Source organism: Oikopleura dioica, chromosome PAR (genome assembly GCF_907165135.1).
Source record: "Oikopleura dioica chromosome PAR, OKI2018_I68_1.0, whole genome shotgun sequence".
Classification (NCBI taxonomy): Eukaryota; Metazoa; Chordata; class Appendicularia; order Copelata; family Oikopleuridae; genus Oikopleura; species Oikopleura dioica.
The window spans coordinates 2418608-3404382 of record NC_137293.1 but is presented as its reverse complement, the minus strand read 5'-3'; the positions used below and the strand labels follow the sequence as shown (position 1 = coordinate 3404382).

Sequence of the window (985775 nt, the reverse complement as noted above, 5' to 3'; positions counted from 1 at the left end):
ACTTTGTTGAGTGTTTCGCAGGTAAAAGCCAATTAGATAATGTGTTGTCGAAGCAGACATTCCAAAGTTGAGACAATAAACTCAACGCTAGAATCCGCTGGACTCTCGTTGCATTAGATATGCTTTGAATTTTGAGATCAGTAAATTAAGAGTCGACAAGCAACCCCAACAATGTTTCGAGCACCTGCCTAACTGAGAGGAATTTGGACATCTCAACCTGTCGCGACATAATACCATATCTACGCAAGAGTAATTCTAGAGCTAGAGAATCGAGACATAGGGTTATATAAAATTCTTGGACATCGAAAACCGTCATTTTCATAGCACAGTACTGATTGAAAGAATCTGGGAACTTGGGCCAATCAGATTTAACCCAACCTGATCTCGCGTTCCTGTGAAGAAAACCTGAGTCAGGGTTCCAAAGAGCTTAAAAAATCGATAAAATTAGACTCTTATCTAACTTCTTGCGAAGCTGCGAAGAACCCTGACTCAGGTTTTCTACACAGGTCGATGTTTTGTCTAGCTGGCCCGAAAAAAATTTTATTTATCGAAGATCAATTAAAAACTAATTCCAGTCCGCGTAATATTTGTTTTAAAACAGGATGTTAACAACAAACATGATTAGCTTGAAAATTCGTTCGCTCATTTTAGATATTTTTGCGTCGATTTTTACGTGCTCCAAAGCCAAAACACTTAGCGCCGGTGGACCGCTCGTGCTGTCTTTATCACTTCTAAAGCTCAAAATGACGATAGGTTCCTAAATTGGCACTTTGGCGGGCGCCACCACTCGTGCAGCGATTTGCTTTTGGGTTAGAACGTTTGGAGTGACAGAAAATAAGGAAACCAGCAATTTTCCAAAACGAAAGTTCAAATTTTCAAAAACTCATTTTGCGAAATCAAAATTTTAGACATTTCAAACATCCGCTTTTTGACATCTAACGCGTGATTTGCAAGTTACTCGTGTAGTAGGATTTGAGAAAGTTAGAGTTTGATCCGGCCCCGTCGGCTTAGCTCTGGTTTGCCATCCGTCTTTACTGTAATTTTTGAATTAGAAATCGCCTTTTCGAAAAAGACAGCTCATCAAATTTTTTACGTGAATTTACCAGTTCCTTGTGTTTCGATGCTCATACATTCCAATTCTCCTTTTTGAACTTTTAGTTGATCGAAAAATGAAAAGCTCTTAAAAATATCAAAAGTTTATTTTTGTAAGCAGTCAGGAACTCGGCCTTTTTATTAAAAATATCCAGCTAAAATGCCAAAATCTCCCTTTTCGTCAAGTCTTTCCAAAAGCATTCGCTTTAGGTACCTCAATCTCGTCCGATAAATTGCGACTCTAAAGTCTTCTATCAGCCTTGTTTTTCTCAAAAAAGTAAAAAAAAACAAGTATTTATCCATTTTCTTACGATTTCTCGTTGGTTTTCAAGCCGAAAATCAGGATAAAAAGCAAAAAAGGAAGTATTGTCTTCATTTTTCAAAAATGCCTAATAAGATTCTTTTAAAATCAAAATCGTCATTTTTAAATTTTTAATGAGAACTTGTAAGTTTGTCAAATCATCAAACATTAACGCTATATATTTTTTGCAGCACAAATACGAATTAATTAATAAGCAACGGTCACAAAAGACCGTCATTTTCAAATTTGACATTTTTCGATCTACATTCCTATCAACGTGAACTCTTCCTCGACCAGATGCCTCTTCTGCGTTTCCAATTTCCTGGGCACTTGGAGCTCGGTTAACCCGCCAGCGTCAGCTGTGTTTTCATCTGCGGACGCGCTTGCTATTGCGGTAAGAATACACAGATGAAAAACGTCTTGTTGCTCGGTTTTTACGGCGTCAAACAAAAATATACTCCCTCTCTCTCTTTTTCGAATTAAGGGCGTCCAAATTGTAAATAAAATTGCTCTTCAAAATAAATTTCAATTAACACTCTTTCTTTAGACCCAAAACATAAATTTACAAATGAGCTTATGACTAGCTAAGGGCTTTTAAACCAAAAAGTTTTCGATAAAACCAAGAGCGACCTAGATCAAAAACACGCATTTTCTTTGTTTCTCTTCAGATTATTAAAAACTCTGTGGCCGGGAACACCGATTGACCACGTCGTTCTTTTACCCGGATGCACTGCCCTGAGTTTTCTCAATAGAAAACGAATGTCAGAGTTATTCCCTTGTTTTCTATTGTTATTCACAAAGTTGAGTCTTGTAAAGAAAAAAAGCAGGCACTTCATTTCTAGCCCCAATTATCTCCAAAAAACAGCAATAAACATGACACCCCGAGTCAAGCAAGCAACTCAGCTGTACCCCTAGAACGACAAAGCGGCTCACACCGAGAAAAATAATCACAAATACTTAGTGACCTTTGTGTTACAAAAAATTGTTCTACAGATTCTGTAAATAAATTGAGCAAGTTTTGCGTCGGCGAGACAAACTGCCACTTCAAAGCTAAAGCAAATGGCTCCTCGGTTGAGCTGACACGTCTTAGTGGTCGAACGAGATGCTTCTTTTTCTCGTGATGCGAAATTACTGGACATAAGACAAAAAATTGCCCTTGAAGAAGTAAGAGTGGTTTCAGTAAAAAATAATTGCATTTAATGAGCCAAAACTGCGCTTTGAGCCATTTTCAGGAATCTAAAAGAGCACTTGAACCTTTCAAAACAGCTCAAAGTGCCCGTTCCGCCGTTATCAGCCCGGCTCGGCAGGTGACGGGCCAGCTACAAGCACAGAGGACGTGTAGCTGGTCAAGCCGCCGGATTCAAAGCCGAAGCATTTGAATTTTAGACCGTCTCTTTCGCTTTAAAATTTGCCTTGCGAGTGAAGGCGAATTGCTTGTTCGAGACACTAGAATTTGAAAAAATGATAGCATTCGTTGTAATTATTTTGTTGTAATAATTTGAACGAATCTTATCACTTTTCGTGCGAAAAGGATAATCCTTATTTTTCGAGCTCTTTTCCAATTTTACCTCAAAAATGTTGCCTTCTTTTCTCAATAAAGATCACTTAGAACAAAAAATTATTTTTAACCGAAGTCACGATGATCAAAAACGTTAATTTTAGTAAAGAAACTTTAGCGATATCGTATCATTTTCACGGATCATGTCCATTTGAGGAAATTGAGCAGCTTATCGACAATTAAAAGCTCATGTCAATTTTTGTCAAAATCTGATCAACTTTAGCTCTAGCCACTGAGGTATTATTTCTAGAAGATAATACTGCAAAGCTCCGGAGTAATTTCGTTTAGAATAACGTGATTGTATCAAGTTTTTCTTGAGCATGTTTGGCTGTTAAATATGACAATCTTAACGCAAATATCTTATTAAAATAATTATTTTGGGACAAATTGGACTAAGTAAACCGACTGTTTTGTAACACAACTTTTTGTCAAAGAGAGAAAATCTGGAATCATGACGATTAATAACCAGTTTTGATAAATCATTCATAAATACTATCGATTCGGTATGATTCATACCGTATGAATTAACAGGAATTCAACTACTGAGCGTTCTATCTTAAAATATTATTTAGATTCTTAGCTAGAAAACGTTTATTTTTGCAAATTAGTTTTACTTCTTAAATCCGTTCTCGCCACTTTTTTGCGCAACGAGTTACTTCCTCGAAAAGCATAGAATGCCAAAACGGCCATAATCTTAAAGCTTAGACAAGATTTTAACAACTTTGTAGACGACAACTTTTAAAAAATAAGAGAGAATCGGGCGTGGCCGCAATCCCTTTGCAAAACAGCATTTGAGTCAGAGAATCAGCCGCCGCGAAGGCTGATTAAGAACATCAGTCGCTTTTTCTAAGAGAACAACTGCTAGAATTGATGAAAGGTCAAATCGACACGTGATTGATTTGAATGAATTATAAGGGCTTTAAAGGTTTTGAAAGGTCTAAGTAGAAATATGTTTTTAAGAAAATACTGAATTAGACGCTGGAGACCCTTAAAAAGCTGAACGGAAGTAGAAATCGCCATGTTTTTGAACATTTTAAGCGCTCTCAATGTTTTGCCGTGTCGTTCTTCTTGCTTATTCACTTGTAAAGGGTCTTTTAAGCGGTCAGGAAACACTCGACACACACGTGAGGGAAGATGCTTTCAATTTTTATTTTTATTTTTGGTTCCGAAAGAAGACAGCAATTTCGATTAATCACATGAAAAATTAGAAGTCAGCGACGTCTTTCATTTTGCCATCTTCGTCATCCCTCAAGGCTACTGTTCCAGGGCGGTAGTCAGCAACGTCCTTAATTTTGCCATCTTCATCGTCATCCCTCAGGGCGACGGTTCCAGGGCGGTAGTCAGCAACGTCCTTCATTTTGCCATCTTCGTCATCCCTCAGGGCGACGGTTCCAGGGCGGTAGTCAGCAACGTCCTTAATTTTGCCATCTTCATCGTCATCCCTCAGGGCGACGGTTCCAGGGCGGTAGTCAGCAATGTCTTTCATTTTGCAATCTTCGTCATCCCTCAAGGCGACGGTTCCAGGGCGGTAGTCAGCAATGTCCTTCATTTTGCCATCTTCGTCATCCCTCAGGGCGACGGTTCCAGGGCGGTAGTCAGCAACGTCCTTAATTTTGCCATCTTCATCGTCATCCCTCAGGGCGACGGTTCCAGGGCGGTAGTCAGCAACGTCCTTCATTTTGCCATCTTCGTCATCCCTCAGGGCGACGGTTCAAGGGCGGTAGTCAGCAACGTCCTTAATTTTGCCATCTTCATCGTCATCCCTCAGGGCGACGGTTCCAGGGCGGTAGTCAGCAATGTCTTTCATCTTACCATCTCCGTCATTATCTCTTAAAGCGACTGTCCCCGGCCGGTAGTCAACAGAATCAGTGTTCATCTTGTCAGTCATTGATATTTAAGTGAATTTTAGAAATTTTAGAAGATTTTAAAACATAAGCGATTTTTATAAGCTTCATTTTTAGACATTGTTTGTATAAAGGCAAAAATAGGAAACTTTTTTGTCTAAAAACCAAAAACTGTCTATTTTTCCCTGTCTATTTTGTTCTACCGTCGATCCATATTTTTTCGTACTAGAAGGCTCAGTCTCTAACAAAGCTTCTATTGAAAGAATTCAGCGTCCTTGCACGTGACATGAGAAAAAGCGTGAGGTGCTTTGTGCCGTGCCATGTTCCGCAGTACTAACCGGGCGTCAATCGCAGTGACCCGGGATTACTGCCCGAAACATTCATTCTGCGGCAGAAAACGTTTCTCAATTGACTCACAAATCCTTCATGTCATGGTTTTTTCGATCGACGTATTATTCGCCACAGGATGTCGGAACCAGAAAGCTCGGTCTTCAACGGTGAATTCTTGATGGACGACAGTAGCGATGCTATTTATTTGTCAGTTCTTGGAGAAAAGACTCTCGAGAGCTTATAAATGAAGAATCAATAATGATTCCTCGCTTCGTGTTCCTCCAAAGAAATTAATAAAATAGGACTCGATAACTATGAAAAGCCTGAAAATAGACCGGAAACTCGGTCTTTGCTAAATAGCGTATTGCTTCCGCTCTCATTCATCCAAAATCATCCCCGAGGAGCGATTACTACCAGGTAAAGAACATGTTCTCGAGATCTACTGTTACCGGTTTTATTGATTTTGAAAAGATAACCTTTTAGTTTCCAAAATTTAGAGAGTGCGTTCTATTTCAAGCAGGCAACTAAAGCTAAACCTTATCGCTAAGCACCCTCTTATTTCGTTTATTCTCAAGCCTCTCAAGTAAATTTGTTGCTCGGGACTATTTAAAGCAGCATATCCAAATATAGTCGGTATTCCACGATTTTTGCTACTATTTTGAGCGTCTTTCTAAATGAGATTTCCTGCTGATTTTCTATTTTCACAAAGCAAAAAATCATAATTGCTTGACATTATCCGGCCAACTCGATTGACGGCTAACCTTTTGCAGCTTTTGGCGGCACACCTTGTTGAAGGCAGAAAACCGCAAGAAAAGAAAGGGCTTCGTGTACTTGTGGCGGCTTTAGACCTTTTTCGAGAAATTTGATCGAAAAGCCAAATCTGTGCCCACCAGAAATAGGCTCAAGTGATGAGGGGGAATTTGGGGAAACCTGTGTAGAAACCCTGTCTCAGGCAAACGCCGAAACAAATTTTGATAATATAATATAACAGGTTTTAAAAAGCCGCTCTTCAAATTTTTTTCTTGACCCTTAATCAAGTTTCTTTTGCAAAATTTCGAGCTAGAAAAAGGCCTTCAATCAGAGTTGCAAATTTGCTGAGCTGAGCTGGCTGAGTGAGCTGAGCTCAGTGATTTTGGAAAATGATCTGATCTGCTCAGCTCAGACAATTTTCACTCAGCTCAGCTCAGCTCAGCTCAATTATTTTCGAGCATGATCTGTTTTGCTCAGCTCAGACAATAATCACTTAGCTCAGCTCAGCTCAGCTCAATGATTTGAATACTATTTTACTACCAAAAAACAGTCAAAAACAGCTCAGCTCAGCTCAGCTCTAATTATGGCCAGCTCAGCTCAGCTCAGCTTAGTAACCTCCGAAATAGGCCAGCTCAGCTCAGCTCAGAGAATTTTTTACTCAGGTCAGCTCAGCTCAGAAAAATTAATCAAGATTTGCAACTCTGCCTTCAATTCTTTCTTGAGAAACAGAACTTTCTTCGTATAGTCTTTGCTTGACAAATTCTTGCGACCAGAAACAAGGCAAGATGAAAAAACCGTAAGCTGATTGTTGCTCGCCGAAAGAGTCACTGTGGGAATTGGACCTCACAGTTCATGAAATTGAAAAACCGCGCAATCAGCTTCGTGAATTCTTCCGCACTTGTTTCTGTCATCGGCAATTGACACGGGCAGATTTTATTTCACCAGAAAAGCAGAAAATATAAATGAAAGATGAACTCGCTAAAACGAAAAATAAACAGTCTAAGAACAAAATTCCCAAAGAAAAACAGCCTTATTTACAGAAAGCTGCGATAATTTTTCCGAACGTCGGGAATACCTCTGCAATTAAAAAAGAGGTTCCTCGTCGGATGGTTATCAGTGGATCGGAGGAATTATTAAGAAGACCGGGCCCTCTCGGCTCGCGAATTTATCTCTACTAAGGGTGTAGCTCGCCAGGTTGATCAAACACACTCTTTTTTTTTAAACACGCGTTACGAGCCCGAGATAGAGCTATTTCAAGCTGGATAAACAGTTATTTGAAAATAAATTAATCGAAAAAGGGAAAAGTCTCCCGAAAAAATAGAGCTAGAATTCGCTGCTTTTGATTCTAGTTACGAAGACCCACGTCAATATTCAAAAAGCTCGATCCAATTTCCTGATTTGATTTTCCAGTTATTCTAGCGCTCTAGAACTCGATCTGTGTACTGTATGAAATTCTTCAGCTCCACCTTTGTTCACTTGTTTCGTTTGTTTTTAAGGGCGTCAAAATGGATATACAATGTTATTTCAATGTTAACAACCTTAACCTTACTTCTTAGTTTATTATCTTTCTTTTTGAGAGACTGAAAATTGCGGTAAATTGCATCGAAAATTGGCAATCGTGAAAAGACTCATCTCAAAAACGACATTCTGCGTGTTACCGTGAGTGTTAATTTGTGTGAGAGATTATGGTCGCATTTACACGAAAATTGCTGATAATTTGAGAATTCGATTTCATTGCAGGTTTAGAAATGATCGTTTGCTTTTTCCCAGCAGCCAGTTTTTTGCTTTGATTTTTGCTCTACTTTAAGTACTAATAGTGGCTTGGGTAAAAAAATATTATATCATGTCGAAAAATTTCAATTTGTCTCATCAAAATTTTTCATTCAAAAAGCTAAAAAAATAAAAATTACGCATTTTAACGGCTTTTTTTTAACGGACAGCTCTTGTGGAGGTCTTAGAAGTCGAAAGGCTCAGAGACTGGCAGGATTTGAAATTTTGACACGAATTGAATTTCGCATCTGCTTCATTTCTGAAAAACGCCGGCTTCGACGCAGGTTTTTATGTTTCAAATTGGATAATGGAGATGGTGACGGACCGTTCATTAACCGTTTAGTCGCGGGCCAACGGGAACGAATGCGCGAAAGCGGCTGACATTCGATTTTTATGCTTGAGTCAGAACAGAGCAAATCTACATAATTCCAATTCCAAGTGCGAGTTAATGATCTAGAACTCGTCAATCAAATGGTTTTTGACTCGGAAATAAACGCGATTATTTAATTTAATAACCTTTACTTGTTTTGAGCAATTATGTTCGGTTGAATTAATGACTTGAATTTGCAGATTCGTCTGACGTGGTTATAAAAGAAAGAAAAGTATGACAAACCACGTGTTTTCCGCGGTCTTTCGGAGGACGCTTCAGCCGTCAATTTTGAAGGAAATAGTTGTTGGTTTTCTAAGTTTAGAAGTAGACTGCCATACTTTGAAAAAATCAGCATTTTCTCGGATAAAAAAATGAATAGAATCGAGAAGCCGCTTGCGGCTTTGAGTCTATCAAAATAAAAGCCGCTTGAAGCTGTGTTTTATAGTCTTTAAATTATAGACGATTTTCGAAGGCAAAAGCAGCTACTCAATTTTCGGCAATTTAATTTAGAAAAAATCGTTCAAATATAGATCTATCAATTTGATAGTATCAAAAATCTGTGCTCCATAAAACTTGAGTTCCGAGCAGTCGGAAGTTAAAAACTACTGTTTAATCAGTTGAGTGATAAATTTTGAATGATCGAGAAAATTTGAAAAGATTGATAGAAATAAATTGATTTAGAAAAAAAACTTAATTTTCAATTTTGAAGATTTTCTTCGGAAGAGCTCTCATGATTTTTTTTCTTTTCCAACTGCTGAAAGAACTATCAGCTGATTCCTCTTCAATTCTCGGGAGAAAATCTGCATCCTCTTCAGCCTGGATATTCTATTTTCGAGTACCAAAACGTGCGAATCGCCTTTCGTGAACTTTCAAAAATTTTGTTTCAATAATCGAAAGATTTTTTCCGCCGCCGAAAGAAATATTGATAAGGGCGGGTTTTGGGGGGATGTTTTGACAGAAAATGTCACTTATGCTTGGATTTTATGGCGGGAACAAAGAACCGTTAGATCTTTCTCTGTTTATTTTCAGAGTGGGACAAAAGGGATGAACTGGGCCGACAGTTCCGGAGCATTTCTTTTGGATAAAAGTAATTAAACTTAACAAATTTTTAAAGAACACGAGTTCGTCAGAAGTCGAAGTTTGAAGAGGCAAGGAGATCAGGAAACGAGCAATTATATAGCTTCAATTATGTACTTAAGGACCCCCCCCCCCATCAAGATGAAAAAAAGCATTTATTTGTTGATTTAATTAATGAATCAATTAATTGAGCTTGTGATTGTCTAAGTTTCATAAAACTTAATGTTATAAATGCCTTAGTCTGTCTTTATTTCGCATCTTTTGCCTCTAGAATATCTTTTTTACTTGGGTAGTTGAAGCGATTATCATATTATAAGGGGCTTATTGTGCGTAAAACAGGTCGTTTTAATGCCAAAAATACAGATGTTCAGCTTTGTTCATACGATGAGAGACATAACTCTTTATTAATTAATACAAGTAAAAATAAACAATAAAATTTTCTTTCTTTTTTATCAAAAAGAAGCACACTAGAGAGGGCGCTCGCGCTCAGCCTGAGCTTTCACGAGTGCCAAAACTCTGCTCGCGGGTGATAGCGCGGGACTCGCTGCGCGCAAGTGACTCCCCCTGGCGGCCGAATATTAGCGAAAAAATAGAAAACGCACATAGGAGCGATAATAAGAAAAAAAACCTTGCTAGCTTTGCTTTTTTGCTAAGTGACTATTGATTAAGACTGTCACAAACAACAAAAATAAAATATTTTATACATTTTTTCAAGAGATTTTATTACGAAGATAAGAGATTTAAAATTGCCAGAAGATTTGAATTGAAGAAAGAATTTTTAAGAAAATTATTGGTAAAAATTTTATTTTATAATTCGATGCTGAACTTCCAAATATTTAAAATAAAATAAAAATAGTAATAAAATTAAAATTTTCTTACTTTATTTTACGACGTATTTGAAAAGCCGTATTTGATAAGATTTTTTCTTTTCAATCATTTTTATTAATTATTCTATTGATTAATTTTTATTTTATTAATATAATTTTTGTGTCATCATTTCTTATATTTTGTACTCTACAAGGGATTTGTCTTTTTTCTCGGAGATAATCTTCTTATCAGAAAACAAGGTTTTCAATAAACCAACTGTTTATGCAAAATTCATATTATCTTGAATTCTCATAACAAACGTGGGCCTTTTAGTTGATAATAATCGTATTCTTATTTCGGTTAAAACTTTAATGTTTAAAAACTGCTTATTTCTTCGTTCTGGTCGTAGATTCAACTTCTCCGGAAAGGAATGTCATCTGCTTGATCTCCTTCTTTCTATGTTCCTTCCTGTAGTGTTCTCCTTTGTATTTCTAGCGAAGGCTCAGTGGGAACTTAAAAAACTCTGGCGACAAGGGATTTTGGTTTCGCAAAAACGCGACTTCCAACGTTGGAAACGAAATTGCGTTTTGAGGGATTGACACTTGAGCCTCGACTTCTGCCCGTCGGATTTTGTCATGTGATCCGACGAAAACCGGTGGGAAAACATTTTACACGCACGTTGACACTTTTTCACGGAAAGGGCTCTTTTGGAAGGATACCCTTAAATCTTTCAATATGAAATTTAGCCGAGAGAAGCCCTTAATTGATATTCTGATTGCAAACGAAATCTTAAGGACATCCCCTCGGAAAAAATAAAGCAAAATTGAAGCGTTTTGATTGAAGTTTTTAAGGGTATACTCTCGATTATATAAGAGTTTTTTGAGTGAGCGTTCAAGTTAAAAAAAACCGAAAAACTTACGCAAAAAATCGATTCAAATGACTCAAAATCTTCATTCTTTTCTAAACCCAAAAAGATGTAAATTCAACCCACACTTCAAACACCTGTCCCCTTAACGTGTGTGTAAATCTGCCACCTCGCAACTTTCCACCCTTACGCGTGTTAAAATTCAATATACGTAACAAATTTGTTTCTTCAAAATCTTTAACGTTGATTCGGGTTTATTCAAGAGGCGCGAATTCTAGTTTTAGGCTTTTTTTCAATAATAAGAAAGATGAAATAAAGCGGTTACTGGACAGGAGTGATAGGATTTGGGATTTTTATTTTAGAAAGTCCTTCCGGAACGGTTCAAGTTTTGTAATAATTTGCTTTTGCTCAAGGATCAACTGAAAGTCGGCATAAGAGGATTACTTTACCGATTGTTGATCTGCTTGCTTCAAAACATCTAAAAAGTAGTTTTCACGTCAAATGCTAGAATTTGTCTCGCAGACAGAACTGAAACAGTTTATTTTTAGAACATTTACTTCCTCTTTCTATGAAAAACTATGAAAATTGACTTGGCCAATGAAAATGATACAACTTTAAATTTATAAAAGACCACGAAATATTTGAATCTGACAATTTTGTTGCCACCAAAACTCGTTTAAAAAACATTTTCAGGTAAAAATATGTTTTTGTGTGGTAAGAAATTGTTTTTGCAGTTAAATTCACAAGTTTTAACGAAAATTTTCAAGAAAAAAGGGGAAAAAGAACGGCTTATCGACAAAAAACTTGATTTCCTATCCGATGAATTAACTCGCGATGGGATATGATAAGGATTTACTTACGCTTGCAGTATATTCTTTATCAGAAAAACGATCGAGCCTAACAGACAGATCCTCTAAAGCTCTCCCGTCAGTTTTTCCGCGAGACTTGCGCAAGGTCGAAGCGATGCGATTAACTATATCGCCTCACTGCTCAAGGGTTAGATTCTGGATTACACAAGAGGGCCTCCCCGTTAGAACAAAAAAATGCTGGGCGTAGCGTTTTTATGCAAAATGGAAGCTCTAAAGACAGCACTACGATTTGGCATTTTTTCGAAAATAGAAACTAAGGACTTTGACCCGCGTTTTAATTTGAATACACATTCCATTCATAAGGCCTTTTTCCGGAAAATTCTAGAGGTAAAAGTAGGCTTTTTTGAGCTCTTAAAAATAAAAAGTTTTTCTGTGTAAAAACAGTTCCTGTTAGATCCCTTTTTAATCCCTATAATCCCCCTGAATATATATTTTCTACCCGCCCTCTTTGTTCTCCCGCCGTCTTCTTAAATCTTTCTAAAAATCGGCCCGATTAATATTTGGACCAGTTTATACCCAAACAGACCCTCTCTGACCCGTCCTGAAGACTTCAAACTTGTCAAATATAAATATTTTTAACGCTGCGTGTCTCGACCAAAATCTATATTTTCAGTCATCTTCGGAATCTTTCAAAAACCTTAAAGACATGTCTCGTAGCCTTATCAATTCCGTGCAGCTCAGATGTGTTTGTTCCACAACCATCGGAAGAAAATTAATCCATCGCAATTTTTAATCCTCCGCAGTGGCGTTTCAAATTTTCTCTAAAAAGAGAAGGCCGATAATTTTGTGACACGTTTTCTGAAATTTTGTTTATTTCAATTTTTTATCGACGTGGCTGGCGATAATTTCCAAAATTAAATTCTATCTCTCATTTATCAAATTGAATTTATTGAGACAAAAACAATCATAAAAAGTTCCTTTTTGAGAAGAAAAAAATCTTGTTTTATGAATCATTTTATTGAATCAGTTTCAAGAAAGTTAGTTTCTTTGCATGTTAGAGTTTATTTTGCAAGCCTTTTACATCTTGTTCTCGTTGCACTTTCTTCTTGTTGCAAGGAATAAAGATATTGTTTTGGGTAAATGATAAATTATTGAAATGTATTCCTGTCCACTCTCTTTTACACGTCGCCAAAACTTCTAACCTTACATCTTTCAAATTGAGAACAAGTGTTTTTTCATCATCATAGAAGTACTCTCCCGAACTAGAATTAAGAAGCGTTCTTTTGTCTTTCTTCGAAAATTGCCAGTTTCAGCTTTTTTTGTTCAAGAAAATGTCAACTCAAAGCTTCAAAATAAAAACTTGAAATCAGAAAAATTTCAGCTCAAGATAAAAAATAAAATTTTCGAAAATTCAATTAAAATTTCAAAAAACAAAAAGAATTAGAGAAGCTCAAATAAGAGGGTCCGTGCTCGCTTATTTATTTTTTTGAGCTTCTCTGATTTTTTTTTTGTTTCTTGGATTTTTAATTGAATTATTGAAATTTTTATTTTTAAATATAGAGCTGAAATTTTTCTGATTTCAAATCTTCCGCGAAAAACGGTATAATGCACAACATGTCAAAAACTTTTAACCTGATTCTGCGGCCTTGTTTTCGAGCTGTACATTTACATTCATCGGTTTGTAGTTTGAGCTCATCTGCGTTGTTGCGAATTGTTGAAGATTATAGATGGGGCTCATATTTCTGTGGTATTGTTTTTAGGACACGAATGGTGGCAATTAACAGCTCACGAAAGACATACTTTTCGTTTGAAGTTATTTGCTTTAGCTTTTAAAAATGCTCCGCTGAAAAAACTTTTGACTCAAAAATGAAAAAAAGACGAAAGCTTAATTACCCGCAAAAAATATTTGGAAGTTCATCTGATCGCAAATAATCCCTCCAAATTGGACGCAAAAAATATTTGATAATATTTATTCCCCCCGCCGCGAGTTCAATTAAAACAACGCTTTTTTAGATTCCAATCCTGAGCTGCCAAGAAGACGTAGATATTTATAAACAAATATCGAAGCTTTGATAAACTCAAAAGCTGAGTTTAACCGGAAGGTACTGTCAAAATGAGAAATTTTCATTGAATTATTGAGGATGATTTTTTGCCGAATCGAGACCTCAGCTGGTCGAAAATAATTATTTTAATTGCTCTTCAGAATCATAAATTTAACGCCTTTGCTTTCCGAAAAATAATTATTTGAAACTTTCAATAATTTATTTTCAATAAGAAAAATTATAATAATTATTTTGGACCAGCTGAGCTCTCAATTTGACTCAAAAACTCTTCCTTTATTTTAAGATCCAGAAATTTTGGACTTTTATTTTGGTATTTGCTTTGAGATTGATTCTAAAAGCCAGTTCTTAGCATTTTAAGAATTTTCTAGCGGGGTAACATTTGGATGGCAACAAACAAGTCATCTAACCCGGCCTGACATAAACGGGGGAAGGAACAGTGGCATGTTAATTTTGTAAAAACAAGCTTTTTCGAGAAAGTACGAGTCATTGGAGACTTTCTGGCGCAGCATAAGCACCCGTTTAGTTTCAATTTTTTTCTCTTTTTCTGCTATTTTTAGTTCTATCTTCAATAATTACTGTTTATTTTTAAGGGTCAATTAGTGAACTCCCTTGTTTTTGAAAGAAACTTTATCCCCATATCAGAATCTTGTCGGTTTTTTCAGAAAATTGAGTAAAAAAATCTCTTTTAGGGTTTTTAAGTGAAGAAAAAACGCTGATTAAAAGAATTGTTGTCTCAGCAGAATTGCGAAAATAGAATTTGTGGTTCCAGTAAGCGTTCCAAATCTAGTATTTTTCGAATTTTCCGCTCATTTCCGGCACTGGTAGTTTTCACTCCCCCTCTTCCAAAAATACCAATTTCCTTGAGCCTTTTTAGAGGACCAAAAAACGTTTTTCAGCTTTGATGGTTTTCATTTTATTTACAGAAAAAATATGAAATTGATATGAATTACAGTCAGACAGGAGCAGGTTTGGTTTGAGCCACATGATTAGCGATTTGTTCGGTACTCATTTTTCGACTTCCAGGTGGCTTTTTCTCGACATAGGAAGCTTCAAAGCGGTCTTGAGCCTTTTTTGTGCAATTTGGCGTGAAGGAGTTAAACTTGAAAATGGACAGCTTAAGGGTATCGAGCTAAGAATGACGAAATATCGGTCTAAGAGACTCATCAAAGCCGTCTAAGCGGCTGTCTCGGTCAAGGCCACTTTCTGAAATTATCTTGGAGCTGTCTAGATCCTCGAAAATTTTCCGGAACCTGTCGAACAATCGACGCTTATTCGACCGCATCCTGATTTCGAGCGGCGCCAAAAACGCCACGAGCCGCTGAATATTGAAAATTCCTTGCAAAGCTTCGCGCCCGATTTCGAGTACTTTTCATAAGGGTGAAATCCTGGCTACGTGTGGTGGGCTAAAGGCTGACAATTGACGAAGAGAATTCGGAATTCTGGGGACTTGACTTTACAAAGAAAAAAGGCCGCGCGGTAGACACGTGTTTTGCGGCACTCACGTGAGCTCTAGAAGTTAACAAACTTGAACGTCAATTTTTGGGTTGGCAAAAATGATTCGAGTCGACAAAAATCGCGACTAAATTCGATTTCTTTCGACAATTTTTTCAAGCTAGAATCTGATTTGTCTACCAGCCGAATGCGGAGATCTGATTGGTTTAAAATTTGACACAAATTTTGGTCGAAATTATCGCAATTTTTCTTGTCAATTCGAGCCACCTCCTAAATTTCCGACTCGAAGAGACTAGCAGTTTTTGCCTATTCTTGCTTGCTTCCCCGCCTCTTTAAAATTTCAAATGATCAGATGTAGCTTTATAGAAAAGTAGAAAACGATGAAAAATAAATCAAGCCGGTCTAAAACACATGAAAAATAGAATATGCCGAATGGACTTTCGAACAAGTTACGAGATGAGTTCTATCTCTGAAAAATGCAGGCACCGCAAACATCAGGGTCACCCATTCCTTGAATAAGTCATAAAATGCGACCAAAACGAGCAAGCCAAGAACCAAGCCCATCGAATAAAGAATCACACTTTTTGAATGATTCAAATAAGATAAAGAACTTTTGGACTTTCTCTCGCTTTTGGAGTTTTTGGCTCATTTCCTGATGACCATGTGAGCATCTTCTTCGATGTTGTCTTCTGGTTGCTTTTTTTCGTGGTTTTTAAACGAGCTCTTTTATCGCTACATGGGCTCTGGTATCTGAGAAAACCTTCCTTGGACCAGTCTCGATTGTAAACAGTGTTCATTTTATCCTCCTCTTATTGTCTTTGAACAGTCCGCTGAGCAGCCCAGGATTTCATCTCGTTCTGATCGCTCTATCCTCTCCTGAAGAAAATGGTTTTTGCACAGTTTTGAGAGTATTAAAAATGATGAATTATCGTGTTATTATTGTGACTTGTTGACTGATGGTGCAGAAAATGAATTATTAACGCGCTAATTGGTAAATAATTGAGGCGCATTTTTTCTGTCCGAAGAACTCGGAAAGTGTTCTCTAAACTCGCTCAGCGCAACTCGAGTTACTGACACTTCTTCGTTCGGAAACTTCATCAACCTCAAATTATCAGCCAAGATCACGATAACGAATTCTGCGCGACCACGAAATTGCACTTTGACGCGACTTAGCCCTCCCTCTTTTGAGCGAATCCGTACTGCCGGGTCACGGCTTTAGAAAAATCCGCCTGGTTTTGCTAAATAAACTTATTATAGGGTTAGGCTAAAGACCGTTTTGGAAGGTTCTGAAAAAGAGGAGAAGGATTAAGTGTTTTCTTTGCTCATTTTAGAGCTGAGGGCATCGACCGCGAAAAGGATTAAGTTGAAGGGAAAATGATTGATAATTAAAGACCTGAAGAAAAATTTCTTCAATTTTTAAGGCCTTCCATAGTTATTGTATTCTAAGCTGACATCGTGATAAGAACTGCTGTCTGTGCTGGTCCTCTTAGATGAGAATTTTAATCGACACTTAGATTGTCTTCCTCTTTTTCGAGTGCCCCGCTCGCTCTAGAATTCAATAACCAGGAAGGTTTAAGAAATGCATCTCTCCTTGACTCAACTCTTTAACTCTCCTTCCTACTTGCCCTTGAAATTTAAAGATCTTTGGGAGAACTAACAGTTGAACTTACTTTGTACACTTACTCTTGCCCTCTTCCTCTCTCTCTAAACCTTTTCCCTCTCTTTTTCTGCTGGAGTATGAATGTGTGTAATTTACTTTTATGTCAGTTCGGTATTGACAAGCTGCCATGTTTACTACTAGCTACGTTAATAACCAACACACTGTAAGGAGGGTATTATCATTGTACACTGCGTACAGTAGATACAGTCAGGGAGTATCTAGCTAAGGGGTTTCGCAGAAATGCATCAATCTTATGCTTGAATAAATTAGATTTATATTGAAAAAAGGTTGCTTATGAAAGAAATGCATTAAATTGAAATGACGATTTTTCATAATTGCTGAATTCCTTTGAGATTCAGGAAGATTTATTGAATGCAAAAATGCAAGAATTTTAACTGTTATTCTGAGTTTATTCTTTCATCATAATCAATTAGGCAAAAATTCGACTCATTCAAGCTTTTCGGCCCTCACCAAAAACTTAACCCTAACGGTTAAGGGCCTAACCCTTTCCCGAAAACTAGAATTTGTCCTTTCTTACCTTCTTCTTTTTTATCTTGTCTTTTCTTCTTTCGTACTTGTCTCTCTCTCTATTTTGTAAATAGGAACTATCGTTATCTTATGAGTCGTATGTGAAAGGTTAAAACTCTGCGTGTCTGTTTCTCGATTAAGAATTCAAAAGCAAGAGTTGTCGGTCGCTCTGTCCGACGCTCTCGCCACGACTCCCGAAACAAGAACGAGCACGCAGAGGACTAATCTCTCCTTTTCTTGCAAGATATCTATTCTTTTTCGTCTAATTAATTTATGGGATCTATTTCTATAGAAATTCTTGCAATCTAGGTCACTTGATGAACTCATTTAGAAACGCTCTAATTTTCTCGCTTCGTCTGGTTGACAGAATTTTTAGATAACAATAATGACGTGTCTACCAGACACTGTCTGATAGACAAAAAAAAACAGGAAAGCATAAATATTATAGAATTTCTTTCATTTTAAAAAAAAGATTTTTGTAATTGAATTTCCACTCAGAAAATTCTAACACCATAAGTCGTTTCTTCTGTTACTACAGTATTCCAGAAGAAACGAACCCCAATCTGTTTCATAACTGGAAAAACCTAATCCCATTTCCCCCGCGTCCCTTTCCCACAGACCCGAGGTTTGGCAGAACTACTGTCCTAAAACTTTCTTCTTTTCTTTGTTTAACTTTTCGGTTTTTCATTTCAGACAAAACTGTAGATATGAACTTTGTAATCAATTTGCATATTTAGTTGATATTCCATTTCAAAGAGCTGCGGATGTATGTTGTGTTTTAATTAGTTTCCTCTCTTCCTCTCTCTGCATAAATGCGGTTTTGCGTCAAAAAAGTGTACAGTAATCAATCAAAAAAAGAACCTGCCAAAATAATGATTTGAGAAGCTGCCAAAACCATTCTTTCATTAATTTTTCATGGCTTGCCCCAATTCGAGTTAGGAAAAAGTTCAAGACTCCAGTCTCAAGTCTCAACAATTGCATAAGTCAAACCCAGTTTTTTTCTTGCAATTTTGTAAGCAAAAACCACAACAACTTTTTTCTAACGATGGGTCCTTACCATCGACCCACGTGGCGAGCAGCTCAATTACGGCTTCACCTGGCGGTTACGAGGTGATAAAAATCCAATTCTGCTTCTTTGGTGTTCTCTTATTAGACACCTGCGAAATTGGATTTTTTATGCTGACTTTTTTGTAATTTTTAAAATGGAAAATGACCCCTCAAAATTGGAAACTGAACCGAGTTAAACTCGAGTAATTACAAACGCGGAAGAGTCAGAGTAAAAGAGTAGAAGCGGCGTTAGATGAATTAGACACCGAATGTTCTCACCTTCAGCCTCCCAAGAGCCCGAATCCTGCGTAATGACCTCTCAGAGTAATTCGTCGTTTGGCCCTCCAGAAGACTTTCTAATTGCGGCCGGCCGCGCTGCTTATTACTTGCTTGCTAATAGCGATTCGCTATCATTAGCACGTAGGTCTTGATCTGACTAGTGCTGAGGAAGGACGATAAGAAACCAAAAATTTTCGAAGGTTATTTTTTTTTTGTTTTAAACAATCGTTTCAACTTTTGGATCAGATTCAGCTCGAGTCAAGGAATGGCGAATTTTCGCGAAGGAAGTGACTTTCTCATTCGTATTCTCCTTGTTTTGAACCCCGTTATTGATGGTTCCTTGGATCAAATCCGGCTGAAACAGCGTTATCTCTTTCTTTTTTACAGTAATTGTTACCTGTTCTGTATGATCGATGTTACATGTGCTTCCAATCATGTTCGCAAGTGACGGAAAGAGGGCACTGTACTTAAGAAAACGTGAGGAGGAGGAGAATTATCATGTTGTAAAATCTAATATTTAGATGGTCACACAAATTCATAATGCTCGCTTTAAATTTACTGTCAATAATTGATCCTTTGTTTCATCCTTATTCTGGGAAAAACAATGGGCAATTAAGATGCTGATGCAAATTAATTAGAAATTAGCCTTTTCCATCAACGACTTTGTTTCCCAATCATTTCTTCTACTCAATAGAGTGTTCCTATCAAAACGCAAAATATTGGTACTGGAAACAAACAGAGAAATAGGAGCAGAAAACTCGTCTTTTCACGGGAAATATTTTGCCCCACTTAATTTTTTTCGTGTTCATGCTAACACTTGGGACTGTTTGTTAAACTGCAAGAAAACTTGGAAAATCGAATTATGGATAAGTCGGATTTCGACGTTGATTTCTAACTTGACAAACTTCATTAATAGCTAATTTTATTCAAAGAAGTCAACGTTTTCTTCCAAATTAACTTATCGTAGTGACAGCCTTATTTTTCTACTTACTGGAATCAGTGAATCTTCAATGCCGTTCTTTCCCTTTTTCGACAGCCGCGGAAATTTCAAAATTTTGTACTTCAAAATCGCATAAAAATCTACTTTTTCAGGGGTCTTTTTTTGCTATTTTAGTATTTTTGAATTAAAATTAAGGATTTGAGACCCTTAAATTTATAGTCGGTGAAGAGCAAGATTCCCAAGAGGACAATGACGATGGGAAATATTATCGCGAGCTTTTTGCATTCGTCTTTTTCGGCATCCAAGAGCTAGAAATTTTAAATTGATTATGTAACTTTAATCTTAAGCAAATCTGGTATATTTTGGAAGTGGGCAGTTTTGGGTAGCTTATGAAATCGGTAACCAAAATAGAAAACTTTGAAATGAAATGTCAGGGCGCTAGTTAGATCTGGAACTTATACAAGAGGGATATTTTGGTTTCAGAATGTGAATATTTTGAAAAGTTCCACTCAGGATAAGCGCGCGCAAAGAAGGCGAATTTCTGATTGCGATCTGGATCGACGCTTGAGGACTTCGGGGGAACATGTTTGGCGAGTTTTGAGGGCCGCTGCGCCAGTGGGTTAAAAAGTTTAAAAAGCTCAGTATTTTCTCGGTAGATCGGCACAGCCAAATCTTGGGTAAAGAAAGTGATTTGATGGATCTGGATTTTGATTGGCCGGTAGGCCAAATACAGCAATCTTATTGGTTGTCGAAAAAACGCTATTCCTCCTCTTGGTTCGTGCCAAAAATTTATCTTTTTGAGTCGAAATTTAGAAAGATAGAATTTTTAGCATCCTTCGGATGTTGCGGTTATCAACAATTTACTACGTCTTATCCTCTCTTTTTTTTTCTTTGCTTGAACAAAAAATCATTTTGAAAATGTTCTTGTTTGAAATTCTTGCGCATCCGCCTTTCCGCCTCCTTCGAGCTCATTTTTCAAGCCCGAAAACGAGTCGATTAAAGTTTAGATTTCAGGTTCCGCAGCTCGCTCGTTCAATTTTTGTTTTGTCAAGCGCTGAGGGGTTAATTTCATTTAACCAGGAGAGCAGGGCTTTCACGCGGATGGTTCGGAGCCAAAATTGGCACTTTTGGTAATCCGTGAGCACGTGGTTGTTACGGGTTAACAAGCGAAAATAGCACAATCAACAGTAGGTAGTACTGTAAGACAAAGAAGAAAGCGAGGTTTTCTTGGTCCTGAAAACTTAATATTTTTGGCATTTTCGTCCAAAACGGATAAGCTGAAGAATTACTGGCGCGGGCCGAATTTCGGAAATTTTCTGTGAGCCTCGCGCTAATGGGATCCAATCTGAGCTTTGGATCAGAACCGCGCCGCGGTCCGGTATAAGCCGGCGCGTCTTATGCGCGGAAGTGCGCGGCCAGGATTTGACTATTGGTATTCCGCTTTCTTTTTAGTTTTATGTTAATTTAATCCTGAAAAGACCATTTTTTCAGTGGCACGGATTTGAATGAACACTGGAAAAGCCCCTGTCCTAGGGTCCGACACGATCGGAGGACTCGATTTTTCAAAGGGCAAAATAAACTACACCCCCAAAGAAAATCATAGGATAACCTAGGTTATCGAATACGGCGAAAAATATGCCGGCACTTGAAGCCCGGCAAATCTTCTAAATCGCCGATTTCTCTCGGTTTTTTGGGTTTCTAGGTCGCTCACAATTCCGGGCCTAGTCATTTTAGAAAGACTATAAAAAAATAATAAATTTTGCTTTTTAAACTTCTTCTAACTCACTGGACTTTTTTTGTGAATTGATTTTAAAGTCCGACTCTTTATTTTGATTTTCCTGGGAAAGCAGCGCGGCGCTCTGATTGGCTGACACGGAGGACACTCTCCAAGCTTGCACTTCAAGGAAAAACTGGAGAACGCTCATTTAGACTTGGGCGAGGGTCTTGTATTCTTAGGGAAATAATTTTTAGAATTCGCTTTCTTCAATTTTTGTTGAGGAATCACAAATAAGGGCCTTGATTTCCGGTAACCGGTGAAAATAATTCGTTGGAACGAATAATTCGTTTTCCAAACGAATAATTCGTTACATACCGAATAATTCCTTGTTTCCAACGAGTAATTCGTTTTTTAAAACGAATAATTCGTTTGTTTTTGTTCTCAAGCCTGACCTTAACCCTAACCCATAAACCTAACCCTAACTCTAACCTAGCATAACCACTACCTAACTTCTAACTACCTACCTTCGGGCCGTCTCAGCCCCGTTCCTTGATTTTTAACTTTAAGGGGCTTGACAAAGGCATTTAACTCTGAGGTGATCAATCTCAGTTTTGTCCCCAACCCCACCCACACCCATTTACATGAAAATTAAAATTATCCCTATTTCTAGGTTCGTTATGGTTATTATCTTACAATTAAATTTTTTTTAATAACGAAAATTATTCAATAGCTTATATTTTTCCTCAAAAAAGTGTGACTTTGCATTTTATGGTCTTCTTTTTGGAGGAAAATTCGATGAAAAAAAATTTGATTTTAGGTGATTCGACCTCACCACCTCTTGCTTGTCAAGCGAGAGCGCTAACATTTGAGCCACCAAGGGAATCATTCGGGCAGTATTTAAAATCGCTCGGCGGAGCTGACCAATCAGAGCGCACTTGGCTCTCCGTTTAAATTTTCATTAAAGCCCTGAAAAGGGCTGAATGGGGGGTTTTTGGGAGAATCAGTGAACGGAATTGAATTCCTTAGGATCGAATTAGTGGAATCGTGAAGTTTCATTGAAATTAAATTTTTGGTCCTAATCATGCCGGACCCTACCCTGTCCTTAGAAATTTTCAAATCTTTTGTTCTCAAATCCACCAAAAATACGGTCAAAATGTCCTAGAGGGTTAAAAAACCAGCAGATTTTTTCTTACCTCATTTGTCATTTCAACCTCTCTATCCTTGTCTCGCTATTTTTGACAATCTCTTATGAGACAAATCAGATTTGAAAAGTCAACCTCAACCACGCAAATTGAAAACCATCATCAATATCGTCGATATTTTGTCTTTCACTTCGTAATGGACTCGAATCGCCATAAGTTCGCGCCCCGGCATCATAGAATCAATATGATTTCATATTAATATTGAGCGGTCATTTTAAATGCTCTTCATGCTGTTAGAAAAATATTGCAGTAAAATGATTCATAATGGGTTTTTTTGTGTCTGGATCAACAAAAATAAACCCTTTCAAATATTTATCAACTGACTCTCTATTTCAGAAAACGACGCAGTTAAATCCAAGACTGAAGATTTAGCAGAAATTCAAAATTGATAAGGTAAATATTTTTGGGCTCTAAATAGTCAGAAAAAATAATAATAATAATATTAATTTATTAAATAAATTCATAAAGCAAATTATTCATAATTTTGAATATAAATATAAAATATTGATATTAATATTAATTATAATATTATATAATAAAAATTTTAAATATTGTTATTAATATTAATAATAATATTAAAAATATTTTCTTCTCTAAAAATATTGTTTAAAATTACTTTCAAAAAGCCATTTGTCTTGTTTTCTTTTTGAGTGCACCAATAGTAATCAACTTGTTTCCAACAGATGCTAAAATGTCTTACAAGTCTCTTTAAAAAAAGAATAAGTGCCGTTTTATAAAATGCACGAACAATGGCGTGGATTCTGTCATGTTTGAACCGCGCTATTTACGGGTGGTCAATTATTTGGCGGAATTATGCGAGAAATGCGCTAACGGTTGTCTGAAAACAGAGTCGTTAATAACTGTTTGGAGGGAAGACTGTTATTTCTTCAAAATAAGAAGTCAATTAAAATATCAAGAATCGTTTTTTTTTTGTCTCGAAAAAAGCTTGTTTTTGCTTTGAAATGGACAATTTAACGAAGGGCAATTTGTAAAAGGGAGTTTTCTAACATTTTATCTTGAAGCCGGATTGACATAATCGGTGTTATACATGCAGAGCCCTTTTATGACGTGGTAGCCGGATTAGAGTTAAGCACGGCAGGCTTGCAAAAGGCCGCGGATGACTTTAAAATCTACGTTTTTTGAAGCTAAAGCGGCTTTAAAAATGTTCAGTTCTAATTGAAAAGTCATGAAGAACAGATTCATCGCTTTAGTGAAAAAATCGTTAAGGGTATCTCTCCGAAAAAGCGTTTTTGATGACGTTGCAGTTTATATTCAAGCTCATTAGAAGTCAATACAAGCAAAAAACAGCTTCCAATCAAAATTCATCGAGCTAATCAAAAAACAAGAGTTTGAACCTGTCTGCCAGACAAAACAAACAATGACAGCAGCGGGAAAGGAAAACAACCGTTGCACGTTGCGGGAGAGCGTTGTTTCATTCCATCCTTTTTGTATTTTTGCGGCAGGAATTTCGGAAATTCCAGCGCAAGGTTGATTGGATTTTCAAAACAGTACCGTATCGTGTTTTTATCGGATTTTCAAGCTGATCCCTTTTTTCTTCTGTATTGCTAAAATCTTTCTTTCACTTTCACTTTGCGGAAGTATTAATCTAAATTCCCCCTCCCGTTTTAAGCCTGGTCATTTTAGCGATAAGACCCGTGAGCACCTGCCGAGAGTCGGTACCCGAAAAGTCGCTGCCCCGTGACCGCTAATTGGGGGGCCAAAGGTGGTTAGATTGAGAACCGCGGCTTGACAGATGAACCGGTCTACGCTCTCTTTTTATTTAATCTCTTTAAGAGGAAAAGGGTTGACCATTTAAGAATGACTTTAATGGACGCGATTGAGAGAGCCATTATCATTTTATGGTCAATCATTTGATAAGAAAGAGGGTTCTTCTTCTTATCGGTATATTTGCAAAACTAAGGAGCATCTGGAGAATTTCTAGAGGCGCGAAAAGGGAGCTTATCAGTAAGAAACTTTGCATAATCCGACTTGAAAGGCACCTGATAAGCTCCTACCGAGCTCTAGAGGGGGGAGAAAACCGAGGCATATTTCAGGTGGTATGCGGTCACCTGGGTTTTTAAACCCAGAGTCGCAAAATGCTCAGTTTGGGATTACCAATCCCAGATCGTCCAATTCTTCAGTCTGGGATTTTCAAAACCCAGACTCACCACTTTTGTGACCCTGGGTTTGCCGAACCCAGGTCACCGCATTTTATCAGTTAGTTGAACCTGGGTTTTTTGCTCGTACCAAAACAATTTCCACGTCGTCTAGAAATAAAAAAAAGATAAAATTTCTACCAATCCTGCTAAACACCTACTTTTAAGACAAAAACATTTATTTTTAAGTACTTTCTATAACTTGAGGTTAGTGTTAGGGGGCACTGTGCAAAATGACGGAACAGTCTTACCCGAGGGGGATAGGCTAGGGTTAGTTAGGGTTACCGAAGGTAACCCTAAGTAACCATAGACTAGACCCCGGCATCTTAGGGCCTAAGGGGCGAAGCCCCGTGGCTAGGGGCACTTAGATTTAGTAATTTTCTGCTGCCGAATCTGTCTTTTTTCTTATCCTCTGAAGCTTGTGAACCCTAGAAACTTGTTTGGTCAAGCAAAAAAAAACCCGGGCTCAACTTATTGATAAAACGCGGTAACCTGGGTTTGACAATCCCAGGCTCGCAGAAGTGGCGAGCCTGGGTTTTGAAAAACCCAGACTCAAGAATTTTGCCTCCTGGGACTAGTAATCCCAAACTGGGCATTTTGCGACTCTGGGTTTAAAAACCCAGGTGACCGCCTACAACCATATTTCAGTACAAGACATTTTTAAGGGTCGAGATTTAGTCCTTCGGTTGACAAAGAAGAGAGCTTTAGAACAGTTCTGAAGAAAATCTGATTTATGAAGAAACCGCAAATCTTCCAATTTCTGGCTCTTCTTCGTTGATTTATCTTGTGACGCAAAAATCGAGCGCTAAACTCGTCCAAATACGCTTACTTTTAGCGAGCAAATAACCGCCCATCTTCCACCTGGAAAACGCTCTCTAGCTTTAGGAATAATATTTTGCGCTGAGCGGCAAGGTCAACCCTCGTCCACGTTCGTTCTACGTAATAACTCGAGCCGAGTAGACTCTAGGGTTAAGCCTAAAGCCAAGAATCACAATCTCGACAAGGCACTTGAGGGAGGCAAAGAAGAGAAAGAGAGGGCCGGAAAGAGGACGTGTTTGATGATAAATGAGGATGAAGTAATAAACGATTAAGATGATTAAAGAATCTTGCGGCTTCGAATTACAAGTTTTACATTCCGAACAAGGAAATCATCTCCCCTTATCACTGATAAGAAGAAAATTCGATAAGTTTCGAAGAATAACGCGCCGGAAATTGAAATTTTGACATTGAAAAATTTCAATAATTTTCGCGGCCACCGGAAGTGAAAGTTTTTGGCCGCATTTTACTGGCATTTGAAAATTAGGATTTTGGGGTTTTCCCACTTTTAGAGATTCAGAATCTCTTTTTTCATTTATCAAATAAAAAGTGGTCTTTTTCGCGAGTTATTTTTGAAAAACGATCGGAAAATTGATACTGACGGGGATTGATGAATTTGATAAGTTGTCCCCACGTCAAATTAGAAATAGAGGACTCCTAAAATGGCACGTTTGACGTCCGCTTAGTCCGCTCTGTGGGAAAGGGAAAAGTTGAAATTTTTAAATCGACTTACTGACGCTTATTTCTCGCATTTCCGGACTTCATGGGAAAGAAAGCAGTGACGCGAAAATTGGGCAAAATGATAGATGAATGATTTTTCTGGGAAAATCGACAGAAGAAAATGCCGAAAAAAGGGTTGAAAAAAAGAGGAAAATCAACCCTTTACCTAACCCTAACCCTAATCCTTACCTAAATGTACTCAAATAAAGCGACGAATGTGAAACTTTCTTTTCTATTTCTCATCCATGATTTCAGAAAATGTTGAGTCAAAAACACTGTTCATATAAGCGCGAGCATTTAGTATCGTTTATTCAGTATGACATGACTTACTTTGTCGAAATGTCAAAATAGAATGTCAAAAATTACGCTCCTTGACATCTGAGAAAATAAGTGGAACAGGATAACGTCAGCTGAAAAAAAACTTGAAGGCTTTAAAATTTTAAGAATTCCGTAATAAATTCTTCTTATTTTTCAGTTTTCTTAAAAACATTCTAAAACTAGCTGGGTTTTAAAAATTATAAATATTTTGCGATTTGGTTTAACAAAATTGCGGTTGCAGCGCATTTCTTGTTTGAAGCTCTTTGTATACAAAAAATTTAAATTGCGAAAATCTTTTGTTAAAGCAATTATTTTTACGTGGCTCGAAAAGTGGAGGATTTTTTAGGAGAATCCGATTGAGGTGGAATTCGAAACTTGATCGGGCGAGAGATTTTCACGATCTAGCCGATCTAGCCGTAATTCGGATTAGAAGTTCTACTAAAAATTCAAGAGCCACCGCAAAGTCCAGGTATTGGGCTTTGATTTATCGAATATGCATGTTTTTATTCAAGATAAAAAGCTTTTACTGACATTTTCAGAGCCCATATTAACTTGGTAAACCTAACCCTAACCCTAACCCTGACCCTAAAAGAAGGAGCCCCTTAGAGTAAGCCTAACCTCCCTTGGGGACCCCAATTTTGAAAGGCAGACGAAAAAACGAGACAATATCTTAATAGAACCTCTAGGGCTCGCCACAACTTTTCAATCCGTCGATCATTCGTGGCTCATTAATGATCATTCATGTCAAAACTATTTGAGCCCTGGTGAGCTCGTTTGTCATTTCAACAACCGGTCGACGCATAAATTTCGTTTCGTTTTAGAGAGAGAAGCCGCAATTTGCTCATTCAATTGTAATGTATCTCTCTTTTCGATAAAACCCGTCGCAAATTAAAGTGCTTCTAACATTCAATTGAGGCTCCCTTTTTGAAAACCACAAACACGTTTTGAAGGTAAAAATTGCAGCGCATTTTTTAGATTCCAAAATAAAACGACGCATAATTTAAAAAATTTTGTTTAGCGAGGAAAACCCATAATACAGCTGCATCTGACTCTCATGAACGATCATGTTTTTCAGGATCAAATTACGGTTTTTTACCTTTTCCCAGTGATACAAAATCGAGTGCGTTTTTCGCCCTTCATTGTTTGGCAATTTTCCTTGTTCGCTTCCCATACGCAATTCTGATATTTTCTCTACCTCTCTGTTTTCTTCCAAAAATGTTGTCACCGATGAAGATGCTAAACCAAGACGGAATGTGTCGCGGTCCTGACATTACCGACACATTCCACATACCACTCTACAGGAATCTCTGGTTGTAGAAAGGGTCACTCCCGGTGTCATTTTTTGGCACTTTATCTGATTCCCTGTGGTCGCGATTTTTGAACCATTTCATGCAAATTCTGTTTTTTTCCGCGTGATTTAGAGTCGCAGTTATTTTAACCTATCAACTTCTACAAGCAAATAATTTTCAAATATAACATCATATTCATCATTTCCTTCAGAACTCTTCGAAAATAAAACAGACGACCATGGAAGAACCAGATACCGGCCAGAACCAGAAGCCCGCGCAGCAGCGGGTTAAAACCGGCTCCGCTCGACTCAAGGAAATTCGCGATCAGCTCCAAAACTCAAACTCGAGAGCCGGGAAAATGAAACCGACGCCATCAACCTCAACGACTTCTGAAGGCACAACAAGCATTCCGGAAGTCGAAATCCTCAACAATCAGAATCCGCAGTTTGAAGAAGAACTGGTACTTGAGAATTCGCAAAATTGGACAAGGATCAATACCGATCCGCCGCAATTTTCGACGGTTAGGAATCTAAAACTGGCTCTTGGAGCGATAGGAAAGGTTATCAATGATGCCCCTCTTTGTTGAATTCTAGCAACGTGGTTTTGCATCTTTATCAATTCTTTCAACGATTATTGGTACTGTACTGAATAATACCCATGTCAAGTCTTTGTAAGGCCCTTAAGGCTCTCGATGATACATTTCCGGAATCGTTGATAACCCGCAAAAAGGTGGAATCGCCATCTTGCTCGGCTGTATTTGCTCATTACTGTACATTTCTCGGCAAAAACGGCGCCAACGCGCTAGGCTCCAAAAACGGCCCATTTCTTCTCCAGGCCATTTTCCTCCAGGCCCCTTTCCTCATAACCCTAATCTTCCCCATCCTAACACATTAACTCAATCTTATCCTCCTCATTATTTCTCGCAGCCTCAGTTTAACCCACAAGCGCACGGAGGTCAGGCTCCTGGCGCTTGGCAAAATGACGCGTATGGGAATATGATGCAACAAGCACAATTTGATATGGCGCAGCAATACCCAGAAGCTTATTTAGAGCACTACAGGCAACAAGGTACGTTTTTAACCCGTCGAAGATCATTTGGCTCATTTTTTTTTTTCTAGCGCAGGGTTCTAAATCAACTTAAAATCACCTAAAAGTGATGATTTTGAATATTCGTTAAAAAATTTTTTTCTCGAAGAAAATTTTAGAAAAATGAAAAATTCGAAGACGCTAGAATTTCTCGCTCTCTCTTTCAAAAATGCAATATTCTCAACTTTGCTCATGTTTGAAAGAATTTGGCAAAAATGACGCCGACGCCCAGTTCGGGGTTAATGAAATCGCGCCTTCGAGAACCATTCCCGTCCGTGGAACCCCTTCTCCAGCAACTTTTTTCAGTAATTTATGGCTGAGAGTGAATTTCACGGAGAATTTGGCTGAAATTTTTGGCTCAAAGGTCGCTGAGTTGGACCTCTTTTGAATCAATTTTGAAATTAAAAAGACCTTTTTCCTTCCATTTTCGGAAAAAATAACACGTCTACTAAAACCCCATCCTCCTCCTCTTCTTATCTCATTTTTTTTCGTATTCAGGACTTTACGATCCCTACTACGCTGGCGAATATTATCAGCAGTTTTATCAGCAACAGCACCAACAACAAGCTTATCCCGAGAGCCAAGGTAATAATTTCTATTATCGCTAGCTTATTTTGACATTTGATCTGACATGTTTTATAAATAAAATTATTCTTTCTTCGGAGGTATAATTTTCAAAGAAAACTTCTCAAATTATGAACTTAAGAACCCTTTCTTTAATTTAATGCTTTCTTTAGCTGACATGTCCGAAATCGCCTTCGACCCAGTTTTGAATTACGTCGAAACAATTGGCGAAGGATTGAAAACTCCAAAGCGACGGCCGAAGCAGCGAAAAGACGGCTCCTCGACGCCGCATCCGATAATCACCCGCCGAGCGAGCTTCAAATCCGTTCGCTCGGAAGTGTCCGCTTGGACGGAAGACGAGGGGGATCTCGGACGAGACAGTCCCTGCAAGATCGAAAGGAGAGGATCTGAAGAGCTGGAAGGAGAAAGGACGCCGAAGGGAGACTCGGCTTATGGATCCAGGGGGTCGATTCAAAGCCCAAACTCGATTCATGAGCTGACTGGACCGAGCGACGATGAAAAGGTAAAAAATCTCCAACTTTTAATTTCGATTTCAAAGTTAATAATTTTCAAAAAATCGTCTTTTTTATGAGAAATTTTCTTATCTTAAAATCTGAAGCTGTCAGCTTCATTTATTATTATTCGATTCTTCTCCAGAAAGTCCTCCTCGCCAGTTGTGAATTAAATAATCAAGTTACAAAATAATCTGCAGAAAGTAAGATCAAAATTTCATGTTCTCTTCAGGTGCCTGATGCTCACGTGGTCCGTTTCTCGACGAAAATTACCTCCGCCGAAGCTAACGACTTGAAAATGACGCCAGAGCATAAAGAAATGGCAGTCGAGTAAGTATTCTTTTTTTGTAAATAGGACGAAGAAGTTAAAATAACTCGGGAAAAATGAAGATTCATTTTTGCGAGACGTGAATATACCAATCCATGCTGTATACTTGTTGACCTCAATCTGTTAATAAAATCCTACTTGAAAATGATTTACGGACACAATTGGTTTTGGGGTCGTGCGAATATTTGAATTTAACAAAATATAAACGCTTTTATAACCCGGGTCATTCTAAGAAATCATCACAAAAAATGAAATGTTGAAGAAAGAGAAAGTTTCGATTATTTTTCTCCTTTTAGTTTTTGCCTTGATTTCTTTTGTCAGCTTTACTGAGCTGTCGGAATTTTCTTATTCCGAAAAAGAACAAATCGAAGAACAGGAAAACACTGGGACCAATCGTCAAAATATCTATTTATCGGCATCCTTTCGCTCTGGCTCCTCATTTTTGGGTTCAATTTTTGACCAAAATCCTGATTTTCTCTATGCAGGGCTCTCATTGTCATTTTTAAAGATTCCTTCTTGCCTTGATTGAGCCTGAATAAGTACTTTGAACCATTAACTGGAAGTGTTACCAACTATACTGACATTCTCAAAGAAGCATACGACTGTAAAATACCGAAAAATCGCAAAAACGACCATAAAATCTCCAAACACCATCTGAAACCAACAATCGGACACTGGTCTGGATCAGAAACTCTTTGCAGTCCACCATTTTGTTCCAAAGGAAAAATGTGGTGTTCTGAGGAATGTCCCGATCCATTCAAATCAGCAGAAGGGAAAGACAAACTTCAACAATTCTGCAGAGATCGTAAGGGAGTAGCTATCAAAGACTTTCGCCTAGAGGGACCTGAAGAACTCTATGAGTTGCTCGATCCAAAATATAACCTCAAAATCATCAGATTAGTTCGCGATCCTCGAAGCATGCTCGTCTCTCGAAGAAAAATGGGGCCTCTGTATAAAGATCAAGCGACAAAAGAAGGAATCTACAAAGATTGCGCCAAGAACCTTGATTTCTTCCTTGATTCCAAGACTCGGGAAAACACACTTTTCGTTCGATACGAAGATATTGCTAGAACTCCAATTGAGTCAGCGAAATATATTTATGATCATTTTCGAATCCCACTCAACGATGATCTTCTTCGGAATTTTGAAAATGCAACTCATACGGAAACGGAAGATCAAAAGGGTATCTTTACTGTCAATAAAGCAAAAAATGAAAGCGAAATTTTTGATGGCTGGAGAAGAAAAACTGGCACTCTTGTCAAATCGAAGGAAATCAAAGAAATTGAGGCTAAATGCAAAGTTATGATGAAATTATTCGGCTACAAGCGAAATATTCTTGAGCGAAACATCTCTTGAAGAGATTCTCTTCTGTTGAATCAGTGTGAAATTGATCGAAAGTTAATCGAAGTTGTTTGAATAGAGTTATTCTATCGAAAAAGTGTTTCAAATTTTCTGAGCGGAGTTAAGCGAGTAAAAACAGTTTATTCCATTGGTTCGATTCCTCCATTGAGTCTCCTCAAGCAAAGATAACAACAGCAAAGTTTTCGCAAGCAAGAAGTATCATCATTACGGCCACCGCCGCAACATCCTCCACAAGCAGGTTTAATAAAGCCTGAATATCTCAGAATCAAATTCATAAACTTCAAGCTAACCGTTTGCTTCTCCTTCAATTTGGAGGAGCGCACAAGGGCAGGCTACAGTAGCAACAGCGCAATCGGAACATAAGTGTCCTTCAATCATGTGCATTTCTCTGACTTTCTGTCGCTGAAAGGCAATTGTGCACTAAAAGTCACTTTTATCAAAGAAAATTTGGTCGATGGAGAAGCTTACCCAAGGAAAACAGACGCTTAGCAAGCACCATCCAATTCCAGAACTTCCAAAGTACTCTGCTACCGTTTGAACTCTAAGGTACCAACAGAAGAGCATCTCGAGATGAATGCAGCATTCGCAGCAAGTATCGAAAAGCCCATATTTGAATGTTCCCGGATAAGCTGGCTCTATGTAAGTCGGTATCGGATCTTGGTAGTAAACAACTGGCTGAGGTTCAACGACTACTACAGTCATTTTTTATCAATAAGCATAAAGAGCTTCCTCTCTGTTCAAAAAATCGTTAAATTGTTTAGCAAATGGTTCCAAGGAGATATTTCTGCTTTATTGACACACACAAATATCGCTATGGAAATGGCGTCAAAATGCATATTCCTAGCATAGGAATTCGAATATTTCTGACACAACTATTTCCTCCTTTTCGTCAGTTCATGATGTCACCAATAATGTCCCAAATCCTTCTCATGTAATTATTCTTTTTGTCTTCAAACAAAAGATCTTCCAGCCACCGCGGGTCTTCCAGCAAGCGCTCTTCTGACTCGGAGGATCACCGCGCCGCGCTGAATTCGGAATTTTTGAAAGAGAAAATTTAGAGAAAAATGATCAGAAGAAATCTTCGATATTTAGCGGAGATTGCTTCCAAACGAGGCTGGCGATATGACTTGGGTAAGTTAATGAGTTCGCATTAAAAATATATTGTCACTCAGAATAAAATTTATGTTTTATTTATCGACGTTAAATTATCGTCCATTAATTTCAAATGATCAAATTAAGCCGCTGCTTCTGTCTCCGAATCTCTTTCCGATCCCGAATTCTACGCTTCTCTGAATCCATCCAAACCCTTCGAATCCCTCTCCGACCAAGAGCTCACCAACTTCAAGAACAACCGCCGCGATTTCCAGCTCAAGAAAGTCTCCCAAATCGCGGCTTCTTCCGGCATCGGGAAAATCGAGGACTTCGAAAATGTGTCTTCCTGCCAGCTTTTGAATTTTGTTGAAGAAGCGGAGCAATTTGCCGCGATTGCCCCTGAAGATGAGAAGTTTTTCCTTGATCTAGGTAAAAAAGACAGTTGATAAGCAACCAAAAAGCGGCTTGCGGCTTCGGATAATTAGAAGCAGATTTATGCTTTCCTGCCGTTTTGTTTCATTTATCTGTAATAAACCATTTTAGCAACTGCTTACTTTTCTTGCGACATTGAAAAAGCTGAAGAATTCAAAAGAAAATACGAGAAAACTCACTGGATCCCCGCTTTCTTCGACCAAAATGCCTCCGAAAACGATCAAATGATCGATCGAACTCTTTTCAACAGGTAAAAATTGTCCTCAAGTTACACCCTTAAACCTTTTTAGCTACATTCCGCATGTTTCCGCGATTCTAGCGAGGAAAGAAATCGAACAACTGAAGCAAAACGACAAGAAAATCACTAAAAAAGAGCGAGAAGCCCTTGGTTTCAGACGCTTGCCAAATCCCTTCGTCATGTTCGCCAGAGAACTGCGGCAAAAGCTCAAGGATCAAAAATTATCTGCAGCGGATGTTAGCGAAGCTTGGAATAAACTTTCTCCAGCTCAAAAGGTAGCGCTCTTCATTTGTATTTTCTTACCTTTTCTAAGGAAATTGCCGAGAAAACGCATCTTCAAAGAACCGCGGAAAACGACGCTAGAAACGGAGCGATCGCGAAAAAGCTTCTCAACGATCGAAACTGGAATCTTTTGACTAAAGAAGAAATCATCCTTCACGGGGAAGACTCTGATCTCTTCGAGTTCCAGAACTTTTGGGAGAAGAAAACCGCCGCTTTTGACGCTTATGTTCCAGAAATCGACCCAATTTTGAAGATTGAAAAGATCTCAGACACGGAAATGCGCAAAAATATCCGAAAGCAGCGGAGTTTCCCTATCAGAACGAATAAACTGCAGATTACGAAGAAGATGAAGCTCCCAGGGTCCACGAAGGAAATTTTCGAAAATATGACAAGCGAGAACAAAAAGAAGCTCGAGAAAGAATTCGCGCTCTCGACAGAACAGTACAAGAAAGACTGTAAGTTTTCAAAGATTTAGAGAAAAAAATGAGCAATTTTTTTCAGTCCTTGCTGCTCGAAAACGCGCGATCGCGGATAAGGCTTACCTAGCCCTGACAAAAGCGGATATTCTTGAGCTTGGAACGAAGCAAGAGCAACAAGAATGGACCGAAGCCTGGGAAGAATGGCAGGCGAAAACCTCATTTTAGAATGTCCTCCCCTTCTCCTGACAAAACTCACATTTCTGACATGTATCACACCTTTTGCGACCTCCAAATCCGCCTTTTTTCTTTCAAAACTCTTTTGATCTGCCAATTTTAAAACCACTCACAGCCAAAATTCTTCATTTCTCTCCACTACAGTGAACTTTATAGAACACTGAAGTTGGAAGATTGACTTTCTTCTGTAAGTTTATTTCAAAGTGCAGTTTTTTTTTATAGGAAAGGAAAAATCTAGCAGTACTCTTTGTTCCCAGAAGTATTGTAGGTATTTGGTGGGGCGTATTGAGTCGTGTTGTAGTCCTAGAGATAGTTTTAGCTCTATTATGAATGGATGTCTTACCAAATCGTCCTCGTATTCGTCATTTTTGCAGCTTGTGAAGATCATGATACACCCGGCGATCAATGCCACACATCCAGTAACCCAACCGATGTAGATATCCGCTCCGATCGTGTAGATAATATTGTATCCTGTATTAACCTTATTCAACACAAGAAACCGTGAAAAGCATCGTACCTGCTTGATTGATGATGCCATAGTCCCACTTGCTATCTTTCAACGTATGCGAAGCCGACCAAGAAGCAGCGGCAATGATGCAAATCGCCATAATACAGTAGCAAACCCCGGCCAAGGTGGCACAGCAGTTCTTGTCCTTTTGCTTTGCAGCTATGAATTTTCATTATAGAAAAGAAATTCGTGGGACTCTTACCAAAATTGATTCTCTGCGCCGAAGCCATTCCGAAAAGAACACCAACTCCTCCAGCAATGGCGGCAAAAACGGCGAAACCGCGCTGGAAAATCAACTCGCTCGGCAGGTGATTGATTGCTTCCATCATTTTGGCGCAGCTAGAAACGCGTAAAAAAGCCTGAGAGAGATAATGCTTACTTTGACTGGCCACCGAGGTTGTAGGAATTTGAGCAGCGATGCCAAAGTCCTTCGTGATAGCTCACTGTAGGCATGGCGTTTCCTGGTGTGTTGTAATTGACGGAAACTCGCCAATGTCGGTCGAATAGGCACCAAATAACGCCTCCCAAAGCTAAAAACGGTATCTTTACAAGGTTTTTGGAACAGTTTAGCTTACCAGCCATGCCCATCAAAATACCAACACCTCTAATCGTCATTTTTTGCGTTCAATCGGTCGCTTATCTTACAAATCTAGCCTCTTTTCAAGTCCACTTGCTCTCTGGTCACTCTTTTACCGTGAATGATTTTGATGCAAGAGAGCCCGGGCTTGGGCACACACTATGCATGGCCGTAAACCCATTCAAGAGCGCGGTTTTATTGCACTGAATCAAACACTATCAAATGGGCGATTTTTCCAATGACGGTTTTCCGTTTTTGCATGATTTGAAATGAATGAATAGGTGTGACTCGAGGTGGACATATTTTTTTATATATTTAGACAGTAGTAGCTTCAATTGTACAGGTTATGTTTTTCCTAAGAACTTTCCTATGTCGTCAATTGCTTTTTGAACTGCTTCTTGATCGTCTGTCACGATGCCGAGTTCTTTGTTTCTTGCGAGATACGTTTTAAACAGCTCGTATGTTTCTTCATAGCTTCCGGTTCCTTCCAAGTTATCCTGGCCGAGTTGGGCAACCGTCGGGTGGATGAGCGCAGCATTTTTGAACCAATACGACGGGGTCTTTTCCACTCCCATTTCTTCGATTGCTCGCTTGTAGAAGCCAAAAGACCATTTGTAGTAGTTCTTTGCTTTGTCCCTTTGACGCGCTTTTTTTACGGTTGGATTTTATAACTTTTGATAGAGTTAACCAAACCTGGAGTTTTTGGGCTCAAAATGCTCCTCTCTAAAAATAAAAATTTTCCAGTGCATTAGATTTCGAAAATTAGGTACCAATTTTCCGGAAGTGATTTTAGGTACCCCTAAATGTTGTTCGATCGGGGTGAAACTAGTACCAAAAAGATCGCCAGAAAATTTCATGAAGATTGATACTATTACCAGACTATTATCTATCTTTTTGAGCATTTTATCAATAGCTCAAGATACCCAAAAGTACTGAAATCCGATTACCGTCTATTTTGTAAGGACATGTTCGAAAAGAAGCAAGTTGGGTATCATTCTTCATGAAATTTTCTGGCGATCTTTTTGGTACTAGTTTCGTCCCGATCTTAAAATATTTTGGAGTACCTGAAATCATTTCCGGAAAATTGGTACTTAATTTTCAAAATCTAATGCATTGGAAAATTAAAGTTTTTCGAGAGAATCATTTTGATCCCAAAAACTTCAGATTTGGTTAGCTCTATCAAAAGTTATAAGAATCCAACCGTAAAAAAAGCGCGTCTTTGGCCAGCTTTCTTCATCTCCTCAGCTTGGTCAAAGCTCCACATCGCAGACTTGACCATCGCTGCGTAAATCTCATCATTGGCGACTTTTTCCCAACTATGATCTGGAAGATCCGACTTTTCAGACGGAAGGTGCGGCCAAGTCTGGAGCAACAATCGAGAGGAAGCGTATGTCTCTTGCTTTTCAATATCCCAATTCTCTCCACTAAAGTTGCTCTTCAAAAAGAACTGCTCGCAGACACCCCAGGGCATTGCCCAAATATCCCCTCGAGCTTCAATCTTCTCCAGTTCCTGAAGCCCAATGCATCCGAAGATATTTCGTTCTGCATTTTTTCTTATGAAATCGGAAAGGGAAAAGTCTCCAGGCTTTCCTTCCAGATGATACCGCTTTCCAGGGAAATTTATTCCGGGAAAATGGTGGCCAAGCATTTTGATGTACCAAGGATAGGTCATTGGTTGAGTGTCGATGAAGGAGCAATCTGGGCGTCGTTTTTCAGCTTTTATCCGTTCAAAAATTGATTTCTACGATCGGAAGCTTATCAAGGCTTTTTGAACAGTTCCTATATCCAGAAACCTCAAGCTATTCGAGGGCAAATCTCCTTTCATCAGAATGATAGAGTTCTCGGGAAAACTCATGGCCAAATGATCAGCGAAATCAGCCACGTGGGTGAATCGACTGTAGTTCATCTGTTCATACCTTCTTGCGGCAAGAAAAACTGGGATAGAAAGAAGGCCAAAATGTAAAAATTTTGTCGGAACTTTGTTTTGCAAGAGTTTTACGATGAAATCGCTGCCAAGACCGACAAAAATAGAAAATATAATTCCAGATTGAAGATAAAATCGCTGAATAACACCTTTGAAAAGCCCGTTTTCTGGGTCCAAATTGCATCGCCAATTGAAGAACCAAGTGTAGAATATAAAAATCATCAGCAGCCTTAGAGTTGATTTCCCAGATTTGGCAAACGATAGGAAGCAACCGATAATTCCGACAAGAAAGCCGATAATTGAAAAGTCCTCAATAAACTGCCAAGCGTTGAAGGAGAGCATCACCCCGAGGCCACGTCCAGCATGGCCTGAGGCGAGTGAGAAGGTGCCATATTCAGCTCGAAGAACATGTGTTAGAATTCCGTCGATGCTTGTTGAATCGCCCCAAGTCCACTTGGCGTTCGAAAAATACGCTGATAGAGGCAGGTAAAGGTAGATAGACAAAGGGATAGAAATCATGATGACAGAAGTCTTGACAACATCCACCGACAATCTCGTCTTCAACGAAACCATGAGAGCGATGGGCAAGACGAATAAAACGGAAGTATGCTGGTTTGTCAGTGCGAGGCCTGAGAAGAAAATCCCCCGTTTGAATTCATGTGAAGAATCTTCCATTTCATCCTTTTTGGCAAAGAAATCCACCATCGCTTCAAGCAGGAAAATGCACAGAAGATTATTCAAAGTAAAAACCTCCAGATTCGAAGCCCACTCCCAAGTGTTCACGGAGAAGGCAAAAATTGATGAGGTCAACAGGGCAGCTCGCCATGAACCGGTTATTTTTGAAGCGAGGGAATACAGTCGTACAGCGACAAGAGACGCGATGAAGGAGTTGAAGAGAGATGAAGCAAATGTTACATATTCTATTTGGAGGATTCAACTTGGTATTCAACAGTGGAAGTTCTAACATTGACTGTTCTAAGAACTTGGCATGATTTTCCACTTATGCTAGAGTGAACCCTTCCTGGAGCATCGAAAATGTATATCAAAGGAGAAAGCCAAATGTGCAAAAGAATCATCAGCAAAGGATATCCAGGCGGGTGAGCAACCCCGAGCTCTATACTGGCCGTCACCAACTCCGCCGAGTCTCCACCAGGGAGTGTTCGATAGCATGTTGATCCATAAACCGCGAGCGAGAATAGGAAAATGAAGGTTTTAACATGTGGCGGCTCATTATTGTCGATTTCGACTTGTGATTTCTTTTTGACTTTCTCTTTCATGTTTTATGAAATTCGAAAAATTCAGCTTGAATTTATTCAAACTTTTATTGAAAACGCTGGAGCTCTTTGCCTCCGGGGAGGGTTAACAATAAAAGATAAGAATTATCGTCCGCGGTGGAGATTTCAAATGCGTTTTCTCAAATGCCTTTCAAATGAATTACCATCCCAAAAGAAATTTGGATTGCTCATCCCAAAGCTCAAAAAATAAGCTTATATCTAAAATAAATTTATTTGCAGACAGGATGCATCAAAACTTTTTCCAACAACATACAGTTCATTGTATAAATAGACAAGCATCAAATAGACCCACCAAACGGCTTGGAATTGTAGAAAATCGTCGTGTCATTTTCCATGTTCTCTGCAGACTTGGCGGCTCAGTTCATGTCAAATTCAATATTTTACGAGTTCTGGCAGGGATGAGGAAATCGAGGGATCAAGATTCACCACTTGATGGAGAATAATTTAGTATTCGCTCCTTCCATATAAGCGCGGTTCTTTTAGTCTGGAGATCATTTCACTAACGCATCAGATAACAAGAAAAATAATGAAGATCAGTTTTTTACTTCAAGGTTTTTGATTTTACCCTGAAATTTGTCTAAAATAACTTTTATTCTAGGAATATCGGCATTTTTGCTGAGTGCACCAGGCTTCGAAAGAGCAAGAAGAGACGATTACGATTACATTGACTTGTCGACAGAAATGCCTGAATTCGGATCCGATCTAATCGACAACTGGAACGAACTTTTCAACAACTAAAGCAAAAATTCCCTTCTGTTCTTGTGAAATAAATTTTCAAAGTATCAACCGATTGAATCGAACTTCAATGAACAGTGAGCAAAACTGACAATCCCACTTCGCGAAGGAATTCCCCAGCATTTTCTATTTTTAGCTCGATCGAAATTCCACAGTGGCGCATTTTTTCCATAAAACAGGGCGCGCATTTCGAGAATATCACCACAGCCAGCCTTTTTCAAAGACAAAAACAGAAAGAGAAAAAATGCCAAAAGCGCTGCCTGATGATCTCAAAAACCTCGTAGCAGAAAAGTACGAGAAAACCAATCCACCCTTGAAGCCATCTGAGTTGAGCAAATGGGCCACGGCTCATTTTGGCAGGCCTGTTTCAGGACAAGTTTGTACCGCTATCATCAAGACGACGAAAAGAGATCAGGAGAGGGGATCATTTTTATGTAAGAAAGGTTGAAATTAATTCGTCAAGACCCCAAATAACAGAAAGCAAATCCGAAAAGAACGGCGTTTGAGGACTTCCTTGGTTTCCAGGCAAAAGTAGCCTACAACGAGAGACGCAGCAATGTTTCTAGAACTGAAGTACTCCTGCTTGCGAAGAACTGCCGAATGCTCCCATTTTTCAGTAACTCTTTTTCTTTCTGACCACTTCCTTATCGTTCTTCTAGACCCAAAAGATGTCCCGAACTTGACCCCAAACTGGTACTCCATGATTCGCGATCGCTACGGCCTTCCAAAGGGCACCAACAATCAAGGGAACATCATCATTTTTGACACAGCAAATCGAGCGAAGATCATGGCGAGACACCGAAAGCAAGAAGAATTCAAATTGCGGCCAAAAGTGCTCATTCCTTACAGCTGGGAATTCATCGATGAAAAGTGGCTGTGCAATTGGAATAGCAACAGAGATCCAAAAGATGACAACATTTTGGAAGAGATAGTAGCACCGCCACTTCATGTAAGCCACTAATTATTGATTCAAACAGGTGTTTACAGTACTTTCTTGATTGTAGGTCTACGCACTGCCTGGCGAGGTCAAAGCTCCGAACTACGACGCAGTACAATAAGAATCATTTATTCGCTGCATAATTCATTGATACAGTTAGAAATACATTTCAAATCAAAAAGTTGACTCGAATTCATGGAGGAATGTACTTGTCTTGATTTTTTGCCAGGAGTTAAATTCCACAATTGATTGAAATCTTACGATAAATCTAGTCATACAGTAACCCTCTTTTCCGACAATAAAAAAGGTGCGCCGCTAATTCGCCGCAGGGCATTAATCCTTTTTTCGTACAAAACTTTGACACTTTTCCCAGGTCACCTCTGAAATCGAGAGAAAAATTCTTCGGAGATTAAAAATATGTTGTTTTTGGACCAAAAATGCAAATATTTGTTATTGACAGAATAAGGGCCTTCCCAAACTTAGGGGCTTTGCTATGAGAGAACAAGAATTTAGGTAAAAACTTTTTTTAAAAAAAGAGAATCATTTTGAATGCTAACGGATGTTTGTGATTCGATGTTATTTACGAGCGTATTAAAGTTCATAAAAATGACAACGTATTTAGTGGTTGGGTGCTCGAATCATTTTCCTGGAGAGAATAATTATTGATTACTGAAAAGAGAATTTTGACTTTTGAATCAAAAGTTTTGATACCAATCAATTTGAAAATGAGCCAATGACGATCGACAATCAATTAGGCGCGAGTGGGATTTTCAATCATTTTTTACAAGTTGTAAATTCTATCGTTGCGATCTTTTTTTTTCAGAAAATTCTTCATTTCGATTTACAAGAGAAAATGCGCCTTTTCAGAAATTTTTCATTTATGAATTAAAAACCCATATTAAGGCCGTCCGGAAGTAAAAAATTTAAATTTGAAAGGCATCACCTGCAGGGGATTTTCCTCTTTCCCGAGGCGTAATTATTACTTATTCTTTTGAAAGCTAAACTTTATTTTTTCTTTACAAAATTATCAGAAAAAGAGAAGGTCTTTCTGAGAAAGAATTGATTTTGATAATCAAATTCTCAGCTGCCCAAGAGCACCTTATTTTTCGCACTATCACTTCAAAATCAGTTCAAAAGACGCCATTGTGAATCCCAGCCTATTCATTCTTTCAGCAAAATCAAATATTTGACTTTTAGTATTTTCCGCGTTCTTCATTTTTATCAAAAGATAAGCTTAGAGAAACTTCGAAAATAAATGATTTTTTATAATCAGAAAAATACGGTAGAAGAGCCGCTGCGGCTATGCTTATTTTGACTGATTTTAAAATATTTTTTTTTTATTTATTTCGGAAGTTTTTGTCAGTTTTACGAGCATTCGATTATCATCCCTAGAAATGGATGTGTCCTAAAGTCATTTTCTAAACGAGTTATTGAATTCAGATGGGCTTTTCTGAATCGAGCTTACAGAGAGTAAGGTACACCAAGCGCAAGCAAAACTAAGAAGAGAAGATGGAAGCGAAAGTGTTTCAAATGGTGAGATACTGTGGCTGCGTCGAAATCGTTGAGAGGTAAAGATTTCTCATAAAAAATATGAGAACTGATGCCAAGCTTCAAGCTTCGCTAACCTTGAAGACTCAAAGAAAGAAGAAGTTGCTGAATTTTCAGTCTACACACTCACGCGTGCTTCAAATTCAAACTTCTTTCCTTCCCCCTGCGTGAACCGCACTGTTCAAATCACAGAAGAAGAACTAAAGAGAATCGTCGGCAGAAAGAAAGCTGTTCCAGAGAAAAGTGAGGAGCTCTACACAGTGATTATCACTCCCTATTCCATCAAAATCTGCAAAAAGGAGAAGAAGCCATTTCACTACAGCGAGTTGGAGACGGTTATGACGGAAAAAGCAAAATTCAGCATGAACTTGGTCAGTTTCGCATCTTTAGGTTGGTTTTTTATCGATATGGAATTTGAAAGCAACAATTTCTTCACTTAGATTTCGACATTTTCGTCTCATTTGTGGCGAAGAATGACGACGGTACCCATCGCGCTGGTTATGTTCTCGAATGCTCCGACAACGACAGCGCAGGGCAGATGTTCGATGTAATCAAACAGTTCTTCAAAGAACCAAGGATTTACTTTTGAAATTTTAATTTCTGAAGATTGTTTTTTCTGAAGCATATTTTTAACAATCCGTTTTTCCTCATTTTCCAAATGTTCAAAAAACAGACGCTGTTCAGTTTTCCTTGATTACTGATTACCTTAATTAGTGCGGCTGATGAATGCAATAAGGCAATAAATTCAGATTCGATGGGCTGCCTGAAAATATTAAGCCGTCAGCATCCAAAATAGCGTCCACGCAGCCAGTGGAAAACAAAAACATCAAGAGAAGCTATGGGAAGATGTCTTTTCACAAAGATTCTTCTCCTATCAGCTGCTGTCGTTTCTCAGGAGTCGCTGGATTTGAGCTCAAGTGATAGTAGCGAAACTCAGCCGCCGTATTGGAAGACGGATATTTGCAAGGAAAGGATTTTACAACTAAAAAGCTCATTGTAGCCTGGAATACAAGTATATTCTGTTTAAAAAATCCACCAAAAGAATATCTATCCTTCACAATGTGCGGAAACTGAAGAAACAATGGCCCGCCGATGCGGTGGTGTCCGTCAATTCGTCCCCCGCGTCGACCCGGAGAACATTTGCTGCCCAAAATACGGCTGCATCTGCAACGGGATAGAAGACGCCAACGGTGTCTTCCAGGGGTCAACGGAGAAAGTGATCGACAAAATGCGCTATCACTTTGGTAACTGCACGGTGATCCGGGGCTCGGTCGTCATTGAAAGTAAGTTCGAGTAGTTTATAGTAGAAGAGTTGAGTTCTTTAACTTACAGTCAGGGTTCTGTAGATAAGTTTTAAGAGAATTTGGAGGATGAATGTATTTTTGAAACTCATGATCATTGCGACGAAGGTTTGTTCCCCGGCTATTCTGACGCGTGATGGCACAGAAACAGCCATATGTGACAGCATGTAACAGTATTGATTACGATGCTTTCTCATTATAACACACCTAATAATACAGTAAATGTAAATAATGAAAAAGAGCCCAAAAATAACAAATGTCGTAAATTACTCAATTAACAATTTTTCTCAAGCTTCAAAATCTAACTTCTCTTCTTTTAGTTCCATCAGGGCAAGATCCCTACGAGATGAACGAAATTCTCAAGCAAATTGAAGAGATCTGGGGTTTCTTGAGCGTCGAAGCAGATCATGTCACGTGAGTCGTTTTTTAAAGATATTTTTCATAGTTTATTTTTCAGCGAATTGCGATTTGAAAATCTACGCATCATCAAAGGCTTGCACACCAAGAAAAAGGATACATATGTAGGCTATGTTCGTAAGTATCTGATAAAAAGGATGAGTTATAGTGACTTAAAGAATAACTGACTAACAAGGCCAAATAACTGAGGCAATTTGCATGTTTTAAACGTTAGAATTTAAAGCATATGAATTCAATCAATCATGATCCTTGTCAAAGAAAAAACTGTTCCAAAACACGCCGCCATTTCAAATCGGTAAGTACCTATCTTTTGTGATTCCTAAAATACACGTAGCTGATTGAAAGTTTTCATGATTAAAACATGTGTTGATTGCCTTTTTAGCTACATCCCTGTACTTACAAATGCCGAGTTTGAAGATACTAACCTTTCCGAAGCTTAAGGAGATTACCCGTGGAAATGTGATGATAAACGGCGGCGATAAAAAGGTAAAAAAAACTCCCTATTCTCTCGGCGAAATCATCTAATATTCAGCTTTGTCTGCCGCTGACAGTGGATTATTATGGGGAATTGTTCGCCCATCCGTGCAGCAAAGAAGTGGAACTTCAACTCAACAAGACCGAATCGGAGTGCCAAGACATCTACTTCTACGATATCTGCAATGAATATTTTGACAACAGATATTTTCCTCCTTACAAGAAAAATCGAAAAAAGCTCTTTGAGATGGAAGCAAAAAACTTTGAAGAGATAAGATACGCAAAGAAGTGCAACTACTGCCAGGATGAATATCAGAATCGTATCCAGACCCTTGGTGGCTCTTCAGGCGATGCAGCGAAATTGAAGAAACGGTGCTGGCACAGCGATACTTGCCAGATTCTGTCGAAGACAGTCTGTACTGGCCCGATTTCGCGCTTTTGCGGGGGGCCGAATAGCATCTTTATGAAGACCACGCGAAGATGTAATTTAGGAATTGGTTTTTCTTCTTTATGATTAGCTGTTAGGCTCTCTCCAGCAAATTTTTTTTTGCCTCAAACTTTTCTTGGAAAGTTGTTTTCTATATTCGAAACCAAAGAAAAGGTCTTCTCTCTCAATCCGGAAAAGAATTCGATTGGGCGCCCAAAAACGAATTCGACGAGTGCTGTCCGAATTCATGCTCTGGTGGCTGCGACTCGTTTCAAAGTAGAGTTCCATCGATCGAGAGACCGGGCCGCCTAATCGACCAAATTTGGACGACTTGCTCCTCCTGCAAAAATGACAACGACAAGAAGATCTATAAAAACACGTTTTTCCTCGAGCGATGCTTGCCAACTTGCATGCACAGCTTCCGAGTGCCGCTTATGTTCGTAGAATCAAACGGAGAATCGTCCACAAAGAAATTCGAGGGCGAGTATTGTCGCGAATCGTCGCAATGCAAGAATCGTTTGGTCCACGATATCGAAGACTCCAACTGCGTGCGATACTGTGGCAAGCGTTTTGGAAAATACAATTCCATTGAGTACGAAGCGCTTGTTGCTCAAAATATGACGAATCCGAGGTGCAGGCGATGCGATGTCGCTCAACCCCTTACGCTCAAGAATTCGACCATCGACTACGGCTACAACTGCACGTCTGGGCATTTCCCGGAGGCGCCAGTGGTCTGCTGGGGCATGGATCATCCTAAATGGAAGAACATGATGACGGGACTAGACTTGGAAGTCGACAATATGGTCCCATTTTTTGAAAAGCATCATGAAGACTTTTCAAAGTGCAATATTATCGATGGCGATCTACGAATTCACCAAGGCCACAAAGCCAACGAATCTATGGAGTGGAAGCTCTGCAATGCTTTTCGAAATGTCAAGTTCATCACTGGCCATCTTTTCATCGCCAATTGGCCGATGGAGACTCTCGGTTGTTTAGAGAACTTGAAAGTTATTAGCGGAAAGTCGGATACTCGCGAGTCCCAGACATTTGACGAGACCGACCAAATGGGCTTCATTCTTAAAAAGCGAGAGGATGGTACTGAAAACATGAAGAACTCGCTCAAGTACATTGGCAAGAATTTCTCAGTCATGGCCGGAATTTCTATCCAATTCGCTCCGGCAAACAAAAACGTCGTTATTTGCAATACGCAAGAAGAAAATCTGGAGAACTTTGTGATCGGCCAAGGAGACGAAAAACCAGTGGTCAAGCTTCATGTTTCTTACGACAAGCAGCATGAAGATATTTACAATATCAAGGATCACGATGATGAGATAAAGGCGAAGATTGACGAGATTTTGGAAGACCAATGCGGCAACAAAAACGCATGCCATTCTGAATGCCTAAACGGATGTTTTGGACCGTCCGAAAGTGATTGTAGAAGCTGCAAGAATTTTCTCGACAAAACTATCGAAATTCCTTATGAGGATGGCTTGGGTCCGGAAACTCAAAACAGCGGCGAAATACAGGGCGCGAATACTACTGATGCTTTCTACAACCTTGATGAATACTTTCAAGCTAGCATGATTCACGAGGCAGAAGTTGAAAACACTCCGGAATCCAACAGGAGCAAAACTTTTAAAGGACCAAGAGTTGAAAACTATCGAAATTTACTCAGACCGAGATGCGTGGAAAAATGCCCTCGAGAATTGCGTTTTGCGAACGAAGCGACGAAAGAATGCCTCCCTTGTGATAAAGAGTGCCATCCTGAACATGGCTGCAAAGGATTGATGGATACGGACTGCGATCAATGCAGGAACTTTCGCGTCAACTATGAAAAGGGTTCTACGAATTTCGAGATTCCAAAAAGCGTTAAATTCTTTTGTGTCGCTTCTTGTGAATTTGAAGTCACCACTGATCTTTCTGGCATTCTTAAACCTTTCTTCCCGAAAAGCAAATCACAAGAGCACCATTTTTCAAAGAGCCGAACGCTTCTCCAAAATCATGTTCTTTTCTAAGCGAATGTCTGAGCACAGCGAGCACAAACAGCGAAAATGAAGCCGTCTGCGATTGTAGTTTTGAAGTTAGCGAGAAGAACAACCAAGAAATCACATTCAAAGGCAAAGGAAACAAATGCAAAGAAAAACTAAAGGATCTCGACTTGAACAACGAAGAAGAAAGAGGAAATAAAACCGTGATTGAATTCTTAAACAAGAAAGGTTGTGGAGACTCGAATGGAGGAATCGTCATTAAGAACGACAATGGAAAGATTAAATTCGTTACGTGCTGGGAAGATGATTTGCCAGTTGGTGCCCAAATCAGTAAGTTAGTCTGCTCTTGATAATCAATGGATTATTTTAGGTATCTATGTCTCTGTTGCTTTGGTTTTTATGTCGATCGCATCTGTCTTTATCTACCGAAACTACAGCAGCCGACTTCTCAAGCGGGGCAAAACGAAAGATGCGATGCGTCTGTTCCACTCGCAGCCAAACGATCTCCTACCGGAGTCGGGCGGCGGTCCCGATCAACGAAGATTCCATCCCGTCACCCGATTCAGCCATAATGATCTCATCTTTGGCGAACAGCTGGGAGAGGGGCACTTCGGTTTGGTGTTCGAAGCAACCCTGCGAATCAGAGTTATGCGCGACGTAAAACCAAGAAATTCATCGTCAACTTCTAACCCACGGACTGGATCTTCAAGCGATGTTCCACTGGTTCCCAGACGCGAGGAAATCATTGTCGATATTCCAGTCGCGGCGAAACAGATCAAGCCGAAGGTTCGCCCGATTCGCGATATTCTCTGGCTATGCAGTGAGAAAGATTTATTCACGGAGGAAAATCAAAAAGAACGCATTCTCAAGAAGCTGAAAGAATACGGAAGTGATCGACTTTCGATCTCTGGTTTGGATCAGAAAAGCGTCGTTGATCCAGACTTCCTCTACGAGCTACAGACGTTGGAAGCTCGAGTGAACGAAAAGGAACTTTTTGACGAAACTGCTAATTTTCACTTTCTCCGCCACGAGCACTTGGTAAAGGTTCATGGCATTTCTGAGCATCATGCCGATCCCAGCCGCCGCTTGCAGATTACTTCGCCGTCGATGGTGCTAGAATTTGCGCTGAAAGGCGCTCTGGACAAATATGTGCATAAGATGATGTTCAAGCAAAAAAATAAACTAGACGAACGCTACACGATCCAATGGTTTTACCAAATCTCTGACGCGATGCAATATCTTCACGAAAACAACGTTTTCCACCGCGATCTGGCAGCGCGGAATATTCTTCTCACTGACGATCTGAAAGCTCTAGTCGGCGACTTTGGTCTCGCCGCACTCGCGCCAAAGTCGGCAAAAAGCGGCGAAGAATTTACAATGGACAAGAAGCAGATTCCATGCCTCTGGTATCCGTTTGAAAGCCTTCGAAATGACACGATGGAGAAAGTTTTTTCCTCGAAAGGCGATGTGTACTCGTTTGGCATGCTCATGTGGGAGGTCCTTTCTGGCTGCCCGCCGGGACGACCGATGTTCTTCGGCAATAGAATGTTTGTAAAACCGCCCTTTCCTATTTTTAAGTGATTTTTTAGTCTCAACAAGGACGGATCCTACAACGAACAAGCCCATATCAACCTCCTTCGCGATGAGGAAATGCCATCAACTCCGATTTGTCGACCTAGTCCAAAAGAAGAGTACTACACTTGCACGAATGATTTCTATAACGATTTTATGAAGCCCTGCTGGTCTAAGGAACCGAGCAATCGTCCCGATTTCGCGATTTTAAAGAAGAAATTCGACGGAATCCGCGGCAAAGCGAAAGACTACATCCTGCTGGACAAGCAAGAGGGCAAGAAACTGTCAAGAAGCAGCGCAAGTACCCTCCGCACTCTGGAAAAACAGCATTCGCAGCTTTCTACTTCCCCTCTCGCCGCCGAATCTCCAAGTCTCGACTCTCCAATCCGTCTCACAGAGACGCAAATCCACGCGACCAGAAACTTCGATCCTTTGAACGCGAATTACTCCTTTGTCTCAAGGAATCAGCCAGTTTATGAGAATCAGGAATCGCCAATGCGCCCAGTTCAGCCGCCCTCAATGCCTTCGAATTTCCGCGGCCAAACTTCCGCATTCCAATTTCCCATGAACAGACAGCCACGAAACTCGGACAATGGCCAGTCTACCACTTCCGCTACGAATTTACATTACACAGGGGGCTCATTTGATAGCCCAACTAGAACTGTACAGGTGAGCTTCTTTATTGTTCTTTCTTTCTCAAAGTCTTTTCTCTAGAATCGCCTCTATTCCAACGCTACGCAGCTGACAAACCTCACCAATAGCATCCCCGAAACTTCCTCCCAGTATCAAAACGTCAACGACGACGTATTTTCCAACCCAAACAACGAAAGCCGTGCTCTGCTCGAAGAAGATGAGCAATACGATGCATATCAAAATGCTGCGCCAAGTAGTGACGTTTATTTGGTCCCTCGTTCCTGAATCGAAATTTTATTTATTGTGAAAACTATTTTAACCTGCTTTTACCATGTGCTGATCCTCAAAAAGTTCCAAAAATGTGCCTCATTCTCCTTCTTTTCATCGCAACGAAACTTCGCTATTTCCTCCTTAAATCTTGCTTATTCTTCCTCAAATAAAACAAATGATGCTATCGACTAAATAAATCTGAATTTTCAATTGAAAATTTCATTTAAAATTTTTTTTTTGAAGTTCAGACAGAAGCAGATCTGAAACTCGTAAATGGGAATCGTTGAGCAAGTAGCATGGTGCAGCAAAGCAGAGTGGCTTGATGTCTACAGTAATTTACAGGTTCGCAGAGTCGGCTTTCTATTTCTCCAAAGTTCTAGAGAGATAGAAGCGCAGTCCTACGCCGCTTGCAGCTCTGGGAGCAAAGAATCGGTGCAGATCTTCCAGTAGCAATCGTGGCCACAATTGCTGCTCTTACTGGGCTAGAAGAAATTCGAAACAATAGGGATAACCAAGGAACGATGTTCTGCGCCTCCGGAGCGTTGGTACAAGCAGTGGGAGTGATAACAGAGCGCTACAGGGAGGCGAATCTGCCGATTCATGTGCTCGCTGCAGAGATTGGAATACCAGATTGGGTTACGAACTTGAGGCACCAAATTGCGCATGGACCGTGTCAGGTAGAAAATATACGAAAGTTATCAACTTACATCTTTTCAGTCGTCGATTGAAACGCTAGAAGACGCATTGGAAGCAGTTTACGAAGCATTAACGACAGATGCCAAGTCCTACTGGGTCCTTCAAAAAGAAGACTACGACAAGCAAAAAAGCGAGATCAAGAAAAGACTATCGAAAGATGAAGAAAAGGCTTTGAAGTTTCTTGCAAGGAGAATAGTAGAAGTTGATCAAGAAGGACTAAACTCTCTCTTCAACGAAGGTATGCTGGTTTTCATAAAATTTATACTAAAAATTGTAGCTGCTGAAATTGTGGCTGAAGAAAAGTACCGTCAGGTGCTTTCTGAACAGCTTGCTCGTCGATACTCCTCGTTGCCAAGAATAGTTACGCCGATCTGGAGAAGTGGTTTCAAAAGAATGAAGATTTCAAATCAGCTCGTGCTCGATTTGCTGCGAGTTTTGAAGCTTCAAGACGACTGTGGAAGAAAACCGGATAAAAAGTTGAAAGAATGGATTCATGCACTGCTTGGAGACTGCAAAGATGTTGATTCAAATTGGATGAAAACGGTTTTGGAGATTATTTGCGAAAGTTTGGATGAGTCTAGCGGGGGCTTTATCAAAGCACTTGAAAAGGTTGTGGAAAGCTCGAGTCGGTTGGAGCAGAGAGAAAAGACTTTTTTCCTGGTAACTTGACTTTCCCTCTTTCCTTTTATTTACTATTTCTTTGCAGAAAAAGCTCATAGAGATAAAACGAGTGTTCAACGCCATGTCAAGTCAACAGAAAATCTCGTTATTTTCAAAACGTAGAACTGTGGTATCAAAAGAAGAAATCAAGGAAGAGGATATTTGGAAAACAGCCGAACACTTGCTTCCTGATACGAAAGAACGTGTTTATAAACAACTCTGCCAGTAAACTTTCAATAAACAAGAAAAATATTAGTTTTAAAGCTGACAAACTGCAGACAGTATCAAATTGTCAGCAGTCTCGCTGAAGTGAAAGTTTATTGCATTCGTTTTAACCAAAAGTAATGAAAGGAAAAATAACCGCATAACGGAGAGAAAAAACTTATTGAATATAATAATAGCCTCCAAACAGCCCCCAGTTTTAAACAAATTAACAGAAGTCTCGTAGACCGTGCTATTAGCTCTCGCAATATTTGGAATGAACAAAAAGAAGTGGAGAGGGATTATGTTCAAGGTTATATAATTATAAAACCTGCATTTGCAGTTTATTTTAGAATTTTCTAAAATTTTAATCATAGCTTTGAATGAATTTTATTAAAAATGCCAGTATTTTGCTGTTTAAAAACGGCTTGTTATTGATTAAAATCTAAGTTAAGTTTCTGCTTAATTTTCCAGTTATGTAAGAGTCTTCTTTTTCGGTCAATTTTTTCAGATACGAGCACGACTCGTTAATTTGAATCGAGGTAAACTTTGCTAAACTGTTCTTTTTGACTCTTCTTCATTTGCTTGACGAATAAAAAAGCAGGTCAAAAGCAACAGATCACCAGATAAAGTTATCAGAAGATGAAATTCTTCTTTCTTTTTTCAGGCATTTCTGCAGTCAGAATCAGCGAAAGCAGACTAGAAACATTTCAAGCAAGCTCAAGAGAGGAAGACTGCCCGTAAGTTCAACTAAACATCGCATCTTGATCAAAAATTAAAGAGACAATCTTCTCCAGGAAGAATGCATCGGAGAATGCCGGATGGATTTTACGAATTGCCGACTTTTATGCGAGACAGAGTACTGTCTCTCGATTTGCGATAGAGAATACAATGGTGAGAGACGATAAAATTAAGCCTGGTTAATAATAATTCGTTTGAAGACTGTTTGAATTCGTGCCCATGTGGAGAAAATTGCCCAGAAGGTTGTCGAAACTGTGATCATCCACTTTGTCCTGAAGAAGAACCAGTAAGTATCTTTGATTTTCGACCTTAAATTTTCCAAGATCCCTCCATTCATTATGGTCATGCTTTTCCGCGATTACGACTACTCCTACTACAACTACACTTATCCTTCCTACTAGTACTACGACGAGCCAAAACCATTCGTGGACCTGCACAACGCGTACATAATAGACGGCGTCGGCTCAAAAACCGTTCAAGCAACGATCGATGCTACGAAGGAGCAGTTCATGTGGGGCGTCAAATATGCACTGGTCAATGACATACTGTTTGTTTTTGGAGGAGAAGAAGCAGGAATGGACTTTAATCACCGAAGAATTGCTTATCTCGATGGCTGCAGTTTCGTGTTTCTAAAGTAGAGTTGACTTTTGAAATTCATTCTGCAAGTTCTGCTTTGACTTTGGCGGATGGGGATAAAGGTTGTAAAAATAATTCAGTCAGAAATTCGTATCTAATATTTTCAGCCATGATTTGCTTTGAATACACGACTCAGAAAAAGACCTGCAATTATTTTGATGGAGAGCAAGTCACCATTGCACCGATGACTTCTTACGAGCACAAATACGCCGGCCTTGGTCTGTACAATGGACAGCCAACGACTGTAGGAAGCTTTAATTAGAAGGCGCCGTCGTATGCGCATGTCGAAACTTTAACCGATTCCGGATGGGTTTATCTCGGAGATCATCCAGCGTAATTCATCATAATTTATGATTTATAAAACAATGCGTTCTTAAAATATTTCTAGCGCTCTGTATGGTCATTCTCTTATGGGTTTGAGTGACGGAACAATGCTTTCAATTGGTGGATATGATGCTATTGAAGAAACTGCTGTAACAGATATTGATATTTGGACTCTGATTGGTAATCTTCGAAAGGTATGCTTAATTTCACACAGAAATTGTAATAAAATTCTAACTAGAAAGTGTGCAAAGCATCTACTCTCCAATCTGGTTCGTCCATTTTCTTGTTTGCAGGATACGGCTCTGATGCTCCGATTCAAAGAATCGACCTTGACGGACAAGAGAATCTCGGCTCAAGAGTCATTGGTTATCAACCAGAAGAAGGTGTTGAGTATCCTGTTCTTTTCGAAACTACATTTGACAAATGTGTTGAGTTTTTGTAAAATGCGAATGATTTGGGAATTGATTATCAATTATAATTCAAAAATAATTTAATTCTGTCTTTGTTGATATCAATGTTTAATTATTATCCATTTTTGTTCACACAGTTAGAAGCAAATATTTTTAAGAGCGGAAAAGTCCAAGATGTTTCAAAAGAGCCTGACACTCTGTGCCGAGATTTTTTCTCGTTGTATTCTTCTTTCAATGTCTAAACTTATATTTAGCATAATTTCATTGATAAACAAAATTACCTGAATCTTTTAATTTGCTTATCCAATCAAAAACGCTTTCAGAAATATTGAACCCAGCAAATTTGAGTATCTTCCTGCCATATTTTTCTGGATTATAAGCAATATCTTCAGCGTTAGTTATCAGAAAATTTTCTTCCAGTTGATTGAAATTATGCTCGTCTGCAAAATTGATTTTCGCAAAGTTGCAAGCATCTTCAGCATTAATTGAATTATAAATAATTTTCAAATCCAATTGATTATCACTAAGTAAAGGCTCTGAGAATCGTTAAAATCAAACAAAAAGTTATAATAGAGATATATAATATAATATAAGAGAGAGCCTGACTTGCAAGATCCTCAATTTCCTCAACACTTATCATTCTTTCGCTTATTTGAATGACCGGAATGAGACTTTTGCAAATCTTTGATGCTAAAATTGAATCCACAGGGTCACATTTGCTATTGCAATTAATTTCCGTCGCGTTTGTTTTGCAAAATGGCGGTGAGCAGAGCCGTCGATGTTTGCTCCGAAAAACGAAGTTTCCTTTGCTCTCGATGCTTCCATGCATGTTCAAATCATCATCGAAGCGCTCAAACGTGAGTGTTTGATCGTAATGGTCGATAAAATCGCAATTTAGATTGTGCACCAAAAGGTCCTTCCTAAGCTTATTCGTGCTCTTCGAGAATCCGGATTGAGAATACTGGTAAAGAGGCTCATAGATAAAAAAAGCTTCGTCGTGTTCGTTGAAAAGCTCACCAAGAATATTTGGCCGGAAATTTGATTGGCTGATAATCTTGAATTTTTTTTTATCCCGAAGAAAATATCTTAATATGCGATTTTCTTACCAAAACAGCTTTTCTTTTAAAGTTGACAAGAATTGCGTGCACTATAATGAACCAAGACTTATCGACATTCAACAAATCAAAAACTTCTCTTTTCAAAAAGATTGAATTTCATCACAAAAAGACTATCAACAAAATATCAATGAGCACACGAGATAAAATATGCTGCTGGATACACATTTATACGATCTTGTCAACTTAACTTTGTTGTTTCGAGTCAAACTTGTCTTCGTGAGAAATTTTCATTAAAAAAAATAGAATAATAAATAGAAAAATCATTAATAAAATGATTTTTCTTCTTCTCATCTCTACTTTGAAAATTGAATAACAGATGGTCATGGGGAGAAATTATCTTGCAAGCTCAATTGAAGAGCTAGCAAGCTTCGTTTGTTTTTGTCACGGCTCACAGTTTTCTAGAAGTTGGCGTAAAAAATTGTGACAAGTATCTTTTCTATTTGCGTAAAAATAAAGAAAAAAGAGTTTAATGGCCAGTCTTTTCTTTATGGCACCGGTAAGACTATTTTACTTTTACATTTATCGTTCTCAATTAAATTTTTTCACACAAAAGCGTTTTATGCTTTGGTCGTAAGTTTACGAATAAAAATTCGTGAAAATTTTCTGTTTTTTGAGATGCTCACTATCAAGAAGATATTTGGAGTGCTTATTATATTTTTCCTTGGGTTTGGTTTTGGAATTTTTCTGATACTGGATCAAGAGAATTTTCGCTTTATTCGACCGATTTTAACAGGACTGGGTTCTTGATACTCGTTAGATAAGAACAATTAGTGCGAGAGTAGATAAATAGAGAATGATCCATAGAAGTAAAATCTTTTGAGATCGAAGAAGGAAAACGAAAAAATGTAACGAGCAATAATCACAACTCAAATGTTCTTGAAAAGCCGGAACTAATAATTGATTGCCAGGGTCTTATAAATGTAAGTGTCATTTTCATTGTCTTGAACGTAGAATAAATAAGTTTTTAAATACTAACCATATTTGTAAGAGAAACGACGGAGAGCTGCTGAAAGTCAAAAAACTGCAATCATTGAATAAAAAGTATTCTCTTAGCCTCTCGGAGGGAGAAATTTCATCTTCCATTGCTTCAAATAGCTGCCCGGAATTCGTTACTTCTCGCAACTACCCCTCATCAGCCTCGAATTCCGATTTTCCTCTCGCCTACTCGCTTGTTCTCCACAAAAACCCCGGGCAAGCGGAACGACTTCTCCGTGCAATCTACTCTCCCGACAATGTCTACTGCTTGCATATAGATGCGAAGACGCCTGAAGTTATTTTCAAAGATTTCGAAGCCCTATCAAGCTGTTTTCCGAACGTTTTTCTCGCCCAAAAACGCAAAAACGTATACTGGGCCTCTTACGAACGACTCCAAGCTGATTTTAACTGCATGCAAGAACTTCTTGAGCATGAAATACAATGGCGATATTTGATCAATCTTTGTGGGAAAAGGCTCAAAATACCTTTTTTCGAGTTTGCCGTTTAGTTAAAAAATTGAGCCTTGACAAGAGAAGATTTCCCACTGAAGCGAAATTCCGAAATTGTCAGTTATTTAAAATCTGTGTATCCAAAAAACTCAATCGAAACATTTCCGATGACAGTGAGTTGGAATTTGAAAAAGAAAATACGATACGAAAAGCACTGGGAACTGCATAAATATGAGACTGAATCTGAATACAAGTTTCACCCAATGATGACCGATAAAGATAAAAGTCCGCCACCAGGTGGCATCGAAATTTTCTCCGGAATTGCGTATAACTTTTTCACAAGAGAATTTATTCAATGGGCGCTGGAAGACAAGGATGTCCGAGAATTGATTGAGTGGTCCAAAGATACATTTTCGCCAGATGAGTTTATTTGGGCGACGATTATTCGAATGAAAAATGCTCCAGGAAATGAATTTATTGGGGTAAGAACCACCTAAAATGCAAAAAAGAACGTACTAACATTAATTATTTCATTCAGAAAAGCACCGAAAACCTAAGTCGTCTAATTTTATGGCAAAACAACGTGAAAGATCATGAATGTCAAGGCTATTTCCGCCGTAATGTTTGTGTCTTTGGCAGTGGCGATGTTGGCTGGGCAAGGAATTAATTTATGCTCGAAAAATTTGATTTTGATTTATAGTTATTGAGGACGCCATATTTTTTTGCAAACAAATTCGATGCAGTCGATGATTTTGCCCTGCAGTGCCTGGAGGAAGAACTTCGAAAAGAGCCTGAAATCAAGGAGGATCATGATTGACACTGACACAATAAAAGAAAGAGAGCTTCAATTTTTTATTTTGATTTTTATTCGAAAGAAAATTATTTATGACAAAAATGTTCGAAAACGGTAGAAAATGTTAGCTAAATCCCTTGTTGACATTTTATTCATTGCTTTTGCAGCCAAGCAGCTTGAAGAAAACGAATTCCCAGCAGTTGAGCAATTTTTGTCATGCCAAGGATGATATAAATTCTCCATATTTCCTCTCAAAAAATCAAGCTAAAAATTGTGAACTTGACTCACTTTTTGCAGTAAACCTTTGATTTGATGACATCATCGGCAAATTTTACATCCTCTCCTCCCCAACCACTCATTGTCGTATTGAAACCGGGTGTTTGAAGATAAGTTTTCTTTGTCATCGCCACCATTCCGAAAGAAAAAATTCGCCAACTACCCGTGTCCTCATTTGTCACCTTCGACAGGTCTTTATTCTTTTCATATTCGCTTCATTGGCTTCTAAATCAGGGCGGTCTAATTTGCATTCTTGAAAATAATTTCGAAAATTTGCGAGATTAATCTTTTTAGCGAGGCTAGGGGCAAAAATTTGGGTGGCGCTGGCGAGCTGTTAGCAGTACGAGGCGGCGCGGACAAAATTTCAGGCTGCGCTCCAAGCATGTTTAAAATCGGCGCCATCGGCCATTGGACCAGGTCGACCAATCACAGCGCGCGCTTCAAGATTATTTGAAATACATATCTCGTTTATTGCTTCGTTATAAGCTTTTCGCCTTTCGGCATCATCAGTGCTACAGAAAGTTAGAAACATACAGAAAACAAAAAAGCAGTTACCTTTAGAGATGCAAAGTTGTATCTGACAAAACCACGAAAACCATGAAAACATTGTCAACATCTTTGCGCTTGTTTTTGTTTTTTAATGAAAAAAATTCTCTAGAATAGAAGGGATTTCGGTGTTTGTTTTCGTGGTTTTGTCAGGTACAACTTTGCATCTCTAAAGGTAACTGCTTTTTTGTTTTCTGTATGTTTCTAACTTTCTGTAGCACTGATGATGCCGAAAGGCGAAAAGCTTCTGCAATAAACGAGATATGTATTAAATACTCGTCAACTTTACGATTATTTGAAATAATCTCGGAATTTTTTCGAAAATTCACCGAAATAATCTTTATTATTCAAAATGACTAATCTCGCATCGAGATTAATCTTAGAAGAATGAATGAATAGTCTTCGGAAAAAAGACTATTTACAAGAATGCAAATAGGACCGCCCTGTTCTAAATACTGTTTTGACATTACACTCATTATCTGCCTTTTCGTGGCACATCTACGCTTCGTCAAAATTTGAAGCGATTCCTGAAAAAGACCGGAAAAAATGCTCTTCCTTCTTGACTGAATTGACGAAGTTTTAAACCCCAGTTTTAAACAAATTAACAGAAGTCTCGTAGACCATGCTATTAGCTCTCGCAATATTTGGAATGAACAAAAAGAAGTGGAGAGGGATTATGTTCAAGGTTATATAATTATAAAACCTGCATTTGCAGTTTATTTTAGAATTTTCTAAAATTTTAATCATAGCTTTGAATGAATTTTATTAAAAATGCCAGTATTTTGCTGTTTAAAAACGGCTTGTTATTGATTAAAATCTAAGTTAAGTTTCTGCTTAATTTTCCAGTTATGTAAGAGTCTTCTTTTTCGGTCAATTTTTTCAGATACGAGCACGACTCGTTAATTTGAATCGAGGTAAACTTTGCTAAACTGTTCTTTTTGACTCTTCTTCATTTGCTTGACGAATAAAAAAGCAGGTCAAAAGCAACAGATCACCAGATAAAGTTATCAGAAGATGAAATTCTTCTTTCTTTTTTCAGGCATTTCTGCAGTCAGAATCAGCGAAAGCAGACTAGAAACATTTCAAGCAAGCTCAAGAGAGGAAGACTGCCCGTAAGTTCAACTAAACATCGCATCTTGATCAAAAATTAAAGAGACAATCTTCTCCAGGAAGAATGCATCGGAGAATGCCGGATGGATTTTACGAATTGCCGACTTTTATGCGAGACAGAGTACTGTCTCTCGATTTGCGATAGAGAATACAATGGTGAGAGACGATAAAATTAAGCCTGGTTAATAATAATTCGTTTGAAGACTGTTTGAATTCGTGCCCATGTGGAGAAAATTGCCCAGAAGGTTGTCGAAACTGTGATCATCCACTTTGTCCTGAAGAAGAACCAGTAAGTATCTTTGATTTTCGACCTTAAATTTTCCAAGATCCCTCCATTCATTATGGTCATGCTTTTCCGCGATTACGACTACTCCTACTACAACTACACTTATCCTTCCTACTAGTACTACGACGAGCCAAAACCATTCGTGGACCTGCACAACGCGTACATAATAGACGGCGTCGGCTCAAAAACCGTTCAAGCAACGATCGATGCTACGAAGGAGCAGTTCATGTGGGGCGTCAAATATGCACTGGTCAATGACATACTGTTTGTTTTTGGAGGAGAAGAAGCAGGAATGGACTTTAATCACCGAAGAATTGCTTATCTCGATGGCTGCAGTTTCGTGTTTCTAAAGTAGAGTTGACTTTCGAAATCCATTCTGCAAGTTCTGCTTTGACTTTGGCGGATGGGGATAAAGGTAGTAAAAATAATTTGGTCAGAAATTCGTATCTCATATTTTCAGCCCTGATTTGCTTTGAATACACGACTCAAAAAAAGACTTGCAATTATTTTGATGGAGAGCAAGTCACCATTGCACCGATGACTTCTTACGAGCACAAATACGCCGGCCTTGGTCTGTACAATGGGCAGCCAACGACTGTAGGAAGCTTTAATTGGAAAGCGCCGTCGTATGCGCATGTCGAAACATTAACTGAATCTGGATGGGTTTATCTCGGAGATCATCCAGCGTAATTCAAGACATCATGAAACCATGTGTTCGTAAAATATTTCTAGCGCCCTGTACGGCCATTCTCTTATGGGCTTGAGTGACGGAACAGTGCTTTCAATTGGCGGATATGATGCTATAAAAGAAACTGCTGTAACAGATATTTGGAGGCTCCAGAATGATGGTTGGACTTTGATTGGAAATCTTCGAAAGGTATACTCACGATCACAAAGAATTTTGAGTAAAATTCTAACCAGAAAGTGTGAAAGCATCTGCTCTCCAATCTGGTTCGTCCATTTTCTTGTTTGCAGGATACGGCTCTGATGCTCCGATTCAAAGAATCGACCTTGACGGACAAGAAACTCTTGGCTCAACAGTCATTGGTTATCAACCAGAAGAAGGTGTTGAGTATCCTGTTCTTTTCGAAACTACATTTGACCGATGTGTTTAGTTTTTGTCGAGGGCGAATAAATGATCTTAAACTCAAAAATAATTCGATTTTGTCTTTATTGATAGACTATCAATTGTTGTTAACTCAGAAGCAGATATTGAAAGCCCAGAAGCTGGGAATCGTTTTGACTCTTTACAGTAAGGGTCATATTCTCGGGCCTTTTCGGGCGCCTAAAGTCCGGAAACTTGGTCTTGTTCCAGAAAAGGGATTAAAAAGGTACTGGTAGTCCTGAGTCAGGACTATCAGTAATAAGGTATAATACTAAACTGTATTATACTCCCTCTCTACTTATCCCAGAAAAAAGCTCATTTTTCATCGAGTTATGGGCGAAAACTTGACGAAAATCTTTCTTTTCAAAAAGATTTGGTTTCGTGGCTGAAAAAATATTTTCAAAAAATCAATAGACACATCAGGGAGAACATTTGCCGAGAAGTAAAACATAAAACCAGAGATCTTGCCAACTTTACTTTGTTGTTTCGAGCCCGACTTGGTTTCGTGAGAAATCTTCACTCGTAGAGATAAAAGAATACATAGAGGAATGATTGAGCAAATGATTTTTCTTCTCATCTCTCTGTTGAAAATATCCAGAAGATGTTCGAAGTGAAAATCTTCTTCGAGAGAAAAACAAATTTGTTTCAACTTATCGTAAGTTTTTGACAATGAATTGACTTCATCAGGATAATGGAATAGAGTTGACTTATTTATGATCCCGGTAGGACCATAAACATTTATATTTATCGTTCTCAGACTTTTTCTCATAAAAGCTCTTGTTGGTTCTGATTTTATCAGGATGGATACGAGGATTAAAATATTTGGAGTATTTATTATATTTTCTTTTGGGTTTTGCATTGGAGTTCTTCTGCAACTGGAACGAGAGAATTTTCGTAATACTCGACCGATTTTGACAGGGCCGGATTCGTGATATTTAATTTCTAATAGTAATTATTTCAAAGTGCTTATAATTAAAATTATAATAAGAGAAACTTCTGCAGAAACAAAATCTTTGGGGATCGAACAAGAAAATAAAGAAAACAACACAAGCAAAAATCATTTATTCAAAAAGGCGGAATTTCATATTGATTGTCAAGGTCTTATTCTAGTGAGTCTCACTTTTATTATTTGAATTTATTAATTAAAACTTACTGACCACTTTTTAAGGGGAATGACGAAGAGCTCCTGAAAGTCAAAAAGCTTCAATCCTCGAATAAAACAAAATCTCTGAGCTTCTCGGATGGAGAAATTTCATCTTTTATTGCTTCGAAAAGCTGTCCGGAATTCGTTGCTTCTCGCAAGTACCCCTCATCATCCTCGAATTCCGATTTTCCTCTCGCCTACTCGCTGGTTCTCCACAAAAACCCCGGGCAAGCGGAACGACTTCTCCGTGCAATCTACTCTCCCGACAATGTCTTCTGCTTGCATATCGATGAAAAGGCGCCCGAGGTTGTCTTCAAAGATTTCGAAGCCCTATCAAGCTGTTTTCCGAACGTTTTTCTTGCCAAAAAACGAGAAAATGTGTACTGGGCCTCTTTCGAGCGACTCCAGGCTGATTTGAACTGCATGCAAGAACTTCTTGAGCATGAAATTCAATGGAGATATTTGATCAATCTTTGTGGGAAAGGGCTCAAAACACCTATTTTTCGAATAAATCGTTTAAAAATTGAGCCTTGAAAAGAGAAGATTTCCCACTGAAGCGAAATTCCGAGATTGCCAGTTATTTGAAATCTGCGTATCCAAAAAACTCAATCGAAACATTTCCGATGACAGTGAGTTGGAATTTGAAAAAGAAAATACGATACGAAAAGCACTGGGAACTGCATAAATATGAGACTGAATCTGAATACAAGTTTCACCCAATGATGACTGATAAAGATAAAAGTCCGCCACCAGGTGGCATCGAAATTTTCTCCGGAATCGCGTATAATTTCTTCACGAGAGAGTTCATTCAATGGGCGCTGGAAGACAAGGATGTCCGAGAATTGATTGAGTGGTCAAAAGATACATTTTCGCCAGATGAGTTTATTTGGGCGACGATTATTCGAATGAAAAATGCTCCAGGAAATGAATTTATTGTGGTAAGAACTCAATGCGAAAAAAGAAAGAAGTTCCCTAAATGATTTTATTCAGAAAAACACGGAAAACCTCAGTCGTCTAATTTTATGGCAAAACAACGTGAAAGATCATGAATGTCAAGGCTATTTCCGCCGTAATGTTTGCGTCTTTGGCAGTGGCGATGTTGGCTGGGCAAGGACATTATTTATGCTCGAAAAATTTAATTTTGATTTTTAGTTATTGAATACGCCATATTTTTTTGCAAACAAATTCGATGCAGTCGATGATTTTGCCCTGCAGTGCCTGGAGGAAGAACTTCGAAAAGAGCCTGAAATCGAGGCGAATCATGATGGGCACTGACATAATAAAACTGTAATATCCAGACGATAATGCATTGTTTTTATAAGAATTAACGATTTATAGGAATTTATATGGTTAATGTATCATAGAATGAAAATTCTTTCTGTGTCCCAATTGACATCTTATACTTACTTTCTATCTTTATTGTTGAAATTTGCCGCCTTATCACTCTGTTAATAGCGTGTTTCCTGGGGCGGGAGTTTTGTTACCTCCTCATGCTACTACCTGTAGCTGTCAAAGAGGCAGGCAGCAGAGGTGTCACGCTCTTTAGGCCGAAACCCAAATCTCACCAGATTTCACCCCAATTATCAATTTGAGAGCTCGTGACTCTTCTTTCCATTTTTTGCCCTTATCATCGAAAAAACGAAGCCGCCAGGGGGAGGCAGCGAGAAGATTAAAAAAAAGAGAAAGAGATGTTTTCGCAAATAATGAACTCGTTTATTGCCAGCAGAGAAAAGGGAGGAACGCAGAGTGGAGGAATTTCAAACGAAAGAGTTTTAGCGGCGAATTCGGATTCTAGACTCAGGAGACGGGAAATGATTTTGAAATCATGGAAGACTTTGATTTGAAAATTTTGACCTAACGAAGACCTAGTCAATCATTTTGACGAACGCATCTGAACCCGTTTTAAAGACCTCAAAACTCATCAATTCGATCATCTGGTCAAGCTCAAAATCAGCCATCTTTGCTCAGAAATCAGCCGGCAGTAAACCGAAATCATCAAGGAATCAGGGTCTTAAATTTTGTTTACGATTTTTCGAATAATTAGATGTGTGTCTGCACAAATTCTGCTAAAGTTACGCGGGTTCACGCTCATAACTTCAACTCCAATGACTTCTCCGGGGTTAACATTTGCTTTGAGCAAAAGTTCGACATGCATATTCTTTTTTCCCATAATCTTTGGTAACACTTTGTACAGTGCAAATAATGGTCTGAAGTTCGTCGTTGACTAGAAAAATCTCCATGGGTAACAAAGAGTTCGCTTCAATTTTTGCACTTGTTGACCTGGGCGGTTTTCGGAGACTTTGCTGATTTTGTATTTTATGGTCCGCTTATATAATGAGCGATGTTTCACTCGCTGATCATTTAGTGTTGCTTTTTGATAAATCGACAACTCGAAAACAAAATAAAAAAAAGATGAACATTCAATTCTTCAATTTTGAGATCCTCGAAGTAAGCCAAGAGCAAAAGCCGATGACGGTCAGGACGCAAGTTCCGGGTAGCCAAGATGTCGGGCGACATTTGAACAGAAAGGAGTTGGCCACGATGTCGAATTTGGACAAGAGGTTGAAGGGGAAAAGAGTCGGCCCACAGGAATGAGTTCGAGAAATTAAGATTTTTGAAGGGTTCTTCGTTATTTTTTGAGGAATGAAAATTTTTCTGAACTTTTTCTCAAAGACACTTTTGGACAAACACGAAGCAAAAAAGGAGCAAAAGGGAAAATACCCCTACCGAACCGGTGCGATCGAAGAAGACTACGAAGTCGGCCAAGACCTTGGCGCCGGTCAATTTGCGGTTGTAAAGCGAGTTCGACACAGGAAAACTGGGAAGTTCTACGCCGCCAAATACATTCGAAAGAGAAAAGTAAAGACGTCGAGAAGAGGAGTTCCGCAAGAAGAAATTGAGAAGGAAATTGCTGTTTTACAAGACTTAGGTAACTTCAACCCGATTTAATGATGTTTATATTTTTTATTCAAAAAACAACTCATAATCTTAATTTTGACTTCAGATCACCCCCGAATCGTTAAACTGCGCGAATCGTGGAACACTGCCAACGAAATCATTCTTGTCCTGGAACTAGTCAGCGGGGGCGAGCTCTTCGACTACCTTGCCGAGCGAGAGCAGCTGACGGAGAACGAAGCTGCCGGAATCATCAAGCAAGTTCTGGAAACGATTTCGTATATGCACGAATTGAAAATTGCGCATTTTGATTTGAAGCCGGAAAATGTCATGTGCCTACCTGGAAATGTACCGGCAGGAAAAGGGCGAAAAAATAAGAACTCTCGAATTCTAGATATTTTTTAAAACCAAATGAAGAGCCCTTATAAGGTGGAGCACCAAAAATCAAACTTGTCGATTTCGGCCTGTCCCAGCGATGCGATTTGGGAATTGAAGTCACTGCCATGCATGGAACTCCCGAATTCGTCGCCCCAGAAGTGTTGGCCTTTGAACCAATCGGCCTTGAAGCAGATTTGTGGAGCATCGGAGTCATCACTTACATCCTTCTTTCAGGCTGCTCTCCTTTTCAAGGTAACAAGAAAAAATGAGATTTATGAGTGATAATTGCTGTTTTAGGGGACGACAAGGCAGAAACATTCCAAAGAATCGCCCAGATGGACTATTCTTTCGACGATGAAGATTTTGCTGGAGTATCTCAAGATGCAAAGGTGCTAAAAGAACCTTTTTTCATTTAATAAATTATTTCAGGATTTTATTGAAATGCTCTTCACTCGAAACCCGCTGGAACGAGCCACTGCAAAGGTACAACATCTCTGAAGAATCAGCTGTCTAAAAGATTTTCTAGGACTGTCTCAAATCAAGCTGGATAAAGAGATTCACGCCCGAGGGAGTTGCGATTGACGTCGAAGCCGAAATGAGAGTTTTGCGAAGAGAACAAAAGGAACTTGAAGAAAAAGTCAAAATCAACGAAGGTAAGTTTCTAAAACCACCCTCCGAATTCCTTAATCCTTCTTCTAGGGCAGTATGAGAAGCAAAAACAAGGTGCTCAAGGGTCACTTCACCGAAACAGCCGACTTACTGCAGATACTAGTGCTGCCGGACTTTTAAGGCAACTGAGCGAGCAGCGAAAAACCCTTCAAAAAGATGTCGATGATTTCCGAACTCAACTTATTGGCAAAGAGGTAGCTTGAATCAATCTCAATCGTCATCTTCAAATTTTCTCCTAGGGCGCTCGAAGAAGAGGATCTCTAGTTCGAGAACCATCTGAAGCTCAGACGCAGAGACACTACGATACTTCCTTCAATATAAATGGTATAAATCGAATAATTGTTGTCAAATGAAAGTAAATTGATTTTCTAGGGCGGACTTTTGATGTCCAACAAACTCGACAAACAATTGGCTCTGGAATCACCCGATTGGAGCAGTCTGCTAGTGGCTTAGAAACTCACAGATCTGATATCAGGTTTGAAGAAAGTAGAAAAAATGAAATTCATGGGAAATGTTTAGGAGAATGACGAGAACAAGCCAGAATACGATGGATAGCCTCAATCGATCGCTTAACTCTTCCCTTAGCAGGTAAATACCTTTAACTTGCCCAACCCTGTTCATTTTCAAAGGTTTTCTTCACTCGGTTCCGAGGTTCGTTCACGATTTGGACCAGATCTGTCAACAACTGCATATTCGTCACTGTATTCCTCGGGTAGACAGAAGAGATTTTAGTTATCTTCTTGAGCTTTTTGTAAATTTCTGTAGAAACTGTGAATAGAATTTTATAATGAATAAGCTTTTTTATTTACAAAAGAAGGAATGCAAGCAATTTTTAAATTATAAAGGAATCAAGCTAAAAACGCAGTTTCCCAGTTTCTCGTCGATTTCCGGTAGTTTTCCTATTTTAGCTAAAAAATGGTCAATATTATTTTTCCGGGAAAATTGAAAATTACCTGGGAGAAGCTGATCGAGAGAGATACTTTCGAATTTGTATTTGATCTGGAGGAGGGTATGTTCAGAGGTGGCGGTGTAATGCAAAACGGTTGTTTCTTGATCGCAGAACTCTGCAACGAGATTCATGTTCCAGCCGACAAAGGTGACATCTTGAGGTGGAAGCTTGTCCTTGATCTGGACAATTACAGTGCCGTCTTGAATGATGGAATGATTATATTTAAAAATACGTTAAAGTAGTACTTATAAAGACATCATCGATTGGAAGCGCAAGCCATTTATGAATCTCATCGCCGACATCAGATTCGTAATATTTTGACATTTGAGAAATATTGCTCCATTCCAGTTGTCGGATATTTTTGCACTAGAAAATGGATAAATTTGTTCTTGTTTATAAAGATGGGAGTACCATTCCATAAGGAAAGCATTGAAAATTGATAACGGAGGGCTCCCAGAAACAACCATTTTCGTCGTTGCATTTGCACTGGATTGAAACATCATCAGTATTTCTGAAGTAAAAGTAGATTGAGGGGAAGATAAACATCTGACCTTGTTCCTGGAATGTGGCCATCTTCGCATCCGACCTCATAGATCGTTTTTCTTTCATTAGGTCCGCTGTATTTTCCATTTTTGCTCTTTTTCGATTGAACTTTCAAATTTGGGATGGTATTTTCAATGCATTCAGTGAAATCGGGGCAGGTGTTTTCGGACTTTTTCAGGAACTTAGAGCAGCTTTCTGGCTGCTCGAATTTCCAAAAAGAAGAATTTCGAGAGTTTCGAGCCTCTTGCTGGCTTTCTTCCTTGATTTCAGGGATTTCAGGCTCTTCTGTGATTGATTCTGGAGTTTCTGTTGTTGTAATGACAAAATCGTGCACCATCAAAATTTCCGGTTCTTCGGCTTTTTCTTTTTTAGAAGCAAAAGGATTTTTATGCTCCTTGTCTTTCATTTTTTTCTTGTCAATCGGTTTTCTTGATGATAAAACAGGGATTTTTCTAGCACTTGAAGATGCCGATGATGGTCTAGGATGATTTTCGAAAAATTTTTTCAGGCCAAAAAATCACTTTTTAACTGTTAATGCCATCTTCTCCGCCGTAAAAATTCGAGTCGACTCATATAGGTTCGGGTCGGTAATTCTAGAGTTTTAGGTACTTCCGGTCGATTTAAAAAAAAAACGTAATTCCGCTGCCGTTTTTGATACAGTTATGCTGTAAAGGCATGTAATATATCAAAATGATCCTCATGAAACAAGGAATGTAGGGGTACCAAAAAAAGGTACTTAAGTTAAGAAAAGTACCAAAAAAATTTTTTTTTCATTTTAAAGTTTTTCATTTTGGTTAATTCTCACAGCGTTCCTGCTTGAATTTTATATAGTTTGCATAACATTATGCATAGGGTTTTTCACGGAACGGCGCGGCCCGCTCTGGGGTCCATCCACGAATATTAAAAGTCTTCTATTGAAGCGAAATTGATAATTCAAAAAATGAAACCTACTAATTCAAGGGAATAGATTCATAATATTGCATTTGTTTTTCTTTCGAATGCAAGAATTCGCTGTAAGACGGTTTTTCTTACTCAATTTCGACATTTTAATCTGAGTACATCAAAATACACTCTCTATTTTCAAATATGTAGGAAATAAGATGTTTAAATTTCAGCTCTCAAAATTTGAGATTTCGGAAACTTTCGGAAGTTCGGAAATTCGGCTGACAAAATATTTAAGGAGCCGTCCTCCTTAAGTCTGTGGACAATAAACTCTTAAAAAGGGAACGGTCGTTGCTTATGGCCTTAACTTTATGCTGAAAAATTAAAAAATTAAGGGAATACCCCAACTAAAAACCCAAAAAAACCTGCACTAAGCAACCTTACTTTTAAGGGCCTGTATAACCTTAAGTTTGATATCGAGAGATAATAAGAAGGGAAAAGGTTGCAGGCAAGGGCTTGATCTAAAAGTAGCAATTGAAAGTAAGGGTTTACCTCAGATAGTTTTTGAGAAAAATGTTCACTGAACCAAATTTTCACGATTCTTGATGGGGGGGGGGTCCTTAACCGTTAAAACGTAAAAGTTTCAGCTCTTTGAAACCATCTGACGTCATTTTTGACGTCATTCTCTAGAAAATAACGAATACGATTTTGTCGAATCGACTCAAAATTGATCAGGCTTTCTGATTGGCTGTAAATCTGACCAATACAGTATTTGTACCAACAAATTTTTTAAAATCATCATGATTAAATCATGATACAAAATTGAAAAAATGAAAAAAAAAAAAATTTTTTTGGTACTTTACTATAGTAAGGTTTTTTTTGGTACCCCTACATTCCTCGTTTCATGAGGATCATTTTGATATATAGCATGCCTATATTGCATTACTGTATCAAAAACGGCAGCGGAATTCCGTTTTTTTTTTAAATCGACCGGAAGTACCTAAAACTCTAGAATTACCGACCCAAACCTATATGAGTCGACTCGAATTTTTACGGCGGAGAAGATGGCACTAACAGTTAAAAAGTGATTTTTTGGCCTGAAAAAATTTTTTGAAAATCATCTAGCAGACGAATATCTAGTCGAGATGGGCCTAGATATTCTTGAAAGAACTTGTTTAATTTGTCGACGAGATGTAGTCGTGGTCGTGGTCGTTGTTGTCGTCGTTGTTGTTGTCGTGGTTGTTGTGTTAGTCGTGGTTGTTGTTGTGGTTGTGGTTGTAGTTGTAGTATTGGTAGTAGAAGTAGTAGTTGTTGTTTGCTGTTCAGTGGTTGTTGGAATTTCCGTCGTCGTTGTTAATCCTTTTTTCGCGTTTTTCTTTTGAAAAAACATCTGTCTTCGGTAACTCATAAATTCTTGCTCGGCCCTTGCGAGGAGTTCTTCTGTTGCGATTTCCCAGATTCCGATGTCTTGTCCTGGCACAGCGCAGCCAACTGGATAAGAAGCAACGCCAACAAAACTGAGCTGGTTCAGTGTTGGAGTAATGCATACAAGAGGCATTCCTGTAAATAAATTGCAGATCGTGCTGTCTGGTTTGGGCAAAAATCCGACTCCGATAACGCAGATTTCTTGTTCATCGATGAATGTCGAGAGACCATAAGAGCATTCTTTTGAAAAGACTTGCTGAACGGGAGCTTTTGCCAGCGCCCAATCTTCCGTCCAATCGTCCCAGTACCAACCACCAACGTAGCAGTTCGGTCCGGAATTCGAGAGTTGAGGAATTTGGGTAACACTTTTTTCGGATTTTGAAGATCAAACATTAGTTGATCGAATGCAAATTTCTAAAGATGGTCGAAGTAAGTATGAGTTATCTCGAAATCCGATTCTTTGAGTACGACAAGGAAGTTGCGGTTTAAAATCAGACTTCTCCAGCTTCAAAATACAAAAATTCTCCTCTTTGTTGTTCAAGGACAATTTCACCGCAATCGTCTGAAATTCCGTCCTCACATACATCGCATTGCCCTCATCGCTGCCAAGTCCAGTGCAGCAAAAAGTATTCGTCCAGACCAAATCATTTTCAAGAAAATAGCCATTGCAGGACTCGGGACCGTTTGTGATCAGCGCCACAAATGCATAAGGATCGGGTTCAAAATTGCTTTTCTTGTCCTAAAAGGAAAGATGATATTTGACTCGTCATTTCAAGTCTCATAAAAAATATCCCATTTTGACCAAATTATCTCAAGAAAAAACAAATCATAAAATGTATTACCTCGTGACAATTAATCTTCGTGTTTTTCGGGAATTCTCTCAAATCTGGGACATCATCATACAAATCTTCAATACTAAACTCATCATCGTACAAATACGGATTCTGATAGTGCGCTGCTTCGTAATCTCCAGCTCTCACTTCTCTCTGATTAAAAAGAAATAAGGATAGCAGTAATTTCCGCATTTTGGAGAATCAAACGAAATCATGAGTTGTCATGAAAATATTATCATTTTTGCTGAGGAGCGCCATCTGGATTGGCTCTTAAACGAGGTAATAGAAAGACCTTATTTGTAAATATCTGATAGCTTTGCGGCTAAACAACGTGTTTGGTTATCGCAATTTTCGTTTTCAAAATTTAAAAAGCCATTTTGAAGCTGATTTTAGATCTGTTTTCGATGTTTGAGGCCTCTTTCTTTAAAATTCTTGAGAAAAATCAAGCTGTTCTTCATAAAAAGCGAGGCCTGCCTTTCATTCCAGTTCGACTCGAAAAATGAGGCTCTCAGTATCGTTTTTGCTCGCTTCTTCCTCTGCTCAGAGCTGTGATGATTTCACTTTAGGCCAGAGATGTCAGTCCGCTTGCAATGGAGATTTTTACAGATGCCAGGATTCATGTGATAACGGCGATTTCACGTAAGCTCTCAGTATCTTTCTTCCAAATCAAAACTTCTAGATGCGTAACTCGCTGCGAAGCTGAATCACTTGACTGCCAATCTGCCTGTCCCTGTGGCGCGAACTGCCCTCAGGGATGTTCTACCAGCGAAACCTGCGGGGGGAACAAGTTCTGCTCCTACACGAGCATTATGGTTCTCAATCCAAAGCAACATTTCCGCGACCAGGCTTTGGCTATCAATACACTTGATGATAGTGTTTCCGAAGTTGTCTTTGACTACAAATTTCTCGGCAAGTATTTGAAGAACGATCGATGAAGAAGTATGTGAAATGAATATTTTAGATCTTGAAGATGCATGCTCCGTGATTTTCCGAGGAGAAAGCTACTTTCTTGGAGGCTATCAGAGAACGCGCCAAGTTGCGAAAATTGGAGGAGAGGGATGCGAAGTCGAAGTATTGGATGACCGTCTCTCAGTTGACCATCAAGACGGCGTTTTCGGCTCTTGCAGTGTTTTTGATGACCAAGTCGCTCTCTGCTTCGCCGTTGAAAACGAAGAGTCCAAGACTTGCTTTGCTTGGGAACCTGGAATGAGGCAGACTCAACTCCCAACTGCTAATGAAAGTCATGACTGGGCGGAAATGGTCAATTTCAGAGGATCTCTTTTTACGGTTGGAGGCTGCTCCGAAGATATTTCCTATGGCCGGGGATCAGAAATATTCATGGTTTTTCAACCAAGAGGAAACCATTTCTGATCCCGAAATAAGATGCCACGGTAAAAGCGAGATTCTTGACGTTGGATCAAAGAAATGGACAAATGGTACTGACTTCCCCATCTCTCCTCTTCGCGGGCACATGATGACTGCTGACGACCAATTCGTTTACGTCCTCGCTGGGAAGACAATTGGAGGAGGTGCCGCTCTCATCCCAAGCGCGTACAAATACGACGTTTCATCTGGAATCTGGAGCGAAATCGGCAGTCTTATTCAACGCTCAAGCTGGCTCAATTCAGTCACTCAATTTAATTCGTCCTGGTACGCTGGCTATTGCGCCTTGGAAAAGGCGACGTTAGACGAAAACGGAATGATCGACTCTGAAATCATTCTTCCTGACAATAACAACTGTTACATGGAACTGTACTATGCCACTTTTGTAGAAATTCCTGCTGGGAAATGCCAGGCTTAATAAATTTTAGAAAAATTTGACCTGTTTTCGAATATTAATACTTGAGAAAAACAAGCTGTTGGCTCTGAAAGAAAAAATCATGCATATTTAGGTCAATCTGAAAAAATGAAGCTTTCTGTATCAATTTTGCTTTCTTATTCCTCTGCTCAGAGATGTGAGGATTTTACATTGGGTCAGAGATGCCAGTCGAGTTGTGACGGAGATTTTTACAACTGCAAGGATGCTTGCGATAACGGCGATTTCTCGTAAGATCTTCTTTTTTACGTGTAAAATGATTGATTCCAGATGCGTAACTCGCTGTCAAGCTGAGTTTCTTGACTGCCAATCTGCCTGTCCTTGCGGCGCAAACTGCCCTCAGGGGTGTTCTACCAACGATGCTTGTGGAGCAAACAAGTTCTGCTCCTACACGAGCATTCTGGTCCTCAATCATAAGCAGCATTTCCGAGACCAGGCGCTGGCGATAAATACACTAGATGACAGTGTGTCCGAAATTGTCTTTGACTACGGATTATCAGATATTGAGGATGCCTGTTCTGTTATTTTCAGAGGTGAGAGCTACTTCCTTGGGGGATATCAAAGGACAAGACAAGTGGCGAAAATTGGTGGAAATGGATGTGAAATCGAAATATTGGAAAGTTTTGAAAGCTCAATTTTTATGAGAATCATTAAATGATTAAATAAATTATTTTTCCAAACTTCAAAAGGACGATCGCCTCTCAGTTGGCCACCAAGACGGCGTCTTCGGCTCTTGCAGCGTTTTCAACCAGCAAGTTGCTCTTTGTTTCGCAGTTGAAAATGAAGACTCCAAGACTTGCCATTCTTGGGAGCCAGGAATGAGGCAATCTCAACTGCCGACTGCGAATGAGAGCCACGATTGGTCAGAAATGATCACTTTCAGAGGATCGCTCTTTACAGTTGGCGGCTGCTTGGAACCGACTTACGCTGGTTACGGATCAAAAATCTTTGATAAAAATTAAAAATGAAGTATTAATTTTGATCCCCATATAAGATGTCACAGTAAAAGCGAAATTCTTGAGGTGGGCTCTGATAGCTGGACCTACGGGACCGACTTCCCAATCTCTCCCCTTCGCGGTCAAATGATGACTGCCGACGACCAGTTTGTCTATGTCATGGCTGGCCGAACCATCGGAGGAGATACAAGCACCATCCCAGGAGCTTATAAATACAACGTTTCCGCAGGAATCTGGACTGAAATGGGCAGTCTTATCCAGCGCTCGAACTATTTCAATTCTGTCACCCAATTCAACTCGTCTTGGTACGCCGGTTACTGCGCCTTGGAAAAAGCGACGTTAGACGAAAACGGAATGATTGACTCCGAAATAATTCTTCCCGACAATAACAACTGTTACATGGAACTCTACTACGCTACTTTTGTTGAAATTCCTGCTGGCAAATGCCAAGCCTAATAAATTTTAAAGACAAAATAATCTTGGTAAAAATCATTTTCATTTAAATTCCGATTCAACAGAAGTTTTATGTGTTGCGAAATTGCGGCGGATAAAGGTCGTCGAAATATGAGATAATGTAGACATCGTCTCATAGAAGAGTCTGCAAAACGCTGAGCATGAGTATGCTGCATGCTCAGAGCTCAAACTTTGACCCTGGAGCGTGAATATGAAGCATGCTCATCTAAGCTCAAATGAGCTTATTATTTATTTATCACTTGCGAAATGCCCCAGAAATAGGTAAAGAATTCTAGGGACAATATTTTTGTCATACGTTTTCCTGGCTTAAAGTTAGGGATTCGTCTAAATTTTCCCAGGAGCATTGTGGAAAATTTTAATTTCTATCATTATTAATGATGCAGTAATGAATTCCATGATTTTTAAGTTTAAGGGGCTTGACGGCCCTTCGGGCCGTCCCAGCCCCGTTCCATGATTTTTAAGTTTAAGGGGCTTGACGGCCCTTCGGGCCGTCTCAGCCCCGTTCCATGATTTTTAAGTTTAAGGGCTTGACGGCCCTTCGGGCCGTCTCAGCCCCGTTCCATGATTTTAAGTTTAAGGGCTTGACGGCCCTTCGGGCCGTCTCAGCCCCGTTCCATGATTTTTAAGTTTAAGGGGCTTGACGGCCCTTCGGGCCGTCTCAGCCCCGTTCCATGATTTTTAAGTTTAAGGGGCTTGACGGCCCTTCGGGCCGTCTCAGCCCCGTTCCATGATTTTTAAGTTTAAGGGCTTGACGGCCCTTCGGGCCGTCTCAGCCCCGTTCCATGATTTTAAGTTTAAGGGGCTTGACGGCCCTTCGGGCCGTCTCAGCCCCGTTCCATGATTTTTAAGTTTAAGGGGCTTGACGGCCCTTCGGGCCGTCTCAGCCCCGTTCCATGATTTTTAAGTTTAAGGGCTTGACGGCCCTTCGGGCCGTCTCAGCCCCGTTCCATGATTTTTAAGTTTAAGGGCTTGACGGCCCTTCGGGCCGTCTCAGCCCCGTTCCATGATTTTTAAGTTTAAGGGGCTTGACGGCCCTTCGGGCCCTTCTTTTTTGATTTAAAGTTTGATCAAGTTGGGCGAGCGGCGACTTGGACAAACGGAGTCCACTCTTACTACGCCCTATTTTTCGTGTATTTCCATTAATTCACAAGAGAAAAACTTGAAAAAATTGCTCGAAAATAACCGCAGAATCCGCAGTCTGCGAACTGCGAGATTAATCAATAACTGCGGAAAATGACTGTGGAAAAATCGCAGTTTTCGAAAATTCTGCTAAAACTGCGGACTGCGGTGCGATGTGCATACATGTGCTCTGACTGCGCTGCGAAGTGCGAAATTCCGCAGTTCGCAGGTCGCACTGCGAAGATTTCTGCGATTTCCCCACTGCGAATGTACATCCCTGTTCGCAAGCGACTATGAATTGGGTCAGGAAGCCGAAGCAGAGCGACTTCCTTGTTTGAATTTTCGAAGCGGCCTTGACCTAGAGCGAAGGAATTTAATTTCGACCGAAATCCAGACCCCCTCCCAGAGACGATGTTGCTGATGACAGTCGATGAATTCGTGGATCTCCCGCTGGGACCACTTGTTTTCAGTAGAAATTCAATATTTGCCAGTAATTTAAAATGCCTTTGCAAAGAAACTTTTTTAGACATTGCAAGTATTTTTAGCGAAATATAGAGAGCAACAAAAGCAAAAGCAAAAAATAAATATGCAACTTCGATCTTTTTTTCACGCTCTTGTCGTCTCTTTTGTCGCCTCGGATGGAATAAGCTACCAGCGATATCTCAACAATGCGATGCACCACCTCCGAAGCAATATAAACTCTCAAATGCGGAAATGGAGAATCACCGAAATGGGTTACTTTGGTAACAAAAACGCGCGACTCCTTTCCAGCCGACGGAACCGTAAAAATCGCGACAGATCCTCTCTCCGAAATCGAATTCGATCGAACTACAGAAATCAAATGAACATAAAATAGACTGTTGCTCACAATTTCTTCCCTCTGTTCCCAAACGATTTATTTCAGTAAAATATGTTTAGTTAATTTTAAGGCTTAAAATTCAAGCTTTGCATTTATTCGAAAAACTCTCGAAAACTATTGGAGTAAAGATTTTCTCTTCTGGTTGCTCGAAGATAATTTCGACATCTTCAATTGTTTCTCCATTCCAGATCATTTTTTGAACATCTTGAGTGAAGGAACCGGCGAAAAGAATCAGCTCATCGTCGAGTCTCACCAATGTTGGGACAGTTACAGCCTTAACTCTCGCTATTCGTCAGTTCTAGACAGTGAAACTTACAGTAAGAAGTCTTCCGACATTCGACCATTTGAGATCCCGTAGGAGGTAGATCTCCTTCCCTTCTTCTCCTGCCATTGTCAAGACTCCATCTTCCAAAGTCAAGCATTCTCCCTTCGCATGGCCGACTGGGTGATCAGTACCAGCTGGTTTCAGCCAAGCTCCGCTAAGCTAGGGTCTTCAAAATGTTCGCAAATCAACATAGAACTACGTATTTTTGCAGACCCTAGTCGCCAAAGTAGAGCTCGGTACTGACTTTGTTGCTTCCCAAACCTCCTATTCCCACGAGATTATTCTCGTACGTACAAAGCGATCCATAGTTATGATCATCAGCAGTCCTTCCATCAGCGATTTCGAACGTTTCTCCATCGAAATACTGACACTTTTTGTACTCGTAAAAGCACAGCCAGATTTTGTCATCAAACGTCTCGATGCCCGCGATACTTCGATGGCCATATTTTGGACGGATGTCTACCTTCTCGATGGTGCAATCGTCGTTCATTTTTTGAACGCTGTACTCGTAATCATCGCCGCCGAAAATGTACAGAACGCCGCGTAGAAAAGCAAAATCTGCATAGATCAGGCTTTTTTCTGGCTCTTTTTAACCAGCTAAGACATCAAGAGGGTAAATAGGGGGCAACAACTTTGATAATTTTGCCCACCGCTGAATAGATCAAAATATAACGAGCCGCGCCTATTAGTATACTTGTCGACAAATTCGTACTCAACCGTATCCATTGACAGCCCCATATTATCCGTCATATAAAAAACCGGCGGGTAATTTGGGTACTGCCAGGACACACCGAGATGTGTAAGTCTTCTGCTTGTCCCGGAGCAGGTATAGTTTTCGCAAGGACATCCGGTGTCGCAGCCGCTCATGCACGGACACTTTTCAATGTTTGCAAGACTCTCGTCATTACAGGCAGAATAGCAGTCAATTTCCAGCTCATTAGTGCAGTCATCGTAGCAAGTTGAAAGCTTATCCTTGACTGATTCAACACAGTTGGCGTATTCAAGCTCGTTTTCTTCAAAACAACTGGGCTGATTGCAAAGAGGGTGTTCGCAACCTTCACATCCGTTTGGACAGTAGATGTTACAGGGACATTTTGTCTCGCAAAGAACGTCAGTCAGATAACATTCTTCTTGACAAGCGGCTGTTGAGCAGTTCTCTAAGCAAGAGAGGAGATCTTCTTTGCAATTAGACTCGCAGAGATCTCCCAGATCTTGATCTCTAGAAAAAATTGAAAGGAGTTGATCAAAAAGGAGAAGAATTACGGACAAAGTTGGGCGAGAATTGAATCCTTGAGAAAAATTGGAGCAAAAATGGGAATTTTCATTTTCAGAATTCCGTGGAAGCCGGCAAACGAAGACATGGAAGAGTGACAGATGGAAGAGTCATTTTTATTCGCAGAAAAATTAGTAGACCGGAAGAGTCAATTCCCATAGCGTCGATTTTTAATGATTCCGGGCAGCCTCACTAACATAAGCATTCTATTTCCTTGAAAATGCATATGCCAGGTGAGATTAACCAGCGTCACGTGATCAGTTATTTTAGGCTGAATTTCGAAGCTTACCACCATCGACTTGGAAATCTCCGCCTCTAACTTGTGCGAGTCTTTTCTCCGCCCCACAAGTTGCCTGCAGAGATTCGCGAGTCGAGGCGAAAAAATGTGAAAGTTTCTCTTGGAATCTTTTGATTGGTTGTTTGTTTGCCTGAGCATATTCTCTCGTTGGCTCGAGGCCTTGTCACACTTGCCCTCGGGCGAGAAAGTTGACAAACAATTTTTCTCGAAAATCACAATCTTTATCAAGCAAAAAATGGAAAAATCGGACGGTTATTTCACTGAATATCATTTTGGAAAGGAGGTTGTATTTATATGCCTGGGAGAACGGATCTTTTTCCGGATATCTTTCTCGATTCCCATTGTTGGGCCTCTCGATCAAATAGTCGATTGCAGCAACTAAATCGACGAAAATTGCCACTTTACCGGGCGACTTACAAAGCGCACTTCCAACTTTGAGAGCTCTTCAACAACACCAACGAATACTGCTTTTTGCCACGGGTCTTTGAAAGCCTTGGGAATCTACTGAACAAAAAGTGGGCAGAAAATTTTTTACCATAAACTTTATTTTATTCCATTGTTCATTTTAAACTTGAATTTATTGACAAAAAAGAGGATTCATCCTTTTTTGAATGATTGTCATATTTGCTCATTGACTCACTCCTCCCTTTTCAATTCGAATCCACCTCGTCGTGGAAAATTCACAAAATGAAAGTTCTTTTTCTTTCAACCCTCTTTTCAGTAGTCAAATCAGAAAGCGGTTTCCAAAAATACATAACGCTTTTTACAGAGCATCACTATACATCGACATTTACAGTGATTGTCGAAAGTAATGATCAAAAAGAGACGTTGAAAATTCCAGAAGATCAAGTTGACCTCGATCACGTGCAGATTTTTAGTGGAGAAAACGAGGATGAAATCGAAGAAGTCTCGAAAAAGAAGCCACTTTTATGCGAGTCCAGACCGCTTGATCTGGTCTTTTTACTCGATTCAAGGTAAAAGAGGAAGATTGAAAGATTCCCTGATTAAATTTTAGCCGTTCGATTTCCGAGAAGAGCTGGAATCTGCAAAAGATAGCATTGAGAAAATGAGTTCCGTTCTTTTCCCTATCGATGATTTCAACACTAGAATCTCTCTCATTCGCTACGGATCATCTGCTTTCATTTCCCATCGTCTGAATGAAGAACAGTCCTACTCTAAAATCAAAGAAAACCTTTTTCGGTAACTTTTTTTCTATTGTAGAAAACTAACAATTTTCGGAAAGACTGGAGCATACTTTTGAAGACCAGACGAATGTTCACTTTGGCCTTCGAAAAGCAATGACTGAGTTTTCAAGCTGCCCACGTGACGAGAAAAATCAGAACTCAAAGAAGGCAATCGTCATTATTACAGACGGCGAATTTACAGAACCGAAACTGGCAGTTGAAGAATTAAAAATTGCAAAATCAATCGGAGTCGAAATTTTCATCCTAGCTGTTGGTAATGAACTCATTTTTATTCGTCAAAAAATGACCGGTTTTTAGGTGACTTTGATTTGAACCTTTCTCATCACGAAATAGAGAGAACGATCGACTACATAATCCACGTCGATGATTTTGAAGAGCTCCTCGAGAAGATTTTCTTCGTCAAAAAAGCTCAATTTGAATGCTTTGATTATTTCGAAGAAGATAATTTCGATGATGACGACAATGAGCTTGAAGAAGTACATTTTCGTGATGCTTGTTTTGGAGAAAATCCTTGTGATCAACTTTGTTTCAATCAAGTAAAGCAAGTTCATAAACGCAGGGTAACAGTAAGCTCTAGAAAAACTCGGACTTGCCGAAATGTGCCTGCGAGTTCGGCTACCTCTCTGTTGGAAATTCCTGCGTCTTGGACTCTTCCTTCAATCAATCACAAATTTCAACAAGCCGATTGACGGAAATACGAAAAAATCTCACAAATGGAACAATTGATATTTTTCAAAAAGTCGCGAGCGCCCTAAAAAAGCATAAAGAAGACCTTTTATTCACTTGGATTGTTGGATGCATTCTAGGGCTGACTTTTGTTGCTGGCATCGTGCTGTTTAAAATGTACAAAAATAGGTCACGTGGCGGCAGATATTTTGAATACTCGTGATACTGAATAAACAATGTGATAGGTCAGGAATAGCTCCTGATTCCCACTACACTAAGTATCGTTGCTTCTCTAATAGATCCTGCGGCTCTCTAGAATAATCTTCGAGTATAACTGGAAATAGGTGTGTATTTCAAGTTGAGTTAGATAGAACTGAGTGCAGTGCAAAAACAGCGGCGGCGCCTCGATCCTTATCAGATCATAACGGCTTCTTGCTGACCTAACAGCTCCCCCAGTCTTCAAGTCTTCTGACGATTGGAGACTCTAGAAAAGAAGGAAGAAGTGTAGAGGTGATGAGTAGCAGAGGAGTAGCAGCAGATGAGAGTAGGAACGGAGCAGCCGGCGATGAGTCAGCGGCGCGCGAAAGAGCGAATCACAGCGCAGCCAGATGCAGAGAACTCGGAGAGCGCAGACTTTTGCCCGACGATTTTGATGAGTCAGTGACGGCGCGCTCAGCCGATCAGAGACGAGTAGAGCTAATACGACTTTTTCTTCGGATCAACTTCAATTCTGCTTGTCTTTTTGCGATTCCTGCTAGATTTTCGCTGTCTACTTGCTTCTAATTTAGAGAAATGTTCGACAAGCGCCGGAATCGGTCCCGAAGTAGTTCCAGAAAGATCAAGAGAAGTTTGTGAAGCTCGGCGAGAAGAATTCGACGAAGCTGGAGGATCCAAAGTTGCGGAGCGAGGTCGTTTCGGTCGAGTTTGCGTTGAGGTAGGTCCAGCTTTCCGCTTTTTGCTTCCGGAACTTACATTTTTCTCAGTCGGCCTCCCAAGTTTTGGAAGTAAATCGTGACCTTCCGAATAAGTTCCAGCTGCATTTTCTGGACGATTTTCATCAGAGTTGAGCGAGTCGGAGCCAGAAGATTCTAGTATTTCGAGCTCACGCTGCAACTCGGAATTTCGAAGATGAGCCAGTCTGTCAGGTACGTAACGCAAGTGCGCGCGGTGAACCCAGTCGTAATTCTGCTTCTGATCCTTGATTTTGACAACATGTTCAGATGCAGTAACGACTTCGAACGGTCCAATCCAGTCGTATCCTTTGGACTTTGCTGCTTTGGCGACCGGGCGGAACAGAGTAACCTGGTCTCCAACTAACCTGGTTGGATGACCGTCTCTCAGTTGACCATCAAGACGGCGTTTTCGGCTCTTGCAGTGTTTTTGATGACCAAGTCGCTCTCTGCTTCGCCGTTGAAAACGAAGAGTCCAAGACTTGCTTTGCTTGGGAACCTGGAATGAGGCAGACTCAACTCCCAACTGCTAATGAAAGTCATGACTGGGCGGAAATGGTCAATTTCAGAGGATCTCTTTTTACGGTTGGAGGCTGCTCCGAAGATATTTCCTATGGCCGGGGATCAGAAATATTCATGGTTTTTCAACCAAGAGGAAACCATTTCTGATCCCGAAATAAGATGCCACGGTAAAAGCGAGATTCTTGACGTTGGATCAAAGAAATGGACAAATGGTACTGACTTCCCCATCTCTCCTCTTCGCGGGCACATGATGACTGCTGACGACCAATTCGTTTACGTCCTCGCTGGGAAGACAATTGGAGGAGGTGCCGCTCTCATCCCAAGCGCGTACAAATACGACGTTTCATCTGGAATCTGGAGCGAAATCGGCAGTCTTATTCAACGCTCAAGCTGGCTCAATTCAGTCACTCAATTTAATTCGTCCTGGTACGCTGGCTATTGCGCCTTGGAAAAGGCGACGTTAGACGAAAACGGAATGATCGACTCTGAAATCATTCTTCCTGACAATAACAACTGTTACATGGAACTGTACTATGCCACTTTTGTAGAAATTCCTGCTGGGAAATGCCAGGCTTAATAAATTTTAGAAAAATTTGACCTGTTTTCGAATATTAATACTTGAGAAAAAACAAGCTGTTGGCTCTGAAAGAAAAAAATCATGCATATTTAGGTCAATCTGAAAAAATGAAGCTTTCTGTATCAATTTTGCTTTCTTATTCCTCTGCTCAGAGATGTGAGGATTTTACATTGGGTCAGAGATGCCAGTCGAGTTGTGACGGAGATTTTTACAACTGCAAGGATGCTTGCGATAACGGCGATTTCTCGTAAGATCTTCTTTTTTACGTGTAAAATGATTGATTCCAGATGCGTAACTCGCTGTCAAGCTGAGTTTCTTGACTGCCAATCTGCCTGTCCTTGCGGCGCAAACTGCCCTCAGGGGTGTTCTACCAACGATGCTTGTGGAGCAAACAAGTTCTGCTCCTACACGAGCATTCTGGTCCTCAATCATAAGCAGCATTTCCGAGACCAGGCGCTGGCGATAAATACACTAGATGACAGTGTGTCCGAAATTGTCTTTGACTACGGATTATCAGATATTGAGGATGCCTGTTCTGTTATTTTCAGAGGTGAGAGCTACTTCCTTGGGGGATATCAAAGGACAAGACAAGTGGCGAAAATTGGTGGAAATGGATGTGAAATCGAAATATTGGAAAGTTTTGAAAGCTCAATTTTTATGAGAATCATTAAATGATTAAATAAATTATTTTTTCCAAACTTCAAAAAGGACGATCGCCTCTCAGTTGGCCACCAAGACGGCGTCTTCGGCTCTTGCAGCGTTTTCAACCAGCAAGTTGCTCTTTGTTTCGCAGTTGAAAATGAAGACTCCAAGACTTGCCATTCTTGGGAGCCAGGAATGAGGCAATCTCAACTGCCGACTGCGAATGAGAGCCACGATTGGTCAGAAATGATCACTTTCAGAGGATCGCTCTTTACAGTTGGCGGCTGCTTGGAACCGACTTACGCTGGTTACGGATCAAAAATCTTTGATAAAAATTAAAAATGAAGTATTAATTTTGATCCCCATATAAGATGTCACAGTAAAAGCGAAATTCTTGAGGTGGGCTCTGATAGCTGGACCTACGGGACCGACTTCCCAATCTCTCCCCTTCGCGGTCAAATGATGACTGCCGACGACCAGTTTGTCTATGTCATGGCTGGCCGAACCATCGGAGGAGATACAAGCACCATCCCAGGAGCTTATAAATACAACGTTTCCGCAGGAATCTGGACTGAAATGGGCAGTCTTATCCAGCGCTCGAACTATTTCAATTCTGTCACCCAATTCAACTCGTCTTGGTACGCCGGTTACTGCGCCTTGGAAAAAGCGACGTTAGACGAAAACGGAATGATTGACTCCGAAATAATTCTTCCCGACAATAACAACTGTTACATGGAACTCTACTACGCTACTTTTGTTGAAATTCCTGCTGGCAAATGCCAAGCCTAATAAATTTTTAAAGACAAAATAATCTTGGTAAAAAATCATTTTCATTTAAATTCCGATTCAACAGAAGTTTTATGTGTTGCGAAATTGCGGCGGATAAAGGTCGTCGAAATATGAGATAATGTAGACATCGTCTCATAGAAGAGTCTGCAAAACGCTGAGCATGAGTATGCTGCATGCTCAGAGCTCAAACTTTGACCCTGGAGCGTGAATATGAAGCATGCTCATCTAAGCTCAAATGAGCTTATTATTTATTTATCACTTGCGAAATGCCCCAGAAATAGGTAAAGAATTCTAGGGACAATATTTTTGTCATACGTTTTCCTGGCTTAAAGTTAGGGATTCGTCTAAATTTTCCCAGGAGCATTGTGGAAAATTTTAATTTCTATCATTATTAATGATGCAGTAATGAATTCCATGATTTTTAAGTTTAAGGGCTTGACGGCCCTTCGGGCCGTCCCAGCCCCGTTCCATGATTTTTAAGTTTAAGGGGCTTGACGGCCCTTCGGGCCGTCTCAGCCCCGTTCCATGATTTTTAAGTTTAAGGGGCTTGACGGCCCTTCGGGCCGTCTCAGCCCCGTTCCATGATTTTTAAGTTTAAGGGGCTTGACGGCCCTTCGGGCCGTCTCAGCCCCGTTCCATGATTTTTAAGTTTAAGGGGCTTGACGGCCCTTCGGGCCGTCTCAGCCCCGTTCCATGATTTTTAAGTTTAAGGGGCTTGACGGCCCTTCGGGCCGTCTCAGCCCCGTTCCATGATTTTTAAGTTTAAGGGGCTTGACGGCCCTTCGGGCCGTCTCAGCCCCGTTCCATGATTTTTAAGTTTAAGGGGCTTGACGGCCCTTCGGGCCGTCTCAGCCCCGTTCCATGATTTTTAAGTTTAAGGGGCTTGACGGCCCTTCGGGCCGTCTCAGCCCCGTTCCATGATTTTTAAGTTTAAGGGGCTTGACGGCCCTTCGGGCCGTCTCAGCCCCGTTCCATGATTTTTAAGTTTAAGGGGCTTGACGGCCCTTCGGGCCCTTCTTTTTTGATTTAAAGTTTGATCAAGTTGGGCGAGCGGCGACTTGGACAAACGGAGTCCACTCTTACTACGCCCTATTTTTCGTGTATTTCCATTAATTCACAAGAGAAAAACTTGAAAAAATTGCTCGAAAATAACCGCAGAATCCGCAGTCTGCGAACTGCGAGATTAATCAATAACTGCGGAAAATGACTGTGGAAAAATCGCAGTTTTCGAAAATTCTGCTAAAACTGCGGACTGCGGTGCGATGTGCATACATGTGCTCTGACTGCGCTGCGAAGTGCGAAATTCCGCAGTTCGCAGGTCGCACTGCGAAGATTTCTGCGATTTCCCCACTGCGAATGTACATCCCTGTTCGCAAGCGACTATGAATTGGGTCAGGAAGCCGAAGCAGAGCGACTTCCTTGTTTGAATTTTCGAAGCGGCCTTGACCTAGAGCGAAGGAATTTAATTTCGACCGAAATCCAGACCCCCTCCCAGAGACGATGTTGCTGATGACAGTCGATGAATTCGTGGATCTCCCGCTGGGACCACTTGTTTTCAGTAGAAATTCAATATTTGCCAGTAATTTAAAATGCCTTTGCAAAGAAACTTTTTAGACATTGCAAGTATTTTTAGCGAAATATAGAGAGCAACAAAAGCAAAAGCAAAAAATAAATATGCAACTTCGATCTTTTTTTCACGCTCTTGTCGTCTCTTTTGTCGCCTCGGATGGAATAAGCTACCAGCGATATCTCAACAATGCGATGCACCACCTCCGAAGCAATATAAACTCTCAAATGCGGAAATGGAGAATCACCGAAATGGGTTACTTTGGTAACAAAAACGCGCGACTCCTTTCCAGCCGACGGAACCGTAAAAATCGCGACAGATCCTCTCTCCGAAATCGAATTCGATCGAACTACAGAAATCAAATGAACATAAAATAGACTGTTGCTCACAATTTCTTCCCTCTGTTCCCAAACGATTTATTTCAGTAAAATATGTTTAGTTAATTTTAAGGCTTAAAATTCAAGCTTTGCATTTATTCGAAAAACTCTCGAAAACTATTGGAGTAAAGATTTTCTCTTCTGGTTGCTCGAAGATAATTTCGACATCTTCAATTGTTTCTCCATTCCAGATCATTTTTTGAACATCTTGAGTGAAGGAACCGGCGAAAAGAATCAGCTCATCGTCGAGTCTCACCAATGTTGGGACAGTTACAGCCTTAACTCTCGCTATTCGTCAGTTCTAGACAGTGAAACTTACAGTAAGAAGTCTTCCGACATTCGACCATTTGAGATCCCGTAGGAGGTAGATCTCCTTCCCTTCTTCTCCTGCCATTGTCAAGACTCCATCTTCCAAAGTCAAGCATTCTCCCTTCGCATGGCCGACTGGGTGATCAGTACCAGCTGGTTTCAGCCAAGCTCCGCTAAGCTAGGGTCTTCAAAATGTTCGCAAATCAACATAGAACTACGTATTTTTGCAGACCCTAGTCGCCAAAGTAGAGCTCGGTACTGACTTTGTTGCTTCCCAAACCTCCTATTCCCACGAGATTATTCTCGTACGTACAAAGCGATCCATAGTTATGATCATCAGCAGTCCTTCCATCAGCGATTTCGAACGTTTCTCCATCGAAATACTGACACTTTTTGTACTCGTAAAAGCACAGCCAGATTTTGTCATCAAACGTCTCGATGCCCGCGATACTTCGATGGCCATATTTTGGACGGATGTCTACCTTCTCGATGGTGCAATCGTCGTTCATTTTTTGAACGCTGTACTCGTAATCATCGCCGCCGAAAATGTACAGAACGCCGCGTAGAAAAGCAAAATCTGCATAGATCAGGCTTTTTTCTGGCTCTTTTTAACCAGCTAAGACATCAAGAGGGTAAATAGGGGGCAACAACTTTGATAATTTTGCCCACCGCTGAATAGATCAAAATATAACGAGCCGCGCCTATTAGTATACTTGTCGACAAATTCGTACTCAACCGTATCCATTGACAGCCCCATATTATCCGTCATATAAAAAACCGGCGGGTAATTTGGGTACTGCCAGGACACACCGAGATGTGTAAGTCTTCTGCTTGTCCCGGAGCAGGTATAGTTTTCGCAAGGACATCCGGTGTCGCAGCCGCTCATGCACGGACACTTTTCAATGTTTGCAAGACTCTCGTCATTACAGGCAGAATAGCAGTCAATTTCCAGCTCATTAGTGCAGTCATCGTAGCAAGTTGAAAGCTTATCCTTGACTGATTCAACACAGTTGGCGTATTCAAGCTCGTTTTCTTCAAAACAACTGGGCTGATTGCAAAGAGGGTGTTCGCAACCTTCACATCCGTTTGGACAGTAGATGTTACAGGGACATTTTGTCTCGCAAAGAACGTCAGTCAGATAACATTCTTCTTGACAAGCGGCTGTTGAGCAGTTCTCTAAGCAAGAGAGGAGATCTTCTTTGCAATTAGACTCGCAGAGATCTCCCAGATCTTGATCTCTAGAAAAAATTGAAAGGAGTTGATCAAAAAGGAGAAGAATTACGGACAAAGTTGGGCGAGAATTGAATCCTTGAGAAAAATTGGAGCAAAAATGGGAATTTTCATTTTCAGAATTCCGTGGAAGCCGGCAAACGAAGACATGGAAGAGTGACAGATGGAAGAGTCATTTTTATTCGCAGAAAAATTAGTAGACCGGAAGAGTCAATTCCCATAGCGTCGATTTTTAATGATTCCGGGCAGCCTCACTAACATAAGCATTCTATTTCCTTGAAAATGCATATGCCAGGTGAGATTAACCAGCGTCACGTGATCAGTTATTTTAGGCTGAATTTCGAAGCTTACCACCATCGACTTGGAAATCTCCGCCTCTAACTTGTGCGAGTCTTTTCTCCGCCCCACAAGTTGCCTGCAGAGATTCGCGAGTCGAGGCGAAAAAATGTGAAAGTTTCTCTTGGAATCTTTTGATTGGTTGTTTGTTTGCCTGAGCATATTCTCTCGTTGGCTCGAGGCCTTGTCACACTTGCCCTCGGGCGAGAAAGTTGACAAACAATTTTTCTCGAAAATCACAATCTTTATCAAGCAAAAAATGGAAAAATCGGACGGTTATTTCACTGAATATCATTTTGGAAAGGAGGTTGTATTTATATGCCTGGGAGAACGGATCTTTTTCCGGATATCTTTCTCGATTCCCATTGTTGGGCCTCTCGATCAAATAGTCGATTGCAGCAACTAAATCGACGAAAATTGCCACTTTACCGGGCGACTTACAAAGCGCACTTCCAACTTTGAGAGCTCTTCAACAACACCAACGAATACTGCTTTTTGCCACGGGTCTTTGAAAGCCTTGGGAATCTACTGAACAAAAAGTGGGCAGAAAATTTTTTACCATAAACTTTATTTTATTCCATTGTTCATTTTAAACTTGAATTTATTGACAAAAAAGAGGATTCATCCTTTTTTGAATGATTGTCATATTTGCTCATTGACTCACTCCTCCCTTTTCAATTCGAATCCACCTCGTCGTGGAAAATTCACAAAATGAAAGTTCTTTTTCTTTCAACCCTCTTTTCAGTAGTCAAATCAGAAAGCGGTTTCCAAAAATACATAACGCTTTTTACAGAGCATCACTATACATCGACATTTACAGTGATTGTCGAAAGTAATGATCAAAAAGAGACGTTGAAAATTCCAGAAGATCAAGTTGACCTCGATCACGTGCAGATTTTTAGTGGAGAAAACGAGGATGAAATCGAAGAAGTCTCGAAAAAGAAGCCACTTTTATGCGAGTCCAGACCGCTTGATCTGGTCTTTTTACTCGATTCAAGGTAAAAGAGGAAGATTGAAAGATTCCCTGATTAAATTTTAGCCGTTCGATTTCCGAGAAGAGCTGGAATCTGCAAAAAGATAGCATTGAGAAAATGAGTTCCGTTCTTTTCCCTATCGATGATTTCAACACTAGAATCTCTCTCATTCGCTACGGATCATCTGCTTTCATTTCCCATCGTCTGAATGAAGAACAGTCCTACTCTAAAATCAAAGAAAACCTTTTTCGGTAACTTTTTTTCTATTGTAGAAAACTAACAATTTTCGGAAAGACTGGAGCATACTTTTGAAGACCAGACGAATGTTCACTTTGGCCTTCGAAAAGCAATGACTGAGTTTTCAAGCTGCCCACGTGACGAGAAAAATCAGAACTCAAAGAAGGCAATCGTCATTATTACAGACGGCGAATTTACAGAACCGAAACTGGCAGTTGAAGAATTAAAAATTGCAAAATCAATCGGAGTCGAAATTTTCATCCTAGCTGTTGGTAATGAACTCATTTTTATTCGTCAAAAAATGACCGGTTTTTAGGTGACTTTGATTTGAACCTTTCTCATCACGAAATAGAGAGAACGATCGACTACATAATCCACGTCGATGATTTTGAAGAGCTCCTCGAGAAGATTTTCTTCGTCAAAAAAGCTCAATTTGAATGCTTTGATTATTTCGAAGAAGATAATTTCGATGATGACGACAATGAGCTTGAAGAAGTACATTTTCGTGATGCTTGTTTTGGAGAAAATCCTTGTGATCAACTTTGTTTCAATCAAGTAAAGCAAGTTCATAAACGCAGGGTAACAGTAAGCTCTAGAAAAACTCGGACTTGCCGAAATGTGCCTGCGAGTTCGGCTACCTCTCTGTTGGAAATTCCTGCGTCTTGGACTCTTCCTTCAATCAATCACAAATTTCAACAAGCCGATTGACGGAAATACGAAAAAATCTCACAAATGGAACAATTGATATTTTTCAAAAAGTCGCGAGCGCCCTAAAAAAGCATAAAGAAGACCTTTTATTCACTTGGATTGTTGGATGCATTCTAGGGCTGACTTTTGTTGCTGGCATCGTGCTGTTTAAAATGTACAAAAATAGGTCACGTGGCGGCAGATATTTTGAATACTCGTGATACTGAATAAACAATGTGATAGGTCAGGAATAGCTCCTGATTCCCACTACACTAAGTATCGTTGCTTCTCTAATAGATCCTGCGGCTCTCTAGAATAATCTTCGAGTATAACTGGAAATAGGTGTGTATTTCAAGTTGAGTTAGATAGAACTGAGTGCAGTGCAAAAACAGCGGCGGCGCCTCGATCCTTATCAGATCATAACGGCTTCTTGCTGACCTAACAGCTCCCCCAGTCTTCAAGTCTTCTGACGATTGGAGACTCTAGAAAAGAAGGAAGAAGTGTAGAGGTGATGAGTAGCAGAGGAGTAGCAGCAGATGAGAGTAGGAACGGAGCAGCCGGCGATGAGTCAGCGGCGCGCGAAAGAGCGAATCACAGCGCAGCCAGATGCAGAGAACTCGGAGAGCGCAGACTTTTGCCCGACGATTTTGATGAGTCAGTGACGGCGCGCTCAGCCGATCAGAGACGAGTAGAGCTAATACGACTTTTTCTTCGGATCAACTTCAATTCTGCTTGTCTTTTTGCGATTCCTGCTAGATTTTCGCTGTCTACTTGCTTCTAATTTAGAGAAATGTTCGACAAGCGCCGGAATCGGTCCCGAAGTAGTTCCAGAAAGATCAAGAGAAGTTTGTGAAGCTCGGCGAGAAGAATTCGACGAAGCTGGAGGATCCAAAGTTGCGGAGCGAGGTCGTTTCGGTCGAGTTTGCGTTGAGGTAGGTCCAGCTTTCCGCTTTTTGCTTCCGGAACTTACATTTTTCTCAGTCGGCCTCCCAAGTTTTGGAAGTAAATCGTGACCTTCCGAATAAGTTCCAGCTGCATTTTCTGGACGATTTTCATCAGAGTTGAGCGAGTCGGAGCCAGAAGATTCTAGTATTTCGAGCTCACGCTGCAACTCGGAATTTCGAAGATGAGCCAGTCTGTCAGGTACGTAACGCAAGTGCGCGCGGTGAACCCAGTCGTAATTCTGCTTCTGATCCTTGATTTTGACAACATGTTCAGATGCAGTAACGACTTCGAACGGTCCAATCCAGTCGTATCCTTTGGACTTTGCTGCTTTGGCGACCGGGCGGAACAGAGTAACCTGGTCTCCAGAATTGAGTGGTCGAGCACGATGAGCCTTGTTCAACTTTCTTTCCAGCGCTTCATCCGCGGCCTTGTTGGCGACTTTTGCGAGTGAGTGGAGAAGTTGAAGACGTTCTCGGATCATCTTACCATAAGTAGATGGAGAAGACGAGCTCAAATCGGGATCGTGGATGGTTTCTTGGACAGTGAGACGCGGTCGGCGACCAGTAACTAGAGAATGTGGCGACTGACCTGTACCAGAATTCTTGTGGCTGTTCATGTAGGCGCACGCGTATGGTACTGCATCGATCCAAGTCATGTTTCGCTCGTGTTGTAGCATGAAAACGAAGGACTTGAAGCTGCGGTGGGCTCGTTCCAGGTTTCCTGTGCTCTGTGGGCGATAGGCAGTATGCTGTTTTGCGACGATGCCCAGCTGCTTAGTCATCTCATCCATTGTAGCGGAGACGAATGCAGTACCGCGATCGCTGGAGACGATCTTCGGAATGATCTGGTGCCGCAGAACAACTTCGTCGACTATTGTACGAGCAGCATCGATCGCGCGCTCGCCGGGAACGACCTTGGCGATGAAATAGCGGGTGAAGCTGTCGAGAATTGTACAAACGAAGCGCTTGCCGTTACACTTGTCGAAGACGGTAAAGTCAATGTAGATGACTTCGAAGGGTCTCTCGCCGCGTTTACAGTGACCGATGTTTGGGGACGAGATGTGACCTTGGTTACCTTTCTTCTTGGCACAAATGACACACGAGGCGACGTAGTTTTTGATGTCATCATCCATGCTGGGCCACCAATACGATTCTAGAGAATCAGCGACTCGACTGGCGCCTGGATGAGCTGAATCATCATGGGAAATGCGGAGAAGCCGGCGAACATGCTCTGGAGGGAGAACCTGGCGATGCTTGCCGTCCTTAACATGGAGCAGAAGATCTGTGCGCTGGCAAATTTTGAAATGTGGCCAGTTGACGCGGAAAATGTCGTAGTTGTGATCTTTCCTGTCAAGTTGGATCGACTTTGGCTCTCGCTGGAAGCTGGTAACTGCTTTGATGAGGCCACCGATGCTGAAGTCGGCGCGCTGATCGCTGGCGAGTTTGAAGTAGTCCTCGACGCGGGTGTTGAGGATGAAACTGCCGCTTCTAGTGATGAAAGCACTGGTAAGTCCTTCTGTAAGGAGCTTCTCAGATGTACCAACAGGGCAACTAACTTGCTGTTTAGTACACCAACTTGGGACGTAGGCGCGCAGACCATTTCCGAAGTCTGCAAACTTCCCGGCTGGCACGTGAACATCCTTGTGGACTGGTTTCTTGAGCCCAAATGGCCGAGAGAAGAAGTCAGCCCAGACGTTTTGCTCACCTGGGATGTATTCCACAATAAACCTGTACGAAGATAGCTCATCCATCCATCGGCTAAGCTTCGCGTTTTTGTGGTCGACAGAATCAATGTACTGGAGGGCTGCATGGTCGCATTTGACGACAAACGGACGACCGCGAAGGAAGTAATCAAATCGGCGAATGCCGAATAAGATTCCGTAGGCCTCCCTTTCGGTCGTTGACCACCTGGTTTCTACAGCTGTGAACGTGCGAGATGCGACGCCAACAATCTTCTCTTTTCCGTCGACGAGCTGGAGCAAAACGGCGCCAACAGCAACTTCGCTAGCGTCAGTGACCAATAGGAAGTCGCGCTCTGGATCTGGATAGGAGATGACTGGACTAGTCTTGAGTCGCTTCTTCACCAAGTCGAATTTGCGCTGCGCTTCGGGCGACCAGTAGAATTCACCGTCGCGATTCAACTTGTTGAGCTCGTGTACCAGCTGGGAGAAGCAGTTCGTGTCGATGCGCTCGTGAAGTCTCGTCTCGAGAAACTCCCGAATAAAGGTCAACCGACCAAGTAGACATCGAAGTTCTGTCCTTGTTGTTGGTTGTTTGAGCGAGTCAACCCCTTGTGCGTGATCAGGATCGATGCTCATACCTTCTGGACTAATTACGCGGCCCAGAAATTTGACCGATTTCGCCAGAAAATGGCACTTGCCTGGATGGAGCCGCAAGCCGAACTTCCTTGTAGCTTCAAACAGGCTGCGAAGCTTCTGAACATATGCGCTGAACGTTGGTGCACACAGCAGTACATCGTCGATGTAGATGTAAAGTCCTTCGCGGTCAGTGATGGACTCGAGTGCTTCACCAACGCATCGACTGAATATCTGGCCCGCACACGTCAGTCCAAACGGCATCTTCCTATACTGCCAGGTCTTCCCTCGCCAAGTGAACGCGGTTTTGTGGCGGTCTTGCTCGTCGATGAGGATCTGCCAATATCCGCTACGGTAGTCGACAGAGGCTAAGTACATGTTCCCAGGCCGGATTTCGTTGAAAATTTCCCGGAGCGAGGGCATGCTGTATGGATCAGGGTCCTTCAAGACGCGGTTAAGTGTATCCTTGAAGTTGGCTACTACGCGTGGACTTCCATCTTTCTTATCGACGACGTGGATAGGAGTGTTGAAGCCTTTTGGATCTGGGCATGGTTCGATTACGCGGGTCGTGTCCATTTCGTCCATTTTACCGTCGACTGCAGCTTGGTTTCTAAACTGTATCTGGTGCTGCTTGCGCGACGCCGATTTTCCATTTGTAGGGATACGGACTGGATGAATGAACTCGCCCAAAGGGTCGTCGTCGCTGCCAAAGATGTCATCAAACTCGACGCACAGCGTGCTAACCGTTCTGAGTTCTTGAGCATCTTCCCAGGAGGTGGGCAGTTTCAGATTCTTCTTCGACTCGAGCCAGGCGCAGAGTTCAGCAGTACTTGCGCTTAGATCAGGTTTGTCTCGATGAGGCGGTTGTTCAGAAGTAACATTGTCTTTTCTAGCAGTGGAACTCGATTCGACAGCCAGGGACGCATTTTCGCCTCCCTCGCCGTGTAAATGAGTACCGGCGCTCAGTACATTAGTTCCAGACGAAGGTGGTTCCTCAAGAACAAGTAGCTGGGCGTTTGAAGTTTCTCGCGTCGCGTTCCAGGGATCACTGCGGTAGCCGTTGATTCCGAACTTATGAGTCGTTATGTCGGTACCAGGACCAAGTCGACGTTGAACCACGATTTCTGTTCCGGTTCGCCCAAAACTGACACAAGAAGGATGATCAATTACCGTGCGACCAATCAAACATGGAGTATTCTTATGGTCGGTAACGATAACCTTGATGTCGTTGAAGGTAGCGTCGCCAATGGTAACGTCAGTGATGAATTCTCCGACAGCCTTGCTTTTGCCGTTTACACCGTTGATGACAATGTCCGAGTCGTCCAGATCACGGATGAGCTCAGGAGGAACGAACCTGCTTGGCAGCAACAGATCGTCGGAACCGTTGTCGAAGATGCCATCGTTGACAGTGAAAGAACGCTCGCCGATGGTGAGTTTCAGATTGATGAACCACGGCTGAGTCGGAAGAATACAGTTGGAGCGTGCGCGAAGAGAATTGCTCATCTTAGGTGCACACGAGTCTAAGATGAGGTTCGAAAATCCTTCGAAGAGCTTGGAAGTGTCGGCGGATCCGTTGGAGCATCGCCCGAAGTTCCGGCTGCTCGAGCTTGGGTTTGGTTTCCGCCATTGCTCTTCTTTTTGTTGTTTTTGGACTTGTTGTTGGACTGTGCTGCTGGAGTGCTTGCATTTTTGCCTTCAATCGCATCAAGACGCGTGATAAGGGCCTGGAGTTGCGATTCCAGCGATGGCTTTTTGTTGTCGCCTTGACTGTTTGAGTTCTTTTTGTTCCAGGAGCCGTTCTTGGCGCCGAAAGCAGCGGAATCCTCATTGGTCATGTTAGCCGGGAAACGGTCAATCAGCAACTTAGCCTTGTTGTAGACTTGCTGTGGAGAACGACAAGAATCAACGGAGTCGCAGAGTTTGAGCGCGACCGTCGGATACAGCTCGGCGATTTTCATGTAAGCCAGGCATGCGCTGTAGAGATCAGAAAGCTCATGCGCTTTAACAGGGCAAGAACACTTACTAGCAGTTTTAGGTTCTACTCCGGCCTCGACTTTGACAGAAGCGGCGGAAGAAGCAGTGATGTCGATGACTTCAGCCTTCTCGGCTTCGGCATTTTGGCGATACAGGCGCTCTACTTGACGATAAGCACGCTTCTGTGCCTCGCTGAGCTCGGAAATGAAGGCTTGGAGGCCCTTATTCTTCTGGAACTTGACGTCGTGCGGTCTTCGTAGCTCCTGGAAGATGCTCAGCTTGCTACTGTACATGGTTTCGATGGCTTCTAGCAGCTCGGCTACTGTGGTCGTCTTTAGATTTTGGCGATGAAAGGACTGGTTGACCGACGCATCAAAGTATTTCTTGGCTGTACGGACCAAGACCTTCTCTGCTTCTTCTTTTTTATCATCATCCAAGTGGTCGATGTAGTCGACTTTTGCCTGTCTGATCTTGGCGATCCAAACTTCTACTTTGTCGGCATCACTCAAGTCAGTGGTCTTTTCAAGATCGAATACATGCCTGATCTCGACGAGATGTGCAGCTGATTCGCCAGATTTGGCTGGGGTAGACTTCATGGACTGCAATTGCGCAGAGATGATGGCGAGACGGTCGGAAGCTTCTTTGACGTCGGCGGTCTTTTCCGAGTCAGTAAAGTTGTCGCCGATGAACTTGCCGAATTCCCCAACCCATTTCTGAAGGTTGGCTCGACTCGCGTTTTTCAAGTCATCAATGGGCATGGAGAGTTGCCATAGAACTGTCATCGCTGCTGGTGGGAGGTGCGCGGCGCAGCGAGGTCAGTCAGTCCAAGATTCAGTTGTTGAACCCTTTTCAGAGTCCGTTCGGAGGTGGCGGGAGTGCTCGTTGAGATCGTGCGATGAAGTTGATCGGGATCAGCAACGGCAGCGGAGACTTGTTGTTCGGGTGGCGGCTAAAGTTGGAGCGAGGTCACTGCTAACCGACTTTTCTACCTGCGATTACCCCGGATTTTAAGTTTTGGAGAACTTAAAATCCTTATCTAGGGGTAATTTGATGAGCAAATGTAGCGAAGAGCGCCACGGAGGAGTTACAAGTCGTCAAATTCTAGAGGTGGTCCAGAAGAATGTACGTGGTCGGCTTAACTTGCGGGGCAGTATCAGCGAAAAAGGTTCGTGTACCTGCGTTGACCCCGTAAAATAAGCTGGTCAGGCTTTAATTTTACTTTGAGGAGCAAATGCAGGCGTTCGAGTTCACGATCTGCGGCAAAGAACGAAGCACCAGTAGTTCAAATGGTCCAAGAGCGTCGAGTTGAGCGGTTGTAGATGGCCGGAAGTCTGCGGTGACCCCGTAAAATAAGCTGGTCAGGCTTTATTTTACTTTTAGGGGCTTTCGAGTGGCGTGCGCAGAACTGCTAACTGTAGCCAAATGAACCCAACGGACGTCCAAGCTCAAGAATCTCCCAGTCGATCGGCCTGGCCGAGTGGTAGGAAAGGCGATCTGAGGATGTGTTACCGGTCGGAACCAGTAGTTCGATGATTCCAGTGAAGAGTCGAGGTTTGCAAACTTTTGTTCACCAGTTGATAGGTCAGGAATAGCTCCTGATTCCCACTACACTAAGTATCGTTGCTTCTCTAATAGATCCTGCGGCTCTCTAGAATAATCTTCGAGTATAACTGGAAATAGGTGTGTATTTCAAGTTGAGTTAGATAGAACTGAGTGCAGTGCAAAAACAGCGGCGGCGCCTCGATCCTTATCAGATCATAACGGCTTCTTGCTGACCTAACACAATGATTCAAAGAACAATTTCAATTAAGAATGTTCAATTGTTATTTATTATTTTACTGTGGGGAAGAAATTATATTTTTTATTTGAAACGAAAACAGCACTACTAATGAAATTAAACAGACAATTTAGTCGCCACCACCGCCACAATCGCCACTATTAAGTGGTATTAATTTTGTTAAAAATAAGAATTATTTATTTATGAATTGATACCCTTAACCACCGCCATCGCATCCACCGTCTCCGCCTCCCCCATCTCCACCGTCTCCACCAAACCATCCGCCTCCACCAGCACGGCAACGATTAGAACAACAACAGCAAAAACAGAAAAGAAGGAATAAAGCTGCAACCGCAACATAGCCTAATTAAAATTCGTATCTTTGTGGTTGCGAGGTTTTTATTTAAATTATATTGTAATTACCTATTATGGCAATGTTAAATTCACCCATTTTTACGAAGATTTTTTCTCTATTTTTTTTTACTTTTGAACTCGGCAAAACGAAGTTAATCTTGTGGGTCTTTTCCCTTGGTACAATAGAACAATAAAATTCATTTCAACTGAAAATCATAATTTGTGGTCGAAATCAGAATGAGATTACAGTATTAACTCTTCCAGCCTAGGCAAAAATTATTGTCACAAGCTTTATTAATCTTTAAAGCTAAAGCAACTCAAACAGAAGAAGAATTTTTTTCATATCCCAATTTTATCGATGTTCATTTTCAGTCGAATAGTTTCAAGCGGAAATTCACCGGGACAAAGAAAATCTTGATTAAAATTTTCAATTTCATATTTGATAATTGAATATTTTACTCGAGCAACCGTCGAATCATCACCTCCGATCTACAATTATTTTATTCTCATACAGTCGTCTTTGGACTTGGCGAGAGAATGCAAAGGGAACCAACGGATTTTCTCGTCTAAATCATCATTCAGTTCCAAATGCAGTATCTCGATCTCAAATCCTGTTTTTTGCGTTTTTTTTTTCTCTTGTTTTGAATTTATTAGAAAGTAATCCAATTAGGAAAGATTAAAATCAGTAATGAGGAGATTTTTTTGTTGGAATTTTTGGAAGGAGAAGTGCCGGAAGAGCACTCAGGGGGCGCTAGAAAGCGAAACGAATTTTGACTTGACAAGACAAAAAAAACGCGACGAGTCGCACCGCCATGCCGCTAAGCTGGCACCACGCGCATTCGCTTTCTCACACCAAGGATACAATAATGTGGAGAATCGGATATCAGGTTGAATAATCCAAAGATGATAGAACCTCTATTAGAAATGATAACACAAAGAATGGAAACTAAATGGACATAACTTGTTCGATCTAATTTCAAATTTAAAAGTCTTAGTTTAGTCTTGTCTAAGACTTTATCTTAGACTAAAATCTAAGACTATATTCAATTTGAGTGGAAAGACTAGATAAATTTGAATTGAAAAAGAGTCGACAAGACTAGACTGAGCCTTTATTATTTTAAGATATAATATATCTTAGATATTGTTTTTGGGGTAAATTCTACCTTTTACACGTCAAAATTTTAAACTTTCAATAAATATAAATTGAATAAATAAAGTTGATCGGAAAAATTGTTTCAGTATTGACTTTTTAGACCAGACAAAACTAAGACTACCGCTAACAGATAATTTCTAGTATTATGATTTCCACGAGAATAGACTAGAACCACTATGCTTGACTCAGATTTATAACTCTCCGAGAAGAGGGATAAAATCATGATATCCTTAGAATTCTTTACGTAAATCGAAAAGGATTGAGAAGAATTGAAGAATATTCTTCAAGTGCTTTTTATTTTTGACATGTATGTCCATTAGCTCGGTTTCTCCTCCTTCTTCGCTTTTTTTTGCGACTGCGACCGCATGATTTCGGGGCGATTTCCTCGGTGGCCTGCACTGTGAAATTTCGGCTGGGAACGCGCCAGCTACGCGTGATTTTAAAATGACTTGACGAATATATTACTTTCAAAAGGGTTTAGGCTTTATTCGGTTTTATCGCAGTGGGGAAATCTTTTTCGGCGTGCAGGTTCCATGCATAACAACTTTTCGTTTCAGCTTGTTTAGGCGGAAATTGAAGATGGCAAAGGCTATCAGTCGGGAAACGAAAGAAAGCACTCATTTTGGTTTCCAAAATCCGAACGGTTATTAAAAACAATCGCTATTAAACCAGTTCCTAGAAGCACTAGAATATCCTTTGTCCAGTTAGCTGCATCGAATCCCATTTCTGTGATGACACTTGTCCCGCCTTTTGGATACCTTACTTGACAAATCTCATGATCTAAACAGCAAAATGCGGGTTCCGTACAGCTCGATTTCGTTACCTTCAAGTTTGGCATCGATAAATCCTTTGTACTTGAACTCGATTCGCATGTAAGAAGTAGCATTGCTCGGTCGTTGGTGGCAGAGCTCGTCGATTTCCAGCCCGTCCCATTGATTGATCTGCAGCAACTCGTTGCAATAGCCGATTCAAAGGTTCAAAGAAAACTGTTCTTTTTGAAGAAAGCCATAAAGGTTTGTCAGAATAACTTTGTAAACACTTTTAAACGCTTTGTTCGAGCAATGTTATATCATCCAATTAAAAGAGAGAAACAACGATCGATTTTGTGCATTTAATTGTTTTTGAGATGGATTCCAATTTATTTCCAATAATTAAGTTGTTAAATTTAGAACCTTTACCCGTACCAGGACAAGTGCTTCAGAAAGCCGGCATATGGTGGAGTTGCTGATGTATCCAAAAGATAGCCGCAAAAGACGATCAAAGGGACGATGGCGGCGGGGAGGAGGGCAATGGTGAAGTCGATGTTTGGCGAAAAGGAGCTAGAATTTTTATGAGTTTTTCTACATATTTGAAATATGGTAAGAAGAAATGAATGTTGATCCTTCTCTTCAATCCTAGGCAAAAATGTCGATATGAGTACGATATATTACAGTATAAATGACCAATGGGCCATTGGCAATGGCATAAAATATAGACTATATTAAATAGTCAATATTGTTATAAGCCCGGTAAATTTAAGTTTCTTGTAAAAAATGATCATCGAGCCGAATCAAATTGATCACGTGATATGCGTTCCTCGACTTCAGCACAAAAAAATATATGTTATTTTTAAGATTTAGGCATCAAAGAAAACAAATGTAGAAATTCTTACATTTGTATGTAAATGTAAAATAATATACATTTCTTTAATTTGGTTTCTTTGATATTTTTAGACAAACTGCAGGAAAATTGCACTTGTAAATTCTTGCCGGTAAGATCTTCCTTTATATTATTTATTTATTTTGCATTCATTTGAGCTCCTTGATATCTTTTCTCGAGAATTCAGCGCAACCAGAAAGATAATTACCTTACACAGTATCCAACTCCAAGACAAACATGACTTTCCAAAACCAAGACGAAGTAGAAAGTCAGCCATTTCATGAAAGACTTCTGAAGGCCGAAAAGCGGATAGGCGATGATTGAATACAGAAAGGGAAGCACGATTGCGAAGAAAGAAGTAACGATGTTGTCGGCGATGAAAAATGATGAAAACCTTAATGGTTTGAGAAAAATGGGAGGAGGAAAGACAACCTATAGATTTTGTCGGAAACTTCTCGTTGAAGAAGTGGCCACTGGACCATGAATCGGAGGGCGACCATGACCATGAATAAAATTGACACGAAAAGAAGCGAAACAAGCAGGGATCCCTTAATTTTAGCGTGGAGCGATGAATAATTCTATTAAGGGAATAACTTTTGAAATCAAGGAAGACTTACATTTACATCTCTAATCTGCGCCCAAGAATATTGAAATGTCTCATTGGACCAGGCATTGTCCCTACGCCAGTAAAGCATTCCATACCAAATCGCGATGAAGATACATTCGCAAAGCTTGGCCTTGACGGCGAGCGGGTCCCGGATCATACGAGCCAGTTGGCGACGAATTAAAATACAAGTTTGAGATATGCGGCCGACTTCGTTGATTGGCCGTAAATTTAAATAGTCTTAGCGAAGGTGAACCATCAGAAAAGCCTCTGAGCAAATGAATGTTTAGCTGACCGTTTCCTAGATTGTCTAATTTCTCGTCATTTTTGATTGACAGTTTAATTTTTGATCTTTGAAGATCTACAGCTGAGGAAATGAAATCTTCATTTTCAGCATTGTTTGGATCGAGGATATCTAAAATAGGAATTAAATACTGAAATAGAATAACTGAGGAGATCAAAATAATCAAAAATAATGAATAATAAAAAAAAATAGAAATTAAGTCGTTATTAAAACTAAATTTGGCCATGAAATTGGTGAGATGAAAACCAACTATCGAAGCATAATTGACAAATTATCGTGCCTTTTTATACATAACTCACCTAAAAAGTGATCAGCCGGATTGTATAAGGGCGGTACCGGGCGGTTCAACTTTTCCACAAAAGAAATTGAGTCGACATATTTTCCAAAATACGCAAACTCGCCTTTTCTTGATTCTCATCCGTAAAAAGCGTTAAAATTTAACCGATGGATGTCGGATGGAACAAAAAAACATCATTTTTGCTTGAGAACCATTCCTTTCGCCATCAAAATCAGATGACTAAACATTGAAATAATTTTCGAAGAGGGTTGATGTATTGAGCACACTATCGTCATCCCCTTCTTGGACAGATTCACCAACACCTCGATCACCTTCATCGCCATCGTCGAGTCCAATCCTGTCGTCGGTTCATCGCAGAAGAGAATCTTTGGATCTGATAGAATCTCTGATGCGAGACTCAATCTTTTTCGTTCTCCACCCGAAAGAGTCTTTTTCAAATCCGGAATCCCGATTTGCGTGTGCTCCACTTCCTTCAGCTCAAAGTCCCGCAGACCTAAGAAAAGAAGCTAGCATTCAAAGGTCACGAGTTCGAATCTTGACAAAACATATTTTTCTCTTACTTTTCTGTATCCTCCTATCCCTTTCTTCCTGCTCCAAATCGGAAAACTGAATCCTCGCTCGAAAATTCAAGTGTTCCAACACCGTCAATTCCCCAACAAACAAGTCTTCCTGCCTCACATAAGCCGACACATTCGAAATCGCCGACCCCACCGGCACTCGATTTAGGTAAATATTCCCTGTCGCCTCCAAGTCGTGATTGTTGCAAGTAAGAACATTCATCAACGTCGTTTTCCCGCACCCGGATCTGCCAAGGATGGCGGTCAAGCTTCCTGCCGGGAGTTCTCCAGTCAAATCTTTCAGAATCGGGAGACCTTTTTTCGTCTGTACTTTCAGATTCTCCCAAGCGAGAGAACATGAGCTCGTCACACTAAAAACGGAATGAAAGAGCTAATCTACTTTTATACAGTTTGTTTCCTCTTTTGTGGACCCCAATTTTGTGGACATTTTCTTCATTTTAAGGGGTTTCTGTGGGACACTTTTAGAAAGATGATGTTCCACTTTTGTGGACATTTGTCCAGCCGAGAAAATTTAAAAGGAAGAATTTGTGTAATTTTTTTTCTTAAATCAGGATGTTTTTATAAAAAATCAATGGCTTATACAGTTTAATTGACTAAAAATGGTAAAACAAGCAAAAAAGAGGCGTTTCGATGATGAAATTTGCCATTTTTTGAAGAAAAATTAATCGAAGAAAAAATTTTTAGGCCCTACGGCGGGACATTTTTTTGAAGACTCTTGTCCACTTTTGTGGACATTTTCATGAAAATTCAGGACAAAAAATGTCCACAAAAGAGGAAAAAAACTGTATATCGGTAATTTTTCGACATTGCAATAATAAAATATATAGACAAGAAAAATTAAACTGAGCACCGAAATAAAACCAAGTTGATTTCAAAAAAAATTTAATTTATTACAAAAGTTATTCATGTACCATATACCATTTATACTACTATAAATATCTTTAAATGTAAAGATAAACTTGGCAATTTCCTTTTATTTTTGAACCACACTTTGCCGAACACTGTTTTCCTTATAATTACCAACGCCGGCATTTGCATCAAAGCTTGCAATTAGAATCAAAAGAAACATATGTCTTGACATGTATCGACTCAATTATTAAGTGCTTAGAGAAAGGATCAAAATTGATATAATTATAAATTAATAAGAATGGGAAAATTCTCATTTTCGGAAAAGTCCAAATTTCGAAGTTCAAGTGGGGGCAAATATCAAGAAAAGTCGATATTTCAAATATTTGTCTACGAAGTCATAAATTTCTTATGTAAGAAAAGCGCGCGTAGATGACCGTTTTCTCTCAAATAATTTATAACTATGTTACCCTCTTCGTAAGAAAAATCAGAGTACTTATCAATTTCCGCAATATAAAATTATGCAAAATATGAAAAAACTGAAGGTGACTGACGGACACCTCGTTTTTGTACTTATGGTACAAAGTATGAAGCGTCATTTATAAAAGTCCATGATATAAAACTTATCAGCCCTTCTGAATGAACATAATTTTAGTCCTTCTAAAGCAAATATAAAAATTTGGATATATAATCAAATACCCTGAAACAGCTATCTTTGATGATAAGTTTATGAGACCTTTATAGATGTATTTAAAGGTACTATAGACTTTACAAATACCTCTCGACCAAAATTTAACTCTGAAGTTGAAAAATTGACAATTCTTTTACATTCACTAAGAACTGTACTCTAAGAAATAATAATTAACCTTTTCTCGTTCATTTTAATAATTGTATCTTCTCTCCCATTCAAGCCAACAACTTTCGCCTCACTCTCAATCAACTTTAATTCTTCCATTTTTTTTTCTGCGTTTTTCTTTTTTCTTCCTTCTCTGATTCAAAAAATCATAATTCCATAATTTTCAAATTTGCACAAGCACTGAAAAAATGGCGCGTTCAATCGTAGAATCGTATTTGTCAATGGCACGGTATTTATTTTTTGAAATTTTTTTTCTGTCTCAGACTTTCTGTCTCTCTTTTCTGAAGTTATTTCTCTCTCGACTAGGTTTTCCAGAATTTGATTTAATGATGTTAATCCATACGTTTTGTTTTATGACTCAATTAAAATCGAAAACGGATGTGCCAAAATTGAATAGAAAATCGTAAACAAGATTCGATAAAAAAACTGAAAGATAGCGCCGCTCTGGAATAAATTAAAGGGTCACCCTTATATTCAAACACCAAAAGGGCTTGATTCGAGGGCACTGAGGGCATAATTCGATGAGCGAGAAGAGTAAGTGAGGTATCATCCCAGGCGCGAACTTCTCCCGCCGCCAATTTTGAACGGACGGAAAAGGGATGAATAAACAAAGGTTGAAGATGAGGTCATCGTTTCTGTCAAAGAATAAGAAGTTTCCATAGAGGGGGATCGAATATCTCAAGAATCTGGGATGGTGTTTGGAGTAAGAGACCCGGGAACTCGTTTGAACGGATCCGGGGGACCTAAGGTAGGAAGGGGTCGCCGTTGGGGAGTCCCCACGGGCGTAGCTGTCTACCAGAGGGTGAGGTTTAGCGGCAGGGACACTTCAAATGATTGCCTTCTACTTCCTTATCTCCTCATTCTTGGAAAAGGGGGAGATCTAAGTGGCACTATTTAAAAGAGGGGGTATTCATTCTTTGCGCTTCCGTACTTCATCCCCTTTTTCGTTAGCTCAAAATTGCAATTGTTCCTCCTCTATCTATCAAAGTGATTGAACAAGAGGTGTTCTAGCCGGCACCCGACTAACAAAAGACAGCTCGTGATCAACTTTTCTCTTGAAGAAGAGATAATTGAAAGGATGCATCTGAAATTTTAGATATAAGTGGTGGTTTAACATCTCAATTAAATAATCTTGCAATTAAGTTGCTGCACTTTTTGATGAATTAAGTTGTAAACACCGTTCTTTCTTCTTTCTGCTGATAATTGCATTTAATCGCGGTGGCAGCAAACTACCCACTCAAGCATGCAACGATGAAGCATATAAAAGTGAGACAAGATCAACTCTCATTCATCAATAAAAAATACAAACTCATCCACAAACAAAATGTTCTCTTCCTTAGCTCTTCTCTTTGGCTCAATCGTTTCCGCGCAATCAAGCATCCAGGAAAGACTCCAACGGGCGGTAGAAATGGCAACCTTGGACGCGGCGTTCTTAGTCGAGCGCGATCAGTTTCGATCTGCAATCAAGGAGGAAGCAAGTGCTGGATTACTGAGCAGAAGCCGACGGAGACATCCCCGACGAGGGGGACTCTGCCAAGCGGAGAAAATAAGGTGAGCCGAAGAATATCAATTCAGTCATACTTTCGGTCATTTTTAGAATCAGTTAGTGAAAAAGTATTTTTGAAAAAACCTGAAACTCTTATTTATTATCGCCTCTTAGTGTCCCTTACGATCTCTTTATCGACAAGTACGTCTGTCCAATCCTCCATGGTTATCTTGGCGAGCTCTGTGACGGGCGTGGCGCCAACTGTGTCTCGTGCTCCTCCTCCGGCGCCGATGTTCCCGAAACATGGGACATCCTCAAATGTTCGCCTAACAAGCAAGATGCTCTCTCTACCTGCTCAAAACGTAAAATTTCTCAGCTATCAAGCCATTTTAATAATTCTTGTTCAGAATCGCTAGAAACGAGCTTCTGCGAAAACACAAAGCCGAAGTGCCCAATTTCTTTCTATGCCGATTTCGAAAATGAGCAAAAATCAAAAGTTGAGGATCGCCTTTGCTGCATGCAGAGCATCAATCTTGGTCAGGAACTTTCCTGTGTTGCGAATACGCATAATACTCAGCAGAAGAAAATTGCTCTGTAAGTTTATTTTAGAAAAAGGATGATTTATTTGTACAGTGAAAGAGGAAAATTTGAAAGGAAATCTTTATTTTTGAAATCAAGGAAGAGAATTTTTTCTAATTTTTTTTTTTAGAAAACTCGACTTTTCACCTTGCCGAAATCCTTCAAAATGCATCCCCATGAATCGCGAAAACAGCCTTCGAATCAACCTTGATCTTCATCAACCGCAATCTTGCTGTGCTCAACTTTCCTGGAACAATTAATTGCCGATCAGACTGAAAATGGCCATATTATATATTCTTACTGTGTTTTTTGTCTTCTTTAATCAAAATAAGCTGCTTGTACAAAAAGCTACTATTAATAAACTCAATATTATAATTATTTCTTGTTGAGCGTTGATCTTTAAGGACCCCCCCCCTCAGCTTTTCTTCTCTTTTCCTTAAATAATAGACTTTACAAAATGAATTGAAACAACCCAAAAACAACAATTTCTTTCAAATAAAGGAAAGACATGCCGCCATCATAAAAGTTAAAATAAAACAAAAATGATTGTTTAGTAAGGCAATTTGGAAAACAATAAGATATAAGATGAGATAAAGAGCAGCAATTTTAAGAGACAAAATAAAAAGTCCTATAAAAAGGAGAAATTAAAGGAATTCGGCTGTAATAATGGGTACCCCTTATTTCATTTACGTAAGTGCACATCCTTCTGGGGCAATTTCAAACGGCAGAAATATACAAAAGAAGAATTATTTGAGCTCTCAATGGGCCATTATGTTAATAAAATATGTTCAATAAAAAGAAAAAGACGTTAAATTAAATAATAAAAAGTTAAATGGTAATTCCATGCTCGAGCTCCTCTATGCTCCATTTTTGCATCCTGCTCATCAAATGATCGTTTGAATGTTCATCAGAAGAGCTCGAACTCGAGGAGTTGGACCCAATGGATCCACTCCTCGGAGTTGGTTTTCGCAGCCGCTGCTTATTGAGCGTTTTTGGCGCTTCGAAATTCAGCTCTCTCGCTGGCACTTGACTTCTTTCAAGCTCCAGGCGGCCCAAGTCAATGTTTTCGTGAACTTTTTGCTTTTCAAAATTTCGAAAAGGCAGAATTTTTCGCCGGGAAGAAAAGATTGGGGACGGTTTGTTGGCAGAGTAGATTGTTTCGTGTCTTTTCCGAGTTCAATTTATATAAAATCGAGAAGCCGCTTGCGGCTTTGAGTAAAAACCAAGCAGAGTCGCGCAAAGCGCGGCTTTTAATATTTATATTCTCGAACCCCAGAGTGGCTTCTAAGACAATTCAAGCCCATACTATTTGAACCCTTTTCTTCCTTCAACAAATTCTGTTAATTTCGCGTTCTCTATTTTCAGCGCTCGAATCGTGCTTTTATTTTCCGCTGACTTTTTCCTCTCTTTCTGAAGCTGCGATTCTAGCAATAACAAGGACGCCGTGAGGTCCCTCAGTTGCTTATCACGTGATGCCATTTCATTTTTCATCAATTCTTCCATCTTCGAAAGTCTCGATTGATAATGCAAAGAAACATGGAATAAAAGTGCTTTTGAGCTTTTCAGTTCCATTTTTAGTTCTTGATTTTCTTCAATCAATTCTTCCGATCGTTTTGAATTCTAAAGTAAGAAAAATAATATTTGAAAAGTGTGGGTACTCGGGCGGGCAATTCCGGACACTTCTAAAAAATGGATTTAATCACGTGGCTCTCCAGACTTTTTTCATTTGCAGCTCATGAGCCGTCAGCTCAGGGCTCTTTAATGTCAAGAGCGGTTTTCACGGGGGTTTCTGAGATCGGAAATTGAGGAACTTTGCACTTCGCGATCTCACTGGAGCTTCTCTTAAAAAGATGAGGGGCTGGCAATTAATTAAAAATGAGATTGAAATTTAAGAAATTTTTCTTATAATTGATGCTCATAGTCGAAAAGCCGCTTGCGGCTTCCAGCGAATCAATTTAAAAAGCCGCGCTTTCTATATTTTACTATTTCAGCTGCTTTCGGCAATAGTTCAATCAATTTCTAAAAAAAGTAACGCCTCATAGAAGTTCTATGATAGAACTTCAATTGATTTCTTGTGGGGGAAATAAGGGAGTTACAGTCTTAAAAGTTTAAGGGAAATCGCCGAGTTATTAAGGTCTCTAAATTAATTTAGGAGCTAAGCTATTCTCAAACTCTTACCATTGTTTATGTTTTCTCTATTTTTTCTTCAATGTAAAAAATCAGGTTGAAAAAGGGTTGAGCCGCGATGAAAACGCAGCGCGTCTCGGATGCATTAGCGGCGAGGGCGCCAAATCGGGAAACCGCTGTTTCGAAAATTTCTTGATGCTCTATTATCCTCTGACACGAATGTTTACCGAATCTGCATTTTTTGCTCTTCTTTAATGCGAAAGATTAGGATGCTCAAGCGAATAAATATTATACTGATGCGGGAGATTAATTCTTCATTACCATTTCTCGGTCTTCATAACAATGAGAAAAAGCATAACGTGAAGTAACATCTCGCTGCGGAAAGAAATGTTCGACTGTAAAATATCAATTTTGCATTTTTATTATATGTTTTTTTCAAAATGCCTGCTTGCAAAATTTAATAAAAATCCAAGAAATAATTGAAAAGGCTCTCGACATTGGTTGCCATTTTCTCGATGTTCTTTTATAATAACAAACGTATATTTTTTGAAGCTTGGCGGAACATGTCTAAGGATCTCAGAAGAATTGGAGGTTTTTCTGTAGTGGTCAACTTACAAGTCGAGTACAGTTACAGTAAGTCGTGATAGAAAATAAACACTATGTTCACAAAAAGGCAAAGGGAAAAATAATAAAATTTAAAATTTGTGAAAGGCTAAGAAACAGTCAGGTGACAGTCGAGAGGTGATTATCGTATTTTGACTAAAAAACGAGGAGCGGGCAAGTGTGGAATTTAGTCCTCCTCGTCGTGATCGTCGTCCCAGTGGCCACCTCGCTGAGACGGAGCTTTGGGACCGCCAGCGCGCTTCGCCATGATGATCTGGTTCACTCGCAGGATTGTGATCGCCGTGTTCACAGCTAGAATTTGTAATAAGGAAAGGACAATTCAAAACGCATTTGTAGCCTACCAAGTTTGAGCTGCCACTCCTTGATGAGAATATGGTCGAAAATTCCGTTCTTGGCGGCGTCCTGAAGGTCCTCGCTTTCAATATTGACACCAATCGTCGAGCCTTAAATTTTACAATGAACAAGGGTCTACCCTTAATCTTCAACGAAACCCACTCTTGTTAGAAAAACTTGTTTTGGGAAAAGCATCAAGCGAATAAAAGCCTTGTTAGAAAATCAAGCTCACGAATAATAACGAAAAAAGCGCTAACCAACGAGTTTCTTGGACTTGTGCATATTAAAGCCGTCTTCAAAAGTGTCGGCGGCCTTGGCCATGTCCGCGCTGCCGTATAACTGGGCGACACGTTTCATCGAGTCGATCATTTGGCCGATTTCCTTTTGAGTGGATGGGACTTTTGCGCCACTTCCCGGAAGATTGAATGCTTTTTGCTCGATTCCGTATTGAGCGGAAGCGGAGAACTCTTGCGCATACCCTTAATTTTTCCATAAAAGGCCAAATTAATCTTAATGTCAGGGATCTCTTTCCTCCTTGAAAAAAGTCTGGGCAAAGATGCTAACTAGTTGATTTTCAATCCATTATTTGACAACCCGCAACTGTAGCTTCATATGAAAATATACCTTCAACTTCTGCGTGAGCGGCCATAAGTCTAGATATGACCTTGGATGGATTCTGACCGCAGTTCTCGGCCAATTGTCGTGGGAGGTACTCGTACGCCTTCGCCAAAAGCTTGATTCCATATTGCTCCATTCCAAGACACTAGTATTTCAATGAAAAAAGGGTGAGATGGGCTTGCTTACTTTTTCAGCGTGAACATCTAAACATTTGGCCAATTCAACTTCAAAAGCTCCTGCTCCAGCAACGAGTCGTTTGTCTTTGGTCAAAAGCTAGAAAAGGGTTAAATTGTTTATAGAAAAAGGTTGAGCACCTTGAAGTTGTTGACACCATCGTCGACAGCTCGCTCGAGATCGTCAAGGACGTTGGTAGTTCCAGCTCGAAGGACGATTGTGGCGATTCGAGAGGTCGATCGCTGGAAGCTTACTACTCGGGTGTCTCCGATTTCTTCAACCTAAAAGGAGGGATTCAACCAGATCCTGAAGGGGCAATACTTACGCGGACTTTATCACAGAATCCCATTTCATCAGCTGAAGGAGGAGTGAGTCGAGGAAGCACAGTAGCTCCGATAGACTTGGCCAATCGTCGCATATCCCACTTTGAATTAAGTCTAAAAACAAAAGTCAGATTCTGACTCGGAATCAAGGAAGAGTACAAACCTGACAGTCATGAGTCCCATCTTATTGGCGTAGTCGAGGCCGAGATCGGAAATCTTTCCACCACAGACGAGAACTTTCGCGCCACTCTCAGCAATCGCCTTGACTGCGTTGTAGAGCTGGGCCTCTTCGGTCTTCGTGAAATTCTTGAGCTCCTCCGCGTTTTTGAGTAAAACGGTTCCTTTCGTCTCTGTCTGCAAGTTGTCAAGGGGACAGTTGAACATCTAAAAGAAGAGTTAGTAAAGCAAGCGGCTTCTCATATATCGGCTGTAAATCAAAAATGTCCGACGAGAAACTTACAGCAACTTTGGCATCAGTGACATTCTGGATCTCTGATTCGACGTATCGTTTGAAGACCATGCCTGGAATAATCTTGGATGCTTCGAGGTTGGAGCCCATGATTTTGCAGACTCGAATGTCGTCGACGTTGAATCTGATGGCGTCCTTAGGCAGCGTGCTCACGCAGGCTTCCGCGATGATGTTTGACAGGAATTCTAGAATGAAAGTAAAGCGCTTGTTGTTTGAGGCTGGTTTTTACCTTCGTTTCCGAGCTGTTTTGACATGAGCGAAGCCTTGATTGCGTATTTGACTGCGTTGACGTCTCTGATCTGTTGTAAATCGACTGTGTGGACGGTGAGCCCGTTGATCTCGCTCAAGCCGGCCTGAAGACCAGCTTGGAGGCCAGAGACGAGCTCAGGGACGGCCAAACCCATTCGGAGGAGATACTCGGCTTCGTGGAGGATCGAGGCGGTCAGCATCACACATCCGTTTGTTCCATCGCCTGAAAATGGGGTTAAAAGAATTCGATTTAAAATAACTTACCGCATTCTTCTTCCTGCTGATGAGCAGCCATGACGACCATTTTCGCCGCCGGGTGTCGAATATCAAGCTCCTTGATCATTGTTGCGGCATCAGAAGTCAAGAAGAGCTTCTCAATGTGATTCTGGACGATTTTGTTCATTCCAAAGGGACCGTATGCTGTCTTGGTAGTGTCGCCGAGCTCTCTGATCGTTGAAATTGAATCGAAGACGACTTCTTCTTTGCCTTCCAGATATCTGAAAAAGGAATTAAAATTGACGACATGTTTCAACGATCTATTTTTATATAAACTTTTACCTGGTTCCCTTTTTCATCATCTGCTGAAGACCACCTCTTGGAACGTGAAACGCCATCTCTGTATTTTTTCAAAATTCAATCTGAAAAAAAGACGAAAAATAGAAGTTTTTCTCTCTCTGTAATTCTGAATTTTGCCGCTTCGGCATAATAACGTTGAGGATCAGATTCTAGAAAAAAATAATTTTCGAAAATTCAAAATTTCAAATTCGCGAAAATAACGAAACAACGGGAAAAACAAGAGGTAAACAAGAACAAAAGAAATTGTGAAGAATAGAAAAACCAAAAAAAGGGAGGATTTGAAGAATTTTTCGCACAAAAGGTAGCAGTTTTCAATTTTTCTCTAAGAATGGAAGGCGCCCTGAAATTTTTTAAAAATTTAAGGCTTCAGTCATCCGTGTGGGCAGTTTTGCGTTTTGGTCGGCGGCGGACGGGTTCGGCTAAAATTGGATTTTGAAGGAAAAGAACTTTGATTGGTTGAAAAGATTCTTCTCGAATTTTCGGGAAATTTCGAGCAAAAAGCGCATTTTCGCGCCAAAATACAGCTTCAACTCGAGTTGATGGAAAGTTTCGAGCGGACATTCCCATGAAAAAATTTTTACAAGAGTCGCTTTTTGTTGAGTCAAAACAATTCTCTTTACCTTGTTTGTCTTTCTGGTCGATATTTTCTTCTTCTGGGCTTTCGCTGGCTTCTGTTTCGCTTTCGGAGTCTTTCTCGGCATCTGATTCGTCATAAATCGGCTCTCCTTCTTCAACTTCCGGGACTGAGCAAACGCCCCAAATGACAAAAGCGATCAAAATTGTCGGAAAACCAACTAAAATTGCAATTATCTATCAATTCTTGATTCTAGAGACTAACTGATCATTCCAGCCATGATTGGTTGTTTCTGGAAGAGTTCGATGAACGAGCCGATCATGTCATTCACGGCTCTTGAAAAGGGCTTTCGCCGAGAAGCTCTTCTTTTCCATTTTGAATGTCTAGCAGGAATCGGATGATTTCTTCCCGGGTCGTTTCAGCGTCGATATCAAATCTTTTGTTGGTTATTTATTTTTGACCAAGATCCAGAAGCCGTTTGCGGCTTCAAGTATAAACGCGTTTATATAACGAATAATGAGTAGCCATTTTCCTGTAAAAGCGACCGTTGATCGATCCAGGAGGGAGGACAAGAAGTTCCCCAGCTCCGACATCTTTTCTCGAAGTCATGTGGTTCACCAATCTCAAGAATTGGGAGCCAGTAGCGTGCGAGAAAGCGAATCCGGGAGCTGGTTTTGAACGATCTCGGGCGATAGATTTCACCAAATGTGTTCGCACGTCTTTTTCATCTAAAAAGGGTTGAAAAACATGAAGACCTCGATGATTTACCTTGAGCGACGTAAAGAGCAAAAAACTTGCCACCCTCAACACTATCTCTCGCTAGTTTTCCAGTAAGAGATGGGAAGGATGAAAATCGTTCGCCGCTGACAAAGTCCGCCATTGAGCCAGCTTCTTCCAATTTGAAGTGGAAGATACCTTCGTCTTTGATGACTGAGACGGATTCTTCGTCGCTTAGGGTTTTGTTGCGGGCGAAAAGGATGTTGGGTAGGTTTTCTTCAGCAAGGAGGGCGAATTCGGTGTACAAGGAGCTTTTAGTGTCTTTTTGGTTGGTCAGAAATTTTGTTTTTCCATTCCGATAATGAATTTTTATAGAAATAGCAGCGTTTTCATTGAATTTTCAAACCACTTGCCTGGTCCGTTGTAAATAAACATCGGATCTCCATTAATTGCAATCAGATCGTTGATCAATCTAGCAGAACTTCTCACCGCCGGTCCCGAAGCCTTCTGTGCCCAAGCAACGATTGAGTCGGCATCTCTCATTCCTTCGTAATCGATCGCTCTTCCTCGTCGAAAAAGTTTGATGGTCGGGAAACCCCGGACGGCGTAACGAGCAGCGATGTCTGTGTGTTCTGTGCAGTCAACTTGGCCGATGATAATTCCTAACTCGGCCATTCTGGGTCCGAGCTTTTCCCAGGTCGGTTTGAGGGCTTTGCAATGGCCGCACCAGGGAGCGTAGAAGGAGGAGAGCACGAAGTCGTTTTGCTTGATCAGGTTGACTAGGTTCCCGTCGAATTCGACCACGTCATTTCGATTCTCTGTTTCTTTTCCTGTACATACAAGGAAAAACAGAGATGATATGAGAATCATTCTAAATGAATTCCATCAGTTCCATTTTGGTCTGAAATTGAATGATGAAAAGGAAGTTAGGCATCCGCCCAGCTTTGACAGTATAACCGTCAGTAGTTTGACAAAGCCTTTTATCCTATGGTAGGAAGGATAAAGTGATTATATTTGCGATCAAAATGGTATTAACTATAAAAGTCAATGGTCTAGCCCTCACTCTTAAAAAGATTTAGCGAGATGAGTGTTTACCAGGAATGGATTAATATGCCTGTTTACGATCCTTATTACGATACAGATTTTGGGCTGTATGCAACTTGTTTCTTTTCACTTGCGTTATTTCCGCAACTGTGGGGATTCATTGCAATTGTTTCAAGCTTTGTGCTTTGTTGTTGTTGTGGCAATAAGGAAGGCGTCAATCGAGAGAAATGGCACGGGACGGACACTTTTGCCAGGTATTAATACAGAAAACTTTGGTGAAATAAAAAGCTAGCTTTCTTATTGTGTTTCCGATCATCTACAACATCATCTTTATTTGGGGATTTGAGGGCCTTAACCCACGAATAGGCGTACGAATTGGCTCTCTGGCTTTCTCTTTATTATGCATCCTCGCATCAATCTTCATGTTAACTCGGCGAGGACTACAAAGAAAAGTTCGTATCGAAGGGGAACTCGTCCAGTATGAACCGAACTCTTGTGGCAAAGCAGGTTCGTACTGATAATAAAATTGGCGGAAAAGCTAGTTTTTTTTTAGTTTTGGTGCTCAGCGTGATTGCTGGACTCATGATGATGATTTTCGACAGCATTTGCTTGAGTTTGTTCAATTAGAAGTTCTACGGACTGTTTACGGAGTAAAACCTTGTTGCGATTTAATCATATTTTTATTGAATAAATGACACGAAAATTACACATGGGCTGATATATCATATCAAAGGAATAGCATAAATCAAAAAGGCATGATTGAACTTGGAAACTTTCAACTGTAACGAATTGTTACTATCAATATTAACTAGTAGCACTCTGGCATTCGTTGTTTACTGATCGGAATATTCTTTCTCGTTTCTTCGAGTGAGTCCAAGTCCAAATCCACAACAAGAACTTCTTCTCCCGCATCAGCTTCACAAAGAATCTCGCCCCAGGAATTCACTGCCATTGAATGACCCCAAGCGTGATAAGTCGCATTCATATCACGTGCAGGCGATGCTGTCATGACGAAGCACTAGAAATCGAGTAAAAAGAAGCTGTAGGAACTTATGGGAGCTTAACTTGATTGTCGAGCGCACGGGCGATCTGAAGCTTGGCCCAATGAGCTGCGCCTGTGGTGAGATTAAAAGCGCCTGGGTAGACGAGTACTTTTGCCCCTTCGCGACGGTATTTCCATGCCAACTCGGGAAACCGGATATCGTAGCATATTCCCACGCCAATTTTCACGCTGTCAACGTCAAACATCGTTCCTAAATCACATTTAAAAAACAACTCAACAACAAAAGGCCTCGGTAATCGTTAAAGAAAGACGAAAATTATTGTTGTCTTCAGCTAACGAAAGCTGTTTACCTTTAGTTCCAGCGCTGAGAACTTCGGACTCTTTGAACGTAATTTTGCCGGGAATATCGATATCAAAAAGATGAACTTTTCTGTGAGTATCGATTAGTTCTCCTTTATTGTCGAAAATGCAACAGGTATTGTACAGATTGTCGCCTTCGCGCTCAGGAATTGATCCAGCGATTATATGCACATTGTTTTCTAAAAAAAGGAGTTGAAAACAGTGCTAGAATGCGGGTGAGAAAGGTTCACCTTTGGCAGCGTTGGCGATAGTAGAAGAACTGTTTCCAGGAATGTTTTCAGCGTACTCGGCGAAAAACTGCGTTCCATACGGCGAATTGAAACATTCTGGCAGTGTCACTAGTTTTGCGCCTTGATCAGAGGCCTGCTTGATCAGTTTGACCGCGTTTTGCAAGTTGGTCTTTTTGCAAGAACCAACTGCCATTTGAATCAAACCAACACGAAGAACCATTCTTAGAAAAGTATGGTTGAAACACAAGCTTCTTTCTGCAGAGGCAAATTCATTCTTTTTCCATCTGTACAGTTCACACTCGGGGCAGTAAGAAATCAATCAATTCCTTCTTTTCGTTCTTTTCAACTCTGAATGCCATAAGCTCTTTCTGCTTCCTCAAACTTGTCGTGGATCGTCTCTGCATAGTGCTTCAAGTCTTCAAAGCCTCGTCGCAACATCATCAGCGCTAGAACTTCAGTTTACATCTTGAAAGTCAATGAAATCTTACCGGGAACATCGTCGTAAGTCTGAATTCTGAAGTGAATCTTGTCCTCAGTCGGGTGAGGACGCGTGTAGTGGCAAGCTTCGACTTCCTTGTAGGTGGATATGACGTAGCGCAAGGAGTTACCGAGGGTATCGTCTTCTCCGTGGAGGATGAAAGTTACGCTTCAATCCGGTTCAGAAACACAATTCAAAAGCTACGAAATGGGCAGTGCTAGGTTAGGCCTAATTCTCAAAATAGATGGAAATTAAAGGGATGAGAGTTCACCTATCGCATTATTAACTAGTAAACCCCCCCTAAACGACCTTAACTTGGAGGGGCGGGGACTCTGTTTTTATTCATGAATGTATTTTCTAATTTGAACCGTAACAAGTAGGATCGTTATCCTCCGTATTAATCGTCTCAAGAAGTCGTTCTTTTTCAGGCATTCTGAACTTTCCAAAGAATGAAAACAATCAAAAGTACTGAATAATATTTTATTATTGAACTGGGGAAAAGAATTTCAGGATTCAGGCAGGTAACACACTTTTTTCTGTAATTTTACTGTAGTACTGCGATTTTTCTAAGAATATGACTGCTCTTTTTTCAGCTCTGGAAAAATTGAAAAATATCTATCGGCTTTTGGCATTTGAAATTCGGAAAGTGGTAAAAAAGGGCTGCAGGTAAAATTATCTCAGAGGCTCTTCATCTTTCTATTTGGTAGGGCGGAGAAACCAAGTACATTCGGTTGAAGGAGCGTCGTTCAAGAGACGGTGAATGCTCAGCTGGCGGACTTCTTTCTTCGACTTTTCGTCCATTACCGTCGAAATCTGAAAGAGACGGCTATCGGTACTGTATTAAAAAAGGTGAAGCTAAGAAAGCAAGTAAAAATCGAGTTCTCTCGAGACTCGAGAAACTTCAGTATCTTAAGTCTAAAGCCTCAAGTTGAGAGGTCGCACGGAGCGCGGATTTTCTGCGAAGTTTCCTCGAAGCCGCACGCGTCTTCTACATTTTCACCTGTTCTCACTCTAGCTACTTACTCTCATGGTCATATGCTCCGTCATACTCTCTTGATTCTCGTTCTTCACATCTAAAAATCATCATTCTTTCTTTCCCAATTCTATTTGCGTACCATGATGAGTAATAAAAATCTCCCAGCGATCGGGAAACGCAGTAGCAAGCCAGTCCTCCTCGTCCTTTGAAATCCCATTGTAGACATTTTCGACTTTTCCGCCAAAGATCGGCTTGACAACATGAGTTTTCATACTTGCCGGTAGAAAAGCGCCAGCAAGCCCCGTCACTAAAGCAAATAGAGTAAGTTTTATTTTATTATAGGTTTATACCTGTGCTGGTTTGAACAAAACCTTCGCTAGTTAACTCGATCTTCATGACTGAGTCTAATTTTGTGACGATATTCGCCATAAATTTATCCATTCCAAGCGCAACATAATACGGAATAGGTTCGGTAGAATTGAATAGCTTCCATTTACCCTGAAGAATAAGCAGTTACTTATCAGGATCTGTATTTTGTATAAAAATCATGGTCAAGATAACATTTGAAAAATTTAACTTACAATAACTTGGTTCCCAAATTCTCTAAAATCTGGCGGCGCAACTTCTTCCATTTTAACTTCTACTTCCAAAAAGGGCGTTTTTTGAGGAGTTCTTGGTACTGTATTTGCAGTAGACTCTGCTGCTGACTCGGAGAGGAGGTAATTGCCACCGACGTAGAGGCAGGTTATAGCGGCAATGGACTGGGCTTGGGGTTAGAAGATAAAATTGAAAAATGGACTTGGTTTAATAACCGCGGGGAAAATTAAAAACCGCATAACTGGATCGATATATCATCATTTAAAGTCACGAAGCGTTAGCTCAATTTACGCGAATTTCGAAAAATCGACTATTTATAGCGAAAGCTGGTTTTTCTTCAATAAAAAGCGAGTTTCGTAAATCTCAAAATTCTCATAAACCGATCTTGCTAGGCAGTCTTCTTAATAAAATAGAAGGAGTCATATAAAAACTTCATTATTTTTAATCAAGTTTCGAAATCTCAAGTGTTGCAAAGTCTAAAATCAGATTGCGTCAGAAACCTATCAGCTGCCATGATCGTTCTGCCCTATTATTTTTTGATTCTGAGAATAAAACATATCACTATTTCAAAACGCTTAGAAAAATAATTTTTGTATCAGTATTTGAGATTTTCTTGTAACCCAAATCAGAAGTGTTAATCCCGCGATTTTCTTCTTCGAGCAAGAATTTTCCTTCCTTTCTTCTTTGTTGTTTTCTTTTCCAGTCAAACTCTGTCTCTCCAAATCTCCTTCTTCCCTCGATGATGAGCCTGGCTCTGTTTTCTCCATCTCTCAAAACGGTAAGAAAAAATCTCTTTCTATTTTCGTATTGCTCGGCTTCGTTGTTGCTTTTTATAGATTCAGATTTGACGAAACTAAAAAAAATGCGACGGTTGATAAAATTCAGCCTAAAACGGGCTAAGGGCGCTCCCAGAGACAGGAGAGGACAATGTTTGTTTTACAACTTTTCCAATTTCCCTTTCAAGATACACCCCAACTGTCACACTGGAGTTATCTTTCAAATATGGCCTTTGATAAAAAACGACTTCAAAGGTATATATTATATGAACAAGATATTCTTTTCGAAATAATTCGAATACTATCGGCCCAATAAATAAAAAAGTAGTCTCGGTTTTAATGGAAATTTCTCGGAGGAATTTTTCAATCTAACTGAATGGCCGAATGACGTAGATGTACCTCTTTTTTAAAATTGAAAAAGAACACAAAACATTTTAACTAGGAAGAAAATGACGAGCTTTCTTTTTGTTCCATGTTCTTTTATATTCAATTCAGCGTATTTAAAGATAATAAAGATCAAAGGATTTCTTACGCTACTGCCTACTTGTCCTTTTGCCAATCCTTCGATTAAACTATTGATCAGACTTACTTTTCTATTATTTATGAAACGGATCCTCTTAGACGTCTCTAGAAAGTGTGACCTATCATGAAAAAGGTGAAAGTAGTAAAACTTCAGTAAAAACCGTCGAGCTCATTATTAGCTCAGAATCGGAGCCGCCAGAAGGCAAATTATCGGGGAGCATTGGTCATGAAATTCTAAGCTTATTATAAGATCATCTTACCGTTTAAGTTTTATTTTCCGTTAAAAATTCTTTTTTAAAAGTTTCTCAAAAAAGAAAGTCAATAAAGTTGAGCACTGAGAGGATGAATCATCTTTAGATCGATCGATACAAAGAAAAAAATATACTTTTACCACTAAATGGGGCTAAAGAGCCCCGAATCAAAAAATGACGAAGAAAGGTTTTTTTGTGAATATCTTTCATTTATTAAATGGCAGTGAAGATAAAATGAGTTTTTTGATTATACCAGTGATTGTATCAGTTTCTGTGAAATTCTAGTGATTGGTTAGATACAGTTACATGTAACAATTGTTGCACTCTGTTTCTGAAGGGCTGTAAATCTAGTTAGCTGTGAATCTTGAGGACTTGCTGGAGATCTTCTGGCAATTTTCGGCGGTCCGATTGGTCCCTAAAAAGAGTTTTTACCAATTTTCAAAGCCGACCAGCGTTTTGTTCATAAAATACTCACTTGTATCTGTAAATAACAGTATTCAGCGCCGCTCCCACACGCATCACGTCCTTGACTACTTTTCCTGAAGATACATCGACCGCCATTTGGAAGATCTTTTCTAGGGCGTGCTCGTCGATTTCAACCGGTTTTGGCTGCTTCTCAGCCTCGGAGCGGATCAAGGCGAGTTCTTCAGCAGACCAGATATCTTCCAGATTGACTTTTTTTGACGGAGCAGGGGAAGATTCAGCAGCTTTTTCGGGAGTTGCTTGTTTTTGGGAAGCGTCAAGGTTGGTGGCTGTTTTGGTGGTGGACGGTGTGTCGACATCCATTTTGGATTGCTCGAAAGATCGACGGGTGGACATAAACGATACAGTCGGTTGCTTTTCTTCGAGAGCAGTGGTTGCGACTGGCGCAACTGGAACGTTCTCTAAAGAAAAATTGAGAGTCTCCTCGAAAGAATCCCCAAAATTGAAATTACCTTTGTTGGAGTCATTCGAGTTCTCGCAATTATCGAACATGCTCTGCCTTGTCTCCTCATCGAACTCCCTCGTCGTTTCATCCGCATCGATCATTTCATCGTTCTCGACCATAGATCTACGGGTGGAGCGGCGCTTAATGATTCCAGACGCCCAGTTCGACTTTCGCTTTCGTTTTCGCTTTGAAATCGTCAGTTTTACGTTCTAAAATGAGCTTGATGCTGACGAAAATTGTCAGAAGTTTGCTTACGTCTGTGATGTTGTCTGTGGTGAGACGGTAGCGAATTCTAGAGGCGGGGGCCCAGACAGTATATCGCTTAATAGTTAAATCACTTAGCAGGCATTAACAGGTAACGGAGGCAAACCTTTGTTATGTCGACAACATAATGAACATAAAATGGCGCGTCTGGATGCATTTCATGATTGGTCCTATTCAGCCGGCCAATGTAGAACTTGTTGTCATCAGAATGAAGGCACCAGATCTCTTCTCCATCTTCGAACTCGTTTTTGATTTCGCGGTTTTTTATTTCATTCTGCTGCTCGGCAAGCTCTTCCGGCGTCGTTTTCGGGATTTCTACGTAGTCTGGAGCGAATTTCTTCCTATAAATTGGGATCGGAATAAAGAAAAAGAACAAGAAGCAAGAACTTCTTGCGAAATTGCATGTGGCTTGTCGATGTTTTCACTTACTTTTCACTTCCTCTGAGCGCTCTGGCGACTTTGATCTGCTCGCAAACAGTCTCAAACTCAGGATCAAGCTCGGTCTCAACATATTCATGTGCAACATCTAAAGATCCATGTAAAAATCATTTCAACAAGTAAAAAAACATACCGACTGCCAGGCACGCTCGGTGGCGAATCATCCGTTCCTCTTGATAGGTAATCGGATTGTATTCAAGTGCGTTCGCGCACATGAGCTTTACATCCGATAGGAACTCCTTGACCGTTTGGTATTCGTGCGCGTCGATTTTGCACATCATCGTTGTCAGGTCCATTGGGTTCTTGATGACTTCATGGTAGTCGGGTAACTCGTCCGGGTCGACAGGGTCTGGAAGATTGAGTGTTACAGAAATTATGTAACGTTATGGCAGTTTTCATGGCTTTACTTGATTTGAAAAACTTACCGACAAATTCTTTGAAACGACTGTCCCTAGGGTCGGACCCTTTACTAAGGATTCCTTAGTCGCTAAGGGTAAGGGTTTCGAAATTGCGGAAAATCAAAAAAGGACTAAGGAAAGGATTAAGGACTTTTCTGAAACCTGACAAAGGATAAAGGAAAGGGTTTTTTCCTTAGTAAGGATTTAAAAAAGGAAAAGTCATTTTTTTGTGATTCCTTAGCAATTTTTCCTTAATCCCTTTCCTTACTAAGGGTTTTAAAAAGGTTTTTCGTAAGAATCGGTTTTCAAGTGCGTAGGTTGACAGAAAAAATCCTTTCTCGAACCCTTAGTAAGGGAAGGAAAAAAGGAAAAATCACTAAGGATTAAGGGTCCTTACTAAGGGTCACTGAAAACTGAGAAAGGAATTAAGGAAAGGGTTTTATTTCTTCAAAATCCGAAAAAGGGTAAGGAAAAAATAAAGGAATTAAGGAAAAAGGACCCTTAGTAAGGAAAAAATAAAGGAAAGGAGTCCGACCCTAGGACTGTCCTTAGCAAGCATGGTCACGCAATTTCGCAAGAAAATGCGCAAAGTTCGCATCGTACTTTCTTCTTTTTGCTCGACTTTGTCGACTTCTTCCTGAGTCAGGACTTTTTCGTCTTTTTTTACTTCAACGTAAAATGATGGTTTTAGTATGTTTTGGGCTTCGGCGGCGAATGACTTTGGAGCAATGAGGCAGCTGTCTTTGATTTTGGCGAAGAAGTTGGTAAGTTCAGTGGAGGATGGAAGCGCGGCGGTGTAGGTATTGTCTGGACTTTTTAAGAGGTCTAAAATGGGTTAGGGAGTAGCTTGTTTTTGAAATCGCTAAAAACTCTCTCGAATACCTGTGATTTCACTAGGAGTATCATCTTTCATGCTGCTTGGGTTTGCCGACGATGTAAAAATTAAATAAGTTGGTTGGCTGTAAGGCATAGATTTGATCATCGAAATGAGTATGCCCCGGCAGACCTCGGACAACGCGCGCCACAAACTGTCAATATCTGGAATGTACAAAACTGCTTTTCCAGCACGGGACGCTTCTCGCAGCATCTCAGCAAGGGTATCTTCCACAGTTCTGGTCGAGCAAGCAAAAAGGGCGGGGAGAGTGACCTTGATGATCTTGAAACTGTCCATCGAGTCGAGCAGGGCTTGGGCAAGGAGATTTTGTCCGTTGTCGGGCATCCCTTTTATAAGTAAACGAGGTTCGAAAATGAGAAACTCGTCTTTCGAGCTTGATGGCTGGTCAAAAATAGTTCTATCGGTTCGATTCGAGCTGGAATTCTTGAGCTTGACATGCGGCCAAAGATTGCCCACGTGTTCCAAGAGCTCGTTGAACTTTCCGATCAAAAGAGGCTTGCAATGAGCGTCAAGGGGCACAGCTGCGGAAGAATCAGAGCGAACACTTGATGGAACAATCGTCTTCATCGCGTTTTCAAAGTCTTCTTCTGCTGGGGTGATGTTTCCCAAGTTGACGTCAATTTTCTGGGTTGTTCGATAAACAGCTGGGTAGGTTCGTCGAAGCGCGTTCAAAACAGCATCGGTGAAGAGAGCCTTTAGATCAGCACCGCAGTAGCCCGTGGTTTTCAACGAAAGGCGGCGGAAAAAGCTATCTTCTGGTTTTGCTTCCCACTTTTTCGCGTGAATTTTCAAAATTTGCATTCTTGCTTCAGCACTTGGCAAGGGAAATAGAATTTCTCTGTCAAACCGCCCTGGTCGTCGAAGAGCAGGGTCGATGGCGTCGACTCTGTTGGTAGCACCGATGACGATTACTTCTCCGCGGCTGTCGAGACCGTCCATGAGCGCGAGGAGGGTAGAAACGATGGATGAATGGATGTGGTCTTGCTTGCTCGAGCGGACAGGGGCTAAGCCGTCGATTTCGTCGAAAAAGATGATAGAGGGGCGCATGCGATAAGCTTGGTCAAAGAGAAGGCGGAGTTGACGCTCCGATTCGCCGACCCATTTCGAGAGAACATCGCTTCCTTTTCGCATGAAAAACGCCATTTTCTTGCCGTCTTGTGAGCATTCATTGGCCAGCGCACGGGCCATCAATGTCTTTCCAGTTCCAGGCGGGCCGTAGAATAAGACTCCACGAGGCGGCTGAACGGAAAACTTTTCAAAGACGTTTGGATACAACATCGGCAAGACGACCATTTCTTTCAACTGCCTTATCGCGTCTGGATGACCACCCACACTGGAGAAGGTGATGGACTTGTCGAAATCCATCGGATCCACATCTGCGAGAGAAGCTCCGATTCGCTCCCGATCGCGGAATCCATGACGATGATTGGCATCCTTCATGTTCAAATTCATGGGAAGCATGGTATTGCGGGAACGCTCCATTTCTCGACGTTTCTTTTTCTGGAAATGCTCTTCGTCGCTGCTTGACGAGGAATCGTCCGATTCATGCGCCTTTAATGTACTACATTACCTACTAGTTACCTACTACATATGTACTACCTACTAGGTTAAGATATAAGCATCTAGTCTCAAGAGTAAATACCTTTCGGTCTTTTTTCTTTCTAAAGTCCCACTGATACGATCGTGCTTGTCGATTCTTCTTCGGGGCGCTTGAGGAGCGACGAATCGATATCTCTGGCGCTCGTCTTGAACCTGACCGTGTGGATGATCGTGTAATCGTGATGTTCTTTCTTTGCTGACCGTAGCGCTCCGGGACGATTCTTTGTCGACGCGTTCTTCGTGGGTATCGCGATCCGTGCTCTTCCTGATCCTGCTCCTCCTCTTCTTCTTCCTCTTCCTCGTCTTCTTCTTCTTCGCCTTCCTCATCATCTTCATCGCCATTCTCGTCATCATCATCCATTTGCTCCTCATTCTGCTCTTCTTCCTCCTGTCGCCGCCTTTCTTCCCGCATACTTTGCGATCGTCGGCTTCTAGCTTTGACACGATCGTGAAGACTCATTTCTTGTTCACCAAAATCGCTGCCGTAGTTTTCCTTGGCCAGTTGTTGCAAATTGTTGAGTTCGCGAGCAAGACCGGATGGGCGAACTGGCCGTACTCGGGATTTACGAGAGCGAGAAGGCGGTCGGCGGATTTCTTCTTCATCGTCTTCTTCGTCGTGGGCGGAATTGTTGGCAAGGCTGATTTCTGGAGTTTCTGAAGATATTCTCACTGTTATCATGCAAAAACACCGACATTCATAAGCAAATTTGAAAAAAAACAGAGTAAAATTCCATGCATCACCCGAAAAGGTCTTAACTTACCGTTATACTCCTCGTATTCTTCCTTTACTTCGCTATTTGTTCGTCTATTTGATTCCCGACTTCGAAGCGGATAACCTGATGCCGGCGAATGGCGTCTGCTCGAGTGCGAGCGCAGGCTGTGGCCGCTTTCATTGGATTCAAAAGAATTTCGTCGGTCACTTGGAAAGTTCATATTTTTCATCGAGTTTGTCAATTCCGACAAAACGCCGAGGGAATTCCGGTCTCTCAAGCGCATTTTGCCGCGTTTTTAACTTTCTTGGGAAATCTTGATAAGACAACAGGTTTTTGGGACCAATTCTAGAGACGAGAAATTTTCAAAATTATGATTTTTTCAATTGATGATTTCCTTTGATTTTTGAGGTAAAAAAGATGCGAAACCAAGAGCAAATAAAGGCTTTTTGAATCCATTCCTTGACTGACTGTTTCTGATTCTAGAGCGAACGGAGCGAATAGGCAGATGCCGACGTTCTCTTTTGGGAGCTAAGGATCCAAGACCGCCATCGTCTGATTCTGATCCGGACAAATTGATGACAATGACTTGGGAACGAGTTACTCGCTCTCTTCGCCCGGAACTTCGACCACTTTTTTGTAAATAAAATGACTCTCGAGATTAATGACTGTATTTACCCGTAAGATCTGTAGTTGGACCGGCGATTTGTCTGATCATCATGATGGTCCGAATGCTCATCTGTATCTCCCTCGGCATCGGCCGTTCTACGAGTCTTCATCTGATTTCGACAGAATGTCTTAAAAATGCAAAATGATAAAAAAAATGAGTGTTTATCGCTTTTTGTATTGACAGGCACGAAAGTTCAACGCAGGCAATTTGGCTTTTGGCTCAATGTCGCGGAACTTCTTCAAAACCAAAAGTGTGAAGTGAGTGTTGCTGTCATTTTCGGATACCATCGTGTAGCCATAAGACCCCAGGGCTTTCTTGAATTTCTTTTCATTCTCCAATCTGAAAAATGAAAATAAATGAGGGCTTGATATCAAAATTGTACCTTGATTTGACCTCCGCAATGATCAATTTTCCGCCAGTTTTCGTTATTCTATTCGCTTCTTTAATAAATTCATCGACTCTTTCTGCCATCAAGGCGAGGCAGAAAACAACACAGTCGGCTTCGTTTGTTTCAAGTGGCGTTTTTCGAACGTCACATGCTGTGACTCGCTCGTTGTGTTTCACCAGGTCAAATGAGTGAACCTACAGATAAATTTCGCAATCATGGAGGAGAATAAGTGTGTACCTTGTGCTTGAGTGACGCAGATAATTTGGCTTCCCCGCAGCCCATGTCGACGATCACGTGGTTTCGGGGGAGCTTTTTGTCGATGTAACTGATGATTAAGTCGACTGGATTAACCGGCCATTTTTCTACCTGCTTTGCGAAACCTGAAATGTTGAACACATTTTCAGAAGAATCAGATTTATATTCTTACCTTCGTGATAAATTTTCGCCGCATCTCCAGCCAAAATCTTTTTGCAACTTTTATCGTCGCTTCTGTACAATTGCTCGTTGATAAATCGGAATTCCGCCGCCTTCAACTGTGTCTCGAGCTTTTCTTTCAACGCTCTTCTTCGCGCCAATGCGGGGTTAACGGGCTTGATTTCTGGTATTTCTTCGTTGTCTTCCAACGCGGCGAAGGGATTGTTTGAGGGAGAAACTTCCATTTCTTCTGAGTCCGATTCTTCGTCTTCTTTTTCGACTTTTTGTGGCTTTGAAGGAGTTTTTGGGGGTTTTGAGGAATCGTTCTTTTTCTGAATAGATAAATTATCTAAGATAATGATGGTCAGATTTCATTATTTCATAAAAAATAAGGACTCCGTAAAAACGATAAAAAGGAATAAACCTTGTTGATAACAATTATAATAATAGCTACTCAATAGCGCGTACGAGCTCACCTTTAACTTATCCTTCTTCTGGCCTCTTCTCGACTTTTTCTTTTTCTGTAAGATTTCCTTTTTCTTTCCGATCTTTTCTTCATTATTCTTCGCTTTCTGTTCCAAGATCTCTTTCACTTGTTCTGCCTTCAAAATCTTCTTCTCCTGCCATCCCGGATTCTTGAATTTGTTCTTTCTCGACTTTTTCGCCACTTTTCCCTCTTCAACTTTTTCCACGACTTCCGTCATTTTCCTTATCAATTTTTGCGTGCAGCGCGAAATGCGCGAGATGCGCGTTTAGCGCAAATAGCGCCGCCCGCGCGCAAGCGCGACCAATAATCGCGCGGCAGATATGGCGAAAAGACGTGGCACCAAGCGCGCAATAAGGGGGAAATTTCAAGATTTAGTCGGAGTCAATCATTTTAGAGAGACTTTTGGAGAAGGAAAATTGAAGATTTAGAGACAATCGACTAACTCATTATTTAAGTGTCACAAAATTCGATTTAAACTTACAATTATCGTCATTTTATGCCTTGAAATTCTTCTTCACGCATATTTGTTCGGAAATGTTATTTTTCTTGTTTTCAGAATATGAAATTGTTCGGAATTTTTGCCCTGATCGGTAGCGCTCTTGCCGAAGAACAAGCTGCTCCTACTGAAGCACGACTTCTTGTGTCAAAGAAAACAGAAACCAAAATCCTCGCCGAAAATGTTGATATGACCTTTACCTACAAAATCTACAACATTGGTCAATCCGCTGCTCTTGACGTAAGCATCTACCGTCAAATATCGTTTAAAACCCCGTTTTAGGTTGAATTCAACGAAGAAAACTTCGCCAAGGACTGGGCCGTTGTTAGTGGAGATGTCAAGGTACTTCCTCTCCTTATTTAAATGATCTTCATCGTTGATTTCAGACAAGCTGGAGCAAGATCGAGCCAGACAGTTCCGTCGTTCACGAAATCGTCGTAAAGCCACTCAAAGCCGGCGCACAGAATATCACCTCTGCTGTTCTCAATTACAGACCTTCTGGTAAGGAGCAAAGCCATGACAATTCTTCAAAATACGTATTTTAGAAAGCGAAGAGACTGTTCGATCCTTCTCGTCAGACTACGGAGTTGCCAACATCATTCCAGAAACGGAATACCTCCGAAATCATGCATCACATGGAGTTGTAAGTTCATCAATATACAAGAATATTTGCTCTTATTCAGAAGCAACGAGTAAAACTAAGAGAATCTTCTTGACCATCAATTTTCAGGACTGGTTGATCTTCTTCATCCTGACCATTCCATCCCTTCTCTTCCCATACATGCTCTACAACAAGTCCAAGTCTCGCTACACGAAGTCAAAGAAGAACTAAAAAAAAATAACTATTTCAAGTTTCCAAGCTGCCGTCAAGTGACTGCTTGCTCCAAAAACAAAAAAATCTGTAGAAAAAGGAGCAATTTTACAAAACTTTAAACAAGCGATTTACACCTGTGCAATACGACCCAATTACGAATATTCAGTTCATATTCGCAACAAGCTTAGAAATAAATTAATTATTCCTAAAGTTACTTTTGTGTCTTCTTTTTGGCAGCGCGTTTTTATTTTCGCCGATGTAGTAAAAGCAGGACAGCCATCATTTTATTTCACTCTGAAAAGAGTGATCTTTACGAGTTATTTTGACGAACCCGTCAAAAGTAAGAGAATGGCATTTCTTGATAAGAGGAGGACTAGGAAGGGCTTATTAATGAAAAAGAGTGTCCAGAAATAAGGACCCCTTGAGAATAAGTTGGGCCCTCTATTTTTTGTGATTCGCAATTTTTGAAAGCCTGAATCAGTGTTGTTTCTTTCGCAGATCCGATTGAGTACACTGTTGGACCAGAAAGTCTCAAAACTACCATAAAAGAAAAAGAAGATGAGCAGTCAAACGCGGCAACTAGAAATGTCTCCACTGCAAGCTGGGATAGCATAGAAAAACCCGAAGAATCAGATGATAGAGATAATTTTGGATGGTTCGAATGTTTATGCTGCTGTTGCATCAAAATTTGCAATAAAATTTGATATTTATTTCAAACCTTGCTTCTTTTTCGTTTTTTAATAACACAGGTCTAGGTATTCGTCTATTACGCAATTATCAAGATATCTTAATGTTTGCGCTTTATTTGTATGTTGGCCAAGTTCACTCTCGGGCCTTGTGTACTCATTTGGCTCCCATCGTCATCCTTTTTCGAAAAGCAAAGCTAGAAAAGAGAATGTCCACTTTACAAGAAATTCCCGAGGATAACCGAGACGAGAAAAAAGAGCCAGAAATCAGCATGTAACGCTTCAAAAATTAATGAGAAATATTTTGATTTATTTGGTATTCCTTTAGTGTTCCAATAAAAGATCCTGATGAGATTATTCCACCATGTACAGTCGTCTACAAAATTCTCCTTGCGATCGGTTTGTTTTCTTTGAATAACAGATTTTCCCAATTTTCAAGGATTTCTCTATATCTTCATCGTTAGTCTGGGGATCTTATCAAGCGCCTTCCAAGTTTTGGGCGGTGCATCTCTCAACCGATTCCTCGTAGATTATCAAGGTCAGCTAGAGTTTTGATCTAGAATTGATATCATTAAGATACTCTTTCAAACCCGCTTTGTGGTCTTATAATTGGAATTATTGTGACAGTTGTTGTTCAAAGGAACGGAGTCCTTATCAACCGTATTGTACTCAAAACAAGAGTCGATTTGGCATCTCCTAATTGAGCTCATCAACATCAACCTCAATCATCATCACCATGGTCGGCGCACGCATCCTTACCGTGCCCCAGGAAAGGGCTCGTCTCTCAGAACATCTGAACTCAAACAATTCGAATAAGTTGCCCTCGTTATAGGCAATTTACATGGTGATGGGCTGCAACGTCGGTACTTCCATCACGAGCACTCTCGTTGCGTTTGGTAATGCAACTCAACGCGCTGAGTTCGGCCGGGCAATTGCTTCAGCAGTGGTTTTGTCGATGTATAATTTGCTCACGGCAGTTGTCTTGCTTCCTCTAGAAATGGCGTTTCAACCACTGCATCGTCTCACAGCAGCGTGTGTTCTTTCAATTGATCAAGCAAATACGTCTGCTGTTGATGAAATCAACAATCCTATCGAAACAATCACAGGTTCAATGTTCTTCTATCCACTCGATAATTCTTAGGTCCACTAAAAAGCAAAATTATCGCCGTCAACAAAGCAGCCCTTGGAGACGAGTATTACAACGGAAGTTTCGTCGCTTACTGTGGCAAAACTATCTCTTCTTGCGCTACATTCTGCGGATTGAGCGATGAGCGCTGCATTGAAAACAACGAGGATGCGTGTTTGGAAGCAGATCAGTCTTGGAGCTGCAGTTGGAATGAGCGAGATAATGTTTCTTCGTTTCTTGCGATGTTCGGCGAGAATTGCGCAAGGATAAACGATCATATTTTCACAGGCAAGATTATTCACTGAATCACCATCTTCATTTTTCTCTAGGAGCTTGTTATTCCGATACTGTTGTTGGCTTATGCACTGTTGCTCTTGCGCTTGTGATCATGTTTTACTCGGTAAATGGCTGTCTTATTTTTGTATTCGAGTCAAAAATTGTAGCTTGCAATGATCGTCCGAAGCTTAAAATCCGTCCTCTCCGGACACATCAATCGGATCATTCGAGAATATATCGACAAAGATCTTCCGGGTATTTTCCGCCCACTTACCGATTATATCTATGTTATTGTTGGAATTCTGATGACTGTCGCTGTCCAAAGCTCCAGTATCGTTTGCGCGGTAATCACTCCACTGTGTGGAATCGGCGTCATTTCTCTTGAAAGGGCTTATTCTTTGATTGTTGGTTGTTGCATTGGGACAACAACGACGGGGTTGATTGCTGCTTTGGCAAATTTGGGGGATGGATTTGCTGAATCGATGCAGGTTTTTGCCCTTTTTCGTTAATCTTTGTTAAAGATTCAGGTTTCGCTGGCTCATCTGTTCTTCAATATGGTGGGACTTCTCCTTTGGTTCATTGTTCCTGTTGCCAGAAGACTGCCTATTCGCTTGGCTCTTTGGGCAGGAGCGGAGACAGAAAAATATCGGTGGTGGGCATTTTGTTACATTATCGGACTTTTTGTTGCGATCCCGGGTTTGGCTTTTGTGCTCTCTCTTGTTGCTCCTATTCTTACAGGAAGGGTTCATTTTAATACCAAGTGTGTCTTCTTTTCTTTTGCAAAACAATCCTTGAAGGCGTTTTATTCCTCCTTGTCTTCATTATCATCCTGACTGTCGTTGTCATCAATCATTTGCGTGACTCAAAGCCTGAAATTCTCCCAGAGGTATTTAGACAAAGTATTAAAGTCCTTTAATTTTAGGTAATTCGCGATGACTGGAAAATCCTACCCATCTGGCTGCGCTCCCTTAAACCTTACGACGATGCTTTTTGCAACCGAGCAGTGGTAGCTGCATCCGCAGTTCGCTCTAGAACAATTTCGAGGTCTTCAAAGGGTGCTCGATCAAGAACTGTTTCGAAGAACGAGACCGGAGTTGTCAACGAAGCTTATCAGCGAACAAAGATTTAGGGTTCTCCTCATGTATTTATTTAAAATGCTGTTAGTTTAATTGAATAAAAAAGCAGAGAATTAAACGGGAGACAGTTCGGTTTCGTCTGTAGAAAGATGCACCAGACAAGGGCAGCAGCAAAGTGTACATACATGAATGTAATCGCACAAGCACCTTTCGTATAGATTTCAAAATATGAAAAACTAGCTAAAGTGAGATCGATATCTTTTCCTAAAAAGTCCAGCCTTTGATTCTTCGCCTTGAAATGACTCTGGCTGATTCTTCACTAAACATGCATTTTGAAGTTCATTAGTGGGCTACTACTTTTTAATGAAAAAATGCTGACGTTCCTACAGTGGTTTTTGAGTTTCCAAGAAAGTCAGTTCGCGGAGGATAGAATTGAAGAAGAAGATGCATCTCTATCCGTTTTTTTCAAGTCAAAGACTGTCTATCGAGTCGTATTAAAATGAGACAATAAGGGCTTAATTCCACACTTCAACTTGCAAAAGCACTCATTAACATGCATGAACACGATGATGAAAGGTTATTCCCGCTGACAAAAGAAGAAACGGATATTTTCGATGAGAAATATAGACAAAACACACGTAGATTCTTAGTAATTATGTTTTCCTTTATTTGTGTTTATATTTTATGGATGAAGATTTTTTGACGATGAATTGTTTAACATTTGGCGCAGCAGCCTTTTTTCTCGAGACTTCTTTCGATCGTTTTTCTGCATTTGTTTTTCTGAAAGAAAAGATGAACTAGAAATATATGTGTTGCTTGCGTACGTCGACTGCTTTCTTCTTTATCGTGTCCTGTTGATTCGACTGAATATCCCACATCTTTCTGTAGTGGTTGTTTAGGACGAAGAGATCGAAATGGTTGCCGACTTCGGCGACTTTTCCGTCTTTCAAGACGATGATTTTGTCGCTCTTGACGATCGTTGATAGTCGATGAGCGATAACGAGAAGGGATTTGTTCTTTGTGGCTTTTTCGAGCGATTCCAAAATGCGCTAGAAACGAGATAACCTAAGGTTTTTGAAAGCAAATCTCACCTGTTCGGTTACAGAATCCAACGAGCTTGTTGCTTCATCGTAGATTACAATTTTCGGATCTTTCAAAAAGCAACGCGCAATAGCAAGTCTTTGCTTCTCGCCTCCAGAAAGTTTGACTCCTCTTTCGCCAACTACAGTTTGGTAGCCTTGTTTCATTTCCGCAACGGATCGGTGGAGATCAGCGACTTTCGCGGCCTCGATAATTTGATTCTCCGTCGCGTTCAGGTTTCCGTAACGAATGTTGTTGTAAATTGTGTCGTTGAACAAAACTGAAATGAAACGCGTCAAAAGCTGGGATTGGAAGATAGTTACTACTGGATGAAAATACGTTTATAGTTTCATACGATACTTACCCGGTTCTCTTGTTGACTACTGAGTGCTTATTCTAGTGTTTAGACAAGAAAGCGTGACAGAAATACTAAAAGAAAAAAATGAAATGCCGAAAAATGTGGAAAAAAGAGGAATGAAGAGATTTCTTACCGCAATCTTGAGGAACCACCCCGATATTTTCTCGAAAGGATTTCAAGTTAAAGTTTCGGATGTCCTCCCCATTCACTTCAACTGAACCCTCAATCGGATCGTAGAATCGGAAGAGAAGTTTCGCCAGTGTCGATTTTCCAGCGCCAGAACCACCAACGATTGCGACTCGTTCGCCGGGAGAGATGGAAAAGTTGACCCCGTCGAGAACGATGTTGCCATTGCCATAGGCGAAGCGGACGTCTTTGAATTTAATGTCGAGTTGTTTTTCGGCCGATAGAGTTTTCGGACCTTCCTCGAGCTCTGGATTTTGCTCCATCAGCCGCCACATACTGTCAAAATCAGTTCTTGCTTGAATCAAGTCTCGATAAGTCGAGCCAAGGAAGAAAAGCGGTCGTTGAATTTGCTGGAAATAGCTTGCCATCATCACGAATTCACCAATCGTCAATTCTCCATTCGCAATCGATCCTTGTCCGAAATCGACGACGCCGGCGACCATTGCCAAGTTGAAAAGGAGACACGAAGCCAAAATCGCCAACTGACCCATGTTCAGGAGCGCCAGTGTTCGATCGGTCTTCAACGCGGCTTCCTCGAATTTGGCGAGTTTTTCGTCGTATCGTTCTGTTTCGTATTTTTCGTTGGCGAAGAACTTGACTGTTTCGTAGTTGAGGAGCGAGTCTGTTGCAAGATTGCCTGCTTCCATGTCTGCTTTGTTCATGGCGATTCGGAAGGGAGTTCGATACTGGAAAATTACAGTGGCTTTTGTAGGAGAATATTTCTTACCTGGGTGTATTTGATTGAGAAGGTCGCATAAACAAACATCGCAAGAAAGAGGGACAAGGCATAGACAGCTCCGCAAAAATACCAAATAAAACCGCCAGTGCAAATTACTTGAAATAAAGCCGGTAAAAAGACGATGCATAACGCATGGAGAACAGTCGCTATTGCTCGATTTCCCCTGTCCACAGCCTGAAAACGAAATTAATTCAATTTCCTTCCCTCTTTTTCGGAAGAGAGCAAATATTTATATTGCATGAAAATTATGTAAAATGAACGTACCTTTAAAATCGCGCCAGTTTCGCGATTAGTGTGAAAAGCATGATCAAGTCCAAATAATTTTTCGACGAGCGCTTTTCCAATTTTACGCGTTGTGCTTTGTTTCACTTTGGCGAAGGTGTAAGATTTGTACTGATCAATAGTCGGTTCCATCAATTTGACGGCTGCATAGGTGACGAAAGGGGTCGATAGAGCAGCAAGGGTTTCGGCGGTCGAGATGACATCTTTTTCGTCGATTGCTAAAAAGATTTTGTAAACAGAAAGTTAGGTTTGTTCTTCTGAATCCGGGTTAACGACCTTTTCAATTTTTTCATCAAACAAAAGAACCTACCCGTTAGATAATCAACAAGATCTTTCCAATAAAAAGGAATCGCCAAGCTCAAACCCTTCGCCGCGAAAATCAAGAAGATCGTTTTCAGAACGGAGAATTTTATTCTAAAAATTTTATTTTCTGTGCTATTCTCGATATTTTTATCACCTCGTTGATCCATTTGTTTCTGAATCTGGCCAAATAAAGGGCCGAACCTTTTTTATAAGCTGTGTTGTTGTTAATTCTTCATCTTCTCCGCAATTTATTTTTATTTTCTCTTCAACTTTCACCATCGAACACATTTTTCTTCTATTTTTTATCTCTTCTTGTGGCGATAAATTTGAACTCGGCGTGCGATTTCGAAAGACTGTTCAGTGGACTCTGCAGGGAGCTATCAGACGAGCAAACAAAAAAAAAAAAGTAAACGAACGCGAGTTTATCTGAACTCGCCGCCGGGGAATTTCCTGAGCGCCGAGACTAAATAAGGAAAAAATAGGAGAGTCTCTTTTTCTTTCTCTCGTCAAGTGTGTCAAATCAATGGCGCGGTCTCATTGGATGGAGCACCTTTCGTCCTCCAGACGGAAACGCCTTCATCCCTTTTATGCAGAATAAACGAAGTCGTAAAAGAATTCATGTAGGAGTTACTCAAGCGAGAAAACAATGAGATAAGTCATCTAATGATTTATTGAAATAATGCATTTTTATCGCAAAGCTGGAGTTTTGACAATTGGAATCGTTGAATTTCGACAATTTTCGAACTTCTGCGACGATTTTGGGCTCAGCGCTGATTTGAGTTTCCCAAGCTTCTCTGAAAACGATTTGACTGTCAGACTCAGAGTCTCCCAACTAGAAAAAACTAACCAGGAGTAGAATAGCCATGAATAAAGTAGAAAATAAATGCCAGGGCGAAGAACAAGCCGAGCATTGGAAGCATGAATTCGAAAAAAGCCTCGCGCTCTGAGTAAAAATCCGTCTCAACTTCAGTGTCGTTGCTTGTTTCAATCCATTTCATCGCGATCGAGTTCGGGAACTTGCCAAAATGCGCCTAAGAAAATTAATTTCTGCTCAAGAAAAATTGGTCTTACTGTTGTGCATTTGCATTCACACTGCGCTCCATGTCGATGTTTGTCCATTTTCTCTTTCTGAACCTCTGCGAAAGAAAAAAGGTTCGATGAAAAATAATTATCTCCTGTCTTCTGCTGATTTATTTTCGCTCATCAAGTAGAATCGCGCGAATCAATTTTCGCTTTATTTTCCCGAATCTTATTATCATCAGAATCCCCCAGCGGGCTTCTTTTTTTGTCTCAAATTTACTCTTTTTCAAGGGCAAAAGATACAATTAGAAAATTAGAAATTCGTAAATTCAATTCGTAATCAATTTTATGCTATTTGCATGGAAAGAAAAAACGAGAAAATAAAGTTTTGATCGATCGATTTTATTGAAATTGTTTTGATAATAAGTATGAAGAACACTTAAAAATGGTTGATGTATGTACAGATAAATACGGCCACATGATTTTCTTCATGTTGTCGAGGCCAAGAGTAAAAATCTTTCAGCGAGAAAAAGCTGAGTTGTCGAGAAAATTATTGAAACAGATAATTAGTAGCACATGTCGGAAATGCCGATGACTTCGTTGTTGCAGCACTTGTTTCTGTTTTCGTTCATCCATTGGCTAGAAAAGAAGGATAAAAAAGAGGTCGAAAAATAGGGTTCAAGAAAAGGAAGAAGTGGTTAATCGACTTACTAAGGAAATCCGTCTCCTCCACAGCACTGATGCGGCGCTGGAATTCCTCCACCACCGCTTGGGCAGTTGTCGGGGTCTCGATTGTCGAAGTTGCCCCAGAAAGCGTGGTACTGTTCGTCGAAGATGTCTTTGACGGCGAGAGTATCCGCTACAAACTGCTTGTCGCACTGGAAGAGCGCGTTTTCGCATGTTCCAACTGCATCTCGAGTGATGAAATCGCCCTGCTTCCTGGAATACTTCCAAGTGTACTGGACGAATTCACCGATGCAGCTTTCGCCAAACTCTTCTCGGGCGCATTTTTGGCAGTCTTTGTAGCGCTTGCATTTGCTGTCCAAACCGTCCTGAAATTTTGAAGTTTTATCTCTTTAACTTTCAATATAATTTACCTTTGGAGTTCCCTTGCCCATCTCACTAAGAGGTCGATCGCCGAGCAAATAGCAGTGGCATCCGTAGGCCCAGTACTTTCTACTGTCGAACCTGTCCTTTTTCTTGAACCCGGCGTTCTTCCAAGTTCTCTTCGCCATCTGCTCGAGATCCGCGTATCTTCTCGATCCTGGAAGGCCTCGATCACCAGTTCTGGCGAGACCAAACGATCGACCGGGTGGTGATGAGTCATTCTCATCAGCTTCGACGATGCCGTTCGTCATCCAGCCTTCGCCGTCGTAGACACCGTCTTCATCGAATTGACCGAGAGCAGAAACTGCGAGGAGGGAGAAGATCTTCATTTCAAAATATATCTTCTGAAACGAGAAAAGGGAAAAAGAGGATTTTTTTAATTGATGATTTGATCGACAAAACGCGGCGCTTTTATGCGCGCGGAAAAGTGCGAGCGCAGCGCGTACTGAGGGCGCGCGCGAGGCGAGTACGAGTACTCATGATATCATTTTTATGAAATGAAGGGCGAATCTGGATTGTGCGTTGTTTATCATGTAATCCTTTCATTTTTAAATTTTCAATAACAATAGATACCTTTTTTAAAACCGACTTTCTCTCAGTAATAGATATTGTCGTGATACCCTTACCATAAAAAAATAAAATAAGGGCTATGAACAAATCAAAATAACAAGCTTCTTTGGTAGACTAAATTTAAATTTCCTTGAGCTTAGCTTAGCGTAGCCTGGCTTAGGGTTACGGTAAGGGTAAGCTTAGCTAAGGCTCTCCAATTCTGATTCAGCTAAGCCTTAAATTTGCCAAGCAAGCTTAGCTTAGATTTCCTAAATTATTTCCTGAATTCTGCTCTTTTACTTGAATCGCGAATCTCCGCAAAGTTCATCAATCAGGAATTGTCGATAACAAGAATCGTTTTCAGCGATTATTTTGACCAAAACGGAACGGTACTCGAATAAGCGTAACCAAAAATCACGGGCCAGGATTATCAAAATACTCTCTTTGCAAATGTAAATTGTAGAGCCCATTTTAGCCCATGTTATTTTCCAAAATTACAAGACACTTTGAAAAGTGATCGTGAAGTTTGTAAAACAAAAATGTTTAACAAGACAATTACAAAAAAATAAAAACTGTCAAGTTTTTATCCAGAAAGTCGTTTAATTTACATGTTATATTACAAAAACACTTATGATGTAATTTTTAATTTAATTCTAGATAAGCTTGTTTTTCCGTCCCTTTTCTTCCATTGAAAAAATCAGTTATGCTGCTCAATGGCTGGGAAACAATCAACAAGCTTCTTCGCCAATTCCTTGGGCTAGAAAAATCTCCCCCAGCTATTGAGCAACATCCTGAAGCAAGCAACTCGCGGCGAAACAGGAAGCCGATACAATACGAGGTTCAAGATGTGATCCGGAGTTTTGGACGAGACAGATCGATTCTCAGAAATATCAAAAAGATGCCGGATCGAGAAAAAGTCAAGCTAGTAAGAAGAAGTGATCTTAAAAATTTTTAAGTGTTTATCTTCAAGATTTCAAGATTTTGCGTTGTTCGATTTGTTTGTAATCAGATTAGCCGATGGTTGTTGCAACACCACGTACTTGCGATTTTAAGAAAAGCTATCACTTATTTATATCGCATGAACCCCTGTAACAAGGAGTCTGTTTATAAATTTAAAGAATCGAACGCACATGTTATAACATCACTTTTCTTCAGGTGCGAGGCATCCTCACCGTCTTCCACACTCAAGGAAAGTTCGAAGACCGTCCAATCAACTACCAAGCCTTTCGAAAACTTCGCCGCGCGCATGATCCTCTCCGGAAAGTTAACGTCTTTTGGATTCCAACTCTTTCCCCTGTTTTTGAAGAAGATATCTGAAATAAAAGCCGCAACCCTCAATTCCTCAGCCAGCTCATTTTTCAACCGCTTTTTGATTTCATAAAAACCACTCAAATTCTAAAAAACACATCAAGAAACCCTCGAAGGGATCAATTTTTTAAGTGAGCGTTTATCGTATTTGCTGTATTGCTAAAATAGAGGCCCCCATTTTTAAAAAACAGCTAGTATAGTATTTCTGAGAACACGTTTTTGAAAAGCGATAATTCTCGTTCTGACAAAAAGTTTTGAAAATATTGATTTTACGGACTTTTCTTATCAACGCCTAGTGCGCTGGTTTTTTGCATTTCTAAGCTTGTAGACAGCTTGAAATTTTTTCTCTTCGGAAAAGAATTGGATTACGCTCTTCCTAAAATTCGTTGAGTGTTCTTGGTCGCTAAGTCAAAAAGACTCCGCGGATTAAGCTTGTGTCACAACTTTAAGTCAAGACTTTAGGAGCTTTGCGCTCAAGTTTACAAAACGCAACGGTTTTTTACATTTTTCATGTTCTGGCAGTTTTTTTTTGTTAGCAGAAATTTTCAAAATAAATAGCTAAATTATCCATAGTATTTTTTAAGAAAGCAATTATTGATTTATATGAAGAATCAAATTTTAACTTGACCAACAGCTCAAATTTTGGTGGGTTCTAAAAAACGTCTGCGCCGACCGAAATATTCAAAATAGAACATCTTTATGAGGTAAATAGGGAAAGCATGTTTGATTAGGATCAAATAAACCAAGCCCCAGACCGACTCATGCAAGGATTGAACTTCTTAGAATATTACCGTAAATACTCAATTAGCGACTTCTTGCGGTCATTTCCAGAAATCATTAAATCGCACTTTTTTTATCAATTTTTGCCAAGCGTTAGTTTCTACAATTTTAGCACTCATCTAATTTACAGGAAAGATTCTTGTAGAATGTGTTGATGCTTCTCGTTTTCCTTGGGAACATCTTGTAACGGACGATTTCAAATTTAATAAAAGTGAGAGTTTTGGTATCAATTAGTCTTTGATCACGTTTTGTTAGGCGACATTGTCTCTTTTGCTTACTATAAGCACTATTAGAAATGCGGGACAAATGTAGTCATGAAAATTATATTTTTATGTAATTGATGTCAAGTAAGTTGGGTCTCATTGTATTTTATAATGATGCCAAGAGAACCCAGCGTTTTTTTCTAAAGGTGTAGGTCAGGCACGGGTTGAAAAATCAGCCAAAAATCCCAGAGCGAAAGCGAACTTTTTTTTCAAATTTTTGCGAAGCGAAAGCAAAGCGAAGCGAATTCTACTACCAAGTGCGAAAGCGAATTCGCTTCGCTTTGGTTCGCTTCGCAAAAAAGCGAGTTCGCAAAGCGAATTGAGACCCCTGAGTCAGGGTTAGGGTTAGGAACTGAAAGCCTAAGCCTAACCCTAACCTCAAGGGTTAGACTCAGTTACTTTGAGACAGTAAAAAGATGATAGAACTCTCGTTTTCGTGAACAAATTTGGTATAAGCAAGCTACTCTCTAATTCTAAATCGTAAGCATAAAACTAACTGTGATCAAAAACAAAGAACGTAGGAAGCATTTCACTTGAATCTAATTGGAACGTGGTGGAATTTAATATCGGCTTATCAAAATTCACGGGTTAAATCAATTCCGTTTCTCTTTCGCGATCATTGGACATGTTTTGGCATTTTCCCGATTGCTTCTAAATCTACAGTAAATTAACAAACTCAACGCGAGTACATAATCTTTCATGAAATGGAAACCTCATCGAGGAAATTCCATCATGTTCATTTTAGCCAAGAGCCTCGGCAATTAAAATTACAAGTATTTCTTGAAAGATAATTTTTCAGATTAAAAAAAAAACGCAACATATATAATATATCGAATTAGTTGACGCAAAATCATTTTTCTCAGAGTTTTTCAGTTCATTTTTTTTTCTTGTAATATATTATCTTGGGTTAATTAGATAATAAAGTTCATTCTAAATCGAATTGAATGAATGAACTCATGTTTCTTCCAAAAACAGCCCTCCAATTTTTCCTTATTTTCATTCCGTTACGAAAGATAACTTATCTTAGACAAGGATCGAAGCTCAAATTCAAAGTTCTTGAACGAAGGAGACATACAGGAAGGATGAAGATTGAGCCTTGCGGTTCGTTTATATCAGCGTTGAAGTTTTTCCTCTGTCTAGCAGACAGAATTCAATCCAAAAGTGTTTGCGTCTAGTTTTAAAGGCTGGGGTCGGCAAATTTGAGCCTGTGTTAAAAACCTGAGTCAGGGTCCTAAAAGAGCTAAAAGAGAAACCTAATAAGCTCTGTCAGGGCCCTGACTCAGGTTTTCCACACAGACTGCCGAACTTGAGTTTCCATACTTTTCGACTCAAAAGTTCTTGAGCAACAAATCCAAGTGACTTGGATTTTTACAACCTTGCAAAAATCCAGACTTATTTAATCATTAATCGCTTATTTGTCAACCTCTTCTGATCCAGTCTTTACAAATTCTTATTCAAGAATTGGAGTATTTCCTTTCTAAAAATAAGTCACTCTTGCGCACTTTAAGAAGCAATTCAAGAATCTGCGGTTTTTGAACATGATTTTTTATTGCGAAGTTAGAGAGTTTAACTAAATTGAATCAAGGTTCAATTTTAACTCGATTATATTCCAAACCTGGGAAAAAAAACCGTAAATCCATTTTGCCATAACAAGCGTTTACTAAATACGATGATCGAACACTTTATTTTGGGATAAAATAAATACGTGAAGTGAAAATTAGAATTAAAACCCGGATTTGATCAATTTACGCTATATTTTTTAAAAACCCTTATTACATTAAAAAATTGTGTTTTTAAAATATGCAATAAGCTTAAGTTTCGAGACATGTTTTGGCTCCTTGAAGGGAGTTTTGGGTCGTTAGATAATGGTAAAAAAGAGGGGAAGTGCAGGAAAGTAAAGCCCGGTTCCGAAATCCGGATCGCCAAGAAAAAAATCTTAGGAAGTTCTTTTGATTATTATCAGAAGAATTATTAGATAAAGCGCCTTTTAGAAAGTTCATAATGCGCATTTTTCTTATCGCAGGTCCTGAATTGATCAACCTTCAATTAATGCTAGATTGAAACAGGAAGGGCAAGCTGCTCACTTAGTAATACGGTAACCCTCCTTTTAAAATAAAATGACGCCCGCCACCTGTTTTTAAACGGCTTACAACATCGCGCTTATGATTTTCTCAAGTACCTTGCTTCAAAAGAGCTTTGGACGAATTTCCCCTTTTTGCTGACGCAATTCATTATTGGTTTTCTGCTAGATTACGTCTTCTTCACTTTTTCTCTTATGGAATTTATCCAAAACGGAAATCAAAATTCGGAAACAGACTTTGAGTCAGCATTGAAGTCGTCGGTCCAGTGCTCTGTCAGACTCAATCTCTGCTATAAATTCTCAATCCGAGGCTGGTAATACATAACTTAGTAACAGAATGAACGTATTTCAAATGCTTCTTGTTGTTGTTTGCGCAATGGATGTGAGTGGAATGAGCTTTCGACAATTTCAACGACGACGATTTCGAATGATGAGAAACAATGCGATTGTTGAAACAACTTTTAGACAAATGGCATTTCTGCGATTTCAGATCTAATAAAAATCCTACCAAAAATTATGAAGCTTCTTCTGCCAACGTTCATATCTGAGATATGACATCTCTTCATATCTCATCTATTGATATCACATTAAAAGTGTTAATGAAAGTAATAGAAATAATATTTATTCAAATGATATAATTTATGTCATATTTATAAAATAAGCAGAAGCTCAATATTTCTCAGGCAGTCCAGCGGCCGCAATAGCTTCTTCAATGTCTTCTCCTGCTTCCAAGGCCTTTATACGGTCTTAAAACATCCCTTCTTTACATTTCTTCTGAAGAACTGATCGAAGACGGAGCTAAAAACCGTTCCTGCTCCCATCTGATAATTTGCGCGACTCCTTCAATAAAAATGTTGACAAGTTGCGTTTCTGACTTTCCAAGTCTATCAGCGTTTGAGATGTCAAAAATGCCTCCCTTTGCTTCAGAGTCAACACCAGCACCTCCTCGCGCCTAGAGAAAATAAGGGTCTCTCCCCCTTTAACACGTCACCTGGAGTCCCATTTTGCCAAGAATAGCCTTGAAATCTTCCCTGGCAGAAAAGAGCGGGACCTTGACCATGCATCCAGCTCTCAAACCAGTTCCCAAGTTCGAAGGACAGGTCAAAATCCACCCAAGATGGTCGCTAAGAAACAGACAATTGTCAAAAATCAATCATCGTTAAAATTGCAAACCTATGCATAAACTCGCGGCCTTCCGCTTCGAGCACTTTTTTGATGCCTTCGGTGGCGTCGGCAAATCGGCGGAAAATGGCGGCCACGTCGTCTCCTTTCTGCATCGAGACGATTCGCATTTGATCTTCTTCGTTAACCCAGACGAAGAAATTCTCAGCTTCGTTGTGGAAAATTCCTCGGGCGTCGGGCCAGTGTCGGCCGCAGCCGGAAGAGAGGAGGAGCGTCGAGTCTGGCTCCTAGATGGAAAAAGGGAAAGAAATTTTTTCCAAAATAACCGTACCTGGAAGAGATTTCCGTTATTTCTTAACGATTCCTCTTTCTCCTCTGACATTCCGGTCGGTTTCGGGCCGTAAGATCTGGATCCATGAAGAGGGAAATAATCTCCCTTCAATTCACCCTCCAAGGATAGAAGACCTTAATTTCTTCATTTTTTTCTGAAATCAAAGAAGAATACCTTTGACAATGACTCGTTCGATTTCTCGTCGTTCTTCGAAAGAGCAGCATGGAGGAAGACGGAATCCTCGAATTGATCGGCCAGTTCTGCAGCGAGTGGTGAGGACGTAGTTGCCAGTTGGGTCGATTTTCGTTGTTGAAAGATTTTCAGGGTTCATGTCAGTTGGGTGCTAGAAATGATAAGAAAGAAATAAAGAAAATAATGAGCCTACCACAGCATCAGCAGCATAGCCATTGTGCCGACCGGAGATGACTGGATCGAAGAGCTCAGCAAAGAGCGTGTAAGATTCTTCGTCACCAGCGACCATGCCAACGGTCTTGATCATTGGATGACCGGGGTTGTCGATTCCGGTTTTGATGCAATGACCAAGGTTGACTCCCTGAATTCAAATCTCGTTTCCAATGAATTTTTGATTATCATGTTCATTTGATTGGCAAATATCTTAATTCAATTTCAAGAACTCTTGTAATTATTCAAATCCTACGGCATAATGTGGAAATATTAATTCAATATTATGCAAAAAAGCTAATTTTGCAATGCGAACTCCCCAAAGCAGCCTATTTATAGCAAATTAACAAATTAATCGCAAATTTTTGATGCTTTTGGAGAGCTTACCTGTGAAGTAGTCAGGCCTCTCAGTTTTCCATACAACTCTGGGTTTGCGATCATCACTTCCGAGAAAAAGTTATTATGTTCCGACAAATCAGGGCACTCTTCCGGCATCGCCGAGGGTTTAAAAACAGCGCCTTTCTCTTCACAATAGTACTCAGCATCACCACAACCGAGCTGAATCCACTCTGGCAGCTTTTTGATGCTCTCTGGGAGACCATTTGGCGGGTAATCTTTTGGGCAGTCTTTTGTTGACTCCTCAACCTTTGGCTTTGAATCTGAGCAACCCATATTAGCTTTTCTCTGTTGAAGAACAACTGTGGTAATCTTGAGAGTGAGAAGGATTCGAGCCCGGGCGTTTATGGAACATCCGTTCCTAAGCAACAATAATTATAAAGATTCGATACTTTTTCTTCTTCTTTTATCTTCCCTCTTGCTTCTGCCCTATCATATGACGCCCTTAATCCTGTCCGGCCAGATTCAAACATTCCTTGCTCAAAAAGAGCACTTGAACCTGCTAAGCGGCTGTTTAGAGACAAGTATAAACTTGTTCATGGATTCAAGGAGTCTTGGGAGAGTTACCATCGTTAGGTAACTATTTGCCAGTGTGATGTGAAAATTGCACGAGTAAGCGGAAATTAAAACTGTCAAGTTTGCGAGGTCGATTTGCTTTTTGAAGTATTTAGACAGAAGGCGATTGATGAAGGTTTTAATAAAAGTCATTTATTGCAGATGTTTTTGAAAAATGGATAACAAAATAAAGTTAAGAATTATTGGCACAAACCAAGAAAAGGAAGTGCTTTTTTGAAAGACCAATTAGCTTGTTGTTGTATTTGACCTACCGGCCAATAAAAACTCATATCCAAAATTTTCCTCCCTCTTCTTAGTTCGACTTCATTTATCAGCAGATGTAATCATTTACAGTATCAGTTTTATACTGGTGAAAAAAATAGTTTTGACTGCATTTTGTATATTCTTTTTATGGTTTTAGCATCATCATCAATGATACTCATATTGTATAAGCATAGAGCCTACAGAAGGTTTCCATAAATTTCATATTTTTTCTTATTTATTTTCTCATTTTTGAAATATTGATCTAGTGCGAGCTGTGACCGCCCGGTTCCAACTCACCGATTGGCCGCTGGCTAAGCCCCCGCCGACTAGTGAGTGATAACATTCCGGCCAGCGCACTAAAAGAATGACATTTTCGAAAATACACTCCGGACATAATGTTTAAGCCATGAAAATGGCTTCTTTTAGGATTTTCTAGTAGAGAAAAAATTATTTCTGATAAAGAAGAAAGAGAAAAATTATGAAACCTTGGATTCGAATTTCAGGATAAAGGTTGAAAAAAAATTTCAAGAGAGAAATTCTAGTTCTAATTATTTTTCAACCGAAACTAGCAATAGCAGTAATATTTCTGGATGTGCTAACAGTCTTTTTTTCCTCGACCGGCCCAGCTTACGAAGCAATCACGCAATTAGATCCTTCCGACATCGTCCAAAATGAGCTTCGAACTCTTTCAAATGACAATCTTACACACAATCAGAATATCTCCCTCACTTCAGTGATCAAAATGCAGCAGCAAAAATTAAAGGGGTTTGGCTTGACCCCAAATCCTCAGGTAAAAAGAGCTTTTGAACTCCCCTTGATAAATTTCAGATCGTCGTATACAATCGTGTGCCCAAATGTGGGTCGACAACGACTCTGGACATCATCAGATTTTTGAGAAAAAAGCTTCATTACAATGTTTTCAATGACATCGCTCCAAAAATGAAGCATTTCATGGAATCTGACGAGCAAGAATACGGTGAATTTCCAAAATTTATGCCCTTTTGACACAGTTTTCAGGGTTGGTCAGAAATATCACGCAGTACAAGCGACCAATTTTGTATATTCGCCACGTTTACTTCATCGACTTTCCGAAATACGGCTACAGAGACCCGCTGTATATCAACATTGCACGAGATCCAGTTTCATTATTTATTTCAAATTACTTTTACCTCCGCTTTGGTTTTCAGGTACGTTATAGTAAATGCTTTCACTATGAAAATGCTTGTTAAGACTGCGAAGAATACAACAAATGCACAAAATTGGAAACATGACATGCCGGATGAAAGAAGAGCAATGTCAATCGATGACTGTGTGAAAACGGAAGCTCAAGAGTGTGCGAGGCCATATTCGAATCTCATTCCGTTCTTTTGTGGCTCTTCAAGGTAAGATTTCTAAAATTTATTCGCGAGGAGATTTTGGGAAATACACATTGATTCGTTTGTCGAGCATATTTTTTTCTATCGCGTGCTTTTTCTTGATCTTCATGATATCCTGTTCGATCTTTCGTATTTCAGCGGTTCTATAAAAATAGTGATCTGTTTGTAATTTGATACAATTTATACTTTTCGTTGACCCTTTTCTTTTGTTGACTTCTTTCCTCTTCAAGTTTTTGGATCTTTGCCTCTGTTTCTCGGAGTTGCTCTTGTAATGCTTTACTTTCATCTTAAAAATGTTATATTATTGTGCTAAAACAATCTTTCAGACCTTTTGCAAATTCAAGATCGTTCTCTTTTTTCTTAAGATTTTCATGCATGTTTTTATCAAGTTTTTTACGCTCTTCTTCAAAACTGTCAGCCTTCTCCTTGTTATAATTGAGTTTACCCAGAGCTCTTAATTTTATGAATATCAGTATTTTTCGATTGTTCTTACTTTCCACTTGTTATTGATGCTTTTGAAGTATCGGCGACTTGTGCACCAGGCCGAGAAGGGACAACCCGCCGATTACGATTGAAAGTTCTTGCTTGTCTCTGAGCTACCTGTCCCTGAGGCGGCATTTTGAGTTTTAGTAGTTTCTTTGAGTTAAAAAAATGTCGACAAAAAGGGTAGAGAATTTAATTAAATATCATCACTAGCCTCTGTCAAAAACGTGGCGACGAAGCAGTAGCGATAGCAAAACAGAACGTCCTCGACAGATACGCAATCGTGGGAATCATGGAGGATTTTCATAGCACTATGAAAGCATTTGAAGTCGTTTCGCCTCGATTCTTCATGGGAGCATCAGTTCTTCTTGGCAAGGCGAATCAGGTCCTTCACGACAGGTAAAAGCCTCTCTTCTTCTTCCTTTCTCATCAATGTCTTCAGGTCAAAAACCGCACACAAAAAAGAGCCAGATCCAGCAACAGTCGAATACCTTCGAAAAGGGCTGAAACGTGAATACGAACTGTACGACTTCATCAAAAAGATATTTTACGAAAAGATAGAAAATTTCAAAGAACGAGGGCTCTGGGGCCCGGACGAAATTCCTGAAAACAAAAACTAGCTGAGCTGAAGCCTAAATTCTTGTCTACCAATATTATATTCTAAATTATCACTCATTTTTCTAAAAACTCAAATAAACTGCCGATACTTGTACTTACTTTTCTTTTCTTCACGAAAAATTTCCGTACTATCAATTCTTCATAACAAGAAAGAAAAAAAGCAGGCTTGATGAGTTCACGAACCAATAAATTGTTCTTTTGATTAGCGCGCATCTGGGAGATTAATAAATGTCGGCCAGGTTACTATTTTAAGGTAGCTCTTGACACTTTTGCTTCTAAAAATAGTCGACTGGGTGGTTCTGGCGTGTTTTATAGGCAATGAGTCCTGCCGGAAACTCACATTTACTAAAATCAAAACAACAAACAGCAAGAAAAAATGAATACTTTTCTCAGCTTCCTCTTTTTGACAGCTTTTCTCGCAACAATTCTAGAGGCCAAACCAATTCAAGAGCTCTCTGAATCCACCAGAACGCAGCTTGAAACAACCGTAACCTTTCCAAATACGAAAAGTAGACGAAAAACCAAGAAATTGAAGCAATCAAGGAAAATCAGAAATGATAAAAAATCAAGTCGTAGAAAATCACGATCTTGGAAAAAGCTCAAAAGCTCAGCAAGAAGCAAAGTTCATAAAAACTCAAGAAAGCGATCAACAAAAACTGAAAATCGAGAGCTCAGACGTCAAAGAAGACTGTATAAAAAACTTCCAGTATATTCATCTGGTAGAAGATTCGACAGAATTGCTAAAGAAATGCGCTTTATCTAATCAAACAACTGTTTATCATATGACTGTATATTTCGCTTAAAAACTGCCAGCTGTTAATAAAACCATTCAATTAAAAAAACTATTTTATTTGAAAGAATCTTTACATCGTGTAATTTCGATTTTCAATGCCTAAATACTCATCGCTTGGGTGTTCCGCAGATTGCGATTTCTGGCGAGTCTGTGGTCGTGACATCGCTTTCAGTTGTTCTGTTAGTTCGGAAAGCTTCGTGGATAAAGAGGTTCTTGATTGTCTTCTCAGCGATTCAAGCTGCTTGTCTAGAAAAAGAAATATCTCGGTTGATGAAGTCTTGATGTTCTATACCTGCGCTTGCGAGCATTCCAGCGACTCGGCTGATGTACTTCAGTTTTGCCTTTGGATCGGAAATCACTAGAAAATATAAGAAAAAAGAAAATCGCAAGTTGCTTCCTCACTTTTTTCTTGTTGAAGATCACGTGTTTTAACGACCACTCGGTATTCATTCTTCACAAAACTCGTTGGGTTCAGCCAGTATAGCCACTAAAACTAAAAAAATTGACTCTTGTTGTCAATTACCTTGACCGCAGATAGGGAAAAAAGAAACAAATGGACAAAAAGACCAAGAAAAATTCCAGTCAAAATCGATTCTTTGAGCTTATTTCTGCTTGAAGATAAAAGCCTTGTTTCATCCCATAATGGAAAGAGGTGCAAATTTTGAGGATCGAGGGCAAACTGAGTCAAGCAATAAATCAGCAACACCAGAATGGAGTAGATGAAGTGATAAAATCGCACTGGAAGACTTCCAATAAAAAGCTCGGTGGACATGATAAAAGCTCCAGAAACGAAACTATGAAAGTGGTAGAATGGCATTTTCAGCAGCGGGAGTTTGTAGCTAGAAATGATCAGAAAGATAATAAAAAAGGCTTCTTACCGGAAAGTATGGATGAGAGCAGTATTGATGAAAGAAAGCATCAGCGCTGTTTCAAATAAAAATTGAGAAAAATAAGTCAACCAGGAGGCGCTTTCCGAGGAGTTTTGCTCTCTATCTCCTTTTCTCAGAAGGGCAAATTGCCAAATCGTTTCGAAAGTCGACACTGCTAGAAACAGAAGGACAGCAGTATCGCTCCAATTCGGGAAAATCTTGATGTAGTTTTCCCCATTTGAAATCTGCAGAACTAAGGAATAGATCTTTCATAGAGAATCAAGAATTAAAAAATCAAGAAAAAAATATAAGAGTGATTCCCTTAACCATAAAGCCAGCCAATATCCTAGGCTCACTATTCGGTAGACAAGAAAAAGCGCTCTCGAAGAGAAGTCATCTTTCCTTGCGTTCACAAAAACACCTCCATTTCTTCTCTTGAGCCCTGTGAACCAAAAATGACATGGCTTGAACTCCCCGCGAATCTGTTTCTTAGTTACAATGACAGAAATACAGGCGATGTAGATAATTATCAAAAGGCCGAAAGCATTGACTTCTCCGAGGGAGAGAGTAAGATCATTATCTGCGTAGACGTCTTCAACTTCTCTTGGCATTTTTGCTTGGAAATTGCAAGCTCTTTGTTGTAGGAACTCCAAGAAAACGACAAAAGAGGGGGTGTCATTTCGCTATGGAAGAAAAAAAAAGAAATAAAAACTTATTTTTTAAAAAATTCTCAATTGATTGAAATATTTATTATATCAAATCAAAAGACAGGAAGCACCATCGAGGGGAAGAGAATAAAAACTGAAAGTAAAATCTTTGGCAAAACAAAAACTTTTTTATTCAACGAGCATTTTCAGTTCAAAAACGCAAGTGATAAATAACAGAACTCTAGAATTTCTTGTATTAAATATTCGAAGCTACAAATAGAATAGAAATTGGGGTAGAATAGGGTATTGAAACTAAAGGATAGGAACTAGGGTTACTCGTAGATTTTGTTGTAAAGCTGCATGTTTTTCATCTTCTGCTCGATTTCTTTGCCGATCGCCATTTTCGCGAACTGCTTTTGCTGAAGCTGGTTGCCGACTTTGTTCAGTGAGCCAGAGACCATTTGAAGTCGTTTTTCGAAGAACTCGATTGTCTCTGAAAAATGAATTCATGAGAAGAGTTCTCTTTTAAAACTTTACGTTCATCATTTTTCTCCATGAGAACTCCAGCTCCGAGCTCGACAAGCATAGGAGCTTCAACATCAATCTTTCCTCGAACAAAGAGCAGATTCGTGTAGGGGACGAAAATGTCAAGGTCGTTCCTTTCTTTCGCCGCTTTCCAGTCGCTGACGGCCATTTTGGAACCAACGTAGTTTGTGCCTGCGGATTTGAGGGAGCCGACAGCGGCGTTGAGTTGTTGAGACTCGGCATGAACTCGCTCTAGAATGGAGTAAAAAAGGGGCGTAGGGAGGAGGATCTTACTTCCAAGCTGCTGAAGTTGGGGAATGCTCAGTTCGCTGGCATTGATTGATTTCTGCTTTGGAGCTTCCTACGAAAGAATGAATTAGATTTTGCTAAGATTACATAGCAAATTTCAAAAATTCTAGTTTTTCAGAACTCAAAGTTATCCGAAAAGATTTTCCAATTATAAGACAGTTTTTTTTGTCTCAAGAACTTTATTAGATTATTGTCTTTTTCGTATAAAATATTTAAAATATATTTATGATGGACTTTTTAAATATTTTGAATAAAAAGATTCATTGAACTAAAGAATTCTAAGTTCAAATTCCGGCTGACCTCTGGTGCCTGCTCTGGGGCGGCGGAAACTTCAACAGCGTTTTCTTCAGCAGTCCAGGTATCCATTTTTCTTTCTCTAGGGCTCCTTTGTTTGAGTTGAAAGTAGGTTTGATTTGTTTTGAAAGGGAAAAAGCCGACCACTTTGGGTTATCCGCTGCGTGGTCAGAGGCGAGAAACGGAGCCTACGGGCGGACTATTGCCGTGTCGAAAACGGGCTCAATCGAAACGAAATAGGCCAATTTGAGCTTTTGTTTGAGCACCACGTTTTTACCGTAACGTAATATTTACTCATCATTATGCACCACGCCCACGTGTAACATCGTTCTTCCAAAATGAAGTAAATCGTTATTATGATTACGTATCATTGCTAATAAAAAGAAATTATTGTAAATCATTCGACGAGACTTTTCATCATATTCTTATTTCTTTCATATTATGAATAACTGCAGTATCCTTTGGACAGAAAGTCCTATTTGATGAAGAAGGTGATGTTAATATCGAAAAACTTCAATATTTGCGGACAGGGTTCCAATTTTAGTTGAGCGATGAGCGGTATTTGAGCGTGAGCGAGCAATGAGCGAGCGGTGAGCGGTCGCTCGCTCGCTCAGATCAAAGCCAGATTATTTCCGCTCGCTCACCCGCTCGCTCAATTGAGCGAAAGCAGTTGAGCGGAGTGAGCGGCGACTAAGCATTAGTGGCATTTTTCTTGCAATTCTATTGGTCCCCTGCGAGTGCATCGCGAAATGATCACTCAGAGCTAGTCAGACCATTTCATGCTCTGATTGGAAGAAGCTTAAAAGCTCCCTTTCTACTCGAGGAATACCAGAGAAAAAATCAGAACCCTAGTCCCCCTTGGCCTCCCTATCTTTTTTTTAACCTGAAATCTTTGACACACTTATAATAAGGCCCTTATTGTAAATGAGCGTAGTCTGTGGTAATTCGTCGGGGTCGCCCCGACAAATGAAAGATGAAATAACGGTTATTCGTCGGGGTTCAATCCCGACAGATTGAAGATAAAAAACACACCTATTTGTCGGGGTCGAACAATTGAACAATTGTATTTTTGGTCTTCAATCTGTCGGGATCGACCCCGACGAATGACTGTTATTTCATCTTTCATTTGTCGGGGCGACCCCGACGAATTACCACATACTACCTAAATGAGAAGGTTATGCAAGGGTGTGCGAAGTGGACCCTTTGTGGTTAGCTGTCTACCCTTGACCTCCCGATCCTTTTTCAATCGAAAATTCCCCATTTTTTCAATCCCTTTTTCAGCGCCCTTTTGCTTCCTTATAAGCTTTCTTGCGCGTAATTTTTCATTCCTTCAGAAAAAAGGAAAGGGTTATGCCGCATTAACTTATGCCTGGATGTGCGAAGTGGACAGGACTTAGTGGAGAGGACTAAGTGGACCCTCCGTGGTTAGCTGTCTACCCTCCTAATCCTTTTTACAGATTTTCAACCCTCTTTTCCGATCCCTTATAAGAAAGAAGATGATCGAAGGCGACGATGTCCGAATGTCAGCTAGAGAAGTTAGAGAAGGTTGTCTTAGGAAGAAACGAGAGCAATTGCTCGATATCTTTATCTTTTCTCTCGCGGACAGATCTCGGCCCTTCGTACTGCGGTCAAATCTACTGACCTTTGTCGAAATATTATCAAATAGAAAGAAAAATAATATTTTTTTTCATAAAAAAAAATTCCGCTCAAAGTCCGCTCGCTCGCTCAAATTTTTTTTTCAACCGTCCGCTCAGCCGCTCGCTCAGCTCAATATTTTTTTTGGTCGACCGCTCAGCCGCTCGCTCCGCTCAAATATTTTTTGAGAAAAATTGGAACCCTGTTTGCGGACTTCCATGATAAATGATTTAAGAATTCGCGCGGTTAGTTCTCAAATCGGGTTTTTCGGAATTCTACATTTTTTTTCGTCTAGAATGACTTCAACGTATTCAGAGAGTACTCTCGGATCGTACTACCAGAGAAAGGACCGGCAAAATGATCAAAACTCTCAGATGGACTGGGAATCAAGTGCTGCTGCTGCTCAATTCGAGTCCTTGCTTCAACGATTAGATCATTTTGAGAAAGACAACGGATTTCTCCGAGAAGAATACATCGAAATGAAGAAGACGATCAATGATCTCAAGAAAACAGTCGAAAATCAAAGCATAACAATCAAATTACAGCAAGATAGAATTGCATTTTTTGATGAACAATATGGCAAAAATAGGAGAATTTCTCTGTTGGAGCACCTTATCGGTGCGAATATAAACTTCCTGTCATCAATCGCTGCGCCTTTTGTTGCTTCCGCACTTATAGTGAGAGCGTTCACAAAAGTCAACTAAAGAAAAAAAAATCAAAGGGTCAGTGGTAAGAGTCTTTTCATATATTTACAGTCATACACAATTTAAACTATAATTTCATCGTCTATCATAAATCTCGTTGCTCTATGAGTCGCTGAATCCGACTTGGAAGATTTTGGTCGTCTCTCGTCTTCTTTCTCAATTTTCTCAGACGTTCGCCGAGAAAATTTTTTCATGCTTTTTCTGATCGACGATTGAAACCGGCTGAAGCGCTCGCTAAATCTGTTCGGGCCGGATGGGATCCAAGGAGCTTGAGATTTTCGTGTTGAGAGGCGGTACATTCCCTTTTTCGGCATGTCTGGGTTCATTTCCAACGCGCGATGAGTTGTTCTGGAGAATAAATAATGGGAAGCATTGCTTTTGAAAAGAAATTACCTTCGGTAAAGCTCCATCCATTTGTCTTCCCGAGAATTTCCGTCATTCCCTGCGCTCGAATTCACGGCAAAGGTCAATTTCATCAAGTCAAGGGCGAAATCCCTAAAAGCCATCGACCATTGTTTATCATCTTTGTGCACTCCGTTTTCGCGTATGCTCGCCATTTCTTTGAAAATAATGATTTTTGGTAAAGAAAAGAATTGACGTACGTCTGTTAGTATCGTTGATTCTACTGAGCTCGAGCCGGAAGGATTTGTAGCTGATATTGGCCAAGTAGTGCATCAGGGTCGACCATCGATGAATCAACATGCAAATCACTTGCATAGACATAAGCAGAATGTAGAGGACAAGGAAGAAAAGTTGGAAAATTGGAAGCCGGAGTTCGATTTCATCCCAACCATTCAGCGACTAAAAATATGTTGAAAAAATCATTTTAGATGACGATATTTCTCGTTATCTCTTCCTCAATTTGACTTTTACTCACGGCAATGTAGTCAGAGCATTGAAAAGCAAAATTTTCTACTTCGCCTTCACGTTGAATAAGTTGCTGTGTATCATAAATGATAGAAAATGGACTTATTTCGGTATCTTCAAGAGAACAGTTCGATGCGCTTATATGATATTTTTCAGGGTTGAGCTCCTTTGGTACTTGAGAGTTGATCCAGTCACATCCAGAATCATAGCGTCCCCAGGTTACGGCAACGACGGGCAGGATCAACTCGACAGGGGGCAGCTGTTCAGCTGAATTTAAAGGTAACGATGATTCATCAACGATGAATTATAATAGTGAATTCTCACCTTGTAGTTTCATGACGAGAGCGAAAACAAAAAAGAGGATGTTGATGAAAATCATCGCTCCCGCAACTTTGTTCCTGAAAAATAATTTTCATTTATGAATGTTCATGAAGTTTATGAATTTTCAATTTATGAAATAGATTTATGAGATTAGTAGATTACCCATTACGTGACCCGTCTGAAAGGTAATATGCATATTCGGCATCGACGATGCCGCATCGTTTAATTTTAGCTGGAGAAAAATCCACACACTTTTGTCGAAATCACGATTATGGTCCCCCTTATTTTACCTAAAATCTGTCAGCTGCTGCGCCATTTCATCATTTTTCATTCGCGTTTCTTTCTCTTCCGCCGCGCTTGGCACTCTTAGATAACCCGTTCCAGGGGCAGTCATTTGCTGCCAGAAAACATGTTCTGCTTCTGGTAAAGCGTAGACCTTCATTTTGTCGGACAACGGAGAGCGCATATTCAAAACCCAGTCCAAATAGGAGCTCTTTCCTCGCGGCGATTCTTCTGGCCGAGGATTGAATTTTCCGTCTTCCCATATTCCTGAATAAAAGTTGAGATCATGAAAGAAAAACTGGAAAACCTTGTGACTCTTTGAAGCCCCTGTATTTTCTGTAGCTACTGTACTCTCGTTCCCTAATCGTTTTTATCGTAGGAAGATCATAAGCTGAAAATTTGTCCGAAGCGCAATATTCCATGAATCGTTGCTCCATTTCTTTATTGACCCAGCGATAGACCAACGCTTTGCTTTCCATTTCCTCACCATCCTCCTCTGCTTCAGCACTTTCTTCGACTTCACGCATGACAAGAAGCGGCCTCGTGTCATCGTTAAGCTGAATCGTCGTTTTTGCTTCCTCCTGTAGAGCTTTGATAATCTTCTCCGGATCACCTTGAATTGGCGACTCAGCGAGGGCTTCGAATTTCTGAAGGTCTTGAGCCATCCGCATGTTGTAGTTGGTCTTTTGTAGTAATCGTTTGCGGGCGGTTACGCTTGTCTTTTGCTGAGATGAACATTCTTATTTCACCCTGAAAATGTTGCGCTATATTTTTATGCAAAATGAGGCCTATCAATTTTTAATTGCCAAAATTGCCGAAATTCATTAATTTCGATCTTAAAAAATCTGCCGATTATTTAAATCTATTCATCCAATTCCTGCATAACGCTGTATACTGATTGTTGAAAATTGCTGTTCCTTCCGATTCCCGCTCTTGATCTAGCCTCTGCAATCGTATTTCCTCCAAGAACTGTAAACGGTGAAATAAACTTATCATCCTCCTCCAACGCAATCAAGTTCCCAGTAGCCCAGTCAACAGTAGATTGCCTCGCATTTCTAGCCGGAGTATCTCCAGGTCCCTTCTTGTCCATTTCAGATTCAATCTCGCTGCTGGAGCTGACAACTGGCGGCGTAGCTGGAACATCAGGTTTTTCTATACCTTCTGGGGCGCCCTTGACTAAATAGTTCCAGAAAAATTTCAAGCCCGGCCATCGTTTTTTCCCAAGAGCGCGTAGTTTTTGCTTGAAAGTGAGCTTTTCTTTCTTGGGCCCTGTTGCTGCAGATCGTGTTCCCCAACTGACATCGTTGATATTTGCGATCATGTAAATCTGTAGGAATATGAAGTTTAATGGAATACCCACCCAGTAGATAATTCCGCAAATGGCCGTCTTCAAGTCCCAGTGAAGAAGCGCTGCGACCAGATGAATTCCGGACAGAAAGAGAATGAACAATCCTGTCAAGTTCCAAGAGCATTCATTAACACCAATCGCCACAGTGACGATCAATAAGACCATAATTATGGAATAAAGTATTGAAAGAATCTTCGCCCAAAGAAGTTGATTCTTCCCGGATCCTCTCCAGCAAATCAGCGCGTAAAGCAAAACAGGCAGGAAAACCAGCGCCCAAGCTTCTCCCGTCGTTATGGCCGACCCAAGCCCAAGCTCCAATCCTTCCCAAATGACAAAGAGCGTTGTCGTCACTCCAATAGTCGAAAGGCACATGGAAAGCATGTGATAGAATATGTACGCGGAAGTTAAATAAGGATTCATTTTCGTAGCGATGTTTTTGTTGGAAATGAGCTCGAAAATGTTGACAAAAGTACTTGGTCCCCAGCGCCGTCGTTGTTTGAAAAAGTATCGGGGTCTTCAGGAGCAAAGGTTTGGCAGTGACTTCCTGCTTCGAACTCGATTCTGCCGCCGGAGAGGAGGATCAGGGTGCAGAGCCAGCGGTCCTCTCCCTGATCGTACATGAGCTTTGTCATGGCATCAGTAGCGATCCCTTTGTATGTAGCCATAACATTATCCTTCATCAGATTTGAAACTCGTAGGAGAGAGAAACAACCGGGCGAGCAAAGCACACAGCCAAGGATATGCTCTGCCGCTTTTTGAAACCAATGGCCAACTGCGTACTCGAATCGCTGGAACCAAACCATCGGTCCTAAATGAATAATAATTTTGACACTCATTTCATTGATGGTGAGAAAAAACGCGGATCTGGCGCTTTTTATGGTACCTGATCCGTTCGGATGAATTTGATTACAACACGCCCCAACATCCGGAGAAGCAACCATCCGAGCAAGCACTAATTCAAAGTCATTTGGGAAGAAGTCGACATCGCCATCGAGCGCCAAAATGTAAGTGTTTTCTTTTTTTAGCTTTTGGCCCTTTGAATTGGTCATCTTTTCAATAGGCGCATAAATAAGTCATTTAACAATTAATAAGGTTTCAAAAGAATTTTTTTGCGACTTTCCTGACATTGGTCCATTTTCCATCCACAGAGATAGTAAAGGTACATGATCTGCGACCATCTTTTCCCCCTCTTGACATTATCCGGGTCCTTCAGATGAATCGTAAATTCAGTTCCAAGGACATCATAAACGATCTTGCCACCATACGGCGTCGGATAAACCTGGCCAAATTTCCAGCAATCGCCTTCTCCATTTCCATCGACGATTTTTCTCAGCACATTGATGTAGCAATTGACCCATTCGTTTGTGACTTTCCATTCGATAATGTCACGATCGTAGATTTCAGAGCGATTTTTCATCAAGTTCTTTTTCTCGAATGGCGCATCGAAAAAGATATGAACTTCTAGCTCGTAGCAGGCTGGGTCACTCTTCGCCTTGATTTTCTGATGCTCGATCATTCGATAAAGCGACCTGGTCATCGTCTCCATTTCAATTTCTTCTTCGTGCCAGAGTGGGACGCAAATGAAAATGTACGGCGGATGGCCTGACATATCGCTAACGCTGAGTTTTTCTAGCGTGTTGTACTCTTTGACTCGTCTGTTACTCATTTCCTGAACGGGCATGTTGAAGAGCTCAAAACTCGTGTGTACGAATTGATCGCGGATTCTAGCGTAGGGCTTGTTGTTGAGATTTGTGAAAACATGGCGGAGGAGGATGATGTTGGAGACGAAACCGGAGATGATGATGATCCAGAGGAGATCGATGAGCTCTAGATTCATGTTGGCGAGAATCGTGTTTTCTGTCAGGTCAGTTAGGGATGAGGGGATGTTCGGCACGAATTCAGAGGGCAAATTGATGATTTGAAAATTATCCAGGCTCGTGAGAACATCAAATTCGCAAGTTGCAGTCGTGGTATTCGTTCCATTATTGAAGAATAAAATTAGCTCGGTTTCGACGAATCCAAGTCCAGTTGAGAAGCTCATTTTATACCAAATTCCAAAGGAAACCAATGGTCCAAGAAGACTTGGAAGAGAAAAACAGAGAAATTGAAGGCGGATTTGACAAGAAAGGCCCAAAAGGTGGCGCTGGACGTAAACAATGGCAATGTACAAAGCAATCATGTAACCAATAAAAGTAGTGAATGCGGAGCAAAGGCGCTCGTCAATGATGGAGGGATCAATTTCTTCGTCAGGGATGTAGATGAAGGTCAGGGCGGGGATGAGAATGCCGATCGCTTTGAAAATCCCAGCGCAGACGTCGATTCCTGCCATGGCATCTCGTTGATTTGATGCATCGAAAGCGCTTTTGCTCACTTCTGGCAGGTAGGTCATCCAGTGACGACCAGACGTAAAGACCAAGAAAAATAGCAAGAAAAATCCTCTTGCCTCCAGCATCCAGTCGTTGAGATTTATTCCTTCGAAAAATTCTATGCCTAAAATTCCAACAAAGACGAGGGACGCAACTTGAAGCAAAAACCCAATCAAGACGAAGGTTAATTCGCATTTGTTGGTTCTTTGTCGGTCAAGTTGGCGACCATAAGTGTCGACGTTTTGGAATGATTCTTCGGCAAAGACTGAATTTCGGTGATACACCAGTCTTCCAGATTCAACCTTGAGCAGACAGAGAATCTGATAAAATCCAGTGACCAAATTATCGCTGTAACAAATCGCAATAATCGCCAAGTAGGGCATGTGGTGGACAACTTTGAGGACGAAAAACGCCAAAACAGCGCCAGCAAAAAGCTCATAAGCAGAATGAATGACCATCGCACGATCAAAGGTCGGCCTCTTGAGCCGAAAAAATGTCCGGTAAAGCCCTCCTATTATGGTCAAAATTATCGGCACTGTCAGCATGAAAATCCTGTTTATCACGGCTCAGAAGATAACTACAAAAATGACGTTCAACATGACCTCCACAAGCTTGGAGAAAACTTTTAAATAAAACTCTAAGCCGGTTCCTGTATGGTCGAATAACATACAATAAATTATCGAAAACCACGGTTCTACTCGGAAGATTGCACTCTGTTTCGTTCTTTTTCTCTTCAAAATCATCCAAATTGACTAACAGTTGATGGTCTCCATACAGTAGCAAGAAAAGAGACCGACTCAGAACATCAATTCCAAGATTGAGGCAGAAAAGAATAAGCGCAAAGAAGCATTTTAAAATGAAATCAACATAAGGTCGCCATTTTTGCTGCTTCAATAAAAGTCGGTCGTCTGAAAAAAAGGTTGAATAGGAGTGTTGTACTTATGAGAGTTTGGGTAAGCATTAACTCACCGATATTTTTCGTAGCGTCCCATGGCTCAGGTTTTTCATCCCCCGCCATTTATTCTTTTTCTTTCTCTTTTTTCAGCGTTTTTGTTGATCTTTTTCTTCGTTGATGTCAAAAATAAACGTAAGGAAATGATCTGATTTGAGTTGTTCCGTTTTGGTTTTTGGTAATTTTCGACTTCTGGTTGAAAGTAGAGTTAAGCTCTTTATAATAGTCGTCACGGGGAGAGCGACTCTCAAAGGAACTCTCGACGCTCTGGACTGAGAACAGCGCATCCGACAGCTTCTCTTTATAAGCGCACATATTTATGATAATTGTTATTTTCATTCCTACGTTCACGGTGAACAGTTCATCTTTCGAAAAGGTCCCTTCCTATGATTATCATATGCGGTTAAAACCTGACAGCAGGAAGTTCTGTCCTACGATTGTGATGGATAAGCGGAAATGATGTAAACGAGTAAACTTGGTATTTATCAGAGGGTTTAATTGAAACAAAAAACATTGAATAGGGGTGGCCTTGTTCACCTTTGAACTTTTGCATGTGTGACCTTGTTCAGCCTCTTACTTCCTCGATTCGATGAGCAAGGCCATCCCATATGAAAGTATATTCAGTTTATTCAGATAGAAGAAAGGAATTCTTTGTTATCATCGAGAATCTTTATATTTTTTTTCAAAGCCTGATGATGTTTATTTTTTTTTAATTATAAATCAACTTGAAGCACTTGAGATATTTATTGAACAAATTTAGTAATTCAGAATAATCAAACAAAAACTCGGATCATTCGAATATGCGGGCCAGCTGTGAGAGCAAATCCCCAATTATCGCTGGCCCTGGTCCAGGATCATTGTTGATTTCTTTGTCAGCACTTTTGAATAGGCAATAATAACAAAACTCAGATTTTTTACAAGCTCGTAGACTTCTAGCAACGTTCTTTTAGGAACTTTCCTGCTAGGAATTTTTATCCCAAAAAAAGTTCTTGAAGTCAATTCTGACCGCCCGAGGGCAGGAAAAATGCTCCAGAATGAGGTTTCATGATATGAACGGACTAAAAGTGAACTCTTCCTTCTTTTCAACGACCTTTTAATATTTGTCGAAGCTGTTTTTGTAAATATTGAAAAACGAATTGGAGAAGAGCTGTTTACCATAATTTGAGTCACGCCCTCTTTTTTGACAGAGAGAAAATGGGAAAGCAATTTCTCGGTTTTTTACCAGCAATTTTAATAAGCGGACTCTACTGGTTTACTTATCAGTTGTACCTTGACAATGATGCCTTCGATTTGAGCTTTTTGAATGAACATGAAACGGGTAAATAAATCCATAAGCGAATGATTTATTCATGTTATTCATTAATTTCAGTATTCCGAAAAATAATCAAGAGCGAAAACTTCTTCCCAGCGACTTTCTTCAGTGTCATAATTGCCCACACTTTTGAAGCATTTCTTGCTGCGGATTTGGCCGCTAGAAAAGGCTATGGAGCATCTGATAAGCTTTTTTGGTTCTTCCAGACTTTTCTTTTTGGGTAAGTTTTTCTCTAATTTTCTAGTCAGTAAAAATTTAAGGGTGTTTTCATTCCGACATCTTGTGGCAAATGATGACGGCAGAAAACCTAGAACTATTGGATCAAATTCTTTTGTTCAATTTCCTGCCCTGCCGTTTTGGATTTTCAATGTAAGTAAAAACAATTTGTTTTTTGATGATTTTTTGATTTTTATTCAATTTTGATCAACTGGAGAAAATTACAGGTAGATACTTTTTTCACAGTTTAAAATATTCATTGATTAGGTCTGTAACGAGTTGGGTTTTGGGGTTTTGATAGGTATTATCTGAATTCTTCAGATATCTAGTTATCGAGTTTTACAGAAAAAGTGAATGAATTGTAGTTGGATGAAGTTTTCAATTGAAAAGTCTAGGGCATGTAAGGATTCCAGCGGCCGGACATGTCGAAGGCGCCGTTGTCGTACATGGTGCCGAAGTGCTCGGAGCTCAGGGTGTAGAAGACGCCGTTGTTATTGTAACCAGTTACAGTAACTGGAGAGCCGTTGGAGTAGACCAACTTGAGTTCGGTGTTGTAGGTGTTGGAGCTAGATCCAGTGTTGTAGACGAGGTTGGGATCGTAAGTGCCGCCACCGACGTAGTAAGTGTTGTTGTTGTTGTTCTCGATGAATCGACCAGTGTTGTCGAAGTATCCGCTCATGAACTGGCTTCCGTAGTAGGCAGTGTTCGATGTGACGAAGTAGCTGACACCGTTGATGGTTTGGTAAGAGCCGGCAACGTTGACACTGGCGCCGGTGTTGGTGTAGAAGGTTCGGTAGCTAGCGGAAGTGGTGATGTAGTCGGTGCCCTGCTGGTAGGTAGTGTAGCCGGTGGTGTTGTAAGAATAAGCCAAGTAGCCGGTTTGGTGATAAGTCTGGATCATCAAGTAGCACTCCTCAACAGAGACTCCAACAGTGCCGCAAGGCTTCTCTTCCTGCTGGTGATCAGCGCCGGTGCAACCGCCTCGGAATCGAAGTCGGACGTTTCGGTTGTTGTGGTTGCAGCAGCCAGTCCAGTCAGACCAGAGGTAGTTGCAGCAATCGCCCTAGAATATAAATTAGAATCGAGCTTTGCTAAAAGATTCTTACGTTGTCGCAAGCGATGGTGTCGACGGTGGTGACATCATCGTCGCTGCAGAGACCGGAACCGACAGATCCACCAATACAGTATCTAGAGAAGAAAATTAATCATCTGTGTTGATACGAGTGAGTCTTACCGAGTTCGGGATTTAGTTCCGAGGCCGCAAGAGACAGAGCAAGCGCCCCAGTTGGACCAGACGCCGTAGTAAGAGCATGGTTGCTGGTTGCAAGTGGTAGACTGAACCTCAGCCTCACCAGTGCAAGAGTGGTATCGAGTTCGAGAGATAGTGCCACCGCCGCAGCTGACTGGGCAAGCAGACCAGGCAGACCTGAGAAAAGAGTTAAAATCTATTCGGTTTCCTTCTTGATTTCAAAATTGAGATTATATAAGACAATGACTCACCATTGACCGTAACTGCCAGTAGCAACGTTGCAAGATCGCTCCTGAACATAATCGTCTTCGCCACAGCTATGAGTCTTTCGTCGAGTTTGCATGCCACCGCCGCATGAAGCCGAGCAGCTAGACCACATTGACCATTCAGAGTAGAATCCCTGGTTGTTGGAGCAGGCGCGTTGTTCCTGGTTGACAATATCAGTGCAAGTGTTCTGCACAGAGCGAGTTTGAACACCGGTGCCGCAGGAAGTGGAGCAAGGAGACCATTGTCCGGCGAAGTCTCGGCCGCTTCCGCCATCGCAAGATTGAGTTTCTCGTTTGTCGCCGAAGAGGTTCAAGCAGTCAGCATCATCGCCCATGCATCTTCGAACTCGTTCTCGGAAGCCCAAGCCGCAGCTGGTCGAGCAAACGCCCCAGTCGCCCCACTGAGCCCAGTAAGCACATCGAGGTGCAAGGCAAGTCTTTTCCTGTTGTTCAGCCATGTCGGAGCAGGAATGTCCTCGTTGTCGGAAAGCAAGAACGGGTTCCTCTCCGAAGTCGTAGCATCGTGGGCAAGATGACCACTCGGACCAGTTGGTGTAAACGCCGAGAGAGCCGCAAGTGACAGTTTGAACTTGATCTTCGCCGCCGCAAGTGTGTTGTCGAGTTCGGAACTTGTTACCGCCAGCGCAAGATCGAGAACAAGCAGACCATTCGCCCCACTGGAGATAGACACCTGGAGAAGTGTTGCAGCTGATTTCCTGGAATTGAGCTTCGCCAGAGCAGGAGTGAACTCGTTGTCGGGTAGTTTCACCACCACCGCAGGAGACAGAGCAGCCAGCCCAGGCGGACCAGGGAGACCAGTTGCCAGGATCGACGAGGCATCGGACGGTTTCGCTGTCGACTTCGCCAGTGCAGATTCGAGTTCGGTCGCGGGATTTGAAGCCGTAGTCGCAGGAAGCAGAGCAGGCAGTCCAAGCAGACCATTGAGTGAAGCCAGGATCGACAGCAAGGCAGACAGTAGATTCGAATGCTTCACCGACGCAGTCAATTCCAGCAACACCGTGTCGGCAGGCTCGTTGGCGAGTTCGAACACCTTCGCCGCAAGTAGCATCGCAAGGAGACCAGGCTGACCAGAGTTCGTAGAATGGGCAAGGTCCGTTGTCACATCGAGCGGTTTCTTCTTCAACGCCAGTGCATGGGCCGGATCGAGTTCGTCGCTTGATACCTGGGCCGCATTCTCGAGAACAGCCAGTCCATTCGGTCCATTCGTAGAAGACAATTGGGATGTTGCAGGTTCGTCGCTCGGTCTGGACATTTCGGCCCTTGCAATCTTGAATATGGCGAGCTTCGTAGCCAGTTCCGCAAGAGACAGAGCAAGTTCCCCAGGCAGTCCATGGTGTCAAATCGCAGCACTCAGCCATGTTGCAGTCTTGTTCCTGGATTTCATCGTCAAATCCACAGTAGCCGTTTCGAGTTCGAGATCGTTTACCACCGTCGCAAGTGACCTTGACACCGCCGCGGAGACAATCAGTCCAGAAAGACCACTGAGAGTAGTAGCCAGGTCGACCGCAAGTGCGAGTTTCTTGTTCAATTCCAGCATCGCAAGTGTGAGCCCGTTGTCGAGTGGAAATACCGCCTTGGCATTCTTGAGAGCAGACAGTCCATGGAGACCAGTTGAGGAAAGCACCGGGAGTACCGCATTCTCGAGTTTCTTGGACAACCTCATTGGAGCAGAATTCAGTCTTGGTTCGAGTGGAGATTCCGCCAGCGCAAGATTGAGAGCAAGCAGACCACATAGTCCAAGCGCCCCATCGCTCTTCACCGCAAGTTCGGACATCAACGAGTGGCTCAGCTCCGCAGTTGTGTTGCTGGAATCGTCGGGAGACACCGCCGGGACAAGTTTGGTTACAAGCGCCCCAGATTCCCCAGTTGGAGTATTGGCCGGGTCCAGCATCGCAAGAAGCAGTTTCAGTTTCGGGGTAGTTGTCGCCGCAAGAATCTCGTCGAGATCGAGTTTTGATGCCGACTCCGCAGGTCACTGAGCAACCGGACCAAGCAGACCTAAAAAATGACAATTATCAATGAGTCCTTGTTGATTTCAATAGATCTTACCATTCCATCCAGAAGCCGGGATTGCCACAAGCTTCAGTATCCACAATACCAGCAGCGTTGCAAATGTGCTCAGCAGATCGAGATCGAGAACCGCCTCGGCAGGATTTCGAGCAAACAGACCATTCAGCCCATGCGCCGTAAGGATAGTCAGGAAGTTCAGCGTAGCAAGTTCTAGTTTGGGCTTGATCGGCGATGGAAGTGCAAACGTTGTTTCGTCCTCGGTTCTGAACGCCTCGACCGCAAGAGACAGAGCAAGGAGTCCATTGAGACCATTCGTTCCAGGCTGGGCAGCAGACATCGTTGCAGACAGCGTTTTCAGTGTCAGTAGTACCGTCGCACTGATGGTATCGGTTGCGAGTAGTGACTCCCCCACCGCAAGTGACAGAGCATCCGGACCATCGAGACCAGAGACCGTAAGTGCCAACAGAGCCGCAAGCTTCAGTTTGAACTTCTCGGGCGGAAGTGATGGATGGATCAGCAAGGACAGCTTGAGCACCGCATGCGTGGAATCGTGATCGAGATCGTTCGCCACCGAGGCAAGTCTTGGAGCAGCCAGACCAGGCAGACCAGGCCATCCAGTCGCCGACTTCGCCGCAAGGAGCCTGTTCAACATCGATTTCGCTGGTGCATTCGTGAGTTCGTCTTCTCGATTTCTGGCCGCCGAAGCAAGAGCTCGAGCATCCAGACCATTCAGACCACTCTCGCCATCCGCCGGGATTGCCACAGGAAGCAGTATCGCGTTCGAGTTTTCGAGAGCAAGTGTGTTGTCGAGTTCGGCTCATGAATCCACCTTCGCAAGTCTGGGAACAAGTCGAGTATTGAGACCACTCGGACCAGAATCCTTCAGATCCGCAAGATTGGGTTTGAGAAAGTTCGTAGGCCATTCCTCGGGCATCTCGGAGACCGCAAGTGTGTTCTCGGAATCGGTTCTGAACGCCGCCGAGGCAGGTTTGAGAGCAAACGTTCCATTCGGACCACATTGAGTAAACACCATCGCCAGCATTGCAAGCCTCAGTCTGGACAACATCGGCTTTGTAGTCGCATGTCCAGGAGTGTTTTCGGGTTCGAGTGCCCATGAAACAGGAAGTGGAGCAAACGGACCATTCAGCCCAGGGCAATGGATCGCAGCAAGCGAGCAAATTGCATGATTCGGAGTCGGCTTCAATTCCAGCGTTGCAAGTATGGCCCCGCTCGCGAGTTCGAATTGCATCGCCACAGGTGGCTGAGCAGGCAGACCAGGCGCCCCAGTTTCGATATCCGCCCAAACCGGTTCCAATTGTGCACGATTCTTCTTTGTAGGGAAGGCCGGGGCAGTCAGCATCGTCTTTCAAAATATCCGCGCCGAGGCAAGTTCTCTGTTTTCGTCGGAATCCTTCGCCGCAAGAAGTAGAGCAGGCACCCCACTCGGACCAGCCGGACCAGTAAGCACAGGGTTCTTCTCGGATGGGGTTGGAGCAGGATTTGTAGGAATCGTGATCGCCTGAGCAGCAGCCGTTGACACCGGGCTGGCCACCTTCACATCGTCGGATTCGGGATTGAGTGTTTTTGCCGCAGACGGAAGTACATTCATTCCATGCACCCCAGTCGAGCCAGCGACAGGATGGAGGAGGTGGAGTAGGAGGAAGAGTGGGAGCAGGAGTGATGACAGTATCGACGTATCGGATGATAGGCTCAGGCTCTTCGATGATTCTAGAGAAAAAATTAGGAAAAAATGCTCGAAAATGAACCGAAGAGTAAAACTTTGAAGCTCAAAATATTCATAAAAGAATGATGAATTTACCTGTCTATGTAGTTAACAATAGTCTCTGGCTGGTTGACGATTTCGCCGTTTCTTGAGTAAGTGTTGTCCCACCAGCTTGAGCTTCGTGCATTTGTAGTGTAAACTCTCTGACCATATTGGTTGATATAATAAGACTGGGCCGAAGCCGAAGCAGCCAAAAGTGCTAAACTCAACATTTTCGGCTTAGACAAGAGAGTCTAAACCTGTGAGTGATACTTTCCACCAGCACCAGCGGGGTTAAAATATGGGCCTTGCGTTGCGACACCGCGCGGCTCCGAGGCACCTACAAAAATTTTTAGAACAGGTGGTCTTAGCGCGCTCAACCGTGAATTAAGGTCTTCCACGATAGTTGAGATAGTTGCCGACGATAAAGTCGATAAAAATCGTGTGGTTCGTTCAGTGAGGATGTGAAGAATCGCCGGTGTTTTATGGCAACAAATAATAATCTACCAGATTTCAACCCTCTTTTTAGGCAATTATGTGGCCAACCATACTCATCGGATGCTTTTACTCGACTGATGAGGTTATGCTGATGGAGAAAAGCTGCGACTGCGAGTACACCAAGTATCTGTATCTTTTGCAGTACAAATATCAAGAGGTACCAGATCTTATTTCTACTTCAGGCAGAAAAAGAAAAGGATATTTCATCGCCTTTGTCTCAAAAAATCTTTCAGAATGTACCAGATTTGGCAAGAATCGTGGTTTTCTGGACCATCTCCCTGTCTCATTTCTTCGTAGAATGCACATATGTCCTTGGTCTTTGTCATCTTCATGTAAGTTTTTGACATTTTTCATCCCTCAAAGTTTGCCGCTAAAACCTGCTATTTTGAAATGCCACAAGTGCATATGTTAAACACAGGTTTTTTCGCTGTTTTGACAACTTTATCGGAAATTCCTCCGGCGGGTTGCTTATCGGGTCAAGTTTTTGGCTTTCCCTAGAATTTGAGCTTGAAATTCTAGTGCTCCTGCCTCTTAGCTTATCGGTTATTTGAGTTCGAGGGAATTTCAACTCTATATTCCGAAAAAATCCTCTAAAATCGAAGTTCGTCACAAGCGACTGATTTTGGCGCCTCGGATTCGAGAGAAAAGGTTCAAAGAAATCGGACACTAGTGCCCGCACTTAGTGAGGGATTTCGGACGATAAATGGGCCTCTTTAATCCGGACTCATTTCTAGAACATTGACGGCTTTGGATCTAAGCTTGCGTGGTGGCTGAGCACGCTGCTCAACGGCTGGCCCTCGACTGCACTTATTCGAGCATACAGTGACGAGCAACTGAAGATGAAAAAGTTTGAATGAACTTTTGACTAGAAAAAAATGTCTGACAGACATAATTTGACTCTGTTTAAGATTGAATAAATATATGATTGTTCTTTGATTTTAAAGATGAAATAATTTCTGACTTCCAAAATCATCCTTCATCAAATTGATGAAGGGTCAATAAATCTTCGTTCCCTCCCTTTTTATGGCATCAGAAAAACGTGTCCCATCTTCCACCGACCATCTTTTCAGTCATAAAAAGTCTTTCATCCTCCTCCCATCCAAGTCAAATTAAACCATTTTGTATATAAAACAATGGTCAGTGAACCACAACGCGAGAAAATCGGAAGCTCAGAAGAGGCACGACCCAGTTGCGCCGCAATTTTATGAGAAGCACAGATTCCAGATGCGATCTGTTCAGTGAGAGAGGCACTTGACTGGAACATCCGCAAATGATTATGCAAAACAAAATACGCGTGAATTCTGCAAATGCGCTCGGATGGAAAAAAGAACCAAGTGTCCTTTTCTGGTTCAGATCCAGTTTGCGAAAGTTTTTTTGAATATTCCGTTATTCTCTGATTTCTGACACAGAAGAAAGCTTCAGGCAAATTTACAGTTATATGTTCAGTAGTAGCCTTTATTCTCGAATATCATCAGTAGTCGCACAGGTAGAAAATTGGCACGTGTCTTCGGATTCTTTCTTGCGCCATAAATAATGGTAAGATTGCCTACTGTTCATTTGCGTACATGCAGACACAGTAACACATAATGTCAGAGGAGAAAAGAAGATTCCAAAAAGAACTCGAAGCTTTTGCTCATGCTGCAAGTAGGGTTTCCAAAAGAATCGGTAAGAAGCAAAACAGCTGTTGTGAAATGCTTCATTCCTAGATGAACTTTCTTGCGAAAAAATCATGGCTGAAGTCCAAAAGAAGCTGCAATTAGAACAACCAGCTGAAACTCTTCAAAAACAAGAACGATCGAAAAGCCCAACACCTTTTCTTTCAGTGAAAAATGAAGAAAAAATCAACGAAGAAAGTGACAAAAAAGCAAAAATCACTTCTGAAAACCATTTTTCCTCGCAGATTTGTCCTGAGCCCCCTTCTGAACCGTCTCCGACAGAATTCGTGAACACCATTCTTGCTGAAATCGGAATTCAAAGTGGCGAAAAAATCCATTTCTCGAAATTTCCCCTAATTGAGGATCTTCTCGACCTCCCAAGTCCGATACGAAGAATCAAATACAACAAGCAAACCCAACAATACACCATCCTGATGAAATAAATAAAGAAATCACTGACTAGAAATCTCCTTTTGGCAAACTCCTGAAGTCCCTAATCTCAGTTACAGCGCCCCGCGGGCGTGATAGTCGGCAAGTTCCAACTGTCCGCCTAATTAAATATAAAAAGTAAAAAAAAAAATTCTTGCGGTTTTGAATTTTTTCAAAAATGAAAGTTATCCACCGCTCCAGCACAGGTAGACTTTATTCGAACCCCAATTTCCTCCACCCCGAGCGCGCTTTTGTTTACGCTGACCTTTAGGATATCTAGCAGCGGTGCTGACTCTGATGGCGATTTCTATCGGTTGGTTTCTGTCAAAACCAAATACTCCTTGGGTCCTGGGAGTTACAAAACGAAGCTCTTCGCCAGATGTTCCTGCTGAGCTCAGAGCACCAGAGATTCTTTCCAAGCCGATGGAATACCTCAGCGATTCTGTCAGAGCAGAAATTTATAAACAGAGAACGGATAGAGTGAGAGAATACTGCAAATACATGCCAAATGATACGATTATTGCGGATATGAAGATGCAAGAACCGGATGAAGTCAATGAAGCGGATTTTCCGATGGTGGTGGATCCGATTCATAAGATTCTTTATTGTGAGGTAAGTATCAAATTGGCAATTGAGATGTACTTGAGAGTGCAATAGAGTTAGATAAATAATAAAAGAAGGAAATGAGATGAAGTCATTTTAACAGTAACAGTCAGAATAATGTTTGAGTAAAACATAAAACAAGATATATTTTCAAACTGGAAATTAGACCATCGCTCACCCCAATAACGTTCATTTAAATAAAATTCATTTTGTTTCTCATATTCGAATTTAAAAACTCATATTTTTGTTTAACTGCACCGGAGCTTTTAAGCAAAAGATAACCTAAGAATCAACTGTCTGCCACTGAATTCATGTCAGCTGATTCGTTTCATATGCATTTTCAGCTGCCGAAAGTGGGAAGCTCCAACTGGAAACGAGTCCTCATCAAGCTAACTGACCCACGATTCTCCGACATTCGAAATGTCTTGGCAATCAGAAAGCCTAGAAAATACGATCATTACAATTTGAAGAAAATCAACGCCTATCCTTATGAAGAGCGCGTGGAAATGCTCAGGAAATATTTTCAAAACCTAAAAATCCAATTATTCAGAATTGCTTCTGAAAATTAAAAAGAACGTATTACAAATTCACAGTTGTCCGAGATCCAATCGAGCGGATTCTTTCAGCTTACAAAGACAAGGCTCACGAAGAATTCCGAGGCAAAGCTGGAGCAAAGGTCCAAGAATTGCTCAAGAATCAAAATCGAACCAAAGATTTTGAAGAATACGACATTGAAAGCTTCCATGCTTTCGTTCAGGAATGGGAGCAATCATCAAATTTCAATTTTAGATCGTTTATTTATCTGAAATTTCACCCCTTCTTACAGTATCTAATTGCCAGGGGACCTGAAGCCGCTGCAGGAGGACACTATGGTGTCCGAGTCCGACATTGGACTCGATTCTATGACATTTGCCACTTCTGCGCCATCGACTGGGACTTCATCGGAAAAGTCGAGAGCATTTACGAGGACGCCACGTGGTTATTGGTACTAAATCTTCATCCTTTCTTTCTCTACGCCGAGCATTTTAGAACGAAGCTGGAGTTGGAAATCTGGTCAGCTATCCTTACTTCAAAAAAGCAACAGCAACGGACACGATCAAAAAGTACTATCAAGGACTATCAAGGGAAACCTTGTTACGGCTTTCAAATCAAACAAATAAATTTGAATGAAAAAATTGTTAAAAAGCCGCTGAAAGATAAAACTTTACGACACCTACCGACTTGATTTTGAGCTCTTCGGATATGGAATTCCCGATTATCTAATGTCAACTGCCCCAAGTACAAAATGAAGTCTACAGCTCGAAACCTAATGAGCCTAAAAGTACACATTTACAGCTGTAAGAGCCTTAGTACACCATTACTAGCAAAAACTCATTCTTCACCAATATTGCAGTACAATAAAAATAAGTGGAATATATTCTGACTTTTATTAATCTTCATAAAGAAGTCTTTGAAATCAATACTGGTCGGGGCAGGCGTAAGATTTGATTATCTTCATTTCTTCGTTGAATGTTTTCTCGACAAGGTTTGCCAATCGTCGATGTGGCCGTTCGGCTTTCCTGCAGCTTGCGGATTGGATCGGCAATCGTCCTAACACCCAAACTTTCATATTATATTCGTAATCATCGAGCCCAGGGCAGCCATCTCTGAATAGAAAATCAACTCAAGAAAGAAAATAACTAATATTCTTACCTTACTTCTTTCTCTTCTCGATTTTCTCGAAATGGACAGTCTTTTCTTTGCGAAAGTCGTTGGTTTATTGTCATCACTCTCATCACAAATTTATCGATCCTTCGATATGCCCTACCGAATTCGTCTTCAGAGCTGCTTATTCTTTCGAATTCCTTAGCGCTAAAATGTTTGAGCCTATCGACATTGGCGAACATTTTCTCGGTTGCATCGATACCATAAGTATCGTTCGTCGCATAATAATCGAACGTTGCTCCTGATACTTCGGCAAAGCAAAAGAAAACAAAAATAAAAACTCTCATATTTTAATCGCTTGTGTCCTTCCGAATCAGATGAGCGCGTATAAGTACCGATGAAGGGATTTAAAACGCTCAGGGTCATTATCGTATTTCTTCAAAAATGAGGTGTCCAAGTGCCTGTAATTGAGAAGACGTTCAATCGTCATCACCTGATTATCTAAGCTTATATTTAAAACGTTGGTTATGGACGGATTAATTTGATAACTGGAGAAAAGAACATTCAACAAACAAATCATTTTCCGAATCTTGGGACAAATGACCCTTAGTTTTTTCTTTTCCAATGTTTTTATTATCCGTGGAGTAAATTGTCCTAACAGTAAGTGAACATGAAAGTGTGGGTCAGTTTCTGAGCAGTTTTTCAATTCTAGTTTCCTTCTTCGTCAGGGCTTACGCGCCAAAGACTGTTCTTCGTGAGCAAAAAGAGCGCATCGTCATTGCACTGAAGTCCGAGAAAAGCATCATCGTCTTCGATTTTCACAACTTGTTGCCTTCCAATTTCGTTTACTTTTCGCCCTGTTCCTCGGTGACGCAAGTTCGTGTCCAGGTTTTCGTGCCTTTGAACAATAGTTAGAAAGAAAGAGATGCTAAAAATCATACTTGTATAGGAGGATGCGTCGTTTTTGTTCACAGATGCAGACATATCCGTTGTTGGGAGGAGCGTTTATGAAAGCTAGATTTTGTTTTCCAGCGTGAATGTATCCTACAGCGTCGAATGTTGCAACATGTCCAAGGGGAACGCGATCATCGTTGGTAACTGATGACCAGAGACAGGCATCGACATCGTGTCTCATTGCTACAGCTTTTCAAAGGGTTGAAAGTCAGAATGAATTGAAATGATACAAAGTTGAATGCATTTAGCGACCAAGAAGTCGAGATTTTTCAATAAAACGGGCGGAAAGAGCCGCAAGCGGCTTTTTAACGGGTTAAGCTATAATCAAAAAGTTATTCAACCATTTCCTTTCTCCGTTGGGGTAGTATAATTCCAAAACAGCGGCAAATTTGAAGATAAAGATGCTTTATGCGTCCAGTCACCGTCTTTGAATCTAAAGATGCTTCTTTCGAATTCTGTCTCTCTGTCGATATCTTCATATTGATTGCAATCTACGCCTGGTTTCTCTGCTTCTTCTGGCATCGCGCTTTCTGTCGTCAAATGTCCCAATCGTCCCTAGAACGAAAAGGATATAAACGCTTATATTTAAGTAAAAAAAAGACTTGAACTGGTTCTTAGGGTCCAAGGAGAGCTATTTTATCCAAGATAAAGGCTGTACCTTGACTTGATCGACGAATTCCTTGTTGTAAACCTCCTCTCCATTGTCAAAATCCCTATAAACTTGACTCCAACCTCTCTCAACCGCCTTTTCCAGCGTCACTTCGACTCCTCCAGGCGATATTTCCCAGCTCGACTGGTCCGGATCGATGGCTTGAAACAGCTCTCCTTCGAGTTTCACATCTCTGATCTCCACTTCTAGGTGATTTCTTCGTATCGACACTTTCACTTCGTTCTTTTCGACCTTTTTCTCAAACTCGAAGAATAAAACCAAGTCGTTGAGGTTCTGCCGCCACTTGTAGAGAATTTTCTTTGGCTCAGGCGCTTTATCGTCGCATTTATGTCGGTATAACTTGTCGGAAATGAACGTTATCGCGTAATCGTTGGAAATGGCGACGAAAGAACAAATTGCACCGCCTTTAAATTCGTCCGAAGCAAGAAAATTTCCATCTAAAAAAGTCATTTTAGGTCCTTGAAAGAGTTTTATTGTAGGTCCTTCTACCGGAGGCCGAGGAAAAGGGGACCCCGTTTGTTTCTAGTAGTTCGCCCCCCCCCCTTTTCTGGGCCTTTGGTCACGGTTAGAGTCAAATTCCTAGTCTACCTTTATCAAATCGCGCTAGAACGACAATAGCTTCTTTCCCTCGAATATAACTCGCGGCAACGTAGAGTAATCCCTTTGATTCATCAATTTTAACATCGTTGACTAGCACAACTTTGCAATCTTTGTCTTTTTCGTTCTGTAAAATCGCCGAGGAAAACTTCTTGTCCGGTCCTTGATAGACTGCGAAGCTTCCATCGCCGTAAGAGATGAAGTAGACATTGGAAAGGGGAAAGTGAATGGTTGGGAGAGCGTGGTTGTCTGGAATAGGAAGCTGGAGGAGGGAAGAGCTTTCGTTATTGTTGGGATTGAAGGTCACTAATTCGAAAGTTTCTTCATTAGGCTAAAAAATATCACAATCAAAGAAGGAAGTTTTTACATACGTGGTAAAGTGGGGATTGACAAGTTAGATACCTGTGAAAACCAGTAAAGCGCACTAGTCCAGCGATCGACGAAAAGCAGGGAATGTTGGGCGTACAAACTGAGCGTCAAAAACTGAATCTCGCTTTGTCGAGCTGTGAAAACTGCTGCCGGATGTTCCAATTCTGTCTGAAAGAGATGTTGAATAGGGACTCAGGTTGAAAACTATATTTCACCGCAGCGAACTTTCCCTCGGCGCTTCAGCCGAGGTCTATCCCCGTGAACCACGAGAAGAAGAATTCGAGCTGGCGCGGAGGGCATCGACTTGCTCCAAGCGCAGTGGTCATCATTGTCTGATGATTACTGTAATTTAGAGGGCACGGGAGCTTCGGGTGACATAAGGTTTATGATTTTCAATATCGTATTATCCAAGAATAATTGATAAATACGGAATTAGAATGATTTCATCACCGTAATTCGTCGAAACTATAAATTCAAGGGTTTATTCGGAATCAATGATTCCGGGAATTCATTTAGAGAAGTCCATTTGAAAACTTCAAATTGCCCTCATCGAAATCGGAAATTTTACCTTTTCCGTAGAGACTTGTCTGAGGGACAATTTGTAACCCTCGAAGTTCGGGTTCATCAATTCCCGCCTGGGTCTGACTTCAGAATTGAATTCCATTTTTTTCTAGACTTTTTCTTTTCCAAAATCACCGCCTCCTTTCCGCTAATTTTCTCTAGATGATGTAATCACCTGCTCGAAAAAGCGTGGGCGCGCGTAGATAAAGCCCACACACTCAACTTTCTACCCTCCATTTTACTGATACGAACTCGTTATTCTGTGAGAGTTATTCTTCTTAGAAGCTGTCATCTTTATTTTATCGAGATATTAAAGAGATTTGTCTTTAACGAAAATTATTTTAGATAATCGAAACAGTAATCATTATGATTAAATCTTGAGGCGACCGTGGATTCTTCTGGATTCCATGGACTGCAAATTTACGACCGAAGAGAATGGATTTCTGTCTTCAAGAAGATGGAAGAGCTGCCATACCATGATTGTCTACGGACACTGGTCTTCTTCCCATGCGCACTCTTCATGGAGCAATATAGAAATATTTCTGCAAAAGGCAGGACTATCTCTTTCACTGTAAATCAAAACAGAGCATAGAATCTACACACAATAAAGCCACTATTTTTATTTTTAAACCTTCGTTGTTCTTTTTGTCAGGTGCTTTCAGCCAGTTACAGTTATTTTACAGAGCATTTACCTCCTAGATTGATGAAGCGAGAGAGTAAAAGTACCCTTGGCGAACCGTAGGTTACTGTAACTCAAATCTGGAATGTCGCGAAAAGCGACCCGGACAGCCGAAGATCCAAGGAACAACTTTTTGGCGTTGAAGCTCGCTTTGGCGCTGAAAAACGGAGACGGGGACAAATTTTGCGAGGCTTACGATAAACCTTCCCTCAGTGGACTCGGTTTTGAAGAGGTAAAAATATCGTTCGATTCTTTTCATCCCTTCTGTTCTAGCTTACTTGGATCAAGGAACAAGCTCGAAAGGACGCTTCTTTACCAGAAATGACGCTCAAGGCTAGAATGGGCTGGTATAAGGACATGGTAATTCCCGATTTCGTTAGAAAACTCGAAGATCTAAGCACTAGAACAGTAAATATTCAGCCCACCCTCGTTTCTTCATTTTTCATTCTGTTTTTAGCCAGAATTGGACGCCGAGTTGCGACGGGACATGGAAGAAATCGCGAAAGAAGAAAAGGAATTCAAGGAAAGCCGAGAGACAATCAGAAATGTTGTTGGAAACATGATTGGAAACCCAAGTCCGAAAAAGTGAGTGATCATCGGAAAGAAATTCGTTCTAACTCTTTATAGCAGCGATAAGAATCAAAACTACAAGAGAAAGCCGATGAGCGACGTGAAGAACGAGGTTAGTTTTTCTATGAAAATAGAGATTCATCCCAGTCTTAAGACGCGCCAAGATTTCTTCAAAAACTACCACGATGAAGAGGAATTCTTCACGAACGAGCTAGGAATGCGAAAGAAAGAATGGGTCCAGGTCGAAATGCCAACATTGCCCAGTTCCCAAGTCGACGATCCGATTTCATTCAATACTCTCGGCGGAAACTCTTACATTCACGACGAAGAGCTCCCTGTTGATCTTGAAGGCAAGACAACTTCTAGTTCAAAAAGTCGAAGGAAGCAGAAGAAACCGACGAAAGAAAAGAGTCATTCTTTGGTAAGGGTAGTCTAGCTCGGTGTTTTACTATCTTGGCTCGACATAACTGTCTATATATCTGATTCAGGAGCCAGAAAGCCGCGAGGTTGCGTCGCAAGAATCAGTCTTACATTATATTTTCAGGACATGCCAAACCCAAAAGCCGCTCTGGTCCAAACCAACCGTGGAAAACTTGAAGCTGGGCAGGGAGACCATCAAGAAGTCATTCTTTATCGAACGAATGAACCGACAAATTCGATTGAACAAGAAGAAAAGACAGAATTTCAAAGAAAAAGGAAAAGGACTGTAAAGGAATTTCGAAAAGAACGAGAAGAACGTGAAAGAAATGAAGGAAAGGAAAGGCTCCAGCGGTCAGCCTTCTTAGGTAGGGCTAATAGAAAGCGTAGCTTGCCCTGTTTGAAAAGTGTATGTGTTGGAAATGACAGTTTGAAAATGAATGAGAAATAAAATCGGGGTACTCGTTTTAACGGGCAACTTCCACTAGGATATCACCATTTTAGCACTTGAAGAAATCGCTTGCAAAAATGAGAACCCCTATTTTATGTCCGTGCATGTTTTTATTGTCGCTAATGTATCTACTGTTAGCCCTTTTGTAGTGCAGGCAACAGATCATCCATTGTGGGTACTTCATAATGGTTTGTGAAATTAATATAAAGCTGAAAATTTTTAAAAATCGTATCTTACCTCTAGCTGCTTCTCTTCAACAAGCTGAGCCTCCAAAGCCACAAAAGGATAGTGCCAAAGAAGCGAGAGAAGCAAAAGAAGCGCAAGAAAGGAAAGCAAAGGAGAAAGAAGAGAAAAAGGAGGAAATGAAACGACTTGAAAAGGAACGGGAAAAGTACCAGATTCCTGATTGGGTTCTTCTGGAAGAAGAGGACAAGAAGAATCAGGAGAAGACCGGAAAGAAAGCCACCGGTAAAAAGGCCAAAAAAGGGAAGAAAGGAAAGGGAGAAAGCAACGCGAAGCAAAACAACAAAAACCAGCAGAACTCGACAAAGAAACAAAACAGCGTTGAGACGACGAATGGAACGGCAGGCATCTCCTCTTCAGAAAACCCTGGTAAAGACCAGCCCATCGTTTCCAAGGTCAGACCAGGGTAATCGTATAGTTGTTTGTTTAACTTCAGTTTAGCCGCAAAAGAAAGAGCGTCGTCACTCGATCGAGCTCATTGACGAGCGATCCCTTCTCTACGACGATGATGACTGGGCCACAATTGGCGTCAAAGCTGCCAAACCGACCGATCGCCGAAGTGTCCCCGCTCGCATTGAAGCGCCCAGTTCCAGCGCCATTCCAAGACGAACCCCTCCTGTATGATCTTGCCTTTTCTTCGAATAAGAGCTTATCTCTTTCTAGCGCGCTCCTTCCCCACAGCGAGCCCCTGTTTCTCTCCGACCGGAAGAAGATTTCCCTCAACTTCCTTCCAACCGCCCTGTGCGTCAGAATACACCGGAATTGAAAGTCAATTCTACGCAAGAATGGCCTGGTCTTCCCGGCCCGACGAGCAAGGGCGACGCGCCAAAGATTCTGTAAGTACCTTTCTCATGAAAATCACTCTTTATCTAATTCTTTATCAGACCACAACCAAATCGAGGTGTAGGAACTCGTTACGAGCAGCGACAAGCTTCAAAAGCAGCTCGAGCTGTAGCTTCCTTGAAAGCCGCTGAAGCTGCAAAGGAAGCAGCTCGAATTGAGGCTGAAAAAGCTGAAGCAGCGCGCCGCGAAGCCGCCAGAATCGAAGCTGCAAAGGAAGAAGCCGCCCGCCAAGAAGCAGAACAGGCAAGAATCCAAGCCGAAGCAGCGAGACTCGAAGCCGAGCGAGCAGAAGCCGCAAGACTTGAAGCAGAAAAAGCCGAAGCCGCGCGGCTCGCCGCGGAGAACGCGAAGAGAAAGCCGCGGGAGACCGATGAGGTGGAAAATATTCTCGGCGATAAAATGGGACTCAACTTCATGGTGACGCATTCCGACGAGGAATTGGATTTTCCGGAGGAAGAAAAGGTAGGAGCAACTTGTCTCTTCCTTGATTTCAATCTGTTCTTTGGTAGGTTGAGAACCCTGTACAGTCAAAGGTAACCGTACAGGCTGAGGTGACTTTCGGCGAGGCGAATGCTTCCTGGACGGATGAAGACATAGAAGAGAAGAGTCCAAAAGAAAGCGGAAAGCGAAGTTTCAACGCCGAGGAAATCCAGCAATTGCTTCTAAAGTCAGCACCTGTCCGAACTGAGGAACCCACTGAGTACCACCGAAAAATCGTTCAATTTCACAATACAAGTAAGAAAACCCTCTTTTCCCCTGTCTTACGAAAATTTCAGAATATCAGAAGCTCCTTAACAAGCACAAAAACGGCTGCTCCAAGACGGTGATCTACTCATCTTGACTTCAACAACTTCACCAGAGTTGTCTTGTTGAAAGTTTCCAGCTTCTTTGCGAGCTTCTTGAAGCTCTCGCTTAGCCAATACAAAGAAAAGATATGCGTTTCACTATTCAATCAACCAAAAACAAATGCCCATGAAAAACCGTTACCAAAACAACAAGTGTCTGTAAAAGAGGGCTCGCTTGGTAATCACTAGCTTTTTTTAAATAAATGCAAATTTTTAAATACTGAAAATACAAAGATAAATCTTGAAAATTGAATATTCCCACACAGGAAGTGTTCCAGAAGTGTGCCATTTTAGCTTCTACCAGTTTGTAGATTTCTATCTTCATTTTTACATTATCCCAGCCCAAAAAAATAAAAAATTCCAATTATGCATGAAATGTGAGCCCTATGCTGTAAATTCAGAGACACAATGATAAAGAATACCAGACCATTTTTCAAATGTAAATACAGTCGTCAAAGACCCTTTTTCAGACTGAGCGTCATCAGAAGTCAGTTTATTTAGGAATTTATTAATAATAAGGAACATTTTACACTTCTTTTTCACCATTTATCACTCAAAATGATCCTCTGATCAACAGATTTTCATTTTTTCCTGTCATCAGAAAAGTGCCTTTATATTTAGTTAATTGGGCAGGGCTCTTTATAAACAGTTAAAATTTTAGATTTCGTTTCATTTATTTATTTTTTACAATATCAGATGTTCGCTGTTGCAAATTCAATCGGAGTTTTTCTAGTGGAGTTTCTTAACTACCTCAATAATTAATTTTCTTTCGTAAATTATATTAAAAATCTTCATTATTCGGACCCCTCAAATTAATAAATTGCCTTTCAGTTCATTTAAAAAAAAATAGGCTCATTTACAGTTTCCTCAGTGCCAAGTTTAAAATTCAAAGAAAAAAAAATAGTTTTCTCAGAAAACTTTTCTGTTCGTGTTACATTAGTTCAGATCTTTTCCCTATTTTTTCATTTTAAACCACTTGTTCACAAAAAAATCCTGTCTATCTGTGTATTTTTTCTTGCAAATCCGCAAGAGAAACCACCCTTTTCACTGTAAAAAACTGTAATAGATAGATCGTTATCATTTGAAATTTCTACCATTCGTCAAAATTTAATTCCCTCTCTCCTTTTCTCTTATTTCAATTACAAAAAGGGCACCAATAAACAAAAAGATAAACCGTGTTTCATTCCGTGTTTTTGTTAAGAAATGAGCACTACAGATGTGAATTGCGTTCCAGGGGAAAGATTGGGCAGTACAGACGAGTGTGAAGCAGGAAGGGGCACTTATGTCAGGAAAAGTTTCATCTACGCATCGAGGTTTTAAAATGGTCTGTCAGAGTTGTTATCAGTTTCTTTGTAGGATTGGAAAGGTGAAAAATACAGTCGACGCGAATAAAAAGATTCTGATTGAAGTAAGTTTTCCTTGTTTCCATGAAGAAAGAGAGATTTCTGTTTGCTCAAAAAACAGTTACTAACTGTATTTCAAAGGTTGTGAGAAAGGATGAGCCGCCGTTACCGCAAGTTGGCTCGATTGTGACTGTAAAGATCGTGCAAGTAACCCAGCGACAGTGCCGTGCGACGATTTATGCTGTTGACGGAATCGCCACATCGTATGTTTCCACTTTCCTTACGTTTGTTTATGAAGCTCGTTTAGGTCTCCTTTCAAGGGTTTGATCCGCCGAGAAGACGTCCGTCGAACCGAGCGCGATCGAGTCGAACTTTCCAAATGCTTCCGACCAAACGACATCGTCTTTGCCAAAGTTATGAGTCTCGGGGACTCGCAGAGCTATTTGCTGTCGACAGGAGGCGACGAACTCGGAGTGGTTCTGGCAAAGAGCCGCGCTGGGGTGCGACTGGAGCCAATTTCGTGGAATGAAATGAGATGCCCGCTGACGGGAGTGAAAGAGCCAAGAAAAACTGCCAGAATTAGAGCTGAATTTGTTGAAACTCTGCCTGCATCAGCTTGAAAACAGCTTGAAAAACATTTTTTCCATCAAATGCTTTTTAGAAATCGGAAAAAAATGAGCATCGTCAGAGATCTTATGAAGCGTTTTCCAACGCGACTGGTTCGAACAGGCTTTGGCTACGGCTCATCAGTTTTTCCGCAAAAAGGGAATGATGGAAAAGATCGGCAAATCGACATGATCCTCATTGTCGACGATGTACAGGAATTCCACAAAAGTATAACTTCTTCTTTGCTCTGAGTAAATTCGCTTTTCAGCAAATATGAAGATCAACAAAAGGGACTACTCGTATTCGATGCGATTCGGAGGGCCAGAAATTGTCACCAGCTTCAACAAACGAGCGGCAGGGCTGTTTTTCAACCCTTTTGTAGAAACAGATCTTGGGGTATTGAAATATGGAGTGATTTCCACTGAAAGAGCGGTCGACGACCTTGAAAACTGGACATCTTTGTATCTTTCTGGCAGACTTCACAAGCCCGTCAAAGTAAAATATCTCGCGCAAAAGCCTCTTTTTTACCCCCTCTTTTAGTTCTGTACGCCTCAGCATCCAGAAAACTCAGCATTAGATCTGTCCCAGTCCCTTCCTTCCATCGATGATCCGATCGGTCGAGCATTACGACTGAATCTCTACTCCGCCATTCGAACAGCAATTATGCTCAATCTTCACTCGTATCACAGTAAATCCACAACGCTGGACGATGTCCTGCTCAACATCTGTAAATTATCATACACTGGCGATATCAGAACACAGGGATTTGAAGATCAACAGAAGGTAAACAAGATTTTTGAAGGAAGCTACGACAATTTAAAGCAACTCTACGAACCAAGGTTGGCTTTTGTCTCCCCTGTCATCATTACCCTTAACCTACTCTAGAATAAATGAAATGACAGGCCTTGAGTACTCAAATGGCAAGATCGACATCGACACTTCCGCTGCAGTGATCACCAAACAAGTCGAAAACATGCCAAGCGCTTTGTATCCCCTTAGAATAGCGGATCTAGCGCCTTACGATCATATTTCTATGAAGCAATATTTATCCGAAAGAATTGAGGTGCGCGTTTTTTCTCGAAAAAGATTCAAAATTGTTTAGGAAATCGTGAAAAGCTCCTCGACTTCCCAAACAACTTTCAATGCAATAACCGCCGGACCTTCAAAAAGCATACGATATGCTTACGCAAAGCTTAAAAAAGCGCAGAAATCAAAACAGAATTAACCACTATTCCTTATTTCAATTGTTTCCTTCATTTCTTGAGTTGCAAGACTTCTTCTTTTTACTGATGATTTTCTAAAATTGAAGACCTAGATTATTTTAATTATTAATAAAAACTCACAGTTCAAGCAGTCTTTGAATTTTTCTTTATTTTAGAAATGGATTTTTCGACTATTTTGAAAGAAAAATATCGCGAAGAGCTGGAAAAACTCGCTGGCGATGAAGATCAAATCAACGAAATTGTCCTCAATTCTGAACCAATACAACATTTGTTTATGGAAAAAGATCTGAGTAAGAAAATCGCTGGCTTCAGATTAATGACGGTTTAGTTCTGGCCGCGAACAGGACAATGGCAGAGGATAATCTGGCTCTGAAGCCGCGATTGGAAGAGTCGCGAAATGCACTGATTGAAGTGCACAATCAATTGGCAAGCAAACAGGATCAACTCGAGGCGAAACAGAGGCAGCTTCAATCCAAAAGAAGTAAACTAATTCGCCTTGAATGCATTCCTCGCTACTTTTTTAGGTTCTTACTCTCCTGATTCCGCAGCCGCAATTCTCCAAGCATCAGCTGCTGAGGCAGAACAGAACTCGGAAGTGATAGCAGACGGATTTGTCAGAGGAGAAATAGATGTTCGCGACTTTTTGAAAGAATTTCTCGATGCTAGGGCTAAATCTTACGATCTCAAGGTACCGTGCTCTTCTTTACCATCTTTGAATATGAAATTTCGTAGCACAAGGCAGAAAATATGGTAAAAGTCTTCCAGTCCTCGCAAAACCGCCAATCTCGTCCGAGCAACCCATCAAGCGCTCCCAGTCCGTATCCAAACCAACCCAGGGCACCTTACATGAATCAGTACGTTCCTGCTCCTTCGCAACCAAACGCTGCAGTGCCCTATCCTTCCGTTCCTTACGGCCAGCCTCAACAACAGCGACAACAAATGCCCTACCCAACATCTGGCGCGGGATTCCCAGCTTATCCGCCAGGCTCTGCTTTTTAAAATCAACTGTTCAGAATACTCGACAGATAAAAATTCGTGAAATTCTTAAAGACCGCTTCAATAACCGTTCCTTCACAGTAACACGACAGTAATTCATTTCGTTTCTATAAATTCAACCCCGCTCAAATTGAAAATTCAACGCCCGTTTCTTCTGCAAATTCATTTTATTGTACAAATTTTTTTATATCTAAGAGAATTTAACTTTTGTTTGTTCAGACAGAGAAGTTAGAAGTGACTCCGTTCGAGAAGGCGATTTTCAAGTAGAGATGAATTTCAGGCCTGACTTGACGACCATTGCTGAGCTCTCTGATACATCACTCAGGTAGGCATACTCCCAGCTAAGTATCTATTATTATCAGGTTATTTATTAAGCAAGCTTTATTCTAGCGAAAAATATTATGTTTCATTTTATTCATTCAAAAATTAGCCAGAATCGCTTTTTATACGGCCAAAAACAGTCATGCGCATCGAGGCACGACTAGAAAATTAACCAATGCATGAAATATATTTGACGCTATATTTAGTCTCGCGAAATCTTTCGGCTCTTCTTCCGGTGGCTCGAACCTAGCAAGTGTTCGGCGGAGCATTCTCAGCGGACTCAACTCAAGAACTAATCAGTTTGACGATGACTCCGTCGTCGAGCAGCTTTCCGAGCCCTCAGAAATAATAGAAGAAGATGATAAGCCATTTAGACCAAATCAAAATTTGCGAATCTCGAATATGCCGATTCAAAAGAGCTTCGACGACACGCCCGTCGGAGGATCAGTTGGCAAGGAAAATTTTATCGAATCCAGTACATCTTCAACTGGACGAGCTGGAGATGCAAAGCCCAAGCGTCCGTTTCTAAAACGGGGACAAGGAAGGAATGCCTGTGCCGCCGGGGCAAGAGCTCTTGAGCTTCAAAAACGCCAGGAACGAGCGAAAAAAGCAGGGTTTTCGAAGCCCGCTCCACAAAAACCCAAACCAACCAAAACTTCAAAAGCAAAAGCACCTTCTTCACAAACAACAACACGAAAAGTGACTTCGAAAAACCGACCAAAACAAAGTGAATGCCTTACTACTCAGCTTCAACCGAAAAAAGGCGCTAAAACCGCGCCGATTCCGTTGGTCAGACCATCACAACAAAAATTCTCCAAGACGTCAGGAATGGCTTATTTTTAGTACCATTTAAAGGTCGGAGAATCTGACATTTGAAGCTTTTTATGATCTTTTCAAACTAAAAAACACTTATACAGCCAAAAGTAAGTCCCCGCTAAAAAGACCGTCGGTCCCTCTTCAAGTTCAAGTTCGTCCAAACTCCCTGCCGCTCATCCTTCTGTTCATCCTTCAGCTGGCTCTGTTCCCTCGTTACCTTCAGTATCACTCCATCAAAGCGCCCCGTTTCACCTGATCGCTAGTCAACACCTCAAGAACGCTGACCTCCAAGGCTACAACGACTCAATTGATATTTCCATCGCCAATGAAAGGCAGCAAGACATAATCCTTCGCGAACTAGAAAAGAAGGAAGATGAGGAATTCGCGCTCATGGAAAAGATCATTTCAACCAACCCCGAGTTGACTGTTAATTCCGTTGAAAAAGAACTCGCGAGCATAAAGATGGACGATTATGAAATTGAAGATGAGTATGGCGAAATTGCTGAGGACGGTGATACGACTGTCGAAGGGGCGAACAGCTTTGATCCGGGAAAATATGGAGAGGATGAGTCGGACAGCTTTATTGCTGCGGGAAATCGATTCAGGACTCCGGAGATTCCAGAAGATAAACCTGTTATGACCAGAAAAAGTAATAGATTTCAAGGAAGGGTTCCGACTTATAATTGATTGATATTATCTGAAATATGCCTCGAGTCGAGAGATCCACGGACATCATGTACACAGATAAATCGACAATAATGAAGGAACCACTGGGTAAGTACCTGAAAACTTCTCTCTGCCGAGTTCTGTGCTTGATTCCGAAGAAGAAAACTCTCCTTACGGCTTCAATCGCGGCTTCATGGCTCAGAGCAAAATGAGTTTCTCCGATTCCGAGCCCTGGGATAAAGAAGAAGCGGAAGAGGAAGATGACCGTACACCGAGTTTCTCAACTCCGACAAAAGAAGTTGCGAAGCCAACGAATCTCATGTCGAAGATGTTTAATGCGCAGTTTAAAAAAGTTCACGACGAAGAACTCAAAGTTCAGAAAAAGGAGCAGAGCAAGGTTGACGAAATTGAAAAGCTCAAGGCAGATCTGGAGAGGGAGAAACAGGATGTTCATGTGATGAAGCTTAAATTTGCGAGAGAAACGAAAGGTAAATCAAACTCGAGTAGACTATCTGGGAGCATCTTGTGATGTCTCTAGCTGTTTCAAGATGTTCCTGACGACATCTTTGGAGTCGAACGTTTAGGCATCTACGATATTCAATCTTATCCTACACCTCTTTTAGCCCTTGAACAGCTGAGACAAGAACGATCACGAGAGCAAGAAGTTTTCAACCTGAACATGACCCGTATGAAAAACGACTATCTCTCAAAAATGAAAGACCTGGAAACTCGCGAACGAGAAATGTCTTTGAGAGAAAAAGAGGGCAAACGACTTACAAGTAACTTTAAAAGTCAACCTTTCCGAATCTCATTTCATCCCTTTCTAGTGCTTCAGCGAGACAGTGAAAAAGCTGGTCTAGCTCGGCGAAAAGAACTCGACAAGCTTAGAGTCCAATACGACGAAAAATTGAAAGAAATTGCGGAGAAAAACGCACGCTTGCAAGCGCAAAACTCGAGATACAAAACAGAAAATGAACGACTGGAGAAACTTTATCAAGCGACAAAGAATGAGAATGTAAAGCTGAACGAGCAAATTGATAATTTGATAAAGAACACGAAGAGAAAGGAGGGAAACACTTGGAAAGAAATAAACAGAATTGTTGAGCAAGCTACAAAACCAGCTACAAGTCAAACTGTGAGTCCATTTTTCCGAGAGAAACTCTTATAAGACTTGTTTATAGGGCAGAAGAGCGAGAAGCCCAGACAACATTCTGCGGAAATCTATGCGAAAACACGATAGTCTCAACATCTCTAGCGCCTCAAGTGGCAACTCTCACTCAAATCTATCACATTCCTGCTCAAATACTCAAATGTTCACCGATGTTCCTTGCACAGTCCCTTCTGGAGCCGTTATCAATTCAACTACAGGTATCTAGCTTTTGACCCAAAGCTGGTTAAATATCTTACTTGATTTTAGATAACGGAGCATTCGTCCAACGACTTGCATCAGGAAAAACCATCACAAAGTTTGAAAACGGAACGATAAAGGAAGTCTCTGCTGATGGTAAGACAATCGTGCAAAAATACCAAAACGGCGATATAGAACACGTATTCCCAGACGGAAAAGTAAGAGGAACAAATAGCCCCTTCAAAATAGCTCATACTTCTTAGACGGTGTATTTTTACGCAGAAAACGGCGCAACGCAGACTAAAAATGCCGACTCATCATCAATCATCGAGTTTGCCACTGGCCAGAAGGAAATTTCACATGCAGATGGAACGAAAGAAATCGTCTTCCCCGATAAAGTTAGGGAAATTATTTCAATATCGGGGAGGAAAGAAACGATTCATACAGACGGAGTTAGGAAAATACTCGAAGTCAATGGGGATGAGATCGTTTTATTTCCTGATGGCCAAAAGGTTCAACCTAGAAATGTACATATTCGTCTTGATCCTTTTTGTATTCAGGAAACAAGGACGAAAGAATTCCGCCGCCGCGAGCTTCCAGACGGAACGACGAAGACCATCTTCCTGCACAACAAGTACACCGAAACGCGCTATGCAACCGGCCGGGTGCGCATCAAAGACGACAAGGGCAACATCATCGTCGATCGCGTTGCAAGCTGATCATCAAGAGAATGAATCCTTTTTCACGAAAATTACCTCACTTTTTCAACCCTCCTCACGAACAACTATTCACAAAGTCTGCCTATCTTTTTCACCAAAGCAAGCGAGTACACAGTACAGTACTTTCACATTCTTTCATTACTGCAACCATTCCTCACAATTGTGCATTTGCTGTTTTCAGTTCAAACTTTTTTTAAATCACCTGTTGCAAAGAAATGTTTCTAATAGAGTTATTTTTATACGATTCTTATTCTCCTTTATGTCTCAAAAGACCATATTTTCCTTTAGATGGGGACGGTTAATGGGAAGGCCGTCGCTAGCCCGGACAAGCGAAATAATAATTACGCCGTAAGTAGCCTCTTTGATTGATGATTGGTCTTTCCTAAAATCGATTGTCAGCGTAATAAGCAATCATAAATTTTTACGTCTTTACTCACGTAATGTTTTCGTAACTCTGCTTTCTTGTTTTTAACGGCGCTTAAAATTTTAAATACCGAAAACGTAAAAAATGTCAGCAAAGAAAATGGGAGAGATTAAACTAAGAAAGCAGATGACCTTTTATGACGTTGGGTCGGACAGGAGGTCGGATGCTGAAAAGAGGACAGACTCTTGGGAGTCCAAAAGTTCACAGGAGGAATGTTTTTACATTTGAATCTCAAGTGATAACTAGTCAGTCAAATATGTATCAGGGTATCGCCAATTTAACGGGCAAATCCGTTAGAATAGAATTAACTTTTAATTAATCTGATTGAATGGTGCCCCTGAACTTCAGGGCCTGAAGTCCCTAGATACAGTGAGATTCCAATCTAAGGCGCCCACTCTAAGGCCATTTTTTGAGTTTCGGAAAATTTTGTCATCATAAAAGGCAAAAATGACTACTAATCTAACTCCACATTTTCAAGCCCATGTCATCAAAAAACAGGCCTTTGATTGGAATCTCAAGTGATCAATCTACAGTTGTAGATGTTGAATTTTTGTTTAGGACTCGGATCGCCCAGACGGCTTTCTCGTAGATCCCGATCTCGAAGAACAAGACATCACTAACTCCCGCAACCGCACAATCTCTGACAACTGGGAGACACCCGAAGTCGAATTAAATACTGAGCTCCAAAAGGCGTCGATTCAAGAAGATAGGCGAACTCTACCCGCAGTAATAAGATGGCACGAGGTGAGCTAAAGAGGGCATAAAGTTGATTGTCTTAATTTTAGCCGTGCAAATCCGTATATATCGTCTGCAGCGCTGATAACTGGCAGAAAAAGCATTTCCTTCAATTGGATAAAGTCGACTCAAGGAGCTCATCCCGTCATGAAAGGTCAGGCTGATTTGGCGACAATAAAAGAAACGTCGTTTTCAGCGTCTATCTTACGATAATCGAGCTTCCTGAAGGGCGCCACGAGTACCGTTACGTCGTCGATGGCGTAGATCGTCATAATCCGAAGGAAAAAACGATCGAGAACCAGTTTGGCGGACTCAACAACGTACTTCGGTACGTAAACGACTTAGTTGAAAATATCATCTGTCATTAGCACGGTTCTATAGGCGTAAAATTTTTAAGTCTTCACGTTGAAAGTGCGTTAAACAAGCCTTCTGCTTTCAGAATTCATTTTCAACAAATAGAATGTTGACAACTTAGGTTGACTAAAAGCTTTCCAAGCTCAGGTCCGTGTAAAATAGAAAAGGAGCCTGATTTAGGCTTCTACACTGGTTCCCGAGCGTAGAAAGGGGGAAGTTATTCTGAGCTACAGGAATGATAAGTACCTAGTTACCAAGCATATGAGTCACTTTGGGAAAAACCTCAAGAAGAAGGGTAAACCTGATTGACTTGATCTGATTCCGACAATTCCTGACAGATTTTTGTCAGAATGCCTAGTTAAGTTGGGTGTTTTTTCCCACAGATTCCGTGATACTGAGTGTCAGGGACTCTTTCTTGTCAAACTAATGTTTAGTTTTGTTGAAAAGTTTCCAAAACAATTAGGTGTTTTACACCATGTCTTCCCACTTAGTAGCGTCCTTAGTCAAAAACCTCTATACTGAAGACGAAGGGGCCTCTTTGCTTTCTACTGCACAGTTCAACAGTAATATGAGACTAATAAGAATTTAGAGTTCGCGAGGAAGATTTCGAAGCATTAGATGCTCTACTTATGGACGCTGCTGCTGAAAAATCGGATTCAGATAGGACAGGAGGCTCAATAACTTAAAAATGATTATCCAATTTCCCGCTGCCAGTTTCGATATTTTCCCAATATGATATAGGCTATATCGTTTATTGGAAACAACAACGACAAAGTCGAGCCTTGAATCAGCGAGTACGGCCAAGTTGAACCGAAAATGCTGACGCCGATGGAAGCGATGAAAGCGAGGAATCAACCGCCAGCGCTTCCAAATCATCTACTTCACAAGGTGAAGTCATAAATAATTCAAAGGGTTGAATTCCAAATTTTCATTGTTAAAATTGCTGACATGTATTTGATGGAAGATTGCCGATATTGCCGGTATCATGTTAGCAAGTTTTTGACATTGAAAATTCAAGACGACGTCTATCCAAATACAATTTCTTTTCTCAAATAAAAATACAGACAATGCATACCTTGTATTGTCGAGTAAAATTAGAACTGATAATCCACCATCGTCCGAGCTACAGTTCGGTACACTAAGAGTATGACGAAAAATACCGTAATACTATTTAATGTCCAAAGATGATCATTTGGACATCAAATTTGATTACATTTTCAATTCAATTTTTAATTTTCAATCACAGATTTTGCTGAATCAAGAAACCTCCCTTGCTGTTGATCCGTCACTCCTCCCCGAGCCGTCAGTCTCGCAGCTCAATCATCTTTACGCGCTCTCCATCCGAGATAATACGCTTGCCATTTCAGCGACTCACAGGTATACCTAAAGTTTAGCTGGCCGACCTTTATGACTATCATCGTGACCTTTACTCATTTCCTGTTCAATCACATGTTACTAGCGGCCATAATTCAAAAAATGCAACGCCAAAGAATAATTTAACCAAATCTTCAAGGTTCCGAGGACGCTTCGTCACAACCCTTCTCTACAAACCAATAGAACCACCTCCTCCCCGCTCCAGAAATCCCTCCGTTCGAGTTCCAGCATAAAAACACCATCATTCTTAAAATAACAGATACTAGAATGTGCACTTGTTACCTAAACTGTAAACCTTCAAAGTGTTGATTCTAGTGTTTTTGAATTTCTTACTGATCTTTTTCTCTTTCTAATTTTTGCTGCTGAAAAGTTCCTTTCATTTATTTCTTTTCTAACAGGCTGATAAGGTGTTTTTTCAAAGAAAGAACTATTTAGTCGACCTCTCGTTCTTCTTTTACTTTTCTTTTGTACATATGGAATGTTACTGTAATACTTCGACTGGTTATTTATCAAATAAAACCTTCTTCAAGAAAATAATCGACTGATTGTTTGAATCAAGAACATTTCCATGACTGCATGTTTTAATAGAACTCAAATTACTTGCATGTTTCAAATCCCATCATGACATGAGATGAGTGTGATCCCTTTTTGACAGGTCTAAGCCTACTGAAATCAAACGAGCATATGTTTATTGCATCAAAACAAGCATCAAATGCTGGATTTGACTCTGAAAATCTAGATTATCGTCATATAAACATATTGAAATCGTTCTTTGAAAGCATATTCTCAAGGTTTAAACCCGATTAGCAGATATTCAAAGGCCTTTGATTGAATTGTATGCAGAACCACTTATGTCGTCTTTTAAAAATTAAGATGTTATTCATATCTAAAGGAAGGAATTAATGTTTCTTTTCGCAACTAATTCAATCTGCGTTTCTTTTTTTTTGTGGCGCTCATCTGGCACCGTTCGAAAGAACAGGCGCCAAATAGCATTTGCTTCTGCATATAAAAGGATCTTTCGAAGCCCTTATTTTTCAATTGTTTTCGGATTGAAAAAAAGGGAAAGAAATGAAGCTTGCTACTTTTGTTACTCTTGCTGCCCAAGCAATGGCAATGATGCCATTTAGCCAACTGAAATTTAAACGAGGTAAAGATAGCGAGAGCATTTCTTAGTCAGTATAGATTCGTCAGAGCCAGGACTGATCTTTCACGAGTTTTGACTGTCGGACGAAAAGTTTAAACGTCGCCTTAAAGGTTGGCAAAAAATGCGACAGATAGTATGTCCTTTATTTTATGCCAAAGATTGTACTTTTTTTACAATGGCAAAGGAATTTCTTTAACCATAGAAATCGCTCTTTGACAGGATGTTTTGCCCTGTTTGATATAAGCCGCGCAATCTTCTGAGCTAAAATAACTAACTAAGGGCTTGCTTTTATGGGTAATCCATTTGATGCAGCGAATGAGCAATTCAACTTTGACAAGCCGACTTTTGGAAACTACAAGTAATTATTGACTGTATTCAACAAAAGAATTTGTCAATAAATTCAATAAACTAAATGAAATCAGAAAGAACCAACACTGTGTTATAAATCTACAAGATCGGTTAACAAATTTATTTGCTCTACTATCAATGAAAGCTGAGAATTAGTTGTTTAGGACACTAGTTGATAGAAGAAGACGAAAATCCAGAAAGACGTCTTTCATTTTTTGCGTCTTTCTTGGTTGTGATCTTCAAAGAGACATCTCTTTCTTGAGCCAAGAAGACTAGGAGGAATTTTATGTTGAAAGTTTATTTGTCAGTGAAGAATAACAAGTTTATCAGTTTTTGGAAAAAGGTTTTATCAGTAAGGTTGAACAAGAAATATCATTATTAATGATTCATTAAGTTTCTGAAGGTCAGGTCAGTTTCAAGGTCTGAAGTTAGTGATTGTTTGTTGCTTTAGAAGGTTTCGAGAAGAGCACTCATGAATGTCAATGCAACTTCCATTTTGGTTTCAATGCGATCGAGTTTTAACATCATCGGCTCCGAACTGGCCGAAAGAGATCTCGTCTTGGCCATGAGTTTCTTTTCTTTCATCAACATTTTCGTCATATGTTTCATAGAAGAGTGCTTGACTATCATTGTGGCGACCATTTTTTTAATATTGGCTTTTTGTTTTTTTTCTTTGTTGTTTGAAAATATGAAAACCTGAACGAAGGAGAATTTGTTTTATAGGCCGAGAAAGAGCGACAACCGTGGCGAAAGAATATTTAACTCGTAAAATTTTGTCTTGAGTCAGTCACGAGGGATTTGACGAGTCAACGGATGATTGTAGCGGCGAACTTAAGTTTATGTAATTTCAAAGGGGCAAGCAAATATTCTCAATCAAAAAAATATATTTTAAATGACCCCTAGTCTACCCGAATCGGCCCTTATTTGCCGTCAATATAAATGATTATAACAAGCGTTTTGGAAATAATAAGGCGGCCTGTGAAGTGCTTAATTGTTTCGTTTGGAGTTAATGATTGTCAGGTCGAAGAAGAATGCTTATTTCAAAGGTCATCGAAGCCCAAACCCGAAAATCGGATACACTTATTTTACGAGCAATTATTTGCATCACCAACAGACAGGAACAGAAAGCCTGACGTAAGAACTTTTGGCAGCTCAGAGCTCCTCAAATTACCGCAAGTTTTGGTTGTATGGCTCGACAGAGAAAAGAAGAGACGAGAATCGAGAACAATAATGACATTGGAGGATTTGCTCTGTGGAATATCAGGTAAGTAAATTGAGGAAGACAAGCTGTCTCTAATGGGAACTTATTTCTGAGAAGGTCATATAGATTATTTTTGTTTTTGGAATTTTAGTCCCTATTTCTCGTCAATTTCTATCATCAGACGAAATCTTTATCATTAAAACCCCATTGTTAATAAGCTATTGATCATTTATCTATTGGAATGTTTAGTTTTCTTTGCGTGTTTGTGAATGCAATCTTGGTTCTGAGCTCAAGCTGGATGGTTTCAAGTCGTAAATCCTCCATGTCTTTGGCATTGGGACAGACGTATTGGAAAGGCTTATTTGCTCAATGCACATCGCACGGGGCACATGGGTTCCACTGCGATGACTACGAAGGAAGGGTCTTATTTCAAAAACAAGGCTCAGTCAAAATCCTCGGCTTTTTTTGCTCATTCCAGATGACATTTTGAGAAAATCTCATTTCTATTTTTTCAATGATGCTTTGATTCTCCAAAGGTTAAATGATCAGTGAGGTCTTCGGTCTATTTTTTTCGACAAATATAGACCTGAAAAAGTTCCATGGTTTCAATTTGATTCGCTCGTACTCAGTTCCAGAATCATGATGATATTTTCTATCTGCTTTGCTATCCTGGCTCATATTGGTTTGTTTGGCTTTCTTGATCAGACCATAGCTTATCTTTTCCGCTAGTGTATTTTTTGAGTGGAAATTGGAATCTAGTGCTGATTACAATGGACCCTTTCATTAAAAAATGGCTCGCAAGATCAGGCTGGTTTTGCGAAAATAAATTACCAATTTAAAATTGGAAAACAATTATCAAAAATTTATGTTTAGTAGCCTTATTGCCAGCCTAAAAGCAAGTCTATTATACCTTCTCTCCGGAACTTTCCTCATCATTGTTTCTGGTTTATTCACGGACATAATCTTACAAGCTTACTCAAATGATTCAAAAATGGGCCCGACTCACAGCATAGGGATGGTTCAACATGACGAGAACCTGGTGCGGTACGAATTTGGGGCATGCTTATGTAAGTACTGTTATTGATTTCTTTCCGCCGTGACTTTTAAAAACGTTAACCTTGAAGCTCTTCCACCGCTCATGTGTCAAAGTAAATCCACGCTCTGACTTAGAAGCATGGGTTGTTGAGTAATAAAGTTCACTGGTCTCAGAGACCAACAATAATATTCAAGTTTACTTTTTTTCAGATTTGGGGTACATTTTTGGTGCAATTGAGTTGATTCTTGCCGTGGCTGTTTGGGCACTGAATCCTCATGTTGAGAAGAAAGATGAAGAAGAAAATTATACGAAGAGTTTCAATCAGGATTATCTCTCTGTATACTGAAAAAATGAACGATAAAGAGACGCTAATAAAATAGGAATTTTATTCATGGAGAAAGAACCGTTAATTGTTTCGGATAGTATTTTCGATCCATTGTTTTGCAACGAAAATGCTCGAGTTAACACCAGGAAATCCCTTCCACGCGCAACCAACGCCTCTTGAAACAATTGCAATGACTGTAGCTCGACCATCGATGTCACAGACAAGAGGTCCGCCAGAATCTCCCTGGCACGCATCTTTTCCTCCATCGGCGTCTCCATCATCATCAAGATCTGGAACACCGGCGCAGATGTCGTCTTCTTCAAGCTCGGTTTTGTATCCCTTCTCAATGCAGTAGTCAGTCCCGAAGATGTTGACTCCGACTGATTGAAGGTCATTTGCAAGGGATCCTCCATAAGAAGTAGAACCCCAACCAGCAAGCCAGCAAGCACTACCGGCTTGAGAAGGGATCGGATTCTCAGTCGGTAAGCAGGGCATTGCAACTTTGTCATCTGGATCGTTTGCGATAATGTCCGAAGCAAATTTGACCATGCACCAATCTTGGTTTGAACCCGTTCCGTCGCTAAAAATTAAATTTGAAAGCGATCATCCAAATAACTAACCTTGAGTCGCCATAAAGAGGATGCTGAATCCAGGAAATCGCATCCATGGAGTACTCAGAGCTGTCCCAGTTATTTTTCTGTCGATCACCGAAAGTAGCTCGAATATTGAAAACGCCATCGAAGCAACAGTGCGCAGCAGTGACGACCCAGTTATTGTGAACAACGAAGCCTCCACAAGTGTACAAATGATTTAACGTCAGCCGAACTATTTTCGGTTTCAAACAATATCAAGAAAACTGAAAAATGAAATTAAAACCGGTCCCTATGAAAGGCCAAGCATTGTTATCTGCATTGACTCCGCCAACAATTCTACTAGGAGCGAGGTTTCTAGCGCTTCCTAGATCGGGGAAGTTATTCTCAACGGTGCATAGTTTCAGGCCAGAAGTAATTGTGTCAACTATTGGGTCAAAAGCTGACGATCCGTCGTTATTGGAGCTGGAATCTGTTGTAGTGCTTGTTGTTGTAGTTGGTGTGGTAGTTGTACTTGTTGGAGGTGTTGACATTGGAGTTGTAGAAGTTGTAGTCGTCGTTGACGTTGTTGTCGTCGTAGTTGTTGTTGTAGTTGATGTCGTTGTTGCTGTAGTAGTAGTTGTAGATGTTGTAGTTGTCGAGTATGTAGTAGTAGAACTTGTAGTTGTTGGTGTTGTCGTCGTCGATGTTGTCGTAGTCGTGGTAGAAGTTGTTGATGGTGAACTCGTTGATGTACTGGTAGTCGCTGGCGAAGTCGTAGATGTCGTAGTTGACGTTGTTGTAGAACTTGTTGTCGGCGCAGAACAAACATCGGTTGAAAATTCTGGTTTCTTCGAAATAAACCAGCCGCGCTGATCGCATTTTATTTGAAAGCGCACTTTCGAGCTTTTCTCCTCACATGTCGCCTTACAGAAGACCTTTCCTTTTTTTGTTTTGCAGTTCCATTCTCCTGTGCCGATGTTGAAGTAAGACATTGCTTCAGTTTCCTTGCACAGGAACCGATCACAAGCAGACTCGAAATTGGTGATCTTTGAAGAGATGTTTCCGTTCTTACACTTTACTGTTCCCATAGTTTCCCCGTCATCGCAGACAAGATTGTACTGATTTCCTTTTTTCGCACTTGAAGAGAGAAGTTCTAGTGTTCCTTTGACAATATTGAGTTCTGAAATTGGACCATCACATGGATCAGGTTGTTCTTCGCATTTGAGCTCGTCGCCCTCGCCGAAATTCTTGAGCTTGAGCGCTGGTGGATCCTTGCATTTCGCCTTGATCTCCGATTTCGCAAAATTAAGCGTTCCACTAGAACACTTGGCCTTGCAAGATATCGAACTGACGGCTTCACCTAAGCCCTTGCAGTCCCAGAATCCATTTTCAATCGAAAATCTATCCATCGTACTTTGCATTTCTGCCGTGCATGCTGATACTGCTGATCGTTGGGAACTCCCATCTTTTTGCTTAAATAAATATACAGCGGAGGGATGAACCAAAGCAAGAATAATCAGGTTAGGTAGAGTAAAAGTGCCTAGGGCAAAGTACAATTCGTCTACGTTATAATTAAAAAGCAATTGACTTACCATGGTCGCCCATTTATTTTCCCAACCTCCCAGAGCCGTCCCAAAGATGAGACTGCTTATTTTCATGTCTCTATAATTTCCTCTCAATCGCTTTTTAAAAGATATCTTATCGATCTCCAAAACATAAGAGTAGCTTCTGAGAGATGAAATGCAACGAGGTTATGTTTTGCATGAGGGCGCTAGAACCTGGAACTCGGGAAATGAGTCGAATTTTCAAAAGAAAAGTTTATTGACAGGTCATGAACGGCAAATGCAGTTTTTTATGAGTTATTAATGATGATATTTCTCATCCAATTTCTGCCAATGAATGTGCTTGTATTGAGACCAGGGAAGCCTTCCAAGGCGCAGCCAACTGCCCTTGAAACTGTACCGATGATCATAGCTTTTCCGTCGATGGGGCAAATAAGAGGTCCTCCAGAATCACCTGTTTATGGTTTTCAAAGATTTTTACTTATTAGAGCATAGTGTTCAATTTTCAAACGAGTGTTTTCAACCATTTCCTGAGCAAGAATCTTTTCCTCCATCAACATCTCCATCATTGTCCATATCTGGAACGGCTGCGCAGATATCATCGACTTCCAGGAATTCTTTATTGCCTTTTTCGATGCAATATTCATGGTCGAGAACGTTGATTCCCGTCGATTGAAGAACATTCGCCAACTGGCCATCTTCAGTCCTTCCCCAACCAGCGAGCCAACAAGCTTTGCCATGTTGTGAAGGGATCGGATTCACGTCTGGCAGACATGGGATGCCGACAAGACCATCTGGGTCATTTGCGATGATGTCTTCGTTGAATTTGACCATGCACCAATCTTGGTTTCCCCCAGTTCCATCACTGGCATCGCCCCAAAGTGGATGACGGAACCAGTCTGCCGCGTCAAGAGTGTATTCATTACTGTCAGGATCGTTTTTCAATCGATCGCCAAAGGTTGCTTGCATCCCATTGACGTTGTTCTGGCAGCAATGACCGGCTGTGAGTACCCAGTGGTTATGAACAACTACTCCTCCGCAGGTGTAACGCGATGGATTATTCCGAACGGTGATGCTGAATCGGACGATAAAGGGCCAGGCATTGTTGTCAGCATCGATTCCGCCGACAATCTTGCTTGCTTTTTAAGGTTCTTTTTTTTTTTGCATTTTTTTTGTTATTTAAAGTTTAACAGTTTATTTGGCTTTATTCTTAGGAACCCTGCCTTCGACATTTCTAGAGCTCGCGCCCGGAAAATTATCTTCGCTCGAACAGAGCTGTAGGCCTGATTGAATCGTATCTACGATTGGCTCAAAACCATCTGGAGTAGGATAAGTTACAGGTTCTTCCGTGGGTTCCTCAGACGGGCAGACATCATCAGAAAATTCAGGTTTCTTGTGAATGTACCAGCCAGAAATGTCGCATTTGATTTCAAATCGAATATTGTCATTTCTCGGTGACATTCCGCATTCAGCTTTGCATGTGAGTTTGCCTTTCTTCGATTTGCAGTTCCAAACACCAAGGCCGATCGGAAACTCGTCAAGGGCATCAGCTGGATCGCAAACGAACCGATCGCAAGCGCTCTCGAAATCGGGTATTTTCGAAGAAACCTTTCCATTTGTGCATTTTACCGATCCGACAACCGCGCCAGTATCACAGATCAAATCGTATTTGTCGCCCTTTCTAGCACTTGAAGAGACAAGTTCCAATCTTCCTTTGATAATATCAAGCTCTGAAATCGGCCCCTCGCACGAGTTTGGTGCTATTTCGCATTTGAGCTCGTCATTTTCGTTGAATTTTTTGAATTGGAGACTCGGGCTGTTCTTGCATTTGACGCGGATTTCTGCTCCCTTTTTGTTCAGATTTCCAAGATTGCATTTGGCCTTGCAAATCATTTTACTGACGCTTTCATTGAGACCTGAGCATTCCCAAAAACCATTTTCTACGGGATGAGCGTCCCTGACTCGAATGATTTCCTCGGTGCAGAAGTCAGATAGAGTCGATGCTTTTGTTTCATCCTCTTCCTAGAAAAAGAAAATTCAAATGAATGTATCCCTTAAAACTTTGCGACATGAATTCTTACATAAATACAAGCGCAAAAAGTAATTCCGCCCGCGGCTAGGTACTCTTTCTTACCTTGATATTCTCAAACTTCTGCGGCCAGCCCGCATAGACCCCAGCTATGGTTAGACTTCTCAAGAGTTTCATCCACTGTTTCTCTTGCTTCTCTTACTTCCTGTTATCCAGAAAAACAAGTATGACTGATAAGAAAAAGCTATGAATATCAGCCCCTTCGGGATATGCCAAGGTTCAAGGGGGGCGCTAGAGCTTTCACTTTCAATTTTGGTCTATAACGATAACGTGTCTGAAAAACTGCCCTGAAATTATTGAAAGAAATTAGGTGTGGCAATTTATTTTATTTCAAGACAACATTAATTGTGTCCTTTGTCATTTTTCAGTAATAAATCAGGAAGAACTTTCCTTTCGTCGATTTTTTTTGTTCAAAAATCGAAAATTTCTGAAATTTTTTTTCGATTTCTTCGTCTCTGGTCGGGCGAAAAATTCCGACCGCGTCGTTTTGGTGCTTCAAAAACTGCAGATTTTTCAAGTGAGAATACTGTCGATCGTGAAGGAGCGTTTTTTGACATGGTAGACTTGCGGCAAACGTCGTGGTAGGCAAAAGGGAAGGGTGGAGAGCGGGTAGTGTCGCTTGAGTGCGGGTGGAGGTGTTGTTGAAGAAACACTGCATGTTTCGGAATCGCTTGAGGAAAGAGGACTTGACGGGCGAGAATTTGGAAGGGAGAGAATCCAGTCTTAGAATGTTGATAGTTATAATTGAATGATTTTAAAGAGTTTTATAGCTACATCTAAATCAATGTTTGTTTACCTATCGAAAAGGGAGCGGGTCGATTTGCAAGCTCATTTTTTCTTCGTCGTCGAAACGCTCCGTTGTCAAAAATATACGAGCAGTTTTCAGCGATTGTCCAGTAATTGTCTTTTCCCCATGGCCGGCTTGGATCTCGAAGAATCTAAAGACTACAGTTACTAACTGTTATTTGATTATTCAATTGGTATGTCATAATGGTGGAAAATTCCATCTTTCTTCTGATAATTCAAATCCGCTGATTCCGTAACGACAATAATAAATTTGCATTTTCAACAAAAGTGAGCGCTCCTTTCATGGGAGTTGATTTTTCATCAGCGTAATATCCGCTGCTCTTGAATGGGCTTGAATAAGCATTCACTCACCGCAAGTCTACTGTACATAAGCTGAACAATGATATTCCGTAAATAATCTTTTCTAGTCTTAAATTCATCGTCTCGCGGAATTTTCCATGAACAATGGTTTACTTCCTGTAGCAAACCTTATCAGCGAAGAACGTTAAGGGTTAACCTGCTGAGGTTTCATGCCTATTATTTGGCACTAAGCTAGAATCAAGGAAAATTGATTCTTAGCTTACATTCTTCAAAACAAATAATCCAAATCTAACTCGCCCAAATACCAATTCACAGCGGGAATCGAACTCGTTTCAAAACATAAATCAACTAACCTTTACAAAGCAATCATTGAGACTCAAATTATGTCTGACTGAGTTTTTCCATCCAACGTATTCACCTCTGAAGAAGGGGAAATTTGCAGCGAGCCATTCGTTTATCTGCTGCAGGGTTGCGCGCTGGCTCGAGTGGGACTTGATGGCCATGGCGATCAAGGTGATGTAGGAGAGGGGTGGTTTTTCATGACGTCGATATCCGCGGGATTTCGGACTCTAGAAAGAATTTGTCCGATAAAAAGGTACCCTGCTTTAGAGGCGAATTTTTGATAATTTCTTGATAAATTATTTACCTTTGTCATTTCGTCAATTTACTCTATCTGTTCGGCAGCAGCTTCTTTGGATCGTCTGGAAGGTCTGACAGAATGTGAGCGGTGGCGCAGTCAGGCGATGTTGATCTGAATCTATTGTTTCCGAAGAAACAGCCACTTGGCTTCTCGCTCAAGTGGCGACTCTACAAGCCGACGTCACAGTTTGGACAGAAGTTAATCGCCCCTCTTCAACACCTTCTCTCAAATATACTCTAAACTTGTTAAGTGCACATCTAGCAAACAAGCAATTTTACACACATAAACTTTAGAATAAAGTCTCTTTGAACCATCAACATTTGTTTCTCTTTAAAATTTATTTATAGGATACAAGTTGTTATGATCTTTGATACATCAGTTCTAACAAAGTTCGGATTCACCATGATACGAAATTCTTAAAAAATCTTAGGGATGTGAAATATTTTACGCTCCATTATTTTTGAAATGATAGAGCGATAAATTTTTTACGTTTTTGATTCATATTTGTGGATATTCTTACCATAGCACTCCGATTTTATGCCTAAAAGATGCAGTCTACAGATGGTAAAATCCATATGGTACTTATTATATTGGCCTTACCCATAGCTGGTGATCAGCTGCTGTCCCCAGCCGCCAGTCGAGGGGCCTCGACTCGAGGCAGCATGATATATTTCATGTGTGCTTCAAATAAGTTCTTTAATTTTTATTTAAATCAGAGGGTCTCAAATCTGATGAGTAGCTCTTGATTGTTTTGAGACGCTTTAAAAAAGTAAATAAATCATCAGATTAGTACCTCGTTCTTTTTCTTTCCGATCGATCAAAACAGAGAAATGCGACAACTATTTCAACTCTTAGTTTATCAAGTTTTTGGCTACGGTGGCTACGGTTACGGTTCAAGCTATATGGGCTCAAGAGGAGAGCATCCAAAGGGATGTCCGTCTTATGCGTATGATTTTAATGGACTTTGTTATGGCTTCAAAGATCAACTAAATTGTTTGATAAAGAACATTTTATGAAGCCAGGATAAGTGTTTGGCTTGCAAGACCTGTTGAATTAGTAAAATCTCATGCCGAATACTACTGCCAACGAAACAGCGGCGTTTTGTACGTCCCTCGAACCCAACCAAAACGAGGCGAATTCAAAGAACTGTACGAGACGCTCGGACTTTCTTTCGACCAACGAGTTCATCTTGGCCTCACTCAAATTGGATTCACAAATTTTGACGGAACCCGTGTGCCAGTTTTGAAGGATGACCTTGGACTCGAAGTTCCCCAGTGGATCAATAGATTTTCAAGGCAGCTATTTTCGAGATCGTATAAATACGAATACTTGCCGAATGTTGTGCTCAAAGCGGGAAAAATGTATCTGATTTCAAGAAATACAAATGCTTATGCTGTTTGCGTCTCTTTACCTGAAGGTACAAGGATTTTTGACTTCTGATAGTTGTTTAACTCTTTCAAAAAAAAAAGAATCTGGCCAATCAAAAAAAATTTCCAATGATCATTCTTATTTAGACCAAAAAACGACTACCACAACTTCTACCACAACGACGACAACAACGACAACAACGACAACTACAAGCACCACAACAACAATCGACTATTTCCAAACCGAAAACGTCTTTGATTTTTCCAACTGCCAGCCAATCCAACACTACAGATGCAATTCAAGCAAACATTATTTAGGACGCGCAATAAGTGTCGAATCAGAAAGGTAGTCAGAGGATCATCATCTTTTAGTAAATCAATCCAACTCATTCAGACTTTGCTTTGAAAAATGCAAGCAAAACAAGTTTTGCGACGCTTTCCAAACGATGCCCAGGAACGGGCGATTCTTGTGCGTTTCTTTGAGCGGCTGTTCTATTGTCCCTCAGTTCAAGGTGACCTACTACTCGATGAATAATTGCCAAGTTTTGAAAGTTCTCAAGTTTCGTATAAAATATAAAACAGGATTTTTTTGAACTTGAGAAAAGCTATGGGGAAAGTCAGAGAGCTCCAGCAACAACGACATCGACTTCTTCAACTACTACGACAAGTACAACAACAACGACGTCAACAACAACAACAACAACTACAACTACTTCTACTACAACGACAACAACAACGCGAACAACAACAACGACCACAACTACAACAACTACAAGCACAACTACGACCACAACTACGACCACTACTAGCACAACAACATCTACTACGACGACAACTTCAACAACTACTACAACAACTACAACAACTACAACGACTTCAACATCAACAACAAAGAGAAGAACCACCTCATCAACAACAACGACCACTACTACAACCACCTCTACTACGACCACAACAACCTCGACCACAACATTCGGATTTGAAATCCATTCATAAATAACAAATTTTAAGTTTTTGATCTCTATCAAATTTTAGCGACTCGCTGAAGCGATTTTTTTTTGAATCCATTATCCAGAACAACCACAACAACCTCGACTACAACAACGACAACGACGACGACAACAACGTCAACGACCATTACGACGACGACAACATCGACGACAACTACCCGGAAGACAACAAAAACAATTACCACATCAACAACAACGTCAACTAGTACAACGACTACGACAACCCGCACAACTAGTACAACAACATTCTTCGATAGTGGAGACTGCGCCAAGCCTACTCGGGATATCTGCTCTAGTTCTGCCCTTGTCATGAAAGGAACTCGAAGCAATTTGATAATGAAGTCCGCTGTGAACCCAGAGTTCACTCTCAAACTCGATTGCTCCAATCCACAAGCGTATCAGATTCAAAAGAACACTGGAGAATATCTCGTTTGGAAGCCAAATTTTCTAGGAAAGCCATCAAACGCTATTTGGGTAAAAGCCTTGGGCTGATTTCAGAAATATAATTTTTTAGGGAGAGAGCGGGGCAAAGAGCTTCTGGACAGTAAGAAAGATGATGTCCAGACGGGGACTGGACTACTTCGCAATTTCGTTGCCAAATGAACCGGATTACTTTCTTCATGGAGATCTCAACAGTAAGCGGTTTTTGTTGTTTCTTTTCGAAAAATTTTTCAGTAAAACAAAGTAACAGGGCACAATGGTTCATTTTCGACCAAATTCCAGAATGCGCAATTCAACCCTGGTCGCAATGGAGCTCCTGTTCTGCAACTTGCGGCCAAGCTAGTCGATCTAGGACAAGAAAAATCGCGAAAGACTGGGAACCATACTACAATTTTGTCATCAACGATATGAAGATAACTGAACCCTGCGAAGTCGATCTCTGTCGAATCGAGGATGACCTCTCCTACTATGACTTTTATTAGAAAGTAAACTCTCAAATGGAAAGATTTATTTACTCAAAAGACTTGAAGATTGTTTTGGGGAGGAGAAGGGCGAAGCACAACCCTCATCAGTTCGCAAAATATCATAGCGTCGCTAGGATCTTCGTATTCCATTTTGTCAAGGTGGATTTCGTCCAGAAGCTTATCACAAGTTTTTTGATCTCTTGAATACATTCCCAAAGCAAAAGAAAGAAGGATGAACAGTCGAAAGCGCATATTTTTCTTGAATATAAAGCTTGATGATGTTCTGCAATTTGTTTCACCTGCTGATATCATTAAATAAAGAAGAGGCATTAAAATTTATCAAATGAGGGTCCAGATTATCTTTTATTCTTTGGTTTATTTCGCGGCCGAATATTTTGCGTGACTAGAAATGAAAAATAAATAATATATTGCATTTTCGCCATATCAGTTGTTTTTTCGTGTCAAAGCTTGACAGTGGACCCTTCCAAAATGCCACCTTATATATCGCCAAAGGATTCTTTTGTCTATTTTTGCATTTTATTACGGTTTTTAATAAATTTTGTTTATGAAAGTGTAAGGTCTTGCAAATCCTGCGGCTTGCTAGAAGTTCCCCACTTTGCGTATTCTCTAGTGCGGTGAATAAAAGACAAGAACTCTGGAAAAGGTGTTGCTCGAGTTTTATTTACAAGACGACTGAGATGCACGCGTAGCGCGCAGTAAGATGTGGCCTCAGATAAAATCTCCGGCCTCAGGGTTCGTAAAACCTCACAAAAGGATATCATCTTCCTCTTCTTATTCCAGCGGCTATTTGAATCGCCTGGTCGAGCATATTGCACATGGCGTTAATGTTATTAAAAGGTCGGTTGAAATGTGACATCACAGAACTCCAATATTCTTCGTTCTCGTTTAAAAGAATCATTAATTCTTTTGCACTTTTGTCGGGTCTTTTCTCTATCTCGATTCTTGATACGAAAGGCCGAGCTTTTCGAGAAAAGACCCTAATCATTGAAAAGAGTTTTTCCGTTCTCTCTGTTCTACCCTTCCTAATGATGATCTTTCCGTCAGTGGAAAAGCCGAACCGATCAAAAACAGCGAAAAGAGGCAGAGAAACATCCGCATTCTCTTTCTTTTTCAATCAGAACTAGAAAGTAAATCTCCGAATAAACTGCTTTTATACTCTTTAAAATACACACAAGACCTCGTCGGTTCGATAAATGCAAATGACAGGAAAATGTGGTTCTGCGCGCTTGATGAAAAGTTATATGAAGGAATAATGAAGGCTGTGGCTAGCTTAAATGACCAAAAAGATGAGTTTCACGGTTTAATTTGAGTATTTGACTTTTTGAGATTCAGAGTCTGTGGACTTTCTTTTTGCAGCAAAATATGAATGTCGGGTTCTCTTCGCATTCGTGTCTATATGGAGCTTTTTATGTTTATCATTCTTATGGATATCTTTGGTTTTGAAGCCGTTACTGATGCTCGCCATGGTCTGCGCTAGAATTTCACACATTGGGTTGAATTTTCTGAACGGGCGATCTAAATTTTTAAGTGCTGCATTCCAGTATTCTTCATTTTTCGACAACAAAAGCAGCATTATTGCACTTTTATGGGTTCTCTCAAGCAATTCAAAATAGTCCTCTCTTTTGCTTTGAGAAACCCTTAACATTGATCCTCTTTATTTTTCTGAACAATCTCTTGTACGATGAGTCCAGTTGCAAGCGAAAAAATGGCAAGAAGAATTTTGAACATTTTTCTTTTGTCACTCTACCCACGATTCTTGATGTTTCGACAAAAGTTTTTATACCTTCAAGAATCCTGATGAATATTCATTCTTTACAGCGCAAAAGAACCTACCCCTCGAAAAAAGGAAATGAAAGATGGTCAAACAAGTTGTATTCGCCAGTAAGAACCCGTGTTCTTGACAAAAATAGATGCAGTACATGACAGTTTATCAATGAAGAATGATGGTATTCAAAGAATTGAGTTCAAATTTAATCTTCAGCAGAAAATGTTGCAAGTTCTTCATCTTTTTCTTCGATTTCTTGCTCTTTTTCCATTCGTGACTCTTAATGTTTCTTTTATCTCCCTATTAAACTCCCGGGAATAAGAATAACCTGAGGATGATTGAGTGGTAGAAATTATTTCATCTTCTGAATCGTCATTTCGCTCTCCTTGTTGATTTCGGATGATGATGGATTGTCGGAGTTTTCGCTCTTCTTCGACACTTTGAATGGATTTTTCATCATCGGCTTCTGATTTTTCGGGATCGACGAGCTCGCTTTCTAGCTCGCTGTTCAACAAGCTTTATCGAAGAAAAACATTCTTTTTTAACGTTCAGAAAGATAAATCTTATTTATCCCTAGATTGAAAGTATCTCCTTATGCAGTAGAAAAGCTCTGACTAAGACCATCATCTTCAACCTCTTCTTCCTCTTCCTCTGAATCGGTCGAGAAGAACTCTTCATCCTCCTCAAGATATTCAAACTGCTGCTCTCTCGCTTCGTTGTACTCGATTTCCAAAAAATCATCTCCCCTCCTCGCATCATTCCATTTCCTCACAGCTGTTCTGGCTACGCATCTAGTAGAAAGATCGTCAATAAAATCCTCCTGGACAAAATTTACATTGAACCAGTATTAGAACCTCCTCCGCCTTTTCTCTTTTTCTTTCTTGCTCGGACTTTTTTGTATTTTCTTCCGCACAGACCTTGTAAAATTTTATACAATTTTTCAATACAACACATTTTTCAGAAAAGAGAACACTTTCAAATCACATTTTTAAAAATGAAGATTCAATTATTGAAAGTGCGTTTCACAGAAAGTGACTTTTATCCTTACCGGCTGTCTTCATGAAAATAAAGAAAAAGAGAACGACTTTTATAGATTTTCTTTATTTTTTATTATTCTAAATTCAAAGTCAGAGAAAATTTGACGCTCCCTCAAGACAAAGTTTGTATTGAGAAAAAATTTTCGCCTTTAAGTAGGGTGGGCGAAATTCTCCAAGTCGATTGAGTTTTTAAGCAAATCAGATGCCGGCATCTATTTTGTCAGCCAGTCAGAAACAAGCTTACCCTTCAGCAGCAGCCTAGCCCTAGATGCACAACTTTCGCCCACCCTAGTCCTTTTGAGACAAGCCCAAGTCGTTGAAATTGTCGGACAGCATCCCGTCTCCGATTCCTGCCGAGAGGTTGCGTAGCATCTGAGTGAATCTTTGATGGCAGCTTTTTCGATTATATCGTTGTTTAACCACGCGATGGAACCTTAATTTATAAAACGATGCAAAATATAGTTATTTAATGAAAACCGTGGATCAGCAAATTTCAGCCCAAACATTGCTGCTTCTTTTTTAAGTATTTTTAAGAAATGAATTCAATTTTTTCCTATAAAAAACTTTCCTGACATGGTGAAAACCAAGCAAAGAAAAACGAAAAGACGCATTTCTCTAAGTCAATTTCTATCTGTCAATGTTTCGCCCCTTTTTTCTCAGTTAAAATCACTCTGCATTATTCAGCGATTGAACAGATTCTGTACTTCTGTCTGCCAAAAAGTGGCATTCTCATCTATTTTCGAAGCCTAATTACATTCGTTTACAAATGGCCCCGTCTGTTATCGGAAAAATATGTCATTTTTTTTGTTTTTTGGCGATTCTACAGATTATGACGAGCTTATGTGGGATTATATTTATTGTATTGAAGTAGAATAGATATGGGATAATGGAAGCAGTATTCATGAAATCAAAATTATATTTCTACCAAAGTTATCTCGGCAGACGCGGTCTTTTCAGACAGAAGGGATCAACGGGAATCGACAGAGCTTCTGGTTCGAGCAAGTTCATCTGTCGGGAAGGACCTTTCGACGCTCTTGACCGAAGAAGCGATGGGTTCAGGTCTGAAACGGCGGTTTTGATGAGGGATAGAAAAATGATCATTTACCTCTTTGGTTTTTGTTAAAAGGAGATTGCTGCTGCTTCTCGTTTCGGAGAGTTCGATTGGCGTCGTTTGCACTTTGAGTTTTTCGGACATGTTCAAGCCGGTTCAAAATTCGTTCTCGGTGGCGTTCTCGGGAGGCGGAATTTAGCTCGTACCTTCTTGCCCTCCTGATAGACAAATTTTACTCCAATCGTAAGATAAGGGAGTACCTGACGATATTTTCTTTCTCTGCTTCTGGATAAATTCCAACAGAGTTGGCAATAAACTGACTGTATCCGACATCGTACTGAGGGCTTGTTTGTCTAGAAAAAAATATTTCTTTCTTGCCCTTCTTCAGATTTTTAACCTGATCCTGTACCACTTTGTCCATTCAGATTCTTGGCGAAAGACTGTGTGAGTACTTGGCCTAGCCATGGCTTCAAGTCTGCCGGTTGAAAGTTTCTTCTTTGGTTGCGGGGCTTTGTAATATCGAGAGAAAGCGGTGGGAGCGGGTGGTTTGAAGAATTGAATCTGAAAACAATAAGTTCACTTTGATTTCCAAAGAATCTGTATTTTTTAAATGACTATGAAAACGGAGTTTTTTATTCAAAATAATTCGTTTTTAGATATTTGATAATACAGCAGAGAGTGGAAAGTTAATTTTATTCATAATGGACCTATAAAATTATTCTCCAACTCTTGAATTTACTCAGTCTGAAAATTGAAATCTCAGACTCCTGGGCGTCGGCTCTCATAAACACGTCACTACGAAAAAACGCCACTGCTGCTCTATTTGATATTTTATTTGCGTCTGTGGCTACTTTGGAATATTCAATATTCCTTCAGCTTTTACCTGTTCTTTTTTCGTCAGTTCTTTTCCCGCGATTTCTTTGATGAGCGACTCGTATTCTTTCTGGCTTATTCCATTGCTGCTCGGATTTGTTTCATCCCTCATTTTTGAGCTGTTTTAGCGGGTTTTTCTTAATTTTGGTATTTCGATACTTTCTCTTCTTGTTAAATCCTTGGAAAAATGGAATGTATTGTATCAATCAATAGGGCTCTTTTGTCAGTGAAAATCTGACGACTCGTCCCGCGTTCGTGTTGCTCTTGAGCTCTGAGCACTGTTGTCCTGGTGACAAAAGTGTTCTTTCCGATCAAACATTGCCAACGCGCACGCAATCAGAATGTTCAACACTTGCCAAACCAATAATCAAACTCCGTAGCTCATTTACTGTATTTATAAAGGATATCTTGAAGTAAACAGATTAAATATAATACTGTAGTATGAAAGAAATTACTTATTCATTTATAAAGGTGTCTACGCAGAGAGGGATAAATAAGTGCTGAAAAACGAGAGATTTCCCATTCCGGTTTTCGAAATATTTATTTCCTTCCAAATAGAGAGAGACGTGAACAAATGCAGAATATACAGTGGGTATGGTCAATTTAGCAGCGGTCAAATTAGCAGATTTCGCTCAAAATCGAAAAAATTTTCAAAATCGCTATTTTCCCGGAAAAAATATATTGGCCTATTTTTTTGAAAAGAGAAAGAAAAGAAACTTAAGCTCATTTCTCTGCCAAAGGTGGCATAGCAGGAATAACTATAGAAAAATTAAATATGCTGATCTTTAATAAGTATTCATCTTCAAATTTTTTTTTTTGACCCCGAAGATTCACCACAAATTTGATCGGTTATTCTTCGTCTCTGGATTTTCGAGACCCCGAAGATTGACCGCATTTTTTATCGGTAGCTCTTCGGGATTTTACCCCGAAGATTGAGGGTATTAAAATCGTCTATTCTTCGGGATCCCTACCCCGAAGATTGACCACGTATGACCTAACTTATTCTCCTCTCTCATCGTTTCGCTCCCCGGCTTCGTGATCACCGTCCTCAGAGGAAGACTTGAGCTTGATCTGCTTCTTGGTATATTTCTTGTCAGTATTGCGCGTAGTATGACAGAATTATAGCTACAGAATGATAACTTATCGAATTGTCTGAAAATTGAATTCGCTTTAGCGACTTTCCTTCTGTAAATATAACACGATATAAAAATTTTTTGCTTTCCCTCTTTTGATCTCCATTTCAATCGTTTTTTTTTGCGTTCGAGATGTCGTGAAAAGAGGGTCAAATTTGTGTTGAAAAACGAGAGATTCCGGCAAAGTATTTGAACAACGGAAAATATTACTTTGACAACAGTTTGTTGAAGCGTCTTCGAGGACGAATAAACACACGTGAGCAAATGCAGAATATGCTCGTAAGTGATCATCTTAAAAAATTATGAATATTAATTGATTTATATTTAAGTATTGTTCCGGAAAAATCTTATCTTTTTGATTGTGGCAGTTTTGATGATGGCAACAAAACATTTTGTATGGATTGTTCTTCACAGAATTTTACTCATAAACCGAATTGCAGATGTAAATCCCATAATCATCATAAATATTATCTTCTCACCTTTTGCAAAATTCGCTTTAAATGCTTCTACTTGGAACGCAGTGCTTCTCTCACATTCAACGAGTTTTTTGAGCATTTTCAAAGATGTAAATTCTCTTCTTCTGGCCGACCTCGTTTCGCAACAGATCATTTACGACAGATTTTGAGAAATTCACTTTCAAAACCATCTCTACAAGTCCGTCTTCGAGTTGACATTCAAAAAGATCTCAACTCCCGAAAAAATATGCTGCAATCAATGAGGAACGAACTCGAGAAAATCTTCATCGAGAAGAAAACGATCGCCGACAAACTCGATAACACTCAAAAGAAAATAAACGAGAACTCTTCAAAGATTCAGAATCTTCTTCAAGAAAACGAACAGCTTAGATGTGATATAAACGACTTAGAGAAGAGACTGAAATCAATTACGGAAAAAGAAAATCGAATGATGGAGAGACCAGGTGAAAGCTTATTTATAAAAAAAAATAATTCATCAATCTTTTTAAGAGCAAGCGGACGAAAATTGCTGCAAGGTCTGCTTCTCCCTCTTCGACAAAAATCAGCACCATCTTTCTTGCATCACATCCTGCGGCCACACTTTTTGTTTTTCCTGTCTCGATTCAGTCAATCCGAAGAACTGTCCGAGCTGCAGGAAGTCATTCAACATGAATAAAGTTATTAGACTCTACTGATCTCTAAAGAACATGAACGCGATTTAGATTGATTTTGATTCTTCTTGATTTTCGTTTTTGAATAAAAACTGTAATCTTTGATCAAATAAATCGAAAATTAAATCTTTGAAAAAGACATGTATGATTTTACTTTGCAGGAAGATTTTAAAGCAGCATGAAACAAAGATAAAAACGAGTGTTCTTGCCAGCTTCGTTATCTTGAATTGTTTGATTTGTAGCAGCATTTTAGGAAGAATTTTTTTTCGTCTTCAAAAAGTAATCTCTTTCCGCTGATTTTCGCGATTTTCGAGCATTCGTTTTTATTCGTCATTTCCGGCGGACAAGTATTTTGTCCAAAGATAAAGGGAAAAAAGAGAAGCAGAAGGTTCATTCTTAAGAAGAAAAGGTGAGAGTTCGTTTGTAATGGACACCCGATAAGTTTGATTAAATATCCGAAAACGAAAAAGCGCCATCTAGATGACTAGATCAGGTGTTCTTCTGTAACCCTTCTCTGCTGTCTCAGGCTTCAAACTGAATCATCAACCCGTGAAAAATGAATGGCCAACTCATGTTTTATTTTAAACAGTTGAAAAGTGGTAGTCAAGAATAGACAAAATCTTCTTCTCCTCAAACTCGAAGTCTTTTTTTGAACTCATCCATGTATTAACTGGATTCATGAAACCACCAAAGTCCTTGATTTCAGGGCCGTAGTTAAAAAATTTGTAGTAGAGGGAAAGATCTTCTATGATTTCAGTGTTGTTTCGAGGGACGATGAACTTTTTTCAATATTGAAGAAGAATATTTTTTTTTTGCTTTTTTGAATTCCCAAAACAATTTTTTCATCCAGTCTTCTGATTTCTAGAACATTTCCTGAGCTTTTTCTTTTGGAAACATCTCCAGGCTCCTTTCCAAGATCGCTAGGTAAGCTTCTCGATTCTGAGCATAGAAAGGCTATTTATTTTTAATCATTAATTTCGCCGACCACAGGTTTATCGGAGCATTCTCAAAGAGAATAAATTCGCTGGTTATCGAACCCGCTAATTTATTCGATCTTGACAGTTTTCGTGTCATTTTGTGCTCTGAATACACTCTGACTCAGAAAGCTCAGTTTTCTCGCGATTGCTTTTTTCAACCCTCAAATTATTTGATGATTTTCCTGAAAGCTGATTCCAAACTCGACTTTTCGTAAAAACGCATACCCTAAAAATGATCGCCCAATTTTCTTTCCTTGGATTTTCTTTACTCCTACCGACAATTTTCCCGAGCTACAAGTGATGATAAGGAGGTTTCGTGAAACCATGGAAGACTATTCCGTCTGTCTTCTTTTGCTACGGCGCGATCATAATCTAATATTTCCTCGATATTTCCCAGCTCAGAGACGATAATGGACGACGCATTGCTCTTCCGTATTTCCTTGGGCTCGCAGATTATTTGAAGAACTTCAAGAATTTTTTTCATAACGAAATGTGTCCCCTGAAACTGTTACCTTGATACATCCAATGCGGCATGCCAAAACGAGCATAAAGTGGTTCACGACCATCAGCAGCATTGACAATCATTTCATATCCCTTCAAATACAGGTTAAATAGATTAAACCGCGGTTTACCGTGGTTGATCTAACCTCAAACACCTCCATAATCTTCTTCAGCACCTTGGAACCGATCCCCTTTCCACGCCTTTTCGGATCAGTGACAAATGTACTGATAATAGCTTTTTTATTTCCGATATCTACTGCACCACAAAACGATATCTTAATGAGTTCGACGGTTAAAATCTCTCAATTAGTGGGCGGTCTATCTACCAAGTGCTTTGACGACAATTCCTCGGCGCACCAGAATCTGAAAAAGAGATCGTCTCAAATTAAATTCTCGAATTTTTACTGAAAATCAAGAGGAAAAGCTGAGGGTTAAAAGTTTTAACTTAAAACGGATTGACGATTATTTTTCGTCAAGAATGAATACATATGTTCAATAACGATTATTTTACTAAAGGGATTAATAATTGAATAATTCAATTTGAATTTCATGGTGTTAAAATTTGATGAATCAAACATACCCATTTGGAGTACTTTCCAGCATCTTCTCGAAAATATCCATTCCTATGTTCCAAGCTTCTCCATCGCATAGTTCTTTATATCTATAATAGAATGAAGCCTTCTCTAAACAAGTTATGATAATGATTGTTTTGAACCTTTTGAGATCACGCGCTTCAACCCTTCGAATCTCGAACTCGCTCATATTGACGATTTATCTGGTTTCCAAAAATTACGGCGCACGATTGTTTTGATCATTAAATTTAGCCCGGGCGAGATGATCATTTTTCCAAAAGCAATAAATAGCCAATCTCATGGAAAATTCTTTTTAAGTCAAAAAAGAAGACGAATGAATATGCTCAAAATCTTAGTAAAGGGTTTCTTTTGGAAATCAGCAAAAGAAACCCCCAAATTCAAGCTAATATTTGCGGGCAGCCGTCAGCACTTTCAGCCCACTATCGATTCGATTTGGCCAGTGGCAGCCACGGCTAAATCTCCTCTTTATCTTGAGTCTGAAAAGGTCCCCCAATGAGACAAGTCGTATTCAAATCGAAAAAACAGCGACGCGAGAATTAAAATAACAAATAAAATTTAAATTTGGCGCCAGAGATCATCTCGTTTGCATTTTTTCGGCGTTGGAATCTCCAATTTTCTCCAGAAAACGACTTTTTTCGCGTGAAAAAAGAAACATGACAGAGAACGATCCAAGAAAACCGTTGGGAAAAGCCTTTCTGGAGAACTCAAACGACGAAAGCTTCCTAGCGCAGAAAATTAGCTTCGTTTTCCGAGGCCAGCATTTTCAGCATAATATTGCCGATGTCGATAGGTAGGTTGTTTTTATGATGATTTGAAGAAAATACTTTGTAAGAGAAGCAACAAAAATAGCCGCCTATCTCATCGAAAATGGAATCGTGGACCGTGAAGTCGCCGTGGTCGGTGGCTTCACAATAACATCCACCGCGCTTGTTCTGGCCATGCTGTCAGGGCTTTTTCTTAATCTTATTGATGCCTTGATAATTTCTCTTTCGAAATCATCGCAGAAAAAGCCCTGAAAGATGACGAAAAACCGAATGATCGTTCTGGACTCCGCGGAGCCTGACCGCTTCTGTTTCATCGAACGAATCAAAGCATCAGTTATCTTCCTCGACGAAACCTCCCTCCGATCCGACATCGTCCTCAACCACGGTGTCAACGACGTCATCTGCTTCGGTGCAAGCGAGTTCAAACTCATTTCTGAGAAGAAAATCACCAAATTTGAAGCTGAATCTGAATCTGACGAAGAAGCGAAAAACAAAATTGAAAAATTTATCGATGAGAATATTTCTTTCAAGGACATTGGTTTTTATACAACGACTTCGGGAAGCACTGGTGTTCCGAAGATTATCAAAGTGAGGAATTCGACCAACTATGCTAGCTTAAAATGGGCAACAAACCCAAAGGTATTAAAAGGCACCATCATAACTGAAACTATATCGATCGTTCCTATCAGGGGCCAGAGGATGTGCCAAAGCTCGCTGAAAAATTCGGCGCTGATCTTCCCAACATCATGGCTCACATCAACAACGTCGCTGCTTTTGTCAATTTCGTCGGCCACATCATGGTTCTCTTCCTTGGCCTGCTGATGGAAGGCCCTCATTTACGAAGAAATCTTCTCCTCTGCGATCAAAATGATCTCAAATCTTCCCTCGCCGCTATTGCCGCTGAAAAATGCGGAGGAGTTTGGGGATACACGCCGAAAATAATACGAATTTCGGAGTCTCAGGAATTGAAAGAAATTGCGCTTCCTTCTGTCTCTCTTTTCATCGCGGGTGGGGCGAAAATGACAGCGGAACATATGCGCAGAATCACGGCGAATTTCGCCGCGGCCCAGAATGGCCGAAAATGTCATGTTTTGAAGATTTATGGGTCGACTGAAATGGGATCACAACTTTTCCGGTTTACTTTCTTTTTTGATCTCTTCTTTCAAGAAATTCTAGAACTGGACTCTTAGAAACCGATGAATTCGCGGAAAAAACCGATGGGATTTTCTGTAGCAATAAAGGTTATCAATGCGAGGTTCGCGATTCGGACGGGAAGGTTCTTCCTCCTGGGGAAGTTGGGCAGATTTTTGTAAAATCTCCGGACTTGATGATTGGATATCTCGGCTTTGTAAGTCGTATCAGAGTGTGCATGATTTCAATTCTTTTTTAGCCGAATCAGGGAGAATGGTACGCGATGGGAGATGAAGGATATCTTACTGGTAGGGTCACATGACTTCTATTTAATTGAAAATTGTTCATAGAAGAAAATCGGGTGGTCGTCCTTGGCCGTCTGTCGGACCAAATAACACTCGTCAACACTAAGAAATCAAACGCTCTTGAGCTTGAAGATCGGTCAGTTTTTACTTATGATTTTGAGGACAACAATGTTATCTCTTCAGAATGTACAAAGCAGGCGAATTCGTCAAATCCGTCGTTGTACTTTCAAAACGGAACAACAACGCTTATGACGACATCTACTATCTGGTCTACTGCGATGAAACTGACGATGAGAAAGTCAAAGAGCATGTCAAGAATGATATTCTCCTTCTTACCAAAGAGCAACCAACGGTCATTTTTGTCCGTGAACCGTTTGAAGTGCTGGTTAATGGAAAAATTGACAAAAAATCACTTGCGGCAAAATATATTCAATAAAAAAAGATTCATGTTTATTAATAACGGAAGTTTGAAAAGCATTCAATAATCATTAGCGATCAAACTTGTATCACTGACAATCCACGAGTCCAGTCCTCTCTCGTCAGCGAGTCCAAAGTGAAAATTCCCCCAGCAGCTCGAGCAAAACCTAAAATGATAAAAGTACGGTTTTCGATTCAATAACGCACCTTGGGTAGGATCAAAACAGGTTTGACTGGTTCCACATGGTTTCAAACAGCCTTTACAAATGGATTGCCCATTTCTTCCAGATTGAAGCGCTTGTTCGGGTCTGCAAGATGTTCGCCAAAGCGGACCCAGAAAGTTTTGACTATTACATGTAATTAATTTCATGTTTCTCAATACCAGTAGTTTTCTCTTACTTCATGTTTTTCAAGCATTGATATTCTTCCATGCATCGGATATTCATTTCAGTTACTTGGCCCCTTTCCATCCTTACTTCAACTCCGCACATATCATCCTCTTTATAATGATAATTAAACAAAAAAGAAGACTATTCATGCTTTACCTTTACATGTGGTTAAATCGCCATTCGCTCTTGAACTCATGCAAGCATTATAAGTTGCTGCACTAGTTGACCCAGCTCCTGAGCAAACATTGCATTTTCTAGAGGGGGAATTTTGGCATATCATCACATCAGTGATTTTGTCAATATAATTCCAGCTCACGAACTTGTTGCCAAAAATGAAGTCAAAAAGTGCAAATGGCTGGCCATATTCCGAATCTTCTATTTCTAAGTAGAGGACCTTTGGCTCAGTAAATCCATATCCGCAGTTGCATGTACTACAGCTACAGTCGTTACAGCCATTTTTGGAGCCGTAATTGTTTCCCAAGCAAATCTGATTTACCGGATAATAAGGGCTGATAGTTAACTGATCGACAGAAACAGAAAAATTGACAAGCAAGTATGTTTCTTTGTTCAGAAAGAAATCATCGGTAGTGCCATTATCGAAAATGATGCCAAGCTCGATTTCTTCACTGCCGCCCCATGCGCCCACCAGCGTTTTTGTCCAGCGACTTGCACCAAGAGAACGACAGTTTTCACTGTAGCTGCTCACAAATTTGAGTAGAAAAATCGATAGAAATAGCATTGAAATTCTTAAAAATATAATTAATACTTCTTTTCAGGACTCATATTATATGAGTCATATGGGATTCTCTTCTTAATTAACTGGCTCATTCTATATGAGAAGAGTAAATACGAACTGTATATATTATTTCTCTAGGCTTACTTTTCTCAATCACCGACTGAAAGATAGAAATTGACACGACACGTTATTTTATATGTCCAGGGAAAGTCAAATTCAGCATTTGGCATTGCAGATAGTGAATTTGCGGTTTACAAGCGTTTTTCAAATCAGATGAAATTTTAAAGAATATCAGAATATGGCCGAAGTTCTTTCGAAAAAAAAACTTCTCTCCAGTCATTATTTATTCTTACACTTCATTTTATTTCTGTAACAATTGAATTTTAAATACCTTGACTTTTTTTGTCAATTTATTCAGTCGAACATTCATTTATTGAGATGATCCCGTGTAAGAGAGTCAAATTGCCGCTATGGTCTCGGTTAAATCAATAAATTTTCTTCCATATGAATTTATCCTGTCTATTGATAATCGAGATAAGATGGTCAATACAGTGGTTTTCACACTGTATCTGATCCTGCTTGTCTTTGGATCCCTCGTGTTCATGTACTTTGAGCTGGAAGAAGAAAACCGAATCTGTGCTGAATACAAGGTAGTTGTCAATCATCGCGAGTATCAAGATGATTTTAGGAACAAATGGACTTTCCCGATCTCAATGTCGAGCTCTAGAAGTATTTTCCGAAAGACTGTAGTTAGAATAAAGAGTTCAATAAACGTTTTCGACTGCATCTGAGAGTTTATTACTAAGTTTCTTACTGAAAGGGGTGAGATATCGAGAAAACTTGATTTCAGGATTCCTTTTTACAAATTTTAGCCTAGTGATACCCTTATTCTTTATAGCATCCTTTGCCCTTAGACAAGATAAGGACATTTTTTCGCTGGAAATTTTGGTAAAAAGGCAAAAAAATCGAAATTTGAAGTGTATTTGATCCATTTCTAATAGTATTAAGGGTATCGCTGAGTTAAACCGGCAAGTAACATCAAGATCAACAATATCGGCCCCCTTTGAAAGACCTTTAAAACGATTAATGGTCAGTTTTCCAGTAGTTCTTCTTGTACATATTGCGCCAAAGACTTTTGTTACTAGTTTTCAACATGATTTTTTTCAAGAATTTTCTTAAAAGTCTCAAACTTTCCTCGTTGGCCGGAGTATATTGTTATACATGTTTCCTCTCTTCGTCCAATAATTATTCCCAAGCAGGCTTCCCAATGAAATTGCTTGAAAAAGATGATGAAAAAATTAAGTTTTGAGTCTTTTTTACGTTTTTCATGTTCTTGAGTCGAGAAACTCTTGGCCGAGAAAAATTGAAGAATAAAAATGATTGGTATCCGCATCTTTGAGAGTATACTGAAAGAAGTTTTTTTCAGTCGGAGAGTTGCCTGTATAAATAATTGAATATGGATCAATTAAAACCAGTAAACGACAGCTTCGATATTGAGCAGAAGGCTGAGTGCGGATAAAAATCGTTCTACAAACCGGCTTGTTTTAAAAAAGATCAAATTACAGTAAATGTCGTGGAAGACTCGATATAGGACAGTATATTTATTTACGAACAAGTTTGTACAGGAGCCAAGAAAATGTCATTTTGTTCATTTTTCGGAAGATGGCTCGATAAGAGAGGGAAGGATTTTGGTGTAGTCTGGCATTGGTGGGTAGTTGTAGGCGTCAATGGTGTCGGAAAGATTCTTGATGAGTTTGTTGATGCTTCTCGTCATATTCGGTGTGTAGATTTCCCAGCCGAGAGGTTTCTTCACTCGCTTGAAAGCATCCATTTGCGCCTAAATTTGGTTGAAATCAAGGAAGAAAGCAACAATGCCAAAATAGGAATTTAAGAGTATCTACCATTGAAATGCAGTGAAGTCTTTGGCTCTTTCGATCCGGTTGAAATCCAATCGCTCCCTCTAAAAATTCCAACAAACTCTTCATTTCTGAAACACTATCAGCTTGAAGATTTTCGTAGTAAATAATTTTCAACGGAATGCCAAGATTGTCGGATTCCGTGATGTATCGATGGTAGTGCCTGAACCATCGATTCGACATCTTATCTACAAATGCATCCCAGTCGGTCGTGTTGAACGCTAGAAATCGCGTGAAATTGGGAAAGGGTTTTGAGTAGTTGATTTACCTGAAGGATCAGCGTGGCCAACGTGACCAAGTCCTTTTCCTCCCGTTTCTTCTGGTATTGTGTGTTTTCGGTTAAATTCGGCTTTCAACGTGTTGTATGGGTTTCTGATAAGAGGTTTTATCATCGAATTAAAGGGAAGAATCTAGAGTTTCTCTACGCTAAACTACCTGTAGTTGTTAAACTACTTGTTTAGTTAGGGTTAGTTCTTCCTCGCTCCTTTCTTTCTAGATAGATAAAATAAGAAACAATATAATTATATTGAGTACTTCTAACAAATATTTTTTATTTTACGTTTCAGTTGATAATACTGTAATCTTCTTTAGTTTTTTGTACTTCATAACACTAATAACATTCGTAATAACATAGTAGTCGCTTGATTTTCAAATTTATCCTCTTTTCCTGATAACCAGAATATTGGCGCCCGCCTGAGCTAAATGTCGCAAGCCATGATTCTTGTTTCCAATCGTCCTTCCTGAAAGCATCGGTTGAATTTCCCCAATGAAGCCGTTTTCTTCATAAATTCGGGTTTCATTGTAAATCGAGCCAGTGAAGATTCCTGTCGCTGATTCCATCAATTGCCGCGTCCAGCTTAAGAAACATTAGAATTAAGATCGATCTGGGCATTTGAGAGAAAGGTAATTAAGGGAGTTTACTCACGTGTTTCCAGAGCCTTGTATAGAGGTCAGCATGACCAACGGAAATTCACCATCTCGCCCCAGGCGAGTGTTCGCTCGGCAATCTGAAGAGAAAGAAATTTTGGCAAGTTCAAATGAGTTGTTTCAGCTAATTAAAAAAAGAGGAAAAAACATGAGTTGGGATTATTGGGAAAATTTTGATTTTTCTGTCCCGTCAGCACTTTTTCCAATAATCTATTGAGTTTTGAAATAAGCTCGGCTGATGCATGAAATCAGCGAAAATTCTAATGAGCGGGAAATCGAAATGATATTGCGGGACCCTGCAAGCTTTGATAATCGCTTCATTTTAGTGACAGGGCGGACATAACTAAATGTCCAGTCATTTTGCTGATTTGGGAGTTTTCAAAACTCAAAAAATTTCTTAGATATTGTTTGCTCAGAAAAGCATATGTTGAATATAATTACGTGCAATAAATATGGAATTTTTTCAATCAATAAATTTAAAGAAAAACCTTGAAACAAGAAAATAATTTTCAAATTATGGTTTTCATTTTTGCTAGCACAGTAGTACAGTCGCGATATGAGCTCCCGCTTCCCAATCGAGGATTCACCACTGTATTTAAAAACGCGAAATAAAAAAGACCATCGATCTATGTTCAGATCTCTAGAAATTCTGTTTCTTCAAAAATATTTCTTACCTTGATTTGCTCTGGCGCCAAAAATGGTTAGAAAGAAAAACCCAAGCATCTTATCGACCCTTGAAGTGTTTTCTCTGTTTATTTCTTTTCCAGAAAAAAATGATATTTCAGAATATCTCCTTCCTTTTGAAGTTTTTATAAAAGTGTCAAAGCGCATGCGCGCTCAAAAATCGTCGCGCGCCGAGGCGCTAGAGCGCTATCATGATTATCATGATAATTTTCGAGATCAATTCCGCTCTCGATTAATAAATGAAGCCTTATTCTCATTAAATATTGGGAATTTCAATTGGGAATTTTTCTTAAATGAATTTGATTATATAAAAACAATAATTATCTTTTTAGAAAGAAAAGACTCGATTTTTTCATTTTTGCTTTTTACTGAAGAAATATCAATAGTTGTTATAATTTTTTATTCCTTAAGCTCATGAAATCTTTTTCAATTTTGTAAAATTTGAAATCAAATCAACAACTTCATACCTCCAAAATTCATGAAGATCGTTCTAATGAGGAGAGGCATGAAAAGCCTGGAATGTCAAAAAAATTCAAATTTGATGCAATTTCTGAATAATTTTAGGAAAAGCCGCACTTCTTCCCAATTATGAATAATAATAACTGACAGCTCGAAAAGTTTGACTGTCACCTACCAGCCTTTTTAGAATTTTAGAAAGTCAGTTCATAAAATAACGGCAAAAATAGGTCTTCTGTTGTCGAAAAATATTAACAAAACTGTCTTTCTTGTTATTTTTTATTTCGATCAAAAGAAAAATTCAAACACAGAAGTTCTTTTCGCTCTGGAAGACAATCGGACGAAGGATGGTATTCGCGTGACTGCCGATAATTTCCACCGACGTAACCGCTTCGCCATCCCAGTTGATTCTCTCCACGAAATTGTTGTTACTGTCTCCAGCGACAGAAACGATCCACTCGCCAAGGCGAATGACAGTGGCGTCAGACTTTGGCTCATTTAAATTTCCAACGAGGGACCAAACGTTTTCTTTTAGAAGGTAGATTTGCTTGTAGTAGATGCCTGTCATGAGTTCAAACTTGAAATTTGAAAGAAAAAGGATTCTACCTGTATTGGGATTTGTGTCCCTTGGCTGATTGAACTCTGTTACCAGAGTATTCCAACCGGGATTCCAGCCGCCAAGAACGAGCATGCCTTCTGGAACAGTTACAGTTGATGAATAGGCGATATCACTAATGAATTTCAATGAAGATAAATTTTCTAGAGATACAAGTTATCTCCGGATTTTTTCTAACAAATCATAATGATGACATTTGATCATTTCTACTGATTTTTTTTATAATTATACTCCATTGAGTTATAAACCGAATATTGCTATCATAAAAGATGCTAAACTGGGAAAATTACTAATAAGAATCCGCTCAAAATGAGGGAGAATAACCCCTTTTCTAGGACTTACACAGGAAATTCAGCAATTTCTTTCCATCCACCAACTTCCAGCTGCTCCACTTTTCTTCTAACCTTCTCTCCTGGCCAGTCCCCAGCACCGAGAACGACCATCGAATCGTTGTAAATCCCCATGGATCCATAGCAGTGCTCAAAGTTCGTTCTCAAATAGCTGTCCGTCACGTCGTTTCCGTCAAATTCCTGGCAGGTTTTATACGGATACGAGAAGAAGCAAAGATAAACTACAAAATCAACAACGTTTTTGACAGAAAAAAGCTGACCTCTATTCATAAAACTCATCAACGCGCCGGAAATGGAGTCGAACGGGTCTATCAGCTGAATAGGCAGCTCGGTGAATTCGCATTCGTCTAGCCGCGCAATCTTGAAAAGTAAAAAAAAAAATGAGTTTTAGAATTTGACCTTGTCGAATGACAAAGCGAAAAATTCAACAAAATTCAGCTCGATTACCTTTTTGAAATCGGAGGAGCCGCCGAAAATGTACAGCTTGTCATTGAGGATGGCGTGGCCAGCGCTAGAATCAATATTTTACAAGATGAGTTTAGGAAAGAAAAATTTTGGAAAACCACAGATTTGGTTTTCGGTTAAAAATTCAAGGAACAAACTGTTTTTCTTTCCTTTTTGCCTTCTCAGAAATTTCAAACTATGAGTTTCAAAAAGAAAAAAAATAACGGAATTCTTGAAAAGATAAGAAAAAGGGTGTCAAAAATAGAAGTCTCAAAGATAATTTAAGGTTTTCTAAGGCTCTTATAATCATAGACTGTCTTTTTGACACCCTTATTTTATCCTGACAAATTGAAGTTAACTATGAACTAAATTTTCCAAATTTCAATCTAGCAATTTCGAATACAGAACATATCAGCTGCCAGATTTGCGCTTTTACCACAAAAATATTAATGCATTTAGTTTTCTGGCTTTGAGATAACCAAGTTACCGTCGAAATGAATTTTCGCGAGAAAATATGGGATCGCAAAGTTAAGTTGAAAAACGTACTCTCTTACTATTTCAAGTAATCATGACGCGCAGTTCCCTCTGGAATCACCAAGTTTGTTTCCATCCTTTCGCTTCCATCAACAGCCATGACGTACTGAGTCCTATCCGCAAAAGGTTGATCGCCGAGAACAGAGAAGAAGGGGAGCCGCCTGCAAATTTCATTCTCGCAATTGGCACAGCCCTCGGGGCAGTTTTTCTCGCAAGGACAAGATCGAACGCAGCTCGAGTAGGTTTCAGTGCATGAGTCTTTCTTCAAGCTCAAAATCTTTCATTCAAAAATGAGAAAAGCTAGAATTTCGGAGCCTGTAACGAAGCAGGTTTCAGTTCCATCGCAGTTTTCCCCACAAGTCGCGTAATCTTCGCCACAAAGATTTATGCACTCTTGCTGTAGATATTCATCTCTTTTCTAAACTCAAGAAAGAGGGTTGACACGACTGTACTTACGGGCAGGCCGACCCAAGACCGATAATGGAAGCAAGTTGTTTCAGTTTCATTATTCTTGTCTTCGATAAAAAAAAAATTGAAAGAATTAAATAATGAGATTCTACACCTCTATTTGATGAGAAAGTAGCAGCTTCAGAAAAGTAAAGCAAAGGTCAACTCAAAACTGAAAGAACTTATTTGCCATTTCGCCAATAATTATATAATCAACATTTTTAAATCAAAAATTTGAGGGAGTGGCTCCTTTATTCAACTTTTTTTAGTCGAATAAACGTCTTATTTTGAGTTTCTTTCGAGTCAAAACCGTCAAATCAAGTAATATCGGAGTTCCATAATTTTATTAGTTTGAAATTTCGTGGCACGTGGTTAACAGAATCGCCAATTTCACCTAAGACGCTCTAAGGTGAAGAACTCTAGTGTGCATTTTCCCAGAAACTCAAAAATTTCAATTCGAAAAAACGGGAAGAAGGGATGATGTTCAAGTGAAGAAGTTGATCCTCTGACGCTAGCTTCCGGGATTTACAGCTGCTAATCGGACGCGTGTAAATATTTTGCAAAAGATCTTAGGATTTGTCTCATTTCCCAAATATTATCGGCATCAAGTGCGAAGAAAAATGTCATTTTCGCAGTTTGAACTTCCAAAATTGAATAATCATATTTTCTTCATAAACGAAACTGACCTTGTTGACTTCAAAAAAAAAAAAGATTATTTCTTTCGGAAATCGTCTTTTAACTGCTTTAAAAAAGCAACATCATCATTTTTCTTTTTCTAGTAAAAATCCCGTGTTCTTGTTTAATGCGTCTTCATCCTGTTCTTGCGGTTTTCCCTTTTTCCAGCACCTTTTTTTCATAATTTTCGCGGAAAAACAACCAAATTTTGGTCCCTAAGCCGGCTTTTTGACAAGTCTCACGCTCCATTTTTTACAAAAAGGATGAGGTTTTAAGCCTAGCTGTTCAATTAAAAACACGTGACTGCCCAAAGCGTCAAACTGGTCATAAGCCATTTTTTCGCAGCTTTGATTTTTTTGGATTTCGAAGAGCTGAAACATGCGAAATGATCAAACTGAGCTGATTTTGCACGTGCTCCCTTCGTATCTCCTTTCCGTTGCGGGGGGTTAATACAGTTTTCTGTCAAAAAATGACAGTTGATGAATTATATTGTGGCTCTTTCATTTGATAAGAATAAGTTATCCAACGCTCTTTTAACTGCCAATTTGAAGCAAAAAAGCTCTTCGATTAACAATGTACATATTCAGTCACATGTCGCTCTCTGCTATATAAAGCAAAGCTTCCTAAAGACACTCTCATAATATCTTCTTTTCGGGATGAGGAATGCCCTTTTTATATTTTTCGCTTCATCGCTTTTGGCTCAAAATGCATCTGCGCATTATATCCAATACTTGGGGGAGTTCGACGATTTGATCAATTTTCTACAGGTTTGTCTGAATTTTACCAACTCTCGACATGATTCAGGGGGACATGTTTGACGATAACAGTCCGCTACACACTCCCTTCATCCCCTACAAGAAACGCGATCCCTTCCACCTTCCGTATCCATTCAACGACGAAGAGCAATTTCTAATAGATTCGCCTGTATTCGATCATAAGCAGAAATAAAATAAACGGTAGTCAATCAGTTGGTTGTTCTGAAAAGATCTTTCTCAATTTCATTCGCCATTTCTGCCAGTTCCATGACACGTGATCGCGCTGTTTTCGATTCGGAAGTGATGTCGACAGGTCTAGAATCAAAGGTAAGAAAAAGTGTTGAAAAGAAAAACGCACCTGAAATGCATTCCTCGGATGATTTTTCGTTCAACGTTGTCGAGCATGTGGAAGATTTGCCTGAATAAATTGAGTTTATTTTGATACAGGGTTCTTTTAAGATGGACACGACGTAATTTAATCTGTAATTCTACAAAATAAAGACGCTATAACGAACGATAATTTTATGTTTGGATTGGACATTCTCTGTGAATTTCTGATGTCAGTTTTTCGAGCCAAGAAAAGGTTCACTGATCCAGATTTACTTTTTGATCCACATTCGAAAAGCGGATAATTGCGGTATCTAAATTTACCCAAATTCTTTCGGCAGAACCATTTCCGGGCCTGTCGGTTCTTCTCGCGGCAATCGCAAAAAGTGCTGTCCGAACATCCGAGGATAGAGAATATTCTTCTTGGCCATTTCCGGGCTCACATTTTTAATCCGCAAAATGATGTATTTGATGAGCCAGTAAAACGACAGCAGCAAGCTGAAAGGAGGAGTCACTGGTCGACCAGGGTTGTTGTAATAATCCAAAAGAAGCTCGTATCTCTGCCGCCGCCAAATTTGCTCAGAGCTTTCGTGAATCTACAATTTCAAAATTTCACTCTTGAACGCGTTTTTATGACGTTGAAAGTCGCTCTTTCGGGGGCTTAGTGGTCAGTCCCCGTAGCGAATCCGTGGAATAGAAGAAACTGATTAGCGAGTTGCTTTTGAACTTGTTTGGAATGATTTTTATGGTCATTAGAAGAAAATAACTTCATGTTCGTTTTGAAAAAAATGCTGAAAATATCGAGATTTGAACTTGAAAATCTTTGCCGCTGAATAAGATTTCGGAAAATGAAGTTTCGTTGGAATTGGATTTTTTAACAAAATGACGGGTTGGAATATCAGTTGAAAGAAGGTTCAAGTCGAACATCAATATTTTGATTGCTGCTCGGAAAGCATGCAATTTCATGGATCTTCAAAAAAAATTTCGAAAGTAAAAAGACTGTCAAGAATTCCGACACCATAATCGAGCTTATTTTATTTACAATTTCTATCAATTTTTATCATTTATGTTGATTTTAGGGTAAAACGAATTTCGAAACTGATTTTTATAGAAAGGGTTTTGATTGGCCGGAAGGCCAAGTACAGCAATCTTATTGGTAATCCAAAAATTCATTTCCACAAATTGGTTTAGTTCTGATTTTATTGTTTCATTCATCTTTTGTTCATCATTCATGTTTCATGGATGATTTTTAAACTCATTTAAATAAAAACTCTCTCTTGAAAGTAAAAAATAACGTCTTTCTATCAGTTTTCAAAACGATTGTTAATGAAAACTCTAACTATTACTGTTTTCCTGAGGGAAGAGTCCTCATACGTACTTTGTTATATGTAGTCGCAAACATCGCCACCAACAAGTTTATCAACAACACCGCAACCAGCATCATATAACACATCAACAAAATACTATTGAACCAGTGTCTTTCTGGACAACGTGGAAAAACAGGGTTGAAGACGCTCTCCTGCCTTGGGATGAAAAGCTGATCATCGGTAAAATTGCTTCCAGGAGCGAGGAAATTTGGTACGCCGTGGTACAACAAATCGTCTTCCGTGTAGTTCATCCTATTTTCCGCCACGGCTTCTTTGAAATCGCCAAGGCGGATAAGCCCGTTTATCGAGACCTCAGTCTTGTTCTCTTCGTACAGGTGATGCGGCTGTACACGGGGCTCAAAAACCTGTCTAGACGCTGAAGTAAAGAGAGAGATACGAGCCTAGCCTTGAAATACGGAATATTGTAAAAGAGACTTGTTGGTTCAAACTCAGGAACATCCTCTTCTCCCTGAAGATGCAAGATTTCAATGTTTCCAGCGTTGTGGACAAGAGTTGAGTTTGGCGTCGGAATCATAATTTGCGAGGCAGCGCAGGATGGGACGTTTTCGTAGGCATAGGTTGAGGTTTCACTTTTGAATGTTTCGCCGAAGATCGCGTAGAAGGGCTTGAAGGAGAGTTTGGCGAAGACGTGGCCGGGGTATTGGAGAGTAAGTCTTTTTGATGATTTGCAATTTTAAAACCATAAGTGTAGAATCAATAGGGAAAGTTAAGATATTTTTTACTCTCATAAATGAAATTAAATTGACAATAAGTATTGTATCATCTTTGGTGGACTCAAGTTGAGCAGCTCAACATTCGTCTGGAAAATCATGCCTTGGATCATTAGGATAAAGAAAAAACTGAAAAATGACACCATAAGGAAGCACAATTACCAGCAGCAAATAGCAGAACTTGTAGAAATCTTTCAACATATACCTAGAAAATCATTAATTTCTCCCCCTATTTTTAAGTTTTCTTGCCCAAGAGAAATCGCAAGAGGTCCCAAATTCGGATGAATCCTCATAAATTGTGCCATATTCAAGCCGATCAAAGCAAACGAAGAGCCGTAAAGAACTTGTGCCCATTTCAGGTAGATGTCGATATCGACTCCTTCTCCTCCGATGATGTCTTCTGTTCGTACGTTTTTTAAAGCCTGAGCCCCGATGATCCGGGGCGGACACGCTTCTCCCCAGGAATAAGACGGGCCCAGGGAGTCGTATGTTTCTTGAGGTATTGCTAGCCAGATCTAGAATTTTTGTTTCCAAATAAATTTGCTGTATTTAAAAATGATGATATGTCAAGTATTCCAATTAATCGACCGTTGAAAAAAAATACCAAAAAGACAGTGAGACTCTAACTTATGGTGTTTTAATTTCTTACCCCGAATCTCAAAATACCAGCGATTGAAGCAAGCACAAATGACATCAGGTAGAGAATATTGTAAGAATTGTCAAAAATCTTGTCGATCCCTTTTTTCGTATTTCCCGACATGTGACGACGAATTTGCTCGACGCAGACTCCGATCAAGACGATAACAACGATGATTTCGTGGATAGTTGGAGCGTAGCAGAACTTTTGAATGATGACGTAAGCGTAGTAGATCAGGAAGGAAATGTGGAACAGGAGGCTGAAAAGTGGAAAAAGAAAGAGTTGAAATCAAGGAAGAAAATCACCTGTAAAACCAGGCGGTATAAGGAGCGGTAAAGAAGACAAAGACTTTTTCAAAATAGCTTAGTTCCACATCCATGCCGTTTTCGTCGGTGTCTACAAGATTCGTCTCCGTGCAGTTGAAAACTCGAGTGTTGTAGTCAATCAATGGGTCGGTACTAGAATCGTTGAATGAAAAAATTGTTGACAAAGAAACCTTTGGTGGATGAGAAGAGGAGAAAATAGAGGACTCATAATTGAGCAAATCATTGGACCCATTGGTGTTTCTGGATCGAGAGCACCGTACCAGATTTTTGTGATAACTTCCTGTATGAAAGGATCTTTACTCTGTTCTCATCAAAATTTCCCTTATCCATAAGAGCCCTTTCCTGAACCGGATTCGTCGCCATGAGCGCCGCCAAATCCCCAAAATGTCCCGTATCCAGCACATTTCTAAAACCCAACGCCGCTTGCCTCCTTCGTACTAGAATCACTCCAAGAAGAGGAGAATCCCTGGAAACATCATTGAGCAAGCTACAGGCTAGCTGCTCGTATTTTTCCGAAAGCTCGTAGTAAAGTCGTTTTTGGCCGTTTAGCCGGAATCGTCGGCAAAATGGCGCTGCTTTACGAGCTGACATGGCGACAAAAACGAGCCACTGGAGTTTCGATTCTTGAGCATCGATGATTTTCTCGATGAAATTTTCATTAAGTGTCAGAACGCCCCAAAGAACCAGTTCTTTTTCGACCATGGCGATTTTGCTTTGGCGATTCTCTTGGAGCATCCATTCGCGGCGGGAGAGTTTGAGGACGTTTTCACCGGTGAGTTCGAAATTGACAGCGTTGAGGATTTCGATGAAGTAGTCGAACTTGAGGGTGACTGTTCGGCCGTGAAGGGTTAGAATCGAATTGGCCCTAGAAAGATCATCAAAACTAAATTGTTTCTCATCCATTGGATTCGAAAGAAAATTGTAGCTCTTACTTAAAAATATTCAAATGATGCCTAGAAAAAATAGAATTAATTTGAAATATATTTACGACTATTATGGTTTTTAAAATTATTTCTGTTCTTAAATTTTTGATAAAAAATTGACTGATTTTCTGTGCTTTTACCTTTGCGATTTCTTGTTGATTTTACTTGAAGCTCCGCTGCTGCCGTGGTGCCTCGTTAGGCGCTTGCGATGAAATGATTTGAGCGCATTTTTGTCGAAAATACTGTCGCTTCGGCCGGCGGAAGGAAATTCAAAGAGGCTCATTCTCTTTCTCGTATGTCTCACCTTTTGCCTCATCTTTGAAATTGTGTTCACCAAGAAACCCTTGTCGTGAATATTCGTCAAATTTGTAGAAAATGTTTGAAATTTACCTGGGCAAGATTTCTGAGAAGATTTTCCGGATGCGTGTATAAATCAAAAAGGACAAAGGGAGTGATGTCCTCCCTTTTGTTGAAATAAAGGTCCAGAATTCTCTCCTCGGACATGTCATTATCTGACTCAAAAGGGTTAAAATTGACAGGCTTACTTTCTTAGGATAGAAAAATATGTCTTTTATCTCTATTTTCAACCCTTTTCTCACTCGCTAAATGCCGCGAAAACGACATTTTTTCTCTAGCGAAAAGTACAAAAATGAAAATGGGAAGAAAAAAGAGGAATCATAAAACTCCCGGATTATCGGAAAATGTCAAAAGTGAAAAGTAGGTACGCGCGCTTTTTGAACAATTGAACATATTTTTTATTATTTTTCCTAGCAGTGAAAAAGAGTTGATACAGTATCAGCTCTGTAAGGATGTGAACTCGTTGGGAACCACCATTGGGCCGCTTCTCATTTCTATTGCCAGGGAAGGCTCTGAGGCGAATAATTGATTCTCTAAGAAAGGATGGAAAAAACGGAGTTCCAGTTTTTGTTGAAAAAAGAGGATGGAAATGAGGAAAAGCAGCGCGCAACGACAAAAATTGCGGTTTTTGATAAAATTTTTTGTCGCGTCCCACCGCTTTCCCGAAAATGACAGTGCATGCAAATTACAGTATAAATATCATGGATGGTGATGATGATGATGATGATTGTCGATGATATGGTGTATTTATTTGACAATCATTGATTGGTCAAATAGACATGCTCCTGTTGGTTTTAAGGAGGAAGCATTCTGTAGCTAGAATTAAAAAATGATGATAAGTGGAATTAATTGATGATGTTCATTGTTGATTTTAGAAAATATAGAACCTGAATGAATTGTATGCGAATTCCATTGATTACGCGTTGACTGGCCAGTTCGGGTTGTTTGAGTGAAGCTTCGAGATTTGAAGCCGCGCTTGTTTTTGCAGCAGATTGTGTCGGCCAAAGTCTTTTGGAACTTTTTTCCGCAGAATGAGTACATTATCTGAATTATTGAAAAGGATAAAAAAGCAGTTTTTATGTACCGCGTTGGCAATTGGAGAAAGATAGACCATCATTTCTGCTGTGTGCTTGAAATTTCGACATGTTGGGTCCCCCAGAGCTTCAGGAGAGGCTACAGTAATTGGTTATTAAATTTAATTTCACGAAAATATGCAGATATCTTTTAATTGAAATAAAACCAATTTTGTCTGGAAAATCACAGGTTGATATCAGTGAAATAAGGCTGATTATTTACATGGATAAAAATCATGAATCGATGACTTTTATCAAGATGGTCGGTAAACACCTGCAGGTCGCCATATAACAAGAGGCCTGAGACTCATCTTCTATCGAAAACAAACCTCAAATTTTGAAAATGAAACACTTCTGACAACGATCACGTCATCGAGATAGACAAAAATGTACAAAATAATAACTATTCGCTTTATAAAAAACAAGCTATAAAATGAGGCAACAGACAGTATTTTCAGATATTTAGCGTCGCCTTCAAATAACTGTAATGAGTTCTATTTAACCCTTCTCCGAATATTCACTTGAGAATATACTCTTCAAATAAAAATATGCGTCATACCTACTAAAACGAACATGAAGATAATATACGGTCCAATCAATATTATCGCCGTCACGAATAATGAGCCAATCATCAAATTGACGTGCGTGTCAGTTTCTTTATTCGACTGCCCAAGCTTACCCAGTCGAACCTATGCAACAAGAGTATTTATAATTATCATCCTCGAATAAAATGTATTTTGCAAACCTGGCTTTTAACAATCGACCATAAAATAAGAATATAACTAACAACAATAATGAGCAGCGGAGCAAGAAAACCAAGAACGGCGAAGATAATATAATAATAAATTTGATACGGCAGCTTCGGAGCCTGGCACTCACTGGAAAATCGATGAATTAGGGCTTTTATTTGATATTTTGAAAAGGAACCTGTGCGTGCCGTTTATGCTCGCGCAGGTTTCATGTGTTTGATTTCCGAGATTGGTGCATTCTTCTTCTGTATATTTTGAATAAACAATTCGGCACTGATATGTTTCGTGCATTTCCGCCATCATGATCTGTGGTATAACCAGGGCTATGCTCAAAACCTTATGAAGGGGTAAATTAGTCGACAAAATCAAGGAAGACTACTCGAATGTCATGAATATACAATCAAAAAAGCTAATTCCCTCAAAATAACTATTTTAAAAATTGAAATAAGAAAGAAAATTGTCTTGTTTTATGGTTTCAATTTCCAAAAATAATTTTTTCACCCGTTCCCAAACCATTCCAAATAAGAAATAATGATTCTTCACTGAAATCCGCGACAAAGTATGTGAAACCAAGTGAACGCATCGATCAAAAGCAATCGCAGCCAGCGAAAATACAGAAAGACAGATGAAGAACTGAGTCGATGTTTCCATATAAATGCACCTAAAATTCCTCCGTGCATTGTTTCAAATCATTCTGTACTTACATAAGAATTCCACCGGAAGATGCAAGGTCATTTTTGTCGTAAAGATTGATAAACGCGTGGATGCAAATCAACAAATCCGCTTTTTGAAAAGGTCACCATGAAAAAAAGAATCATATTTTTTTGTTGTTGATGACTTTTTCCTATACAAAGATGGACGACAAAAAGCGCGGAGCTTGAAAATTTCCTCTGCCAGTTTGAAAGGGTGACGATCAAAATGATGATGTTCAATGGAGCCCCAACAAGTAGCGAAATCCATAGAATCGCTTGTTTTCCGACGGTGACGTTGTTCAGTTGATTTTGGTCGATATCCGGGACATCATCGAAAGCTCCCTCATCAAACCTACCAATTAACAAATTCGCAACAGATTCTGACTAACCCGGACCAAGAATACGATGAGTCAGCACTGGAGACAGCAGCAAGGGATAGTTGAGAATCTGAGTCAGAAAAAGAGGGTTCTCCAGGTGCTCCGAAGTCGAATTCAAAATTGCTGAAGTTTGGGTAGTATTTCTGGCAAGCGCAAATGTGATCCAAACTCGGGTTGAACATGTTTTCTTTTTATATTTTTCACCTAAAAAAGGGTTCAAAATGGGGTTTCAACCGGGCCTAGTTTTAAGAGCGCATCCATCTCTCCCCTTCTCTACTTTCAAAAAAAGACGATTTGAAAATTGTATAAAAAGAAAGAATGTTTTTGGATCTGTCTGATTTTACTTCGAATAAAATAAAGAACTGCTCGGCTCCCTCTAGTAGTATGGAACTCTCTTGAGTTGAGGATATTGTTATATGAGTCGGTTTTACGGCATAATATGACAGAGCGAGTTGAATTATTTACAACAGTACCTCTTCAACTTTTTCTGCTAATGGAATCATCACTACTCTTAACTGTCATTCTATTTGGCATTCTTGGCAAATGACGTTTCTTTTTTCTAATTTCATCTCTGTTGAAGAAGATGATTCTTCTGGTAAAAATTGAGCAGAAAAATCTTTGGTACTATTTTAATCAAAAATTAACGCTGTGACACCCTTATTTTTATTCACAAAAAGAAAGATTAAACCCTTCGTTGTAAAAAAGAGCCTAAGAGTATGAAGTTTGAAAATTTTTTCATTTAAAATTTCAACGAAAAGAATCTCCTATTGCCATAAACGAGTCCTAACTTTAACCCTAACGTTACATGACTTCCTTAAAACTTCTAAAATTTTACCTTCAACGTTCTTCAAGAAAATTATCCTTTCTCTTAATTTTCTTCGATTTAACCCTCTCAAGCTCAAACTACGCTCTGAGAATTTTGATGGGAAAGTTGAGCGATTAATCGTTTATAAAACCATAAAAAGACATGTTAAACTGCTCTTATTATCCATTAAAGTAGTTACTCTCTTTTTCGTCGCTCACGTACGATTTTTTCTCCGGCCAAATGAGTTTTTTCGCTTGATTAAATTATTGCTTACTTGTGTTTTTGTCGATCCTAATCCTCTTTACTTTTTAAAATTGTTATAGACAAGATTCTTTTACCGAGTTTGAATAAATTTACTGGAAGGGGAAAGATGAAGTAAACGGCTAATATTCTGGATATTGGTAATCAGCGCATTGACAATTTGCTTAATTATGCAAAACATATGAGCTTGACTCCGCGGGTGGATACCGTATTTTAGCCGTGGGAAGAGGGGTGAAAATTTAAGGCTCTTTCGACAAAGGATCAGATTTTCAAGCAGAATAATCGTCAAGACAACCCCTGTTCTTGATGAATATGGGTGTCAGTCTTTCAAAGTCGCGCTGTAAGCTGCTCTTCTCAACAGTGACCCCCTTAATTTTATGAGAACCTTAAACACTACCTTTATTCATTTAGTTACATTTCAGTTTTTTCGACTTTGTCTCTCTTTTTTTAAGTCAGTAGGAAAAATTTTGTCCTACGTTCGCTTTTTTTGCGCTTAAAAATCGTCAATACATTACATTCTTATTGAATAGTTGGCGGTCGGAACTTCTGAAAAAAAGAAAGATGGGAGAGGTCAAACATAACTAATCTCATCTAAATACACAAACTAACTTGAACTTTGAAGCCGAAATTTTTTCAAGTATGATTTCAAGTATGGAAATGTATTATTGTAAAGAATCAAGATAATTTTTATAAGTTTAGTCAAGAATAAATGTTCGATAAAAATATTCATTGCACAAATAAAGAGGAATTTTGCATCAAGAGTCCATGAATGGCATCAGCAATTTTGCGATCTCTGACAAGTAAATTTTCTCACGCCGTTGCAATCGAAATCATGCATAAGATAACCTTTGTCGGTTTTGATTTTAACGCATCGTCTAGAGGTACTGCTTGGCTTACCCGCATCAACATCCCAATTGTAAAAAATTGCCTCCTCTCCATCAACAGTTTCGTAGATATTATTATTATCGGGATATTTTTGGTAGTATCCAATCCATTCTTGACTATCGTGGGGAACAGATTGATAATGATTTAAATCATTTTCGTTTCGAAAGAATGCCAAAAAAGCTCCAATGCTTTCGCAGTGGGCTTTAGCTGTGTGCCAGTCGTAGCTGCTCGTTGGTGTTATATACTGTGGAGGGCATTGGCAGAGGTCTCCACTGTAAAAATCAGGGCATTTGCATTGGCCGACTCCATCTTGAATGACGCAGTTTCCATAATTTTGACAAAATATTCCATCGCAAGGATGATTTTGACACAGGTTTCCAAAAAACGGTTCCTGACAATAACATGTACCAGCTCCATTTTGAACAGTGCAATATCCACCGTTTTCGCAAAATTTTCCATCGCAAGGATGAGTTTGACATTCATCACCTGTCTTTATTCGGGGCTCATTGAGAGCTGCTCAATCAGAAATATATCAGCAAAAATAGTCCATAGACTATAGTTTTCAATAAAGTCGCTGATAGAGAGCCCTTGATATGGATAGTCACAAACGCATTTAGCATCTCCAGATTCAACAATACAATTTCCTTGATTTCCGCAATCAAAATCATCGCATGGATGTTTTTCACAAAATCTCCCGAAAAAAGGAGCAAGGCAGTCGCATTTAATAATTTCATCTTGAACGACGCAGTTTCCCTCGTTTTGGCACTCAATCCAGTCGCAGACGTGATTTTCACATTTATCTCCTATCTTTAACAGGGCTCCCTGAGTCCGGCTAACTACGAAACGAGAATGGAATAATTTGAAACAGCTGATTGAGAGCCCTGAATATGGAAACGGACAAATACATATTGCCACTCCAGAGTCAACAATACAAGTTCCATGGTTGTGACACTCAAACTCGTCGCAAGGATGTTCTTCGCAGAAGTCACCAATAAAAGGCTCTTCGCAGCTGCATTGTCCAACACCTTCATGCACCACACAATTTCCACCATTTTCACAGATAATTTCATCGCAGGGATGAGTTTGACATTTATCTCCTATCTTAAGGGGGTAGAAACAGCTTTCTCGATTTTGGACTGAAGCTACAAATAAGAAAACATCAGATTTATTTATCTTAACAGAATTTCCTCATAAATGTTCCTAAAAAAGGGGTTAAGCTTCACAAAAATATTAATGAAGTTTGTTTTCCTTTTACGTGACTCTAGATATTCGAGGTTGAAAATGTGCGAAAATCGAGAATATCGGAGAGATGAGTTGCTTCTGAGCCCCATTACTCAAAAATTTGATGACTAAAACAAATTTCGAGGGAGATGTTCCTAGATCTAAGATGTTTCTATTTAAATATGAAGAGAAAAATTGAAAATATAAGATTTTCTTGTCTGTAGCGCTGGTCAAAAATGGCCTTTTTTCGAAAAAAGCTGTTTCTACCCCCTTAATAGAGCTTTCTAAATCCTGCTTACTATGTAAGAAATTTGAAATAATTCTAAAGAGCTGCTAGAAAGCCCTTCATATGGAAAAAGACAAAAACATTTAGCCTTTCCAGAGTCAACAACACAAGTTCCCTGATTCTGACAGTCTAACTTCTCGCAAGGATGTTTTTCGCAGGAGTCACCGAAAAAAGGCTCTTGGCAGCTGCATTTTCCAACACCTTCTTCCACAACGCAAATCCCACCATTTTCACAGGCTATTTCATCGCAAAGATAAGTTTGACATTGATCCCGGCAATCTTAAGACCTTGCGTGATTGTGATGCTTAGTGAACTAACTTTGGTATTCCCGCTCGCATATTGACTGGCAGTACTCTGTTTCACAGAGCAGTCGGCAGCGATTGTACTCGATTCGGCACTCTCCCTCGCATTCAGTTTGCAAATCCGAATCCGAATAAATTAACTTAAATAAAATTGTTAAATGAATAATGACGCTCAAACAATGGCAAAACGGTCTGACCCAGCTCGAGTGTCAAAATCAATCCGCGATTGCTTTCGAATTTGCGCATCGCTAAATCCATCAAGCTCGTCAGAGAGAGCAGCGGCGCTCTAACAATCGGATATATAAACATCTTCAATATGACGACTTCTTCAGTCAGAATCACATCTGAAATCGAAAAAATAGGAAATGGCGAGATTTTTTGTTTCAGCTTTGTTTTTGCTTTCGGGAATTGCCCAGGCGATGCCAAGTTTGGATGGAATGCTCGATTTTACTTTTCATGTAAGCTTGTTTTTTGAAAATTTAACATAGTGATACCCTTTTTCGAGACAGAGATTCCTCAGAGATCGTAAAGCCCTGATTAATAAAAAATGCGCAAAGAAAAAATTTTTAAAAAATTTTTTTAGCCATCTCTGGAAGCAAAGCTTGAAAACGAATTCGCTCGTAGAAGACGAACTATGGATGCTCACTACGAAGGTGACGAGCATTCCTGGCACAACGCCGCTGATTTTGACGATCTTCAGAAATTCTTTGAAAATGCGAAACTGTCCTTTTAGTTATTTGCGAATCAATCAGTTTGGCGATGAATAAATGCAGTATTGAAATTGAATCTTCCCTTTTCTATTAAAACAATATGCAGGTGTCTAGGAAAAATACGGATAAGCCTCACGGAGGTCTATCGGTTCAACCCTTTTTCAATGATTGAAAGCTATTATCTTTATAAATCAAGCGTGTTTAATCGTTTGTCTGATGTATTTGTTCATTCGGAAGAAAAGACAGCTGACTTGGATACATTATTTTTAGATAATGACGACTTTAAAAGGCCTTTTAGAATATTTTGAAAATGCATTCGATTTGGGCAACCAAGGAAATTCTCATCCTTGATTTCAAAGAGTTAAATTCGTCAGCATTGTCATTTGAATAATCATCAGCGTTTTCGATACTTGTATTAGGACGATTGTGTCGACTTGATTATCATCGTTTGATTATTACAAAGAATAATTAAGAAGCATGCCAACCAATTTCAATAAGATTTATGTTGATGAGACGGCGGTTATGTGATGATTATTCTTTAGATAGGGATGATTTAATTGCTTAATCTTTTTATTCCAAATTGCTTCAAAATCTTCTTTTTATGAAGAAAAAAATCATGTCGTCCAACTAAGTTGGGCCAACTTAACCTAAACCTCCGCTTCAGCAGATATCTAAGGTCTTGGCTTCATGTTTGATCCTGCCACAGATGCATCTTCAGCCTTCTTGAGAAGGACTGCCCAACCTGCCGAAAGGATTTCAAAAAAGAGCAGATCATCAACCTTCACTCATGAAAACTGGTTTAATGAAAATTGTTAACAAAGGCTTCTTCAAAAGCGATTTTTCTTAGGCAGGACGAAAGTTTGAAATTCATGATTGCACAAAAAATGCATGTTTTCAAGTGTTATCGCTTTCTCAGGGCATTTTTCGTCTTCTCCAAGAAAGATAAGCTTCAAAGAAGTTTCCTCTCTTGTGATTTTTGATGATGCTCAATTGGTGCCTCGGTAATGACAGCAATCATCTTCTGCCCTGAGCCAATCTTTTCTGGCTTGTTTCGCTAATTGAAAATTCCCGCAATCGTCTGCGCCATTATCGCCGCAGCACTGGTCAAATTTCGGCAGTTGGCAGCGGATGGAACAAGTTCTATTCAACAACACAGGCCGAGTAATTTTTTAATCATTAAAAAGTTTATTTCAGACGTTTGATTCTTCGAAAGTTCTGTGGCGACCAAATTGCTACTCAAATTGACCCCAGAAAGGTCAGTTTGAAAGCGAGAGGCTCTCTGACTTGAGGATTAACGATTATTAGATAAGGAGAATCGCAAAAAATTGGCAACGTGCATTAGCATCTTCGCCGGTCTTAGCCGAACGCCAATTTTCGGTTCACGTGGATTTGATGCTGAATCGACCGCGCTGCTCTTTTACGAAAGAGACTGTCATAAGTCTACCCGGCTCTTTTACCAGATTCGCTCGTTCAGATTTGTATTCACGGGATTTTTTCGGAGATAAATCACACCTGCAAAAAGAACTGGTTTCGAAATTGGTCTCAAAAGGGGCTCAAGAAATATTTTTTCTAAAAAATAAGTTAAATAGGGGGTAGCCTTGCTGATCATCAATCTTCCTGCATGTGTCCCCTTCTTTCACCTTGGGCCACGTAGCCTTATCCGTAAATGATAGAATCTTAAAAGTCTTGAAAAAGGTAGAAAAATAAGGGTTTCAAGGGTTTACTAAAGTAAATACTGGTTTTCGAACTCTCCTTTTTTGTCGCGTCCTAAGATCCCTCTGATAAACTCATCCTTAGAGGATACAGAGAGGATTGTAAATCTGTTGACAGATACATGAAAAGACAGTCATTTTTGTTGCACCCAAAGCAATAATTTTTCAAAAACGTTCTTCGCCGATGTTGTATTCTAGTTAAAAGCATCTTGAAGCATGAATTTATGCAAGAAAGAAATTTCGCGCCGCGTAAGAAACCATGATTGATAGCTTGCAGGCGCAATCTTCTAAAAATATTTTTTTCTAAAGAACGCTATGATCACTTTTCAGGAGGCATCCAATATGTCGACTAATAACATTTAACTGTCACGTGAAAAATTCGCAAAAAAAAAACAGGCGGAACTGTTCAATAAGAGAATTTTAACGGTCTCAGCGGACAAATTCCTGAAACTCCGGCGGAAGTGAGGATGAAATTTCCGTGTTTTTCTTCCGCTTTAGAGTTTTATTTTGCTTGACTGGTTTTGGAAGAAAAATGAAGATGTCAATTTACCACTTCCTTTTCCGGAATTTCGCTGGAAATAATACTTTTACACGTAAGCTTTTCTTTTCGGTCATCAATGACCGAATATCTTCAGAGACAGTAAGTAAAATAAGGGAGTCACTCTTTTTTTTTTCTCAGAAAAAGTCCACGCAAGCATTTTGTTTATCTTTTCACCTATTTTAGCCCTCCTGATCAATTATTCATGGCATTTTATATTTCAAATAAGCTTTGAAGGGTTGCTTTTTTCCTTTTTACTCTTATATGACACCCTTATCGAAAAGATACGCAGAAAGAACCACAAACAAAAGCAACGTGCTGAGGAAATCGCACTTGCGAATTTGTTTGAAAAATTAATGCTGTTTGCATCACCAGAAAAAATATCACTCAAAGTATTTAAAAGCAGCTTCGAGTTCAGAAAACTTCAAAAATGAACATTCGAATTCTCTTCTTCTTTTTTTCAGTCGATAAATCTGCTTCTTCTTCCCTTTCTTTCGATGATCTGGTTCATGGCAGAACTGTCAATGATCTACGTCGTCCAGGTAAGTAACGGGTTCGACACCCTGTGTGCACAGGGTCTTTCTTGATACTCTGACTTTCAGGAAATTACGACAAAAGAGACTTTTTCATCCCGTCAAGAAAAAGACCAATAATGACGTGGTTGTACAAGGAATAAAATAATTATTGAGACAGCGAAATTCCAGTGATGATGAGTAGATGCAGGGCAGATTGGTGTTCGTGTACTAATTACCACGGAGATGCGATTTTAGAAGGTCGCACTGTGGTTGCTGACTAATCCAAGAGTGAGTACTGCTGACTGAGCTGGAACATTCATCAGCAAATACCGCAGAAACAAGCCTTTTGGATAACCTTTTAGTCCTTTACAGTATAAAATTGGCATGTTCGATCAATGATTTTTCGATGATCAATGCTCTTTATTAATTTTTCTTCATTGAGGATGATTTTTGCGAATGAACCCGATGTTGAAATTTTGATTATTGTTGTTTTTGGTGGAAAAGAAAAAAGAAGATGAGGTTAAAAGAGTTGCTTGTATCAGATATAAATTTGTATCTGTTGATGAGATTATTGTTTAACTTGTTGTTTTCATGGTATTTGTTGTTCCAGTTGTATGGTGCTGCTGTTTGAAAAGATGGAAAAATTGTTTTGTCTGGCGAGAGTGTTGCTGATGCTGTTGTTGGACTGATGCTAGACGAAGTTGTTTGAAAAATGACTTGTAGCTCATCAACCATTCTTTGTCAAGCGAAAAAAAGCACATTTTTATCAAGTTCAAAAAGAGAATTTGAAAAAACCTCTTGTTTTTGAGCTGTCGCGTTCTAAAAATTTCATATTTTTCCAAATTCAGGTTTATCTCAAAAATACGACTTAGAGTGACTATTTCGAATGTTCTCATATTCCCAAACATGAAAACGAACAGCTGAAAATTTGAATTATCTAGCAGCGACCCAGCCTGCCTACTTGATCAAAATTTCACCCGATAACAATACTGATAAGCTCGGCAATAAATTTTTATTTCAATCACAATCTTAGCCCCAGTTTGACTGAATTTCCTCCTGTACTAGGAAAATTTCTCTGGTTCACATAAAAAAACTCGGTCTTTAATCTCATAACACTGATATAAGACCGCTTTCATAAAGCAATTAAACATCTGAATTCAACTTTTTCAAAGAAATTTACTCGTTCATCCTTTTTAATTATAAAAACCTTGCTTTGTTTTCATTTTCTCGAACTTACCATTACATAAACTCCGAGAAACAATTATCAAAAAAGCGAAAGAAACGTGACATTACAGGAAATTAAGTTTAATAAGTCTATTTTAAATAGACATCGATTTGGGTTCTTAATCAATCAACGATTGTTGCGCGGAAAACAACATCTGTAACATCAAACACCCCCTTTTAAAATGTGCGTTTTCTCAAAAACTCAAAAAGACTTTACTAATTAGCTTAAGGGTAATTGTCTCGAAACGTAGAGGTACAGTAATGCTCATGTTTGGGCTTGATTTTCTTTCACTCAATCGTTGAACCGCTAGTTGTCCTTTTGATGGGCCAGGCACTTTGCTCAACTGACAAACATTACATAACAATAAGGGGATTAAGGCCTCATGCGACGATTCTTCTCCGTACTTTCGTTGATTGAGCTGTTTTTCATCAGGCTTTTTTTCGGCTCAAAAGGTTCAAAAGATCAAAAGAACGTGACAAAGAAATATTCAAGACTCGACTTTTTTCATCGAAAAAAATATTAAAAATAATTACAAAAAATCCCGATATAAAAATATTCTGAAAAATCTGTGAAAAAATCGTGCTGAAAAACTAGATCGTCAATTTATGCATCAAACCGCGGTGTCGCATAGATGAAGAAACCTCAAGCACTTGGTTGCGTCGCCTTCCAATCTGTCTTTCCACCCTGTCCCGTTAGGAAAAACAGATTTAGGGTGCCACTTGAACCTGACCAGGACGAAAGATACCCACGCGCTCTGTGGTCGCTAGAATGACTGGGGAGAATGCCTAACGAGTCCACGCCCGTGTAAGTTTTTTATGAGCGTTTTTAGGAGCTCCTGCTCATTTTTTGCAAGAAATTTCATTTTTTTTCAGAAAAAAGCTGGTTTTTGGGCGTTTTCTGCGCACTCGAGCCCGAAAACACGTTTGAATTTCGAAGTTTATAAACAGCTGCTCCCCAAATTAACCAAAATTGATCCAAAATTATAATCATTGAAAGTGGCCGGGCCGCTGAAGTTCATTTCGAGTGCGTGAGTTTACGCGAATATTTCGCGAAAATGATCCAAAAGTAAAAAGAACGAGAAGCAGGTGTTGAAAAGAAAAATGGTGAAAATCTTGTTTGGCCGAATTCTGGCGCGTCATAATTACGGGTCTTTTTCGGCGTACTTGAAAATGGAACGGCTTCTTTTTTGAAAAGGGACGGGAAAATACCTCCAATCGAATAAAATTCGCCTCAAGAAAGTGGGGGGCATAAAAAATTCGTGAACCTCGAAATTCATTAAGAAAATTTCAGCAGCTTCATTTTTGTTCAAGTCAAAGCTTTTTTCATTAATTTTTCTAAAATTAAAACTGTTGACCATTTGGTTTCAAATGCAAGATGGAACTCGCACTTGATCCCTTTTGAAATCCCCCCAATCAACCTCTTTCCACATTTCTCCACTTCAATTTTTTAGAATTTTTGAAGATTTCAAAGTTTAAAATCTCGATGGTTTCGTTTCTAAACGAGCTCTTTCACTCTGCATTCGGGTTATCGGTTCAACGAAGATTCAAACTAGACAAGTTTGTCAGTTTCGAAGCTGGCAACCCCATTTTTTTCACTTATCAAAGTTCAGAATTTGCTTATCGGAAACGCGAACACTCATGAACAGTAGAGTTTCGAAGGTAACAAAAGAACGCACTGTAGAAACTTGAAAACCAATCCTGCTCTAGAAATGAGCCCAAAGTCGCCCCCAATAATCTCCTTCAATTATGACCGGTCCAGAAGCTCAAGTTTTTCTCGCGTTCATAAACGACTTTTTAACTTCTTCTCAAACGATATTTCGTTTTTGCGCAACAGTTTATTTTCCGCTTATTCACGTTACAAGCATCGGTACTGCCCACAATTTGTTAAAGGGAGGTAATTTAGGGCTCAACACAAATAATAATTTTCGTGTGGTTGGTCTTTAGTTCGGAATCAGACAGAATAATAAAGGTTGCAGAATACGCTTTGAACCGGAAAATAAAAAAAAACTAGACAAAAAAGAGCTTTGTCGGAGAGACAAAGCTAGAAATTCAAGGTTTTCGAGTCGAAAAAAGAATTGAAAGGGTTCTTGAATAGATTTTGACCAATCAAAGGCTTGATAAGAATTTTTGTTATATAAAGACTGCGCTGTAGGAGAAACATAAGAAAAACGGGGATCTGCATATTCCAGTGCCCGTATATTTATTAGGCTTTATTTCTAACCCTGGCACTCTGTGTATATTCAAACGTACGAAAATCCTCTTCGAACGTGTACCTTTTTTTGTTTTATAAATTCAGTGCTCATTTCTGCCTCAACAGTTTTCCTCATCAATCCGTCTGTCGATCTTGCTGATGAATACAGTGATCTCTTGTCGATCAGACTGAATCAGATCTTATTTTAAAATGAAAAACCGATTTTTCCACGTCAAAAAAGACAAATATCAAATGATGAATCGACGAGAAATTAAAAGGGTTTTTGCTGATGAAGATGCAGAGCAAAGTTCGATCAAGGAAATAGTCTTCAATTTTTCTAAGTATGGGGGAAATTATTGCCAAAATTCTCATGGAGCTAAAGAAGCCGCAAAAATTGATTTAAAATTGAGTTGAGCTGGTTCAAATAATTTTCTATTTGACAAAAATTTGTAACGGTTAAAAACGGGCAAGAGGAAGTATCTTACAAATGACTGTAAGTTGTGAGCGTTAAATTTTTTGCCCGCTTTAAGTCTTATCAATTTTTTTTATCAACCTCGCAGCTGGATCTTGATAATTCTAAGTGTACAGTGCGCCACCAAAGAGGGGTTTTTAAGTGATTCCTGTGGGGTAAATAGCAGAAATGTGAAAAAATGAAACAAATTGGAACTCCTGACTGCATTTGGTCCTTAAGGGGGAGGTGGTCGAGAAATTTTTTATCGACTTTTTAAAATTTTACTAATATTTTTGGAATCCTCGATCAAAAAGGAACATTTTTGGTCCCTACCTTTTTTTGATTAGATTAACTTTAATATTGAAAATTTTTGATTTTAGGCCATGAAGTCGAGATTTTTCGGAATTTAAGAATTTGTTTTTTTCGCATTTAAACCAATAGAACTTTATTTTCTTATGGGTAATAAATTTTTTTTATCAGATTCAAACTATTAATTTCAAAAAATTACGGGTTTTGGCTATTTTGTGGAAAATTTCAATAAAAATTAGTGAAAAATAACGATTTTTAGCAAAAACGACATTTTTAAATCGGCCGTTACGACCTTAATTACCATAGCAACCCTATTTTTTCTCCACGTTGGCCTCTAGATATTCGTCTGAAGAATATTTTCCATTAGTAAAATTTTTAAAATTTTTGAGGGTTTGGCCGGAATCCTTGTTAAGAGTAGGGTCCACTTTGACCAAAATTTTTTCCAACATCGAAAATTTTTTTTTTTCAATTTTCTCCACGTTGGCCTCTCTATTCAACCCTTTTCTATCAGAAAATAGTCGAATAAAAATGTTTCATAATGAATTCAGGCAGTTAGGCTTGTTAAAAGAGGTCTCTAAAACCGACCACCTCCCCCTTAAGAAAAGAAAATAATTTTTCAATAAAAAAAGCTTAAAAAAATTTCTCGAAAATTATAAATATCGGGTTTTGTTGAAGACAATTTTGAAGGAATTCTTGAAATTTCAGTTTCAACTTCTTATTTGCATCATTGTTTGCGGCCTTTTGGTAAGTCAAAAAAAGCCCTGAAATGACAATTTTTGAGACCTGGCTGGTGATCTCGCAGGAACAAGCGATTCTGGACTCGACAAAAACTATTAGACAACCTGGCTTAGACCCGCATGTTGGAGCGCAATAAAAAATAATTACCGAATCGAGCGAATTTTTGTTGATAATCAAAAGTAGCGGCGCGGGGTCGATTTCATTAATCAAAAATCTGTTATAATTTTGGACCGTATTTTGGCGAAAAACTGAGGCCGAGAGCTCGTGGAACTCGCGTTTTCTAGAGCTGATGAAATTATGGAACGGCCGTAAACGTGAGCCGCCTTTTTCGAGTTTTGAAAACACCAACTCGTGAACTTACGCTAAAAAGTGCCATGCGTGATGTTGATAAGGAAATTATTTTGCTTCATTTTGGCAATTAAAATTATCGATCTTGGCCAAATCCGCTGCGTAAGTTCAAAAAGTCGCAGCGACAAAAAACTCTAAGAAAACTCGAAATTCGTTGCATATCTTTTTGCATATCAAAGTTTCAATCCAGTGTTGTATCAATACAACAACTGGAGCAAGTTTCAAATTTTATATGCCAGTTTGATAATTTCGTTTTGTCAATTTATCAATCGAAAGTCGACGAAAATAATCACTCAAGAAAAAGAACCCTATCATTTATGAGTCAAAATAGGGCAATCGAAATTCTTCGATGATATTTACCGGTCCATTTCCTCCATCATTCTTTGAATTCCTGATCTTGACTCTCATATCTTCGTGTTCCTTTCTCAGCCAAAGAAAAGGAGTCTCGCCATAGCATTTTCTTCAATTAAATTAAAAATTTCAGGAAGCGAGTCGGTTTCCAAAACTTATAGTAGACCCCTCCCAGTTGTATTTCCAAAGCGACAAATTCTGATCAAATCACAACAAATCGAAACGTTATGTTTCGGCTAACTCAATTTGAGTACTTCAAAACGAAGCTGATGCTCATCTTCGCGGAAGATTTTCAGATTTCGCGTCATGGTTCAGGTCCCAGATGCGGATTTATACGTTTCGCGAACATGGAATTTTACAAATCGCATTATCCAATAAACATGGAGATTTTTATGATGCGCATATTAACCAAAAGATTCTTGCTCTACATTATAATTAAAGGTACAGTGGTGTGAGCGGTTTCCGCACCCCTATTTTTCGTCTAAAAATTCATATCTTTTGTGTCAGGTATGATATTTGATTTCTGTTTCCTGTAATGAGTTTCTCACGCTATTTTCTATAAGGATAAAATACAATAAAAAGAGTTTTCAGAAATTTACTGTGTATTTTTTCAAAATCGTAGGGGTGCGGAAACTGCTCATACCACTGTAAGATAACTCAATTCAGCTCAGTTCAACTCAGCTCAGCTTACCTCAGCTCAGCTTATCTCAGCTCAACTCACTCTGCTCAGCTCAAATCAACTTAGCTCAACTCAGCTCAGCTCAACTCAGCTCAGCTCAACTCTGCTCAGCTCAGCTCAGCTCAACTTAGCTTAGCTCAGCTCAACTCAGCTTAGTTCAACTCAACTCAGCTTAGTTCAACTCAGCTTAGCTCAACTCAGCTCAGCTGAACGAAATTACGCAAGTATTCAGTCTGAAACTATTCAAAAAATATACAGTAAGCATGTAACAGTGTTTATAAGAAAGAAAATTGAGTGGTTTTTTGGCAATAAAAATTTATTGCCAGAGCGGAAGGGGTGTTTAACAAAATGAAATTATTTGCGCAACCATGCACGTTACATGAATGTTCCGGGAAAAAAGATCACTTCCTCTTGCAATTGTTATCGAAACATTTGATGCTTGTTCATATTTTTAGAGAGGAGCGCTCGAGAGATTGATGAGGAGGAGGATAAATTAGGCCACGTTTTTGAGACTGAAATGGAGGCACTTAAGCTTGACACGTCTCAGTAATAAGGAGGGCTCTTTCTAATTTGTTTTCGTCGATTAAGGGGGTAGACATCATAATCGAAAATCTGGAGAATGAAAATGATTGAACTTTAGTCTAATTTTGAGCTGCCCCAGAAAAACCACGTGCTTTGAAAAAGTCAATGTATGCGAAAAATATGTTGAAATGGCATTTCCCCTTCATTTTTCATCATTCTCGTCATGCAACCCCCAGCGTTGGTTAATTTCGCGAATCGCATTTTTTTACTGAGCAAAGGCGTCTCAAGCCGACCAAGAATGTTTTTAAGACGGCGACGGGTGAGACCGTTCGGATCTTCTTCTTCTGAGTGCGCTCACGTGAGGAGAAACCGTACTGCGGGTTGACAAATCTCGTAATAACAAGGGGCCGGCTCAGTTTAACATGATATCACAAAGGAGGGAATACAAACAGGACTTGTTTGATGATGATTGTCGATTTCCGGTCAATTATCAAAACGACTCTGGAATGAATTAACGCTGCTCATGAACTAAGGTGCATTTTTGCCCGGGAAGATGCAGCTCTTAAAAGTTCGGTTTATCGAACACCCTGTTTGTTTAATTAAGCGTGGTTCCTTCAAGACGCTGCAGATTGGATCGTTGAGACTATCAAGGAGCGGGCCATTCTCAGCTGAAATCTGAAAAACGTCAGTTGATCTCGTAATCTCGCTTCTGCTCCGGACCGGGACACAATCATCGAATGTGGTCGCCTCGAGAATTACAAGAATTTGCGCTGTACTCTTGCGTTGTCGCCACTTGTCCAGAGGAGACTGGAGACGTTTCAAATATTGTTAACAACGGATAAAAACCGTTGCTCTTTAACAATATTCAATACCAACTTCAAACTTGGATGTTTCAAATCAATCGGCTTAAAACGTTAAAACATTGTCGATAAGAAAGAGGTTCAAAAAACGACTCATCTGGCGGCAATTTATCGTAAAAACATTGCGCGTTGAGCGGAACTCAAAATTATGACTCAAAAATTGTAAGATTTTTCGACTCAAAAAAAAGCTTGAACAAACCAACCGGTCATCCTTGAATATATTGAAAATATTTGTTTTTAACTCGATTCAACTTATTCCGTTATTCATCGATTTAAATTTCATCTTGTATCAATTTGGTTCTATAATCATTTACACATGTTAGTACCATATCTCATGCAATTTGATAATGACAGCTCATATAACAGTAAACCGGGCCTCAGACACGATTTATATCCACTTAACCCATTACAAGATAATGGGCCCCTCCATTGATTTCATAATAAATAAGGGTGTCACCACTTTAACGTTCGATTAAATCGATTCTCCTCGGGTCAATCCCCTTAACACATCACCTTGTTGCATCATGCATTTATTAAGCCCTCGAGTTCGCTCATCCGAAATGCGTACGTTCACCATTACGCTCTTATCCTCCAACAACAACCGCACCTTCGAAATCGGAAAGCCGCGACGTGTGTTAGATAATGTCACTCCAGGACTATTTTCTTAATCGAAGTCGTTTTCCGAAAGCTTCAAGTACGAGTCCAGGTCACATTTTTTTCTCCGCCCTTTCTTAGGACAGGTTAAAATTGATCGAAAAATACCCTTTCCGCTTGGAAAAGTAACTTGAGTTTCAAGAAAAAAAAACTGGAATTGCTGAATTGAATTCGCTCCACCTCAAAATCGCGCTTCTCGGTCGTGTTCGTCTTGTCATCTTCTCTTTTTTTCTTAGTATTTCTTGTCATATTCGGCGATGGAATATTGTGGACATCATCGCGCAAGAAATTAAGGCGATTCAGCGAAGTGAAAAAACCAAGATAGACGATTAATTACTGTCTCCAGTATAAAAACTGATAAAATTCTTAACACTTACGGGTTTTTTCTTAGCTAGAAAACACGTTAGGAAACTGACAAAATCGTAATTTTCTTGAAAAAAAAAGTAAATTTTTAACGATCGATTAAGGGTGTGCCAGCCTTAATTCAAAAAGATAATCTGCTTTTCGGAGAAGTAGATAAAGGCCATTTTGGGTCTTTAGGCACTGAAAAGATAGATTTTTAGCAAAATTAAGCTCCTAGAATTAAGGGTTTCGTTATGATATGAAACCTTAGAAGAGATTGCTCCGCCACGTCTACCTAACAGCTCCTTACATTATCAATAATTTGTCTAGAATCCAATCTTGTTTAACAAAAAGCGTCATTGTTCGCTTCTATCTTCAGGAATATTAAACGAAATCGAATTTATGCAGTATAAAATTATGAAATTAAAAATATTGATACATGAAAATCTTGTTTTTATTTATAAATTTCAAATTTCGAAACGAAAAATAAATCATTCTTTCGCAAAATCACCTTTTCATCTGATTATGCAAGAATCTTACCCAGAATTGAAAATAAGCCTTCAAAAAAAAAGGCTTCGCCAAAACACGCATTCCCCGATGCACGTAACTTGATGAAAACTTGCGGCGAGTGCAAAAATGTTCGACGAAAATACTCGAGTACTTTCTGACCAGTTTTAAAAATGTAGATCAGCAATTTGCCGCCAACACCATTTTTGACGAAAGGGACAAGTAATTTGTCTCTGTAAGTATTTTTAAAAGAGACATGCGAGTTTGTAAAACAAATATCTAAGTGGCTTAATGATAACTACGAAAAATTCTTAGAAAAAACAAGTCTGTGGAGTGTGTTCACCAATGACTTCTGTCCTAAGATCAGTGAACTTTTGTTTTAAAATCTTTATTTTTTCGTTTATTAATTTTCATAATTTTCAGATCAGGGGACAAATACCGCAAGAAAGAGGATCAAGGGAAATCAGGAAGAATTCGAATATAAGACTTTCTCTTCATCAGAAGATTTTTCTAACATCGGACATTTGGAACGGCTCTCGGCAGCTTGGACAGTTTTTCGGGTTGAGGGCGCTAAGACAGGAGAAACAGAAGGAATGAAAGAACTTCGTTATGCAAGATTGATGGTGGAGATTTTTGTCGAACGGCGAGAAGCACACTTTGCAACAGTTGTCCTCACCCGGATCTAAAAAATTTAAGCTTTATATTTTTATGATTTGAATAGCACTTTGATTCGATGACTTGCTTGTTTTTTCTTTTGCAATTTTCTTTCTTCTTGATAGAGCTTCGAGATTTCTGTCAAGTTCAATTTTTTCTCGTTCTAGTTTCTTATTTTCTTGGAGAAGGGTTTCAATTTTCTTTGAATTTGTGTCCATAGTCTTTTGAACATTATTGGATCGGTCAGTTATTCTATTTTCTTCGAATAAAATGCGCTGCATTTCGACTCTTAGGGACTTAATTTCATTTTCGCGTAAATTGAGGTCTCTTTAAAAATCATCAGGTAGACGAACGTCGTCCAAAGTTGCGTCTTCAATGGATAGATTTAATTTTTGATCTTCGAAAAAACGAGGTAGGCTAGAAGAAGAATGTTCGCATCGTTGATAATGCTCGAAAAACTGGTTAAATTTCAAAGAAGCATTGCATCCAAAGTAGAAACATTGGAAGAAAATATGTTGTGAAGATTTTTCTTTTTTGTACTCATAGAATTGACATATACAGTGCGAATTATGACGAAAATCCTGACGTGAATGACAATCTGTGCAAAATGCTTTGTTGCCACTTGTATCATCGCTGCAGTGGAATATATAGAACTTGCCCGGAACAACACTAAAAATTGATGAATAAGATTATCTTGAAGATGTTATTAACGAGCAAATTTTGCATTTGAAAACACGTATGTCTCCTGTTGATCGATCCAAATCGAATCTGTAATTTCCATTATCCAAATATCTTGCTGGAATTTCTCGTTTCTCAAGACATATTTTTCTTTCTTTTCTTGACATCTTGATTATGAAGCCAAGTAAAAAAATGTATTTGAACGCGGAAAAATAGAATTTGTTCATGACACTTAATATTTGCCACTGCGTTGTTTGCCTATAATGAACATCGTTTTCAAAATTCGGAGATTCAGGAATTTTAGTCACATCATCATGTTAAATCTGCCTCGTTTGTCTACTGATGCTGAGGATGATAAAATGAGCCAAAACATTTTGATTTTTAACCTTTAAGGGGGTGGTGGTCGAGAAAATTTTTTTCGACTTTTTAAAATTCTGATATTATTTTTAGATTCCTTGATAAAAAAGGAGTATTTTTGGTCTCTAGCTTTTTTTGATTGAACCAACCTTATTTAAGAAAATTTACGATTTTATGTTGTGAAATCGTCACTTTCGGGAATTTTAAAACGCGATTTTTCGAACTTATACCAACTAAAAATTGATTTTTATTGCGAGATAATGTTTCTCGATCAAACTATAATTATAAAAATCTTAAAAATTACGATTATTGTTATGTTTTCGAAAATTATATTTAAAAAATGAATGAAAATGACGATTTTTCAGGCTCCCAGCATTTTTGATTCAATAACGAACTTTTTTTCTACAGGCTGACACTTGAAAATCTTCACCCGCCCACATCCGTAAGGGTCTATTCTATCATCATATGAGGTTTGATCTTTGGAAAAAAAAGTTATTTTGCCCGTAATCTTGGATTGAAGTAGGGTACACTTTCATAAAATTTTTCTCAGCTTTTTCAAAAAAAAAAAAAAATTTTTCTCCACGCGCCCACATTCTTTCAACGTTTATCTTTAATCCCAGAAAATATAGATTTTCTTGTCCCTTTCGGTTTTTTCTCAATCATGGTTTGAAAAATCTTAATTCTCGACCACCACCCCCTTAAGTTTAGTGGAAGTTTCAAACACATCAATTCCTGATTCAGAAAAGATGAGATGTCGATCCGTCCCGCGCGCGTAATCATGAAAACTCCGTTTCGCACGGCGCCGCTGCTCATGAGCGCCATCAAAATCGCGCTTTATAATGCGCGTCAGAGAAGACGAGGACAACAAAACTCGGATAGACGAGTAATCAAAAGTCCAAAGAGGAAACGCTTTTAATCGACTTTTTGTTAGATACTTTCTCCCGTCACAGATCACAGGTAATGATTTTTCGTCAGAGATTTCAATAAGGAAATAAAAGATGTTTTAATTTGTTTTTTTTTATCGTTTTTCTGTAAATTAATCAAACTTTATTATCCTAGAAAAACAGAAGAATTATGGAGTAATAGTTAGAATAATTCAAAAAATAATATAATCTCCCAGAAAATGAAATACTCAACCGCCATCCTCACCTTTTTCTCCTCTACTTCTGCTGACTTGGCTCTCGCCCGAACTCGTCGCCAAGCTCCCCTCGACCAGGGACCACGAAGATACAAACAGCTCACTTCCCAGATGGAGTATTACAACTCCGAATTCGATGAGCGAAAATACTGGGCTTACGGTTGCCAGTGCTTGATCCTCGGTGATCGACCAATGTCCGATCCTGGCCATGGTCCACCAGTTGATGAGCTTGACGCTGTCTGCAAACAGTACAAGGACTGCCAAAAATGCGCGCGAATGACTTTCGGCGACATGTGCATTGGCGAATTCGTCGAGTACGGTCTACGAATCACCGGCAAAGGACCCCAATGCCGTGATGAAGAGGGCACCTGCGGACGAGCACTCTGTGAATGTGACAAGCAATTTGCTCAGAACCATGTCGAAAAGGTTTGCTCTGCATTCAAATTTGCCCATTCTAGTGTTTCTTCCGTAGAAAGACGTTTTCAACGCGGACTACCACTACTTCTGGACAACGATTGGTTTCGACTACCTCGAAGGTAGCTGCGAATCCACTCCTGGACCAAAGCCTGATCCTCAGTGCTGTAACAACCCAGCTGGACCTTACGTAAGTCTATATGAAGAAAACGGGACGATAGCTTATTTCTTTCGCTTCTTCGAAAAATTTTTTTTGAGTGATACCCTTATTTTGACATAGCTATTCGAGGAAAATTAAGCTCATTTATAATTATTTTAAGGGTATCTCATTGCTAATCTTTTCGAAAGAAAAACTCCTGAAAAAGGCGTTTTAGATCCTTTTTGTGACCTGAAATTAGCCTTTATCCTTTTTTTCACCTGTTAGACTAACAGTGTTAGTTCTTCAATTAACCGTTGGGTATATCCTTAATCCATTTCAGACCCTCTACAACGCGAACACAAAACAATGCTGCCCTAACTACCAAGTCAAACTCTCGACCGAAACTTGTTAAATTTCCCCCGCTTCTTCTTTTTTAACTCAATTTTCGACATGATTTCCTAATGATTTTTGAACCAATCAAAAATAGGATTTTATACATTTCTTTATCGAAATTCTATTCCACAAATTTTATTCATATTATATCATTTTAACAGTATATTTGTAAATAGCTTTTTGTAAATTTTGACCAATTTTTGCCAAAAATTTTTAACTAAAAAACACAAGTTTCGAGTCTTTTTATTCTTCCCGAGTTTTCAAAGTGGCCTACTTGGCCGGTAGGATTGGATTTTTGATGACACTTTGGAAATGAAGATGAAGAATTGAAGATGGAGACGAAGAAAATCGCCGCTGGCTGCTGAAAACTGCAAAAAATAAAAACTTGCACAAAATAAATAAAAAACATTCTTTTCAAAACAATTGTTAAATTTTCAAAAAAAAAAAATTATAAGAATCAGGCAATGAGAAATAAAGAAAGCATTTTTGGTCGAAAATTGCTTACCAAATTTGGTCTAACGATCTTCCCAAAAGAAGATATCTCCTGAAAGGCAAACCAAACTTCTTCCTATAAGAGTCAAGATTCCTATTCTTCGCACTTGAGCATTACTTTCGAATCATCAGAAATGGGACATCTGCTACCTGATCATTTCGGAACGGCGCGTCGCTGATTTCTGTCTGTCGCGACTCCCGACAGAAGCATGATTGTTCGCACTTACAGGAAACAACTTGATGTCTGGAAAAATTGCTCTCCAGGGAAAAGTCTAGCATGGCCAAGGCTCAATCGTTAAATGAACAGTTCTTTCGTTTTTTTATCTTGTGATTTTGGCTCGGAAAGCATCCAGAATCGCAGACATTTTTCGTCTACAATTTTTGAATAAATTTTCACATCTTTCACTAAGACAACACACCTGAGCATCATTTAGCACATTTGTTCCCGTTGGGTTTCTCCTCCATGATCCCCTGAGCGCGGAAACGAAGATTATGGAAATTAAGAGAGCGGAATTTCCTTCACCCACTCTTTCCTCTTATTCTCAATAGAAACTTTGATGAATATTAATTTTTAAAGAACATCATGAGCTTATATTTCAACAACTTCATTCAAAATTTTTGATTTCCTTTTTATGGGTCAATATTTGAAATGTATTTTGGCGATTTGTAAACAGAAAAGCGACAAAGTAAGGAAAAATTCTGAAAAATTACAGTTTATCAACTGAGAAATGATGAAATATGTACCTGCGTTTGCAGGTTTTTGTATTTATGCATGTATTGGCATGTTTATCTACAAGAAAATAACAACTCCGAATGCTGATAAAAGAGAATTGCGAGAAATAAAACGAGTTTTGGACAAAAACAACGCTAAGCTCAAATCTCTTGATGAGTCCTTTCAAGACGGAAGGCGACAGTTACAGGCTATCAATCGAAAACTCCGACTTCTCACTGATTCTGATAGATCCCGTTCTCAAGCAGAAGCTGAACTACCGTCTTGCTCAATTTGCTTTCAAGAATTTGATGAAAATCTGCATCATATTTCTTGCATAACGAAATGTTTTCATATGTTTTGTTTTTCATGTCTGTCATCTAAAGTGCTTTCACCAAAAATTTGCCCGGCCTGCAGAACGCCTTTTACAACCAAAGACGTTCAAAAACTCTTCTAAAGACAATAAAGTAGAAAAGATTTTTTTTATTCTTTTTGATCAGATTTTTCAGTTAGAATCGGTATTGCAAGTTTTCTTGATTGAATCGTATCATCGCTCGTTGTCGAAAAGTCGCCTCGCCCATTGCATTTTTTCGCATTTGATTTCGCCTCATCGCTCGTACGTAGTAAACGTAATATTGTCTGTAGCTCAAGTTGGCGCGAACAATTGTCAGGAAGCAGAAGAAGATGAAGGTGATGTTCATTTTTCAGCTAAATTATCGTTTTCTAGTTATGATAATTTCTTGAGAAATGAGAAAGATTAAATAGTCGGCTGGAATCAGCGCCGTCGGACAAAAATGGCGCCAGACAGAAATCATTGGAAAATGTTACGACTGCCTCTGTCCTCGAAGCAATCGATAATCATTAGATATTCCTCAATCTTTTCGTTAATTACAGTGTCTCGTAAATTCCAAATTGAGGCCAACTGGGTCATTCTCTAATGAGCTTCTTTTCTTTTGCTCGATGAAATTTTAACGAGCGGAATTGGGCGAAAAATCGAGACATGAAATTTAGGCCATTGCTTTCAAAAGAAAAAAAATCAGAGAATGCTGGGAACAAAACTTAAGCTTGTTGCTTTTGGCATTGGATTTCTCTTTCTTGGAATTATACGAAAGATTCCAAAATATTAACCAAATACTTAAATCTCGGAGAAAACGCCACAGATATTGTCAGGAAAAAAAACTATCCATTTTTGGAATCAACCAAAGTCTTCAGCATTCACAAAGTTCGGCAACGAATAAGACTTCAGTTTTGTTGAAAAAAGCTTTCGCATTGTTTAATTCAAGTGTTTTAAATGCTCGCTAGAATATTATTTTCGACGTTTGAATCAGTACAAAACTAGCTTTTGAAACTAGAAAACTAAGAGTATTGTCAATACAGTATTGATAGTATTGACAATACTGCATTGAGGAAAAGGAGCGACTGTATACTTAAGATGAAGAAGGAAAGCTCGAAAAAGTCTGACAAAATGCGAATCATCAAGCTTATGAAGGCGCCGACGTAGAAATGACGGAATTTATACCCTTATTTGAAATCGCGAAATTTGAAATATATTTCTTTCTGGAAAATCTGCTTCTGTAATAAAGAACAAAAGCCGAAAAGTGATTTTTATGGAAGTTGGACGAAAAAGGCGAGACAGCTTATTTGGAAAGATCTATACATTTTCGAGTAAGGAAGTTTTACTTTCTGCACGTCATATTTCCGACAGCTTTCAGACAGTTTTAATACGGAAGGCGCCGAGGATGAGCATCAGCGAATGAGAGAATTTACCTCGTTGACGTTAATCTTCTCAATCAAGGAGGAGAAACTTTTTTCCTATGTGGGAGCAGCTGTTAATCAAGAAAAGAGCGTCGATAAAACATTTAAAAATGACTCTTCCTTGATTTTCTGCTTCAACGACCATTGGGGAGAAAAAAGACTGATCGTAAAAATGCAAAATTCAACTTAGCGCCTTTTCGCTTCCGGCGGAGACTTTAAGGGAAGAAAAGAAACGCAAAGCATAAATAAAAATGCTTCGAAAATTGCGGATTCTTGAGCTGGGCCGCCCTGCCTTAGGGCATTGAACGTGGCTTCCGTAGCGCGGGCCTCACTGCACTGTGTTTTCTATTTTCAAAAATCAACCCGTTTTTTATTCTCGCCCGAAAAGGAGAAGGAGAGATAAGGGGCCCGTCGGGGGTCACGATTTTCGTAAAGAGAGAAAAGGGGAAAGAAAGAGGTAGTCAAAGAAAGGTAAGAAAGAGAGTTCAATCAAGGAGGGATACCCTTCATAATGCTAGAATTCGAAGATTTTTTTCTTCAAAATTTTTATTCAAAAATATGAAAGGAGATTAAAAAAGGCGAAGAGCATTTAAACCGCGGTTTTCTTACAAAATTTCACCGTTTTTCATCAGAGTTACCGGCATTCCAGAGGTTAAGGGCGTCCTCGAGATAACAGGGTCTTTTATGGACAGTTTTTTCTTCCAAGACTGCAAATTATCTTCTGTTTCGAAATTTTCAGCATTGATTCTCGTGTGCTCTATATTTGCTAGATTTGAAATTTTGAACTTGTAAAAAGGGATGACTCAGTTTGAGAGAATTAACCGGTGATTAGCAAGCCCCGAGAATTTAAGGGATGACTAGAGTTTTCGTATAAAACGGAGCAGATACGGAATTTTCCTCATTCCAAAGAGAAAAAATATAATATTAGCTTTTTCTTCAAAAATTATTCATCAATTTTGGTAATTATAATTGTATGTTTTCAAAAGATAAGCCCTAAATTAAAGCAATAATTATCAACTCAAGAACAGCTATTTTGAAAAGCAACAAAAAGTAAGACTTCATCAACAAAAGTGACCCGGGTTCTGATGAGAGCCGCTTATTTTCGCGTTAAATTTATAGTTGTGGCTCATAAAATTCGTCTCTCTTCCGAAGGGCTCGAAATAATGATCCGATAATGATTTATTATCGGAGTTAATTTTCAGCGAGTCTTAATTGACCAATTCGTCTTCTTTTCAGTTTTTATTAGAGCTCAGAATAGTACCTAATTAGAGACATATTTTTGAAAGCATTTGGGATCGGCCATTTTTAGAGAAAAATAGTGCGAATTCTTAGAGTGTCAGGTATAAACAATAATTTTCTAGGGCAGGGCGCCAAATTTTCAAGCGCTACTAAGCATCATATTAAATTTTTCAGAGAGGCGAAAACAGGAACCGACGAAAAAAAGAAGAGCCGTTTGGCAAGAAGAGCTCTAAAATACAAGAAAAATGGTGCGTTCCCAGAAAATGCCACCATTTATCAAGCTGACTTTGGTGGTTCTATGCGCGTACGTGCTCTGGACTATCAACCATCCCGAAATTTCGGACTCGCTCTCGGCGCGACGGGTCAGAAATTTCAACCCCAATTTGCAGAGGATGCGCGGTCAAATGGGGCAGATCAGGAATCGTTTTTAAGTCCTAACTCTTTCGATCAAGATTTTTCTTTAGACGAATTAAAAACTAAAAATTAATTGATTTTTTTAAATTACTTTTTCAAAAGTTCAAATGTTGATTAATTGCTGTCTTAGCCGTTTTAAAAATAATGATTTATAGCTCTCATAAAACACACCGGCCTAAAATCAGCCGCGTCCAAACATAAACTCTCTCTTTAAAAAACGCGAACAAGACAACAACAAGGAAACGTCCAACAAATGTCCGCTCCAATCGCAGCGGTTTCTCCCCAATTTCAATTTCCAACTTGCGAGAACGGGCCAAGCAGACATGTTGCTTTTCTCAAAACTCACAAAACTGGAAGCTCGACAATGTCGAATATCATGTTGAGATTCGCGGACACTCACAATTTGACTGTTGGACTTCCTTTGGAGGGAAAATGGGAACTTGGCGGATACCCTGCTTTTATTGACCACCATTTGATAGGAGCGGTTTTCAGATCAATTTGAAAAATAAAGAATTTCTCTTGTCAACATCCTCTTATTAAAACCGCCAAAGACCCGCAACTGACCTCCTACGACGTCTTGGGCCACCACTTCCGCTATAACAAGCAAAAACTCGACGAATTCATGCCCGCGGACACCAAATACGTCACCATCATTCGCTCCCCAGTCGACAACGTCGAGTCCGTTTTCGGGTTTTTCCAGGATCAAATGCCTTTCGAAGAGTGGCTCGGGGACGTGACGACGACAGAACGATTGAAGACTTTTTACGCTGACCCAGCGAAGTATTTCAAAAGAGATACTGATTGGTACTTCAGGTAAGAAATGACATCCTAGGATAAATTAATTGTTTACGATTTTGGTCCAGACAATCTCGATTCTCGTTATTCTGTCTCATTTAATCCTTCTCTTCTCAAACGCTTGTTTAGATCCAAAAACCACATGTTTTTCGACATCGGTTACGACGTGAACCGGGCGGAGGACGAGGCGTACGTAGACCAGGCCATCGCAGAAATGGACGAGAATTTTACTCTGATTCTTTTGACGGACTTCTTTGACGAGTCGCTGATTCTGATGAAGCACTTGCTTTGCTGGGACTGGGACGACATCGTCTACATCAAATTCAAGATGAGAACGGAAGAGGCGAAAGCAGAAATGAACCCGGAACTGGCAAAGAAAATTTTGGAGTGGAACCACGCAGATCATAAATTGTACGATTATTTCAATACTACGTTTTGGAAACGAGTAGGAACGGGATCGAGAATTGAAGGAAAAACATGATACTCACGAAAAAAGAGACTAATTTCATGAATTTAATAAAATGTCGATCCTGATTTTCAGAAGCCTTTGGCGTCGACAAAATGAACTCAGAATTGGAAGCTTTCCGAGCTGAGCAAAAAGCCGCCGAAACCGAATGTATTCAGTCCTACGAGCCGTTCAAGAAAAAACCCTGGATTTTGGGCGCGAAGTTGCGACCGCACCCGACCGACAAGTGCAAGCATCTCGCCTGGTCAGAAACCGTCTACGGCGAGTTCTTGAGGGACAAAATGTACAAATCGATTCCGAACCTGGTTTCGCCGACGGAAGAACAAAAAGCGGCTTCTCTTGCCTATTTCGAGCAAATTGCCGGCGCCGCGTTGCAAAGCAGTTGAAAAAATAGAAACATTGAAATTGAAAATTTACTGCAAAAAAAAAAGATATTTTATTTAATCAATTTTTACCTTTTAAACTTGTCAAACAGTTCAAACCATTTTTGTCGCAAATACCAATATACATATTATTATACAGAAAAAAAAGTTGGTTATTCACTACTCAAACTTTGAGTCTCAAAGGCTGCAGTAATTAATGGGAGAGACAAAAGCAATTGGATATTCAACTGAATAAGGTGCACGATCGTTGGTTATATTTTCAGTCCGGACTTGGTGGCCCCCAAAATCTGAAAAATGAGATAAACACAACTGGTCCCGTCAATCCTTTAGCGCTTACCTAAAGTTATTAGTTGAATAGGTCTTGCATCTTCATTTGTCTCGCCAGGTAAAACATAGATTGAATCTTTGAGTAGTAACGTCGTCGTCTTCATTATTGCCTGAGATTGTTTTTATATACTTGATCAAGATAATAATTTACCATGTTAAGGTGGCCGAGATGAAACCAACGATTGTCCATAAGCCGCCAAATATCATTCAATAGTGGACCATTCCACTCTTTTCCTCCGGTCGTCAATAGAACCCCTGAAGAAAGCCCAACAGTAGTAACATATTCTAGCTTTCTTAACCTTTGTTAAATTAATGTCAATAGTAAGGGAAAACCTCGGATGCGAAGAAAGATAAACCCAGCCGTCATCCATTAATGTTTCTGTGGCTCCTTCTGAATACGAGCCTCCAACGACAGTTGCTCGTCCTTGATAAAGCCCTAATCCCCCATTCCAATGCTCACTATTTGTTCTCGAGATCGGGTTAACGGTAATTCCGTCGAACTGTTCGCAATCTTTTTCTCTTGTATCTGTATATTTAACAGAGGCATAACCAAAACAAATAATTGCTAAAAATAATTTTCGAATCATTCGTTCCGAATGGAAAGCAAATAAACAAGAAATTGAGCGTCACTGATTTACTACCTTGCTGACCATTATTTATGGGTAATACGGAATGTCCACTTCGGTAATCTTCAAGGAGTTTAACTTGTAATTCGGTAAATTCACATCCATCTAACCGTGCAATCTTAAGAAGTTTTTTAATAAGAAGCTCTTATTAAGAACTATTATTGAATCAATAGTTTATTTATAGTTTGGCGCAATCTTGGTCGAAGAAACATGACTACAACGCCTTCTAACTATACTTAAGTATACTAAAGATGTATGTATGAATTACTTTGCGTTCATTAAAATGGCCTCCGAAAATGTGGAATTGATCATGAACATAAGCGTGTTTTGAGAGAACAGTGTAGTCGCCGAGTGTGCGCGTAGAATCAGACGGAGCTTTGATCGACAAAGTACGATTTGATCCATCATGCAATAAAACGTAATGCTTTAATAAGTCGCCATAGGTTGGTCGGATAATGTTGATCTGACTTTCCTTTTCTTTTGAATAAATGAAATTTTTGATTTCAGTCTCTCGATCAAACTTGAAAACACGGATTCTATTGTCGACCCTATTCAAGAGTCCTTCAACATGAGCAGTTATTCTGTGACCCATATTTCGTTTATCCCGACACCAATGTCGACACCAGGATTCTTTTAAGCATTTTCTTTTGGTGCATTGTTTTTGAATAAAATCGGCATCTACCTCACTTTTCCATCTGTTTTCCGAAATTTCCGCTGTATGTTTTTGAGAGAATTGATCAGTGTGCAATTTCAATTCAAATTCAGATAAGTCTGATGTGTTGAAATGAAGAATCGAGTTTTTGAAATAATCAGAATAGAATAAAGTTGAGCCATTAATAAGTCTTTCCAATCCAAAGAACTTCTTGCCGTCGAAAAACTGCAGCTCAAGAATCTTTTTGCTCTCTAAGACATCCTCTTTCTTTGAATTAAGCTCTGCTTTGAAACTCTCTGTTCCATTAACATCTATCTCAAAAGTAGCGATATGTTTTTGCTCGGCTAAAGATGAGAAATAATTATCAGGAACGATTGTTACTGGATAAGGTGGAAATTTTAAACTTGGAAGCCGTGGAAATTGACGTTGGCGGAAAGCATTTTTGGAAAACGCAGGAAAGACATCGTCATGAAAAGCAAAATGAGGATTGCTTGTGACGTGAATTTTTTCATCGGCTCGTTTTTGAACGAAATCAAGCTCAACAAAGTCGAAATCGAATACTATTTCGAACGTAGCATCGAAAACATAGCTCTGGATAAATATTTTTTCATTGTTGATGATTCCATTGCCGAAATACTCGCATTCATCGTTGTTGATTCCTCTTAGGTCAGTGTAGAGAAAGTCATTCTGAGCGAACAACCAGGAGAAACATACTGATTTTTCTTCGTATTTGACGAGTGAGCCTATCCACTCGCTTCCCAGAGTGATGAATTTTCCTTCCGCTTCGAGCAATAAAGAATATTGAGTGTTTGATAAGACAATGCTACGAGTAACTAGAACAAGAAGAAGCCTTTTTACGTCCATCAACGGGACAACGTGCACAGGGTCTAAATCTCGAAATCTTGCCGGCAAAGCGATTTCGTTCTTTTTCCATCCTTTCTCCATTTCTTCGTTTTTCCTGATTCTATTCAATGCAATCGTTGTCGATAGTTTGATGTAGTTTTCGCCAAGCCTGACACTCATCAAGTAAAATACTCCCTTGAAGCTGATGGAAGACGTTTTCGCGTTAAAATGGTTGCTGGCGATAAAACCCTGTGCTTCTTCAAAACGATTCAAATTGTAGTCTGTTGCGTAATAGTAGCACTTGTCTGATCTTCCGGTAGGGGAGCTTAAACAGGTCAAAAATGACTTTCAACATTTCGTTTTGTCTCTTTTTGACCTTTTTCAGATAACAACGACGGGAAACACCTGCTTGTCATTTTCTTTTCTCCGAATAACGATGTGATGAGTTCCGATAGACGCGCCGAAATGGAAGACGAAGAAGCCTCTAGAATAACGCAATGAAGTAAAAATAAGAAATTTTAAAAGCTTACATTCCTTGCCGTCGATTTGGGATGAACACAGGAGACTCTATTTCATGTTCGTTGAATTTCATCAGATTTCCAAGAGCATCGACCAAGTAATGAACTCCATTGAGAAAAGTTGCACCGGTCGACTAAAAATTTATTAAATGATCGCGAATTCTTCACTCACATAGGCATAAAATGAGCGAGGGGTCCTCAACGTTTGTCCTGCAATTTCATTATTTGTGAAATCGTAAAGACCGAGCGGGTATTTTTTCAATTCAGTCGATTGACGATGATCCCATCGAGCAGTTATCCACTGGATATTAACGTCGTCCACAGTTTGCTCCATTTCAGATGATGTTGTCTGAATCAAAAATGTCTCTCTCAAAGTTGACTCTGTAGAAGTTGACTGTGGTGTTGTCGACTGTGTTGTTGTTGATTGTGTTGTTGTCGACTCTGTTGTTGCTGACGGTGTTGTTGTTGACTGTTTTGCAGTCGACTGGGTTGATGCAAAATGAGTTGAAGAGGATGTGGTTGATACTAACAAGTCTTGAAGTTGATTTCCCGACGTTTCATCGAGATCAAAAACAGGAATAAATTTCTGCGGCATATCAACTTTCTCGCAATCATAAAAAGGACAGGGACATCCTGCTGGACAATATTTCTGAAACGGGCAAACCTCTCCAGCTGAATCAAAAGACCGAGTGAGCTCGAAGCAGATTTTTTCACATGGAGACATTGGGTTAGTCCTCGTTGTCTCCAAAACAAGCGTTGTAGAACATAAATGACGGCATATTTTTTGGTCATAGAATTTTTTCTTCTGGCAGCGGAGGAGATTTACTTGGTTTTCTTCTTCGGAGAAAGTTTGAACTTTTGTTTGTTGCTGGGGTATTTTTGAAATGGGATTAGGAATGATGAATTTTTTTGTTTCGTAGCATTGCTTCATTAGGTGCCCACAGTAGTCCATGTTTTCAAGAGTCACGCATTTTTTGTAGTTACGATGACATGTCGTAGTCAGAAAAGTTGTAACGACGCGTGATTTTTGTAGAGAGTCGTAGCCCGCTAGAAAGCATCAAAAGAAGTTGATGGCCATAAACTTACCTATAAGCATGATTGTTATCCAGAAAAGAGAACCGAGCGTAAGATAGGTTCGCTGTTGTTTGTCAGTAGCAAAACCGTGCTTAGCCAGAGTCATTCTATCGCGAATCACAGTCTTCATTGTTGCCTTCTTAAAATCGTGCTTTTGGGTGTGAATGCTGCGGGTCGTAAGCACCTCCTCGGTAAATAAATATACCTTTCCATCTTTCTTTTTCAGAACGCCAACACAGTCGCAATCCATGCACTGAAGAATTCATTTACGGTAATTTTGGAAAAAAAGTCGATAGGTACCCGAACTCTTGTCGATCTCAGTTGTAGGATTTGCCTTCCAAACTCATCCTCTACAAAATCTAGCATTCTCAAGAAAAAGTATTTTCGGAATGATTTTGAGTTGGTTAAAATCTCAAGCGGATTCTTCAAGACGGAAATTTCTCAGCAGAAGTAACATTTTAACGCTGTCAGTTTTATCCGCTTTGAGTTCGGCAAAGTACAATAATGCTTATTCGGCTTATTACTGAAAAGAGGAACGAGAGCATAACTTCCGTTACCGATGTGTTACGTCATCTGGAAATCGTCGGAAACGGTTTTCAGAATCAAAGAAAAGAAAACTAAAAGCTGATCTGACTCATAATTTCTGTTGCTCTCGTCTGTCTCGCGTTTAAAATTCATGAAAAGGTGTAAAAGTTACGAGAGCTACTCTCATTGTGCGCCAGCTGCAGTATAAAAGCAATATTGTCTTGATTAACGATGCAATGCCGCAGCTTCCAAGGTCGACACGGACGCATGCTTCGCTAGAATGGTGACGCTGTTTGAGATTATAAATTTTAACCGGCAGCAATATATAATATCAGCATTTGGAAAAGCTTGTAAGTGAGAAAGTTTAATTATTTTAGATGCCCTGATTCGTGTTTCGTAATGCAGCGACATTGAAAAGGGGGATTTTAGAGCAACTTTTCATTTGTTTGATTCAGCAACAGAAAACAGTTTTATTCAACCCTTTTTCTCGAGAATCCTTAGCCAGCAACACTGTGTGGTTGGAGTTCACTAAATCCGGAAATCCGCATGCTCACCGCATTCTTCTGAACAATCAACAAAACTTAAGTTTCAGCTTGAGCAACAACAAGCGATTATTTGTGCTGCTCACAACTGTTACTGTTCCTCACAACAAACACGAATTACTTCTAGCCACGAATAGCTACGGACGAAATTTATTTATTTGCCGCACTTGTTTTCTCAAGAACACAAAATGAACAAAAACATATTCATCGTCGTAGGCCTCCTCATTATAATAATTTCGAGGGTCTTCTTCTTATCCGTTTTCTTGTCGAAAATATCTGAGGTCTTGCTCGATGAAGTTTTAGAAAGAGCGGAAAATGTAATGATGGATTGGTTGTTATGGAGAAAATGTGTCGTGGATGAATAAACGCGCAACGAGGTAGAATTTGAATTATGGTTCGGCGGATGTTGAGCCGTGCTTTCAAATGCAAAATGCGTCCCAAATACGTCGTGAACGTCACTCGAGTTTAGATTAGGGAGCAGAGGCCAGTTCTTTCTAAAAGATAGTCCGAAGAGTGGATTTCCTTCTCTCTTCTTTACTGTACTCTTTCTTTAATCGAAAAGACCTAAATCCTTGATAGAAAAGGCTTCTTCTTAAGAGCCAAAACAGGCTCAAAAACTAATTACTAGGAAACTTAAGTCATCTTGTAATCTCCATTCGTTCAATAATTGTTTCCTTGTAGCTCCTCTTTATTAGTGCTACTATTCTATTATTACTAAAGGGCAATTCTTCTTGGGTCGTCTTTCCCCCTCTTTTGTCTTTTAAAAAGTACTAAGATAATCTTGTTTCTTCCATAATTTGAAGAAAGAAAAAAGCTGGCTAGAGAATTTTGAGACGAAAAAAAAACGGAAAGTTGTTGAACTGGGCACTTGATTCCGTGCAAGAGCGTGACAAAGTTTAATGGAGACGAAGACAAGGCTGCTTCTCAATTCTCAATTCCAAGGCAAGGCGGAAGATTCACTCTTTCTTTAAAAATCAGAGCATCAGGATCAAAACCGCAAAGGTGACAGCAAAATGCGGCTTAGTGCAAATCCCTTCCACACAAAATCCGTAACTTCTCGTCACCAAAATGTTTGAGGATTCATGATTTTGAGAAACTCGGTAACGGGCAGTGAATCTCTCCACTCAGAAGTCTCGCTAGAATCGGAAGATGAAAGCTTAGTTGGAATCGAGAAAAATGAAACATCTTGGGTGTGTATTTTGCTCACTACAGGAATCAGTTCTTTCTAAAAATGATGAAAAAAAAATTTTTTTTTATTAAATTATTTTGTTAAAAAATAATTAAAAAATGTTAATTGAAGAAAAATGCGGTGTTTCTTTAATCAAAAGCCGCAAACGGCTTTTCTTGTTGATTTTTTTCTTCGAAAGAAGCTTCTTTTTATCTAAAGACTTAACTTTTTTTTAGTCTTTAAATTCTTCTTATCAGTAATTTTTTAATAAGGGCGGAAAACAAGCTTCAGATTTTTATCCATTTCTAAGCCCTTAAAATGGGGCTGATAAGGAACTGAGAAAGGGTTTTTCTTATCAACCTGTGGCGTAATCGGACTTGGAATCGTCGTTCAGGTGCCAGGGAGCGGGGGTTCACTTAACCGTGCATCGTACATCCCATTAAACGGACATACAGAGACGGTGAAATCGATTGCGGCGAGGAGTTAATTAAACTTGACTCGCCTCGTTTAATCTTGGTCAGATTATTGACCAGCTTTCCTGAAGTTTCTAATTGAGCATTAAAAGGTGTTGTTTCGCCACCCTGTTGATTTAAAAATGATCTCATCGTTGACCCAAAATTTTAATTACAGTAGCCTTCACCAAAAATTAAGAGAAAAGTTAACTACGCTAATCCTTCCTTTTGCCCTTCCTTATTCTCAAGAATTATTCTCCAGAAAGAAGAAAAAGGATCTTTCTCTCTCGAAAACCGAATCGTGCACTACTCGGGGCACAATTTTAAAAGTGATAAGGGATTGAAAACGAGCCGATAAGTGAGCTCCTTTCAAGGCGTTAAGGAAGATCCCATCGTTCGGCTGGAGTACTCGTGCACATCCTTCCTGGTTACTGGCATCGGAGCTCTTCTCGCTCTTATGGGTTTCTTGCGCCTCTTCTACAGGTCGGACACGTGCCTTTGATAATTCTTTAACCTCAGCGCAAGTATTTGCTACGCGCGGCTGGAATCTTCTCATGGCCGAAAAACTCACTTTCCGACGAGAAAACAGCGATCTAACTAAGTTAATTAAAATGTTTCATAATTAAAAAATTTCAAAATAAACAACTGTAAATACGAAATATAACTTCTCTCGTGAAAAAATGATTATTAAAATTATTAATTATTTTTTTAAATTAGTGATTTTTGTATAATAATTAATTATAAGTATAATAAATAAATAATTATTAAAATTATTAATTATTTTTTTTTTTGAAATTAATAATTTTAATAATTATTTAAGGGATCCCCCCCTGATTTCGCCAACTTTGACCTCTATCTACTTTTTTTTGAGCTTACTTAGGAAGCTGGTTTTAGGCGCATTAGAAAGCCCGCTTTAAAAGGAGCAAATTCTGGTAGAATCAGCTTGCCAGCATAACATTCGCTGATGCATTACAGGCCGTCAAAGTGATTAAAGTTGGCGAAAATGGCTATTTTTGACCATTTTCAAATCGTATATACTTTTTTGGGGCTCTTTAATCACCAATATTCTTGCTTCTATAGATAGCTCAGAGCCTAAACTTAATATTCTGGTAGAACCAGCATAATTGGATGACTGAAAAAAATTTCCTAGTTGTAGAACTTTTTGGAGCCATTTTTGGCATTTTTTGGTGGTTAAATGCTCTCTAGCGCCAACAAATGGCCGAAGATTCTAGTGCGGATATCATATTCGTTATCAGCACATTCTAAGCTTTCGATCAACCCCTAACTTGTCCTCTTTTGATAACGATAAAAATTGAAAAAAATCGCGATTTTCACGCTAAGTACAAATTACATGCATTTTCCCAAACTTTGGAGGCCAAAATTTTTGGGATGCATTTATGAAGAGGGGTACTTTAATATCGCATTGAATACTGTGAAATACTTCGGGATCATACTGTATAATCGATTCTAGCACTATAATTTCCATGATAAAGAGGCCCGAACCACAAACATTAAAAATATTATACCGATTTTCTTCGAGCTCATCGTTTTCTTCCAGGAGCCACAATAAACATTTTGTCAAATTGAGGCGATAATTCAAAACTTTCCTTTTTTACGTGAGCAGCAAATTTTGAAATCTAATAAAGCTCGCTAGAAAACTGGCTAGACTACCCAAAAGAGGGTTGTGTTTGTGGCTTAACTTTTATTACGGGGGAAGAGATTAGCTAAAATATTTTATCAAGGAAACGAAACTTTTTCTCCAAAAAGTGGAAAATTTGATTGACTGCTCTTTTTGAATAAGCCTTTTTCAAGAATAATAGAAAGTCAAGTAATGGTCGCAAATGCTTCTAATTGCCATTTTCTTGGGCTCAAATCAAGTTTGCAATGCGCGAAAAATCTGGCTCATATTTTGCAAGCACGTTCAAACAAATGCTCGGAATGCTGTTAGCGCCACGTTTTTGGAGATAATTTTCGACTAAAACTCCAAAAAGGACATAAGGTTATCCGGACACAGCTTTATCGCGCATTTTTTGCTGTCCGAAAAAGGTTAGAGCAGGAGACAAAAAAAGCTAAGAAGCAAGAAAATGCCACAAGGAGATTGCGCCGCGTTGGATTTGGTCTTGATTGGAATGCTGGAATTCTTGCCCGCCAAATACGGCGAATTTTTAACCCTTGACTGCGGCGTCTTCACATTGGCGTTTGCGGAATCAGAATGGTTACTTTTGCGCAAGACACTTGACGTTTCTATCTTGAGGCCTAAATATGCGAAGGATTCGGGCTTGCGTCTTGCGATTTAAGGGTCTACCACCGTGAATAAAATAATTTCCGCAAATTTTTTTCCTTGCTTTCTTTTTTGGAAGAATTCGAACTCTTTCATCTGAAACTCAAATTTCAAAGTTTTCGAAAGAAACCTGCCCCTTTTCTTTTTCATTTTCGGATTTAGTAAAAACATGATTCTCGAATCCGGCGATCGCGCGTGTCAACTGGGACAACTGCCGCTGATACCGAACGTGTACTATCACTGGCGCACGTTCCTTATCGCTCTGGCTATTCGTTTTTTATCATTCCGAGCGTTCATTATTTTGTTGCTCAGACATGGTTATCCCCGAAAATTATGCTAAAATGAACGAGTGTATGATTTTGAAAGATTTTAGAGTCACGTGTTCCCAAGCGAAAAACTTGACTCATTTCCGGTTTCTGACTTGCCTCTTTTGTTTAATAAAAACACACTCATTCAATTAAAAAAGAAGGCGCAGTTGCAATTAACAACATCAAAAACAAACACTTTCGTTTCAAAACTTTCGCCCTGTTTCAAAACCACTACAACTTGTGATCCGTCAATCAAACGGGAAAAAAGTGCTCTGTTAGGAATTGTTTGTTATTTCGTTAATTGGTAAAAACTGCTTATAAAAGTTGTTTTTGAAAGAACGAGCTTTTTTCAAGCGATTTCGAATCGGCTTACTCTTGTCGAGGGTCGGATGTGTTCTAGGGAATCCTTTGAGATACGTCTAAACCCTCCAAACACACTCTTATCGGGAGCCATAAGGTTGCACCCTGAGTAGAACACAGTAGATAACTTCAGTTTTCCCGTAACAGAGCTTCACTAACAATGATATTTTTTGCTTATTAACAAAAGAACGGAAGATTCATGCTGAATATTTGTTTCTTGTAAATGGATCATTTTATTCAATCAAAAAACTCTTTGAATCAAAACAAAAAAAGCAGTCATTTCATGAGATAAATATAGAAAAAGTATCGCGATTTTAAATTTGATAACAACCGATGAGATTAAAATAAAAATGAGCGTATTCATTTTACAATAAGAAATTAATCATCTTTTCTGTAAAAATACAGTGAAAATTTTCTATATGAAACATTCAGAAACGCTGTTGAGTCATTTTATGATATTTTCACGAAAAATCTCTCAATTTATTTCCTCAACTGATGGCAGCAGAGAGCGAAAAATCGATAATGTGAACATCTTGCCATAAACAGCTGTAGTGTACCGGTAGGCAACATCTGCTGATCTCAACTGATAAGCGAATTCGAACCATTTTTGGCTTCTAAAAATGCATTTGAAGAAGAGTAAAAAAAGAACGCTGGAGAAGTGGTATCCCAATTGAATATTATCAAGAGGGGGAAAAGGAAGCAGATCGAGGAAGTGCTTTCTCGTTCCTTGAAACAACAGCTCCCGCTGCCGTAAAACTCCGCTGGCGACAATTAGCGCCCGATTTCCGGATTCGAAAAAGGAGAAAGCTTCGGCAGGTTGAGGCAACGGGGTTTTATATATGTTGAGAAATGATCGAGCTCAAGTAATGCGGAAGGAACAAACAAGCGGAAAATAATTAGAACGAGTTCGATTAACTACAATTTGTTTTTACTATTGCGACTCAATGACTCATTCGTTTATGGAGAAAATATAAATTTCGTATCTTCATAAATACGAATAAATATACCGTTTTTTCGAGATAATGAGTAATTCTATAGAAACTTTTTACATGTTCGAAAATCCGAAAATGAGGCGTGCGAGAGGTCAGAATTGAGCGCGAAATTCAAAATTTTCCATCAAAAAAGTAGGCAAGATGCATATCTATTTACCGCTTGGTCGCAACAGATGCTCAGCGCATATAACAGCCATTTTTTGTTGAAACGCAAAATTAGAATGATACGAAAACAATTCGCTTAATATTTTTGATGAAGCGTTCATTCATTAATTGTTCATAAAATGGCTTTCTTGTGCAAATGAGCTTTCTAATTTTATGTTGTTAGGAAAACTTTTTGTCAATAAATGATATTCTGATCTCATGAATTCGTTCAATAAAAAAATCCTCCCGTCTGGGGTTAAAACAGTCTTCGCGCGAAACACATATTTACGGGCTTAAGCATCATCCCTAAAGATCATCCCTTGAGCTCTAAAGTGACGGGGAAAGCCCTCAAACGTTTAATCAGGTCAAAACGAACGTCGACAGAATTCGAAAAGTTCATCCAAAAACTTCAATCTTCCATGAACTTTTCAATCCAATCAAACTCAGCTCAACTCGACTCGACTCAAAATAATTTCGACAAGGTATTGAGGGAGAAAGTTAAGTTGAAGCTCACGTTTTATTATTGTCAAGTACTCGTTTGAACATTGTTGATATCAAAAAGTACTTGAGAATTCGAAGTATGCTAGTTCTATTTTTAATAATTCCCGAGTAAAAGAAATAGTACCAGGGTCCGTTTTTTTGCGGGAAAGCGTTAAACAGGATTTCGTTTCTTGTTGATGATCACATAATATTATCATTATTGAGTTTTGCAACTAAGACTTTGTTTTTCGAAAAATACGGGTCTTGTCGATTTTTGGACGCGGATTAAGTAACTGCAGACTTTTTAATTGATTATAGCGGCCTACTAACGACTGACCTGGTATTTTTATGTAAACCTGCTTGGTTAAAATTATGCTGAAAACGGAATCTGCATAATCCAAAATTATAATAACCTTGTTACGGTTCTTTTTCATTTCAAATAAAATGAACAATTAGACCCTCAAAATTGTCGTTGCAAGCTTAGTTTCTAAAGCAAATTTCATCAACTGGAGACTGCAAGAGATATAAACAATGCTACAGTCCTGCTACAGTATGACTTCCTATTATAAATATGTCAAAATTATAAAATTCATCTATTTTTTAAATTCAAATTCTGAATTTTTGTTCGAAAATTCACCAAAAAGATCCGAAAATAAAAATTTCTCTGAACAAGATTTCAAGATATATTCGATTTTAATTAAAAAAAGAGGTGAAAATCGTCTATTTTATTCCTGCTCCTCATTTTCGCAATAAAATGATAGCGTCATTAATGTAGAAATGAGAAGAAAGCGGCTCCATCAATTCTTGTCTCGAAAGAATAATATCAATTGAACTGCATCTAAATATTGATAATTTACTTTGTTCAAGTAATTACGAGCGCAATTCTTCTCGACGAATAACGATCGTCCATGCCATCCTCTTTCTTTGCCGATTCATCGATTTTGCTCGACGCTAGACCGCGCGGTGGCGCTTTTGTGGCGCCCCTGAGCCGCCATGAGCGTTCGCGCACCGCGCCCAGCTTTCCTCGCCCTGCTCGATCCCTCGAAGGCTACCAAAAGATCCTTCTTGCTCTTTATCTTACTCTTGTGTAAATTTTTTTTAAAGAGAAGAGACTAAGAGGATTAAATTAGCTTTTCATTTTTTTAACTCAGAGGAAAGAAGATAAAAATTTGAAAAGAAGAAATCGTTATTTTTGCTGGTAAAGTATCAAGAGAAAAACCCTTTCTTAGGGTTAAGGGTGAAAAATATAGAAAATTTTTTATCGAAAAATTTTGATGTTGAGAGCCTGAAATCACGATTTTAAGAATTTTTGAGCTAATTTCTTCGCTTTCGGGAAGAAAATCCTCTTTTTGGGGATATACCCTTAATTTCTTCAATTTTTTGTATTTTGAAATTATATTTAGACTTTCAAAAATCTTCTCAGAAAAAAACTTTTTAAAAAATTAAGGGTGTTGTGGAAAAAAGCGTTAGAAATCATATTGTGTCTTTCTGAACTAATCTAAGTTCATCTCGCTTTCTGGTTGATTTTTACATCAGTCATCTGTCAAACAAAGTCCGAGATCAGGGGCTTTTGCGTTTTCGAGATCCTTAGTCTAAGTGGCCTCGGCAGCTGCACCTGTCCGGAAACACGTTTTCTGCCCTCTCTTTTCGTGTTCACGTTTAGACCAGAAGAAGCAGTCAAATTTGTTTGGGGCGCGACGAATAATTTTGTTTTTGGTGAAAATTATTTCAGCATATGTGAATTGAGCTAGTTTACAATTGAATTAAAACAAGCTAAATTGAAGCTAAATTGAGTTTCAAACAAAAGTCGCTTGCTCTTTTTAGAACCTGAGTTCAAGCTGAGTCAGGGTCCTGTGTCAGGTTCCTGAGTCAGGTTCCTGTGTCAGGTTCCTGTGCCAGGTTCCTGAATCAGGTTCCTGTGTAAGGTTCCTGAGTCAGGTTCCTGTGTCAGGTTCCTGTGCCAGGTTCCTGAATCAGGTTCCTGTGTAAGGTTCCTGAGTCAGGTTCCTGAATCAGGTTCCTGTGTAAGGTTTCTGAGTCAGGTTCCTGTGTCAGGTTCCTGTGTCAGGTTCCTGTGTAAGGGTCCTGATTCAGGCAGCGTATAGAACGGCTTTCAACATATTCGTTCGTCATCAAAAATTTATGAGAAAACATCATTTGCAATTCGAAAAAATCGTGATTCCCGATTCCTTCTATTAACATTTTTAACCTTATCGAGGCCCCGCGCGCTTAGGGAAACAACGTGAGTTGCGACTTGCGGACCATCACTTCGTTGATACATATATCAAACGGTCGAATTTGCATTTTGGCGGCCCTGGGTTGTGGCCTTTTCGACCTTTGGAATAATTTTCGAGTGTAAGATTTTTTCTCCTTGAATCAAGAACTTCTTCACTGCGGAATATCTTGTCATTATTTATTATAATTGAATTCTAAAATTATCAATTAAAAAAATTAAAGCAATTTTCGCCTCAATTTTTATAATTATGACACCCTTAAAAAAATTATCGAAAAGACGAGAAAGAGGATCCGTTATTTTGGTTTATCGATGTCTACCCCCTTATTGACATGAAAATATGAATGATTTTCGTTCTATTATTATTCTTGTTTTTCAAAAATATTTATCAATAATCTAATTATACTCGCGGTGTCTTATCGAATAGCAATCTTCCCCAAAACAATTTGCTTCAAAATACTTTTTGCAATTTTTGTAAAATTACTCCCTCCAATTCAAGAAAAATTCCTGAAGTTGAGCTCTTTTTTCGATGTTTTTGAAGACTTTCTAACTTTATTTTCGTTCCAGAGTTGGTTCTATTTTCAAGGATTACGCTTTATCGGAACTTGTTAGTTTTCGCGCCGAACGGTGAGTTCTTATCAGCGCCAAGCTCCTCGGCGGGATATGATAATATGATGCTACAGTAGTGCCATTACAGATGTGCGCTAGGGAGAAATGAAAATATGCGAAAGCATAGAAGTTTTTCCAACTGTGGCCTCTCTGACGCAACAGCGGTAGGACTATCGCGCTAAGGGTATACACACAGATAAATTTATCCACACAGGTGTTTGAGAAAAAAAGCAATTTTTATCGAAAACGGACCTTCTTTGAGTAATTCTATTTCAAAGGGATCAATAATGCTCAAATCATGTTTCGTTTTCGAGATTTTTTAAGGGTGTTTATGATTGTGATACCCTTATTTTAATCATTTTTCAATCAAATTTATCGGTAGACAAAGGACCCAAATTCTTTATTCCAATGTAAAATAAGGGTGTCACAGTGCTAAGATTTGAGTAATATAATGATAAAAAGACGAATAAAAGATATGTATACCCTTAAAACTGCCCGCGTGATTTGCTAGAAATGCGGCTAAGAAATGGAACTTTTCGCAAAGATTTGACTCAGATTGAATCAGTCGTGAATTTCGTCGCGGTGCGAAATTTTCTTATGCGCGATTGTGATTGCCTCGGACAACCGGTCGGTTCGGCGGTCCGTATCAGACCACGGGAAAATTGGGTTGTGGCTTGCCGTTGTTGCAACCACGTGCTACTGTAGTGAGAGACGGACTTTATTATCTCATATTCGGAAAGATAAAAGCTAAAATTCTCTATTTTTTCGACTCTCCCAATTCGCCAGTAGCCGCCTAACTCTTTCGGAAGTCGTTATCACTCCCGATGTTCCCAAATATTTGCCTCTTTACCGGTAGTCGCGTCTACAAAACCCTCTTTTAGCTAAAGCACTTTTATTCGCGAGACATGGTACGCAAATGCCAAATTCTAGCACCATCGCGACTCGCGAATTCTCGCTAAGCTCAAAATCGCCACCCGAATGAACTTGGGATAAAAAAAATTTCGGATCAGCGAGGGGATTAGCCCCGACGCGAAAAACGATCTCAAACGTGGACGAGCGTTTTAGACAAAATACTTATCGAGTCGCTTTTTTTATTTTTATTCTAGCGCCGAAGGAACGAGATTTCGATCGAATTACTTTTTCAAATATTTTTAAAAATTTTTTTATTGAAATTTTTTGGCGTAAAAAAAAATCAACAAAAAAAATTTTTGGTAAAAAAAGTCTTCATTTTTGGATTTTTTTTCTTTTTTGACCAAATTTTGATGACTATTTAATTTGAGAACACCCGTTTTCGCGTCACATTTTTAAAAAGTCGCTTCTAACCTGACGATAAAGTCAAGCCGTTTTCGCATAATCCCAATGTATTTGCATCATCAGTTGGATCGGAAACGAGCACTTTCGCGTGCTTCCACCACTTTGAAAGCTTCAACCTCGAACTTCGTCAGACTTGATCACGTGGGCTCCTTTTTTTCAACAACCTCACCGAGTTGCACCTTCTATGACCGCAAGTTACGAGCACTAACTCTCCAAATCCAAATTGGCTTCAACTTTTTTGTTCAAGTTTTGAAGCTTGGTTTTGTCTTTCTTTTTGTAGCTGCGGCGGAGGGGATGAGAAAAAACGTGGCACTAGAAAGTCTTTATAAAATTCACCACAGACGTAAATATGTTGGGAGGAGCGTAATTGGTTACGCAACTGACTTTTTCTCGATTAAAAATTCAAAAAATCTTTCCTCGAAGTCGGGAAAAAGGGAATTCTCAAGGGTATCTACCTGCGAAAACCAAAATTAACCAAGACGCCACTTGTCCCCTGATGATGATATAAAAGGGCCCCACTCTTAACCCAAGGCAGCCAGCCGAAGCTTATCGAACTCGGGAGTCATTATGAGCGCAAATCACAAAACGCACTTACTGCTAGAATTTTTGTCTTATCTAAACCTAAGGGTGCTTAGCTTCGTTTTTTTGCGACACGTTGCGGCCTATCTTACCACATGGACCATATTTTGACATGGGAATGATTTTGAAATCGTGATTTTTTTTTTAATAAATCAAATTAAAAAAATGTCACGAATGTCGCAAAAGTCACGAATGTCAACAGTTTTAGTATAAAAATAAATGACATTTTTCGGGATGGTGTCTGGAACCGACAAAAAATTTCTGTCCGGTTGCTGATTGGCCAATTTGCCGAATCCAGGTTTCTGATTGGTTGAAAATTTTCACGTAAAATTTGTCGAAATATTTTTGTCGGTTCCAGACACCTCCCCATTTTTCGACCAATAAGACATCTTTATTCTTGAAAATCCCTCACGCTATCTTTACCCTAACGGTTCGGGCCTAACCCTAACCCTACCACACGTGACAACGTTGACATTTTCAAGTGCACCCGAAAAGTATCCAAGAATTCATATGTTATTTGTACTAATGTCCGGAAATGGGCCAACTCATCCGAAAAGGCTTACTTATTTGACGCATCCGAAGTACTTCCGCATCGATTAAGCTAATTTGTTATTTTCAGGAACGCAAAAAAGTCCCGAACGAAACGAAACTTCAACTCAAGAAAAAAAAAAGGTAAAGTGGACAAATAATCAGGAAAATTCGCCGCAAATTACGTCGTCTTGCGGCTTCGTCTACGCGCCGAGGAATTTTGTATGCCAATATTTTCGTTAATAATTATCTAAAAAGTTAAAAATGGATGTTCAATAGGAGAAGCAAATGTACCTACGTTTGCAACACGCGAGGTTACCCGGAAGGACGCATATTCGGAATATTTTTGTCGGTTTCAAAATGCGGCTCTCACCTTTTTTAACGCGACCGCGGAATGATGTCTATTTACGTTTTTTCCGCTGGTGATTTCACTGCATCCTTTTAGACTTAATTTTAGTGGTTTGACTTTTGATCTGTCTGCCAGACAAAATAGGATTCGTATCTTCGAATATGTGAATCGTAAAACTAACAATAAGTCCTTTATTTTTATGGTCTTTTTCGTGTTTTGTCTGCCAGACAGCTTGAATGTCTATCAGACATAAAATTTCACGAATTTAACGAATTGAAATTTCTTTTTCAGAGTTTGTAGATTTATTTCTGGGAAACTGAAAATTCTAGAGCGTCATTTGAAAGATTCCCTCTAATTAACTTTTTTACTAAATCATATTTTTTAAGCTTCACTTCGCGCCGCTACCTCATCACTTCCCGCCGAAAACCGGTAATTTAAAATTTTCCAGCACTAACCCGCCAAGTCCAGTATTAACATAATTTGCAAAAAACTCGACATACCAAATTGATTGGATAACTCACAAACTTTATAACTGGCTAATTGACTAATTGAAATTTCCGGCGTGTCGTCATCTTCTAGAGCTAATACCCACCGCTGCACTTTTTTCTGTCATGTGTCGGTAATGGGTTAAGTAGCCATGTACACCATTGGACAGTTTGCTTCCGGTTTAGACGGTGGTTAACCACGGTTAGATGGCAGTTCCTCACGTGACCTTTTTGGAGGAAACTCTAGAATTTTATTTTGCACTGAATTTATTCGGGGAAAGGAGTCAGGCTTCCTTCTAAAACGCGGCAGTTTCCAGGAGCAAAAAAATTCCAAGCGACAAGTTCGCGAGTTCTTCATAGACTCATTCGGCGGGAATTCTTGGCTAATTTGTGAAATTTCTGCGAGATCTCGTCCCTACTCAGCGGCTTTTTGCGCAAGTTCGACAATAAAGAAAAAACGGCCTTGGAAGGGCCAGGAATGCCCCGAACGGGTTAGATAATAAATATCAAGGAGTTAAAGCACTTTTTGCGTTCCCTAGACAAAAATGCAACGGAAACCTCTTCGATCTTCACCAAACAAAGGGGACATTCGGAGCACTTTTCCGCGCAATCTTGGCACATCAACTTAAAATATTTATTTGCTTTCTTCAACCCTTCTAAAAACCTCTTTCTAAAGGTGCGGCAGTTTATGTTTAAAATTTAAAATTATATTTATGGTAATCATGTGAGAGGGTGTCGAGTGCGAGTTCTAGTAATTACCTGATGATTACATGGACGAAGGATCACGCTCACGGATCGATCGAAACAAATGTGGCAGGTTAAATCTGACATGATCTAAATATGACATTTTTGGAGTTTATGAAAATTCAGATGGCTTGGTGATCTGGTGATCTCGAAGGTTGAAATGACATTTTCGCAGCCAAATGTCTGTAAAAATGAACACATGTCCGAATGTATAGACATTTCGAAGACATTCGAGGCGAAATTGACATCAGAACAGTCTTTTAGACGTTGAACTTGTCTACTAGACAGGAGAAATGTCAATCTTTCAAAGAGACATCATTTCAACTACAATTGACTGTCTGGATGTCATCAAGAGTCGTCATCAGACTTTTGAGACATTAGAAATGTGTTCATGCACACTCTAAATGAGCGTACCTTGTAGACCAGGTCGGCAAATCCGCGTTCATTTTTCACCAGTTCCTGCCCGTTGCGTATCCTCTTCCTGTGCCTAGAAAGCTGGTTACGTAACTGAACACTCTTTTGGTGACACAACTCACCTGAGATCCAGTTGAGCCTTCGTACTCACCGAGTCGAATTGAAACGTCTAAATAACACGTGACCAATTCTCTTTTTTTTTTCCTGTCAAACCTTGTAGTTGCGCCCCTGTTTCGGATTGAACAGGTCTAATATTTGTATTCCCAGGTCTTGTTTCTGCCCCTCGAGCATGTAAAGCGGCACCTAAACATTTTGGAAAAAGTATTAGACCCTCGAACCGCGCGAAAATATACGGACATGGGTTGTTGTTATTACTGTATACCCTCTATATAAAACTGTGGACAGTCTCTATCTTTTTGGGTAAAGATGATAAATCTTCTCCGCCCCGCGCTAACGGGTTAATTGCTTGGGCGACCAAAAAGGTACTTCCGCGATTACCACTGTTGAGTGAGAGGGGTGGAGTTTTAGAAGGTTGCGTTACCTGATCGAAGGAGTAGAAGACGTAACACTCGGAAATGAAGCGGAATGTGGCTTTTGCCGTTCTCGGCGAATCTTGTTCCCATTGGTGTTCAACGGTTACAAAGGGCTTTTGAGTGGAACGCTCAAAAAGAGTGTCCAAACTCGTTTGGCAATGGTTCCTAAGATGATGTCCATCTGTCGCCGGGTGGATTTGTCCTTATTTAATGAATCATCGGTTAACCTTGGGAGCAGTGGAAAAAGGTTAAAGCGTTACCTCGTCGATTAGCAAAATTCGAATGCCTTGCTTGACCTTCTTCATTTTAGAGACCCCGTAGATTTCGTGATATTTCACGCTGAAGACGAAAATTTGTGTTAATCAAATCATCACGTTTTTTGGTTAGATAAGCCACTAGAAACGGTACTTTTCGGACTTGGGTTGATTTCATGATCGCTCATTTCGATCGCGAAATCGTTTTATTTTCGACTCAAAAACTCATATTGGTCGAAAAATGATTTGATGCGTTTTTTTCATGATCGCTCATTTTCGACTCAAAAAAGAAGGTGACGGCTTGAATCCACAAACTTGGAGCCGGAAGAGCTCCTGTGCTAATAAACGGGGTCTGCCCCTCCTCCTCGGTTCCAAAAGTGACAGAAATTTCAAACCCAATTACATAGCGGTCCCTCCGAGGAACCCCTTCCGACAAGTTAGGTTATCCCGCCCGTCAAATGGTTCACGCCGCTGCCATTTTGTCAATATGACGCGCGCTGCATATAATTATGCCATGCATGCAAAAAGAAAAACTGGGGGGCTTGGGAAAGTGTACTCGGTAAGAGGAGAAATGTTTCGGAAATCCAGCCGCGTGGCCGTCACGCAAATCCTTCTCCAGCTATGTCCGCTATTTTCCACTTCAAAAGAGGGAGAGAGAATCGAGTTGAATACAACTCACAGCAGATGCTCCTCTCAGACTACTCTTGCTAATCCTGGAATTAGAAAGTCGAAGTGGGGATGAGCTGGGAGATGAGGGCCAGGGTGAGTGGGATCATTAGCGCGGCGGCGGGCGCTGTGGTCGCCGCCAAAAGCATTCCCTCGACCGCTGTAAACAATCGATCTCTCGAATTTAACGGCGGACAACGAGTTAACCTCCTTGCCAGGAACTCTGATAAGAACTCGGCGGGGTACCTAGCTAAATACACCCTTGATTGCCTCTTCCTCGATTTCTGCCCAATTAGCGAAAAAATTCATTGTTTGATATGAAAATCATGATAAATCGCAGTTTGAACTGATAACTTCTACTCCTTTCTTATCAGCTCAGCGGGTGACGTGTTGAAATGTACCCATAAGAGCGGTGTAATTGATTGTTTGACGTTAAATGGGCCGGATCTGTCGGAGAGACAAAACATGGGTTAATAATTTTGATTGTGAAATAACCCAACGGTTCGAACTGATAAGATCCCAGCGGGTGACCGTTTCGATTAGAAGGGCTAACCTGTATGACAAGCTCATCAGTCTGGGCGCGTTGATAAATTCATTCGCAGTGCTCAAAGGGCATGAAAAATTGCGTTTATTCGAACTCAAAATTACGCCATCATCGAAATCTCTCACGAAAACTGGCTTTTTCAAATCCTTTCACGTTCGCTGTTGCAAATCGCTGCATAAAAGGTGTCGCCTTAACGTCGACAGGTTAAAATGCAACTTTGAACTTTCAATTCAAAATTTTCAAAGCGCAGAATTTTTGTAAATGCGCGAATTTTCCATGGGAGCGCAATTTGTACTTGGGCGTATTTTTCTTTTTTGGCTGGATTGGAACATCTGCTGGCACTAGAAAATTCACAACGCTCGGTGGTGATAGAATTCCCACTTTAAATTCGGAGCACCCATGTTGCCAGTACCGCGGAATTTCGCCCCGTCTGCGTTTTACAATTGATAAGTTAGAAAGTGCTCTGAAAGCAGCTTGAAGCTTGGATCGGGGCACCTTTTTTCGAGTCGAAAATCGTGAAGGATTAGTAGCGCGAACAAAAATAAGTTGTGTTAGAAAGTGTGTTATTCTTTGTGTCTGCTCGGTTGCGCGGTTAAGGGTATCCCTATCCGATTAGTAGCCTATCGAGTGAGTCAAAACACAACACGTTTTCACACACCTATCCGCTGGCGTTTGTGGAAATATCAACCCTTCACGGTTAATAATCATCTCGCTGGTTCCTCCTTGGCTCCCCGCGGGTGCACCTTAACCCTGGGGTCTCCAACCAAATTGGCACCTAAAGCAAGAAATTCAGAAAACAGAGCCCCCCAATTCCTGCTGAGCAGCCAAAAGACTCCGCCGGGTTCGCTTCTTGTTCAGGGAGAGGCTCGGAATTCACTCGCGACAAATGTTCTAACCCTCCAGTTGATCAAAAACTAGAGCGGCAAGCTTATTGAGCTGCTCGAAATTAACTCGTGGAAGACAAGCTTTTGGGAACTTTTCTGTGAGCGAAAATTTGCATGATGAAACTTTTATTTTTAAAAATCAATTTTTTTTTGACTCAAAACCTAGATACCACAAAATTGCGGAAAAAGTCGTCATGAGTTAATTTTTTAACCTGTTTTGAGAAAGATCTTCAATGTCAGCCTACAAGCGTCAAATGAGACGCTAATCGCTGAGGGGTTAAATTTGTTAACCCATCCTGACCGTATGTCCAAAAATTTGGGATGGTGTCTGGAACCGACGAAAAAATTCCGACAAATTTTGCGTGGGCGTCTACTCGGTTTGCCGAATCCAGGCTTCTGATTGGTTGAAAATTTCCAAGTAAAATTTGTCGAAATATTTTTGTCGGTTCCAGACACCTCCCCCAAAATTTGGCCAAAAATGATGATTTTGGCTCTAGAAAACTTCTCGCGAATCAACGGTGCATCACACAAGCCGATCTTTGGGGATCTAAGGAATTATCAGAATTCGGAGCCTAATCTGACATTTCGATAATATTCTCCGCCGGCGTGGTGCTGTTTGTGGCGGTGGCGGTGGTAGAAAGCGGCGCAACGGTGCGTACGACGTACTGCCCGAATTGCGGTAGTTTAGAGAGATAGGCGAGCGCAATGGAGATCTAAACAAAGCTACTAAAGTGGACGGTTTCAGAAAGAGTAAGAAAGTCTTACTTTGTGTGAGGACTCGACTTTCGCCGCGAACTCGGCGAAGAAGCTCTCGGGTATCGTTTGCTGCCCGTTGCGCCCAAGGCGAAAATCTAAAACGTTCACACTTTTTCGTTGTCTCAAGTTGAAGGGCAGAGATATCAGATTAAAATAGCAGTAGTCTGAAGAGAACGCTACTATTTGTTTGGTACTCAATCCTACAATCCGAGGACAAGATAAATTCTTCTTCCACTAGTTTCAAGAGGGTTTATCGAAGGCGGATAATCCATTGATAACAAATGGATAAAATGGGGGTTAATTTGTTAGCCTCTCGAACCTTCCTCTTCCTACACGAGCTTAACCGGCTCTAGAATCCTCAGAAAGGAACGTTACCGAGAATCTTTTCGTTCTCAGCTTTGGCGATTTCAGATTTACAATTTTGGAGGGCAAAATAAAGCTCGAAACGCGGAGTTATTTGAGATTAAATAGAAGAAAGCGTCTAATGCATGTCTCGGAAATAGCGCACGGGGCGAATTACACCTGTCGTGCCGTAAAGGGTTAATACCTTGTTCAATTTGACGTAAGAGGAATTCTTTTTCCTGTTTGCGGCGTGTCGCAAATTGGTTTTATCCGGTGTATTAAGCTTCCTAGACGCCTTTCCTTTGAAGTAAGCAGACTCACATCAGGAAAGTACTTCTGCCTTATGTACAGTAGCTCCTCTTGCTCCTGTATTTGCAGCTCCAGTCTGTTCCGCCCGTTCAGCCACTCAGTCGAGCCAGGAACTCGCTGCAAACCATAAATCTCCGCGATGGTAATTCCGAGCTCGTCGCAAATCGATTTGACCACATCATGAACCACAACATTCGGTCCGAATCTATACTCCCTCTTCTCCTCATTTGGAAGTTGAATTTCTAATTTACAAAACGGCGATTATTTTTACCCGGCGATGGGAAAATGAGGGGCGACTTACTCAATGTAAATTTATCCAAATTCTTGCGCCAAATACGTTCTTTTGCGTAATCTGCGAACTTAGTCACCTCGCCGCCGTTTTTCTTCATTCTCTTTTTTTTTGAATTAAGGGTATCCTCTTCCAAGTTAGTTTGATAGATCAAATTTGCTTTTACTGATGTCTGGTAGTGAATTGAGTCATTATTTGTATTGATGCAAAATCTTGGATTTATTTTGTGAATGTTTATTTACAGAAAGAATTGAGTCATAATTACAGTAACACGAAATAAGGCGAAATGCTTCGTGAAATTTCACTCGTAAAAATTGAGCTTGAAATGCATCAAGCTGGCGGTATTTCCGGTGTTGCGCGCCAGATTTGAATTTTTTCTATTTTCCCAGTTTGCTGGAGATATCGAATCTTGGAAAAATAGAAAAGAAGGGAAATGGAAATTAAAATGTTGCATGTTCTATCAGAAGTGCTTCGAGTGTGCATATGGACGGTGGAGGGTTAAAATGTACATTTTCGGTACTGGAGCCACGTGAGTACGTCCTCGAGGGTGGCTACGACTGCTCATGAATATGGCGAGTAAACATCTGCGTTGAATTTCATGATGCTTCCTCCTCTTCAGCGTCAGAAGTTGATTTGGGCCGCAGACTAAGACGCTTGACACGGGGTTAATCAAACATTAAGCCTTCGAGATAACAAGCTTCAATTAGAAATTTAGGGGCTTTTTCGCGATAAGAAAACGGATTTTTAAACTACTGTCGAAATTTCTCTGAGCAGCGAAATTGATTTCCACAGCTCAAGAAAAAGCACTTATCTTTTCGTTAATTCTTTTGCCCATCTTCTAAAGCCCGCTCGTCTTGAATAAAGAAACATGTGACAACTTGCTTGCCACAAGGTCGAATTCACCAAAAACAAATTTTGTAAAAAATATCTGCAACATGCACTACATCTTCTTTTTTCCGCTCAAATGTTTTGTTTAACCCGAATGTTCCTTTTCTGGATTTTCCAGCGTCGCCAATTCAGGCGTGTGAGGTCTAAAAAACGGTAACGAAACATACGTGCGTGTGAACCTGATACCTATGTACTCTTAATTGCGATTTGACCGGGCTCGAGAGATTGACAGAGAGCTTCCGGAGCTCGTGGACCGTCGGCGTTACTGACAAAGTGGCGACTTCGGGCGCGGAAGGCGATCGGCTTAACGTGTTTTTTATGGGTTAACCTATGCGCATAAATTGGCCATTTTTTCGTCACATCCAATTTCGAATCAGTTTTGCTCATCGAGAATAATTGCCAAGAAAATGGTCAATCAGTGCAAACAGGTTAAAATAATTTTACCCATAACCGTACCTGCTGTAATGACTAGGTCTTCCGAGCAAATCCGCCGGTGCAGAAACACTGAAACTCGCCGACTAAAATGCCAGGTGGTCAAAATGAATGATCAAAAAGAAATTTGAAATTCATTGTTGACTTTTAACCCACCTGGTGTCCTTTTTGTGGTGCGCGTAAATGTAACGGCGATGAGTTGTCTAAAAAGGGATGAAAGAACGGACACGAAAAAAAAATTCCTGAAGCGCTCAGGTGTTCAACCCTTCTCCTAAACTGCAACTGGCTGCGTTGAGGGTCGCTTGAGCCTGCTGAGCTTGATAGAAGCGGCTTTTCCTATCCCGGGCGTAGTCGTAACAGGCTGATTCGGCGGTTTTTCGGAAGACGCACATAAGGAGCACAATTCCTTTAAAAATTCACTCAAAAACTGACTTCAAAAAATCTTGTTTCTTACCTGTTGTAACACAGACCGCTGCCAAAACTGGGTAGAAAAAGGGAGGAAATTCCCCTCCATTAACATCCATCTTCTATCTTTCTTAGTTGAAGTATTCTCTTTGCTCACTCGCTAATTGAAAATTGGATCCAATCCCTCGCAGAGCAAATTTATTAATGGATCACTCCTTCCCTCTGGATCTGGATCTGCCTCTTTTAATTTATGGAAAAGTTTCTATTCTTCTGAGTCAATCATAAAAAGGTGCTAAGTACTCTGCTGAGTAATTGACCTTTAGACTCGTAACTTTCCATTCTTAACCAAATTAGACCGCCGATGATTTAATTAGAATCGTGATGAAACGAGGTTTTGTGTGTTTAAAATTGAGAAACTCAGAACGGCTACATAGGTTAAAAATAAACCTGCGATTCGTAGGGATGACAAGGCACCGTAATTACGTTATTTAATTTTCCATCTAACGAGGAAAAATGACAATGTGATCATGTGATTAAGTGGGAAGAAGGGGGACTTAGAAATAGAATAGAAAGTTTTGAACCTTAACCCATTATGGCACTTTGTCCAAAAATTTGTTGAGATGAGCCTTTTTCGACTAGAAAATGACTTTTTTGAAAATTTTTGAAAAAGAGAATCAGAAATTTTCTTGAACGAAATTTGCTTAACCCATTGAAGGAATTTTTCCAATCTTTTGGTTGGATATTTTTGAATTTATATTTCATAGAAAAGAAGGTTACAAAAGTTTTGTTTGAAAAGAACGGTGATTTTTTTGTTTGTTTTTCGGAAAACACATTAAGAAAACGGAGGATCAGTAAATCAGCACGGACACAGTGAGTGTTGTGTAGTGGAGTGTTTTTGTGAAAATGACTTTTGACGTTGACGCCACGTATCAGCTTGCGTGTGCGACTTGCGCACTCGATTTCTAGCGTCGCCGGGGAGCCTCGTTACATCGTTAATACTAAAGAAAACATAGTATGCTCATTTTGTCATCTTTTCATTAAAATTGCTCTTACCCTTGTACGAAGTAATTATCGCCACCGCTTTGTTTAATGGTCAAGATTCGAGCTTATTTAACACGTCGTTGGAAAAAGCGCAAAAATGGTAATAATCTCGACAATTTTCCTGAAGCGAGGGAAATGACTGCAACCTTTAACTTCTCGTTCTGATCAACCAGTTCGTCTATTCGTTAAGGGTGTTTAACTCGTTTAACTCGATAAGAATCGGAAAATTGAATTATCGCGTAATTTAACGTTTTCTTCGTAAACCATGGCGATAACCTAAACACCCTTTCCTCTCCTCTTTATCAGCCATTTTCGTTTTTCTTCGCTATCCGCTAAAAAAGGTGGGTTTTCACAACAACGAGGAAATAGAGAGATAACCTTTGTCGCTTACTACCCCCTCCCCCTTAAGCTCCTTTGATCAGCCGGTGATTTCGACTTCTAGCAACGTTCAAAAACGAAAATATCAATACAAATTTAACTCGATCTTTAATGACGGACATTTTAGGCCCTTTCTTTCGGATGCTCTTAAATTGCTAGACTTACCTAATTGACTCCTTTTCGCTTTGAGCTCAGCCTTCAATTCCTGCTTTTCCAGGCTCTGTAGATGCCGGTCCATCCTGAGATCCGATCTGATAATTTCTAGCGCCTCGTGAAGCCTAAACCACAAAATTACACCACCCTTATTGGCAAATAATCGCTCCCAGCCGCGCAAATTTGCAAATTACAAAACTTAAAATCAGCGAAAACAGGTTTTTTTCCAACAAAGAAGGTTTCCTTCTATATAGAATTTCGATTTTCTAATGGAAAGAAATTCGGAAAATGAGTACGACGAAAAGAGGGCCCTCTTTAGATTAGTGCGTAAAAATATCGTTTAGGATGAGCGCAGAGAGTAATTTGTAAAAATGAACGAAAAGTATGTTGCGCTAAGGGGACCAACTTTATTAGCAAAGTACGCCGGATTCCAGTTTTGGCTCGAATAAAGAAACAAATAGCGTAAACATGAGTTGTCATGATAAATGCGCCGCCAGGGGCTGATATTTTCTCTTTGAAAATATACTATTCGTGACAACTCATGAAAACTGTTGCGTAATCGAACTTCCCTCGAAAATCTTTTAGAAGCGTTCTTCTCCGACTAACCTTTCTCGCTCATCTAGCAGCACTTCGCTCCCACACAAGTAATCCGTCGCAACTTCCAAATTTCGCAACTGACTAAAATGATAAAATTACCTTTTGAATCCCATTTTTCCCCGCTTACCATAACTCGTCGAGAACATCTTCAATCAAGTCCGTATAATCTTCCTGTACCGAAATCGTCTGCAACCTGCTTTCGAGCAATTTACGCTCTAGAATCGCCACGTGCGGTCTAATTAAAAAAGAAATCATCCCCACCACTTGGCAAATTTAAAATTGGAGAAACAAAAAGAAGCAGCTTTTGGCATCTGCGATCTCACCTGACGTTAGAATCTCTCTCTTTCTGCTCAGGCATTCCTTTGGCCTTCAAAGTTCGAAAGCTCGAAAGGTCGATTTTCAGAAAGACTTTGAAAATTCTTCCGTTGTAAATTTTCGGGAAGGCTGATTAAAATCAGGGCAGAAGCTTATTTTTGGGGTGTGATTCTCTGGCGACCACCTCAAAGCTTAGAGGAACTACTGATAAGCTCAAGCGAGGTGATAATGGAGCATCGCTTTCTACGAAAAATCCCCTGGATAAGCGCAAGAAATCGAAAACAACCTTGATTTAGGGTTATTTCGACAGGTGCGAGCGGAAAATCAGGGCTCTCGAGAGCGCTGCTTTTGTAATCCTTCTTTTCGACGTTCTTTTTTTTGAAAGAAAGCCTTTTCCGCCAAAAAGGCTTACTCATCACTTTCGCCAAAACTGCCAAACAATCACGTTGTTTAACACTAATCTTTGCGAAAATTTGGAAAATTCACTCAATTTCGCTCGACAGTCTCGGCTAGTTAGCTCCTATCAGCGTTCACCTGCTCCAGAAACAAAAAAAAGACCGGAAAAGCGCGATGTTGTTGTTTTTTTAGAGCCTGTTGATTTACAAGCTGGGAAGAAGATATTTCGACTCTTCTCACTTCTTTCAACAAGTTTTATTATTGAGCGACGTCAGAATGGGCTTAGCGAGGGCTGTGAAGAGGGTTGACTGTAGTTGACTGAGGTGAAATATCTCTTTTGATTATAAAATCAATTGAACCATCAGGGTATCAAATTCTGATAATCAGGACCCTTTCATAGCGCTAAGGGGCCCCTCCTTATACTTGTTGTTATCGGTAGGGATACCCTTAAGTCTCTGTAAAAGCATCTAAAAAAATTCAAGACGGGAAGAAGTGTGTTCCACTAAACATTAAATTTCAAGCGAAAACGTGTTTATTTGAAAAGTTTTCGAGCGATCTTCCGGTAGCCGTACTTGATACTCCCTCCGCGAGTAGTTCCTACAACGTGTCATCGTCTTTCGACTCATCGTTTCCGTTATTTTATTTTGGGACGGTAGTAAGACTGGAAGGAAGTAAGACTGAACGTGTTTGGCACATGGCATGTCTTCGCTGGTTATGTTCGCGTTGAGTGCTAAAAAAGAAGACGAGTTAGCAGAGCTCGCGCCAAGGGGTTAACCTGCAGTCGCCACGATGACTCATCAGGATGGAGACCCGCTCGTCGAAGTTTTTGATGTTGATCATGTTTGTTTTCTTGTCAATAATTTGCTGCTTTTTCCAGATGATGTACTAAGATAGAAAATTTAACCTGTTGGGGAACAATGGCAAATTATGTGCCCCTTTTTTGTAAAAGTTCAAAGATAATTGATAATTTTTGCGTTCAAAAAGTGTCAAAGAGGATTGACATAGGATTAATCCTCGCGAAAATCGTAAGAATACTTTGGTTGTACAAGATTTGTACTTCTAACCCTCGCGGGTTAAAAATCATAACAATACAAATTGTATTATGTTGACCATCACCGCATGGCATGATCACCGTTGTAACAATAAACTTGTGATTTTCTGATTTTCTTGTTGTTTCCGAAAAAATCTCTTTTTAATAATCCGCTTTCTTGGACCGTTTGTTTTGGAATCATTATTTTCTTGCCATTTCCGGGAGGCTGATTTAAAAGCAATGTAGCGGTACGTAAAGTATTATTACAAGAATTTTAAAAAGCAGAAAAAGCAAAAACACGTTTAGAATCAAACTGGCAGGATTAGTGTCACGCGAGCGAGCACTTTTTTGAATGTCGTAATAAGGGGATGAGAGTCTCACTTTTCGCGTGCCGTAATAGAAGAATGCGAAGAGACACAGGCAGCACCATATAATCACGCCTAAATGACTGTATTAAAATGTTCTTTAGAGTGATTTTTCTTCACCTTTTTTGTCGCGAAGTGATTTGAATTTAACTTCTCTTGGTTTTGCGAAAAAATCCTCCGGGATGTTCATTTTGGCCTTTTTGGAAGTATTGTGATTTAATTTGGTTGTTCAAATCCAGTCGGGAATTAAGAGAACAGTAGCTTAAATCCGTGCTGGATTACGAAAACTCCGCAAATTGCATCCATCGTTATCGATTTGCGCATCAAAAGTTCACAATTTTCTCCTTCCCGCGGATTTAGCCCCGCTCTTTCCGAGTTTTCTTGTTATAAATCGAAAGTTTCTCTAAGCGCTAGAATTTCAAATTGATTCCATTTATTATGCCGAGAGCTTGAGCCACCCAAAATTTTTCATGCAAAAAGGATTAATGGAAAGTCTTATTTTTAAAATTCTGAGTTTTCTGATTTATCCAATCAATTCGACGGCACCTCAAAAATTAAATTTCAATTTCTAACTGTTTCTTTCAGGGAACTTTCAATCAATCCAAAACATTAACGAAGAACCTGCTTCTTGAACAAAAGGTAAAAGATAATAATTCAACAAATCTCCTTCCTCTATATCAACAATGAAGAACCTTAATTTTAGAAAAAAAAAATATTTAACTTATCATCGAGTTAATTATTAAGGCTTCATATCTCTTTTTTAGCGCCTTATATTTTATATTTGAAGATAAACTTTTGTTTTTTTTTTAATTGAAAACCTTAAAAGAGAAACCTCATAAAATGATAAACCTCTTTTTCTATTTTGGTAGTCTATCAATCTTGCATCTCCAAAAACCAACATCTTTTCTACATTACATTTTCGCTACCATCAATTTTAGAAGTCCCCTAGTTGACTTTTCTCTTGGCGAGTATTAGGCCGAAATTTCTCGTAAATGGCGCGTTGTGCGTGTATGATAGCCGGGGTAAAAATTCCGCGCGCTCTCAGTCATACAAATTACGGCCGCAAAAGTCAAATTAGCAATAAATAGCCACCAGCGGGGGTCCACCATGGTCAGTGTGTGTAGCATTTGCGGAGCGCTTTGCAGCAGGCTTGATCATCTCCTCGCCTGGGTAATTTGGACTCGCAGATGGACAATCCCTACGTGGATCAACAGTACTCTGGAACTGTTGTGAAGACTGTAGAATAAACAGTAATTCAATAAGTGTGAACCTGAATTCGTGAAAGTTCGCGCGGCGCGAATATTTTTTAGAAAGCGGCGCCGAGAATTCAAATTTTCGCTAGACAAACCCTAGATATGCACTTTTCCATTCAGCAGTCGTGCTCTTTGAGCTGCCATTTTTACTCAACGGGGCATCGAGCTTGGCCCGATTTACTTTTTGATAAGTCGTCGTTGACTTTTCCTGCGCTTCACACTTTTTGGGTCAATTTTTGAAGCAATTTCAGAATTTCAATAAGAAAGAATTTTCCTTAGGCGAGCAAATAAACGATTCCTTTTGCGTAATTTCGCGAGTTCCGGGGATAATCCAGTCGTTTCGAGGCCGAGAAAATCTGCGCGTGTATATTTTACTTTGCATATTCGTCCAGCTTGTACCTGCTCCCCAGCGTTGCCCGCAAATTTAAACACCATAATACGTACTCATACTACCTCGAGCACAAACTCCCGCTATCTTCAAATACGGCGGAAGTGTGCCCTTCCCGATATCACCCCGATAGTCATCTGATTATAATTTCTAAAGGCCGCTTCATCCTTTTTAACACTGTCGCTGACCTTCTCCCTCGCTCTAATATTTTAACTCTCGCTAATCATCATTTTCCAGGTCAGAGAAGCTCGCTAAACATGCTGCGGTTCATTACCGCAGTGGGCCTCTTCCTGAGCCCGACACTTGTTCGCTCCACAAATCCCGAGCCGTGCATCAACTCCTTCACAGATGTCGCTTCAAATGCAATTGCTCGCAGCGTGTTTACTCACTGCATCGACGTTGATGCTGCTGCCGAGCGACATACAAATGAAGACATTGAAATCACCGATCCATTGACCACCGTGCGCAAGTACTGCCCCTTGAGCATTTCGACCAAGATGTTCCACTCTGCCTTCTACGAAATCCTCGCCGCCGGCTGGGCAACTCCATCAGACGAGGCCCCTCCAAGGTAAGAGATGACCTCTAAAAATAGATACTTCGCGCAAAAGGAGGAAAGTTCTATTCCACTCTCGAGAGTGCAACGGTGCTATCCACTTGAGATTAAAATAAATTTCCAATTCGCTTTTTCTTGTCTCGCCACTCACCGTAAAATTTCAGCCGATACAACGCCATTGTTGGTCTCACCAATCTCGCCAAGAAGGATCACATGAATCACGAGGCCCGACGAAAGCTCGGAAATCTCCTTTCTCACATCTACCGGGAACACCTCCACGATGGTGGACATTGCTTGACCATGGAGGATAGAAAGGCCGCAATCGAAGATATGGAAACCACTCTTTACAAAGTCCGCAACATCGTCGGATCGATCCAGTACGCTGACTTGCTTTACTTGAAAAACACCTACAAGCCAGTTGTCACTCTTGAATCGGAAGATGACATCATGAATTTGAAGAAATCCGGCAACGCTGGTGACGGTTCATCCGCTGATCACCTTCGAATCATGCTCGACAAGCCTTCCGCGGTCTACATGTCCCTGACCAACGGTGCTCCCAACTCCGCCTTGATCGTCGGAGAAGACAACCAAGAAATCGATCTCAATCTCCTTTACAAATCTATTCTCAAGGACACCACCCCTGGTACTGTTCTTTTCCTCGTGACTGGCGCCGAATTCCCCGTCGACAACCCACGACTTGTCAACATCATCGCTGGAAACGCCCAAAACAAGAATATTCTTATCAACGTCGTCCTTCTCGATCCAAAATACGTGACTGATGTTTCGAAGATCATGTACAACACCCTTGCCCTTTCTACTGGCGGTATGATGTACGAAACTCCCCGACGACAGGCTTCCGATCTCATCCCCGTCATCGAGTCTCGATTCCAGCCAGATCAGGTCACAATCGTTCGAAACCAGCGAATTCCCGTCACTGGCCGAGGCAACTCCATCGTTGATATTCCAGTCGATTCCACCATGTCCGAGCTCATCTTTGAAGTCTTCTGCCCAAGCCTCCAGTCACTCATGATCTACAACCCCCGATATCGTCCACAGAGAGACATCGAAACCCTCGTCGCCACCCGAGAACACTACTTGTATTCCATCAAGAACGTCGAGCCCGGCAACTGGCAAGCTCAGGTCAAATGCGATACCGATTTCTACATCGAGGTCCGTGGTCAATCCCCTGTAGACTTTTTCTTCACCTTTGCCAACACCAACGGCGAATTCAAGTCTACGTCTCCATTCGGCCTCAACCCTAAGGGATCCCTCAACGCTGATGAAGAATCTAAATTTTTGTTGGTCCATTCTCTCGGTGTTGAAAATGTAGAACTTCAATCCGTCCAGTTCAAGGATGAAGATAAAATCTCCGATGATCGAGTTTCCCCACTTTACCTCGTCGAATCACTCGTTTCCGCCTTCCCGATGCCTCTTGAGAGCGAATCACTCGAACAAAAGACTTTCCAAATGGCTAAAATCGAAGGAATTGATCAATCTGGATTCCCAGTTCTCCGAACACACGTGATCTTCCCATCCAAAATTCTCCTCCTCACTGAGCTTGAAAAGACCGACTTCCTTCCAGGCGTCGATTCTACTGTCACAGTCCGAGTTACAAACGCTTACCGAGAAATCGACCTTGCTGCTAATGATTTCGAAGATTGGATCGTCAATATTTCACCTTCTAAAACCTCCAAGACCTACTACACTGATGTTGTCGTGACTATCCGACCGCCAGCGAACACTGAACAAGGCAAGATCTCGTCCGTCACATTTACCGCAACCGCAGAAGAGCAGAAGGTCCTCCTTGGTTCGATCACTTTCGACGTCGCCGCTGGACAACGAGCCAAGCCCACAATCGAGTCTCTGCATATCGATACTCAGATCAACAACAAGTTCGCCACTACTTCCATCAAGTCAAACATCCGAAACGATCACCCAGAGCCACGAGAAGCTGTCTTTGACGCTCTTGTCCCACCAAACGCACTCATCACCGGTCTCCGATTGTTCATTGGCGAAGAAGTCTTTGACTCTGAAATCTACCCCGCCAAGGCTGTTGAGAAGAAACCAACTGATAACAAGTCTAAAATCACTATCAACCCCCACCCAAGTGAAATGATTAAGGGCCACAGCCCCGGCGGTAATCTCCACGGACTCAGCGCTCCCCAGATTCTCCAACGAGACGCTCACCGATATGAAATCAAAATGAACATTGACTCCTGGGACAACGTCACCTTTGAACTCACCTACGAAGAGCTTCTCGAGCGATCTCAGGACCGATACCAGCACTGGGTCAGCCTCGCCCCCTCCCAAATCGTTCCAGACATGAGCACATCGATTCAAGTCAGCGACATGGGCGGAATTAAGTGGATCCGAGCTTTCCCACTCCAATCTGGTTCTGAGTCATTCCGACCAGGTTCTGATGCTGAAATCAAATGGGAAAAGGGAGATGAATTCGCAGAAGTCAAATACGCCCCAAGCGAGGAGGATCAACACAGCTTCAGCCAAGACGGTATTACTGGCCGACTTATGCTCGTCTACGATACAAACCACGAAAAAGCTTGTGATGCTATGATCCAGAATAATTTCTTTGTCCAGACCTGTCTTCCACCAAAGATCATGCTCAAGTCAAACGCTCAGTCAAGCTCCACTGCTCCTTACAATGTTGTCTTTGTCATGGACAAATCCGGTTCCATGATTGGCACGAAATTAGATCAGACCAAAGAAGCCTTCCGATCCATGATCTCTTCCCTCGATCGAAACGCAAAATTCTCCATCGTCGGTTTCAACTATGCCACTACCGCTTGGAGAAACAAACTCGTCCGAGCTACCAACTACAACGTCGAAGAAGCCCGATCATTTATCTCTAGAATCTCTGCCGGTGGCGGAACCAACATGCACGCCGCTCTTCTTGATGCCATCGAGCTCTGCAACTCCGAATCCTCCTCAACTGTCCCATGCATGATCCTATTTATGACCGACGGAACCCCAACTGTGGGAGTCACTGAAGAGTCGCGAATCCTTTCGGATGTCACCAAATCCCGACAGCAAGGAAATGCCAACATCGCGTTCAATGTAATCGGATTTGGCGCTGGAATCAGCTACAGCTTCCTTTCTCGCTTGTCCGTTTTGAACTCTGGTATCGCCCGACAGATCTTTGAAGACACCAACGCTGCTTTCCAGATGCAAGGATTCTTCGATGAGGTAAAAACTGATGAAATTTGAGCAATTTTCGAGCTATTATTTTAGGTCATGAAATTCACCGACGCCCGACGAACAATGAAATCCGTCCAGTTCATGTACTCTGATGACTTCCTTGACTCCAACGAGACCACATACGATTCCATCGACCAATCCCAGCTCGGCAACGGCCAGGAATTCACCTTCGCCGGCAAAATCAAAGAGAAGGTCCTCGGCACATTCAAAACCGTCTCCAACGACTTGAAAATCATCGACCCGAACGGCGAGGAGCGAATCATCGAGCAAAAATACATCGTATGACACTTTTTTCAATCTCTTGAATTTTCACACTTTTTTCGTGAAAATTAGCGGCATTATGTATAATCGTATTTTTCAGGTCAACGAGATCATGAGCCCTGTCAACCTCAAATTCGCCGGCCGAAAGGATGAGAAGAACGTCAATTTGAATCTGGCTGAGAGAATTTACCGACTCCAGGTCATTAAGCAGCTTATTCGCGAGAGACACATTGCTCACACTGCTGAGGACTTCAATGAAGGTAGAAAGATATCCTCTTTTACGGTAATCTAACTAACTTTCAGTGACTCGAAAGCTGATTGCTATTTCCTCTGGCAACGAGCACGTTTCCGCTTACCTCTCTCCCGTCATGTCCATGTCTGTAACTAAGCCGCTTCCAGGCAATCGCGCCCGTCGATCGTCCGACTCCTTCGAGGAATTCGACCTCAACCTCAAGACGCAAGTTCAACACGTGGTCCAGTACGAGTACCGAAAGCTCTGGTGGAAGAATCAGGTACACACTTCACTTTAATTAAAAAACACGCCGTCGCGAGCCGCCTCGATCTCAAGAATATTCAAATTTTCGTTTCAGGCGCCTGAAGAAAATGTGATCGAAATGGACGCTCCAGAGCCATCGATTGCTTCCGTCTCTGGTCTCCCAGCCCTGTTCAATGTCAACCTTCGAAACAGCGCCTCCCCCGCTTGTTTTGACATTGGTGGACGATCCGGAAGCGAGTTCAATATTCTCAAGGACGATACTGTTGGCATTGCTGTTTCTGGAAAGGCTGCGCTCGACAAAGACAATCAGGTAAGAAGAAAATCCTTCTTCGAACCCTTTTCATGCTAAAAATTTAGCTGTACTTTGATCAAGTCCGAGTGAAACTCGGATCTACAACGATTATCGTCCTCGCTGGTGGTCAAATCCTCAAGCAAACCTTTGACGGCGCCATCTATCGACTCGAATCTGACAAGGTAAAAACCGATTCTCTCTTCCTCCACCCTAACTGATTTTCTAGATGATTTTGGTAAAGGACTGGCAAGTGCGATCAACCGGCTCCGACTGCTACCTCCAGTACAAGGATCAGATCCAGATTCGACTCATTTCTGATGCTTCTTCCGTTGGTGTTGAGCTCGTCAGCTACGAGGTAGTTAACAATATTTAAGTTTGTTGAAAAGCTTGATAGTCAATTTTAATGAGCATGTTTCTGAATGTTTTTTTTCAGGACGGAAACAGCCTCTCAGCTACCGGTCTCTTGGGTCAGTTCGCCTCAAACAACATCGCGTTGGATCAAGCTCAGGCTAATTTGATCACTTCCTCCTCGCTCATTCCAGTGGTCACCCGGGAAACTTCCAACGGACAGGTAATTATTCAAAACACGCGTCTTACAATTATAAAGCCATTTTCATTCAAACTACAAATTCAACCAAAATACAAGGTCAACTAAAATAATCTCTTTTTCTAGTGCTGGTACACGGACGATTACACGATGAAACTTCTCGGCCGACGATACTCTGATTACATTAATTAATTAATTAATTAATTTAATGATTTTATATCCACCGCCGGAGATAATTTTTGTACTGCTTTTGTGTATATTTAAAAAACTAACTTACAATAACTCGACCGGACAAAAAAGACCAAAAAGCGACAATACAACAGCGCCACCACGCGACGACCAAATCAAGCCCAAATCACGAAAACTGCAAATTCAAAAAAAAAACAACAAAAATTCCCCCTGTACATTTCACAGTTGCTTTTTAATAAGCCTTGATTCGATGAAAAAGTCAAAATGAAAATTTTCAAAAATCAAGAAAAAAAAATTCGAAAGATCCAAATTTTCGATGAAAAAAGCAAGTTATTCGCCGCTCAAATGCTGATTTGTAGGTGTGCCCAAACAATTTTAACTTTCTGTACATCAACTCAATAAAATTGCACTTTCACATAATCTTCTGATTTTCTCATCTTTTCAAGAGAGAAACAGGTTGTTTCAAGATATTTTTATTAAATAAATATTTTTTCAAATTGTATAAAAATCGCCTAGAAAAGTACAAAACCTCGTGTTCTTATATGTTCGCGAAGTGTCTCAGCGTCATATCTCCATAAACTTCTGGCGCTTCGGCAACATCGATGAGTCCTTGGAGATAGATTTGAGCAGTTTCGTTGTATTCTTTCATGTCCGGGTGGGTGATCGTAACGCAGAGTTTATCAGTTGTCTGGAAGAGCAGCCCGTACTCGTAGGAATTGATCCACTTGTTGCCAGAGCAATAAAGCTCGCGAATTTTGCCGAAGCTGAATTCTGTGTCGAATTTGTATTTTCCGACATTGGAAAAGTTAACGCTACCGTCTTGAAAACATCTTTATTAAAAAATAAAGAAGAAAGAATTTACCGATATGGTTATTTTCGGGTTTCATTTGTGCTGCCTCCATAAACGCTCCAACCATAAAAGGCTCTTGGTTTTCAAGTTGCTCGTTGATTTCTTTTTTGATTCGTTTGGCTACGTCGACCATCGTTTCGCTAAAGTCAGCTTTGGGATTAATGCTTCCGAGTCCGATGTAGCATGCTACAACAGTGTTCCCAAGCTTCTGAGGAAACCGATCTCGGAGATTGTAGTCAATGTCCATTTTCAACTCGTTTCCGAGTTTTTGCTAGAAAGAAAAATCAACGACGAAAGAAAAAATCGACTTACAATGACTCGAGAGTTGACAAAATTGAACGCGGCCATCAAAAAGTGCCAATCGTGATTCCATTCTTTCGACAAAAATGAAGAAGCTTTTTGCTGCCTTCTGGAGTTCCTTTTCCGATCGTTACATTTGTCTGCTCGGGATTTCGCTTTTCGAACTTGTGATGAGGAACGATGTTCTTGAATTCTTTCTGCTTGGCGAGTACTTTTTCCTAAAATAAGGCTGGGTCGAGTGATAAGACTTTGCGCAGCGGGTCAGGTCCCACATGGTCTAGGGGTTAGGATTTCGGATTTTCACTCCGACGGCCCGGGTTCGATTCCCGGTGTGGGAGGACTTTTTGAGTACTGTTAGTACCTTGTAGTTATTTTGGGCTTCTTTGGTCAGTTCTGGCTTGAGTTTTTCGGCTTGAACGGGATAGACCTCGTCCAAAATCGCAGATTGATGCGGCTTTTCGTAGAATTTCAGAAGGTCGTTGAGAATGATCATCATTGCTGTTCCATCTGCGAGGGAATGGGGAATCGTCACTAGAATCAAATAGAAAACCGGACAATGTCCATCTTACCTAGAATTTGAATTGTCAATCCTTGTTCGCAAACAGTCAGTTCCGCGAATTTCGCATCTTTGTTCGAGTGAAAAATCAGCTGATCTACCATTTCTTGGCTCTGTGTTATGTCCAAATAGGTTGGCTCTGTATTTCCTTTGACTGTGGAGATGAAGCCGCTGCACCATTTTGCGCGTAAAAAGGGATGAGTCTGAAGGGTCTTGTACCAGGCGCCGGTCATGGTTGATCGGTCGAGAGGAGTGTTGAGCTCTAGAATTGCTGCGTGGCAAACTGAAAGCCCAGTGTAGTTCATTGCAAACTCGATTCCCATGTTGTCCTGGTCTCGACATGAAGCTGAGCCGCAGCAGCATAATGCTCTTGGGGGAAAATTTTTACGCGTAAAAGTAGAAGATTCTACCTGACACATCCACCAAAGCAGCAGCCACAATTCATCTTTCTCTTATTTAATTTCTCGCTTATCTGATTGGCATAATGTGGAAAAACTCTTTCTGAAATGAGTTCTAGAGAAAAATCAATGAGTGGTGAGTCTTTGTTATTTTCAGCTTTTAGCTGGACAAAAGATCGAACTGGTCAAATATTTACAGTTTTATGAAGATGACTAACGAGTTACTGCCGATAAGGAGTCATAATTTGTTCATACCGAAGTTGATTTTTTCTCAATACTGTCAACAGCTTCCAAACTGACCAACAGGTGAAACAAAAATAATTGGATTAAATATTGTTTCACGTTTTTCGTAACCCTGCTCTGCGATAATGTGAGTTCCAATGACGTTTTCTTCGGAGTCTTTATCAAGGATCAAAATTTGAAAAATGGGGAATAAAATTTTATCTTTATTGTTGAAAAATCAACACATTTCTGACCCTTGCACTAGTTTTATTTTTTGAATCGGACGAAACTCGTCTTGGGTCATAAATCTAGGGAATACAAAGATGCTGTTGTCCAATTTAATCGCTGACGGAACAGATACTGCCTAGAATAAAATCAACCAAACTTTTCAATGTCAAAAAATGTTAAAAAAGAAAGATCATTTTACTATTGAAAGGGAGCCGACTAAAGACCAGTTATCGTTGAACAGTTGCCAGATTTCATCGTATCGTTCCCATTTTCTGCCATTTTCTTCCCCTCCGATTGTCAAAAGTCTCCCGTTTGCAAGCCCGATAGCAGAAAACCCTTGAATTTTATTTCTAAATTTTTTGAAATATAGAATACTTTGAATTTTTTACCTAGGATGATTCAAGCTCGGCATAATTGTCCATGTATCTCCAGACAACTTCTCGACTTGTCCGTTTGCTCCTTGTCCTCCGATTGCGATCACATGACCGTTGTAGAGTCCCAATTCACCATGTTGGTGTTTTATATTTGTAATTAAAGCCTTTGTAATTCCCTCTTCATTAAAGACCTCACAAAATCTGCGAGTTGAACCATCGAAGCAAATGATCGCTAAAAGAATAAAATTGGCATCGGTCACAATGAATGACCTTTGGTTCGCCGGGATTTTCCCCTCACCCTCGGTTCGCCGGGACTGTTTGGCTCAAAGCCCGGCGAACGGAGTATATCCGGTCACAATAATCAATATCACAATGTACATTTTTGTTCATAATTTTTACTAACCTTCGTTTCCTTGTACGGAAGATATAGCCGAATGGCCGAAGTAATAATTAAGATAAAGACGGGTGCTCAATTCTGTGAATTGGCAGCCATCTAATCGCGCAATCTATTTACAATGTAATAAGAAATATTCATTTTTTAAAATCTTTGTTACTCTGGTAGTTTTTTTATACACTCCTCCAAAAATATAAAGTCGCCCATTGACCAATGCATGTCTTGAATCCTCAACGTATTCTGCAAGGCATCCGTTGTAGTAATCGGCAGGAGTCTTGAAGAAAACATTGTTGATTCTCGACCCATCGGGCATCAAAGCGTAGGGTTTAACAGCGCACGAAGGATAAGGCAATAAAATATTTATTTGGGATGCGTGTTGTATGCCAACAAAATTTCGTATTTTTGTAACGCTGTCCAACTTCGAAATGCGAACCTTTTTGTTTTCGACATTTTCAAGTGCAGAAAATTTTATTTTCTTATCACTTTTGATTTTTGGAATGCGATTCTTTTTCGAGCTTTAATTAGAACAAGAAATAAATATGAAATATAATAATAAATGACATAATTTAATAAAAAATATCTTCATATTAAACTTTTCCTCAAAAACTTCGAAATTTGACGAGTTCAATGATGTTGAATTAAAATTAAATGCAAGATCTGTTGATTCTAATCCATTCGTCTGAAAGGACAAGCGTTCTTCAAAATAATCAGATGTCACCCAAAATGAGCCATTTTCATATATCCCAAAAAGGAGCAAAGTTGTTGCATCAAAAAATTTGCACTCAAGAATTTCCATAGCCTCGCCAAAAGCTTCGGTCACGTTGATTTCGAACACAAATTTATCAGTGCCATCAAATTTCATTTCAATGGTTGAGATGTGGGTCAATTCTTTGAGCGAGGAAAAAGGATAGTCAGGGACAAATGTTTTCTTGTAAAAGACGCCTGGAAATTCTTCCTGAGAGACAGCATTCTTCGCGAAAGCAGGAAAGACATCATCGTGGAATGCGAAGAAGGGATTGCTCGTCACGTGCATTTTCTGTTGAGCATTTTGTTGGACAAATTCGAGCTCTATACGTTCTTAAGTGGATTTATTTCAAATCAATATTTTGCTGGTCTATACTTGAGAGCATAGAGGTATGTGATTCCACCAAATGTTAGTTGAAAATCCTTCCCAAAATTAAACTCCATTTCGAATAAAACATCAAAAACATAATTCTGAAAAAATATTTTCTCGTCGTGGATGATTCCGTTTCCAAAGTACTCGCATTCGTCGTTGTTGACTGCAACTTGATCCGTATAGTGAGGATCGTCCGAGGCAAATAGTTCTGAATAACAGATTGATTGTTGGTCGTATTCGATCAGAGAGCCGATCCACTCGCGACCGAGAACCAGAAATTTTCCTTCTGCCTCCAGCAACAACGAATACAGAGTATTTGAAAGCTGGATACTTCTTGATACCAAAATTAAAAGAAGTTTTCCCAGATCGGTCTTTTTCAAGTTCAAAAGAATAGAGATCAATCTTTTTCAAGACTATCTTTTCAACTATTGCCAGAGGGACGACATGAACAGGGTCTAGGTCTCTAAACTCTGTCGGGAAGTGAATTTCTTTCTTTCTCCACCCTTTCTCCAGTTGCTCGTCTTTTCGAATCCTGTTCAAAGAAACTGTTGTTGACAGCTTTATGAAAAAGTCGCCCAGTTGAACACTAATCAGATAAAACACTCCTCTCAAGCTTGTTGAAGAAACTTTTGCGTTAAAGTGGTTACTGGCAATATAACCTTGAGCCTCTTCAAATCGATTCAGGTTGTAATCTGGAGCATAATAGTAGCATTTATCGACTCTGCCAGTTGGAGAACTTGGTATGGGTCGGTTAAGGATATAGCCGTTCTCAAGGCACTTTTGTAGCGCCGAAATGGGACGATAAAATTTTTTCATTTCAAGACAGTTCCTACCTAAAATCGTCTGTAGAATTCAAATCTGATGTTTTTCAAAATTTTTTTTCAGGAAAATTTCTCTCTAGAGCGATTTGAAATCTTACGATCACTTTTTCTCGAAAATTTTCCATTAAATCGCTAAAACTAAACCGTGTATTATAATAAGAAACTATCAATCTAGCTTCTTAGGGCTTCAAAATTTCAAAACTCGACCAAATTTATATTCTAGCGCCTTCTTCTATTCAATCTCTTCTTCTTTCTCGTTGATGATTCGCTCGCGCGCGACCAATCAAAGAGCGGTGAGAACTCTCGTGGAGGAGAGGCCCATTTTCATTTTTTCGAGAGAAACTGCGAGAACTTGCAACGAAACCGTGAACACTATTTATTTTTTTACCATACTACTATTTATATTAGAAATTTAACAATTTATAAAATATGCTCCCCAAGAAAACAATTCAATTAATGATACTTTTTTATCCAAAATCTGCTGTTATATTCAATTAATTTTTAAAAGATTCGTAAAATTTACGATAGCTGTTATTATTAGAAATGATCACTGCTTCAAAAACACGCGCTGGAGATCGTCATGGAAGAGAAAAACTGTTTTCCAAGGTTTGTTACGCAAATCGTGCAAATATCCAGACAAATTGTTCTTTCAGTGAGATGTCTCCAGAAGAGAACCAGTCAACGGAATACACTTCAAATGAGCAGGTTTCAAGTTTGGATCCAAGTGAGAGCCCTAAGACGGTGGAAAATGACTCTCGAAGAGGTAAATACATCTTAACATAATTATCCTATCAATATTCTATATTTTTATTGCTTTATCTTCAAAGGCGTATCTTCAGAACCGCAGCAAGCACTCCATGGAAACTCGATTCTGACAGAAGAAGAAGATTTTTCAACCTTCAAAGTGTGCGACAACAATAAAATAAAGCGAGCAACAAACCTTCAAAAGGCGGCTTGAGAAGCCAAAATCGAACTCGTCGAATGGTATGTCTTTCGAAAATGGTGCATACAAGATGGACAACCTGGGACAGTACTTCAATACATTCATCAAAGTCCAAGTTTTGGCTCTAAATCATCAATGCAAGGTACATCGGAGTGCTATTCTAGCATAATTCTAGCCACGTCTTTAGATATGCAGCCACGCGACGGAAACCGAGCTAGAAATCTGCTGATCATATTCAGGAGCACTCGCTAAAAGAGCTCAATTCATTCGCGAAGACACTTTGAATTCTTCCAATTTGTGGTCAATCTTAGACCATTGCCTCCTGTACAAATTTGAATCTGCCACTCCCTCGTTTTTTTTATCAGCGTCTTCAGAGTTCATTACTAGATAACTTGCAACATACCCACGAGCTGCCCTTGTTTCAAATTTCAGCGCGGGTCGTTATTTTTTTCCTTTCAAGCGTAATTTCTAGCGCCTCTCTCTTTTCTTCCTCACTTTTGTAAATAATTGAAAGCTATTTCAAAGTTCCAATCCATCTTCATGCTATGATCAAAGTTCAAAATCCTGAAAAGTTAAATACATATTTTCTTGAAAAGAAACTTTGTTTGATTGCTAAAAAAGCAGCCATGCATTGTTTTTTGTTTTCATTGAAAGATACATTTGCCAGTATTTTACAACTATTTAGAGTGAAGTAGAAGCGCAACTAATCGCACAGAACAAAACGCTGCAAACAATTACTGAAAGTCAAGCTCAGAAGAATTTCTCGAAGCAAACTCAGAAGCAGCGGCATAGCAGTCAAAAAGACTTATTTTGCAAATAATGAAACGAACTTGAGGATGCAAATTCATAGGCTTTGCGACGTGGTCAAAGACATGACGGTGAGATTGGAAATTTTTCGATCATTATTCTTCAGTTTCAATTTTCAGTAAAAATAGACACAACAAATTTATGGCGGTGCATTTTTGGATAACTAATAAGATTGCTTTATTTGGCCTACCGGCGAATCAAAGCCCAGATCCATAAAATCATTTCCATAAATTGGTTGAACCCGCGAAAATAGCATTTTTTGTTTGGGCGATTTGATTAGGGTTGAAATGAAGATTTCGTGTTGGAAATATCTCCAAGGGGCGTTCTTGCTTTTGACTTGGTTTTTTTGGAACTTAATGAAAAGGTAAGAATAAAATTTACACTGTATAAGTTTACCCTTTCTCCGTCATTGGCATCATTTCAACTAAACTTTCTGGGGGCATGACTTGGACCACTTCCTTCACTGGAACTTGAAAACCTTTCTTTTTGTTCTGGTTCTTCTCTCTCTTTTCAGCATTTGAACGATCCCTTTCCAACTCATGCTTCTTGTTATAAAGGCTAAATTAAATTAATTGTTTTGAGATCTGTGGATTTTTCACCTGAGTCTAAGTTTTTTCGAATCTTTTAGTTTTTTGCGCCTGTTTTCTTTCTGTATCGGCCCATTTTTCTTATTTTGAACATTCCTTTTCTTGATTTCATTTCTCATCATTTTAATGATGACAGGTGAGATTTGACGATCGAGTTTTTTTGCTAGTATTTCCGCAATATCAGCTTCATTGTTATTAAAACTCAAAGATGAGATGAAGACGCATGTAGTAAACTCATCTTTAGTTCTGTAACTAAGTGGAGATTCTTTGCGCCATCGTGAAAATATGGCAGAGTGGAAAGACTCGTTACGACTAAAAATTTCTTCAGATATTTTCGTTTTGAGCGTCTAACCTTGTTTCGCCCGAAGTCGCAATATCAGATGCAAATTTGTTCAGGTCGAATTTTTTCGCACAAAAACTCTTAGAGATAGCCACAAGTAAGTCTTCTTTTGTAAATTTTTCTGATGTAGGAAAGTAGCAAGTTTCTCCAGAGCAAAAAGAATCATCACAGTCAGTATGCACTCCCGCATTGTGGTACCAAACTCGTAGAATAGTGTTTTTGACAAGCTCGGGCGTCATTTCTGCAGAATTGTCCTTCAAAAATTGTAGCCCTCCTTGAGTTTTTGTAATTACATCGTGTAGATATCGCTCATTGATCCGACTGTCACTGACTCCGACAAGCTTCTCTTCTTTGAAAAATTTAATCACCGTCTAATCTACCGCAGGTAACCCTAAGTAACCCTAGACTAGACCCCGGCATCTTAGGACCTAAGGGGCGAAGCCCCGTGGTGAGGGGCACTTAGGTTCTAATATTGTATTTTTGATAATATATGTTCAAGAAATTCTGAGAATCTGTCCAATTCTGGCAGAACAAAAGAAGGCGCGATAAAAGGAATGTAACGGGCAGCTACCATTCTTTATCTTTTTGTTAGGTGATAAAATAAAAAATTTTTGTTTAGATTGGTACTAGATAAATATATTCAAAACAACGAGAAGTGTTCTTTGAATCAAAGACTTTGATCCCTGCTGATGATTTTGATATCAGCGCGCGCTCCGTTGCGCCCCCATCTCTTGGCTAGTAGCGCGGTGTAGTGCAGCGCCTCATGGCTTGTGTGCGGACAATTGTCCCTCCATCCGATCAGAGCAAGATTAAAAGCCCTAGCCTCGAGACTCTTTGACGAGCAAGGCTCATTTGACACGCCCTCAGGAAGCTTTTTTGGATATAATTAGGGGAAATCACTAACAAATCTATCTTGACCCCCTTTTAAAGCATATTTTCAGCTTACAACCCCATTTCTGGGGTACAATCTCACTGCCAAGATGATCAAACGCACGGATTTCCTTTCTGCCCTCGACTACGTCTTCTTGTAAATTCTCAAAAATCTCAAGCTCAAAATCCCCATCCCGCAACTCCTCACAACTCTGTTCACTCCTCTCATGCCAAGCAAGCCGCTCTCCGGTCCCAACAACAAGAAGTTCACAGTAATGCTACCAAGTCCCAAACTCCTCAAAAATGCGACCTGTTGGACAAGGTAGCATTTTTCAATTCTATCTCTACTTTTTCTAGTAGCAAATGGCCCGAGAGAGGATCAATCCCAAATCCAAGCCGCATCTGCTAATTTCGCTCGTGCTTTCATCAGAAAACGCATCGAACTCGGCGACGAAAACGAGCTGCTCTCCCGCTCGGGTTTCTTCACCGATTACACAACCAAAGCCATGCAAGAATTGAAAATTGCAGGCGTGAAGGGAACCCCAGTTCTCGGCGTTTCTGGCTTTACCCGAATCGTGAGGGAGATTTTTCCTACTACCCAGGTGCTAAACGACAGCCACAATCGACAGAGCTTCGTTGGCATTCGCATAAAAAAAGGGGACTTGTGGCTCGAAATTGGTAAGACCGACTTTGGTTGAAAAAAATAGCGAGAAAGCCGCTTGCGGCCTTCGAACACTTCTTAGGTACAATAATCAAGATTTCAAAACTTGTTTTTCATTGTCGATATTCGATTTTCAATAATATATAACTTTTGAAAGACTATATCGAGGCAATTACTAAACAAATTCTGGAATCATGAAATATTTCTTATAGAATTCAACACCTACTGCAGCTTCTACAACAGCGAAAAAAGAGCATATTCACCGTCGTCTTTGGCGAATTTTTCGAAGAATGCAAAATACCGAACCCTGTTCACAAAGGTAATTTATATCCATTCCTGGGAGAGATCCTGGCATGTCTTCCAGCGAGCAATTATTTGTGTGTGAACCACCTTTGCTGACTGACCAGGAATTCGAACCAGGACAGTGAGGGCACACATCGGGGAGTCTTTTCTGCAAGGATACGTTCCATCAACAGAAAAAGAAGGAATAATTGAGTTCTTCGCACAGTACTCCATGTAGTGGTCAAGAATTTCTTGTTGGTCTTTCATCGCAAGTCCTTAATTTTTTTATTCAGATTTGGCACATGAGCTTCCTTTTGAAAGTTCTACCAACACACGTACCAATTGATGTGACGGCTTTCAACGAAGAATTCGAAGCGCTAGAGCTAGAAATGCAACGCAGAATCGACACTCAGAAGAATCAGTTTTCGATTGATTTCGCTCTCGGTAGAGAAGATGATTTCGACGAGAGAGATGTGGCGCTTCATGAGAGGGAGAGTTACAACGATTTTTTGACGCATTTGTCCAACATGAATGTCAAAAGGTACTTTTTCTGAAGGCCTGGAGATCAGCTCGATTTTAGCATGGAACATGAAAGAGAGCCCGAAACGGTAAGAAGAAGAAGACCTGAGCTCCGATGAGCTCGAGAAAAGCGAATGCGACGGTGAAGGAGAAGAAGAAGAGGGCGAGGAGAAATTAAGAAAAGTGTCGGCCGCTTGTATGGTCGTCCGCGCCGGAAGTTTTCACGAAAAAGTCGAGTGCCAGGGTCTCGCGCAAATCTTACTCTTTTAGCCAGCGGAGGAGCTTTTCGAATGCGTCTCACAAACTATGCTTTCTGGTTGCGATCGAAACGCTGCATCCGGCTGGGGAGCCACTGTAACCATCATTCAAAAGGACAAAATCATCACCCGCAAGCTGAAGGCGCGAATGGACTAGCCAACTTCTACAAGTTCAAATTGATATTGAATCTTACTCATATTTTTTACAAATTTCGTTCTACATGTATATCGCCCGCCATCTCTCTTTGAGGCGAGCCAACTTTTTTCCGCTTAGAGTTGTTCACATGCAATAAAATCGACAGATACCGTTGTCTATCGCTTTCCATTTCTCTTTTCGTACGGAGCTCGAATACGCCAACTATCATTTCGACGTGGCGCCGGGTAAGTTCAGAGAAGCGCTGGACATTTGGGCGCAGTTTTTCATCGACCCATTGATGAAGGAAGATTCTGTTGAACGCGAAAGGAAGGGATAGAACCTATTTTCCTTATTCTTAAGATTAGATCTTGGTCGACACATGTCTAATAATGATCTTTTGACAGTAAAACTATCCCTTTGAATAGTTGCCTCCGTTCATTCGGAATTCGAAATGGCAAAAACCGACGACTATTGTCGCAAATTCCAGATTATCCAAGAGGCAGTGATGAAAAAAGGCCATCCTCAGAGCGGTTTCTTTTGAAACAGAAAGAGTCTTTGGGAGGATCTCAAGAAAATCAGAAAAACAGCATATGACATGTTGCACTATTGGTATCCAAGGAATTACTCGTCGAATTTGATGAAACTCGTTATTCAGGAAAAGGTTGATTATTGAACTTATGTTGTCAAATCTTACAGTACATTCAACTATGAAAAAGAGCTCGTTATGGCTGGACGAGTAACAAAAGTGGGTCGAAGAAATATTCTCTCTTGTTCCCTCCCGCAACTTGAGAAAAACCCTGGACGAGCCGGACTGGTCTGTCGGATCTGCATATAAAGGACAAAATGTTTCCAAGCTTATCAAATACCACCCAGTTTCGGACTTCCACAACGTCGATATCATGTGGAGTTTGCCGCCTCAAAAGGAATTTTACAGAGTATCCGCAGATATATTCTATCGGTATGTAAAAGCTTGGAATACTTCTTCGGCGTTACAATATTGTAGTGAGTTGGTGCACCCTTAGCGAGTGCTGCGTTGGTGCACCCCTGACCCGCACTTTTTCTATTGTTTTCTTCTAGAAGTAGCAAAAGTGAGTGATGCGTTTGTGCACCTTTTACCCGCTATCTAGGGGTGCACCAACTCCACACACCACTGTAGGTTTTTCGGAAAATAATTGCAAGCGTTCAGATAAGATACTAGACCAGACAAAAATGATAAAGAAGAAAAACTTCCTGGCTGTGCTCAAAGAAATCGAACAACGAAATAACCAAGTATGAATGCAGATTCTGCCTCGACAAAAAGTTCACTCCAAAAAAAAACATTTTTCTCCTACAAAATTGCTTTTTGCCTTTTCTATCATTCTGCTAAATACCTCGGTACATAATCCAAATCTCAAAATAAATACAATAGAATATGGACTTGTACCTTTTATCTCTCGGTAGATTTTAGCACGCCGAGTGTAGAATTTGTTGTTCTGATGATAACGAGCAGGATAAGTCTGAGTAAAACTCTTAAAGAAATGAATATAGGACTTTCTTTGATAAAAATACCTTGACCGCAAAATTATTGAAATAACAAAATCTACGCAGTTGAGACGCACTCATTCCCGCAAATTTCGACGCGCAAAGTATCGTATCGTTTATAGAAGAGGGAGTGTTTTCCAGAGTAAATCCACCGCGACAGTATTTAGTTTCGCATGTAATTTTGGCTTTGAAATGAAACACATCTGGTTGAAAGAAGAGCACATTTAGTTTTTTGTTGCACTTTGAGCAGGCCACGTTACTGACAAGCTCTTCAATCGCTGATTGTGACCAAATCATGCATGTATCAGAGTCATCTTCGCAAGAAATATTCGTGACATTCGTGACATTCGTGACATATTCAGGGGCGACCGATTTATCAGCTGGAAAAGGAGTTGTTTCTGTGATTTCTGGCTCATTTGACACCGGGTCATGTTGGTCAGGATTGTAAATGGACATTTCAGATTCTTGTGGCAGAGTAGGATGAGTGATCTGTAATTTTTGAAGACGATCTGCTACATCATTGATCTGTTGCTCTTCAATGTGATCTCCGACATTATGATGATAGTAGATCGAGCTTTCAAGAGGTTCCTCGAAATGACCAAACGTTGAGGATGATGTATCGATCCATCCAAGGTTTTCGGCAATAGCGTTGTTTTCGGGATTTGAATAGGGGTGAACAAGAGCATCGTCGATGTTTTCACAAGTCGATTCGGTAAGATTCGAAGAAGAAGCAGTGGTTAGCGAAGGAGAACTTCAATACTGTCAATATAAATCAAACTAAAAGGGTAAAACCAAAATATGGAATCCACGCGCGCATTGACGATCCGAAGATGGTACTTGAAAAATAGTATTTTCATGATGACTCAAACCCTCAAAACTATATGAATCGACTCCTCAGGAGTTGCTCTATCAGATGAGCACAAGAAAGATGGGGGATAGAATTTTGCTCCGAAAAAATGATTTTCATTTATCATATATTCACTTCCATATTTTGGTTTAGACCAGCAAAACCAAGTTCACCTTTTTGGCAGCAATCTACCATATTTGTCTTGCCTTCTTCTAACAGCTAAACTCTTTCTTTTTCTGCTTCTAGCTTTATTCCTCTTAGCTAGATTATTCTTTGCCATGCTTATGATATTGAAAAATTTGCAACACTGCTTTTAGTACTCATTGTTTCTCAATACTGAGTGAAAGTATCAGATTGACAAGCTTTTATTCAAGAAAGAATCAAGACAATTTGTCTGTTCTTCAATCATTCGTCGGATTTTCCGAAAGTTTGTTTATTGGCCGAAGGAAAGATACTACAGTGGAATATGAATCAGATGGAAAATGATTGAGGTTGAGGGTCGGGTCTTCTTGAGAATCATGGCGGGCTGTTTTGCGCTGATTGGTCGCGCGCGAGCGAATCATCAACGAGAAAGAAGAAGAGATTGAATAGAAGAAGGCGCTAGAATATAAATTTGGTCGAGTTTTGAAATTTTGAAGCCCTAAGAAGCTAGATTGATAGTTTCTTATTATAATACACGGTTTAGTTTTAGCGATTTAATGGAAAATTTTCGAGAAAAAGTGATCGTAAGATTTCAAATCGCTCTAGAGAGAAATTTTCCTGAAAAAAAATTTTGAAAAACATCAGATTTGAATTCTACAGACGATTTTAGGTAGGAACTGTCTTGAAATGAAAAAATTTTATCGTCCCATTTCGGCGCTACAAAAGTGCCTTGAGAACGGCTATATCCTTAAAGTAACTCAAGAAAATGGGTATTATTTTCAAAGAGCGTGTTTAGACGGTCTAAAGTTTAGACTCTAAACTTAAGACCCGTTTCAAATCACGACGACTGGAAACGTCTTGGTGTCTTTCTCTTTCAGACGAATCTCTATATGATGTGTTCCAATAGATGACCCATAGTGAAACACGAAGAATCCTCTAATGAGTGCATAAAATGGATTAAACGAAAACTTGCTTACATTCTCTGATGTCTATTTGGTATGAAAATCGAATCATCATTCGCTTGTCTCACTTAGGGATCGAACGCAAATCAAAACAGCCATTTTTTAAAATACTGATATGTCTCTTATATTAAAATTTTGAATAGTAATTCGGACATGCTGATTTCAAATTACTTAATGAAATTCCTTTATCACTTCCGGTTCTCCGGATACTGTCGAAAAACAGCCTTCCTGTTGACGCGCAATCACGCGTTGCTAACAGTAGATGTATTATGGATTAAAAAGAGTTTTCTGTAAAGAAAACACTCAAAATCGGCAACGCGTACTTGCGCTTGCCTTTTTGTACTTCTGAAGAATGACTCATAAAGCGGCGGCAAAAGCGCATAGCCCGCGTCAATGCGCGAAGGCGCTAGAGAGAGCCGCACGAAAAAATCAAAAGTTGAGCGCCGGGATTCGAACCCGCCGCACCGATTAGACCCTGACCCATCTATTGACCACTAGGCTATGTACACATGGAAGAGTCTCGTTCGATGATTATTAAATTACAGGGATCCCCCCATTTCCCGAACTTTAACTCGTATCTACTTTATATTGGTAAAAGGCTGATCAAGCGCTTATTTGAAAGCTCGTTTTCAAATGAACTGGTAGAATCAGCTCCCTATCTTGCCATTCGCTTATTCATTAACCTTACCCCGCCAGGGTACACCTCCTGAGGCAAAAGTTGGCTTTTACCGAAGTGCCTTTGAGTTTAAGGGTTCTTTATATTGGATTTCGACCACTCCAGGTACTTGGCTTTTTTTGAGAGTAACTGCATGCACCTGCTGAGGTGCATAGCGAAAACAACACATGCACCTCAGGCAGAGTTCTAAATCTGGTTAGCTCACAACTTAGCAAGCTTAGGAGAAATTTTTTATGCCCTCAGCTTAGCTAGTCTAGCTAGCTTAGGCCCCTAAGCTGACATGATTGAACCACCTCCAAAACCCACGGTTTTTACGAATTTGTCCCGCAGATTCACACTTATTGGCAATTTTCTGAGTCTAGATCTGGCATGGTTAATGGTTTATTTATTTTTAAGGCTGTCCCCAGCTATTTTTTTAAAAACTTAACTTGAGACTCCCGGACCCGATCGTTTGGGACACCCAAAAAAGAAGCTGGGTTGAGTCAAAAAATTGCTCGTGCTGCTACGTCAGGAGGTGTTTTTGGCGGGGGCCTAGTATTTTCCGTTCCATGATTTTAAAATTTAAGGGGCTTGACGGCCCTTCGGGCCGTCTCAGCCCCGTTCCATGATTTTTAAATTTAAGGGGCTTGACGGCCCTTCGGGCCGTCTCAGCCCCGTTCCATGATTTTTAAATTTAAGGGCTTGACGGCCCTTCGGGCCGTCTCAGCCCCGTTCCATGATTTTTAAATTTAAGGGGCTTGACGGCCCTTCGGGCCGTCTCAGCCCCGTTCCATGATTTTTAAATTTAAGGGCTTGACGGCCCTTCGGGCCGTCTCAGCCCCGTTCCATGATTTTTAAATTTAAGGGGCTTGACGGCCCTTCGGGCCGTCTCAGCCCCGTTCCATGATTTTTAAATTTAAGGGCTTGACGGCCCTTCGGGCCGTCTCAGCCCCGTTCCATGATTTTTAAATTTAAGGGGCTTGACGGCCCTTCGGGCCGTCTCAGCCCCGTTCCATGATTTTTAAATTTTAGGGGCTTGACGGCCCTTCGGGCCGTCTCAGCCCCGTTCCATGATTTTTAAATTTAAGGGGCTTACGGCCCTTCGGGCCGTCTCAGCCCCGTTCCATGATTTTAAATTTAAGGGGCTTGACGGCCCTTCGGGCCGTCTCAGCCCCGTTCCATGATTTTTAAATTTAAGGGGCTTGACGGCCCTTCGGGCCGTCTCAGCCCCGTTCCATGATTTTTAAATTTAAGGGCTTGACGGCCCTTCGGGCCGTCTCAGCCCCGTTCCATGATTTTTAAATTTAAGGGCTTGACGGCCCTTCGGGCCGTCTCAGCCCCGTTCCATGATTTTTAAATTTAAGGGCTTGACGGCCCTTCGGGCCGTCTCAGCCCCGTTCCATGATTTTTAAATTTAAGGGGCTTGACGGCCCTTCGGGCCGTCTCAGCCCCGTTCCATGATTTTTAAATTTAAGGGGCTTGACGGCCCTTCGGGCCGTCTCAGCCCCGTTCCATGATTTTTAAATTTAAGGGGCTTGACGGCCCTTCGGGCCGTCTCAGCCCCGTTCCATGATTTTTAAATTTAAGGGGCTTGACGGCCCTTCGGGCCGTCTCAGCCCCGTTCCATGATTTTTAAATTTAAGGGCTTGACGGCCCTTCGGGCCGTCTCAGCCCCGTTCCATGATTTTTAAATTTAAGGGGCTTGACGGCCCTTCGGGCCGTCTCAGCCCCGTTCCATGATTTTTAAATTTTAGGGGCTTGACGGCCCTTCGGGCCGTCTCAGCCCCGTTCCATGATTTTTAAATTTAAGGGGCTTACGGCCCTTCGGGCCGTCTCAGCCCCGTTCCATGATTTTAAATTTAAGGGCTTGACGGCCCTTCGGGCCGTCTCAGCCCCGTTCCATGATTTTTAAATTTAAGGGCTTGACGGCCCTTCGGGCCGTCTCAGCCCCGTTCCATGATTTTTAAATTTAAGGGGCTTGACGGCCCTTCGGGCCGTCTCAGCCCCGTTCCATGATTTTTAAATTTAAGGGGCTTGACGGCCCTTCGGGCCGTCTCAGCCCCGTTCCATGATTTTTAAATTTAAGGGCTTGACGGCCCTTCGGGCCGTCTCAGCCCCGTTCCATGATTTTTAAATTTAAGGGCTTGACGGCCCTTCGGGCCGTCTCAGCCCCGTTCCATGATTTTTAAATTTAAGGGCTTGACGGCCCTTCGGGCCGTCTCAGCCCCGTTCCATGATTTTTAAATTTAAGGGCTTGACGGCCCTTCGGGCCGTCTCAGCCCCGTTCCATGATTTTTAAATTTAAGGGGCTTGACGGCCCTTCGGGCCGTCTCAGCCCCGTTCCATGATTTTTAAATTTAAGGGGCTTGACGGCCCTTCGGGCCGTCTCAGCCCCGTTCCATGATTTTTAAATTTAAGGGGCTTGACAAAGGCCGGGAAATCTGAGTTGATCATTCTCAGTTCCGTCCCCAACCCCGCCCACCTCCATCTGATGTAAAAATCAATATAAGCCCAATTTCAAGCTCTGTTATGGTTTTTATTGAATTTTCAAATAATCCGAAAAAAATGATTATAAATCGATTTTTACACCCTTTTACAAACCTTTTTTTAAGAGCTTAGAGCAAACTCTTATCGGTGGCAGGGTTAGAAAAATCGATTTCTGTGAGGCTTACTATCGCCGATTTTTTATGTGGCAGTCCTAGCCATGTAGAATGGTCGGAAAAAATATAAATTTTCAATTTTGACAAAAATTTCATCTTGGGGATAAATCATTATCTTGACCGTTTTTGTCATCGTCTAAACTCTAGAAAACACCTGGAAAAAACCTTTTTTCATCGCCTGGGGCGATTCTGAGGCCATTTTCATGAATTTTCTACGAACTGCCATATCTCACGTGGCAGATGATGAAATCACGTGATTGATATATTTTTAGAAAGCTCAGCTTCTAAGAATTGGGGGAAAGAAAAGAAATTTGAAAAAAATCGATTCTGAATGACGAAAATTAATATTTTCAGCAATCAGCAAAAACCGATTTTTCGGAAAAATTTTTGCTTTCCCCCAATCCTCAGAATCTGAGCTTTCCATTGATACTTGGATCATCTGGTTTCAAAGAGTATCACGTGAGTTATGGCTGTTCGAAGGCCGAAAATTTATATTTTTTCCGGCCAATCGATTTCCGGGGTCAAAATTTTTAAATTCCGAAATTTTATTTTTCGAAAAAAGCTGATGGAAGGGTTAGGTTACTCTGACATTTACCAGTTCAAGTCTTCTAAATTGGACTTGACCTAAGTAGCCTAAATTTATCTATTCAAAATGAACGATCCACTCAAAAGCAAGTGGCCCAGTTGGCATTTGGTAGGATTGGGTCTCCCTGGTCGCGTGCGTTCGAATCACGCTGTGAATTTCTTTTTACAATTTTCTATTGGTGAGAGCGCTGGCTCGCTCGCAGTGAAAACTCGAAACGCGTCGCGGCAAAAGCTTCTCGCCCCGGAGCGCCACCCTTTGCGTGACGCTTCGCCGCGCTGCGCGCTTCTAATTGGCTCTTTTCTTCTTCTCTCTTTAATTTTCAAAGCGTGATAACTCAAAAACTACGATAACTATAAAAATTTGAATTTCATATTTGAAAAGCCTGCATCACAAAACCTATTTTTTCATTCATAAGCTCAGAAGAAAATTTTTTGGGTTCCCCGGTGATGATTTGCGTTCGATCCCTAGTCTCACTCTCATCAAATTTCCGAGCGCATCGACCAAGTAGTGCTCACCATTTAGGAAAGTTGCACCGGTCGACTTATGCGTTTTTTTGCAATTTTGAGCCAATAACAACTTTACAAGCAAAAACGTTCATAGGAAGAAAATGAATCGGAAATCTGAATATTTTTAGTGTTTCCAATGAAGTCGGAGAAAATTAATTTCCGAAATTTTCGTTCAGTTTTTCGCCGTTTGTGCCATCGAGCAGTTATAAGGTCAACATTTCGACCGGTATCTGTTTTAGTATTCACAGGATCAGAGATAAAGTCTGATGAGTTTGTCTTGAGATCAAAAACTGGAATCATTTTCTGGCGAAGCTCGAATTTTTCACACTCATAAAAAGGACAAGGACATCCGTCTCGACAGTATTTCTGGCTTGGACAGACTTGACCAGCTGAGTCCGAGGATTTCGTCAATTCGAAGCACATTGATTCACAGGGCGAGATTGGTTTAGTCCTCGTTGATTCCAAAACCAGCGTTGTCGAGCAAAGATGTCGGCAGATATTTTGATCGTAAAACTGTTTCTTTTGGCATCGATGGAGATTCAGTTGGTTGTCTTCTTCGGAGAATACGATGGCTGTGCCTTTGGCGTGCTCGATTTTCGACACTGGTTCAGGGACAATGAATTTTTTCGTCTCAAAGCATTGCTTCATCAAATGCCCGCAATAATCCATTGTCGCGATTTGAACGCACTTCTTGTAATTTCGATGACATGTGGAAGTCAGAAACGTTGTGACGCCGCGAGATTTCTCCAGAGATGCGAGATTCGCTGGTCTTTCAAAAAATTCTATCAAAAATTCTCAGCGTTACCTATGAGCATAACTGTGACCCAAAAAAGAGTCCCAAGTGTGAGATAAGTGTACTGCTGAGGATCTGTAGCGTTTCCATGCTTTGCGAGGCTTATTTTCGCTGTTATTTTTTTCTTCCATGTTTTCTTCTTTTTCAAATCGCGTTCTTGAGTATGAATGCTTCGAGTTGTCAAGACTTCTTCGGGAAAGAGATAAACCTTATTTCCTCGTTTTCTCAAAAAACCAATGCAGTCGCAGTCAAGACACTATTCGAAATTTATTTTTATCATTAATCTTTGACTCTAGAGCAGACTATGTTTATTAATATTATCCTTGAATTACCCTGATTTTGGTTTTGAAAATCGTATTTTCAAGCCGATTTTTTTCTTTTTTCATAGCAATAGCGATAGATCTCTGCGATCAAAATACTTTTCTGCGAAAAATCCACGAAATCTTGCTCGTTTACGAGAGTTACGGCCATTGCTAGGATGACAGCTGGACACCTGGGTCTTTTTTTTTGTTCCTTTTTGAAGGTCACATATTTTTCCTGCTTTCGGCGCTTTAGTTTTTTATAAGTTTTTATACTTCAAAGTCATAATAATAAACAGCTCTTTTGCCAAGGTGAAAAAGTAGGTCGACCATCCCTCTGAGCGAGTATCACATGTACTCGTCATGTAAAAATGTCAAAGCCAGCTCGACACAAATTTGAAGAGAGCTGGGTCTCTCTGGGAGAGGGGCTCGATGTGATAAAATTGAAACAACTAACGGTCGCATCATTTGAGTCTAATACTCCAATTTTATTACCCTCCCTAAAGAAATAAGTGTTTTGAAGGATTCAGACCTGTCCAGCCAGAAAGATCAATTTGACTTTTTTGTCCGATTTTGTAATTATGACAGAGATTTTCTCAAAAGAAGAGCTTGAGAATGCCGAAGATTTGCCATTAGAGTTGGGTGACCTTAGGGTTGAAGAAAAGCTTGAAACAAGGATTGAGTCTTGTCTTTATATTTATTGAAAAGGCTGAGTCATTCAGTACAGAAGAAGACAGTAATCTCTTTGCGATATTTTGACTTTCGGCTTCATTTTTGCACTCTTTTGTAAAATACTTGATTCCTTCAAATGAAACCAAACTATTTTTACTTAAATAAAGTCTCATTTTAGCATATGCTACTGACTACAGTCATATAGAGAGAGTGAAGAGGACTTGAGTCCCTTGCTTATATTGGAACCCGTTTCACGCAGAGAAAACTGAACCAAAATTAATGGGTCGGTCATATTTTCCTTGAAATAAATTGTGAAACACTTTTGAAAACTCTTTCAAAGCAATCTCTCAAGCATCTCCGACGATTCCATCTTACAGAACACTCAGGCATTGGTTTTCTCCCACCTTCGTTTTTATTCAAATAAAATCAAATACTAATCAATAATTCACTTTCTCCCGTTATAAAGCTGCTCTGTTAAGAAATTCAAAGAAAAAATTCTTTGGCAAGTGGACAAATAACTTTAGGGCTGAGTAGAGGATGATCTAATTAGTCGCAATTTGATCGATAATGACATCGTAATCCACCATCCTCGAGAGACGTTGATTGATTTCTGACTCCCAGCGGTCCGTTTTATCTTTTTTTGTGGTGGTAGAGTCAGAGTACAAAAACAAAAGCCTCTTTTAAAAAAATAACAGCGTTTTTTCACACTGGGCGGCGGGTCAGAGAAAGAAAAAAATGCCCGTGCTAAAAGCGATTAGAGAGTACAGTAATTGGGCATCTGGTCATTGATAAGGCCAGCCCAGCGGGTGACCATCTCGTGAGCGGAGAAAAAAGGCTGAAGAGTAGATTTTTTTCATGGAGATTTTGAAAGAGAAGGAAATCAAGGAGGAAAACCAAGAAAAGCTCCTGAGTTCAATCCGCGATCTGGCAGGAAGTTTTACGGCAAGTTCTAGAGAACTTAGAGATCAAGTCGCAGCGATTTCGGAAAATGTCGAGTTCATGCGATCTTCCCAGCGAAGCGACTCCGATCTCAACTTTGATTGCATCTTGGTAAGTGGTTCGAACGGGGCTGACCTGAAAAGGTTGCTCTTGGCCTATCAGATGGCCTAAAAACTCGGCGCGGGATTTAAAAAGCTGCCCATGGCGCGTGATATCGACCGAGAAATATAAAAACACGCATTTACAGTCGTTTTCAGACGCATGTACTAGGAGAGCTAGAGAAGATCAAAATGTTGAGAAAGAAGGTTTTATCCAAGGCATTTGTCAAAGAAAAATATCAGGTACCACTTTCTCGATTGACTTCTTCCTTGAGTCCTTTAGTCGTTGAAAATCTCCCTCGACAACATCGAATCTCAAGTCGACTCAATCCGCCTCTTCAAGAGCCATGAGCCGGAAATCATCGAAACCGTCGAACTCGAACTTCTCGATGCTCAAAAAATTGTGATGACGATGAAGGACAAATGGGACCTGTTCCAGAAATTCGACAGGAAATACTTTCACCATCTCAAATGGTTGACTGAAGTTGACTTGGATATCCTGCACCATGCGAGAATGACGGAAAGAGAAAAGCTAGAGAAGACTGTGGAGACATTGACGAAAGAGTTTTTATCAAGGAATGGTTGAGCATTTATTCAAGGAATTTTTAGATCAGGAAAAATGAGAATCCTTGATACATTCTGAGGACCTTAACAAGATCATTTAGACGTAATTGATATGATTGGTCACGATTCATTTTATTTAAAGGACTCTCAAACATGAGTTCAAGTTATTGAATACAGTAATATTAATATTCATACTAGCGCAGTGATTTTCAAAATAATTTAACACACTCTTCTTTTTTTGATCCCATTTCTTAAGTCATTCATTTACTCGGTATTGGTCCCGAGCGTTTACGCTTCTCTGTTTCAGGGATTTAGCTTCTTTTTGTAAATTTTTTCCACGGATCTCTTCTACTCCCAGGAAATATTTTAACAGTCTTTAAATTCAAAAGGTATTTATCATATTCGTTTCAATTTCTCAATGCGACCACCTTATAAACTTATTCACGAAGCAAGCAGTCCCCATTCAGCCGGAAAAATTCACCCCGGGCCAGTTTTATCTTGTTGTTTCTTTTAAAAAATTCCAAGCTCCGGTTAAGTTTGAGGCCCTTGTTTTGGGTTTACAACAAATCCCCACTTGAGAGCTGTAGCATTGAAAAAACAGAGCTCGAATCATAGAAAACGAGAGAAAAAGCATGAATAGCAAAATTGGCGATTGCGCATCCCGGGGTTAAATGGCTAATTAAACAATTGTTCTGCGTTTCCGAAAGAAAAAAATGCGTTTGTGATTTGCCCTTTTTTGGCTTTAAAAATGTACAGTTTGAACACAAGCTTAACCAGTCACAGAAAAGCCGGCCTTGAAGAGCTGCGCATTCTGGCCGGAGAAGTGATTGGTTTCGTCGACGACGAGGAAAAGATGGAAGTTAGAGAGCAAATGGAGAATCTGCAGACGCTGAGCGAAGGGATTATGGAAACCGTCTCGCGTTTGATCAAGGTGAGTGAGACAACGAATTTTCATGACCTCTTTTTTTTTGTCATAAAAAAGTTACTACCATTCTTCTTTGCTCCACATTTTGAATGTTAACATATATGGGTCTGAATAGGCTTCGAAGTTCGAAGTTCGAACTAATGCATCAAAACAAGTTCTTTTGGACCTTTCGAGTAGTAATACCCTTAATTTTGATTAGCAAAGATTTTAGATGCCAAGAAAATGTATCGGGTTAAATTCTCCAAAACCTTCTTTTCTTGATCGATTTTCGCACCTGCTACTCATCCTTCTTTTTCTGCCCCTCCCCCTCGCCCTCGGGGCTCTCTCCCTTCTCGTTGCCCTTGTTCCTTGCACTTGCCTGACTTTTTCAACCCTTCTCAACAGCTGATAAAAATTGGTTAAAAATCTGGCAGAGAAAGCAAACTCTGACCTCCGAATTTTCGCCTTATGCTCTAATATTTGCTTTTTCGTAGCGATTTTGCGTGTTCTATTTTTATCGCGGCCCTGGGTGCGAAAATGAAGCGCTCTTGAATGCGCTCCAACTGAAACAGTTGCTGATCGAAGCAACTTGAGCTTGATCAAGGGTTTGTTTCAAGAGTTGAGTCAGAAGAGCGCAATTACGGGCACACGTCCTGATCGAAAGAGATTTTGATGAATCGATACTCTCTAACGGCTATTGATGAATTTACGGTATTTTTTACAAAATTTTCAAAATTTCTTTCTACTCAAATTTTTCCCTTCTCATCAAATTCTTCAGCCACCAGCGTCAGATGAAGAAGATATCTCCGCATTCGAACACCCTCCTCTTTACACCTCCACCCCTGCTGCCAAAAAACACAGTGCCAGATCAAGTACTGGCTCCACTGAAATTCGACGAACTCGGCCACCAAGAGCGATTGTCCTGAAATCGTCAGATGATGAAGAGCGAGATGGCTTTGAATGGGACGATTCGGATATGCTCAGGTAGCTTCTTTCGGCTTTCCAAATTGGTCTAACGGATTTCAGAGACCTGGAAGATTCTCACGTAGAGGACGAAGAAGCCCCGATTCCAGTCATATCGCCGCTAGAAACTGCTGCAGCGCCGCTAGAGAAACTCATTGATGATGGCAGAACGAAAGTCGATCAAGTCGAATATCTCAACAGATGCGAAACGCCCGTTTTTTCGAAGCTTGATGGATTTACAAATGATTATGTATGATGACTCTTCATTATTTGACTCCGTTCAACCCTTTTTCAGGAGCAAATCGTGGATAAAGCCGACGAAAGTATCGAAAAAGTGCATAAGCAGCTTCTCTACCCGTCGATTCTCGATGCGTCTTGGAAAGATCAAGGTTGGTTGACCTTTTCTTTACGAGATTCCTTAGCTTGTTTTCAGCACAAGCACTTATCAACAAGTGGGAAGAAGTTCGAGTCGGGGCTTCGCAGCGATCAAATCGTCTCAGAGAAAAGTTCGAAAAGGCGGAAATGCTTCTTACTGACGTCAATCTCGCTATCTGTAAGAATAGTTACTCGTCTAACAGGCTTGACAATCATTTCTAGCGTGGCTGAAAGAGCACAATCTTCTAGAGCTCATGCACGGTGGAGATAAAAACTCATCAAGGGCAGAAGAAAGCCTGAATGTAACTGACTCAGAAAAGACTTTCAGAAAGTTCCAACAAGAAATCTCAAAGCTGAAGACTTTGGCGCTCGATACAAAAGAGCAAAAACCGATGATGGAGAGTCTGGTCAAGAAATCCGCCAATGGCGATTGCGAATCTTTCTGGGACGAAGAGCTGAAGTCGAAAGTGGAAAATCTTAACGTTCAGTGGAGAGATTTCACGAAAGGAATCGAAGTTTGGAAACTCAAGATCGAAACGAAGATCAAAAAGTCGAAAGAGTATGAGAATGTCATCTGCCGAGCTGAAGAACTTGTCGGAGAGCTACACAAGAAAACACAAGATCAGTACGATTCTGGAGAAATCGTCGAATTAGCCGATGAGCTTCAATCATTGAGATCGAGAGTCTCAAATTTGGAGGAGATCATTTCCGAGTTGCACGCTGTTGAAAAGGTCGACGACTCCCCAATCGACAAAACGAGCGAGTCTGTCGATTCTAGCGAGCCAATTCGATCCTCAACTCCAAAGAAAACGGGTCCCCAGGAGAAAGAAGCAGTTTACGATGGATTTGACACGCTGAGAATTGTGAAGACAATTTGCGACAAAGAACTTGAATACACTGAAAGAAAAATTGAAGAACACAATAACAATCACACCGAGGTAACTTTTTCCTGAAGAGAGTTTAACTCAAAATTGCTCTTAGGAGATCGAGGAAGATATTCCTGAGCTTGTCCTTGCCCCTGCTGACCCACTTTATACCTCAGAAAACGCGCAAGAAGAATCGCCACTATTTAATTTCGAGCTAGAATGCGAGCCCGACAACGCCTCTCCCGAAGACGCAGAAATCCTAAAAGATGACACGAGCGAGCAAGAAGCGCCGCTTTCGACTGAATCTCAATTCCAGCGCCGCTCGAAAGCCAAGCTGCTTTTCTATTCCATGATTTTGAGCTATCCAACTTATGCATACGCTTTACCGTTTCTTACCTTCCTTTACTCACTTGTACACTGCCAAAGTGAAGACCCGAGGAATTGTCCTCTAGAAAGGTACAGTATTCCTTCCTTTATCTATCCCTTAACCCTTTCTTTCAGACTCAGACATCCAGAAATCACCCTTACCTGGCCAAATGGAGCCCCTCCTCTTTAAAAAATCTCAACTTGTTTCCAAAATTGTACAAAATTTATCTATTGCCTTCGATTCTTTTCCAGTTTTCCACCCTCTCTTTCTTTCCTGACAAAGTTCATGTGAAAAAATGACAGAATACATTGTGAGTAACATTCTATTCTACAACTTCAAGCAGGCTAAATCAGTTTTCAGTATTTTGACGTGCTTGATGGTGGTCTGCCGCGGCTTTTTTATGATTCAAAAAGGGTTTTATCGATATCGATTTAAATTGAGTTCGAACCTATCCTTGGTGGTCCACGAGTTCTTCTTGGTGTTGTTCCTCGACCAGTTGGGTTTTGGGCGCTTTTTTGAGCCGCTGGTGCCTTCGATTCTTTTATTTCTTTAGTCAATTCTTCGATTCCAGTCTTTATTTCTTCCAAAAGAGCCCGCTTTGTCGGTCGTTTTGGCTTAGGTGTTGCTTTTGGGCGATTTCGAATAAGGGTTTCAAGCCGTTCAACCCTTTTTTCTAGCATTTCGGAGGATCGGTCATTATCGGCAAATACTAAAAAGCCGAGTTGAATGTAATAATGGAAGTTTCAGCGCTTACCAATAGCTGCATCATCGACAGAAGCGGCTTTTCCAGAAGAACAGAGGCTTGATTTCGCGTTCTCTAAAGATTGATATGAATTGAGAACCGGAAGACCGCTTTATGCGCTCTATACCGTAAGTTCTAGCTATCAACTCTCCAGAAGACCTGACAGAATCTCTGAACGACCTCATTTTGTATCCCCTTCTCTAAGCTCGCCTGCGAAAAAAAAATTCAAGAGAAAAGTTTCAACAAGCCCCCGCTGATATTGTAAGGACCTCTCATTCTTTCCATTTCTGTTGCGCTAATTTCGAAGGCGTGTTTGAATAACTAAACCGGCATCCTTTCAATTGCGTAAAACTTCAAGTTTTCAATGATCATTACTGTAACTTTGTCAAAAATGGAAGTGATTGAGGAATCTTTGAATGTATTCTTATGTACAGATGTATTCTTATTTTTTAGTATTCAAATAAGTTAATCTTCTTCATCTTCAAAAGAAAAATTTTGATTTGAGAGACAGCTCGGCATAGGTTTTCCTTCGCGAATGGCTTGCTGAGCTCCAGTCGCGCAATATCCGCCGTTTTCTTCCATTATCCGGACGAGTTCTCTAGCTTTTTAAGGGTCTTTCTACCGTAAAATTAATCATAAGAGCAAAGCGGAGATATCAACTGTCTTAATCCAGATCTTTATTCGACCCCTGTCCTGGAAGAGCAGTCCCTCCAAATTCCTTCCTCGCCTCCTGTAGCTTCTCCCTGTGATGACTCGTCCCTTGGAGGCACTTTGTATGGTCAATTTCGCACCTTTTCTGAATTTCTTTCAACTGGCGCAGCGCCAGCTCCATTCTTTCTTTCCCAAACTCTTCTATTTTTCTCAAAATCTCAGCGTGATAGAAATCGTAAAGCTTTCTGTCAACACTGAAGAATTTCTCGAAGACTCTTTGCTGCTTCGGTGAGAGGGTTGGTTTTGGGTAGTCGGTTGCGTTTTTCTTCGTGATGAAAAAGGCTAGTTCTAGCGGCATATTTAAAAAATCGGCGAGGAGAACAAGGCTTTCGTTGATGTACTCAGTTACAATCATAAAATCGATGTGACTTGCTGTCTGCGCGACAAATTCGTCCGGATCGTCGCCATTTTCGAAGCCAAGCTCGAAAGATTGATAGTTTTTACAACGGAAACTCCAGGGAATATCGTCCGAGAACTTCTCTTCCAGAATATCGAATAGTTCGTCCGGCAGTCGACCCGTTTCTCCGTCGAAAAAGGTCTTGAAGGGCTCACCAAGACACTCTGTATTGCAGCGATTGGTCTCGTTTCGGTAGTAGAAAAAGTTGAATGTAGAGAGAAAGAGGCTGTAGGGTTCGCGGATTGAAGAAATGAAAACAGTTCCAGGGGCGGCGAGGTTGCGTTGGACTTGAGGATTGAATCTTTTTTCATGTTTTCAAAAGTGTGAATATGAAATAAAGTTAGATATGCGAATCTCATAAGGTTTATCGGTACATAAGATTAACATTAAAACAATCCTGTGATGATAGAAAAACGAGGTAATCCCATCCGGATGTGGTACTTTTCGACACCTAGGATCCCACTTCGCAGGGTAACAACCTCCTAAGCTGCTGAACAGAGGCCGTTCATTTATCACTCCTCGCCAGTGAAGATAATTTCGAATGACTTGAATAAGCGAGCTGGAAGCACTCTTGAAAGGGTTAATTTTATGAAATTGAAAAATGCCGACAAAAATCTGCATATTTGAAATTTCACGCAGCATGTTATACAGTCGAATGTGCAGTTAAAAATTCGACATGAAATTGGGTGTGACAGTTTTCAACCCGATTTTCCTTGTGTTTCTTGATTAGGACGACGTTTTCAGGACTGCCGGTGAAATTGTAGTCTTTCAAATTTTTCCAACGTGGAAGAGGGGTTTTCTGGAGAGTCGAAAATTCATCTGGAATGGTGAGGAAGATCCCACAACTAGCAAATCGGTACGTAGACAGGCTGACAAAAAGAAGCAATAAGCAGGAGACAAGCTTCACAAATGTCAAAAGATTTCCTTTTTGGGCACATTCTTGTACTCTTATAGTGGGCTAGTGTTCTTACGGTAGAAACTCTTACGTTCAATTTTAATTCATTTACTTTCTTTCAAAAATCTTTTTCTGTTGCTTTGATAGATTGCTTATCCGGCGTGATCTTCCGTTCATGAATTTTTGTCATTTTATCTAATTTAGGATAACATGATTCCAACTCACGAACATCTTTGCTTATTCAACTGACAGATTTTTATACAATATCCCTCAAAATGGCGACATCTTCTACAAGTAATGTTCTTTGAGACGATTGAATATGATTTCTCTGACACTTTCCTGAGTAAGAGGAGTTCCAGAGGCAATACGGAAGCGCAAAAAGCTAAAATTAAGCATGTCTTTTAAGCCGTCCTTTGTCGCCTTTGAAGGGAGCTTCCGTCGCCTGGTAAGAGCCCGGGGCGCTATCAGTCGGACTGAATGATATGATTAGATTCATTTTGCTGCCACCTGCGGTGTATCACGACAGCTCTCTCCCTATCGCTCTGTTTCTCAGCCCACCGGTTAAACTAATAAGGTTCAGGGGAAATTCAGGGTGAAATTCAACGGAAAAAGTGGTGGTTATTGCTTATCAATTTAAACTGAAGGTTTGATTGAACTGTGAAAGCGATAAAATCGAGTAAAATTAACCCGATTGATGTTTAAAATTGATTCAATTAGGCAGAATTTTCTGTTAAACAGCCATTTTGGGCGAGTTTTCTGATACCTACCTTAAACTTGAACTTTTCTCTAAACTTTTGCGCTCTCGCCCGTCTTTTTTCTTCTTTAGGAAAATATCTGTTACGAATTCTCGAAGAGTCAATCTTCGGCCGCGTAAATTGTTCGGTGGTGGAGGGCGCACGGTGCTGCATTTTTGACAGGCGCCAAAGTTTTTTAGGTTTTGAGTTCGAAGTTAATGAGTTGTTTTGTTTTACGTTTCCTGCCAAAGATTCCAAGATGCATCAACTTTGACGGGAATATTCAACGAATAAATTGACTGTATAGATCGGGTAGTACTGGGCATAGTTTATTTAATAAGTAATCAAAGATGAATGGCAAAAGATATGAACTGAAGAAGCAAGTACATTCCGAGTGAAAATGTTCCAATCGTGACAATGACGATTCGAAGAAGAAGGTTTTTATCTTTCTGTATTTCAAGCGGAAGAAAAATATCCACCAAGGACGAAACAATCAGGTTTCCGTCTGAATATAAATCTTGTTTCCTTTTGAAAAAACAATTACCACGCATCTAACCAGAAAAGAGCGCGTCTTAGGTGGCTTGAAATACGTGGCAATTTTCGTTTTTATTTCTTGTCGTCGATATCAATTATAGAATTGGCACAAGAAAACAGGCCTTTAGGCACACCAGCTTTTTTACCTAAAGCGATGGAAGGAAGTGAATTGAAGAAGGCGAGCGCGAGTGAAATATTGAAGATGTATTCTAGCAGCTTGATTTGGAACTCGGCGAAGGCAGCGGAGATGAAGTATTTGGGCACGAGGGAGGAAATTGAAACAGATTTGACGAGTTCAAAAGGGTCTCCAACGAACAGAACGGTGTGTTGGTGGGTGTTTCGTTCGATGACGATCAGTCGCTCGTGGAGTTCTTCGTTGACTCTGAAGAATTAATGAGTAAAAAGGTAGCGAGAAAGCCGGTTACGGCAATGCCAGATGTTTCCGAGCCCAGATGATCATCTAAGCCCTCAATTTTAAACCTACTTTGGAACAAGGCATGAAAATCCACTCCCACAATCTTCATCAGAATGGCAAAACGACTGTGACGACTCAAACACGCTTCTGGCATGCAAGCAGACTTGAAAACCCTCTCCGCGGAAGCACAAATCAGTCAAACTATCTTCGTGACAGCAATCTTGCGAAGAAGGCGATTCGAGCTTCTCGACGTTTTCGCAGAACCCTGTTTGGGTGGAATTGCGGATTTTGACCATTGTCTCGGCGAAAGAAAGGTCGGAGAAGGAGTATTCATTTGCAGCGATAATTATATCTCCGCGTTTCAGCCCATAAGAGCCTAAATTTTGATATTTTTTTGAAAATTACTAGAATTGACAACCATACGGTTCATACCTGAAATTGAAGAGCTACTGTCAATGTAGGTCACGGACAATCCTTGATCTTTTTCAAAAAGAACGTTCGTCAAATTCATTTCTTCATGCCTCAGCAAAAGGCAAAAAGCGCAGATGAGAAGATTGTGCCAAATCCCAGCGCAGAAGATTCTGACTCGTCCCCAGTTCGGAACTCGCTCCAAATCCATGCTGACGAAGGCGCCTGGGAGAACTGCGAAAGAAAGAACTCCAACATGATTGATTGAGCCGCCTTCTGCGATACAAGCTAAAGCGTGGCCGATTTCGTGAAGGACGACGGAGATTATGATGGCGAAGAGGACGTGGATGATGTGAGAGAGGGGACGATTCACGCCTGGGACGATAAGTTCTGTATCAGGGGTAGAAGTAGAGGAAGAAGAGAGCGTTTTGAAGATCTTTTTGAAGGTTGAAGGCCGCGAAATTGGCTTAAAACTTGTCCTTCGTAAAAAAAAACGATGAATTCCATGACATTTTAGCAACATTGCTGACATTGTCAGTTTTTTCGTCCGCCATTGTCAAAATTAGCAGCTTTTTCGAACGTTTTAAACCTTTTCCTGAAACCAAAGAAACGGTATAGCAGCAAGAGACAACAGTAGAACGAAACATGTTCCAATTCTGTAGAAAAGGCTGGAAAAGTTCGAAAATCGGTGTCCAAGAGAAGCTAATCTTCGATTGAATCTCTCTGTCGTGAATTTAAAGAAGAAGTGAGAAATCTCTAGCTGCCCGGAAACGCGCAAATCCGAATATTTCTAGCAATAAATTTCTCATGAAAATGATTCTCTAAAAACATACTTTTGAAACGTCATTGTTTATCAGCCATCGGTCGATATACGGAAGACACACACCAAAGAGGCAAAAAAGAAGAAAAGGGATCATTCAGCTCATTTCTCGATTTTGGAAAAAAATATTTCTTTTCGGAGGATGCGGGCCAGAGCGCGCTATGGGAAAGTCCTCCAAAATGGCGCCGTGGTGGAAGAAGAAATGACACTGAAGAAAAACCCCGAAGGAAAAAATGCCTATTTTCCGTCCTTTTATTTATAAATTGTCTCAAACGATTTTTGTATTAATAAATCAGTCAAACAGGCAGTCTTCAATCGAGCAGCAGCCATCTTCGTTCGGCTCGTTGTTTTCAAAGAACATGAAATCCTAAGGAAGAATTTTTTACAAAAACTGACGGTGAAAAATACTCACGATTAAGAAGACCACTGCCATCAGTGAGAGCTTCACTCTGACATCCAAGTCCATCGGAAAACTAACGCCAAAGTTGTCCGCATCAGTTAATCCTTCCTTGACTAGGCCACTCCACTGTTTCGAAACTTTTCCAATTTTCTGACCGTCTTTTGTCAGTACCTAGAAATCAACGCATAAAAAGACAAGTCCGACTTTGATGTACCTCAAAATCAATGTCCCCACAGCAGGAAATGACACAAGCAGGGCCCTTGACTTTCAGAACTTCTTCTCCAGATGCATCGCAAATCGCAAAAACAGGATCAGTGCAATCAGCGCGTTGCTTTATCTTTCCAACAGTTTGGCCTCCCGCATTAATTTCTCAAAAATATAAATCAAAATTAATACATTTTCAGTCCACTTACCCATTTCTTGAAGCTGACAGGGAATGTAGCTCAAGCAACATCTGATGGTACAGTTGAAGGGTCTTATAAACCTCGCAACTTCTTTACCAGCGTTGTCAGCAATCACCATTTCAAAATCTCGAATAGAGCCACAGCATTGTCGTCCACAGCAGCCGCTCTTTTCTCCAGCAAAATATACTTGTTGTCCCATGCTGTTCAGAACCTTATCTTTCTACTCAAATACTGATTGAAATAATAAAGAACCTTGTATTTGTTTGAAGTTTCAAAACCCGTGAATGCTTCGAGAAGCTCGACTTGCTGTTTCACTAAAAGCTGATCGACGTAGAGCAAGTACTCCAATCCTGGTGGACAATTACTTGGCCGCTCCATTTCCGGCGCTGGTGCCCAGCCGTTTTCCCCTAACAAGGGAGCTCCCGCTTGAGGAGGCGCTTGATCACTCATTTTCAAGACTGTATGCTCTGTCGTTTCAGAAATGCTTCTCTGGATTAAAATGGGCTTGTGTATTTACCCTTCTGACTTGAATTTGCTACATTTAATATTTGACAGACAAATATTTTAGCCAAATTGGGCCCTTCCTGCGGACACTCAACAAAAATCACAATTTTTAGTCTAAATATTGATTGATTATTTGATCAAAAATCATAAATGGAAACTTTATAGCAGATTTCTTCTTGAAAGATAGTTGCTTATGTTAAATAATACCGATCTTTAGGGGTTTATTTGACCTCGCTTCTTGATTTTCTTGCCCCTGGTGATTCAATATTAATACTGTTTTCTTACTTGGATCAAAAATAAATTCAAAAACAAGTAGTCAATATCATGTGATATTAATATTTATCGTGTTAGCTGTCTTATATGAATAAAAGATCCTAACACCCTTATTTCCCCTCCGTCTCTTGCACTGTAACCAGGTCATGTGAGACTTGATATATGCTCCAATGCAACTTCTATTTGTAAGTGATATCAACAACGACTTCCATATGCTCCCGAGTCTTTTCCATTTTGAATATTTTTCGATAAGAATGACCCTGGCGCCTTCGGGGAACTCCGATACTAATCTCAGAAAGTGATAATGAGTTTCCTCCGCGAAATATTTTGCCAATCTGCAATTGCTGGATTGAGCCCAAAAACTTAGTGATAACTGATAAGGCCTCCCGGTACTTTACAATTTTATGATAAATACGAGACACGATGAGATAAAGTTCGGATTTGCTGGAATCATCATTGAGAAAACGATTAGTAGGATAGTGTCAGCTTTATTGAAGAAAGAAGAGTTTTTGTTTTGTTTGTGAAATTATTTGAAGTAATCGAAGAAAAATCGCTGTTCGTTTTGGAGGAGATCTGCGGGGATGTCTTTGAAAAGGGTTGATTTTGGCACTGTGGGTTTTTCGAGGTTTTTGTGAGAAATCGCGGTTAGGAACAATGTTGCTATAATAACAAAATTTTCATAAACCCGGAAGCTGATAAGGTGGAACCAGTTCGTTTAGGAATTTGATGCTCTGGACGCAGGTGTCTTGATTCAACCACTAAAACGAAGAATAAAGTCTCCTTCCTCTCTGACTTTCATCTCTACTTACGATTCAGAGCCAGAAGCATTGAAAAAAGAAAGAAAGAAAAGTCAAAATACATTTCTTTCGAGATTAGTTTTTGGCGTCTAGAAGAATAACTGCAGGTTCCTCCTTTCCCTCGCATTTTATCCGCTTATTCTCAACTAATCCGGCATCAATTATGCATTCAAAAAGACGTTTGAGCTCTCGGATTCATCAATTCAAGCCACTGGATGATCTCCAGACTCGTTGGTTTTTGGTTTCCCGTCGATTTTCGAAATCGACCTTTGCGTTTTTTCGCAAAGTAAACTTGAAGAAGGAAGATTTCTTTATTAAAAGTCTTCAGAAAAGAATATTTTTATATAATACAAATATCTTCGTGTGTGTTTTTCTTTGTACAAAAAGTTGTGTTGAGTCCGCTGGCGCAGCTTCAAATTGTCGGAAAATGTCGCGTATTTCGTCGATCGTTTGTGTTGTTGTTGCTATTTACAAAAAAAGAGTTACTTTAAAATTCACCTTTTAGTTTTTTCCATTTCAAATCCAAGATTTATCAACTTGGAAATCGGAGTTTTAGCATGTTTCTCCGTAAGGCTTTTTGTTTGTTGAAAAAAATGATCTTTTTTTAATAGAATTTTGAATAAAAAAAATCATTTTAGAAGTTTTTCTCGGTTTTTGATTAAAGATTAAAACAGTCAGATTCACCTAGAATTTAAAGTCGATCATTGTTTCTACGGAAGAAAAACATATTGTCTAATGCCAACGGGGTTCAAGATGCTTAAAAATTGAAGACACTCAAGGTACTCAGGATGAAAAACGTGACTTTAACCCTAATCATTTATCGAGCCAAGTGCTTGGTTAGACCATTTTCGATTCGAAATACAGTTTATTCCGGTTCTACTAGTAGCAATTTTTAATGATTAAATAACTTATTTTTTCGTCAAATAAGAAATTCAAGGCAAGTTTTCTTTTAGAATAATTTTTTTCTACAATAAAGACACTGTATCTCGGTCACAAAATATTTCTCACATGCAGCCATGTCTTTCATCATCAGTTATTCAATTTAAATGACAGAGAATACAGTAATATGTCACTATAATGAACCTGATAATGAAATTGATCTGACTGCGAGATGTCTCTATCATTACCGTCATCACCTAATAACCTAAAATCAACCACCTCGACAAAATCATTTGTCAACAAAATGAGACGTGTAATGTGACCGAGATCAAGAAGAAATGACGTTCCATCGGCCCCACCCGATAATCATTAAAGTCGCATACGGTATCCTTTCGAGCCCGCTTTGTCATTTTTAATTAAAATTAATGTTGACCGGCGAGTCATATAATTGCGCTTCTCGAGCTGCGTTCTAACTTCAATGACGCGGCGCCAAGTCATTTTCTTTTCCGAATAAACTTAATGATACTAACTTGCGGTAAAATGTAAACTAACGGGCGAAAAAGTAGTAAGTTCGAGGGACACGAGTTTTTCACTAGAAAATCGTTTTCTCCCAAAAATCCAACCAAAAACTTGTATTTTCGCAACAAAGCTTGATCCTCTGATCGGCACAGCATTGGTGCGTATTACTGGAGATGGGTTGCCGTTGCTGGTACGCAAGATTCGCTGTGTAGCTTCCGCAACATTGTTTTTTCTCGCCGGGAACTTGAATTGCCTGGCAGGTGCTTCGGTCAAAACCGTCGCCTGTTGCCTGATTGTAGCGGTATTGCGCGTTGTAGTAGCCCTTGTAGAACTGAAAAACGATCATGAAAGCACAACCCAATTTTTTCGTTGCCAAACCTGATCTCTGAGCTTGTGAGCGAAGTTCCTGTCGCACTGGCAAATTCTCCATCTGCAAGAACCCTCCTCATTCGTGCAAAGAACGTCTTTTTGCCCATTGGCGTCGTTGATGAGTTGCATACTGTAGCTAGATTCCTGATCGCAATGCTCGCCAGTGTCCTCTTTCGTGTCCTTTCCGGCACATTGGTAACACTGCTTCAGTTCCTGAAAATTATTGTAATTTTGGCCGCGCCCAAAAACCGTTTAGAAATTTTGAGACAGTTTTTCATTATAAAAATGAGCTTGAAATGGAGAAAACCATAAAGATTGATATTTTTTAACTAATTTATATATTTTTCATTGATTTCAGAATGAATCTGTAATAAAATCTCTGAAGTAAACTATAGACCATTCCCTCTCAAAAAACCCTTTCAAAAAGTTTAAAACATCATTTTAGAAAAAAAGTAATCAAAACTCTTTACTTTACGCAATCAAGTGATATTATCTCTAACTTATGAGTTATGAGCAGCTCACTTCATCACACTGATTAAAAAAACGGGCGTTTCTGAATATGATGGAACTGTTTTTTTTCAGTCAAAAAAGTCGATGCATTTCCTGGCTCTTGAAAAAAATTCAAAACGCCTGTTGGGCAGGAAATGCTCTCATACCCGCTTATTTTTACTGTTAAAATTTTTAATTCGACTTACTTTGCAAGAGTTGTCGATAACATCGACCGGCTTTCCAAGTCCGGGAGAGTCATCATGAACCGACTTGTCTGGCAGACAGTAGCAGCCGTAGAAGCAGAATCGATCAAAGTTGAAGTCCTTGGCCGCTTCAGTGCTCAGATCTAGAATCCCCATCACGACTATCTTCAGCTGCAATAGCTTTCTGATCGCCTAATAATCAGTGTTCACACAAAAAGTGTCAAATTTTCAGCAATTAGTGATTAGACGAACTTTGCTGACGCAATATTTGAGAACATGCAATTACAGCGGTCGCTTTCGAAAAATAACGAATCGACCCTAAAATCTTGAATTTTAAGAAAGAGTGAACACCTCCCAAAAGACTTGAATGATCTTGGGTCGTAAATGCGTTCCTGTTGGTTTTGTATTTTGTGTAAAGCGTGTTCATTTCGTAGAGTTTTTCTTGAATCCCGGGGCCAGTGTTATTCATTAGCTCCGCAGATGGTTGAAATCGTCGTCCGGCTAGTCCTGAATTGAGTTTTGAAGAAACCATAAAGTTGAATTCAAATTGTTATGAGTTATACTTTTAGATTTCGACCAAAGGCGAAAAAGACAAGGAAAATAAACATATTGATTTTGTTCAAAAACCAATAAATCATGATCGAACTAGAGTAGGCAAAGACAAAAGTAATGAATGTAATGAGTTTGAATGGGATCTGAAGACTTCATCCTTCTTTGACCTACCCAAGATCGAACTCTCATTATTGCCGAAAAATTTTACGGCTAGGGACTTACCATTTGTTGGAGGCAGCTGAATTCCAGCAATCGCAAATTCTTCTTCAATATCAAGCTCAGATCCTCGAGCCATTCTCAGGTTGAGCTGAAGTGCTGTGAGCGCCAACGCAAAAAACTTCACCATTTTATTTCCTGAAAATTTTTTTCTCTTCTTTTTTTAACACGATTTGGCTTACAGTGATGAAGATCCCAAATTTGATGGAAGCTGTGAATATTTCTCTTTTTTCAAAAAATAAAATTTGCTTTTGACGATTTTGACTCAAGAATCAGCGCTGAAATACGAAAAAGATCGAGAAGGTCTATTTTGCCTTATCACAAGAAAAGCTTATATAGTTTCCCCATGAAAACACATAGCGCCGTTGGTCGCGGAAAATTTGCGCGATGGCGCTACAGCGCGCGCCGCGCACAATCGGAGTACTCATGATTTTCCAGCGCGGAGAAGAAGGGGTGAGATAGGTATCTTACGAAATCGGCTGACTCATACAATTTGAAAAAGGATTGATTTTACATTTTTGAAAGGATTTATTTATAAAGGATTCTTATTGTGGTTTTTTTTTATAAAGAAGCCGCGCAGCGGCTTCCCAAGAATTAAGAAAATCTAGTTAAAAAAGGTACTTTCTTAGACAAGCTGCTACGAATTTATTGATAAGAGCTCTTTTAGAACCCTGACTCAGGTTTCTACACAGGTTTTCCACCAAGAGATCCGGCTATTTTGAAAAATGGCTTTGATATTGAACCCGAAAGATTATTTTTCTCAAAATTTTTTGGTTTGCCAACGTGTTGTTTTCTTGAAAAATATTTAACATTTTCCTTTGAAAGCCCTTCTTTGCGGGCGCGGCTAATTTATTAATCAATGCGCCAAGGTTCACGCGGATAAGAACGGATCGCGAGGTAGATTTCTATCGCGCGTTCCAAAAAACACCGAAGAAATTTACGGGTCATCAGATAGCTTTTGGACTGGCTCTTCGGGTGGGAAAAATTGACCATAAACGGATAGAAAAATGAATAGTTTTGCATTTTTTTTCTTGAAATACCAGTTGTTGAGTCAGGCTTCTTGAGTTTTGATAGGTTAGGGTTAGGGTTCGGGCCCCTTTTTTGCAGTCTTGCATAAGGTTGAGTTCTATCAAAAACTCCTCCTCTGCGAGAAAATTTTTTGATGAACGATAAGTGGAGCCTTCAGCTTGGAATTTTTCATTTTCAGTTCGATCATTTTCTTTTGGAACAGGTTCGTTCCGACTCGGAAGTGCTTCTAACGAAGAAACGAACTCTCCAAAAAAATGATGAAACGGGAAATTTTCAATTTTGTCTGTCTCGCTAGTTACTGCAGCCGTTTCTTTGTGAGTAATTATAAACAATTGTGAAATAAACTGTCCTCTTGCCTGTCGAACAGGAGAAACAAACAGAGTAATTATGCTTAGTGAGCAGTTTAAATGGACCCACGCTCAGAAGCTCGTTAGGCTCGAGCAAGTTGCATTAGAGTTCCACCAAAATGCAATTCCTGCTCGATTTTTCTCCCGCGATAATCATATGCTGGGATCCGACGAATTTCTCAGCTTCGTTTTCGCTCTAGAATTCTATTATGAGCTGTTATTTTCCTTCTCAATTATAAAGTCAGAGCTTTTTAGCTTCAAATAATTAAATCTTTCTGACTGTAAAAAGCTTAATAACAGTCAGAACGCATATCCTTGTTGAACATTTTCTCTTAGACGCACTTCGTCATTTTGATCCGCTCTTATCTGTTAATTGCTTTGCGATGCTTAGTACGATTTATAAAGCGGAAAATCTAAAGTTTATAATCGCTCTCTGTCTGTGACGCAAAACTTGCAGAAAAACATTCAAGTTCTAAAATTTTCAATATTGAAAGTTGCTAAAGTCGGTCAAAAAAGAACCCCCACGTAATACCTTCAATTGGTAGCAGCGCAACTTATCACTAAAACTAACATTTTCTTATCCGGTCGTCGATCCAATTTTTCACACTTGTTACTACTTACGTTTTTCTTTTCGAATTCTTGAGTCGACAAATGCTTATTTTTAGCATCTGCTCAATCATTTTTTCATTTTTAATAATCGAGAAGCCGCTTGCGGCTTCGAGTAATAAGGAACAAATAGCCGCGCAAAGCGCGGCTTAATTCATTTTTACTCGAAGCTGCAAGCGGCTTCTCGGTTCTCAAAATTTTGATGAACATTTTTTTGACTGGAATTGCAATTATGTTTTCAAAAGATAGTCTAGACTTGCCGATTGAAAGTGAAAACGCTCCACTGACTTGTCGTGATTCTAGGCCAGCTGTGCTTCTAAGTGGCTGGCGATATCGTCTCACGGGCGGAAGCAGAACTGGCTAACCACATCATCGCGATGAATATGAAATTTCAACGTTGAATATACAAAAGCGCCCAGATGGGGCTATTTTACGCGTTTCTCAACACCCGGGACTTGATTTGCTGTTTCTAAATAAATTTAGAACGCTACAAATAATATTTCAAGGGGTTATTCTGGGACAAATTTCCAATTTTTTTTTCAATTTTTGCAAAATTATAAAAATGAGCTCGTATATTATTACGGCAAAAATCACTTATAGTCATCTCTTTCTTAGAGAACCCCCTTCTTCCTGTCTAGTAGGGTCGAAATCGCTAAACATTTATGCATCGCAAAATTAAGGACCTCCCTCCGCCCCAGAAAGGATTTCAAGAGGCAGCCGTAAATATTCAATATTTTCGTCAAGTCCAGCACTTCCAGCTCGTCCAAAGCAGTGACGAATTTGAACAATCAAGCCTCACTCTCAAGTCACACAATTGAACGAAGTCAATAAGTACCGTGCATAACAATCACCTCTTTCCCGTAATTTTACGTGTTTGAAGCACTCGATTTCGAGTCCACGATCGTGTTGTTTCAATTTTTTTTTTTGCTTTTTCGAAGAACGTTTTTATTTTCCTCCGCGCATTTTTGAGAAAAACGATCAATTCAGGAATTCTAGAGCGGGATAAACAAGGGCGAAATATTCAGTGAAAAAGTACTCGAGCAATTATTAATTTTATGCGGAAAAAAAGCGAATCTCGCACACAAAGAACGCTGTTTTGGCGATTGAAGAGCCCAGCGAATAACCACACGATGAATAATGCGGCGAGTTTCCGCTCCAACGTTGCAGCAATTCGCGTTCTTCTCAACCCACCCAAAGAAAAGCACGAAATTCCCGAGCTCCCACAAGATTTCAACACTTTTTCATAAGGTCCGTCATTTCTCTCAGAATCTTTTTTTATTAGGGAAACAATGGATAAGTCGATTCGAAAGTCAGGAAATTAGGATAAAGCGTGGTTATCAGAAGAGTTTTCGAACATCGCTCATTTGGAACGGCTTTCTGCAACTTGGACAGTTCTTCGGATTGACAGAATTGAGGCATGAGTAGCAGAAGGTATGAAAGCATTTCGTGATGCAAGACTGGTGGTGGAGGTTTTTATCGAAAGACGAAAAGCAGACTTTGCAGGAGTTTTCATCAGCTTCTTCTTTAAATAAATTTATTTCGAAAACAAGTTTGAAGTTAACCTTGATTTGACGATCTTGATGTTATTTCCCGAATCATTTGTTTTCTCTCGGAAAAAGCTTCTAGCTCTTTTTCGATTTTCTTCTTTTCTTCTGTCAGTTTTTCGTTAGTTTGCAAAAGATTCTCTATTGATGCGCAATTACTGTCAATCGCTTTTTCTATCGATTCAAGTCGAGCTGTTTTTGCCTTTTCATCAGAAACTAGTTTTTCCCATTCAACTCTTACTGACTTAAGTTCGTTCTCCCGAAGGTTGAGGTCTTTTTCAATGTCATCAGGAAGTGTTCCAATTTGAGAACTCCTGATATTTTCTTGAACTTTTATCAATTCTTGTGATCTTTGCTTGTGTTGAGCAAAATGCTCGAAAAACCCATCGAATGTATGGGTCTCTCTACAAATGACAGAAAAGCATCGGAACCGAAGAGTTGATACATCGTTTGTCACGTATTTACATTCACAATTTCTTTTGTGCGTTAACGATAGTGAATTTGCACAATCTTTGCAATAAATCCTTTCTCTAAACGTACAGGGCCAAGAATTGACATAAAGTTCATTCGTGATTACGCTAAAATATCTTTTGATAATGAGAGAAACAAATAATGGAATAAACCAGCAATCAGCGCAAGCAAAACTAGAAGCTCGAAAGCAACCAACCAAAAAGCTCGATGGAATTTCTCGTTTTTCAAGACTTAAAACGCCTCTCTTTCGATCAGACATCCTCTGACAATTGTCAAATTTGAACGTAAAATTATACGCTCGTGTTCGAAAACATATAAATAAAAGAGATTTTACGACCATTATTGAACACTAAATTTTCAACTGACAAGTGTCTCGTTTAATGATCTGAGCTACTGTAAACTTGAACAAAAAATGCTTATGATTCAAAACTTGTGACGCTAAAAAGTATTCTAATTCAATAGTTTACACAGCTTGGCTATTCTCGGACGAAATGAGTGGAACCGGGCGTGCCCTTATTTGAATTGTCTTTATAAGTGGGATGATATCGCGCCCAGGTGCACGTTGAGAGGATGACGCGAAAATATTTCTCCAGCAAACACATAATCTAAGCTTGACTCTTTTTTTAATTGTGTTATCTTTTCAATCGCTGAATGCGGCCAGAATACGGCTTATTTCGCGGCTGCCAAAAGCATCAAATATTATCTCACCATTTTTGGGCAAATTTAAGGCGACTTTTAGAAATTTTTCTAACGAAACTTTCGTGGCTACAGTGATTTTTGGTCAGTAAGAAGGGGATAAGAAAACTTTCACCTTGACTGCTGTTCACATGGCAATTCGCGGTTTTTGGGAGGCACAATTTGGTCGATTATGCAATCGAAACTAGACATTTTGGAAATTCTCGCACAATGGCGAGTCTAAGAGACTGTATTTGCTCAACTTCTCAGTTTGTTCTTGCCCGGCGTTTTGAATTTCTGGGTCAGTTTCTGCTGCTCATTCGGATTCTGTTAATTCCGAAATGAAGTTGAGATAATTTTTTGACAAAAATGAGGAAAAAAATTCAAAAATAAAAACGAAAAATATGAAATCATTGAGAATCTTGACCACGAATTGGACAAAATGAAGCGAAAATACTCGAGATGAATGTTGATAGCGTGAAAATATTGAATAACTTTTGATTATTTTCGTAAAAATTATTTTACTGTTTACTATTATGAATAAAATGACCTACTACTAGTACGTTTTCCCTGCAATCAATATAGTCGACAATCTTTGAAATAAAATAAATTAAAAAAAAACCCCTTTTTTGTCGAAATGAATCTAAAAAAGAGACCTTCTATTCATCAATAGTGCTCATGTCTGAACTTTTCCGGTATGCCCAAAAAACGTGATCCGGGATTAGTAATCCCTCAAGTGCTGTGAATTTCCGTCTTGACAATTTTATAATATTTTATATAATAAGACGCGAAGACAAAAACGACAAGTGTCCTGAGACAGGTAGAAGGTGATGCTATGCGGGTTCTACTTCTACGGGCCCTCGAAGCGACAATTCCGGAAAAATGAATGGCCCACTAAAAGATCGTTGGAAATCGGCAACGTAACAGTCGAGGGCGAGGAGTTTGAGTGAACTGGGTAATAAGACGCATTCCAGGCGCGAAGGAGAGGACCTTTTTTCACAGGAAGTTGATCCTTCCAAAATCCAACATTTTGAATGTGACAAATCCGACTCTGGTCGTAATCCCGATAATGCTTCCGTCGGAAGCATTGTCGGAATGTTCTTTCTGCCAAAAAAAAACGCTGGTCAACACGTGACAAGAAAACAGACATATTCTTTAGGAAGATCTATTGCGTGTTACGTAAGCTATCACTTTTTGCTAGCGTCGTTCTAAAAAAGAGGAACTCAATACGTTCACAAAAACGGCGATAAACATGTGGTTTAGTAAATTGGTATGAAAAATGGGCTTGATTACGTCTATCTTATCAAAAAGAGGGGGTGAAAGGGCGGTACAATTTCAACTATAGGCTCTTGAAAATTGATCGAAGAGATTTTGAACTTTAATTTTTATGACCCTGACTCAGGATTTCACACAGGTTTCCGAAAAAGATTTTTCTTTTTTAAAGAAAATTGACTTTGAAATTGCAAAAGTGACGGTTACGAAAACGAGAATTCTTGTTTGACTTGAAAAATTGGATTTGAACTCAAATTGTGAATCATGAAAATTATATCAAGTGGCGGTTCTTATCAGCCTGGTAGACTAAAAACGCAAAATTAACCGTCTCAACACGGTTTTGATTTCGTTTTCACGTTTTGTCATAAAATTTGAACAGTTGCGAAAATGCCAGATGAAAATTTATTGTTCAGAGTTGTTCTTTTAAAAACCACGTGATAGGACCGCTGAGAGGGGCGAAACGTGTTTTCGAATTAATTTGCTAAATAGAGTAAATAAAAAAGGGTTTTGGTAATCACGTAAGATAAGTAAGACCGCTTTGATTTTGAGCCCTTTTCACACGATTTCAAGTGGCCAAGATTGACGTTATATTCTTCTTGTTTCATCCAAAACAATAACTCAAACAGCCGAAAACGCATTTGGCCTGAAAATCCCTGTTTTTTCTTTTGCGCAAAGATACTATTTTAACAGCCTCTTCCGGAATCCAGGGAACGACCGCAATCCAGGGGCTTGGCCTTGAAAATTTCATCAGACGGCACGAGGCCCGTTTTGTGAAAAAATAGAGTCGACGGATGAGTAGCTACATCTGGCGACATCGGATTGGTGGTCTTCGTAACGTGTAACTTTTTGAGTTTCGGAAGAAAGGAAGTTATTTATTTTTGAGGAAGACAGATACAGTTGACGATTAGTATTTACAATAAATTATTATTTCCGGGGCCCAAACGTTTAGTTAATTTCGTCAGGTGATGTGAATCTATGCTCAAATGTTGCACTTGTTCTGACTGAGTTCGCTGGACTTAGACCTCGACCAAACTGATAAGAAAATGGTGGAAATTGGGAAGGTTCTTGTTTTGGTGGAGATCCTGTATGGATATTTTGAATATGAGAATTCGAGATGCTGGATTCGATTCTTGGCGTTGAGACTGAAGCTCATGTTGAATGTTTTGCGCGTAGTAGTATAGTTTACCTGATATTGACTCATTCGAGTAAGTCGAGCAGTTTCCGATGTCAATGCTGCTATTTTGTGGTCTTTTGCTTCATTCTCTCTCTTCAAGTGGTCGATAACAAGATCTTTCTCTTGACATTGTCGACATGAAAGCTCTTCGGGCTGCTACAATCACAATGACAAACTCATAATTGGTTCTTTACCGGTCTCGTTTTTATCGGAGTAATATTTGCGATATTCCTGTGGACATTTGTAGTGCTGTCTTTTGCTGGCAAGGGCTTCGTTTCAAAATCAGAAGGCTTCAGTAAACCATGTATTGTTCTAAAAAAAATTTGAATAATTGTTCATCTTGGGAATCAACCTGTTTCTACGATTCATAAAAGACGTGTTCCAAGTATTTCGGGCAGTTTCAGTAGGGATTTCTTCGGTTTCTTTCCTACAAAATAATAAATGAGTTTTTTCTACTCAATAACAAAAGACAATTTCTTACTTGCTTATTGAAACAGCATCAAGACCAATCTGAGTTTCCTTTATACAATTATCTACGGTCTCAACTGGCATGAACTTTTCGATTTCGACATTTCTTTTCATCTTTTCAGGAGGATGACTTTTGATTTTTGAGTCTTTAACGTTTTCTTCTTTCTCTAAACCTGCTTCTGTCTCCATGCGTTTTGCCATAGAAAAATCTACTTGCTTGCTTTTCTGAAATATGCGAATGCTTGCATTCGACTTGACGATTTTCCTTTTCTCTATTTAAATAAAAATCTGTCTGCAAATACACTCAGCCGAGAAGGGAAACTTTGATTTACGAACAAAATTTATTTCATCTATTATCATGGTTGACTTGAAGGAGACGACCACTGTCTTTGAAAGTCATTGTTCGAAGAAAGAGAGCTCTTCCGCCTAGACCGTCTTTCTGGAGAAGGTGCACTGCCCGAGAAGAAATTATTGATACTGATAGTTGAACCAGATTGAGCTACAAATCCAGGTGTTCTTGATTCTTCCATCATTGAGTTTCGACTCTGCAAGAATGAAAATTTTCAGCAATATTTTTTTCGTACCTCCAAGCTCATTTGAGTCATTTTCAAAGTCGCCTCCAGCTGTTGAATGTGATTTTGAAGCTTTGAAATTGTCATATCTTTTTCAGAACACCCTTGGCAGTTATTTTTCAGGGACATCTTATTCTAAAAATTTATCTGAGAGGAGATTTTTTAAATAAATTTACCGTTTGTTGCGTAAGATTTTGCACCGTCTGCATTCTTGGCCTTGGCGCTTGAGTGACAGGAAGATTTCTTGGGTAAAAATCGGTAGCATTCGTTTGCCGTAGATTATTGCTGTCGTAGTCGATTTCCGTTTGGGCACTAAAATTTTTTTTCATCGAGTATTTTTTTCCTTTACGTTTGAAAGGCTTCGTCATCCCGAGGAATCTGATTATTTGAGGTGAAAACCCCACTGTCACCCATCGATGAAAAGCCTTTCTTCTCTGAAATCGGCCCTGCACTGGCCAGAGGGGCGTTACCAGTCTCAAATCTTGGATGGATATTTGAGGTGTTGCAGTTTTGTATGCATTGCAGCCTCCTCCTGAGATTTATTAAATAAGGCCATCAATACGTAAGAAGTAAACAGTCAAAGCCATGAAGTTTATTTTTGCTTATCAAAATTTCACACTGGAGATATTCTTCTGTTACGTTGTTATACTGAAAAGTAAAAAAATGACACCGGAAGTCATATTTTAATACTTCCTCATTTTCCATATCCTTTTCTTTCAAAAATGAATGACCGCCTCGCTTTTTTAGAGGAGCTCGAAGAGGAACTAAAAAAAGTTGAAGAGCTTGTGCATGAAATAGAAGCTCCTGTTATCAATCTCAAGAGCGCCAATGATGCAAACGAAACTGAGGAGGAGCTTTTTGTTCTGCCAGATCATGAAAAAGTCAATTCGACTTGGACTTGTGAAGCTAAGCATCACACTTGCGTGAGATTTTTTGAAGAGTACAAGCATTGGAAAGATGCGCAAAAACATTGTCATCTGCACAAATCCCATTTAGGAAGGTCTTGATTAGACAGAAAATTATCTTATCGGAAAATTTTATGAAGACCTTTTGAGCTCGAATTTATGATGAAAACTACCTTCATTTTCTCGATACTTTTCGCAATCGCCAACGAGATATCAACGGATTCAACGCATCTGCTTGGCCAGAAGGGACCCTCAGACCCGAAGGCATGGAGCCAGTATCGGCTTATTCAGAATTTTGGGTGTATTACAATGATATAAAAAAGGACTCCGAGGGAAATTATCGAATAGATCGATGGAATGTCAACGACGGAACGAACAAAACCCATGACTTCCGGTTCCTTGATTTTTAAAAACTTTAAAGAAAAATGAAATTAAGGAGGAGACGACAAGCGGATGATGAGGAAGAAGACGACCCCTACCCGGCTGATAATTTTCTTAACGATGGCTCGAAAGGAAACAATTTTGAGTAAGCATCCCTTTTTCTTCGCGAAATGACAAACTTTCCTGTTTAGTTGGGATGACATCGATGAGCAGGGAATGTGGGCAGATGACGATCCCAACTCCCTCGACCCCAACGACGACGACTGTGTCTATCTAAACAAGGATCTCAAGCTTGGCGACACCAGATGCGATGTCGACGAGAAATTCTTCATTTGCCAAACTCTTCCTCGGAACAGCGTCTTTCACGTCTATCATCAAGTTTTCAGCGAGGAATGCAACCCGAGCGATCCTGACTGCGACTTCTTCCGCATTGAAGACATAATTGCACTGAGAAACAATGAACGGTGTGAAAGTGTAGACTCTGATGACTGTTTTATCTTCAAAGGACCGTCGGGAAATCGAAATAATGCCACTTCCTGGCTCAATATGAAGCCTTTTCGATATCTGGAAAATCAAGGAGGACTGTATTTCAAAATGCAGTGGACTCCCGGATTCGATCTTTCCTGCAATCAAAGAAGCTACGAATGTGTTGAGAAAAAGCACGGACATTTCATCACGTGGTATCAGGAAGAAAATCCATTTACGAATACAACTTCTCCAGACACGGCAAGAAATGATGATGAGCGAGATGCAATCAACAACGAGCGCGCTAGAATATTTCCTCAGAATGTGACATTCTTTCCTGGCAAGAACTTCGAGGAGATTTTTGGAGGAGAATTCAAAGAATGCGATGGGCTGGCTTTTAATGGACTTGGATTTGGAATGGATCAGTCTAGCTTGTTCACTGGAATCTTGAATTACGAGCAGTTTTATCAAGTCGGAGCGACAACTGCTTTCAGAGCTCAAAGTGACTCAAGCTCGAGTGATACGGTGATGGGTTTCTTTCATATTGCCACGATCAACAATACCGACGTCCGAGATAATAAGTATTCTTCTCTTTGACTTCAGTTTTAAGGGTTGCCCCGAAGATCAAATCGGGTCAAAAGGAGGCAAGAAAGGAGCAAAGGGTCGTTTATTCGGCGAACAAGAATTCGACACGGACTATAACTGGGGAAAGCCGGTGCATGGAATTGACTTGTGGATCAGTAAAATGCCCTTCCCATCTCAAGGCACCTACAATTGCACCAGTGATTTATACGGAGATTACCAAGGCTTCATGAACGGGTTTTTCTAGCGAATTCATCATCTTATTATTTAAAGAAAAACATAAAAAAGGACTCAGCAAAATTCGAATGACACATCAGCTGCTGAAAATTTCTTGGCATTTACTTGTCGAATGCGTAAAAATTGAAGCTTATATTCCCCTTTGAAAACGAATTTAGCTCCGCCTCCGGAAGAAATCCCTCCACCAACTATTGTACCGGAAGTGCCATATGTTCCTGGAGCAGCTGAAACGCTTGGAGCTGCGGCTGGTGGAGCTCTTGGTGGATCCCTTGTTGGAACTCTTGCGATTAAGGCCGCTCCAAGTACATTTTTGGACGATTTTTAGTTTTCGAGCTTTATTCTAGAGACACAGGTGTTCTTCCAAGAGGCTGCAAAAGGCTTTGCTCTTTGGTTGAACAAAAAATTCTTCGCAATGCCTGAAATGAAGACGAAATCAACTGCTTATCATCCAGAGCCAAAGAAGCCAAAGTCTCATGCGAAGACTCAATATCTTGATCCTTCTCTTTTGATCGAGGAACATCTTCATCGGCAAGGATTCAAGAAATATCTGAACGAAAACGGCGAAGTTGAAAATCAAGTTAAAATTGACGATGAAAATATTCCCGAAGAAGTTGATATCTCAGACATTGATATAAACGAAGAAGATGTCGACTTTTCTGAAGATATTGCTGGCAACGAACATGATGATGAACAGGAGGAGCATGATGGTAAACCACTTCTCAAAGATTTCTCGACAAATATCGATCTTCTGGACTACGTCGACTTCCACGACTGGGAAGATGATACTGATGAGACGGGCAAGAGTCTTTCAAAGTGAAAAATATCCTTGAAAAATATGATTTTGAAAGATTGAAAAGAGCAAAAGGTGTATGTCGATGTGGAAGAAATCGAGAAAACTACGGAAATGGCGAAACGAATCGGAGAACTTGATCGGGCCTGCGAACCGAGATGCGATTTGTTACCGGGATCAACCTCTTTCTCTTCATTTTAGTAGGTCGAAAAGTTGTATCCCCTCGTAGATTCATGAATACGATGGAGAACTCATTGACGAAGCACATACTCTTCTTGCCTTTTTGACAGATAAATCGAAGACATTCAAAGAGATCTTAGCTGATGTCGAGGAGCAAAACTCGTCTGAAAGAGAAGAACCCGGATCCGAAAAGCTTGGAGAGCTCTTTGCCAAATATCCTGGTCTTTCGATCTCCAGGTGCTTTTTCCATTTCTTGAATGATTCTTAATTGCTTTAGGCTTCATGATAAATCAACATCAACACCGGTTGAGCTCAAAAAAGCGCTGAAGAAAACGGCGGGTGAGATCTCTGGACCTCTCGGATCGAATAAGATTGATCTGATGAAAAAAGCCGCATCTTTGGCCGGAATCAAGGGACTGGGCTCTTCTACCTGTAACTTAATGAGAAAAGTACGAGTTGAACAAGCCCGAAAAAGGTTCCGAAAAACATAGAAGGAACGATCAAGGCAAAGGCGAAGGACTTCCTGTTGAAGATAAGCGTCGATCTTGTTCAAAAAGTCAATACAAAACTTCTTCCAGTGTAAGAATGCCTAGACCAAATCAACGCTTTATTGATATTGATTATTATAGAGAAGAGTTAGAGCAAATCAACTTCGATAGAATTCTCTTCCCGCCTGAGAAATTCGATGCTCAATTACAGGTCATTTTTGTCAATAAATCAGAAAGACTAACTCATGTTTTCAGGCGTACATGTACCCAGATCAAGAAACACAACCGTTCGGAATGAGCCCAACACTACCTGGTTTCTGGGTGACGAAGAAACTCAACACTAAAGAAGACCTGAGGACTCACATGGTTAAAATCAACACGGAGAGTTCAGAAGAGGGATCAGAGAAAGATCAAGAATGAGGAGACTTATCATACATTTTGAACACTTACTGCTACAATAAATAAAAATGATAATAGTGTAATGTTAGTATTCCGTGGAGACGAAAAAGAATGACGAGAAAACTTTTCTAAGTAAAATTGATTTATTTATCGAGATAGGAAACTTACAATGAATATGATGACACAGATCTCAGTTCGGTAAAAAATGTGAAAGACCAAATTTTAACTTCATTTTATACAAATATTTTTTTCTCGATGATCGGATTACCTAGAATTAGATTAAAAATTTAGTGTTTCATTTTGCTGTTTTCTCCTTCAACAAGCACTTCTATCTTTTTCAATTTTTGAGGAAATTTTCTTCATTTTTTATTCCAGAAAAAGGCGCGATGAGTCATTTTGTTCGGCAAGTTGCCTCGACCAATGAGCGCACGTCTTTTTCTCGTTTCTGCGCGGAAAACTCGTTTCGCCAATTTTCGAGAATCCATCAAAGAAAAACTTTCAGAAGAAAATGGATGCGAATACAGTCGAAAAACTGCACGAATACGGCGCCTTTTTGATTCTCTTAGGAGTTCCAAGAGGAACTGAGTTTTCGATTGATTGGAATTCTTGGCAAAGGCTTAAACTTTTCATGAATTTTAAATGATATTTCTCGATAATATGATGATTAAAATCCTTGTTGAAAGACTACAGATACGAAGTTCAAAGGACTGAAGATGATACCGCCAGGAGTTCACTACATTTCGTACAGGTAAAATCAAATTCGTCTTTTTCTTTTTTATCCTACTCGAAAAAGCCGCGCGCGGCTTTCATTTAAGTTTTATAAATTCCTGAAGCAAACGAAGAATTCAAAATTAGAAGCCGCAGGCGACTTTCTCGCATATTTTACCTCATATTTCAGAATCAACAACTCGCCCACATCCGGCTTTTTCCACAATTTCTCCCAAAAGGAAGTCTTCTCCCGAAAATGGGAGCCTGCCTCCGCCGTGTTCAAAGAACTCGACCAACTGACAGCGTCTAATATCGCCCTCCCAGAAAATCTCAAAACGATGGACGGCGAGCTGGCACCGTATCCGATTGAAGAATACAAGAAATGGTGCGGCTTGTCGAACTTGATCTCGAAGAAGGCTTTGCTGCGGTTGGACCCGAAGTGTGGATTTGTTGATTCCGTTTGCGATTACACCCCTGCTGTGGATGAGAATAACAGATCGAAGTTGGATAAAGATGGGCTTCCTATTCTCAGCCAGGTAAAAGAAAAAGAATATTTTCCTTTGGATTTTCTCTGTGAAGGAAAAATGCCGCTCTTAGTTGATATGCCTGTTTTTCGGCTATTTTGTCTTTTTAAATTGTTTTTTTTTGGCTGGCCCTGATTCCTCGGTCGTTAGAAATTTCTAGAATTTCTCTATTTTGACCTTACAACTTTCAGACCGAAGAAAGTCGAATTCAATACACTGCCGTTAGTCGCCAATGGTGGCCGGAAAATTGCTCCCCTTCCGAGAGATCTCTTCATGCTCAAGACTCCAGTTGGTTTCTCGGAGAACTCGTGAAGAAAACCGGCTCTTCGGAAGATTTGCTGGCAGAGCTGCAGTACTCGTACATTGTTTTTGTTCTTGGCCAGCATATGGCGAGCTTTGATCATTGGAAACAGCTTCTCAGGTGAGATTTCTGATAGTTTTCGATTTCGACTGAACCGATGAATACAGGGTTTTTTCTTACTGCACCGACATCGTCACGCATTCCGCTCTATACCAGAAGTTCTTCACTGCCCTTTACTTTCAAATCCAAACGATGCCCGAAGATTTTATGGTTGACATCGTGTCCTCCAACAATGTCGTTCTTCAATGTCTCAACCAGGTAATTGGAGACAGCTTTTTTTGAAGCAACGCTGATCCACTCAAATTCTATCTCATGAAATTTTAGCTTTTCCGAAATGTCTTCGACGCAAAAGCAGAAATACCACCCGCTCTTTTCCTCCGAAGCTCGAAATTTCGAACCTACTGCGAGACAAAGTTCAACTGGAAGCTTTACGAAGATGGAGAGTCAGAAGATGACGACGAAGATGGTCCCACAATCGTCCAACTCTAGCTGTTTTCTGAACTGCCTTCGCTCAAGAACGGATAATCCACAACTTTTAATGACACCTCTCTTTTTAGAATGTTGAAGGTCGGAAGTCGTCGATTGCTCTCCGTCGGCCTTGCCCGTGCCCAGACCTCTGGTATCATCGCTCACGGCAACACCACTGGCGATGAAGTCTACATTGTCGGACAGAACGATCCCCGACGAAACCAGGTAGGGAGCCTTTGTTTCTTTCCTTTTTAACCCTCTTCAGGACAACCCCGAATTCAACCTTCACTTCTTCGAAACCCTCCACGTTCCCTTCCCCATTCGACCATTCCAGATCGGTCGACCCGGCTCCGAGCTCGCCGCCGTTCGAGCCAAGGAATCCGGCGATTGGAAGGATCTCTCCGCTGCTGAGAAGGTAAGCCAGGAAAAATTAAAAATAAAGCTGATAAAGCATGCTTCATTCAAGTCCGATTTCTTACCCGATCGTTTAGGAAGCCCTTTACCGAGGTGCCTTCATGCAGCCAATTGCCGAACAGCAGCAGGGAACCGACATGTGGAAGGGCATCCTCGGCGCTTTCATGCTCGTCATGGCCTCCACCACCTGCCTCGTCTACGAGCTCCACGTAAGAGCACCACCCTTTTCACCCTCTTATATTTTCGCTCTAGACCGATGTCTCTGGCTTCAAGCCCAACCAGGCCGGTTTCTGGTACTTCTGGCAGCCCGGATGGGCCCAGACCCGAATGAACATCGCTGCCGAGAACATCTTCCTCGAGGTAAGATTTTTCAGAGTCTACCGGACCCTTACTAACCTGAATTCAGTACACTGGTTCCTTCAACCAGCGAGACTACAAGCACTGGGACTACGTCAACCACTGCTGGAAGAACCCCAAGGAGACCCGAATCGACGGTGCCGATTAAGGACCCTCCCTTCAAGCCCCCAATTCAACAATAACAAGAGTAGGATCATCAATTCCACCTCAACATGCCGCTCGTCGAACTTATTTATTAAAAAATTTCCCTTCCATCGTCTTATTTTGTTAAAAAAGGCGATGGAAGAGTCATTTGTACCTTCTATTCCCTTGTTCAAAAAATGTTCAATTCTTGTTTGATCGACATGTTTGATAAACAAATAAATTATACGTCCGAAAATTAAAGAATATTCCTTATTTATGCCTCCTTAAAATAGCCTTATAAAAGAATTTACTTATGAAAGAGCCGCTTGCGGCTTTTAAGATTAATAAAAAAATTAGTTACAACTTCTTAGAGATACTGTCTAATTCCTAGGTCTAATAAGCCGCAACCGGCTTTTTTGCTTTTTGCAACTTTCAACTTTCGTATTTTTGATTTTTTTTTATATAATTGTAAGGTTGAATGGAGGCATAAATAATTGATGTAATCTCTTAATTGTACCCTCAGTCCCTTCCTTTGCGCTAGAATTCTTGCTATTTTCCGCTAGCTAGCTTTTTGTGAAAACAATGGATCCCTCGTGTCGCCGGGACCTGGTAGTAAATTCGAATTACAACTTCGATCAAAGCACCAAGCTCAAAGCAATTTTTACAACTTCAAAAACGGCCCAAGAGCAATCAGCGATTACGGCTGTGAAAAAAAATAAAAGATCATCGAGACTCTACTAGACAAATAATAGAGAAAAAAGAGAAGGCCTTTGGAAGAAAAAGGATGAACTGATATGAAGCTCTTTGGTGGTTTTGTTTTACCGCTGGCGTCAGGAAAAGGGCTGAAGTTAATTTTGAACTGGGGAAAATTCGCACGCAAATATTTGTCGAATAATGTTAAAACTTGGCTTTTTTCTAATTTTAGCTGAAAAGCCGATAGTCTTTCATCTAAAGCCGCAATCGGCTAACTCTCTTTTTAAATCATTAAGAAACCACCCTTTTTCAGCCGCCGCCACTTACCAACCGGAAGTATTCGCTCCGACTTCGCTTTTGGATGACTTCGCCCGTGCCATAAATGCCGATCTTGATTCTGATTTGAACCGAACAACACGCTATACTTCCCGAATCCCTCGATACTTAAATCCTCGATGCGACAATCAAGAATGCGCGGATAAATGTTCCCAACAATGTCCTCAGAAAACCGGCAAAAAAGGTCTCCAAGGAATCCGGGGTGAAATGGGTCCTCCCGGTCGTGACGGTCCGCCCGGACCACTTGGTCCTCCTGGGAACGCTGGACCGGAGGGGGAAGTTGGTCCTCCTGGATTCGAAGGCTGTGAAGGTGATCAAGGAGTAGATGCTCCAAATGGATTTCCTGGCGTTCCAGGAGAAAATGGCCGTCGCGGCCAACAAGGTCCAGATGGTTCACCGGGCACGTGCGGCGCTCCTGGCACTCATGGAGACCGAGGACGAGCCGGCAGAGCCGGAATTCCTGGGCCACCGGGTCGAAGTGGGATTGCTGGACCAAAGGGAGAGCGAGGCGAACCTTTTGATCTCGAAAGTTTCAAAGATATTCTCGCAGCTACTGCTCGTGGTCGTCGTGGAGAACGAGGAGAGCTAGGAGAAGAGGGACCTCGTGGACCTCCCGGGCCACAAGGTGGTCGGGGAATGAAAGGTTTTCAAGGACCTCAAGGAGATCCTGGCGCAGCTGGTCGACCTGGAAAAGATGGAGAGGATGGAATCATGATTCCCGGCGATCCTGGGGATCCAGATGAATGCTCTTTTTCAGAAGAAAGCATGAAGAAATGCATCACTGATAGAGCTGCTTTCAAAGGTTCTTTCGATGCTTATGCGCTTATGTCAAAAGGTGATCTTGGCGAAGCCGGTACTGATGGAGAACCCGGCGATGAAGGTATTTGCGGCTGTCGAGGAGAACCTGGAGCACAAGGTCAAGTCGGAATGTACGGACCAAGAGGTCCGACTGGCGTCCCTGGCGAAGACGGAAGAAGAGGATATTCAGGTCAAACTGGGCCGTCTGGAGAGCCTGGTCTTTCTGGCCAACCCGGTGCAAAAGGGGCACTTGGACCAAGTGGGGACATCGGCGAGCCAGGCGTTGATGGAACTACTGGCAATCCGGGACCTCCAGGTTTGTGTGGATATCCAGGCGAATCGGGCGAGCGTGGTGAAAATGGCGACTATGGAAAACCAGGCGTTCCAGGAATTCCCGGTGAATCTGGTCGATCTGGCGTTCCTGGTGTTCCTGGTGATCGTGGCCCTCCTGGAATATCTGTTTCTGGCGAAAAAGGAAAGCGAGGAACTGATGGAAAACCCGGTGAAGTGGGGCTACAAGGTCCTCCTGGCCACCCTGGTCTTTGTGGTGCGAATGGAGAGGCTGGAATGCCCGGAGAAAGCATTCGTGGACGGCGAGGTGATCATGGAGTTCCAGGAGAGGGTGGAATCCCTGGTCATCCCGGCGAACCTGGCAGTCCTGGCCAACCAGGTCGATTTTTATGCAATGGATCTCCTTGTCCCGAACATATAACCGGACCGAGAGGCCCAAAAGGCCATGTTGGCGAACAAGGTTGTGTTGGATATCCTGGTGAACCTGGCGATCAAGGTATTCCTGGCGAAAACGGGCGGCCTGCTGCGCCGTGTGATTGTTCAAAAGCATTTGGTGAGCCAGGAGATGATGGCGTCGACGGCCATAGTGGCGTGAAAGGAATGATTGGAATTCCTGGCCGTCCTGGAGCGCCTGGACAGCGGGGTCTGTGCGGTTTGGAAGGACCAGTTGGCGTACCTGGCGAAGCTGGTCGGCCTGGCCTTCCAGGGATGAAAGGACGTGCTGGTTCAGCGGGAGAACCTGCAAAAATGCCAGAAGTCGACGCTGAATGCGGAGAATTCGGCGAAAGAGGAGAAGCTGGTGAAAATGGATTAACTGGGCTTTCCGGTTTGCCTGGAAAAGATGGACTTTCCGGTGCTAAGGGACAAAAAGGAGAACCCGGATATGGTGGGGTTTGTGGCAGAGAAGGTGACGTCGGACCTGCTGGATTTCCTGGAGAAAGAGGCATTGCTGGCCCTCAAGGGGACGAAACAGAAGGTCCTGTTGGCTTGAAAGGTCAAAATGGAGATGCCGGTGAAAAAGGTACTCCTGGAGCTGATGGAATTCCCGGTGAACCAGGCGAGATCTTGAATTTTCCGTCGAAGCCAATTGATGGTCATCCTGGCTTGCGTGGTGAAGCTGGTCCACCTGGTCTTCCAGGGCAGAGCGGGCGACCTGGTTCTCCAGGCTTTCCTGGTAATCCTGGCCAGCCTGGGAAGCGAGGTATGACTGGCCCCGCTGGTGAAAAAGGAAAGCAAAGCCAGCCTGGTATCCGGGGTCATCCTGGTGAAAGAGGAGAGCGCGGTCCAGAAGGACCTCTTGGTCGATGGGGTCTTCCAGGTGAAACTGGACGACCAGGGCACGAAGGAGATGAAGGCCAAGTAGGTGAACCAGGTGATGATGCGCCCGATGCACCAAACGGCATTATTGGTATTCCTGGAATAGATGGCAAGCCAGGTAATCATGGTGCTCCTGGAAACGATGGCGAGCCAGGAGATCGTGGCAAACAAGGTTTCGTTGGCAAAGCTGGAACTCCTGGAGAAAAGGGTTATCCAGGCGAAACAGGTAGATTCATATATTTATGATGCAGCTGAAATGTTCTTTCAGGTGCACCTGGTGACGACGGTGAAGACTGTCGTCTTGGAATCGTCGGTCCAGTCGGCCAAAAAGGTGAGCCGGGCATTAATGGCATCCCAGGTCCTGCCGGTGGACGTGGTAAAGAAGGTGCTCAAGGCGAGCCTGGTGATTCTGTTCAAGGACCATCTGGTCCCGCTGGCGCTGATGGAGTTCCTGGCGAAGACGGAAGAATTGGTGAGAAAGGGCCTGAGGGCCCTGCTGGATTTGACGGCGAAGCTGGCGAAGACGGTATTCCGGGGAGGCCTGGTGGCCCTGGTGATATTGGTGAGCGTGGCCCATTTGGTCCTTCCGGCGACGATGGTTTTGACGGACCTGATGGTGAAAATGGTCGTCAAGGCAATCGCGGGAAACAAGGGCCCATCGGAGATCAAGGAACCAAAGGATTAAAAGGAGAGCTTGGTTGTGCTGGAGAACCAGGCGAAGGTCCAGCAGAATTGCGCCAAATCGACATAAATGAAATCCCATATCAAAAGGGCTCGATTGGTTTACCTGGCGATGTTGGTTACAATGGTGAGCCCGGAAACGATGGAAATCAGGGTTCCTCTGGTGCTCCTGGAAATGCTGGAGAACCTGGTTTATCCGGATCAGCAGGATCTCCTGGTGCTGACGGCGAAAGAGGCCAAAGAGGTGAAGTTGGCGAGCGTGGAAAATCTGGAGAAACAGGACAACGAGGACCTGGCGGTAAAAAGGGTCCGAAAGGTCCAACTGGAGTCGAAGGCGAAATCGGACCACAGGGACCTCAAGGACCAGAGGGACCCGCTGGACCGGATGGAGAGGCTGGTCCTGTTGGACCAGGAGGAAGTCCCGGTCAACCTGGAGCTCCGGGTGCCCCTGGTTTGCCCGGAAAACCCGGGCAGATTGGAGAAGATGGCCCGCAAGGTGAGCCTGGATATCCTGGAGTTTGTGGTATACCAGGAATAAATGGAATCCCCGGTGAACAAGGTCGTCGCGGCGATGTCGGTCCAACTGGAGCTCCTGGTAAACCTGGACCACAAGGTGTTCCTGGAACTCGTGGAAATGTCGGTCCAGCAGGGGAAAGCGGACCGATCGGACCTAAAGGAGATCAAGGACCTCCAGGACCGCCTGGTTTGTGTGGTGAAGATGGCTTGCCCGGGGAGGATGGCGAATCTATCGCTGGTCATCCTGGCTTTAGAGGAAGACAAGGTGATCGTGGTGAAAACGGCATTGATGGAAAAGACGGAACTAAACCCTCAGATGAAGAAGGTGATTGTGGAATCGAAGGCTTTCCCGGTGAAATGGGCATCAGAGGTCCGCCAGGCCCCCCTGGCGTCGCGGCAAAGAACAAGTGGAATGGCTGGCCTGGTGATGACGGTTACACGGGAATGGCTGGTATTCCAGGGCCTGTTGGTCCGAAAGGCGAGCCTGGATTCAACGGAGCAGATGGTTCTCCTGGTTATGATGGCATGCCTGGCGTCGATGGAGAGCCTGGCACTCCTGGAATCGATGGTTTTTGTGGCCATCAAGGTCCACCAGGCCCCGTAGGTCCCGATGGTTACGCTGGACAACCTGGTATCGACGGAGCTAATGGCTACCGTGGACAAGATGGCAGATCTGGCCACCGAGGAACGATTGGTGATCGCGGTCCAGACGGAAAGCCTGGTCGACCGGGTCTTCCTGGACCGCCAGGCCCAGACTATGTCCCTTGTGAAGGTGACTGTGAAGGCTCATTCTCTGGAGAGCGAGGAATCCGAGGCGACGTCGGTCCACGAGGTGAAGCTGGCGAAAAAGGAGCTCGCGGAAATGCGGGACAAGACAATTTCCACGCTGGTCAACCTGGACAGCCGGGAGAAGTCGGGGCGCCTGGAAAACGAGGGCCGAGAGGCGACAGCGAAGATTGCGGCTTTGTGCTCACTAAGCATTCTCAGGTTTGAAATGGTTGAAAGATTTTTACGTAACCAATTCAGAATACGACAATTCCAAGCTGTCCCGAGGACTCAACACTTCTTTGGGAAGGCTACAGCTACTTGGGCGCGGCAACAAGCTCCCATTTGAGCACTCAAGATTTGGGCCGCTCATCCTCCTGTCTTCAGCATTTCCAGCAAAGCCCGATTTACGTCTGCAGCGGCCAAAAAGTTTGCACTTATCTCAAATTTGCCTGTCAGTTTTACAATCCTTTATCTTAGTGTCAATATGCTGCAAAAGAACACAAGAGCTTTTGGCTGACTACGGAGAGCTTTGGAATCATCGATGGGGACCCGCTTTTGACGGGATATGATGTGAGTGCTTTTGTTGATCTTCTATAAATTAATGATGCTTGAAAAATTAAGATAAAGCAGCATGTCTCCAGATGCAGCGTTTGCGAGGTCAAGACGAAACCGCTCATTGTTCATTCAATGACACAGGAAGAGCCTGAATGCCCATCAGGTACACAGTTACTCATTCACCTCCTTCAGAACGCTAACTCAGGCTTCTGACTCAGAATCTGAGTTCAGTATAGAAATTATCAGTTACAGTACTCTAAAATACATTTTTAGGCTTTGGAAGGCTGTGGAAGGGACATTCATTCATTTCAAACTTGGAAAATCGCGGCAAAATGCGCTCCCAAGACTTGATGAGTTCTGGCTCTTGCTTGGGCGAAGTGATAGACGACCCATTTTTGGAGTGTGACAGAACTGGCTGTAGACAAAAACAAAATGCTGACGGTTCTTGGCTCTCAGCGGTATGTTAGACTTATGCGATTTATTATGAATGACGACTCTTTTTTTAAAGATTATTGACGATGAATCTGCATGTTCCAAAACGTCCGATTATGTCTCTAAATGCAGTGTTTGCATGCATTATTGACGGCTGCTGAAATGATCTCCTGAAGAAAACTCGCTGAATATCAAATCTGATCGTCAAGAAAACCGCAATTATTTGACCCTCTGATCGGGCTGTCTTTTAATATATGCATTTTTGTACAGTAGAAACTCTGTTTTGAACAATAAAGTATCAAAATAAATAAAGTAGGAAGGAAGTTTTGCTTGAAATTGAAGCAGGATTGACTCAAGAATCATCGCAGTGAAATCGCTGGCGACGCCTTGGGCTTTTGAACCGGGCAACTGCCATGATTGTCTTAAAGAAAGAAGTTGAGGAGTAGAATTAAACAATTTGATAAAAAACAACTACTCTTGAAAACTTCCAGGAAAATTTGTCAAGTTCGAAAATAATCCTTGTTCTCGTCGGGTAGCAATAAAAATAACGGAGTTTAGTCAATGATAAAGATTCATTTGATTAGTTTTTGCTTGGAAAAAACTGTGAAAAACGAGTCTACTTGCTGTGCATGATCATGAATGTTTTTTATATGATCTGTGTCTGGATTTGGGGGATCGAGAGCCTCGCCCAGAGAAACCCTTTTGCCGAGGACTCTTGGGCATTCGCGTCATCTGTACATGTATGTTAATGAAAAAGCACGCATTTTCGCGTAGATTTGTGGATTATCTGGTCTTACCTGCCACGATGCATCTGTTGTTCCATTCGAATCTGAAATAGTGGTCATGCCGAGTTCATTTTAGGGCGGCCATTAACTCACCTGCTTCTAGTAAACAGTGATAGCAATTTTGTTTCAACTGTCCATGTTCAGTAATAATTCAGTTTTCGATTAAAGTGTCGCGAAGGATATTTATCGTGGTAAATTTTTAACCTCTTTTGGCCATCAATTTTAATCATCGAAAACCTATCAAAGAAGCCGCTTTCTCTTCTCCTTCTCACGATCTATAAATAGGGGTCAGCGAGGGTAGAATTTTGATGGACTCAACTCATTCTATTAAGCGTTCTGATGGCCTTCATCGTTTGGACCAACGAGTCATTTTTCTGATTTGGATCGCGGAGCTTTTCTAGTGCTTTTTCATGCGCTATCTTTTGAGCCACTGCTTTAAAACTTGGGCGTTGTCGCTTTGGAGGATTCTCCCTGAAATTAGGGTTGCTGAGCAAAGGCTTCTTTTTTTATGAAAGATACCTAGGGGGTGAACAGTGAAAAATTGAGCAAAATTCAAAGTTTAAAAAACTAATTTGAATCGATGAATACGTATAAAACGCATCATAAAAAACATTTAATTCAATAATTGTAAATTAATACAACGTTGTTTTCCATCATAAATGCCAATTTTCTCATGAAGATAACAGTTTTTTCACGATAACTTTTGATCTCAACCTTCCTCAAGCCTAAATCAAAAATATTCTTAATCTACAGAAAAAATGCTTTCAGAAACTTATAAAATCACTTTGTGCACTTGTGTGCAAAAAATTCTAGAGCTAATTATTTGTCCAAACTCTGTGAGTTGGCCTTATAGGGGTGTTCGAATCCCGGCAATGACACTTTTTTTTCATTCCGATTATTGTCGAAAAATTGCGTAAACTTGATCACGTGACTGAGTTTGAGTCATAATTAGTCCTCCGGAGGACTTTTTTGCTTGAAATCAATTGCTGGACTACTGATAATTCAACTTCAGTCAGGCCGTCTCAGCCCCGTCCCTGGCTTTTTAATTGAAATGGGCTTGACGGCCCTTCGGGCCGTCTCAGCCCCGTCCCTGGCTTTTTAATTGAAATGGGCTTGACGGCCCTTCGGGCCGTCTCAGCCCCGTCCCTGGCTTTTTAATTGAAATGGGCTTGACGGCCCTTCGGGCCGTCTCAGCCCCGTCCCTGGCTTTTTAATTGAAATGGGCTTGACGGCCCTTCGGGCCGTCTCAGCCCCGTCCCTGGCTTTTAATTGAAATGGGCTTGACGGCCCTTCGGGCCGTCTCAGCCCCGTCCCTGGCTTTTAATTGAAATGGGCTTGACGGCCCTTCGGGCCGTCTCAGCCCCGTCCCTGGCTTTTAATTGAAATGGGCTTGACGGCCCTTCGGGCCGTCTCAGCCCCGTCCCTGGCTTTTAATTGAAATGGGCTTGACGGCCCTTCGGGCCGTCTCAGCCCCGTCCCTGGCTTTTTAATTGAAATGGGCTTGACGGCCCTTCGGGCCGTCTCAGCCCCGTCCCTGGCTTTTAATTGAAATGGGCTTGACGGCCCTTCGGGCCGTCTCAGCCCCGTCCCTGGCTTTTAATTGAAATGGGCTTGACGGCCCTTCGGGCCGTCTCAGCCCCGTCCCTGGCTTTTTAATTGAAATGGGCTTGACGGCCCTTCGGGCCGTCTCAGCCCCGTCCCTGGCTTTTTAATTGAAATGGGCTTGACGGCCCTTCGGGCCGTCTCAGCCCCGTCCCTGGCTTTTTAATTGAAATGGGCTTGACGGCCCTTCGGGCCGTCTCAGCCCCGTCCCTGGCTTTTAATTGAAATGGGCTTGACGGCCCTTCGGGCCGTCTCAGCCCCGTCCCTGGCTTTTAATTGAAATGGGCTTGACGGCTTCGGGCCGTCTCAGCCCCGTCCCTGGCTTTTAATTGAAATGGGCTTGACGGCCCTTCGGGCCGTCTCAGCCCCGTCCCTGGCTTTTAATTGAAATGGGCTTGACGGCCCTTCGGGCCGTCTCAGCCCCGTCCCTGGCTTTTTAATTGAAATGGGCTTGACGGCCCTTCGGGCCGTCTCAGCCCCGTCCCTGGCTTTTTAATTGAAATGGGCTTGACGGCCCTTCGGGCCGTCTCAGCCCCGTCCCTGGCTTTTTAATTGAAATGGGCTTGACGGCCCTTCGGGCCGTCTCAGCCCCGTCCCTGGCTTTTAATTGAAATGGGCTTGACGGCCCTTCGGGCCGTCTCAGCCCCGTCCCTGGCTTTTAATTGAAATGGGCTTGACGGCCCTTCGGGCCGTCTCAGCCCCGTCCCTGGCTTTTAATTGAAATGGGCTTGACGGCCCTTCGGGCCGTCTCAGCCCCGTCCCTGGCTTTTAATTGAAATGGGCTTGACGGCCCTTCGGGCCGTCTCAGCCCCGTCCCTGGCTTTTAATTGAAATGGGCTTGACGGCCCTTCGGGCCGTCTCAGCCCCGTCCCTGGCTTTTTAATTGAAATGGGCTTGACGGCCCTTCGGGCCGTCTCAGCCCCGTCCCTGGCTTTTTAATTGAAATGGGCTTGACGGCCCTTCGGGCCGTCTCAGCCCCGTCCCTGGCTTTTTAATTGAAATGGGCTTGACGGCCCTTCGGGCCGTCTCAGCCCCGTCCCTGGCTTTTTAATTGAAATGGGCTTGATTACGGCTGGGATTTGAAGAAAAGATAGAGATGATCAGTCTCATTTTTTCCCAAACCCCGCCCACACCCGTTTTTCAATTAACTTCAGTGTGTCCTTTCCGATTTTAAATTATGGTTTTTGAAATATCAATTATTTTATCTTTTTACATAGATTTCTCTTCTTTCTTAAATAAATTCTTCAATCAGGGGTCCTTCGAGGGTCCACGTGATCAAATTATCAGATTTTTCAATGTTCACGTTTCGGTTAATCACCATGCCGAAGAAGTCCCCGGAAGAGATTAATTTTCATTTAATTTGCTTAAATTCTTCCATCATCTAGGTCCTCCGGGGTCCTCCAATATGTCACGTGATAAAAATTTAGGAAAAATTAATATTATCAGTGATTATCAGCAATCAAAATCATCCATAGAAACCCTAGTTACGTCGACTTTAGGAAAAATCAGATTTTGACCTCAGCTGACCCCACGTGACCTTTGATGACCTCAAGTCATATGTCAAAATGATCAGTGGATGAAGGGCTTTCCATCGATATATTATTCATCTCTATTAGAGGACGATAAAAAAATCAATTTTTTCACCGTTCACCCCCTAAAGATACCGCTTACCCAGAATCTGGTGTTGGTTCTTGAACTTTCGGAATCGATGATTGATCAGTATTTGCTGTAATTATTGATGCAACTTGTGAACTTTTTGAAGTTGGATCACAGACTTCATTCGCTATTTTCACGGAGGTTTGAGGTTTGACTTCGTTAACTGCCGTTTCTGAATATTTTATCTCCTGGGATTTGTACTTTGAAGACACGGAACGCTAGGCAGAGGTATTAAATTTCTGTAGTTTTAACCCTGATTGAACTGTCCTCGCTGAACATTGATTGAGCCTATTTTTTACCTGTTTGAGGTAATGTAAAATTAGTTTTGTTCTTAATACTGTATGAAGGCTCCCTCGGACTTCGAACAATGGAGTTTAAATTGTTCGACGAGTTAGTTTTTCGGCGCGTCGCAGAGTCGGGAGTGGACACGATTGTTGATGAATATCGACGGGAAAAACGGGGCTTGTATAGTTCTTCATCTTAATTTGGGTAATTGAAGCGTTGATTATAAAAAATCATACCGTCTTCGTCTTCCCAACATCCGCAAAGATAAGCAAGAAAGGAAAGAAATGCGGCCGCTCCAAGAGCCGACCCTAGAGCCAACGTCAAGTACCAAGTATTCGCTTTCCAATAGTCCCCATTTGTAATCAACCCTATCTTTCCAACCACCCTTTCTATTCTCTATGAAGCAACAAAGAAAAAAACAATTTCCATGAAGACCGAAATAGCAGATTCTCTGTTCTAAATGGGCCGCAACGAGATCTATTCCGACTGGGTTAGTCGCATGTTATTAATAATAACTGTCGGGTTTTGTTGATTATTTTTTATTTATTAATATTGAATTGTTAAATTCACTGCTTGACCAAATATCTATTCATGAATATTTGATCAAAACTACTCTCAAAAGCAGACTTGATGGTGACCTCTTGAGGGAGAAATGGAAGAAATACAAATGTACATAATTGTCTTAATTCTTTATAATAATAAGGTCAATCCTTGAATATCTCAGGCGTTCTTTTTACAATCATATTTATATACCAGTATATAAGATATATATTTAGGAGGGGGTCGACGAGAATCGGGATTTCCGTGACCAAAAATGCGGGAAAACCTGATAAGATAGGCAAAATCTGATTTTACTGGTCGATAGAAAAGGGTTGTAAAAATCAGGCGGCGAAAACTAGAAAAAATTTTGGCCAGAAAAAGTCGGTTAAAAATCCCGTCAAAGTAGGGCCATTTTCGCGAAAATGCACCAAAAATGGCCAATTTTTTTACAATTTTGTTCATTTCGACCACTAAATCTAATTTTTATCATATGATTTTAGGCTCAACAGATTTAGAAGAATCTGTAAATTCCAAAAATATAAGATTCATATCCTGACTATGTGTATAAGCGAAATTACGATCATCCCTGAAAAAATTCTCGTCGACCCCCCCCCCCCTTAAAGTCAGTAATAATTCATTGTTAGACTATTTCCCATAGACTCATTTGAAGATCGATGCAGTTTTCCGTCGTCCTTCTCTCTCTGTTTTTCAGTTCGATTCTCCTTGATTCCCTGATCTTGTTTTATTCCTGATCGTTGTTTTTCTTATCCCTGGCTGAGAAAATAATTGCGACGAGCCTGGCGTTTGTTTTTTTCGGAGCTATTGGCGTTTTCTCTTCTGACAATTTAATTTTTGAATGGATACTCTTCAATGAATGCTGGTGAAAGGTCTACCTACAAGGATGAGTAAATGGAGCCAGGGTGTTTAGCGAGTATGGGACTCAAAAAGCGCCTGTCTACTTGCATTATAAATAGATAGCCACTCTTATTACCCTTTTTACTGTAATTGATAGTCCCATTTTGGCTCAAAGAAAGCTCGTTTTCATTTTGCTATGAGAAAAATGCAAAAAGATGGCTCTCTTTTTCAGTTGAAAATGATTTTACCTTTTTATCGGTGTTTTTTTATTGAAAAAAGTAAGTGGACTGAACAAAAAATGGATTTATATTGCTGTCGATAAATTGAAAATCTGACAAGCAGTGAACAAGACTGTATTTGACGTCTCTTAGCACTCTTTAGTACGTCTTCTGACTTTTTCCGAAGAAAATTGGAAGCCAAACAAGTTCCTTCTTACTACTGTATATCTGAACTGCAGTAAGTTCACGCTTTATAGTTGGCATTTTAAGGTGTCATTTTTGCCAAAAAATGATGACAGTTTTATTAACCCACTCTTCATACCTGATAAATTCGACTTAATTATCATAACATGACACTTATATTTACCATCGGACATTCAAATATAAATTAACCCGTCAAAAACAATAACGATCAAAAAGAACCCCGCTGAGAAAAAATAACTGGCGATGCACTCTTTTTTCTTCGGTTTTTACGAGAACGCCAGAGCATGATGCTAAATCACTATATTAATTTCCTGCTAGCTTTGGCAACTAGCGGCTCAATAAACGGGCGCTCATCAGACTTATTTTAACGGTTAGCTCGTTACCCGATTATCACAACAAAAAACGAAAAAATAGAAAAAAATAGAAAGAAGAGAAAATAGAACCGGAAGACAAAATTGGTTCCTTCAGTTATTCCTTGATGTTAAAAGACATGGTAAAATACTATTATATTAAGGCTCACCAAATGATTTCACCAAAGTTCTCACCAAAACGAAATGTGGTCTTTGTATCATAAGCTTACCTTTTTTTGAAGAAAAAGAAAGCTGTAAAAAATACTTTTTATCTTCAAAGAAACATTTAAGTCTCATTGTATTGATTTTCATTGCAAAATTTAGGGTCTCAGTTGATTAATTTATGTAAAAAGAGGTAACTTTTGTTCACGACATGAACCCTCTTTCATTAAATGAGACAACATCTTAGACGAAAGTTTAATTAATCACAAAGCAATGTCAAATTTAAAAGAAAAAGCAACAGCCTTATTTAAAATTTGTAATGCCTTATTTAGCGATGTCGAAACCCTCTCACAGTATGCGGAATACGACGAAAAAACATCACTTACTTCATTGCCATTTATGGATCGATCTACCTAACGTACATTTTCTTGATTGATTTTATTTCATCACCTGGTCAGAAAAGGTAAAATTTTACAACATTAATCTTTTCTTAGTCGAGGTCATAAATATTTACATCATATGTACTTTTTTCAGTGAGTTTGTAAGCAAAAGAGTCCACCGATCCCCTCCAGAAACGACCAAAAATAGCCTAGGCCAGGATCATCAAATTTGCTTATATGATTATCAGCGTGGGAGAAAATCATAACTCGACCGTATTAGAAGTTAAGCCTCCTAATTGAAGATGGTTCTCTTCCTCGAAATAGCATCATTCTTGATCCAACGAAAGCATTGCCAAATATAGATTACGTTGTATTCAACCGTGTTCCGAAATGCGGCTCAATGTCGATGACCCAACTAGCCTACGACTTGGGAGGAAAAAACGGATTCAAAGTCGAGTCTCCTTACGAACCGGGGGAGAAGCAAACGAAGAGTCAAGAAGAACAAGATGCCTTCAGAAAATATGTGTTTGAGCAAACCCCACCGTATATGTACATTCGACATCAGAATTATGTTGATTTCTGGTAAGAAAAATTTCATTTTTGAATCTTAGCTGTCTAATTGTTCTAACATTGAAGACGATTTACGCTAACGAGTCATTAATATTTTAATTGGATCGTTAAGGGACCCAACTCAAAAGAAAAAAGTCGCCTACATCAACATGATTCGTGATCCGATAGGTAAAATCTATAAATCCTTACTTCTAGCCATTAACTTTGACATTCAATTTGAAACGAATAATGCTTAATTCAGCCGGTAGAATCATCAAATTATTCTAGCTCGATTTGAAAGCTTTTACTACTTTTCTCGATTCGGCAATCATCTGGGCGGTGGCGGAAAAGCGAAATTGACCGAAGAACGGAAGAAGGAAACTGTCGACGAATGCGTGGCGAATAGACGGCAAGAATGTGTAAAACCTTGGTGGCAGATAGTCCCGTATTTGTGCGGCCAAGTAATGGGCTTTATATGGCTTGATTTTATATTTCTTGTCGTTTGATTTTACAAGATTCTTTATAAGGGATTAATGAGGGTCGTTTCCGGGTCGTCAGAGCCGGCTTGATCATTTTAGAATAACCAAAAAACGAGCCCAAACTCAGACCCACGATGTCAAGAACGAGGACAGTGGGCGGTCGACCGAGCAAAGGTTTGTCTTTCTTCCGCTCAATTAATTAACTGCCGGGATTTAGTACAACATCGATCATAACTACGCTTTTGTTGGGCTGCTTGATGAACTTGAGATGTCGCTCAAAGTCCTGGAAGCTCTTCTTCCTGCTTTTTATAAAAACGCCAGCACTGTCGTGAAAATGGAGTCGTTCGAAAAAATGCGGAATGGAACACTGACAACTTTCAAAAAACCAGGTATAATTTCGATGTCCTTGAGTTCGAGAGTGAGAATCGTCCATATTTTTGAACACCGAAAGAGACGTCAAAAAGATCTTGTCTATTCGACAGTTTTGAGAACATGGTTGTTTTTCTGGGAAAGTTCATGAACCACGATTTATGCTTAGTGACCGCAGGAAATAAATTAATCCGTCGAGAATCATCTCAATTATCGTTCTTTGTGTTGTAGCAAAAAGTAATCTGGTCATCTGATAAATTTTGGTTTACCGCAACTATCGTAAAAAGCACCCAGCAGCAATTCTTTTTACTAGGAAAGACATCAATTTATCTTCTTATCTTGTCTTTTAAGCGGGACAAAAATCAAGAGAGTTTCTGCGGACACAAACTTCCCTCAAGTACGAATACGAAGTGTACGATTATGTTCTGGCAAAATTAAAACGTACATATAGCCAACTCAACAATAATCGTCTTTGAAATCGAGCACTGTGCAATTCTTTTCAAATTTCTGTATCTATCCTGAAAAGCTTTCTTTATCTGTAAGCTGAAAAAAGCTCATTTTCGAGCGCCCATATTTAATCTTCAAATAAAAACAACCATGTACTCTCATAAAATAAAAAGTTTTCTTATTGTATTTACAATAATAATAATAATAGTCAAAGTGATAGATTCGATGTCAATATCCGTTTGATTTCATACAGATGAACATCATTTTTGTTATTTGTCTTGTCAATCCGTCGGTTCGAGCTTTCCAGGCGTACTTTTTTCGGCAACTGGTGATGTCAGTTTTTTGATAGAATCGGGCAAAACTTTCGATGCACTAAATTTGTATAACTAACTGGGAGGAAACCTGTGTAGAGGCTTGAATCAGGGTCCTCAGGTCCTGGTAGGTTTAATAGTCTGTTGACAAAAATCTTAAAGTTCTCTACCTGGGATCTTAGGTCATCATTTCTCACTCGCCCGAGGCCCATTTGCGATCTTGCTTCAAACTTTCTTATATCCCCATCACTTGCCACAACCGCATCGCCTTCATATTCGTACTCGTACTCATTACTTTTCTCGTCATATTCTCCTGAATACACGTCAATTGCCTCTCGCCTACCTCGATTGACCGAGCATTTGTACGTGGATTCAACATGCCAGAGAGCGTCGCCGATGACTTTTTGAAAGCGATGAATGTATTTCGAAGTTTTTCCTCGTGGGGGTTCGCAGCGAAGAGCATCGTAAATCCATCTTGAGCAGATGTCGAATGTTTCTTCGCCGACGTCTCTTGGACTTAGGTAAGAGCCGTAATTTCGGCTTTGATAGTCTTGACAAGACCCTAAATTTGACTTTTATTTAAATTTTTCAGGAAAATCAAGTACCTGAGAGAATCAAAAAGCCAAAAACACGCATCTTCTTCTTTTCTCAATTGAAAATTCGTCTATTCTTCTGTCGATGCAAATTTTCATAATTTCTTTTTATACCGCTCGCGTGACTTTAATGAGGCCACAATTTGCATGGATCTCAAAAGTGTGACTTGGAAGCCAAGGCCAAATCCGGAACCACGGCGCTTTTCGAGATACTGCCCAAAGAGTCCTTTCTGATGAGCCAAAAAGGTTTACCAGTGACGTGGAGTTGGTTTCTGGACTTCTTGAAGTTGCCCTTTTTGGACTTTCAAAGTAAGTTTTGTTGTTTGGCAAAACTTGTTATTTATAATTTCGTAATGAATCATAATGCAGAATTTGCGAGTACGGGAAGACCACCGTATCTGCTGCGGTACTCCTTGATTTATTTTTGGCGCAATTAAAGTTGCGGCTATTTAGCGGATCTATAAAGCTTTATTAAGGACCCCCGTCAGCTCTTTTCTTCGAAAATGGAAATTTTTAAAAACACCATATTTTTGGTTCTTAATCCGTCCTCTGGTTAAGCTTGCGTCAAAAACTTGATAAGAGGAATTTTTGACCAATAAAAATCAATATTTTAGCCAAAATTAGGGCAAATTCGTCAATTTTTGGCGAAAAGTCCAATTTTCAAAGGCGATTTTGAGGGTGTTAGAGTCGAGATAGACCCCCAAAAAATGAAGCCTCAAAATCGTTTTTTCACCCGTAGAATCCATTTCAGTGGTCAAAATTTTAAAATTCCGAAATTTGATTTTTCGAAAAAAGCTGACGGGGGGGTCCTTAAGCGGAAATTGTTGTCGAGAGGTGTGATATAACGATGATTGACTGACAAATTTATTGCCAAAATCTGCCAGACAATCTGATCGTTATTCACCTTCGAATAAAGATTTTTTCATTTTTATTACAAGCAGAGAAAAAAAGCAAAAAAGACAGCTTTTTACCGCCATAAAAAGGCAGCACTGGCCTTGAAACTACGGTAAGAAAGGGCTGCTTTTGCTTCATGATGCTTGCGTTTCTTGGCAGCGGGTTTATTGAGGCGCCTGTTGGATGAGAGTGATGTTGTCGCCCTTGAGAAGGATTCGTCCGATGTTTCGTTTGAAGTGAGTTTTGACGTGCATTTCTTCAACGTCGTCCAGAACCAGGTTCATGTATTCGTCGAAGCCGACGATGACACCTGAACGAATCTTTGTCTGTTTCTTTTCTCGGCCCTACCTTCGAGTCGAAGGTTGACAACGTCGTAGATCCAGATTTGAACCCGGATCTTTTTCTGGAAAAATCGAAAGACCAAGTTAATGGGCTGAACCATCACTTTCTGGACTTTGTGACCGTAGCTCATTTTCACTGAGCTTATCAAAATTCTTAAAGAAATGATTGAAGTAGATCTTAAAATAATATGAATTGTAATTGTCGGTTGGTAATACTACTATTGCACAGAAGACAGAAAATGTAGAAAAATGGGATAGTGAAATAGTCATTGCAATTGAACTAAAGTTTTAGTCGGCGAATGTCTTCAGATCTGAAGTCAATTCGTCGGGTAAGAACATCTCGCACTTCCGATGGGCTTAATCGCCACGTGACACCGCTTGAAGATGATCCGTAGTATTCTAGAACTTCTTGTGGCTAGGAAGAAGGGTTCATTATTCGCTGTAGAACTTTTCTCTTTTACCTGTTCTAAATTTAGCACAGTATTAATCTGATGCAGCTTTGCGAAACGATCTCTGACCGTCGAGCTCGTCACAGAAGTCAAAAAATTGACGAGCGCTCGGAGTTCTCTATCAAATTGTAATCCGCCAAGGCGAGTGAAACGCGACTTCAACACGGCGCGTTCTAGAGTGTTTGCAACAGTATTCGTAAGATAGGAGACTAGCTGGTCGAAGGAATCGGGCGACATGCGCGGCTTGAAGCTTTCTAGAACTGTGTGTAGGTGAATGAGGACGTTTTGAACCCAGGGCTCGTTTGCTTCTGCTTCTGCGAACTCGTCGTCGTCGATGTCGTGTGGGACATCTAGCAGATACGGTCAGTAAACTGTCGTAACCAGCATAATTTTACCTCTGAAATCTTCAATCAGCGGTTTGACTTCATGTTTCAACGCTGAATTGTTCAATTCCTTGATTCCATTCTCGACCAGCTGCTCGAACTTCTTCGCCAGATCCTTCAAATCTTCGACGCAGCTGTTCATATTCTCCGTTTCTCCAGCCGAGAGCTTTCTTCCCAATCGCCTTACAATTTCCACCGAGGCTAGTTCTCCAATGTAGCCTACTGCGATTTCCGCGTTGCTCAGAGACGTCAAAAACACTAAAAAAGAGCCATCTTCATCCGATTATCATTAAACAAGAACTCACATTGTCGCTGTTCTTCAGCAGCGTCTCCAGCAGAAACGACCTTTCCAGAGCCTCCCATTGCGCCGGTTAGAGTACCAGAAAACGCAGTGATTCCCATGCTAAGGTTGTCCATCAGGCCGCCGCTCGGGAACGATCGGAGATTTGAAGAAAGTGTATCGAAGAAATCGCTTTCCAGCAACGATGCTAAATGAAAATTAAGAAGAATGGCCGTAATTTTGTTAAAGGTATCTCGAAACTTACAGATATGATTAATAACAGCGCACACGCAGTTGAAATTCCCACTCATGACCGCTCGATCCCTCGATTTCTTCAAAATGTAGAACGTATCGTCGATCATGGAGCTTGTGAGCGAACCCTCGGCGAATTGATCCATCTGAATCGCTTTCTGCAGCGATTCTTTCATGTAATATTTCTCCATCGAAACGTATTTTCCCATGATACTTTGTAAGTGATGCGCAAGCGATGTGTTGCCGATCCAGTTTTCTAGCTTTCGGACTTCTTCGTCTAGCTTTTCTCCCTAAAATCACTCGTTTTCGAGGTTTTTTGTAAAAGATATCTACCTTGGAGACGCTTTCCAGATCAGTAGCAAGCCGTCTTCGCAAGAAACGGAAGTACATTTCTCCTCGCTCGGACAGTCGAGCAGTTTCTGTCAGGACAGCATCGAGTGATAAGGAGTCAACATCGCCTCTTTTACTCTTCATGACCTTCTGGCTCAGCGCGCTGAATCCTCTGTCCATGTCAAAAGCTTGAAGAACATTTATCGCTTGTTTGTCACATTCTTTTTGAAGCTGGAAAACCATCGATTTTAGCTGGCCGGGACCGTAGTAAGTCTCGACGAAAGGTTGAGATTTATCGACAAGACCAGCGATGGATTCAAAAACGACAGTAGCCGCATCCGCGAAGGAAATTTCCTTGTTTCTAGCGCGCTCGATCGCCTAAAAAGCAAAATTCAGGCTAATTAAAATCGTTTTAGAATAACCTCTTTCGACTTTTTCGTGATTTTGATCTGCAGAAACTTCCCAAACTTGTCCAGCCCCTTCTCAGGCTCCTTTAGCAGCGGGAAAAGACGGAGGTACTTTTCGACTTTGTTTTCGTCGCCATCTTTGGCGGCTTCGGCAAATTCTTTGTCGACGAGTTCCGAGAGTTTCTTCCGCGCTGCTTCAAGGACTTCGATAGATGTTTGAATTGATTCGCGTTCGTCTTTATAGAGCTATTTAGATGAAAATGAAGGGATTTCTTTAGCATTTTTAAAGCAATTTGCTTTTTATCGATTTGCGTTTTACCCATCGAAAGATGAATCTAAAAGCTCTTTCCTGAGACAGATTCCTTCAATAAATTCTCGTCCAAGCAGAGGTACCGATGAATGTGTCCAGCAGCACTTTCAAGGTCATGAATCGCCATTGCCTTTTCCACCCCGTCGGAGCAAAACTTCAAGTCAAGAATATCATCAACCCTTTGAATCGCCTCAAACACGCGGGTCTTCGCCAAATCGAGTTGTCGGACCTTTTTGGAGATTTGATCGGCCAAGGAAGAAGTGTGGTCGATCATTTTCGTCAGGTGTGTTGCATCTTCTTCGAGGGAATCAAGATCGAGTCGCTGGAGTTGAACGGCTTTCACCTCTAGATCCGGCTTGGTACTGTGCACTTCCTGTAACAACGCGTCGATCTCGTTCTCTTCATTTTCTAGCGCTTCGAACTCGGCTTTTAATTCGTCGATGCTTTTCAATCCTTCGATCATTTTCTCACTTTATTACTTTGAATTTCTTCTATTTGATTTTCTTCTCAGTTCATTATCTCTCTAGAAAAAAAAAACTTTTTTTAGAAAACGGAAAATAATTCAGCGCTCGCGGCGGAGACCGCGATTTAGCGCAAAATGCGCCCACGCGCGACAGTCACGCTTTTTCTGAAAAAGGCCCATTTTTTGGGGTTTTTTTGTCACCATTTTGTCAAGGTTGTCAACTGTTAGATTTTTATTCAGAGTAAATTTCAGACAAGAATAGAAGGTGATTTCTCAGAGTCTTCTTTTTCTTCTCGTATTTCTTTTGATTTCTTCAATAAACTCAGATAAATTACTCCAATGGATAAAAGCACAATCATCACAATGATCAAATATCCATCGAAGCTTGATTTTGACATCTCCGATATCGCTATCGTTGTTGATAGCGATCCTTTTGTGACACCTAGAGTCGGATTGACAAGTTCGGATCCATCGGATTCTGCGTAAATGTGTTTCATGCCGATTATATTGTCTAAAAGAGTCCTAGAATCTTTTAAAATATTCCATCCTCAACTTGTGTAGCTTCCATCCATGCGAAGAGCAGAGTAAACATTGATTCGGTTTCCATAATCGTCGTAGTCTTTTGAATTCTTGCACAAAGCGAACAAGTCAACGCACTAAAATGAAGCAAAGAAAAGTGGGTTGAAAGCCAAGTGTACCTCACTTCGAATAGTTTCATGAGTAGGAGACCAACCAAACGGTCCCTCTGTCATTTCTCCGCCATAAGGAGGGCAGAGAAGAAACTGTATCAGCGACCGGCATGCTCGGCCAACAGATAATTCAGACTCCGTGGGGCTGAAGCTGGAATCTGAGTCTGAAGAGTCCCATCTTTGAAACATGAGGGTTTCTTTTCAACTGTCAGTTGAATCTGATTCTCTTCTGAGTGAACCGCTGAGGCTACTTTTGCGATGATGTTTGATTTTGTATCAATAATGATCCTCATATTTGTTTCTCGTATTTATGAGGAATTCTGACTTTGTTGATCTTTTCGGTCATTTTCAACGTTTCGCCCGTTTTCGACTTCATCATTTTCACAATCCTTGGAACAGGAATTTGTGATTCATAAATCTTACTATATTTACACAGTGTCTCTTACCAATTCTATATTTGCAATTCGATGGCAAGCACTCTCGCAGGAACGCAACTGAGTTTTTATTGATGACGAGAAAAAATGAGAAACGAAACAGTGCTTTGGTTTGAAGAGAATGGCTTGAAACTACCAGTTGGTATTCTCGGAATTGGGTCGATTCTTCTTTTCGTTTGTTTTAATCCGAAGAACTTGAGATCGAGAGGCGTAGAACTGGCGAAAGAAGATACAAGTCGAGTTTGTGTAAGCGCGTTTTTCTATCTTTTCGATATTATGTAAGTAAAAAGAGAAGAACTTTTAATTCATTTGAATTGAAGATCCGATATTGCTCTTGGCATTTCGTTCATAATCAGAGGCGAAATTTACTGGGGTGTCGCAACGTTTCTTCTCGTCCTGATTTCCGGCTGGCTTGTAGCCGGCTATTCATACTTTCATAGTTCCAAGAAGATTTATGGAGAGAATGAAAACGAAGATAACGGATCGGGAGATAACGGATCGCTGGCCATTGGTCACGTGTTCCTCGTCGGTCCGTTCATGCATTATCTGCACTATTATAAACGAATGAAAGCGTGGACAACTGTAAACAGTGGGGAAAACAGGAATCTGCGAGCACCAAAATTGGAAGAAGAAAAAGACCTGAATGATATGAGAGACGAACTATTGAAAATTCGAGCCCTAGAAGCAGCAACGGAAGCTGCGCCACAGGTAAGAGGAATGATAACTGCTCTTTAGTCATATTTTCTAGCTTTTGATTCAAATTTTCTTCATCCAAAAATGCCTTCATTCCGATTCCGATGAGAGTTGTGTCAGCGTTCTCCAGATCTTGTCTCTTATCAGTTCCCTCCTCACTTTCACCTACATGACAACAAGGAGGAAGAATTTGCAGTACAAGTCCATTCTCGATACACAACGATTGTTCTATGTCAACTTTCAACTTCCTTCTGATCGGTTTCGAGAACTGGGTGATTTATATGGCGACGAGAAAGAACATGCAGATCTCGGAAGAAATCCAGCTCAGTGTTTATATTATTGTGCCACTATCGATCATCTTCAATTTCTTTTGGACGATCATGATTGCGCCGAAAGAAAGAGCAGAAGAGAATCGCAAAAATTTCAAGAAACTCCTCATGTGCAAAGGATTTTCGCAGGAGCATTCGGGATAGATTGAAAACTTCCTTCTTTTATCGCTTAAAAATGTCTTTGAAATAAGTTTTACTGTGAATCCTGACATAATTAATCTGAACCTGACAATAAATTTGACTTATAATCATTGTCAATGATTCATTGATTACTGATTGTGTTTTTGTTAATTATAAAAGAGAAAACTGTCAATCATTGAAGTCACAAATTTTACGATGCAAACATAGCCAGAATTATCAATCATCCAAATACGATGTTATTATCGTAATTTTGCCTAACGCGTCAACAAAGATTCCGGAACAGCCTCATAATGAGCCAATTTGGCATAAAGCCTTTATGATAAAGGTAAAAAAGCGCTTTCACTAAATCTTTCCAGAGGTCAGAAGATATTTATTTACCATCAGAAGATACGCAAGATTGTATTTTGCGATAAACAGAGCTACAAAGGCGTATTCAGAGAGTGGATTATATAAAAGCATAAAAAACGCCGAGAGTAACATTTTGGGAGAACTTTTTTACGATCCAGGTACTCCTCTTTTTGAGATTCAAAAAACCTTGAAATTCAAAGTCATCGGAAACACGACTAATTGAGCTTCTTGAGTCAGAGAATTTAAGGTCACTGAATTCGCGTCAAACTGTCTAAATATTTCTAATTATCAAACAGAACGTTTTTTTCAGATAATGAAAAAAATTCGGACATGTTTGGCACTTATTCTTTCATTTTTAACTACAGAGAGTTTTGCAGAAGAAAGTCAGGATGAAAGACCAAATATAGGACTGTTTTCTATCAAATTAAAAAAAATCTTCCTTTATTTCCCAAATTTTCATATCTAGAGATAGAGTATTGAAAACAGAGAAGTGTATATTTTGGTCGATGATTTGGGCTGGGCAGATGTTGGTTGGAACAATGTTGGGCTAGAATCAACTCCGTTTATGGATAAACTCGTTAAAAATGGAACCCAAGTAAGTCAGGTCGAACAACCTCTTTCTCACTCCCTCAGTTTACGCAAATGTACTCCTCCCATCGGTGTTCCCCCTCCCGTGCTATGGCTCTCACTGGCCGCTATGCTTTCCGAAGCGGCATGGGATCCTTTCCGATCGCCCGAGAAGTCCCCTTCGGAATGAATACGAATGACAAAACCCTTCCTGAGTATTTGAAAGAAGTCGGCTACGACACGCACGCCGTTGGAAAATGGCATTTAGGAGTTTGCAACAGCTCGTATCTCCCAACAAACCGAGGTTTCGACACTTTTTATGGCCACTACTCCGGCGCTGTGGATTACAGAGGACATTACATAAAACGATCAAAGACATTTTTCCATGATTTCTACGACAATACAGAGGAACGGCACAAACTTGACTTACAATCTGATGGAGAATGGACTACAGATCTGTTTCGCGATCGAACAGTTGAAATTCTCAAGCAATCAAAGAAGACCAACACGCCTGCTTACGTCTATCTCGCTTTCAACGCGCCTCACGAGCCAACCCGAGCGCCGGAAGAGCTCATCGCTAGAATCCAAGAAAAGCACCCTGAAATCGCTTACACTCGGGCTGAACACCTCGCAGCTGTCAACCAAATCGATACGGCTGTCAGAGAGATTTACCAACAAGCAAAGAAGGACAAACATAGAGAGACGCTGATTGTTTTTCAGTCGGATAACGGAGGCGCTGTGAAGAAATTTGGCGGCGGAAGAAGTCCCGACTCGAGCGCAGTTGATTATGATGAGCTTGACTACACCCCACGAGCATGCAACTACCCGTACAAGGGATTTAAAAACTCTCTTTTTGAGGGCGGTGTTCTTAGCCCCTCTTTCCTCATATCCACCACTAGAAAATTCGCACGATCAAGGTTGAACTATCCCTTCCACATCGTCGACTGGGTCCCCACCTTTCTTGATTTCGCGGGAATCGAGCCAGACTCAAGCATGGACGGAATTTCGAGAAAAATAGAACTTGAAAATCGATGGGTGAAGAATAAGAGGGAGAGTTTTGTCTACGGCGTTTTGGATTTTTACAATGAGAAGAAGCAAAGGTGGGAGGATCAGATTGCTGTTAGATATGGAAGGTATAAATTTATGAACTTCAATATGAAGGTAAATACTTTTAAATGCGATGAAAATGCAGACAAACCAGGAACGGATGCAATAATTTTGATCGGACAAGAAATCTTTAAGTGCAATTTTTTGTAAAAATCTTTTCTAAAAAAGACAAATGCATCCAAGAAAGTAACAGTAAACAGCGAGCTACGAAGATTTTTCGATCGCCCGAGCAGCTACTGGGAAAGAGTATTCTCGGAGTCGATTACTGTTGCTGACGATTATGAGAAAAAAGTCCTGCTGGACGGATACAGCTTGTACAATCTCGAGGAGGACCCATTTGAAATTGAGAATCTCGTCGGTCCTGATTCAGAAAATCCAGAAGCCTACTCTGAAATCATAGAGGAGATTCTTAATTACATTGAGGAGCAAAAGAGCAAAGGACATGTTCTACCGCCGATTCCAGGGGATGAAAATGGGAAGCTTTACACGAGGATTTTTCAGCGAATGGGGCCTGTTTATGGGTTTTGGTTTTTGAAAAAGGGTTCTCTCAATTTAGGAGTTTCTCAAAAACCAATTTAAAGTGGATCAGCGAAAGCCTACTATGAAACAAAAAGAATAATTCCCATTGATATCGGAGGCTATTACGAAAAACAAGGCTACCTCGGAACTGACTGGTGCACCGGAAATTTCTATGACAACGAAAGAGATAAATTCTTAGAGGTAATCATTTATTTGAAAAAGTCTGCTCACGACTTTTAGCTACTTGACCTTTACCGAGGAGACCCAACAAAAAATGATCTTGTTAAAGACACAAATCTGCTGCTATCAAAAAGTATTTTCTTTCAATAAACATAATTATACGATTTTAAAAACATTTTATACTTATTATTATTCATTGAATAAATGGCAGGATATAATTTTCGACGGGAAATAATTAGCTTGTATCATTTCCGTCGACGACAAGAGTGGAAAAGATTCGCATGATTTCAGCTCTTTCTTGAAGATTCTCTTGAAGCTTTTCCATCAATTCAAGGTAGACAAAGAGCGAGTCTTGTGGCCAGAGCGTATCTCGTGGTGTTCCGCTTTTTCGGGTTTCAAATTTTCAAGTTCAACAGTGAAAATGGCAAAAACTAGTCAAAATTTGAGCCCTTTCCTGATCCTGTCTTCGTGAATCTGAATCAAAATCTCCCAGTTGGCGTGTTCGACTTCATCTGGATTATCTCCCTGGCCAGTAGTATGACTTTTTTGAGTAGATCGACTCGTTTCGGTAAGGAATGACTCGTTATTGCTGAGGTTTTTCTCAGGATTGAGTAGATCGCTTGGAAATATTTTTGCATGCGAGTCGCCACTTCTTTTGCCGGAAATTTTGCCACCCGATCCTTTCGAGAACAGAGAATGTTTCGAATAAGGATCGAGAGAGGAAGAAGATTCGTAACTTTGTTTTGATGCGTGGCTCATCAGACTTTTTCGGCGCTAGAAATTTATAGAAAAGGTATTTAAAAATGTTAAAACCTGGATCATTTGGGCAAGATGGCTGTTTGTAATCGCTGGGTGCTTCATCATGTGAGACGATGCAATGGCGGATCTGTTGCCTTGCCCGTCTTCGCGACTCTTTCGGAGCGAGAGGAAATTTTCATCATCAGAATCGTCCGGCTCGTGAGAGTCGAAAGTGTATTGCGTGTGGCTTGGCATATCCGCATCACTTCTCAAAAGCGTCGACTCCGAAGCTGCTTCAATATCTAGCGTCATTCCTCCAAACGATCGAATATGATGTCCAAAAGCATCAGGAATCCTGTCTTCGACCTTTTCTTTCTTTTTGCAGCAATTGATCAGCGCGTTCCAGATCTTCTTGAACCCAATTTTGATGAGTCCGAAAATGCCTTTGATGGAGCAGTTCTGCCACAAGTTCTCGCTCATTTCACTAAGAGATGGAAAATGTTTCTTGAATAGTGGCCATCGATGTGGTTTCCAATAGTTTTCTCGCATAAAAAGGGCTCTTTCTTCAAGTGTTTTGATCGTATTATTAACACTCTGCAATAAGGGTAAAAAAGTCCGCCTTCTTTTGCTTCAAGCTTAGTCGAATTCTGACCCCATTCCTGTAGCTCAATGTCAGTTTTGCCAGATTGACTTGTTTTCATAGATTCAGCGGAGCCTATTGGTTCCATCATACTTATCGGAACTCGATCATACTGCGACTCGCCGGCCAGTTCTTTTTCCAGCTCTTTGACTTCGTTTTCAATAATTTCTTCCGTCTGATCGTATCGCTTTTCATTCGAGTCTTCAAGGAACGAGTTGACAATAATGCCAGTGATCAAGTTCTTGAAAGTAACATTTGCAAGCCAAAGCCACATCAGAGGAAGAGCGATGGCAAAAATGTAGCTCGTGATTTCGCTCATTCCCCAATCGTACTGCTCACTTGCGTATCGTTCTTTGTAGCCAGTCAGGGATCGGAAGGAATGAAGGTCGCAGAAAGAGGTTTGGTTGTCGTAAATGTGCTCGAGCTGGCCGCGCTGGATCTTGTCGAAGGTTTCTGACCATTGATCGAGAGTGAGGATTTGAAAAAGCGTCGCGAAAGTCCAGTAGATATCAATAAAACCGCTGAAGACGACAAAACCATCATCCTCACCCGGTTTTAGCTGCTGATATCGAATAGCGTCAGCGGAGAAATCTTCATATGTCCATTTGTTCTCTAAAAATTTATTGTGAAAAAATGAAAGTAGCATGATAAAGAACTAAAATTTTTACTTACGAAGCTTGTTGTTGCGGACTTCAAAAAAGCTGGTGAACAAGAAGATAAAGAAGACCAAAAGAAGACCCATTAGGAGGATGATAATCTTCATCTGTTTGAAGGCTTTTCGGAGACCCATGAGAATCTGTCTAACTTGAGTGTCCAAGAAAACGATTTTGATGAAACGGAAGCTCTTGATAATCGAAGTCAAGCCGTAGTAGCCGATGAATCCCATGAAATTATTTTCATAGGGGTCAGAGTGCTCGCAAAGGTACGTATAGAACCAGCCGTTTTCCGATTCCAAGCCCCATTTCTTCATTCCATCGCAATATCGTCCATTTGCAGACCCTGTGAATCGCTCTTGAATCTTTTTATGCTCCTCTTGTCGGTTGAAAATCGTGTAGAGGATCGTTGAGAATGGATTTGTGGCGGAGTAGACGGGCGTGTCTCGCTCTTCGCGGGCTTTGCGGCAGAGTTCTGAGAGATCGTAAGTGAACGAGCCAGATCCTTCAGAAAATGTAGCTTGAAAGTCGTTGTTCTCGCCGCATATGTTTTCGAAGGTTCCAATATGGCTAGAAAATTGTAAAGATTATTTGCTGATTATAAAAGGGACTCTATTTTGGGAGTCTCTAGTTGGCTTTTATAGTTAAAAAAATACCTTTGATGGAAGAAAGATTGAAAGAAATACGAAGTTGCAAAGTAATCCATCGCATAAGAGACCCAGCAAGTGACGACAATGGCGAATTCCATCTGATTGAAAGCATTTCCCCAGTAGCGCGACGGGTTCCAGTCGAGAATGACGTCGGCTTGGTAGAGAAAGAATTCGATGGTAAAGATCAAGTTGACGATCAATTCGACCACTTTGATGAAATCGCTGTAGTACAGCGCCCAGATCTCCCTGAATTATTCAAGTGATGTTCCACGGAGTACATAATTCGAAATACCTTTGAATATTACCAATAATCGGTGCGCATGCAGATCGAGGATAGGCGGAACCATTGCTATTGCCCCAAGCTGACAGACTTTTAGAGAATGTTGTAAAGATTGAAGCCCATAATGGCCAGCCATCATCCGGTCCGAAATCGCAGGAATGAACCGTATTGCCGTTTGAATCCGTGTCATTCGAATACGGATATTCCTCGCTTTGTTGTTCGCCCGTTAGTCTGATCGTCGAAAGCATTTCGGAAGGAAATCTATCATAGATGGTGGTTGATGGAAAGTCTGGATGCACGATCGTGTTGAAGAACCAGAAGTTGATGTCCATCGGAACACTCTTTGGCTTTGCCACCTCGAATGATCTTTCCGCTAGAATTGTCGAATGAACAGGTTCAAAAATGAAGGAGAATACCTTCAACAATGAGGGATGTCCTCAAAATCAGAGTCAATGTACTCAGATAAACGATGATCTTCATGAACTTCTTGAAAAACCTCGAATCCGCAATGTCGTTCGCGATGTAAGAGACAGGCGGAAATGCTGAGAGACTGAAGAAAGGAATTACTAACGGACTTATTTGATCGATTTTACTTGAATCGAACACGATGAAGTCGACTTTTTTGAACTTGATTTAGGTCCGCGTTCTCTTGTTTGTCTAGAAAAGCGGTTGAGCAGGCTGACATCAAGGAAGAGAACTTACCCTTGCGCCTATTGAAGGTGTTGAATTTGACGAGCGCTGTCGGGTTGTCTTGCAGCAATTTCAAGCGTTTTGCCTGCACGGATTTACACTTCGCCCAGATGGAACAGAAAAGGGTTCATTTGGGGAGTGGAAATCCTGCCTGGTCGGTTATGTCTGATGCGTGGTACTTTGGCGTTTCTACGTCTGCTTCCATTTCTGTTAAGTTTTCTAGCAATCTTTTTGAGCCTCAAAAATGGTGCAAAATTCTAGATCGAAATTATCTTTTATGCTGAAAATCAGGTTTCCTTGCATTTTTTGGTAAATTGAGACTCTTCCTGAAGTCCCTAATAAGTTTCATCCTAAACAGCTCCGCATGAGGGTGTAAAACTTCTTTGTCTTTATTATCTTCTCAAGAAATATAATTTTAGACATATTTCGTCCGCGAAATCGTCCTACCGTTCGCCCATATTCCGACTGTGAATCTTTTTGAAGTTTTGCTGAAGCGCGAAAACGAGTCTCTGCCCATTTTGGCAGCGTTTTCGGCAAAATCCTGCGTCTGCTGCGCCGCGTTTTCTGGTCTCTAGTAATCTGAGCATTTATGGCAACAACAAGCTCAGATCGACCCGAGCTCTAGAAACTCGAAAATATACCTTTCGTCCTAAAACAACTCTCATCTTTCTAAATTTTTCAACAATAAAGATTAGTTTTTATATCTAGTTTTATAAGAAAATGGCTTGTTTTCTTTCAAAAATAACCGTCATTTTATCCAACAAGCTATCAAAATCATCAGGTAAATTAACCTAAAAATTACAATTTAAATGATTTTAAGGACGGCAAAGCTCGTGTGTAAATGTCGAAACTTGGTTATTGTAAATTTAACGAACGCTCTATTCCCTCATATTTATGCTATTAAGTTTTGACTCAAAACTTTTTGCAAATTGTTTCAGCAAAAGTTGCCTCTGAACTGGATTTGGCTGGATTTCAGGAGAACTTTTGTCCCTTAGGATTCAATTCGGCCAACATAAAACCGCCGGGAAAGGAATTTTTCTACCATATTCAAAAATGACAATGCTCAATATTTTCAAGAGACAATGTTTTCAACGATTTTTCAGAGTCAATCAATTTTCAGCTGATCACGCGAATCTGGCTCTTCGAACAAATGGAAATGTTTCTGGGTATAGTTTTTCGACAATTTGGCTATGGTACCTTGAATTTAAATAAGGCAAAAAGAGAGATGAAAATTTCAAGATTCAATTGCCACTGCGGCGATTGCCGACAAAAAGGCTCGGGTCAAAAAACCATTTCTCCGCTTTCCTGGCCTAGCGATCTTGAATTGGAAGCGGCTTTTTTCGTTGACGACGTCCTGAAATTCCGCATCAAAGGAGAGGACCATGAGGGCATGATTCCGGGAGAAGTTCTCAGAAAATTTGTCAGAGACGAAGTCGCTCGAACAAAAGCAGCGACGAAAATGATATACGAGCGAATCACGAATCCCGAAGTTGATTTCTTGGAGCTTGAAAACGAAGCAGGAAAACACGCGCTTACCAAAAATGTGATGGAGGACGGCTACTGCGTGATCAAAGGCTGCGAGAGTAAGATTGCACCACCTGTCACGACTCTTTACGGAGTGACGCAGGAAATCAAGAATGGGCCGAATCCGATAAATATTGCGCTTTCGGGCATCTATCTCGGCCCGCACATGGACTATCCTTACATGGAATCGCCACCAGGAGTTTCTTTCATGCTTTGTAGAAGAAACGACGAATGCGTCGAAGGTAGGGAAAAATTTAGTTGAAAAAGACGAAAGTTTTGTCGAAACTAATTAATTGACTTATCTGAGTGAGCTTATTGATAAAATTTGCCCTCTTTATTGAAGCGTTATTCGTTCATGTTTTTGCTCAAAACTCTGTCTGAATTGTTTCAACAAATATTTCCTATGAGCTAGTCTATTTCTGGAGAACTAATGTGCAGAATGAAAAAATCGAAAAAGTCTAATTTCTCTTTTTCAGGTGGCGAATCAATCATGATCGACGCATTCGAAGTTGCGGAAGAGGTTCGAAAATGCTCGCCAGATCACTTCAAAGTTCTGTGCGAGACTCCAGTCCGATATCAAAATCCACTGGGATCGAGACGATCCTGTCTACATCGAATGGGAACAGCCGCATATCGTCGTTGACGGCGAAGGAGTCATCACGAGGATCAACTGGGGACCAGCATTTGAAGGAAAAAGCAAAAATGTTTCGATGACGAGCGAGTACTTGAAGGCGTACAGATTTTTCATGGAGAAAGTAAACGAGTCTCCGACAAAAACAATCAGAAAACTTGACGCTGGTGAATGTCTTGGTGAGTTTCTGTTTTGAAAGATCGTTATTGGAATTTTTTTTCAAGTTTTCAACAATCGAAGAATGCTGCATGGAAGAAATTCTTTCGAACTAAATGGTGGTCAACGTCTTCTTGAATGTAGTATCTTTTGGTTAATAAATTTTAAACTAAACTTTAGTGGCTTATTTGAATATCTGCGAGTTCCGTTCGAAAGCGCAAATTCATGAGATAACCCAAGGCGATGGTCAGCTCGTCAAGATGATTTGAAATCAAAATGCAATTTGAAAAATAATATTGAAGAAATATTTACTGAACTTTCGACTGCGCGGGTCTCTCAAAAATTAATTCAAAAATTTATTTTGTGAATTTCCCAAAATATTTACCCCCAGGGTGAAAACTGTCTCACAGAATTCATAAATAAATTTATTCAGTCATTCGTAGTAACCATCAAGCCCTCCAAAATCGCGTTAAAACACCAGTGTAAATATTTTGCCGATGTTTAGTCTGAAAAGTCCCGAGTCTGTATTTTAGCTCTCCAACTTCCGCCTTCTCCAAATACTTGTTACTCGCTCAGTTTCCGGTTTTCCATGATACACAAAAAGGAAACGAAAATCGATCCAAGTTGTAAAACGAGTTCGGAAGTGGAGTAACTGTAATCGATGTTCGAGAACCTGAAAATTTCTGGGAATCAAAGAAGATCGCAATCGACTTTGGAAATCATGATATCCGATCGGAAATTTGATTGATGTGGCCTTGAAGATGCGGATTTTATTTGACAAAGTGCATATTTACTCATCGGTGGGCTGCCAATTTATCGCCCAAGTGTGATTTTATCAGTTGCCTGTGGGAGACCTTGTCCAAATTGTCAAAGCCCCTGACGACTCTGATATGCCGATCGGGAAATTAAACAAAGGGGGGTACTTGGATTTGGAGAATATACCGTGGTTTTCCATCTTAAGAGCGCCCAACTTAAGAGCGTTTTTGCCAATATTTTCCATATTTTGTCATCTGAAAAAATCCCAACTTTAGAGCGTTTTTAGGAATTATTAATTAATAATTAGAATATCGTTGATTTCAACCTGAAAAATCATTGAAAAAAATTGTTTTCAACGCTTTTTTTCAGGTGAAATCATAGCCTCTGATTCAAAGATCGTAATTTTTTTATCATAAATAGATGGAAAAAATTCATTTTATGCATTTTCATTCATCATTTTTTTACCACTGTCATCCTAGTTTGATCGTAAATTTTCCAACTTAAGAGCGTTTTGGTCTACCCTTGTCATCTGAAAAACGCTCTAAAGATGGAAAACGACGGTACAGATTTTTATTGACGGATTAATTCTGGGTTCAAAATTTTTTCTGACAAATAAAATCGGGAAAAACAAAGGCTAACAAACAGCCTGTTGTTTAATACAGGGCCTGACTCAGGTTTCTACTCAGGTTGCTCAGAGCAGAAGAAAGTGTTCTCTCCCTTTTCTCATATTTCACTGCTGGAAGTCATTTCGCCCGTACAAGTCGTAATTACGTCTCGCTGATAAGATATGCGCTCACACTCGAGTCATCCCACTTTCCCCATTCATCCGAATAGTAGTTCCAAATTCTTTTCAGGCTTGGAAAGTTTTTTTATCGCAGTTTTTTTTCATTCCAGATAAATTCCATTTCCTTTTTTTGAGTGACAGTAAGAAGGCTTGAGAAACAATCGGTGCGTAAATTCGGAAACGGGATACCACGTGATCAGGCGACGATAAAAATTAACCTGTCATCGTGGGTTGATCCGTTCAAAGACCGTCAGAAGCGACAAAAAAGAAAGAGGATACTCTTTTTTCTGAGCTCAGAATCACAAAAACGGCTTCTTTTTTCAAAACAAAAACAGCTGATGGAGAGAATGGGAGGGAGGTGGCTGTAACAGGTGCATGAAAACGTAAAATCAGATCAGTGGAGATGTCACTCGAAATCTGAATGCGTGAATTATGCAAAAATGACTGTTTTCATTTCAGACTATAGCCACTTGTTCTCGAGGAGGCTTAGCAAGATCTTCCTAGAATAGAATCTACTTTTACTGAAAGTTCCCAAAGAAAGAAGCAATCTGATGATATGATCCTTTTCTTAGCTGAAAACCGTCAATGCAGAAATCATAATTCCTTGATAAAATGAGTCAATAAGAATTTAAGTTTTTCATTTAATCTGAACTTTTTTTAAGAATCAGACTAAGTTTTCGAAGCATTTTTGAGATTCATGATGAACATGCTTTCAACTTTATGTTAAGAAAAGGCCTTTAAAATGCTTAATTAAATTCATAAAGTATTTTTCATCAACCCGCTCCGATGGCGCGCACGGGCGCGCTGCGCATTTCGCCAGGTGGCGCTGGTATACCGCGGCGGTGGTAGCGAAGGTAGCGCGCGGAGCCGAGCCATGCGCTAATCTAATACAAACAACACCCATAAACTGCCACTTTTCTGCAAAAAAGGCAAAACTTTTCAACAAGAGAAACAATCGAAGCTAGAGATTTAACGAAGCTCTTCAGAAGCCAAGAACGAGAATTTCTATTTTTGTAAGTTTTTTTCACATTTTTGATTCAACCCTTTTTTCTGCATTTTTGACTCGAAATTCTAAAAAGATTTTTCTTCCAAGAGACGCGGCAAACCCTTATCTATCCTTCCCACATGGGCATCATCTCGAAAAAGGTCTAAATTTCCCGGACATCCGGCAGTAATTAAAAGCCATTTAGAACGGTTTTCTCCCAGCTCAAAAATTTAAAAATTGAAAAGAAAAAGTTCCACCGGAAATGCCCTCGGTAATCCATTTTCATTCTTTTCCGTCTAATTATCGGCTCCGGGCCGCTTTTTTCCGCCTAATCCGGCCCCAAAAAGGAAGATCCTGACAAAAAACAGCCCACTTGATAAAAAAGCGGCCCGTGTTTAATTGAACTAAGTTGATTTAGTTTAACGACTACTCGACTACTTGACTACTTAAGGGAGGCCCTTAAGTAGTCCCTTGGCGGTGTATTGGCCTTACATCTCTTCTTCACTCGCCTCAGGGCAGGGCGGAAGTTGAGGCAAGTTTCGTTAGCTACGTCAATGTTTAAACAGAAACTCCCCAATAAAACTTTTATTGTGTTTGGTTTTCGAGTTGTCTTTTCTCAAAATCAGAGTTATTTCTATCGAATTTTCCGGTATATTTTCAAATTGCCGAAATCCCCCCTTAACTCCTTGGCACCTGAGACCTGCTGCGCTCAACTCGGAGGTGACCTACTACAGGTGTCGATCGGAATTATCTCAGAGGGGCGCTGAGAAGATTATACTTTCCCTGTGGCCGACTTTTGGGGTTTTCTTATTCCTTCGGTGGGTTGAATTTTACGCTTGGATTTTCATGAGCCCCAGTTTGGTTTCTCAGTAATGGAATTATCTTTTTAATTGCCTTCAAATTTGATAAATTTAAACCTGTTTTTTTGACTGATAATTTTAACAGATTCACACCTTTATTTTTTGACGCAAAAGAATCATTTTTAAAATCTGCTGCGAAAAAATTGACAACCTTCTATTTCCATTTTAGCAGTTGATTTATTGCAATTTGCTGTTCGAAAAAACGAGGTCCGGGGTAAACTCATTCATCATCCTAATTGGCCCCATTTTACATGAATAATGATCAAGCCAGCCTTTTTTCAGAATAAAATTCTCCTCCTCAATTTTCAAATTCGAATACTATTTTCTAGTCTTGGCAACTTGCTGTTTCAATTTGCCCACATCTAAGCCCCCTAGCCTGTCTGTTTCCGTTCCTGCGGTACCGCAACGGGTTGAAACCGCAACTCCCCATCGGTATTTTTATCTGAACTTTTCCTCCCTTGCCAAAAAATGCCCACTAAATCTCAACACAAAAAATGTCCGGCTCGAAATTCTTTGAAAATTACCCTTTTCTCAGGCGCCATTTTCAAAGGCTAAAATTTCGCGGTTGCACGTGACTCCCGAGGATTAAGGGGGCGGCCCGAAGATGTACCTTTTTATGATAAGTGACAGTTCTGTCGATCTCGCTTTTTTATATTTCAAATTGATTTTTTAAACATTTTCATTTCTTAGCTTTTATTATTGGCTTTCGTGAAAATCCGACAAGAAAAGGCGCCTCGCCTTTCGATTTTTTGCTCATTCGATTCGAAATTCGAACATATGGCGCTGGACGATCCTTAGTGATAATGACCACCCGCTGGGCTTTGATATGACGGAGGGAATCCGACTTATGTTCATACTTATAAATATGCATGTAGGAATTAATGATTGTATAATCAGCCTTGATGCTCCAATATCCATCTTTTGGAGGGAAAATTTAAGGTTATCCTCCTTACTTTTCTTTTTTTTTATCGTGGGGTATCCCCTTATTCTTTCGATAAAGAAATCAGATCGTCCTAAATGATGATTAACCCCTTTAAAAATCACGATTCCGGAGAAAAATCGGAAGACTTATTTTATCCTCCACTAATTCCAGCTCAAAGGAAAAAGGAAAGACTCTTTTTGACGCAATAAACTGTGAAAATTGGGCCCTTGAACGGCCCATCAACGTCGTCTTCAAAGCCGTGACACACTTCATGGGCCGCCAAAATAGGAGACTCGCCACTGTTTCGGAAAATGACTGGGACAATAACGTTGGTTTTAAGTTGCCTAGCTTATACAATGGAGTTTTTTGACGACTTATTGGCTTGTCAATGCTAGATTCTCTTTTACTGAGGAAAAAATTAAGGGTGTAGCACTCAATTGACTGAAATTTTGAAAATTGAAGTAGAGCCTTAATAATGTTATTCATCAAGTATGCTAATCCGAGCCCAGCTTCCAGAAAATCTGCACTCGCCCGGGGCCATGTCGCCCTAAGCCGCTAGGCAATCAACTTTCCGATAATTTGGGTAATAAACGAGCCGTTGTCCAGACACGCTCCTGGCGATTTGGGCACACAACGAGCAAAGTAGAGATCGATTGAGTTAATTTACTCGAACGAAATAATCCCCTCTGACTTTACATAACACCCTCGAAATCTCCAAGAAAAAGAAGGACTAAAGAACTGATCCTTAATTTGCCGCTAAATGCGCCCAAGCGTGCCCAAAACACGCGTCCAAAAAGTGAAAAAACGCGGCGGTGGCAGCTGACAACCTCGAACGTCGAGGAGAAACTAAATGGATTACAGAGCAAATGTATTTCCAGGGAAAATATTTGCCCCGTTTGATTTTCGGGGAGCGAAATTTTTACCACAAACTTTGCGACCTCATTTATCCGGCTCAAATTTACACGTAGCCAGTTTCTTATCCAATTTTGGGAATGAATATTCCGTCTCCGAATTTTTATTCCACTAATTCCAAATTTAAGGGTATCAACTCATTAATCGCAAATCTCAAAAGGGTCATTACTCGCTTTACTTCCTATTTTTAACCCTTTTCGGGTCAATCGATCTTTCGCCCCAGAAAAGCGGAGATAAATTACTGTCCGATCAAAGAGCCCCAAGCTCGTTTTCTTTCTTTTTTCAAAGTATCGACTTTTTTCTATTTTCAAAAATACACTATTATCATGATGAGCTTCTCATAAGCTTGGCAAGGCGAGAATTAAGGGTATTACCTGAGTATTACCATTTGGAAATTGATGAATTATTAATAATCTAAGCAGGTGGGCATTGTTGAGAATTTTTAAGCCGCCAAAATAGTACGCTCATTTTTTATTCTGATCGCATTTTCCAGGCGAACTTGCATAAGCGATTTCTTGGCAGCTGATTCCTTCGGTTCATCCTCGCTTCTAATACCAATTCATACATTCATGAGCATGGAAATAAGGAGACAAAAGGGATGAATAGAAAAGAGGCTAGGATAATAACAATATTGAATTTGGGAAAATGTTATTTTTATCAAAGAATGGGGGACCAACTTTTTTTTGACCGAAAAAAGGTGTTTTTATTTCGAATCAAAGCAGACCAGAAATTTGGTATTTTTAACCCACTAGCAACAAATGTTTCTTCATGGGTTAAAAACGTCAAATTTTTGGTTAAATGAGATCTTCTTCAAAAATTTTTTTGTATGAAAAGTCAGCTGATAGATATTTGAAAGAAGTCTCCCGGAAAACTCAAGAATTCTGTCTGAAGTGAGCCCCATTTCGAATGAGCTCCTTGACGCGCCAAGAATCGATCAGACAAAGTTTGACAGGTCTCTGATCGTGTCGCCTGCTCGAGTTTTGTGTATTATCCCGGTTCATCCCTTTTTGATCTTGCCCGTTTAGGGTTGACAGTTCGGACAAAGGGGCTCAAGAAAGAGGAGCGTCTTCAAATTAGCTTGAAAGCAGAAAAAATGAAGAGGGTGTAATGCTATTTAGCAGGAGATGCATTTAGACAAGTTTTGAGTCGTCTTTAATATTAATTGATGATAATGAGATTTAGACTAATTGAGCCGCCTTTTGATGAGCTAGATAATGAGCTCATCATTTTTCGGTCTAACAAGGAAAAAAAAGAAGAAAAAAAAAGACCATAAATATCTTTTCGAAAATTTCATTTTATAGTTTTGAGTGGGGTCGGAATCCGAAGACTTAAAATAAAAATGACTTCCTTTTTTATTGATCTTATGAGCAAGTAGATAAATTTTGATTTTCCTTTGCTAAAGCAGGATATTTTCTTTGATCAATATTTCTTTCCAAGCATGCAATATTCTGAAATGAACATGAATCCGGCTTATTGGGACAGAAGGCAAGATAATTGACCGCTCATCTGGTTTCAGTCATCTCCTACCAGCGGCACATCTTCTGTATCTTTTGACTAATTTTGTTCTTCAACCAGGGAATGTTCAATTTGATGAATAGACCGCATTCCAAGTACTTAACCTATGGCAAAGTTTTCATTATCCTCGCGGGCACCGTCCGTAAGGATGATTCGTCACATGTCATTACACCGCAGAAATGTGCAGCAATTTTTTCTATGCAACATACCAAAAGGTGAAATCACCGGAAATGCGAGTTTTGAGGTGTCGAAGTTTCGAAACCGATACTTTTGAAAACCGATAATTTCAAGGTTCTCGGGAGATAGCTTACCGTTCGGGCTCACCAACGATGAACAATGTTTCTGGCTCAGTTATCGCTCAGTTCGCTTTTGAGAGTACTCAACCATTTACTTCTACACTAGATAGAGAGAAAATCACGGGCTGATACGCCCAAACAAAGAAAAAAAGAAATAAAAAACTTGAGAAACGAAGGGCTAAGTAATAGAGCTGAAGAGATCAAGAGCTTCAGAAAACTTAATCAGAAGGTATTTACAAGGTCCAAAAAGGAAGAAATAAATAAAAAAAGGATCAAATGATCGAAAAAACTAGAATATTTTTACCCCAAATAACCCTGACTCTAAGCTTAATCCTAACCCTAACCCAATAAAAGAAAGTGATGCCCTTAAATTTGGTGATAGAAAAATAATGGATTGTTGACTCACCGCAAGTTGGTGTTGAATCACACAAGTGTGAAATTTATGCATTCGACGACCGGAGGCATTTCGTAGTCAAAATGCGCGCAAGAAATTTCACGCGAGGTTTTTTTTTGCTTTTGCTTTGACCGCCCGGCCAGTTTTCGCCACGGCGGTGACGTTTTGTTGCATTTTCGAAACAAATAACCAGCCCCGCGTGGTGAATACATTACCAAGCTAAACGGGTAAACAAGCCACTTGGTTCACTGAAGATGGAAATTTATGGAACAGGTCGATTTTGGGAACAAGAAGTCGAATTCCAAAGTCAAAATAGAAAAAAACGCATTGTCTAAAAAGATTTTTTCAAAGAACTTGCTCATTTTCCCTTTGGCTCGAAAACCTGTGTAGAAACCTGAGTCAGGGTTTCAACAATAAGCCGCGTTTGAGCCTGAGTCAGGTTTCTATTCATATTTCCGAGCCAAATTTTACATTTTTAGGCGAAAAGATTAAAGAAAAATGTATAAAAAAACCTTATCTTTCTGACACTTGACCCTTGACCTGCGGTGAAGGGTTCGATAGAAAAGCAAGAAAAACGCAGTTGATGATGGATAAGGGAAAAAAACTGTCAGCGCTCGACAGTAGTTTGTAAATGACGTGTTCGATAAGCGAAGGGGGCTCCGTAAGTGTCTGTCCGATGACATTTCGTGATAAAAAAAGAAGGTTTTGGAAAAAAAAATAAAATTGAATCAAAAATGCGAAGAATTAACGGAATCATCGAATCAATAAAGACCACAAATATATTATGCTCGGATTAAAGATTCATGAATTTTGATATCGTCTGTTCAGATATTCACGATTTCCGGATGAATGGACCACTCGCTTCCAGCAAATAAATAAACACATCCGATAGGATGAAGAAGATTCTCCTCTCGTTACTGGCACAGTCACAAGGTACAGTACTCATTTGAAATAGCCTCTCTGTGGATTTCTGTGTAGTCATGTTAAATTTAAGCCTCAAATTTTGTGTAAATAGATCATAAATGTCGGAAAATCGCACGTTGCGCGGGCTGAAAATCATCCCCTGTCATTCCAAATGTAAACCTCCGCTTTGTGGTGGTGTAATAGCCACCTCGTTTAACGCAACGCGGCCCACTCTATCCATCAGCCAGTCTGTTTATCTGATCCTTATCGTCGAGCCTGTGCGACCTTAAGGAGCGCGAAAAATCGATCATAAGGACCCCTACAGGGACATATGCCCCAGACCTTTTGAAGCCGAGCGAGTGATGGTTTTCCGGTCGCAGGGGGGACCCTTGGCACAAAATCAGCCCAATATCATTTTCACAAAAAGGTTAACAAAAAGTTAAATGTAAAGATTTGAACAAATCGCAAACCCGCGAGCCGGACATATTTAAGTTTGGCTGGGGCTCTCTCTTTGTGGAGCCAGAAATTATTTGAGGAAATATGCACGGAGCCGGAAGAAGCGCCCGCTTCAAAAACCGTTGTTTTTCAAAATCATACACAAATGCCGGCGTTTTTTTCTTTCGTTATTTCTCGGCAACTTTTGTGAAAGCCTGAGTCAGGTCTTAACACAGCTAGAACCCTGACTCAGGTTTTCTACACAGTTTGCCGAGCTCAGTCTTTATTCTGTCTTTGCCCTTATATCTAATTAAGGTCATTAGAAAATAGAACCCTTTTGTTCCATTTGAGGCTATTTTCGAAAGAGGGTCCTTCAATTGACTTCGAAAAAATAGGAAATGCAAATTTAATGAGCCGCGCCATCTGATTTTTCTTAATTCAGTAATGAGATTCAATGCAATAATACCCTTTCTTCGCCGCCTTGGCTCATGGGATCAATGCCAAAAATTAGTAAATTTACTAAGTCAAAAGTCGAGGTCAAATAGTAAAAAATTAGCCGCGGAAAGACATAGGCTGTCTCCGGCTGTCGAGGAAGAGAAAAAGCGGACTTCCGGGAGAGCTAAAAAATTGGAAAAAAGAGTGGTTGATAGTTTCCAAACAATTACTGTCTCATTTTTGAGAATGACGACCAAAGCTCTTCAAAAATACCGGTCAGGGTCCAGTTGACTTTTTTCTTTCAAAGTTACTGTAAAGAAGCATTCTTATTACAGTGAAAGTGACAGAATTAGCAGAGGTTTTTGAGTCCGTCAGTTTTCTCTGAGGCAGAATTGCGCAGGTTCACTGAATCATTAATGCTCGCTTACAGACTTAAAATTCTGTTGTCATAGAACGTTGTTGCTTCAATAATTTGCAGCACGGGGCCTCGCTCTTTTGGCCACTCGCCCGAGGCAAGACTCACAAGAAAGCACCTTGTCATAAGTTTAATTAACCTAGCTTTTGGGGGAGAGCATCATTTCTAGTCAGATTTAATTGAGCTAACTGAATGCTCAACTAAACGAAAAAAAGCGAATATAATTTTCGAGTAATTTCGCTGCTGACAGCGCAAGTCAACGGGAGAAAGGCACCTGGTAGAATTTGCATTTTGAGGGAAAAAGGGTTGAACGAAAATCGTTGACCTACGGGGCGCTGGGGATGGAATAAGGGATGATTCAGCTGACAGGAGACCGCATTTATCAGGATTTGTCAAATTGATATTATAGCAAGTTGGTTATTTTTACGACGACCTAAAGACTATGCTTAAATGTTAGGAGTAATGAGTTGTTCATTGGATAGAAGAGTGAAAAAGCTTAGTATAAAAAGTATTTTATTAGTTATCATTTTTGCAAAAAAAAAATCTAGAAATGTCTATTCAAGCACTCTTTGTTCTCCGCCGGTAAAATTGCCATTTTCCGCCTTCTTTCATTTCCACTTTGAACGAAGAAATAATTCAATTGCCCAATTTACTCTTCCGGATCCTCAAACAACAACTTCTTGGCGCCAGGAAAACGCCAGAATAAAGTCTATCATAAATAACGCATTCAATAAAAGTTTTTCATTTGCTCAGAATCGGGAGCAGCAAGACTTTGACATTATCATAAGCAGTCATAAGAATCTCGGCCACTTTTTTGGCGCTTTTGCAGCGTTGGGTTAAGTTGAAACTGCAGTACTTTCCCGAAGCGATTTCTATTTGAAATTAACTCTAATTCGTTCAGGCTGGAACTGGATCTTCGAAGAGCCGCCTTCAAGTCGCCAGGTTAAAGGATGCCAAGACAACGAAGTCCTGATCGCCTGTCCCACGTGAGTATCGTTTTCACATTTTTAAGACTATTATACGCGCCATTCTCTTTTCCTTTTCTGGAAAGATTGGGTTTCAAACCGGTAAATATTCTATTTAGGGGAGATGTAGTCAGCGTGAAAAAAACGTTTTATGGAAGAAAGGACCTTAATATTTGTGCTGCGCATCCGTCAGAAATTAAGAATAAGAACTGTGAAAGCAATCCGCTGGAAGAGGTTCAAAAAAGGTAAGAAAAAATGCTTGAAAATAAGGAGAAAATCATGTTTTTTGAATCAGGGACACCCTTAATTGGCAACCTGCAAAGTTATAAGTTTAAAACTTAACCTCTTTACGCAGCTTTTCCGACCACGTGTTCGTTAGTTTATGCAATTTCTAGCCGTTGCCCTCAACCCCGATTATAGCATCTCCATTCTAGCGCCAAGAAAAATATCGAACACAAAAGCATAAGCCCATAATTATTATATCCCGCGAGGTGTACAGATCCGGCAACAAGCTGGTATTTTGCACCGCGGCGCGGATCAACGCGATTTGCGAAAGGGTGAGCCAAATTGGGTTCAGGTTCAAACGGGGGGCAGGAAATTGGGTTAAGGGGATAGGGAGGGGTGATTTGGGGTAAATATCAACTTCAAGAACGATTTTCGGGAATCGGGAGATTGGATTCAAGCTTTGATATGGAGATATTCTTGTCGGAATTTTCGACTCGAAAATCTTGGAAACAGGCGTATTTTATTTTCATTGACTTTGACACCCTTAATGATGAAAAAGCTCTAGCTCACGTTTTAGACAGTATTCCTTTTGCAAGAAACCCGCAATTTTTGCCCTGCTAGCAGCTGAGAGTTGAGGATTGATTTCTGCACATGCAGCAATGGCGGTGGTGCTCAACTCACCGCGGTCACTTTTCAAATTTTAAGAACGATTCATTCCAGTCCATATGGTCGAGTTAAAGCAAAAATGATGCTTGAAAAATTTTCAAAGCCGTGAAATTACTTTGAGATTTTTTTCTCATGTTAGCGAAAATTGAAATTGATGAAAGTACAGATTAAGGAGCGGGCATGTGAAAACGCGTGCTTGACCTTATGGCAGCTTTGATAAGATGAACCACTTGGAGCTGTATTTAATCATTATGCATATTGGAGGGTGTTATTACACGAACACTTGGCAGGGCACTTCGCCAGGCGAGTTTGTTCAATAACTCGAGTCAAGTGAAAATCAGATCACCTTGCTCTAAGGAAGAAGTTTTCTACAGTAATTTTCGTAAATATCAAAGCCAGTAAGGCAATTCGAAAACTATCATTTTCGTCAAAAAACGATCTGGCTCTAGAATTTTGACGCGCAATGCACGGAGTATGCTGATCTCTTTTGCGGTGATTAACGCGGTCGGGTCCCTTTGAAAAGTTTTCAACCCTTGAGCACCTCTCTTTCCTTTTCTTCTTTTTATGCAATTAGCGCTAGAACAAAAAGAAAAACGCTCTCTACCGGTTTTGAATTCATGCAACACAATTTGAAAGAAGCAATCGAAAACAAAACGCTCTTTCGAGTGCTCTTTGTGTGTTACATTTTCGGACTCTTGATTTTGCATTTTTCGCGGAATAAAGAAAAAGGGAGGAAGCGGCGAGAGGGATTCTTGAGTGTGGGGCTTCTTGACTTGCAATTCATTATAACGGGGAAACACGTCTTTTTCATGTGGTTCCCGCCTCATTGTTGAAATTAGAGGGGATAATGGAAAACCATAATACTATGATAAAATTTGATAACACAGATTTTCTTTCATTGGATCAAATGATCAAATTTGAAAATATAGATTATGACCTTGAGACATCCGACGGTCGTTTAGCCAGTAAATTTCGCTTTCTGAAACACTAGAATCCCGGATTACAACAAAACTTCCAAATATCTGCAAGTGGGTTTATCTGCACTTATTTTATCACCATAAGGCGGCTTCATCCCTTTTCACGAGTTCATATCTTATTTTGGCCTCTTGTTCATTTTCCCCTATCACCAGAACATTTGGAAATCAGACTTCTCCAAAATTTTAGTTCATTTTTCTCGGAAATCATAATTTTTAATTTCAGATGCAACAATCGCGAAACCTGCCGATTACCAGTCGACATGTCCGTTTTCGAAGACCCTTGTCCAGAGACTTCAAAATATCTTCAAGTCGATTTCGAATGCGTCAAACACTGTAAGTACCGAAAGAAAAAGAGCTTGCAATTAGCGTTCCTTATCAAATTCACAGCAGGTGCTCTTTGCTTTATCACTTTTTGCTCGGCGCCAGGATGTAATTTCATGCAGCTACGCTGATGTTTTTTGAAGAAAAAAATGTTGTGATAAGAAAATATTCTGGCGGGAAAATTGTAGGGCGCGAGGATTCCGACCGGAATTCGAGTGATAAGAAGCTACAACCGCAGAATTTTCACATTTTTCTCCCTTCAGTTTTTACAGAAAACCTGTGAAGAAACCTGAGTCAGGGTCTAAGAGGGGTTTCTTAGGACCCTGACTCAGGTTTCTGCACAGGTCTTTTTTCGCTCAGATAAAAGTTGTTTTATACAGTAAATTATCAAAAAACCGCAGCGTGAGGTGCGGCATCCACAGCTTCGAAATTCGATTTTCGAAAAGATTCTAGGATTCGAAAAAGATAAATTCATTTGGAACAGTTCCTCCTGAATCCCAAGCCGGTCTCATCCGACCCGAACACTTTTTTTCAAAACTTCTCTGGGAACGCTTTTTTGCTTCTTCATTGCTGACCACAAACATTGAGTGTTTTGGTTTGCTCCAGAAAACTTTGAAAACCCCTTGCTTCACAAGATTTTTTCGAGTTTTTTGAAAGCAGCTTTAATTGAATCCCAAATTGTATCGAAGCACGTGGTGTTGGAGGATAAATAGCCGGGCGCAATAAATTAATTTCCGCCTGAAAATACTAATCTTATAACAATTTGCGCCACATGACCTTTTGGACTGCGGCCCAGAAAAACCCGCTTTTTCCGGCTTCTTTTCTACCTTCCGTATTTTATATTGTGATAAAAAATAACACCTTTTTCGCAAGATACAAAATAAGATACATGTAATGTGCAAAAACAAAATGGAGAATGTGGATTATTCCGAATAACAAAATTGATAATAACAAATTTGAGCAATTGGATTAAATGGAGTATTTCTTGAAAAATGATGGAAATAACAAATTGACCAATTGAGTTAAGTCGGTCTTAGAGTAATTTCTAAATGATTTTAGGTCAGAGCTGACTGTCTATATTTTTCTTGAAAAATGAAATCAAAAGTTTATCTGACCTTTTTTGAAAATTATATACTAAGAAAAGTCACGAAATTTAAGTAAATCTCGGGTTTCACCAATAAAATCGCCTAAAATTTTATTTGCGCCAATCAAAAGCCGTTTTCTTTTAATTTTGAACACCCTTGTTTTTTTATTTTTTCTGTAAAATACTCGATTTTCCAAGCAAAATAATCTATTTTTGACGAACACAAACCTCCGTTCTTTAACTCTATTGTTCAATTTTAATTTCATCCCAAACATCCTTCTCCACGATATGAGCTCACTAGAGTATCTCCGGTAGCATACTCGGAATACACCTTAATCCGGATGCGTTTCTCCCCGCGCTGAAAATTTATCCCTCCGTTGGCCCTTCTCCAAATAAGTGTTTTTTCTTTGCTTCTTGAATACGGAATAAACGACTCGGTTGTATACAGAAGAGTTTTCTTCTGATAAGGAACGATGATAAGAAGCAGCCACCTCTCGCGGATTTTCTTTCTTTCTCGGCGGGGGACCGCGCCTTGTGTGATGCGCCCCTTATCAGTGCTTATTTTGAAATCACGGAGATATCCGAAGATACTCTTATGTTAAGCTTGTGTAGCAATAATATTGCTCGAGATAGGGAGCAGATACCCTTATTGCTTGGAAATTGTAAGCTAAGCAATTTTTATTTCGCCGAAAATGATCCCTTTTAGCACTAGAATTTGCAATTTTACCCAAGAAAAAGACATTTTTCCTTCTTTTCAATCATCAACTTAAGGGGGTGGTGGTCGAGAATCGGATTTTTTTTCAACAAAATTAGCTCAAAATTTTTCAAAAAAATTTTTTCTTTTCTCATCGAAAATGGGTTTAAAAGGGTTCAAATTATGTGGGCGACATAGTTTAAAAAAATTTTTTTTTCGAAAAAAGGTCAAAATATGCATCTAAAGTGGACCTATCTCTTGACAAAATTGTGAGGAAACCCTTAAATTTTTTTCGAAATTGACTTTATTGTGAAGATAGTTCAGACCCTTAGGCGTGTGGCGAAAATAGTTTTAGAAAGATTCTGTTTCATTTTGAGGTCGCAGAAGCTGATTTAAAAAGTCTAGTTTTCTTAAAAATCATCATTTTTCACCCAATTTGAACTTTAATCTTCGAAAAAATCACAACTTTTCTCAATTATTGCCTTTTTTATTTGTAAAATCTTTTATTTTAACAATATCACGCAGTAAAAATCATGTTAGTATCGGTTTTAGTACAGAAAATCAAATTTCAAAGTTACGAAAAATCGTAAATTCCCGACTTAAAATCGATATTTTCTTAATTAAAGTTTATCTAATCAAAAAATGGTAGGGACCAAAAATGTTCCTTTTTATCGAGGAATTCAAAAATAAAATCAAAATTTCAAAAAGTCGAGAAAAATATTCTCGACCACCACCCCCTTAAGGGTTTCACGGCCTTAATCTTCAAGAAATTGCAGATCGAGTTTTTGCATACTCACTCCCTTAATTTCTTCCAAGGTCACTTTGTGATTCATGCCAAGAAAAATCACCCTCCTTCCCTTCTTTCCTCTTGACTAAGATAAGTTGTAGCTGACAATCTGTAAATATTTACAAGTACCAGTGTACCCTGACGTCGGTTTTGGCGATCTAAGGGCGTCGCCTGACACTCGCAAACTTCTTTCCAAATTTACTCACTTCTCAATTGATATCCTCAAGGCGCTTCCGCCCTGGCGCATTTTTTTGATCTTAGATGTTTACAAATGTCAGATGAAAGGAAAAGACCTGTCAGATTCGGCCGGTGGAAAGATTCTCATTTTCAAGGAAAAAAGAGGAACCATAATGATCTCCTTTATAAAAAGTTTTTAGAAAAAAAAATTGAGTTGTTTCAGGGACTTAATAAAAATCTCCAGAATACCCATCCTATTTTAGGATACGGTATCCTGGATACCCAGTTACAACTATTTTTTGAACGAACGATTATGACAAAAAATCACTGAACAAATTCTTCTAACGAACAAAAAAAAAGAATGTTTGTAAATATTTGTCAGTCCTCTTTGACACATTTTTTGGTTGCATTTCTGCCGCCCATAATCTTTTTTCTTGGCGCATTTTCAACCCTTTTTTTCTTCATTGTAGTTTCAGAATTCACTCTCTTTGAGCTCAGAAGGGTTCCGAGAGATTCCTGTGGTAAGCTAACCGCAGCGGAGAAAAAAAAGGGAGGTTCTTTTCGGGCCGAACCAAAATAAGGAAGTAATAAGCTAGGAAGTGACAAAAAAGGAAGTGATTTTTTTGAAATGGGTTTTCATTGGCCGGTAGGCCAAATGCAGAGATCTTATTGGTCTTCAGAAAATGCACTTCCTTTTTTGTCACTTCCTAGCTTATTACTTCCCTATTTTAGTTCGTGCCTTCTTTTCTCATGGGGATGAAATTCATCTACGACCGCAAGCAAAATTACAAAAAATTTTAAGCTGTTTGATGCTAATTGGGATAAAAAATCATCTTGAAAATCGTGAAAAATGAAAAACCGAAATTTTTCTTTAAAAAAACTTTTTCAGTATTCGATGAGCCGAAAAAGTACTTCCTCCCATCCCGCTCCGTCGAATTCTCCGTCCCAGCTCCAGGAACATGGTCAGAAGACCCAATTTCCAGCTCTATTTATTTCCTCAAATTCGACACAAGTCGCACCACCGAGCTTTACGAATTCGCCTCCTTCAACGAATTTCGTGAAGCAAATTTCAAATCCCTACGTCCTTCGTTTTCGCTAACAGGTGAGAAAGGAGATTTATTTATGACTAGAAGAGTGTTGCATCAGACAGCTAGAATAAACTTATTTTTAAGTGCCGGCCCTTGATGCTAAGTTCGCGACGTGGGACAGGAATATTTATTATCTTACCAGTTCGAAGATGATCAAATACTCGACCAGTCAGCTTTCTCAGGTAAAGACCGTAATCATTTTCTCCAAAGAAGAGAAAGCATACGATACCGATTAAATAAAGATGATTTCAAAAATGAAGCATCAGGATCTGTGTCAATTGTAGTCAAACTTCACTCATTACCTTATCATTATTACTTATCAATTATCTCTTTAGATTACTTAGAATTTATCATTCAGGTTGACACCATCGATCTCTCCGAAGAAATCTCCTCCTCCTCAGACCTCTTCAATCCATCCCTGGACCTGATGACATCCGAAACAGGCCTCTTCGGGGTCATCCGGCTTGGGCGTTCTGAGAGTCGCTTCCGCATTCTCCAATTCTCCACTGAAGGAAAGCTGCGCATTTCCGATCGCTGGGAGGTCAATTTGAATTCTTCCCGAAAGCGCAAAACAGAGGATCAGCCTACTACGCTGATCATTGGAGATGTCCTCTATGTTCTCAAAAATGGCAAATTGACCGGAGCAGTAAATTTCAAAACGACAGAACTTTTGGATTTCGATGAGTCAGCGGTTTTTGACATCAGTGGATTAGTTTCTTACAATCCAAGCGGGAGCCTATCAATGTCCGATGGCCAGATGATCCGCAAAATCGAGCTTGAATTCTCCGATTCTATTACCACTACAACCACGACTACAACCACAACAACGACCACAACGAAATCGACGAAGTCGACAACAGAAAAAATGACTACTGAAGAACTCATCACTTTAGGTAAAAATTCGAAAAAAAACTTTCGAAGATCGTAACATGCTAAAAATGAGTGCGGCACTAAGCCAAACAAATCTCATGTGGTCTAAGAACTCACATGTCAATCTACTCAAAATTTGAGCCTTAAATGTAGAAATGATACATTCTAGAGCTGCGATTTGTTGATACTAATCTCGGGACAGTTTAACGTTTCTTCACAATTTCTCGAGAAAATTGACGAAATAAGAACCAGAACTACCAGAAGTATTACTCCAACTATGATTTTTTATTTGATATACACCTGAATCGCGTTCATAAAAACTAACAGCAGCCTCCTCTAAAATTTCAGTCTAGACACATAAATAACATCAATTACTCTTACAATAAACCTAAATTTAGATGACCCCAAATCTTCATACAGCAGCACAAGCAAGTTCTGCCCCGATACCGTCATCTCATCCTACTCCTTCCCTGAAACCGAACAGCTTACTCTCGCCTCCGTCCCCTGTCCTAATGGATCAGGCTCGGCTACGTACTGGTGTGATCGTGGAACTTGGTCATTAGATGGCCCTGATTTCTCCGAATGTCGCGAGATTCAAAAAGAAATCCAAAAAACTTACCCTTGGTCCGACGAGATCGAATCGCTCTGGCGAGGAAATAACCATTCCTTGGTTCTCCAACGCGTCCAAGCTGAAATCCCGTCTCTTCAAAAAGCCGCTGCCACAAAACTGGTCAAAGAAGTCGCTCAAGTGATGACTTCAAGCAAACAGGACATCTCCGACTCCGCCTTGAATCTCTTCGAAGAGCTCCACTGCCGCTCACTCCTCAATTCCGAACAATTTCTGTACCTTGCCTTTTCATCATCTTCTCTCCTCGAAATCAGTCCTCAGCGCTGCGGAGAGCAGATTTACCGGCAATTCGATTCCACCGACCGCGGCAACTTATCAGCAGGCGCCAAATGCGAAGTCCTCATTCAGGAAGAGTGGACTGCTTGTGTCTTCTGCGACTTGTGCCCACAAGCGATGTTCATCAGAATCGAGGAGCAAAGCCAGAGCCCGCTTTTTAGTGCCTTTTACATCGCGACACTGTTCTCGACGATTATTGTCAGTGTTTTGCTCTTTATCATCGCTATTTCAAGGTAAAAATCAATATTATCAAGCCTTTTTCATGAAATTTCTAGAGTCGAGAATCTCCTTTACCCCGGGATTCTCAGATTGCTTACAGTTCTATCGGTACTGTTCTGCGATTTGAGCTTGATTCTCACGCCCGACTACGGCATGGTTTCAATCAACACCACAATTTTCCGTGATACAGCTTTCTCCTTCTTCGTCATTCTCGAGTTTATGTTCCTGCTTGGCATTTCTCACTCTCTTCGTCAGCGAACCAAGGTAACCAGATCCTTTCTCTACCTCTTTAACCCAAGATTTTAGCCCGTTTCATCGCCAAATTTTCACGTTGAACGATATCTTTGCCTAGCCGCTGTGACCTCCTTAATTCTCGTCGTTGGAACCTATGCTGCCTTCATAATCTTCGGCCCTCAAAATACCTCTGGCTGGCTTCATCTCGGTTGGACTTGGACAATCTCACTCATTTTGCCCGTCCTGGTCTCTTCGTTGATTTCAATGTCTTGGTTTTTGCAATCACTTTGTGTTGACTCACCAGTTCGGGTCGTTGCGGCGAAGATGCTGCCTTTTCTTGTTATGACTTTGATGTCAACAGGTAAAAAGCAAATCGAGAAAGCAAAAGTCTTATTTTTTTCTAGTTGTCGTTGTTGTCTCCTTCGGCCAGCCTTCCTCAAAAACCGTCGAATGGACCGCCTGCTTCATCTTCATGACGAAAACTGTCATGCTGGTCATTGCCTTCATACCTTCCGCAGAAGATGTCAGCAATCCCTTCCTCTGGTGGTCCCGCCGATTCGGCCCAAGAAACCGTAAAGAGGGCGGAACAATGGAAAGCTGTAAAACTGGACACATGGGAGCTACTCCAGAGCAAAGCTGGTTAATCGCCGATAATCGGGCCTCATTGGCTGAATTTCGCTATATTCCAGTTGTCCACAACTTGACCAATCCAAACTATGCCAAACCACGGGCTTATCTCTCCTCGGAACGAATCTACTCCGAAATTGGACCGCCAGAAAACCACCCAATTGATCAATACCGACCGGCTACGATTCAGCATTTCCGCCAAGACTCTTGCCAAACCTGGAGCGAGGAACTTTCGAATAATTCAAACAACTCGCAGCGCGAACGAGAAAGAAAACGAGAAGACTCGGGAGTCCATACCGCGCAGAATAGCTCGGATTCTGAGCGAAATTCGCCTGTGAGAAATTTGGAGAAAATTCATCATCACAAGAGTGAAAGCATTTTGCATCCGTCGGAACCTGTAAATATTTAATTTGAACATACTGTATTTTGAGAAAGAAAAGATATAATATTGAACCTGTACAATTCTTCAAATGAAAATAAACAAAAGACGTACTTTGAAAAATTATGAATTACAAAAAGTATTCGAGATTTATTCTTATACCGTATATACGTCTACGTATACTTCAAGTTGACATCTATAAAATTGTTCAGAACAATTTGTTCTCCATAGCAATGAGCGTAAGATTTGCTATTTTTCTGATACGTCTTCGCAATTTTAACAAAATATTAGAGAAATGGGAAAGTCCCTACATTATTTAGGTATTTTATTAGGATTTCTGAATCTTCCTTGGACTTTCATCTGCGAGAGTTCAAAAATTGAAAATGATAATTATGAAAATGAATGTATTTTTTTCAATAAAATTGATCTCAATCAAGGTTTATACTTGCAAGAACTGATTGGTGGTACGAAAAAAGAAGTGATGATTCTTTCTTTAATGAGACGAAATGGTCTCTTTTCTCCATCGCGTTATTTGTTTGTTCAATTCATGCTCTTATGGAAGTTTTCGTTATAAGTTATAAAAATCTTGATTCAAGAGAGTAATGAGACATATCAGAGAGATTACGAAAAACCTAAAAGACTTATAATTGTATGCGCAGCAGTTAATACATTCAATTCTATGACCGCCTTCTGGGGATTGTTTGGCTACCTTATTCTCTAAGTATTTGTGTCCCTTATGTTTATGATTGTTTTGAAGACGATGGATGATGAAAAAGTATCAAGCTTCTGAATTTCTAATGCATTGATATTTTGCTTCAGAAAATTGACGAAAAAATAGCTAACTTCTGGAAAGACAAGGGAATTACTCCAATCGATGCCCCTATTCGCCAGCAAAGAGGGAACTCAATAACTTCTTTATACGGGCTTGTATGCCGAATTTGTTCTGATCCTTTTGATTTTCAACAACGAAGAGATCCAACGCAAGATCGTTATCGAGCAATGGCAAATTGTGGTCATGTTTTTTTGCTACAAATGTCTTAGGAAAGTTATTCCTATTTTTCTTAGTAATCTTTATATTGCAAAGATTATCAATAACTGAAAGAAACACTCTTAATCGCAATCCAGTCTGTCCAGAGCAATCTTGTCGGGTTTCTGCGCGAATGACGGACATAAAAGAAGTTTATTTTTAGTGAATCCTCATTCCTGATATTTTTTTATAAATAAACCTTTTTATTTTTAGCAAACAAAAAAACCATGTTTTAATTATTTATTTCTCCATCCTTCCTTGTCTTCCTTCTTTTGTGCGTAAATGTCGAGCCTAAGACACAGAAGATTAGCACGTCTCCTAACAAAAAACTCAACCACGAACGAAGAAAAAACATTCATTCCCGAGAGAAACGATGGAGACGGACTTTGTAAATATGACGTACAAAAGCAAGATGAGCAATTTTGACTGGTACATGGAAGTTTCAGTGATTGCCCTGTTGATGAGCATGATTTTGGTTCATTTTGCCTGGTGGCACATGAAAAATGTGATGAGGAAGAGTCATGAAGAGGAGGAGATCTCACTGTATCAGGTTCACACTTTCGTATTTAATTTCGGCTTTATCGGTTATTAACTTTCAATTTGGGAGTGGTGACAACCATACATTTTTAACTTTTAAAATTCCATCAATAATTTTTTTTTAATAAAAATTATGATCTTTGAGAAAATAGTGTTGTTACGGTTTTCAATTTTTATGAAAAATTAGTTTTCTAGAAATATCAACATGCTAAAGATAGCCTTAGAGACGGGGTCGTCAATATGGAAAATTTTCGAATTTGATAACTTTGACCACATTTTTGAAAACATTAGATTAGTTTTTTCTGCCAAATGCAACCATATTATGGTGTTTATCATAGTGAGTTTTCAGGATGAAGTTTATACAAAAGACCGAAAAGAATCCTTCCCATTTCTTCAACACATGGCCAAACAATCAATGTACTACGTTTTTCCTGTAAGTACTCGTTTCTCGAACAAAAAAGAAATCGTGTTTTGAAGATGCTTGGCGATGCAGGAGAGAGTCCACAATTATCATCAGACGACGAGACAAAACCAATGATTGGAAAATCGCCCTCGGTCGACGGTTTCTTCATCGGTGATCATCCAAATGACAGTAACTCGGATGCCCCGTCGATTTCAGACGATTATTTGAATGTTCAAGATCTCAAGAAGCAGTTTCACGATCCGTTGACTAGAGTTAGGAATGTTTTCCGGAATATTAATACCGTCAAAATGACTGTTTACCCAATACCGTATTGGTTAAGGGAGACCTTTCATTCATGAAAGAAAAATTGAAAAACATCAAAAGTTCTGCCCCGCCAAACAATCTTCTTTACTGATGAAATTTTAAGACTAAACTGAGCATTGAAAATAAACTTTTAAAATCAAAAATACTCGTGTCTATCAATATTTTTATTTGACTTTCTTTAGACAATTTTCTCTGCCGGGTCTAAGCCAAAAAACAACCATAACTCCTGTGCTCTTACATAATATTTTCCTTCTTTGCGTTTATTAAATTTCTCATTGTATCACATGCGAATAACCGAAATGCTTTTAAGCTTCTTAATTTTCTCCGATAGTAATTCTCGTCGAAACTCATTCAAGGAAATGTCCTGCTTGATCAGAGAACAAAGTCCTTTGTAAGCAAAGACTGGATAGTCACTTCTTCAGGGTTAATAGGTTCTCGGGTGAAAGCTTGGAGTCCAAGCCTTGGACTCAAAACCTGTGAAGAAACCAGAGTCAGGGTCTTGAAAGATCGTCGCTGCCATATCTCAAAGCTTATCCAAGACCCTGACTCAGGTTTCTACACAGGTTTTCGAGCCTGAATTTATGGCTAAAGATCAAGTTTCAACCCTTTTTCAGTCGGTAGGCATGGCAAATGAGCCCAAAAGGTAAAAGAAAAAGCCAAAAATCGCATTTCTTTCCTCTAGTTTCCTCAAATTTGAGACCGAACTAGTCTCATAATTAATTTGAAAGAGGCTCAATTCGAATTTGTTTTATTATTTACGCGTTTAATCATTAAAACTTCCTCGTGTAATGAACCCGATTCCGTACATATCTTCAATCAATTTTCATTTTCGTCAACACAATTTCTCAATTTCAAATTGCGCCACTAAAATAATATTTTCAACTTCTAGAGCGGTAGAGGGGGTCGCCGGGGAACAGTGATTGAGTGCGATGGTGCTAAGTCCACGTTTCAGACTTTGCGAGTCTACGAATCTACTCGTTTTTAATTCTGAAAAGCTTCGCGGGAGATCACTTTCAGAAAGAAAGAGAGAGTCTTGTTTTGTTTTTCAGGCGCAAGGATAAGCCTTTTACAACGGCAATATGACACTTTCTTGGATGGAGGAGCTTTTAATCCTGTCAAGTAAGTTTTCCATAAAATCGGTCGATGGTCAATTTTTGGATCGATCGGTGGATTACTGGACCCGAACCGACTCATAACGGACCACCGACCAGATCGAGAAACAAAAATCCAAGGCCAGATTCTCGGTCAGATTTCAAGGGGGCAGACACTATCTTACCAATAAACCAACAATAACTCACCATCCGACCCTGTCGACCCTTGTAGATCTCAAATTTCAGAGAAGTTTGTCTTCCGATAAAAATTTCATCGCTAATTATGTAAAAAAATTGCGATGAAATTTGCCCCGCATAAAATCTACCCGTTCTCCTTGTTGATTTCCCCAACAGAGTTCGAAATTCCCGCGAACTTTTGCGGGTGCGGGGGGGAGCGGGAACTATGACTGAAATTTTTCGCGGGGGCGGGGGAGCGGGAGCAAGGTCGAAAATTTTTGCGGGAGCGGGGGAGCGGGAGCAAGTCCAAAAATTTTGCGCGGGAGCGGGGGCGGGGAGGAGGTCTAAAAATTTTGCGCGGGAGAGGGCGGCGCGGGAAAAAGGCCTGAAAATTTGCGCGGGAGCGGGGGCGCGGGAAAGATTCCCCCTCTCTTTTGCTCCCGCGGGAGCCCGCGGGAAAGAAAAATCAACGTGAGGGCTGGTTTAAAAAGGTCTTCACTAAGGAAGAAGCCTGAGTCAGGCCCCTAAGATAATTCGACGATTGAGAAATAAAATTGAAAAAAATTAATAAAAACCATAACAAAGCTAAGAACATGAACAATATTACTTTGACGTCTTTCACATTGAATGGTGGTGGGTGGGGTTGGGGACGAAACTAAGATTGATCAACTAAGACTTCCCCGGCCTTTGTCAAGCCCCTTAAATTTGAAAACCAAGGAACGGGGCTGAAACGGCCCGAAGGGCCGTCAAGCCCCTTAAATTTAAAAACCTATTTCCCCGCTGCTCCCGCAGCCCCGCGGGAGCATTTTTGAGTTTTCGCGGCGCGGGAAGGGGCGGGAAGAAGGCGGGAAAGAACAATTTACGGCGGGAGCGGGGGGGAGGGGGAAAGATCACGAGAAAATCTCGAGGGAGCGGGGGGGAGGGGGAAAGAATATCCAAATATCTTGGGGGAGCGGGGGGCGCGGGAGAAATTTTGCTCCCCCCGCTCCCGCGGGGGCTCGCGGGAGCATGCGGCGCGGGAAATTTCGAACTCTGTTCCCCAAGAAGAATATTTTCTCCTACCGGAATGAATATTATACTCTCCCGCCTGTTCAAATAGCAACTCGAACTCCAGTTCACAAATTGACGTCTTTTCGCTATTCGATAAAGACGGAGAATAAATATTGAAAACGAAAGTAACACACATCGCTCAAAATTGTGGCTTGAACACAATACTCACGCCATTCAAGTGTGTTGATAGTGGGAAAACTCAGTAAAATACTGTAGAAAAGCGTAGATCAAGAACTTCGACAATTTTGAATAACAAGAATTATGAATAAGATATTCGGAAGGAATAATCCGGTGCCCTACTTTTTGTCAGCGAGTTAACATTGTTGACTCAAAACAACGTTTTTTCTGTTTTTAAAAACAACAATTCCGACTCCACAACATTGACTTCTCAATTTAGGGCACCGGGAATGCAGTATTCCAGATGATAACCCATCCTGTACTTACATTAAAGAAAAGACACTGGCTCCTATGCATTCTTTTGGACCATTCGGAATGACGGACCGTCGCCTCGCCAAAACGCTTATATCAGCATTTTGCCCTCGGTTGGTCCAACCCTCGGGCCAGGGATTTTTCTCATCAGTAAATATCCTGTTTTGGCTGAAAATGGCTTACAAACTAAAGGTGCGGTCATAGTCGGCAAATATCGGGCCATTGTTTTGGGCAATCTATTTGCTCGCGTTCGCGCGAGGGTTAAGGGTCACGGACTCTGAAAAAGACCAGATCATCCGGGGCGGACTGGCTTCACCAAGCCAAACCAAAACGCTAGCGCTCATTGGCCGAGACGGGTTAAATCAGCCAATGAACGCTGTTTCTTGAGGCTTGTCCGCCAGATCTTGAAGTCAGGGGGCGCTTCTTTGCTTCCAACTTGGCGAGAAGAGCTCAGCTCGCCACCCTTAGATTGTCTCGAGCTTTGAGATTAAGAGAAACGTCGAGAATTCCGGTACGAAGATAATTCTTTATTTATTCATTCATTAAATCATACGGTACTTTTTAAAGAAGCAAATAGGGAAATGTCGGCTCGAAAACCTGTGAAAAAAATCTGAGTCAGGTTCTGAAAGAAGCTGTTTTGATAGAGACGAACGCAGGTTTTTCTCTAACTCAGGTTTTCTACACATGTTACCAAGCCCAGTTTTTCATTGAAAAAAAGGAAAACATAATTTTTGGGGAAATTTTTTAATTGATAAAAGCAAATAGGTGATTTCCGGTTTATCTCCTTGTTAGAGGCTCTAACTTAGAGCGGAAATGTAATATGTATTTTAGTTTCCAAAAAGAAGCTCAGAAAGAAACTTTCAAAATGGAAGCACCCAACTCGAGCTACCAGAGATTCAACAACAAAGATTCCAACAGTCAATTTTTCAACGAATCGAGCTCAATCAACTTGACCAGCCTGCCTCGCCAACAGACGCACGTCCCTTCAAATCTAGGTACAGTGCCGATCTCCGTTCATGACCCTGGCGGCGGAATTCGATTTCGCGGAGCTCGAATTTCGGGCTAAAATAGAACATGCCGGGAAGATTATTTTCTTCCAGGAAATCCTTCTTTTCAATCATCTTCTTTTTTTAGATTTATGCAACGATGAATTGTTCGATGAACTCTTCCCCAACAACGAAAAGCTTCCGCCCAGCACGCTATCTAGCAATAACCCCTCCCCAAGTGCTCCCCAATCTGTCCTCTACGGCCACATAGCAAACGAGCTGCGCAAAAACAGCATGCCAGAAGCACCAAGACCACAAAGCACAAGTACTCTTCTCCAGACGCTCTTTCCTCACTCTCTTCCACAGGTAAATTTTATTTGCTCTTCATTTGTTTGTATCTAACTTTGATTTTCAGCAACTGAGTAACCTTCGAATGAGTTCTGGAGAAATGCCAGCACAATCGTCCCATCACCGGAATCGAAACCAGCTCAGCGAATCAAGTGCCATCGAGCAGCACATGGTGCGTTCAGCAAATATTTTGATTGACTTATTTCCGTTTCAGATGTACTTGATGGATCAAACTCCCAATCCAGTTCCTCTGCAAATCTCAGAAGTTCCCGAGCACGAAGAACGGCAAATAAAAGCCGAGCCACCAGCCAGTCCGGATTCAAATGGGCACGGTCAAGATTTGTGGATGCCTCCTAATTCGTCTCATCATTCCAGTTATGCGAAGAGTAGGAATTCCAGCGTCGATTCAGATGAAGATTATGTTCCATCGCTCTCCAATACTACCAAAGAGGTGAGTTAAAAAGAGGCTGCCGACCTGTAACTGAGTATTTAGCTGGTTTCGAACATGATAAAATCTGAGCCGGTGGACATTGAGGAGCTGACGAAGGTAAGAGTCCTTTTTTATAAACAATAATTAACCCTTATTCAATAGAAGCGCTCAAAACGTGGCCGGAAACGAAAATCAACAGAATCAGAAAACGAGCTCACCCGTGCCTACGACCGGGAAAGCAACGAATACAAGAAGAAGCGCCTAAGAAACAACATCGCCGTTCGAAAATCGCGAGATAAAGGTCCGGGTCGTATAAATTGACACTTGTCACTTGCTGACTTTTAATTATATCGTTGTTTGACGGAAAAGTCAGGCTGGGATTATTTCTGCGGTCGCAAAAATCGTAAAAAAGAGCCGTTATCGGAGTCAAAAATCGATAAAAATTATGAATAGAACAACTAAAGTTGTAAAATTACAATTTCTTTTACGCATTTTTACATAAGAATTATTTCTTTTCTGACCCCAATAAAAAGCGAAACAGCGACAAATGGAGATCCAGCATAAACTGATGGAACTAGCCGAAGAAAACAAGAGCCAAAAGCAAGTCATCGCCAAGCTCAAGGAAGACTTCGATAAGCTGGAAAGCTGCTTCAAAGATCGAAACTCACGGCTTGAGGAATCGATAAAACTCAACGTCCGTATGCGTCAATTCATCAATGACCTTCCCCGAGTTCCAGCCCAAGTTCAGTATTTAACACCCCCTTCCCTTTTCGAGCCCATCTGATTTCGTACAGAAATTGATGGGATAAGAACCAATCTCTTTTGTTATCAAGGTTAAATCCACCAATAATCGTGGCCTCCCCAGATTTAATAGATTAAGACCAATTGCTATTTTTTTCGTGTAAATATGTTCTTGAATTTAAAACTTTGCTAAGAAAACTCACCATTTTTTCTGCTTTCTAAACTTGCTATTACTGATACTCATTTTTATCTTATCTTGTATTATGTTATATTTTCGTTAAACCCTGCTTTTGAACATCTATTTTTGCTCTTTTCTTAAACTGGCAAACACAAAGTGATGCCAACAGTGAAACCCTAGCTCTTTTCTTCCAACAAGGTGACTGAATTTTGAAAAAGTTCTATTCTAAAAATATTATTATTTAATAACTATTTATCAATTTTTATTTATTACCAAGTTCAATATTGAAAAACAAGCAATACTTTGTTCAATTCATATTTTTATTGAAATTAAACTGTACTGTGCCTATTTAAAAACTCTGATCCAAAAACTACTCATTGTGAATACAAATTTTTTGGCCATTTATTTGATTGGAAAATAAACAAAAAGATAGATTGAAAAATTTTCTTTTTTTCTTTTTGAAGTTGAAGCGCGGTCAAATCGGGATAAAATGAAGGCAAGGGGTTACTTTTCTTTCCAAATGAGCTTTTCCTTCATCCTGGTCAAAGTTCAGCAGGAAAGAATCGTCTTCAGAGTTCGCAAAAATCATGATATTTCCGTAATGTTCTTTTTCAAGTTCCAAAAAAGAGATTTTAGCCTGATTTTAAGCCTTTTTTGGTACCCTTTCGAATGAATTGATATCCTTATAGAAGGGAAATCGAGCATCTCCGCTTCTGAAATTCGTGTCCATTCTGCCGATTCGAATGAATCGTCCAGCAACAAGTCTGTAAAGAATTATAAAGTAATCTGCCTTTCTGTAAGAACGATTCCTCGAGCCAGCGGGTCAAAAAAGAAACAATAATTTCGATGCTTCACGCTCGAGCAGAAAAAGAACAGACCATCATACACAGCAGCAATGCTTCGTCCGTAAAAGATCCCTTCTTTGAATATAAAAATATTTGTCGGGCCGTATCGCGATAAAAACAGGCTCGAGTCAACACCGATGTCAGTAATGTCACCCTCTTTTAGTTGATAAGTTTTCAATGCTTCGTCGACTAAATAATGATTTCCTTGAAAATAAAGCGTTGTTTTCGGGTTGTAATCGACGCTCTCGATAAAGTCAGGTCGAAAGCTTTCGAGTACTTTTTGTGGATCAACTGCTGCGAAGGCAATAGCTGTTTTGCTGGGCTTGGCAACCTGTGAAGAAAACCAGAGTCATGGTTCAAAGAACGCCGGGGCATCTCTCGCAGCCCTGACTCCGGTTTTCGGCACAGGTTCCCGAGACCACCTTTTTGAAAGATGATTCGCTCATAGAGGATTTTCAATTCGAGTGTCCTAGAATCGACAGACGCCATCGTCGAAAAAAGCTCTCTCATATCAGGAGACGGTAAATAATCATCAATAGCTTTGCCGTGCTCTTCATGCACTTCTTCTGTTATTTTAAAAAGCGGATCATCCTCTTTATAGTACCAGGCGAGGGGGATCTTTTCGACATCCACATGCTCGCATTCATAGAACGCGCAAGGGCATCCCTTTGCACATAGTCTCTCAAACGGGCAAATTTCGTTCATTTTTCCAGTATCGCTCAAGTGGGACTGGCAAATATGCTGACAGACAGCCACATCTTCCTCGTTGATTTTCGAACATAGATCTTCACAAATTTTGAAGTCTTAAAAAGATAATAAAAATAGGGCAAAAAGATCTTACCATAGTAATTGAATCTTTTGCATCTCTTAACATTCACTTCTTGCTCATCATTTGTATAAAAATCCTCATCAAAATTAACTGCTTTCTCATGAATTTTCGGCTGAGATGGAAAGATGAATTCCCCAGTCTCTCGCATACAAATTGAGAAACTCACGTAGCAACTGCTGTAAGGAAATTCGCCAAGACATATTTTAAGATTTCTCGAACAAGTGGTAGTTTTGAAGGTTTCCAAAGGCACAAGATTTTTGACGCCTTCGAAATTTGCGATCAGAACTATGCTCTGCCAGAATAGAGAGCCAATGACACCGTAGGTTATTTTTTGCTTTAGAGTTCCGAAACCGCTGATTAGATTGGTTTGCCTTGATTTTTTGAGGAAAAATTGACTTACTGCTTTTTTAACGCAAATCGCTTATGATCAACGTACTCGGTTTTGAAAGTCTGGGAGCTCGTGGGAACCAAAACAACAAGTTCGTTGATTTTTCTCACAACTCCAGAACAGTTGCAATCCAAACACTTTATTTTTTAATTTATCTTATCTTTTTCCTAAAAAATGAAACTTTTTTTTCTAATTCTGTTTGCGGCATAATTTTAATTTGTCCTCTATTTTGAATGAAATGATTCTCTGTGTATTCTAACTCCCAGAAAAAGTAGAGTTTTTGTGCGTAAAAATGTCAATTTTGAAGCATGATATTTCCCTAACCCAAGTTTCGAATATTTGCAGTCTAAAAAATGAGGTCGTTCGTCTTTTACCTAACAAAATTTTACTTGAAAACAGATAAACTTGATTTATTTTGTTTAAAAAAATGATATTTTGAACAATTAAACGCCCATAAAATGAAGTCCAGGAGTTTTTATTCTTTCAAGATGCGTCTTCTGGTCGCCAGACTCGAAATTCAACTGAAAAATATCTTCCTCTGAATTCGCATAAATCATTATTGCGCCTAAGTGATCTGTGTTGAGTTAAATCAAGAGAATCTATTAGGACTCTTCAGCATTTTTTAACTCGTGCCGAATACATTTATATCTTTATAAAAGGGATTGAGGACATTTGAATAAGCAAAATTCGTCTCCATTCGGTCAATTCGCACGAATCTTCCAGCGACGAGTCGGTACAAAATGATAAAATATTTTGCTTTCGTAAAATTATGATTCGAAAAAGTCGCCAAGTAGGGCTGGCTCATGTCGACAAAAGTTGATTTGCCAAAATCGAACTCACGCCATCGAAAAGTTGCAATAAAAAGGACTCCTTTCCTGTCTTTTTTAAGATACTCAAACTATGATATCAAAAGTTTACTTGACTTTGAAAGAGCTTTCCAGTCCTGGAATCGGATAGAAGTCGTTAATAACTGTGTCAAATGGCAGTTGAGTAATCTGCGATCCAACTATTTCACCATGCGAGTCATTCCTAAATTCCTTCTCCCAAAGTGGGTCTTCGTAATAGCTAACGGTCCAATCGCGATATCTTCTTTCCATTCTTTGAAGCTGTATATTATGGCTAGCTATAGAATCGACAGATAGAATATTCAGTTTTTCGTTGAAGACAAAAGCGTGTTTTCGAGTGTCGTGTTCACGTGATTTGATTCTTCCTCTTGCTTCGAGGATTCTTTTTCGTCCGCGAGTCAGCGGGTCGAAATAGAAGCAGTAGTTTCTGTATTTGATCGTCGAGCAAAAATAAAAGTGATCATCGAACACTGCAGCGACGGAGCTTCCCTTTCCATTAAACATCAGACGATTCGTCACTCCATATCTTGAAAGCATCGCTTCAGACTCAACTCCCAAATCGATCAAGAGCGCCTCCTTTTCATCATTAATCATATTAGTATTGAATTCAGGGTCGACGAGATAGTTTCTTCCTTTGAGGTAGAGCGCAATAATCGGGTTGTAATCAAGGCTGAGAATAAAGTCTGGTCGATAACTTTTCAGGCATTCTGGCGTTATTTTGTAAAAGTGGTTGTACCAAAATTTGTAGAAGAGAACTCGCTCGTAGATCTGTTTTAATTTCAGCGTTTTTGGATCGACAGAGGCTAGCCTTGAAAAGACCTGTCTCAATCTAGGTGCAGGCTCACTCGGATCAAACATAACTTGATCCATGGTTGTTGAAGCGGTCTCGTCATTTGTCGTCTTTATCGCGTCGAAAAGAGGGTCATTCCCTTGGTAGTACCAAGCGAGAGGAACTTGATTTGTATCCACGTGCTCGCACTGATAGTAAATACAAGGGCAACCAGCAGGACAGAGTTTCTCAAAAGGGCAGATTTCATTTATTTCTCCTTTTTCGCTCAAATGCGATCGGCAGATTTGGCGACAAAGAGCAACATCTTCTTTGTGGATTTTCGAACAGAGTTGCTCGCAAATTTTTAAATCTACGAATCAAATTTTAATTATTTCAGAAGAAAAATTGGTCTTACCGTAGAAGTTATATCTTTTGCACTTTTTTAAATTGACGTCCTGCTCATCTTTCGTATAAAAATCATCATCAATATTTTCTCTCGTCTTGTAAGAGACTATTTGAGCCGGAAAACGAAATTGACCAGTTTCGCGCATACAAGTAGAGAAGCTTTTGTAACAATCACCATACGGAAAGTTGAGTAGACATTTCTTAAAATTGCGCGCGCAGGTTTTGGTTTTGAAAGTTTCCAAAGGAGCAAGATTTTTAACGCTTTCGAAGTTGGCTATCAAAACAATGCTCTGCCAGAAAAGCGTGCCAAAAAGCAGGTAGCTTAATTTTTGGCGAAGGGTTCCGAAGCCACTAGATTTTGTAAAAGAAAAAAGTTCATCAAGGATTTTTCTACGTACTGTTTCTTGAGAGCAAATTTTTTAGGCTGACGGTAATGAAATAAAGCTTTTTCCTTTGCTGGGACCAAAACGCCTTCGTTGTTAACGATTCTTACAAATCCAACGCAATCGCAATCCAAGCACTTTGATAGAGGATATTTGACTGCAAATATATTTTTTTACCTTTATCTCTAACTCGTCAGTTTTCATTTTTAAGGACTTTGACGAACTTCTTTCGAAATGAGGTACCCTCGAGGAAAATTCTGACAGTTCTGAAGCTTGCCATTTCTCTCGACCTTTTTCAGAAACCACAAAGACAGATCTCCCCCAAGAGGTTGATTCTTTAGGTGTAATATTCGAGAAAGCTCTACCCTAGAGCCTCTAGAAAATGCAGAAGTTGCGAAAATTTCACACGTTGCGTGAAAACCGCGCCGATTTTATGCATGTCTGATTTGCTCCGCCAATATTTCAAAGTCTATTTTTTATTAAGTTTTTTGGAAAGAAATAGATTTGAGGTAAGAATTTATTCATCGATGCAGGCTCTTTTGTTGAAAGGCTTCGTCTTCGAAAAGTCCATTCCTCTTTGATCCAGCTTCGCGGTAACGCTAGAAATCGATAAAACTCTCGACTATGAATTTCTCAACTCACCGAACTTCGCCACTATCGTTGCATTTATTTCTGCAGAAGACGGTCCCTCCTTCCTTTGCCAAGCAGCTCCAAGTTCCTCTTCTCACTTTGTGATTTTCCTCAAGAAAGGCGGGAGTCATGAAGGTTTCCACTTCATCCCAGCAAGACAGCTGACCCCTGATAGTTTCCGATAGGATTTCAGCTTCTCCATTCCGGGCGACGATTTTCGCGGAAGCGCGTTTGAACATCGCTGAATTGAAAATATTGATGAAAGAAAAAGATGCTCTCTAGAGGAAAATTTGTTATCATAATCGTCTTAATTGTCTATGTACCAAAGTCTATTATAATCACGTTATCGAAAATGGAACCTGACTCTTGTGAGACTCTTATCTTTATATATAAACCCCTTATCTATGTCATAGAAAACGTTTTGCATTGAAAGATAGGTACAAATAATCCCGCATAATCCGAAAGATAACAATTGCACTTGGCCTTCTTTCCGCTACTCACGCAAATAATTGAAAGTCCCGTCGAAATCCGGGCAAACAGCTTGGCACTTTGCGAGCATTCGTTTCTCCGTCTTTTCTATTTTCTCGCATTTCCACTCTCCAGCGATTTCGATCGCACTCAATTCAGCAACTTTAGCATCAATTGCTGCACTATTCGCGGCTTGATCGGCCAAGACGGAATTGACGAGAATGGCGGAAGTAAAAAAATTTCATATTTTTGATGTCCAAAAAATATCAATCTGGTGAATGAGACCGTTTTTCCGGAAAAGAGAAAGCTGTGAGTCTGGAAAGGGCGCCCGCGAGTGGAGAATTTGGAATTTGACGGTGGAGTGGGTTGAAATTTGAATTTGAAATCTTTGTTCAAAGTTCATAATGATTTTCTTATGTTCCCAAAAGAAAATCCGTTTCCTGAATAAAAAATTGCGAAAAAGCAATTTTGCAACGAAAGGTAAATCCAGAAGGGTAAATTGTATAAAGAAATTCGTTGTATTGTTTTCCGCGAACATAAAAACTATTTGTCGTGCAATTGTTCCACCAAAATTAAGCAAGATGCGTTATCTATACTCACCACTTCACGTTTGTTTTTGGTGGCGCGCGAGGAATTGGTGCTATAAAATTCTTGAGATCGGTCTTTTTGAGTGCAATTCAAGTGAAACCAGCACTTCAAATTCTCATTACTTTTTTGAAAAAAATAGAAAGAGAAAAAAAACAATATGGCAAAATTCTTCAAAATTTTAGCTTTGGTGAGTCACCCCAAAAAAGATATAAATTTCAAGTTTTATTTTAGAGTGGAATCTACGCTCAAGGAAACGGTAAGAACAGCGGTAACGGCAACAACGGAAAACCCGAAACTCCTCCTGGCCTTGACGGCAAAGAACTCCCGTCGAACAACCCTTTTTCAGGCTCTGGAGACGGCTCTGGCGAAGAACCGTGTGAGTACACCTTCGAAACGATGACTGAAATCATCTGCAACCCTCAAAGCCGTGGATTGAGAATTTCCAAGTGCGGACTGGAAACGACTCCATTTTCGATCGATGACTTGTACATGGGTTCCGAGTCGTGCACCGCTACCGACGCCGTCGATGGCGACGATGGCTGGTGGAACTTTCTCGCTGACACCGACAACTGCCCGGCGAATCGGCAAGTCAACGCGACTCACGTGGCCTACGAAGACCACATCCTCGGCTCCATCGGAAGGGCTCATTCTGGCATCACTCGCGTTAGAAACTTCGACGTCGAGTTCAACTGCGACCTCCTAGTAGACTACATCGTCTCTTCCCAGAAAACAGAAACAATTCTTCACTACATCGAAATGAGCATGGGCACAGAGCTTGGAGTCTTTCCTGTGACCATGGCAATCTATGAGGATAATTCATTTAGCTCAGAACTCCCAGGTTGATCAACGCTTTCTTCATGGATCTTAAACATTCACCTTTAGCGGATTCCATCATTACAGTTCCAGACCCAGTACACATTGCTGTCCACGTGAATAATGAAGGAAAATGTTAAAAATCATCAATATTTCCAAATATTTCTAGTTTTTGAATCGTTTTATAACATTGAACAGGAAGTCTTAACATCGTCACTAAAATTGAAGAATGTTGGGCAACTCCAAGGTAATTATTTTTAATTTGTTAAAAAACACAACTTCTTGTAAATTTATCCGAATGTTTAAGTTCAAACCTAAGTGATTCTTCTTTTTATTTAATTTAATTCTGATGTATTTTGACCACGCTTTTTGTGCTTATTGATAACAATCCCCCATTATCAAAACTTGATTTCTCAATAATTTCTAGCGCGGACCCAAATGACTCAATCTTCTTCAAATTTATCGAGGACGGGTGCGGTCTTGATTCCGAGCTCTACGAATACGAAACTCTCGAGGTCTTCTCAAATGGCGAGGAGACATCGGCGCGATTCAAGATGGACTCTTTCTTGTTCATGGCACAAGAAGACGATGGCGGAGAGCAGATCTTTTTCCACAGCAGCGTCAGATTATGCGATACAGACATTGAAAATTGCGCTCCAACTTGCGAAGAACCAGCTTCATTAGAAGAATCCTCTGAAGAATCTGCTGACGAAAGTGCGCAGAGAAGAAGAAGAAGAGATGCGGATGAAGATAGTTTCCATGATACTCACGTGATCAGCACTAAACCAATTTCTGTTAACCGAGGATAATTAAAAGCTCCTTTCTGTTAAAAAATATCCTTTGCTTCAAAATTTCAAATAAACAAAAATCTCTTCACAAGACTGTTTATTCCTTTATTCTCTTCAAATTGATAAGAGCATCTTTTGCAGCTCGTGATAAGCCGCACAGCTGTTTTCTTTCTTTTTGTTTTCCTTTTTGCTAAAAAATTTCTCAGAGATGATTTTTCAATTTCTTTTTCTTTTAGCAATCGCAAAGGGAAAGTCGTATGCAACGAAAGAAAATGAGCCAGAGGAGTTTTTGTCGACAGAAGCGCTGGTTTACAAGAAAATAATGGCAGATTATGATAGCGATGTTCGCCCGGGAAAGACCGAGTACGATGGTGGGCCGATAAAGATGACGCTCGATTTGTACTTGATGAGTTTGCTGGGCATTTCCGAAAAACAGGAGCAGATGATTACTTCTGGCTATACCACACAGGTTTTACCAAATAAATGGTCGCAAATTTATTTTCTAGAGCTGGTACGATTTTCGTCTCTCTTGGAACTCTACAGAATTCAACGGACTAGGCATAACAAATACAAAAGCATCAGACCTCTGGAAACCGAATTTGATTCTGTACAATTCTGATGACGGCGCTTTCAAAGCTTACATTCAAGAAACTAGGGCGCTTATCAATTCCAATGCTTACATTCAGTGGCTACCTCCAGCGCTGTTCAAATCTTCCTGTTCAATGGATGTGAGGCTTTTTCCTTTCGACAGACAAATTTGCAATATTACTTTTAGTTCGTCAACTTATGATAAGAGGCAGGGCTTTTTGCTTTTTTACCTTTTCAACTTTTCGAAAATTTTTAGAGATTTGGAATTCAGCTACAGTGAATCGCCCTATGTCGTTGTCGACCCCGGCTTCATGGAAAGCGAGTGGCATCTCAAGTACTGCCCAGCATCAATTTCCGTCCGAACATCCGAATCTGGGGAGGAGTTTTCACAGTATACATTCTCCCTCTTTTTGGAAAGAAAACCGCTCTTCTGGATCTTGAATATTATCATTCCGATTATGCTTATGTTCTTCCTATCTGCCGGCGTTTTCTATGTAAGTCAAACGCAATTTATCTGTTTTTTTTTGTTCTATAGCTTCCGGTGGATTCTGGAGAAAAAATGACCCTGTCGATTTCAATTCTCCTTGGTCAAACTGTCTTCCTCTTTCTCCTGGCTCAAAGGTATGATATCGCATAAGAGCCCTACAGAATGCTTCAGAATGCCCGAAACATCACTGACACTTCCGTTGATCGCGTTGTACCTTCTGTTTACCATGTGCATGGTCACGGTTTCCGTCATTTTGTCCGTCGTCGTTTCAAATATACATTACAGATCTACGTCAACTCATATGAAAGTGTTCAAAATCTCAAAAAAATCGTCAATTTGCTCGATAGAAAGCTTTATTTTGAACACTAGAAAGCCTTCCAGGCTGGATGAAACGGTTGTTCATTCTGAAGATCGCACCAAAAGTCGGGCTCTACCGACCTAATATCGAAGGAATAATCCTGCCGACTGACAACAAGCGACGAAAAGCTCATTCTGCGGCGAATTTCGTCGACGACAGCTGTTTCACCGCCGATCAAGACGAAGGAGCGTATCCCGCGCCTCGATCCAGTCGGGCAAAACCACTGGCGAAAGAGCTAAAGCCGGCGATAGAGGCGATTCATTTTATTACCGAAAAACTTCGGCTAGAGGATGAGCAAGAAATGGTGGAGGAAGATTGGAAGTACATTGCGTTGATTATTGATAGATGCTTGTTGTATGTTTATACATTTATCTGCGTCGTTGGGACTATTATAATTTTCGCACAGGTAAGGACTTCAATTATTTAGTAGCAATCTGATTTTTATTTAAGAAAAACTTGAAAACGGAAGATCCGGCTTGGGTCCAAGATGAGCTCTGCAAGACTTGCTACAATTTTCCCGAAACGAACTGTTGAATGAACAATAAATCCCCAGTGAAACATCTTGCCGAACTGTTTCTCTGAGAAAAATACCGGACTATGATTTTTACACTTGTCAAGTGAAAACCGCATCTAGACAGAAACGAATTCATAATTTAAGCGATGACGCTAATTTAATTTCCAGATCGATCCCTATGCAAATCCCTTTCGATTGGAAGGAGAGAGTTTTAAAAATTTCTATGTCTAAAACAAACACTAGAACATCCGGATCGAGAATCTTAAAAGAACGTTGTTCATTTTGAATGAACAACATTTCGACTCAAATAAGAAAATATTATTTTATTAGAATAATAAAAATAGAATAGGGAGAAATGAAAGAGTTAAGTCTGAGCAAGTTTGACGCCAGTCATATTTTCAATAACAGTAGGAAGTTTGGCGACAACATCGAGAATTTCGCCAGTGAGCTTTCCAGCGCCAATATCGCCGTTTCCAGTGGCGACCATGGTGATTTTTCGCGCATTGGCGATTGGAGAAGCGATTTCCAAAGCAACCTGAGAAATGATAAATTTTTAGCTTTTTCATCAGTTGACTTACCTTTGGAAGAGTTTCCAAAACCATGTCAACAATAGCAGCATCTTTATAATGCTTCCATGCTTCAGCCTTCTTTCGCATCTGTTCAGCCTCTGCCTTGGCTTTCTCGTTGATTGCATAAGCCTGGGCTTCTCCTCGAAGTTTGATGAGTTCAGCTTCGGCCTCGGCTTCAAGGACGAGTCGTTGTCGAGCGGCTTCGGCGGCGACTTCCATTCGGTACTTTTCTGCCTCGGCTGGTTTCTTGACGTTGGCTTCAAGTTCTTTCGCTCGTCGGAGGATTTCCTGCTCTAAAAAAGGGATTCGGAAATAAGCAAGAGAGAGAGAAAATACCTTGAATTTCAATCTGTCGCTTTCGCTCAGCAACTTTCACCGCCATTTCAGCGTTTTTGACCTCTTGTTTTGTCTTGGCTTCCTGCAGTTTTTGCGCCAACTCGGCAATGGCTTTTTCGGTATGGATTTTTTGATAGTTATTCGCCACGACCAGATCCATGTTTCGTTTAGATTCAGCGACAATCAAGTCATTTGCGAACTGAAAATGAAATTCTATAGGCTGTTTTCTTGGGTTGTTTTTATACCTTTTTCTGCATTCGTTCCTTATGCGCCTTAGATTGTTCGATTTCCGATCGCATTTTCGCCTGAGCTTGTCCAATTCTAGCTCTGGATTTGACCTCCGAGGTTTTCCCTATTCCAATTGATCTGAGGTAGTCGTTGTTGTCGCTAATGTCCTTGAGCGTGTACGAAACAAGCACCAACCCGAGGGCTTTGAAGTCTTCAAGAGCAACTTGCATGACTTTTGAAGCAAATTTTTTGCGGTCTCGTAAGATTTGGATGACCTCCATTTCGCCGATGATCGCTCGCTGGTGGCCCTCCATTGTTTCGCGGGCGAGAAATTGAATCTGGTCAGGTCTCTTGCCGAGAAAATTCTGCGCTGCTTTTTGGAGAAGATCCATGCTGTCTTGACCGGCAATCTTGAACTGCGCGACGCCGATGCAGGAAATTGGGACGCCCTTCAATGTGTTCACATTGCTAAAAAATAAATTACAGTAAGACTATACAGAAAGCGAACAGTACTTACATGGATTGGATTTCAAGAGACATTGTGTTCAGGCAAAGCTTGCTGTACTTTTGGATTATCGGCCAAACCCATTTTTTACCGCCGACGATGATGTTTTTGTTCTTTTTTGCTCTAAAAATAGCTTGACACAAATTCTGAAATTGGAACTTACGAGATACAGGCACCGGAAACGACAAGGGCTTGGTTAGGAGTACAAGTCTTGAATCCCATCTTTTCTCAAGAGGTGCTGATTGTAAACTGACTGCTTTTTCGCTAAACAGCCTTGATATCAACACTTGTTCTAGAGACAAAGTGAAAATTCGTTCAATACTTTTTTACAGTTATATCTACGAAAAACACGATTGCGGGTACGAGAATAAAAATAAGGGAACTTTGAGATTCTAGAATGATTTTCCAAAGAAGAAAAAAGCTAAATTTTTGTTCTAGGTTCAGCAACAAAGCTTCGAGTTCATTCCGTGAGAAGGTGAAAGAGGAAAACAATCAATAACGCGGAAAACAAACGGAAACAAACTGGGGATGTTGTCAATCAAGATATCTTCATGGAAGACATTTTGCTTTTTTTTTCTTCAGAATATTTTTACACCTTCAAGAGATAACTCGTCTGATTTATCAAAGAAGAACCCTTTTAAAATGATTGACAAGACGCTTTTTCGAACAAGAGTTAGGGTAAGAAATTAATTGATCAATAATAATCCTAAAAAATCTTTGAATAAAGTGTCTTGATTGCGATTGCTTTGGCGTCTTGAAAAGAAAAGGGAAGAAGGTTTACCTTTTTCCGGAAGAAATTTTGACCATTCGAAGCATTCATACTCAAGAACATGATTTGAAAAAGAAGAAAACATGGAAAAGGAAGGACACCGGAACACTGAGGTTTGCGAAGCACGGGTTTTCAACGGATCCTCAGCAGCACACTTATCTTGTTCTCGGTTCCATTTTCTGGATCACGGTTATGCTAATAGCGAACTTCGAGCGTGTTAAAAATCTTGGCCCTGTAAAAACATTTAAAACGAACACTTGCGCGCGAAATTTTAAAAAGTGTCTTCTTGATTTTCCATATGGTGATTGTTACAAAAGCTTTTCTACGTGTATGCGAGACACTGGAGAGTTTGTTTATCCGAAGAAAATAGTAATTTACAAGAAAAATGAAAAGATTGATGAGGATTTTTATACGGAAGATGAACAAGAAGTGAATCTTAAAAGATGCAAAAGATATAATTACTACGGTAAGACCCGCTTTTTGAAATCTTTTCCGAAATTTCAAGACTTCAAAATTTGCGAACAACTCTGTTCAAAAATCAACGAGGAAGATGTCGGTGTCTGTCGGCAAATTTGCCGAACGCATTTGAGCGACTCTGGTGAGATGAATGAAATCTGCCCTTTCGAGAGACTTTGTCCTTCTGGTTGTCCCTGCTTTTATTATCAATGCGAACATGTTGATACCAATCAGGTGCCCTTGGCTTGGTACTACAACGAAGACGATCCTCTTTTTGAAACAACAAGGGAATTAACAGAGGAGCAGGTTTCATCGACCAAGAGTGTAGTCCTTGATTCAAGTGAACCTGCACCCAGATTCAGACAATTGTTTTCAAGGCTAGCTACCGTCGACCCGCGAACTCTCGAATTAAAGCAAATCTTTGATCGAGTTCTATTCTTCAAATATCTTTACAAGCACATGATCGGAATAACTCCAGAATGGCTGAAAAATTATCGACCAGACTTTCTTCTAAGCGTTGACTTCAGCCCGAGTATTGCGCTGTATCTCCAAGGAAGAAATTATCTTATTGATACTGAGTTCAACACCTATCTGCTCAGCGATCAAAACGGCGAATTAACTAATATTGGAGTTGAATCTGGATCGATGCTTTCAAGATACGGCATGACAAATCGTCTAAGTTTCACTGGAAGGGGCAGCTCAGTCGCCGCAGTTTACGATGATCATTTCTATTTTTGCTCGACGATCAAATACAGAAATTACTGCTTCTATTTCAGCCCACTGGCACGCGGACGAAAACCGATTCTCGAAGCCCGGGGAAGAATAAAGCCTCGTGATTTTGACTCCCGTCGTCACTCATTTATCTTCGATAGAAAATTGAACATTGTATCTGTGGACTCATCAATGAGCCATAATATACAGTTTCAAAGAATGGAAAGCAGGGATGAAGATTGGACTGAGAGCTTTTATGAGGATCCGCTCTGGCAGAAAGAGTTTAGGAATGATTCGCATGGTGTCAAAGTTGGATCGCAGATTACGCGGTTACCATATGATACAATAATAAATGATTTCTATCCGATTTCAGGAATTGGTATCGATTTTTATGGGATGGTGGCGCGAGTCGATTATTTACCTCCGACAATTTTTCATTAAGGACCCCCGTCAGCTTTTTTCGAAAAATCAAATTTCGGAATTTTAAAATTTTGACCCCGGAAATGGATTCTAAATGGTCTTCTCGACTCCTTCACCTCCAAAATCGCATTTGAAAATCGGACTTATTGATGAAAACTGACGAATTTGCCCTAATTTAGGCGAAAATATTGATTTTTCTTGGTCAAATATTCCTCTTTTCTAGTTTTTGAAGCAAGTTTAACCTGCGGACGGATTAAGAACCGAAAATATGGTGTTTTTTTAAATTTCCATTTTTCGAAGGAAAACGCTGACGGGGGAGGGTGGTCCTTAACTCGCAAAGTCTAATATTATTATCAAATAAAACAGATCGAAATGGAGTTCTGTTTGTTGCAGTTTTCCGTTGGCGTGAATTTAGCTTAAATGGAAACCATGCTTTCAACAACCAGAATAATCCCTATTTATGGAGTTATTCGAATAATTATAGATTCGAGAGAGCAAGATACTTTATCATTTTGTACCGACTTGTTTCCGGAAGATTCCTTCGAATCGACCGAATTGAGACAAATTTTGTCTATTCAGATGTTACGTTTCCTTTTTACAAAGATATTAATGCATTTGTCATGAGTTTGAACAAGCAAAAATCTCTTCGATTATTTTCTGCAAACTCGAAAAAGAAAACTTTGGTGAAATCATGATTTATGCTAATTCTGAAAATGATACATTTCAGTTGAATTTCGGCTCTGGCGACGAAAAGACGCATCTTGAAGCAATCAAAACTCCTGGACTACATTTTATGGGAGTTTGATCATTGAATGTGAACTTTTGAGAATGAAATAATCACAAGTGTATTTTAAATTTATTATTGAATGTCCAAAAACAGCAGAATTTCAGTAAATTTCAACAGTTTGCTGGTACTTCTTATCCTTTTTCAATTCTTCAGTCAGTGATTCAGCCGAAATCTCATCTTTGTCGGAGCATTGGAACTCCCAGGGGAATCGCGTTCGGAAAAAATCCTGATTGAGCGGCTTCGAGGCCATCGAAAACATCATTTTTCGCTTGACTGGGACTCCAGAAGGAAGCCATTTCAGAAACGCCCATTTTTCGTGGGTAATGCAGTCGTTGTCGACTTTGTACTCGATCGATCGCTTGTAGGTGAAGTTGTACAGAATGTATCGAACATCCGACTTAATGAAATGCGTGAAATTTTAGAGGCAAAAATTCTCTTACCTCAGGCAGCGAGTCGGTCAGTTCTCTCCAGCTGTTGTCCTCAAATCCGACGGTTCGATCAACCTCGATGCTCTTCAAGTCTTCCGACAATTTCATCGAGAAGCCTTTAATCTTCTTCGCCTTGATATCTTTCCAGGCTTGCTCAAGCACGGGAGAGAAAATCATTCCTTGGATTTTTGTCATTTTTTGTACTTTTTCAACTTTCAAATGTGATTTTTGCAGGAGAGAACCGCTCGTTTTAAAGCATTTGAGGGATTCTTGAGAGTTTCCTTATTAGGAAAGCTCGCCAAATAAGGGCAGCGCCCGAAGGTAAATAGAATTTTTTGTGAATAAGTGGCGATAAGTTGTCTTTTTCCTTTTATGGCTATTGTTACGCGGTGACGAATTTTATGACAGAAGGATTTTTTTAATTAAAAGATGTCATTTATTTACTGAGTTTAAGGTTTCGACAAATTTGATATTATTTGCATCAGTTGCTCCAATTTCAGCCATTTTCGTGATCGCCAATATCTGTCTTTTTCTGATGGCTCCGAAGATCTCCTTTGTTTTGAGGAATTTCTTCGTGTCAAAGAAGAGGTAAAGGACAGCAAGAATGCAGATTCCCGAGGCGCCCGCCATCCCATACGAAACTAGAAAATCAAGAAGATGAAGGGTTATTATTTTTAACCTGTTTTAAAGTCGAAGTTTTCAGCATCAGATTGACCACTGAGGATGATTTTGTAAAGCGGGTCATTGACCAGGCTGACGAATATCATCGGGACCGTCATAACAGCGTAAAGAAATTGAACCATCGGAGGCGGAAAGTACGAGAAAAGCAGCTATAAAAACGTCTGCTTTTTCTCGTAAAGAATGAACTTACGAGCCAAGGAGTCGAATAGTGAATCGGGACGATTACGAGGGAGAGAAAATGAGGGTCAGAGCAAGAGCTCTAGAATCGGGAGCAGAAGCTTGGTAGGTCATCATGATTGAACAACCAATCGTGACAGCGATGCAGAATGTCATTTGAATCAACAACGCATTCAGCTAAAAAGATAGTTGAGCTATTCTCTTCCTTGATTTCCGAATTAATAGAACCTTTGTTCGCAGCTCCCCAAAATGATAGTCTTTTGGGTATCGCCGGGCAAAGAATTTGATCAAAAAGGCTGGAAGAAATGGAATCACGGCGAGGAAAAAGTATGTGTAGCCATTGATGTCGATTAGGAAAGTGATCGAATTCTCGATTTCGCCGAGACAGTCTTCATCAGAGAATCTTTCTTGGAAGTCACTGCACTTGAGGGATCTGTAGGCATGTTGGATCCAGGACGTCATCCAGCCTTAGATGTGATTTTTGAAGAAGAAAATTTTCTGTACCTTTGATCGTGTTTATTCTAAAAGTAATAATCGTGTAGTAAACCCCGTAAATCGGGTAGATCCAGTTTTTCATCTGAGGCAAATGATCTCTTATTGGTGGTCGTTTTTGAGCTGCTGGTGGATTTTCCTTTTCGATTTCTTTCTCCTTCTTGTTTTTGCAGAAGAGTTCCACGGCGATTGCGCTTTTCATCATGTTGAATTTCGGCTCGACATAACCAGGTGGCTGCTCAGGCGGCTCGAGAGGTTTTGGGATTGGAACTGAAGGGATGAAGAAGAGTGTTCTGATGTGAATCACAAAAGACAAGATAAAAAGAATCAGAAAATATTTATTCAAGGGAAGTCCAGCTTCATAGAGCTTTTTCGCGACCAGCATCGATGTTGCAGACGAATTGATCAAGCCTGGAATCATGACGATCAACGGAGTTGTGATGGATTTATACACTGGTGCGACGAAGCTGTTAAGAATGATGTATGAAATGGAGGGGAATGCAACGAAGGTGACACCGACAAGCAAGTAGTAAGCGCTTGATTCGTAGAAAGACATCAGTAGAAGGCCAGTAGAAGTCAGGGAACCAGCGATGACTCTAGAATAAGATTTATCAACTGACCATTCCTTCTCTATGTTCTTACCGTGTCCAATGACTCCCAATGAGTGTCTGCAAAGTTCCGAAAATGATCGGCCCTGAGCAAGAGAAGATCGTTCCAATCGTCCACATCGTTCCCACCATCGCACTCGCCTCTGGGCAGTATTCCCCAGCACTGCTTTCAGTTACGGTGCAGTATTCCTCCATGAAAATTTTCTGACCCGTGAAGATTCGCTGAACGAAAGGAATACCGTAGAAGATATTCGCAAAAATCATCATTTCGATGACTCCCAAAAAGAGGGAAACATTATTCCCTAGCATTTTTAGCGCCTCTCTCTTATCGTTTCAAATTTATAATTTGTATTTCGAGCCTGCTTATATTGGTCCCTCGTTACGGGCGTTTCCAAGGGAGAAAAACGCGAAAGCAACCTTTTTGAAAAATAGACACTTGTTTTCCGTTTCTTGTCCTTCATTTACGCTTTTTCTAATAAATCGACTTGTTATTCATATATCCCCTTTCTTCTATGCGGAAATCTTGACCAACTCTGACGAACGGACGAGAGTTGTTAACCCCAATTTAAATTATAGCCTGTCTATTTTGTCAAAAGTTATGAACGACCCTCGCGATCGTCAGAAACTCACATAGAAAAATGAGTCTTCCATGATTTCTGCCAAAAATCAACACGCAGCAAATTTTAATCGCTCCTCAAATTTCAAATTCGATCACCCGCTATCGCCAAAAACTTTGGTCCAAAAACACATTTTTCTTCAAAAAATGGGAACTAACAGCAGATCAAGCAGTTCCTCCGGAAAAAGGAGGAACACTAGAAATGTGAGAAATACCCGAAGACACACGACGGAAACGAATTTGATGAGAGAAGCAGATGCGCTGCAACTTGATTCAGATATGGACCTGGAAATACGATTGCCTGGTTTTACGCTTCATACTCAGCTTCAAATTGCGATCTTTACAGGGTCGGTCTTTATTTGGACAGCGCATTGTAAGTATTACTCATTATGATGAGGTGGATAGTGAATTCTAGTGATAATAATCATCTGGCCGCTTTGGGCGCTGATGAACTCTGCCGTTTCCTCCCCAGTTCTTGGTGCCGTCTTTCTATTCAAAGGCATTTTCGTCCAGTGTTTACAATACATGCCAGGTAAAACAATGCCTAATCACTGATTAGTAATCAGTCCCCAATTAATCAGCAATCAAGGGCAATTCCAATGCGACAACTTCCTTCGACCCGTTTTCTCTCTTTCCGCCATTCAGCTCATTTTACGATCCTTCGCGATTCTCTCTATTTTTTGCGGTGCGATCAGCTTGATTCTGATGCTGTTTGGGATGGAATGCACAAAGACGTTTTTAACGAAACCAAAAATTAAGGTGACTATTATGAAAGCAGCTGCGGTTTGGATGCTTTTGGGTGCATCTATGTTATTAGTTGTTGGAGGAAGGAGTTTATTATTGTTGTTTTCAAGCGTTTTTCACGAAAAAACATCGATCAAAACTCTGAAAAAGCTATGTATTCTGCCTCCCTTGCTCAAAACTATCATGCCTCGGAGTTGGTTCAATCTTCGATGGGATCAATCTTTTCTGGCAAAGCAAATATAGACGTAGATTCAATTCGTTACGAGCTTGGTGGCTGTTGTTATGCTTCCTTCTGCGTTTCTTTCTTAGGTAAAGTTAGCGTTGGAGGAAAAGAATGATGGTTTTAGAATATTGCCTGGGAGTGGTGATTTATTTCTTCCGTGGATTTGTGAATGAAAGAAAATTGAGCGTAGCGGAACATCAGGATCAAGAAAAAGCTTATGAGGAAAAACTCAGGGCGCTAATGTAAGTTTATGATAATTTAGACGAGAATCTATTTTTTAAATTTTAGGAAAAACAAAGAAATGGAAGCCTACATGTACTGAAAGAATTTTGACATTTTTTAATAAAAAAAATTGCTCCCAAGATTGTCAATAAAAATATGTCCAAGTTCTATTTTTATCAAATTATATTTATGCCGTAATTTTAGACGTTTCTTTTTTAGATCTCGATTCCTCGAATATTTTCCCACAATAGCGCTCCCCGTTTTCCGCAACTCCGCGCGGCTCAGATGGCGCTCGCGAGTCGCTCTGCGCGCCGCCGCTTTTCGCCAATATGGAACAAATTTGGAAATTGCTCCTTCTATCAACAAAAATCTTTGTTTTTTGATTGCTAATCCGGGGATTAATTTTTGATTGACAATTAACCCAACGGAATTTCAATCACTTTTTTGAGATTTGAAGAAGAAAATATAAAAAAGAGATTCGATAGAAGACAAAAAGTAAATAAATTTTGAGTCAGGGTTGGTTTTATTTTTGTTGACAAATTAATAAATAGGAACATAAAAATTTTGATTTAAAAAAAAAAATTAAAAATTATTTATTTTAATAATATTTTAGCCATAAATATCCTTGAAAAAATTTTTTTTGCCTTGAAGGAAATTTGTGTTCGAACTGATCATTCAAATTTTTGACCAAATTTTGACTTATTTTTGCATTATAATTAGCCAAATAATAATTATAATACCCAAAATATAATTTTTGAAACAAGGACCAATTTTGCCGATTAAACCATCTATTTTCGTGACTTCTGCAATTTCACGTAAAACTAATTCGATTTCTTCTTATCAGCAATCATGAGTAAAGTTAAACCTAGGCCACTTATAAAAATAGCGCCGCTCATGAGCCGCCCGCAAAATAAATCAAAACGGGGGATCGCCGCGTTCCCAAATGCGGAAGTCGGATCGAAAAGGGTAAAATCAAAACGTTTATTAGCTCACATCACGTGGCCTTGTTAGCTGTGTCGATGGATTTATTTCAAAATGAAAGATAAGCAATAAAAGACTGATTCTTTGACCCGAATTTTGTGTCATTTTCTTAAGGGTTTACCCTTATTATTTCAAAAAATAGATAATTTCGACGATTAACCATCATTTAAGGGCGTCAACTTAAATTCACGATACTTTTCTTTGGTGATCATTTCTTAATCCGTCGACCATGAGTTAATCATTAATCAGTTCAAATCGTGCCCTAGAAAATTGCCAAAGAAAGTGAACATGCGGTTAACAACGTGCAAGTCTAAACAATAATCGACCTTGCTGATCCGTGGATATAAAAACGCGCGACCCCTTGATGGTTGAAACCATCTCAGGGTTACCACTCCCTAAATAAACAATTCGTGAGCCTGAAGGGCAGCGAAAAAATGCTCAAGGAACATTTTTGCCCTTTTCACGTTGACGTGGGACCGGATTTCACGTGATTAGCCAATTTTTAAATCGATAAGCAAATTCTGAATAAGAATGCCTATTCAACAAAATACATAAATTTACCCTTAATTTTAAGTATGTCAATTTGATAAAAATAAGATTATCTCTAGATCAGGGAAAAGAGAGTTAGTGACGTGATACCCTTAATTCTGAAATAAAGAAGGAGTTTCCTGTTTATTAATGGAGTCCCTTTTATAAATCGATTTTTAAATGGACGACCCCCTTAACTTCTTATCAATTTCTTTTTTGATTCCTTTTTGCCAAAAAACATGATTCCACGAAACTTCAAATCTGGCTGCTAAACTGGCCCTTCATCTTATTCTTCCTAAAATCGACAACCAAAAAACAATTGTTGTTCATGTTAAACAGCGCGCTTTCTTGCCTCGTATCTATCATCCTCGAATGTGTGATTTATCGCTCAGCTGGCTTCTTAATTCGATATAACGAGAACGTGCCGAAAAATAAATCAGCTGGAAGTAAAAATGATCGATTTGAAGTAGCACACGTAATCATTTTATTGAAGAAAAGAGGGTGGTTTTAAGGGTGTAGCGTTCGATTCAACACTTGAGTGATACCCTTATTCTCTGACAAGAGATAAAAAAGGACTGTTTTTAAGGGTATATCAAGGGTAAACGATCATTTTGTTCTACCGAACTTTTTAATTAAAAGCTTCGTGACACCCTTATTTTATTATCCGAAAAGAACCTTGAACCAATCACCAAAATATAAGCACAAAGATAAATCAACAAAAGCTCAGAATACGCTTTATATACCCTTAAAACGGAAGAAATAAGAGCAGAAAAAATTTCTTCAAAAATATCTTTCTCCAAGCAAAAAATTCTTCGTAGATTTTCATCTCTTCGTTTTTTGAAATTTTTCCGCATCGTCACTCATCGTAAATATCTCCATGTATAAACACCACTTTCCACAACCTAAAATCGTCATTTTTCATGATTCGTGGGTCCTTAATTCATTTTAATCTCGACTGTCATTTTGACCTGATTTTTGAGTGGCACAGGCTTATGAAAAAGAAAAATTCGCCGCACCACGTGTTCGGACTTGGATTTTAAAAATCCAGTTAAAATGACGACAGAATTAAATAATGAAATTTTCATTTAGATGGTTAGAGGGTAGTTTGAAATGGGGAGAGCCTGTTTTTTAATTCATTTAGAAAAAAGGGATTGGTTGAGCAAAGAAGATAAAGAGGGTTACCTTAAGGCGCCGGTAACATTGAGGATATTTAGGAGCATCACTGCAAACCAGGACCATAAAGCTGTCTTTTTAGGTTTCGTTTAGATTTTTAAAGTACTTTGAGACTTTGAAGATAAAATAAAATGACAAGCAACAGCTAAAACGATGCCAATCGCAGCGCGAAACCCTTAGCAAAATAATGATACAAATAGAAAAGGAAGCAAAGTCGCACAAAAAGCTACGAAGAAGAGTGACTTTTCTAGCGTAGCCCGGATGATATCTGTTTTGTGGTTGCGATAAGGATCGAAAAAGATGTGAGGATAAACTTTTGGTCAGCTCGTTTGTTGAAAACCCTCGTTTTTTAGACATCTAACATGTTTTTAACGCTCGAATTATCCAATTCATTCGCCGAGACTCAGCATTTTTATCCTTCTTTTTGCCTTATTTTAGCCGAAATAACCAAGTGACACCCTTATTTTTTACTCGATCTAAAATTTAAGGCTACGAAAATCGAGAAAATAAGTTAATAAACCAGGCTAGTAGACAGAAAAAGGCAAAAATCAGACGCAAATCTAAATATACAAGGCCGCGCCTTTAGAACTTGGGCTCACATTCCGTTACCATAATTACTCGGGGCGAGCGTGACACTTCGATAATAACTTGCTAATTGGACTATGTCATGCGTTGTCCGGCCTCACTCCCTGTATGCTAATTTATCCGCGAAGTTTCGGCATCGACTGTTCCGCGAATTTTAGAAATTATTTAACAATCATTTTCACGAAAAAAACGCTGACTTTTAATGAGCCTTTTTTTTATTTTCATCTTCGCCACCACGATTCCTGTATTCATTTTGGTCTCTGCTCAAAAAAGCCATTTCAATTTGCCAAAATTGGCGTTTTGATTTTTTGAATCTCAATGTTCAAAAACCCATTATTTATGCTGTTTTTGCTTATGTCATGAGGAGCGTAGTCTGACTCTACTTGTGCTGGTCTGTTTCGGCAAAAATAGAAAACACGTGAGGAGCGAGTCTGAGTTGTGAGCAAAATGGGATGAGAGGGACTGTAATAATTGGATTACATATAATATAAAGATATAAATATTTTTCGTTCAAACTAAACCTCAATTTGATAGTCATTTACGTAAGAAGGTGTCTTTCGAGTTAACCAATTTAAAAAATAGAGAATAAAGCTTGAATTTTATACTTAAAGATATTAATAGCCGCGTTATTTGCAGCTTCATATGAAATTTACTTGAAGCAGCAAGCGGTTTTTCGAGTCGAGAGTCTCAACTTACTCGAGTGAAAAGTTAAGTTCTGAAATTGACTTTAAATTAAGCGACTAAAAGAAAAGGGCGAAATAAAGGTTGATGACCTTAAAATTGAACTTTGAAAAGATGAATTATTTTTCAAAATCAGTGGATTATATTATTTTCTCGCGCGAGTAAATTCCGGCTAGTACCGGGTATATTTGACTTTAAACATGTCGCTACCCCGAACGGGGTGTTTTCACTTTTTAAATGCGGAAAATGGGATAACTTAAAAATTCCTGAAACAACTCGAATTTGAAGTTCTCCCGGGTTCGCCCTTCTTTTCCTGGGTTAACTTTAGAAGTGGAGTGGTGCTTGTAATAAATAAGTTTTCGAAATCTTTGGACTACCGCTCTCTAATTCGCGCTCGTCTCTCTATTCCTGTTTTAACCTAAGTAGCGGCTTTGGCTTGGCTTCAGATTTGTAGTAACCACGTGTGAGGATGTTTGGCGAACGGCTTTGATTTCACGTTCATTTTTTGCTTCTAACTAAGGAGGGGGCCCCTTAAAAGAGAAGGTAGAATAAAGATTGTCGCGTAAAAATTATATAATCCAGTGATTGCAATCACATTTTCTTAACCCTTTTACGTCGTGCAATCACCTTTCTGCGGTGATTTTTGGTCAACTGCACGTGCGAAAATTGGCTGCTGCTTTAATTTCGCGGAAGCAATAGTTCTTTTAAAAGGCAGATAATTAAAGCGCATGAACTAAGAAGCTATTTATATTCAGAGCGATAGTACTGTATTTTATCTTTGCTCCGCAGCTGGCGTAAATAACCTGAGTCAGGGTATGAAAGATCGAAAATGAAAAGCCGCGTAGCGGCTTTTAAAAACAGAGCCGCGAAGCGGCTTCGCCATAATTGGAATTAAAATTAAAAAGTAATATTTCCGAAGCCGCTTTGAGGCTTCGATTTTAAGAAAGCCGCTATGCGGCTTTTTATCTTAGATCATTCAATACCTGACTCAGGTTTTCAACACAAATTGCCGAGCCCAAGTTTTTATCACTGATAAAAATTGAAAAATTTTTCGGGTAATTTTCTAGCTCTTATCCGAAATTTATACTGTTGCAAAAATGAACCTGTCCACGCCCTTCGATCACCTCGGTGATTTTCTAAATCTCCCGCTGCGACCAATTTTTCCTCTCATTAATTTTTTTAATATTCTCGGGGCGCGAAAGTTAGACCCCGCTCAAATTAAAATCATAAACGCGCGAGCGAGGTTAAAATGACACTGTCCAAAATTTGCTTCCCAGATTGACTCGGGTTAATATTTTTGAGAAAAAAAAGTGAAAAAGCGATTTGACTCTTTTCAAAGTGTAATTTGGAGATTACAAATTTGAGCCACGGGAAATGGCGCGGCGGGGGACCGGATTTTTCATTATCGTTCAGCGGTATCGAGTGTCGTTACGCGAACGCTTATCGTTTTTTAGCTCTAGAATTCAAGAGCACCCGCCGCTCCTCAATTTGGACTTTCGAAAGAAAGGGCAAAAAGTTGACTTTCAAGGAAGATTAGTTCATTTTCCATGAAATGAAAAATAAGGGTGTCAATAGCCTGTTGACAGTAGGATATGGATGCGACATAAAAAAAGGATGAATCATCGAATTCGAGCCAAAACTCACTTTTTGTTAATTATCATTTTAATCGTCTTATGCTCTCTTTTCAAGCCACAAAAATTTGTCATAGTAAAGTGACTGAAGCAGGCTTGATCCAAATATACAGGCCAAAACCGCTCATCAAAAAATTTCGCTGTAGTGAAATCTTTATAAATCGCGGCTCAACTCAAGTGATGCTCTGGAGGGGAGATTACTTGGATCCTCTTATGTACTAGGCATTTTTGGTCAGCGATTCGAGGCTGGGTTAAGATACACAGAAGTACTGTAAAACGTTTTTATTAAAACAAAGCCGCCAGGGGCTAATTTTTTGATAAATAAGAGTGTCAAGACAAAGAGATTGACAGGAAAAGCTTTGATGATCATATATCATAAGAAAGATTATAAAAAGCGAAGACCATAATTTTTCAAAAAATGAGCAAAGTTTACATTAGCGAATTTTAGTTTTATCGAAATTTTTACATGATCTATTAACTTTTTGAGATATTTTGAATTTGTCAGCGTAAATCTCAATTTAGCAGCGGTCAAATTAGCAGATTTTGCTCAAAATTGAAAAAATTTTTAAAATCGTTATTTGCCCGAAAAACGTATATTGGCCCATATTTTTCTCGGGTCGGCAACTTGCCAACTTGCTAATGACAAGTAAAATGGCAAGTTTTTATAATGTAATGGCAAGTACTTGCCTTGCCTTGTCTTGCCAAAGGAATTATCCTGGCAAGCTGATGGCAAGTTAATGGCTAGGTCTTTTCCCTTGATCTTTAAGAAGAGTTCATGCTCAAAAATCATTTTCTAACAGAAAAGAAGTCGTTTTCAGAGAGAATACGGGACAAGACAGTCGGTCAGATGTTGAAAAAGTACTCAAAGACCCAACTGCGCTCGCGTTAGTATCTAGCAAGTTTCTTGAAATTTTCTTGCAAGAACTAGCCATTTCTATAACTAGCCATGGCAAGTTACTTGTCTTGCCTTGACTTGCCACAACATTCCGTGGCAAGTTGCCGACCCCAGATATCTTTGAAAAAAGCAAGAATACAATAATGATAGAATACAATTAAGATAGGACGAGACAGTAGTGCCCAATTTGATGATTTGAAAATTATGTTCTCGAAATTCGGAATATTTTTGAGAAAATGGTCAATTTAGCATATTTTGTCGAAAGCTGCCAAAAAACTACCTGCTAATTTGACCATACCCACTGTATTTCTTGTAGCAAAATAAGGGTGTTGCTAGAAAACACAAATTTGCCCTAAAAGCTCTTATTTTTGACTCGAAAGAAAGAGGGATTTTGAAATCTTTTTGAGGTTTTAAAAAGTACTTCTCGCATAAAAAATGATGTCAAGTCAAAACCCAATTAATTCAACAGAAAACAAGTTCTATTCTTCACGCCACCTGTCTTCATAAAATTCGCGTCGGTCAGAGCAGTGAAATTCAATTTTCACGTTTACCGAATTTTGCCAATTTTTCTCACCTCTGAAGGGCTCGATTTTTCAACGTGAGGAAAAACCGGAATTCTTTTCGTTTCAATTTAGAATTCGTCCAGAAAAGAGATGGTCTGGCGTTTTCGCGGAAAGAATGAAAATTAAATAAAACGAAATTATTGCCGAATAGTTACGTGAGTGCCCGGACACTTTGTGAAAAATACTCCCACTCTCTCTAAGAGGAGTCCACGGTGAAGGAAGAATTAATTTCGGGGAAAAAGGCTGACTGTGTAGAAATAAATGGTTTTCATGGCCTGTACCAGTTGCTCCCTTAACTTTTGATTAAGCGTATCCCTGTTTTCTTTAAATGTCTTAAATGACGACGTTACATTGCAAATGAGTCATCTTTACATTGTCACGTTCAGGGGCAAATGAGGCACGATTTAACAACAATTAAAGCGAGGCCCTCAAGTAAATGCCTTTTGATTGGTTCCCATCATTCCAAAATTCGAATGAATCAGGTCCCCCACCCTGCGCGTCAAAATCAAAATGCCATGTTCCGATGGTTTCAAACCACAACTCTCTGCGGGAAGAATGCTTCGTGAAAAACAAAAGGTCCTTTTGGTCGAAAGGCAAAATTGAAATATTCGCGGCGCGGATCTCTTTTGAAGCGAATGTCACGGTCCCGGAAACGCAGAAACAGGATGACTTTTTCGCTCGGAGCTAGTAATGGTGTTTGAGGCAGAGATTTGTGGTAACAAGGGGAAAGAGGGAGAGAATTAGCGGAGCCTGTTGTAGATTATGCAATTCAGACAATTATTTTAACCCAAAATCGGCGCCTGATCAATTTTCTGTCAAACGCTTCTTTTAAATTTCGTATTTTTAAAAGACTTTTGCCAAAAATTTCGTTTTAATGGGAAACAATCTCTTATTATGATAAAAATAAAATTTTTCATGAAAAATAAGTGAGTCACTTTCTTATTTTTCTTTAAGATTCTTTTGTTCGCCTTTTTAAAGATACATTTGTAAAAATTTTGTTCAAAATCTTGGCTTTTCCATCGTTTTTCTTTCAATTAAAAATTATCTAAGAAAAAGTCTTGATCAAAATAATGATCAAGTGCTGTTTAAAAATCGATCAGATGTTTCCGCGAAGATGTTTCATGTTTAGAAGTCGAAAGTAAACAGTCGGCTTCAACTGACAAAACAAACGGGACGCTCTGAATTGCTTTCGAATCAGTTTACAAACAAAACGGCCTCTATGAAAATGCCGATTTGATTGCAGGCCAATCGGAAGCGTCTTTCTCGGCTGGAGATGACGCTTCCGATAATCTTTCAACACTTGGTTTTTATACAAAGAAACCGGTTGGAAGGTTTCCAAAGGAAATGAGATTCAGAAGGCGGCGACGACTTGTAAATAAAGCGATTACAATTATGATTTAAAAATAAGACGACAAAATATTCTTAGCGCCTTTTTAATTTCAAAAATTAAAATTATGGTTCTGCTTTTCTATTTCTCCCCAAGTGTATGCAGAAAGGGTGTCCTAAAATTAAGTGCTTTGTTTGTTGTAGCTTGTTCCTATCAAAGGGTGAACTGACAAAAAATTTTTTATAATTATATCTCGAAAAGAACTTTATGGTTTTTATAAATAGTTTATTTATAAATTCTTACTTATAAGTATAAACATTTTCTTTCCTAATATTTTTTGTTCAGTGGGGATATATTTCTTTCTTGGAAGATTTGCCTTGAATTGTCTTCGTATAAGCTACTTTTATTAAGGGTATCACTTTGTTAATTTGGTAAATTGCTTAATAAAAACTGTCATTCTTGATGTCAAAAACCTTGATTAAGAAGCTCGAAATCGATTATAATATGCTCAAACCCTAAATAAAATAATCTTAGAATTTACAACTTAATACCGATGAATTCAGAAGTTTCTTTAGAGAGGTTCCCTTGAAATTCCTAGATGCATAAACCGATCAGAAAGAATTCTGTCTACTTGACAATTCTGACGTGCTAAGGAGGCCCTCTCAGTTAATTCGTGGCGCCTCTTCAGAAATTCCACTTCTATTAATAGCTAATTGTGACCAATAACTTTGTGAACACAGCTTAACATTTGGAATGAGTGCGAGCAACATACGTTTTCTAGAGACAGAAAAACTTCGTGTTATACTAAATTATTGATGTTTTTTGAAAATTAACAGCGCTTAATTAATTTTGCTGTTTTTCGCGTTTGGCGCAAAACAAATTCTAGCCAAAATACCACGTTGAGCAACTCCTAATTGAATTGATGTTGATTCGCTATTTTAGGTTGTGCTCTAAGCTTTCTAATTAAATCCTGAGCTGCCTGATATTTTTGACTAATTATGAATTTGGCAGAAACTGTTTTTCAGCCCGAGTTGAAATGAGTTTCAACAGACCTTTATTGAAAAGAAATGATGAAGAAAAATGTCTAAAATATTTTTTTGATTTTATCCTAGCTTTCTAATTGAATTATATAATAAAAATATTAATTATAAAAATAGCTCAATGACACCCTTATTTTTCTTCTCGAATAGAAAACTAAAATTCTTATCTTCAATCCCCTCGAAGAGATTATTCTACTTGTGACTAAGAATTCTTCCAGCAGGGGGTCCTCCAGGCACTCGAGAAAAGGAAATCTGCTCGCTTGGTGTCGCTTATTTGAGCTTTGATTTTCGGGGCAAGCAATTTTATTCTACGCGACAGGAGGTTAAAATCGTTATGCTTCCATGTTATGATATTCTTCATTAAAATATTTTTCTATCAATATTAAACGTCGTAGAAGACGTTTCTACTGTATTCACCATAATATGCAAGGTACGCCCTTTATTAAACCGATTATAAATGCAGTGAAATAAGAAGTTTGGAATCGTGGAGTTGAAACAGTTAAAGGATTAACGGAAATAACGAGATTCGTTTTTTCTAAAGAAAAACGCGATTGATAGAAACAAACATTAACCCACCCGGAGTGTCACTTCTAATTGAGTGGATAGCCTATCCAGGATAGGCGTTCTTGTCAACTCGAGAAAATATGGGTCAAAAGATGAGACCAAATTGAGCGAGAATTTTGACAAGAGAATTGATTTTCTTTGCCTTTATTTATTTTTCTTGATTTTGATTCTTTAATTATCGATAGCTTGATGACTGTAAGAATAATTTTTCTTTGATACAGTCGTGTTATCGGTTAGAAACCACATTATCGATGGGGAGGAGGGGGCCCTCCTATTTTGCCTCACATTAAAAAGGTATTGTCGATACCGCAGGTTGGATAATCTGATCCGATTTTGGCGGTCGCATCCTGAGCCCGCAACGGCGAAAATTATGTCACGGTCAGATTCACTTTCATGGCCTGACTGACTTACTGATTTTTCGCGGTCATTTTTGCTTGTATATTCTAAAATTAAGAGGAATCAAACGATCGGAGCCGTTTTCTATTAAAATTGTTCTTATCAGTGTCTTATCAGTGATCCACCGCGTGTGACGACTAAAACTTGCGAATTTGGGGTGATTAGAGATAAGGAAAATGATTTCTAACGCGGCGTGTACCTCAAACACCGCAAGGTACTATTTTCGCAACTGTAGGAACGCGGCGATAAAATTACGACCGTCCGAGTTCTCTAAAGACTACTACGTAGTAAAATATTTAAATTGCTCGTTCATTTTGAGGAATGGTTAAATGAACAAAAAGTTTTATTCAGAAAAAAGTTGAAATTGATTTTTCAAGGATATTTTTTGCTTGATTTTCTATTTTTCGAAATATTTGGAAAAACCGAAATTCTAAGACTTGGAATTTGTATATTTACTATTCAAATTTTGAAATTTTCCTTCTCATAAATCCGAGTTTGCCAAATCAAATCGAATCAAATCAAAATACTATCACCCTCTAACTAAATCCTTCTAGCCGCGCCCAAAACATCATCACGTGACTCACATCTCAACTCAAGCAAACTCAATTACAGTCAGAAGAACCTGCTTCTTTGTAACTATCACTTTTAGACTATTAGTTAGAGGTTCGGGGGTTGTTAATTTTTTTAGTGAATTGAACTTTGACTCTAATCTTTTTAATTCAGGTATGTAAAAATTGACTTTCATGGCACTTAGCATAAATCCATAATTCGAAAAAATAATTATACAGCGCATAAGTGGAACCAAATTCGCTCTGCCAAATTTTCAGCTTCCTGAAAAGAGGACACGTTTTTAGCTCTTTAGATCTTCACTTAAAAAATTTCCATTCTAGAGCTGGAAACTGGTCTCCCAGGTAAAACAAACAAAAACACCAACGATCCAGAATCTCATCAATTTATTTTCAGGTAATTTTTGATTCAAATTTTCAGAAAAAACGGGAAAAAGACGGAGAAAAAGTGAGATTCTTCAATAAGGGGTGTACTTAGCTTATCTTTTCGAGAAAAGGCAGAGAAAGGTGGACCCCCTTTTCCTTAATTTGAGAGGTTAAAAGAAGTGCTTCTTATCAGTTGTTCGTTGTTCGTTGATTTTTTCGTTTTCAAAAAGTGCAGTTTTGGGAGTTTTTGGATTGATTGCGGTCAGGACGAACGAAAGTCCAAGAGGGGTTCTAGCCACGGCAGCGATGGGAGTAATCGGCGGTCCCTGTATTCGAGGTAAATATCAGAAAGAGAAGAATTTTTCGATACCTGCTCTCCAAGCATAGTAATTCTTCTGTCTCGGAATATTCGCCCCGTGTCGCTGAAGAACTTCCGATTTCGCCCAATGCCCAGCCGTAAGCGCCTCTTTGATATTTTCTTCATTCAACTCTTCTTCATCGATAATCTGGTGCAAGAAAGCGCCGACGAAGGCATCGTTCGCGCCTGAACCAGACTTGCGCAAATTGATAAAATAATACGATTACGGTACCTTGAGTGTCGTTCACTTTTTCCGCCGCGATGACCGAAAGCTCAACCGATAAGCGCCCGCAAGTAACTTTTGTCGGATTTCGCCCCTGAAAAAGCCAATTTATTCAGTGGCGAAAAAGACGCTCCGGTAGGGTTTTTGTTATTCTTGGAGAAGCGTTCTTTTTGGTTCTTAGAAAAAGTTAATTAAGGATCCCCCACCAAGAATTGCGAAAAAAGGCCTTCTTGGAGCAAGTTTTTCTCGGAAGCTATCTTTGATACACCCTTAATCGTGATCTCTCACCAGAAACTTAAGGATATACAGGCCGTTAAAGGTCATGCTGCTATGATTTTGATTTGGGGGTCCTTAAAGTAAAAACTCGGAAAATTTTGGTCTACGTATGAATCTTCAGCTGATCTAAAAATCGCGTTCTTTCTTTTAGATCCCCTTATTTTTCAAAAATTTTCGCGAATAGTAACAGGGGCCAAGATCTCCTCGCTCATTTCAAGAATGCTGGGTTCCCCAAGTTAGTTGATCTGAATTCTTTCGCGGCGATTAGTTTTCTGAAGAATGTGTAAGAGGATTTTTGATCACATTTTGTTCGTTTCTTTTTCTTTCGATTTTAAGGGCCTTGCATCGCTCTAATGCGGCGACATTCAGACGCAAGCCCTGGCGAATGCATTTTGAATTGAATCAAATTCCTTAGACCGCGGCGTTTGTGGCGGTAACGGAACTTCCAACCGGTTCTAAATCAAATAAATTTTCGCCGAGCTCAATCGTGACAGATTTGCGTCTCGAGAAAGCGTAATCTTTCACATTTCAGCGGATCAAGAAGACGACTGTTTAGGATCAGCCTAAATGGAGGAAAATCGTTTTTCAAGAAAACCATCAAATTTGCCTTCGAAAAACCCCTTTTAAATACAGCGAAATAAGCGAATACGTACTCGAGTGACGACAAGACAGTGTGCACTTGAAGATGGAATTTGATCGAGAAATTCTTCATAAGTTCCAAAGGTTCTTCGAACACAGCTTGACGTGATAAATATGAAACGTGAATGAAGCATCAACTCAAGCAGTTCTTCCTTAGGAGCTACTTCGCTTCGGCGGTGGTTGATTTGAAGAGCAGTTAGCTAGGAATAATTGGTTTAGGAAAATGTCTAACAGACGAAATTGAGTTCTTATGAAACAAAATAGCTCTTCATTTTCGGTTATAATTGGGATTTTGAAGACATTTACAGATGTTTTGAGACATCTTCTGGCATCAATAGACATTTACGGACATTCGAGGACATTGAATGTCCCTAGATGTCTTCAAATGTCTATAAACATTAGCATTATTTTGATTATACAAATGTTTATCGAAAATACAGCCAGAGTAGCCCGTAAAATGTCCGATTACGCTGTTGAGTTAACCTTAAGGTCTCACCTTGTTCTCTCCAATCGCCTGTCTGAATAACTTGACAGCTCCGGAAGCGGAAACCCGGGACGAGAATTCGATGCTTGACACAAACAGCATTTTCGAACGTCTTAGGTCAACCTAAGATCATCTTGATTTGAACCTTTCTTTTCATGCTTGAATTAGGTACCTTTGAAGGAAGCTTTAGGGGCTGCTCACAGCGCACGACGGTTGGTTTAACATAAGGGCCTCTTATTCGGTTCTATTTTCGGGATAAACTAGCTTCTGAAATGAGTCGAAAATTGAATCGAAAAGGGGACACGCGTTTTCGCTGTTTTTGAGCCGGAAAACACGGGCGCTGGAAACAGGGAAGGGCCCTTTTAATAATATTGATGGGCGGAAACGCCGGTACTCCTTGATCACTTTTTCCTTTTTGTTTATTCTTATCGTGGTTATTGATGGTGGAGGAAATGATAACGTGAACACGGAGTTCCGAAATGTTTTTAGCTAAAATATTTTCATTGTGTACTACCTGTAGTTAGGGTTAATTTTTGGTCAGATTTAGGGCATCAAATTAAAAAGGGTTAATTTTAGCGGGACATTTTCATTGGTCAGACGACACTACAGTAAGGTTGGTCGAATAAGTTACTTTTATGAAATATGATTGTGACACCCTTAAAAACGGGTGAATACTGTAGAACCGATTCCTTTGACGTCTGGTCGCAAGAACCAAGCGTTTTCCAGTCGACTGGTTAACCGTTCGAAAATGAGCCTAGAAATGAAGATTATGAAAGAAGCACTCTCTTAGTATCTTCATTTCAAGTTGAATTCGGAAGGAGCTTTAGGGAGAAGCTATTTCCGCTTTTGTTCGAGCCACAAACGAACCTGAATTCCGCAACGTTGTATACTGTCGCGTAAGATGTTCGACATTTCGTCGTCTCTAGAATTTCGGATATTTACAAGCTTCGATTTTCGTGATTTTCTCCATTTTTTTCATTTTGAAATTTTGATTACAGAATGGGGCTTTTTCTGCAGAAAATTTAGGATAACAAGAAAAATGGTTGATTTTACGATCATGGAAGGTCTCTTTTTCGCGAGGAAAAAGGCGAGATCAGCTGTGTAAGATCCGTGTCCCGACGCGGCCCAGGAATGTGGTGCGGTTTTGATTCCTGGCCAGCCACTGGAATGCTTTCAGCACGTTGAGCGTTGAACCAGATGGAATCATTCGAACGGGAAAGTATGCAAGTATCTCCTTCGATTTTGGTTAGCAGCGGTCAATAAAATAAGGGTATGCGCTCGAAAATATAGTCTATATTATAAAGATTTGCCTATTTTTCTTAATAACATTTGATTTATCTAATAAGACCTTTTTGAGCAAGAGCTTATTGGTGTTATTTTGGTCAAATAGATTAAGGGTATCAGAAGCACTTAAAAATTAAGGGTCAAAACGTGGGAATGACCTCATAAACATCCCACTCAAATATTGACCAAGCTTCTATTCGATGAATATCGGCTCGATTTCGTGTCGCGAAATTCGCGATTATGCGCGAATCATAACCGAATATAAAATTTCTTGCTTTTAGAATCGAAGACTCACGTAAGGTGAGCGGCTTCTTATGTTTTATCTTAAGGGAGGGGCGGCGGGTTACTGGTGGATGGGGGGTGTAAGCAAATCGGAGATAGAGGCTTTAATCGGCGATTTGAGTTTTCGAATTTCAGTTTCTAGTACACCTTATCCAAAGAACTGAGAAATTATTCCTTGATTTCAAGACTGCGAAAAAGTCGAAAAGCCGATTAATTATTGGCAGAGGACAAATCAACCACAGAATCTAGGTTAAATTACAACATCAACGATATTTAGTTAACCCCTGCCCGCACGGAAAATTTGTTACCCCTGCCCGCATATCGACCTACGCGTAGGTCGGGCCCTTTAAGGGTCTTTGAGTCGTGATAAAATTTTCGAAAGGACTTGAATGGAAAGATAAAAGGCTGAGCTATCTTCTGGACATGATCAAATTTCCAATGTCAAATGTCAAACGTGAACAAATGTCGTTTTTCCATAAGTATAATTGCGATTAAAAGAAAATTTACCTACGCGTAGGTCGATATGCGGGCAGGGGTTAACCAATTATTTCATCGATTACTGAATTCTAGCGCTAATAATAGTAGGTTCGTACTTTAGTCAACTTCATTACGAAAAACTATGAACTCTCTTTGTACCAAAAATATACAAAAAACTACGAATACGAAGCAATAAAGACAATATTGGCATAATTGTTCGTGAACGGATAATCGTAACTAGGGCGCTGATAACCTTTCCTCAATCATCTTCTCGGAACCTTCTGTGTTTGAGCCTTCTAAAACTTCCCAGCGGCGCAGATAACCCGGCGCTTTTTTAAGGAGGTGGACTCCAAAAGGCCATCAACGCGTTAACAAATTTTACACTGTTCTACTCAATTTTGCGGCGGCCAAAAGGGAAGAAAACCTAAGCCCAGTCCAAAATCGCGTTTTTTCACGCTACCCCCTTAATTTTTAAGGAGCCACCTCTTTCCTGCGCAAGCACATATTTCCAGTGTCGGATTTCCAATTCCTAAAACAATGATAGTAAATGAAACGAAAGAACGGAAAATATGACTGAACAAAAATTTCGCGCCAAATGTTTTAAATGTTATGAGATCATAGTTTCTTCTTGTCGTTATGAGCTTCAAAAATCAATTTGAAAAAATTGGCCAAACGTTTCGGCGCGTGAAATTTTATCTATCACGTTTTTTTCCATTTTTGTCGATTCATCAAAAAAAAAAATTTCTCAGAAATATTTTCCGTCTGAATCCAAAAATGTCGATTCAGACCACTGTATCAACAAAACTGTCGTAAAAACGAGAAAAGAAAAGGGCACTTTAAATACTCGAAAGTGAGTGCTCTATTTCTAGCTCTTGAAATTTTGGTTCAAAAAGGCTTTTTAGAAAATATTTTCTAAAAATGAATTTTACTTAAATTATAAACTCTCAATATCGATTCAGAAAAAATCCATGTTATATCACGTTTTTTGGCGCATTCCAGTACTAGGTGCAATAACGGGGGCAACAACGAGGGGACCGCAGCAAAGAGCCCTCTCTTGCTCGTGACACCTCCCGTATCGTGTCCCTTGCCGCACACCCTTGCGAGATTCCTCTCTGGATTCCACGAATTTTATAATTTTCAGCTCAGCTTTCCAACGTGAGCATTTTTGTTGCGCAAAATTCCTTTCAGAAAAATTCTTATTGAGCAATCTTCATCAACTGAATGTTCAATAGTTAACCCATTTTAGAAAATGACCAATTTTTGGTGAAAAAAAAATCGAATTCAAGAAACATCGAGCGACGTTTTCCAAAAGTACAGAAAAATGGTGAGGATCGCGGAAAGGGGTTAAAAAGTTTCAAAAAATTAACTCTTTAGCGCGGTTTTTACCAATTTTTTGGCATAAATGAAAACTGTTTATGCATTTTTTATCAAAAACTTTTATCTTGTTACTTGGCTTCTTTTTGGCAAGCCTCCAATAAATTGGAAATATTCGCGTCGATGGGTTAAAATTAAGTCTTACCCAAAATTCTTGAGCTTTCAAAATTCTCCATTTTCTTTTTTCTTATTCTATCTTTTGTCCGATTTTCAAAATTCTAGCGGCGCGGTGAATGAGTCGTTTTTTTGATATTTTTTGAAAAGAAGTCAGGTGTGTCAGATAAAATCTCTTATTGAGGTGATTTGGCTTGAACAAACCAAGAAAAACTCTCTATTTATCAAACAAAGGTGAACAAAGTCAAAAGTCAGTTCAGCAATTCAAATATCAACTTTTCAGGAGGAGTTATTTCCTCTCTGAAAGAAATTATTCCACAATTAAAATAACAAAAAGAACGATTCATTTGAGAAAATTGAGAAGTCTCAAGTTGAAGAATTCTCTCTCAAGGAGGATTTCAGTGTCTCGTTAAAAGTCTCTTAAAAGAAATTTTAACCCATTGTCGGATATTGGCTTTTTGAGTCAAATTTTTAAGTAAATTCATTTTTATAGTAATTGAAGAAGTAAATTGCTTCAAATTTATCGTTTTGATAATGAGATATCCAGAAAATTCTGAAAATTGACACAGAAAAGGCCCAAATCCGCAAACGGGTTAAATTTATAATTAATTTTTGAGGCGAAATAAATATTTTCTCTCTACATCAACTCCCTCAAAATCTCTCAAATTTGTACCCGAAAATCGAAAAGAATAAAAGACCTGTATTTATGACCAAATCTTTGGTCTATTCGCGCGAATCGGTTAACGCAAATTTCTTCTCTTTTCACGAGCTTATTTTGTTACCTAAAATTCTTGTCGGTTCAAGATCCATTAGCGCTTCTCCTTCTCTTTTTATTTCTACATTCTACTTTGAAGAGTAGAAATCTGAAAATTTCTCAGCGGAAGAAGAAGAAAAAACTACTCAAGGGCGAGTCAGTTTTGAAAAAAGCACAAATTACGCGCAATTAGCTGAAAAATGAGGAGATTCGTGGGAGCGCGCCGAAGATGATTTTTCATCTGATCGATATTTGTTACGTATTTGAGTTTGATACTGTATGAATCATGAATTGATACTGGAAGCGCTGGTTTGGGAACAAAGCTCGATTATCGCTTGATTTTTATGTTATAGTTCAATTTTTCGATATTTTTTGATGAAAATTAAAAACAGACGGCTTTAAATTCATGTGAAAATTCTGTAAATTGTCTTGTGACACCCTTATTTTCATGTTTATTATAATTAAACATTTGTCTATTTTTTTCGTTAAGAAGATTACAAGTTGTAACCTTTTTGCCTTTCTATTGAGAATTAAGGGCGTCACGAGCGATTAAAAATAAATGATAACATGATGAAAATTTCGAGGTTATCGAAAATCAGCAACCTCATAATTATTATGGGTAGATGGATTTCCACTAAGTAGCGCCATTTAATGGAGGGCGATTACCGAATCGTGCCCGCAGGATCACTAGAATGTGGTTTCAGCACTCCCGTGGTTAAGTAATAAATTCCCAAGCCCGATCGATTCCCACGTTGCTTCTTGTTTTTACTGATAGCCGTAAAATAAATGTGATAATAATTTTTACAAAAACAGCAAAAAAGATGTTCCTATTTTTTTATTTTCTCTATAAAAATTTTCAATAAGTCGAGTCTCTTTTTTTTACTTTTTCGCTCATGAATCCCAAAATATCTCGCCAAAGACCCTTGATTTTGAAACAAGGAAGACGGAAATTCTGAAAATCTCAAAACAGTCGAGTCTCCGAAACACGATTTTTAGAAATCAAAAATTTCGCGATTTGATTATCAAAAATCCGGCCCGCTATTTGTCCATCGCATGCTCAAAATCCTCTTTTTCCGGAAGTTTCTCATTTTTCCACCTCCGTTTTTATGACTTTTTTTTTCCCGTTTTACGAATTTGAATCCGTCCGACGCGTATTTATGATATACTTCTAGGTCTTCACCTGCTGACTGTACCCAACACGCGTTAATGGAACGTGCAGCTTCATCCTCCTCCTCCTGATCACGTGGTGATTTTGCTCCTTCTTCTTGCTGGATCGGCATCGCATTTTATAGCTTGGCTTGCTTTTTATAGATTTTTATTTTAAAACTTTTAGGCGGGATACCAAGGTATTCCCGACCAGGGTATATTTCAGATTCCAGTTGCTGCTCCTGAGTTTCTCCTCTGCTGATAAGGACGGATCTCCTGCCGAGTTTGTGCGAGACGATTTACAGGTAAAAAGGTGAACAGTTATGATTTTTTATACAGGGATGAGAACAAGAATAAGCATTTTTAGGCGGAATTTTGAGTCCTTTTTTATTGAAAAATTATATTTGTTGCTTATTTTTAGGGTTTACGAGCCATTTGATGTTTATTTCTTTTGAAAAATTAAGGGGTTCAATAAGTAAAAAGGGATTTAAGATTGATTTAAAATTGAAGTTTAGTTATAAAAAGTGAAAGAGTTGAAATAGAAGCTTAGTTTTTGACAGAAATTTGGGATTATTCTTCAGCCAGAATTCTTTCAGTAACTCGAGAAATTAGGGAGTAAAGATACTATTTTTCCGACTTCAAGCGGATTTAGAAAACGTGGCTTTTAATTTTCGTGCACATTTTTCCCCACTAATCCTTCAAAAAAAGAGTAATCCGTTTTTCTTCTATGATTTAAAAGCTGTCAGCTCAATCAGCAAAATATCTCGCGCAACAGAAATCCAATCATGTCGCGATAACAAAAACTCCCTTCGCTGATGGATTAAAAAAAAAACTGTTGAGCTCTATTCAACCTTTTTTTAAACCATTTTTAAAGGCTCGTTTGCTTCTTGAAATCTTTAGAAACGCGAGCCGAGATTTTTCGGCACGCGGATAATGCCTTTTTGATGAGCTGCTTGTGTGTTATTACAGATGCGGTGTATGTTATTCGCCAGTTCACGAGAAAACGAGCTGCATGGAATTATATAATAGCGTACTTTTTCGCTTTTAACTCCTGATCACCTAATGACCCCTTTTTTGGTACTTTCCTGACTCAGAAACGCGCCGTTTCTTTCGCCTAACTTAAGGGCGTCCCATCCGTAATTGAGATTGAAGTTTTCTTCCTAAGTATTATTCGTGTTCGCCTTCTTACAGGAGATTTCTACTGACAAAAGTCTCCACGTCTTCAAACGGCTATTTGTCAAAATATGCTGCTTTCTTCAGAGCCAGCCGTAGTCTTCTTATCACCCAGCTGCTTTTCGCGCCGTGATAAAAACAAGAACCCGTTTTACTTACGACTTTTGCGCGGTGAAATCGCGTGAAACAACACTTTTTGCACCACAATTCCGCTATCAGTTCTAAACACAGCGGGGGCTCGTTGGTTTCCGGATTTGTTGAAAGCGAAAAAACGCGGCGGGTGATGTCATCCTTTTTGACTGATAAAGAAATGTCAGGAAAAGAGAATTTTCGATTGGATAAAGCCACAAATCGCCTTTTCAAGAGGTAAAACCAATCAAGCTCTTTGATTGGTCGAAAATGATGATGGCGCTGTTCTGTCTTTTCTTGCAGCAGATTGGCTGCGAGCTATTTTTCTGTTCTTTCTCGATCATAATTTAAAACGCACCCTGATTCGCTGAAAAAGAAAGATGGCGCTATTTCTCTACTTTCCTTATCTGATTGGACGGTAGTGAGGGCACCTCTTTCTAATAACATTACAAGACTATAATTTAAAATTTCACGATGCCGATAATTTTTTATCAATATTGCGGCGAAGCAATATTTGTTATCATCACGAGGGAGGTACTAATTTTCGAGCGGAAAATAAGTATCCTCGTCCGCGGATGATCTCACTTGTGGTCGACTTCAGGATGTCCAAAAGTCTTCTTCTCGCTCCCCTTCCCTTTTTCAAATTCAGGAAAATGACCCCAGAAAGCCAGATAGAGATACGGAAGATTACACGTAATTCCTCGTAATTCCATGTTTTCCCGGAGGATAGCGATAAATGGATTGTCTATCATATTTCCAAGAGCTCCCGATTTGAAATTCCTATCATCACAATGTAAGTTCCGGTCTTAGCGGAACAAATACAGAAATCGCTTACTGTCACAAAAGTTGACTGTATCGGGGACTGTATGAACTACCAACTGTAAATGATAGTTTTATTTCGACACTTTTGAATTGGCCGCGAAATTCAATGAAACGAAAAGAAAGAAATGAACAACAGTTCAATACTTGGCTATTTGACTGTCAAATACAGTCAGAAGTGACTGTAGCGAAAAATTGGCATGAACTTCAGGTCATCGACAGTAACTGTATCCAAGAATAACTGAAAAAAAACAACAAATTTTGCGTTCCTTCTTAGTTGAAATAAGGGGAGTTGTCAGGAACCGACAAAAGAATTCGTCAAAGAAAAATTAAAAATTGATACTTTCAACTTCTCATAAAATTTCTTACACTTCCTGATGAATTCTTCCATCGCGGCTTTTCTTTGAAAAAATAACTTTTCATTAATTTATTAATTATGCCAGTGTTAGCATTAACATTGCCACAGAAACCTGGTAACGCGTAAGGAGCCCGGGCTATTAAAAATTCAACCCATGGACACACGAACGCACCAGTTAGTGTTGTATCCACTGAATATTTTTGTTGGCTGATTTTTCAAGAGAAAAGGAGAGATTTTTAAAATTGTGTAAGAAGAGCTGAAGCTTTTGAGAAAAATAGAACATGAAGCGAGATCAAAAGGTATCTTTTTCTACGATTTTAAGGCTCTACCAGTCGTTATTTTTAAAAGAAAATATGAAAATTTAAGGCGAGTCTATTCTTTAAAAATCTGCAAAAAGGATTTTGGAATTTGCGGCTCGAGGTCCCCTGAAATGGAAAACGCTCCAATAAGAAGTTTATTCTCAAATTAGAACTGTTTTTGTTCGACCAAAATCCCAAGAAACCGTGAGCTCGGGTAGCTTGCGCATTTGTGGCGGTCGCGGCGCACACAGTTCGGCGGTTCACAATCTTGCCTGTCCATGTCGAATGCGACGCTAGAATTCGTGTCTCAAAGGAAAATCACGATTTTCCGCCGCCTGATTAACCAGCTCATTACGCCAAAGCCACAGACACTTGGGCTCTCGCTTTCATTTAGAAACGGAGCTCAATTGAATTTCGATTTTGGTATAGGTGCTAGAAAATGACGCCTTTTAGAAACAATTCTTCGAGTCGACATTTTTTATATTCTTCAAAATTTCGTTATCAGCAAAAATCCCAGCTCAGATGCAAAGTACCCCGCTAAGCTGTATTCACCAATCTCTCTTATCACACACTGCCCTTATCACCAAGCCGCCACAGCTTTAGAAGCAATTCTAAAACCGTGGGGTTCAGAAACACGATCCAGAAAATCCTCCATCTCCAAAATATCTGTTTAGCAAATCTGACCAAGGTGAAAACAAGCGGTCTCTCCTTAGAGGTGCTGCAGTCGAGTTGGGGGATAATCGCCGGATTTGGTGGATCAAGATAAACTTGACATTTCGTTCTTGAGTCGAGAGGGATCATTATCTTGATAACTGTTTAGCCTTCCGTGGTTCCTTACGGTTGAGTGTAGGGGAACAAGAGAAGTAGTAGATAAATTTTGGATCCTCTTTAACCTAAAAATATCGACTGGTGTACCCTAAAATCTTCCTCAGGGGGTCAAAAAGCCGCTTGCGGTTTCGAGTGATATTGAGGTTAAAGCCGCGCTTCGGGTTTGGAGCGAAAATTTTCTAGCATCTGATTGGCTAAAAATCAACTTAGCCCTTTTCCCAAATCGCCCACCCTAGTCAATTTTCTGTTGAAATACATTTATTGCTTCTGTCATCATAATTTCATAACCTCCATATTTTCTCAGCCGCGCTCCTTATGACAGTATAAAATCATCGCCCCATTCCCACGAGGACCGCTCCAAATCTACTGTACCTCGAAAATACTAGAGAAAAAGCGGGTTAAAGGTACACCCTTAATTCATGTCCCGACTCGTGTAATACACATATGCTCACATTAAATTTAAATCGCTCAAAAATAAACCTGAAGCTCCATGAAATTTAAAATAGGGACACTTGTTAAAACAATTGTTCGAATCGTGTTGTTCTATTTAAAATTTAGAACTCAGAACTATCGAGTAACAATAAACGAAAAACCCGAGGAGCGCTGTTTTTAACAGTAGGCGACGGGGATTTGGTCAATTTTGTTGCCAACATGTGCAGAGGGGGTTAGCAGATTACACGGAACATTTGGTTTTTGTTTAGACAACTATTTTTGCTGCTGTACTTGTTGTTGAGTAAAGCACTGATAAGAGAATAAGTGGCGGGAAATACAAGTGGGAGGCCCTTAAGAGAGTCAAGGTCGATTTCCTTGGATGGAAGGATTTGTCGATAATCTATTGTATACATAAATAAGTCATGTTTTAAAACGATTTTGGAGCTTGAATATCGAAGGTACGCCTTTAAGAATCGCATGCTTTTTGGCCTTAAGGAAGGTTATAACCTTAAGCCAACCTTTCTTCGGAAAAAGGATGTCTGAAGTTATCGTTCGATCTTTTTTCGCAATATTGAATTCATTTTTTACTTCTTTAGAATTCCACTCGCCCGGGGCGGTGCGAGTATTTGGCAAGTCTTAGTTCTCTTGTTTCCAAATTCTAATTGTATCAAAACGCGAGTTGATTTAGTTGAATACTTTTTTTTCTTTCTCTCAAATTCGCACGTCACCACACCCCGGGAGCACTTTCGAGAGATTCGGAACATATTTGAATTCTAGACTGTTCCGCGAGTTTTGAAACATTTGGGCACACGCTTCTTTTTGACTTTGACTTTGGCTTTTTTTTATGGATAAAGCTTCTTTGAGACGGAAAAAAGGATGCTCGAAGAGACGAAAAACTGGGCCACAAGTAAGAGCTAAAGTTTAAAATTGATTTATCGTCTGGTACACCCTTAAAGAATGCATCAAATTCTATATTTTTTATAGAGTGAGCTTCAGTCTATAGAATGAGATATAATTTTCGATGACTCATCATGAAAATTCACGATTTAAAAGACCTTCAATTTCTTGCTGACCCTAAATCTCATAAAATACTTGACTCAAATCCTCGAGCCATTCAATCATCATCCTTATCATCTACTGTCAGATCCAACAGTATCAAACCAACATTAAAAAAGTGCACCTGCCAGATCGTGACACCCCCTGTCCTACGACAGGAAATGAACTCTCGCGCATATACTTTTTATTTGTTTTGATAACACATGAAAAAACCGCACAGTAAATCTTCTCGAGCTACTGTAGCTTGACTTTGTTATTCGGAGCGGTGTAATTTTTATGGCGATTTATTGCGCTGGTATTTGCGCTACTGAAGGACCGTAAAAATCGGCCTGAGGAGAATATTTGAATTGCTAAATTTTTCATGCAAAGTTTGAACTTTTCGCAACGTGTGATAAGAATGAAGATGACTGTATAACTTGTGTATACATGGAAGGATAGTCCTATCGCGGGGTTCTAATTATCAGCGAGTCATGTGCTTTTGCGTCAAATAAACCCCGCTGTGAGTAGCATTATCTCTAGAATTTTGATTTTAAGGGTATCTGCCCTAAAAAAGAAGGTCTTTGTGTTGATCAAGCTTCAATTTAAGGGTGTATACTCGATTCGGACCAGTCATTTCCAAATTTCTTAAGGGTATGCCTTCGATAGAGATCAGAAAATTGCAAGAACTGCGATTTCATCAAAAGAATTCGGAATTTTCTTGCATAAAATCTTTTCTGATCGCAAATTTGAAAAGCTCATTCAACAAGTTTATCCAGAACGAGTTCAAATATTACCGCTCAAAATCACAGCTTCGCCCTTTCGGGCATCAGGGGGGCTTATCGTTTATTTATCGAGTCCGTTTTCTAAGTGTTTCTGTCAAGTGACTTGCGTTTTCTATTTGAGCCCTGTCCCGGAGCTGGTGAACATCAGAGAATTGTGGATTTTTACGCGATTTCGAAGCTTTGAGAAGCTCAAATTGACGTAGAGAAAAAATGGCTCGAGATTTCGACACAACATTTTAGGCTCCAAATTAAGGGTATACCATTGATAAATAGTAAAGTGACGCACTTGTTGATTTTTTCAGTTCTAAGCTCGAACCCTTATTTTGGCCTCTGGAGAAATTTTCAGTTTCGAGGAACACTTCCATTAGACCAATCAAAAAACAGACAGTACTGACAGTAGAAAAAATGTGGTTAATTCCGTGGCAAAATCCGTAAAACCCCGCGGCTTAAAGCATATTTGCCGAGGAGAAATTTTTATGTCCAAAGTGTTAATATTTTCATTGCTGTAGAAAATTTTACACGCGCCATTCCATTACAGTCCTCGTTTAACACCATCTTCAACAATCTTTTTCCGAAAGAGAGAAAATTTTCTGAAAATCGAGATTCTTGCCTAAAATTTTTGAGCTTTTCAGGTACTTTTTCGGTTATAGCGGGTTTCTTAAGGGTGTCACAAAGATATGGTTTTTATCTTTTCATGCTGTTCCAGTCGCCGTATTTGGCAATGTGAATTCAGTGGTTACAGTTAGGTCTAGTGCCCTTTACAGACAAAACATTGTAAAGAGAGTAGGTCTAGGCGCAAAAATGATCCATTTTTTATTAAAGCTCAGTATGCTCATTAACTCTCTTTCTCTCCTTCTCTATTCTCGGCGACAGGAGTCAATTACTAGCAGTCAAATCATCGCATCCTCGGATGTCTTCGGCACTTGATTTTACTCTGAGTTACAGTGATTATGCCTGCGAGCTGCTCTTTCTTATCGGAGGTAGAGACTGAAAGAGAAAAGGAAGAGTATTTGGAATTGATTGTTTTTTCAAGAGTAACGAGCGAGGTCTAAGCTAATAGTCAAAATCTGAATTTTTTATGGAAAATCCGACTCCGAAATGGATTTAAGGGCGTACCTTTTAAAATGAACTTTTAGTAAAATGAATTAAAATCAATTAAAAACCATAAATCAACCATTTATTGAATTAGAAATTAAGGAGGTTCCCCTCTTCAGCTCAAATTTGGAGCAAGAAAAGTCATTAAATCGCGCTTTTGAAAAAATCGTGTTCTTGAGGACCTCCTTACGCTGCGATTTCTAATGACGAGTTTTCGAAATCGCCTCCTTTTGAGGTTTTCGAGATCAGAGCGCGAGAAGGTGAATCGGCGATGTCTGGACACTTCCGATTCTCGAGGGGTTGAAACGTCCGAACTATTTGCTCGAGTGAGATGAGCACTCTTTTTCCCAAACGTGAGAGCGGGTTAAAACGAATGTCAGCGAGGAATAATATTCGATGACTCGATAGATCTTTTGCTTATGAAATTTTGGCTGAAACTCAGGCGCTTAGATTTTGATAAGCTGATAGCCAAAAAGCTAGAATCTGATTGGTTGAATTTTCATTTCCACGAAAAACGACATTTTAGGAAAAATAACTTCAAAAAGACGAACAATTCAAGATCAAAAATTTTTCACCAAATTATTCCCCTCACATGACTCCCGATATTCTAGCCATTTTTATCATTTTTGAGTCGAAAATCGAAATTTGCTTATCTTGTTCCTCTTCGAAAAATCTGGCTGATTGCGTCCTCTAAGCTCATTTTCACGAGCTCATTAACTCCGTCATTATTCATTTTATCAGATCAGCCGCATATGTTTTCTCATCCCTTCTTTTTCACGTTCCATCAATTGACACGTGACCATTTTTTATTTTCTAAATTGAAAAATTTCTTAATTTTTTTATTCAGAAAATAACATCACAGAAATGCTCCTGGAAAACGTCAAAACCTCCCAGCTGGATTTTCCGCACTACAAGGATCGTATTCAACTCTCTTGACTTTTCTTTTGAGAACGAGTTATTACAGAACACGTGAGCCGTCAAAATTCGTATGTAAACGCGGCGCATAATGCGTGAAAAATTTACGATAAACTGACACGTTGGTTTTATGCTAACAAGTGACGAACTTTGAAACAAGGTTTTTTTAACCCATTGACACATCAGTGCCCAAAATTGAAAAAAAAACGGGAAAGCCGCTTGCGGCTTTTGAGCGGTTATTTTAAGAGATGAATTTTCATAAATTTTCTTTTTGTTCAAAAGCCGAAAGCGGCTTTTCTTGGGAAAAATAAAATTAATGAAAATGATTATTTAACCCATCGACGGATAAGTGGCAAAAAAGATCACCATCTTGATAATTACTTGACTATTAAGTTTTTATGCTCTATTTTTTGAGTCAAAAACCGCTTGAAGCTTTTATTTACTGATATTCTTTCAAATGATCCCGAAATTTCGTCCTTCATGTGTCAAGGGGTTAAAAAATTCTTTGGCAAATATTTCCTGTCATCTTGTTCTGAAATGTCTTTATTTTCTGAGCCCTAAGGATGTCCACTACTCAAATATTCCCTTGTCAAAATTTTTTCTTTTCACAGGTCGTAAAAATGCAAGTTCGGTGGAAAATTTTCGCGCTTCGCGAATTGCGGTTCTGTTTAAGCTCGCCCCAAGACAAACACTTGGAAATACACCATCTATCCATTTTTCGATTTTGTCTTTCGAATTTCTTATTGACATGTGACAGAATTGACTTCTCGCCTTGGTACTCAAATAATTCCAATTTTCGACCATTTCCGAATTAGAGAATTGAGACAAAAGAGTTTCAAAATTGAGATTTGACAATTGTTAAATGCGAATACAGAGAGTAGGAGACTACCTCCTGGGAGAAAAACTTGGAGAAGGCAGCTTTGCGAAAGTGAGGGTTGGACTACATGTGCTTTCTGGAGAAAAGGTAAAGTTTTATCTTATATTCTAGTGCACGAATGCGAAAAGTCGAAATTGACAATCGGCCTTGGAAATCTCCAAAAGTTTATATTGTTTCAAAAGAAAGTTAAATTTATGGTTTTTATTTGCTATTTTTAACCCAAGTTAAAAAAAAAAACGCGATTTTGAAGGTGTTAGAGTCGAGAAAAATGGCACGAACTAAAATAGGGAAGTAATAAGCTAGGAAGTGACAAAAAAGGAAGTGCATTTTCTGAAGACCAATAAGATCTCTGCATTTGGCCTACCGGCCAATCAAAACCCATTTCAAAAAAATCACTTCCTTTTTTGTCACTTCCTAGCTTATTACTTCCTTATTTTGGTTCGGCCCAGAAAAATCCCCAAAAATTGAAGCCACAAAATCGTTTTTTGACCCGTTCAATCCATTTCCGTGGTCTCAATCATGAAAAGCCGATTTTTAATTTTTCGAAAATTGTTGACGGGGGGTCCTTTAATGTTTCTTACTGAAGAAAATGTTTTGTAATCAAATTCGACCTTGTCAAAGTGACTCTGAATTACGTGTATTGCTTTTCATTTATCCTCCCGTTGCCTTTTTCTGGCAAAATCATAACCACACAGTGCCGAATTAACCCATCAGAATTTGACGTGAAGCTATCGCGAATAAAACTGGCACCTTCGTCTTAGCTTTGTTTCTTGCTTTCTCCAAAGCGTTGTCTAAAAGGCAGTGTTTTTTCCACTTGCACTAGTGCAATCTACAGTCGAGTAAGTCAAGTTGACGCCCTTTCGGAGCTCTCAGCAGCTGATACAAACTCGACTGGTCAAATACAGAAGCAGGCGGATATAGCGCACTTAACCCTCTTCCGCAGCGTGCGCGATAACGCCCAGCAGCGGCCATTCTTCGCGGTAATAATTTATTGACTCGCAAAAGCCAAAAGCTGGACATTGTTACCAAAGAGATAACCTAGTAGAAATAACCTGAATATTTTTAATCATTGGTCAGAGTGGAGATTTTCTTCTTGAATTCTTGTGACCAAAATAATTAAGGGTGTCACCTTGAAATCAAGGAAGAAAGAAACTTTCAAATTTCCCTTTCTTTTTTTTCGGAAAAATTTATAACCGCTTTTTACTGTCATGAGCATACTGTCAGTCCGTCCGATAATGAGTAAATAACGATAGCCTGAATAATTAATGATAGGACTTTTCTTCTGGCGGCTGCGTTTTTTGCCCAATTCTGACATTTATGGACGCAATTAACAATTTCGCCATTCTGATTTCAGAAAATATTTGGCCGGAAATGGCCAAATTGAAACACCTGCAATTTGACGCGGCGAAATTGTTCTTTAGGGGCAGATGCTCAAATATGCCAGTTTTTTGTCACGTTTCATACTTGTCCTCCTTTTCACGAAAAAATACAGTAGAAAGATACATGTTTGCGTAGGAATTTCTTTTTGAAAAAAAGCCCCTTACTTTTCAAATTTGCCTTCGTGGACATATCTTGCTCCGCTCTGTCATCCCCTTAATCCGCGGTAACTGCCAGGTCTTCAAGCAGCTCGCTACGTGTATGAAATTGAGTGACATCAGATAAAGAACTTGACTCTTTCAGTCATCATTGAAAAAAATGCTTGATTCTTGACAGGAGTGCAAATTTAGACGTTCCAAATTCAAAGCGTCCGCAAAATGGGGAACTGCTCTCAATGCCAAGTTCTCACAGTTCAAATGACAGTAGAACATGAAAATTCGACAGTAGAATTACGCTTCTGTCAGATCTGACGTCGGCTTGTTTGGTTTAAATTACCATGGTTTGAAGAACGCGCGAAAATTAGACCGCCCATGTTTCTAGCGGTCGCAAAGTGAGCCTTTTTTGTTTGAACGGGACATGAGCCACGTTTTTAATTACTTTCAGCCCTTTTTAGCCATTCAAAAATTTCATTACATCCCTTTTTCAGGTCGCCGTGAAAATCATCAATAAAGAAAAAGCGCGGAAAGACCCGTATGTCTTCAAAAATCTGCGGCGCGAAGGACGCCTCCTCCAGAGGGCTCATCACAGACACGTCATTACTATCCTCGACACTTTGGGTAAGTAAATATTTTTTCTCCGGGGATGGATTCAACCCAACTCAAGGGGAGAGGTTCAATTAACAACTCTGTCGCTCAAAGTACAAGACTCGAAAATGGGCTTAGAAAACTGCTTTTTAGCAAGTTTTTTTTGTTCACTTGTCAATCGAACTTCCGCGCTAGAATAAACTTCCAAGCCCAAACAAATCTCCCCCTTGAGAGGGGCCTTTTCGATAAACACTGAGTCAATTTGGCCAAGTGCATCTATCAAACGCACGCGCTAAAGTTCCTTACCCAAAGCGATTTCGCATTTCCGGAGTTGTCAATCAGAACAGTGCAAGGAATGTCGATAAACGTCGCCGATAGAATCACCTGGGGTGGTTTTGGAATACTGTCAGGAAAAAGCTCTTGTCTCAAAAAACAGCGGCTTTTTTTGCTGCTAACTTGATTTGTCCTCATTCTTTTCCATTCAGAAACGGAGAACAACTACTATTTAATCACCGAGCTCGTCTCCGGCGGAGAAATGATCGACATGGTAGAAGGCTCCCGCGGTCTTCCCGAGCACCAAGTCCGCCGGTACATCATTCAAGTCCTCGTCGCCCTTCAGGTAAGAGAAAAAGAAGCTGTGACTCAATCCCTCTACCGGAGTCGGCGTAGAGTAATAATAACGCGAATAATAAGTACGCCGCGTCCTTGAAATTCACTAAGACACGAGCAAAGCACAACACGGTCATGTAATTTAAAGATTTTCAAGAAAAAAGAGCTGATCACGTGACATGAAACTTCTAAAAAAGCAGCAGCCGAATTAAGAATCGAGAATTTCAAAAATCATTTCGAAAAATCATTTTCAAAAAATGATTAGCGAAGCAGTTTTTGCCTTTCTGTTTCAATAGAAACGTGGGATCAGTCGAGTGTTTTCTTCTGTGATCTCAACAATGAGTGTAGTTACAGGCAGCTGCGTTCTCATGATGTTTTATTAGACAGTGTCTTTCCCTGTTTCTTTTTGAAACAGACATGGGACTTAAAAAATATAAATTTTCTCCGAAATTATTTACGCTATACTCATTTCTTGCTATTTTTACAATCAGAATTCTAGCGCTTTATGTAAATTTTCTTTCAGCATCTCCATACTCATGGCCTGGTTCACCGAGATCTCAAGGTCGAAAATCTGCTCTTGGACGAGCGTGGGAACATCAAGATCATCGACTTCGGCCTGTCGAATTTTATGCCTGGCCATGGTGAGAATCAAAACTCATCAAAAGAGGGACTTACAACACAATGTGGTTCACCTGCATATGCGGCACCGGAACTGCTGGCGAAGAAGGTCTATGGTCCAAAAGTCGACGTTTGGTCCGCGTAAGTTCACTTTTTCGAACACTTTTTTGCTTTCAAAAATCAAATTTTCCTCCCTTAAATCGGCTTGAACCGCGCTCATCCCCTTTAACCGCAAACCCTAAATTCCCTTTTCTAACTCAATAATTCTAGCGGGATCGTCGCGTACGCCCTTCTGACCGGGCGGTTGCCCTTCACCGTCGAGCCATTTAAAATCTCCTCGCTCTATAAAAAGATGGTCGCTGGTGAAATGAACCACCTGCCAACTACGATTTCGAAGAATTGCAGAGAGTTTATTTCTAAGATTCTCGCGGCTAATCCAGACAAGAGGCCTACTGTTGATGAAGCGCTCAGTCATAAATGGCTCAAAGAAGCGACTGACTACAGGTAAAGAAATAAAAAAAAAACCGAACGCGGTTTTTTCCCAAGTTTTCTTCCTTGATTTCACCTCAATATTTCTCTCTTTTAGCCAACTTGTCGCCACCAATACGAATCTCTCCGCCGAAGAAGACGAAAGAGTTCTCAACTCCGATGTGATCAAAACCCTTACTTCCTCCCTCGGCTTCAACTTTTCCGAAGTCATCACTTCCGTCCAAAAGCATCGTCCAAGCCGCGCTTTCGCCGCATATGAGCTCTTGACCCGCAAAGCAGAGCGCACCGCCACCAAGTCGAATGTTGTCTCCCTCAGAGACGTTCGGAACGAAATGGAGCGAAACAGAACGAAGCCAAAACCGAGTCAAAACGAGAGTGACTCTGGCTTTGAAAATAAATCGTCGTCGAGTGAAACTGATGTGGCGAATAAGAAACAAACGAAGAAACAGCCGAAGACGGAGATTTCGTTGGATGTGACGGATCTAGAATCGACAAATAAGAAGCAAGCGACAGAGACTTTCGTGAAACAGGCTCCTGTTAAAGCAGTTTTACCCTTAAGACCGCTGAACAGCAAGCCAATCAGATATCAGCCCGGCCCGCCCTCGCAGCGCCCTCCCCTCCCTACAGCTAATCAAAAAGCTGGCTTCCGTCTTCCAAGAATCGACGGCTCTCTGGAACGTGTGCCCAAAGCACCGACCGGTGGAAACCGACTGATAAGTAGCATCGATGTCGAGCATCGAATGTCCCACTACGACGATGTCGTCCGCCCGTCCAACCGCGTCAACGGATGCATGCCCCGCCACCATTTCGGGAGGAACCCAGTCAGAAAATCAAACACCCTCGATCGAAACTACAAAAACGCTTCTTCTCAAAATAGCAATAATCACAATAACCAGTCTACGAATAACAATGTCAAAAAGAATTTATTACAGACATACAAAAAGGTACTTACAGCCATTTCGAGTCATTTTAAACTAGAAAAAAATCCTCAACAATTTTTAGTTAAACTTCCCCTTCTCATCCGGCAATTCAACCCTTCCATCCCTTTTTGGCTCTTCCAGCAATGACCGGCGAACGCGGGTTAACCCCCTAACAGCGCCAAAGCACTAAAAATGTCTAGCGCCGGCTCCTTACTTTCAATATCCATTTGTCAATATCAAAATAACTTCAGATGCTGCTTGAACTGTACCTTCTTTTTTAATTCAATATGACACACGTGACTTAAAATAACAATTTTTTGGGTGAAAGAAGATATCAAAGGCTTTCGATATCAATTTTGATTTTTGAGTGGAAAATTTAAATTAAAAATTTTCATGAAAAATTGCTTTTGAGAAATATTTTTGAGAGGGACGATATTCAAAAAAATCTGTTTGATACAGGTTTAACAAGGTAAAAGAAAATCTTTCAAAGTTCAAATGCCCAAAATCACTAAGAATATTTCGTGTGGTAAAAGAAAAAACACTATCTGTACATACTTTAACCTGTATTATAGTATATAATAAATAATATATGCTTATTTCTCTTTTTATTCTTCCTTGATTTCAAAGTAAGATTTTATCTAAAAACAGTTCAAAAATATCCAAAAAATAGAAAGCACTCCATTTGATTGAAACATTCGTCGACTTTCTCCATTTTAGCATCTTTCAATTTTTCTTGATCGCCCGTGTTTTGTCGATCATGTATCCATGATGTCGATAATTTCATTGCAAAAATGTTCGTGAGAACAAAAGAAAAAAATATGGTTCTCATCGCGTTTCTGATTTTTTTAACAAAGGAAAATCTGATGAAGGTCTTTCTTTTTGCGGCCCTTATATTGAGATTTTGAGGCATATGTTTTTTTATTAATATAACTTTCTGATTGACGTCATAATCCGTCAGAAGTGTAATCTCTATCCACAAGTTACCTCCAAAGGGAATGCAAATTCAGAGTAATTTGTACTGAAAGGCCTAAAGATAGTGAATTATCAATAAAATGAAATATATTTATTTGCCTAGGATAAATAACAGGTCAAAGAAAATACCCAAGTGGTCCGAACTCTTTTTCGAATGACAAATGGTTGAGAAACTGCGCATCGTCAATCACATAATCTTCTCGCTGCTTGCTCCAATTTTCCCAGTAAAGATCTATCATATAGAAATCTATTAAAAGTTCTTATGAGCTTACCAGTTCGAAAAAGCTTACAGGTGAAAAAAGGAAAAAGAAATATTTTCATTGTTTCGACAGAGTGGTTTTTTGAGGATACTCTTTCTTCGCATAATTCTAAAAAGGATTTCAATTAGTGGGTATGGTCAATTTAGCAGCGGTCAAATAAGCAGATTGTGCCAAAATCATTTTACTCAAAATCATTGCGTCATTTTCTACTTTGTCACAGAGTGACCAGCAGGAAGCCGATCAATTAAGACCTTTTAGCGAAAAAAGGGGTCAATATCAGGCCTCTCTTGAACCGAAGAGCTAAATTTTTCTGATGTTGGGTTGAGTTGGAAACTTGAGCTGAAGCTTAGCAATTATAAATTAAGGATATAAGCTATGAATTTGAACTTTCGTAGCGCCTAAATGCGAAGTAGTATCATTTTCATTTCAAAAGCAATCCTACCTAAAAATGTACGGTAAACTCAAATATGGTATTTTTAAAAAAAAAATTTATTGAAAATTTTCCTTTTAGAGCGATTTCAAATCTTACTCTCTTGATTTCTCGAAATTTTTCCATTGAATTGCTAAAACTAAACCGTGTCTTTTGAGTCACGCTAACTTCCCCAAGACGCTAACTTCCCCAGACGCTGACTTCCCCAGACGCTAACTTCCCCAAGGTTGTGCAAATTAGCGTTTTGGGCAAGTTAGCGTCTTGGGCAAGTTAGCGTCTAAAGTGCGTGGGCGATCCGTGGAGCGTTGAATGGCTCTTTCAGCATGTCTTAGTCTGGTAGACAGTCAGTCCCCTCGTAGAATCTAACCTCGACCTTTCCGTGTGAAAAGCGGTCATATTTTCCATTTCTTTTGAGCAAATTTAATTTAACGTTTTGAAATAATATTTTCGTACTCCGATAGTACACTCATTTTGACAGTCGATTTCAAAATTTCTAAGCTCTTATTATTTATAATAAAATATTTTTGATTATTTCGAAGCGTTATTATTAGAACAAAAAATGCCTGAATTCTCAAACCTCTGTCTAAATAACTTAGAAATAATGGCTCCTATACTTTCTGAATACTGTATTCAGTGTTCGATATAAAAATTTCGAGAAAAAAAAATTATTTTATATAACCGGCAACTTTGACGCTTACTTGCCCAGACGCTAACTTGCACAATGTTGGGGCTTCTTAGTGTGCCTGGAAGTTCAATACATCATAAAAACTTATTCGGAGCAATTTTTGACCAATAAAAATCCAAAATTTTAGCAAAATTGGGACTTTTTCGTCATTTTTCCTCAAAAAGTCCGATTTTCAAATGCGATTTTGAGGGTGTTAGAGTCGAGATAGACTCCCAAAAATAGAATCCATTTCTGGGGTCAAAATTATGAAATTCCGAAAATAGATTTTTCGATAATTGTTGACGGGGGGTCCTTAATTCAGCTATGTCCCTGTCGCATATTGGACACACAACTGGAGGATCTCCTTCTCAAGGACTCAATTTAGACATTGTGAATGACGAGCATGGAGAACATGGCGACGACGAGATGGATGCTTTGCAAAAACTTAACCATGCGTTTTTGCAAATAGAATTTGGAGTGCTTTATGGGTATTTTCTTTGACAATAAATGATAATTACTGATTACAAAACTCTTCGTCTCATTTATTAAAATCAAATAAAATCGTCAGTGATAAAAGTATAATTATTAATTAATCAGTCCCTGCAGTTTTCGCAGAAGGAATGAAAACCGTCTCATGCTCCGAGTTCTCCATCGATGATTTGCTGAAGTTTCGAATTATCGCGTTTTCTTGATGATGATAAGAAACTGCTGCGGCTTGATATCTAAAATGACGAGAATTAGCCGTTTTTTCGAGCGCATTTTTGAAAATCTCTTCCTTGATATCATGAAAAGAGGCTCTTACCTTCTGTAGACGAAGATTGAGACGCAAATCATGATCATGAATCCAAAGCCCATAAAGATGCAGAGTCCAGTCAAGAGGTCATTTTCAGCTTCGAGGACATCGTTTCGCTCGTTCATTTCTTTCGTGAACCAGAGGGGTACTTCGTGATGATCCCATGAGACCAGTTGGCACGCTAGAAAAGAAATAGAACTCCGGAAAGAGGGGAAAACTCACTGTCTCCGGTATAACCAGTAGCGCAGTTGCACATGTACCGTCCGTGAAAAGGTCCCTCGCAAAGCCCGTTGTTTAGACATTCTCTTTCGCAGCCAGACATTTCTTTTTCTGATTCGTTTTTTTCGTTTTGGAGGAGAGCGATTCGAGCTGGTTTTTATAGAGAACGTCAGGCGCTACGTAAAAATCGACAGTACGTAATGTCATATTTGCGCAGGTCCGGCCCGTACGGTGGAATAAAGAAGGGTGACAAACAGCTTACTGATAGTGACAAGAAAGCTTCTGATCTCGCCCGAGGCGCGTGAGTAGAAACGGATTTCTTTCCATGATGATATGATTGAACTTTGAAACTCGGAAGATGATTTTCTCGTGAAGTTATTTTGGAATCATCTAACGCTTACTAATAAGAAGCTTTGATCAAATGAAAATTGAGAGAAATAGACTTTTATTTAGGCAGAAACAGTCGTGTGAGTAGAAGTGGAGAGATTCGAAAACCTTTCGCGGCTCTTTGCCGAGTTTCTGAAAATCAAATGAAAAGCCGAGTATAAGCAATAAACTCACCTCACACAGAGCAGAAGCAATGTACAAACGAGTAAAGAAGTGACGATGAAGAAGGCAGAGCTGATTTTGTAGGCGTCTTTGTGAGTGTACCCGAATACTCTCGTTGCCCTGTGGAGCTTGGATTCTGCGTAAAAGGCAGTTAATCCGCCAGACGCAGTTGCAATGATGAAGACCTTAAATTACCGGGTCAATTACAGTAATTGCAGTTGAAGACGTCATTTTCGGCGACTTTTGTGCCTTCCGTCTATAAGCATCTAAGATACTGTATCATACCACTGTTTTTTGATTAAACACAGAGTTGTCTAGAAGAATTAGTTTTCACTTCACATAGCCCGGATCGAATTCGCCATGGATGGAAAGGACAGTGCCAAGTTCATGAATCTTGGAGAATCCCATGATTAAAACTAAGCGAAGCGAATTTTAATCAGGTCTTGTTTTGCATCCCTAGTCATGATAATTTGGAGAGCAGAGCTCAAAGGGCAAATGCAGACATACGTATTTTTATTCCTTCCAAAATGTTGCTTGCGTCAAAAATAAATATGGATCTAGGTGCATATGAGCCTAAGATCTCAATCAACAGATGTCACGTGTTTTCTCTTTTTCCCTTAATTAGCTATGCATAAATTAGACTATCTTAGAAACTAATTGACAGTAAAATTAGGATTCTCGAGAAAAATTTTGCATGTCTCTAAGTACTTACAGTCAGAATCAAACTCGCTTCTGAGCAACAGTCTTCCAACATGCTTATCGCCACATAACTTCTCACAGATGAATTTCTCGCTTTAAAAAATCTCGGCGATTCTCCAGCAAAAGCCCTGCCACTGGCGCTCCTCGAGTTACAGGCATCATTTCCGTCTCTTTCCATGTCTCTGACTGTATTTTCGAAGCGTCTAAACTCCAGTTCCCATGTTTCTTTTTTCTATCCTTTGCAATATCGAGCTACCACAAGAGAAACCGCTCACGCCAGACGCAATTTTACTTTTTTTATCTGAATTTAAAATTTGAATAAGCAATAATTTTGCGTTCTGGTCGCAGAAAAGGATGCTCTGGAGCGACCCCTGTATATTTACTGGGCCAGCACAGTATATTTAAAAAGGATGAGCGCTTATATTAAACAGGAGATGACAGAATTGAAGCGGCAATGTTGATGGAGAAGATATAGAAAAGCTTTAAATTTTAAAACGGGTTAAAAAAGAACAGGACATTTAGCTTTTAAACTTCCTTTTTTTTTCTCCTGATTGCAAAAATAAGGGTTAGGGTTAGAGTATGGAAAAGAGCAAGGGATTTTTCAACAGAAAATTTTGAAAAAGAAATGAACTTGCAGAAAAAGAGGTTATTTGGTTTTTCCACAATCAGGGCGAAAATATATTCTCTGTTGAAAAATGAATGTTAACATGGTTTAAACCCTGCTGTAAATAACTGTAAACAGATTTAATTTGCTCTGACGTCTCGTGGCAGCGCCTGTTCCAACAAAATCATCCTCTTTACTTGTCTTCAATCACTGTTAAAACGCATTTACTCATGTCTGCAATGAACTGAGAATTGGAAATTCTAAGTTTTTTTTTTCAGAAAGTAGGGCCTTGTAATCGCACAAAAGGTCGAAGAAACGATCAGTTCTTATCCCGCTGAGCCGGTCTTTTCATCGACAGTATTCTTTCCGTTCTTCTTATACTCGGTTTAAACTTGGACGAGAAAATATTTGATCGTTTTGGAAAAGTTCGTTTCTAACTATAACCAATTTTATCAGAAAATCAATCATGAGTTTCTGAACTTTATTAGCTTGTGTTACATAATCACATTCTTTTATGGGACAATGAAGATTTTATCAAAGAAACTGTCGTAAAATCGACTTCGGGGGCCATTTCAGAGCCATAATTCGTTGATTTATAAAGCCCGAATTCAAAAGTTATTTCAATTTTCGAATTTGATTCTTGACCAGAGAAAAAACGGACAATATAAATATGGAAAACGGGATGGATATGGACGGCAATATGGGCGAAAATATGGACCATACGGGGCACAATATGGAAGGTAATCATGGAGATCACGGAGCCGGTAAATTTCTTTTATCTTCAAAAGTAGCTGATTCTCTTTTTGCAGACCTTTCGCATGGGACAGGGCATTTTCTCGCTTTCAACAAGATTCTTCCGATTCAAGGCTTCATCTTCAAAAAGTGGAACGTCGAAAATACTGGAGATGTTGCTTGGACATGCGTCGTCATTGGCATTCTAGGGTTTCTGGTCGAATTCATCAAGGTACTCTTTTTCCCCAAGCTCTTACTAAACTCGAGCTCCTTTAGTTCGGTAAAGCCAAAATCGCGAGAAAGCAAAACAACTCGTTCGGCACCTCGAGCAAATGGCTCTATGCTCTTGGCTCCTCTCTCCTTCACTTTGTCCAAATCACCTTTGGATACATTCTGATGCTAGCTGTCATGACTTTCCACCCTGGAATCTTTTTCGCAGCTGTTGTTGGTCTGACTGTTGGATACTTCGTCTTCCAAGCCGTTCTCCGATCGAATTCGGGAACAAGGTAACATGGAACAAGAAGATTTTACCGTATAAATCTGTCTTTAGGGATGATGGCTGCTGCGAGTAGTTTTGGCAGATACTGTAACTGTACTCGAATAAACCCAATAATTTATTGGCAATAAACTAATAACACGATATCTGATTTTAGAAATTATCTTACTGAGCATGCTTATTCGAGGTTAATAACTGTATCTAATGAGTGGAAGAGTTCAAATCTGTTGAAAAACTTATCAATAATTTTTGTATGCGCAATACAGTATTGCCAGTAATCGGGATTGGCAAGAGTATCTCTAGATGATATGGTTTTTTCTCTAGATGCTAATTTTTGTTTTCAATTTTCCCATTTTCCTTCTCCAGAGCGAAGTAAAAAAATGGAAAAACAGGAACTCCCGCAGAGAAAAGCCCCCGAGCCGGAAGATGAAGACAAGGTAGAAGCGAGACTACCTTCCTGTAATTTATCAGCTTCACTTACAAGTTGTAATTCATTTAACACCCTCAGTTACTATTTGGTCCGATAAAAGAAGAATCCATGAATCTAGAATTGACTCATTTTTCTAGGTCATCAAAGAGAAAGAAAAGCAAAAGCACAAACATCCAACTCGACAAAGAAAGCTCTCCAGTAAGTCATTTTCTCCTCCCTTTTCAATGAAGGCTTTCATTCAACCTCTTCAGTCCAAATCCCAACAACTGAGAAAGTCTCTCAAAACGCAGTGTCTCCAATCAAACCCGCTCGGTCAAATTCCATCAGTTCCAGCAAATCGACCGTGTCAGTTCGTCAGTCCGACATAAAACTTTCAAAATACGACGAAAAATCAGCCTTTGCAATTTCCGCCACAAGTCAAAATGCTCGACGGTGAGAACCCTTCTTCCTTCTTTGATCAAAATTCATTTTTAGACACTCAATAAAGAAGCAGAAAGTAGCGACGCTGATAGAAGAAGCAAACGAAAACGAAGAAACTGGACCTCAACAAGCTTCGGTGGACGAGCTCAAACATCATCTCAAGAATTATGTCAAGGTAAGATTTTAATCAACTCCTACGCCCCCTCCACTTCGGGACCCCTCGTATTCATCCTTATCAGGAAGAATGCGCCAACGAAACCGAACGTCTCCTCCATCTCTACACAATTTCTCTGGCCTATCTTTTCGGCATCTCCTTACTCCTTCTTGTTCTCAGTAGCATCAACATCTTCCTCCCCTTCGATTCAAACAATCAGCTGACTAGCCATGTCGCCTTCGATACGATCATGCTCGTCTTCCTTGTTCTCATCGCTTGGATGGGTGCGTATTTCAAAGATGCGGAATTCTACAAGAAGATTCTGAAAGCGCAGCGATTCCAAAATTTGAGAAACGGCTTCATCGAGAAAGAAATTGCTGAGTTGAATTACACTATCGCACAAAATGCTCTGTAATTTGCACTTAATACAAGTTTTACCAGAATAAAAACTTTATTAATTATCATCAATTACTATTATCAATTACTTCGCATACTTGATGCACTGAGTAGCCTGTGTAAAAATCCGAAAGACTGAAAGATCTTGAATGAAAAGCCGCGATGCGGCTTTTTTAAGAACGGAGTCTTACAGCGGCTCCAGCGAATTAAAACTTTTGCTCAGGAGCTTACAATTGTAAATTTTTTTTTTTTTGCCTAGAAAATCTAATTCTAGAAAAGATACAAAAATTACTGTAAAATCGCTATAATAAGAATGTTGCGCATTCCAGAGTCATTTCGCTGGGCGCTGTGGGGGCGATTCAAGTTCGCGGACTTGATCTGGTGGTGGAGTTGCGTAGGTGCGCTCTTGCGCCAAAAAAGAGCTCCGCCTGGCGTGGGCGGCGCCGCGCTCTTTTTCTCAAACTCGAGCTCCCAAGCCGCGTTTTTTCTCTTTTTTTGCTTTCGCCAAGTTTGAATTTTTCAATTTCAAAAATTGCAATTTTAAAAATTTTTAATTAAAATGTAAGTCAATAAAAACAAAGAAAGAAAGAGAGACAAACAAAGAAGAAAGAAAAAAAGATGGCCGCTAGAATTTCAAAGAGAAAAAATAGAAGATAATAAAACTGAAGAAGAAAGAATTTGAAAGAAAATGGAAAATAATTCCAATAATTTGCCAAAGCAACAACCCTTTGGAAGACTTGTTAATAAGCCTACGGCGAAAGTTAAGGTAAGACACCCCCTTATTTGCATTTGTGTGTACTGAGGGCATAGGAAGCGATGAAATGAGTATTTTAAAGGCTTTTGACACGAAAAAAATGATCTTTCATCGCGTAAGATTTTGATAAACAGCAAAAATTTAATTTATTAATTATTTTTATTAGGAAAATTAACGAAAGAAAACTGATTCTTTGGCAGCAAGAGTTCTTGAAATACATTTTTATCGCGTGCTACAACCTTAAAAAAAGCTTCAGCCCTTTAAATTCCATTTTATTTCATCCTTTTTTCGCCCAAATTCCGGAAACGGCAGTGTAATAAATGATATTTCCGCGTAAAAGTGAATAGTAAAAGTCAAATTCACGTGCCCAAATTTTCAAATATTTAATATTTGCCCCTGACGCCGTACTTGCTCCGTAAATTGCCCATGATTACGGCGAGAGTAAATTGTGACATCATTATTTCGTTTTGGTTACCGCTTCCGGCACCTTTTCAAATAACACGTCCCCCAGGGCAGTAAATTAGGATCATTGCGTTTAAATAAACATAACTAGTTTCAATTATTACGACGCAAAATTGACCCTTGATAGGAGGAACAGAATATTCGCTAAAAATTTTAACTTTGCCTGTTTTCGATCTAAAAATTTTGAGTCGAAGATTCGCTTCAAACTGAAAGCACAGGAAGCGAAGCGAATCTCTGACTCAAATTTTTGTAGGGAAAAAGGCAAAAAAGATTTCGAAGCGAAAATTTGCTTCGCTCATTTTGCTTTATGACTGAAGCAAATTTTCGGCTCGAAATTATAATCACAAAAAAAGCGATAAACAAGATTTTGAAGAGAAAGTTCTCAAAGCTCTTATTATAAAATGAAACCGGGTTAACCTTTCGCCCTGCTTTTTTTTCGCCGGGAGAGAAAAATTCAGAAGCGCAAATTCGGAATTTGACGTGCGTGTAATAACGCGCTCCAGCGCAAATATTTTGATTTTCAGGTGATCGGCTCGTAATCCGATGAGATTAGTTTCATTATTTACGAAAAATCTGAACTCGAGGATTTATTATTTTTAACTCCGCCCGCATTCAAAATAAGCCCATTTTTCTCGAGTAACGAAACTTGTTTCATTTTTAACACGAATTATTTTAAAGTTAGATGCTTCTAATGTCGACCTCCCTTAATTTATCAAGTTGACCTTTGCCTGTTTTAAAACATTTCGAGACCAAAAGATTGATTTAAAAATTCAAAGCATTCTGTTTCTAAAACAAGAAAAAAACGTGGCTACAGGTCCCGGAAAAATAAACAAAAAGGAAATCTAACCCGTCAAGGGTGAGTTGATGCTTTTCATCACAAATCATCGTATCCATGACCATGACGAAGCTTTTTACGGACAAAGATGATTGTGTCATCAGTCTGAGATTCTGAGAGGATCAGATTTCTTGAGAAGGAATTTCTGAGCTCAGCAGCTTGTGTAGAAAACCTGAGTCAGGGTTCTGAAACGGCTTTTTAATTATGGCTCTTTCAGAACCCTGACTCAGGTTTTTACACAGGTTACTGCTTTTTTTGCTTCTTTTTTTCTGCGAAGATATTGACCCTGGTCAGTTTTTTCTTCATATAATTACTGTGTTTTTGAGCGACTGTAAAATCGAATTAGACATGCTTGTAAGAAAATGAACGAAAAAAGTAGAATCTTAAGAATTTATTGTAACTTTTCAAAAAAAATAAGCTTGATAAGATTTGGGATCGACATGTTTTTCATTTATTTTGAGTTGAGTACTGGCGGAAGAGTACCATTTTCAAAACATACAACTGCTAGTTTTAAACAAGATCGGAATGAGAAAGAAGGGTGGAGCCTTCGTTTTTTGTTTGTTTGTAAAAAAAGTAGAGAAAATTTATAAGAAGCATTTTTTTCAAACATTTATTAGTAATTAAATATAAATCTGGTATTTCGAAGTGATACCCTTAAGATTTTCGGCCTGAAAAATCAAACTTACCTAAAAGATGATAACGAAAAATCTTAAGGGTATCACTCCCTTAAAATTTGAACTTTTAGTAAGCAAGAGTTCTTACAGTATTTTGTCAAGCAAAAAGCGCGTCCGGATATCTGGCGACGTCAGAGCGTGAAATTTATTTTTAAAGAAAATCTTTACTTTAGCAAGAAAAACTCGCGACATTTGCATAATTTTATTATTGTGGCGAAAACCGCAGACGTGTGTGAAAATCGCGTCACCCTTTTCTCCAAAAAAATGACTAGGGAAGAGAAGCCCTAAAAAATTCGTCACGTGATCTCGTGAGCACGATTTCCGGGGAGGGAAAATTTTAAATTGGGCTGTATTTTGAGAGAAAACCTTTTTCATGTTTCCGGATTTGCACGTGAAGAAAATTGAGTTTGTTTCAAAAATCGCATTGAAGAAAAATGAATTATCCATCAACAGTAATTACCCTAAATACTAACCCTTCTTTATTTCAGCCGGTGATCAAGCAAGCGCCTTCGATCCGCGAAAATTTGGAGCGATGGAAAGAACCTGCTTCTTCTGGGAACAACGCTGCTCAAAATTCCTCCCCAGCGCCAACTTCTTTCAATGCGAGCGGGAATACTTCGAGCTTCATGCACTCGCGCTCGTCCTCGATTACTGGTGTAGGAATGGATACAAAATTAATGTTGATTGTAATAGTGGAAATTTACGGGAATGAGCGGGTAATGAGGAGCGTAATCAAGGCCAGCTCGTTTTAGATAAAACGCGCAAAAAACGGATAGCAGCAGAGTTAATGGAAAAATTATGGACGGGATGATAAGACGCGTTTCTTATCGGGGCAAAGACTCAGCTCAGCTTTTTAGAACCTTCTTTTGATAATGACTAGAACTCTGATTTTAATGGATTTTTATCAATTTTTTGTTGTTATGCGGGATTCGTAAGTCCAGTGTACCTAAGGTAGGTCCTTATTATGAACTTCCCCTTATCGTCTCCTTTTCTTTCGCCTGCTTGAATTTGAACCGCGATTTCGCCCCACCTTTGCTAAATGCTCCCAAAACCACAAAATCTGCTTCTAAAGCCCTCTCTTCCAAAAGCTTATTCTTTGTTTTGCAGGTGTTCAGACTTTTTCTTTTTGTCACCCCTACTTTTGTGTCCCCCTTTTTTTCGCCTTGTTTGGAATGTCGGGAATGGAATTAGGGAATGCAAGGAGGCAATTAGCGTCAAAATGTGGTGTGCCGGGCTCAGTGGAGCGTGCTTTTCTCATCTTTTTTGACCAGCCGGTTGGGCGATAAGCGACTTAACCTGGTAATGTGTATGCTGGACACGGAACACATGCCTTTTGCGCAAAAAAGAACGCTTGATAAGATAACGCGGAAATGGAGTTAAAAGAAGTAGACAGGATTGCAAAGGAAGCAAAACTGCCTCTTGGAAAGCTAAATTGTTTGGATCAAACAAGTGCTATCTTGGATTTTTGCACCTTGTTTCTGAAATAAATTTTCTTGAGAAATTTACGTTAGTTATCAGTTAAAACTTTCTCAATAACGGTCTGTTATAGATCGAAAAGCCACTTGCGGCTTCGAGTAAAAACCGCGCTACGCGCGGCTCAACTTTGGTTTCACTCAGAGCCGCAAGCGGCTTCTCGATCTAAAACAGACTGTTATTGAGTAAGCTTCTACTGATAACTTGCGTATCCTTCTCGTAAAATGCGACTAAAAGTATAAGAGAGCACCTCCTGTTTCCACTTTCCGATAGGCCAACTTATAGCTTGGAATTAGTAGAAGCTTGATCAAGTCGGGGCCGGGGCGGTTATCCGACTGCCACTTCCGCAGGTGCTTGTCACTTCGCCTGTCGAGGGATCGGCTCGCTTTTTGTTGCTCCAGAAGTGGACACAACTCGTCCCCGTAATTGCTCCTATCCGGATGCATTTTGCGTGTTCTATCTCGTTTTTCCACGAGTTACTTTTTTTTTCCGAAAAGTTTTTCCTTACATGTTCGTTCTTATCAGGAAGGAACAAGGAATTACGGTACTAAGTCACTTCCAAGAAATTATATTAACGTCGATTTTCTATTTATTCAAAGTCTTTCCGTAGTAACCTGTGTAGAAAACCTGAGTCAGGGTCCTGAAAGGGTCTTCAAAAAAGCCAAGAAGATTTTTTGCGGAAGAAAATGCATACAGTAATAAAACTGGCCCCCTTTGATTCGGAAAAGATGCACGAAAAACTTTCTTTTTTACCTAATTCTGCGGTAGCTTGGCGGCTGGGTGAACACGCGAATTAGGTTTAGAAACTTAGTTGGAAATATATTTTTCAGTTTTCGAATAGAAGTGTATTCTTCTGGCGGCGGTTTTGTTCAGTATTGTCGCGGTTATAACCTGGCGCATCCGCTACTGGGCAGTAAATTATTTCGCACCGTGCTAATTGTTCGCCAAAAAAAACGGAACAATGAAAAGATTAAGGAGCACAGCAGACAGGAGAGCCGCCTCTTTTCGTGTAATTGGACTGAGTTCAAATTTCCGGTCTTTAGTTCTTTCAAACCAACAGGAAACGATGAAAATTCTCATCATAGAAAAAAGTTGCTAGGAATAAAATTACCTGTATGTTTGTATATGAAGGAGAATTCATTAATTCTAGGAGCCACAAGAAAGAAAACCTGCGGCTCGAAATTTGTGGGTATGAAAACGCAAGATTATGCATTACCTTTGGCTAGTTATGTATTTTCTAGTTACAGAGGCATTTAGAAAGACCCTTCAATTTTAGAAAAAAGGAGTGTTACTGTAATCAACTGCAGAAAAGATAAATTATCTGACATTTCGAATTCGAAAAATGATGCGATAGCGATCATAGTTCCAAACCTCAAATTCCTCCGTTTACATTTCAAAAGCGATAGCAGGATAATCTTGGATGATCCTTTTTGCCTGTTCATGAAAATATTTTTAGAGTCAAAAGCTAAATGCAGTAGGGGCCCTTAATCAACCAAGAGGCGGCCAAACAATAATGGCGCAATTGAATCTACAGAACAGGGAGACATATTGCGGGACAATGGGCGAGCAGCTATTCATTTTGAAGAGGTTCTGGGCCGAGTGAAAAGGACATATGTTGTGCAAAGCCCTTGAGCTTTCGGGGACATATGGCGATCTACTCGGGTCCTCTTTTCTTTCACAGAACGTACTGTAACAGCGTATAAATAGCGATTTTTCTCGATTTTTTTTTTTGTACTTTTACGTTTGTAAACCCTTATTAGGACACTTAGTGGGCGCGCTAGAACGTAACACATTAGTTCGGCTAATCAGGTATCTACAGTCGCACCAAAATTCTAGCGAGCATTCCGCCCCACGTTCCTTTATCGTCCTGTGGCCCTGACAGGAGCCCATTTCTACAAAGCGATTATCCACGCTGCGCCCGGATAAAGGCTTTTTTTAAATAAACTAGAAGGCTAAACGGAATTTCGTGCGATGAGTACCGCGAGCGTATTTGACTCATCCAATTCATAATTTAAAATATAAGCCTTTTTTCAAGAAGCTCCGGCGATAATTTGGAATTTGGAGAGGTTAATTGCTTCTCCCCTTTAGTGCGAAAATTGCAGCGCGAAATTGGCACTTTGCGCGCTGTTTAGGGTTTAATTAAAATCGACAGAAGTTGCAGTATTTTTTCTTGAAATTCATTCGTTTTTTTATGAAGATAAAACCGAATCGCGAAAATCGTGGTAAATTTCCATTTTTTTGTTTTGTTTATTCTGGCTCAAGGTTCTTCCTTTTCAAATTTTTCCAAATTTTGATTGATCACCCCCTTTAGTCGAGTACCAAATTTTGTATCCATCAAAAAGACGAGGCCAAGGACGATCTCTTCCAAGACGATATTTCGACTTATATCAACTCGCAAGTGACCGCTCAGGTTTTGCGCAGGACGAGTTTGAAGAGAAAAGAACTGTGCATCTCGCCGAAGAGGGGCATCAACCCACAGAATCAGAATCATCGTCAACCGCGGCGCTCGGAACCGATTTTGGAGATTTCGAAATCGAGTGCGCCTCTCAGAGACGAGGAGATGATTGCTGCTCTCAACAGGTAGCCAGTTCAATTCCGATGCATATGCAGTCGAGTTACTGTAATCGTTTAGGCCTGTAACTCGTCGTTCCGTGCCGCCGCCAGAGACGCGAAGAAGTCAGAGTATTTCCGACCTGGCTGATATTAGCCGCTCTTCTGCCCCTTCCAATGGCTCCTGTACGTTTTCCAATTTAGAGAAAATTCTACTAGATTCTAGCGCATCTGCCTGTAAAATCAAACCCAGACAACATTCGCGAAAAACTGCGCGATTTCGTCAAGCGCCGCTCCCTCGACCGCACGAATCCGACCTCGCCAACTTCTCCTAAAAGGAACAGGTCCAAACAGAGAGTAACTGTACTAGTTGCTACTAACAAAACAGGGCGAAAAATCTCTTTTGTCGTCCGTGTAAGCATTCCGTTCCCACGCACTTGAGCGTGGTAAATCCTGAACTCAGTCACGTGCCACTTGGCGAAGGAATTTCCCTCTGAGCGGTGAATAATATGGATTAGCATATTCCCATACTAGCCAAAATAGGGACTTAAAAGTCTTCCAGTTGGACTTCCAGCTCTCATTTTCGAGCATAATTGATCTTTTACTGTATATTTATGAAGGGTTACCTGCGTAGAAACCTGACTTAGAGTCCTGAAAAAGAACTTGAAAAATACTGCTCAGGACCCTGACTCAGGTATCTACACAGGCAGGCATTCACATTATGCCACCATTGGTGGTCCATACAAGGTCCTGTCTCTAGTTTTTTGGTTAGAAAATTGGATGACTTTTTCGATCATAAAATATGCTCATTAATGAAGTGAATATTTACAGGCAATTATCTAACATTTTATATCAAACAGCAAGATTTTAGAAGCAAGAAAAAAGATCAATTAATTAAATTCTCTGTTTATAGATAAATTTCGTTTTTCGAATAGGAAGGAACAGAAACACGAAAAAACGCATGAACATATTTTGCGGGGATTGAAAATCGTGAAAGAACCTCAATCTAAAACTCGACTCGGTTTCCTTTGAGGCAGCAATTTAAGCCCGGGTACCTGCGCCCACAAGAATTCTGAAACGTAATTACCGCGCCGTTCCATTTTTCAATCGTATAACTACTGCTATGGGAAAGGCATTTCAGATCTGTTTATAAACTCTGCCAGAAAGTTATGACTTGAACCGTAGACAAATTACTGTAAATTGATAATAAGGGAGTCTCGTTATATTTTCAAATTTGCCCTAAAAATACATTATAACATGCAGAATCTTACTAGCTGATGATTCTTAGGAGTCTTGTGCTTGTAATGCATCATATGATGCAGAAAAAATAAACCTCAAGTTGGCGCTGGAGAGCGGTCTTATCCGCGTCACTTGAGAAAACGAATGAACCTCGCTGAGAGTCGACAAGTGGCTCTTTGGATTTTTGAAAAAATGCAAGATTTGAGGATTTCAGAAATTCAGAATCTCAATATTTCAGATTTAGCCAAAAAGCCCCATCTGGGAAGAAAAGTTATCTATCTTTCTTGAGTGAAAACTTTTTAAGTCGCTCAATTTTGAAATACAATAGTTTTGGATAAGGTCGTTTTCCCATCGATCAAAAAAGGTCGTCGTTTGAATTTGTCGTTTTTGGGAAAACGCTAGAATGGGAGGGCTAAAATTTCATTTGCCAGCGGGAGCCGTGATAAGAGAACCACTCACGAAATCAGTTCAATTACCGGCTCCACCCTTGAGCGCCGCCACAAGCCAATCGCAATTTCAGCTTGACCGACGAGCTAAATCAAGTTATTTTTTAAAAAAAGTTCATCCAGGGACCTTTTCACAGTTCCATTTCTCCGACTCCGCCCAGCAACAATGTCACTTCTCCAAATACGAATGCGCGAACTCCCGTCATCAAAACTCCGACTTCAACGAGCAGCGTCGTTTCTCCCGACATCCGAAATCGAACGGAGATTCCGCCTCCCGGGCCGAGCTCGATCGCCCTTGCAAACCGCCTTGGAAACGCCTACGCGTCGAACCAACCGGGCACTACCAGCTCGAGTCAGAGTCTACACAAAAGTTCCATACCGCCTTCTACTACTCGTTCCACCACAAGTGCATTAAACTCGTCCTACGTACCACTCCAGTTCAAGCGCAACAATCATAATCAAAGAAATCATGAAAACTCCTCCAGGTAAACCTTCGAATTCTAAGCCCACTGCTGATAAGAAAACTTCTTCCTGTATTAACCCTGTGTTTTAGACCCGTCTCCTTCCCCGAATCACTCTTGCCGAGCATGCCTTTACCGCCCGTCTCCTCTTCCTCCTTCGACAATTCCACTGGCTCTCTTTCCGGTAAGACTTCCCTCAATCAATCAAAATCAAAGTCGATCAATTTCAGGTGGGAAAAACTCGTCAAGTCCGTCGTCGCCGCGCGTCTTTCACTTCCGAACGCCTTCCGATTCACGTAGGACGCCGATTATTTTTCCCCTCAACGAGGACCAAAGTTCTTCGCCCGAAAGGTACGATTTTTTTTTCAAGAAAAATTAAGAGAAACTATATTTAGCCCTGCTGCGGACAAGCCCCTTCCTGCCTCCCCAGTTTCTCCCCAATCCTCAATCTCGACCCCCGGAACGCCCGCCTCGCCGCCAGCGCCAAAAGTTGCCCAAGTCTCGAGTGTTACGTCTTTTCACAATGCGCGGACGCATCACCGCCATATAATGAAACTGGATCGTTGTCGTTCCGCCGAGAACATGACTCAGCTCACAACAACTCCTACAAGCCGTCTCGCTGCTCTCAACTCGGCAGGAGATTCGGGGCTTCGAGGGCAGATAAGAGGAGGAAACAATCATGAATTAAACGCGACGAATTTAATGCCCAGTCAGAGTATGGAGATTCTTAGAGAAGAAGAGACCACGCCAAACGGAAGTCCCTATGGAGGAAATGTTACTTTCAGAAAAGTTCGAACCCCCGTGAGGAAGAATTCTGATGATGAGAATAACTCGACACCGAATAGTTCCAGACGAGGATCAGCTATTGCCGACAAGATTAGGTAAACACACATAATTTCTTCTTTGAAATCTCCTTTATAAAACTGATTATTAGAAATGTTTTTCTTTATTTATTCTTCTTCTTATCTTTATATTGACTGTAAGAAAGGATTAAAATCACTTTGTTTTCAGTTATAAATAGACTATTTAAAATAGTGATCATCAACAAAAAATTCTTTTATTTTGAACATCGTTTTTGATTGAGCTAAAAATAGCCCTTCCCATAAATCTGACAAATGGCTTAGTCGTTTGGTTAACTCAGAGCCTCTTTAAACGCTCAAAATAATTTTATGTCTCTTTTTAAACTTTTCTTTCTTCAGAGCTCTTGGATTGTCTCAAGAAGCACTGCGTTCCACCTCCGCTAGTCCGGCAATGACGGCATCCCGTGGAACTCTAGATTCAATAAGTGAAAGTGCGAATCACCCCAATCCTGCAACGCCGAGTTCTTCGTCGTTTTTCAGGCCGATTAGTACTGATAGTCTAAATATCTCGCACTCGTCGATCCCCGAAGAAGCGGTCGAATTCCCTGATCCTCCTGTCTTGCCCCCTTGTGATTCTCCTCCTCACTCGCCTGAGGGGAGCTCACGGCCTAAACTTGAACCCCAAGCAAGTATCGAGGTCGAAATCCCATCTGAAATCTCTGGAATCTTCGACAAGATCAAGCGCGCGAGCACGGATCCGCCAGAAGAAGATGCTCCACCACCTCCACCAGAACCTGACGCATGCCTTTTGCCCAAGGATTATTTTGACCCAAGTGGTTTGCTCAAACTGAAGGAGAAAGAAGCGAATAATGTGGACGATTCGGACTCGGATGAAACGAGCTTGAGCGATGTCATCATGCAACATGAGAAGAGAATTCTAGGTAAGCAAGTTTTCTGCATTTTTTGGTAATTGGAAAGCCTGGCAGGCTCGAGACCGCGAGTAATGAGATTATGCAAAGTTTGTATATTTTTGTGTCTTTGTTGATTTCCAAAGCCAATCGTGATTTTTAAACTTTCTTTTGTAGACATGGCGAACTTGAAGGAAGAAGTGATTCTTGGCTACAGGGACAATGAGTCTTTTGGCGAAAGCGTCAATGCGATCATCAAGGACAAGTGCCCCAGAAACATTGTTTCCAAATACATGCTGTTTGTCGAGGACATCGAGTCGAATTTCAAACTCAGGTCGAAATTGGCTGGGCGGCTTATGCGAGCCGAAGCAAGTTTAAAAAACGGAAGGTTAGAGTCTTCCTTTTTTGATTGTTTCTGATGGAGTTTTAGTCATGATCTCGCAACAACCGAAGCCCTAAAGCAAAAATACCAAGTTCTGAAGTCGCAAATGTCCGAATCCGACAAGTGCTCCGAGCACTGTATGCAAAGAGAGGCCTTTGTTACAGAAGCCCTACAGCGCCAGCTTGAGGTAAAGCCCTTTCATCATTCAAAATCGTAACAGTAGCAATTCAGGCGGAGGAATTCGACGATTTCCTAAAATACGTCCAGGAAAAGCGCCAATATCTCGACGAACAGTGCCAGATCGAAGAAAAGATCCGCGTCTTCGAATCCCAACTGGCCCAGCTCAAGGAAGTCCGCAATCAACCCACAAATTAAAAATTCAACAGTTCGAAAGTGACAAAAAAGTGACAGACAATCGCAATTTCGTTCAAAGAAAAAATCTGTAACTATTTCAGTTTTGCCTTATTTCCTCCGTGGCCAAGAAACGGGTGTTATTTTCTTGACCAATCAAAACAGCCTTAATTTGCCTACTCAATCAGTATTTATCTCGCTATTGATCGTCGGTGAAGTTCAAAAGAAACAATTCTATTTTCATTCTTATCTATAACTAGGAATTCTCACGGAAAAACGGTGCGCGGTGAGGCGCTACTCGCCCAAAATGATGGCAATCTATTTCGCGTAACTTGAAAGAATTTCAGTGAAAAACTTCTGAATATATGAAAAAAGATGACGCTTGTTCATTAACTGAGCTCAAAAACTTAAATTTTCATCTAAAAAGCGTAGTTTTCTCGAAAATTCAAAGAAAACCTGCTCTCTATGTGTCTAACCGACCTTCTGAATCTCTGATTCCGAGATATGTCTAAGAACAGATGTTTTTCTTGAGTCTGTTAAAGTTTGAAGACCGGGGAGAAACTAGAAGGCCTTCAAATGTCCCGTTGATGGAGTCTTGGTGGCGGCGCGATAGTACATTGAGCGGCGAGCGCGGCCCCAAAATTGGTTTCTCTTACTTTTGAAGCCCTAACCGACCTTTTTAAATTCAGATTTTTATATATGTTCAATAAAAGACCTTTCTTTAGATCATATATAAGTTTGAAAACCGGGGGAGCCCTAGAACCTCTGAAAACAACCGATGATTGACTGAAAGTGACGGCGCGGTAGTGCTTTACGCGCTCCGTGGGAGGCCCGGAAAGCATTAGCGCGCCCCATAATCTCGGTGGGTGCACACTCTGACCTACTGTAGCAAATCAGTCACAAATAACGGCGGGTTATCTGAACAAAAAAGTTCCCGGAAGTGGTAAGCTACCATTTTGCTAAAAATTAGCCGACTAATATTCAAGGATTACTTCCAAAACGAACCAAATACTAGGGCTTACCACCAAGCTACCTTATCGGCTATAGCTTGCCACTTGCTCAGAATTTCATAATGATTTTTGCATATTTGGAATCAGCGGAAAAAATTACATCTAGAGTGAAAGTTTCACGAAAATTGAGTACGATTTGTTTTTCCGTGAGAATCCCTATCTATAACTAAAGAAACCTTGTAATAATTCCTGTTCCCAAAACCTATGAAAAGTAAAAATCAAATACCGCCTTACTTTTTTTAAAGAAACAATCCACACTCTGTTGAAAAAAGCTCAACTCAACTCGCTCTACACAATTATTATTATTTATGGTAATTGTGCATATTGTGTGTGCCCATCGAACAGTTACTGTATATTTCACAGAACAAGATAAACTTACACAAAATCTTACTAAGTTTTTTTATGTTTTCATTACATAACCAGATCTTTTCGAATGCAAGAGAGTCGATAAGTTGAACTTGTTATCTATCAAATGTAGATTGATATTTCAATAAACTGTATTTAGGAATTGGTGCTTTGAACAAACATAGTTTTAAATAGATACAGAAAGAAGGATATTATTATTATATAATTGATACTATAAAGTTGATTGTTGGCAGCTATTTGTTTGGATCGACCAGTATTGAAATCTTGATCTCTTTCATCGAGTAGAAAAACGAGTTCAATCGGTAGCCTGGTTTCTCCGGATCTATAGAAGATGATCAGTTTAGACTGAAAAGAGGCACTTTACCTGGAGGTCTGTAATCCGCTGGAAACTTGGCCCAATAAATACCGTCTCTTCTTGATGAAATCCCCGTTGGATAGTATTTTCCGTTGATGTTAGCGTACGAGCATTTTGAGAACCAACCTCCGCCCTCTGAGAAGCGTTTTAGAGAAATCTTACTTTTGTGAACTTACGGAGGTCTTCAGCGCAATTTCCGGACCATCCATCGTTGTCGCGATCGTAGGTCGTGAATTTCTCGCCAGAAGTCACTTGGAAAGAGTCTCCTAAGTCTCCGTGTCGCTTGATTCCAACATGAAGTCTAGAAAAATTGTAAAAAAGGAAATTCTTTACTGTCTACCTGTAGTTATCCTCCGGTCCATTGACGAAGAAATTCTCATGCTCGACATAAGCACTGTGCCCTTGGAAGTCGGTGAGATCGATTCTTATTCTCGTGTCGGCAGCTTTTGACAATTTGCTTATGTGTTCCAAGCCAAGCCAATACTCGGACTGGGCTTGGCCAAAACCAGCTTCGTAGGCGGCCCAGTCCTTGTTGAAATCAACCGAGCCGTCGAAACGATGCTGAATGACGGTCCAGCCACCAGAGTAGCGGAAATCGCATCTTGAAAAAAAAGTTAAAAAGATAAGGCTTTTGTATATCTTACTTCGCTTGAACAGGGGTGTCGGTAGGACTTGGTCGAATCATATAAACTCCGTTTTGTGAAACTCCAAGGTTGTAAAGATGATTGCAGTCTCTCGCATTGCCTCCGGATTCAGCCAAGGATTGTACGTTTTTGATCTGAACGGGGCTTATCTCATCAGGGTCTTCTTCCTTTGGTTTTGGAACTTGAACTGGTTGGCCGAATTGGTTCATGCCGAATTGGTTGGCGTAGGGTTGCTGAACTGGCTGACCGAATTGGTTGAATTGGCCGAATTGGTTGTAAGGGTTGATTTGTCCGAATCTGAATGAAAATAATGATTTTGAAGGATAGATATGGTTTTTTACCCTTGATTTGGCATGAGTTCGTCTTCCTCGTTGTCCCATCTTTGGCCAAGAGCAGCTTGCGATGCTCCTCCGCCGAGGACAACAACAGGTTTAAGGGGATCAACGTCACTATTTTCACTGAGCTGCTGTTGTTGAGTGCTCTGTTGTAGTTGTTGTTCCACTATCGGTTGTTGTGGTTCCATCCAGCTCGTCTCCGGCTCCTGGGGCAACGGTTGTCGCTCCATCTAAAAATTTATGAATATTAATGAATACGAAGAAGAGATTTACCGTCGGTTCGAAGTCCGCCAGCTGGTTCTCCTGGTTCAGGATATTCTCCTCCGATGTCTGGAGGTTTTCTGCCCTCGTCGATTGGGACTCCTGAATCCCAATCGGGCGCTCCCAGTTTTTTGACAAATCATCTTCGCCGCCATCTTCTTGCGGCGCGTCGCCAAAACTGAAAGGGTCTGCAATCTCACCATTGTCGTTTTCCTCTTCTTGTTGGAAAACTTCGTTGTTATTGTCATCGTTCTCGTAGTTATCGTTCTGGTAATTGTTCTCGGTGTTCTCTTCTTGTTCTTCTTGACCGAAGGAATCGCCAGTTTCCGGCTCTCCAAAATCTTTTGGAAGCTCAAATGCTGGTTCTGCGGCTTCCGGCTCTTGAGGAATTTCCTGTGCAGCCCATGGGTCAGCCGTTTCTTCAGAAGTATCTGCCGGAGCAGCCTCTTCGAAAGGATCCCCTTGAGCCGTTTCATCAAGGGTCTCTTCCTTGATTTCATCAAACTCATCTTGGATCTCTCCGTCATCTTGGGCCTCGACAATGTCCTCCATCACTGGATCCTGGACTATTTCAGCCACTTCTTCAGCAATTTCATGAAGCGTGTCGGCGACCTCTAGTTCGCTGCCATTGTCTTCCGCATCAGAAATTATCTGCTCTGCCATCTGGACGTGTTCGATTTGCGCCTCGAGTTTCGGCTCTTCTTTTAGCTGATTCGCAAATGCTTCCGCGCCGCCGTTTTTGTTGATATTTTCGATAAAGTCGTTTAGTTTTTGAATCACTTCTCGTTCCTTTTCCCGGTCTTCTTGTTCCTGAGGGTCGATCACTGGCGATTCGTATCGGACAGGAGCCGCAGGAGCAGCGGGAAGAGCAACTTGCTGATTCCAGGAGTCCACAGGTGCCGCTGGCGCTTGGATTCTAGGATTCGGTTCTTGCGCGAAATCATACGCGAAATCCGGCTCCGGCGCTTCAGAAGAATCCTGGTCGAGGTGCGTGTCAAATTCGTGCCCATAATCGTTATTTTGAACCAACGCTGGCGCCCTATTCACTCCTGGTTGCGGGAGATTCAAATGCTTGGGCATAGGCATTCCATGAATTCCATCAACTTTGCCTACGTTATCGTCAAATCCGTCATCGTCGTCAAGCATGGGTATGAATCCGTTTAGGTTGTTTTTGTGAGCGTATGCTTGGAGCATTTGCTCTTGAATCTTCTTTGATTTCATGGCTAGCAGTTTTTGGCATTCTTGAACTTTGACTGCTTCGTGAAGTTCTTTGTAGGCCAAGTTGTGAAGTAAGTTTTGGTTTTCAATGTAGAAATAGACATTTGTCGCGAAGGAGAGGATGAACATAAAGAATGTTATTCCAGCTCGGGAAGGAAGGGTCGGACAGCCAAAACGCCGGGAAAAACTCCGGGAATGGCCACCGCCACTGACGTAGCCGCCAGATGAAACAGAACTGATCCCCATACGGGATCTTTTATTGGTTGATAATTGTTTGCGCAGACTTTTAAGCAATTCTACTTGCTCTTTCATTTCACAAATATCAAATAAAAGATGACGTTCTTACTGAATTGTTATTTAATTATTAAATTATTTGTTTGTCTTAAATTTTTATGGGCAAATAAATTATCTGAATAAAGATAAATTTGATTTGACCAAAGAAAATTTCTCTTTCGAATTATTTCTCTTTGCGAGTTTTCAACCCTTTCCTGTTCTGATTCAACATTTTAAAAGCCGTTTCTCCGGCCAAAGCCGGTTATTCTTAGCCCCACTCAGAAGAAAAAGGGAAGGGGTTCCTCTTTCTCTTAATAAAAATTCTTCCTTTTTCTACTCCTTGGCTTTGGTGGAGCAGGCCGGGCAGCAACCAATAGCGGCGCTTGCTCCACCACCAGGAGCAGGAATGCCCGCTGGGCGTTTTCGCCAGCACCAAAATGCATTGTGGAAAACACAGAGAGATTTTTGTGCTTGGGTCCGTTGCGGTCTATTAATGGATTATTGATAGGCTATCAATGATAGCTTTCTTCGCGCATAAAAATGGCCTCGGCGTGGCACCGAGTTAAAATATTTGAAGACATAGAAGAGTATTGTATATTTTGTTATTTTTTGTAATTTTTGCTGAAGCATATTCATGGTAATATGGTTTAAAATGAGAATCAGCGGAGACAAATCGCATAAGCCCTAAATGAAATTAAGAATTGTTTGAAAACCAGTCCTAACCTTTTTGAATTTGTTCCGAGGAAAACATCGTCCTCGTAAATAAACGCTCCTTGAAGATAATTTGGATTACCAGGGCACCAAGAAATATCACCAATTTCATCGCCTTTATGAAAAAATAAGATAAAAAATATTGCATTTCCGCGACTACCTGTGAAATATCCTGAAAGAATCAGCCTTCCGTGCTTGGATGCAGTATCATTTACTCGTTTCCAGTAAGGATTGACGTCCGGCCCCACAAGTAGCTGATGTTTTTTAACAAATGTTGAGTTAAGCTTGAAATTGTATTTAATTACTACCTATACAACATCTAATAACTAATTATAATCAGTTAATTTACCTTCAGAATATCACAGTCAGGTTGAGTATCAACTTGAACGAGAATTTTTCCGAGAGGTTTTTCTTTTTCGCGATCAAGCTCGCTTTGTATTTTCATTCGGTACTCGTCGTCTATTTCGAGGCCTTCAAGATCTGTAGAATACTCTGCCCTTATCCAATAGTATTAATTTTACTTGGAAATTTCGGAATATACCGGTAAAGCTTTTCATCGTGGAAAATGGGTGGATGCTATTCTGTCACCGATACTTTTACGTAAGAAATTTTCTGGTGAACCAATGTTTTAAAAGAGTCAACTGGGGCTGCTTAAACTTTTGAGTGAAAGATCAAAATTTTCACCACCCGGCCATTTTGAAATTCAGATTATCTATTTTCTTTTTAGACTATGAAGAGGCAATACTGTATAATCGACGAGTATGCCTTGGTGCGGGCATCAAATTGTCGACTTTCGAATCAACCATTGTACTGTTGTTTTCTTTGCAATATTTTTTGCCTCTTCATAGTCTAAAAGAAAATAGATAATCTGAATTTCAAAATGGCCGGGTGGTGAAAATTTTGATCTTTCACTCAAAAGTTTAAGCAGCCCCAGTTGACTCTTTTAAAACATTGGTTCACCAGAAAATTTCTTACGTAAAAGTATCGGTGACAGAATAGCATCCACCCATTTTCCACGATGAAAAGCTTTACCGGTATATTCCGAAATTTCCAAGTTTATCACCTCCTCAGTAGCGAGCGTATCATTTTTATCAGGACTGAAGCTCGTATATTTCGTCGCATTCAAAACCTCTGGTTCATCTACTAGCGTATCATTTTCGTCAGGACTCAATCTCGTATATCTCGTCGCATTCATAACCACAGGTTCATCAACTTCTTCTCCTCGAAATGCGATGATGAGTGGGTATATCGGGAGGCAAAGGGCGATGAAAAAATGACAAAAAGAAGAAAAATAAGTTTCTTTTCCATACTTCTGTTTTAAATCTACATATGAAAGGGTACTTTGGAAGTGGTCTCAGCCATATCCTCAATCAAGCGGAAACAAGGAAGAGCAGTAACGCTTGAGCGTTCATAGATTTTTGAATTTATTGGCAGAATGATGATATGCAGGAAACAAATGATTAATAAGACTACAGATTTCCGTATTTGCTCTTTATATCAACGGATTCAATTGTTAAATCTCTCTTTTGATCGGGCTTTATAGGTAAGTATCCGGCAAGTTTCATCATTTTCGCGCATTTCTCTTGAATTTGGTTTAGTTCCGACGGGTTGACCATTTTATCCAATCTCCAACCGTTCAAGATCTAAAGGAAATTTTCATTTTTCTGCTTTATCTTTTCTTTTTACGGTTGTTTCGTTGATAGCTCGGCTAGTTGTGTAAGTAGCTTTTGATTTGTCGAGCTTATTCTTTGGCGGAGCGATTGCATCGTGTAAGAATCCGCTGACTTCGTCGTTGAATTCTTCGCCAAGGAAGTTGTAGATTGCTTTGGAATATTTAATCGGGTCCCGAGCGATATCCTAAAAAAATAGATAATGATCGGTTACTTCCTACTTAATACGTATCTTGGAATTTTACATTATATTTCAGTGAAATCAGAAACATTTAAAATTTGATTTCACAAAAATTAAACAATTATTCTGGTGATCAGTATATCGATCTAGAAAAAATACCCCCCCTTCGGCGAATCTACCTCGTATCGAAGAGAGAAGGTCTTCCTTGATTCCAAAGTCCTTGTATTGCTCAAGAGCTCTAAGTTCTGCGCGACGAGGTCGCATTCTTGCTCTAGCATCTTCATGAATCCGCCCATTTCATTCGCTTTTCCGTGCAATAGTTCAAGGTGAATTTTCTTTCTGAAATCCTTCTTCATAGTTGTTACGTAAGATCATCCCTACCTGGAGTGATACATGCTCCGAGGATCACGAACAAGAAAGACTGCTTTGAAATCAATCGGATAGCTATCTGCGTAAAAAGGATGAAGCCGCTTCAAATCCAAGAATCGGATCGTCTTGATTGCCACTGTATCCACTTCTTCTTTGCAGATTCGCTCCATGTGATCAAGTTTTGCGCGATCTGAGCCGGGTGGGGAGCATTGCTTCTTGCACTGAGTCGCCGGAGCTTCAGGGTTCCAGCAAAATGGAGGCTTGCAGAAACGAGTTGAGAGTTGGTACATGCAGACTCCCTATAAAAGAGGATGAACAGTGACTTTTCTTAAAAATAACGGAATGAAATTTTCCAAAAAAAAATTCAGTGAACATGTTCTTACCTCGTTCAGGCAATTTTTTGTCGTGGATTCTTTTGGGTTTGCATATTTCTTGAAATTCTCAGCATTTGGCGCATGACAGTGAAAAGTATCGTTCAACATCTTGATCTTTTGAAGTGGAGCATTGTTGTTTCCAAAAATTGCAAGTGGCTTCACTCATTATTTATCATTTTTTCAGAAAAAGGCATACCTCAAAGTAGTACAAAAAGTCCGGATTTCTGTTGAACATTTCTCCTGTCAACGTACTGCCGCTTCTGTACATCGTCACGAGTAAATAAGCTTTTCTTTTTGAATTCTGAGGTTGCGCCTCGTCTGTTTCTATTATTTTCGGGTTGATTTTTCCTTGACTATCCTTTGAATTGGACATTCCCTTGAAAGTTGGCGAATCCATTTCGACAACCGCCGTTGGGACTGAACGAGCTTGGTGGTTGTGTTGGCCGTTGACTTGAAGTAGCGTCTCACGGTAAACATAAAACTAAAAGAATCATTTTAATATCAAAGAGGAAGTCAAAAAGGCCGAATCCTCTGGTTTTCAACGGAAGATTGATGCTGATAATTGGGCTTTTATAGACTATAAATTATAGTGACCCTCAACCTATTTTCTTACCGAAACAAAATTTAAAAATAAAGAGATCACCAAAAAATTGGTGATCGTAGATCTCGGGCAGTGAATCTTCGGGATCATCTCCCTCCTCTCTTTTACTTCTCTTTCACTTGATTTTTGTGTAAGTTCAAGTGGCAAGTGATAAAATTTATTTCAAAAAACGTGAATTCCAACTCTTGGTTAAAAGTCAATTTTTACGGGGAGCGTGATTCTGAGACTTTCTTTTAAGCGTGGCTCCTCAATCGTGAAATGAATTATCTCTGATCGGAAAGGCCGAAAATGTCAAAAGCCGCTTGGTAATAAACAAATAATAATGAGCTGAAGTTTTGTCGGAATTTGTCCGAACAATCATTTGATTTCGCAGAGATAATTAATTGTTATCTTTTCAGTTTAGAAATGCTGAAGAAAGAAAATATAATTTCAGACAAGATTTCTCAATTTGTCTTCGTCTACCTCCTTCTTCTTTCAACTTACCAGCATAGAAGAAAGCCCAATCGTCAGGAAAATATTCAATCCGAACAAGAAAATAACGCTTTTTGCTGCCATCTCTGTACTGCACAATTTCATCCGCAATATTTCCCTTTTCTTTGAAAAACTTCACCTCTCATTCTTGCTAAAAGTGAGACAAAAGAAGCGCCAGGTCATTTATTGTTTTGCCGCGTTTTTATGATGCGTCTTGGGTTTCTTTATTTATGAAGTCAAAAAAAAAAGTCATTTGAAAACAGGTTCAATAAAGTCGCCTCTTTTGAGCAGCATTTTCGAGGAGAAAATTTCGACGTAGATTCCAAATTGCGTCTTTTCACGAATCTGAGTCAGGGTTTTCAACGGTTCGCCCTCTCTTATCCCCAGTTTTGGATTTGTGCAGACAGCTCCGCAGCGAGTACAGTTTCCCTGAACAGTCAAAAGGAAATCACCAATTTTCAGTTCTTTCCACGACTCTTCTTCAAACGCTTCATTTGTTTCCAGAAGTAAATTTGGCCGGAAACGCATGACCAGATCATTGATTGTCATTTTTACGCCGTTTTCCGCAAGTTTCTTCCTCAACCATTCTAGTGAAGCTGTTGTAACGAGGAGAAGAGGCGATTTCATTTGAAGATTTAGGCCGTCGATTGAAGAAGAAATTTTCAAAAGTCTTTCGAAAGATACCATAATTGATATATTTATCTAATTATTAACAAATTTTTAAGACTCAGTAAGATGAATTTCTCAAAAAACCTGATATCTTATTTTTGATGGTGACCGGACTACCTTCAAAATATGAATTTATTGATAATAAAATAATCTGAGGATTCAAAGAATTCGATTTCGATTTCGTAAAAATGTCTGTAGTAAGATTTCGCATCTCTTTCCTGAGCTGTCTGTTGAGACATTTTTTGAGCCAACATGAAGCCTTTTCTCCACAATCTTTCATCGGAATCTTCCTCAAACAAACTCTGGTCTTTTTATAGGATCACGCTTTGACAATCCGTTTATTGTCTCGCTGACATTCATCTAGTCCCACAGACGTCAACTTTCATCTATCCTTTCCTCACAAATCGACAAGCCCTCCGTATTGCCATTTTCCTCATCTTCTTCATCGTCATTATTTTCTTCAATTAGTAAATCTTCTAACCCCGTATAATGAAGAGTCAATTTCCCGGTCTCAAAGTCAATTCTCGGCTGGATTTTCGCTAGCTTGGGCAGATGCTTGCCTTGAACAACCTGACGAGATGTTCCACTCGCTACGCAGTAGATTCGGTCTAGCAGCGGCGTGCCGTTCTCGTGAAATCGCATCTCGTTGAGAGATAATGCCCCTGCTGATTTCAAGGGAAACACAAACAACGACTGGAGACGGACTTTTTTCGTAGAAGATGAAAAGGATGCTTCGTTGTTATCTGAATATTTTTCGATGAAGAGAAAACCATAAGTTTCTCTTAAATTTTTATAGACAAATATTATTTTTTATCTAATTAAGCGAATGTTAATTAATAGTCTTTCTAAAATAATGATTAACCATTTCACACATTTTCCGACAGATTTGTGCTCTTACCTTTATGAGAAAAAGTTGAATTTTTGATGAAATCTTCAAAAAAGGTGACCAATCTCTCCACATCTCCCTTTGAACTATGATAGCCAAAGCTGATTCTCAGCGCCATTTGTGGCCGCCCATTCTCATCCAAATCCAGTTCATCCCCACAGCTATGTCCAGCGAGAAAATTCTTCTTGACATCCGCGCTTGAATTCTGCAAAGCTTGCATGCAGGCGCCTTTTCTTAGGTTGAATAGAAATTGACTTAGAAATCGAATTCGCGGTGGAATGTAGAATTTTGAAATTCAGCAGGAAAAAGAAATTGCGCAAAGGCCACGTATGACCAACCGATTTGTCTATCAACCCTTCCCTAAATTGCACATGCATCCAGATCGAATTATGAAGCCTTCGGACGCCAAAAGTCTTGAAATATCCCCTGGCCGGAAAAACGAGCCGTTTTGTTTTTTCAAGTTGAAGGCGATTATTGGCCCAGAAGATTCTTCATCTCCACGGTTGTAAATTTCAAATGCTTGGGCTCCATCAGGATACGCAATTTTCTTCAATGATTCAAGAGCGAATTCCGTCAATGACTGAAGAAAGGACGATAAGTTCTCCAAGCCATTCGTCAATTCCAACCAGGTGTTCAGCCCAATCAACGCTTGGAGCATCTCCGCGCTAGGTGGACTTCAAGCGACCAAGACTCGACTCCATCTTTTTCCATCGTTATTGCTTCGGTCGGGAGCCACGCTTTGACAGATCCGCCGCCGAAGAAATCATTTGGCGGTTTTAAATGCTCCTTCCGGATTATCAAGCCGCCGAGAGAGGTTGGTAACCCAAAGAGTTTGTAGAAAGAAAACGGGGCAAAGTCAAACTTGTGCGTTGCAAAAGGAACGGGAGATGAAGATACCAAGGAAGCAATGTCGAGAAGAACAAGGGTTGAAGTGGCGTTGGGATAGTGCATTGAAATCGTTTCAACTGGCGAGTCAGCTCGAAAGCCATCGAAATTACTTTGAGCTGGGTACGCGACCAGCAATCGGCCATCTTCTTCAGAAGAGCTTTGGATGACATGAGTCTTGTGGCGATTTTCGAAGCAGAAAACATTTCCCTTCGCCATTTTTCGAAGGCCAGCGATAGAAGTGTGATTGTCGAGGGTGTAGAAAAAGATGTCATTAGGTTGGAAATTGAAGATTCTGCCTGTCAGTTGGATTGCTTCTGTTGCGTTCTCTTTTGTTTTCAAAAAGCAGAAGGGCTAGAAAGAAGAAAAAATAGATGTTGAAAACCATTCCCGAGTGAAAATAATTTCATAATCTTCTGGCATCGACCAGAGATCTCGAAGACGACTTCTCAATTCCAGCTCAATTGAATTCACCTCCGAATCGCTTGAAGAATGCGGATTTACTAAAAGAAATAAACGTAATTCTCTTCGTTGATTTCTGAAAATTAACCTAAAAGAGTATTTTTCAATGCCTCAGAAACACGATCGACATGCTTCGAATTATAAAGCGCTGCTCCAGCGTTGTCAAAATAGATTTTCTCTCCAAGCTGCGGAAAAAGCGAACGATCGACCAATCTGTCTCTTTCGCTCATTTTTCGAAAAGGAGGTTTGGGCAAAATCTCTGTTTTAAAAAAATGGGTATTCTTTTGAAGAGTTTTTTATGATACCAAATATTTGAATTGATTTGATTGGCCAGAAAAGTGTGTAATAACTTGACTGGAGGTTCGAGAACATCGTTGTTTTTCGGGAAAAAAGCGATAGAAAACTTAAATTTTTGAAGTTTTATTTGAAGAAAAAAGTAGAAAAACGGTATTTACAAAAGATATCTTGCAGTTTTCGGGAGCATGTTTTCAGCAAGATGTCGTTTTTCCTCCTTCAGCTCGTCGATTTGTCGCTTTAGGGAGTTAACCTCTTCTCTGTAGACCTGGGACTGGAGGCGGAGATTCTCGAGCGTTTCAGATCCCTGTTCTTTTTTCTGTTGCTGGAATTGATCGAATTCGAACCAGGATTTTCGAACTTCTCGTCGCCAGGAAACTCGGTCTTCGCTGTCGTTGTCTTCTCCGGAAAAGCGGCGGATTTCGAACTCAAAGTCGGCGGTTTCTTCGAACTTTTCAGTGGTTTTCTTGAGCTTTGGAAGGCGAGGGAGGTTCTTGGGGAGCTTAGGGCGGAAGCAGGCGAAGAGGCCATCTTTTCGGATGGTGTCGTTGAGGTCGATTTGAACCATTTTTCTGAGGAGTAAGATTCTTTTGGTGGAGAGGGAGTTTGAAGAAAAAGTTTTGATGAAGCTTTTTCGCGCTTGAAAGGCGAGTTTTTCTGTAAGAAGCTGTTTTTCTGCTTGAAGTTTGGAGTGAATATGCCTTCTTGGCTTTTCTCGCGGATTATATTCCCCGAAAAAGAGCGCCACCAGCCGCTCACGAGGCCACGTGACCAACCAGCTACGCAGGTGAGCGCAAGGTCGGCCCCAGGCAATCAAGGCACCCGCTGCGGGCAATTATCACGTGAAATCGGCCACAATCGAGCTCCCGCCGGCGGCCCAGCTGCGCGAAATCTAAAACGAACTTTGAAAATTTTCAAATTTGTATGTTGAAAATTTTACGGTCTCTCTTTTCTAGCGCGGCTTTCGGGGAAAGATGAAGAAGGTCAAGGAGGGGCTTTTGATGAGAGGGACCTTAGGTGTTATGGAAGTAAATTGATTAGCACCGTTTTGATCTTTGATCAAAAGGGGTTAAAATGGAAATACGGCTCCTTGGCAAAAAATTAAGAGTCATTGACTTATGATTGTTACTATCCATTCATCATTAACTAAACTATCGTTCGACGCCTTCCATATTTGGCAAATTTGGCAGCAAGAATCGTGACCGAGCGCTACGAATAATGCTTTTTCAATATTTGCAATAGATGATTCCCGCGCGCAAATAAAAATTGCCGTTTCTGCCTTCTTATCCTCCAGTTCCACACGCGAAACTAGAGCCAAAAGAACAATGAGAGTTTTTGCTTTCGCCTTTGCTGGCGTCATGAGCCAGGATCCTATGCCGTCGCTCCCTCCATTGCCTACTGATCCGACTCCGGTGCCGACAATGTCTTCCACAACAACAACGACTCCGGCGGACAAAGTAACCAGGGAAGAGAGATGCGGAAACTTACCTTATCATTTCCAAAATGGCCCGGAACCGACTGGAAAAGATCTTTGTCCTTCGGTAAGAAAACAATGAAAGAAAAAATTGCCATTCTATTATTTTTATTCATAGTATTCGTGTTATTCTTGCTGCGACGACGCGAAAGTTTCCACCGAGTTCAACAAATTCAAAAATGTTGATGGAAAATTGACCAAGTACGGCATCTTCGACTTCTCCGGCTGCGACGCCCAAGGAAACAAAGTCCAAAATGGTGAGTAGAATATGTTTTCAATTTTTTTCCTTAACAAATTTGATCAAAAAAGGTCAAGCACCAGAGTATTTGCTCAAGAAAAGCGATGAGTAGGCATTGTTAAATTTTAAACGATTCAATTCAGCCGGAATGAGTTCTACATGCCAGGCGTATGTGCAGAGCAATTTCTGCACCTCCCAGTGCTCTCCCAATATTTACGCTTTCCAGAGGAATCAAAGCGAAAGGGTTCAAATCCAAGCATGCCGGGCATTCTGCCAGTCCTTCCTCGAAGCTTGCCAGAATGATTACATTTGCTTCAATCCTGAAGGCCTTGGTGAATATCTCAATGATCTGTACTACAACGGCGGAGTTGTCGATGGAAAAGATTATTTGATTACCCGTTGTGAAAAAGACTATGACTGTATCAAGATTTCCGAAAGTTTCATCGCCAACAAACCAGGTACGAATTGCCGAAAAAGCGTCAAATACTAAAATACCAACCAGATTTGGGCGCAATTCCGGATGGTCCGCTCAAGCAAAAGCTCAAAGAAAAATTTGATGAAGTGCCAAAAGAACCCAGCTCAGCCCGATTTTGCGATAAATTTACCAGTGGACTTTTCCGAGAAAGTAATGATGATAATATTTGCGTCGATCCTCGACAAGAAACTTCAATCATCAAATTCATCAAGGATGTCAAAGAACCTGCATACAACAAGGCTCATCCTGACGCACCAGTGTAAGTTGACAAGATGCGATGATTTTTCAGTGATAATTTTTGTAATATCTCATTGTTAGGAACTTCCCTGTCTCTGAGCCTTGCCCAACTGGACTGTCAACCGGAGCTATTGTTGGAATCGTCATCGGTTGTCTCGTCGGAGTTGGACTCATTGCTGGACTTGTCTACTACTTCGTTGCTGGAAAAGGTGGCAATGATGACGGCAATGGCGATTACAATCCTGGAAAGCAATCATCAGGAAGCATGGTTAGCGAAAGCACTCGCCAGAATGAAGATCAAACTGAAATGACACCAACACAAGCTGTCTAATCTCTTCTTACTATCATTGTTTCAAGCCTGCCACTTTTAGATTCTTGATTTTGAATAAACACAACAACAATTTAAAACGATATGAAGCTAAAATCTGCACCAGATCTCAAGAAACATTTTCCTTCATCCTTGCCCCGAGGCGATGCTTTCTCATGTTGAGCTTAGAGATTTTTTATGATAAAAACGCAGCCCGTGGCTTTGAATATTTTTCGTCACCGTTGCGTTGCTTTTTTATTGTCCGCCATAACAAAGAGGATTATCCACAAGTTATAAACAGAGAAATTAATTGAAAAAAAGCATTATCATAATGAAGCTGCTCAATTTTCTTCTTGCCTAAGGGGATGAAATTTTAAGTGTTTTTTTTTGTAGTTACGAAAGATCTAAGTCTATCGATGACAACGCGCCAATTTAACTTTGCATATTCCGTTCTTTTTCTGAGCATTTTTCATCCCTTTCATTGCCACCCTTGGTCAAGTCGCTGCCATAACTGAAGTTCCCCTAGGAATCTCCCGACAAATCTACTGCGAAACATGTCATATCATGGCTAAAGGTAAGCCCTCTTCTTCTGTCCATTTTCAACTCTTTCTAGAGCTGGTCGGAAAGCTCGATGAACTGGATGGAAAAGGCTTGACTTGGGACGACGAAGTCATCATCATTCTCGACCACATTTGTGGAAAGAGGAATTACAGGGAGGCAGCAAAGGAGTTCAAATTCCCTGTGGACAAGGTAGGATTTAGATATAAGGACCAATTTTAATCGTTTTTAGATGGTTCGATCTTGCCAAGCATTTTTAAATCGCCACGAAGACACTCTCGAAGAAGCGCTTGTTCGAAAATTTCATCACAAAATGGGCGTTTGGCTCTGTCATGAGCTCTCGGACGCTTGCAGGTATTTTTCTCCGACGGGTTAAATTTTGAAACGCTTGAAATTCCAGCGGCGTCGTTCGATTGAACGCGGATAGTCCCGAAGACAATAAACTGACTGACGAGGCGATCAACAAGATGATCGCTGACAATCTCCACAAAGTGAAGAAGCCAGTTGTCGGATTCAACCCGAATGCGCCGAACGTCAAGACTATCAAAAAGCCTGTGCACAACGAGCTGTAGAACTAGAATAAAAATGATTCGTAGAATTGAACTGGAAGTTTGATTTATTACAAATATACAAGAAAGAGCGCGTTCTCATTAGACTTTCACCACCTATAAAATTTCCTTGATCTTTGGCAGATTCTTTTGCTCACCTTTTGCAACGATCCGTTGTTCAATCTCTTGGTCGACTGTTGTCTCAAATTCTTGTCTTTCTTCTCCTCGTTTTCTTCATTTTTCTGTTTTTCGTCGTCGAGCGATTTTCCTCGGTGTCGAATCATTTCTGTCATGATGGAAATCACACCACCAAGCCAGACTAGAAAATTTTGATTTCGGAAAAATCGGAAGTTTTGAAACCTAATCCGCAGAGGATCCAAAAGAAGACCATGACACGATACATGTTGAAAATGATTTCAATATGTTCCGGCCAAATTGAAGGATTGCATAATTTTGAAAGTCCATCGTCGTTTTGATCATCCTGTTCGGTCGGAATAGGGTTGATTAATGCTTCAAAACTTCGAGTGGGTCATCTTGATTTCATAAAAAAATCGTCAAGACATTATGTCTCAAGATCATTTCTCATCTAAATAGAAGAGACCCGTGTCAAGCAGTGTCGTTTCGGACATATTCTGCGTATTTATTTGGCGGTTCCATGGACGGAATAAAATCACCGAAGCCAATCGTCGAGAGAGAAATGAAGCTGTAATAGATCGCGTCTAGCATCGTCCAATCTGTTTAATTAGTAACAAATCTGCCAGAAAAGATAATGCGTACCTTCCATAATGGTAAATATGTAGCTCGGAATTGCGATGAAAAAGATGAGTCCTCCAAAGGTATAGCAACTTGGAATGAAATAGTAGTTGACTCCGTCGGGAAAGACATGCTTTTCCAGCCAGTCGCGGATCCGGTCCATTTGGTGGTTGATCAAGTCCGATATTGCCTAAAAAAGATTTTTATGATGGCGCTGGTATAAGTCTTATATCAGGGCTTACTGTAATTGAGCTATTTTTTAATTAGCTGTCAAGCATTTTTAGACACATAACTACGAAACGGCTTATTCTCATTTTTGCCCGATTTTCTTTCTTATGAATAATTTTGTTAAGCTTTACAGAGGCATAATTATCAGTCTAAAAATGACAGGTCATTTAATTATTTTTTACTCTAAAAACATGCACCAAAGGGCTTTTAACGCCATAAAAGTACTTACTGACATCATGTAGGCAAAGTACGGAATTCCAAATGAGATAAAAGCCAGGCAGAAGATCTTGCCATACTTAGTTTCAGGAGCGATGTTGCCATAGCCAATGGTAGATGCCAATGTTCCCGCGAAGAAAAATGCATTATGATAGTTCCATCTGAACTTATAAGTTATTCAAAAGATAAGCCAATTATCGAATCAGCTGCCGATTCTTTTAAAGGCTCATTTTGTCTTCGGGTTGAGAAGAGTTCGCTAACCTTTCGTGGCAGTCCTTATTGAGCGATAGATAGTTGTTCACGCCGAACTGCGCGGTTTTCTGCATAATTGCCCGGAGAGCTAATAATGGGGATGGATTTGAATTTTGACGTCAAACATTGATAATGGCAAACCTTTGCCAGTGAGCGTTATTTCTTCAAGGTCAAAGTTTGGTTCCATATTCGCAAGATCCTGGCATTCTAAAGGCAATGGATGATTCCAAATGTTTATGAAGGACAAAAGACTACAAAGACTCAGAATATATTGAGATGTGACTTACTATTCCAAGCTAAATTATAACGAGCGACAAATTCATCATCGTCCTCCCTCTTCGCCAATGACTGCTCAACTATTGGATAAGCTTCTTGCGAACAGTTCGTTTTCGCCCAATTCGATATAATGTCAATAACATCTTTTGATTGTGGCTTTTCCGTGATCCAAATTAAACTTGAATTCAATATCTTTTCTTTTTATCAAAAGCCCATTCCTTGCTGAACACCGGCAGATTGGGTGTCGAGAAATTCATTGACTCCTCGGCAAAATTTCAAGTTCAAGCCGAGAGTGTAAAAATAGTCATCTCCAAATTGATTGATTTTCGTCCTGACTTTTTCTTTCGCCTCTATACACTTATTTTTCTGAAATAGAAGAGGTCATTTTTCTGGAGACATGGAAGACTATTCATTGCTAACCTCATTTGGCTGCTCAAATTTTTGAAAAACCATTGCTCCGATGGCCAAATAGACGATGTACATGAGGAGGAGGATCAGGTAGGAATACCATTTCATTGTTGTGTCCTTTTTCGCGTCGTCTTCAAGTTTTACTTGCACACGCCTAAAAATAGTAAAGTCAATCGAAAGATTTTTCATTTGTCTTTTACAAAAGAATCTTGGTTGTTTTCGAATAAGGCAAAAAAACGCCCTTATCAATAATATAAGTTATTACCCCTTTGAAGCAAATCTTTTAGCAATATTTTTGAAAGAATTTTCAAATTTTCCCGACTGAAGTCGCCTGTAAGGGGAATCTCTTGCCACAGGCATGTTTTTTTTGTTTATTTTTTGTTTTCGGTTTTCTCTGAAGAAGAAAAAGTTGCTGGCTAATTTAATCCCTCTGCTGCTAGCTCTGCATTCTTAATGCCTTTATACCGTGACCTGTCGTCATGAAGTTCATTAAAATAGCTCTTTACAGTTGTGTTCATTCTGTTCTCGGGGCGTCATTGAGAGTGCCCTAGATACGGACCAACAGTACTGTTTTTAAATGCATTGACGCTTACGGATACATTTGGTGATGCTATAAAGTTCAAAGCTTCAACCTCGATCTTTTTGTTTTTCAAACCTTATTTTTCTGATTTTCCAAGAATTTTTAATGTTTAAGGACCCCCACCCGTCAGCTTTTTCCTTCGAAAATGAAAATTTTTAAAAACACCATATTTTTGGTTCTTTTTGCGTCCTCAGGTTAAACTTGCTTCAAAAAAGGTAATAGGAGGAATTTTTTACCAAGAAAAATCAATATTTTCGCCAGAATTAGGACAAATTCGTCAATTTTTGACGAAAAGTCCAATTTTCAAATGCGATTTTGAGGGTAAAAGAGTCGAGATAGACCCCCGAAAAATGCAGCCTCGTTTTTTGACCTGTAGAATCGATTTCCGGGGTCAAAATTTTTAAATTCCGAAACTTGATTCTTCGAAAAAAGCTGACGGGGGGGGGGGCTCTACTCTCTAGGCCTCTACACAGATTACCGAGTCGGAGGCCCTTGTAAGGTCCTTCTATCAAATAATCAACGAACCTCTTTTTCTCATTCTTTTGAGCGAAACCTCTTATTATTCCAAATTTTTGAAGTTTCTCGACAATAATGAGCATTTTCTTGTCTCAAAAACAGTCGTTAATCTTCCTGCATTCAAAGAAGATCTGACGTACCTATACTGAACGATGCTGCATACTTTATCATCGCTCAAATTATTCTCAATCAGTGAAGTGGCAAGCCTTTATTCGACCGTTAATTGAAGCTTGATGCGTTCATGTAGTGAAATATTTATGCAAAAATGCGCGCCGGTAGAGTTTACTGGATATATACAGAATATTAAAAAAAATCTTGTTTGAAATATGTGACACTTTATCTCAAATTATACGTCCTATCTTATACGTGTCAGTTTTGTCTGAAAAAATCCTCATATAAACTCAAAAATGAATTATTCAGACACTGTACCTTAAAAATATTCTGATTATTTGACAGAAAAAAAACCTAAGACCTAGATTGTAGCAAAAACCGACACGAAAATTGCCGAATAACTCCATCAAATCTCAAAAATGGGTCGAAATTGTCTACTTTAACTAATTTTATGTCTAAGTCAGACGGTTTAACCGTTCTTTTTACCGAAATAATTAGCGGTTTTCATGCCTGGATCAGTAAACTTCAACTCAGCCATTTTTATTATATTTAAATTTACCTAAAATCCATTTTCTTCGCGATTAAAAAATCAAGCTCTCTATCAACCAAAAATCGAGTCAAAATGCGAGAAAGAGGGTTTTAAACCCGTCTTTTTGGAATGTCAGACTTATTGTCCCGCGAACAATGTTTGATATCTGAATCTTTTAGTGCTTCAAGCGTTTTAAAATTTAAATTTGTATCGGATTTGCCGACAGGTTCAATTGATAGAAAGCAGTTCATTTTGTCTCATTCAAATTCTATGTCCAAAAATACTGTTTTTTCTAGGTCAACAAGTAAAAAATATCTTTTCAGTTTTATAGTGAAAACATGATATTGATAGTTCACCAATATGCCTCAATATGCCTCACTATACCTCAATATGGACGGTTTAAATCCCTACTCTACCTTGTATTTAATCTTGGAATTCTCGTATAAAAGCAAGTTTCCCGCTTGTGATTCGGTAAAGAAAGATTTATCATAATTCAGTCCTTCTGCAAATGGTGAAATGACCATTTTCAATTAGCAAATTTCAATATATAATCTGATAAATATGAAACATTCATCGATAGATAAAGCAAAATGTCATATCATGTCAGACATTCATATCGAATGGTTTGTCTCAATACAGTTTCTCCGAAGAAGCTACTGTAACGCTGTGACCCACGAAAATTGACCATTACTGTGTGAACTTATTCATAAGAGCGCGAACAAGAAAGAAGATACAGAACGTTGGGAATCAAATATTTCCTTCTGGAAACATATTCTCAAATCTCTAATAATAAAAATCTCATACATGTTGGATGCCTTTGCGCATTAAGGATTTAGTACTCCACAAGTTACCTCGGGTTCACCAGTTTTTTCAAATAACGGCCTCTGGCTAATAAGGGAGTAAAAAGGACCATATTTTATGTTTCAATTATTGTATCAAAAAAGCGAAACTTCAAATAATATTCGAACTCGAATGGCTCTTATTCTAAAATAACCAACGAAAATAGATGATCCGACTGAGTCCGAATTGTTCGTAATGAGGTTATAAACTCCCATGCTAATGTTGTTTTGGGGTTTATTTGGTAAAGAAAATGCATAGTAGACAGAAAAAAATCCGAATCGAAAGGGACCTCAAGCTTCTTTTTTGGGGGCAAGGCAAAGGAGGGGGTTTATATCAAAAAGAAATCGGTAAGTTAAAGTCTCTGAAGTAAAATAATTTTTTCACCTTGTATCGCTTTCACTTCTATTTTCCTTCTTTACAGGTCTTTCAACCCCTCCAGTCCCTCTGTCTCCAATTATCGATGAAGTCTTTTTGCGTTTCAAAAGTCGCCATCTGAGCCGAGAACTGAGTGGCTGAAGCCTATTTTGTTTTCATTCGAGTTTCGTTTTGGCATATCCGTTCGTCGGTTTTATGCTGATTAATTAACAATATGCGTATGTATCAGAAGGGCGGTATAATGATTGTTGTAGGTGCTCGTGTCTCGTGTCTCTTTATCAATTATTTCTCGGTGGATTTCTTTAATGGCCGCAGTTTGTGGCCTCCGGCGTGTGGGAAAAATGCCCGGCTCAGAATAGAAAAAAGAAAAAACTCATTTAGTCGATTACTTTCATACCCAGTAGCGACATTAAAAATACATGTTCTCCGTGTAAAAACTCAAACTAATAAATCAGACTTACGGGGCAAATCCATTTCTAAGACGATGCGTTTTCATTTCCAGCAAAACTAGAAAAAATATGTCTAGCCAGCGATTTGGCGAGAAATATATTTCTTCATCTGCGGTTTATTATAATAGTAATTAGTTTTCTTTTTTTCTGGGTCAAGAGGCTCACAAACAAAAAGTAATTAAGAGAGTATAGCCTATACTGTATAGCTCGGATTCTCAATTTTTTTAATATTGTCTGGTCTAAATGGATAATCCAATTTGACCAAGTCTTGAATCAAGATAACCCTCCAAATATCTGGGGAGTTGTAAAGAATCGACAAAAAATCCCGACAAAATTTTTCAGCCAATCAGAAGCCTGAGTTTGGCAAACCGGCCAATCAGCAGCCGGAAAGCCACCCACGCAAAATTTATCAAGATTTTCTAGTTGACTCCACTCACCACCAAATAGGAAGCACTTAAGGGTTAGGGTTGGGTAAATGTTAGGGTTTGGCTATTTTAGCGGGGGCGCTCGGTTAGAATACCAAAAATTTTTGGTATTTGAATATCAAAAATTGGTATTTGAAATTCAAATTTTGAATACCAAAATTGGTTTTTGAATACCAATTGGTATTCTAACCAAGCTTCTCCCTATTTTAGCACTAAAAGCATAACCAACCGTTTTGTTTCTTTGCTCGTACAATTTGCTTTGGTACACATTTCTAAGAGCGTCATAAAAAGAATCTTTTCGATTCAACTGAGAACTAGGTAACTGAATCGTAAGTGATTGAAAACCGGAGATATAAACGTTATTAATCTCCGCTAAAATATTTACCGTCTATCGACACCGATAACTCTCATTTTTTCCCTCTTCTTTTTATTTTGCTACTTTTTGCTCAGCAGTTTAACAATATGCTGCTGACCAAGTTCATGAAACAATCAAGAACGGGCAATTATAAACTGTCCTTTGCGAAGAGCAAAACTAATCTTTTTTTGACTTACTTTTGCATGGCAATAAGTTGCGCGATTTGCTCAAATTCCAGCGGCATTTTTGTTCTTTTTTCTCTCCCTTTTCTTGGCTCAGAAGCAATAAAATAAAATGCTTTTTAAATCAATCAATTTTCGATGAATAAACATAAACCTAGATTAAACAGACAGCATCTGCTTGAGCAATGTACAGGGCTATCCTTTTTTTGATTCCTTCGAAAAAGGGAATATATCTACTCTAGGAAGGGATACAGGTAGAAGCAGGCGAATAAAGAAGATAGGGAGGTAAGGCTTATCCAGGCAAATGCGAAGAAGTCTTTGAATCACATTTGGTCACCAAGCCAAATATACTTTATATGAAAGAATATAAAAATATAAAATAAGAAGTCAAAAACATAAAAAATCGAGAAAGATACCACAGTTAATTTTCGCAAAAGCACCTGTTTTCTAGAAAAATTCGATCCGAATGCGAAAAAATTTTCGCAAAAAAAATCGCAATCTGATTTTTTCGCAATTTGTGATTTTTATGCTGATTTCTTTTATTTATAGAAAAGTGCGAGAAAAAAAAATTTGCGAAATTCGCAATTTTTTTCCGACCGCAAATGCGATTGCGAATAGAAAGTTACTACGCCTAGAGAGAATGACGCAATTTTCATATTTTGTACTCGAAATCTGTGGTCTGCAATATTCATATTCATCTGGCCTTTCCTTTCTGAATAACTTTCAAAGGTTCAAATCTCTTTGAAAAGAAAACAAAGCTCTCCCGTTTTTTTCGCAACCTGCAGAAAAAGATCGGTAAAAAAACTTTAGCGGCCCGGATAAAATATTCAAATCGCCAGTACTAAGAGAAAAGGGCCTGCTAAGTGTCGCGCTCAATAATTATTTATATCGCAATCACTTGTTTAACAATAACGCATCCATCCAAAGAAAAAGGTCTTTTTTTGACTGAAGATATTCTCGAATCAATTTTCGATAAGTTTTTATTGAAGATGATGAGAGTCACAAAACAAGAAAGAATCAGTGGCACAGATTTCTTTTTGTCATCATCAGCAAGAAGGAATATCTTAATTCCATATTCTTTGCTGGCCCAATTTATTAATTATCTTACCGCAGTACGCAAAATGGACATTTTTGTTGGTCGTATAGCACCAAGGCCCTTTTGGATCATTCGTCGGATTTCGACAGTAATTATGCTTTTCGTCCATCAAAAACATCGATCTGAAAATGAAGGGAATTCATTGTTTGATGTTCTATTTTTACCGCTGGGGTTCCACCGCGTGCCAACTTTGGCAGAGGTAGAACTTCCCATCTTTTGTCGCGAACCGCTATGACTGGCGCTCAATAATTATTCAATTTTTATCTACAGATGGCTACAGAATTAATACTTTTTATCTGCCCAGTAATAATTGAGAGAGCACTTTGCCTGAGAGCCTCGATAAGCTGTACCGCGCGAATCTGATATGCAATTGACGTTGTTTTGACGCTCCTTTGATTTGCTTTCATCGCAAGTGGGTACATTGCAATAAGCGTAGACAACTAAGAAGGGTTCAGATTGGGACGAAATCAAAATAGGTTCACCATTAGGGTCTGTTGTGTAGCACCAGGGTCCGTTTGGGTCACTGTCAGGGTTTCGGCAGAAATTGGAACTTCCACTTTGAGTGGGGTAGTGCTTGGGTCTTCCTTGATTTCAATAATTTTACCCTAAGCATAATTCAAAAATAGAAGAAATCGCGTTTCCTGTGGGTCGTCCCTTTCCGCCAGTCCATACATTTCTCTCCAGTTACTGTAAAGTCAATATCGCCTGTATAATCCCATGGTCTCTCCTTATCATAACAGTCTTTTCCAACTGCAATATTTATCAGTATCAAACTCAGAAAACTCATATTTTTGACAACATCTGAGGAAGCAAAAGTTTGTCATTCTTGTTTATTTATTTCTTTATTTGCAGAATGATTATTATTCTTGAGCTCCCACCAGCAGGACGAAAAGAAATGTCAACAGAGCAATATTATGATGGTCGAACTTTGATTTCGCGGATGAAAATGTTGGAAACAACTCGACTTTTGAGCAATCAACATCGTTCAGAACTTGGAATAAATTTCTTCCCTGATATTTTTGGGGCTCTTCGCAGATCAGAGGCGCCGTCAAAAGCGCACTAGAATTTCGGATGATTTCTAAAAGAGGTTCTCTCGTGAAACAGCTTGTTCGTTCATCACATGACCAGTCATTGTCATCCAAAGAAATCAATTCAAGACTGATCGATTCTGGAAGCCTTTGAATCCCGATAGATGAGAGATTATTGCTTCTTAGATTCAGAAATCGCAGCGAGACGAAGCCGCTCATGTCCAACCCATGAAGATGAAGAATTGAGTTGCGAGAAAGATCAAGAACTTCGAGATTCCGCTGGTTCAAGAATGCGTTTTTGCTGACAGTTTGAATCCGATTATTCTCCAGGAACAAAAACTTCAATTGCGCCAGGTCGCTGAAATAGAAATCCTCGATTTTTTCGATGAAGTTGTTTTGAAGAAATAATTTTTCTAGCTCTAGAAGAGGCAAAAATGTTCCTGGAAGAATCTTCGTCAGATTGTTGTTGTGCAAGTGAAGCGTTTCGAGCGTTGAGTATCCATAAGAAAAGCCACCTTCTTGGAGCTCTGTGATTTCATTGTCGGCGAAAAAGGCGATTCGGGCTGCGAATTCTGTTCGGTTATTGAAAGCGGGGATTGATTGGAGGCCGACTTGGTTACAGCGGACATTTCGGTCGGCGTCACTTATGGTTGGTTTTCAAGAAATAACAAATCTCACAAAAACATGAAAGTCAACCAATTTCAAAGACAAGGGCAGCCTTCTCCGATTTCTCGTACATCTCTTATCGTTCTCGGACAAAAATCGTAGCAACCCAAGAAGCCAAAAGAAAATGATAAGATAAAATATAGAACTTTCATCTCATTATGTTAAATCAAGAAGACACTGTGAGTTGAAAACTCAGAATGACCGTGAGGAGCAAGTGTAAACACTTTGATAGGATAAGTGTTTAATCTGACTGAACATGTCGGGGCAAGATGATCAATGGGTTTGAGCGAGGATCTTTATTGAAATATAGGAAAGTTATTTCTAGCAGTTTTGAGAAAAGCGACAGGAAAAAGCCTACCGCTCTGCATTACAATCTTTGTCATTCATGGTATCTCGGCTGTCAAAAAGTTGAACGCAGTGTTCCCAATCCTCACTCGGTTCGCCTTCCGCCCAATTGAAGTATTCCGCATCGTTTCCATCAACGGTCTTGTACAAGTATTTGTTGTTTGGATACTTTTGCTCGTATCCGATCCATTCATCATGTTTCTGCCCTCGATATTTGTGAATATAATCGGTAAACTCTTTGTGGTTGAGAAAAAATGAAAGGTAACCTCCTCTTTTTTCGCAATGAGCTTTTGCTCCATGCCACTGTCTGTAAGCCAGGCTACCATACTCTCGCTGCTTTTCGAAGATCGGAGGGCACTGGCATTTTTCTCCACTGTATGATACGCGGCATTCACATTTTGCAACTCCGTTTTCTACCGAACAGGTGCTTCCATTTTCGCATCCTTGAATCTCGCACAAAGTTTGGTCACAGAATTCACCTCCGTAATTTGGATCACATGCGCACTTTGGACTGTGAATTTCTTTGTCGTAGATGCAAACTCCATTTACGCATTGGTGAAAGTCACATGGATGTCGCTCGCAATGATTCGCAAAATAGGGCTCTTTACATTCGCACTTTGGATATCCGTGATCAAGAACGCACGACCCTTCATTCATGCAATCGAAGCTGGCACATGGGGATTCTGTCGTGATTTCGAATTCTGTTGCTGGTGTTGTTATTGGTTCGGGAAGCGTCGTTGTTGTTGTCTCTGTTGATGGGGAAATTATAAGAATACTCGGAGATTTTTAAAAGAAAACCTGTTGTTGGCGTCGAAGTTGTTGTTTCATGTTTGATCGTTGTGTACTCAAAGCTTGTTCTAGTTAGGAATTTCGGAACACTCAGAATTGTGGAAATGATTCCAAAACTCAGAAGAATTCCAAAATAAAATAAAATTTTCGAAAATGCTCTGGACATTATCTTGTCGTAGATAAAAAACACCGGAGTCCCATTTATAAAAGCAGTCTGACAGGGCTAAACAGCTCATCTTTCTACGCGCAATTTATTCTTGTAAATAAAGAGTTCAAATATGATAAAGATTTGATGGACGGTTTTCGACACGGCGGAAGCTGCAAGTACAAAATATTATTTAAACTCAGTTGAATGATTTCTTGAAGTTCGGGAGCGATAAGAAGCAAAAAATAGCTGAAGTTTTCGTTATTAGGATTCCCGAGCTTAAGAATAAGGCGATAAGGAAACAACAAGAAATGATGAAGACTTTTTCAAATACTTGCTATAATTATTGATAATTCTCTAGATTCTAGAGTCTAGATTCTAGCGTCTAGAATCAATAAAGTTCATCTCTATTTCAAGGAAATTTCGTTCTCGGACAAAAATCAAAGCAATCAGTTTGAGCGGGAATTTTTATTGAAATAGAGGAGAGTTATTTCACGCAGTTTTGAGAAAAGCGACAGGAAAAAGCCCACCGCTCTGCATTACAATCTTTGTCATTCATGGTATCTCGGCTGTCAAAAAGTTGAACGCAGTGTTCCCAATCCTCACTCGGTTCGCCTTCCGCCCAATTGAAGTATTCCGCATCGTTTCCATCAACGGTCTTGTACAAGTATTTGTTGTTTGGATACTTTTGCTCGTATCCGATCCATTCATCATGTTTCTGCCCTCGATATTTGTGAATATAATCGGTAAACTCTTTGTGGTTGAGAAAAAATGAAAGGTAACCTCCTCTTTTTTCGCAATGAGCTTTTGCTCCATGCCACTGTCTGTAAGCCAGGCTACCATACTCTCGCTGCTTTTCGAAGATCGGAGGGCACTGGCATTTTTCTCCACTGTATGATACGCGGCATTCACATTTTGCAACTCCGTTTTCTACCGAACAGGTGCTTCCATTTTCGCATCCTTGAATCTCGCACAAAGTTTGGTCACAGAATTCACCTCCGTAATTTGGATCACATGCGCACTTTGGACTCTGAATTTCTTCGTCGTAGATGCAAACTCCAATTACGCATTGGTGAAAGTCACATGGATGTCGCTCGCAATGATTCGCAAAATAGGGCTCTTTACATTCGCACTTTGGATATCCGTGATCAAGAACGCACGACCCTTCATTCATACAATCGAAGCTGGCACATGGGGATTCTGTCGTGATTTCGAATTCTGCTGCTGGTGTTGTTATTGGTTCGGGAAGCGTCGTTGTTGTTGTCTCTGTTGATGGGGAAATTATAAGAATACTCGGAGATTTTTAAAAGAAAACCTGTTGTTGGCGTCGAAGTTGTTGTTTCATGTTTGATCGTTGTGTACTCAAAGCTTGTTCTAGTTAGGAATTTTGGAACACTCAGAATTGTGGAAATGATTCCAAAACTCAGAAGAATTCCAAAATAAAATAAAATTTTCGAAAATGCTCTGGACATGATCTTGTCGTAGATAAAAAATACCCGGAAGTCGCATTTATAAGAGCCGTCTGACAGGGCTAAACAGCTCATCTTTCCACGCGCAATTTATTCTTGTAAATAAAGAGTTCAAATATGATAAAGATTTGATGGACGGTTTTCGACACGCCGGAAGCTGCAAGTACAAAATATTATTTAAACTCAGTTGAATGATTTCTTGAAGTTCAGGAGCGATAAGAAGCAAAAAATAGCTGAAATGTTCGTTATTAGGATTCCCGAGCTTAAAAATAAGGCGATAAGGAAACAACAAGAAATAATGAAGACTTTTTCAAATACTTGCTATACTTATTGGTTATTCTCTAGAATCTAGAGTCTAGATTCTAGCGTCTAGAATCAATAAAGTTCATCTCTATTTCAAGGAAATTTCGTTCTCGGACAAAAATCAAAGCAATCAGTTTGAGCGGGAATTTTTATTGAAATAGAGGAGAGTTATTTCACGCAGTTTTGAGAAAAGCGACAGGAAAAAGCCCACCACTCTGCACTACATTCTTTGTCATTCATCGTATCTCGGTTGTCAAAAAGTTGAACGCAGTACTCCCAATCCTCACTCGGTTCGCCTTCCGCCCAATTGTAGTATTCCGCATCATTTCCATCAACGGTTTTGTACAAGTATTTGTTGTTTGGATACTTTTGCTCGTATCCAATCCATTCATCATGTTTCTGCCCTCGATATTTGAGAATATAATCGGCAAATTCTTTGTGGTTGAGAAAAAATGAAAGGTAACCTCCTTTATTTTCGCAATGAGCTTTTGCCCCGTGCCACTGTCTATAAACAAAGCTTCCATGCTCTCGCTGCTTTTCAAAGATCGGAGGGCACTGACATTTTTCGCCTGAATACGAGACAAGGCATTTACATCTAGCAACTCCGTTTTCAATTAAACAAGTGCTTCCGTTTTCGCATCCTTGAATCTCGCACAGAGTTTGTTCGCAGAACTCACCAGCGTAATTCGGCTCGCAGACGCATCTTGGAATTTTATTTTTATCGTCGTATATGCAGATGCCATTGTTACAATCGTGAAAGTCACATGGGTGCCGCTCGCAGTGATTTGCGAAATAGGGCTCCTTACATTCGCACTTTGGATATCCGTACTCAAGAACACATACTCCTCCATTTAGGCAATCGAAGCTGGCACATCGAGATTCTGTCGTGATTTCAAATGATGGTGTTGTTATTGGTTCGGTAAGCGTCGTTGTTCCTATCTCTGTTGTTGTCTCCGTTGTTGTTGGTGTTGTCGCTGTCAAAATTATGGTGTTTGAAGCTGGAGTTGTTGTTTCAGTCAAATCTAGTGTTTTGGAAGTAGAGCTTGTCTCTTTTGCCTTTTGTGATGTCGAAAAAGGGGATGATGAAGTGAAGAACTCTAGCGTGGTTTCTGATGTTGGTGGCTCTAAAATAATTGAAAATCCTCGGAGATTTTGAAATAGAAAACCTGTTGTTGGTGTCGAAATCGTTGTTGTTGTCGTTTCATCTTTGGTCGTTTTATATTGAAGGCTTGTTTTTTTGAGGAATTTTGGAACACTCAGAATCGTGGAAATGATCCCAAAACTCAGAAAAATTCCGAAATAGAATAAAAGTTTCGAAAATGCTCTGGACATGATCTTGTCGTAGATAAAGCACCCGGGAGTCGCATTTATAAGAGCAGTCTGACAGGACTAAACAGTTCATCTTTCCACGCGCACTTTTTTCTTGTAAATAATGAGTTCAAAGATGATAAAGATTTGATGGACGGTTTTTGACGCGCCGGAAGCTGCAAGTACAAAATATTTTTTAAACTCAGTTGAGTGATTTCTTGAAGTTCGCGAACGATAAGAGGCAAAAAAGTAGCTGAAATTTTCATTATTAGCATTTTTGTTAAATATAAGAAATATATTGATAATTCTCTAGAATCAGCAAAGTTTATTTCTGTTTCCAGGAAATTTTGTCGCACTCGCGATTTCCCGCTTTTCCAGGTAACATCAAATAAAGAACTTTTAGACTCAGACTTCGCAGATAAGTAACCGAATATTCGTCAGTTCATTTTTTAATTTCAAAGTGATAGACTAACACTGATCGTCTCATAAAATTTTAAGGGATGCTTGGTAGGACAATATTTTTTCAAGGGGGCCAAATTTTCGAATTTTTTCTTGGAAGTCGAGGTACAAGATTCGTCCGCAAATAAGGCATAAAAACCTTTAAGGACCCCCCCATCAAGATGAAAAATGTCGAAATTTCCAATTTTTTTTTGCTTTTTTGGGTAGTTTAGACCATGGGTAAGAACTTTTATTTAGAAAATTTTTTTGCTCCTATAGAAAATTTTGACAGAAATTGGCTTCGAAAATTGAAAATTCACATTCTAAATTTCATAAAAATCTTCAGTTCGCTATTTTTATACGGTATACCAACCATTAAAACTATTTCTATCATAAACACGAGGATAAAAACGTAAATTAGGGCAATTTAGGCAATATTTAGTGAAAATATAAATCTGAAAATTCGACTTAGATTCGACTTTAAAAATTTTAAAGGGGCTGTCCTCCTTAAGTTCGTAGACCAAAAACTTTCAAAAAGCAAACGGTCGTAGCTTAGGGCCTTATCTTTATCCTGAAAAAAAATTAAGGGTATACCCCACTTTAAAACCCGAAAAAAACCTGCACTTAACAACCTTACCTTTAACGGCCCGTATAACCTTAAGTTGTTGATCGTAAGATCATCTTAAGGGGAACGGTTGCAGGCGAGGGTTCGAACAAAAGCTTGCAATTAAAATTAAGGGTCTACCTAAGGTAGTTTTTGAGAAAAACGTTCACTAAAGAGCCTCATTTTCACGATTCTTGATGGGGGGGTCCTTAAAATAATAAAATATCAAAGAATTTGAAATTCATGAATTCTTCTTAGCAAAAGTCACGATGGGAAACTTTTCCCAAGCAGACATTGACAAGTACCCGTTTCTGGAAAATCACACGATAGATGAATATTGGCTCGACAAAGGATTTACCTACGAAAATCTTGCGCCAATCTACACAGTAACGGTCAATTGTAAGTTTATCCAGCTAAATAATAAAAACAGAAAGCATGATGGATTTTAGTTTTCTTCCTAACAATCATTACGGTCATAATCTTCTACATTTTGACATGGTGGACTCGGAAAAGAATGAGCTTGCTAAAGCGCCTTGGCGAGGAACCGATGAATTGCTGGGAAAAATTTTGTCAGGGAAGGCTCGATATTTTTTTAATTTCTTACGAAAAAATCATATTTAATCCGGGATGACTCTAACTAGAGCCTCGTCAGGACTGCAAGCTTGGACAAGAACCGTCAATGAATTTCATCTCATCGACCTTGATCAACAACGACCGCGTCTTCGTTCTTATCCGAGTAGTTATCGCTCTTTGGTCACTCACTTTGACTTTGAACGGTTGGGAGGGACAGCGATCTCTTTACTTTGGAGGCTACTTCCCCATGGGTATGCTTTTTACTTCTTCCATGAGCTACTTTTTGCTTCAGCCGCCTGTTTGACCCTGTACGTCAATTTCCAAAGAACAAGGATCGTCGAAGGCTTTGGCAAAGTCACCCACACTTTGAACAAAGTCCTGTCATTCCTCTTCAACTGCCAGGGAGCCCTACGTTTGGTCGTTTCCATTTCTTGGTGGACTCAGTGGCTCGGCGTTTGTCGATATCGAGATATGACCCGGCCTCTTGGCATTTCTGGCTTCTGGATTACTAGCAAAGAATATTCTCCGACACTCTTCATGCTTGTTGAGTTGCTTTGGTTCGACACTAAAGGTATTTTAAATATTTTTCATAAGCAAGAATGATAGGATAACGACTTTAGACGAATTTCAATAAGAATTTCTGAGTGAAATCCTTACCCCCCCCCCCTTTTTTTTTATTGGCTCATTGGAAAGAGCGTAAAAAGTTATCCTAGATTCGCCCAAAAAGGGATGAAATTTCCCTCGAAATGACGTCATGGCACGTGACCAAAGTTCCAAAAGTACCAAAACTTTGGACGCTCCGCATTTTCGATCCACTCTAGCTATCATGGCGTGTGATAGTGGAAAATAATCGTCGCGACAAGAGCTATGCGTGCATCTAGGTCTCATCCCTTCAAAAATTTCTTTCAACCCTTTATCACTAGTGCCTGATTTTCATTAAAGGGATGAGATATTTTTCGAGGGATGAAACCTCAATTCACACCAAGATCTCGATCAGACGATCATTTTCATGTATTGCATGTCATGATAGCTCAAGCGACATGAAAATGGTAAGCGTCCAAAGTTTGGTACTTTCGTAACTTCCGTCACGTGCTATGACGTCATAAGTTCGAAAATTCGCCAATCTTTCCGACTCAACTAGAGTAATTTTTTACGCTCTTTCAGATGAGCCAATAAATAAGGGGGATTTCACTCAGAAATCCTTATTGAAATTCGTCTTTGTTTTGCCTCGAAAATAATATTGAGCTCAGCTATCTATACTGTATAGATAGACTGTATAGACTATACAGCTCAGCTCGCAATTTTGAGTTGAGGGTCGGCTCAGCTAAGTGCGGGCGGGCGCGGGGGCCAAATCCGAGATTTGTGGCGGGTACGGGGGCCGCGGGCGGGTTTTTCAAGCACTGCTATCAGCTCAGCTCAACTCGCTCAACCTCAAAAATGGCCAGCTCAGCTCAGCAAGCTCAGTTTTAGAAGTCGTCAACTCAGCTCAGCTCATTTTCTTTGAAAAAAAACAGCTTAACTCAGCTCAATTGTTTTTAAAAGAGGCCAGCTCAGCTTGAGATCAGCAGAATTTCAACCTCAGCTCAGTTTGCTCAGCTCAGAAAAAATTTTCAAAAATAAGCAACTCTATTCAGTACCGATCCACGGCATCTTTCATCCATTGATTGGCGGAGCTGTGGGCACAATTCAAATTTTGATTCAAAGAACACATCCTCCACCACAAGGTCTTGGGTAAAATCGAAATCGCATTTACTCATACAGAACTTATTCTATTCTAGCTCTCTTGAACGAAGCCCGGAGAGCTTGATTGTCGTCGCGTGGGGATTTCAACTTGGCATTGCTGTTATTCATGTGCTTCTTGCTACCTTTTGCTTGCTAAAAATTTGATTTTCAAGAAGGTTCCCGTCATTGGCCAAAGATTAAAAAATCGCGAGGAAGGGGAATCAATTTTTCAATGATATTTCTACTAAGCTCAAAGTGATTCCCCTTGAACAGGCCTGCATTAAAATCTTTCAAAAACGACACGAGGTGAACAAACATCTTCCACCAAGCATGCTGCAGAAGAGAAAGACTTCAGTTGCGAAGAATTATTCCAACTTTGGTCGCCAAACGCATGTCAGAGCATCCATCGCAAGAAGAAGTACACTGAAAACAAGTGAATAACTTATCTTCTTATTTATTTTATACAGTATTTATTCAAATAAACAATATATCTTCAAAATCGCAAATGCTTCATTTGAATATCCTCAACATTGAATCTGGACCATCGATAAGGATGATTCTCTAGAATAAGGCGAGTTTATTTCAATTACCAAGTATTTTTGTTTCATTTGTACTTTTCCGCTTTTACAGGTAAAACAAGGTAACAGGAAAGAATCCTGGAATAAATATGACTTAGACTGTAAGATTAAGACTTGGTGTAAAAATGTCCCCGGCAACTTGTGATTGAAACCTGAGTCAGGGTTCTGAAAAGGCTAGGAAAGGATTTAAAACAAGACTAATATGAAATTTTTTGAATTCGGTACTCTGACTCAGGTATTGTTCACAAGTAGTCGAATCATTTCTGTACTGTATCTCTAGAACTGATGTAACTTAGGTATTGACAAATCCGTTCAGCATCAGATTTTTTAAATTTTAGCTCAACTGAAGAGCCAAGATGGGAAACTTTTCCCAAGCAGACATTGACAAGTACCCGTTTCTGGAAAATCACACGATCGAAGATTATTGGCTCGACAGAGGATTTACCTACGAAAATTTAGCGCCGATCTATGCAGCAACGACTAATTGTAAGTTTATCAAGCTTGGTTTGAAAAGTGCAAAATTCCCTTTAGTTTGCTTTCTAACAATGATTGGGGTTATTCTCCTGTACATTTTGACATGGTGGACTCGGCGAAGAATGAGCTTGCTGAAGCGTCTTGGCGACGAACCCATGAATTGCTGGGAAAAATTTTCTCAGGAAAGGCTCGATTTTTTTTTATTTTTCAAACCAGAGTTCGAAATGAAATGGCGACTGCCACTGCCAAGCGACTGCCAGCTTTTTTAAATTGCAACTGCCACTGCCAAGTGACTGCCAAAATCGGCAGCTGCCACTGGCAGCTGCCAGTTGACTGCCAAAAACTGCCGATTTTGATACTATTTGTAAATTTTTTTAAAGTCAAACTAAGTTCAAAACAGCGTTTTTGACAAGTTGGCGATATAAAAGAAACATTATCCAAAATTGAAATGTCTCTTTTGATAAGAAAAATGGAATAAAATAGGTCTCGGGAGCAAAATTTCATCATTAACGTTATTTTTCTTTGTCATTCTAGAAAGAAAAATCAATATCTTTCGAAGTGGCAGTCGGTTGGCAGCTGCCAGTAACTGCCAGTCCTTGAAAAGTGTAACTGCCACTGCCAAGTGACTGCCAAAATTGGCAGCTGCCAGTGGCAGTCGTGGCAGTACTGCCAGCAAATTTCGAACTTTGTTTCAAACATTCATTTATGCGCGACCACTCTCACTCAAGCCTTGTCAGGACTGCAAGCTTGGACAAGAACCCTCAATGAATTTCATCTCATCGACCTTGATCAACAACGACCGGGCCTTCGTTCTTATCCGAGTGGTTATCGCCATCTGGTCACTCACTCTGACTTTGAACGGTTGGGAGGGACAGCGATCCCTGTACTTTGGATCGTATTTCCCCATGGGTAAGCTCTTTTTCTCTTCCTCATGCTATTTCTTGCTTCAGCCGCCTGTTTGACCCTGTACATAAATTTCCAAAGAGCAAGAATCGTCGAAGGCTTCGGCAAGTTCACCCACTTTTTGAACAAAGTCCTGTCATTCCTTTTCAACTGCCAGGGAGCCTTACGTCTGGTCGTTTCCATTTCTTGGTGGACTCAGTGGCTCGGCATTTGCCGATATCGAGATATGACCAGACCTCTTCACATTTCTGCGTTCTGGCTCACCAGCAAAGAATATTCTCCGACAGTTTTCATGCTTGTTGAGTTGCTTTGGTTCGACACTAAAGGTATTTTCAATAGTTAAGCTCAAGTGGATACTAAACTTTGCCAATTCAGTCCCGATTCATGGTATCTTTCATCCCTTGATCGCCGGAGCTTGGGGAACGGTGCAAATTTTGATTCAAAGAACAGATCCTCCACCTCAAGGTCTTGGGTAAAATAGAAAATTCATGAATTTTTACAGTACTTATTCTATTCTAGCTCTCTTGAACGAAGCCCGGAGAGCTTGATAGTCGTCGCATGGGGATTTCAACTTGGTATTGCTGTTATTCATGTGCTTCTTGCTACTTTTTGCGTCACTAAAATTTGGGTTTTCAAGAAGATTCCTGTCATTGGTGAGAGATATCGAAATCGAGAGGAAGGGGAATCATTTTTTTCTGGGATCAAAATCTGAGGCTTTCGATCCTCTCCCTTAAATTGATTTCCCTTGAACAGGCTTGCATTAAAATCTTCCACAAACGACACGAGTTGAACAAACATCTCCCACCAAGCATGATGCAAAAGAGAAAGACTTCAGTTGCGAAGAATTATTCCAACTTTGGTCGCCAAACGCATGTCAGAGCATCAATCGCCCGAAAAAGTACAAGAGTTGTGTCACAATAAGAACTGTTCTTATTTATTTTATACAGTATATATTCAAATAAACATTTTAACCTGAAAACACAAAATGCTTCTTTTGATTGTCTTTAAACCAGAAAATTTGAATTTACAGAGCTGTTTCTGGCGAATCTGAAGATTCATCAGAATCCGACGAGTTTGAATCGCAATCATATTCGAATTTTTCATTCTTTTTGAGCTTTCTCAATTCCGAATTGAAATGAAAAAGCAGTTTTTCTTTCAAATTGTCTTTCGGTGACACTCTTCTTGGGTCAAAAAGACCATCAACAACGACACAAGCTTCATTTTCTTTTAACAAGGGAGGTTCGGGGGCGACGGAAACGAATCTGACCCATCGCTTGTTGATTTCGTCGATGTAGTAAAAGGCGAGTTGGTATTTGAAATAAGCATAGACGATCATCGAAGCGATAAAGGAGAAAAATAGAATTCGGATAAGCCAAAGCTTGAAATTCCACTGCGCTAGAAGAATGTCCCCACAGCCGTTGAGCAGACAAATGGGCTTTTCCTTCGTGTCTGAAGTTCAGTGTTCATTTTTAAAATTGAAAAATCGGGTAAAGATTACAGGCTAAAGATCATAACGTCTATTACCTCTAGAATGATGCCCAGGACAAGATTCTCGTGCATACAAGATATTTCCCTCGCAGTCGGTTCTACAGGGTTCATCAAGAATATTCAATGTCCAGTCATTCTTCTCCATTTCGTCACAGACACAGTATTCATTTAAAGAATCCGGCTCGCAAGGATCCTCACCATCATTGATTTCCTCCAGCTTTGAAATACTCGCGATTTCGGAGCTGTAGAAAATCTCACTTTCAAAGCTTTCGTAGTTGTATATTTTTGAATCGGCATATTCTTCAAAAAACGAGCTTTGTCGAGTGTGCTTCGTGACCAAATCCTTTCTCCCAGTTCTGACGTCGTAGATTATTTGCAAAATCTTGTCCCGGTCGCAGTAGTCGAAGACATTATTCCACCCGCAGCAGCGGTTGTCCTGCTCGAATTCATACGTAAATTTGGAGCCGAGAGTCATTGAACTCAACCAGACCTTCTCAGGTTCGATGAAATTTCTCACAGACGTCAAGATTGAATACATAAAGAAGCAAATCCGCACGGTAGTCATCACCAACATCAATACTCCTGTCTCCATCTCCGTAACAATCATACCAAAGATCCCAAAAACGAGCATGATTCCTCCGGTGATCATCGTATTCTGCCCGATTTCAGTAAACTCGCTTGCGTCCAGCAGTTGAGCATTGTTTCCACGGATACCATCAACGCATGTTTCTTTTTCCATCATCGATCCAAAGGCGAAAAAAATTCTAGCGCCGATGAAAATATGAAGAACATTGAGGATAATAGTTAAAATATCAATAACACCAAGAACATTTTTCTGAAATAAAAATTCTCATATTAGATTCCTTTCTTGCCCAAAAAGGGTCTTTTTGCACACAACCCTAATCGAACCCTTACCCTAACTGAGCCATAAAATAAGCCGACTTACCATGTCCCTATAAACTTCATCATTTTTCTTCGTCCTTCTTTTCTTGAATCCAACAATACTATTAACATTTTTTCTGATACTATTTGGCTTCCTCTCTTTGCCATTTCTATCCACTCTTCTTCTGACGCTTCCTCTATTTTCTTCGACAAACAGCTCCCTCGTCATTATTGTCAAAAGTGCTAAGCACTTAACTCTTCTCAAAGGCCCTTTTCATTACTTTCAAAACTGTTTTCTGTTTATCTCTTTTGCTAATCCGCTTCAATGGTTTTCAGTAATCAATCGTCTCAGCCTTTTTTGCTCGTGCCCGGGGCGCAACCGATATTTTTATGGCGAAAAATGGAAAACGAAAATGTGGAATTTCTGAGTTTGCGAAAATATGTGAACAAATACGTGTGGACCCGTTGTTTGCGGAATAATAAACGCCTCTGATGCCTCGTTTTACTAGCTGCACTTGTTTCGCTAGACAAAAAGAAACGCTCTTGTTATTTTTTTGAACAATGGCTAAGTACCCGCGGCTCAACGAAAATAAGAAAAAAGCGTGTTCAGAAATCACGAAATGATCCATCAAAATCCACTAGGATAATTTAAATTGCTCGTGTGATAATTGCGCTTTCTCCTCTAAAGTAGTTTTATTTGTAGAAAAAAATGGGTTGAAAAGATCAGTCTTCGTAAAGTGATTCAACAGGAGATCGTTTAAATAGGAACGGGATCTGGTGACCTGGATCTCTCTGGACAGGTGCAGAAAAGCGCTAGAATTGTGACAATTTTATGATCAGAAGATATGAAGACATACCTTGAATAAATAAGGAATTTGATATCCATCACTAGAAGGTTTCGCAGCGGCTGAAGACATCAGGAAAACAAATGAAGTAAAAAGTCCCTGAAATTTAATTAATTTCTGAGTTCGGAAACCTGTGTAGAGCTCTCAGTCAGGGTCCTCTTTTCAAATTATTATCTCTGTAGAAATGAGTCTTACCTTCCACATTTTTTTTAATATTTCTAAAATTGCCTTCTGAAGATATAGAACACTTTTGAAAGAGTACCCAGGGGTGTAATTGATGCTCCCTTTTAATGACAAGTTTCAGTTGGAGCGACATCGAGAATAACTCCATCGAAAATGCGCCGCGAGTGTTGCTACTAAAAGTCGACCGCAGGGACAACTCACGCGCTTAGGGGCAAGTTTTCCTCGCTCATCGGGGTCTTGGGTGGTTTCTTTCTACTTCTGTTCTGTTTTAGAGTGAACTGAAGAACAGATTGTTCATCAAGGCCAAAATCAGCGAAAATGTCCAATTTTGATGATATTAATGAGTTAATAAAAGACGTTAAATTGTCAAAAATGACAAATCTGAATTTTTATTACGGATGGGATCGGAAGAAATCACCGAGAAAATGTCGAATTGGTTCATTGAATTTCTGATTATTGACAATCGTTTTCAAATATTCATCCGAAATCTATCTATTGCCGGGTAAATCATATAAAGCGCGGAGAATCAATTTCGATGCAAGATGTTTTTGAAGCATTTTCTTAACATTCTCCTTTTAATGAGTCCCGTAGAATCTTGGAACTCAAGGTACTCTGGATACGCCCCGATTGATATCGAGAAAAATAGACGATTTCAAATGAAGACGAGAGATGTTCAGCCTGGCCGCGATTTTGCTTGTAAGAAGAGGGAAGCGAATTTGTTTTTGAAAATATTTTAGATCAGCAATTATTGAAGAATTCAAAGACGCTTCTTGATCACATGAGTGAACACGAAGAGTGCAAGTTACAAGAGAAGTTGTCAGGAAAATGCTTTCAAATTCAACTTGCTTTTCTCAAACTGAGAAATCTAGAAAAAGGGTTCTTCTCTTTAAATTTTCTATGAACGAAAAACCACAATAATATGTTTAAAACATCAAGTATGAGTTTTTAATTGACTTAAGATTTGAGAATCGAACTTAACCACAAAACTTACTCATATCTAGAATTAAAGCAACCCTTAGGAACCAAGAAAATTCATTGAACAATTAAATAAAGCATCAATAAGAAATGGTGAAATTTTTCAACGATCTCCCATCAACCACTTTTCTGTGAAACATCAAACATACATCAACGTAGTTCAAGTAGAGTCCTACTGCGTTCACAGTCACATGTCAAATTTCAGGATACCTTTGTTGATACGATAAGAGGCACTAAAGAATAAAACAAATCTTCTCAAAACACCTTTCGTTATCATGATTTCTTGACATTTGAGCTTGACGCGATTAATTTCTAATTTCTTGCAGGCTGCAGCTTTTAATATAAACCTTCCAATAAGAGGATTCTATTATGTTCTCTCAAAGCGCACGTAAAAGCTGGCTCTATGAATTTCTAATGCAGCACCGGCGAATACTGTATTTTTTCTCTTTGTGTCTGCAGCGTGAATATTTCATGGTCAATTTTTGGACTGGTTTTTTCCAAAATCCACAATCGCAAAATTCATACGGAAGCAGCTTTTTTTTGAGAAAAAGAATATGTCCACAACGGTGAAATTCAACAAGATTTAGCAGGATTATGATGATTTCTAGGGTGATTTTCTAGCCGCGCTGATGAAAAATCACGCCCAAAGTAGAGAGATAAATATATCTTTTCGGATACAAGAAACTTGCTTCAATAAGATTGAAGACTAAAGATTGGTAGAAAACGAACCCTTATCGAAGCAGTTTTAGTTCCAAAACAGAGATCTTCCCGCAGAGGCTCATTTTCGTTCAGAAGACGCAGGTCAGGTGTCAAACATCTTTTATGCAAAGAAGACATGCGTTCCTTAATTTATTGATGTATTGTCATTATCATATGCGCCCTACTTTCAGATAAACTAATACTCTTGAGCTAATATGCCAAAAAGCAGTAATTTGATGACGCTTGAAAAGAGCTCGATCAGCGCCTGGTCGAGGTCGCGACTCAGATTTCTCAGTCTCCAGAAAACTGGATTTGCTCTCTGATGCTGAAAACGGCTCGACCTCTGGTTTCACAACTGAGCGGGAGGTTTCTCCGGAACGAAAGTCAGTAACGAAAAGTATTTGCTTCCCTCCTGCTGGTTCTTCTTTTCCAGCTCCGCCAACAACCCCGAAGAGTAGACCCGAAACAGATGTTGAAATAGAATCTGAAGTCGCACCGCCAGGAATGGTTTATTATGTCTACCCCTGATTTATTATTAAAAACGATAGATGGTATTCTGGTTCATTTTATGTAGAAAGTGCTTTTATCGAAGAAACGGGACATTAGACCAACTGAAGTGCCAAAGCGTCGATTATCAAAAGCATCGGCGGTGTCTTCTATTTCGTCAAAAACTATTGCACCAGAAAATGACTTGCCGAAGAATGTACCGAAACTTCAACTTGAAGGTACTTTGTTACAGATTTTATCTTGGTAACCAGTGGAGAAACCTGAGTCAGGAACCGGAGAGTCCCTTCGGGTTATCTAAAGGCTCTTTCAGATCCCTGACTCAGGTTTCTTCGCAGGTTTATGAGGTAAGAGAAGAGATTTTTTTCTCACCCATCAATTCTCATTTTTTGAAATATTAATTTCAACTCGTGTCATTTTCCAACCACATGTTTTTCTTTTTCAGGAGTCGTGTTCAATTCGTCTCCGCGCGATGATACCGCAGCTAATGGAACTGGCACGCCGCCGTCACTTTCTCCCAAATTGCAAACCACAGGCATCACCAATGTTTTAGACGAATTCAAAGGTAATTTGACAGCGAATATGTAATTTGGTGTAGTACGGTGGATTGAGCGCGCAATCGTTTAGAAAAGCTCGATGAGATGAGGGAGACAATCGATGATGTCAAGGAAGAGGATGAGCCAGATACAGCCAGAAAGGTAATTAAAACAATCAAAGTGGATAACGAAAAATCTCTTCAGCTTCTTGAATCGGCAAGATCGACCGGGCGAAAGATAATTGACTCTATTGCGGATGCTCTTACTGATCCTGAAGTAGAAGAAACCGCAAAGAATGGCGAGGAAAGCGCGAAATCTGAGAAAGAACCAGAAATCGAGGCAGAAGAAAGCAAGGAAGAGGAGATTCAAAGCCCGATTTTTGAACCAATTGAGTATGGGAAATCAAAAGTTTTCTTTGAAGAATGGCATTCCAGGCAAAAAATTAAAGGTAAATCCGTTTGTAAGATGAGATGCTTAATTTCTAGCTGAAAAACGGCCAAAAACTTCGAAGGGCCCAAAGAAAGCGCGGTTGGGATGCGGAGTTTGCTATTTGAGCAAGTCTGAAACTGGTAAAAACTCGACGAGAATATCATATTTCTAATACAATATAGACTTGAACATCTGGGATCACGAGGCAGATGTCAAATACGAAGAAGCGTCCAGAACACAACGAATCCAGCTTCGACCAAAAAATGCCCATCGCGATGCTATGATTGAGATTTTCAAGGATGTCAAGGTATGCAGCGTTTCAACTTGTTCTATCGAAGTCCATTCATTTAGATGCTGATGACTGAAGTTGAGCGGCTGGATGAGCAAATTAATGGCGAAGCGAAAGCACGGGCTGAATTGGAAGATCGATGCAAAAATCTTTTTGTCTAGGTTTCTTAATGTTTGACCAGATAATACATGTACTTCTTGAATAAAAAAATATCTAACTTTAAAACGAGAAGACAACGTTTTTCTTACTGATAAGTTTTGAGCTTTATTGATAAATACTAATAGAAGTTGAATGTTTGTGTAAACACTGAGAAGGCAGATATCATGAGAGTGAAATGCAACAATGATAACTTGGTAAAGCTAGCTTGGAGGTAGTGAAAAGTCTTCAGGAACTGGAGGCAGTTTCGGCATCAATAAGACTAGCGTAGAAAGAGATTTCTAGCGTTTTTAAATCGTCATGATTTTTGACTCCGTTTCTTTTAGCGGTTCAGCAAGATTAAATCAAGTATTTTTTACGGATGAAGCGCTTGAACCATTCCTTAGATCCTCTTTGCAGCCAACGATAGAAATTCTCTCCAAGTTCTTGAGAGCTCCCGCAAGTTTTGTAAGCCCAACAAAGTCGAATGATGCAACATGTGAAAGATCAAGTACCGCAGTGTCCGCAGGAATCGATAGCTCATCTGCTGAGGCAAAGTTCAGCGGCCCTGTGAATCTGACCATTGGCTTCTTCCGACTTTCTTAAAAAATTATCTGAAAAAGCAGCTTGATGCGGTTTTACTAACCTGATTTGTCATTAACGCGAACAAAAATTTCCGATCTTTGGTAAGAATCAACTTGAATCACCATCGATTTTGTCTGATCCCTAACAAGAGAGAGGAGAAGAAAGAGAATTCCAGTGATCAGTCCCAAATCAACGCCAAGAAGGATCACTCCAAAGAAAGCAGAGAGCCAAATGACGAAATCCTTTCGAGAAGTCTTCCACAGAACCTGCATTTTTAGAAGAAATTATTCTAGTGAGGACTTACAGGTAGTTGATAGAACTGCAAGAACATTGATCTCAAGTTGACGACGACGATACAGCTAAGGACAGCGCGTGGGAGCGTCTTGAAGACCGGTCCGACCCATACGATGATGCAGAACATCATCGAGGCGCTTATGACTGAGGAGAACTGGCTCTTTCCTCCGGCGGATTCTTGCAGTGAGCTGGCGAATGGCAGTGTTAGATAGTATTGACAATAAGAATCAGAATCATGCAATTCGAAAATCACCATTTAGTAATCACCCTTATGAAATAAATCCTTCAGCCCCGATCAAGAACTTATTGATGAAAAAATTCTATGAATCAAATAATGCGAATCAAGAGCACAATATAATCTAGCACTGCGCGGCGCTGAAACACCGAAATCAATTTCAAAAACACGTGAAAAAACCTTCGTGCAAGCGCTGCCGATCCAGGGAAGCAGGTGAAAAAGGAGGCGAAGATATGGGCGATTCCAAGGGCAAATCCTTCTTGATTAGCTGACCAGGTAAAGCCATGGCGGGAGGAGAAAATTTTCGCAAGGGATAAGTTTGTTGAATATCCGATGACGGCGATGGAAATCGCATCTAAGGGTTAGGGCGGGGGTTTGTTTACTAGTTCGTACCTGACATAAAATCACTCAAATATTTCCCAACAGGAGGAACAGCTGGAGTCGGAAGACCACTCGGAACCTGCCCAACAACGATCACTTCATTGTCTTCTGGCAAAAAATAGCAAATCGTAGTCGTGATGATGACCAGAAAAAGCTCAGCTGGAATCGGATAGCCTTTGAGCTTTTCTTTGTATTTAATTGCGGCGAGTTTTGAGCAGTAAAGAAAAGGAATGGAGACGGCAGAAATGATGCAAGCTGGCATATTTACTCCCCCAGCCAGACCTTGGAGTTTTATTAGTAAAAGTGAATCCATTCTCGGAGACTTTCGTGGTTGATTTAGGTTTTTACCTTGGAAAATCGATCCGATTGTCCTGAGCGGACTGGCGAAACCAGAAAAGCGCGTGACCGGTATTCCGAAAAGATGAGTAGCTTGTGCTAATGTGACGATTATGGCAGAAGCAGTCGTAAAACCAGCCACAACGGGTTTTGCTAAATTCAACTTCATCGATTTAAATCAATGTGAAAACTCACCTAGCAGGATAGAAACCGCTCCTAAGTTCAATAAACCGAAGAGCACTTGAATGATTCCAACAACAAGGGCAAGTGCTGAGGCAAATTTGACCTTCTCCGGCATTTGTTCTGCACCGAGAGTGTCAAGGGTAGTTCCATTGGTCGGTGCTAGGGCAGGAAACTGCTTGTCTACTGCTGCGCCAGTCATGAGAGCGATGATTGAAAATGTTCCAGTGGAGTTTTGAGGGACTGTGGAGAAGATCGAGTACATAATACAAAGGAAGAATTCGAGGTAAACGCCGTTTATTGGATCCAGCCCGGCTAGAAGTCCATATGCAAGGCCCTAGAATCAATATTCATCCCTCTGCGAATAGATGAAGAGGAAATACTTGAGGAAGACGAATCATAGCAACAGTCAGTCCGCTTATAACATCCCCAATTACGTACTGTTTCTTGTATTTCGGAACCCATTCAAGCGGCGGAAAGAGATTTCTCCCGAGTCCGTAGAAATAATCTTTGATCTGAGAAGAAACAAGTGCAGGTTCAGGCGAGAACTGAGCATCGTCGATTTCCTCTTGGCTGAAGATATCTCTCTCGATTTTTATTCTTCGTTGCTTTAAACTTATTTTGGATAAAGAAAACATTTGACTTATCATGTCGATAAAACGGAAATAGTCAAAGTGATTTTTATCCTCCTCCCTAGTTTGACCTAAAAGCTGAGTCGACTCCGACGCCATGCTAAAATTTCACAAGTTCTCTTTCACAAACAATATCTGAGACAAGATAACCTTGACGACCTTTGGGCCGAAAATGCCCAGTTGAAGGGCAAACAACGAACTTTTTTGTATTCTGCATGCTGTTACGTAAAATCGTCATCATAAAAAGGAATGATTTAACTTTCATTTATTAAAATTATGAATGAATAATCACTTGGAAGATTGCTGATTTTGTAAGTTAAAATATACACCGCGTTTTCGCATCAGTTCTTCATGATTGCCCGATTCGACGATTTTTCCTCCTTCGACAACATGAATCACATCTGAAACAAACATTTCATATCGGAAACTTGCAGAAAACGTAGTAAAATCACCTGCTTTCTTTACAGTTGATAATCTATGAGCAATTATAAGCACCATTCTATTCTTGAAATTTTCCTCAATCGCTTTTTGCACAACAGCTTCGGACTCATTATCCAGCGCACTCGTAGCTTCGTCGAAGATCAAAATCTCGGGGTTTTTAATTATCGCTCTGGCAATGGCAATGCGCTGCTTTTGGCCACCAGAAAGGCTTGATCCGCGCTCGGCGACCTTCGTAAAGTAGCCGTCTTTCAGGTTTGAAATGAATTCGTGGCAGTTGGCGCGGCGAGCCGCGTCTTCAATTTCCAAGTCACTGGCGTCTGGTTTACCGTAGCGGATGTTGTCTGCAACTGTTCCTGTAAAAAGCGCTGGCTCCTAGAAAAACTGAGTGGTTGATGATTTTAGTAGAAAACTTACCTGACCGACATAGCCGATGAGATCGCCTCTGAGCCACTTCGGATCGACATTTCTGATATCAACTCCATCGATGGTGATTTTTCCTCCGCTTGGATCGTACATTCTTGCCAGGAGAGCTGCGATTGTTGACTTTCCGTTGCCAGAAGCGCCAACAAGAGCGATCACCTTATGTGAAGTCATTTGCAGGTTGAATTTGTTCAGAACTGGATCATCTGGGCGAGTTGCATAACTAAAAAGACGGGAATTCATCTAAGGATCCACCGTTTCTTACCTGAAGTCAACATCTTCAAAGGAAACATTTCCCATGAGCTTGTAATGCGGAATTCGTCTTCCATCCTGACTCGCCACCGTCTTTCCCGGCTCAAGAGTAATGAACTGAAAGACCTGATCGCCAGCAATCTTCATTTTCATGTAAACTGTCAACATTTGGGAAACCGTAGCAAGAGATTTCTGGAGCATTTGGACTGCTGCTAGGAAAGCCATCAGATCTCCACCGGAAAGTTGATTCGAACCGACCATTGAGCCCCCGAGAATGACTGTACCTCCAACAAGGCCGTTCAATGCAAGATTTGTAAGGCCTAACTTTGGGTGGGCGAAAATCTTCTAGCAAGTCTACTTGTTTAGGCTAGCCTAATATTTTAATATTAAGGGGTCCAACTTAGACCGTCCAAGACTCTTGGCGAGAGTTTCAGAGCCAGCTTTTGCCCACCCTGAGACCTTGAAATATGCCGATCCCGTAGCCAAGTTTTCTTGCTGATCGTTTAGCAACTTCTCCGAGTTCATCATACGATTCCAGATGGGTGTCTTCCGCAGAAAACGCCCGAACAGTCTTGATATTCGAAAGCGATTCGTAGCAATGATTCTGGCAAGCGGAGCTATCCCTGTTTGCCTGAATCGAGTGCTTTTTCAGCATCTTTCCAATGATCGTTCCGATTGTGACAATTCCACCGACACCGACGCCCAAACTGGCGGTAAGCGTTGGGGAAATGCTGTACAGAACTTGGACGACGCCGGCGGTTTGAGCGATGGCCTTGATACCGGAATTCAGGAGCTTTTTGGCGTCTGATTTTAGTTCTTGGACGTCTTGGTTGATTCGCTTGGATAATTCACCGGTGCGATGAAACTCAAAGAATTCGATATCCTGTCCTTTTTCGGCTCAAGAATAATTGAGCTGACATAAATATTCGCTCGATTTAACAAGTACGGAAGCCGCTTCTGGCCTTGAATAATGTTAGATCTATAAACAGCCTAGGCTAGAGTCTTTAGCGATGATTGAAAATATTTTTGAGCCTCACTCTTTGAATCGCATCGAACAAGTCATGTCTCAGTTTCGCCGCCACTCCCTCCATCACATGCGAGAGCATCGAAATCGTGGCAAAGCTAGCTGCCGCCTGGGAAGCTACAACGAACGCAAATCGCACTGCCGGCTCCTTGATTTTCTCCCAGTATTCCTTGAAGCTTATTGCTTCGCCAGAATTGACCATGGTTGTTATGACGGAAGTGATAGAACCAATCGAAATGGGGATTTGAACATTAAAATACGCCGCGGCGAGGGTGCTCAAAAACGCGCCGAAAAGACCGAGCCAGTGTTGACCAAGATACTTCCAAAAGGACGACCAGGTCATTCCAGCTTCGCTGTTTTCGCGCTTTTGTAGTTGAGGAGGTGTTTTTGCGAGAACAGTGCGTTTTTGAGAAGCAAGAGCACCGTGATAAACCGCGGTGCAGGAAAAAGAGCCGAGAAGCCATTTTGAAAGGGCTTTTGGTTTTGGTCCGATTCGCGCCAAACTCAGCATTCTTGAGATTTATTATCAATGAAGGGAAGTTTTTGCAAAAAATGGGTTTATTCAGGCTTTTAGAATAGTTTTATCTACAGCAGGAAGCGGCAGTGGTGCAAAATAGACACCTTTTTAAAATATTTTTAGAACAGTATCTGTTTTTGTTTCATTTTTTTGTTTTGAACTTTTATTCTTGTGGCGGTGGTCCGACGAATTTGACGAATTCTAACCATTCCTTTGATTCTGGGCCGAAGATGCTTACTTTTTCTTTCCCCGATTCGGTTTTCTGAACCTCCAAATATCTCCAGCCGAATTTGAATCGTTGCCATCCGCGTTGAACTTTTAGGAAGGAGCTGAAATTTATATAAAACACCATTCTCCCCGACGGGGAGTCCCCGTACGAACAAGAGGGCTCCTATCAGTGTTGCCTCCACCGAAAACCCGCTTGGGTCTTCGTCCATAAAGTATGGAGAAGCCGCGCAAAGGTCAGCTTGAGATTTCGAAGCCACAATTGACTTCCCAGTCACTACATCTTACCTCTGGTTGAATGCTTTTTCTGTCAGTCCTGAAACTTGAGAAGTCGAAGGCTGATCTTCTTTCTCCAAAGCGGCAAGTTGGTTCTTGCTTACTTTCGCTAGATTATCATTTTCGTCTTTTTGCACCGATCTTTTTCGATCTTCCTTCAGCTGTATCTTCATCTTTCGTCCCCTGTTTCTGCTCTTCAATGGAGCTAGAATCGAGGTGCGCACTTTCCCGATTTTCTCCGAAGACCGATCTTTCGGTGAATCTTTCTCGCTGCTCATTCTGAAAAAAATAATGATTTATCGAAAGATCTGGGCGATTATTCGTCTTCTTCATGGTCTAAGCGCAGTATCAACAAGTCCTTCAATTTGAGCATTCGTTAGAAAAGTTATCAGAGGAAAAATGCGGCAGATTTGGGTCGTCATTTTCATCTTCTGCGTCGTGACTAGAACTCGTCCATTGACGCCAATACACCACTCGAATGGCCCGTGTTTTCCAATTGCTAAAAAAGGTTTTTTTTTCAATTGAAAAAGGCAAGAATTTCATACCTTTTCCAAAGACACTTTCGGGCGAGAGGGCCTTTCTCGCCGCTTGTAAATTCACAACAATCGAGTTCGAAAACTTTTGCGTTTGAATGACTCCCATTCCATCGGCTTTGCCTGTTCGCATGTTGCAGCAAACTATTTCCGGCTCCAAGTCTGGCAGCGCTACTGATACTTTCGCGAAGACTAAAATTATTTATATGAGACTTTTCTGAGCCGGTAAGCGGCCTATCGTTTAGAATAAAGTCGTTCATTTCATTAAGCGTCAGTTGCAAAAAGATAAGTACCTAAATCGCCAATATTGATTGCCACTCTATTTCTTTTCGTCGCTGATTCGAAGGCATATGCGGAAAGAGTCGCCAGTTCCGGAGCATTTATATCCACTCGTACGTAATCCGGATGTTTGTGCGTCACAACTCCAAGGACCAAGTCACCCTTGACAGGAATGTAGCGTTTTCGCGCACCTTCCATCCATGCCAAATTGTTCAGGCCTCGCACAACTCCAGACTAAGAAAGCATGGTAAGAAAATTGAAAACGCAACAATTGGTTAAGTACAAACCTCTGTGACATGAATACTGCCATCGTAATGATTTCGTTTCAACCCTGGTCCGATTCTGACATTTTCATCGAGGCCTAACTGTGTTCCTGGAAGCTGCACTGTATTGGCCATTTATTCACTGTATTTTACTGTAACAATCTAAAAGTAAAATAGTAAAGACCTTGTTTTAGCTCTGACTTGTTGTAAAAATTGAAGCGATAAGTGAAATTTTGGCAGAGAAAAGAGAAAAATGCTGAACTGAGTAATTCTTTGGTTTGACCAGTTTTTTCATAGAAGTTTCATACATAATCCTGGTATGTCCCAGGAGCAATTTTTAATCACTTTCGTCGTCGACAAATAACGACGGGTGATTTTTTCCTCTTCCTTCTTTTTAGGGGGAAGAGGATCATCCTGCCCCGTTTCAGGTTGATTCTCCAAGCTCTCCCGCATTTCAGAAATATCCGGGAGAGTTTGGAGAGGCTGGTTAGGAACAGCGAATAGCGATCGCCAACCAGTCTGGATTTCTGTATCTAAGATTTCTTTCTCGAGCTGTTCTTGCTCTTTTTCTGCTTCTGACTTTTTACGGATACGAAATGGATTGATCCAATAGCTCGAAGCCGCAAGCGGCTTTTGACAAAATTTTTCGGTTATCGATTAAATTTTCATTATTTCGTATCCGAATCTTGAAAGGCAGCAGCGCTTCCAAAGGATTAATAACTTTCTGATCTTCCTTGTCCTTTTTCTTTTTCCTCTCATGTCTCAGTCTGCACTCAAGCCCTTTGGCACAGTATCCTTGTTGGAAATTTATGCACACTCTCGCGTTCTCGGCGACTTTGACGTGCGGAAAGGGGCATTTCTTGCCTTTGGAGCAAGTGCTTTTTGTGAAATGGACGCAATGCTCCATCGTATGGGGGTCGATCACATGGCGTAATTTGCAGTTTGGGGCTTCGCATTCTCCGCGTCTTATGAACTGAAAACGAATTTTAGTTTAATCAATTATAAGAATCATCAATAATTACCTCTGGGCAAATTTTAACTCGGGAAAAATCGTGTTCGAATTTGCAATATTTGTGATTTCGACAAATCCCTGTAGCATTGAAATAGCGACAGTATATTCGATTGTCTGGCTTTTCAGGGATCCGATTAATTCGCCGTGAAAAAGACCAGCTTCATTTCAAAGAGAGTTGATCCATTTCTTGAAAGTTTTGCGAAGTGTAGAGGGAGAGGCGACTGGGCCCTTTTTTGGTTTGGCGACTTGGTTTTTGACGATTTTGGTGTTGGTTTTTATCGCGTTGTTTGTGGGTTCCGAGCGAACCCATTTTCGAGGGTTGTGGAAATTTGGAGGGGGAGACATTTTTTACCTGAAAACGAAAATAACTTACTCTGAATAAGCTAAAGAAAGGGGTGCCCTTGTTCGCCGCTTTTCTTCGCGCGAGGGTGCCCTAGTTCGCATATTATATTATTTATCTAATTTGTTAATAGAAGTCATTTAATAATGACTTATCAGAAGAGGTTGAAAAGGTCATCTACATGCAGATCTTTTTTTAGCAAATAGAAATCCTTTTCTTAAAAATTGAAAAAAATATTTTCAAATTATTCAATTACCTGTATAAAAAAAGTAGTTTCTTCTGCTAAACACAGTCTTCTTTTCAATTCTCTTCAATTTTACAAAAATCTGATATAATTTCCACTTCTGGCCAATTGGCGCCCCGACTCGCGAACTTTCCCTTTCTCGAAGGATCGAACCAGCCACTTTTTCTTTTTTTTTCATTTCAGATTTGCTCGAAAAGAAAGAGAAAAAGAAAGGATGAGACAATGGCTGGCTCATCAGATGGAAACGCTGCTTGGATTCTCGGATGCTGGACTTATTTCGGAAAGGCTTTTTACTTTTGTTGTAATTAAAAAATATCTCTGAAAATGATAGTTTAAAGCCAAAGAAAGGCGATTGAAAATCAACCTTCAGAAGCTGCTCTTCGAAAATACTGTTCCGAACTTTTCGGCGAGCAAAAAGTATTCATCGACGAATTGGTCCGAAGAAAATTTGGTCAGGGATGGGTCGGCACGAAGCAAGTTAAAAACACATCCGTAGATTTCGTAAGATCTTTTCGAGTTCGATCCAGCATAATTTGTTCCCGACCCAATAGCTAGAGTGCACCAAAGCAAGAAAATTCAGCGCCAAGAGGGGGAGGAGGGAGAGGAAAGAAAAACAAGAAAGGGAGAAATATTTTGCTTCAAGATAGTGCGCTCCCGGGGCAGCTGAACGGGAGGGATTCGCCGATTCAAGAAAGAAGCTCTCAAGCAACCCCAACTCCTCCCAGCAATTCCTCGGAGCCACAGGTCCAATCAGCTGCTCAACTCGCTTCATCCCTCTTCGGCACAACCTATTCCGACGCCCCGAAAATCGTTGACAAACGAACTGGCCAGGCGAAAACTCGTCGAAAGGGAAGACCAAAGAATCCGCCAGTCCAGCCAGCGCAAGAACCGCCGAGTGATTCAAAGAAGGCGGAAGAAAACCTGCCGAAGGAGGATGAATCGTTTCAAATGCCAGAAGCGTACAAGCCGAAACCACGGCGGAAAAAGGAGAAAAGAAGAAAGTTTAAAACGCTGGATGAAGCGGAGGATGGAGGCTTCCTCATGCCAGGTAGCTTAATTATTTCTATTCGATAATGATCTCTTATTCTTCCTAAGGAAGGAACGTCTGCGATTGCCAAGCCCAAAAACACGAGCTTATCAACAATTGTCTTGCTTGCGGTAGAATCGTTTGCGAGCAAGAAGGCGAAGGTCCTTGTCTCTTCTGCGGCAAAGAAGTTCTCTATCCAGACGTGGCCTACATCACCGACGAGAACTTGAAAAAAGCGCTCGCTAGAAAGGATCGTTTGTTGGATTTTGATCGCAATTCGGCGAAACGAACAGAAGTTGTCGACGATGAAACGGATTACTACAAGTAAAATACTGCTTTAAAATTCTGCTCTGACCATTTTATTTATAGAGGAGTGGACGAAGAAAAAATCCGAGAGCATCGATTTGGATCACGAATGAACCAAAAATTCAGCCTCAATTTGGAGAGCGGAGATATGGAAGAACAGACCTTGGACGAATTTATCGAAGAAAACAAAGTGGAAGAAGTTGTAGTCGAAAAAAGGAATAATAAAGAACTGCTTCTGTTCAATGAAGATTTGGGAAACAACAACTTAACTTATACTTTCAAAAAGAAGGAGGAAAATGGACCTGCTAAGGAAAAGAAAGCTAAAAGGTAAAAAGAGACTCCGCCGAGAAGACCTTACGTTTTTAGATCACGAATTCAAGACGCCCGTTTGAGCGAAATGTCCGACACTGGCACTTGTCTGACCATGCATCAGCCGTGGGCATCTCTCCTCATCAAGGGAATAAAAATCCACGAGGGCCGCGTCTGGCCGACAAACCATCGTGGTCGGCTCTGGATTCATTCTTCCTCTCGGCATGCTGATCAAGAAACCCTGGACGATGTTTTGAAAGATCATCCGGAAGGAAAGGATCTTGACTGGCCGATCAGCTCCCTTCTGGGCTTTGTGAATGTCGACGATTGTCTAACTCAGGTACCTTTTCTCTTTTCAACGCTCAATTTTTATGCTTCTTCTTACAGAAAGACTACAGAGTGCAATACCCCGACGGTAGCAGCAAAGCTCCTTACGTATTCATCTGCTCGGACCCAATCGAACTCGATATCAAGCTGCAAATGTCGGGAAATCACAAACTTTGGAAGCTCCCCAAGGACATCCAAAAAGCTGCCCGAGCACAGCTCGGCCTTTAGAATTTATTAAATGCTACTGAAACTTTATCATATTTTAGTTTTTAATTTTTCAAATTCTGTCCCGCAATTCATCTTTCAAGGATACATCCCTAGACATCTCTAGAAATTAATTGACATACAAAGATCTTCATAGAATGCTGAAACGAGCCCTTAACCCGGCAAAACTGATCGTTCGCGCAAAAACCACTTCCGCTAGGCCTCCAGTCAACCCAAAAGGAAAGTTCGACGACAAGACTGAAGCCGATCTTGAAGCGGTTAGAAGAATGCCAGCTAGTCAAAAGGGAAAGCTTTACATGGAAGAAGCGCCTATTCAGAAGCACCCTGGTGGAGGTAACTTTCGTCCCAAAGGGAAATTTTCTCAAATAATTTTTAGTAAACCCAGAAACTGGCGAACGGGGAGGACCTGGTGGCGTTGAACCAACAAGATTTGGCGACTGGGAGCGAAAGGGCCGCGTAACTGACTTTTAAGACTGCTTTTCACCTACTGTAACTTATTGAATTACTGAAATAAACCTGTGTCCATCCATATGAGATGATATCTTTGTTCAGATAAAGAATGAGCTCTGCAGGAACACCTGGTGAATTAACGCAGAAAGAAGCGCTCGTAACGCAAATACTAGAACTCCAAAATACCCTTGAAGATCTAAGCCAGCGAGTCGAGTCTGTTAGAGATGAAAATATCCGACTCAGGTCCGTCAAAGTCTGGAATACTGAGAGTAGTTCGTTTTTTAGGTCAGAAAACGAAGTCTTGGGAAAATACATCGAACAGCTGATGGCAGCCTCTCCCGTTTTTCATTCTTCAACGTCGAAGTCAAAGAACTGAACATAATTCTCTCTTCATCATTCTCTTTTACGTTGTCTTTTTTGTATTTGTATTTACTTTAGTAACTTACTTAAGTATCGTACTTACCATACCGTGCCACTTTTAGCGACCTCCTCAATAACGATTACACATTTCAAATACGCGCAAAAACTTTATCAAACCCTCCTTTTTTCGACTTCTTTGAGATAACCTTTCTTCATCTTTTTCTTGTACTCCAATTTCGCATGATCTTCAATTTATGTCAATATCTCATCCTGATAGATAAGAAAAGACTTCAGAAAAAATCAATATGGACGATATTTGGGACGAAGAAGCAAACGACGATGAAGTGATGCGTCTGACAACGAAAAAGCATGAAAATCAAATCAAAACAGAAAGCTTCAAACTTGGAATGGAATTGAATGCGGAGGAAGAGATGCAGAAAGGGTTCAATTCTGGTTTTGAAACTGCCGCAAAACTGACGAAAACGCTCGGCGAAGCAAAGGTACAAGCCCTTTTGCTTTGAACTTGATGAAAATCTTTGATTCAGGGGATTCTGACGGCGACGATGGTAATTTTAAACGTACAGAAAATGCAAGTCCCTGTCGAGATTTCTTCTAATATTGCGAAGATCGACGAAAAAATGGAAGATATTAGGATTTCGTTGAATTCTTTAACTGAAAAAACATGTAATGACCTGCTCGAGAATGCGATTTCGATAAGAAATAAATATGCAAATGATTAATGAAAGCATGACCTTTTGAGATGAAAAAAGTTGACATTTCGAAGCATCTTTTGTGCGAAAATAGAGTTTTATTCAGCAGTAAAGATGGAAAAGCTTCATTAGAAAATATATTTGTTCTGTTATTTTCGAATTCATATGAATCGCTGTTCATATAATTCGTTAATTTTAACTTACCTTGGTCATATTTGTGGTAGTATCCGTTCTGGTACATTCGAAGATGTCCAATTTCGTCTCCAAGAGCATTCAGAGCTGCACATTCTTGCTCGTACGCATAGTCATGGACGATTCCGTCTTCGTCGAGCAAATTCAACTTACTAGAATTATTGTACTAAGGAAAAAAAATTCTCTTTCATAAATTTACCCATTCAATTCTGAGATCGTTTTCATTTCGCCCAAATGTCCATTCGGGAAGGTCCCTGTTCTGATAAATTCGCCCCAGTATTCACGACTAGCGGTTCGGAAATCAATCTCTTTATCCCCAAGTCCAGGGTAGATCGCCGCTTTTCCAAAGAGGATAAATTTGTCGTGGCAGTGACAGACTCGAGTGTCAGAGACGCAGTTTTCGTGAGTAAGCTCCAATGGATAGATAGGCCCTGAATTCATTGAAGCGTATTTTACAATATCCGTTTTTACCGATGTTAGGATCGGTCATTGGCGCGCCCGAAAGAGCAAATTGCGTGTTGCAGCTCCATTTTTGAGCGTTTTGGAATTGATTCATCGCTGGCTTGCAGTCTACGACTTCACCATTCTCTCTATTAGGGCAGCTGAAAACAGGCTCAATGTAAGTGGCGAAGAATTCATCGCCATAGGAAGCTCGGAGCATTTGATCGGTATAATCTGATGGGACTTCAAAGCCAGAAGAAATCTGAAGTGCCTCAAGATCGTCCAGCTTGTCTTTTAGCTCATCAAGACGCTAAAAATTGAAAGTTTTTACCATTGGAGATATTCATTTGACTTACTGTGACCATTTTAGCAAATTCACCGTCGAGGAGGTTCCAAACATCATCCCTGTTGTAATTCCAGGAAATCGGCGTGTTGGGCCTGATTTCTCCAGCGTAGAGCGATTCGAGATTCGTCTTGCTCTTCAAAACTCCGTCCACTTGCGGACCATACTGAGCGTCGTGGAAGATTCCGTCCAACAAGAACATGCTTGGAGCAGCTTTGAAGAGAGGATTGAGTTCCTCTGGTGTTTTTGTTCGAAGGCAATCGATGTCTTCACATTCCATTTGCAACGCAACGTACTCGTTGTACATTCTATTCACTTCCAAATTAGCAGTAGTGTTCCAGGTGCCGCCGACACCGATTCCAGTTGTAATTGCTCGATGGTAGTATGGCCAGGAACTGGGCATGGTGAGATGCCACCAAATAGATTGACCGCCCGCGGAGCAGCCAGCTATTGTCACTTGATCAACATCACCTCCGAACTCACCTCCCCATTGTTGAACCCAAGCGAGCGCCATCTGCTGATCGAGGAATCCCCAGTTGCCCTTGTGTTCTTCTACTGAATCGTGATTGTACATGAATCCATACGGGCCAACTCGGTACTGAATAGAGAACATGACAACTTCTTCGTTGGAGATCAGCGCATCGAATTCTTCGTAGCCGTTTCCGCCCTGTAGACCACCGCCATGCACAAAGATCAAAATTGGCTTCTTTTCTCCGTTTTGGATGTATTCGGCCTTGGTGTGTGCGTTGATGAAGAGGCAATCTTCTGAGTACTCAGGTGGGCTCGCGGTATTTGGAGTCCAGTTAGCATTCATGCAGGCAGCACCGTAGGTTGTTGCGTCAACAGAAGCTGGGTAGCTGGTCTTCATGACTGGAGGCGCCCATCGTTCAGCTTCTGCGAATTTGATCCCTTTAAAATGGATGTTGTCGAAAGCTGTTTTTTCTCCAGTGAACGTAGTTGTTCCGTCAGAAGTTGTGAAAGAGAATTCGTTTGGGTTCTCAGGCTCATCCACGTGAAAATATCCATTGTTGTAAAGCTCAAGGTAGCCGATCTCGTCAGCAAGAGCGTTCAAAGCGGCGCATTCTTCGGCATAGGCTGGTTCTTGTCGAATTCCGGTGATGTCGATCAAGTTCAGATCGCCATTCAACTCGGTGATTGGTTTCATCGTTCCGAAATCCCCTGTTGGGAAAGTACCTGTCCTGATAAACTCACCCCAGTAGTTGCGCATGCCGAGTTTGAAAAACTGCTCGTCTTCTGGAAGCCAAGGACCGATGATTTGATTGCCCATGATCATTTGGTTATCAGCGCAGTGGCAAGTTCGCGTTTTCTCATTTTGATCGTTATTTTCGCAAGTTTTGTAGCTCAATTCCATGGGGTATATTGGTCCGATATCGGGATTGGTAAGAGCCTCGCCAGTAAAGCCGTATTGAGTGTTGCAAGTCCAAGTGTGAGCAACACCGAATCTGCTTAGTGCGTCTTGGCAATCTTGAGCGACACCGTCAACATCAGAACAGCCAAAAGTGCTTTGGAGATGGTTGGTGAAATGAGCGTCTCCATAGATGGCTCGGAGGATCTGATCGGAATAATCAGAAGGAACATGGAACCCGGATGCAGATTGAGCAGCGGAGATTTCGTCTTCTCGTCCAGCAAAAACGTCGAGTCTCTAGAAAAAAGTTATGTCAGAATGAACTCATATCTAGAAGTTACATCAGTAGCATCATTGAATGCGCCATCGACCATTCCCCAGGCATCATCCCGAGCGTAATTCCAAGAAATAGGAGTATTAGGCCTAATCTCTCCTGCAAGAAGCGACTCAAGGGTTGATTTCGTTTTGATGAGTCCGTCAACAACAGGAGCAAAACCTGGCGACAAGTACATTTTCGTTGGATTGTAAACTTGCTTGATGGCGTCAGTAAAATGCGTGTTGAGCTCGGATGGAGTCTTTAATCTAAGGCACGCGATATTGCTGCAGCCGACTTGATCCATGGTGTAGTCGACGTAGCCCTTGCTGATCTCAATGTCGGAGTTGTTTCCAAAACTGGCATATGCGCCGATACCGTTTGTTATCGCCCGATGGAAGAGTGGCCAGGATTCTGGCACGGTCAAGTGCCACCAGGTCAAAGCACTACCAGCAGAGCAGCCGTTCAAAGTTACTTGATTGACATCACCTCCGAACTCGCCAGCAAATTGTTGAATCCACTGAAGCGCGACATTTTGATCGAGTAATCCCCAGTTTCCATTGTAGGGTGTATCCGCACCTTCATGGTAAAGGAATCCATATGGGCCGAGTCGGTACTGGATCGAGACGTAGATGACTCCCTGATCAAGGACAAGATTGTTATACTCGACTCGACCATCTCCGAAATTATAAGCGCCACCGTGAATGTACGCCATAATGGGCTTTTTCTCGCCGCTTTCGATATATTCTGATTTTGTCATTACATTGACGAACAAGCAATCTTCACTTGTCTCATCAGCAGTGGGGCTGTTTGCATTCCAGCCGCGAGTCATGCATTTTGGCGCGTACTGAGTAGCGTCGTATTCAGTCGGATAAGTCGTCGTGGCAAGTGGGCCTTTCCATCGACGATCGCCAGTTGGAGACTCGGCGTATCGAATACCCTTGAAGTGGACGGTTCCAGCGTCAGTTACTTCTCCTTTGAACGTTGTTCCGAAAGAAGAAGTGAAGGAATACGTTGAATCGGCGACGCATGTCTGCGTTGATTCATCAAAAATAAAGCCATTGCTGCACTCACAAGTTCCATCGACGCAACTTTCGTTTTCGCCGCAGGTAACATCGGCGCATGGATCTGGCGGCGATCCAGTATCTTCGATGGTGAAAGTGTTCTCGTTGCAAGCTTTGTAGTCGGCAAGATTGTCGGCATACCAGCTATCTGCGAGGAGATCACCGATGTAGTCCTTGACAACGAGGTAAATTTTATCGTCGCCGTTTTGGATGGTGTGGGCTCCTCCGATTGTGTGCCAGTCGTTGACTTCTTCAGCTGGGATTTCTATTCGATCGATTTGGGAGTAAGCCCAGCTTCCATCATCTTTCATCCGTTTGACAGTAATGAAAGCGGATACAGGAGCATCAAGAGGTTCAACGATTCGAAAAGCGCCGCCGAAGAAGATCTCAGCTCCAGTAGGCAAAAGTGACGCATCAAGAGCCATGTTATTCCACGGTGCTGTTCGACCAGTGATTCTGACAGCATTCTTCACCCATCCGGCCATTTCTTCAATTACAGGAGTGGTGGTCGTTCCCATCATGACGAGAGACGGTGCAAGTGCTTCGATCTCCGCCAGACTTTCAAAGTTGATTCTTGTAAGCGATTTGCAAGCATCGTGATCAGTCACGTGAATTGTCTGTGTGTGGAGAAGGTTGTCTGATGCGTCATAAACAGTGACATCATAAGTTCCTCTGAAGAGACTGACACCTTCATCAGCGAGAAGCGCTGGTGTCAGCTCAGGGGTATTCGCATGGCCAGAAGTTGTATTCCATTCGTTCTTGACGAGTTCGAGCCATCTGTAACCCGCGGCGTTTGGGTTTAGCGGATAGTTACAGAGTACGTTGAATTTATCGCAAACATCAGGTTTTGGGATTATCGGGTTTTGAGTCTCTATTCCTTCTACGTTTGACTCAAACATGGCGCGATGCCAATCTGGTTTCTGAATTTCTCGAAGCCAGCTCCAAACAATGATGGCGTCGACATTCGGATGAGAATAGGTCATTTTCATAAAATCACCGAGTTCTTCTGCTCTTCGATCGACATCGACTTCTTCGTTGTCAAATTCAGTGATCAGCAGACGATTTTCTAGATTCTTTCCAGCCATCACATTCATTCGCTGATCAATAGCAAGGGGTCGAGGATTCTTGGTGTGCGACTGGACCCCATAATGACTGAGATAATGATGGATAGAAGAGGTGACATCAAGAAAACACTCACTGAAATCACCCGTGTTGAGTTGGTAATCATTGAAGACGAGGTCAACATTGGGATCAATTTCGAGCATGCGGTCCATGACTTTACTCCAGATTGCGTCTCCACCTGGTAAATTTCGCCTGAAATAGTCGCCGTGAGCAACTTCGTTGAAAATGTCCCAGTTAGGGATTCGTCCTGCATATCTGCCGATGACGTCTTCAGTTCGCATCATCATTCGTTCTTCAAGAAGTGCCATGTCGGTAATGTCTTGAACCCATTGCTGGACGTGTTTGTCGACGGACCAAAAGACTGCGTGGCCCCGAAGCGTCGCATTTTTCTGTTCGAAGAGGTCGATCATGTAATCTGCGTCGACATAGTTGTACACATCCATTAATCGCTCATTGTGATACCATTTCATTTCGTTTCGCATCACACCACCATTGAAAAGCTCAAAGAAATCGTTCTCAAAGTCGTCGAGGACATTTGGCATGTCTTTGTCGCACATCCCACCGAACATGAAGGCGTTCTTTGTCATCTTTACTTTAACCTTGCTCGCGTTTGGAACATTAACATTCATGAGAACATTTGATTTTCGATAAGCATTAATTCTCTTGTCGGCGGCTGTCTCCCAGGACTTATCATCAGAGTAGAAATGGATGTCCACATCGTCGAGAGAAATGTCAACTCCTGCTGCTGGACCACTAAGCTTGAAGCTTACTTTCGTTACCTGAGAAGTATCTTCTACATTTTTCCCGATGTTGACCATTCCACTTGCTTTCATCCAATCGCCTCCAGGAACGGAACAACCCGGCATAAGAAGATTGACAGTGGTGCCATCGGAGAGGGTGACGTCGATTTTACCAGTGAGACTAACTTGCTCAGAAGTAGTCGATTTGACCCGCCATGTCGCTTCAATATCTTGAGATAACAGTTCCGGCGTGATTTCAAGATCGTGAATCGGTCCTTGCCAGCTTCCGGTTCTGCCATGATGTAGAAGATAAGTGTTGCCGTTGTCTTCTCTCATGTAAGTTACTTCTGAGCCAGTTGGTGCGTACCACATACTCGTTCCTGCTTCAAAGTCGCCATCAGTAATCAGAGATGTAAATGAAACCAGATCAGCAGCTGGAACAATGAAGGACTCATCCTGGTAGTAGTCCCCAAACTGGCCGTTTTCTCCGACATACAGGAGATAGAGCCGATAGATGAAGTTCTGAGGCGATCCGCTGACAGAGTCCCGTGGGTTCCAATTAAAATCCACAGGAATCCAACTTGAGTCTTCAGTTCCAGCAGGGACATCAATAGTACTTGAAAGTTGACTCCATCGATTTGAGCTGTCGACTTTCTTTTGATTTCGAACCATCATTTTGACAGTACCAGCTTCGTTGCCAGCAGCAGGCTTGAAGAAAACACGGCCTTTATAGTCCTTAATTTACAGTTGAAAAAGTACTTGAGCAATTTAATAGAACCTGATTTGACAGCAAATCACCATCAATATCCATAGATACTGCGGAACCCTGAACGCCCCTTCCAGAGACAAAAACAGCGTTGTCAGAGTAATACCCGGGCTGAACAAGTTCCATTGAACATCCGGCTGAGCAAATCCAGCTCTCTAGGGAGTCAAAAGTGCCTCCATCGCCAAATACATTTGATCCGTCAGTGTAGACCGAACAAGGCTCAGCATTGCAAAGCGCGTTTTCAGAGGTCTCCCCACCGTCACAGCGAGCAGAACATGTCTCGGCTGCGAGAGACCGGCCCAAAAGAGCAGCTTGATAATATAGATGAAAGAAAATGACGTTAAATATGTAGCTTACCTCCAAGCTTCATTGCAACCGAAATCTCTTTATGTTCGCGTTGCCCGCAAGTCGTTTATATAATCTCTGTTGGCAATCGCCGGACAAATGTCAGCGTATAATTTCATCGCTTGCTGAAAAGATCTCCGATTTCTATCATGCGCTTGGCTCATGTTTCGCATTATCTTATTTTATGATAAGAAGAAAAAAATAAAAATGGCTTCTCGTATAAAGAAAGTTGAAAGAGAATTAGTTGTGCACTGTTTATTCACATTGAAATTGAATCTATTTGAAAAAAAATTAGTCTCAATTTCAATATTGCGTCTGCCAAACAACAACTGAGCAAGTACTATTTGAATCCGCCGAAGAAAGATAATAATCACATCGTTCCAAATTGATATTAAATCATCATTCTACTCCTTTTTGAATTCAATTATTGATATTCCCTACGCTTTAAACAGCGTCAGAAGATGTCAACAGCCATCGAAAAAATTATTTTATAAACCAACGGAGCAGACAATCGGCATCAAAAACTAAGAATCAATGAAACTCTACTTTTTAATTGCCTTCACAGCGGGAATGAACATTCTCAAACGCGATCTTCTCGGAATGAATCGACTTGAAAATAATCTCATCACAACTAGCGGGTGATTCGGCCTTTTTTCAGCAAAAATTCTAGAACAATATTTAGATTAAGGGACCTTTCTCATATACGTTCTCGAGAAAAATCAAATCCTATCTCATTTCTGAAATGGTTACAACGAGAGAACGCAGAAGACGACCTTCTTATGAAGTTGATTCAATTTGATCTTCAAAAAGACTTAAAAAAGAAGCTTTTTTTGTAGAACCATTGCCCTAATACATTCAATAAACAACTGTTTGTTTCCAAATGCGAGTCTGTATTTCAATGTTTCAATCATTTCATCTCATACACGTACTCGACACACAATTTTTCGAAGAGGAAATGTTATATATCGTATATGAACATGCACAGAAAACGGCGAAAATTCATACAGTCATTTATGGGATAAAGAAGCCAAATCGGAAATCATTAATTTAAAGATTAGCGAGCATGTGAGCGACTTCATCGTCATCAACGATCCAGCAGTTGTCGGTCTTGTGGAAGTCACCCTTGGTGGCGGAGACGGCGAACTTGTTGATGACAACGTTGGCCATTGGCTCATCATCGTCGGTCATGGTGTTGAGGGGCATGACGTGGTAAGCGTTGGGTCGGATGAAACCACCGAGGAGACCTCGGGCAGAGTCGGAGATGCTGGTTGGGTCATCGACGGCGAAGTTGAGACCGCCGTGGTGGTTGGAGATCTTGACGGTGAAGGTTGGGCCGTTCTGGATGTAGACCTTGACGGACTGGTGGTTCATCTCGTTGTGGTGGTGGACGATGAAGTTGATGTCACCGTAGGTCTGGACGCCGGTGAGAGCATCTGGCTCGGTTGGGCCAGCGGCGCCGATGCCAGAGTGGTGGACACCGTCGAGGTTGAAGGCGAGGTGGGCACCCTGGGGAGAGGAGAAGTTGATGGTGGTCATTCGGGTCTTTCCATCGTTCTCGTCCTTGGTGGCGTGGGCGGTGACGGAGAGGGAGGAAGAAGGATCGATGAGGAGGTTCATCTCGGTGTCGGGAGATGGGGTGTAGTCGAAGCAGACAGACTCCTGGCCTTCGGTGTGGACCATGAAGTGGGGATCACCGTAGGCATTGTAGTTGTTGTTGTTGTTGTTGTTGTTGTTGTAGTTGTTGTTGTAGTTGTTGTTTCCCTTAATATTTATGTAAAATGAAGATTAAAAATCTTGTTTTATCTTTTCACATTACATTTGGTTTTTAGTTCTCAGATGACTGTACTTACTCCGTAGTTCTGGGTCTTCTTCTTTCGCTCTTCGTAGTCGTAATCGTCCTGAGCAAGGATGACGGCTGGGAGGATGGCGGCGAAAAGCTTCATGATGTTATAAAATGCAGTGTGATGCTATCCCTTATCTCTTCAGATATTGTGATATGGCGGGAGAAGCCGGGACTCATGGTTTTATCGGATTGAGACGAAGCACCGAATACTTGGAATGCAGCGGTAAGCGCCAGTCGTCCAAGCTAAACAGGGCGGTTTGGCAACGCGCAACGGGTAAACAAGGATTTTATAAACAATTTTATTTGATGAAATCGCGGAAAATAGAGTAACTGATTTTTCGATTTTTAGCCGTTTTTTTTTTATTTTTTTTTGAGAAAAATGGCGGGGACATTCGAGACATTCGGGACATTCGGGGACATTCGGGACATTCGGGGACATTCGGAGACATTCGGGACGTTCGGAGACATAACATGCGTCTACCGTTTTTTTAATCTCTTGCGCGAGTTGAGCGTTGAAAGCTCTTTGGCAAATTTGAAAATAAAGACGAATACTTCGGCTCCGGATGACCAAGTTTGGGACCACATAAAGCTATTGAATGCCAGGATCGTCTTCGAAAAGCGATCGAATTTATAAATGATCAAGAAATTTCTCTTCAACCAAGAGAAATAAACAAGAACCTTCATCTGGATTCCAGATTACTGACTGAGCGGCAGAGAAAAACTCTTGTTTTCTTCTTTTTGCCATAAATATGGGCCCCTTACCATTATTCAGGGCTTTGCCTTGTTTGCAAATGGAATTCGCGCTTCGTAAAAATTTCAAATTCGACATATGACTACAGCTTTCGGATATTTGCCTTCGCTAAATACCGTGGATAATCATTAACTGGATCCGACTCATCGTCCCTTCTTTTTTCCTAAAAATAAAAGAGAGGAACATTTTTTGAGAAATACCCGGCAAAAGTAAGTTATGGATGGAATTTACGACATAGGACAAATAGTGACAATGAAAAACAAATTTATTTAATGATTTTTTGCAGTTTGGTAACACTCGCATGAGCGAAGAAGGAAGCGTTAGAGAAGTAATGGCGGACGACGATTTCAGGAAAAGGGTTGAAGATAATTTGATCGAGTTAGGAAAAGTAGCCAGCTGAGAAAATTTGATAAAGGAATATTGGGAGGAAGATTAATTTGAGAAAGAGGTTTTTATACCATCAGTTTTATCGAGAAAATGAGCGATTTTTTTAGGTTTGTTGCAAGATTTTTTGCGATTTTAGAATTTTCATCCCTTTTAAAAGCGATCGCCGTGGGCGCTCAAGGTTCTCCACGAAAGTCCTTGTTGCTGTCTTCTTTCAATTCAGCGTCCTAGTGGCTTACTGCAATGGTTTCGCCTACAAGTATGCCGTCCATAACGTCAGGTTTTAACTTTTTTTATGTAGCGAAAAACTGAAAGCTTGGGTTGCCTCTGCTCTTTCCGCAAATTGGTGGGTCATGTTGGTTGCCTTCTTGCTCGTAATTTTCGCCATTTTGATCTTTTTCTTCAAACCTCAGCTGCTAACGGAAGCTCCAAAATGCTATATATCGTTCATTGTTCTTACGAATATCATTGGGTAAAAAAAGATATAAAACTCTTCTTTTTTAAAAATTCTAGTGCTTTTACTGGATTTTGCGCTGTGTACGTCTCTGCTTCGATGTGTTCGAAAGGTTGCCAACCTAACAGTCCCCAGGAACTCGCTGCGAATCAAATTGTTGCCTCTGCTTTGTATGGCGTGTTGATTTGCTTGCTGATCTGCATCGCGTTGAACTGGCTGATGGACATGGAGAATCAGTTCAAACTCATGCTCATAATTCAAATTGTGCTGACCATTCCCTGCGGATTCTTGATGTGGTGGATTCTTGGATTTGAAATTGTCTACGTTTGCGCTATGTAAGTTTTTTTTTGAAAGGCTTTTCTTGAAAATTTTTAGTTTGGCCTTCATCGTCGGTATCATGACTTGGATGATGTTTTTCTTACGAATGATCTTCTTCGCCGACTTTTTGCAGGAGGCTGCCGACGATATGGGCGCAGATAGCATCGATAACTTGTGGATCTTTGCTGCGTGTCTTCTGTATGTTCAAATCTGTCGACTCTTCCTCGGAATTGTCAGACTTCTTCAAGCTGCATCAGACTAGAAAATGACCTTCATTTTCAATAATCAAATAAACATTGATTCTATGAATTTCTCTTTTTTCGCCTTCGGGATCAACCTTGAAAACATGAAATTTTAACCTCACTGTTGTGAAAAACTGTCATTTTGAAATCAACAAGGATTAACCCAAGAAATTGACTCAATGACAGATCCTTCCAAATTGTCGATTCGTGCCTCCTCCCCATATTTATACTGTAATAGCCTTAAGTTCATGCAGGAGCATTCCCAAAGTTCATTTTCCGAGTTGTTTAGGTTCACAAGTCATATTCCTTATAAATTTATAAAGAAGTTCCAAAATACTGTCAGAATAATTTAAGCGTTTTGACAAGACGGTCTCGTTTCTCCGGCAGTAGTAGCAACAGAAAGTGACGCTTTTCTCCATGATTGATACTAGGCTCTAAGTCCAGTAGAGTTTCTTTTTGAAAAGGGTGAGGTAATGTCTCCCCCGCGCGACCTATTGTGGGTGGCACGGGCTTATCCTTCTGCCCGGTAGGACAAAATCATAGTTGATTTCAGTTCATTTCCGCTGCCACTAACAAAGAAAATTCTCGATGTGATGATTTTCGAAAAATGTTTTCAGGCCAAAAAATCACTTTTTAACTGTTAGTGCCATCTTCACCGCCGTCTCAAACCGAGTCGAACGGTATATGTATCGCTTGAAAATTCTAGAGTTTCGGGTACTTCCGGTCAGATTTACGAAATTCTAGTATTCCACTGCCGTTTTCGATACAGAAATGGTACTATGGCATATAGCATGTCAAAATGACCGCTAGGACGTGAGGAGTGCAGGGGTCTCAAAAAATAGTACTTTTGCAAAGAAAATACCTAAAAATAATTATTTTGTGATTTTTAGCACTTAAAATATCAATTATTTATTTTTCGAGCAGAAAGCAGATGGATAATCAAGTTTTATCTCTTATAAATAAATCTACAAAGAAAACTACATTTCAATCGAAAATTTCTTGAAATTTGATATTTTTAGTGCTAAAAATCACAAAATAATTATTTTTAGGTACTTTTCTTTGCAAAAGTACTTATTTTTGAGACCCCTGCACTCCTCACGTCCTAGCGGTCATTTTGACATGCTATATGCCATAGTACCATTTCTGTATCAAAAACGGCAGTGGAATACTAGAATTTCGTAAATCTGACCGGAAGTACCCGAAACTCTAGAATTTTCAAGCGATACATATACCGTTCGACTCGGTTTGAGACGGCGGTGAAGATGGCACTAACAGTTAAAAAGTGATTTTTTGGCCTGAAAACATTTTTCGAAACTTATCTGTTAAGAAACTCTTTCGAAATAATAATGACACGTGAACTTAGTCTTGAAAAAGTGAACTTGTCTTCCCAAGTGAACTTCGCCTCCCAGGGTCATCTGCTTGAGCAAATGAAGAACTGCAAATATTGAATTACTCGTTGGGATGTCTGCCACAGAAGAATCTCCATTGAGCGGTTCACTAACTAAAACAACCAAGTTCATCTTAGATCTGATTACATAACGTCCATTACAGATTGAGTTGGAGATTTTTCAAGGCATTACGGACATTACCTGATTAAATCATTCATAATAAACCATAGACCCGAGAAAGCTGGTAGGGTAAAATCAGAACGAGAAATCGGACTTTGACAATGACGAGTATCAAGCGCGTTTTGTGACCCCGTCGATTTAGTTCACCAAGTGACCTGTCTAAAAATCGCTGATCAAAAAATTACGCTCTGTCTGAAAATCGCTGATTAAAAAGTACGCTCTGACGAAATCGCCAAATCAAATGTTCTGTTATGTAACCGAAAAATTAATATTTCGTTATTTGACGTTTTTCTTTCTTTATAACTTATAAACTTATATATTAAACTTATAATTTATAAGCCAACCATATCCTATCTAAAACTGATCAAAAATTGCAATTTAGTTATAAAATATATTGACCAGGGCTTGAACCCGAGAGATATCCGTCTCAAAATAGTCAAAATAAACTATCAAGAGGTAGTTTATTTTTAGTAAAAATAAAATTGGAGTTGAAGCTCTCCTCTTGCTATCCTATTTTAATCAAAAATAATTGTTGAGCGTCTCTCCTCGCCAGACTAAAAAATCGAAGATTGTCAACTTGGCATTAGTAAGAAGGATCGATTCATGGTTATAATTGTATAGCCTACTTACGATTGTCAAGTTGATAATTTTCGAGTTTCTAGTTTAGCGAGGATATTCAATACTTCACTTTGATTCAGAGTTGCAAAATTTCGAAATTTTTTTCCGAGCTGAGCTTGCTGAGCTGAGGTCCAAATTGAGCTGAGCTGAGCTGAGCTGGCCCCCTTTAAGAACAACTGAGCTGAGCTGAGCTTAGCTGAATTTTTTCAAAAAAATTGAGCTGAGCTGAGCTGAGCTGGCCCCCTTTAAGAACAACTGAGCTGAGCTGAGCTTAGCTGAATTTTTTCAAAAAAATTGAGCTGAGCTGAGCTGATGATTTCTCAAACTGAGCTAGCTGAGCTTACAATTTTTTTAAGCTGAGCTAGCTGAGCCGAGCTGAGCTAGTTTTCTTCAGAAAAATTGAGCTGAACTGACCCTAACCTCAAAATTGCTGAGCTGAGCTGAGCTGAGCTTAGCTGTAGCTCAGATGGCCCAGCTCAGCTAGCTCACAAAATTTGCAACTCTGCTTTGATTATAAATTATAATTTGTTATTTATATACTCAATTTATATTCGAAAGATGCATAAATGAAAATATCTGTCAATAAAAAAGTATCGATTATAATTTTTGAATGCGGTAGTAGTAGCTTTTTGTGCGTTTTCTGAACTTGATGACCTTCTACGAGGCAAAAAATAGACAGTCGCAGGGCGCAGCGGTTCACGTGGGTTAGGAACGATTACATAACCGCGCCGAGGCGACGCGAAATGCCTGTTATTGAAGGTCAAACTTGAATTACTCCTGATCGGATTGATGCCCTTAAAAAATTTTGGCGCCATATGAAAGAGAAGAAATTGCTGATTCGAGTGATGGGTCATTTGCCCAAGAAAAAGTCAGAGGAGGAAAAAGAGAAAAAATAGACAAGGTCGGCCCGAGTTCACTCGGACTCTGCGAGCTCCCCGTGAGTCATCAGAGTTTCTTGGGCCACGGCAGCGACACCAGCCCATCCTTATAAGTCGACATCGACATCAACAGATTCAAAACATTTTTTCTTAAGATTTTTTTTTGAAATTTCTAGAATCACCTTTTTCGTAAGAAAACTCTAAGAAGCTGACCAAAACGATCAATATCAACCTAAGAGATCAGGAAATCACAAAAATAAATAAAAAGGTAAAAATAAAATTAATTTCCAGAAAAAAATTATTTTTCAGAGAGTTCTTTTTTAATAAAAATTTTCTAAATTTTTTTTTAGGATTTTGACTTTCGAAATTTCAAATTTTTGGAAATGATTATCATTTTTTCTTAACCCGAGATGACATGTCTATTTTTTATCAAAAAGATGATTGAGTAGCTCGTTAAAAGCGAGCAAGGCCAGTTCACACGTTAAAATCAGAACACTGTGACGTAGCTGGATTCTTAACAAATTTAAATAGAACAAAAAAGTCTAAAGCAAGAAAAGGGGTAATCATTTTTGGTTTTGAGTTTTGGTCAGATTTGTCCGGTTATAGTCAAAATTTATATAGACCGTAAAACATCCGACCAAAAAACCGGCTATGTGACATAGCCTCTGTCGGTTTTACTCAGGTTGGTGAAGACTTTAGGACTTGAATTTCAATAAGAAAAGTAAACAATTTGCCCCTGCATCAGGAAAAATACGGGAAAAAGCGATGAACTCGGACACCAAGGGCAGTGGGAAAAAGTAGACAGGGCCATTTCAGGGCATATCCACCACGCGAGAGCAATCAATAAAACAACTTTACCTCGGCGAACGCTTATCTTTCACTTTAAACCAAACCCAAAATTAACTCCTTTTTAAGAAAAATCCTCAAGAAGATAGAATAAACTTAAAACTGCGAAAAAATGTTGTTCGAAGAGCGAGTTACAGTGCTGCCAACAACGACTACTGAAGTAACATCAACCCCAGTCTCCAAAACCTGCCAAGTTTGCTCCGACATCGCCAGCGGTTATCATTTCAATGCTCTTACTTGCGAGGGATGCAAGGGGTTCTTCAGGAGAACCATGAAGGTAATTATTTCTCAGCTATTATTTCTAGGTCTAGAATTTTCTACTAAAGTTCGAAAGGTTGAATGGGTTTAGGTTGAACTTTCCGTGAATCCTTTTTTGGCCAAAATAATGCTCTCAGTTTGTTAATTTTCTTCTTGAATTAACGAAGTGACACCCTTATTTTACTCAAAAGAGTTTTACAGAGGGCACTTTTCCACATGAACTCAAGATTATTTTCAATCCCTTTTTTCGCTTGTTACATCAAATTTACCCAATGGCGGCCTGGAAGAGGGTTCCGCAGAAGTGGAACTGATTACGTCCTAATCGCATCACGTGAATCTTGTTCTTGCTTCGGGAAAAGCGTCGTTTACGCAATGACCCCACGCTGGAGTCTGAATTTTGTTGAACCCTGGTTGATGGCTTGACATTTTGATTTCAGGCTGGAAAGCAGTTCCGATGCGCGTACGAGGGCAACTGCAAGATCAACAGAAACAACAGGAGACACTGCCAGGCCTGTCGAATCCAGAAGTGCCTTTTGATCGGAATGAAGAAGGAGTGCATCATGTCGGACGAGCAAATCAAACGAAAGGTAGATTTCTTTTCCACGAAGTATATTCCTAATAAATTTTCTAGCGCGAATTAATCCAGCACAATCGAATCAAACGAATCCAACACGAAATTCCGGAACTCAGCGGCGACGAACTCGGCCGACTCAATAATATCGAGAGAGCTTTTGCTGAATCCACCGAGCAAACATCCCGTAAGTTATCAAAAGGCCGCAATCTTCGGAGAAAAGCGCTAAAAGGGCGCTAAAAGATCATTTATTCAAACCAAGATTTTTGTCGATAATGGGTTGCTCAAACACTTTAACCTTTGGAGAGAAACCGTAGCTCCCTCCTCAGATCTATTATCTTGAGTAATAAATCAGATCATTGCTCTTTTCACCGAGCTAATCATCTCACGAGAAAGCTTGCTTGTTACGTAATCTATTTTGAACTCGCTTCTCCTTATTTTCGAACTCGGCTGAATTGGAGCTCGAGTATGCTCTGTAAGCAATCATTTGAAATTCAAAATTATTGATTCATTGGCGTAGTCAGAAGCTTTCATTCGGGATCGTTTGAGTGCTCTCTTGCGTCATATTTTTGACATGACTAAATGCCAGGTCAAATCGGGACGGGGTCGAGCATTCTATCTCGACTGCAACATTAAGTAATCATCATCTTTTTCAGAACAAACAGACGTCGACATCGATTTCACCCGCCTGGTCGGCTTGTACGAGCAATTCTCGCCAGTCCGCCGCTCTGAAAGTCTAACTGTCATCAAAAAGGCAACGAATGGATGCATCGAAGAAGTGAACCTGGCGCAGGTGCTATTTTTAAAGACCCTCGGGCAGCTCGTTAATGAAGTCGCTACTTTTGCCAAGAACTTGGAACCCTTCAACAGATTGTCGAAAAATGACCAACGAGCGCTTTTGAATGGATCTATTGCTGAATTGGTTCATATTCGGGTAAGAAAACACTCATTCTAAATAGGTTTTATCAATACTTACTCAGTGACACCCTTATTTTAGCGTTCAAAACTGAGAAAATCGATAAACTGCTTGCCAAAATAAACCCTTCTTTAGTTGAACAAACTCTTCGACACGGAATCCAACGAGTTCATCATCTCTTCCCACTCACTGAACATCGCCGAATCTCGAATCCCCTCTCGTTTGATTGAAGAAATCTACCGATTCCACCACCGAATGTCTTCTCAAAAAGTCGACGATACTGTCGTTGCGATTCTCTGCGCAATCACGCTCTTTTCGCCCGATAGACCAGGAGTCGAAGATACAGACACGGTTGAAGAGCTACAGCACGAACTGACCTGCTTGTTGCAAAGTTATATTACAGGCACAAGAAGGAAGAATATCTCTAGCTTCGCGGTAAGAGACGACTCTTTTTTCTTTTCTTATTCATTACTTTCAGACGCTCCTGAATCTGCTCGTAATAATTCGACCAATTTCCAGTCTTATGCGCCTCTGAAAAATCCGATAAAATCAACTGTACAATCCTTTCCTTATTTTGGTGGCCAAAAACTCTTTTCTCATTATTTTTCTAATTTCATTTTCTACGATTTTCTTTCCGACTGCACATAATGGATACAACCTGAATTACAACAAAACTGAACCTGAAACTAGGAAATAAATTTTAATTCTTCCTGAAGTTCAATTTATTTCACTGAATTCATTGCTGCAAGGAATGGCAGAACATGAAGAGGCTTTGAAAGGAATGCTAGGAAATTAAAGATTTTGCGAGTTTTGGTTGGATTGACTCTGTTTTCTTTTGTTTCTCGGGAGAAGAAGCCGGCTTGGGCAGCGCCTTCAGTTCGAGAGAAACCGTAAATTGCACTTCAGTTAGTTTCTCCGTTGCTTTGCCATCCTTAGACTCTTGAGAAGCCTTCTCGACACCCTAAAGAAAGGTCATGCCATGAAAAAAGCATAAACTTTAAACCTCATTTTCATGCACTCGTGTGCTGTCTTCCTCACTCATCATGCTGTCGCTAGGATTCTCACTCGAATAGGTCTCCGGACAAGCAAACTCAATATTCTTCACGAGCCGCGCATCTTCCTGAAAATTCTTTTCAGTTTCTCGATGCGCCGGTCCCTAACATCGCCCCGAAAAAGGGCGATATTAGGGTCAATTTTCTTCCTTTTGGAAAAGCGGTCGCACGAGGTATCTTCCAGGAAGATCGACGGGCTTGTTCTGAAAACATTTGTTAGTAACAGCAGCTTCTCAATGTCTCTTTTCTACCTCATAAAATACGGATTTCGGACCCTGCTGTTTGGAGCAGGCGTACCTCTCTCTAACTGATTCAATTTCCAAATCTGAGAGCGGCGCGCCGGCATCTAGAGAATTTTTGGCGATTCTTGAAGATTGTCAAATTAGACGTCTAGAAAATTGGCGAAAAGGGCGAAGCTCCAGTAGTTCTTTTGTCTCTTTGATTTCCTCTGAAGGTCACCAACAGAATGCTCCCTTGGCACAGTAGCCTCAGTATCCTACCCAGAACAAACAACCCTTTTCTTCCCTCACGTGACTCAAAGCCAACTTTTCAGCAGAGAAAAGAGCCGTAAATGGAGCGATTTCGAGAGAATTTCGGAAAGGATTCGAAGATTATTCTCTTAGAGATTTTGACAGGAGCTGTAGCTTGGATAATCATGGCTTCTTTGCCGTATACGAAAATGATTTACACAGGAGGATACACGATTCCGTTCCATATTGTTCTTGCTTGTACGTTTTTCGAGTAAGATAGCCTTTTATAACAATTTCTAGTTGAGGTCATAAGCTGGCTAGTTTCAATCCTGACCCTTCTCGTTTCCCTCCCGAATAAGTCCTTGGCGATAATAAATGTCATCCTCGGAGTATTTTTTCTATTGGCAGCACTGATAAGCTCCGTCTTTTCTGGCAATTTCTCGCTCGGAAGATCGAGATTCTCCGCTTCAGCTGGAATCGGAGACGAGCTGAACTCCTGGCGACGGTTTCTTTGATATCTTTAAACACTGATTAGGAAAGAGAAAAGGGATGAAACCGGGGTAAGGGTTATGAAATCACGCATCTAGAGCTTGGATCGTGCGACAGTTTCAACGTCAACCAGCCATATTGCGCAAGTAATCAAGAAGAATGTACGGAGTTCTTCAACGATTGCATGCGCCTCGCAGCGGGAGAGCTTCATGACAAGGTTTTTAAACTCATTATCAGTATCTTCATTCTTTTCAGTACTTTATTGGCGCGATTATTAGCTGCATTTTTGCCTTCACTACAGCAATACTTTACTGGGTAAAAAGTGCTTATTACTTTTAAAGAAGCCTCTTTTAGATCTTTGCAGCGAAGCTTTTAATCAACGATCGTAATAGCCGAAAATTATCAACTTTCGACGACATTGACGGGAATGACATCTTAGTCACTGACGACTCCCTCCACCGCTCGCTGACAAGAAACACATGGAGAAACTCGCAGAGAAAAATGTCCAAATTCTTCAAAAAATAAAATTTCTTCCTTGATATCCAAAAGAAACAAAACTCATATTTTAGGCATTTATTATTTAAAAAGATACAGTTAGAAATTCCTGGTCTCACGAATTCTTTCTAGCGGAAAGTTTCGCTTCTATCCAGTGTTATCCAACTAACGAAGACGAAAATTTTTTTGAACAAAAAGGTTGAAGAACAGTTTTAATATCCATTTTAATATCCATATTTTAATATCCATAGTTGCCAGTGTTTCCACCGTTATTACCACTGTTGTTTCCGCCGTTGTTTCCACCATTGTTGCCAGCAGTGTTGCTTGAGCAAGTGCCGATTGGTGAGACGTTTCCATCGCAGCACTCGTTGGTGATTGTGTTGAGGACTTTTCCTTTGCAGCATTCTCGGATTCCGTTTCCCTCTCGATAGAGATTGTAGAATGGATTTTGGCCGCAGCATTTCAGATCTCCGCCAAGTTTTTGGCCGCTTTTTTGGTTTCAAATTTTTATTTAGAGGAATTTAATTGTTTAAAATCCTCATTATAAATGAATTAAAACCAATTCCTAGAGACGCACATAGCTTCCTTATCAAACCCCCCGCTGTGCGTGTTATCATCACTAAAGCTCTCCAATTTCGCGACCAGATCATCTGCTAGCTGCATGTTGCACTGGCAAATTTCTTGAGAGCAGCCTGTTGAATCGAGACCTTCATTGACATTCGAAGGGCATGCGAGGCCATTTTCATCCGAGCCGATTTCGTATGTTGTTTCGTTCCAAACACAAGCTTCCGAGTTCGTGGAGCGCTTCATTTCTGTGCAGGTGACGCATTCGTAGTATCTCTTGCAGGCGCTATCGATTCCGTCAACTGGTTTGCCAAGGCCCTTTTCGAGCCCATCGTAGATATTGCAGTGGCATCCGTATTTGAGAAGATCTTCCACATCAATATCTCCGAATCCAGCAGCATTAGCTTTGAAAGTGATGATATTGAAGAGATTCGAAGCGCTGGGATGAACACTTCTTGGTGCAGCGCCCAAAAGAGCTGGGTTGGCGGAGACTGTTGAGAAAAAAATAATGGAAATTTTCATTTTATGTTTTTTGTTTGATTGATGATTCAATTGTTTGATGATTTCTTGAAAAGCGAACTTGGTTTTTATACAAAATCTAGCGCCGCGAAGATGTCATAAGCTGACAAGTGCGACAAACCAAATGTCGGTTTACCCGCCGGTGGATGATTCCGCGCTTTTCAAGGAAATTTGCTGAAGAGGTCAAAATCAAAGTTGAAGTCTGGAAAATCGTGATCATGGCCATTGAAATGTTGGCTGTTAGAAATCGACAGGCGACGGGCTTGTCAGACGTGTTCCGATTTGATTCCACGCCAGGTCAGACAATCGATAATTTTTCATCGAAAAAGATTTTACTGACGAAATTACAAAAAAATTTTTTATATAATCCACGAAAAAATGTTGGTGCGCCGCGGGCAAGAAAATCAGTCGATAATTCTGAAATAAGAGCCTTTTCAGTCGAGCGTCACGCATCAATAGGGGCATGTTTACGACTTTCCACTTTCGAAACTAACCGCCGTTACTAATTCAGTTTTACTTTTTTCCTGTTCATGTTCATTTCCATGGAGATAAATAAGACAACGAGAGACGCGATAATACTGAAACATAATTTTGATTAAATTAAAAATTTTAGATAGAAAAAAAAATGGTTGAAATTTTCTCGATGGTCGTTTCTGCTCCTTGCAGAGCTGTTCTTTTGAAAGGGGTTTGATTTTTGTTGTATAAATGATTAAAAGAGAAAAAAATTAATCCAAAAAAGACAGCGAACGCGCTCAATGTCGAGCACTCGATCAAAAACATCAATTTGATGAAGCAGGAGCAAATGGCCGAAGATTTCGTCGCAATGAATCCTGCTCATGTTGTTCCGACAATCAAGGATGGCGACTTTGTTCTTTGGGAATCAAGGTATTTGGGAAGGTGAATATCCAATTTATCAGTCCTTTCAGGGCGATTTTGCAGTACCTGTGCAACAAGTACGACAAGGAGAACAAGTTCTACCCAGTTGACGCTCAAGCCCGCGCTAGAGTCGACTACCTTTTGAACTTTGATCTCGGAACTCTGTACAAAGCTATCGGCGAATACGTCTACCCCATCTGGCTCTACAAACAAGCCCCTGACGCGGAAAAACTTAAGGTTCCCCGTCCTTTTGCTTTGAAGGCAATAAAATTATTTTAAGGCGATGGAAGCCAAATTCGAATTCATCGAGCAACATCTTCTCAAAGGCGCTTATCTCAACGGAGATTCACCAACCATCGCTGACATTTCTATTTCCTGCTCTCTTTACGTCCCCACCTTTGTTGGCTTCAAGTTCTGCCCCGAAAGTAAGCCTCTTTGTGAATTCAAAAGGGATAAACTTTCGTTAAGAATACCCGAAGATCACAGCTTTCCGAGAGAAAATGGCGACATTTGCGAATAACGAAGAGCTGTCAGCTCAAATTGCTGAATGTATGAAAGCAATGATGGCTGCTGAAGAGAAATCCGAATGATTCTTTCCTAACAAAATTGACCAGATAAACTGACCGTCGCAGGCTTGTTACAATGAAATTTATTTGAAACGAAGAAATCTAATGCCTTGCAGGTCGCATTCGGTTTCGCATCCATTTCGAGCGTTTCTCGTAGACAGCAGGAATGTGATCTTCACTGTACATGTTCATCGCGTCCATCAGCGGATCGCTACCTCTTGGGTCTTCGTAGTCAAGCATGTTCATCCAGTTACTCGCTTCTGAATGTCAAATAAAAATTTTATTTTTGATAAAATTTGAGCTTAAGGGCTTACCTCCTTGTGAAAAAGCGAGATTTACCAGAGCAGCTAGAATAAGCAAAAAATTCATTTTGAAAACTCTCAAGAATACTTGTCAAATGCACTTTTAACAGGGATCTGATCGCATTTTAAATCTCTTCTCTTCAACTTGCGCCCTCTTTTTTGTTCATTACGACATTCATTTGTAAAATGTATCAATAATTGAAACGTCTTGATTGCAAAAGTGAGACACAGAAGACCACCTTTTCCAAAGAAGAAAGTATTGAATGCAATATTTGATTTATTTGTTTGGACAGAATGAAATATTATTTTTTTTTCTTGCTCACAATGGTTTCAAAAAAGGAATCAGGTCAAACTACAGGGATTGAGATTTCGGGCAGACTTTGGGTGATGAGTTCTTGGTTCTTGAAGTTTCGATATTTTCGGTTTTTTTCGGAGGTATTTTTTGGAAGTTTAGATGAGATTGGCGCCGTTGGAAGTGAAGACGGAATTTTTCGAGAGGGTTGAGGAGAGTGTTGGTTTCACGATGCCGGACTAAAAATGGTTGATTATAAAATAATAGAATTAGAAAAGGAGCAATTATAAACCTTGATCATTTCGAGTTAGTGAATGTAAATGTGTTGGAGCTTACATTTGCCTCCGAATAAGTGATTTCAGCTTTTGAAGATCTTCCCTGCTTCGACTGGTTCTTCCAGGTGTTCTTTCTCAGCGAGCGATTGAGATCATCGTCGTTGCCGAATTCAATGTCGTTCGAGATTTCTTCTTTTTCTAGCGGGTTGAAAGATGCGAGATCGGGAATAGATGGAGTCCACCCGCCATCTTTGAATGCAAGAACCATGCTTACCTAAGAAAAATGGAATAAAACTGTGTCAGGCAAGCACAAGGTTTATTTTTATTGAAGGCATTGAGCTCGCCTCACAATGAGACTCTCATTTATTTTAAATGAAAAGGTGCAAATTTAATTTTCTTACCAGGTAAAGAATCGTCGTGATAAATGCAAAGACGCAGGCAGTAATTGCGTTGACGAAGTACTTGTTGTCTGAAAACACCGGTTTGATTAATTCTGACAATACGCTTTTGTACCACTCTCAGTGTGACAGTAGCATTTACAAGGTACTTACAGCCAGTCCCGGAGGCGATTTTCATGCAGTCATCAAAAAACTTTCTGCACTCCTCAGCATGCATCGCACAGTAGGGCTGATTGACGTTGAAGCTATCGCAGGAACCCAGATTGAAGGTGCCTCCTTCTCCGTTTTGCTGATTTCGTCCGATTTCGTAGCCGTATCGGTTCATTTCTTGCATTCGTCCGCGATTTCCGAATGAAGAATATGCCGACTAAAATGGCTTATGAAGAATAAATTTGATTATTCTTACCGATCCAAGGTCAAATCTGTAAGCATTGGCGGCCAAAATGCAAGCAGCGATCAAGAAAAACGCAAAAAGAATGAAATTCAGGATGAAAACCCAAGTTGATTTGTACATGCAGCCAGCGAAGCCCTTGCTATTCATTCCAGTACCGCAAGCTTTTGAAATGAGAATAATTACTGTAACAATCCAGGCAAGTAGCTCCACTAAAATATTGATAAGTCATCAATTTTGATAATTTTTGTAATATGAAAAGCCTTTATTGAGGTCTTTCAATTAAAAAATGATGAAAAATTGAAATCTTTCAGAATCGGATTTCTGTCAGAAAAATGACTGTAGATATTGAAACTTACGAGTCATGATAGCATGAAACGGCGCTGTATGTCCTTGCGTGTAAATCATCCGCATGTACGGAAGGGAAGCCATGATGATCCAAGCAATTGCGCCAAAGACCACTTGAAGGATCTTGAGAATCCCTTCTTTTGATTTGATGAATTGATCATCTACTCCTGTCACGACTGTTTCTGACGTCCGCACGCTAAATATTCATTTTATTTTCCCTCCAGGCGGTTTTTTCGACAAGAGCTAGAAAAATTCCTCAATCGGAAATCTCTTCTTTAATTAAACACTTCTCTCTTACCCCGAGGCAATGTTATATCTTTCCGAAGGGGTGAAACTCAATCGTTTCATAAAAATTACCCGTTTTCTCTGTTTTTATTTATTCAACCGAAAAAATCTCTGCTAAGAAAATACTCGGCAAAACAGCTTTTATAAAGAATATTTTTGTTTATCCTGGCGTTGAGCCTGCCCAGCTCGATTCTAAGAGTCTTATCGTGGCACAACGGAGATCGATGCGCATTTTACCAGTTTCTTTCTCATTCGCATCATAAAAGCTTTATTTCGCATTCACAGACTTTCTCAGGCAGACTTAGCAAAAGAAAATCTTCATCAGTTGAAAGAAAGAAAATCGAGAATTTTGACTTTGTCTCAGTAAAAATTTTGGCCTGGCTCGGTAACCTTGGTGAAAAATCTGAGTCAGGGTCTGACCAGGGTTCTAAATTTGAGGCAAAATCTAAAAGTCTAGTCTGTCCGTGTCCGTGTCCTCCGACAAAATCCCAAGTCTAGTCTGTCCGTGTCCGGATCAAAAAAACGGATTTTTGTCCGGTCTAGTCCCGGACATGTCCGTTTTAGTCCGTTTTTGTCCGTTTAATCTGGACATATTTTTTTTAAAGAAACAGTCTGGTCTAGTCTGGTCTTGTCCGTAAATGTCCGTACAATTTCATGGAGAAAACGAATTTTTATCGAAATAAACCCGACTGGACCAAAAAAAAAATCTTTTAGAAATAAATTTGACCGAAAATACATCGAAAAATCGAATTCTTCTCAAGGCAATTTTAGAAAATCAAGGGACTGGGCTGGGAAAGAGTCGCAAGTTTAATAAGCGACTGCTTTTTTCAGAAGAGGCTAGGCTTAGCCCAAAGACTTCATAAAATTGCTAGCTTAGCTCAGCACAAGGTTTGAAAAGTCGCAAATTTTGGCTGAGCATAAGCACGTGCTCAAATTTCGCGGAGCCTGAGCACGATCGAGGTGTTATCCAAGCTGACCTTAGCTGGCTTTATGAAGAAAATAATTGGTCTGAGCTGAGTTCTCTCGAAATGATCGAGCTGAATGACTTTAGCGGGCTAACCCGACCGGGGTTTGAAATCTGAAAATTTTGCGCGAGCACGAGCACGCGTGAGCACGAGGCTGCTCAAATTTCAGTGAGCATGAGCATGCGTGAGCACGGGATGCTCAAATTTTTGTGAGCATGAGCACGCTTAACACCTTGAGCCGGCTTTTCCCGAAAATTGCTGAGCTGAGTGATTGCTCATTTCACTTGCTCAATAAATTTGCAATACTGGTCCCAAATTAGGACTCACAATGAATTAGCGGAATAATGAAGAACCTAATATTCTAAATTTAACCAATTTTCCCTTAGTCCTCAAAGTTCCGGCTTCGCACCTTCAAAAGACCTATCATTGATAGGCTATCAATTGAAAGTTATCATCGATATTTTCCGGCAAAAAGTCAAAAATTTTGATATTTATAAATTTTTAACTGAAAACCTGGTTTATTTTAACAAATAATCACCTTGGTTCAGGGTTTTTTGAAACGGATTCGAACTCAAGTCGTGCTTTTTACGGATTTTTTCGGATTCTGCCCGGATTTAACAGACACGGACAAAAGTCTGGAGTTGTCCGGATTTCACGGACAAATACGGACAAATACGGATTTTGTCCGGATCTCTACAAAAGTTCGGTCTAGGCTGTCCGTTTTTTCCTCGACCAAAAGACCAAAAGTCTAGTCTGTCCGTACGGACAAGACCGGACAGACACTGATAAAATCCGTACACGGACATGTCCGTTTAGAACCCTGGGTCTGACAGATCTTAAATGAAAAGCCGCGTTGCGGCTTTTTTAAAAACAAAGCCGCGAAGCGGCTTCCCAAAATAAATTTTGCAATTTATTTTAAAATTCTCCCTAAGCAGCTGACCCTGACTCAGGTTTTCTACACAGGATTCAGAGACGTTTTTAACAATCTTTATCCTTCTGTAAGGCTTACAGTGTAAGCTCCAAAGGCTATTTTCTTCTAATACTAAAAACCATGAAAATGATGAATAAAAAAGACTTTTTTGATTTACGAATAAGCAGGATGCGAGTACATTTTCGAATCATTCCTCATGTTTCTTCCCATGTGCGACATTTTCTCTTTTTTTCCAAGTTTTTTGTTTCTCTCCTCGACCTTTTCTTTATTTTTCTCGGTGGCTGATTGTTAGGCTGCTTTTGTTATCCCCTCGCAAATTTGATTACCTCGTCGTTTTTATTGTTCCACTTTGAAAAATTTGCGCCCGCTTTTTTCGAAAAAATTATTCTCAAGCGCCAATTTTTCACAAATTTATCGTGGATATCGATTTTCTCAGCGGGCGGCGGAAAAGGCAAGTATTCGATTTCAAAAAAAGATGAAGAAAAAAAACTTATTTTATTTTTGAGTTTTCTTGTCTAGCGCCCCGTCAAGGTCTGATAAAGATCGAAAATGGGGCGGATGATTCAGAAAAGCGATCGACTGGAACGGTAGATTGGAGGAGGTGATTCGGCGGTCGGTAGAAAATTATCGCTTTTTTATTAGTTTCAAGGAAATGAGAATAGTTTAAAAATATTTATTAGAAGAAAATTTAAAGCAGATGAATTGATACATAGAAAATGAAAAAAGAAAAGAAAATACTATGTTATGAATCAATAACTTATGATAATTCTGAATCAGATAATTTTATTTCAAGCCACAATGTTGTCGTCTTAGCTCAGAATGAATTTAATCACCATTGGCTATTTCTTTATAATAATCTCGGTAAAACTCAACTTCTTCCCTTCTCGCTTCAATGAGGTTGAGCAGTTCCCCATCCTCGCCTTTTATTGACGGATGACAGACTATAAAAAAGAGGCTTAGTTTGCTTGTTCTCACAAGAAAAAGATCTTACGAAGATCGACGCAAATTGCTTGCTTGGTTACATCGCCATATTTATATTCAATTAGATCTTTCTGAAATACATCTTCGTCCAACTCTTCAAGAAATTTCTCGAAAGGAAGTCCATACAACAGAGCTAGTTTATCTTTTTCAAGGAGTCAACAATCATCAACACAATAAATAATACATAATTTTTTTTTTACGCACTTTGAATTTCTAGGGAGGCTGATTTATTTTGACCCGAGCTCCTTCCGTCCCTCCATTATAGCATCGAAATAGAAAAAGATCTTCTTCTTCTTCGTCAGTCAAGTCGTTGAAATGGAAGTAGTCGCATTTAGCCGGTATTTTAAGCTCGTTTCCACTGAGGAAAACATCTTCTCTTATAAAACAGATGGTGTTGGCAAGAAAATTGTTTTCATCCTTGTTTTCAGAGAGAACTCCAAAATAACGATAATGGAATTGATCTTCGTTTCCTGAATGCTGGACTTGTATAAATGAAGGTGCTGTTACGAGGAAATAAAGCTGATCTCTAGCAACTCCGAAACCACATACAAAGTCAGAACATTCATTGAGTTTTCGATCAGGAACAACGTATTTTTTGACTGTTCGGTTTTTTAAAGATATGCGAATGATGATCTCGCTTCCATGATGAGCGCAAATCTTAATTTTTCTGTCGAAACAATAATAACAGTCATCATGGTCTTGAAGAATAATAACATCTTCCTCCCCGACAAATTTGTTAAGCCAATAGTTTTTCAGGCTTGGCAAATCTGATGACCAATGTGACCAAAGTAACTGGTCATCATCGAAAATTTCGAAGAAAATTGATCCTTCATTATCCTCAGTATATTCTAGCCATATTTTCTCTTTCAGCTCATATTTTTTCCTTCAATCATTTGCCAACTTTTTCGACGAAAACTCGAAGCCGCTTTTTCACTCAAAAATGAATTTCTATGCAAGCAATATCTGTTCTCAGGGAAACGACCGACCTTATAAAACAAATCCGGATTCAGTGTTAAAATTTGTTTTGATTTTTATTCGTTTTTAAGCTCATCGGCTGAAACAGGAACAACTTCAAAGTATTTTTGGCAGAAAATCTCGACTTTGTTGTAAATTCCAAAGGGAAGGTCCCAGTCGAGATAGACAAAGGGAATGTAGAATATCAGTCCACCAAAAATGATGAGAGTAGCAAGAAGATATGCCAAGGATGGTTCTTCAACAAGAGGCGCAATGACCAAATACAGCGAGATTCCGGCAGCAAGGACAGGAAGCGGAAGCCAAATCTTAAAAAGCATGTTTGAGCGAATTTTGCTGACAGAGGCGATAAAAGAAAACAAACAAAGAAGCAAAAAAAGCTCAAAAAATTCACCTTGAATTTTCTTTCAACATCACAATATGGCTTTCTGTAGCGGAAAATAATGATAGAAATAAATGTCAGGGCGTAAATTGTCCACATGGCGAAACTAAAGTAGTCAAGAAGATTCTCAATGTTCGACGATTCCGGCAAGACCATAAGAATTCCGATCACAGCGTTGAAAACCACTGCCATCAGGGGAGTCAATCGCTCGTTGCTGAAGATTTAGTTGGGAAAAATGAAATCAAGGAAGATTACCTGAGATAAGCAAGAAATCTTGGGAAGTGCCCATTTCCTCCGGCTGCGTAAACAAGTCTTGCAGACGTGAAAGCTTCGCCATTGGAGGAGCCAAAAGTTGAGCAAGCTACTCCAACTGGGACTATCCAGGCGAAAGAGCCAAAAACTTTTGCACCGAATGTAGTAGCAACTGCTCTAGAAACACAGATTGAAGATTGGGTTGATGCCTCTTGTACTTACGGGCTTTGGAGAAGCTCAGTAGGAGACATGACGGTGAAGTAAGCGACATTGACGAGAAGATAGAGCAGCGTAACTAGAGGAATGCCACCAATGATGACGAGAGGAAAGTTTCTTTCAGGATTGATCAATTCTTGCGACACAAAGTTCAGCTGGTTCCAACCGTCATACGACCACATTCCATTGTAAATTGCCACTGCCCAGGCACTCAAAGAAGGACTTGTTCCTTCAAACGCATTCTCAAAGTTTTCCGTGTTTCCTTTCGCGATTTCCACAAAGCCGCCGATGATGATGGCGGTGATTAAAATGAGCTTGACGACGGTGAAAAGAATCTGCATTCGCTCGGAGGCTTTGACGGACAAGCCGTTGACGATCATGATGAACAAAATTGCACAAATGGAAAGAAACTTTTTCAGCATTTCGGGAGCGTCGCAGCCAGGATAGAATGGGGCGGAAGTGTAGTCAGCAAAAGCAGTCACCATAACAGCCAAACCGGCTGGTTTTGCCATGATGATCAAGGTCCAGCCAACAAGAAAGCCGATAAGACTTCCGTAAGCGTCGTTACAGTAACTGTACTCGGCGCCAGTAGCGTCCACTAAGAGTCCAAGTTCAATGTAGCAAAGGGCACAAAGTGTCGAAATTGCCCCTGTGATAACCCAAATCACCAAACTATAAGTACTATTATCACGATCTCTCGAATAAGCTCAAACCTGGATCCGACAGAGCCACTTTCCTTCAAAATCCCCGTCGGCGACACAAAAATACCAGATCCAATCATCGTCCCAACAACAAGAGCAATTCCTCCCCAAACTGTCAAATTTCTTTGGAGCTTCACTCCTCCCCCGGCAGAGGAGGCTTTTGAGAGAATCGAACTTCTCTTGCTCTCCATTTTTTCGCTTTTTGAAAATCTGGAATGAGTTCTTTATGAGCTCTGGCTATCGTCAGCTTGCTTTCCTGACAGGAGCAAGGACAAATATAAACAGAGCTTGAAATGCAAGCCGCGAAAAATTCCCGGGGGATCTGGATTTCAGGATTTTTTTTATTCAAATGTACAGATTATTTTGTCTTAAATTTATAGCGTGTTCATCGCCACAAGTCTAATATCTCTTGTCATCTTCGTCCCTAGTTCTGGACATGTTCCTTCTTCCCTTGCCAATGCTTCTGAAATCAAACTAAATTCTGCTATCAATGACTTTGAGCTTACCTTCAAGTTTTCTTAGTTTTCTCGGAACAGCTTGCGAAACAAGAAGTGGGCATTTTTGTTGCAGGTATTTGACCACTCGCGCTAATCGTGCTCCAAGTTGACATCCTTCTTCATTTTTAGGGATGAACGCAAGCTCGCAGGGAATCCGATCAGCGCTAAATGAGTACGTTTGAGCACTTAATCTTCGTAAGAACATTTCACTTACACATCTCCATCTAACAAGCATCTTTCTCCGACATTATGAGCCGCTTTTGCCCCAATATCCGCGATCTCTTCAGCCAATTCCTCGAACAATTCCACAGCTCGCTCCTGATCCTTGACAAGACCGAGGCGGGAAGAGAACCATTTCATATTTCGAGAGGCATAGCCGGAGATGCGGCAGAATTCTTTCCTCGGCTTTTGGAAAGCTAAGCCGCGCTCGCCGATCAAAAGAGACAAATCGTCGGATTTTGTGTTTTGATTTGGGCCGCAAGATTTGATCGAAGACCAGACTGAAATTTTGCGTTAGATTATTTACGTAGGAATTTCCATCTTACCTTCTCTGTAAAGCTCCTGCAGCTCGTGTCGATGGCTGATTTCGCAGTCAGCAACGATCTTTCTTGTTATCATCCTCATTTTTCGAATAAAACTCGAAGGCTTGAGCTGGTCTTCTCTGTCCAAATTGATCATCATCAAATCACAAGGAAGCTGTTTCTTGGTTGTCGCGCACTGTCCCTTGAAAAACCCAGAATTGGAAGCGAGTTTTTGTGCGTATTCGAAAATTCGCTCGAGAATCGTCGCTGAATGATTGACTGGACAAGATTCGGTGGAGGAAGTTAGGGAGAGAACATCGGCGAATAAGGGAGTGTTGCACGAAGAAAGGGAGGAAATCGAACACATCGATTTTTTCATCGTTGATTCTTTTAACCAACCGCATGTTTCTGGGTAGTCCATTTCTAGAAGAAAATTGAGGAAGAGCTTCGAAAAAACCGTCTTACGAGGAAAAATGGGTTCAATGAGCAACTTGCTCGGCGGTCCTGCTGTTGGAGGTGGCGTATTCTTAGTTGTAATTGTCGTTGAGGCAGTTGTTTCGAACTCAAGTCGCTTGTGAACAACAAACTCGTTTTCTAGAATCATTCGCATAGGTTCTTGCTGAATAACATGAATTTGGAACTCTTCTGGAATTTTTTCAACTTCGATTCGGGACGTCTCGCCGGAGTTGAAAAGCATTTCGTTCAAAATATCATACCATCTGATAACGGCTTGTTTTGATACTTCTTTTTAACAACACTTGTCTTTCAAAATAAAAGCCTTTCCTGTAAGCAAATCCACTTTGACAGTAGCCTGAAAGAAAATCCAAAAGATTCTTCGTTTGATCAAAAATCTCTTCAAAAGATGCGTCAGGAGAAAATCTCACCAACTCGCATGGAGGTTGCAAAGTTTCAGCAGCGCAAAAACGAGCAGATTCTTGGTGAAAGTCTTCGTCGAAATTTTTAAGCTGATTTGAGAGTCGATTCCAAACACGGGCTGCGGCGAATTTTCCTTCAGCCGCTGCGATTTTGGAGAAAATACCATCAAATTTAGCAACGTCTGAAAGCGAGCACTCCTCCACTTTTTCCCACGTGAAAAGCAGCCTAAATCTCGATCGTCTCTCCGAAGTTGGTTTGATTTCCACTTCCAGAGGCCCTTTGAACACCACTTCTGTAATCGTCGAGAGTCGTTTCGCATTCGGAATGATTGCCGAAATTCCGAAGCCGCCGCGTTCTTCCACGCTCGAGCAAAAAGGGCCAAAGGTATTTTCGCTGTCCCGGATGATTATTGAGTGTTCGATGCAAGCCGGTTCTTTTTGAAAAGAAAGCTTTGAAGAAGCATCGTTCGGAAAATTCAGATCGTAGGTACACGATTCCGGAGACGATTTAAATCTTTGGACGTGAACGAATTTTCCATTCACCTTATCAGAAGAGCCACAAGTTCTTGCGTTTATTTCTCTGAGAAAAAGGCAAAAAACAAAGATTGAAAAAAGTTCACGTTTTAGCGTTGTCCAACACATCGTCGAAACTTGCTTTCTGTCGCTCGGCTAACTGCTCTGGCTGGTTAAATCAGTGTCCGAATTAGTTACCCCAGGAAATTGATTCGAAACAGATTTGTCCGAGCATGGGGCTAACCGCGCCCGGCCGCCGTGGTTTTGCCAGACGATCTGGGTTCAATTTTGAAACGTTATCACTAATTAGCTGCAGTTGCATTTTGCTGATGAAATTATTTTTCTTACTTCTTCTTGAATGAAGGGGACATTTATCCTTAATGGAAATAACAAGCGACAATTTTTCGATTCTTTTATTTTTTCATATCAATTTTGAATTGTTTTATCACAAAATATGTATTTTTCATCGAGAATGACGATGCTGAATCGCCATCTTTTGCAATCTGAAAATTTTAGCTCCAAGTTCGTTGACGATACTTCCTCGTCGTTGAAGCTCAAAGCCATAAAGCTCCTTGTTCAAAGCCATTCGATCAACTCGTGCAAGCCTCTAGAAATACGATACGTTAAAGAAAATTTGGAGATTCGTTACCTGGTAAGGCTCTCCACGGTAGAAAGTTGTTTCTGGTCTAAAAAATGCCTCAGAAAAGGCGAAGATCATTGCGATTATTTTCATTGCTGTTTTTTTGTTTTGAGATATTCGATATTTTTTATTTTGATTGCTGTTGATTGTGATAGTTCGAAACACGCGGCCGCTTATATACAAAATTTGTTATACAATTTCTTATACAACTCAAAATAGAATGATATGATAATTGCCATAATTGCCAAGTCTTTTCTATTTTGAGCAAAAGAAGTACCGAAAATATCGTTTTCCAACACCTTTCTTCGGCGGATTAAAATAAGTGGCCACTTATCTAACTGAAACGGTACTTCCCATTGAAACTTTCTATTTTGAACGATAATTGATAATTGAACAACTGGAGCTGTGGGAAGTTGAAAGTATTTTTGTATCACGATTTTATTGGAGACAGATTTTCATTGACATCTAGTTTTGTTTTTTTCGAGTTTGGCATTTTTGAGGATGGTGAGGATTTTTTGTTTGCATTGATTCTCTTCTTTGACAGGTCCTGGGTAATAACAATGACGATGGATGTTAAAAATTAAGGAAACGGGAACCTGACACTGCTTGAGTTGGACGTATATGTCAGAGTTGACACCTATAGCCGCACCGATCATCGGCGAAGCCAGATGGGACATTAATTGCGGCGCTGTTTAGCCGGGTTAAGAGCGATGAAATTTTTCTTCGAAATAAATTGGAAAGCGAAGCCCTTAACCTTGTTCTGATGAGCGGGACTTGTTGCACATCATCATTATTTTCACTAAAATTTTTCGCATAATTTTCAATTGCATTTTGGACAATTATTTTTGGGCAAGATTTGATCGAACTGGTTTAAAGAAGACTTGTCAAACGAGCGCTGAATAAACCCAGTTGATCAGGGCTTCTTGGCCGCCATTATCAAATTGGTATTCGCCGAGCGCGGTGTTTTTACCTATTATCATCAAGATGGCCAGGACGACGACGAATAAAAGGATTATCCAGCCTAGGCAATCGTATGCCGCCGTGCACTCTGGATGAAGCATTTGCGCTTTTTAACAGAATAAATAAAATTTATTTTCACTCACAGCCCCACTCCCCTTAGTCAAGACTAATGGCAGGACCTTAAATAAGATTTTTGCTTTCATTATGAAAGAAATGTATTACTGTCGATAGGCAAAAATGCATTTGCAAATATTCATATATTCAAGCATATAATCCAAATATAATAAGGAAATACAGCGTTATCGGGTTAAACATGTTCAAAATAAAAGGCCATTATCTTATTTTAATGCGAGGGTTCAAATCATCATATTCCGTTCATTTTATCAGGTAAGCAGCATTTTTTTCTGACACAACTTTCTGTTTCTGACTAGACTCGACTAAATTTTAGTCACTAAAATTATTGAAAATTATTCAAAGTCGATAATTTGAAATATAAACAGACAACGAACGATTGACGATTGAGTGTGCCTGGATCTCAGATGGGACAATTGGAAAAGCTGGATTAGGCGCTAAATTAAGGCTGCCTTTTACAGATCGCGAATTGACGCGGTCGGGATGAACTTGAATTAGCAAAAGCTTATGATAGCGATAATTAACCGAATTTCTCAGAAGGCTGTCTGTCGCAAAAAAGCTTAACCAACAGCCAAAAGTAGGTCCTCGTTGGCTAATGGGTTTGTTCTAGGCGTATCGGGGGTAGTATGCTTTGGACAAGTCAGTTTTTTATCCTCAAAATGAAATTTTATTCTGTTCCTAGTTTATCTATCCAAATAAGTTCTTCATCACGTTTTTGGTCAGGAAGCATTCTCGTTTATTATTTGAGTTTTTTCTTCTGATAATTCTTTTTTTTTTCTTAAAACCAAGTCTTATTTAGTAAAGAATATTTTAGTGAAGTTAAAGGAAAGTTTTCTTACACTTTGAAGTTAAATTTTACCAACTGAGTCTCTTCTGTGATTTTCTCTCTTCTCAATTTTTGCAGTCTTTCTTCGAATTTTCAGTTTTGTTAAAATAGCAGGAAAGATTGAATCTTTGGTTTTTTTCTTGGTTGAGGGATCACTGCTCTGAATCAAAATCGTGCGTCAAGATATAAAACCGAGCCTCAGCCCTTTTTTCCTTCTTTTTTTCTCGCGCTCTATAGATAAAGTCTGTGGTGGCGACCTAGCTCGGCTCACAACAGATTAGCATGAGCAAAGAATGAAAGAAGATATTAATATATTTAGCTATTAAACATATTAAAAGAAGCTAGGTCTGCCCTCCAAAGGATCATGTTGCTCCGTCTATTTCGCTACTTTACTATAAATTGATTTTTATTCTGAAAGACCGTATTCGTTTGATTGAGCGTTTCCCTCAAGAAAGGTTTTGTTTGAAAATAGGAAATAGTACACGCGAGTAGAGAGAGAGGAAATGGATCCGAAAAAGCCGCTCATCTGGATTATTCCGCTTTTGATATTGGCCGTTGCGATTGAGCTTTTTCTTCTTCAGACGACAACACAATTCGGAGGGTATATTTTCGGAACGGCTATATTTAGGATAAGCCACTCGGTATATCATTTTTAAATTGAAAAGAAACAGAACATAACCCTTTCTCGATAAAATTTTCCTGATCTTGAACTTTTAAAGCCTAAATAAAGGCGGACCTATTTTGATCGTCGCATGTTTTATTCCCATTCTCGCCCAGTGGTACTCAATTAACAAGCGCCAATTTGAGTTCTCCACGAAATCGGGTGGCTCGATGATGATTCGTGCCGAGCTTGGGATCTACTTTGTGATCATCACTTGTTACGCTGTTTATGAGTTTTCAGGACTCATAGCTTTTTCAGGTTCTCTTCCTTGATTTCATGCTTAAATATAATATTTGTATAGTTTCGAAAAGCCCCCGGCTTCTTGAATGCTCAGCTTCGAGTTCAATAGATGGAATTCTCGGAGAATCTTGCAAGTTTTGTAAAGAAGAAGTTCAAGATATCAGAGATTTTCAATGCCAGAAGTTTGAAAACTACAAAGAGCAGCGGAAGTTACTGTCAAAGCGGAAAGAAATAACAACAACAGCTGCACCTGAATTTATTACTGTTTGCGATGAACGACTTTGTAGAAAGGTAAGATAACCTAAACGAGTCGATTTCTCATTTTATCAGATTCCAGCTCCAAGGATCAGGCTCAAACAATTCGGAGGAGACGAAATTCCAGTTATTCCAAATTTCAATCTCGCTGGTCTTTCACCAGAAGACGAGCAGCAAGATGTCTTTCTGTTTTGCAATAGAACGCAGCTAAAAAATCCAATAGATATTGTGCTGCAATCGATACCAGATGATATTCAAAGCTATCTTGTGCAGAGCTGTAAAGAAGAATTGCCAAAATGCTTTTGCATCACGAGACCGATTCTCAAACTTGTCAATTTCTTCATCTTTTTGATGCCGATTTCGTTTTTGCTAGTGAAAACCGACGCCAATTCTATTCCAATCAAAATGACAGGTACAAGGGGTGTTTTTTTTGACTTGCTAGCGCGTTTTGATGAATATTCAGAATAAAATCAGGTTCAACTAGGTCCGGAAACGACCTTCTGAAAACTGAAATCAACTCAATTCTTCATGATAAAAAAATATTTCAGACGCCGTTGCGATTAAACTTGCTGCCCTCGAAAATGAGTTCCACCCATTCACGGTCAAATATCGAAACCTCGTCCAATTCATCTATGCCGGCTCCATGAGATGGTTCATTTTCTACATCTTCCTTGCTTCGCTAAAAGAAATCGTCATCCACACAGAAGTTCAGTTCGCAGCGCCTCTTTGGGTTCATAAATGCAGAGGATGGGATTTGTTATTCGCGCTTGTCGGATTAATAAGGGTCAAACACGGATTGAAGACGAAATAGCTTGATGGTTATTTGACCCGATTAAGGTCGGGGTAGTTTACTTGCGACTTGATGCTGTTGTTTCGACTGCCAAACCAAATGGTTCTTTCGTGGCTCCGACAAGCATTTCGAAGGTACAAAATTGAGAGTTTTTTTTATAAAATAAATATTCTTAGGAAAATCGCAAGAAAAAATTCCTGGACAGCACCATTATTATTTCCCTGATCATTATGTTTTTCTATAACATCCTTCATCTCGTATTAGCGGGGTCTGCAATGAGCATCAGCTCTTGTATCTTTCATCGAGAACATCGAGCTGAAATGACGAGGTAATTATGCTGCTGTTTTGTATTTACGAAAGTTCAAGACATCAATGGTATTTCGAGCCGCTTACAAAAGTCATTATGGAAAAGGGAGTCGAGCCATGCCAAATTTATATGGGAGCGTTGGTTATTTTCATTATTCTCCCAATTCTTTGCTGTAAGCAGATAGAATGGTGGCGAGAGAAACTCACTAAATTTAGGTCTTTGGCTAATTTTTGAAACTGGAAAAGCAGTTTATATTTCTTCGAGTCAATCTTCGTTGGAAAAGGACAACATCGATGGATTCCGAATAACCATGGACAGCGCTCCCAGCTCAACAAGAACCAGCAGCTCTGAGGTAAATTTGAGCCTATGTTTTTTGTTGAACAAGGTATTCTTAGGAACCTACGCTTTATGAAAATTTCTGAAAAAAGCGAGAATAGAAGTAGAAAAGCGGATTCTTTATTAAAACGTATCAACAAATTTAATTAATAATAGAAGGTCAAATAAAGCTTTGGTCGTCAGCAGGAAGGTTCTTTCTTGAGAGAAGACCATTTTGCAGGGCCGGTTTTGTGTTTGAAACATTTGACCTCAGCGACGTACGGTCCGGGTTCGCATTTGATAAAGCAAATCTAGAATATAAATTTCTGAAAAAATCAGCTTTTGCTTACCTGCAATCTTCCTTTGGGCGAGTGGCAGTTGACGTGAAAGTTGTGCTTCTTGAGCCAATAACCATGTTCTTTTGAATTTCTGAGATTTCCGCAATACTGAGTAAATGGCTTATCGATTCTCTTTATTCCAGAAGTTGGCCTGACCCCTTTAATCGGTTTTTTGAATGTCGAAGGAGCTTTCTTTGTCGGCTGCTTTTTGTTGGGTATCTTTCCATGAATCTTTCCATTTGCTGGTCGCTTTTTCCCTGGTCGTTTTTTGTTTGGACGCTTTCTATTTGGACCCTTTTTTCCTGGTCGCTTTGCGGGTCTCTTTCCTGGCCCACCGACGAACGAGAAACGATGTTGCTTTGGCGTTGTTTTTGTTTGAGATAGCGTTGTTGGAGAGCTTTCAGTGGTTGGAGCGACTGTTTGTGGAGCAAGTTTGAAAGGGTTTTCCGTGACCGACGCGAAATTATAAACGACTGTTTTGCCGGAATTGTCGAAGGAGATAAGGCTTGCGTTTGGACCTCTGGACGGCGGCTGTATTTCTTGTGTCGTTGTCGTTGCTATTCTTGTTGTTGTCGTCGTTGTTGTCGTTGTAGTTGATGTTGTTGTTGTAGTCGTGGTTGTTGTTGTTGTCGTTGTTGTAGTTGATGTTTTTGTTGTCGTTGTTATTGTCGTTGTGGTTGTGGTTGTAGTTGTCGTGGTTGTTGTTGATGTGGTTGTTGATGTCGTGGTTGTTGTTGTTGAAGTCGTTGTTGTTTTCTTGGTGATAGTGAAGCCTGTAAAGATGGGTTTGGTTCTTGTTATCATTTGATTATTTAGGGTTAACCACTCATCCTTTTTTTTCCAATAAAACTCATTCATATTCAAATGTGGTTATCCTTTCCTGAGTCACTGGCGGTCTTGTCGTCTGATATTTATTCAAACTCGATTCAAATGGGTTGATGCAGTAAACTTTCGAGAAGGCTCTCACTGACCAAATGCGTTTTGCTGGATTGACACAGGAAATTTGTTGAATCGATGGTTTGAGTGGCAGCGCGCAAGTGAACGAGCAAATGCCTCGATAACAACGAACGCTGATTTTTTCATCGAGCTGGAATTTTTCTCGGACATTTCCGCACGCCGTCATGTGCATTGGCTGACCGTAGAATTGTGGCCTTGTGGTTGGTCGAGCCCAAGGAGGTCTTGTTGAGATGGGGCGGCTTGTTGGGTACTGAGGTCGAAGCCCGCCGCTGTAGTTGATGTTGTTGAAGATGTAAGGACGCGCCCGTTCAAGCTTTGCTTTTCGAGCTTGTTGGCGCTTTTGCTTTTTGGTAAAACGCTTTTCTTTTTTTCCCTTTTTCCAATTTTTCTTTGTGGATTCAGTGAGAAGTTGGTTAGGCATTGTTGAAATGGTCACGAATGATGATGATGATGTTGAAGTCGTTGTAGATAGTTGGTTTGATGTTGTCGTTGTTATATCTGGGGTTGTCGTTGTTGTTGTTGTTGATGTAAATGTGGTTGTAGGTGTTGAAGTTGTGATTGTTGATGTTTTTGTCATTGATTTTTCAGTAGTCGTTGATTTTTGATTATTTGTCATGTTATATTTACTTGTCAAGTATTTTTTGATTTGCTTCTTTCTTCCGGCTCTTTTCTTTGGTCTGAATCTAGTAGTGCTGACAGGGGTCTTGTTCTTGGTACACGTCGTCGTTGTTTTAGGTGCTTTTCGAGGCTCAATAATGAATCTACTTCACCTGGTTGATAAAATAGAGGGTGTAATTTTATGAGCTCTGCCTTGAGTGACGACTGAGGCTTCTACGACGTCAAGGTTATCAAAGTCGAGATTAATTCGATTATAATGCGCCATGATTTCCTCCTGGACGTCGTCGAACGCAAGAGGGCGGTACTCGCATTTTAAGGTGAAGCCAGCTGGTAAATTCCAGAGTTTGCGTTCTCTGTTCAAGCATTTTACCGCGTCCGAACTAGAAAAAAATGAGTCAGTCTTGAAAACTAAATAGTTCAACTAACGAAGGACTCTGGTTTTTCTGCGCACACGAAACTTGACAAGTTGACTTGGAACATTCGACAACGACGCCTTTTTCGACAACGAAGAATTCTTCAACATGGCCGCATTGAGTTCTTCGACTTGGAGTCAGGCATTTGATTTGGGACACGTCATCAGGTAGTGGATTCCATTCTGGCTCTAGAAGATTGAAAATTAAGATCAAAAAAGGAGCTTTTTGGGGGAAAAACTTGGAAATACCGTTTGTTTCTTCATTTGTCTGGCAGGTAATCATTTTCAGATTAGGTATCTGATGGGTTATGTAACAGCCCAAGTGGCAGGTCTCGCCCTGACATTCAATCTTCACATTATCGGCGATATCGAATGACCTCTCTGGTGGGCCGCATTTCGTCAAAGCTCGCGCCGAAATGAGGTTTTTGATGAAATCGACATAAGAGGACGTTTTCGTAATGAGGAAGGGGCCACCGCAAGTTTGCCGCTTCTTTTGAATTCCAACCAGGATTGGGTCGTTTTTAGAATCCACGCAAATAACTGGTCCTCCTGCATCGCCATGGCATGATCCTTCTCCAGAACTTCCCATCGCACAAATCGATGATTTTCCGTCCCACAAATCGAAAGGCGAAAATATTTTTTCACAAATACTGTCCGAGAAAATGTTCACTCGGGCTTCAAGAAGATGAGTTTGGATATCAAGAGTATCTCGTGTTGACATTCCCCAGCCAGCTTTAAAATGGTTTTTCGGAGAAGAAACAAAACTAATGACAAAAATTATTAAATAGAATTTCTTCTTATTCTTGTTTTTCTAAAAGCAATCGAAAAACCAAAGCAATAAAGCACTGCATTCCAGTGTAATCCACGTCCGTTTCCGGCAAACACGCTGGTTGAAGCTTCTCAGTCAGCTGAAAATCCCGTTCAAGTTCGATCATAGCCACGTCGTCCATGAAATTGCCCTCTGGTTTGAAATCTTTGTGAAAGTACACGCCTCGGGCAAAGTTTCGCGTTTCGAATTCTTCGATTTTTCCGTTGATTTCATCTGAAGCGATCAGTCCGACGACTTCTTTTCCATATGCACAGCTCGCAGCTTTTTGAGGATTTTTCAAAAGCTCGAATCTGATCAATCTCTTCTCTCTTCATAATAATGACAAATCCCTTTCCTGTAATAATCCACCTCTGATTCAAAATCGTCCCGCCACAGAGCCTGATTATCCCATTCGAATCTCTCATCCCCAGTCTCACAATAAACGGCCAATTCCAATCCGTTTCCGATCCATGCAAAATTCTCAAATTCACCGATCTCTGAGGCGCATTTCCGATTTCTTCTGGCAATCTCTCTGGCCTGGAACATCTCAGCCCTTTCGGAAGCAAACTTTGAGAAGAAAAAACTAAGACTAAAAGCGAAGAAAAAAGCGAAACGTGCGAAAGCCGCATGATGAAAAAACGCTTTGGAGAAAAGCGATTTCTCTGTGGAAGGAGAGGTTGAATGTTTGGCTCGAGAATTTCATGGCAGGGCTAATTTTCGGGGACGGCGCGAGGAGAATATACTTTGTGGCGAGAGGATTTTCGAAAATAAATGTGGGTTAGACTTTCTTACACTCCTAAAATAACAAGAAGACTTATAAAAAAAAACTAATTTTATTCGATTAAGTTAAATATTTTTAATCAGAAATCAAGGACAAAAGCGACAGTAAGAGCAATAAGTGAATACAATGACGATCTCATTCCTTCAGAACTGCTCTGCATATGATCGATGATGGTTAAGACAAAATCTGGTGCAAAGTCTCTGGCGAGATCCTCGGCTAATCCGATGGACTCTTCTGTTGTTGTCGCCGATGTTATACCTGCTTGAGCTTCGATCTCTTTCTTCTTCTTGAGTAGCTCATCAATCTGCTCGGAAATCACGATCGCTTCCACTTCTGCGTCAGCTTGTCGTTGTTTAATAAGTTGGTCTTTTTGATCTTGCAAAGCCTTGATTTCTTGTTCTTTTTCCTATTCAAATTTTTAATCAAATCTGCATTTTGATTTCTCACCATCAATTCGGTCTCATGGTTGAACAGCTCCTGGTCCATTTCTGGTTTACCTTCTGTTTCCTAAAAAAGTATAAAGCAAAAAAAATTTGAAGAAAGAACTAAAAACCAATGTTTCATGGAGGTGATCAAATACTTTTTGTCTTTCTACGAGACAAGTGTGCTTGACATTTTTCATTTCTTTTCTATCTTATGGCTTCTAGATTTTATATTATATCACATAAATCTTATCTGAAGCCGTTTTCTGCAGCCGGCGAAACAATCGCTGTCGCCAATGCACTCAGTAGAACACTGATTCAAGAACTCTTTCGCTTCCCTCTTGCATTTTGCTTTTCCTGACTCTCGGTCGCTTGCATAAACGAATTCTGGTAGAAGAAAAAGGAAGAGAAAAAGTTTCATGCCGCTTCAGGAATGGGCGATTTTCTCCAAAAAATCGTGAGGTTAGCGAAATGGACATTATTTGCATTTCGGCAAATATTTCCTCTGTTCAATTGTTGAAACTTACTTTCTCAGGCATTGAGCAAATACATGCACAACTAATCCTGTGATTTTTGAATAAACCAAGATTGACCTCAAACGTCAATTTGACGATAAAGCGGCTTTGTACTTACATGAATCCCCGGTATCAAGGATTGCATGTGTTTTCTTTTTGGAACGTTCTGTCCAAAAACACGCTGTTGAATTTTGTGAGCGCAAAAATTTTTGGCAAATGCAAATTACATCTCCATTTCATCCTCTCTGAGCCGCCAGGTGCAGCTCCAAACAGCTTCAAGTCGTCATGTGGTTTGCTCGGCTACATCAGTACCACGCAATTATCAGAGAGAGGGGATTTGTGGAAAACTGATAAGCTGCTCAAGAAACTCGATTTGTTACTGTTTTCCTCCAGATAAGATTCTTCAAAAGTTGACTTTAGTTCAGTATTGACAGAAGACTTTTGTCATCATTACAGTCATCATCGTAGCCGGCGGTTTCGAACCGTACCTTTCGATATCGAAAGCGATCAATTATTCTATGAGAATAATCAGAGTATGTTTAAATAACACGTGTGCTCAGTTTTCTTCTTAGTTATTACTCGACGACATGCATATATTGATATGACATTCTCAGAGCGGCTCTTCATTTTATATGCAAGAGGTGCGCATTATCCCAAAGAAAAAATATTTCATCAATTAATTTAGAGGAAAAAAGAAGGGGGAATTAGACGCGCTCTTTGCGCAAAAAAAGAACTTGCTACTAAATAACTAAAAAAATTTTTAAAACAGAAAATCGAGAAAGAAAGAGAGAGACTTTTTTGACCTCGATTTCGACCTGAGTCTGAAAAGATATGAATTCATGAAGCGAACATTTCCTAAAGCTGTCCAATTTGCTCCAAAAAAGACTTGGCAGATGCAGCTTTTTTTTGCCGAGCATGTTGCTTGACATAAATAAAAATATATAATTCAGAATGTTGAGAGGCCCACAGATGTCGCTTAGAATCATGCAAGAGAAAAAAGAGGAAGCTGTTCTCGTCTTTAAATGAGGCTGGCGAACGCACTTCTCATCAATTAGGCGATTTTATCGGCTATTTTTAAAGAAGATCGTTATTTTCACTTTTTTCTGTTTTGAAGGGCCACTTTTTCTTTTGGTTAGAGAGTATTTTTAGAATGTTGATTATTCAGATACTTCTTTTATGCCTTTCAAATACAGGTAAAACTCAATAAAGAGGTTTTCTAGTCGAAAAAACATGTTTTAGAACCGACGAAAAAGAAGTGCAGTGTCAACAAAAGTCCCCTTGGTAAGTTCGTCCTCATTCATGCAAAATTAATCAATGTCTCTGTTTTAGACCTGTCTGATGACCGAATCGACTACAAGAAACTAAAGGAGGTAAACCTTGTCTTTGCGCTTTCGAAGAATTGGGACTAGAAGTGAGTTTAGTTGAACATGTCCGATTTGGCGAGCTTAGTCGCATCTACGAAAATGCTGGCGGAGAGGAAAGCCGACCAGGTATGTAAAGCACCACCTTCAATAATAAACGACAGAATATGTAGAAAATGAGCAGAATTCTAGGGGGATAGAATATTCCGCTTCTGAAAAATAAGCGATCTGACACGTAGAAAGATTTATGAAAAATTTATTCACATTTTCTTTAAAATTTTTTGTGATTTTTTTTTATTTTCACAAAATCTTTCTTGACATTTCTTATGGCCACAGTTATTGATTCTACGGGTCCCAATCCCTAAAGATTTGCAATCTGTGGTTAAGTTCTTTTTAGCCTCGGACTCTTGTTTTTCTGAAATATTATTTCTAATTTTCGCGGAGAAACAATTCTCATTTATGTATGGATTCCTACTGGTTAAAAATGCCCGAAGAATTGGTGTTATCAAGTCCTATTCTATAAATTTTGGGATCGGAAAAACGCTTACGAAAAAAATCCACCACCCACCCCGACCAGTGAAAATTATATTCTCTTGTCAACCCACTCACCTCCACCCAACATCGCTTGGTGGCTTGCCGACCCCAGATTCTAAGACGCAATTTATATCGACATAACAATTTTATCAATTAAAAGAGATGACCATAAATTATGTTCCATAATTAGGGGAAATCACTAATAATTGAGCTTTTTTTTGGGCTTAGTAGGGTAGGCATATAATACCGTTTTAGAAAGCCCAGGAGCTGAGGATCATTTTGACTATTGATACTTGGGGGTGATCTCGTACCCTGAGGGCATTTTGATACCTCCAAAGTCCCAAAATCTGGCCAATTTCGGAAAAGGGAATTTTTGAAGCCTTAACTCGACCTTTCAGAGGTTGTTTACTATCCCAGATTGTAGCCCAGGCTCTGACGGTCATTTTGAGCTAAAGAAAAGTAGTGAGGAGGGGGGGTTCCTGAGGAGCTAGAATAATGAATAAAATATAAAGATGGTTAACTAATTTAATTACTGGTTCAGAAATTGAACACTTTCTTTTATCTATTTCACCGTACCATATGTTTGAACAACAGCGATAAGATATCTTATTCATAGACACTGTGTGCTATAGCATCCTTGAAACAACATGAATCTTGATTTAGATGATTCTCACCTATTCTGGTAATGTCTACTCGATATCCATCGACTCTGACGACCTGATCCTCAAGAAAATCCTCATCTCCTTCGGCAACTCAATTCGCCACTACGACAGAAGAAAAAACAACATACAGGATCGTGAAAAAACAGGGATAGAATGTTATTTACTCCGCATTAGAAGAATTTTTCATAACTTTTTGGAAGGTTCATTTTTCCGAAGTTTGTTTTAATAAAAACAGAAAAAGATTGATTTCATTCTTTTTCATGTTGAGCGAGAAAAGCGAGAGTGGCGCTGAAATGAGTCTCGTCTTCAAAAGTTCAAAGGAAAAATTGGATACAATCAAAATTCTAGCAGTTCACTCTAGAATCGTTTTCTGGACAAAATAGGGCGATAAAAAGTCAGCTTATTATTTTTAGTGACAGTAGGATCGGCAAAATAGCCGAGCACGTTTTCGGGTGCGGTTTTTTTCTGACAACGAGTGTCGACTCTTATCAAAACCGCTTTTTGGTGGAATTAGTTCCGGTTAGATAACACCGTGAAATTGAGCATTCAACAAGCTGAGATTGCCTCGGCGTGTTAACATAGGTCTTATCGATAGAATTAGCTTGATGATGTTTCAAAAAGGTTAAATTAGACTCGAAGATTTTTGTATCCAAAGGCAGGATGACAAAAACCAAGAAGAAATCATCTTCTCCTTCCCTCTCGTCTTCAAAAACGACTCTTCGAGCGATGGCAGATTGCGCGGCCTCGACAAGTTAATGATGATGATCGGGACTGACCTCAACGTCTTGGACAGAATTAACGTCGAACCGATGACGCCATCTGAAATCTTGGGCCGAGACGTTTCCAAAAACGAGTCTTTTTTCCCGTAAGTTTCATTTTTCGAAAGATTTGGTCCTCAAAATGGGTTAATCGGCTCGAAAAACTCTTTTTTCGGATTTTTTTCAGAAAATTAACAAAGTGATACCCTTATATTTTCGATCAAAAAGAAAGTTCAGCTTTTTTTGAATTTTCAAAAAAGTTCAATTATCAATCACTGTTTTATGCCATTTTCTGCATAATCGATGGCAAAAAATGCATATGCCGAAAATCGAAGCTGTCAAAATCTAAGACTGAGTTCTCTTTTTTGACTTGCCGATACCACAAGTGGTCTGTCAGGCCAGTCAAGTGGCTCAATCAAAGCCACACTAAGGTCCTTACTGTAACGAGAAATCGAGTCTTCTCTAAAGTACCTTTTAGAACTATTGCTTTTTTGTTTCATAATCAATCATGAATTTGCCACTTCAGGATGAAGAGCACTTGTTTTACATAATTTAATTATCTCATGAAATAAATTTAACAATCCAAAAATACAACTCCTTTAGACAAAATTATATAATAAGATGTCAACTTGACATTGTCAAGACTAATTAGTAATTACTCAATTTTTTAAGAAAAAATAAAAATCATGTTTTGGCTAATCTCGCTGCCTGGTTTTTTTTAACGAAAAAGGGGGTTTCGTACTGATTGGATAAATTTATCGTTAATAATTTTGTTTATCAAAGTTCTCTGAAAACGATTTTTTCATCAAAATGAAGAAAGATTTTAGCCAAATTAATTCTTTTGCCATTTTGAGGAGAAAAATATAGACATAATTTGAACCGGTCTAGGGTTTAATTTTATATGGGCTCGACACAATTTTTGGAGTTAAGAAGATTTGGAGTAAGCTAAAAGGAGCAACTTTATTTTCCGGAGATACTCCAAATCGGAGCAAAATTTCAAAGCCGATTTTAATGGTGTTAAGGGCCTCCCGGCCCTGTCAAACCCTGGCAAAAACGCGCCTCGGGGCCCGGGCTTTCTTTTGAGCTATTCAAATACCCTTAAATATTTCTGCAACACCCTTAAAATCGGCGTTGAAATTTTGCTCCAATTTGGAGTATCTCCGGAAAATAAAGTTGCTCCTTTTAGCTTACTCCAAATCTTCTTAACTCCAAAAATTGACCATAGCCTTTTATATGTGTTCAAAATATTCTGATAAGTTATTCAACGCAATTACTTGATCACGTTTTCATTTGATTACATTTTATTAAGAAAAGAAACTTGTTACTTTTTATAAAAAGTGAGCCTCTATTTACCCAATAACTAGCAACAAGACATTCAAGAGCTTAAAATTTAAAATACCAGAAGCGCTTATTATTATTGCCTTTTTTCGAAAAAAAGGAGTTTCCAGGAGCGGTGAACCGGGAGCTTTCGCGAGGCTCACTTGAGATTACACGTTGAGACGAAAATAATAGAAGGTCCTGACCAGAGCGATTGATTTTTTCGTAAGATTATGGCATAGACCACAGGGTGAACATTACTCTTGAGTGGACAGATTTCCGAAGAAGTGTTTCAAGTTTCTTATTTTTTGTTCTAAAAATGAAAACTTGATGTCGAAATTTTTAAGTTTTTCGATAAATTATAATCTTTGATATTCAGATATTCGCGAAAGAATTCTTGCGGCGACGTAGAAAGGCATTTCGTCGCCCAGAAAGCAATCTCGTTCTCCGACGCACAGGTGAGAATTTAAACAATCGCTGTTCTTTCAAAACTCGCTGTTCACGAAATCTTATTCACGATTTTCAGTTCAAGAGATCGTTCCTTGAAAAAGTAGAAGACAAAATGAAGAGTTTGAGGGACAATTTCTTCAATGAAGTCATTTTTTCGCCAGTGTCTAGTGGTGGATGGAGAAGTTTTCTTTCAAAAGGAGTATTTATTATTCATTTATTTTTACTGTAATTCGTAATTATCGAATTTTGTATCAACAATTATGTAATTAAAATTGTAAATATACATTATTTTATGAGAATAAAACACTGTAAAAATTACCCGAACCCTCTTTTTTGGACTAAATCAAAATATAGAAGTGGATTTTGGATAGCCAATAAGATTGCTGTATTAGGCCTACCGGCCAATCAAAAGCCTGATCCATAAAATCACTTAATTTTATTGGTTCTGCCCTCTTTTTTAATGTTTTTGAACTGGTATACAAATGTTAATTGATCTGCGCTGTTATTTCTTATCCCTAAAATGCCACCCTTTTTGCTAGTATCTCCGACCTCAGAAAATATTCCTTCATCCGCTCTCCGGTAACCAAAATGAAAATTCCACGTAGAGATATCTCAAAATTGCTAGTGCTTTTTTCGTCCAGAATGCATAACGTACTTGATCAAACACGAGCTTGATTCAGTTATTACAGCGAGAAAATTCGATTGATAACGAAATTGGGCGACGATCGACAGTGTTGAGGTTATTTGGAGAGGAGTTTTTACCTATCAAAATATCGGATAGATGAACAAGATAAATATTTAAAAGAGTTCAAAGGAAGGAACTTTTCGAGTTTGATCATTATTTTTGGAACCAGCGCAATCAAAACTCTCTTCCGAGAAAAGACAGCAAGGTGGATTTAAGGGTTTACCCCGGATATACCACAATGAAAAAACCACAGAGAATGTGGGAAAAAGCTGGATAGAAAGGCCCTTTGCTTCATGATTTTGGATAGTTTCCTCTTCACTTCAAATTCCAAATATGCCGAGAAGACATAATTCTTCTTCTTCGACACGTCAGAATCGTGTAAAATGTCATCAATTCTTATTACGCTCGTAGTTCGACCAAGTTAGATTCTCATGATTATGAGCTACTTTGTCAAGAAGAACGTTTTTCAAGACGCTACTTATTTACTGGATAATGAATTTTATTTCCTTAGAGATTCAGGACTCCTCGAACAGAAGAAAGAAGATATCTTGTTATTCGAAAGTTATTTCGCTTCTCAAAAATAAGCGCCCCAGAAATGACTGCAGTTTTTAAAAGAAACATGCGAAAGTGCCATTTCATGCAGGAAAACGCTTCTTTTCCAACTTCGCTCTCGATGAAATATTTTTGCACGAACTCGTGATCACCAGTTCTGTTTTCGTGCTGAGAATCGATGAATTTTAGATGATGATTTGTGGACTTACTGGGATAGGGAAGTCAGGGACGGGTTTTCCAAGAAATTTGCAAAGTGGCTCCCATCCTTCTTTGATATTCCAAACAAGAAGTCGATCTTCTGGGACAACTTTCTTGACTCGTCGAATTTGGGCTTCATATTTGTCCTTTTCAGCCTCCCAATAGGGTTTCATGTATTCAAGCTGCTGCTGCCACGTGAACATTTTCCAATCAGCAGGAGACCATTTTACCGGCTCATTTGTCCGGAAAAATTTTTCGTTCGAAACAATCTTGATTTTTCTTTACTTTTTTAAGATGAGAATTTATACCTGGAAAATTTTTCGTATATTATTCATCCTGGGGCTTGTCCAACCAAAGTTCGTGAAGCGTTGATAAAGCCAAAAACCTGGATTTCCGAGGCGCTGAAATTCTTGACGCATGAAATTGAACTGGCTCTGGTGCCAGACTTCGGCGTTGTCTCGAATGGTTATGATGACTTTTGCATTTGGGGAAGCGTGGTACAGTTCTTCCCAGTACATGTTGCCGGGAAAGTCTTGATTAGCTTGAACAAGATAAGAAGAATGAAGAATTGAGAAGATTGATACCTTGAAAGCCGTATTTCTTGTATTCATCGATGACTTTATGAATTGAACACCTTCCTTCCAAGTAATCGAGCCAGATGTCCGAAAGAAACTGACAGGTTTCGAAATAATCGGCAACTTTGTACCCAAGAGTCCTACGAAAAAGAAGCGAGATGAAGATGGTTTGAAAGATTTATCATATTTTAGAAATAATTGAAAAATCTAGTCTGATGTTAAAAAACTTATTTTATGGTTTTCAAAATTGAAAAAGAAGTACTAGAAAAAAAGCAAACCTTAGACAAGAAGAACAACTCTTCGACGAAGTTTTCGAAAAGCCGGCGCAAATAATCTCCATGCTCTTATTTTGCAATAGAAACCGACCTCGAAAGAATTCAAATTCTTTGCACTCCTCCGGGCAAATATTGACTTACAAATCGGCGAATTACGTTAAAACTTGGCGAGGGGTCAAAAAATTGGATCTTTTAGAGTTCATAAAACTTATAAAATAGACTCATTATATTTTTAGAAATTCAATTTTGATCTGACAGAAGAAACAAGAGCTCGAGTGATTCTGAAGTCATTTTTCTTCTCATAGATCAGGGCGCCGGAAATGATCACGGTTTTGAGCAGAAATTTGGCAAAGTACCATTTCATGTACGATTTCATTTCTTTTCCTACATCGCTTTCGAGGAAATATCTTTCCATGAACTCGTGGTCACCAGTTCGATTATCGTGCTAATAAGATAATTGGCTTTAACAATCAAAAATTGACCTACTGGAATGGGAGAATTAGGGACAGGTCTATCGAGAAACTTGCAAAGCGGCTCCCATCCTTCCTTGATATTCCAGACGAGAAGACGGTCCTCTGGAACGACTTCCTTCACTCGTCGAATTTGAGCTTCGTACTTGTCCTTCATCGATTCCCAATACTTCCCCATCATTTCATTCTGACTCTGCCAGGTGAACTTTCGCCAATCTGCGGGAAACCATTTCACATCGGGAGCGCGGAAAAACATCGTGTTTTTCACTTTCTAATATTATTGAAAAACCTTCAATTTTTGATCTCAAGGAGGCCTACTTCAATTATTTCAAGCATGTTGAGCATTCTCGGACTCGTCCATCCCAAACTGGAGAATCGATGAAAGAGCCAAAAGCCCGGATTTCCAAGTCTTTTTGCTTCCTGCAGCATGAAGTTGACCATGCTTCTGTTCCAGACTTCGGTGCTGTCTCGGACGGTCAGAATCACTTTTGCATTGGGAGAGGCGTGGAAAAGCTCTTCCCAGTACAGATTTCCAGGAATGTCCTGATTTGCTAGAAAGAAAATTTTAGAAGGCGTTTTGATGAGGTGGATGAAAGAGACCTTGAAAACCATGCTTGTTGTATTCTTCGATGACTTTATGAATCGAACATCGTCCGTTGATGTATTCGACCCAGATTTCGGACAAGAACTCGGCAGTTTCGATGTAATCGGCGACTTTGAAGCCAAGTGTTCTAAGATGAATTATAATTAAAAAAAATCATAGCTAAATATTTCCATTCATTTGGGTGTCAAAAGAGACTCTCACTGTGCACTATATTTCGAAGTTTACCTTAAGGTCTTTTGCTTCGATTATTTTATGAAAAATAATGACGCGCTTTTAAGGTTGGGGTATTTAAATCTCCCACTAACTTCTTTTTAGGCCCGGAACACCATATATATTTAGAATTAGCAGGAAAAATCTAGAAACTTGACCATAACCGATTCTCAAAAATCACTTCCGGTAGCGATTCTAGAGCCGGAAGTTGATGAAAGTTAGGTGTTAGGGTGAAGTGTGACCTATCAAATTGATGCTCAGAAGATTTTGAATTATCCTATAATCAAAATATCAGAAGAAACAGTCTTAAACGTGGTCAAACCCACCGGTAAAATTATGTTAAAAAAGACATAAAATGATGAAATTCTTTTCAGTTTTTTCCGATTGGTTTGATTCCCGTTGGTGTTGATTTTTTTCTTAAACGATAGGAAATCGTCTGAGCATCAATTTGATAGGTCACACTTCACCCTAACACCTAAATTTCATCAACTTCCGGCTCTAGAATCGCTACCGGAAGTGATTTTTGAGAATCGGTTATGGTCAAGTTTCTAGATTTTTCCTGCTGATTCTAAATATATATGGTCTTCCGGGCCTAAAAAGAAGTTAGTGGGAGATTTAAATACCCCAACCTTAAAAAAGCGCGTCAATGTGACTTTCCGGTAGCGATTCTAGAGCCGGAAGTTGATGAAATTTAGGTGTTAGGGTGAAGTGTGACCTATCAAATTGATGCTCAGACGATTTCCTATCGTTTAAGAAAAATCAACACCAACGGGAATCAAACCAATCGGAAAAAACTGAAAAGAATTTCATCATTTTATGTCTTTTTAACATAATTTTACCGGTGGGTTTGACCACGTTTAAGACTGTTTCTTCTGATATTTTGATTATAGCATAATTCAAAATCTTCTGAGCATCAATTTGATAGGTCACACTTCACCCTAACACCTAACTTTCATCAACTTCCGGCTCTAGAATCGCTACCGGAAGTGATTTTTGAGAATCGGTTATGGTCAAGTTTCTAGATTTTTCCTGCTAATTCTAAATATATATGGTGTTCCGGGCCTAAAAAGAAGTTAGTGGGAGATTTAAATACCCCAACCTAAAAAAAAGCGCGTCTTTGTAAAACTGATTCTTTTGTTATGGTCCTCATCAAGAATTTGTTTTGGTTTATTGAACAATAGAATAAAAATCGCATTAAATTTTACCGGAGACAAGTAGAGCAGCTTTTCGATGATGTCTTCGGAAAACCGGCACAAATGATCTCCATGCTCTTTTCTTTTCTGGAAAGAACCATAAACTGAACTGAGCGAACACCTCCCAGTAAATATTGACTTTCCGAGAAAATCATTTCTCGCCGACATTCAATCAAGCAAATATCTAAAGTCAGCATTTATTATACTTTTTTCTATCAAAACTTCTCGAATTAGAGCTGTTTACTAGAAATCTTCGTTATTTCTGCAAATTGGCTAATTACGAGGTTTTCTACCAAATCAAGTGGTCGGGCACTTCATCCGCCAGTTCCATGATGGAACATCACCGCTTAATCCTTCTAGAAGTCGTCTCGTTTCCCTGTATCCAGCAAAAAGGAGCGTAATGAAAACAAAATTTAATTCGGAACGTTGAAATCATGAAATCGCGTTAAACTCAACCGCAGAAGTACGCTGGTCGAGCTGACCGCAATCGCGTCAAATTTTCAAATCCGAACCGCGGATTTTACTATCATCTCCGCCCAGCAAGAGCACTAGAAGGGCTCTTTTTAAAATTCCATGAGAGCCGGATTACGAAAGTCTTAGATTTCAGGAACTAGATGCGTTTTCATGAAACTGGATTCGTTTATTTATGCATTCATTGTTGAGAAAATCCAGTTAGTAAAAGACGCTACTTTAGCGTAGACTCCCGGTCGATCTGGAGAAGCACAGCCGAAGCCCCAACTGACGACGCCGTAGAGAACAGCAGTGCCAGACTCTTCGCAAACCAGAGGTCCGCCAGAATCACCTTGGCATGAGTCTTTCCCTCCGTCAGTGATGCCGTCTCCATTGAAATCGGGAACACCAACGCAGAACTCATTATCTTGAACGATTCCGCCGCTCATGTCCGGGATTGATTCGCAAGCTTCTTGAGAAAAAGCATGAACGCCAACGTCGCGGAGCTAAATTTATAAATAGGAAAGCTTCAAAATCTGAACTAAAGCATTACGAATGTAGGCGAATTTCCACCAGAGGAAGTGGTCCCCCAGCCAGCGACGTAGCAAAGTCTTTTGTCGTCGACATGGGCTGCAGGGAGACAGGCTGGTTTCCAACAGTCAACGCATCCGACAGGCTGAGCATCTAGCATGATTTATTTTATTGATCAAATTAACCTTATTTCAAAGCAAGAAATAAACCATTCCTGATAGATTCGGAACTTCGACAAGACAGACATCAGCTCCAGGCGATGAAGGAGATCCAAGATCACCATTGTAATCTGGATGCATGACGATGCTAAGGGATGTCACCCGAAACTCTTCATCAGTAGAAGCTCCACCAATACTTCGATCTTCAGATCCGACAATCACATTCATTGAAGACAATCCTTCGCAACAATGAGCAGCTTTAAAGTTTTGAAGAAATCGAAGTTCTCGAGAATTCGGTGAAAAAAAGGTTTCGTTTCAAAACGTTCCTGTAAGAATCCAATCGCTCGTTCCGCTCGGATTCGCTGAAATGATAGTTCCGCCGCATCCTGGCGTTTTCACAATCCAAGGCCATGTTGATTTTCTATCAACTGTCTGACCACCAACGATTTTCGAGGTCGCAAAGTCTTTGATCTTGCGCTTTCTCCGCGCAGTAAACGGACTCGTTGGGTCTGCGCAAGTCAAGCCAGAGGGCATCGAAGCAGGCCCAGCTTCCCAGCCATCGCCTCCGATGATCGAGTTGCCGCAAAGAACTTGGTTAAATTTGCTCTTGAAGAGCGCTCCGTTTCGGCACCTCACTCGGAATTCCTGGAAAGATTCTCCGCCATCATGAATATTGTCAGAATTCGCGTCGCAAAAAAGCTTGTATGTCGGCTTTTTGTGAGGATTGGTACACAAACCGACAGCTTGCCCTTCATCAGGATTCATAGTCGAAACAAATGCGTCCATTTCAAATCGACAATTGCAGACCAGATCACCACATTGCTCGTCCAATTTTCTCTTACGAATTCCTTTGCATTTAATATTGCTGAATCGTTGAGTCGTTCCGGTCGCTGGGCAAGTCCAATCAATCGTTTTTCGTTTTCCGCCATTCTAACGTTTATCAAAATCTAGTGACTATTTTAAACCATTTCTTACCATAACACAAGTAGCAACCGCATCAGGTCCATTTTTAGGCATCTCAGTGCACCCACAAGCATCGCTTTTCGTCACTTTGGTCTTTTTCTTTTTTCTCTCGCCTTCTGCGTCGAAGTAGTCTTGAGCAACGATAGCGCCGAAAACAAAGGTCGGTAAAAGCTTCATCGTGAGATCTTCAGAAAAAGATAACTGAGGTGGTATTAGAGGATAGTCGTTTTAGAATCGATGCACTGACCATTTGATGCCCAGGACTTGGTCAAAATAAGACCATACATCATAATCAAAACAAACAATTATAGTTCAAACTCAGTAGGGTTGTCGCTAGGAAAGCGGCATCGTCAGGAAATTCAGTTAATATTGAGCAAGTTCATCGTAAAAAGTACCATCATCTTCTTGATCAATTTTCGCAACAATGTGTATTCTAACCGGTTGAAATCCTTCTAACTCAATTTCATGCGCTGTTTTTACGGCGAGGCAGATTTGCGCAGCGCAAGTGCCACTTTGTGTAAGCAGCTGGAGCTTCACAAGGCTTTATCGTTCAATTTTCATTCGGTTTTCGGTATGACATCGATTCGGTCTTTTCTTTCAGATCTTTGCTCGCCAACTTTTTTCTAAAAGTGAACTTTATCAAGAGACAGAAGAATATACCAATTTCTTCGTGCATAATCCTCGTAATCAATCAATAAAAATCAATGATCAACACTTCCTCTTCTGGAGCGCATTAATTTTGCCCGACCATATAAGCCAACTTCTCGAGCGAAAATTAACTTGTTCATGATTTTAATATTTTTAGTTCTTGGCGCTTTTTCAAGCGTTCTCGGACTCGATCAATTTGCAAGTCACTTAGATGACGTGAGAAGATGCGCTGCCAGATTTCCCGAAAAGTCGAAGATTCCCAGAAAAGATTTTATATTTTTAAATGAAAAATAATGCAAATAAGGGTGTAATTTGCTCATTTCAAAAAGAGTTAACATTTTGACACCCTTATTCTGCCTCTTATCCCCTTAAAAACATCCTTGAATCTCAATAAAAGAGAATGTCTTCGCGATCCGACCTACACCCCTCCTGATCCGTCCTCTTTCTTCTCAAAACGCGGGCTTCTCCTCTTCTCCGGCGATGAAAAGATCGACCACTGCGACAAGCCTTGCCAACGAGAAGATCTTTTCATAACAGCTCTAGAGTTGGAGGAGATCTCTGGCGGTTGGCGACCTCTCATGGCGAAGGACAATGAGCTGATTAACATTGGCACCTGTTCTGGTTACTGTCAGTTTTCGTCTCGGAGGTAGGTCATTTTTCTGTTCCAGGTAGTGTATGACTTCAGTTTAAAAAATGCCGAGGAATCAGAATACTTCAACGGCTGCGCAACGATTTCCTACAGCCCGCTCAACATCTTCAAAGACGACACAATTTCTAGCATCAATAATATGCTCGTCAAAACTTGCGGCTGCCAGCGAGTACAATACTGCGGCTAAAAACTGATTTTTCTGCGCATTATATTTTTGTTTAACTTGATGTTTTAATGACTTGATTAAAAGAATTTATTCACGCGAAGGTGGAGATTGATGATATCTTTTACGTACTCTTGCTGGGCCCAGGGGCGATCGCGATTCGGGAGAACTAATCCATCGCTAGAATTGAGCGCGTTCAACACCCAACTAGGGTGGCATCGAAAAAGATTCGATTAGATCAAATATTTATTCTGCGTTTACAGTCTATAAATGTCATCAATAAAGCTAAGGAAAATAAAATAAAGAAGAAGAGGAAGTTAAAAAATCTTTTCACAGTTTTATAAGAGTAATCATGTCAGAGGAGGCGCAAGAGGATGAAATGAAAAATCTTTCATCTAGGAGAAAATTGACTTTAGCTCGAGGATTGGCAAAAAAATTTGAGCGACAAGCCAAAAATTTACAGACCTACCGAAACTCTCCATCAACATACGGTTCTCAGATTATACCAACGAATACACAGCAAATCAAGCATCACGAAAACGAAATCAAAAGACTTCGTAACGAGGAAAAAATTTCGAATGAAAAGTCACTCGTATACGCTAAGCTAGAACTTCAAAAAGCACAAACAAGAAAAAAGAAGAATGAAAAAGAAATTCAACGCTTACTCGTCGACCAAGAAAATATTGATGAAGAGATCAAAAATATTGAGCTCAAAATCAAAAAGATCGAAAATGATTTAACATCAAAACAACAAAGTATGTGGTCGTTTATGGAATTCCATCTTTATTATTTATAATTAAAATTTCATTATTTTCAGATGAGACCGTCAATGAAACCGAAGGGCCTTCTTGCGGTGTCTGTTTCGAGCAATTCGATGGCGAAAATCATCAACAAGCATGCATTGCCCTTTGCTTTCACTCCTTCTGCTTCAACTGTTTGCATTCTTTGAATCCGAAGATTTGTCCAAAATGCAGAAAACCGTTTGGGAACGACCAAATAAAGAAAATCTACTGATCGTATTTACTTCCTCTATCCTTGATTCAATAAAGTCCCACTAATTTTGTTTTCCGGAAAATCGTCTCGCGCACCCTAGCTTATTTTTTTATTTCAAACCGCTCCATTTCGATGTTTAGCACAAAACATCAACACCACCGCCGCCGTAAGGCGAGCGGTTCAGGGGACAGAACACGTTTCAATACCAAACACATTCTAAAGAAAATTCGCTTTGCGGTTTTGCATCTTTTTTTCTCAAGAGCTGCAGCGAAATTTATAAATCAAAAAGAGGCTTTTAGATTCTAGCTTTTCCGCGTCTGTTTCTCGCAAAAAAACCTAACGAGCCAGATGTCACGTGCTTTTTTTTAATTTTGAAATTAGAATTTTGAAGTTCATGTAATCCAACATGTTTTTCACCTTTTTCGCGGCAGCTTTGAAAATCTAGAATTTCGAGAATGAAATTTGAATCGCAAATTCCTTTTTTGCAAAATCGAAAATTCTGAATTTCATCGCCTCAGAATTCCGATTGCGAGGAACGAGGGTTCTAAATCAAACCAGAAAAGCTCGATTTAGAGGTGGATCGAGCGAACGTGGTTTTCAGGGACAAAAACCGCGAAATACGAAAGTTTTTGAAGAGGCTTTAATTTCTGCGCAAATTTTCGCAACTCTCTTTTTCAACTTTTCTGAAACCCATATTTCGTCGTTCCTTATACTGATGAGGACCGCTTTCCATTTAAACTAACTGAAAGTTGCGAAAAAAGACAAAGTGTGATAAAAAGAAATTGATTTTATTCAGGAAAAGTCGAAGGTTTAATTTGGTAAATAACCATCATCATCTTCTTGCTCGTTTTTCGAAGGTTCGTCGACCTTCTGATCTCTCTTTTTCGGAATCTCGATTTTCTTCTTCTCTCGATATCGTTATTTTCTGAAAATTTTAATGACTTGAATTTCAATAAAATAAACAGGTGCTTTTTTTGAAAAGGCTATTTTAAATAGCCTATATACCTCGTTTTGCTCGCTTTCGGACGGAATAAATCCGAAGACTGAGTATTTACTGGTCTAAGCGATGAGAAAAACATTTCATCTAGAGAAATTTACGCAACTTTTGAGCGCTGCTCATTCTTTAGCGAGACCATGAACTAGAAAATCAAAAACTTCATTCGGAAATATATAAGAAGATGATGTCTTCTGACCAAAATACGTATCAGCATGTAACATGCTGCATGTTAATGTCGTTCATTGACTGATATCCTATCTCGAAATGAAAAAACTCAGCCCAGCATGAAAACAACACGTTCCCTCAAATCCTTATCAATCTTTCCCCCGCTCGCGAAAGCTCATTTTGCCGCTCCCTAGCGCCCCGCGCCGCGGAATTAACCGCGCTGCTATAAAATCGCGCTCACTTCTCCGGGCTTCTTACACTGCTTACTCAGAGTAAAACACTGCGAAAAATAGAAAAATGAAACTTTTCAGCTTTTTCGCCATTTCCGCACTCGCCCAAGAAAACGAGTGGGACGATGACTACCTTGAATTTGACGCTGCCGAGTTTTACGGAAACAAGCTCAATATTGCTAGAAACCCAGCTGCTAGAGAAATTGCCAATGTTCCTGTTTGTTGTGACACCCTTAAGGTTTGGGGCGATGTTGCTCTTTTCTCCGGACGGATTCGTAAAGTCTCTCCGACAGAATATTCTTCCTCCGCTGGAGACATCGCTCTTTCCTTCGACAAAGAACTCGCCCGCTGGGTCCTTCACAAAAAAAGACGACAAAGACATGATCCGCGGCTACTCTTCCGACGAAGCACCAAAAGTCTCCTGCCCCGAACAGTCCGGCTTCATGATCTGGGACGGCGAAAACTTCACCGAGCCCGACCTTCAAGAACCCTGGAGCCCGTACATCGTCCCAAGCAACTTTTTGGAATGCGTCCCTGAAGAATTCTCTGCTCACGATCTATCAGACGCCCTTGTCAGCAAATTCTGCGGATTCACTGATGACTCGAGATTGTGTGGAGAAGCCAAGCGAGCCGTTCACATGACTTTTGCTGAATGGGATGATTCGACCGATTCCTTCCTCAAGCCTGATACACTTATGAGAGTAAGTTAATTTTTCATTATATTTCTAAATTGGCTTTTTTTCAAACAAAAAATATCGCTTTTTATTACTCAAATTCAAACTTCCTTTAGGTAAAATACGTCGAAAACCTTGACCAATGGCACGCTCTTCTGAAGACCGTCATCATCCGACGAACCTGGTCTTCTGCTCCAGACGTTCAGGATGCCCTCAATCACTTCATCCGCGATTTGGTCAACCGAACACGAGCCGAGTACTCCTCTCAGCCCTGGGCGGCAGAGGATCCTCGATTCCTCTGGCTCAATGCTCAGAACTAAATTGCTCGGAAGAAACTTTCGACTGCCATTATTCTTTTTTTGCTCCCAAGATTGTCTCGGGACGGTGTACATTTTCCCTCTTCAACCAATACTGTGATCGTCAAAGAAATAACTCTGCTGTATAAAAACAAACTAAGATAGAAAAACTCTTAGTGCGAAAACAACTTACAAACACAAACTCAATAAAATATTTTAAAAGAAAAAAAACTTGTCAAGAGCGCAAAAAACGTGTCTCAAGTTTTGTCAGCTTGCCGCACTCGACTTGTAGTTGGCAATTTACAGAGAAAGATAAGAGAAATTGGTCAGACGGGAGAGCTTTACTGATAACATAATTATGGTAGTAGAATTTTTTATGTATACTGTATACAGCAAACTTTCTTTAGACGAAGTAGAGCGGCTGAAAATGGATGAGAAAGAGAGAAAAGAGGATTTTTTGATACCTTGGTAGAGCCGTAGTAAATTGGTTTCCGGCATGCAGGACATTCGGTGACTTTTTCAATGCAGAATTGACAGAAGACGTGATTGCAGCGGGAGAGTGTGACCGGACTGACTTCAGCAAAACTGAAGGCTTAGGAAGAAAATAGCTGAGAATCGGTACCTATTGCAGCAGATTCCGCATGAAAATCGTTCAGATAGCAGGTCCATGTCTTCTTGCATTTCGTTTACTTCCATTTTTAAGTCTGAGAATGGCTTAAGATAAAGGCTTGTTTTAATAACTTAAACAATAAAACAATCTTTCAATTGCTTTAAAGACCATAAGAATCATTAAGTTAGAATAAATAAACGTTTTTGAAATATGAATTAATGATTATTTGATAATATGTATAGGTACTTGTATTGCTATAGCCTCAGCAAGAGCAGGATAAACATTCATAGCGCCATTTCCTTTTATTTCTTGAAAATCTGCTTCCATCTGCTCCAGCACATTCTGAAGCAGGTTCTTTCCATTTTCTGAGAATTTCGATCCTTCTTTGGCCAATAAATCTTTGCATGTTTGAATCATTTTTGGCGGGTTCATTGTTTCTTTTTGGTATTTTTCAGGGGCAAGAATTTTTGCGGAATTTCGATGCGATGGTTGTTCGTCTCAATTATCGGCAGCGGCTCAAGAACTGTCTGTTCAAGAACTGTAGATTGCTCGAATACGGAATCATCGGCGTCTTCAGGTGGCTCGGCAATGGATTCGTTCACTCTTCTTGAGTACGATCGCGATACATTTCTGTAAGTGTCCTGGTTGTTCTCTGTCGAGGGATTTCTCCAAACAGGCTGAGAAGTGGTTCTTCCTTGATTGCGCTGTGGAGAGGCAAGAACTTTAAATTTATTCAGGATTAACAGGGATTCCATTCATTTGAAAAGTCTACCTTGACCAGCAAGATCGAGTAGATTTCTTCGAGCGCGGCTGAAACTTTGACGGCTCAAAGTTCGACGAAGATTTGGATTGCGATTTTGATCCCTCACGATTTGAGAACTCCTTCGGTTTCTTAAAAATTTTCAACAGAAAAAAGCCTATTTTTTAATGTCGATTTTGGCCAATGCCCTATTGTTATAAATAGACGAAAGTAATCAATACGAGAGCAGCATAAAAAATATCAATGTTAATAATTTTACGAAAACTTATGATTTCTGCTTTGAAAACCGAAACCTGTTCGAAACATAACTTCTTTGAACCGAATTTCCTCTCGGCGAATTCAATCTCTCGTTCACCATCCTCGCCAAAGTCTCGTCCCTTTCAAACCTCTCAACTATCCCCGCATAGTCCTGTGTCTCGTTCATTTATGATGCTTTGGGATTAACGAGTATAAAATCTTCCCTTGGCCGAACGGTGTTCTTTCAAATGATGCTCCTTTTCAACAACAACCATAATTGCCCTGAATAGTCACCGGTAATAAAATGGTTACTCTTCTCGCGCTGAAAGTTTTCAAATTTATTTTGTTCCTAAAATTTTCAAGAAAAGCGCAACAGATGAAAGCAAGAAGTGGCTAGTAAGGAGTCTCAGGAAGATCTGGCAAGTCGCGATTTTGAACCTTGGTAACCTCCGTTTTTCTTCTGATGCAGAACATGATCATTCCACCGACGATTGAAAAAGGAAAGAACAGGAGTAATAGAAGAATCATTTTGCCACTCGACTAAACGAATTTGATTTTTAAAAAATCTTCATATACCTTTTGCTCTTCTTCATCTTCCTCAGTTTCGTCGTCGTCTTCTTCATTGTCGTTGATTTCCGACAGAAGGTGATCGTGTTGCTTTGAATGCTTAATTTTACGTGAAGACTTTACAAGATTCTCGATCAAAGGGACTTGCCTTTGAGATGAATTTGCCAGCGACAAAAGGAGCCCACCAAGCAGTGCGCTTGTCGCAGTCTTTATCAGCAAAACTCGCGATTCTTTTTAAAGGGTTCTTTCAATTTGCAAAATTTGATGACAATTATGAAAGGTTTCTAAGCCCCGGATCCCAAATTGTTTCCAAATCTTCTTTTCTGGCAAAAAGCAGAACAATGGGCCACCAGAGTCGCCCTTGCAACCAGTTGAACCATCAGAGCCAACTGTTAAAAAGCAGCCGTCGGATGTTGGAATGTTCGGTAGATCTGTTTCTCTCTTGAAATAACCCTTAAAGCAAAATGTGATAAAAATCAATAAATTGATCAGAACTTACCTCACAAGTTCTCGTATTGTCAAAAATCTGGTACCCCTTCTGAAGATTCTTTGGGTACTTGATATTGTCTCCTGTTGAAACTCGTCCTTTCCCGACCAACAAGCATTTGATCTTCCCTTTTTCGACATATTTGTCGAACTCTTTCTTGCTTCCCAATTTCACCGGTCGAACATTTGCGTTGTCAAATCGAAAGGGAGGAGAAACTCTGATAATCGCCATGTCGTTGCTCCAGATTTTCGACTCTTGAAGTCGCTGGCCGATCGTGCTGACTTTTCTGACGAATGTTACGAAGCCATCACCACTTTCTGGGCCGACTGATGCTGTTCCATAGTGGACGATTTGACCAGCAGTTACGTTACAATGAGCAGCTGAAGTTAATTTTTGCAAGAAACTCAAAATTTTGAGAAAAAAACTGACCTGAGAGAACATGTCTTGAATCAAGAATGGTCCCACCGCAGAAGCCCTTTCTTCGTTGATTCACGATTTGAACGTAGCTTGGGAACTCATGGTCAAAAACTCTCGTGTCCGTGATAGCTTTCGAAAAGGATACTTGGAAAAACGGAAGAAGTAGAAACAACATTTTTCCCTGAATCTGTGAAGGCCATTTTTTCACAAACATTCTTACATTTTATTCTAGAAATTGAAAAAACGAACTTAGAGAAATCATTTTTATAATTACTCTATTTTGAATGCAGGAATATCGAAGGTAAAACAGATGTCATCAGTTCTTTTCTGAGACTCCGATCGTGTACAACTTTTCCGGGAGAAAATCTGTGAAATTATTTTTCAAGTCATCTGTTGAAAAATCTGCAAGTTCCCCCTCTCGAGAATCTCCAGGAAGAAAAAAATTAAAGAGCATAGTGTCACAATGACGTGTTTTGAGAAGCAAAATTGCACGAGGAAAGACTTGATCCGCGGCTCTTGTCAGCTTGCCGCACTCGACTTGTATTTACAGAAAAAGATAAGAGTTTTTGGTCAGACAGGAGAGCTTTACTGATAACATGATTATGGTATCAGAATTTTTGATGTATACAGAATACTGTATTCAGCAAATTTTCTTTAGACAAAGTAAAGCGGCTGAAAAGAGATGAGAAAGAGAGGAAAGAGGGTTTTTTTGGGTAGGCTTCATTTCCCCAAGAGCTTCATCTCCCCAGAGCTTCATCTCCCCAAGAGCTTCATCTCCCCAGCCTGGGCAAATGAAGCTCTTGAGGAGATGAAGCTCTGGGGAAATGAAGCTTTTAAGGGTATAGTCGTCGATTTGGCCGATTTCAGGGGGTTATAACTCGGGACTTGGAATATGTGGGAGGCTCTAAAATAGGTCATATAAAAGATCTATCCTAGATCTAACTTTTGTCACAGCTTTTTACGTTATTTCCAAGGAAATCATGGTTTGCGGATCGCTCAAAGTTGAGCTCTCGGCCAAATAACGCAAAAATAGCCTCTTTTCACGGCGCTTTAAGTCCACAGTTTCTATATAAATCTATTGATTTTATGTTTTTTTCTTAAAATATAGACCCTTATCTTAAAAATGACACAGCCTTATACTGTAATCATAAACTTTTCTTTGAAAAATTTTTAAAAGAACCAAGCTACCAAATTTTGACCTTTCGCTTTGATAAAATGCCCTGCGGGCATAGCCCAAATTTACCCTACGTGGTCCTAAATAAATGCCCTGAATATAAGCTTTCTAAAAATGTATCATATGGCACCCTTACGAAGCCCCTAAAAATGGTCAAAATTTCAAAATATTCGGCTAATGGTCAAAATGCACTAAATTTCGCCACTTTCAAACGCAATTTGCGGCCAAATGGGTTAAGATAGCCAAAATAATCATAAGGAGTTTTTGCTCAGAATTTTATGGGGATTCTAAAAATGTGCTCAGATTAAAAATTGGAGACCCGACCAAAATCGATGACTATACCCTTAATTGCGTGGGCGAATTGTACTTAGTGGTCAATGGTTGAGCCGGGCTTCGGAACAAAACTAATTTTTTCAATAAACTTGGAAGTCTAAAAATGTGTTTCAGAAAAGACAAAACTCATTCTTAGCCATCATAATAACGTTTTCTTCTTTAAGAAACGTCGTTCCTAAATAATCATCCACCAATAATCAAGCTTAATGATTATGAGATTGGCTCTATCTGTTATTTTTCTCGTTTTCTAAAATAACGATAAATGAAGAAAAATATAAATTATACGGTTATGTGCGGAGCATATATCAGTAACTATCCGGTGTCTAGCAGACTTGTCCAATATAACTGTTTTGGTAAAATATTTTCGGATGATTTATGATTTTCGAGAAAAGATATTACTTCATTTAATTCTATTATTGCAACGAATTCGCGTTAAACATGAAAAGGATGAATAGTTCTCAAAATATTATTTCAAATTTTTTTCTGAAATATTAAAAAGTCGAAATAGAGCTTCATTTGCCCAAGAGCTTCATCTCCCCAGGAGCTTCATTTGCCCAGGCTGGGGAGATGAAGCTCTTGGGAGATGAAGCTCTGGGGAGATGAAGCTCTTGGGCAAATGAAGCCTACCCGGTTTTTAGTACCTTAGTAGAGCCGGAGTCAATTTGTTTTCGGCATGCAGGACATTCGGTGACTTTTTCAATGCAGAATTGACAAAAGACGTGATTGCAGCGAGAAAGTGTTACTGGACTGACTTCAGCATAACTGAAGGCTTAGGAAGGAATGGGATGAGTATCGGTACCTATTGCAGCAGATGCCACAGGAAAATCGTTCAGATAGCAAATCCATGTCTTCTTGCATTTCATTGTTTTTCATTTTTAGGCCTGAGAATGGCTTAAGATAAAGGCTTGTAATAATTTATTATAAAATAAAACAATCTTTCAATTTATTCATGACCCATAAGATTTGGTTGCCCCTTTGCCCGCGCTTTTTATATTAATCCTTTCTAGACTTACTCAAAGTGATTGCAGGATTAGTTGCCCCTTCACCCGCTCTTTCGGGGGCAACGTCCTGCGCAACCCACTGTAGGAAAAAATGAATATTCAAAAAAGTGAATTGTAATTGCCTCCATCAGAGCATGGTAAACTTCAAAGCGCCATTTCCTTTTATTTCTTGAAAATCTGCTTCCATCTGCTCCACCGCATTCTGAAGCAGTTTCTCCCCATTCTTAAAAATTTCGATCCTTCTTTGGCCAATAAATCTTTGCAAGTTTGAATTATTTTTGGCGGCTGTATTGAATCTTTTGGCATTTCTTCAGGGGCAAGAATTTTTGCGGAATTTCGATGCGATTGTTGTTTGTCTCAATTATCGGCAGCGGCTCAAGAACTGTAGATTGGTCGAATACGGAATCGTCAGCGTCTTCAGGTGGCTCGGCAATTGATTCGTTCACTCTTCTTGAGTACGATCGGGATACGTTTCTGTACGTGTTCTGGTTATTCTGTGTCGAGGGATTTCTCCAAACAGGCTGAGAAGTGGTTCTTCCTTGATTTCGCTGAGGAGAGGCGAGAACTTAGTCAACGGAATTTTTGATGAAAAGGGTTGAAAAAGTACCTTGACCAGCGAGATCAAACAGATTTCGGTGAGCTCGGCTGAAACTTTGACGGCTCAGAGTTCCGCGAAGATTCGGATTACGATTTTGATAACTCACGATTTGAGAGCTCCTACGGTTTTAACATAAATATGATATAACATCGGTTATTCAGTCGTTTTTAAGATTAAAAGGAAGGTTAATAAGAGTGTGCCTTGTCTTATACATGAAACAATGCCATTCTTACCTGTTTTTTGCTGAGCTATCAAGTTGACGTTGCTCAAAAAATGTATAAATATCAATTTCTATAAAGAGGTATGATTTCTTCTGTTAAAACCAAACCCTGTTAGAAACATAACTTCTTTGAACCGAATTTCCTCTCGGCGAATTCAATCTCTCGTTCAACATCCTCGCAAAACTCTCGTCCTGTTCAAACCTTCTGACAATCCCCACATAGTCCTGTGTCTCGTTCATTTATGATGCTTTGGGATTTACAGGAGATTGGACGTTTCCGTTACACAAAATTTGAGAGTGGCTACCAGACTGCCCAACAAGACATTCATAAGTAGCGCCCGTGAGTCCCCCGCCGAATTGAAACACTCACACCAGGTCATATTATTCTTCTGACTAAACATTATAAAAACTTCCCTTATCCGAACTGTCTTCTTTCAAATGATTGAAAAGGACAACAGCAACCATAATTGCCCTGAATAGTCCCCGGTAATAAAATGGATACTCTTTTGGCGCTCAGTAATTTTTCAAATTTGTTGTTTTTAATTTCTTGAGAAAAAATAAGGTTGCAGAAAGAAAATAGGTGGCTAGTAAGGAATCGCGATTTTGAACCTTGGCAACTTCCGCTTTTCTTCTGATGCAGAACATGATCATTCCACCGACGATTGAAAAAGGAAAGAACAGGAGCAAGTTGTTCCGAGCAATAGAAGGATCATTTTACCACTCGACAAAAAATTGGATTTTTGAGAAAATTTTCGTTGATTCACGATTTGAACGTAGCTGGAAAAACGAAAGAAGTAGATACAACATCTTCTCCCTGAATCTGAGGGGGCCATATCTTTACAAACATTCTTACATTTCACTGTAGAAAGTTTTTCATGAAAATCGCAGAGGTATGGAAATTATTATTGTGATGACCAGGGCTGGTAAATTCGCGTCCTAAAATCTGTCGAAAATTTTTAGTGCACTAAAATTAGTGCGCGAATTTATTTTGTCGAGACTTTAGTGACTTTCGCGTCTCTTTCGCGCAGGGCTGGATATTTTGAAATCAACAAAAATCTCAAACACCGAAAAACATGAATCATCATCTCATCCATTTCAAAAATGCAATCTCAGAAAATTTTCTGTTTGAGATCTCAATTTTCGATTTTGCAAAAAAATGATATTTGAAATGCTGAGATCTCAATTATCTCAGAAAATTGCGTGAGTTGGATACGCGCGTTGCAATGAAATGAAATTTGAAATTCTGAGATCTCAAGCATTTCAGGTCCATCTGAACCAATCACAAGTCTTGCTCTAAGACCGCGACGTTTGTCTGCGGCCATTGCGCGGTTTGCAAAATTTTGAGATCTGAGATTCTGAAATTTCAGCAATTTCAAAAAAGAAAAATAATGACGAGGAAGTTGCAATAAAATTGAAATTTGAAATTTGTTGAAATGGTGCAAAATTTTGAAATGAAAATGAGATTTCACACAAAAATCGATTTGAGATTTTTGCTGATTTCAAAATATCCAGCCCTGCTTTCGCGTGTGTCTCGAAAAGTGTCGAAAATAAGGGCTGCTGATTGGCCCGCCAATGAGCGCGGGCTCTTTAATTCTAAAGAATACGTAAGTTTGAGAATTTCAAACTTACGATTTTCACTAACGATTTTCAATAAGGATTTTCGAGTAAAATCCTGACCCCCTTTTTATTTGCCCATTAGAAAGAGTGTTAAAACTTATGCTAGATGAGTTGGAAACATTGGCGAAATTGCGAACTTATGACGTCATAGCACGTGATAGAAGTTCCAAAAGTACAAAATCGATTCCCCTATATTCCGCCATAGAGGAAATATAATGTTGACAATATATATATTTTGGAATCCTCATGATCTAACAATTATTGGGAGCACAAAATTGTGACCTCTCGGAAAGGTCATCCGGGGTCACGTGACCTCGACCTTTCCGAGAGGTCACAATTTTGTGCTCCCCATACTTGTTAGATAATGAGGATTCCAAATATATATAGATTATCCATATTATATAAGCCTTAGGGAAAATTATAGGGGAATCCAAAATTTTCTAAATGCCCTCTAGGCATGTTGAGTTGGGCACGACTTCTAAAAATTGGCTGAGGGGGTTTTTGATGCGAAAAATTTAATGGGCTAATCAAAAGGGGGCTCAAGATTTCCCCGAAAATTCTTGTTTAAAATCTAATATTATATTAGAAATTTGTAAGCGTCTAAGTACTGCTGTATGCTCTCTATACTAGACGGTTCTCTTTATCAGCTAGTCGTAGCCTCTGCTATATCTTCAATAAAACACGAAACGGGAGTTTCCGATAAAAGCGTGTATTCCGCACTTTTACTGTGCGTGGACTGAAGCAGTGTTCGTAAAAGTGGCAGGGAAGAGCGCGGCGCGAGATCCTAATCAGATCTCTAACCGACTTTCAGCACTAAGACCTCACAGCTCCCCAGATTCTAGAGACGATCGAGAATCTTCGGTTGAAGAGTTGAAGTCGTAGAGATGAGTCATCGTAGAAGTGCAGAAGGGAAAGGTGAAGGGAAAGGCAGCCAATCAGCTCAACGTGGCGTCGGAATTGCACCAGTGTAGAGACGAAAAGTCGAGATATGTCGGACGGAGATCGAACCATTTCCGGACAGCGGGAGCCAATCAGAGCGCGAGTAGAAGCAGACTCACACCAGCCGAGTTTTCTTTGAAGAAAACTTCCCTTTTTCTACGAGTACTCTTGCGAGTGTGGTCAACTCGAATCAAGGAAGTTTTTTCCTGATTTCACCACCCAAGACGCTCGGATTTCCGAAGAAGGAACAAAGATCAGCTGACGAAGAAGGTGAATGCAAATGATGTCCATGTAGAGAGTCTGCCGCACATCCACGAGGAGCAGAAGTCGTTTTAACAGGTAAAACTTGAACATCATTTTCCACCAAGTCAGTCGAGCGAGGCGTAGTTGAAGTTGACGTTGAACGGGCGGGAGCGGTTGAATTTCCAGCAGTCGAGGGAGGAAGTGAAGCTGTATTTTGACGCTTCGGATCAGGCAACGAGTCGGGACTCGCCCTTTTCCTCTTTTTCTAGTAGACATGCCAGAGGTTGATAATTGCTTTTCAGCAGCCGGCCTCCCAACCTTTGGTATTTTTGCTAGAGGTTCAGGATACGAACCAGAAGCGCCGACCAGTAGATTTTGAGGCGAATCGAGATCATCGCCACCAATGAGCTCTTGTTTTTGAGCCCGGTCGGAGGGAGATTTGAGTTGATCATTGCGCGGTGGGACCAGACGCAGATGAGATCGGTGAGCCCAGCCACGAAAATCGGCTCCGTCGACGATTTTGACGACAGTTTCTGAGGCGATTTCATAAGGGCCTATCCAGTAACAGTTGGAATCCTTGGCTACCTTAGTGACGGGTTGATAGAGATGGACCATATCGCCGTATTTGAGAAGGCGATCACGATGTAGACGCTTATGTTGGCGTTCTAGAGCTAGATCAGCGGAGCGATTGGCGATTTTCGCTAGCTTCGAGAGCATTTTAATCCGCTTGCCATAAGTTTCAGGCGAATCGTAGCGTACATCAGGGTCGTGTAGAGTATCAGGCAATGTAAAGAAAACCACCACTTCGACAATCGTGCGAGCAGCAACATTCGCTCGCTCCCCAGTGGTAACTCGAGCGACGGAAAATTGCGTGGATGTGTCGAGTTTAGTGCAGCACAAGCGCTTGCCAGCACAGTTGGGGAATTCGCCATTTGTCGGGATTCGGACGGGTCTGTAGAACAGGCCAAGCTCGTCAGTAAAACTTCCAGAGACGTCTTCATACTGGACACAAAGAACGGCGAGTTCATGAAGTTCGCTTCTATTGTGGTAATAAGATGGAAGAACGAGCTCTTTCTGGCTTTGCAAGTAGCTCAGAAGGTCCGAAGTAGAGGTGTTGGGGCCTGGAGCAGGAGGGTTAAGCTGAATTTTGGCAGCTTGAGAGGGTTGAGATCGACGAGCGTCAGCGTAACTATGAAAATCTGCGCTACTGGAGTTGCCAGAGTCGATCAGAAGCGCATTCCAGGGATCACGAGCGTACGACTTGATTTTGAGAGCCTGTGTGTAGATTTCTGCTCCAGGGCTATCTCGTCGTTGAAAAATGCCTTTGGTACCAGTTCCACCAAATGGAGCATTTGCGGCGTGATGTGTGACAGTACTGCTGATGAGTAGCGGCTCGTTGTGGCCATCTGTCACTAGAATGCGGGTTCCAGCGAATTTTGAATCGCTGAAATTGATGATAGCGCGGGACTCGCCTTGGGCCTTAGTCTCGGAGTTGACGCCAGTGAAAGTGAACTTGGAGCTCTGCAGATGCTTCAAAAGTTCGTCAGGGATGTGCCATTTTGGCAGCCATTTAGGCAAGATAACATCGTCGGCGCCAGTGTCGAACATGCCGTTTTTGACGGTTGAAGAATGTTCGGCGAGAGTGACTGTGAAGTCAGGTCTGGAAGGTTTCGAGAAGGTGAGTTGCGCGGGGAAGTGGAGTTAGAGTTGCGCCGATCTAACTCTCGATCCGAAAAAGCTTGGTCGTTATCAACGGGAGAAGCGGAATCGGTGCCAATAGCGGAGTCATGGACGTCAGCTGAGTCGTCAGAACTCTGGGTCTCGATTGGATCAGTGCGAGAGGCTCCAGGTGAATGTTCGAACTCCAATAAAGCCTTACATCGGGCATTTATTAGCTTTAGGCGAGTTTTGATCGCTTCTAAGGCGGCTTTGAGTAGCGCAGGGTTGACGGCGAGAGCAAACACGTGGTCCAAGACCTCATCCCTAAACGCATTTAGCGTGAGGATGCAGAAGCATGAATCGATTCGGTCGGCGGGGATGTCGAGCGCGTAGCAGGCGCCGACAGGGGACATTTTGGCGGGCCAAACTGTCGTTGGAGATTGGGATCGGCGAAGTTCACGGGGTTTCGTTGGCGGAACTGATCAAAATCTGCGGCGCGGCATAACGGAATTGGCGGTAAGAGGTTCACAACAAGATATTGTACCTTTACAAAGCGCTCAAGTAACTGGAAATTTCCTTGAGCGGCGCACGTGGCGACTTTTTCACGTGAAGTGTGTGTTCCAGGCAGCCGGCGGCGAAATGAGCGATTCAGGCGCGGTCGGAGACGAGTTCCACGGTGTTCAGGGCGATAAAATGCGGCAGTTACAGTTTTCACAACTTTGACTGACCTCGTTTGTGCGCACAGAAGGGTTACTGTGCGGCGCGCGGACGCGACTTGATTCACGAGCTCCAGCGGTTTATCAACACGGGAACGGCGGAAGATCGCTCGATCGACTTGGCGAGTGGTCAAACCAAGTAAATAACACTTCTAGCTTCGCAGCGGGAAGTGCCGGTGATGAGGGCGAACGTGGGTTCGGATGAGTCCAGTGAAGAAAGAAGCTTAGCGATTGTCACCAGATGTAAGCGTCTAAGTACTGCTGTATGCTCTCTATACTAGACGGTTCTCTTTATCAGCTAGTCGTAGCCTCTGCTATATCTTCAATAAAACACGAAACGGGAGTTTCCGATAAAAGCGTGTATTCCGCACTTTTACTGTGCGTGGACTGAAGCAGTGTTCGTAAAAATGGCAGGGAAGAGCGCGGCGCGAGATCCTAATCAGATCTCTAACCGACTTTCAGCACTAAGACCTCACAAAATTCAAAAAGTTTGGTTTCAATAAAGCGGATTGGGTAATTGAGGGCGTGAATTTTAATATAAAGTCAAAAAAGACTTTGTCAATTCATTTGTTAATTTTCTTTATAAGTATAAAGTAACAAATATAGCCTATATTATATAGGGAAAAATACAATTCAACTTTTGTTTGCAACTCTTTTTGTGCTGGATTTGAATGATAAGCTTAGACTTTTAGCCGAAGATAAGCTTTCTTAGGGAGGTCTTCTCCCTAATTTTTTTTATTGAAGGGCCATCCGCAGCTTGTTATTCCTGCTTTTTCCCTTTCTTGTCAATCTTCTTCTTGTCATTGTTCGACTAATTTCGGTGTCCTCAAAAGTCTGCAGCTGGAGGAGCCTTGTGCGAATTGTTGATATAATTCTTTATTAACAAAATCAAATTTATTTTATAATTCAGAAGGGAGATCTTCTCCCAAGTTTATGCTTACCTTGTAATTCAGAAAGCAGATTTCCTCCCAATACATTTTACTCAGAAAACTTAGAATACTATATGATAGCCTATATCAGTAGGGTAGGGGACAGAACTGAGATTGATCAACTCGGTGTTCCAAGCCTTTGTCAATTACAATCAAAAGCCTTTTTTTATTAAATTATAAAATCAAGGAAGTAAGCGGGGTGTAGGGCGGCTACGTTACAAGTACAAAATTGTAACGGCGTTACAAAAATTCAAAATCAAAATCAATGAACGAGTGTGCGCTTCGCGCTTGAGTTGAAGGAAACTACTTTTTGGTATGCCTTATTGCTTATTATATCCAAAATAATAAGAATTACGGAATGAAAAATAATTTTTATTGCGAAAAAAATCTGAGTTTTTGTAACGGCGTTACAAAATTGTAACGGTAAAGGTAAAGGTAAATGGTAAAGGTGTTGATGGGTTAAGCGAGGGCCGCTATGTTTTTTGTGATCAGTACCCCCCAGGCTATCACCCAAAAAAAATTGAGCGTGTCCAGCGGTCATCACGTGAAAATGCCCGACCCTAGTGTACAATTTTTCCGGGAGAAGATCCGTAAAATTATTATTCGAGCCATCGGTTGAAAAATCCACAAGTTCTCCCTCTCGCAAATTTTCAGGAAGAAAAAAGTTAAAGAGCATAGCGTCACAATCGTTCAAGATTTTCCGGAAGTCGATTTCTTCGTTTACCGCGACGTGTTTTGAGAATACAGCTTAATTAAATTACTTTAACTCAATAAGATTAGGTTCTCCTCTACATTGAACGCACTCATTGTAAACTCTGTTGAGAAAATAAACAGAAAAGCCGTGGCAAAAAGTAAAGAGGATAAAAATGCTGAATAATCTCATTTAAAATTTCAAAAAGGCAAAATTTTTCCTTTTGAGAACTGCTCACTTAAAAAAACCTATTGAAAATGGCAGCAGCTCGTTAGTTATTAATCGACGATAAATTATCGTGAAACTCAATGGAAGGGGAGGAGTCGAAACCGCGATTGGCTAACCACACGATCATGCAGATGCGGCATTTTCAAGTTCGATAATTTTATGCAAATTTGACATGATCAATTTTGTTTTTCTTCGATTTTATTGAGATAGTTTTTGAGTCGCGACAGAAATAGATTATAATTTTCAGAATCCAAACATCATCGCTTGCTGAAGCATCAGAAACTTATATCCTTTCGATTTCTCGCAAGTGAACGAGCCAAATTTGTTCACGCATGTTTCCGTGAACTTGGCGCAACTATGAGCTCTTCTAGAACACTCGTTGACGTCTACGCAGTCTCCAGCTGAGTTTCGCTCAAAGCCGGAGGCGCATGGACAGGTGAACGAGCCGACAGAGTTGGCGCAAGTCTCGACGGTGTTGGCGCAGTTGTCCGTATTTCTAGCGCATTCGTCGATGTCTTCGCAGATTCCAAGTGGGTTGCGCTCGTATCCGGCGGAACAAGGGCAAGTAAAACCGCCATTGTTATTCGCGCAAGTTTCAATCGTCGCCGCGCAAGTAGCAACTCCGGTGGCACACTCGTCCACATCAACGCAATTGATGCTTGCATCCCTTTCCCAACCAGCTGCGCAAGGAGGAAGACAGTATTTTCCCACTCTTTCGAGTCCATCCGCGCATGCTTCCAATAGCCTAATTGTCACGCATCGACGCTCAGAAGATCGACCATAAGGATCGTAGACGACAACGCAGTGAGGATGGTCGCCAACTTGACTTTCGGTTGGGCTCCAAGTGCAAGTTGCTGCGCCATTCGCATCAAAAGCACTGCAGCTCATTCCAGCAGGACTGGCGAATTGATAGCGGGGGATATCAGTGTAGGTAGCTCCTTCAATCTGATACTCAGCTTGCCAATCAATTTGAATCGTCATTCCAGCAGCGTAGCTCTCGATCTTTTCCTCGGCCTGAGCAGGAGAAGAACCGACAAAGGAGGGTCTTCCCGCGCAATAGGCTGGTTCTGCGGATCGTCGGCGTCGAGAGAGGGGGAAATCGACATGATCGTCGTCGCCATCAATGAGCCCTGCGTAGAGAAGTCCAGGGAAAAAGGGAGAAGTTCTAGAGCTGCTTGGGAGCTGCGGCTCGGAGACAACTGCGATAAATCCAAGTGGAACGGAATGGCTGAAAAAGAATTTTCTAGAAGAAAGATCTTGTTTTTTGACTTACAGTAGATTTCCGTCAGCATCAAAATCCTCAACTTGAACCGCAATCGCCTTCGATCCTCCCGTCGTAGCCTGATCATTTTCAGGATGATAGGTCACAACGCAAGTCTCTTCATTCAGCGAAAACTGCGAAAGACCGGAGTCATGAGCCATTTTGTACGCTTCTGACTCGCTGGACCATCTGCATCGAATAGTATCACCTTCAGGGTCGACCGGAGCGACGGCGTATTCTTGACCGCCGCATCCTTTCATCAAATAGGTTGCTGGTGGAGAGGCGAATTGGGGAGAACTGTTTGTTACATCGTTGACTCGAGCAGTGTAGCCATAATTACCTGAAAATTGATGTTGAGAAATTTTTTTTAGAAAAAGATCGGTTAAAAATGGAGAAAATCTCCCGTAGTCAGAAGCGACGTCTTAATCGCATATTTCCAAGGCACTTTTGACGTGCGGTCCAAGATAAGCAAAATAAAGCTTATAAGCCCGAGGGCTTCTTTAGGTCTTTTCGGAAGAGCTTCTAAAACCGCGTTTCTGGGTTACCTGACTTGGTGCTTCCATCATCTTGCTGAAAGCCAATTGTACAGCACCCGGTGTAGGTATGATCGAAGCTAGTAATCGAGCTGACGTCGATCTCGAAAGTGTAGCTTCCGAAGCAGAAGTGGCTGCTGGAATCGACTGTTGGTGAGTTTTCGATGTTGGAGACAATGTATGTTGCCGGGACGGAGCCGATGCCGGTGATTGTTTCGCTTCCTTGTGTCGATGGAGTTTGGTTGTCGATGTGCTCTTGAGTGCAGCCGCCGCTGTAGCCGCCGCTGAAATAGCTCCATCCCATGTAACGGGTTACTTCGAGCTTTGTCGGGTCATTGGTGGTGCGGTACTAGAAAAAATAAGGTTATTTCAAAGAAGAAGGAAATCAAATTCAATATTTGTCTTTCCCTTAAATAAGACCTCCTTTTATTTAAGGTAATAATAAATTCAAAAAATATAGACAGTTGCCGATTAAATGTTTTACCTGAAGACCTCCACCTCTGAAATGCGAAGCAGTTGTCAATCCGAGAAGGCTAAATCCAAGTTTCATTATCGTTAGTTTCTCCTAAGATATTCTCTAGGGAAATTTCTCAAGTGGCTGAATGAAGGTCAACCTTTCGTAAATTTAAGAGTTCTCATAAAGAACGGCTCATTGGCGCCATCATCAAGCGTACCAAAAACACCGCTGCTCTTTTATGGTTTGTTAATATTAGAAAACTCAATTTCTAACGATGTTAATTTCCTGTTGAGCATTTTTGAGATTATAAAATAAGTCTGACGTTTTATTAAGAAACTCATTTAGCGTTAAAATTTATGATTAAAAACCAGGGCTGGATATTTTCTCATCTCATTTTAGCCCTGTTAAAAACTGCAAAGTTATTTGCGAAATATGCATTTGGGGGTCAAAACTTGAACCATCGCTTTTTTAGTCTAAATGACCAAAGAGTCATCCTTCAGATCGATTTCACAGGTTCAAGGTGAATATTGATTGCGCTGCCCGTAGGGTTGGCTTTTCAAAGCCTCATTGTATAAAAATCCTCTAGAATAAAATTTCCCGCGGAGATTTAAGGAGTAAAATAATAAGAGACAAGCAATTTCTCCCCTTATACAGAATCTTTTGTTTCGTTGTTTTTTCAATTAAATGAGTCCGCTGCATTGTCAAAAATAAGAAGAGGAGTTCGACGTTCGAAAAATTTCAAAATAGTTGCGAAAAAAATCGGCTACAGGCGATGGCGGCGATGCTATCAATAAAAAATTTAAATTCGTGACTTTCGGTGGAAAGAAAACAGAGAAAAGCCCACTAAGAAGGTGATTTGAGGAGATTATTGTTAGATTCTATTTATAGATGAGTTTTGGTTGGTTTAATTTTCTGAGCTTTTTTTTCTTGAGCGTCAAAACAACTTGTTAAAAAAAGATCTTGAAATTTGTAATATGTTTATAATGATAAAGAAGCGTTGTCTTCGAGAAAAAATTAAACACGTGGCTCTTTCAAAAAAATTACTAGTCTTCGAAAATAACTACTTTTTACTTGTCATGAAGCTAAGAATTATTCATTTGAACAAGTGGTGAATTCCACTCCATCAAAATGTCTTCCAAAGAACATCGTTTCATAGAAAAAGAGAACATTCAAAATAAACAAGCGTAAATATTCAGTGAAGAATGGGAATAAAATTCAAAAAAGATGAAATAACAAATCGAACGCTGTTTTTTCTCGTCGCTTCGCTTTTGATGATCTTGGGCTCGATCTACAACATCCAGTTAATTAAATGACTAATGCTTGTTGCTTCTATTTTTAGGTCTTTTTCCGAATGCAAAGAGGTCTACGAGGAGCGACAGCTGATTGAAGAAACTCAAGAGAGAATTTTCATTGAAGAAAATCAAGAAAAAGAAGATGAAAAAGGACAATGCAGTCCAACAAATAGTGTGGTTTTTGTTAAAACTCACAAAACTGCCTCTTCAACTCTTCAAAATATCTTCCTTCGATACGGGTTAATTACGATGTCAATCCTTTTTCTTCATGACCATTTTCAGTCTGAAACACGATTTGAAAATCGCTCTTCCGAAAAACAGCGGCAATAGATTTTATTATCCTCAGCCGTTTGGAGAATGGATGTTGAAGGAGTTTCCTGATGGAGAGAAGCCGGTAATAATTGCGAATCATTTGCGCGCATCGAACGAGCTTTACGATACGTTTCCGGGTGCTAAGAGAATCACGATTTTAAGGGACATCCCTTCGCTCTATGAAAGTTCTTTTGGGTGAGCTATATTTTTCATTTCCCTTTTATATCTATTCCAGGTACATGAAAGATACTTCCGCCCCTTACAGAAAAGCAGGAAATATCGAAACTTTCTACGCCAACCCTGATGCCTTTTACAACCACCAGAACCCCGTTGGACCGCATGGAAACGACGTCTTTGCCCGAAATCATCTCGCTTTTGACCTTGGTCTTGAGTGGACGAAACTTGAGAAGATTCACGAAAGCATTGAATACCTTGATAAGACACTGGATCTTGTTGTTTTGTCGGACTATTTCAAGGAGAGCATGATATTGCTGAGGAACGAGCTCTGTTGGGAGTGGGAGGATGTCCTCTTTTTCGTGACAAATGAGAGATCGGAGAAGAAACCGATCTCTGATGATTTAGGTAAGCCAAGAAACTTAGAGGAAGTAAAAGAGGCTAATTTCGAATTCTAGCGCAAAAAATGCGAGAGTGGAACTCGTTCGACAATGCAATTTACGATCATTTCAACAGTTCTTTTTGGGATAAAGTCGAATCCTACCCGAATTTTGATGAAGACATGAAAATTCTTGAAACAAAACTCGAGGAAATCAAACGATTCTGCCTTGCTGGAGAAAAAGTCTGCCCGCCAAATGATAGAAGCTGCCAATATAACCCTGGCGGAGGAATTAAACTCAAAGCTTTTGAGGTTAATCTCAATCATAATTTTGGTTTAAATGTACTTCAGCTGTCCGAAACGGGCAAAAAGAGCGTCCTCTGTCAGCATATGATCATGCCAGAACTAAGTTTGAGCAAAAAAATCTTCAAAAAACAATGGCCAGGTTGGAAGAATTTTTACGAAAACTGATCACTGTATTTAAAAATATATTTTCTGTAACTTATCACCTCATATTCGCAATAAAAAGCTGAACCTGAATCTGAATTATCGAGTTGTTGTTGAAATCAAGAAAGAGTTGTTTTTGAAATTTTCAAAAATCGGAGAAAAGCTCTAGAATCTCTAGAGCGCACCTCGTTGTTTTCGATTTTTCCCATTTTTCGTCAGTTAGTTTTTTGCGCTTCCACAAAAAAGGCGTTTTTCCCATTTTCGCGACACCCTCGCAGCCCCAGTTCGTTTGTTTCAAAGAAAGTTTTAACGAAGAAAGTTCATTTTTCCCGATGTCGAACTTCAGCTCAGCATACGACAAGCTCTTCATTGCACGAAAGAAGCCAGATCTCATCCACGAGTACATCAGAGTCCTTGTCACGGAGAAGCAGAGACTTGAGGGTCTTTTAGAGGTATTTATACTTGTTTTTTGAGATGTTGACTGATATAAAGATTTAAATTGATCTTGAGAAATTTTCCTAAAGAAAAAGCCGTTTTCTCACTTTTTGAGTCAAATCACTAGATTTCTGTTAAAGTTTTTGTAAAAGCCGCATGCGGCTTTTGAACGCTGAATGAAAGAAATGATTCTTTCGGCTTGAAAAAATCCTCCATCTAAAAAATCTTTTTAGCAAACAAATCAAGCTCTAGAAAAAGCGACGAGCGAGACGACGCTTCCACGAGTCACCGATTGCGGTGAAAACGAGCCCGTCCTGGAAGACGTGAGCTCCGACGAGGAAAACTGCGACGATATTCACACCGACTCATCGGAAGCCGGCTCCGAAATCAACGACAGTGATGCATCTGATCCTGATTTCTTCACGAATAACGATTGCGCCATGCCTTGCATGCATCAGGTAGGAATCAAAATAAATTGCGTTCTAGAGATTTTTCATCTCGGAAAAATTTTAAACATGATTTTCTAGTCTCACTACATTTGGCTCGCCCGAAGAACCGAGCGGCTCCGAGCATCTTGCCCCGAGGGCTCGTGCCCATACGCCACCGAGTTCACCCCGTACCAGCACCCGCTCTACAGAACCTCGAACAACTCTTACGGCGCCTACCCGATGCAGCGAGCTCTTGCTAACCGACATCATCACGGAATTGTAAGTCCAAAATCTTTCTCCACTTTTCCTTACCAACAATCTCAGGTCCCGCTCTTCTCACTCCCAATGCACCAGATCATGTCAAACTTGGACGGACACATCTACGCAGGCCACGGATTCAACACATCCATCGACAGGAGCAAAGTTTACGATCAACCACGACTGTAATTCATCTGCTCAAAGCACATTTTTTTTCGCGCACTGTTCGTTTTCTTTTTTGTACATGATGCAAGCATAATATTCAACTGTAAATAAACAAATGATAATGACAATTTTTAGTCCTCGTTTTTGCATTTTTGAGGCAATCGGCAGGCGAATCTAATTTTGAAATGACAAAAGTAGTCGTTGAAAAGATCCGCTTCTGTCATGGTGACACAATATTCCAGTCCATCAAGGTTATTTGGCTCGTTTGGCGCCCAGTTGAGCCAGGTTGCTTCATTCCCGTCATCTGTGTAAAAAGTAGGTAGCTCACACGAATGATATCCTGAATATGATTGAAAACAGAGTTGCAAATTTTGATTAATTTTTCTAAGCTGACCTTAGTGAAAATTTCTCTAAGCTGAGCTGGCCTATTTCCGAGGTTACTGAGCTGGCCTTTTTCAGAGGTCATTGAGCGGAGCTGAGCTGAGCTGACCTTTTGTTTAAGAGAGTTGAGTTAAGCTGAGCTGAGCGGTCCCTTATCAAAGCTTAGCTGAGCTGAGCTGTTTTTTACTGTTTTTTGGTAGTATAATTGTATTCAAATCATTGAGCCGAGCTGAGCTGAGCTAAATGATAGTTGTCTGACCTGAGCTGAGCTAAGCAGAACAGATCATGTTCGAAAAAAATTGAGCTGAGCTGAGCTGAGTGAGAATTGTCTGAGCTGAGCTGAGCAGATCAGATCATTTTCCAAAATTACTGAGCTGAGTTGAGCAGTCAGCCAGCTCAGCTCAGCAAATTTGCAACTCTGAATGGAAAAAAAACATAAGTTTTGAGCCTACCCAAGTATTCCCTCGCTAGTGCTGGCCAGTGTTTAAGATACTGAAGACGAGTTTCTTGTTCGACTTGAAGATAGCTGTTGCTTAGTTTGAAAAAAAAAACCCTTGCATGCATTTTTTTCGCACGCGGACTCACAAAAATTTTAAAATTATTTTTCTAACTATGAGCTATTGTATTCTTGTTCATTTATGAAAAAGGCAATGTATCCATCTTGGCTGCGGCAAATTTCATGTGCAGAGACGTAATCTTCTTCGATGAGATTCCCAGACTCATCTTTTTGAAAGACAAAAATTGGTGGGCATTCGCAATTTTCTCCAGTGTATGAAGTCGGGCATTTACGTGTTTCGGATTTCGATTGGAATTGATCTTGAGCAGGGTTCGAAATCGGGCCAAAAAGTCGCTAGGCTAGGCAGAGCGGATTTTCAAAAAGCTAGGAGAATTTTTTGTCACAGACTCTTGGCTAACCTAGGCTAGGCGAATCTAGGCGAAAAAAGCGAAAACGCGATTCATTTTAATTTTTCTAGGAGATTAGGCAAAAATAAGGCGAGAAGCGAGAATTAGGCAAATTTTCGCCTGGAGCTGCCTAGATTTCGCCTAAATCTGCCTAGATCTCGCCTAGATCTGCCTAAACTTCGCCTAAATTCGCCTTATTTCTTCGCCTAGGCGAAATTCAAGGCAAATTTTCATTTTCGCGTTGTCGCCTAGCTTCGCCTAAGGCTCCAGACTGGAGCCTCCAGTATGAGACTAGGCTATGCTAGGCTAGGCGAAATTTCAAGAATCCTCGTCTAGCTAGGCAGCTAGGCGAATTCGCCTAGCCTAGCTTAGCATAGCTTTTTAGGCGAATTCGCCTAGGCGATTTCGAACCCCGATCTTTAGGACAGATATTGGAATTATGGCAGAAATATTCTTCGCAAGTAAGTGCTCTTACTCGTCATTTTCTGTGTTCTTGCTGTGGTAAATATATCTGTAGAAATAGAAGGCTCCGTTGTTGTTTGTGTTTTTGCTAAAAATCACTCTGTCTTTTTAAAAAAACTTGCAAATACCATGTGTGATCGTCGAAATGGATGTGTTTGATGATTCAAAAGAGTTTGTTGTGAAGCTCGGGCTATTTGTAGTTTCTTTTTCCGAAGACTCATCCTCTTGAAAAAAAATTTTCTGAAAGAATTTGGGAGAACTCAAAATTGTCCCAATTGCTGCAAACGACACTGCTATCCCAAGAAAAAATAATAAACGGTTTCTTTTTCGAGTCATTTTGTTCTTTGATCAGAAAGTGGCTAGTTTCCTCGATTTCTTGAGGAATAAATGCATGCTTATCCGCAGATTGCACGAAATATCGGCAGATTTATTTGAAATTTTCAGTTGAGGAAACAAGATAGCGCCATAATTATGCGCACACTTCATCAGAACTAAATGAACAAAGATAAAAATTATGCTTTGTTCATAAACAAAGCTGTAAATAAACAAATGATAATGACAATTTTTAGTCCTCATTTTTGCATTTTTGAGGCAATCGGCAGGGGAATCTAATCTTCTTGTACTATTTTATTGTGATCGCATGCTTCGTGTAGCGGTGGTTGTTGCTCTTCATTTTATCTCAAAAATCATTCCCAAATTATGAGTCGAAATTAGCTCGAGGGGCTCTTTTTATGTCCGTAAAAAGGGAAAACAGTCTCGCTACTCATAACAGGGTCAATATTTGCGCGCTCTCGTAAAACTTTCCCTTGCGCGCGTGAAAAAAGCTGTGGTTCAGCTCATTTTTTAGAGAAAAAAATGGTGATCGAATCCAATTTCGTTCCCACAAGCATATACAATGCGAAGGGGGCGAATATAACGAGCCTTGAACTAAGGCATGCGAAATCTCGGTAAGTTTTTCTTTGTTTTTTGTTGGCAAAGGAGAATTTTCCAAGGATCGAGCTGCGGGGAAAGCAAGCCTTTTGTTATTATGAGCTCACATTTTGGCCTACAGAAGAGCAGGCATCAAAGAAATCATATTCAAAGCCGCCACAAGGTTAGGGCTCTTTCTTCTCTCTTTGAGTGAGTTTTCGTAAATACTAGAAATGAGACAAGAAATAACCCAAAAAAGGCGATGGTTCAATTTTCTCCTCCCCAAAAAACTTCGGCACTGATATTCTCTCCTTTCGCGCCGAGTATATAAAAGATGAAAAAGTCTTCCATGTTGTCAAAGATTGCATCAGAGACCGAATGGACACTCACGAAGCAAGACCTTATCTGGACGCGCTGAATGAAGGAATGATTGACGGAATTCATGAAGCAATGGGCGTGACGGATTGCTACAACGACAATTTTAATTTTGTCATGGGGCCGATGAAGGAAGGGACAGAAAGAATTGTCATTCATTTAGAAACTGTCGAACAATTACAAATGATCAATGGAGAATTTCAACTTGTGCACCCTTTTTATCTCTTTGGAACGAAGGAAGATATAAATGAGCGAAACGACATAAAAATCTGCTGCAAAGAAGATGTAGAAATCAAAGCAAATGCGTATGTCAATAACTGTATTATGAAAAACTGCGTGATCGAGATGATGGAGGGCAAAAACTTCAACTTCGAATTCAAATTTCACCTCGAAGACTATCCAAAAGTCGGACTTCGCGAAGCGCCGAGCACTTACAACGCAAGATTGGCGATAAGAATAACACAAAAATCATTCGGACCTGATTCCTGGGTGGAAAACTTCAGCGCGAATGAAGAAGATGGGAAGATACTAAGCATGAACATTCAAGCGAAAGAATTATTGAAGAAGATGAAAGTTGAAAAATCAACGAAGAGAAAGAGATTCGTAACGCTGATTGTTTCTCGGTCGGGGTCTTTGCATGGCGATGTCATTAGAAATATTATTGGTGGACTAAGGAACGGATCGAACAAATTTTCCTTTTTTTTTTGAGGACCAAAAGTCTTTTTATAATCAAATCCTACTGGAATATTTTCATAAGAAAGATAGCGGCAATCAACACAAAGCTTCTATAAAAAACTTCGCACTGCTAGAAGATTGTTCAATTCTTTAAAAGACTACTGATTAATGACCCAAATCTTAACGACGGCAGAACTTTCATGAGAATCATCACTTACGGCCAAACAAACAACTGGACCCCTGAGAATCTCATCCCAAAGCTTCAAAATGGATCTGAATGGTTTCAACCCGTCAAAGATTATGAAGAAATCGACGCAACTGTTAAAACAATGGACGCGAACATTGGTCGACCTTTTATCAGAGAGATTCTAGAGCGCACCCTGGAAGAGCAGACGAATGATAAAAACTCGGAACATGAGGCAGAAAGAATCTTTTTCGTTATTGGGGATCAGCAATTTGGCTGGAAAGATGGAGAAGATGAAGGGAAACAGAACTTGGAGGAGCTCGTCAGGCGGAAAACGCAAGAGGCGAATGGGAATTTGAGAATCAACCCTATTTTCGTTGGACCTATCATCGTTGATTCCAAGTGCTTTAGGGAGATGGCAAGAGCTGGCAATGGTCAAGTTTTGCATTTTTCAGGCTCGGTTTGTCATTTTTTAATCAGTACCATATGGTCATTATAATAAGGAACACCCTAAGTGTAATTTCTTGATAAAATCGAATAACTCCCTAAATTAAAAAATCAGTTTCAACCAAGATGACTACTACTTATGGTTTCTGATATTCTTAAAAAAATATTAAACCAAATACAGAAAAAGAACGCTTCCGTGAAAAAATCGCCTCCGTCATCCCTTATTACATCAACAACTCCGAGTTCAAAATCACGAACGCCGAGATCATTAACAAATCCGACTCAAAAGACAAAATCGAAATCATCTCTGGCCCCGGTCAGAATTTAAAGAAACTATGGAATGATGAACGACTGAGAAAATGGGTTTATTCAGGCTTCAAAAAGAAGTTGCCAAGAGATTCAGATGAGCTCAAGGATTATTTTGAAAATTATTTGAAGGAAGATTGGAATCAAATAACGGATGTTATTGACAACGACAGAATAAGCTTTCATTTTAAACAAGGTAAAAGCAACTGAAAAATGCCTCTCTAGAAAAATATCTTTCAAGAAAACCACCAGCAAGATCTGTCCAAATACAGGCTTAAACTCACGTGGGAAGGCAATATCGAAACATCACATGACTTCCCAACCGAATCTCTTTTGCGACCCAAGAACTCGAAAAAGCTTCATAATTTCCAGCAGCTCAGATGGTTTGGAGCAAACGGCCTCAATCTTCAAGGACAACGTCAACTTGCCATTCATGTAAAATCCTTCTTTCGTTTTTCGATTATTATTTTTAGACCGAAACATTCCTCGAAAACAACGCCACCCACTGCGCACTCATTCAAAATGGTCGAGGTCCACCGCCCCCAGCAGATCCCAATGATGTTCGTCAACTGGCGCTCATGCACAATTACCAAGTTTCAACCGGTTACAAGCCTCCTACTGAAAAGCCGTCCTTCTCTTTCGGAGGTTTTGGCAGGCCGAAGCCGAAGCCAAAATGTAATGGCATTAATGACGGTTCTGAAATGTCTTTCTATTTGATTTTTATCAAAAAAGATTATTTTCGTGCTTTTGAACCAAAAAAGGCTTGAATTGAACATGCCTTGGCGCCGACAAAGATCCGATTATTTTGGCAAACTGATTTTCAACGCTGACGAAAACGCTCACTGGCAAAATGCCCCTGGAGAACCAGCATATATGATCAGAAAAAGTAAGTTCTTTCCCGCGTCTGCAGTAATAAATCGTTTTGAAAGGATCGACACTTGAAGAGTTGAGCGAAATCTGGCTCGATATGAATGAAGAGCAATTCAAAGAATTCCACCAAAGCCCGGACTTCAAATTTAAAGATGATCATGAAGCAATCTCGATTCTCATTTGGACGTGTTTCTATTTCTGTGAGATAACAGAGAGGTTTAATCATCAATTAAAACATCTGACAATTTTTTCAGAGAAACGTGGAGTAGGATAATCCACAAGGCCATCGAATACCACAAAGGAGAAGATAAATTCATCAATCTACTAGAAAGAACACAGCAATATCTTCTTGATAATGACCTTTGGAAACGGTCCGATCGCAATAAAATCACAGAAGCATAAATTTAAATCCTGACGCATCCCTAAATAAACCAAAAGAAAAACTGATATCTTCAAATGAATTTTCAGAAATATAAGTTCTCATATCCGTCAGATGATAGCTATGGTAGTTAAAAAAGAGATGTAAGAGGCTTTTGAGTCGTGAAGGTAAATCCTTTGACCACTTCAAACGTGATCCCTGGATAAATTAATTAGCGATCTAAAACGCGTAATCAATACCAAATATTATACCGCCCAGACACTCCAGCAATCATTCTTAGATGCCCCCTTTGAAGAGCGAAAGAAGATTATGATATAATCATCCTCCATCGCCAATTATTTTTCATAATGTCAGATAAAAAAGCTTATTTCAGATTCTTCGAAAATAGCCCTTTTTCGAACGACATATCTCATCATTTATATAATTAAATTAATTGTAAAAATTATTGCCTCAAATCTATCTATGTTCTCCGTTATCGAAGACGTTTGAAATATCTAATTTGAGATTCTTTGTGCGACTTTTCAATCGTTAATTGTTTTAAAAACCCTCCAATAAAATACCAATTCCGCTGAATCTTCGAAGAAGTCGTCAATGGAAAGAAGAAATTGTTGTTTCAGATCTACCGCCTTTAGAAGCAAAGAACGCGCTTTCTGCGTGAAATCGGCAATTTACGTGAATGATTTTTAGAGCGACCGTTATTTCAGATTTAACGCAATTTCGAGCACACGTGAAGCTACCGACAATTTAACTCGATTAGTTTCTAAAAAATTGGAAAGTAGAAGACCTTTTTATTGAAGAAAAAAAATATTGAAAATTCAATTATTCAGTCCGCCCAGAATTTCGAGCAAATTCTCGTCATTTGCGGCCGAGGCGAGTTTGTCCATCAGTTGATCGTATCTGCTTCGGTACGATTGGAAACCAAAGCTGCGTTTCAGTAGATCGTGGTTGGCAGCGTCGTCGATCGCATTACTCCTGAATTATAGCCCTAAGCCTCCTTCCCAATTTTGACTTACAAAAGAGCATCTCGAAAGGAACTAGCGAATGCAAGTCCGATAAATAGAATGCTCGAAAATCTCATTTTTCTTCGATTGATATTTTCCTTTTCTGGTAAATTAAAAACATCCAATTCTATTTTATACTTTTCCACAACCATCCCGTTTTTAATTATTTACCTTTTCTGCGCCTGTTTTTCACTTTATGCGGCAGAAGATTGGACTTTTAAGTGGTCACGCAGCTTAAAATTTCATGAACCACAGATTCATCCTTTATTTTCGACGAGTTACTGTTGCTTTTCGCAATTTAGAGTTTTGCGGATTTTCGACGTGTTCAAATAAGCCGAGCACTTGTAGATTTCTGAATTTATTATTCTAGGTTGGTAACAAATTTTGTTCCTTAGATGTTTTTCTTACTCGAGTGAGCTGACATAATTCTCCATTTTTATCTGAACGAGTTCCTTTTGTGGACAGAAAAACGGGCTTCTTGTCCATTTTTTGGTTTTTGCAGCAGACAGTATTGAAAATCTGTCCTTTTAAAGTGCTGAATCTAAAATCGGTAAAGTGGTTTACACATGAATTATAAAAAAAGAAAATGATTGTTCTTGCTTTATAAACAAGGCGTAAGAAAAATAATATTTCTTGTGATATTTGATTTTTGTCGCGGATGTTGTTTCTGGTTATGTAAGTTGAATAATTCTTAATCCTTTATGCTTTTATCTCCTTAAGAAATTCTGATAATCCGGGAGATGACAGTAAAGCAACTGTTTTCCTCCACGACTCCTCCTGGCCTGAGTGGATTGAGCAGCAAAAACTCTGGCTTCGAGAAAATGAAATTGACCTGCTGAAGATCATCGTTATTTCTTTTATTCTCACTGCAATTTATATTTCCCTTGAAAAAATTAACAAAAAATTGACGAGGAGAAGCATGTACCGACAACTCAGCGTCAAATGAAGAAATTCGGAATAAAGAAGAATTTTTGAGACTGAGTTTTTCCTTTACGTGAATAGTCTTTTTCCATCGAATAAAATCTAAAATTAAAATTTTTTTTCGCAGACGGTCAAAAGATGATTTAGATTTTTGATCCCACAGCTTTCAATTCTCCTCAAAATGTCGTAAAAGAATCATGCGGAAATTTAAATTCCTTCCGGCTAAGACGTGATTATTTTTAACAAATAAGGGAACCAGTGCTTTTCTTTGCGCAGCTTGTTTCATAGGCAGAGGATGAGAATTTCAGGGTTGAGTTTTATTTTTCTTTTTGCCCGAATTGATGGATGCTGGTGGATAAGGAAGAAAAATATAGACAGACTTGAAGATGAAGACAGGAGGATAAAGACGACGGTAGCTCCTCAAAAGGAAAGATTTTATTGTTCATTTGATAAAAATAAAATAAATTTTTTTTTTTATTTTCTAATAAAAATCCAAAAGAAAAAATATTTTTTTATTCAAACATTTAATTTATTTAAAAAATATTGAATAAAATTTCCATTTTGAGAACTAATATTTTTCCTAATTTTATATTTATTCAGCGAAATCCATTGTCAAGAGAAAATACTTTCAACCAAAGAAACAATCCAAATTCGGTCAAGGCCGCGGTCGATTGGAATCTCAGCCGCCCCATGGCTCCAAACAGCCGCAAGAAGTCATTAAGCGCTCTCGTGGATTGAAATGTCTACCAGACAGATCGACAAAGCATCTGTGCTCAAAGAAATTGGAAAGGGGAGAAGTTTGCAAGGATGAAATTCACGATTGCGACGGGTGTCAGAAAAATGGCGAGTTTATTGAAGTTGTGGTTCGCTGCGCTCAAGGAAATGGGATAAGGATACATATTTTAGTTCCCTTTTCACGTTGCTTTCATCATCAATTTTCAACATAAAGGTTTTGGGAAGAATCGTAGCAGTAATACTATAAGCGTAATTTAACCGTGGATAGTGGAGAAAGTAGCAAATTTGGCGAGAAAATACACAGATAAAAATTAAATTCACGTTCTCGTAAAAAACGCAACGAATAAGCGGTAAAAAAGGGAGCGAGGAAATTAAAACGATGACCGGAAATCCTTCTAAAGCTGCAATGTCTAATGCCTATAGCTTGCGATATACGATGATGAAAAAGTGCAAAGGAGTTTCTGTCAGGGATGATGCATTCGGAATCGGAGGCGATCATGTTTGTTGGGAAATGTAACTGTCTTTTCTCAGATCATGAATAAAGCTTTAAGCTGTAATACTAACAAACCGTGTTGATTGATGATTAATGCCTTTCTTCTGAGTAGGGTGAAAAAATAAAGAAACCGCAAAATGGAATACATAGTTCGGTAGTTCAATTTTCATTAATTTGACAAACCGCGCCCGTGGGGACGGCGATAATACTCTGAAAATGTGAAATAGCAAGCTCATTCTGATCGAATAATGATCCGGTATCGACGAGAGAACGAGCAGAGTTTTCATGATGGGTAAGCACTTTTTTGGAGTTTAGACTTTTCAGAAATTCTTGTGAACAAAATCGACTCGAATTTCGTTCTTTCTAGCTTTTTTCTTTAGAACATATCTTTTTGGGGAAGATGGAGCTGGCGAAAAACCGAAATCTTTATTCGACAAAACCGGCGTTATGATCGTCCTTGGAATGATAGGATTTTGGCTCTAGAAAAATGATCTGCTTTTCGTACTCTAATTTGATTAGAGAGCCAGTTTTAAGTGGCTTTGGTGATTTATCTTAGTGAGAAAAAATGACCGAGTTCATGAAAAATTATGATTTTTAGTGGTTCGACAAGTTTGCTTTACGAAGAAATTCAAGTACGAAAGCTTCTCGGTAAGGGAGTACCTCAATTAAAAAATGGTTAAGCACGGAGCTATCCGATTCCCTTGGGTGGGGTTAAATCGCTGATTACCCGCTTTAAGATCCATGCTTACTATGATCCAGGATTATGAGCAATTATGTCCTCATTATATCTTATTTTCAGCGCGATACAGTATCGAGTGCAGAAAATGCTCAGTCTGGAAGTGAAAAATCAGGTTTACTTTCTGGAAAATGATAATAAAATCAAAATTTTTCTCTGTTGTCAAATTTTATTTACAGAACATGTGACGGTCAAGAAGCCTCTTTAGTTTGGCCAATAAGATTCCTCGTCAAAAGAACAGTCAGTGTTATCAGCAGTGATGACTTCAGGTCGCGCCCAAAGAGTCGAGTATCCCTTTGCCTTTTCAAGAAGCTCGTCGTATCGTCTTGGGTTGAGGACTCGCATGTCCTTTTCTCGAGTCATGAGCCAGCCGTAAGAGACAGTGAATCCATCATCTCGGCCTTCGCAGTTCATGACGATTGTGTACTCGTCGTAGTCGGTTTCCATGACCCAGTAGTTGGTTCCTCGTTCTCGGACATTCGGGCCAAAGTAGTCGAAGTTGATATTGAGCTGAAAAATAATATATAAGCACAAGTAATAATCTATGATGCGGATGAAAATCACTCAACACGTCGATTCACAAAAAGAACACCTTGTCGAGCAGATGATTGTACCTTGTTTGGGAACTCAGGATCGACGATGGTTCCAAAAGCGTTTACATATTGCATCTCCCAAAGTCCGGATCCGTCTGGTTTTGGGATGACGTTCGTGTTGAGCACGCTGATCTTCGACTCATCAATTACACCATATTTGGCGCCGACGCATCTGCCCAGAGGATTTTGGAACGCATACGGGTAGCGAGCTTGTTCCCACCTTAACCATGACGGATTAGTAGGGCTTTGACAGTGGACATGACCTTTTCCGGAATTCCCCCAATGACGTGGATATTTGAGGATAAAGGATCATTTCTAATGGGTGGAAAAAATATAAATTTAACGAAATTACAAAATCGTTTCTACGTTAATTTTTTAAAAATCTGACTGGATGTTGTGATAGAGTAGGTCAAGTTCTATATTCTCCGAGAAAAAATATCGAAATCGAAAAGTATTTTTGCCGTCTAGAGGACATTGAAGTAAATTTCTGCTGACAGCGATTGTGCAAAAAGTACCCATTAGGGACTCCAATTTTTTGACGGAAATATTTTCTCGAGAGTCTGAACTAGGGCGCCAGCTATTTTCCTGACAATTCTGATTATTTTTCATCGGTTTATCAGCAATCAAAGTTAGGTGAGAATTTCGCTGTGGCGATGAGCGTGGCGGTGACTAAGCGGCGTGGTGGCGCTGTTGCCCACCCTACCCTGTTGCTCAAAACGAGATCGCTTGAATGAGATTTTCATTCGTGCCTGGCTAGGGTGCGCCACAGCGTCACCGTGCCGCATTGTCACTGCCGCGCTCCCCGTCTCATCACGATTTTCGTCTGACTTTGATCGCTGATAAGAGAAGGTTTGCGTAATCAAAACGAAATAAAAATAGCTGGCGTCTTACTTCAGACGCTCAAGAATATATTTCCGTCAAAAAATAAGCCGGTCCAACGAATACTTTTTACGCTAGAGCCGTCAGTAGAAATGTACTTCAATTGCCGTTAGACAGCTTTAGGACTTTTCAATTTCAGATTTTTTCCTCGGAGAATATGAAACTTGACCTGTTCTATTAACACGTCTAGTCAAAGTTTGAAAATATTTAGAGAGAAAAGATTTTGTAATTTCGTTAAATTTATATTTTTCCACCCAATTCTCCGGCTTTTGGAGGAAATCCGCCTATGTCATTTCGGATTACGAAAATAATTTCGGTAAAAGAAAATACCCCGGTACAACTCACCATTGACCAGAGTATCGTTCAGCATCAAAATCAGCAATTTTTGGGATTTCAGGACACGCTTCTCGGGAAAGAAGCTGGCCCTGGGTCGAGGAGATGGCGAGAAGACTCAAAAGTTTCATATTTTTTTGTATTGGAAAACGGTTTTTTGATGAGCTCCATGGCTAGACTGTCGATTAAATATGCAAAATGTTATGTCAGGGCGAAATAATATGAGAAGTTACGAGACTGAAGTGACTGGGAAGTAGAGCAAATGTCAAGCGCACCGAATTGCGTCGAATTTTAACGGGGTCAAATGCGAGGGACAAAAGGTCAAGAAAAATAAGAAGCGATCACTTCTCTTAGAATATTAGGCTTGATTGACCCAGAGTTCGAAATTTTGCGGCTCCCGGGCAAGGGGGCGGCGGGCGGGCGGGCACGGGCAGAATATTTAAGATTCCCGGGGGCAAAAACGGTCACGGGCACAAAAACGAATTTTCCCGCGAGCCAAGCGGGCACGGGCACTATAACAAATTTTCCCGCGGGCAGATACGGGCACGGGCATGAATGAGAAGATTCCCGCGGGCATAAACGGGCACGGGCGGTTTGCCCGCGTTCCCGCACGAAATATTCCCGAGGGCAGCCCGGGGAACATTTTTTCTACTGCTAAATCTCAAGCCTATTTTTCAAAATAAGAAAATAAAATAAAAACGACCCTGAATCAATTCGGATTTTTAAATCGCAAGTTTTAGGAGCTAGTTAGAAACTACGACCGAATGGTCTCCGTTTCCCCAAGTTGGGCAAACGGCGACTTGGGCAAACGGCGATGTGAATTAGTTTAAATTGATTGATTTTATTTTCTCTTATATATTATATTATATTTTTATTTTCTTTTATTGTCTTCTTCACAGTCAATCCCGGCTTCACTTATTTCAATCCCGGCTTCAAAAACTTCGATCCTAGCTTTTCAGACGTCAATCTTGGTGGCTCAAACTTGAATCCTGGAATCTCCAGCGTCAATCCCGGCTTCTTCAATGCTGATCCGGGCGTCACTTACTTCAATCCAAGCTTCTCAAACGTTACTCCCGGCTTCTCAGTTGTCAATCATCGCTTCTCGAATGTCGATCATGGCTTCTTCAAGATAAAATTGGCGTTGAAAAAGCCGAGATGAAGATGGATGAAGCCGGGATCGACGTTGGAGAAGTCGGGATCGACGATGGAGAAATCGGGATTGACGTCGAAGAACCCGGGATGGACATTGGAGAAGCCATATTTGAAGTCGGTGAAGCGAGAATTGGCGATGGAGAAGCCATAATTGATGTAGTGTCGATGATATTGGAGAAAACATGATTGATGTTGGTGAAGCCAGGATTGGCGTTGAAGAAGCCAGGATTGACATTAAAAAGCCAAATAATGTCTAATGATCAATTAATATAAACTTTTTCAGATCGCCGTTTGCCCAAGATCTCCGTTTCTCCAAGTTGGGCAAACGGCGATTTTCTATAATAGGGTCGGCCAAAAAAAATTTTTGATCTCCAATCCTTTCGAAACCAGTTTCAGTGGACTCGCGGTGCTCAAAAACCTTTATAACCCAAAAATTGCCGAGATCCGATGCTCAGGTCTCACTGAAGGGCATTTTTTCCAAAAATTGGGACTTGAATTTGACATACTTGCTTTAAAAAATAAATTCGCTATATATATAAGGTAAATCATATATTTGATGACAGAAGATAATAGAGCAGGGTTTAAAGTTTACAGGTAGTAAACAGAAAAGAAATAGAAAACTCATGTACCATTTTTATGGAAGGGTGTTTTGTTCCAATTACCCTTTTATATGGATAACCAAGGTATTCATTCATTCATAAATCAATAAAGAGAGATGTTTCAGTTCCAAATTTTTGCTCATAAGTTAGATTAAACACTTAGGAATTACTTTGCTCTTACAGAATATCTATATGAATTGGGGAATTTTTTAAAATAATTTTTAAATAAAACTACTGGATTTTTACGAAGCCTTAAAATTGAAGAAAAAATCTTTTAAGAGGACAAAAAGGTTCAAATTCTTATCTATATGTTTGAACGTTGATAAGAAATTATTAACTAAGTATTGTGTGGATATCATCAGTGATATTCATGAGACTCTAATAACAGAGGATCTGTTGGTCTCTATCTGTATCATTAAGAGGTCTTGAATGACCTTAAGCACTATAAATGTAGTTTCTAGTCGTTCAAATTACACAAAATGTCTTTTTGAATTATGCTGACATCATCAGAAGTCCTGCTACTGATACCTATGATCTGTTAGGTAATGTCTGTATTAGAACCGCTTAGTCAATGACTCCGAAAATTGCATACATTGATTAACAGGGCTAAAGATGCCCAAAATGTCTTTTTGGATAATCCTCAAAGTATCAGAAGTCCTCTAACTGATACCTGTCATCTGTAAGTCAGTGTCTGTATTAGAAAGGCTTAGTCAATGACTTCCGAAATTGCATACAGTCATTAACAGGGCTAAAGATGCCTAAAATGTCTTTTTGGATAATCCTCAAAGTATCAGATGTCCTCTAACTGATACCTATCATCTGTTAGTCAGTGTCTGTAAAAGAGAGGCTTAGTCAATGACTCCGAAAATCGCATAAAGTAATAAACAGGGCTAAAGATGCCCAAAATGTCTTTTTGGACAATCCTCAAAGTATCAGATGTCCTCTAACTGATACCTATCATCTGTTAGTCAGTGTCTGTAATAGAGAGGCCTAGTCAATGACTTCGAAAATCGTATACAGTCATAAACAGGGCTAAAGATGCCCAAAATGTCTATTTGAATAATCCTCAAGGTATCAGAATTCTTCCAACTGATACCTGTTGTCTGTAAGTCAGTGTCTGTTTTAAAAAGGCTTAGTCGATGACTTCTGAAATCGCATACAGTCATTAACAGGGTTCAAGATGCACAATTTGTCTTTTTGAATAATCCTCAAAGTATCAGAAGTCCTCAAACTGATACCTATCATCTGTAAGTCAGTGTCTGTATTAGAAAGGCTTACTAAATGATTTTGGAAATTGCATACAGTCATACACAGGGTTCAAGATGCACAAAATGTCTTTTTGAATAATCCTCAAAGAATCAGAAGTCCTCTTATGAATCTCACTCGGAGCACATGAATACAACCGAGAATCGCCACTACTTTTCTCTCATTTGCTCCTGCTGACTCATGTTCACTCATTTTTTTTCTAAACGACTTTTTCGTTTTCCTAACTGTCTTAAGGAACCTTGGCGAGCTTGCTTAGGCACGAGTTTACGAGCGCTTTATTTGTTTTTGATCTTAGATATTACAAAAATTCTTTCTGCGAAAATGATCTACAGACGCTTTTCTTTCTATTACAGTTTTTAGTTTATCTCTGTCATTTGTAATTCAGGTGCTATGGTCGAAAAGATATCCCGACCCGAAGGGCAACCCAGCTTCGTTTATGTAATGCCGTTCATTTAGTCTGAAATGGAGCCAAGCCGACCCGAAGGGGAGGCTAGCTCCGTTCATGCATTCAAGTCTGAGACGGGGCCAAGCCGACCCGAAGGGCGATCCAGCTCCGTTTATGCAATTCAGTCTGAGATGGGGCCAAGCCGACCCGAAGGGGAAGATAGCACCGTCCATGCATTTCAGTCTGAGACGGGGCCAATAAATATTGTTAAAATGAAATTCCAAGCTAACGCCCAGTTACCATAGTACGGAGGCTTATTTAGAACGCAATATAAATAAGCCTCGTTTCTTGAATTCAGTTAGGTGCAGAGCCAGACCGACTCTGAGGGGAGGCTGGCCTCATCTTTTGAACTAAGTTAAGTAAGGCGCGAAAACGACCCGAAGGAGAGGCAAGACCAATCTCTTGAATTCAGTTAGGTAAGGCGTCAAGCTGACCCGAAGGGGAGGCCAGCCCCTTTCTTTGATTCCGTTAAGTACGGGGCCAAGCCGACTCAAAGGGAGGCCAGCCTCGTCTCTTGAATTCGGTCAGGTAAGGGGCAAAGCCGACCCGAAGGGAGGCCAGCCCCGTCTCTTGTATTCAGTCAGGTAAGCGGCGAAGCCGACTCGAAGGGAGGCCAGCCCCGTCTCTTAAATTCAGTCAGGTAAAGGACCAAGCCGACCCGTACCTAACTGAATCCAAGAAACAGGGCTTGCCTCCCCGGGTCGGCTTTGGTCCTTACATGACTGAATTCAAGAAACAAAGCTCGCCTCCCTTTCGGGTCGGCTTGGCCCCGTACCTAACTGAATCCAAGAAACGGGGTTCGCCTCCCCTTCGAGTCGGCTTGGCCCCGTACCTAACTGAATCCAAGGAACGGGACTTGCCTTCGCTCCGGGTCGGCTTGGCCTCTTTCATGACTGAATTCAAGAGACAAGGCTGGCCTCCCCTTCGGGTCAGCTTGGCCCCTTACCTAACTGAATCTAAGAAATGGGGCTCGCCTCCCCTTCGAGTCGGCTTGGCCCCGTACCTAACTGAATCCAAGAAACGGGACTGGCCTCCCCTCCGGGTCGGCTTTGCCCCTTACCTAACTGAATTCAAGAAACTTCAGTTTCTCAGCTCAAGCTCGCTTCCCCTTCGAGTCTAACTGAATTCAAGAGACGAGGCTGGCCTCCCCTTCGGGTCGGCTCGGCTCCTTACCTGACTGAATTCAGGAGACGGGGCTTTCCTGCCCTTCGGGTCGGCTTTACCCCTTACCTGACTTAATTTAATTAAACGGGTCGTTTTTGCGCCTTACTTAACTGAATTCAAGAGGGGGGCCGAGGTCCGCTTCGAGATTTGATGATTCAAGATTGAGGCGTTGGTGCACTCTTCGCCCGCACTTTTTCTATTGTTTATTTCTAGACTTGCTCAAAGTGATTGCGTGACTGGTGCACCCTTTACCCGCTCTTTAGAGGTGCACTATCTGCGCAACCCACTGACAGTACCTGACTGAATTTAAGAGACGGGCTTAAGAGACAAATCCTCAAGGAGTTGGTCTTTCACCCGGGTTCCTTCGGAAGGTTTACGGCAGATAGTGACCGAAAGTGGTCAAATATGGCAGTTTGAGGCCAAGCAAGGCTTTTTATATATTTTTTTGAATATTGGTCTTCAAGCAGTTGGTCTTCTAGTAAGGGGGTCCTCTGGGAGGTCCTCCGGCAGAAAGTGACCGAAATTGGTCAACATTGGCAGTATGTCGCCCTCAAAAGCTATTTATTTTTTTCTATTATTGGTCCTCCAGTAGTTTTTCTTCCAGTAAGGGGTCCTCCGGAAGGTCCTCCGGCAATAAGTGGCCAAACTTGACCGAAGTCGGCAATCACTTGCCAATCAAGGCTTGATATTTGGCGTAGCCAAAAATTTGATATTTAGAAACGTCCAAGATTCACGTTTTTAGTGACAAAAATCGCGATTTTCAAAAAATTCTAAAAAAATTTCCCCAACTCGCACAGACAAATGGTTAGTACCATTCGAATCGTCTCGTTCTCCTCTTTCTAATGATGTGTAATTCGTAATTGAAACACGAGGTCGATTTTTTTTTGGCCGACCCTATTCTATAATATAGACCCCCGAACACCATATTTTTTTAGAATCAGTAGAAAATTTCAAAAACTTCAAAAACGGTTTAAAATTCTAGAGAACTCCACTTCCGGTCGATTCTAGAGCCGGAAGTTGACGAAATTTAGTTAAAATGGTAAAGTGTGACCTATCAAATTTTCGAGTCATCCTAAAATCAATATTTCAGAAGAAACAGTCCCAAACCTGGTCAAACCGACCGTTAAAATTATGTAAAAAAGGTATAAAGTGATGAATTCTTTTTCATTTTTTTCCGGTTTATTTTAACGCGGTTGGTCTTGATTCTTGGTCAAAAATGATAGGAAATCCTCTGAGCATCAATTTGATAGGTCACACTTCACCATAACACCTAAATTACGTCAACTTCCGGCTCTAGAACCGAACGGAAGTGGAGTTTTCTAAAATTTTGAACCGTTAAAGTTCTTAAAATTTTCTGTTGATTTGTAAAGGTATAATGTTCGGGGGTCTATAAGGCGGAAATGGGCTGGAAAACTTCGTTAACTTTAAAAAAAGCACGTCATAACAGTTCTGTATGCAAATTAGTTTTCAATATACTCCCTCAAGTATTTGGTGTCTATTTCCTTGCTATTTAAATAGTTTAAACACTTTTTCATAAGGTGCATTGAATCTGCCCGTGCCCGTTTAAGCTCGCGGGAATCTTGCCCGTGCCCGAATTTGCCCGCGGGAATATTTTTTATTGTGCCCGTGCCCGCTTGGCCCGCGGGAAAATTCGTTTTTTTGCCCGTGACCGCTTTTGCCCTCGGGAATATTCACTTTCTTGCCCGTGCCCGTATCTTCCCCTGGGCAAACGCGGGATTTCGAACTCTGGATTGACCAGTTAGTTGCAGCCCTAAAAAGGGCTGACGTTGTCGTCGTTATTGGCTAATGCCGATTGAAAGTGCGCGTTTGTAGCATCGATCCTTATCTTCTTCGCTGTCGGGAAGATTTTTTTTTACATCTCCCATTGCACTTCGCGTTGCATACGTCGCTCCCTGGGTGCTCCAGAAAACGGAGCACCCCGTACTCGAGGCTTCTCAAAAATGAAGAATTTCTGCATTCCCGCTCTTTAAATACGCCCAGGTGAGAAACGCGGGGAATTTTCTTTTCTAGATGGAGGTGTTTCTTTCTCATCGGCGCAGTAGCTGAGAAACTCGACCATCTCTAGAGAAAAAAAATGATCAAGCGAGAGCAAAAAGAGACATAGATTCTCTAGAAGAATTGTGCTTCTCACCTGGCCGTATATAAACAGCAGAAAATCTCGGTCTTGTCACATTTGAGATAACCCTGCATAAGGGGTACCTCTTCGTCTGGTATATCCAGGCGATGGGTATAAAGTGGAGTCAAGTTATTAATTGATGAGGCTGAGAAAGATCAGCATGGGAAAATCCTCGATATGCGGGAAACCAACACACTTCCAGACCAGGAGAAGAATTCACAGCAGCGACACAATAACGCTCCAGTAGCCCTTTTTAGGGCTTCAATAAACCATTTGATGGAATTGAGAATTCGTGCCGTAGATTTTCCTTCACTGACACGTCTTGAAAATTAATGAAAAAAAACGTCATGAACCCAGTGTCAGTATTATTTGTCCGGCGAAAATCAGCGCCGTCCATAAATTTGAAATGAGTAAAAAAATCTAGCAGACAATGTTTAAATTTCCTTATTTAGATCGTAAAAACTTATCATTTCTATGAGAACCTGCATTTTTGACAGCTTTCACGGCTCGTCATACTTATTTAATTTTCTTTTCTAAAGAGAATTTTTCTAAATCAAAATCAAAGTCAAAAGTCATGACATTTTTAACTCGATTTTAAACGCAAAGGCATTGTTTTCCGCGATGGAATACAACCCCGCCAAGCTAACTCGACAACGGATCAGACGTAATCGTAAATCCCTTTTCATAATTTTTCAGGGGGCGCTCGCGAGGGGCACGAGTCGCGTACCGACAGCTGGGGCACGAAATTTCACGGACAACCTGAGCCGACTGGTGGACGGATTAACGAACTCGTATAAATAGCGATGCGGTAAGAAATGATCCAACAAATATAGCCGCTAAGAGATCAGAAAATGGTAAGATAAAATATATGATGATCTTTTTTCATAATTATGCGATAGGAAATTTGTTTCTGAAAATTATGTAATTTTCAGGGTCTTCGAGAAATAACCGAAGTCAAGATTTCATGAGAATAAATGTCACTTGCTACTATTTGAGCTTTACGACGTCATTTCGGATTCTTGAAATTATGAAATGATGAAATAACAAAATTTTTCAGAAGCTCATCGCAACAATCTTCACATCAACCTTCGCCAGCACTGGTTTCGCCAAAAACTACAACGGAGCGATCAAGCGTAATCTATCCGGAGCATGGCTAGACGAAAATTTCGGAAAGGGGCAGCGATACTTTCCAGACACAATCTCGTCAACGAAATTTGAGCAGATCGCGAAAATGGTTGCATTCTTGGAAGGAAAAGAGCCGACGGAGGAATATCTTCAACAAATTGAGGTAAAAAACGAACATTTGTAATTTATGATAAATCGATTGATAGGATGACCAAACGAGCTACGGATGCTATTGCTGGAACAAAGGCGTCGAAAATGTTCAAGAGCTTGGTGGAGGCCAACATATGGATAAAATTGACTCTGTTTGCTCCAAATTATACAGGTGAAGGACCTTTCTCCGGGTTTAACCTCTCTTAGTCTTACGTAATCGTACTTTCCTCCTTCATTATCAATGTTTCTTTGAATCCTGACATGTTCCAGCCTTGAAAACAACATAATAATCGTCCCTTTTAGATGTTACAAATGTATCGACGTCGACTACAATCTCGACTACAAAAACAACAAAGGCGCCCTTGCCGAACTTGGCTACACCGCTATTTTCATCGGCGATCAAGTCAACGAAAGATCCATCAACTGTGAATTCAACGGAAAAACAAGCTCCGAAAACCTCTGCCGCTGTGACGTTGATTTTGCCGAGTCGATCGCCCAACTTCGATCTGAATGCGTAAGAAAATGAAACTTACCTATTTGCGTCAATAATCCTTTCTTTTAGAACGCAGGAAATCAAGAAAGCTGCCCTGACTTAAAATACTACACTCCTTACTCCAAGTTCGATGGAAATTTCGACTACGATGCCTCGTGCCGACTTAGAGCAAACCAGGGTCAGGAGAGAGACCAGTGCTGTGGAATCTATCCCAACAGGAGATCTTACGATAAAGAGGTCCAAGAATGCTGCCAGACAGAGTAAGATTACCCTCTTCTTTCCAACTCCTTACCTTTTTTAAGCCTCTTCGAAGTGTTCAAATACAAATTGGTCCCAAAAGACACCTGCCAAGGAAAAGTAGTCGTCAGCGTGCAAGGCAACCCTAACGAATATATTCCAGCGCAATCAGAAAATGAAATGTGAAGATAGTTATTTTTTTCTTTCTTTTTGATACTGAACGAATGTTATGATTGTTTACATAACAGAAGAAAATACTTTTTACTCCTGTACAATATTTTTACTTTTTCAACTTCATACTGTTTACGCCAATCTGATTTTTATGATCACAATAAAAACTAAGAACTTCATGAAATCATCAGTTTTCGAGATTCTAAAATGGGTACCAACTGCATAAAATTTGCTTATTGAAGACAAATGCGTTCATTTATCAGAAGAAACCGCATTCCTTGCATTAGTTCTTTGACTTATTTGATAGAAACTGACATTATCTATTATCATTTACATGCATACAAAAAGCGTCATCTTAGAAAATAACTCAAATAAGAGGAAAAATGAAAGCCTCCCCCGGGAGAAAATTGGGAAAAGTATATTATGGGGATTTTTAATAAATCTTTATTAGAGCGACAGTCACTGTCGGGCGGGCAAGTCGGATTTGCCAGAACAATAACGGCTTTGAACCAAGCTTACTCTAACAGTCGGCTTGATCATTTTAACACAGTCTGGATCAGGGGAAGAGAGAGAAAGAGAGAGGGTGGAGTTTTTGTGTTTTGAGGTAAGAGAAATATTTTTTTGAATAAAACAAGAAAATAATTTTTTTCCGGACAATAATTGAGAATTTTAAATATTTTGCTTATGAAAAATTAGTAGAAATCTTGCACAAAAATAAACATAAGGACGCCCTTATTAATTCTTATCAACAGAACGCTTAATCAAAGAAAGCTTCGTTTATTTTTGCCGAAAAGTTATTTTTACGAAGATTTTCTTTTTACCTTAAAAGATCATGCATGCTCTCAATCGTAACAAGAAGTGATGTCATTCACGGACAGCCATCCTTAATGATTGAAATGTTTTCAGACTAGAAATTCTCCGCGTCTTCACCTTGCGTCAACTTATTCAAATTAAGGCGAACGTAATTGTTGTTGAGCTTGGAAAGCTCGCGAGAGCGCCCTCGACTCAAAAAGTATATAAACGCGTAAGTATAAAAAGAACTCGAATAAGATTTTAAACATCTTTTAAAGATCGTAAATTAGAAACCGAAGAATGAATTTTCTCGTCCTCTTCTATGTCTTCGTCTCTTCCGCTTCCGCACGAAACCAAATCAGAAGCGCCCGATTCGCGAGTTTTCAACGATACCACGGAAATCAAACTCCTCCTCTTTTCGATGCATCGAAAATTTGCAACGCCCAAGTTTGCTCCAAATGCGAAATTCTCACTTCCAAGAAACCGACCGCGAAAATGATGACTTTTCGCCAACACTGCAATATTATCCTTGATCTTCCATCCTGCTGTTCCCTCAATTTGAGAACTCGATTTTGAAATAAAAAATTTTCTGATTCAGAAAAAAAAATTTTTTCTTCCTTCTTTTTCTTGATTATCAGTGATAACGATCCTTTGAGAGTTGAGAAAATCTAAATCCAATAAAGCAAATTAGACTTGACGTGCATTAATTTTGCAATGACCTCATTTTCTCAGAAATTATGAAAAGTCAAAGCTCATGAAGGGTTGACGTTCTTTCATTAAACTTAGGCTTGGTTCACTTTGAATCAAGCGTAAATAAACTTTTTGACAAGTTCACATTTTAATGAAAAAAATAAATAACATAAATGACCTTTGAAGAAAACGCGCTGAAATTAACAGACATCGTGTTTGAGCGTAATTTATTCAGCATCAGATTTTTTCCGAAAGGAAGTCCGCGGGGAAAATCGTAAGGGAGTCCTCCTGTCTGTAGATGGAACGGAAGGCGTGAACAGAGCTCTGAAAAAGAGGCTGCCTTCGCCGATGATTGTGCGTAAAATTACCTTCTGCAGGTCCAGATCAAAAAGCCGAAAATTGACGATCCTTTGTCGGAGCTTTCATTTCTGGTTCATAATTCAATAGTTTTTTAATTAAATCGGATAGCTCCAGTCCTACGAAGCTCAAAATAATCGCCACTTCCATGATCCACGTTTCTCTCGATTTCTTGTCTTTGTACTCTGGCCATGTTGGGCTCTTTTCCTCGACGGAAAATGAAAGATTACCTGATTCATTCATTTCAAAAGAAAGAAAATTCTTGTTCTAACTTTTTTTTTCTGGTAGGCGCTGTCTGATGATTTTAGAAGGATCCTTCAACTCACAAGAGTAAATCATTTTGTGCCCTCAGGGGTTCAGGACTGTTCTGTTTCAGGGGGATTTTTGATTTTTGGGAATAATCTTTTGAGAGAATTTTTTATTATCTTAAGAAGTATCAACTCAATTCTTAAATCACATTTTTGGACAGTTTCATAGTTGTAATATCGAGAAAATTTCAATAATGATAAAATTTTTCTCATTTTATGGTTTTCCTCAAAATCTTGATTTATGCGAAAAATTGTTTAGAAATGTTTCATGTCCCTGAAAAGGGCTATTTCATCCATTCAGATACACGGGAGTACATTCTTCCTGCCCCGCGGCAGATTCAAGTGCTGCGCTAGAATCGTTCACCCTCTGAAATAGTAACATTTCGGGGAAATAGATTGCTTTTTGACTTCATGACATAATTTCGCGTACAAATTTTTAACAGAGAAATAATGATTATGCTGAGACTTCTGTTTATTCTAGAGCTATGCTCTTCACTGCCACCAATGCGTTGGGATATTTCATGTAAGTTTTTGATGCAAAAAACCATAAAAGCTTTATATCTAATTTTTATAAATAATTTTCAATTAGAAACTGATTCGAGAAAAAAATAATAATATCAATTCTAATAACTACTTGCACCATTGCTTTATACGGTATATGGTATAAATTATACCTTCCTCTTTCTTAGCTTGCGTTGAAAATAAACTCCGAGCAGAAACAAACCAGCGAATCGTCGTTTCTCAATCCTTCCCCAACGCGATCCAGGTCGGCTGGAACTGCGAGTATGAAATCTACGTTTCTGACCCAAACGACCGAATCATCATCGAGTTCCAGCATTTTTCAATGCATCCAAGCTGCGAGGTTCAAAACCTAACCATCACGGATGTCAAAAGTAAACGAGAAGCTGGTCCGTATTGCGGAACAGATTTACCGTTGAAGTTTGTCTCTGACAGCACTGAAATCAGCATCAAAACATTCACCGGCGCAAACAGCGGTGACATCGATACAGAGGGATTCATGTACAACTACTGGAAAGTGCCAAAAGAAGAAGCAATTCAGCCAGTTCCAATTTCCAGCTCAACAAATTCATTTGGCAATGGAGGCATGTTCATGCTCAACCCGGGCCCAGCAGGGGCGAATCCAAGCTATCCTCAAAGCCCATTCAGCAATTCAGTTCCTCCAGCTTTTTCTCCTGGCAATTCTCAAAGTAGTGGGACTTTCCAAGAGCCAAGTAGAGTTATGGCTAATGGAGTACCGATGATTGGGCCATCCGGGCAGCAAGCGACGATTTACTCGAAGAAGGATTCTAGTGAGCCAAGGAACTGTTGATAATTTTGACTCGAAAACGGGAATTCTCATATATGAGTATGAATTATTCTTCAATTTGAAATCATTGAAAATTAATTATTCGAAAGTGAAACCGAAACGACCTACCGAATAGATAATAGCCCTAAATACAATATTCTTTCGATATATGATGCTAAACCCACTATAAAAAAGACGAGCGGCACCGTCTTTTTCGGGCAAAATAAGTTCGACTTTGCTCGATTTTTCTCTCCGAAAATGCGTAGCTACGAGCTTTTATACCAAGAATACCTTAATTTAACAGAAAAAAGATCTCCAGATATCAAATCGAATCTTCCTGGTGGCTCAACTGGCTACATCACTCCCAATTACGAGAAAAACAAGGAAGAGCTTGAGTTGATGAACCTCTGGGAGGAGGGAGAAGAGAGTGGCTGGACTGTGCCGAAAATAATTGGAGTCGCTGCGGGTGGACTTTGCTTGTTGAGCTTGATTGCGGCGGGTTTTCAGATTTATATGACAAAGAAAGAGAGAAAGGTCAAAAGAAGAATTCAGAGAAATAGGTAACCATTAATGCAAATATATTTTTCAGCATTTTTTCTAGTGATTCTAACAGCTCGTTCTCCTCCTTCGATTCTTACGACGAGCATCGCCAACGACGAAAAGAAGAAAAAAGAAAGCGGCGACAGCAAAAAGAAGAGCTTCAACTTCGAAGCCAAAAGGTTATCATTCCTCTTTAATTCTTTTTCGCGTAAGTTTGATATTTAGGTTTCACGGGCGAATAAGGACCTCAAAGCTGTCCAACAATCGAGCTTCGATAAAAATGCATTGCATAATGCAGAGAGAGCGATTCAAATCAAAAAACTTCAAGAAAAATTGGAAAAATATAAGTAAAAATATTTCTGTTTCTTTCTATTATGTAATCGTTGCTTTATCTGTACATACGAATATAATTATAAATAAACAAATGACTCAAATTGGTCTTGACCGGGGACAAATTTATCCAAAATTTTTTCCTTTGCACCAAAGGCTTTGGTTATATGATTTGAACTTACTGTTAATAAGCGATCTTGAATGACAAGGAAATATTTGTTCAAATCAGATTCCAGAAAAATGATTTCACACGTGCTGATATGATATCAATTATTTCTATCTCCAGACGTCCGCTAAAAGTCGTGAAAATAAACTTTCCATGGCCGAGACAAGTATGATAGAGAATATCTACTTCATTTCGAAGCAAGAGAGAGAATGGAAATTTGTCAGGCAAAAATCAAATTTTTACTTTAGAGAACCATTCTTCGACCAGGTCTCACCGTCATGCTTACTTTACCCTCAATTATTTTCATTTATCTTGATATACGTCCGCATAAGTCAAGAGCATTTTTGCTGCCATTTGTTAGCCAGCACTTCTGTCAATTATTACAAAAATTGTCGCATTTAGAGAGATGTCGTCTAAGCATAAGCATTGTTACCTCCCAATTTTTCTTTTGGAATTGATTTGAACATTATTCTGCTTTTTCTTCAAGAGAAATTGACAATTTCAAATCTTTAAAAGATACCCTTCATAGGACTGTATTCTTGGAAAACGAAAGAGATCTCCGACTTCATCATCTCCTCGACAGGGTTTACGCTTGATGAACGAACTTCAAGAAAGAATATTTATATTTCAGCGTCTTTCCGATCTGGTTCTTCGTTTCTTGGCTCTATTTTTGACCAGAATCCTGATTTTCTATATGAAAGGCTTTTCAGAACCCCCCTTACTTTTGATTAAAAAACCCATTATCAGACTCATCTTATTCGGTCTCAAAAGCCATGATAAGTATTTTGAGCCGCTAACGGGAAGTCTTACAGAACGCCGAGAAATTCTCGAAGAAGCCTACAGTTGCCAACTCCCTAGAAATCGCAAGGACAACCCAAGAGATCGTGTTCAATTGTCTCACACTATCGGCCACTGGTACGGATCAGAAACGCTTTGCAGCCCGCCATTTTGTCAAGAAGCAAAGATGTGGTGCCAGAAATGCCCGGACCCATTCAAAACCAAAGTTGGAAAAGAAAAACTTATTCAATTCTGTGGCGAGAAAAAAGGCGTCGCAATAAAAGAATTTCGTCTGCACGGTCCGGAGGATCTTTATCACTTATTGAAGCCAGAGATCAATTTGAAAATCATCCGACTTGTGCGAGATCCAAGAAGCATGTTCTTATCAAGGCGAAAACTAAGCAAAGTATACAAAGCCGAGCAGGCCGTCGACAAAGTATTCGACGATTGCGAAAAGACACTTGATTTCTTCCTTGATTCCAAAATTGCTAAATATGTCATTTTTGTTCGCTATGAAGATATATCAAGATTTCCGGCTGAAGTAACAGCTCAGATTTATAAGAAACTTGATGTCGAAATGAGCAAAGAGTTCTCAACCAACTTTTATGAAGCGACGCATTCAGGAAAAGATTGAATAAATATAAAGTGGTAATGATGATAGGTCTTCAATAATCATCTGTTCACAATCTTATGAGTGAAAAAAACCTCCTTCAGTATCAATAAAGAAAAAACAGAAGCCGAGCTTTTTGACGGATGGAAAAAAGGGCTCGACGCTGGGAAATTTAATGCCACGGAGATTTCACAAATTGAAGCAAGATGCAAAGTTCTGATGAAAATATTCGGCTACAGAAGAGATGGTTTGCTGAGTCAGAATATTTCTTCGGCCGAAAAGAATTGGAGTCCGAGCGATAGAAGAATTGTAACCGTAAATTTTTAGTTCCGCCTTCTTGACTGATCGTTTTAAGTTATAAATGATAAATGAGTAAGTTATTCTGTTTATATAAATTCTCGTAAATAAAAATCATCATTTTCCCTTTCAAAATGACGAATTTCAGATTCTTTCTGGAAAAGGGTTTTTTGGCGAGTGTATAATATGTATAAAATTTGTGTATCAAATACCACAACAGCAAAAACTTTCGTTTGGGATTAAAACACGTATCATTACAGGTAACGTTATCAAAACAGTACTTTTCTTAATATTCGCTCAGGTTGTTCAGACTGGGCAAAAGTATCAACGGGCCAAAGTAATAAATTTTTATTGCGCCTATTTTATGAACGACGTGTTTGGTCGAAAGGTAGGTTATATTCGAACTTTCAGAGATGACGTCTCAACAGATTACTCCAAAATTTTTTTCCTTGGTTTTTCTTTTGGAAAGGATTTGAAAATATTTTTTCGAGCAATCTTGAATAACAAGGCAGTATTTGTTCAAATCAGATTCCGGAAAAATGATTTTTCGGAGTACTGGTCATATCAAAAAAATTATGATAGAGAAAATCGAATTCATATCGAAGCGTAAGAGAGTTCAAGTTGGTCAGGCAAAAATCAAACTTCCAGAGAACCATTCTTGAAAAACGTCGCCCATATTTGACCGTCATGCTTACTTTACCTTAAATTATTTTTTATTCATCCTGGTTTATGTCCGCAGTTCAGAGACAGTTAACTTAGCTATAAAAGCTGCCATTTTTTGCCAACATTTCTGTCGATTAGCATCAAAGATTGTCGCACTTCGAGAAATGACGTCTGAACATTGTTTTCTTTTTATGTTTCTTTTGGAATTGATTTGAACAGTATTGAGACATTTTTTTCAAGAGAAATTTCAAATCTTTGAAAGATACCTTTTATTGGATTGTATTCTTGGAAAACAAAAGAGATCTCTGACTTCATCATCTCTTCGACGGGGTTTATGGTGGATGAGCGAACTTTAAGAAAGAATATTTATATTTCAGCTTCCTTCCGTTCTGGGTCTTCGTTTCTTGGCTCAATTTTTGACCAGAATCCCGATTTTCTTTATGAAAGGCTTTTTATAAATCTCTTTCTTAAATTATCTTACCCCTTCAAAGCCATAATGAAAGTATTTCGAGCCTCTAACCGGAAGTCTAACAGAACGCCGAGAAATCCTCGAGGAAGCCTACAGTTGTCAAGTGCCAAGAAATCGCAAAAACAACCCAAAAGATCGTGTTCAATTTTCTCACACTATTGGCCATTGGCTCGGTTCAGAAACGCTTTGCAGCCCGCCGTTTTGTCAAGAAGCAAAGATGTGGTGCAAAAACTGCTCCGACCCGTTTAAAACCGAAGTAGGAAAAGAAAAACTTATCCGGTTCTGCGGCGAGAAAAAAGGCGTCGCAATAAAAGAATTTCGTCTGGACGGTCCGGAGGATCTTTATCACCTATTGAAGCCAAAAATCAATTTGAAAATCATCCGACTCGTCCGGGATCCAAGAAGCATGCTCTTATCAAGGCGAAAATTAAGGAGTTTTTACAAGGCCGAGCAGACTGTCGAGAAAGTATTCGACGATTGCGAAAAAACACTTGATTTCTTCCTTGATTCCAAAATTGCTCAAAATGTCATTTTTGTTCGCTATGAAGATATATCCAGATTTCCGGCTGAACTGACAGCCCAGATTTATAAGAAGCTTGATGTCGAGATGAGCAAAGAGTTTGTTGAAAAGTTTTATGAAGCAACACATTCAGGAGAGATTGGAAAATTGTTAAGTTGTTATATTTTAAGATCTTGTGTTAACAATCTTATAAGTAAGAAAATCCTTCTTTAGTATCAACAAAGGAAAAACAGAAGCCGAGCTTTTTGACGGCTGGAAAAAAGGGCTCGACGCTGAGAAATTCAATGCCACGGAGATTTCGCAAATTGAAGCAAGATGCAAAGTCCTGATGAAGATATTCGGTTACAGAAAAGATGTTTTGCTGAGTCCGAATATTTCTTCGGCGGAAGAGAATTGGAGTCCGACAGATAGAAGAATTGTAATGTTCAATTTATAGCTCCGCCTTTTTGACTGTTGTTTTGTTGAAATAAATGATAAATAAGCAAATAGTTTTTTTTGTTTTTGCAGATTTTCATTAATAAAAGTCATCATTTTCCCTTTCAAAGTGACGAATTTCAGATTCTTTCTATCTTTTCCAGTAGGAAAGAGTAGGAAAATCACCAAGTCATCATTTCCAAGATAAATTTCCAATGCCGAAACTAGGTAACGAACGTCCATTTACTGCTTGCCAAATATGACCGTCCTCGAAGAACTGCATATATTCCAAAGATCGAGGGATTCTCACGCCAGAAACAAAAAAGTTTTTCGTGATGAAGTCGAACAAAATCTCCGTTGAGATAAATGTCGTCAAACCAGAGGATGTGGCCCCGATTGCAGAGCCACTTCCTCTCCCAGACCCAGTGCCAGTCCCGATTCCGGAGCCAGTGCCAATTCCGGCTCCAGTTCCTCCTCCAACTTTGCCAAATCCCTACCCAGAGCATCAACAACCAGCTTATCCTCAAACACAACCGTATCCTCAGCCACCGCCTCCTCCTCCCCAATATCATCCCGTTGCGCCACCTCAATATCATCCGCAGCCAGTAGCTCTACCTCCAACAGTAATCATCGTTGCTCCACCAGCCGCTCCAGCACCTCCAGTAGAAGAAAAGAAAGAAGAAGAGCCGGAACCAGAACCAGAGGAGCAAGAGATATGCGAAGAGGAAGAGGAGCCAGAAGAGGAAGAAAACGAAGAAGATCTTGAAAAATGTGAAGAAGAAAGCGAGCACGAAATTGAAGCAGTAGGCTTCGACGAGGTATCAAGACGCTCCTTCACCATGAAAGTGCTCATGTCAGTCTTTCTCATGATGACAGTCATGATGGGCTTCACTTTTCTTTTCCTCTTCGACTACAACATTGCCTACAACATCTACTACTACCAAAAATGGATGTACTACTTCTTCATTCCGCTCATGCCAGTCGTTGGTGGAGTAATCTATCTATCAGACACGTTAACCAAACAACGTCCCTGTAATATCATCACATTACTTACCTGGACAACAATTATGTCACTTGCTTATGCGGTCGCTGCGAATCTTTGGGCACTTGGTGGCTATATAAAAGTAAACGGAAAGAAAGTCTATTGCCACAAGGAGATCAGAAAGCAAGAGAGTATGTGATGAAATAAAGAGGCTTTTAATTGAATTTAAATAATTAAGAGTACGCGTGTTGGGGACAGCCCCTTGGTTCATGCACCCTTGCTGACAGATGCGTTGGTCGAGCCGCCGGAAGTATGCTCGTTGCTATTTTAATCATTTTGGTGGTCATTGGTATCGGATTGCTTCTCACACTCTGCAAGAGAGGTAAAAATGAGTTATCTTCACTCTCTTTAATAAATTCTTAAAGACCCACTGAAGGCACAAAAACGAGTAGCGATAATCTTCTGCATCCTGCTCTTTCCTTGCACTTTTATCGGAATGTGGATCATGCCCCTGGAGTGGTACTGCTGTTTCCTCTGGTAGGCTGAAAAACCACAACAATCCGCAATTGACTTTTTATAGTGCTTTCATCGTTTTTACAATCGTTATTCTCCTATGGAAGACGCTTAATGATATCGTAAACGATGGAGAAGAATCATGGCATCCCGACGAATGGGTCCGAGCTAGTCTAGTACTATTCACTCAAATTGGAGAGCTCTTCTTAAAACTGATAGAATGCATAAAATGCATTCGAGCAGCGAAAGACCTTGCGGATTAAATTATTAAATAAAAAATCACAAAATTAATTTTCATTTGTATTTTTATTAATTCTGTTAGGTGAAACGATTATTTATGATTTTGCATAATTATCGGAGAAATCGAGCATTTCTGACGACTTAAACTTCGTCTTCGAATCTGCAGAGAAAGTAGCGGGGTCTTCTACAGTTGTTGTCGTTCATCTTGTAGGTTCCCATGCCTCTTTTATTGCGGCCCCAAGAAGAAATTTCAACGCAATTCTCCCCCTTTGGCCATTTATTTCTTTGCTTTTTGGTCCCCCAAGGTGCATCGGGGTCTTTCGGAGGTGCGAAGGTTGGGTTAATATGCGTTCCTCCGTTGTAGTTTGCATTATTTGGCTCGCCCGAATGCCAATCGAAGAATAAATTCTCCGTTTGGCCGTTTGGAGCTACGAACGTATCAGTTCCAGGAACTCGCTCGTAGCCAAGCCAAACTCGTCTGTTCCACTTTGGACTGTCCTCGTAGTAGGCTTCCAGGTATTGCTCGTATTCGGCTTCGTTGTTGAAATAGGGCAGTGTGCCACCACGCTCCTCGCATCTTGCCTTAGCGTCGAGCTGATTGTAACCTTGTCCCCCGAATTCAAATCTCACAGCAAGTGCAGCCGTCAAAATAGGACAGGCCCTAGGCTCAATTAATGAAGAAAAAAATATATCTTTCAAAATTACCTGAAAATTTTCATTATTTGAAATCAGTCTCTTGGTTCTCTTGTTGAAATTAAAATGCGGGCAGAGGAAAAAGAGTTCTTTATAAAGAGTTCCTTCTAAAGCAAAAAGGCGCCATCTAGTTATTTTTATGAATTAATCGTCGTTTTGGATTACAAATTATCTCTCGTAACAAGTTTTTGTTGCGGAAGCATGATAGAAAGCCAGTCATGTAAGCAGCTTTTTCTAAAACAAAAAAAGCAATCCAGAGTATTTTCACCATGCAATTGTTGTTTGTAAAAAATACTCATTTCAATGTTAGAAAAGAGGTAAAAGTGATCTTCTAAATTCTTAGCCAGCTTAAAGCTGATGTAAATTACCTTAGGTATTTAGTAAATAAGTTATTTAAAATAACTTCATTTTCCGCTGATTTCTGCCTTCGTGAACAAGATCTAAATACAAGAACAGCAAGACGCCTCTTTATAAAGCAAGAGGTTCCAAATTGTAGGTTGATGTTCGTGCGAAAAGCCTTTTAGAACGACCGAAGTAAGTACCTTACTCTCGAATTTCTCCCTAAAATGAAGAGAGAACACTCAAAATTCAACATGTTTTGCGGAATGAGATGCAAATTATCAGTTTTTTTACAGAAGAGACGAAATTTTTTCTTGATTCAAGAAACGCGATATTTATTAAAGAAAGTAAGAAATAATTATTTAGAAGTGTGCTGAAGTCGAATCTTGTTGAGATTATTCTCAGCAATCTCGGCTCGCTCTCGAGCTTCATCAACCTCGTGCTGGATCTTTCGGTATCGTCCGAGGTTGATCGAGGCATTTTCTTCGGCTTCTTCGGCTTGGACCTTGTAGTTCTTGGACTTAGCAGTGAGCTTGTCGACGAGATCCTGGAGTCGGTTGACGGACTTTTTGTCTTCTTCAGCTTGGTAAATTACTTCTTTGAGTCGTCGGTCGATCTTGCGCTGGGCTTTGATAACCTCGGCGTTTTTCTAGAAAAGATTGAAAATACATTTATTCGTTTCATTTTGACACTTACCTTTGTTTCGGTTTCAAGCTCCGACTCAAGTTCGGAGACCTTGCTTTCCATCTTCTTGACCAGTCGTTTTCCGCCCTTGAAAATCAGATCAGAATCGGATGATTTATAAATCTCACCTTGAGCATAACCTGCTCAGCTTCATCAAGTCGGTGCTGCAGCTCCTTGACTTGTGTTTCCATGTTCTTTTTCATTCGATGGAGATGGTTGACCTGATCTTGTTCTTTTCGGAGTTCTTCGGCCATGATAGCTGCCTCGGTTAGCGCCTGCTTCGCCTTATCCTCAGTTTCGATTGCAGCGGTCATAGTTTCCTCAGCCTCAGTTCGCAAGACGTCAAGACTCTGCTCGACCTTCTTTTTCTGGTTGATAAGGGCGGTGTTTTGAACGTGAAGCATGGAAGCTCGCTCGCTGGTCTCAAGAAGTTCAGACTCCGCTTGTTTTCGAGTTCGCTCAGCTTGCTCAACCACGGCTCTCAACTCGTCGATCTCGGCAGATTGAAGCTGGATGCGCCGCTCGCTGACGGCCAAGTTTTCAGTCAGATCTTCTTGCGCTCGGGAGACATCATCAAGCTTGTTGAGTTTTTCTTTGAGGTCTTGCTGGAGTGTTTTGATGTTTCGATGAGCCTCGTCGGCTTGTCGCGCGGCATTTTTCTGCTGAATTTCCAGATCGGAGTAGTCAGTTTCCATTTTCTTTCGCTGGCGAACGGCTTCGCCTCGAGCTTTGATCTCAGAATCAAGCTGCGCCTGAAGAGTTTCGATGGTTCTTTGACCATTGCGGCGTACATTGTCAGCTTCTTCGTCTTTTTCGGCACATTTTCGATCGAGTTCTTGTTTGCGCTGGTTGAGTTCTACTTGCAGCCGGATAACTTTGTTTTCTTCCGCTTCAATTTGAGCCTCGCACTCTTCAATTTGAGTCTGGAGAGTTGTTCGACGAGAGTCGCTGGCTCGTTTGGACTTTTCAAGCTCGTGAATGACCTTTTGAGCTTCGTGGAGTTGATCTTGAGCGTCGGCGACTTCTTCCTCGAGAATCTTTTTCTCTCGTCGAGCAGATTCAAGTTGATCAAGTGCCTCGTCGGTGGCGTTCTTCAGCGTGAATAATTCACCGTCGTTTTCTCGCAGTTCTTTTTGCGCAGCAGCTAGGTCCACAGTAAGCTCTTCAATCTTGCACTTGTGTTCGGCGAGAAGTTTATCAAAGTTACGTTGCTTTTTGTCCAAATTAGCCGCGTGCGCCTGAGCTCGCTCTAATTCAGCAGTCAGGTCTTCTACCTCTCCCAAAAGTCGGATCTTTGTCTTTTCGAGAGAAGCGGCCTTCGCCTGGATCGTTTCCAAATGTTCCTCAGAAGTTTGAACCTTTCCAACGAGTTTTTTCTTCGCCTCTTCCAGTTCTTCCGTTCGCTGAATCGCGTCAACCTCGTACTTGTTTCGCCAGACATTGACTTCGTTGTTGGATTTTCCAAGAGTTCGGCCAACTTCAGATTTTCCTTCTTGCTCGTCTTCGATCTGTTCTCGGAGCATGTCATTATCTCTCTTCTGGTTGGCAAGCTCTTGGGCAAGAGCGGCCTTCGCCTTTTGCTCTTCGTCCAAATTTCGCTTGAGATCATCAAGTTGCTGTTGGCTGTTAGACTTGGATCGGAGAATCTGGCTGTTGTTCGCGTCGAGTTCTTCAATTCGCCGCTTCAAATCAGCAACCTCCTTGTCTCGCTTGGTTTTCTCAATGGCGAGTTCGGACAAGATTCGCTTGTTGGCTTCGTACTTTGTACCGACGTCACTCTTGTTTTCCTCGTAGGATCGAATCTGCCTCTCAAAGTTTAACTTGGACTTGGTCAACTGCTCGACATTGCTTTGCATGTCATCAATTTCCGTTCGCATTTCAGACTTTTCCTTTTCAAGCTTTTGTTTTGTTCGGACAAGACCCTCGGCAGTTTCATTGAGTGATACGCTCTGATCGCCCTGTTTCTTTCGCAGCAGATTCATCGCCGTTTCGTGGCCCAGGTTTTGCTCTTCAATGGCTCTTCGGGCCTTGATGACTTCTGCGTCGCGGCGCTTGTTGAGCTCCGCTTGTGCTTGAGTCGCTCCGCCAGCTTCTTCGAGTCTTTCAGAAAGCTCCTCAAGTTCGCGAGACAGATCGTTCTTGGTTTTCTCAGAGCGTGCTCGCCCATTTCGCTCGGATTCTAGCTCTTCTTCGATTTCCTCAACGCGCCCTTGGAGCTCTTTGATTTTCTTCTGCAAGCTTGATGAGTTGTTTTGCTCGTCTTCGAATTTCATGTTGTTCTGGCTGATGTCGAATTCGGCCTTTTTGAGCGCTTCCTCGTGACCTTGCTTGTCGGTTTCTAGATCCATGATGTTTTCTTGAGCCAATCGAATGTCACCTTCGAGCTTTCTCTTTGCTCGCTCCATGTCTTGACGCGTCTTCTTCTCGTTATCGAGTGTGATTTCTAGATCGTCGACTTGGGCCTCGAGCTTCGCTTTCATTCTCGTCATAGAAGTGACTTTCTCTTCCTCAACTTGCAAGTCTGCCAAGGCTGCCTTTGCCGCTTCTGAAATACCCTTGATCTCTTTTTGATAACCGAGAATTTTTTCATCAAGAAGTTGCTGTTCTTCCTGGAGATTTTTCAGTTTATTCTCGGTCGCATGTTTTTCTTTCTCGATCTTTGCCAGGGCGACTTCGATTTCATCAATGTCTTTTTTCAACTCGGAAGTCTCATCTTCGAGTTTTCGCTTTTTCGCGACCATTTCATTGTTCATTTCTTCTTCATCCTCAAGTCGCTCCTGCAGTTCCCGAAGACGGCCATCGATCTCAATCTTTTGCTCGATTAGCGCTTCGCATCGCTCTTCGGCTTCGTTCAAAAGTTCATTTTGCCCCTTGAGTCGATCTTCCAGGTCATTTTTCTCTTGGCGAACTTTGATTTCAAGTTCTTCGAGCTCGACTCGTCGCTTCTTTTCTTTTTCGAGCTTTGCCTTGACCTCGTCGAATTCTTTTTCGAGGTTTTGGAGGGCTTTTTGATCCTCGGCCTGAGAAATGAGTGGTTTGATCTTGAAGATGATCTTCATCCACTCCCAGTCTTTGAGATACATGAACGCGCGAATGTTCGACTGGATTGTATCCAACGCATCGCGTCGTTCCACCATTTTCTGGTAGGTCTTGAGCGCCAGTCTGTATCGCATCTCGGTTTGAATCGATGTAAGGATGGCAGCAACTCGATCGTCTCGCAAGTCTTCCAACTGACCGATGATACCAGCTTTGAAGAAGAGTTTGGTGTGGCCGAACTTGTAGTTGTCGACGGAAATCGGTAAGTCTTTCATCAGCTTTGAAGAAATTTTCTTGGAATCAAGCTCATCCTCAGTAACCACGCTTGGGTTGAGAATCTTGTATCGCTGAAGAAACTCATTGTAGACAACTCGCGAAGGAAAGCCCTTTCGACAGATTCGAATGCCTTCCAACACACCGTTACATCGCAGCTGATGGAGGACCAAGTTGTTATCCATGTAGCCAGGCTTTTTGATCTCGTTCGGGATGATGCAGCGTACAAAGTGAGGCTCAGTCGATTTCAAATTTGTAATCAGCCGGTTGAGAGATTCTCGATGAAGAGCAGAAACAGTCTGGAACGAACCACCTTTCTGCCGTTTTCCACCTTTTCCGGCTTTTTTCTGGTCCATGGCATCTTCAGCAGACATGTAAGTTGACCAAATTTCGTGCATCACCTTCTGGCTTGACTTTTTCAGCAACGCAACGACAGAGTTGTTAAGGGGATCCTTGTTTTTAGTGAGCCAGTCAATAACGTTGTAGCCGACGATTCCAGCGTAGTGCTTTAGTTCGAAATGAGCCTCAAAGACTCGCTTGACTCCAGGTCGAGGTTTCATGAAGTTGGGATTTTTGCCGAGATGAGTTTGGTAGAGTTTGTCCTTGTAAGTCATATCGGTAGCTTTGGGAAACATGCATTCTTCCTCCAAGATGGACATGATACCGAGAGGCTTTTCAATCAAGTCGATGCAAGCTTGAAGATCCATTCCGAAATCGATGAAGACCCAGTCGATTCCTTCTCGCTTGTACTCTTCCTGTTCGAGAATGAACATGTGGTGGTTGAAAAACTGCTGGAGCCGCTCGTTTGTGTAATTGATGCAAAGCTGTTCGAAGGTGTTTTTGTCAAAAATTTCGAATCCGGCAATGTCGAGAATACCGATGAAGAAGTTTCGAGGGAGATTCGTAGCAAGAGCTCGGTTGACGACGCCGACAAGCCAGTTGAAGAGCTTCTCGAAGATAGCTTTGCAGAGAGCACCGAGTCCATAGTAGACTTGGTCAACAGTTTGACCCTTGGTTACGTACTCCGAGCCGACTTTGACTCTCGGGCTGCAAAAAGCTTTGAGGTACTCGTTGGAATTGATGCCCATCAAGTAGCAAGCCTTGTCAGCGTGCTCAGTTCCATCAGGCTCAGCTTGTTCTTCTCGCGGTTTTTGCTTGAAGAGCATGTTTCCAGAGTGCATGATAGAGCCAGTGATCATGTAGATCGCATTTTTTTCTTCTTGAGTGAAGCCGAGAATATCAAATGATTCATCGGTAGCGTTGAGTTCTTCTGAATCGTTGATGGATTTGACCTTGACTTCACCTTGAGAGCAGTATTTGTACTCTGTCGGATCGTTGGAGACAACAAGAAGCTCGTTGATTTCAGGTTTGCCGCCGGAACAGATTTGGTAGAAGATGTGGAAATCTCGTTCAGCCTTCATCTGGAAAATGACTCGTGATTTTTCGAGCAAATATGTGTCAATATCTCCAGAAGCGAGTTTTCCAGTAAGGCCGAAGTGAATTCGAATAAATTTACCAAAACGGGATGAGTTGTCATTTCGCGTGGTTTTCGCGTTACCGAAGGCTTCCATCGCAGGATTGGCGGCGACGATCTGATCTTCTAGAGTTCCCTTCTTTCCGGAATCAGAAGGTGCGTCTTTGTCAGCGCCAAGGGCGGCGACGATCGCGAAGTACTGGATGACTCGTTTGGTGTTGACGGTTTTGCCGGCTCCAGACTCGCCTGTGATGAGCATCGATTGGTTGTGGCGATTCATGATCATGTTGTTGTAAGCGTTGTCGGAGACAGAGAAGACATGAGGGGGCATCTCATCTCGTCGCTTGCCCTTGTAGCAGCCGACCACATGATTGTCGTAGACGGGAAGCCATTTGTACGGATTGACGGTGACACAGAACAAACCTAGGTCAAATCGTTAATTTACAGAGCGAGATGAAAGTTTTACCTGAGTAGGTGTAAATCATGAATCTCTCATATCGAGTGTTCAGGTTGTTGATGACAGTAGCCTCGGAGAGATAAGTCATGTTAGCCATATCTTCGAGGAGCTCATACTTTGGCGGATTTTGCGGCTCGACTTGCTCTTCAGGAAAGTCCTTCACCTTGTTTTCCTTTCCATACTGCACCTTTTTCGTTCCGGGTTTATCACCAGGGCCTTGGACGACACCTTTGACATATCCAAGCTCTTTGTTAGGAACCCAGACGGCATCTCGGCCGATAAAAGGAGCATTACGGATCTCGAGAAGTTCCTCGGGCTTGAGTCGGAGGTACTGGGCGGCGTTTCCCGCAGCCTCGGGATCGTATAACGCCATTTTTGCAGGCTAGATAAAAAAAGATTCTATCTCTCCAAGGACTGGGGAAAAGAGGAAACAGCATCCTCTTTTATTCCGAGGAGAGATTAGTACCCCCGAACAGCTGGCTCGGCCCAGAACAGGTTGTAAGGAACTCGCAAAGGATGCGGCGCGGGAGTTGTTAAAAATTGACACTTGCTGGAAAAAATAGTCACCAACACGGTTGAGGAAGTCCAGTCAGTGGAAACATAAAACCCAACACGCATGGTACAAGAGATGTTTTACAAAAAGAACAAGATCTTTATTACATCCGAATATACAGAGGACAGAAATGCTTTTGCGATAAGGATAAATCATCGCGATTGAGCATTATTTTTCAGCATGATTCGTCTTTATCGACAACGACTCCGGAATAGCCATTTGAAGCTGGGCAGCACTTCTTCTTATTGAGTCCGATCCAATGGCTAAAATTGCGATTAAAAATATTCCGAGAAGGAAAAAGTTACTATTCTCGATCGTAACCACCGCAGCACTCATGTTCGACTGGGATACCACCGTTGGAGGGGCAGTTGTCAGGATCTCGGTTGTCAAATCCGCCCCAGAAGAAGTGGTATTCATCGCTGAAGATATCCTTCTCGGCAAAGGTATCCTTGGCAAATTGAAGATCGCATTGGAAGAGTTCACGCTCGCAGGAACCCTCAGTATTCACAGATTCGAACGCACCACGCTTTCCAGAATACTTCCAGGTGTATTTCGTGAATTCTCCGATGCAGGTATCGCCGTGCTTTTCCCGGACGCACTTTTGGCAGTCTTTGTAGGCTTTGCACTTGTTGTCAAGAGCATCCTGGGAAGAGAAAATAAGGAAACAATTAACATCTCAAAATTTACCTTTGGTGCTCCAGTGCCCATTTCGCTGAGTGGTCGGTCGCCAAGAAGGTAGCAGTGGCAACCGTAGGCCCAGTATTTTCGCTCGTCGAACTTGTATTTGCCTTTCAGTCCGTTGACGCCCCAGATTTTCTTCGCGATTGCCTTCAAATCAGCATATCTTCGCTCACCAGAGACGCTTCGATCCACCTCAGTCGGATTTCGAGATCGAGCAAGAGCAGAGCATGGGACTTCCTCACCATTTGAGTAGCAAGTGTCGTCTTTGATCTCTTCAGCGACAGCGAGGGCAGCGAGGTAAGCGAAAAGCTTCATTTCTCGTCTTTTTGTTTTAGGCTTGGACTTCTTATCGAAGTTTGATGGAGCACTAATTGAGCGATGGAGATTTTATGGAGAGTTCTAGAATTGTTTGAGGGCGCGCGAGAGGGGATTTTACCGCGCTGGTGCGATTGTTTGATAAGAGGATTTCGAAAAATCGCTTGTTTTTCGTCAAGATTATGATTTTTTGAGGAGACTTTTTTCTTGAAAGCAGAAGAAAGACAAAGTATTATAAAAAGATGAGTTTATTTTTCAAATTTACACAAATGAACATTCATTTGAACAAAGAGAATACAGTTATTCTTCGGGTCTTAGCACTCTTCAGTAAGATCCGTCACAACACCGCTATTTCCATCAGAAGCCGGACAGCATTTCTTCTTGTTGAGTCCGATCCAGTGGCTAAAATTGCTAGAACATGAAGGGAGGGAAAATGACTCACTATTCTCGATCATAACCGCCGCAGCACTGGTGCTCGACTGGAATGCCTCCGTTGGAGGGGCAGTTGTCGGGGTCTCGGTTGTCGAAGCCGCCCCAGAAGAAGTGGTTGTCCTCGCTGAAGACGTTCATCGCGGTGAAGGTGTCTTGGGCGAATTTGAGATCGCACTGGAAGAGCTCTCGCTCGCAGGAACCCTCGTTGTTGATGCCCTCAAATCGGCCTCGTTTTGAAGCATACTTCCAGGTGTACTTGACGAATTCACCGATGCACTGGTCACCGTGCTTGTCTCGGACGCACTTTTGGCAATCTTTGTAGGCTTTGCACTTGTTGTCGAGCTCGTCCTGAAAGCTTATGTTGAAAATAGGGTCTACTATCGTTTTCTCACCTTGGGAGCTCCAGTGCCCATTTCAGAGAGGGGTCGATCACCGAGAAGGTAGCAATGGCAGCCGTAAGCCCAGTACTTTCTCTCATCGAATTTGTTCTTTCCAGCGAGTCCGTTGAGTTTCCACACTTTGTCCGCGATCGCCTTCAAATCAGTATATCTTCGTTCAGAACTCTCTTCGGTCGAAACAGCGATGCTTCGACCCCCGGTTCTGGCGAGATTGCTGCAGGAGACCTCCTCACCGTTTGAGTAGCAGGTGTCGTCTTCTATCTCGGCGAGAGTGGCGGCGGCGAAAAAGGCAAAAAGCTTCATTTTTTGGACTCTTGGAAAGTGCTGTTGACTTTGACTTCTTATCGAAGTTTGATGCGGAAATGAAAATGAAGCTGGATTATAAAGGGCGGTGGTGGCGCGCCACGATTAATTTTATTCATCAACCAAAATAATATCCAAACGACCAGGATGCTCAAAACGCGCTTGCAATGTCTGAATGCTAAACATAGCTAAATGAACTTCATTGAAGTACTTGTTAAGAAATGTCTATTCATCTTTCTTGCTGCAATGAATCCCATGCGACAATTTTTTGATCGAGATTTGTTTTTATTTCATTGATAATGGTTTCAAATAAAAGAAGGCGACAAGCTTTTTAGCTGCTCATATTCTGATCTCTTTGATCCCATTTCAAGGATCAGGATCAGTCTTCTCAGGACATACTCGTTGATGTCTTTCTCTAAAATCTAAAGAATTGAATGTCAAATCTCTACGTTAGACAAAGTCTCTAAAACTCACCTTATATTTGCTTCGCTCGGACTTTCAAAAGTCGAAGACTGATGAAATGATTCAATTAGGCCTCACAATAATGTCTTTTCTAGAGATTTTTTCAAAATTTTTGAACAACTTGGAAATACCCTTCTCTTGTCTAGAAAACTTTTTACGTTTTTCAGTGAAGTGAGTTCATCACGTGATCGATGGTAAATAGGATGTTTGGAATATCATAGTCCAGAAAATCCTCGAAATTTCATCGAAAGATGATCTTGAGCAAGTTCATTGGGATTTTCAAGTGATGGCAGAGTTGCAAATTTTGTGAGCTAGCTGAGCTGAGCTATCTGAGCTAGCTGAGCTACAGCTCAGCTCAGCTCAGCTCAGCAATTTTGAGGTGAGGGTCAGCTCAGCTCAGCTCAGCTCAATTTGACCTCAGCTCAGCTAGCTCAGCTCAATGGTTCTTCGAAGAGAGCCAGCTCAGCTCAGCTAGCTCAATTTTAATCTCAGCTCAGCTAGCTCAGCTCAGCTCAGTCTATTGAGCTGACAAAGATCGAACCACTTTTGATTGGTCTTTATTTCAAAAACTTCGACGTATTTTCTATTCATGCTTTCCTGTTGGTCAATTTTAGATAGAAATAATTTGAGTTTTCTTTGAAACAAGAGAGAAATTAAATAAAAAAGGGCTTCCAATAAAAAATAATAAAGTACAGATGGTAAATATGTGATTGCGAATGTGAGAGACTGGTCTAGGGGTGTGCGAGGGCAGGGGCTCCCTGTCCATCTACGCTAGAAGGTTGAAACATTGGCTCATCCACATAAATGATACCACTGTATAATATTTTGGAGGATTCCTTATTGTTAAATGACAGAATAAATTTTTTTATGTCAAAAAAGTGCTATGTTGCGAGTGAGATGCTGGTCAAGGGGTGTGTGAGGGCAGGGGCTCCTTGTCCATCTACTCAAGAAGGTTGAAATTCGCTTCAACGCATTTTTTTGCCATTTTTTATAGTAAATAAAAATCAGCTTTCTCAGCTCAGCTCAGCTCAGCTCAGCTAGCTCAGCTAGCTCAGCATAAAAATTATGGTCAGCTCAGCTCAGCTAGCTCAGTTTGAGAGATCGTCAGCTCAGCTCAGCTCAGCTCAAAAATTTTCAAATATGCCCCAGCTCAGCTCAGCTCAGCTCAATTTTTTTGAAAAAAACCAGCTCAGCTCAGCTCAGCTCAGTTGTTTTTTATAAGGAGCCAGCTCAGCTCAGCTCAGCTCAATTTCGACCTCAGCTCAGCTAGCTCAGCTCAGAAAAAAATTTCAAAAATTTGCAACTCTGAGTGATGGAGCCTGTTTTGACCATCCAAATCGAGATGCATTTTACTAATTTCTGCTTGTTCTTATGTTTACTTTTTTGATTATCTTACGATCAACAGCTACATCCGATTTTACGTGTCCGATTTGCAAAGCTGCTTTCTGGGCGATTAGAAAAAAGCGCGCGAAATAGAACCCAGCAAGCTATTTGGTGCGTACACAAATACTGCCCACGTCAGTCCCTACTTTATCGGATTATGTTATCAATCGTACCAGTGTTGGAAATGTTTTGGAACCGGCTCGCGACAAGAATTTGAAAATATCATTACGTGAGCAGAATTGAACGGTTAACTTGTACATTGACGAGTTGTTTAAAACATTCTGCGTGTAAATCCATGCTTGTGAGTTTTAATTAATCATAATTCAAACTACTAGAGCTTTGTTCGGGAAGACATGCCAAACGCGGTAGCAAATGAAATAAGTGCATTCAAACTATTCTTTCCAAGGAGATTTTATTCCCATGAACATTTAAAAGAATAATCAATATGCAGTGTAATGGAGCTTGTTATACCATTCAAAAACGCCCAAACATGGAAAATCTATTGTGGAAACTGCTTCATTTTAAAAATAAGTAAGGTGCAAACTACTATCAGCAGAAATATATTGAGTGTAAAGAAACATTTCAAGATATTCTGTTTCAAATTCAATAAACTCCGCTTATATGGGCCTAAAAAAGCTGAAAATCAGCTGTGAAATTCAAGTCAGCTGGCCTTAGTTCGATTACTGAAAGACTATCCATATGGCCTAAAATTTTTTTATCTATCGAAATCTCTCTTATGATAAGGGCCATGTGATATGGCCCATATCGAATTTCCAAGTAATATTTCCAAAGTAATATTTTGTTTAAAATTTCCATTAGATATTCTTTTTCAAATTCGTGCCGATGAGAGCTTTTCATGAAAATGGAAAAAGTTCCAGTTCTCGAAAATCAATACCCGAGTATCCGGTCTCTCCGGACGCTCTCCGATATTAGTTTTTATCCTTATTTTAATAAAAAGATGGCAGAATTATTTTTGAGAGAAATTACACTCTTCCTTCACATATTCATCTACATTTGGTCTGTCAGCTTATGCGTCAAAAGGTATCAAAGGACAAGAAGTGTCTTTTTTAATGATGATTATTTTTTCTAAGCTGGAGTATTTTGCATAAAGAGAGACAGAAAATCGTCAGCTTTCTTCGAATTTTCGATGTCCAGTTTCAATTCGTTTGCGCAGTGGTTTTCTACTATACCAGTTATCATTTTCAAATTTACGAAGTCGAAAACCCAAAAACAACTGGAAACACAATCCTCTGGCTTTCAATGGTTCATCTTTTGGTTCGAGTTCTGTTCTTGTACCAACACTGTGTCGATCCAAAGCACAGTCTGATAGAGATGATTACTTTGATCTTCGACTGTATTATCAAATTGACGATCATCAGTTATTATGGAATGGAGACGACGATTTTGGGTAATAATCCGGAAGAGAGATTTTTCTTTTTGAGGCTCATCGTTATTGGTAAAAAATGAAAAATCAATAACTTGCTGAATTTTCATTTTAGTAATATCTACTGGCTACATTAGCTCATCCCTTTGTGTTACTCTTCAAGTTCGAGAAGATGTTCGAGCAATGATGAAAACTGCGGAGAAAATAAGGTGCTACACGATTACGACAAAGTTCTTGAGCATCATCATTCTCTCAGGAAGAGATTTGAACATTTGAAACCCCTCATAACTTTCGGCCCAAATGTTTAATCTCAAAAGTCATTTTATCGAACAACTATACTTCTTCATCATCGAGGGACTATTTCTCTAACTGCATCTCGAAGTCGACAGAAAAAGACGAGAATGCTCATGATTTTGTCTATTGCAATAGGAAGGAAACAATTTTCGTTGCTGCGTATTCTACCATCATCGTAAGTCCTGTCGCCATTTTCAAATCTAAAAATATTTTAGATGATCGTTCTTCTTTTCTTTTCCTGTTCAATTTGGCTGCTTTTCAAACACCACACACCCTTAAAACGGTAGAACTCCAGTCCATGTTGATTACACTCTTTCGACTCTAGAATTTCGCACATACAGAGAACCGCTTCTCAAGTCTCCTCTGCTTCCGAAATGCAAAAAGTCATTCGAACTCGAAACGTTCAGTTCAGGTATTATTAAAATTGACGCGGAAGAATCTAACTCAATTTCAAGCAACGCGCGGATTAAAGTCTCCCTTGACCTGGCTACAGTACAAGAGATGGAGGGGGAAGAAGGGTGTAAAGATCAATTATTGATAAAGACAGCTAACGCTTTCTTAATTAATTTAAATGCCTACCGATTCTACTAGTTTATAAATACATTCTTGATCTAAAGAAGAAAGCAACATAGAAATTGAAATTTCATCCGTGGCGAGAATAACAACAAGCATAGCAAGTTCACACAAGGTATTTTGATATAGTAGGAGGTTATCAATGATAACTTATCATTCAAGCTGTCCCTAACCCTAAATCTAAGCCTAACCCTCACGCAGGGGCTACACCCCGCCCCCTATGACCTAAACGAGGGGCTTCGCCCCCGGAGTCCCTCGTCAAGAGTTCCCAAACCCTAACCTTAACCACTAGCGAGTAAGCTTTTCCTTTCACGAAATCGCTATCTATGTTTCAGTCAACTTCAAACGACTCTTGCTACAAATCCGAGCAAGAATCCTTCCATCTTTCTCCATTTTCCGACGACTCCAGCCAATAATAAATCGATCCTTTGAAAAAACTTTGACCTCGACTCTTATTGATAATGACAAAGCCAAGTGGGCTTTTAACTGAATCGATAGGCGAGAGAAATTGATGGGCTGAAAGACGTCTAAGATCATTGCACCTCCATTTAGTGAGCATGTCAGTTATAACTGAATCGATAAATCACACTGACGAGGCGTCATGAAAAACATTAGACGAGCACGTAAATCGGTAAACACCAATTGTCAGAATTTCGAATGTGCTTTTGAGATCTCGCAAAAGATGAAAGTACTACATGATGCTGAAGTCAGAGAGCTTGAAAAACGAGATATCAGTAAGTAGGACAATTTTCTTCTTTTTTCAAAGGACAAAAAATTGAATAGAAACTCAAGTTGCTCCTCTTGACGTATTTTTCAGTAAATCCAATCCTCTTATAGCTACATCATAATTCGCTCAGCAGAATATGCATCCCATTGATTTTACATCAGCAGCCATTTGTGTTCTGACTATTTTTCGACAGTTTATTCATTTTTACTGGCGTTATTAATTAATTAATCAAACAAATCATTAGGCTGTTTATGAAACTTTTTAATGAGAAAAAAGAGTGCAACTCGATTTGTATCAGTAAGACTTTTCCTTCAAAAATAGAGATGTTTTTCAGTGGAGCAAAACCGAATCGGACATTTGTCGGCGGCGACGATTTGGGTAATTGTGGGAGGAACGGTGGTTGTTTTCTTTGGAGTCGTGGTTTGGGCCTTCTTTTTGGCGAATATGAAGCTTTGGCATAGAAGATGGATAAGTAAGCATTTTTTTTGTTTGAAAAAAGTTCAAATTTTAAGACCATCGAATACTCCTACAAAACAAAGCCGCGAAGAGAAGACATGCTCGAAAGCAAAAAGAGGTTATTCTTGCTTTCCAGAATAACGACAAGCTAGAGTGAGTTTGTCTCAAAGATTGTTTAGCTGACTGAATTTCTAGAGACAGTTCCTCGAGCGATCGTCGAATAACCCTTCCTAAGACTCCCCGAATGTCGCCGAAATCAGAGTTTTCTGACCGAAGCGTAAGTCAAAATTTGAAGTTCATTTGGCTGTCATCAATATCGGAAAACTGATTATTGTTTACGTCTGACTTACTACTCATGGAACGAAGTGTTAATGGAATGATGAATATTCAATAATCTACGCCTATTAAGGTCGATATGATGCTGAAGGAGAGTGAGCTCCACCGCGCTGTATAAATATCCATCCATGTGCATCATTTCTGAATAAATCTGTCAAAACTTTATAAGATATACATAAGACCGTCGTTCCAATTTGCTCACTTGATTGAACATGCTCTAAAAGTCAAAATGCAGAAGCTACTATTTTGTTTTATTTTTTGCATTCCAGTAGCAAGAGGGAGGATTCTAGAGCCGAATCAAGAAGCTCATCAAATCAAGTCACGTGTACCAAGTCTTTTTATGCGACGATCTCCGGAAGATCCCTTCGCTGCGCTGCAAAAATACGCGGACATATCTAAAGAAGGGGTATCTTTATTCTAGATTCAGCGAAAAATTCGGTGTGAACAATCAAAATTTAGGAGGCGCATAAGAATGAAGGACCATTGTTACATTTGACGCATGAAATTGATATCAACGATTTGCTCAATTACTCCTTGAAAAACGCATATTCACAGGTTCGTAAAAAATCAAGATAAACCTCATTATGATCATAAGATTCCACTTTTTGGGCCGCCACATAAGCAAATTTCGGAGCTAAAGAAAACGAAGACCAATCCTGATGTTGACTTCAGAAATACCGAAAATGTTCTTCTTCAGGTAAGTCTTCGCTAGAAACTCGATAAAGATCGATGTTTAGTGGTTCAAAGATGCAGCGAAAAAAGAAGCGAAGCAAATTGAAACAAATTCAAAAGAAGAAATGCAGCTGTTTGAAGATATGAGACAGTATTTGTCGGAGTTACAATCAGAAATTTCTCCACTTGTCAATCAAATCCGAATTTACGACTGAATAAATGTTTTGTGTCTGTTTTTTTTCTTTCTTTAAAAAGGCTTTGATTCACAAATTTGGCGATATAAGCCTCATGTAAAGAAAATATAATGAGGCAGTCATTATGGTTCTTTTCGACGTAGAAAAACTCTTGACAAAGTGTCACAAGAGAACAAAAATGATTTTGACTTGCTCATTTTTCATGAATTTGGGATTTTGTCTTACCGTAACTGATGATTTTGCGATTGCAAAAGATACTGCGGGAATGACCTTTACTCAGGCAAGGACAAAATGCAATCAGTATGGGTCCTATTTGAGCTACCCGAGGCAAGATTTGTTAAAATTCAGCTGATAATAATTATGAAGAAATGATGATGATGGGATTAAGCTGAGAGGTCTTTTGAACGAAGGTAGACATGCAAGCTGGATAGGTGCTGATGATATAGAAAAAGAGGGAACATGGAGGAATGTGAAGGGCGAAGACCTAACTTATCTTCCCTGGTCCGCGGGTCAGCCGGACAATATGAGGAACCAGGATTGTGCGTGGCTTGGAATAAATAGAAATACGATGAAGTGGGATGATCGAGATTGTGGAAATCAACTGAATTATGCTGTCTGTCATAAAAGCAAGATCACTGAAGGAATCAAGATCACAAGTAGAAAATGAAACGCTTAATTTAAGCAGAAAGCTTAAATTTTCTCATTCTAGGACCGTTTTCGGGGACTTTCAACGCGCCGAGCAAAGTCAAACTTGGGAAAACCTTTGAAGTCTCCTTTACGAAAAGAGTTTTTGAAAATTTTCACGATTATAAAATTATTTGTCGAAAACTCGAAAAAAGGGAGCCTCAGACCATCTATTTCAAATCTTATTGGACAAATGCTCTGCAGTCTTTGGCTCTGATAGGATTCCTCTAACAATCAGTTCTCCTATCTGTTGGACTAAATCGAATCCAGTAAGAAATACTGTGAAACTAATTTACTATGAATCATAAGGAGCTGAAATTGAACCGACGGGCAGACACGCTAGAAATGGCAATGTTTCTTTACTCAGGTAGTTCATGGCATTTTTATCATCGTATTTATCAAAAACTAGATTCGACAGAGCTTGAAATTTCCTGCAATCCGAAAATATCAATAAACTCGAACTCATGTTATCAATGACTTACTTCGATAAAAATTTTTTTTGTGTAAAATTTATTAAAACAAAAAGTAGCTAGAAGTGAAACTTGGAATATTTTGAGCAAGGAACTTTTGTAGGATTTTCATGAAAGCATCTTTTCTATTTGGCGCGAAGTATTTTACTGACGAGTCCGTCGACTTTCTCATCTGTTTCTCCCCAGACGATGACTTCGAGAAGAACAAGCAGGAATTTTTCGTGTTCGCTTTTGTTCAAAGCGGAAAGGACTTTATCACACATTGACAGGGTCTTAGAAATTATTTTTGACGCTGAATTATTTTGAGACTAACCTTTCTAGCGCCGTCGTTTTCGGAAATCTTCGCCATCAGAACATGCAAATCTGATAGGCTATCCTCAGCCATGGCACATGTTATGGGCAGATATTGAATAAGTGTGTAGGCTTTCTTCCATTTGTTGACGCTGATGTACCAAAAGTAGATTTGGAGCAGGAATGTGAAACAATAGAGGGTAAATGTCAGGAATGAAACCAAAAGCCAGGATCCAAGCGGCTTGAAATAACATCTTGTTGTCTGCCAGAATTCACCATTCGAAGCTAAAAATGATGCTCATGAATAGACGATAAAAATTCGGAAATAAAAAAACCATAACTATATCAAAAATTCTTTTCGTATTAAAAATTTATGCTTCAAATATTTTGAAAATCTCTAGTCAGCTCAACGATGGCTACAAGCCTGGTCGAAAGCGTATTCATTAATAATATTTCATCTCATTCATAAATATTTCATTAATTCATAAAATCTGACTTACTTTGATAGTGATAATACTCCGGCAACAAGCAATTGAAAGAGTTCAAGTCAAAGATTCGATAAACAAACCAGTGGAACAAAACTCCTCCCGCAACAATATTAACAATCAAGCAGTTCACCCGATTCAAATAAATCGTCGTCAGAAAATCTGATGATCCAGCTCGCGCCTCCATTAGATCTTCCAATTCCATGAATTTTGCTCGAGTGTCGTTTTTCTTCCAGTGCTCTTCTAAAGACTCGTAGATGGATGAGGAGAGGTTTTTAGTGACTTCTTTGATCGCCAGAGTTCCGAGAGGAGGTTTTTGAGGGCTGTCGCCTTTTAGGCTTATCACTTCGTCTTCTATCCGGATATCAATCTTCTCAAGGGCTGTCGAAAATAATTGTCGCTAAACAAAACAGGGCGCTATATTTTCAGTTAAGATATTCAGCCCTTTTCTTGAGAGGATCGTCTTCAGTTCCAGAAATGGATCGCTTTCTCGCCAAACCATTCGGCTTTTCTTGACACTTGGAAGTTTCTCTTGTCAAATTCGATGCGATTCGCTGTCTGACAGACGCTCGAGCTTGCCGATTATGTCGCATCGCTTGCTTCTGTTCTGGCCCTGCTTTGTTGATCGACATCATGCTTCCGTAAATGGACTTTTTCTCCAAGTTTTGTTCTTGGAGGATCTTTTTCTTTGGCTTGTTCAAGATATTCGACACAGCTTTCAGGCCAGCGATAAGTTCTCCTGTTGCTTCTTCTATTCCGTCCATCAGATATTCGGCTTAATTTTTGCTTGAGGAAATATAAAACTCGTTTTTGAGCATATCAACATTTTCTGATTGCATTTCTTACCTTGCCCTATTCTTTTAATGCTCGTTATTTCCCAGCAAATACCAGTCTGAAGAATAGCCCATCAATTACCCACTTATCTCTGCAGAAAAATCACTTACCCAAGCTCCAAGGGTCGTCAAAGCCAACAAAATATAAGGAAAAAGCTTCAAAAACCTAAGTGTCGTTTTTGATTCCAAATCAACGTTGCCGAATTCGTCGACTTCGTAATGCGCCATTCGGGAGAAACAGTAGTTATTGATGAAATTGTGATCCGCGACGTGAAAAGTGTCGCAGGTTGAGCCCGTTTCGTTGACTTTTTTAGTCCGCAAGGAGCAAGTTAGAATTTCTGGCGTGAAACCTGCAGGCGCAATGACCTTAATCAAGTTTGTAAAAAGAGGATTTAATTTATGTTTTCAGGACTCTCATGGTAAAAACGACGCTTACCAGCAAAACCGAAAGGGCCATAACAGGAGCTACGGTAAGAAGAGTGGTTATAAATCGGTCATTTTTGAAGACAGGGTTCAAGGTGACATGGGATTTCTTTTGTTGGAGCGTTTCTGTTGCCTGCCACTGGATACAAAACGCATTATTTCATGGTCTTCCATAAGGGCGTCACTTTGTTAATTAATATCCAGTTCCTTGTAAGCCGCGGCTGCCGCAAAAGCCGGAATACTCATGTTCGTCCTCTTTCAAATTTCTCTTCTCAAATCCGTTTGTTTAAAAATTATACTGCGGTTTGTCAATTTTATCCCAATATTTGATCTACCGCTTTTTCAAGCTTCCATTTTGCGTTCTTTTGCTTATTCACTCTCGGCCTGGGCTCGGTTACTGTAATCGAGGCAGAACAAGCATTCGATCAGTAATTAAACAAACTCTGGGAAAATCGAATAAAGTATCGAAGATATGGTCCTCTTGAAATTGAAAGAGGCCCCCTAGAGAGAAAAAGATTGTAGTGTATAAGATGCCGGAGGGCGAATTTGCAAGCTTGGAATTTTCAAGAGCTGGATCTTCGTCTTGATCCTCTTTTCGAATGATCCGGCTCGTTGACCTTGATAATTTGGATGAGTTCAAGAGCGGTAAACAACAGATCAAATAAAGTCATATTCAAAGAATAGTCCACTAAAAGGAACTACGCACTTGCAAGGATACATGCATTTTCTGGTAGAGAAGTCATTGGGTTGGCGGGTTCAAATACTCAGTGCTCGAAAAAAAACTATTTCGGCAGAAAAATTCGTCCGAAAAACCATAAGTCCGATTTTTATAAAATGTTAATACAGTTTTACTTTCTAATCTAATTGATAATAAATTTGCAATCGTAAGTTTCTTGCCACTAACAGGACCAATAAATAACTGTTTCTTTCATAAAAATTCTAATAAGCTCTTCAATAGCTTCGAGTCGAAGGCTTCGACATGATTCATTTTTCATCGAGGAAATGGAATCAAGGAAGAGAATCGTCAAGTCAAAACTGATTGAAATGCGCTCCTGATAAACGTTTCTATTCTGCTATTAATTTTTATCGTCAAATCAGGGAAAACAATAAACTCTTCATTTTGTGAGAATTTATAACTTTAAAATGTCTCAATACATTAATTCTCAATAATTAATAGAGCAAAATAAGTCGAGCACTGGGACTTGTATATCTTGCAAGGTCTTTGTGATAAGCAAAAAATGAAATAAAGATCTTCCTTCAGAAAAAGACTGGATATAATCTCCATTCAATTTCCGGATTAAATTCGATCCGGCGCCGAGAACACCGGGAATGATTAATGTCGCCGCCGGGCGCCTTTATTCACTCTTGATCCATAATTACAAGCCATAACAAGAAAGAACAAGAAAAACAGATTTATGAGCCCCTAAAAAGGACACACAGTTGACGTGGATCAAACACCCTTTCATCCCTTTTCTTGATTGAGTCGCGCTTTATTTCTCGGATTAGCGGCCCACTCGTTATTTCATTTGACACTTTGGATTTTCGATTTCTTCTTCGAAAAGGTACTTTTTAAGGCGCTACGTCTTTAATTTTTAAATCTATTAAAATCTGGCAATCGATAAAAAAATTCAAATTATATTGATAAAGATGGAAAGCAACATTTTTCAAAGCGCAAATTTCAAAGGTCTTTTACAAAAATTTCAAGAAAAAAGCGGGTTGATGAATAATGAATAAGCTGGTGATAAATGATAAATGCTTCCTCAAGGTTATGTCGGAAATGCCGGCAAGTCACGTGGCGGCTCAATCCGGAAACGAGCTCCGGAATCAAAGGTTTACTGGGATTTTGAACTTGATGTTGATTTATCAATGATAAATTATAACGGGAAGAGTTTTATAAGCTTTTTTCATCATCTTTTTTCATAACGAAAATGTTCCTTCAAGTAAATCCGGAGTTTTAAGATGATTCTAATGTAGCAAAATTCTTGGTGAAGAATTTATTTTTTCAAATATCGCTAACTTAAAAATGTGAGGTCGAAAATACAGATAGTGCTCTTATGGCTTTTGGATTCATAATTCTGCTGTGTTTATTTTATTTTTAAATAAATGAGCATAAATAATAAACCAAATAAAAATCACTTTTAAAAATAAAAAAGGGAGTTTTGCCGCCCCCGTGTTGCGCGTGGCGCGTATCACCGCGGCGGCGCTCTTGCCAAAAGCGACCTTTGTGCGCAACGTCGTCGCTTGAAAAAAAAAATACTCAACTCTACTACCTCATCGCTCAATCTCAAAACACATTAATAACAAACTATGGCAACTTAGATCTCTTCAACCAGAGAAAGTTTAAAATCAAGAGATAACTAAGAAGAAAACAGGCGAAAACAGATTCAAGAAGATTAGGAACTGTTCAAAAATAAAATTGAAAAAAGTAATTTTAACGAATAAATTTCAAAACAAAGCCGCTTGCGGCTTCGCAGAAAAGCATTTTTCCCGGATACTATCTCTTAGAGCAAAAAATGGGCTAAAACGATAAGCCGCAAAGCGGCTTTTTTGAGAAAAAAAGCTGCAAAACGGCTTCGCAAGGGTAAGTTCCTATATCTGGCAAAGCCGCTTTGCGGCTTCGTTTAAAAAAGCCGCTACTCGGCTATTTTGTTAGGCTCTTTAGGTCCTTTATCAAGTTTTGGTCACTTGTCTCGTGACCCAAATCCTTCGTATTAGTCCAAAATCGCATTTTAGTCCGATTTGAGCATGAATGTTTTTCACACTCAAACTTATTTGATTATCAATAACCCGTAAAGCGTCTTTTCTGTCCATCGTTTGCCGGACTTTTTTTCTTCGTCAAGCATTGTTCTTTATTTTCAAAAGCCTTGAAAAGCCCGCCTTTTGTCCTTTTAGATGGCCGTGAATTTTCGAAGGCTCGTCTTTTTTACATTTTGAAAGGGCCTTGGAATGTGGAAGATTGGTGGGTAAAGGCTACTCGCCCGGGTGGGATTTTCAGGTGGCCAAGTGGGGTGCAAATGAACGGTTATTATTTTCAGGCGAATATTTCATCAGAGGGAAGATTCTTTTTTCTTAGATCATAAATCTGTTAGAACAAAGCAAAATCAACTTTTAAATGTTAACGAGGTTGTACTAATGATTTAAATAGCTCGATTCAAAATGCTCGTAAAACGCACATCTGACTCAAATAAAAATGAAGAAAAGAATCAAACTTCGAGTTCAAACGGTAATTTTCATCATCAAAGATAAAAAAGACAAAATGATCCGCTTACTTTATTTATTCATAAAAATGCCGGCGTAAATTTGTATTTTTAGTCGAAAATAAAATCAAATTCATAGTGACTTTTTTGAAATAATTAAAAATTTGCCGAAATTTCATTTTTAAATCTCGCGCCAAAATTTTCATAAATATTGCCCCATCAATTCAAAAAAGAAAAGCCCTTGAAGTTTTCTTCTTTTTTTTCCTCCGTTATGTATAATCACCAATTAGGCAGTTGTTGTCCGCGCGCATTTTATTTTCAGGAACCCTTTGGAAATCGCTCAGGCGTGAATTTTGACCGCGAGCGCAAAGTGAGCTCCAACTTTCAAGCTCGATCAATTTTGGATGCTTGAAAGTTTTCGGAGAAAGTTTTAGCGCACCTGCTTCCGGTCAAGGGATTTATTGATAATCAATTTACACGAAAAGGAGGAACTTGAAAGATTGATGATTTTTGAACAGAAAATAAGCAGCCACCGACGATGAGGTGGCTCAGTCTTCTTGGACTGGCCGCAGCCGAGACAGGAATGGTTTTGAAAATAAAATATAAAAGCCGCATGCGGCTTCATTTTGAATTGAACTTTTTTTTTTCAAAAAAAGCGAATTTAGGTATTTGAGTACAGATTTTTCCCAGACCATAATTTTTTATCGCATCGAGCTTATCACTTTTGCCTTTTCTAAATCGCCTTGTGAGTCACCTGATCGTCGCGATAAAGACTACATTTTCAAAACTGAAACAGGCTTTGCACCTCCGGACCGCGCGCCTGCCCGAATTGTCACCAAAAATGAAAAAATACAGGTACTCTTTCATTGATTCATATCGAAATTGTCAAATAAAGCAGGTTCAAGTTGTCCTGTTTCGGAAGATTTTGAGAGGCATTCAAGGAGCTTTTTGGGCTTCTTGAAGCGTCCCATTGACAAGTGTTTCAGTTCACTTATTCTGTAAAATCGTTTTAGTAAAGAATTCTCATAACACAGCAATGATTGGTTGTCCAATTCTTCAAAATCTAGAGTCTTAACAATCAAATCAGTTAAGACATAAAAACAATACACAAAATTTTCGATTTTCTTTTATGGTTCCCAAAATTTCTCAAATCAAATTTTTCAGGTTCCGATTGGCCGATCAAGCCCCTTATGGCCCCATCTACAAATTTCTGCGGAAGGAGGGAACACGTGCGAAGTTCGCGTCCTCCCCTCTCCCATCGAACAGGTTGTTGGAGAATTGAACGTCGATCGCTTCCCATGCGATTTCACCGAAGATGAAGTATTTTACCAGCATTACGGGCGAGCAGAGCCCAGAAGCGACAGGATATCTTTACAAGTTCATTATGAAACGAGGACGACGAAGAAAATTTTACCACTTCAAATCGAAATTGAAGTCTTGCTGACGCCGCACGATTTGATTAAAGATTTTAATGACTTAGGAAGAGTTCTTAAGAATTCTAATTTTGTTAGAAATGAAAGCCGTCAGGAACAAAGACCGTTTTCGGCATTTTTACGAGATTTTTGTTCAGCCGAGTAAGTTCAAAAGGGACATTTTTACGGTCGTTAAAAAGTGTCACGTTCATCAATAACTACGGATTTGCCACCCTGGTGGGCTCCGTTAAGGACCTTCTTTTGAGAATTATTGCAGCTTAGGGTATGATGTCTCAAGATATTTCAGTAAATTAGTGCCCGGAATTGCCGGTTAAAAAGTAAAAGAACTCTCAAAAAGAAGTAACACGACTCGCCGGAGAATCCAAAGCAATCGACTCCACCATCCTCAAAATCGACTTCGACCCGACAAAATCGATCACCTCCTTCATCTCCTCCGATGATTACAGTTACTCCGACAGTACCGAGCTCGAATGCTTCGTCACAATTCCCGAGGCATACCGCCCAACAGAGCGAGTTTACATCGACAATCAAGAATTGCTCGGCGAAGTTTATCCAATTTTCGAAGGATCGCCGCCCTTCGACCGGCGTTTTTTGTCTGATAATCCGAAAATTGGAATCTGGCCCAAATACGGAAAATTGGCCTACGCTCCTGTCAGATCTACCTGCGACGATTTTGTTAATTCCGGCATCTATTACAGGCATTCTGGCGCTACTGGCACTCCTGACAAGGATCATCAACCGCTTCTGATCGAGATTGAAGACAAGTCCGGCTTCGTTCACGAGCGAGAATGGTTCGACCTCCAGATCAACATTCGCGCTGCTGCGAAAAACGAGCCGCCAAATGTCGATCCTCAAGCGGAGTTGAAACTCTACGTCGATCAATTTATCCTTACTGCCCTGACACGAGACGTTCTATTCGGAAAAGACTACGAAACAGACGAAAGACTACTTGTCGTGGAATTTGATGATCAACCGAAATCCGGCTTCTTTGTTTCCACTGATGATCGAACGAGACCAATTCTGAGCTTTTACCAATCGGAACTGCTTGACAACAAAATTGCCTTCCAACCTCCAGCGGCCGATTCTGCCTTTGACCGACTCCTTTCTGTAAGAAATTTTCTTCAAAAATTTTCGAGTTGAAATGTTTTGACATTTCTTTTTTTTTGAAGTATCGGGCGGAAAAGACCATAGTAGGGTTAACAACCCCATTTTGACCCTATCGCGCCCTCGTTTCCGTCCTGTGTTTTTCGTCAATTTTATATTGTCATTAACAGTCTTCAATATAGCCCCAAATACAGTCGACAATGAAGGTAACGCCCCGGGGCACAAGCCTTAGGACACACACCTGACCATTGCCATCCCATTTGACACTTTATTAACATCATTTTATATTCCGCCAAGTTAAAAATATGCCAAAAACCATCCATTTAACATAAAAACTCGTTCAAAAAAAGATCTTTTGAATCTAATAATCAGCTTCATTCTTAGGTCAATTTCCGGATCCACGACGAAGATGGAGGAACCTCTCCTTGGGTCCCTTTCTACATCAAAATCCAGGCGATGGAGAATGACACACCATTCGCCATGGAAAACAATGGTCTCATTCTTTACGAAGGAAGTCGTCGATGCATCGGTCCGGATGAATTAAAATTGACAGACAAAGACACTCCAACGGGAAATTTGAATCTTCGTGTCCTTGATGGAACCAAGCACGGCCAAATTTTTGTTGGACCAATGGCGATTGACATGTTCTCCGGAAGCGACATTGAATCATGCTCGGTTGTCTATCAGCACGATGATTCTGATACATTTGTTGACAACATTATTATGGAAATTTCGGATGGAGAAAGCTCGATTGAAATTCTTTTCCCTATCTGGATCGTTCCAATCGATGATCAACCTCCTCAGATCATCAAGAATCTCGGCGCTGAAATTTACAAGAATTCCAATGTCACGATTGACCTCGAAGATGTCGATATTGACAGCAATGGCCCCACTCTTTACACTCTTCAGAATCCTCTCACCAAAGGAGAATTGTTCGTCCTCAACGATGAGGGGCAATGGACTGTCACAAGAACCTTCACATCCGAGCAAGTGCAGAGAAAGCAGGTCGAGTACATGCACAACGCAGGAGTAAACCAACTGAATGTTGAAATCGAAGAGCTCGAATTGACAGCATCAGACATTCGGGGCAACACAGGCTTGTCATTCAACTACACAATTTTCATCCACCCACGTGATGATGATCCACCCCGCTGCAATTTCTACCCCTGTACTCTTGGAATGAGGGTGAATGAGTACGAAACAGCGCCGCTTCGAAAATCAAATTTCAACTTTGTCGATAATGTATCTCCACCAGAAGAAGTTGTGATTGACATCACGACAAAACCTCACGATGTCGCTACCGGCCAATCAATGGGTCGCCTTCTCTGGGCAGATACAAACCAGGAGGTTCAGCAATTCACCCAGCAAATGGTCAACCATTTGAAAATCGTCTACGAAGCTCCGAACCGAGATTTGGGGCTTGTCCGCCGCGTTGTCCAGTTTAACTATCACGTGTCCGACGCCATGCAAAATACACTCTATGATCAGAGCTTCACCATCGAACTCATGCCAATGGACAACGCCGAGCCGGTCGTTACCAACATGGGCCTGCAGGTGATGCAGGGCGAGTCTGTGACCGTGACGCAAGATAAATTGGACGTAACGGATATGGACACTGCCGATGAGATCCTAGCATTTATGCTGCTCGAGGAGCCTGCTCACGGAGAGCTGCGAATCGCAGATATAAAGATTGAAGTTGGATCAGAATTTTTCAAGCTTGATATTGTCGCTGGTGACATTTCATATGCAAACAACGGTGATGATGATATTTCAGGAAACTGGCTAATCATTTTTGATACGGTCTTTGGATGTTTTAGGGCGATTGAGTGAAGGTAATCATAAGCGTTAGAATCAGGTGCGTGCGCTTTTATTGCCATAATTGCGCGCAAAGTCATGATGCCAGCGGACGTAATTAGGGGAGAGCTTGAAAGTTCATGCCAAATATGTTTTATGCACCCTTTGAATCAGCATTATCTTATTATTTCTTGAAATTTGAATTATTTGAAAATTGAAATCATAAGCCGTCTAAGAAATCTTTTTAAAAATATTTCCTTCCTCCAACTCAATAAATAAATTATGGTTTTCAATGAAAATAATAACACTTACAATGACTAGCCAAATAAGACATCATTCGACTCGAAGTAACCGACGGTATGCACTCCTTCCCTGTGAATGTCGACGTTGTCGTCATCCCTCGTCCCGTGATTCCAGAGCCAACTCAGCGAAACCCGTCTGAAACTACTCTTGTCGTTCCTGAAAGATCCCAAACCGAGCTGACCCTCGCTAAATATTTCTTGGGACCACCAGAAGCTGCTGACAAGGACCTCTCATTTACAATTGTCAAGCAGCCTGAGAAGGGCCAGTTGCTGAAAGATGGCCTTGCTCTGCCAGCAATGACCCAGCCGGTAACAACCGCTGATTTGGCGAATGGACGAGTCGTGTACCAGCACAACAACCAAGAAATTGGACCAGAAGAGGTGCAAGATCTCTTCATTCTTCAGGCTCAAGACATTCACGGAAGAGCAGAAAGTATGGAAATCATAACTCATGTTCGTATCATCCCTGTCGACAATCAGTTCCCACTTGTCACTGTCCTTCAAAGCATAACTGTCGATGAAGGAAGCAAGAGCTCCGTGAATCCATCGCACTTGGAGATCAATGATGCAGATACGAGCCCAGAAGATATTATTTGCCGAATCGACCCGCAGCCAGAATTTGGTTTCCTTGAGAACATCTCTCCTCTCCCCGGCAGCGAGAAATCAAGAGCGGGAGAAGCCATCACCGATTTCCGAGCAGCCGATCTTCCTAACGAGTTTATCAACTACGTCCAATCCATTCACAAGGGATACGAGCCGACTGCGGATGAATTTTGGATCCGTTGCAGAGACAAGCAGAATAATGAGAGCATCCAGAAGAAGATCACTGTGATCATCAATCCTGTCAACGACGAGGAACCAAAAATTGAATACTCGAGATGGAGAGTTCGCGAAGGCGATATTCTCAATTTGGACGAAAGCATTTTGAATTGCCGCGACCTTGACATTCCTTTCGACGAATTAACCTTCATCGTCACTTCTCCACCGAAATTTGGAAAGATAATTTACCTCGGAATGAACACCCTTGAATCGACAGAATCGATCGACTCCTTCACTTGTGAGCAGCTCAAGGCTCATGAAATCGCTTTCGAACATGACGATTCTGAAAACTTCGAAGACTCGATCAAGCTTCAGTTAACTGATGGAAAACATGTGACTGACGAGACTATCCCAATTGATATTATCCCTGTGGATGATGAGACGCCAAGAGTTGAGATCAACAGAGGACTTCAAATGGCTCATGAAGATAGAAGCGCTAGAATCGGAGCTGATATTTTGAAGGTATTCGCAATGTACAATCCATATGCAGGAGGGTATTGTTTTATAAATTCAGATCATTCAGTTTATTTCTAAAATTTTCCAGTTATTTTATGGCCTTTTAATATTATTTCAAGGTAACTGACTTGGACAGTGTAGATGAAGACCTCATGATCATCATCACTCATCCACCTCGACTTGGAACTCTAAGAATGGACGATGGAAGTCCCGACGGTCGATATCTCTCAGAAGGAGATGTATTCGAAATGCGCCGACTTTGGGAAAATCGAGTGATTTACAAACGTGGAGAAGGTGAGTCTTCTTTTTTCGTTTTTTAGAATAGCTTTGTATACTTGCTCTGCCAAGTATACGCGCATATTTATATTCTTTATGTAACACTGTTTTTTATCCAGACGCCCTGTCGCCGGCGGACTATTTTAGTGACTTTACGTCATCTTCAACAACGGGTAATAGTATCTCTTTTTGTTGTTGAATCCGAGTCTCGTCATTTGATTAAATTCTTCCTTCATCCCAAATTTTGGATTTTGACCAAAATTCATAGTCTTGTAGTTTATATTATCCTGTTTGCTCGCTTACATCTGTAAAGTCTGCCGAGAAAAATTTTGCTTGCCAGTCTTTTGTAGTGAAATTTCTTAGTTATCCGGAATTTCGATTTGATAACAAATTTAGATTCGCTTCAATCGCTTGATGAACAGCGAGACTACTTCGTTTTCGAAGTCACCGATGGTCTCAATCGACTTATTGACAGAAAATTCTTCATCCAAATCGAGTCTGGGGACAAATTGTACCCAATGGTCTTCAATGAGGGACTTACTCTTCCTGAAGATGGACGAAGAACGATCACTACTGATCTTCTTCAGGCCTCAGACTTGAATTCCAACGATTTGGATCTGATCTTCAAGGTGAACAAAATGCCGATCAAGGGCCATCTTGAGTCTACTGACAGCCCCGGCAAGAAAAGAACGACATTCACGATGCGAGAACTGGTCGGTTCAAAGATTCGATACGTTCACACGGCAGATGATGAGATTCGAATGGACGCTTTTGAATTTTCCGTGACTGATGGAACGAATACTGTTTACCGAACATTCCGTGTAAATATTCTGCCCATTGATAACAAGCTTCCAGTGGTCAAAGTCGACGGAATCAGACTGAATGAAGGCGCTGAGAAACTTATTTCTCCCTTTGAAGTTTCCATCGAAGACCAAGATACTGATGATTCGCAAGTTCGAGTCACAATCGTTGGTGACCCAATCCATGGAAGTCTCAATTTTGACGGATCTTTTATCGCATCTGAGTTCACTCTTGCGGATTTGAAGAACAACAAGATCACCTACAAACATGACGGCAGCGAAAGCACGAAAGACCAATTCCGATTCCTTGTTACCGACGGCACTCACGATGACTTCTATTTGTTCCCTGAACTCAAAGACACTCATCGTGGAGCGGTGACTTTCCCCATCGACATTGTCCCAGTTGATGATGAAATTCCAAAACTCGTGGTGAACAAACCCGGTTCTTACGTCGAGCAAAACGCGGACGGAACCAAAACCTTCACAATAACAAAGAAGCATCTAAGAGCCACAGACAGAGACAGTTTCAATCCAGACCTCAAATACCAGATCAAAGAACTCCCAAGACATGGCCGAATTCTCAAGGCTCTTCCTGCGCAAGTTCCTCAAGAAGTCGATTACTTCACACAAAAAGATATTGATGACAAGGCAATCCGATACGCTCTTGACGATGATGTCCAAGAAACAGAGGACTTTATCATTTTCGATTTGGTCGACCAAGGTGGAAACAAGCGAGAAGATCTGAAATTTATCTGCCGCTGGAGTTTCACCTCACTTGCCAAGGAAATGATCACTGTCGACGAAGCTGACAAAGAACTCATTGTCACCGTTTCTAGAAGAGGCTATCTCGGTGAGACAGCCTTCGTCAGTGTCAATACGATCGATGTTCTTGCTGAAAAACTCCTGGATTTCAAGAACGAAGCTATTTCTTCGAACCAAGTTCAGCTTAATCCAGGGCAAACCGATGCAGTCTGGAAGATTCGCATTCTCGACGACGACATTTATGAAGAAGCCGAAAACTTCGAGGTTCAACTTTCTGATCCAATCATGACAATTATCGAGGAACCTTCACGAGCGACAGTCGAAATTATCGACCCAGATGATGAATCGACCGTTTTCCTTCCTGAACCACAAATTGATACTGTCGAGAATGTCGGTATCCTTCGAGTTCCCATCCAACGAGTTGGCGATGTTTCGATGGAACTAGCCGTCATTTGCAGCACTGTTTCTGGTTCAGCCGGCGGAACTGGGCCAATCCCACTTGAATCGTATTTCGACTTCATTTCTCGACCGGAATCGCACCAAAGCGTCATTAGATTCGGTCCTGGTCAGAAGGAAGCTTTCTGCGAAATCACAATCATTGATGACTCGCTTTACGAGCCAGAAGAAAACTTTACAGTCGTCTTGTCTCAACCAACCGGTGGTCGAATCGACGAAGAAATGAATGAAACAAAAGTGGTTATTCTCAAGGACCCCGCTGATACTCCAGTTGTCAAATTTAACGTAAAACATATCGATGTTGAGGAAAACGTCGGACAAGTAGAATTCCAAGTCCTCCGAAGCGGATCCGATCTGACCGGAGAATCGTCGGTCATTGTTCGCTCTCGATCTCCAAATATCCCTACCTCTCTTGCAAGTGCAAATAGAAGACGAAGATCTGCTGATGACATCATTGCTGATTTAAAATATCACGCAGCCGAGGCCGGATCTGACTACGTAGCAATCAGCAAGGTCGTAACTTTTGAGCCGGAAGCAGTGAGCGCCACCGTTACTGTAACAATCTTAGATGATCTAGGCAACCCAGTCATGGAAGGACTCGAACAATTCGAAGTGTATTTGAGCATGCCTGAGGACTGTGCTATCGGACAGCCAAATGAAATGAAGATTACTATCGGTGAGTTTTAATCAAGAACTAAATAAAAGCAGAAGAGGTAATCGGATCTGTGAGTCCGCCGAGTCGATGCCGAAAAAATTCCTTGATGCTTTTCCAGTTCGCTCCTCCAAAATTTCTCTAGAAAGTATCTCTAGTTCATGAGTAATTATTTAAACTTACGTCAAGATATCCATCTGCGTCCAATTTTCGGTCGGCACTTACAAAGACAAAAAAGAAGAAAATCGGGACGAAAGTGATTCTCATTTTCGTAGAAAAAGACGAAACATTCTTCTTCTTTTTCTTCCTTTTATATAGATGATCTACTTTCGAAGCCGGCAGGAATATAAGAAATTCATGCCGCCAAATGGATGTCTACGATCGTAGTTTAAGTGCACTTCATTTTATTTTACTTTATGACTTGCATTATTTCTTTGAATTCAATCTAAGAGGGGTCAGCTCATTTCGGCCGAGATTGACTCAAAATGATATTTAAACAAGGGTTAAAGTGAATTTTAGATGACCGAGAGGACGACAAGCCCTCTGTCGAATTCCAAAAGCCAGATGTAGAAGTTTCGGAGAGCGAAGCCCACGCAACCGCTCTGATCATCCGGCAAGGAGACTTGAACCAGGAAACGACTGTCCGCTGCTACACCCGGCAAATTGGAGCTCAAGTGGCTAAGGATTACATTGAGCGACCAAACACCGATGTTTCCATCGTTCGATTTGTCCCTGGACAAACTGTCGCAAAATGCGATGTCGAGCTCGTTAATGACGAGAGCTTCGAATCCACTGAAGATTTTCGACTTGTTCTCGGAACTCCTCTCTCGCCAGTCGGAGCAAAACTTGGTGAGCGATTTGACACCCTCGTGAAAATCAAGGATGATGGAGACCAGCCAACTGTTGGCTTCGAAAAGCCACTGTACGAGGTTGTCGAGCCAGCGGAAGGAAATACCCAGCGATTGAGAATCTGCGTCGTCAGAACTGGTGATCTTGCTGGCGAACTCGAGCTCCGGATACATACTAAGGATGGCAATGCCGATTCTGGACTTGACTACATTCCGCTCTCGAAAATGATCAAAATTGAACGGGACGATGACAAGTGCTGTTTCGAAGTTGACATTCTCCACGACAAGAGAAAAGAAATCAGGGAAAGCTTTACCGTTTGGATCAAGGATCCCATCCCAGAAAATGGCGTCGATCCGGAGATAATTCAGCCCCGAACAATTGTTTACATAAAGCAGCGAGATATCCTCGCGGACGTTACATTCCCGACGAGTCCTAAAGTCATCAGCTTGGCTGATTACGATAAGTTGAAGAATGCCGCGGCTACTGTTCCAGAGCCAAAGAGTGGATACCCCGTCGTTTGTGTCACCCCTTGCGACCCGAAATCTGACGTCTTTGAAGAAGTCCAAAGCCTCTGCGAAGACGAGCAGATTGACAATGAAATGACTGAGTACAGATGGCAAGTCAGCGCGCCAAGCGACGAAAACGGAGCCACTCATCCTCTTCAGGTAAATCTAAGTCTCTCTTCTCTTGTTAAAAATTTATAAAGGACGTGTCTGCAACAACTTTTATGACGACAGTTAATCGAATCACACTTGACTCAATTTACTTTGGCGTCGGTTCTCGAATCCAGTGCCACGCAAGAGCTGTCAAAAATAATGGCGAGCCGGGACGAGAGTCTGCTTCTGAAGTTGTCAAGATTTCTAACGAAGGAATTTGTCCTCCAAGACAAGAAGGTATCCTCTTCTATTCAAGCTAGAAACTCATCTGGCCTTAAGGTGTCATGGGAGCTGATCCATTCAGCGCTAAAATCCGATACATCGACGGAGACGACGAACATCATCCAAACACCATCAAGGTCTCTGTGATTCTACCTCACACTGATGGCATTATTCCTCTTATCTCGACAAAACAGCTTACCAACTTTGAATTCACAATGTCTGAAGATTCCACCCGAAGCTCACAGCATAGGTATCCACTTGCTTAATTTTAAGTATGCATAGGGTTTCACTAGCAGAACTCCAGCATAGCTGATAACAACAAAATGAACTGAAAATAATAAATATTTCAGTGGGTTCCTCGCACAAATGCATAGGTGACAAATCGTAGTCATAAATCTAATATCAAAATGCTCAAAACTCAACTAATCAATTCTTTTATCCATGATTTTTAACCAAAAATTGATAGGATAAGCACGATAACTGCATGCTAGCCTTCCTTAGTGAATCACTTTTTCGTTCCCCTGAACAATATTTCTAGTTGCTCAAATTTGCTTCTTCCGCGAGAAGTGCGTACTAATTTTGGCTTCCTGACAAATGCTACCTCCAATCCCAAAATCTACTCTGACAACGACCTGATGCCTTACCAGTTCGATCGAAACCTACGATCTGAGCGAACTCTTCAATTCTATAAAAACCTCAATCTCGAAGCATGTATTTGGGAGTTCGAGTCATGGTACGACATGTCTGAGCTTCAGCAAGCTTGTGGAGGCGAAATCACAACAGATGGACAGGTTTTCTTTTTCAAATAGACAAGGAATAATAGTTGTTAGGTCTTGAACTTGATTCATTCGTATGTTACTCTGTCGGTGCCGCTGTATGTTTCGTACATTTCCCACTCGCCGACGAGAATTCCATGGAGACATTTCGACCTCGAGACAAATTTGCGATTGACTTTCGTTTATGACACCGCAAAAATGTGGACGGACGGAATCGGCACTCCTCCAGAGTCGACTCTACCAGGTTTGTTCAGTTCTTAATTCTCATTTTCTCATCCTTTTAGGCACTTTCTACCCAACGTCGATGAAAATCAGACCTGATGGCCGACTCGTTGTCCGATTCAAGACTGTAGCTCGATTCACTGGAATGTTTGTCCTGGAACATCCTGGAAGGTATTATTCTAGAAAAGTCGAAAACTCACGTGTGAAGCACACTTGTTCTTTGTCATTTAGTAGCTCAAGTTCACCGTTCATTATGATCATTTCATCATTTCATTTTTAGCGAGGATGATCCTGATGTAGGATACACGTAAGTTCATTTTCCATAACATTGGTGCTAAATAATCACTCACTCACACAATTCTTACTCCTTGATCTCTTATTAATAGACTCTTTCTCCAACAAAATACTCACTTTTTTTCTAGCGCTGCTGAATCGACGGTTACATCTGTCCAGCACCCTGAATTGAGCTTTACTCTGAATCTCATTCGATCCGATAAGACCTACAGTACTCCCGAGCAGCAATGGAGCTTCGTGTCGAACTATGCTATCACGGATTACTCTGGCGACTACAAGATTTCACTGATTCCTTGCACAGTTTCGCATGATCAGACTTATTCCGATCCTCCTAAGTGTAAGTTAAATTTTTACTTCCCGAGCCTATTCAGTTCACATTTGTTGAAAGAGTAAAAAAGAGTGATACAAGAAATCAACGGAAGAAAATTTCTGAAATTAAATATTTCCCGAAAAAATCCTTCTAATATGGTCTTTTTAGGCAATCCGAGGGAGCCAGTCGAATTCGCCCTTCCTCTCCGTGCCCAACAAGTCTCCGATCCAGTTGCTGAACAATTCTCCTTGAACACTACTTTCTCGCTTCTCTCCAAGAAAGATCTTTGGACTGCCGACTCGGCCATCCAAGTCACTGAGAGCTCTGATGTTGCTTTCCCAGAAGGTAATGTATCGATTATTCTAGAAATCGGCTTATTGATATTTTAGGTGCGCAAATTTATGGGCGAGTCCAAGTCGATCCCGTCCAGTCTCTTGGCGAAGGATTTACCGTCAACATCGAAAAAGTCTTCTTGTGCTCCGGATCTGAAGGATACATTCCCAAATACAACCCAGCAAACAGCGAATATGGATGTCTAGCTGACTCTCACCTCCTTCTTTACCGATTCAAAGTCATCGTACGTCATTAAATCTGGTTATCGTGGTCTAAATAACTGCTTTCAGGATAAAGAGCAGCCAGACACAGAAGATGACAACTTGAACTCAGTTCCCTTCAATGCTGTTTTGGCCGTCGATGATCCTTCGGCTAAAGGATTGACCGAGCAGCCAGGATCTGATGGTTTCAGAATGGATTCTACTCCGCTTTTTCAGGTTAGTTCGGTTTTTAGTGAAATAACTATTGATATTATTTCTATTTTTTCAGGTGAATGTCGGGGCAGAATGGTACCTCCACACAATTTACACCGTCCGATCTTCGACTAAACGAGTCCGACGACACTCAATTGTTCGACGAGCTGCCTCACCCGAAGACATCGGAATCGGCTTCGATCGAGGAACCAACATGATGCCAATTCGTCTGATGTCAGAAGAAGCATTTGAAGAAATGGAGACTCAAAAGGCGCAATTTAACTGGATGATTATCCTGGCTGCTGGCGGTATCTTGTTTATTGGTATGAAAGAGAAACTAGAATAAGAGCATTAATTCAAATCTAGCGATCTTTGTCCTCGTTGTCTTCCGAAGAAGAAATGATGGAAATTATCCGACAACTGGTTATGCCCAGGCCAGATCGAATTCTGATGCTTTCAAGCCAATTGTCAGGCCACATGGTAATATCCCTCTTCAAATATTAAATGAGCTTATGTATTAATTTCAGAAGGATCAAGCTCATCAAACTCCTCGATACCATCTGGTACCGAAGTCTAGAATTTCTAAAACACGACCTGTCTTCCTCGCCAGGGAAAAAGACCAGAACCCCTCTCAAGCCTCAGTACTTTACCTCAAAACCTCTTATCATAAAAGTTATCGTTACTGAAACTCATTTTCTATCAAATTCGAACCCGAACAACCCAGAAACCTGAAACACACAAGACGTTACTTTTTGAAAATTTGTCAAAACAGCATTATTATTGTACAAAAGAAAGTATCTAGTTCCCGACTTATGCAAGTTCAAATATTGTAAATAAAATATGAAATATTTTCGGAATTTTCATTTTTATATCTCAAGATGTATTTTCATTATTTCAATTCTGAACAAATTGTTGGCAAAAAAGAAATAAGTGTTTATTTTGAATTAGTGTTGCAAAATCATTTTTCACAAAAAAAACTCTTCCATATCAAAAGTTTCAGCAATTTTGCGATTTCATACAGGTAAATTTTCTGAGAGCGTTGCAACCCGAATCATGCATAACAAACTGCTCGGCTGGCTTGATTTTCACGCATTGTTCATCAGCACTACTTGGTTCACCGCTACTCTTATCCCAATTGAAGAAAATTGCCTCTTCTCCGTCAACTGTTTCGTAGATATCATTATTATTGGGGTACTTTTGGTGGTATCCGATCCACTCTTCATTATTATCGTGTCGAGCGTTTTTAAAAATGCTGAACTCGTTCTCGTCCCGAAAGAATGCCAAAAAACCTCCAATTTGAGTGCAGTAAGTTTTTGCCGATTGCCAGTTCAAACTTTCCGCTGGTCGTACAAAATTCGGCGGACATTGACAGAATATACCACTGAATGAACCAGAGCAACTGCATTGACCGTTTCCATTTACAACGATACAGTTTCCACCATTTTGACAGGTTATTAAATCGCAAGGATGAGTTTGGCATTTATCTCCTGTCTTATATAAGGGCTCAAAGTAATATGCATATCGAGCAAGGATAAGAGACAATATTTATGTAGTGTTTCATGTCTAATAAGTTATTAGTAATAACGGCCTTTCAAAAATAAATGATAAGAGCCCTTCATATGGTTCATGACAAGAACATTGAGCATTTCCAGATTCAACATTACAGTCTCCATGATCACCGCATTCAAGATCATCACATGGATGTTTATCGCAGAGATCACCCAAAAATGGCTCTGGGCAATTGCATTTACCGACCTCATTTTGATCATCGCAAGTTCCACCATTTTGACAGTTGATACCATCGCAAGGATGATGTTCGCAGACATTTCCAAAAACGGCTTTTCACAAAGACATAAACCGGCGTCATTTTGAACCTCGCATTTTCCGTTGTTCTGACAATAAATTACATCGCAAGGATGAGTTTGACACTTATCTCCTGTCTGATATCAGGGTTCACTTGGCTTTGCTAAGAAAAATCATAAATTGCGCCATATAAAGGCTCTAAACGATATAATAAAGTCATTGATGCTGCATCAATGATGCAAAGAAATGAAGAGAGCCCTAGGTATGGATCAGGACAAAAGCATTTAGCATCTCCAGATTCGGTAACACAAGTTCCGTTATTTTGGCAATCGAAACCATCGCATGGATGTTTTTCACAAAAATCACCAAAAAATGTCTCTTCGCAGCTGCATTTTACTGCTCCCTCTTCCACAACACAAGTTCCACCATTTTCACATGTAATGTCATCGCAAGGGTGATCTTCGCAAAGAGTACCAGTAAAATTTTCTTTGCAAATGCATTTACTGTTGCTTTTCTGAACAACACAGGTTCCGTCATTTTCGCAGGTTATTCCATCACAACCATGAGTTTCGCAGTTGTCGCCAGTTTATCACCAGGGCTCTCTCATTTCATCGAAAATCTTTATATAAAATATGATTTGAGAGCCCTTTATATGGGTCCCGGCAAGAGCATTTTGGAATTCCAGCTTGAATAACGCAAACACCGTGATTTTCACAGGTTATGTTATCGCAAGGATGGTCTTGGCAGGATTGACCAGAAAAAGGTTCTTCGCAAATGCATCGACCAGCTCCTTTTTGAACAACACAAGTTCCGCCATTCTCGCAATTAAAAGCCTCGCAAGCATGAGTTTGGCATCTATCGCCTATTTATTTTTTGGGCTCTTTTAATATATATTAAAGAATTGCATAAAATGAAATCCAAGAGCCCTCTATATGGGTCCCGACAAGAGCATGTGGCATTACCAGATTCACTGATGCAGATTCCTTTGTTCTCGCAATCTACTCCATCGCAGGGATGGAGCTCGCAGAGGCTTCCGTGAAAAGGCTCCGGGCACTTGCACAGAAAAGATGCTGCTTCAACAACACAATTACCACCATTTTGACAAGAAACATAAGCGCAAGGCAAAACAGTTGTGAGAACAATCTCTGTGGCCTCTGTGTACTCAGCTTTCAGGGTAGATGATGCATCGTCCTCTTTAAAAATATCAGTGACCAATTCTGTATCATGCGTTTTGAAAGCATCAGTTGTCACTAAAACAATATTTATTGCTTTTTTCTAAATAATTTTTCACACCGTCATAAGAAGGGGTTTCAACGCGTAAAAGATCTTTTTTCGTCAGAAACAGAGGAGCCATGAAAAGCACCAAGAGCCCCAAAAAAGCCATAATTATTCCAAAAATAAAGATGCATTTATCTCTTTTTCGTGTCATTCTCTTTCTCTTGCTACAGTCAGAGTCGAATTTGTCTAGAAAAAGGGTATCATCTTCGAATGTGAACGTCAAAATTGTCAGATACTGTCATAATCGGAACGGAGCATCAAACGTTATCTTTTTGCATAGACAAATACAGTTTGAAAAAAAAAATTGAATGAAGAAAATGATCCGACAACTGGCTATGCTCAGGCTCAATCGAATTCGGATGCTTTAAAGCCGATCGTCAGGCCACAAGGAAAATTCCTTTCGCAAAATAAAGATAATAATTATCTCAGCATTCAAACTTGCAACTAATAATTTGATTTTTCTTGTTGCTGTTTATTGAAAGAATAAGCAATTTTGTGATTTTTGACAGGTGAACTTTCTGTGAGTATTTGAAGTCAGATCATTCATAAAATAACCATTATGCAGCATAATGGCTGCATGTCCCTTTTGGGCAACACAGATTCCGCCATTTTCACAAATGATTCCATTACAAACATCATCTTCGCATTTTTCCCCAACTTATAATCAGGGCTCTCTAAAACTTGTCATAACTAACGTAAGAAAAATTTTAAATTTAGAGCCTTTTATATGGGTCCCGGCAAGAGCATGTCGGGATTTCAGATTCAAGAGCGCAAACTCCATGATTTTGACAAAATCCATCGCACGGATGATCTTGACAATATTCTCCAGTAAAAGGGTCAATGCAGTCGCAAGAAAAGTTTTCTTCCATTTCATTGCAAGTTCCGCCATTGAGACATGTGATGCCATCGCAATATTTTGGGACTGTTGACAGAATCTTTTGAGTTGAAGAATATTCAGTCTCGAAAATAGTTGTTGTCTTTTCGGCGTCAGTCGTTTTGTGAACGATTTGTGAAGGCTCTGTGGATTCGGCTTTCAGAGTAGATGGTGTACTGAATTGCTCAAAAGTATCAGTGACTACTTCCGTCATATCAGTTGTTATGCTATCGGTGGTTCCTTTTTCAACGGAAGGAGTACCGTCAGGAACAGTTGATGATTCATTGACCTGCTCAGAATTATCAGTGATTTCTTCCGCCTTATCAGTTGTTTGAAAATCGGTCGTTTCTTTTTCAACGGAAGAAGTACTGCCAGAAACAGTTGATGAATCATTGTCTTGGTCAAAAATATAAGTGGCTTCTTCCGTCCTATACGTTGTAGCATCAGTTGTTACTAAAAATTAGAAAGCACGTTTATATTTATTTATTTCACCGTCTACGTTGCTGTCATCATGTCCTTGAACAAAATCCTGTTTTGTCAGAAACATGGGAGCCGAAAACAGCAATGAAAGCGACAAAAAAGCAGCGACTATTCCAAAAATAAAAATGCATTTATCTCTTTTCCGCGACATTTTATTCTTTTTTCTTGAATCAGTACAAAGAAAAATTGTCACTATTGAATTTCAGAATTGAAACTTCAATAAAGATCATCACTGTTGTCAGATATTGTCACAACCGGAAATGTTTATCAGCTCATATCTTTTGCATAAACAAATACACTTTGTTACTCAAAGAAGAAGAAGTCTTATCGAGAACTGTTGATTTTTTTTATTCATTCATTTCACCGTTCGAATCTGGTTATTGAGTTGAATTGTCTTGAACTCACTTAATTATTTAATTCCAACATCGGGTTTATTGAAAGAGCGGTATCTTCTCGGAGAAGAACATGTCGCTTTATTCTTTATTTATCAAAACAAACCATTTATTTGATACGCGCCAAGGACAGAATCGTCCTTGTGTTTTAATTCAGCGGTCAACCCTTTTTTCGAATTCTGACATCGCCGACGGGCGCATCAATTCGAATAAGAGCAAAAACATTTTTTTTCTGTCAAAATCGATAAAACGGCTTAAAATGAGAATATGAAAAAGAGAAGAGACGAAACGAAAGATCGAAAAGTCTTATTTTTTAAATTAGTTATTCAACGATGAGTTTGCTTTTTCAATTCTGCCAGCGTCGGAAATGGTGGTTTTTCTGCATTTGTATCGCGGCTCTTGGGACGTTTATAAGTTTCGAGCACATGAAATATTCAAAGACAATGGCTGATCTAATTGAAAACATCACATACGTGGCTGAAAGGGAAAATAAACTTGTTCACGGCGTTTTGGAGCTTTCAAAAAGAATGGACCATGTTTCGGACAAATTGACTTTAGTCAATAGGAAAATAAGGAGCTTGGACGCATCTGTTCCGCATGAAAGGACAATCAAGGTAATCATCTCTGAAACCGTCGAAATAAATCATTTTTCTCAAAGGTTTTTGGCATCCCAGAAGCAGTAAACGAAACAGACACTATTCTCGAAGAAAATTTCCGAAATCTCTCATCAAGTCTTCTCAAAATCGAACTTGGGCCGAAGGACGTTGAAGCTGTCGACCGAGTCGGGGGTTTTCAAAAAGCTTATCCAAGGGCAACGATCGTCTACCTCGGTGATAATGATGTCAAAAGAAGGCTGATTCATGCTTCGGCGGAGAAAGATGCAGGAATGAAAGTGATTGATAATCGACCGTATGGAACGACAATGGATCCTGATAGACCGGAAGACTGCAACTTGGGCATTGCAAGTAAGAATCAGTTACTTTTTCAGAAAGTCATTCTTTGTTCTCTAGAATTCGAACAGCCCGTCTTCGTTGCCAACTTCTCCCTTGTCCCTGAAGGCGCCTGGCTGACCGATTCCGCCTCGAATGGCTCCGAAATCTATGTCTTTCAGCAACAAGGAAAGTCCAAGTCTGTCCTGAAATTCAACTCAACAGAAGATCTCATCGCTGACAAAATCGCAGAAACATTTAACCTTCCTCACCCTTGGTACGGAACTGGTCACGTTGTCTACAACGGAGTTTTGTATTATGTGAGAGAGAAGCCCCTGGGAATCATCAGATATGAGTTCGCTGCTAGAAGAATGAGGAAGCAAAAGGAGCTGGATCATGCGACGATAGAAGAGTGTACTTATGAAGACAGTGAGCTTGGAGGAGTAGAGCTGGCGGTGGACGAGACTGGCCTCTGGGTCACTTACTGCAATACAGGTACTCCAGCTAAGATTTGATATAAAAGCTCGCTTGAAGAAGAAATATACTGATAAGCTTATGTCTTTCATATCAGAGGAAGCTGATTAATTTCTATTAGAATATTATAAACAGATGTAATGGTCCCTGACAGATATCCTCTAGAAAACAGGCGAGGTCAGGCCGGTTAGCTCAGTTGGTTAGAGCGTCGTGCTAATAACGCGAATGTCGCAGGTTCGATCCCCGTACTGGCCATTCTTTTACCATTATTCTCCTTCATCACAAGTCTTTTTAGAATCACATGGGAATATTGTCCTCACCCGTCTCGACCTCTTCTCCTTGGAAAACCGCCGAACATACCACTCGACGCTTCATAGAAACTGGCTCATGCAGAGTTTCATCGCTTGTGGTGTCTACTACGGCTTCAGGTCGTTTGCAAGAGACAACTCTGTCGTTGTCAAGTATGCTTTCAACAGCCACACTTTCAAAGTCGATCAAGTTTCAGAAATCTTCGGGAATTTCTCGATCTCACAAGCTTATTTCGATACGAGAACGTAAGTTTTCATTATTCACCAGAAAATTAAATTAGTTTTAGGAAGAGGATATACTTTTGGACGACAGAAGGTCGACTTGGATACAGTCAGCTCAACTACAAAATAGCTCAACTCGGAAACGAGAGCTGACGTTTGCCTCTGTGATATTTATATGTACAATTATAGACTAAAATAATATAGTTATAAAAAAAAATGCAATCCGAAGCAGAAATTTTTTATTGGGAGCAGTTTTATGTTGTCGGCGAACGAAGGTTTAATTTGTTTTTGAAATGTAATCACATAAAACTTTTGCCGTAACTCGACTTCTTGGAGACCTACTCGTAAAAATTGTCAGTAAAATTTTATGTCTTCAGCGGGCAAAGCCACCGAGGTATCAGCAGCTTTGCAGAACAGAGAAACAAAATTATGAGAGAACTTCTTTTGTATTTTCTCATCTCCGCAAATGCGAAATCCGTTGAGGAGGTTTTGGCCAAAAAACTTTTGTACGATGCGGGATACATGAAGAGTGTCAGCCCTCTCAACCCAGAGTACGTACAACTGGACGCAGGAAAATTATAATGAGTATTATTTCAGGTTCACATGGTTAGATCCATCCCATGAAAAATTTGATGCTCCAGCAATTTGTAAAAAATGGTTTAAGAAGATGAAACAAACTTGGTCATCAGATTACGAAGAATCGCGAATTGCAAATTATGCATTCAACTGCGAATGGGAAGCGTCGGAAGGCTGGACCTGGAAGAAAAATGGAGAGAACGACTGTGTTGGCTGGCTTATGAACATCTTCTACGGTCCTGCCCAGGGCTGGCAAAATGGTGCCCCGCTGGCCGTACTTACAAAAAAACAATGGTTGGGCCCCCAAAAAGTAGTTTGAGCGAGTTGGTGCGGTTTGTCTCCAACCGCTTTATTTGATCAAAATAGATCAAAATTAATAAGTGGAGTCTTAAGCCAAGTAATTGCGGATAGTGTGGCACCAATTCGCTAGCCCTGGTTTTGACTATGGAAGTCAAAATGTTGAGTATAATGGCGCCTGCGATCCAAAGAACGGACCCGTTGAATATGAAGATTATGGTTCAACAACTCAATCGTCAACTTCGTCGGCAACGTCGACCAAGTCCCCAAGAACCGGAGAAAATCCGGAGCAACGTCTCGCTTATGCTGAGGATCTTGATCTCCTTGACGATGTTCTAACTGTTATGACTTCCGACGCGATGAAAGTTAATGTCGAAGTAGAACTGGTGAGCTTGAATGCGTTGGAACTTGCAGATAGCGCCATGGATACGACCATTGTCGTATTTTCTTCATGGACAGGTATCTGTTTACTCTAAACCCAACTTTGGTCCTTATTGAAGATACACTATCTTTACCAACATCTTTTTTAAGACGATAGGCTGAAATGGGATCGAATGTATTACAATGACACACAAAAGATCGAAGTCGACCCAAATCTAATCTGGACTCCCCCAATTGAGATTGTCAACCTGGACACCTGGGGTAACTTTGCTAAGGTAAGTTCGATTTCAAAAAGGCACCTAGTGAAGAAATTGTTTAGATCCAAGAATACGGCTGCATAGTTAACTACCGCGGAGAAGTAAAAATGTCTCGAAAGCTTCGACTCAGCACTTCTTGCTCGATGGACCCCGCCCTTTACCCTTTTGATGTTCAAGTTTGCTCCATCGATCTGTCAACACCGGGAATGCCGATGAGTAAACTTTCTCTTGAAGTCACAAAATGGATGTTCAAAAATGGCGTCCAGTTCGATCCGAAAGATGGGGAGAAGTCGTTAGATTACAGTCAGACCGATATGACTGTTCTTCAAAATGTTTTTTACGACGACAATCCAGCGTGGAATTTTCTTGGGTATAAATTCACTGATGTGGCGATAACTGGAAATGATGGGAACAAATATTCTAGAGTTCAAGGAATGGTTAGATCATACCGTATTACCGTATTAATAATAATACGGAATTCTATGCTAAGAAAAGAAAAATGATAAAACCATAGGAAGTTACTTTTGCCGTAGCTCGTAACATCGCTTTTTATGAGCTAACGCTCTTCCTGCCTATTGTTTGTATGTGCATTCTGGTCGTTCTCGGTATCTGGATGCCGGTTTCTTCTGGTGAAACACTTGGATTCCAAGTCACAATGCTCTTGACCATGATTGTTTATTTGGACGTTCTTTCCAGGAACGGCTCTAGAATTTGCGCGTCTGATGTTAAAGAGCAGAGTCTGAGCCATGAACTAGTTCTGTTCCGATTTTCAAGGATATCAGCATCGCTCCTCGTCTTTTGATCATGTTTTTGATCATCGCCATCGGAAGCGTCTTCGCTCATATTATCATAAGTAAGAAATTTCTTGAGAACTTTATGATTATGAGCTTTATGACAACATGTTTTATTATAGCGATGAATTTATGGTGCCACGATAAAACTTCCGACCGTGTCTTCACATTCGACCGGTGGAGAGCAAAGTTCGCTCTTCGATGCGCGAAATTTTTCCAGGTCTTCAAGCATGGAGTCTACACGATTCCTACTGTCATCACAAGTCTTGTCAATGGCGAAGATGTGAAAGGTATATTTTCCTCCTTGATTGCAATAAGCCAAAGTGTTTTCAGATCAAGATAAAGATGCTTTCAAAGAAGCTTGGATTTTCTACGGAAAGATCTGCTCGCATTTCTGGGCTTTTATTCTGTCATCGGTTATCCTGATTTCGATGATTGGCATCATCATCGATATGCACGTTGAAAGTTCAGTTGCGCAAGCAAACTTTTCCTGAATCCTTTGGCATGCGTTCTTTCTCTCTCAATGTTCTCAATCATTATTTATTTGCATGTTAAAAGCTTGCCCGCGATTGCGCTATCTTCCTGAAAGAAGCATTCTCTTTTCTACATTTATTAAATCGACATAAATAAAATTTTTTCGTACAGTTGTGTGAGGAGTTTCCACACTCCCATGTTGTTCATTTTTTATCAAAGTGAGGGTAAAATATCTCGGACAGCGAATTTCTAATGATCTGCTCTATTATCTTGCGAAACTGGTCGCCAACCATTACCTCTGGGACCTCCCTTATATTTAAGAAGCCAGTCTCGAGTATCAATACGTAAGCCAGGATCATTTTTAGCTTGCCGAGATAATTTACCTGCTGCACCATGGAAAGAATTTATATATCGTGCAATTGGGCTCTCTTCATAAGAAGGCTTCCTGGAATACTGTGAACCCGCCGGGTGAGACATCTCAGTTCTAGAAAATCATTTCAAATGATTCATTTGTTGAAATTGCGTTTTTACGCTAGGCATCAAAATATTCAAATAATACCTGAGTCGATCAGCGAGCAACTTTGCTGGATCAGAAAATACAGATCCAAGTAAAAGAAAAACAAAAAGAAACATCATTTTTTTCGAAAGAATCGTTTATTGCAAAGTTCAAAAGAGAGACCTGATTTTATATACCGTAGAGCCTCATTTCGATAAATATGCCGACGCAGACCGGCAAATCTGTTTTTCTGTTAACTCCACTTTGCAAAAGTCGCTAAAAACCAGATAGAAGATGAAAGTTTGCAAATAACATAAACCGTTTCTGATTTATCAAAACTAAATTACGGTAATTGGGCAGCGGTGATGCCGCATAAGCCCACTCCCAACATGGAAGCGCTTGTATCGCAGTTATCTAAACGTCTCCCCCATCAACCACGATATCTTGTCTTTCCGTCATGTTGACCCCATTTCCCTTAGCAAGTAGCTCTTACAAAATCAAATAAAACCACGTTGAAAACGCAGTAAAAGTTGATTCACCATTTTGTTAAAAATCGTGACAAGACCGCAAACCCAGTTTTTCTTTGATTCAAAACATCAAGAAAAAACTGCTTTTCGGTAAAAACAAACTTTTTATTTCATGAAAAACTTTTTTTGAAACAGGTCTCTCGCTTCTTATTGGCTGATTAAGCTAAAACAGGCTTCTTATTCGTCAAAAAATGCGCTTGACCCAACGGCCAATAAGAAGCCGAAAATCCGTTAATTACCAAATTTTTCAAGAAAACAAATGTTGCCTTTGAGAATTCGAAAAATTTTTGCAGGTTCAACTGAAAGAGAAAACTACTATTATTTGGAATTGCGTGATTTTCGACGCGTTCGAGCTATAATTTCGCCGCGTCGCTTCCAGATTGTCACCTGACCTAACGCTGATTGCATCTCAAACTCATCAACGACCTGTAGGATCAGGCAAAGGCGAGTGAAAAGTATTGAAGAAGCCTGGGGTCGAACCAGGGACCTCCGTGTTCATGAACCGGTGTGCTACCACTGCACTACTTCTCCGGGGACTTTGTCCGCCATTCGAGCCAGTTACTATGCCTAAGAGGAGAGGACCTTCTCCCACAACTCCCCCTAGTAACTGCTCTAACAACTCGTCTTACATATGCCGCCTTGGGTTTTGGTTCTTTGTCTGGTGCCACGGTCCCCAACCGTTACAAGCCTACCAACCCTCCCAACCTTCAGCTTCTCCTGAGCTACTGAGTGAACCTTTGTCAATCTCAGCTTAGGGTTTGTTTTGGCTACCTAGACAACCCACTGTCTTCACCAGTTTGTAGGATCAGGCAAAGGCGAGTGAAAAGTATTGAAGAAGCCTGGGGTCGAACCAGGGACCTCCGTGTTCATGAACCGGTGTGCTACCACTGCACTACTTCTCCGGGGACTTTGTCCGCCATTCGAGCCAGTTACTATGCCTAAGAGGAGAGGACCTTCTCCCACAACTCCCCCTAGTAACTGCTCTAACAACTCCGCCTTGGGTTTTGGTTCTTTGTCTGGTGCCACGGTCCCCAACCGTTACAAGCCTACCAACCCTCCCAACCTTCAGCTTCTCCTGAGCTACTGAGTGAACCTTTGTCAATCTCAGCTTAGGGTTTGTTTTTGGCTACCTAGACAACCCACTATCTTCACCAGTTTGTAGGATCAGGCAAAGGCGAGTGAAAAGTATTGAAGAAGCCTGGGGTCGAACCAGGGACCTCCGTGTTCATGAACCGGTGTGCTACCACTGCACTACTTCTCCGGGGACTTTGTCCGCCATTCGAGCCAGTTACTATGCCTAAGAGGAGAGGACCTTCTCCCACAACTCCCCCTAGTAACTGCTCTAACAACTCGTCTTACATATGCCGCCTTGGGTTTTGGTTCTTTGTCTGGTGCCACGGTCCCCAACCGTTACAAGCCTACCAACCCTCCCAACCTTCAGCTTCTCCTGAGCTACTGAGTGAACCTTTGTCAATCTCAGCTTAGGGTTTGTTTTGGCTACCTAGACAACCCACTGTCTTCACCAGTTTGTAGGATCAGGCAAAGGCGAGTGAAAAGTATTGAAGAAGCCTGGGGTCGAACCAGGGACCTCCGTGTTCATGAACCGGTGTGCTACCACTGCACTACTTCTCCGAGGACTTTGTCCGCCATTCGAGCCAGTTACTATGCCTAAGAGGAGAGGACCTTCTCCCACAGACCTTTCCAACGAGAACCACCGAGGTGGCAATTTTGTGGCGCAAAGCGCGCGTTCTTTCTCTCCACCGATGCTCTCTTCTTGTGATAAGTGATGCTTTTACGCGTTCATATTTCGACAGCCACGATTGTGTTGAGGGTACACCTGCTGATACTCTAAGAGTGCTCTTAATTTTATTGAGAGAAAACAATTAGCATCGCTAACTAGAGGACTGTTTTATTTTAGGGTACTACCTTCGATTATACCAACTTTCCGCTTGAATAACTCGGAACCTGTAAATGCTGGAGTTTACCATGTTGGGTCTATAAGTAGATCTTTCTTAGATCTTAAATCTGTCAGAGCCGTTTCTAGAATTTTGATAGTGGGAATGAAAGATGTAACATTTGTTGCGTAAACAGCTATTAAGGACCCCCGTCAGCTTTTTCCTTCGAAAAATGGAAATTTTTAAAACACCATATTTTTGGTTCTTAATGCGTCCGAGGGTTAAACTTGCTTCAAAAACATGACAAGAGGAATATTTGACTAAGAAAAATCAATTTTTATGCCAAAATTGAGGCAAATTTGTCAATTTTCGACGAAAAGTCCAATTTTCAAATGCGATTTTGAAGGTGTTAGAGTCGAGATAGACCCCCAAAAATGAAGCCTCAAAATCGTTTTTTGACCTGAAGAATCCATTTCCGGGGTCAAAATTTTAAAATTCAGAAATTTGATTTTTCGAAAAAAGCTGACGGGGGGTCCTTAAACGAGTAGAAGCCGTGTAAGTCTATTTTTCCCGTTGAAGAAATGGGCCAAAAACGTTTCTGATAATTTGCTGCCCCCACAGAGACTAATCCTCGGTTAGAAAATTCTCAGCCGTAGTTACACGCAAAAAACGTGTTTATATATTTAATTCGCTTGAAAATAGTCAACGTGGTGCCCAAGAGTATTGTTGTTTAGCTTCTTGTTTAGTGTTGTTTGGGGCGGCTGCTGACCCACCGGCCATGGGACACATTTTTTCAGTTCACGTGGATTTCCAAAAACATGATTTTCAATCAGATCTAGGGGTGGAATTATTGGAAATATGTGACTTTCGAACCGCTATTATCAAAAATCTTTCATAAGTTCAAAAATGAAAGAATAATCTGTCGAACCCCTTTTTAAAATCGAGCTCTAGAATGCTAGAAAGGTAGACTGTCTAACGTGTGACGCAATTTCAATTTTAAAACGTAGCCATTTTTACGATTTTCCGTGAAAATTGTGCCCCCGTTAATTTGTCATGCATCTGCGGCGATAATTTTTTGACAAAAAAGAAAAACTCTTTTTCTTCTTTTCTTCGGTAGAAAGTTCTTTTTATGCGCAGAAATTGCAACTTATAAGTTATGAAGCATAACAACGGTATTATCGGATTAGGAGATGTAAGCACTGTTAATTAAGAATCAAGCCACTTCAAGGAGCAAAGACGCTCAACGGCTCGAAATTGTTCAAAAAGGAGGAAGGTTGTTGCTCTTTCGCTCCGGCCCCGCAGTGAGATTTGACAATAAAGAAAACTTTTTTTCTGACCGAATACATCCGATTACTGACGAGTATTTTAAAATACGAATGAATGAACTTTCAAGCCTCAGTCAGCTTTAATATGACTCTTTTGATAGCAAATTTCTCAAATTTAAGTTTCCTGAATGCCTTCTTTTTTGCTATCGATGGGGATTTTAACCTCTTGTTAGCGTGACTTATCTTCAGTTATAACTGCCTCGCAAATTGAATGATAAGGATTTATTAATTTGTCTCCTCGCCGTCATCATCTTTTTTTTCCTTTTTCGATCAAGGAAGAAAAAACTCAGAGTTTTGAGGAAAAGGTCAACAAGTTTCGTGTGTTTTTGTTCAAATAGAATTTTTGATGGATAAGGAGCTCTAGTGCTCGTTGCAAGGGGTAAGCAGTTTACAGCTAAGTGGTTATGGAGAACCAAATTATTTTGTCAATAAACAATTAAATACAATCGAATTAGATTGAATTAAACAAAAAAAAAAGAAAAAAATCTAGCAGGCAAAACGACAGATCAAAAGAATATGCAGATTTGATTAATAAAAAAATTAACGATGCTTTGAAAATGATTAATTACAAAAATAAGAACGCATAACACCGCTCTTGATGATTGAGAAAAAACGCTGTGGCGCCCTCCAAACCGCGCGGCGTGAGCGGAGGCCGGCGACGATCGCGCTTTTTTTGAAAAAGTAACCGACTGATTCTTGTGCTTTTTGGTGAATTATCTTTGAGTTTGAAAATGGTAGAGAATAGGAGACGACGATTTACTCGACCTGATGTTTTAGGTGAGATTGTAGATTTAAGATTTCGAGGAAAATCAAAAGAAATAGACCTTTTGCCTTTTCCTGGATACAGTAAATTATGGAACTTTTGGACATTTTTTGTCCCAAGATTTTCGCGAAAATGTCCAAAAATTTGATGCATGCTGTCAGAAAAAATGTCCCACCCAAAACGTTTAAAAATTTTTTTTTTGAGGAAAATCTCCATCATCCTCTGTTTCATCCTTCTTCTAAAGACAAAAAATGTTCTTGGGGTACTAGATCAAGCTTAAATCTCATCATTTTCAAAAAAAAGTAAGATTTTCGATAAGAAAAAACGCCATATCTGGCAAAAAACGGGAAATTTAAAATTTTGGCGCAGAAAATGTCCAAAAATTTGATACAGGCACTTTTGAAAAGTGTCCCAAGAAAACCCCTTAAAATTGCAAAAATGTCCAAAAAATTGATGTCCAAAAATTCCATAAAAACTGTATTATTTCTAGTTCAATAGGTTAAGAACAATAAATCTCTATTTTTCTTGGAGGTTGTGTATTATTACGGATATAAGCATACGACTCAAAAACTGCCAAGAAAATGTTCATTGTGTGAGTAAAAAGAATAAAAGGTTCCTATCATAAATCCGAGCTTAAGATTGATATCCTCATCATCTCAATATTTTTGATCATTTTAAATGATTCATTTATGTAATAGAAGTCAAAGAGCAATCTGAATGAAGAGTGCATTGTGAAATTTTCCTCGAAAAATTAATTTCTAAACTACAAAGAGCCCTTACTCCTCACTCGACTCGGGCGAACACGTGCCCAATAACTGAGCGTAAAATTACCCGCAGATTTTTTTCTCCCTCTTTTCGATAACAAAGTTCTAAAAACTCATATCACTTCAATTTTATTCATCACACTCATCATTTTCTACTCTTAAATGTTTCTTTTTCAATCGTGTCATTTCCCGTTTTCCCGTTTTTTCAGTAATTGCTTTCAGCTTTTTGTCTTTTTGACAGATGATTATTTCATAAATATTCGTTTACTTGTATGTTTAGTTTTCGGGGCGTTTATTCGTAACATTGTCCGTTTGTCTTTGACAATAATTCTTGTTGGACATGGGAATTTAATGATTGACCCTTTAGGAGTAAAATAATAAGGTAAAGAAAATTTCTTTCAGTGACAGAAAGGAATATTCTAGAGCCGTATTAAAGTTCAAAATCGCTAATTTATGTAATTTAATGACTACTGTATACTTGACTGTATTCAAATGAGCATTGAGAGCGTGAAACTTATGTTTTCCAAACACATTTACTTGAAAAAACGTGTGAGCCTCTCTATGCAAAAGTGCCGCCCCAGAACATGTGTTTATTATAATCAGCAAGTTGGTGTTTGCATTAGCACTAGCAGCTTACTTTTGCAATAAATAGCGAAATAATAGTTACATCAGGGTGGGAAGCCCGTGGAAATTACCGTTTAGAGTATGAACGACCGGAAAGAAGAGAAAGAAACACTATCTCGGGACACTTCACTGCCGGACTTAGAACGGATTTTTGGACCTAAAAGAACTTCTGCTTCTGAATTTTTCAACCTCAGCAAAAAATAACGAAAAATAAAAGAAGGACTCTTTTTCTTTTATTTTTCGAAAAATGACTCATTATCATAAAAGCTGGAAAAACGCTGCCGAATTGCAAAGAAAAAGTTGCAAAGCGGCTTCAGCTGCCGCCAATCCTCTTCGAAACATTTTTGGGCTGCATTTTAAAACCTTTACTCCCCCTCGTTTTCTGACAGCGTGTGTCGTAGTCGAATATGCAAAACGCATATTTTACGAAACAACTGCCCTAAATCTGCTGCAAGGGGTTATTGTGTTAACAAATCTCAATACAGGAGGCTCCCGTTATTTGATAAATCTGGCAACCTAAATAAAAACCTGAGTCAGGTTTTGAAGAGCCTCAATTTAAAGCCGCAAAGCGGCTTTTAATAAAGCCGCAAATCGGCTTCGATTTCAAAAAGCCGCAACGCGGCTTTTTATTGAAGCTTTTCAGAACCTGACTCAGGTTTTCGACACAGGTTGCCAACTCTAGGTAAAAACTTCTTGTTAAATTTTTTAAAATATTTGGTTGACGCTGAATTCGCTGAAATTAACGAATCCACGTCTTCTTGTGGCTGCGGTCTGGCAGTAATCCCTTCCCTGTTTGGTTGAAAGTGTTACTCTAAGCGGATTAGAGTTCAAGTGCACCGAGGAGTGATTCCATTTCAAATCCGAATTAGAATTTCTAACCATTATTCCCAAAAGAGGGGGCCAGCTCAGGAAACATGCATGCCTTGACATTTTCAACGTTCAGCTAAGAGATCCACCATCTAAATGGCCATTTAACGCGCTAAATAGACAACACTTAACCTATTATACAAATCGAACTCTAAAACACACGGGCATTTAATATTTACAATGCTCTTGGCTCGAAAAACTCTGTGGAAAACCTGAGTCAGGGTCTGAAAGATATTCTAGACCCTGACTCAGGTTTTCAACACAGGTTGCCAAGCCCAGCCAGTCCCCTTTATTTCAAAAAACAGAAACAGAAAGTTTCTAAATGGAAAAATTAGAAATCATCGTGAAAACAATCTAATGATTAATATTTCTTCTAATATATTCTATTTTGTTAGCGGCCCGGCGGACTTCCTACGATCCGTTCGGAAGCACGCTTCCCGTCAACTTTCCGCCGCCAGACTCGCTCAGCACCTCTTCCACAACTTCAACCGCCAGCTCAGGTAATATCTTATCGAACTCATGATAAGTGGTCAATTGAAAAATTGAAATCGAATGTTTCAATAAAATGAATGTCGATTAAAACGTGTGGGGGCATTTTTTGATAAGCCTTCAATTGAAAATTCTAGGGCCTTATCAGCCTTTATTAGATTCAAAGTTATTTTGCTCGTAAAAAGGGTCCAACGGATTGTAGACTTGCTTTTGGATAAATAGAGAATAAAAAAGAAAAGCTGTGTTTTTTATTGATAGATTCAATATTTGCTCAAGAAACGGGCTAATTGAGATAATTGCTTGTATATGCAGTTTTTGTATTTTTCGTAAATTTTAGATTTAATTAGCTATTCAAATGCCTTGATACACCAAAGCAACCTTTCAGAGGATGACAAAAAAGTCGGATAAAAAATATGATTTAAGGGGGTAGAACTAGATTTTTCGAAAATAAGTGACTTTTGAGAGCATCTTTAAATAAGAAAAACCTGTTTTTACTTATGTTAACGAAATTTCCTCAAAGATGTTGCTAGAAAAAGCGTTAAACTATCAAAAAATGAAATTTAAAAAAAATGCCTAGCCACGTGACTCGAGAAATTTGAGGACGCGAATAGGCTAAAATGGCGATTTTCGATGAGATAGGTTGGTGTATCGCTCTCTACCGCCAAAATTTGTTGACGAAAAATTTTTTTAAGAAAAATGTTGTTAGATCTAGGTTTGCTCTATCTTCAGCTGAAGAGAGAATTTGAATATCTTAGCTTGCCTGGCTTTGAGCGCCGGTCTAGAATTGCCTATTTTCGAAAATCCTAGTTCTACCCCCTTAACCCGTTAACAGGCCCGTGGAGATTTAATCTCCACGCGTGGAAATGAGTAGCCAATCGGATGCCCGGATTCATGATTTCACTCAATCGCAGACATGCAAAAGCGTAGGTGAAATCGACCACCCTGTTAAGGGGGTGGTGGTCGAGACTAAGACTTTTTTCAACCTAAAAAACTCCAATTTTTTCAAAAAAATATTTTTTTCTCTGATTGAAAATAAGTTAAAAAGGGTCCAATTTATGCGGGCGGCTATGTTTGAAAAAAATAATTTTTCGAAAAAATGGTGAAAAATTCCTTCAAAGTAGACCCATCTCTTGACCTAAAAAACTCGATCCCCTTAATATTTTTTTCGAAATAAAACTTACCGAGAGGAAAGTTTAAACCCTTATGCGTGTGGGCGGCTTAGTTTTACAAAGTTCAGCCAGTTAGAAAAGAAAATAGTAATTGAATGAAAATATGTTGTTTTCTGAAAAAATCGTCATTTTACTCATTTTTCAATGAAATTTTTGTAAACATAACAATAATCGTAATTTTTTAGATTTTTATAAATGAGATATGATCAAGAAACATAAATTCGCAATGAAAAAAACAATTTTGAATCGGTTTTAGTGAGAAAAACGCGTTTCAAAACTCCCCAAAATGGCGATTTCAAAGTATAAAATCGAAAATTTTCTTAAATAAAGTTGGTCCAATCAAAAAAAGCTAGAGACCAAAAATGCTCCTTTTTTATCAAGGAATCTAAAAATAATATCAAAATTTTAAAAAGTCCGAAAAAATTTTCTCGACCACCACCCCCTTAACGGGTTAAGAAAAAAAAAGTCAAAAAATTGATAAAATTTTGAAAGGAAAAGGAGACCGATTAAGATCAATTTAAAAGCATTGGAAATTGCTTTGTCGTAAAAGCAGTTTAAAAAACTAGCGTCGAAAAAATGCCCGAAAGGTTAAAATTGACGGTGCGATTTAGAATCGCGATTCAAATGGCAAGCGCCTCCAACACAACCGAAAAACTCGATTTGGAGCGTCACGACGATGGTCCTCCTTAAACTCCGCGACGAGCTCAACTTCAGGTAATTCCCCTTTCCTTTCCCGGCGTTCGCTTGTTTCCGCGTAGACTCACAGCTAAGTAACCACAACTTTAGCTAGCTGGTCCGTGGCGGCGACCGAAAATATGCCACGTGACCCGAAAACGGGAATTTTTGCGGCTGAGCCTTCCAATTATGACGAAATAATTCGCCCCACGTTTTTATCTTTTCCGTATTTTTCGACCACTTTTTCTCCTTAAAATCTTAATGGTCTGAAACAAAGCAATTATGCAATAAAAAAGGAATGAACTTCAACAAAGCAACAATCTCGGAACCGGAAGGTTTTATGTGGTTTGAGCCCCTACCCTCTTGCCCTTTAAAGCTGTGGTCAAAGCACTTCTCTGATTTTTAGCTCACTTATTTAACAATTCTTTCAGGAGAAAGAAGAACAAAAATGCGATTCAGGAAACGGTCAAACTTTTTTTAAACCGGACGAACTAAGATGGTTCAACAAACCGCCGGATAATGATCAAGTATTGTATCAACAATGTTGAACAATGTGCAGTTAGATCCGTGACAGTCGAACATTTCCGAAATCAAAATCCTCGAAGGCGACCGATTCATTTCCATGGCTCTTGTCGAAGGCTAGTGGCTCTGCTTGAAGTGAACACTACCCCTTTCTTGATGATTTCGTTCAACCAAGATTTGTTCCTCAAATTCTATCGTCTCCGCCATTTTCCAAAGAGCAAAAAGTGAACAAAGAAAAAGACATCTAAAATTCACCGAAAATCGTCGCTTCCGTAACAGGTTTGGTCGTTTTTCAAAATGTTTGTAAATTTAGGGCGAAGGTTATGTTACTACTGATGAGCTCCTCTTTCCGTCCCAACAATTCACTCAAGCAATCCTTCTATCCTTTTAAAAGTTTATTCTTGCTGTAAATAAAGTTTTACCCTTCTTTTCACTTTTTGATCTGGCAAGTTTTACCGGCAAAATTTCGAGGACAAGAGCATTTAAAATCAGAGGCATGGGTCCAGCAAAATTGAAAAGGATCATCTGTACAGTTTTTTATGTATTGAAAACTGCATTTTCCTCCATTTAAACAAGGCTTCTTTGTACAGGGCGTCTTCTCGCAGAATTCTCCGTAAAACACATCTCCGCATCGACAAAATGAATAACCACCATAAGATTCTTCTAGATTCGGAATTAAGGAGCCAAAGCATTCGCCGAAGTTTTGACAAGGCACAGTTCCGCATGTTATTGCGGATTCATTCTAACGAATTGCGCTTGAAGTAAAATAAATAAGTAAAACACTAAATATAAATATAAATTACAGCTCAGTATTTTGGCTCGGAAACTCATTCAAACCCTAACCCAGATCTTTGGCAACATCATTTCATTTGTTTCTAGAGCTCATTATTATGACTAAAAGTGATAAAAAAGATTAATCAGTTCAAATCGACACAAAGGTCGATCCCTCGGAGGCAGTGCACTGGGCAAATATTGAATGAGAACAAGCATTGTTCGCTTTTTCAGCAGGAAAACTGACTTAGAGAACTTTCAACCATGAAGCTTCCAGCTGCAGATTCCGCGATTCTCGCCGGTGTATCAAGCTTCATTGCTTATAAAATTCTGACAAAGTAACTGAACGAAATTTTTCGAAACTTAATTTTTTTGAAGAGAGCCGGAAATACAAGTCCAATCGAAAAAGCTCGTCGGTTACGTCGAAGAGTTGGTGATTTTTCCGCTTAAAACATGCCGAGGAATCCCGCTGACAAAAGCGATGGTCACCGGATTCGGATTGAAGTCGGGAAATTTGATCGATCGATTCTTCGCCACGAGGAAGTTGAATGGAGTCAAAACAAGTGCCATTCAAAACTTGCGGCTCAAGGAAAGAGCGAAAGCTAAATCTTTCTCGTTTGAAGTTGAATTAAAGTTGAAGCTCGAAAAAGCTTATTGAAGTCAAAGAAGGTGCAAACAACGAGAAGTTCATTTTCACCGCGCCAGATATGAAACCGCTGGTTTTCAATCTTTCCGACTGCGGAAAACCGGCTTCAATCGACTTTTACGGAGACAAAATCGAAGCAACCGACGGCGGGGATGCGGCAGCCGAGTGGTTCACTGAGTATCTTGGTGAAGAAACAAGACTGACAGTGAATCCAGAAGGCCGGGACGTCAGCAAGACAAACTGGATTCCGGAAAAGAACGGAAAAGCGCTCGACTGGAGATTGAAAGGCATCGAGTACATGAAAACGGACAATTTCAGCAATCACTATCCGATTCAGCTGATTTCGCAAGACTCGGTCGATGATGTCAACAAAAAGCTTCCTGCGAATAGAGACAAGATTTCTCACTGGAATTTCCGGTCCAATATCATTGTCAAAGTTAGACTCTCTTTTTTATACGTTCGTAATCTTCTTCAGACGCTGAAAAACGAGCCTTGGGAGGAAGACAAATGGATAGGAAGACTCCACATCGGCGATTGTATAATTGCAATGGCCCGAGAGTCCCTACGATGCCCCCTGATTACAGTTGACAAGGAAGAAATTACAGTCTGCCAGGAAGACGAGCCTACCAAGACGCTCAAGACTTTCAGAAAGATCAACCCAAGAGATGTTCCTTTCTTAGCAGAAAGAAAGCTCTGCAAAATTCCAGGTAATCAACGAAAGTCTATTAAGTCCTAACTCAAATTCTAGCTGGCACAGATCACGTGATCGTAAAAGAAGGCGAAATTCGTGTTGGAGATCCTATTTACTTGGAACAAGTTGCCTAAAACTGCCTCCGAGCATTTATTTATTAATAAATTATTCGATTAAACTTCCTCTCTTATTTCAAAGTCGATTGCATGTGAGCTTTGAACAGTGAATAAGCCCTTCTTTGATGCTCGTCTGAGCACTTTTCGCGTGCTACGGCAACCATTAAAAGAGGAGGGTGAACATGGTTGGGAAGAAAAATGGATTTTTGGACGAAAGAGAGAATTCAAGGTTCGTAAATATTTTCATATATTTTTTTTTTATATTCTGTAAATTGAATTTAAAAGTTGCTTTCTCTCTAGAGAATATCAATTTGAACCGAATTTTAGCTCGCTTCGATGAGATCTGGAGCTTCGGTCAAGGAAGCCAGCGTTCTCACGTTGACACTCCCATGCCTTGCCGGAGGATTCTTCGTCCCCAAGACTCACTTTCCTCCATGTCTTCGACCGACCCGTCGGATCAATACGAAGTCAATTTGTCGATGAAATTCTCGAACGACAAAGGTACCATTTTTCCTTCGACAAAATGAAAATTATTCCTTTAGAGTCATTCCGCCTCCAGAAGAATTTCGGTTTGTGGCGTAAGTTTTTTGCACTTGAGAAATTTGTTCAGTCTTTGGCGAAAAACAATCTCACGAGAAGCATAAAAAAGCGAGAAAGGGTGGAAAGAAGGTTCGCCTAGCTACTGGTAATCGAGAGAAATAATCATGTTGAATAATTATTCATTTTTAAGCTACCGAGAAACCCGAAGATACAGCATTTTAGAAATCATTCTTGAAAAATTCCTTCCATACTTACGTGAAAAGTTATCTCTGAAATAGAATAAAGATCGAAAAAACAACTTTGTTGAAGAAAAAAAAAGACGAGAAACAGAAAATCTTGGCCGAAAAGGAGTTTTGCTTCGGGTCCTTTTTACCGCGGCAGATGTGATTTTCGTTACACGGCTACAACTTGCTGAGTCTTGCCGTCAGCATGAATTACTTACAGGATTCTAGCCATTGGCTAGGTTCTGTTTAAAATTCAGAGACGCCGAAATCCTTTTCGAAACTGATATTTTCATAAAAAGGGGCCACAATTCTAACGGGTTCAATATTCTTCCCTGGACACATTAAGTTAATGTATAATAATTAACCTTTAAAATTGTGGTCCCCGGGAAAAGTTTGCCTGTTATATTTGAGCCCCCCTTTTATTGATCTTTCAAGACTCATTTAATAACTAAGAGATAAGAAGAAAAAACAAGAATTGGCAGTTTCTAACTTGTCCGAATGATGATGAAAGGAAATCAATTCACATTTTTCTTTGTGGTTCTTTTTTTAATAACGATGTTTTATGGTTTATCGAGAGCTTCTGATGATAGAGAAAACAGTCTCAAATCAGAAGAAATCATTCCAAAGCAACTTCCGCCGGCAGAAAATGTTCTTCTTTTGACAGGATATAGAACTGGCTCGTCGTTTTTTGGAGAAATCTTCAATGAAAACGAAGATGTTTTATATGTAAGCTCGTGTTGTTACAAATTATTTATTATGAATGTCCTAAGCTTTTCGAGCCCGATCATGAACATCTCGCAAAAAGGGGATACATGAACCCGAAAATTCAAGAAAAATGGGCAAACTACATTCTTGACCTCTTCGAATGCAACTTCACCAAGTCAAAACCATATCTTCCTTTTACCAAAAAGAGTCGTCAGCTCAACAACTACAAAATTTGCGACGAGACCGCATCATCAAAAAGAAGTAGATGTAGGAGATGGAACTGGACGGAAGCGGCAGAACTTTGTCATCAAAAGAAACGAGTGATAAAAACGATAAAACCTGCAGATATCGATGTTTTACTGAGTGTTGCGGATGAAAGAAATGTTGATTTAAGGGTGTTCATTTACTACAGGTTAAGATTTTCAGCGTTTATCTTCTCAAATAATTTTTAGAGACGCAAGACCTGTTTTTCTTAGCCAAAAAAAGCTCGGGAAACTGCGTGATCAGCAATATTATAAGAAAATGAGCACTTATTGCAACGAAAAAAGCAAGGAAAAGAAATTTTTCGACGAAAATCCCCAGCTTCAAAACAAACTTCATCAATTGAAATTTGAGGAGTTAGCGGAAAACCCATTTTTATATTCAAAAAACATTTACGATTTTCTTCAATGGGACTTTCCGGAAAATTTAAATGCCTGGATCGAAAAAAATACGAAGTCGTCTTCAGGTAAGAAATCTTCAGCTTTTTTCTTCTGAATTTTAAATAGGCGGAGCTTATGGGACTTCGAGGAATTCATCAGCCATCATTTCTTCTTGGAAAGAGAAAATCAACGAAGAGGAAAAGTTTATAGTCGACGCTCTATGTAAAGAATATTTGCAACTGCTTCAATATGAAATTTCATAAAACCGCTTTTTATATAAAATTTATCAATAAAAATATGTACAGTGAATAGAGGAGACGATTATTTTCTTCAGTAAATACAGGTTCCAAGAGATTGGAGTTTGTCACCAGGGCAGCATTCAAGAACATTTGGGTCGTATGTTTTTTCTCCGCAGCAGTTTCGTTGGCCATTTTTCGATCGGTACGCGTATGGGGAGCGCTAGAACGAAAATTAATTATGATAAAAAGATGGAATTTCTTATTGATCGAATATCGTTTAAAAAATGAGCGGAGGAAGGTGAGCATTCAGAGAGAGAAAAATGATTTTAACAGAAATTTTTGGCATATTAAATATTTTTGACGAATTTTAGAATGCACCAAATGATAAATTCTGCTCAAACAACGCGTGTCAAATCGCCAAAAATAAAAAATATTCGTCGAATAGAAAATCCGTGCGAAAATCTGATCAGATGAAACAGTACTTCCTCTCGTTTTATGCCAAGCTGTTATTAATGATTAATTCAGCTTTCGTAGGAGGCTTAATTCCGTCCATCAAAGTGGAAAAGGTACTTTTCAAATACGCTTCGAATTTGATTGAAAAGTCTGCTAGAAAAAACGAGCGCAACAAGCTGGTTTTTATCATCATTCTTCCTCAGGCAAAGTAAGTTAACAAGTGTTTTACGAGCCTGGTAAATTATTATTATTTCCATTTTACCGAGAGAAAATGAGCTGATTTTTCTTAATTCAATCTGAATGAAAAAATGGCATTTTTTTCTTGGGCTCAAGAAAAAGTGAGAAAATTTAGCATCCGGCGGCCAAGGAAAGTGGCAATATAAACGAATAATCTGATTTTATGATGGATTAAGAGGATCGATTTTAATTTTATGCCGCTCATTTACGGCCAAGGATAATTTGATAAAAATGAGAAAACGGGGACTGAACAGAAAAAACAATCTTGCCACTCAAAAAAGCCTAGAGGATGAGTCAGGGAAAAGAGCATCAAAACCTAATGACCCAAAAGTTCCAGGTGTGACGGTAAAGTCGAAATCCTTGACGGATAAAAATCAATTTATTCTTGGTAAGAGAATTTTTTTTTCTTTTATGAACGGAGAATTAAAGCCGGATCGGTGCTATTATTGATCTTTTCCTGCGTTTCGCTGGTCTTTACGATCAAGACAATTGTTCCTGGTCTTCACTCAAGACATTTGCAGGTAAATTTAATCTGTAGAATCGCGAAATCAGCATCTTTTAGGAAACCAATTGCACAGTTATCGATTCAATTTACAATGGAAAGATCATGTGCCCAGTCACAAATTTGAGCGATCGAGGATGCACTCCAAAAATGAACTGCTTAGAAATTTTCGTCTCAACAAATCCGAATTACGGAGACAAAACAGCTTATGAACGTTTTCATTTTCATAAATCCGAATCACGTAAACGGCAAAAAAATGAAATCGTTAAAAAGCTCCTTCACCAAAACGAATACTCGTTCGTTACTGATCTCCTGCCGTGCTCTTATCATCCCCCGCAGTGCACTTGCAATACGGACATTTTGAACAACGCGACTGAGAGATTCAACGAAACATTTGGCCTTCAGGAAATTATCAAATCAGTTACTTAGCTCAAAAAATTTCTGATTCGAATTTTTTGATAACGATGGAAAAGGGCAACAGCTTCTCATGTTTCCAGAGCACAAAAAACCCTCAGGAAGTAACTATGCATCGAATAATCAAGACTTCGGACATGGCTCACTCAATTTTTTGGCCTCTTTTTGGTAAGTTCAGCTGATGAGAATTAGGGGAGAAAATTATTTTCAGGGATCATTCTTTCCGTCTGGAGCATCGTGTCTTTTGCAAAAAAGAACAATTCAAAAATCAATCGACTTTATATCTACAATTATTTTGGTTCATAATCATTCTCTTCACTGTATTGAGAAACAAGTTCAATAATAAAAAAATATACTCCCGAGATCTTACTTTTGGATAGTAGCCGCAGCATCTAACATCAACTGGCTCTCGCTCAGTCACTGATCTTTCCACCCTCTGACAGCTCGTTTCAAACATGAACCCGCCATACATCGCGCTGTTGTTAGGATTCCACATAATCTCCATCTGAGCGAGCCCCTCCGCTAAACAAAATTGATTGTTAAAGATATGACGATCAAATCTCAACAAACCGAGGGCCTTATCGCATTCGCATTGCGCGCTGGAACATTTTGATTCTTCGCTCCTTTTCGCGTCTTAATTTTAAAAATTATTGATTCAACAAATTTATTCTTATATCAAATAAACAATAAATGATAAAGAAATGAAATTGAATAGAAAAGATGTAGTTTCATTTTTTTCATGAATACTTGAATTTACCTTTGCAATGAAGAGTTCTCTCTCCAGTCTTCTTATTCTCTTTCCCTTCAAATTCGTATCCCAAACTATTGATACAATCTTCTTGTCCGTAATCAATTCCGACGCATCTTTAAATTAAAATAACCACCTTCTAGTACATCACCAAATTATTGCTCTTTATAGCAAATACTCAATCGAGGATAACCAAAATAAATATATATTCAAGGAAGCAGCAATCCCTGTTGTGGTCTTTACCTGTAGCAAGTCTGAAACGCTTTGCAAACTTTATCCACCTCATCAACTGGATTTCCTCTTCCGACAAAAAGTTGAGCATCCCTCTGCGGGAAGCAGTAGCAACCGTACTGTAAGTACTTCTCAAGCGTGAATGCGCTCCTGTCAGCTTGCAAGAACATGACGACTTCGAGAATCGACTTGAGCTTGCGCTTACGGTTTTCAGCGCGCTGCGCTTCCGTGTCAAAGTATCCTCTTGAGTCGATCTTTACTTCTTCTCCGTTGAGTGGGGAAAGGGAGAGGAGTTCCTTCGCGATGGGGCTGTCAGATTCGGCCAAGAGCAGGTCGAAGTCGAAGTTTTCAAGTGATCCTGTCCAAGTCATATTGCTCGCTTTTACAAAAGAAGCGATTTGTAAAAGGCCGAAAACTCTCATTTTTCTCTATTTTTTCAAGAAAAAAAATATTTTTTTGGTTGTATATCTCAACAACGTGAACTGAGGTTATGACGGTGTTGTTTGATTTTTGTTGTTTTTGGTGATTTGGCGGAGCAGCTTGGTGCCGCCCAGTGCTCCTCCTCGAAAGCGAAAGAGCCCGCAAATTTCAATTGTTAAAAATGCAAAGCCGTTTTATTTACACCACACTTGTCAGACTTCTGGCTTCCTGCTGATTGATGAGTCAATAGAAGGATAACAAAGGGTAGAATTTAATTAAGAAGATGAAATACCGTTCATTTTATCTAAAAATATCCTGAATTTGAAGTCGACTTTGCCGATTTCCCAACATGCCTGAGCCTTTGTTTACACCTAAAAAGCTGACTGTATCTCTTTTGGTCTAAACAAAAAATGCACAAGCAGATCGGCAAATGACCAAAAAAAGTGCTCTCTCTGTAAGTGCTTGCGTTTTGGCCAAAGCATTGAACCTGCAAGATATTTTGAAGGCGTTTATTGCCGCACTCTGTCACATTACAAAGAAATCCCGTCATGCCAGGGATCACTCATTTTTTGACACGTGATAAATAATGCCTTATCAGGTATTTTTTTAGACCACTTCGAGCTTATTTTTATTCATAAAATTTTGAAAGTAACAGTGAAAGTTTGAACCCTTCTGAGTCAGAAGGAATGAAAATAATTAGCGACAGTCGCAATTTTCTCCTTTTTCGCCTTTTTTGCCATTCAATCCCCTCAAATAACCTGTTCTTCCGGGTTCTCCTTTGAATCCAGGCTCGCCTCGTCTTCCTGGCTCGCCAGGAGGACCAACCGGGCCAGCAACAAGTCGGACTGGACCAAGCTCTCCTTTTTGCCCTTGAATTCCAGGGGGACCTTTATTCGAGTTACAAAGTTTTAACGGAGAAATTCACCATTTATTAAATTTAAACTCTTTCCTGGAGGACCTTGAAGGTCTTTATTCTTATGAGCATTGATCAAAAACCTCTCCACAGAATTATGTCGTTCTTCTAGATCATAGAAGTCCTTCTCGTTGATTTCAAACTGAAAATGAACCATTTATCATTTTCTTCTTTCTTTACCTGTTTGATCTTCGATTCAAGGGAGGAAAAATTGTCACTTAGGGTTCGAATTTGAGACAAGAAATCGAACTTCATATGTTTCCAGCTTTTCAGCTCGTCTTTGATTTCTTCGATTTCCATATCAAAAAAGTTTTCTTCTGGAAGGGAGTTTTGGCGCTTATCTCTAAAATGATCGCTCTTTATCGCGGTTAACCGTGGACCACGGTCCGTGGTTTTTCTTCACCTGACACGGTCGACAAGAGCAGCTCTCATTTCCCAAGCATTCGGGTAATAAGCGCCATCTCCAGAGCCGGAAAAAGCATAGTCGTACTCTCGATCATAGTCGTCGACAAAATACAAAATCTGCTTAGCAAGTTGTTTGTTGTCTTCTTGAAGGCTCTTCATGTTTGTTTCTAAAATGTTGATGCGCGCGCGTTGAAAACGAATGTTCGAGATGAGAAGTTTTTGGTAGTTTTCGAGGATATCGAGGCGTTTATAGATGTCTTCGTTGATTTCAGTGGAGGAGCAGAGTGATAAGAAGGCAAGATAAAGACGCATTTTTCTGAAAAAAAACTTTACTTTTGTTTTTTCGAAGATTTTTTTCTGAAATCTTATTGGGCAACCCGGCAAACGCGGAAATCTTAATGGTCTAAAATTGGACAAACACATAGATCAGAATAGCAACAAAATTTTGTCAATTCGGGCTAGAAACAAAAAAAAAATAGATTTTTTTCAACCAAAAATTTAACTGAGAAAAAATTCAAACATACCTCGGGATCTCTCAGTTTTACGTTCTTTAGTAGGAATCACAATAAATCCTGACGATCAGGCAATAAATTTCTCTCGCTTTTTTCCTCTCTCGATTCGTAATAAATCCAAATACTTTCTCTACCAAATTTACTCTTCGCGGTTTTGTACCCGTTTCACGCTGTTTTACGAAATTTTTAATTTTGCGCAGAAGCGAAAAGTTTACAAAAGAGGAGTGCCACAGCACTCGAGATGAGCGATAAGGATCACGGGAAATTAGTTTTTCTTTTTGAAATCGATGGAATGAAAGGGATTACGCCCGCGAGCTGACCTGAAAAGAGGTTGATGGAGGTTTTCAATAGGAAGTCAATAGTCTGCCGGAGAAGACGGAGGTCTTTTTCATATGAATAGACGCCGGTTATATTTTTTTGTAAATAAGACAGAACGATTTTTATTTGCAGGATAAAAAAGGCAAGCTATATTATTAATTATGTTGGATTTTCATTGATCATCATTTCTGAGCTTTCCAAAGCTGAATCTGCCACTGATCGGGCTTGATTTTTCGGAGCTCATCTCGTGGACCAGCGGTGCGATACCATTTCTAAGCAGCTTCCGTGCTTTTCATTTTTGATGTCTCTTACCTTCGATGGAGAATGGAAGTATCACTTCTGCTTTTGCTCGAATGACGCTTCCAGAAGAACTTTTTGTGACTGACTTTTCCCATTAACGAGAGCTCAAGAGGAGGAGTTCGTTTTTCTTCGTTTTGAGATTTGAATAAGACAGAAGCCACTTTTTCTTCCAATTCATTGATGGATTCCGGCTCGTATTTGCTCGAAATCTTCAAATGTGCATCAAACTTCTCTTTGAAATTTTCTGAGAGTTCAACTGGTCCTTCCGTCGTCAATAAATCCGACTTATTCCCGACCAAAAATATCGAAAAGCTCTTCGAATTCCTTGCCCGTTCAGACTTTATCTTCATATAAAGAACTTCAGCGATTGCGACGGAATTTTGATTGACCAAATCGTAAACCAAGAGGACTGAGTCGGCCCAGCTGATCAAATCGCCAAAGTTTTCCCTGGAGTTTTCCCTGTCAGGATCAGTGTATTGGAGGACGATTTCGCGATCCATGATGACTTTGGTTTTTCGACCAGTTGCTTGGATATCGGCGTATTCCCCGATAAATCGACCTGCCGAAGTATAAAATAGAATACAAATGAGAATACGAGCCTGTAAGAAGCCTGACCATCAGCGCCGACTTTCCAACTCCAGCTCCACCGATGATAGCGATATTGAAGACCCCCTTTTTCTGCTCTCCAAAAATCGACGTCCTCGGATTCCTCGTGATAAAGTCTCGAAGACCTATCACTGTATTTTGCTTCAATAGCTTTTTCGGATTTTCCATGAGAATATATTTTTCTCTCTTTAGATACCGATCGTCGGTTTGAGGAGCGACCATTGATGCTCGGCGAGGCACTTGCGCGAAGATTTCCCGAGAGCTAAGAAAAGTACGGATTAGAACTAAGATTTAGAGCTTTTGACGGATTACAACTTGCTCTTAATTAATAGAAGTTATTTAAAAGATACGCTTACGCAGCTGCATTTTCAAGCGACTTTGTCCGTTGCTTTTCCAAAAGTTTGATTTGCAATCTTTTTTTCATTTTTTCTTGCTTGTCTCAGAATTTGAACGCAGTTCTGAGAGTGTAAGTCGCCAATTTGCAATTTATCGATACTCTGATTAGATGCTTCGCTGCGAAATTATAATGTCAACTGGAGTTTCTTGTCAATGCTTGATTGGCTCTGGATGATACTTTTCATGCTGCATTTATTCTTTTTATTTTTCAAAAATCTGAAATTTGAAAATTATTATTGACGACTCCAATTTCTTTTTCTTCACTTTTCTGATTTGCATCATTTCTGTTGAGCTTTTCCTTTGTGAAAAAATTGAGAATTTCACATAGAAACTCTGTCCCAACTAAGCAGCGTTAGAGAAGATATGTGATAATCAAACTTACTAAGAATATAAAGCCCATTGTACGCCCCCTGTGTTTGAGAAGCGTTTCCTTCAATTGCCATTTGAGAAAACTGAGTTATGATGAATCCGAAGATTCCATAGCTCATGTTCAAAATTGCAGACATAGAGGACTCAGACACGGGAAAAGTTATTTCAGCCATGAAGTCGTATGCGACTGTGAATTGAGAGGTCATCGTCAGTCCACAGAAACCAACGAGAATGTACATCGAAATCAGGTTCGAAAAATTCAAAAATCCAGTCAAAAAGGCAAGTGAAATCAGGCTCGAAACGACAGTAACAGTCGACACAATTTTGAAGCGCTTGGTTTTGTCTAGTGCGAAACCAAAAAGATACGATCCAATGATTCCTGCAAATATTGCGGCGAATCCCATCATGCCGATTTCGCTGTCGATTTTCTCCGAGTCGGGAAAGAACGGCTTGATAATTTGGTTCAAAAGAGTGAAGAAAGCAGAATACACACCAACATGAAGGCCACAAGAAAGCATGTACAGAACTGAATTTTTACTTGTGAAGATCCTCTTCAGGTCGCCAAAATATCGCTTGAATGCTTGATTTGATTCCTGTTTTACTGGTGTATTCCGCCTCTGAAGCTCTGAATTTGATGGTGGATTTTTCGGCTTGTCTTGAAACAAAAGAAGACCGAAACGACAGTAAGAAAAGCAATCGTCGCGGTGAAAATATTCATTCCATAAATTTGTCTTGAAACCTCATCAATCGCGGCTGTCGTGTTACTTTCCCCATGAATTGTTTGATTCGACCAGTTTTCATCAAAACCTGCTCCGTAAGTGTTGATCGGCCCTTTGACAACAAACGGAACAAGATATGATAGCGCGATTCCGAGCTGATCGCCAAAGACGGAAAGAGAGATCGCTTGGCCAAGCTCATTGTTTGGAAACCAGTTCGCAGCGATTTTCGGAGGAAGGGAGAGGACAATCGGCATGTTAATCTCCACCAGTGCTTGTCCCAACATAAGTACCCAATATCGCTCTGGATCGACAGATAAACACTTTATCACGGCGCCGATAAAACTCAAACTCGTTCCTAGAAGAAGCACAAATCTCGTCGATTTCAACTCGACAAGGAAAGTGACGGGGATGATCATGACGATCATCGAAATTGAGCCAAGAAGCGTCGTTGCAGAAATAGCATTGTATGACTTTTGATAGAACTCGACAAAGATATCTGGAACGATTGAGTATTGAAGCCATTGGATAGAGCTGGTCATGTTCTGAAAAGAAATTATTCTTCCTTGATTTCAAAAGCTCAAGACTTCAATTTTCATTCAAGGCTACATACCGCAAAGAACATCACTGTCATAATCAGCCATCTTCTCTTTGAGATTTTTACCCTCAAAGCTTTATTATTCTTATCTACATTTTCTCTCATGGTAACTCTTTTCTAGCTCAATCAGACAAAAAGAACGACATTAAAAATTTATGCTAGAATTTTCTCTTGAAGATTCGATTTAATAAAAGGTCTTCTGTTTGCAGTGCATAAATTCTTCACTTGAAAGGATTTCCTGCTCGGACTTTTGAATAGATTTTCATCAGAACATTATTTGCGCTCGTCCACACAATATTTGCTTTTAACTTTCGGTCAAATCGAACTATTTTACTTATTCCTAGTAACTTTTATGAGAAATTTATTATTTACAATCAGGGACAGTTTTTTTTTCGAATAATCATTGCCCCAAATACATTTGCATCAAAAGAAAGACTCTTATTTCTCAAAATCGCCAGCAAAAAATAATGTTATAAAAGGGCCTTCTTTGAGCAAAAGCATTGAGGTATTTTCTGTACAGATGACTTTTTCACACTTGGTCAGTTTTTCATCACTGTGTGAAATCAGAATCGCAAGGGGCCTTTGCATCAGTCACTTGACCGTCGGCGCAGCATTTTTGCCCTTTTCGGAAGTAATGGACAGTTGGGAAGCGCCCGCAGCAGCCGATAATTGGTCCATAAATCGGGAACATGGAGTTTTTCACGCTGGATTGAGGGCCACCGTTTCCTCCTCCTCCGCCACCGTGGGTGCCCATGGCGAAGTTGACGATGTAAGGTCGGTTGTCCATCACGTAGCTTGAAAAGGTCGATCAGATTATTTTGTCACGTTGGAGGAATGAGACAAGATCGAAAGGTCAAGATCACTACTTACTCGTTGCCGACCATCTTCAGTTTTCCGGAAGTTCGGAATTCATTGATGTTGAAGTTGCATGCGTCCTGAGGCTGGAATCTACCCCATTTATGGTGGTACTGCATGTTCCATTCGGGCTCGTACTGGCGGAGTTTTAGTGCAAGAGATCTTTTTCAAAGCTTATCCAATGATTTAAGAGATTTTAAGAATAAATCAGCTTATCAAATATTCGCTTATCTCATATTTTCATTAGTTATTACCAAATTATGGTCTTTCCCTTTTTGATTACTTTTTCCAAGAAATAAGATTTTTAAAGCTTTTCCTGTCACATTCACATCGGGATCTGTTGCAAGTGCCCCAAGGATCGGTGCAGAAAATCTGAACAGATCCGAATCTATCAACAAAGCCTCCGATTTGGTATCGATCGGCAGTGTTCTCCGGGCATTTTTGACTGCCAATGTTTTGGTTGTAGATGCAATTGTAGCAGGTCGAGTATTCTCGGCAGGACTTGTCGATGTTGTCGACTGGTTGACCGAAGCCGCCGTTGTTTCCGGCTCCACGGGGGAAGCACCAGCAGCCGTAGAAGCAATATTTTCCGAGGAACTTGTTTTTCTGCATGAAGAGAATGACGATCTTCATTTGGAGGTATTTGATGATGTGACCTCGATCGGCAAGAGTGAGTCCTCCACCTCCAGTTCTGAAGAAATTTTTTTTATAAAAATCTTTATTTTCTTATTTCTAAAGTCAATTTATTCTTACCGGACGAGTCTCCCAGTATTCTGCTCAAACTCAAAGAGACTATCAGCTTTTTCACCCCATTCATTTTCTTTCTCTGGATGATCATCTCTGTATGAGTTGAGACCTTCAATGATTCCTTGAGTTACATTGAAATCTTCGAATTGAATGTAGTCCTGAAATTTTTATCATGAGAACGATTTTCTCTCAAATTTTTTGATAATTTCTCAAAAGAAAGATTCTTTACCTGGAGCTGAAGAATAGCGTCGAGCTCGATTTCCTGAAGGAAGCTTCTCTTTTTCATGTCCAAAATATCATTCTGTGACTGTGCAATTGCACTTCCAAGTAAAATTGGCAATAATTTCATTTTCTCCTTTCTTTTCTAATTTTACTGAATGAGAATAAGGAGAGAACGTCTACGTCGCTTAAAAAGAGCGTTAACCTTTCTACAGCTGTGTCAAAATAGCGTGCTCCGCCTGTGCACCACCAGAGAGCACCGTGGTGGCGCGCCCTGATGAGAATTGCGCCGGACAAAATGAGATCGCAGAGATCGGAAGGAAATCAGTTTGCCAAGGCAATAACGTACAGGAAGTGCATTCGCTGAATTAGCAGGCGAGAGACACGTTCCTTTTTTGGCGATAATGTTTTTTCTTGTCCATCTCAGCTTGATCAAGAATAACGTGGGCTGTTTGCCTGCTTTCCAGAACTTCGAAGTTGGAAGCCATTTTTGGCGATTTTTAGGTGTTTTATTGCTCCCTAGCGCCAAATAGTGGCCGAAATTTCTAGTGCGGTTATCATATTGTTAATCGGTACATTCTAAGCTTTCAATAGACCCCTTATTTGTCTCTGTTGGATAACATTGAAAAATCGAAAAAAATAACGATTTTCACGCTAAGTACAATTCACATGCATTTTTCCAAACTTTAAAGGGCAAAATTTCGGAGACTCATTTACGTTAAGGGTACTGTAATATATCAAAATGATCCTCAAACGACGAGTAATCTATAAATAGGCCATATAGACCCCTGCCAAAGTTTTGAAAAATCAGGGGGGCAAATATTGAAAATAGACAAACAGGGTCGCTGAGGGTTGAAAAATAGACCGGAAATAAATGGTACGTGAGCGAGAGGCACCTTAACCCGGGAGAGCACTTCCGTTTTAGGTGTTTAAAAGAAGCCGTCGAAGATCCATCTTCACCAAACCAAAAAAAAATTGATTTTTTGAAATGGGCAACGAGAACGGAACCCCTACATACGACTACAGCATGCTGTTGGACTTCAATCGCTTGCCAAAGGACCAGAGCGATTTCTATGATTCTCTTGATGATGCGCAGAGAGCAAAGCTCAGCGATATCCAAGATATCATCAAGGATTTTGCTGATAACCTCAGCAAGGATCAGAAGGAACAGAGTTAGAATTTTGATGAGTAATTTTTATAATATTTTTTCGTTAAAGTAAAATATTAATAAAGCTTTTCTGAAAAAGAACTCTGAAAAGGATTTGATTAAATAAGTATGACCGTCTTCATCGGTAAAATTTACAGCCTATAATAAACTTTATGTTATGTACTGTAATCACTCTCTCTCTAAAATTTTCTCTGTCTCTTTTTATTCATTGAAAATTCTGATTAATAAAGTCTCCAGTAAGGACTTATTTTGAACTGAAGATCCGGGTAAATTCTGCATTTTTCCTCCAATCTTGCCTCTCCCCAGGTCGCCTTTTGCCCACTTTTCTTACTCGCTCTTTTGCTGTCATTTCCTTTCTTGTTCGCTCTCTTGGTGTCTCGTCCAATCTTAGTTGTTCCTTTTCTTGGTTTCCCTCCTCAATAGCATAATGCTAAAATTTTTAGTTTCATTCTAGCAGCAGTAGACAGTATTTTCGATCGCCAAGAATCATTGACGAGTTTAAAAAACGGTTAAATTTTTTCATACATAGAAATAATTCGACGAAAAAAATTAACCCTCGAACACATTTTGAAAATTCCGACATTATAAACAAGTCGGATATTATTGACATCCGATTCGGACTTAATAAACTCATCGGACATTATAAACAAAATCTGAAATTTGACCCAGACATTATAAACATTCGGGACATTATAAACAAACCGGACATTATAAACAGAAAAAAATATCGCCAAATCCTAACCAGACATTATTAACATTGCGGACATTATAAACAATCAGACATTATAAACAGTGTTTTAAATGTCTGATTGTTTATAATGTCCGAATGTTTATGATGTCAAGCAATCAAGCTGCTTTTCGAGTATTCTTCTTGTAATGATTTAATTAGTACTGAAGATGATTTGATAAATAAATCGAAAACGTTCTACAACCTATTTGTGAATACTACGAAGTCAACATCCGAAAATATAAGATATGTACATGAAATATTCTCATAATGAAGGTGAAAGTTTAATATCGGTCAAATTACCTTTTATTTCCGACATAGAAATCCGCAGACAAATCACTTTCCGGCCGGTCGGAAATGTCATCGTGCAAATCACCTACATTCCATGCTTGCTTTGATATTATGGCTTCTTTCTAGTGCAGCGAGTTTAGAAGGCAGGCCAACCTTGACCTTTTCTTGCAACATCAGATTTCGTTTCTTTTTTGATATCGCTGCCGCGCGAACTTTAGCCAACTTTTCGTGGCATTTTTGGTCTTTCTTTTGATTATTATGTGATGGCGCGATTTCATGGCCCTCTGAGAAGGTTGAACCTGATGACTTTTTCAGAAAGCTTCTAAAAGCGATATAGAAGCGTCACTTCTTTCTCACGGGCAGGAAGCTAATGAACGATTTTCTGCTCTACGAAGGTGTCGTACTGTTCATCAAGATATGGCATTTCGGAGGCAGGCCTTTTCTCAGTCAATTCGCAACGGCTTACGTGCCATTTTATGGATAATTGCTTGCCACGCACCTTTTCAAAATCTTTTACTGAAGTATTTTTTAACTTTTGAGCAAATCATGTGTTTTCGAATCAATTCTTTATTTATGTGAAAGAAGAATATAAAAGCACAAGTCAATAGTAGAGTTATAAAAACATGAGTGACAGGCCGAGTGACGATCTTTAATAAATCACGTGTTGGGTGCATCATTTGATGCGGCAAGGTCGTATCGGTGTCGATTCTTTTCTCATCGATTGCAGCAGCCTCTGTCTCTCTAATAATGCAAAAAGTATAACCCTGTTACTAAAGGGCTGTGGCTTGTTACCTCGGTTGAAGATCTTGTCGAAATCGATCTCGGTCTCGTTTGTGAAATGGACGATTATGACCTCGTCTTCCCGACTGTTTGAGTTGAGGATACTTGTGTTGCATCTGTTGTACTAAAAAAAATGATTTGAGATTTTCAGTAGTCGAAATTTCAATTTATTTTTGTCTAAAAATGGTCTTTTTTTCTTTTTATAAACCTTCTCTTTTGCCATTTTCTTGTCTACAAAAGCAGCCCTGTTTTTCGTTTTGATTCTTTCTGAGAAAATGAAAAGTGATAAAGAATCCTCCTGCGCCAAAAAATGTTTCTCGAAGTATAAGACGCGATCCGGCCGCGAGGGGGAAATATCATCGCCCCAGGCGTGCGCCTAATCGTGGTTTTAGCGAGCCAACTTTTCATGTCATTAAACTTTCACTAAGATAAGCGTTTCGTGTGCTGATTATTCCAGCGCGTGGAAAATAAAGTGGAATTTCTTGAATATTTATCAAAAAAGATAAGAGTAAATCGGAGCTAGAATAAAAAAAATCTTATCTGCATATGTATTTCCATTTTTAAGCTCTTATTTATAGCGGCCGTTGTTCTGTGTCAGTGAGAAGTTAACGTTATTAAAATTTTAACTGAAATAATGAGAAGGTTCGCAGAGACAAATAAATAATTTGAAATTATTATTTTTCTGTGAAAACGTCCGTAAAATTTAAGACGAAATAACCTTAATTTATGTAGATGATAGAGATATATTTTCGCTTTACGAAGAAAAGAAAATTTCTTGTGGATAAAAATCGATCATAACTTATGGTCTTTTGAACTAATGATTTTGCTCACCATAAAATCTCGAGGAAAATAAGTTCCAGTTGTCGAAGCTGTAAGTTCCATTTCGCACCTTGAATTCACCGTCTCCATAAATTTCCTCTTTTCGCTATAAAGTTTGCTTCTTCTTTATAATTTAACTTTTGCGTCTTAGTCTTTTTTCTTGAAAAAATATTTAATGGAAAGTTTGCTAATCTCTGCGTCAAACAATTCACGATTGATTCCCCATTTCATACCTTTTTATAGTCGCGCGTGCCCAAATCCCAGGTGGTGCCGCTCGCGTGCCCAACGCCCAATACTATCAATATCTTATATCCTTGACGCTAAACAGATTTTCTCCTGAATAAGGCCAATGTAGTTTCATGCAATAAAGCGAAAATCAACCGCCCCCTTGCGTCACCTCCCTGAACCCTCGGGGGAGCACTTTCTTCCTTTTCTTCCACGGGATGTGGGAAAACACACAGCTGACAAAAAAGAAGAATATATGAATACGGACTGATTTTGACCTCATAATTAACTCAAGCCTTCAAAAAAGACGTCAACCAAAGTAATAAGGGGGTGCACAACGCTAACCTCCGATAATTGCTCATTTTCTCATCAAATATATGAGAGTGATACCCTTATTCCATATTGCGGATGGAAAAACTGAACCCTTATCTTAGTTCTTTCAATGCAAAAGTAACATTTATTTTAATAAATTTCTTTTGTAAATTGATTAATAACTATCACTTTCGATACTTAATTTGACTGGTTTCTTAAAATATTTCTTTGGTAGATATCTTTTTAAGCGACAAAATCAGATTCTTTAGAAGCAAAAAAGTCGAGGATAATGCATAACGCAATTTGTTTATTTCGAGGGGCATATTTTCAGGGCCCAAATTGAATAATTCAACCGCCGAGCATATGCGCCGAGGGGACGTATGATCGTTTAACATTGTTAAAAAATCATGGCGCGCATCCGCGTTGCATTTTCTGGCCCCTGCCAATTGGGGATACTTTCTTTTCAATGCCAATTTCAATGAAGCAACAGCAGGGTGTGGACACGTTTTTTGAAAGCAGCGATAATTCGATTTTCGTCGAGAGTTTTCGTTTTTGATATTTTGGCGAAAAATCAGTGTACCACGCCCATATCTGCTCTGGTATTTAAGCTAAAGTACAACAAGCTCGGTTTCGACAGCTTTTATCGGAGAATTTGAACTGTAAACTACGGTACGGTGTTACGGTATTCATCATAAATTCTGATGTTCTCACTTCGACATGAAAAAACTGACAATTGTCAATTGATACTTGATATTTTATTAATTAAAGTCCATAGTTCTTGGAAGTTTTTAACGAGAAGTTGCCAGAGCAGCGCTTCAAGTTTGTGCTCTAGCATGAAATTTTTGCTATATGTTTGTCTTTTTGAGAGGTCGAGAGCAACGCATGAAACCTTGGGGCCACCGATCGAGTCTGACCCTAAGAGAGTTTGCCCAAAGTATCGAGAGATTCCCGGAAATGAAGCCCGCGACCTTTTTTCCGCTAATAATGTTTGTAAATATTATCAAGGAAATTATTCAAACAATTGATTTTAAGAAGGAACTTTAAAAATTTTATAAAAATTAAATAATTATTAATATTGAAAAATAATTTTCAAGAATCGATTACTTACTTCTGGGACGAGTTGGATGAAGAAAGATTTCGATCTTGGAAGAGAAACGATTCTTGGCATCCGGAGATTTTAGGTATCTGGAACTACGACTGGAGCTGGCGCTATAAAAATAAACTCACCGACCCGAATGAAATTTTTCCTCCTTTCATGAGATGGGCTGCGGATGAGCCAAGGACGTGGAATGGAGATTGCATTCGATTTGGGAGTACTGACGAGTGGTTTGTTACTGATTGCGGGGCTGCCTACCGGTTTTCCTGTCGAGCTGATATTTATATGTCTGATGAAGAGTTTTGTCCTGCTAATTATTGGGAATGTCCTCTAGGGTCAAGTCTGAACCCGTCAAATGGGATAAGTTGCATCTGTGATTCAGAGTCTTCCTATTTTTTGAATGTAGAGAAAAATGGCTGCGACGTAAAGTGTGATCCCGGATGGCTACGGGTCAATAACGGAACTGAATGTCAAAAATGCTTCAGCGACGAATGCGAAGAACTAGAAATCTTTCAATTCGAGGACGAACAATCTGTAACCAGTAATAAAGTTCAGCGTTTGTCTGGCCGCGCTGGTTATTTTTTAACGATGGCACTCAGCGAGAACTTGTTCCCGGACTTGTCGGAAGCGCAGTTCGCATTTTTGACCAAGAATGGAACTCTCAAGGAATCAAATTCAACCTCGGATCGCTTTATGTTGGTACAGAACTCATTTTTTCAGCATGGATCAAAGTTGGCGGAGATGAAGAGGTTAAAATCTCTGCCGTCAAATCCTACGTGACTGAACAAACGATGTTTCAATATGAAATTCTTGAAGAATACTTCTTTGAAGCTCACGAGGTAAACTGATAAAAATTTTATTTTGTCTTTCGAAAATATTCAGCTTTCGAATTGGACAAACATTATTGCAAGAACTACAAAGCAACCTTCTGATCGAAATATTTATTTTGAAACTGATGAAGTTCTCGATATGTGGATAGATCATGTGTATCTTGGACCTGAAGAACCCTTTGATAGATGCAATAGATTTGAGCTCGACCCCTTCAATGGTTTGCAAATAACATAAAAAAATAGGCATAGAAAATTAAGTTCGCTACATGTCTCCCTTACAATACTGCGAAGACAGTGTGCTCAAAACAGTTGAAGACGGATATTTTTTGAATTACCTTCGCTCGAATCAATTTGCTTGTCATGAGGGAAATTATTGCATGACCGGGCAGCAGGTAAAGCAACTGACTTTCGAAATCTTATTGATAACATTGAAATCTAGTGGCAATGTGAAAGAGGAACATATCAGCCGAATGAAGGTATGTTTCACTGTTGAATCTCAATGTTTATTTTAGCCATGTCTTATTGCTTTGATTGTCCAAAGGGGTATTTTTGCAATGAAGAAAATATGATTGCCCCGAAGCCCTGTGAAGCTGGAACATTCCAGCCTTATGCAGCTGCTCTCGGCTGTGAGAGCTGTCTTCCTGGAAATAAATGTCCACTGATGAATATGACAGAGGCAACACCATGTGAACCCGGAACGTATCAGTCTGAATATGGTGACCAATCAAGACAAAATTTTTAATTTTATCTTTTCATAAGGAAGAGAATCTTGCGAACTTTGCCCTCCAAACACGTACTGTCCGTACAGCAACATGACCTATTACGATCAATGCCCCCTTGGTTTCACTTGTCCCAACTCGACTCATCCTGAGCCTTGCCCAAGTGGACAGATAACTCCCTTACAAGGTGCTTCTTGTGAAACATGCCCAAATGGAAAATACGCAAATTTGATCGCAACCGAATGTCTAACTTGTAACATCAACCACTTTTGTGTCAATGGGATTGAGAAGCCATGTGATTTGGGAACAGAAGCTTTGAATGAGGGTCTGAGTGAGTGTGAAAACTGCCCAGTCTATTTCTTTCGAAATGAGTCGATGGACTCATGTAGCCAAGTCCCGAATGGGTATACCTCCGAGAATCGGGTAAACTTGACAGAATGTGAAGCAGGGCACAAGTGTATAAATGGACTATCGGTGAGTGCCGAAAATTTGAATGAGATAGAAGGCCATTTTTAGGAAGAATGCTCACCAGGAACATATCAAGACGAGACCGGCAAGGACTCGTGCAAGATATGCGAAGTTCATCGGTTCCAGGATCGAAAAGGAAGAACAAAATGCAAAATGTCTCGCAAAGGAACCGAAGTTTTGACCACTGGAGCGACGCAAAATATATCTTGTGCCGCTGGCTTTTATAATCCAGAAATGGCGGAGCCTTGTAAAATTTGCAATCCGGGATTCAAATGCCCAACGAATGGGCTTGTCGACCAAGTAAGCTTTACATTATGGTTTTAATTAAAGAGTTTTTAGATTTCATGCGAGCCGGGAGAATATCAAGACCAACAAGGGTCAACTGATTGCAAACCATGCCCACTTGGTCATTTCTGCCCTTCCGCAAATATGACCACTAAGATACAGTGCGAGTCAGGGTGGATTGCAACTTCACTTCGGAGTTTACAATGTACCAAATGCGATGTCGGATTTGAGGAAGATAAAGACATGCCGATCGAGAACGATGATATTCGCTGCAAAATAATTCCTTATGGAAATTGATTCACATTCAGACTCAAAATTTCGTTCATTTTTTGTGAATCATATTCAGATTCAAGTCAAATATTTTGATGAATGAGGTTCTTGCTCGACCAGTCTCTTTTGACGTCAAAGAAGAGTATCAATTTCTTGATAGAAAGATGGATGGCCTAAAGCTTTGTATGAAAAATGATCCGTTACGATGGAAAATCGACAAAAAGTAAGAGGTCTTCATTTGCTATCATTACGAATTTCAGTGATAACTCGATCATGTTTCGAAGGGAGCTGATTGAAAACAATAAAGAGTATCGAGCTTATTCCCAAATCGATGAAAACTGCTTTATGATTTGCCGAAATTACCGCGATTGCCTCGGATATACGATCACAAATACTCAAAGAGACTTGAATTGCCTTCTAATCACTCAAGAAATAATAAATAAATAACGATAACATAAGAGTATAAAAAAAGATAAGTTTATTTGTCTTTTTTCTAATTGACTTTTAGTAAGAATGAAAGAAAATAAAATTATTTTATATTATAAAATTGCATAAAACAAAAGAAACAACTGTGATCACTGTCTAGACCTAACAAAATAACGAATAATCTAGTGCTTTAATAATTAACGACGGCACTAGTTAAAAACCGGATCTACTGCTTGATAAAGATAAAAAGAGAAGAGAAAGAGAAAGCCAGAAAATGCACGGATCTCTATCAATAATTACATGGTAATTTTTCTTTTGGTCATTTGATTTAATTTCTTTTCAGTCCTACAAACGGACCAGGATACGAGCTGATACAACAGAAATTTTCTGGCGCTCAGGTTTTTACCATGTGAAATTTTTCTTCATAAAAACGTCCAATTTTAAGTTTTTCTATCAATTTGCAGTCTGCTTTCTTGGAAGCGAAGGCAATATTGTTTCGGAGTCGTACCTTCCATCTCATTGCACAAGATATTCTTATCATAACCAGATGGAAAGGTAAGGGGATGTTATTTTTCCTCAAGCAGTTTGTTATTCAAGATTTGTCTGCTTTGGGCCCTGTTTGAGTTATTGCCTTGCCGAATATGGCTCCTATATTGGCAACAGCGAATTGGTTGACTTTCTCAGATGCATCAGTATTTCACCAATCCATTCTTATGGTGTTGGATTCGCTTATACAGATTCTTGCGTCCAGTACTCTTGCCAATCACATGAGCGCTGCAGATTCGGGCATAAACACCAATGCACTTTAGGTTTTGAAAGTCGTTTTCCTCAATTTTTTATCAATATTTTGACTCAGGCGAATATTATCTTCCATTTACCGAAGAATGTATCTCCTGCCCAGATGGCACTCTTGCGAACTCATTGCAGAAAGAGTGTGTAAATTGTGATTCTGGCTTTTTTTGTCAAAACGGGCAGAGATACACTCCGTCAACTGGGTATTATATTCTTGATGATCAGTCAGCACAATCAATCTGCGAAGCCGGTTTCAGATGCCAGGAAGGGCAGCGTTTCCAATGTCTTCCTGGAGAATATCAACCATTATCAGGTTCATAAAATCCTAACTGTAGTAAAAAATCACCCAATAAATCTTTTATAGGTCAAACTTACTGTATTTCATGTCCCGAAAATATGTGGTGTCCAAGTTACGAAATGACCGACTATCAGTCTTGCCCGCTCGGAAACACATGCTCTGGTGCGACAAAAACTCCATGTCTTGCTGGCGAGTACACGCCTCAAGCTGGCAGCGCTTGCGTCACTTGTATTTCGGGCTCTTATGCTGTGAATAATGGAGAAGCTTGTGAGCTCTGTCTGCTGCATCACTATTGTGTGAAAGGACAAATGTTTCCTTGTCCTCTTGGTTTGTGAACTCTTAAATAGAATTGACAAAAATGAGTTTTGAAGGAACGGAAGCATTGACTACAGGACTAAGTGTTTGCCAATCATGCCCGGCGTATAGTTACAAGAATGGAAACATGGAGGACTGCGAGCAAGTCCCAGATGGATATACCACTGAAGATGGTATCTCCCTGCTTCCATGTGAAAAGGGTCATTTTTGTCTTCAAGGCTTATCGGTAAAACTGGCTCATAAAAATTCTTCCTTGTTTATTTTTCAGGAACCATGCGAAGAGGGACACTACCAAGAACAAACTGCACAAGGAAGCTGCAAACCATGCGAGATAAATAGATACCAACCCGAGAAGCAAAAAGATTTTTGCATCGAATCCGCGCCTGGTTATCAAGTTTTAACCAGAGGATCTGCGAAGAGCGAGCCTTGCAACTTCGGATTCTTTAACCCGGACAAGATGGCTTCATGCAAAAGCTGCGAAGCCGGATTTTATTGCGATGAGGAAGCGCTGACTCATCAAAAATCATGTGAGCCGGGAACGTATCAAGATGAGCCAGAATCGACCTTCTGCAAGGATTGTCCATTGGGTCACTATTGCCCGACGGAGAATCTCACTCAACCGATTCTTTGCGCATCTGGGTGGCTTGCAACATCTCTAGGAAGCACTGCTTGTTTCAAATGCGATGATGGATTCGAAGAAGATAAAGAAGTTCCTATTGAAGACGGCACTTTGAGATGCAAGATAATTAAATATGGGATTGGTTTTTATTATTTTTATTTAGCAAAATTTAAGCAATTACAAACCTTGAGCAGATTAAAATCAAAATTGGAAGACAAAAAAGTGATCGCCCGAGCAGTCCCTTTTGAGACGACAGAAGAATTTCAACTCCTTGGCGACAACCTTGATGGTCGAAAAATCTGTCTTGGTTCGTCTTTAGTCTCCTCAACGCAAACCATGTAACAGTTTTCATTTTTCACGAGTTCAGAAACCAATTTTTTCAGAAGAAATATCACAATGCCGCTAACAATCGAGCTTCAATCAGAAATAATGGAGAATCAAGAAAGCTATCGAAGCTTTGCTCAGCTTGATGAAAACTGCTTTGGAATCTGTCGAAATCAACCAGAATGTCTTGGCTACTCACTTTCAAATAGTTCAGAGAAGCTAAACTGTATATTCATTATTAATACTGATGCATAGACTTAAAAAATGGAATAGAGAAAGTATTTAATTTAATTTTCATTCATATTGAAGAAGTTTTAAATATTCGTTGCAAATACCATCAACTTTGAATTTTTCTTTTTTGTCGATTTTCTGCTTCCATGATGAGATGATGGCTGATGAATTTCTCGAAGTTGAATAAGCTCCATCTAAAAGATATTTTTATCAAAAGCGTCAATCGAGTTCATAAATACCTGAAGATTCTTTAGTATTTTTCCTAATCCAGGCTTCTACTTCCCCCGGATAGTCCCAATGAAGGAAATCATAGATTTTCCGAAATTGAACAACTGGATTTTCGGCCAAGTCTTCAAACTTTTGTTCATATAGCTCTTCGTTAAACTGAGGGTTATCGTCGTAGAATTTTTTCAACTTGCTTTTTTCAGTGCAGTAATTTTCGATACTTTCAAAATAATTTTGAAGTTTTCCAAGTGCTTTTTGGCTGAGATAGACTGGCCGCGCGTCTCTTAAAAAAAATCAAATTATGTTTTGTATTTGCTGTTTTGTATAGGCTATATTATAGAGCTCATATAAAAATATACCTGTAGTATAGAAGAACCTTCAAATCGACATTTCTATCATCCGCAACACGCAATAAAACCTCCACATTCGCCGTTTTTATCGTTTTAACCACTTGTTTTTTTCGTAGATCTTCTGCCTCTCTTCTCATAAAATACCATTTTCTGCAAGCAGGTTGTTTCAAGGAATCCGTCTTCTTACAAATTTTGTAGTTTCAAGTTGACGACTGTAGCCCAGAAAATCAAGGTATGGTGTTGAATTTGAATAGTTGCATTCAAAAAGGTCCAAAATGAAATTTGCCCACTGTTCTTGCAACTCTAAGCTGATTGTTTCCGTTTTTAGCGCGCCCAGTAAATTGTGGTCAGGCTCGAAAAGCTAATGGTGTGATCATGATGTGTTTTAAAAAAGAGCAAACTTACATATAAAACATCGTCATTTTGATTAAACAGTTGACCAAAAAAAGACGATCCAGTTCTATACCCTGTCATAAGGAGAACATTTTCTGCTGGAGGCGATTTTTGAATGATCTTTTCTGAAGTAAGCTCTTTTTCTTTATCACCAAAAATCTTCGGCAAGAGACAAAAATCGCCAATAAAGATGAAAATGAGAAAAGAAAATGCTGCTTGATTTCCACTTATCATCATTTTTTGACGTTTGCCTCTTCAAACAACTCGAGATGTCCGAAACCATTCGGGATCTTTCTGAACTATTCGGAAGTTCTCTGGTCTATTTTGGATTGTTTATGCCTAATAAATTGATAGAGAAAGAATTTTTCTATCAATCATTCTGAGGTTGGAGCTGACCCAATGCACATATCTCGTTAAATGGCACTTTTATGGTAGTTTTATATGTCACAAATGATAAGTGTCAAGTTTAGTGCGAATCCAATTCGGCTTGTTCCTTATGAAAAAATTAAGAAATGAGAATTTTTGATAAAAAAAAAAACTAAAATTTTAGGTTCAACAGATTTGAACCACGGGGGTCAAATTTGAATTATTTTCGGTTAAATTCCGCTTCGTTACTTTGTTTTTCCAGCGAGAATTTCTGTTTTCCAATGCAAAAATTCTCATGGAATTTAAGAGCGTCACCAAGAAATTCTTGCCAAAGCAGCAAAAAGTAAAATCGGATCACGAGAATTTCACAGATGTTCTTCCTATAAATATCACTGCTCACTTGATAAATCTATCATCTAAAAGATAAATCAAAACTAAAATAGAAAAAAATGAAACTTTTTGTCGGACTCATTGTTGCTATCCACGCCAAGGCGCGATCTCACAACATCTGCAGCTGGGAGTGCGACAAGATCCACGAAGCCGACCTTGAAATGTGTGCGCCCTTGTACGACCCTCTTGATGAACTGAACGAGGCTTACAACCAGTGCCGAGCCGAAGCCGACGAAAAGCACAATATCTGCAAGGATCCCTGCAACCAGTGCCACATCGACTGCAACGACAAGCACCACGAGGATAAACTCAAGTGCAACGAGATCACCGACCACTCTGAACACCAGAAATGCGTCCACGACGCCAACGACGCTCACAAAGAGTGCAACAGCACCTGCCACTGCATTGACTCCTGCGAACATCGATACATCCAGGAGCACCATCGATGTGATGTGAGTAATCAACAGATTAAAATTATATATTTCCTTGCAAATCTCAAAACCATTTTCAGGGTGTCGCTGCAGATCCAGCTCTCGAGCAGCTCTGCAGAGACAACGCCTGGGAACTTTTGGACGATTGCTTGAAGACCAACTGCGGCTCCTTCGCCACCAGTACCACTCAGGCGCCAATCACCACCACCCCAGAAGGCAGCGGAGAAGGCAGCGGAGATATGTTCGAAGGCGACGAATCTCTCTTCTTGTAAACTTTCTAGCAATCAGATTCTTATTATTTTTAAAAACAACCTCTTTATTAATTATTCAATAAACAGATCTGATGATCAATTCAATGACTATTTATTAACCCGAAAACAGCTGACAAATATTTGACGATGTTGAGATAATGTTCGATATCTACGGTAGTAGCGCTTGATTGAAAAATTTCTAGAGTTGTTTGAGCGAAAGATCTTCTCCAAAGCATCGCAGAGCCCAGGCACGGCCAAGCTCGAAGTTTGGCTCGCAGTTCTTGTCGAAACTCTCGAGCTCGATGGTGTAGTTGCCGGAGTTCAGGTGGAAGACGTAGCTGATCAAGAGGATAATAAGTGGGTGCTGACTTTTCTCTACCTTTCTTTGGTGTAGGGAACGAGGTTACGGTAAGAATAGTCAGTAGGATATGTCGGGAGAACAACTTGATTGCCTCCATCACGATTGTCGCGAACACAGAGGAACAGTCGGAATTCATCTCTTCGGTTTCGGCCATCGTCAAATAGCGGCTAAAATTGGTCATATTCTGTTCTGATGACGAGCATATTTTACCTGTATCCATATTTCTTGCTTAGATCGCGCAACAAGTCTAAAGGTGAGCTTATGTTTCTTGAATGTTCCATTGAGACAGTGATATTTTTTCCATTCGAATTCGGGCTCTTGAAAAATTTGTAAGAACAAAAAACATGCCAGGAGCTTCTTACCGATGTATCCTCCGTAAGTAATTTTCGGGATTCGGCAGAAAGTGAACTCATCAAAGCTCTGCAAAAAAATAAGTAAGAAAGAACATAAAACTGGCTTAAAACCGTTAGCCATTCGTCGTATCCCATCCAAAATCCACCGTCTGGCCATGCTGATCTCAGTCTCGTATTTGTCTCGTCAGGCAATGTCATCCACTTATCACTAAAATGAACTGGGTAAAAATTATTCACTGAGCTTTTTACCTTGATTCCGACCAATTTCCATGAAATTTTCCTTTGTTATTTCCCCAAGGGTTACGCAACATCACCAGCTTGATAAACTCATCATCGTTGTCTAAAATTATTCGTCAAAAATGAACGAAAAGAGAAAAAAAATCTTACTTTTGACAATTTCAACTTTGAGAAGTGAGTACTCGTGACCATCGTAAAGTCCGTTATTCAGTTCGTTTTCTACTCCGGAATTGTCGTTGTTGTAGATGCATGAAGTGATGATCATGTCTCCTTGATTTCTAGAAGAATCGATTTCCTCAAAAAAATTCTACTCAGGGTACCGATAGATAAAGTTCCAAGTTTCTTTGAGGTATTTCGTCGTGCTGAGAGTTGTTCGTACAGGAAAGCCTCCCGTAATGTCAGCCATTGCTTCTACTGCTTGTCCAGCTTCGATACTGCTGTATCCCCTGAGAAAGAGGGTGAAAACAAGAAGTAATTGTAATCTTACGAGTTGAGTTTTGCGTAAGCTTTTTCGCAGTAGGCAAGCCAAAGCTCATTCGGTCGGGTTTCTCCGCTGTTTTTGATAAGAAACAAAAAAAAATGATAAAAAAGTGACTTCAGACTCAAGAATAATTTCTTAACAAGTTCCTTCCTTGTTCAATTTGAGGAGTCAATCTTCTCGTAGTCCACATTTTCGGCAGCATATTGTCGACAAAAACAGGAACCCACTGGTGCATATCTTTAATTTTATGAAATCAAAACCCGGAAAGGCAGTTTTACCAAAGAAATGAAACTCAAAGGGTCCATGTGGCTTTGCCATGTTCTTTTGCTTCTGAATCATGTAAGCCAGATTCTTTGGGAAAACAGTCAGACTCGCGATAGAAGCCATGAACCAACTCTCTCCGACTCGACCTTGTCGGACATCTACAAAAACGATCAAGCATTTTAGTGGAAGAGCTTAAAATGTACCGGAAAAGCTGAATCCATTCTTGATGAATTTGGTGTCTTTGAAGCCCAAGTCAACTGGTTTTTCCATATCAATGGCTTCATTTAGATAAGTCGAGCCCAGCCCATCGTTTTGTCCTAAAACATGGATTTTACTCGACTTTTTCCGCTCTTTCTTACGTCTCTGTGCCGGAAGCGGCTGAGTATTGAAGTCATCTTCCTCTGGCGCCTGAGTCGGAACTTCCAACAGCCAGATAAATCGCGGCTTTTGGACCAACACCTATTTCGAAGTGATTTTTTGTTAAAGAGATAGCATTTTTAACCTTGGATTCATTCTCATGCTCTTCGTATCTGTAGTTGATTTCAGCTTCGTCGTTCAGCTCTTTTTCTTGCTAAAATATTTTGGATCTTTTGACGCTCTTCCAATAAATCGGTACTCCCGCCGCAATGGGTGAAAATTTGATATTTCTTACTTACAAGTTTATCAAGCTCAGCTTGGTATTCCGGAAAAAGTGGAGTTCGGAGCACATCGTAGCCAGCTAAGAAAAAGGGATGAAAAACCAATTTTTGGGGAAATTTGAAAATCTTGTCCATTTTGATCCCTTTCCTAAAAAAGACTCAGCTTTCGTGTCAAGCCCCATCTCCTTCGACTCTCTCTCGATTGATGAGAAATCTCGCGTAAAAAGCTTCGATCGTCAAAAACCCCATTCGGTGAAATTTGGCAGTGACGGCGAAAATAAGGAGCGCTGGAATTCATTATTCTCGATTTTGGATCGTTTTGGTCACTGTCGAAAAATCGATTCTCGATATGAAAATTTTCGATTTTCATCCGTGATCTCATAAAAATAAAATTCTTCATTCTATTTGGGATAGAAATTGACCTTCAAAATCAAAATTTTCGCTGGTTTTTGGCTCGAAAAAGCGATAAAAACTCGATTTTTGCGACCACTTTTTGCTTAGATCTGATTGGCTAGCCGGGGAAATGCTTGAATCTGATTGCTTGAATATTTGACCAAAATCTTGTACAAAATCTTGTTCAAAATCATCGTCAAAAAAGCAATAAAAAATGAAAGTTTAAGAAAGATGTGATTTTATTTGGATCTTATTTACACAGAGATCAAAAGTTAATTTGAGGAAGCAGAGCCCACAAGAGTATTTCTGAAATGATGAGTTGCTTTTTGAGCCCATCAAATTTTAAATTAGCAGTTTTCTTCGACGGGTGTGACGATTCCAGAGTTGCCATCGGAAGCGGGGCAGCACTTGTTCTTGTTGAGGCCGATCCAGTGGCTAAAATGATTTTTAGAAAAAAAGATCCGAAAAGAAAATTTTCAAGAAAAAATTAAGAAAATTCTCGAAAACTTACTAGGGTCGATCATAACCGCCGCAGCACTGGTGGTCGACTGGGATACCACCGTTGGAGGGGCAGTTGTCGGGGTCTCGGTTGTCGAATCCGCCCCAGAAGAAGTGGTAGTCTTCGTTGAAGATGTTCATCGCGGCGAAGGTGTCCTGGGCGAATTTGAGATCGCACTGGAACAATTCCTGCTCGCAGGAGCCTTCTTCGTTCTGAGAAACGAAGCCAATGCCGTTCTTGGACTTGTAGCTCCAGGTGTATTGGGTGAATTCGCCGATGCAGGTGTCACCGTGCTTTTCTCGGACGCACTTCTGGCAATCTTTGTAGGCCTTGCACTTGTTGTCGAGCTCGTCCTGAAAAATATTCCGTTAGAAAAAAGAAAAACTCAAGATAAGATAAGGGAGGAAGGAGGTTTAACCCTTAGATGCAAATCGGAAATATTTGACACAAAAATTTTTCTAGATTATTTTCTCTTTTTTTTACCTTTGGAGCGCCGGTTCCCATCTCAGTGAGAGGTCGATCTCCGAGCAAGTAGCAGTGGCATCCGTAAGCCCAGTATTTTCGCTCGTCGAACTTGTTCTTGCCCTTGAGTCCGTTGTTGCCCCAGATTTTCTTGGCGATTGCCTTCAAATCGGCGTATCGGCGCTCTTCGGGCGACAAAGAGCTTCTGTTCTCTTCCTTGTTCTTGTTTCTGTCCTTTCGGCCTCGGACAGTCAAGCAGCTTACTTCCTCTCCGCCGGAGATGCAGACGTCATCGGCGACGACGTCGTCTTCTTGGGCGAGAGCGATGGCGGCGAAAAAAGCGTAAAGTTTCATTTTTTTCAAGCTTGGAAGATTTTAGAAGATCTCTTTGTCTTGTTATCTTTTTACTTCTTATCGAAGTTTGATGAGGAATTGAAACATTGACGCTGCTTATAAGGGACGGCCGGAGCGGCGCTAGAGCGGTGGTGGAGCTAACAAATCGCGCCATCGTAAAAATTGCTCTTGGAAATATTGCATGCGTTGATCGTGTATGCTGACGAGTGGACTTTTTAACCTTTGCAAAACTGATGCATGAAACTGAAAAAGATGGCAAGAATCCAGGAAGACATTTCTTTTGGATGGTTTTTGTCTAAGACGGAAAATAAGAATTATTAAAACGACAAACGTGACAACCTCTTTCTAAGTTGACTCAAGTCAACTAAAGCATTCTTTCAAGATGTCAAAATTTCGATGTCATTCATTGTACCAAAACTACATCAATATATGCTAAGTTTAATTTAAAAAAATAGACCATGATCAAAAAATTTTTTCACCGTAAAAATTTATGGGTTGCAAGCACTGCGAAAGAAAAGATTTTCATAAACCCCGCGTGACCCCAGATTTGAGTCTGCTATCATCAGTAGCTTAGTCTTTTCGCGTGTTTGCTTATTTTTATAAAAGACAAATCAGTTGCTGCAAATGTTCGAAGAAGTCAAGTCATCGTTTATTTAACCCCCTCGAAATCTCTTTTAGTCTTTATAGCAAAAATAAAGCTTTATTTCTGCGAAGAAAACTGTTCAGTTCATATTGATAAGTACAATATGTATTAACCAAAAACTGTTTGGCTAATACAGTTTTGATTGATCAAGAATGTTAGAAATAGGGCGCTCCGCACCCATTTATATAGAAAACAGAAGAAAATCTTGATTTTATGGGAACATTGATCAACCAAAACTGTATTAGCCAAACAGTTTTGGTTAATACATGTTGTACTTATCAATAACGTGTTTGGCTAATACAGTTTGTACTAATGCGTCGGCCCCTTCATACTCGTACTTTTTTCGAAAGCTTGTGTTATCTTGCCGAATGGAAAATTAGCCGATTAGAAGGTTGAACAATTCGTAAAACCGAATCGAGCGTAAACCATGCCCAACCTGTTCTACCCGTGTTCTGTTTATTATTGAACATTATTTCATTTCAAAACGAAAAACTCGAAAATCCAACCGCTTATTCCGTCTTTTGTCAAATAACAAAACTGCATCAGGGGCCGGATCAAAGCTTTTCCGCAGAGGGGATTTTTCTTACGCTATTAACACAAACCTCGTTCCTGATAATTATTGTGAGCGTCGCGGTTTTCGGACAAGACTGAGGGATTTAGCAAGAAAAGCATTTTTCAGAAAAGAAATTTTGAAAAATATTTTTATTAAAGCAGAATTATTTGAAAAGATGCCTTCTCATTCGTGCACAAAAATCATTGTTGGCAACTTCAAATTTCTTGCAGCGAAATTGATTACGAATCTAGAATCTGTACAGAGCGGAGGCACCGAGCATGAGAACAGTCGAGAAACCAAGGGTTGATTGGCTGTTGTTTCCGTCATCTGGTTCGGTGGAGTTTGTATCGGGAGCATCAGTGACTACTTCAGTTACAGCAGCGGTAGTTTCTTCTGGAGCAGGAGCGTTTGTGTCGGATTCAGTGTCTTGGCCGTAGGAAAGACCTGAAAAGATAAAAAAGGTCAAAATTTCGATCAATATTTTTTTTGGAATTTTATGAGGTGGCTTACCGAGGAGAAGATATTTAAAAAGATTCATGCTCTCCCTTTTTTATGGCTTTTTTCTGACTTTTTCTCGATTTTCTTCTTTAAAAAAGTCTTGAACTAGGAGTTTTATAGTTGAGAGAAGTGCGCTGCTTCAGTAGATTCGCGGCGCTCTCTCCTCACTCTCCCGTTTTAATTGCTCAAGCTATTAGGATCTTCGGAGATCAAAGGGGTTAGGAAAGTCTCTCAGGCTTGTAGGAAAGATACAGATGAGTTAATGTGGTTTTCGGAGTTCTATTTTTAGTTCAAGACTCGCTAAACAATTTTTGTATTTTATAATTATATCGATATATGAAATTTCGCTTCCTGTTACAAAACCGCTTGCTCATGGAAAATAACTTCAATCTTTTTAATAAAAATAGAAGCGCTGAGCTGTCTTTTACGTTTTTTCTTGGATTAAGCTCATTACGTCGCGCGCATGTTTGAATCTCAAACATAAAAACGACGGCCACAAATTAAGTTTTCGTATTGGAGTTTGAATCAAACAACTCGGTACGTGGAGGGAGAGGCTTTATCATTAATTTGCGGAAGCATCAGACGAGCCTACTTGTTGCTTAAATCTTGCTCAAATTAGTCCAAAATGTGTTGATTAAATTAGCCTATTTTCGCAACGTTGGGTTTTCCCTGAATTTGACGTCATTGAAAAATCATTGAATCTGAACATTTATTAAAAAATCTCACTTTTAATTTTTCCACTGAAGACCAATTAAAATGAAGAAGACGAGGGTTAACGTTGATCATGAATTTTCATTTTCAAAAAGGAATTATCTGCCGGCTTATTTATATTGATGGATTTTGCTTGTCTTCCAATCAACGTCAAATCGACCAAGCGACAGGTTCAACTTGCTTTTGGCAGACTTGACGATGACAAAAAAGCAGTCAGCTTTTTTGATTATATTCTGTCCCAATTGGCTGCTTTTAAAAAAAATTCATTAAAGAAAATGTCATTTTTAAATAAAACCCTGTCATTTTGAATGTCATTTTTCTTATGAAAATAGTCATAAACAACCAAGCTCATTTGCTAGCGTAACAAACTGTAGCTAAAGAGTCTTCGGTGGGCGTATGCTGACCTGAAGGAAAGTCTTCTGGAAAATCAATCAAAATTAATGACACTCATGAAAATTGATATTTAGCCAGATTGGGCGGAAATTCTAAAAATCACATTTTGATGACCTCGGGAATTGTGGCCTTTGGTGCGTTGGAAAATGGTGTCGTTGGCCATGATTTCGTTCAAAACAAATTCAACGATCATAAAAACGATATCATTCGTGTATCTTCTTTACCAAATAAGCAGGACTCGTGGAGAAATCAACTCGTTTTGGGGCCCTGCTTGAGATTAAATTTTTGTCGCTGAGTTGCCACGAAGTTGGATATTTTGGAATTATGGTTATTACGTCGGGCGCCTGTTTTCAACACCAACTAGGATGTAACACGTCAATCTTCGAGAAATAATTGAAAGAACGCTAGCTTAGCGGTAAAATTATATGCAACTCATAAATCTTTACTTGCAGGAAATCATAATTGCTTCAGGAAGTGAAAACAGTTCAAAGTGATTTGAAGAAGCCCGGAAAAATATTGACTTAAATTCTACCGATAAAATTTTTTTCTCTGACTTTTTCAATAAATAAAAATTTCTTTAACTTTCAAGCATTGCTGGAAATATTTTCAATGCCGCTTCATTCAAAGCTTTTTGAGACCCTGACTCAGGTTTACTTCTTTTGTTGCCGACCCCTGCCTTTTTTCAATAACTCGTCATTTCAAAAAAAAAAATCGTAAAGCGGCAAAATCCGGATCATCCGTTTCCTTGTTATTCTGCTCAAAATAAATCCGTTGACGCTTGATTTTGTTGGAAATGACAGCCTTGGGATTCAGAGTAAAGACGTAAGAATTGTTTTTTTCTCTTCGCGCGAGAGAAAGTGGATCTTTGAATTTAGAAGAACTCGCGCTAGAATTCAAATGAGCTTTTAGGATGAGAGTTATTGTATAAACGGAGGATTTTCTTAGCTCACATATCGCGGCGAGGGTCGTTTTGGAGCGAGAATAAGGAAATCAAATAGGGAAAAAAGAATTTTATCGAAAATTTTAGGGAGAAAATATTCTATTTGTTGATTTTCGTGTTAAGAATTTATTTTGAAAATTATCTTTTAGATCCTTATTAGGGACTCCTTTACCCTCTTACTTGTACTAAGACCCTCACCAAACAAACTCTTAGCGAAACCCTGAATAATTTGTCTCCCTATTGAAGAATACCGTTCAAAAATCTCATCAAATCATAATCTTCGAATAAAAACAATCTCCCGCTCATCAATATTTCCCGCAACAGCGCCACCACTACCACGCGGTTCAATAAAAGCAAAATTGCTCGTTCGGAGCGTTCACTAAAGCTTCGATAAGAAGTAAGTGATATCAAAACTTATTTTTCCCCTTTTCAAATGAAACTCTTTGCCGCTTTTCAAATCGCTACAGTTGTGTTGGCGGAGACCGACGGAATCGTTGACGACGATGTTTGCGTTTTCGGAGGCGTTGAAGTTGATTGCGAGACTAAAGAACCCTTGATTCCTGCCTTGGCGAGAGCCGGTAAGTTCGCTTCTTTTTAATAAGAGAAAAAAAATGAAATTGTCTACAAAAAAATTTTTTTACAACAAAAATTTCATTTTGAATCTATCTTTATGGCAAAAATTCAGGAACCCGAGCACTCCCAGATGGTGACCGACGATATGCCGATCTTAAGGCTATCCACAAGAAAATGTGGAAAGTCAACGGGCTCAATGGAAAAGACAAGTTTGATGAGAGACAGTTGTGGGCTTACGGATGCCACTGTCACCTCCTAGGTGATCGACCTCTCTCTGAAATGGGCCGTGGAGCTCCCAAGGTAAAAAATCTCTATTCGAGCCATTCCCTTATTTTTTCTTCAGGACGCTTTGGACAACAAGTGCAAGGCTTACAAAGACTGCCAAAAGTGCGTTCGAGAAAAGCACGGAGACACCTGCATCGGCGAATTCGTCGAGTACACCTGGAAATTCTCCTCGAAAAACAAGCAGTTCGAGTCGCAAGACAACGAGTCTTCCTGCTCTCGAGAGCTGTTTGAGTGCGATGTTCAGTTCGCCAAGGACAGCTTCAACCAGCTCAGAGTCTTCGACGAGCAGTACCATTTCTTCTACGGAGGCTTCGACAACAGAGACCCAGAAAATTGCGTTTCTACTCCTGGCATTCCAGTTGAGCATCAATGCTGCGGCGGTCACAACAAACCTTAGTAAGTCATCATTAATAACACTGCTTCACCCCTCTCAACCCTTTCAATCTCCTTATTTCCAATCTTCAGCCACTGGATTGGATTGAACAAGAGCCAATGCTGCCCAGACTCTGCAGGACTCTCCGGATACGTTGCTGACGCTGATGCCACCTGCGAATAAGCGAGTCGAAAAACTTTTGGAAAAGTAAATTTTACTTACTCCAAATTTTTCTGTACATTTGATCTTCAATGCAAAATATTTGCAAATAAACAAAAAGAATTTTTAACACTATGTTTCGTCTCAAATTTCGTGACCTTTTCGCCCAAGTTTAAATGACACAAATTCACATAATCTTAAGAACAGCTGTTATTTCTTGATAAAATTCGCTTCTAGAAGAAAATAGCAAGTCGGCTTCAGGGTCAACTAAAGTCCAAGTGTACGAAGAACCGAGCTAGGCAACCGAGTTCACGGGAAGTAACAGATGGTAGCCAGTTGAAAACTGCTTTCGAAAGAAAATAAGTTGCTTCTCGAAATGAAATTATCCCTCGCCATTTTTGCCGTCTCTGACGCTTGCTCGAACGAGCTTCTTTCCCAACAGTGCGATAATGACTGTATTGCCAGTTATCTCGACTGTCAGACAAATTGTTTAAGCGATGGTTGCAATCTCCAGTGCGAAAACAACTACAAATCTTGCTTCAATAACTGCCCTTGCGGTGGCTTTTGCCCAAAAGTAAGAAATTGATTTCCTTTTTTTCTTTCAATTTTCATCAAGGGTTGCGAAAACTGCCCAAGCGAGTACTGCTACGATCCTTTGAAGAAAACTGTTGTAGTCGGGCAGCGCTTTGACCAAACGGATCTTACAGCATCATATTTTGTTGGAGAAAACTCGCTTGAGCAAGTTGATGCTTTTTCGCCAAAAATCAACCAAATTTACTTCGCTGGCAGCGTTTTTTTCAAAGGCGAACTTTGGATTTTCGGCGGCTACCCAGGTACAAGAGTGGTAAAAATTTTGATGCATAAATATGATTTTTAGACGGAAACAAAATCTCGATCCTTGGCGGATGCAACTTCGAAGAGCAGCAAACGAGGCTGAAGTATCTCTTCAGCACCGAGAGGCACGCGCTTACTCTTTTCGAGGAGAACGTCTGGCTCTGTTTTGGAAATGCTCGACGTTGCGAGATCTTCGACGGCGAAACGAGCGTCTTGGACGATCAAAATGTGAATGTGGCGAGAGGTTACGACGTCGCCTTGGGCGTGTACGATCAACAGTTGATTGCGGTTGGTGGGTACGGCGTTTCGAGAGGAAAGGTCGAACTAAGGGATGAACAGAAGTGGCGTCTGATTGAAGATCATCCAGTGGACATCGCTTACACAGAAGTGATCTCCTTCAAAAGAGGAATCCTCACTCTCGGCGGAACTAGCGCCAGGGTCGACGACATGAACGAAGATGGCTACGAAGTTGTCAAGGGAATCTATCGCCTCGAAGATTACGTCTGGTCCCAAGTCGGAGAACTCCAGCATGCAAATATGCTTGGAAAAGCAGCACTCAACGGAAACGAGTTGCTCTTCATCCCTGGCTTGAAGCAGCCCTGGGTTGTTCAGAAATTCCGATGGAATGAGGAAACAGAATGGCTTGATGAAAATGGAAGTTATGAGACTGGACAAGAAGGCTACACGACTTTCCCGCTTGTATTTGACTCTAGAGCTGTTTCCTGTGAATTGTTTTAAAAAAAGTTTTAATAAAATAGTCAAGAATGGCATTCCAAAGAAACCTCATCGTCTGAGTCATCGCCGGGAAACGATAAAATGTCAAAATTAGCATCCGTCTTAATTACGGTATTTGTGGCGTACACAGTCCAAAACTCGATGTTTTGGGATGACTTGGTTGCCCGCCGCGCCCGTGCTTTTCTCAAAATAAATCTACATTAAAAAGTGCGTGTTTTCGATGAACCGCGTCGTATAATTGGATCCAAAATATTGGACTCTAATGGCGATATTTGATGTTACACCAAAATTTGCGTCACACGAAGTCGGAATTAGAATTTCATATTTTTGGCAATGGAATTTGTGCAAATTTGAGCGCTGTCGTAAAAATGCAAACGACCTTTAGACCAATCAGAGATTCCTGGGGGCCAGAAATTGGAAGAATATTCTAGATCTAGACTATTTTGCTTTAAAATCAGCGCGTTTTTCAATAGTTTTCAAAAAGAAAAAAATCTAAAAACACTTCAAAAACCTTAAATTTTCGAAAAAATGGGAGGAACTTCATCAAACCTACCGCAACTCTCCACGACAGAAGTAACATCCAAGCTCCAGGACCCAAAATACCTTTTCATCGACGTTCGAGGAGCTTCCGAACTCGCTGGAGGAAAATTGGAAGCAAAGAGATTCCTCAATATTCCACACACACGTAAGTTTTTGACTCAATAAATGGATTTGATGATTTGTTTTAGAAATCGCTGCTGAATTTAAACGTTCCGAAGAGGAATTCAAGAGTGCCTACATGATGGACAAGCCAAGCAAAGACGCTCATATCATCATCTACTGCCAACGTGGTCGACGAGGAGGCATGGCTCAGGTAGAATCGTTTTATTCGAAACTGATTTTATATTTTCTTAGGACGCTATGGCGGAACTCGGATACGAGAATGTCTACAACTGGGAAAATGGATATTCAAGTCTTTAATTTTACTAGCGTTCTGTTAGTTTTCATGAAATATACCTATCAAATACATTTAGTCGTACTCGAATTCCTTCTTGCAACCGGCTGCGAGCGGAAATTCAACTCAGAGATGTGAATCAATTCTCAGTTCAGAGATGAGCGATAGTGAGGAAGATTCTGTTTTTGAGGATGGCCCAGAAAAAGAAGTGGTTGACCGAGTAAAACGATTGCTCACGGAAGACAACAAAGTCGGAATAGCAGTTGAAAATCTCGTAGAAAGTTTTATCTTTAGAATTTAACAAATATTTTACATATTTTTAAGCCTTTGATATAAAGCAAAGACGACAATTCTTTTCTGATGCAATAATAGAGACGAAAAAAATTGATCAAAAAATGAATGAGTTTAAGAAGACTCTCCAGGATGAATTGACATTATTCTACAATGCAAAAACTGATCTACATCTTGTGAAGGAGGAAAATAAGCGTTTAAAAGATATTGAAGATCGTCTTAACCGAACGAAGAAGGAGTTAGAAGATTCAAAAATCGCGAACTGCGAATTTCAACAAAAAATTGAAGATTTGGAGGAAGACAAGGCAATACTTGATTGTGCAAAAAAAGATGCCGAAGAGAGAGCTACGAATCTCTCAAGACAAGTGGTTCGAATGAAAATGGAAATAAGAGAGTTGACCTCAAATAACGAGAAACTTCAAATCGGTAATTAATAATGTTATGATATCTTCATTCTTAATTTCAAAAATTGTAATTTCTAGAAAAACAAACAATCAAAAGTCGATATGATGATCTTCAACGGGACTATCAACAAACGAGAAATGAAATTCGTCGGATTCAACAAGCGACTGGCTCACGAGTTTGTCAACGTTGCGGGGAAGATTTTGATACTAACGACCATAAGAAAACCTTTTTCCCAAGATGTTCCCATGCCATTGGTGCCTCATGCATTTTTGCCCGTCGAAGAGATGGAGAACCACGGTGCCCTCTTGAACATAATTACTGACTTTATTAACTGTCAATCTCAACAGGACTTTTTCTCTTCTTCCTTTCCTCTTGTTTTCTTTCTTCTTGCAGAAAAACCTCCGGATCAAGAATTTCAAAGTATTTTATGAAGTAGTCTCGAATTTCATCTGTTGCATCTTCTACATAAACTTTGAGATTATTCTCTCGTTTATCCTCCAGATACGGATTAACCATTTCTGCAGCGTCTCTTTTTTGACTCTCATCTGGTCGAGAGCAGCTTCGCTCAAGAAGTATTCGGACAATTTCCAGGTGACCGGAACTGATCGCGTCCATGATCGGCGTCATTCCAGTATTATCTGAAAGGAAAATCGAAAATCGTGAGGGCAAGTCGACCTTTACCTTGAGAGTTATAGTCGTATTGACGATCAGCTATGAGCCGGATGCAGAGCTCGGAATCTTCCGATAGACGATCGTTTCCAGCACTTCTTGGAACGTATCTTATATATAGTTTTCAAATTTTCAGTAACAAACTGCGCTTTTCTCGAAAAGGGGTGTTGAAATTTAAAGCTTTCCTTAGAATAGCATTTTGCAACGCAGTGCATCCTGAAGCATCTTTTTCATCAAGAAATTGCTCAAGAAACGTCTTTCCTGCTCTTTCGTACTCCTCCTTCTCCTCTTCATCCATACTGTCTTCATAATTTTGGATGAAGCGAAAGTCCGCTTTGTATTTCATCGTTCCCTGGTTCTCCTTACTTTTCTTCGAGTCTTTATAGTTCTTGTACTGTGTTGAAAAAGAGCTCATAAAGCTCAATGTTGTCCTCAAAGCGTTTTTAGATCTAAAAAAAGATTTTGTTCTGAAATCATGGAAGAGTACCTCCACCAGGCAAGCTTGTGGAAAATGGTTTCGTCGTTGGTATATTTTTTCAGAATCGCCAGCTTGATATTCGGATCCGCACCGAGCATCCGTTTGAGCTCTTGATTGTTAATTGTAATTCTTAGAAAAATCAAATTATTTTTTTTTACCTTCAGAATCGTCATTTTCGCAAAGCTTCAAAAACTTCGCCTCCTCTGCTGTCGGTGTCGATCTTTCTTTATACAACTCACTCTTAAAACCTCTCAAGAATCTGTTCGTTAAAAATCAGTACCTCTTCGGGTCGCATTTTCGGCTCGAAACAAACCTCACTTTTCCCTTTTTATTCTTGCGTCAAGATCGAGATATGCTTAGTGCAAATAGTCTTAGTGCTATAAATGTCGCTTTATCGCAGATTTTTTTTTGCTAGCATCGAAATTCCCAAAGCCGATTGAAAAATTTCATTTTCTTTGCAAAGAACTTCCGATATCCATCCTCAATACTCGTCAAAAAATTGGCAAATTTCAATTTCTAAATCAGAACTTCAGATAAATGATTTGAAGTTCAATTTTTGTTACGCGTCACTTCCTCCTTTTTCCGTTCAATTTCAATTTGACTATTAATTCCGTAGCATCCTTGAAACACCTTTGTCTTCTTAATCCTTAGGAGCAGTTCTTCCCTGCTTTTTTCTTCGCGAACGGGCCGCTGGGAACGGCTGACACGGGCCAAACATCTTTGTCTTCTGAATCCCTAGGAGAACTTTTTCCTCGTCAGTTTCTTTGCGTGCGGCTGAGGTAAGAGAAAGAAACGAGTCCGGAAAGTTTCGTCCCATTGTTTGCTCGCATTCAAGAGCGACTTTCGGAAAGGGGGGAGAGCTGCTTTTCTTGGGCACGCTCGTTTCATTTTTCGAGGGGCTGGTGCTTGGGCACACACACCCTCTTTTCCCGCTCATTACTGGTGCGCACCACACCGGAGGAGAAGTGGGGTGAAATAGCGAATTTACACAAAAAAAATCGAAGCGCTCCCTCTCTCGAATTTTTTCGCCGCCAAGTGGGTGAGCCCCTTTTCTACCTTGCGTCTTTGCCTAGACGACCGTGGCCAGGGCTGGCCTGTACCATTGTTTGTCCCAGCTCTTTATCCTAGGGTGGAACAGCTCTAGAATCTCCCAGTGTTGGTAAGTTTGAGTCAGAAGTTCCGACTTATTTTCTCTTGGAAAAATTGCTTCATGCGTCATAAATTGGAAGAAGTTCCAGTGCCAGACATAAATTGTCTGACAAATGATTCTCTGCTTCCCAATTTTCCAGAAGTCATGAATCACACCACTTCACAGTTTCTACCATTTCTATCTCTCCTGACACGATTCAACTCCATATATTTGCCCGGAAAAAGGAACCTTATTCTCAAAAAAAAATTATTTTTTCCAGAAAAAAATTAAGTTCGGAGAGCTAGAAAGACGGCTTTCTTTCGAAAAAGATGTCGAAAAAGATCAATTATTTGATCAACAAGTAAAGACGAAACATAGTATTATCGATTCGATTTCGTTATTCCGCGTCTTTCGTAAAAGGGATCGGGCACCGACCAGTGACCGTTGAGGCGTTGGCCACCCTACTGAGAGTTGGTCTGTTTGAGTGTTTTGTGAATTGAGCGCGTAAAGGAGGGCTTGCCCACGTTTCTCTCTCCCTTGTGTTTCCCTTCTCGCTTCGTAAAAGTAACGATGCTCTTACATGATGGCGCCCGCGAGCAGAGGATGAACAGTAGAAGACCTCCTTTTACAAAAGGGCCAACTCCAAGACCATCCGGCCATTTTTACGGCCTGGCGAATAAACGATCTATCCTTTTTTCTTTCTCAACACGGCGGCGTTAATTTAAACCCTTGATCCGTAAACTTGAGATTTCACAGAAAAAAATATTTTGGGAAAAAAAGAGGTTTATTTGTAAAAAAAGGAAGAAAACAAAAACGAGTGGAGACAACGAAGAGAGACAGCTAGTGAACTAAAGGTAGACAGAACTTTCATTTTATGATTTTGTGATAAAATGGTCAAAAAGGGAGAAATTTTTGAAAAAATAATAACGATTTTGGTATTTTTGAGGGTCGAAAATGGTTTAATTGTTTTCTTAAAATAATCATATTTCTGCCTTGAAAATGAGCTTTTATTTGATTGCCAATAAAATCAATTTTTATGAATTCATTTTCGATGAAATTTAAAAGAGGCCTACTCCATAAATTATATAGAAAAAGTGTTATGTAAACCCTCTTTTTGAAACAAAGAATGATGCTTGAATGATTTTCTTTGGCGCAGCTGAATTGGCAACTCCAAGATCATCCTTTTCAAAATCATTTTTACGGCCGAGCAATTATCTTCGCTTCCCCGAAACCCTTTTTATAGCTTTTAAAGAGCTGTATTTTCAAGTTCAACCCTTTATTTTCGCCTTTATCGGTATTTTTCCTTGATTTTTATGCGGAGAAAAATCACTGGAAAGAAGAAAAAAAGGATTGTAACCTCTCACCTTGGCCCTGTTTGAGCGTGTTATTTACTTTCTGTGTTTGATTCCGGATTCCGCAGCAAATAATTCGCGGACTACTACACCCGTCACAAGACGGGGATGGTAACTTTTTTCTTACCTTCTTCTGTTTTTGAAAATTTTCATCTACCGAAATTCCACTCGCAAAATTAATGAAAAAATCAAGGCTTTTTTATCGCCTAGGGTTAGGGTTAGCGTTTGGGCTAGAGTTATAAATCTGATAGAATTTGACTAATACGCAAGAATTTCTCGTAATAATAGGAGTTTTAATACGAGCCAATTTCTGCTCTTTTTGAAAAAATGGCGAGCTTCGCGAAAGGGATTTCGTCCAGGGACTGAAAATCAATTGCTCGGCAGCCAGTTTCCTGGTTTCGTGAATCAAGCGAATCATTCGAACAATGACTCTTTTCCACTCATCCTCCTTGACTTTCGCCACTTCCGAAGCTTTCCTCCACATGCTTTCAGGATTATCTATTCTTCATCTTTCGTTTCTATTCATCAGCTCCTCCTCCTCCTCCCTCAACATTTTTTTCTAGCTCGCTTTCATTTTCCAACGCCTGATTTGATTCTAATGAGAGCATCTCAGTCTGAGTCTCATAAAAATCTAAAAAGGGCCGGGGTAGGAGTTGATCTCATCTAGATCCCTTTCGGCTTCATTTTTTACCTGATTTAACGAGCGTCACTTTTTAGTGAGACACACTCGCGTAAATTATTTTTATAATCAGGGGTTGAGTGTCGCAAATTTATTAGTCACATTATCAAGGGTCGCCAAATTTCATGGCCGAAAATTTTTTTGAGTTTTCGATTTTTCGATTTCAAATTTCGAATTTCAAGAGTGCTCAAAACTGGCGGCCAAAGTCTCCAAAGCGGCCCTCGACAATGGACAACCTGCCCCTGTTTTTTCGACGAGTGGTTTTGTTCTTTCTTATCCGCCGGCTTTTCATTCTTTTTTTTTTGCGCGAGGCGAAGTAATGACAACTCGAGTTTATTTGGTGGTTATATTCAATGGTGGTTGACAAACGCGGAAGGGGATGTTGAGGGTCCGGGGTTGTCACGGTTACGCACGGTGTGGTTTTTTTCTGGATTCGTGTGAAAGAAAAGGAGCCAAATTCCAAATTTGCGATTTATGGTCGAACATTGGAGCTCAAAATTTCAATCATTTAAACATTTATTATCATCCCAAAATAGCAGTAGAAAAAAATCTCTAGAAAAAAGGGATGATTTTTTTTTCTAGAAGCGACTCTTGCGGGCGCTCCCTTTTTTGGAAATTTCATCATTTTTTTCAATTCAAACTTTGAATTTCAAAGTCAAGAAAAGAGATTCCTTCTATATCATTTTCCCAATCGAAAGAAGCATACCTATCTACATCAGTTGATCAAACGCGGTGAACCATTTTTGAGGATGAATTTTGATCAGGGCCCATCCTTTTCCATTCATTTCCAGTGTGATTCGCGTTTTGAATCATCAGCAGAGAATTTTCAGAGAAATGATCGTAGAAGGTAAAAAATATGACCTGCTTTTTCTGCCGATTTTGTTATGTTTCATATAAAAAAGCACCGAAGATCGGGCACTAAACACTTGAAAGAATGTCTAAAAAAGTCAGTTCAAATAGGAATACTAAAATCACTTTTTCTGAATTTATCATTTTATTATAATCAGATAATTTTTAGCCGAAGAACGGAGAGGGAACTGCCTTGGAATAATTGCATTCAGCATCTCAAAAACGGCAATTTACAAGAAGATCTAATTGAAGACATAGAAGAGTCACAGAAAAACAGGCGTCAAAAGCTTTCTTCGGCAACTTTCAATCGTCATTCGAGGAAAGGAACGCCATAAGAATTCGATAAAAGAAAATAAGTTTTTGTCCGAATTCGTAAAAAAAAATCCCTGCTAAAGTTTTTGTCTGAGCGGCGCTGGCCCTCGCTGCTGGCCCTTTTCGAGAAAAGAAGAAACCCTTTTCGACCCGACGGCTGCGCCTCCCGTCAACTTTTCCCAAAATTACTCGTCAACTCGTTCATTCGCAAATCGTGACAAAATCGAAATGGAGAGTCCGAGGAAAAGAGAGTTTTTCGAGAACGGGACTTTCGTCAATAAGGGGGAAGAAGAAAGGCTGATGGCAGGTCTGAAGGAGGAGATTCTAAAAGAAGAGCCGGTTGCTACCCCACCTCCGACAAAATCAAGGAGGAAATCCGCAAAGCCGACAAAGTAAGTTTTGTAAGAAAAATTTCTAGAATCCGAGTCAGGATTTCAAAAATCTTTTTTTATAATTGAATTCTAAAATAATTATTCGATAAGGATCTTCGTAAAGGAAGAAGAAATCCCCGAGGAAATCATCGAGGAAATTCACTCGGATCCGCTTCCTGAAGACGCCTTCTTTCCAAAACTTTCCGAGAACTTCAGCCCAACGCAAAATGACGATGCTTTTCTCCTAGACGAGCGACTGGATATTCACAAAATCAAGCATTACGATAACTGCCGCGAAAAAATTGATGGGGAAATTGTTCCCCTTGATTTTGATGAAGATATCGCCAGGCTTCAACGAGTAAGAATCGTTTTCCTATATGACAGTTTTTACTCTGAACTGAAGTCATAAAGACCTTTTTAGTCCAGCTCAAATCACGTTGTCCAGCGAAAGAAGGAAATTCACGTCAAGTTGTCGAAGAATCAAGAGTCGCCCAAAGCCAGCTCGGTGGCGCTTTTGCATGGGTAAGCATCATTGTCATCATGCTAAGAAAGACGCCATCGAGTGGTGTTTTTTCCTATTTTTTCTTCAAAAGGAGAAGCAAGCGCTCTGCTGCATCGCCTTTTCGAGACAGCTTTTTAAATGATTAAAAATTTAAGTTCAAATCTTCCCCAGACGATCGATGTCGTCGCGACTGTTAATGTCAAGACTGCTTCAAGCAACAACAATGGTCTCAATCAGAAGATTCCACCTACCACCCCGGCGAATCTCGGTAAGGTCTTCTAGGGTGAATTCCTTGCAAACGAAATTAAGATGCTCTGCGAGAAAAAGCCGTCGCGATCAAAAGCTGCATGGAATTGACACAAATGGAAGTGCAGCAATTAATTCTCGGCGGTTTAGTCGTCAAAGTCTCAAATCGAAAGAAACCAGATCAGAGCTTGAAGTATAACTGCAAATTCTGCATTTGGTACAACCACGACACCAATGGGCAGGTAAATTACCACCTTGAAATCAAGGAGGAAAATTGCTGAATGATTTTCTTCAGGTGAAACTTCGGAGCTTTGGAAGAAAAGAAGAGATCAAGAGACATCACATGCTGCATCTGAGATATGAGCGATTTCAGTGCCAGTACTGTCCTTACAAAGTATGTTGAATCAATGAACTCTGGGTTCATGAACTCATCTTTTCCTCCTTAGGTCGTCCGGTCCGATCATCTTCACCGTCACATGAAGAACAAGCATCCAGAAGTAAATCATCCAGGGCCTCAATCGACTCGAAGTAAGCGCCCACAGCTTGGTATGATGGAAATCTACAGAAAGACATTAATTCAACTTTCAGATTATGACCTTCCTCCGCTGGACTTTCCACCGACGATGGTCACAGACAATCTACCAGGCCGATCAAGGGGACCAGTGATGCAAAACGATTTCCTGAGCTTGATTCAAAATTCCGCCACCGGGGCAAATATTCCAGCGCAGCTTCTTCAGAGTTTTCTCAATTTCCAAAGGTGATCATTATTCCGCCCCCCTCACCCTGTTCCTTCTGTATTTCCACTAAACTAAACCATGATCAAGACTGGCCCAGACGATGCCAGGCGCGAACCCTCTACCGGAATCAGACGAAGCTGAAACTGCCGAAATAACAATCGAGTCCGACAACGAAGAAGAATCGACGATTTCTGGCTCTTCCTAAAAAATTTTTTTATTTATGAATTATATTTGAATTGTCCGAAATCGCAACTTTCGATTATTTTCATGGAGAAAATAATGAAAATCATCAGAAAACATACTATTTATGTCCACCACTGCAACATCTTCACCGACAATTCGATCTAAGATTTTATTTAAAAATTCTTCTTGATAAAAATTGCTGTGCAGTCAGACCAGTTCAGGTTTTTAAAAATTTTTTGCCAAAATCGTTCACCTTTTCTCATGTTCAAAGATGATTTTTATCATGAAAGAAAATTGAAAATAAACATTTTCAATAAAATCAAAATCAATCTTGTCGGTTTTTATTGTTGAAAAAAGATGGAAAATGTCCAAATTATTATTTAAATGAGTCAAATTAATGTTGAACCAATTTGATATGAGTATTTGCTCCAAGCGCGTTGTTTGATTTTGGTAGTGGAGCCTTTATTTGTTCAATAAGCATTTCTTCATCGCCTGAAAATAATAGAGAAATTATCACAAAGCTGCATTTGGCTGAATCTGGTATCAAAAAAGCTGCCAATTTGTAAACAAAAAATATCGTGCGTCAAAGAAAGAAGAGCGCAGACAAACAGATTTTGAAAACAGATGACAGCCGCAAGCACAATCGGATTTATTCTCGGTAAGATTGGGCGCCATTTTGAGCGTAGATTTTGACAGTTTATTTTGCGAATAGGAGTGATGTCCTTGACACTGTCGATTTTTTGCGTGATTAGTACGCATTGGGTCAAAGCAACACCAACAGGAAAGCGTTTTTATCATAGTTCTCTTCTATGTCTTCAAAGAAAAACAAGAAAAAACTCAGATAAGGAACTTCTCAAACAAGCGTTGTCCAAACCTTTGGTCTCTGGCAAAAGTGCGAAACGATAACAATGGGTGGATTCATGAGCTGCAATCTTTGGAATATGCCGATAAGTTCCATGCCTCCATTGCTGCTTTCTCTCCAAATAATGATGGTCTCTGGGGCGATCTTTGAAATTCTCGGAGTGTGTGCTTCGATTTATACGCTGAAAATTTGCCTGAATTGTTCGCAAAGAAGAGTTAGAAACGGAGGAATGATTGCTGGAACGGGCCATTTGCTTGGATCCTTGTTGATTCTCACTTCTGGAATTCTAGCACTGGTCATTGTCATTCAGGTAGAGTTGGTTTAATTGGATGATAAAGATTCGGTTCAGAATAATTATTATAAAAACGAGAGTGCTATGCAAGGAGGAGGGTGGAATATGGTCACGAATAATACTTATAATATGGTTCTCGGATATGCTGCATACTTTGCTTGGGCAGCTGGTTTCTTAGGTTGATAGTTTTTCTGTTTCTTATTCTCATTCTTCTTTAGCGATGGGAGCAATGGGATGCATGTATGCCTCTGCTTGTTCCTCGAGCCCTGAAGAAGATGACATCTATCAGCCAAAACAGAGCTATTACAATGATCAAGGCTACTATCAACCAGGAAAGCCGGATTTTTACGCTGCTTACGATCCTGCGTCCCTGCCTCGTCAAAATACATATCGATCATATTACTGAAAAATTATCTAAAATTGAACTTTAAAAAAGTCTGAAGAATAGATGTCAATAAAGTTTTGTTCGAAAAAGTAGAGCATATGTTAACCGCATAATGGGCTGAATACGATAATGAAGAAAGCGGGTTCTGTAATGCAGCGATTTTGGTGGATTACTGCGCAATCAGCTTAAGATTTTTGCCGTATAAAATCGACAGTGCGCATTTTTTTTTCTTAGATTTATTCAGATTCAAAGGAGAGAAGTGACTATGCTTTTGATTTATGGTTGTTAAATTATTATTTTCGATGATTTTATTTGAAATAAATCCACAACCATGTGAAGAGGAAATTTCTTCTCGTTTTGAGCGCTGTTTCAGCTGGATTTTACTACAATAAAGACAATGTAACGATCAAAACTGATTGAACAATTTTCAGACTAGGTCTTTTAAGGGTCTATCGAGGTTCAAACGAGGCTCCCTCATTTCATCCCTTCTGACTAAGGAGCACGATCGACAAGCATTTCGGAAAGTAAGTTTTAATAATGTCCAGAATCAGGACTAAATTAGAGTTTTTTGGATTTTGCCCCGACATTAAAATTCATCACTTTCAATTAAGTTTAAAATAATCATCTTTTTTTTAGCAAGATGAAGCCACAATTGACCATCTTCTCGGCCTCTTCAACATGGTCGAAGCTAAACGATCCCCCGAATACCTCCCTTCTTCCTACTATTTCTCAGAAGAACCCGCTCAAGAAATCAACGAAGAGGCAGAAAAAGCTTGAGTCCATTTTCTTAAGATTGACAACCAAATAATAAAAACAAAATAAACTTGCCGATACGATGAAAACAAGCTGACTTATTAGATTTATGATGCTTATTCGAATATGACGTTTTTGAAAGTGTTGAAGCGAAAATAAGACGTTTCGGGTTAAATTGATTGGATTAGTTACTTTCAAGTTCCGCCGAGCTTGCTTATTTGGTACGACAAAACCCGGTGTAAAAATTGTAAATATCCAGCTTTTGTGTTCAAATCATGTTCCTGGAGCGGGAATCATAACTGCTCTCTCGATATTAACAACTTGTATTTTTTATTAACGGGTATCATTGATCAATATAAAGCGATTTCATTAATGTCCCGAATACAATTAGTATAAATGAGCAAGTAATAAGACAAACGCGGCCTCTCTCCATTTAGCTGAGACCCTGACTCAGGACCTGGGCTCGGCAACCTGAGTAGAAAACCTGAGTCAGTGTCTGAAAGAGCAAAGATGAAAAGCCGCGTAGCGGCTTTTTTAGAAACGAAGCCGCAAAGCGGCTTCTCCAGAATTTAAATATAAGTAGGCATAACGCACAAAAAAATCAACTTTTTCCCTGTAATAGATACAAATTTGAAACTTTGGGAGCAACTAAAACACCAAAAATGACTTTTCAAAATTTTTTGGAAAAAATTTTTTGTTACAGTTTAGTACTTTTTTTCACCCCTTTTCTGACTACTTTTCGAGCAATCCAAGCTACGGTAGTCTAAGTATGCTCATTCGAAAGAGCGGAAAAAACTGAGTCAGAATTAACAATAAAAAGGGGTTCCTGGTGGGGTTCCCTGGATTCTAGGGATGAAAAACCCCTTAAAATTAGCCAAATTTGGGGTTTCATTCGACTTATCGTGTGATGACGTCATTTCCGGTCAAAAAACAACTTTTCTATTTCTTGCTAAAACAATGGGAATACAGTAAATTAGTACCCCAGAGTTCGAATCTGAAGTCAAAAGTTCATAAAAAGTTCATTTTCGGGGTCAAATCGGGTCATTTTTGAGTGATGACTCATCATTTTTGTGATTTTCAACCCCTAAAATCTGGGGAACCCCCCTAGGAACCCCTTTTTTTCGATGTATCTGACTCAGTTTTTTGTGCTCTTTCGAATGAGCATACTTACAACCCCGTAGCTTGGATGGCACGAAAAATCAATTTTTTGACAACTTTGGGGTACTAAAAAAGTACTAAATTTTAAATTTTTGAAATTTTTTTTGTTGAAATGTTGTCGGAGCACAAAAATCTATATGATAGGTGAAAATTAGCTTCCTACGACTTTCAGACAAAAAGTCGATTTTTTGTGCGTTATGCCTAAATATAAGATGGAATAATAATCTTGCGAAGCCGCTTCGCGGCTTCGTTTCTAAAAAAGCCGCTACGCGGCTTTTCATTTTTGCTCTTTCAGACCCTGACTCAGGTTTTCTACTCAGGTTGCCGAGCCCAGCTCAGGACCTTTCAGAAAAATAAGGGTATCTTATTGAAATTTTAATGTAAAATATCAGTTTTGCCACGTGGTGACCTGAGCTTTTCGCTACCAAAAATTGAAAAGCGGAAAGAGGCGTAATCCTGGGCTGGATTGAAATTTCTGGAATTCTGTGGAATGCGGCCGCCCCGTCGCCACAAACGTGACCAAGCTCGGCCGCTGAATATTCAAATCGGCCGAAATTTTCATTTTTATTTGACATTCGCCAGCCGATAATTTTGATAATGATTGCCAGTTAATTATGATATCCGCTTTTTCTAAAATGCCCATTTTTGATCTTGACCAAGGATTCTCATGAAACAGAAAAAGCAATTTCACGTGAGTCTTTGTTTTTCTCATTTGTTCAACACTGGAAAATACTTTGTATTCAAACTTTAGAAAATCAATTAACACAGTTTCTATTTGATATGAATATCGTTCGACGGAGGCTACTTAGAGCGCCGTTTTGCATAAAATCAAATGAAGGATTTTTTTGATGATGTTTTATTAATAAAAAAAATAAGGAAAACCAAGTCCAGTGGAAAATGTACAGAATGACAGGACATAAGTTGACAGCAAGAAAGTTTTTTTCTTCCGCATTTTTATCAATTCGTAAAACCAGTTTCTAATAAACTTTCTTTGTACAAGTTACTTTGTGATTTTGTTGTTCTTTTTCTGAGGTGAAAGAAAGGGAGGTTATTTTTCTTTTCTGAGCGAAAAGAAAAAAATTTGATTAAAAAAAAATGAAATTATTAAATTTGTAAGGGTCACCGTGATTTTTCACACTTTTAGGGGGGTTCTGATAGGGCCTTTCGAGAAGAGATAATAAAGGGGCTTTTAAATTTAGAGATCGTTGGAAGAAATCGCTGAAAAGCCGTCTTCTTGATCGCGGGCAAGAGCTAAATCGTAGACTTGACGGTACTCGGCGAGAATTTCTAGAGCGCTTGGTCGATCAGCTGGGATCGCGGCTTTGCATCGCTTGTGCAGCGGGTCGAGGAGGAGTAGGAGCTCCCGACCGTCTTCGCCAGCCCATTCGAGAATCCATTGAGCGAGGGACGGCACTAGAAAATGATTGAATGAGGGAGCGGAAGGGATTTGGGATGGTTGACATTTGACTCAAATCGTTGGATCGAGCGGGGGTGATTTTGGGCTCTTTTTTGCGCATACGCGTTCGCGGGTTAATTAGATCTTGGTTAAGTTTAGGATTTTCTAGAGCTATCTTACAATTGAAGGATGGTCCGACCATCATGGTCGTTTTGTAAAGATAAAAACTTCCAAAACAATATTTTTTTTAATTTTATCTTATCAATTTTTTCGTAACGATGTTTTGAAGACGCAATCATAAAACCTTAAATTATCGCAAAATATTATGTCAAAAATAAAACCAAGCGACTCATCCCTTTTGAGCGCGAAATTCGCTTGATGAGGCGATTAGAGGTTGAAGACGCGCTTTCTTTTCAAAAGTACTCGTATTAAAAAAGATCACGTTTGAAAGCTTCATCCATCAAAATCCGCACCTTGCGAGATCGGGTTAAATTTCAGAAAATTTTGCGGCGCGAATTGTAGATTTTTTGATAAATGACCTAATTTTTTTCAATATTGAGGTCGATTTTCTTTTCAATTATTTTTAATTGAAAATAATTATTAAAATTTAATTATTATTTAAAATTATTCAAAATTTTATTTTTTTTTTAATTTCATCTGTCGATTTTAATTGTTTAATAATATCAGAAATAATTAAATTTTACTAATTTAATATTTTTATTTTTTTTTTGCTTACCTTTGTAAATATCGACGCTCTGATCAAAGAAGCCCTGGCTAAACTCCTCCGGCGCTAGAAATTCGGAATCCAGAAGTTCGACGTTTTGGTAAAAACCAGCCGAGCATTTCGCCAATCGATTTTGACTAGGAAGAACAAGGCTCAGATCATCCACATCGTTCAAAAGAAGCCGGAAATCCTTCGTCAATAGAAATTGATGAGTGATCTTTTGCAAACTCCAGGTATCGCACAACACTCGCGCCCCTGAAAAAAAAATTGTAAGCAAAAGAAAAGCGCATTTTTTAAGAAAAAAGGAGTTGTCCCCGTGCACCTGTGCTCCTAAGCACCGGGTCGAGTCTTTATATTTTTTCCAAAAATAAAGAAATTGAAAAAATTCAGGAGCGCGTACTCGATGCGTCGTGTTTTCGAGAAATTGCGACATTTTTACAACAATATTTCAGCTTTCATCTTTGATAAACATTTCCACATCGTCATTCATTAAAAATGTCCAAAAGAGGATAAGATGAAACACTTTTAGGCTGGAGTCAGCAACCTGCGTAGATCAATTACGTCGGAATTAGATGGAAAATAAAATTCTTGATTCTACGTTTCCTAATTTGAAAAAATCATAAACTAAAATCATTTTTGATACTTATGGTTCGTGAATCTTATTTCCCGAAAGTTCTCGAGCCATGTGAGCGCAAAAATAACTGAGACAACGCACGAAAACGCACCTGAAAATTCGGCCAAAATAATTTCGGTTTTCCTAAGAATGTGACCTTTTCAGCCCAAGAACTGGCCAACTATCGTTTTTTATCGTTTTCAAAAACAAAACTTACCCTCAGGTTCCATGTGATGGAGGACAGAGAGGATAGAAGCATAGTCAAGCAGGAGACGCTAGAATTTAGAGTTTGAATATTCAAGTTTGCACTTTCAAATTTTACCATGAGCAAATGCGGTTGAGCCAGCTGAGGTGACATTTCCAAAACATCTGGCAGGTTTCCTAGCCGCCCGTGCGGGTGATACTCCAACAGGACTTGCAAAAAGGTTGAAGAAAAAAGGCGAAAGTTTTGAGTCAAAAGGTCATGAAACAAATTAATTTTCTTGAATTCGAATATTTTGACTGAACACGAATCATCACTGGAAACTCAGGGGAGCAAGAAAAAGTGGACTCTCATTGATTGTTTTCATATCATAACAGTGACATCAGTTGTTTGAATTTCAAACTGTTTTTCCACATTTCCTGACACTGTTATCAGCGCACTTTAATTTGAAAAGAAAGAGCTGAAAATCTATGTAGGACTCGATCAAACAATTTGGAACGATGGAAAAGTACCAAAAACGTTATTGAGTCCATCATCTTTAAAAATAGACAGGAAATACGAGTCCAAATCCCATTAACCGGAAGCAAATTACTGAATATAAGCGACCGCCAAAGATAGTATTTCAAGATACAACGAGAAAAAGTTGATTGATTTTTAAGATGGGCAACGTTGGAAATTACAAAGGATTACGACAATTATTCGACCTCGAGGCCGTCAAGGATAAAACCGACTTCTACGACTCCCTCGATGCCGAGCAGAAGGCTCGATTTGATGAGATCGACGAAATAATCAAGGATTTTTTCGACAATCTCTCGAAGGATCAACAGGGCCAGAGTTTGAACGAATGAGTTAACGATAGGCTTGTTGTCGTAAGATGAAACTTCGGAAACTCTGGATAGGATATTTTAAAAAGATAAAAGAGCACAAAATGATTTTCCCTTATCCTTCTTTGTCGTTTCAATTTTTTCTCTGAAAAATTTTGAAAATAAAGCCCAGTAGAAAATTTTTTCAGCGGAAAAAATGTTCAACCATTTTCCTTCTGGCCAAGCAGGATCTTCGCAGGAGCCAACAAGTTGAGTGACGAAAATTGAGGGTTGGAGAGACTTGAGGTTTGCGATAAACGAAGTGTACTTGAACCTTTTCAGACGGTTCAGCTCTCTTCTCAGACAAATAACTTAGCGTCTTGTTATTTGTTCTTATACACTGCAGGGACTTTTTGGAAATTTTAGTCGAAACTAATAATTGAGAAGCGTTAAGCGTTGAGAAACTTTAACGACTAGTTTTGGGGTTCAATTTTGGTCAGTTTTGCGGAATTTCAATGCTCCCTCTTTGTTAAAATATCAAAAAAAAATGATACTTGAATTAAAGAATTTTTCAAGAGATTTGAGATTTTAAATGATGATTTTAAATGAGTTTTTCTTTTTGAGATTCCTTTTAAATTGGTCTTTATTTCTCTGAAACGCCAGCATTTTAACGGATTTGGTTTAGTAGATTTAATATCAAAACTAGGCCGTTTTGAATTCTATAGGATTATTCTGCGCAAGATGCTTTGTTTTTCTATTTTTGCGTAAAATACTTCGACTTTCCGGCGAACAAGAAAGTTGTTCCTCTTATCAATTTCTTAATTTGTATGGATCAATAATTCCAATCTTGAAAATGTATATTTCAAGTGTGTCTCTTTGAAAATGAGCTAACCGGTCCTTTTGACCCTAGCGAGGATAAGTGGAGTTCCGTTCCAGTTTGTTTTGAAGACGCGCTTCATGGATCCCTGAGTGAGGTAGGTCCGGTTCTTGTCCAGGTCAGCCCAATCATCACAAGTTAGCCACTTCCTGCACTCGCCCATTCCGGATAACCTGAAAAATATTTTGGCCAAGCGCCCTGCAACGTGATAACAGTTTGATACTATTCACGAGCTCACTTCCGAAATACCACGGAGAAGCAATATATTTCAAAGAGGCCTTCAAAAAAGGAGTCTTTTTCTTTAACTCTGTGAAAAGAACCTGACTAAATACGGTAATTTTTGAATATCTTCAATGAGAAGCCGCATAGCGGCTTTTTAAAAATTAAGCCGCGAAGCGGCTTCGCCAAAAATTTTACAGATAAATAACTTTTGTTTTTTTTTAATAATTTTATTTATTGATTAATAATTAATATAATATATTACTAATTGTAAATTGAACAAAATTTCAATTTGAAATGGTACTCTGGTGAAGCCGCTTCGCGGCTTTATTTTCAAAAAGCCGCTACGCGGCTTTTCATTAAAACATTTCCAGAACCCTGACTCAGACTTCTACACAGGTTCTAGAGACGAAATTTAAGGAAGGCTATTTCTATTGCGTCACCTTTTTCATCCCATTTTCGCCCCGTTTTTCTTTATTTTTCCGTGTATTTTTACGCAGTCATGAAAAATTTCATCCCTTCGACCTTTTAACAATATTTTTCTTACCAAAAAGAGCGTTAAAAATACGGTTTGCGGTTGCGAAAAGGGATTTTGTTCGAAGCGTTTGCGTTTATGTTTGTATGTAGTTAGCGAATTTCGGAACTAATTGAGTTATGCAAATGAGCTTAGCTGTCTTCATAAACGTTCTATGACTGTAACCAGAACACAGAAAGGAAGGATGAGGTTATCAAAGTTACAAGAAAGAAACAAGATAGAATAACGTTACGTAATTCAAGGAGCGGCGCGATTTATCAACCGCCTTCTGTATTTTTGAATGACTCAATTTCTTCGTCGCGCTGCTTCTTACCTAAAATAACCGACAGGACAAGGTCGTTCACATTTCCAAGGAAGATCGCAGAGCGTATGATCGCGCGAGGGCCGCATCCCAACACGCACATCAGAGTGCATCGCCGGCGAGTCGAAGTACTGCGACTCTACCGAGAACTCCGACTCGCGGAAGTCATCGTAGTTTGGGAGGTCGTCAGTTTTGGCGGCTCCGGAGTCTTTTGGCTTCAACAATGGACGATCCCTTTTCGCGGTTCAATAAAAAAAGGTTTAAAAATTCGAATTTTTTAACTGTTTTCTTGAAAATTCGAGAAGCCGCTTGCGGCTTCGAGTCAACAGGTATTGAGCCGCGCTCCTTGCGGCTTTTTTACATTGATCTCGAAGCCGCAAGCGGCTTCTCGATTTTTTTCACATCTTCGATTTTTTAAGACAAAAATTTACAATTTTATCTTAGAAATTTTATCGTCGAAATTTCTCTTTAGAAATTCCCGAGAACTGACATCTTCGTCGCCTCGGAATTCCGATAAGAACAAAGCGCAGAGGCCTGAAGGTTCAAGTCATCAGAAATGACCTCGGAAACGCGATTATGGAAGAATTTCCGTCGGGACGCGTGTGGTATAATTATGCTTCGCAAAGCAAAAATTCCAAAAATTTACCCTCGTCGTAAATTGATTTATGTATTTTTTGTTTTTTTTTCTTTTTTTTGAACCGTTCCAATCATTGTCGTTGAGAGTAGCCGCATGCGCGACATTCGCAAATAAGATTAGCGCTATTCGATACTTTGAAATGCCCCTCTTCATGTTGGACTCATAGCAGTTGTTCTTCTTGGCTTTTTTCTGTTCATTAAAAGTTCTAAAAAGTTGAAAAATCGCTGCTGTTTTTGGTCAAAACAGAAATGTTACGCGGCGGTGAATAGAAGGAAGCGTCTTTTGCTATAAGAAAAAAAGGAGCGGAAGGGAAAAGAGATTTTTGACAAAGAAAAACATTTCCGAAAAACCAGTTTAATTTGTGCTAAATTTGTGGGTCAAATAATGATTGAAGGTTTTGTAAAAAAAAAAAATTTTGCAAGGATCGTGAGAAATCGAATTATACGGTAATATCTGCTTGACATCGTGTTCGCGAAAGTGGGAGTAGTCCAAAATCACGTTCAGCTGGAATCATGTACAAGGGTTATGATTTCGAATTGAATAAATTCAGCTTCAAGTCAAAATTTTCAATTTTTGAAACATAGAGGATCTATGATAGTCTATCATTGATAGAACAAACCGGGCAGAGATTCAAACCATTGAAAATCTCTAGAATTTTGGCAAAGGTCTAAAAAATGAATTTTTATCTTATTTTTTAATTATAATCTTAATAATTATTATTCATTTCTTTGTTCTTAATATTTTTTTTTGATTTTTTTCGATGATTATTTTCAAGACGGATTTGATTCGATTAGCTTATTTTTAGATGTACAATTCCAGCGAAGTTCAGACCCTTAGTTTCTTCTCCTCCAACAAAGTACAAGTATCAGAAAATAACGTGACCCCACGTTATACCAACAAATAAATAATCCTGAAAATTGCTCTGCCACCTTTCGAAATCAAAATATTTTTGAAGATTCTTGAACTGTGAGTTCTTTGAACACAAGCTGTCTTTCATCAGATAATCTTTTGATTATTGAAGTTTGAAATTTTTAAAACGACCAAAACACGTGTTTGTTTACGCCACCCCGACCGGGTGCACGTACGCTTGCTGCTAGAATATTGAGAACAAAAAAGAAGCGAGTTGGAGCTTCAAGCTGTCCCCGCGGTTTTTCGCTTTTTTAAACTTTTTTCGCGAAACCGCGGAGCGACAGGAAAAGTGCCCAAAATCCAATCAACCGGGGATCTCAAAAACCGTCGTTTTTATCGCACGTTTTTCTGAGCTGCGCGAATTTAAAGCGTGACACCCTTAATCTTTTGTCGACTTGACAAAGGAGCGCTTCCCCATTTTCTATTTTGATCAGATTTCTACTTCTTGATATGGATAAATTATACTAATTATTTGTGTTTAAAATGGCAGCTTGAGAATACTGCTGAAACAAAGCTGTTAATTACGGCGTATTTATTCATTTGGGTATTAATCAGTATTTTGATACTATATAAACATTTTTGTTCGAAAACCATTTATTCGAATGAAATTGATTGTTTATAGTCGAGCTCTTGTTAAAACTATGTTTTCGAAAGTTCAACTATTATAATTAAGGACCCTCCGTCAGCTTTTTTTCTTCAAAAAATGATAATTTTTAAAAATGCCATATTTTTTGTTCTGGAAGTTTGATTAAGTATAAAATCTTGACATAAGCAAGTTTTGACTAAGAAAACGCGATTTTGAGGGTGTTAGAGTCGAGATAGACCCCAAAAAAATGAAGCCTCAAAATCGTTTTTTGACACGTAGAATCCATTTCCGGGGTCAAAATTTTGAGATTCCGAAAATCGATTTTTCGAAAAAACCTGACGGGGGGGGTCCTTAATTATAATTTTTTAGTCACCAAAAAATAAATAAAAAAAATATAGAATCCGCGATTAAAAACTTTTATTTTAGAGCACTTTTTGTGTTGAAGGTTTAGTCCCATGATCTCTGCCCGGGTTCTCCGGTTCAGGTTGTAGTTCTCCCCGCGGGTAAAGGGACCTTACGCGCAGCGCGAAAAAAAAGGGGGCTAACGATGACCCCGCCAAGCCGCGCCAGCCTGGCGACCGTGAACAGAGGTCATGTAAACAGGCTGGAGATTTTAGAAGGCGATAAGTTCAAGCGGATGAACTCTTGGGTCGAGGGGGGAAGATAAGGATTCGAGGAGACATAGAAGAGCGAAAAATTTTAATTGCTACTTAGCTTCAATTCAAATTCAAATCATTGCATCTCTGCTTATAGTGTTATCATGTTGACAGCCGAGATATAATTTTGATAAAGCAAATTAAGGGTATCACTATCAAAATCGATCTTTTTTGATTAATTACCTGAAAATCAGTTTCTTTATCATTTTTAAAATATAAATTTACGATAGAAGTCTCATTTTCTTTGAAATACAGGAATATTTTTGAATAAAATAGTGATACCCTTAATTAAATTAATTAATTTTTACAATTTTTCTTTTACAATTCTATCAATATTTTTGGTAGAACAAAGGAAATTGCGATAAAGTTATGCTTGACCCCCATTGAGAGATATTTGAACGACTGTTTTCAGCAGATAACTGTCAGCTTGTTATCAAGCCGTTTTTCCATGTTTTAGAATTTGGCCTCAAAACAATGAGTTCCTTGTATTTTCGATCACGTTCAAATGAGTTTGATCTTGCGCCGAAACTCGAGCTCAGGAAAAGGCGATTAAAAAATTTGTGCCTTCCTCCATGACGTACAAGATAAGATTCCCTTTCTCGAAATAGAAGAGTTTTTCAGAAGCACAGAATTTAAATACGGTAAAAAAGAAGAATGCACGTTCTTTGTTGTGAGCATTTGCGTTTCTTAATAACTTGGGCCGCTTAATCTTATCAACTTCGCGGGGAGCGGCACTTTTTGAGCGTTTTCGACAGTTCGAATACTCAAGAAACAATGCTAAGTGGAGGTAAATAGAATTTAAGACCCGTTTCAGCGATAAAAAATAACGCTCAAAAATTGAAAAAATGATATCAGAAAAATGAAATGATAAAGCTCTCACAAAAGAAGATTCTCTAGTCTTTGCTCGGCATCCTGTCTGCGAAACCTGAGTCAGCTTCTCAACAAACGTAAATGTAAAGCCGCGAATAGGAAAAAAGCCGTTTAGAGGCTTTAAAAATTCCTCCACGGCTTTTCATTTTAGCCTTTTCAAAGCCTGACTCAGGTTTTGTACACAGGTTGCCGAGCTTAGCTTCTGGTAATAAACTCTTATCAAAATCTTTAATTGTCAATGAGTGTCAATTTGTTCCACCAGCTTATCATAATTGCCGGCTTTTCACTGTTTCTGAAATTGCTTTTCAGAAATAATTGATTTAACAAATAAAGTAATTGCTCTTATTTAGAGGAACCACAAAATAATTATTAAGAGCTACCTTGATGAACTCAAAATTAAACAACTTTAGTCCTTATAATCTGCTTTCTTGAAAGATCTTGTTGCCTCCTCGAAATGATCCTTCGCCAAAATGACACGATTAAGACTATCTTCCATCATGTGATCATGTCTTTGCGGCTAATGAAAAACCGAAATTTCATAAAAATGTCAAAAAAGATCAACCGTCGTGTTTTCGTGCCCTTCGCTCTCTTTGCCGAGTACAAACTGTCACTCTCACGTGTTCTTACCCTCCTTAACCCTTTGAAGCTTACTTCAGTTAAATAACAAGCTTTAGCTTGTTGAAAACAATTTTACGTTTTCAAGGTCCACAGTGTTCAGGGGAACTTGATTGTTTTTGTTTTGCGAGGATGAGCAGGCGTTAAGGGGTTCCCAACGATTTCACCAACTTTAACGATTCTTTTTCATTGGAGGAAAACTTTCACAAAAGCTTCTCTACAGGATTGAGAAAGAATAAGGGAGCTCTGAAACCATATTAAGGGCGTCAAAACGTTGCAAGACCAGCTCAGAGGATGCACCAACGCCCTTACTTAGAAACAACATTGCCTCTTATAAATGAGAAAATAAATTGAAACCCTTATTTTTTCTGCGGAATAGTAGAACTATGATCTTTGAAAAAAAGTAGATGATGGTTTGGAAAAAAAATTTTTGGTTAAAAATCTTAGCAAAACCAGATTTCAGTATTATCAAACCGTTGGTCAAAATAAGCTGCTTTCCATAAAAAATGACAGAAAATTCATCAGGGCCTTCAAAAACGCATTCTTCCATGATTTCACCAATGTAAAATTCCTTCAAGAATAAAATTTTCATGAACATTTTCCTGGTAATTTATTTTTTCTTCTCCTCGCAATTTTCTTCTGCCGGTTCTCTCTCAACCTTCTTTTATTTTTCTCGACTTCTATTGTTTAAAAATATACAGATTTAAATTTTTGTTTTTCAGAAAAATGTCTCTCGACTTTTTTGATTTTATTCAAATTTGACAAAAAGGGGGCCCTTTCTACAAGATGTTGACGTATGCTCAAAACGGGGTTGGTAGTACCAGCGGGTGTTCTTCGCTCGCGATTGCTCAGGCTCCGAGCTCGCGAGCGCCCTCGCACCCGTATCTGCGCTAGAAAAAAGCACGCGAATGGGCGCCGCGGGGGATCGCGAGCTGACACCGTATACAGCGCTCGCTCGTACCCTGCCGCCGCCACTCTTGTAATAACAAAGCGAGCAACGATATCGAGATATACAATACAATAACAAAAAAGGGGTAGCGGGATTATTTTATGGCCTTGGTTACTTTTGGAAAATGATCAAAATTTATCTAGAATAATTGATAAGAAAAACATAAATAGGGACCATAAATATGCCTTTTACTCTTTCTGAATACAATTTTATCTTTAAGAAAATATGATACAAAATAATTTGTTTTACCTATTCCGCATTCAATAGTTAATAAATTAGATAAACGGTATATCATATACCTTACATTAATTATAATGTTGTTTTCGTAATTATTTAATTTATTTGCAAGCTTTCGGCATTTCGCCATCATCAGGCCACATTCATTACGAAAACAACATTATGAAACGTCAACTTCAATTACAAATATAATTATATCATATTTTTTACAATTTGAACAAAAAATCTTCATTTTGCTATTGCTAGATGTCAGCAGAATCTGAACATCCTTGCCATATTTCAGGATCTCTTCAGCATCCTTGAGAATCTTCAACGAACAATGTAAAGAGTATAATTGAGTTAGCTTCTCTCAATAATGATAATGTAGTTCAAGAGCGGTTAAATCTCTTGTGATAATTTTCATCATCTAATTTCAAGTTCAATATTGCCACGTTTCTACCTTCATTCTGCTTTCAACGAAAAAGCTAGAATAAAAAAAAGAAAAAAATTCCAAAAGTTCAATTCTTCCAATAAGTCCGCGGTCACGCAACCCAAATAAAAAACATTCCACGAGGGTTGAAAATTTAAATTTCAAGTGGCTAGCTCACAAGCGCGCCCTTTTTTAGCATTTAGTTACTGTTCAAAACTGGCTGCAACAACGGATAGTCAAGATGTTCATTCGCTCTAGTTTTAGAAGGGCGTCCTTTTGAAGAAGATATTTTGTCAAAGATGAAAATTACAGAGGGGGAGAAGGGATGAGCCTTAAATTGGTGACGGCCAGCTAGGGGAGACTTGATAAGCTGATAAGGGCGCTGATAAGACTGTTTGATAGAAATTCAGGAAAATAAAAACAAAAGAAATTTTATTCACCAATTCCATATTTATGATTGAAAGTCAGTGGAGATAGAAAACAACGGGAGAAGTAGAATTAAATGCGCTTTTCCTGTATATGTTTCAAATAAAATTAACGAGAATGGGCGAAAAGCGGGTTGTTTTGAATACACTTGCTTAGAGCGTAGAGAAATGAAAGATGAATCAATATGTTTGATTGTTGATAAACGCGTTTGAATTTGATATAAGCATTTTTTGCAGAAAATAGGTGAATAAAGCCCCTCTTTTCTGGCAGGAAATTGATGTTGATTGCAGAAACACCCTTTTCCGGAAAAGGAAGTCCGTTCATTATTGAAATGAAGTGCGTTTAATTAAAGAAAACATGTGAGCTCCGTTTGAGGTACACAATACGGCTTATTTTCTTAATAATAAGGGCGAAAATTGAAAAAGAGAGGTTGATAGAGAAAAAAACTTATACAGAGCGAATTCTATCATTTTTGTATCGCGCAAGCTAGATCTCCTCTCAGGACCGCCTCTTAAGTGGAATTGACCCGTATAAAAAGCGCTTGTTCTGTTTCAAATCGGATAAAAAAAACATCTCAATAAGGAAATAAAAAGATGAAACTTTTGCCAGCAGTTCTCTCCCTCACCGCTGCCCAACGAGGCAGCCATAATGGTCGACCAAATGCGCGAAACCGAATTGATATCCAGGCTGCTGGAGCTATTGAATATGGAGTCAGGCTGTCCCCTCCACAGATCGCTCATTCTTGCGAGTGGGCCTACCAAGGTAAAAAATGATATATTTCCACTTTCTCTTTTTTTTCTCCATTTTAGGCGAGAACAACCGATTGATCCGATGCGAGCGAGGCGAAACCCTCAGGATCACCAACGCCTGGTACGGACGAGAAAACAACCAGATCTGCAACGTCCAGCGAGGAACTGGCCGACTTTACAACGCTGTTGGAACTTGCAAGTCAGATGCTACTCAGGTCATCAAGGACCGATGCAATGGACGACGACAGTGCAATCTCTCGTAAGTTCCTTTTTTCCACCACCTTCTTTTTGATATTTTTAGCTTCTCCAATGGCTTCGTTGGCGATCCATGCTACGGAACCACCAAGTATCTCGAGGTTACCTGGCAATGCGCAGCCCCAGTTGTTGCTCCAGCTATTGACGAAGATCGTCCAACAGGGTACGAACCAGAGCCAGAAAGGGCTCCAATGGATATGATGGACAAGAAGAACAAGAAGATGGGCAAGAAAATGATGTAAATTCCTTTCTTTCTTCACAATTTTCTTTCAATAAAATATCATGCAATATAATCTTTTTCTTGAAGTATAAATCTGTATATGAACTTTTCTAGCGCTTCTTTTTCAAACAATCGATTATCCAAGAAACGTTTAAAAAGTTAACCCAGAATAGAAGCGCTCCTCGTAGAGCCATAAAAAGGCCAATCCCTCGCCCTGCCAAAAGTTCAATAAGCACCATAAATAATCAAACCCGTTCTCTGTTCCCACGAGAACAAGGAAAATTGATTTTCTCTGGCCGGCTAAGAATACGCATTTCTCATTAGACCTGCCCACTGCGGTATTAATTCGCCTTTGATCTACGAGCAGTTTTTCTGCTTTCCAAATGAGGCAAGGAGAAACGGGTCTGGGAGGGAGTTAAAAAGGTCTCTGGGGATATCTGGAGTTATTTTTAAGTCGACGGGGCGGCCAGGGAAAGGGTCATTTTTGAAATCTCACTTATCGGGGAAACATTAAGAGATCATGGTAAGCAAACTTTCAAAAAACAGAACTTAAAAATTATGGCCCAAAATTTAGGGGCTAGCTAAAATTTAAAATGTGAAAGAGAAAATTCTTGAAATATGAGTCGAAAATGTCGATTGAGTCAAAAACTGTGATCAGAGCTCAACGTTTGATGAACATTCTCGGCTCATGTTTGCCCATGTAAGACATTTGAGACATTCGAATTATCCTTGCGACTGTCGAAAGTGCCGTTTCTCAGCAGAAATGTACGGAGTTGATAATTTCTTTTAGGAATGTTCTTCTAGTATGAAAATTTGAAAACCATAATAAAGTAGAAAATTTGTTGGTTATGATGTTAAAAATGAGGAGCGGGACGAAAATTAAATAAAATTACCCGTACCTTTTGTCGTTTTTCTAAAAGTGGAAATTCTAGCGCGAATGTATTTCAATCCACGTCGGCCAGGCCGGAGTCCAAATCGGCAACGCTTGCTGGGAGCTCTACTGTCTCGAGCACGGGATCTCGCCAGATGGAACGATGCCCGACGATAACTCTGTCGGTGTAACTGACGATGCTTTCAACACTTTCTTTTCCGAAACTGGCCAGGGGAAGCACGTCCCTCGGGCGATTTTCTGCGACTTGGAGCCGACCGTCGTCGATGAGGTGCGACGCGGCGAGTACAAAGATCTCTTCCATCCGGAGCAGATGATCAGTGGCAAGGAAGACGCGGCGAATAATTATGCCCGAGGGCATTATACGATCGGCAAGGAAATGATCGATTCCGTTTTGGATCGAACGCGACGTCTGGCAGACAACTGCTCCGGCCTTCAAGGATTTCTGATCTTTCACTCCTTCGGTGGCGGAACTGGTTCTGGCTTCTCATCGCTTTTGATGGAGCGTCTTTCCGTCGATTACGGGAAAAAATCGAAGCTAGAATTCGCCATTTACCCGGCTCCGCAGATCTCCTCCGCGGTGGTTGAGCCATACAACTCGATTCTGACAACTCACACGACTCTCGAACATTCCGACTGCGCTTTTATGGTCGACAACGAGGCAATTTACGATATTTGCAGGAGAAACTTGAATATCGAGCGACCAAGCTACATTAATTTAAATCGACTGATCTCGCAAATTGTGAGTTCGATTACTGCTTCGTTGCGATTTGACGGAGCTTTGAATGTCGATCTGACTGAATTTCAAACGAATCTTGTTCCATACCCAAGGTAAGCAAAAACGGGTTCTCTTCCTTGATATCAAACGCAGAATTTGAAATATTTTCATAATTCAAATCATCTTTAGAATCCACTTCCCTCTGGCAACTTATGCTCCAGTGGTAAGCCGCGCGAAGGCATCTCACGAGCAACATACAGTAATGGAAATCACCGGCGCGTGCTTCGACCCGGCGAATCAATTGGTCAAGTGCGACCCCCGTACCGGCAAGTACATGGCTTGCTGCCTGCTCTACCGCGGAGACTTGGTCCCCAAGGACGTCAACGCTGCCATTGCGCACATAAAAACAAAGGTAATTCGGCAAATTAAAGTTTAATCAACCCGAGCTAATGAAATATTGAAAGCGGACGATTCAATTCGTTGATTGGTGCCCGACCGGCTTCAAGGTCGGTATCAATTACCAGCCGCCGATGACGGTGCCCTCTGGCGACTTGGCGAAAGTTCGAAGGGCGGTTTGCATGTTGAGCAATACGACTGCGATCGCAGAAGCTTGGGCAAGATTGGATCATAAGTTTGATTTGATGTACTCCAAGCGAGCTTTTGTTCACTGGTAAGTCTTCTTTCAAAAAACGAAAAAATCAACTTTGAAAAAAAAAATTTTTGCAAATTTCAATCATTAATAAAGGTACGTCGGCGAGGGCATGGAAGAAGGCGAATTCGCCGAGGCTCGAGAAGACATGGCCGCTCTCGAAAAAGACTACGAAGAAGTTGGAATCGACTCCGTCGACGAAGCCAGTCGACACGAAGAAGATGACATTTACTAAACTTCCTCTGTTTTTTTTCATCAAAGCTGATCCCAAGTGCTTCTCATCAATTAAAAGATTCAAAAATTTTCTGCTTGGTGAAATAAATTGATTTCGTTTTTCCTATTTTGTTTATCTCAATTTTTTTTATTAAGTAGATCATGAAAAGCGACGTAATCAATTACACTTGCAGCTTTTTGATAGCGATGATAGACAGCATCCTGAGATTTGGCAGCGATATGCGTTTTTTCCGCAAGTTTAAATTTGTTCATGTCAACAAAAAGCCTTAAAAATGAACGTTCACTACCGAAAGGCCCACGGAATTTTCAAGAAATCGACATGTCAGAAGGTAATTTGAAAAAGTAAAATCCAGTGATTTGTTTTTTTTTAGAAAATTCTATTGCGTCCGCTTCGGCGACGAGCTTGGCCACCGTTACGAGCGAAAAATACGAGAACACAAGTGATCAGGAAGTCGCGAGTTTTCAGGAAGTGAAAGATCGGCGATGGCGACGATGGGTAAGTTTTTCGCGTCAGTCAAAATACTGTTAATTTCTTCATAAATAAGCTTAAAATTGCTGCGATTGTCTTCGGAGTCAGCGCGATCATCAGTGCAATTGTCGTGCCTTGCGTTTTGCTCCTCCCGAAAACAACTGCCGCCGTTTTATCAACAAATATATCCGCGACAACTGAGGCTTCGCCCATAGCAGAGACTTTTCCATCAACTGACATCTTTTCAACGGCGATCGGGACAGAACAAAATCCTTCACTTGGAGAAAAATCGACACTAGTTCATGAACCAGTTCAGTCAACGACGTTAGCTGCAACTACCGGAATACCAGTATCAGCTTCTGAGTCAGAAACAACGGCTCAAACCATAAGTGAATAAGGATTATTTTTTATTCCCATTGATATATTTTCTTTTAATAAATAATTGCTTGACATTTTACGATTTCATCAGCAGGAAAGTCACTATTTGAGCACTTTTTCCTTTCAATATTTCTCAAGACACGATTCAAGCGTTGTTGCGGTAGGTGCCCCGCGGGGCAAACTCCCGACCGTAAAGTTTTTCTTTTCTACCGCCTTTTTCAATCTATCGAAAAAAACCCTTGAATAAAAATCGTAGAGAAAAAAAGACCATGGCAAGATTGTCGACGAAGATTGCGAGACTCTTCCGGCAGAATCGAGCGCCGTTGACAATTTTGTCGACTTTGTTGCTTATGGTCTACGTTCACTTTGAACTTCAGATGTTGAATATTTTGCCAAAGCATAAGGGCGAGCATGTCAGAGAGGCGAAGAAGGAGAAGACTGTGAGAGAAGGTCTCAAGGCTGAAGGACCCCATTTTACTCTGAACGGCAAAGAGCTATCCATCTACTCCGGCGAGATGCACTACTTCCGTGTCCACCCGGACTACTGGGATCAGCGGATGTCCAATTTTCCAGCAGCGGGACTCAATACCCTGTCAACCTATGTTCCGTGGAATTTTCACGAAACTTTTGAAGGCGACTTCAAATTCGACGGGTTTCAAAACCTGCGAGAATACATCAAAACAGCGGAAAAATATGGACTGAATGTTTTATTACGAGTCGGGCCGTACATTTGCGCAGAGTGGGAGTGGGGAGGTCTGCCGGCTTGGTTGCTGACGAAAAAGGGGATGAAGATAAGGTCGACGCAGGATGATTTTATGAAGGCAGCGAAAAGGTGGCTGAAAAGATTGGTAAAGGAAATAGAAGATTTGCAGTATTCACAAGGAGGGCCGATTATTGCCATTCAGGTAGGATTTGAAAAATGGGAGTTCAGTAAAATTGAGAAATTGAGCGTTCCCGTACAATTACTGCTTTTCTATTTCCGAATTCAAGCGCTGAAATTGCCGACATTTCGTCTTCATTTTCCTCCTCATTTTCTTCCTCAGTTTTCATGAGTTTTCGAATTTTACCGGCTTGTTCTTTGACCATTGTTTTTAGTTGTTTGTTTTCTTGCTGCAGCTCTTGAATCATTTTTTCATGTTTTTCTAGTCGCGCCAGGATTGAATCCTGTTGTTTATCTGTTTCTTGAGCTACAGTAGGTTTCCAGTAGTCGTCGAAAAACTTGGAAAAAATAAAATTTGAACTCATGATCTTTATTCTAAAAAACAAGAGTGACGATTTTATCGAGCCCTAGTGTTCTTATATTGACAATGTAAATTTCACACTCGCGAGAGCTTTCAAATTTTAATTTTATTTCACTTTTATAGAGGTCACATCGATTAATCAGTAGGAAAACGGGGTTTCCAAGACCTTTCTCATATAAATCACGGCTTGATTTTCCGAACACGAGTTCCGGATTCAATCAATGTGGAGAATGGAAGTTCATTTTCAACGATTACATAACAGCTTGATAATCCATCTTCTTCAGGTTGAAAACGAGTATGGCGTCTACGAGCAGGATTCTTCCTACCTCCCCTCTCTCAAGAAAACCCTCCTCGAAGCCGGCGTAACCGAACTCCTCTACACATGCGACGACAGCAACGGCCTCGCCCTCGGAACTCCCCTCAAAGACTCCCTCCTTACAATCAATTTACAGGAAGACCCCGTCGACACCATCTCTTCACTTCGAATTCATCAACCCAATAGACCGGCGATGGTGGCGGAGTACTGGACTGGCTGGTTCGACTGGTGGGGCGAGAAACATCACACACTCGGTTTTCCGTGGAAGAATAAATTTGGGCTGGATAAATTTGTCGGAACGACGAAAGATTTGATCGAACAAGAAGCTAGTTTTAATCTGTTCATGTTTCATGGAGGCACGAATTATGGCTTCTGGAATGGTGGGATAATTCAAGGCGGAAAAGGTAAGATAACTCAATAATCACTAGAATTGGTGCCAAGTTGAGCCTCAGGACTGGATGGCCGAGCGGTCTAAGGCGTTGGATTAAGGCTCCAATCTCTTCGGGGGCGTGGGTTCGAATCCCACTTCAGTCAAACCTTTTTGAAAAATCAACTCTCATTCCTGTTTTTAGATAATAATTTTGTGCCGGACGTTACTTCTTATGATTACGATGCTCTCGTTGGAGAGAATGGAGAGCTGCGGCAGAAGTTCACGAGAATGCAGCAAGTGATGAGGAGTACTCTGAAGCTTTCCACTCTTCCAACTCCTTTACCTGTTCCCGAAAAGGCCAAATACGGAGATCTCTCACCCACTTCTTGTCTCTCTTTTGCTCAACTGATTTCCGCTTCTTCATCCTTTGCAACAACTGCAGATCAGCCCCTTTCAATGGAAGAACTAAGGGCGTACTACGGATACGTCGCGTACGAAACAAACACTTGGGGAGGAGGTCAGCAAGTGATTGACTTGAAAGATGGAATTGTTCGAGATCGAGCGATGATTCTGCTCGATGGAAAATATGTCGGAAAAATCGAGCAGAAGATGAAAGATGCATCCTTCGCGTCGCCGAGCAGTGATAAGCATACTTTCACGATTCTTGTAGAAAATCAGGTACCAGATTCAGCTTAATTAGAACGGTTAAATTTGTTTATTTATTTGGCTCAAGTACACTTTGATCGGCAAGTCCACTTCCAAAAATATAAGAATTTTTTATGATTTTCAAATTTGTAACTGCTTTTTTCAGGGTCGAATAAATTGGGTTCGTCCTGGCGATCACGGGATCCTCAACGACCAGCGGAAAGGAATTCTAGCGCCCATCGAAGTAAATGGTCGCCAGCTCAAGAATTGGAAGATGACGCATCTTCCTTTCAATCAAACTCATTTTGAGTAAGTTTGAAAGTTGCAACTACAGATAATTAGATTCTAGTGCTCTGGAGAAATCATCAGATTGGTCGAAAAGCTATAGATCTGCTTCATTGCCCGGAATATTCAAATTTGTCTTCAACATAAACGGCTCGCCAAAGGACACCTTTCTAGAGCCAGCTGGCTGGAAAAAGGGCACAATAATGGTCAATGGATTCAACATCGGAAGATACACGGATCTCGGGCCACAAAAGACTTACTTCATCCCTGCTCCCATTCTGAGGTAAAATAATCAAAAGTTTTAAAATGCCAAATTTAAATGTTATTTTTAGAACCGGTGAAAATACAATCATGATCTTTGAAGAGATGAAGAATGGAGTTGATATTACTCTTGGGGATGTTCATAAGCTAGGATAGAGTAATACCTAGTTATGCTCGATTCTTATCAAATAATATTATCAATATTGCTTAAAACTAAATATTTGCAAAAATCACTGCCTGAATAAATTAATTTGAATATACAATCAAGTCATTTGTACGAAAAACCATGCTTTTCTTGTTAGAAGAGCAATTTGACATTTCTGACAAAGTCAGTACCCACCTATTCTCCCAACTTCTAAAAACCCACAAGCCGCTCTCTCAGAACACAAATCCGACAAACAGTCATATTTTACGTCAGTCGGGTGTATGGGACGCTAGATATTCTTGTCAAAAGGTTGACCCCGCCTGAGAATTCTCCCGAAAAATTCATCTGGGGGACGTTCCCAAAGAAAAACGGTTTTCTTTCGAACTTTTTATTTTTCCAATTTGAACGTGAAAACAAAAATAAGAAGATTCCCCGTCCATAATTATATGTCTCGGAGCACGCAGTCTTGATACTAGGGATTCGAACGAGCATTTGCCGAAGATAAGGCATTCGAAGAACACGTTTGAAGATGGAACTTTGCTGAAAAACTTAAGAGAAATCATGTAACATGTTGTCATGAGTGATGTTGCACGCGCTTAATTTACGTTTTAGAAAGCGAAGTCGACATTCTAAGCCTTATCCTCTCGTAAATCCTCGTCTTATCGTACAAGTATGGTCCGCTTGACCTTAATAATCTGCCGAAAAGTGTACCGAAAAGGTAGCTAGGAGTTCAAACCTAAAAATACGCGAACCGCTTTCCTAAAACGTGTCAAAGTCTTCCTATATGTGCTTTTACCTACCAAGTTGGATGAACCAACGTTGAAAAAAGGGGTAAATTTTGTTCGACTATGAAAATTTTAAGAAAAAGTTTTATTCCAATGAAGAGTTAACCAAAGATGGTACTCTAAAGAAAAGAGGGGTTACCTATCAATTCGCCTCCTTTCTTCCCTCTAACAGTAATTAACGAAAGCACAGATTCTAGAGTTATCGAATGGCTCTTATCCTAGGCTTTTTCAGGGGAGAAAAATTTTTTTAAATTCTGATCATTCTTGAGTCATGTCTTTGTTCATTGGATTAAATTGGCACTACTCCTAAACAAGGGAACAACGGAGCAAAGGTAGTCATATATTTTTACGTTGAAGTTCGCTTGGCGGCGTTGCATGCGACGTGCGCTTGGTGGCGTAGAATGCGCACGGTTTTTCTTGGCTCCCTATAAAATGAGGAGAGTTGTCATGAAAAGTATCAGACTCCTGAAGAAAGGATGAAAAATATATTTTTCGCTTTTGCAGAGATTTCACTGTCCAACGCATTAGTGGAGCCATCATCATGGGTAAAAAAAAGCGCGAATGGCTTTCTATATTATTTCTTTTATTTGTAGACTCCTCCAGCTCGATATGCATATTGCGAAGAATCTTTGATCGGAGAGACTCCACTTCGTGCTACAGAAGTCGATGGTGGTAAGCAGCAATTTGAGACAACCTGTGAAGTCAACGACAACGAAGAATACGAAGTCAAAGTCAAAGTTGAGTGCATCGTTGATACAAGCACCGAAGAAACGACGTGGTTCTGGGGAAAGGGTAATGGGGTCGGGGTGATAATTCATTCAGAAATAAGATTTTTAATTGATCAATCATATCAAATATGTTTAAATCATCCCGCTAAAGAAAGTGGTCCCACATCGTCAAGAGTTTTCCTGGTTTCGAAATCAGAACCGTCACAGACGGCAATCCATTAGCACCGACATTTTATCAAATCTTTGTCGACCACTTGGACAAAAATACCGACACTCTTCAATTTTTCGGGGATGATGTCCGCGAAGCTATCGTTGATGACGAGCTTCGGTCAGCTCTCTTTTTTCATGACTATGATTGTACCGAAAGCGGATATATGAACATTGTGGTCAAACAGGTAGTACAATCTTCGTCATAAGTTCTCACATGGATTGTAGTGGTTTGGTGAAGATGGAAAAACGTACAGAAGGATGGAAATCGACGAGATTTTGAGAGCGATTCTCATTTCCGATGGTAAAGAACTCGGCTCACCTCTGCTCAACCAGGTCGGCGGCGACCTACCAATCGCTCCAGCTTTCTATAGAATCTCGGATCTTGGCGTCAAAGACTTCGAAATTCGTTCATTCAAGGAGCCTTCTTCATGGGTAAGACCGAATGATTCCCACTTATACCAATCATTGCTTAGACTCCGAAGGTTCAAGAAGCAACTTGCCAAAAATTTTGATCGGGGATTCCCACTCCGTGCAACAGAGATCGATGGAGGCAAGAAAGAATTTGAAAGCGCCTGTGATGTCAAGGACAACGAAGAGTACGAAATCAAAGTCAAAGTCGAGTGTATTGTTGATGTAAGCACTGAAGAAACTACATGGTTCTGGGGAAAGGGGAATGGGTTCGGGGTGAAAATATATTTACAAATAATATTTTTAACGGATAAATCATATCATAGATGTCAAAATTTCATCCAACATTAGAAAATGGTCTCACATCGTCAAGAGCTTTGCTGGTTTCGAAATCAGAACCGTTTCAGACGGGAATCCATCAACACCTACATTCTATCAAATCTTTGTCGATCATTTGAACAAAAGCACGGACACACTTCAATTTTTCGGGGATGACGTCCGGGAAGCTATCGTTGATGACGAGCTTCGGTCAGCTCTCTTTTTTCATGACTATGATTGCTCCGAAGAAGGATACATGAGTATTGTCGTCAATCAGGTAAAATAATCGTCATCTTGAATTAACTTTAAAACGGATTTTAGTGGTTCGGCGAAGACGGCGAGATCTTCAGAAGATTGGAAATCGACGGAGTTTTGAGAGCCATTCTCATTTCTGATAGAACAGAGGGTGGTTCACCGATTCTCAATCAAGTTGGCGGAAGTCTTTCATGGGCTCCGCACGCTTACGTGATTTCGGATCTTGGCGTGAAAGAGTTCGAAATCAGATCATTCCGACCCAAGTGCGCAAGATACGAAGTTCTCCCAAAGAACATCAAAGTTAATTGGAAAGTGGGAAAAAGAATTTGCCGATTTGTTGGTGGAGAACTAGCACATTTCGAAACTCATGTAAGTTTTGTTTTTTATCAACTATTTTAAAAATAATCTTGAAGGAGGAGTTTGAGCTTTTCCAATCTGCCCGTGAAGGACTTGAGCGATCAGACTGGATCGGAGTTAGACGAACAAAACGCGGCAATAGATTCATCGGCCTTGACCGACAAGAGCCCCCATTTTTCAACTGGGATGAGAGCCAGCCTGACAACGGAAGCGGTAACGAAAACTGTGTCGAAGCCACTGAAAATAATAAGTGGAACGACGTCCCTTGCTCTGAAACTCGTGGAATAATCTGCCGATTCGAAGACGACTGCTAAACACATTTCTTTCTGTCAAAAGTGCTGAGCAAAAGTGTATTTTCTGCTTCTTAGCCAATAAAATATGCAGTTTTATAAAAAATCAAGATACTTAAGTTTAAAAAATTCCGTCTCCATGATAATAAAAATCTTCTCAAAGCCCATTCAGCAGTGAAAAGTCGCGCTAGAAGTGACGTTTACACACGCAGCATTAATACAAAGCAGGTGGGAATCGTAAAAAGTCAGAACAAAAACGCGCGCGCTACCCATCGCCAGCTCCATTTCTCTGTTTTTACACCGCGATCCTACATAATCCTAGCTGCCCTTATTCACAATAAAGTGCTTCGCAATACTCAAGTTTTTATGGTCCCGCCAGCGGAAAATGAAGCCAGTCAGAATTGAAGAGATGTGGAAGCGACTACAAAAGCACCAGACGCAACTTTTGCTCTGTTTGCTGGGATTTTCTTTTGGAATCACAATCAGGAAAATGATAAAAAAAAATTCTTGATAAAAAGGCTTGATATAAAGATAGTCTTGATAAAAAGACTTCAAATTTTGAATTCTTTCAAAAGATTTCAGTCACCATAAAGAACATTTTTGAGGGAAAAAATATATAATTTTATTCTTTAGATTCTACGAAGAGCTTGTTAAATCACTTCAAGTTGTAACTGTCAGATTCTTTGAACTATTTTCAAATTATTTTTATCATTCCAAGACTCCATCGAAACTACCTCGTCGAAAAATGCATCCACGACGAAACCCTCCACCCTCATTCGGCCTCTTTCGTCGACATGATCCCCATCGAAGAATCAACACAGCACCGCCAACTCGTCAACATCGGAGTCATGTCTGCTCAGAAATTTCTGATGCGACGAACAAGAGATATTGCCGAATCATGGGCACTTGACGTGACGAAAAATGGCGGAAAAGTGACTGTGTTTTCTGACAATTCGGAGAATCTAAAATTTGATAGTTTGAATATTATCACGCTGCAGGGAGTTAATGATAATATGTACCCGCCGCAGAGGAAATCGTATTCTGTTATCAGGAGGGTTTTATAATAATATTTATTGGATTGAAATACTGAAAACAAAAGAATGAATATCGAATATATATCATTCGGCTCCAAATAGAAAAGAGCCCAACTTCACCAGGATTTATGCGAGTTATGGTTTCACATAAAATATATTTCGAGAAATCAAAACCGATCAAATTTCGAGAAAACTTTTATCAAAATGAAATATAATCCGTTTTTCCGCCGAACCCCATTTTCTGCGGTTCAAGTTAATTTATTTGAAAACCCACATAGACATTTTCACGATGTCGAGCTCAACAATTTCGACTGGTTCATGCGACTCGATGACGATGTTTACCTCAACTTTCCCCGCGTCGAAGCCTTTCTTAAAAACTTGACCCGTCGAAGCCTTTGATGATCGGCAATGCAGGAATGGGGCGGGACCCGGATGATTATGTGCCGAAGGAAATGACTTACTGTATGGGCGGAACGGGCATCATCTTTTCCAGAGAGGCGATCAAGCAGATTCGCCCGCATTTGCACAAATGCCTCAAGGAAGAAATCTACTCAGAACACGAAGACATCGAACTTGGCCGCTGTTTCTACAATCATCTAAATCTCACCTGTACCAACGCACGGGACACACCAGATTTTTTCTGGAACAATTACCGACCGCGTCCGCTCAAGCCCGGGCAAAGCTCAAGCTGGGACAATATTGACATGAAAAAAGTGAGCGACAAAGTCAAAAAAGCGATGACGCTGCACTCGAACAAGTTCTATCCTTATCAGCAGAATTCACGACTGGACATGCTCAAATACGAGGCGCAGATTATTCAAGACAGAATCAATGATCTTCAGAAAAAGATGCTGAAGGTGGTTCTTCATACAAAGCCAAGCCCTCTCGGTAGTCGAAGTGCTAGAAATTTTCACTCATTTTTGTTTTCAGAGGAAACTGATGACATCTTCGAAACCTACCGAAAAGAAGATGACGGAAAAGTGTATCACTACAAACTTGACCAAGACAATCCCGTCCAAATCAATCGAGGAGCCGCGGTTGATGGCTTTTTCTCACTCCTTGGCTATGAAAAATCATGGAAGAGCCTTTCATACGGCAGAAGCAAAAACAGCTACATCTATCAGTTCGAAGTGAAAAATGAAGAAGGAGTAAAAGACTCGGCGATCGTCAAAAAAACTCTTGGCGGAATGGAGACAAAAGCGATCGAAGTTTTCCACAAAAAATGCGAGAGCATTGATTTTATCATTCCTCTTGTCGGAAGAGAGGATCAAGTGGACCGATTCCTGAAAAATATCCGTGATGACTTTGATTCTTCATCGTATGGCATCAATCTCATTTTCGTCTATTTCAAGGAGAATGAGCACAAAGAAGAAATTAAGAGTCTCCGAGGAAAATTGGCGAATCTGAAAAAACTTGCAAAGGAGAAATTCACCTGCGAGCTTGACTTTGATGTGATCACTTCCAAGGCTGATTTTAGCAGAGGCATTGGGCTACAGATGGGCGCGGATTCAAGACCAATGGTACGCAAAATTGAAAAGTGATGGAAATAATTAACGATTTCTTTTAGCAATCAATTCTGTTTATGGTCGACATCGATATGGCATTCAAGCGGAAGCTCCTGCAAAACATCATTTCCAACACGAGAATCGGCCAAGCTTACATGCCAATAATCTTCTCCCAGTTTAAAAAACGGCCGGAACCAGACGGTGTGACGGACCGTCACGGTTTTTGGAGAAATTTTGGATACGGTATGGTCTCGATTTACAGATCCGATTTGGTTAAATCAGGAATTGGGGTGGAAAATGAAACCAAAAATTTCGATAAAAAGAAGAACATTCGGAATAGTACATTCCTTTTCGTTTTAAAAAATAACAAAATGATGCTTTTTGTCCAGTGAGGGTTTCTAGTACAACGTCAATTTTCTACCCAATATAAAGGCGGATACGACAAATCCATCATCGGCTGGGGCCTCGAAGATGTCAAGCTCGCCGAGAGACTAATAGAAAAAGACGTTAATATTTTCCGCGCTGTCGAGCCGAACTTGGTCCACATCTACCACGACAAAGACTGCTCCGGCCTCGAAGATCAACAAAAGAAAGCATGCGTCGACGTCATGAACAATCACTACACTTCTTCAGAAGCACTTTATGAAATATTTCTGAAAAAGACTTTGAATCGGAAGAGAAGAAGCTAACTTTTAATAACTGTAAAATGTCAATCATAACGAAACCTAACATACCGTAATAACTGCGTTATTTTTAATACTCTAAGAAAAGGAGACCAAAATTATGATTTATGAATTATTGCTATTAATAAATAAAAACTCTTGTAAGCAAATACGGATGTGACGTTTCAACAGGATTATTTCAAAAGTCAAAGATAAAGCAACTGCAAATTTCCCAAGCTTCCTCGAGAAAAATTTCCATAAGAAACGTCACGGAGGGCTTTTGGTAGCTCAGAAGTGATTTTTTTATTTCCATGATGACAAATAAAACATAACTTTTCTGATCATTATTATGAGAATTTTATATAGGTTTTATCAGCGACAGCTACCGAATGAGAATCTGAAGCTGGATACGCCCCTATTTTTTGATGCTCGAGCCTCGTGGGGAACTCATGATAATTTGCGTTAATGATATGATTCTGATCAGATGTTGCTTCTGTGTGAGCTTGTGACCAACAAGAATCTTCAATTATTATTGATTTTTTTGTTTCATATCCTGCTTTTGTTTATATTTTCTATATTTATCGAATGCCAAGCTATAAACGCGGAAATTTGAAAAGAACATTGTATTTGCAAATATATAAAGCAGCTTATAGAAACAAGCTTGGTCAAGAAAGTATAAAAATATTTACAGTAAATAATGACAGATTTACAAAGAGGTGAATTTTTGCGCCAAAGTTCCAGATTTCGGTCGCCAGGAGACACCTTCCATTTGGTTTGGAACCTCTCCGTTGTGCTGGTTTTCTGTTTTTAGGGTTGAAGCAACTCGGAGAACTGCAATTTTGAGCATTTGCATGGCAAAGTGGTTTCCAACGCACATTCTAGTGCCGCCGCCGAATGGCATGAAGCTGTATTTGCCTTCTTTTTTGTTGGCCATTTTCGGCTGCTCGAGGAATCGGGTCGGGTCAAATTTTGTTGGGTTTGAGCCGAATTGAGCTTCGGATCGGTGGATGTTGCCCAAGTCGACGATGTACTGGAGACCCTTAGGGAGGACTCGCCCATCGGGGAGGGACACGTCTTCAATAAGCTTTCGCGGAACCATCATGTCGACAACATGTCGAATTCGGAGAATTTCTTTGATAAATGCTTCAGTGTATTTAGCGTTGGAAATCGTTTGTCGGTTCATTTGCCCGCCGAGGTTATGAAACTCCTCCTGGATCTTCACGGCGCATTCTGGGTTTTCTCCGAGATGGAAGAGAGCCCAGCTGAGTGCGGCAAGGGTAGTTTCATGTCCGGCAAAGAGGAAGGTGAAAAGATGAGAGTGGATTTGAGCGTTGGAGAGAGCAGGTTTTCCGAGTTTTTCCTGGCTTCTGATGAGGATTGAAGTCAAGTCGGAGTTTTCGATTCCTTCGTTGTGGTCGGCTCGGGATTTTTCGACCATTTTTTCGAGGTAGATATCTCTAGAATGCTGATGCTCCTGTTCTTCTCGAAGCGGCTTCCAGAATTTCTTGGCGAGTTCGATTCCAAGGGGAATTTTCTTGAGGAGGAGGATGAGAGGAAGGCTTCTGATTTTCGAATTGATAGCGTCACCGAGTTTTTGGAATGTGTTGATGATTGGCTCGTAAGTTTTGTCGGTCTGCACCTCGGCAGTTGCGTCGCCGAAGATTGTCTTGAAGAGGATTTCGTAGACGAAAAGTCGGGATTTCTCGTACGCGCCGGATTTTGAGTAGGAAGATTGCTCGGCGAGTTTTTCGGTGAAAGTGATCGCGGCTTGGTCCATTGTTTCAATGTAGTTGTCGAGCTGGTTTCGTCGGAAAATCTGGCTGATGATCTTACGCTGTTTCTTCCAGTCGTCGTGTTCGAGCATGACGAGGCCGTTTTTGAATCCTCGGGAGTCGAGTTCTAGAAGATCGCCAGCAAAGCCGCCTTGTGTGACTGAGGAAGCGGGGATTTGAGCCATCATTTCGACTAATTTCGGGTCGGCAACGTACATTAATTGGCGCCAAGGAAGAGTTTTGAAAATCCAAGTTCCTGGGAAGGCACTGTTTTGCGACTCCTTGAATTTTCGTTGTCGCCAAAAAAGAAACTCTTCGGAAATTGATCCGTCTTCAATGGACATTCGCATTGTTTTGATAAACTCGGCAAAGGAGCCGAAAAAATTCTGACCAGATGGTTTGTAATGCTGGTCGGTGAACGAATTAAGTCGCTTGGCTTGTTTTGCGAGATTGAGGACTTTGTAGGCTGTGTAGAGAACGATTGGAGTAGCAGGGTTGATGAGAATGTTTTTCATAGTATCCATCATTTTATCTGTTTGTTTGTTTTTTTTTTCTGAGAAAAGAAAAGCTTTATTTGAGTTATATTTTGAGTTTGTTGAAAGTTTGAATGATCATGCTCCGGAGAGTGAGCGGTTATATATGCTGTAGAGGGAGAATTGAGAGCATTTTTCCGAAACGTCAACTATTTGCTTAGATAGGGAAACAGTCCGATTCTTCTCACACCTAAAATTCTTTCCAAGAAAGATAAACTTCCGAAGAGCAATTTTCTTGCACAGTAGCACTGATGTCTGAGTAAATACTGCCATTGACGCTAAGCCAAAAAGATGACATATTCATTTTGATATGGATTTTTTAAGCACACTTTTGTCTTTATCAATAGAAAAATTGAACACTGTCTTTGTTGAGATTTATTCTAGCGCGGCATGAAATCTCTTCGAATCAACTTTTTCATGCTCTAGCATTTTTTCAGTGAAATTCTTGATATTGACAACCTGGCCAGTTCTCCACGATTCTTCAGCAGCTTCTGCCAAAACTGACACTCTCAAACTAAAAAAAATTCTCTTTTCTATCATTGTGAGTTTCCTACCAATCCGCCGGGACAACAGACATATCAGCCTTCTCGCCAGTAATGATCGCATGAAACTCAACGAGCTCAGCAACATATGCATCATGATATCGTTGTTTGAAGGACTGCTTGATAGCATCAGTAGATTGGCCCTCAGCTTTCCAGACTTGCCATTGAGCAATTTGTTGATTCGCCGAAATCGCCTTCCCTTTTTCGCCAAAGATTTCAACGGTCTTCCCAAAAATGAATAAAAGAAAACGAGTTTATCCGACCTGATCATATCCATATCTAGCATCTCGGCCAAGTTCAATGTGGCCAAGAGCTCCGCTAGGGAATTTTAACTGCATAAAAACGGTGTCTGCATCGTTCAATGCTGCGATTTCAGGGTCATGAGCATGAGCAGAAGTGTAGACGGTTTCAGGCTCTTCTCCAAGCATAAATCTGAGAGAAGACATTTATTTTTCATGACCATGATGGGCGGAAAAAGCGGAAGTAGCTATCTTGGTGACCAAAGACAAAGATTCTTGGTCACTTAAATTCTTCTTGTCCTTAATATTCTTATCATCAAGTTTCCTTGATGCAACTTATTTGATCATTGTCCATCACCAGGCAAAAGAATCTACTGACTTTTAGGTAGGGCTGCTGCCAAAACACACGAAAGAAATTGGCTTCTGGAAAAACAATGATTTCAAGTGAATATTGACTCTTAAATATTCTTCTTCAACAAAAGTTGGTGGGACTTATCATCTGCTCACAAACTGACAAGTGTTTTGTCACTTCCGCTTGTAGAGAATTTCCGGTAAAGCTTCAGAATTTTTAAGATGGGAGCGCTATCACGTGTGTAAACCAGGGGTCACGGATTTTTAATTGCAATAGCTCGCGATTCTTATGTTATGTAACAATTTTACCTGAGTAAATCAAGATCATGGACGGCGCAGTCGTGGAAAATACCGCCGGATATTTTGAGATACGAGATCGGAGGACGAGGAGCGTCGCGAGCGGTTGTTTTCACTGTGAAAAGTTTGCCAAGAGCTTTTGACTCGCTCTTGACGCGGAGAATCTGAGGGTCGAAGCGACGGTTGAAGGCGACGAGAAGAGTCAGATTCTTTTCCTGAATGAATTTTACCGTTTTTCTTTTAAAGACCAAACCTTCGCAAGCTCAATAATTTTCAGCGAGCTTTCAAGTGTCATCGCCAGTGGTTTCTCGCAAAACACATGTTTTTCACTCTTCAGTGCTTGTTCGCAAAGACCCTCGTGCGTGTCAGTAGGAGTTCCGACAATGACACAGTCGACTTTTTCATCCCCAAAGACTTTTGTGAAGGAATCTTGGCCAACAGCTTCGGCAGCAAGGTTATATCGCTCTCTGATGAATTTTGCGTGGGACTCGTTGACGTCGCATAAATACCGGATTTCGTAATTAGGATTAACCAGCAAATTTTCTAGCAAAAATTAAAAAAGAGAAATCAAAGGGACTACCTAAATGGATCTGTCCGATTCTTCCGAGGCCGAAAATTGCGATCCCTAATCGTTTCATTTTGTTTTGACTTCTCTTTCTTTTGTTTTCTGAAAGGCTTTCAAGTCAGAGTTTTTACAATAGCTCAAGGGCAAAAACGCGGTTGAGATTCAAAAGGTGTTAGAAATGGCAGATTTGTCAATATTTGACGGAACCAAATAAATGATTGTCTATCAGAAGAAGGTTAACAAGTTCGTCAAAGACCTTTTTTCTCTATTTTTCAAATGGATTTGATGGAAACTAGATTTTACATGAAGTCGGAGAGCTCAAAATGGCACCATTTTGGTTTTCGATTTCGTCAATCACCGGCGTTTCGTCATGAGCGTCCCAAAGTCCACCTGACTGACAGATCTTATGTCAGATTCTTTCGAGCATAAATTTCATAATAATTCAAGGCCCAACAAATCTAAAAAGACCCCTTGCCAAGTTCAAATCGGTAAAATTGTAATTCTAATATTTTTTCATTTATTTCTCCTTACCAAAAACCTCTAGAATCATTTAATCTTTGCGGTTTCTTCAAAAAACATGCTCCCATAGTCCGCGCCGTAGACCGTTACATCGCCGCTAAAAACCAAAACTCACATTTCTCAACAGAATTTTCCGTATATATAGAGTTTCAATGCTTGCAAAAATCTCAGTTAATCTCAAATACGACTCAGCAACGTCGACATTTGATGAAGCTTTTTAACGTTTTTCTTTCAAGTGGTGTTTTTGGAGCTGTTGGTTAGAAGAGAGATTTTTGCCTAAACTTTCATTATTTTAGCTCCTCAAAATGGTGCTCTCCGAGAAGAGGCTGTCAAAATCCAACTTCTCGAATGGCAACTTGGAATCGCCAACTCAACCGGAATTGCTGGAAACATCCTGACCGAGCTTGGCGACTTGGAAGGACTGACCCAGAGAACCGTTGATATTTCACGAATTCGATTCAAGTTGCTAATGGGAATGCTCGTCTGGACGCATCAAGCAAATGGGATCGTCTATCATACCTACCTGCCGCATATTTCAGGCCGACACAGCGCGCTAGGATTTATGAGCGAGTCCCAAGTCTCGACGGGAATTGAGTTCAAACATACAATTACGTCAAATACTGAAAATGAAGCTTATGCGGAGTACACCATGGAACTTTATCACGGGTAAGATTTTTTAATTTCATTGGAAAAGGGAACTCAAATTTACCGGAATCATAAAAAACTTAGTCACAATGAGATTTAATGACAAATTTAATTTCGTAAAAAGCCGCTTTTTAGTAAAAAGTTTTTACTCAGTAAACACGGCTCAAATCGGAAATGTCAGCATTTTTGTTACATACAGGGCATCGTTTGACATTTGCCAAGGACTTTCGAATGCACGACTCGCCGAAAGTGTGGCCACATTTGAGTCCCGTTTGGAAATGATCGCCATCCGTAAACATTTCTTGGCAGATTTTGCATTGAAGTGATAAGCCTGAAATAATAACTGAATGTGATTATTGAAACTTTCTAACCTTTTTGTTCAATAAAGTCAAGAGATAATTTTCCAAGTGCCTTCAAAATTTGTTCGTTGTCCTTTTTGAATTTTTTTTTCTTTTACTAAGGCGATGTTTTTCTTTTCAAGCTGTGTAACTTTATTTTTCAGATCTTTAATTTCCTTGTTCCCATTTTTGATTTCTTCTTGTAGTTGAGCCTCATTCAGATTCACTTCTTTTGTGAGATCGGCAAGTTTTTCACCAATTGTTTTTTCAATTTTTTTTGAACGCAAAGGAAATCGGTGAAAATCGGCGACATAGTCAGTGTCAGCCTGCATTTTATCATTTCGTGACATTCTTTTGAAAAAATATCTCTATTTTGTTCGCAAAGTTTATTTAATCGTTAATATTACACTCTCACTCTTCGAACGTCTGACTAAGATTATGCAAATATTTAGTTATGGATGTCACTGTATGCCTGATCACTCACATTACATCTTCACCGGTGGAAAAGGTCGTCCAGCAGACCATGTTGACCTCAACTGCGCCCTCCTCCGAACCTGCTACTCTTGCATCGAAGAATCTGACATCAAGTGCGACACGCATTCTCAAACGTATTCTTACGCTCTCAACCGCCCCGCCGCCGGGAAGAACTGGTACGACCCAATTACCTGCACCGACCGCGAAAACACCTGCGCTCGAAAAGTGTGCGAATGCGACAAGCAATTCGCCATAAACGCTGCAGATTTGTACGTCAAGAACAGCTGGAATCACGAAAACTCCCATCATCATTTCAACCAACACAATCACTGTGAACCAAGAGGCGGTGGAAAAATCTTTACCAAATGTGAAAGAGCTCATCGGCAAAGCCATTTTATCGACGGTAATTGACAATCTCTAGAAACCAAAAATCGAAAAAAAAAATTCTAGAGGAGCTGAGCCGCTGCGATCATGACGACCCCAACTGCGGTTCTCACCATGGGAACGGTCATTTCATGAGCGGAAGCAATCATCACTCATCTGGGCAAAGTCATCATATGGGATCTGGACATCATCATCGAAGCGATCCAAACGCTTACAACCTCGGTAATCTTCCCAACAAAAGGAACAAACCATAATCATTTCAGACACAACAACCGATCTAGTAACAACAACATCTTCCACAACAACAACCACCACAACAACGACGACCACAACAACCACCACGACAACTACTCGCCGTCGAACTCAAGCAGGTCAGGGTTTTCCAGTTTTTTTCCTCAATCAAAAACTTCGATTCATAAAAAATGAAAAACCCTGAAAGGCCCAATTATCATCGGCTCAGATGGCAACGTTCAGTTCAATTCAGACTGGCAGATGAACTGGGCTTAAAATAAATAAAAGCTTTTCGGAGAAATAAATCTTTGATTTCTTATTAATTCGGCCTGTCGGAAATCTTAAAGACTTATTTAAAATTTTATCACTGTAACCATTGCATTTCTGAGAAAATATAGCTTGACATTTATTCATCTTTTATTCTGATGACAAAGCAGATCATAGTGGAATAACTGATGCCCTAGCCCTCGAGGAACTTTTGATAATTGAGGTTTTCATGTTTCCGATAGGGTTTCTCATTCACAAAGAAATCGTCTGTAGTTCCTTCCGGGGAGCTGTCGTACTCATACATACTGAATGATAAGCTCTTATATTGAGTTTCACTTATTCAAATTTGAGAAAAAAAGGACTTTCGAAGAAAAAACTTACTAGTTGAAAGGGTTGAAACCTCTTCGCATTACTTTCATCGCAGAAAGACTCGAGACAAAAAAGAGAAAGAAACTCAAAAGATTCATTTTTTTTAGAAAATGATGAAAGCCCCTCTTTATATTCATGCATAAATAGCGCCACGATATCAGCGTTGTCAACTGCTCTTTTTTCGTACTAATGACCCTTCTTCATGATGCAAATGGTAAGTGATGAGTGAACAAGATAGACTATGATGTTTTTCTTTCAGCCTTCGGATTCCAGCCGCAAACTGATTCTATTTTATTAAGAAGCACAGTGTTTAGAATTTCATATTTATCAATAAGACTCAGATCATCTTTAGTTGTATCCAGAAAAGGCACTCGGGAAGCGTTTAAATTTGAGGGTGATCAGATTTCCGCAATTTTGAAGCTCACTCTCGATGTTTGAAGAATTGATTTCGATCCCATCAATTGAAACTAAAAAGAGGTGAGACTGAGGCTAAAAGGATGTCGGAGATACCTAGGACATCGCCAATCTTAGGTGATTGGTTGAAACTGGCGCTGGAAGAGACAACAATGTCTTTGATAATGACGGTATCGGCTGCTAGCGGGACATCAACAGCTGGCTCTTCCTTTGATAAAAGATGTTAATGGGCTATTTAAAAATTGACTTCTTACCAGAGGTGAAGTGATGGATAGTCCAAGAGAGGCTCCTCGATCTCGTTTTGCGGTAATGACTATTTCTTGGGGTTCTTCATCAAAATGAGTTTGTTTCAGGATGTCCAAGATTGACAGTTCGATTTTGCTTTCTTTAAAAATCATTTTGAACTTTAATAATAGAGAGAACTGAGCTAACCTTCGACTTTTTCCTGGGCAGGTGATGGTGGCCTCAGATGTTCAGGTTCGATTTTGATGTCGCCAAAAGACATGTCGAGATTGTCAGCCTCGACTTTTGTGTTTTCCGATGAAGAATTGCTAATGACAGTCTCGTTTCTCGTCACTTCACGGTCGTCATAGTCGATTGTTTCTTGATGACTGTAAGTAATCTGGCGGGAAGAGCTGACGGTTGTCTTTGTTGTCGTCACTGAATTTTGATCTTTTAATCAAAAAAGGCTATTCCGAATAGGCTTGTTCTTACACAGCCTGGATGTCAAGGGCATTCAATACTGTATTGACAATACAGTATTGTAATTGACAATTAATATTGTATGGACATTACATGATCTGTATTGAAAAACTGTCTGAATATTATATTCAGAATATACCTTCTGTAGTTAAAATTCCATTTTCGACTTCGATAGTTTTCGTTTCCACATTCTGTGCAGTTTTAACCTCGACTTGATTGTCGAAATTTTTCTCAACAAAAATTTCATCTTCGTTTTCGATTGACGCATTTCTAGTGGCGGCTGAGGCGACAATCGCTCTTGCTTCCTCGGATGCAGCGATTTTTATTCTTGCTTTGTGATCTTCGGCTGGTTTTGGGGTTGAGGAAACAAGATCCATTGAGGGTTTATTTGGTAGGAATTTGAGGGTTGGTTCCGGCTCCGGAGCTAAGAAAATGCATAAAAATGGACTGAATGTAAAGAACTTACCATCGTCGTAGATTTGCTCGATTCGACCGGTTTTGATTGGCTTTCGCTCAATCTTTGGTTCCTAAAAATGAATAAATCATGGTTTTTTCGGTCTTCAATTCGACTTACAACAAAATTTTGTGGAATTGGAACTGCGACTCTAACAACACCAGTTCCAGTCAGACTCGGCTGATCGGTTTGATAGTCGACGAAAGCGGGCATTTTCTTGACACTCCTCGCAGCTGAGCTCTTCGAAGCCGCTGCCTTTTCTTGCTCTTCCATGAACATCATCATCGATCGGCGTACGCTTCCGACTCCTCGTGAGCGCAAGATTTCGCTTTTGAAACAATCCTCAGAACTATGAGCAGGTCTAGAGGGCTCGGGAGATTTTTCTTTAGCCAACGTTGATTCTTGCTTTTCAGCTTTCTCCAGAGAATTGTTGTCTTTTCAGGATCAAAATCATTTTCCGACATAGGATTACAGACTAGCTTCTAGCCACTTATCTTTCTTTACGTGAAAAAAGAAAAGCGCAGAAATTCTTGAGAAAAAAGTGCCGTAGGCGTTTTCCACTTGTGGCCGCTGTTTAGGAATAAGATGAAGGATTTGTTTTCTATTTCCTCATTTTTTCAGCAAAATTTTATGAAGAACACAAAATTTTTATTTCTATTTTTGGCAATTCAACGTATCGACGCTTGTTTTTGGGGAAGAAATGAAGAAATATCTGAGAAAAACACCAATTCTTCAAAAATTTTCCCTTCAAAAAGTCCCCCGAGAATAAATACTCGACCAAAACCACCATCAAAAAGTATGCTTCCTTCACCGCAATAAGTTTTAGAATTTTTAAGAGAAAAAGAAGCCGAAGAAAAAACAAGCTCCTCCCCTAATTGACTATGTTGGCGACAAACCGAAATGGGAAAGTGTTCCACAAAAGGGAAAAGTTTGCACTGCCACCAGTACCGCAGCTGTTCCTTGCAAAGACCCGATAAAAGTCGGGGCCAAGTGCGATGAAAGAATGAACTGGAGTAATAATGGATACATCCAAAGTATCGTTCATTGCATCAAGAACCCAAAAGGAGGTGTCATCAGGAAAGAATTGCGGCAAGAATGCAATTATGATTCTGGAGTTCTAAAGGTGAATAGAAAAGAGAGGGGTTTTCTCTCTTTAAAAAATCATATTTCTAGTGCTGGCAACACTGGTCGACCACTGGCTGAGCTTAACAGAGCTCTTTTCTTACCGTTTTCATCCAAATAAAACGCCTTTACAAAACGTATTGATCCTTTCCTGATTCTTGATTATCTTCTTCTGCATCACCATTAACAACTGTTGTCACAGTGGTAGTGACTGTAGTAATTTTGACTCCTTCCTCGTCTTCTTTACTTTCGGAAAGTTCAGTTTTCTCAACTACGTGGTCGACTTCTCCTGGGTACTCCGAGAGAGAAAACTTGACGCACTTTGGTTTCGGAGCGATTTCAGGCTTTGGTGATTCTGGAACTGCTTCATCTCCTTTTTCGTCTGTCAGGGTTATTGTTGCAGGTTCCTCGTCTTCTACAAAAATAGAGTCCGTCGTTTCCTCTTTTTGTTCTTCCGTGATAACGGAAGGAACAGCTGTTTCGTCGGCGGGAGCTGCTTCACGTTGAGGTTCGTCTTGAGTAGTCGCGTCTTCATCGATAATGTCCGCATCTGTGTTGCAGTCACAGCAAGATTTTGATGAACTGAAACAATTAATTCAATATCATCTTAAAAAAATTTGTGAGTATTCTTTCAGTAAGACGAAATATGAGCAAAGCGCGAGAATCTTCGTAGTGATTTGAGCGAAAAATGCCGAAAAACCCTGAGGCAACAAAACAAGGCTTCTACGGAAGAGCCTTGGGCTCATACTAAGTTCGCAACCAAGCCATATTTTTACAGAATTTATAAAAAAAATGGAGATTGCAGAAACACTAAAATTTACGTTTTTCTTCGTAATATTGTTTTTTGGGTCGTTTCTAATAGATATGGAAAATGACAATGAGTATGCATCGATAACAGAGGAGTTTATAAGCGAAGAAGAAGAAATTCTAGAGACTTTTCAAAGAAGAAGACTAACTTTTAAACGAGCATGTTCAGTTTTGGGCTTTTTTGATGAAAATAAATAATCAAAAGAAAAATTCGATTTTCAGTAATAACAGTCTTTAAAAGCCCCTTTCAGCTTTACCTCTTATTCAAAAAACTCTTCAATCAAAACCACTTCCAACTCTTCAACAACTTCTGAAGCTCCATCAGCAGATTCACGACATAGATGCCGATCTTCCCGATTTCGAAGAATCAGAAGATTCTTGCATCGCAAATAGAGTAGCAAGAACAAGCATCTTCAATCTGACAGAAACAATGGATTTGATGATCTGTTTGCCACCAAAAAGCGGAACATCAAATTGGCAAAAAGCTCTTGATGTTCATTTTTTGAACTTGACAAAAGGAGACGACGCAGCAAGGGGGTTTCAGAGAGACATTAAAAGTGGAGCAACTGTTGTGGATGCAACGACGAACACACTGTATGAAGTTCTCCCAAGAGTCGAACCAACGATTCTTCATCGGTATACGAAAGAAAAGAAAGATCTTCGAAAAATTCTTACAGCATCGAAGAGAGTTGCCAACACAAGAAACGGTTCATTAAAAATTAAAATTTGGGTTTCTTTCAGCCAATCAGAAGCTAATATTTTTTCCGTCCACCAATCACGATAAGGCTTACTTCGGGTTAGTAGACTCTAACTCACGTTTTCTATCTAAAAACCGATCAAAGAAATCCTTTTTCGCGGATCCACTCAGCCTGGCATGACAAAATGCGGAGCAACAGACCAGGGAGCAGCGTGTATGACAAGTTTTTACCCTCGATCAAGCCTTTTCATCAGTTTTACGGAGAAATTCCAGACGGGTTGCGAACAACTTTCGAAGCTTTTGTTGAGTTTATTGCGAATAATCCAGGAGACACTCGACATAATCCTCACTGGAAGTCGATCTTCTACCGCTGTTCTCCCTGTGCCATGGATTATAACCTCATCACTCATTTGGAAAATAGCGAGGAAGAAATCGAGCTGTTGCTCAAAGAAATCGGGCTTTTTAGAAAAATCAACATCAGTGGTAAATACAGGTGGGACGAAAAGGCAAACAGGAAGGTTAAAGAAAATGAGGTCGATGATGAAGTTCAAGAAAAAGAAGAAGCAATAAGACCGCCCGATGAAATGAACTGGAAAAATATCCCGAGAGAAACGGCCATCGAAATTTACAGACACTACTTTACGGATTTCGTCATTTTTGGCTACTCAACTGACGATGTTCTCAAGTAAGGGCAAAAGTTTGACAACGTTTTTATAATCAAATCAAAGGTACATAAATTCATCAGATAAAAACCTTAAAAGGCCGCCTCAAAATATCCAAGAAATGTCGAAGAATCTGTTAAGAACATCTGTTAGGAACTATAAATCTGAAACTGACTTCATCTGTAATTAAAAATGTCTTATCATTTGTAAACAAATGCAATACTTTAATATATATCTCAAACAATATTTGTTCTTTCTATTGAAAAAAAAGTTGCTGGATCCGCGCTCCGACAGAACCTATTTCTCACAGAGCCATAAAATCTGATCGGACTAAGATTTTTCCACGATTCAAAAAGATTTGGAATCCTTGAAGTCTTTTCCTGCGAAAATCAAATAAATTGGCAGCGAATAGTTATCTGAAAACCGCCAGTTTTCTTCTAGTGACATTTCCTCCTAAATTTTTCGTTCAAATTTTATAAAAACTAGAATGCTATTATAGAGAATTGTCTGCTCTACAATTCCCATGATTCAGATTTTCCTTTAAGGCTTTCCTGATTTTTGTATGCTTGCCTGAAAAGAGCGCAGCGGATCATATCTGCAATTAGAATATTTCAAAATAAAGATATCAAAAAAATCCTAAAAGATCGCCAACCTTGATGTAGATGAAGAGGAAGAGCTTGAGGAAGATTTTCTTGATCCTTTTCCTTCACTTTGATTATCAACAACAGCATCAGCATTAGCATCAATCTTTTGTTTTTCCTCTTGTTTCTTCTCTTCATTTCCATTTTGATCATTGTCTTCTTCGACAGTCTTGTCAGGACTGTCTTCTTCAGCGCTCTTTGTTGTCTCTTCGAATTCGTCGATGACAATTTTTGGCGGCTCCATTAGACGCGGCGCTGCTTTCACCTGATTATCAAATTAGCAAACAGAGGGTTTAATTCATGGTTACCTCTGTAGAAGCAGTCACAATCGTAACATTAAGCTCAGCCTCTTCATTTCTTTTCTGCAAACTTTCACTTCTCTTTGGAGCGACTGGAGCAGCGCCGGATTTAAAATAAGCGCAAGTCAAGCACTTTTTCTCTTTGAAAAGACCTTCTTGCAGAACAGCGGCCTTTTCTTTTTGGTCCTTGACAATTTTGAGGACTTCGAGTTTTTGGAGATTTTCAGCCAATGGAAGGTGAGTCAAGAGGTTTCCTTCGAGATGGAGTTCCTTAAAAGCATTTTTATGTTTTTTTGTCTTGAGATTTTGAGAAAAAAAAACCTTTAATTTCGAGCATTTTGAGATGTTCTCCGGAAGCGTTGCCAATTTGTTATCAGCTGCTTTGAGTACTTGTAAATTGCCAAAAGCGCTGATCGTTTCTGGCAGTTCTTTGAGCCCCAGACCCGAGATATCCAAACTGGCGATGTTGTTCCCCGCCAAGAGTCCAAGACTGGTGACTTTTGTCCCCGAGACGTTGAGGATTTTCAAACTCTGCATTGTCCAAACAAAATCGGGAATTTCCATGATTCCCGTTTGCGATAAATCAAGTCGCTCCAGTTTGCTCAATTTCGCCAATTCAGCTGGAATCGCTGTAAATGTTGAGTTTTTCGAAATGTTGATTTCGACGATGTTCTCGTTGAGCCAGAATTTCGAGTCGATAGTCGTGATGGAATTGTCGCTGAGATCGACATGTCGGACGGATTTTCTTGCGCCAGAGCTTATCAGCGCTTTCGGAATCTCCTGGTGAGCTTTTTGACTTTCATCAATAGTCTCTTTCGGGAGAGGCTTTCCGCCGCAATTTCCCATCTAAAATCAACAAGTCAAATAATTTTCTTTTCATCAGATTCAAGTCTCAATGACACAGTATAATCATATAAAACAGGGCAATTATTTGACTCTATTATCATTGTCTCTGCTGTCGATTGTCTTAGGTGAGTCAACTTAAGGGCACTCCTCTCAATATAAATTTTTTAAATAGTCAGAATCAAGGCAGTCTTTAAAAAATCCTAAAAATTTTGCCTGAAAGCTTAATTTGAAAACTTCATTATTTTGCAAGAAATCGCTCTAGAATTCGTTTTATAGGGTGATACCCTTAATTCAAGCTACAAAATAGCAAAAACTAGGAAGAAATGCGTCTTCGTAAATATTCTCTTTTGAAATGAAAAAAGTCAAATCATCGAATGATTCCAGCTTTTAAGATGTAAGAACACTGTATGATGAATTTGGAAAGGTGAATATCCTGCGCTGAGCGGTTTTCCGCCGAAAAGGTAAATTTGAACACGGATTGGGCAAACATATACAGAAGGTGACCCCTTCCCCCCGCTCCTGCTGCAATAAAACTAAATTTATTTCATCTCAAAATCGATAACAAGCTAACTTTCTTTGATAAGCTTCAAGCTGGTCATTGCAAAACTTAATTGATACGCAATCCAAGCCAAATAAGACCTAGAGATAATTTCAAAATTTTATTTATTTCTTTCCGACCTTTATTTTTAAAATTCTTGTTTTGGAAGAATAATTTTTATTCAAGTTTATTCAAAAAAAAAATAAATGAAAATGTTAAAAAAAAGAACTAATCAAGAAAATGAATGATATTTGAATTCCAATTCTTCTTTATTTGCAGTGTGGATTGAATTTGACATCACCTTTGTAAAAGACATTTGTCTTTTTATTGCTGCGGGAAATTGCTGCCGAGACGCGGGTCACGTTGAAGGTGAGTGAACTCAGTCTTGTCATTTTGAAAGTCTTTTTTTTTATTATTTATTTTCTGATGAGATTTGAAAGAGCAACGGTTGGACTATGCAAACCCTTTTGATAATCAGAGTATTGAATCATTTTAGAATGATGATTGAAATATGAGTTGCGCGGCTTTTTATTTCAAACAGGCGCCAAAAGAGGGCGCTCAGTGCTCGATATTCACAGCGAGAGACCATGAAAAGATAACTAATTTGATGAAGGATCAACTGATCAATATCAATTTTTGACCATGCGAAAAAAGAACGAGTCGGTCGGCGCACAAATCTAGCACTTCACATGTCATTGCTTGCGGCGCTTTCTGAAGTCTAAAATAAAGTTGAAAAGGCTCAAAATAAAAGCTGAAAACGAAAGAATTTAACATGACAAGAGGTTGACGAAAAATGGAAAATAGAGAGATAAATCTTATACTCTTATTTTTTCTTATTTTCTTCGCAACGATTGATGTTATTCTCTTTTTGGAGGCAACGGATGCAGAATCTTTACAGGGAATATTTCCGCCGACAAGATTGAGTCCTGAAGGAAAACAGATTGAAGAGAAACAGATTGAGGAACTGCCTCCAGCTGAGAATGTTCTTCTAGCGACAGCATACAGAACTGGGTCTTCGTTTTTGGCAGAGATTTTCAATCAAAATAATGAAATTCTCTACGTAAGTCTTTTGCTTCCACTACAATTCAATTTGATATTTTTTCTTAGCTATTCGAGCCTGATCACAACCTGTTTACAAAAAAGAATGGACATTATATTATTACAGAGCAACAATGGGTTTCATTCATCCTTGATCTTTTTCAATGCAAATTTACCAATCCTTACTTAATTCAACGCCCAGAAGGGGATAAAATCATATTTGAAGAGAGGGACCGACTCCTGGCAGAAAAATTTTGCGATCGAGGGAGAAACTGCAGGCCGATAAGAATAAACGAGGTGGAAGATCTTTGTCGGAAAAAGAAGAGAGTTATCAAGACTATCAAAGTAGCAAACATAGATGTTTTGTTAAAAGAAGCAGAGCGAAGAAAAATTGATTTGAGAGTTTTGCTCTTTTTCAGGCAAAATTTTTTTTTTTTTAGTTTTCTTTAAAATTTGTTTTTAGGGACTCAAGGCCAGTATTTTTGAGCAGAAAAAAGGCCGGAGCTCTAATTAACTATTATTCGAATATCAATCGCTTTTGCACTGAAAAATTGGAACAACACGCTTTTTATGAAGAGAACTTTCATTTGCGCTCAAGATTGATGTCCTTGAAATTCGAAGAATTCGCGCTTCATCCAATAAAGAACGCAAATGATGTTTATGATTTTCTGAAATGGAATTGTCCGCCGAATATTCATGACTGGATCCAGAAAAATACAGCAGGAAGTTTAGGTCTATTTTTATTTGTGACTTGAACCTTAATTTTATCATAGGGCCAGCAAAAGAGTACGGAACTTCAAGAAATTCTTCAGAAATTGTGTCTCAATGGAAAGATCAGATCAGCGAGGAAGAGAAATTCTTGGTTGATCTTGTGTGTAAAGATTATTTAAATGCTTTAAAATATAACTGACCTAATAAGCAAAATAAAAGGACTTAGTCGTGACAAAAAAATAATAATTATTTGTGGAAAATTCAAATTTTCTTGATTCGGGCGTTTTTGAACTTGTTTGTTTCTTTTCAAAAAGCTGATGTTGATGATTTTTCAATTCCGATATTGTTCGCCTGTTGAGTTGACAAACAAAAAACAAGGAAGCATTCCGTGTCAAACTGAATCACACCGAGTCGGTGTGAAAAAAAAAGAATGGAAAATTCACATAGCATTCCAGAGTTAGACTCGCCATCAGGTAATTCCTGAATCTATATCAGTCGTAAGTTTATTACCATCACGTTTTTTGATATCGTTATTCAAAACCAGACTCTATATCATTCAGTTATGTTCAGAATGGACTTTTAGTGAGTGATTTAAAATATTTGTCTTGACGGTAATGACAACTTGCATGTGTGTATATTGAACAATTATGCGCTTATATGATTCGATTGATATTTAACTTAGGTAACCCTAAGTAACCCTAGACTTGACCCCGGCATCTTAGGACCGAGGGGCAGAAATTGTACAATTGTACTACCGGCATGGGTGCCCACGCGCTTTCTCATCGTTCCTTGCCCGGGGATGAATCGAAATGGCGCCTCCAAGATGTGACGCAACTTTTTTCATCTGTAGTTTTACGAAAGCGAATAACTCTTCCCGATCGAGGGGAAGACAAATAAAGTAATTATCGGTTTTTATGAGAGGAAAAAACACACCATTCATCGGTGATCTGAAGTTCCCAGAGAAGTAGAGAAATTCACCACGGAAGAATACACAAACTCTTTAGACTTGGAGCGTCATGCAAAAAATCTCCCGGAAAGGGACATCCCTTTTAAATATGCTTGTAAAGGGTCACAAGTAAGAATTTTGAGCATTTTGTCAAAGCAGGCCTTGAATATTTAGATTGACACTGCTCTGTATATGTCTTATTTTGCTGAATATTCTCCAGTATTCAAGATACGACTCGGTCACTTGCCAAAATATACGATTGTCGAATAATTTGCACGGAGAATTATTTGAAAGGAAAGAGAATCCAAAGGATCAGAACGAGAAGGAAGACTTCTGGGATAATGGCAAAGAAGACGGAGGCCTCATTGCTCTTCAATCTATCTTCGACGCGATAGAAGACACGGAAGTTCCACTCCAGGATATTCCGATAAAACACAGGCACTCGGCTTTATCCGCCCTTAAGGGGGTAGTCATCGGTTTTGAGAAAACCGGAATTTAAATTTTCTTTCCAGATTCTGAGAGCTCGTCAGAAGAGCTACAGAATTCGTGTTGATCATTTTTCTCAAATTTCAGAGGAAAGCTTTCAAAATTGCGCTTGAAAAGTGAGATTTTGATGAAAAATTTGAGTTTTATTTTTTTTTAATTTTTGATTAATTTCAATCGGACTCGAAAAATTTCTATATTGACGACTCCCCCCTTAATTTGGGTTTCGATGGAATCAGACTGATTCCATCAGTCATCTTTATTATTGACACTTGCTTTGTTTATTCTCCATAAAAACCAAATTATTGGAAAAGCCGTTTAAAAGTGTATTATTGGTGGTGAGCACACCGAGCTCAAGTCATGAAACGCTTCAAGAGGTGTCATCGGATATCCGCATGATGCACCGTCACATGGCGCGTCTTGCAATGAAGCTCAATCCATCATTAAAAGTCGACGTTCAGTTCTATGGCAACTTTCCTGACCCAAACGAGAACGTTTTCGACGATTTTCGTGTTACTTCTTACATGCCATTAGCTTCTCTTCAAAATGCCTACGAGGGAAAGTGGTCGCAGTACAGTGCTATTTTCTGGATCGCAAACAGCCTCAACATCATTGACATAACAACGATTCAAGATGGAATAGAAACTGTTTCCACTAGCTCTCCAGGAAAGCGGTAGAACATTAAGGAACTAAGACTTAAGATACACCTCCTCATTCCAATAGTTACCAGTTACTACTCAGATCAGGATCTTAAAGATTTTCGTTACCGAACAAAGGAACGCTTTTGTGTGGTAATGCAGTAAATGGCAAATCTTGCGTCGCTGACGCAATGATGTTCACTCCTGAAACTGGAAAAATGATTTACATGCGAATAAGATCGTCGATGGGGATAATCGCATCAATATCTCAAAAATATACACAGCCATCTTCGATCATTAACCCATTAAGTGGTTTCTTGGGATCAGAGTCATTCGAAATTCGCTTCAACAAAAAGATGAACTTATCTCTGGATAAAATATCCAAAGCATATCAACGTAAACGCTTTTCTTTTGTTCAAATAGATGTCATTACTAATTCAGTTTTCACTGCGCATTCAACGAAACGAAATCTACCAAAATATCTTCGTGAAACGCAGATTGTCTCGCAACAAAAACGAGTCAAATTTATACAACCTCCGTCTTGCAGCGGAGATGGTTTCGTCAGTTTCATTAAATCGAGCCGGAAGGGCTCTTTTCGGCGAGATGAGATTCGCAAATATTACATGGAAATTTTAAAGAAGCAATACCAGGACTCCTTCCATCTGTTCTTTCTTCTTGGAAGTCCATCGTCAAAAGGAAAGGCTACGGATACTTACCTACATAGAATACCTAATATTTCGATCTATGACATTCAGGGTTCTGAATCTGAGCTGAAAATCAGAAGTCGAGTCGAGTCGAGTCGAAAGGCTACCTGAAAATCCCAAGTCGAGTCGTGTCGAGTCGAAAGCGTTTTTGAAATCGCTAGTCGAGTCGAGTCGAGTCGACTTAATCGATTTATTAGTCGAAAAGTCGAAAAACTGGAAAATATATATAAATTTAGTCGAAAAAGTCGAAAATTAGTCGAAAAGTCGAAATTTAGTCGAAAAGTCGTAAGCAAAATTGTGATTATTTTCGACTTTTTCGACAAGATTTTCGACTTATTCGACTAGATTTTCGACTTTTTCCTCAACATTGCTCTCGACTTTTTCGACTAGTCGACAATCTAGTTGACTCATAGGGTCAAGTCGAGTCGAGTCGAGTCGACTAATTTTTCCAGCCAGTCTAGTCGAGTTGAGCTAGTCTTTTCGACGAAGACTCGACTCGACTTCGACTTTAGTCGAAACTCGACTAGTCGATTTAGAACCCTGTCATTGACAATATCTGGTGAGCTATAACAAGAGGAAAAATGGCTAACTGACGAAATCAAAGCTGAGAGCGAAAAACACAATGACATAGTGCTATATGATTATGAAGACAATTATGAAAACTTGCCAATGAAAACATTTGCTGGTTATCAATTTTTCAATGATCGCTGTATGAAGAAAAAATATGCGATCTTCCACGACGACGATATTTTCATAAAGCTCAACGAGCTGGAGGGTCAATTAAAAAAGTTGGATCCGTCCGTACCTGAAATAAAGTGTTTAAAAGGTTGGCCTTCATTTGAATCACAATAACGCGACAAATATTTAAAGGAAAATGCATCCCTGAAGCGCCAGCAATGTACTTCGGAAAATACTATACCTGGATTGACCTCTATCCTCCAATGTACTTTATTCCCACCTATAGTAACGGGCAAGCAACCGCTCTCACAGCATCAGCAGCAAGAAAAATATATGAAGCGGCAAAGGAAACGGATTACAGAGAGTTCCGCATCGAGGATATGCTCTACACGGGGATCCTACGTGTTAAAGCAGGCATCTCTAAGATCTCTGGGATGGTGCTTCAAGATGGCGGATCGGTCAGTTGGCACAAACAAGGAATGTCTGATGAAAGTCTTTTCTTCCAAAACCTAACCCTACTTTACAAGAATAACGAGCTTTCGCTTAGAGCAATGCAATAAACACCACAGTTCAACCGCTTGTTTTCATCTGCAAGTCGCCAGCAATTCGAAGCATCTAAAGACCCATAATTGGAGAAGCTTTTAACGTAGCGCGTGATAAAGAAAACCAGTGGGTTGAATATGACCACAAAATTGGCAAGAAGAAGTAATCAAAAGTTTCTAGAGCCCTTTTCAGAGCATGCTTGGTTGTAAATCAGCTTTCTTCATAGAAATACTTCTCTTGTTCGTGTTTCTTGAATTCTAAACGAAAATATGGTCGTCAACGAATGCTTCAAATTGTCAAGAGCCATCTTGAAAATAAAGTTTTCTCGTTTTCTCTTTAAAAAATAAAATATGGATAAAATCATTTTATTGTCACCAGAAGTGTTTATTTTTCGATCAGAGAATACTTTGTCGAGAGATTTGAGACATCCACAGATCAGGGAACGAATCATCGTTCATGGTGCAGGAGAAACCCATCAAAGTCGAGACGAAGTAGTCATCGGACAGGAGCGTAAATTGGCTTTTAGTTCCACAGTCGATTTGGGTGTTGTTTGCGCCTCCTGAGGGATGGCATCCGCTGTAAGGGGCGATTCCAGAAACGGCTTTGAAATCGTAGCATGGCCATCGGTTCCCTTAAAAATTTTCTTAAAGAAAAGCTGGTTTGCCTTAAAACAAACCGTCAGAATCAAGGAAAGCAACGGTCACGAGTTCGTGAGCCTTGGGTCCGATGACTTGAAAGTCCAAAACTGATCCGGCCGTTTTTCTAAAGTCGTTTACAGTTTCCATGAAGTGTCCGTCCAAATCGTTCGAAAGCGGATCCGCAGCTAAAATAAGAAGAAATAAAGCGCCGCTCGCGAAATTCTAAAAATAGAACTCATTCCGAAACGGTCTTACTTTCGAAGCCAGTACACTGGAGGGCGAAGTCGTTGCCAGTTCCGCAAGTTTCGTTGCCGAACTTGTCCATCTTCGCCATTGCTTCGTCCCAGAAAATGACCATGTCGAAGCTGTCGCTCGTGATTCCGGGATAACCAAAGACGGAAAATTCGTTCAGGCCACGAGTTGAAGGGGACTCGATGAATGCTCCGCCACCGATGAAAGCGTGCTAGAAATTATTAGTGAAAGAAAATCATGAAAGAGAGTGCGCAAAGTCTCCAAAATCGTCTGAAAGGTCATTTATAGAAGGCGGATGGGTCCTCGCAGCCAATCAGGGGGCAGAAAACTCAATCTCCTAAAAACAGCTCAGAATTGGGATGAAGATACCTTGATATGCTCGATGGTACTCTCCATTTTGTAAGTGATTGAACAGGTCGCGTTACTAAGACTATAGAAAAGATCAAAATTTCAACCATTAAAAATTTTTAAACTGCTTTTTTTTTCTTTATGATTTTCGCTTGATTTTCTCTCTTTTTCCTGTATCCTCCAGCTCCAAAGTCCTCTGGCTTATCAAACTGGATAAAACTACCGCACGGGTTGCCAGTGTCAGCAACAGCATCGCCATCGTTCCAGTCAACGCTTTGGAAAGCATTGCTGACCGAAAAAGCGGAAAAACTAAAAGCAAGCTTCATTTTTCGCGTTTCAAAAAACGTTTTTTACCTTTTTTCAAGATCGACTTCGCGGTTTTATTTGAAGCAAGCATTATTTTTAGAGCACGAAATTGGTCTTTGTCAGAACTGGGTCAATCAAGACAAAATTAGAACTTTTTAAAAAAGAACGCAAAAATGGTCTAATTTTAAATGTCTACCATTGTTAATGGCAGCCTTTTTAGACGTTCCAATGAACTCTAAGCTTTTCGCAATAATCAGCATAAAAAATCTCAATTAATTCAGAGGAAATGTGATCTCATAAATCCAGGGTTGTCTTCATCCTCGTTCAGAAGAGAAATGATTTCCCAGCCTAAGGAACAGTTAATTAGTCTTGACGCCATAGCCACTCGGATCACCGAGCGAGTCTTATTAAAACGATTCCACGATTTTTTTTTTCATCTTATTTTCGTTATTTTTAGAGAGGGAGAAAAAAAAACAGGAAAGCGCGTTCAAAATCTTAGAGGATTTTATGACTAATATAGTAAGGATACGTGGCCTTAAGGATGGACAAGGGGCGCAAGGGTCTGGAAGTAAAGGACAAAGAAGGCTCCCCATTTTCGATTGAAAAAATTGATAGAGATTATGTTGAATAAACAGGAATAGAGTATGAAAGACTGTACCTGCTTATTCATCTGACAAATATTCAATTTTAATATTTCCATTAATAAGGCATTAGTTTATCCAGTCTTGTATTGAACCATTTCCCTTTTCCTAACCGCAAACTAATAGACTCAGGCTCTCAAAATTCAAATATTAATCGAACTTATAATTTTTAAGTGAAATAGTTATATTTAAACCTATATTAGAGAGGGTGACAAATGCTCCGAATCTGACGCCAGATGAAGCTTGAGCGCGTAATACGAGTCAAAGCCGCAGTTTCTAATTTTTCAAAAAAGAGATCCAACGGCCCTCGATTGACGAGTTATTTTCAATTCGAAGAAACGAAAGAGAGAGAAGCGAAAATTGAAAATGAGTTTGAACGAAACAGAATTTGGCGAATTTAAAGACAAAATGGCGGAGTACATTTCTTCCGACCCGTTCCACGAGTCCCTCTTACGATCAAAAATGGACGAAAAAGAAGAAATGGCCAGCTTACTTAGGGATTCTTTCGTGTTAATTAAAAATTCTTCGCTGAATCCGATCGAGAAAAATCAAATTGTGATGCTTCAGAACCAAGCCTTATCCTTCAAAAAAGCGTTCAATTGCCTGAAAAATGACATGGAAAAGCTTAAGACGAATGACAGTATAGGCTGCTTGCCTTTTTATGATCCTCTTATGTAAGTTTTTATTTATCAAGCGCTATCAGGAGGATGGGAAAATCAGGGATGCTTTTTTCATCGTTTACCATCGAGATCGACCACCGAAAATTTCAGGCAAAGTTATAGTTCCTTTTTCAACAAAGCCGTTCCCAAAGTAGTACGTTCTTGTGTTACATTCTGCGCCGGAAAGTTCGATTTTAATCCGATCAAATCTCCAGCCATCGCCGTCTGTTTCTGAGATGTCGATTGAGACAATTGGTTCTTAATTTGGTAATAAGTTATTTATAAGAATTTTGAATTCGATTTACCCAAAAAAAAAAGATAATGGTCGAGATACAGGACGTCCGTTTCACCTAATTCATGTTCATTCTTGTTTCGGTCTTCCAAGTTAATCCAACTCGAATAAGCTCCGTCTCTCCCTTTGAGCCTTAATAATATATTTTTATCATAAAAAACTTATTAAAAATTATGTTTTCATACCTTAAACCAATCGTTCCATCGCTATTATCGTCCTTCGTGGCCGATGAGGTCATAGAGGTTATGACCGTTTTAGCAGGGCAACCATAAATTGCAGCAAAAAGAGTTGTCCAAATCCTCATGCTAAAATGTTATAAAAAGAAAGTCACAAAGGCTAAAGGAAAAATATTTCATACTGTAGTGAGTACTCTCCACTAGTTTTAGGAGTCCTAAAAAGACTGAAATGCGATTCTTTATCCTTGATTATATAGATCCCGGCAACACCCAACAAATATTTTGGAATCTTTCAAAAATAAGCTCAGAATTCAAGGTCACAATTGCGAAATGTCAAATAAGCAAATCCTAGAAAAGGAGTAATTTCATCATTTTAACTTATCTATTGAATTAAGGAACATCTGCTGCCAATCTGACCAATCTTTCTGCGAAACTCGGTGCAACAGCTCAATTTGCGTTGAAAAAGAAGGTCAGCCACGGAACTGCGTGAATGGACACTGGATTGAAAGTCAGCCAGAAGCGAGCATTTCGTTTCAGAATTCTGATAAAATCGCATTTGCTCTTATGGCATTGTCGATAATTCTTCTTGCCCTGCTGTTATTCGTCTTTTGCAATAGAATGAGGCAGAATCGGCTTGGACAGACGACCAGATTAAAGGTACAATTGACGTCATTTTTAAGGGTGTCTCTTTTTTATTCTAAGATGAAAAATATTTAAGTGCAAAACCGACTTTTTCAATCAAATGATTCATGGAATAATTTTGGACTTGAATTGGATTAACGGTCGCTACCACCTTAATCAGAAAATCTAGGTCCACTGCCACCTCGTCGCATCCATGCTTGCCTGGTATCTTTCTTCCGTCCTAAAAACCCTGATCCATCACCACCTTGCCTCAGAATCCTCAATCGTCTTCGACCCAGCCGCACTCGAATCAATCCTCCCCCAAACCGGCCAATTTCTCCTCGACAAAGAACTCGATTCACAACGATTCAACCCAAGTTTTGTCGAAAAAATGGTCTCAATTCAAAAAAGCTGCATCATTGCCGATTTTTTATCGCATTTCTTTTGGCTCGCTGTTATTACCTGGAGCTTTATCGAAGCCTTGCAATTGCTGTATGTGTATCACTTTAGTATTTTCGAAGAATCGGAGGTCCGGAACATCTTGATTCTTCTGATTGGATGGTTGGTGCCGGCAGCACTGACTGTTGGGAAATATATTTGCTATATTCTGGGATGGGTTCTTTCTTTCTTTAGGCTTTCTGTTCTATTATTGCTAGTTTTTCCAAGCCCCCATAAAAACCCATAAAAAGGCACCAACAGAGGATACTCTTGTTTTATCAAAATGCTCCCTGGATGGAAATGTCAAATGCGATTTATTCCTTAATTTCCTTCCGATCAGTAAGCTTATCTTTCCCCAAGCCTTCGGCAAATAATTCTAGATCTCATGCTTTGCACTGGTTTCCTGGCGCTCATTACTCTTCTCATCAATATAACAAGACTATCGTTACGCGTGAATCGCTGCCGGTCTGAAATCTTTCTCAAGAACGCAAAGAGCGTTTTGAGCTTGATCGTTTTATTTGGAATCGTTCATTTGGTTGTTTTCTTTCATTTTGACGCTCGGTGGTGGAGTGCGTTTATCAATATTCTCGAAAGCACTCAAGGTACTCTTACTCTTAGGTAGGCGAAGATAAAATATTTTTCTTTCAGGGATTTTCATGACGCTTTTTTGGGGAATACTGACTTCGGAGTTCAGAAGTTTTTTCAAAGACAAGATTCGGAGAAGATCAGTAAGGAACTCAATTGTAAGTTACTTATAATGAGATACTTTATTCACTATTGATCTCATAATGATTTTCAACGGTTAAATATGTGTAAGTGCGACAAAACTATTAAGTTTGCGATTGTAGATAGTCATAGTAAGTCAAATAGCTTATGAATTGGAAAAAAATTTGTTTACATCTTTTGAACTTTTTATTATGGTTCCTGTTTTAGTAGCAAAAACAACGTAACTTTCTCAGAAAACCAACGTTGATTCTTCTTTATTGAGAATTTTTTTTAGAATACGAATAATCCAAAAACAGCTTCAGTCATATTACAGGTAGAGAGAGCATGTCAACTTCACTAATCTACCATGGAGTTGAGCTCTAAAGGGAGATTGGAGAATCTGAGCGACGCTGGCCCTGAGCGTCGCTCAATCTGGAGCGCGCGCAATTTCGCGGCAAGAGCACCTAGTCATTGCAAAAATCCTTGTCGGCTCTCTGATTGGCCGAATCATCAGAAAATCTCGAGATTCACATCTTCAGAATCTCGAGATTCTCCTCAAGCGCAAACCAGGCGCTAAGGAAAATTTCAAGACTTCCCCGAGAGTGATCTGCGCGGGAAACGGGGAAGCGGATCGGAGGCCTTCTCCCTAAAGCGTTCAACTCTATGGTAACTAACTTTCACTAACCCTGTCTATACCTAGATGTCACCTTACTAACAACATAAAACTGCTACATGACCTTGAGAAAATGCATGAACATCAGTTTTCAGGGCTCGAGAAGTGAAGGTCCAAGAAGATGCTCGAATGAACTGTATAATCAGATCCTGTAATTACAAAACACACTTTTATCGAGCGAATAGAACTTGAGCTCTAACATGGAAAACGCTTGTATCTCAAAACAAGATAAGAGAAGAAAGACGATATGACTTGTGTTTGACGTAAGCAGGACTTTGCCAACGCCCCACATTTTTCGACGAGAATTCTTGAGTAATTATTTGTCAAAAATTAAAGTCGATAATATTTTCGCGAGCGCATTTTTGAGGGCAACAAGTATTTCAGAATCTTTTAATTGCTATTTATTGAATAATTCTTGAGAATCAAGTATAGGCTATACTGTATAGCGGGTCGAATTTTGAGACAATTTTTAACAAAATTTGATTGGCCGTCAGGGCGAACGCGGCAATCTGATTGGTCTGAGGTTTGACAAGAATTTTATAAAAATAATTGCATCGACTTTTTCTTCCTTTTTTCAACTAATTGCTTATAAAAATTTTAATTTTCTTACATTTCATTTCAAACAACGAGGCTGACTTGATTTTGAAGAAAGAAGCGACCTCCTTATTCAAATGATTCGAAGGTCCTCCTCCTCCTGCTGGAGCTCAGAATAATGCGATTTGGAGCACTCTGAATTTTGAAATCGCCGCCCAGGCGGTGCGGTAGAATTTCGTTTCGAAATCTTCCAAAGAAGCTCCACCGCGAAAAAACACCGTTGAGCGGTCCGAATCCGCCCGCGGCAGAAATTTTCATTTTCCGCTGCCCAGCACCACCACGATCGCGGATCGCGTGTGCGTTTTTGAAATTACCAGGGGCACTTTTCAGTGTTGAAAAATAGAAAAGTCAGCTTTCCGGCCGCTTAAGGACCCTCCTGACGATAATTAACTTCGTTTACTATTTTCCAGAGAGAGAATTTTGCTGAAGACGCCTTTTTAACTCGGAAGCGATTTCTTATCAGTAAGTGAATAATGCAAGGGCGGACCCTTGAAGACAGCGGGAATTATGTAGTCTTATACTTGAGCCTCGTTGATAAGGAGAGCGACACATGTTCATAGCAGCGATGGATAAATAAAATATGAAGTAAAAAGCGCGTGTGATCTGAAGTGGAGAATTTGCAATAAAAACAATTTCCTATTTTTGGAGTATTTTTTACATGCTTTCTGATTAGAAACTTTTGAGCTTGTATTTATGCTGAAATGCAAATACTTAGATTTTTTCTTTGAAAAGCCCATTCCTTTGATTTCATAAAAAAAGAAGGGCTGCTCCCGCATTTCCCAAAATCCTGGATTTCCCAGATCCTGGATTTCTCAAAATCCTGAATTTCTCAAATCGCCAAATCAGGATTCTGCCGATTCAGGATTTTGGGAAATGCGGGATTTGGGAAATCCAGGATTTTGGGAAATGCGGGAGTAGCCAAAAAGAAGGAAAAAGCCTCGACTCGACCAAAAATCGCGGTATTTTTGACAGAAAATTTGTTCAAATTTTAAACCAATCAAACTAACGGATTTTGTTAATAAGCCAATAAGATTTCTGAAAAATTATTAGCGATGAATCATCGCCGATGATCGAATTTTCGCGAGAATTTTTTGTCGGGACGAGCCTTTTCCTCCTCAATAAATGCATTTTTCCGTTTGAAAAACTCATTCTACACTCTTAACGAGCACTTAGCAGCCTTGTTAACAGCCCTCTGTCCCTTAATTTCTCTCCTCAACATGTTTTTCGAGAGCTAGAATCTTGGTTCTCTCTTCAACCTCTCCTAACCCGGCTTTCTTAAAATTGAAATGATCTCAAACAGAAAACAAGCAAAAAAAAGTGTTAGTTTCCGGCATCTTCTAATCTACTCGATTCTTTATTTTGAATTTTTGAAGACATGAAACTGGACTACGTGGAACGTTGCAAAAAGCGAGCGGAGATTACGCGCATTTTTGAGTAATTCTCGGATTCAGCGAGGATCAGACTTTGATGGACGACGAGACTTTTTTAGAGTGAAGAAATTACGCTTGATTTTGAATTTGATTTTTAAGGCTACGTGGCCAAAGATGAACAAGGGGGCTTTTGCAAGAATAGGAAGCATAAACAAGGGCGCTCTTTTTTAACAAAAAAATTTTCGACTCGAAAAGTAACTCAAAAAGTAATAAACCTTCTTTGTACTTCTCCGTACGTTTTCCTTTAATTGGATTAGCGCAGAGTCCCACTGACTCGTTGCTCCGAGAGCGATAAGACGCTGGTCCGATAAGAAAGGAGAGAAAAAAACTTTCGTGAATGTGGTTGAGCGATTACGTGCCGCGCATTCTAAACGGTTGTCACCCAAAACTCAGCGTTCTACTTAGCACCAACAAAAAAAGCTTCCATTAAAGAAAAAGTGTTTTTCGAGTTCTTGAAGCAAAAGAAGCGGAAAGTCACGTTCACCAGGGACTGAAGAAAATCGAATCAGCTGCCGTCAAGTTTATTGCGGGAGGACATTGAATCAAGTCATTATCCGCTGCGATCTTGTTTGGACAACGGCGAGTTGAAGCGCTGTTTTGACAAGCTAAGGGATAAGCTTAAAAACCCATCCTCCGACTCTTCATTTTCATCAATTTTTTCGCTTTGCGAATCGACTTTTTTAGAATTTTCGTCTTTTTTAATCGGCTTTGTCGGATTTACAGTTTATCTTAGCCTGTCGTTAGCCTCAAGAATCTGTGTAAAATCATGAGTCAGGATCTTAAAATTAAAAATGAAGCCGCAAAGCGGCTTCGCCAAATCATAATTTGAACTCATTTTGAAATTCACACGAAGCCTGAGTCAGGCTTCCTGACTCAGGTTTTAACACAGGTTTGAACCCTGGCCCTGATCTACAGTTTGCCTTGGAACAAGTAAAAGTCATTTTTTCTACTGTATTTGGGCTCTTTTTTATTCAAAATTTTGACAAGCTTGGTCGTTTTGGAGAGGTTGAAAAAATTTCGGCTGCCAAACAAATTCACTTTTTGACAGGCCATTTTCTTTTGGAAAGCAATTACCATTCTGACAGTAATTAAGCGTGTAAAAATTTAGGTGCTGAATGGCGCACCACCGAGGACATGTCGATTTTCCGCCGAAGAAAATTTCCGAGCAATAAGAACGAAAAGAGAAGAAAAAAGAAGAAAGAGAATTAATCCTCACATCTTCCTCGCTGCTGGGGTGGTCATTCTTGCCAAAATTACGGGCATCGGCAATTTGTTGAAGACGGGGGCGATCTTGCCCAGAAGGATTAAGGAAACCCGCTGAAAATTATTGAAAAATAGATTGATTAAGGGTGAGAAGGACGATTAAAATACTTTTTGGGCTTCTGATTAGCCTTATTTGACCATAAAATTCTCAATTAAAACGTGAGTTAGACCCTTAATTTGCCTATTTGGAGGATTGATCCTTGAATTTAAGGGTTAAACTCAGGATTATATTTAATTTCTAAGTCCAATTTCGATATTTCCTTTTAATAAAAATAACAGTTCCAATCAATGTTCGGTGAAAATGATGTTGAATTTGACCATTTTCGAAGCTTTTAGAAAATTCCATAATTGACCGCACGAAAATTGCAGGTGCTCTTTCCAAATTTGAAAATTTTGCGATGTTCGCTAGATCGCGAAAACGCTAATTCTAAAATTCTGCGCCGCTAGGTACACGTCGCCGCGCATGTTTTTTGATAATGTAACGATCGGTGGCCTTTTTTGGCCGATTTGGGTTGATAATTATTTTGGCTGAATCTGGAAGGTTGATAATTCGCGAAATTGCCCCGGGCAGAAGCTCATCCCATACGGCTCAACACACCAGGGCCCGGGCAGATTGACTCAGAAAAAAAGAGAAAATAGAAATTCTAGCGCGAGAAAATACGGTTCTTATTTTATCAAAAGAGACTCTTTTTCGATAAAAAAAATCTTTCTCATGAAGATTTCTCCATAAAAACACGCTAGAAAATGTTGCTATTTGACTTATTTCGCAATCGCAATTTTTTGTGTCGAAAAATTATTTTTTGAGTCGAAATTGAAATATTTCTTTTTTTGTGAAAAAATCAATTGAGATCATCGAAGAGAATTCAAATTGAAAATACCACAAAACTGATTTTAAAAGAGAAAAGAGAAAAAAGAAAAAAGATTGAAAGAATGGGAATGCTTGATGGTCTGAAAGTTTTCAGCGGGTTACAGTCACTGGTCGGAATGGGCGTCGCAACGATCAGAATGGTCGCTGCAGTGCTCACCGTTCTTGGTGTTTGGGTAAGTCAAGTGTTCAAACGCGCTTCAACGTGCCGGAATTAAGGGTTTCAAGTGATAATACACGCGTTTTATACCTTTATTTAATGAAACTTTTATAAGAGATAGTCGCCCTTTTTCGCGTCTTTTCTAAAAAAATCATCTGGGCATCTTCAGATTCATCTGGACACGCTCAACTACCTCTCGCAGCAGAGCCGGACCGACCCACGTGACTACGCAAAAGACGGGTATAAAAATAAATAACCTTAATAGCATTATTCCTAACCTGTGTCTTCAAGCTATGTTCCTCGGGAAAATCGTCGTCCAGCGCTGCTTCAAACTCAAAACATCGCGAACTTTGTTCCAACCACGGTTCCGGAGGCGATCGTTCCTGACGTTGTCGAGTCTTATCAAGATGATCTTCCAGTAGAACAAGGCCAAAGCGATGGACCGATTCACAGGACAGACCCGAATCGATTCTTCATCCCTTTTCTCTCAATGGGCCCGAATAATCAGCTCGAAGGCTTCCTCGAGTCGGTTTTTCTCGCCATAAAACTCAACAGGTTAAAATTCCTTAATCCCATCTTCATCTAACCCCTCTTTTAGAACAATGTGCATTCCTCCCTTTTTCCGCCACAAAACCGACGAAGCCCTTTCCAGCTCAATTTCGGCAGATCTCCGAATCAATCGAAAGAAGTTGTCTGAGTTCGTCACTTTTTGCGACACAGAACAAATTCAAGAAAAATGCCCAAAACTGGACACAGTTTGGTGGGGTTCGAATCCCAAAACCCTTACCTGTGGCATTTCGCTTCAGAAGAGATACAAGACGTTCCAGATGCTGACGGGACTGGAGAACTGGTATTCGGTAAGCTTCATGTTTCCGTGCCCCTGTAAATTGATTTTTTTCAGACGACTGTCTGCAAAGTCTTCGAGGACATCCCCACTTATCCTGCCGACTTGACTGGAAAGTTTCAAGTCCGGTCTACAGCTGCCGTCGATCTAGTCGAAACCTTCAACGATCAGAATTCCGGCGCCTGTGTTTTGTGGTTTATGCCATTTCATACAATCTCAAATTTCCGAAGCGCGGTCATGAGCCACTTGTTGCATAAAAACGACGGTGGGGACAGACAATTGGCGATGGATATTGTCAAATACGTTCAGGTAAGAAAATTCAAAAGCCGCCACTTTCTACTATTTCGATTCTAGCGCCCGGAAGCATTCCAAAATGTCGTGAAGAAATTCATCGCAGAAAAAGCCGCAGGAAAGCCGCTGATTTCAGTCCACTGGAGATACGACCAGCGTGATTGGTTGCTCCACTGCGATCGAGTACGTAAACCGCATAAACACCTTGTGCTTCGAATGAACCCAGCAAGGGGGCATTTTCTTTCCATGAGATTAACGTTGTATAATAATTCAATGCCTCAATTCCATATTGAATGACGACGTTTTTAAGACAGATTATCTCATCCTACGTCTCATCCTTTGCTTATCTTTTTTTTTTTGAAAAAGTATATTATGATTCTATATTTTAAAAAATCTTTTTTCAGCTTCCAGATGGTCAAGCAGATAAGAGCTGCCGAAACGTGGCGCAAATGCTGGAGAACCCCGAGCTGGCTGCAGATAATTTCCGAATCTTCCTCCGCGGAGTTCGGAACGCTCTCAAACAGGTACATGCTTGTTTACAAATTGGGTTTTCTTAAATTGAGTCCTCCTCAAGGACATGATTGTATATATTGCGGCGCCGATGGACGAACAGATCATGAGGAGCAAGCTGATTGATGCGATTAAGGAAGTTGGGCTTACTTCTTTGTCCAGCGTTGGTAAGATCGGACAAGTAATGGGTGCTAGAATGAGCTTTTTCTTCAGATCTTTTGCCGTATTTGGAAGAAACGGGAATCCGAAAAAGTGATATCCACGATGTCCTCTCGACTTCAGAGCAAGAGCTTTGCTTCCAATCGGACGTCTTTTTATACTCACAAATCTCCACTTGGAGCTTCAATTTAGTCTATCAACGAAGAGTTAACAACAAAAACTCAATAGGTACCTAACAAAAGGCGTTTCTTTGATTATCTGGTAGTCAAAAGAGACCTTTTTCTTACGGAATATATTTCAAAAATGACGTCTGAAAAAATATGTTAATTTATTCTTAGATAATTTTTACGTCTTTGGAGGACAAGCTGTCGCGGCGGCCACGCATCAAGCCGTGGAAAACTTCAAACGAACCGATCACGTAATTGCCAATTGATGTACAGTTTGAGTTGAAATTTTGAAAATAGAAGAAGAAAATTATGACATTCATCACATGTACAAAATTTGATATTTATGAAGAATCAGCTACGAAAAGCACTTTTGTCCAAAGATTTTACTGAAAATAAACTGTAAAGACTTCAAAATCGCCCATCGAGAATGGATTCTGCCTCCAGTTTCTAGACATCCCCGCTAATTCCCCCCGTTGCGCGAATCCTCCAATTCATAGTTTTATCGAAAGCGCGCTCTCGATTCCGTCCCCCTCCTGGAAAATCGCTGCCCGCAGAACTCCTGTCCAGTGCTTCTCCGACCATGATAAAACCACCCTCGTCTCGAGTCTCCCCATCTCAGTAACAAATAATTGCTAAACTTAAAATTTCAAAATGAAAATCTTCCAAATAATCTTTCTCCTTTTCCCTTTGGTCGCATCTTGGAAATTTAATCTTAGACCGGAAATGGCCGGAACTCCAACAGATGGAAAACGAACGATAAAGCACCTAGCCATGAGGAGAAGAAAACGACACATGAATTATTTAATGAGTCTTTAAACTCTTAAATGTCCCAAAATTTTGAAAAAACGCTTTATTTTGCTGCTAAAACTGTCATTTTGCATTTGTTTGTTTTATTTAAAAATTGTAAAAAAAAATAAATTTTGTGAAAAAAAATTGAAACATATCAGAAGCGACCTATTTATTTTCAGTTTTCAATTTGAATCAACCACAAAAATTGACCCCAGCGGCAAGAGACTTTCCCACACTCAAAATATTCAATGTAAAACAACGCTTCACTAGCATTTACAATTCACGTTTTGAAAGAACAGTGAGTATGTTTTTCTATTTTTTGATTTTTCTACAAGAGACGCTTGCTTTTCGAAGCTTTATGGGCAGCCATGGAAGCCAGAAAATTTGGAATCACCCGTGTCAAAATGGCAGAAACACTTGCGACAGGAAAAATGGCTTTTGTGTTCCGAGGGGGCCTGTTTTCTTTTGTGGATGTAAAAGTGGGTTTATTGGGAATAAGAAAATTATTGGCCATCAATGCCAGAAACAGGTGAATCTGAGAGAAGAGGAAGATAAAGAAGACGTTTGTGCTGGTGCATCGAAGAGTTGTTGGGTAGAGTTAGAGAAACCATAATTTTCAGAGCTGCTAGGATGACAAAGGTTATCTGAGATAACTTATCTCTAAGCTCTAAATATTGAAAAAGTTAAATTTTGAATTTTGTATTAAGGCTAGGGCCGTCCAGAGTTTATGAGCCCTGCTTTGGGCCAAATCGACAACCCTAGCCTTAATGACGCTTAGACTAAGCGGCTAAGCTTCTTAATCCATGAACATCTGTGCTCTAACTATATGTCTGGCTAAAAATCCGATGACCAAGCAATGCGAATTGGCTGAACCAAGCTGCGTCCAGCTTAAATGTGCTCCTACTGAAATGATCATATTCCTACGGAAAGAGCTCTTCGACGTGGACTTCGATTTTGTATGCCAGGCACGATTTACATGAGCTCTAACTAGATCTAGTCATGACGCTTGAAATAAAGCTGAAGAAATCATCAAAAAGGATTCTAAAACCACTGAAACTGACAGTGGCTGGCTCTTGACTGTTCCTCTCGGAGCCTGTGGAATGCAAGCGGAACATGTTGGGGACCATATTCGATTTCAACTTGTTATCAAAGCAACTGATGATGAGAAAGAGGTCTTTTTCCAGTCAGATTTCAAACCTCAAGTGACTACAACTTGCAATTTTAAATCACAGGAAGGTGCCATCATCTTGGTTGGGGGAATCTCCAAGCCAATCAGAAACCAGTATCTCTTTCATGAGCCAGTCATAGACGCGCAACTCCTCCCTTCAAGGCAATTGCCAAAAAGTCATTTTTAGGCAACGATAAAATCTTCACGAATGTTCTCCAATTCTCTCTCTGACCTTTCTGCTTCATCAGACCAAACCATCTACTCTTGGGAAAAATCAGTCAGTCTCAAGTTCAAAAACGGCGAGTCTGGAGAAGAACCGCTCCACTTCGGCGATGAGATTCTAGTGGAAACGGAGTGGGCCCAAAGCGTCAGGAAGAATTTTCCTGTAGATTTTAGTCTGAAAAATTGCTACGTCGAGTCTGAAAATGGAGGAAAGGGGGCTTTCATAATCTCAAAAGCATCATATTTTTCCATTTCTACAGATTTAGATTTAAAACCGGCTGCTGTATATATAATGAATCAAGGAAATAATGATCCTATGAGAGAATTATTTACGTCATTTCGAATTTTTGCGTCCAGTCATTAATGTACAGTAAACAGCCTCCCATCGCAGAATTCGAAATTATTCGTGATGGCTGCCCCGCTAGAATCGTCAATGGCAAACTGGAAAACTCACTGCGACAAAAAACATTACGATGGAAATCGTTTTCGTTTCAAGAAAAAAATCACGAGCCACAAAAATTACGCTGTACTGTTTCTTTCTGTCTTCGGGACAATTCTTGTCTGGTCAAAACTTGCTGAAAAGAAATAAACAGTACCATAGTTTTTATTGAAGACGGAATTGACGACAGTAGATTCGGTTTCTGAAGGCGGGATTTGAGCACATTCGGGCTCGGTCTCCGTCACCGAGGGAAGTAGGGCCGGCAGCCATTGCTGCGTATCGCAGTCGGCGGAGATTTGAAGGGCTCTTGCTGAATGGGAGAGTTTGAGAGCGATATTCTATTATTGTATTATTGGCTCTATAAAGAATAAATAATATTGAATGAGGAAAGTCAGGAAAATTCTTGTTGCTTACTGGATTGATTTCAAAAGTACCTGAAAAGTGAATTCTGAGCTTCAACCAGTGCAAAAACAAAAACAGCAAAAAAATTCATTTTCGACCCTTTTTCTTTCTGTCGTTGAACGCCGTTTCTTGCCCTCTTTATAAATCGCTTCGATTTAAATATTTGATCACAATTAATTGAGAGCCTGTCATTACGGTTGCCTCTCAGTATTTTTTGCGTGGTAGCTTTTACATAAATAACTGCTATCTTAGAAGATGCAAGAGCATTTTGTTCATTGTTTCATATGTCGATACGTCAGTTCCACGTATTTTCATTTCTTTCATTTTTTATTCGGACTTAAGGCATAGTCAAACGGTAAGGGTAGTAGGGGGTCATCGGTCAGGCCGCCAGTCCCGTCTTTGGATCCAAAGAAGGCACTCAGAATTGAGATAAAAAACTGAGCTTATAGATCATAGCTGAGGTTTATTGTAATCGAAGGAAGAGGATATAAAGGAGGCATCTGGAAATATTTAACACAGAGACTGCTTTTTGTAATCATTTAGAAGGCGTAAACCAGGATGATATCGTTGAAAGAAAACCACCTTGTTTCTGGGGAAGATTCATCGTGTCAGAAGATGTACCGGGAAGATCAAGCCCTTAATTAATTCTCTTAAAACCTGCTAGCATATATATTCTTCTGAAATGGCGTCATTTTAAGGTGTTTATATATGATTTGACTGCAAGCCAAAAATGATCGATTATCAAGCATTAACCTTTAAAAGCCTGAAGCTGTTGCTGTAAATCTCCGTGACTCCTAGACATTCTTCGATTCAAATTGGTCGGGACAGTATTGATCCTTGTAAATTCAATCTTTGAACTTTGCTCGACCTAAATAACACCTTTCCACGACCCCAAAAAATGACGAAAACAAACCTCATTGAGGACAGCTTCGGAAAAATTTCTCGTCAATCCACATTTCTTTTCATGGTCTTTGCGTATCTGCTTGAGCGTTTCGACTGCGTTTCTCGATGCAAGTGACATAACAACTCTTCTATCAGAAGAATTGTCAATGAGGCGAAAAAAAGCAGGCGGGTGGACAAGGCGGGGCGGCAGTTTTGATTTTCTGAAAAAAAGAAACGCGCGGGTCTTAGCGGGATACTTAGAGCGCAGTCCCTCTTTTACGACGAGCACGATATTTTGACAGAAGCGACGTGTTGTGTTTTCACGCTGTCGGGGGATGACCACATGGGTTCAGGGGTCACTGGGCCGCAGGGGAAAGGCGTAAGGAGCTTTTCGGATTGAAAGTTATTGGCATAAATGGCAATAATCTGTAGTTTTCTGCTTTAAGGGTAATGGTATACATCGGCGCGGCGCTGCTCTCTCGATCCGCGCTCCGCCAGAACCTATTTCTCACGGAGCTGTAAAATCCGAACGGATAAAGATTTTTTTCAAAATTCAAAAAGATTCTGAATAATCAAAGTCTTTTCTACTAACACAGCGAAATTGGTAATGATTGTCAGAGTGGAACTATCTGAAAATTGCTAGTTTCTTTCAAATGACATTTTCTTCGATATTTCTCATCCAAAATTTTTAAAAATTACACTGTCTTGTAGAGAATCGTCAGCTCTACAAGTCCTGTTTTTCAGATTTTTGTTTTAAGATCTTCGGATTTTAATATGCACCCTTGAAGTCAGCGCTGTGAGGTCATTGCGTGAGAAATAGAGAGCGGAGAGGCGCGAGAAGAAGTAGCCCTCTTTACAAATTGCGATGTGAAATTAATAAAAGCTTTAAACAAAAATCTGAAAAACAGGATTTGTAGAGCTGACGATTCTCTACAAGACAGTGTAATTTTCAAAAATATTGGATGAGAAATATCGAAGAAAATGTCATTTGAAGGAAACTGGCAATTTTCAGATAGTTCCTCTCTGACAATCATTACCAATTTCGCTGTGTTAGTAGAAAAGACTTTGATTATTCAGAATCTTTTTGAATTTTGAAAAAATCTTTATCCGTTCGGATTTTACAGCTCCGTGAGAAATAGGTTCTGGCGGAGCGCGGATCGAGAGAGCAGCGCCGCGCCGATGTATACCATTACCCTTAAAGAAATTCAATAAAGTTAACCTAAGAATAAAGTATGATTTTTTTTCGATTTCTTATGTTAATTTTGAAAATTATAATTTTTATTAGAATAACTTCGCAAAACGTCAACAGAAAGAAATTTAAAGGCCGGCGTTGGTTCGGATCCACTGGTTGGCGGTGGGGTCGGCGTTTCGGGAGTAAGCGGCTGGGTAGCCGTTGGTGGAGCACTTGGAGTGTCCCCAGGAGACGTTTCCGAGGAGGACTTCCTGGCCGTCCTGGACGTAGGTGAGTGGTCCACCGGAGTCACCCATGCAGGAGGTGACGCCAGCGTAGTCAGCGCACTGCTGTCGGCTGGTGAGGGTCTAGAATTATGCTGGTTTTGGATTTTTTAGGGGAAAACGAACCTGGAAGAGCCAGGTCTGTCGGCAGACGGCGTTGGTGATGCACTCGGTATCGGTCCACTGGAGAGTGGAGGCGATGATACCTGGGTTGCCGTTGATGTACTGGGAGTAGCCGTAGCCAGAGGTTCGGCAAGGAGTCTTGTTGGGGAGCTCAGCAGTCAAGGGAGCGACGAGAGCAATTGGCTTGACGTAGTCATCGAAGCTGAAGTTAGTGGCGGTCTTGATAACCATGTAATCCCAATCGATTCGCTGGGAGTCGTAGCTTGGGTGGGGAATCTGCTGTCGGATGTTGAGCACCTGTCGCTGGCCGTTGAGCGAGGCGGAACCGGCACCGGCGGTGAAGGTGTTGGAAGACTGCTTGCAGTGAGCGGCGCACATGACGACGTCATTCTTGAGAATGGAACCGCCGCAGAAGTGGGAGCCGGTCGCTCGCTTGAGGGTCACTTGCCATGGGAACTGACCGTCGACGGCGTTCTTGCCTCCGATGATGAGCTGGGCTGGGGCAGCTAGAAAAGGAGGAGGATAAGATTCTGTGGCTTCACACTTGATTTGGGCATTGCCAAAACTAAGTAAGAATCACGCAAGGTTGGAACCAGCGTAAGTTAATTACCCTTCCGGGGTGAAACAGTGCGATTTTAGAATCCTGTTCAAAGGTGATTTAGTTATGAAAATTATATAATTCTTGCAAAATAGAATAGATTTTTTCATGCTCTTTTAAAATTTATATTTACCGGTAGCAGCGGCGAAAAGGGCGGCGGTGAACTTCATGACTAAAGATCTGAATTCCTTTTCTGAAGAAAAACCATTTTATGCACCTCCCAGATGCGTTTTTCTCAGCGATTTGCGTCGTAACTTGGCGGCACTCCGAACTCGCCAGAATTTAGCAGACGGATTTTGTCTCAGCATTTTAAGCCGGTTTATGTAAAATATTGTAAGTTGTGTGATAAAGAGGCATGTGCTTTGAATCACATTCTCGACATGAAACTTTCGTGAATGATGCTTGTTTGTGGATATTTACCCAGGGGATGGTCTAGCCGACAGGCAGACAATTTCGAGCCTGAACTAACGATGACCAAGGGGGAACATGTGAACGAAGGAAAATTGACGTCTTGTGATGGCTGGACTTTTGATGATTTCAAACTTATGAAAAATGATCATAACATTTTCAACTTATGAATTTTTGCCTCAAAAATATTTTTCAAGTCGTTTTTTTATCTTATTGAATAAGTACTGTAGTTCAGACAGAGGCTATTTTAAGCGATTCTAGCAGTAGTAACTAGTCCAACCTAGGAGTGAGGATGGTGAAAGGGATGACTCTTACGCAATATAAAAGCCAAGGGATCACGCCTTGGGAACTAAATCGCAGAGCTGATCAAAGCTGATTGGGCCTATATAAACTGAAATTTATTTTAACATTCCGGCACAGCACAAATTAGTCGAAAAGACTAAAGATAGGCAAATTTAAAGAGAGACAAAAACACAAAAACAGGTAAGCTACCGCTTCCGCTCTTTCATAAGGGCCTTAAATATGCTGATTGTAATGAATTCAAATGTCGAAAATATTGACAAAAATTACTCGTGAAAGCTTCTTATCCGATTATTATATAACGCTTCATCACCATAAATTCCACCGTTCAGAAATGCCCACTTCATGCTCGATGTGTAGCTTTTTCTCCATGAAGCAAATCGCACGAAACTCTTCCTCCAGCAGCCTGGTCTCTGCTGACTCCTCCGAGAAGCAAATTTCGCAGCAACTGGCGCCCATCGAAGCCGGAAAGAAGATTGCCTCGAATAGCCGGTTTCTTTTCTTCACGAGAAACTCGTAGAAGCCTCCTTCTTTATATCGATATTTTCCATTGTCGAGCTTTTCATTTACGGTTTGCTATAAATCATCTTGCTTAATGCTTGATATCATCCCTTAAAAATGACTGTATCAGCTAATTTTCATCATACTTTATGATATAAAACTGCAGAATAGGCTTAATTTAGACTTTTCAAATTAAACTGATTTGAATAAAAGATTTGTCACAAAAATCTCGTGATGCAACATAAAGACCAAAAGAAAGATTTCCCCGAACTGAAATCAACGACATTCTGGATAGTGCGCACCTGCATGTTTTGTCCTAATTCATCCGTCAGATACCATCGCTCGTCGTCCATCGCGCTAGAAGGATTTTATGCAAAAGCCTCGTATCGGTTAATTGAGAACAAGGACTTTTCGAGAAAATGAAGGTTTTGGCCTCGCTTTTGCCGTTTTTGGCTAGCACAGAGAATGAAGGAGAGAATGATGGTCAGGAAGATTGTGTGATGATGATTGATGTCGTCAATGGGGAGAAATTGTGCGTAAAGAACCCGGAGATGGGGGTTATGGATGATTTCTTCAGGTATAAAATAGCGAGCTTCCATTATGATTCCTACTTGCGAGATTAATTGTGGATGAAATTTTAGGGGAAAGCGAAAACAGGCGAAAGGGAAGGGAAATGCACAGAAAGCGGAAAGTCCCCAGATTCAAAATTTTCAGGAGACCGCTGCTTCTGATTCTAGCTACTATCAGCCTTGGTTTTTGAATTATATCCTTCATAATTCGTCCTCGAATAATTATTACTATTCAACCAAATGAAAGTCAATCGACCAAGATTCCGATCGAACCCTCGATCCAACTCGCCAGTGGTGCCAGTATCTCGAAGTGACCGAAACGCCTAAAATAACAAGCAGATCGAACCTGCTCCTCGCTCCCTTTTGCTGGGTCTTCTGGGTCGGTCCTCAGACCAATTTCGAGTTCACCGTTGCTCTCAATATAACAACACCGAAATACACTGGAGCGAATCATGGACAAGCGGTGGATGATATTTACGAAAACTTGCCTTGTGCGAATGATTTGGCAACCGTTGTCGTTACGACAGAGCATAAACAGAGCATGTTTCCTGGAGATGTTCTCCACTACCAGAAGAAATATGTCGGAGTTGGCAGTAAAGGCGCAGAACTTCCGGAGGAGGGAGCAAAGAAAACTCTCGCATCAGGTTTCGTATCTTGAAAAGATGTTTTTTTCAAAAGTTCATTAGGTTGCCACAATAGCATGCCAATAAACGTCGTCGCTCCGTCCCAATCTTACATCACTGTTATGTACGACGGCGCCAGTCAGGATGCCATTTTCTCCAGCGGAAACTGGTCGATTTCCTACGAGCTGGATCGAAACGAGTGTACGGGTAAGTCAATCCTATTAAATGCTAAGCTTCCGGATGTGGTTGTGGTCACGCACGATGCTCATTCTTTTTTTCCCTAGAGTACGGCTTCGACGGATGCACTGGCAATGCGAGATGTGTTAATTTCATCGGAAGCTATACTTGTGAATGTATCCCGCCATATATCGGAATCCCGGAGGCGGAAGCGTGTATCAATCCCCAGGAAAGGCTCACTTATTCGGCTAAGCTAAATCTTGTAGACTTGATGGCCAAAATGGAACCTTAAAAGGCCTACCAAACCCTCGCTTTGTTCGAATCGCTCATTGAAGAAGCAGAAGCGAGAATTGACGCGCTCGATGTCGGCTGGGCAGAAGCTCTAGATTTCTTCAACAAAACAAATATCGAAACAAACGCTCTTCTCCAGCAATCGCTTGATGACCTGACTGCTCAAGAGGAATACCTGTATTATTACAGACAGAATGTGACAGCCGTTATCGCTGAGGGAGATGCAGAGGTTGCAAATAGAACTGATATTTTGAACGATTTGGAAGAAAGAATCGAAATTCTAACTGAAAATTTCGGCACTTCTGTTGACTACTTTATCGGTAAACTTATCTTGAATGGATGTAAATAAAAATTTATTTAAGAATCTTTCCAGTCAAAATTCCAAGAGAATCAAGCGAAAACCGACCTTGCTAATGAAGTCAACATGGAAACATACAATGCTTATTTGGGCATCGTCGTTGCCAAATCTAATGAGTTCCAGGTACATCAATTTTATACAAATCGAATAATTTTTGATAAAAAAGATGGTTTACAATTCAAAAATGGCACAAATCGACTCGCTTACGGCGCAAATCCAGCTCGACAGTGCAAACTCCCGATTTTATGCGCGAAATGATCTGGATGCCATTGTTGCTGGATTTGAAGAGGTAGGTGCATTTCATAGTTTTTCAGCTTGTTTATTTTTTTAGGAAATCACGCTGCAAAAATCATCAGCAGTTAACGAGCTCGCCGACGCTGTCAACCTCATTTCTCCTGTCCAGGCTGATCTGGACCTTGCCGAAGCTCATAGTCTTGCTCGACTCGGCTACTTCGAAGGGCTCAGAGAATCTTTCTTTGCCTGGAGAAATGCGCCCGAAATTCCGAATTCGCAGGGAAAAGTGATTCAGTTCAACAACATTGTTTCAAACAACGGCGGTTTTGCTGCAAGTGGTCGTGAATTTTCAGCTCCATACAAGTAAAAAATTCAAAGTATACAATGTATTGATCCTTACACATTATTCTAGAGGCGAGTATTTCTTCACCCTCACGGCCCAGCACGACCAAGCCGCTCCCTTCCAAGTCACTGTCTACGTCAATGGAATCCCCTCATCAATGCACAGTGGCAGCCCCCTCCAAATCAACATTAACAGCTTTTCCCGACCTTCGAATGATCTCCTTCAGACGTCGGGTGTCTTGAGCCTAAATGCTCACGACAAAGTCGCCGTTAGACTCCACGCAAACAACATTCCCGAAACTGGACTGGGAACCGTTGCTTTTAGCGGCTATTTAATTGATACCGCTTATTCTTTCCAGGTAAGATCTTTCGTCAAAAATTGAAAAAACTAATTTTTCAAGACTGATTTGGATGAACCTGCTTTTGGTCGACTTTATGGCGCAGGCCGAAGTTTTGGATTCAACAAGCCACTTTCGAAGAAAATTAAAACAAGTGGATTCCGACTTGACTTTTCTTTTGGAAAATAAAAAAATTCTATATCGCTTTTTTATTCACGCAGTTTCAAAAGCAGCGATTTGATTTCTTCGTTTGTATACTTTTTGACGACTTTTGAGACGTTCTTCACGAAGGTTCCTTGTTTGTGCTAGAATTTTGTTAGTTAAAGATCTGTCGATTTTAACCTACATTGACGAGAGCATCCAAAGCGCCCCGCACGAAAGGGACCTTTTTTCGCCATTCTTGTCGGGAGTAGAATTTCATTCGGGACTTTGTCTCGCCGGTTTTGATGAATTCATACCTAGGAGATGATATTTGAGCTGACTTTTTTATAAGAAGATCTACCTGTGAACGATATCAAAAATATCCGCATACGGATAGTCGGTCTTGTGGGAATTTTCGCAGATGATACTTCCCCCTTCTCGATTTTCTTCAAGCATTGTTTGAGTAATCTAAAAATTTCTGTAAAAAATATCTTTCGATTCTGCAAGGTTCAACCTCGACAGGTGCATGAGACGGGCAAAAAGGGACACCCATTTTGACCTTGAAATTGAACTTGCGAGAGTTTCCCTCAAAAGCCGTCGTGGAGAATTCGGATAGATCGTTCATCGTTTTGCATTCTTCCCAAATCGGATGGTCGTTTGTCCAGAACGCGTCGAATAGAGCATCAAACTCTACATCGAATTCTTTTTCAGGGTCATAAAATAACTTCTCTTTTAATATTAATAAAATCTGACGTCCCTGGTCGTCTCTACAGAAATAAATCGATTAAAAAAACTGATCCTCCTTTCTATCGAAATATTGTAAATTCTTTTTATTGAAACACTGCTTTGTAAAACGAAATCAACAACTAAAAAAATGTTCTGGAAAAAATTTCACAACACAAACTGTCTTTTTCACTTTTACCACTCATCTCCCCTTGTCGTAAATGTTGATTTCTGACCAATGCTTGCCTCCACCATTTTTTTTCTCTAACCTTTCTCTTTTTAACGTTTTTTAGTTAGCGCACAGCCACTCTCCCTGTAACTCATTACATAATAATGAGTAATAATTGAAAATAAAATTTTTTCAACGTTGAACGCAGATCGTACCAATTAATTGGTATGCCCCTTTTAACCCTTTTAAGCAATGAAACTGATTAGTCTACTGTATAAATGATATGGATAAATAATTCTCAGACGCTGAGCTTCAATTTTATCCCCATATTAAACCCCTATCATTACAAAAATGTGAGTAAATATGCAAATTTCCAAATGTGTCGGAATGACATTAGAGGGCATTGTACCAATTAATTGGTCGCTGTGCGTTTCGGCGTTAACTAATTTATTACTTTTTATGTACCGTTTGGTAAAAATAAATGACCCTTTCCTTCATCAAGCATAAGTTTATAATCCTTATGCATTTTTAATTCGTTTCTTTTTTGATTGAATTTTAAATTTTCTTCTCTTTTTTCACGCTCTTCTGTGAAACTTTTCTCTTTTTTTCCAATAATAAATTTGTTTTAAAATAGATCAATTATCAACGGCAGCTTGTATTATTTTTGTCGACAAAATCTGGCAGCGGCTGGAACGGAAATAACTTGATCTTTGCGTAATTATTGGCGCCACATTATTTACAAAAAGTTATTGTTTCTGAGTCCCCCTGCCAAATTTGAACAAGGAGAGGATAGATGACTAAGAGCTTAGCTAAGGGCGTGCATGTGTGGTATTAACTATTTATGACGAATGCACTAAGAGATCGATAGCTTTTCAAAAGATATTCTTTTGTTTTAATGGTTTTTATTAACAGCAAGAAAACAATTCTGAAAGTCTAGATAGAAAGAAAAGTGAAGAAGAAAGAAAAAGATAGAGATAGATTGAAAAGAAGATAGTGTTTTCAAATATTCTTCAAAAAACGCGCCTCAAAAAGCTCCAGTTCCAAAAATACAAAACTCCCTCCCCAGGTCGTTTTGTCGCTCGAAAAGCATGAAAAATTTTGAGGCTCGTTGTTTGAAAAAGGAAGATTCGATCTTATCAGATGTCGCGTCCTCTGACTTTGTTGACAGCAGGGGTGCATGGAGAAGTGGCGCAAGCATGGTTCGCGGCGGCGGTGAAAAGACTGACGGGAGCAGTGCTTGAGTAGCTGATCATTTCGAGGGATGGGACGATCTCCTTGTTGCAGATAAGGCAGTCGTCGACGGCGGTGTTGGTAACGCAGGCAGTTGTTTGATTTGCGTTCACGAAGCAATCGAAGTTGCCATATGTTGGGATGGCTGGCTCACCAGAGCTAGCATATGGAAGGAAGTTACAGGGATTCTTGTTGTTTGCGCTGTAGTCCGTTTCGACATCAGCTCCGGCAATGCAGCAGGCTCGGCAGACAGAGACGCCAAAAGGAAGGAGATCTTTCTGTTTGGAATTATCTGCATTCGTTTCAAGCCGCAAGCATTGGGCCTGATACCAGTCGAATTGCTTGTGGTAGTTGTTGTTGTTGAAGGTATCAACGCTGCTGTCAAGATGATCTTGCTGATTTTGCGCTGACATGGCCATACAGCCACCGACGCCGTAGAAGACGTTGAGTGTGTCGCTGTCACCGCTGTTTTTGAACCCGCGGCCTCGGCCAGCTTCCCGATTGTTCCACTGTTGCAGGGCAGGCGTTGTGGGTCGCTTGACTTGAGGATGGTTCATCATTTGCGCGCAGCCGGCTTTGATTCCGTAGACTTGGCCGAAGTGGGCGCGCTCTTCGATGAAGCAGTAGAACTCTTCGCCGACGCACTCAACTCGGTTGTAGTAGCTGAAGTAGCCGTACTTTGAGCGATCCCATCGGTAGATCAGCTTGTCCGCGGTTGAGTGGCAGAATTTACCGTTGCCTTGTGCTTGCTTGGTGTTCTCTGCGGAGGTGTAGGTTGAACCGAACTTGGCACCATTATTTGAGCTGAAAAAAAAGATAAGAAAAACATCTCTTTTCGATTCTCTTGCTACTTACGAGCCGAAAAGACCATAGTCCGAGTAAAAGTAATTTTGGCCCAGAGCTGGTGCCGCGAAGATCGCTGCCAGCCGCATCGTTCAGGCCTTATCTTTACGGATGGATCTTCGAACACAACGTTTTCAACCCTTCGTTTTATGCGCTTGAAAGGCTGCACTGGACTCAAATATTTGTAGAAACAATGATTCGATAATGGCTCGAGATTGAAAGTCTTCCAAAAGTTTCATAACCTGCGGTTTGCTTTTTCTGAAAGATCGGAATTTTAATTCTGAGTCAGGAAAGAAGAAAGTATTCAACAAGTATTTTATTTATTCATTTTTTAAAAAGAAAAAGCGAAAATGGATCGATTTAAGAACTTTTGGAGATTTTGCAGCATTTTATTATTTGACAGTAGTAAAGCAGTCCGAAAATTATCGACTCAGGAATCATTTATGATTTTGCTCTTCATTTTATCTTCATTTTCATCGTAATTTCTTCAAAAGTTTTGTGACTTCGGGCTTGTTTAAGAAAATTTTGCTTTTCATTTTATCATTTTTCTCATTATACAAAAATAAGATGCCGGACCCGGCGTTTTCAGGATTCGTAAAGGGAAAGTTGCAACGTAAGCCAGTGGCTGAGTGACAAACATAAAAAGAGGGAAAATGAGCGTTACGCTTGGCAAAGCGGCTGATTCAAAGTGAGCAAAATGCCATTTTATGAGTGTTAAATGGCTCGCTCTTCCGTTTCAGGGACCTTAAATATCTCCGTAACCATGATGAAATGAAAAAGCACAAGAGAAAACCTCAATGTTACAGTAGGTTCATAAAAAAAGAAGAAGAATTCGCAAGTTTTACGAATTATTTTAGGAAATTCGATGATAATTATTAATAGAAAGCTCAAGCGCGTCCAAAAATAAACATAACATTTTAAAATGAAACAAACTGTTGAACCTTCTCCCTTTAAAACTTCACCTCGCTAAACATCATCTTTACTATTTTGTCTCACAGACACTCACCCTTGCCCTTGCCCTTTATGATGTCTTCTGCCAGCGCCACTTTCCCTTTTCTCTTCCAACGTTGAGTTGATCTTTCTGTTCACAAGAAGAGAAAAATGAATAAATAAAATGACTTTACAAAATGGAATAAATCGATGTTCACGAAATTTCTAATGCTTTCAAAGTTTTAGAGAAAATCTCTGTATTGACAAATAATATGAACCTACAAACGACTAGACATCAAAAAAATGAAGCGAATCTGTTCACAACTCCTGTGACCGTCAAACCTTATTCATGAACTTCAAATACTTAAAATAAAAAAATATATATATAAAATGAAGCAAAAAATTGGCTATTTGCGAGTAGCTCTTCATTTTTACCCCGCCTTGTCTCAGAGACTCTCGCCCTTGCCCTCTTATTATGCGTCGTTTATTTTACCTGCGACACTTTCCCTTTTCTCTTGAAGACCTGAGCCGATAATTTTGTTCTCAAAAAAAAATAAATAAATGAATAAAATGATTTGACAAAGTGGAATATTTCAATGTTTACGAAATTTCAAATGAGCTCTTTAATATTTGAATAAATGAGTTTTTACTGTAGTCTGTCTTTTATTAACAAGCAGGAGCAAAATTAACAGTAAGAGCAAATTGCAGCCTATTCATTTTCTTCGTCCGTTTCTACTCTTTTTGAGGCTTTTACAGGTTTTGATTTACGTTTTGATTTTTCTCTCACAGGATGATTTAAATCTGGCAGTGTTTTCGACGTGCTTGTCCGATTTGATGAGCGTCGATTAAAGTCGGATTTGAAATCGATGAATTCTGAAAAAATCGTTTTCAGCACATTTTTACCGTAAAAATTGGCTCAAATCAGCTACAGGAAGCGCTTCTAAGTTACGTTTGAAAAATCAAGCTTTTTCTTACCGCTGTGGTCGATTTGGCCTAAATTATAGAAGAAGTGATCATTTGATTGAGAATATTTTTGTGCGATTAATAATTTTCATTTACAAAAAATTATCGAAAATAATTTTTGTATTTTATACTTTTTAGTTTTGCTGCGACTTGGTGGACTCAAATCTTGGTCGAGAATGTCTCGGCAATAATTCTAGCAAAAATATACAATAATCGAATTTTCATCATTTTTTACCTAAATGGCGAGCTTCATCATCAGAAGCGCCAAGCTCGAGCTCTGCCGGTTCAATTGACTCTGGTCGGGGAAGGGCTCTTCCTTGATATCCTCCTCCTCGACCAGTTGAAAAGCCCGAAACGCGAGAGTTTGTCATTCCTGCCTGACGACTTGCAGCGAGATTTCTTATTTTTTTTTATTTCTTGAGATTTTTTGGGAAAACACTACCTTTTGTCATTGGTCGTCTTATCATTGACCAGTAGGAGCGCTGAAGATCCTTCCGAACTGCGTTTTCGGCTGCTAGAAAAGAATTCAACAACAATAAATTATAGAAAACAATCTATCTAGACGCGTTTAAATAGTTTCTTTGACCTGATTATTTCAAATCATAAGTTCATCTGGCGACTTTTTTCTCCTGACAAGTCATTTCCGACTTCACTTACGCGTACGATTCTTTTTCTTCGTCGTAAAAGTCAGAGTCCTCACTCCCTCGGCGGCCAAGTCCTCTTTTTTGTTTCATCGCTAGAAGTCCTCTTTGTCGCATTTCTTCCCTTGTCAACTTAAAAATTGGCATAGATTTATTTGTCGAAAGAATCGCGATTACATGTTTTTCGCTATTGACAGATTCTTCTGAAACCATTCCATCGGAATATTCTTCATTCTCGTCACTTCCTCGTCTTTCCGGATCATCAAGATCATAGCTTGCATTGGAACCCTCTTCGTCGTCTACGAGAGGACCTCCCTTCACGGCTAAATAAGTTTTGAAAAGATAATTAAGTATATATTCTTGATAATTTCCTACATTACAAGTGCTCTTTTATGGTTCACCACCATCAGTCTACCTACCCTGGTGAACATACAAAAACTCCCGTTCATGCTTAGTCCTCTTGTGGTGATGGCGCTGATGCCGGTGATGATGGTTGTGGTGGTGCTTTTTGTCACCGTCCCTTTCATGCAGATAACCCCCGTGTCTCATGCGTGACAGTGCGGCCGTGCTTAGATTTGACCCGTTTGGGGAGCAAGCGCCGCTACCTGCTGTCAGAAATCGCTCGGAATTCCCTGTTTGAGTGTTCTCTACGTAGTTGTACTTGGCTTCTCGCTCAAAGTAATGGCGCGTTTGCTTTGCTTCGTGAATTGAGCAGACGATGAAGCAGCTTAGGATTCCATGGAAGATCAGAAGGCCTGCAAAGAGATCAAAATAAAAAGGGCAAGCGCTAGAAAAACCGTTCTATAATTTCGATCCCAAGTTCCTAATTCAACATAAACAGCAAGTGATCGATCATTTGCCACCTTTCCTCCGACGGTTATTTCTTCCATATGCGACATGAAATTGAAAAGTCTCCAGCAACACACGGGCACGAGAATAAATCCGATTCCAATAAATGCCAAAATGAGTCGTCTAAGAAACGTATCGCGGCGTAACACCTCTGACATTCGCACCACTGCCATTAGCGTCAGAAAACCCATAATTAACGAAAAGCTTAATTTAAATTGAGGGGTTAAGAAACATAAACTTCAAAAAAACTTTTGTTTATATAATAAAAATCGAGGAGCGCGAAAGAAGGAAAACGGCCTTTTTATTTGAATAAGAGGCTAAAATGACAAAACTCGGGAATCACTGATTCCGAATCAGCAAAGATGGCGACTTTTTGTTGTTTTATCGCGGCGGATGTCTGTCCACTGACGGAGCGCGGATTATTGCCCATAATGAGCAGCTGATTATCCCGAGTTATTGCTCGAATGAACTGTTTTACGGCGAGCAGCATTCCCGAGTTATTTCTTCCTAAGTTTTAGTGCATTCTTTGATAAATCTTGTTAGTTTCCCAAAAAATATGGGGCTTGTCCTTCAATACTAATTCAATTTTTCATCGATCAATTAGAAACATAAGGGTGTTCCCGGCCAGAACACTTGAGGCTATTGATTTTGTATGGCACGCTTTTGAATTTTGATATCTCACTTTGACATGAGCCCAATTTTTGACTTCATGCTTCTTCTCAAATTATTAAAAAGGAAGAAAATCTTGAAATGAAAATTCCAAAATAAAAGTTAAAAAAGAAAAAATATAAAAATTCTAAAAAATAATTTTTTAAATTATTAAAAAAGGGATAAAGCATCTTACCTCGAAAACACAAAAAGCAAATATTTGCACAAGTTGTCCGTTATCATCAAGAACGTCAGTATCAGATAAAAACTCGCCAGCGCGTTTCCAACAACAAAAAGTCCCGCCAAAGCCCCATTTTTTCTGTAATTATCATCCAAGCAGCACATTCACTATTTTCTTCGTTTTCAGTCTTCTTCTTAAGATATCTCTTTTTTGCTTCTATTTTTATGACCTTGGCTCGGAACAAAGTGTCAAAACTAGGTACTAAGCGCGCTTTTGTCTATTCTGATTGGCCTCTGTTTTTTCACCTTTTCAGACTTTTCAAAATTGATTCACCTTTTCAAAGTATTCAGAAGCAACTTTTTTTTTCAGGGAAAAAAAGTGATTTTGCCCGCGCGCGCCATCCTTTTTCGAAATGTATTGGAGACAAGAAAGAGAGGCAATTTGAGAGTGATTAGGTGAAAATTTTTGAATTATGGGCAGATTATGTTGTTCGGGCGAAAGTGTTTTATCTTGACAGGCTAATTGGAAGATTTTGGCGCAGATGCGGATATCGTGACCTTATGAACATGATAAATTGTTATTTTCTTATGAATTTAAGCGCTTCTTTTCGAAAAGAAAAAAGCAAGCAAGTACACTTGCATATCGGTTTCTTCCTGAAAGTAGTATCTGAGCAATGATTGCTTTGTCTCCTTCTAGCAATTCGAATCGAATCTACCTGTCATTTATCACGAAAAAATAAAACAATTCCTTTTTGACCATTTTTGAAGAAAGTCAGCAAGATTGACAATATCATCACGGCAACTCATCAATATCGAACGTATCTTGAATAAACAGTCTCTTTGAAGAAAACTTTGCCTGCATTTTTTTATAATATTAAATGAGAGATAAAAACACAAGGATTCGCAAGCTTCTTATATCAATTGGTATATTCCTTCTCTTCAAAGATATCTATCAATTCTTTGATTATTTTTAGTTGTCCTTCTATCGGTGACAATTGTCATCACAAATCCATTGTATTTGAAGAAGGCTGACAATTGTCAGAATGCCTGTAGATCAGAGAAAAATTCCTGCAATCTTCTATGTGAAAGTCAGTATTGTCAGTCAATTTGCCTTGATATGTTTGAATGTAAGATCTTACCGATAGAAAAACATTATTTAAATAATTCAAAGCTTGCAAAATCGAGTGTTCTATCGAAAATACATCAACAATCACAACAACAAGTCAAAGTTATGGTAAAAAATTGTTTTCTCATAAAAATTTTAAAATCTTACTAGACTTAAGAACAACAAAGACATTTTTTGCATCATCAACATCATCGACGACAACAGTAACTTCAAAAACTAAAACATTGTCGTCAACGACGAATTCCTTACCAACAACGGGAACAACTGCACCAACGCTAGCATCAACCGGGACATCAACGACGACAATATCGACAACAAAACCGACGACATCGACACAAACACCGACAACGACACCGACAACAACACCGAAAACATCGACACCAACACCCACATTAACACCCACATCAACACCGACAACATCAACAACAACGCCTACAACAACACCGACAACAACATCGACAACATCGACAACAACATCAACAACAACACCGACAATAATACCGACAACAACAACACCAAGGCAATTTATATGCGATATTCCTAGTGGGTAAGAATACAAAAAATGGCCATGTTATTATAAAAAAGATTCAACTGCAAAGCCGGCGAGAAAATAACCTTTGGCGAATGTGTTGATCTTTGCGTAACGAATAATGATAAACCTCTTCAGTTAGGTAAAAAAGAAGATATTTGCAACGAGAATCAGCCGATATAACTTACCAATTCGGACATTTAAATTTATAATTAGGAAATATGGAGCAGGCTAACTGCGTGAAGGAACTTCAACAAACCCCCAATTGTGTAGGAACGAGATATTGGTTAGGATACAGAATTGAAAATGTAAAAACCTATTGGTTGAATGACAATCTTCAATTAAAGACACCTGTTCCAGAAGATCATACTCATCTTATGAGTTTATTCAATTGCAACATTTTTAAAATTACCAACAGATCAGAAGCGACATTCAAGGCTAGGGAAAGCAACTCTATTCAATGTCAAGATCATAGTATGTACTTTCCAGTTATTTAATTTAATTATAATATATAATTTTAGAAATAAGAGAACAAAATTAACTGAGATTTATCTTTTCCAAAATTATCATTATTAACAATTTTGATTTTGTTTAGAACAATTATATTCAGCACAATTTGATACGCATCCTTGCATTTGTTTGTCTCAAATCAATGGCAATGGACGACTTTCTTCACTTCCCCATACCTTGTGCATATTTTCTTTGACACAAGACTTTCACAAATTGATGTTTGTCTTCAATAAATTAAAAATTTAAGAAATATTATAAAATGTCGACGAAAAGAAACACTATAACTTTTTGCAAATAAATCTGATTATACTTCGTATCCTTGTCATTTGGTTTTTTTATTATTTTTTAAAAAATCATGAATCAAGCTAATTACATCATTTTTTCCCCGCTCAGACAAGTGATTATACCAAAAAAGAATGCGCTGGGCCTCGCTAATGAGGCTCTTAATTGTCTTGTTCACGTTATCGGCATTGCGCCTCACGCATTGGTGGTCAAGGCCGCGAAATTTCAAATTTCACAATCAAAAATCTTCTAATCCGATAACCAACCTCTTCATTTGATAGAGTTGAGCTCCATATCAGAAGACGTACAAACCAAGACTTGTAAATATTTTTTATATTTTCTCAAGAAATGAAAAGCAAAAGCTCAGAATGGATATTTTTGCTCGTCTACTTTTTTGTCATCGAGATTGTTTTCGGAAATAATGCAGTTACTCTGAGCAGAACAAAGAGAAAATCAGGAGTGAAGAGAATTTGTGGAAGAAGTTATAAGAATGAAACTGTCTTTCAAGTCATCAATCTTCGGTAAGATACATCGGGTGAGAGAAAATTACAACTGGCTGTATTTCAGCCCCAACGATGCCTGTATATACCGTCTTCTCGGAAGCAGATTCGACGAGGTTGAGTTTTTCACTGCCGATTTCCCTATTTCCTGCGATAAAGGACATCTTTGGATTTATTCGAAAACGCGTCAAGAAGGCCCCTTCTGCCGAAACTCCACTCATTCTCGACTGAAACGCTCAGTCGAGGAGCAAAATCAGCTGGTCGGTCAGCGATATGAAGGGGATGAGATCGATGTTGTCATTCAAAATACTGGAAACGAGGCGATTCCGATCAGTTTTGGATTTAATTTAGGAACATGGTGAAGAAATTTTCATTTTAAATAACCAAAGAGCTCTTCGATAAATGCATCTTCGTTTGCTGGAAGATCTTTGTTCCCAGGTTGGCCGTATTGGGAATTCGCTGCCATGCATTTTCGATAACAGACATCAACTTTAAGCTTTAACGTAGCAATAATTAAAAAGAAAACCTCACCTGGTTCTCTACTGGCGGCTTGAACGAATAGCAAAACAAAAGCGATTTTAAGAAAATTCATCTTCTACGAAAATGCCATAGCTATTGCTTTTTATAAGACAAAGTTTTCAAATTAATTATCCAAAATGACAGTTACAAGGTATAAGCGTTGATTGTCATCTTGCTTATCAATCATTAAAGAATCGATTCTTATTTCTTCATCGTGAAAAAAGGCTTCGGAAAAAGGCTAGGGACATGTTCCTTCAAGACGATACAATCTTCGGATAATCAATTTTACGGGCCGGAAGAGGCAGTCTCTCTTTGGAAACAATTGACTCAGTCAATGGCAACGGTTAATGAGGATTTTAGACAGTTTAGAAATCAATGCCACACTTTCAGGAAACGGTTCATTTTTTTATAACCGGACACCAGAAAGATAGTTTTCGTGTGAGTAATAAATATTTTCAGGTTCCTTTTAACTTGACTCAATTTTCCGATCATCTTCAGACTCACTGGTCTCCACTTATGAGCCGTCTAAAAGTCCCCCACGTATATCATGCAAGCTTCTCGATTTCTATGACCTGACAAACGAAGACTCCATTATCCGACTTGGCGAAATCATCGACGAAATTTGCTGCAAATGCAAAGACTCCGATTTCTGTTCCTCTTGGTACAGCATCCTATTGGAAATTGAATCCATCATTCTTGGGCCATCAAAGTATCAAAACAAGGATGACTTCTGGTTGGGAACTAATGGAGATTCTTTGGCGTCTGCTGAATTTCAATCCAGTCCATATTCAACTAGTCTTGAAGAGGCTTATCCTTTGGCGCTAGGAACATCCCCTGCAAAAACTCCGTATGAGGTTATTATCGATCCCTGTAGCTCAATAACATGCCCTGAGGGGCGAGTCTGTCAAAAATCAGAAAAAGGCTTCTCTTGCATTTGCCAAGACTTCTTCAAAATGGTGGAAGAAGAGTGTGTACCGACTTGTGCAGCAAAAACCTTCAAATGTGTTGGTGAAGAAATCTGTTCAGACACACCCCTCGGGGCAAAATGCAACTGCCCGAAAGGGCAAGAAAAGGATAAGTACGGCTTTTGCGTTGAAAAATGCGATGAAGATCAATGCAAATCTAGCAATCCATGTCCTGGAAATTCAAAATGCACAAACTTATGCAACGAGTACAAATGCGAATGTTACCCGGGATACTACTGGTTCAATGGCCAGTGTGTTCCCGAATGCGATGGTGATCAGTGCGAGGACGAAGACATCTGTGGTGATACCGGCAAATGCTTCAACAAGTGTAAAGGATACGTCTGCAAGTGTCCAAAAGGATTTTTGCTTCATCAAGGAAAATGTGTTCCAGAATGCGATCTGATGCACGACCCATGCAAAATGAGCCAATCAGTTTGCGGAGAATACAGTATCTGTAAAAAGACTTGCCCTGGATTCAAATGCATCTGCGAGGAAGGTTTCCGGAAGAATTATCTTAACCAATGCGTGCCCGTCTGCAACGCAGTATGCAAGAGCGATAGCTGTCCGGAGAACTCGACTTGCAAAAAAGGATGCACGAAGATTTCTTGTGAATGTAACGAAGGATTTGAAATGAAAGATGGAAAATGTGAAAGAATATGCGATGCTGAATGCAATGAATATTCGTGTCCAGAAAACTCGACCTGCACGCAAAACTGCACAAAAGTCGAATGCACTTGTGATGATGGATTCGAAATGAAAAATGGCAAATGCGTGCCAATTTGCAGTGCATCTTGTAGCGAAACGTCCTGCCCTTTGAACTCCGACTGCGAAGAAAAATGCAACGAAATAACCTGCAAATGCAGACCCGGATACAAAATGGCATACGGTGAGTGTGTCGAAATTTGCACGGCAAGTTGCACTCCTCAATCTTGTCCTGCGAACTCAACTTGCAAAGCTAATTGCAATGATGTATCATGTGAGTGCGAAGAAGGATATAAGATGAAGGACGGAAAATGCGAAGAAATCTGCACGGCTTCGTGCGACGCCTACTCTTGCCCTCCAAATTCTTCTTGCAGCGCCGACTGCGCTGAAATTTCTTGCTCCTGTAACGACGGGTTTATCAAAGACCCTCTAACAAAGGAGTGCGTTCAAGAGTGTGACGAAAAGCAGTGTGCAAAAAATCCATGCAAAGGAGGACAAGTATGCACACAACTATGCGTCGGCTTCGAGTGCTCATGTCCGAAAGGGACAAGTTTGCTCAAAGGGAAATGTTGTGATGCAAATCAGTCCTGGTTGAAATATTAATTTTACTGATTTTCAAATGATAGTTCTCTGTTCTAAAGGGCTCATTATTCAAAAATTTTTAACCAATAAAAGTGTCGCAAGAAAAATGCCTGTCCAAAAAACTCCATCTGCATCAATAAATGCTCTGGCTTTGAGTGCAAATGTAAAAAAGGCTTCAAAAAAGAAGCTGGAAAATGCGTCCCAGAATGCGATGAAAATCAGTGCGATAAAAATCCCTATGCTTGCGGAAAGAATACGGAGTGCGAAAACTTGTGCGAAGGATATCGATGCAAATGCTTGGACGGATTCATACCCGATGAAAATACATTGAGGGGATGTAAACAAATAGGAATGGTCAATATTTTGTTTTTATTTAGTAAAATGTTGTAAATTTTAATGAAAATTGACAATATTAAATTGTCAAAGTTGAAAATAATCATTTTTTTATTTCGTTCGAAATAAACTACGAAGTGTCTTCCTTTCTCTTCATTTTAACCAGTGACTTCATTTTGCCAAAGAAATGAGGATTTTACGTCTCTTATTTTATCATCTTCAGCAATGTTGGTCTAAAAGGAGGAAAATTCCTATCCCGGCCCAAAACATGCGCAGTCAACCATAAAGTTGTATAAACTTTGAGTTTTCTCTAAGCTAGAATTTTGCCCTTATTTTTGACTTTTTAAAGATCCTTGCGATACAATCAAATGCACCGAGCCAAACACATCATGCGACTCGTCCCTTGCTCTTTGCACTTGCAATTCAGGCTACTTTCCTAGCCAAAATGGCACCTGCTTGGCAAAAGTCAACGAATGTGCCCTCTCACAGCACAATTGCTCCGGGAATGCAAATTGTATCGATCTTTTGGACGGGTTCAAGTGCGTCTGCAAGGAACAGTACAGAGATGTTTATGGGGACGGAACGAAATGCCAACATTCGTATAGATCTGATAAAGGAACTTGCAACTTGGCTCACTATGGCGAGTTCACAAACGGTGATTTTGAAAAAGTCGCGTTTGAATCCGCTCATGCGCCGCAAGAAGCAGTTTTTACCTGGAAAGCGATCACCGCGGAACTAACACGGCTTGGGGAGATCAGTTTGTTTAGGACATCTTCTTGTTCTGTGGAAGCGGGAAATGTGGGGTGCAAGCTGGTGGACCACTCGTTGGATGAAGATGCTTGCGAATGGAGTCAACGACTAGGAACACTTTTGCAGAGTGTCGGAGATAAATGCAATAAGTTTTGGAACGCGAAGTTTTCAAGATTGAAGAAAAAATTATTGAAGTCAGCTTGTAAGCCAGGTAACTCTTCGTCACCGCAACTGCGCACTTTTTGCTAGAGCAATGGATGATTATATTTAAGAGGAATCTCGAATGAACTTAATTCTCTTTAGCCCAAACTCTCGAACAAAAATAACTTTTTATGGTTTTCATTTATCTTTATCATGCAATTCTAGAACCCAAGCCCTGTGATGCAAACCCTTGCTCCGAAAATGCTCTTTGCAAGGACATCGGCGACAATTTCGCATGCACATGCAAGAAAGGATATTTCGGCAATGGCGTCAAATGCGAGAAGGAAATCGACGAGTGTAAGGACGGTTCTCATCGATGCCACGAGAACGCGACATGCGAAGACCGCCAAGGAGGATACGATTGCTCTTGCAAAAGCGGATTTTTCGGAAATGGCTATCACTGCGCGGCGCCGGTGAACGAATGCATTTTGGGCACTCATGAATGTGATGCAAATGCGAAATGCATTGATTTGATAAATGGATACAAATGTGACTGCAAGACTGAAGAAGGGTTTCATGGAAACGGGCGAGTTTGCAGACAGAGCATTAATGAATGCGCTCAAGGATTGCATACTTGCTCCGAAAACGCAAAATGCATCGATTTGGCTGACGGTTTTGACTGCGAATGTGAAAGTGGTTTTGACGGAGATGGTTTTTCTTGCCGCATGAAAAAGAATTGCGACTTGGGAAACGATGGAGAAAAGTGCGCAATCGAAGCATTCGAGCTTTGCTCTCTTTCTGACGTGACATCGAAGATTCAAGATCTTTGCTCCCCACAAGACGCAAGAGAACACCTCGAAATCCTCTCCTCAGAACTTCAGCTATTATCGAATATTTCAACTGAGCGCTCCTGGGTCACATGCAGCCCAAGCGCAGTCGAGATTTCTTGCGAGTTTCTGAATGTCTTCAGAGCCAAGAGAATGACGCCAGAGGATCTTTTCTCTCACGTGACAAAGCTGACGAGGCAGGTTTTTGAAACCTGCGATATGAATTACAGGTAACTCAAGATACAGTGCTACGATTTCTTCACTTTCTTCTCTTTAAGATTTATGATTTTTTTCTAGAATAAAATGGGACGACTGGATCACCCGTTTCCACGACTCAGTCATCTGCCCAGTTAACGAGTGCCTCACCGGCGAACACAAGTGTGTTGACAACTCCAACTGCGTCGATCTCAAGTATGGCTACGATTGCGAGTGCATTCCAGGCTTCACTGGCAATGGGCACATAGAATGTGTACAAATTGATTCATGCGCGACTGTCGAATGTCCTACTTTTTCTGATTGCGTAACTGGAAACCAAAATCGCGCAAAATGCATTTGCAGAGATGGCTTCATCGACGACCGAAATTTAGTCGGAAAATTAGAAAGATGCGTTCCGAAAGACCCCTGTCTTGTTAGAAACGGAGGCTGCTCGAAAAACGCGAAATGTACCTCTTCCATCTTCGGCCACGATGTCAACTACAGTTGCTCCTGTAACCTAGGCTTCTTTGGAGATGGCTTTTCTTGCGAAAAACTGGATCCTTGCAAAAATCACAATTGCGATGAAGAAGCCAAATGTGTCGAGAAAGAAAACGTTTTAGCGCAAGATGATTATGATTGCGTCTGCAATGACGGATTCGTTGGAAATGGTTTTGTTTGTCAGAAGCCCAGATCTTTGGATCCCTGTGCAGGGTTAAAATGTGCGGAGAATGCTCACCAGGAAATGTTTGGATAAGGGAGCTGGTTTAAAATTATTTTTTAAATAGTTTGTTAATTCGTTAGGGAATTTATGATAAATATCAATTGCTATTATCGAAAATCAATTTCAAAAACGACACAATCGATAAATATTCTTATATTTTTGGTAATTGGTTGTTTTATGGTCTTTTCTTTTGCTTGATAGCACTCGTTTTTATCACTTGGTCTTAAATATGAAAAAGACAATCTCATTCATCTCTGGCTCTCGAGAATGCACCTGCGAATGCAATCAAGACTACTTCGGCGACGGATTTACCATCTGTCTCCAAAACGAGCCTTGCGCTCGCCACAATTGCTCCGAAAACGCGCAGTGCAAAATATCCCTCGGTGGAGATCCAACCTGCGAGTGCGTCGATGGATACCATGGCGACGGATATCACTGCGTCAAATTCGACCCCTGCGCTAGCTGCCATAAATTTGCGACTTGCAAAAATAGGTTATTATTAGATTCTATTTGCGCCCCAGTTGATCCTCCTATCATTATTTTAGTGCTCAAAGGTGTAAGTGCCAAGATGATTATGTAGGCGATGGATTCTTCTGTAGAAAACCGAAAGAGAAGTTATCCTTTTTTTTAATTTAGTCACGTGACAAATCAAAGCAAACTCAAGGGCGTCACGCTAAGGCTCACCATCAAAAGCTAAATTCGGAAGTTTAATCCTAAAAAAACGGAAATTATTCATAAATATACAATAGTTATGGTTTCTTAGGCTTAGAATCTAAGCTCTCAAGTTAGAAAGAATGATAACCGAAAAAGCCTGCCATAAGTGCCCTTCCAGCTCAACTTGCGACGATGGGACTTGCATTTGCAATCAACATAGACATGCTCTTAGCTCATCGGGGTAAATAATAATTGTCATGAAAATTCAAGTCTTCAAAAATTTCAGCGAATGTGAAGACATAGATGAGTGCTCTATTGGAACTGACAACTGCTGCGAAAATGCAAAATGCATCAATACTCCCGGCAGCTTCAAATGCGTCTGTGAACCTGGATTTCAAGGCGATGGTGTTTCATGTCATCCAGAAGGGAATTTTGCCGCTAGAAGTTTTCAAAACTCCCACTTTTCAAAATACGAAGAATCTGGATTGTGCAAATTTTCGACTTGGAATTTGTCAATTTTGACCGATATTTCGAAAAAAATTTAAGTTTCCAAAATACTCGATCAAAATTCAAAGCTATTTCGCTGCGATTATCGAGGAAATGGAGAAAATAAGGGATCTAACTGTGCCGCACTGGAACTGCCACCAGGCCAAAATCGACGCTATCCCTTGTCATCTGCTCCATTTCCCGGAAAACGAGCCGCAGTGCCAGAAAATCCAGCGAATCGAACAGCTTTTCGACCATCTTAAAAACCACTGTGACGCGGCTTGGAATCACAAATTCTTCAATTTGATGAATTTCATCATGCAAAACAATCGAAACTTTGGACGCGGAGCCTGTAAAAAGATCCATTCTGTATAAAAAAAACTTCCAATTTCAACTTTTTTAATCATGTAAATAACTAAACAAAGAATCGAATCTATTTATTCTCATTTTATTCGCTAGAACTCAGTCGATTTTTCCAGTAAATTCGCTCTTCTAAGTCTGCAAAATAGAACTTATGATTTCTGACATAACAAACAGCATCGACTTGACCATTGTGTCGTTCAAGGAGGTTGTAAAATCTTTGGCGAGTCTCAGAATTTTCGTAGACTTTTTTATCATGAAAGTCTTGAGGCATTTCCTTTTCAAGTATGTGATACTATGATCGCATTTTCCATTGACTGCTTTGTCCAATGAGCTTGAGGTTATGACATTCTTTTCTGGACCACGAAGTTTGGCGAATTCTTGAAGTCGGACATGAACATCTTCGATCTTTAAAGGTTATTAGATCATTTATCTATTGATTGGGTCTGACCTTGTAGTCTAAGCATTTCATCAATTTGCCCAAATTCACGTCCATCGAGTCAAATGGCAGTCCAAGCTTCTCTAGCTCCGCATGAATACGGACGTTTTCATAAGAAAGATTTGATAATGAAAGGCCCGTGTGCTCACTAAAGATTAATCGAACTCGCCGGGAGAAGGAAATTGGATCCTCACTTTCTAGCGGCGGGACCACCGGAAGGTAGTCATAGGTCAACTGAAAGAATAAGCAATTGCAAAAAATCATATACTTTTGAAGTACCTTGATTCGAAAATTCCCAAGAGTATAAAAAACATACCAGCCAAGACCTTCATGCCCCCAGGCAGCCGTGTTCCATCCCTCAAAGGTGATCGATACTGGCTGGACAGGAACTTGGAAAGGTAAAAGATACTTTCGGGAGTAATAAGGATTTTTACCTTTTGGAATAAACGCGCCAACTTTAAATTGAACGAGACTTTCGCCGTTTGTAACAGTTCCTTCCGGGAATAAACTAATCTGTGGAACAGGCTGTTCCGATTGCACTCGTTCGATGATTTCGTGAACAGTTTTTGAGCGTGATTTGCGATTTTCGCGGTCGACAAAAATGGCCCCACAGCTTTTCATAACTGAGCCAAGAATAGGAATTGCTCTAACTCCACTCTGGGCGACCGAATTTGGCGCTACTCCTGTGATAAAACCATGGTAAATTGCAAACCATGAATCGAGAATTAAACTGTGGGGAGCAAGAACAATTATTGGCGCTTCGTCGCGAGAAGCAGGACTGCCTTTGTGACTTATTGCAGCGCCGAGAATAAAGAGAATAAATTTACCTATCTTGTGTTTGGCTGATCAAAATTTGAGCTTCAAATGGTTTTGAAAGCTTATATTTCATCGAATATCTAGCCATGCCTTTAGCAAAAAGCTGTAGAAAAATATCTGATATGGTTTCGTGTAATAACCTTTCTGATCAGATAAATTGAGTATTTTTGAAGAAACCAATAGAAAAGGAAGCGTCAGGATAATAACTATGCAAGGTCTTGATAGAAATAAATGCAAGTTAATTTCAATATAAGACCGTTCCAATAACACGAAAGGGTATCAAAGTGAAACAAGCAATAAAAAACTATAAATTTTTCTTCAGCCATTCTTCAACTGTTCCTTACCTGTAGGCGCCTGTACCAAGGCCATTCGATTTTGAAATGAAAAGGATATGGAGCCTTTTCTGCGCCATCTTCTTCGTCTACTAAGAAAATTCTTTCTATTCTTTGTATTCTTCTTTCATTTTTGGTCATTTTTTACATAAAACTCTTTTTTTGCTAAATTAATTGAATAATTTCCGGCCAGAAAATATCATTCGATACAGAAGAACCGCATCATTTCCTGTAGTCAATTTAAAGTTGATCCCCAAATACGCCCTGTGATCTACAGTCCAAAAATAGGAACCCAAAGTCGATTAGTAATTTTGTCAGTGGCGTGATAAAGCGCCTGATAATCCACTCTCCCTTTCCAAATTTGGGCAGTTGACTGTCTCTCTCATCTCTCTCCTCAAAGGCGTTTTTGCTTTTTAGTTCAGTAGTCCGTTGAGCGCAAACAAAGGCACAGCAGTACTCAGCACAGAAAATGGTAAGTAAAAGAGATAATTTCGAGGGACTAAACAATTACTAGGTTGACTTCACCGAGGATCAGATTGAAGATATCAAGGACGGTTTCGAGCTTTACGATCGAACCGGCGAGGGCAAGCTCTACTTCAACCAGGTCGGAGATCTCATCCGAGGCCTCGGCTTCAAGCCCACCAATGCCAACGTTGCCGAAGCTCTTGGCAACCCTAAGAAGGAAGAAATGAACACCAAGGTAAACCTTACCATCGTTTTTCATCCCTAACGAGAATTCATAGACCTGCAACTTCGACGAGTTCGTCAACCACGTCAAATTCTGCGCTGAGAAGCAGCAGGACGGTACCTTCGAGGATTTCGTCGAGGGTCTCCGAGTCTTCGACAAGGAGGGCAACGGCACCGTTATGGTTTGTACTATTCCTTGATTTCTTTAGATTTATTGCTTCCCTAGGGCGCTGAGGTCCGACATATTCTCGCCACTCTTGGTGAGAAGCTCACTGTCGAAGAAGTCGAAATCATCTTCGAGGGTGCTGAGGACGCCGACGGCCAGATCCACTACGAGAACTTCATCAAGGAGCTCATGAAGGAGAAGGAATAAATCACTTCCCCGAACTGTTCCCAACTCTGTATGTGTATCTATTCGTAAAAGTGCATTCTTACCCTGCTACTCTTGCCACCTTGAATGCTTCATTTTTGGAAGGAACAAAAACTCGGCTAAAAAGTTGTTTTCGGTGCTCATTTTTGAACTTTGTCAGCATCCGAAAACTCAAGCCAAGCTATTGTTGCTTCAGAAAATGTCCTTTTTTACAGCAAAAACAGCTCGAGATGGCCAAAAAACATGCAAATCGGGGCTTGAGGCGCACAACGTCCATCGGTCCTGGCGCCGGGTCTCCCGCTGGGCCAAAACTCACAATGCGGGCGCTATTCGATCACAGCCCGGTTCTCAACAACATAAACAAACATAAGGACCGGGTCAGACCCAGGTCCCCTGGTGATCTGTGAGGACCCGGACGGGCTCGGGCGATGTGCCAATCGAATGTCCACATAGAAGCCTTGGTCCGGTGGGGTTCTGTCTCAGCCGGTGGCAACGGCCTCGCCGCGATTTTATGTCAAAAGGGGTCGGGCTGTTTTTGATCATTTGTATCTCAATAAAATCATAAAAAGCTTTCGATTTTTTATTCTCTGTATTTCAGTAGTAGAAATTCTTGTAATAGTAGTATCCTCCACCAACTGCGGCGAGAACAGCGAGAGTTGCTCCAACTGCCGCTCCTGCGGTGATTCCAGGATGAAGCGATTCTTTTTGTTTTACTGGCTTTTTGAAGTTTGAACGAGAATTCTTTCATAAAATTTTTTTTTTTCTCAAACCGTTCCTTGAAACATTTTACCGGATTGAAGGGATCCCAACAGGCATTGTACTCAAAGACGCACTCGACTTCGTTGATTCCAGCCGGTCCCACTTGTTCAGGAAACCCATTCGTCGAGGCTTTTGCATAAACGCAGTTTTCATAAGTAGCTATTTTTTGGCAAATGTAAGGATGCTGGTAATCGCAATTCTCATCGTTCCATGATCCTGTTTGGTACATTTGGCCACACGCTTCTCCCCCATTGATGTTATTTGGCTCTCCATATGCCCAGTTTACGTAAGACAGGCCGGTGTTGTCGACCCAGGTGTAGCTTGGGTAAGTGATAAGACCAATCCAGGGGCCAGACTCGTTTTCGTCAAGAATTGTCAAGTTTCTAAAATAAGAATCTCATACTCCATCAATGTGTTTTACCTGTAAATTTGCTGAATTCTGTTGTTAGAATATCTCGAATGAATAGAAGGCAAATCTGCACCTTGAGCAACGCATGATTTTCTAGCGTCTTGCCACGTCATCTGCTCCTATAAAATTTGTGAAATAGAAAACCTTCTCCGAGCTTACTGTAAATCCTTTGAAACAATGATCGCCAAAATTCGACCATCCATCATCACATCCTAGTTTTTCTCCAAGAGCCTCCGAAACGCCACCCCAGTGATATGAATTGTTGCCAAATGCGGCTTTGCAAATGAACGGCATCTTTTCATTACAATCTTCGTCGTAAACAGTGTTGTCTTTTGTCAAATACGCACATTCCTTTCTGCTCGTTGAATTGCCTTTTTCAGGTCTGCCGATGGCCCACTGAGTTCCCTCGATAGGCCAAAAATCCACCCAGCGCCAGTCGCGAAAGTAGCCCTGTCGTTGTTTCGTCATCCCAACCCAGATTCCTTTTGAGAAAGTAGTTTCTAATTTTATTTCATCTCGAGCGGGTACAGTATCGTCCCGAAAGAATGAGAAAGCGAGGTTCTGCTCGTAGTCATCCCAGAATGTAACGAGACTTCCGTTTGCATTTGGCATTCGCTGCTTCACCTCATCACTACAGTATTTATTCGCATCATTGAAGCTCTTCTCTTCCAAGAAGATTTTGTAGCAGCCATATTCTTTTGGCAACCAGCTCTCTGCACATTCCACTCCTGCTTCCGGGTATACATAATCATCAGGATACTCGTATGTTTGAAATTCTCCACTTTCTTCATGTGAGCAGACGTAAGGTTTTTCCTCTGTACAGGGGCGATTTTCCCATTGCCCGAGGCGAGAGACACCGAAATATGAAAATTCAGTCGACCATTTTAATTCGACACAGTCTTCGAGTCCATTTTGAAGGTGATTTGGGTGGTGAGGCATCCAATTGGAGTAGATCAACCTGTCTCCGTTGATTTGGGCGAAATTGTACTCTGCATAAGTAAAAGTAGAAATGCCGATCCATGGCGAATACCCACTTTTTAATGGACCAAGAAGGGAAGCCACGACCGAGTTGTGCTGACTTGTTGGAACTCGAGCCAAAGTTGCGCCTTCCCACTCCGCATTGCAGCTAGCATTTGCATCTGCGAAATTTTTGAAGCTACTTGGATCCCAAAAATTTGAAGAAATGCCGAACTCTTTGTAGCAAAAGCCACCGAATCGCCACCACCCAGGCTTGCACCCTCCGAATGGGATGGAATCGGGGAAATTTGGTACTTTCAGCGGCTCAGGGCGACCTTTTGGGAAATATTCGCAATAGCCAGGGTAATTTCCAGAACAAATAGTGTTTCGCCATCTTCCATTAAAATTACCACTCACTATCGAAGATTAAAAAATTATTGAAAATTGAAAATTTTTTTAACATTTCTCTTAAAAAAAATTTTCGGAAAATATTATTTTGAATCTCTGTCCTTGAATTTGCCCACAATTGTAGTACTCAACCATTCTGGGCTCATTGTCGTACCAGTTCGTAAAGCTGAAAACAGAGCCATCTTGCCAGAAATGAGGACAGTCCTCGCAGTTTTTTCTCAAGCCAATATACGGGTAGCCATATGGAAAGACGGTATAATCAGGGGCTATTCCAGTTACGTTTCGAACATGATAATACACTCGTTCGTTTTCTTGCAGGTTTTTGAAGGAGACGATGTTTCCAGTTCCAGCCCCAGGCGAATCATCCATCGGGTTGATTGTTTCTTCCGAAATCGTCTGGCAAAAATCGCGAATTTCATTGAAACGCGCTCTGAAGCCTGTCGTAAAATAGCCGCATTTCGGCTTTAGTTCTCCATCAACCTCGACCTCACTTAGAACCACGCCACAAGAAAGTAAAGAACCTAGATTGGGGCATTTCTCTGGATCGCAATAATCCGCGAAGGATAAAAGGAATAAATTAAAATGAAGTAGTAGCCATCTCATTTTAATTTTCACTTTGACATAGAAGGTGTAATTTTTGCAGTAAATTAAATGTGTGAAGTCAATATTTTTTTTCTCGGCAATAAAATGTTAGGTCAAGATTCGGCAAGAGATGAACTTTTAACGCTTTCAAGGCGAATAATTTAAACAGAAGTGTGATGCGTTTAAACTTTATCTGAAGACTTTTGTGTCTACACGGACCTAAAAATGCGTCAATTCAAACATAAAATTTTAAGTTAGCGTGATTTTTATTATGTCTGTGTAAATATTTCAGGTCAAACAAATTTAAACTGGTTAACATTCGGATTTCTCATTTAACTTTGAAGAATCGTAGAGAGCTCGTTTTGTGAACCAAATCATTAAAATGAAATCAACAAAGAAAAACGAGACCTTTACGCCTGAATTAGCGAAACATAAAATAGAACAATGGCTCGGTGGATTTTTGCCAAAACTCAAAAGAACAACAACGAGGACGCAGAAATGTAGGTTGATCTCAGCTATCGAACGAATGGATTTTGACGATGACGACAATGCTTTTCACTGGAATTATTTTTGCTTTGATGGTGATCGTGGATATATTCTTCATCTTGGGCGACAAGAGCTGGAAAATTTTCAAATAAACATTACTCAAAAGATGATATTGGAAGCTGATAAAACTTTGTTGGGCAAAGATATCAGTCGATGGGAAATACAAGAAGAAGGGGGCCAGTGGGAGCTATCGGAAGACTTTGAGATTTTATCTTCTGGAGGAGAAGCGATCATTTTTGGTGTCGATTTCGGCCATTTAAGAACAGCTGTGAGGGTTCAGCCTTTTGACCCTTTTCTTTTTACAGAGTTCTTTGATTCTAAAATGATTGCATACAATATTCATCTTTCGAAAGGTCTGAAATTCAAGGCTCATTAAATTTTTCAATATTCTAAGATTTTGCTCGCGCTGAAAAAGAAAAGAGAAAAGAAAATGTTATTTCGATTCCGATCCATAGAAACGTGATACATAACTATTCAAATATAGAACTCTACCACAAAAAGGATGAACAAAAATCGGACTGTCTCGGGTGGATCACAATTATGGAAAGAGCCGAAGTTGACTTGAGAGTCCTGTTGAGATACGAAACGATCACACTTGAGACGCGTAAAAATATTGGCTGGGGGATTTTAATGGGTCTTAATTATTTGCGCAGTATTGGAATGTATCATTTCGATTTAAAATTGGAAAATATTCTCATGCTTGATGAAACTCCAAAAATAATTGATTTCGGCCTCGTTAGCGAACAAACCGGTAACATTGGCTACAGAAAAATGGGCTACACGCGCAGTGGTTCAAAATATCGATGGAATAACTCACTATGTAAGTTAACCTTACGACGACAAGTGTGCCATATATGGCACAAAGGCTTTCAGATGCCCGTAACTCATATTTATCGTGGTGAAGGAATTTCACCGACCCCCCTTTAAGGCCCTACTTTTCGCTAAACTTTCACTTGGTAGACCTTTGGTTGGGTTAGGTTCGCTACAAATATGTCAAAAAGGCGAATTTAGCTTCGCTAGTCGTGTGCCATATATGGCACAAGAATGTATTGCGATGTGCCATATTTGGCATATTTGTCGTCGGTGGGACTTTTTCCTGCCGCAAAAGCATTGTGCGTAATTCTCTCTCACAAAAGGGCCATAATCATTGCTGACACCGACCACATGTTATTTGATGTCAAATGATGCCATAAAGCCTGAAATGTCTTAAATTCAGAAAGATAACATAAAATGTCAATTTTTGAACATCAAAACAGATTATTTCGCACATGTGCCATATATGGCACATTTGTCGTCGGCGGGTGAAATTTCATTTTGTCGTCGTAAGGTTAAGAAGTTATTATAAATTGTTTGACGTTCATAGCTGCTGGGTCGCCTGGGTTTTCTTATCAAGGTCAATTTACAACTGGAGCTGGGTACAATGTAGAAAATTTCTGGTATTTTCTTTTCTGTAGCTGGAGAACAACATGGACTCTGCTATATAAGCCAATAAGTGATGAAGAGAGAAGTCGAATTGACTTAATCGTGAAAGTAAGTTTAAAATACTTGTACTTAGAGCAGGTCTGTTTTTTGATTCAGATATCTTGAATTCAGGGCTGCAACGGTTTTTCAATAAATGAAATCAAGAATTGGCATTTCGACATTTTTGCCGAAATTAAAAAAATCATTTCACTTGAAGATGCCGATTCGTCATTCTGTCTTGACGATCCAAATTTGACAAAATCCTTACAAATGTCGAATTTGAAGCAAAACTTCACAAAACACATTCATGGAGATATGAAAAATCTAACCAAAAATATCATAGACCAGAAAAATAGTCAACTTTGTGTTCCGATTTCTGTTTGTTCGCTTCTTCGTCACGCGATGAAAAATGATCTTTGTTTTATTGATAAATATGAAACTCATTCGTTTGAAGATATTCTGTCAACTATTTTAATGGTTGTTTATCCTCGAAGTATGGTTGGGCTAAATTTAAACCCGAATGAAGAAGAACAGGATATTCAGTCCGTTGCTCTTTGTCAAATTGAAATTCTACTCCAGCGTCTTTGTCAAAAAACTTATCTGATGGAAAGTGGCTGGGATATAATAAGACTTCTTGGCGGCCCTGCAAATCCGAAACCGATTGAGTCAACATGCATTTATGAGAAAGGTAGCCTAAAAAATAAAAAGTGACTCAATAGAACTAAGTTATATTGAATAAAAACTTCACATTTGCTCGACCAGTAACTGCAACGGCTGCTTATGTATTCGACCCAGAAAAAGAATCTCCACATAGAAATGTTTTTTATCATCAGATGACAATGGATCGAGTCGAAAACAATGAATACGTTCTCCAAAACAATCAGTTTTTAATTGACTCTCCAGGTTATATCTTTTAATTCAGGTCACGTTAACGATAAATTAGTAATTCGGATCTCAAAATTCAAACCATTCTTTGATCCTTCTGACCTTGTATCGGGTGAAATTCAATATGAAGAATGGTATCTCTTGGAAGAAGCATACACCCTTACTCTTATTCCAAAAGTTACTTCCTCTGCAAATTAAATCAACAATGACTGAATAGTTTTCCAAGCTGATCTTTATTTCTGTGATTCTAAAGTCTGAGTTCACTGACCTCGACCATTCATTTTCCCATTACTATCCTTCCATCCATTACTACGTTTGATCTTTCCTATTCATCGTTTGTAAGACAAATAGAAAAAATTTGGAATTTCGTGGCATTTGCAATGATCACCATATTTGCATTACTATATTTGGTCGATAATTTACGCGCCGAGTCACCAACTGCATTGTATAAAATCTTGACCTCAAGCAGCTTTAAATTAAATTTTTCAATTTCGCCTTTGTTCGCACAACTCGAATTTTTCCAAAAAGAAAGAGATCTTCATTTGCTAGTTTTGAGAGATGGGAGCCATACGAACGATTGGAATTGCTTTGAGTTTCGTTGCTCTTTGCATGACAGTCTATTGCCTTGCGACTCCGCACTGGGCGATAAGTGTCCAGAATAATAACGGAATACAGACAGGCGTGCAGAAATCGCTTGGGCTCTGGAAATATTGCGAGAAAGCTGTTAACGCTGATAATGTAAGTTTGCTCAGCAGAACTGGGTTCTCAAACAAATATCTTTAGGGCCATTGCCAAAAGCTGTCACAATTTGGAATCGCTGCGTTGGCCCAGTATGGAATCATTGGTTTCAGAGTTCTTGTCATCATTGGTCTTATTTGCGCTATTATCGGTTTTGTCGCTGGCACTGCCTCTTCCGATGCTATCAATATTGCACCAACAAAGGTTTTCCACGTCTATTTCGCTGAAATTCATCTTTTCTAGATAGCAAAGGTTCAAGCCGCCGGGGGCGCTGCTGGCCTTTTATCAATCGCCGGAATCATGATTCTCGCTGCAACTTCTTGGGCCGCTCACATGATCATTAAAAGATGGAAGGACTTCCAAATGCACCAGGGATCCATCTCCATCAACGCGGTAAGATACTGGCAATTTTAAAAATACTGATGAGTTGGCTAGGGAACTCAGTGGACCCTTGGAGCAGCAATTTACGTCGGCTGGTGCGCGAGTGCCATTTTTATTGGAGTAGCGATCATTATGTTCATGGGATGCTGCTCAGGCTCTGGCGATGAAGAGGACGAAGAACGAGAACAATTCCGTAAGAGAAAGATCAAAAATAAACCCTCATTTATAAATAAAATCTAGATCCTGGCTATGCGACCTCAAATTACTCCGCTCCATCTCAGAAAAGTCCCGATTATGTTTAATTTTTTTCGCCTGACCTTTCAATTTTTTGTTGTAATAAAAGAAGTAAATATTCAAATATTTTGTAGATTGTATTTTTTATTTTGAACGGTTGGAATAAAATTGAACGTTGAAGAATCACGATTTTGTTTACAGAATGATTTTCAGAATGATTTTTACCGGTGTAAACTTTACAGTGTTGAAAATCGAGTTTAAACGAGTCCTGGTAGTTCCTTCGGCTTTTCTTGAAACAAATCGTAGTGTCGCAAAACGTCTCCTTCGAAAAGTGGGCTACTAAAAGACAGTTGTTATTCGCAGCTTTTGAGAAGTATTCATTTGTCTTGACTTTCAATGGTGGCTTTTCTGAGTCTTTTACGGGCGATCGAAATGTAGGTCGAAAAAGAGACCATGTAAGCATTTATTTGCGGATGAAAAATCGTAAAAAGAAAAGTCATTGGGAGATAAATTGGTCAAGACGATAAAAATGCTCGCTTGGCAGCTTTATATCTCCGTGCGGAGTCAATGAGGTCCTTTGGTTCTAACCTGCAGACTGGACATCGGGCATAGTCTCGCAGACATCTGTCAACGCATGGGTCGCAAATTTGATGGCCACATACAGTGAGAATTGAAGGCAGATGATCCGTCATGTTGAACTGAAAATTTGATTAAGGCAACCCCCGTTGATTCTTCTTTACCTCATATGTACAGACGGCGCATTCTTTTATGCTTTCATCGAAAACAAAAAAAGACTGGCTCGAGTCGCTCGGAAACCTCTGGCCTCGTCTCCATCAGCTCGGCTACCATCGAGCTTCTGTGCGATATATTGAACTCCATCCTAGCTCTTGCTCTTGCGAGCTCTAGAAGCTGGTTTCTGCTCATATTTTCAGGCCTGTTTCCTAAAATGCTGAGTTAGAGAAAAGTTCACCGCTAATTTTGACGGGTTCAAATGCTGGTTCGTCAACAAACTGGACAACAATGATAAGTTATTTCATTTTTTGTGGTTTTCTCAGGCCATAACTCTATCAGAGTCGTTTGATCCGCCCGTCGTCAGTTGATTTTAATTTGCGAGTTTAGCTGTTGGTCGTTATTTTTATTTCGATTTTCTTCTCTGTGGATATATAAAAAAGGTGGTTTGCGGTGGTTTTATTGGGAAAATCTGATGATTTTATCGTTTTTAAAGTATCTTTTTGGAATATTTGTCGAGCGGACTCTTCAAAAATTTGCGAAAAATATTAATCAAGAATTTTACATTATCGTTTTTACCAAACAGATTTTGGAAAAAGGATTCATTATCAATATGATTTTATTTTTAATTTATCATTCAAGATGCCTTCTACTTACTGTTGACCATGAATGTTTTCTGCCTCGGATTTGTATTTTGATAACTCATTTTTCTGTTCGTTGTTAGCGAAAATTTCTCCGGAAACTTGTATCTTACAAAAACGATCAAAAGCACAAGAACTGCAAGTGCTCCAGCTGAAATCAATCCGATAACTGTTGGCTCCATCCTTCCATAAAGTCAAATCTCTTTTGCGTTCAGAAAATAGCTGTGCTCTGATTTGGTTCGATGAAGTCTGAGTTAATGGAGCACGTCATAAAAAAGCAAGGTACTTGTGACCCCGTTATTTTTTTTTATTTCCTTACCTTTCGTTAATTTATTCTGAGAGGATGCTTTGTCACTTTAAAAATCCCTTATTTTGCTACTAGAAATAATATTTCGCTAAGAATTCATATCATTTTATGATAATGATAACGCTATTTATTTTCATCAAGCAAATAACTATATTTAGAAAACCCATTTTCATAGAAATTAATAAAAAAATGATCGATCTGTTGACTCCGGCCCCGCCTAAATGAGTATTATTTCCGAGCAATTTCCGTCTGCCACAATTCTTCATCAAATAGTCATCAGTACGCAAACATCTAATCAAAGGTAACTTCAATTAAGAGCTTTCTGTTTGAATACAATCATATTTTTCTCTTAGATAATTTATTTTAAACTAATGCAGGAAAGATAATATTTGAAACTGAATCTCATTCCATCAAACGAAAAAAATCATAAAAGACGTCCTTCTGAGCATTTCTTTGAAGAAGATGACCTGTAAAACTCCTCAGCTTCTTCGAGTGTCTCAGTTAGATTCACATTGTTGGTTTCTGGCAGTTTTAAAAGAAGAGTCGCTGAAGAAAAGCCGGAAACAGCAAAAAGCGTGTAAGGGAACCAGCCGAATCCGGGCTTATTTTGAAGAGCTTTGTCAAGGTTTTATAATGCTTTGAGTGCTTATTTGACCCCGAAGCATAAAACCGATTCCTAGTAAGAACGGACTCAGCGCCCCGGAAACGCGACCAACCATCGAGCAAAATCCAACGCCGACGGTTCTGATTTCAGTCGGATAAAGCTCAGACGCGAAGATGAAGATATTGTTAAAAGCACCGGAGACGCAGAATTTTCCAATAAACGCTAGCCATTTTCCGCATTCTTGAATTGTTACAGAGTCAAATCCGAGTTGATCTGTAAGCATGAATAGAAACAAAGAGGTGGAACCAATGTACATCATTGTTGCTTTTTATGGTCAAATAAAATCAAAGAAAATAGAGTAAAGACTGTTTAACATGACCATTCCTGTTGTAGATCTTCGGCCAAATCGGTCGATAAGAGGGATGCTTACAAAATAGCCGAAACACTCGACAAGTCCATTAATAACATTATTCACATAAATATCGCCTCTGAAATCAAGTCAAAAATGATAAAAAGAGTCCGTCTTACGAAAGGGATGAAACATTGTAAGCGAGCCCGTAGTAAACAATTGTGACGACAATAAATGAAAAACCAATATTCAGCGTCACTGAAAAATAATTAAAAAATTGTATTTTCAAAAAGTTAAACCAAGTCTGATGGGAGTTGTCTTGAAGAGATCCGACGTCGTTTTTTCAGATTTTTCTTTCTCTTTTTCAAATTTTGTTAATCCACTTAGTTCATCAACGATGTTCTCATCAAGTTTTGTGTTCGTCTTAGAAGCGATGGTTTTGAGAACATCTCCGGCTTTTTCAATTTCATTTTTGATTGCGAGAAATCGAGGCGACTCGGGAATGAAAAAACCTAAAATAATTAAATAGTGTGCAGAGGTGGAAAAATTACATAAGAAAACTTGGATTGCAGCAAAAATGCCGATTGCGACTGACAATCCTTGCCAGTCGGGAATGAACCAAGCGATCAGAGAAATTCCAGAGTAGCCGACGGAGAAATAGACATTGATCAGGCTTCCGGGAATCGACCTCTTTGACGGTCCTGTCAGCTCGACCCCGTATGTCAAGGCTGCGATGTAAGCTATTTGCTGAATTGAGATGTTTACAAGTGTGATTACTGTATTGACTTACGCTGCAGGCCATCACTAAGACTCGACAAATAATGAAACCGTATTCGTTGTTGAGAACTCCTTGAAAAATGGACAGCGCGGCCATCAAGGAAGAAAAGACAAAAACGGCATTTCTTCGCCCAAATCTGTCAGCATAAATTCCTGCGAAAATCGCTCCGAGCCATTGGCCAATTATTCCGGCAGAAGTCATCAGAGAGCCCAGCCACTGTCGCGAACAGACGGTGTTGAATTCTGAGACAGTCGTTTGCCACGATTCCCCTATCAAAATTGTTCGTCCTTATTAAATAGAAAGAACTTACAGATCTAAATAGCATGTTATCTTTATCAATTGGTTGACCGATCGCTTCCATGTTGTAAAGAAAATCGTCTGGCTGACAATCATATGATTCGATCGTCGAGTTACTGATCTCCTTTTTCAAGCAGCCCTCAATATCGGAAAAATTGGTCGAATGTGTGCAATTCTGTGTGACTGAAAATTTTGCGGTTTCGCATGAATCCAGTCCAAGAACATCTAATGAAATGATGGGAGAATGGATTGAGACTATAATTACTTTGATGGAGAGTTGAAATTTCGGCGAAAGTCAAGGAAGAGAACTGATCGTCAAGAGGACTTTTGCAATGATATGGTGGAGTCCATTGTCCGAATACGGGAAACAGAGCGCATAGGCCTCCAACCATGCTGATATATCCGGCAACAGCAGTGATCCACAGCTGATATCCGCTTTTAAAGAGGTTGAAAAGATTGTAAGTCTTCACGAGAATATTTTTTTGTAACCACTTTCCTGAAATGAGGCAGAACATTCCAAATATCATCGAACTCTGAAATTTTCATTTTATCTTTCAATCTATTTTCCTCTTCCATAATCGTTTATAAGCAAATTTCGAATTGAATAAAATTGAAAGCTGAAAATTCTACTATGTGTTGAATGGCGTGTTATTTAGCACTGTCTTGAATTTGTTTCTGAAATGACAAACTTTGTTTTGACCAATTCAAAGAAATCTCGATCAACTGAGACAATATTTGAGCCAGAAGGCGTGATAAGTGAATTTGAATTTGACCTACATTTTTACACAAATGAAACCCAAAAAATATATAACCTGGATCAGAAGACAGCTTTTTTGATTTTTTATCTTTGAAGAATAATTTCAGTATAAAGCGCATTTCCTCTTGTTTTATGATGCATCAATTCATTAATTTTTCTGATAAAACTCAGAAATATTCGTCTATTTATTTTACCCTTTCTTCAGTTCTTTCATTGTCTTAACTATTGACCCTAAAGGTCAAGTCGAATTCGGCATTAAAACAAAAGAGCGACACTTTTATTTCTTACCTTCTATCAAGCGAAATTTCATTGTCTCAGAACTTCTCTTAAAACTGATATTCTACCGCGCCGCAGACTCTTTTTTATGCTGAGCGGTTGAGCTTGAACCGGTTGAACCCTTGAGAAAAATGAGAAGCGAGAGATCGAAAGTGGAAAATCCCCGCGAAGTTGCTCGAAGCAAGTCCGGTTTTTGAAAGATAATTTTTGATTTTTGTTTATTTTTTCGTGGTCTTTATATTTCAAGCAATAGTTTAATAATAGGTCTTATACAGGAGGAAAAAGGCATTTGAAACGATGAGGTAAAGTCGATTTTTCAATTTTTTTGATTGTTTTTCCTAAAAACTTTTTCATGGAAAATTTAATAAAGAATAATTTACCATTTGAGATGTTCTTCGCAATTTCACGAACACACTCGACTCGCTTTTGAAAGTCCTGTGCATGGGAGCCCTCTGTTTTTGGCGTGTCGGAGATGATGTAGATTCTGATATTGGTCATTAAGAGGCTGAGGGATGTAAGTTGAGAAAGCTCGTATGGGTAGTTCTTCCAGATTTTTCTTGAGGGCAGCTCAATCGCAACTTAAAAAAATTATAAGGAGGAGGTAAATCAGGACTCATTTCTTACCAATTCGATCTTTGAAATTCTCCGCTGACCATAATTTTTCAACTTTTTCAACAGGCTCTTTCGGCGTTTCCGAGAACCAGCTTGGCCCACCACTTCCCATTTGAACTCTTCTCCCTCCTTCTTTTCGGTAGAAGAAGTTCATTCCGTGTCTCACTGATTCCTTGTCGCAAGTGACCTCCATAGTCAAGGAATCACAGTTCGTGTATAATTTGTCGCCAGAGTTTGCTGATTTCTCAATCGTTAGTCTTCCACTCCAAGCTTTCAAAAACGCCTTCGGTTCCATCCCCGGCTTGAGATTGTGAGTCACTCCGAGTCCCAAATCCTGCGCAAGAAGAGCAGCTTCTCCAAGCAGGAGTTCCGATGCTTCAGTTCCGCCCCAGAGGAACAGTACTTCCTTTTGGCTTCCCTTTGGCAGATCTTGCTGATTTCTCACGCTCTTCATTTGTTTTCCAAACCATTTGCCCGTCCCAGCGATTGAAAACTTCCATATTACGAGAACAACATCTTCAGAAGTCAAAGTACTCTTGCTGATCGTCTTTAATTTTCCATTCATCGGGGTGAGTTTTTCATAACTGATCGTTGAAATTTTCATGATTCGTCCATCATCGCCGACGATTTCGCCATCTCCGCCGGAGACGTTGAATTTCCCTTCGGTCAGGGGATAGTCGGGAGTTTCTGTGTCGAGATCTGGGGTCACGGGTTTGTAGTCGATGATTTGAATGTTGAGTTTGTTTCGTTCTGCGATAGGTAAAAGGACATTTTCTTGGTTCGGTCGAATCCAGTCGACGAATTTTTCGGAGAACAACGAGGTCTCCCTATGTTCGGTAACTCGGCCAATGATCATCGATTCTAGATCAGATTCACCGTAATAATTAGCGATCAGATAATTGACAAGCTCTTTCGCCTTTGTTCTAAGTCGATACTGAGCTTTTGCCCCGATCCAGGTGTAAATTTCGGCACCAAATTCGAAGACGAAGATCTTTTCGCTCTCCAGGTCCTTTTGGCTCGGACTTCTTCCCCATTGGTTTTCAACCGGTTTAAGCATCGCTGAATCTTCATTTTCAGCTTTTATCACTTCCCAAACTCTTGAATTCGAAAAGCACTCTGCCTCAAAATCATCATCTGCCATATCTGGGTCGTATTTGACCTCTTCTATGTCTTCCATTTTTCCACCGAGGATTTTCCAGAACTCGTTGGTTTTTGCACTGACAAGCTTGTAAACTGGATTTTTCGTGCCCAAATCTGATGTCTGGCAAACAAACCGGGCAAAATCTTTCGCTTTTGCTTTTTCTACGATGTTGGAGAACTCGGAAAGGAAAACGAAGACGGTACTTTGAGTGATGAGGATGAATGAGTCATCATTGGTGAGGGATGAGATCGAGCAAGGAACGACAAACGGAAAAGCTCGCTTTCTCCCCTTGAGTTTTATCAGCATCGGGTGTTTGTATGGCGAATCATCAGCGAGTAACCGATCATTTTTGGATTTCAATTTGACGGCGTTGATGTCTTCTTTCGCCGCTAAACCAGCAAGGGCGGAATTCGTAAAGACCTTCCCGGACATTTTCTCCGACAAATTAGTCTTTTCTTCCGTGTAGTTATCCTCTCCAATCGGCGCGGATCTCAGAGGATTGCGGTTTTGCTCCCGAGCGGGGCGCTTTCTTCTTGGCTTTGAAAGCCGGGTGATTTTCGGAGGAGGTGATTGAGGAATGAAAGAAAAGTCCTCCGCATCCTTCGCCGGTTGAACATTTTCTTTGAACGAAGGCGAGAGAATTTCATCAAGAATGCTTTCGTCGAACTTCGGAATTTTCTGATTTCTTGTTACTTTCAGCGAGACGGAATCTTCTCCCTTTCGTGTTGCCAGCTTTTCAAGGTCGGAAATGTCCTCTGACAATGATTTTGAACGCGCCTCGGAGTTTTTGGATAACTTGATGGTTTGCGGCTTGATGACGGATTTGACTGGTAGAGAGGTTGTTCGAGACGGGGTTTTGGAGAATTTGTTTCCGGATTTTTGTGCCTGAATAATGAATTTTATAAATTGAGGATGTAGCCGACTAATTTCTTTCACTTAAAAATTTGAATTCACTCTTGTTACTGATGAAATTTTCGACCAATTTATAATTTATACGAAAGAGTTATTGTTTTTATTTTTTGATTGTCAAATCAAAGATCTCACCTTTGCGGAAGTCGACAAGCTTTGATGATCTTTATGTTCGACCTTTTTCTTCCAATTGCTTTCCGCCGCATTTAGCAAGTCAAGCTTTTTATTCAAATTGCCCGCACTCTGTACCTCCATCTTCTTTTCTTTGTATTTCGCATTCTCCTGGCATTGGGCGAGTCGATCTGAGAGTTTTCCAGATGACACGGGAAGGGGATCAGATGAAGATTTTTTCTGCCAAGTTGCATTTTTCTGAAGACCAGCGAGTCTGTCAGACAATTTGTTTTGTGGAACGATATTTGCCTTAAAATTCTAGTGAATTTTTCGATAATTTTGTCTTTTGATAAATTTGCCGGCATTTTCGATATTTGCAAAGCTGAACTTTTCCCAGAAGTTTAATATTCCCCATGTTCCGAATAACAGTGGAGTATTACTGTCTTCTGAACATGTCATTTTGATTGTGCGATTTCCGGCGCTCGTCAAATCTGAGCAAATGTTGACCCAGCTCATAATCTCTAACGCGGGGCAAAAAAGTTTTGAAGTGCTTTGCGGAAATCTTTTGAATAATGCATCGAATGTTCTTTTTCTCAGATCATTCTATTAAATGGACAGCTGAAGGGCGTTTCTAAGAAGGGCCTTTACCTTTTGTTGGCTGTTTTTCCAGCTTTGTTGCGATTTTTCAAGCGCTTTTTGTCGTTCCATCAGTGTTCCTAGAAGATTTTTTAGGGTTTTGCTTAGAGTCATGGTCAGGGTTAGGGTTAGGGTTAGGGTTAGGGTTTGATTTCTAAACAAACAAATAACTCATTAGTTGACCAGATTTTAAATGATGATTGCTATTTTTTTCATCCTCTTTCTGCAAAAAATATCGAAAATTGTCCTTTTTCCGAATAAGTTTTGTACCTGATATTTTAACTTGATCGCTCATCTTAAGCTGTTTCCCTTCTCTTCGTTTTTTTCTTCCAAAAAATGTATTCAACGCTGTTTCGATAATAATGACTTCTTTTCTTAGGGCACGCGCGCCGGGGCGATTCTCCTCGGCTCCCTCTGGTTCAAGTTAATCTTCCTGTCGAAATCTACAAAGAAGTTTGTCAATTGGAAAAATATTAGCCAGTTGTGGCCTCGTTTGATCTCTGCAAACATTCATTACGACTTGTCAAAATCAAACAACTGATTTTTGATTTACGCGTATTTACGGCTTACTTTTTCGGGAAAATATGACACAAAATCAGCAGTTTTAAGGGCATCAACAGCGATTTTTACCGTTTTCTTTGAGTTCTCTCCGGTCTTTTTTGGGAAAAAAGGATGGAAAAGCCCGTGAGGATCCCCTTGATTCAAGGTCAATTATGTACTGGGCCCTTAACCTGGGCAAACGCGCAAAGTTCCCCTAGGCGAAAACAAATATCATTTGGAAAATTTTCAAATTCATCGTCGCCGTTCTCTCTCTTTTACAAGGGTTATGACAATCGCGGTAATGGCAACATTACAACCGCTTCCTGCTTATTTACAATTAGTTTTACACCCTTGTGCCTTGGCTTTTATCCAACTTTATATTTTTATTTGAAAAATTTTTGACCTCATCAATCTTTACAAAAAATTCTCGACCGCCACCTCAATTTGTTATTTTCTCGTCTTGAGTCAAGACTCTTGACACGCGCAAAACAAAAGAAACTGGATTAAAAAGATTGAGAGAAAATGCTCTAAAGACGGACCTTGTGAATTATTGAGGGTGAAAATGAGACGGCTAAAATGAAGAAAGCTGCTTTTAATATATTCATAAGTTCATCACTGAATGCGGTGACTCTTGTTTTTGTGACGGGGAGGAAGCAGTCAGACTAGTAAAACACGTTGGTAGTGATTAGGAGATGATTGACAATGCTAATGCAATTAAAATAAGCTGATTGCATGACAGCGATTCTTGTTTTTTCCTTCTCTAAGAGACTTTTTATGTCAATTTTTTTTTTTATTTCGAATCTATTTTTTTTTAAGAAATGCCTGGAAACCGACATACTTTATTGGATACAATTTCTTTATAAAAACCATAAGATGCATTTTTGAAGGAAAGCTTGAATACTTTTTACTATTTTTCTTCAATGAGTTTGTTATTATATATTTACTTACATGAGTATCTGGACTACTACGATTGAAATTCACTTTTTCTCTCCGGTAAAATGATTTGTTTTTTACAACTTTGGTTGTTTTTCCTTCTCTGGCGGCGGGCAAGGTCTGAGACTCTCTCGTAAATCAGCGTTCGGAGCTGCTCAGAGAGCCAGCAACAGATTCATCAGCTCATGAATCACGAGGTTCTTTCATTCCTTAGCCTGAAGCGCTCTTGAATGAAAAAAAATGCTCAATAAGAGCGTTGAAGATTGAATGCACTGAAATTAACCAAGCAAATCGAAACACCTCTGCAAGAATTTGAATCAATTAATTCAAACGATCAAATTGTTTTTGACTCAAAATTTTTAGTAAGCGAAAAGACAGATTTACTGCAGTATTGTTTATTATATAATCGGGCACAAAAAATGGCGAAGGAAAAAGTATCGTATAAAAATTTACAGGTCGTTATTATTTAACTTGAAGAAGCTTCAAAAGGTTCCGTGGGGGCAAGAGAAGCCAGATGGTTTGACGTTTCCGGAATTGCCATCTCGAGTAGCGCAGCAAGTGTTTTTGTTCTTGTTCATCCAGAAGAAGGGCTGGTCGTGGCCTCCGCAGCATTGGTGCTCGACTAAACGATGTAAGAGATGGTAGAAGCGGGGATTCTTTACCTGGAACTCCTCCAGCGGAATAGCAGTTGGCTGGGTCTCGATTATCGAAGAAGCTCTCGCCATCTCCGCCGGACCAGAAAGCGTGGTATTGGTTGTCGAAGACGTCCTTTTCCGCAAGAATATCTTCGACGAATTTCTTGTCGCACTCAAAGAGCTCTCGAGGGCAAGATCCAGCGTCATCTCGTCCAACCAACTCGTTCTAAAATGAGTATTGAAAATCTACGATCAATTTGTCGAGTAGCTCACCTGTCTTCCGGACCATTTCCAGGTGTACTGGACAAACTCGCCGATGCACTCGTCTCCGTGGTTCTTTCGGACGCATCGCTGGCACTCCTTGTACGCCTTGCACTTGGCGTCAAGGGCGTCCTTAGGTCGGCCCATACCCATCTCGGTCATTGGTCTGTCTCCTAGGAAGTAAAATTGAAGAAAAATAACGAGGAAGTTCTTTCTTACCGAGGAGATAGCAGTGGCAGCCGTAAGCCCAGTATTTTCGCTCGTCAAAAGCATCGTCTCCCTTGAGCCCGTTCTTAGCCCAGAGCTTTTCAGCCATGGCTTTGAGGTCGGAGTAGCGACGCTCTTGGTCAATACTTCGATCGACTTCTTGTCGGCCGGATCGGACCTAGAGAATTTTGAGTGAATGAGACCTTTTGTTTTTACTTCAAAATTTATATTCCAATTTTATTTCATATAATTAACTAGTATTAGTTCTTCTATTGACCATGTTTTTGTCAGTGTCAGTTGAGTGTCAATTTGTTAGTCATACGAAAAATCCGGAAAAACTATTTCTGCACTAAATTATGGTCTCTGAAACTTACAATAGGAGCAACTTGGGGAGCATCACAGGGAACTTCCTGTCCATTCGAGATGCAAACGTCATCGTCGACAACATCAGCAAAAGCGACGGCGACGGTAGCGAAGAAAGTCGAAAGTTTCATTTTTGAAATAAAAGAGGACAAAGAGGTTTTTTCACTTGGAAGTTCCTTGAGGAGCTTGTTTGAGTGTTTCTATCTTATCGATAGTTTGATGATTGAGGAGAGCATTGAATACGTTTTTATACGCGCGCGGGGCTCGATGATGGAGCGCGCGGCGGGAGGGCGCTAGAACTCTGAGCGCGCGAGTTTTCATGAAAATTTGATAAGCGCTACTCAAGCGAATTTCTGTCTTCTGATAAGAAATTTCGGTGTTTATAAGGGACTAATCAGTGATGCCAATGATAGTATCAGATTCAATCTTGCATCAAAAAAGGCTTTTTGCAATCTTTCTTTTCAGTTTAAATTGTCTCATATCTTTGTCAGAAGTCACCTCTACTGATTGCGGAAAGCTGTGAGCAATTCAACAATATTAATAAAATGTTTAAATTTTATATTAAAAATTTATATATTTTTCTATTTGATCAATTCCATTTTAATAGAAAACCACAGAACCAGCAGTTCAATCCCAAAACAAGATGATATCAATTTGGAGAAGGAAGCATCAATATCTAAGCCCTTAACCCTTTCCAACATGCAATACCAGATCCCGAATTCGGAGATTCGACTCGCAAAGATTCTCAAAAATGGCGTCAGAGTTGAACTTCTGGATTTCCCAGTAGTAAGTAAAACACGAATAAAATTAAGATAAGTAGACATCAGTAAGTCCGCGTTTTAGGTCGCCGTCAGTCTGCTCGGCAACCTGTCTAGAAAACCTGAGTCAGGGTCACCAAAGAACAAATTTGAAAAAGTGATTTTTGCAAAGCCGCCCTGCGGCTTTGATTGTAAAAAAGCCGCGACTCGGCTTTCTAGTCAGTTTTCAGCAACTAATGAATAAAAAATCTTTACGCAGGTTTTCTACACAGGTTGCTAAATGCAGGCGTCATTAAATTTTTTGAAGTAAAAAACACAACATATTTTCTCAACGCAAGAAATCTCCCCACAAGAGCATTAAATTCTAAAAATATTGTTTCGGAAATGAAACTCGGCTTCATTTAACTGACCATTGCAAAATTTTTACAAGTACGAGTACTGTGTTTTCTCAATGACTTGTACGTATCCTGATTTGAAGCAACCGTTCGGTAATTCGCGCAATTAATCAAAATTCAAGATTTCAAGATTTTTTCTGTCGATTACGAACATCATTTTTTTAAAACTTCTAAACGCATGTTTCGAAATTTTGATCAAAGTAACTTCGCGCTTAGAAAAAATGTTTCACGAAAAAATGAAACAAGTTTTGAAATGAACTTTTAAAAAGTTTTAAGCCTTCAAAAATTGCGTCACGCTCTTGAAAATGTTTAAAAATAGCAAAAAAAACTAGAAATAGCATTTTTGGAAAATTTCTTTGGTCAAACTAAAATTTGTGAGAATTGGCGCCAGGGCACTTTGAAAAATGACGACAAATGTGATGTTATGTAGACAAAAATTAAGCTGTATTTTTAGCTACAATTTTAAGGTCGTAAAAATTATTCCTGAAATTATGAAAAATGCTGTCATCAATATCTAGTGTTCAAAAAACTCTACGTCGGATAAAAATAAATTGCTACGTTCTTTTCAAAAAAAAGTTGCGCGTTTAAGTGCAGCTTTGCGCATCTTTATTCCTCTTGCCAACCACAGGGTGTGCGCCCATAATTCCATTTTTATCGAAAATACGATTTCCGAATTTGGCTGAATTGACTGATCCCGCCGCCCGGCACTACCTAAAGTTATCTAAGGCATCTCTGTTTCTTTATATTATCGTGAATATCAAAAAGAGTTTTCTGACTATTTTATTTGAGAACACAACATTAAAAGAGTTTGATAATGTGCTTTTCAGAGAAATCTGAGCGACAAGTTGGACAGTCTGCATTATTTTTTCCGAGAACATCTTTCAAACATTTGATGCAAAACTGATGACCACATTTTGCCAGACAGCATTTGCGATGATCCTTTGTATCATAATTTGAGCAACAAATTGAGCATTCATCAGGTTTCTCGCGTCTTAGATATTCAACTTCCCCTTCAAGAGATTTAATTCGCTCATTCTGTTCTTTTTCGAGGTAATCAGTTTTCTTCTGTACTGTTTTTGATTTCAATCTTTCTTCATCCAAACTTTTACGTGTCCGTTTGAGTTCATTTTTGTCGGATTGATACTTTTCTGCAGCCCTCCTAAAATTTTCAATTTCCGCTTTTTGTACTTTTATAGTATTGTTTCTTTTTTCAACCGCAATATTGAGAAAGTTGATTTCATTTTTGAGATTTATCAATTTCTTTTTGTTTTCCTCAACTGTTGCTTGAAATTTTTCTTGATTTTTTTGCTGAAATTCTTGCCATTTTTCTTCATTTTCTTGCTGAAGTTCTCGCAATTTTTCTTGATTTTTTTGCTGAAGTTCTTTCTCTTTCGTTAGTTTTTGAAGTTGCTGTTGATAATAGTTCTCATTTTTTCTTGAAGAGATAAGAGAATTTTTAAATTCAAGCCAAAGTCGGACGTATCGGTATCTAAGAAGATTAAGCATCTCAGTCGGATGGTTTTTTTCAAGGAAGGCGATATTGGTGACGTATTTATCGAAGTCATCTCTTTGATCTTTAGACTCAGCAAATTCTTGTGCAGAATTAATCATTGAATTAGAAATATAAGGATGATTGCCATTGATGTTTTTAGCTGCATTGACTTGTTCCGAAATAACTCGCTCGATTGATGACCTCTTCAACTGGAACTCTTCCTGATTACAGTAGACAAAATGAAAATCCTCGTATTTTTCAAGTTGTAGAGCGAGATTTTTATCGATCCTCGGAGATTTGCTAGGGAAATCTTTGCACTTTTCCTTCAGAACTAAAATATATTGAGATCAAGAGACGAATTCGCCGAAAATTGATTTTTCAATGTTTAACGGTTAAACTTTTACCTCTATCTGATTGGAAACACAGCCAAGAAATTTGATATTCAGTCATTTTACAGTCAATTTCTTCTGACCGATCTTCAATTAAAGCCAAATTTGAATTGACCATCTCAAGAAGCGCCATTGGATCAGTATTAGTACCGAGTTCGTCTATTTTCTCTTGCCAAAAACTCATTTAGAGGGTCTCGTTCGCAAATTTAGAGTAGCGTGTTATGTTAGTCTTTGAATAAAATTTGTAGACCTGTAAATTTAAAGAGATGTGACTCATGAATAATGTGCAAAATAAAATTCAAAAAGATTGTTTGAATGATCTTATCGAAAATGAAGATTTTTCTAAATATACTATTTATTTTTTTCGAAAAGTTCAATTCATCAATTCCGTGAAAACGATGCTGGTTATTCTGTTTCCAGTTCAGCTTTCGCGAAAAAATTCTGGGCAGCATCATAATCGCTCATAATCATGAACTCAGGTGCTAGTACGGCATTCAAGAAGATCAGACCGAGGCACCATTTCAAACAGCTAAATTCGTCGAAAGAAAAACATCGCTCTTTTTCAAATGAATAGCCGCGGAAGTGAAGAAAACAACAGCTTTCGAGGAAAAAGTTGCTATTAAACTCGTAGACTGGGGAATCGTTGACGATTAAACCCGTTATTTGGTCATGTAAAAATTCCTTGCTCAGAGAAATTGACCTTAAACGTGAGCGGTCAAAGAAAAACATGACAAAAACATGACCCTGCAGTTCAAAGGCAAGCAAATAAAAACAGACCTGAAGCGAAAAGAGTTAAGGGTAGAGTACGTGTTCAAATCCATCTTTATCAAATCAATAGAACTCAAGTCTGGGAAGAATAATCCACCCAGCGGCGCTTGATATTGAAATATTTGAAGCTTTGGCAGATTTATTTGGCATAAATCCGCCGACAAATGGATTTCTAAACGCTTGATGATTCCGATTTTTATAAAGTCAGGAATAATTTAAAGCACTCAGGTAATCTTTACAAATTGTATCAATCAAAAATTTTTGTTCTTTTCCAATTTCGCTTTTCCATTTGAACACAACATCTGCCGAGTTTCTCGAAGTTCCAAAGGTTCCAGAATGCTCTAGAAAAAAGCGCTAGAATTGTTTTCAGACAATCATAAAATCTGATTTTGTCGACGTGTTCTTTTTGATCCACTTATGCAAGTTCTCAGGAAATCGCCATTTTAAGAACTTATAAATATTTCTCGCGTTTTTTTCTGGTTCTATTGCCAGATCTTCGAATTTCAGAGACATCAATTTTGGAGAATGAAGACGAAAATTTTCTTCGTAGAATTTCTGCTGCTTCAGTTTTTCGGTGCAATATTGATTGATGTTCAAAAAGTAGTCTGAAACCTTGCCAACTTTTTCACGGCTAAGGAACACTGATCGAGGGTCTCTAAAAGAAAATTCTAGAGGTTGAATGCTGAAAGACTTGCCGAAAATAGAGGAGGACCCTTAAATCAACATTTCTCCGTTCTGCTTCTTTCAATAAAATTTCTATATTTGCTGGCTTAATTGTTTTGATTACCCTCTTCTTTTTCTTGCAAAGATATTCGGCTTCATTTATTTCAATATGCCGACAGTTTTTGTTCGAGTCGCAGATTGGTCGTTTGAGAACTCGGTCCTTCTTCTCAAAGACGATATTGGTCCTGTTTGGATTGATATTCAACAAGTCAGGATTTGAAAAATTGCACTGGAAAAGATCGAGAATAAAAGAAGCCCAGTCTTCTTGAACATCAGGACTCATCCTAGGGTCCGGCATGATTAGGACCAAAAATTTAATTTCAATGAAACTTCACGATTCCACTAATTCGACCCTAAGGAATTCAATTCCGTTCACTGATTCTCCCAAAAGCCCCCCATTCAGCCCTTTTCAGGGCTTTAATGAAAATTTAAACGGAGAGCCAAGTGCGCTCTGATTGGTCAGCTCCGCCGAGCGATTTTAAATACTGCCCGAATGATTCCCTTGGTGGCTCAAATGTTAGCGCTCTCGCTTGACAAGCAAGAGGTGGTGAGGTCGAGTCACCAAAAATCAAGTTTTTTAATAAATGTTATTGTTATTGAATAAATCTCGTTATTAAAAAAAATTAATTGTAGGATAATAACCATAACAAACCTAGAAATAGGGACAATTTTAATTTTTATGTAAATGGGTGTGGGTGGGGTTGGGGACAAAACTGAGATTGATCACCTCAGAGTTAAACGCCTTTGTCAAGCCCCTTAAGGGGGAGTATCACGGATTTTGGGCTAAAGGGGGGTCGGAGACTTGCTCTGATTTCCAGCACACCTCAGATATCGGTAAAATTCTGCCTAAGGTCGATAGATCTGACCAATATCTAGTGCTGTTTTTCTCAGATTTTAATTTACTCAACCGGTTTTGGCAGTAGAGAGCTGAGAGTCAACCCCGTTTTTCAAAAATCGCGATTTTGGGCTGTCGTAGGATTAAAATTTTTCTAAGAAAATCAAGTCGGATCCTGGAATTCTCAGTGGTTTTAGAAAGTTCATCCCCTTATCTAAGGCTGTTTTGAAGGAAATTTTGTGTACTCAAAAAATTCTTAACAAAAATTTTTTTGAAAAAATACTTCCAAAAATAAAGTTTTTCATGAATTCAATCGGTATTGAAAAATGCTTCAATGAAGATTTTCTGATGTTTTTATGTGAGAATATTCATTTAAAATGCATAAAAATGTAAAAATAAAGTACTCTGAACACAATTTTTTCACCCACAGTGTCGCAGACAAATGTCAATAGGCGCGAGTAGGCAACTTTCAATGTCGTTTTTCGGGTATTTTTTCTGAAAAATAAGAAAAATATTGAATACCTTTTTTGTTAATTAAGGCCTAAGCTATAAAAATCTGGAAAGATATTATTAGACATCCGACTTTCGTAAAAGCGTGATACTCCCCCTTAAAGTTAAAAATCAAGGAACGGGCCTGGAATTGTGAACGACCTAGAAACCCAAAAAACCGAGAGAAATCGGCGATTTAGAAGATTTGCCGGGCTTTAAGTGCCGGCATATTTTTCGCCGTATTCGATAACCTAGGTTATCCTATGATTTTCTTTGGGGGTGTTGTTTATTTTGCCCTTTGAAAAATCGAGTCCTCCGATCGTGTCGGACCCTAACTCATCCATCCCTTTTTTGATACCACGTTGTGATCTGGCTCAAAAAGCTGAAAATGAATTTAGATTCCAGTAAATGTTGTACGAAAAAAACTTACGTAAAAAACGTCATCATTTTGATTAAAAAGCTCTGCGAAAAAAGAAGAGCCGGTTCTGTATCCTGTCGCTAGGAGAACATTTTCTGCTGGCAGCGATTTTATAATTTGTTTCTCTTTTTCGCCCGATCTAATGATTAAAACGTTTGTTTGAATATAGTGTCTATCTGTTCTCTCAGACTGAGAGTCTCAGTTAAAAAGAAGAATACGATAGTTATGAAAAAAAGAAATCCAGTTAAAATTTTCAGCTCTTTCATTTGATCCCCATCGTATCTTTTGAGGCAAAAACAAACTAAGCTTGGAAATAAAAAAGCCGTCAATTTCTTTATCACGCCCCGATAAAGATTGAGCGACAGAAATAATTTCTAGTCGTCAATGATAAGTCTTAATCCTTATTTCAAAAATATAACAGAAAAAAGTCTGAACTTTTAGGCATTTTCACCGAAAAATAAGCAATAAAAAAATTTTGACGAGAAGCGAAATTTTTTCGCTCAAAAATCCTCAAAAGTTCAACCTTTAAAAACTGAGCTTCTGAAAACGTGAAGCACCTGGTATAAATTTTTAATCCAACACATGTTTCTTCAATTTAGCGTGAAAACGCGCGGATCTGAAGTTTTCAAACTAATTGGTAACATTTTCGGACATTTGCTTTGATTCGCGTTACTTATCGGAAGATACCCTACTTCACAGGCTTTCCAACTTCAAAACGAGGGGTAACTGTGTTTGATTTTTATCCATAAAAATCAGTGAGTCATCAAAACGGAATTAATCCTCATCTTGTTAATTCGAATTTCCCCGGCGCTCGCGCTTTCCAAACAAATTCAATCTTCCTGTGCACGTTTTGGAACGGGCGCTTTTTCGATTGTCGGAAATCAAGGCTTCCGTTTCGTTTTTTCTTCAATAAATTTATTTATTTTCTTGATACCTAGGCTCGGCAAGCTGATTCAGGGCCTTCAGACAGCTTTAAAGAAAAGCCGCGCAGCGGCTTTTTCAAAATCAAAGCCGCAAAAGATTAAGAAAAAAAATTCCTTGCGGCTTCAATTTTGAAACAGCCGCTAAATGCGGCTTTTCTTCAAAGTTATTTTAAGGGCCGAGCCTTGTTTTATGTAGCCCTTATTTTCTTTGTTATATAATTGAAAAAGCGATAGAAACTCCATTTCGGCGAGAACAACCTAATTTTCACGGATCCAAAAGTCAACGAATTTAATCAAATCATCAAATAGACAAAATCAGAATTCGGCTGTTTCTTGACCATGAGTCTGAAATTCTTCTTTTTGTTGCTTCTTGCTGCTCTTGGCAGAGGGGATGAGCAGCTCTTTCAGAAGAATGAGAACGTTGGTGCTGTTGAGAGACTTTCCGGAAGCTCGAAGAATTTGAAGATTTTGAGAAAATTCGGATTTAGTTTGGGAGCGCTGGAATCTTATAAAAGCTCAGGAAAGAGTTTGCATGATTTATCATTTATAATATTCTAAAAATAAGATTAAACCTTCGGGCAAATACAGTCCGATAACTTTTCTGTGTCTGTCACTTTTGCCAGATGATAATTTTTGCAAAACCGGAAAATTTTAAGAAAACTTATGGTTTTTAATTTTTCTTAAGCGAAAAATTTTCTTCAATCAATACCCGATTTCGAATTTGATAAAAATAACTTGCTTCGCAAAAATGAACTGATCTCCAAAAGACCATAATGAGTAGCCTCGTTCCGGAAACATTCGGTAAGCGGCTGGTTTTTTGAAGCCTCGTCACCTTGAGCAAAAGCCTTTTATTACATAATCATCATTTCCCGGGATTTTTTTCGACAGTGTAACTCTTGCAAGATCCGCTTCTTTCTACAATCGTCGGCGAGTACAAAGCGCCGGATGGGAGTATTTGCTATATTTTTGACGATGGCGAGGGCGGATTGAACATTTTCATCACCGATGTTCAAGGAGAGCTGATTTCGATTGTTTCTGGAACGACGGTGACTGAGAACGAAGATGGCTCAGGAATTTGATTAAACATTTCTTTCTCTATCAATTCTGGAGTAATTGAGATTTTTGAGAATTTAATCTGTGGAATCAGGTTTCATAATCATTTGATAAGTGGTCGTAGAAGGTGCAGATTCTTACACCGCAACGGACTTCCTTTTGTGGGTTTCTGCCGACCGGGTAAGTTGATCACTTATCGCTGATGCCGCTTATTAAAACAGGTTAATTACTGGATTATCTCAGGAAACGCTCACTACCTCGCTTGGTTATCAGTTCTATCCAACGACGACTTCAACAACGACGACGACGATTTCCACGACAACAACGTTTGTTCCTTTCACAACGACAACTACGAGTAGGGCTCCGAACAATAAACACTCTCTTCCCAAAAATGCAGCAAAACCAATTCTCTGAGCCACTAAAAAGACAACAACAACCACCCCAAACTGCTACGACTCCGATTGCCAAGCTGAATGCGACGGAATATTCGGCCCAGAAGTCCGAAGCTGCTTCTGCAACTACGAAGGAGACTGTAGATTCTGCGCTTTTGGCGATTTCTTCATCAAGGATCTCGATTCTTGCTCAAGCACAACGACAACTACAACAACGACGACAACGACAACAACGACGGCGAAGTTCTGCCTGGACATTCAGTGCCAACAAGAGTGTGACATGACGTTCGGGGTGAATATCGCGAGTTGTTACTGTGACTCAAAAGGGGATTGTGCTCTTTGTCCCGGAGGGGAGAGCTGGAATCATGCTCAGGATGTTTGCTCTGGCGAAGGTTTTTTCTCATTGTCGATCGTTCTTACCTTTTGCTCTAGCAACAACAACAACTACGCCTGTTCCAACAACAACTACATCCACAACAACGACAACGACAACAACAGGCGATATGGGAAGTAAGTAACTCTGTACATATCGAAGCTTTTGAACATTTAGTTTTTGTAACAACTACAACTTCAACGACAACAACGACAACAACTCCGAATTGCTATGACTCAGATTGTCAAAATGAGTGTGATGGAATTTTCGGACAAGGAGTTCGAAGCTGTTTTTGCAATAATGAAGGGACTTGTCGATTTTGCTCGTTTGGACAGATTTTCGACAAAGATCAGGATACCTGTCTCTTTACAACAACAACGACCACAACGACTACCACAACGACTACAACAACGACAACGACCACAACTACAACGACGACAACAACAACAAGTAACATGAATTTACCAAAATGCCTTTTATTCATCAATAGTTCTCAATTTGTAAGAACTATCCCTAAATTCTCGAGTTTTATAGCTTGCAAATCATTCATCTTCACCAAGCCAAGTCCAAAATCTAATTCTGACGGTTTTGTTTTCACAAAATCAGTGAAGCAGTGGCGGCCGCTCTGTATCCTTAATTGCTTTATTGAATCAGAGTTTTGTCTCCCCAAATATTTTTATGAAAGCAATTTTGCGTCCCAGATCTCCCCTTTTGTCCTGCGTCGTCGTAAAAATGCCTGAATAATAAATCGACGTCCGGGGCGCACTACACCGAGCCAAATGAGCGTGATATTTTACAAACGCAAGAATTACAAAGAAAAAACGCTTTGAGAGACATTTTTTCGTTTTCGATAGTTTTCTGACGAATCGGTCTTACGAAAAGCTATTCGTATATTTGCGCTTTGATAACGAGACGCGGAAAGGGAGTATTTGACGGAAGCAAATATTTGGAGAATTTCGTCAAGCAGTGAAAAAGCCAGAAAATCGAGGTGGTTTCATTTACCGATTGAGAGATTCACCCTGTTGGAGAAAATCAGAATAGAATGATGAAGAAAAAACACTAAGAAAATTACGATGTCAGAAGAAAAACGGTACGATTCATTTTTAAATGATCAGAGACAATAAAAAATGATCGAAAGATAATTCATAAATTAAATACTCGTAAAAATCGTTTCTAGCGAAACTCTGTTTTTCCTTTTAAAAATCTTAAAAATTTAATTCATAGTTCAAAAACGTAACTCTATTTTTGCGTAAATTATGTACGATTCTCGACGTAAAAATATGAAAAGGATTTGAAAGTATTAAATTTTTCGTTCTGACGCTCATAAAATCAATTTTTCTCTATTCATCAGAATAAACTTCTCAGTCATTTTCCTACAAAAAAGCAAAAGCAAATTTTTACGTTTACGCTGCTATGGGAACAAAATTCATCATTCGATGAACGACTTTCCATAAAAACGAAAACAAAAAACTGTAGTTTCCTTTTTAGCAAAGAAGATATGCAGACGAAAGTGAGCTCAAAAACGAGAAGGGTTGTGATTGATTCAGAGAGATGGAGTGGACCTTCGCAGATTCCGAAATTTTGGCAAGGGAGCAAAAAGAAGCTGTGGAGTAATTACGCGAACAAAGATCATGAAATCAATGAAATTAAGGGAGGTGATTAATAGGGTCGGCCAAGAAAAAAGTGAAGTCTCATTTCAGCGAATTTTATTGCAGTTTCTGATAGATCTCGACGAGGCGATTGACTTAAAATTAGCATCAAATTACTCAGAATTTGATTCTCCACAATTTTGAACAGAGATTTACTGTACTTTCAGTAATTCTAGAAATTTCGGATTACGTAACATATGAAATATACAGTTTTCAATTACAGATTTCGGATCTTTCCGCTTATCCCTTTAACATGATTCGGGTATCAAAATGACCGCCTTGTCAAGATCTACAAGAATCTGCAATAAAAAGGAGTGAAAAATATATCTCAGAAAAAAATTTTACGAAAAAACTGATTTTTCAATTTTTTTGGGCGGAAAAAAAATTCCCAAAAATTTTTTTCGAGATTTTTTTTGAAATTCTCTTTTAATAGCGCCCCTTCAATGACCTCTGAAAGTTTGAATGAGATTTGAAGACTTCACCCTTTTTTGGCCTACCCTAGTGATTAATAATTGTCTTTTCCAGGATTTTTGAGGAAAAAGGGATTTTTTTAATTTATTTAATTTAATAAGATTTAATTGAATCAGTAGCGAGCCAATCAGATTTCAATTTATCCTCTAAATCATCAGAATCTGATTGGCTCTGAAGATTTTCGGATCATTTTGATTTGCCGAATCTAAAAAGAAACTACTTTTGATCACAAAAAAAAGACCTCAAAATACAACATCCTCACCTTCATCCCCCTCAACCTCTTCATCCAATTCCACCGCTTCGCCAATATTTATTTTCTCGTCATGGTTGTTCTTCAATGCATTCCAATCATTTCTTCCGTCAATCCAGCCGGCACTGCCATCCCCCTCATTCTCGTACTTCTAGGTCTTGGCTTAATCTTCTAACAACAATTTGACTAATTAGTAATTACGAGATAATGCTAGCACTAAATCATGTCTTTCAAAACCGAGTGGTGAGAAAGGTTAAGCCCTTCAAAGTGACCATGATTAAAGACGGATACGATGATTTGCAGCGCCATCGCCAAGATAGATTTTTAAACAATAAGAAAGTCCTGAAAATTCTCAAAAATGGCCAGCTAGAAATCATTCCTTGGAAAGACGTCATGACTGGCAATCTTCTCTTGCTCAAAAAGGATGAAGGAGTGCCTGCAGATGTGGTTCTGCTGGCCTCGGAAAATGAGGATGCAGTGGCGTTTCTAGAAACAGCTGAATTGGATGGAGAAACCAATCTGAAAATAAAAACGGCGCTGAAGGAAACGACCGAGACGATCGATTTCGACGACTGGGAGAATCAAGATTTTGCGAAACTAGTCAAAAACACGGACGGAACAAGTATGGATGTTGAGCTGCCAAATGACCGCCTCCCCAAATTCGACGGAACTTTTAATTCAAAAAGTGGCAAGGTCCAAGTTTCAAACGACAACGTCCTCCTTCGCGGAACGATTCTGCGAAATACTCCTTCAGCAATTGGCGTCGTAGTTTACGCGGGACCAGACTCGAAATTGATGAAGAATGGCGGAAATGCCCGGTTCAAGCGGACTAACATGGATCTCCTCATGAATCGCCTCGTTATTATTATTTTTGCCATTCTTGTTTTGTTCGCCTTTGGCGCTACTATCGGCCATATCGTGAGCGAATTCAACATTGGGATTTATTTCCGACAATTCAACCCCTGGGATAATGAAATCAACGATGATTGGATGGAGGTAGAAGACTGGAGTAGCCTAGCTTGGACGCCTTGGAAATCTGGAGCGCTTATTTTTTGGTCCTATACAATTTTGCTCAACACTTTGGTCCCGATCTCCCTGTATGTCTCTGTAGAAATGATCCGGCTCGGACAAAGTATGTTCATCAACTGGGACCGAGGAATGTACTACGAGAAGAACGACACTCCCGCAAGTGCTCGATCAACAACACTTAACGAAGAGCTTGGTCAAGTGAGCTACATCTTTTCAGACAAAACCGGAACACTGACGCAGAATATCATGGAGTTTAAAAAAGCTTATATCGGCGGGCGAATCTACGGTAATGGTTCACGGCCAGTTGATTTTTCATGGAACAGGCATCATAATGGCGAGTTTACTTTCACGGATCAGAGCTTGATCGATGATTTTAAAAAAGGAAACGAGCACGTCGACCGCTTTTTGAAAATACTGGCCTTGAATCATACTGTTATGCCGGAGTATACAGAAGTGGATCTTGACGGAGTGGGTAGTCCAAAAAGCATGGTTTATCAAGCACAATCACCAGATGAGGGAGCCTTAGTTTCAGCAGCACGCGCTTTTGGCTTTGTCTTCACGAACAGAACTACTGATACAATTCAGGTTTCTCGGCTGGATGAAACAATGACGTACGAGGTGCTCCATATCGCGGATTTCGACAATGTAAGGAAGCGAATGTCCGTTGTTATCCGAGAAGGAAATGGTGGCGGTCAAATTATTGTTTACACAAAAGGAGCTGACAGTACTGTTCTCTCAAATCTGACGAAATCGACGAATGAAAATGTCCGAAAAGGGACTGATGAAGCCCTGACTCGATTTGCTGAAGATGGGTTGAGAACTCTTTGCCTCGGGTACAAAAATTTGAGCGAAAACGAGTGGCAAAACTGGCACGAAAAGTATCACGAAGCTGCAACATCTATGGAAAATCGTGATGAAAAAATCTCTGTTGTTCATGAAGAGCTCGAGTCTGATCTGATCCTTGCTGGTGTTACTGCCATTGAGGATAAGCTACAAGATGGCGTTCCTGAGACTATCAAGCAAATTCTTCTGGCGGGAATTAAACTTTGGGTCCTGACGGGGGATAAATTGGAAACTGCAATAAACATTGGTTATTCATGCAATTTGCTTGCGAATGAAATGACAAACGTCTTCGAAGTCTCGGAGGAGACCACAGAAGAAGTGAAAACAACCCTCGATCAAATGAAGAAAGAACTGGACTCTGGACACGGCGATTATGGCCTGGTCATAACCGGCCAAGCCCTCGGATTCGCGATTTCGGACCATCATGATTTATTCCTCGATGTTTCCAGAAAATGCAAAAGTGTCATTTGCTGCCGAGTCACTCCGCTTCAAAAGGCTCAAGTTGTAGCGATGGTGAAAGAGGCAGAAAAATGCATCACTTTGGCGATTGGAGATGGAGCGAATGATGTGTCGATGATTAAAGAAGCGCATTTGGGAATAGGATTGTGGGTTGAAATCATGGAAAAATGTTTGTTGAAAATAGCAAAATTATTTTTAGAGGTTGTTTTGAAATCTCCCATTAATCGTTTTTTAACCCGATGACAGGAATAACCGGTCTTGAAGGAACCCAAGCTGTCCTCGCATCCGATTTCTCCTTTGGTCAATTTCGCTATTTGGAGCGACTCCTTCTCATCCACGGCCGCTACTCGTACTATCGAATGGCCATCTTTCTTGACTACTTTTTGGTCAAAAACTTTGCTTTCACTTTCTGTCAATTTTGGTTTGGAATCTTTTGCTTGTGGTCTGCTCAAAGTGTGTATGAAGATATGATGATTGCTTCGTATAATGTCGTGTATACGTCCATTCCGGTGCTGATCTTGGCGATTATGGACAAAGATGTTAATGAACGAAGCTCGCTCAAGAATCCGAAGCTTTATACTCTTGGTAAGAAATAGGTTTATTTTTGACTTTTGCGAGAATAAAGATTCATAAGAGAAATAAATGGAATGATTTCGATAAACCTGGTTCAAGTTAAACATAAAGACTCAGATTTTCGTTTTTTAAAAAAGACTGAGTATAAAAAAAATTTTTCATAAATATGGTTTTCTGTTAACTTTCTTCTTTCAAGGCCAAAATGATTCTCTTTTCAACATGTCACGATTCTGGTTCATCCTTGGCCGGGGACTTGCCATCTCTGTCTTTTTCTTCTTTGTCTCGTATTTCTGCCTCGAAGAAATGGAAGAACCAGCCGGTGACCCAATGGACATCAACGTTTTTCAAGTCACGATGCAAACGGGAATTGTTCTCGTGATGACGCTTCAAATGTGCTTTGATACGAAGAATTGGACAATCTTGAATGTTGCTGGTAAGGAATTGATTTTTTGACTTTGTTTTGATTTTTCAGCGATTTTGGGCTCTGCGGTCGCATACTTTGTTTTCTCTGGAATGTACTACTCCAAAGGTATGGAAGAATAATTTTCGAAATAAAGATCGTCAACTTCAGGTGCTTACGCTCTCTCAATCGACACATTCAAACTCATTGGCGTCTCTCCTCATGTCTGGGGAGTCATTTCTCCATGGCTCGTGATTTTCCTCGTTCTGGCGATCTATTTGATCTTCGTCTTGGCTTGGAGATTCGTCCAGCTTTCGTACTACAAATCTGTGCAAGATAAGGTAATGCAACCCAAAGAAAGAGTGTGTAACGAGTTCTAAAGGCTTTGGACGCTCAGATAAAAGAAAAGGCGACGATTAAAAAGCAGAAGCTGGAGGTTGAAGAATCGAATTTTTCAAGAGGATCGACGAGAAGACATTCCAGAAGATCGATGCACAAGACTCAAAGTTCCTTCGCTTTCGCCACGGGTTTCAATTTTTTCTCATTTTTGACTTGATTTATGACAGATTTTCGGCAGAAAAATTTGTTCTGCGAGAGAAAGCTTCATTTTGATAGGGAATGGCTTCTTTTCTCGACAAGTTTGAAACCCTTTTACCAGCTGCATCTGACAACAAGCCCGGTCAAATGATCCGAGAAGGAAGTTTGCGTGTTTCCTCAATACGTTCACCAAAAATGAGAAAACTGCCCGAAGATGCAAGCAGTCCAGAATTAGAGGCATCTCATGTTAAATCGTACGCATTCTAATTTAAAAGGATAATTGTAAAATTAATAACTGTAAAGATCTAGAATCTAATCAACTTCTACTGTGCCTTAGCTTCAAAAATATTCATCAAGTTCAACATAATAATAAATAAAAAGAATGTATATTTAAAGCTAATAAATAAATAAAACTGATATTTCTTCAAAAACGAAATTCTACTGTTCATACTCAACTGTATCTTTTGACTACTGGCTTATTCGCTTCAAGCTTATAAAAATGACAATAAACAATCGACACACTAACTTGTCTCTTTCATCATCGTGATTTTTTATAAGGGCAGAAAAAACCGGAAATCTTGATGAAAAATCAGTTAACCTTTTTCGGAAGCGAAAATGAAGTGCTATAATTTCAATCAGCGCGGCTTTATAACCCTCATCACGAGGTGTCAACCTTCCGGCCGATTTCTTCGCCGATCCTTTTTTTTATTATCGGCGCTCATGCATCAAAAAGTTCAGGCAAAAAATCATTCAAGAAAATTTCTTGACCGAAAAAACTCTCTTCGATTTTTCGGAAAAAAGGATGAAAAAAGTTGTATTTTTTGAATGAATTCATCCGTCAGAACTGGGCGAAAATTTAAGTTTCATAAGAAAGAGTCCCTGCCAGAGCCGATGATGAGGGAAACAGAAATCGACAAACAGAGAAAATGTTTGAAAAAGCCGATTATAGAGAGTTTTTGCTTTTGCTGCTCACTTTCAGGAAAAGGGCTGATTTTTAAGGCTATGGTCCTAAGTTAGGGTTCGATCTGTTTCTGCGGTAAAAAATCATCCCTTTTAAAAGTTGGGATAATGCTGATTGCCCTTATTCTCCTCAGCTTCGATTTGGCCGGAATCATCAAAACTGCAAAAAACATGAGTTCAGATGAAGAAAACGATATTCCAGAAGTCGATCATTTGATAATGGTGATTGGAATCGTTGTTGGAGTCCTGGCGCTTTTGGGACACTTTGGATTATTTATTGCCTCTTGCTTGATGGCTGTTCCTGATAAGCACAGGGGATTTTTGAGAATAGGTAGGGTTGATATTGAATGATTGAAGGAATACTAACTTCTTAGGATTATTGTGGATTTTTCTCGCGCTACTCGGCCTTGTATATAAAGTTTTTGCCGCCGCGTATGTTTCACTGCCTTCTGAAAACTACGAATTCGTCTTTACGATTGTCGATAAAGAAATTGTGGGAACAGCTGGTCTAGCGATTCAATGGGCTTTGACCGGGATCTACATTTTGTGCTTTGCTCTTGGTTGTGTCTTAGTGATTTCACAAGCGACAGCGTTGAAGAATGCGGTAATTTTCTACTCGAAAATGCCTAAATAAAGACTCAAAATGAAAAAAAAATTAAACTAATTTTTTTCTAGAAATCATCCGAAATCGTCGAAGAGTCCATTTACGACCGCCTAGCGAATCTGATCAAAGTCCAGCCAAAAGCATCAGGCGTCAAATTAGCCCCAATCGCGCGACCTTCCATTTCTCAGCCGCCAATCGTCCGCCAAATGACCCATGAACGCGTGGTCATAAACAGTCACGAGCAGCAAAATGAGCATGAGATTAATGAAGATGATGAGTCCACTTTTTCGGAGACTGTGGATGGTTTGGATAGTTGCTCAGAAGTGAGCTCAGTACCTGTGCCGAATTTTAAGCCACCGTCTGTTCCTTGCTCAATTGTTAGCTTGAGACAATTAGGTAAAGCTTTAAACAATTATAAGTCTTTTTTAATGGCTATTTAGAGCAACCAACACCCGCACCTCCGCGCTCACACCAACCGTCTCGCCCGGTCTCCACATTCGAAAGCCTCAAAGGATCCGTCAGAGAAGAATCAATCCACGTCCCGACTCGCCCTCCTCTCAGCACCGAACATGAAATTCTACTCACAGAAGAGGCAGAACGAATTTATGGCGAGCTGAGATACCCTCGATCGAATGCGAGATCAAGTCATACCAGTAGTAACACACCGAGTTTGAAATCATGGACGAGTACAAGCTCTGGAGCGAGAAGCGAGAATAGATCAAAGTTGAATTTGAAAAGCAGGTTCAAACCGGTGGTTGAAGAAATTCAGAAGGTATATTTAGCAAGGCGAAAATCGAGGTTATTCTTTTTATTAAGGAGCATCCTCAAGAACTCGCTCATTCTCAAAACATCCGCCCTCTGAGCCGTCCAGCTAGCCGTCAACAAAACCACGAGCAACGAATTACAAACGACTTCCGTCAAAGTTCTGATCCTCTTCCTCCTATTCGCGTGGTCAACTGTGAACACCACGATTCCAGGCCAACCTCGAGAAATGGCAATAAATTGGCAATCATTGCGACCCCGATTTTGGACTCGGAACAGACCTATTACGAAGGAATTCCGCCGATGGTTTGTCTTGGCGAAGTTCATCTACCGGTGACGACGAGGAATTCTTATCCAGAGTTTCACAACTTAGAAGCAATTCGAAATATTCAATAAATTTCTATCAAGAATCACCTTTTCTTCTATTTCTATTCGTTTGTCGGGTCCCTCTTTGCCACTAGAATTGAAAAGCCTTCCGGCGATGTCACAATTTCTTTAAAAAATAAAAACTTCTTTTCTGATAAAATGTTTGATTCGAGAAAGATTTTTGCATTTTGCTCATTTTTAGTTGGATTCTTATTCCTTGCGCTTCTATATTTTGATTCAAAAGCGAGCAGATTCATTGAAGAGGAAATCAACAAAGAGAAATTCGTTGCATTATTGAAGGAGGAAATCGATGAAGTTTCAGAAGATAGCTCACTAGAAAGGTTAAACGATGAAGATGATGAAAATTTGTGCAAAGAACTTGATGGCGGGATTCATTTTGAAAGTGCTTTTGACAGAAAAGATTATATGAAAGGGTTTGAAATTTCTATAAGTATGCTAATTCAAATTATTCTATTCATTTTTGTCAACATAATTGAAGCCCAGAAAGGTTAAAAATCTGCTCAAAATGTTACAACGAGGAACCAGTCAAGCAAATTTTCGGCGAGAGGAACTACTGCAAAAGTTTACCGGAGAAGGCACCTTCTTAATGACAAATGAGCTTCTTTTGACCGTGCCAAACAAATGTGCTTCCCAGCTGATGTACCAGTGGGCTCACAAAACGCTCGACCTGCCCCCTATAAAACCAGACATCCAATTCAATAGAACGGCCTTCTTACTTGGTTTACCACAGGAACCTTATTCAAGCCGAGATGCAGTGACAAAATACACAAAAAGCCAATTCCAAGATGAAGCCTTTTTGGGGAAGTTTTGTGACGATTCGAGCGAAGAAAATTCGATTCCAAAAAGAGTGCTGTTTGTCCGTCATCCTTTGCTGAGACTCATTTCCGCATGGAACGACAAATTCAGCATGAAAAACGTAGACAATGCATCAGGAGCTTCTTTCGGCTACAAAAATTTCATCGCGAGAAGCCCGTTTTTGAGGCCAGAACGTCAGAAAATTCAGCAAATTTTTCTCGAAGCAGGAGAAGAAAAATGCGCAACTTCGGTCAGCCCGAACAATAAATTTTACCAAGGCTGCCTTGAAAAAATTGCAAATCATTCTGCTTTTCTGGATGATCCTTATTTAGTCAGCTTCGAACGGCTGGTTGAATACATGCTTGATATGGAAGAAATGGGCCGGAAATCAACCACAAATAATCATTTGATACCGATTGTTCAGACGCCAGACTCAAATTTTGAATTTGACAATCGGTAAATTGACAAACTAAAACTCAAACTTACCCTTTTTTTCAGGAATCCCTGCTTATACAACAAGTACGATGCGGTCGTCTCAGTCGAAAATTACAAAGCTGAGTTCGCAGAAATACTCGATTTTTATCCGAACATCACGAGGCCTGACGATTTTGGCGAACTGAACCACTCCGTCAACGGCGGAGTTTCAGGTTCGATGAAAAAACTGCAAGAAAAAGTCCACGAAGTGATGGACTCAATGCCCTTGGAAACGAGAGAAAGGTTAAAAGCGTATTTTGGTAGAGACATGACGCTTTTTGGGTACCATTGGAATACGACGACGAATGATATTGGCTTCAAATACAAAGGATGAATCAAAATTACATGTACAGTGTATACTTACTGTCTTTTCGTTACGAATATGAAATAAACAAACTCATAGAAGAAAGATCCTTTGATGGCATGATTTATTGGGGAAATAATGATATTAAAAACAACTCACTGGGAATAAAGAAACGAAATAGTTGCAAAGAGACATAGTTAATAAAGCAAAACATAAATAAAAAGGTCTTTTGAACTCCAGATAAAGATTGGCTTCGAAAATAGGTGGCAAATTTAAGCATCGTCTTCTTTTGCTCCTGAGACTCGTTCTTTTTGCTTCTCTTTGCTAAAAAGGGTTGAGAATAAAAAGATTTGTCATTTTCTTGATAAAAATTTCTTAATATTGAAGCGAAAAAACACTTACTAAATATAGTATCCGCCACCACCAGCACCGCAGAGAAACAAGAATCCAATCACCACGCCAGCTGGATTTGTGTCGACGCCAAATTTGTGCAGAAATCTTCTGAAGGGGGAAATTTCTTCGAATTCTTTTCCTTCATCTTCTTTGGTCGGAGTTCCAGGCTGGAGGAAGTTTGTTTGTTGTTGAGCATGAGCCAGGAGAAATTGTGTTCCTATAATTGATAGTTTTGATAATAATAAAAGAAGCAAAAATTTTAATAAAAAAAATAAAATTTTTTTGAAAATTTTTCTGAAAAGAATAATTACCCAATAAAATTGCACTTTGAATCGACAACTTCAAGCTCATCTTCTTTTCTTCCTTCGTCTTTCTCACTGAAATTCAAGAGACTGGCTGTACTTTCCCGTTTTTTCACGTTTCTCTCTTTTTTACTCGTGAGGTGAGTTTCCTTTAGGCTCAACGTGAAGTTTGAGACCGAGTGAAAAGAAGTTTGAAAGGTGGATCCACTCAGTGCGTCCGATCGCAATCGCCCTAAGGCCAATTTCAATAAGGAATCCAAATTAAAAATCCTAACCCCCCATGTATTCATGCTCGTTGGAAAGAGCGTAAAAAGTTACGTCAGAAAAAAATATTTCTAGAGGCTGAGTCATCAGAAATGACGTCATGGCGGGTGATTGAAGTTCCAAAAGTCCCAAACCTTGGTTCCCCTCTCATTTTTTTTCCACAAATGGAAAATTTGAGTTTAATACACGAAAATGATCGCCTTGACCTACCCGAGGTGAAGAGTTTAATACGAAATATCCAACTCTAGAAAAAAAATTTTTCTTCCGATTTTTTCAAAATTTTTTCCGAAAAATATAGCTCTTCACCTCGGGTAGGTCAAGGCGATCATTTTCGTGTATTAAACTCAAATTTTCCATTTGTGGAAAAAAAATGAGAGGGGAACCAAGGTTTGGGACTTTTGGAACTTCAATCACCCGCCATGACGTCATTTCTGATGACTCAGCCTCTAGAAATATTTTTTTCTGACGTAACTTTTTACGCTCTTTCCAACGAGCATGAATACATGGGGGGTTAGGATTTTGAATTTGGATTCCTTATTGAAATTGGCCTAAGGCCAACCTTCTAAGTACTAAACTGTTTGGACTTATCTCTGCTCAAGGCCGTCAGTAAGTCCTCTGCGCAGACTGATAATGATAGAGACCTCTTTTGGTTTTGAATAATTATTTTATTATCTGATTAGCAATCTTCTTTTTTAAAATATTTTTTAGATTCTTTTTTTAAAGACTTGAAGCAAAATAAGGCAATAAAATAGCTCTGAAATAATGCAAGAGACTCTGCAGATACAGGAGTAACGGTTTATTTTCAATAAAAAAATAATGAAAGCTCAAAATTTATCAAATTTCGTTTCTTCGTCTCTAAAGCTAGCATTTTTGTTTCCAGATTTGACATTTAAATCTGTGTTCTCTTCAATGTCTTCCGTTGGGCTCCAAGGCAGCCAAGGAACCATTGTTTTCGCGGGCGGCCTTTCTTCATAATCTTTTCTCGTCATTTTGACAATTCCGGACAAAACAAGCGCAAGAACTGTTTTGAATTTTCAAAATCCCGTTTGACAATTTTTGACGGGAAAGATCGTTTTTGAAAATCCGTTCCGAAAGTGGTCACAAAACCAACTGTTCCAACATAGCAATATGAGATTTGGTACAGACTTGCGATTCCGGGCAATTCAGTTTCTTCTTCTTGAGTAAGAACGGTCTCTGTAACGTTTAGTCCACAAGCTTCGGTGGAGAAGTCGAGTTTACCGATGAACTCGTTACCAGCTGGATACTGTTTTGACCCAAAATAAACCTAAAAGCCTTTATCACATTTAATCACCAAAAAAAACCTACCCATCCAGCAATGATAACACCAACAATATCGGCAATAAAAACTCCGATCGGCTCAGCAAACGGCACGAGTGCGCCCAAAAAGAAAACAGCCATATTTGGTCCTCCAAGAATCCCAAAAAGCGACAACGCCGCTTGAAGAAGTCCTTCTCCAGCAGCAGCGGCGATGTAGCTCATTCCGAGGCAAGCAAGGCCAAAGCAAGCTGAGGAAACTTTGGTGACGATGGTATAAAATCGGTCAGAGGGATTGAAGATTTTAAAGAGTTTTTCGTTTGGCACGAGAATGTCGGTCACGAGACATGTTGCCATAGAATTTATTCCAGAGCTAAAATATATCATTTTCTAGAGGAAAGAAGAGGTCCTTTCATACCTGACTGTAGAAAGAGTGCCTCCGTAAGCGCCAACAACGATAAGACTCGCCAATCCAGGCATATTCTTGAATCTCTGAATCGCCAAGTACGGCGCCAATTGGGTTTTTGCGTCGACCCAGCCGGCTGAAAGAGGATCGCAGCAGGTGAAAAACTTGAGCATGACAAGTCCAGTGAAGGCCGCGAGAAGGAGAATTATCAAGATTCCGATGAAGCCACCGTAAATTGCTCTTTTCATGTCTTTTGTATCTTTTGCGGAAAGCATTCGCTGCGTAAAGCTTTGGCTTCCGACGAATAAGTTTCCCCAGGTTCCGAAAACGCCGCCGAAAACGATCGCCCAAATACTGTGTCGGTATCGAGGATCGGCTCTCCAATCAAATTCAAGTCTTCCCTCTTCAACTCCGTTCGACCAGATTTCAGCGAAGCCAAATTCAGCAAGACCATCGATGCAGATCGTGACAAAGCCACCGATCATGCAGATTATTTGAAGAGTATCAGTCCATACAACAGCTTTGAGTCCGCCGATTGAAGTGTAGAAAATGCAGACCGCACCATTCAGCCAAACAGCTGCCCAACGGTTCAGGCCTGAAAATTGGAGGTAGATAAAAAAGAGCTGTTTTTAGATGCAGGAATATAAAAAAGGGTTCCATGAGAAAAATATTCACCTTCATAAAATGAAAACAGTAATGTTCTGTGAATTTATCTCAAATCGTGTATTACTCTCTAAATATGAGTAATATAACAAGGCATAAAGAGATTGCTTCATTTGAGCCGTAACATTTATAACGAACTTTTACTTTAATAATTGTTTCTTCTCTTTACCTGTAACAGTTTCCAGCGCCAAAGAAGGTGTGTAAATGACAATACCAATATAGGCAATATTCTGCAAATAAAAAACTCCTAGTCCAAGATATCTCACAGCATTATTGAACCTCTTTCCGAGATACTCATAAGTAGACGTGACTCCAGTTGCGCGGTAAAGGGGACCGAAGATTTCAGCGGCGAGAATGGAGGATAGAAGGAGGGAGATCGCGAAGAAGAAATACATGATGCCGAAAATGTAGACTTCTGCCGGAACACCGAGGACAGTCACGGCCGAGAAAAAGTTGTAGCGAGAGAAGCGGCGATTGGAAAGGGGGACACACTTCCTCCTCCCATCATGTATACTTCGGAGCTTTCCTGGAAAATTTGTTGTGAAGAGAAACAAGAGAAAACAAACCTTCCGATCCTTCCAGGCGAAAAAAATGCCGATAACTCCTGAAAGCGCTAGCATTACTCCCAAAATAGCATAATCAGCCGCTTGAAAGCTCGCTTCGGGATCATTCAGCAAATCTGCATCTTCACAACTCCGATTTTCCATGTTTCAACTTTCTCTTTTCTGTCTGGGCGTTGTCAACAAAAAAAAGTGTAATGTACAGATTTAGGTTAAACACTGCCGCTGGGCAATAGAACGGGCCTAAATCTCCTTTGAAAGAATAGGTACTCAAACTGAGCGTCAAGTGTTTACGGAGAAAGAAGGACAAAGGCAACTGGTTTTGATGAGATTTGCGATTTTATCTTCTTGGGCCTTCCTTTTTTCTCATTTTTCCGGGGTTTTGATTTTTGAAAGATTATTAAAAAGGGCTTATTTTTTATTGATTTTGTGGAGCTATAATTCACAAGTAACTGAATTTTGAATAAAGAACAAGAAATAAAATTATTGATTTACAGAAAGTAGATAGCAGCGAGGGCCAGAAAGGCCGAATTGAATAATTCTTGAGCTCCGGAAGCTCCGAACACTTTTGGGGCTTCATTTGAAAGGCGGATGATTGTTTCGCCGTCGACAATTTCTTCTTTTGTATTTGCTCCATCCGGAAAGTTAACTTCAACGCTTAGGTCCTATAAATAATTATTGTTAGAGATAAGGAAAGAGATATTTACCGAGTATTCAACTATTTTTCGAGTGTTTTCTAGAGTGTTATTTTCATCGTCAGTTGATCGTCGTCGTCTTGCGCCACTGGTAGTCGTTGTGGTGGTAGTGGTGGTCGTCGTCGCTGTTGATGCCCCTTGTTGATTAATCCAATTTTCAAAAAGCTGCTGATTTCCGATTCCATTCAGACAATCAGACGTTCCAAGACAATAATTTTCTTCGTTCGGGTTGCACAAAACAAGGTCAAACTAAACGAATACTCTTCAGATATTAATATCAAAATTTTTACCGTAAAATAAAGAGAATTTGAGCTTTTGAATTTGAAAACACTCCAATCAAGTATTCTCGCCTGAGAATACACAATATCAGTAAGAAAAAAATTTGATTTAACGCAGCCATTTTCTACAAGATGAATTGTTTTCTCCCCCGAATTCGGTCTAAAATTTTTTTATCTTTTTCTGACTCTATTTAGATCGCACCCAATCCAAATATTTTCGATTCGAAAGCTTAAATCGCCACCGTACACGTTATTCCATTGAATTTCGTAAACATCGCCAACTTTCACATTGTCACAATTAACGCAATTTACAGACCATGTAGAACGATCAGATGATTCCAATGTTAAGGTATTCGGTGCCGGGATCATAGAACTATCCAAAGTCAATGACTCGTTCACCTTCAGCTTATCGGCATCGTATAATTGCTGAAAACAAGATAATACTCATCACGTAATCTTTTATTACCGCCATTTGTTCGAGATCTGTCACGCCCTGGAACTCGCATTTGAAGTTGAAATCAAAATAACTCTCAATGTCATCATTTCCCTTATTACCGTTAAAGTTCTTACCGTATTTCCGTAAAAATAATCTTTCAAATAGACTTACAATTAGGTGCTCTAAGATTTGACCAGCAAGGTTGAAGTCAATAACCGTCTTGTCATTTGAATCAGGGTAATTTGGCGCTACCGTGCATTCATCAAATTTGACTGATTTTTCAATAGCATTTTTGTTTAAATTCTAGCCTTACTTTCCATAGGAGTCGACCCTTGATCAGCGACATTAAATTCACAGCTTGCCTCTCCTGAGCTTCCAAAAACCATCGTCTCATTCCAATCGCTGCCTCTATTCCAGTGGTAATCAAAACAAGTCTGATTAATGGTCACCAGAAAACTGTAATTGGAGCAATCGATACTTGCGAAATCAGCTTTTTGACATTGTGCCCAGCAACCGGCGAAAAGGATGGAAGGGAAAACCTGCATAAACTATTCAATACTGTTCATGTTCTGTGAAAAACTTACCTTCATGGCCACTTCCTTTCTCTAGGCGCGCGTTAAGGCTTGAATCGAAGCTAGAAAACGCAATTAACGCTGCTAGATTGTTAAAAAGTCCCGTAAAATCAGCATAAAAATTATTAGATCGACTTGACGATGCTCTTGCCCAACCTTGATTTTACGATCATCTACTTTGAGGCAGAAGTCTTATTAGTATTAGAAGTCAGATTGAGACCGATGACTAGGTTCGTGAGGACTAGGTTCGTGTGACTAGGTTCGTGGGTGCCATGTTGGAAAAAATGGTTCGTGTGACTAGGTTCGTGAAATTTGGATTTTTATATGTATTTTTTGTATCTTCTCCATTTTGGGGCAGTAAGGCAAATGGGTTGATGACTAGGTTCGTGTGACTAGGTTCGTGAAATTTTATATAGAAAAAATTTTGGGGCAGTAAAGGAAACGGGTTGATGACTAGGTTCGTGTGACTAGGTTCGTGAAATTTTAAATAGAAAAATTTTGGGGCAGCAAGGGAAACGAATTGATGACTAGGTTCGTGTGACCAGGTTCGTGAAGACTAGGTTCGTGGAGACTAGGTTCGTGTGACTAGGTTCGTGAAGACTAGGTTCGTGATGACTAGGTTCGTGTGACTAGGTTCGTGGAATTTGGATTTTTATATGTATTTTTTGTATTTTTAGCATTTTCGGGCAGTAAGGGAAATGGGTTGATGACTAGGTTCGTGTGACTAGGTTCGTGAAATTTTAAATTGAAAAAATTTTGGGGTAGTAAGGGAAACGGGTTGATGACTAGGTTCGTGATGACTAGGTTCGTGGCACTAGGTTCGTGAAGACTAGGTTCGTGATGACTAGGTTCGTGTGACTAGGTTCGTGAAATTTGGATTTTAAAATATTACAAATTTTAATTACTACAGAAACTCATTTGTTTGAGGAACAACGAGAGAGACTTATGATTCTTACTTGATTCGAATTAATTGAATGAAGATTGTTTCATATTTAGCAGCCATGCGTGCAAATGAATGATGTTTAGAAAGAAATAGAACTTAATTTTATTTACTTTTAGAATGTTATGCTGCGTGTTAAGCCTAGCGGCTCATACGGGGGGGGGTGGGGGTGGGATACTCATTTGGCAAATATAGTCCCACATTTTCTCCTTTTTTTAATTTCACGAACCTAGTCACACGAACCTAGTCATCAACCCATTCCCCTTACTGCCCCAAAATTTTTTCTACATAGAATCTCACGAACCTAGTCATCAAGCCATTTCCTTTACTGCCCCAAAATTTTTTCTATATAAAATTTCACGAACCTAGTCACACGAACCTAGTCATCAAGCCATTTCCCTTACTGCCCCAAAAATTTTTCTATTTAAAATTTCACGAACCTAGTCACACGAACCTAGTCATCAACCCATTTCCCTTACTGCCCCAAAATATAGGGCCATTTCAATACTCTGGCAGAACCCACCACGAACCTAGTCACACGAACCTAGTCCTCACGAACCTAGTCGTCATTCCCGTGAGATTAGAAATTTATCTAATCTGATCTTATACAGTTAATTATGGAATTTCTGGACATTTTTTGTCCCCCATTTTTCCCGAAAATGTCCAGATATTTGATACAGAGCCTTGAGAAAAATGTCCCAACAAAATTGCTTAAAAATTTTTCGAGAAAAAAAAATTTACGATTTTTTCAAAAGAATTACTGAAAAACAATAAAAGAAATGAGCTTTAGCCGCCTATCTTATTATATCATAAGATTTTCGAAGAAACACAGCTCTTTATAGATTATATTGGCATCAATAACTCAAGTTTGACCATAAATTTAGATGTCGAAGATATCTGTTGAGAAAAAATGTCCAGAAATTTGATACACACTCTCTTGAAATTTGTCCCACAAAAATCCCTTAAAATCCGAAAGATGTCCAGAAATTTGATGTCCAGAAATTCCATAAAAAACTGTATGTGGTTTATTTTTTACGAGTATCAATTTCATTTTCAAATTTAAATTGAAAATATCAGAAAAAACAGAATGCAGCTTGAAGAAATTAAATGACAAGCAGCGCTGCTTTGGTCATTTTTTCGTTGGAGGAGTATAATCGTTTCTCCAAAGGAATTGTTTTCGACAACCATTGCGTTTTTTGGAACATTAATTTGGACGTTAACATCCTAAGACCACTTTATTATTTCTATTTTTACAAATCATATCTTACTTTAGCTTTTTGGTAATTATGGCGCGAAGCAGTATCGTTTTCTGCCTCATCTGATCGTCGTTTTCTTCCATTAGTGCTAGCAAGCATCTGTTCAAAAAGAGCCAGGTTACCGATTCCGCTAAGGCAATTTGTAATGCCTTTGCAGTATATTTCGTCTTCGGGATTGCAAAGATCAATTTGTATCTAAAATAACGTATGCTAATGTCATGTAATTATCAACGTTGAATTGACCGTAAAATGGGCAGATTCTGACGACTGGAATTTGAAGGCTTCCCATATAAGAAAGAGGCCAAAAACGTCCATCGTACTAGTTGATGCAAATGAAGCTGTTGTGCAGCCGTCTTCGACTAATTGGATCGTTTTTGCGCCCTCAGCCGGACTAAAAAACAATTCATTTTTTTTTATAGGAAACAAATATTGTCTTCTCATTATAATGATGTATTCTTACCCAACCCAAATACTTTCAATTCGAAAATGGAGACCAGTGTTGACAGCATCGTAAAAATCAATTATAAAATTGTTTCCAAGTTGCAAATTATTATTCGGATGACATCTATTATTTTGAACTGCGCAAGTGCTCGGAGACGGGAGAACCGAGGAGTCAAGTACGCCAGTTACATTATTTGTGATGATATCTGCCCCGTAAATATTCTAAAAAAACGATTTTAAAATCCAGGTTTCAGGGTATCAGACCGTGAGTTCTTCCAATTCAGTAGCGCCAGTAAATTCGCACTTGAAATTGAACCCAAAGAAGCTTTCAATCGGTGAGTCTCCCTAAATTTTTGAAGATTTTTGCTTGTTGATTATTTATTACGTTTAAAGTTTCAAGGACATTTCCGTCAAGATTGAAGTCGATGATGGACTTGTTGTTCGCGTCGGGATAGCCGGGAAGGACCTCACAGCTATCGAATTTTACTGAATGACGAAAAAGATAGTAGCGTTCCTTTCTTCCTTACTTTCGATAACATCTGATCCTTGGTCAAAAACATTGAACTCGCAGGTTTCCTCGTTTGAGTTACCAAAGATGATCGTTTCCGTCCATGCTTCTCCTCTATTCCAATGCTTTTTTGTGGATTCGAATCTCGATTTCTACTTTTTTTGGCTTTATTTGTTTGAAATCCTTCCTGGTCGAAGCAACTCTGATTAATCGTCACTTGAAAACTGTAATGTGAACAATCAACACTAGCGAAATCGTCCCTATTGCAATTCTGAGCCACTGAAATCGCCACAAGCAATTGAAGACACTTGAACTTCACATTAATTACAAGCAAAAAGCATATGTAAAAGTCAGATCTGAGCTGACAAATCCACGACCTGCCAAACCTCTTAACTTCTCAGAGAGAGCATTAACGATTCAAGAGGTCATGTCGCTATATTATCTTTATCGACGAGAAAGCAATAATATTTGCACACAAAATTATTGAAAATAAAAATAACACTTGTCCATATCTATTTTCGAAATATTCGCAAGAAAAAAGGACTGTCTACAAATATCACACTGACCTTGAACATTTCTCTTGGTTTCTAAAAAATAATGCTCGCAATTAAAAACCAGCGAGTTTTGAGTCAGGGCGATTCTTTTATAAAATGCTGAGCATGAGATAGGAACATAAAAAGGTCCATCATAAAAAACGCTACGTTTTTCATAGTCAGATCAAGAACTTGAATATATAGCTTAGAGTTTTAGGGCGAATAGGTCTGAAATTTCAGCCTTTTTGATTTGGCAAGCCTTGAATTTGACCCAAATTTTAACATGAAAGTTGTCGAAGAAATGTCCTAAAATTCTCTTTTTCAGTAAAAATTTTGCAGTGATTATCCCTTTGATCATTTTTTGATGTTCAAACTAATATTAGATATTCTTTTTTTCGTGTGATTTCCAATAATAAGAATAGAAAAGGAATAATTAAAGCCCGGAACGTCTGAACAGACAAGCCGCTTTCCAAATCTTAGGCGCTCGGAGATCCTTATTTCACACATATCGAAATGAAGCATATTGAATTCATCTTCTTATTACGTTCTTGGCAGCAGACCATATATTGAGACGGCCATATAAGGCGTTTTTTCAGATCAATCAAAGAAAGAGAAAAAGGCTTTTTTCGTCCTTCAGGTAATAAGAGAATTTTTCTTAGTTACAGTTCTGCTCTTTTCAATCAAAAAAGGTCGAAATAAATTAATTTGACAAGTGAATGATTAAATTATTCCCGCTTCATTTTCTTGCAAACTTTTTCGATGTGAAATGAACTGATTCAAAAAGTCAGTATTTTTTTGTCATTTATGAGATGACAAAAGCCGCGGTTTTCAACTTCATTCAACTCCACTTTTTTGATAAATAAATAAGTACGTTGCTGCATTTATTCAAAAATTTATAAATCAAAAGAGCATATAAAATGCACTCGAATGCATCACCTTGTCATCAGAACAAATTGAGATTCAAGAGAAGAATTAAGATTTGAAATCTCTTTTTTTTCTACCTTCGTAAGTCGATTTATCCTCAATCAAATAAATAATTTTTCGTTTTTCATCATAATTTCAGAAACCGCCGGATCGAAAAAAAGGAATAAAAATGAACTTCAGCTCATTTTTATTGATCTTCAATTTATCAGGTTTGTTGTTTGCCTAATTTTGACTTCAATCATGATCATTTTTAGAGGGAAAACGGCTTCTTGATGAGAACGGACACTTACGAAGTGGACCAAATGCAGACGCTGGGATTCTTGAGCTCTTGCATAATTTAGGAAAATGGTCAAAATATTTACATCAAGAAATCCTTCGAGGAAATCAGTTTTGAACCATTTGAAAGGGTCAGATGTCAATGGAGACTATGCTTACTCATTTTAACCATTACTTTTACAATAAACTCTTCAAGAACATAACAAGATTTTCCGATCTTTCAAGAGTAGAAGTCTTAAACTAGACGCGTCCAGAATTATTCTGGTCACCCGCTGAGTCACTCCCCTCAGGCGTGATAAGCTCTCTGTCTTTTTATGCGCGCGCTTCTTCTCGATTGAATTATTGAACTTGTTTTTGAGAATCTCAACAAAATTTGAAGAAAATTTTGAAATCAAGGAAGAAAACTGATCGAGAATTTTATGGCTGAGTACGAAGCTCCTGAACAAAAACGAGATTTTCGAGGTAAAAAATCAATCCCGGGAAAGAAACATTCAAATTTTTTACAAGAAACAAGCTTAAAATTATCAACACTCCTTTGTAGTCGGAGGAAATGGCGGTGGAGTAAAGGACCTCTTGAAAGGTTTCAAAAAATGGGGCGATGAGCAAGAAGCAATTTCCAAGCGCAACCCGTTCAACCGCGACTACGACCCCTCCCTCGTCCACATCAAAAAAGGAGAAGCAGGTTATGGCGAGCCAGTAGGCTTGACAAAGCAGCGCGGCGAAAAAGCAAAAAATCATGTCTACAAAGAAATTATCTGCTTGCTCGGACACGTCAAATCCCTTTGCTCTGACAGCCCAGACGGTCTTTACTGTACATTTAAGCAAATATTCGATAGATATGTGAAAATATCAGACAAAGTCGTGGGCATTCTTCTCAGAGCTAGAAAATATGGCTTTTTGGACTTTGAAGGGGAAATGCTCTGGCAAAGACAGGATGATGATGTGAGAATATATTTACTGACTGATATTGATTCTGCGAGGAATAAACTTGGACTCAAAGATTACTAACGCGTCTTGACGTTTCTATATTTGATGTCGATGAAGAAATACGGCAATTTGCAAATACCGCAAGTTGCAAATAAGAAATCCTCTTACAGTCGTCACTTTCATGTTCTTCAAAAATATCAGCTTGAACATGTAACCAACTTGATTGGATAAAATTTAGGCTTTGGCTTATCCTGAGACTGGATGTCGCGATCTTCCAAATGTCAAGAGTTAAAGATACAACCTTCTCACAGCTTACGCGGCCGAAGCATTGACATTCACAGAATGAAAATAGAAACGAGTGCCACCTAGTATATGTGATAGTATAAAACTCGAACATACTGATCATTTCTTTATCAAATATCAAGAATAAACTTTTCGGATTTAAAAGAAATCAAAATGATTAAATTTTTCGCATTCTCTTTCTTCGCCACCGTTCTTGGTCAGAACGACTACTCCGAAGGAACTGACTTCGACCCATCTGATGATGAGTCTCAACGGCCATTTCAAACCCTCGCAATTGCTGCCGTTAACCTGACAAAAGGCCTGATTGAAGGGGGATATAACTACAACAAATGTAGATTCTGTAATGGCGTGGATTACGTAACTTGCAGAAATTCGGCCATTGGAAATTGCGACAATTATTCTGACGCTGGCATTGATGACCAAATGGTTTGTGAAATGAGATGGGAAAAAGGTAATTTTTTATTAATACTAAACATTAAAGTAATGAAGAATCATGAGAAAACGAAATGAGAATCATGATAGTTCATTAAAATAAACAAAATTAATCGAAAAAAGCTATAATTTAGAAATCGGTGGTAGCTTGAAATTTTATTCCGGCTGCGCTTTGAAATCCTCTTGTCAAGCTCAAGAAAAGCAAAACTTCGTCGGATCCGTAAAGCTTCGTCATCAGTGTGCTTCGACAACAACTCTCGAAAGCCCATTCCGAAAAAGATTCAGTAGATCTATCAAATGCACCTTCTGCCACAAGATGGGAGATTCATCCTCGAATACCATCTATGGCGAGGAAATTGCAGTAAAAGCCGAAACTCTCTTCACCGCCCAGGAATCTTACGCCGACAACATGGAAACTCGTCTTGCCGCTTGGGCGCTCGAGCAAGATAATGCTCCCTGGTATACATCTGAAGTTGCAAGCATTTTCTGAGTTGATGAAACCCTTTTTGGCGATTCAAGCAATAAATCTGTTCTATAATTCACTACAATAAGACTGTACTCTTTATTTAATAAAATACTTAACAAAATAACTGAAAAGTTTAAGCGCTTAATAATAATTCATAAATTAAGAATCATGAACCATAAGCAGCTTATGATTCGTAAGCAAAAAATTCTTAAGTCTTCCAGTATTTTCTACTCTTCCAGCCGCCGGAGGACTTTTTTCAGTCATTCCCACGCTTGGTTCCCACGCGCTGGACGGAATTACTCATCCAATTTTATTTCTTTTTGAATTCCTGCTGACACTATTCAAAATGAGTGAAATCAAATTAGAGACATTGGGTCAGCTACAGACATATTTGGTATTGAAAAGAGCAGATTTGCTGTGTTACTATCAAGGATTGGTGGAACTAGGCGGTGATAATGTCGAGTATTTGGCCATGTTGAATGTAAGTACTTATCTAGCACTTTTATGATAAAATATGTGGAAGAAAATTTATTTTTCTTCATTTTTCTCGGTGAAACTACATAAAGGTCCCTAGAAACCTTCATTTTTTGTCAATTCAGGACGAGGATTTGAGCCAAGTCGTGGAAATGCTTGGAATGACCGGCAAACCTCTGCATATTCAACGCATGATCAAGGCCCTTAACGACTGGAAAATGACGCCTCACAGCTTCCAAAACGAGCTAGAATACTACAACCAAGTCCCCTCCAATTCCATTCCCATTCGGTAAGGCTCTTCTGCAAAGAACAGGGGGCTAGAATCTTTCAGAAATCCGTATAAAGAAATCGAGCATCAAATTCAACAACTTTGCGAGGACTTCTGCGATGAAGAAAACGAGAAAGTCATGGAAGAACTTCGAGAATCACGAGAAGCAGAGCGCGAAAAAGTCAAAGCTCAGTTCGGGGAGAGCTACGCGAAAGTTCAAGAATTCGCGATTCGGAAGATAATCAACGCAAAGGATGATGTCGCTGTTCTTGATCAAGGTAAAAGTCTCCTTTTCAAACCTCTTTTCGATATTTTTTCTAGAGCTGTTAGTTCAAATCGGCAAATCCTTGGTCCGAATCGACCCTTCCTACCTCTCAGAAACCAACCAAACCCGAATTCTTGAAGATACACAGAAACTGCTCCTTCAATTCCGAGAATCATTTCGCTCAAACGATGACCGAACCAGTGCTTCTGAAGAAGAAGAGTAGATTCGTTTTGTCGAAGATGAAGAATCTCCGTTTTTTGCGCGTTAAATTTTTCCTGCCTAGAAGTTTTCTGAAGAAAATGAATGATTCCTGACTTTTGAAATTTTAGAATGACCGACTGGGCCGATGACTCGATTGATCTTGGATCACCTTCTGCAGTCGCCGACGGTAAGAAAGGACTGAAATCCTCTTAAAACCATGTATTTTAAGACGCGTTGCCGCCACCAAAAGTGATTGAAAAGGGCGACCAAATCATCAAGATCTTCTACAAGTGGCGGGAGAACGAGTCGACTGACAAAAAAGAGCTTGTCAAAGTGACAAGAACTTTTGTTCAAGAAAAAGTGAAGACTTCCAAGCGAGTGGCGGCGAGAAAGAAGTGGGCCAAGTTTGGCCTTGCTGCTAATGATGGACCAGGTAAAGAGTTAGAGGCCGTGTATAGCGATATCCCTTCTTTAGGACCACAGGAAGCGACGACAATGTACGGAGAAGAAGTCATGATGCGATTTATTGCCGCGGACCAGACCGAAGAAGAAGCTGAAGAGGAGGACGAGCAGATGAACAAGTTCAAGCGACAGTTTGAGTATTTCAACTTCTTCCAGGGCTTCTCACAGCGCTCTAGCGATCGACCAGCTGCCGCTCAAATGGTAAATTCAGCACTAGACTCGATAAATGTAGTCCTTTTTTCATTTTAGCTCTCATTCGAAGAGGTATATTTTGAAAGTTGCAGTTTTCTTATTCGCATTGGAACAAACTAACTAGCTTTTTCTTCACTCACTGTTTTCTCTAAAAAGAAGCCAGCGCTAAAAATTTTCTAGGACATCCCGAGCGTCAGTATCAAAGATGCCACCGGCGGAAAATACGTTCCTCCGCGCAAAATGGGCGGTGGTTTCTCCGACGAAGTCCCCGCTATCCGAGTTTCGAACCTCTCCCCCGCCGCTACTCAGGACGACGTTCAGTCCCTCTTCTCCAAATTTGGCAAAATTGCTAGAATTCATTTGGGTAAGCTTTCGCTCAAGCTCTTCTCGATTCATGATCTTTTCAAGGCCGTGATCGACGAACGAACGAGTCCCGTGGCTTCGCATTCATCAACTTCCACCATCGCGACGATGCTCAACGCGCTATTGACACGATGAACCGCTACGGTTACGACAACCTCATCCTCTCCGTCGAATGGTCCGAGAACCGAAAGAAGGAGAGCGCCACCGAAGCCTCCAAGCCCGAGTTCCTTAGACGACAGCGATAGAAATAGAAAAACAATCAATTGCTACTGTTTGTACCAAGTTCATCTCTTGCTCTAGAATATAAAACCTGTCTGTTGCTCCTGTGTACTCAGCAATTTAGGATACAATTTTCTGTTCAATACATCTCCGTCTAACTCATCAATCAGTCTTTTCATGATCATTTTCGGTACAAAATGATCATATAAGCAGTCAAATTTCATTTTGCATCGCTTTTCTATCAATTCCAACGCATTTTATCAAGAATGACGGAAGCAGAAAGCCTGTCGTGGAAACAGTCCGATCTGATCGATGCAGAAATGCCAGCCTGTTCCGTCGAATGGATCCCAGATCAAGAGCTTCTAGCGGTCGGATGTTACGAACTCGTTGACGGCGAAACCTCAGAGCGAAGAGGAAAGATTGAGTTTTACTCGATAGATGTACAGGGAAAGTACAAAAAGGAGCACGATCTGAACTGTGCGGCGATTTTGGACATGAAGTATGATCAAGTTTGTGGGAAGCTTTACGCTGTAGATTCTAATGGCTTCATTTCCGTGGTAGATCCGAAAGAAAAGAAGATTGAAAAGAGATTCCAGACGTCGCAGGGTTTGTGCTTGTCCCTGGCGATTAAAGACACTTCTGTGGCTGTTTCTTCTTCAGTTGGGTAGGACGGAGTGTAGAGACAATACATGAAGTTTGTTTAGATCCGTTTCTATTGTCGACAAGCAAACGCTAGAAGAAACCGCTTGGTTGGGAGTCCACGATGATGCAGAAGCTTGGATAGTTGCTCTTGGACCTAACGAGACAATGTTCACGGGCGGTGATGACTCTTGTTTCTGTCTTTGGGATCTCAGAAGTCATGAAACAATAGTGAGAAAGAAGTTTATGTGCGGACAGACTTCTTGCGAATGGAGCCCGATCGACGAAAACATCATCGCTCAAGGTAAAAAAATGTCGAACCCGTTTTACATAATCATGAAATTCAGGCGGTTATGACGATACAATTCGTCTGTGGGACACTCGGAATTGGAAATCACCCCTTGACGAGCAACATCTCGGCGGTGGAGTGTGGCGAACGCGTTGGAAAAGTGATGGAAGTCATTTGGTCGTCCCGTGTATGTACGAAAACTCTCGACTCATCCAAGTCAGCGGCTCGCACAAAATGAAAGAACTCGAGAAGTCCGACTGCCATAGTTCTATCTCGTATGGAGGCTGCTGGATTGAAGAGAAGAAATTTATTTCGACCTGTTCTTTTTATGATAAAAAAGTTGCTCTGTGGTCGTATTCTTGAATTTACTCGGAATAAAATTGTAAATCCTCAAATTCTGTTCGTTTTAATCAAGTCAACTGCCGGGTCACAAAAGCGCGGCTCTTGCAGAGAAGCTAGAAAGTTCGATTATGTTAAACACGGAAGGGAAGGTTCAATTTCTTCTTGATACTTGGGAAGGGCAACAGAAAAGGTTTAAATTTCAGAATGGCGGACAACGATGGAGCGGAAACAATGACGATCGAGGAGACTAACAAGCTCCGTGCAAAGCTTGGTCTCGCTCCTCTGGAGGTCCATTCTGATGCGCCAAAAGATGACGGCCGCATTCTTGGCAGCGATGGAACTCGGTTCCATCACAAACCCGCGAAAAACATCACAGAAGACAAAAAGTCGGAAAAGATTCGCGAGAAACTCGAGAAACGAAAAAAGCGTCGAGATATTGATTCGAAATTGAGCAAGGTGAAGGGTCTTGGAGAATCAGACGGAGAAGACGATATAAAATCTTGGGTCAAGAGATCGAGGAAAATTCACAAAGAAAAAGCCAAGGCTGAGCGGAAAGAAGCAGCGATCAGGGCACGAGAAGCAGAAATGGAAGAAGAGCGTAAAATCATTGAAGAAGAAATGAAGGCGAAGGCGTATTCTGGAAACGCTCTCGCTGGGTTGACAGTTGAGCACGATCTTGATCGATTTGGGGAGGGTAGAGATGTCATTCTCACGCTCAAGGATTCCAAGATTCTTGAGGAGGAAAAGGCCGGGCTCAGCATCCTTATCCAAAATATATTACAGGCCCTGTAATACAGAGTCTAAATTTTAGACTCTAAAATGAGCTAGCTCTTTGAAAGTCGCTACGCGACTTTTCTTGAGTTTTGCTCGTTGCTAAGCCAAGAAAAAGGGCTTATCTGAAGATGTTCTCGTCAACGTGAACATGCAAGATGACGAGCGAGCAGCGCGATACGTCAAAGACGTCAAAGACTCGAAAAAAATCGACAAAACTGGTTACAACCCGATGGAGAAGTACGACGAAGAAGCGATGGAAATGGAAGCTCTGGGCATGGGCAAAGACTTGTTGCTTTCGAAATACAACGAGACCATCGATGGGGAGAAGAAGAAGAAGTTTATGATCGGCAAGGATGGTGCGATCTCGACCGTAGCGATGGAAATGCGGAAACAAATGCGAGAAGAACTGGCGAAAAGATGCATTAATTTGAATGATATCAAGTCGAAAATCGCCAATGATTATCAGGTAATATCTTTATTTATTTTTAGTGCCCAATAAAGCAAACGTTAAGACTCCTGAAGAAGCGAACGCCTTCAAAAAGCGCAAGAAAAAGGTCAAGAAGGTGCGTCAAAGAAAAACAGGAATCGAGCTCATGGATGATACTTTGGAAAGACGTGATTTTGAGACTGATGTTTTCGCTAAAGGTACCCGTTTTTGCCCATAAATTAGGAATTGTAAGCTTCTTTTAGATCATGGCAGCAGAAAAAGAAAAGCAGTCATCGTTGAAAACGAGAACAATAAGATGGAAGTCGAGCCAGCTGTAAAAGAAGAGGTTGAAATTACGGAAGAAGAGCTTCAAGCGACCCTGAATGCAGCAGGTAATGAAACTCAGACGAACCTGAATAATCGTTTTTTTCAGCGAAAAATGTAAAAGAATCACTCAAAGACGAAGCTGACGTCAAAACAGAGCCACAAGAAAACGTCATCGAAGACACAGTGAAAAAAGACGTTGTCGTGAATTCCGCTCTCGCCCGAACCCGTCGTCTTCTCAAAACCAAAGCCAAGATGGAAATGGCCGATCCAGCAGCGGTGCTCAAGGCGAGAATTTCAAAGCTCTCGGAAAAGTATAAGGAGCCAGAGAAGATGGATGGAGTCGATGAAAAAGATGTCAAAACGGAAATTGTTTTGAATGACGTCGATGAATTCTGCAGGTAAGAAAAGAGAATTTGTGTTTTCTTCAAATTTTATTTTTCTCCTAGAGCTGTTGGCCAAGCAAATGCAGAAAAGATCCACGAGCGAGAAAAAGAGCTGAAATACGAGCAACGAGAGCGGGAAAGAGAAGCTCAAGGGAAAAAAGGCGACGACTCGGATGAAGATGGAATTGATATTGACGCAATTCTCGCAGATCCTTATGCCAAACCAGAGAAGAAGAAGATCGTAAGCTGTCCCTTATCAACTCTTCAAGTAGTCACTATTCTTTTCAGAACGATCAAGAACTCGATGGAGTCGAAAAAGAACCACTCGCTGGCCGTGGTCTTGCCTCAGCGCTACGGGTTGCTTTTCAAAAAGGATATGTTGACGGGAAGCTTCCAGCGAAGGTAAGTGAAACCTATAATTTGTCTCGTGCTGACGTTTATTCACGAGTTTGTTATTATTTTTCATTTAATTTCTTTCTTATTTCTCAATCGGGTCACTGTATAAAAATAGCCGTTCCCGTATAAAAACTCGGGTTTGAATTCAATAGTTCAATAAAACATGTTCCTTTCAATGAAATACCTCCTTCTGCCTTATGTCGCAGTCTTCGCCGACCTGGCAAGCTTCAACCGGGGGATGAACAATGCGCGGATGCATTTGTTGTACTCGAGGATCATGAATCAAGACAGGTTCTCGCAGTTCAAAAATCTCGGTCCAAAGAAAACCAAACGACTTTCGAACTTTGAGGAACTTCGCAAACAACTCTATGCCCGAAATCTAAGATATTAAATATTTCCCTGTTTGATAGCGCTGAAGCCAACCAAATGGTGTAGTGGTAGAACTCATGCCCTGTCAGCCGTTTCACTTGTCCAATCTTTCTTTACCTTCTTTTATTTCAAATAAATTGCAGATTTTGCATTAATTTATTACGGTTAACCGTTACTGTGGCTTTTTGTCATATTTTTATCGATAACTTTCAGGCTGGTGGAATCACCGTCGATGGAAAACACAAAGAGCGAATTTCCGCCTCCGTTTATTCAATCGAAGACAAGAACCGAGTCGATCATCTCGACAAATACGCATCAGACAAGTACCGCAGGGACTCTAGCAGAGGTGGCGAACGCTCAAAAGGCTCACTCATGCCATTCAACGAGAAACGAGACTATGTTCCTTCTATTACTGTGAGTGTCGAAATTCGTTTGGATAGTAAAATGATGATTTCAGGTCGAGCATATAGACGAAATGGGTAGACCGAAGACTCAAAAGGAGGCTTTTAGGGACCTATCTCATAAGTTCCATGGAAAAACTTCTGGCAAGATGAAGCAAGAAAAGCGGGCAAAGCGAATAGATGAGGTATTTCAATCTCTTGCAGTTTATTTCTTTGACAGGATATTTTACTTGGTATTCTCGGTTTCACGGCTAAAAACTTTTCTCCTAATATTCAGCCTCATTTTCTCAGATTTCATGATATTTTTCTAAGTTGAAAAAATGAGAAAATCAAGGTTTTCACTTTCTTTTTTCAGGATCAAGCGATGCTGAGAATGTCTTCAACCGATACTCCGCTCAACACCGTCGAAATGCTTCGCCGAAAACAGAAGCAAACTTCATCAGCCTTTATCTCCCTCACTGGCGGCTCGATGCTTTCATCGACGAAGAAATAAGTAGAATTCTAGTGCTACTTTCATTGCCTTTCGAACTTCGAAATTCGAAGAATAATAAATATGGAAATAAACTAGCGTAATTCACGTCCATTTTGAAAAGGGGGAAGTTCAAGTGCTGACCTTGTCCTTCTCACCCATGTGCGATTTTCTCAATAATAATTCATCCAAATAGCTGTGAGTAAACAAAAGATAGGGCAGGTAGCCTTATCCTAGGCGCCTTGTTTATATTCGAGAATCGGATAAACAGAGTCGATGAAGATTTTCATTTTTCTTGCTGGAGCGATTTCCGCTTTTTCTATCAGCGAACAGCAGGCAAATGAATTTTTAAGGTGAGTTCAAATAAAGTGGTTTAGTCAACAATTTTTGGGTTCACAGGGGAAAAGGATTGAATGAACCCATTATCAATGGACGGCCGTCTTAGCTTTTCGTATGCCCTCTCTGAGGAAAATTCATGAAATCTTTAATTTCACCAATTTATTAATCCCAACTTCAAGTCGGGACAAAAGAAGCCCCCTGGGTTCACCCTGCCGCACTGACTGCGTAGACGAGTGTCTTCAAGAATGCACGGAAAATCGTCTCGAGGATCTCTACAAATACAACCAATACAGAGCGGTCCAAGGTAACTTCCGAATACTGCATCATTTATTAACCTTTCATCTTAGTTCGCGAATACTGGTTCAATAAAGGACACAATCAGTAAGAAAAGAAAAGCGCGGAAATTCTACAGTAGGTGTAAAAATTTATTTACTGTGGTAATAAATTGATTCTATACATTCGTTTCTGTACTCGCTCGCCCAGATTGTATAAAGTCGTCGATTGGTGGTAGCTTTTTTCATGGGTCAAGATGTAGATACAAGAGATAAAGATAAGGGAATTACTTGACCCAAGTTTCAAAAGAGAAGGAGAAGGAGGTGGCGGGAAGCCAGTAAACGTCGTCGACATAAGTGCGTTCGATCTATAATCTAGCGTCGGGTAAATTTCCGTCACCACGTGACAGTTCCATTCTTCGTGCGATGAGTATCTGACAGGCGAGTGAATCATTTCGCCGTTGACGATCGAGACCGGCTCGATCGAACTGCTCTTTTTTGCTTCGCGAGCTAGTTTCTTTCGCAAGTACGAATCTGAAGTTCAATTCAGAAGCCTAAATTTCCTTCTTTGCTTACCTGGGCAGCAAACATGGCTAAATCCTCCTTCAAGTTCCGGATTATACTCCGGCATCTCCCCATATCCATTCCTTGCCAGCACCTTTTGCTCCCAATATCGCCGTCGGTCGTGCGACTTTTAACGGTTTTAAGATCTGATCCGGTTAACCTGTTAGTCAGTTACTGTCAAAGCAGTTCACTGTCTCTTGTGACCTTGGAGCATGCTTAACAAAAACTGACAATTCAGATGATAGACGCATCTACGCATTAAAGATAAATCCCTTTTTGCTTATTGTCGCTCATCATCTGTGCTCTCGAAAATGTTAATTACAATCAAGTCGAATCAGTTGGGAAGCATGTTAAACTTGAAACCGTGGCATAAGCCTTGGATGCAATTTCCAATAAAACCACATGATCAGCAAAAGGAAGAACATCGGCGTTATCGGAAACATGACGAACCACCAAGTTGACCCTCCCTGAAACGGTTCCTTTCTTTAGTTTCAATTTGATTTTTATATTTTTCTGGCTGACCTGCGAAAACTTCTCTTCGTCCATTTTTGCCAACTTTAGAAATTTTCTCTGTTGTTGATTTCAAAAAACATTTTCGGAGAAAAAATATCTATTTTTTTTATTTGTGGCTTGCAAGTTTTGAAATTAAACACGAATGGCGTTCGGAATGGCAATTAAAGTATTAATAAGACCATAATGTTTTGCCTTGAGGCTTGTGGCGCCGTGGAACATACGACTTTATGCAACATACACAACCGCGCAGCTCTGAACGCTCAAATGCGCCGATTCAAATGCATTAATCATTCAAATTTATTCCATCCAGTGATTTTCGGCGCTCAGAGTCTTGCACTTTTATAAGTTTGAGTTCGTTGGCATTGAAACAAGAACAATTATTATTGAATTAATCCCTGGTATATGAAGTCATTTTTGGACTTATTTGTAAGGTTCTTATTGTCAATGACTTCATAACGGTAGAAACTGTCGTTTTTTGCGGATTTATTCATGAAAAAAAAAGATCGAAAAGAGAGCTTGAAAAGTTAAAGGCAAAAGAAGATGGAAAAGACGATTAACAAGTCAAGGATTATATTGACCTCGATAAGATTAATAATGGCTAATAGCCCGCGGTAAATCTTCTCTGACAGGATTTTCTGTCTGAATACGTATCTATGGATGAGGTTTGTTCTGTAGCTTCGACGTTAAAAATTATTGTATAGAAAGTCTGATAATCAAGGAAATCGTCGTGACATTGCCAATTGTGAGTGAACCAGGTCCTTAAATTTCTGATGGTTGAAAAAATTCTCAGTGAATGGACGAATTCTTACCCCGAGCTCTTGACGAATATTTCCAGCAGTCAGCTTGTGTCTCATCATATCTATTGTAACTTTTCTATCAGGAGTTCGTGCTAGAATTTGAAAGCGCTCATGTCGTCCAAAATGCCATGGAACGATTGCAGCGACTTGATCTAAGAAAGGAAGAAATATGAAGATAAAAAAGTTCATTTTTGTGGAAGAATGAAAGCGTACTCGCCTTAAATGTCCTTTTATGTTCTCAATACATGTCCACTAGAACATATAGAATGTTAAATCTATCTAATCGGTGCTTTTTATGTAAATAAGATTCTAAAATAATTTAATTGCTTCTTTAACATAAGATTTGATCTATAAACAGCAAGATAATCAATGATTATTATTGAAGAGGTAGAGGATTAATCATAATTAAGCAATTTGTTTCATATTTATTGCTAGTATAATTCAAGGTTGAAACAACTTGTCTTCAGAAAGTAATCGGTCAGTTAGTCGTGGAAGGGAAATCGCATGGTCATCCGTAGTTGAGCAGAAACTTCGTCCTAAACGATTGTTATGAGAAGAATCGAGAACTGGGGGTTTAACCTTGAGTTGCTGGCCAATATTTCCAGCCGTCAGCTTTCCCTTCATCATTGAAAGTGTAACAACTGCATCAGGAGTCCTGGCGATCGACTGATATCGATGATGTCGAGCGAAATGCCAAGGAGGAGTTCCAAAAGTTCCAGAAATTTCCAAAAGAGCCAATATAGGGACTTTCATTTTTCAGAAATTTTAAAAAATTATGATCGTGGATTCGATGAGTGGCACTTTTATATGGATCATAATTGAACCTAATTGATGATTGACAATTGTTATCTTTGAAGACGTTCTGAGCTTAGATCTTTTAATTGTGTTAAACAATATGATTATATATAAGATTTTAAATGTTATACAAGCTTTTTATATAAAGGAGGTTTTAGAACGATGTTCAAAGGTTCTTTTATAACGAGCCTGTTTTTGCGGCTCTTGAGGCGTATAAACGGGTTTTAAGATGAATGCCACTTTTTAAGCTAACTAGCCGAAAAAATGACTGAATCTTCTAATAAGAATCTATTAAAAGACCCGAAGATCATTCATAAAGGGAGAAAATTTATCAAGTTCAGCGAAAAAAATCGTCTCCGCGGCTGGATGACTCGCTTATCAGTCTCTCTGGCGATCTGGATGCCGCGGTCGATTTCGTGCCAGAAGTTTTCTCTTTCTTCTTCTCTGTGACTTTCATTGTACATTTTGGTTGTATTTTGGAGTAAAGTTTGAGAGAAAGGAGAAAAGGGAGCAAAGGAGGATGAGGCTGATGTTTTCAGCGATTTTGCCGAGTCTGATGCCCGGCTCGGCAAGAAGTTTGGAGTGCGTGAGATGCAATAGGAAAGGATTGAGATGCCTGACGAGGGGTTTTCGCTCTAGACCTCCTTAACCCTTAAAAGTTACATTGATGTTGAAAACTCGCATTGTTGGTCTCCAAATCATGACCTTCTCGTTTCTTGTCCGGATCGACTTGGTAAGAAAATCTATTTTTTTTCAACAAATATTGATTACAGATGGGACAAAACCGATGTGCTTGACGGAAATCAGAGTAATGAGAACACGAAAGAATCTTGAGCTCGTCGATTTGAGAAGAGAGTGTTACTATGGATTTGAGCCGGAAGTTTCGATTGTCAGGCAGGATATTTGCAGGTTGCCTTCTTCTCATTTTTCCTCTCCGAAATTCTTTTTAGGGAAAATTTCTGCAATACATTTTCTTTGCCAAAAAAATCTGAAGATATGTTCTCAGTGGAAATGTCTTATGAATCGCAAAAGCGGCAAAAAGAACCGCTTTCTTGCATCTCGTGTTCGGGAAAAGATACTTGCTTGAATCCAACTTTGAGAATGAGAACAAGCTCAACTGAAAATTGCGAAGCCTACTACGACTGGCCAGGTTGAATGAATTAAAAAGTCCAAGAAATACAAAATGGTTTAGGTTGTTTTCTGGAATCATGGATGAACGATGACGGAGAACTTTCTTCAATAAGACGGGGCTGCTACGATTTCTCCCAAAAACCCGGCGAATCTTTCACAGAATTTATTCAGACAAAGACTTGCGATGAAAACAAGTGTAACAACGATCAACCGGATTTCAAGAAAAAGGTTGTTTTGCTCGTCTTTTTAATTTCAACGAATTTTTAGTTTTCGACTGATTTTGAAGGAAGTGGAGATGACGATCAAAATGACGATGAAGAAATCGACGACACATTTTTTGACGGGATCTTTTCGACGATTCATTCGACAGAAAAGGACTTGGATGATTCAATCACAACTGTAGTCACTATTGGAACGGAAAAGTATGAGACAGCATCTGGCGATGGCGAGGAAGACTATTTCTCAGGAAGTGGGGATGGAGAAGAAAAAGACTCGGTTTTTATCCCAGAGATCATCAGGAAGGATTTTCTAAGGGCTTGTTCTTCTTTGAGATGAGAAATGACGAAATTCTTATAAAAGTGTAGCTCAACAGTGGACAGAGAAAACACAGAAAACAACAACAGTAACTGTTGCTTCAACAGAAGTCTTCGAACCCGAGATTGTTGATCCAAAGAAGAACATAAAAGATGAAAAGGGACCAAAACCAAGCCCAGCTGAAGAGATAACCGTTTACATTGGTGAATATAAAGTTTGATGGTCTTGTTAACCAAGCAATTAAGGATATGGAGAGCCGGTTTCTGAAGAAATTACAAGCAAGAAAACATCGGCTGCGAGTCGACTTGGCATACCTTCTGTACTTTTTGTTGCTAGCATGTTTCTTTTGTAGATAAACCAACATTCTTTTACCATCTTTAAAAATGGCTTTTTCGAAAAAATCATTTTGGGAAACGACAAATGATGATGGAAGGGCATATAAAATTGTTAAAACAATGGCGAAGACTTTTATTGATAAGAAACAATGTTTGATATTAAATATTTTTGATACTGAAAAAAGTTTTGGCTGCAAATATCTCAACCCTTGTTCCGATAGCGCCCGCGGCACTGCCATCCGAATATCCAAGCACTCAACTTAATCAAGCATTTTCTCCTGAAAAATTATTTTGATAAGTTGCCTTTCAAATGTAAATCGTAGTGCAAGATTAGAGAGAACTTGAAAATGGGAAGATATGGACGAGCGTATACGATATCAAATGTGCTTTTGGCCATTTATGTCACTGCGTTTTGCTACTTTAATAGAGAAAAATTGAAGTTGTTTTTCAATGGGGACTTGGATTTCAGCGCTGCGAAGCTGATGGATATCAGCAACACGGAATATCCACCGGGTCCGACGGCAGAGCCGACAAGTTTGCCCAGTCACGTAAGTTTTAACAAAGCCTCCCTCTTTATTCAACAACAAAATCAGATAAATGAAGTTGGCTTCCAAGAGTTGGTTGATAACTTTCCCCTTTGGTCGCCAAAATTCATCATTGTTGGGGTGATGAAATGCGGAACAGGTAAAGTCCTCCTTCACAATTTACAAAACGTAAATTTCCGCGAACAGGTGCGGCGCATACTTTTCTCGGCAACCACCCAAATGCCGTTCCAGCCACTGCCGAAGCATATTTCTTCAACAAGGACAAAAATTACGAGCAAGGATTTACGTATTACCGAAAGTTCTTTCTCCGAGTTGGTCACAAGCAGCAGCCATATGTTCACTATGAAAAATCGCCGACTTATTATCGGAGTTTGACCGCGCCGCCGAGGATGAAAGAGATGAATGAAACGCTGAAAGTAGTAAATGTCGTTTGTGATAATGTCAAGCGAACTTTGTCGAGATATCTTCACATAAAGGTTTATTCCCTCCGCAATGCATTTTTCAACCCTTTTTTTCTAGACGCACACGGACGACGGTCATTTCAGCCATAATCACCTGTCCCTAATTGGCCAAACTTTGGAAGAGTTCCAAGTCAATCTTCGAAATACAATCAGGACTTTTGGCGCCTTCTTGGAGGATGTGAAAAACAATGAGGGCGACGGAACTATAGAAGGACTCATCAAGGCCTTATCGTACAGATTCAAGCACAAAATGAGACCATTTGGTATTCGAGCGACGCAGGACAAGATCGAGCTTATTTTATGTAAGATAGATTTCCCAACATTTTTTTTAAATTTTGCTTAGCTGATGGATTCTACGCTGTTTTTCATAAGTACTGGCAACAGTTCTTCCCAGACGATCAGCTTCTTGTGGTTGATGGTGGTCAATTCCGTAAGCCGAAGAGTTTTTCTTCATCTTTTTAGCCTTCTTTTTAGTCAAAACACCCTGGGAACCGATGGTTGAGATCCAACGGCACGTCGGACTAAGTGAAAGGATCAATTCTTCGAGTTTCACTTTCCGGGATGGAATGGATGTTCCTTGCTTTATTGATGCACAAGAAAATGTCAACTGCCTGGTAAGCAATTTCAGCCAATCAGGAGCTTAAAAATAGCTTACAAGCCAATCAAAATTCCTCCCTTGTTGACGAGGGACCGACAATAACGTCAATTTTTAGCCGGAGCAAAAAGGGCGCTCGCTACATAAAAGTCTCGACATGGATGTGGTACGGGCACTTCACGAGCTCTATCGACCTTTCGACGCTTACTTCGCCCAGAAAGTGCTGCACCGTTCGCCGTTTCAGTGGAATTATGGCTTGGAAGCGCCATAATCCTGTTACTACGGGAATTTCTAGAATAACCACTCAAGACAATTAGTACACAGAAAAAACTTGAAGCTGTATTTTTATTTAATAAATTTGTAATCCAGAATGATTCGTTCCTTTTTGGCTTGCTATTCGTATTCTTCATAATTGTAGCCTTGCTGCTCGAGGTGCTCTTCTGGCTTGATTTCGCCGAGGAGCACTTCTCTGTAATGCTGAACAACGGCGCACGGGAAGCAACAGCAAAGGATCCAACTTTGTCTAAAAACATAATAAAGTGATTATTTTCTTTCTTTGAAAGCTTGTTGTATAACTCATAAACAATCACTTACGTACAACATGTTCCATTGATCCCCAGTTTTTCTTTTATCTTTTCTCGCTGAAATCTTGATCGGCCCATGATACACTTATGAATTAATTTTTAAGATATTTAAGACTTCACATATCATTTCTCATGTGATTGATATAAAAGTTTTGCTTACATAAAGACAGAAGAAGCCGCCGAGATCCGAGTTATTAGTCTTATAAAGGGTTTAATTTTTGTGTCAAACGGGACTATCCATTGAGTTCTTTATTGCTTTAGGTGCTAAGAAAGGCGTTATGTAAGTCTTTAGGGTCCCTGGGTTAGGGAAGTCCTGCTCGATCACTAATTGATTGGCAATTATAGGGGCAATATTGAAAAAATATCACTAAACCCTTGGCCAGTTGAGTCGATCTTCAATCTCTTAAAAATTCCATGATAAAATTTTTAAAAACCTCGACTTCATATATTACCTCGCTCGATGAGAAAAAAACAAAATGCTGCCTTAATCAATAAGCATGGATCCGAACATGTAATCAGCGGATAAGTCCAATTTCTGGAAAAAAAAATTCGTTGAGCTTCGAGAAGAAATTCTTACCGTTCGCATTTAGGTTCTGTTGTAACAACATTGTTTCTCATTTCTGGAAAAATATAGCGAACCGACGCTTTCGTTATTCGAAAGAGGATAAGTTTTTACGATCGCGAAAAGGTCTTTCCATGATCTTCGTATGGCATAGGAACACGTCAAAACACAAAGGTGAGAGGTATCTTTGTACCACCGATTGTATTCGTTTTATGGGGCATGATTATTGACATCAGAATACTATACCAAGTTGTGGATAAAGATGACTTTCTATATATAACTCAACTCTATGTAAACATTTGAATTTGGCACATTATAAAAGTATGCAAGAGTAGAAAAAATGCATAAAATCTTTCGCTTAAAAGTCGAGCATGAATTATCATTTTTCAACCGGCATTCCAAGAGAATTTTTAGCGGATGGATTTGTACTAGATTCAAGCAGCTCTTGTTACTATTGCAAGTTAGTTCTATTCAAAATTTCAATAGAGCCAAGTTCAGGCGTATCACCAGCACTTTACTTGCCCATGAAGATCCTTCCGAGAGCTCGATGAATTGCAGAATTTTCTGTTCTCGGCGAATATGCGATGCTTGTTTCGAAGATATAATTCAAGAAAACAAAGTTTGTCATTCGTGTTCGTCAGTTCTCGATTTCGATCTGAAAATGAGGTCTACAGAACATACTGACTACTTAGACAGAATCATCTTCAAATGTCCCATGAAAATGCCCTGTGACAAAACTCTTTCTTTCATGGATTTTCTGAGCCATAATCATGGATCTTATAGAGAAGCAAGTGAACTGATCATGAACGTTGAAGAAAACTCAGTCCGCAAACTGAACACTGAGGTCGAAGATGACAAAGATGAACGAACCAAAACACCCATTAAAGAGCTACCTTTCCCTTCGATATCAGAAATAAGTTTCTCTGAGGTCAGTTCTGAAGCAACGGTGGTTCCTGAGACAAATAAAAAAGGTACGCTCCTTCATACACTTACTTATAAATCTACAAGTCGATGACCACGAGTCTGATAAGCTGAAAATTATGGCGGAAAATATCGAAAAACTTTGGATAACTATCACTGACAATCAAAAAGATCGCATTGATATGAAACATGAAATGGAAAAGCTCAAGAAAAAGGTCGAAAGCTTCGAAAAAACGAACGATGATCTAAAGAATCAAGTCGAAAACCAAAAGTTGACAATAAACAGTCTTGATGAACAGATCGAGGTAAAATTCTTGGTTATTTTTTTTAAATAATCTTTTACCTAGCAAATGCGCATTGATTTTGCGGAAAAATTGAAGAAATAAAAATTCACAAGATTTCCAATTTAATAACCCTGACAATAAAAAATAAAAACTCGAAAACAGACTCATTATCAATTCTCAAGTTCACCGCGCCTTTTATTGTCGGCAATCTTCAAAACAACTTTATTTTAGCTATAAAACTCAAACAGTGCGATTTAAAAGAAAGGTCTTCAAGTCACAAGGGTCTGAAGAAATTTTCCTACCCTGAGGCTAGTCTCGGCTGTTATATAAATAAGTGTCAGGACCTAAATTCCTAAAGAACCTTAGAAAAAGGGCGAGAGAGAAAGAGCGATGAATAAGGATATGGAACAGAAAAAGGAGACCTCCGACAAGGTAAGATAAGAAACTTTGAGATGTTTATTTGAAATTTGGAGAAGTCTTCGTTAAATTTTTTATAATTATAATTACTTAAAATGTCCCTTACAAATAAGTAAATCTATGAAAAGTTAATTAATGTATCATTTTATAGGGAAAGACGACATCAAGTCCAATCAAAATGATCAAGAAGCGAATCAAACGAATGTCTGAAAGCTCAACGACGAGCATGAGCAGCGAGCAAAATGTGGGTGGAGTCATTTGCGCCAAGTCCCCCGAGAAGAACTCAGCGCCAAAGGTGCCGGCACTTTTCGGAGCCTTTGCGAGCTAAAGTCGACAAGAACAAGAATGATGCCTGAACTGTTACTGCTTGAAAGCAGCATTGAAAAATCTTGCAACAATAAATTAAAGAAAGAGATAAAATATTTAGTGTTCAAACTTTTTATTTTGATTTTCAAACAGATCAACTTGAGTCTCAGGCAACAATGATATTTTCCAAAATCCAGTCGAGATTATCAGGAACAGAAGCCCAGACACCTGGATAGTCAGGCCGAGCGCAACCGATTCCCCAGGAGGTAGCACCGATAAGGACAGGAACTCCGTTCTCAAGAACCACCAGTGGCCCACCGGAATCACCTAAAACCAATTAGCAATACATTCATTTTTGATCGAAAAACCTTGACAAGCGTCTTCTCCACCGTCTGTAATTCCGTTTTCATCGAGATCGGGAACGCCAGCGCAGATCATTGCTTGACTGATTCCATACATGCCATTTGATGTTGCTTCGCAGTACTCATTGTTCATGTACCAGATGCCTACATCTTTAAGGGTGTTGGAAGTGTAGCCTCCCTCGGAGGTAGCACCCCAGCCAGCGGCGTAGACTTTTCGACCATGCTCTGGTCGACTTTCTTTACAAGAGTGATTATTTTTCTACTAAGACGAGATATAATTTTTGCGCAAAATTCTTGACTCGTAAAGAATCAAACCTCTTTCCTGCAAGACAAACAGCTTCAAAAGAATCTGCCCCAACATTTCTTGATGCAGCTGCAGCAAGAAGATTGGGGACCTCCAAGATGCACAAATCGTTGTCAAGAGTAACAGTGTTGTAATTTGGATGAGAGAGTTTCTTTCCAAGGACAGTAAACTCACCGCTGCTTGTTTGGTGATCTCCTCGCCGCCAATCACCAATACTGACTTCATAGGTATTGTCTGTAAATGCCTCGCAGCAATGAGCCGCGGAAAGGATGTAATCCGGTCCAGCCGAGTTTTTGGTGATAACAGATCCGCCGCAGAAGAAACCGTAGCCAGATTTGTACAAACCGGCCATGAACGGCCATTCACCTTCGAGAACTTCCTGGCCGCCGACGATTCTGTTTTTGTCCCATGGAGTCATCTTCGGGCTGCTTCGGGAGGCAGGGGAGTAAGGAGTTCCAGGAGCTGGGCAGACATCGACTGGTCCCATGGTGCCTGGAGCTTCTTCCCATACGCTTGGAGGAAGTGGGGGTCCTTCGGTAGTTGTGGTTGTTGTAGAAGTCGTGGTTGTTGTTGTGTAGGATCCGTCCATCGTTCCGTAGATCCAGTCAAGATTGTCAGCGACGGAAGCCCAGACGCCGGGATAGTTTTCTTGCGCACAGCCGTAACCCCACGACGTGATTCCAACAACATATGGCATGTTGTTCTCAAGACAGACCAGAGGCCCACCGGAATCACCATAGCAAGCGTCCATGCCACCATCTGGAATTCCATTTCCGTCAATATCAGGAACACCGGCGCAGATCATCGTTTGATCGACTTCGTAACCGTTGCCTGTTTCGTGACAGTAGTCGTTGCCCATCATCCAGATTCCAACATCATGAAGGGTATCTGGACTGTCCCAGTCGTCTTGATGGAGCGTTCCCCAGCCAGCGGTGTAGCATTTTCGACCTTGCTCTGGTCGAGATGTTGGAAGACATGTCTTTTCAAAAGCATCAGGATTTACAGCAGAGAGATTTGGGACTCGAAGGAGGCACAAATCATTTGCCAAACTCCAGTCATCATATCCAGGATGGATGTACTGAATTCCAGAAGTAGAGAACTCGTGAGGAGACACAGTTGACTGCTTCCAGTCACCGACTCGGATATTGTTAAGCTCTGCTCCATTCTGCCAGCAGCAATGAGCCGCGGTTAAAATCCAATCATCGCCTTCAGCATTCTTTGAGATGATAGTGCCGCCACACCAGTGCTCCCAGCCGTCACTGTTGCCGCCGAGCCCGACAATAAATGGCCACTGTCCTTCTTCAACTGGTTGACCGCCGACAACTTTCATGTCATCCCATGGAAGGAAAACGTGATCGCTGATTGGTCCTGAGTAATCATGACTGGCATCAGTGCAGACGGCAACGTCACCCATTGTAGCTGGTCCATCTTCCCATCCATCTGGTGGTGGACCCATTGTGTTCGTTGTGGTTGTTGTCGTCGGAGGTACAGTGACGACTCCGTTAATGACGTCATCGATCCACTGCAAATTGTCAGCGGTAGACGCCCAGATGCCCGGGTATCCTTCATAAGCACAACCATAGCCCCAGGAGGTAACACCAACAAGAGTTGGGATTCCGTTCTCAAGGCAGACAAGGGGCCCACCAGAGTCTCCTTGGCAGGCATCTTGACCGCCATCGATGAGTCCATCTTCGTCCCAATCAGGTGTACCAGCGCAGATCATTGTCTGATCAATCGAGCTAGCATCATATTGTTGGCCTTGACAATATTCATTGTCCATCATCCAGACGCCAACATCTTGTAGCTGATCTGGCTGATAGCCTCCAGATTGAAGTGTTCCCCAACCACCAGCATAGCATTTTCGTCCATGATCGGGTCTCTCTGATGGGAGACAGACGGGTTCAAATGCATCAGCATTGATTGCTGACAGATTCGGGAGTCGCAAAATGCAAAGATCGTTGCTCAAAGTGTAGTAATCGTAATTCGGGTGCATGAAGATAGCATCTGAGTAGACTTGGAACTCATTTGGGGAATCAGTGCTCATTTTCCAGTCCCCAACAGTAACTTTGATGTCTTGGTCGTAATCATGACTTGATTGGCAGCAGTGAGCAGCCGTGAGAACATAATCGTAACCTTCGGCGTTTTTCGAGATGATGGAACCGCCGCACCAATGACTTCCAAGAGCAACGATCCATGGCCACTGACCTTCTTCAACTCCTTGTCCCCCAACAATTCGATTTTTGTCCCACGGCATGAATTCGCCGTAGAATCGACCAGCTGGAACTGGGACGCCTGGATTGGTACAGGTGTTAGTGTCACCAAGTGTAATAGGACCTTCTTCCCACTCGCTGTCGGAAGTTGTGGTTGTCGTCGTCGTTGAGGTCGTCGTCGTTGTAGTTGTCGTTGTTGTGGTTGTGGTCGTTGTTGTTGTTTGGGGTTCTTCGCTCCAGTTAGGTGTCTGGCCGAATCGCTGGAAAGCGGCACATCTGGAATAGTCAGAGTTCAAGAATCCGTTGCCGTCATCTTCCATCGTCATGATTCCAACATTCTGGAAGCACTGATAGTAGTCATCTTGGACAACGTTGGGATTGGCGGGATCAAGTGGTTCGAATTCATCCTGAATTCCGCTCATTTCCAAGAAGAATCGATCTTTGCCCTTGTTAAGGAACTCGCCGGCAACGTAGCCAGTTCGACGAAATTGGACAAAGGCGGCTTCGGTGTTTTTATCGCCATTAGCGGGCATCTCGTAGTACTGGGCCTCAGTCATGTAGTTGTCATCAGATCGGTCGAAAACATTGACGTTGATTCTTCCCTCTCCGATGGCCTTGAGAATTGGGCGCTTACAATAGCTTCGATCAAATCGGAGAATTCCGATGTATCCACCCTCCTTCGTCAAGTAAGGAAGGCCCCACTTGATGGTACTCAGCTGAGCAAGGAATCCGTTTTCATGCTTGCCGAACTCCTTGTAGTAGGCCTTATCACCTCGGCCGATCCAGTCGAAAGAGCAAGTATTTCTCATTTTGAGTTTTGAAGTTTTGCTTGATCTGTTATCTTAGCATAAAGTTTAAACTCTCCCTGCAGTAGAAAATATCAGCTCCGTCAGGTTGCCAGACTGTACCGCCTTCATCACAGGCACCTTGATTCCAGGCGGTTGCCGAGGAGGCGATTACACTTGCCAAGAGTTTCATACTAAGATAAAGCTTATCATATGAACTTTCTTTTCAGAAAAGATCGATTTTAGGAAGTTCATATATATTATGAACAAAATATGAAATATTATCTCTCACTTACTCGAAATCTCTTTGAATAGATCATTCCAATCGAGTTGCGTGTTATAAATATCATCGACGGAGATAAGTCGACAGATAAATTAGCGAAAATGATGATAATTCAGCTGCGAAAATTAGAGAGAGTCCCGTCAAAATATTTTCCGATGATGTTGAAGTCTCGCATCCATTTTTTGACGAGAATCGAAGCCTGTTTTAGGTCCAAGGTAATTTCTGAAACCGAAACATATTTGGTAAATAATTTGGATATTCCCTCTATTCATCAAAAAATTCCTTTGAGGTAGGTCTAGCATCACGCAGGTCTGACATCTATCAACGCATACTTTCACTAGGCAACAGATTTTGATTTAAACTGCCCATTCTATGCACTTTCTTCGCCCTACTCTTCCCTCGTGCAATCATGGTTTTTTCTCTCTTCCGTATTTCCACCTGATATTTTGCCAAAAACACGATGAAAATACTTTTAATTCTTGCTTCTTTTTGCTTCGGATTGACTTGCAGAGAATACAAATGCATCAAGAACGGAAACTGCACATTTGGCTATGGAACTGGGCCGACGAAAGGCTTTTTCAGAAATCTCGATGCTGGTTACATTCAAAAGAAAAAATTCACTCAGGAACAGATAAAAACAGACCTTTTTCTCTTGATTGAAACTTCTGTTTTAATCTTTTGTCAGTAGATAAAATACGAATTTCCAATGAGAACACTTTCAAATCCCACAAAAATGGAAAAAGGAAAAATTTCAAAGCGAATTATTGATCAATGCTACGAAACGTACTTTGAAAATGAGCTGATCACGTGCAAGATGATTTCGACTTCGACGAGGTTTTTGAGGGATGACGGAATTTATTTGACCCAGTTTCATGTTCAAGGAAAGAATTTTAAAGAAAACCATAATCTTTTAAAATAATGTTTGTACTTAAATTAATCGCCTTCGCTATTTCACGATTTACTTTTACCATCTTCGATATGATCTGTTGTGTCCGGTAAGCTATCTTTTGTTAACGATAAAAGCATTTATAGAAGTTTTTTTTTCTTCAGAAAAAGGTCAAACTTATGCCTACAAAATTCGCAATAGTAACATCAGAGCCTCTGCCAGACTCAATCGACCTGGAAGAAAAAGGAAATGAAATGCTCAAAGAAGTCACCTATGCCATCAAAAGTTTTATGGGTCCTGGCACTATGCTTGACCACTTCAAAGTTATTCCACCGAAGCAGTCGAACATCTTGCAATTTTTAGCGCAAGTGTTGATCTGTTCTTTCTCTCTTGGTGTCGTGATCTTTACTGGCTTCAAATGCTTCCAAGGAACGAGGACGTTTCGCGTCGGAGAGAAAAGAGCAGTGGTGATTGGTTATCTGATGACGTTGATTATTCCGATGGTTGATGTGTACCCGGGTTTGTATCTCTGGTACAGCTACACTGCCTACAACAGGTAGAATATTTCGAATTTTCACATGTCAGATATTTTCAGCATGTATTCATATGACTGGAACTTCGCAATCTCCTTCGTTCTTCTTTACTTTCCAATCGCTGAGGCCCTAAACCTCTGCGTCAAATCGTATTTCTTGGTCATCACAGTTCACCAAAAATACCCGCCTCAGTGGATCTTCCTATGTTCTGGGATCGCCGAGAGAATCGAAATTTTGGTCATTATTTTGCCAAAATTGTTCGTGAGCTATTTCTATTTGGCAAGATTCGTCAATCCGATGAGTTCTATTCCACTTGCCGCTTTGGTTTTACCCCTTGTTGACGTTGTTCTGATTTTGAGAAGGGCTCTAGAATCGATCAAAATGACATTTTAATGTTAAAACGTCCAAATTCTAGAGCTTTTTATCAGATGGAAGCGTTCTTAGCGGCGCTGCACTGCGAATTTATCGGCTGGTTTTCCTTTCTCATTCTGATTGTCAATGTTCTTGGGTTGCTGATGAGCTCGAGTTTATCCATATGTTCGAGTCCGAGCATTCTTTATGATCCGAAACTGACATCGATAGACGACATCGCACGCAACAAGAATAAATTTATCGAAGAAGAGTGGTGCGGGACAACACTTTCTGAATGGTTTCAGCCGAGAATGGGACAATGTGTAAAAGTTGATAGGTCTCAAAGGGTTTCGCCGCTGCCATTTGGTCCTCAGGTATTCGTAAGAATCGAAAGCCAAAAGAACGTATCTAAAAGTCATCGCTCAAAATTCCAAAAAATAAATTCTGAAAAAAAATATGTATCATTATTATGGTCTCTGAAATCAAATCTATCATAGCAAAACTCGATCTACGGAGCTCTTCCTGCTTGTGCCAACCCTTTGGAAATTATATTCGCCTGTGTTTTGCTGATAACTCTGGTCATAACACTTTTCTACCTTGGCATCATGATCTACGACATCCGACGAGTCAAGAGAATAGCTTTTTCTCGCGGGAGAAGATCTACACTCGGGACCATTTTCAACGTCACCAATTCTTCCTACTCTCTGAAAAACAACTCAATTTCTACTGTCACTATTCAAGATATATCTGTATAAAAAAATTATAAACAAGGAGGGCCGATGTTTTATTTAGAGATCGTTAACTTTGAAGGGAGCACTTCGCAAATAATTGGTCATTTTGTCGAAGTTTCCGCCGGCAAAAGCGTCGAAGTTCGTGACAAGATCTGCGATCGCGGTTGGTCGATGTTCAGGAAGAATACCTGAAAAATCCTTTAGAATGGATGTTAAAACCCAAGGAAAGCTCACCGATTTCACAAGTATAGTCAGCAATATCGACCGGTCCTCTGTTATTTGCGTTTGGACTCCAACCAATGTATCCTTTGAAGTAGTGATTGCCACTGTCGCAAACACCACCGTTACAGGCAATCTTGTCCAAAACAGTTGGCTCTCTAGATAGGAACGACCAAAGCTTTCCATCAGCCGAGTGCTCTGAATAGTAGAAATCGGGGAAGTTGATGATGCCGTCTGAGTTAAGACCGCCTTGAGTCACGTCGAATGGACTAAGAAAAAATAAAAAGAGTATGACAGAGAAAAATTTTTACCAGAAAACGAAAAGCGTGAATTTCGCGGTCGTCCAATACTGCGGATTAACGGCAAATGTGTTGGTGACATGATTGTACTGGTCCCAATCCCATTTCTCTACCGACATCAAGTTCATGATTCGAGCCTTCATCAGGAAGTAGTTATCGTAGACACCCTTGACGTAGTTGAAGTTTCCTCCTTGCCAGACTGGAATTGCCGCGGTTGTGTCTGGAACACAACGGTAGGCAGCATTGTTCAGGGCGAAAGAACAGCTGCCCATGGAGCAAAGGCATTTTGCGCCGGTAAATTCCTTGGCGATAGCTAAAAAGCGAGAATATTTGCCGACCGTTTTCCTAATTTCTGACATACCGTTGCTATAGCCAAGCTTGCATCCAACTCTGACCGTGTCGCCGACTTTGTGGTAGGTCATCTGTCCATAGTATGGATCGTAGTAGTCGACACCCTCTCCCGCTGGATCATACTCTGGCAGCAGCCCTCTTCCGGAAACAACTCTTACTATCTCGAGTCCCTCTCCAAGCTCAGCAAGGAAGCCATTGTCCGACAAGTCCTCATTGTAGGTATGCGTGCCCAAGCAGTTGAGCTTTGGATCAGCTGAAATTCAGTTAGTAGAGCGAAAAAAGCTCCTTGAAAATTTTCTGAGAATGCGGATCGAAAAAATAGAAACACGAAAAAACGAGTTCCGGCAAAAAAGCGAGGATCTGAGAAACGAAGAAGATTTTATTGAGCAGAATCGTCTCGGAGATTTTAGCGGAGATCTCGTTTCGTTGATCCGAAGAGCCGATATCGTCAGAAAAATCGTAAGATGAGAATTTTTAGAAAATGACTTGCTTTTATTTACAGAATAGAAATAGCTTTAGTTGAACGAAATGAGATTCTTCGCTGGATTTGACGGGATTCCTGAATTAAAATCGACGACTTTCAAGGTTCAAAACAGTTTTAGTGTCTTTTTTGAATGAAAATAATCTTTGTTTTGAAGTCTTATCTTGAGTTGAGTAGGGAACCATAATCGGTAGAGTGATTGCCAAAGACATTTTGTGCGTCCAGAGCTCGTAGTCGGAGAAATAATCGCGCTTCCATTTGGTTCGACGGTTTTGGAACCAAATCTTAATCTGGTTCTCTGAAAGGTTCAGTTCGTCGCTTAGGTCCATTCGGCGTGTTATCGAAAGGTACTTATCAAGGATCACTATTTTAGTCTCAATAACTGTCGATTTCTTTTATCAATAAAAATTTTAGCTCGATCCTTATTTTGCTGAAATTCATCCTCAAGAACGGCGACTTGGTCAGATTTTAAAAGTTCAAAATTTGATTTTTTTGCATTTATTTTCATCAGAGTTTCCTCTTTAGCGATAATTTTTTGTATTTTTTATGAACTCTTGCTGAAAATGATGTGCGCGGTCTCTTTTTCGTCTTCCCTGACATCCCCAGGGGGTAATCGTCGTCAACTTTCTCCGTCTTTTCATCATCTTCTGACGACGACAAGTTCTCCGAGCTGGATGAGTTTTGCTCTAGAATCGTCTCTATCGTAAACACCGTGTATTTCTTCGCTTCTTGTTTGGATTTTTCTATTTCTTTTGAGCTGATGATATCATTTTCATTTATCATCTCTTCGCGAAAAAAATTGAATAACCGGAAGTCAGAAAATGACTGTTGAAACTGATTGTGAACAGCGCCACCTATACGAAAAAGAGCTTCAACCCCCGCCATGACCAATGAAATTAACACTCACTCTTTTTTGTTGTCATTCTTATTCTTCAACAGTCAGAATTTTTTAAGCCTTATCAATTTTTAAGGATTACAAATAAGCATATTTTGGTAGGAAAATTCTGAAAAAAAACTTTCGTTTAAAAAAGTTTTTGACAACAATAATTATCGTCTCTTTGATAAGCTGAAGAAAACCTAGAAAAAATTGCATTGCTGCTCATAAATAAATTTATATCAGAAAAATAACAACCGAAACTTGATCTATGATCTTCACCCGACATTCTTGGGGCACAGTAAAAGGCTCCATCTTAGAAGACGGCTCGAAATTTCACACATTTTAGAGCAACCCCAACCGCAAGGAGGGGACAAGCGTGAAAACGGACACGCAACTTTCCTTTTTAGACCACTCGATGATCACCATAATTAAAAAGTCTTAATTGCTCAAGAAGCTCCAGCGCTAATTGAAAATGTCAAAATCAGTAGCCACTCGCTTGTGAAAAAAAGGATAAGTTAATTTGGAACGGAAATGAAAATGTGGTATTTTGGCTTTTTTCAGATCAAGGTGAAGCGCCGATTGCCAAAGAAAATCACTGTTAAAATCTTTCCTAGCGCAGTTTATTGAAAACAACTCATAACGAAAATAAAGTATAATAGCCGCCCAAATGAAGAACCGAAATAAAGTGTTTGTCAAGACCAATCAAGGGTGTTTATGGGTTCTACTCGCAGGCAGAGATTCATGGCAAAGGTCTTCACGCCTGAGGGCAGGTCCCACATGGTCTAGGGGTTAGGATTTCGGATTTTCACTCCGACGGCCCGGGTTCGATTCCCGGTGTGGGAGGACTTTTTCTTTTTTCATATTTGTTCGAAGTCACAAAGGAAAAATGATAGCAATAACAAAAATGTAACAAACATAACTTGCAACTTATAAGTTTTAAGGGAAAATATTTCGCGACTCGATAGAAAATCTTTATATCCTCGTAAATTAAATTAAACCCATTTCCTCTTCAAATGACTAAATAAAAAGAGATGCCTTGTTCAAACTTCACAAGCGAAATTTACGTTTCATGCCCTCAGTTCATCCATTGCTTCTGTAGCAATTCATCGACGCCTTCAGGTTTGTTTTCCGCATCTTTCTTACACAGAATTTTCGCAGATAGCCTTGACTGCTCGAAAAAATGCAAGGCAGAAGCTTACATCGTCCTTGGAACTTTAATCGGCCTTCTATTTCTCATCTCATTTCCGACGATCAAGAGCAACATTTGGAAATCCTGCTGTCGACCGAGATCGCTTCACACGGGAATTCTAGAGGACACGAGACCATGCGACTGTCCTGCCTGTAGGAATAGGAATCAGAGAAGCGAGCTGAAGATCATCCGACCAAAGGGCGTTAAAAGCACCTCAAGGAAAGATCAAAATTATATAAAGCGATTTTATAAAAAAAAAACTTGATCTCAAAAAAGCTTCGTTCCTCCTCTTTCACCATTCGCTCATTTGCCCGATTTGCGAGTTGCTACAGATTCTAAAGGAATGACTCTTTAGTAATTATTTTGTACTGTTACTGTAAAATCAAGAAGGATCCTAACATGATCACTTTTCCGGAAAACTGGGCATCTGATAAGCAGGAAGCGAGAAAAACGCAGAAGGCAGGAAATCCAGCAATTTCTCAGTAAATGCAAATTGATCAAAATCTATCTTCCTACTTTTGCCAGAGAAAAAAAATGAAAGTTGATTTGTAAATAGATAGTATTTTATTAAAATTTTGAACTCAATAAACAATGAAAAATTGAAAGAAAGAACAGTGAAAAGACCGCTTAGTGAAAATCACCAGCGAGATATCGAAGAGGAATATGAGCTCGTTTTGCCAAAAACAAGACTTTGGCCGAATTTCGCTTCGTTTTTTCGCTGCAGCTAACTCGATAGCGAAGTCGAGAAGCCATGAGTCGGCAGTTTTCCTTTCCAGCGATTTTGAAGGTCGAAAAGTTGTTTTCTCGGATTTTTTCTTGTTCGAAAAAGGCGGCGGTGGAGAAGGAGGTTGTTGTTCGGACTCGGCCGGCGTTGGTGATGCTGAGGAAGCGACCTGAGACGGGGGATTTAATGACGAGTCCGGAGTCGGTTCTGACGAGCTCGAGGACGGAGTCGATCGAGTTGAAGCGAGATTGGCCGACGGAGCGATTGTTGATGGACATGAATCGGCCAGTACGACTGTAGAGGCGGATGTGTTTGCTAGAAGAAGAAGTTGCTCCTTGAGCAATTTCAGGAGCGACGACTGCTCGGGCATCGACGAGAGCGAGAATGAAGAAGTTGAGAAGGAACATTTTTCGGTTGAGTATTTGCTTTGTTGCTTTTTGAAATTGTGATGGTGAGGTAGAACCGGTTAGTGTTTTATAGCAGGAGCAGCCGGAAAAGGCAGAGTGCGCCAATGCAAGATCGTGGCGCAAATGCGCATAGATCTGATGAACAGATGGGGTGAAAGTTGGAAACCAGCTGGGCGCGGCGGCGGAGGGTTGAAAAAAGAAATCGTTAATTAACAGCTGATCAGACAGGAATGGACTCAAAGGATTAGACAAGAGAGTCATTAAGGGAAGTTCTTTTAAGTCCTTTTTGATGATCGGCTCTCGTAATCACTCCTCTTCTAAAATTAATCCAAGAGTATAATGTATACTGTATAAATATACAATTGATAGATATAAGTTGAATTTTGTAACTTTTTTATTCGAAGCAGCTCACGGAGAAACAGTTCATTAAAATTTTAATCCGAATTTGTAGTCATAGAAAAAGTCCAGTTGACAAATATAAAACAGTATTTTATGGTCCCCTCAAGGTTTTCGCAATCTAACACATCTTCTTACACTTGTACCATAATCCAAATCTTGAGAGCAATGAGTATGCATAAAAAATACTTTCGATGATCCTGAGAAATATTATTCAGTTTCCGCTCAGCAAGATATCTCTCATCAGTGATGCCCTATCTTCAACCCTTTTCGTTCAAAATTTCAAGCCATGTTCAGTGAAACCATGCTCCGGAAATGTCATCTCACGACCATCTCCAAATTTCACACAGTTATTGTTATCAGATAAATAGAATTATTCGAGGATTATTTCGAGGATTACAAAATGTTCGAGAGTTTTTTATTTGAGGATTTATAGTTACATGTCGTCGGGGCAGAAGCAGTTCGGAAGAAGCTCTTTTGTTTTGATAATTTTCACTTTTTCGTTGAAGTTGTTTGAAAGAATCACTAAAACGAGGATCATTAAATGTATTTTTATGATGAAAAGTACCCGGAAAATCGCCGAATTCGACGAGAAATTGTCTGCAAGCGCCACAGGGAGAAGGCCAGTCGTCTTTTGGACTCGTTGTTGCAATGGCAATAGCTCTAGAATTTGAATATAAGGTTGAAGGTTGGTTTTGTTGAGGGAAAACCTGAATTCGTGCTTTCCAAACTGGGAAATGGCAGAACACATGGCCGAGCGCTCAGCACAGATCGTTAATCTAAAATTTTATTGATGCAATAATCATCATGAAACGAAAGTTATTTGTGATGATTTCCTAGTGAACATAATGGTAAATTACCATTGGTTATTTACCCGTAAGAAGCATTTTCTACATTGACGCCATCGAATTGACCGTGGACTGTGAGAAGGCTGGCGCCAACATGGAACTTGGAGTAGCTACAGTAAGATTTTTCTAGGTTGAGCTTGGCTTTTGCCACCAAATCTTTAAGGACTTTCAGTTGTTTTGGAAATGAAGAAAGCGACAAAAATACAAAAAATCTTTTCGAATTCGGAAAATTCGAGTGTTGAAGAAAAAAAACAACTCCTTCAGTTGAAATGACATTTCCCTTCTGATCCTTGACCTCCGCCTCCTCCAAAATGACCGGCTCGTTATTCAGTCCCATTCTTCTTTTGCTGCTGTCAGGAATCGGGTTTGCTTCTCTGGGAAGGTGCTGATCGCTCGGATCCTGAATCGCGAAGTCGAGGTGATAATCCGAAGCAGTTTGCGCCTTCAAACTATTGGCAAAACTCCCGACTTCCTCGAGTTCAGAAGTTTTATCGACTTCCGACACGCCTCTTGCGATGGGGGCTGCGTCTCAAGATGAAAAATGAAATAGGTAAATCGGCTTAGAAAAAGCGCTGTCTCTTTGAACAAAATGGATAAGAAAAAAAAACAAATAATAAATTTTCATCTCGTCCTTGAACTGGCATCTTATCGAAAAAATAAGTCAACCGGCCTTTACTTTCTAGAAAAATATCAATTTTTATAGAAAAAATCAAAGCTTTCTCGTTTTTATGGCAGCTTATCACCTTGAGAAAATGATGATAATAATAACTCTCTCACAGGGAAATACGTCTCTCTTATCATATATCAATTTCTTCATCAATAGAATTCTCAGCCAAAATGTCAATTTGCGAAATCGGCCTTGGCCAAAGTTTAGAACCCATGCTCCCTCCCCATGTGCTTATGTAAGACTAAAAAAATATAAACAAACAAGCTTTTCCGAGAATTCATGGCAGTGACCTCCATTAAACAAAATGCTCTTGAAATTATTCTGGCACGGTCGTTTTTTGATGCAAATTTAATTTCGAACCGAGTCTGCGGCTTTTAATGTACCATTTTTTTCGGTGCATTCGCAAAATAATAAGGTCATTGACGCTAGTTGAATAACAAAAATTTCAAAGAAAAATGGGAAATATTTTGTGCCCGAGAAAGAGAAAAATGATTGGGAAGGGTGGTGATGATTTTTTATCATCGCACTCGGATAGCTTCGATGATGAGTTTTGCAAGTTGGAAATGGAACAAGAGGATGATGGCGGGTCGGATCGCCTTCAGATTGACACAGTAAAAAATGCTGACTCAGACTGTACTTATCTTCTTCTCTAGCCCGATAGTAGCTTGTCAAATGAGCTTTACGAAGAAGAAATTCGCGCCGAGTTTCAATCCGAATTCGAAGATGATGCGCCAGGTTCCCTCTTTTTGTTGAAAAAAATTTTTTAATGAAGACTAAGGAGATGAAACCACAAGCTCAGAAGGAAGCGAATACGAGAAAAATGACAAAGAATACGAATTAGAAGATATGTACGCGATCGCCATGGAAGAGTCGGATTATATTACATCACGTGACTACGGCATTGGGCCTTATTGATAAACACTGATTTCCTTTTGAAAATAAAAAAGCCTGGTGAAAAAAGCTCGTGATTTTGGTGGACAAAAATGAGAAAATGAAAGTTTTTCGTTTTTTCTTCCCACTTGCTTTGACAGATTTAATAAGCTGGGGCAGCGTTGAAATTGCTCCCGAAGAACAGTCGATGATTGTTTTTTATAAAGCTGTCTTTCTTCTTTTTCAAAAATCGAGAAACGAAGCTGACTGTCTGAGGAAATTTGATGTTCTTCAAGAAACATTGGAGTTTCTGAAGGAAAATAAAAAGGATCAGCAATGGTCGGAAGAAAATCTTTTATTGGGCGAAATTAGACTTGGAAATTTCTCAGCGACATTGGCGGATGAGATCATTATTGGAAAACCGTTTTGTGAAGATGAATTTGAATATTTTGTAAAAAGCGTTGGTCGGTTAAAGATGAGGGAGGCAACAAAGATATTGAACGACTACGCGGTCATTTTCGCGGCAAAGTGCGACGCAAGAGGATTGAAATTTGTTCTTCAAGAAGGTAGTCGACATATAAGAATGAATGATCTAACTTTAGTCGTTCTGATTGAAATAATTTAAGAGATTTAGGGGCAAGTGCCATGAACACGAAATACTCGAATACTCCTCACATTGACATTCCTCTTGCGGTCAAAGTTGCTCATTCCTGTTCTGAAAACCTTTCGCAGCTCCTGGAAATCATTTACGAATTCGGAAATACAAAGGCGCTGCTCCTCAAAGATTCTCATGGCTGCAACGTCTATCACTACTCTTTCGGCCTCTGCGCATTGCAAAACAAGAAGGAAGGGATCAGAAACATGAAGATACGAATACAACTCTTATTTTATATCGCTTTTCAACTTATGGCTGTGGTTGTGGCCATGTTTTTGGCTTGTTTTTTGCTTGGAACGATGTTTTTTGTTTGGAAGAAATTATCGGCGAAGAAGGAACCAAGGGTCTTCAACGCGGATGATGTTATAATTATCGATGAAGAGGTGATTTTCAAATGAAAAAACTAACTTACTTTTGACTTTTAGGTCATCAATGATGGATTGATATTTCATGCAGGTTCAATTTTCGGCGAAAAAGTCCTCGTTAGATCCAATATCAAGGCAAATTCAAAATCTTTTCACCTCATGAATATGTTTTGTTGATGCGATTTTGAATCAAAGAAGCTTTTTAAAAAGTCAAAAATCAACGAAGAAATACAATTCTACCACTCAATTTCAAGCGAGCATATCCTTGAATTCATCGGTATCGTCCAATATTTCAACACTTCATCACTTTGCTTTTACTACGAAAACCTTCAACCTCTTTTCTCGCAAAAATCAATCCCGACCAGGGTTCGAAATCCGCCTAAAACCCCTGTTCACTCTGGAACAGAGTTCGAAATCTCAAAAGAATTGGCGACTGCCACTGCCAAGTGACTGCCAGCCTTTTTAATTGCCACTGGCAGCTGCCAGTTGACTGCCAAAAACTGTCAATTTCGATACTATTTATAAAAATTTTTAAAATCAAACTAAGTTCAAAACAATCTATTTGACAAAGTGGCCATATAAAAGAAACATTATTCGAAAAATAAATGTCTCTTTTGATAGGAAAAATGGAATAAAATAGGTCTCGGGAGCAAAATTTGATCATTTACGTTATTTTTCTTTGCTATTCTAGAAATAAAAACCAATATCTTTCGAAGTGGCAGTCGGTTGGCTGCTGCCAGTAACTGCCAGTCCTTGAGAAATGTCACTCCCACTGCCAAGTGACTGCCAAAATTTTTTCGCAAATTTTTAAAATCAAACTAGATTTCTTCGAAGCTTATGAGCACTATTTAGTCTCAAAAGAGACGTTCAAAGTAGTGAGAGGATAAAAAATCGTCTCTTCCGATAGATCTTAGTAACAAATGTTTTCTCGTCGCATTTTTTCGCAAAAATAAATTCTAGAAATACATTCTAGAAATTCATTCAAAATTGTTGCTTTTTCACAACAATTTTTTGCCTAGTTTTGAATTCGATAATAACAAATCTGCTCTAGAATTCATAAAAATCATCGATGAGAAACAAATTTGGCTCTAGAATTTGTCAAAACAAGTCGAGTGAACAGTGGACAGCGAACAGCTCACCCTGTTCACTCTGAGTAAACAGCAAATTTCGAACCCTTATGCGGACATCACGAAGAACTCATCTTATATCTGATTTTCTGAGGCTCTCTCAAGATTTTCACAGAAAAGGGGTCGAAATCTTTGACTTCAGCGAAGAAAAATGGTTTATAAACGCGTTCGGGGTTTTGAAAATTGGAAGTCTTGAAGATGTAAGGACAACGAAGAAGATTTCTGAGGAGGAGATCAAGAATTGCGCTCAAATGATTATCGATATTTCCAAAGTGGAAGTGAACAGGAAATGGTCGGCAAGCTCAGATCATAGACTTATTCTTCGAGCATGAGAGACCATTTTAAAGTCAACTTTGCACGAACGAGTTAATTCTTAACTCCGCCCCTCTCACAATCTCCATCCTAAACACTCTCGAAAACTATCATCCTTCAAAAATCTCCGACTTTCAGCAAATCATCCATCAAATCATCAGCTCACACAACTTTCGAGAGCGCAATTTTTCATCCTCAACTGTAACTTCCGCTGGTTTTTCTGAAAGTTCTTTTTCCTCTTGCGACTCGCAAAATTAGAATAGATCAAAAGATTTTGACCACGATGGGACTCGAACCCACAACTTCCTGATTCGAAGTCAGACGCCATATCCATTAGGCCACGCGGCCGGTCAACAACAGCGAGAATTCATGCATATATCAATAAAGCGTATTCACATGACCTGGTATCGAGTCTTTTCAGAGTAAAAAGTGAAGAGAGAGCAAAAAAGGCTTTTTGGGGAAAAGCTCCTAGTCATTAGTTATTCGAATTCATAAATTATACAGTAATATTGATACTCCTTCTTTTCTAATGGAAATTTGAAAGCTTTTCAATTAATAATTCCTCCTTGTTCCTGAAGAGTCGGTTCAAATCAATGCCAGTAAAAGAGAAAAAAAATGACCAACGACGTTTCTCTTTCGAACATTTCTGTTTCATTAAACAATACAAGTACCAACGACCCTAACACGACTGTTGCAACTAATACTGCTGCTGATGAATCGACAGACTATTATTTTTCTTCCTCCGACCAGTTCTATCTCTACATTGACTGTGAAATACCCCCTAATTTTTCGGAAATAATTCGAAATACGAGGTAAGAAATTACAAAAAAATATCAATCATTTTGTTTCAGCGAACTCATTTGCAAGCGAAAGCCCCTGAAAATCAGTCTCTTTGCTTTTGGTAAGAATAAGCATTTGTCAATTTTTTCTGAGCAACTCCTTTATTAGATTTGGTCTGCGCAGCGTACTTTCAAGAAAACGAAATCTACCGAGGAGTACCTAAATCGATCACGACAATCTTTCCTCAACTTTTTGAGCTGATGATTAATCCGCTCAAAGCTGTCTGTATCGTCTTTGGTACGATGGTTATCTTTCTCATCATTTCATGTACTTTCGTCAAGGAGCAAAAACGACTTCGACAATGAAGAAAAATAATTACTTTTTTTGAATAAAAAAGACCTAAAACTGAAACTCTTACTTTGCAGAAAACGCCCAGAATTTACGCAAGCATTCAATCTAGACCGTGGAAAAGTAACATCTGCTTTGTAAATTATCATGAGCTTCAATTCAATTCTGAAGGTCAATCTTGACTCGGTAGATTCAAACATAAGAAAGAGATGAAGCTGTCTATTTGTGCTTTTGTAGGGCAAGCTCTAGGAGCCTACGTTCCAGGGCAAAACCCGGTCAACTGTGGGTCGAACTACTTCCGGCCAGGCGCAGAATGGCCTCTTCAGAGTAGGCTTGGCGGAGCCCAGAGTGGAAAGACAGTCAGGAAACCTTTTCGAAAATATATTTTTGGAAGCCATAAAGGAACAGAATATTCAGTAAACTTATGATTTAATAAAATTTAACAGAACGATAAGATGCAAAAATTTTTTGTCGCTTCATCCTCACACGAATCATTTAAATTATGTTTGATAGAAAGCAATAATAAAGTCATTTAAAAAAAGCTTAACAGACTCTGTCAAAATAACTACGGAAAGACTCACTACTACGCGACTCTTTTCAACACCGACACCAATGTCCCCGTTTACTCTGCTGTGAAAATCCGGTAAAATAGTATTGTTGCTCACCAAACCTAATATTTCATAAGTCGAAACAAATATGCATCGACTTATCCTCGGCCAAGTTCAAACTGGCACTACATGTGCAACGGTCTTTGCGGAACAAGCACTCCCTCTTCCACTACATCCTTCTACTCCAACCTCTCCAGCGTCGGAAGCTCTAATTATGGCAACTGCGATCACTGGCAGCCACAGGTTTTTTCTCCTCCTTCTCTCATAATCATTTTGTTACAAAGGACAACGACTACCTCGGAAACAACGCTGCAATCGGAATCGACCGAGGCCATCTAATCCCCAACGCCCTGATGAACCAAAACGAAGACGCAGCCAAATCAACCTTCACCCTCACCAACGTCAGCCCACAATACTCCACTTTCAACCAACAAGCTTGGAATCAGCTGGAATGCATGGTCAGAAAATTTATGGAAGAAGAAATCAACAACGAGGACGTCTGGATCATCGTCGGAACTTATGGAAAAGTTGGAACAATGAATGGAAACGACTCGAGCAAGAATAATGTTGATATTCCTGAATTTTACTGGCACGCGTTCTGTTACACAGGGACTGGTTAAAACTTTAAACTAGAGAATTTACCGAGCAAAGATATCTATAACCATTTTATACGGCTCCAACAACAACTACTCGTGGGTTTACATGCAGAAAAACCAAAGCGACCAGAATCAATCCTCAGGTAAAACAATCCCTATTGAATCCTTTTCTATTGTCAAGGTGACAACTTCATGTCCGCGTCAACTTTCTCCAATACCTATTACGGCGGAGCGGCAATCTTCGACAGCGTCTGTCAAAACCCCTCTCAAGGATATGGTAACTGGAATAAGGTCATCAACGACTGGTCTGGCTACAGATCTCGATGGAATTGCTAGAATTATTTCGAACCAACTGCGCAATAAAAAACTCAATATTTTCGGCCCCAAATTCGTCTTATCAGCAGCAATCGACCTTCACGCTCTAGTTATCCTGGCGACAAATCAGCCGGTTCGATCGCATTCTAGCGCCAAAATCTATGTTTTAAAAGGGCCGCGATTCTTCGTCAGGCCAGATTTACTCTCAGTTGCAGATTCAGTCCACTACCTCAGAGAAAAAATCAGGAAAATGAAGATTTTCAGCCTCTTTTTCACCTTCAGCTTCGCAATGGATGAGTTGCTCATGATGATGATGTTCCAAAACCAGAATCTTGGCTCTTCCCAAGACCAGCAACTCTCCCAATTACTCCCTCTTCTGATGCTCTCTGACGATCTCGGAAGCTCGGAGAATTCCGATCTGCTCATGATGATGCTCATGCAAGAAAATGGCCATGTGAACGACTTCAATGCTATTCTACCTATGCTTCTCTTGGGCGATGATGACTTTTCGGGAGACATTGATTTCAAAAATTTATTTTTGCTTTCGACAATGACTCAGAAAGATTGCAGCGTTTCTACGGCTGGTCAGCTTCATAATCTTTTGCCGCTGTTGATGATGTCTTCCGACTCTAGAAATGATAATTCTACAGGTAAACCCGTCTTTGTTGCTTGAGTAATTTTCAACAATATTTAAGATCCTCTCATGCTCATGATGATGATGCAGACTATGGGTGGCCAGGGAACTGTCGACATGAACATGATTCTTCCCTTTTTGCTCTCTGACGACATGGAAGCGGATAACCTTATGTTGATGGTCCTGATGAGCTCCATGTCTGGCGGTCTTGACTCCCAACAAGGTAAATTCGTCTAAGAAAAAGAGTAAAAAACGACTCTTCTTTGAAGGATTCGACAACAACTTCAATCTCATGCTTCCCCTTCTTTTGGCCGACGACGATTCTGATCTCGATACTGATCTCCTTGTTCTGATGATGGCGATGCAATCTCAAGCTCCTGGAACTGGAATGAACGCCGATATGATCCTCCCAATGCTTTTGATGGATGATGACTCGGACAACCAGAATCTTCTCTTCTTCATGATGATGTTCAACGGACAACAGCGATGCGAACCAACTCCTACTATTTTTGGATGAAGAATAACTTGATGAAACCTAAAATGAAACTTTTTCACCACTGAATTCTGCATCAGTATTTATGTCAAAATCTTCTCGTTTATTTTTAAACTTATGAATAAAAACAAATGAAAAAATCAAAAGGTCACGAATTTTGCGTAAAAGAATGAATCTCTTCATTCAAATCTGGAACTCAAGCAAATCGGAAGCTCGGATAAAAGTCTCTATTTGATCTGAAACAATGGTCTCCAAAATCGAACTGAATGAAGTTGAGCTACCTTGTCTCGATAATCTGAATATCGAGAAAAAATGAAGAAGCTTTGGTTTTTTACGTTTTTCAGCTTTGCTTCTGGGCAGGAGAGAAATTTCCAAAAGGACTTGATACAAGCACTTATAGAAGAGCATGAGGGTCCGTATGAGATTCAGAGATTGAGGAGAGCAACGACTATTCAACAGATAAATGCTGCTGCTGTTGCTCTTACACGGTTTTCGCTAAAAATAAGGGAGTTATTGATTATCAAATTAAGGAGCATTCAACTTACTTACGACACAATTGAGTTTGTGTCAGAAGTTCAAAATCGCTCTGAAAACTACTGGACTTACGTTACAACCGATCTGGCAAAGATTCAGAACTGGGATGAGCTGATTGCTATGGAATTTATCGATCAAACATCTTCGCTTATGAGATTCTTTGTTGATTTCATCGACGAGTTTGTCTTCGAAATCGACGATATCATCGATGATCTTTGCAACTTTTATAATGACGTATTGCTGAAAAATCTCGACAAAGAAATATTTTCTGTTTTAGTTTTACTGGTTTGAAGATTTTACTGGCTTTGACATTTGCGGCAATAACTTTGAGTCCGCCAAGAACTTCATCGACATCTTGGACAACATCGTCGAGTTCATCGAGCTTCACTACCAGCTGATTGAAATGTTCTTTGACCTGTACGTCAACAGATCAAACATCTGAATCATCATTTCGGATTTTTTATTTGAATAAACTGTTTGCTGAATAGTTTTATTCCCAAATCGTCTTTTCAAGCCGTATTTCGAGTTCAAAATGCATTTTTTCATTTTTATCTGGGCATTTGTTTTTGCACAAGAGCAACTTTATGATTTTCGAGAGTGTTTTCAAGAGAAGATAGCGATCAACATCTTTGCGGAAATTCCGGAAAATGAAGCAAATGCAACGCGCTTATATGAGTTTTTTGAAGAGCTCGAACGAATCAGAAATAATTATGATGATTCTCAGCCAATCAGATTCACAATTTTCGAGAATATGAACAAAAAAGGCGTCGCAATAACGAAGAAAAGCTCTAAATGGGATTCTTCTTATGGCGAAGAAAAACTTTTCAGCAACGGAAAAATAAATCTCAAAGAATCTGAAGTCGCCAACGAAGATCTGACAGAATTTGATTGTAGTGAGCAAATTTGGGAAGAAATGAGATGGTTTGAACGGGTGACGGCGGATTCCATTCTTTTTAAAGAATCATTCTTTTTCTCAATATTCTAGAGAAAATTAGGTAAAAATAGGTTTTTCGGATATATAAAAATTCTTGGATATCAAACTCTCTGGAGTTTCCCTGATAACTGGCGCGAAGCGCACACTCGCTCCTGAGTTATTTGCATTAACAGAATTTTGTTTCTGAACTTTTGACTGTCTTTTATGCGTTGTTTCAGGTATTCTTAAAAAAGAATGATTCTTTGCGAAAAAGAACCATTCTTTGAAAAAAGAATCATTCTTCACAAAGAATGGAACCCGCCGTCTACCGTTTGAACAATCACAACTGAAAGAAAGTTCTTTCTATAAGTTCTATGTGATCGTTATGATCCGACCAAGCGGTAATTTCTTCATGACTGCGATAGAAAATGATGATTTTCTCGTTAAATTTGCCGAACGGATAAGAAGCGAAAATATCGAAGTTATTCCTATTGGGTAAGTTTTCTTTTAATTTCTTGCAAGAGACCTATTCTTCAGGCTTTTCGATGCTGATGAAGAGGAGATTGAGATGCTTTCACCTGAAAATGAGTTCAACAAAAACCGAATGAAAGACGACATAGAAGTGCTTCTTCGACCTGATAAACTGTACGAAGAAATGTGCGAGAGTATTCAGCGAAAAGACCAACTTTTGCGGGACAAACTTGAGCTTATTTCATCCCTAATCGGAAAAACTAAGTCTGAATAAATTGTCAGGAAAACTCATAATTACATATTCACAATCAGATGCCTTGATCTTTGCCTTGGTACAAGCCAAGTTTGTCTGAACGTGAAACAGTCGATGGAACAAGCCTTCTTAATTGTTTATTTTTGGAAATCTTAAAAGTTGTTAGCTACAAGCAAAACTCGTGTCAGTATTAAAGCATTAGGCGAATCGCAACATCATGAAAAATGCATATTTCACTGGCAAGTCTTAATAAGGAAGGGGAAATAGATGATCATAGAATTTTTCCGTCAATTGCATTCAGCAGCCTTTATAGCATTTATGATGTTTCGTCGATACACTTTCAGGTCCGGTTGAAGAAACTTTTTTGATAAAAACAAGTTGCAAGCAGATCTTTAGCCTTGACCAAGTGTATGAAAGCGACACTTCATAAGTTGACAAAAAATCACGAAGGACACCTCCATCCTTTTATGGAAAGCGCGAGAAGATGCGAAAACCTTGTTCACTTTTTTGTAAATATGAAATTGAACAGTAAGTCTTTTTTTATTCTACGAATAGAGAAGATTCTCTTTTCAGATCAAGTCCATGAAACCGACTACTGAATAAACCTAAAACTCGAACGATAACAGACAGTATCCCTTTAAATTTCTGTGAATAAAAAATAAGATTATCTTACAAACATCCACAATCGCTTAATAATCTATTAAATGATTTTGTTAGAGAAGCGTATCCCAAACGACAATGGGCGATTCAATGCACGGATGTTAAAAGAATTGAGAAAACAGAACTCTTTATTTGAGCTCGGAGAAATTTAGCGTAAAATTCGTTCGAGGAGTTGAAAATGAAGTTTTTGATTTATCTATTTTCACTTATTTTGGCCGAAGATTTGTACGACTTTCGAGCATGCTTTCAAGAGAAAATGAAGATCCGGATCGTTCTTTCGTTGGAAGAGCCTTGGGAACCTGGCAAATCACAGCCACAATGGGAGAGAATTTTTCGATTTCTTGAAGACTTCGAACTTATCCGAAACAACTATGATATGATGCAGCAAATTGAATTCGTTTTCATAGATCTAAGTGTGTTTTATGATTCCAATCAACGTCGGACACATCTTCTGTCATCTGCATCAACCAGTGCCTCGGAGGAGAAAAAAATATTTGAAAATGGCTTTCCTAACTTTGTTTTCGAAAAGAAATGGGTTCATGAGCTTGACAGCATTCCATTTCAATCACATCCCTCTCAAAGAGATGAGAGTTTTCATCACTTTTTTGTCTCGATTCTTGATGAAGGTGCAAGGAGAAAATTTCAAGATGACAAGAAGAGATTTCAAGATAGGTATGACGAGCTCGGATATTTTGGGAGTCGTCATGCTCAACAATTGAATCAAAATATAGATCCTTTCTTGGGCGTTGAACTTATTCCCATCAGGTACATGTTATTCATGATTTTACCCATTACATTTCAAGGCTTAACAATGCGCATTTCTATGAAATTGATGATTTCGCAACAAAAACTGGCATTTTGTTCAATGAAAACCGAGACAAGGATGATGAAAAGATGCTTGCTCGACCAGATAAACTTTATAAAGAAATGTGCGAACATATTCAACGAAACAAACAGCCAGCTGAAGAGCCACTACTAATAGTAGATTATGTAAACTATGAAGATTGGTCCTCGCCCGTTGACTCTTCCCTAGAAAATTTTTTATCTTCCCAAGGTTCAACCAACTAGTTAGTTAAACTGTGCAATCAAATATTGGAAATAAAACAAAGGGATGATTTTAACACTTCTCGTATGTCATTTATATTTCATAAGCGCCACGCTCTAGAATTTTCGGCTGAATAACCCTGGATCGCGAAGTCATGAATTTTTGATTCTCCGAAAATGGGTAGTAAATTAGGCGCAGCTCTCTCGGAAAATTGCGGAAACGTGGCTGTTAGAAGCTCGCTTCTTGTAATTGACTGAAATTGTCAAATTGTTATCTAATAAGCGAAGATATAAGCGCACTTTTAAACTAAACGATTCTTTGGCATCCGTTCGTTTGTTGAAAGAGATCGCGGAAATAGAGAGAAATGAAATTGTCTGGAAGTTTTATCTTATCTGCCATTAGTGGAACAGCAAATGCTCAAATTGGGTCGGATCCGTTTATGTGTAAGTTATTACTTAACTGATTGAACAAAAATAAGGTTTTTAAAATTTGTCTTGTTAAGAAAATAAGGGTGTCAATATCTTATTCATGCCAAAAAAGATCGGCAATCAAAGGGTTACTTTTTGACTCAAATCTTCTTCATGATTAAATTCTAGTGTCGATGATGCTCGGCGACAACTCCAACATCAATCCCTTCATGATGTCCCTCCTGTCCGACAACAAGAACAAAATGGACCCAATGACGCTGATGATGCTCTCAAACCCTAGCCAGACAAAGAACATGTCTCCAATGCTGCCACTCTTTCTCTCCGGTAACACAGCTAAAGATCCGCTTATGACAATGCTGCTAATGGCGCAACAGGCTAACCCAGAAATTAACAAAAGTGAAAGCACGATTAATCTGATGCAAATGTTGCAAATGATGAGTAACAGTTGCGACTTTGGCAAGGTTTCACTAACACAACTAACAGACGAAATATTTACTACAAAAAAATAAGCTTATAAGCATGTTGAAAAACCTCTTAAAAAGTGGCCTGGAATGTCGCTGCAATCACAAGCCTCGTGACCTTCTCATGATGCAGTCTCTCATCCGCGCCATGGAGAACCGAGGCGAGCCAGTTGATCTCTCGCCTTTTATGTTCATGATGTGGGACCCGGTTCCTGGCTGCATAGGGACACTACCCGATGGCGATGAATGCATTTGTGGAACAGGAGGAGTGGAAAATATGGTCGGAGCGAATGGCCAAAAAAGGCACGAAAAACTAATCTTTACTAAAATTAACGCATGATTGATAGAGATAACACGCTTGCAAAGCTCTTTCCTTATCTGATCATTTCTGGAACGAGCTCTGACACTCTACCTGACATGGGACTCATTGCTGACGCTATTATAGACCCGAAGGGCGAAGCTGCTGGTGGATTTTTCTCGGAAATGGCGATGAAACAAGTCCTTGGAGATGAGCTCGGAGAAATTTACTCGCTGGATAATGGGGATTTCCGGGCAGATAAACTCAATGAATTTGTTCTCGCTGGAATGGGTAAGTTTATGAAATCGCTTAAGCTTAGTATATGATGCTTCATGTTTTTTTGAATTATCATATTATTTAATCAGTAAAAAACAATAAAAATCGTTAAAAAAGGTTCTTTATGGTCTCTCAAATGCTTTTCTAGGTCTTCCTGATGGACTGATTCCTCTCCTTCTTTCTCAACCGGAAGATCTCACTGCCCCTGATCGAATTCAATTGTTCAGCTGGCTGAACCGTGGTCGTCGATTGACTCCTAGTATGATCTCCCTCATTATGGGTACTACCGATGCCAGGTTCGACTCACCCTTGATTACACTATTTTCAAGTTTATTTTAGCAATGTCGATTTACAACAACTCTACATTGAGTCGATCGTAGACAACAGCAAAGTTGATCAACTGACAGCCAAGATGATTGAGTACGTTTTCGAAGGTGGGAGAAAGGAAGATCTAATGGACTTGATGTTCCAGTCTCGAAATGGTTTCATTACCGAGGATTCCTTCGAGCCCGATATAAGCATTCTCCCGAAGGGGATCTATCCGGGCCAGAAGCTTTACTACGCGCACTTGGAAACAATTGGATACGGTAAAACTCGATGAAAAGTACTTTTTATAAATCTTTTTCAAGATACGTGTTTATTGGTGGATCCAGTGAATAGATACCCTTGCGGAATGCAATTCGGAAGCGATATTACTCCAGAACAGTGTGCTTCAATCCCTTATTGCTGCTTCAATCCGATTGATGAGACTAGACTTGTGGAAGATGAAGAAGTTCAAGAGCTTCTTGGAGATCCCAATAGTAAGTAAATACTCTGTGAATCAAACTCAACATGAATTTCAGAGGGAGTTGATGACATTCCTCTGTGCTACTACAATACCTTCTTCATTTACTACAACCAATACAGTCTCGAAGTCCAACCCTTTGGCAATTTCCCAAAGCCAGTTGACTGCCCAAAATTGTTCCGCTTCGGTTTCAATCTTGAGCCCGACATTTGGGAGTATTTCCAGCTCACGCAAAAGACATCCGTTTTGGCAAACGATCGAATTTCTTGCGGCTTTCCTGGCATCACCAAAGTATTAGTTTTCTCCGAAAACCCGTTCATAAAAATATGATTTAGTTTCATTGCGTGGCTATCAGAGGCTGCTGCTATGAAGAGGCAGATATTGATGTAAAATGCTATCTGCCACTTTCGAGAGCTGAGGAAGCGACGAGAATCGGAGATATGGACGGATCAACTGTTGAAACGGACTATCAAGATATGCTTGGGCCGATTCGGGCGTTTGCGGGAGATTGAATACGGGTTGAAATTATGCTCTAACGTCTGGTTATCGGAGAACATCGATGTTATATGTAGTAATACTTCTTCATCAAAAAAAGGTCTTTTAAATATGTTTACAAAATATTTTTTTTGCGCTTATGGTTCTTATAATTTTCAACCTATCAAAAGCAATGACAATCCTTACCGAATAAAGGATTTTTACGAGTCCCGCCTTAGCTGCAATCTTCGCGTTGACAGCTTACTGTATGCAACTGCTCAGCGAAGAAGCCCTCTCGAGGAGCCAAACAGGTATTTAAATCATATCATTTAGTTCTTCAATCATATTTTTAGGGAAGAATGTCTTTCAATGGGATGCTGCTGGGAAGAAGATCAATCAGTTCTTGATGAATACCCTTTCATTTCTCGATGCTACAGGACGGAAAGATTTGGACGCGAGTCGCCGAAGCCAGCACTTGACGTTTTGAAGGCTAGAAGCGCTAGTTTTGATGATTACTGAGTTTTATCGATATTTTCTGTAAATAAATCATTTGCATTCTTTTTTAAATCAAAAGACCTCAGATCTCTCAAATCGACATCTTCAAAAATGACGAGTTTCAGAAAACATAAGCTCATTTTTGCCATATTTATGGTGCAATAAATCTAAGTTTGTTTACAAAAAGATTAAAAGGGCGTTGATAGTGTTTGAGAAAAGAAGAAAAAAAATCAGTACAATGAGTAAGTAGTCGCCCTGGCAACTGGTTGTTCGCACTTTCGCAGATTTCGGAATCCTCTCGTAAAATCTCAAGAAAGAGGATTGATACTTTAACAAAATGAGAAGAGATTAAAAAATTAAAGAAACATGGAGAAAATAATAGAACAGGCGGCTTTCATGGAGGCCAGGAAGGAGCGGTTTCGGATACGTAGAAACGACAAAGTTAAAATCAAGGGTTGAAATTTTGAGGGCGTTTCTAGAACAATCAAGGGATGGTTAATGTTTTTACGGATTGGGGTCAGTTTGAATTTGGACTGAATTCGAGGCGGAAGCACGTGAGTATTTACGCTTTTTTGCTCAAAGGGGCATTTTTATTCAATAAATTCTTGAATTAATTCGGAAAAATTTTCTTTCATATGAGTTATCAAAATCAAAACTGCACCATTTTAGCACCAAATCAAGTCAGTCCAAACACAAAAAATGGAGCCCGACAAGGACTGTCTCCCGTCGCCTTCGTTAGGTTTCTAAGATTAGTTATTTTTTTCTCGTTTTCAATGCAATAATTTGTTATTTACCGAATTTTAAACACTTTTTTTCTTAAAAATCTGGAACCGAAAAATCAGGCAGGCAAAAAGTTGCCGATCAATCCGCGCGAAAAGATCACCTTTGAAGCCGTTATGAAGCGCCACGATGAAGGAATGGGTTGCTCTCTTTTTTAACTTGAAATTTCCTTATTGAAAAATGATTGTCAACCTTGTAAAAGCGAAAAATCTCCCAATTGCCAAGAAGAAATTCACTAGTCGTTCTCAAGCGATGACGACGAAGTTGGACAAAATAATCCTCGAAAAGGCGATGGAAGAGAGAGAAGAAGGTAAGCTCAACAAAAACCATTTTTAAAAAGTGAGAATTTTCGACGGTTTCTAGAACATCCTCAAGGATGAAAATGTTTTCCAATTTTCAACCTCTTTGATTCAGTTCTGCCGTGCGCATTTCTTGGAAGGTAGGTTTTGCGGTTTTGATAGATTTCATGGTAAAAACGGTTTTTGATAGAAGTCGCGACTATTTTGCCATCTTCCGCATTTTTTGCCAATTTTACATGGCAAGCAAAGATAAAACCACGACCTTCTCACCTCTGAACGACAAATCTTTACTGGAATTGAGATAGTTTGTACAATAAAATACCTAGTAGTAGCTGCTGAAAATCAAGAGTCCCCCTGCGGCTTCGAGTTTGAGAATACCCATTAGTAAGCCGGACAAAACGAGGCTTACCGTTTTCTTTTACTCGAAGCCGCAAGTGGCTTCTCGATTTTGAGCCGAACTAGATAGTCTATCTCAATACCGGTGAAATTTGTTGGTCGAAAATGAGAATAATGTCACTTTTTTCATTGAATCATTTCAGCTCTCGAAGAAATCGAAGCACAGGGCGGTGACTCAGATAACAAGCCTGAGTTGCCGGAAACAATGATGTCAAAGATGCGCCAAACGCGACTCAACTACATCAAACTGGAAGATGCTGTCAACGCGGCCGACCTGGAACCCGTCGAGCGAGGAATGATCGAAATCGGCCTCGGGCGAGTGGCCAGACGACTTCCCAAAAGCCTAAAGAACTCGACGACTGATGCGCCCGCGCTGATCGAGGACACTTTGGATGAGGCCAAAGAAGTTGCTTTTGGATCGCTTCGAGCCTGGAGAGTCAAGGTAAAAGAAAAAAATTCCATCAACTCTAGTAGAAGTTCAAATTTAAGGATATAGCCTGTAAAATTCAACTTTCGTAGCGGCTAAACGGGAGGTCGGATCTTTTCATTTCAAGTACAATCCTACCTAAAAATGGACGGAAAATTCAATTTTGGTACTTTTTTAAAAATTTTCACTTGAATTTTTCTCTCTAGAGCGATTTGAAATCTTACGATCGCGATTCCTCGAAAGTTTTTCACTAAATCGGTCGAGTTTTTTCGATAGGTAGGTTCTTTAGACCTTTATCTACAAAATTGACGGTTTAGTTTTCTCTAAGTCCGAAAGAAACCGATTTTACAGCCATTTCCATGAGGCTAACTCAGCGCGCAGAAGCTATGAAAAGTGCTGCGCTCGGCGCTCGCTCTCTCGCCTCCTTTTTTCCGGGAGAGCGTGCGTGTTTTTGCTAGCGCTCTGATTGGCTACACGCGATAAAGCGCGCAGGGAAGAAAAGCAAGAGCAAGAAAGAGGATAATACTAGAATGAAAATTTGATCGAGTTTGAGAATTTTATTCCCTCAATTTTCTAGCTAAGCATCATGACAACAGAGAACACGGTTTAGTTTTAGCGAATTAATGGAAAAATTTTGAGAAATCGCGATCGTAAGATTTCGAGTCGCTCTAGAGAGAAAAATTTAGGTGAAAATTTTAAAAAATATACCAGAATTGAGTTTTTCGTGCATTTTTAGGTAGGATTGCTTTTGAAATGAAAAAGATCCGACCTCGCGTTTAGCCGCTACGAAAGTTGAATTTTACAGGCTATATCCTTAAGAGTTGAAGTCTTCAACGAAAGATAATCCACATTAGAGCTATTTTCTGAGAAGCCAGATTCTCGATGAAAAGTTCTCAGTGAGAACTTCTCACTGGCGCGACTGGCCAATAAGAGTCGCCCGCTCCGTCGTTGAAATTCTCGAAGTTGAACTTTTATCTTTTCTTTTCCGAACTGAGCGAATTCTAGAAAAGAGTGCTTTTTTTCTCTGTTTCACTTGTCGTCCCAAGTTGGGACACTCCACTTTTACGATTTATATTTTCTTTTTGCTAAAATTTCATTATTTCTCGATTTCTGTAGCCTTTGTGCTGTTTAGAAATAATAATTTCATCGATTCTTCGAACTCCGCTCATCAATTTTCAGAACACTTTGACGGTCTCCCCCCGAGTGGACATTCTTCCCAAAGATGGAGTCACCTGTCCGATGGAGTTTCCCGAAGACAAGCCGGAAAACCGCCCAGCCCGGAAGCCAATGCCGTCGAAGTCGTGCCGAATGGGAAAGGCAAAGTTCAAGAAGACTCGAGCCCAACTCAAGAACAAGTTGTGGATCATGCGCCCCTGCATGCAGGACACTCTTCAGCTTTGCTACAACCACTTTAGCAGTAAGTCAACCACTCTAGAACTGAACCTAAGCTCTTCGTCTATCAATCTCTCTTTTAGCCCAAGACCTGATCGATTTGAAACGACTCGCTGCTGATTGGGGCCAGCCTATCTCGCAGCTCCTCTTGAACGTCAAATTCGAGCTTCAAAAAGAAGAGAATATTCTCCAAAATCGCTGGATTCCCAAACTCGTCGCCATCTTCGCTACCCCACAAGTCGCGCCAGAATACGAAACCGAGGATGGATTCAGAAAGACCGCAAAGACAGTCATTGAACAGCAGTTTCAACGACTCAAGGAGAAGACGCTTCTTTCATGGGCAGATCTTTTCGACCAGGCGCAGCCGCCGCAGTTCGAGATGCGAATCACCCTTGAAAACAAGTTGGAATTCTACCCATCTTTCAAGATGCTTGAAGAAAGCGCAGTTGAAATCATCGACCGAATCTCAAACTCCCTCGCTACCATCCCACTCATCGACGAGCAAATCGTTGCTGACGATGGACAAGGCAGTGTTCACTATAATACCGCTCTTCCTTCCACCGTCGTCGATCCCATCATCAAGCGTGTGAAGCTCAAGCTCGCAAAGCTCTTCAAGTCCACCCAGGCAGAGCTGGACAAGTACAACGAAAAGTACGCGCACCTGATCGACGGAACAGACGAAGAAGAAGTCAAAGCCTTCTTGCGCACCGATTTCACCTTCGCCGAGGCGACCGCTAAGGTCAACAAGTTCCGAAAACTTGTCAAGGAGATCTACGAAATCCCCTGTCTCAACTTCTTCGAAGTCACGAAACTCGACTACGAAGAAGCGAAGCATGGTCTTATCGCTGCTGCTCGCGGACACGCTGAAACGATCGTCAACAAACTGGCCTCGAAACACCGACACGAGGTCGAACGAGTCATCAAAGAATTCGAAGTGATCAAGGACCGTGCCGAGCGAGAGCCAGAAGATACCGAAGAACTCGTCAAAATCCAGGATTACATCAAGGAAATCAAGGAAACCAAGCTCAAGAACATCGATGATCAGCTCATGTCGATGCTGGATCGATTCTTGTTCATGATGGACGTGCACTTCTTCCCCGAAGGAGATCTTCTCCGAACCGCGATCGCCTTCACCTGGCCAACGAACATCGAGCCGGTTTTCGCCGCGAACTCGCTGCTCATCGAAAAGTCGCAGAACGAGAAACAGAGCGCGCTCAAAGAGCGAAGAGAAAAACTCGTCGCGGATATCGAATCCGAGCGAGAACGAATCGCCGATTTGGAAAACTGCGGCGATCCAGAACACATCCACCAGTACGTCAAAGATTGCCAGGGCATCTCACGACGCATTGCCCAAGCAAACGCCAATGTCGAAGCGATCAATCGAGAAGAAGAACTCTTCCAGTGGGAGCAAACGACATATCCTGCGCTGGAATTGCTCTCCAAAGAGCTGGAACCCTACCAGGTCATGTACAACAACGTTGCAAACTGGCAGAAGCAGCAGAAAAAGTGGTTCGACGGCGAATTCCTTGCCTTGGAAGCCGAAAAAATCTCCAACGAAATCGACGACATGTTCCGAGAAACCTACAAATCAAACAAGCTCTTCGAAAAGCGCGCCGGCGGCGATCAAAAGCAGCCCAAAGGCAAGACGGCCAAGGGCAAAGGTGCCCCAGTCAACATTCTCGTCAAGCTCACGTCTGGTACAATGGACGATATCAAGAATTTCAAGGAACATGTTCCTATGATTGCGACGCTCTGCAATCCTGGCATCCGGGAGCGACATTGGAAACAAATGTCTGACATTTGTGGCTTTGATTTGACTCCTGATGCTGGAACGAGTCTGAGGAAGATTCTCAAGATGGGACTTGAAGGATACATGGAGCAGTTCGAGAGCATCTCCGGCGCAGCTACGAAGGAACATTCGCTCGAAAAGGCGATGTACAAGATGATGGAAGAATGGGAGCCGATCCAGTTCAACTTGGTCGAGTACAGAGACGGCATCTGCATCCTCGCCAGTACGGACGAAATCCAAACGATGCTGGACGATCAAATTGTCAAGACACAAACGATGCGCGGATCCCCGTTCATTAAACCGATTGAAAGCGAGATTAAAGACTGGGAAGAGCGACTGTTGAGAATTCAGGACACTCTGGATGAATGGCTCAAGGTGCAGTCTCAGTGGCTGTATTTGGAACCGATTTTCTCCTCGGAGGATATTATGGCGCAGATGCCTGAGGAAGGAAGAATGTTCAAACAAGTCGATACGAATTGGAGAGAAGTTATGACTGCAACGAAGAACGACCCAAGTGTAAGTCTTTTCGTACATAACTTTCAAGCTAAGAAACTAAAATACCAAATTCTTATAACAGGTTTTTTTTAAGACAGCTCCTCAACTGTGGAGCGATTTTGAATACCTTGGAGTCAAGATTTTTTTATTCATTCTTTTGTATCTTGTTATAGAAGGTCTGTAGTGTGTTAAATAAGGATTTGGTGTCAACACCATCACTGGTGGTGGAGTAATCAGATAGTCAAAAATACACTAAAATCATAGGAAAAATTGGCGATGACGTCATTACTCCACCACCAACATTTGTACTGACACCAGAAAACATCAGAAAAACTTTATACTGATGTGAGGAAGACGTCTGCGCGATAAGAACATAAGTTTATTGTTTTTTACCACTTTTCAATTTTTGGGTGCCGACGACAAAAGATGCAGCATTACGGAATGATGACGTCATTGCACCACCACCGATTAAGATGAACACACCAAAAGCTTATTTAACACACTATGGAGCCTCCCCTACATGATGCAAAAGAGATAATTGAAATATCTCCATTCAAAGATACTGAAAACCGCTCCACAGTTGAGGAGCTGTCTTAAAAAAAACCTGTTTATACGAAAGTTCTGAAAATATAATTATTAATTTAATAATTAATAATTTTAAAAATAGGTTCTCGTTGCCAACGACATTCCTAACTTGCTGAATACTCTGCGAGAATGCGTTTCGCTCCTAGAAAGTATAATGAGAGGGCTGAATGCCTATCTCGAGAAGAAGCGGCTTTACTTTTCAAGGTATTTTAGACAATGTCGTACATAAAGTCATGCATCTTTTTAATTGCAAGCAGATTTTTTGAATCGTATAAGCCCGTTTATATTGTTTTACCCGAAGAAGCATTTTCAGCAACGCAATATTTTGATAACCTTAACAACTGTCGTTGAGTTTTTATCTTTCAGGTCGTCGCTGTTGGTGGAGATTCAACCTTCTTGAACAAGATGGTTCAGTCAAATGATCTTTTAGATAAGATTATGAAAGGTCTCAACGCATATTTGGAAAAGAAACGATTGTTCTTCCCCAGGCAAGCAGCACTCTTCATTTATCAATTATTATTTTTGTCCTTTTCCGCAGGAATTCATCAATTAGCAAATCAGTTATCTGCAGAGCAAGTTATAAATATTTTAATTCAGTAACAGGCCGCCGGCTTTAGCAAAATTTCGCAGAAATAACAATTTATTAAGCTTATTAATTAAATTTAACTTTAGATTTTTCTTCCTTTCAAACGACGAAATGTTGGAAATTCTTTCCGAAACAAAAGACCCGACTCGCGTGCAGCCTCACTTGAAAAAGTGCTTCGAAGGTATCGCCAAGCTCGAATTCCTGCCCAACCTGGATATCAAGTCAATGATTTCATCCGAAGGCGAATCCGTCGGTCTTTCCACCCTTATTTCCACTTCTGATGCTCGTGGTTCCGTCGAAAAGTGGCTCCTCCAAGTCGAAGAAGTCATGATCATCTCTGTTCGTCACGTGTTCATCCTCGCCAAGGACGATTACGTCAAGAAAGCGCGAAATCAGTGGGTCAAGGAATGGCCTGGTCAGATCGTTCTCGGTGTCACCCAAATGTTCTGGACTTCCGAAGTCCAGGAATCGATCGACAACGAAGGAAACCAAGGTCTCAAGAACTATTCAAAGAAATTGACCTCCGATTTGATGGACATTGTCGAACTCGTCCGAGGCAAGCTCACTCGACAAACTCGAACAACTCTTGGTGCTCTCGTCACCCTCGACGTCCACGCTCGTGATGTCGTCGACGACATGGCCAGCCAAGGCGTCGAGCTGTCGACCGATTTCAACTGGCTGGCTCAACTCCGTTACTACTGGCAGAACGATCAGGTCCGGGCCCATATCATCAACGCCGACGTCAAGTACGCTTACGAATACCTCGGAAACTCCTTCCGACTCGTCATCACGCCCCTTACTGATCGTTGTTACCGAACCCTTGTCGGCGCTTTCTACCTCAACTTGGGTGGTGCTCCTGAAGGTCCCGCCGGTACCGGTAAAACTGAGACAACCAAGGATTTGGCCAAGGCCCTCGCCGTCCAGTGTGTTGTCTTCAACTGTTCCGATGGTCTCGATTACCTCGCTATGGGTAAATTCTTCAAGGGTCTTGCCTCTGCTGGTGCTTGGGCGTGCTTTGATGAGTTCAACCGTATCGAACTTGAAGTCTTGTCCGTCATCGCGCAGCAGATGTTGTGCATCCAGCGCGCCGTCCAGAACGATGTTAAGACCTTTGACTTCGAAGGCACCGAACTGACACTCAATCCTAACTGCTTCGTCGCCATCACTATGAACCCTGGTTACGCTGGTCGATCCGAGCTGCCCGATAACTTGAAGGTTCTTTTCCGAACCGTCGCTATGATGGTTCCCGACTACGCCCTCATTTCGGAGATTTCGCTCTACTCATGCGGTTTCCTCAATGCCAAGCCCTTGTCCGTCAAGATCGTGATGACATACCGACTTTGTTCCGAACAGCTGTCCTCACAGTTCCATTACGATTACGGTATGCGAGCCGTCAAGGCCGTCCTGGTCTCCTGTGGTAACTTGAAGCTCCAGTTCCCAGATGAAAACGAAGATATCCTGACTCTCCGATCGATTATCGATGTTAACTTGCCAAAATTCTTGTCGCACGATATTCCCCTCTTCCACGGTATCACTTCGGATTTGTTCCCCGGTATCAAGCTCCCCGAAGCCGACTACAAAGTCTTCCTCGAAACTGCACACGCTGTTTGCGCCGACTTTGGCATCCAGCCCGTCCCTGCCTTCCTCGAGAAGCTGATCCAGACTTACGAAATGATGGTCGTTCGTCACGGTTTTATGTTGGTTGGTGACCCATTTTCCGGAAAAACTCAATGCCTCCACGTCTTGGCTGAAATGTCGAACAGGATGAATGAGATCCAACACGAACAGGCCGGTAACTTGGTCGAAAAAGTCAAGTACAAAACTGTGAACCCTAAAGCTATCACCATGGGACAGCTTTTCGGTCAATTCGATCCCGTTTCTCACGAATGGTCCGATGGAAACGTCGCCACAATCTTCCGACAGTTCGCTTCCACGCCAACTAGCGATCGAAAGTGGGTCCTTTTCGACGGTCCCATTGATACCCTTTGGATTGAGTCTATGAACACCGTACTCGATGATAACAAAAAACTGTGTCTCATGTCTGGTGAGATTATCCAATGTACTCCCGAGATGTCGCTCATTTTCGAAACCCAAGATCTTTCGCAAGCCTCTCCCGCCACTGTCTCCCGATGTGGTATGATTTACATGGAGCCTCGATCCATCGGTTGGCGACCAATGTTCAAATCCTGGCTTTTGACCCTCCCAGAAGTGATTCAAGAGCACAGCGAGCTTATTAATGGCCTTTTCGAATGGTTCATCGATCCATCCTTGGAATTCTTGCGAAAGAAGTGCAAGGAAGTCCTCGTCACCACTGACATGCAGCAGGTCCGATCGCTCATGTACATGTTCGAGATGCACCTCGACGCTGAAGTCTGTGCCCAAGACAACGCCAAGAAAAACATGAAATCCTGGATTCACGGTGTTTTCATCTTCTCTCTTATCTGGTCAATCGCTGCTTCTTGCGATTTGGACTCGCGAGCCAAGTTCTCTGATTTCATTCTCACCATGCAGAAGGGCAAACATGAGGACTACCCACCACCAGAAGGCATCACCAAGATCGAGAACCCTGTTTCCGATTACGTCTACGACACCTATTTCAAGATTGAAGGAATGGGCTCTTGGACTAGCTGGAACAAACTCCTTCAGGGAAAGAGCGGCGTCGACATCCGACCAGGCGACAATCTTCAGAACGTCATCGTCCCAACGATGGACACTGCTCGAACTCATTACTTGATCCACGTCTGTGTCATGCACGATCGACCAGTTCTCTTCTGTGGGCCAACTGGTACCGGTAAATCTGCTTACGTCAAGGGCAAACTCATGACTGGCATCCCCGAAGATAAGTTTGTCACAAACTTTATTAACTTCTCCGCCAAAACCACCGCTCAGCAAACCCAGAATTTGATCATGAGTCGGTTGGACAAGCGAAGAAAAGGTGTGTACGGTCCTCCAGCTCAAAAGAAGGCCATCATCTTTGTCGATGATTTGAACATGCCTACCCGAGAAATCTACGGCGCACAGCCTCCTATTGAATTGATGAGACAGTACTTGGATCATCACCAGTGGTACGATCTTCAAGATACTTCTCCTATCGGTCTCCAGGATATTCTCTTCATGGGCGCAATGGGTCCACCCGGTGGTTCCCGACAGGTCGTCACCCAGCGATTCCTCCGTCACTTTAATTTGATCACCATGTTGCCATTCTCAGATGACACTATGTCGAAGATCTTCGGCACGATCATGGATGGCTACTTCAGCGCTAACAACTTCTCCGGCGACATCAAGGGCGTCACCAAGCCAATCGTCGAAGCCACGACTTTTATCTACAAACAGGCAATGGAAAACCTTCTCCCCACACCGGCCAAGTCACATTACATCTTCAACTTGCGAGATTTCTCCCGTGTCATTATGGGTTGTCTCGTTGTGAAGAAAGATACTGTGCCAGACAAAGACTACATGACTCGACTCTTCGTTCACGAAATCTTCCGAGTCTTCTACGATCGACTTGTCGATGATTCTGACGGTGCCTGGCTCTTCAAACTGCTGAAGGAAGTCACAAAGACTTACTTCTCAAAAGACTTCGATAAAGTCTTCACTCACTTGAAACAGGGTGGTCGACCAGTTTCTGAAGAAGATTGTCGATCGCTCATTTTCGGTGATTACATGGAACTCGGCGCTGAAGGCGACGATCGTCTTTACAAAGAAATCACTTCGCTCACGGAATTCCAGGAAGTCGTCCAGACATCGATTGAAGAGTACAACGCTGTTAACAAGGCTCCGCTCTCCCTCGTAATCTTCAGATACGTGCTCGAGCATCTTTCTCGAATCTGTCGAGTCCTGAAGTCTCCTGGTGGAAATGCCCTCCTTGTTGGTGTCGGTGGTTCCGGTCGACAGTCTCTCACCCGCCTTGCTGGCTTCATGGCTGGCATGAGCACCTTCCAGCCTGAAATTTCGAAGACCTACGGTGTCCCAGAGTGGCGAGATGATATCAAAGCTCTGCTCAAGAACGCTGGTGGTCTTGGTAAGAAAATGATCTTCCTCATCACTGATTCGCAGATCAAAGAAGAGTCTTTCCTCGAAGACATCGATTCTCTTCTTAACACCGGTGAAGTTGCCAATCTCTACGCAGCTGATGAGAAGCAAGAACTCATCGAACTCGTCCGACCAGTTATCGCCCAGCGATTTGGAAAAGATGCTGATCTTTCTCCACTTGAAATGTTTAACTTCTTCGTCCAGCGATGCAAGGAAAATCTCCATATTATCATCGCTTTCTCGCCGATTGGTGATGCCTTCAGAGAGCGTCTTCGACAGTTCCCCTCCCTTATCAACTGTTGTACTATCGATTGGTTCAAGGCCTGGCCCGAAGAAGCCCTCGAGCGAGTCGCCAACCACTTCCTCGAAGAAGTTGAGCTCTCCGCTCACGAGCGAAAAGAAATCATCCCGATTTGCAAGCACTTCCACGTCTCTGCTCGAGAACTGTCACATGACTATCTCCGCGAACTTGGTCGACACAACTATGTGACTCCAATCTCGTATTTGGAATTGATCGCTTCTTTCAAGAATCTTCTTGGAAACCAGCGAGATATTGTCCTTAAGGCTCGAAATCGATACGTCGTCGGTCTCGAAAAACTCGCTTTTGCAGAAGAGCAGGTCGCTACTATGCAGAAAGAGCTTGAAGATCTCCAGCCGCAGCTCGTCATCGCTTCGAAAGAAAACGCTGAGCTTATGGAAGTCATCACAGTTGAAACCGCTGAGGTAGAGGCAAAGACTGTTGTTGTCTTGAAAGATGAAGCCGAGGCGAACGCTGAGGCGCAAAAATCCGCTGCGATGAAACAGGAATGTGAGGAAGAGCTTGCTGAAGCTATCCCCGCACTTGAATCCGCCCTGAAAGCCCTCGACACTATTAAACCAGCTGATATTGGTGTCATCAAGACTATGTCCAATCCACCCGCTGGTGTCAAGCTTGTCATGGAAGGTGTGTGTATTATGTTGGAAGTGAAACCCGACAAGATCAACGATCCAAACGGTGGTACCAAGAAGGTCAACGATTACTGGGGCCCCTCGAAGAAGCTTCTTTCCGATCTTGGTTTCCTCGCCCGACTCAAATCTTACGATAAGGACAACATTCCCGAAGCCGTCATGAAGAAAATCCGAGCCGACTACAAGCCCAATCCTGATTTCACCCCAGAGAACGCCAAGAAATCCTCATCAGCCGCTGAGGGTCTCTGTAAGTGGGTACTGGCTATGGAAATCTACGATCGAGTTGCCAAGGTCGTCGCTCCCAAAAAGGCCGCTCTCGCCGTCGCCGAAGCTTCTCTCAAGGAAACCATGGCTCTTCTTGCTACCAAGCAGGCTGAACTCAAGGAGGTCCAGGACCGACTTGCCAAGCTTAACGCTGATTTCCAGGCTGCTACTGACAAGAAACAGCAGCTCGAATTCCAGGTCGATCTTTGTGAAAAGAAACTCATCCGAGCCAACAAGCTTATTGGCGGTCTCGGTGGTGAAAAGACTCGATGGGGTGAAGCAGCTGAACGACTCCAGCAGCAGTACGACAATCTCACTGGTGATGTCCTCATTTCTTCCGGTGTTGTCGCCTATCTTGGTCCATTCGTCGCTTCTTTCCGAACACGAATCATCGCCAACTGGTCGAACGAGTGTACTCAGCGTAATATCACATGCTCGAAAGAGTTCTCCGTCTCTAACGTTCTCGGTGACCCAATCAAGATCCGAGAAAATAACATCAATGGCTTGCCCACTGATAGCTTCTCCTGCGACAATGGTGTCATCATTGACAACTCCCGTCGATGGCCACTCTTGATCGATCCTCAGGGACAGGCTAACAAGTGGATCCGAAATATGGAGAAGGAAAACGGTATCGAAATCATCAAACTTACCGACGGAAACTTCATGCGAACGCTTGAAAACTCTATCCAATTCGGTACGCCCGTTCTCCTTGAAAACGTTGGTGAAGAACTCGATCCTTCGCTCGAGCCTTTGCTCTTGAAGCAAGTTTTCCGACAAGCTGGTGTTGATATGATCAAACTTGGTGAGTCCGTCATTGAGTACTCCTCCGAGTTCAAGTTTTACATCACAACAAAGCTTCGAAATCCTCACTATCTCCCTGAGCTTGCCACGAAAGTCTCCCTTCTGAACTTCATGATCACTCCCGATGGTCTTGAAGATCAGCTTCTCGGTATCGTCGTCGCGAAAGAACGACCTGAGCTCGAAGAAGAGCGACAGCAGCTCATTCTTCAATCTGCTGCAAATAAAAAGGCGCTGAAAGAAATTGAGGACAAAATTCTGTACACTCTTTCTGCTTCAGAAGGAAACATTCTCGAAGATGAAGGTGCCATCGCCGTCCTCGACGAAGCCAAGGTCATTTCTAACGAAATCGAAAAGAAACAGAAGATCGCCGAAGAAACCGAAGTTAAGATCAAGGAATCTCGAGAAGGATACCGACCAGTGGCCTTCCACTCGTCCGTTCTCTTCTTCTCACTCACCGAGTTGCCCAACATCGATCCTATGTACCAGTACTCACTTGAATGGTTCGTAAATCTCTATGTTCGAGCCATCAAAGATTCTAACAAGACCAAGAACTTGGAGAAGCGTCTTCGCTACCTCAAGGACTTCTTCACTTACAGTTTGTACTGTAACGTCTGCCGATCGCTTTTCGAAAAGGACAAACTTCTTTTCTCCTTCATTCTCTGCACTAACATCCTCAAGTCAAAGAATGAACTCACCAACGAAGAGCTTATGTTCTTCCTCACTGGCGGTGTCGGTTTGGAAAACACCAAGGCCAATCCGTCCTCCGGCTGGCTCTCCGACAAGAGCTGGGACGAAATCTGCCGTATGTCTGATTTGTCTCAGTTTACTGGCTTCCTAAGCTCGTTCACATCCGATTGTGAGTCATGGAAGGCCGTTTACGATTCCGCTACTCCCTTCAATGTCGAGTACCCCGCGCCCTGGAATGAGAAACTCACCCCAATGCAGAAAATGATCATCGTTCGATGTCTCCGACCTGACAAGGCCATTCCCGCCATGTCAAAGTTCATCAGCGAAAAGCTCGGAAACATCTTTGTCTCCCCACCACCTTTCGATCTGCACGGATCTTTCAACGATTCCTCTTGCGATTCACCAATTGTTTTCGTTCTTTCCCCTGGTGCCGATCCTATGGCGGCTCTACTCAAATTTGCCTCCCAAATGTCCATGGATGGAGATAAATTCGGCGCTATCTCGCTTGGTCAGGGACAGGGTCCAATTGCCATGCGAATGATCAAGGCTGCGATGGAGAATGGCTCCTGGGTCTGTCTTCAGAACTGTCACTTGGCAGTCTCATGGATGCCCGCGATGGAGCGTCTTTGCGAAGAGATGAACCCCGAGAACATTCACCCCGATTTCCGACTCTGGCTTACTTCTTACCCATCCGACAAATTCCCCGTTTCGGTCCTTCAGAACTCCGTCAAAATGACAAATGAGCCTCCCACTGGTCTCAAGAACAACATTCTCGCTTCTTACCTGGCCGATCCAATCTCTGATCCTGTTTTCTTTGCTGGTGTTGCCGAAGAAAAACAATCCGCCTTCACCCGACTGCTTTTCTCTCTTTGTTTCTTCCACGCTCTTGTCCAGGAGCGAAGAAAGTTTGGTCCAATCGGTTGGAATATCGCCTATGGATTCAACGAGTCTGATATGCGAATTTCTGTGCGTCAGCTGCAGATCTTCATGAATCAGTACGAAGAAATTCCATACGAGGCGATTACTTACCTCACAGGTGAGTGTAACTACGGTGGTCGAGTTACTGACGACAAGGATCGAAGATTGCTGATGGATCTCCTCCGAATCTTCTACTCCCGCGAAGTCGTTCACCAGAACCAGCACAAGCTCTGTCCTTCCGGTCTCTTCCACATTCCACCAGATGGCGACTACGATCACTACCTCGAGTTCATCCGAACGATTCCCGAGCAAGTTCCCGAGATCTTCGGAATGCACGACAACGTCAACATCACCAAGGAATTGCAAGAAACGAAGATGGTCTTTGACTCGATTCTCCTCACCACTGGTGCTACTGCTGGCGGTGGAGGCGGCGGTGGCTCGGACGAAGCCCTCAGCGATATCGTCAACGATATCCTCGGCAAACTGCCGGCCGATTTCGACTTGGACGCGGCAATGAAGCGATTCCCCGTCGAGTACAACGAGTCCATGAACACTGTCCTCGTCCAAGAAATGGAGCGATTCAACAACTTGCTCCGCACCATCCGAATCTCCCTCATCAACATGAAGAAAGCCATCGCCGGTTTCATTGTCATGAACGCCGAGTTAGAAAATATCGCCCGAGCTCTGCTCATTGGTAAAGTCCCCGATGCTTGGATGAAACGATCCTATCCCTCGCTCAAGCCTCTTGCTGGATACATCACCGATTTCCTCGCCAGGTAAACTTTTTTCTCTTCGAAAATCAAGCTCAAGAATTGTTTTTCAGATTGAACTTCTTCCAAGAATGGTACGAAAACGGCAAGCCAACTGTCTTCTGGCTCTCTGGTTTCTACTTCACTCAGGTAAAATAATAATTCTCAAAATATATCCTCATCCCTTTTCAAGGCTTTCTTGACTGGTGCAAGACAGAACTTTGCCCGACGATACACCATCCCTATCGACGCCGTCGAGTTCGACTTTGAAGTCCTTCCAAAGGACACAGCCGACCTGCCGGGAGGTTTGCCAAAAAAGCATGACTACCAAAATCACGAAAATCATTTTTTAAGAATAAGAAATTATCTTTCTTATTTCGTTCTCATCAAATCGCATGATTCTCAATTGATTCAATTTCAAAATCATGATTCTTTGAAATTTTAGAAATTTTCACCCTTCTTGATTATTTTTTTTTTGTTTTTTGAAAGTTGCTAAATTAAAATTTCCGAAAAACAGGATTCCCAAAACAGTTCTGGTCAAACCCCCTTCCACAGCCAGACGATGGTGTCTACTGCGCCGGTGTTTACCTCGAAGGAGCCCGATGGGACCGTGAGCGCGGATCTCTGGTCGAATCCCATCACAAGATCCTTTTCGAATCGATGCCCATCATTTGGTTCAAGCCGATGAAGAAGGTCGAGATTTCCATGGACGGATGCTACGAGTGCCCGACTTACAAGACATCAGAACGAAAGGTGAGATTTAAACTACCGCTGCTTTTTATAATCATCAACTTTAGGGTACCCTCTCCACGACCGGTCACTCTACCAACTTCGTCCTCTTCCTCAAGCTCAAATCAGGTAACTCGTAATCCAATACGACTCCCCCTTAACCGTTTCTTCTTTTCAGACCTCCCTCAAGCTCACTGGGTCAAACGAGGTGTCTGCGCACTCTGCTCGCTGGACGACTAAAAGAAAGAAGCTTCTCGCTTCTAAATTTTATTTTTATACTCAACAAATTATATTTGTATAAAAAAATCTATTTTATTTAATGCAACATTTCTCTGCTGCATCTTGTAAATTATAAATATATATATCAAAATAATAAAATAATTAAATAAAAAGATTTTTAAGTCAGTATTCGTCTTGTCGAATCCTGACTATGCTTGCATTTACTATCCCTTTCTTGAATAATTTTCTTAATTTTTATTTGCAGAAATATCAGAAATGGCAGTAAAGTTTGAAAAATTAGAGTCGAGCAGGTTTCTTCGTCTTTCGAATCGCATTTGGTGCTTTTCCTTGATTCGGCTTTTTCTTGTTGATTTTCTTCGCTCGCTTCTTTTGAGGAGCCTGAGCTGATGGTTCGTCAGCTTCTCCAAAAAGCTTGATGAGTTCTTCGTCAGTGAGAGGTTTCTTCGGCTTTGATGACAGCTTGATTTTCTTTGGCACTTCCAGTTTTCGCTTCAGTTCGGCGCGGGCGAGGTTGATCGCTAATTTTTCGACTTCTTGATCGTGATCTTCGTTCATGAGGTTCAAAATCGCGTCCGCTTGAGCAGTTGTCAGAGCACCATTTTTAAGAAAAGCTTCTTCAAGAAAACCGGTGTCGTAGAAAGTGTGGACGACTCGGGAACCGATCTCGGATATGGCAAGGACAGAGACGATTCCAAGACCGGGGACGACAGTTTTGCCGAGGTTGGAATATTGAAGTTTGCATCTGCCGAATTTCGTTTGAAATGGAGTTCCTTTGCAGTTGATGCACATTGTTGGTGATTTTTAAATTTCTATTTGTTCTGAATGAAAAATCTCAGTCGACCACTTATATGAGGATTGAGAAAAGGTGGCGCAAGAACAACAGCTGTAATCAATCATGATTCATGATGAAAGAACTCATTTCCTCCAGATGATAAGTTTGAGATGCGTTCTATGATAAGAAAGATAGCAACTTATTGAACATAAAAGATCAAAGATTAGTCAAAGAGGAAGCTAGATTTTCATTTTTTGATTATTTTTGAAAGATAGAGTAAAGAATTAGTTTTTCAAAATGTTAGTCGACGGATGTTATAAATCTAGCACGGAAACAAAGCCACAGAAAGACAGTAAGCAGACAATAAGACTCTGCTTATCGCAATCAATCCCCATCACTTGTTGTTTAAACTTTCGAGAAAGCAAGCTGGTTCTAGCTTTGAAATCACCATCTTTCAACAAGTAAAGACTTCAAAAAATATTCTGAGAGGACACACCTCGTTCAGTCTTCAAAAAAAATAACTAAACAAATTCAAAGATGAAAGATCATTTTGAAAATCTCAGAGAAGTTTTTAGTTATTGGATCATCAAGACATTCGAACTAAACAAAGAAATTTTAAGCCGCTTTATAAATTATAAATTACTAATGCTTCGGTTTAACCAGACTTTATTGTCTCTTATGCTCGCTCCCTAAAGAATAAATCGGCGATTGTCAATAAGGTGATCCAGGAAAAAGTATTTTTATGTCAGAAAAAATAAAACTTGACGCTGGAAATTTCGGTCGTGGGGTCTTTTGCGAATCGTCGATCGAAGAAAATGAGCTTCTCATCAGGTTGACCATATTTCTGTAGCGATATGTTCCCAACCCGTCTATAATAAAGGATGAACTGTATTTCAGTGTGCCTATCAACGCCTTGCTAACGACAAGAAAAGCGCAGCACGTCATCGAGAGCGATAAATCAGTCTCTCAACTCAGTAAATTCTGACCACGTGAAAGGTTCATAACTGAGTTCATTCTAGAAAGATTCTCTCTCAACGGGACGGACCTTCTCGTCGTTGCCATCTATCTTGAGTTTTCAAAGCCCGATTCGAAGTGGAGAGCTTTTTTGGAGTCGATTCCCGATGAGCTCTGGAATCCTTTCATGCTCGAGGATAAGGAGCTCAATTTGCTCACAGCTAAAGTCAGATTACCTTCCAAATGTCTGAAACAAAAGCTGAAAGTAGCATCAAATTTCCTTCATCAAAACAAGTACAGCTACAGCAATTTTCTTTGGCCTTCATAAATTTTTGAAGGAATGAAATCAACAAGGAGACATTAGACTGGTGCTTTTCAGTTATTCTCAGTCGGAGCTTTAGTGGCTCTCCAGAACGATGTAAGGACGAAGGAGGGATGAAGATTGAAGTCGAAAACTCTGCGGATTTCGTCCTTTGTCCAGCTATCGATTTGATAAACCACCACCAGGACTTCAACTGCGAATACAGATGGAATCAACAGAAGACAGCGTTTGAAATCTTCGCCAAAACGAAAATCGCTAAAGGACATGAACTTTTTGTCAACTATGGGACTTCGAAAACAGATTTCGATCTTTACAACTTCTACGGCTTCATTCCCTTCTCCGAGGATTTTCAAGTTGAGCTAGAATTAGCAAGGATCAAGGTAAAAATGGCCCGACATCGGCTCAAAACGGTACTTCGGGCCGATGACTCAAAAAGTCCTCCCGCACCGGGAATCGAACCCGGGCCGCCGGAGTGAGAATCCGGAATCCTAACCCCTAGACCATGCGGGACTAACCAAGCTGCAGAATTTTAATAATATATTGTTCAGAAGACTATCTACGATGATAAAAATATCGACTTTCTTACCTCACAGTAAGATAAATGCTTGTATTTCCATTTTTTCATCCTTCAGGTTGGATATGGTTTTCGCGATGGAAAAGCTAGAATCCCGCGAGTATCTTATCACACGAACAAAATCATCCGCAGACCTGGATCGTCTTTCTAAGCGAATCGCTCAGGTCACCGGAGAGAGTGCATATTCCGTCGTTTTTTCGATCCTCATCGACCGGCACCAGAAAAATGAGGGCAGCATGCTTAGGGTTTTTCACGGAAAGTGGTATATCATTCAATGGGCCTGAAAATTTCAAAATAAGTGTTACTTGAGCTGCTGATTTCAAATATCTGAAAATAATTAAAAATTCTGACCTGGTGGTGGTGCAATAATGATAAGGATGATAAAAAAAGATCTCATCAGTTTTGTTGTTCCGAGTGATATAAATCCGTCTAATTCATCTCAAATACGAAGCTTGACACTTCCGGGAAATTGTTTGTGCAAATCACACGGTGTAATTCGCATCAGATTTGGGATACTAGGTCATAGAAACCACCCGCTGGGATTATGGCGCGCGCTAATGCTTTTTGGGCGTCCCGCGCAGCGGCGTAAAGCACTAGCGCGCAGTCACTTTCACTCACTTATCTGACGATTTGAACACCTTCCGAAAGTTTCCGAAATCCCAAATTTTGAGAGCTGAAAATTAAACATCTTATTTCCTACATATTTGAAAATAGAGAGTGTATTTTGATGTACTCAGATACAAAAGTCGAAATTGAGTAAGAAAAACCGTCTTACAGCGAATTCTTGCATTCGAAAGAAAAACAAATGCAATATTATGAATCTATTCCCTTGAATTAGTACGTTTCATTTTTTGAATTATCAATTTTGCTTCAATAGAAGACTTTTAATATTCGTGGATGGACCCCAGAGCGGGCCGCGCCGTTCCGTGAAAAACCCTAAGCATGCTTGACCTTTTAAAATTTGAAAACATCATCATCGAAGACTTTCTTGGACTGAAAGCCTCCAGTGAAGACAATCCCACCTGCAATATCAAAACTAAAACGTCGCTTCTTTCTTCTGCTACATCAAGAAATTGCTAATTTCAATAAAACAACCGATCGGCCCTAAAGACCGATAATATTGTTATTTTCCGACCGGACTTTTATCTTATTCCGCATCGAGTTTCTTAAAGTCAAAATATAAACGATGAGGAATTTGAGAGAAAGCAGTCTTCTTCTTTGCATCGTGATTATCTTGCTCTTCAAAAATCTTTCAAGTAAGTAAAGAAACAAGGATCGCTTTCTGAGTTGAGTTTTGAGATCTGATTCGAAATGAAAATGACTTTGCGCCGCAAAATTACAGATCATCGGATAACTGGAAGAGCTTCAACAGACCTTCTTTAAATGAAAAGATCGACGATCCCGAGAACGAGGTTTATATGATTGCAAACTCGAAAATACAGAAAGAATCTAGGGACAAATTGAATGGCAAAATTGTCCAGGCAAGTTAAGGTTTAATCAATTTGTAAGCAAAATTTTTAGCATAAGATTCCTCTCGAAGATTTCACAGTGCGAGAAGCAAATCATGGAGAGAATTTTGGCATGAGACTCGACAACTCGCATGTCAAAGGAAAAGACATTTGCTACACTTGTGATCCGAAGGGAAAAGTTAACAACCAAGTGCAAGTGCATCAAATCAAGCCAAATGTTGTTCCGGCGGGAGTGATGCAAACTTGGGCTACGAGACTTGTCGAAAAACATCATGAATTGGCGCAGTTCAGGAAAAGTTCAAGTCTTTCTTTTTTCTGCTTAAAATTTTTTCAAACTTTCTTGAACTCTTTAAAGCACGGTGAAACAAGACCGACTCTCTTTCACCGGAAAAGCAGAAAGATTAAACATTTGGTCAAATTTTCGTCGTCGAGGAGAAATCGTTCCATTTGAAGTTCCCTATCCTTGCTCACCAACTTCGAATCTCGCCATTTTGGTCAGATCCGCCGCGCGTGATCACGCAAAGCGCAATGAAGTCCGCGATAGCTGGGGCAATCAAAAGTACTGGCCCTCGAAGTACGATATCTGCGTTTTCCACGTAATAACCATTGGCGCGTTTGAAGATACGCTGATAAATGACGTGCTACAAGTGCCAGTGCTTTCAAGAGAGTACAATACTCCTATCGTTGATAAGGTGGCATTAAGGATCGGACTCTCTTTGATATAATTTTGAATCAAAAGTTTTGATAGTTATCAGTTAATAGTTTATGCCATATTTAATGATTATTCTACATATTTGAGGGTCAACTTCAGTTTTTTGCGAGGCAATTTTAATGGCGACAAAATCATAATTGTCGATGTGGACGTTGTTCTCTTTCCAAAGCAGCTAGAATGGCGACTCGATCAGATAACTGACCATGAATTCATAGGCGCGTGTCCGATACAAGGATGGGCAGAATCGGATGACCCGTTTGACATCGGTTTTATACCCGACGAAATGCGCAAGGAATATACTTTCACTGATTTCCCTAAAATCATTCGTAAGTTGACTATTTTCAATTCTTTTTAAAGAAAACTTTCAGCCGAGAAATCCTTCATTATCATGTCTTTTGATGCCCTTAATCGAATATCAAGTCTCCTCAATGCTCAGCAATACGCAAGCTATCCCGATTCAAGCATGAATTTCGGCCTTGCTTTTGAAAGAATGCAACTAGAAATGAAGCCGCTGGGGGAAGTTTGCCTGGGACTGAGGGTGCTTGAGAATGATCTGTTCCCTGATGTTCCTGAGTCGGCAGGGACGGAGATTGAAACGGATCCCTGTCTGCACAGAGGACTAAGGTACAGACCACAGACGAATTTAAGCTAATTCCATGATGTTCAGGCTGATTTAAAAGGCTTTATGTTTCTGCTTAAAATATGTATTAAGTGTCCGGCGATTAACGTCAATGGAAACCATCATGTCAAGCTTCAATCAGCACCTTTCGATGGACTGCTCGTCTGCTTCGAATTTTAATTCTTTCGGCGAAATAAAGGAAACGATGGAACAGATACAGGAACATCTGATGGCTAAGAAAATAGACTAACGAATAAAGATGTAATAAAATAATTTGTACAAAATACAAGGTGCATTGATTGTTTGATTGCGTGATTGCTAGCAGATAGGTATATGTATGAGAATCGAAGTTTTAGACATTTGCGCTTGAGTTATTTCGGAAATAGAAAATTTCAAATTAAACATTAAAGCATATAAATAACACAATACATATAAGTTTAAAGTGATAATAAAAAAAGGCGTGGAAGCTCCAATTTCAATGAATTTCTTGGAGCATAATTTTGACTGTTGACACCTTTATTTTTGGTAAAAACCGAAGCGGAAAAATGTTAAGAAACTTTATCAATGTCTGCTTTTTAATATCACTATTTAGATGAAAGTTCATACTTCCAAATTCGCATTCGTATAGAAAATGCCGCATTTTAAATGCGCAAATCTGAAATATCCGACATTGAACTTACCTTCACCGTCGTAATTGTTTACCCTTTCAATATCCCTTTCCGCTGATCCCATGGACGATCTGACAGTAGGTAAAGAAAATACAGAATAATGAACAATGTACATTCATTATAAATCCGACTGGGCGTTTAATCTTTTCCATTACCAGTCGCTCACTTCTCGAGTTTCATCCCCTACGAGCCGGCTTATGCTTTTGCTGCGCATATTGCGTGCGCCTCGCCTTCTTCATATAAACTGAAGAACGCTGTGATCTTTCAAAAAATTGAAAGAAAAATGAAACTTTTTCCGATGGTCCTTTTTGCTATTTCTGCGAATGGAAATGCAATTTCCTGGGCTTCTTCTTTTGGTAAGAAACAGAGTTGATTGTAAAAATAAAGACCTTGTAAGAGAAAAGCCTGTTTTTCGGCATAATCATTTATTTTGTAAGAAAAACCATTAAATTTCAGATTCGGAACCAAGCCATGAGCAGATGATAGAAGACTTCCTCGCTGATTTCGAGGAGAGCATATTTTTGAATTCACTCTCAAACGAGCCCAAATTGACTCTTACCCATCTTTTCCGGTAGATAAAAATTATCAGAGAAACTTATTTTGCCAATGCTGTGAAATAAATGTCAACCAAGAGATTCGTTATCAGTTTTGTCAGAATTTTTATTTTTGTATTTTTTTTTTGAAATTTTTCAAGAACAGTTTTGAAGTAGCAGAAAGAAGAGCAGAAAATGAATTCCCGCGGTAAATAGATCATTTTTTTGTTATTTTTTTCTAGCCCAGTTTTCTAGGCTCTCTTTTTTGTTGAAATGTAAGGTAAAACGGTGTAATTTTACAGATTTAAATAAAAGAAATATTTTAAAATACAGTCTAGTTATTTTATGCTGAAAAGATATTTTTTCTCATTTTGAAGATTTTTCTATCGTTTTGGTTTTTTCGTATAAAGGCAAGATGTTTTCAAAATTGAACAAAAGTGGTTTGGTGGAAGTTGACCGAATTCTGCAGTCGCATTTCGAGCTTTTCGACGGTAAAGGTGTCCAGATCTACTTTGAAGCAAATCTGAAATGGAAGAATTTAGAGTCTCAGCTTTAGACAGATCAAATACGTTCACGGGAAGGAAGAAATAATACGGATAATCCGCAATTATCAGACTTCCATTTTCAATTCAATTCATGAAATTCATGACGTACCTGAGAGAATCTCCTCCATTTCTCATCCCAGCCGCCGGTAATATACACTTGATTACCATCTAGCGCAATACCTGAAAGGAAAGAATTAGACCACAATATTCTATCTAACATAAATATTACAAAGGTCCATGTAATGAACACCTTCAGACGTGGGGAAAAGTAGACAGGCTGATAATAAATATTATCGAGGTATAGACTAAGGGCCCTTTACTTCGTAGTGCGATTCCGATAAAAAGATGTACCTGGCGACGAGTTGATTATCAAGTCCAAATCGATCGTCTGAGTTGATCCGGTTAGCGATATTCTTTCAACCGGAGCGACAGTTATTCTTTGAGTGGCGTTCTAAAACGATAAAATTAATATTTTGAAATTCAATTTTACTCGCAAGTTCTTCAAGCAGAAAATATACATTTTCAAAAATAGACATTTGCTTACATGCTCTAATTGCGAATGATTCTATCCATAACATAATATCATAAATTTTGCCTACTTGGTAGTATCCGCCGAAAACATAAATTTCATCCTGGTACACGATGCTCTTGTGCCATCCTCGTGGGGTTGTCAAATCGCCAATTTGCTTCCAAAGCCCGCAGATGGTATCGAACATGATCACAGAACTTGTGTATTTAGTCCTGCCGTTTCGTTCCTAATCATTTCATTTAACAACTTATAAAAGGATAATTATTTCTTTAGGACTTTTTAAAGAAAGTTTTAAAACCTGAACATATCCTCCTGTCAGAACAACATTCGCGCCAACAACTGAGGCATCATGGGAGCAGCGGCCATGTTCCAAAGGCCGGATGCTGGTCCACTTCGCAGATTTGATGTCATAAACTTCGTTCTCTCGCAAAATGCCAGTCTCGCTATTTCGCCCGCCAAAAACGAAAATCTTCCCGCTGCTTACATAAACGGCCGAAAAATGCGTTCTGCCGTAGCTCATTGGAGTAGTTTCTCGAATTTCTTCGAGACTAAAATTATATGGAAATCATTTTTAAAGAATCTAGCGCAGGTGTTACCGTGGATCGTAGATGTAAACTGATTTTGAGGAAACCTTGGCGCCAGTGGATGAGTTTTGCACCTCGCCGCCAATGATGAAAATGAATCCCTCGACTGTCACAGTTTGAAAGGAAGTCAAAGAAGGGGGAATACAGGAAGAGTCGAAATTAATCCATTGCGAGTTCTTCAGGCCGGAGATTTGAGTATTGTCACGAGTATAACCTGAAAAAAGTGTTGAAAACTACTTCCTGTTCAGTGATCGTAACTCACCGACAACGCAAATATTCTTGCTCGAATTCCTCGGGTACATCTTTGCCAAGTCATTTTCAAACTTGGCATTCCCCAAAAGATGATATGACATGGCCTGCATGATCGAAGCGGAACACGGGCCGGAGAAAATCGCGTCTGAGGCGATTTGCGTCACGATGAAATTCGGCTGGAGACACGAGAAACGCACGTGATCGAGAATCTTTGGCAGCCAAAGCGTTCTATTTTTAACGTCTTCTTTTGTCCACTTCTTGACGAGCTCGACGACGTCTTCTTCAGATTTAACGCTTAGTTCGTCGCGGCGAATGAGTTCAATGAAGGATTCAGGCGAAAGTTTCAGAATTTCGTTTTGATAGTCCGAAACATTCTCGCAGATTTTATTGAGAATCAAGTCTTGTAGATTCGATTTGTTGTATTTCTCCGCGATTTGCATGATGTCGGCGTAGTTTTCGTCAGATATAGACTGGCAAAGAAACTCAAGAATTGTCATTTCCAGGCACTCTATTCCGCCAAAGAACTCAGAGATGGAGAGGTACATGTCTGCGTTTTCTAGCGTTAGAAACAGCCGGTTTTTGTAAAGAAACTCGACGGCGATCGAAATTGTGAAGTTGTCAAACGGACATTTGGCGATTCTTCCAAAAGTAGACAGAGAAGAATCGGCACAAAAGCTTTCAAGGATAAAGCGATGGACCCAAATTCTTTCGCCGGTCGTGGATTCCAGCGCCAGATCGACTCCTTCCCCTCGTTTTTGCATGTTTCCAAGATGTCTAATTATCGAAGAATTATGCATAGACGCACTTCCCATCAACGCATTTTCTGCTCCATTGTTTTTAAAAGAAGAAATGATGCTTTCGTAATCAAAGTCGTTTTTGAACGATATCTCGTCTTGAGCTAACAAATTCGTGTTGATTGCTGCTTGTGTAGGAATCGTTTGAATAATCGGAGGAGAAACGGAACGAGGTGGGGAGAATAGATCTTCTTCTTCTTCTTCTTTCGGAACTGGGAAGTCGATGAGGTTCGGTTCTGGGGAGGGAGAGAAAGCGGCGATTGGAGCCGGCTTTTCCTGAAAATTTAATGAAGGCATCAAATGGGAAAAATGCCACGGTTATACTTAAACTACTTTCTCGGTATTTTTCTTATTCTGAACGATTGAGGTAGATAGAATTACCTCAATAAATTGATCTTCATCAGAAATAGAATTTGAATCGACAAATTGCTTATTTCCGATAGGCTCTTCCCGTAATTGATCAAATTCATCTGATTGTTGACACTGATGCTCTTCTTGATGCACATGATCTCCTTTCCATAACTGATGTTCTTCGATATGTGGGTACTCTTCTTCGTTTTGAATTTGAATCTCTTCAGAATCGGATTCAGAATCCATCGGGTTGAACTCGCATTCGAAGGTCAGCAACGGATGATTTTGATCAAGACGACGAGAAATTCTTTCACTTGATTGTTCATCGTCCGAATCAAGAACTTCTTCTACCGCAGCTTCTATTGATAGCGCGCTGATTCCTTCCTCAATTGCTCGATTTTCATCACCATCATCTTCAGATTCTTGTTCTAAATCGGGCATGGACTCGAACATGGCATTTGAATTAGCATCGTTTTCAGGAAGCGAATGAGAATCGGAGAGATTGGCATCGAACTCGTCCAGGAAGAGATTGCGCTTTGATGAAATCGGGACGATGGCATCTGGAGCTTCTGCTTCATTTGCGCTTTTCGAGAGAATCGGACGAGAGTCGAAGTAGTTTTCGTGAGACAACGAAATGGCTAGAAATAAGTTGACGTTGAGGGGCTTTTCTTTAATAGCTTTTGTGAACCCTGACTCAGGTTTCTTGCCAGGATTCTTCGCTCATACTGACCTGGTAGAGGAGGATTTGAAGCTTCGAAAACCGACGCATTCAGAGCGCTATTCGGCAGCGGAAAATTACATTTCACCGGCGATTTGAAGAGCTTTTGGAAGACTTCCAAAGACCGAGCTTCGAATTCTTCTTTTTCCTGTTTCGACTCACTCTTTGGCTCCTCGACGACTACACTTGCTTCTGGGGGGATCTCGTCTTGGACTTCTGGGCTAGGGTCGGACTTCCTTCCTTATTTTTTTGCTTACTAAGGGTCCTTACCTTAGTAAGGTAAGGATTACTTCCTTACCCTTTTTCGGATTTCGGCGGAAAAAAATCCTTACCATAGTTCCTTTGTTAGTTTTCAGAGGTCCTTAGTAAGGATCTTCAATCCTTAGCGATTTTTCCTTAATTCCTTTCCTTACTAAGGATTTTAAAAAGGATTTTTTCGACGGCCTACGCAGTTTGAGAGCGCTTTTATCAAAAATACCTTTGCAAAAGCCTTGGTAAGGAAGGAAATTAAGGACCAGTTGTGAAGGAATTCTATAAAAATGTCTCTTGTCAACTTACTGACAGCAGAAAATACCAAATAAACTTAAATTATTGCTATTTTTATCAATAAGAACATTTTATCGAATCGCATTTAATCAGATCCTTACTAAGGTTACTAAGGCCTTAGTAAGGAAGGCCCTTAGTCCTTCCTTAGGCCTTTCTTGATTTTCATCAATTTTAAAATCCTTACCCTTAGTAACTAAGGAAACCTTAGTAAGGGGTCCGACCCTAGCTTCTGGGATGGTGATGATTGTTTCTTGTGGTGGAGATTCTTCTTTGTCTATTTCTTAATTCTAGGATGCTAAAATTAGATTTTGATACAGGGCATTGTGAACTTGCTTTTTTTCAAGAGAATCTTAAATCCTGTTCATCAGAGCATATCTCCTATAGTCTCATTAAATTTTATTCCAATAAAAATATATGTCGAGTTCTTAAAAAAATCGTATTCTCTGAAGAAATCGCATATCTATCATAAATTTATAGCTAATAAATTATAGGAGTGGCTCTTTATTATATAGCATATATGGCTAGAATAGCGAACACGCTGTCCGATTTTGCCAAAATCATTGCCTTTGCTAATCTCCAATTTATGCATCCGGACCTGATTCGAACTCGAGTTTATCTTGGGTAACAGCAAGTGTATGATCTGAAGTTTGAGCAAGCGGAACATCTTCTTCTAAAGCGTTCAGCAGGTCAATTTGCGACTGTCCCTCGACCAAACTGCCGGTCAAAGCTGATGGAATCTCAGGAAGAGGCTCATCCACAATGGGTTGGATGTTTTCGGGTTGAGTGGCTTCATTTCCTCTATTTTCGGATTCCTTAAAATAAGATGGATAAAAATTGCGGATTTAATGTAAATTTGACGCAAATTGTAGATTTCATTTTTTTAATTCATTACAGTGAAAACCCGAAAATTGGCCGGTTTTCAGATATAAATTTCCGAAAAAAGCGGCCAAATTTTGGGTTTTTTGCCGGGTAGCCAAGTTTCCCCTTCAAAAGGCAAAGTTTCGAAATTTTCGAAAATCGGCATGATTTTCACATTTTTGATGAATTTTAGTCAAATTTTTGCTTGTTTAAAGACATTCTTATGAGAATTTAGTCATTTTTAATGACTAAAACAGTTTTTAAAAGCTAAAAATGATCGGATTAGCATCATTTGAGCCCAATTCTGATGAAAATTTTTTTATTTTCAAAAAAACGGCAAAATTTCGGGTTGATTTCAGGTTCCAAAAAAAGCGGATTTAGACAAAAAGCGGCCAAATTTTGGGTGGGCAAATTTTGGGTTTTCACTGTATTTAATTGAGCTGATTTTAAATATTTAGAAATCTCGAGAATATTTCTTACAACCAATTTCTGATAGTTCTTGAAAAACTCTGCAAAATGCATTGTGAGTAACAAATAACAATTGTTATTTGAGTTTCTCTGTCCCGAATTCCCAAAACAGGAAAAAATAAAGAATTTTTTCAATACATTTTTTAACTTCCCGACCAAGCCGGGTTGCCCTGTTGGCTCCGGGCCAACATGCGAGACTTTAAAAAAACCCTCGTCGCCATAAATTAAAGTCAGCTTATCACATCCTACCTTTTCAGAGGGCTCTCTTTCTGGTTCTTTCTTAGATTCGTTATTTTGCTGTTGTTGTTGCTGCTGCTTGTTGTTGTTTTTCTTTCGGTCTTTTCTCGAGCGCTGTTTTCTCGGCATTTACAGTCGAGAGGTTTCTGTTCGTAGAATTTTCCAAAAACCAGAGTTTTCTAGTTTTCGTTCTTTCTGAAATTATTTTATAACTGATGAAAATTTAGGCAAGAGACATGGCCTCGAGACCTTGACTGAAGCAGAGGTGTCCCCTTATTCGTCAGTCTCAGCCTATCCAAAATACCTTTTTTCTTCCTTTCTTTTCTTTCTCTTTTCTTTTCAGAATCGATCACGACCCTCACGCGCCCCGGGCAGAGTCACAATTGCCCCGATTTTCGATTCGGAAGATTTGCTCTTCGATTTGCTTTCTCTGAGAGACTAGGGTCTTTTTGCTGACGGCAGCAGGATACCCCGTCTCGTTGGGAACAAATAATTTCTGAAAGACAATTTTGATAATTACGAATTTGAAATTTGTTACAGAAAGAAAAAAAAATCGGGGGAAAATTTTGAAGAAAAATGTTTTCATTATTTGTTGATGAGCAAAATCACAAGTCAGGAAAGCGCGCGAAATTTAAAATTGCTACTTCTGAGCTGAGTCAAAAATGAGGAAAAAATGCTCTTCTCATTGCCATTCCGCCAAAATTGCTCAAAAGTCCTTAGATCTGACTCAGATCATCTGAGCATCACTCTCGATTCCAAGATGATCGGAAAAAGAGCGGAGACAGTGAAGAACCGCTCTTGTTCTGTCGACTTATTTCTAACTCAACTCATTTTTCGAGCTTTGAAGAATATTGAAGAATCTTAGCCGAACAAAATATTCTTCTCTCTTTCTTTGTAAAAATTCTTGAGAAGAGTGAGACGCATAATCTCTCTCTTGGCAGCCGTAAAATACGACTCTCTAAGACAAAAGACAGACAACGAGGATGATCATTTGATGATAATCAAAGACTCCAGCCGCGATGCAAGCTGGAAACGAAAGATAAATTAATTTATTTGAATGTTTTCATTTACGAAAGAAGTTGTCAACAAAACAATATACGGATATACGTATATGGAACTCCGTTAAAAATGCAGCTTGAGTCTTTGATTATCATCAAACAATCCTTCTCCATAAATTATGGACCATAATGTTTTTACCGAATACGAAAATAAAAAAATAGTAAACTGAAAAGTCTTTAGTAAAAAATTTTGGATATTTTGTCGATAGTTTTTCTATTCAAAAAGTTTATTTCAGAGTTTTCTCTTTGATATTTTGAAAACAGAGATTGTCTATTTTGAGGCTTTCGATTTTTTTTCAAATAAAGCGAGCGAGGGATCGAGGGCCCCCAAGGGAGCTCGGTATTTTCAAGTTCGAAAATTAAAATAAAAGCCAAGCAGGCGTGAAATTTTATCAGCTGTGACTAATCTTATACTCTTTTTTATATAAACCAGAGCCGGAAAGAAATCATAGACTTTCTTGAAGGGTTAAGTAGGGTTTGGTAAGGGATAATGGTAAGGTCCCTAAGAAATAAGGGTGTCACTCTGTAATCTTTCTAGGAGGTCAACACGTCTTCGTCAATTTTTGGTTCGAAATCGTATCGAAAACAATCCAGCTTTCAAGCACCAAGGGTTAAATATGCTTAGTAAGTGCTCATCAAGTTGAAGTACAGAAGCGTCTCTTGTCAAACACTGACAGTATCATCTTTACTTTCATCAAAAAAGGCGCTTTCTCTTGTCTCAGAAGAAAGCCCAAAAGAGAGATCGCCTTCTTCTTTCAGCGCACTCTGAAAGAGAGAAAAAATGGTAGCAGTAAGAAGCGACGATTCTTGACTTTTCCGAACGCTTCTTTAGGTTTCTGCCGGAGCGAGCCGAGATGGGTTTAATCATTACGCAACAGAGACGAGCACTAGAATGCACAAGGAGTTCAAGCCACGGGCGGTCCGATGTGACCAGATTACGGGATGGGCGGTCAATAATAAACCACTTTTTCTGTCAAAAGGAAATTGAGTTTTGATACTTCTTTCAGTGATTTTTGTTATAAAAACTAAATATTTTCAAAAAAAAAAACTGAGAAAAACTGACTCAAAAGTTCCCTTGGCCGGCGAACTTTCGAATTCAATGCCCAAATACGAAAGTAAGGTTGATAGTCATCAAGTAGAAAAAGTATTCTAAAAACTAATATGATGTTGTTGATTGAAGCATAAACGTTTTATGCTGAAAACATTGATAAAACATCACGTCATTATTTTTTTGCCGGTCTTTCATCCGAAAAAATAGACAGTTTGCAACAAAGACATCCTTTGCTCCTCGATTAACGGGCTGGACGAAGCATCAAGCTAATGTTGGTTTATCTGACGTTTACTATAAAGACTTCAAGGAACGATATCGAACTATAGAATTGAAAAGTTTATCCTTTACAAGTCATTGTCAGACTCAGACGTAACAAAACTGCCCTTCGATATCGAAAAACGAGAAAACCTTTTCGATAAAAAAGACATATTTGCCACTGATAGCAAGGAAGAAAACCGGCTCGGGGTGGACATCTAATCAAAATCAACGCTTTGACTAGGGGTTTTCTTAGACGTTATCTATCTGATAATGAGAGAAATTTACACAAAGGAAACCAATTCAAGAACAGAACGCACAGATGTGTGACGATGGAAATGTTTATAAAGAATAGAGATAGTCTATCTCAGATAGAGACAATAAAGTGGGATAGTTGAATTAGGTTCTTGTATGTAATACAAATGTAAATGAATTGGTTAAAATGATCTCCGAAGTATTCGTTCGCGTTTATTGATCGTTTTTGTTGAGGATATTGTTGGCTTTTGATTTTCACACTGCATATAAAAGCCTGCTTAATTCATATTATGTCATTTAAGATAGTTATTCATAAACATATAAAGCTTTAGGAAAGTTGCTGGACCAAATAGTGATGTCACTGCTCAAGCTTTTCATTATCCGAGCACTTCATTTTCTAAAAACATAAGGTGCGTACTCTTCAACATATATAAATGAACATAATCATCAGGATGCCGAATACAAATTCGCCTCATGAAGTTCCAGAATCAGAATCGTCGCTCCCAGCTTTTTGGAAAAGAAAGACGTCAAAAGACAATCATGCGGAAAAGCTCTATTTTGAAAACTCTTCGCGCTGGCAATCTATAACAAAAGGAAAAGTTTCAAAATATGGTGATTTTGATCACTTTTAATTGGGACAGACGCGGATGTCTGAAAGAAAAAAGTCTAGACTCTATAGTAGCAAGGTACTAATTTTTTGTATATAAGGCTTCATTTGATTTAATGACAAACTATTTCAAGGATCATATACCAATTTACAGGTAATTTCAAATTAAATCATAAATGAGACGTCAAATTAAGCCCTCGCCGATCACAAAAGCCTCAACAATCGGTCCGATTGAATCGTCAGGCTTCGTAGAAAACTCAGCTAGCAATAGGTAAAACAATTTTCTTTTAATTAAAAAACTTCGCTGAACCATGTCTACATGCCCTTTAAAATTATCATGTTTCTTGGAAATTATTTTATTTGAGCACTTACAACATTTTATCACTACGGCTTATTTTATGCTCTTCAGATCTTTTATCGCCATTTGTAAATTGCATTTAATTAAAATGCAATTGCGTTTTTCTTACATAAAAATTCATAAACTGCGTGCTTCAGATATTTCAAGACTCCAGGAAAGACATCTTCTATCACTTCCTATACCAAAGACTTTCCAGTCCTGAAAAACGAACGGATTCTAGCGACAGAAGCAGTTGGAAAAGCCACAGGATTCAGCTCGTCTCATTTCAGTGAGAGGAGATATGATGATGTAACAATTAGACCTTCAGGAATCCATCGACATATTTTCCCTCATTTTTCTGGAAGTTAGTTAAAATTTCAAATTGTTGATAAATGCAAAAGAATCGCTCTCAAATTTCGAGCATAAGAAATGGAAGCAATCAAATCCTGCACTTTTTCAAGAAGCCTTTTGAAGCATTTTTTTTGATAACTGAATAAACTATCCACTTATTGTTTTGATATGATTAAATATATTTGTCATTTGCAATTTTCGAAATGTACAGATTAAAATATAGACAGGTAAATTTTCAATTTTAAATGATTAGCAGATATACGAGAAGATAAATTTCAGAACTGATCCGGCAGTTCCAGGAACAAGTTCCGGCAGGACGCAGTAATTCAATCCTCCTGTTGCCGGATATTGAAGATAATTCGTCAAAATTGTGTCTCGCGCGGTTTTTCGGTTTTCGCCCGTTACAAGGTCGGTTTCAAGTGCCTCCGACATTTCTTCAAGAACGGAAGTGGCGTTTTTCTGGCCACTTTGGAAGGTGTAAGAGTTTTCTTCTTCTTGATCGCGGAAACAGATGTATCGGGAAATGAAAGACATTCGGAGCTCGGATTCCTCGTAGACTTTCTCGCCGACGCCGTTGATGAAAATCTGCCACTTGGAGTCGCCGATGTATCGGATCTCGTTTTGGTCATCTTTGTTCAGTTTTGGTGCGGAATGGCCGGATTCTGGCTGCCAAACCTTGACAGCGTGGGCAACGTGGACGCCATCAGTGACAATGGCCGAGTTGGCCACAACAGGGAAGCTTTCCATTGGCCCTTGGGGTCCTTCAAGCCAGTAGACAAAGTCGCCACCTTGGTTGGAGTTGGAGGCATTGCCGGTCAAGTATGTGATGGTCTGCACTTGTCGGATTTCCCGATCCTTGTTGAGCCCACTTAGAGCGTAGGCAACTTGGAGCCAGGCTGGTGCATTTGCTTTTGGAAGATCGGAAAAGAGAGGAATATCGTAGTGAACAGGGACAGTTTGGCCGGGAAGCATGATCAACATCGTCATGACGACATTTCTGAGGATGCCTTCCTGGCAAGTGTTTTCGAGAGCGCCGCTGACTGGAGATTTAGCCATGATTTCTGCGAGTTCTTCTCGCCTGGCACCATTTTGGACTTTTGAGATGAAGGGGTTAGCGGCAGAGTAGAGGCCTTCTATGCTCTTCCTCTGTCGGCTGATCCCTCCTGTTTTTACGTACTCGGTGGCTACGTCAATACGGCCAATGAAAACACATCGTGTTCCTTGCTTATTGACAGTGTATTCAGCTGGGCAGCGGCCGTTAGGATCAAGAGGAAGGGATTCACCGATGTTGTCGAATTGAGAGGCTGGGATGTCATCAGCTGCCATGTCGGTGATAGTCGATTCCCTGAAGACTTCGCGGATTTTGTCCATCATCTCGTCGCTCCAGATGTTTTCCAAGTACTGGACACCGACTGGACTGACGTTGCAGTTGCAGTAGCTGATGAGGATGCTGAAGAAGACTAGTAGAGTGTTCATGCTGCTTATAGTTAGTAGTTGAAGAGTTTGAATTATTATATGAGGACTGATGAATACCTGGGAAAGCAGAGGGTCTTATATACGTGGAAAGTACCGCAGGAGGGCGCATCGTTAGAGGATAATTGAACCCGGCTTTACGCTAGAGAGTACACAAACAGCATCATGAGGACCAAAAAATAGACAGCACAAGATATATTCCTATAAGCTATCGAACGGACTATTTCGAAATTAGTCTGCTGAGCATAATCATTGAAACTTCTCTCTCGTGAATACGATAAAGCTGGATAAATGCAAAATGCTACAGAAAAATTTTGGTTGACAAGCATATCATATGATATGCTGCTCATCGCAGTAGGTTAGTTATTTTTGCCTATTTTATCCTTTGAAGGACTGTCTGAAAGTTTGAGTTAACTGATAGTTTCTGCAATTTTAAGAGAGGTACTTATAGTTTGAGTAGGCATTTCTTTTATAACCATAGAAAAAGAAGCCAGCTTATTTTGAGAAAAATAGAAATACTGACTATTTTGAGCCTGATAATGGCGGACGCATACAAATTATGTCCATAAAAAGAATCTATTTAAATTCAAAAGTAGAAAGATTTGCATTATTTTTTTGTGATCTTTGATGCTTTTTTTATTCAAAATAATGCATTTTTCCTCTTTCCTGTCTATTTTTTACGATTATTATCAATCTGATAATAGAAATTTAGTTTTCTTTGCATGGACGATTAAAATAATTACTGAAGATTGGCTTTTGCAATCTCCAAGTCTTGGCGGAGGGCTCATTTTCAATCTGCTACTTATAAATAATTGTGTTCAGCTTTTCGACTTAGCTCGAACTCGCAATCGATCAATTTCGAATTGAACCTGGCACACGGTTTCGAGACTTCGAAACGATTATCTCCAATCATCAGAAAATAAGCGGCGCATGCGAGCTTCAAATTTCATGCTTAAAACTCTCTTCACATTCTTTTTTTCATTGCCAAATAAACGGAAAATATTTTGAACCATAAATTTCCGAATTAAAAATGAAGCTTGCTTTTTTCGTCATTTTCGCCGTTGAAGGCAGTTTGAGAGGAACTTGGGGCGAGTGGGGAGAATGCTCGACGAGCTGCGGACTTGGACAGAGGTGTAAATACTTTACTTCGGACATTTACACGACTGGAATTCCCTCCTGCGAGCCTTGTGATACCGGCTTTGAATGTGGAGAGGGCTACGGGCTGTGGTCAGAATGGGGACCATGCTGCCCGTACGATTCCAAAAGCGCCGGCCAAGCTAGGGTTAGAGACTGTTTCGACGGACCTGAAGGAGGATCCAAGTAAGACGCGTTTCAAAATGTGATAAAACTGAGTTTTGTCCGGATTTTCAATTATCAAAAATTTTTTTTTTAATTTAATAGTCTTGAACTATTTCAAATAGTCTATTTGGGAAAAAATTTATTGATAGAAAGAATTCCATAGGAGTAAATTGAATCGAGAAAGTTCGATAAGTGAAGCGGAGGGATCATCATCTGTCTGAGAGAGAGCCCAAGCAGCAACCATGGCAGCATGTTGCTCAGGAGTTGGCTGGTATCCGAACGCAGAGAACATCTCTCTCATTTTTGATCTCCAGGCGTTTTGCTCCTAAAAATGATTCGTGCAATCGCTTTCTAAGACGGAAACTTACAGTCGAGCTCAAAGATTGATCACGATCCGCATCAAACGCTTCCAGAATCACAAGAGCATCAACCACAGCAAAGGCAGAATTCGCGTATCGCCACTCATCCCAGCTCAAAGAATCGCTTCGGTCTTTGTCGAAAAAATACCAGTACTGAAATTAAGTCAACTTTCTATTTCCCTACAAGCGTGTACCTTGTCCATTATCGCATCGGTTTTTGCTTGAAAACCAGGGTCGGAAGAGCCAATAAGCTCAGTTACTCGCTCTCCACAGCTCATGTATTCAGATGCGGAGACTATTTCATCGTCGTTTTCGTCGCAAAATTTCTATGTCGCTTTGAAAAAACTAAAAAAATGATAAATATAGAATGCCTTTTTCAACTACCTATCTGGTTGAGAGTTAACGGCAGACACAAAGTCGTTCGCATTTGCATTGGCGTATTCAAAAACTTCATCGGCTTTTTCAGTCCAGACTCTAAACGCCCAGTCTTCCGCTGCAGGGTTCGCGAATGCAAAGCTAAACAGTCCAACTGCGAGCTTCATGTTTCCCTTTTTCTCGTTTCTCAATCACTTCGAATATAAAATTTCAACATTGGAAAAGTTCAACCTTCCTTATATAAGCGAGGAATTATTGTTTGTTTGCTTGAGTTCGCTTTTTTTAATTGACCTTTTTCATCGAAGTCGAAGAGCGAAAAATCGTGGTCATGAGCAATTTTTGTTTGCTCATTTACCATGAAAGGCGTCTGGAAATGAAAAACGGATGAAAACATAGGTTTTTTTCTTGCTTGAATTCTTCGCTAGTCGATTTTCTTTAAAACGGTCATTAAAACAGAAATTAAATCTGTAAATACAGGTCCACTTTGAAGAGTTTTCTAAATTGAGCTTAAAAGAAGCATCAAAGAGCTGAATTCCATCATTTCGATAGTCAAGTAGAAGTCGTTACATCAAATAAAAATTCAATTTAGATGCTCAATTGACAATAAATACGATACCCGCGAGTGTTTATTGGACTGGCAAAAGTACTTTGACGATAAGGCATTTCCTTCAAGAGCATTTACGGCGACAAGATCGAGGAGAAGCGTTTTTGGAAAGACAATAAGGAAAGGGTTTTTATTGCTTTATGTTTTAAATTGGCCTTTAACTTATTTATATAATTTGTTATATAATTATTAATTACTAATTAATTAATAAAATTGCATTGGTAAACATTTCATATAAATTATATGATATAATTGATTTTAATTTACGCTTTGAACAAGCAAATGCCATTCGGTCTTGAATGATCAATTTGTTTCGCCAAAAATGCAGTAGCTAGCCTTTTTAAAGAACCACTGCCAATTCTAGCAATGGCGTCCTCTCATATCTCGGCTGGAATTTCAACGACTTTTGGGGCGGTGGAAAAGTTCGCACAACAATTTCTCCCACCCAGAGCACTTACAGTATCTATAGAGGCAGGCCAACAACACAAGCATTCGAAGAAACTACTGAACTTCAGACGACAGAGCCAACAACGACGTTCGCCCCTTTGAGAACTACCGTAAAAACGGCGACAACGAAGAGCTCCCGTCCTTTTATTCCGACTTATTTTCCGGTACGAAATCTCACGATCAGCACCTTGGAATTAAGCTTATTATCTCCCGAATTTTTCTCAAAGCGTTAAGGAAGATGGACATCTCAACATCAGATACAAGAGCAATAAACGCCCTATTAATAATAGGCTATTATCCGAGATGTAAAAATGATTTTGTCCGTTAATTTCGCATAAAGACGATATCTCCACTTTCAAGTGCCAATTATCGGCATTAGAATACCTCCGTTTTAAGCTGCATCAGATTTTATTCACAATTAAAATAATTAAACCGAGAAATTTTAGACGATCCCGAGTAACTGGTCCCCAAGACCGGTTACACCAAGCACTCAAGCTCCAACAACTCAATCCGTCGTTCAAATCGACTTGAACTCTCGACGAACTCCGGAGTGCAAAGCAATAACCCGCAATGGAAGACCTATCAAACTCGACCTTTCGATTTTTGGAAATGTGCCTGAAAACGTTTTGTACAGCGAATGGGGAGAGTGGCAAAATTGCGATAAAATAACAAAACGTCAGCTTCGATCTCGATCTTGCAAAAAAGTCGAAGGAATTGTTTTTGCTTGTAGTAAGGTAATTTTCTTCCTCACAGTCTATTGATGCTTTTGTTTATCTAGCTCATGTAGGATAATTTGACCTTATCAACAGATGGAGTTAGAATTTTAATCTTGAAACTAAACTAAATTTATCGGGAAGCAGGGCTCAGATCAAAAGCGGTTTCTTAAATTATGAGATAAATATAGTGTGATAATTTTCTGATAGAACTGATTTCTTTGACAATTATTTGAGTAAATCATCTTCATATATTTACACCAGGACAACACTCTTGGCTCACGAGAATGCCCGGAAAATGACCTTCAACGAGACCGACGCCCAAGACCAAAGCCGATTTCCCTTGATGACATCAAGTACTGCGACAATCAATGGGGCCGTTTTCTAAAGGTCAATCAGGCTTTCGAACCAACACCGAGCTTATGAATAATTTTAGGAGGCGACAGTCACATGTCTAGTCGAACGAAGATGCTCGCTCTTCCGCACATGGGACGACAAGAAACTAACCTGGCTCCTAAACTGCTTCCCGAAATGGGGATTGTCGAGCAGGAACAAGAGCACCTTCAAAATGCGAGCTTTGTATCAAAGAAAACTTGCTGGATATTAATTTAATTCTGCCCCTTTTAATGTAAATACCAAATTAAATGTACATACACTTGCAGATAACAATGAAAAGGACATGTCCTCAAACTCGATCATTATCGCCGTTATTGCACATAATTTCTGTTTCCATTTCGATGTCTTCTTTCTTTGATCGACTCTTAAAACATTAGTTCAAAAGCTTCAGAAGCACAATTAACTAAAATTTTATAGTCATCTCAAACTGCGAATCTTAATATCATAAAATGAGTTTAAAGTGATTCCTGATGAGCTTCATCAAATTCGGCCATTTTTTGCATACAATCGTGCCCTACTTCAGAAAGGCATTCGACGTCAGAACCAACAAAATAGTGGCTTTTCTGCTTGGTATGTCCACCAGGTAAATAATTTTCCATCGAGCTTCCACTGCCAGAGGAATAGTTCGAAACATGGAATCTATTGAGGCTATTCAATTCATACTTGATTCCCTTTTATAGTTTATGCGATAGATTAGATGTTCGTCTTTGAATCTGATAAAGTAAATTATATTCCTTTATCTGTCTGAATTTTCATAAATAAAAGAAAACAATGATGAGTTTGTTATCGACTTTATCATCTTGAGAAAGATGGTTAACCGGCATTTTATTTAGTGTATATCATATAGACTATATTGTTTATCAACTTGGCTTCAGCTGTTTATCTATCCTTTTTATCTAAAGAATATAGCTAAAGATAATGAGGGTTAACTTATTTTAGCCTTTATCCTCGTATTTCGATGACGCCCTTCTAGCTTCGACTTCAAAGCCTCCTGATAAACTTCCAATGAGTCTGTGATATCTGCGTATCGTAAAAGTGTCGTGCAGACGGCCAAACCCATACAAAAGTCGATCATGGAAGCGATACTAGGGAAGACATTTTAAAAATCTGTGACACTGTATGTTGGAAAGCATGTGATCATTTGGCTAGTTGAAAGAATGAAGAACAAGAAATGAACATAGAAGAAACAAGCTTACCCGAGCACAATCAAACACCATAAATCTGTTACTTCGTCGCTTGAAGACCTTATCCTCATGATTTTATCATGGTCTAAATGAATGTTAGATTCGAAAAATATCGATTACCTTAAAAGTTATCACCACATTTTCTAGAACCTTAGTCTGGGACAATGTTAGATTCATTTAAATTGCTCTAACAAGCTCTCAAAAGTGTTTTATACATCAAATAATAACATCTAATCAAAGCTCTTACCATTTCTTAACACCATGAATATCAAGGCAAACATGATTCCAGCAAAGATAAATGCCATGAATCTTGTCAAAAGTAGTCCTCTTCGAAGATGCTGATTACATTTGCCCTAGTCTAGCGGTGCATAAACTTGCTGTCTATTTTTTAAAAGCACTTTTCTTAATGATCTTGTACAAAAAGCGATAGAAGAAACGATTATCATCAGGAATCCAATTAAAAGAGGTTCTACTGCTTTATGTTGGTTCAGCAATTATCTTGTTGAAAATAATTTCTCTGCAAGAACCAGTTCCAATTCCAGCAAAAGGGCGATTGATGAGCAAGTACAAGCCGCAAGCAATAAACAACAAAGAACTTGTAAGCTGATAGAGCAGTTGTCGGCCGAAAGACATGAAGGAGAAGGTTCGGAGCCCTAATTGTTTAATGCATGTATCAAATTGTTATAAATAAAATGGAATCGATCAAACTTCAATTCGTACCTGCGATGCCATATTTCCCCGTTAGCGGATCTGGATAAATTTCGTTAAAAATCTTCTGACTACTCGGGCTCAGACTAATCCCACAATCTATATCGCAAAACTTATTTCCCATCATTTCCTCTATGATCTCTTTTTTTTTGAAAAAAGGAACGCTCTAATAAATTACTGTCAATAAAAATGAACGACTGTCGGTAATAGTTATTATTAATTAATTTCTGCTTCTGTGCCCGCTGTCTTAGGGTGTCGGGAAAGACGGCGTTGATGACTTCGTCCGACATGAGCATTTTCGGTATTCTCGCATTTCTAGGGTTGTTTTTAGTCTCTTATCAGAATGAAAAGCATACGCTGGAAATCTGACTCCAAGATGGTAAACGCTCATTTCTGTATTTTTTCTAGGAAAAAAGTAAAAACCGGCGATTCTAAGAGTCTAAGACGCTTCATTAGGGATTCATAGGCTTATTAATAAGGTGATCGTGGCCCTTAGTTTCTGCCGTGTTCTTGTTTGTAAAAGTTAATCATTCAGTTATTAAAATCGACTCTCCTACCTGTTTCTTGGTGCCTTTATCATTTTTTTCTCTCTACCATTTGACTTTTTGATTTGAAAACATCTTCGCCGCATTCTATCGACTTTCCGCAGGGTTGATCCGTAATCCCCTACCTGTATATCTGAGAATAGTATACATACAGGCAGGCATTAGTCTCTCCCAACTTATCAACTGTAAAAGAGTAGCATCATTTGACACATTGACCATAAAAGAAAATTAACATAATTTCGTATGTTCAAACACTCAAGATATACCAAATAACAATAAAACTTGATAATCAGAACTCAATTACAACACTTAAGATCTTGTCAAGATTCAAATAAAAAGATTGAAGTTCTTTTATCCCTCAATTAAGATAGTTGAAGTGTAAAATTACGATCAAATTTCAGCGAAAGTACCTTTTTGCCGACTGAAATCAACGAAGAGAACCGAATTTTTCGAAATTAGAATCTTTATTTATCATTTTTGAAGTGTTGTTGTTGACAATATACAGTACGTCTAAGGCATCGAAAATAGATATTTTTACACAGTTATAGTAAGAGTTACAGTTAAGGAAAAATGACGGGTAGAAATGTGCAAGATAGAGATATTTCAATCGACGATATTACTCTTTTGGTATTATCTGACTGTAATTTCCTTTTAACGAGATGTATGAGGATTGGGATTGTAAGAATAGGAATACGGGTTGACATATTGATAGACTGGGGGTTGCATAAGAGGGCTAGCAGGCCGCTGATTGGGCGCAACTGGGTGATATGGAGAATTAGGAGATGTTTGCTGAGGTACTGGTTGGTAAGAAGTCGCATTCTGCCCAGCTGGCCCTTTGGCTGGGAAAGTTGGGACGTGGTGGTAAACTCCATCGGAGTTGGAAGAGCCGTTCGAGCCGAGATCCGTGAGAGTCGTTTTCTTCGAGCATTCAGATCTGTAGAGCAGATTCTCGATGGTTTCGAAGTGGCCGTCTTTTCTGCTGGTCAAGGCCGAGTATTCAGGAGCGTGAGTTGGGACGCGGATGATATCGAAATCTTCTAAAAATGAAATAAATAAAAATAGACTTCTCAATTCAATAATCATAAGATTTTTATGCAGCGCTATTTCGATTTTATACCGCGGCTAAATATAGAAATAAGAAAGCTGAAGTCCACTTACGATTGGCAGTAAACTGGGCGCCCTTGTGGGGATTGTGCTTGAAGTAGTCAAACTTGCGCCGGTTTTTGACGAAAAGGGCGCCCGCCACGACGAGCAGGAAAAGCAGACAGGCGGCGCCAGTCACCGACGCCACCACCACCAAGTCGCCGCTCTCTGAAATTGAAAACGTTAAAACTCTAGTTCCAAAAGAACGAAGAAAAAAAACAACCAAACACAGAGCCTTAACAGCCCGATTAGTGGGCTGGAGCAATTTTTGGAAAATATATAAACTTTTAGTTTGCAAAGTTAAAAAATGTTGATAATGGAATTTGTTTCTGAAGCCGCGTAGCGGCTTTTCTTGGTCGGAGCCGGGTAGCGGCTCTGTTAATATTTATTTATCAAGGATTTTATTAAGTGACTTAATTGGAAAGTTGATTTTTTCTAAGATTTTTCGACTTCAAAAGTCTCGGAAAAACGCCACAGTGAATTTTCCTTTGAGCTCCCACCTTATTTTCCAAAACAAAAAATTCACTTTCGGTGCCATTTTGGCGCGGTGTCTGTCGTTAAATGTTCAATGAAGTCCTTTCTCGTAATTATACAAGAGCGAGCTATTTTCTTACCTTCATCATGATTATTTTCTAAAGGATCAGAAGCGGCGATGCTTTTGAAACTGTTCCCGCGAGCGTTTGGGCACATAACAAAGCATTTTTCGAGGCGTTTTGCTGGGCCACGGCATTTGACTCCGTCGTACATTGGAAGGGGGTTAGAGCAGGAGCGTGTTTGCTTTTGGTAGCCAGAGCCGCAGCCGGAGTCGTTGTTGACTTCGCAGGCGGACCAATCTGACCAGTCAGACCAGGTTGGCTCGGCTGAAAGCGGGGGTTAGAATATGTTCTTCAATCGGAAATCTGAAACTCACTGTAGACAAAAACACTAGCCGGGGGCGAAAGACGACTTCCAACAACGGAGCTGGCTCTGCAAGTGTAATTGCCGGCCGCAGTCTTGTCAACAGTATTGACAATCAAATCGCCCTGGCTCGTCAATTCGTAGTTTTCGCCGTCGATTTTGATCGGCTCACCATCTTTGAGCCACGAAACTGAAGCATCGATTTTAGCATGATTAAGTGACCGGAAGTACTCTGGCGGCGGATTGACGTTAAAAATAAGAAGTGGTCCAAGGTTGAAGCCCTGACAGGTTAAATCAACCTCGGGCACTTCCGGGACGAGGATCATCCGCCCCGAAACGAGCATTTTCCGGATGGACTTTTTGAATTAAAAACGTACCTAATGGTTTTGGATTCCCAGCTGGGGGCCGGCAATCGAGGACAAACTTCTCTCCGAATTTTACTCCGCCTGATTGGGGAAGAGGCTTTTGGAATTTGTTGTGAAGATCTTAAAGAAAAGGATGAGTTCAATTTTCAAACTTGGCTCTAAGCTGAATTTTTTGATAGATTCCCGGAACTTACAAGAATGAACGATGAAGGATCGCTGGCTTTTGACCCATCCAGACTGCTCCGAATTTTTCCCATCTCGGATCTGACACATGCACCAGTAGTCGTCATTGCCGAAGAATGACAGGACATCCATTCGGCTAACAGTAAGGACGGATTTGACGACGCCATCTTCATCCGAGACTGAGAAGCTTTTGTCCGGAACCGATCTGCCGTTGCATTTCCAGGAGATTTCGTCGGCGTTTTGAAAGACGCACTGAAGATCGATCGACTTCTGCGACTCCAGGAGGTAGTTTTGTTGCTCTGGGACGAGTATGAATTCGGGGAAGGCAGCAGAGACTGAAAAAAATTGTTATTTGAAAGAAAAAAATGGTAAAAATTCGATTTATTTTCCTTCGAAAAGCTCCCGCGTCTATTTGTATAAGGCTAAAGCATGTAACATGGGAGTATTTGTATTCACTTTTTACCACAAAATAAAGCATACTCTCCCCCTTTTTGATATTTTCAAGTCGCGGCGCCACAACAAACGTTTTGTTTTATTTTGCTTTCTAGCGGCTGGAAATATACATTTGCGCGCACTTTCAAAAGACAAATTATTCGGGGTCAAACTTGAAAATATACTGAATTGGGATTAGTGTATAAATTTTGAGACTGTGCCAGAATTCGACCGAGGCAAAGCCGGATTATTGTTCAGGGATAAGCTGGAGTTTATTGATGTCCAAATAAATTATATAATTACAGCAACAGCACTTCAAAAATAAGGAAGATATTTATAGATATATGTAGATATTATTGGTTTGGCAGATTATTTTGCTTCTTTTTCGATATTTCGATATATTGCGGATCGAATGAATGATGGATTGAATGTTTACGCATGGATTGTCTAACAGACACTTATTTATTTGTTAAAAATAATCAAGGTACTAAGAGTTGAATCTGCGCAAAGTTCGCTAATCTTGGCTGGAAAGCTCCAACTAGCGCGTTTCGCTTTCTCCCAAAAGGTCAGAATGTCTCCACTCTGGCGGTGGGTGAGTTACGCTCCCGTTGGAAAATGATTGTTTTAATAGTTTCGCTGGCCTACCATTAGCGTCTTTTATTACAATGCTCAGTAGATGATATACATTATACAAGCTTTCTTCTTGGCAAAATATTTGGAAAAGAATGGAATTTTGAAAGGATTAGCCGATTTTTTTATTGAGTCGATCCCCTTGAAGGTAAAATATGTCTCGTACTCTAATTGTCTTTTGATTCTTGTTTAAAAGCCGCGCTTGAGGAAATACACAATCAAGGCTGGAGGACCCTTAAGATTCGTGCTTTTTGCTCTCTTGACCTCGTTATTTACCGATTTTTTAAAACCGTTTTTTTTGAAAGACAGTTTTTTCTCCTTTTTCTTGGAGCGAATTCCTTTAGCTTTATGTTTGCGCTTTCAGAAGTCAATATTATGTTTTCTTAGAGGAGACTTTTTCGGTAGAGTTTGTGTTCGGGTCACTTTATTAAATCCCGTTTTCTGAGACAATAATCGGCCGACCTCCCGGTGGGGATTTAACGTCGCTTGAGCTAGGGAGGAAACACAACAAATTCTAGAGAAGGGAGCTAATCCTTCTGTTGAAAGAAGGAGAAACTGCCTGTATTTGCGTATAAGGGATACATTATTTCGGTGAAAATGGATTTGTCTGGTAGACAAGCTGATTTGTCTGCCAGACAAAACAAAACGAAGGAAAATAAATTATGATTAAATTTAGAAAGGATTCGAAAATTCGAAAAGAATGTCATAAAAACATGATTTCCAACCCTCTGGGTAGCTCTAGAAAATTCTAATTCTCCGGCGCCATGCACCAGGAAACCTCAATTACACACTGCAAGTTTCACTTACCGATCGTCTGCACTAGAAGCGCTATTCTTCTTGCCATATTTGTGGTTCTTCGTTAACTCTGATTAATTCGATAAGTATTCACTTGTTCATGTAAAAAAATCGGTTTCCTGTAAATTGGATTGATTGAAATTGGTTTTCGTTTTTTTAATTTTTAGCGAGCGTTGGCGAATTAGCGAAACTCGGCGAAAAAACGGTGTAGATGGCGCGGGAGGGTAAAAACGCGCGGCCAGGATGGCGCCGGGGAGCCACGCACGCGCGCAGTGGTTAAATCAACGGAGGGGCGATCGGGCGGCGCCACTCTGACGCCGGAAGTGGCTTCTAAGACATCATTCCCGCCGCAAAAAGAGGGGACGCAATTTTACCCTCCCGATTAATTTATATAATCGACCCGAAATACTGTTCTTTTCGACTTCAAAATGCCGGTTTTCCTTCGGTTGGCCTACCCTATTTCCAAATTTGTTGAGCAGAGTGAGCTGAGCTGAGCTCAGCTTAGTGATTTTCGAAAATGATCTGATCTGCTCAGCTCAGACAATTATCACTCAGGTCAGCTCAGCTCAGCTCAGGTCCGCTCAATTATTTCCTAATTTGATAAGTTCTGCTCAGCTCAAATAAGTATCATTCAGCTAAGCTCAGCTCAGCTCGATGATTTTATAACATTTTAACAACTAAAAATAGAGTGAGAAACACCTCAGTTCAGCTCACCAAGCTTAGCTCAGCTCTTTTTAGGGTCTGCTCGGCTCAGCTCAACTACCTAAAAAAAGGTCTGCTCAGCTCAGCTCAGCTCAATGACCCCTGAAAAAGGGCAGCGAAATAGGCCCATAAATAGGCAAATTTGCAACTCGGATTCTGACTTACTTTTGTAATCAAAAATTTCAATCAAAAATCGTCATTCTTAGAAGCCTTATTATTATCTTTTCGCGGTATCAAAAAGTTTTCAATCCAAATCATAAAAGAAGAATCATCAGATCGCCCTCAATCTTCCTCACTAATATTTCTTTCGCCACGAGCCTGAAATCCATCAAAAAAGTCGCCGGATTTTTCGCTCTAGCCAGTTCGAGGTCATCATTCCGGGGGCCGTCTCAGCCCCGTTCCATGATTTTTAAGTTTAAGGGGCTTGACAAAGGCTTTGAACTATGAGTTGATTAATCTCAGTTCTGTCCCCAACCCCTCCCTCACCCATTATTTAAAAAATTAAAATTATCACTGTTTTTAGCTCAATTATGGTTTTGATTTAAAGTTTGATCAAGTTGGGCGAACGGCGACTTGGACAAATGGAGACCATTCTTACGACGCCCTATTTTTCGTGTATTTCCAGTAACACACAAGAGAAAAAATTGAAAAAAATGCTGGAAAATGACCGCAGAATCCGCAGTCTGCGAACTGCGAGATTAATCAAAAACTGCGGAAAATGACCGTGGAAAATTCGCAGTTCTCGAAAATTCTGCGAAAACTGCGGACTGCGGTGCGATGTGCATACGTTGCTCTGACTGCGCTGCGAAGTGCGAAATTCCGCAGTTCGCAGGTCGCACTGCGAAGGTTTCTGCGATTTCCCCACTGCGAATGTACATCCCTGTCCGGGGCCTGATTGAAAGGCTCTTAGGCCTATTTCCGAGGCGCGCTTCTTTGAAACTCGGAGATATTTCATTTTTACTGCCGTCAATTATGGCCGTGGTTATGGCCTAAGTATGCCAGCATTTGATGGAGCGAAATGACACGTCATGTGGCAAACATCAACCTTGTGAGTCTTGAGCGGAGTTTTTCCCTTAGACTAATTTTAGGAGAACTCTTATTAATTTATTATTAAGTTACTATAGCGATTTGGTGGTAGTGGAGGGAATTAGATGAAATCGAAATGTATTAATTGTAAGTCATACTCCACGAAGCTTAAATTTATTTAAAATCTTTAGAAATTCTTACATTATGGTTTCTCCAAAGCAGGAACGAAATGAAGTTATCCATGTGAGTCATCACCTCCCGGTCGGGGTCACCGAGCTTGCTGACCCGGTCGTGCTCGGCTGATTTGTTTTCAACTCGGCTTGAGTTCTGTTTTCTCAACAATCGTCAATTGACGATCTTCAGAAAAAACAAGCATTTTGTAACAAGCAGAGTTCCAGCTATCAAAATTTTTGAAGTGGTTGTGTTTTGCTTGTCTGAAATGCAGGAAATCAGTACAGAATGCTAATTTATTCAGGTGGTTATTTTTCGGGGGCACTTCCGGGAGCGCCCCGCTGCCGCCGGATTGGCGGCCCCGGACATCGTCAAGAGAGAGACTACAAATCAGCCAGATTCAATTTCCGCAGAAGTTAAACTCAAACGGCTACCTGTGGTGCCGACTGTCTGTGGGGGCAAAAAGACGACACTGATTTTTGCCAAAAACGATGTTTACAGGGAATTCGATTCCCACAAAATGAGATTTACTTACTCATCAAATTTTTAACTTACTTCGAACCGCGGTTAACCGCGGTTGGAATTATCCATCGAAGGCCTGAGAAACTTGTGTAAAAAACCTGAGTCAGAATTTAGAAAAACGCTTTTCAAATCCTGCTTCAGGTTTTTTACCAAGAAAAAATTCTGTCAGAAAACGAAAGAGTGACTGTAAGAGTCTTAAAATTTCATTGAGCAAAAAACGATGAGAGTAACCATCTTATGAAAAATTCTGACCGCCTTGCTTCAGTAACAAAAGCGTTGTTAAATAATTGATGATCTGTATATTTGGCTGTTCAGAAATTACCACCACATTGTTGGAATCTAAAGAAGCTCCAACAAAGCTGAGGAAGTCTGGGAGGATGTCCCGCTGAAAAACGACAGGATTTCTTTCGGCGAACTCGATACCTTCATTATCTCCAAATAAAAGGACGCCCATCAGGCCAGAGCCGAACGGGGCCATTATCTTTTACTTTGTTTATTAAAAAGTTGCGTTTTTCAAGATCACCCAGGGTGATTTTCTTTTTTCTTAGAAAAAAAAAATGAAAATAAGGACACTCAGGCCAAGGTGATAAAGCTGGCTTTTGTTGGACCAAGCCAACCCAAAATAACAGAAACTAGGACTCAAATCGAAGCCAGATCATTAGGAAATAACTGATAATGGGTAGAATCTAGATAGACTTAGTGATCATTGATTTTTCTGTGTTCTTCTTGTACTTCTTCTTTTGCATATGATATGTCAAATAAATCAAATATTTATGAATAGAAAAATCCAAAAATATAAAATAAAAAAGCCATTTATGGTTTTTTCGTGAAATCAAATTCAGAGTTTTCTTTTCCACCAGAAAATGGAGAGTTTCCATGACAAATTTATCTTTAACGATAATTTCGTATAGTTTTCGCTTTGAAATTTGCCTCGATGACATTTGCCTAGTCTTTCATAATTGCGAATAATGGGATAAGCCTTTGCTTGTCCATCGAGATTATGATTTTTGTCGAGAGCGACGTAAAATTATGCCCCGCGAGGTAAGCAGCTTCTCACGCGTCATTAGATGTGTTTTGCTGCCAAAAATGGACACTTAGAAGAAAAATTATCTGATGAGCGCGATTCAAATGCAGTCAAGGGGCGAGGGATTCTGAGATCCACAGATTGGCACGCTCCGTTGGCGGCTTTTAGAAATTATTTTTTGAGAATCCAATGGGTTTCTAAGGGGCAATAAAATTTGCAAAATCCTATCATTAATTCGATCATTGCCTAAACTCATAGTTGTCTATATTCGAGGACCTCTTTTTTGCTCATCATCCTCATTTTTTGGCTCGAGTTTGAGCTCTCCCGTGGCGAAGCTAATAATGCTTCTCTCGGCTGTTTATAATTGCGGAAATGATCCGGCATGAGTCCACATGAGCGGTCAATTTCGCCGCCTAGATCAAAGGTAAGCCGATCCGTTAATGATCTTGCTCGCTACTATTCAACCTTTCGAAAGGAAGAATTCTGGGAAGGAATCGAGCGGAGCAGCGGCCCGGCGCCGCCAAGTCGAAGCTAAAGACCCACTGGCGGCCGCCAAGGACTAAGCAGCAAAATATTTTCACTGCCTATCCAAGCACACGGATTTGTAGTGAATCCGGGCTTGATTTGATTTTGAAGGGATTTAGGGGGACAGATATTGGTTTAAATTAATCATGAAAGTTAGTTAAGGCGATTTTCATTGACTTTATGAAGATATATCCTAATTTTCTTGCCATACTTAATTATTGTTTTCTGACAAAAAAGCCAATGACTTAGAAAATCTTCAAACGCTGTAATTTCCGGCTCAAGCTCCATCCCTCTGATCGCCCTTCATTTCCGGCCTTTACCCTTTTTTGAGAAGCCTTCCATTTTAGCTGCTTACTAGAGCAGACCCTGACAAAATCGGTAACCAAAGCAACTTAAAATTTTGATTTTCCGGAAGTGCACGAGTGTGCGATCCATCATCATCGCCGATCAGATTTATCAAAATATACCTTTGTTATCGTAGAATTAACGCGAGTGATCGATAACATTCACGTGACTACGGCTATCAAACACCGTAAAGTTGAGGATAGCATCAGTTATATTTTGAATGAAGTTTAGTAAATAAATTTAGAGCTAAATAAACGCTGACCGCATTGAAACTGAGGTTTTCATTAACTATCTATTATCGAATGTGAAGAGATAATAATAAGACTAGTTTTTAACGGGAAAATCCGAAATTATGGTTTTCCGTCAATTTTAGCTCTTGGCACTTGAAGTTGAGAAAAAACCAAAAGCAATGAAAATATTTCATAGTTCCGTTAAAAATTGCCGTTCTCAAGAAAGGATGTGCATTCCGTCAAGTTGGTGTGCAGAGCAAATTTTCAAATTGTCGTAAAAAGGGTTCGGCAGAAATTCACAACTTTGTGAAACAAACATTCAAGCTAATGGCTTCCAAATTTTAACCCATCGAGAATGAACGACTAAATGACTGGAGGGCCCTCAAAGTCTTTATGCAAAAAGTCCCCTTGAATTTGAGAATTGAAACAATTCTCGGATTTGCCATTGTTTGGGGAGGATATTCAGCTCCCCTTGAAATACGGACTCAATTGCGCGTGACCACGTGACTTTACTCGACCTAATCCAAGAGGATGAAGATTGTCTGGGACTGGGAATCAAGGTTCATTCTTAATCTTGCGCAGTTTTCTCGCCAAAACTTGTTGAACCGTGGTTAACCGCGGTTATCTTCTTACTGTAATGACACTACAGTAAAAAGACCGTAAGATCGACCCACCAGCCCAGAATAATGATACTCGAGGTTAATATTTCTTTTTGTAATGAGCGGTGCTCGAAATAAAAGCAGCGGAATTTGGAGGATGCCTCTCAAGAATTGGCGCCGCTCCGTGTCGGAATCGCTCCCGGAAGGGGATCAAGAGTTCGCGCCGCCCCGCTCCGGACATCACTCGCTCTGTCGAACATCCTTCGATGCTTCGTAACATAAGATCGTTTACGAATACCTCCCCTTTGCGTTCGAATAAGTATCGAGAAAGGATGCCCCTTTAGTTTTGAATTTCTCAATTCGATCAGGGCCCAGTACATTATCGAGTTTTATGTGACAGTAATTCGGGGCGGCAAATCACCGCCCAGCAGGACTTCTACAGTATTGAAGCTTCGTTTTCTAAAGCCTTCCGCTAATTGTCCAATCGATGTGCCACGACATCATTACCCCAGAAAGACGAGAACATGGTTTTACAGTTGAAAAATAATCAACTCCTACTTGGCTTTACAGGGCCACACGAGCCGTTCCGCTTGTAAAAATTAATCAACCTTGGCAGTTTTCGGGTCTCGCAAGATCAAATTTTGAGGCCATCAGATATCAAAAATTACTCCTTAGCTCTAGAAATTACTAAATAAAGCTTCCGGGCGCAATTTTTGGAAAACAAATCGAAAAACCTGAGTCAGGGGCCTGAAAAATCTAACGACAATCAATCTTGAAAATCCATTTTTGGATTTTTCTATTTTTAGGAACCGTCTAGCTTTCTTCTCGCCGCCACAACTGTTTGAAAAGTCGTGTTTAGTGCGTGTTGTTCGGCTTTTCAGTTTGTAAATCGTGCACTGATCAATCGCCAAAGTGAAATCAATCTGACAGCTCGTTTCGAAATCATTCGCAGGCCATTAAAATACTGTTGTGGTAACGATTTGCCTTGCAAGAGAATTGGAGAGCAATTATCCGCGGTTTTTATAAAAGCGTATATTAGGCTAGTTTTCAAGTTAAAGAGTGAACAGAAAACGAGGCTTGCGCCGGCGAAAGTTATGAACAGCAGGTGCACGAGGCGAATCTCCAAATAAGGGAATCGGCAGATTCGCGATCACAACATCCCCCAGATTCGACTGGCGTGAAGGTTGACCGACGCAGAGTCCAAGTTGGTGACGAGAGCGGGTTCGTCGACTTGAAGCCTCCTCGTTGTCTTTTCTGATCAAATAGTGATAATAAATGATTTGTTATGATCTTGCTTGGAAAGGTACAGTCTTTTTCCGGGCGCGCCGCGGATATCTTTCGGTGAACGATGAGGCCGGTTCAGCGTCGGGTCGTTTCTTAACAACGGGGTTCTCGGGTTGATTTTGGCCGCAATAATCCGGGTCCAGGTGCTGTGGACGGTCCTTGTAGAGAATACAGTGATGTCGGTGTACCCAACTGAGCTTTCCACTAATGTCCAGTCGAACTATAACGCCATTAGTGTCCACCACTTCAAAGGGTCCATTCCAAGCGCCCTTGCTCTCCTTCGTTTCCGCGGACATGGGTCTTTTTAGCAGAACTCTGTCGCCTTTGGTTATCGTTATTGGTTCAATTATAGATTTTCCCTTATTTTTAGCGACGAGGTCTGCTTCCGATTGAGCTAAATCGACGAGCTTGTGGACGCGGCTTAGGGTCGCGGCTATTTCAGTGGCGTACGTTTTTGGAGAATCCGCGGATGGGTTTTCGGCCATTTGTATTCCGTCGAACGAAGGTTTTCTTCCGTAAATAATTTCGAATGGCGAGACGCGCGTTGCCACATTTTTGCATTTATTCATAGTACTCACCACTGATGGTAGAACTAATTCCCAACACAGATTTCGTTCCAAGGCGATTCCATATAACGCATTTTTGAGAACACGGTGCGATCGCTCTAGGCATCCAGTACTTTCCGGGCGATAAGGAACATGTAAATTCTGCTTGACTCCAAGCAAATGACAAAGCTCACTCAGCATTTCATTTCGGAAATGTTTACCTTGGTCGCTGCTGATAATCTTCGGGAAATCGTACAATAGAATGTGACGCATAATTTGGCGAGCAGCGTCACTTGCTCGGCACCTCGCAGTCGGATAAACTGACAAGAAACGACTGTATCCATCCATAATGGTTAATGCGTATGATTTACCGGTTTTCGATCGCTCGAGTTGTATAAAGTCGACATAAATGATTTCCCATGGTCGCTTGGCACGGTAAAGGGTCTGCATATCTGGTTTACCTTTCTGCATGTCCTGGCCTTTTCTTTTCAGGCAAATGTCGCAACTTGAGACAAATCCGCGGATATCGTCCAATTGGTCGGGCCACCACGACCATGATAGCAATTCCCTTGTTCGATCAACTCCGGTGTGCGCTTTGTGATGAGCAGCTTTTAAATAGTGAGGAATAAGGCTTTTGGGAAGCACAAGGCACTTCTTTTCCCCCCCAGTTGATCGTCAAGGCTTTACTCTCCGGATGGATTTCCAATTTTTTCGACCAGCGTTTGTATGATTCTATGCCGTAAAGACTATCTGGGACTTGCCATTTTTCCGCGGATATTTTGTTTTCTACAAAGTTTTTTACTGTACCTATGAGTTTATCTTCTGATTGAGCATTTTCAATTATCCGCAGCTCCAGGATAGGTACGTTTTCGCTCAGAACTCCTGTGGCAGCTGATTTTAAAGCATAAATTTCCGCGGCGACTTCTTTGTTTTCGAGGAGCATTTTCTGTGGTAAACTTTCACCACCGCACCATGACGGGATATAAATTATGAGGTCGCTCTCTCCGGCCGGATTGTAGAATTTTCCTGCCAGTTCGTCGCTTGGTTTTTCGTTTTTCGCACAGACTTTGTGCCACGGTCGTGACAATATATCTGCCAGGCAATTGTCTTGTCCTTTAATGTACTGAATTGTAAATCGAAACTTACTGAGTCGATCTTGCCATCTTTGGAGCTTGTCGTTTGCCATTATTTTCTTGTCCAAGGCGCATAAAGCTTTGTGATCGGTGAGGCATAAGAATGGCTTTCCCTCCAAATAATATGAAAATTTCTCGATTGTCATCAATAGTGCGAAAGCTTCTCGTTCCGTCGTTGACCATTTCGATTCTGTTGACGACAGTGTTTTCGAATAAACGGCGATCAGTTTTTGTTTGTTGCCGAATTTTTGCATAATGGCTCCTCCAATAGCCACTTTGGATGCATCGCAAACGACCACAAATGGTCGAGAAAAATCAGGAGACTAAATACCTTATTACTTGCCAAGATCCTTTTTGCGTTATCGAAGCTCGCTTGAGCGTCGTCATTCCACTGAAATGGTTTATTTTGCCTGTTCAGCACAGACATTTCTTTGACGATTGAGCTGAATGAGTTGATGGCCACTCGGTCACCAACGTTGCATGAGATCCAGCTTTTCCACCAACCAAGGGTTCCGAGGACTGACATTAATTCCTTCCTGTTCCGCGGTGGCTGCAATTCCTTTATTGCTTTCATGTTTTCTTCTGGGATGCTTATCCCTTCCGCGGAAATTTGTCGGCCCATGAATTTTGTTGATCGCCGGCCGAAATTGCACTTTTTTCCCCCCAGCTTGACGCCGAATTTTTCGCAGGCATCCAAAACCTGCTCCAAGACCTGAAGATGCGTTTCTTCGTCACGGCTATGTAGCAATATATCATCCACATAGCTTTTGAAGTTGTTTTGTAGCTTCACCGTCCCTAGCATTTTTGCGACACATTTGCAAAATGCGTCGCCGCTGTGTTTCATTCCAAACGGCATTCTGATGTACTGATACAGCTTGTCCTTATAATAAAAATTCGTTTTATGTCGGTCGTCTGGGTGGATTTCCATGTTCCAATATGCCGCGTTTATATCAATGTCAGAGAAGATGTGGTTTCCAGTCTCCATGTCCGCAAACAAACAATCTATATTTGGCACGTTCCAGATGTCCGTCTCCTCTGTGAGGCACTGGTTAAGCCCGGACTTGAAATCGGAGCATACTCTTATATCGTCGTCTTTTTTAGGGACAATGACTAGTGGACTGTGAAAACCCTTTCCGTCGGGGCACTCCTCGATTATCTTCCCATTGAGCATCGTTTCCATCTTACCATCTACTTTCGGTTGCAGATGTTTGGCTATTGGCCGCGGTCGAGCGCTTTTCGTTAATCCAGGGATTGTCGGGATCCTCACTTGCTCCGAAAACAGGCCTACTTTATCGTTTGGCCCTTTGAAAACTTTTTGCTTTCGGAAGAGGATGTTGATGAATCGTTCGAAATTTTCACCTTTGAAGATAGTGTTGTCGAGTTTTAGTTCTTTCGTTTTCTCCCGTAGTTCCACCTTTTGCTGCGTCGTTAATTTGCTGACTTCCATCCTAAACAGCGCGTTGACTTCTGACCAAGGGAATAGGACCCTTCGGCCAGAGTGAATCATTATTTCCATTCCATAACCGGCGATTTTGAAGTTTCCGTGCTCGCTGCTTGAGTGTCCTATGATAAAATCTTTGCCGAGGATTGCCGGCAAACCTTCTCTCACGATGTAAAAGCATACACCGCGGAATTTGTAATTTGATTGGTGAGCTTTCACTATTGCGGATATCCTACCAATTGATTTTATTCTTCCACATCCGCGGAATTCCATTGAAGTTGGCTCGATAAACTTGTGAAGTGACGATGGAAGGAGATGCATTGGCAAAATACATTTGTCAGATCCGCTGTCGACCAATGCAGTGACTTTTAGTGTAAATCCATTCATCATAAGCGTAATTTTTGTGTTGAAGAAAGAATTAGTGATATTTGTGCTGCACGATAAGCATGCTGATAATTCGCACTCATTACCAGCATTTATAGAAAAACCGACGCTTCATTTTCCTCTGGTAGACGTTCTTCTTCATTTGCTTGAGCAACGAAAGTGTTGGTCTTCTTACCGCGGTCTTCTTGTCGTTTAGGTTTCTCGTGACGAAATCTGCAGTTTTTGACTCTGCAGTTCCCCGCGGCAAAATATTTGCATATTGGCATTTTTGACTTTGGTTTCTGGCTCTGGCGTGCGAAAAATACTGATCCGCCCTGATTGGTTGTTTGAGAAATCAGGAATTCGACTTTGTCGCGATTGTTTGAGCATCTGAGATTTGAGCCCATTCATTGGCCATGTGTGCATGCACCGAAGGTTTCGTGACTTTCAATCGCCCCGCGATAATGCTCGCAGAAACGAAGTCGAATATGTCATCCGCGGTTGGAGCATTACTATCGTCGTTTTCTTGTGTGCCCGGGTTCTTTTTCATTTTGGTTCGGCGGATTTGAGCGCAAATAGCGGCTTTAGCCGGCTCCATACGATCTTCTATGTCCTGCGCGTACTTTTTCCACGGTGAATTTTCGTCGAATTGCGTTTCCATTACTCTTGTTAAGAGTTGCAGCGCTGATAATCCCGAATCGTATGTTAAATTTAACCACTCGCGCAGCTCAATCCAAGTTTTCGTCGATTTTGTTGCGTTTTTAAGCCGCGAGTAAATTGAAGGGCTGAAGCGCAGCTTAACCTTTGACGCGAAGATTTCGTGCAATTTTGGGTCATCGGCGATATAAATTTCGTAAATTTGTGTTACTTTGGAAGTGAACACCGATGTTTCATCGAAATCTCGCCCGCTGTATGTTAATTCGTTCAGGGCATTTTCCGCGGATTTGATCGCACTTGCCTGCTCTCTTGTTAACTCGTTACCTTCCACTTTGATCCCGTCGATGGCGATGTCCAGCTTTGCCTTGAGTTTCTTCTGTAATTCTTTTTTCTCTTTTGTGGCTGCTGAATTTGGCGAATTGAGCGCCGTTATTTCTTCATCTAGCTCAGCGATCGTTTCTCGGATCCATTTGAGAGTTTCGAGCGACATGGCGAAAAGCAGTTAGGTGACTCTTTTGAATGGCGTTACCTTATTGGTGCACTCAGATTTCAATTTCGATAGGTTTCGAAATTGCTGAGTGACCTCCGTGAAGGGTTTGATTCCCGCTCAGGATTAATCCACGTGATTGGCTGAAACCACAACTTGCGTTTTCCTCTCGGCGAATTGGTCCACCAAGATGATTTTCTTCCCAAATTAGCTTCTCTAGATGGCTGGCTGGGAATGGGTGTTGTAGGACCGTGGGGTCGATTTTTCCTGGTACCAGTATGTTGTGGTAACGATTTGCCTTGCAAGAGAATTGGAGAGCAATTATCCGCGGTTTTTATAAAAGCGTATATTAGGCTAGTTTTCAAGTTAAAGAGTGAACAGAAAACGAGGCTTGCGCCGGCGAAAGTTATGAACAGCAGGTGCACGAGGCGAATCTCCAAATAAGGGAATCGGCAGATTCGCGATCACAACAATACTTAAACCTCATTTCCGTACTACAAGGCCTACAAGGTGCCATACTCGTGTTTTTCAAGGTTAGATCAACCTTCGAGGATAATTTTGAGCTAATTTACGAGTCAAAGTTTATGTGTCGCATAAGTAAGAAACCAAGGTCTTGGCTCGGCTCACCTGTGAAAAAACCTGAGTCAGGGTTAGGAATGACTTGTCATTGAAAGCCGCGTAGCGGCTTTTTCTTGATGAAGCCGCAAAGCGGCTCCGCCAAAAAAGCTTTAAATCTGAGTTTAAACCCTGACTCAGGTTTCTTCACAGGTTTCCAAGCTCGGACCACGGTTAACCGCGGTTAAACATTGTTAATTTTTAGATATAAGCAGAGGACACCCCGAAAAAAACCGGAGTTTTCAGAAAATTGCTTCAAAACAAACCAGTCTATCCCGCAATTAGAAATTTCCTGGTTGTTTAAAAATTTCTCACGGGTCAAATTAGCGAAATTATTATGATGGATGGATTTCGACAGTTTACAAACTTGTCCTGGCCATCTTCAAAACCGTCCCTAGAGTATCTTGACGACGGTAAATAAAAATACAGTTCTTAGATCGAGATGATGTTTTGGTGAGTTTCAGGAGCTGTCTCTCCAATCAATTGATCTTGTCAGATGCGTATTTGTTGAATCAAGCCAAATACTGATACCGAAGAAGACTGTTTATCCAAATGCCGATCAGGCTTGCTTTTGCTGCCCAACTGCCGCTGTGAAATTCCAGCGATAGTTACAGTTAAAATCGTAAAAAAGAAAGTACTAGAAAATTTCATTCTATTTGCCCTCATCTCTTCTTGCTGAAAATAAGGGTGACACAATATTAAAATGTCCCGAAAACATTCTGAATTCGCGATGGAAAAGAAAGTATTTTATAATTTATATTTACAGTAACAGAGTTTTAAAAGCCTCTGCTTTGTTTGTGTTTTCGTTGGTTTGCATAACCACTATTTTTGTTTCGACTTTCTGCGGATTAAACTGGCTAAATGCGCATTTGTAGAGTTTTCGTTTGTTTTCGCGTTTTTCTAGCGCACAGGGCGGGGCCCTCACCCGGCGCACTCTGGGAAGAGAAGAAAAGGGATTAACATTCTAGTGGTCACGGGGGTTGTTAGTAGCAGTTTTGTCCATGGCTAATGGGCTACACGAATTCCACTTCGTAATCCACTCCAAAAACAAGAATATCCAAAAACCGGCAAAACGGACAAAGTGCCCATTTTTCTAGCTAATTGAAACAAACATCAACTAATTGGTAATCATGACGATTCGTAGAAATTGTTATCCAATTGGCGACAAACAGAGCTTTTTGGAGAAGTAAATTCATCTCTGGAAATTGCATCTTGACACCCTTATTTTCTTCTTTATAAGTAGGAGGTAAGATCAATCGCAAAAAAATCACGTGACAGCTTTAAAAATGTCAATTCCATCCTTCAACAAGGAGTCAAATTAACGGCCCGCCCCCGGGCGTGTGTTTGGCAATAAATTCCTACTTTTGACATACACATATGGGCCCCAAACAATATCCAAACAAATCCAATACTTTTGAAATTTGCGCAGGCCGTTTTCAATTCATCAAAAGTCAAGGGCTCAATTTTTGGAGTGTCCCCGGAGGATCAAAAGGGTTGTTGTATTGGCCGAGGACATGTGTCACATGGCCTGGGGCGGGTGAAGAGTGATAAATAAACAGGAAAAGAAATCAGTTATGGTTTTGGGGACGGATAAGGATGTCTTTCTTGAATTCTCGTCTATAAATCGAAGAACTTTTCCTAAAAATAAGAATCTTCTCCGGAAAAGAGTGTTCCTCGAGACGCGTCTTATTTGCAAAATCCTCATAAGCGAAGCGGATTTTGGCACTCGGTTCACAAGGTTTACGCTTCCTCCCCCTTCCTGCCGCCGGGTTCGATTGAATTCCGAGCAGCTTTGATTCTAACATTCCAGCTGCCATGTGAAACACACCTCTCAGAATACTTGCATGTCATCAAGCCAAAAATTACGAAAGAAAAGATGAGATCGAACAGACTGTTCTCTTGAGTCAAAGCATATTTTCTTGATTGCTAGGAAAATAAGACCATCTGTAGGGGGCTTCACAAAAACCATTGCATTTTTTATTGTCTTATCGAATTTTACAGTTGAATGGTCCACGCTAAAGCATAAATATAAATATTTCGTATTATATGTACATTGCACCAGGGCTGGATATTTTGAAATCAACAAAAATCTCAAACCCCGAAAAAACATGAATCGTCATCTCATCCATTTCAAAAATGCAATCTCAGAAAATTTTCTGTTTGAGATCTCAATTTTCGATTTTGCAAAAAAATGATATTTGAAATGCTGAGATCTCAATTATCTCAGAAAACTGCGTGAGTTGGATACGCGCGTTGCAATGAAATGAAATTTGAAATTCTGAGATCTCAAGCATTTCAGGTCCATCTGAACCAATCACAAGTCTTGCTCTAAGCCCGCGACGTTTGTCTGCGGCCATTGCGCGGTTTGCAAAATTTTGAGATTTGAGATTCTGAAATTTCAGCAATTTCAAAAAAGAAAAATAATGACGAGGGAGTTGCAATAAAATTGAAATTTGAAATTTGTTGAAATGGTGCAAAATTTTGAAATGAAAATGAGATTTCACACAAAAATCGATTTGAGATTTTTGCTGATTTCAAAATATCCAGCCCTGCATTGCACAATGCTAATCTCTAATCCTTCGTCAAATTACTCCCTATCTAAAATACTTTTAAAAGGAAAGCACCCTTAAGCAATAATGATCATATGGTCGAGAAACACTTGAAGCAAAGCGATAACACTAAACATGGCTACCTGCTGAGGCCAGATCAAAGCAGCGGATATCACGTGGCGTTGTTTGAAGCGAAAAGTGAGAAGCACTTTCACAGTCAGGTGCTTGTTCGCTTCCAATTCACAAAAATACCATGAATTTTCATCACTTGAAAAGAAACGCGCCTGGAGACGGGCCAATGTGCAGCACACGCTGAGAATAACACTTATGTGAAGATTAAGGGCGGCTCCAGACGGGGAATTAAGGGCAGGTACAGCACTTGAAAATTAATGAAAGAAATGATGAAAAAGAACGAGAATTCGGGTAAAAATATTCGATTTTTTCATGTTTCTGGTCAATTTGAGTCGATAGTCCCGATAATTTGACGTTCAATGTCAAGGAAATGACCCCAATTAGAGGGCTTTACCCCTTAATGATTGACAAGGCACCCCTTTTTACAGAAAAATAAGGAGGAAGGATTGTTTATTTAGTCGGATTTGGAAGCTGAAAGTGCAAGAACCGTCCACAATCCGCCACAAAAGATCATAAATAAGCAAATGGATTAATAGACTTTCCCGAAATCGCGTAGATCAAGGACTCGCCGAATGTTGAACAGAATCAAAGCAATAAAAGAAAATTTGGGAACTGGAACTAACTTGAAGAACAATAAATAAAGACGTTCTTCTTTGAGGAATTTTGATGATGAAAGAAGAAATCGAGAAATTTATGAGTTGAAATTTGCCTCGCTTTCAATTGATGGAATTGATAGCTTCCGTCAGTCCGGGAGCAGCGTTTTTGAAATCATGGCTCCGGAGAGTCTGATCCTTTGAATGATGCCAAGAAAGTTCCAGATTTTCAACTACTGTCAGATTCCTGGAATGAATGTCTCGAAATTCTTGGCATTATATCAAAAATCTCAGTTTTGGACAAAATTTTTCCTCTAGAATTATCGATTTGACACCCTTAATCAATAAAACTAACGCATCTCTGATGTTTTATTTTAAGGGTATCACTTCGTTAATTCCTTAACTATTTATAATTGGAAAAATAGAACTCGATTGTTAAAATTGTAATAGCGGATGAGAATTTTAAGAATTCAAGTCCCTAAACAGCCTGTTTTTATATGTTTGGCATTTCTCACGAGTGGTACTAAACTTCCGGGTCTCTCAGGTCGGATCACATCCGGCGCGAACCACTTCCGGAAGCGGTTTTCGAAACATTTCTGCTTCCGACTTACGAAGAGTGACGACGCTCCTTGCACGGCACTCGATCGGACATGTTGATTTGGCAATATTTGGCACGTGACCACCTTCGAGCATTTTTAGGGAGACAAAAACCTTTTCCACTCGAGCAGCGAGTGTCTTTCAACAAATACTGTGGCAAATAGACCAGCCACGGGTTTATGGTTGTTTTCCGGTTTACAACGCTGATTTACGCGTTTTGTGGTCATGGGGGCACCTAGGGTGGGTGCAATTCTCAAAATCTATGGCTAGGGTGAGCTCCATCCTCAAAGTTGTTCGGCAAAAGGGTCCCTATTTAGGGGATGGTGTCTGGAACCGACAAAAATTTCGACAAATTTTGCGTGGGCGGCTACTGGGCTGCTGATTGGCCGGTTTGCCAGATCAAGGCTTCTGATTGGTTGAAAATTTCCACGCAAAATTTGTCAAATTTTTTTTGTCGGTTGCAGACACCTCCCCTTATTTAGGGTTGCTAAATCGGATGATGTCTATCCTCCTTAAATCTTCCGAATAACTCCAAGTTTTATTTGGGTTTTGGAGCCAAAGAAATATTGCCCGCTTCCTGGCCTTGATCATTCTCATAATAAAGGAGGATAAAACGTGGACTTCTGGAAGTCGCTTTTATGAAGACGAATTGGCTTTTTATGAGATCGTGGCTGGCGGCCAGAATTCTGGGGAAATATCGGAAAAATAACATCAAAGCCGAGATTTCCTGAGAATATCGGTAATTTTTGATTGACAGGAAATACAAATCGGAAAAGTAATTATCGTCTCAGAATGTTCGGTCTTCAAAAGGGTAGCCGTTGCGTATAAATCAGCTTTTGACGGGCGAAATACACACTTTTTCGAGAAAAAGAGGTATTCTAGTGCTAGAAACCGCGAATTCAGGGGCGGGATCCGAGGTCGTGAGTTGGAATTTCCTATTTCCAACTATTTACATCCGTCGGTTTTTCTCGTTCCACCGTTGGGGGCCGCTTTGTCCGAAAGGTCAACTCATTAATCCCTCCTTTTCAAGGTCTTTGGGAAAATTCTTCACAGCGAATTATTAATTAACTCCGGAAATTATCCATTTCCGCGTCTTTCTTTTTGCATTGAAAGTTCATTCAATATTTTCTTACTAAATACAGTCTTTAAGGGCAAGTCAAATATAAACCCTTTTTTATAAAAGGGCGGAAGAAAAGTTCGTTGAATCGATAAAAGTCCCGCTGCGATAATCTTAAGAATAAGTGTTGAAAGTGATAGTTGGATTTATATTGAAAAGCTCATCCCCCGCCGCGCACCTTTTAAAATGGCGCCCGGATTGGAGGTGCCTCCACAGGGCGGGAGCTTGATGACAGGCCATCACACAGTTTTTACTGTTGTCGAGCAGCTCATCAGATTGTTGGATTGTTTGATGAAGTTCACGCATTCCTGAGGTAATTACTAGAGTCGCGAAATGTCATTCTTACCCGGCTGAAATCCTACTTTCTCAGGCTCCATTCGGAATTTCGACAGTTTACTCCCGGGAAGAAAATGTCAGCCTTGATTTGTGTATTTAGCGGTGAATAGGTTAAAATGCTAAGGAAGATTCAGTCAGGTGCTTGGCGAGGAATAAATAACGCTCTTCGTCGCTCTTCCTTTTGTCCTTGGAATAACAGATTCGTGTATTTATTCATTAGGTTGCGCTTTGTCTTGAACCTCTTGAGCGGAAATAGCCAGACGGGTAATTATTTTTTCAACGTCGGCAGAGTCCGGTAAGTCTTTCAAATCAAGGTCAACAAGCTCAGGAAGAGATTTCCCGTGGTAGTTGATGATTTCCATTCTTTAAAAATCTGATTGAAAGCTGAACTTTTTGAAATAAGAAAGTGATACCCTTATTTTCTGAAGCAAACGATGAGTAGTTTTTGAGTCAAAAGAAAAATGAAAAGCTTGAAAGGCATTTTGAATTATTTCCGGCAATGTAATTCTTGCCGCAAGAATTCCACCGCTCGGCAACAATCAAACATTCCCTGAGCCGCAAAAATAACATCGTAAATCGTCCGATTGAAAGAGGAAATAGTTCCGGAAATTCCGAAATCGCCCAGCCCGGATGGTCAAAATACCGCCAAAATAGAAACGCCAGCTAGAAAAAGAAAGAAATCTGATTCTAGCGCTGAGAAAAAGATTCGGCCCTGGAATTCATTTTTCCATGTTCTGTAATTCA

The 985775-nt window shown here is 40.1% G+C and overlaps 235 protein-coding genes, 26 long non-coding RNA genes, 6 other non-coding genes and 1 pseudogene across 297 annotated transcripts; 135 read left to right on the top strand and 133 right to left on the bottom strand.

The window, feature by feature from the left end:
• Positions 1-9681: 9681 nt before the first annotated feature.
• LOC145702317 (uncharacterized) lies at positions 9682-28548 on the top strand. The gene is made up of 4 exons (XR_014134306.1): positions 9682-9885; positions 13587-13675; positions 22798-22854; positions 27972-28548. It is a non-coding gene; the product is annotated as an uncharacterized LOC145702317 (long non-coding RNA).
• On the bottom strand, positions 18832-19689 carry LOC145705699 (uncharacterized). Its single transcript, XR_014134627.1, has 3 exons — positions 19594-19689; positions 19000-19068; positions 18832-18957 (listed from the first exon to the last, which is right to left on the bottom strand). It is a non-coding gene; the product is annotated as an uncharacterized LOC145705699 (long non-coding RNA).
• A 71-nt stretch (positions 28549-28619) lies between the features above and the next one.
• On the top strand, positions 28620-30383 carry LOC145702316 (uncharacterized). The gene is made up of 4 exons (XM_081779534.1): positions 28620-28828; positions 29345-29431; positions 29584-29933; positions 30155-30383. Exons 1-4 carry the CDS (start codon positions 28756-28758, stop codon positions 30254-30256), a joined length of 612 nt encoding a protein of 203 aa, XP_081635660.1. The 5' UTR covers positions 28620-28755; the 3' UTR covers positions 30257-30383.
• Positions 30384-31529: 1146 nt separating this feature from the next.
• Positions 31530-32349, bottom strand: LOC145704934 (uncharacterized). The gene is made up of 3 exons (XM_081782393.1): positions 32081-32349; positions 31903-32032; positions 31530-31862 (listed from the first exon to the last, which is right to left on the bottom strand). Exons 1-3 carry the CDS (start codon positions 32312-32314, stop codon positions 31732-31734), a joined length of 495 nt encoding a protein of 164 aa, XP_081638519.1. The 5' UTR covers positions 32315-32349; the 3' UTR covers positions 31530-31731.
• A 242-nt stretch (positions 32350-32591) lies between these two features.
• On the top strand, positions 32592-34449 carry LOC145702934 (uncharacterized). Its single transcript, XM_081780228.1, has 6 exons — positions 32592-32743; positions 32852-33133; positions 33248-33386; positions 33427-33649; positions 33688-34111; positions 34158-34449. The coding sequence occupies exons 1-6, from the start codon at positions 32677-32679 to the stop codon at positions 34298-34300; spliced, it is 1278 nt and encodes a 425-aa protein (XP_081636354.1). The 5' UTR covers positions 32592-32676; the 3' UTR covers positions 34301-34449.
• Positions 34450-34483: 34 nt separating this feature from the next.
• LOC145704204 (claudin-4-like) lies at positions 34484-36442 on the bottom strand. The gene is made up of 6 exons (XM_081781646.1): positions 35393-36442; positions 35197-35347; positions 35020-35156; positions 34827-34976; positions 34653-34780; positions 34484-34612 (listed from the first exon to the last, which is right to left on the bottom strand). The coding sequence occupies exons 1-6, from the start codon at positions 35430-35432 to the stop codon at positions 34544-34546; spliced, it is 675 nt and encodes a 224-aa protein (XP_081637772.1). The 5' UTR covers positions 35433-36442; the 3' UTR covers positions 34484-34543.
• A 73-nt stretch (positions 36443-36515) lies between these two features.
• On the bottom strand, positions 36516-38664 carry LOC145704203 (protein O-mannosyl-transferase TMEM260-like). Its single transcript, XM_081781645.1, is given in 2 exon segments — positions 36516-38228; positions 38330-38664. Coding segments are annotated over 2 exon segments (1914 nt in total). The 5' UTR covers positions 38596-38664; the 3' UTR covers positions 36516-36580.
• A 305-nt stretch (positions 38665-38969) lies between these two features.
• On the top strand, positions 38970-39358 carry LOC145705654 (uncharacterized). Its single transcript, XR_014134622.1, has 2 exons — positions 38970-39164; positions 39212-39358. It is a non-coding gene; the product is annotated as an uncharacterized LOC145705654 (long non-coding RNA).
• Positions 39359-39592: 234 nt separating this feature from the next.
• On the top strand, positions 39593-40464 carry LOC145701261 (uncharacterized). The gene is made up of 4 exons (XM_081778485.1): positions 39593-39724; positions 39826-39964; positions 40008-40297; positions 40353-40464. Exons 1-4 carry the CDS (start codon positions 39593-39595, stop codon positions 40404-40406), a joined length of 615 nt encoding a protein of 204 aa, XP_081634611.1. The 3' UTR covers positions 40407-40464.
• A 1188-nt stretch (positions 40465-41652) lies between these two features.
• Positions 41653-42543, top strand: LOC145702179 (uncharacterized). Its single transcript, XM_081779391.1, has 3 exons — positions 41653-41853; positions 41901-42223; positions 42274-42543. Exons 1-3 carry the CDS (start codon positions 41795-41797, stop codon positions 42420-42422), a joined length of 531 nt encoding a protein of 176 aa, XP_081635517.1. The 5' UTR covers positions 41653-41794; the 3' UTR covers positions 42423-42543.
• Positions 42544-42856: 313 nt separating this feature from the next.
• LOC145701260 (uncharacterized) lies at positions 42857-49111 on the top strand. Its single transcript, XM_081778484.1, has 11 exons — positions 42857-43116; positions 43455-43548; positions 43592-43645; positions 43815-43846; positions 43934-44037; positions 44084-44522; positions 44627-46375; positions 46432-46770; positions 46811-47987; positions 48030-48681; positions 48727-49111. The coding sequence occupies exons 1-11, from the start codon at positions 42915-42917 to the stop codon at positions 48928-48930; spliced, it is 5046 nt and encodes a 1681-aa protein (XP_081634610.1). The 5' UTR covers positions 42857-42914; the 3' UTR covers positions 48931-49111.
• A 32-nt stretch (positions 49112-49143) lies between these two features.
• Positions 49144-50519, top strand: LOC145703541 (uncharacterized). Its single transcript, XM_081780910.1, has 5 exons — positions 49144-49257; positions 49296-49592; positions 49633-49849; positions 49889-50271; positions 50318-50519. Exons 1-5 carry the CDS (start codon positions 49189-49191, stop codon positions 50498-50500), a joined length of 1149 nt encoding a protein of 382 aa, XP_081637036.1. The 5' UTR covers positions 49144-49188; the 3' UTR covers positions 50501-50519.
• Positions 50520-51093: 574 nt separating this feature from the next.
• Positions 51094-52334, top strand: LOC145704556 (uncharacterized). Its single transcript, XM_081782010.1, has 6 exons — positions 51094-51212; positions 51254-51366; positions 51414-51499; positions 51537-51911; positions 51957-52182; positions 52238-52334. Exons 1-4 carry the CDS (start codon positions 51115-51117, stop codon positions 51612-51614), a joined length of 375 nt encoding a protein of 124 aa, XP_081638136.1. The 5' UTR covers positions 51094-51114; the 3' UTR covers positions 51615-51911; positions 51957-52182; positions 52238-52334.
• Positions 51739-55792, top strand: LOC145701259 (N-acetyllactosaminide beta-1,6-N-acetylglucosaminyl-transferase-like). Its single transcript, XM_081778482.1, has 7 exons — positions 51739-51760; positions 51957-52071; positions 52238-52367; positions 52412-52611; positions 54755-55150; positions 55208-55607; positions 55664-55792. Exons 1-7 carry the CDS (start codon positions 51739-51741, stop codon positions 55790-55792), a joined length of 1392 nt encoding a protein of 463 aa, XP_081634608.1.
• Positions 55793-57733: 1941 nt separating this feature from the next.
• LOC145704855 (uncharacterized) lies at positions 57734-58545 on the top strand. The gene is made up of 4 exons (XM_081782324.1): positions 57734-57852; positions 57894-58006; positions 58054-58139; positions 58177-58545. The coding sequence occupies exons 1-4, from the start codon at positions 57755-57757 to the stop codon at positions 58252-58254; spliced, it is 375 nt and encodes a 124-aa protein (XP_081638450.1). The 5' UTR covers positions 57734-57754; the 3' UTR covers positions 58255-58545.
• A 1297-nt stretch (positions 58546-59842) lies between these two features.
• LOC145701258 (uncharacterized) lies at positions 59843-65111 on the top strand. Its single transcript, XM_081778481.1, is given in 15 exon segments — positions 59843-59896; positions 60410-60870; positions 60924-61323; positions 61376-61492; positions 63059-63314; positions 63390-63634; positions 63700-63910; positions 63956-64047; positions 64088-64141; positions 64185-64311; positions 64358-64521; positions 64567-64651; positions 64700-64802; positions 64847-64915; positions 64957-65111. Coding segments are annotated over 15 exon segments (2541 nt in total). The 3' UTR covers positions 65060-65111.
• Positions 65112-65124: 13 nt separating this feature from the next.
• Positions 65125-66296, bottom strand: LOC145703866 (uncharacterized). Its single transcript, XM_081781264.1, has 5 exons — positions 65828-66296; positions 65688-65787; positions 65522-65642; positions 65281-65475; positions 65125-65235 (listed from the first exon to the last, which is right to left on the bottom strand). Exons 1-5 carry the CDS (start codon positions 66223-66225, stop codon positions 65165-65167), a joined length of 885 nt encoding a protein of 294 aa, XP_081637390.1. The 5' UTR covers positions 66226-66296; the 3' UTR covers positions 65125-65164.
• A 12355-nt stretch (positions 66297-78651) lies between these two features.
• Positions 78652-79511, top strand: LOC145704079 (uncharacterized). The gene is made up of 3 exons (XR_014134419.1): positions 78652-78884; positions 78934-79095; positions 79171-79511. It is a non-coding gene; the product is annotated as an uncharacterized LOC145704079 (long non-coding RNA).
• A 75-nt stretch (positions 79512-79586) lies between these two features.
• On the top strand, positions 79587-80628 carry LOC145704509 (uncharacterized). Its single transcript, XM_081781961.1, has 2 exons — positions 79587-80246; positions 80287-80628. Exon 1 carries the CDS (start codon positions 79670-79672, stop codon positions 79997-79999), a length of 330 nt encoding a protein of 109 aa, XP_081638087.1. The 5' UTR covers positions 79587-79669; the 3' UTR covers positions 80000-80246; positions 80287-80628.
• A 16210-nt stretch (positions 80629-96838) lies between these two features.
• Positions 96839-101035, bottom strand: LOC145701256 (protein white-like). The gene is made up of 9 exons (XM_081778480.1): positions 100799-101035; positions 99069-99436; positions 98700-99001; positions 98510-98606; positions 98202-98321; positions 97920-98146; positions 97735-97850; positions 97511-97696; positions 96839-96983 (listed from the first exon to the last, which is right to left on the bottom strand). Exons 1-9 carry the CDS (start codon positions 100885-100887, stop codon positions 96839-96841), a joined length of 1650 nt encoding a protein of 549 aa, XP_081634606.1. The 5' UTR covers positions 100888-101035.
• A 4497-nt stretch (positions 101036-105532) lies between these two features.
• On the bottom strand, positions 105533-108447 carry LOC145702462 (T-complex protein 1 subunit theta-like). The gene is made up of 11 exons (XM_081779694.1): positions 108329-108447; positions 108035-108267; positions 107751-107993; positions 107513-107706; positions 107216-107436; positions 107055-107166; positions 106870-107010; positions 106742-106828; positions 106562-106700; positions 105946-106047; positions 105533-105895 (listed from the first exon to the last, which is right to left on the bottom strand). Exons 1-11 carry the CDS (start codon positions 108382-108384, stop codon positions 105771-105773), a joined length of 1653 nt encoding a protein of 550 aa, XP_081635820.1. The 5' UTR covers positions 108385-108447; the 3' UTR covers positions 105533-105770.
• A 552-nt stretch (positions 108448-108999) lies between these two features.
• Positions 109000-110507, bottom strand: LOC145701255 (protein disulfide-isomerase TMX3-like). The gene is made up of 5 exons (XM_081778479.1): positions 110051-110507; positions 109689-109958; positions 109462-109648; positions 109185-109365; positions 109000-109140 (listed from the first exon to the last, which is right to left on the bottom strand). The coding sequence occupies exons 1-4, from the start codon at positions 110505-110507 to the stop codon at positions 109248-109250; spliced, it is 1032 nt and encodes a 343-aa protein (XP_081634605.1). The 3' UTR covers positions 109000-109140; positions 109185-109247.
• A 170-nt stretch (positions 110508-110677) lies between these two features.
• LOC145703512 (omega-amidase NIT2-like) lies at positions 110678-112521 on the bottom strand. Its single transcript, XM_081780873.1, has 4 exons — positions 112275-112521; positions 112035-112223; positions 111747-111934; positions 110678-111699 (listed from the first exon to the last, which is right to left on the bottom strand). The coding sequence occupies exons 1-4, from the start codon at positions 112492-112494 to the stop codon at positions 111490-111492; spliced, it is 807 nt and encodes a 268-aa protein (XP_081636999.1). The 5' UTR covers positions 112495-112521; the 3' UTR covers positions 110678-111489.
• On the top strand, positions 110699-111499 carry LOC145703513 (uncharacterized). Its single transcript, XM_081780874.1, has 3 exons — positions 110699-110935; positions 110974-111188; positions 111235-111499. Exons 1-3 carry the CDS (start codon positions 110721-110723, stop codon positions 111306-111308), a joined length of 504 nt encoding a protein of 167 aa, XP_081637000.1. The 5' UTR covers positions 110699-110720; the 3' UTR covers positions 111309-111499.
• Positions 112522-112542: 21 nt separating the features above from the next.
• Positions 112543-113184, bottom strand: LOC145701254 (DNA-directed RNA polymerases I and III subunit RPAC2-like). Its single transcript, XM_081778478.1, has 4 exons — positions 113121-113184; positions 112957-112969; positions 112763-112920; positions 112543-112720 (listed from the first exon to the last, which is right to left on the bottom strand). The coding sequence occupies exons 1-4, from the start codon at positions 113182-113184 to the stop codon at positions 112617-112619; spliced, it is 339 nt and encodes a 112-aa protein (XP_081634604.1). The 3' UTR covers positions 112543-112616.
• A 40-nt stretch (positions 113185-113224) lies between these two features.
• On the bottom strand, positions 113225-114729 carry LOC145703860 (uncharacterized). Its single transcript, XM_081781257.1, has 5 exons — positions 114310-114729; positions 114079-114226; positions 113868-114035; positions 113776-113825; positions 113225-113565 (listed from the first exon to the last, which is right to left on the bottom strand). The coding sequence occupies exons 1-5, from the start codon at positions 114358-114360 to the stop codon at positions 113449-113451; spliced, it is 534 nt and encodes a 177-aa protein (XP_081637383.1). The 5' UTR covers positions 114361-114729; the 3' UTR covers positions 113225-113448.
• A 1348-nt stretch (positions 114730-116077) lies between these two features.
• Positions 116078-121380, bottom strand: LOC145702441 (ATPase family AAA domain-containing protein 2-like). The gene is made up of 12 exons (XM_081779665.1): positions 121158-121380; positions 120440-121050; positions 118785-120348; positions 118451-118727; positions 117930-117955; positions 117638-117853; positions 117496-117592; positions 117173-117407; positions 117058-117123; positions 116810-117011; positions 116350-116758; positions 116078-116289 (listed from the first exon to the last, which is right to left on the bottom strand). Exons 1-12 carry the CDS (start codon positions 121336-121338, stop codon positions 116226-116228), a joined length of 3948 nt encoding a protein of 1315 aa, XP_081635791.1. The 5' UTR covers positions 121339-121380; the 3' UTR covers positions 116078-116225.
• Positions 121381-121935: 555 nt separating this feature from the next.
• On the bottom strand, positions 121936-123314 carry LOC145702475 (ribosomal RNA-processing protein 8-like). Its single transcript, XM_081779707.1, has 5 exons — positions 123055-123314; positions 122592-122910; positions 122402-122544; positions 122159-122358; positions 121936-122115 (listed from the first exon to the last, which is right to left on the bottom strand). Exons 1-5 carry the CDS (start codon positions 123280-123282, stop codon positions 121938-121940), a joined length of 1068 nt encoding a protein of 355 aa, XP_081635833.1. The 5' UTR covers positions 123283-123314; the 3' UTR covers positions 121936-121937.
• Positions 123315-123597: 283 nt separating this feature from the next.
• Positions 123598-124589, top strand: LOC145702998 (translocon-associated protein subunit beta-like). The gene is made up of 5 exons (XM_081780300.1): positions 123598-123801; positions 123844-123903; positions 123948-124062; positions 124107-124204; positions 124292-124589. The coding sequence occupies exons 1-5, from the start codon at positions 123625-123627 to the stop codon at positions 124391-124393; spliced, it is 552 nt and encodes a 183-aa protein (XP_081636426.1). The 5' UTR covers positions 123598-123624; the 3' UTR covers positions 124394-124589.
• A 674-nt stretch (positions 124590-125263) lies between these two features.
• LOC145701253 (sodium-dependent phosphate transport protein 2B-like) lies at positions 125264-127592 on the top strand. Its single transcript, XM_081778477.1, is given in 11 exon segments — positions 125264-125335; positions 125390-125460; positions 125501-125599; positions 125638-125698; positions 125764-126167; positions 126203-126475; positions 126517-126587; positions 126631-126951; positions 126991-127225; positions 127261-127349; positions 127386-127592. Coding segments are annotated over 11 exon segments (1896 nt in total). The 5' UTR covers positions 125264-125270.
• Positions 127593-128186: 594 nt separating this feature from the next.
• Positions 128187-131000, bottom strand: LOC145703590 (iron-sulfur clusters transporter ABCB7, mitochondrial-like). Its single transcript, XM_081780970.1, has 8 exons — positions 130642-131000; positions 130495-130598; positions 130167-130402; positions 129891-130076; positions 129111-129849; positions 128631-128899; positions 128364-128588; positions 128187-128319 (listed from the first exon to the last, which is right to left on the bottom strand). Exons 1-8 carry the CDS (start codon positions 130773-130775, stop codon positions 128254-128256), a joined length of 1959 nt encoding a protein of 652 aa, XP_081637096.1. The 5' UTR covers positions 130776-131000; the 3' UTR covers positions 128187-128253.
• Positions 131001-131895: 895 nt separating this feature from the next.
• Positions 131896-132985, bottom strand: LOC145703073 (uncharacterized). Its single transcript, XM_081780386.1, has 3 exons — positions 132605-132985; positions 132219-132559; positions 131896-132146 (listed from the first exon to the last, which is right to left on the bottom strand). The coding sequence occupies exons 1-3, from the start codon at positions 132941-132943 to the stop codon at positions 132074-132076; spliced, it is 753 nt and encodes a 250-aa protein (XP_081636512.1). The 5' UTR covers positions 132944-132985; the 3' UTR covers positions 131896-132073.
• Positions 132986-133866: 881 nt separating this feature from the next.
• On the top strand, positions 133867-134495 carry LOC145701252 (uncharacterized). Its single transcript, XM_081778476.1, has 2 exons — positions 133867-134088; positions 134319-134495. Exons 1-2 carry the CDS (start codon positions 133867-133869, stop codon positions 134478-134480), a joined length of 384 nt encoding a protein of 127 aa, XP_081634602.1. The 3' UTR covers positions 134481-134495.
• A 3862-nt stretch (positions 134496-138357) lies between these two features.
• On the bottom strand, positions 138358-140241 carry LOC145701251 (creatine kinase B-type-like). The gene is made up of 7 exons (XM_081778475.1): positions 139837-140241; positions 139433-139600; positions 139222-139390; positions 139048-139181; positions 138768-139003; positions 138586-138718; positions 138358-138546 (listed from the first exon to the last, which is right to left on the bottom strand). The coding sequence occupies exons 1-7, from the start codon at positions 140119-140121 to the stop codon at positions 138358-138360; spliced, it is 1314 nt and encodes a 437-aa protein (XP_081634601.1). The 5' UTR covers positions 140122-140241.
• Positions 140242-141243: 1002 nt separating this feature from the next.
• LOC145702296 (uronyl 2-sulfotransferase-like) lies at positions 141244-143178 on the top strand. The gene is made up of 6 exons (XM_081779514.1): positions 141244-141454; positions 141493-141640; positions 141682-141851; positions 141895-142046; positions 142737-142922; positions 142966-143178. The coding sequence occupies exons 1-6, from the start codon at positions 141407-141409 to the stop codon at positions 143141-143143; spliced, it is 882 nt and encodes a 293-aa protein (XP_081635640.1). The 5' UTR covers positions 141244-141406; the 3' UTR covers positions 143144-143178.
• Positions 143179-145616: 2438 nt separating this feature from the next.
• Positions 145617-146786, bottom strand: LOC145703161 (prefoldin subunit 5-like). Its single transcript, XM_081780478.1, has 4 exons — positions 146585-146786; positions 146270-146336; positions 145988-146227; positions 145617-145943 (listed from the first exon to the last, which is right to left on the bottom strand). The coding sequence occupies exons 1-4, from the start codon at positions 146648-146650 to the stop codon at positions 145783-145785; spliced, it is 534 nt and encodes a 177-aa protein (XP_081636604.1). The 5' UTR covers positions 146651-146786; the 3' UTR covers positions 145617-145782.
• A 2164-nt stretch (positions 146787-148950) lies between these two features.
• On the bottom strand, positions 148951-151102 carry LOC145703462 (uncharacterized). The gene is made up of 7 exons (XM_081780822.1): positions 150695-151102; positions 150396-150654; positions 150109-150182; positions 149795-150051; positions 149520-149718; positions 149311-149476; positions 148951-149265 (listed from the first exon to the last, which is right to left on the bottom strand). The coding sequence occupies exons 1-7, from the start codon at positions 151056-151058 to the stop codon at positions 148980-148982; spliced, it is 1605 nt and encodes a 534-aa protein (XP_081636948.1). The 5' UTR covers positions 151059-151102; the 3' UTR covers positions 148951-148979.
• A 162-nt stretch (positions 151103-151264) lies between these two features.
• LOC145703012 (chitin synthase chs-1-like) lies at positions 151265-152780 on the bottom strand. Its single transcript, XM_081780316.1, has 2 exons — positions 152619-152780; positions 151265-152543 (listed from the first exon to the last, which is right to left on the bottom strand). The coding sequence occupies exons 1-2, from the start codon at positions 152674-152676 to the stop codon at positions 152152-152154; spliced, it is 450 nt and encodes a 149-aa protein (XP_081636442.1). The 5' UTR covers positions 152677-152780; the 3' UTR covers positions 151265-152151.
• A 3351-nt stretch (positions 152781-156131) lies between these two features.
• Positions 156132-163311, top strand: LOC145702468 (uncharacterized). The gene is made up of 6 exons (XM_081779699.1): positions 156132-156371; positions 156423-156585; positions 156626-156734; positions 162419-162544; positions 162621-162719; positions 163122-163311. The coding sequence occupies exons 1-6, from the start codon at positions 156248-156250 to the stop codon at positions 163242-163244; spliced, it is 744 nt and encodes a 247-aa protein (XP_081635825.1). The 5' UTR covers positions 156132-156247; the 3' UTR covers positions 163245-163311.
• Positions 156749-162161, bottom strand: LOC145702460 (uncharacterized). The gene is made up of 6 exons (XM_081779691.1): positions 161947-162161; positions 160167-161855; positions 158082-160115; positions 157816-158007; positions 157688-157769; positions 156749-157644 (listed from the first exon to the last, which is right to left on the bottom strand). Exons 1-6 carry the CDS (start codon positions 162120-162122, stop codon positions 156973-156975), a joined length of 4845 nt encoding a protein of 1614 aa, XP_081635817.1. The 5' UTR covers positions 162123-162161; the 3' UTR covers positions 156749-156972.
• Positions 163312-163721: 410 nt separating the features above from the next.
• LOC145701250 (carbohydrate sulfotransferase 11-like) lies at positions 163722-166460 on the top strand. Its single transcript, XM_081778474.1, has 6 exons — positions 163722-164052; positions 164094-164677; positions 164743-165083; positions 165419-165600; positions 165648-166059; positions 166104-166460. The coding sequence occupies exons 2-6, from the start codon at positions 164650-164652 to the stop codon at positions 166242-166244; spliced, it is 1104 nt and encodes a 367-aa protein (XP_081634600.1). The 5' UTR covers positions 163722-164052; positions 164094-164649; the 3' UTR covers positions 166245-166460.
• Positions 166461-167335: 875 nt separating this feature from the next.
• Positions 167336-170043, bottom strand: LOC145702463 (nudC domain-containing protein 1-like). Its single transcript, XM_081779695.1, has 7 exons — positions 169877-170043; positions 169342-169476; positions 168931-169270; positions 168331-168779; positions 168014-168227; positions 167660-167855; positions 167336-167616 (listed from the first exon to the last, which is right to left on the bottom strand). The coding sequence occupies exons 1-7, from the start codon at positions 169970-169972 to the stop codon at positions 167427-167429; spliced, it is 1620 nt and encodes a 539-aa protein (XP_081635821.1). The 5' UTR covers positions 169973-170043; the 3' UTR covers positions 167336-167426.
• A 520-nt stretch (positions 170044-170563) lies between these two features.
• On the top strand, positions 170564-175092 carry LOC145702461 (uncharacterized). Of its 2 annotated transcripts, none has more exons than XM_081779693.1 (13): positions 170564-170780; positions 170822-170908; positions 171006-171133; positions 171176-171230; positions 171273-171539; positions 171663-171903; positions 172136-172174; positions 172230-172624; positions 172671-172847; positions 172893-173065; positions 173114-173534; positions 173582-173807; positions 173849-175092. In XM_081779693.1, exons 1-13 carry the CDS (start codon positions 170634-170636, stop codon positions 173911-173913), a joined length of 2421 nt encoding a protein of 806 aa, XP_081635819.1. In that variant the 5' UTR covers positions 170564-170633; the 3' UTR covers positions 173914-175092. The 2 variants fall into 2 exon arrangements, with proteins under 2 accessions (XP_081635819.1, XP_081635818.1); XM_081779692.1 differs by having other exon boundaries at positions 170822-170956.
• LOC145702470 (exosome complex component CSL4-like) lies at positions 175092-175897 on the top strand. Its single transcript, XM_081779702.1, has 4 exons — positions 175092-175230; positions 175274-175325; positions 175402-175523; positions 175568-175897. Exons 1-4 carry the CDS (start codon positions 175121-175123, stop codon positions 175878-175880), a joined length of 597 nt encoding a protein of 198 aa, XP_081635828.1. The 5' UTR covers positions 175092-175120; the 3' UTR covers positions 175881-175897.
• A 28-nt stretch (positions 175898-175925) lies between these two features.
• Positions 175926-177219, top strand: LOC145702466 (phosphatidate cytidylyltransferase, mitochondrial-like). The gene is made up of 5 exons (XM_081779697.1): positions 175926-176094; positions 176135-176361; positions 176407-176705; positions 176752-176929; positions 176969-177219. The coding sequence occupies exons 1-5, from the start codon at positions 175935-175937 to the stop codon at positions 177089-177091; spliced, it is 987 nt and encodes a 328-aa protein (XP_081635823.1). The 5' UTR covers positions 175926-175934; the 3' UTR covers positions 177092-177219.
• A 27-nt stretch (positions 177220-177246) lies between these two features.
• On the top strand, positions 177247-178233 carry LOC145702469 (vacuolar protein sorting-associated protein 37C-like). Its single transcript, XM_081779701.1, has 4 exons — positions 177247-177379; positions 177418-177570; positions 177614-177777; positions 177822-178233. Exons 1-4 carry the CDS (start codon positions 177247-177249, stop codon positions 178086-178088), a joined length of 717 nt encoding a protein of 238 aa, XP_081635827.1. The 3' UTR covers positions 178089-178233.
• A 53-nt stretch (positions 178234-178286) lies between these two features.
• Positions 178287-179909, top strand: LOC145701249 (uncharacterized). Its single transcript, XM_081778472.1, has 3 exons — positions 178287-178410; positions 178613-179227; positions 179486-179909. The coding sequence occupies exons 1-3, from the start codon at positions 178355-178357 to the stop codon at positions 179907-179909; spliced, it is 1095 nt and encodes a 364-aa protein (XP_081634598.1). The 5' UTR covers positions 178287-178354.
• A 91-nt stretch (positions 179910-180000) lies between these two features.
• Positions 180001-182190, top strand: LOC145702464 (uncharacterized). Its single transcript, XM_081779696.1, has 7 exons — positions 180001-180376; positions 180512-180667; positions 180716-181023; positions 181070-181256; positions 181306-181454; positions 181500-181748; positions 181797-182190. The coding sequence occupies exons 1-7, from the start codon at positions 180082-180084 to the stop codon at positions 181953-181955; spliced, it is 1503 nt and encodes a 500-aa protein (XP_081635822.1). The 5' UTR covers positions 180001-180081; the 3' UTR covers positions 181956-182190.
• Positions 182191-182231: 41 nt separating this feature from the next.
• LOC145702467 (5'-AMP-activated protein kinase subunit beta-1-like) lies at positions 182232-185373 on the top strand. The gene is made up of 8 exons (XM_081779698.1): positions 182232-182303; positions 182938-183123; positions 183165-183268; positions 183311-183442; positions 184058-184132; positions 184260-184356; positions 184715-184845; positions 184982-185373. The coding sequence occupies exons 1-8, from the start codon at positions 182244-182246 to the stop codon at positions 185073-185075; spliced, it is 879 nt and encodes a 292-aa protein (XP_081635824.1). The 5' UTR covers positions 182232-182243; the 3' UTR covers positions 185076-185373.
• Positions 185374-188949: 3576 nt separating this feature from the next.
• LOC145702471 (serine protease 1-like) lies at positions 188950-189719 on the bottom strand (the record flags this gene model as incomplete). Its single annotated transcript, XM_081779703.1, has 2 exons — positions 188950-189476; positions 189517-189719. Coding segments are annotated over 2 exons (702 nt in total), but the record flags the coding sequence as incomplete, so codon positions are not given.
• A 12-nt stretch (positions 189720-189731) lies between these two features.
• Positions 189732-191182, bottom strand: LOC145702459 (uncharacterized). Its single transcript, XM_081779690.1, has 2 exons — positions 191061-191182; positions 189732-190940 (listed from the first exon to the last, which is right to left on the bottom strand). Exons 1-2 carry the CDS (start codon positions 191124-191126, stop codon positions 189744-189746), a joined length of 1263 nt encoding a protein of 420 aa, XP_081635816.1. The 5' UTR covers positions 191127-191182; the 3' UTR covers positions 189732-189743.
• A 103-nt stretch (positions 191183-191285) lies between these two features.
• Positions 191286-192184, bottom strand: LOC145703612 (serine protease 30-like). The gene is made up of 2 exons (XM_081780993.1): positions 191570-192184; positions 191286-191493 (listed from the first exon to the last, which is right to left on the bottom strand). Exons 1-2 carry the CDS (start codon positions 191997-191999, stop codon positions 191489-191491), a joined length of 435 nt encoding a protein of 144 aa, XP_081637119.1. The 5' UTR covers positions 192000-192184; the 3' UTR covers positions 191286-191488.
• A 40-nt stretch (positions 192185-192224) lies between these two features.
• Positions 192225-193339, bottom strand: LOC145701248 (uncharacterized). The gene is made up of 2 exons (XM_081778471.1): positions 193165-193339; positions 192225-193052 (listed from the first exon to the last, which is right to left on the bottom strand). Exons 1-2 carry the CDS (start codon positions 193234-193236, stop codon positions 192225-192227), a joined length of 900 nt encoding a protein of 299 aa, XP_081634597.1. The 5' UTR covers positions 193237-193339.
• Positions 193340-193475: 136 nt separating this feature from the next.
• LOC145702795 (forkhead box protein Q1-like) lies at positions 193476-194956 on the bottom strand. Its single transcript, XM_081780063.1, has 4 exons — positions 194873-194956; positions 194580-194795; positions 193916-194057; positions 193476-193841 (listed from the first exon to the last, which is right to left on the bottom strand). Exons 1-4 carry the CDS (start codon positions 194879-194881, stop codon positions 193633-193635), a joined length of 576 nt encoding a protein of 191 aa, XP_081636189.1. The 5' UTR covers positions 194882-194956; the 3' UTR covers positions 193476-193632.
• Positions 194957-195700: 744 nt separating this feature from the next.
• Positions 195701-196843, top strand: LOC145703786 (uncharacterized). Its single transcript, XM_081781175.1, has 3 exons — positions 195701-196283; positions 196381-196579; positions 196628-196843. The coding sequence occupies exons 1-3, from the start codon at positions 196226-196228 to the stop codon at positions 196824-196826; spliced, it is 456 nt and encodes a 151-aa protein (XP_081637301.1). The 5' UTR covers positions 195701-196225; the 3' UTR covers positions 196827-196843.
• LOC145701247 (uncharacterized) lies at positions 196841-198166 on the top strand. The gene is made up of 4 exons (XM_081778470.1): positions 196841-196863; positions 197309-197717; positions 197758-197878; positions 197919-198166. Exons 1-4 carry the CDS (start codon positions 196841-196843, stop codon positions 198164-198166), a joined length of 801 nt encoding a protein of 266 aa, XP_081634596.1.
• Positions 198167-201807: 3641 nt separating this feature from the next.
• On the bottom strand, positions 201808-203112 carry LOC145704243 (uncharacterized). Its single transcript, XM_081781688.1, has 5 exons — positions 202906-203112; positions 202420-202583; positions 202283-202375; positions 202077-202240; positions 201808-202032 (listed from the first exon to the last, which is right to left on the bottom strand). The coding sequence occupies exons 1-5, from the start codon at positions 203005-203007 to the stop codon at positions 201902-201904; spliced, it is 654 nt and encodes a 217-aa protein (XP_081637814.1). The 5' UTR covers positions 203008-203112; the 3' UTR covers positions 201808-201901.
• Positions 203113-205735: 2623 nt separating this feature from the next.
• LOC145701245 (uncharacterized) lies at positions 205736-207589 on the bottom strand. The gene is made up of 8 exons (XM_081778469.1): positions 207348-207589; positions 207213-207293; positions 206959-206995; positions 206779-206907; positions 206644-206725; positions 206407-206596; positions 205990-206074; positions 205736-205933 (listed from the first exon to the last, which is right to left on the bottom strand). The coding sequence occupies exons 1-8, from the start codon at positions 207392-207394 to the stop codon at positions 205736-205738; spliced, it is 849 nt and encodes a 282-aa protein (XP_081634595.1). The 5' UTR covers positions 207395-207589.
• Positions 207590-208224: 635 nt separating this feature from the next.
• LOC145703204 (D-alanine--D-alanyl carrier protein ligase-like) lies at positions 208225-209875 on the top strand. The gene is made up of 6 exons (XM_081780530.1): positions 208225-208628; positions 208679-209124; positions 209166-209337; positions 209380-209428; positions 209471-209561; positions 209609-209875. The coding sequence occupies exons 1-6, from the start codon at positions 208245-208247 to the stop codon at positions 209859-209861; spliced, it is 1395 nt and encodes a 464-aa protein (XP_081636656.1). The 5' UTR covers positions 208225-208244; the 3' UTR covers positions 209862-209875.
• Positions 209876-212563: 2688 nt separating this feature from the next.
• On the bottom strand, positions 212564-214601 carry LOC145703634 (sialate:O-sulfotransferase 1-like). The gene is made up of 5 exons (XM_081781018.1): positions 214485-214601; positions 213809-213890; positions 213152-213739; positions 212869-213104; positions 212564-212804 (listed from the first exon to the last, which is right to left on the bottom strand). The coding sequence occupies exons 3-5, from the start codon at positions 213273-213275 to the stop codon at positions 212616-212618; spliced, it is 549 nt and encodes a 182-aa protein (XP_081637144.1). The 5' UTR covers positions 213276-213739; positions 213809-213890; positions 214485-214601; the 3' UTR covers positions 212564-212615.
• A 624-nt stretch (positions 214602-215225) lies between these two features.
• Positions 215226-217410, bottom strand: LOC145703459 (uncharacterized). Its single transcript, XM_081780818.1, has 8 exons — positions 217351-217410; positions 217217-217307; positions 216915-217153; positions 216364-216427; positions 216177-216276; positions 215909-216137; positions 215557-215681; positions 215226-215511 (listed from the first exon to the last, which is right to left on the bottom strand). Exons 1-8 carry the CDS (start codon positions 217398-217400, stop codon positions 215252-215254), a joined length of 1158 nt encoding a protein of 385 aa, XP_081636944.1. The 5' UTR covers positions 217401-217410; the 3' UTR covers positions 215226-215251.
• A 1528-nt stretch (positions 217411-218938) lies between these two features.
• On the bottom strand, positions 218939-221131 carry LOC145704717 (transient receptor potential cation channel subfamily M member 2-like). Its single transcript, XM_081782185.1, has 4 exons — positions 220477-221131; positions 219423-219694; positions 219130-219189; positions 218939-219086 (listed from the first exon to the last, which is right to left on the bottom strand). Exons 1-4 carry the CDS (start codon positions 220714-220716, stop codon positions 218981-218983), a joined length of 678 nt encoding a protein of 225 aa, XP_081638311.1. The 5' UTR covers positions 220717-221131; the 3' UTR covers positions 218939-218980.
• A 2718-nt stretch (positions 221132-223849) lies between these two features.
• Positions 223850-225592, bottom strand: LOC145704445 (uncharacterized). The gene is made up of 6 exons (XM_081781905.1): positions 225440-225592; positions 225258-225390; positions 225072-225201; positions 224524-224612; positions 224327-224483; positions 223850-223972 (listed from the first exon to the last, which is right to left on the bottom strand). The coding sequence occupies exons 1-6, from the start codon at positions 225562-225564 to the stop codon at positions 223878-223880; spliced, it is 729 nt and encodes a 242-aa protein (XP_081638031.1). The 5' UTR covers positions 225565-225592; the 3' UTR covers positions 223850-223877.
• A 530-nt stretch (positions 225593-226122) lies between these two features.
• Positions 226123-227898, bottom strand: LOC145705505 (uncharacterized). Its single transcript, XR_014134600.1, has 3 exons — positions 227794-227898; positions 226343-226534; positions 226123-226305 (listed from the first exon to the last, which is right to left on the bottom strand). It is a non-coding gene; the product is annotated as an uncharacterized LOC145705505 (long non-coding RNA).
• A 2536-nt stretch (positions 227899-230434) lies between these two features.
• On the top strand, positions 230435-230876 carry LOC145705706 (uncharacterized). Its single transcript, XR_014134631.1, has 2 exons — positions 230435-230548; positions 230674-230876. It is a non-coding gene; the product is annotated as an uncharacterized LOC145705706 (long non-coding RNA).
• Positions 230877-245300: 14424 nt separating this feature from the next.
• LOC145702764 (phospholipase A2, membrane associated-like) lies at positions 245301-246931 on the top strand. Its single transcript, XM_081780031.1, has 4 exons — positions 245301-245387; positions 245551-245994; positions 246041-246172; positions 246462-246931. The coding sequence occupies exons 2-4, from the start codon at positions 245554-245556 to the stop codon at positions 246531-246533; spliced, it is 645 nt and encodes a 214-aa protein (XP_081636157.1). The 5' UTR covers positions 245301-245387; positions 245551-245553; the 3' UTR covers positions 246534-246931.
• Positions 246932-251329: 4398 nt separating this feature from the next.
• On the top strand, positions 251330-252399 carry LOC145701244 (galactose-3-O-sulfotransferase 2-like). Its single transcript, XM_081778468.1, is given in 2 exon segments — positions 251330-251936; positions 252048-252399. Coding segments are annotated over 2 exon segments (912 nt in total). The 5' UTR covers positions 251330-251376.
• Positions 252400-265106: 12707 nt separating this feature from the next.
• On the top strand, positions 265107-289123 carry LOC145705465 (inter-alpha-trypsin inhibitor heavy chain H5-like). 3 transcript variants are annotated; one of them, XM_081782946.1, is made up of 14 exons: positions 265107-265257; positions 269414-269466; positions 270058-270100; positions 282477-282530; positions 283770-284100; positions 284250-287286; positions 287332-287577; positions 287660-287819; positions 287863-288071; positions 288150-288365; positions 288413-288529; positions 288574-288702; positions 288781-288918; positions 289021-289123. In XM_081782946.1, exons 5-14 carry the CDS (start codon positions 283790-283792, stop codon positions 289084-289086), a joined length of 4629 nt encoding a protein of 1542 aa, XP_081639072.1. In that variant the 5' UTR covers positions 265107-265257; positions 269414-269466; positions 270058-270100; positions 282477-282530; positions 283770-283789; the 3' UTR covers positions 289087-289123. The 3 variants fall into 3 exon arrangements, with proteins under 3 accessions (XP_081639072.1, XP_081639071.1, XP_081639070.1); XM_081782945.1 differs by having other exon boundaries at positions 269414-269471; XM_081782944.1 differs by lacking the exon at positions 265107-265257 and having other exon boundaries at positions 269398-269471.
• Positions 270649-274084, bottom strand: LOC145701243 (baculoviral IAP repeat-containing protein 8-like). The gene is made up of 8 exons (XM_081778467.1): positions 273970-274084; positions 272108-272186; positions 271856-272049; positions 271528-271617; positions 271437-271483; positions 271315-271387; positions 270916-270990; positions 270649-270780 (listed from the first exon to the last, which is right to left on the bottom strand). Exons 4-8 carry the CDS (start codon positions 271603-271605, stop codon positions 270649-270651), a joined length of 405 nt encoding a protein of 134 aa, XP_081634593.1. The 5' UTR covers positions 271606-271617; positions 271856-272049; positions 272108-272186; positions 273970-274084.
• Positions 274768-276016, bottom strand: LOC145701242 (uncharacterized). Its single transcript, XM_081778466.1, has 5 exons — positions 275904-276016; positions 275587-275844; positions 275499-275525; positions 274961-275046; positions 274768-274908 (listed from the first exon to the last, which is right to left on the bottom strand). The coding sequence occupies exons 1-5, from the start codon at positions 275989-275991 to the stop codon at positions 274768-274770; spliced, it is 600 nt and encodes a 199-aa protein (XP_081634592.1). The 5' UTR covers positions 275992-276016.
• On the bottom strand, positions 276142-277422 carry LOC145704323 (uncharacterized). The gene is made up of 4 exons (XR_014134445.1): positions 277368-277422; positions 277236-277297; positions 276966-277082; positions 276142-276922 (listed from the first exon to the last, which is right to left on the bottom strand). It is a non-coding gene; the product is annotated as an uncharacterized LOC145704323 (long non-coding RNA).
• Positions 277463-277849, bottom strand: LOC145701241 (uncharacterized). Its single transcript, XR_014134260.1, has 2 exons — positions 277666-277849; positions 277463-277617 (listed from the first exon to the last, which is right to left on the bottom strand). It is a non-coding gene; the product is annotated as an uncharacterized LOC145701241 (long non-coding RNA).
• On the bottom strand, positions 278934-280239 carry LOC145701240 (uncharacterized). The gene is made up of 5 exons (XM_081778465.1): positions 280109-280239; positions 279913-280020; positions 279795-279866; positions 279201-279313; positions 278934-278989 (listed from the first exon to the last, which is right to left on the bottom strand). The coding sequence occupies exons 1-5, from the start codon at positions 280141-280143 to the stop codon at positions 278934-278936; spliced, it is 384 nt and encodes a 127-aa protein (XP_081634591.1). The 5' UTR covers positions 280144-280239.
• Positions 289124-290063: 940 nt separating the features above from the next.
• Positions 290064-291328, bottom strand: LOC145705466 (uncharacterized). The gene is made up of 5 exons (XM_081782947.1): positions 291200-291328; positions 290803-291158; positions 290595-290764; positions 290246-290451; positions 290064-290204 (listed from the first exon to the last, which is right to left on the bottom strand). Exons 1-4 carry the CDS (start codon positions 291232-291234, stop codon positions 290281-290283), a joined length of 732 nt encoding a protein of 243 aa, XP_081639073.1. The 5' UTR covers positions 291235-291328; the 3' UTR covers positions 290064-290204; positions 290246-290280.
• Positions 290500-290571, top strand: TRNAE-UUC (transfer RNA glutamic acid (anticodon UUC)). The gene has a single exon. It is a non-coding gene; the product is annotated as a tRNA-Glu (tRNA).
• A 6706-nt stretch (positions 291329-298034) lies between the features above and the next one.
• On the top strand, positions 298035-299591 carry LOC145701239 (uncharacterized). Its single transcript, XM_081778464.1, has 5 exons — positions 298035-298212; positions 298248-298568; positions 298764-298870; positions 299127-299374; positions 299414-299591. The coding sequence occupies exons 1-5, from the start codon at positions 298194-298196 to the stop codon at positions 299469-299471; spliced, it is 753 nt and encodes a 250-aa protein (XP_081634590.1). The 5' UTR covers positions 298035-298193; the 3' UTR covers positions 299472-299591.
• A 10636-nt stretch (positions 299592-310227) lies between these two features.
• Positions 310228-314788, top strand: LOC145703402 (uncharacterized). Its single transcript, XM_081780761.1, has 11 exons — positions 310228-310437; positions 310584-310667; positions 310708-311005; positions 311777-311919; positions 312671-312876; positions 312919-313105; positions 313151-313244; positions 313289-313408; positions 313453-314168; positions 314212-314552; positions 314598-314788. The coding sequence occupies exons 1-11, from the start codon at positions 310243-310245 to the stop codon at positions 314650-314652; spliced, it is 2439 nt and encodes an 812-aa protein (XP_081636887.1). The 5' UTR covers positions 310228-310242; the 3' UTR covers positions 314653-314788.
• Positions 314789-315616: 828 nt separating this feature from the next.
• LOC145701238 (galactosylceramide sulfotransferase-like) lies at positions 315617-318268 on the bottom strand. The gene is made up of 2 exons (XM_081778462.1): positions 318180-318268; positions 315617-316614 (listed from the first exon to the last, which is right to left on the bottom strand). The coding sequence occupies exons 1-2, from the start codon at positions 318266-318268 to the stop codon at positions 315870-315872; spliced, it is 834 nt and encodes a 277-aa protein (XP_081634588.1). The 3' UTR covers positions 315617-315869.
• On the bottom strand, positions 318259-320268 carry LOC145703442 (membrane-bound transcription factor site-2 protease-like). The gene is made up of 5 exons (XM_081780802.1): positions 320133-320268; positions 319324-320089; positions 318961-319267; positions 318623-318858; positions 318259-318447 (listed from the first exon to the last, which is right to left on the bottom strand). Exons 2-5 carry the CDS (start codon positions 319829-319831, stop codon positions 318287-318289), a joined length of 1212 nt encoding a protein of 403 aa, XP_081636928.1. The 5' UTR covers positions 319832-320089; positions 320133-320268; the 3' UTR covers positions 318259-318286.
• A 90-nt stretch (positions 320269-320358) lies between these two features.
• Positions 320359-321409, bottom strand: LOC145703443 (phospholipid scramblase 1-like). The gene is made up of 5 exons (XM_081780803.1): positions 321176-321409; positions 320933-321134; positions 320734-320888; positions 320532-320690; positions 320359-320486 (listed from the first exon to the last, which is right to left on the bottom strand). Exons 1-5 carry the CDS (start codon positions 321371-321373, stop codon positions 320412-320414), a joined length of 789 nt encoding a protein of 262 aa, XP_081636929.1. The 5' UTR covers positions 321374-321409; the 3' UTR covers positions 320359-320411.
• Positions 321410-323125: 1716 nt separating this feature from the next.
• On the bottom strand, positions 323126-325171 carry LOC145705729 (acidic phospholipase A2-like). The gene is made up of 3 exons (XM_081783211.1): positions 324960-325171; positions 324274-324477; positions 323126-324226 (listed from the first exon to the last, which is right to left on the bottom strand). Exons 1-3 carry the CDS (start codon positions 325110-325112, stop codon positions 323969-323971), a joined length of 615 nt encoding a protein of 204 aa, XP_081639337.1. The 5' UTR covers positions 325113-325171; the 3' UTR covers positions 323126-323968.
• LOC145705731 (uncharacterized) lies at positions 325156-326021 on the bottom strand. The gene is made up of 3 exons (XM_081783213.1): positions 325907-326021; positions 325731-325862; positions 325156-325463 (listed from the first exon to the last, which is right to left on the bottom strand). The coding sequence occupies exons 2-3, from the start codon at positions 325852-325854 to the stop codon at positions 325192-325194; spliced, it is 396 nt and encodes a 131-aa protein (XP_081639339.1). The 5' UTR covers positions 325855-325862; positions 325907-326021; the 3' UTR covers positions 325156-325191.
• Positions 326022-333666: 7645 nt separating this feature from the next.
• Positions 333667-334296, bottom strand: LOC145701237 (uncharacterized). Its single transcript, XM_081778461.1, has 4 exons — positions 334232-334296; positions 334059-334194; positions 333895-334017; positions 333667-333855 (listed from the first exon to the last, which is right to left on the bottom strand). Exons 1-4 carry the CDS (start codon positions 334294-334296, stop codon positions 333667-333669), a joined length of 513 nt encoding a protein of 170 aa, XP_081634587.1.
• A 308-nt stretch (positions 334297-334604) lies between these two features.
• Positions 334605-338330, top strand: LOC145701236 (uncharacterized). The gene is made up of 14 exons (XM_081778460.1): positions 334605-334805; positions 335111-335181; positions 335224-335313; positions 335360-336200; positions 336244-336452; positions 336504-336568; positions 336611-336754; positions 336797-337249; positions 337310-337386; positions 337472-337659; positions 337700-337823; positions 337898-338001; positions 338052-338121; positions 338166-338330. Exons 1-14 carry the CDS (start codon positions 334605-334607, stop codon positions 338328-338330), a joined length of 2802 nt encoding a protein of 933 aa, XP_081634586.1.
• A 430-nt stretch (positions 338331-338760) lies between these two features.
• Positions 338761-340432, top strand: LOC145703418 (protein AAR2 homolog). The gene is made up of 6 exons (XM_081780776.1): positions 338761-338919; positions 338993-339057; positions 339208-339553; positions 339733-339962; positions 340010-340160; positions 340227-340432. Exons 1-6 carry the CDS (start codon positions 338818-338820, stop codon positions 340389-340391), a joined length of 1059 nt encoding a protein of 352 aa, XP_081636902.1. The 5' UTR covers positions 338761-338817; the 3' UTR covers positions 340392-340432.
• Positions 340433-340439: 7 nt separating this feature from the next.
• On the top strand, positions 340440-341528 carry LOC145703420 (cytochrome c oxidase subunit 4 isoform 1, mitochondrial-like). The gene is made up of 5 exons (XM_081780777.1): positions 340440-340595; positions 340636-340785; positions 340862-340993; positions 341037-341144; positions 341191-341528. The coding sequence occupies exons 1-5, from the start codon at positions 340461-340463 to the stop codon at positions 341287-341289; spliced, it is 624 nt and encodes a 207-aa protein (XP_081636903.1). The 5' UTR covers positions 340440-340460; the 3' UTR covers positions 341290-341528.
• Positions 341529-342371: 843 nt separating this feature from the next.
• LOC145703142 (uncharacterized) lies at positions 342372-347962 on the top strand. The gene is made up of 7 exons (XM_081780458.1): positions 342372-344925; positions 344968-346883; positions 346923-347090; positions 347142-347234; positions 347286-347382; positions 347493-347677; positions 347728-347962. The coding sequence occupies exons 1-7, from the start codon at positions 342501-342503 to the stop codon at positions 347800-347802; spliced, it is 4959 nt and encodes a 1652-aa protein (XP_081636584.1). The 5' UTR covers positions 342372-342500; the 3' UTR covers positions 347803-347962.
• Positions 347963-348642: 680 nt separating this feature from the next.
• Positions 348643-352335, bottom strand: LOC145701234 (uncharacterized). The gene is made up of 5 exons (XM_081778459.1): positions 352308-352335; positions 351994-352173; positions 351710-351866; positions 348756-348907; positions 348643-348711 (listed from the first exon to the last, which is right to left on the bottom strand). The coding sequence occupies exons 1-5, from the start codon at positions 352333-352335 to the stop codon at positions 348677-348679; spliced, it is 552 nt and encodes a 183-aa protein (XP_081634585.1). The 3' UTR covers positions 348643-348676.
• Positions 352336-354164: 1829 nt separating this feature from the next.
• Positions 354165-356681, top strand: LOC145703174 (uronyl 2-sulfotransferase-like). Its single transcript, XM_081780495.1, has 9 exons — positions 354165-354289; positions 354641-354771; positions 354843-354901; positions 355036-355270; positions 355371-355426; positions 355526-355701; positions 355846-355890; positions 355934-356105; positions 356437-356681. The coding sequence occupies exons 1-9, from the start codon at positions 354275-354277 to the stop codon at positions 356559-356561; spliced, it is 1014 nt and encodes a 337-aa protein (XP_081636621.1). The 5' UTR covers positions 354165-354274; the 3' UTR covers positions 356562-356681.
• Positions 356682-356745: 64 nt separating this feature from the next.
• Positions 356746-358245, bottom strand: LOC145705730 (uncharacterized). The gene is made up of 3 exons (XM_081783212.1): positions 357449-358245; positions 357014-357405; positions 356746-356904 (listed from the first exon to the last, which is right to left on the bottom strand). Exons 1-3 carry the CDS (start codon positions 357477-357479, stop codon positions 356761-356763), a joined length of 567 nt encoding a protein of 188 aa, XP_081639338.1. The 5' UTR covers positions 357480-358245; the 3' UTR covers positions 356746-356760.
• Positions 358246-358347: 102 nt separating this feature from the next.
• LOC145705732 (small nuclear ribonucleoprotein E-like) lies at positions 358348-358826 on the bottom strand. Its single transcript, XM_081783215.1, has 2 exons — positions 358679-358826; positions 358348-358640 (listed from the first exon to the last, which is right to left on the bottom strand). Exons 1-2 carry the CDS (start codon positions 358800-358802, stop codon positions 358495-358497), a joined length of 270 nt encoding a protein of 89 aa, XP_081639341.1. The 5' UTR covers positions 358803-358826; the 3' UTR covers positions 358348-358494.
• A 23-nt stretch (positions 358827-358849) lies between these two features.
• Positions 358850-361653, bottom strand: LOC145705727 (conserved oligomeric Golgi complex subunit 4-like). The gene is made up of 8 exons (XM_081783210.1): positions 361124-361653; positions 360788-361010; positions 360369-360743; positions 360049-360325; positions 359809-359991; positions 359516-359761; positions 359133-359470; positions 358850-359086 (listed from the first exon to the last, which is right to left on the bottom strand). The coding sequence occupies exons 1-8, from the start codon at positions 361543-361545 to the stop codon at positions 358952-358954; spliced, it is 2199 nt and encodes a 732-aa protein (XP_081639336.1). The 5' UTR covers positions 361546-361653; the 3' UTR covers positions 358850-358951.
• A 140-nt stretch (positions 361654-361793) lies between these two features.
• LOC145701233 (uncharacterized) lies at positions 361794-362472 on the bottom strand. Its single transcript, XM_081778458.1, has 3 exons — positions 362244-362472; positions 362099-362201; positions 361794-362056 (listed from the first exon to the last, which is right to left on the bottom strand). Exons 1-3 carry the CDS (start codon positions 362421-362423, stop codon positions 361794-361796), a joined length of 546 nt encoding a protein of 181 aa, XP_081634584.1. The 5' UTR covers positions 362424-362472.
• A 263-nt stretch (positions 362473-362735) lies between these two features.
• On the top strand, positions 362736-366716 carry LOC145701232 (uncharacterized). Its single transcript, XM_081778457.1, has 8 exons — positions 362736-362946; positions 362989-363376; positions 363417-363662; positions 364652-364774; positions 364813-365961; positions 366022-366374; positions 366435-366573; positions 366613-366716. The coding sequence occupies exons 1-8, from the start codon at positions 362756-362758 to the stop codon at positions 366700-366702; spliced, it is 2679 nt and encodes an 892-aa protein (XP_081634583.1). The 5' UTR covers positions 362736-362755; the 3' UTR covers positions 366703-366716.
• A 296-nt stretch (positions 366717-367012) lies between these two features.
• On the bottom strand, positions 367013-370426 carry LOC145704095 (uncharacterized). Its single transcript, XM_081781529.1, has 9 exons — positions 370355-370426; positions 370216-370288; positions 370107-370170; positions 369930-370063; positions 369526-369886; positions 369240-369479; positions 368603-369153; positions 367366-368542; positions 367013-367326 (listed from the first exon to the last, which is right to left on the bottom strand). The coding sequence occupies exons 1-8, from the start codon at positions 370406-370408 to the stop codon at positions 367767-367769; spliced, it is 2253 nt and encodes a 750-aa protein (XP_081637655.1). The 5' UTR covers positions 370409-370426; the 3' UTR covers positions 367013-367326; positions 367366-367766.
• A 1002-nt stretch (positions 370427-371428) lies between these two features.
• On the top strand, positions 371429-372783 carry LOC145701231 (2-(trimethylamino)ethylphosphonate dioxygenase-like). The gene is made up of 5 exons (XM_081778456.1): positions 371429-371969; positions 372204-372295; positions 372354-372537; positions 372583-372654; positions 372695-372783. Exons 1-5 carry the CDS (start codon positions 371429-371431, stop codon positions 372781-372783), a joined length of 978 nt encoding a protein of 325 aa, XP_081634582.1.
• A 2160-nt stretch (positions 372784-374943) lies between these two features.
• LOC145703724 (uncharacterized) lies at positions 374944-392458 on the top strand. Its single transcript, XM_081781118.1, has 12 exons — positions 374944-375067; positions 380767-380871; positions 383028-383112; positions 383211-383336; positions 385183-385292; positions 388912-389124; positions 389195-389292; positions 389469-390003; positions 390379-391117; positions 391160-391367; positions 391410-391698; positions 391742-392458. Exons 2-12 carry the CDS (start codon positions 380832-380834, stop codon positions 392371-392373), a joined length of 3075 nt encoding a protein of 1024 aa, XP_081637244.1. The 5' UTR covers positions 374944-375067; positions 380767-380831; the 3' UTR covers positions 392374-392458.
• Positions 392459-393628: 1170 nt separating this feature from the next.
• LOC145704110 (uncharacterized) lies at positions 393629-394928 on the top strand. Its single transcript, XM_081781547.1, has 3 exons — positions 393629-393920; positions 394257-394340; positions 394385-394928. Exons 1-3 carry the CDS (start codon positions 393744-393746, stop codon positions 394667-394669), a joined length of 546 nt encoding a protein of 181 aa, XP_081637673.1. The 5' UTR covers positions 393629-393743; the 3' UTR covers positions 394670-394928.
• Positions 394929-395265: 337 nt separating this feature from the next.
• On the top strand, positions 395266-400486 carry LOC145705189 (uncharacterized). Of its 4 annotated transcripts, XM_081782645.1 has the most exons (9): positions 395266-395753; positions 397350-397573; positions 398213-398376; positions 398516-398733; positions 398783-398887; positions 398930-399166; positions 399209-399262; positions 399308-399446; positions 399679-400486. In XM_081782645.1, the coding sequence occupies exons 3-9, from the start codon at positions 398247-398249 to the stop codon at positions 399927-399929; spliced, it is 1134 nt and encodes a 377-aa protein (XP_081638771.1). In that variant the 5' UTR covers positions 395266-395753; positions 397350-397573; positions 398213-398246; the 3' UTR covers positions 399930-400486. The 4 variants fall into 4 exon arrangements, with proteins under 4 accessions (XP_081638771.1, XP_081638770.1, XP_081638772.1 ...); XM_081782644.1 differs by lacking the exon at positions 397350-397573; XM_081782646.1 differs by lacking the exons at positions 395266-395753; positions 397350-397573 and adding an exon at positions 397598-397935.
• A 4514-nt stretch (positions 400487-405000) lies between these two features.
• LOC145704580 (uncharacterized) lies at positions 405001-405885 on the bottom strand. Its single transcript, XM_081782037.1, has 3 exons — positions 405660-405885; positions 405171-405399; positions 405001-405127 (listed from the first exon to the last, which is right to left on the bottom strand). The coding sequence occupies exons 1-3, from the start codon at positions 405715-405717 to the stop codon at positions 405046-405048; spliced, it is 369 nt and encodes a 122-aa protein (XP_081638163.1). The 5' UTR covers positions 405718-405885; the 3' UTR covers positions 405001-405045.
• A 416-nt stretch (positions 405886-406301) lies between these two features.
• LOC145703214 (uromodulin-like) lies at positions 406302-407897 on the top strand. Of its 3 annotated transcripts, none has more exons than XM_081780542.1 (6): positions 406312-406401; positions 406446-406470; positions 406561-407052; positions 407097-407159; positions 407229-407274; positions 407455-407897. In XM_081780542.1, exons 1-6 carry the CDS (start codon positions 406372-406374, stop codon positions 407834-407836), a joined length of 1038 nt encoding a protein of 345 aa, XP_081636668.1. In that variant the 5' UTR covers positions 406312-406371; the 3' UTR covers positions 407837-407897. The 3 variants fall into 3 exon arrangements, with proteins under 3 accessions (XP_081636666.1, XP_081636668.1, XP_081636667.1); XM_081780541.1 differs by having other exon boundaries at positions 406446-406482; XM_081780540.1 differs by having other exon boundaries at positions 406302-406401; positions 406446-407052.
• A 134-nt stretch (positions 407898-408031) lies between these two features.
• LOC145702853 (neuronal acetylcholine receptor subunit alpha-6-like) lies at positions 408032-409819 on the top strand. The gene is made up of 6 exons (XM_081780144.1): positions 408032-408284; positions 408322-408897; positions 408939-409024; positions 409062-409186; positions 409257-409654; positions 409699-409819. Exons 1-6 carry the CDS (start codon positions 408138-408140, stop codon positions 409780-409782), a joined length of 1416 nt encoding a protein of 471 aa, XP_081636270.1. The 5' UTR covers positions 408032-408137; the 3' UTR covers positions 409783-409819.
• Positions 409820-410070: 251 nt separating this feature from the next.
• LOC145702797 (flotillin-1-like) lies at positions 410071-411691 on the bottom strand. The gene is made up of 6 exons (XM_081780067.1): positions 411564-411691; positions 411413-411523; positions 410913-411363; positions 410668-410866; positions 410341-410624; positions 410071-410297 (listed from the first exon to the last, which is right to left on the bottom strand). Exons 1-6 carry the CDS (start codon positions 411620-411622, stop codon positions 410127-410129), a joined length of 1275 nt encoding a protein of 424 aa, XP_081636193.1. The 5' UTR covers positions 411623-411691; the 3' UTR covers positions 410071-410126.
• A 2896-nt stretch (positions 411692-414587) lies between these two features.
• Positions 414588-415173, bottom strand: LOC145704736 (uncharacterized). Its single transcript, XM_081782205.1, has 2 exons — positions 414984-415173; positions 414588-414940 (listed from the first exon to the last, which is right to left on the bottom strand). The coding sequence occupies exons 1-2, from the start codon at positions 415164-415166 to the stop codon at positions 414644-414646; spliced, it is 480 nt and encodes a 159-aa protein (XP_081638331.1). The 5' UTR covers positions 415167-415173; the 3' UTR covers positions 414588-414643.
• Positions 415174-419089: 3916 nt separating this feature from the next.
• On the top strand, positions 419090-451527 carry LOC145703537 (hormonally up-regulated neu tumor-associated kinase-like). 7 transcript variants are annotated; one of them, XM_081780903.1, is made up of 12 exons: positions 419090-419229; positions 429653-429730; positions 429989-430009; positions 437468-437746; positions 445239-445306; positions 446181-446270; positions 448207-448336; positions 448789-448922; positions 449436-449671; positions 449801-450034; positions 450117-450963; positions 451022-451527. In XM_081780903.1, exons 5-12 carry the CDS (start codon positions 445256-445258, stop codon positions 451127-451129), a joined length of 1830 nt encoding a protein of 609 aa, XP_081637029.1. In that variant the 5' UTR covers positions 419090-419229; positions 429653-429730; positions 429989-430009; positions 437468-437746; positions 445239-445255; the 3' UTR covers positions 451130-451527. The 7 variants fall into 7 exon arrangements, with proteins under 7 accessions (XP_081637029.1, XP_081637031.1, XP_081637032.1 ...); XM_081780905.1 differs by having other exon boundaries at positions 437468-437754; XM_081780906.1 differs by having other exon boundaries at positions 437468-437754; positions 445239-445310; positions 446185-446270.
• On the bottom strand, positions 430143-432263 carry LOC145703798 (adenosine kinase-like). The gene is made up of 6 exons (XM_081781189.1): positions 432183-432263; positions 432023-432133; positions 431541-431726; positions 430621-430705; positions 430401-430574; positions 430143-430356 (listed from the first exon to the last, which is right to left on the bottom strand). Exons 2-6 carry the CDS (start codon positions 432110-432112, stop codon positions 430322-430324), a joined length of 570 nt encoding a protein of 189 aa, XP_081637315.1. The 5' UTR covers positions 432113-432133; positions 432183-432263; the 3' UTR covers positions 430143-430321.
• Positions 451528-454711: 3184 nt separating the features above from the next.
• LOC145705139 (uncharacterized) lies at positions 454712-455819 on the bottom strand. The gene is made up of 3 exons (XM_081782596.1): positions 455539-455819; positions 454839-455011; positions 454712-454796 (listed from the first exon to the last, which is right to left on the bottom strand). The coding sequence occupies exons 1-3, from the start codon at positions 455701-455703 to the stop codon at positions 454727-454729; spliced, it is 408 nt and encodes a 135-aa protein (XP_081638722.1). The 5' UTR covers positions 455704-455819; the 3' UTR covers positions 454712-454726.
• An 875-nt stretch (positions 455820-456694) lies between these two features.
• On the top strand, positions 456695-457501 carry LOC145704127 (protein SLC31A2-like). 2 transcript variants are annotated; one of them, XM_081781566.1, is made up of 4 exons: positions 456695-456869; positions 456939-457093; positions 457138-457367; positions 457412-457501. In XM_081781566.1, the coding sequence occupies exons 1-4, from the start codon at positions 456800-456802 to the stop codon at positions 457431-457433; spliced, it is 477 nt and encodes a 158-aa protein (XP_081637692.1). In that variant the 5' UTR covers positions 456695-456799; the 3' UTR covers positions 457434-457501. The 2 variants fall into 2 exon arrangements, with proteins under 2 accessions (XP_081637692.1, XP_081637691.1); XM_081781565.1 differs by having other exon boundaries at positions 456700-456893.
• A 230-nt stretch (positions 457502-457731) lies between these two features.
• LOC145704107 (uncharacterized) lies at positions 457732-458825 on the top strand. Its single transcript, XM_081781543.1, has 5 exons — positions 457732-457794; positions 457925-457985; positions 458039-458219; positions 458262-458382; positions 458447-458825. The coding sequence occupies exons 1-5, from the start codon at positions 457738-457740 to the stop codon at positions 458774-458776; spliced, it is 750 nt and encodes a 249-aa protein (XP_081637669.1). The 5' UTR covers positions 457732-457737; the 3' UTR covers positions 458777-458825.
• Positions 458826-464567: 5742 nt separating this feature from the next.
• On the top strand, positions 464568-470145 carry LOC145701230 (uncharacterized). Its single transcript, XM_081778455.1, has 12 exons — positions 464568-464639; positions 465267-465535; positions 465588-465691; positions 465732-465833; positions 467318-467675; positions 467744-467835; positions 467882-468002; positions 468047-468532; positions 468851-469392; positions 469537-469747; positions 469790-469928; positions 469973-470145. The coding sequence occupies exons 1-12, from the start codon at positions 464568-464570 to the stop codon at positions 470114-470116; spliced, it is 2640 nt and encodes an 879-aa protein (XP_081634581.1). The 3' UTR covers positions 470117-470145.
• Positions 470146-471581: 1436 nt separating this feature from the next.
• LOC145705187 (uncharacterized) lies at positions 471582-474533 on the bottom strand. Its single transcript, XM_081782639.1, has 7 exons — positions 473076-474533; positions 472809-473032; positions 472468-472764; positions 472164-472424; positions 472000-472124; positions 471833-471958; positions 471582-471790 (listed from the first exon to the last, which is right to left on the bottom strand). Exons 1-7 carry the CDS (start codon positions 474525-474527, stop codon positions 471702-471704), a joined length of 2574 nt encoding a protein of 857 aa, XP_081638765.1. The 5' UTR covers positions 474528-474533; the 3' UTR covers positions 471582-471701.
• A 2167-nt stretch (positions 474534-476700) lies between these two features.
• On the bottom strand, positions 476701-479060 carry LOC145705188 (carbohydrate sulfotransferase 4-like). 2 transcript variants are annotated; one of them, XM_081782640.1, is made up of 7 exons: positions 478944-479060; positions 478056-478340; positions 477869-478015; positions 477498-477784; positions 477296-477455; positions 476952-477122; positions 476701-476908 (listed from the first exon to the last, which is right to left on the bottom strand). In XM_081782640.1, exons 1-7 carry the CDS (start codon positions 479034-479036, stop codon positions 476735-476737), a joined length of 1317 nt encoding a protein of 438 aa, XP_081638766.1. In that variant the 5' UTR covers positions 479037-479060; the 3' UTR covers positions 476701-476734. The 2 variants fall into 2 exon arrangements, with proteins under 2 accessions (XP_081638766.1, XP_081638768.1); XM_081782642.1 differs by lacking the exon at positions 478944-479060 and adding an exon at positions 478473-478748.
• A 120-nt stretch (positions 479061-479180) lies between these two features.
• LOC145701229 (molybdenum cofactor sulfurase-like) lies at positions 479181-482078 on the bottom strand. Its single transcript, XM_081778454.1, has 5 exons — positions 481922-482078; positions 481134-481700; positions 480499-480714; positions 480171-480343; positions 479181-479633 (listed from the first exon to the last, which is right to left on the bottom strand). Exons 1-5 carry the CDS (start codon positions 482061-482063, stop codon positions 479181-479183), a joined length of 1551 nt encoding a protein of 516 aa, XP_081634580.1. The 5' UTR covers positions 482064-482078.
• A 1356-nt stretch (positions 482079-483434) lies between these two features.
• On the top strand, positions 483435-484953 carry LOC145703413 (uncharacterized). Its single transcript, XM_081780771.1, has 5 exons — positions 483435-483668; positions 483720-483858; positions 483983-484297; positions 484342-484573; positions 484633-484953. Exons 1-5 carry the CDS (start codon positions 483453-483455, stop codon positions 484880-484882), a joined length of 1152 nt encoding a protein of 383 aa, XP_081636897.1. The 5' UTR covers positions 483435-483452; the 3' UTR covers positions 484883-484953.
• A 117-nt stretch (positions 484954-485070) lies between these two features.
• LOC145703796 (uncharacterized) lies at positions 485071-486077 on the top strand. The gene is made up of 5 exons (XM_081781187.1): positions 485071-485215; positions 485344-485432; positions 485472-485608; positions 485649-485770; positions 485817-486077. The coding sequence occupies exons 1-5, from the start codon at positions 485190-485192 to the stop codon at positions 485986-485988; spliced, it is 546 nt and encodes a 181-aa protein (XP_081637313.1). The 5' UTR covers positions 485071-485189; the 3' UTR covers positions 485989-486077.
• A 903-nt stretch (positions 486078-486980) lies between these two features.
• LOC145701228 (potassium channel subfamily K member 10-like) lies at positions 486981-487922 on the bottom strand. The gene is made up of 5 exons (XM_081778453.1): positions 487701-487922; positions 487555-487620; positions 487423-487501; positions 487175-487322; positions 486981-487094 (listed from the first exon to the last, which is right to left on the bottom strand). Exons 2-5 carry the CDS (start codon positions 487598-487600, stop codon positions 486981-486983), a joined length of 387 nt encoding a protein of 128 aa, XP_081634579.1. The 5' UTR covers positions 487601-487620; positions 487701-487922.
• A 5499-nt stretch (positions 487923-493421) lies between these two features.
• On the bottom strand, positions 493422-493786 carry LOC145705650 (uncharacterized). Its single transcript, XR_014134621.1, has 3 exons — positions 493720-493786; positions 493568-493677; positions 493422-493522 (listed from the first exon to the last, which is right to left on the bottom strand). It is a non-coding gene; the product is annotated as an uncharacterized LOC145705650 (long non-coding RNA).
• Positions 493787-498448: 4662 nt separating this feature from the next.
• Positions 498449-499632, bottom strand: LOC145701227 (uncharacterized). The gene is made up of 2 exons (XM_081778451.1): positions 499467-499632; positions 498449-499424 (listed from the first exon to the last, which is right to left on the bottom strand). The coding sequence occupies exons 1-2, from the start codon at positions 499630-499632 to the stop codon at positions 498469-498471; spliced, it is 1122 nt and encodes a 373-aa protein (XP_081634577.1). The 3' UTR covers positions 498449-498468.
• A 4229-nt stretch (positions 499633-503861) lies between these two features.
• On the top strand, positions 503862-505880 carry LOC145706086 (uncharacterized). Its single transcript, XM_081783601.1, has 7 exons — positions 503862-504009; positions 504055-504181; positions 504737-504906; positions 504948-505226; positions 505276-505372; positions 505420-505577; positions 505655-505880. The coding sequence occupies exons 1-7, from the start codon at positions 503880-503882 to the stop codon at positions 505819-505821; spliced, it is 1128 nt and encodes a 375-aa protein (XP_081639727.1). The 5' UTR covers positions 503862-503879; the 3' UTR covers positions 505822-505880.
• On the bottom strand, positions 505814-507594 carry LOC145706085 (uncharacterized). Its single transcript, XM_081783599.1, has 3 exons — positions 507335-507594; positions 506425-507223; positions 505814-506349 (listed from the first exon to the last, which is right to left on the bottom strand). Exons 1-3 carry the CDS (start codon positions 507497-507499, stop codon positions 505925-505927), a joined length of 1389 nt encoding a protein of 462 aa, XP_081639725.1. The 5' UTR covers positions 507500-507594; the 3' UTR covers positions 505814-505924.
• A 349-nt stretch (positions 507595-507943) lies between these two features.
• On the bottom strand, positions 507944-508393 carry LOC145706087 (uncharacterized). Its single transcript, XR_014134652.1, has 3 exons — positions 508311-508393; positions 508128-508214; positions 507944-508083 (listed from the first exon to the last, which is right to left on the bottom strand). It is a non-coding gene; the product is annotated as an uncharacterized LOC145706087 (long non-coding RNA).
• A 3783-nt stretch (positions 508394-512176) lies between these two features.
• Positions 512177-514541, bottom strand: LOC145701226 (prestin-like). Its single transcript, XM_081778450.1, has 9 exons — positions 514260-514541; positions 513892-514213; positions 513709-513849; positions 513373-513642; positions 513160-513334; positions 512755-512932; positions 512512-512716; positions 512263-512466; positions 512177-512205 (listed from the first exon to the last, which is right to left on the bottom strand). The coding sequence occupies exons 1-9, from the start codon at positions 514524-514526 to the stop codon at positions 512177-512179; spliced, it is 1791 nt and encodes a 596-aa protein (XP_081634576.1). The 5' UTR covers positions 514527-514541.
• Positions 514542-514632: 91 nt separating this feature from the next.
• Positions 514633-517156, bottom strand: LOC145701225 (mitochondrial potassium channel ATP-binding subunit-like). The gene is made up of 6 exons (XM_081778449.1): positions 516631-517156; positions 516081-516518; positions 515635-515941; positions 515364-515592; positions 514961-515321; positions 514633-514909 (listed from the first exon to the last, which is right to left on the bottom strand). The coding sequence occupies exons 1-6, from the start codon at positions 517154-517156 to the stop codon at positions 514797-514799; spliced, it is 1974 nt and encodes a 657-aa protein (XP_081634575.1). The 3' UTR covers positions 514633-514796.
• Positions 517157-517195: 39 nt separating this feature from the next.
• Positions 517196-518924, bottom strand: LOC145702845 (putative exosome complex component rrp40). Its single transcript, XM_081780130.1, has 5 exons — positions 518763-518924; positions 518490-518709; positions 518209-518388; positions 517676-518162; positions 517196-517491 (listed from the first exon to the last, which is right to left on the bottom strand). The coding sequence occupies exons 1-4, from the start codon at positions 518871-518873 to the stop codon at positions 517993-517995; spliced, it is 681 nt and encodes a 226-aa protein (XP_081636256.1). The 5' UTR covers positions 518874-518924; the 3' UTR covers positions 517196-517491; positions 517676-517992.
• A 498-nt stretch (positions 518925-519422) lies between these two features.
• Positions 519423-520431, bottom strand: LOC145704112 (uncharacterized). The gene is made up of 3 exons (XR_014134421.1): positions 520347-520431; positions 519761-520102; positions 519423-519711 (listed from the first exon to the last, which is right to left on the bottom strand). It is a non-coding gene; the product is annotated as an uncharacterized LOC145704112 (long non-coding RNA).
• Positions 520432-520893: 462 nt separating this feature from the next.
• Positions 520894-523055, top strand: LOC145702773 (activating signal cointegrator 1-like). The gene is made up of 6 exons (XM_081780039.1): positions 520894-521382; positions 521430-521685; positions 521731-521994; positions 522034-522316; positions 522364-522861; positions 522905-523055. Exons 1-5 carry the CDS (start codon positions 521283-521285, stop codon positions 522529-522531), a joined length of 1071 nt encoding a protein of 356 aa, XP_081636165.1. The 5' UTR covers positions 520894-521282; the 3' UTR covers positions 522532-522861; positions 522905-523055.
• A 298-nt stretch (positions 523056-523353) lies between these two features.
• LOC145701223 (uncharacterized) lies at positions 523354-524078 on the top strand. Its single transcript, XM_081778448.1, has 2 exons — positions 523354-523838; positions 523884-524078. Exons 1-2 carry the CDS (start codon positions 523644-523646, stop codon positions 524076-524078), a joined length of 390 nt encoding a protein of 129 aa, XP_081634574.1. The 5' UTR covers positions 523354-523643.
• Positions 524079-524150: 72 nt separating this feature from the next.
• LOC145701222 (uncharacterized) lies at positions 524151-530829 on the bottom strand. Its single transcript, XM_081778447.1, has 8 exons — positions 530753-530829; positions 530408-530706; positions 526732-530364; positions 525038-526687; positions 524712-524991; positions 524440-524671; positions 524253-524392; positions 524151-524194 (listed from the first exon to the last, which is right to left on the bottom strand). The coding sequence occupies exons 1-8, from the start codon at positions 530763-530765 to the stop codon at positions 524151-524153; spliced, it is 6291 nt and encodes a 2096-aa protein (XP_081634573.1). The 5' UTR covers positions 530766-530829.
• A 780-nt stretch (positions 530830-531609) lies between these two features.
• On the bottom strand, positions 531610-532740 carry LOC145702352 (inter-alpha-trypsin inhibitor heavy chain H3-like). Its single transcript, XM_081779575.1, has 2 exons — positions 532591-532740; positions 531610-532501 (listed from the first exon to the last, which is right to left on the bottom strand). Exons 1-2 carry the CDS (start codon positions 532681-532683, stop codon positions 531788-531790), a joined length of 807 nt encoding a protein of 268 aa, XP_081635701.1. The 5' UTR covers positions 532684-532740; the 3' UTR covers positions 531610-531787.
• Positions 532741-533444: 704 nt separating this feature from the next.
• On the top strand, positions 533445-534790 carry LOC145703837 (uncharacterized). The gene is made up of 6 exons (XM_081781235.1): positions 533445-533543; positions 533621-533685; positions 533879-533977; positions 534020-534190; positions 534232-534507; positions 534548-534790. The coding sequence occupies exons 2-6, from the start codon at positions 533636-533638 to the stop codon at positions 534750-534752; spliced, it is 801 nt and encodes a 266-aa protein (XP_081637361.1). The 5' UTR covers positions 533445-533543; positions 533621-533635; the 3' UTR covers positions 534753-534790.
• A 2877-nt stretch (positions 534791-537667) lies between these two features.
• LOC145702302 (vitamin D3 receptor-like) lies at positions 537668-541111 on the top strand. The gene is made up of 7 exons (XM_081779521.1): positions 537668-538064; positions 538712-538919; positions 539338-539487; positions 539532-539658; positions 540128-540405; positions 540523-540822; positions 540866-541111. Exons 2-7 carry the CDS (start codon positions 538755-538757, stop codon positions 540920-540922), a joined length of 1077 nt encoding a protein of 358 aa, XP_081635647.1. The 5' UTR covers positions 537668-538064; positions 538712-538754; the 3' UTR covers positions 540923-541111.
• On the bottom strand, positions 541103-541761 carry LOC145702303 (uncharacterized). Its single transcript, XR_014134305.1, has 3 exons — positions 541691-541761; positions 541391-541642; positions 541103-541348 (listed from the first exon to the last, which is right to left on the bottom strand). It is a non-coding gene; the product is annotated as an uncharacterized LOC145702303 (long non-coding RNA).
• Positions 541762-542504: 743 nt separating this feature from the next.
• LOC145701221 (uncharacterized) lies at positions 542505-542923 on the top strand. The gene is made up of 3 exons (XR_014134259.1): positions 542505-542615; positions 542654-542713; positions 542753-542923. It is a non-coding gene; the product is annotated as an uncharacterized LOC145701221 (long non-coding RNA).
• A 1655-nt stretch (positions 542924-544578) lies between these two features.
• Positions 544579-545500, top strand: LOC145702402 (glutathione S-transferase 1-1-like). The gene is made up of 5 exons (XM_081779624.1): positions 544579-544656; positions 544717-544861; positions 544903-545089; positions 545133-545277; positions 545321-545500. Exons 1-5 carry the CDS (start codon positions 544602-544604, stop codon positions 545440-545442), a joined length of 654 nt encoding a protein of 217 aa, XP_081635750.1. The 5' UTR covers positions 544579-544601; the 3' UTR covers positions 545443-545500.
• On the bottom strand, positions 545495-545797 carry LOC145702403 (uncharacterized). The gene is made up of 2 exons (XR_014134313.1): positions 545733-545797; positions 545495-545678 (listed from the first exon to the last, which is right to left on the bottom strand). It is a non-coding gene; the product is annotated as an uncharacterized LOC145702403 (long non-coding RNA).
• Positions 545798-545979: 182 nt separating this feature from the next.
• Positions 545980-550136, bottom strand: LOC145703474 (uncharacterized). 4 transcript variants are annotated; one of them, XM_081780838.1, is made up of 7 exons: positions 549932-550136; positions 547436-547620; positions 547092-547288; positions 546839-547052; positions 546689-546756; positions 546349-546561; positions 545980-546251 (listed from the first exon to the last, which is right to left on the bottom strand). In XM_081780838.1, the coding sequence occupies exons 2-7, from the start codon at positions 547506-547508 to the stop codon at positions 546171-546173; spliced, it is 846 nt and encodes a 281-aa protein (XP_081636964.1). In that variant the 5' UTR covers positions 547509-547620; positions 549932-550136; the 3' UTR covers positions 545980-546170. The 4 variants fall into 4 exon arrangements, with proteins under 4 accessions (XP_081636964.1, XP_081636962.1, XP_081636963.1 ...); XM_081780836.1 differs by having other exon boundaries at positions 549784-550135; XM_081780837.1 differs by having other exon boundaries at positions 546305-546561; positions 549763-550134.
• Positions 550137-551617: 1481 nt separating this feature from the next.
• LOC145701220 (b(0,+)-type amino acid transporter 1-like) lies at positions 551618-553323 on the bottom strand. Its single transcript, XM_081778446.1, has 5 exons — positions 553122-553323; positions 552415-553080; positions 552196-552369; positions 551953-552154; positions 551618-551866 (listed from the first exon to the last, which is right to left on the bottom strand). Exons 1-5 carry the CDS (start codon positions 553298-553300, stop codon positions 551618-551620), a joined length of 1470 nt encoding a protein of 489 aa, XP_081634572.1. The 5' UTR covers positions 553301-553323.
• Positions 553324-553470: 147 nt separating this feature from the next.
• On the bottom strand, positions 553471-554843 carry LOC145702351 (uncharacterized). Its single transcript, XM_081779574.1, has 5 exons — positions 554593-554843; positions 554152-554550; positions 553821-554106; positions 553616-553770; positions 553471-553572 (listed from the first exon to the last, which is right to left on the bottom strand). The coding sequence occupies exons 1-5, from the start codon at positions 554822-554824 to the stop codon at positions 553484-553486; spliced, it is 1161 nt and encodes a 386-aa protein (XP_081635700.1). The 5' UTR covers positions 554825-554843; the 3' UTR covers positions 553471-553483.
• Positions 554844-560774: 5931 nt separating this feature from the next.
• LOC145703292 (uncharacterized) lies at positions 560775-562669 on the bottom strand. Its single transcript, XM_081780631.1, has 2 exons — positions 560992-562669; positions 560775-560952 (listed from the first exon to the last, which is right to left on the bottom strand). Exons 1-2 carry the CDS (start codon positions 561835-561837, stop codon positions 560842-560844), a joined length of 957 nt encoding a protein of 318 aa, XP_081636757.1. The 5' UTR covers positions 561838-562669; the 3' UTR covers positions 560775-560841.
• Positions 562670-571766: 9097 nt separating this feature from the next.
• LOC145701219 (uncharacterized) lies at positions 571767-575417 on the bottom strand. The gene is made up of 10 exons (XM_081778445.1): positions 575349-575417; positions 573930-574060; positions 573648-573880; positions 573346-573600; positions 573100-573304; positions 572863-572995; positions 572594-572724; positions 572318-572550; positions 572021-572278; positions 571767-571979 (listed from the first exon to the last, which is right to left on the bottom strand). Exons 1-10 carry the CDS (start codon positions 575408-575410, stop codon positions 571767-571769), a joined length of 1854 nt encoding a protein of 617 aa, XP_081634571.1. The 5' UTR covers positions 575411-575417.
• A 563-nt stretch (positions 575418-575980) lies between these two features.
• Positions 575981-576477, bottom strand: LOC145701218 (trypsin-1 pseudogene; annotated as a pseudogene). Its single transcript, XR_014134258.1, has 2 exons — positions 576340-576477; positions 575981-576292 (listed from the first exon to the last, which is right to left on the bottom strand). The product of XR_014134258.1 is annotated as a trypsin-1 pseudogene (transcript).
• A 313-nt stretch (positions 576478-576790) lies between these two features.
• Positions 576791-577725, bottom strand: LOC145701217 (uncharacterized). The gene is made up of 3 exons (XM_081778444.1): positions 577686-577725; positions 577451-577623; positions 576791-577405 (listed from the first exon to the last, which is right to left on the bottom strand). Exons 1-3 carry the CDS (start codon positions 577723-577725, stop codon positions 576791-576793), a joined length of 828 nt encoding a protein of 275 aa, XP_081634570.1.
• Positions 577726-578297: 572 nt separating this feature from the next.
• Positions 578298-578992, top strand: LOC145701216 (uncharacterized). The gene is made up of 3 exons (XM_081778442.1): positions 578298-578302; positions 578484-578732; positions 578772-578992. Exons 1-3 carry the CDS (start codon positions 578298-578300, stop codon positions 578920-578922), a joined length of 405 nt encoding a protein of 134 aa, XP_081634568.1. The 3' UTR covers positions 578923-578992.
• Positions 578993-581325: 2333 nt separating this feature from the next.
• Positions 581326-582484, top strand: LOC145702680 (uncharacterized). The gene is made up of 2 exons (XM_081779937.1): positions 581326-581984; positions 582074-582484. Exons 1-2 carry the CDS (start codon positions 581409-581411, stop codon positions 582275-582277), a joined length of 780 nt encoding a protein of 259 aa, XP_081636063.1. The 5' UTR covers positions 581326-581408; the 3' UTR covers positions 582278-582484.
• A 153-nt stretch (positions 582485-582637) lies between these two features.
• LOC145705696 (breast cancer type 1 susceptibility protein homolog) lies at positions 582638-582953 on the bottom strand. Its single transcript, XM_081783182.1, has 3 exons — positions 582876-582953; positions 582718-582838; positions 582638-582674 (listed from the first exon to the last, which is right to left on the bottom strand). The coding sequence occupies exons 1-3, from the start codon at positions 582947-582949 to the stop codon at positions 582657-582659; spliced, it is 213 nt and encodes a 70-aa protein (XP_081639308.1). The 5' UTR covers positions 582950-582953; the 3' UTR covers positions 582638-582656.
• A 215-nt stretch (positions 582954-583168) lies between these two features.
• LOC145704702 (uncharacterized) lies at positions 583169-584069 on the bottom strand. The gene is made up of 3 exons (XM_081782172.1): positions 583917-584069; positions 583636-583742; positions 583169-583584 (listed from the first exon to the last, which is right to left on the bottom strand). The coding sequence occupies exons 1-3, from the start codon at positions 584045-584047 to the stop codon at positions 583292-583294; spliced, it is 531 nt and encodes a 176-aa protein (XP_081638298.1). The 5' UTR covers positions 584048-584069; the 3' UTR covers positions 583169-583291.
• A 184-nt stretch (positions 584070-584253) lies between these two features.
• LOC145701215 (chymotrypsin B-like) lies at positions 584254-585545 on the bottom strand. Its single transcript, XM_081778441.1, has 6 exons — positions 585344-585545; positions 584927-585294; positions 584697-584880; positions 584576-584634; positions 584437-584526; positions 584254-584400 (listed from the first exon to the last, which is right to left on the bottom strand). The coding sequence occupies exons 1-6, from the start codon at positions 585543-585545 to the stop codon at positions 584254-584256; spliced, it is 1050 nt and encodes a 349-aa protein (XP_081634567.1).
• A 10364-nt stretch (positions 585546-595909) lies between these two features.
• On the bottom strand, positions 595910-598065 carry LOC145703580 (uncharacterized). The gene is made up of 4 exons (XM_081780959.1): positions 597958-598065; positions 597486-597822; positions 596953-597280; positions 595910-596907 (listed from the first exon to the last, which is right to left on the bottom strand). Exons 1-4 carry the CDS (start codon positions 598021-598023, stop codon positions 595923-595925), a joined length of 1716 nt encoding a protein of 571 aa, XP_081637085.1. The 5' UTR covers positions 598024-598065; the 3' UTR covers positions 595910-595922.
• A 493-nt stretch (positions 598066-598558) lies between these two features.
• LOC145703299 (galactosylceramide sulfotransferase-like) lies at positions 598559-600621 on the top strand. Of its 2 annotated transcripts, none has more exons than XM_081780638.1 (7): positions 598559-598781; positions 599132-599230; positions 599270-599461; positions 599505-599729; positions 599770-600116; positions 600167-600399; positions 600439-600621. In XM_081780638.1, exons 2-7 carry the CDS (start codon positions 599133-599135, stop codon positions 600556-600558), a joined length of 1215 nt encoding a protein of 404 aa, XP_081636764.1. In that variant the 5' UTR covers positions 598559-598781; position 599132; the 3' UTR covers positions 600559-600621. The 2 variants fall into 2 exon arrangements, with proteins under 2 accessions (XP_081636764.1, XP_081636763.1); XM_081780637.1 differs by having other exon boundaries at positions 599127-599230.
• A 146-nt stretch (positions 600622-600767) lies between these two features.
• LOC145704866 (uncharacterized) lies at positions 600768-601848 on the top strand. The gene is made up of 4 exons (XM_081782333.1): positions 600768-600986; positions 601203-601427; positions 601497-601676; positions 601722-601848. The coding sequence occupies exons 1-4, from the start codon at positions 600867-600869 to the stop codon at positions 601842-601844; spliced, it is 648 nt and encodes a 215-aa protein (XP_081638459.1). The 5' UTR covers positions 600768-600866; the 3' UTR covers positions 601845-601848.
• Positions 601849-604388: 2540 nt separating this feature from the next.
• On the top strand, positions 604389-605558 carry LOC145701214 (uncharacterized). The gene is made up of 3 exons (XM_081778440.1): positions 604389-604513; positions 604559-604659; positions 604735-605558. Exons 1-3 carry the CDS (start codon positions 604422-604424, stop codon positions 605556-605558), a joined length of 1017 nt encoding a protein of 338 aa, XP_081634566.1. The 5' UTR covers positions 604389-604421.
• A 167-nt stretch (positions 605559-605725) lies between these two features.
• LOC145701212 (uncharacterized) lies at positions 605726-607759 on the top strand. Its single transcript, XM_081778439.1, has 6 exons — positions 605726-606143; positions 606338-606658; positions 606704-606897; positions 606936-607348; positions 607392-607548; positions 607587-607759. The coding sequence occupies exons 1-4, from the start codon at positions 605726-605728 to the stop codon at positions 607227-607229; spliced, it is 1227 nt and encodes a 408-aa protein (XP_081634565.1). The 3' UTR covers positions 607230-607348; positions 607392-607548; positions 607587-607759.
• A 4003-nt stretch (positions 607760-611762) lies between these two features.
• On the bottom strand, positions 611763-613556 carry LOC145703396 (apolipoprotein D-like). Its single transcript, XM_081780754.1, has 3 exons — positions 613415-613556; positions 612212-612410; positions 611763-612107 (listed from the first exon to the last, which is right to left on the bottom strand). The coding sequence occupies exons 1-3, from the start codon at positions 613531-613533 to the stop codon at positions 611802-611804; spliced, it is 624 nt and encodes a 207-aa protein (XP_081636880.1). The 5' UTR covers positions 613534-613556; the 3' UTR covers positions 611763-611801.
• A 7362-nt stretch (positions 613557-620918) lies between these two features.
• Positions 620919-622525, top strand: LOC145703483 (uncharacterized). Its single transcript, XM_081780845.1, has 6 exons — positions 620919-621019; positions 621223-621453; positions 621497-621612; positions 621744-621954; positions 622003-622193; positions 622236-622525. The coding sequence occupies exons 1-6, from the start codon at positions 621017-621019 to the stop codon at positions 622354-622356; spliced, it is 873 nt and encodes a 290-aa protein (XP_081636971.1). The 5' UTR covers positions 620919-621016; the 3' UTR covers positions 622357-622525.
• A 2349-nt stretch (positions 622526-624874) lies between these two features.
• LOC145703730 (uncharacterized) lies at positions 624875-626097 on the top strand. The gene is made up of 2 exons (XM_081781124.1): positions 624875-625011; positions 625178-626097. The coding sequence occupies exons 1-2, from the start codon at positions 624939-624941 to the stop codon at positions 625816-625818; spliced, it is 714 nt and encodes a 237-aa protein (XP_081637250.1). The 5' UTR covers positions 624875-624938; the 3' UTR covers positions 625819-626097.
• Positions 626053-626687, top strand: LOC145701211 (uncharacterized). The gene is made up of 3 exons (XM_081778438.1): positions 626053-626354; positions 626396-626513; positions 626560-626687. The coding sequence occupies exons 1-3, from the start codon at positions 626053-626055 to the stop codon at positions 626683-626685; spliced, it is 546 nt and encodes a 181-aa protein (XP_081634564.1). The 3' UTR covers positions 626686-626687.
• Positions 626688-626998: 311 nt separating this feature from the next.
• LOC145701210 (carbohydrate sulfotransferase 4-like) lies at positions 626999-628241 on the top strand. Its single transcript, XM_081778437.1, has 2 exons — positions 626999-627054; positions 627578-628241. Exons 1-2 carry the CDS (start codon positions 626999-627001, stop codon positions 628239-628241), a joined length of 720 nt encoding a protein of 239 aa, XP_081634563.1.
• Positions 628242-629821: 1580 nt separating this feature from the next.
• LOC145701209 (uncharacterized) lies at positions 629822-651749 on the bottom strand. Its single transcript, XM_081778436.1, has 8 exons — positions 651634-651749; positions 651309-651563; positions 651211-651256; positions 650808-651139; positions 650380-650764; positions 649902-650164; positions 649741-649860; positions 629822-629995 (listed from the first exon to the last, which is right to left on the bottom strand). The coding sequence occupies exons 1-8, from the start codon at positions 651652-651654 to the stop codon at positions 629822-629824; spliced, it is 1596 nt and encodes a 531-aa protein (XP_081634562.1). The 5' UTR covers positions 651655-651749.
• On the top strand, positions 630910-632338 carry LOC145704942 (uncharacterized). The gene is made up of 4 exons (XM_081782400.1): positions 630910-631753; positions 631801-631944; positions 631988-632099; positions 632143-632338. The coding sequence occupies exons 1-4, from the start codon at positions 630916-630918 to the stop codon at positions 632336-632338; spliced, it is 1290 nt and encodes a 429-aa protein (XP_081638526.1). The 5' UTR covers positions 630910-630915.
• On the bottom strand, positions 632385-633070 carry LOC145704867 (uncharacterized). The gene is made up of 2 exons (XM_081782335.1): positions 633021-633070; positions 632385-632976 (listed from the first exon to the last, which is right to left on the bottom strand). The coding sequence occupies exons 1-2, from the start codon at positions 633032-633034 to the stop codon at positions 632457-632459; spliced, it is 534 nt and encodes a 177-aa protein (XP_081638461.1). The 5' UTR covers positions 633035-633070; the 3' UTR covers positions 632385-632456.
• Positions 633682-639661, bottom strand: LOC145704860 (myosin-6-like). Its single transcript, XM_081782329.1, has 4 exons — positions 639281-639661; positions 634160-639237; positions 634044-634118; positions 633682-633996 (listed from the first exon to the last, which is right to left on the bottom strand). The coding sequence occupies exons 1-4, from the start codon at positions 639642-639644 to the stop codon at positions 633706-633708; spliced, it is 5808 nt and encodes a 1935-aa protein (XP_081638455.1). The 5' UTR covers positions 639645-639661; the 3' UTR covers positions 633682-633705.
• Positions 639915-640854, bottom strand: LOC145704865 (phospholipase A2-like). Its single transcript, XM_081782332.1, has 3 exons — positions 640512-640854; positions 640130-640467; positions 639915-640087 (listed from the first exon to the last, which is right to left on the bottom strand). Exons 1-3 carry the CDS (start codon positions 640818-640820, stop codon positions 640000-640002), a joined length of 735 nt encoding a protein of 244 aa, XP_081638458.1. The 5' UTR covers positions 640821-640854; the 3' UTR covers positions 639915-639999.
• On the bottom strand, positions 641053-642015 carry LOC145704864 (uncharacterized). The gene is made up of 3 exons (XM_081782331.1): positions 641645-642015; positions 641263-641600; positions 641053-641222 (listed from the first exon to the last, which is right to left on the bottom strand). The coding sequence occupies exons 1-3, from the start codon at positions 641951-641953 to the stop codon at positions 641135-641137; spliced, it is 735 nt and encodes a 244-aa protein (XP_081638457.1). The 5' UTR covers positions 641954-642015; the 3' UTR covers positions 641053-641134.
• A 3061-nt stretch (positions 651750-654810) lies between the features above and the next one.
• Positions 654811-659184, top strand: LOC145701208 (extracellular matrix protein 3-like). The gene is made up of 5 exons (XM_081778435.1): positions 654811-654843; positions 655982-656137; positions 656575-657357; positions 657537-657560; positions 657739-659184. The coding sequence occupies exons 1-5, from the start codon at positions 654811-654813 to the stop codon at positions 659182-659184; spliced, it is 2442 nt and encodes an 813-aa protein (XP_081634561.1).
• Positions 659185-659482: 298 nt separating this feature from the next.
• Positions 659483-668595, top strand: LOC145705438 (FRAS1-related extracellular matrix protein 2-like). Of its 3 annotated transcripts, XM_081782916.1 has the most exons (18): positions 659483-660731; positions 660845-661019; positions 661121-661174; positions 661398-663695; positions 664191-665185; positions 665227-665413; positions 665456-665648; positions 665937-666189; positions 666229-666418; positions 666459-666567; positions 666677-666703; positions 666819-667027; positions 667169-667345; positions 667390-667577; positions 667624-667770; positions 667823-668069; positions 668113-668226; positions 668274-668595. In XM_081782916.1, exons 1-18 carry the CDS (start codon positions 659508-659510, stop codon positions 668321-668323), a joined length of 6837 nt encoding a protein of 2278 aa, XP_081639042.1. In that variant the 5' UTR covers positions 659483-659507; the 3' UTR covers positions 668324-668595. The 3 variants fall into 3 exon arrangements, with proteins under 3 accessions (XP_081639042.1, XP_081639044.1, XP_081639043.1); XM_081782918.1 differs by lacking the exon at positions 661121-661174; XM_081782917.1 differs by lacking the exon at positions 666677-666703.
• A 2945-nt stretch (positions 668596-671540) lies between these two features.
• Positions 671541-672359, bottom strand: LOC145701207 (uncharacterized). The gene is made up of 2 exons (XM_081778434.1): positions 672194-672359; positions 671541-672154 (listed from the first exon to the last, which is right to left on the bottom strand). Exons 1-2 carry the CDS (start codon positions 672330-672332, stop codon positions 671541-671543), a joined length of 753 nt encoding a protein of 250 aa, XP_081634560.1. The 5' UTR covers positions 672333-672359.
• Positions 672360-672801: 442 nt separating this feature from the next.
• Positions 672802-674688, top strand: LOC145703350 (adhesion G protein-coupled receptor L1-like). Its single transcript, XM_081780699.1, has 5 exons — positions 672802-673187; positions 673232-673538; positions 673584-673997; positions 674272-674530; positions 674572-674688. Exons 1-5 carry the CDS (start codon positions 672906-672908, stop codon positions 674657-674659), a joined length of 1350 nt encoding a protein of 449 aa, XP_081636825.1. The 5' UTR covers positions 672802-672905; the 3' UTR covers positions 674660-674688.
• On the top strand, positions 674158-674231 carry TRNAI-AAU (transfer RNA isoleucine (anticodon AAU)). The gene has a single exon. It is a non-coding gene; the product is annotated as a tRNA-Ile (tRNA).
• A 7518-nt stretch (positions 674689-682206) lies between the features above and the next one.
• On the top strand, positions 682207-687825 carry LOC145704868 (uncharacterized). The gene is made up of 5 exons (XM_081782336.1): positions 682207-682302; positions 684939-685043; positions 686813-686915; positions 687308-687335; positions 687451-687825. The coding sequence occupies exons 1-5, from the start codon at positions 682257-682259 to the stop codon at positions 687517-687519; spliced, it is 351 nt and encodes a 116-aa protein (XP_081638462.1). The 5' UTR covers positions 682207-682256; the 3' UTR covers positions 687520-687825.
• Positions 687826-688337: 512 nt separating this feature from the next.
• On the top strand, positions 688338-688827 carry LOC145701206 (uncharacterized). The gene is made up of 2 exons (XM_081778433.1): positions 688338-688507; positions 688548-688827. The coding sequence occupies exons 1-2, from the start codon at positions 688434-688436 to the stop codon at positions 688825-688827; spliced, it is 354 nt and encodes a 117-aa protein (XP_081634559.1). The 5' UTR covers positions 688338-688433.
• On the top strand, positions 688798-689770 carry LOC145703632 (mitochondrial amidoxime-reducing component 1-like). The gene is made up of 3 exons (XM_081781015.1): positions 688798-689251; positions 689291-689522; positions 689564-689770. Exons 1-3 carry the CDS (start codon positions 688877-688879, stop codon positions 689638-689640), a joined length of 684 nt encoding a protein of 227 aa, XP_081637141.1. The 5' UTR covers positions 688798-688876; the 3' UTR covers positions 689641-689770.
• A 50-nt stretch (positions 689771-689820) lies between these two features.
• LOC145701205 (uncharacterized) lies at positions 689821-690301 on the top strand. Its single transcript, XM_081778431.1, has 3 exons — positions 689821-689851; positions 689950-690123; positions 690165-690301. The coding sequence occupies exons 1-3, from the start codon at positions 689821-689823 to the stop codon at positions 690299-690301; spliced, it is 342 nt and encodes a 113-aa protein (XP_081634557.1).
• A 1701-nt stretch (positions 690302-692002) lies between these two features.
• LOC145703279 (uncharacterized) lies at positions 692003-695049 on the bottom strand. The gene is made up of 5 exons (XM_081780616.1): positions 694569-695049; positions 694335-694441; positions 694148-694210; positions 693948-694099; positions 692003-692191 (listed from the first exon to the last, which is right to left on the bottom strand). Exons 1-5 carry the CDS (start codon positions 694976-694978, stop codon positions 692063-692065), a joined length of 861 nt encoding a protein of 286 aa, XP_081636742.1. The 5' UTR covers positions 694979-695049; the 3' UTR covers positions 692003-692062.
• On the top strand, positions 692893-693592 carry LOC145704935 (uncharacterized). Its single transcript, XM_081782394.1, has 3 exons — positions 692893-693049; positions 693091-693182; positions 693224-693592. Exons 1-3 carry the CDS (start codon positions 692893-692895, stop codon positions 693590-693592), a joined length of 618 nt encoding a protein of 205 aa, XP_081638520.1.
• A 623-nt stretch (positions 695050-695672) lies between the features above and the next one.
• LOC145701204 (uncharacterized) lies at positions 695673-697025 on the bottom strand. Its single transcript, XM_081778430.1, has 5 exons — positions 696819-697025; positions 696293-696610; positions 696070-696232; positions 695920-696031; positions 695673-695863 (listed from the first exon to the last, which is right to left on the bottom strand). The coding sequence occupies exons 2-5, from the start codon at positions 696604-696606 to the stop codon at positions 695673-695675; spliced, it is 780 nt and encodes a 259-aa protein (XP_081634556.1). The 5' UTR covers positions 696607-696610; positions 696819-697025.
• Positions 697026-697071: 46 nt separating this feature from the next.
• On the bottom strand, positions 697072-700223 carry LOC145701203 (choline/ethanolamine transporter flvcr2a-like). Its single transcript, XM_081778429.1, is given in 7 exon segments — positions 697072-697126; positions 697437-697983; positions 698024-698161; positions 698227-698292; positions 698809-699389; positions 699392-700056; positions 700125-700223. Coding segments are annotated over 7 exon segments (2073 nt in total). The 5' UTR covers positions 700146-700223.
• Positions 700224-700466: 243 nt separating this feature from the next.
• Positions 700467-701152, bottom strand: LOC145702647 (uncharacterized). Its single transcript, XM_081779896.1, has 2 exons — positions 700980-701152; positions 700467-700903 (listed from the first exon to the last, which is right to left on the bottom strand). Exons 1-2 carry the CDS (start codon positions 701081-701083, stop codon positions 700660-700662), a joined length of 348 nt encoding a protein of 115 aa, XP_081636022.1. The 5' UTR covers positions 701084-701152; the 3' UTR covers positions 700467-700659.
• A 76-nt stretch (positions 701153-701228) lies between these two features.
• On the bottom strand, positions 701229-702101 carry LOC145702646 (uncharacterized). Its single transcript, XM_081779895.1, has 3 exons — positions 701941-702101; positions 701718-701869; positions 701229-701655 (listed from the first exon to the last, which is right to left on the bottom strand). The coding sequence occupies exons 1-3, from the start codon at positions 702058-702060 to the stop codon at positions 701244-701246; spliced, it is 684 nt and encodes a 227-aa protein (XP_081636021.1). The 5' UTR covers positions 702061-702101; the 3' UTR covers positions 701229-701243.
• A 2615-nt stretch (positions 702102-704716) lies between these two features.
• Positions 704717-705898, bottom strand: LOC145704915 (uncharacterized). Its single transcript, XR_014134521.1, has 3 exons — positions 705728-705898; positions 704909-705020; positions 704717-704857 (listed from the first exon to the last, which is right to left on the bottom strand). It is a non-coding gene; the product is annotated as an uncharacterized LOC145704915 (long non-coding RNA).
• A 5657-nt stretch (positions 705899-711555) lies between these two features.
• Positions 711556-712569, top strand: LOC145701201 (uncharacterized). The gene is made up of 4 exons (XM_081778428.1): positions 711556-711763; positions 711808-711977; positions 712020-712512; positions 712565-712569. Exons 1-4 carry the CDS (start codon positions 711556-711558, stop codon positions 712567-712569), a joined length of 876 nt encoding a protein of 291 aa, XP_081634554.1.
• Positions 712570-714694: 2125 nt separating this feature from the next.
• LOC145704925 (uncharacterized) lies at positions 714695-715359 on the top strand. The gene is made up of 2 exons (XM_081782385.1): positions 714695-715101; positions 715161-715359. Exons 1-2 carry the CDS (start codon positions 714709-714711, stop codon positions 715350-715352), a joined length of 585 nt encoding a protein of 194 aa, XP_081638511.1. The 5' UTR covers positions 714695-714708; the 3' UTR covers positions 715353-715359.
• A 98-nt stretch (positions 715360-715457) lies between these two features.
• LOC145704385 (calpain-14-like) lies at positions 715458-716836 on the bottom strand. The gene is made up of 9 exons (XM_081781834.1): positions 716770-716836; positions 716603-716728; positions 716433-716560; positions 716295-716385; positions 716157-716253; positions 716055-716112; positions 715903-716009; positions 715711-715859; positions 715458-715669 (listed from the first exon to the last, which is right to left on the bottom strand). The coding sequence occupies exons 2-9, from the start codon at positions 716686-716688 to the stop codon at positions 715531-715533; spliced, it is 855 nt and encodes a 284-aa protein (XP_081637960.1). The 5' UTR covers positions 716689-716728; positions 716770-716836; the 3' UTR covers positions 715458-715530.
• Positions 716837-716884: 48 nt separating this feature from the next.
• Positions 716885-717800, bottom strand: LOC145701200 (uncharacterized). The gene is made up of 6 exons (XM_081778426.1): positions 717684-717800; positions 717530-717598; positions 717387-717486; positions 717231-717344; positions 717042-717185; positions 716885-717000 (listed from the first exon to the last, which is right to left on the bottom strand). The coding sequence occupies exons 1-6, from the start codon at positions 717798-717800 to the stop codon at positions 716885-716887; spliced, it is 660 nt and encodes a 219-aa protein (XP_081634552.1).
• A 479-nt stretch (positions 717801-718279) lies between these two features.
• On the bottom strand, positions 718280-719428 carry LOC145704861 (uncharacterized). The gene is made up of 3 exons (XM_081782330.1): positions 719041-719428; positions 718570-718910; positions 718280-718493 (listed from the first exon to the last, which is right to left on the bottom strand). The coding sequence occupies exons 1-3, from the start codon at positions 719371-719373 to the stop codon at positions 718406-718408; spliced, it is 762 nt and encodes a 253-aa protein (XP_081638456.1). The 5' UTR covers positions 719374-719428; the 3' UTR covers positions 718280-718405.
• A 1304-nt stretch (positions 719429-720732) lies between these two features.
• LOC145704737 (uncharacterized) lies at positions 720733-721165 on the bottom strand. Its single transcript, XR_014134489.1, has 2 exons — positions 721080-721165; positions 720733-721013 (listed from the first exon to the last, which is right to left on the bottom strand). It is a non-coding gene; the product is annotated as an uncharacterized LOC145704737 (long non-coding RNA).
• A 2319-nt stretch (positions 721166-723484) lies between these two features.
• Positions 723485-724636, top strand: LOC145703240 (phospholipase A2, membrane associated-like). Its single transcript, XM_081780576.1, has 4 exons — positions 723485-723689; positions 723797-723984; positions 724028-724365; positions 724435-724636. Exons 1-4 carry the CDS (start codon positions 723545-723547, stop codon positions 724523-724525), a joined length of 762 nt encoding a protein of 253 aa, XP_081636702.1. The 5' UTR covers positions 723485-723544; the 3' UTR covers positions 724526-724636.
• A 241-nt stretch (positions 724637-724877) lies between these two features.
• LOC145701199 (uncharacterized) lies at positions 724878-726094 on the top strand. The gene is made up of 3 exons (XM_081778425.1): positions 724878-725075; positions 725118-725334; positions 725379-726094. Exons 1-3 carry the CDS (start codon positions 724878-724880, stop codon positions 726071-726073), a joined length of 1110 nt encoding a protein of 369 aa, XP_081634551.1. The 3' UTR covers positions 726074-726094.
• A 467-nt stretch (positions 726095-726561) lies between these two features.
• On the top strand, positions 726562-727075 carry LOC145704763 (thiosulfate:glutathione sulfurtransferase-like). Its single transcript, XM_081782232.1, has 3 exons — positions 726562-726755; positions 726799-726923; positions 726965-727075. Exons 1-3 carry the CDS (start codon positions 726599-726601, stop codon positions 727028-727030), a joined length of 348 nt encoding a protein of 115 aa, XP_081638358.1. The 5' UTR covers positions 726562-726598; the 3' UTR covers positions 727031-727075.
• A 932-nt stretch (positions 727076-728007) lies between these two features.
• On the bottom strand, positions 728008-729235 carry LOC145704462 (uncharacterized). The gene is made up of 5 exons (XM_081781916.1): positions 729128-729235; positions 729006-729087; positions 728857-728956; positions 728382-728818; positions 728008-728338 (listed from the first exon to the last, which is right to left on the bottom strand). Exons 1-4 carry the CDS (start codon positions 729140-729142, stop codon positions 728494-728496), a joined length of 522 nt encoding a protein of 173 aa, XP_081638042.1. The 5' UTR covers positions 729143-729235; the 3' UTR covers positions 728008-728338; positions 728382-728493.
• A 3964-nt stretch (positions 729236-733199) lies between these two features.
• LOC145703219 (uncharacterized) lies at positions 733200-735472 on the top strand. The gene is made up of 9 exons (XM_081780548.1): positions 733200-733560; positions 733651-733897; positions 733961-734061; positions 734197-734309; positions 734351-734529; positions 734583-734681; positions 734734-734833; positions 734876-735044; positions 735112-735472. Exons 1-9 carry the CDS (start codon positions 733397-733399, stop codon positions 735227-735229), a joined length of 1290 nt encoding a protein of 429 aa, XP_081636674.1. The 5' UTR covers positions 733200-733396; the 3' UTR covers positions 735230-735472.
• A 225-nt stretch (positions 735473-735697) lies between these two features.
• LOC145701198 (uncharacterized) lies at positions 735698-736767 on the top strand. Its single transcript, XM_081778424.1, has 4 exons — positions 735698-735865; positions 735920-736379; positions 736419-736539; positions 736580-736767. The coding sequence occupies exons 2-4, from the start codon at positions 736116-736118 to the stop codon at positions 736765-736767; spliced, it is 573 nt and encodes a 190-aa protein (XP_081634550.1). The 5' UTR covers positions 735698-735865; positions 735920-736115.
• A 108-nt stretch (positions 736768-736875) lies between these two features.
• Positions 736876-737570, top strand: LOC145701197 (uncharacterized). Its single transcript, XR_014134257.1, has 4 exons — positions 736876-736893; positions 737086-737145; positions 737193-737270; positions 737383-737570. It is a non-coding gene; the product is annotated as an uncharacterized LOC145701197 (long non-coding RNA).
• A 1936-nt stretch (positions 737571-739506) lies between these two features.
• Positions 739507-742926, bottom strand: LOC145702523 (protein O-mannose kinase-like). The gene is made up of 5 exons (XM_081779755.1): positions 742632-742926; positions 741713-741807; positions 741608-741665; positions 740790-741032; positions 739507-740070 (listed from the first exon to the last, which is right to left on the bottom strand). Exons 2-5 carry the CDS (start codon positions 741746-741748, stop codon positions 739853-739855), a joined length of 555 nt encoding a protein of 184 aa, XP_081635881.1. The 5' UTR covers positions 741749-741807; positions 742632-742926; the 3' UTR covers positions 739507-739852.
• Positions 742927-751185: 8259 nt separating this feature from the next.
• On the top strand, positions 751186-751918 carry LOC145703260 (L-rhamnose-binding lectin CSL1-like). Its single transcript, XM_081780596.1, has 3 exons — positions 751186-751383; positions 751431-751629; positions 751672-751918. The coding sequence occupies exons 1-3, from the start codon at positions 751215-751217 to the stop codon at positions 751865-751867; spliced, it is 564 nt and encodes a 187-aa protein (XP_081636722.1). The 5' UTR covers positions 751186-751214; the 3' UTR covers positions 751868-751918.
• Positions 751919-752295: 377 nt separating this feature from the next.
• On the top strand, positions 752296-754375 carry LOC145706079 (tubulin alpha-1 chain-like). The gene is made up of 5 exons (XM_081783594.1): positions 752296-752368; positions 752778-753565; positions 753642-753864; positions 753917-754122; positions 754198-754375. The coding sequence occupies exons 1-5, from the start codon at positions 752366-752368 to the stop codon at positions 754334-754336; spliced, it is 1359 nt and encodes a 452-aa protein (XP_081639720.1). The 5' UTR covers positions 752296-752365; the 3' UTR covers positions 754337-754375.
• A 1057-nt stretch (positions 754376-755432) lies between these two features.
• LOC145706195 (beta-galactosidase-1-like protein 2) lies at positions 755433-759670 on the top strand. The gene is made up of 6 exons (XM_081783723.1): positions 755433-756087; positions 756708-757143; positions 757312-757787; positions 757921-758063; positions 758104-758322; positions 758372-759670. Exons 1-6 carry the CDS (start codon positions 755452-755454, stop codon positions 758454-758456), a joined length of 1995 nt encoding a protein of 664 aa, XP_081639849.1. The 5' UTR covers positions 755433-755451; the 3' UTR covers positions 758457-759670.
• Positions 757192-757273, top strand: TRNAL-AAG (transfer RNA leucine (anticodon AAG)). Its single transcript has one exon. It is a non-coding gene; the product is annotated as a tRNA-Leu (tRNA).
• Positions 759671-760210: 540 nt separating the features above from the next.
• LOC145706197 (uncharacterized) lies at positions 760211-761958 on the top strand. Its single transcript, XM_081783726.1, has 6 exons — positions 760211-760353; positions 760394-760600; positions 760642-760845; positions 760928-761171; positions 761216-761518; positions 761563-761958. The coding sequence occupies exons 2-6, from the start codon at positions 760467-760469 to the stop codon at positions 761818-761820; spliced, it is 1143 nt and encodes a 380-aa protein (XP_081639852.1). The 5' UTR covers positions 760211-760353; positions 760394-760466; the 3' UTR covers positions 761821-761958.
• A 466-nt stretch (positions 761959-762424) lies between these two features.
• Positions 762425-765418, top strand: LOC145706196 (chondroitin sulfate synthase 1-like). The gene is made up of 3 exons (XM_081783725.1): positions 762425-763718; positions 763761-764350; positions 764398-765418. Exons 1-3 carry the CDS (start codon positions 763229-763231, stop codon positions 764725-764727), a joined length of 1410 nt encoding a protein of 469 aa, XP_081639851.1. The 5' UTR covers positions 762425-763228; the 3' UTR covers positions 764728-765418.
• Positions 765419-765703: 285 nt separating this feature from the next.
• LOC145701196 (cytochrome P450 4A12A-like) lies at positions 765704-767013 on the bottom strand. The gene has a single exon (XM_081778423.1). It carries the CDS (start codon positions 766985-766987, stop codon positions 765704-765706), a length of 1284 nt encoding a protein of 427 aa, XP_081634549.1. The 5' UTR covers positions 766988-767013.
• Positions 767014-767667: 654 nt separating this feature from the next.
• On the bottom strand, positions 767668-769434 carry LOC145702771 (myo-inositol 2-dehydrogenase-like). Its single transcript, XM_081780037.1, has 6 exons — positions 769312-769434; positions 768985-769274; positions 768744-768946; positions 768108-768276; positions 767857-768068; positions 767668-767816 (listed from the first exon to the last, which is right to left on the bottom strand). Exons 1-6 carry the CDS (start codon positions 769367-769369, stop codon positions 767678-767680), a joined length of 1071 nt encoding a protein of 356 aa, XP_081636163.1. The 5' UTR covers positions 769370-769434; the 3' UTR covers positions 767668-767677.
• A 563-nt stretch (positions 769435-769997) lies between these two features.
• On the top strand, positions 769998-772285 carry LOC145703484 (uncharacterized). Its single transcript, XM_081780846.1, has 6 exons — positions 769998-770071; positions 770112-770481; positions 771251-771675; positions 771723-771878; positions 771920-772027; positions 772096-772285. Exons 1-6 carry the CDS (start codon positions 770023-770025, stop codon positions 772161-772163), a joined length of 1176 nt encoding a protein of 391 aa, XP_081636972.1. The 5' UTR covers positions 769998-770022; the 3' UTR covers positions 772164-772285.
• Positions 772286-772807: 522 nt separating this feature from the next.
• On the bottom strand, positions 772808-774523 carry LOC145703081 (uncharacterized). The gene is made up of 7 exons (XM_081780393.1): positions 774214-774523; positions 774106-774166; positions 773779-774063; positions 773370-773597; positions 773192-773322; positions 773034-773145; positions 772808-772990 (listed from the first exon to the last, which is right to left on the bottom strand). Exons 1-7 carry the CDS (start codon positions 774376-774378, stop codon positions 772872-772874), a joined length of 1101 nt encoding a protein of 366 aa, XP_081636519.1. The 5' UTR covers positions 774379-774523; the 3' UTR covers positions 772808-772871.
• Positions 774524-774678: 155 nt separating this feature from the next.
• LOC145701195 (uncharacterized) lies at positions 774679-775348 on the top strand. Its single transcript, XM_081778422.1, has 3 exons — positions 774679-774889; positions 774930-775216; positions 775267-775348. The coding sequence occupies exons 1-3, from the start codon at positions 774679-774681 to the stop codon at positions 775294-775296; spliced, it is 528 nt and encodes a 175-aa protein (XP_081634548.1). The 3' UTR covers positions 775297-775348.
• LOC145702345 (uncharacterized) lies at positions 775329-779169 on the bottom strand. The gene is made up of 4 exons (XM_081779565.1): positions 778643-779169; positions 778331-778591; positions 778034-778287; positions 775329-775797 (listed from the first exon to the last, which is right to left on the bottom strand). Exons 1-4 carry the CDS (start codon positions 779165-779167, stop codon positions 775344-775346), a joined length of 1494 nt encoding a protein of 497 aa, XP_081635691.1. The 5' UTR covers positions 779168-779169; the 3' UTR covers positions 775329-775343.
• Positions 776876-777571, top strand: LOC145704932 (carbohydrate sulfotransferase 12-like). The gene is made up of 2 exons (XM_081782392.1): positions 776876-777404; positions 777448-777571. The coding sequence occupies exons 1-2, from the start codon at positions 776905-776907 to the stop codon at positions 777569-777571; spliced, it is 624 nt and encodes a 207-aa protein (XP_081638518.1). The 5' UTR covers positions 776876-776904.
• A 6657-nt stretch (positions 779170-785826) lies between the features above and the next one.
• LOC145703435 (uncharacterized) lies at positions 785827-786765 on the bottom strand. The gene is made up of 4 exons (XM_081780792.1): positions 786706-786765; positions 786340-786547; positions 786123-786269; positions 785827-786077 (listed from the first exon to the last, which is right to left on the bottom strand). The coding sequence occupies exons 1-4, from the start codon at positions 786730-786732 to the stop codon at positions 785842-785844; spliced, it is 618 nt and encodes a 205-aa protein (XP_081636918.1). The 5' UTR covers positions 786733-786765; the 3' UTR covers positions 785827-785841.
• Positions 786766-787162: 397 nt separating this feature from the next.
• Positions 787163-827861, top strand: LOC145703436 (myosin light chain 3, skeletal muscle isoform-like). Of its 2 annotated transcripts, none has more exons than XM_081780794.1 (4): positions 787163-787166; positions 827298-827483; positions 827527-827652; positions 827697-827861. In XM_081780794.1, exons 1-4 carry the CDS (start codon positions 787164-787166, stop codon positions 827841-827843), a joined length of 462 nt encoding a protein of 153 aa, XP_081636920.1. In that variant the 5' UTR covers position 787163; the 3' UTR covers positions 827844-827861. The 2 variants fall into 2 exon arrangements, with proteins under 2 accessions (XP_081636920.1, XP_081636919.1); XM_081780793.1 differs by lacking the exon at positions 787163-787166 and adding an exon at positions 827233-827255.
• LOC145705277 (uncharacterized) lies at positions 788340-788862 on the bottom strand. Its single transcript, XM_081782732.1, has 3 exons — positions 788768-788862; positions 788596-788714; positions 788340-788548 (listed from the first exon to the last, which is right to left on the bottom strand). The coding sequence occupies exons 1-3, from the start codon at positions 788818-788820 to the stop codon at positions 788370-788372; spliced, it is 351 nt and encodes a 116-aa protein (XP_081638858.1). The 5' UTR covers positions 788821-788862; the 3' UTR covers positions 788340-788369.
• LOC145702846 (uncharacterized) lies at positions 795042-797886 on the top strand. Its single transcript, XM_081780131.1, has 10 exons — positions 795042-795523; positions 795677-795747; positions 795799-796062; positions 796106-796364; positions 796409-796660; positions 796706-796825; positions 797047-797166; positions 797217-797319; positions 797366-797539; positions 797650-797886. Exons 1-10 carry the CDS (start codon positions 795413-795415, stop codon positions 797742-797744), a joined length of 1569 nt encoding a protein of 522 aa, XP_081636257.1. The 5' UTR covers positions 795042-795412; the 3' UTR covers positions 797745-797886.
• On the bottom strand, positions 800959-801619 carry LOC145704913 (uncharacterized). The gene is made up of 3 exons (XM_081782376.1): positions 801412-801619; positions 801252-801366; positions 800959-801134 (listed from the first exon to the last, which is right to left on the bottom strand). The coding sequence occupies exons 1-3, from the start codon at positions 801517-801519 to the stop codon at positions 801034-801036; spliced, it is 324 nt and encodes a 107-aa protein (XP_081638502.1). The 5' UTR covers positions 801520-801619; the 3' UTR covers positions 800959-801033.
• Positions 802637-803765, bottom strand: LOC145702867 (chymotrypsinogen 2-like). Its single transcript, XM_081780156.1, has 3 exons — positions 803690-803765; positions 802962-803464; positions 802637-802919 (listed from the first exon to the last, which is right to left on the bottom strand). Exons 1-3 carry the CDS (start codon positions 803724-803726, stop codon positions 802698-802700), a joined length of 762 nt encoding a protein of 253 aa, XP_081636282.1. The 5' UTR covers positions 803727-803765; the 3' UTR covers positions 802637-802697.
• Positions 805132-805702, top strand: LOC145702357 (uncharacterized). Its single transcript, XR_014134309.1, has 3 exons — positions 805132-805342; positions 805407-805502; positions 805572-805702. It is a non-coding gene; the product is annotated as an uncharacterized LOC145702357 (long non-coding RNA).
• Positions 805586-807899, top strand: LOC145702355 (uncharacterized). Its single transcript, XM_081779577.1, has 9 exons — positions 805586-805978; positions 806021-806164; positions 806242-806369; positions 806436-806745; positions 806788-806906; positions 806950-807072; positions 807115-807380; positions 807430-807718; positions 807761-807899. Exons 1-9 carry the CDS (start codon positions 805876-805878, stop codon positions 807884-807886), a joined length of 1608 nt encoding a protein of 535 aa, XP_081635703.1. The 5' UTR covers positions 805586-805875; the 3' UTR covers positions 807887-807899.
• LOC145702356 (uncharacterized) lies at positions 807880-808542 on the bottom strand. Its single transcript, XM_081779578.1, has 4 exons — positions 808353-808542; positions 808200-808306; positions 808044-808155; positions 807880-808002 (listed from the first exon to the last, which is right to left on the bottom strand). Exons 1-4 carry the CDS (start codon positions 808461-808463, stop codon positions 807907-807909), a joined length of 426 nt encoding a protein of 141 aa, XP_081635704.1. The 5' UTR covers positions 808464-808542; the 3' UTR covers positions 807880-807906.
• Positions 809619-810924, bottom strand: LOC145702309 (uncharacterized). The gene is made up of 2 exons (XM_081779527.1): positions 810816-810924; positions 809619-810764 (listed from the first exon to the last, which is right to left on the bottom strand). Exons 1-2 carry the CDS (start codon positions 810890-810892, stop codon positions 809867-809869), a joined length of 975 nt encoding a protein of 324 aa, XP_081635653.1. The 5' UTR covers positions 810893-810924; the 3' UTR covers positions 809619-809866.
• On the bottom strand, positions 812384-815336 carry LOC145703667 (uncharacterized). The gene is made up of 7 exons (XM_081781052.1): positions 815031-815336; positions 813757-814390; positions 813515-813660; positions 813354-813469; positions 813139-813210; positions 812932-813095; positions 812384-812606 (listed from the first exon to the last, which is right to left on the bottom strand). Exons 2-7 carry the CDS (start codon positions 813884-813886, stop codon positions 812443-812445), a joined length of 792 nt encoding a protein of 263 aa, XP_081637178.1. The 5' UTR covers positions 813887-814390; positions 815031-815336; the 3' UTR covers positions 812384-812442.
• On the top strand, positions 818828-820750 carry LOC145704931 (uncharacterized). Its single transcript, XM_081782391.1, has 2 exons — positions 818828-818876; positions 818979-820750. The coding sequence occupies exons 1-2, from the start codon at positions 818828-818830 to the stop codon at positions 820748-820750; spliced, it is 1821 nt and encodes a 606-aa protein (XP_081638517.1).
• LOC145704930 (uncharacterized) lies at positions 820767-825251 on the top strand. Its single transcript, XM_081782390.1, has 8 exons — positions 820767-820772; positions 820823-821066; positions 821412-822023; positions 822179-823010; positions 823078-823719; positions 823898-824188; positions 824490-824591; positions 824637-825251. The coding sequence occupies exons 1-8, from the start codon at positions 820767-820769 to the stop codon at positions 824893-824895; spliced, it is 2988 nt and encodes a 995-aa protein (XP_081638516.1). The 3' UTR covers positions 824896-825251.
• LOC145704927 (lysophosphatidylcholine acyltransferase 2-like) lies at positions 825285-826539 on the bottom strand. Its single transcript, XM_081782387.1, has 6 exons — positions 826463-826539; positions 826070-826413; positions 825915-826024; positions 825648-825869; positions 825493-825604; positions 825285-825442 (listed from the first exon to the last, which is right to left on the bottom strand). Exons 1-6 carry the CDS (start codon positions 826537-826539, stop codon positions 825285-825287), a joined length of 1023 nt encoding a protein of 340 aa, XP_081638513.1.
• Positions 827862-828550: 689 nt separating the features above from the next.
• Positions 828551-830976, bottom strand: LOC145701194 (macrophage mannose receptor 1-like). The gene is made up of 5 exons (XM_081778420.1): positions 830490-830976; positions 829168-830381; positions 829021-829127; positions 828611-828982; positions 828551-828557 (listed from the first exon to the last, which is right to left on the bottom strand). The coding sequence occupies exons 1-5, from the start codon at positions 830974-830976 to the stop codon at positions 828551-828553; spliced, it is 2187 nt and encodes a 728-aa protein (XP_081634546.1).
• A 3331-nt stretch (positions 830977-834307) lies between these two features.
• Positions 834308-835316, top strand: LOC145704398 (claudin-4-like). Its single transcript, XM_081781846.1, has 5 exons — positions 834308-834585; positions 834631-834789; positions 834829-834978; positions 835021-835159; positions 835207-835316. The coding sequence occupies exons 1-5, from the start codon at positions 834406-834408 to the stop codon at positions 835266-835268; spliced, it is 690 nt and encodes a 229-aa protein (XP_081637972.1). The 5' UTR covers positions 834308-834405; the 3' UTR covers positions 835269-835316.
• Positions 835317-835435: 119 nt separating this feature from the next.
• On the bottom strand, positions 835436-836783 carry LOC145705104 (uncharacterized). Its single transcript, XR_014134553.1, has 4 exons — positions 836587-836783; positions 835941-836141; positions 835789-835898; positions 835436-835539 (listed from the first exon to the last, which is right to left on the bottom strand). It is a non-coding gene; the product is annotated as an uncharacterized LOC145705104 (long non-coding RNA).
• A 477-nt stretch (positions 836784-837260) lies between these two features.
• On the bottom strand, positions 837261-838872 carry LOC145701193 (organic cation transporter-like protein). The gene is made up of 7 exons (XM_081778419.1): positions 838621-838872; positions 838382-838577; positions 838130-838342; positions 838010-838088; positions 837848-837969; positions 837548-837805; positions 837261-837492 (listed from the first exon to the last, which is right to left on the bottom strand). Exons 1-7 carry the CDS (start codon positions 838807-838809, stop codon positions 837302-837304), a joined length of 1248 nt encoding a protein of 415 aa, XP_081634545.1. The 5' UTR covers positions 838810-838872; the 3' UTR covers positions 837261-837301.
• Positions 838873-840165: 1293 nt separating this feature from the next.
• On the bottom strand, positions 840166-843831 carry LOC145704245 (supervillin-like). Its single transcript, XM_081781690.1, has 6 exons — positions 843618-843831; positions 843360-843427; positions 842736-843020; positions 840563-842576; positions 840319-840516; positions 840166-840276 (listed from the first exon to the last, which is right to left on the bottom strand). Exons 1-6 carry the CDS (start codon positions 843640-843642, stop codon positions 840206-840208), a joined length of 2661 nt encoding a protein of 886 aa, XP_081637816.1. The 5' UTR covers positions 843643-843831; the 3' UTR covers positions 840166-840205.
• Positions 843832-845199: 1368 nt separating this feature from the next.
• On the bottom strand, positions 845200-846505 carry LOC145702811 (uncharacterized). The gene is made up of 5 exons (XM_081780084.1): positions 846298-846505; positions 845936-846101; positions 845729-845889; positions 845483-845681; positions 845200-845442 (listed from the first exon to the last, which is right to left on the bottom strand). The coding sequence occupies exons 1-5, from the start codon at positions 846415-846417 to the stop codon at positions 845303-845305; spliced, it is 786 nt and encodes a 261-aa protein (XP_081636210.1). The 5' UTR covers positions 846418-846505; the 3' UTR covers positions 845200-845302.
• Positions 846506-854952: 8447 nt separating this feature from the next.
• LOC145701192 (uncharacterized) lies at positions 854953-855798 on the top strand. Its single transcript, XM_081778418.1, has 4 exons — positions 854953-855313; positions 855354-855431; positions 855472-855744; positions 855785-855798. The coding sequence occupies exons 1-4, from the start codon at positions 855202-855204 to the stop codon at positions 855796-855798; spliced, it is 477 nt and encodes a 158-aa protein (XP_081634544.1). The 5' UTR covers positions 854953-855201.
• Positions 855799-857621: 1823 nt separating this feature from the next.
• On the top strand, positions 857622-860353 carry LOC145703751 (phospholipid-transporting ATPase ID-like). The gene is made up of 2 exons (XM_081781142.1): positions 857622-857819; positions 857933-860353. Exons 1-2 carry the CDS (start codon positions 857738-857740, stop codon positions 860236-860238), a joined length of 2388 nt encoding a protein of 795 aa, XP_081637268.1. The 5' UTR covers positions 857622-857737; the 3' UTR covers positions 860239-860353.
• Positions 860354-862580: 2227 nt separating this feature from the next.
• Positions 862581-864235, top strand: LOC145703754 (uncharacterized). The gene is made up of 5 exons (XM_081781146.1): positions 862581-862796; positions 862840-863069; positions 863141-863465; positions 863510-863841; positions 863886-864235. The coding sequence occupies exons 1-5, from the start codon at positions 862637-862639 to the stop codon at positions 864225-864227; spliced, it is 1389 nt and encodes a 462-aa protein (XP_081637272.1). The 5' UTR covers positions 862581-862636; the 3' UTR covers positions 864228-864235.
• Positions 864236-864763: 528 nt separating this feature from the next.
• LOC145701190 (uncharacterized) lies at positions 864764-865821 on the top strand. Its single transcript, XM_081778417.1, has 2 exons — positions 864764-865469; positions 865512-865821. The coding sequence occupies exons 1-2, from the start codon at positions 864805-864807 to the stop codon at positions 865819-865821; spliced, it is 975 nt and encodes a 324-aa protein (XP_081634543.1). The 5' UTR covers positions 864764-864804.
• A 77-nt stretch (positions 865822-865898) lies between these two features.
• LOC145703763 (uncharacterized) lies at positions 865899-866660 on the bottom strand. The gene is made up of 3 exons (XR_014134381.1): positions 866496-866660; positions 866194-866401; positions 865899-866115 (listed from the first exon to the last, which is right to left on the bottom strand). It is a non-coding gene; the product is annotated as an uncharacterized LOC145703763 (long non-coding RNA).
• An 871-nt stretch (positions 866661-867531) lies between these two features.
• LOC145703753 (sodium-coupled monocarboxylate transporter 1-like) lies at positions 867532-869802 on the bottom strand. The gene is given in 6 exon segments (XM_081781144.1): positions 867532-868035; positions 868077-868398; positions 868444-869026; positions 869264-869542; positions 869545-869620; positions 869661-869802. Coding segments are annotated over 6 exon segments (1701 nt in total). The 5' UTR covers position 869802; the 3' UTR covers positions 867532-867735.
• Positions 869803-870089: 287 nt separating this feature from the next.
• Positions 870090-871737, bottom strand: LOC145703756 (uncharacterized). Its single transcript, XM_081781148.1, has 8 exons — positions 871648-871737; positions 871377-871602; positions 871235-871335; positions 871094-871174; positions 870830-871053; positions 870640-870787; positions 870362-870598; positions 870090-870319 (listed from the first exon to the last, which is right to left on the bottom strand). The coding sequence occupies exons 1-8, from the start codon at positions 871651-871653 to the stop codon at positions 870146-870148; spliced, it is 1197 nt and encodes a 398-aa protein (XP_081637274.1). The 5' UTR covers positions 871654-871737; the 3' UTR covers positions 870090-870145.
• A 1861-nt stretch (positions 871738-873598) lies between these two features.
• On the bottom strand, positions 873599-875355 carry LOC145701189 (uncharacterized). Its single transcript, XM_081778416.1, has 8 exons — positions 875347-875355; positions 874800-874932; positions 874658-874758; positions 874537-874617; positions 874292-874494; positions 874075-874222; positions 873844-874026; positions 873599-873799 (listed from the first exon to the last, which is right to left on the bottom strand). The coding sequence occupies exons 1-8, from the start codon at positions 875353-875355 to the stop codon at positions 873635-873637; spliced, it is 1023 nt and encodes a 340-aa protein (XP_081634542.1). The 3' UTR covers positions 873599-873634.
• Positions 875356-876849: 1494 nt separating this feature from the next.
• LOC145703760 (uncharacterized) lies at positions 876850-878752 on the top strand. Of its 2 annotated transcripts, XR_014134380.1 has the most exons (3): positions 876850-876975; positions 877055-878194; positions 878310-878752. XR_014134380.1 is itself a non-coding variant. In XM_081781152.1 (2 exons), the coding sequence occupies exons 1-2, from the start codon at positions 877897-877899 to the stop codon at positions 878663-878665; spliced, it is 654 nt and encodes a 217-aa protein (XP_081637278.1). In that variant the 5' UTR covers positions 877568-877896; the 3' UTR covers positions 878666-878752. The 2 variants fall into 2 exon arrangements, 1 of the variants encoding a protein (XP_081637278.1); XM_081781152.1 differs by lacking the exon at positions 876850-876975 and having other exon boundaries at positions 877568-878194.
• Positions 878753-878915: 163 nt separating this feature from the next.
• On the top strand, positions 878916-879944 carry LOC145703759 (uncharacterized). The gene is made up of 4 exons (XM_081781151.1): positions 878916-879122; positions 879241-879404; positions 879447-879661; positions 879705-879944. Exons 1-4 carry the CDS (start codon positions 878988-878990, stop codon positions 879869-879871), a joined length of 681 nt encoding a protein of 226 aa, XP_081637277.1. The 5' UTR covers positions 878916-878987; the 3' UTR covers positions 879872-879944.
• On the top strand, positions 879940-881251 carry LOC145703758 (eukaryotic translation initiation factor 3 subunit G-like). The gene is made up of 5 exons (XM_081781150.1): positions 879940-880036; positions 880079-880282; positions 880325-880512; positions 880684-880867; positions 880912-881251. Exons 1-5 carry the CDS (start codon positions 879979-879981, stop codon positions 881109-881111), a joined length of 834 nt encoding a protein of 277 aa, XP_081637276.1. The 5' UTR covers positions 879940-879978; the 3' UTR covers positions 881112-881251.
• Positions 881252-881354: 103 nt separating this feature from the next.
• LOC145703757 (diphthine methyltransferase homolog) lies at positions 881355-882397 on the top strand. The gene is made up of 3 exons (XM_081781149.1): positions 881355-881749; positions 881790-882028; positions 882072-882397. The coding sequence occupies exons 1-3, from the start codon at positions 881406-881408 to the stop codon at positions 882374-882376; spliced, it is 888 nt and encodes a 295-aa protein (XP_081637275.1). The 5' UTR covers positions 881355-881405; the 3' UTR covers positions 882377-882397.
• Positions 882398-882536: 139 nt separating this feature from the next.
• Positions 882537-885956, top strand: LOC145703752 (U4/U6.U5 tri-snRNP-associated protein 1-like). Its single transcript, XM_081781143.1, has 10 exons — positions 882537-883102; positions 883245-883595; positions 883642-883774; positions 883820-883948; positions 883990-884281; positions 884330-884507; positions 884555-884668; positions 885245-885445; positions 885489-885617; positions 885788-885956. The coding sequence occupies exons 1-10, from the start codon at positions 882560-882562 to the stop codon at positions 885923-885925; spliced, it is 2208 nt and encodes a 735-aa protein (XP_081637269.1). The 5' UTR covers positions 882537-882559; the 3' UTR covers positions 885926-885956.
• A 189-nt stretch (positions 885957-886145) lies between these two features.
• Positions 886146-886695, top strand: LOC145703764 (uncharacterized). The gene is made up of 3 exons (XR_014134382.1): positions 886146-886254; positions 886420-886544; positions 886588-886695. It is a non-coding gene; the product is annotated as an uncharacterized LOC145703764 (long non-coding RNA).
• Positions 886696-890326: 3631 nt separating this feature from the next.
• Positions 890327-890901, top strand: LOC145703762 (uncharacterized). Its single transcript, XM_081781153.1, has 2 exons — positions 890327-890540; positions 890580-890901. The coding sequence occupies exons 1-2, from the start codon at positions 890394-890396 to the stop codon at positions 890865-890867; spliced, it is 435 nt and encodes a 144-aa protein (XP_081637279.1). The 5' UTR covers positions 890327-890393; the 3' UTR covers positions 890868-890901.
• A 575-nt stretch (positions 890902-891476) lies between these two features.
• LOC145703755 (heparan sulfate glucosamine 3-O-sulfotransferase 1-like) lies at positions 891477-893156 on the top strand. The gene is made up of 7 exons (XM_081781147.1): positions 891477-891729; positions 891775-891865; positions 891913-892202; positions 892246-892489; positions 892531-892617; positions 892662-892801; positions 892901-893156. Exons 1-7 carry the CDS (start codon positions 891529-891531, stop codon positions 893051-893053), a joined length of 1206 nt encoding a protein of 401 aa, XP_081637273.1. The 5' UTR covers positions 891477-891528; the 3' UTR covers positions 893054-893156.
• LOC145703766 (uncharacterized) lies at positions 893142-893568 on the bottom strand. Its single transcript, XR_014134384.1, has 3 exons — positions 893527-893568; positions 893377-893450; positions 893142-893305 (listed from the first exon to the last, which is right to left on the bottom strand). It is a non-coding gene; the product is annotated as an uncharacterized LOC145703766 (long non-coding RNA).
• Positions 893569-893657: 89 nt separating this feature from the next.
• LOC145703767 (uncharacterized) lies at positions 893658-893984 on the bottom strand. The gene is made up of 3 exons (XR_014134385.1): positions 893944-893984; positions 893819-893901; positions 893658-893768 (listed from the first exon to the last, which is right to left on the bottom strand). It is a non-coding gene; the product is annotated as an uncharacterized LOC145703767 (long non-coding RNA).
• A 1445-nt stretch (positions 893985-895429) lies between these two features.
• On the top strand, positions 895430-895924 carry LOC145703765 (uncharacterized). Its single transcript, XR_014134383.1, has 2 exons — positions 895430-895565; positions 895702-895924. It is a non-coding gene; the product is annotated as an uncharacterized LOC145703765 (long non-coding RNA).
• Positions 895925-895972: 48 nt separating this feature from the next.
• On the bottom strand, positions 895973-899541 carry LOC145701188 (transmembrane protease serine 9-like). Its single transcript, XM_081778415.1, has 3 exons — positions 896534-899541; positions 896225-896451; positions 895973-896183 (listed from the first exon to the last, which is right to left on the bottom strand). The coding sequence occupies exons 1-3, from the start codon at positions 899539-899541 to the stop codon at positions 896023-896025; spliced, it is 3396 nt and encodes a 1131-aa protein (XP_081634541.1). The 3' UTR covers positions 895973-896022.
• Positions 899542-900533: 992 nt separating this feature from the next.
• Positions 900534-901612, top strand: LOC145701186 (uncharacterized). The gene is made up of 3 exons (XM_081778413.1): positions 900534-900674; positions 900851-901242; positions 901282-901612. Exons 1-3 carry the CDS (start codon positions 900534-900536, stop codon positions 901610-901612), a joined length of 864 nt encoding a protein of 287 aa, XP_081634539.1.
• A 727-nt stretch (positions 901613-902339) lies between these two features.
• On the bottom strand, positions 902340-903510 carry LOC145704320 (uncharacterized). The gene is made up of 4 exons (XM_081781770.1): positions 903181-903510; positions 902832-903132; positions 902536-902789; positions 902340-902489 (listed from the first exon to the last, which is right to left on the bottom strand). The coding sequence occupies exons 1-4, from the start codon at positions 903239-903241 to the stop codon at positions 902359-902361; spliced, it is 747 nt and encodes a 248-aa protein (XP_081637896.1). The 5' UTR covers positions 903242-903510; the 3' UTR covers positions 902340-902358.
• A 1789-nt stretch (positions 903511-905299) lies between these two features.
• TRNAE-UUC (transfer RNA glutamic acid (anticodon UUC)) lies at positions 905300-905371 on the top strand. Its single transcript has one exon. It is a non-coding gene; the product is annotated as a tRNA-Glu (tRNA).
• A 2263-nt stretch (positions 905372-907634) lies between these two features.
• Positions 907635-908640, bottom strand: LOC145704071 (putative cytidine deaminase). Its single transcript, XM_081781503.1, has 5 exons — positions 908357-908640; positions 908119-908263; positions 907955-908023; positions 907813-907907; positions 907635-907769 (listed from the first exon to the last, which is right to left on the bottom strand). Exons 1-5 carry the CDS (start codon positions 908427-908429, stop codon positions 907681-907683), a joined length of 471 nt encoding a protein of 156 aa, XP_081637629.1. The 5' UTR covers positions 908430-908640; the 3' UTR covers positions 907635-907680.
• A 1198-nt stretch (positions 908641-909838) lies between these two features.
• LOC145701185 (uncharacterized) lies at positions 909839-911099 on the top strand. Its single transcript, XM_081778412.1, has 4 exons — positions 909839-910195; positions 910264-910667; positions 910710-910784; positions 910860-911099. Exons 1-4 carry the CDS (start codon positions 910105-910107, stop codon positions 911097-911099), a joined length of 810 nt encoding a protein of 269 aa, XP_081634538.1. The 5' UTR covers positions 909839-910104.
• Positions 911100-912363: 1264 nt separating this feature from the next.
• On the bottom strand, positions 912364-912436 carry TRNAR-UCG (transfer RNA arginine (anticodon UCG)). The gene has a single exon. It is a non-coding gene; the product is annotated as a tRNA-Arg (tRNA).
• A 267-nt stretch (positions 912437-912703) lies between these two features.
• On the top strand, positions 912704-914796 carry LOC145701184 (uncharacterized). The gene is made up of 9 exons (XM_081778411.1): positions 912704-912900; positions 912940-912989; positions 913037-913165; positions 913454-913575; positions 913759-913859; positions 913902-914067; positions 914109-914422; positions 914487-914563; positions 914602-914796. Exons 1-9 carry the CDS (start codon positions 912704-912706, stop codon positions 914754-914756), a joined length of 1311 nt encoding a protein of 436 aa, XP_081634537.1. The 3' UTR covers positions 914757-914796.
• A 143-nt stretch (positions 914797-914939) lies between these two features.
• On the top strand, positions 914940-915975 carry LOC145703054 (uncharacterized). Its single transcript, XM_081780366.1, has 3 exons — positions 914940-915385; positions 915431-915592; positions 915639-915975. Exons 1-3 carry the CDS (start codon positions 914986-914988, stop codon positions 915884-915886), a joined length of 810 nt encoding a protein of 269 aa, XP_081636492.1. The 5' UTR covers positions 914940-914985; the 3' UTR covers positions 915887-915975.
• A 178-nt stretch (positions 915976-916153) lies between these two features.
• Positions 916154-916889, top strand: LOC145704109 (uncharacterized). The gene is made up of 3 exons (XM_081781546.1): positions 916154-916350; positions 916393-916630; positions 916674-916889. Exons 1-3 carry the CDS (start codon positions 916175-916177, stop codon positions 916836-916838), a joined length of 579 nt encoding a protein of 192 aa, XP_081637672.1. The 5' UTR covers positions 916154-916174; the 3' UTR covers positions 916839-916889.
• A 435-nt stretch (positions 916890-917324) lies between these two features.
• LOC145704328 (uncharacterized) lies at positions 917325-918091 on the top strand. The gene is made up of 2 exons (XM_081781778.1): positions 917325-917804; positions 917847-918091. Exons 1-2 carry the CDS (start codon positions 917695-917697, stop codon positions 918052-918054), a joined length of 318 nt encoding a protein of 105 aa, XP_081637904.1. The 5' UTR covers positions 917325-917694; the 3' UTR covers positions 918055-918091.
• A 1950-nt stretch (positions 918092-920041) lies between these two features.
• LOC145701183 (uncharacterized) lies at positions 920042-923008 on the top strand. The gene is made up of 10 exons (XM_081778409.1): positions 920042-920181; positions 920335-920490; positions 921073-921216; positions 921350-921497; positions 921541-921788; positions 921831-922001; positions 922044-922276; positions 922321-922496; positions 922651-922770; positions 922813-923008. Exons 1-10 carry the CDS (start codon positions 920103-920105, stop codon positions 922976-922978), a joined length of 1641 nt encoding a protein of 546 aa, XP_081634535.1. The 5' UTR covers positions 920042-920102; the 3' UTR covers positions 922979-923008.
• Positions 923009-923411: 403 nt separating this feature from the next.
• Positions 923412-939194, top strand: LOC145702852 (dynein axonemal heavy chain 7-like). 5 transcript variants are annotated; one of them, XM_081780141.1, is made up of 14 exons: positions 923412-923508; positions 923624-923693; positions 923801-923869; positions 923937-924044; positions 924573-924871; positions 926036-926273; positions 926332-928553; positions 929484-929605; positions 929790-938129; positions 938177-938252; positions 938296-938407; positions 938662-938855; positions 938900-938960; positions 939010-939194. In XM_081780141.1, the coding sequence occupies exons 1-14, from the start codon at positions 923446-923448 to the stop codon at positions 939069-939071; spliced, it is 12036 nt and encodes a 4011-aa protein (XP_081636267.1). In that variant the 5' UTR covers positions 923412-923445; the 3' UTR covers positions 939072-939194. The 5 variants fall into 5 exon arrangements, with proteins under 5 accessions (XP_081636267.1, XP_081636264.1, XP_081636268.1 ...); XM_081780138.1 differs by having other exon boundaries at positions 938620-938855; XM_081780142.1 differs by lacking the exon at positions 929484-929605 and adding an exon at positions 929200-929321.
• Positions 939195-940477: 1283 nt separating this feature from the next.
• Positions 940478-941977, top strand: LOC145701182 (SET domain-containing protein 4-like). The gene is made up of 6 exons (XM_081778408.1): positions 940478-940674; positions 940741-940817; positions 940863-941091; positions 941136-941499; positions 941668-941711; positions 941752-941977. Exons 1-6 carry the CDS (start codon positions 940586-940588, stop codon positions 941975-941977), a joined length of 1029 nt encoding a protein of 342 aa, XP_081634534.1. The 5' UTR covers positions 940478-940585.
• Positions 941558-941629, bottom strand: TRNAE-CUC (transfer RNA glutamic acid (anticodon CUC)). Its single transcript has one exon. It is a non-coding gene; the product is annotated as a tRNA-Glu (tRNA).
• A 1898-nt stretch (positions 941978-943875) lies between the features above and the next one.
• LOC145701181 (uncharacterized) lies at positions 943876-944743 on the top strand. Its single transcript, XM_081778407.1, has 3 exons — positions 943876-944200; positions 944243-944498; positions 944587-944743. Exons 1-3 carry the CDS (start codon positions 944158-944160, stop codon positions 944741-944743), a joined length of 456 nt encoding a protein of 151 aa, XP_081634533.1. The 5' UTR covers positions 943876-944157.
• Positions 944744-945413: 670 nt separating this feature from the next.
• On the top strand, positions 945414-945802 carry LOC145703183 (uncharacterized). The gene is made up of 2 exons (XR_014134353.1): positions 945414-945517; positions 945618-945802. It is a non-coding gene; the product is annotated as an uncharacterized LOC145703183 (long non-coding RNA).
• Positions 945803-945817: 15 nt separating this feature from the next.
• Positions 945818-952096, bottom strand: LOC145703182 (uncharacterized). Of its 2 annotated transcripts, none has more exons than XM_081780504.1 (13): positions 951881-952096; positions 951589-951771; positions 950609-950825; positions 950248-950293; positions 949480-949688; positions 948780-949387; positions 947615-948674; positions 947365-947566; positions 947067-947316; positions 946839-946994; positions 946591-946690; positions 946349-946419; positions 945818-946217 (listed from the first exon to the last, which is right to left on the bottom strand). In XM_081780504.1, exons 2-13 carry the CDS (start codon positions 951703-951705, stop codon positions 946116-946118), a joined length of 3138 nt encoding a protein of 1045 aa, XP_081636630.1. In that variant the 5' UTR covers positions 951706-951771; positions 951881-952096; the 3' UTR covers positions 945818-946115. The 2 variants fall into 2 exon arrangements, with proteins under 2 accessions (XP_081636630.1, XP_081636632.1); XM_081780506.1 differs by having other exon boundaries at positions 951589-951767.
• A 1048-nt stretch (positions 952097-953144) lies between these two features.
• On the top strand, positions 953145-953995 carry LOC145704780 (uncharacterized). Its single transcript, XR_014134497.1, has 3 exons — positions 953145-953424; positions 953467-953754; positions 953897-953995. It is a non-coding gene; the product is annotated as an uncharacterized LOC145704780 (long non-coding RNA).
• A 436-nt stretch (positions 953996-954431) lies between these two features.
• LOC145704321 (uncharacterized) lies at positions 954432-955617 on the top strand. The gene is made up of 5 exons (XM_081781771.1): positions 954432-954605; positions 954647-954791; positions 954939-954956; positions 954997-955073; positions 955298-955617. The coding sequence occupies exons 2-5, from the start codon at positions 954648-954650 to the stop codon at positions 955506-955508; spliced, it is 450 nt and encodes a 149-aa protein (XP_081637897.1). The 5' UTR covers positions 954432-954605; position 954647; the 3' UTR covers positions 955509-955617.
• Positions 955618-957945: 2328 nt separating this feature from the next.
• On the top strand, positions 957946-961387 carry LOC145701179 (uncharacterized). The gene is made up of 6 exons (XM_081778406.1): positions 957946-958283; positions 959586-959726; positions 959947-960211; positions 960494-960781; positions 961025-961150; positions 961197-961387. The coding sequence occupies exons 1-6, from the start codon at positions 957994-957996 to the stop codon at positions 961365-961367; spliced, it is 1281 nt and encodes a 426-aa protein (XP_081634532.1). The 5' UTR covers positions 957946-957993; the 3' UTR covers positions 961368-961387.
• LOC145704483 (uncharacterized) lies at positions 958397-959187 on the bottom strand. The gene is made up of 4 exons (XM_081781935.1): positions 959006-959187; positions 958816-958966; positions 958631-958774; positions 958397-958587 (listed from the first exon to the last, which is right to left on the bottom strand). Exons 2-4 carry the CDS (start codon positions 958897-958899, stop codon positions 958402-958404), a joined length of 414 nt encoding a protein of 137 aa, XP_081638061.1. The 5' UTR covers positions 958900-958966; positions 959006-959187; the 3' UTR covers positions 958397-958401.
• A 2664-nt stretch (positions 961388-964051) lies between the features above and the next one.
• LOC145702308 (netrin receptor UNC5C-like) lies at positions 964052-968213 on the bottom strand. Its single transcript, XM_081779526.1, has 7 exons — positions 968051-968213; positions 966193-966516; positions 966011-966118; positions 965647-965823; positions 965351-965596; positions 964752-964904; positions 964052-964630 (listed from the first exon to the last, which is right to left on the bottom strand). Exons 1-7 carry the CDS (start codon positions 968085-968087, stop codon positions 964245-964247), a joined length of 1431 nt encoding a protein of 476 aa, XP_081635652.1. The 5' UTR covers positions 968088-968213; the 3' UTR covers positions 964052-964244.
• Positions 968214-985775: the final 17562 nt, after the last annotated feature.

What these genes read in the sequence shown, in the direction of transcription:
- LOC145701216 (XM_081778442.1), top strand. An exon ending in TGTCAGTTTTCGTCTCGGAG is followed by an intron (nt 578,733 to 578,771) that starts GTAGGTCATTTT and finishes GTATGACTTCAG; the next exon opens with TTTAAAAAATGCCGAGGAAT.
- LOC145702470 (XM_081779702.1), top strand. Translation starts at nt 175,121, where the DNA reads ATGAGCACTACAGATGTGAATTGCGTTCCAGGGGAAAGATTGGGCAGT. An exon ending in ATAAAAAGATTCTGATTGAA is followed by an intron (nt 175,326 to 175,401) that starts GTAAGTTTTCCT and finishes TGTATTTCAAAG; the next exon opens with GTTGTGAGAAAGGATGAGCC. An exon ending in GTTGACGGAATCGCCACATC is followed by an intron (nt 175,524 to 175,567) that starts GTATGTTTCCAC and finishes AAGCTCGTTTAG; the next exon opens with GTCTCCTTTCAAGGGTTTGA.
- LOC145703174 (XM_081780495.1), top strand. An exon ending in CAGAATTATGTTGATTTCTG is followed by an intron (nt 355,271 to 355,370) that starts GTAAGAAAAATT and finishes TGGATCGTTAAG; the next exon opens with GGACCCAACTCAAAAGAAAA. An exon ending in CGTATTTGTGCGGCCAAGTA is followed by an intron (nt 355,702 to 355,845) that starts ATGGGCTTTATA and finishes CCAAACTCAGAC; the next exon opens with CCACGATGTCAAGAACGAGG.
- LOC145704462 (XM_081781916.1), bottom strand. An exon ending in CGAAAATGACGATTCTGAAG is followed by an intron (nt 728,957 to 729,005) that starts GTAAAAAAAAAT and finishes TTAACAATCAAG; the next exon opens with AGCTCAAACGGATGCTCGGT. An exon ending in CACAAGCTTGCCTGGTGGAG is followed by an intron (nt 728,819 to 728,856) that starts GTACTCTTCCAT and finishes ATCTTTTTTTAG; the next exon opens with ATCTAAAAACGCTTTGAGGA.
- LOC145704398 (XM_081781846.1), top strand. Translation starts at nt 834,406, where the DNA reads ATGGGAGCCATACGAACGATTGGAATTGCTTTGAGTTTCGTTGCTCTT. An exon ending in AAGCTGTTAACGCTGATAAT is followed by an intron (nt 834,586 to 834,630) that starts GTAAGTTTGCTC and finishes AAATATCTTTAG; the next exon opens with GGCCATTGCCAAAAGCTGTC. An exon ending in GATCCATCTCCATCAACGCG is followed by an intron (nt 834,979 to 835,020) that starts GTAAGATACTGG and finishes TGAGTTGGCTAG; the next exon opens with GGAACTCAGTGGACCCTTGG.
- LOC145705731 (XM_081783213.1), bottom strand. Translation starts at nt 325,854, where the DNA reads ATGGTGAAGTTTTTTGCGTTGGCGCTCACAGCACTTCAGCTCAACCTG. An exon ending in TCAGCTGCCTCCAACAAATG is followed by an intron (nt 325,464 to 325,730) that starts GTAAGTCCCTAG and finishes AACTCAATTCAG; the next exon opens with GACTAGCCGGACGACGATTT.
- LOC145702464 (XM_081779696.1), top strand. Translation starts at nt 180,082, where the DNA reads ATGGCTCAGAGCAAAATGAGTTTCTCCGATTCCGAGCCCTGGGATAAA. An exon ending in AGAGGGCAAACGACTTACAA is followed by an intron (nt 180,668 to 180,715) that starts GTAACTTTAAAA and finishes ATCCCTTTCTAG; the next exon opens with TGCTTCAGCGAGACAGTGAA. An exon ending in CGTTATCAATTCAACTACAG is followed by an intron (nt 181,257 to 181,305) that starts GTATCTAGCTTT and finishes ACTTGATTTTAG; the next exon opens with ATAACGGAGCATTCGTCCAA.
- LOC145704483 (XM_081781935.1), bottom strand. Translation starts at nt 958,899, where the DNA reads ATGAGCTGTGGAGAGCGAGTAACTGAGCTTATTGGCTCTTCCGACCCT. An exon ending in CCGATGCGATAATGGACAAG is followed by an intron (nt 958,775 to 958,815) that starts GTACACGCTTGT and finishes ACTTAATTTCAG; the next exon opens with TACTGGTATTTTTTCGACAA. An exon ending in ATCAATCTTTGAGCTCGACT is followed by an intron (nt 958,588 to 958,630) that starts GTAAGTTTCCGT and finishes AATCATTTTTAG; the next exon opens with GAGCAAAACGCCTGGAGATC.
- LOC145701188 (XM_081778415.1), bottom strand. Translation starts at nt 899,541, where the DNA reads ATGAGAAATACTTGCTCTTTCGACTGGATCGGCCGAGGTGATAAGGCC. An exon ending in GTTTGTCTTGCAGGAAAGAG is followed by an intron (nt 896,452 to 896,533) that starts GTTTGATTCTTT and finishes TTGTAAAGAAAG; the next exon opens with TCGACCAGAGCATGGTCGAA. An exon ending in TGGAGAAGACGCTTGTCAAG is followed by an intron (nt 896,184 to 896,224) that starts GTTTTTCGATCA and finishes AATTGGTTTTAG; the next exon opens with GTGATTCCGGTGGGCCACTG.
- LOC145703350 (XM_081780699.1), top strand. Translation starts at nt 672,906, where the DNA reads ATGAGTTTGCTTTTTCAATTCTGCCAGCGTCGGAAATGGTGGTTTTTC. An exon ending in CTGCAACTTGGGCATTGCAA is followed by an intron (nt 673,539 to 673,583) that starts GTAAGAATCAGT and finishes TTTGTTCTCTAG; the next exon opens with AATTCGAACAGCCCGTCTTC. An exon ending in GCTTATTTCGATACGAGAAC is followed by an intron (nt 674,531 to 674,571) that starts GTAAGTTTTCAT and finishes AATTAGTTTTAG; the next exon opens with GAAGAGGATATACTTTTGGA.
- LOC145702523 (XM_081779755.1), bottom strand. Translation starts at nt 741,748, where the DNA reads ATGTCACCTCAGCTGGCTCAACCGCATTTGCTCATG. An exon ending in CTCAACCGCATTTGCTCATG is followed by an intron (nt 741,666 to 741,712) that starts GTAAAATTTGAA and finishes TCTAAATTCTAG; the next exon opens with CGTCTCCTGCTTGACTATGC. An exon ending in CCATCACATGGAACCTGAGG is followed by an intron (nt 741,033 to 741,607) that starts GTAAGTTTTGTT and finishes TTTTTTTTTCAG; the next exon opens with GGGCGCGAGTGTTGTGCGAT.
- LOC145703730 (XM_081781124.1), top strand. Translation starts at nt 624,939, where the DNA reads ATGATTATGCTGAGACTTCTGTTTATTCTAGAGCTATGCTCTTCACTG. An exon ending in AATGCGTTGGGATATTTCAT is followed by an intron (nt 625,012 to 625,177) that starts GTAAGTTTTTGA and finishes CCTCTTTCTTAG; the next exon opens with CTTGCGTTGAAAATAAACTC.
- LOC145701184 (XM_081778411.1), top strand. Translation starts at nt 912,704, where the DNA reads ATGACCAACGACGTTTCTCTTTCGAACATTTCTGTTTCATTAAACAAT. An exon ending in GAGCCCAGAGTGGAAAGACA is followed by an intron (nt 913,576 to 913,758) that starts GTCAGGAAACCT and finishes ATTTAAAAAAAG; the next exon opens with CTTAACAGACTCTGTCAAAA. An exon ending in TACTCTGCTGTGAAAATCCG is followed by an intron (nt 913,860 to 913,901) that starts GTAAAATAGTAT and finishes ATATTTCATAAG; the next exon opens with TCGAAACAAATATGCATCGA.
- LOC145704934 (XM_081782393.1), bottom strand. Translation starts at nt 32,314, where the DNA reads ATGACTGTAGTAGTCGTTGAACCTCAGCCAGTTGTTTACTACCAAGAT. An exon ending in TAAGCGTCTGTTTTCCTTGG is followed by an intron (nt 32,033 to 32,080) that starts GTAAGCTTCTCC and finishes AGTGACTTTTAG; the next exon opens with TGCACAATTGCCTTTCAGCG. An exon ending in AATTGAAGGAGAAGCAAACG is followed by an intron (nt 31,863 to 31,902) that starts GTTAGCTTGAAG and finishes TGAGATATTCAG; the next exon opens with GCTTTATTAAACCTGCTTGT.
- LOC145704580 (XM_081782037.1), bottom strand. Translation starts at nt 405,717, where the DNA reads ATGCTCGCAAAGTGCCAAGCTGTTTGCCCGGATTTCGACGGGACTTTC. An exon ending in CGGGACTTTCAATTATTTGC is followed by an intron (nt 405,400 to 405,659) that starts GTGAGTAGCGGA and finishes TTTTCAATTCAG; the next exon opens with CGATGTTCAAACGCGCTTCC. An exon ending in AACGATAGTGGCGAAGTTCG is followed by an intron (nt 405,128 to 405,170) that starts GTGAGTTGAGAA and finishes ATCGATTTCTAG; the next exon opens with CGTTACCGCGAAGCTGGATC.
- LOC145701237 (XM_081778461.1), bottom strand. Translation starts at nt 334,296, where the DNA reads ATGGGTGACAGTGGGGTTTTCACCTCAAATAATCAGATTCCTCGGGAT. An exon ending in GATGACGAAGCCTTTCAAAC is followed by an intron (nt 334,195 to 334,231) that starts GTAAAGGAAAAA and finishes AAAAAATTTTAG; the next exon opens with TGCCCAAACGGAAATCGACT. An exon ending in AAAATCTTACGCAACAAACG is followed by an intron (nt 334,018 to 334,058) that starts GTAAATTTATTT and finishes ATAAATTTTTAG; the next exon opens with AATAAGATGTCCCTGAAAAA.
- LOC145701249 (XM_081778472.1), top strand. Translation starts at nt 178,355, where the DNA reads ATGAATTTCAGGCCTGACTTGACGACCATTGCTGAGCTCTCTGATACA. An exon ending in CTCTCTGATACATCACTCAG is followed by an intron (nt 178,411 to 178,612) that starts GTAGGCATACTC and finishes CGCTATATTTAG; the next exon opens with TCTCGCGAAATCTTTCGGCT. An exon ending in CAACAAAAATTCTCCAAGAC is followed by an intron (nt 179,228 to 179,485) that starts GTCAGGAATGGC and finishes CCTGATCGCTAG; the next exon opens with TCAACACCTCAAGAACGCTG.
- LOC145705139 (XM_081782596.1), bottom strand. Translation starts at nt 455,703, where the DNA reads ATGGAAAGAGACGGAAATGATGCCTGTAACTCGAGGAGCGCCAGTGGC. An exon ending in AAGCGAGTTTGATTCTGACT is followed by an intron (nt 455,012 to 455,538) that starts GTAAGTACTTAG and finishes CGGTAATTTAAG; the next exon opens with GTCTTCATCATTGCAACTGC. An exon ending in TTGCTTCTGCTCTGTGTGAG is followed by an intron (nt 454,797 to 454,838) that starts GTGAGTTTATTG and finishes TTTGATTTTCAG; the next exon opens with AAACTCGGCAAAGAGCCGCG.
- LOC145701242 (XM_081778466.1), bottom strand. Translation starts at nt 275,991, where the DNA reads ATGAAGAAAAACGGCGGCGAGGTGACTAAGTTCGCAGATTACGCAAAA. An exon ending in GCTTACTTCAAAGGAAAGGC is followed by an intron (nt 275,526 to 275,586) that starts GTCTAGGAAGCT and finishes AACAGGAAAAAG; the next exon opens with AATTCCTCTTACGTCAAATT. An exon ending in AAGTCGAGTCCTCACACAAA is followed by an intron (nt 274,909 to 274,960) that starts GTAAGACTTTCT and finishes AGCTTTGTTTAG; the next exon opens with ATCTCCATTGCGCTCGCCTA.
- LOC145704931 (XM_081782391.1), top strand. Translation starts at nt 818,828, where the DNA reads ATGAGGATTTTAGACAGTTTAGAAATCAATGCCACACTTTCAGGAAAC. An exon ending in TGCCACACTTTCAGGAAACG is followed by an intron (nt 818,877 to 818,978) that starts GTTCATTTTTTT and finishes GATCATCTTCAG; the next exon opens with ACTCACTGGTCTCCACTTAT.
- LOC145704107 (XM_081781543.1), top strand. Translation starts at nt 457,738, where the DNA reads ATGGAAAAACAGGAACTCCCGCAGAGAAAAGCCCCCGAGCCGGAAGAT. An exon ending in TCGACAAAGAAAGCTCTCCA is followed by an intron (nt 457,986 to 458,038) that starts GTAAGTCATTTT and finishes CAACCTCTTCAG; the next exon opens with TCCAAATCCCAACAACTGAG. An exon ending in ACAAGTCAAAATGCTCGACG is followed by an intron (nt 458,220 to 458,261) that starts GTGAGAACCCTT and finishes ATTCATTTTTAG; the next exon opens with ACACTCAATAAAGAAGCAGA.
- LOC145705188 (XM_081782640.1), bottom strand. Translation starts at nt 479,036, where the DNA reads ATGAAATTGTGCAGTACAGAGATGGCAGCAAAAAGCGTTATTTTCTTG. An exon ending in CCTTCTCTCTTCGATACGAG is followed by an intron (nt 477,123 to 477,295) that starts GTAGATTCGCCG and finishes CTATTTTTTTAG; the next exon opens with GATATCGCTCGGGACCCGAT. An exon ending in GAGCTATCAACGAAACAACC is followed by an intron (nt 476,909 to 476,951) that starts GTAAAAAGAAAA and finishes AATTTCCTTTAG; the next exon opens with ATCTTGAACGGTTGGAGATT.
- LOC145701183 (XM_081778409.1), top strand. Translation starts at nt 920,103, where the DNA reads ATGAAATTGTCTGGAAGTTTTATCTTATCTGCCATTAGTGGAACAGCA. An exon ending in ATTTGTTCTCGCTGGAATGG is followed by an intron (nt 921,217 to 921,349) that starts GTAAGTTTATGA and finishes ATGCTTTTCTAG; the next exon opens with GTCTTCCTGATGGACTGATT. An exon ending in GCTTTCCTGGCATCACCAAA is followed by an intron (nt 922,277 to 922,320) that starts GTATTAGTTTTC and finishes AATATGATTTAG; the next exon opens with TTTCATTGCGTGGCTATCAG.
- LOC145704942 (XM_081782400.1), top strand. Translation starts at nt 630,916, where the DNA reads ATGAAGTCGAACAAAATCTCCGTTGAGATAAATGTCGTCAAACCAGAG. An exon ending in TCTCACACTCTGCAAGAGAG is followed by an intron (nt 631,945 to 631,987) that starts GTAAAAATGAGT and finishes AAATTCTTAAAG; the next exon opens with ACCCACTGAAGGCACAAAAA. An exon ending in TGGTACTGCTGTTTCCTCTG is followed by an intron (nt 632,100 to 632,142) that starts GTAGGCTGAAAA and finishes GACTTTTTATAG; the next exon opens with TGCTTTCATCGTTTTTACAA.
- LOC145704763 (XM_081782232.1), top strand. Translation starts at nt 726,599, where the DNA reads ATGGGAGGAACTTCATCAAACCTACCGCAACTCTCCACGACAGAAGTA. An exon ending in CCTCAATATTCCACACACAC is followed by an intron (nt 726,756 to 726,798) that starts GTAAGTTTTTGA and finishes GATTTGTTTTAG; the next exon opens with AAATCGCTGCTGAATTTAAA. An exon ending in GACGAGGAGGCATGGCTCAG is followed by an intron (nt 726,924 to 726,964) that starts GTAGAATCGTTT and finishes ATATTTTCTTAG; the next exon opens with GACGCTATGGCGGAACTCGG.
- LOC145702797 (XM_081780067.1), bottom strand. Translation starts at nt 411,622, where the DNA reads ATGGGATTCAAGACTTGTACTCCTAACCAAGCCCTTGTCGTTTCCGGT. An exon ending in TCTCTTGAAATCCAATCCAT is followed by an intron (nt 411,364 to 411,412) that starts GTAAGTACTGTT and finishes TTTATTTTTTAG; the next exon opens with CAATGTGAACACATTGAAGG. An exon ending in TTTTGGAAACTCTTCCAAAG is followed by an intron (nt 410,298 to 410,340) that starts GTAAGTCAACTG and finishes ATCATTTCTCAG; the next exon opens with GTTGCTTTGGAAATCGCTTC.
- LOC145702402 (XM_081779624.1), top strand. Translation starts at nt 544,602, where the DNA reads ATGGTTGAAATTTTCTCGATGGTCGTTTCTGCTCCTTGCAGAGCTGTT. An exon ending in TTGCAGAGCTGTTCTTTTGA is followed by an intron (nt 544,657 to 544,716) that starts AAGGGGTTTGAT and finishes ATCCAAAAAAGA; the next exon opens with CAGCGAACGCGCTCAATGTC. An exon ending in TTTGTTCTTTGGGAATCAAG is followed by an intron (nt 544,862 to 544,902) that starts GTATTTGGGAAG and finishes CAGTCCTTTCAG; the next exon opens with GGCGATTTTGCAGTACCTGT.
- LOC145703632 (XM_081781015.1), top strand. Translation starts at nt 688,877, where the DNA reads ATGAAACCGCTGGTTTTCAATCTTTCCGACTGCGGAAAACCGGCTTCA. An exon ending in GGTCCAATATCATTGTCAAA is followed by an intron (nt 689,252 to 689,290) that starts GTTAGACTCTCT and finishes AATCTTCTTCAG; the next exon opens with ACGCTGAAAAACGAGCCTTG. An exon ending in AAAGCTCTGCAAAATTCCAG is followed by an intron (nt 689,523 to 689,563) that starts GTAATCAACGAA and finishes CTCAAATTCTAG; the next exon opens with CTGGCACAGATCACGTGATC.
- LOC145703240 (XM_081780576.1), top strand. Translation starts at nt 723,545, where the DNA reads ATGAAACTCTTTGCCGCTTTTCAAATCGCTACAGTTGTGTTGGCGGAG. An exon ending in TCCTGCCTTGGCGAGAGCCG is followed by an intron (nt 723,690 to 723,796) that starts GTAAGTTCGCTT and finishes GCAAAAATTCAG; the next exon opens with GAACCCGAGCACTCCCAGAT. An exon ending in TGGGCCGTGGAGCTCCCAAG is followed by an intron (nt 723,985 to 724,027) that starts GTAAAAAATCTC and finishes TTTTTTCTTCAG; the next exon opens with GACGCTTTGGACAACAAGTG.
- LOC145701255 (XM_081778479.1), bottom strand. Translation starts at nt 110,507, where the DNA reads ATGATTCTCATATCATCTCTGTTTTTCCTTGTATGTACAGGAAAAGAA. An exon ending in GTTTATTTACAACGGACCAG is followed by an intron (nt 109,959 to 110,050) that starts GCAAGTGGTTTG and finishes CCAACCAAAAAG; the next exon opens with ACACTAAAAGCTCCTTGTAC. An exon ending in CCTGGATCGATCAACGGTCG is followed by an intron (nt 109,366 to 109,461) that starts CTTTTACAGGAA and finishes AAAATAAATAAC; the next exon opens with CAACAAAAGATTTGATATCG.
- LOC145703796 (XM_081781187.1), top strand. Translation starts at nt 485,190, where the DNA reads ATGAAGCTGCTCAATTTTCTTCTTGC. An exon ending in CTGCTCAATTTTCTTCTTGC is followed by an intron (nt 485,216 to 485,343) that starts CTAAGGGGATGA and finishes CCCTTTCATTGC; the next exon opens with CACCCTTGGTCAAGTCGCTG. An exon ending in ATGTCATATCATGGCTAAAG is followed by an intron (nt 485,433 to 485,471) that starts GTAAGCCCTCTT and finishes AACTCTTTCTAG; the next exon opens with AGCTGGTCGGAAAGCTCGAT.
- LOC145701192 (XM_081778418.1), top strand. Translation starts at nt 855,202, where the DNA reads ATGACGTTCGGGGTGAATATCGCGAGTTGTTACTGTGACTCAAAAGGG. An exon ending in GGATGTTTGCTCTGGCGAAG is followed by an intron (nt 855,314 to 855,353) that starts GTTTTTTCTCAT and finishes CTTTTGCTCTAG; the next exon opens with CAACAACAACAACTACGCCT. An exon ending in AACAACAGGCGATATGGGAA is followed by an intron (nt 855,432 to 855,471) that starts GTAAGTAACTCT and finishes TTGAACATTTAG; the next exon opens with TTTTTGTAACAACTACAACT.
- LOC145703436 (XM_081780794.1), top strand. An exon ending in AGGAAGAAATGAACACCAAG is followed by an intron (nt 827,484 to 827,526) that starts GTAAACCTTACC and finishes GAGAATTCATAG; the next exon opens with ACCTGCAACTTCGACGAGTT. An exon ending in AGGGCAACGGCACCGTTATG is followed by an intron (nt 827,653 to 827,696) that starts GTTTGTACTATT and finishes TTGCTTCCCTAG; the next exon opens with GGCGCTGAGGTCCGACATAT.
- LOC145703443 (XM_081780803.1), bottom strand. Translation starts at nt 321,373, where the DNA reads ATGAGTGATCAAGCGCCTCCTCAAGCGGGAGCTCCCTTGTTAGGGGAA. An exon ending in CTGTCAGCTTCAAGAAATGG is followed by an intron (nt 320,889 to 320,932) that starts GTAAGTGGACTG and finishes TATATTTTTGAG; the next exon opens with AAATTAATGCGGGAGGCCAA. An exon ending in TGGCAGTGGTCTTCTTAATC is followed by an intron (nt 320,487 to 320,531) that starts GTGAGTATTTTT and finishes ATTCTTCCTTAG; the next exon opens with GATTTCATGTTCTTTGAAAA.
- LOC145704385 (XM_081781834.1), bottom strand. Translation starts at nt 716,688, where the DNA reads ATGGCTGACATTACGGGAGGCTTTCCTGTACGAACAACTCTCAGCACG. An exon ending in ACTTGGAACTTTATCTATCG is followed by an intron (nt 716,561 to 716,602) that starts GTACCCTGAGTA and finishes CGATTCTTCTAG; the next exon opens with AAATCAAGGAGACATGATCA. An exon ending in GGAAATTGGTCGGAATCAAG is followed by an intron (nt 716,254 to 716,294) that starts GTAAAAAGCTCA and finishes AGTTCATTTTAG; the next exon opens with TGATAAGTGGATGACATTGC.
- LOC145702468 (XM_081779699.1), top strand. Translation starts at nt 156,248, where the DNA reads ATGGGAAAGCAATTTCTCGGTTTTTTACCAGCAATTTTAATAAGCGGA. An exon ending in TTCCAGACTTTTCTTTTTGG is followed by an intron (nt 156,586 to 156,625) that starts GTAAGTTTTTCT and finishes TAAAAATTTAAG; the next exon opens with GGTGTTTTCATTCCGACATC. An exon ending in TGCAGTACAAATATCAAGAG is followed by an intron (nt 162,545 to 162,620) that starts GTACCAGATCTT and finishes AAAATCTTTCAG; the next exon opens with AATGTACCAGATTTGGCAAG.
- LOC145704109 (XM_081781546.1), top strand. Translation starts at nt 916,175, where the DNA reads ATGAAGAAGCTTTGGTTTTTTACGTTTTTCAGCTTTGCTTCTGGGCAG. An exon ending in GCTGCTGTTGCTCTTACACG is followed by an intron (nt 916,351 to 916,392) that starts GTTTTCGCTAAA and finishes TATCAAATTAAG; the next exon opens with GAGCATTCAACTTACTTACG. An exon ending in TTTGCAACTTTTATAATGAC is followed by an intron (nt 916,631 to 916,673) that starts GTATTGCTGAAA and finishes TTTCTGTTTTAG; the next exon opens with TTTTACTGGTTTGAAGATTT.
- LOC145702646 (XM_081779895.1), bottom strand. Translation starts at nt 702,060, where the DNA reads ATGAAATTATTGCCAATTTTACTTGGAAGTGCAATTGCACAGTCACAG. An exon ending in ACGCTATTCTTCAGCTCCAG is followed by an intron (nt 701,870 to 701,940) that starts GTAAAGAATCTT and finishes TAAAAATTTCAG; the next exon opens with GACTACATTCAATTCGAAGA. An exon ending in AATACTGGGAGACTCGTCCG is followed by an intron (nt 701,656 to 701,717) that starts GTAAGAATAAAT and finishes AAATTTCTTCAG; the next exon opens with AACTGGAGGTGGAGGACTCA.
- LOC145702461 (XM_081779692.1), top strand. Translation starts at nt 170,634, where the DNA reads ATGTCGCGAAAAGCGACCCGGACAGCCGAAGATCCAAGGAACAACTTT. An exon ending in TGAGCGACGTGAAGAACGAG is followed by an intron (nt 171,231 to 171,272) that starts GTTAGTTTTTCT and finishes CCCAGTCTTAAG; the next exon opens with ACGCGCCAAGATTTCTTCAA. An exon ending in TTCCAAGACGAACCCCTCCT is followed by an intron (nt 172,848 to 172,892) that starts GTATGATCTTGC and finishes ATCTCTTTCTAG; the next exon opens with CGCGCTCCTTCCCCACAGCG.
- LOC145704445 (XM_081781905.1), bottom strand. Translation starts at nt 225,564, where the DNA reads ATGATGGCGGAAATGCACGAAACATATCAGTGCCGAATTGTTTATTCA. An exon ending in CTTCATGTTCGTTTTAGTAG is followed by an intron (nt 224,613 to 225,071) that starts GTATGACGCATA and finishes CAATTACTGTAG; the next exon opens with CCTCTCCTGAAGCTCTGGGG. An exon ending in TTTCTCCAATTGCCAACGCG is followed by an intron (nt 224,484 to 224,523) that starts GTACATAAAAAC and finishes TCAATAATTCAG; the next exon opens with ATAATGTACTCATTCTGCGG.
- LOC145702316 (XM_081779534.1), top strand. Translation starts at nt 28,756, where the DNA reads ATGATGCAACAAGCACAATTTGATATGGCGCAGCAATACCCAGAAGCT. An exon ending in AGAGCACTACAGGCAACAAG is followed by an intron (nt 28,829 to 29,344) that starts GTACGTTTTTAA and finishes TTTCGTATTCAG; the next exon opens with GACTTTACGATCCCTACTAC. An exon ending in AGCTTATCCCGAGAGCCAAG is followed by an intron (nt 29,432 to 29,583) that starts GTAATAATTTCT and finishes TGCTTTCTTTAG; the next exon opens with CTGACATGTCCGAAATCGCC.
- LOC145703462 (XM_081780822.1), bottom strand. Translation starts at nt 151,058, where the DNA reads ATGCGGATGGCTCAAGACCTTCAGAAATTCGAAGCCCTCGCTGAGTCG. An exon ending in AATCAACGATACTAACAGAC is followed by an intron (nt 149,477 to 149,519) that starts GTACGTCAATTC and finishes TTATTTTCAAAG; the next exon opens with AAATGGCGAGCATACGCGAA. An exon ending in TGGATGGAGCTTTACCGAAG is followed by an intron (nt 149,266 to 149,310) that starts GTAATTTCTTTT and finishes TTTATTCTCCAG; the next exon opens with AACAACTCATCGCGCGTTGG.
- LOC145702771 (XM_081780037.1), bottom strand. Translation starts at nt 769,369, where the DNA reads ATGAAACGATTAGGGATCGCAATTTTCGGCCTCGGAAGAATCGGACAG. An exon ending in CATGATCTTGATTTACTCAG is followed by an intron (nt 768,277 to 768,743) that starts GTAAAATTGTTA and finishes GTCTTCTCTCAG; the next exon opens with ATTTATGCTTGGAGAAGAGC. An exon ending in TCTGTTGTCCCGGCGGATTG is followed by an intron (nt 767,817 to 767,856) that starts GTAGGAAACTCA and finishes AATTTTTTTTAG; the next exon opens with TTTGAGAGTGTCAGTTTTGG.
- LOC145705727 (XM_081783210.1), bottom strand. Translation starts at nt 361,545, where the DNA reads ATGATCGAAGGATTGAAAAGCATCGACGAATTAAAAGCCGAGTTCGAA. An exon ending in TTATTGAAGGAATCTGTCTC is followed by an intron (nt 361,011 to 361,123) that starts AGGAAAGAGCTT and finishes ATAGCTCTATAA; the next exon opens with AGACGAACGCGAATCAATTC. An exon ending in TGCTGAAGAACAGCGACAAT is followed by an intron (nt 359,762 to 359,808) that starts GTGAGTTCTTGT and finishes GCTCTTTTTTAG; the next exon opens with TGTTTTTGACGTCTCTGAGC.
- LOC145703754 (XM_081781146.1), top strand. Translation starts at nt 862,637, where the DNA reads ATGAGTTCAGATGAAGAAAACGATATTCCAGAAGTCGATCATTTGATA. An exon ending in TGTTAGCTTGAGACAATTAG is followed by an intron (nt 863,466 to 863,509) that starts GTAAAGCTTTAA and finishes ATGGCTATTTAG; the next exon opens with AGCAACCAACACCCGCACCT. An exon ending in TGGTTGAAGAAATTCAGAAG is followed by an intron (nt 863,842 to 863,885) that starts GTATATTTAGCA and finishes CTTTTTATTAAG; the next exon opens with GAGCATCCTCAAGAACTCGC.
- LOC145701189 (XM_081778416.1), bottom strand. An exon ending in ATTGAAAGTATTTGGGTTGG is followed by an intron (nt 874,223 to 874,291) that starts GTAAGAATACAT and finishes ATTGTTTTTTAG; the next exon opens with TCCGGCTGAGGGCGCAAAAA. An exon ending in ATAATTACCAAAAAGCTAAA is followed by an intron (nt 873,800 to 873,843) that starts GTAAGATATGAT and finishes AAGTGGTCTTAG; the next exon opens with GATGTTAACGTCCAAATTAA.
- LOC145702356 (XM_081779578.1), bottom strand. Translation starts at nt 808,463, where the DNA reads ATGAACGATCTATCCGAATTCTCCACGACGGCTTTTGAGGGAAACTCT. An exon ending in CGTCTCATGCACCTGTCGAG is followed by an intron (nt 808,307 to 808,352) that starts GTTGAACCTTGC and finishes AGAAATTTTTAG; the next exon opens with ATTACTCAAACAATGCTTGA. An exon ending in CTTTGGATGCTCTCGTCAAT is followed by an intron (nt 808,003 to 808,043) that starts GTAGGTTAAAAT and finishes ACAAAATTCTAG; the next exon opens with CACAAACAAGGAACCTTCGT.
- LOC145703667 (XM_081781052.1), bottom strand. Translation starts at nt 813,886, where the DNA reads ATGAGACACGGGGGTTATCTGCATGAAAGGGACGGTGACAAAAAGCAC. An exon ending in GTTTTTGTATGTTCACCAGG is followed by an intron (nt 813,661 to 813,756) that starts GTAGGTAGACTG and finishes AAACTTATTTAG; the next exon opens with CCGTGAAGGGAGGTCCTCTC. An exon ending in CTGTCAATAGCGAAAAACAT is followed by an intron (nt 813,470 to 813,514) that starts GTAATCGCGATT and finishes CCAATTTTTAAG; the next exon opens with TTGACAAGGGAAGAAATGCG.
- LOC145702764 (XM_081780031.1), top strand. Translation starts at nt 245,554, where the DNA reads ATGAAATACTCAACCGCCATCCTCACCTTTTTCTCCTCTACTTCTGCT. An exon ending in CTCAGAACCATGTCGAAAAG is followed by an intron (nt 245,995 to 246,040) that starts GTTTGCTCTGCA and finishes TTTCTTCCGTAG; the next exon opens with AAAGACGTTTTCAACGCGGA. An exon ending in ACAACCCAGCTGGACCTTAC is followed by an intron (nt 246,173 to 246,461) that starts GTAAGTCTATAT and finishes AATCCATTTCAG; the next exon opens with ACCCTCTACAACGCGAACAC.
- LOC145703260 (XM_081780596.1), top strand. Translation starts at nt 751,215, where the DNA reads ATGAAACTTTTGCCAGCAGTTCTCTCCCTCACCGCTGCCCAACGAGGC. An exon ending in TTGCGAGTGGGCCTACCAAG is followed by an intron (nt 751,384 to 751,430) that starts GTAAAAAATGAT and finishes TCTCCATTTTAG; the next exon opens with GCGAGAACAACCGATTGATC. An exon ending in CGACGACAGTGCAATCTCTC is followed by an intron (nt 751,630 to 751,671) that starts GTAAGTTCCTTT and finishes TGATATTTTTAG; the next exon opens with CTTCTCCAATGGCTTCGTTG.
- LOC145704702 (XM_081782172.1), bottom strand. Translation starts at nt 584,047, where the DNA reads ATGAACGAGACACAGGACTATGCGGGGATAGTTGAGAGGTTTGAAAGG. An exon ending in AGAAGTTATGTTTCGAACAG is followed by an intron (nt 583,743 to 583,916) that starts GTTTCGGTTTTC and finishes AAACCGAAGGAG; the next exon opens with TTCTCAAATCGTGAGGGATC. An exon ending in ACTCGATCTTGCTGGTCAAG is followed by an intron (nt 583,585 to 583,635) that starts GTAGACTTTTCA and finishes ATAAATTTAAAG; the next exon opens with TTCTTGCCTCTCCACAGCGC.
- LOC145701252 (XM_081778476.1), top strand. Translation starts at nt 133,867, where the DNA reads ATGCTGCTCAATGGCTGGGAAACAATCAACAAGCTTCTTCGCCAATTC. An exon ending in ATCGAGAAAAAGTCAAGCTA is followed by an intron (nt 134,089 to 134,318) that starts GTAAGAAGAAGT and finishes ACTTTTCTTCAG; the next exon opens with GTGCGAGGCATCCTCACCGT.
- LOC145702846 (XM_081780131.1), top strand. Translation starts at nt 795,413, where the DNA reads ATGGGAATGCTTGATGGTCTGAAAGTTTTCAGCGGGTTACAGTCACTG. An exon ending in TCACCGTTCTTGGTGTTTGG is followed by an intron (nt 795,524 to 795,676) that starts GTAAGTCAAGTG and finishes GGGCATCTTCAG; the next exon opens with ATTCATCTGGACACGCTCAA. An exon ending in GACTGGAGAACTGGTATTCG is followed by an intron (nt 796,365 to 796,408) that starts GTAAGCTTCATG and finishes GATTTTTTTCAG; the next exon opens with ACGACTGTCTGCAAAGTCTT.
- LOC145703396 (XM_081780754.1), bottom strand. Translation starts at nt 613,533, where the DNA reads ATGAAACTTTTGAGTCTTCTCGCCATCTCCTCGACCCAGGGCCAGCTT. An exon ending in GAACGATACTCTGGTCAATG is followed by an intron (nt 612,411 to 613,414) that starts GTGAGTTGTACC and finishes GTCATGGTTAAG; the next exon opens with GTGGGAACAAGCTCGCTACC. An exon ending in ATCCTGAGTTCCCAAACAAG is followed by an intron (nt 612,108 to 612,211) that starts GTACAATCATCT and finishes ATTATTTTTCAG; the next exon opens with CTCAATATCAACTTCGACTA.
- LOC145701195 (XM_081778422.1), top strand. Translation starts at nt 774,679, where the DNA reads ATGAAGGATTTGTTTTCTATTTCCTCATTTTTTCAGCAAAATTTTATG. An exon ending in ACCAAAACCACCATCAAAAA is followed by an intron (nt 774,890 to 774,929) that starts GTATGCTTCCTT and finishes AGAATTTTTAAG; the next exon opens with AGAAAAAGAAGCCGAAGAAA. An exon ending in ATGATTCTGGAGTTCTAAAG is followed by an intron (nt 775,217 to 775,266) that starts GTGAATAGAAAA and finishes TCATATTTCTAG; the next exon opens with TGCTGGCAACACTGGTCGAC.
- LOC145702352 (XM_081779575.1), bottom strand. Translation starts at nt 532,683, where the DNA reads ATGAAGCTTTTCGCCGCCATCCTCCCAGCCGTCATCCTTGCTCAGGAC. An exon ending in AGAAGACCCAGAACTACGGA is followed by an intron (nt 532,502 to 532,590) that starts GTAAGTACAGTC and finishes ATAAATATTAAG; the next exon opens with GGAAACAACAACTACAACAA.
- LOC145702469 (XM_081779701.1), top strand. Translation starts at nt 177,247, where the DNA reads ATGGATTTTTCGACTATTTTGAAAGAAAAATATCGCGAAGAGCTGGAA. An exon ending in GCAGCTTCAATCCAAAAGAA is followed by an intron (nt 177,571 to 177,613) that starts GTAAACTAATTC and finishes CTACTTTTTTAG; the next exon opens with GTTCTTACTCTCCTGATTCC. An exon ending in CTAAATCTTACGATCTCAAG is followed by an intron (nt 177,778 to 177,821) that starts GTACCGTGCTCT and finishes GAAATTTCGTAG; the next exon opens with CACAAGGCAGAAAATATGGT.
- LOC145705187 (XM_081782639.1), bottom strand. Translation starts at nt 474,527, where the DNA reads ATGGGGATCAGTTCTGTTTCATCTGGCGGCTACGTCAGTGGCGGTGGC. An exon ending in GAACTCATGCCAAATCAAGG is followed by an intron (nt 472,765 to 472,808) that starts GTAAAAAACCAT and finishes ATTTTCATTCAG; the next exon opens with ATTCGGACAAATCAACCCTT. An exon ending in AAATTGCGCTGAAGACCTCC is followed by an intron (nt 471,959 to 471,999) that starts GTAAGTTCACAA and finishes AACGCTTCTCAG; the next exon opens with AGGGCGGAGGTTGGTTCTCA.
- LOC145703786 (XM_081781175.1), top strand. Translation starts at nt 196,226, where the DNA reads ATGTATCTGATTTCAAGAAATACAAATGCTTATGCTGTTTGCGTCTCT. An exon ending in TTGCGTCTCTTTACCTGAAG is followed by an intron (nt 196,284 to 196,380) that starts GTACAAGGATTT and finishes ATTCTTATTTAG; the next exon opens with ACCAAAAAACGACTACCACA. An exon ending in ATAAGTGTCGAATCAGAAAG is followed by an intron (nt 196,580 to 196,627) that starts GTAGTCAGAGGA and finishes CAACTCATTCAG; the next exon opens with ACTTTGCTTTGAAAAATGCA.
- LOC145703214 (XM_081780540.1), top strand. Translation starts at nt 406,372, where the DNA reads ATGGCAAAATTCTTCAAAATTTTAGCTTTG. An exon ending in ATTTAGCTCAGAACTCCCAG is followed by an intron (nt 407,053 to 407,096) that starts GTTGATCAACGC and finishes ATTCACCTTTAG; the next exon opens with CGGATTCCATCATTACAGTT. An exon ending in CCACGTGAATAATGAAGGAA is followed by an intron (nt 407,160 to 407,228) that starts AATGTTAAAAAT and finishes ATTGAACAGGAA; the next exon opens with GTCTTAACATCGTCACTAAA.
- LOC145703759 (XM_081781151.1), top strand. Translation starts at nt 878,988, where the DNA reads ATGAGTGAAATCAAATTAGAGACATTGGGTCAGCTACAGACATATTTG. An exon ending in AGTATTTGGCCATGTTGAAT is followed by an intron (nt 879,123 to 879,240) that starts GTAAGTACTTAT and finishes TTGTCAATTCAG; the next exon opens with GACGAGGATTTGAGCCAAGT. An exon ending in TGTCGCTGTTCTTGATCAAG is followed by an intron (nt 879,662 to 879,704) that starts GTAAAAGTCTCC and finishes TATTTTTTCTAG; the next exon opens with AGCTGTTAGTTCAAATCGGC.
- LOC145704861 (XM_081782330.1), bottom strand. Translation starts at nt 719,373, where the DNA reads ATGAAACTTTACGCTTTTTTCGCCGCCATCGCTCTCGCCCAAGAAGAC. An exon ending in TGGGAACCGGCGCTCCAAAG is followed by an intron (nt 718,911 to 719,040) that starts GTAAAAAAAAGA and finishes AATATTTTTCAG; the next exon opens with GACGAGCTCGACAACAAGTG. An exon ending in GGCGGTTATGATCGACCCTA is followed by an intron (nt 718,494 to 718,569) that starts GTAAGTTTTCGA and finishes AAATCATTTTAG; the next exon opens with CCACTGGATCGGCCTCAACA.
- LOC145701254 (XM_081778478.1), bottom strand. Translation starts at nt 113,184, where the DNA reads ATGCCTGAAAAAGAACGACTTCTTGAGACGATTAATACGGAGGATAAC. An exon ending in GACTTACGACGATGTTCCCG is followed by an intron (nt 112,721 to 112,762) that starts GTAAGATTTCAT and finishes CTGAAGTTCTAG; the next exon opens with CGCTGATGATGTTGCGACGA.
- LOC145703798 (XM_081781189.1), bottom strand. Translation starts at nt 432,112, where the DNA reads ATGCTGTTTGTGTCAAGCATCGAATTCTCGTCCCGGGTTTCCGCTTCC. An exon ending in AGGCGATTGGAGAGAACAAG is followed by an intron (nt 431,727 to 432,022) that starts GTGAGACCTTAA and finishes AATTATTCCTAG; the next exon opens with CTAACTGCTCTTCAAATCAA. An exon ending in TTACTATGCTTGGAGAGCAG is followed by an intron (nt 430,357 to 430,400) that starts GTATCGAAAAAT and finishes CCTCGAATACAG; the next exon opens with GGACCGCCGATTACTCCCAT.
- LOC145701260 (XM_081778484.1), top strand. Translation starts at nt 42,915, where the DNA reads ATGGCCCGCCGATGCGGTGGTGTCCGTCAATTCGTCCCCCGCGTCGAC. An exon ending in GGCTTGCACACCAAGAAAAA is followed by an intron (nt 43,646 to 43,814) that starts GGATACATATGT and finishes GTCAAAGAAAAA; the next exon opens with ACTGTTCCAAAACACGCCGC. An exon ending in TAAACGGCGGCGATAAAAAG is followed by an intron (nt 44,038 to 44,083) that starts GTAAAAAAAACT and finishes TCTAATATTCAG; the next exon opens with CTTTGTCTGCCGCTGACAGT.
- LOC145701179 (XM_081778406.1), top strand. Translation starts at nt 957,994, where the DNA reads ATGAAGCTTGCTTTTTTCGTCATTTTCGCCGTTGAAGGCAGTTTGAGA. An exon ending in GGACCTGAAGGAGGATCCAA is followed by an intron (nt 958,284 to 959,585) that starts GTAAGACGCGTT and finishes AATTCAATTTAG; the next exon opens with ATGCTCAATTGACAATAAAT. An exon ending in TTGTTTTTGCTTGTAGTAAG is followed by an intron (nt 960,782 to 961,024) that starts GTAATTTTCTTC and finishes TATTTACACCAG; the next exon opens with GACAACACTCTTGGCTCACG.
- LOC145703634 (XM_081781018.1), bottom strand. Translation starts at nt 213,275, where the DNA reads ATGATAAAACCTCTTATCAGAAACCCATACAACACGTTGAAAGCCGAA. An exon ending in TGGCCACGCTGATCCTTCAG is followed by an intron (nt 213,105 to 213,151) that starts GTAAATCAACTA and finishes CGCGATTTCTAG; the next exon opens with CGTTCAACACGACCGACTGG. An exon ending in GACTTCACTGCATTTCAATG is followed by an intron (nt 212,805 to 212,868) that starts GTAGATACTCTT and finishes AACCAAATTTAG; the next exon opens with GCGCAAATGGATGCTTTCAA.
- LOC145701210 (XM_081778437.1), top strand. Translation starts at nt 626,999, where the DNA reads ATGATAGAGAATATCTACTTCATTTCGAAGCAAGAGAGAGAATGGAAA. An exon ending in AGAGAATGGAAATTTGTCAG is followed by an intron (nt 627,055 to 627,577) that starts GCAAAAATCAAA and finishes ACCCATTATCAG; the next exon opens with ACTCATCTTATTCGGTCTCA.
- LOC145701248 (XM_081778471.1), bottom strand. Translation starts at nt 193,236, where the DNA reads ATGAAACTCTTGAGAAGTCTAACCATAGCTGGGGTCTATGCGGGCTGG. An exon ending in AGAAGTTTGAGAATATCAAG is followed by an intron (nt 193,053 to 193,164) that starts GTAAGAAAGAGT and finishes TTCTTTTTCTAG; the next exon opens with GAAGAGGATGAAACAAAAGC.
- LOC145701240 (XM_081778465.1), bottom strand. Translation starts at nt 280,143, where the DNA reads ATGCCTGAGCAGAAAGAGAGAGATTCTAACGTCAG. An exon ending in GATGTTCTCGACGAGTTATG is followed by an intron (nt 279,867 to 279,912) that starts GTAAGCGGGGAA and finishes TTATCATTTTAG; the next exon opens with TCAGTTGCGAAATTTGGAAG. An exon ending in CTGCTAGATGAGCGAGAAAG is followed by an intron (nt 279,314 to 279,794) that starts GTTAGTCGGAGA and finishes TTTGTGGTTTAG; the next exon opens with GCTTCACGAGGCGCTAGAAA.
- LOC145701234 (XM_081778459.1), bottom strand. Translation starts at nt 352,335, where the DNA reads ATGGGGACTATTGGAAAGCGAATACTTG. An exon ending in TATTGGAAAGCGAATACTTG is followed by an intron (nt 352,174 to 352,307) that starts GTACTTGACGTT and finishes ACCCAAATTAAG; the next exon opens with ATGAAGAACTATACAAGCCC. An exon ending in TTTTACATTACCTCAAACAG is followed by an intron (nt 351,867 to 351,993) that starts GTAAAAAATAGG and finishes TAAAATATTCAG; the next exon opens with AAACGGCAGTTAACGAAGTC.
- LOC145702309 (XM_081779527.1), bottom strand. Translation starts at nt 810,892, where the DNA reads ATGCGGCTGGCAGCGATCTTCGCGGCACCAGCTCTGGGCCAAAATTAC. An exon ending in GACTATGGTCTTTTCGGCTC is followed by an intron (nt 810,765 to 810,815) that starts GTAAGTAGCAAG and finishes CTTTTTTTTCAG; the next exon opens with CTCAAATAATGGTGCCAAGT.
- LOC145704860 (XM_081782329.1), bottom strand. Translation starts at nt 639,644, where the DNA reads ATGGCGTTATACGATCCCGAGGCTGCGGGAAACGCCGCCCAGTACCTC. An exon ending in CATGATTTACACCTACTCAG is followed by an intron (nt 639,238 to 639,280) that starts GTAAAACTTTCA and finishes GATTTGACCTAG; the next exon opens with GTTTGTTCTGTGTCACCGTC. An exon ending in CTGAGCAGGTTATGCTCAAG is followed by an intron (nt 634,119 to 634,159) that starts GTGAGATTTATA and finishes CTGATTTTCAAG; the next exon opens with GGCGGAAAACGACTGGTCAA.
- LOC145703760 (XM_081781152.1), top strand. Translation starts at nt 877,897, where the DNA reads ATGATTAAATTTTTCGCATTCTCTTTCTTCGCCACCGTTCTTGGTCAG. An exon ending in TGAAATGAGATGGGAAAAAG is followed by an intron (nt 878,195 to 878,309) that starts GTAATTTTTTAT and finishes GCTATAATTTAG; the next exon opens with AAATCGGTGGTAGCTTGAAA.
- LOC145702867 (XM_081780156.1), bottom strand. Translation starts at nt 803,726, where the DNA reads ATGAAGTTCACCGCCGCCCTTTTCGCCGCTGCTACCG. An exon ending in CCTTTTCGCCGCTGCTACCG is followed by an intron (nt 803,465 to 803,689) that starts GTAAATATAAAT and finishes CTCCTTTTCTAG; the next exon opens with CTGCCCCAGCCCAGCTCATC. An exon ending in GACAGACCTGGCTCTTCCAG is followed by an intron (nt 802,920 to 802,961) that starts GTTCGTTTTCCC and finishes GCATAATTCTAG; the next exon opens with ACCCTCACCAGCCGACAGCA.
- LOC145706197 (XM_081783726.1), top strand. Translation starts at nt 760,467, where the DNA reads ATGGTAAAGAACTCGGCTCACCTCTGCTCAACCAGGTCGGCGGCGACC. An exon ending in TGAGTATTGTCGTCAATCAG is followed by an intron (nt 761,172 to 761,215) that starts GTAAAATAATCG and finishes AACGGATTTTAG; the next exon opens with TGGTTCGGCGAAGACGGCGA. An exon ending in TAGCACATTTCGAAACTCAT is followed by an intron (nt 761,519 to 761,562) that starts GTAAGTTTTGTT and finishes ATAATCTTGAAG; the next exon opens with GAGGAGTTTGAGCTTTTCCA.
- LOC145701223 (XM_081778448.1), top strand. Translation starts at nt 523,644, where the DNA reads ATGGACGATATTTGGGACGAAGAAGCAAACGACGATGAAGTGATGCGT. An exon ending in AAACGCTCGGCGAAGCAAAG is followed by an intron (nt 523,839 to 523,883) that starts GTACAAGCCCTT and finishes TCTTTGATTCAG; the next exon opens with GGGATTCTGACGGCGACGAT.
- LOC145702467 (XM_081779698.1), top strand. Translation starts at nt 182,244, where the DNA reads ATGGGGACGGTTAATGGGAAGGCCGTCGCTAGCCCGGACAAGCGAAAT. An exon ending in AGCTCATCCCGTCATGAAAG is followed by an intron (nt 183,269 to 183,310) that starts GTCAGGCTGATT and finishes CGTCGTTTTCAG; the next exon opens with CGTCTATCTTACGATAATCG. An exon ending in CAAATCATCTACTTCACAAG is followed by an intron (nt 184,357 to 184,714) that starts GTGAAGTCATAA and finishes TTTCAATCACAG; the next exon opens with ATTTTGCTGAATCAAGAAAC.
- LOC145701208 (XM_081778435.1), top strand. Translation starts at nt 654,811, where the DNA reads ATGAAGAAAAGAATCAAACTTCGAGTTCAAACG. An exon ending in TCAAACTTCGAGTTCAAACG is followed by an intron (nt 654,844 to 655,981) that starts GTAATTTTCATC and finishes CAAATTTTTCAG; the next exon opens with GTTCCGATTGGCCGATCAAG. An exon ending in CCTTTGACCGACTCCTTTCT is followed by an intron (nt 657,358 to 657,536) that starts GTAAGAAATTTT and finishes TCTTCAATATAG; the next exon opens with CCCCAAATACAGTCGACAAT.
- LOC145706079 (XM_081783594.1), top strand. An exon ending in AATCTTGTTCCATACCCAAG is followed by an intron (nt 753,566 to 753,641) that starts GTAAGCAAAAAC and finishes AATCATCTTTAG; the next exon opens with AATCCACTTCCCTCTGGCAA. An exon ending in AAGCGAGCTTTTGTTCACTG is followed by an intron (nt 754,123 to 754,197) that starts GTAAGTCTTCTT and finishes TCATTAATAAAG; the next exon opens with GTACGTCGGCGAGGGCATGG.
- LOC145702302 (XM_081779521.1), top strand. Translation starts at nt 538,755, where the DNA reads ATGTTGTTCGAAGAGCGAGTTACAGTGCTGCCAACAACGACTACTGAA. An exon ending in ACGAGCAAATCAAACGAAAG is followed by an intron (nt 539,488 to 539,531) that starts GTAGATTTCTTT and finishes TAAATTTTCTAG; the next exon opens with CGCGAATTAATCCAGCACAA. An exon ending in ATCCACCGAGCAAACATCCC is followed by an intron (nt 539,659 to 540,127) that starts GTAAGTTATCAA and finishes CATCTTTTTCAG; the next exon opens with AACAAACAGACGTCGACATC.
- LOC145702466 (XM_081779697.1), top strand. Translation starts at nt 175,935, where the DNA reads ATGAGCATCGTCAGAGATCTTATGAAGCGTTTTCCAACGCGACTGGTT. An exon ending in AAGCAACTCTACGAACCAAG is followed by an intron (nt 176,706 to 176,751) that starts GTTGGCTTTTGT and finishes AACCTACTCTAG; the next exon opens with AATAAATGAAATGACAGGCC. An exon ending in ATTTATCCGAAAGAATTGAG is followed by an intron (nt 176,930 to 176,968) that starts GTGCGCGTTTTT and finishes AAAATTGTTTAG; the next exon opens with GAAATCGTGAAAAGCTCCTC.
- LOC145705696 (XM_081783182.1), bottom strand. Translation starts at nt 582,949, where the DNA reads ATGGAAGTAAACGAAATGCAAGAAGACATGGACCTGCTATCTGAACGA. An exon ending in TGCGGAATCTGCTGCAATAG is followed by an intron (nt 582,839 to 582,875) that starts GTACCGATTCTC and finishes CTAAGCCTTCAG; the next exon opens with TTTTGCTGAAGTCAGTCCGG.
- LOC145704127 (XM_081781565.1), top strand. Translation starts at nt 456,800, where the DNA reads ATGGAAAACGGGATGGATATGGACGGCAATATGGGCGAAAATATGGAC. An exon ending in TTCTGGTCGAATTCATCAAG is followed by an intron (nt 457,094 to 457,137) that starts GTACTCTTTTTC and finishes GAGCTCCTTTAG; the next exon opens with TTCGGTAAAGCCAAAATCGC. An exon ending in CGATCGAATTCGGGAACAAG is followed by an intron (nt 457,368 to 457,411) that starts GTAACATGGAAC and finishes ATCTGTCTTTAG; the next exon opens with GGATGATGGCTGCTGCGAGT.
- LOC145701185 (XM_081778412.1), top strand. Translation starts at nt 910,105, where the DNA reads ATGAGGGAGGCAACAAAGATATTGAACGACTACGCGGTCATTTTCGCG. An exon ending in GAAATTTGTTCTTCAAGAAG is followed by an intron (nt 910,196 to 910,263) that starts GTAGTCGACATA and finishes TAAGAGATTTAG; the next exon opens with GGGCAAGTGCCATGAACACG. An exon ending in TCGTTAGATCCAATATCAAG is followed by an intron (nt 910,785 to 910,859) that starts GCAAATTCAAAA and finishes CTTTTTAAAAAG; the next exon opens with TCAAAAATCAACGAAGAAAT.
- LOC145701220 (XM_081778446.1), bottom strand. Translation starts at nt 553,300, where the DNA reads ATGGAGAGCAAGAGAAGTTCGATTCTCTCAAAAGCCTCCTCTGCCGGG. An exon ending in AGATTTCTTGCTTATCTCAG is followed by an intron (nt 552,155 to 552,195) that starts GTAATCTTCCTT and finishes CTAAATCTTCAG; the next exon opens with CAACGAGCGATTGACTCCCC. An exon ending in ATGTTGAAAGAAAATTCAAG is followed by an intron (nt 551,867 to 551,952) that starts GTGAATTTTTTG and finishes ATGCTTTTTAAG; the next exon opens with ATTTGGCTTCCGCTTCCTGT.
- LOC145701194 (XM_081778420.1), bottom strand. Translation starts at nt 830,976, where the DNA reads ATGAGATGGCTACTACTTCATTTTAATTTATTCCTTTTATCCTTCGCG. An exon ending in ATTGTTTCAAAGGATTTACA is followed by an intron (nt 829,128 to 829,167) that starts GTAAGCTCGGAG and finishes CAAATTTTATAG; the next exon opens with GAGCAGATGACGTGGCAAGA. An exon ending in AGAATTCAGCAAATTTACAG is followed by an intron (nt 828,983 to 829,020) that starts GTAAAACACATT and finishes TTCTTATTTTAG; the next exon opens with AAACTTGACAATTCTTGACG.
- LOC145704110 (XM_081781547.1), top strand. Translation starts at nt 393,744, where the DNA reads ATGGAGACGGACTTTGTAAATATGACGTACAAAAGCAAGATGAGCAAT. An exon ending in AGGAGATCTCACTGTATCAG is followed by an intron (nt 393,921 to 394,256) that starts GTTCACACTTTC and finishes GTGAGTTTTCAG; the next exon opens with GATGAAGTTTATACAAAAGA. An exon ending in CAATGTACTACGTTTTTCCT is followed by an intron (nt 394,341 to 394,384) that starts GTAAGTACTCGT and finishes CGTGTTTTGAAG; the next exon opens with ATGCTTGGCGATGCAGGAGA.
- LOC145701243 (XM_081778467.1), bottom strand. Translation starts at nt 271,605, where the DNA reads ATGCTCGAGGGGCAGAAACAAGACCTGGGAATACAAATATTAGACCTG. An exon ending in AACAGGGGCGCAACTACAAG is followed by an intron (nt 271,484 to 271,527) that starts GTTTGACAGGAA and finishes CGTGTTATTTAG; the next exon opens with ACGTTTCAATTCGACTCGGT. An exon ending in AAGGCTCAACTGGATCTCAG is followed by an intron (nt 271,388 to 271,436) that starts GTGAGTTGTGTC and finishes CCAGCTTTCTAG; the next exon opens with GCACAGGAAGAGGATACGCA.
- LOC145701217 (XM_081778444.1), bottom strand. Translation starts at nt 577,725, where the DNA reads ATGTATGGTCTTATTTTGACCAAGTCCTGGGCATCAAATG. An exon ending in CAAGTCCTGGGCATCAAATG is followed by an intron (nt 577,624 to 577,685) that starts GTCAGTGCATCG and finishes CTTTTTCTGAAG; the next exon opens with ATCTCACGATGAAGCTTTTA. An exon ending in CGGTTGCTACTTGTGTTATG is followed by an intron (nt 577,406 to 577,450) that starts GTAAGAAATGGT and finishes GATAAACGTTAG; the next exon opens with AATGGCGGAAAACGAAAAAC.
- LOC145704865 (XM_081782332.1), bottom strand. Translation starts at nt 640,820, where the DNA reads ATGAAGCTTTTCGCTTACCTCGCTGCCCTCGCTGTCGCTGAAGAGATC. An exon ending in TGGGCACTGGAGCACCAAAG is followed by an intron (nt 640,468 to 640,511) that starts GTAAATTTTGAG and finishes TTCTCTTCCCAG; the next exon opens with GATGCTCTTGACAACAAGTG. An exon ending in GGTGGTTACGATCGAGAATA is followed by an intron (nt 640,088 to 640,129) that starts GTAACTTTTTCC and finishes TCGCAATTTTAG; the next exon opens with CCATTGGATCGGACTCAATA.
- LOC145701232 (XM_081778457.1), top strand. Translation starts at nt 362,756, where the DNA reads ATGAGAAACGAAACAGTGCTTTGGTTTGAAGAGAATGGCTTGAAACTA. An exon ending in TTCTATCTTTTCGATATTAT is followed by an intron (nt 362,947 to 362,988) that starts GTAAGTAAAAAG and finishes TTTGAATTGAAG; the next exon opens with ATCCGATATTGCTCTTGGCA. An exon ending in TCGTTAAAAATGGAACCCAA is followed by an intron (nt 364,775 to 364,812) that starts GTAAGTCAGGTC and finishes TCACTCCCTCAG; the next exon opens with TTTACGCAAATGTACTCCTC.
- LOC145701226 (XM_081778450.1), bottom strand. Translation starts at nt 514,526, where the DNA reads ATGATAAGTCAAATGTTTTCTTTATCCAAAATAAGTTTAAAGCAACGA. An exon ending in AATCGGATCGATTTTCCAAG is followed by an intron (nt 513,643 to 513,708) that starts GTAAAAACCTAA and finishes TAAAACTCCAAG; the next exon opens with GTCTGGCTGGGGGAGTAAAT. An exon ending in CAAAGAGGATCTAAGGAATG is followed by an intron (nt 512,206 to 512,262) that starts GTTCAAGCGCTT and finishes AACCGCTAAAAG; the next exon opens with AAACGGAGTCAAAAATCATG.
- LOC145703484 (XM_081780846.1), top strand. Translation starts at nt 770,023, where the DNA reads ATGAAGCTTTTTAACGTTTTTCTTTCAAGTGGTGTTTTTGGAGCTGTT. An exon ending in TCCAAACGCTTACAACCTCG is followed by an intron (nt 771,879 to 771,919) that starts GTAATCTTCCCA and finishes TAATCATTTCAG; the next exon opens with ACACAACAACCGATCTAGTA. An exon ending in TCGCCGTCGAACTCAAGCAG is followed by an intron (nt 772,028 to 772,095) that starts GTCAGGGTTTTC and finishes AAACCCTGAAAG; the next exon opens with GCCCAATTATCATCGGCTCA.
- LOC145705730 (XM_081783212.1), bottom strand. Translation starts at nt 357,479, where the DNA reads ATGCGTGTTTTTGGCTTTTTGATTCTCTCAG. An exon ending in TGGCTTTTTGATTCTCTCAG is followed by an intron (nt 357,406 to 357,448) that starts GTACTTGATTTT and finishes AGTCAAATTTAG; the next exon opens with GGTCTTGTCAAGACTATCAA. An exon ending in ATGATGACCTAAGATCCCAG is followed by an intron (nt 356,905 to 357,013) that starts GTAGAGAACTTT and finishes ATACAAATTTAG; the next exon opens with TGCATCGAAAGTTTTGCCCG.
- LOC145704321 (XM_081781771.1), top strand. Translation starts at nt 954,648, where the DNA reads ATGCCGAATACAAATTCGCCTCATGAAGTTCCAGAATCAGAATCGTCG. An exon ending in GAAAACTCAGCTAGCAATAG is followed by an intron (nt 955,074 to 955,297) that starts GTAAAACAATTT and finishes TGCGTGCTTCAG; the next exon opens with ATATTTCAAGACTCCAGGAA.
- LOC145701204 (XM_081778430.1), bottom strand. Translation starts at nt 696,606, where the DNA reads ATGCGTCTTTATCTTGCCTTCTTATCACTCTGCTCCTCCACTGAAATC. An exon ending in GCTCTTGTCGACCGTGTCAG is followed by an intron (nt 696,233 to 696,292) that starts GTGAAGAAAAAC and finishes CGATCATTTTAG; the next exon opens with AGATAAGCGCCAAAACTCCC. An exon ending in TTGAATCGAAGATCAAACAG is followed by an intron (nt 696,032 to 696,069) that starts GTAAAGAAAGAA and finishes GTTCATTTTCAG; the next exon opens with TTTGAAATCAACGAGAAGGA.
- LOC145703612 (XM_081780993.1), bottom strand. Translation starts at nt 191,999, where the DNA reads ATGCAAGCAACCTTTGGCGATCGATTGAAAAACGATCCTGACAGTAAT.
- LOC145703182 (XM_081780504.1), bottom strand. Translation starts at nt 951,705, where the DNA reads ATGCCGAGAAAACAGCGCTCGAGAAAAGACCGAAAGAAAAACAACAAC. An exon ending in TTTTCGGCGGATACTACCAA is followed by an intron (nt 946,691 to 946,838) that starts GTAGGCAAAATT and finishes TTATCGTTTTAG; the next exon opens with AACGCCACTCAAAGAATAAC. An exon ending in GATAATCAACTCGTCGCCAG is followed by an intron (nt 946,420 to 946,590) that starts GTACATCTTTTT and finishes CTTTCCTTTCAG; the next exon opens with GTATTGCGCTAGATGGTAAT.
- LOC145704095 (XM_081781529.1), bottom strand. Translation starts at nt 370,408, where the DNA reads ATGGAAGCAGACGTAGAAACGCCAAAGTACCACGCATCAGACATAACC. An exon ending in CATCAGACATAACCGACCAG is followed by an intron (nt 370,289 to 370,354) that starts GCAGGATTTCCA and finishes AAATCCGTGCAG; the next exon opens with GCAAAACGCTTGAAATTGCT. An exon ending in ATTATTGGTAATATTCAAAG is followed by an intron (nt 369,480 to 369,525) that starts GTATTTCGAATT and finishes TGAATAATTCAG; the next exon opens with GGAGATCTGGGCGCTGTACT.
- LOC145702463 (XM_081779695.1), bottom strand. Translation starts at nt 169,972, where the DNA reads ATGGAATTCAATTCTGAAGTCAGACCCAGGCGGGAATTGATGAACCCG. An exon ending in CGCTTTACTGGTTTTCACAG is followed by an intron (nt 169,271 to 169,341) that starts GTATCTAACTTG and finishes GATATTTTTTAG; the next exon opens with CCTAATGAAGAAACTTTCGA. An exon ending in CGACGCATCCTCCTATACAA is followed by an intron (nt 167,617 to 167,659) that starts GTATGATTTTTA and finishes TATTGTTCAAAG; the next exon opens with GCACGAAAACCTGGACACGA.
- LOC145704913 (XM_081782376.1), bottom strand. Translation starts at nt 801,519, where the DNA reads ATGTCACTTGCATCGAGAAACGCAGTCGAAACGCTCAAGCAGATACGC. An exon ending in CCGAAGCTGTCCTCAATGAG is followed by an intron (nt 801,367 to 801,411) that starts GTTTGTTTTCGT and finishes GGTGTTATTTAG; the next exon opens with GTCGAGCAAAGTTCAAAGAT. An exon ending in ACAGCTTCAGGCTTTTAAAG is followed by an intron (nt 801,135 to 801,251) that starts GTTAATGCTTGA and finishes GAATTAATTAAG; the next exon opens with GGCTTGATCTTCCCGGTACA.
- LOC145701228 (XM_081778453.1), bottom strand. Translation starts at nt 487,600, where the DNA reads ATGGAACCAAACTTTGACCTTGAAGAAATAACGCTCACTGGCAAAG. An exon ending in AATAACGCTCACTGGCAAAG is followed by an intron (nt 487,502 to 487,554) that starts GTTTGCCATTAT and finishes CCCCATTATTAG; the next exon opens with CTCTCCGGGCAATTATGCAG. An exon ending in ACTTTGCCTACATGATGTCA is followed by an intron (nt 487,095 to 487,174) that starts GTAAGTACTTTT and finishes TGTCATTTTTAG; the next exon opens with ACTGATAATTATGCCTCTGT.
- LOC145705189 (XM_081782644.1), top strand. Translation starts at nt 398,247, where the DNA reads ATGGAAGCACCCAACTCGAGCTACCAGAGATTCAACAACAAAGATTCC. An exon ending in ACATTGAGGAGCTGACGAAG is followed by an intron (nt 399,263 to 399,307) that starts GTAAGAGTCCTT and finishes CTTATTCAATAG; the next exon opens with AAGCGCTCAAAACGTGGCCG. An exon ending in TCGAAAATCGCGAGATAAAG is followed by an intron (nt 399,447 to 399,678) that starts GTCCGGGTCGTA and finishes CCCAATAAAAAG; the next exon opens with CGAAACAGCGACAAATGGAG.
- LOC145701238 (XM_081778462.1), bottom strand. Translation starts at nt 318,268, where the DNA reads ATGCCCAGTACTACCCGATCTATACAGTCAATTTATTCGTTGAATATT. An exon ending in TGGAATCTTTGGCAGGAAAC is followed by an intron (nt 316,615 to 318,179) that starts GTAAAACAAAAC and finishes ACATGAAAAAAG; the next exon opens with ATTCAATCCTCAAGTCCAAC.
- LOC145703860 (XM_081781257.1), bottom strand. Translation starts at nt 114,360, where the DNA reads ATGGAAGAAGTTGCGCCGCCAGATTTTAGAGAATTTGGGAACCAAGTT. An exon ending in AATTTGGGAACCAAGTTATT is followed by an intron (nt 114,227 to 114,309) that starts GTAAGTTAAATT and finishes CTTATTCTTCAG; the next exon opens with GGTAAATGGAAGCTATTCAA. An exon ending in TTTTGTTCAAACCAGCACAG is followed by an intron (nt 114,036 to 114,078) that starts GTATAAACCTAT and finishes TATTTGCTTTAG; the next exon opens with TGACGGGGCTTGCTGGCGCT.
- LOC145703758 (XM_081781150.1), top strand. Translation starts at nt 879,979, where the DNA reads ATGACCGACTGGGCCGATGACTCGATTGATCTTGGATCACCTTCTGCA. An exon ending in ACCTTCTGCAGTCGCCGACG is followed by an intron (nt 880,037 to 880,078) that starts GTAAGAAAGGAC and finishes ATGTATTTTAAG; the next exon opens with ACGCGTTGCCGCCACCAAAA. An exon ending in AATTGCTAGAATTCATTTGG is followed by an intron (nt 880,868 to 880,911) that starts GTAAGCTTTCGC and finishes GATCTTTTCAAG; the next exon opens with GCCGTGATCGACGAACGAAC.
- LOC145704245 (XM_081781690.1), bottom strand. Translation starts at nt 843,642, where the DNA reads ATGAGCGATCAAGTTAAAATATCAG. An exon ending in GAATTTCAAAGATCGAATTG is followed by an intron (nt 840,517 to 840,562) that starts GTAAGAAATGAG and finishes AATTTTTTTAAG; the next exon opens with TTGCGATTGAGCTGCCCTCA. An exon ending in TGCGAAGAACATCTCAAATG is followed by an intron (nt 840,277 to 840,318) that starts GTAAATTATTCT and finishes AAAAGTTTTTAG; the next exon opens with GAAAAACAATCAAAAAAATT.
- LOC145701259 (XM_081778482.1), top strand. Translation starts at nt 51,739, where the DNA reads ATGCACTGGTCAATGACATACT. An exon ending in ATCAATCTTTGTGGGAAAAG is followed by an intron (nt 55,151 to 55,207) that starts GCTCAAAATACC and finishes AGCCTTGACAAG; the next exon opens with AGAAGATTTCCCACTGAAGC. An exon ending in CAGGAAATGAATTTATTGGG is followed by an intron (nt 55,608 to 55,663) that starts GTAAGAACCACC and finishes TATTTCATTCAG; the next exon opens with AAAAGCACCGAAAACCTAAG.
- LOC145702459 (XM_081779690.1), bottom strand. Translation starts at nt 191,126, where the DNA reads ATGAAAATAAGCAGTCTCATCTTTGGGACGGCTCTGGGAGGTTGGGAA. An exon ending in AAAATAAATGGGCGACCATG is followed by an intron (nt 190,941 to 191,060) that starts GTAAGTCAATTG and finishes TATTTATTTAAG; the next exon opens with CAAAAAGATGGGAGTTCCCA.
- LOC145701196 (XM_081778423.1), bottom strand. Translation starts at nt 766,987, where the DNA reads ATGTACGTTGCCGACCCGAAATTAGTCGAAATGATGGCTCAAATCCCC.
- LOC145703757 (XM_081781149.1), top strand. Translation starts at nt 881,406, where the DNA reads ATGCCAGCCTGTTCCGTCGAATGGATCCCAGATCAAGAGCTTCTAGCG. An exon ending in GCTGTTTCTTCTTCAGTTGG is followed by an intron (nt 881,750 to 881,789) that starts GTAGGACGGAGT and finishes AAGTTTGTTTAG; the next exon opens with ATCCGTTTCTATTGTCGACA. An exon ending in CGAAAACATCATCGCTCAAG is followed by an intron (nt 882,029 to 882,071) that starts GTAAAAAAATGT and finishes CATGAAATTCAG; the next exon opens with GCGGTTATGACGATACAATT.
- LOC145702934 (XM_081780228.1), top strand. Translation starts at nt 32,677, where the DNA reads ATGATCAGAAGAAATCTTCGATATTTAGCGGAGATTGCTTCCAAACGA. An exon ending in AGGCTGGCGATATGACTTGG is followed by an intron (nt 32,744 to 32,851) that starts GTAAGTTAATGA and finishes GATCAAATTAAG; the next exon opens with CCGCTGCTTCTGTCTCCGAA. An exon ending in GAAGTTTTTCCTTGATCTAG is followed by an intron (nt 33,134 to 33,247) that starts GTAAAAAAGACA and finishes AAACCATTTTAG; the next exon opens with CAACTGCTTACTTTTCTTGC.
- LOC145705465 (XM_081782946.1), top strand. Translation starts at nt 283,790, where the DNA reads ATGCTGCGGTTCATTACCGCAGTGGGCCTCTTCCTGAGCCCGACACTT. An exon ending in AGCTCTGGTGGAAGAATCAG is followed by an intron (nt 288,072 to 288,149) that starts GTACACACTTCA and finishes TTTTCGTTTCAG; the next exon opens with GCGCCTGAAGAAAATGTGAT. An exon ending in TTGAGCTCGTCAGCTACGAG is followed by an intron (nt 288,703 to 288,780) that starts GTAGTTAACAAT and finishes GTTTTTTTTCAG; the next exon opens with GACGGAAACAGCCTCTCAGC.
- LOC145701230 (XM_081778455.1), top strand. Translation starts at nt 464,568, where the DNA reads ATGTTGTGCAAAGCCCTTGAGCTTTCGGGGACATATGGCGATCTACTC. An exon ending in GCTATTGCCGACAAGATTAG is followed by an intron (nt 468,533 to 468,850) that starts GTAAACACACAT and finishes TTCTTTCTTCAG; the next exon opens with AGCTCTTGGATTGTCTCAAG. An exon ending in GCAAGTTTAAAAAACGGAAG is followed by an intron (nt 469,748 to 469,789) that starts GTTAGAGTCTTC and finishes ATGGAGTTTTAG; the next exon opens with TCATGATCTCGCAACAACCG.
- LOC145702845 (XM_081780130.1), bottom strand. Translation starts at nt 518,873, where the DNA reads ATGGCCAATACAGTGCAGCTTCCAGGAACACAGTTAGGCCTCGATGAA. An exon ending in GCAGTATTCATGTCACAGAG is followed by an intron (nt 518,710 to 518,762) that starts GTTTGTACTTAA and finishes ATGCTTTCTTAG; the next exon opens with TCTGGAGTTGTGCGAGGCCT. An exon ending in CGAAAGTGTCTTTGGAAAAG is followed by an intron (nt 518,163 to 518,208) that starts GTATGAAATTCT and finishes AACCTTTTTTAG; the next exon opens with CAATTGGAAAACACGGGCCA.
- LOC145701251 (XM_081778475.1), bottom strand. Translation starts at nt 140,121, where the DNA reads ATGGGTTGCTCAGATTCAAAGCCAAAGGTTGAGGAGTCAACAAAAGAC. An exon ending in GGCCGCGAGTTTATGCATAG is followed by an intron (nt 138,719 to 138,767) that starts GTTTGCAATTTT and finishes TCTGTTTCTTAG; the next exon opens with CGACCATCTTGGGTGGATTT. An exon ending in TTGGCAAAATGGGACTCCAG is followed by an intron (nt 138,547 to 138,585) that starts GTGACGTGTTAA and finishes TATTTTCTCTAG; the next exon opens with GCGCGAGGAGGTGCTGGTGT.
- LOC145706195 (XM_081783723.1), top strand. Translation starts at nt 755,452, where the DNA reads ATGGCAAGATTGTCGACGAAGATTGCGAGACTCTTCCGGCAGAATCGA. An exon ending in CGATTCTTGTAGAAAATCAG is followed by an intron (nt 757,788 to 757,920) that starts GTACCAGATTCA and finishes TGCTTTTTTCAG; the next exon opens with GGTCGAATAAATTGGGTTCG. An exon ending in TTCAATCAAACTCATTTTGA is followed by an intron (nt 758,064 to 758,103) that starts GTAAGTTTGAAA and finishes ATTAGATTCTAG; the next exon opens with TGCTCTGGAGAAATCATCAG.
- LOC145702475 (XM_081779707.1), bottom strand. Translation starts at nt 123,282, where the DNA reads ATGACGGAAGTCGTGGAAAAAGTTGAAGAGGGAAAAGTGGCGAAAAAG. An exon ending in CTGCGTCACTCAAGCACAAG is followed by an intron (nt 122,359 to 122,401) that starts GTACACACTTAT and finishes ATTTATCTGTAG; the next exon opens with GTTCACTCATTTGACCTGGT. An exon ending in ATTGCGGAGGTCAAATCAAG is followed by an intron (nt 122,116 to 122,158) that starts GTACAATTTTGA and finishes TTCATTTTTCAG; the next exon opens with ATTGGAGAATGAAAAGAAAT.
- LOC145701261 (XM_081778485.1), top strand. Translation starts at nt 39,593, where the DNA reads ATGCCAAAAGCGCTGCCTGATGATCTCAAAAACCTCGTAGCAGAAAAG. An exon ending in GCAGGCCTGTTTCAGGACAA is followed by an intron (nt 39,725 to 39,825) that starts GTTTGTACCGCT and finishes CCCAAATAACAG; the next exon opens with AAAGCAAATCCGAAAAGAAC. An exon ending in TAGTAGCACCGCCACTTCAT is followed by an intron (nt 40,298 to 40,352) that starts GTAAGCCACTAA and finishes TCTTGATTGTAG; the next exon opens with GTCTACGCACTGCCTGGCGA.
- LOC145704866 (XM_081782333.1), top strand. Translation starts at nt 600,867, where the DNA reads ATGTCGAACTTCAGCTCAGCATACGACAAGCTCTTCATTGCACGAAAG. An exon ending in GACTTGAGGGTCTTTTAGAG is followed by an intron (nt 600,987 to 601,202) that starts GTATTTATACTT and finishes AAATCTTTTTAG; the next exon opens with CAAACAAATCAAGCTCTAGA. An exon ending in CCATGCCTTGCATGCATCAG is followed by an intron (nt 601,428 to 601,496) that starts GTAGGAATCAAA and finishes ATGATTTTCTAG; the next exon opens with TCTCACTACATTTGGCTCGC.
- LOC145703413 (XM_081780771.1), top strand. Translation starts at nt 483,453, where the DNA reads ATGAGAGTTTTTGCTTTCGCCTTTGCTGGCGTCATGAGCCAGGATCCT. An exon ending in GAAAAGATCTTTGTCCTTCG is followed by an intron (nt 483,669 to 483,719) that starts GTAAGAAAACAA and finishes TTTTATTCATAG; the next exon opens with TATTCGTGTTATTCTTGCTG. An exon ending in GCTCATCCTGACGCACCAGT is followed by an intron (nt 484,574 to 484,632) that starts GTAAGTTGACAA and finishes TCTCATTGTTAG; the next exon opens with GAACTTCCCTGTCTCTGAGC.
- LOC145704320 (XM_081781770.1), bottom strand. Translation starts at nt 903,241, where the DNA reads ATGACCTACCACAAAGTCGGCGACACGGTCAGAGTTGGATGCAAGCTT. An exon ending in CAAGCTTGGCTATAGCAACG is followed by an intron (nt 903,133 to 903,180) that starts GTATGTCAGAAA and finishes CTCGCTTTTTAG; the next exon opens with CTATCGCCAAGGAATTTACC. An exon ending in TGACTATACTTGTGAAATCG is followed by an intron (nt 902,490 to 902,535) that starts GTGAGCTTTCCT and finishes AGGATTTTTCAG; the next exon opens with GTATTCTTCCTGAACATCGA.
- LOC145701219 (XM_081778445.1), bottom strand. Translation starts at nt 575,410, where the DNA reads ATGGAGATCATTTGTGCCGGTTTTCCGAAGACATCATCGAAAAGCTGC. An exon ending in AGTTGTTCTTCTTGTCTAAG is followed by an intron (nt 572,725 to 572,862) that starts GTTTGCTTTTTT and finishes TCTTTTTCGTAG; the next exon opens with GACTCTTGGGTACAAAGTTG. An exon ending in ATATACGAAAAATTTTCCAG is followed by an intron (nt 572,279 to 572,317) that starts GTATAAATTCTC and finishes AGAAAAATCAAG; the next exon opens with ATTGTTTCGAACGAAAAATT.
- LOC145703837 (XM_081781235.1), top strand. Translation starts at nt 533,636, where the DNA reads ATGAGCGAAGAAGGAAGCGTTAGAGAAGTAATGGCGGACGACGATTTC. An exon ending in ATGGCGGACGACGATTTCAG is followed by an intron (nt 533,686 to 533,878) that starts GAAAAGGGTTGA and finishes CCCTTTTAAAAG; the next exon opens with CGATCGCCGTGGGCGCTCAA. An exon ending in TGCAATGGTTTCGCCTACAA is followed by an intron (nt 533,978 to 534,019) that starts GTATGCCGTCCA and finishes TTTTTTATGTAG; the next exon opens with CGAAAAACTGAAAGCTTGGG.
- LOC145703204 (XM_081780530.1), top strand. Translation starts at nt 208,245, where the DNA reads ATGACGAAAAACCGAATGATCGTTCTGGACTCCGCGGAGCCTGACCGC. An exon ending in AGATGAAGGATATCTTACTG is followed by an intron (nt 209,429 to 209,470) that starts GTAGGGTCACAT and finishes AATTGTTCATAG; the next exon opens with AAGAAAATCGGGTGGTCGTC. An exon ending in GCTCTTGAGCTTGAAGATCG is followed by an intron (nt 209,562 to 209,608) that starts GTCAGTTTTTAC and finishes TTATCTCTTCAG; the next exon opens with AATGTACAAAGCAGGCGAAT.
- LOC145701214 (XM_081778440.1), top strand. Translation starts at nt 604,422, where the DNA reads ATGGTGATCGAATCCAATTTCGTTCCCACAAGCATATACAATGCGAAG. An exon ending in CTAAGGCATGCGAAATCTCG is followed by an intron (nt 604,514 to 604,558) that starts GTAAGTTTTTCT and finishes GAATTTTCCAAG; the next exon opens with GATCGAGCTGCGGGGAAAGC. An exon ending in ATATTCAAAGCCGCCACAAG is followed by an intron (nt 604,660 to 604,734) that starts GTTAGGGCTCTT and finishes AACCCAAAAAAG; the next exon opens with GCGATGGTTCAATTTTCTCC.
- LOC145701205 (XM_081778431.1), top strand. Translation starts at nt 689,821, where the DNA reads ATGGATTTTTGGACGAAAGAGAGAATTCAAG. An exon ending in GACGAAAGAGAGAATTCAAG is followed by an intron (nt 689,852 to 689,949) that starts GTTCGTAAATAT and finishes ACCGAATTTTAG; the next exon opens with CTCGCTTCGATGAGATCTGG. An exon ending in GAAATTCTCGAACGACAAAG is followed by an intron (nt 690,124 to 690,164) that starts GTACCATTTTTC and finishes TTATTCCTTTAG; the next exon opens with AGTCATTCCGCCTCCAGAAG.
- LOC145703292 (XM_081780631.1), bottom strand. Translation starts at nt 561,837, where the DNA reads ATGAATGAGTTTTATTGGAAAAAAAAGGATGAGTGGTTAACCCTAAAT. An exon ending in CGCCCAAAGGAAGATTGCAG is followed by an intron (nt 560,953 to 560,991) that starts GTAAGCAAAAGC and finishes TTTATATTCTAG; the next exon opens with ATTTGCTTTATCAAATGCGA.
- LOC145705438 (XM_081782916.1), top strand. Translation starts at nt 659,508, where the DNA reads ATGCACTCCTTCCCTGTGAATGTCGACGTTGTCGTCATCCCTCGTCCC. An exon ending in AAATCACAACAGATGGACAG is followed by an intron (nt 666,190 to 666,228) that starts GTTTTCTTTTTC and finishes AATAGTTGTTAG; the next exon opens with GTCTTGAACTTGATTCATTC. An exon ending in GCCAATTGTCAGGCCACATG is followed by an intron (nt 668,227 to 668,273) that starts GTAATATCCCTC and finishes TATTAATTTCAG; the next exon opens with AAGGATCAAGCTCATCAAAC.
- LOC145701225 (XM_081778449.1), bottom strand. Translation starts at nt 517,156, where the DNA reads ATGCTGAGTTTGGCGCGAATCGGACCAAAACCAAAAGCCCTTTCAAAA. An exon ending in CGGGATCGGCATATTTCAAG is followed by an intron (nt 515,942 to 516,080) that starts GTCTCAGGGTGG and finishes ACCCAAAGTTAG; the next exon opens with GCCTTACAAATCTTGCATTG. An exon ending in TTTGAAGATGTTGACTTCAG is followed by an intron (nt 515,593 to 515,634) that starts GTAAGAAACGGT and finishes CCGTCTTTTTAG; the next exon opens with TTATGCAACTCGCCCAGATG.
- LOC145703142 (XM_081780458.1), top strand. Translation starts at nt 342,501, where the DNA reads ATGGGTCCTCCCGGTCGTGACGGTCCGCCCGGACCACTTGGTCCTCCT. An exon ending in ACGTCTGCAGCGGCCAAAAA is followed by an intron (nt 347,091 to 347,141) that starts GTTTGCACTTAT and finishes CCTTTATCTTAG; the next exon opens with TGTCAATATGCTGCAAAAGA. An exon ending in AGAGCCTGAATGCCCATCAG is followed by an intron (nt 347,383 to 347,492) that starts GTACACAGTTAC and finishes ATACATTTTTAG; the next exon opens with GCTTTGGAAGGCTGTGGAAG.
- LOC145701209 (XM_081778436.1), bottom strand. Translation starts at nt 651,654, where the DNA reads ATGGCCCTTTCGGTTTTGCTG. An exon ending in GGAGTATTATCACTATCAAA is followed by an intron (nt 650,165 to 650,379) that starts GTAAGTCAGATT and finishes CATCATTTTTAG; the next exon opens with CTTCGAATGGTGAATTCTGG. An exon ending in ATGAGAAAGTCGACGGACTC is followed by an intron (nt 629,996 to 649,740) that starts GTCAGTAAAATA and finishes TGGCTTCAATAG; the next exon opens with GTGATAAAGATCCTCCGGAC.
- LOC145704930 (XM_081782390.1), top strand. An exon ending in TGAAAATACATTGAGGGGAT is followed by an intron (nt 821,067 to 821,411) that starts GTAAACAAATAG and finishes GACTTTTTAAAG; the next exon opens with ATCCTTGCGATACAATCAAA. An exon ending in TTTGCGACTTGCAAAAATAG is followed by an intron (nt 824,189 to 824,489) that starts GTTATTATTAGA and finishes CAAGTTAGAAAG; the next exon opens with AATGATAACCGAAAAAGCCT.
- LOC145703073 (XM_081780386.1), bottom strand. Translation starts at nt 132,943, where the DNA reads ATGAAGATCTTCTCCCTCCTCGCAGTTTCTGCTCTCGGTCAATTCGAT. An exon ending in TGGGCAAGGGAACTCCAAAG is followed by an intron (nt 132,560 to 132,604) that starts GTAAATTATATT and finishes TCAAAATTTCAG; the next exon opens with GACGGTTTGGACAGCAAATG. An exon ending in GGAGGAGACGGATTTCCTTA is followed by an intron (nt 132,147 to 132,218) that starts GTAAGTCGATTA and finishes CTTCTTTTCTAG; the next exon opens with CCAATGGATGAACGAAAACA.
- LOC145703418 (XM_081780776.1), top strand. Translation starts at nt 338,818, where the DNA reads ATGGATGCGAATACAGTCGAAAAACTGCACGAATACGGCGCCTTTTTG. An exon ending in CATTGGAAACAGCTTCTCAG is followed by an intron (nt 339,963 to 340,009) that starts GTGAGATTTCTG and finishes CGATGAATACAG; the next exon opens with GGTTTTTTCTTACTGCACCG. An exon ending in TTCTTCAATGTCTCAACCAG is followed by an intron (nt 340,161 to 340,226) that starts GTAATTGGAGAC and finishes ATGAAATTTTAG; the next exon opens with CTTTTCCGAAATGTCTTCGA.
- LOC145703054 (XM_081780366.1), top strand. Translation starts at nt 914,986, where the DNA reads ATGAAGATTTTCAGCCTCTTTTTCACCTTCAGCTTCGCAATGGATGAG. An exon ending in TAGAAATGATAATTCTACAG is followed by an intron (nt 915,386 to 915,430) that starts GTAAACCCGTCT and finishes ACAATATTTAAG; the next exon opens with ATCCTCTCATGCTCATGATG. An exon ending in CGGTCTTGACTCCCAACAAG is followed by an intron (nt 915,593 to 915,638) that starts GTAAATTCGTCT and finishes TCTTCTTTGAAG; the next exon opens with GATTCGACAACAACTTCAAT.
- LOC145703474 (XM_081780835.1), bottom strand. Translation starts at nt 549,824, where the DNA reads ATGTCGCACATGGGAAGAAACATGAGGAATGATTCGAAAATGTACTCG. An exon ending in AATCGCCTCCGGGACTGGCT is followed by an intron (nt 546,757 to 546,838) that starts GTAAGTACCTTG and finishes CGGTGTTTTCAG; the next exon opens with ACAACAAGTACTTCGTCAAC. An exon ending in TCACTTATTCGGAGGCAAAT is followed by an intron (nt 546,252 to 546,348) that starts GTAAGCTCCAAC and finishes AACCATTTTTAG; the next exon opens with TCCGGCATCGTGAAACCAAC.
- LOC145705277 (XM_081782732.1), bottom strand. Translation starts at nt 788,820, where the DNA reads ATGACCTCATCGGCCACGAAGGACGATAATAGCGATGGAACGATTGGT. An exon ending in GATGGAACGATTGGTTTAAG is followed by an intron (nt 788,715 to 788,767) that starts GTATGAAAACAT and finishes TATATTATTAAG; the next exon opens with GCTCAAAGGGAGAGACGGAG. An exon ending in CCATTATCTTTTTTTTTTGG is followed by an intron (nt 788,549 to 788,595) that starts GTAAATCGAATT and finishes TACCAAATTAAG; the next exon opens with AACCAATTGTCTCAATCGAC.
- LOC145702647 (XM_081779896.1), bottom strand. Translation starts at nt 701,083, where the DNA reads ATGCAGTACCACCATAAATGGGGTAGATTCCAGCCTCAGGACGCATGC. An exon ending in CTGAAGATGGTCGGCAACGA is followed by an intron (nt 700,904 to 700,979) that starts GTAAGTAGTGAT and finishes GACCTTTTCAAG; the next exon opens with CTACGTGATGGACAACCGAC.
- LOC145701227 (XM_081778451.1), bottom strand. Translation starts at nt 499,632, where the DNA reads ATGTCCAGAGCATTTTCGAAACTTTTATTCTATTTCGGAATTTTTCTG. An exon ending in GATTTCGACACCAACAACAG is followed by an intron (nt 499,425 to 499,466) that starts GTTTTCTATTTC and finishes CAATTATTTTAG; the next exon opens with AGCCACCAACATCAGAAACC.
- LOC145703299 (XM_081780638.1), top strand. Translation starts at nt 599,133, where the DNA reads ATGGGAATAAAATTCAAAAAAGATGAAATAACAAATCGAACGCTGTTT. An exon ending in AATATCTTCCTTCGATACGG is followed by an intron (nt 599,462 to 599,504) that starts GTTAATTACGAT and finishes GACCATTTTCAG; the next exon opens with TCTGAAACACGATTTGAAAA. An exon ending in CTCTATGAAAGTTCTTTTGG is followed by an intron (nt 599,730 to 599,769) that starts GTGAGCTATATT and finishes TATCTATTCCAG; the next exon opens with GTACATGAAAGATACTTCCG.
- LOC145704925 (XM_081782385.1), top strand. Translation starts at nt 714,709, where the DNA reads ATGAAACTTTTTGTCGGACTCATTGTTGCTATCCACGCCAAGGCGCGA. An exon ending in AGGAGCACCATCGATGTGAT is followed by an intron (nt 715,102 to 715,160) that starts GTGAGTAATCAA and finishes AACCATTTTCAG; the next exon opens with GGTGTCGCTGCAGATCCAGC.
- LOC145703752 (XM_081781143.1), top strand. Translation starts at nt 882,560, where the DNA reads ATGGCGGACAACGATGGAGCGGAAACAATGACGATCGAGGAGACTAAC. An exon ending in ACGGGAAGCTTCCAGCGAAG is followed by an intron (nt 884,669 to 885,244) that starts GTAAGTGAAACC and finishes GATAACTTTCAG; the next exon opens with GCTGGTGGAATCACCGTCGA. An exon ending in GGGCAAAGCGAATAGATGAG is followed by an intron (nt 885,618 to 885,787) that starts GTATTTCAATCT and finishes TTCTTTTTTCAG; the next exon opens with GATCAAGCGATGCTGAGAAT.
- LOC145701207 (XM_081778434.1), bottom strand. Translation starts at nt 672,332, where the DNA reads ATGTCGCGGAAAAGAGATAAATGCATTTTTATTTTTGGAATAGTCGCT. An exon ending in TGATGACAGCAACGTAGACG is followed by an intron (nt 672,155 to 672,193) that starts GTGAAATAAATA and finishes TCTAATTTTTAG; the next exon opens with TAACAACTGATGCTACAACG.
- LOC145703724 (XM_081781118.1), top strand. Translation starts at nt 380,832, where the DNA reads ATGAAGAAGATTCTCCTCTCGTTACTGGCACAGTCACAAG. An exon ending in GTTACTGGCACAGTCACAAG is followed by an intron (nt 380,872 to 383,027) that starts GTACAGTACTCA and finishes TAATTCGTTCAG; the next exon opens with GCTGGAACTGGATCTTCGAA. An exon ending in CGACCAGTCAGCTTTCTCAG is followed by an intron (nt 389,293 to 389,468) that starts GTAAAGACCGTA and finishes TTTATCATTCAG; the next exon opens with GTTGACACCATCGATCTCTC.
- LOC145706085 (XM_081783599.1), bottom strand. Translation starts at nt 507,499, where the DNA reads ATGACGAGGGAGCTGTTTGTCGAAGAAAATAGAGGAAGCGTCAGAAGA. An exon ending in ATGAAGTTTATAGGGACATG is followed by an intron (nt 507,224 to 507,334) that starts GTAAGTCGGCTT and finishes TTTTTATTTCAG; the next exon opens with AAAAATGTTCTTGGTGTTAT. An exon ending in TCCTGGGCATCATTCTAGAG is followed by an intron (nt 506,350 to 506,424) that starts GTAATAGACGTT and finishes ACTGAACTTCAG; the next exon opens with ACACGAAGGAAAAGCCCATT.
- LOC145702351 (XM_081779574.1), bottom strand. Translation starts at nt 554,824, where the DNA reads ATGCTTTTCAACTCCGGCGAGACGTCCCGAATCGAAGTTGAAAAAATT. An exon ending in CATTGAACCCATTTTTCCTC is followed by an intron (nt 554,551 to 554,592) that starts GTAAGACGGTTT and finishes ATTTTCTTCTAG; the next exon opens with AAATGGACTACCCAGAAACA. An exon ending in AAAACTAAGAAAACTTGAAG is followed by an intron (nt 553,573 to 553,615) that starts GTAAGCTCAAAG and finishes GTTTGATTTCAG; the next exon opens with AAGCATTGGCAAGGGAAGAA.
- LOC145701201 (XM_081778428.1), top strand. Translation starts at nt 711,556, where the DNA reads ATGACCGACTATCAGTCTTGCCCGCTCGGAAACACATGCTCTGGTGCG. An exon ending in AATGTTTCCTTGTCCTCTTG is followed by an intron (nt 711,764 to 711,807) that starts GTTTGTGAACTC and finishes TGAGTTTTGAAG; the next exon opens with GAACGGAAGCATTGACTACA. An exon ending in TTTGTCTTCAAGGCTTATCG is followed by an intron (nt 711,978 to 712,019) that starts GTAAAACTGGCT and finishes TTTATTTTTCAG; the next exon opens with GAACCATGCGAAGAGGGACA.
- LOC145703762 (XM_081781153.1), top strand. Translation starts at nt 890,394, where the DNA reads ATGAACGATGACGGAGAACTTTCTTCAATAAGACGGGGCTGCTACGAT. An exon ending in AACCGGATTTCAAGAAAAAG is followed by an intron (nt 890,541 to 890,579) that starts GTTGTTTTGCTC and finishes ACGAATTTTTAG; the next exon opens with TTTTCGACTGATTTTGAAGG.
- LOC145702308 (XM_081779526.1), bottom strand. Translation starts at nt 968,087, where the DNA reads ATGGCAAGAAGAATAGCGCTTCTAGTGCAGACGATCG. An exon ending in GCTTCTAGTGCAGACGATCG is followed by an intron (nt 966,517 to 968,050) that starts GTAAGTGAAACT and finishes AATTTTTTTCAG; the next exon opens with TCTCTGCTGCCTTCCCCGAA. An exon ending in GGCTAGTGTTTTTGTCTACA is followed by an intron (nt 965,597 to 965,646) that starts GTGAGTTTCAGA and finishes CCCCGCTTTCAG; the next exon opens with CCGAGCCAACCTGGTCTGAC.
- LOC145704556 (XM_081782010.1), top strand. Translation starts at nt 51,115, where the DNA reads ATGAAATTCTTCTTTCTTTTTTCAGGCATTTCTGCAGTCAGAATCAGC. An exon ending in TCAAGAGAGGAAGACTGCCC is followed by an intron (nt 51,213 to 51,253) that starts GTAAGTTCAACT and finishes CAAAAATTAAAG; the next exon opens with AGACAATCTTCTCCAGGAAG. An exon ending in TTTGTCCTGAAGAAGAACCA is followed by an intron (nt 51,500 to 51,536) that starts GTAAGTATCTTT and finishes AAATTTTCCAAG; the next exon opens with ATCCCTCCATTCATTATGGT.
- LOC145704935 (XM_081782394.1), top strand. Translation starts at nt 692,893, where the DNA reads ATGAGAAAACGGGGACTGAACAGAAAAAACAATCTTGCCACTCAAAAA. An exon ending in TAAAAATCAATTTATTCTTG is followed by an intron (nt 693,050 to 693,090) that starts GTAAGAGAATTT and finishes GGAGAATTAAAG; the next exon opens with CCGGATCGGTGCTATTATTG. An exon ending in TTCACTCAAGACATTTGCAG is followed by an intron (nt 693,183 to 693,223) that starts GTAAATTTAATC and finishes AGCATCTTTTAG; the next exon opens with GAAACCAATTGCACAGTTAT.
- LOC145701231 (XM_081778456.1), top strand. Translation starts at nt 371,429, where the DNA reads ATGAAAATTTCAAGATTCAATTGCCACTGCGGCGATTGCCGACAAAAA. An exon ending in TGACGCTGGTGAATGTCTTG is followed by an intron (nt 372,538 to 372,582) that starts GTGAGTTTCTGT and finishes TTTTTTTTCAAG; the next exon opens with TTTTCAACAATCGAAGAATG. An exon ending in TGGTCAACGTCTTCTTGAAT is followed by an intron (nt 372,655 to 372,694) that starts GTAGTATCTTTT and finishes ACTAAACTTTAG; the next exon opens with TGGCTTATTTGAATATCTGC.
- LOC145701256 (XM_081778480.1), bottom strand. Translation starts at nt 100,887, where the DNA reads ATGGAAGAATTAAAGTTGATTGAGAGTGAGGCGAAAGTTGTTGGCTTG. An exon ending in GGATAGGAGGATACAGAAAA is followed by an intron (nt 99,002 to 99,068) that starts GTAAGAGAAAAA and finishes TTCTTTTCTTAG; the next exon opens with GTCTGCGGGACTTTGAGCTG. An exon ending in TTTTGATGGCGAAAGGAATG is followed by an intron (nt 98,607 to 98,699) that starts GTTCTCAAGCAA and finishes AGAAAAGGCGAG; the next exon opens with TTTGCGTATTTTGGAAAATA.
- LOC145705466 (XM_081782947.1), bottom strand. Translation starts at nt 291,234, where the DNA reads ATGAATTGTGGCTGCTGCTTTGGTGGATGTGTCAG. An exon ending in TGCTTTGGTGGATGTGTCAG is followed by an intron (nt 291,159 to 291,199) that starts GTAGAATCTTCT and finishes TTTTCCCCCAAG; the next exon opens with AGCATTATGCTGCTGCGGCT. An exon ending in ATTGACAATTCAAATTCTAG is followed by an intron (nt 290,765 to 290,802) that starts GTAAGATGGACA and finishes ATTTGATTCTAG; the next exon opens with TGACGATTCCCCATTCCCTC.
- LOC145701182 (XM_081778408.1), top strand. Translation starts at nt 940,586, where the DNA reads ATGTCAGAAAAAATAAAACTTGACGCTGGAAATTTCGGTCGTGGGGTC. An exon ending in TAAATCAGTCTCTCAACTCA is followed by an intron (nt 940,818 to 940,862) that starts GTAAATTCTGAC and finishes AGTTCATTCTAG; the next exon opens with AAAGATTCTCTCTCAACGGG. An exon ending in ATCGACTTTCTTACCTCACA is followed by an intron (nt 941,712 to 941,751) that starts GTAAGATAAATG and finishes TTCATCCTTCAG; the next exon opens with GTTGGATATGGTTTTCGCGA.
- LOC145704736 (XM_081782205.1), bottom strand. Translation starts at nt 415,166, where the DNA reads ATGACAAAAATCCAAGGAATGATTTTCTCTCCCGTGCTTGAGCAAGCC. An exon ending in TGACCGACTCGCTGCCTGAG is followed by an intron (nt 414,941 to 414,983) that starts GTAAGAGAATTT and finishes CATTTCATTAAG; the next exon opens with TCGGATGTTCGATACATTCT.
- LOC145706196 (XM_081783725.1), top strand. Translation starts at nt 763,229, where the DNA reads ATGATCGGCAATGCAGGAATGGGGCGGGACCCGGATGATTATGTGCCG. An exon ending in TACAAAGCCAAGCCCTCTCG is followed by an intron (nt 763,719 to 763,760) that starts GTAGTCGAAGTG and finishes TTTTGTTTTCAG; the next exon opens with AGGAAACTGATGACATCTTC. An exon ending in GCGCGGATTCAAGACCAATG is followed by an intron (nt 764,351 to 764,397) that starts GTACGCAAAATT and finishes GATTTCTTTTAG; the next exon opens with CAATCAATTCTGTTTATGGT.
- LOC145701215 (XM_081778441.1), bottom strand. Translation starts at nt 585,545, where the DNA reads ATGTTTGTGAAAAAATGGCCTTCACAGATTCAGGGAAAAATGTTGTTT. An exon ending in TTCAAGACATGTTCTCTCAG is followed by an intron (nt 585,295 to 585,343) that starts GTCAGTTTTTTT and finishes AATTAACTTCAG; the next exon opens with CTGCTCATTGTAACGTAACT. An exon ending in CTTAGAAACCTTTCATAATT is followed by an intron (nt 584,635 to 584,696) that starts GTCATCAAATTT and finishes TTGCTGATAAAG; the next exon opens with ACTGCGACAAGCGCACTGCT.
- LOC145706086 (XM_081783601.1), top strand. Translation starts at nt 503,880, where the DNA reads ATGGGAAACTTTTCCCAAGCAGACATTGACAAGTACCCGTTTCTGGAA. An exon ending in CTATGCAGCAACGACTAATT is followed by an intron (nt 504,010 to 504,054) that starts GTAAGTTTATCA and finishes AATTCCCTTTAG; the next exon opens with TTTGCTTTCTAACAATGATT. An exon ending in CCTCCACCTCAAGGTCTTGG is followed by an intron (nt 505,373 to 505,419) that starts GTAAAATAGAAA and finishes ATTCTATTCTAG; the next exon opens with CTCTCTTGAACGAAGCCCGG.
- LOC145701239 (XM_081778464.1), top strand. An exon ending in GGACTTGTGGCTCGAAATTG is followed by an intron (nt 298,569 to 298,763) that starts GTAAGACCGACT and finishes TATTTCTTATAG; the next exon opens with AATTCAACACCTACTGCAGC. An exon ending in TCCAACATGAATGTCAAAAG is followed by an intron (nt 299,375 to 299,413) that starts GTACTTTTTCTG and finishes GCTCGATTTTAG; the next exon opens with CATGGAACATGAAAGAGAGC.
- LOC145701236 (XM_081778460.1), top strand. Translation starts at nt 334,605, where the DNA reads ATGAATGACCGCCTCGCTTTTTTAGAGGAGCTCGAAGAGGAACTAAAA. An exon ending in AGATGATACTGATGAGACGG is followed by an intron (nt 337,250 to 337,309) that starts GCAAGAGTCTTT and finishes AAGATTGAAAAG; the next exon opens with AGCAAAAGGTGTATGTCGAT. An exon ending in AATACAAAACTTCTTCCAGT is followed by an intron (nt 338,002 to 338,051) that starts GTAAGAATGCCT and finishes TGATTATTATAG; the next exon opens with AGAAGAGTTAGAGCAAATCA.
- LOC145703442 (XM_081780802.1), bottom strand. Translation starts at nt 319,831, where the DNA reads ATGTCAGCAATGTTGCTAAAATGTCATGGAATTCATCGTTTTTTTTTA. An exon ending in TTTTCATGCCTTGTTCCAAA is followed by an intron (nt 318,859 to 318,960) that starts GTAGGTTTAAAA and finishes TTAATTCTTCAG; the next exon opens with AGTCAACGAAGAACTCCACG. An exon ending in ACTTCCTTCCATCGCTTTAG is followed by an intron (nt 318,448 to 318,622) that starts GTAAAAAAGCTG and finishes ATTTATATTCAG; the next exon opens with ACGGAAACCTGATTGTTTCG.
- LOC145704509 (XM_081781961.1), top strand. Translation starts at nt 79,670, where the DNA reads ATGATGACTGCTGACGACCAATTCGTTTACGTCCTCGCTGGGAAGACA.
- LOC145703219 (XM_081780548.1), top strand. Translation starts at nt 733,397, where the DNA reads ATGGAGAGTCCGAGGAAAAGAGAGTTTTTCGAGAACGGGACTTTCGTC. An exon ending in ATATCGCCAGGCTTCAACGA is followed by an intron (nt 733,898 to 733,960) that starts GTAAGAATCGTT and finishes AGACCTTTTTAG; the next exon opens with TCCAGCTCAAATCACGTTGT. An exon ending in GCCAGTACTGTCCTTACAAA is followed by an intron (nt 734,682 to 734,733) that starts GTATGTTGAATC and finishes TTTCCTCCTTAG; the next exon opens with GTCGTCCGGTCCGATCATCT.
- LOC145704864 (XM_081782331.1), bottom strand. Translation starts at nt 641,953, where the DNA reads ATGAAGCTTTTTGCCTTTTTCGCCGCCGCCACTCTCGCCGAGATAGAA. An exon ending in TGGGCACTGGAGCTCCCAAG is followed by an intron (nt 641,601 to 641,644) that starts GTGAGAAAACGA and finishes ATAAGCTTTCAG; the next exon opens with GACGAGCTCGACAACAAGTG. An exon ending in GGCGGTTATGATCGAGAATA is followed by an intron (nt 641,223 to 641,262) that starts GTGAGTCATTTT and finishes TAGCAATTTTAG; the next exon opens with CCACTGGATCGGACTCAACA.
- LOC145703012 (XM_081780316.1), bottom strand. Translation starts at nt 152,676, where the DNA reads ATGGTTGCTTCTCCGGATGTTGGGGCGTGTTGTAATCAAATTCATCCG. An exon ending in AATTCATCCGAACGGATCAG is followed by an intron (nt 152,544 to 152,618) that starts GTACCATAAAAA and finishes TTATTCATTTAG; the next exon opens with GACCGATGGTTTGGTTCCAG.
- LOC145703755 (XM_081781147.1), top strand. Translation starts at nt 891,529, where the DNA reads ATGGGAAGATATGGACGAGCGTATACGATATCAAATGTGCTTTTGGCC. An exon ending in CGACAAGTTTGCCCAGTCAC is followed by an intron (nt 891,730 to 891,774) that starts GTAAGTTTTAAC and finishes CAACAAAATCAG; the next exon opens with ATAAATGAAGTTGGCTTCCA. An exon ending in AAGAAAATGTCAACTGCCTG is followed by an intron (nt 892,802 to 892,900) that starts GTAAGCAATTTC and finishes GTCAATTTTTAG; the next exon opens with CCGGAGCAAAAAGGGCGCTC.
- LOC145703866 (XM_081781264.1), bottom strand. Translation starts at nt 66,225, where the DNA reads ATGAAAGACAAGGAGCATAAAAATCCTTTTGCTTCTAAAAAAGAAAAA. An exon ending in AATGCTTTCCTTATGGAATG is followed by an intron (nt 65,643 to 65,687) that starts GTACTCCCATCT and finishes TCCATTTTCTAG; the next exon opens with TGCAAAAATATCCGACAACT. An exon ending in AATCGATGATGTCTTTATAA is followed by an intron (nt 65,476 to 65,521) that starts GTACTACTTTAA and finishes CCATCATTCAAG; the next exon opens with ACGGCACTGTAATTGTCCAG.
- LOC145704328 (XM_081781778.1), top strand. Translation starts at nt 917,695, where the DNA reads ATGATCCGACCAAGCGGTAATTTCTTCATGACTGCGATAGAAAATGAT. An exon ending in ATCGAAGTTATTCCTATTGG is followed by an intron (nt 917,805 to 917,846) that starts GTAAGTTTTCTT and finishes CCTATTCTTCAG; the next exon opens with GCTTTTCGATGCTGATGAAG.
- LOC145701190 (XM_081778417.1), top strand. Translation starts at nt 864,805, where the DNA reads ATGACAAATGAGCTTCTTTTGACCGTGCCAAACAAATGTGCTTCCCAG. An exon ending in AATTTTGAATTTGACAATCG is followed by an intron (nt 865,470 to 865,511) that starts GTAAATTGACAA and finishes CCTTTTTTTCAG; the next exon opens with GAATCCCTGCTTATACAACA.
- LOC145704868 (XM_081782336.1), top strand. Translation starts at nt 682,257, where the DNA reads ATGGTAGAGAATAGGAGACGACGATTTACTCGACCTGATGTTTTAG. An exon ending in AACTTCAACCGCCAGCTCAG is followed by an intron (nt 685,044 to 686,812) that starts GTAATATCTTAT and finishes GGTGCGATTTAG; the next exon opens with AATCGCGATTCAAATGGCAA. An exon ending in AGAACAAAAATGCGATTCAG is followed by an intron (nt 687,336 to 687,450) that starts GAAACGGTCAAA and finishes GATCCGTGACAG; the next exon opens with TCGAACATTTCCGAAATCAA.
- LOC145701250 (XM_081778474.1), top strand. Translation starts at nt 164,650, where the DNA reads ATGAAAGTTATCCACCGCTCCAGCACAG. An exon ending in ATAAGATTCTTTATTGTGAG is followed by an intron (nt 165,084 to 165,418) that starts GTAAGTATCAAA and finishes ATGCATTTTCAG; the next exon opens with CTGCCGAAAGTGGGAAGCTC. An exon ending in AGGACGCCACGTGGTTATTG is followed by an intron (nt 166,060 to 166,103) that starts GTACTAAATCTT and finishes CGAGCATTTTAG; the next exon opens with AACGAAGCTGGAGTTGGAAA.
- LOC145703402 (XM_081780761.1), top strand. Translation starts at nt 310,243, where the DNA reads ATGGAGATTTTGAAAGAGAAGGAAATCAAGGAGGAAAACCAAGAAAAG. An exon ending in CCGTCTCGCGTTTGATCAAG is followed by an intron (nt 311,920 to 312,670) that starts GTGAGTGAGACA and finishes CAAATTCTTCAG; the next exon opens with CCACCAGCGTCAGATGAAGA. An exon ending in TGACGTCAATCTCGCTATCT is followed by an intron (nt 313,409 to 313,452) that starts GTAAGAATAGTT and finishes AATCATTTCTAG; the next exon opens with CGTGGCTGAAAGAGCACAAT.
- LOC145704717 (XM_081782185.1), bottom strand. Translation starts at nt 220,716, where the DNA reads ATGAACTACACGGAAGACGATTTGTTGTACCACGGCGTACCAAATTTC. An exon ending in GTTCTGCCGAAAGAATTTGG is followed by an intron (nt 219,190 to 219,422) that starts GTAAATTTAGAT and finishes CAATTTATTCAG; the next exon opens with GCAAATCTTCCACATGCTCG. An exon ending in ATCCGAGGAATGCATTTCAG is followed by an intron (nt 219,087 to 219,129) that starts GTGCGTTTTTCT and finishes CTTTGATTCTAG; the next exon opens with ACCTGTCGACATCACTTCCG.
- LOC145701233 (XM_081778458.1), bottom strand. Translation starts at nt 362,423, where the DNA reads ATGTTTCAAAGATGGGACTCTTCAGACTCAGATTCCAGCTTCAGCCCC. An exon ending in ATGAAACTATTCGAAGTGAG is followed by an intron (nt 362,202 to 362,243) that starts GTACACTTGGCT and finishes GCTTCATTTTAG; the next exon opens with TGCGTTGACTTGTTCGCTTT. An exon ending in CATGGATGGAAGCTACACAA is followed by an intron (nt 362,057 to 362,098) that starts GTTGAGGATGGA and finishes GGACTCTTTTAG; the next exon opens with ACAATATAATCGGCATGAAA.
- LOC145703420 (XM_081780777.1), top strand. Translation starts at nt 340,461, where the DNA reads ATGTTGAAGGTCGGAAGTCGTCGATTGCTCTCCGTCGGCCTTGCCCGT. An exon ending in ACGATCCCCGACGAAACCAG is followed by an intron (nt 340,596 to 340,635) that starts GTAGGGAGCCTT and finishes AACCCTCTTCAG; the next exon opens with GACAACCCCGAATTCAACCT. An exon ending in CCGAGAACATCTTCCTCGAG is followed by an intron (nt 341,145 to 341,190) that starts GTAAGATTTTTC and finishes ACCTGAATTCAG; the next exon opens with TACACTGGTTCCTTCAACCA.
- LOC145702680 (XM_081779937.1), top strand. Translation starts at nt 581,409, where the DNA reads ATGACTACCTTGAATTTGACGCTGCCGAGTTTTACGGAAACAAGCTCA. An exon ending in AGCCTGATACACTTATGAGA is followed by an intron (nt 581,985 to 582,073) that starts GTAAGTTAATTT and finishes AACTTCCTTTAG; the next exon opens with GTAAAATACGTCGAAAACCT.
- LOC145703541 (XM_081780910.1), top strand. Translation starts at nt 49,189, where the DNA reads ATGGGAATCGTTGAGCAAGTAGCATGGTGCAGCAAAGCAGAGTGGCTT. An exon ending in AAACTCTCTCTTCAACGAAG is followed by an intron (nt 49,850 to 49,888) that starts GTATGCTGGTTT and finishes TAAAAATTGTAG; the next exon opens with CTGCTGAAATTGTGGCTGAA. An exon ending in GAGAAAAGACTTTTTTCCTG is followed by an intron (nt 50,272 to 50,317) that starts GTAACTTGACTT and finishes ATTTCTTTGCAG; the next exon opens with AAAAAGCTCATAGAGATAAA.
- LOC145704855 (XM_081782324.1), top strand. Translation starts at nt 57,755, where the DNA reads ATGAAATTCTTCTTTCTTTTTTCAGGCATTTCTGCAGTCAGAATCAGC. An exon ending in TCAAGAGAGGAAGACTGCCC is followed by an intron (nt 57,853 to 57,893) that starts GTAAGTTCAACT and finishes CAAAAATTAAAG; the next exon opens with AGACAATCTTCTCCAGGAAG. An exon ending in TTTGTCCTGAAGAAGAACCA is followed by an intron (nt 58,140 to 58,176) that starts GTAAGTATCTTT and finishes AAATTTTCCAAG; the next exon opens with ATCCCTCCATTCATTATGGT.
- LOC145703580 (XM_081780959.1), bottom strand. Translation starts at nt 598,023, where the DNA reads ATGAAACTTGGATTTAGCCTTCTCGGATTGACAACTGCTTCGCATTTC. An exon ending in TCAGAGGTGGAGGTCTTCAG is followed by an intron (nt 597,823 to 597,957) that starts GTAAAACATTTA and finishes TATTTTTTCTAG; the next exon opens with TACCGCACCACCAATGACCC. An exon ending in TGATGGAAGCACCAAGTCAG is followed by an intron (nt 597,281 to 597,485) that starts GTAACCCAGAAA and finishes ATCAATTTTCAG; the next exon opens with GTAATTATGGCTACACTGCT.
- LOC145703161 (XM_081780478.1), bottom strand. Translation starts at nt 146,650, where the DNA reads ATGGATACCTGGACTGCTGAAGAAAACGCTGTTGAAGTTTCCGCCGCC. An exon ending in CCAACTTCAGCAGCTTGGAA is followed by an intron (nt 146,228 to 146,269) that starts GTAAGATCCTCC and finishes ACTCCATTCTAG; the next exon opens with AGCGAGTTCATGCCGAGTCT. An exon ending in CATGGAGAAAAATGATGAAC is followed by an intron (nt 145,944 to 145,987) that starts GTAAAGTTTTAA and finishes TTCATTTTTCAG; the next exon opens with AGACAATCGAGTTCTTCGAA.
- LOC145703537 (XM_081780901.1), top strand. Translation starts at nt 442,356, where the DNA reads ATGCTCGAAGAGACGAAAAACTGGGCCACAA. An exon ending in AAAGTCGACGTTTGGTCCGC is followed by an intron (nt 449,672 to 449,800) that starts GTAAGTTCACTT and finishes CAATAATTCTAG; the next exon opens with CGGGATCGTCGCGTACGCCC. An exon ending in TATTACAGACATACAAAAAG is followed by an intron (nt 450,964 to 451,021) that starts GTACTTACAGCC and finishes AACAATTTTTAG; the next exon opens with TTAAACTTCCCCTTCTCATC.
- LOC145703081 (XM_081780393.1), bottom strand. Translation starts at nt 774,378, where the DNA reads ATGATGATGTTCATGGAAGAGCAAGAAAAGGCAGCGGCTTCGAAGAGC. An exon ending in TATCCATCACTTCACCTCTG is followed by an intron (nt 773,146 to 773,191) that starts GTAAGAAGTCAA and finishes CTTTTATCAAAG; the next exon opens with GAAGAGCCAGCTGTTGATGT. An exon ending in TAAGATTGGCGATGTCCTAG is followed by an intron (nt 772,991 to 773,033) that starts GTATCTCCGACA and finishes ACCTCTTTTTAG; the next exon opens with TTTCAATTGATGGGATCGAA.
- LOC145702852 (XM_081780138.1), top strand. Translation starts at nt 923,446, where the DNA reads ATGGTTAATGTTTTTACGGATTGGGGTCAGTTTGAATTTGGACTGAAT. An exon ending in TATGAAGCGCCACGATGAAG is followed by an intron (nt 923,870 to 923,936) that starts GAATGGGTTGCT and finishes ACCTTGTAAAAG; the next exon opens with CGAAAAATCTCCCAATTGCC. An exon ending in CACAGCCGACCTGCCGGGAG is followed by an intron (nt 938,408 to 938,619) that starts GTTTGCCAAAAA and finishes TCCGAAAAACAG; the next exon opens with GATTCCCAAAACAGTTCTGG.
- LOC145704243 (XM_081781688.1), bottom strand. Translation starts at nt 203,007, where the DNA reads ATGAGGGATGAAACAAATCCGAGCAGCAATGGAATAAGCCAGAAAGAA. An exon ending in GAGAAAGAAAATATCGTCAG is followed by an intron (nt 202,241 to 202,282) that starts GTACTCCCTTAT and finishes TTTGTCTATCAG; the next exon opens with GAGGGCAAGAAGGTACGAGC. An exon ending in TTTTAACAAAAACCAAAGAG is followed by an intron (nt 202,033 to 202,076) that starts GTAAATGATCAT and finishes CCGCCGTTTCAG; the next exon opens with ACCTGAACCCATCGCTTCTT.
- LOC145701212 (XM_081778439.1), top strand. Translation starts at nt 605,726, where the DNA reads ATGAGAATCATCACTTACGGCCAAACAAACAACTGGACCCCTGAGAAT. An exon ending in GATGGCAAGAGCTGGCAATG is followed by an intron (nt 606,144 to 606,337) that starts GTCAAGTTTTGC and finishes AACCAAATACAG; the next exon opens with AAAAAGAACGCTTCCGTGAA. An exon ending in AACGTCAACTTGCCATTCAT is followed by an intron (nt 606,898 to 606,935) that starts GTAAAATCCTTC and finishes TATTATTTTTAG; the next exon opens with ACCGAAACATTCCTCGAAAA.
- LOC145702773 (XM_081780039.1), top strand. Translation starts at nt 521,283, where the DNA reads ATGCCAGAAGCGTACAAGCCGAAACCACGGCGGAAAAAGGAGAAAAGA. An exon ending in GATGAAACGGATTACTACAA is followed by an intron (nt 521,686 to 521,730) that starts GTAAAATACTGC and finishes TTTTATTTATAG; the next exon opens with AGGAGTGGACGAAGAAAAAA. An exon ending in AAGGAAAAGAAAGCTAAAAG is followed by an intron (nt 521,995 to 522,033) that starts GTAAAAAGAGAC and finishes TTACGTTTTTAG; the next exon opens with ATCACGAATTCAAGACGCCC.
- LOC145703512 (XM_081780873.1), bottom strand. Translation starts at nt 112,494, where the DNA reads ATGGTTCTTCGTGTTGGTTTGATTCAAATGGCAGTTGGTTCTTGCAAA. An exon ending in TATCGCCAACGCTGCCAAAG is followed by an intron (nt 112,224 to 112,274) that starts GTGAACCTTTCT and finishes TCCTTTTTTTAG; the next exon opens with AAAACAATGTGCATATAATC. An exon ending in CCCGTGCGCTCGACAATCAA is followed by an intron (nt 111,700 to 111,746) that starts GTTAAGCTCCCA and finishes CTCGATTTCTAG; the next exon opens with TGCTTCGTCATGACAGCATC.
- LOC145701186 (XM_081778413.1), top strand. Translation starts at nt 900,534, where the DNA reads ATGGAAAAAGGAAAAATTTCAAAGCGAATTATTGATCAATGCTACGAA. An exon ending in TTTATTTGACCCAGTTTCAT is followed by an intron (nt 900,675 to 900,850) that starts GTTCAAGGAAAG and finishes TTTTTTCTTCAG; the next exon opens with AAAAAGGTCAAACTTATGCC. An exon ending in AGCTACACTGCCTACAACAG is followed by an intron (nt 901,243 to 901,281) that starts GTAGAATATTTC and finishes AGATATTTTCAG; the next exon opens with CATGTATTCATATGACTGGA.
- LOC145701229 (XM_081778454.1), bottom strand. Translation starts at nt 482,063, where the DNA reads ATGAGCGAAAGAGACAGATTGGTCGATCGTTCGCTTTTTCCGCAGCTT. An exon ending in TTCAACTTTTTCTCATAAAG is followed by an intron (nt 480,344 to 480,498) that starts GTAAGAGCACAA and finishes AAAAATATTCAG; the next exon opens with ATAACAACGAAGCATCCTTT. An exon ending in CGAGTGGAACATCTCGTCAG is followed by an intron (nt 479,634 to 480,170) that starts GTTGTTCAAGGC and finishes GTTAATAATTAG; the next exon opens with ATAAATATATCAATTATGGT.
- LOC145703279 (XM_081780616.1), bottom strand. Translation starts at nt 694,978, where the DNA reads ATGAGAGTTTTCGGCCTTTTACAAATCGCTTCTTTTGTAAAAGCGAGC. An exon ending in GCGTTTCAGACTTGCTACAG is followed by an intron (nt 694,442 to 694,568) that starts GTAAAGACCACA and finishes TTTAATTTAAAG; the next exon opens with ATGCGTCGGAATTGATTACG. An exon ending in CGAATGCGATAAGGCCCTCG is followed by an intron (nt 694,100 to 694,147) that starts GTTTGTTGAGAT and finishes AATTTTGTTTAG; the next exon opens with CGGAGGGGCTCGCTCAGATG.
- LOC145701181 (XM_081778407.1), top strand. Translation starts at nt 944,158, where the DNA reads ATGCGCAAGGAATATACTTTCACTGATTTCCCTAAAATCATTC. An exon ending in TGATTTCCCTAAAATCATTC is followed by an intron (nt 944,201 to 944,242) that starts GTAAGTTGACTA and finishes GAAAACTTTCAG; the next exon opens with CCGAGAAATCCTTCATTATC. An exon ending in TGTCTGCACAGAGGACTAAG is followed by an intron (nt 944,499 to 944,586) that starts GTACAGACCACA and finishes ATATGTATTAAG; the next exon opens with TGTCCGGCGATTAACGTCAA.
- LOC145705729 (XM_081783211.1), bottom strand. Translation starts at nt 325,112, where the DNA reads ATGGGGATTCTAGATCTGAGCACTGAAGCGGCCAAGGACTTCAACTTT. An exon ending in TTATCGACAACTCTTGCAAA is followed by an intron (nt 324,478 to 324,959) that starts GTAAGTCGAATT and finishes AATAATTTTCAG; the next exon opens with GAACTGAAGCAGTGTTACCA. An exon ending in CTCACAAGCTCAGAGATCAG is followed by an intron (nt 324,227 to 324,273) that starts GTTTGGCAACGA and finishes ATCGTTTTTCAG; the next exon opens with TTCTACAAGGGCTACTACAA.
- LOC145704204 (XM_081781646.1), bottom strand. Translation starts at nt 35,432, where the DNA reads ATGACGATTAGAGGTGTTGGTATTTTGATGGGCATGGCTG. An exon ending in AACCTCGGTGGCCAGTCAAA is followed by an intron (nt 35,157 to 35,196) that starts GTAAGCATTATC and finishes ACGCGTTTCTAG; the next exon opens with CTGCGCCAAAATGATGGAAG. An exon ending in TGGCATCATCAATCAAGCAG is followed by an intron (nt 34,781 to 34,826) that starts GTACGATGCTTT and finishes AGGTTAATACAG; the next exon opens with GATACAATATTATCTACACG.
- LOC145701206 (XM_081778433.1), top strand. Translation starts at nt 688,434, where the DNA reads ATGAAGCTTCCAGCTGCAGATTCCGCGATTCTCGCCGGTGTATCAAGC. An exon ending in GCTTATAAAATTCTGACAAA is followed by an intron (nt 688,508 to 688,547) that starts GTAACTGAACGA and finishes ATTTTTTTGAAG; the next exon opens with AGAGCCGGAAATACAAGTCC.
- LOC145702998 (XM_081780300.1), top strand. Translation starts at nt 123,625, where the DNA reads ATGAAATTGTTCGGAATTTTTGCCCTGATCGGTAGCGCTCTTGCCGAA. An exon ending in TCTCAATTACAGACCTTCTG is followed by an intron (nt 124,063 to 124,106) that starts GTAAGGAGCAAA and finishes TACGTATTTTAG; the next exon opens with AAAGCGAAGAGACTGTTCGA. An exon ending in ATCATGCATCACATGGAGTT is followed by an intron (nt 124,205 to 124,291) that starts GTAAGTTCATCA and finishes ATCAATTTTCAG; the next exon opens with GACTGGTTGATCTTCTTCAT.
- LOC145701200 (XM_081778426.1), bottom strand. Translation starts at nt 717,800, where the DNA reads ATGGACAAGATTTTCAAATTTCCCCAAAAATTGGTTTTTCATCCCTTT. An exon ending in AAGCTGAGCTTGATAAACTT is followed by an intron (nt 717,599 to 717,683) that starts GTAAGTAAGAAA and finishes AAAATATTTTAG; the next exon opens with CAAGAAAAAGAGCTGAACGA. An exon ending in GCCGCTTCCGGCACAGAGAC is followed by an intron (nt 717,345 to 717,386) that starts GTAAGAAAGAGC and finishes TCCATGTTTTAG; the next exon opens with GACAAAACGATGGGCTGGGC.
- LOC145702853 (XM_081780144.1), top strand. Translation starts at nt 408,138, where the DNA reads ATGGCAGATTATGATAGCGATGTTCGCCCGGGAAAGACCGAGTACGAT. An exon ending in CTTCTGGCTATACCACACAG is followed by an intron (nt 408,285 to 408,321) that starts GTTTTACCAAAT and finishes TTTATTTTCTAG; the next exon opens with AGCTGGTACGATTTTCGTCT. An exon ending in CTCTTTCTCCTGGCTCAAAG is followed by an intron (nt 409,025 to 409,061) that starts GTATGATATCGC and finishes AGAATGCTTCAG; the next exon opens with AATGCCCGAAACATCACTGA.
- LOC145703756 (XM_081781148.1), bottom strand. An exon ending in AGGGTCGACTCCTATGGAAA is followed by an intron (nt 871,336 to 871,376) that starts GTAAGGCTAGAA and finishes TTGAAAAATCAG; the next exon opens with TCAAATTTGATGAATGCACG. An exon ending in AAATCTTAGAGCACCTAATT is followed by an intron (nt 871,175 to 871,234) that starts GTAAGTCTATTT and finishes AACGGTAATAAG; the next exon opens with GGAAATGATGACATTGAGAG.
- LOC145704927 (XM_081782387.1), bottom strand. Translation starts at nt 826,539, where the DNA reads ATGGCTAGATATTCGATGAAATATAAGCTTTCAAAACCATTTGAAGCT. An exon ending in ATCAGCCAAACACAAGATAG is followed by an intron (nt 826,414 to 826,462) that starts GTAAATTTATTC and finishes TCACAAAGGCAG; the next exon opens with TCCTGCTTCTCGCGACGAAG. An exon ending in TTGGGAATTTTCGAATCAAG is followed by an intron (nt 825,870 to 825,914) that starts GTACTTCAAAAG and finishes TTATTCTTTCAG; the next exon opens with TTGACCTATGACTACCTTCC.
- LOC145702811 (XM_081780084.1), bottom strand. Translation starts at nt 846,417, where the DNA reads ATGAAACTTTCGACTTTCTTCGCTACCGTCGCCGTCGCTTTTGCTGAT. An exon ending in CTCCCCAAGTTGCTCCTATT is followed by an intron (nt 846,102 to 846,297) that starts GTAAGTTTCAGA and finishes AAAATTCTCTAG; the next exon opens with GTCCGATCCGGCCGACAAGA. An exon ending in GGAAATGGTCCGGAAGACAG is followed by an intron (nt 845,682 to 845,728) that starts GTGAGCTACTCG and finishes TACTCATTTTAG; the next exon opens with AACGAGTTGGTTGGACGAGA.
- LOC145704071 (XM_081781503.1), bottom strand. Translation starts at nt 908,429, where the DNA reads ATGGGACTGAATAACGAGCCGGTCATTTTGGAGGAGGCGGAGGTCAAG. An exon ending in GAAGGGAAATGTCATTTCAA is followed by an intron (nt 908,264 to 908,356) that starts CTGAAGGAGTTG and finishes TTCCAAAACAAC; the next exon opens with TGAAAGTCCTTAAAGATTTG. An exon ending in TTTGGAAAGCACGAATTCAG is followed by an intron (nt 907,908 to 907,954) that starts GTTTTCCCTCAA and finishes TTCAAATTCTAG; the next exon opens with AGCTATTGCCATTGCAACAA.
- LOC145703590 (XM_081780970.1), bottom strand. Translation starts at nt 130,775, where the DNA reads ATGTGTTCGATGGTGAAAGTTGAAGAGAAAATAAAAATAAATTGCGGA. An exon ending in GGTGGTTCCTCAAGATTGCG is followed by an intron (nt 128,900 to 129,110) that starts GTAAGAAATCTC and finishes GTTTCATTTCAG; the next exon opens with TTTTGTTCAACGACACAATT. An exon ending in TGGATTCTGTAACCGAACAG is followed by an intron (nt 128,589 to 128,630) that starts GTGAGATTTGCT and finishes TCTCGTTTCTAG; the next exon opens with CGCATTTTGGAATCGCTCGA.
- LOC145703483 (XM_081780845.1), top strand. An exon ending in AATATCTTCAACAAATTGAG is followed by an intron (nt 621,454 to 621,496) that starts GTAAAAAACGAA and finishes ATCGATTGATAG; the next exon opens with GATGACCAAACGAGCTACGG. An exon ending in GTTTGCTCCAAATTATACAG is followed by an intron (nt 621,613 to 621,743) that starts GTGAAGGACCTT and finishes CGTCCCTTTTAG; the next exon opens with ATGTTACAAATGTATCGACG.
- LOC145703459 (XM_081780818.1), bottom strand. Translation starts at nt 217,400, where the DNA reads ATGAAACTGAAACAACTTGCTTCCATTATCGGTCTTGGGTCGGCCTGC. An exon ending in GCTCCTCCGATTTCAAAAAG is followed by an intron (nt 216,277 to 216,363) that starts GTAATCGAGCTG and finishes TTACTTTTCAAG; the next exon opens with ATTGCGCGGCTAGACGAATG. An exon ending in GATGAGTTTTATGAATAGAG is followed by an intron (nt 216,138 to 216,176) that starts GTCAGCTTTTTT and finishes TTGATTTTGTAG; the next exon opens with TTTATCTTTGCTTCTTCTCG.
- LOC145702462 (XM_081779694.1), bottom strand. Translation starts at nt 108,384, where the DNA reads ATGGCGTTTCACGTTCCAAGAGGTGGTCTTCAGCAGATGATGAAAAAG. An exon ending in AAAACAGCTCGGAAACGAAG is followed by an intron (nt 107,707 to 107,750) that starts GTAAAAACCAGC and finishes CTTTCATTCTAG; the next exon opens with AATTCCTGTCAAACATCATC. An exon ending in ATGGTGTCAACAACTTCAAG is followed by an intron (nt 106,829 to 106,869) that starts GTGCTCAACCTT and finishes ACCCTTTTCTAG; the next exon opens with CTTTTGACCAAAGACAAACG.
- LOC145702355 (XM_081779577.1), top strand. Translation starts at nt 805,876, where the DNA reads ATGTTTCCTGGAGATGTTCTCCACTACCAGAAGAAATATGTCGGAGTT. An exon ending in AAAGAAAACTCTCGCATCAG is followed by an intron (nt 805,979 to 806,020) that starts GTTTCGTATCTT and finishes AAAGTTCATTAG; the next exon opens with GTTGCCACAATAGCATGCCA. An exon ending in TTGTTGCTGGATTTGAAGAG is followed by an intron (nt 807,073 to 807,114) that starts GTAGGTGCATTT and finishes TTATTTTTTTAG; the next exon opens with GAAATCACGCTGCAAAAATC.
- LOC145701247 (XM_081778470.1), top strand. Translation starts at nt 196,841, where the DNA reads ATGGGGAAAGTCAGAGAGCTCCA. An exon ending in GGGAAAGTCAGAGAGCTCCA is followed by an intron (nt 196,864 to 197,308) that starts GCAACAACGACA and finishes TCCATTATCCAG; the next exon opens with AACAACCACAACAACCTCGA. An exon ending in TCTTCATGGAGATCTCAACA is followed by an intron (nt 197,879 to 197,918) that starts GTAAGCGGTTTT and finishes AAAATTTTTCAG; the next exon opens with TAAAACAAAGTAACAGGGCA.
- LOC145702795 (XM_081780063.1), bottom strand. An exon ending in TCAATGATTGCTTTGTAAAG is followed by an intron (nt 194,058 to 194,579) that starts GTTAGTTGATTT and finishes TGTAGTCTTTAG; the next exon opens with ATTCTTCGAGATCCAAGCCG. An exon ending in ACCCGCTCCCTTTTCGATAG is followed by an intron (nt 193,842 to 193,915) that starts GTAAACAAACAT and finishes CAACATTCTAAG; the next exon opens with ACTGGATTCTCTCCCTTCCA.
- LOC145702179 (XM_081779391.1), top strand. Translation starts at nt 41,795, where the DNA reads ATGGAAGCGAAAGTGTTTCAAATGGTGAGATACTGTGGCTGCGTCGAA. An exon ending in TGCGTCGAAATCGTTGAGAG is followed by an intron (nt 41,854 to 41,900) that starts GTAAAGATTTCT and finishes CCAAGCTTCAAG; the next exon opens with CTTCGCTAACCTTGAAGACT. An exon ending in GGTCAGTTTCGCATCTTTAG is followed by an intron (nt 42,224 to 42,273) that starts GTTGGTTTTTTA and finishes TTCTTCACTTAG; the next exon opens with ATTTCGACATTTTCGTCTCA.
- LOC145701245 (XM_081778469.1), bottom strand. Translation starts at nt 207,394, where the DNA reads ATGAGCGAGTTCGAGATTCGAAGGGTTGAAGCGCGTGATCTCAAAAG. An exon ending in AGATTATGGAGGTGTTTGAG is followed by an intron (nt 206,726 to 206,778) that starts GTTAGATCAACC and finishes CTGTATTTGAAG; the next exon opens with GGATATGAAATGATTGTCAA. An exon ending in GCCGCATTGGATGTATCAAG is followed by an intron (nt 206,597 to 206,643) that starts GTAACAGTTTCA and finishes AAATTCTTGAAG; the next exon opens with TTCTTCAAATAATCTGCGAG.
- LOC145702345 (XM_081779565.1), bottom strand. Translation starts at nt 779,167, where the DNA reads ATGGGAAATTGCGGCGGAAAGCCTCTCCCGAAAGAGACTATTGATGAA. An exon ending in CAAAATGCTCGAAATTAAAG is followed by an intron (nt 778,592 to 778,642) that starts GTTTTTTTTTCT and finishes AATGCTTTTAAG; the next exon opens with GAACTCCATCTCGAAGGAAA. An exon ending in TCCTCTTCATCTACATCAAG is followed by an intron (nt 775,798 to 778,033) that starts GTTGGCGATCTT and finishes TAATTGTTTCAG; the next exon opens with TTCATCAAAATCTTGCTGTG.
- LOC145701211 (XM_081778438.1), top strand. Translation starts at nt 626,053, where the DNA reads ATGCGTAGCTACGAGCTTTTATACCAAGAATACCTTAATTTAACAGAA. An exon ending in AGAAGAATTCAGAGAAATAG is followed by an intron (nt 626,355 to 626,395) that starts GTAACCATTAAT and finishes CATTTTTTCTAG; the next exon opens with TGATTCTAACAGCTCGTTCT. An exon ending in TTCAACTTCGAAGCCAAAAG is followed by an intron (nt 626,514 to 626,559) that starts GTTATCATTCCT and finishes TTTGATATTTAG; the next exon opens with GTTTCACGGGCGAATAAGGA.
- LOC145703751 (XM_081781142.1), top strand. Translation starts at nt 857,738, where the DNA reads ATGGTTGTTCTTCAATGCATTCCAATCATTTCTTCCGTCAATCCAGCC. An exon ending in CCTCATTCTCGTACTTCTAG is followed by an intron (nt 857,820 to 857,932) that starts GTCTTGGCTTAA and finishes AGCCCTTCAAAG; the next exon opens with TGACCATGATTAAAGACGGA.
- LOC145702296 (XM_081779514.1), top strand. Translation starts at nt 141,407, where the DNA reads ATGCAGCAGCAAAAATTAAAGGGGTTTGGCTTGACCCCAAATCCTCAG. An exon ending in ATCTGACGAGCAAGAATACG is followed by an intron (nt 141,641 to 141,681) that starts GTGAATTTCCAA and finishes CACAGTTTTCAG; the next exon opens with GGTTGGTCAGAAATATCACG. An exon ending in AATCAGGTCCTTCACGACAG is followed by an intron (nt 142,923 to 142,965) that starts GTAAAAGCCTCT and finishes CAATGTCTTCAG; the next exon opens with GTCAAAAACCGCACACAAAA.
- LOC145701222 (XM_081778447.1), bottom strand. An exon ending in GTGATTTGCTGTCAAATCAG is followed by an intron (nt 530,365 to 530,407) that starts GTTCTATTAAAT and finishes CTGTAAATTAAG; the next exon opens with GACTATAAAGGCCGTGTTTT. An exon ending in ACGATCTCAGAATTGAATGG is followed by an intron (nt 524,393 to 524,439) that starts GTAAATTTATGA and finishes CAATAATTCTAG; the next exon opens with TAAGTTGAATTTGCTCGACG.
- LOC145704932 (XM_081782392.1), top strand. Translation starts at nt 776,905, where the DNA reads ATGCGGAGCAACAGACCAGGGAGCAGCGTGTATGACAAGTTTTTACCC. An exon ending in TCAACTGACGATGTTCTCAA is followed by an intron (nt 777,405 to 777,447) that starts GTAAGGGCAAAA and finishes ATCAAATCAAAG; the next exon opens with GTACATAAATTCATCAGATA.
- LOC145705732 (XM_081783215.1), bottom strand. Translation starts at nt 358,802, where the DNA reads ATGAGCTACGGTCACAAAGTCCAGAAAGTGATGGTTCAGCCCATTAAC. An exon ending in TGTCAACCTTCGACTCGAAG is followed by an intron (nt 358,641 to 358,678) that starts GTAGGGCCGAGA and finishes AGATTCGTTCAG; the next exon opens with GTGTCATCGTCGGCTTCGAC.
- LOC145701199 (XM_081778425.1), top strand. Translation starts at nt 724,878, where the DNA reads ATGAAATTATCCCTCGCCATTTTTGCCGTCTCTGACGCTTGCTCGAAC. An exon ending in GCGGTGGCTTTTGCCCAAAA is followed by an intron (nt 725,076 to 725,117) that starts GTAAGAAATTGA and finishes ATTTTCATCAAG; the next exon opens with GGTTGCGAAAACTGCCCAAG. An exon ending in GATTTTCGGCGGCTACCCAG is followed by an intron (nt 725,335 to 725,378) that starts GTACAAGAGTGG and finishes TATGATTTTTAG; the next exon opens with ACGGAAACAAAATCTCGATC.
- LOC145701198 (XM_081778424.1), top strand. Translation starts at nt 736,116, where the DNA reads ATGGGTGGATTCATGAGCTGCAATCTTTGGAATATGCCGATAAGTTCC. An exon ending in CACTGGTCATTGTCATTCAG is followed by an intron (nt 736,380 to 736,418) that starts GTAGAGTTGGTT and finishes GATTCGGTTCAG; the next exon opens with AATAATTATTATAAAAACGA. An exon ending in TTGGGCAGCTGGTTTCTTAG is followed by an intron (nt 736,540 to 736,579) that starts GTTGATAGTTTT and finishes ATTCTTCTTTAG; the next exon opens with CGATGGGAGCAATGGGATGC.
- LOC145703513 (XM_081780874.1), top strand. Translation starts at nt 110,721, where the DNA reads ATGAGTGTTTACCAGGAATGGATTAATATGCCTGTTTACGATCCTTAT. An exon ending in GGGACGGACACTTTTGCCAG is followed by an intron (nt 110,936 to 110,973) that starts GTATTAATACAG and finishes ATAAAAAGCTAG; the next exon opens with CTTTCTTATTGTGTTTCCGA. An exon ending in GAACTCTTGTGGCAAAGCAG is followed by an intron (nt 111,189 to 111,234) that starts GTTCGTACTGAT and finishes GTTTTTTTTTAG; the next exon opens with TTTTGGTGCTCAGCGTGATT.
- LOC145702460 (XM_081779691.1), bottom strand. Translation starts at nt 162,122, where the DNA reads ATGTTGAGTTTAGCACTTTTGGCTGCTTCGGCTTCGGCCCAGTCTTAT. An exon ending in ACTGGCAGTTACGGTCAATG is followed by an intron (nt 158,008 to 158,081) that starts GTGAGTCATTGT and finishes CTCTTTTCTCAG; the next exon opens with GTCTGCCTGGTCTGCTTGCC. An exon ending in ACACCATCGCTTGCGACAAC is followed by an intron (nt 157,645 to 157,687) that starts GTAAGAATCTTT and finishes TTTATATTCTAG; the next exon opens with GGCGATTGCTGCAACTACCT.
- LOC145702441 (XM_081779665.1), bottom strand. Translation starts at nt 121,338, where the DNA reads ATGAAAAATATGAACTTTCCAAGTGACCGACGAAATTCTTTTGAATCC. An exon ending in AGAATACGAGGAGTATAACG is followed by an intron (nt 121,051 to 121,157) that starts GTAAGTTAAGAC and finishes GAATATCTTCAG; the next exon opens with AAACTCCAGAAATCAGCCTT. An exon ending in TACTCCTAGTGAAATCACAG is followed by an intron (nt 118,728 to 118,784) that starts GTATTCGAGAGA and finishes AACCCATTTTAG; the next exon opens with ACCTCTTAAAAAGTCCAGAC.
- LOC145703435 (XM_081780792.1), bottom strand. Translation starts at nt 786,732, where the DNA reads ATGGAGAGTACCATCGAGCATATCAAG. An exon ending in GTACCATCGAGCATATCAAG is followed by an intron (nt 786,548 to 786,705) that starts GTATCTTCATCC and finishes AATAATTTCTAG; the next exon opens with CACGCTTTCATCGGTGGCGG. An exon ending in CCAGTGTACTGGCTTCGAAA is followed by an intron (nt 786,270 to 786,339) that starts GTAAGACCGTTT and finishes TTCTTATTTTAG; the next exon opens with CTGCGGATCCGCTTTCGAAC.
- LOC145701193 (XM_081778419.1), bottom strand. Translation starts at nt 838,809, where the DNA reads ATGACTTCTGCCGGAATAATTGGCCAATGGCTCGGAGCGATTTTCGCA. An exon ending in TACAATGTTTCATCCCTTTC is followed by an intron (nt 837,970 to 838,009) that starts GTAAGACGGACT and finishes ACTTGATTTCAG; the next exon opens with AGGCGATATTTATGTGAATA. An exon ending in TCCGTTCTTACTAGGAATCG is followed by an intron (nt 837,493 to 837,547) that starts GTTTTATGCTTC and finishes ACCTTGACAAAG; the next exon opens with CTCTTCAAAATAAGCCCGGA.